Below are 1153433 nucleotides of genomic sequence, written 5' to 3'. Positions count from 1 at the left end.
CTGTGATTAAAAATCTTCCATCAAACAAAAGCCCAGGACTAAATGGCTTCACAAGCGAATTCTATCAAACATTCAGAGAAGAGCTAACACCTATCCTTCTCAAACTCTTCCAAAACATAGCAGAGGGAGGAACACTCCCAAACTCATTCTACGAGGCCAACTTCACCCTGATACCAAAACCAGAAAAAGATGTCACAAAGAAAGAAAGCTAGAGGCCAACATCACTGATGAACATAGATGCAAAAATGCTCAACAAAATACTAGCAAACAGAATCCAACAGCACATTAAAAGGATCATACACCATGATCAAGTGGGGTTTATCCCAGGAATGCAAGGATTCTTTAATATACACAGATCAATCAACGTGATACACCACAGTAACAAACTGAAGGAGAAAAGCATATGATCATCTCAATAGATGCAGAGAAAGCTTTTGACAAAATTCAACACCCATTTATGATAAAAACCCTCCACAAAGTAGGCATAGAGGGAACTTTCCTCAACATAGTAAAGGTCATATATGACAAACCCACAGCCAACATCATCCTCAATGGTGAAAAACTGGAACCATTTTTTTTCCATAAGATCAGGAACAAGACAAGATTGCCCACTCTCACCACTATTATTCAACATAGTTTTGGAAGTTTTAGTCACAGCAATCAGAGAAAAAAAAGAAATTAAAGGAATCCAAATTGGAAAAGAAGAAGTAAAGCTGTCACTGTTTGCAGATGACATGATACGATACATAGAGAATCCTAAGGATGCTACCAGAAAACTACTAGAGCTAATCAATGAATTTGGTAAAGTTGCAGGATACAAAATTAACACACAGAAATCTCTTGCATTCCTATACACTAATGAGGAAAAATCTGAAAGTGAAATTAAGAAAACACTACCATTTACCACTGCAACAAAAAGAATAAAATATCTAGGAATAAACCTACCTAAGGAGACAAAAGACCTGTATGCAGAAAATTATAAGACACTGATGAAAGAAATTAAAGATGATACAAATAGATGGAGAGATATACCATGTTCTTGGATTGGAAGAATCAACATTGTGAAAATGACTCTACTAACCAATGCAATCTATAGATTCAATGCAATCCCTATCAAACTACCACTGGCATTTTTCACAGAACTAGAACAAAAAATTTCACCATTTGTATGGAAACACAAAACATTTGGCTATTCCGAATAGCCAAAGCAAACTTGAGAAAGAAAAATGGAGCTGGAGGAATCAGGCTCCCTGAATTCAGACTATATTACAAAACTACAGTAATCAAGAAAGTATGGTACTGGCACAGAATCAGAAATAGAGATCAATGGAACAGGATAGAAAACCCAAAGATAAACCAACGCACATATGGTCACCTTCTCTTTGATAAAGTACACAAGAATATACAATGGAGAAAAGAGAGACTCTTCAATAAGTGGTGCTAGGAAAACTGGATATCTACATGTAAAAGAATGAAATTTGAACACTCCCTAACAGCATACATAAAAATAAACTCAAAATGGATTAAAGACCTAAATGTAAGGCCAGACACCATCAAACTCTTAGAGGAAAACATAAGCAGAACACTCTATGACATAAATCACAGCAAGATCCTTTTTGACCCACCTCCTAAAGAAATGGAAATAATAACAAAAATAAACAAATGGGACCTAATGAATCTTAAAAGCTTTTGCACAGCAACGGAAACCATATACAAGATAAAAAGACAACCCTCAGAATAGGAGAAAATATTTTCAAATGAAGCAACTGACAAAGAATTCACCTCCAAAAGTTACAAGCAGCTCATGCAGCTCAATATAAAAAAAAAAAAAAAAAAAAACCCAATCCAAAAATGGGCAGAAGACCTAAATAGACATTTCTCCAAAGAAGATATACAGATTGCCAACACACACATGAAAGAATGCTCAACATCATTAATCATTAGAGAATTGCAAATCAAAACTACAATGAGGTATCATCTTACAACAGTCAGAATGTCCATCATCAAAAAATCTACAAACAGTTAATGCTGGAGAGGGTGTGGAGAAAAGGGAACACTCTTGCACTGTTGGTGGGAATATAGATTGATACAGCCACTATGGAGAACAGTAGGGAGGTTCCTTACAACCCAGCAATCCCACTACTGGGTATATACCCTGAGAAAACCATAATTCAAAAATAGTCATGTACCACAATGTTCATTGCAGCTCTATTTACAATAGCCAGGACATGGAAGCAACCTAAGTGTCCATCAACAGATCAATGGATAAAGAAGATGTGACACATATTTACAATGGAATATTACTCAGCCATAAAAAGAAACGAAATTGACTTATTTGTAGTGAGGTGGATGGAGCTAGAGACTGTCACTCAGAGTGAAGTAAGTCAGAAAGAGAAAAACAAATACCATATGCTAACACATATATATGGAATCTAAAAACAAACAAACAAACAAAGGTCATGTTGAACCTAGGGGCAAAACGGGAATAAAGATGCAGACCTACTAGAGAATGGACTTGAGGATATGGGGAAGGGGAAGCATAAGCTGGGACAAAGTGAGAGAGTGGCATGGACATATATACACTACCAAACGTAAAATAGATAGCTAGTGGGAAGCAGCTGCATATTACAGAGAGATCAGCTTGGTGCTTTGTGACCACGTAGAGGGGTTGGATGGAGAGGGTGGGAGGGAGAGAGATGCAAGAGGGAAGAGATATGGGGACATATGTGTATGTATAACTTATTCTCTTTGTTATAAAGCAGAAACTAACACACCATTTTAAAACAATTATACTCCAATAAAGATGTTTAAAGAAAATAAAAATAGTAAAACTTGTAAACTACTTTCCTCTGTGCCCACAATATTAGATAATCTTCTGTTTTCATAGTGCTCAGATCCATTAACTCAACCTATCAAAACAGGTTGTATTTGCATATGCAGAAGTAGGCTACAACATCATTAATGTAGGATAACATGCTATTTTAAAATTATTTAGCCATCTATTTTTTGTCCATGTTAATAAAATTCCTTATCCTTCTTCCCTGGGTGCCAGAATAATTCCAAGATAACTGACTAAGGCTTAAATTAATCGCCACTAGATGGTAGCCTTGTCAGGGATCATTGATCTATATAGCGATTCCTTGGGTGGTTGTGATAAGAAAATGAGAAAATGCATGTATTATAATTACCACAAATCCAGCACAGAATGAGTGCAGGGTAAATACCAGTCATTATTTTTATTTTTTTAATTTTTTTTAATTTTTTTAATTTTAAATGAACACTTAATGAATATTTACTGCATATTAGCTGTGGTATTAGATAATCTTAAAACTGGTTTAATAATCAACTATTTAAAATTTTTCAATTTTGTATTTTTACTGAACTTTGATTATTTGTGTGGTCAATTATATAGCCACACATTTAATGTTATATATTTTAGAAAAATTATTTTAATAATTATTTGGTATTAGTTATAAGCAGAGACTCTGTTAATGCAATAAGTACTCCTTAAGACGTTTAAATGTATTTTTAGTTTTTTTTTACTTTAACATCTTTCTACCATTTTCTGATTGTCAAAGCTCCACATAAAGCTTTTCTCCACAGTTACTCAGTACATATATTTCACACTCTCATGGTATCAGTGATCATATTCTCCTATACTGTAATGTTTCATGCAAAGTGAACCAAAAATAAAACAAAGCACAACAAACAAAAACTCATGGAATATGAACTTCTTTCCACACTCTGCAGAGGGTACAAAAATGGATGATCCTTTCCTTATATATCAAAATAAGTTTTAAGTATGTCCCTTCCATTTTAATACCCCGACCTTACTAATTCTAAATGTATAAATGTAGATGTACATCTGTAAAGACATTAAAATTTTATGGCATCCACTAGATATGAAAGATAAGAAATAACAATGGAATGCAAAGTATTCTAATTCTAATATTTTAACATTAATACTTTATTTTTAAAAATTAAAATTATTTATCTATATTGTAAAAATATAAAACACTAAATGTTATACACAATAAAATAAGAAAATTCTTCCTTGCTCATCCCATTGTATACCATAGAGGAAACCTCTCTTTTATTGTTTCCTTTCTTAGTGTATGATCACACACACAAAAACACGTCTTTGAAATCTGTTGATGTGAATAAATCACATTCTTTTTAATAGCTTCATAATACATATGTGCCATAATTTATTTTTTCTATTTTCTTAAAATAGACATGTATAATTTTTAACTATAGCACATAAATATATGTATGTGTATATAGTGGGTATATTTATGTATACTTGTATATATTTGTGCACATGTTCAAGTATTGATGAAATAGTAACTTTCCAGAAGTGGATTTTGCTCAGGTGTTTTAGAAGGTTGTTCTTTTTTATTTGTTGGTAAGAGATATTTATATATTGTTAATATGAATAATTTTTGTAATTGCACATTACAAATTTTTATGCCAGTTTGCCACTAGGCTTTTTAATTCTGTCGTAAGTTCTTTCTTAAGATGAATAATTTTACATTATAAAATCTCATATGTATACATACATGTAGTATCTTTTTTAGGAAAACTTTCCACATTCCAACATTACAAAATAAAACTATTTATTTCCTTCTAGCATATTTATGGTCTATTATATGTACTTCAATTAATCAGAAGCTTGCTGTTATGTAAAGTTTTGAATAGAAGTTTAGCTTTTGTTTTTTTCCAAATACATGATCAAATGTCCAAACTCCTTTATTATTAAATAGTCCATCTTTCTCCTGCTAAACTTAAAAGCCAAATTTACCTAATAGTAAACTCATTTATACTCCTATGCATGTCTTTTTGACCCACCTTCTCTTCTATTTATTTATGCCTCTAATATTGAACCAATCAATACTAACTCTTATTAATAATGTTGTTTAAAAATTTTTTTACAATAGCTAATTAACAGACTAGATTTTTTGATAAAACAGAATCAGTTCATCAATTTTCTTAGAATTATTAATCACTATGATAGTATAATAATTAAAATATTACATATCAGAATCTAATATTTAAATATAAAGCCAATGATCATAGGAAAATTTATAGACTTAAACACTTAATCATATATATGTACATATTCACATATGTATAGAACAAATTAAATCTTCAAATTAAAAAATGGGAAAATTATAAAGAAAATAAAATAAATAATAAAGATAAAATCAGAAATTAATGAAGAAAAGAGTATTGACTAAAATATTAGTCAATATTTTAAAAATATACATAAATTAGACAAATGTTCAGCTCAGTTAATATAAAAGATAAAGCATAAATATACAAAATGTACAAAATGTATATTTGCTGCAATTTTTTAGTAGAAAAGAAATCTCATATATGCCTGGCTTGCTAAGTTTTTTTAAATCAAGAAGACTTGTTGGATTTTGTAGAATAATTTTTCTGTTTATGAAGTACATTATACTGATAGATTTATGATGGTGAATTACTTTTTTAAAAAAATAAATTTATTTATTTATATATTTTTGGCTGCATTGGCTCTTCATTGCTGTGCGTGGGCCCTCTCCAGCTGCAGCGAGTGGGGGCCACTCCTTGCTGCAGTGCACGGGCCTCTCACTGCAGTGGCCTGTCCCGTTGCATAGCACAGGCTCTAGGTGCACAGGCTTCAGCAGTGGTGGCATGCAGGCTCAGCAGTTGTGGCCCACGGGCTCCAGAGCACAGGCTCAGCAGTTGTAGCGCACAGGCCTAGCCACTCTGCGGCATGTGGGATCCTCCCGGACCAGGGCTCAAACCCATGTCCATCACGTTGGCAGGCAGACTCTCAACCACTGTGCCACCAGGGAAGTCCCGTGAATTACTTTTATACTCAAAGGATAAGTACTACTTTATCCTGATATATTATTTTTGGCACTCTACTTGATTTTGTCTGAAAATATTTTATCTGGAGTTTTTAGATTTAAATTTATAAGTTAAAAGAATTACAAATTTTCTGCATACTTTTCCAATTATTGCATAAAAGTACTATTCTTTAAAAACCAGTTGGACATCTTTCCCACTTTATCTTTGAAATATTTTGTGTAAGTTATGAATGAACTGCCCTTGAAGATATGATTAACATGCCAATAAAAAGTCTTTCCGGTGTCCTTTATGAAATTTTTGACTACAAGTTCAACTTCTTTAATGGTTACATTTCATTTAAGTGTGCTGTATTTGTGAGTCAAATTGGTCATTTAAAATTTCCTGCAAAACTATCAATTACATTTAGGTTTTCTAATTTATTGGCATACAGTTTATTCTAGTTAGTTTTATATATATCTCCATTTTATCAGTTTTGTTTTCTTTTTCATTCTTAATATATTTATCTGTGCTTTCCCCTTTTTAATTCCCTGTGACTATTATTGCTAGACATTTGTAATTCTTCAAAGAACAAGCATAAAAATCAATTTCTTTTGTTTTTTTGCACCTGTGTTTTAATATCTGCTTTTATCAACATTATTTGCTTTTTTGAATTTTCTTTTACTCTGCTCTACAGTACTTAAAACATTTTTGGAGTTGTTTGCTGTTTTCAAAATTCTTTTGTGATAAATATATTTTTTGCAATATATTTACCTATAGTTTTCATGAGTTTGACAAAGTTGTTTTCCTAAATATTACTTTAATTAATTTTAATGTGGTTATACTAGATAAATTTTTATTTATATTTTCCTGACATTGCTTCTTTTCAGACTTCATGGCCTATTTTTATTTTTAGGAGTGTTTGTTAAAAATAAATATTAATAATTTTGTTAGTATACAGTACAATCAATAAAGTTAGTAAGGTGGAAGATGACTAGTCAAAATTGAGTGATGAACAGGCAAGGGGTAGTATTGTCTTAGTGGAGTAACCTGAGATATTTTTTAGATACTTCATAAAGTTATTGCATGAAAACCATATTTAGAGTTTGATCTTAAAAAATAAAAGACTTCTACAACAAAAAAAGAATGTAAAGTCTTAGATGCTCCTGAGACTCCTTACACACTCACGGTTTTCTATGATTCTTTAAATTTTAGAAATCACAGAGTTGAAAGGTATTATGGAATCATAAAAAATTACTGGGCCACTGTCTGACCACTCTCCTAATTTTTATCAAAAGTGTTATATCAGAAGGAAGACCACTGTGAAACATATCCAGTGGGAAGACAAAGCCAAGAAGAAAAGTATCACTATTTCCAAGAACAATATAGCTAGAACATGCAATACTCAAACACAAGAAAAAAATTGATTTAACTAAATATTTCATTCATTGCCCAAATGTTTATATATAGTCACTGTAAACACAGGACTAATGTGTTGCTTGATAGCATTCACCAAAGAATTTACACAATTGCCTAAAGATTAGAGACCAGATATTCTACATTCAGAAAGAAAAAAGAGATGAGTTTTATCTGCAGTAGAAAACATCTATTACATTGTATAAAATATCCTCATTTAGATCATTTTAAGATGTTTAAATGAGTTACAGGGAGAATACATAATAGAAAATTTGAGGAAAATAAAAATTATAGTTTAATATGAAACATAACTGCTTGCATATATCTCTTCAGGATAGAATTCAAAATGCCATGTTTATAGAAACATTCTTTCTTTTTAGTCTTACAAAAGAATTTTAAATACTCAATATAATCCTTTTTCTCAGTATGAATAAAATACAAATATTGTATGAATGGAAGCACATAAAATTATTTCTCTTTGTGCTATTAAAAATCAAGACTCTCCCTGTACAATAGTTTTTAGGTGACAAAAGTGGCTTTTCTACCTTTGTATTTCTATGATGTATGCATCCATTTCACAGGACTCTTTTTTTATAGAAGTGTTTATCGTGAGGACCACAGAAGACTAGCACAGTTATTTACAGGGATTTTGAGTATCTATAGTTAAGCCAGTATTAGATGAAATGAACCCATACTTGAATAAACCACTTGTTCTTCAGTTAAAGAAAGGAGAATTTAAGAGTGAAATCTGTAATATTATAATTCAAAGATGCTCATAAGTTATTCTAATTTATGTTTTTGCCATGGTGCTGGACATTATTGTAACCTTATTGTTGAATGTGTTTGCATTACATGCAGGGTCATTCTTGTTAGACAAGTGGATAGGCATTCTTGCATTGTCATTGTATCAATGTTAGTCATAAGTTTAGTCAGCAATCTGCCATCCACTCTGTCCCAAGCACAATGTTAGGTGTGTGATCATTTCTACATTCTCTTTATCTATCTCAAAAATGCATGTGCTTTCCAGTTTTATCATGTTCTATACCTTGTCTTGTTTTGTTGTCAGGTGCTTTGCAAGAAAATTGAAGAGTTGGATAGTGTTTGGGCTTCAGATCTGGGAGAGAATCAAAATTATATGTGGAACCTAGAAAAATGGTACAGATGAACTGGTTTGCAGGGCAGAAATAGAGACACAGGTGTAGAGAACAAACGTATGGACACCAAGGGGGAAAATGGCGGAGGATGGTGGTGGTGGGATGAATTGGGAGATTGGGATTGACATGTATACACCAATATGTATAACATGGATAACTAATAAGAACCTGCTGTATAAAAAAATAAATAAAATTCAAAAAAAAATTAAATGAGGTTGGGGCTTTAAGAACATTCTGTTTGCTTGATCGAAATCAAGTACTTTCTTTGGCTTTCAATTAATTCCAACTGAAGTAACCTCAAATGTCTCACAGTTACTTTCCTTTAATCATTCTTTTTTCTTTTTAAATTTATTTATTTTATTTATTTATTTTTGGCTGCGTTGGGTCTTCGTTGCTGCGTGTGGGCTTTCTCTAATTGCGGTGAGCGGAGGCTACTCTTCCTTGCGGTGCACAGGCCTCTCACTGCTGTGGCCTCTCCCGTTGCGGAGCACAGGCTCCGGACGCACAGGCTCAGCGGCCATGGCTCACGGGCTTAGTTGCTCCGCGGCATGTGGGATCTTCCTGGACCAGGGCTCGAACCCTTGTCTCCTGCATTGGCAGGCAGATTCTTAACCACTGCACCACCAGGGAAGCCCTGTAGTCATTCTTATGTGCTCTTTATTTTGTGTATCAGTAATATTATTATAATTGGAGGTAAGCTACTGTGATGATTTCCCTAAACATACATTAGATAATACAAAGAATATTAGGAAGTTGACTATTTCTTTGAAGTACAAAATAATTTCATTGAATTATTCACGATAAAGGAGCTAGTCAGCAGGCTTCCCTGGTGGTGCAGTGGTTGAGAGTCCGCCTGCCGATGCGGGGGACACGGGTTCATGCCCAGGTCCGGGAAGATCCCACATGCTGCAGAGCAGCTAGGCCGGTGAGCCATGGCCGCTGAGCCTGCGCGTCCGGAGCCTGTGCTCCGCAACGGGAGAGGCCACAAGAGGGAGAGTCCTGCGTACCAAAAAAAAAAAATAACAAATACAAACAAAAAAAACACAACGAGCTAGTCAGGAAATATACATTATTCATGGCCAAGCATTGCTCTTAAATAGTAAAGAATAGTAAAGGAGGGAATTATAATATACTTAATACTTCTGCAAATATTTTTTACATTAAAACATAAGATAGAAATGAAAATCATTTGTATGGGTATCCTCATTCAACTCCCAAATTAGTGATCAGCTCTTAGCTCTTCAAATAATTTAGGAATGAATTGCATAATCGTTACAAAGTCTTTATTTCTTTATATTTTTTACTTGAATTCTACCCTATGAAAGAGTGGTCAGCAGCTTGGATTTTAAAGAAGCTGAAACCATTATGGAAAGAGCAAACATAGATGGATACTTACTGGGTAAAGAGGGACATTTAGACATGCTGATGTTGGAGAAAGTAAACTGAGCAATTTACTGCTTTCAGCAGTTTTCCTTTTATATATGCCTTCACCAGCTTGAAATTTTATATAAAAACAGGATTGTTCTAGACAAGGTTAATTGTGTCTGCATTAACAAAATAGGAACATTTTTAAATGAGAAGAGATCAACATAATATACTATAATAAGGATTGTAAAATAGAAAGAAAAGCAAGATTTGAAATCAGGTTGACTTACAAAGCAATAACAATGCATATTATGAAGCTAGAATGATAGCAATTATTTTCAGAGAGAGAATAACCTCTGTTTCTGGAGGTGAAAATTATTATGTATTTACATATTAGTTTAGTTTGACCTCTAAGAATCTGTTTTTACATAGCTGACTTTGTAAATTCACTCAGGTTCATGTATTCTTCATTTACCATATGTTCACAATTATGCTTAAACTTAAGTTAATCGGTGCTCCAGGGTCAATACAGGGTCAGATGAAAATCGTGCTAATGAAGATGATTACTTCAGCAGAGCCCAGTTTATAAACTGTTTATTCTTTTCTGAATCAGGAGGTATTATGGCAGAGTTCCAGTCAGCAAAACGGGGGCTCTGTAATAATAAAACATCCTCTTGTATCTTACTATACATTCCAAAGTTTGCCTCTAAAGGGGCCAAATTATTTTCTCAGAAGGCAATTTCTACATGCAAGGAGGCAATATGAGTTCAAACTTCAGTCTTTGAATTTGATCACATTCACCTTGCTTAGAAGAAATCTATTTAAAGGCTATGTTTCCATATGTAGTGGCATAGTAAAATATGTTGACTATTATTTGTAAACCAATCATAATTCATATGATCACATAATCATAGTTAGGAAAGAAAATGAAAGCAGAAGAGCTAAAATAATTTTGTTCAAAAGTCTCAAAGTTTTATTTATTCAAACTCAGATCCTAATATAAGCCCAAACATGATTATTCATCATGGTAAATTTCACCATGACCACTTCACCTCTATGATTTTTGCTGTACAACATCCAACAGCCATTGAACATAGATGTATGAGAATGTCAGAGTATTTTTGCATTGATTACTTTATCTAACCACTCCATTTTGTAGAGGATGTTTGAATACCAGAAGGACTGATTTTCCTAGTATCACACAAGTAGCTGTGAAAATGTGATTAGAACCTACATCTTTTGATTTCCAGGTTAAGATTTATTCCTCTACATCACACTGCATCTTGCTACTATTTTCTTAGTCTGTTTGTAGATGATTTAACATGTGGATTTTTCTGGAGTAATGCAAATAAGCAATTCTTAAAAAAAAAAAAAGAAAAGTAATTCCTGGTTTGGGGGCTACTTAAGTCTGTAACACATAGCTGATAGCATAAAAGGCTTGTATGGATAACATTGCTCATGATAAAACACTTGGTTGAAAGATCATTTGATTGTGTGTTGTGATTTCAGTTTAGAACTAAAAATGTTGTTTGAAAATAATTCATGATCCACAAAAAGTAAACATTGTGTATAATACATCCAGGTTTTATATTTAGTTATATCACTCATGTATAAACACTCACATTCCTAGAAACTTCAAAAGCAAAATTGCAAATAAATGTATAGAATTCCTCTCTGTGCCTGAAAATTTAAAAATATATATTGACCATATATCCAAAAGCTGGCCTGGTAACATTATTCAATTTTCTTTTCAATTAGAAGCACAGCAGCACCAATAACATAGCAAAGAAAGTACATCCCCACCAAGCCAGCAGATATAACTTTTCCACTAGTTCTGTGATATTTTAGAAATACTTCCCCACATCCGGCTGAATTTTTTTTCCTGTATTTTAATACAGTTGCTAATTGTAGCTAAAAAAAGGGCACAAAAGGGCAGATACTACTAATCTATTACCCCATCAAATATGAATTGCCATACTAGTCACATCAGACTAGAAAGAAATGTGAAAATAGAAAGCTGAATATAAATTATCTGGATGAATTTCTAATTTATGAATATATTTCTTTATGACTATACAAAAGGAGAAATTGCAGACAAAAAGCACAATGAAATCTGAAATTTTCCTGGGCTCAGGGATTTTAAAAAAAAGCTAATATTGATTAAATTGATAGTTTTTCTTATTTGGAAAAGATCAATCTATCTGCTACAGTCTGAATATTTATGTCCCCCCTCAAATTCCTATGTTAATCTGATGATCAATGTGATGGACTTTGGGAAGTGATTAGGTCATGAGCACAGAGCCCTCATAAATGAGATTAGTGCCCTTATAAAAGAGGCTCCAGAGTGATCCCTAGCCTCTTCCGACTTATTAGGACATAATGAGAAGTCTGCAACTTGGAAGAGGGCCCTCACCTGACCATGCTGGCACCCTAATTTTGGACTTCCAGCCTCTAGAACTGAGAGAAATATATGTTTGTGGTTTATAAGCCTATTAAGACAGTCTCTTTAAAGTTAAGATCTCCTACATGAAAATTTTCCCAATTCTGTTTAGTTAAATGCAGTATTCTTCAGGCCCTAGATGTGGAAAACTATTACTTTTACTACCTATAAAGTCCATTGAGTTCACAGCTCATGGTTTCCCAGGGCTTGTACTACTTCCTTACACAGTACATTTTCAACATCCTCACTCTCACTCCAAAGTGATCAATCATTGCTTAAAACTTGCGAAGGTAAAAAGGGTGGTTATTACTTTACTATATTCCACTTGGATATCTGTGATTCTTGTCGGCTCTATCCATATTCACAGATAGTTTGAAATTCAAAGAGATCTGAACAGTGATGCCTAGAGTCAAGTCTTTTTGATAATAATTCTTTATAAATTATGTTATTATATATTATATAATATTATAACATGTATTATAAAATTATATATAAAATTATATCTATTGAAAATTAAAAAGTGCAACACTATAAATCAAATGAGATAGAGTAATTGCAGGTGTTAGCAAGGAAAAACACGGTCAAGTACAAATCTATAATTGAAGATGAGCACAATGACTTGAAGCAAATCTATAAAGCATCACATAATAATATACTGAATCTCCAGGCTAGATATTTATTCTTCCTCTTTTTAATGTCATCTCTCTCTATCCATTTTTCTTTTTATTCTTTCCCATTCACTAGAACAAGTTCCCTTCGTTTACTGCTTATAAGTTCCTTATTCTGTTTCTTCAGAATTTCACATTGCATCTTCAGAATTTCACAGTGTGCCTGGTACCTGGTCATAAATCTTTGCTCATGAATAAAAATATCCAGATGAAACTGGATCTAGTGGGCATAAATGAGTAAAGTATAATGAGACACTTCAATGAATGGCCTGGTTATAAGACTATCTCTAATGAATATTTTTGAGAATAACTTTTCTGGATACCAGCAATAATAAGTTACAGGGAAAAAGTACCCTGTCGATAATCCCCCTATAAAATATAAAATAGTAGGACATTATGCAGAGCCTGAGTGAGATAAGATTTTATTAATATACAAGCATTGAATCAATGAAGAGACAAATCATGCTGTGAATGGAAGCCCTGAGAGTATAAAGATCTTGGTTCTTCTACTTATTTACTTAACTTGATTTCAATAATAATCTCAAAATGTCACTTTTTCTTATTCAAAAGCTAAGGTGCTTCTAAAATTGTTCTTAAATTAAAAAGAGGCAAAAATAGCTACAAATAGTTTGAAACAGAGGAGTAAAAAATAAAATTTCCCTACCATATATTAAAACATATTTAACCAATACTGTAGTTAAAAGACAATTGAACTATAGTATAAGAATAAACAGGGGGGCTTCCCGGGTGGCGCAGTGGTTGAGAGTCCGCCTGCCGATGCAGGGGACACAGGTTCGTGCCCCGGTCCGGGAAGATCCCACATGCCGCGGAGCAGCTGGGCCCGTGAGCCATGGCCGCTGAGGCTGCGCGTCTGGAGCCTGTGCTCCGCAATGGCAGAGGCCACAACAGGGAGAGGCCCGTGTACCGCAAAAAAAAAAAAAAGAAAGAAAAAGAAAGAATAAACAGGAAGATTTAACACAAATAGAAAAAGATAAGTAGAAACAACATTATTATCAGCATTTTGGTGTTAGAGTAAATCATATTTCTAAGAACTTGGAAATTAGCTTACTCTCAAAGAGGTGAATTGTGAAATTAGCACATAATTGTGCATATAAAATCACCATAAAGAAGCCATACAATTGTGTATATTATAAAGCATCAGTTGACTAATGACAAAAAAAAAATCAAGCAGTTTTTTTTCTTTTTGGGGGGCTGTGCCACCGGCTTGTGGGATCTTAGTTCCCTGACCAGGTATTGAACCCAGGCCCCAGCAGTGAAAGTGCTACCACTGGGCCACCAGGAATTCCCACCCCAGCCATTTTCGATTATTATTCTGAGCTGTCTGCCCGTCTGCCTTATTGAAATAAAAGCACTGATCCTGGAGACATGAGGGTGTGGTCATTGTGGCAGTTACAGTTCTCGCTGTAAATGAATTCATTGACATCTGGCTTTGTGTATCAGTCTTGTGTAAGTTTGGTTTAGACGTATCACTCCTAGGAGAAAAATCTATTTTTGGTGTGTTGACAAATCAGCACTTAGACTACGTCAGGCAGAAAGTCAGACCCTGGAGTACAGTAAATGCATCATGGAATTACCTTTCTAATAAAAGCTGTAGGAAGCAGCCTGATGGCTTCCTCTTGATGATCTCTGACTTGACTGCTGGGCACACATGATTTTCTTTAGGGCTTTCTCATTTGATATTTAATCAAGTTAGGAAATATAATTGGTGAAATTTTGTTTTATTCAATAAAATTACTGAGAAATTAGCAAGAAAGACTCATTTCTCTCGCATTCACAAAACTCAGTTCCAATTGTACAAAAGTACTGTGAAAAAAAAATGAACAGATTAAAAAGCTAGACAAAAATGTAGGTGAATATTTGCCTTATCTCTGGATGGGAATAACATTCTGTGTATCAAAGTGATAAAATATAGCATAAAAAGAAAGATTAATAGATTTGACCTAAAACATTAAAAATTTTGTGTGAATATAAAAAATTAAAACTGCAAGTTGAAATAAAATTATTAACTATGGTAATAAATAAAGCAATCAGATAATACCTATAGTCTATGAGGATACACTAAAGAAGACGTCAAAGCCTACAAATAATGGAAATGGCATATCTGGAGATAATTCACAAAAGAGGAAATACATATGATTGATAAATTTATGAAAATGTAGTCATTCTGACAGTAAAAGAAATGCAGATTAACACAGAAATGAACAAATTTTTAAACTATCAAATTAGCAATAAATATTAATATTTAAAGTTTGAATGAGACAGGTAAACTCTCATATTACTTGTTGAAAAGTAAAATAATTTAAGCTTTTTGGAAAGTAATTTGTTGATATTTATACAAGTCTACTGATTTATACTGTAAAAGGGAAAGAAAAGTAAATTCCTTGTCCTACAGGAAAGAAAACGTTTCTATCTCAGGCTACCTAGGGTACTCCTTCAAGTAGATTCAAATTTTAAAGAGCAATTCTAAATAGGCAAGTTGGTACTGCTTATATTTCAGTAGTTTTGGGGCCTCTGAAGTTATTTCCAATCTACTTCCAGACAGGTTTGAAGACAAATTTTATCTCTTTTTCTTTCTCCCCCCTTCACTCCCCTCGCCCCATAGTGGTGATGGTGAGGAAACAGAGAGATAAGAAACTAGTTCTCTAAGGTGGAACACACACACACACACACACACACACACACACACACTGTAGTTTGGATTCTTTGGTTCTGCTGGTCCACTTTTCCTTCCTTCTCTTCTGATCAGTTCATTACAGCAGGTGGCACCTTCTCATAGATAAATGTCAGACATGATTTTAAGAAGAGAAATGATTTTTAAATATTTGGAATATTAACATACAGTATTATAATTCTTCCTTGGAGACTTTTTGGAAGTGCTAGAGTTGTGGTGCTTTACGACAGTTGCTTTGTGGCCGTACGGGAGGAGAAGATGGCGGACACCTTAGTAGCTGCTTGGGGAGCGCGGCCAGCAGCAGCCTAGGGGCCTGAGGCCATTAACCCCAACTGGGAAAACTGGAAAGTCTCAACAGGGACCACTATCATGGCCGTGCAGTTTGATGGGGGCGTGGTTCTAGGAGCCGACTCCAGAACAACCACTGGGTCGTACATCGCCAGTCGAGTGACTGACAAGCTTGACCCCTATTCATGACTGTATTTTTTGCTGCCTCTCAGGCTCAGCAGCTGATAGCTAGGCAGTAGCTGACGCAGTCATTTATCAGCATGGTTTCCACCATGCTGATATCAGCATTGAGCTGAATGAGCCTCCGCTGGTACACACGTCAGCCAGCCTTTTTAAGGAGATGAGTTACCGATACCGAGAAGACCTGACGGCAGGAATCATCATTGCGGGCTGGGACTCCCGAGAAGCGGGGCAGCTCTCGCTTTGGCCATGGAGCGGGACGGCTCCAGCGGAGGGGTGATCCGCCTGGCAGCCATCGCAGAATCAGGGGTAGAGTGGCAGGTACTTTTGGGAGACCAGATTCCCAAATTCACCATTGCCACTTTACCACCTCCCTGAATCCTAGGATTCTAAGATACAAGAGACACCCCATACTGATGGCAAAATTCAATAAACAGTTTGTCAGTGGGAAAAAAAAAATGCCTGTGGGGGATGTGAAAGAAGCAAGCAGATTTGACTTCAGTAATTGATGAGGTAATCAGTAGCTTTTGTGCCCCATGAAACATGTTCATGGTTAAAACAAGCTCTCATATCTAGTGTTGTACTCGAGCCTCTCTGTGTACTGTGGTACAGGAAGAACATACATCTGCAGAAGAAACATTCCTGCCAGAATGTGCATTCTTCATTCCTCAAGGATTTCAATGTCTCCCAAAAGATGAAATATTATATTTAAAGGATTAAGATATAATTATTGTATTCTTTTGTAAAATAAAAGATTCCTTTTGAATCTAGGTTCTACCACCTAATGGACTGTGAGCTTATGGAAATTAATTTCTCTTGCACATGTTCCTCATCTGTAAAATGATGATAATATTCCATTTGGTTGTAATGACAATTAAGTGAGATATGTCCTATGATATCTAATTTAGATGGTAAATAATATATGTTTTATTATTACTGTTATTGTTATTATCATCATTATTACCTGTTTATGAAAGAACAGTGGGAGATTAGAATATAGAACCCGATGCCTCCCATAAAGTAGCTAATAATCATTGGGGGACCTGATGTAGCAAGGAGCACAGATAGGCTGAGGTAACATATAACTAAGCAGAGACTAAGAAATGAACTAACCAGCCTCAAGTTTCCAAATCATACCTTTTTTGTTTGTTTTTTTGCGGTACGCAGGCCTCTCACTGTTGTGGCCTCTCCCGTTGCAGAGCACAGGCTCTGGACGCGCAGGCTCAGCGGCCATGGCTCACAGGCCCAGCCGCTCTGCGGCATGTGGGATCTTCCCGGACCGGGGCACGAACCCATGTACCCTGCGTCGGCAGGCGGACTCTTAACCACTGCGCCACCCGGGAAGTCCCCAAATCATAACATTTTAAATAAAATCATTTCCAACTGTAATATTTCTCTAGAAGGTAGCACTATTTTGTGTTCAAAGGACTGTTTGAGTTTGGATTAGACTTTAAGGGTGGATTTTCCTAAAATAGGCAATACATAATATCTTTTAATATGCTTACTGTTTCTAAGTAAAGTCCATAACCATGAACAATTATAAAACTGCATTAGCCCATTTGGATATATAGATTTTTTTCTGATTATAAAAGCAATATATATTTTTCTTTTTACTGAACTACAGTTGCTTTACAATATTATATTAGTTTCAGGTGTACAGCATAGTGATTCAGCATTTTTGCAGGTTATACTCCATTATAGGTTATTACAAGATAATGGCTATTATTTCCTGTGCTATACAGTGTATCATTGTTGTTTATCTATTTTAAACATAGTTTGCATCTGTTAACCTCATACCCCTAATTTGTCCCTTTCCCCTTCACTCTTCCCTTTGGTAACTACAAGTTTGTTCTCTATGTCTATGAGTCTGTTTCTGTTTTGCATATACATTCATTTGTATTATTGATTTTTTTAGATTCCACATATGTGATATTATACAGTATTTGTCTTTCTCTGACTTATTTCACTAAGCATAATATTCTCTAGGTCCATCCATGTTGTTTCAAATGGCAGAATTTCAGTCTTTTTATTGGCTAAGTAATATTCCATTGTACATACATACACCACAGGTTCTAATCCAATTGTCTGTTGATGGGCACTTGGGTTGCTTTTGTGTCTCGGCTATTGTAAATAAAGCTGCTATGAACATTGGTGTTTTATAGTTTTTTCCAATTAGTGTTTTAGTTTTTTCCAGATATATGCCAGGAGTGGAATTGCCAGATCATAAGCAATATGTATTTCTTGTAAACATTTTTGGAAACACCAAAAAATTTCTGTTAAAAAGAATAATAAAGGGAATAAAATGTAATCCAAATTCCATCTTCCAGATGTAATCATTGTTAATATTTGATACGCTTTCTTCAAATATTTTTCATTAGGCACATATTACAAAAATTTTAATATATAATTACTTTGATAAAAATAAATATTAGTGTCTACCTTATAATTTTAAAATCTATTGAAATGCAGAGATATATACTGGGTAGGGAGCAATATAAAGATGATGTAAAATATTATACTTATGTATACACCTTGGTAGTCATTAAGATGTAAACATATAATACATCGTTCTAAGGGACAGAAGTGAGTAGTAGAAAATAAATTTATATTGAGTTTGGGCAGCTGTATCAGGGGTTAATCAGCAAAAGAGAATCCACACCAGATAATTTCAAAGATGGGGAGCTATTTACAAGGTAAAGAAAGACCTGAAACGGTAAATAGAGGACAGGGATCCAACCCAGAAATTAGTCATGGATTAAGCCACTACTTCCCTGGACTGCAAGGAAAATGGGGTAAGCAGAGCCTAGAAATGAAGATCGCTGGGGAACTAACTGTAGCAAGGCATGGACAGCAATGAAAAATACTTTTAAGTTTATTTAATATTTAATTAGTAGTTACATCTTTGAGCTCTTACTGTGTGTTTCAGTTTATTCCAAGAGTTCAATATGTTTTGACTTGTTCCATCCTCGAAATAGCACAAAGATAAAGTTAAATTTATTGTCTCCATTTTAAAGCTACGAAAATTGAGTTACCAAGAGTTTTTGCTCAAATTTACACAGATCTTAAGTGGCAGAGCTGGGATTCAAATCCAAGCTATCTTGTTTAATGTACTGATTATCTACTTCATTACAATGAAGTTATGGACATTTATCTAACTGCAGTTAATTTAGCATTTGTTTTTGAGCGAAACATTTAGTAAAATTTAAACTGTCATCTAGTTGACTGTAGGAGAAACTAGTGAATCATCGTTTTAAAACCTGCATAGATTCACAAAAATAACCTAATATCCTTTAGTTGCTTTATTCTGGACAATTTCTATAAGGCCAAGGGTACCAGTGCAGAGCCCTCTTCCATGTGGGTGAATGGAAGTGTGTTCAGAGTGAATTTCTGGAATTCTTCTTCACTGAATGCTCCTCATGGTTCATGGAGGAACTGTGACCTGAAGAGGAGTAACTGTGATTGCCAACCATGGATAAATCTTTCCCCTCTGTGGATGGACACAAAGCTGGACCTTGTTTGCCAGCAGATGGTGAGCTAGTAAGTTGGGTAACAAGGGGAAAGATACTGCTCTCCCCCATGAACCTCCAGTATCTTTTCTCTAAACTGATGTCATTATATTGGTTCTTAAAATCCTGTACCGTAAGAAAAATTTAAGTACCTAAGTTTCTATGAATAGCCTCTGACTGAATCTCTGACATTCCTAGTCAGAGACTTAAAAGACAATCCCTTTGCACTTGAAGATTATTAAATTCAATAAAATGCTCGCTATGAATTCTGAAAATGTTGTCAGTGTACTATTCACTTATTTTCAAATTTTTCTCCTGACTCAAATAGAAAATACCACCCTTCTGACTTTCGTCTTTTGCTGTGAGAGTGAAAAATAATAATAATGGGAATGAAGAAAGAGAGATGAAGCATGTTGGGGTGGGGGGAGAGAGAGAGAGAGAAATTTGTAGCTTACCGAACAAAGGTAAAAGCTAACTATGAGAGAGCAAAGTTGAGATGGATTTCATTTTCCATCCAGGTTAGGAATTTCATTTACTCAAAATGTTTTTTGAAGCAATCAGGTATTTAGTCAGCCCAAATAAAGAAAACTTGTCTTCTTCAAAGAATGAACTAGGTTCTGATTAATGAATAGTAAAGAGCAAGATATTTTATTTTTATACTAAATTTCATGACATTGAACACTCTTGATAGAAAAATCAATCATGAGAAATATCTCCTGTCTTCAGAAAAAGAATGATTAAAAGTTCTTCTGAAGAGAAAAACATTAGATTTTTAATAATTGAAAACAATTTTTTAAGACAATTTATCTTCCTTTACAATTGTTTGCTGAATAAAGGCTTAGAATAAAAATAGCATTGCATATTAGAATTATCTTTCCCGAAAAGAATCTTTTCAGGAAAGGATCAAGGGAAGGGTACAAAAGGGCAGTATATGAAGGATGTGAAAATGGTATATTGACAAATAGCACAGTTGTTTGATAGAGAAAAAATGTAGTTACTGATACTGGTTTGTTTTTTACTTCTAATTTTTTTGTTGGAAAATATGGAGAGGTAGACATGTCTGAAGTGATTGCAATACAACTTGAAGATAATTTGATAATCTTAAGGAGAAAGAGCTAAGGCAGTAAAAGTAATAGGCCTGATCAAATGTATAAGAAAAATTACTGTCCCAGAAAAGGATAGATGGTGGAAGATTAAAAAGATAGGCAGGAAAGCAATTCCAGTGGTTTCAAGATCAATTGTTTTAAAATACATTCATATTTTCAGAAAAGGGAAATGACTTCATAAATATTTCCATAACTGTATCTTCTGATGCTTCTGCTAAATATTAATCAAATTTCACCACATTCCTGCCTAATAGCAATAGAGTGATGCCCAACTACTAAACTGTAAATTTTACAATTTCAGAGGATAGGATATTTAATTAAATTACATAATGTCAACATTTAGGAATGATCATTACAAATATTTTGTAAACAGGACCAAATTTTAATTAAAATATCAAATTATGTTTATTATGTTACTTGAATTTGTTGATTTGAAAATATTTTACCTTCTAAAATAATTTTATATCCATAATTAATCATAGAATTAAATGTAATCGTTTCTAAGTTCTAAATGAGATACAGGTTAGATGTGGCAATATGCGAACTTTAGCATTTTAAGAATTTAGTACATCTTCATGAAGTTTTAATTGTACTGGGCATCTATTCTGGAAGCATTTTCTGTGAAAATAACATTTTATTTCTCAAAAAAACGCTGTTTTAAATATATAGAAAAGACAAGATTACTCAAGTAAAATGATTTTCTTTAAATTCTTGTTGATAGTGGAAATATAAATAATAGTCTTACCCATAAAATGAGCCTAACGATCGTATTTCCTACATCTGTAGAGACTACAAATAAAGTATCTTATATAAAGTACCTGGCATAGTACTTGTTACAGCATAATTTTATGATTGGTTGATGAATATATTGATTAATATTGGTGTGTGTATCTATATCTATCTATCCACACACAGAATTTATTTATATAATGTAAATATACATACATGTATACATGTACACATATACGTTACTTAAATTTAAACCTGTGAAATGGCACTGAATATTTGTGTTGCGTCTATGTTTTCTCTGTAGATTTTCTATGTAGAAAAATCTGTAGGTTCTAAATATCAGAGGCTGCACCCAAATATCAGAGGCTGCACCCATTCAACTCTTACTTTCTCTGACCCTAGTGCTTGGCATAGAGTACATGTTCTATCAGTATTTTTGGATTAATTTTTGTTAATGGATGCCATGTTTGAAGAGGCATCCTTCTTTTAGCTATCTCAGTATCCTCCTTATACACTTAATGCTAGGGTATCTCACTGTCTTTGCCTCCGTCTTTCCTTTGACCCCATCAATATATGTACCATCCATTAAAATCCCACCCATCATCTTTTTTCAGATGTGGCTTCTCTTTCTGAGGTTGTGTTAACCCTCTTCGTGCCTGTGTCTTCTTTATCTATAAACATGGCACCTATAAGCTGCCATACTCTTTGTCATTGCTTATTGCATTAGTCCCCCTTTGGATAATTATTTAACCCCTGGCATAATTATCTCTAATTTCTAAATAGAATTTGAAGTTCTTTAAGAGAAAATACTGGGACCTGTATTTCTTTGCCCATTTATTTTAATTCTTCCAATAGGCGCTCAATAAATATTTAGTGTCTTGGGAAGTTTCCTAAAAGACAATTATTCATCAATCATATCTATTGAGTTTGGTGAAGTTGTCACTCATATATTACTTGTGAGAGGTCAGTTTCAAGAATATCCATATTTTACTTAAGTAAACATGGTTGATAGGTAGGCCTCTCTGAAAACTGCCTCTCTTCATCCAAATATCTCTGAAGAGTCTCTCCATGTGTTTCTGTGGAAAAGAATACATAATCCTAGCATTTAACTGTATCCCCCCTACTCTAAAATTTCTTTGAAAGTAAGAACAGGAAATTTTTTCTTGTTCAGCCAACTCCTCATAGCACTCACTGAATATCAGTTTAATGGACTTTATATAATTTTGATACTTAGTTTTTTAAATTTTCCTTTATTACATTAAGAACAAGAAATATTTTAAGATCATAAGGCATTATTCATGGTGATTATCAAAATAAATAATTATTTTTGACAAACAGAATATTTTGTAGCCTCATTATTCCTTATTTCATGTAGTAGAAATCATCTAAATGTATATAATTATTTTTATTTTTAGGGATATATTCTACTTAAACCCAACTTGCCACGCTTTACTATGATTAATATATGAAAGATGATGAACATTTTCTCTTAAATAGTAGAAAGGATATTATGCCAATGTAAAATTTGTACCCACTAAGAGGACAAACGGATACCTCACATGTTGCATCACTTTCTGCCAGCAAAAAGATCAATTTCAACATGTTTATCTAAAGACAGTATCTATGTGACTATTTGAGCATTTTATTGCATATATCTTTAATAAAAGTGAGCAACACTAATGATAAGTAGTACATCTCATAATCTGAATGCAATTTAAGCAAAAATAGAAATCTGTGCTTTTCAAAATCTTTAGCCCCAGTGCTTCAAATTAAATATATGTGTTCATTCGTGAAGGAAAAGAAATGAATTATAGAACATGTGAAATACTAGAAAACTATTAGCAATAACTGGGTATAAAATTAGGTTTAATTGGGAGTTTATAATATTTTTAAGCTGTCTAGAAACTCTCTTTATAGCTTCCAAATCTGTTGTTCAATGTTAACTCATCTTTCAAGAAAAATGTGAGAATACATTATTGTTGAAACTGACTATAAAAATTCAGAAAATTCATTATTTCTTTGTCTAGCCTAGAGTTGGGCCTCAGTAAATGTTAGGGGAATAAACAACAGAATAAATGTTTACTATGTAAATAAATTAACGAGAAAATAAAATTAACAAGTGAAAGCAAGTGAAAGGGAGCAGAGTCATTGAAAAGCTATGAGATATAGAGTCAGTATATAACCTCCCCTATGAAGCTGTCCTCAATTCTCCTAGAAAACATGAAGAGTTTACTCTTATTCATATATAGGAACTTACATGCACCCCATTTTAGCATATGTTAGCTTGAATTATAATTGTTTGCATGCCTTTTTTCCTTCGTAAGACTTGGCATATTTTGTGAGAAGAGCCAACACTGTATTCCTGCATGTATCCTTATTACCTAAAATGGTAGCACATATTTAATAGATGTTAAAAAATTTTATTGAAATAGAGATTGAGAGAGTAAAAGACATAGGAAGGAAAGATTTGAGAAACTCATAAATGGTAATATTTTCACGTTTGCTGTGAAGTATGAGACAAACGTTAGAGAATAAAAACAGCTCATATTACATCATAAAAGTATGTCCTATAAGTGTTGCTACTATTTCCTCCACCCTTGTCTCTGTAAATACTGGCTTTGTAAGTAGTTCAATGGGGGAATGCAAGAAGAGCTGGTGTGGTTTGTGGGAAGAGAAAAATGTTAGGCAATTAATTTGTAGCTTTGACTGGATGAACGATGTACTCTAATCTTGGTACCTGATTATTGCAAAATAATCATTATGCTATGGTGTGCTAAAATATTTTTTTTGAAACTAATTGTTGTGAACTTTTTATCTACACCCAATGAGCTTCCTATGAATTATAAAAAGGCTAAGCAGGGGGAAATTGTTTAGTTAGCAAATTAATCTATACTGCATAGAATGTAAGCTGCTAAAAAGCACATCCTTTCTGCTAAAGATTTTAGGTCACCACATTCCATATTTTGATCTCCATGACATTCAGATAACTGGCTGAAATGTTAAAAATTCAGTCAATGCTGAAGTTGTTTATACCCGTCCTATGCCAAACATCTAGTTTGACATTTTGGACTGAATTGTCTGAATTCATCGTTTGTCTTGACATCAGGTAGATACACTGATACTGACACACACACACACATACACACACCTACACACATTTAAACAGTGGCAGTTTTTATGTTTTATGATAGTTTTTACTCATTGTAGGAAAATATAAAACTCCTTGTCACTGTGAATATGACTAGTTCATGGCATGAGGTGGTCTCCTTAGGATGCAGGCAGAAAATAATTTTTTAACTTTCTGTTAATTTCAATTTCTGGACATGGAATGAAATACTAGGTAGATTCCCTGCTTTTTCATTATTTTTAGAAATTACCAACTCCACTAGTCGCTGTTAGTTGCAGAAACAGCTTCTTTTAGATAATCAAATCCCCATCCAGTGCATTAATGAAAATTCCAAATTCACATCTTTTGTGAAATGCCTGCTTGCCTCAGAAATCGTGAGCCTCTCCTGACAAGGGGCATGGCTGCCTCTGTCTGGCTGTGACTTCTCTTCCTCCAACTTGTATTGTTTCTGATTCCTTCAGTCAGGGCAGAATAACAGGTGAACAGGCCAAGCTCTTAATTAGCTGGATCAGTTGCAATCTGGGATCTGGTTTTCTGTGTAACAGCTGGACAATTCCTGGCTCTATGTTTCATGGGTGCTCCTGGGATTTCTCAGAGATTATCGTCAGGCGACTAATGTGATCTCTGATGTGGACCTGCCCGTGGCTGCTCAGCCCTTTCCTCAGCCTTTCTGGCAATGCTCCTTTCATCGTGTTCCCTTAGTACCTAGTAGTCTTGTTGGTGATGTCCCTTATAAGGTACTGAAGACAGACACACTTTGACAGGGTCCACATTTGGACCCTGGAGACCATTAGCGTTTGCCTAGTCTTCAGTGGAAGTGCAGCACTCCCTGAGGATAACACTACGTTTTTGTTCCTTACCAGACACGAGAAGCTTCAGCCACATTATCTTGCCTCTTGACTTGCAAAGTGTGTGTCAAATGGCACACACTTTATTTCTCACATTCTAGGATCGCTCATCTGAGTGGTCCTGTTGAAGTTCCTCTCACTGGACACAATGTGAAGCCATCTCCATGTGCAGAGCACAATAACAAGTCTCTCAAAATATTATATATTATAATATAATAATATATATAATATAATATATTATAATATTATTATATATAATAATATATATAATATAATATATTATATTATTATATATTATAATATATTATATATTATAGCCTATATATTATATATATGCTATATTATATATATTATATATATGCAAATATATAATATAATATATATTATATAATATATATATTTGTTGCAGGGGCCGTCCTGTGCATGGCAGGATGTTTAGCAGCATCCCTGGCCCCTCTACTCACTAGATTCAAGTAGCATATATATATATATATATATATATATATATATATATAGAGAGAGAGAGAGAGAGAGAGAGCGAGCGAGCGAGAGAGCGAGAGCGAGCGCATATATATAATATTTTATATATTATATAATATATAATATAATATATATTATATAATTTATATAATATATTATATATAATATAATATATAATATATACTATATATACTATATAATAATATTATTATTTATTAATATAATTATATATATAATATATATAAAATAATATAATAATATATATAATAATATAATATATATGTTTCTCCCAGCCTCCTAAACACCAGCCTCTTTCATAAGCCACAGCTGGGTGATAGGCTGGATTTAGCAGAACTGGATTTAGACCACACCCTTTGTGAATTCTGCAAAGGAAGTACAGCAACTCTTAAGGATGCAAGGTATGTAAAAACAATTGAATTTCTCTTTTTAGAATCTGGAGTCTCTTTCAAAATGCTGAACAAAGGGGAAAACTCACTTTTAATATCCAATTACATAAAGAATAACAAAAAATCACTGCAAATGTTACCTGTTTTTCACTTTCTCCCCATTAATAAACAATAAAAGAGTTCATACTATAGATAGAGTTATATATCATTAATTGTTACTTAAGAGATCATTATTATCTCCCCATGTTACTAAATATTTATCCAAAATGGAATTGTTTAAAAGTTGAATAGTATTATTACTGGATTGGGTGTCTGGAGAAACAGATAACTACTTTTCTGTTTTATAGATTTCTGGGCTGCATGGAGCCATGTCTTAACAAGTTAAAGAGGACACTGAGCCCTTCAGTGACTGAACGGATCTCTGGATTGGCTCAATTGGAGAGGAAATGAGTGTTTTTTAAGTGTAGATGGATGTGAGGTAATAGAAAAAAAATGTATATGTATTGGTCTCTGTCCCTAATTCCTGGCACAGAGATCCTAAGAACCTTGTAATTTCCTAAGTGATATGAACACTAGGAACATCTCTTGTTCTAATATTTGTCCTTGATCCTGTTCCTGACATAGGGATCCTAAAACACTTTTTAAATTCCTAAGTGATAAGAGCACTAGGAACATCTTTGTTTCTAATGAGACAACTCTGGGTGGGCTCATGGATGGGGGCTGGTCACCAGAAAGACCAAGCAATGATTAGAAGCTTGGAATTTTCAACCACCACCTGTCCTCCAGAGAAGGGAGAAGGGCTGGAAATAGAGTTAATAATTGATCATGCCTACATGAGGAAGCCTCTGTAAAACCCCAATAATATGGGGTTCAGAGAGCTTCCAGGTTGGCGAACACATCCACACTGGGAAAGTTATGCACCCCACCTCCATGGGGACAGAAGCTCCTATGCTCAGGACCCTCCCAGACCTATGTACCTCTTCATCTGACTGTTCATCTGTATTCTTTATCATATCCTTTAATAAACTGGTAAACAAGTGTTTCCTTGAGTTCTGTAAGCAGCTCTAGCAAATTAATCAAACCCAAGGAGAAAGTCATTAGTATCTCCCAGCTATATTAGCCAGTTGGTCAGAAGCCCAGGTGATAATTGGATCTGATGCTATTTCCAGGTAGTGTCAGACTTGAGTTGAACTGTAAGACACCCAAGTGGTGTCAGAGGCATGCTTGTTGGTGTGCAGAAAAACCTGGTCACACATTTGGTGACCAGAAGTGAAGTGTTTTGTGTGACTTGTGAAGGAGACTCAGGAAGAAACGCAGAGTAGGGAAGTACTGGGTTTTCTCTATGCAAGTGGAAAATTGGGTAGGTTTTTCCTTCATACTGGGAGAATGAAATGGAAGTGTGGAGTGTTTCCCTTTTCTTCTGACAAAACCAAAGTAACATTTTCTAGCCCCCTTCTCAGGTAGGTATAGCCATGGGCTATACCTACCTGAGAAGGGGGCTAGAAGGGCAGGGTGACAGAATGTGAGCAGCCTGTCTTATAAAAACCTCCTGAACGATGCTATTCTCTTGCTTCCTCCATTCAGAGCCACATTGGAAGCCTTGTGTTGAAGACAGTAGAGCAGCTCTTAGCTCAGGAGTCCATTGCAGATTCCTCTTCCTGTCCCCTATCCTGGCCTTGCCTGACAACTAATTATACTGCTTGTGTGTGAGAAATAAACTTCCATTGTGCTGAGATTAGGGGCATTTCCATCCTATTCCTATATGTTGATATTCATGTTATCACTTCAGTCTTAGATGTTAATATTTTATAGTTGAAAATAATCCAACCCTGAATCAACATATCTCCAAACAAAGAAAACAATACTTTCCCATCAACACTGTTTTGCATTGCTTCTTAGTAACTGTTGTTTCCTTCAATTCTTATGAACAAATAGAAGTATGTTAGGATATTTTCGCATTTGGGTTACCAATCACTGCAGTTAAGAGCATATTGTAAAAATGTGATGCTATAGGCTTCCCTGGTGGCGCAGTGGTTGAGAGTCCGCCTGCCGATGCAGGGGACACGGGTTCGTGCCCCGGTGCGGGAGGATCCCACATGCCGCGGAGCGGCTGGGCCCGTGAGCTCTGGCCGCTCAGCCTGTGCTCCGCAACGGGACAGGCTGCAACAGTGAGAGGCCCGCGTACCATTAAAAAAAAGAAAGATGCTAAAATAACTGGCCAGGTTAAAAATTTTTAATCTGGGTTTTTTTTAATCAAAGTAGCAAAAATAGTGTAAGAGATTTATATATGTTAAAAACCAAAGATTGTGTAAAATGTAATTTTGGAATAATGATTTTTTAAATTTGGATGAGACACTTAACAATATGTATGTTAGCAAGATTTGAAGATCTCAGACCAATCTCTGATGATTATTTTTGAAAGTAAGTTGGTTTTTAAAACCATAAAATTCACAAAAGAAAGAGAATTTATTTTTTATGTCCAAACTATTAGAAGTTTTATTTGAATCCAAATTTAGTCCAGTAGATTGCTATTCAATTAATTTAACAAATACTTCTCCTGTGAGTGATGGATGAGCTCTTGGATTAACAAAGAGATCCTACACTACCTAGTGACTGACTGCACCAATTAAATTATCTCCCTTGGTAGGGGGTTAATTTTTGACATGCAGAGATTAAACAAGAAGTGAATTTATTTTTACCAGTAATTCAAAGCTAAGTCAAACACTAACAATTGAGTTTTTAAAAAATTATTTTTGTCTTACTGATTAAAAAAAACATATCAGGACAAATTTTCCACATAAACCACAAGAATGATCTACTGGAAGGAGCATGCAAAACACCTTTTACTATGTAATACAAGAAAAAAAAAGTCAGATAAGGGAATTCTCCTTAGAAACTTTGTGATATCTGCCACTCCCACATCGCTTTTTGAAGGATTTCTTAAATATAAAATGCTTTTGTACTTTACACTGTGGCTTTGCCAATGCTCAATGGTCTGGGCAGCCAAGTGCACACTGACAGGTGAACAAAGAGATTCTAAATTACCTAGTGACTGACTGAACTGATTAAATGGGGGCAGGGGTTAAATTTTGACCTAGTAATGCAGACTGAAAGAAACATACACAGAAGGGGCAGAAAATCGAAGGTCTGAAACCTCAGAAACCTAGGTAAGCAAAAACCGCAAAGTGGAACAATAGAAGAGAGAGTAGTGGGGCACTGAAAGAAGGAGCAGACATAAATGCAGAAACAGAAGTAATTGAATCACTGTCTTGGGAACTATAGAGCTCTCGGCATTGAACACCTGCTGGTGAAGTGAGGTATGTAATGCAAGCTAAATAGAATTATTCAACTTCATTATACATGAAGCTATGCAGCCACTGAGACTTTCTATAGTTCTTTCTTACTTCTCTGAGTGACTTTAAACCAATCTTCCATTAACTGAAATAATGAGAACATATCTCTTACTGGAAACAGCTGACAATCCTCATGCAGATGGCAAAAATGTTTTTTTGAGTGGTCATTTTTGATTTCTAAAGGAAGATTTTAATTACATTCTTCTTTAATTCTTGATTATAATAAGTCAGAATATTTTCACTGTTTACTATTATTATTATTACTACTCCATCTTGTGAAAAAATGTATTTTTCTTGCAGATGAGATAAGAGATACAGAGGGGTAGAGTACTTTGCCCAAATCCTCATGACAATTAAGTAGAGAAGAGGGGTGCATGCACGAATATAAGTGCACAGGATTATTTACAAAAATGAGAATATATGCCACAAGTTGTTCTAAATTACTATTTTTATCAATAATGGTATATGAGTATCCTTCAAGTGCATACACAGATTTTATCCTCTATTTGTTAACTGCTGAACAGTATTCCATATCATTGAAGCATTAGGATTTATTTAACCATTTTACTGAAGGCATGTCTATTATTTCCAGTTTTTTACTCTTGAAAATGTACTAGGATGTTGAGTGGGACTTTTCTTCCTCTCACAGCACACCAAAATCACAACTAACTGCTGAATAATCATTGATACAAAAGACTGGAACCTACCATAAAACATATTCCAAGTCCAAAGACACAAAGAAGAAACCACAACAAGATGGTGGCGGGCGGGGAGGGGCACTTGCAGTATAATTAAATCCCATACCACCCAGGTGGGTGACCCACAAACTGGAGAACAATTATATTGCAGATGCTCTCCCACACCAGTGGGAGTTCTGAGCCCCATGTCAGTCTCCCCAGCCTAGGTATCTGGCATCAGGAGGGGGAGCCCCCAGAGTATTTGGCTTTGAAGGCCAGTGGGGCTTGATTGCAGCAGCTCCACAGAACTGGGGGAAACAGAGACTCCACTCTTGGAGGATGCACACAAGGTCTTACATGCACTAGAACCCTGAGCAAAAGCAGTGACTTCAGAGGAGCTTGGGCCAGACCTACCTGCTGGTCTTGGAGGGTCTCCTCAGGAGACAGGGGGCAGCTGTAGCTCACCCTGGGGATGTGGACACTGGTGGCGGTGGCAGACATATCAGAGTGTCATCTATACTCTGAACTCTCATTGAAGGCATACATCTTGCCTGCACCAAGATCTGGCCCCACCCAACAGCCTGTAGGCTCCAAACAACCAACAGGGTGGGGACACAGCCCCACCCATCAGCAGACAGGCTGCCTAAAGACTTCTTGAGCCCAAAGCCACCTCTAGACAGTTCCCTTAACACGGTCCTGCCCACCAGAGGGCCGAGATCCAGCTCCACCCACCAGTGGGTAGGCACTGGCCCCTCCCACCAGGAAGCCCGCACAAGCCTGCAGACCAGCCTCACCCACCAGGGGGCAGACGCCAGAAGCAAGAAAACTACGATCCTGCAGCCTGGGAAACTGAGTCTGTAAACTCAGGTCAGAACCTACCCTGGGAAGAGCTGGCTGCTGGCCCTTGAGTGACAAGAGGGTTGTGCACTGTTGGGACACATAGGACATCCCCTACAGAGGGCCACTTATCCAAGGTTGAGAAATGTAACTAACCTACCACAGATATAAAAATACAAATAAAAATTTAAACAAAATGAGATGGCAAAGGAATATGTTCCAGATGAAGGAGCAAGATAAAACCCCCAAAGAACATCTAAGCGAAGTGGAGATAGGCAATCAACTCAAGAAAGAGTTCAGAGTAATGATTGGAAAGATGATCCAAGAACTTGGGAAAAGAACGGATGCAGAGAGTGAGAAGTTACAAGAAGTTTTTAACAGAGTTAGAAAATATAGCAAACCAAACAGAGGTGACGAATACAATAACTGAAATGAAAAATACACTAGAAGGAATCAATAGCAGAATAAATGAGGCAGAAGAATGAATCAGTGAGCTAGAAAACAGAGTAGTGGAAATCACTGCCATGGAACAGAATAAAGAAAGAAGAATGAAATGAGGACAGTTTAAGAGATCTCTGGGACAACATCAAACACACCAACATTCACTTTATAGGGGTTCCAGAAAGAGAAGAGAGAGAGAGAAAAAAGGCCTGAGGAAATATTTGAAGAGATAATAGTTGAAAACTTCCCTAACATTGGAAAGACAGGAAACTGTCACCCAAGTCCAGGAAGCGCAGAGGGTCCCATACAGGATTAATACAAGGAGGAACATGCTGAGATGCATAGTAATCAAAGTGACAAAAATTAAAGAGAAAATATTAAAAGCAACAAGGGAAAAGCAACAAATAACATACAAGGGAATACCCATAAAGCTATCAGCAGATTTTTCAGCAGAAACTCTGCAGGCCAGAAGGGAGTGGCACATGGTATATTTAAAGTCATGAAAGGAAGAAAACCTACAACCAAGATTACTCTACCCAGCAAGGCTCTCATTCACATTTGATGAAGAAATCAAAAGCTTTACAGGCAAGCAAAAGCTAAAAGATACTACTCAGCCATAAAAAAGAATGAAATAATGCCATCTGCAGAAACATGGATGCAACTGGCGATTATCATACTAAGTGAAGTCAGACAGAAAAAGACAAACACCATATGATATCACTTATATGTAGACTCTAAACTGTGACACAAATGAACCTATCTATGAAACAGAAACCGACTCAAGGATATAGAGTACAGACTTATGGTTGCCAAGGGGGAGGAAGGGGAGGGGAGGGATTGACTGGGAGTTTGGGGTTAGCAGAGGTAACCTTTTATATAAAGAATGGATAAACAACAAGGTCCTACTGTATATAGCACAGAGAACTATATTCAATATGCTACAATAAACCATAATGGAAAAGAATATTTTAGAAAGGAATGTATATATATATATATATATATGTATAACTGAATCGCTTTGCTGTACAGCAGAAATAAACATAACATTGTAAATCAACTATACTTCAATAAAAAATGATAAAGAACAATTAAAAAGTTTTTAAAAAGTTTTTAATTAAAAAAAAAAGCTAAAAGAATTCAGCACCACCAAACCAGCTTTATAACAAATGCTAAAGGAACTTCTCTAGGCAGAAAAGAAAAGGCCACAACTAGAAACAAAAAAATTACAAAATGGGAAAGCTCACTGGTAAAGGCAAACAGTAAAGGTAGGAAATCATCCACACACAAATATGATATCAAAACCAGTAATCGTGAAAGAGAGTACAAATGCAGGATATTTAAAATAAATTTGAAATTAAGAGATCAGCAACTTAAAACAATCATGTATATGTACAGACTGCTATACCAAAACCTCATGGTAACTGCAAACCAAAAATCTGTAATAGATATACACACAAAAAGAAAAAGGAATCCAAACACAATACTAATGACAGTCATCAAATCACAAGAGAAGAGAACACAAAAGGGAAAAAAAAAAGTCCTCCGATATACCTAGCTAAGCACTTGCACTTTAAGCGTGCATGCTTCCTTCTACTCAGATGCTGAACAAGGTATTAGGCTAGCTACCCAACCCTCCAACCAATCTGGTCAGAATTCAAAGAACCTGGAGCATCCCTGAGGCCCATAGGCTCACGTAAGAATATGATTCCCTCTATAATAAACATAATAGTAGCTACCATTTAATTAAGCATCTAGTATTTGAGTCCTTTATTAGACCCTGGACATGCATTTTCATTTGCCAAGGAAAACCATCTAAGGATAAAGTTTCTCAAGGTCACAAATACAGCTTGGATTCTAGAATCCATGTTCATTCTATGGCACTGCTTATGAATAATGTGGCAAGTTTAATGTGGCAATTTCCTCCTTTTGGGGATGTAGCCCTATCCTGAATGTAGGCAGTCTTGACTGAGGCTTTGACACTCTGTATATGTCTTATTATCCCCCTCCCTGCAATGGTTGGACCTAACTTGTGGATTCAGTCACTGGCTGGAGTCCTGCTCCTTCAGGGATGGGTTTATGGCAACAAGGCCATTCACTGGTCACTGTCCAGACCAGTACTGCTGGCCCCACCCACCACAGAAGCTCTGGGGTAGAGTTAGTTCACCCAGCCAGTTCTACTTTCAGCATCTTCTCCATAATAAATGTTGACGAAAGATGTTTGGGTATCACCTACTGTGGACCAGCATTATATTAAGCACTTAAAATCTATTGTTGAACTTGAGTATACTCATCCACCCTGGACCCTCAGGCTGCCTGTCATCCAAGGCCACATCAGATCATGGCCAAAAGCATGAAGAAATATTCCTTTGGTATGTTGACATAGTTAAAAAGACCTTGTGCAAAAGATATACCAAGAAATGACAAATGTGAGATGTACATACACACAGAGACTCTGGGTTCCTGCAGAATTGTGGGTTGTTGGTCATAGTTCAAGTCCTCAGCGGGAACTCACCCAACACGTTTGTAAAATTACATCAGTGGCGATAAGGAAGTTGGAGAAAATAGTGATGGGTTAGGTTGAGAGTCACAATCTCAGGTGGGAACAATTCATTCTATAGGCGCTATACCATACATCAGTTCCTTACAATGTGCATGAAAATCACCTGGGGCTCTTGTTATGCAGTGGATTCTAACTCAGTACATCTGAGGTGGGGCTTGAGGCTCTGCATTTCTAACCACAACCCCTAACGTGCTGAAATCCACTGATCCTCAGACTACACTTTGCATAGCAAGCCCATAGACCTCCTTGACACAGGTTTAAAAAGGAAAAAATATAACTGACTTACTTGGACATAAGTCATGCATGTAGGTGGCATTAGAACCTTCCAGCCAAGGTGCATGATCTTGCCAGAAAAGTAATCATTCATAAAGGAAAAAGACCAAGCCAGCACTAAGTTTCCGAGCGTGAGGGAGAGGCAGCCTTGGTTTGAGGGGTCTGGAAACACATATAGAAACCAAGAGAGGGAAAGAATGGGCAGCAGTCATAGAAATAGCAATAACTTGTTCAATTGAATAAATAATCCATGTTTGAAAAGCCGAGAAGATATCCTGGCTTATTTGAAGTCAGACCTGGGAACAGCAGACCCAGGACACTAGACTCACCGGCACAGAAAAGGCAAATTTCAAAGTCTAAACAACAAGAAATGGAAAGAAATCAGCGCAGGCAAATCAACACCACCAAGGTAAGCATAGGGTCACAAATGTCCAGAAGGCAACCAGGTAGATTCCCAGATGTGGGAAGTGAACTTACGTGCTCATCTCCAGCTTCAAGAAGGAACTGAAGAAGGGAACTCAAAGTGTCCTGATCCCAGAAGAAATAGCATGTCCAACAAGGAATCCAGGAAGGGATGAAGTACGGGAGCTGGAAAACTCAGCAAAGGCTCAGCTCTGCTAGCCACGTCATATCCGCCGTAAAGTTACGTCCTACTGAACCAATGAAAGGCCCGCATTCCTTCCTACCTGCGTGGGGCAGAATCAACACGTGTGAGTTGCTGTAAGTGTGAGTTGTAGAGCTAGTGGCTCTAGCTGTAAAAACTGGCAAACAGTATGAGGCACAAGGCATGCTGGTAAAACTGAGTCTCAAAGTGAGGTCCCAGATCAGCAGTATCAGCATCACCTGGGAACCTGTTAGGAAATGTAAATCTTCAGCCCTGCTCCAAACCTACTGATAAGAAACTCTGGGGGTGGCGCCCTACAGCCTGTGCTCCAACAAGCCCTCCAGGTGATTCTGATGCAGGCTCACTGCTGTAGAGTCTAGTGAAAGCATGGTGGAGAGATAAGGCCAGGTGTGGCAAAGGACAGTCATTATAAGTAGGCTTGATAATGGCGCTTTTAAAGAGCTAGTGAAGACTAAAGCCTGTTTACAGGGAGAAGAAAACCCAGTAGAGATAATGTAAGATAATAATAAAATATGCTCAGTGATCAACAACAACAGCAACAAAACAAAGTGGCTGAATGTAAATTGCAGTAACAAATACAAGTGAAAGCTTAATAACAGGCTTTAACAGTCTGCCTCATAAGCTTTTTCTTTCCCACCCACATAAATCTGTCTACTGGTAAAGACACCATTAGGAATTTTTAATAACCCCTATGTCTCTTTCAATGTATTTATCCAGCATGGTAAGGGAGAGTGCCTTAGGCAGGTAGCTCTTTGGCCAGGGTGGTCATGTAATATGAACATATTTAACAGAGAATCCAGAAAATTTGTTAAAAATCCTGAACCTAAAACATGTCTTCAGAAAGTCACACAGCACAATAAAAATGGAGATAGCAATGTGTTTAAAGAAAAGAGGACTATAACTTTCCCTTCTGTACATACTCCCAAGCTAAATGAGAAAAAGTCTAAGAGAAGATTATCTATCTTCTGATGAAGAGGTATCAGATATCTAAAGATACCTGATGAAGAGGAACTCAGCATCTAGCTTCCAGCTGTAAGTGTTCAGACTCTCAGTTAGCAGCAACCCCCCAACCCCTTATTAACCATGGCATGAGAGCAGTTTGCCCTGATTAACTTAGACCTGTCAACAGTGCCTGGATTTAGAGGATGTCAGTGACCATCCAAGAAAGAAAGTAACGGACAAAGAATGGTGATTAAATCCCTAATAAAATAAAAATATTTTGTCCATTTTTCATCTTTCTCAATACTCTGCCCTGCTCCATTACCAAAAGAGAAGAATATAAGGGCACTTAAAGAACAGGTCATGCCCCCTCCACCATCTGAGTTCCTCAAGCCATACTTAAGGGGTCTGACAGAGGGGAGGAGATGCCCTTAAAATCGGATTTGAGACACTGGCATTCTGTGTGATGGTATAACCCTTCGTTTAGACCAAGCCTCCCACTGATAACAACTATAAACTCTGGACAAAATACAAAAACAACTACCTGAGTATTCAAATGAGGTTGTTTAGTGGAGTCAAAACTTGGAGAAGTTACAAGAATGGAGCAAGTTTCCTCTTTTTCTTGTAGTCATCCCCTGCAAGCAGAACATGGAACAGCACATAAGAGTCAGGTAAAACTCTGCTGGAAACACCACTTACTCTCTGGCTACAGCAGAAGGAAAAGGATGCTGGACAATCATGGCCAGCTGCCAGAAAGTGAGGGGGGTTCTCACAGGAGAGAATGAGATGATTCTGTATATGAACACCATCTCAGTTTTATCCATGACCTGTGCATGTGTGGACTAGCCTCAAAGAACTGCAGCAAAGGCTTAATATAGTGATGATTTGAGCCACCACCCAAAGAGGTTGAGACCGAGCTAGCAGTCTGACTCTAAACAGAGAAAGTACTAGCTAAAATAAAAGCATCAACATAGAGGAATATAAAAGATCCCAGAGTGAACACAATGTAACAGTCACAATGCCATAATCCAAAATTATCAACATTTTTTTTGTGTGTGTGTGATATGCGGGCCTCTCACTGTTGTGGCCTCTCCCGTTGTGGAGCACAGCCTCCGGACGCGCAGCCTCAGCGGCCATGGCTCACGGGCCCAGCCGCTCCGCGGCATGTGGGATCTTCCCGGACCGGGGCACGAACCCGTGTCCCCTGCATCGGCAGGCGGATTCTCAACCACTGCGCCACCAGGGAAGCCCCAAAATTATCAACATTTTTAAAAAGTAAATTGTGACCGATTCTAGACAGGAAAGAAATGAAAACATACCTCATGACAGAAATTTGAAAACAAGCATTCATAGCCACTTTTTTTTTTGTAATAGCAAAAAACTGGAAATAGCCCAAACAATTATCAACAAATGAATGTACACCATAGAATGAAATACTTAAAAATACTAACTATGCCAAGAGTTGGTAAGGATGTAGAGCAACTAGAAAGCTCATACTACTGATAGGAATGTAAAATGGTACAGCCCTCTAGGAAAACAGTTTAAAAGTTTCATAAAAATTTAAACATATGCTTATACAAACCAGCCATTCTACTCCCATTTCTACCAGGAGAAATGAAAATATGTATCTCTACAGATATTTGTGGGCAATTGTTCACAGCCACATCATTTGTAAAAGCTCAAAAAGAAAACAGCCCAAACATGAAACCACGAATAAATGAATTAAAATGTTCTCCATAGACTGAAATATTACTCAGCAATTAAAAGAAACAAATTACCAACACATGGGACAATGTGGATGAATCACAAAATAGTTACCTTAAATGAAATAAGCCAGGTGGAAAAAAACACATATTATATGATTTAATTTACATAAAATTCTAGAAAATGCACATTGATGCATGTGACAGAAAATAGATCAGTAGTTGGCTGGAGACAGGAGTGGTGGGAAGACTGGATTTAAAAGGAGAACAAGGAAGGCTTCCCTGTGGCGCAGTGGTTGAGAGTCTGCCTGCCGATGCAGGGGACACGGGTTCGTACCCCGGGCCGGGAGGATCCCACATGCCGCGGAGCGGCTGGGCCCGTGAGCCATGGCCGCTGAGCCTGCGCGTCCGGAGCCTGTGCTCCGCGACAGTGAGAGGCCCGCGTAACGAAAAAAAATAGGAGAACAAGGAAAGATTTGGGCATGAAGGAAATGTTAAGTATATTGATTGTGGTAATTTCACAAGTGTATTGCATATTCCACAATTTATCAAAGTGTGACTTTTAAGCATATAGTTTATTGTACATAAAATATAGCTCAACAAAGTAACACAAAAATTCAAATTTGAGACCAACTTTAAATTGACATTGAGTTGGAGGCTCTGAACGTGTCTTGGTTGTAATGAAAGGAACTGCTACTCAGTTGGGAAAGAAAATTCTGTACAGTGTGGTTGGAAGTGGTAGATAGAGAAAAATAATACTGTATGATGTTTATAGCCCACAAAGTTCAGACTGCTACATGCCATAAATGACTATATAGTGCAGTGAAGATCATTACTTATCTTATATATTGATAAATACTGCCAAACAGTCTGCCCAAACAGTTGAAATAATTTAATAATGCAGTGGAAAGTGTATGAGAATGCTCATTTCCCCCTCCATGTCATCACTTGACACTAAATAGTTGTAATCTTTCTAAGGTAGTGAGGTGATCAATAAAAATCTTAAATAAGTTGAAAGGGGGGGCCTAAAGGGATGGAGGAATCCAAAATTTGAAAGATAATGGAAGCAAAAAAAATTTTTTGAAGAAAAACCTTTCCAAAGAGGCAATGTAAAAAATGTCAGATGCTGCAAAAAGGTTGAAGTGTCTATTTTATTAAACAATGAAGTAAATTGTTAATAGTTGAAGTGAGAGCAATATCATCTTGTCATGATGAGAGTAGAAAGCCAATCTTTATGGTTGAGGGTTAAATGAAGGAAGAGTGCAGATAGTATGACTAGTTCGTGGGTTTTTAAAAATATTTATTATTTTTAAATTTTATTTTATTTACTTTTGGCTGCATTGGGTTTTCGTTGCTGCTGGCGAGCTTTCTCTAGTTGCAGCGAGTGGGGGCTACTCTTTGTTGTGGTGTGCAGACTTCTCATTGCAGTGGTTTCTCTTGTTGTGGAGCATGGGCTCTAGGTGTACAGGCTTCAGTAGTTGTGGCACATGGGCTCAGTAGTTGAGCCTCGCAGGCTCTAGAGCACAGGCTCAGCAGTTGTGGCACATGGAGTTAGTTGCTCCGTGGCATGTGGGATCTTCCCGGACCAGGGCTCGAACCCATGTTCCTTGCATTGGCAGGTGGATTCTTAACCACTGCGCCACCAGGGAAGCCCCTAGTTTGTGTTTTTTTATTTTTTAAGAATTTTGCTGTGAAGAGAGGACATAGTATAAATGTTACTTTTTGTTTATTTAAGTGTTTTGAAGTTATTCTACTTAGCTAATGAGAGATACTTGAACATTATTGAGAATACCAATAGCAAGATCATTATTATTAGAGGAAATAAGGGAAATTCAATACAGTGAGATTCCAAGTGAATGAGATTTGATATTATTGTTTGTCTAATGTCATGATGATATCCACCTGCCATTGTAATATGGGAGAAGAAGAAAAGCATGGATGTAGATGTACAAAGTATTTGTAAATCTGGAATTCTGAAGCTCCTAACTAATGCATCTTTTCTCTGAGAATTGTGAGGCCACAGCAGGTGCTGAGAGTGTGTAGAGCTATTGTGGGCTTTGAGTTAAGGAAAATGAAGAATGTTTGAAAAAGCCATTGCTGAGAATGGGAGGAAAAAACTATCTGATTTGGGAAGTATGGAAATTCAGCTGGATGCTGCTAGAGGCTTCAATAATCAGATCGGATGTCCCCAGCCCACATATCTATATAAAGAAATAACCAGAGGGTTTCTTTACTTAGCATGTTTAAGGGCAGCATAGGATTTATTTAGTATGTTTGAATCAGCATTAAGAAATACAAAATATTTAAATGTAATATAATGGCAAATTTACTACATTTATTACTCTGTTCATTCATCCCAAAATATTTTCTAATTTTCTATTCTTATTAATTTCTAAAATATTTCTCCTTTGATCCATTGATTATTTCAAAGTGGGCTGTTTAAATTCCATATATTTGTGAATTTCCCAAATTTCCAGCTGATTTGTCTCTCCCTCTCTTTTTTTTTTTAACATTGGTCTGGTGCATAAATTGTTTTACAATCTGACCCCAGATGGCAGTTCTTTGCTGTATCATTCCCTGGTAATGGTTCTGTCTTGTAAACTAGCTGGTTACAAGTGAGCTTTTTGAGCTCAAGTAGCTACCAGCCTCCTCTTAATAGCTTATCACCTAAATCTCCATTGTGTTTGAGAGTGCCCTTAGGTTTGACTTTCCCCATGCTCTTCTCTAAATAAAGTCAAATCCTCTGGGGTGAGATTCAGTGCATTCTGTTCCTATGGCATCATTCCCCTTGAGCAAAATTTCTAATTCACTGCCCCAAAGTTAGGGGCAGGACAGTGGCCTGTCTCATGAAGTGACATCCCTACATCATGAGCAGGGTGCTGAGTGGGAGCAGTATCCCCTGCCTGGTCTTCCCAGCTTTCCTCTCCTGTGTGGAACCTTCACATTATGAGAAGTTGGGGTGAGGGATATTGGGACCTCAGTTTTCTGGGCCTGCGGTGCCTGCGGTAGAGTCTCTGCCCTATGAATGAGCACCAGGTAGGAGAATGGAACCTGAGACATCTTGGCCAAACCCACCTGCAAAATTGAGCCTCTGAGAAACAGAGCATAGGAAGATGAGAAATTCTGGCAACCAGCTTTTCCTGGTGAGATACTAGTGTTTGACAGGGACCTGAGGAAAGAAGGAGACTTGTCTTGTCACTTCTCCTAAAGTGGAGACTCTATCATGCTGATCTGGGGAGAGGGAGAAGGTCATGGCTCAAGTCTGATGGACTGGCTGTTTTTACAGAGATTTAGTAGATTTTTCTGATTAAATGTTTTTCATTTGCTCTATTCCTCTGTGACAATTTTCAGAGATTTTTGAATGATTGTTTCTGTTGTTTTTATTTTTAAGTAATTTTCACCAGTTAATGGTTTCTTCACTGGGAAGCAGGTTTGCAAATCTATACTGCTGTCATTCTGAAGTAAACCTTTCTAGAGATATTTATTTTGAGGGTTAAAACTAGAAAGTACTTTATTTTGTATGATTGGCTCGCCTAAGATAATTAGAATGACATCATCTTTCCTTTACATTTCTGCCATGTATGCTTGGAAATATAGTAAATTTAATGTCTAAATATAAAAATATTTCTTGTTCTTATAGTATATTTAATGTGGTTAAATTATCCTTTTATGAGTTAGATTTATTTTCTATTGCTAGTTTGACACTTACTGAAAATTGTGGGTTTTTTTAAGGCATGCATCAATTCTAGCTATCTGTAGAAGGCTAGTTGGCATGAAAGAAAATATTTTCTGGTATTAATTCCAAAAATATATATGTTCCTTTCTATGATTTAGATTTTCTTTCATGTCTCATTTTAACAGCACTGTTGTGCTAAAGCCTTTCAGAGGCATATCAAAATTATTTTTTATGTATCACATCATTCTAATTCTGAGGAAGGGAAGCTACATTTTTTGGCAGTCAGTTTCCAGAAGAATATAACTCAGTGATTTCTAGGATAAATGTTCATTACTTTATTTCTTTTTCTGTAAAATGGAGATAATTGTTCAGTTTTGTTTTGGGGATTAAGTTAACACATGCAAAATACATAAAAGGAGTGCCTGGCATATAGTATGCACTCAATAAATGTCACTTTTTCTGTGATTATTGTTGTTATTGTTACTCTTTGGAACTAAGATAACTTGGCAGTGAAACACAGGTTTTCCAATAAAACATTTTTGTCAGTAGGAATTTTGATTTTAAAACATGAGGAGAGCTTCATTTTCTTTTCACTCTAAACATTAGTAAGTTTCCTGAGAGAACAGAGATGTAAAATTAGCATCAGCTCATATTCATTCCTTCACGAAGAACAGTTTTTGATACCCTTACCCTTTGATTTAAAAGCTCACTTAAATTCAAAGGAACATAGTTATTTCTTTGATTCCATTTCACATCATGAGGCCATCTTTTGAGAACTGCCATTGCTTAGCTTTGGAGCTGAATAGAGTTTCTTTTTGAATACCACTTCGTCCATGTTTCTAATCTGTTTTCTATACTGGTCTCTTTGAGATTAAACAATCTTAAATCAAAAGGCTTATTTATTTGAGCTTATAGAATAGGCTGAAATTATTTAAGAATTACAGGCTTCCTTTGTACTTAGCATCTGGAACAAATTTTCAGAAAAAGAACTCATGAGTACAAAGGGACAATACAAACATCAAATACGTTAGTAAATTTTTCTTATACTTAACTTTGATACTGAATTCCCAACAGTTTACCTTATACAGAATATAATATTGGTATTTTTTTGTTTCTAAAGAAATGATATGATATCAATATAATTCATTTAAACTGTGAGTATAATCATATTGAAATTATTATTTGCATATCTGACATTAATTGAAATCTTTATTTTTCTTTACGTAGTTTAATGAGATGTTGGAAAAGAAATCTTCCACTAAAGTCAAATATAAAAACAATAATCCACTTAAATTCTGATTCATTTTTATCGTGTCACAGTACACTGTAAAGATTCTCCCTGGTCCTAATATTTAAAGTTCTTTACTCTTTTCTACTTTTCCTGCCCATTCTCTCGTCCTATTCTGAGTTAAGTACAGAAATGTTTGAGTAAAAAATCACTCCTTCAACCCTGTTCTCAGTTTTTATTTTTCATATCTTTTTGTTTCATTTTCTATGGAATCAAATCAGTTTTCCAGTATCCATTTAAGAAGGTGACATTTAATTTTTTTTTTTTCTTGACCATCTAACTCTTTACCAAATCACTTCTGTTCCTTGTAGAATAGTGAAGATGCCTGTTCTCAGTGGACTGCAATCTGATCGCTTAAGTATATGTTCTTAAGATACTAGTTTATTTTCAGGGGTAAGTTATTGCATATTTCATTGTGCATTTATTATTTTTTGCCAAAAAGAGAATATATATATTGACCTAAAAGAAATTTTGTCTAAAAGAAAAGCTGCCTGTGTCCTAGATTTTAGTATTTCAGAGGAATTACCTTTAAGTTAATTTTTGTAATCCTTTCAAAATAGTAGGCCTTTTCACTAGTTTATGAACTGATTTTTACTGTTCTGGGAGGTACAGAGCTTACAACAAATGTAAATTGGTTATTTCATTAATGTTTTGGGCAGAGAGAGAGATTGTCTATGAAGGATACAGTATGTGTAACTCCATTCTGGAATAATAACTCCATTCTGGAATAATAACTCCATTCTGGAATAACTCCATCTTCTATCTATTTCCTCACACACCAGCACTGGTCTGCAGACCCCATTTTGAGTTGTACTGCTATTGAGGATTCTAATATTCCCTTTAAACCCATGCAATGAAGAAAAAGTTTATATTGGCAATATCTATAGAAAAAATAAATTACTCACTTTCACCAGAGAATGAAGGATGCTTACTTATGGGAAGTTAGGGACATCCAAGTTTCATATGCATGCATTAAATATTGGTCTATTACTTCTATTCTTTTCTCAGGCATGTTTTGGCATTCTTAAAGTGATAAAGTAGGTTTATTCTATTAGCTATAAATGTTTTGATTATAAACTGTGCTTTTCTTTCAAAGTAAACATGACTTTACGTTTTAGAAATTATATCAGTCAGGGTACTGCTAGGAAATTAGAAATATGCTACCTATTTCAAACAAAGGGGATATGAAACAGGAAATTGGTTACAAAGTGTCTGAAAGACACTGGTATAGGGAAAGGGAGATGTGCCAGCAAAACAGAAAGGATTATATATGTCACCCTGAATTCAGAAAGCTTTTAATGTCACTGGACTAGAATCCATGACCCAGCAGGGCTGAAACTGGTAGAGATACCATAGATAGCAGAGCTGGAAACAAGAAGCAAAGTTCAACTACTGATGGGACTCATGGAATTCTCAGTCACAGTGTCTCATCTGTCCTGTAGCAACATCAGCAACTACCACCGTCTACTGCTACTGTCTGAGCTACAAGCTTCTCCATTCTTCCACCTTTCAAATTACCTGCCAGGGCCTTACATTGACAGAACATCAGAAAGTAAGCTGAAGGGAGTCTGGGAAATGCAGCTTGCAGACTCCCAGCTGTAACAGTTCAGAGTCAAGAATAAAAGGATGAGTGTAGAACTAGTACAATACATATAACCAGCTCAGTCCACCCCTTAGTCTACTTTTATCCATGCATATGCTTCTACACAATTCGAAATCATATAATATATAACCCACACCTATATTTAACCTTTACATATAATACAAGAATATAAATGTCACTCTCCACCTCACAGGTTACAAACTATTCTTGGTAAAAACAAATATTCTACCTTTCCAAAAGGGAGATAAACTAAGATCCATCATTAATTTTATCCACCTCTTGGTAATATTATCCCCTCTTACAGTTCTGTCGCCATTTCACTGGGGTATTCATTAACATAAATAATAATTATACTGGGTAGCGAAACTTCACCACCACCCCAGCTCTTTATAGGAAAGGAAAGGAGAGGAGAAGAGGGGAGGGGAGAGGAAAAATAGTTATATAGCAATGAAGAAATCAGATACGCAGATCTATTAAAATCCTTGTATCTATAACTGGTCATTGGACTGCCTCAGTAGTTATACACAATTGTCTTCTTCCACCACTGGTCCTGCATTTATTGATTACTCAGTCTACCATTCTGGACGTGGAAGTAAAAGGGTTACCCCAAGGAATCTCCTGAGTTCTCCACATACCTTTGCAATTCAATTTTTCCTCTATAGTGTTTATGAGTCACCCCAGTCAGTATAGTATTCCCAGACTTTGTTAGTTTCAGTGTCAAAAGAATCTCAAATCACCAGATGGCATTTCAACTTACATTTCAGGGGAACCGTTGATTCATCTGCTGGTGAAAATATTCCTCTCCTAGAACTGAAACATTAAAGCAATAGAGCTCAGTACTGGGAAATGGAAATTCTGTAGGATGAAAAGCAAAAATTCTGCAAATGGATTATTATTATTGTAATAGTGAGAGGATTGACTATAAGTTTCCCTGCTGATTCTTGAACATGATATTCTGGCTATTGGAGAAATGACGATAAGTTTCCCTGTTGATTCTTGAATATGATATTCTGGCTATTGGAGAAATTGTTTGACAATTCAAAGCAAATATTGCATCTTCTAAAACTGCATCCCAACTTCACAGGGCCTTACCTCCTAACTGGCACTTTAACTAAAGCTTCATTAGGTCATTCCATGATTTTATCATGCCAGCTGCTTCTGAGTGATGGGATGCATAGTAAGACCAGTGAATTCAATGAGTGTGAATTCCTTGAATGGAAGCAATGTTGTGTGGAATGGTGATGATAAATAGGGCATTCCTTAACTCCACGGAGAGTGACCCTAATAGAAGGTTGGTAAGGAGAAAGTGACAAATCCATATGCAAAATACATTTCTATGAATTCATTCAGAATAAAAGTGACAGTGTAACCAAGCAGCTATCGAGTGACTGACTGGTCTGCTCAGGATATAGTGCCATATCAGAGTCTCAGCAGTGGCCTTTGATGTTGGCAAGTTAGCACTCAGTGGTTGTAGAAGCAAGATGAATATTGATTAGGGGAAGTAAAGGGCTCTCCCTACACTAATGCATTGAAAAATTCCTTGTTGAGAAGTAGCAGCATCCTTGAGAAGCTCTGCTATCCTCTTAGGCAGCAAAAGAAAATGGGAGATGATGTTGCCACTGAAATTATGGATGCAGGAGTGACAGAAGCCAAGGTGGGGCGTGGAGGTGGATCTTTACAGGAATAAGCACCATCTTCTAAGTCAGCTGCCTCAGATGAAGTGATTCCAGGATGTGGTTCATCATTATCATAATGGTCCCAATGAAGCATGCCAACCTATATTCATCATCTCTTGCAATGTGATGTTGCTAATGCTCCCAGCAGGACTGACGATTTTATTTTTCATCCCCTTAAAATTGGACTGGCATCATGTCTCTTTTGACAAATATAATGCAGCATATTTGGTCTTGTGTTAGTTCCCCATCCTAAGCCTTAAGAAGCCTTTCAGCTCTGTTCCAACTTTCCTGGGATACTGAGACCACCATGCTAACCCCATCTAGGATGAGAAACACATGGAGAAGAACCTCAATTCCCTAAATGGCAGCCAGTGTCAACCTCCAGACACGTGAACGAGACCATCTGGATGCTCTAGTTTCAAGTGAGTCATCAAATGCTTGCAGCTGCATGAGTGATTCCTGTCAAGACTAATACAGATTGTCATCCCACTAAATCATGACAAATAATAAATCATAGTAATTTTTAATTACTGATTTGAAGGATTGTTTGTTATGTAGCAAAAGATAACTGAAGTGCAAGGAAAATCTATTCTCCTCAAAAAAGGCAAAAGAGTCTGCTTTCACTGGCAACAGAGTCATAGGAGGGATTTAGTATTCCAAGGTACTCAGTCACCAGAATCCACCCAAATATTTATATTTCTAGCAGCGTTCCACTGCTTTCCAGGTAATGCACTAATTTTTACCAAAGACACCTAGCAAGAATGTGTGTTACACAAATGTTTTAATGCTGAAACCTTCAAAATTAACTTTGGCATTTCATTTTCCAGCTATATTTTAGCCCCATGTCTACATAAGATATGAGATTAGAAGCTATTTGGTGTTTCGACCGTGCCTTGAGCTTAACATTAAAGCCCTGGGGTTGATATTTCTTTCTGTAAGATTACAATGCAAGTAAAAAATGTCCAGCCCACCCCATAGTGTTAAAGCCATTATTGTCCATTTGATTTTCATGTTCAGCAGACACTTGGTCTCCCAAAGCCTTGCATCTGGTGATAACCAGATATCAGAAACCTACTGACACCTCTAGATTAGGATACAGGAACCTAAACCATCTGTAACACAGCTGGAGCCACTGCCACTGGACGTGCTAGAACTGCTGAAGGACGACAGCCTTGAGGTCACACTGTACCCCTATTGCTATTGTGAGTCCATACTACAACAGACCAAAAGCAGAATGTCTTCCTTCTTCCAACCCTCTCTTCACCCAGAAGTCCTTCCCATTGCTATTAGATAATAAGAAGCCACTTGACAAGTCTGGAAATCTTCCAGGCTCAGAAGTGTAGGATCAGAATGTAGAAGTGGTCTGAGATAACAAATTACCAGAAGGGAAATATTTTCACTGAAGAGATTGTTTTGAGGTTCATTAAAATGATTCTTCCTTAACTATCAATGTCATCCTGGGCAAAGCTAACCTCTCTGGAATTAGGTTTTATCATCTGTTAATAAAGGAGTTGCACTAGAATGACTTTCAGTTTCCCTTTATCCTCTAAAAATGGCTGCTAATAAATATTGATATATCGGCTTAACTTTCTCAATCTAGTGAGTACTATCGATAGGAGGAGATTGTAAGCCACAAACACAACCCACAGTTGTGATTTAAAGTTTTCTAGTAGCCACATGAAAAATAGTAAAAACATACAGGTGAATATTATTTTAATAATATATTTTATTTTATTCAGTATGTCTAAAATACTATCTTTTTAACATGTAATCAATATAAATATGATTAATGGTACCTCTAACAGACCTTTGCCTACCAAGACTTCACAATCCACAATTTTGGACTAGCCACATTTCAAATGCCCAATAGCTGCTGTAGGTAGTGGCTACCATATTGAAGAGTGCAGATCTAGATAATGGGTTTTTTCTCTAGACTAATGGAGTAATATACTTTCTTACTTTTTTTTTCCATTTTCTATCTTCTTATATTATCCTTTATTGCTAATGCCTATAAAGTACTTTATATTTGTAAAAAAAATTTAACTATAAAAAATACTAGCAATTAAATAGGCTATAAATAATACAAGTACTAAATGTTAAAATTATTATACTGAGAAACATAATAATTAAAAATACCAAGTTAGGGCTTCCCTGGTGGCGCAGTGGTTGGGAGTCTGCCTGCCTATACAGGAGACACAGGTTCGTGCCCCGGTCCGGGAAGATCCCACATGCCGCGGAGCGGCTGGGCCCGTGAGCCATGACCACTGAGCCTGCGCGTCCAGAGCCTGCGCTCCGCAATGGGAGAGGCCACAACAGTGAGAGGCCCGCGTACCGCAAAAAAAAAAAAAAAAAGTGCCAGTTGTAACAATGTTGTTATGATGATAGATTGAAATATTGAATACAAATCATGTAATCATTATTTACAGAGAATTTCAATTTTTTTGAAAGAATTGAACTTTGAATTAGTAACAGAGAGTAATATATACATGGAAAAACTAAAAACTCATTTTTGCATTCTTGGTAGAGAGATGGACTGGTTAAAATATTATGATATAGAGCTAAATATATGACCCAACATAAAGATTATTGCCACAAACCATCATTTATATATATTTTAATGTATCTGTGTTATATATAAATGGATATATATATAAATGAATGCTTATAGCAACAATTTATGTATATACATACATATATATACATATATATTTACATATATACACATATGCATACATTTATATATACATTACACATACATACACACACACACCTGTAAATGTATGGCTATCTTATTGGATAGTGCACGTATATACACTCTGGTGTGGAATCCTGACTTTGTCCACTTTACATGCTCTGTGCCCTTGGCTAAATTATTTATGTACTTACCAGTTAAAAAAAAAAGACAATAATACCTACTCCACACAGTTATCATGAAAACTAAATGAATTATGATATTTAAGGAGCTTAGAACAGTGCCTGGCATATGTTAATCACTATATAAGAATTTGTTATTACTAGTGAATAGTTTTTAGCAGGGAAGTGATACATACCGTTTTTTAAAAAGATAACCCCTTAAATATTTTGTGGAGAAAATTTGGAAGACTGTTGTAATATTTGAGTAGATGTGTCATGGCATGAAATACAATAGAAACCCCAGGGATGAAAATAAATGTCTGAATTTGAGATCTGTTTATGAGGTGGAGCTGACAGGACTTGGTGATTGATTTTATATAGGTGGTAAGAGAGTTGAGACAAGAGTGATACCCAGGGTTTTTCACTTGTGCAAAAAGTGAGGAGGAGGAGGAGCAGGACAGATAAAAATATAATTAGCTTCATTTTGAGCAAGTGTTTGAGATTTCTGTGGATTGTTAAGTGAAGATGTCTTGAGAGATACATTTTTAATTCTCTGGCATATCATCGATGATTGAAGTCCTAAGAGTTAATGAAATGACACTGGAAGGGTAAATAAAGAACTTAGAGGAACTAAGAACCCCATAAAATAATAAGATGAACTTATACTGTATAGTTTATAAAACATCTTCATATACTTTATCTCATTGAACTCTTACACTCACCTTGTAAGCAGAGGACACTTTCTCATTGTTCAAATGAGATAAATGGGACTCAGAGCTTAGGCGTCTTGCCAGTGGCAGCTCCAAAATTTCTGCAGAGGAGTGAATTAGGAGAGGAACTCTAGTTTAAAAATGAGAATGGAAGCTGGAGCTAAAGGTTATAATAATGAAAATATCAAAGATTGAGAAGTGGTAGAGATTATACAGGATATAATAAGATACCTTCACCACCATCTTCCTTTGAACAGCTACTGGCTATTTATAAATAAGTTATAAACTGAGGGGTATTTGTTAAAAAAAAAGTATGATTTCATGAAACAACTTATTTCAATAAGCATTGGCATTCATGCTCCAAGCAATGTATTAAAGTTTTCAAGAAGATTAACATAGTGAAGTAATGAATCACTCTGTATAGTTATGGGGAGACAATCTGAAATATATTTTATTATCCAATTATGAACTATGAAGAATGATCACATATTTATACTCATATTTTAGAAATAAAATGAAGTCCAAACAAAACATTAAAAAATTGTTAAGGGTAGGTTCACTCCCATTTTAAGGAAACCTCAAGACTAAAATCCAACTTACCTCTTATGAAGGAAAATTACAAAAGGGTCACTTTGAATTGTAACATATCACTAACCTTGTCATAAATTTCATGAAGCTCAACTGACAGGAACCATTACAGATTGAAATTATTTTAGATGAGGTTTCCAGGGAAACAACCCATGGCAAACATATATATTAAGGTTTTAGTGGGAGGTATAATCTAGAGCAGCAAGATCTAGGGGGAAAAGGGAAATCAAGTAGGGAAGGATGGAAAGCAAACACAAGATGGTGTGTTCCCAAGCTGGCTAGAGCTTCACAAAAAAATGCGCTACTTTTTCCATACAGGTCATATAGAAACCACTGTGCCGTAGAACAGTCCATCAGACAAAGGAAGGAAGAAAAGTGTATCTGTCAGTTCCTTCTCATCTCCATATTTTATCCCAAGAGGCATTCATCTTATCCCTCAACTACATTTGCAATTTGTGTTGCCTGGTACTTTTGGGCATCTACTGCAGAAGACACATTTCATGACCCATGTTGGGACAATTCATCATAACTCAGAAGTAGTAAGAGAGACTGTTAGCTTCTCTGAGTCCCTTATGGTTAGACTTGCTGCAGAAGCCCAGCCATCACTTGAAATGTGGCTGAAAGCCAGCAGTGATAGGAGCTAAGGCAATAGGGGCAGTAACCAGCAAGCCTCAGGAAGCTGCCAAGGCCCAGGGAGCTGATGGATTCAGCAAATCTGGGGTAGGTTAACTGGTTCTGATAAATGAAATTAAACAGAAATTAATTTAAATAATTACAGACGTAGCAATTTAACAACATCTTGCTCACTTGCTATGTGTCACATATGATGTTGGATTCTAGCAAAATCAAAGATTAATAAACCAACACTTGACCTCAAGATAGTCTTTTGAAACTGATAGGCATCCAAACAACCTAGTACCAAGCAATATCAGAAGCCAATTACAAAAATATCCTCTGGTTATAATGGTGTCCAAAACAGTAGAATATCTAGCTGTCAAAGAGAAGAAGATGCCGAATATAACTCAAAACGAATGATTATAAATTTTCCAGACTGAAAATATGACAAAGTATTCCAGGTCAACTGTAGTCTCAATTTAATTCTAGGGCTTCAGGAAATAATTTATTCTCTTGAGGATTTGTTGCCTTTATTTATAAAATAAGAAGTTTAGATTAGGGTATATCTAAAGTCAATCTAGATACTGACCTTCAAGATGGCAGAGTAAGACGTGGAGATCACCTTCCTCCCACAAATACATAAAAAATACATCTACATGTGGAACAACTCCTAGAGAACACCTACTGAATGCTGGTAGAAGACCTCCGACATCCTAAAAGACAAGAAAATCCCCACATACCTGGGTAGGGCAAAAGAAAAAAGGAAAAACAGAGACAAAAGAATAGGGATGGGACCCGCACCACTGGGAGAGATCTGTGAAGGAGGAAAAGTTTCCCCACACTAGGAAGCCCCTTCACTGGCGGAGATGGGGGATGGGCATGGGGGAAGCTTTGGAGCCACAGAGGGAAGCGCAGCAACAGTGGTGCAGAGGGCAAAGCAGAGAGATTCTTGCACAGAGGATCGGTGTCGGCCAGCACTCACCAGCCTGAGAGGCTTGTCTGCTCACCCGCCAGGGCAAGTGGGGACTGGGAACTGGGGCTTGGGCTTAGGAGGTCAGATCCCAGGGAGAGGACTGGGGTTGGCTGCATAAACACAGCCTGAAGGGGCTAGTGTGCCACAGCTAGCTGGGAGGGAGTCCGGGAAAAAGTCTGGACCTGCCTAAGAGGCAAGAGACCATTGTTTTGGGGTGCGCGAAGAGAGGGGATTCATTCCCTGTCTGCCCACAGAAGGCAGAACACTGCCAAAATGAGCTCCAGAGATGGGCGCGAGCCTCGGCTATCAGCTCGAAGCCCACAGACAGGAATGAAATGCTAAAGCTGCTGCTGCAGCCACCAAGAAACCTGTGTGCAAGCACAGGTCACTATACACACTTCCCCTCCAGGGAGCCTGTGCAGCCCGCCACTGCCAGGGTCCTGTGATCCAGGGACAACTTCCCCTGGAGAACACACTGTGCACCTCAGGCTGTTGCAACGTCATGCCAGCTCTGCTGCCAAAGGCTCGCACTGCATTCCAATTATAACTACCATACCCCTCCCTCAGCCCAGCATGAGTGAGCCAGAAGCCCCTAATCACCACTGTTTTAACCCTGTCCTGTATGGACAGGAACAGAAGCGTGAGGGCAACCTACACGCCAAAGTGGGGCCAAAACCAAAGCTGAACACCAGGAGCTGTATGAACAAAGGAGAGAAAAGGAAATTTCTCCAGGAAGCCTCAGGAGCATTGGATTAAATCCCCACAATCAACTTGAGGTACCCTGAATCTGTGGAATACATGAATAGAAAACAAATCAACACAAAATTGAGGCGGTGACTTTGGGAGCAACTGTAGAGTTGGGGGTTGCTGTCTGAGGCTGACTTGTTTCTGATTTTTATGTTTATCACAGTATAGATTTTAGTACTTGTTATCATTGGTGGATCTGTTTATTGGTTTGGTTGCTATCTTTTTAAATTACATTTTTATTTTAATAATTTATTTAAAAAATTGTTTTTTCTTAATTTTTTTTCTTTCTGTTTTTCTTCCTTTTCTTCTAACCATGTGGCTGACAAGGTCTTGGTGCTCCAGCTTCATGTCAGACTGGAGCCTCTGAGGTGGGAGAGCTGAGTTCAAGACACTGGACCACCAGAGACCTCCTGGCCCCACATAATATCAGTTGGTGAGAGCTCTCCCAGAGAAGTCCGTCCCAACACTAAGACCCAGTTCCACCCAACGGTCAGCAAGCTCCAATGCTGCATGCCCCATGCCAAACAACTAGCAAGACAGGAACACAACCCCACCCATTAGCAGAGAGGCTGCCTAAAATCATAATAAGTTCACAGACACCCCAAAACAACCACTGGACTCAGCCCTGCCCACCACAAAGACAAGATCCAGCCCCACACACAAAAACACAGGCACCAGTCCTCTCCATCAGGAAGCGTACACAACCCACTGAACCAACCTTACCCACTGGGGACAGACACCAAGAACAAAGGGAACTACGAACCTTCAGCTTGTGAAAAGGAGACACTAAACACAGCAAGTTAAGAAAAATGGGAAGACAAAGAAATATGCAGCAGATGAAGGAGCAAGTTAAAAACTCACCAGACCAAACAAATGAAGAGGAAATAGGCAGTCTACCTGAAGAAGAATTCAGAGTAATGATAGTAATGATGATCCAAAATCATGGAAATAGAATGGAAAAAATACAAGAAACATTTAACAAGGACCTAGCAGAAATAAAGAGCAAACCAACAATGATGAACAACACAATAAATGAAATTAAACATTCTCTAGAAGGAATCAATAGCAGAATACCTGAGGCAGAAGTACGGATAAGTGACCTGGATGATAAAATAGTGGAAATAACTACTGCAGAGCAGGATAAAGAAAAAAGAATGAAGGGAATTGAGGACAGTCTCAGAGACATCTGAGACAACATTAAATGCACCAACAGATGAATAATAAGGGTCCCAGAAGAAAAATAGAAAAAGAAAGGGTCTGAGAAAATATTTGAAGGGATTATAGTTGAAAAATTCCCTAACATGGGAAAGGAAATTGTCATTCAAGTCCAGGAAGCACAGAGAGTCCCAAACAGGATAAAATCAAGGAGAAACACACCAAGACACATATTAATCAAACTATCAAAAATTAAACACAAAGAAAAAATATTAAAAGCAGCAAGGGAACTACAACAAATAACATGCAAGGGTTATTACAACAAATAATTTGTTACAACAAATAACATGCATCAGGTTACCAGCTGATCTTTCAGCAGAAACTCTGCAAGCCAGAGGGGAGTGGCAGGACATATTTAAAGTGAGAAATGGTAAAAGCCTACAACCAAGATTACTCTACCCAGCAAGGATCTCATTCAGATTTGACAGAGAAAATAAAAGCTTTCCAGAGAAACAAAAATTAAGAGAATTCAGCACCACAAAACCAGCTTTACAACAAATGTTAAAGGAACTTCTCTAGGCAGGAAACACAAGAGAAGGAAAAGACCTACAAAAACACACCCAAAGCAATTAAGAAAATGGTAATAATAACATACATATTGATAATTACCTTAAATGTAAATAGACTAAATGCTCCAACCAAAAGACATAGACTGGCTGAATAGATACAAAAACAAGACCCATATATATGCTATCTACAGGAGACCCACTTCAGACCTAGGGACACATACCGACTGAAAGTGAGGGGATTGAATAAGATACTCCATGCAACTGAAAATCGAAAGAAAGCTGGTGCAGCAATTCTCATATCAGACAAAATAGACTAATAGAAAGACTATTACAAGAGACAAAGAAGGACACTACATAATGATCAAGGGATCAATCTAAGAAGAAGATATAACAATTGTAATTTTTTATGCACCCAACATAGGAGCACCTCAAAACATAAGGCAAATGCTAACAGCCATAAAAGGGGAAACTGACAGTAACACAGTCGTAGTAGGGGACTTTAACACCCCACTTTCACCAATGGATAGATCAAACAAAATGAAAATAAATAAGGAAACACAAGCTTTAAATGACACATTACATAAGCTGGACTTAATTGATATTTATAGGACAGTCCATCCAAAAACAACAGAATACACTTTCTTCTCAAGTACTCATGGAACATTCTCCAGGATAGATCATATCTTGGGTCACAAATCAAGCCTCGGTAAATTTAAGAAAATTGAAATTTTATCAAGTAGCTTTTCTGACCACAATGTTATGAGACTACATATCAATTACAAGAAAAAAACTGTAAAAAAATACAAACACATGGAGGCTAAAAAATACACTGTTAAATAACCAAGAGATCACTGAAGAAATCAAAGAGGAAATCAAAAACTACCTAGAAACAAATGACAGTGTAAATATGATGGCCCAAAACCTATGGGATGCAGCAAAAGCAGTTCTAAGAGGGAAGTTTATAGCAATGCAATCCTACCTCAAGAAGCAAGAAAAATCTCAAATAAACAACCTAACTTTACACCTAAAGCAATTAGACAAAGAAGAAGAACAAAAAAAACCCCAAAGTTAGCAGAAGGAAAGAAATCATAAAGATCAGATCAGAAAAAAATGAAAAAGAAATGAAGGAAACGATAGCAAATATCAGAAAAACTAAAAGCCGATTCTTTTAGAAGATAAACAAAATTGATAAACCATTAGCCAGACCCATCAAGATAAAAAGGGAGAAGACTCAAATTAATAGAATTAGAAATGAAAAAGGAAAAGTAACAACTGTCACTGCAGAAATACAAAGGATCATGAGAGATTACTACAGGCAACTCTATGCCAATAAAAAGGACAACCTGGGGCTTCCCTGGTGGCGCAGTGGTTGAGAATCCGCCTGCCGATGCGGGAGACACGGGTTCGTGCCCTGGTCCGGGAAGATCCCACATGCCGCGGAGCAACTAAGCCCGTGAGCCATGGCCGCTAGGCCTGTGCGTCTGGAGCCTGTGCTCCGCAACGGGAGAGGCCACAACAGTGAGAGGCCCGCATACCGCAAAAAAAAAAAAAAAAAAAAAAAAAAAAGACAACCTGAAAGAAATGGACATATTCTTAGAAAAGGACAACCTTCTGAGACTGAAGCAGGAAGACATAGAAAATACTAACAGACTAATCACAGGCACTGAAATTGAGACTGTGATTAAAAATCTTCCAACAAACAAAAGCCCAGGACCAGATGGCTTCACAGGTGAATTCTATCAACCATTTAGAGAAGAGTTAACACCTATCCTTCTCAAACTCTTCCAAAATATAACACTGGGAGGGATACTCCCAAACTCATTCTATGAGGCCACCATCACCCTGATACCAAAACCAGACAAAGATGTCACAAAGAAAGAGAACTACAGGCCAATATCCCTGATGAACATAGATGCAAAAATCCTCAACAAAATACTAGCAAACAGAATCCAACAGCACATTAAAAGGATCATACACCATGATCAAGTGGGGTTTATCCCAGGAATGCAAGGATTCTTCAGTATATGCAAATCAATCAATGTGATACACCATATTAACAAACTGAAGGAAAAAAACCTTATGATAATCTCAATAGATGCAGAAAAAGCTTTCAAAAATATTCAACACCTTTTATGATAAAAACTCTCCAGCAAGTAGGATTAGAGGGAACTTACTTCAAAATAGTAAAGGCCATATATGACAAACCCACAGCCAACATCGTTCTCAGTGGTGAAGAAATGAAACTATTTCCTCTAAAATCAGGAACAAGACAAGTATGCTCACTCTCACCACTATAATTCAATGCAGTTTTGGAAGTCTTAGCCACAGCAATCAGAGAAGTAAAAGAAATGAAAGAATCCAAATAGGAAAAGAAGAAGTAAAGTTGTCACTGTTTGCAGATGACATGATACTATACATTGAGAATCTTAAAGATGCTACCAGAAAACTACTAGAGCTAATCAATGAATTTGGTAAAGTAGCAGGATACAAAAATATCTGGAATATCTGGAATTTAGATAAAAATTCCTGTTGATATTTTCTGCAGCGTATCTAAATCAAGAACAAGAGAATTATGTACCTCATCACATTAGATATCTAGTTTCTGGAGTTAGATATTGCCAGATACAATGTGTAATCCAGCATATAGTATGTTTTAATAAGTATTAAAGTATGAAATTTTTGGTACAGCCATTATGGAAAATAGTACTCAGATTCCTCAGAAACTTAAAAATAGAACTACCGTATGATTCATCAATTCCACTTCTGGGTATATATCCAAAGGAAAGTATCTCAAAGAGATGTCTGTACTCCCATGTTCATTACAGCATTATTCACAATACCCAAGATATGAAAACAACTTGTGTCCTTCAATGGTTGTTGAAGAAAATGTGATATATATATATGCATATTTTTCAGCAATAATAAAAGAAGGAAATTCTACAATATGCAGTAACATGGATGAACTTGAGGACAATATGGTAAGTGAAATAAGCCAGTCACAGGAAACAAATACTTCATGATTCCACTGATATGAGGTATCTTAAATAGTCAAATTCATAGAATCAAAGAGTGGATCTTTGTGTGGCACAATCTCCAGTTATCCTGGAGATTGTTCTGGAGGTGCCCTAACTTTCAGGCTTCTTTCACACCCCCTCCACCTACTGCCAGAGCCACTTACAGTTGGTTTCATCACTGCCACCTGAACCCAGCAAGTAGTGTGAAAAAGTGCTCAAAGAAGCAGCTGGATTACCTGGCCTCCACTACCCCTTATCCTACAAACCCCTGTCCAGAACTATTTTGTAGTTCACAAAATCTCCCTCCTGTATGAAAAACAAAAATCAAAACAATATTTAATATCTCCAGATATTGGGTTTTGTTTTTCCATTCTATTCTTCCTCCCTGAGCATCAGTAGCCTGCAGGACATTGCTGCTTGCATGCTTGAATGAAAATGGCTCGAACTCTTACAGTGTGGGAGGGACCCATCCAGGTATGTGATCATGTTCTTGTTAGGCTAGTATTTTCTCTTTCCTTATTTCCTCCCCCTCTCCTCTTAAGTTCTAATCCCAGGTCTAATTAGGGTCCTAACAGAGCTCCATCTCTCTCAGATATGGAACCACCAGAATGTACATGGAACATCTTGGAGCCAGAGAGTCCCAAATGAAATCTAGGTCATGACTTCTTATATCCCTCAGGTCATATAGGCATTTTCTTGCTACATAAACATCCTCAATGGCAAAACCCTCCAAGGTTCTAACCAAGATCAGATGCAAATAATCTCACTGTTACCAAAAAGCAATGCTGACAAGCTGGTACAAAGCATCCCTAAACTTATTTTGGGCACGTGGTTACAAAGAAACACTAATTAATCAATACATTTCTTGCCTTGACCAGGAGTCAGTGCCACTTAAATACAACTATTATTTTAAGAAAACAGGCTCAGGCCAATTAACACTTGCTTGAATTAACCTTCATAACACAAGGACTTTACTACATTTGTAGAGATGCCTCTTAAACAATGCTCAGAGGGAAATTTATTACTTTAAAAATATACATTTAAAAAAGGGTAAAAGTCAAAGGTTTAAGTTTTAAAAGTAAGAAATAGTAAAAGAATAGCAAATTTAAACCAAAGAAAGTAGAAAGAAGGAAATAATAAAAGTAAAACAAAAATAAAACCAAATTCAAATGTATAATAAAGAGAATCAACAGAGATAAGAGTTGGTTTTTTTATCAGCTTAATAAAAATGAAAAGCCTCTTTTAGGTTAATCAGAACAAAGAGAGGATATACATTATTAATATCTACAAAATACCTGCAGCTAACATCACTTAATAGTGAAAATTCACAGCTTTCCCACTAACATCAGGTATAGGCAAGGATGTTCCCTCTCATCACTAGTTTTCAATACTGTACTAGAAGTTCTAGCTCATGTGATAAAACAAAATAAAAAAGAAATAAAAAATACACAGATTCGGAAGGAAGAAATGAAACTATCTTCACAAATGACATGATCTTCTATGTAGAAAATCTGAAAGCATTGACATAAAAACTCCTAGAACTAATAAGCAAGTATAGCAAGGTTTCAGAATACAAGGTTAATATTCAAAAGTAAATCACCCTCCCATATACCAACAATGAACAAGTGGAATTTCAAATTAAAAATGTAATACCATTTACATTAGCAGCCCCCCAAATGAAATACTTAGGCATTAATCTAACAAAATATGTATAAGATCTGTATGAGGAAAAATGAAAAACTCTGATGAACAAAATTAACTAAATAGATATTCCATGTCCATGGGTTGGAAGACTCAATATTGTCAAGATGAGAATCTGGCACTGGCAAACTGATTCTAAAATGTATATGGAGAGGCAAAAGATTCAAAATAGCTGAAACAATATTGAAGGAGAACAAAGTTGGAGGACTGACACTATTTGACTTCAAGATTCACTATAGAGGTACAGTAATCAGGACAGTGTGATACTAGCAGAATAGTAGACAAATAGACCAATGGAACAGAACAAAGAGCCCCAAAATAGGCCCACATAAATATAGTCATCTTATGTTTGGCAACAGAGCAAATGCAATGCAATGGAGCAAAGATAGTATTTTTATTCAATGGTATTGAACAACTGGACATCCACATGCAAAAATGAATCTAGACAGAGACCTTACACCATTCACAAAAATTAACTCAAAATCAATCTCAGACCTAAATGTAAAACACAAAACTATAAAACTCCTATATGATAATGTAAGAGAATGCCTAGATTATGGGTATGATGATAACTTTTTAGATACAATACCAAAGACATGATCCATGAAAGAAATCATCAATGAGTTGGACTTCATTAAATTGAAAACCTCTGCTCTTTGAAAGACAATATCAGGAGATGAGAAGACAGATCACAGACTGGGAGAAAATATTTGCAGAAGACACATCTGATAAAAAACTGTTATCCAAAATATACAAAGAACTCTTAAAACTCAAAACACACACACACAAAATCTGATTAATTAGCCAAATACCTCAAGAAACCTCACCAAAGATCTATAGATGGTAAATAAGCATGTGTTAAAATGCTCCAAATCGTGTCATCATGGAAATGCAAATTCAGACAACACTATTAGAATGGTCAATATCTAGAACATTGACAACAAATGCTGGTACATTTGTGTAGAAACAGGAATTCTCATTAATTGTGGGTGAGAATCCATAATGGTACAGCCACTTTGGAAGACAGGTTGGAGGTTTCTAACAAAACTAAACATATTTTTACATACCATCCAGTAATTGCACACTTTGGTATTTACCCAAAGGAGTTGAAAACTTATGCCCACACAAAAACCTTCACATGGATGTTTATAGCAGCTTTATTCATAATTGCCCAAATTGGAAGCAACCAAAATGTCCTTCAGTAGGAGAATGGATAAATAAACTGTGTTACATCTAGACAATGGACTATTATTCAGCACTAAAAAAATGACCTATCAAGCCATGAAAAGACATGGAAGAACATTAAATGCATATCACTAAGTGAAAGGAGCCAATCTGAAAAGGCTACATATGATTCCAACTATACAACATTCAGGAAAAGGCAAAATTATGGAAACAGTAAAAAGATTAGTGGTAGACAGGGGTTGAGGAGTATGAGGGATGAATAGGTAGAGAACAGAGGATGTTAGAGCAGTAAAAATACTCTGTATGGTATAATAAGAATGGATACATGTCATTGTACATATGTAGAAACCCACAGAATGTACAGCACTAAGAGTGTTACATGTGGCAGAAATACATACATACAAATATCAAAAAGAATGTTCAAGAGCTTCCCTGGTGGCACTGTGGTTGAGAGTCTGCCTGCCGATGCAGGGGACACGGGTTCATGCCACGGTCTAGGAAGATCCCACATGCTGCAGAGCAGCTGGGCCCGTGAGCCGTGGCCACTGAGCCTGTACGTGAGGAGCCTGTGATCCGCAATGGGAGAGGCCACAACAGTGAGAGGCCCGCAAAAAAAAAAAAAGAATGTTCAGAATAGCACTATTTGTAATAACCCCAAACTGTAAACAATGAAAATGTTTATCAGCAGGAGAATGGATCCAACATACATTATGGTAGAATCATTCAATGAACTACTCCACAACAATGAGTTAAAGAACTTCTGTTATACACAAAATGGATGAATTTCACAAACAATGTTAGGCAAAAAAACCAAGTTACACTTGATACAATTCCATTTATATAAAGGTAAAGGACTGACAAGCCATTTTAATGCCATTTGCAGCAACACAGATGAAACTAAAGATTATCATATTAAGTGAAGTAAGTCATAAACAGAAAGACAAATACCATATGATATCACTTATATGTGGAGTCTCAAATATGATACAAATGAACCTGTCTACAAAACAGAAACAGACTCACAGACATAGAGAACAGACATGTGGTTGTCAAGGAGGATGAGGGGACGGAGAGGGATGGACTGGGAGTATGGGGTTAGTAGATGCAAACTATTAAATTTAGAATGGATAAACAACAATATCCTACTGTATAGCATGGGGAACTATATCCAATATACTGGGATAAGCCATAATGGAAAAAACATTATAAAAAGAATATCTTTATGTGTATAACTGAGTCACTTTGCCGTATAGCAGAAATTAGGAAAACATTGTATATCAGCTATACTTTAATTTAAAAAAATACTGAGACAAACCTCTTAGATAGCCTCATCCACCACAGGGCAGACAGCAGAAGCAAGAACTACAATCCTGCAGTGTGTGGAACAAAAAGCGCATTCACAGAAAGATAGACAAGATGAAAAGGCAGAGGGCTATGTACAAGATGAAGGAACAAGATAAAACCCCAGAAAAACAACTAAGTGAAGTGGAGATAGGCAATCTTCCAGAAAAAGAATTCAGAATAATGATAGTGAAGATGATCCAGGACGTCGGAAAAAGAATGGAGGCAGAGATCAAGAAGATTCAAGAAATGTTTAACAAAGATATAGAAGAATTAAAGAACAAACAAACAGAGATGAACAACACAATAACTGAAATGAAAAATACACTAGAAGGAATCAATAGCAGAATAACATGCAGAAGAACGGATAAGTGACCTGGAAGACAGAAAGGTGGAATTCACTGCTGCAGAACAGCATAAAGAAAAAAGAATGAAAATAAATGAAGACAGCCTAAGAGAACTCTGGGACAACATTAAATGCAACAACATTGGCATTATAGGGGTCCCAGAAGAAGAGAGAGAGAGAGGACCAGAGAAAATATTTGAAGAGATTACAGTCAAAAACTTCGCTAACATGGGAAAGGACATAGCCACTCAAGTCCAGGAAGTGGAGAGAGTCCCATACAGGATAAATCCAAGGAGAGCCACACTGAGACACACAGTAATCAAATTTGCAAAAATTAAAGACAAAGAAAAATTATTGAAAGCAGCAAGGGAAAAATGACAAATAACATACAAGGGAACTCCCATAAGGTTAACAGCTAATTTCTCACCAGAAACACTACAAGCCAGATGGGAGTGGCATGATATACATAAAGTGATGAAAGGGAAGAACCTACAACCAAGATTACTCTACCCGGCAAGGATCTCATTCAGAGTCAATGGAGAAATCGAAAGCTGTACAGACAAGCAAAAGCTAAGAGAATTCAGCACCACCAAGGCAGCTCTACAACAAATGCTAAAGGAACTTCTCTAAGTGGGAAACACAAGAGAAGAAAAGGACCTACAAAAACAAACCCAAAACAATTAGAAAAATGGTAATAAGAACATACATATTGATAATTACCTTAAACGTGAATGGATTAAATGCTCCAACCAAAAGACACAGGCTTGCTGAATTGATACAAAAACAAGACCCATCTATATGCTGTCTACAAGAGACCCACTTCAGACCTAGGGACACATACAGACTGAAAGAGAGGGGATGGAAAAAGATATTCCATGCAAAAATAAATCAAAAGAAAGCTGGAGTAGCAATACTCATATCAGATATAATAGACTTTAAAATAAAGAATGTTACAAGAGACAAGGAAGGACACTACATAATGATCAAGAGATCAATCCAAGAAGAAGATATAACAATTACAAATATATATATACCCAACATAGGAGCACCTCAAAACATAAGGCAAATGCTAACAGCCATAAAAGGGGAAATCAACAGTAACACAATCATAGTAGGGGACTTTAACACCCCACTTTCACCAATGGACAGATCATCCAAAATGAAAATAAATAAGGAAACAGAAGCTTTAATTGACACAATAGACCAGATAGATTTCACTGATGTTTATAGGACATTCCATCCAAAAACTGCAGATTACACTTTCTTCTCAAGTGAGCATGGAACATTCTCCAGGATAGATCACATCTTGGGTCACAAATCAAGCCTCAGTAAATTTAAGAAAATTGAAATCATATCAAGCATCTTTTCTGACCACAACGCTATGAGATTAGAAATGAATTACAGGGGAAAAAACATAAAAAAACACAAACACATGGAAGATAAACACTAAGTTACTAAATAACCAAGAGATCACTGATGAAATCAAAGAGGAAATTCAAAAATACCTAGAGACAAATGACAATGCAAACACGACAATCCCAAACCTATGGGATGCAGCAAAAGCAGTTCTAAGAGGGAAGTTTATAGCTATACAAGCCTACCTCAAGAAACAAGAAAAATCTCAAATAACAATCTAACCTTACACCTAAAGGAACTAGAGAAAGAAGAACAAACAAAACCCAAAGTTAGCAGAAGGAAAGAAATCATAAAGATCAGAGCAGAAATCAATGAAATAGAAACAAAGAAAACAATAGCAAAGATCAATAAAACGAAAAGCTGTTTCTTTGAGAAGATAAACAAAATTGATCAACCATTAGCAAGACTCATCAAGAAAAAGAGAGAGAGGACTCAAATCAATAAAATTAGAAATGAAAAAGGAGAAGTTACAACAGACACTGCAGAAATACAAAGGATCCCAAGAGACTACTACCAGCAACTCTGCGAATAAAGTGGACAACCTGGAAGAAATGGACAAATTCTTAGAAAGGTATAACCTTCCAAGGCTGAACCAGGAAGAAATAGAAAATATGAACAGACCAATCACAAGTAATGAAATTGAAACTGTGATTAAAAATCTTCCAACAAACTAAAGTCCAGGACCAGATGGCTTCACAGGTGAATTCTGTCAAACATTTAGAGAAGAGCTAACACCAATCCTTCTCAGACTCTTCCAAAATATAGCAGAGGGAGGAGCACTCCCAAATTCATTCTATGAGGCCATCATCACCCTGATACCAAAACCAGACAAAGATGTCACAAAGAAAGAAAACTATAGGCCAATAACCCTGATGAGCATAGATGCAGAAATCCTCCACTAAATACTAGCAAACAGAATCCAACAACACATTAAAAGGATCATATACCATGATTAAGTGGGATTTATCCCAGGGATGCATGGATTCTTCAATATATGCAAATCAATTAATGTGATACACCATATTAACAAACTGAAGAATAAAAACCAAAGGATCATCTCAATAGACGCAGAAAAAGCTTTTGACAAAATTCAACACCCATTTATGATAAACACTGTCCAGAAAGTGGGCATAGAGGAACCTACCTCAACATAATAAAGGCCACATATGACAAACCCACAGCAAACATCATTCACAATGGTGAAAAAGTGAAAGCATTTCCTCTAAGATCACGAAAAAGACAAGGATGTCCAGTCTCACCGCTGTTTTTCAACATAGTTTTGGAAGTCCTAGCCACAGCAATCAGAGAAGAAAATGAAATAAAGGGAATACAAATTGGAAAAGAAGAAGTAAAACTGTCACTGTTTGCAGAGGACATGATACTATATATAGAGGATCCTAAAGATGCCACCAGAAAGCTACTAGAGCAAATCAATGAAGTTGGTAAAGTTGCAGGATAAAAAACGAATGCACAGAAATCTCTTGCATTCCTATACACTAATGATGAAAAATCTGAAAGAGAAATTAAGGAAACACTCCCATTTACCATTGCAAAAAAAAGAATAAAATACCTAGAAATAAACTTTCCTAGGGAGACAAAAGACCTGTATGCAGAAAACTATAAGACACTATTGAAAGAAATTAAAGAGGATACCAACAGATGGAGAGATATACCATGTTCTTAGATTGGAATAATCAATATTGTGAAAATGACTATTCTACCCAAAGCAATCTATAGACTCAATGCAATGCCTATCAAATTACCAATGGCATTTTTTACGGAACTAGAACAAAAAATCTTAAAATTTGTAAGAAGACACAAAAGACCCTGAATAGCCAAAGCAGTCTTGAGGGAAAAAAACGGAGCTGGAGGAATCAGACTCTCTGATTTCAGACTATACTACAAAGCTACAGTAATCAAGACAGTATGGTACTGGCACCAAAACAGAAACATAGATCAATGGAAAAAGATAGAAAGCCCAGAGGTAAACCCACACACCTATGGTCAACTAATCTATGACAAAGGAGGCAAGGATATACAATGGAGAAAAGACAGTCTCTTCAATAAGTGGTGCTGGGAAAACTGAACAGCTACATTTAAAAGAATGAAATTAGAACACTCCCTAAAACCTACAGAAAAATAAACTCAAAATGGATTCGAGACCTAAATGTAAGACTAGACAGTATAAAACTCTTAGAGGAAAACATAGGAAGAACACTCTTTGACATAAATCACAGCAAGATCTTTTATGATCCACCTCCTAGAGTAATGGAAATAAAAACAAAAATAAACAAATGGGACCTAATGAAACTTAAAAGTTTTTGCACAGCAAAGGAAACCAGAAACAAGTGAAAAGACAATCCTCAGAATGGGAGAAAATATTTGCAAATGAATCAACGGACAAAGGATTAATCTCCAAAATATATAAACAGCTCATGCAGCTCAAAATTAAAAATACAACCCATTCCAAAAATGTGCAGAAGATCTAAATAGACATTTCTCCAAAGAAGACATACAGATGGCCAAGAAACACATGAAAAGCTGCTCAACATCACTAATCATTAGAGAAATGCAAATCAAAACTACAATGAGGTATCACCTCACACCAGTTAGACTGGGCATCATCAGAAAGTCTAGAAACAACAAATGCTGGAGAGGGTGTGGATAAAAGGGAACCCTCTTGCCCTGTTGGTGGGAATGTAAACTGATACAGTCACTATGGAGAACAGTATGGAGTTTCCTTAAAAAATTAAAAATAGAATTACCATATGATCCAGCAATCCCACTACTGGGCATATACCCAGAGTAAACCACAATTCAAAAAGACACATGCACCCCAATGTTCATTGCAGCACTATTTACAATATTCAGGTCATGGAAGCAACCTAAATGCCCATTGACAGATGAATGGATAAAGATGATGTGATACATATATACAATGGAACGTTACTCAGCCATAAAAAGGAATGAAACTGGGTCATTTGTTGAGATGTGGATGGATCTAGAGACTGTCATACAGAGTGAAGTAAATCAGAAAGAGAAAAACAAATATTGTATATTAATGCATATATGTGGAACCTAGAAAAATGGTACAGATGAACTAGTTTGCAGGGCAGAAATAGAGACACAGATATAGAGAGCAAACGTATGGACACCAAGGAGGGAAAGCCACAGGGGGGTGGTGGTGGTTGTGTGATGAATTGGGTGATTGGGATTGACATGTATGCACTGATGTGTATAAAATTGATGACTAATAAGAACCTGCTGTATAAAAATTTTAAAAAGAGAAAACCTATTTATTAGGTTTATAGACATGGGTGCGATTAAAAAAAACACTACTGTTACCTTGAAGTAAATAAAATAAAATAAAATAAACCGACAAGACTAATCTAGTAATTATGTTTGAGGAGAGTTAGATAAAACCAGGGATAAATATAAGCAGCATTTCTCTGGTACAGATAGTGTTCATTCTTAGGTACTGGGTGCACAAATATATTTGCTTTTTTAAAAATCAGTTTTGGGGCTTCCCTGGTGGCGCAGTGGTTGAGAATCTGCCTGCTAATGCAGGCGACAAGGGTTCGAGCCCTGGTCTGGGAAGATCCCACATGCTGTGGAGCAACTAAGCCCGTGAGCCACAATTACTGAGCCTGCGCATCTGGAGCTTGTGCTCCGTAACAAGAGAGGCCGCGATAGTGAGAGGCCCGCGCACCGCGATGAAGAGTGGCCCCCGCATGCCACAACTAGAGAAAGCCCTCGCAAAGAAACGAAGACCCAACACAGCAAAAATAAATAAATAAATAATTTTTTTAAAAAAATCAGTTTTACAAAATCGTTGACCTGTACATTTTTCTTTGTGTATCATATTCCAAGTATTCACTTTAAAAATTATTATATTTGTGTGGTAGTTAGGAATATAGTTTCTGGAATCAAATGTCTCGTTCCACATCTTACTTATAAGTTGTGTGATCTTTGGCAAATCATTTATTCTTCTCCTTTTTAGTTCCCCATATTAAGTATCACTCACTATTCAGACTTATTGAGAGAAAAAAACGTAGTTTCGTACATGTAAAATACTAAGAACTGGAAAGTACATGAATAAATTTAGATATTGTTATTATAAAATATGCTTATTGTGCAATATGTGCATAATTATATTTTTGATGAATATATGTGTATATAATCTCCTTGGCAATTTCTCCTTTTTTGTTCATCCTAATAACTTGCAGTTTTATCTTTTAGTACTTTATTTCTCTCTTGTAGTTATGTACATAAAGATATAGTACTAAAATGTAGTTTTTGACAGTGTTATGAGGAAGACATTGAAATAGCCCCCTTTATTTCCTTTTTCAGACATAATACTAAATTCTATGTAACAGCCTAAAGGATAATATTGTGTCATTTTTAATTCATATAACTGGAGGATTAAGCCATATCATCACTGTAAAATCCATCTTTACTACTTGTAAACAACTCCCTGGATTGTTATCCTAAGTCAAACCCAAATGCTCTTAGCACATTATATATTATTTATGAGTATTGTGGAGATTGGGTCATTGGCATTAGATTAGAAGAAAATAAAATACCAATGTCAAGCCTCAGAACAATGAATTCGTCCTGGTAGTTGAGGAGCACGGCAGAGCAAAAACAGGGGAGTGTGATGATGCATTTTCTCCAGAATCTTGGAGACTACATAATGGGCAGGTATTCAAGTTAATTTGACATAGAGTGGCCATATAATGTTTTTGACTAAACCAAGATTTTCCAGAGGATAAAGTGAGGTGTTATTAATAATTTTGCTGGAACACCCCAGAGTTAGCTAGGATTCCAGTAGGCAAACTGGAAGTAGAGTCATCTTAGTTACAAGGTTTCCTTTGAAGGGAAATTTAGTCATTAAGTGGTGTGTGTGGTGGGAAGGGGTGAGCTGGAGAGTGGATTAGTGGTTGTCTAAACCAAATTGCAAGGTCTAAGCTCTAAAGGGAGTTGAAATCTGAAGGCGCCCCCAGATAAGGCAACACAGATGTTTCCTACAATTGCTGACTCTCTCAGTTTATACACAGTTGAGCTGAAAGTGCCATCTCACTCCATGTAGCCTTTTAATGAGTCCATGAATCTTTCTGCTTTTAAAAAGATAAAATGGAAAGTATAATTGAAGCAACAGGTTCCCATACTCAGGGTTAAGTAAATATTGCTATGACATGGAAATATTAAGGTCATAAATTTTGGTATTGACATACAGTGCTCCTACCCAATTATCTATGACTATAACTCCCAAAGCATCCACTCCTCTCCAAAGAAGCTTTCCCTCACCCCAGGCCCAATGTAGACACTTCTCTGTATCCCAGGGCACCCTTTGCACACTTCTCTCACAACACTTTTCACAAGCTCTCTCAGTTGTTGATTAACTTGTAAGTCTCTCTGATTCTTCTTTAAGGCTTTTGATAGTACAGAGCATATCATTTTTACCTCTGTATTCAAACACACTGTCTACTGCCCAATGGTCAATAGCCATTGAAGCTTTTTAAAATACATGACTAATGTTTGAATAAAACTTTGTATTTTACAAAACACTTTCACACCCATTTATTCTATTCAAGAATTCCTTAAACAGAGTACATGCCTAGTGAACATATTCAAGTTGACATTTTTTGTTATCTAGTCATAATAATGCAAAAGCTCTGCTAAGTTTATATTTCAATAAATCTTTACTATGTATTAAAGGGAAATTATAAAAGTTGATTTGTTTACTGGCTATAATTCTATTTTCATTAGTCAGAGTAAGAAGTCATTCAGGCTTCCACATGTCTGGTAGAATGGCCCTCTCAGCAACAATGATTAATAGATTTGTTCAGCATATTCAAGGAACATTGCAAAGTAACAGTGAAAGAACACCAAAATCTAGGATACTGCATAGTTGATCATAATATACATGTTTCAGCTTATTCCATAAACATCAAAATTCATTGCTGACCACTGATAAACACATTTATCCTTGTCTGAAAACTTTACAAGAGCTTCTTTAACTCTAGTCTTATTTAATGTACTCATGCCAACATCATCCCAGTGGGAACTGTTGTCTTCATGCTTCCAGCTTTTCCTTTGGAATATTAGTTTCCCTTTGTGCACTCATTTGAAGATGGCCTTTCAAAATTTTAGATTTCTCCCTATACATATTATTCCAATGAACCATTTATGAGGATGATTAGACATATATATTTTAACTCATTTACCCCAGGAATCCTAATTTAGTTATGAAATTTCATTTTCTACTTAATTTCTAGTTTTTTATTTTTACATTACATAGGAAAATCTTAAAAGCTATAACAGAGAAGTGATTTATCCATACATAGTTTTAGGATTGTTTTAATACATGTTGTTTGATACTCAACTTTTCATTTATAATGTTAATTATATATGCCTCTGTTATAGCCCAGATAAAAACTGATATTTATGACTGATAATAACTGAATACATCTATTTGATTCTGCTTATACTATGACTAAAAGTAATTGGTGGGTCAGATACATTAAATTAAATAATTTGTGTGTCAATATAAGAAAATATAGTCAAAGCCAAGTTCCTAAAAATAAAACTTGGAAATTAATACACATTGTCATTTAATTATGGCCTTACTAAATATTGAAGATCACCTTTGAAAAATTGTTCATTGACTTTTACAATATAATCATGAAAATTTAAATGTTATTTTATATGAACACAGGTTTGCATTCTTTCCTTAATTGTCACAATTTTGTAACATTATACAATATATCTTCACTTTTTCACCTTACTTTTCCAATTAAAAAAACTTCTGCAGTTGTTCATATATTATCTGGAATACATTTTTTATCCACTCCTTGACTTTATGCCAGAACTTTGGTTGATCAATTGAAGCTGAGGCTTTTAAAGAATCCCACAGAGATCAGTGAGTGTTGGTGGCCAGTACATATTGTAGCTTCCCTTTCTGTACTCAAAACTAATGGTTTCTGAATCTTCTAGACATAGTCATCAAGCAATCTCATTTTGTGCTTCCTGTTATGGCTCCAGAGTTGTAGGTTTCAGACTAACATGGAGACCTCCTTTGACTCTCCTTCCATTGAATGGACCATCATGAGAACTTCAACATGTTCAATAATATAGCCACTGGATAAAGTAGAAAGTGTTTCCTTGCAGACAAGCTTAGAGTCTAACTATGTATCTAGGCCATTGATACATTTTAATATAAAATATCTAGCATACTCAAAGTAAATGTTATATATATAAAATATATTGAAATTATTTCTTCATTTTGCTTACTATTAGGCTAATTTTACATATAAGAATGAATATATTTTGTTATTTTGTTTTCTAATCGGGCATTTACACAAGTATAATTAAACATGTGGATTTTTCTCTTCAAGCTAATTTAAAACCTAGCAAGATATTTAGAGAAACAAATCAGTGTAGCAAACATTGACAGAAAATAGACAAGACTAATCAGGCAGCTGTGCTAGACATTTTTAAAGCTCATTGAGTTAATCAGTTCCATTTTACAATATCAGGTTGCAAAAGACACACTGTTCCATTGAACTTGCCCTAACTGAAATGATACCCAGGGAGCACTTTAACAGGAATCAGCAAGAGAAACAACTTTTACCACTGAGCTGCTGAATTTTCACTCTAAGGCCTCTAAGGCAAGGCTTACTTTCACAGAATTAAGATTTTTTTTTAAGTGTGCAGAACTGTGTGAAGAGAATTAGCCTAAGCTCATATGATTACTGATGATAGCCTTAGATCTAAATGGAATTATTCTAGTTTTAACTTCAACTCTAAAAGGGAATTATGTTAATAATTTTTCCTGATATTTCAAGGTATTAGTCATTCAACTTTCTATTTCAGACTTGGGTCATCCAAGTCTGCTGATTTTTGTCATATTTTCTTAATTTTCAGTTTTAAGATCTATGTCTTCCATCTTAATTTTTGCTCACAATTAGTAAGTATTTTTCAATGATGATTATTTTTGATGGGACTTTGTTAGACATTTTTACTTTCATTTAAATATTTCTTTAATATAAAAAAACCTGAGGAAGAAAGTCTTAAGTGGAAATCTACTGTCCTATGAAGGAATCTACTTAGGATGATTGTTTCTTACTAAACTTATAGAATTAAGCAGAAAATAAGACCAATGATCTATGTCTTTTCACATACATGTGTGGGGCATAAAGAGAAGTGGAAAACAATTAAGTCGATGGTTAGGTTGATAAGTAAGTAGGTAGTTAGGTGGATATTCTATTAGTTACAGTATCACTTTCTGTAGCAGACTTTTTTCTTTTTCTTTTTTTATTGAGATATAATTGACATACAGCATTATATTAGTTTCAGGTGCACAACATAATGATTTGATATTTGTATATACTGTGAAACGATCACCACAATAAGTCTAGTTAACATCCATTACCACACATAGTTGCAGAATGTTTTTTCTGGTGAGAAGAACTTTAAGATTTACTCTGTTAGCAACTTTCAAATATGCACAACAGTACAGGTATACCTGGGTAATATTGCAGGTTTGATTCCAGACCACCTCAATAAAGCTGATATTGCAATAAAGTGAGTCACACAAGTTTTTTCATTTCCCAGTGCATATAAAAGTTATGTTTGCATATACTGTAGCCTATAAAGTGTACAATAGCATTATTTCTGAAAAAATACACACTTTATGCACAAGATACTTTATTGCTAATAAATGCTAACCATCACCTAAGCCTTCAGTGAGTCGTAATCTTTGCTGATGGAGACTTTTGCCTCGATGTTCATGGCTATTACTGATTGTTCCTGAAGTTGGGGTGACAGTGGAAATTTATTAAAATAAGACAGTAACAAAGTTTGCCACATTGATTGACTCTTCCTTTCACAAATAATTTCGTTGTAGCATGCCATGTTGTTTGATAGCATTTTACCCACAAAAGAACATCTTTCAAAAATTGTAATCAATCTTCTCAAACCCTGTCACTGTTTTATCAACTAAGTTTGTATAATATTCTAAATCTTTTATTGTCATTTCAACAATCTTCACAGCATTTCACCAGGAGTAGATTACATCTCAAGAAACCACTTTCTTTTCTTTTCTATCAGAAGCAATTTCTCATCCATTTAAGTTTTATCATGAGATTGTAGCAATTCAGTCACATCTTCAGGCTCCATTTCTAATTCTATTTCTCTTGCTATTTCCAGCATATCTGCAGTTACTAAGTCCACTGAAACCTTGAACTCCTCAAAGTTACCATGAGGGTTGGAATTAACTCTCTCCAAATTTCCATTAATGTTGATATTTTCACTTGTTCCCATGAATCATGAATGTTCTCAATGGCATCTAATAGAGTGACTCCTCTCCAGAAGGTTTTCAATTTACTTTGCTGAGATTCATCAGAGTAATCACTATCTCTGGCAACTATAGCCTTACAAAATGTATTTCATAAATAATATGACTTGAAAGTCAGAATGACTCTTTAATCCATGGGCTGCAGCATGGATGTGTTAGCAGGCATCAAAACAACATTAATCTAATACATCACCATCAGAGCTCTTGGGTGACCAAGTACATTGCCAATGAGCAGTAATCTTTTGAAAAGAATTTTTTTTTTTTTTTCTGAGCAGTAGGTCTCAAGAGTGGGCTTAAAATATTCAGTAAATCTTGTTGTAAACAAATATTCTGTTATCCAGGATTTGTTGTTCCATTTATATAACACAAAGTAGATGTAGCATAATTCATAAGGTTCCTAGAATTTTGGGAATGGTTAATGAGCATGGACCTCAATTTCAAGTCACCAGCTGCATTAGACAATCAGCCTGTTCTTTAAAGCTTTGAAGCCAGGCATTGACTTCTCTTTAACTACATCAGCACTTGCTGCTTCACCTTGCACTTTTACGTTATGGAAGTGGCTTATTTCCTTAAACCTCATGAGCCAACCTCTGCTAGCTTCAAATTTTTCTTCTGAATCATCACCTCTCTCAGCCTTCCTGGAATTGAAGAGAGTTAAGGCCTTGCTCTGGATTAGGTTTTGACTTAAGGTAATGTTGTGGGTGATTTGATCTTCTATCCAGACCACTAAAAGTTTCTCCATATCAGCAATAAGGCAGTTTCACTTTCTGATCATTCTGTGTTCACTGGAGTAGCACTTTTGTCTACTGCAAGAACTTTTCCTTTGCATTCACAATTTGGCTAACTGGTGCAAGAGGCTAGCTTTTGGCCTGCCTTAGCTTTCAATATGCCTTCCTCACTAAGTGTAATCATTTCTAGCTTTTGATTTAAAGTGAGAGACATGTGACTCTTTTTTTCACATGAACATTTAGAGGCTATTGTAGGCTTATTAATTGGGCTAATTTCAATATTGTTGTGTTGTGTCTCAAGGAATAGGATGGCCCAAGGAGTTGGAGAAAGATGAGAGAATCACCGGTTGGTAGAGCAGTCAGAACACACAAAACATTTATTGATTAAGTTCCCCACTTCATACAAGCATGGTTTGTGGTGTCCCAAAACAATTACAAAAGTAACATCAAAGTTCACAGATCACAGCTCACCATAAAAAATATAATAATAATGAAAAAGTTTGAAATATTACAAAAATTACCAAAATGTGACACAAAGTGAGCAAATGCTGTTGGAAAAAATGGTACCCATAGACTTGTTTGACACAGAGTTGCCACAAATCTTCAATTTGTAAAAAACATGGTATCTGCAAAGTGCAATAAAGTGCAACACAATAGAATAAGGTATGCCTCTATTATTAACTATAGTTACCATGATGTACATCATATCCCCATGACTTATTTATTTTGACTGGAGGTTTGTACCTTTTGACATCCTTCACCCCTTATCCCATCCTCCACCCCCCATCTCTGGCAACTCCCAATCTGTTCTCTGTATCTATGAACTTGTTTTTTTCTTTTTCATGATTACACATAAAAGTGATATAATATGATACTTGTCTTCCTCTTTCTGACTTACTTCACTTAGCATATTGCCATCAAGTTCCATCCATTTTGTTGCAAATGGCAAAATTTTGCTCTTTTTATGACTGAATAACATTTTCTTATATATATGACATAGCCTCTTTATCCATTCATCCATCAGTAGACACACTTAAATTGTTTCCATGTCTTGGATATTGTAAATAATGCTGCAATGAACATAGGGATGCAGATATCTTTTCAAGTTAGTGTTTTTGTTTTCTTTGAATAAATATCCAGCCATGGAATTGCTGGATCTCATGTCTATTTTAAAATTTTTGAGAAACCTCAATGATGTTTTTCATAGTGGCTGCACCAATTTACATTGCCACAAACAGTGCACAAGTGTTCCCTTTTTTCCACATCCTTGCTAATACTTGTTATTTATTGTCTTTTTGATGATAGCCATTCTAACAACTGTGAGGTGATATCTCACTGTGATTCTGATTTACATCTTCCTGATGATTAATGATGTTGAACATCTTTTCATGTACTTGCTGTCTATTTGTATATCTTCTTTGGGAAACTATCTATTTAGATCTTCTGCCTATTTTTTAATTGGATTGTTTGTTTTGTTGCTATTGAGTTGTATGATTTCTTTATATATTTTGGATATTAACCCCTTGTCAGATATATAATTTGCAAATATTTTCTCCCCATTTCGTGGGTTGCCTTTTCATTTTGTTGATGGTTTCCTTTGCTGTTCAGAGTTTTCAAGTTTGATGTAGTTCCACTTGTTTATTTTTTGCTTTTTTTTGCCTTCGCTTTTGATGTCAAATCCAACAAATCATCACTAAGACTGATGTCAAGTAGCTTGCTGCTTATATTTTCTTCTAGAAGTGTTATGGTTTCAGGTCTTACATTTAAGTCTTTAATCCATTCTGAGTTAATTGTTGTGTATGGTGTAAAATAGTGGTCCAGTTTCATTCTTCTGCATATGGCTGTCCAATTTTCCCAACACCATTTATTAAAAAGACTGTCCTTCTATTGTATGTTCTTGGCTTCTTTGTGGTAAATTAATTGCCATATATGTGTGGGTTTATTTATGGACTCTCAATTCTGTTCTATTGATCTATGTGTCTGCTGGTAACACCAATACCACACTGTTGTATTGCTATAACTTTGTAGTATGGCTTGAAATCAGGGCATATCATCCCTTTAGCTTTGTTCTTCTCTCAAGATTGTGTTTGCTGTTTGGGTTCTTTTGTGGTTCCATACAAATTTTAGAATTGTTTGCTCTAGTTCTGTGAAAAATGTCAGTGGAATTTGATAGGGATTGTAGCAGACTTTTTATATATTTAAATACATGTATTTAAACTGTGCATTATAAGACTGCTCAATCAACCCTTACTGGTTGAGAATAACAGAATGTAAACAATATAAAAGATTGAAAAAAGGCTGCTTCTAAGTTTTTTCAGAAAACTATTTATTATTGAATGACTAAATGACATTTTTCACTGCAGTTTAGAGTCTAAAACTGCCTGGTGCATAGGTTATGTCTAAATTAATGTTTAAATAAGCATTTAGGCAAACTTCTTTCTATAAAGATGTATTAAGTTTTTGCTACTTCCAAGTATCTTTTATTCCTCTGAAACCTGTAGTCTTAATGAGTTATCCAAGGTAGATATAAACAAGATACCTAACAATAAATTTTTATATTTATAATGAGGTAGTCAATTATTGCAAATTTTCTGCCATGTTGCTTAATTTTATCACTATGGTGACAAGTCAAGTCATGAGCTGTCTGAGAAAAGATGATAAATACTTTACTATATGCTTAATATTTTTGAAATTATGAACATATAATTAAAATTATGAAGGGTTTATATTTGTAATAAGACTTCTAATATTTAATCAAATCTATTTCCCTTCATTCTCCAAAAATTCTTTTTGCCTATTAGTTTTATTATATTTTCTTCTAAGAAGTTTCCTCCTGAGAAGCTAGTTGTACTTTCTGAGAAGTTGGAAGAACAGTGAAAGCAGTTATTTTCTTTCCATTACTGCATCATCAAATAAACAATAGACACAATTTTAATATCAAATGTCAAGGTAAAGCTGAGGAGGGCAAAAGAATATGGAGGAGGCATATTCACCTGTAAAAGCCTTAGCCTTAGCCTTGAGTGTACATGTCTTTAAATCATATTCTGTACGTGAGGACAAGTTACATGGCCACACACAACTGCAAAAGAGACTGGGAATAGGTGACCATCTGCTCTTCTGGTCACCACTTCCCTTTAGAGCCTCCCTTTCACAGAAGAAGCACTCAACCCCCACCTCAAGACAAACAATCCAAAGTCAAACTCCAAGATCTCAGGGTGACACAATGTCTGAACTACCGGGTACATGTGTGATTCCTCATGTGCTAGTGACTAAAAGCCATGTTATCTGCTGCCCCTGAACACACACATCCACACACACCCATGCCTTGACCTGGAAATGATATGTAGAATTTTCTTTACATTTCATTAAAGGATATTGCATGTCTCATTGGACACTGAAAAATTTAGGGAGTTATTTCGTTGGTTGCTTTTTATAACACCCAGGTGTTATAAAGTACTTATTTTCACTATTATACAAAATATTATATTATATACGCTGTTATACAAAACATCAAAATAATTTGGCAGTGGTTTTCCTGTTATTTTAGACTTTCATAACTGACAATATACACACATCACTTTCTGCAACAGTCCCTCTGTCTTATACTTGGGTTTACACGCATGTGTATTCCTATGCATACTTTTAAAAATAACTATTTCAGTTCATTTAATTGGACAAAGTAAAATAATTACTTTATGTTTCTATATCTAGTGGTTAAAAGCTATTATATTTTTAAAACTCTAAAAGCAAGGGTGAGGCTGTGTCTTTAACCAGAGGTCAGTAGAAGTGGCAAAAGCTTGATTTTGCAGCGCATTAATTTTTAAAAAGTTTCCAGTGACTTGAAAGTTTTACTTTACCTTAATGTTTTAAATAATTACAAAGTGATTAAAATCATAATAAATAATTATTATAATCTAATTTTTATAGCTCACCGAATTTCCTTGTGATATTGTTTGGATGTTTTTCCCCTTTTAGGAGGAAACTTTGTATTATTATTTATTATGAATACAAAGTAACTATTAAAATAACCCCACAAATCTTATCATGGAAATATATTTAAGAAGGATTACTACTTTACTATATCCTTCTGTTCAAAAAGAACCCATTTTAACTTCCAAGGAGCAAAAAACAGTTTAAAAAGAGAGGCTCTGTGCATCTTTTCTATACCCTCGCCCCCGCCACTTATAAAGACTCCAGATTAAGACACAGCAGTTCAGTGCATTCCCTGTCCAAGCAAGGAATTGCTCAGGTTCTCACTGGGACGCCTCATTCTGTTGTAGTGTGATAGTAAAGTGGATCCTAGACTTCCCACCACAATTTCAACATCTACTTCTACTAAACCTTTGTACATCATTTGTTTTGGAGTCAAAGTTTCTAATGAAATTGAGAGTTTTTGGTACTCAGCTCTTATTGCCAGTTGCATGAACATGAAGCAAGCAGAACCTAAAAATTCCTAATTCATTTTTCCCTGCCATTAACCACTTCCGCCCCTTTTATTTCAAGTTAGTTATTTCCATGTCCAATCATTGTGTTAAACTCAGCTCCATTAGACAAAGTTGTGATGTACATAGACAATGGAGTATTATTCAGCCATGAGAAAGAGGGAAATCCTGCAGTTTGCCACAACTTGAATGAAACTCGGGGGCATTTTGCTAAGTGGAGTAAGTCAGACAGAGAAAGATAAATATTGTATGATCCCACTCATATGTGGGATCTAAAAAGAACAAACTCAGAGAAACGGAGTGATTGCCAAGTGTTGAAAGGTGGGGGAGATGAAGAGAGACTGGACGAAGGGTACACACTTCCAAGTATAAGATTAACAAATTTGGGGATCTAAGGAACAATGTGGTCAAAACAAAGCTGGTGATATTGGATTTCCTCAGGTTACACTAAAAGTAAAGGGCTGGCGAAAAGTAGGGGACAAACACTCATTCTTTTCAGTGCTAGTTCATTACAGTTTTGCCTTCATTACAATTTTGTCTGTTTTCTCTATGTGTACAAATTTGCTTACAGATTTTTTGATATGTAGTTCCTAGAGCTTTTACCAAAGAAAATTTGCACCAGACAAGTTAAAATGACAAGACTTTATTCAATGCTGTTGTAGCAGGAGAGAGAGATTGACCTCAGCTCTGCTGAAACAAAAGGTGTTAAAATTTATTTTTAGGCACTGGGGCGAGCTGGTGGACATTGGGGGAAGGTTGGTCAAGGCAGTGAGGCCATCTGTTTTGTTAATTGGTGCTTGCGACAGTTATGCTCTTATTCTCCCATAGAAACTGGAAGATAGGAGCATTATCTTAATGGTTAAATTTCAAAACAGTGACTCCCAGGCCCATGAAAAAAACATTCCTGGGTTATAAAACTGGCAAGAGGCTATGAGAAGATTTATTTCTCAAAGGAGCAGAGAAAAAATTTACAATTAAAAATTTTCTAAAGTAAATGCTCTAAGAAAAGAGAGACCAGGAGCCTGTAGTCAGGAAGAAGCCTGTCTAATGTTTAGTTAATCTGAGGGCAACATTAAGGCTGTCTATTGGGTACTAAAATATAAAAGTGGTATAATCAGTCTGGAATGGAGGCAATCACCAGCATGTTTTTACATGTAGGCTTGTAATTGTGAAGTCCCCAAATCCATTGGCTGTTTAGGTGACTCATATAAGTCTATCAAGTTAAACAGCTTGTATAAATCTCTCATGTAAAATGACTACGGTGATTGGCTTTTAGGACACAAAGGTAAGAAATATCCTTTGCCTCCACATTTGATCCCTTTAGCTATTTTTTGATACTTCTACTTTTGAGTAAGCTTAATAGTCATGTATTTTATATAGTCATCCAAAACTTTGGAAAAATATTGAAATGGGTAAGGCTAAAGTGATAATGTATAAGTTATCAATTTAGGCCCCAGCTGAGCAACAACTTTTTTTTTTTTTTTTTGCGGTACGCGAGCCTCTCACTGCTGTGTCCTCTCCCGTTGCGGAGCACAGGCTCCGGACGCGCAGGCTCAGCGGCCATGGCTCACGGGCCCAGACGCTCAGCGACATATGGGATCTTCCCGGACCGGGGCACGAACCCGTGTCCCCTGCACCGGCAGGCGGACTCTCAACCACTGCGCCACCAGGGAAGTCCATGAGTAATAACTATTTACATAATTATATTAGTATTCAGGCCATAAGTCTCCACTTGTTCATAAGTATTTCATAAATATTTTCCCAAAATCCAGATGTATAATGTTCACACTGTCTCCCAAATCCTAACAAAGAAGGGAATCAGAATATGACTACTTTCAGAGTGGTTTTCTCCTGTTGTTGATGATTAATCCAATATTTTCTTAATTATCTTTATGCATGAAGCTTAACCTTTAAAAGTTTCATGTATGTTTTCAGCATATTTTGTGAGCTCCATATGATTTTCTTCATGGTAATGTTTCCTTTATGTTACTCTTTATTTTTATAATTTCAAGATTATCCATTTTTCTCTCATGTTTCCAATGAGTTTGTATAAACATTTTTTGGTCAGAATGTAATAATTCTTTTCAAAAAACAATTTTATAAGATAAGGCACTTTTGTTGTTTTATTATCCCAAGATTAAATCCTCCCAAATCCTGGATGCGTACATATGTCTCATATTTCTCTTGTATCATAGAGGTGGTCCTAACCCTCAGTAACTTGTAAAATAATGGATTCCTTATATGATTAATTTGCAACATTAATGTCTCTCATGAACACTTTGAAAGAATTATTTAGCTCTTCAACAATTCTAATGCCCTTGACTTTGTAGGGTACACTTGCCAGTCCTCAGTGGGCCTATTTCTTTTCTTTTAGAAGAAAGTTATAATATTCTGTTGAGATAATGAACTTAAGTTTTGACTTTTAATAAAAAAGAACTAAATTTTACCATAGGATTAATTTAATGATCACTAAGTCTCAAGAATTTTTGAAGAAGTTTTTACTTATTAAAAAAAATATAACTATTGAGACTGTGTTTGGAGATATTGTTAATGACTGTTTAGATTGATTTTTAGTTTTAATCTATGAAATGAAATGAAATAAAATTTAAATATTATGCTCCTTTTTCTACAGTTCATGAATCTAAAGCAAGTATGGAATAAATGATTGATCATGCTCTGACCCTTCTTACAAAATTTAGAAACTTATCAGAAAGAAAAATTCAGTGTGAATTTTGATTATTTGTTAATAATAAGAATAGTTAAAAGGTTCTGTCATTTAACATATGAGTAATGATCGTGATTATGATAAATAACTGATTCATTTTTCATAGTTATTAAAATTCCATTGTAGTATAGTAATTAATTACATAGTATAATTAGAGAACTTTCAGATCTAAAGGTACATTGAAAATCAAAGATTTAGTCCTTTGTAATTGGGAAAGTCACACAGATTCTTGAGTTATAATAAGGTTATAAGTGTATGGAAAATAATGAGTCCATGTATTTAACATCTGTGCTATGGAATAGTCATTATTAAATTAAAGTTCTAAGATGTGTGGTAAATTATATTGTTGAAGCACAAATTTGGATTTAATTGCTTTGAGCCTAGTGTATTGAATCCTTCTTGTCCTTCTCATTGTGAATATGACTAGGTTACTCGTCAGTATTTGCATCTCAATATGGTTCTGATGCTCTCTGTTGAATATATGATACTTTTGTGACCATGAAAGAAGAAATCATCTGTATCAGTTTCCTAGGACTGTCCTAACAAATTGCCACAAACTGGGTAGCTTAAAACAGAAATTTATTCTCTCAACTCCAGAATATAAAAGTTTGAAACTGAGGTTTTCTCAGGGCAGGTTCTGCCTGAAGGCTGTAGGTAAGAATCTTTTCTTGTATGTTCCTAGCTTCTGGTGATTGCCAACAATCCTTGGCATCCTTTAGCTTCAGTTTTGCCAAATAAATGTGGCAAAGTGAGAATAAGACAAGAGAGTTACGAATATATGTAAGGGAACTATTATAATAATTGGCCATGGAATTTAAGATGGCTTAGCAAGGTAGTGAAAAGGTGATAAAATCAATGGGTTGTAGTTATTGATGACTGTAACATCAGAGCGTGAAAATTTTAATATAACTATAGACACTTGAGAATGCTTCAATAAGGAGCTCAGCAGGATAAACCACATAACAAATATATGTAGTGGGTACACGGAACACCATAGAGGGTCAAGAAATTCCATGAACAGTTAACATTTTAATTTTTCTAAATTTCAAGAAAAAAATCACAAAATATACTTATTACAGTTTACCAGTTCATGCTTCAGTGTTTGTAATTGAATAATGCATTCTGTGGCCATTAACAGTTAAATCTAATATAATGTATATTATATTGGATAATATATATAACAGTTAATCTAAAATTTATACATGTCAACTGAGACTTAGTCATAGCAATATTTTATTACAGTATTTAAAATACTCATGTGAATAATTCAGAAAGCTTTTTCATGATAATCTGGTTTATATTTATGTCAATATTATTTTCTGAATCCACAGAGAGCAAAGGCCTTTAAACTTTATAACCAAAGTTACCTCCATGAATTTGTAATTTGCCAAATTTGCTATAGTAACAATCTGTCAGTAAAAAGATTCCCTTCTCTCATATTAAATAAACACAGAAGGAAAAATTCCTCTTTGGAACTAAATTTCTGGCATGCCTAAGAATGGAATAGTAACATATTGGAAGGCTCCTGTTATTTAGAATACTTATTTGGGTTTGTAGATCTGAAATGAAAACGATGGCTCAAAACAGTAGAGATAAGCTGGTATAAAATTCTTCATAAATCGTGGTGTAGTTCTGTAAGCAATAGGGAAACATGTCTCATGGAAGTGTTGGCATTCTTGCTTAAACAAATGATAAGCCTATGTACTAGAGATTTAATGGGCTTTGACTTTGTCTTGGATATTGACCTTTTTGTTATGAAAGGAAAATAAGTCTTTTTCTGAAGATAGTTAAAATTGAAATACCTAAATACGTCATTGTTTTCTGTGGAATAGGATTAATATATAGACTTGCAAGAGTGTAATGGAACTATACCAAGAAACTAATCTGATGTCTATAATTTTCAATAACAATAACAGATGAACAACAGTAAAAACAACACTTGAAATATGGTGGCAGATTGGTGAGTGATGTCAGAGGGAGGTATGGAACTGATTTGTGTTGGTGTCTGGGTGCTGGCCAAATAGAGAATTGAACAGCCTATTGGGAAGCCAGGTTGGGAGTGTCCTTCAAAACCATGAAGGAGACTACAGACGAACCCACCCAAGGGTTTTGCTCTCAGGAATAGATTCTATTGAGTGTAAAGCAGGAAGCTGTCATAACTGTAGTGTTATTACCTGACTGTGTCTTTCAAACATAGATTAAAGATTAAAGTTAAGATTAAAGTTCCCCAATACTTTTTTATTTTATTCAAGTCAAATAAAAAGTACTTGAGTATTCAGATAAGTGTCTAAAATAAAATAATTTGTTGGAAGTTATTTTTGTTAATTGTGTGATGGTAGAGTAATATACTTTCATTTTTCTTTTAACACCTTTATTGGAGTATAATTGCTTTACAATGTTGTGTTAATTTCTGCTATATAACAAAATGAATCAGCTGTATATATACTTATATACCATATCCTCTCCCTCTTGAGTCCTCTTGCATCTCCCTCCCACTCTCCGTATCCCAGGCCTCTAGGTGGTCACAAAGCACAGAGCTGTTCTCCCTGTGCTATGCGGCTGCTTCCCACTAGCTATCTATTTTACATTTGGTAGTGTATATATGTCAGTACCATTCTCTCACTTCATCCCATCTTCCTCTTCTGCTCCCCGAGTCCTCAAGTCCATTCTCTATGTCTGCATCTTTATTCTTGTCCTGCCCCTCTGTTCTTCAGAACGTTATTATTTTTTTTTAGATTCTATATATATATGTGTTAGGATACAGTATTTGTTTTTCTCTTTCTGACTTACTTCACTCTGTATGACAGACTCTAGGTCCATCCACCTCACTACAAATAACTCAGTTTCGTTTCTTTTTATGGCTGAGTAATATACCATTGCATATATGTGCTACATCTTATTTATCCATTCATCTGTTGATGGACACTTAGGTTGCTTTTCAATGTCCTGGCTATTGTAAATAGAGCTGCAATGAACATTGTGGTACATGACTCTTTTTGAATTATGGTTTTCTCAGGGTATATGCCAGGTAGTGGGATTGCTGGGTCGTATGGTAGTTCTATTTGTAGTTTTTTAAGGAACCTCCAACTGTTCTCCATAGTGGCTGTATCAATTTACATTCCCACCAACAGTGCAAGAGGATTCCCTTTTTTCCACACCCTCTCCAAAATTTATTGTTTGTAGATTTTTTGATGATGGCCATTCTGACTGGTGTGAGGTGATACCTCATTGTAGTTTTGATTTGCATTTCTCTAATGATTAGTGATGTTGAACATTCTTTCATGTGTTTGTTGGAAATTTGTATATCTTCTTTGGAGAAACGTGTATCTAGAACTTCTGCCCATTTTTGGATTGGGTTGTTTGTTTTTTTGATATTGAGCTGCATAAGCCACTTGTAAATTTTGGAGATTAAGCCTTTGTCCATTGTTTCTTTTGCAAATATTTTCTCCCATTCTGAGGGTTGTCATTTCATCTTGTTTATGGTTTCTTTGCTGTGCAAAAGCTTTGAAGTTTCATTAGGTCCCATTTGTTTATTTTTGTTTTTACTTCCATTTCCTAAGGAGGTGGGTCAAAAAGCATCTTGATGTGATTTACGTAGTAGAGTGTTCTGCCTATGTTTTCCTCTAAGAGTTTTATAGTATCCAGTTTTACATTTAGGTCTTTAATCCATTTTGAGTTTTTGTGTATGTTGTTAGGTAGTATTCTAATTTCATTCTTTTACATGTAGATACCCAGTTTTCCCAGTGGCACTTATTGAAGAGGCTGTCTTGTCTCCATTGTATATTCTTGCCTCCATCAAAGATAAGGTGACCATATGTGCGTGGGTTTATCTCTAGGCTTTCTATCCTGCTCCATTGATCTATATTTCTGTTTTTGTGCCAGTACCATACTGTCTTGATTACTGTAACTTTGTAGTGTACTCTGAAGTCAGGGACCTGATTCCTCCAGCTCCGTTTTTCTTTCTCAAGATTGCTTTGGCTATTCGGGGTCTTTTGTGTTTCCATACAAATCATGAAATTTTTTGTTCTAGTTCTGTGAAAAATGCCATTGGTAGTTTGATAGAGATTGCATTGAATCTGTAGATTGCTTTGGGTAGTATAGTCATGTTCACAATGTTGATTCTTCCAGTCCAAGAACATGGTATATCTCTCCGTCTGTTTGAATCATCTTTAATTTCTTTCATCAGTGTCTTATAATTTTCTGCATACAGGTCTTTTGTCTCCTTAGGTTGGTTTATTCCTAGGTATTTTATTCCTTTTGTACCAGTGGTAAATGGGAGTGTTTCCTTAATTTCTCTTTCAGATTTTTCATCATTAGTATAGAGGAATGCAAGAGATTTCTGTGCATGAATATTGTATCCTGCTACTTTACCACATTCATAGATTAGCTCTAGTAGTTTTCTGGTAGCATCTTTAGGATTCTCTATGTATAGTATCATGTCATCTGCAAACAGTGACAGCTATACTTCTTTTCTGATTAGGATTCCTTTTATTTCTTTTTCTTTACTGATTGCTGTGGCTAAAACTTCCAAAACTATGTTGAATAATAGTTGTGAGAGGTGGCAACCTTGTCTTGTTCCTGATCTTAGTGGAAATGGTTTCAGGTTTTTTTTTTGTTTTTGTTTTTGCGGTATGCGGGCCTCTCACTGTTGTGGCCTCTCCCATTGTGGAGCACAGGCTCCGGACGCGCAGGCCTAGTGGCCATGGCTCACGGGCTTAGTTGCTCCGCGGCATGCAGGATCTTCCCGGACCAGGGCACGAACCCATGTCTCCTGCATCGGCAGGCGGATTCTCAACCACTGAGCCACCAGGGAAGCCCCGGTTTCAGTTTTTCACCATTGACAACAATGTTGGCTGTGGGTTTGTCATATATGGCCTTTATTATTTTGAGTTAAGTTCCCTCTATACCTACTTTCTGGAGGGTTTTTATCATCAATGGGTGTTGAATTTTATTGAAAGCTTTTTCTGCATCTATTGAGATTATCATATAGTTTTATTTTCAATTTGTTAATATGATGTATCACATTGATTGATTTGCATATATTGAAGAATCCTTGCATTCCTGGGAGAAACCCCAGTTGATCATGGTGTATGATCCTTTTAATGTACTGTTGGATTCTGTTTGCTAGTGTTTTCTTGAGGATTTTTGCCTGTATGTTCATCAGTTCATCAGTGATATTGATCCGTAGTTTTCTCTTTTTGTGACACCTTTGTCTGGTTTTGGTATCAGGGTGATGGTGGCCTCTTAGAATGAGTTTGGGAGTGTTCCTCCCTCTGCTATATTTTGGAAGAGTTTGGGAAGAACAGGTGTTAGCTCTTCTCTAAATGTTTGATAGAATTCTCCTGTGAAGCCACCTGGTCCTGGACTTCTGTTTGCTGGAAGATTTTTAATCACAGTTTCAATATCAGTGCTTGTGATTGGTCTGGTTATATTTTCTATTGCTTCCTGGCTCAGTCTTGGAAGGTTGTGCTTTTTTATGAAATTGTCCATTTCCTCTTGGTTGTCCTTTTTTTTTTTTTTTTTTTTTTTTTATTTTGTGGTACACAGGCCTCTCACTGTTGTGGCCTCTCCCATTGCAGAGCACAGGCTCTGGACGCGCAGGCTCAGCAGCCATGGCTCACGGGCCCAGCCGCTCCGCGGCATGTGGGATCTTCCCAGACCGGGGCACGAACCCATGTCCCCTGCATTGGCAGGCGGATTCTCAACCACTGCACCACCAGGGAAGCCCTGGTTGTCCATTTTATTGGCATATAGTTGCTTATAGTAATCTCTCATGGACCTTATTTTCTGCAGTGTCAGTTGTTACTTCTCTTTTTCATTTCTAAATCTGTTGATTTGAGTCTTCTCCCTTTTTTTCTTGAAGAGTCTGGCCAATGGTTTATCAATTTTGTTTATCTTCTCAAAGAAGCAGCTTTTAGTTTTATTGATATTTGCTATTGTTTCCTTCATTTATTTTTCATTTTTTTCTGATCTGATCTTTATGATTTCTTTCCTTCTGCTAACTTTGGGGTTTTTTTGTTCTTCTTCTTTCTCTAATTGCTTTAAGTGTAAGGTTAGGTTGTTTATTTGAGATGTTTCTTGTATCTTGAGGTAGGATTGTATTACTATAAACTTCACTCTTAGAATTGCTTTTGCTGCATCCCATAGGATTTGGGTCATCATGTTTTCATTGTCATTTGTTTTTAGGTAGTTTTTGATTTCCTTTTTGATTTCTTCAGTGATCTCTTGGTTATTTAACAGTGTATTGTTTAGCCTCCGTGTGTTTGTAGTTTTTACAGTTTTTTTCCTGTAATTGATATCTAGTCTCATAGCATTGTGGTCAGAAAAGGTACTTGATACAATTTCAATTTTCTTATATTTACCTAGGCTTGATCTGTGACCAAAGATATGATCTATCCTGGAGAATGTTCCATGAGCACTTGAGAAGAAAGTGTATTCTGTTGTTTCTGGATGGACTGTCCTATAAATATCAGTTAAGCCCATCTTATTTAATGTATTATTTAAAGCTTGTGTTTCCTTATTTATTTTCATTTTGGATAATCTGTCCATCGGTGAAAGTGGGGTATTAAAGTCCCCTACTATGATTGTGTTACTGTCAGTTTCTCCTTTTATGGCTGTTAACATTTGCCTTATGTATTGAAGTGCTCCTATATTTGATGCATAAATATTTACAATTGCTATCTTCTTTTTGGATTGATCCCTTGATCATTATGTAGTGTCCTTCTTTGTCTCTTGTAATAGTCTTTCTATTAGTCTATTTTGTCTGATATGAGAATTACTGCACCAGCTTTCTTTCAATTTTCAGTTGCATGGAGTATCTTATTCAATCCCCTCACTTTCAGTCGGTATGTGTCCCTAGGTCTGAAGTGGGTCTCCTGTAGATAGCATATATATGGGTCTTGTTTTTGTATCCATTCAGCCAATCTATGTCTTTTGGTTGGAGCATTTAGTCCATTTACATTTAAGGTAATTATCAATATGTATGTTATTATTACCATTTTATTAATTGCTTTGGGTGTGTTTTTGTAGGTCTTTTCCTTCTCTTGTGTTTCCTGCCTAGAGAAGTTCCTTTAACATTTGTTGTAAAGCTGGTTTTGTGGTGCTGAATTCTCTTAATTTTTGTTTCTCTGGAAAGCTTTTATTTTCTCTGTCAAATCTGAATGAGATCCTTGCTGGGTAGAGTAATCTTGGTTGTAGGCTTTTACCATTCCTCACTTTAAATATGTCCCACCATTCCCTTCTGGCTTGCAGAGTTTCTGCTGAAAGACCAGCTGTTAACCTTATGGGGATCCCCTTGTATGTTATTTGTTGCTTTTCCCTTGCTGCTTTTAATATTTTTTCTTTGTATTTAATTTTTGATAGTTTGATTAATATGTGTCTTGGTGTGTTTCTCCCTGGATTTATCCTGTTTGGGACTCTCTGTGCTTCCTGGACTTGATTGACTATTTCCTTTCCCATGTTAGGGAAGTTTTCAACTATAATCTCTTCAAATATTTTCTCAGACCCTTTCTTTTTCTCTTCTTCTTCTGGGACTCCTATAATTCGAATGTTAATGCTTTCACTGTTGTCCCAGAGGTCTCTGAGACTGTCCTCAATTCTTTTCATTCTTTATTCTTTATTTTGCTCTGCAGTAATTAATTTCACTATTTTATCTTCCAGATCCATTAACCATTCTTCTGCCTCAGTTATTCTGCTATTGATTCCATCTAGAGAATTTTTAATTTCATTTATTGTGTTGTTCTTCATTGTTTGTTTGTTTACTCTTTAGTTCTTCTAGGTCCTTGTTACACATTTATTGTATTTTCTTCATTCTATTTCCAGGATTTTGTATCATCATTACTATCATTACTCTGAATTCTTTTTCAGGTAGACTGCCTATTTCCTCTTCATTTGTTTGGTCTGGTGGGTTTTTATGCTGCTTCTTCTTCTGCTGTGTATTTTTCTGTCTTCTTATTTTGCTTTACTTACTGTGTTTGGCGTCTCCTTTTTGCAGGCTGCAGGTTCCTACTTCTCTTTGTTTTTGGTGTCTGCACCCAGTGAGTGAGTTTGGTTCAGTGGGTTGTGTAATCTTCCTGGTGGAGGGGACTCGTGCCTTTGTTCTGGTTGATGAGGCTGGATCTTGTCTTTCTGGTGGGTAGGACCACATCTGGTGGTGTGTTTTAGGGTGTCTGTGAACTTAATATGATTTTAGGCAGCCTCTCTGCTGATGGGTGGGGTTGTGTTCCTGTCTTGCTAGTTCTTTGGCATGGGGTGTCCAGCACTGGAGCTTGCTGGTCATTGAGTGGAGATTGCTGGTCACTGAGTGGAGCTGGGTCTTAGTGTTGAGACAGAGATATCTGGGAGAGCTTTCGCCATTTGATATAACATGGGACCAGGAGGTCTCTGGTGGACCAATGTCCTGAACTTGGCTCTCCCAACTCAGAGGCTCCGGCCTGACACCTGCCCGGAGCACCAAGACCCTGTCAGCCACACGGCTCAGAAGAAAAGGGAGAAAAAAGAGAGAAAGAAAAAATAAAATTAAAAAGTTATTAAAATAAAAAATAAAAAATAATAAAAAATAATAAATAATTTAAAAAGTAATTTAAAAAAAGGAAGAGAGCAACAAAACCAATACAGAAATCCACCAATGATAGCAAGTGCTAAAAATTATACTAAGATAAACATAAAAATCAGAAGTTAGTCAGTCACATACAGCAAACTCCATGTCTACAGTTGCTCACAAAGTCCACTGCCTCAATTTTGTTATGATTCATTGTCTATTCAGGTATTCCACAGGTGCAGGGTACATCAAGTTGATTGTGGGGCTTTCTGCACTGTTCCTGAGGCTCCATGGAGAGATTTCCCTTTATCTTCTTTGCTCACATGGCTCCTTGGGTTCAGTTTTGGATTTGACACCACCTCTGCATGTAGGTTTCCCTCTGGTGTCTGTTCTTTACCCAGACAGGAGAGGGTGCAGCAGCAGCCTAAGCAGTTCATGCCCATCTCTGGTGTCTGCTCTGATAGCTGTGGCTTGCGCCTGTCTCTGGAGCTCATTTAGGAAGTGTTCTGAATCCTCTCTCCTCGCACACCCTGAAACAATGGTCCCTTGCCTCTTAGACAGGTCCAGACTTTTTCCTGGACTCCCTCCCAGCTAGCTGTGGTGCACTAGCCCCCTTCAGGCTGTGTTCACTCTGCCAACCCCAGTCCTCTCCCTGGGATCTGACCTCTGAAACCAGATCCACAGCTCCCAGCCCCTACCTGCCCCAGTGGGTGAGCAGACAAGCCTCTCAGGCTTGTGAGTGCTGGTCAGCACCAATCCTCTGTGTGGGAATCTCTCTGCTTTGCCCTCTGCACCCCTATTGCTGTGCTGTCCTCTGTGGCTACAAAGCTTTCCCCCTGCCACCCCCAGTCTCTGACAGTGAAAGGACCTATTATGTGGAAACTTTTCCTCCTTCACAGCTCCGTCCCAGAGGTGCAGGTCCTTTCCCTATTCTTTTGTCTCTGTTTTTCCTTTTTTCTTTTGCCCTACCCAGGTACATGGAGAGTTTTTGCCTTTTTGGAAGTCTGAGGTCTTCTACCAGTGTTCAGTAGGTGTTATGTAAGAGTTGTTCTGCATGTTCATGTATTTTTGATGTATTTGTGGCGAGGAAGGTGATCTCCATATCTTACTCCTCTGCCATCTTGAAGGTCCTCTAGAGTAATATACTTTTAAAATGTCATAAGTAGGCTTAAAAAAGTCATCTCTACAAGAATAAAATTAATTTTTTTCTCATAAAACAAACATTTATTGTCAATCAAATATGTGTAAGGCAAGATCTGTAAGGCCCAATGATAAAATTCTCAAATCTGGCATGTTCATCAAAAATATGCTTTTGTACACACCTATTACCTAAGGAGACTTTCTTAGTCATAGAGAAATAAAAGGAATGTGTTAAACATAGCATAGTGTTTATGGGAATAGGTGTCTATTCCTATGACTTTAGGTGGTGACGGTTCCCAAATTTATATCCACAGGACAGACATTGTCTCCGAGACAGAGACAATCTACTTGACATTCCCACTCGAATGTCTAAATAGGATCACAGATTCAATGTTTCCAGAATAAACTGTGGTTTCATTTACCGGAACATGTTATTCTTCCCTGCCTTTATGTTTCAGTGAATGGTCCTAGGTGATTGTTTTCTCTCTTCCATCACTTTCTATAACCAACAGATAACCATGACCTCCTTTCACATTCATCTCTAATTCATTCAAATATTTCCTACCCTCCTGCTTCCATACGATCAAAAACATCCATCATCTTTTCTTGGACTATTGCACATATTTTCCACTTTTTCATCCACCCCTCAACCTTTGAAACCCCATAGGGCAGCCAGACTGACCTTAGTTAAATGTAAATGTAACCCTGTCACTCCTTGCTTAATCCTTCAGTGATCTCCAATTACACATTGAATAAAATCCAAACATTTTGCTGGGGCTGCAAGTTTCTGGATTGCCTGGTGTCTGCCCATTTCTCTAACTTTAGCTCCTTTTACTCCCCTCTAAAGCACTGATATCCATTCTATTTATTACTAGTGAATTTTCCTTGAATATGTCACCACTTTTACAACCTCTGAGCCTTTGCACTTGATTCCTCTAAATTCCTGACTCAGCATAGATGCCCTATAATGGCCTTTCTCAGTTATTTGTTATGGAATTTACATCAATATATAATTATCTCCTCTATTTTTTCTTTATCTGTTTATTGTATGTCTCCCTTTTATTTTATTTTATTTTATTTATTTATTTTTTTGGTGTACACAGGCCTCTCACTGCTGTGGCCTCTCCTGTTGTGGAGCACAGGCTCTGGATGCGCAGGCTCAGCGGCCATGGCTCTCAGGCTCAGCCACTCCATGGCATGTGGGATATTCCCGGACCGGGGTACAAACCCGTGTCCCCTGCATCGGCAGGCAGACTCTCAACCACTGTGCCACCAGGGAAGCCCAATGTCTCCCTTTTAGATTGCAGGATCCAAGAAGGCAGGAACTTGGCTGTCTTGTTTACTACTACTACCACCAGCAGATGGAAAATAATGTTTTTCATTAGAATAGTACAACATTCCAAACATTCCCATTACTCCTGATTCTCTCTCATTCCCTATTGACTTAACAGAAAATACATATTTATACCAGATACATACTGCTTACAATATTTTTACTGATTGCATTATGTAGAACTTTTAAATTTAACATAACATTTTATATAGTTGTTTCAGTATCAGCTTAGTTCAGTTCCATTTAACCAATGTGTTGCACACCTATCATGTATCAGACTTTGTGTTAGGTCTAGTAACACAGAGATTAATACAATATGGTGCACTGAAATGTTAGTAGTGCTTATACTTTTAGAGGAATCATGAACCATTTTTCTTTTGTTCAACTTTTCTGCATTTATTCTTCAAAATTTATGAGGTTTTTTCATTCTAGTTATTTCTTTTTATGATTAAAATATTCATGTGTTTAATGATTAAAAATGGTACATGCTTATCACAAAAATTAAAACAATCAGATGTGTATGTAAAAGAACATCAAATCTTCTTCCATGTGTTCTCTGCATCAACCAGAAATAACATTATTTTTATTTTATACCTTCAAATTCAATCATACTATGCCTACTGCTATATAATCAGTATTAAAATCAACAGTATGTCATGGATATCTTTCCATGCCTGTACATGTGGTTATAGTTATAATCTGACCTTAGTAAAAGCTGTGTAGTAGTCTGTCAGTAATTATTTACTTCACTTACTATTTAATCTATCCACTATTGATAGAATTTGCAAAAATAAAAAAAAGCAAGTTTGAACACTCATCAAATTATGTTGGATGAATTCATATCTTTGATTATCTTTTTAAAAATATTTTCTTTATGTTTCTCTCTTTATGCAATATGAATCACTTTAAAAATAGAATTTTAACCAGTGTACATTTGTTGTAATTACATATTTGATTGGTATTATTTCATACATCATTTCCAAAGTTTTGTATTTGTTTTGCTTTCTTCCTTCATATTTTCTCTTCTTCTAATTTTTTTCCTGAATTGACAGTTTTTTCCTATAACTTTTTCCTCTCTCTTTCAGTTTTTCTGTATTGCTCTGGCTTTGAACTATTGTACCAGAGTTTTTCACAATAGCCTATACTGGATTATTTAAGTTAGTAACATCTTGAGCCACACAAGAATACATAAACTATTAAAATTATCTTCTGCATTCTGTATTGTCTCTCTTTCTCTGGGGACCACAACCTCTATACTAGCTAAGTTTAATTTTTCTCTTTTGAATCTCCATTTTTCTTCATGAGCCTGCTTATTTTTCATTATCTGCTTCTATTTGCAAATGATAATCTTTATCAGTAGTTTTCAAAATACACTGTACTTCATAATCATGTCCTCAGATTTTTTTTCTAAAAATACATGTGCCTGGACACAACTGGTATATCTTAAATAAGAATCAGAAAACCCAGAGAGGCCTGTGATCCAGTATATTTTGAGAAAGCTTCTCAGGGCATTATCATGCATACCTCTGACTAAGGAAAACTAGGTCACATTGACTTACTGATAGCTTCTTTGGACTCTCCCAGCAATTGTATAAATCACTATTTCATCGATTTTCCTTTGTGGGTCTCAAGACTATCTCATCTATCCTCAGGGAGGCTTGTTTAGTATTAAAGCTCAATTCATTCAATGTCTTTTCCTTAAGTATAACTGGAAATCAAATGCTGCAGCCAGGCTCTCTGGTGGCCAGGTTCTGAGGAATTTCCTAATGTCATTCAGTTTTCTCTCTACTGATTACACCCACATCTGCTTGCACCTTGTAGCCTCTGCTTTGGTTTCTTAGTGATTGCGTTCAGCAAGAGATATAGTTATCAGGGGAAATAGGGCTCTACTAAAAGTGGTCACGTTAGTGGCTTCACTCGTGGATGTTTTAACAATATGAAATTAGTTAGAGATTCTACCTCTTCTCATTTTCATACTAACAGTATCAGAATCCTGTAATATCTAATTCCTTGCTTTGTCTTTTGAGTGAATCAGCAAAATCTGAGGATGAGTAGCCCATGAGGTACATTTGCTGAGCTCACCCAATATTCTTCAGTTTGTGCCCTCCCAATTTTCACACAGCTCCCCACCCAAAACCCTACTCTCAACAACTTCTGCCCTTAGCTTGGGACATACTAGGGAGAAATTATTTACATATTTCTCTGGGAGTCAATCCTTTTCTGACATGACATCTTTGGTATTTCAGCGTTAGTGGTCTTTTCCTTCAACTTGACTCCTGCTTCATATGTTACAGAAATTGTACAGAACTTTCTGAAAGCCCTGGTCCTGATTTCAGAAGAACAGAATTTTTAAAGAATTAAAAAAATTTTTTTTGTCATTTCAAGAGGCTAGGGGAGTGAAGAGGGTACAAATTGCCATTTTGAATACCAAAAAAGGAACACGTATTATTTCTATGTCTCAGTTCTAGAATTTGTATTTGGTTCTGTTGTATAATTTCTATATCTCTGCTATTTCATATGTTGTCATTCTTTGTGAGCATATCTTTCCTTGTTATAAGAACTGCTTTAAAATCCTTATCTGTTAATCCCAACATTTTGCTCTATTGATTGTTTCTCTTCAGAATAGATCATGTTTTCTAGTTCCTTTGGAATTCAAGTAATATTGGATATTATCTTGAACCTTAGTGAGTATTGTGTGTATGTGTTTTCTCTTGTAAGCAGGCAGCTAACTTGGCTGAATTCAGCCTATAAAACTCAATCTCCCCTGGGGTAGGCAAAAGCTCAAATTCCAGGGTATTTCTTTTAATCTTAGCTAGGTGCTTGGTATGGTAGGCAGAATAATGGCCTCCCAAAATACCCATGTTTAAATCCTTGGAACCTGTGGATATGATAACTTACATTAAAAAAGAGATGTTCAAGAGGTGAAGTAATTAAGGATCTTGGGATGGGAATCGTTTCCGGGGTATCCAAGTGTGCCCAGTCTAATCACATGCAGCCTTAAAGCAGAGAATCTTTCCCAGCTGAGATCAGAGTCAGAGAGAGATGTGACTATCAAAAAATGGTCAGAGAGATGTGGTATTGCTGACTGTGAAGATGGAGAAAGAGGGCCAAAAGCCAAGGAATGTATACAGCCTCTAGGAGGTAGAACAGGCAAGAAAGTAGAGTCTCCTCCAGAACCTTGCCAACACCTTGATTTTAGCCTAGTGAGACAGACACTCTTCAAACCTGTAACATCTGTGACTGTAAGACAATGTTTGTGTTGTTTTAAACCGCTCATTGTGTGGTGATTTGTATAAGAAGGACTTGGAAGCTGATAAATATGGTTAGCCAGATATTGAGGTAGAGTTTATACACAGAATTTGGTGTTCCTTCTCTCTGGCTATCGCCTTCTGTTTTCTCCCTTACACTCAGTAGTTATGTTTTTTTCAAATCCTGTCCTCTTGTTCTTTAAGCCAATAAGACCACAGGTTTTTTCATTGGAGTTTTAGATAATCCATATGATATAGACTGGGAACTAACCTCAGAATAAAAGTTATAAAAATAGGGTACTCAATTTCTTTCATACCCTTTATCCAAGAGTGAATTCTTCTCAGTATCTACTTTTTCTGGGTTTTACTTTCTAATGTCTTCAAGTAGTTGCTTTTTAAAATTTATCCAGTGTTTATAGCTGTTATCTAAGGAAGGATTGATCTGTTAGAAGCTTACTAGGCCATACTAGAAGTGAGACTACCTTGTATTACCCATATAATTGAAAAAAATTAATTGCATATAAAAAAATAACAAATGTATAGTCACTTCTTTTGAAGGGCTTTCATTGTTCACATGGGTATCATTTCATGTTATGCAGAATATAAATAGTTTGCTTAGCCATGTCCTATTATTGGCCATCTGAGCACTTTTAAAAAATTTACAGTGATAAATATCACTTCTAAGAATGTTTCAATAAAACAAGGGACAAAGTAGGAAAGTGGGGGATAAATTCCTTGGAGTACACTTCCCAAGTAACACATTACTGGTGAAATACATGAGTGACTGTATAGTTCACATTACAACAAATAACAAATTTGCTCTTCTAAAATACTGAGGCAATTTACTATCAACATATAAGTGTATCCATTCTCTCACAACACTGAATTATATATAATTTACTTTTATTATTTTAATTGGTGAGTAATGGTATCTGTACTTGATCTGTATTGCTTTGAGCTGTCCAGTGTACTCATTGTTCTGGTAATAGTCAGATGTTTTGCAGAATCAATCACCTACTCTAAGTACACGTGGTTTTCCCTAAACATTAAACATTGACCTAAAGACTAAAAGTGACAGCAATTGATTCATCCTGATGGATGCAAACTCTGGTAAGATTGTGTTTAATTTGGACATCCAGATCCCCAGAGCAGCATTATACTCTATCTTTCCTGAGCCTGTGTCAGTAGCTTTTTCTTTGAATATACAAATATTTCTTTGAATATACAGGTAACAATCCTTTATTTACTTAAATTTGTCAGTAGCTTTCTATTGTTTGAAAGAAAATTACCTAATTTTATTTATTTATTTACTTATGATTGCTAATGAGGATAGGAGTTTTTACTTTGAACTTAATGATTTTATTTACTCAATTCAACTAGTTATTTTGTGAACCTAGTGTGACACAACATTCTGTTAATTGTTTGAGGATGAAAATACCAATATGATATAATTTCTGAGTCAGGGGGCTTCCCTGGTGGCGCAGTGGTTGAGAGTCCGCCTGCCGATGCAGGGGACACGGGTTCCTGCCCCGGTCTGGGAAGATCCCACATGCCGCGGAGCGGCTGGGCCCGTGAGCCATGGCCGCTGAGCCTGCGTGTCCGGAGCCTGTGCTCCACAACAGGAGAGGCCACAGCAGGGAGAGGCCCACGTACCACAAAAAAATAAAATAAAAATAAATAAATAAATAAAATAAATTCTGAGTCAGGAAGCTTACAAAATATTTGTATAATCAGGTATGCAAATATCTCACAATAACCAGTACATTCCAACTGAACATTTCTTTTTCTGATTTTTAAATATAATTTCATGATTACACTAACATATTTGGATACATTTTTTACATTTGGATAATGGCAATTCTGTTATGTTTGTAACATATTTTCATATACTTGCTTTCCTTTTAACATTTATTTCCATTATGTTTTATTGTATGTCTTTTGTACTAGAATATTATAATGTATAACCATCCTTCTTTTGATTTAATAAAAATATATGTATCTTCATTTACCTGCTATAAAATTTTTTGATTAAACATAAAAACATTTATTTATTCAATATATGACATAGGGTATGAGATCTATTCCACCTTGTCTTCATTATTATGTTTAATTGTATTAATTAATCTTATTTTCACCTCACAACCCTTATATTCAAAAGTTTTTAATGACTCCTCATTAATTTCTAGTTTTGACTTAAGCTTCTCTGCCAAAGGACTCTCAAAACATATCTCCATACACATATTTATTTCTTTGAAAATGCCATTGAAATTTTTATAGTGATCACATTGAATCTATAGCTGGTTTGGGGTAGTATGGACATTTTAACAATATCAGTTTTTCTCATCCATGAACATAAGGTATCTTTACATTTGCTTGTGTCTTCTTCAATTTCTTTAATCAGAGTTTGGTAGTTTTTGTTGTACAGATTTTTCATTTCTTTGGTTAAATTTATGACTAATTTATTATTTTTGATGCTATTGTATATGGGATCATTTTCTTTTTCAGATATTTCATTATTAGTGTATAGAAACACAACTGATTTCTGTATGTTGATTTTATATCCTGCAACTTCATTGAATTCATTGATTAGTTCCAATAGTTTCCTGGTTGAGTCTTTCAGATTTTCTATACATAACATCATATCATCTGCAAATAATGAAGATTTTATTTCTTCTTTTCTGACTTGGATGCATTTTATTTCTTTGTCTTGTCTAATTGCTTTAGTTATGTCTTCCAGTATTATGTTAATTAAGAGTTGTGAGAGCGAGCACTCTTGTCTTGTTCCTGATGTTAGAGAAAATGCTTTCAGCTTCTTTTCACCGTTGAGTATAATGTTAGCCATGGGCTTATGATATATAGCATTCATTATGTTGAGGAATGTTCCCTCTATATTCAGTTTGTTGAGAATTTTTATTATGAACTGACTTGTATTTTATTAAATGTTCTTTCTGCATCGATTGAGATGATTATTTTTTATGATTTATTTATTCTATTAATTCTATTCATTCATTCTATTAATGTGGTGTATCACACATTGATTTGTGTATACTGAACCATCCTTGCATCCCACAGATAAATCCCACTTGGTCACAGTGTATGAACCTTTTAATATGTTCTTGAACTTATTTCTGCTCTAATCTTTGTTATTTCCTTTCTTCTGCTAACTTTGGGCTTAGTTTGTACTTCTTTTTCTAGTTCTTTGTGGTATAAGCTTAGGTTATTTATTTAAGATCTTTCTGTTTTCTTAATATATGCATGATAAGGGTACTCTTGTACACCATTGGTAGGAATGTAAGTTGGTTTACCCACTATGAAAACAATGTGGATGTTCCTTAAAAAATTAAAAAACAATTGCCATACGATCCAGCAATCCCACTTCTGGGTATATATCCAAAGAAAATGAAACAGGATATTGAAAATTTATGTGTTTTCTCATCTTTCCTGCAGCATTATTCACAATATCTAAGATACAGAAACAACCTAAGTGTCTGTCTAGGGATGAATAGATAAAAATGATGTGGCACATTTATACAATGGAATGTATTCTGCCATGAGAAAAAAGGAAGTCCTGCCATTTGCAACAACATAGGTGGGCCTTGAGGTCATTAGGGTTAGTGAGTTAAACTAGAGAGAGAAAGACAAATGTATGATATCACTTACTTATATGTGAAATCTAAAAAAGCTGAACTCGTAAAAACAAAGAGTAGAATGGTGGTTACCAGACCAGGGGAGTGGGGGAATTGGGGCAATGTTAAAGGGCACAAACTTGCAACTGGAAGATGAAAAAGTTCTAGATATTTAATTCACAGCATAATGATTATAATCACTAATACTGTCTTACTTCAGAGTTGCCAAGAGATTAGACTTTAGATGTTTTCACCACAAAAAAGAAATGATAATTAAGTGATGCAATAGAGGTGTTAGCTAAAGCTATAGTGATAATCATACTGCAATATATAAATGTATCAAATCAACATGTTGTACACCTTAAACTTACACGGTGTTACATGTTAATTATATCTCATTAAAAATAAAACAACAACAACAACATTTCCCATCATTACAACATTTTCTCCTAGTGGTACTATTGCACATATTCTGAACTACGTTAAAATTTATGGATCATTACTCTTTTCTTTTCTAAGGAATTTGAACAAAAGTAGTCTTGAAAGTTCCAGAACTGCTGAAATTTTTTAACCAACATAAAGATATTCCTCAACTATTTCTGTGGGTTGCCTTGCAGACTTTGCTGTAGTAGATGATCAACAAGTGTCAAAGACATTTTTGAAAGACTGAGGAACTGCTCCTTCTTACATTACTTTAAAAAATAGCCCCACCATCCCTGGAGTCTGCTCTTACTGAGAAAAATGTCATAGAAATGAGCTAATACATGGAATACACAATAGCAATGGAAATATTCCCTCCCTGAGCAGGAGACTGAGGCACTTTTCAAATAAATAAACCCCAACTTATATCAGCATTTCGTTAGATTCACATCTAGAAGAGCCCAGATTCTCTTTAAAAATGAGAAGTATTTATATATAAAGGGGTATCCTAAACAGGAATAGAGAGGTTTACTTCATCTATGTTATACTTAAAACAAGTATAATCTTCAGTCTGTAAATTCTGCAGAAATAACCTAATTTGATCCCCCCAGAATGGTAGGCTAGGAGTCAAGACACAGCTTCCCTTTCTCAGGTACATTTCAGTATTGCAAGAAATTGAGGAAGAGAATTTTAAAGCATTCATCAGAAACTCCCAGGTACAAAGTCTGGGATGTATACAGACTGTAGCGAAGGCATAAGCCACTTCATTTAAACCCTGTTTCGATGCCATGTGTTAGTTGTGGTGTAGGAGCTGGGAGATCAGGTTATTGAATATACCTCCATGTTTTTCTTTCTCTGATCTAGGTTCTGAACAGTGACACGTGAAGTCTGGACATGGGCCAACTTTATTCTCACCAGAAAAGTTGGTAACAAGGGAGATATATAGGAACCTGAGTGAACAATCTCATGGAACAGAGCGGGACCCTGATACAGGGATTCAAATACATCCGAAAAATTCACAGATAGAGTGATTTACAACCAGCAAACGACCACTCAAGTGAGAGAACAGATTAATCTCATTTTAGAGATAGCAACTCTCAAAAAGATTTACCACACATACATCTGAGTAAGTTACTGGAAGATATCCAGCATATAATAAGAGTAAATCAAGAGACAGAAAAGGATAGAACTTAGGAAATAGTGAATCTTTGCCAGAAATCTAGTGAATAAAAAGTTCCAGAGCCCAGTATGATATAGAATAATTAAGATGTTCTTGGTCACCATTATCATTATCATTAGCACATAATGGCAAACATTTATTGTCTACTTACTATATTAAAGACACTGTTTTATATATGTTAACTCATTAAATACACACACGTTCCTGTAAAGTGAGTCCTGTTAAGGGTAAGGAGCTTTTGCCCTAAGAAAACAACTAGTAAATTGGGGAGCCAGGCTACCAGCCCAGGCAGTCTGATGTCAGAAACCTTACTCTTACCAGCTGTGCTCCAGGGCCCCTACGTCAATATCATCCAGTAGCTGGCATATTATTTAAATTCATCATAAGTTCACCTTGGGTAAATAAGTACCCCCAAGTAAAAGAAATAATAAATAAAATTAACTTATTGAATTAGATTAAAACTGTATATAATGTAACTCTGATTTGGCTAGTCAGGGAAAATAATAAATGGTCATTATCTAACTACACAAACAAATTATCCATGGTGGGCAGGGGGCAGGGGTGGGGATTATTTTTCTCACTGCAGGATTAAGCCTCCTATGCCATACTTGTTTCTCCAGTATTTAAAGCTTCAACATTATGCAGTTTTCAGGTCCAGTCTGTGGGACTGCATTATAAACTTGTTGAGTTTTTTTTTTTTACTACCCAACCACTAAATTAACTTATTTGTGTGCGTTCAAGAAGAGACCTACCTTATGATCTATATAATGATAAATTTATATAATGTCTATAATAAAATATTACCTATAAATGAAACAATTACTTTTTCATAGATTCAGTATAAAGCTATAGCTAATATGACATGTGAGTTTTATATTGTGGTGCTTTAGTTTTAAAGTTATTATCATGAATGAAACAGTTGATTTTTAATAATTTATTTATAATCTAAATTATTTAGCAAATAAAGTGGCTTATGCAAATTCTCAAAATATATATTAGTACTAAATAAGAATGAGTAGCTAAGGAAATTGGGATAAGGGTAAAAATGAAAGTAGAAAAACGTTTTAAGTGTAATGCATCACAGAAGTCTTTGTGTAAGTAATAACTCTCTTAATTCGTTGATCACAGAAACACAGCTCAAGCTAAGCTGATCATAAATGAGAGTTATTATGAACACTAGAGTAGGTCAGAGATTAAAGAAAACCAGCATTATGAGGCATCAGGATAAGGGAAGCTCTGAAATCCTCAGCTAACAGATCATGGGACAAAAATACTTTAAGGACTACTTTGTCACTCATAGTTGTTAATTTTTTTATTGATATTTTTTTTCTACTGCAATAGTTTTTCTCATATGTTAGCAGAATGGCTTTAGCTGGCCAACGGTCTACATCCTCAAAAATCCACAACCAGAAAGCAAAGGAGGTTTCCCTACGAGCTAAATTAAAACAAAATTAAAGAAAGACTCAGATTCAAGTTGGGTCATATACCCAATCAGAAAGCCATAACTGTGACTGTGCGGGTAAAATGATCATGTTGGCTACTTTGGGTCAGATGCTTTGGCAATTTCTTTCAGCCATTTCCTCTGCCTATGTCCAATTCCCTCGGTCACTTCTGATTTCATCTGTTTTAGCTTGACAGTTCCATGCAAGTTTAGACTTATTTTGGAACTATCCCTCCTTGAGTAAAATCCAGATTTTATTTTCTGCTTTCATTTTCAGGACCTTCCATGAAGTCACAGGAGCCATACACATATGCAGCCTCATAAAATAAGAGAGTTAATGTCCCAGGGAACAGTCCTCCATCAACAGAGAATGCAAACTGATGAGTAAATGCTCTAGCTATCACTCGTTAATTCTTAGAAGCCCTAGTTTCCCACAGTGGTAACCAGATTAATAATACCCCTTTATGTGGATCTTCCCCTGATTCTTGCCACACCCATACTCTGGCTTCATGATTATCTCCCAAATAAACTAGCCTTACCTAATTCTTACTTCAGGCTCTGCTTTCGAGGGAACCCAAACAAAAATGCCTATCACTTGATCAACTATTTTATCCAGGAAATTAGTTGTCTATTAGTTCTTCTCCTAGTCATGACCACAACTGGAAAAACAAAAACAAAAACTGCTTATTCCCCTTTATTCACCAACTCTAAACTTTAATGTGGTTTTCACATCTTCTTTCTTTATATTGACAGCCTGAATGATTTCATGTAGTCTCATGTCTTTAAAAATCATTTGGACTCTGGTGATTGCAAAGCTACATTTCCAATAGGGAATTTTTGCTTGTACTTTAGACTTTTTACTCAAATGCCTATTTGAGATCACTTGGCAGTCTAGTAAGCATCTCAAAGTTAGGAAGTCCAAAGCAAAACTGTCAGTACCCTTCCCAAACCTGCCCTTTCCACAGTCTCCCCCACCTCGATTTATGGCAACTCCATTTTTCCAGTTGTTCAGACTCCAAAACTGAGGTGATCCTTGAGAAATTTTCCTTTTTTGAGACATCTTTCTGTCTTTTACAATACATCCCATTAATCAATCAACAGTTTCAAAATATACTCAAAATTCAACCATATCTTACTACCTTTATTTCTACAGCCTGAATAGTTCTAATAGTATCCTAAATGGTCTCCATTCTTTACTCTTGCTCTCCTAAAATCTCTTTTCCACATGGCACTGAGAATGATCCTTCGAAACGTGAATCAAATGTAACACTCTACTGTTCACCTTCCAACAGATTACTAAACTACTTCGAGGAAAAGCCAGTCCTCATAATGGTCTATAAAAACATACATAATCTGATTATTTTTCTTCTATTCCTGTCCCTACTTCACTTCATTCTATCAACACTGACCTCCTTGTTTTCCTTGAATAAGCCAAGCATATTCCCCCAGATATTTACATAGTTCAAGCTTTCACTTCTTATACATGTCCACACGTTGCATGATCAGAGAAGCCTTTTTTGAATACCATATGTAACAACCTTCCATATTCTTTTAACCTCTTTAGTAAATGTCACTGCACTTATTACTACTTGACATGTATATTTATTTGTTTGTTTACTGTCTTTCTTCTCTCTCTAATATGCAAGCTTTATGAAGGGAAGGGATATTCTGCTCTGTTTATTTCTGTAGCTGGAAGACCTCCAAGGGGGCTTGACAGGTAGAAGGGTCACAGCTTATATTTGTTGAATGAACTTAAAGAAGATGGATGAAAGAAGATGACAGTTACAGTTCAGTCCATATCATTGAATTAGTGAGCTATTAGGGAAGAGAGGAGATTCTTCTAAGTGGAATCTGGAACATGAGTGTGTTGGGTAATCAGTGGAAAACAATGTGAGCAGAACAATGCCCTGCCCCCCAGTGGTGTATATTATAAACTTTTTTGTTTCTAGAATAGAGTTATAAATGTGACTAAGTTTTTCAGGGACACAGATGCACACAATATACAGTATTGATGTGAAAAAAAAAAAAAAGAGCCATATGAAAAAAGCACAATTAATTTTGGCTTGAAAATGGAGAAAATGTATAAAAAGAATATTATGTAGTATAATGAAGAACAGCCTCAAAAATATAATTACAGTAAACACAGCAATATTTATTTATTTATGATTGTATGTACATCAAGAATGCAATGTTTCCAAGTGATTTAATTTTTGAAAGTTTTTTGATGAATTTTTTAAAAAAATGTGTCCCTTATAATTCATCTGAATTAAAAATTGATCATTGATAGAAAGACTTCAGGGAGAAAACCCAGTGGCTAATGACAATTGAATGTACTGAAGAAACTATTATAACTTTCAAAAATTGTAATTTAAAAATAAATCTTCTTTTATAATATCTTCACATTCCCTACATCAAAATGCTACAATCAACCCACTGGATCATTATGAAAACTGGATTAAAATCCATCCATCTTTTTTGTTACAATTCAGCAGTATTTCTCAAATCAAGCAAAATTTAATAAATTTTGGCAGGACTTAATAAAAGAACAGAAGATTTATACATCTAATAAAAAGTTCATTCAATTCCAGTGATTTTATTTAATTTGTCTCCATATGTCTTCTTATCACCTATTAGGTATCACTTTGTTTCTCAAAATACAAAGAATAAAAATCACTCCTAAAATAATTTTTATAGAAAAAATATACAGATTTCTCAAGTATTCCATATGTCTGTCTTTTTAAATTGTGGTGGGTTCAAGTAGTTTGCACAATCAGAAAGCATCAGGCAAAGGTCTTTTTGGCTGCTGAACTTCAGATCAATTTTGTGCTTTTAATAGTCTTTTCTTCAAAACTCACAAAGGGTTTTCTCTAAAGGGTTTCAGAGAATAAAGAAATGGTTAAAATTAAACATTTTAAAATGTGTTTGAAATTCATTTCTGTAGCTAAACTATGGAATTCAAGCCTTAGTTCTTTTTGTTTTTAGTAGCAAAGAGGCTACTTTACTGATGAATATTTCATAGCATGTCAGATTATGTTGTAATCCTTCTTTTCTTAGGCAGAAATAAGTGTAGTTCTCGTTTAAAAGCTCTTTTGAGTATTTATAGCTCATCAATTAAGAAATCCAATTAAAAAAGAATCTGTAAGTTCAACCATTTGCAGGTATAATTGGAATGTGCCTACTCTGAATCTAAGCATCTGAGGATTTGAATAATGGGGATGGCTTTGTTTAATGAAGATAATATTAGATGACAGTGGTAATGTGAATTTCTCCCAACAAAGTATGCTCTTCCTTTATGTGCTCTTTCTTCTGTTGGCCATAAAAAACTAAGAAAATCTTTGACTCAGGATATGACTGATCATAGTTTTGCATTAAAAAATTGTTAACTATAGAGGGGATGATAAATTATATGTGGAAGGAGATTAATGATAAGTTGATACAAGAGTTCAAAAGATAATAGGAACAATATTATTTTTAAAAAGGAAATAACTGACTTTTAAAAAATGCAGAATTGATTGAAAATTGAATGTATGCATAAAGAGTAAGAGAAAGAGAAATTGACTCCACATGTCCAAGTTTGAACGGCTGAAAGATGTAGCCCTCACTCTTAGACATTGATTGTTTCAATTTAATACTTTAGTTACCTGTATATAAATATGGTTGTGTGGTTCCTAGTAATGTAATTTCAAATTCCTGTGGGAGAATACCCTGCATAGTATTTTAATATAATTTGTGTATACTTTACATAAACCTTATGTAAGATAGTAAGTACAGGAATTTTCTTGAAAGGAGATGAATATATTTTAAACTTTAATAGAGGTTTACTTAGAAAATCACAGATATGTTGGAACTCCCTTCAAATTACGAAATGATATGAGATTTTCTCTTAAAGATCAGAAGAAAATCTGAAAAATCTTTGAGCATTTCTCAACCCAACTGTACATGCCAAGTAATGTGGCAAATTGAAATACTTAAAGACCTCATGTATTTTTGCTTGGAATGTATGTGATTGAGAAGAAACATCTGCAATAGGTTTTGGGTTGAATTTTCTCATATTTTAATTTCATGTCTTTTATGCAGTCCTCTGCATAAAGCAAAATACTTTCTTGTGGTTAAGCAGGATAGTACTGTTTGGAAAATATCTATCTCATCAAGATCTAGCCATGAAAGGGAGAACAAGAGGGGGCAACACCTTGAATAGAATAACTCCCAACAGATAGATATTGATTACTAGAGAGCCAAAGAACAATAGGCCAAGCAACAAAAACAGCTCTGTTAACAGCTGTGTTATATGCATGGCTGGAATACAAAATCCAGAACTGGAGCTGTTTCAAACCAGTGCCTGAGTGTAGGCAGAAGATACTTTTACTAGAGTGCTATCATTGGCCTTGTTAGAACACAGAAGCTGAAAACCAGTCTTGGCATTGGCATATGAGAAGGACTAAGACAAAATCTCCCTTGTGTGTGGAACTATCAAGATAAGTAGGCTTCCTACTTATGAGTGAGTCTGCTTTATGTTGGCCTGTGCTTTGAAGTCCTGGAGGTCATCTGGGTGTACAAAAATGACTCCAGGTGGTGGAGGCACAAGGGCATGGGGGTGAAACTCAACCAAACCCTCTCCTTTTTCAATCAGAGAAACTCCAGTTAATGCCTTTTCTGTATTTGGTTTCTCTAAAGATTTTGTTTGAAGAAAGTCTGCAGAGGCTAGTTTTTCTTGCTGTTTTGTTTTGTTTTGTTTGAGAGCACTGGTTTAGACAGCATAATGCTGGGAAAACTAATCAAAATGTTAAAATGTAAAGAGGTAATATTTTCTAACCTCTACATTTTACATAACTGAGATTGTGAATTCTTTGGAGAGACAAATTAAGGAGACTGAAGGAGTGAGTCATTCCCGATATCCTTCCACTGTATTGTGCTCTTTAAATGTTTACAATTTTGTACAAAAGAAGACAAAATTTTTAACTTGCAGAGTTTTTTCTCCTGAAAGTAGAAAATTATATTCAGAATTACAAAAGTATACTTGAAGCATTCGATATTTGTTTCTTTGCTTAAAAGTAAGCAGCAGAATCTTGTCAATTTTTACCCCATGAACACTTTCCAGCTCCTCTTTGTCAACGACAGTTTTTACAGGGAGACACACACAAGCACACACAGACAGAAACACGCACACAGGCACAGACATTTGTGTGCAGGGAAGGAGAAGGAAGAAGGGAAGGGAGGACAGAGAGACAGAGACAGATGGGGTTTAAAGCCAGTCTTGTGAAAAAAAAATTACATTTTTCATTTGCCTGTTTTGTTTTCTTTCTTCTCAAAGGTGTACTTCTGCAGACATGTGGCAGAGTACCAGGGAAAGATAAAGCCAGAAAATTATTGGGCTGGCCAAAAAGTTCATTCGGTTAATGAATAAGTTGTTCAATAAAGTTCTTGGTGAAAATGAAGAATGTGTCTTTTATTTTTACTTAAAACCAAATGATCTTTTTGGCCATCCCAATATTTGGTGTCATTGTCTAATAATTTAAGACAGATTTGTAAACATGAAGCATAAAACTTTTAGACAAAATATAATATCACAATATATTCCCCATTATCCATTTCATTCACTAAGAAAAGCTACTCTCATAGTTTGATCTTAAATGTAGGGGAAAGAGTGGAAATGTAGAAGGAGTCTTTGGGATGACATGCATTTGTTCTAAGTCCATGTGCAAGAGGGGTTTCACAAGGAGGACACAAACAACCCTAGAGGGAAACACCAAGTAGATGAGGTTTCTGTTGTAATCACTGTAATCCCACTACTCCAGTGCCTCAATAGCTACCCTCCAGACCCATCTTTCTGCTAAAGTTTCCTGGGTTTGGTAAAAACTATTGTTATTAAGATACAAATAGAGGGGCTTCCCTGGTGGCGCAGTGGTTGAGAATCCGCCTGCCGATGTAGGAGACACGGGTTCGTGCCCTGGTCCGGGAAGATCCCACATGCCGCAGAGCAACTAAGCCCGTGAGCCATGGCCACTAGGCCTGCGCGTCCGGAGCCTGTGCTCCGCAACGGGAGAGGCCACAACAGTGAGAGGCCCGCATACCGCAAAAAAAAAAAAAAAAAAAAAAAAAAAAAGATACAAATAGAGGAGATCATGGGCCTTTTCTAAAAAAAAGTAGTTGTTGAATGCATATTTAAATATCGGGGGCTTCCCTGGTGGTGCAGTGGTTGAGAATCTGTCTGCCAATGCAGGGGACATGGGTTCGAGCCCTGGTCCAGGAAGATTCCACATGCTGCAGAGCAGCTAAGCCCACGTGCCGCAACTACTGAGCCCGCACTCCAGAGCCCGTGAGTCACAACTACTAAGCCCTTGTGCCACAACTACTGAAGTCCGTACGCCTAGATCCCGTGCTCCGCAGCAAGAGAAGCCACCGCCATGAGAAGCCCGCGCACCGCAACGAAGATTACCTCCCTCTCGCGGCAACTAGAGAAAGCCCACGCTCAGCAATGAAGACCCAATGCAGCCATAAATAAATAAATAGATACAACACTAAAGAAATAAATTTTTTTAAAAATCTGCAAACATCGGTGAGAAAAGGAACAGAAAAGAACATCTATTCTACACCTATTTTGTGTCAGATACTTCTCAACTCAATCATCTCAGCTAATCTTCACAGTAGTCCTATGAACCAGTGTTATGGTCTGCACTTTACAGATTCAGACACTCAATGTCAGAGAAGTCTCTTGCCTAGTGCCACACAGTGCAGAAGAAGCAGAACCCAGACTTGAGCCCAGAACTTGCTGAATAGAAGGTTCATGTTTTACATGGACTCCCAGTGCCAATCAAAAATAAAAGTCAACTAAGAATAATTCTAATAATAGGTGATTCAGACCCTGCTGGTGGTTGGTTTTCACATTTTGTGTTGGGGTGTCCCTCTAACCATGCTGTACACATTTTCATCTCCCCACATCACATGCCATATCACTCTGAGGCAGATATGTGTTCACAGTACTAGAAATGGGGTATACTCCCTAGATAGAACCATCAAGCAACATCATGTAAAGTCTCAGGAAAGTTAAAAATTAAGATGACATATTGTTCATGTTGTTGCTTTATTTGTAATTAAGCTTGTACATGATTGGTGGGTGAAAAATAGAAAAAAAAAGATTTTAGGCTTCTACCAGGACACAATCATCTAGAGCTTAGTGGTTCTCTCCTCTGGTGCAAAACTGAGCTGACATACTTGCTTTAAATATAATAATTTCCTTAAGTTAAAAAAAAAGTCTTATGCAGTTCCAAATTGCTTTCCTGGGTGTTTTCATCTTGAGAACAGCAGGTGAATATGAACAAGTTCAAACCTATTTTTATTTTCCAGTAAATCCCAAATGCCTTAGCTTTGCAAGCTAAAAGCATCCAAAAAAACATGCTGATCTTGGCAGGAAGGAGAGTCCTGAGAGAGACCAGGATGAGTGAAGGAACACAGCTCTGGGTTTTTGTGAGAAAATTTAAAAGCAGTCAACGTAAATATGAAAACTTTAAGGCTTATCTCTTCCTAATTCCAAAATTTGAAAGAATATGTACTAAATGAATTAACTTGAATTTCTTGTTAACTTAGATTAAAATGTGTTTCAGACTAAAAGATGTTGAAGTGATACAACAAATATCGGGTACACACAGTACCATGAAGAAATAAATAAAATATGGTCATCCAAATCAATATATACATTTTTAAATGAAAGTAGCCAAGACTAACTGTGAAACTGTGGAAATAATACAAAGCCATTTCCTACTATGATGTTCACAGTCTAATTTCTAGAGTCACACCACTTTGCTGAGAATGTGTTTGAATTTTGTGACTCTGAGAAAAACTTATCTTCCAAAAAAATGAAGATTTTATTTATTTTATGCTCCTTCTGTATTATGTTTCTAAAAGTAACTGTCATCATGATTGAACACCTTTTCCTCAGTTTGACGTTCATTTGTTCAATTATTTGGGTGGAAGAAAATTTCTTGTGATTACAATATAAATAATAGATATTTTAATGAAACAAACTTCCCATTGGGTGACTGATGAATCATTGATATTGCTGATTTTCCCCTCATATTTAGCTTGGAGTATTGAAATTCCTTACTGTACCAGGAATAACTCCTCTATTAAAAATAACACATTACTCTTATATGGCAGGGGAAGTATACATTTTACATATTTTTGAATGAAGAGCAGGAAACCATTCAAAGGAAACTCCTTTACCTTTTGACAAAGATGACAATGATGATAATAAAAATGAATTTTCTCTTTGGAAGAGCCATATGGGCTCTTAGAAAGGGATATGTCTTTAATAAAATCTACAAAGTTAAAGTAAGTAAAATTATAAATGTCCATAGGGTAATGTTAAAGCAAATTCTACAACAAAGGGCAGACACTGCATAAGGATATTTCAAGTGAGACAGTGGAATCTCTTCTTCAACTTCTATTTTGGACATATTTCGAGGTTGTAAAGAAAGATGGGGAGCCATTCAGCTCATAGCTAATGTTTCAGAAGTTGAAGCCCCAGTTCCATTGATAGATGACTCGAGGACTTACCTTACAGACAGATGACCTGGGAATGAGCCGTGGCCTTAGCAGAGAAGCCAGGGAGATATAAGAGCTCATGATGATGCTCCAAACGAAATTTCAATTTTATTATTGTCATAGGTTTGTCAAAAATAAATGAATCTCCTTTTGTATAGTTCCTTGGTACACACTCAAAAACATGCTAAATATATATTGTCCCTGCCTTCTATGAGTAATATATTAATGTTTATAAAGGAATTATTCACAGCACAGCAAAGGGAAATTATTTCAATGCACCAAGCTACATATAAAGTAAAAATAACCAACAGCAATCACTCATTCAATAGCCCAATGAGGAATTTACTCTAAAATTATTATTTAGGCTATCCCTTCAAGAGAATTACTTGGAGATGTTGCAGAAGACATTTACTGCACCCAAATAATTGCACAAGCAATGGGTCTGTAGGTACATATAAAGATCAAAAAAGGTATGTAATACTTGATTTCTGGATTTATGCTTTTTAGGTCTCTGGTACATTCAGGTTGATATTTGCAAATGGTTGTAGTTATTCAGTTATAGAACTCAAGATTCTGTTCAACGATCAGTTAACAAACATAACTGAATGTCAGAAGTGTGCCTGGAATGCTGAAAGACACCGTGATACACCGGTGAGTTGAACAGACTTGGAACCCTGTAGAGCTTATATGCTAATGGTAAAGACAGGATAGTGACCATATAATTTGAGAAAAGGACTACAATTTTTTAAAATCATTATAAATTGTAAAAATTCTGGCAGAATTATGAGACCCACTTCATTTGGGAAATATGAAAAGGCATCTCTGAGGCTCTGACATTTATGATGGGACCAGAGAGAGAGAAATGTGGACTAGTAGTGTTTATATGTGTGCTAAGTGAGGCCTCAAGCACAGATGGGATTGCCCAGTAATAATGTTCAGAGTGAGGAAAAAGAAAGAGCTAATAACAGAGTCCTTGACTAATACCAATATTGCATGTAGGAAAGAAAGTGAGTGTAGAACTAAGATGTCATAATGTAGGAGGAACAGTCAGAGATAAATAAATCCCCCACATACAAACGAGTTATGTTCCAAGAGCGCATTCGGAAGTCCAATTTGTTCCTAAGTCCAACAAAGTTAGCCTAGGTACCTGACTAACACAATCAGCTATATACAGGTAGTACTGTACTGTAATAGGTTTATAATACATTTCACACAAATAATACATGAAAAAAAAATAAACACAAAAAATAAAGAAAACATTTTAAATCAGTACCTTGAAAAGTACAACAGCTGGTATACAGGGGCTGATAGCAATACCAACTACATCATTGCTGCTTTTACACTTGCTTCTGGACAACCTGGGCTTGAAATAAAGATACTGTACTACTGTACTCTATACATTATTGTACAGTAAAGTACACAAAAGCACAACCACTTATAGACGATGCACGCACGTGAAAATGTATGCCAGACATGTGAACTAACTTACGTGATTGGACATGCGAATGCACATTCACATCTTTGAAAGTTCGCAACTTGAAGGTTCATATGTAGGGGACTTACTGTAATAGTAAGAGAAAAAGAAAAATAAGACAAAATTTTATTATATTCGTTATCATATAACAAACCCTTTCAAGTAATTTACATGCTTTAATTTATTTAATCCTCAGAGATGTAGTTTGTTTACACATGAGGAAATTAAGGCATAGAAAGTTTAAGTAGTTTTCCCAAAGATCATAAAGTTAGTAAATGGAAGACCAGGAATTTGATCCAGGCAGTATGAATCCAGAGCCTATGTTCTTAACCTCTATGCCAGTAAAGAAAGAAATGCATGGATTAGTAGTTTGTTGAATACATACTATGCTAAACACTTCACATATAATATCTCAATTAATATTCAAAAGAATCCTATTTTGGAGGTGAAGTTAATATTCCCACTTTAGAGACAAAGAAACTAAAGCTTAGGAAAATTAGATAAGTAAGTATAGAAGTCATATTCAGGTCTAATTTCTTACCACTCCTCCTCCCTGTGTCTTCAAACTCTACTCCAACTTGTCTTTGGCATATGAATAAGCTCAAGTATTTCTCATATTTAAACACACCTCCCACGCACTATCTCACAATGTTTGTTTTCTTTAGCTTAGTTCTTACTGTTCATCTTTCCTAAGCTTTGGTTTCCTTGCCTCTGTGAACTGCTGTACGAATACAAATCATGATTTTCTGAAGGAACATTAAGTCTCTTAGTACCCTCATATATCAATCACTCCTGAAAAGTACAAAAACCATTACAGATATGTAATAGTTATCATATTATCAAATATGCAAATGTAATCCAACATAAGTGATGCAATGGGTATGGTGGGTGAGTATGTAACATTTCTGAGCATACTACCATGAGGTATTACCTAGTACATTATTTTCAATTGGGTGATAATAACATTTTAGAGAATTTTCCTCCTGCCTTGTAATTTTGAAATTAAACATAATAAGTAGGGAAATGTGAGATAAGAAACTGATTTATTATGGAATTTGATTTTTTTAACATCTTTATTGGAGTATAATTGCTTTACAATGGTGTGTTAGTTTCTGCTTTATAACAAAATGAATCAGCTATACATATACATATATCCCCATATCTCCTCTCTCTTGCATCTCCCTCCCACCCTCCTTATCCCAGCCCTCTAGGTGGTCACTAAGCACCAAGCTGATCTCCCTGTGCTATGCGGCTGCTTCCCACTAGCTATCTATTTTACATTTGGTAGTGTATATATGTCCATACCACTCTCTCACTTTGTCCCAGCTTATCCTTCCCCCTCCCTGTGCCCTTCAAGTCCATTCTCCACATCTGAGTCTTTATTCCTGTCCTGCCCCTAGGTTCTTCAGAACCATTTTCCCCCCTAGATTCCATATATATGTGTTACCATACAGTATTTGTTTTTCTCTTTCTGACTTACTTCATTCTTTATGACAGACTCTAGGTCCATCCACCTCACTACAAATAACTCAATTTTGTTTCTTTTTATGGTTGAGTAATATTCCATTGTATATATGTTCCACATCTCCTTTATCCAATTCATTGATTTTGTTTTAATGGATGAACCTTTTAGTCATTGAAAAAAATCCCCTGAAAAATTGATCAAAGCCCTAAATTCAGTGTTATCATCTAAATAATTTGCTTTGATATTAAATTATTATTAGACTTTTTAGATAACCTAAAAATAAAGTTCTATCTCTACACAGATAACAAAAGAGATAATATGGTATATTTGTGAAGCAAATATGCATATGATGCTAGCAGTAGTTAATTTGTCAGATGAGCAGTTTAATAATATCATTGATTTCAGGTCAATTAAAGTGGCATTCTTTATGAGGACATTTGGATAAATACTTAAGCATAGAAATTATAGTACTGAGCATAAGGTATATATTTCTCCTAGAGGTTTTATTTATTTATAGTTATGGGAGAGGAGAGGCTACAAATACATGCTCCAAGAAATCCTGAGATCCCAGGTTTGTTAAGCAACTGTTCATTTTTGGTTCATTCCAGTTATTAATCTGCAACTCAACTATAACACAAATTCATTACAAGGATAAGGTGAATGTTGTGGAATATTTCACTTTTGTTTTTCAGATGAGCAAGGTGAAACAGTACAGAGAGTCACATTGGACAATGTTGCTGAATGGTGAGCTAGACAAGATGACCTTTCCAATAAAAGCACGTTAAAATTCTATGAGAGCCAATTGTTTGTCATCGAAATGGAATAGGCTTTGTCTTTGATATTTGCCAGCTGTACACTTTCAGCTAGAAGACTTTTTGAACCCCTGTTTCCTCATCAGTGAAATGGGGTAGCAATAACAGTCAGGAATTTTGTAAGATGTATAAATTTTGGTAAAAACTTAAAATGAGTTTTGAATATTAAATGTTCAAGGGTAGCTACTATTGTGTTTTCACCTAGTAGTTTAATAATTTTAACATTACAATTTTTCATTTATACATACATATTTAATATAATCTCATACTATGACACAGCAACTTTAGAATCCATTTTTAACCACTGTTTAAGATTTTGAATTGACTTTTAAAAAATAACCTCTTATTTGAAAGTGTAAGACTTCCAAGAAATTGTAAAAATAATACAGAGTTCTCATATACCCTCCAATCAGCTTCCCCAATGTAGTATCTTACATAACCATAGTAACATTTTTACAACCAGGATATTGATGTTGGTACAATATTATCAACTCAGGCACAGACATTTAAATTGACTTTGAGCATGTATCAGTTTCTGTATTACTCTGCACTAATATGATAATGCCAAATGCATCATCAACTGTTTGTCAGGTTATCAGCCATATTGAAATATTTAAAGCAATTATAACCAAGATGCAACATGTATTATGCCTAGGATTTGGAGGAATCATCTAACTAGATCAAATTATTTTTCAACCATGAGCCATAAATTGTATGCATTTTAACATTATTTTGGTATTTCCATTCCAACATATAATGCTTGGTATCAAATATCAACACTGTATTTACCAAATACATTTATTTAAATTTATGTAAATTTATGTAAAGTTGAGTAGGTATCTTAATTTCCCTTTGCCTTAGTTTCCTTATCTATAAGAAACAGATCACAATAGAATGCTGTCATATTGTGTTGGTGAAATGAGTTAATGTGTGAGTTCTGGTAATTTACCTATTGTTTTTCTGCTCCAAGCTTACTATTCTACCTTCTGTTCTGTGATGCTGATACAAGAACTCTGCAAAGTACATTTCTTGAACTTTCACACCAAAAGAAGACCAAACATACACACATGATTCCTTAAGTTCTACCAATAGAAAGTTCACAAAGGAGATTGGAAAGTGGAAAGATGGCACTACTTTTTTTCTTTTTTTGATATTTTATTTTATTATTTTTATTAATTTTTATTGGAGTATAGTTGCTTTACAGTGCTGTGTTATTTCTGCTGTACAGCAAAGTGAATCAACTATACATATAAATATATCTCCTATTGTTTGTATTTCTTTCCCATTTAGGTCACCAGAGAGCACTAAGTAGAGTGGCCTGTGCTATACAGTAGGTTCTTACTAGTTAACTATTTTATGCATAGTAGTGCATATATGTCAATCCCGATGGCACTACTTCTAAGGAAGACACTACCTTCCTGTCTTCAAGTCCCGATCAGTATCATTTCATCAGGCAGCTTATAGCAGTCTTATCTTTCATTGTACCCCTTTGCTAATCAGAGTGCAACATTGCTCATGCCTTTTCTCCCAGAGTCTGACACAGCCTCACAACAAGCATCTGATGGGTCAAATCTGCTTCTCCAATCTGAACATCAGCTGCACAGTTTTTCCTAGAGGGCCAAGTACCATCCCTACAGGACACACTGAGTTCCAGGTTCTGGTCATGTGGCTTCTGTGCTCTTGTGGTGGTAGATGTTTCATGCAGTACTCTACGTGAATTCAGAATCCCTTTTGCTCTTTCAGCAAAAGCTTCCTAACACTTCTATAACCAATTCTATACATGAAATCTCCTATTTTTGAGATACCTAGTGGGCTTTGCTTTCCTAACTGGACGTTAAATACTATAGTATGTGGTACAAAGAGTATTCCAGGGCTAATATTGATTTGCTTATGCTTTTGACCTTGAAACAAAGGTCAGTTTTGGCTGAGTTCTTTGCCAATGGAAAATAGGATTCTGGTAATCTCTTATATGCAGTGTCATTGCAGAAATTAAATTATCACCACAAGTAGTTTGGGATATATATTGGAATCAAGTCTGGAAAAGGAAGTAGTACGTGAACTCAACTATTATGGTAGGAATTCTGATGGTAACAACTGGGAGTTTTGATGGCTGTCTCTAACTATACTAGAGAGTTTTAAAAAAGAAAATGAGAAACTGAAGGGTTTAAACTCTTTTAATGTCATGTCAGGGAACCAAAATTCTATGACAGCCTTAAATTAATCTCTAATTTTTTGTAGCCACAGTAGTTAAAAGTCAGACCTATATTTTAATGTACATTTTGCAAAAATTAAATGTTAAGTCTCTTTTATGCATATTGGGGCATTGATTAGGAGTAATGGAATCCTGAGACCCAGAATAGTAATATATACCTGTACTAGAATAAAACTGATAATCTTGAATTGCTAAGCCTTCCTGACTCTCCCTTTCCCATGGAAGCATTCCAGTCCTTTCTCACCTGAATGTAGATTCCAATCTTCCCTTGCTTGAAGGTCCTTATAATAAGTGAATCTAACGTAGGTGTCCTGCAAGGGTAAGACATTTTCCCCAAGACATATCCCCATTATCTTTCACTGCCTTTAGATGCATAACTAACTTTGGATCCCAGAATGTTCCAGGAAAGACAAGTGCAAAGTCTAATTTGGAAGGAAATACACTTCAGAAGAATTGTAGAACTTCATAATTTTTTATATGCAGAATCCTGAAGAATACATGTGGGAATGTTAGGTAAAGCAGGAATGAACATACATTTGATTCATCCAATTTATAGATTTTAAGGACACATGAACAGAAATTTTGGGTTAAATGTATTAGTTTGAGCAGTTTGCTTGAATGTTTGACTGAAGCCCAGAGTCAAAGGGGTCTAATATTAATATAAAAAGGTTAACATGCCAAAACTTCCCTGGCATAATATAAAGGAAATAATCCAAAAGCTTAAAAAACTGGGAATGTAGAAATGGAGTTTATCATATGCATTCTGCATATTCCCTCTGTACTATATTCTCTGAGGGAAAACAGAAACTTTCCCTTCAGTAAAGGAAATGAGAGGGCATCAGCATCCTTAAAAAGCTTTGAGGTGGTTGTTCTCTGTAGGCTGAGGATAATGGTGAGAGTTGCTACCATTGACATAATCTAACTTCAACCAGGATGATGGGACGCCAACTGATGCAATATACAAAACATCTAGTAGAACACCTGTCATAAAGCAAATGATATATAAATGTTAACTAACATTAATATTATATTCTTTGTCCCCTGATTGAAGAGTATCACCTTATATTATGCTTGCATGAATGCTATTGTGGTCCAGTAGTATTACCAATAATAAGGATATTCTAGTGGATATATAACATACTTTATATAAGTTAAATTATGCATCTATATATTCTTAGGATTCCCAGTTGAAAACTGAGAAATATTTTTGCCAATCTTAGGTAAAAGAACTGAGTATTCAACTAGATGTTTTCCTTTCTATGTTTTGTCAAAGTAATGGATATTTAATGAACAATTAGCAAACACAAAATGCACAAAAATAAAATATCAAAACCAACCAACCAAACACACAAAAACAAAATAGAACAATACTTCAGTCTATCCTTGACATTTGTCTTATTCTCATAATCCAGTGTTAAGATGCTATTAACTCTACCTGAAGAATATATTCAAAACTATTGGGGTGGCCAAAAAGTTCGTTTGGGTTTTCATGTTACTGCAAAATGAACGAACTTTTTGGCCAACCCAATACATCCAGAATCCAACCACTTCTCATCACCTCCACTCTACTTTGGCTCAAGAGTCTCTCTCTCTCTCCCCCTCTCTTTCATAAATGATTGCAATAAGCGTCTAACTGGTATCCTTGCTTCTTCCCTTGTCTCTGAATGTTTTTTTCCAATAACAATGACCCTTTAAAAACATGTTACATCATTACCTGCTCCTGCTCAAAATCTTCCAGTGGCTCCCTTTTTCTCTTGCTTGGGATAAAAGCAGAAGTCCTTAAAACAGTCTACTAGGACCTATGTCATTAGCTATGTGGCCTCTGCGAGTTCTTACTGTATTCCTCAACTTTGTCACTTCACTATGACTCAATGGCCACCTTGCAATTCCTCATCAACACCTAAGGGCTTTTGAATTGACTGTTTTCTCTGTCTGATAGGCTCCTTTATTATAATAAAGATCCCGCTTTATTCCCCCCCACCGCCACAGTACATACTTAGGTTTCTCAGAGCAAGATTTCCACTGAGCAAGGTTAAATAGGTAAGAAAGACTTTTATTCAAGGTATTGCAATAGGGGAGAGAGACCAAAACGCAGTTGGAATTCAATTCTGCTGAAGCATAAGGATGGAGAGTTTTTAAGGACTGGGCTGGAAAGGATGTGTTTGCTAATTGACTTTACTCCAAGGAAAGGTAAATTTTCTTGTATCTTCATAACAGGAGGTAGTTTTACAACTTAAGCTCCTACACTCTCTGACACAGGGAGATAGGGGAATTATCTACCCTTCAAAGTGTTGGCTCCCAGGTCCTTGAGAAAGACAATCCCTGTTTGTAAAACTGGCAAGGGGCTTTTAAAAGATTTACATCTCAAGAAGGAAGAGAAAGAATTTACAAGTTTTCTAAGTAAATGTTCTAAGAAAAAGGAGGAGAGGGACCTCATTAGGTCATCTGGATTCTGTAAGGGCCTGAATGACAAAATCAGGGATCTAGAGACAGAAAGAAGCCTGTCTAAAGCTTAGTTAAGCTAAGGGAAACATTAGGGCTGTCTTGATCAAGTTGATATTATCTATTTTTTCACCTAGAATGTACATTCTGTAAAGGCAAGAGTTTGTTTTGTACACCTCTGTTAAAAAAAAAATCCCGGAGAAATGATTTCTGCTGGATGGAACTAAGGTAATGATATAATCTGTTCATTTTAATATGGTACAACACTTAAAGCAAAGAAAGAATTTGGCCATAAAAAGATGTTAAGTTGAAAGACTAATGGGAACTTCCCTGGCGGTCCAGTGTTTAAGACTCCACACTTCCACTGCAGGAGGCATGGGTTTGATACCCCCCCACACACATAAAAAAGAAAGACTAATGGATAAAGTTAGGTTAATTTATACTGGTTGAAGACTAGACATGTGTAAAGACTAGTAAACACTAGTAGGCATATTTTTCTTAAAATTCTTTTCAATCTGTTTGTTCATCTGTTTCTTTGACTTTCATTTATTTCCCATCATACTGGGATCTCAAAATGAGTTTAAAAGATGTGTAATTATTTTTTTGTTTATTCCTTACACTTTTTCTCTTTACAGTGACTGATCATCTGAGCTCAGTGATATAGTGATAGAAATGCTTTTACGTATGCTAGATGATTTTATTAGTGCAACTGATATAAACAAATCTAAATATTGTAGTCTTACCCTAGCGCTGGGCCCTCTTTATGAGCTGTGAAGAATAATGCAGTGATAAGAGAAAGGGAGCAGTTATTGTGAAGTTGATATATAAACTCTTACTTAAACTTGTCTTTATAAAAGGCCAGCTGTAAATATTAGAGAAATTACATATTCCCTCAAAAGATTATTTTATTAGCAAGCGAAAAAATATATCTAAATCAAACAAGCTACATTCAATTCAAAGGAAACTCAATTATTATCAGGAAATAAGGTATCATGTGGCCCAACTATTTTAGATTTTCTTTTGCAATCTTGGTATTTAGATTTGCTTAGATTTTCTTTTTCCATGTTGGTATTATCATAATATGTAAATATTAACAAATAAAATGAAAATACTCAATAATTTATTAAAGTATGTATGTTCCAATTGTTTTATTGATGAGTTACAAGGGTTTATTGCAAATATTTATATTTTGACAAGCTCCAACTGTCCTATGATAATTTGAGCATGGAATACGTGGAAAGCATTCATATTAACAATACTGTACATTTAATATGCTATTTTAGAGATTAAGTACTGGTAGGAAAACATCACATGTGCTATACTTTAGAAACAAATGTTACTATTAAACCTGAACAATCTTCTTGGTGAAAGTTCTTGGTATTTTATAAGAAAGAAAAATGAGGCTCCCAAAAGTCAAATAGTTTGCTCAAGGTCACATACTAGCTAAATGGGAAAAGGGACTCGAATAAAGGTTTTCCAATATGGTGCTGAGGTAGTTGTTGCAGAGAGCTCTTAGTAAATGCTGGAGTACATACTCATATGACTCAAGAAAGCTTATGCCAGTACTGACTTTTCATTTTGTGTCCCTTATCACTTTTAAAACCTCTCTTCTGGTTTGTGTAACACCTAACAGTCTAGTCCCAATCACCTCCTCTTTTCATGTCTGCATAATTATAATAAACTCTTCACTAACATTTACACACATAAGTACTGTACTTTATCCACTTAGGTCCTGACGACTTAGGTCCTGGCCATATATCTTTCATTTGGAATGCTCTTCCTTTCATCTCCAACACCAAAATTTAACCCATCCTTTAAGATCTAACTCACATTTAACTTCATGCTTTAAGATTTCCCTCTTTATCTCAGCAGGAAACAAAAACAAACTATTCTTTGCACTTTATTTGAAATATAGAATTTGTCAGATTATGTCATGTATTCACTATCTTCATATATGTCTTAGTTTGCCATAGTTAGCTATAAATTCCTGAAGCATAGGAAACATTCTTCATTTATGCTTGCATTTTTGATCAATACAGTTCCTAGTGGGCACTCGTGGAATGTTTGTTGAGTTGACTTATTTAGTGACACATGAAATGTCCTAACTAGCACAGTACCTGTAATAGTTTCTTCTCACCCATGTTAACTTCACTTAAAGGTGACTTACCTCTCTCACTATACCGTAGAGAATCTTTCTTGGGTCTACTAACTGTTTTCTCCCTGAACTCATTCATTCTATCTAATGAAATCTGCTTCACATTCTTTACTTCAGGTACCCACCCCAAAACCTCTTTGAACTTGTTTGTATTTTCCTTTTATTCCCAAAGTTTCCATGGGAGATTCATCTGTCATTCAAAAAGGTCCTTCTTTGCCATCCCTTTCTCATCCCTTCACACACACACACACACACACACACACACACACACACTACTATAGGACTTGGAAGTTAAGACTAGTCCACTTTATACTTCTGTTATTGTGGTATTGTAAAGCAAAACCTCTCAGTTTTTCTCCTTCCTACATAGGGAAAAAGCTGATTCTTCCCTACTGTACATTTCTTTATCCTGTGTGTCTTCTTTATCATCACAGAGAAGAACACTTCACTTCTGACACTTCTAGTCACCAAATGTGTGGAAATTCCCCCCCTACCAACAAGTAATTCTTGGACACCAGTTGGGTGTGCTACAATTTAACTCAATTCCGATACCCAGAGATAGCATCAGATCCCACAGGTTGAAGGCTCAATCCCATAACACTACGACTGTCCTTACACCACACTCAGACACACAGACACAGACACAGACACACACACACACACACACTTCCTTCAAATGCCAGTCGCAAGCCCAAGTTATCACCTGTGCTTTTGACCAGTTGGCTGTAAATCAGAGATTCCTTCGACTTTATTCTCAGATTTGATTAACTTGTTAGAGCAGCTCACAGAACTCAAGGGAACACTTATGTTTACAAGTTTTTTAAAGGATATGATTTAGGATACAGATGAACAGCCAGATGAAGAGATACGAGCAAAGCCTGGGAGGGTGCTGAGGACAACAATTTATGTCCCCATGGAGTTGGGGGGGGGTGTCACTGTCCTAGCATGTGGATGTGTTCAATAATCTGAAAGCCCTCTAAACCCCATTCTATTGGGATTTTGTGCAGGCTTCCTCAAGTGGGCATAATCAGTTATTAATTCCATTTCCAGCCCCACTCCCTTCTTTGGAGGATGGGTGATGGACTGAAAATTCCAAGCTTTAAATCATGGCTTGGTCTTCCTGGCAATCAGCCCCCATCCAGGAGCCATTAAGGAGCTGACCCAAAGTCACCTCAATAGAACAAAACATGCTCCTAGGGCTCTTATCATTTAGGAATTTACAAAGGTTTAAGAACCCTGTGTCAGGGACTGGATCAAAGACCAAATATTAGAAAAAGAGATGCTCCCTAGCGCTCTTATCAATTAGGAATGTATAAATGTTCTAGGAGCTCTGTGCCAGGAAAGCCTATTATCTCACAGATACCGACTATCCTATTTTCCTGGCTGGATATTAAACATATAAAAGTTAGTGTCTTAGTAGCTAGTAATAAGATTCAGGAGAAATGTGTACTGATTATTAATTTAACTTAGAAGGAAAGCAAGAAATAAAAATAAATTCCGGGCTTCCCTGGTGGCGCAGTGGTTGAGAGTCCTCCTGCCGAAGCAGGGTACACTGGTTTGTGCCCCGGTCCGGGAAGATCCCACATGCCGCGGAGCGGCTGGGCCCGTGAGCCATGACCGCTGAGCCTGCACGTCCGGAGCCTGTGCTCTGCAATGGGAGAGGCCACAACAGTGAGAGGCCAGTGTACCCCACCCCCCAAAAAAAAATTCCAAGAAAAACAAGCAAGTTTGAGTAGGAGAGTAGTAAACAAAAGAAAGTGTTGTTCCATATTCAATCACCAAGCATTACTCTTTTTTCCGTATTGGAATCTTTATCTATTTTGCTCATGTTTTGCCTCTGTGATCTTTAATATTTCCTTGCTTGGTTACAAGTAGACTTTACTTTTTCTCTTTCTTTTCAGGACGTGAATATTTCTCAAAAACAAAGAAAAGAAAAAAACACACTTAGGCTTGTTCAAGTGAAGGTTTGAAGGATATCAACTCTGCTTAAACTGATGCTTTGCATCCTTCATAGTCTGGTTCTTTCCTAGAAAAAAGAAAAAGAGGGGACTTCCCTAGTGGCGCAGTGGTTAAGACTCTGTGCTCCCAATGCAGGGGGCCTGGTTCGATCTCTGGCCAGGGAACTAGATCCCACATGCATGTCACAACTAAGGAGACCACGTGCTGCAACTAAGGAGCCCGCCTGCCGCAACTAAGTCCCAGCGCAACTAAATAAAATAAATAAATAAATGTTAAAAGAAAAGAAAAAGAGGTAGAAGAAACTGTAGGGAAGTTATAAATCAAGTGTACAGCAAAGAAATCAGCTAATTGAAGAACAAATCCCAAGATTATGTACAAAGTGAGTTTCTGAACATTAGATAAAACAATCTTCAAAAGTAATTTTGATAATCTCCACACCAAGAGAAAGGACATTTTGCATTACTTGTTATTTTTATCATTCTTACTTCTACTCCTAGAGTTGACCAGATTCGTAGATGGATATCTTTATTAATGTGTAAGAGGAAATGGCCATATGGTTCCATTGAGTCATGTAAATGACTAGATGACATTTTCAGTAGTAATTATATCTTGACTGAACATTTGTGTCCTAAAGTCAAAAGTACCATGTGAACAAAAGAGGCGTAAAAACTGCAGGATAAAATTAGGGTAGTAATTTGTGGAGTCTGAGGTCGGCAGGTAAATGAAAAATCAGAGAAACCAGAAGACATAACTAGTAGGAGACAAGTACAAAGGTCAAGGAGTTGAAGCAAATCATAACTGACCAAGAAACATTCAGAAAAGAGAAGAAATAGAGGTAGAGGTAGAGAGAAATACATAGAAAGATCAGTGCTTAATTGAAGCCATGTTCAAAACAGGGTAATTAAGGTGGAATGGAGTGAAAAATCAAAGAAAAGACTAAAGCAAAGCCAGGAAGGAATTAATCAAAGCAAAATGTAATTTTATCCTTGAAGTGTGGGGAATAGGAAAAGACAAAAAAAGATGGAAGCATAAAAGTGGAGTGGAAAAATGATATCCAGTGGAAGAGGAAAAAAAATACAAATGACAGATTATTTCCACTTGTAGTAAAATGGTAGAGAAAACAAATAAATATGGATTAGTTATGTATCTCATGAAATGAAGTGAGGGATATCATTTCTATTAACCACTTTTTGACATTCAGGAAAATCTGAGAAGGCAAGGTTAAAAGCAACAGGTGGTATTAGAATATTAAAGAAACAGAAAGAAAATAAACATAACTCCTGGTTAACTTTTATTACATGGGAACAAGAGAAATAAAATGAAAACAATTCCACTCAATAAGAGAAAGAGAAAAGTATAATGGAAGAACAAGAAGATGACCAAACTTTGAAACCTCAAGACTAGAAACAGATATTTGGGAAATTGTTGATTTTCAAGGAATATTTGTATAATTTTGTTTTTTTATGAGATATTTAATACATATTACCACAGAGAAGCAAGGCAAAAGCAACAATATCAAGGTAGGAAAGGGAATTGTTACCAAAAGAATGGGTAAAGAGGGAAAAGTCCAATGGAATAGTAAATATTTAATACAGAAAACCACCTAAGGAGGATAATAAAGGACTTAAACAAACAGGTGAAAGAAATAGGCTTAAAAAATGCAACAGGACACAAATGTATTATGTACTGATTGTGCAGTGCAAAGAAAAAGTATATATAAGGTACACATAATTTGGTTACATCTGGTTTACAATGCTGCATCTCAATAACTCCATGAATGGTAGAAATCTGAAAATGCTATTCCTTTGGGATATTTTAATGAGGCATAGTAAAGTAAAGAGACTGAGGTTTGCAATCACATCTGATCTGACCCTGCCACACAGATTTGAGCTGAGGGTGGATGGCACAGCACACATAAATGGAAAGAAAAGAAGAGGATGTGGCAAAGAAAATAATAATTAGGCACATGTAAGCTCAGAGAAAGACAGAAGATAACACTTCAGTAGTCGGCAATTCTGTTACCCAGCCACTAAGTATTGGCTAAAATCTTCCATTGAAATTTGAACCTGCGTCACTTTCTTCACTGCAAGCAAAGCCATTCATCAGTTCTTTCATGCTGGTTCAATTAAATCCTATAGTGCTCGGAGGCAATGTAGCATCAGCTCTGGTGAAGAATTTCAATTTCGTAAACAGGCCTGTAAATATGCTACTGTGGATAAATTGGCCATCAGGGTGATAGAGAGTAGCAAACGAAAATGTGTGATTACAGCTAGTTTTAGTGTGCTAGAAAGCTGCTGAGCCATTACTGTGAGCAAGACAAAGTTTTTTCCTCCTCTGCTTATCTAGCTGTTTTGCTCTTTCCATATTAACTATCTCTAGGCAAATACTCTGTCTGATTGATATTTCTCACTTAGTTACTTTCACAATAACCCTGATCTAGATTTTTTGAGAACTAAAATCTCACTTACCCCTCAAACCCACTTTTCACTGTCTACCATTTTTCATCAGACTTCATCCTTCCAGGCCCTCTGGTTGCAGGAATATAGGCTGGTTTTCGGTTTTTTGGTTTTAACCCTCAGATTAACTCCAAAATGAAGGCTTCTCACCTATTTTCACTTTTGACTTTCTCTACTTTCATTCCCTTGTTTTTATGTAATACTTGCACAATCAACCTTATACTGTGGAGGGAAAATATGATTTAAAGTTTTTAGGTAAAATACATTATAGACAAGTCACAGTTGCCTTCAAAGCAAGTGACATCTTAAAAATAGTGAGGGGATCTTAAGGAAAAAAAGGTTTATTTTGTTCTATCAAAAGCTCTTTACTATGCTAGTGATCTCAAACACTTGCAGAGATAACAGCTTCGGTATTGGCAGAGGGGGAAAAAATTGTGCATGGTATTTCGCTACTTATTTATATTTATCAAACATAATGGAATTTGTTCTGTCAAAAGAGACAGATGCAGGATTTTCCATGTTCAATAAAATAACTAAGATAATAAAGCCTTTGGGTTTAAGAGTTTGCAAATAGAAAAACTCCATTAGAGGTAACTATGTAATTGCTTTGACATCACTAACCACAAATACTGAACTTTAGATTTCCTCTTTCACAGACTTTTTCCCAATATAAAGTGTATTTTGTGTTGAATAGTGTAGGTAAAATCTGTAAACCAGATCTCTATAAATGTCTATAGCCACTCACCAGGCAGCAATCTCTCTTGTTGCTACTTTATTTAATATTAGAAGTCACAATCCTGCTCATCTAAAAACTTTGTATACCTATATTGCATTATCCTTTCAGTTGTATTCCAAGAAATGAGTAAAGAAGTATCAACTCTGCTGATACATTTTGCTTAAAAGTAAATATATTTGGATAGAGTTCTGTTAATATTGTCCTTTAATCTAAAATCAGCCTTTTTAATTGTAAGTTTCACTTTTTAAAAAGAAGCATGATAGTAGTGTGTTTGGGTCACACTGTTGATTTCTCAGAGAGGCATTTGAAACACTTAGTTTAAAAATACATGAATGTCTTTCTTTTTAAATAAAAGAGGTAAGCAGGGAAATGTTTTAAAGCAGAAATAGCTCTTAAAATAGATGAAGAAGTAATTTCTGGGGGTACTAAATTGTAATGCAGGCTGAGATATGTTCCTTTTTGTTTCTGACAGTTCATCACTGTCTATGATTTTAATATACTTCCTAGACCTGCAAGTCTTTTACACAGAATGGAAGTAAATGTGTTTTCATTCTTTATACAGAATGGAAGTAACTACATATATTGATATATTCTAATCAGGTCTATTTAAAAATATACCTGATTCAGATGAGAGGTTTTTGTAAGTCCAGCATTAGTGATTTTAAAAACAGATCTTATTAAATTTTTAACAGGACCTTCTATGAGTATTCCAAAATTTATATATTTTACGTTCTTATAAACACTCATATAATTCTTAGAGATAACTGGCCAAATGACCTCATAATATTGACACACACTGCAGTGCAATGGTGAAGTGATATGCTTAGATTTTGCAGATTTGGATTGAATTCACAGCTCTGCCACTCATTGACTATAAAAATGATGATTTAATAATTGATAAAGGATTGTTTAACGAAGAATAGATACACTTTATAAACTTTGGTTATTTACTAATCCCCTAACCCTCAGTTACCTCATTTGTAAATTTAGGGATATTGGTAATATGTAACATTGGATTTTTAAAGTAACATAGTACCTGAAAAATTCTTAGTAGAGTAAGTGTGCAACAAATGTTAAGTAGCACTATTACTACTACTAACAATAATAAACCATATCTACAATCCATTTGTTTAGCTTTCAGTGTCTTTCATAAAGAAGGTTTTTTCCCTCTTTTTGTGATATTAGTGCCATCTCTATGAAGTCATATACATTTTTCAAATAAATGCTCTGATAGTCTATATCAGAAGCTGGGAAACTACACACCATGAGCCAAATCTGGCTTGCAGCCTGAGTGTGTAAATCAAGTTTTATTTGACACAGCGATGCCCATTTTTTTTCATATTGTCTCTGGCTGCTTTCCTATGGCACGATAGTGTTGAGTAGTTGTAGCAAAGACCATTTGGCCCACAAAACTTAGACTATTTACTATCAGGCCCTTTATAGAAAAGTTTGCCAACCTCTGGTTTATGTCATACTAAATATTTGGATTTTTTTAAGCACAGTAATTTTATGGTAAGTTCAGAGTTTTCCTAAAGGTTAATTATTGGAAGATTCTTCTTATCTCCAAGGACGTCAATGAGCCCAAATATAATAGGCCCCAAACAGAAATCTTGATAATTCCTCCTGTTCCAGTATTTTACATCTCAGCTAATAGCACCAAGTTTCCTCAAGAAAATTTTGTTTTATATCTTTTTCTCTCACCCTCATGCTATCTAATCCACCATCATGTTTTATAGAAACTAGCTCCAAAATATCTCCCCGCACTCTTCATTCCTCTTTATGCCCCTTCCCCTATTCTACTCCAAGCCATCTCTGTATTCATTTCCTACTGCTACTATAATAAGCTAGTGCACATTTAGTGGCTTAAAACAACCAAACTTTTAATCCTAGTTCTGGAAGTCTGAAATCCAAACTGGGTCTCACCAGGCTAAAATCAGGCTAAAATCATTCCTCTCCGGAATCTCTGGAGATAAACCATTTATTGATCTTTCCATTTTCTAGAGGTCCCCTTATTTCTTCAAAGTTAGCAATGGCCAGTTAAATCTTTCTCATGGAAGAGCCATCTCTCTGGTTCTGACTTTCCTACCTCCTTCTTTCTCATCTACGGACCATATTAGTATCCTGGATAATACAGAAGAGTCCTAACCTTAAATTCAAATATTAGCAATATTATTCTATCTGCAACCTTATTCTATCTTCCCCTTCCCATTTAACATAAAATATGTGTTATATATTTAAAAACTTCCTAACAGGTAGATCTTATGTGTTATCTTATTACAAAAAGATAATAACAATAAATAAAAGAGTGGGTGGAAACATTTGGAAATGATGAATAGTTTTATGGCCTACATTGTGAAGATAGTTTCATGGGAGTATACTTATCTCTACATTCATCAAGTTGTATATATTAGTTATACACAGTTTTTTGTATGTCAAAAATTTTTAATAAAATTTAAAAGGTTATACATAGACTTATCATATGACCCAGCAAGTCTACTCCTAGGTATATATCTAAGAGAAATAAAAATATATATCCACACATAAACTTTTATACAAATATTCATTGCAGCATATTTATAACAGCCAGAAATTGAAACTCATAAATGAATAAACAAAATGTGAAATATCCTTACTAAAGAATATTCAGAAATTTAAAAAATAAATGAAGTACTGATACATGCTATAACATGCATTAACCTTGAAAACATAATGCTAAGTGAAAGAAACCAGACACTAAAGGGCACATATTGTATGATTTCATTCATATAAAGTATCTAAAATAGACATTATATATAGAGAGAGCGAGAAAGAGAAAGTAGAGTAATGGTTGCCTAGAACTGGGGATTGGGGAGAAATGTGAGTAATTGCTAGTGAGTGTGAGGTTTCTTTTTGAGGGTGATGAAAATGCATAGTTGTTTGTGGTAATAGTGGCACAACTCTGAGTATACTAAAAACCACTGAACTGTACTTTGAATGTGTGAATGGTATGGTGTGTGAATTATATCTCAAGTTGTCATTAAAAGAAAGATTAAATTACAAATTAAATTATATTTTTCCTTGGGGAAAATATTTTCTGTTTGGAGACATATAAAAAAATAATATGTTGAATGGTATATAGTGAATTCTCAGTAAATATCAGCTATTTACTGAGTAGTACTAGCTCCCTAATTTTGTTTTCAAAGATATAGAAGGCCCCAAGAGCAAGGGTAAGGGGCAAACAGGGGATTGTGAAATAACAGCTGACAATTATTTAGTTTTTATTATTTTATGATCACTGTATGAAGCACTTTGCAAAGATTATCTCATTTTAACTTTGTCTCCAATTTATACAAGAAACTCACACTTCAGGAACTTTCACAGCTACTAAATGGTAGTTATGGGGGCAGCAAAACACATTATCCAGCTGCCCGCAGAAACTCATGAGCTCTGTGTATATGAGCTCAATTGCCACAAAGGAAAAAAGAAGGGATTTTGAGTTGTTTAGACAACAAACAAAGAAATAAACAAAATGAGCTAAAATATGAGGAAATGAACTCAGGCGTAAGAGTCGTAGATGTATGATGAGTAGGAGGTAGAACCCTCTCCTACACACTACGCAGCCTTTTTCTTGGGTCTTACAGTAAATTTGAAAACAAATTAGTAAAAATGGTATTCTTAGTTAATGATGATTTATAATGAAATTCAAAAGTGGCCTGTAATTGCTTAAACGAAAGCCTTTCCCTGAAATTAAATTAAAATGCCTTTATTATAAAAAGGGCTTTCAAATAATGATAAACAGGAGAAGTCCTGAAACAAGCCCTGCAATGCAACAGGAGAGTATGTCACCATTAAAAAAAATGCCACATCGGGCTTCCCTGGTGGCGCAGTGGGTGAGAGTCTGCCTGCCGATGCAGCGGATACGGGTTTGTGCCCTGGTCCGGGAAGATCCCACATGCCGCGGAGCGGCTGGGCCCGTGAGTCATGGCCGCTGAGCCTGCGCGTCCGGAGCCTGTGCTCCGCAACGGGAGAGGCCACAGCAGTGGGAGGCCCGCGTATCGCAAAAAAAAAAAAAAAAGTTTGTACCTTGTGCTTCCCTGGTGGCGCAGTGGTTGAGAGTCAGCCTGCCGCGGATTCGTGCCCCGGTCCGGGAGGATCCCACATGCCGCGGAGCGGCTGGGCCCGTGAGCCATGGCCGCTGGGCCTGCGCGTTCGGAGCCTGTGCTCCGCAACGCGAGAGGCGAGAGGCCCGAGGCCCGCGTACCGCAAAAAAAAAAAAAAAAAAAAGAGCCACATCAAAATGCCCAGAGTTCCAAATTCACACAGCAATCACACAAAAATGGATCTCATGTCTGGTTCTTGAATCCATCATTTGTCCTCATTAACAATTAACTAATATATCTATCATGCATTCAAATTGATATCTGTATAAGAATCATAATTTTACCTTTTTTGAAAAGGTGAAATTTATCTCAACATTAATATCACAGTTAACCATACAAAACCATCACTGTATGTGTAAATCTACTTTTTTCTTGCTCAAAACATTTCCTCCCTCCTCTCATCTTTTAAGCTGTGTGTGAGTGCGTATATGTGTGTGTGTGTGTGTGTGTGTGTGTGTGTGTGTGTGTGTGTTTAGTGGAAGACAAAATGAATTAACAAGATGATTGTATTCAGACTATTGCAATAGGGAGAACATTCTTTAATGAGAGACAACTCAAAAAAAAAAGGCAGAGGACCTGGGACTTTATAGAGATAAGTAGACAGTGGAGTCTGAGATTTTGTTTACACAAAGTAGTAGGCAAGACTATGCAGTATAATGATTATACGTACAAACATTGACAGCAAACTTAAAAGAAAATCAAAGGAATTATTATTATAAAAATCAGAATAGGGTCCCGGCAGAGGGAGGAAATGAGATCTGTGAATGATAAACAGGCTGTTTCTAAGACACTGGCAATGTTTATTTCTTAATCTGAGTGATGTTTTCTCTTTATAATTAATCTTTAAATTCTGTATATTATTTAATAACCCTCTATGAATGTCACAATTAACAAAAAATTTTATTTTGAAACTATAGGTTGTCATTTGTTCAAGCACCATATATTGAAGAGTCCATCATTTACTCAGTGATCTGTAATGCCACTTTTGTACTATATCAAATATTTATGTAACTGAAAGTAAATGTTAAATTCAATTTGAAAATCTGATAGTAGATTAATATCTGGTATACATGTAGAACTTCCCCAAATCAATAGACATATGACAATTAGCTCTTTAGAAAAATGACAAAAGACATAAACAATCATTTCACAGAAGAGGAAAAATAAGTGCCCCCAAATAATATGTACCTTAATGTAATTTAAATCTGATAAACTCCAACCTTCATTTTTTTTAAGACAGTTTTTTTAGAGAAGTTTTAGGCTCACAGCAAAATTGAACAGAGTGTATAGCGATTTCCTGTATACCTCCTGCCTCGATACTTATAGCGTTGTCCATCATCGACATCCCCCCACCAGAGGAGTACATCTCTTACAACTGATGAACCTGCACTGACACATCATAATAACCCAAAGTCCATAGTTTGCATTACTGTTCACTCTTGGTATTATACATTCTGTGGGTTTGGACAAATGTATAATGACATGTATCCATCATTATAAAATCATACAGAGTATTTTCACTGGCCTAAAAATTCTCTGTGCTCCACCTATTCATCCTTCCTCCTCCCCCACTGACCCCAACCCCAGAAAAACCATGATCATTTTTACTATTTCCATAGTTTTGCCTTTCCAGAATATCATATAGTTGGAATCAGACACCTGTGTAGACATTTCATATTGGCTTGGCTTTTTTCGCTTAGTATTATGCATTTATATTTCCTCCATGTCTTTTCATGGCCCAATAGCTCATTTCTTCTTAGGACTAAATAATATTGCAATGTCTGGATGTACTAGAGTTTATTTATCCATTCACCTACTGAAGGACATCTTGGTTGCTTCCAAGTTTTGGCAACTATATGCAAAGTTATAAACATCCACATGCAGGTTTTTGTGTGGACATAAGTTTTTAACTCTTTTTGGTAAATACCAAGGAGCACGATTGCTTGATCTTATGATAAGAGTATTTTCGTTTTGTAGGAAACCACCAAACTCTCTTCCAAAGTATCTGTATCATTTTGCATTCCCACCAGCAATGAATGAGAGTTCCTGTTGCTCTGCTTCCTCACCAGCATTTGGTGTTGGTGTCCTAGATTTTGGCCATTTTAATGGGTGTGTAGTGGTATCTCATTGTTGCTTTAATTTGCATTTCCCTGATGACAAATGATGTGGAATATATTTTCATATACTTATTTGGCATCTGTATATCTTCTGTAACATTTGTTCTTGATAAAAACTCTACCTTGGAATAAAAGGAACTTCCTTAATCTGATATGATGTATCTGTTGAATCATACAGCAAATGAAAAGCCAAAGGTAAATGTTAAAATCAATCCATAAAATTAAGAGTAGAACAAAGATGCTTGCTCTATTGGTTTAGAAGACTTTGTGGGGCTCTTCAAATTCCCTTGACCCTCTTCTTCCCTCTTGGTTAGCACCCCTCCATTTGCAAACTTAAACAAAATACTTCACAGCATAGGACATGGGATCTGACTTCCAGACCAGCCACCAGATAACATAAATCAGAAGTTCTGTCATGAATAGACCTTGCCAATGAAAAGTGAGGAACAGGAGAGGGCTAGATAAATTCTCCCTCTCTCCTGGAGAAGATTCTGGCATGTAGTTCTCCTTCTCTGGAAAAGTCCCACATGCCAAGCTAACACACCAATCTGCTAGGTCTCTTTGTGTCTCATTGTAACACACTGTATTTATTGTATTTTGTTGTTTTGCATCTTTCCTTGCTTAGCTTCCTTTTACTTGCCATTGCTACCACCGTGGGCTTGCTTGTACCTCACAAAAGTAATACTAAAACCAAGCAGGACCTTGTGGGGCTCCTGGGCACGGGAGCCTTTCTGTTCAGCCTCCATGACTTTCCCTGAGTTCCAAGGGGCAGGTTCAAACATTTGCTAATCGGGAATGCAGAGACAAGGTAGGAGCAGCCAAGAAAGAATAGCACAGCCTTGTGGCAGGGTCCTGGTTCCACCTCAAGGGATACCATAACAATATCTTTTGAGCTCATTATAGAACTAAAACCCCCAATAAATGGAAGATAAAGCAATCCTCCTTCCAGAGAGGTCACAGTTTGATAGCCTCAAGAACTGGAGAACGTTATCCAGAGACTACCTGAGGCCAGATTAAAGGAGTGTGGGCCCTGCACACACCCTAATCTCATCAGCAACCCCACCCTTGAACCATTTATAAAACTCCTCACCAAACCCTCCTGGGTTGGGACACATAGTTTATGAGGGACACCACTGTGTCCACTATGCCTTGCAGAACAATAAAGCTATTCTTTTCTACTTCAGCTAAAACTCATTTTCCGAGATTCGATTCAGCACTGGTGCACACAAGCCAAGTTTTCAGCATCAGTATCGTCTCACGCTCTACTTTATGAAGGACCTGAGCTAAAATTCCTCTTCTCTCCACTTCTACTTAACATAATATTGGAGGCCTTAGTAAGTACACTAAGAATAGAAAAGTATATCAAGTCTTTAAACTTTGTTTAAAAAATTATCATAATTTGCAGAAGTTATGACTGCCTATGTACAAAATACAAAATATAAAATAATCAAAAGGATAAAGCATTCAAACAGAAGAGTTAAACAATGTTATCAGTTAAAAGATTAATATATAAAATTCAGTTGTTTCTCCATACCAGTAATGAAAGATTAGAAAACGTTAACTATACAGCTTATAATAGCAATGAAAACATTTTTTCTTGGGATAAATCTGATACATTTTCTTAATAGAAAAATTATAAAATTTTATTGATGACTTTAAGAAAATCAAAATAAATATATATAGCATATTTATGAAAAAGGAAGTACAACATCATGCATACCTGTTCATCTTGGTCTATGGATTCAATGCAATTCAGATCAAACTCCCACATGTTCCCTTCAAAATTGACTAGCGGATACTCAATTTAACATGGAAGTACAAGGGTATTGAAGAAACATTAAAATATGAAGTTTTACCTGAAAAACTGGGCTCGTCTTGGTGGTTGTTGAGCCATAAGACACAACCAAACCGAAGATCAGGAGAAGGAAGGATTTACTACCTACAGCAAGTAAGGAGAACAATGGAGATTTTTCCCAAACCAGAGTCTCCCTGGAAAGAAAAATTGGGAGAGTTTTAAGCTAAGGGTACATGCATATTCATTGGGGCTTAGGTGGTTGACATAGTCCAAGCTTTACTTGATTGAAGCCATGAAGTCATGAGGGTCAGGAAAGGTCAACATCATCATCCCAGATTCCAGTTGATCTGGTGGCTGAACACCTGAGGGGGGATTTAAATTCTGCAAAACCACTAAAGACAGTGCTTCAGTCTAGTCTTCACCACTGAAATAGAACTGGGAGTCTTTACAACTGATTTGTTATCTTTGCTATTGTTACTTCTCTTGCCTGATAACAGTTGATTGTTTCTGCATGTTTTTATTCCCTTAAGATCATTAATTACTGAGACCTGTTCAAGGGCAAGCATTGTGGTCAGGCTTAGATCATAAAATGGGTTAGGCCAAAATGGCTTCTCTTCTGTCAAGAAAGCCAAGCCTGGTCCCCTTTCTTCTGGGACTCCTTACCTTATCTGCTTACAAAGGGAATAGCCCTACAATGCCAAGATTTATTAGAAAGTCATGGTAAGAAAGACAGTCTGATGGACCAGAAGAAAGAAACCAGAATTAGATCCAAAAATTTGTGGAAAATTATGCATTATTCAGTAAATGGTATAAGACAATTGGTAATTCATAATTTGAAAAACAAAATTAGATTCTTCTCATATCACATGCAAAAGTTGATTCCAGATTGCATACTTTAAAAATGAAAGAAAACATGAAAACATTAGAAGAAAAAATAGAATGTTTATAAGCAAGAAATAGAAAAATACTTACTGAAGAATATATGAAAAGTAAGGATAATAGAGGAAATGATTGATAAATCCAAATGCACTACACTTTATTTTAATTCATCAAAAATACCATAAAGAGATTGGAAAGTTAAGTTACAGATAATAATGAAATAAAAGCAACACATAAAATAGATAAGGGTCTTGTATTCAGAAAAAGTCTAAATCCAAAGGTGAAATACAAACAGCCTTGCAGAGCACTGACAAAGGAGATATACGCCATTTCACAGAAGAAAAATGGATGGCCAAAAAGCATTTGAAAAGACATAAAAGTTCCTCAGAGAGATGCAAATTAAACTTACAATTAAATATTATTTCAAAGTTAAGAGATGGTCTAAAAGTTTAAAAAGTCAAGAAATGATGATGAACATTTCAGCATAGGAACTCTCATACTTTGCTAGTGCAAGTATGCATTGAAGTCTTTTTGGAAAAGTATTTAGCATTATCTGGTAAAGTTGAACCAACCTATTCCCTACAATTCTATTCCTGGATATTTTCTCTAGAAGTATTCTTGCACTCGTACACCAGGAAATCTGTGCAATATGTGGTATTGAAACCGAGCAGGACCCTGTGGGGCTCCTGGGCACAAAAGCCTTTCTGTGTCCCCTTCCCTAAGTTCCAAAGGGCAGGTTCAAACAGTTGCTAATCAGGGAAGGAAGGGGATGCAGAAACAAGGGAGGAGCAGCCAAGAAACAACAGTGCAACCTTGGGGCAGGTTCCTCGTTCCCTCTCAAGGTATACACATAGCAATATCTTTGAGCTCTTCTGCAGAACTAAAACCCCCAACAAATGTAAGATGTTAACTACTTGATGAAGCACTTTTCATTACAGAGAAGGTCACAGTTTGCCCATCATTACCTGATGCCAGATGAAGGGTGTGTGGGCCCCGTAAGCACCCTGATCCTTATCAGCAGCCCCGCCCCTTGACTATAAAACTTCTCACAAAACCCCCTGGATTGGGACACACAGTTCTGAGGGCATTAGCCTGCTGTGGCCTCCTTTGCCTGGCAAAGCAATAAAGCTCTTCTTTTCTACTTCACCCAAAACTCTGTCTCCAAGATTTAATTTGGTGTCAGGGTACAGAGGCTGGTTTTGGCTTTGGTATCATGTAAAGTACGTGGACTAGGGCAAGAACCTCTTTTTACCCAAGTTTAAAGGCAGGAATACACCCCCAAATCATGAACCCCATCTTGATCATTTATACCAGTTCTGAGTTGATCAATCTCTATATTTAAAACCAATCTAATACCCTTTTTTTCAGACCTGAGGGTCTTTTCTTAGTCTTGATAATACTTCTTTCAGGAGCTGAAATCCTGTGGCTTACTCCAATTATCAGAACTTATGTCCTAATACCTGTTGACAAACCTTTCACTGAGATTACTAAACCTCATTGGTTTTGGAATTCCCATAGCCTTTCTCCACTAGCCTATAAAGATGCCTAGAACTTTCTTGAAATTGTGTCAATTCCACTGACTGCTTACCAAGTCTTACCTGTCTCCATGTACTCTATTCTCTAAAAGTATTCTAGTCTCAGATGGAACTGGAACCCCATTCCAGTGATTATATTTCCAGGTTTCACTCTGTCTTGGTCTGCCATACCCCACTGTAGGTGTTCAAAATATGTAGGTTTACCTTACCTAATAAATGGAACATATTTGATCTAATAGCACATCCATCTTAACAGACTACTATTTACCTTTCACATAGATACTTCATATTTGCATGAACAATGAATTAGTTTTTGTTGGTAATAATGAGCCTCATTATATTATTCATAATATATTTTGTTATAAGACTCCTCGGGGACATTATTGTAATCAGTTAGGAGTAAGCTTAACCAGGTCTTCTATAAATAAATTTTAATTCTTTCTTATTATATGGTAACATTTATTGTATTGCAATTCTTATTCTCTTCTCAAGTGTCAAAACATAATGCTTGATTTGTTAAACATTACAAATTTTTAGGCAAATGATTCATAAGTAAAAGTTTTTGTTCCAGAAGAAGTGATTCTTTCTTTTTTCCTCTTTTAGTTGATTGGCATGTGATTAAATTGGTTAGAATATGCAACTACTGAATTTTCTAGAGTACTGACTTACTGACAATCTCAAATATACGTGTGTGTATGCATATATATCCTCACACAGAGAGACAGAGAGAGAGAGCTTTCCAAATCAGAATCTAGCATGAAAACTTATTGTAATTATGTATGAGTTGGTTGCATTGGTGAGGTTAAGTCCAAAATGAAAGACAATGCCTAGGCTAGCATTCTTTATGATCTTATGATTGGAATCTATGCTTTTTTTTGGATTTAATTTGTGCATTCCATCATTACATTTTAATATACCTCTTAAAATGCATGATGATAAATAAAAAGGCTTTCTCTAACTTAATCATAACTTTTCATTGTTCATTAAATCTATAATAATATACACCAATATGTTCCTGTAACTTATAAGTTGGAAATAGTAAATTTTTAAATCTTTTACACTGCTTTAAAATAATTACTTTTTAGTATTCCATACAAATAATTATTTACATAATTAAAATTATATCTAAATGCCTTGAAAGATATATTAACCAGAAGTAAAAGGTTAAAATATGGCCAAATTGCACAAGCTGCAATAGTTATTTCACAGAAATTTTATGTGTCTTCAGTAGAAAAGCAGAATTAACCTACCAGGGAATACTGAGTATGATGGCTATTGAACATTTTCACACTTGTATTCAAATACTTGATCACTGTTGAGCTTACACAGAAAAAAATAGGTACAATGTATACTTTAAATATGAATTTTAAAAATAACATCAAAAGATTTTGAGATTCTGCAATTAGAAGTAGATATATTTTAGATTTCACTTCATGGCCAGAGTAATTATATTAATAAGCATAGCTAATACACAGTGAACTCCTTTAAACTTCTAATCATTTAATAATAAATAATAATAAGCAACATTCATTTAGGGTATACTATGTACCAGAAACTGTGTTAAATGCATATTCTCATAACTGTCACAATAATCTTCATTTTAATTTTAGACAACTAACTAAGCCTCTGAAAATTTCAATAAATTGCTCAAGGTGAAAGGGAAAGTAGAGGGCAGAGCCAAAATCCAAACAAAAGGCTATCTATTCCAAAACATTTTACTTTTTCAATAGCTTCACCAAAGTAATTTTCAAAATTTTCCCGATTTTAATGATCATTTCTATATCAGCTAGAGTTTGCTTAGGGTATACTAAGAGTAATATGGAATAAGAAATGTCTTTTGGGAATTAAACTTTGCAGAATAATGAGAACAGCTGGGAAAATAATTCTGAAGAGGATAGTGGGTGATTAGATAAAAGTCACCAACCAGGGACTGTAAAGAAGTCTACTGGACGCTATTGACTCTCTCCTTGCAATGGGCCTGAAATCCTTACAAATCAGAAAGACAGGCAATTGAGGAAAAAAATATCTAAATGCAAAGTGAAGAGAAATATGGGTAACCTTGATCCCACAGGCAAATGAAGTCCATGAGTACAAACTGAACCCCACAAGGACAATCTGGAATCCAAGTGTGTCAGTGCATCAAACTCCAACAGGGTGACTAAACACAAGTCTGTGCCCTTCAGCACATCTGCACACATGCTTGGCCTGAGTCTCAAAGAAAATAAAGGGAGAAATCTAGCAGGGGCTATAGGAACTGAAGTTAGGTTGTTGCCATCCTGAGGTGAGCCAGTATATCAACCACAACATTCATGAACTACAGTGGTGCCTGAGGCTCTGCAACAACTTTATGAGTACAATTGTTGCTTCCCTTTTGCCTTCCAAATCTCACGCAAATTTCTGTTGTGATCAAGCATGCTAAGGAGAAACTTCTGGGAAACATATTTCCAGCTTATGTAAGATAACAGTAAAAAGCCATCGCATTACACACAGTATTTTAGATCTAAATTTTGGAAGTAGGCAATGCAATTAAAAACTCTATAGGGCTTCCCTGGTGGCGCAGTGGTTGAGAATCTGCCTGCTAATGCAGGGGACACGGGTTCAAACCCTGGTCCGGGAGGATCCCACATGCCGCGGAGCAACTAGGCCCGTGAGCCACAACTACTGAGACTGTGCGTATGGAGCCTGTGCTCCGCAGCAAGAGAGGCCGTGATAGTGAGAGGCCCATGCACCACGAGGAAGAGTGACCCCCGCTTGCCACAACTAGAGAAAAGCCCTCGCACAGAAACGAAGACCCAACACAGCAAAAATAAATAAAATTAATTAAAGAGGTCTCAGTAATAATGATCTTAAGAAAAGTAAGGGAATGCAGGAACAAAGGAAAAGCGGTCAAGAAATAAATAAATTTTTAAAAAAACCTCTATAATATTTATGAAATCTGAACATATAATGTAGGGTAAAGTTACCATGGTATTTTTCAAGGTACATACACCAGATTTTAAAATATCACAAGATTTCCACTTAGTAAGGAAGACTATGTACTTTAAGTGACCTTCCCACTAACATATAACTAGATTCTGCCTATAATCTTACCTTTAATTACATTTCTAGGTTCCCTAGAAAATAAATCTCAAAAGACTTAAAAATAGAAGTAAACAAACAATAGCAAGTTGAAATTGAAGCAGAAAGCTGTGAATGGTTAGCACATTCAAAGTGGGGGGTATATTTTCTAGAGATATACAACAATATATAATCCTTAGAGAACCTAAGTGTGTAGCAAAGTCAGAAAGCTCAGCCTGAGAACTCCACATTCTTGATCCCTCATGACAAAAGAAATTGGTTCCAGGATGGTAGCATCCCAGGGAACAGGCAAAATCTACTACAAATCCTTTCTGGTGGAAAAAGTACCCATAATAGGCCTTCATATGCCAGAGAATAACTTAAGCAAAATATATTCAACAATAAAAAGTAAGGTTAAAAGAAAAAAGAAAACAAACCACTATGAAGTAGGAATGAAAGCAAAAGCAACAAATAATAAATTTGAATCCTCTATGGTCTCAGATACTGAAATTATTAATTATAAAATATAAAGCAATAATGTATAAAAAAAGCATGAAGAAATAAATATTAAATAAACATGGAAAAAAGAAAAAGAGTAGTGAAAAAGTTGTTCTTAAGAAAAAAGTAAGTACAGCTTCTGAAATAAAAAATGCAATTCCAAAAATTAAAATCTTCATGGATGGATTAAACAACAAAGTCAGCTAAAGAAACAATGAACAGGAAAATAGGATATGCAGAAGTTATTCAAATTACGTGCAAGGAAACAAAGAGATGGAAACATGAAAGAAATGTCAAGAGACATGGGGGATACAATGAGTTCTAACATATGTTTAATTTGAATTCCAGAAAAAGAATAGTGAAATTAGAACAGTAATATCTTCAGAAATAATAGATGAGAGATTTTCAGATCTGGAAAAAGAGCAGAATCTCCACAATCATAGGTGTAAAAAAAGAATAGGTTACAGCAACCAGTATTATATAACAAAGTTTAAAAAAAAAGGTAAATGATAGACAGATAGATACATAGATACATAGATACATAGATAGACAGACAGAGATAGGATAGCTAGGGCCCTGGGACAGTGATAACCCACTACTAGGGACCACTAGGGATTCACCAACATCTGAATCCAATACCATTTAGGCCTGAAAACTCCAGGGACTCTGAGCTAGTGGTGGGAGGAGAGCCCTGGTGTTGGACAGAAGGACACTGCCTCCTCTTCCATGATTCTTTCCTGCACGTTGCATTCCTCGAAGCGTCAGTGGAGGATGGCCCATGGATGTCTTTCATGGTAGATGTGTGGCATCTAAATGCTGCAGGGGGCTTCTCTGGTGGCACAGTGGTTGAGAATCCACCTGCCAACGCAGAGGATACAGGTTCGAGCCTTGGTCTGGGAAGATCCCACATGCCACGGAGAAACTAAGCCCGTGCACCACAACTACTGTGCCTGTGCTCTAGAGCTCTTGAGCCATAACTACTGAGTCCACGAGCCACAACTACTGAAGCCCGCGTGCCTAGAGCCCATGCTCCGCAACAAAAGAAGCCACCACAATGAGAAGCCCATGCACTGCAATGAAGAGTAGCCTCCACTCACCACAACTAGAGAAAAGCCAACCTGCAGCAATGAAGACCCAACACAGCCAAAAATAAATAAATTAATTAATTAATTAATTTTTAAAAATGTTGCAGGGGCTAACAGCAGGCCCTCAATTTTATCTTTGTTCCAGGAAGTTGAGAACACTTCCCATGCTGGAGTTAGTGAGAGTAGCCCAGGGGCAGCCTGGGCAGACTGTGATACAGTTCTGACCCTCCTGTGGTATGAATTCAAGCTCAGAAACCTGCCTCAGCAGAAAGCTTTTATTTGGGATTTTTATATCATGTTGGGGACCTCTTATGCTCTGGTTATTGTAAATGGAAAAATTTCAGTCATATTTCCTTAGATACTTTTTTTCCTTCCAATTATTTGCTTCTGCAATTCCTTTCTGCCTAATTACTTTGCAACATGACTAGAGGCTCAGTGACCCTGTTGTCTGGGTCATGTTGCCACGTGGTTTCTTCAGTGCTCTAAAATAGGGTAACCAAATGTTTTTTTCTTTAAAAAAATATATATATATTCTTATACAATATACATATGCATATATATATCACCACAAAAATATAAAAAGTCAGAATATTTTCTAATCACTAAAGAAGTTAAATTAATAGTTATCTTCCCCCAACACACATACACAAACACACACACTCACACACAAACAAAAAGCACCAGGATCAAATGCTTAAAAGGGAGTTCAAACAAATCTTCCAGGGAAAATTATTCCAGTATTATAAGTCTCTTCTAAAATAGAAAAGAGGGAACGATACATTCTAACTCAGTATATGAGGCAAGAGTATCTTTGAAACCAACATATGATAATAGTAAAATATCAAATGCATTTAAGCAGAATATTTAAAAATTACACAGCCAAATAAGATTTATTCCAGGAATGCAAAGGTTGTTTATCATATCAAAAATATATTAAAGTAATCCACATCATTTAGATATTACTATAGAAAAGCTTAATGTCATCCCAACAGATGCACAAAAACATTTAATATATTCAACTCTCAGATTTGAAAGAAAGAAGAAAACAAATAAAAGAGAGTAACTTTTGCCAAAACAGAAAATTGGTGAAACTTTTGTTATTCCATAAAGAGTATCTGTCACAAAGACACAGGGAATAACATCCTTAAAGGTGAGAAGTCAGAGGCAATTTTTTAAAATTCAGGATTAATGTAAGAATATTTTTCATTCCTACTATTTCTATTCAAATCATATTGGAGATTTTAGTAATGGTAAGAAAAAGAAATGTATTAAAATATAAATATTTGAAAGCCATTGGTAAAATGATTAATATTAGCAGATGATATTACGTCTATGTGAAATATGCAAGAGAATCAACAGAAAGATTATTAGAGTTAGTAAAAGAACACACTTAAAATGTAATAAGATGACTTTTTCAATACCAACAATAAACATAAGACATCTATAAGAGCAAATCTAACAAAAGATGTGTAAAACAATAATGGAGAAAATTATAAAAACATATTGAAAAATATTAAAGGTGACCAAATAAATGTAGAGGTACACTATGGAGAGAGGAAGACTCATTTTCATAGAGATGTCAATTCTCAGATTACTCAAGAGAGTTAATATAAATTCAATAAATATCATATAAAGAATTTTAGGGCAGTTAAGTGTGGTAATTTGTCAAGCTGTTTATTAAATTTATCTGGAAGGGGAAAGTTCCAAGAATAGCCTTGACATAATGAAGATAATGCGCTGCAAGAACTTGCTTTAAAAGAGAAAATATTTATTATAAGGTTATCATAATTAGCTAAACATGTAGCAGAAAAATAATGATGTCTTGGTAAACTATACGAAACAACAAATTTCCACAAGTTAAAGATTAAATTTGAGTAGTAAAATTTAATCTTTGTAAATAAATCAGGGTACTGTGTTTCAATCTCAGGATAGAGATAATTTCTTAACACAAAAAAAATACTAGCAACTAAAGAAAAGATTGATAAATTCTACTGCATTACAATTAATATATGTAATGCAAGCTATACTAGTTTCCTGTTACTACATAACAGATCATCACAGATTTTGTGTCTTAAAATCACACATATTTATATTACCAATTTCTGTGAGTCAGGAGTCTGGGCAGAGCTTATCTGAGTCCTCTGCAAGGTTGTAATCAAAGTGTTGGCTAGGGCTGAGTTTTCACCCAGAGGCTGGACTGGGGAAGGGTCAGCTTAGAGATTCATTCAGTTCGTTGGCACAATTTATTTATTCGTAGCTCTAGGGCTCATGGCAGCTTGCTTCTTCAAAACCAGCAAGGAGAACAAGACTCTAGAGCAAGTTTGGTAGGAAAATGGAGTTTTATGTGTCATATCATAGTCCTGGGAGTGACATTTCATCACTTTTGTTATACTTTATTAGTTAGAAACAAGTCACAGGTCCTACCCACACTCAAGGGGAGGAGATTATATATGGGCATGAAATATCTGCAGGTAGGAATCAAGAGAGTCATCTTAAAGTCTGTCTGCCACAAGTTTGTACATTCTGAAATGGAATAATGAAATAAATATCCTGGAACTCATACTCAAAAATATAAACCCTCCAGACCATCTCTATTCCTCCCCTGCCATGCTATGCCCCACCCAACCTAGCACTGGCCTAAATCTTTGTGCTTTAGCATCCCTTTAAAAAACTAGATTTATCATTTTACTTTATACATAATATTTCCTCTAGCTTTCCTTGTTTTTATCCTTAAAAAAAGGCATTACACTATTTAGAGTCTTATTTTCTTTTTTTCAGTCAACATTTTATTTCTGAGATTTATCTATGTTATTGGCTGTATCTGTAGTTCATTTATTTTCACTCTTTATAGTATCTCCCATTGTGAATATACCCCAATAGATGTATTCATGAATCTATTTTAGGAATTAGGATTGAGGAATTAGTTTTTGTTTTTCTTCACTCTTTTGCTATTATGAACAGTGATATAAAAGCTCTTGCATATGTCTCCTGATTCATGATCAGGTTTCTCTAGGATAGATATCTAAAAGTGGTATTTCTTGGTCTTAGGGCAAAAGCCTCTTCAAGTTTATTATGTAATTTCAAATTATCTTCTGAAGTTAGAGGGTCTATAGACCTCAAATTCATTAATTCAGTCAATACGTACTGGTGGTATTTGCCACAAATGTCATTAGCTGTGGTTAAGAATCAAATTTCCAAAACCTCAACTTTGCTTTTTAGATAAACTAGGTTTGGACCTTATATACTGTTATATTTTGATGATTTTCAATTATTTTATAATATTTTGAAAAATGCGTAAAACTGCGAAAATGGTATTTTTATCAACAATCCTTTTTTTTTTTTTTTTTTTTTTTTTTGTGGTACGCGGGCCTTTCACTGTTGTGACCTCTCCCGTTGCCGAGCACAGGCTCCGGACGCGCAGGCCCAGCGGCCATGGCTCACGGGCCCAGCCACTCCGCGGCACGTGGGATCTTCCCGGACCGGGACACGAACCCGCATCCCCTGCACCGGCAGGCAGACTCCCAACCACTGCGCCACCAGGGAAGCCCAACAATCCAGTTTTAGATCTGAAACATGGCTTGCAGTGGCAGAGCAAGCAGTCCATAAATTGAAGCAGTCCATTGTATATAAATCAAATCCCTACTGACTAGACAGAAGATAAAATTAAGAGACATTGTTTATAGGTAATTTTACTAGAGCCACGTGAATATAGGCTTCAGTGATGGGAATTTAAAGCATGCTCATACTTAAGGTGCTCATATATGGTAGAGAAGTAGAGAGACCACAGTTAAATGGTAGAGAAGTTGTTTGGAAGTGGTATGGAAGTTTCTTTATGTTGAAAGACGCTTTATTTTAGTTTGGTGAAATTTCAATGTCAGAATTCTAAGTTTTAGTAATTCAGGCATTTACTGGCATTGTTTGTGGAATGCTTTTAATCAAAATGGTTATATAACTGGCTTTACAGGAGAAACACTGAAGTGAATTTGAAATTTTTATTTTCCTAGAAAAACTACCAACTGTGCTCCAGTGAAGCCGTATTGCTTTTACATTAGCACGTTTCCTTAATAACATCTAAGCCTCATCTGTAACTTTTCAATCACTTTCAATTCCTATTCAGAACTCTCATCTGTTACTTCAGTGTAACCTAGACTAGTAGTTTCAGCTTCTTAGAGCAGAAAAGAGGAAATTGCCGGTTCTTATTCCCCTAACTCACCCTCCATCATTCCTTGATATAGATTACTGACAACTGAATGTGAGCATAGACAATATTCACTGTGTTAAATGAAGACTCCAAGTCACAGGAAACAAGTTCCTTTTCAGTATTGCTAGTGATTTTATAGTGCTGACTGCCTCCTGGTTCTCCATGGATTGGTGTCCAAATGCTCACTCTTACGAGGTTTTTTGTAGGTTCTTTAGATGAGACTGGAGTTCCTCTCCTTATTCAATATCCTCAAGGGAAATCTGGCTAAAGCATAGTTCATTCCCTGCCTTTAGCTGCCACCACAGAGGAAGTCCCCCAGACAGCCTCTTGCTGCTATGGTTCCCTCCCAGTAAGCATGCTCTTGGGAAAGTGGGCATAGAATACGCAATGTTACATAAAGAACCAGGATGGCCCCACATCATGGGATATTTAAGTCTTATCCTTACTATGCCAGAGACTGATGTTGAGGACTGTCCCATGATACTCTCTCTCTGTCTCTCTCTCTCTCTCAGTTCTGCCATCTCTTTCCTGTCCCAACCACCAGCATCATCTTTTTGTTGTTGTTAGTGGTGGTGGTGGTCGTATTCAAAGACTCACAATATTCAGACAAAAGAAAATCACCACTGGGAATTCCCTGGTGGTCCAGTGGTTAGGACTCCATGCTTTCACTGCCAAAGACACAGCTTCAATCCCTGGTTGGGGAACTAAGATCCTGCAAGCCGCATGGTGTGGCCAAAAAAAAAAAAAAATCACCATTTCCTAACAATTCAATGTCCTTTCCCCCTCTCCACTCACCCAGAAAGGGGGAGGAATCATTGTTCCTTTAAGAACTCTGCATTTGTCCAGAAGATGCCATCTTCCCCCACAACCTCTAATATTTCTTTTCATCAATGACCATTCAATTTGGGACAACAGGGAGTTTAATAAATAGGACCCTTGAAGAGTTTAATAATATGATTCTGAAACAATAGTACCTACTGCAAATATAGTCTTATTCTTTAAATATTTGGAGCACAAAAATATAAATAACACTTAGATGCCTATATACAATTAAATTGCAGAATTAACTGATTAGGTAATTATTTACAACATAATAAAAGTTGTTGAGATTCTGTATGGACACATACACAAAATTTGTATTTCTAGAACTTATATAAAAATTTCTTCATTTTGATAGTCATAGTAATTTTAGCTACAATTATTTGAGATCCACACCAATAAAAGATAACTAAAGTTGCTACAAACATGTGGAAGCATCTTTTTACATGAATTGTTTTAAAGTTAAAATTTCCAGAAGTAGATAATTTTTTAGTATGATATTAAGAGAACTTCTGGGTGAATAAACTGAAGTAAAACGGGATCAAAGAATCTCCTTCCCCAGTATCTAATGAAGTGAATGATACAGTAAAAGAAATACACCTAAAAGCCACCAAGGAAAGGGTCATGTCATGTGCATGTCATAAATTTAGGAGAGAAGAATACATAAAATGAAAATAGTATCTCCTACAGCTTCTTTTTTTTAATTAAAAATTTCTGACTAAGTAATGTTAGTATAATTAGTGTAATTCCATATTTTGAGGGGTGGGGAGAAATAATGGATTATATAATGATGATTTATGAAATGTACCTCTCCAAACTCTTAGAAACATTCTTGAAGAAACATGAAATTTTTAATTGTCTCACTAATGCCCTAATATGGAGAGAAATGTACTGAGCGTATAAGTAGTTACATAAGGGAAAACTGTAGGAAAATCCATGGACAGGTGTAGCTCCAAACAACACCAAAGATCTTCAGCATTTGGGTCTGCCATTTTCTAGGGTTCTGCACTGAATAGAAGCAAGAGAGGGAAAAGAAATATATCACAGATAGAAGAGTAAACTGCACACCTGAAAGAGAGGCGTGGGCTATGATGTAGGATATTTAATGGGATTTCAGAAGAGGAATCATCAATCAAAGGCTATACTTAATCCTTCAAGTTCTCTCCGATCCCTATCCTCTCATCCTGAGGCTATGGAAAAGTAAATAGCAACACCTAGTCCTCAAACAATGCCACCCAAAGAGAAGACTAAATGAACAAAAAACCCGAAAAACTTTGTGAAAGGGTGACTAGAGAAGTTTCACCAACAATCTTTCAGATTAAATAGAAGGTCTGGGTAGAACAGTATAAATCACACATACATAGTATGAGAATAATGGCATGACAGCTCTATAATCATTCTTTTGAGAAAAAGGAGGAGAAAGGAAGAAAAGAAGCAAATATTGAATGAAAAGGTAGGTAAGGTAGATAAAATATCCAGTTTGGAAGAAAAATTAGGAAATAAAACAAATCTCCAGAGTGAGTCATATGTAGAGGATAATTAGTAAAGCATAATTACATTTTTCAAAAGGAGCTCCAAAAATAGATGACAAAATAGAAAAATGTGAAAATAGACATTTATAAAACTAAACATAAAAAAACAAAAACTCGAATCAGAATATTGAATCCAATTAAAACTAGAACTTGAATTATACAACTGGAGGGAATTATGGTTGCAAAACAGAATATTAAGGTTATAACTCATGAGAAAATTAATACTACAAGCAACAATAATTAGAAGCAAGGAGGCAGGAGCAAATGTAGTAATAGTAACATCAAATTAACTGTTGTAAGTTAACATTAATTTTGTGTACTTACTATGTGCAAAGCACAATCCTATTCATTTTCTCAATGAATTATCTCATTTAATACAAAAAAGAACTTTGTAATCATAGTGTCTTAATGCCATCTTATAGTTGAAAATTAAGGAATGGCTATACTAAGTAATTTACCTGTGTGAGTGAAGAAACAGATTCAAATCCAGCCATCCTGATATCAGATCTTCCCTTATTATCCACTGTTGAGCATGATAATGTTCTCACTTTGAATTATTATTGATGGTGTAATTTAATATACTTTTGACTTTATTCATTGCTTTTTACATTACTTACCTTGACAAAAAAGAATATGTAGATATTCTTAGGAAAACAATGAAGTCATTACGCTAAAAAAAAAAGCTATGTCATTAATATAAAGGTAGGAGATGATTGGGGCTAAATGATCTCTCAGCTCAATTCTTAGGTCAATAGTGACACTCTAAGAACCAGAAAGCCTTACTTGAATTATGTCAGGGCAGGCAGTACAAAGCTGCTAATGTGGGAATAAAATGCCTGCCAGTGTTACGGACAACCAATTCACGTCAGAGCTGGTGTATATTTTTATAAAAATTAAGGCTAAATATGCTTAGAATAATTCAATATTTGGGGGGGGAGAAACGGATTATGCAATGATGATTGGTGGAATGTGCTTTTCAAAACTAAGCTAATATTGTACATGGTCCATTTTCTAACTGATTCAGTCAGTATTTTCCATAAAACCTGAAGAACTCCATCAACTAAATCAAAGAGATTTATCTGGCAATATTTGCTTGAATTTAGTTAACTGTACTTGTATTTTTATTTTGAATGAGCAGATAGTTTCATTGCAGTAGTGCATGAAATTCTGAATACATGTTCCCCAATTAAATTTTCCATTTTGAATAGAAATTTAGAAATAATGAAGAGCTCTGTAATATATAATTTAATTATAGTTCAATTCAACTGTCTTATCAATTTTTTAACAACTAGAATGACCAGAAAAAAGGAAAATGCTGAGAAAAACAAAATCATGGCTTCAAGAACATGTTAGAGGGACTTTTGTTAAGAAAAACAAGTGAGAGTGTTCTTCTATTAACATTAAAGGAAATAAAATTTATATATAATAGCTTATAATAGAAAACTGTAGGGAAAACTCAAATAAACCTTGATGACAGCTTCCTACTAGTTGTTTAATGTAATAATTTTTAATCTTTCATTTCCTTTTCACCCACCTATCTATATGCATAAACAATCATAGTTACCAATCTCTTAGGGCAAGGACATTCATGGGCTTATGCTTGGCTTCCTCCCTGTATTTAGTGAGTAAGTTCAGAGTTCCAAGTTTTAAGGTTAAGATGTTTGAAAAGTTTGAGACCAAAGATAAGGATGAATAATGAAGACGGAAAATATTTTCAAAGCTGCATCACAGTTGTATTAACACATGACCAAGGAACTGTTTTATTGTGTTTTGTTTGGCATTTTAATTTTTTTGAAGTTGAGGGTGGTTGTGGTTTTTTTTGAAAAACGGTGCGGTAAAAAGTAAACAGGATTGGACAGGAGTCAGAAGATCTGGCTCAAGTACACCCTCATTTGCAAATTGCAAATTGCACAGGACTTAATTTCCTAGAAAACGTCAACAGTTTTAGAGCATCAAGTAAAACATGTCAAAGAAAGTGCTACTGAAATTGAAAAGCCCTTTCTATACATTCATATATTATTTAGTACCTGTTATCCTTCTTGTTTAGATATAATAAATATTATTCCTTAAAACAGCAATTTAGCCTAAAATACACAAGTAGGAGACATAGTAAGAGCCTGAAAGAAACATCAAGTTGCAACTTCCCTGGTGGCGCAGTGGTTGAGAATCCGCCTGCCGATGCAGGGGACTACGGGCTCGTGCCGCGGTCCGCGAAGATCCCACATGCCGCCCAGCGCCTGGGCCCGTGAGCCATGGCCGCTGGGCCTGCGCGTCCGGAGACTGCGCTCTGCAACGCGAGAAGTCACAACAGTGAGAGGCCCGTATGCCGGAGGAAAAAAAAAAAAAAAAACAAACTATTAAGTCAGATGCAAAACTTTAAGATTGACATTGACATTTTTTTAAGTAAATGAAAATAATTTTAAAAGCATATGTTTCAATACTGTTTATTTAGTATAACTATTAAGTCAGATGCAAAACTTTAAGATTGACATTGACATTTTTTTAATAATTTTAAAAGCATATGTTTCAATACTGTTTATTTAGTATTCCTTTTGTTCCTTATTTAATATGTTGACTCTGAAAATGAGTAGATAAAGCAAACTGACGTCACTGTTTGCAGGACTGAGATTTAGAAGACTAAATAACAAACAACTAAAGAACTAAATAACCAGAATTTTAGAATGTAGAATAGACCCAGAAACTTTAGCTTATGTAATTTCTAAAATAAAACAAAGCAGAAAAACACCTGTATGATCAACATAATTCTAATGTAGGGCAAACACCTGCAACTGCAAACTCTCTCTAGGATTCTTTTAGAGGACAGACAGCAGATTCAGTGTCATTTTCTCTTTTCTGTTGGTTCTACTGGGACTCAGATCAAGAAATATGAACTTGGTTGTCAACCTATGACCTTTCTGTGATGAAGAAAAGATTGGATTGTCGTATCTTGAGTGCAAGATAATGTAAGGCTTGTCCAGGGAAAACTTTGGCAGTGACCCCCAATTGTCCTAAGGCTGATAATTGGAGGTGACAGGTAATCTAAAAACAATGTGCAGAAATGTATAAGGAAAACATAAGCAACACGTTTAAGAATAGACTTTTTAGTTTCAAGGAGATTGTAATTGAAATATGACTAATGCCTACCATTATTTTCATCCCAATTGTTTATTTTCTATAAAAAATAAGAATTTTTTCTGTAAATCTCAGATTTTTCTCTAGCTATTTTTTATTCAAGGTAATGATAGCTGTATAACTTATGACTTCTCTACAAACAAAACTTTTGACATATTTCCCTAGACTCTCTAAGTTAAAAGTGTGGGTTAGAATTGCAACAACTTTCTCTATAAATGGCATACAAATTGTTTCACTCTCACTTGAAATTATCATTTGTCATTAAAACTCTTTCTGGTAATTTTAACACAAAAATATTTCTCTGTTAGTCTATATTCTAAAAATTGCATATTTTTAAAGTATAAAAAAATTAAGAAATAATTTTTTTTTTGCCATAAATACAATTTATTGGTGAGCAGAAGTCAGACCAGCATGGTCAAAATTGCCAGTGCTGTCAAAAGACCTCACGAGCGCAGAGCTCGCCACTTATCCAGAGGGCCATGGCTGGGGATGTATTTGACTGCACAGCCATCCGGGATGAGGCACTTCTTAGCCACTTTGTCTTCAAATTCATCAGCATTAAACTTGGTAAAGCCCCATTTCTTGGAGATATGAATCTTCTGGCGCCCAGGGAACTTGAACTTGGCCCTGCGTAAGGCTTCAATCACATGTTCCTTGTTCTGAAGCTTGGTGCGGATGGACATGATGACTTGACCAATGTGGACTCTGGCCACTGTACCCTGGGGTTTTCCAAAGGCACCTCGCATACCTGTCTGGAGTCTGTCAGCCCCAGCACAGGACAACATCTTGTTGATGCGGATAACATGTAGTGGATGGAGTCGCACTCGGATGTGAAAGCCATCTTTGCCACAACTTTTCACCATGTACTTGTTGGCACAAATTCGGGCGGCCTCCAGGGCTTCAGAAGAGAGCTGCTCATACTCATCAGACACCATGTGTCCACAGAGTGGGAACTCATCCACTTTTGCCTTCTTCCGACCCAGGTCAAAGATACGGATCTTGGCATCAGGGACACCTCGGCAAAAGCGAGACTTTGGATACGGCTTATTCTTGCAGTACCGGTAACAACGAGCGGGGCGGCGGCCCATGGCGACACCAGGTATCTCTGTGGCAAGTAGAAGAGAAAAGAAGCCGTTGCTTCCACTCCTGCGCATGCGCCTCATATACATTGCCCATCTCCCTGCGCGAGAACCATAGAGGACTTGAGAACTCTCTTTCACAACGTCTCCACCATAGATGCAGTGACACTCTACGCATGCATTTGGGGGATTTGGAACATGCGCAGGATAGAAAGGCGGTTGGGTATATTGGCCTGCGGGCATCCAAGTAGAGAAATGGACCTTGCTGCAGCAGTGCAGGATGTCGTTTCCTTCCGGCTTTCCCTCTCGGGCAAAGAACTTCTGGCCTAAGGTTTGTCTTAACTATAAAAGATGTATTTTCCTAGAATTTGAATGAGTAATGTCTCTCCAGCTAGTCGTACTTTGTGTCTGGTTTGTCTAAATAATCCATTTGCGGAGCTCATACCTCCTGTCAGCATTTGTGGATCAGTTGCTATTTCTCAAAGGGTATGTGGTCACCTTCCATGGGTAAAGTGGTTTCTTGGCATGAGCTCGCTGGTAAGGCTCAGGAAGAATTGAGAGTAGAGGGGATATGGGGATAGAAGATATCTGTTGTACATATTGCTTGATAATTGCTTTAGAAACATGAAACTTTGGTTGTTTTATTTATTCAGCCATATGGAATGATTTTATTGTCAAAATGGCATCCACATAATTGGAATACCAACTGAATTTTTTAACTTTAGGCTATTTGCATTTTCAAATGTTACAGCTTCTGGGAACTGTATAAAAGAGTAACTATTGGGAATTCCCTGGCAGTCTAGTGGTTAGGACTTGGCGCTTTCACTGCGGGGCCTGCCCTCTATCCCTGGTCTGGGAACTAAGATCCCACTAGTTGCGAGGTGGGAAAAAAGAAAAAAAGTAATTATTTATACTTTATTAATCTTTTACCCATTACTGAGAATGAGCTTAATAGTTTTTTTCTTCTGATATTAGATTTTGTGAAAATATTATGATCAGGATCAGAGTGTGAGGAAGGAGGGAAATGAAAGAGAGAAAGAGAATTTACAAATAGTATATAATCCCTACTTGGATTTTTCTAGCTTTTTTGATTCCTTGGTGCTGTGTCACAAATCCATGACATAATGGAACAAAATCCTTCCAATGTGAATATGTTCTGTTGCTAATGCTTTCTCTTTAACAGGGAAACATAAATTGTGACAAAATAACTCCAGCTCTTAAAATGAATGAGGTTTTATAAAATACCCATATTAGAGTAGAATATTAAAACTCCTTGTGTAGTGAACTTTACCACATTATATAGAAGCTTGCTTAATTCCCCTTCCTTCCTTCATTTCTGCCTTTCTGTTTTCCTCAAATAGTTCCTGTTTACTATATAATCTGTATATGGAGATAAAACAGCAAGTAACATTATGCTGCCCTCGCTGAGTTTACAAGTCTAGAGGAGAAGTTATATGTTATTCAAATAACATGTCATCATATTACAAAGTACAAAATGTGGCAAAAAGGAAAAGCAAGGTGAGGTCTGAGAACCTGGGATGAAACCCTGATCTAGACTGAGGATTGGACAGGGAAAACTTTATCAGGAAAGAGCTTTCACATAGTGACAGTGGCACATGGGGCCTGGCATATGTAAAGGCCCTGAAGCAGGCAAGAAGATGGACCATTTAGGGAAGGAACCAGAGTAAGGCCAGTGTGCCTATGAGTGGCACAGGGGGTAAGTGGCATAAAGTGAGTCCAGTGGGACTGGGGGGGGCCTTTCGTATCACAATGGGCCATTTTATCAAGTTAGTGGTCCTGCTCTTTTATTTGAACACACTAAAGAGATGTACATAGGTTTTATCACTCGATATATACAATATGGTCAGTAGACTGGAAGGGGCCAAAAAATGGATGCAAGGAGGTCAGAAAGGAAGGCTTTGCAACACTGAAGAAAAGAAATTAGTGTAACTTGAACATGCTTTTAATATGTTTTACTTTAAAACATGTTTGTATCTTTTTCTACTACTACATGCCCAGAATATATCATAGTTCTGGGAGAGATGAGTGTGTGAGGTAAAAGGAAGATACCCAACTGCAGTTCACGTGCTATCACACACTCACCACCACCTCTCCAGGCCATGCTTTGTGTTTCCAAAACCCTAGAAATCTCTGACCAGCAGATGTTTTGTTGCTATCTGGACCTGCTTGCATAATCCTCTTTCCTTAATCCAAAAGATGACCTATCACAGTTTGCCTGTGACTGTACCAGTTTTAGCATTGAAGTCCTGCAACCCCCAGAACCCCTCAGTCCCAGGCAAAATGAGGGGGTTGATCACCCTACCACACTTAAGCATTGGGCCCCTCACAGTTGTAGGCTGGAGTCAGAGGGTGAGAAGAGAACGGGAGAGCCAGGCTGGGATTCTCTGTTTATACTCCTTTCCCTAGTCCTACCAATATTAGAGGGGAGCCTGTGGAAAATGTGTGAGCCACACCATTCTATTTAAATGTTAAAAGAAAAGCATTCCGGGCTTCCCTGCTGGCACAGTGGTTGAGAGTCCGCCTGCCGATGCAGGGGACGCGGGTTCGTGTCCCGGTCCTGGAAGATCCCACATTCTGCGGAGCGGCTGGGCCCGTGAGCCATGGCTGCTGAGCCTGTGCATCCGGAGCCTGTGCTCTGCAACGGGAGAGGCCACAACAGTGAGAGGCCCGTGTACCGCAAAACAAAAAACAAGCAAAAAAAAAGAAAAGCATTCCCCTTAATCAATTCCAAAATTTTGAGTGTTCCCGTCTCCCAACTCCTGCCACCCATAATGTGCTTCATGCTAAGCGAACGTTGCAACAAAGTTTAAAACTTGTCTGCTTTGAAGTAGCGTGAAATATAGTCAAGAAGATCATACATGGGAAAAAATTTAGATCTTATTTACAAAATGTATTACTTTGATAATTGCAATAAAAGTTTAGCAAAGGTAGACACTAGTGTCATATAAAATAGAGTTGGCTTAAGGAATGAGTAGGACATATGAAAGTGAAGGTAAGGAATAAAGTAACAAAGGGGCATGGCAACTACATAAGACTGGTAAGATCTAGGAGAACAAGAACTATGTCTCTTCAGGTCATTGGTTTTGTTCCCTGTTTTTGACCAATTGTGTGACCCATAGCACAATATTTGTGTTTGTTTGTTTTTGTTTTTTGGGGGTTTTTTGCGGTACGCGGGCCTCTCACTGCCGTGGCCTCTCACAGGCTCCAGACACGCAGGCTCAGCGGCCATGGCTCATGGGCCCAGACGCTCCACGGCATATGGGATCTTCCCGGACCGGGGCACGAACCCGCGTCCCCTGCATCGGCAGGCGGACTCCCAACCACTGCGCCACCAGGGAAGCCCCATAGCACAATATTTGAATGAGTACACAACACTACTGAGGGGCAATAGTGTGTTGGTAAATGTTTAGCAACCTGCTCCTTGGGGAGTGGGGTGGGGGGACCCCCCATTTGTAGTGTTTGTTGACTTCTCTGGTGTAGATACTCCATCATCAATTTCAGCCACTAGTGTGATATTAATGAACATGCAGATGGGGAGAGATGCCCACAATCAGCTCTTGTGAGCCAGTGTTAGCTGGCTCTAGCACTTTACCATTTTGCTGTGTATACCCAAGAAAAATTTAAAACAAACAAATTTGACTAAAGCTAATAATCATAACCTGGAATAATACATTTTGGCATGGGTAGGGAGAGATCATTTTTTTGGAACCCTTAAAAAGCAGTCAGGTAAACATGTTTAGAGTTGATTCAGCTTTGACTGTGAAGCACTTTACTCTGTAGTTTCACACTCCTGTTCCACAACCCCTGTGTAAGAAGTCTGCACTATTCTGTATTGATTGATTATGCATTCATCAAGGCAGCCTTTAAGTACTTAGAATTAACATGGTATAAGAAATACAGTCAAATTCCCAGTATCCTCTGCCTTCATGCAAAGCCTGGAAAAGAACAGTTCTGTGTATCAATTCAATGCAGCACTTTCTTTCCTTCTTGGAAACGACATTTCAAACATTTCACGAAGAGCTAAACCTGATTTTGTTCTCAAAGAAAAATATGCACTGGAGTCTAATATATTGACTGACGTGCACCCTGGATGCTCTCTCTTGCTGCTGGGACCACCTGCATTGTTGATCATAGAATCATTAAGTAGCATTCCATCACTTGATGTTTGACAATATACTGAGATTTGGAGATCATGTTCCCACTTGGGCTCTCAATGAAGTGTGAAGCCTCCACTGATGATTAACAGTCATTTTCATTTGTGTTTTTTAGTAACTTCACTCTGGGAGCTGTAATCTAAATATTTTTGAGAGTCTAGATGAGCAACTTGACTATATTTTACTAGAGGTGAGTAGTGAATGTAAAAGAGTGATGGTTATGGCTGGCCTTTTCTTTAAAGTTAGCCAATTTTGTCTATTGTCATGGCTAAGGGGTGGACCCGCTGCCTGTCTCTCAAGCAGCTGATTCACAATGGTCCTCTTAACTATTTGACAAATGCACATTTTCTGAATAGAAATATAGTCAGATGATCTTAACTGTTTAGTCCCAGGAGCCTAATGCATTTTATATTTTGACTCATATTTTATACATTTTGATTTTTCTCCTTTTCAGAATCTGTTTTTTATTTTGGATCTAGGAACTGAGTATATATACTTAACCTTTGTGCTTTGGTGGTATAGGATGAGTTCTCCAATGAGTGATTCTTTTTTTTTTACATTGCTCCAGAAAACTGGAAAAAAAAATAGGTGAGGATTAAATCAGGAAGAAGTAGTGCATAAATATGCTCATTAGAATTTGATTGATTTTAGTTTGTTAATTTTTACTTTACTTGTTCATGTTTCATACTTGTACAAAATTTATAAGCCATTAATCAGTTTTATGTGATAAGTAATGTGTAGTTTTATAATTGTAAATAAGTAATGCTATAACAGATATAATTTATAATTATAATAAATAATAAAGATGTTATAGTAAAGCATAATAATAAAAATGCTATACTAAAGATGACTTGAATCAACACAAAGAATCTATGTATATATTTAAAAGTCCTTCTCTTTTAATGCTACCAAAGCAAAACTTGGATCTGCTTGCCTGCGCACAGTAAAGCCAATCTACTGACACCAGGTTGTGGTGAAGGGAAGTTCAGTGTTTCTTGTAAGGCACCATACAAGGAGTCTGGGACTGCTAATGCTCAAAAATCCGAAACTCCCTGATGGGTTTTAGCAAAGCATTTTTAGGGTAAGGTAAAGGAGGGGAGTCCCAGGGTACTGTGATCAGCTCTTACACAATTCTCTGATTGATTGTTGGTGAGGTAACAGGGTGGTGTCACAGGGGTTAACATTAATCCTTAGATTTCAGTAGGCCTATGCTCATGGTCATCAAGTAGTTAATGTCTTTCACTTGGTGGGGGTTTTAGCATCTGTAAAAAAACTCAGGAAATGTGCATCAGACACTACTATCTATGTACTTCAGAGAGGAGCTAAAGCAGAGGATATGGGGGAGGGTTCTGTCCTGGGAAGGCCCCACAGGGTCCTGCTCTGTTACATTAAAAGGCCTTAGTTCAGTCTGAAAATTTCAGAAACATTGATCTGGGGTCAAGGTGTTGTGTATGAAGCTTGTCCTCCCACATATTGAGTGCATGTCCTTTAGATCCAAGTCCCTGTTCATTTATTTAAAAGGCAAAATGTTGAGAGCAATGTTATTTTTCCCCTGCTGCCCAAGTTACTTGCCAATAGTATGAAGTTTCGTGTGGTTTACTAGGTTTACAGACATGCATGAAGCAAATATTTAGTTAAATACTGAGATTTCATAATCATTTATATCATAACATGAGCCCAATAATATTTCAGGTTAAATGAATCTTGTATGTGTGACGGATGACCTCTTCATCCACTGAACAGAACTTTTTCTTTATGAAAGTGAACAAGCATCCTTAGTAATTAGATGTAAGCATTCTTTAATTATGAAATAAGTATTCCAGTTGATAAAGTACTGACTTTGGAAGGCTTTTTAAAAAGCTTTGCCTCACCTGTCAAATATTTTAATCCATTCACATTTTGAGTTTTCCCTATGGCAGCAAACATTGAGGACTAGATAAGAGATAAGTTACCATGCTGTTTGATAAACATGGTAAACCAATATATTATTGACCTGCTTAATCCCTGAGTAAAGAATTTGGCCTTGCCCAAAGCTTTGGAGAGGTAATCTCTAGTGTCTTTTCTTTGCCTAAGGACTTTGGTCATATTCACTAGCCTAACAATATGATTTAGAGTGAGGGCTGACCATACCAGAAAGACCAATAATGTGATGTAGGTATCAGTTGACCTAGAGACTCAACCATATTTGCAATCAGTCAATCAATCATGGCTGCATAATGGAGTCTCAATAAAAACTCTGGGGCTTGGGCAAGTTTTCCCAGTTGGCAAAACTCCATACTTACTGTCACAAATCAGTGCTAGAAGAGTAATGCATCCTGATTCAATGAGGAGAGGAAAATGGAAACTCCACGTTGGGTACTTCTATGGGACTCTACCCTTGGATGCATTTTAGTCTGTCTTCCCTTGGATGATTTTAGTCTGTCTCCTTCCCAGCAACAAACCATAACCATGAGCATAATTGCCTTCAGTGAGTTCTGTGAATTCTTATAGTGAACTATCAAATCAGAAGATGATTTGGGGAATTCCCCAAACTTGCAGTTTGTGTCAGAAGTGAGGACAGTCTTGGGGACTGTGAATTCTAACTTTGTAGTTGGCTCAGGAGCTCTGTTATTTCTGTTCCTCACCCCCACACATCTGATAAACCATGTATAAATAGTGGGGAACTGAAACATAGAGGAGACTGGAAATCTAGTTTATAGTGTCTAGTAGAGTTAAAATATAATAAGCTTAAAAAGTCATAGTTTTTCCTGCTTAAAAATATAATACATATTTATTGAAGAATTAGTATATATGCATGACAAAAATATAAAGATGTAGGCAAGATTTGGGCATGTTTTCTTGCAATAAGTTTATATGTGCCATTTTTATATCCTGATTTTTCTTTTCTTAAGCCTTTTCTGTAAGAATTAATGTTCTTCACACTCTTTTTTTTTTTTTTTTTGTGGTACATGGGCCTCTCACTGTTGTGGCCTCTCCCGTTGCGGAGCACAGGCTCCGGGGCATGAACCCGTGTCCCCTGCATCGGCAGGCGGACTCTCAACCACTGCGCCACCAGGGAAGCCCTTCACATTCTTTTAATAATGGAAAAACACATTTTATCATATGCTTAGTTATAGATCCATATATAGATAGATTTACTTCCTGGTTGTCCATTTCATTGTTCTATTCATATATTCAAGAGCTACCATAGAACTATATAAAAGGCAGCTTCAGCTTATTTACTGATGTAACTTGAGGTCAACATCCAGGAGCTAATTAGGCATAGATAAAAGCTTGCTACTTCTGACAAAATAATCTTTAGAATGAGGCTTCTCATCAGTCACTGCTCACAAACAACAAAGCATAGATTAGCCACAAATAATGCTAGTGACCAGCATAAAAAAAAATATGATGCGGGCAGCAACATAAATGAAAGTAAGAAAAATAAGTCCATGACTGCCTGCCAGTTTTTTGTAAAAGTCTTGATTTCAAAGAAATAAGAACTGTTAATACTTTACTGGACAGTAAGAGGGTTTGTAAAATTCTAACTAAATCTGGAAGATAGTTGTTTCTTATGTCTTTCAGATTGAATAAAATATTATTTTAAAATTGTTCTAAAGACAGTTTAAAGGCATTCAGGAGCAGAGCATATCGTAAAGCTTTATTTTCTCACCATCTTATTTGAAAGCCACCTTATATCCTTTATGGAATGAGGTAGATTATATTTGCATGCATTTTTATTTTTAAACATCTTTCTTGGAGTATAATTGCTTTACAATGGTACGTTAGTTTCTGCTTTATAACAAAGTGAATCAGCTATACATATACATATATCCCCATATCTCCTTCCTCGTGCTTCTCCCTCTCACGCTCTAGGTGGTCACAAAGCACCAAGCTTGTCTCCCTGTGCTATGCTGCTGCTTCCCACTAGCTATCTGTTTTACATTTGTTAGTATATATAAGTCCATGCCACTCTCTCACTTCGTCCCAGCTTACCCTACCCCCTCCCTGTGTCCTCAAGTCCATTCTCCACATCTGCGTCTTTATTCCTGTCCTGCCCCTAGGTTCTTCAGTACCACCTTTTTAGATTCCATATATATATATATATGTTAGCATAAGGTATTTATTTTTCTCTTTCTGACTTACTACTTCACTCTGTATGACAGTCCCTAGGTCCATCCACCTCACTACAAATAACTCAGTTTCATTTCCTTTTATGCTGAGTAATATTCCATTGTTTACATGTACCACATCTTCTTTATCCATTCATCTGTCGATGGACACTTAGGTTGCTTTCATGTCCTGGCTATTGTAAATGGAGCTGCAATGAACAATGTGGTACATGACTCTTTTTGAATTATGGTTTTGTCAGGGTATATGTCCGGTAGTGGGATTGCTTAGGTTGTACGGTAGTTCTATTTTTAGTTTTTTAAGGAACCTACCAAACTGTTCTCCATAGTGGCTGTATCAATTTCCATTCTCACCAACAGTGCAAGTGGGTACCCTTTTTTCCGCACCCTCTCCAGCATTTATTATTTGTAGATTTTTTGTTGTTGTTGTTTGTTTGTTTGTTTGTTTTTTCGTGGTACGCGGGCCTCTCACTGCCGCGGCCTCTCCGGCCGCGGAGCAGAGGCTCCGGACGCGCAGGCTCAGCGGCCATGGCTCACGGGCCCAGCCGCTCCGCGGCATGTGGGATCCTCCCGGACCAGAGCACGAACCCGCGTCCCCTGCATCGGCAGGCGGACTCCCAACCACTGCACCACCAGGGAAGCCCTATTTGTAGATTTTTTGATGATGGCCATTCTGAGAGTGTGAGGTGATACCTCATTGTAGTTTTGATTTGCATTTCTCTAATGATTAGTGATGTTGAACATTCTTTCATGTGTTTGTTGGCAATCTGTATATCTTCTTTGGAGAAATGTCTATTTAGGTCTTCTGCCCATTTTTGGATTGGGTTGTTTGCTTTTTGACATTGAGCTGCATGAGCAGCTTGTGAATTTTGGAGATTAATCCTTTGTCAGTTGCTTCATTTGCAAATATTTTCCCCCATTCTGAGGGTTGCCTTTTCATCTTGTTTATGGTTTCCTTTGCTGTGCAAAAGCCTTTACGTTTCATTAGGTCCCATTTGTTTATTTTTGTTTTTATTTCCATTTCTCTAAGAGGTGGATCAAAAAGGATCTTGCTGTTTTCCTCTAAGAGTTTTATAGTGTCTGGCCTTACATTTAGGTCTTTAATCCATTTTGAGTTTATTTTTGTGTATGGAGTTAGGGAGTGTTCTAATTTCATTCTTTTACATGTAGCTGTCCAGTTTTACGAGCACCACTTATTGAAGACGCTGCCTTTTTTCTATTGTATATTCTTGCCTCCTTTATCAAAAATAAGGTAACCATATGTGCGTGGGTTTATCTCTGGGTTTTCTATCCTGTTCCATTGATTTATATTTCTCTTTTTGTGCCAATACCATACTGTCTTGATTACTGTAGCATTGTAGTGTAATCTGAAGTCTGGCACCCTGATTCCTTCAGGTCTGTTTTTCATCTCAATATTGCTTTGGCTATTTGGGGTCTTTTGTGTTTCCATACAAATTGTGAATTTTTTTGTTTTAGTTCTGTGAACATGCCATTGGTAGTTAGATAGGGATTGTATTGAATCTGTAGATTGCTTTGGGTAATATATTCATTTTCACAATGTTGATTCTTCCAATCCAAGAACATGGTATATCTCTCCATCTGTTGGTATCAACTTTAATTTCTTTCATCAGTGTCTTATAATTTTCTGCTTACAGGTCTTTTGTCTCCTTAGGTAGGTTTATTCCTAGGTATTTTATTCTTTTTGTTGCAGTGGTAAATGGAAGTGTTTCCTTAATTTCTCTTTCAAGTTTTTCATAATTAGTGTATAGGAATGCAAGAGATTTCTCTGCATGAATTGTTGTATCCTGCTACCTTACCAAATTCATTGATTAACTCTATTAGTTTTCTGTTAGCATCTTTAGGATTCTCTGTGTATAGTATCATGTCATCTGCAAACAGTGACAGCTTTCATCTTCTTTTCTGATTTGGATTCCTTTTATTTATTTTTCTTCTCTGATTGCTGTGGGTAAAACTTTCAAAACTGTGTTGAATAATAGTGGTGACAGGGGAGGCATGTTTGTCTGGTTTTGGTATCAGGGTGATGGTGGCCTCGTAGAAAATTGTTTGGGAGTGTTCCTCCCTGTGCTATATTTTGGAAGAGTTTGAGAAGGCTGGGTATTAGCTCTTCTCTAAATGTTTGATAGAATTCACCTGTGAAGCCATCTGGTCCTGGACTTTTGTTTGTTGGAAGATTTTTAACCACAGTTTCAATTTCAGTGCTTGTGATAGGTCTGTTTATATGTTCTCTTTCTCCTAGTTCAGTTTCAGAAGGTTGTATTTTTCTAAGAGTTTGTCCATTTCTTCCAGGTTGTCCATTTTATTGGCATAGAGTTGCTTGTAGTAATCGCTCATGATCCTTTGTATTTCTGCAGTGTCAGTTGTTACTTCTCCATTTTCATTTCAATTTTATTGACTTGAGTCTTCTCCCTTTTTTTCTTGATGAGTCTGGCTAATGGTTTGTCAATTTTGTTTATCTTCTCAAAGAACCAGCTTTTAGTTTTATTTATCTTTGCTATCATTTATTTCATTTCTTTTTCATTGATTTCTGATCTGATCTTTATGATTTCTTTCCTTCTGCTAACTTTGGGTTTTGTTTGTTTTCTTTCTCTAATTGCTTTAGGTGTATGGTTAGGTTTTTTAGTTGAGATGTTTCTTGTTTCTTGAGGTAGGATTGTATTGCTATAAACTTCCCTCTTAGAACTGCTTTTTCTGCATCCCATAGGTTTTGGGTTGTCGTGTTTTCATTGTCATTTGTTTCTAGGTAGTTTTTCATTTCCTTTTTGATTTCTTCAGTGATTTCTTGGTTATTAAGTAGTGTATTGTTTAGCCTCCATGTGTTTGTATTTCTTACAGATTTTTTTCCTGTAATTCATATGTAGTCTCATAGCTTTGTGGTTGGAAAAGATACTTGATATGATTTCAGTTATCTTTAATTTACCAAGACTTGATTTGTGACCCAAGATATGACCTATCCTGGAGAATGTTCCATGAGCACTTGAGAAGAAAGTGTATTCTGTTGATTTTGGATGGAATCAAAATCCTATAAATATCAATTAAGTCCATCTTGTTTAATGGATCATTTAAAGCTCTTGTTTCCATATTTATTTTCATTTTGGATGATCTGTCCATTGGTGAAAGTGGGGTGTTAAAGTCCCCTGCTATGATTGCGTTACCGTCGATTTCCCCTTTTATGGCTGTTAGCATTTGCGTTATGTATTGAGGTGCTCCTATGTTGGGTGCATAAATATTTACAATTGTTATATCTTCTTGGATTGATCCCCTGATCATTATGTAGTGTCCATCTTTGTCTTTTGTAATAATAGTGTTTATTTTAAAGTTTATTTTGTCTGATATGAGAATTGCTATTCCAGCTTTCTTTAGAATTCCATTTGCATGGAATATCTTTTTCCATCCCCTCACTTTCAGTCTGTATGTGTTTCTAGGTCTGAAATGGGTCTCTTGTAGACAGCATATATACGGGTCTTGTTTTTGTATACATTCAGCCAGTCTGTGTCTTTTGGTGGGAGCATTTAGTCCATTTACATTTAAGGTAATTATCGATAATATTCCTATTACCGTTTTCTTAATTGTTTTGGGTTTGTTATTGTAGGTCTTTTCCTTCTCTTGTGTTTGGTACCTAGAGAAGTTCCTTTATCATTTGTTGTAAAGCTGGTTTGGTGATGCTGAATTCTCTTAGCTTTTGCTTGTCTGTAAAGGTTTTAATTTTTCTGTCAAATGTAAATGAGATCCTTGCTGGGTAGAGTAATCTTGGTTGTAGGTTTTTTCCTTTCATCACTTTAAATATGTCTTGTACTCCCTTTTGGCTTGCAGAGTTTCTGCTGAAAGATCGGCTGTTAAACTTGCGGGGATTCCCTTGTATGTTATTTCTTGTTTCTCCCTTGCTGCTTTTGATATTTTTTCTTTTTATTTAATTTTTGATAGTTTGAGTAATATGTGCCTTGGTGTGTTTATCCTTGGGTTTATCCTGTATGGGACTCTCTGTGCTTCCTGGACTTGTTTGACTAGTTCCTTTCCCATGTTAGGGAAGTTTTCAACTATAATCTCTTCAAATATTTTCTCAGTCCCTTTCTTTTTCTCTTCTTCTTCTGGGACCCCTATAATTTGAATTTGGTGCGTTTAATGTTGTCTCAGAGGTCTCTAAGACTGTCCTCAATTCTTTTCTTTCTTTTTTCTTTATTTTGCTGTGCAGTAGTTATTTCCACTGTTTTATCTTCCAGGTCACTTATCTGTTCTTCTGCCTCAGTTATTCTGCTATTGATTCTTTCTAGAGAATCTTTAATTTCATGTATTATGTTGTTCATCATTGTTTGTTTGCTCTTTATTTCTTCTAGGTCCTTGTTAAATGTTTCTTGTATTTTATTCATTCTATTTCCAAGATTTTAGATCATTTTTACTATCATTATTCTGAATTCTTTTTCAGGTAGACTGCCTATTTCTTCTTCATTTGTTAGGTTTGGTGGGTTTTCCTTGCTCCTTCATCTGCTGTGTGTTTTTCTGTCTTCTCATTTTGCTTAACTTACTGTGTTTGGGGCTGCAGGTTCATAGTTCCCATTTTTTGGTGTCTGTCCCCAGTGGCTAAGATTGGTTCAGTTGGTTATGTAGGCTTCCTGGTGGAGGGGACTAGTGCCTGTGTTCTGGTGGATGAAGCTGGATCTTGTGTTTGTGGTGTGCAGGACTATCTCCAGTGGTGTGTTTTGGGGTGTCTGTGACCTTATTATGATTTTAGGCAGCCTCTCTGCTAATGGGTGGCATTGTGTGCCCATCTTGCTAGTTGTTTGGCATAGGGTGTCCAGTACTGCAGCTTGCTGGTTGTTGAGTGGAGCTGGGTCTTAGCGTTGAGATGGAGATCTCTGGGAAAGCTTTCACTGTTTGATATTACATGGGGCTGGGAGGTCTCTGATGGACCAGTGTCCTGAAATCGACTCTCCTACCTCAGAGGTACATGTCTGATACCACACCAGAGCACCAAGACCCTGTCTGCCACACGGCTCAGTTGAAAAGGGAGAAAAGAGAAAGAAAGAGAGAATGAGAGAAAGAGAGAGAGAGAGTGGGGGGGGGGAGGGAGGGAGGGAGGGAGGAAAGAAGGAGAAAAAGAAAATAAAAATAAAGCTATTAAAGTAGGGCTTCCCTGGTGGCACAGTGGTTGAGAGTCCGCCTGCCAATGCAGGAGACACGGGTTCATGCACCAGTCCAGGAAGATCCCACATGCCACGGAGCGGCCAGGCCCGTGAGCCATGGACTCTGAGCCTGCGCGTCTGGAGCCTGTGCTCCGCAAAGGGAGAGGGCACAACAGTGAGAGACCCCTTGTACTGCAAAGAAAAAAAAAAAAAGTTATTAAAGGAAAAAAAAAATTTAATTATTAAAAATAAAAAAATGTTAAATTAATTTAAAAAAGAAAGAAGAAAGAAAGAAGAGAGCAACAAAACCAAAAAACAAATCCACCAATGATAACAAGCACTAAAAAGTATACTGAAAAGAAAAAGGACAGACAGAACCCTACAGAAAATGGTAAAAGCTAAGGTATATAGACAAAATCACACAAAGAAGCATACACATACACACTCACAGAAAAAGAAAAAGGAAATATATATATATATATTTAAAGAAAAGAAAAAAGGAGGAAGAGAGCAACCAAATCAAGAAACAAATCTACCAATGATTATAAACTCTAAATACTAAGCTAAGATAAACATAAGCCAGGAACAAATTAGATGCAGAAAACAAACCCCAAGTCTACAGTTGCTCCCAAAGTCCACTGCCTCAATTTTGGGATGATTCATTGGCTATTCAGGTATTCCACAGATGCTGCAGGGTACATCAAGTTGATTGCGGAGATTTAATCCACTGCTCCTGAGGCTGCTGGGAGAGATTTCCCTTTCTCTTCTTTGTTCGCACAGCTCCTGGGGTTCAGCTTTGGATTGGCCCTGCCTTTGCATGTAGGTCACCTAAGGACGTCTGTTCTTCACTCAGACAGGTCGGGGTTAAAGGAGCAGCTGATATGGGGACTCTGGCTCACTCAAGCTGGGGGGAGGGAGCGGTGTGGAATTCGGGGTAAGCGTGTGGCAGCAGAGGCCAGCAGGACGTTGCACCAGCCTGAGGCACGCCATGCATTCTGCCGGGGAAGTTGTCCCTGGATCACGGGACCCTGGCAGTGGTGGGCTGCACAGGCTCCTGGGAAGGGCGGTGTGGCTAGTGACCTGTGCTTGCACACAGGTTTCTTGGTGGCTGCAGCAGCATCCTTAGCGTTTCATGGCCGTCTCTGGTGTCCGCGCTGATAGCTGTGGCTCATGCCCATCTTTGGAGCTGGTTTAGGTGGTGCTCTGAATCCCCTCTCCTCACGCACCCTGAAACAATGGTCTCTTGCCTCATAGTCATTTCCAGACTTTTTCCCGGACTCCCTCCCAGCTAGCTGTGGTGCACTAGCCCTCTTCAGGCTGTGTTCACACCGCCAACCCCAGTCCTCTCCCTGGGATCTGACCTCTGAAACCCGAGCCTCAGCTCCCAGCCCCCACCCATCCCGGCGGGTGAGCAGATAAGCCTCTTGGGCTGGTGAGTGCTGGTTGGCACTGGTCTTCTGTGCGGGAATCTCTCCGCTTTGCCCTCTGCACCCTGTTGCTGCACCCTCCTCTGTGGCTCCGAAGCTTCCCCCTCACTGTCTCTGCCAGTGAAGGGGCCTTCTAGGGTATGGAAACTTTTCCTCCTTCACAGCTTCCTTCCCGAGGTGTAGGTCCCATTCCTATTCTTTTGTCTCTGTTTTTTCTTTTTTCTTTTGTCCTTCCCAGGTATATGTGGAGTTTCTTGCCTTTTGGGATGTCTGAGGTCTTCTGCCAACATTTAGTATGTGTTCTGTAGGAGTATTCCACATGTAAATGTATTTCTGATGTATTTGTGAGGAGGAAGGTGATCTCTGCGTCTTATTCATCCACCACCTTGAAAGTCTCCACATGCATTTTAATAATAAAAAACTTATGTTTTAACAAATTCACTTGAATAGGTCATTTTAACATAACTATATTACCAAGTTGTTTCTGGAAAGTTAGTAAGTTTTGAGGATCATTTTGTTGAAATTCACCATAATAGCATAACATAATTTATGTATATAAGAGTAAAGCTAGACTCAGGGAAGACATTTATTTCTTTACTGTATAAAAATATTTTCCTATACATCACTTCCCCAAAATAATTATTTTGGAAGGCATAGAAAAACAAGTTAACCTGATTTTCAAAATGAAGAAATGATACTCAGAAACCTTAAGTACTCACCAAAAAATAAAATTTGAGGGCTTCCCTGATGGCGCAGTGGTTGAGAGTCCGCCTGCCGATGCGGGGGACACGGGTTCGTGCCCCGGTCCGGGAGGATCCCACATGCCGCGGAGCGGCTGGGCCCGTGAGCCATGGCCACTGAGCCTGCGCGCCCGGAGCCTGTGCTCCGCAACGGGAGAGGCCACGGCAGTGAGAGACCTGCGTACCGCAAAAAAAAAAAAAAAAAATTTGGTAAGTGGGTAGATCTAGAAGAAAACTCAACTCATTTGTGAGCACATTTTGTGAAATTTTTTCTTCTTTAAAATTTGCCATTGGAGGTCAGCAAAACTGTAGCAGACTATCACTTAGCATCTGAAAGTTAAGCTGGTTCTAGGATGAATTATAAATCAATTGTGGGGCACATCCAGGGTCTGTGGGGTCTGAAACTGATACAATTCTGAGGGTCCTCTTTAATAAAAAGAATGTAAATTACTAATATAAAATTAAAGACAAAGCAGAGATTTAGAATGAGAAAATTAAATTGCAAATTATATATAACTATTGAACAAAACTTAAAGCACAACATTTTAAAAATAGTATATTTTCATTAATTGCCTGATCCACCTTTAAAATCTTTCTTCCTTATATTTTCTGGCTACATGCTCTTTGGTCTTCTCTCCATTTGACCATTGTTTTCTAATATTTTTATGAATAATAAAAACTCAATTCATTCTCCTTCAGTACGATTGTTGACATTTGTATTGATAACATATAAAAGTTTCTTTCAGCCTCATAACTAATATCACTAATGCTATGTACAGCTTTAGAATTGTCAAATTGAGAGAAACCTTTTTCTTTCACATATGAACTGTAATATTTCAAAGAACTTCAGTTTTCTTTGGGCCATGACCACTCTCAAATTTTAATGGACAAACCTGTGAACCAATTTACAGTTGATATATTCCTTGCAATATAGTGTTGGGAAGGCTGGAAACCACTAATCCCATCTCTCCTCCTAAGAGCTGATTGTGTGCATCTCCTTCCAACTTTGGGCTCAGTGATATCATATTGGTAGGTTTAATTAGCTGTGGTGGGAGTATTTACACTGTTGGCAAAAACTACAAACCAGCCCTTTTGTTTACTTTTTTTTCCAGAGAGCTAGTTATTAAACAAGTACCAGCACACCATTGTTAATACCTTCTCCCAAGTTATATGTTTCCTTCACTGGGATTAGCACTTCATGTCAGGTCAGTTGGAAATTTAAATCTTTTTCTCATAAGTTCAGACAATTTATTATTCGCCATTGATTGCATTAGGAAACAACCAAGGGCCTATTTGTAACTTCAATTACAATTTTTTTTTAATTAATTAAAACTATTGATCGGATCTGAAATTTGTTTTGTCAACAATTTAATTCTTGATTACAGAAATCTTTCTATTGATATTATTTATCTTTATTACATCTGTTTTATAGTCCATCAACTTTTACCAATTTTTGTCAGTTATTTAATAAGTAAACTTGAAAGTAATGCAAAATGAGGAGTCTATGGTTTTCACTTGTACCAAGTGAGATGTCCCAAAATGTCTTTCCAAGTTGCAGAAAAAATGGTGTATTTTCAGCTGTGTCAGTTGTTTAAAAAAAATGCCTCTTTGACTGTATGTCTTCATATCACAATGCTAGATGAGTCAGCATACAGAGTAATCAGAATACTCTTAGAAGCAATTTCAACACCAGAACCACTAACAATAACTTATCTATATGTTGATGTGACTGCCAACCACATAAATATACCTATTAAGCCCATACTAAATGCATCCGCTAATAACTTCCTTTTAGCCAGACCCCCAGATTGCAAAAGCCATTCCAATGCTGTTTGGTCTCAGGGAAAGTGTGAAGAAAGGAAAGCAGGAGTGCAGAAGAGACTGCAATTATTTTTTCTTTGGTTGTTTCCATGTATTCCTGTTAATGAGAATAGAAATATTAACCAATATTCATTTTAACAGCAGGCAAAAGCTATGAATGGACATTTCACCAAAGAAGATATATGGGTAGCAAATAAACACATCAAAAATACTCAAAATTATGAGTCATTAGAGAAATTCAACGTAAAAACCACAATGGGTTTCTACTCCTACACGCCTATTAGAATGGCAAACATTAAAAACACTTATAGCAGTTGCTGGTGAATACATGGAAGAACTCGTAACTCTTATTCACGTGGAACTTTTATTCAGTGCTGGGTGAAACATATGGTAGAGCCACTTTAGAACACAATTTGGCAGTTTGGAAAAATTTTAAATATTCACCTGCCCTGTGACGAGGCATTGCACTCCTACATATTAACACAAGAGAAATAAAATCATAGGCTGAATAGAATTCTAAATCTGCTTCATGCCCATTGAATTCAGGTGTCTAAAGGCATTTTCATTTTGTACCATCTCTGTCTCCTTGAGTCCAATGTGGTGGTGTTTCTAGTGATATAATTCCTTTAAATATTTCTTAGGGTTCTGTGAAACCTAGACATAGATAACAAATTCTATCAAACATTCAGAGAAGACTTATTGTGGACTTCCCTGGTGGTCCAGTGGTTAAGACTCTGCACTTCTATTGCAGGGGGCACAGGTTTGATCCCTGATCGGGGAACTAAGATACCACATGCCATGTGGCCAAAAAAAAAAAAAAAATAGTGCATTTCCCCAAAGAAGACTTAATGCCAGTTTCTTACACACTATTCCAAAAAGTAGAAGGGGTAGAAATACTCATTAGCTCATTTTGAGGCCAGTACTAACCTTGATACCAAAATCAGACATAGAAATAACAAGAAATGAAACCTACAGATCAATATTCATTATAAATGTAGATGTAAAATCCTCAACAAAACCTTAACAAACTAAATCCAGGAAATATAACAATTATTATATGCTATAAACAAATATATTATTATATGCTATAATCAAATGAGATTTGTCCCAAGAATGCAAAATTGGTTTAATTCAGTATAACATATATTAATAAAATAAAAGATAAAAAACACTTGATGATCCCAATAGACATAGAAAAAACATTTGATGAAATCCAATGCCCTTTCATAACAAAAACATTAAACAAATTAGGAGTCAAAGGGGGACTTCCTCAGCCTGAAAAAGGGTGTGTATGAAAGTCTGTAGGTAATATCATACCTAACAGAGAAAGAATAAATCATTCCCCCAAAGATCAGGAAAAAGACAAGGATGTTTTTCTCTCACACTTCTACTCAACATTGTGGTGGAGATTCTATCCAGAGCAATAGGCAAACATAAAATAAAACAAAGTCACACACTGGAAAAGAAGAAGGAAAACTATATTTGCAGATGTTATCTTCTTTATAGAAAATCATCAGGAATTCAAAAGAAGAGAAAATAGTAGAACTAATACATGTATTTAGTAAGGTTGCAAGATACAAGATCAATATATAAAAATCAATTGTGTTTCTTTACACTAGCAATGAAAACCCCCAAATTAAGAAAAATATTACATTAGCATTAAACATTCCATAGCATTAAAAAGAAAAATATAGCTAGGAATAAATTTAACAAAAAAAGTTGAAGGCTTGTACGCTGAAAATTATAAAACATTGTTGAAAAAATTAAAGATCTAAATAAACAGAAAGACACCCATGTACATGGATTAGAAGACTTAATATTGTTAAGATGGTAGTACTCCCCAAGTTGATCTAAAAAACCAGTGCTATTGCTATCAAAATCCTGGCTGATTTTTTTGCAGAAATTGTTAAGCTGATCCTAAAATTCATATAGAAATGCAAGGGATTCAAACTAGCCATCAGTCTAGAAAAAGGTAAAAGTTGTAGGACTCATATTTCCCAATTTCTTAACTTACTGTAAAGCTATAGTAATCAAAATAATGTGGTATAAACATATAGATAAATAGAATATAATTGAGAATCCCCCCAAAAGCCCTTATATTTATGGGCTACTAAATTATGACAAAAGTGTCAAGAAAATTTAATGAGGGAATAAACAGTCTTTTCAACAAGTGGTTCTAGGACAACATGAAGAATAAAGTTGGACCCCTTCAAGCCACATAAAAAAATAAACTCAAAATGAAAATGGACTATAGACCTAAATGTGAGACCTAAAAATATAAGACACTTAGCAAAGGAGTAAAACATCAGGGTTTTTTAATGTGGTAACAAAAGCATAAGTGATAAGGAAAAACTGGATACATTGGACTTCATCCATTTTAAAAAGTTTATGCTTCAGGATATCTTCATGAAAGTGAAAAGACAACCTATAGAATGGGAGAAAATATTTTTTAACTTATATCTATTCACACTGATTAGCATATGCTGGCTGATTTTATGTAATATTTAACTATAGTGTGCCCTCCAAAAAAATTTTTAATGACTTAAGCCAAATTGTAGCATAATTGGAACGTGTCAAAATGTACATTGGAACAATTCTAACAGTTGCTTTTATGCAGGTTGAAATAATTTATGAGATGTACAGAGTGTCCTCATTAATAACATATGGCAATATGAGCTAGGCTGGATACTTTGCCTCTCCTTTCTGCTTTGATATATTTAATACAAATAAAATACATATATTTTAAAAAAGAAAAAACAGTATTTTGAAAAACTCAGTATGATTCATATTGTGTTCAGGCTCAATTCTTCCTAGAAATAAACGCTGATAGTAAAATGTGGATAGAATTAAATCTAAGAATAATGTTTTAAACAAGTATAAAATATTAAGGAAATACACTATTAATGACCTATTTAGGTTAGTGTGCAGTAATACTCTTAAGCAACTCTTACTAATTTGCTAATGAAGCTCTTACTAACTTTGAAAAAAATCCAACCAAGCATTTCAGGACCTGTTTTGGGGTTTTTTTTGGTTTTGTTTTTATTTTGGTCTTTTTTTTTAGTTTTTTTTTTTTTTGATGTGGACCATTTTAAAATTCTTTATTGAATTTGTTATAATATTGCTTCTGTTTTATGTTTTGGTTTTTCTGCCATGAGGCATGTGGGATCTTAGCTCCCCAACCAGGTATCGAACCCTCACCCTCTACATTGGAAGGTGAAGTCTTAACCACTGGACCGCCAGGGAAGTGCCAGGACCTGTTTTGTTTTGTTTTCCACAAAACATCATTATTAGAAGATACAATTCTTGATATTCTAGATGTTGCAGCATTTAGATTTTGTACAAATTCTGTCACTGATGTAATCAACCAACATATTTAATTATTATAAAACAGTTAATTGGTTTCTTCAGATGAACAGCATAAATATTTAGAGTTAAAATCTATATGGGTGTAAATATTGTAGGGTAACTTTTCATTCTCATCATTGATCCTATGTTGCAGTCCCAACTTATCTTTACTGTGTGATGGTTAGTTTCACCCTTTTAAAAAATAGAAAGAATTTCACTGTCTGGCACATCAAGATTCACACATTCTCTCCTAATTATAACAGTGGCAGTACCTCACTCAATCGGTGGCACAGTGAATCAAATTCTTTCTCTTGAGTACAGCTGCATGTATCTGGCAGCCCCAAACTTGTAAAATCTCAGTGCTTGGTGGCATTTCTTCCTCTATTTCTTAAACAAAGTCGCCAATTTTAATTAAGATTTAAACTAAGGTAAAACCTAGATTGTGAATTGCATGCTTTTTACCTAATTTAGTTAGCCAACAGAATAGTTCTGAAAAGTTCTGAAAGAGCAGAAGACCAGTGTTACAAAATTAATACTGTAGATGTGTTCTCACAACTGAAGTATTTTCATAACATCTGTTTGCAAATACATTTTTAAAATTTCAGTTGACTTTGTCTGGATCAAATTAAAATCAGTAAAAGTTTTTTATATAGAATTAAAATGATCCAGTCGGTTAATCAGTAAAGATCTGTTGAGTGCCAAGTGTTCAGTTCTTCTCTACTCTGTACCAGATGTGTGGGAGAACATGATAAGAATAGATGTGGGAAATCTAATTTGGAAGATAAGAAGTGTGCACATGACAGATAACTAAAAACTCAAATCAGACCACGATGATTACAATATAGTTGGTACCATGTAGTATGCACAATTAGAGCTATAAAAACTTGGATGGAAGTAATAGTTTCTTAAGATTAGATGATGAAAAGTCTCTTAGAGAAGAGTTTCCTGTCACAAATCCAAATGAGTCCTCCTTTCTTTATTCAAAGATGACATTTCTGAGTAGTATCTGACAGGTAACTTATTTTTAAATCTTCTGTATTTCCAGAGTCTCCCTTCCTTTTTTCTTTCCCTACTATTGGCAGTACCCTACAATCTTCTGGAATGAATGAGACCCTCTTTTATGCTAGAAGTGCTTTAGACAAAAGTCTTGATATAATCACCGTGTCCCCTGCATCGGCAGGCGGACTCTCAACACTGCGCCACCAGGGAAGCTCATGGCTGTTGTTTTTAATCATGGACACGCTGAGAGGTCAAGCTGGGTCTCAGCAGCTACATTCTGTAACCCAGATCTGAGTTTTGTGAGTGCTCCCTCCTCCCTTTGTCCTCCGTCTGCCCCCCCACCCCGCCCACCGCCAGCTCTTGTGCTTTACATTACAGTGAAGTTCTCATAGACCCTGTCTTCCACGTGATATTATATTGAGAGTAAAGTCTTTATTTTCTGTTGGATTTTTCATTCAGGTCAGGTGAGATATGGTGTGATAATTCATTTTAGGTGTCAACTTGACTGCGGCACAGAGTGCCAAGATATTTGGTCAAACATCATTCTGGGTGTGTCTGTGAGGATGTTTTTGGATGAGATTAACATTTGAATCAATAGACTGAGTAAAAGCAGGATTGCCCTCCCTAATGTGGGTGACACGTACCCAATCCGTTGATGGCCTGAATAGAAACAAAAAAAAAGGCCGAACCTCCTAAGGATAGAAAAAAAGGAGCTCCTCCCCACTGGTTGTGTGAGCTAGAACGCCAGTCTTTCCCTGCCTTCAGAATAGACCTGAAACATTGGCTCTTCTGGTGTCTCAAGACTGCCAGCTTTCAGACTGGAACTTACATCATCAGCTCTTCTGGTTCTCGGGCCTTTGGGCCCAGACTGGAACTACACCATTAGCTGTCCTGTGTCTCCAGCCTGCCAGCTTCAGATCTTGGGACTTCTCAGCCTGTGTGTGATGTGTGTGATGTAGAGGGACAAGGTTATGATAGCTCAATGAAGGCAGAACAAAATGAGAATATTATCCTAGCCAGATTGTGTTAACTAATATTGTTTCTTGTCCATAATATCTATTTAGAACACAATTATCTAAGCTGTTTTACAAAGGGAATATAAACAGCAATATATTTAATAGAGGAAAGATCTCCCCCACACAGGTTGACACTTGTGTCAAATTTATGTGTTTTATTTCAACCCAGTTTAGATAATCATACACAGAATTTTAAGAAAAACATTTTTCTCCAGTGGACATGCTGGAGAAGGAGGAGGAATGTGGTATCTCTGGCTAACAGCAGTGGGGTGATATGTCTTCCCTATTAAAGGAAGGTAGAATGAGAGGTGGAGTGGCATATTTGAGAAAGTTTCCTTTTTAGTTAGAGCCAAGAGCAGGGTCAGGAAAGGACTCTGCAGGTTATTTAGACCTCACTACTAGGCAGAGTGAGACTTTTTCCTAGTGGTGTTAGTTATCTATTTCTGATAAAATCAAGTACTTCCACCCTGGAGTGGGCAATATTTATTCTGTCATTCAGCTGTTGTAGAGTGAGAATGGCTTCAAAGAGTCCTTATTCAGGAGAAAGAAGTCAATTAAAAAATTTAACTTACATGCAGAAGCTTCAGATACTGAACTTAGAGAACTAAAATGAAAAAAAAAAATTGAAAAGATAGGAGAGGCACTATTTGAGCTAAGTTATACAATGGAACCCTGACTTTTTAATTTAGGGCTTATTTTGCACAGAGACAGTGTTAGCTGACTGAAATGGATATATATATATATATATATATATATATATATAGTGGTATATTACCTTGTTGGACTGTAGAACTTTTAAACTATATGTTAATTAACTCAGTTGATGCTTTAAGATAACTGCCTGACTATAGTACCTAACCCAGCTACAAAAGCCAGAGAAGAGCCACAAGTAGGAACTAATGTATCTCTAAGGGCACTTAACCAGGTCTACTTAATTTTAGTGAAAGGGTTAGGGTTAGGGTTAATTAATTTTAGTGATATTAAAGGTCATACCAGTTTAATAGAATTTATGACTTTTTAAATGAATAGTAATCAAGTGTTTTGACAGAAAACTTCCTCATTGTCACAGGATATTTTGGATTCTGCAACCCAGATTAATAAAATAGTTCCTAGGGTGTATAGCATAGTTACTAAACATATTTCCAGCTAAATATAGTGTTACAGTGCTGCTTCTTAATTCAGAGGCTTTCTACCTAGACATGTCAAGAAAACAGATTCTCTTTAAAATAGCTGAATGCTCTTAAAGCTTAGGAGTGTGTTAGAGTTTAAACTTTTTTAAGTGGATAACTATTGTTTGGATGCTATTCACAGATATTTCAGTGACCAATGGCTTATTATTACACTTGGAAATTAGAAATGTTTCTGTATCATACCCATGAATAAAATCTGAAAGCACAATTTTTTCAATGACTAGGAAAACACAAACATTCTGCATTGAGTTTTAAATTTATAAAAATTTTAAAAGTGTTCTTGTTTTAAAAGCATATGACTGAAAACAACAAATGTATTTTGGGGATCATCTACCTGAGGATGACATGACATCTGTGCTTCAGCAGCATGGGAAAGCCTGGGCACTTTGAATTAAAACTTTTGAAGGCACTTCAGGGTTCAGCAAGAGAGACCAGCTGGCAAAACCAAACACTAATGTTTTCCTTGGAAAAGTCCATTAAGAGAAAGAATGGCAGTACCTTTTCAAATTATAGAGGAAAACACTGTGCCAGAACTGCGGACTTAAGTTCTTTGAATTTTATGGAACTCATCAATGAAGACACCAGAGTTTCTTCAGGGTTTGTACAGAAGGCACACCTCACATCCTCATAGATAATGTGGTAAAAGAATAAATGGTTGATTGGCTCTTCAGCATAATGAATAGTACAGATTTATAAGGGAAAAGCAAGCAAACTTTAGAAAAGTTGATAAAACATAGCAATGGAAAGATGTGTGTAAGCAGGCATATTAATTGTTCTGTTGATGGGAGTTTAAAATGGCACAGTTTTTACGATGGATAATCAGGAAATATTAGTCAATATTTATCATGTGCAAACTCTTACTCCACTATTCTATTCTACCTTTAAGGTTTTATTCTAAAGAAATAATAAACAAGTTGGTGTATTGTTAACTAAAATAGAAAATTTAAATGTCCTACAGTAAGAAATAGTAAATAAATAGTATAATAATATACTGTGATAAAGCTGTTATAGTGAGAAGGGTTAAAGTGATGTTTAAAATGGTAAGATTGCACTGACACTAAAGCAATTGAATTAGACTATAAAAGAAACAAGAAAGGTAAGAAAAATTTGGATAATTGTATAGGCATAGAATCCCTGGACACTGTCCAACTGATTTCTCCAAGCACCTGAGGGATTTCTCTGGCCTCAGGAATATGCACAGCAAGCCTGAAGTGCCAGGAAGTTCACACCCTTGTGGGCAGCCCACAGCCAATAATGCCTGGGATTTTGTGAATAAATACTCTCAGTTTCTCACTCACTGGGGGGGGCCAACTCCAAATCACATTCACTGCAATTTTCCTGAGGTTCCCAACAGGATTGAGCCTCTGTCTCCCACAGGGATAACTTATCCATTAATTCCCCCCAGTGGGCTTTCTTCCTGTCTGCATATCCCTTCTCCTCTATGGATACTCCTGGGTTTACCTCCCAAATAAAACAATTTCCTCTCCAATTTTATTCAGAGTCTGCTTATAGGAGACCCCAACCTAAAGCAATACTTTTGTGTGTGTTGTATGGCTTGTGTGTATGTGTGTGTGTGTGTGTATGTGTATAAAGCAATAGAAATGGACACCAAAATGTTAACAGTGCTTCTCTGCACAGTATGGTTAGAAGTGATATTTATACTTGTCTGTGTTATATGATTTATTTTTGAGGACGTGTTATTTGTGGAAGGAAGATTTGTGGACCCAAAAGGCAGTGCACTGGGCCTCCTGGGTACACTGAGTCCTAGGCTGAGGAAAGATACACTTCAGATGGGGAAGAGAGGATGTTTGCAGTTCATATACTGCTTTCTTCCAGAAGGATTGCCCTTTCTATTCTGGAACTTGGCAGGATATAGGCTGAAGGTGAATTCCTCAGTGGACCGGCAGTGAGCAACTGGAGCAGGCAAAAAATAAAGGAAATGATGGGGATCTGTTATAAAAGGAAGAGAAACCCACGCCTCCTGGCTTTCCTATAGCATGTCAGTTTAGCCCACAATGAGAAGGATTTACTCATTTCTTTTCTTGCTAGAAGACCCTTTCTGTCATCTTGACTGCTGTTTTTCATAATTGCTTTTAAAAAGAACTAACCCATTTAAAATAACTGAGTTCTATTAAAATAATGTAAAAGAATATGTGTATCAATGTCTTCATACCATGGTGAAGGCATATGCATTAGAGCAGCATAAGTTCACATAAGGAATGTCAACACTGAATATATATATATTTTGTGTGTGTGTGGTACGCGGGCCTCTCACTGTTGTGGCCTCTCCCGTTGCGGAGCACAGGCTCTGGACGCGCAGGCTCAGCGGCCATGGCTCACGGGCCCAGCCGCTCGGCGGCATGTGGGATCTTCCCGGACCGGGGCACGAACCCGCGTCCCCTGCATCGGCAGGCGGATTCTCAACCACTGCGCCACCAGGGAAGCCCAACACTGAATATATATTTTGAAAAGAACACAAATGTTAAAGAATAGAACTACAGAATACTTAGTCCCCATTAATTTTTTTATTTTGAAAGACAGTGATTTATTAACATATTATTTGCTTGTAAAATTCTCTACTTACTCCCTAATAATTAGCAGTAGTTTTTGTTATAAAAATTAGACATCTTGCTCAAAATTTGATTTCACTCATTAGATTAATGAACTAAAAGATAAATTAAAAAACATACATTTCAACTGTTATTCATTAATGTCATGGATTGTTGATTTTACCTTATTAAGCATTAATATGCTGTTCACTTCATTTAATTCTAAGTTGAACAAAAATTTAGCAGGACTTTTTATTTACTAAAATTGTATATAGTTCTACTATTTTATTCTACTCTAAAACTAGGAAATAGCAGGAAAACACAGGTTAGTTGTAAGCCACACTTTCAAATGCATTAAATCTATACTATAAACATACTAGATCAACTAGACAGTTTTTGAACATATTTGTAGAAAAATATAACTATACATTTTGGTATTTTGATTATGGAACAGAAAAAAAAAGATTAACTGCCAAATAAAATGTATCACCTTCGCCACTGTTGATACTTGCACTATATTCTATTTGGTCAAGTGAAATTTAAAGTTGTATCTATAGCACTACTGAATAGTTGTATGGGGCAAAATTGTGTTTAAGAAACATAAGTCATAAAATAATGCTTAGGAATTGTCTGTCATGTGTAGATTCATATTATTCGCTGAAAGTCCAAATCGTTATCACAAAGATTTAGTCTAAACTTTAGCATTAAGCACAAACTGATTTTGGAGCACTTCCACTTTGTGTATCAAGAAAGTGAAAATAGGGCTTCCCTGGTGGCGCAGTGGTTGAGAATCCGCCTGTCGATAGAGGGGACACGGGTTCGTGCCCTGGTCCGGGAAGATCCCGCACGCCACGGAGCGGCTGGGCCCGTGAGCCATGGCCGCTAAGCCTGCGCGTCCGGAGCCTGTGCTCCGCAATGGGAGAGGCCACAACAGTGAGAGGCCCGCGTACCACGAAAAAAAAAAAAAAAGAAAAAAAGAAACTGAAAATATAAAATAGAATCAATGAATCTCCTTGTCCACAATAGAGATTAAGCAGGGTTTATTATTAAGAATACATTATTATAGTGTAAACATGGGATTTTATGTACTGGTTTATATGTGAAATTTGATCTGGTGTTTCACTAATGGAACTAAAAGGCAAAAAGTCTGAAGCAAATATTATTTTTAAATATATGCTACAAGACATTTCCTATATAGGGCATTTTTATGCAAAGTTTTTTCAAGCTAATATTTGATAAAATGTTAAATATTTTATTTTAGCAGAACTCAAAGACAAATGTTGAGAGCAAAATTTAAAATATGCAATTGAATTGACCTACTCAATGTCATTTTTGTCAATAGGTATAAGTTGAAATATTCTTAAAATAAGCATATAGAGCATAAAGGTAAAGCTTAGCTTGGGGAAATATTAACTGCCAATCAAGTATTTTTATTAAAGTATTCATTGGAGAACAATTTGTAGAATAATGTGGTAAGATCTACTTTCTGATGTTGTGAATGGAACTATGCGTTCAATTAAAAGTTAAAATTTCCTATCTGATACAAAAAAAATCTTCCTTAGTACAAAAATATTCACAGGACTAAGAAAATAAACTGATTTTTTGTGTGTTTTATGGATATCAGTAATATTATAACAGTCTAGAGCCCTTTCCCTTTTGACATTTCATTATACTTATATGACTGGATTTTAATGTTAAAAGAGATAAATGATGAAAAATTCAATGAAAGTAGTATATTATTTTAAAACACCTTTTTGCCTCATAAATGAACCTCTAATTACTTGCATTTCCATGTTTGACTAAAATGTAACAAATAAAATAACCATCTATTTTATTGTTTGTTATTAATTGTGGTGGTTGTTTTATTCACTTATTATTTGTTGGGTATTTTGCAAAGCATTTAACATACATTAATTCATGCAATCATCAACCATGTTAAATAGATTAATTTATTGTTCCAATTTAATAGATAAGATTATTGAAGCTAAGTGCTCATCTAAGTTCACATAGCTTTTAAGTGGCAAAGTTGGGATTTCAGTAGGTTTAATTCAGAACCTAGGCTTGGATTACTTAGTATAACTGTGAAATTCTCCTCTTGCTTCTTTGTAAAGATCATACTACTTTTTCTATTCTTATGTTCAAAACTCTTCACAAGAATTTAATATTTTATAAAAAATTTTGTATTTCTACACTTTTTTCTATATCCTTTGAAAGGCTGTCATACAAAAACACCACCCCAAAACTGTCAGTAATATACATCTTGTACTCATGCTCTCTTCCTCAATTTCTTAGATTAGGAGAGAGTAATTTTAGAATAAGGTTCTATTTTGTATGGGCAGTGATCAGGCCCATCATTGTAGAGTGGTTAAAAACATCTGTTCTGCAATTAGATTGGTGTCACATCCTTGTTCATTTACTGACCATCTGCCATTGGGAGAGTTAATTATCTGCTCTTTGCCTCTGATTCCTCATTTTTAAATTTTTTCATAAATTTATTTATTTATTTTTAGCCACACTGTGTCTTCATTGCTGCGCACGAGCATTCTCTAGGTGCAGAGAGCGGGGCCTGCTCTTCATTGCAGTGCGAGGGCTTCTCATTGTGGTGGCATCTCATTGCACAGCATGGGCTGTTGGCACACGGGCTCAGTAGTTGTGGCTCACGGGCTCTAGAGCGCAGGCTCAGTAGTTGTGGCGCACAGGCTTAGTTGCTCTGTGGCATGTGGGATCTTCCCAGACCAGGGCTCGAACCCATGTCCCCTGCATTGACAGGTGGATTCTTAACCACTGTTCCACCAGGGAAGTCCCTCCTTATTTGTAAAATAAGTAAACCAACAATACTTCTGCAGCTGTGGTGATGATTAATGTATGTATACTGTTTCAAATGGTAACTAGTAATTTTAGGTATTATAATGAAGGTAGTGATAGGTAATAAAATATGTAAGGTGCTCATGTCCTTCCTCTATACCATGGGTCCCTATTCCTATTTATTTTTTACTTTATTTCCTCTTCCTTATAAATCTTGGTGACCTTTTTTTAGAAAGATATTTCACTTTTTATTGCATTAAATATACGAGCTTCCTTGATACAAGAAAAAAAATAATAACTTGGTTACTTGCAGCAAGTTTATATTGTTTCTTTTCTTTTGGCCCAGTGCACAAAGTATAAATTCAGTTACTTTCTAATCAATCACTACAAGTATGTGGGTTTGGCATTGCATACTGGTTGGTTGATAGCTCTAATGACGTTCCCAGTGGTAGGATGGCTTTTTTAGCGCAAGTTTCAATCTTCACTAATATTCCTGTGCAGCATTCTCTTTTATCATTTTGTCATTTTCCTGATGGATTTTCGTACACTGAGGTATTTGTAAAATCTATCAACTGTCAATTTTAGTATTACATTTTCATTACAAAAGGTAAGCTTTCTAAATGTTTCATTTCTAGCTTACAAATGATCACTTCTTTCCCTTTCATGTGAATCATTTCCTTCTCATTATAAAACACCTTATAAAATCCAAATTCATCCTAAATTTTTCATCTGCAAAGATACACAATAAGATATATCCCGGGTATTTTCAAGTAACTCTATATTCCTCTGTTATTCCAGTGAATTAATAATAATAAAATCATTTTTTGAGACTTAAAGGAAATGCCTTTAATGTTCCTAGAAGCAAACTAAGAGGATACATCTCTAGGAAAATTCTAATTAATCTATTTCTTCCTGTATAGTCTTATTGTAAACATCTAACATTTCAGAATTAACTCTTTGAGCAATTAATTTAAATAATTAAAGAATAATAGTAATTTAAAAATTCAGATCCATTTTCAGTAAGATATATTTTGGTAGTTTATGATTAAGTATACTCACAAGTAAACTTACTGTGTGTCCCATTAAATTTAATATTTCAAAGGAACTTGATTTTTTTCTCTATCAAGTCTAGTGACATGTTCCTAGAAAAATAAAATTGACTATTGAAAATCAAAGAGCAAGGCAAACATGTTCTGGGCCCTGCTCAAAATTACTTTCTGGGCTTCCCCAGTGGCGCAGTGGTTGAGAATCCGCCTGCCGATGCAGGAGACACGGGTTCATGCCCTGGTCCGGGAAGATCCCACATGCCGCGGAGCGACTGAGCCCGTGAGCCATGGCCGCTGGGCCTGTGCGTCCGGAGCCTGTGCTCCGCAATGGGAGGGGCCACAACAGTGGGAGGCCCGCATACCACAAAAAAAAAAAAAAAAAAAAAAAAAAAATTACTTTCTGAAACTTATTACACAGAACTAATAAGCTAGAGCAGGTAATAAGTAACAGGCAGGAAATTATAGCCCATATATGTAGAAAACCACAAAGAATATTGAAATAACATTTTCATTAAATGTAGATTTATCTAATAATCTAATTTGGCTTTAACACTTTGGGGCTTCCAAAGCCTTTGAAAACCTGATGATAGCTATGGACTCCCCCCAGAAAAATGTACATCCTAAAGTCTATCCAAGTAGGAACCAAAGGTTTATATGATCATCTCAATAGATGAAGAGAAAGCTTTTGACAAAATTCAACACCCATTTATGGTAAAAACCCTGCAGAAAGTAGGCATAGAGGGAACTTTCCTCAACATAATAAAGGCCATATATGACAAACCCACAGCCGTCATCATTCTCAATGGTGAAAAACTGAAACCATTTCCACTAAGATCAGGAACAAGATAAGGTTGCCCACTCTCACCACTCTTACTCAACATACTTTTGGAAGTTCTAGACACAGCAATCAGAGAAGAAAAAGAAATAAAAGGAATCCAAATCGGAAAAGAAGAAGTAAAGCTGTCACTGTTTGCAGATGACATGATACTATACATAGAGAATCCTAAGGATGCTACCAGAAAACTACTAGAGCTAATCAATGAAGTTGGTAAAGTAGCAGGATACAAAAATTAATGCACAGAAATCTCTGGCATTCTTATACACTAATGATGAAAAATCTGAGAGTGAAATTAAGAAAACACTCCCATTTACCATTGCAACAAAAAGAATAAAATATCTAGGAATAAACCTACCTAAGGAGACAAAAGTCCTGTATGCAGAAAATTATAAGACACTGATGAAAGAAATTAAAGATGATTCAGATAGATGGAGAGATATACCATGTTCTTGGATTGGAAGAATCAACATTGTGAAAAGGACTCTACTACCCAAAGCAATCTACAGATTCAATGCAATCCCTATCAAACTACCACTGGCAATTTTTACAGAACTAGAACAAAAAATTTCACAATTTGTATGGAAACACAAAAGACCCCAAATAGCCAAAGCAATCTTGAGAACGAAAAATGGACCTGGAGGAATCAGGCTCCCAGACTTCAGACTATACTACAAAGCTACAGTAATCAAGACAGTATCGTACTGGCACCAAAACAGAAATATAGATCAATGGAACAGGATAGAAAACCCAGAGATAAACCCACATACATATGGTCACCTTATCTTTGATAAAGGAGGCAAGATTATAAGGTGGAGAAAAGACAGCCTCTTCAATAAGTGGTGCTGGGAAAACTGGACAGGTACATGTAAAAGTATGAAATTAGAACACTCCCTAACACCATACACAAAAATAAACTCAGAATGGGTTAAAGACCTTAATGTAAGGCCAGACACTATCAAACTCTTAGAGGAAAACATAGGCAGAACACTCTATGACATAAATCACAGCAAGATCCTTTTTGACCCACCTCCTAGAAAAATGGAAATAAAAACAAAAATAAACAAATGGGACCTAATGAAACTTAAAAGCTTTGCACAGCAAAGGATACCATAAACAAGACCAAATGACAACCCTCAGAATGGGAGAAAATATTTGCAAATGAAGCAACTGACAAAGGATTAATCTCCAAAATTTATAAGCAACTCATGCAGCTCAATAACAAAAAAACACAACCCAATCCAAAAATGGGCTGAAGACCTAAACAGACATTTCTCCAAAGAAGATATACAGACTGCCAACAAACACATGAAAGAATGCTCAACATCATTAATCATTAGAGAAATGCAAATCAAAACTGCAATGAGATATCATCTCACACCGGTCAGAATGGCCATCATCAAAAACTCTAGAAACAATAAATGCTGGAGAGGGTGTGGAGGATAGGGAACACTCTTGCACTGTTGGTGGGAATGTAAATGGATACAGCCACTATGGAGAACAGTATGGAAGTTCCTTAAAAAACTACAAATAGAACTACCATATGAGCCAGCAATCCCACTACTGGGCATATACCCTGAGAAAACCATAATTCAAAAAGAGTCATGTACCACAATGTTCATTGCAGCTGTATTTACAATAGCCAGGACATGGAAGCAACCTAAGTGTCCATCAACAGATGAATGGATAAAGAAGATGTGGCACATATATACAATGGAATATTACTCAGCCAAAAAAATAAATGAAACTGAGTTATTTGTAGTGAGGTGGATGGACCTGGAGTCTGTCATACAGAGTGAAGTAAGTCAGAAGGAGAAAAATACCGTATGCTAACACATATATATGGAATCTAAGAAAAAAATATGTCATGAAGAGACTAGGGGTACGACGGGAATAAAACAGAGACCTACTAGACCATGGGCTTGAGGATATGGGGGGGGGGAGGGTAAGCTGTGACGAAGTGAGAGAGTGACATGGACATATATACAGTACCAAACCTAGGGTGGATAGCTAGTGGGAAGCAGCCGCATGGCACAGGGAGATCAGCTAGGTGGTTTGTGACCACGTAGAGGGGTGGGATAGTGAGGGTGGCAGGGAGGGAGACGCAAGAGGGAAGAGATATGGGAACATATGTATATGTATAACTGATTCACTTTGTTGTAAAGGAGAAACTAACACACCATTGTAAAGCAATTATACTCCAATAAAGACGTTAAAAAAAAAAAAGAACCAAAGGTTAAGAACAATCTTAGTTCTGTCAACACAACAAGTAGTGGTAAAGTTTACCCCCACTGTCTTCTATGGTACATTCCTACTTTTCTTTAGACAAACTGAGATTTTCTTAGATCTGTTACTTTTCTATTTTTTCATGTCCATATTCCAATAACCAACTACAATCTCCTCTCAGTACAATTTTCTCATCCCATCAACTTATTCTAGAGGACCTAAGTCCCTTGATCCCTCCACTTTTTCACATTTAGTCCCCTTTTTGAGCAAGCCCCCTTCTCCAGAGCCCAATACTATTAACCACTTAGTATTCTCTCTCCACTAACTCTCAGCAAGTCTCTTCTTCTTGATTTCATCATATTTACTTGAAAACAGCTCACTTTAAATCTATCTCAGGATCTATCTGGATTGCTTCTTTTCCAGGCTGGATAGTGTTGCTAGCAAAAATGTATCTGCAAAATAGGTAGTTTATTGTCACTACAAATTAATGATAGCACCAATTATCCTCTGAAATTCTTTTACTCACTTTTGATCAATTCACTCTCCCACTCTTGTCAGCAGTTCTTTCAAACACATGCCACTTTCCTTAAGCCTTCTAACCAACTCTTACCCTTATTCACCCATTGGCAAGTAACTCTTCTATTTCAAAGAAGAAAGGTTCTATCATACTGTAACTACCTAATGATCTAAATTCCAAATTGCCACCAGAATGATCTTTCAAAGAAGGAGAAAAGTACAACTATTTCCATATTGTAAAAGATGGTGGCAGCAAGAAAATGGGGACCACTGTGGTACAATTGCAAGAAATTGAATTCTTCTAATGATTAGAATAAATGATTTAGTAAAAGATATCCAGGTTGAGATATCCAGTAGTAAGTTGGATATTTAGATTCCATAGCCTTTGGTTGTTATCCAGGTTGAAGCTCAACAGAGAAATTTTGTTCAATACATAAATCAGATTACCATAGATTAGAGCTATAGATCAGAGTTTGATGAGATTGTCAAGAGAGTGGAATATGAAAGATACTGGAGGACATTCTACTTCTAATAGATAAAAGGAAGGATGTGGTACATAAGGCACTGATGGTCAGTATCCTGGTCTAATCCATAGGAAGTGACATTATCAAAGGAAAAAGATTTTGATTGTGTACATTCAACTTCCCTTCTGTCCAGTGAGTCAGACTGCAAGATACTCTTAACTCTTGTTCGATCTTTTGTTAGGGTACAGAGTTTGTTTTGACCTAAGTTAAAATTTTAACTGACAGTGTAGTGGATATTTGTCATGGTTTTAGTTATCAGGCATCTGAACATCTTCCTTGTTTTGATTAGGTGAATATATAATTTATTATCCAAATTAGGACAGTTTTAAGAGAAAAAAAAAAAAATGAGCTATTGATAATTACACCAGGCCAGGACATAGCTAGGCAAATTGTATTATGCAGTAACTCTAATTTTGAGTGAATTACTATGAAAATAAATAATTTAATGTAAAACAGGTTAGACTGGGACCATTTCTCTTTAAGGTTTTTACATCCTGGAGAAGAACTTAAGATCTCATCTCAGAAATAAAGCTTTAATGAAATCTGCCAACCGTGTCCTTTTTCATGAACTTCCAGGATTCATTTTAGGGTTTTGGCAACTTCTAACAACTCCTGGAAACACAGAGGGTGCATTCTGCCCCTTCATGTTAGGGTTTGAACTCCCACCAGCAAGAAACCCATCTCCTTACTGCAAAACAACAGCAAAACAATAACACTCACCAAAGAGCTTGTTTAGTTTTTTCAAAGGCGTGGCTACTCTCCTAGAATAATAGTTAATCCATTTATTCCCTCCTTTGCATTCAGTCTCTTCCTCTGTCTCTTCAAGTCAGCAACCATGGATAATTTTTTTCCCTACAACAGAAACAAAATAAAACATATATGCAACCCTCAGTTGTCATTGTCTCATTTCTTATAATGAATGCTTTCATCCATTGTGGCAGCCACTCTGGTTGCCCATCCAATAGGCACACCATCTGTCATTATTCTTCCTCACTGGGAAGACATTAATTTCATTTGGGTAATCTTCTGACATGCAGTCAAGGTCTCAGAAGATATGGTTATAGCCCTTACATTGAGACCCTGGGGTGAATGATGAATGGTCTAAGCCAATCATAAAAGTCTTATTACTCCAGCTGTTGATTGGTTTAAGTACTGATATGTGTCACAATAATAAGCAATGAGATGAGATAGAAATCTTACTTCTTAGAAAGTTTTTCCTTGATAGACAAAAGACATAGATGGGAAAAGTAAATTAAAAGCCCAGTACAACATCAGATGATGTTGTTTCACATGTGATACCTGGAATTGTGGAAATCATCATGCATTAATAAAGTGAGACATCACTGACATCACTGGCTGAGTATGGCAAGAAAGAAAGATGAGAAAGTGCTGGGACACCGTTGAGCCCTGAATTAACTTACCCTGGAATGACCTTTCCTCTGGACTTCATTATGTAAAACCAAAGGGCTATTATTTAACTTGCTTTTACTTGGGTCTTCAGTTACGACTGAAAGAAACCTATGTGACACATTCAAATTTCCTATACAGGTAGTTTTGAAAATATATTTGTCTACTTATAATAAATATTACAATGTTGTAAACTTATAGTAAACGTTAGAATAAAACAAACCACATCCATTCATCTGATTACTATATGAAACAGGAGTCATCTGTATGTACAGCAAATTATTCAGTTTCTCATTTCCCTTACCAGAAAATCAGATTCTTCTTTCTTTGAAAATAATTATAGATCTAGATTTGGTTAATAATTCAAACTATCAAAAATATTGATCATATTTTTCTAAGTGTTTACTTTTTCAAGGAAGTTGTGACTACATTGTCAGCTACTTTCCCTGATAATTACTTTCATTTTCTTTTATACAAAAGTTGCCTTTATTTTGGGGCTACATACACAGAACCAGAGGGCCTCGATCATTATCATTTTCTGTTTATTTATGTCTGGAAGAATCACCTTTTTAAAAAAAATTTATTTTATTTAAGTAAGCATCTATCCCCTAGATAAGGATGTTATCTTAGAAACTTTCTGAGCAGTGACAGGACATCCTTCTATCTAAACACTGTTCTTATTATACATCTCAGTGCATGCTCTCATTACACATCACAGTTTTCATAAGCAAATGCCAGTGTTACATCCAGCTCAGCTGTCTGGTGAGTCACTTAACCACACAGGAGAGTTATATTCCATTCTCTTGTGAGAACTATCACCAACCCACAGTAACTTAACACTTCACTGAGAGAGTAAATGCTTACGTAGGACGGACAAAACATTACCAAAAACTTTACACTTTGAAATAGTTGAATATTTTACACTTTGTTTGAACTGGGCATAAACTTCTTGCTGATGTAGTTATTGCTAAGGTTTTGGTGAGGATGTTATTCACTGAAATATAAAGCATTCTCTTTATAGAAAACCATGGTGATAGTGTCACTTGGGTCTTGGTATCAGGAATTTTTATGCTTATTTTAAACAAATGATTCACTTTAACCTATAAGAAATTATGTGGTTCCTTCTTTGTGTAGTTTTCTAGAAACCTCAGAGGTAAGAATATAGCCCAACCTAGCAAAAGTCATGTACCATGCAATGTATGTGCAATTAATCTCACTGTTTCCTATTTTTATTGTTTTTTCTTGTTTTAACCACACTTACTTTTTTTTTTTTTTTTTTTTTTTTTTTTGTGGTACGCGGGCCTCTCACTGTTGTGGCCTCTCCCGTTGCGGAGCACAGGCTCCGGACGCGCAGGCTCAGCGGCCATGGCTCACGGGCCCAGCCGCTCCGCGGCATGTGGGATCTTCCCAGACCGGGGCACGAACCTGTGTCCCCTGCATCGGCAGGCGGATTCTCAACCACTGCGCCACCAGGGAAGCCCACACACTTACTTTTCTTTTCCTGAAATTTCCTCACTAATTTATCATGTCTCACATCTCCACCCTACTCTCATATTCAATGTCATCAAATTGTGAAGGTTTTTACATTTAGATCTCTCTTAAACTATTTCATTTCCAGTAAATCATCTTAGGACAGGCTCCTAGCATCTCTTTTTAAAGCTATGAGAGTTATCCATGTTCCCTCTGGGTCCTGTCTAATCCATTCTGCTCACTGCAGGCAAATAATCTTTTCAAAATAAAAATTTAATTGTGTGCTTCTGAACCATAACTTCTGTCAAAGCAAAATGAAACACACAAAAATCTTCAAATTTTTCTAATTACCCTGTAAAAAACCACCAAAACCTTCAGGATTACAAAGCCGAAGGGAAACTAATTCCAGCCAAGATCATTACTAGCCAAGATCCTGAAAGAGAAACTTCCAACCTCTTAGAAGATGAGAAGGTGGTTTCTACCCTTCCTTCAATCTCCTTCCCTGCTTTTCACCAAGGACATATTTATCTGGTTGGGGAGATGGGAAAAGAGACTGAGAATACATATTTCACATCTTCTGCACTCTTTCTTCGTCCCACAAATAAATGTAAGTCTCCCCTCAAGGGGAATCTGTCGACTGAGAAAAATGAACAACCTAAAAGTTGAGAATTATGTTTTATTCGGCAGACAAAACTGAGGACGTAAGCCTGGGACACAGTATCTCAGATAACTCTGAGAGACTGCTCTGAAGAGGTAAGGGAGGAGACAGGATATGTAGGCGTTTTTGCAACAAAGAACAGGGAGTCAGACCATCAAAAGATTACTGTCAATTAAAGAAAACCAGATATCTCAAGTTAAGGAATTTAGCACTTTTCTATGTATGGGAAGTTGCAAAAATCAGGGCTTATTGAAATCATTCCTTTAATATACACTTCAGCTATCTGGGGACAGTAATATCCTGTGCTTTCTCATCCTGAGTCTCCTCAGGGTGCACCATGGTGGGGGCAGGTGGCTTCAGTGGTTGACTGCTAGATGGTGGGCATTCTGCTTCCATACTGAGTTCCCTCGGGGTGGCTGTAATGTGATGGCTTGATGGCTACAACATCCTTAGTTTACTGAAATGGCAGGCAACATTTTTCTTTCACTGATAAATCCAAAGGTGGAGACTTGATAAGCAAGAGTAGTATATTAGTTTCTTAAGGCTGCTGTAACAAAGTACCACAATATGTGTAGCTTAAAATTACAGAAATGTATTGCCTCAAAGTTCTGGAGGCTAGAAGTCTGGAATCAAGGTGTTGGCAAAGCGATGTTCCTGTAGAGGAGAATTTTTCCTTGCTTCTTTCTAACTTCTTTTAATGGTCATTGATCCTTGGAGTTCTGTGGTTTGCAGCTACATCAATCCAATCTTTGTCTCTATAGTCACATGATATTATCTCTGTGTCTCTGTTTCTTCATATGGCATTTTCTTCTCTGTGTCTCTGTTTTTTTTTTTAATAAGGATTCCAGTCATATTGGATTAGGGCCCACCCTACTCCTGTATGACCTCATTTTAACAAACTACATCTGCAATAATCCTATTTCCAAATAGATTCATATCCTGAGGTACCAGGGTTAGGACTTCAGATCTTTTCAGATAGCACAATTTAATTTGTAACAAGTAGAAAGCTGGGTCAAATACAGGGAATACAAGCTGTATTCCTAATTGCTCATTTAGCAACAAAGTGAAGCTTTAATATACTTGTGTGCATGTTTCTAAATTGTTTTAGCATTTTTGAATAAAGGAGTATGATGAGCATATCGGCAGGAACCTCAAAAGGATCCCAAAAGGTGTGTTTGGTGTTAGCCACTGCAGAAGGGTCCCATAAAATGGTATATCTTTCTCTCTAATCTGCCTGCAGTATTCTTTAATTCCTTAAATGCATTTTGTTTCTCCCTTGCAATCCTTCCCTCAACTCCCTACTCATCTTCTCCAGCAGCACAGGGCCTATATCAGTGATCAGGATACTGTTCCTATCTCTCTTCACCTACTTAAATCCTACTCTTTTACAAATCTTCAGCTTAAGTATTTCTTCTGAAATAAAGTCAGTAATCTGAGTCTGGTTAGATTCATTTCTTACATACTCTCACACACGAGTTACCTTGCCTTAAGAACCATTATATCTATGTGATATTAGACATTAATTAGAATGATTAACTTTTTTAAAAAACATCTTTATGGGAGTATAATTGCTTTACAATAGTGTGTTAGTTTCCGCTTTATAACAAAGTGAATCAGCTATTCATATACATATATCCCTATATCTCCTCCTTCTTGCATCTCCCTCCCACCCTCCCTATCTCACCCCTCTAGGTGGTCACAAAGCACTGAGCTGATCTCCCCGTGAACACTGCAGGCTAGAGAGAGAACAAAAGTTAGTTAATCTACCAAATGTAAAATATATTAACTAACTTTTGTTCTCTCTCTAGCCTGCTGTGTTCGTAAGGAATCTATTTGATTCTGCTCACCATATTAGCACCAATGAACTAGCAAAATACCTAGAATAAGATAGGCCTTAAATAAATATTTGTTGAGTATGTAAATTACTTCTTTTGAAATATTTTAAGTGAATTTTTAAAATCCACTTTAAATGCATTTTGGAATAAGATGGAGAAGAAACAAAAAAAGAAAGAATGAAAGGGTGAGAAAATGAGCCCCAAAAAAGAGAAGAAGATGATGAAAAGGTGGGAAAGAAGGAAGGGAGGGAGGGAAAGAGGGAGAAAGAAAAGAAAGAAGGAAAAAAAACGGAAAGAGCATTTCCGAGTTGATAGTGAGCCATGGCTCAATTGCTATTTCAAAATAATTTTTTAAAGTTGCTTATGTATGTTGTGTTTTTACACTTTAAATGTTTGTTCATGTGTTTGCTTTTATCATCTGCATGCAGCTGTGAATTCCAGAATTAACACATAACACTTGGTATTTCTAAAGGTGTCAAATTTATCCTTGGAAAGTGCTTTCTGAGATTTTTCAGGATGTGGGTATGTGAGTTTTTAAGTGTTCCTAAGACTCAGTGTATAATTCTGTACATGTAAGAAGAGGACAATTGTTATGGCTGGTATAATTTTAGATGTGCTTATTGGATGTGAGCATAATATATCAAATTAGAAAGTTACAGAGTTAGATACATGATTAAGTATCCAAGAAGATAAATGTGAGAGTTTTATTGAACAATTTGATTTAAATACGATTCACATTAAAAGTGCATGCGTGACAAATAACCACCCAATGCTTTTTGATTATTCAGTATATTTGCAAGTATTGTTGTATCCTCCTTGACCACTCTTCTTTTTCTCAAGCTAAAACACACCTTGTCATTGTTTGTGATGGAGATGAAGGAAGAGTGAGATGATGCATACTCTGTATTTTGCATGTAATTCTATAGAAATATTTTCATTTTATTCTAAATGAAGTTTTATATGTTTATATGATTGTTACTCCTACTTTGGATTTTAAAATATTAGTCAATCATTTTATTCTCCTATACAAATTCTTCAGTGTCTTCCCATTGCATAATCAAATTGAGATTCCCTTCCTAGGGCAGCAAAGAAAGATCTGTATTATCTTGTCTTTTCCTACCTCTTCTGCTCCAACTGGAATCATTTACCCATTTAGTATGGCTTTTGTTCTGTTCCTCAAACTACCTAGCTCGCTTCTGCCACAGGCCCTTGCTATTTCCTTGGATAGGTTCCTCTCCCTGGAAAGTTCTTTCACAGGCTCTTCATAGAGCTTCTCTCTCTCCTCAGCTCTTCATCATACTTAACCTTCACAGAGCAGTGTCCCCTGACTAGTTTTGTTACCAAATGCAAGTTCGTGTGCCTGACCCACGGTGAGGCCAAACAAACCGAAACATCAGAGTTTAGAGCAGAGAAAGGTTTATTGCAGGGCCAAGCAGAGGAGAACAGGTGTTGGACAAGAAAGGGAATAACGTTTTCGCTAGAGAGGTTAATCATAAACTCTGCAGAGGAACTGGCTTTAGGAGGACTTAGGTTCAGTCTGTTTAATACTCTTGGCTCCTAGGTCCCCAATAACATAGGCTCCTATTCATTGCTTTCCCAAGACTTAAAACAATCTGAAATTATCTTGTTTATAGATTTTATTTGTTGATTTTTCACCTTACTGAAGTAGAATATGATCTCTATAAGGGCAAAGCTTTATCTGCTTTGCTCACCATTATAATTCCATGTAGTGATTAAAAATACGCCCACAAAATTGTCACATTGCTTCCAAAAGAGGAGCTAATTCCCTTACTTTTGAGTGTGAACTGGATTTAATAACTTGGTTCTAACATTTTTTTTAAGTGGAAATGATTGTGTGTGACTTATTAGGTCTGATCATAAAAGGAACTGAAGCTTCCTGCTTTCTCTCTCTCTCTCTGTCTCTGTCTCTGTCTCAGCCTGTCTCTCTCATTCTCTCTTTCTGTCTCTCTCATAGCCCACTTTGAGGTAATGAGTTGCCATGTCATGAGAATACTCAGTCTGCCTGTGGAGAGAGGCACAGGTGGTGAGGACCTGAGGCCTCTTGGCAAAGCCACATAGGTCAGCCATCTTGGAAATCATTTGTCCAGTACAAACATGAGGGAGCCTGAGCCAGGATCACTCAACTAGGCCAGTCCCACTTCCCAACCCCACAGAAACTGTGGAAGATTGAGGGTTTGTTGTTTTAAGGCAACAAGATTTTGTTTAATATTTATGTAATATATAACTAATATAATCTATAAAATATTTTGTTAACTTGATAAGCTTCATTAACATATTTGAACTGATTATCAAGCATTAATGGAACAAAATATCCAACCATGAAGAATATTACTACAGCTAATTGATGTTTCCAACTTGAGTGAAAGGTGAGTTTCTGCTCAGCAATTCTCACTTTGCCATTCATTATTCAACTGCCTCAGCTTCTACCCCTTTTACAATAAGGCAATGAATATGCCTTCTAATTAACAAAAAAAGAGCCGTGTGTGTGACACTTTGGATACTATTTTCTTTCCTATTTAAAATGAATGGTTACTGAATTTTTCAAACTTGCTTTAGAAAAAGATCTTTCTCTTACAAGTTTACCCTGTGTCTACCCAGGTGACCCTATTTCCCCTCCATTCTCTAGGATCTAATATCATTCATTCATTCATCCATTTACACCTAGAAACTGAGTTTCTGCTATACTCAGGCTCTAACTTAGGTGCTTGAGTAATAGAGACACGTATTACAGTGTGGGGATATACCCAAACACCAGTTACAGCATAGTGTGAAAAGAGCTGTAATAAGGCTATCAAACAAGTTTTATGATGCAGCTGAAGTCGTGGAGGGTGAGATAGCAGCCCGAGAATGATTTCATAGAGGCAGGCTTTAAAATAGTAGGAGAAAAATAACAGGCAGGTTAGCTGAAGAAAGGCACATCTTGTGCAAAACTACAGAGGCCTGGAGCCTGCCATAGAGGATATACACTTTGTCATTATAAGATCCTATTTCTGGGCTTCCCTGGTGGCGCAGTGGTTGAGAATCCACCTGCCGATGCAGGGGACGCGGGTTCGTGCCCCGGTCCGGGAAGATCCCACATGCCGCGGAGCGGCTGGGCCCGTGAGCCATGGCCGCTGCGCCTGCGCGTCCGGAGCCTGTGCTCCGCAAAGGGAGAGGCCACAACAGTGAGAGGCCCGCGTACCAAAAAAAAAAAAAAAAAAAAAAAAAAAAAAAAAAAAAAAAGATCCTATTTCTTCAGTCTAGCAGGCTAGACTCCACCTGGCAAATTCCTTTACATCTATCACATCTTACCTCTTGAACAAAGGAATCTATGATTCCTCCAGGCAGATCTTGTGCACTTTATTGTTTGCTGTTCAGAAAACTTACTTCTTTCTCTTGTGACTTATCTGCTAACATGTATGCCTTTTTGACTGGGAGGTAATTCTGAGCAGAGGGCATTTTTTTCCCAACTATAATAGTGCCTATTTCATCCCCTGGCACAGAGCAGGAGATCAATAATTACTTACTGAATGAATGAACATCTACTCACAGAGAAGTGTGGGATTGAAGTTCCCAGATTAAGCCTCCAAGAATGAGTCTCTGATACATGAACGTAATTGAAAGAAAGTGTCAGGAAGATTTCACGTATTTGGATAATTATATCCAAAGTTCATTTTGCATACACAGAACTATTAAGGATTTTTAAATAGAGAAATGATATTCAAAATTCAACCGTGTCCAGATACAGAAAATACATGTTTTCTAGATAAAGAAAATAGATGTTATAACCATAAAGTTGATACTGTTGGCATGAAGTTAGCAAGGAAGTATATTTATTTATTCTATCTTTAAAAATATAGGTGCCTTTGAATTAGTCTTAATGCCTGTCTTGAATAAAATAAAAATTATAAAACCATTCATCACTATTAACAACTGAATTCTATTTCGTCCTTTTTTAACTGTGTTATCATGCTATTCAAAAATTTTAGAGGCTTTTGTGTTCTTCGAAAACATTAGTTAGTGCTTTTGAATGAAGATGTATTATTTTAACCACGAAGTTAATGTTTTATGTTTTATCTGAACAGCAAATTACCTGGGAGATCAAGATAGTTTAACCCATTTGATTGTTCTCAGTTACTCAAGGTTTCTCAGTAATGTGGAGAAGTTATAATATTTTGATGGAATTCCTTCTACTTTCAGATCAATTCTGATCTCCTAGGCGTCTATCCAGGGAGGGAAGTGAAATAAGCAAGGACAAAGAGCCACAGGTTGAACAATATATGATCAAAGTTGAAAAAATAAACTGTCAGGACAGACAACATCTTTTTTTTATATCACATTAATTATTTAAATAAAACAGAAAGGAGACCCAGTTCACTCATTTATTTCTAACCTAGATGTTTTGTAGAGACCTCAGTCACAGACTGTACATTTGGATAGCACCAGCCATACATATTCCAATTATGTAATAGGTGCACTTTAGGCCACTTTGCAATCATTTTGTAACTAAAAACATAGTCACTGGAATTTAGACACCCATATAAAATCTAAATAATTATCTTTCATATCTAAAATATGATTCCCTATCTGTCTTAATTTTTGTCTAACTTATCTATAAAAATTCTCCATGAACCTCACAATTTTTATCTTGAAGCAAAGTCTTGCATTTCAGCCTTTTACTGCTGAGTATTTTTTTTTCTAAATGTTAATTTACTCACCAAACTAAAAGCAAGTTCCATATCATAATACATTTTCAGTATATTTACTTTAAAGGTACTAGAGAAAAATAAAGATTGGGAATTTTAGTAACTTCTCTGGTACTTCAGCAGCAGAGAAACTATTTAACAAAATTTGAATTACGTAGGTTTTTGAAAATAATTTGCACCTTGAAAATATAAAGACATTTATGCACATCAGAGAATAATATGTGACTAAAGACAGAAAATTACTTTTGCAAAAAAATTCAACAAGATGGAAGCATGGATTTTTATTAAGAAAATAGTTTTTTTACTAAGAAATAGTATATTATATTCTGTATAATAAAGCATAATCATCCTCCAAATTTTAAATCTAAAATGGCAAATTAAATAAAAAATTGTAATTGAATAGTTAGCCAAAAAAACTCCAATTCAGACAAATTGAGTTTTTAAAGTGTAAATTAAAAGTAGAAAAATGTGTAAGGTTAGTCTATTTATAATATGATGGTCAGATACTCACCTACTCTGAAATTATAACAAGAGAAAATAAGTGCATGTTAAAGTTAAGGGACTTTTGTTAAATATAAAAAGGATTTTGGGGGGGGTTTGTTTGTCTTACAGCATGTCTTACTAAGGATGGGAGTAGATTATCAAATTTTAACAATCGCATTTCTAAAGTTAAGTTACTACAGATAATTACATGGATAAGATATGGTTTATTTAAATATAGATCTGTTCTAAAATTAAGGGAGTATAATTCTGCAATGACTCAGGTGATGTTATAAGTGAATATTAATGCTGATATTCATGAAAGAATTTCCACACTATATAAAAACAGTTTAGTTATAGTCTGTATCATTTTCTCAAATATAAAGTGCATGACTAATCAAAAAAGTTAATGCAAAAAAGTAGTCTGATACAGTTAATTTCAGAACTAGAAAGATGAGAGACCTAGATGTTGCGAGTAGTTTATCAATGATTAGAGAAATTATCCTTCAGTATGATTTAGGATGCTTTCAACTGCAAACAACAGAGATTTATTAAAATTGGCTTAGATGCAGGGATTTATTATTTTTCATAACAAGGAATCTGGAAAAAGCTCAGTTAAAGCATTCAGTAGAACAGTGATTTTTGTCAAACCAGGTGATGCCTTTCATTTCATCCTACCTGCCACAGTGAATGGACTTTTCCTCTTCAATTGGCCCCTTCACAGACGGCTTCCATAATTCCAAACATGACCTTATCACAATGTCCAGAGTTAGAAAGGAATTGTCTTATACTGAATCCCTTTTAAGTGCAAGGAAAACCTACAAGAAGCTCTCTAACAGACCTACCTTAATAGCTTGTTGGCCAGAATTATGTGACATAACATAACTGAACCAGTGATTTAACAATGGGAGTGAGACAGCCATGATTAGTGATTAATCAAGGCTCGTTCTCTAAGGCTGAAGAAGAGTTCCTTCCCTGAGCTCATGGCAGAGCAAGGAAGAATGGGAATGGGTAAACTAACTGATACATTTTAAAGGAATCCTTGAAAGTGCAAGAATCATGGAACAACCATAAGAACAAAAATAATACAATGTTTTTTTTTTCCTCCATACATTTCGTTTGAGATTCATAGTAGTCCTCTGGGACTATTAGAAAAAGAAAATACTATGGGCTGTCCACACAGAATAAGTGCTTACATTATAGCACTCAATTGTGAACCTCTCTACATAAGCCCAAGTTTTAAAATTTTTTTGTTTCCTTTTCTGTTATCCTGATGATGATCATTATTACAATTGTTGAATAATAATTAGTATTGAGACTGCAAAGAACAAAGAGCTTTATTTGAGGTCCTAGGAATTGCAATTCAGGAAACACAGATTTGGGTAAAACTGAAAGAGTGTTCCAGGGAAGAGAAACAATCAGGGACTTACTAAGGCAAAAGCAACAAGGTTGTTAAAGTTGTTTTGCAAGAATAACAATTGACTGTGTTGCAAAACGGAAATATTTGCTCTTGAGGGACAGGCTGTCAGGATTTATTTAGTGAGGAAGGCTCAGATTGCATCTGGACTGAGATATGCATAAGTCCGACTTCCTTAATGACCTCCAGGCTCCATTTTAGAGAGCTCTCTCTTAGCAATACCGACTCCATTGTGATTTTCCTTTCACTCAATCCTAAATGTAGACAAATAGCAATCAGATGTAATTCTATGAGTGTTGAAAAAGCACACACAAAAAGCCTACTTGATTTTGATTTTTTTCTTGATATTTCTAAAGATATATCCTTTATCTCTTTCAGTAGTCCATTGTTTTAAATAAAGTGTAAGTATAATTTTAAAAAACCTTATTTTAATGGTTTCAATGGAAATCCATTTTATGCTTTAGCTGATTAAACCAGAAAATTAGCTGCATTTTTTGTTTACTGTATTATACCAACATTATGTTCTCTCAAATTTAAACTCCCATAGAACATGTTTTATCCCCATCATCAATTTTAGAAGATACTAGTTTACTGAATTAAAGTGAGCTATAAAAACCAGTAATGCACCATTTTCTAGTAGTAGCTATTCCAAAATCCCAATGGAGGTATGTTTGGCCAATTAAACCCCATTTGAGTGAGAGCAAATAGCACATTGTCCAACATCCTTCTAGTTCACACTTAGAAAATCCTCTTAAATGTCTGGGAAAATAGCAGTGATGTGTTTTCAAATATTCTGTATTGACTCAGCGAACAGACTGTGGTAATGTTATCAGTTGCCACCTTGGTTATACCCAATTCAAAAGCCAGTTTTTGGATCTGTCATGAAGCCTATATTTCATTTGAACATCAGACTGGAATATACATGCAATAACTTGGGCGGGGGTGCTGTGTTTTGGGTTTAGAATGCTGCAGAGTGGAAGAGCATATTTGGGTTGATACAGAACGCATAGCTCACTATGGAACAAACACAGGTGGCTATACATGATTCAGAAACACAGGAGGTTATTCTCAAGGGAACAGCCAGCCTGGTGGACTGGATAAAAGCCATACAAAATATGTTTATCCTGAGAAGGGGAACTTCCCAAATCCCACTATAAATGCCAACTAAAACACTCCAGATGAAGCAGCAGATATGCTTCCTATGCAAGCCAAATGGGGTTGGCTTTATAATGATCGACGACTGGATGTTCACCTGTGAAAATGCCCGTTACCCAAGTGTCAGAAGGAAGAAATTTTCCTTTACCCTTCTAGGTTCTTCTGACTGGTCTAAGGATGAAATTGATGTAAGACAAATCAATAAGAGAAAGTCAAACAAAAGTTTAATAACATGCATACATGGTAGAGACTCAGGAAAACTGAGTAATTCACCAAAATGACTAAAATCTTCACCTTAAATATCATCTTCAGCTAAAGACAAAAGAGGATGTTGAGGGTAGTGTTTGGGACTTGAAAGGAAAGGAAGGCAATTCACACAGTGATGGAAAAGGAAATGTTTGGTAATGGGTTATGAATACGATCATGAAATTGGGAATGTTTAAGCAGATATGATGTAAAAAAGTTGCATCTCTTCTACCTGATTGTATTTTGGGAATGGACACTGTGTCTGAGTGAGGAACATGTCCCTTACCTAGTACTGTAAAACAGAAGGCATGTAAATCTTCCCTTCAAGCAATATTAATCAGACCTTCTAAATGGGAACCAGTAAGATTGCTTGAGTCTGAACAATGTACAATAGAAGCTGGACTCCTGGTAGAGACAAATTCTCTGTGCAATAGCCCTGTGTGGAGCAGAGACAGGCTTATGTTAAGAGCCTGTGAGCACCTCCCAGTGACAACTACTGGTACTTCGAACCAGAGAACTTCCATTTGAGGGGTATTTACTATATTGCTACTGGATATTAATTGAAGCTCCCCCAGTGACTGAAGGGCATAAAGTGATCTTGATGTCATAATTTCACTCTACTGGGGATGGCAGTGCTGGAAGAGTTTCATAATAAAACGGAAATGATTTATATAGGATCCTTATGCCCGGAGAATGCAAGGAGAGTACTCACAAGCAGGGAGACTCTTTTCCACTAGGACTGACTTTGGAGCTGCCTGAGAAGCTGCTGGAACTGATTGCCATGTGAACAGTGCCCCATGAACAGCTCACAAATGAAATCAGTGGTTTATGGATGGCTATTCCAAAATGAATGGACAAGATCCTCTTTGAAAACTTGCCACTCTGATCAAAGAAGGTAAAAACAGATCAGCAGGGTGTGCTGAACTTCATGCAGTTTTCCTAGCAGTAATGAAAGAGTTGAACAGGGGTAAAAGCCCCTATGTTTGGGTTTTTACTGACTCATGGGAAGTGGCCAGTAGCCTGGCCATCTATCTGATCAGGCAGAAGGGCAATGGAAACCTGACCTAATAAAGATATTATCATATGGGGCGTGACCCTGTGGAAATCACTACATAATCTGAGGGGTGCATTGAAGAAGGACATGTAGATACCATCAGCAGAAATCCCTTCCAGATTTGAAACGTGACTGGAATTGACAGGAAGATGTCCCCAGGTGCTCCTTTGAGTAAACTGGAAAATTATGCATAAACTAATATTTTAATGTAAGTCTTGCTTAGGAGTTTGGATTTAAATTGTACAATGCAACTTTAAACAAAGAATAAACAGTTTTATTTAGGAGAAAGGTATAATCAGATTTGTGTTTTAGAAAATCACTCATTCTCAGATGGATCATGGATGGACCAAAAACGGGAAGAACTACAGGAAAATGGATGCTGAGAGAGCAGAAAAGAGACACTATATAACAGTCTGCAGAGTACTGGGCAACCAAGGTTAGACGAAATATATAGCTGTTATTAAAAAGCAAAATCTAGCCCTAAATTTTTATTTCAGTGTGTATCTCATGGCTCTCCAGTCAATACTTCATGTTATTTTAACCAATTGGCCTTTCCTATTTGCTTTGCTTACTCTGTTCATTAACCTGAACTGAGCTTCTCTCTCATTTCCATTAGACCAAATTGTACTCATTCTTCAAGGCCTAGGTCAAAACACCACTCCTCCATGGAGCTTTTAGGATTTCCTGAAAGTAGAATCACTGCTCCTTTCTCATCTATCAACTGATTAATTTATCTGTATCAAAAATGAACTTCAAGGAGAGAACAGAAAAAAAAGGTGTTAAGTACCTCAGGAAAAGTAGGTGAAGTGCCATGGAATTAAAGGAAGGCATAAATTTCTCCTGCCAGATAAGTTCTGGGTCACTGTGGGGACAAGGAGAAAGACAGTAGGAAGCGATAAAGATCATAGGTCTACAGTCTTAGGTAGGATCTGAACATACAGCATTGGGAGAAGGCAATTTCTGGCGGCAGAGAGGGCACAAGCAAAGATGCGTGTTTAGAGAATAAAATTAGCTCAGTTGGCTGGAATATAAGTAAAGTAGACAAAACAAACACTGAAAGGATATGAAAGACCAGGATTACAGGGAGCCCTGAATACAGGCCAGGGTAAGGAGATTGGTGTTCAGTTATTGAGCAGGCAAATCTTAGAACTGTTATGTGCCTCAGACATCCTCTTCCCTATTCATATCTAATACCACCTCAGATAACCAGCCTCCCAGATTCCCAAGTCACTGGTTCCCTTGTGTGTCACAGAACCTTAAATTTTGACACACAACCAGGCCTGCTCTTTCCTTTTAGCACCAAGCCTTCCAGAAAGACTACAGTTTTAAACATTGCTGCCAAGCTGCAAACCACCCAGTGGTGGCACAGCCTAAGTCCAGTGCCTCTGAAGCTATTTGTAAAGTTTGGGGACATATCAATGTTACATTCAAATGATGGTGTATTGATCAAAAGATTTTAATTTCCCTATCATGGCATTTCCCCCATCACATACAAATTCTGATAATACCAGATAGTTCCTGCATGTAAAAATGACAAAGTTTGTCAGCTATTTTTATTCTTTCAGTTTGGTTTTAGGTTTCTCTTGTGAAAGTTATACCTGAATAAACAGAGGAAAAACGGTACTCCTTACACAAAAGTGTAAATTTTAACCTTATTTGCACCTGCCTTGCCAGCCTCAAGATGATTTTCCTTACTGGATGGGTACTTGTATCAATATTATTCTTAATAATAATAATAATATCAAGGACTTATTAAGCACATATGCTGTGCAAAGCTCTCTACATTATCTCACTTAGTCTCCCCAGCAGCAGTTTTCTCATTTTGTACATGAGGATATTTATAGATAAATTAATTCCTTAAAGTCACACAGTAGTAAATGAAGGAACTGGTTTTTGAACCTAGGCCCATCTGATACCAAAGCCTGAGCTCCAAACACCAAACTTGCATCGTAGGTTACTGCCTCTCACTAGACCATGTGACCTCCATTTCTTAAAATAGAAGATTCTTTTTGATTTCTCATATGATTTTGGAGGAGATGTAGAGCAGACATTTAGCTTCTCCAATAAAAAATGAATAAAATAAAAAGCATGCCATTGTTGTCAACGTGATGATATGTTGCCTTATCCTTTTCACCTTTTATGTTTGTTTGTTTTCCTGGAAATTATTAAAATATTAGGAATAAAAGTGCATGCAGAAAATGGCATCTTTCTTCTGGCTGTAAAGGATGCCATAGCTTAGGTTTTATCATTAGCATTTTTGAATAAGCAATTCCACCATATCCAAAGGGAGTTTTTACCTCTTCTAAGGGTACATACCATGTGACTGAATCAAACTCTACAGGGAAAAGGAAATAATTTCTATATTTTAAGTTTTCCTCCTTCTTACTTTAAGCAGTTGTTGCCTTTGGTTGATTTTATAGGACTCATAGCAGTTGCATATTAATCTTTCAAGAAATGGTAAAGTCGTAAACTCCAAATATTGGAAAATGCATGCCAGTTTGACACTTTCAAAATAATGATTGAAATTATCTCCGTCATTTTACCTTGAGCAATAAAGAAAATATAAAAATTTGTTTTATTCCTTCATTGCCCATGTCATTTTAACATTTATCAGATGAAGATTATTCTGCTTTTGTTTAGTTTTCAGAAAACAATTTTCTTGTTTTTGTAAAACAATTTAGTTTCTTTAAAGAAGGTAAAATATTTACTTATATGTAAAGATTATGACACAAATATTGACTTTTCTATTGTAGGTCATTTTTATCATAATACAATTAAAATTCATTATCTCAGAGATATCATTTACTGGTACTAACACTTGGGAGAGCATTATTAGAAAAATTAACTGCCTTCTGGAAAGTTATGTTCTTGTGAAGAAAGTGCACAGTGGGCATTTATATAACAGATGCTTTTATTTGTACAATTTTGTTAAATATATGCATTGAATTTTAGACTTCCATGTAATTTCTGGACTTTTAAATCCATTAAATTCATTTTTTCATATGAAAAAAGATGGACTCTTACTAGGTTGTGTTAAGGTCACTCAATTGGCTAATAGCTGAGTAGGAACCAAAAATCCTTATTACTCTTGCATTTTTCCTGTAATGCTCTGTGCTGTCTAAAAAAATTACGGATAAAACTAAAAAAAATGTTTTCTAGTGAGTAAATTTTCAAGTAAACAAAAACTTAAATTTGATATTGAGATTCCCAAGGAGGCCAGGTCTAGAACTCTCACCAGCCACTTGTCTTCATTAGTACTTCACTTCTGATTCTAAGGAGCTAAATCATATTGTGCAAGTTTCTCTAGCTAAGTTGTTCCTCATTTTTCTCATCTGTGAATATGTAAGAGGTTGGATAAAGTGAACTCCATGGTGTCATCTAGTTCTAAAGTAAATCAGTTCTGTGATTAATCAGCCATTCTCTTTATAGTTTGAATTGTCCACTAAATTAAGCTTTATATGCCTCACATATCTCTTCCTCTACAATTTTACCATGGCTACCTTAGAGTTAGCCTTTTAAAACTTTTGTATAAATTATCGTCCTGACATTATTCTCCCTATTCCAATCCATGTCTTCTGTCTTCATTGTATACCAGCTCTCTGATACTGTGAATCAATAAAGTACTTTAAAAGGGGTGAGGATTAAAGTTTTCATAAGATTAACGTTTATATTTTCCTAAATAAGGTTATTAAAAAATTACTATCTATTATCATGGTCTTGTCAATAAATAATAAGATCAGCAACAAAAAGTAGGAAACAACTCATAAACGAAAAAAAGTCTAGTCTTTCACAAGACTTTTTTTTGGTGATTTTTTTTCACATTCCTCTAGAACTGGAAAGCGCCTAGACAACTGCAAATGCGGTGTTATTATTAGTAACAAATAGTGAAAATTAAATCCTACTGCAACAAAGTTTAAGGTTTTAAAAATTTTCTCCTCCTGCTTGCTGTTATGTTCCTTGGAAAGTAGGCCATTATTAAGGCTTAAAAACATTTCCACCTAGAAATTTTTGGTAGAGTGTTACTTTTTGAAATAGATTTTGACCTATAATACTTTAAAAGGTTGTTAAGAAAAAAATGTGTTAATAAAGCTCTTGAAAATAGTCCCTTCAAGAAAATTATATAACCTATTACACATGGCATAAAATTACCTGATTTCATCTGGAAAGTGATAAGTGACACTTGAATTAATGTGAAAGCCAATTGTAGAGCAGGAGTTGATTCTGGTATCTTTCCTAGTACATAAGAGAGGGTGTGTGTCTATGAATGGCATCTACTGTGTACAAATTACAGCAATGTTCCAGTACTCTGTGCTTTTCTGATAAGTGAAAACTTTACATGAAATCCTAATAATAATTTTTCAACTGATGTGTTCCCTTTCAGTATCGTATTTTTAATTAATCATGAGTTGAGAAGTAAACCTGAATATAGTCATCAATCCTAGCAAATACATCAGTGGGTTGTTTATGCATTTATCAGGAGCAATAATTATTTAGGAGCAATTATTCCTAAATTTGGATTTATAAAAATGAAGTAACTTAGTAACATTAATGCATGAACATAAGCCAACTGTCAAAACAGCATATATAATTACACTGATACAAGACTACATATGGAAATTAGAGTTCACTGTCTAAAAGACCCTTCTTAACAGTGCTAGAAATGCTGATATTAAGAAACTAATCCCTTAGATAAGTTCACTTATCTAGTACATTATTGTAAATAGTAGAACTTGTATGGATTATTAGCTAATTTATACCCATTTCCTCAAATGATAAATTAGTAGCAATACTCTATAGCTATCTGAATTAAGTATGTTCTGCTACCCACAATACTCATTTTCAATAATGGAAAATCACCTCCATTAAAATGTATTAATTAACTGAAATTAAATTTAAAACATTCAGAACTTAGAAGTCAATATTTTTTAAATGACAGTAGGGAGAATTTTACATTGTTTTTATTTTTGTTGTTGTTAAGAGAATTTTTTCACATGACTTAAAAATTTTAGCCTTTTTCTCAGAGGAAATTAATGTTTATATGTATTTTCTAATCAGACTTAAATTTGTGATTATGAAAGATGAAACTCAGGATTCCTATGCCAGAGCCTAGTGTCACCCTATTGATAAGAAAAAAGATTTTGTAAGAACATTATTTTCACACTTAATTATCTTCTGAGATGTGTATCCTGATAAAATCTAATTTTATATTTTATTATAGTATATACCTTAAACATTAAAACTGATTTAATTTGGTTTATTATAACAAAATATTAAATTTTATAAGAGCCAATTACCAATTAAAACTGAAATGAGAAAGATAGTTATATGAAGCATTTCTAGCAAATGAACCAATACAAATACTCCTTAAACTTAGGCATAACCATTTAACAAAGTTTCCTGGCCATCATCTCTGTCATGTCTATGTCTATTTTTATTGGTTGGCTATAGGTCACATTATCTGTTTCTTTTAAAGAGTGTTGAACTTTGTTTTGCAGGTAGTTACTTGTGGATAAGCTTGTTTGGATGGGTCAAAATTGCTTTTACTTTAGGTCTAATTCATGCCTTCTCCTAAAGCATGATATACTTGGGTTTTTACTGATTGCCCCAAGTATTCAGTGTAACTCTCTTTGGTGAATATCTGAACTGTTCCTAGGCTGTAAGCTCAGACAGTTGTTTAATTTATAGCTTCCTGACAATTGTTATTTTCTTGGCCTCGTGGAATTTTCCCCCATTTATGTGCGGATTAGTATTTAATGGAAGACTCAAAAGGGGTCTCTTGCAAATTTCTGAAACTTTTTCTCAGTATAGTTCCCTGTCTCATACTCTGCCTTGCAAATTCTGGCTTCCTTTGCCTCCCTAAACTCTGATCTATATCTTCATCTCATCAAGACTTCCAGGCTCTTTGGATCCTCCCTCCCTACCAGAATAAGATATTTCATCTCCCTCCCTATCAGAATAAGATATTTCATCTTGGTGGTATTTGTAGGGTTTCTCTTATGTGTTCCCTTCTCTCATGGATCATAGTTGTACACTGACTGTTGTCCAATATGCAAAAACTGGTTTTTCATTTTTCTTTACTTCTATAGTTGTTTGCAGTGAGAGAAAAAGTATAGCCCCCCTTGCTCCTTAATAAATGAAAGCAGGAAACAATTTTTGTAATTGCATATAAGAAATGTAATTTTTGTCAGGCATATTGGAGATTTGACATCTTTGTTTTGAAAATATGAAATCTTACTCACTTTTTCCTTCATACCTAATACCATCTGACATCAATACCAGTAAAGGTGTCCTTAATCTTTACTTCAAACACAGGATTATCCTTTCAGATACATGAACTAGTATATGAAATCAGTTGTTTGAATCCCACACTGTGGAACTTATGCGTTGGGGCTTAAGAAATTTTAAGATTTGATTTTACCAAAGTACATGTTGTTCGAAGAAGAAAATCTCTAAGACACTGTCGACTGTTTGAATTTCAATAGAAATGATATTAAAGAGCTTTCAGCATGAATTGGAACTGGATAGCCACATTGTGACATTGCAGAATAAATTGATTTACTGGGTGGCAGGCACACTTTCTATCTGATGTTGGAAAATGTTAGTGACACTGATGCCAAGGTATTCTTCCTTGCCAAAATTAGCCAACATACCAAATGTTTCATAAAGAAGTGCCTGGATCAATTTAACACAAATTAAGCCAATAGTACAACAGTGGATACTTTTCTTCTCCTTTACTTTTATAGATTGGTATTCATTCAGTTACTATAGTAACAGTAATAAATTATTTCAGAGTGAAATTTAAAACAAGGTAAGAATATGCTAATTTTTTTCTATTCCATTTGCTGGTTAGGATTTATAATTGAAGTTTTATCACTTAACAGTTTTTCTTTACTCTCATAATGGCTGTCTTTTCACTCTACCAACTTAGAAAAGTTGTTTAGACTGAGAGTCCTATGCTCACAACTTATCACAGTGCCCCTTCTTATCAGACTTTAAATAGCTTAAGTAGTTAAGAAATGCATGTTATATACACACTGTGGTGTGTATGTAACTATTAGAATAGCTAATAGTTCATCAATCCAGTTTCTATTTTCTTTTGAACACACATCTGGACAAATAGCCCAGCTTACTTTGCAGTTAGTTGTATCTATGTGGTCTTTGAACATTGGAATGTGGGAGCAGGTAGTGTATTTCCAGGCTGACTCATGATTACCTCCCTTTTCTCTCCTCCCACACTTATTTTGCTGGCTCTAGAGAACTCCAGAAATATAAAAGGGGACAGCTTTATAGTAGGAAAGAAGTCAAAGTCTCCGAGTGGAGCACTGCTCACACCCCCTCCTACTGATTAGACCTCATATAATCAAGAAATAAACTTCTGTTGTGTTAAGTCACTGAGATTTTCTAGTTATCTTGTACTGCCTTGACTAAAACAGATTTATAAATTCAAGCCATAAAGAAACTGCTGTAGATTGTAAAGAGGGAGACCCACATTAGGCAGTGCCAAACATTTAGTTGGCTAAACCTAGCATACTGACCCTGTAACTCTAGGGGACAGTGGTTGGAAATACTCAAGGAGTATCATTTGTGGCTTTTACTTTCTACTTTTAGCAATACATTTCATGAAAGGGATAAGCTTAGGTAAAAATTGCCTGTTTTCAGAGAACAAAGATATTAGTAAGAGTTGAGAGAACCTGGGCCTTGCAGGCTTGGAGAAGCCAGCTACCACTGGGAACCGAAGTAGTAAAAATACAAGATGAAAAAAGGTTTCAGCCACAATGTCACACTAAGACTTTTCAACAGAACAAAGAGATTCTGCAACAAAGCAAAGATCAGCTTACAGGTATTACATTTCCCTCAAGAACTACTCCAGATGACCTCAAGTTAACTCATTAAGTTGAAAGAGAAGATGTCTAAGTGAGGAATCAAAGAAAGAAAGCAAAGACAATTATGCCAAGGAAAAAGTGGGTGAAAAATACCACAGACTAGGTAGCTTGTAAATGATAAAAATGTATTTCTCATAGTTCAGAAGCCTGGAATTCCAAGGTCAGGGTGCCAGCATTTTGTTACGTGAAGGGCCTTCTTCTGAGTTGCAGAATTCTTGTATTGTAACATGATGGAAGGGGCTAGGGAGCTCTGTGAGGTCTATTTTCCCCCAAAATGAACTATTATATTTTATCTTTTTTCTTTTCCATTGTGGTTTATTACAGGATATTGAATATAATTCCCTGTGCTATGCAATAGTACCTTGTTGTTTATCCATCCTATACATAATAGTTTGCATCTGCTAATCCCAAACTCCCAATCCATCCCTCCCCTGCGTTTCCTTCCCCTTGGCAACCACAAGTCTGTTCTCTATGTCTGTGAGTCTGTTTCTGTTTCATAGTTAAGTTCATTTGTCTTATTTTAGATTCCACATATAAGTGATATCATATGGTATTTGTCTTTCTCTTTCTGACTGTGTTTAGGTTGATAATCTTTAGGTCTATCCATGTAGCTGCAAATGGCATTACTTCATTCTTTTTATGGCTGAGTAATATCCATTATGTGTGTGTATGTATATACATACACGGCATCTTCTTTATCGCGGGGTCTCTTTTATAATAGCACTAATCCTATTCATGAGGACTCCACGCTTATGACCTAAGCACCTCCCAAAGGTTTTACCTCCTAGTATCATCACATTGGGCATTAGGATTTCAACATATTAAGTTTAGGGAGACAATCATTCAGACCATAGTATTCTGCCCTTAGACCCTCAAAATTCATGTACATCTCACATGCAGAATACATTCATTCCATCCCAACAACCCCCAAAGTCTTAATTCATTCCACCACCAACTTAAAAGTCTTAGTCCAAAGTCTCATCTAATCACCTAAATCAAATATGGGTAGATGATTCATCCTGAGGCAAATTGTTCCCCAGCTGTGAATCTGTGAAATCCAACATGTTATGTGCTTCCAAGATACAATGCATAGGATAAACACTGCCATTCCAAAGGGGAGAAATACGAAAGAAGAAAAGGGTAACAGGTCCCAAGCAAGTCTAAAACCTTAAAACCAACTGGGGTGGGGTATCCCACCTTCCAGACACACTGGGAATAAATAATTGGGCAGGTATTTGTTAGAGCAGCACTCCCACTTCTCAGTACCAATTAGCTGTCTTAACCCATTCAGGCTGCTACAACAGAAGACCACAGAATGGGTAGCTTATAAACAACAGAAATGTATTTCTCATGGTTCTGGAGGCTGGAAGTCTGAGATCAGGGTGAGGGCCCTATTCCAGCTTGCAGACTTCTTCTTGTATCTCCACATGGCAGAAGGTGCTAGGGAGTTCTCTGGGGTTTCTTTCACAAGAGCACTAATCTCATCATTAGGACTCTACCCTCATGATTTAAGCACTTTCCAAAGGCTCTACCTCCTAATACCATCACATTGGGCATTAAGATTTCAACATATGAATTTGGAGTAAAACAAACATTCAGACCATAGCACACAAGCCCCAGATAAGACATCTGGGATTGTTTGAAATTCACTATAACTCTCAATCCCCCAAAATCATTTAAATAGGAAACCAGCTGTGAATCCTGGGGTACTCTCAGGAAGCTTTGTTCCCCAATACTGACTTCTCATATGTCCATGGAAGATAATGGGCCAGGAAGAGCCTCCCGGAGATAGATTTGGAGTATCATCAAGGAACATGCACTAGTCCCAGGGAAGGGGACCTGTCAAATGCCTGCCCAGCAGAATATCAGAATTGATGGGGAACAGTGACTATTTTCCTTTTCCCCTTCATCTCCTTTCCAAGTGCAAGTTTTTATTTCACCTTTCCTATTCCTGTTCCACCATTCCATATCGGGCACTGGGGAGAGAGACAACATATCTTTTAGTTAATAAATCATTAGGCCTTAAAGAAGTACATCCAGATCTCACAGCCAGATAGAGAGAATAGCATATTTTCCAGGGATGGATCCTGGACTTTTGCTTGATACAGTGACTGGATGGGGCTTGGGGTTGTTTTACTCCAGGAAGAAGTGAATTTCCTGTCTGCTTGTGTGGGAGGAGAAATGAATAGATAATTGGTGATCCCAAGGGCAGACTGTGATAGGCAACAGCTGGTCATTCAAGTTGTTCACCAAACCTGGCTCCTCTTCCTTCTGGTACAGAGGCATACTCCTTTTCCTATCTTCTCTGGGAATTTGGTCTCACCATAAACTAAATTATAAACATGGAAGATAGATAGAACTGACATATATCACTGCTCCAACCACTAGGCAAATAGAGAAGACTGTGAGGGTGTGTGAAGGGGCTGACTCGCTAGGGGGAAGGAACCTGGGTCCTACATGACTGTGAAGGACAGCTTTCTTCTACCGCCACCCAGACCCAGACTCCCCCCAGAATCTCCCCCAATACCTCCCCCCACACACGCCGATTAGACTTTACAAGAGAACAAATTGAATTTTCATTGTGTTACAACTCTGAGATTTCAGGGTTAACAGATTGCAGCACTTAGTGTTACTTTAATTAATACACATTAGCACATACACATCCTTATAATCACATGCAAAGCAATATAGGAAATAGGAGCAAATAGGGTGATTTAAGTGCTTTTGCCTGATATTTGATGCCTCTGATTGCAGAATAAAACTTAACGAAGTAGAGAAGTGAATTTATATATCTAATATTAACATCTACATTGACTGAGTGTTCTACATGCTAGTCACTGATTTATTCAACACTATTAAAATGAAGATTACTATTTGCACTGTGCCAGGCACTGTGGTGGAGATATGAACAACAGAGACAAAGGCTGCTTTTATGAGGTCTATGTTTTATCTAGACATCATACAAGATGAAGTAGTTGTTATTACTCTGTATACTACAAATGATTAAATGATAGCCACAAGGCTAAATAATTTACCCAGACTCACACAATTACAAAATGGTTAAACCCACATCTCTTTGACTCTGAAGCTCTTGGTAATTTTAGATATCTGAACATTTCAAATTAAATTAAATACTGCTCTTTACTTGTCTGAAATTTGCCTCACTTATTATTTGGATGTGATCACATGGTCCATTGTATAGTTCTAGTCTTTACTCCACTGTAATATTTGGTACAAATATTTCTCATGTGAACTTGATCCATTTCAGTCACAAAGTATAATTCAGGCCACAGAAATCTTTTAAGAATTGAGAATATGTTTTGACTTACTGATCACCAATACAATTTTATATATTATGGATTATCCAGATAATTTCTTCATTTTCCCTTTCCGCTTAATGTATGGTGAAAGTCTAGAACTGATTGCTAAGTTAAAGCACAACGAGCCACTATCAAACTCTTAGAGGAAAACATAGGCAGAACACTCTATGACATAAATCACAGCAAGATCCTTTTTGACCCATCTCCTAGAGAAATGGAAATAAAAACAAAAATAAACAAATGGGATCTAATGAAACTTAAAAGCTTTTGCACAGCAAAGGATACCATAAACAAGACCAAAAGACAACCCTCAGAATGGGAGAAAATATTTGCAAATGAAGCAACCAACAAAGGATTAATATCCAAAAGTTATAAGCAACTCAGGCAGCTCAATAACAAAAAAACAAACAACCCAATCCAAAAATGGGCAGAAAAACTAAATAGACATTTCTCCAAAGAAGATATATAGATAGCCAACAAACACATGAAAGAATGCTCAACATCATTAATCATTAGAGAAATGCAAATCAAAACTACAATGAGATATCATCTCACACCGGTCAGATTGGCCATCATCAAAAACTCTAGAAACAATAAATGCTGGAGAGGGTGTGGAGGATAGGGAACACTCTTGCACTGTTGGTGGGAATGTAAAATGATACAGCCACTATGGAGAACAGTATGGAGGTTCCTTAAAAAACTACAAATAGAACTACCATATGACCCAGCAATCCCACTACTGGGCATATACCCTGAGAAAACCATAATACAAAAAGAGTCATGTACCAAAATGTTTATTGCAGCTCTATTTACGACAGCCAGGACATGGAAGCAACCTAAGTGTCCATCAACAGATGAATGGATAAGGAAGATGTGGCACATATATACAATGGAATATTACTCAGCCATAAAAAGAAATGAAACTGAGTTATTTGTAATGAGGTGGATAGACCTGGAGTCTGTCATACAGAGTGAAGTAAGTCAGAAAGATAAAAACAAATACCGTATGCTAACACATATATATGGAATCTAAAAAAAAAAAAATGTCATGAAGAGATTAGTTGTAGGATGGGAATAAAACACAGACCTACTAGAGCATGGAATTGAGGGTATGGGGAGGGGGAAGGGTAAGCTGTGATGATGTGAGAGAGTGGCAGGGACATGTACACACTACCAAATGTAAATTAGATAGCTAGTGGGAAGCTGCAGCATAGCACAGGGAGTTCACCTCTGTGCTTTGTGACCACCTAGAGGGGTGGGATAGGGAGGGTGGGAGGGAGGGTGACACAAGAGGGAAGAGTTATGGGAACATATGTATATGTATAACTGATTCACTTTGTTGTAAAGGAGAAACTAACACACTATTGTAAAACAGTTATACTCAAATAAAGATGTTAAAAAAAATAAATAAAGCACAACGAGGCATAAACATAGGCATTGATAATCACTGATAAATTCTTGCCTTTCACTGTTTACATATTACATACTTTGAAATTGATTCCTTGTATTACTATAAACATCTTTTGTGAATATTGTCTCATAGAGTAAGGAACTGGTTAAATAACATATGGCAAAAAATGCAAACTATAAATTAGAAAATAAAATCTTAATCGATTTTCCATTGTAATTCAAGTATGAATACGAGCAAATTAAAGGAATTTTATAGACTTTGGCTCCATAACAGACTGTTGGCAAATGAAGTTTCCTCTTGCCTTTCAGCTCCTTTCGGAAAGCTGTTAGATTTTGTACCCTTATGTCAGATTTGACAAATGGTGCACTGAATGAAGCCCTCAGACTACAAAAGAGAAATTATTACTCCAGGAGCAACTTGATGAGTTTTCAGAACATCACACACCACTTTCTGTCTGTCTCTCCAGAGAAAGTAATTAGTGAGAAGCTTGCTGGAATTATAATAATCTGTTATTGTAATTATTTTAAAGATAAAATCTTGGTGATTTTACTTTCAGTTTGATTACAGTTATTTTTCAATTAACAGATTGAAATGATGAACCCTAGAGTTTCAGTACTACTCTTTATATTTCTTACCACAAGTTGAAAATATTCCTGGTAAAATGGTCCTCTAAAAACAGAAAAGAAAATGCCACCTGAGGGGACATTTAAATAATCTTGGTTATTTTAAAATCTTTGTTTCCAGTTTAATGTTACATAAACAAAATTACGTACACAAATAACATGTGTGTATTCTAAAGGTCATCTTAATTTGTATTTTATTAACCCACAGAAGGAATATCTGCTTTCTAAAAATATTATTTTGGAACAATATTCAACTTGGTAGATTTAAGTAAATTATTTACCATTCATTCTGTTTTAGTTTCCTATTGCTATTGTAACAAATTACCACAAATTTAGTGCTTAAAACAACACAGATTTATAATTTTATAGTTCTGGAGGTCAGAAGTCTGATATAGGTCACAGGGCTGTGTTTCTTCAGGGGAGAAACCATTTCCTTAGCTTTTCTAGTTTCTAGAGGCTGCCTGCACCTTTTGGCTTGTGGCCCTGAGCAACTCTGGCCTCTGCTTCGATTTTCATACTGCCTTCTCTCTTTTGGCATTATACTGGGCCTGCCCAGATAATCCAGAATAATCTGTTCATTTCAAGATGCTTAACTTACTTGCATCTAAAAAGTCCCTTTTGCAAAGTAAGGTAACATTTCATAAGTTCCAAGGGTCAGGATGTGAACATCTTTGGGGAATGTTATGCAACCTACCACACCTTTGTTTTCTGACATCTATTAAGCATCAGTTTTTCTAAATGCACTGATGTTTTAGGTGATACAAAGTTGAAAAGGACCTGGATTTTATACTAAGAAGTTTATGGAATAGACAGGAGAGATAATTCAGACCTTATTAAGCATTATTACAAGTACAGGAGAAATGTTATGGAAGTTCAAAAGAATTGGCTTGCACTTGTCATCTCACAACCAGAGTGTTTACACCTTAGTCCTAGGAATCACATTCAGTTATAAAGAGTAGCATATTCAGCTAAAAGAAATTAGAATTGTTATATAAATAAAAGAAAAAAATCAAATAAGGCAAAAATGAAAGGAAATAAGAATATTTAATTCATAAAGGGAGCTATGGTAACTATATTTAAACGTTTGAGGAAATGTCATTTGGAAGTTGCAGTAAATTGTTCTCTTTAATTTCAAAGACAATTAGAAGCAATACATGTAAATTATAGGAAGTCATACTGTCTTAGTCCATTTAGGCTGCTATAACAAAATACCACAGACTGGGTAGTTTATAAACAACAGAAATCTATTTCTCACAATGCTGGAGGGTCCAAGTACCAGCATGGTTGGGTGAGGGCCCTCTTCCAGATCACAGACTTCTTGTATCCTCTCATGGAGGAAGGGAGCTCTGTGGGGTTTCTTTGATAAGAACAGTAATGCCATTCAAAAAGCCTCCACCTTTGTGACCTAAACACCTCTCCAAAACTTCACATCCTAATACCATCAAATTGGGCATTAGGATTTCAACATATGACTTTTTTGGGGACACAAACATTCAGATCTCAGCACATACTTTAACTCAAAATAAGAAATTACTTTCTAAAACCATCCCAAAGACAAATGGACTTCTTCAAGAAGAAGGAAATTATTTTGAAAAGAAACAGGATAACTATTGGGACATATTATCATAAGGAAGCTTTGAACGTCAGAAATTTGTTTGAACTAGATGACCCTGGGTTGTTATTTTGTAAGAGCTTCAGCTGTGTGATTAAAAAAAATCTTAGAGGAAGTTGTGTGATTCATGTGGAAGGACAAGTAGGATATAGAAATCTTTAACTTAGGAGAGGATACATCAAATTGAATGAAAAGCATGAGGCAAAACAGAGCCAGGAAAGTGAGTCTGCTCTGTAAATTCTCCTGTCAGAGCACCCTTGAGGTGAAGGTGTGTGCACTGTAGTGTTCAGGCATGTCTGAGGATGTCTGAAGAATTACTGGGCTAAGTCAGCTAAGCGTCTATTGTTTATTCACCTGAGAGACCAAGAAATCTCCTAGAGAGGGAATACAAATATGGATTCTCTAAGGTAACTAAGACAATTAGAAAAACAGACATAAATTATTCCTTCAGCTACTCCTCTTAGGTTTGTTTCACAATAATCTAAGGGGCTCTACTGTTCCTATAGAGTTTTGAGGAGGAGAAATTTCCTTTCCCCTTGTTCTACATTTCTGTGTGAGGAACATCAATTAATGACATATTTGGCCTTTCTTTACCTCTCTCCTCATCCTGCCTAGGCGTTCATAGGATATAGGTGAAGCGGGTGGGGTAGGGGAATGGAGGAGAATGAATTCTATTAGTGAGGTAGATGAACAATTAAACAAAGAAAGGAAGCCCAGTCTCTTCTTTCCATCCCCTTCTCTTTGTAATCTATCTCCTTTAAAAGTCAGGTATTCAGTTCTGTCCTTCACACCAAATGTTTCACAAAGACAGTCCCTACAAGAGGAGGCCCATGGTCTACTGGCACTGCTGTTGTCAGGCTGAGTAGTTCTTAATTCTGGGGTTCAGTACTAAGAAGCTTCTTGTTTCCATGCGTCTAAAAGCCAGTTTCTTCAGTATCAGCTTTATCAGTAATAAAAATATATTTTGAGCTCCCATACGGCTTCTCAATTGCTTCCACATTTAAGATAGGAAGAAGAGCTATTTATTAGGCCCTTTCAAATACCAGTAGTGATGAGGTTAGAGAAATATTGATTTGTAACTGTTAAATTTAATGCTTTGAGCAACTTGTAAGGTGTTAATAACACTGCTTAGATTAGCTTTCTCATTTTGTTCTTATCTGAATCAAAAGGATACACTTCTTGCTGCCTCCCTCGATGTTTTGGAATTATTGAGACTTTTAAAGTATTTTTAGAGCTTACACATAAACAATATACAAAGAATATTTTACAAAATGTTAATCCAGTAAACAAACCCAATGTCTTCAACGGTAGATAAATAGCAGTGGAAAGGAACAAACCATAGTTACATTCAAATAACCTGGATGACTCTCAAAAATGTTAATGAAGCAAGGCACTGAAAATAAACCTAGTATGTTTCAACTTATAGAAAATATATATACAAAAAGACAAAAGTAAACTATATTTTCTAGAGATGTATACAAAGATATTAAAACTACAAAGACAAGCAAGGAAATTATAACATTCAGAATAACAATTCCAGGGGCAAATGAGGACATTGCAACTGAGGAGGGGCACATGGTGGGTATCTAGGGTTCTGGCAGTGTTCTATTTCTTGACTTAAGTGGTGGTTACATGAAGGTATGTCTTCTTTCGATGCTCTCCTCACAATTCAGACCCATATATTCTTATTCTCTCCTTCACTTAACTTTTATCCTCCTTAAATTCTACCAGCTTACTATTCAGCTATACCTATTGGAAATTATAATTTTCTTCTTTCTTTTTTGAGAGGATAAGTTCATATCCACAGCCTCTTCCCTTTTTGCCAACAAACCCCATGTCTTCTTTAGTGATAGAGTACACATTGAGGAGCAGAAACAAAAATGTCTAAATGATTTGAGTTTTATTTTTTTTCCCCACTTTTCCCTCCCCCTTTTCCATCCTTTTCTTGCTATCTATCATCCTATGTGCCTTTCTTTCAACTCTGGTTCATATATTCCAGGAATTTCCTCCCAGAGTCCTGAGTACCATTTAAAACTAAATCTATATTTTTTTATAATGGAAATAGCTTTTCTTAGGGTTTATGCAGTTTAACTACAAGAAAAAGATAAAATGAATTTATAAGCACATAAGACTAAAATCATATTCTCTGTCACGTAAGAAGTAAACAAACCAAAAATCTCAGTACCTAGAAGACAGCTAGGAAAAGCAAAGATGAAAATAAAATCCTACAACATTTTTTTTTCTTTTTACAGTTTTAAGAACATGTTAACATGGCATATGCATCTGATTATACTATTTTGTATTCACATCAATATTAAATGAGTACTTATGGCAAATAGACAAGTTATACTAGTTTTTATGACTCATCTTCTGGATTTGGATGCCAAGTGAGAAAGAAGCTGTAGGAGGTTTTTCTCAATGAGTCTTGATTAGGTGAGTAGGTGAGAAGTCCTAGAGAAGGTTGTAGATGTGAGTGAGTGGGTGTGCATGTGTTTGGAAGAGACTGAAAATGAAGGAAGACACAGCCTTCCTTCATTTGCTGACAGTGACCAAATCTCTATATCCAGTCTAGATTTCTCTTCTTAGGTTCATATCTATGTACTCAATTACTTACGTACTGATTTTCTTCATGTGACTATCTAAGACACTCAAAACCAAAAAATTCAAAATTAAACTTAGACCTGAAACCTTTTTCTCTTTTATGTTTCTCATCATTTCTCATATGAATGTACAACAATGTTCTCTCCGGTATAAGTCTCTAATTTTAGTCATTCAGTTCAGTCCCTATCTTGCCACCAGAATGATCCTCCCTCCACCTGCTTTCTTTCTTCATAGTGAACGTGGAATTTATTACACAGCAGGACTAGATTCCTGCATATCAGCAAGAATGCTATCTTCAAAGGGTCAGATGCAGTGTGGGGTCCTCTCCACATTACCTGTTTATGAGGTTTTGAGAGGCTCCACAGCATCCAGTCTGGGTTCCACGCTAAGGAAGAGACCTTCTCCACTGTCACTGATGGCAAGACCAGAGGGTCTCACCAACATCAAGATCCAATGCATTTCAGCCAGGAGCAGGTCTGACAGATCACATTTGTTTGGTTTTAGAAAATAACTTTGCAATTCGTTTTGTTAACTGTAACCTGCAAGACTTAAGAGTCACCAAACAAACTAGTTCTGGGAATATAAACCGGTAGGTCAATGTCACCATCAAGGAAATACCACACAGAATAGACTTGGGGAGGGAGTTCACCCTTGGAGGTACTGGAAAGAACAGGAACCTGAGCAATGAGCTGGTATGTCACTCCTTCACACAACAACCACCCGAGTGTTCTGGCTGACAGTAAGGAGCATGTCTCCAAATATGGGTCCAAGAAAAACACCATCATATACCACCCAGGTGGTTACATCAGGTTTCACTCCCGATTAGATTTTTTATCCCAGATCCTGAAGAAATTGGGCAAATTCCCAACGTGGAGAGGGTCCACACATGTTTGTAGACCCTCCATCACAGTGAAATCACTGACACTGAGGTATCTGGATGTGGAGTCATAAGCATTTTTCTGTAAGAGCTTGGGAAGATGACTAGCTGAAATGTGCAGAGGAACAATTTCAATATCACTATCTCATAGCAATTAGAGAGAACAGTCATCAGACAAAACCATCTCCACTGTCAACTCGGAATGTGAAATCTAGACACCCTGGTAATGCCTGGAAGTCTAATTAAATATTGGATTTTCCCTGGAAAGATTCAGCTGGCTCTGTGAAGAGAGAAACGTTGGCTGCTTTTCCCAGGGATTGGGGAATATGAACCACATATCTAATTATTTAATTTTTCTAAATATTTGAGAAGTGACTTACTGCCTTACAAATAAATTTTATCTTTCTTAAAATGTCCAATAAATCCCTAAACATTCTCACTTATGCTTATCACTCCAGGATCATCTACCTCATTCTTCCTACCTCCACCACGCTGTAGCTATACTAACATGTAATTTGTCCAACTCTCCATGATCTCTAGCCTCCAGAATTTTAAAAGTTCCCTCCACCTCTACCTCCTTCATCTGGTCAGTTACTACTCGCCCTTAAAATTTCACATGTCATGTCCTCTGAAGAGCTTTTCCTGACTCCTAAATTTAGATTAAATCAATCACTGCATTTGGTATTGTGACGTTATGGACAATGTTGAAATTTACATGAACTCTATAATCACAGAATGCAGAGATGGTTGAGAAATCCCCCAGCTCTTTACATTCAGAGAAATGTCTATCTGCAAAGAATACACCCTGCCATATTCTGAGATAGGTTCTACCGCCACCCTTCTTCAATTATTTCCTTGTTTACTTGCCTCTGTTAGAAACCTCACACCGTCTTCCTTTTCTTTGTTTCTCAGTCATGAACACTCCCTACTGCAACAGCCTCAATAAAGTCATCTTACTTATCTGGTGCATCTTCAATATTAAATACTTTCTCTATAATATATAGGACTTGATTTTTTACTAGACCAGTATATGAAAAAATAAACCGTATCTGTCTTTTTCTCTGTAGTCTCTCTGGGACCTAGTGCAGTACACATCATCGTCATACTCTTGCTTAGTATTCTATGAGCTTTACCTTTATTAACTTATTAAATCTTCACAGCCATACCCTGATCTAGATACCAACATAATTCCCACTTTATAGATGGGGAAAATGAGACATGATGGAGGCAGACTAACTCCCACAAGGTCATACAAGTGATAAGTGAAGAGCACCTCTTCAACACTAAGGTAACTCCTCTTTCTGAGCTCTTAACTCCTCTTTCTGAGTTACAATATAGGGTCTTGAATCTTCTCAATTCTCCACGTTAAAAATAAATTTGAAAGGTAGCATCTAGTTAGCAAAACTAAAATAAAATTATCTTATATATAAAATAAGATAAAGCAGATAATTAATTATGGGCTATTTTAATTCTACCAAAATCGGTGTCCTTAAGAATTAGAATTCTTGGTGTGGAATAAAGGAGGTACAAATACGATGAAGAAGCTAGGTAAAAACCTGTAGCCTTGGATTTGAGTTGGAAATATTAGTATGAATTCACAGGTATTTTATCTTTCTACATATATGTTATTCACGCATATATTTTTACACATAACTTAAAGGTCTAGAAACATGACTGGCCCAATATTCCAAGCACCCAGATTGCAGTCTTAAAATATAACTTCCTATAAAATAAACAAAGGTTTCTTGGGATAATGCTAATATCTGGCCTGGAGCAGGAATTGTATAATAGGGGGTAGGAATTTTACAAGATCTGACAAACAAAATCTCAAGGAAGTTACGGAAGATCACTATGGTTATGTTAATAAGACTCCCGAAGCCAACTTGAAGAGGCTCCTAATGTTCAAAGATGGGACAATTTGCAATTCAGTTGGTATATGAAGTACAATGGATTGATATCTATCAAATATAATTTTCAATTAATAATGATATTTAAAACCCTCAAATAGGTTAACTTCTGTGGATGACAGAAAACCAATTTACTATCTTGAAAACTGTGTAAATAAAATGAAGGAGTCAACCACATTTTAAATCTTTCCTTATAAAATTATTCCAGATAATAAGTGAAAATAATATGAAAGGATTAGAATATCAAAGTCTTACAAGCCCCAGTGAATTAATGGATCTGGGCAATGAACATTAAAGACTGATAACATTACAAAAAGAGAGAAGTCAGACATTATGTGTACAATGATAGAAAAGCATAACAGTTTATATTGTTGCAAAAGGGCATGAATATGAGTCTAATGAAGCCTCCGAATCCTCTTGTCAATTTACTGAAAATACAGAGGACCAACAAACATGCAGAGCTACACCATGAGTATGACATCAGCAAAGCCCAGATTTTGAGAAACTCTATAGGTTAATGTCCTGGGCTCTTTAATAGGTAAAATTAAATGAAAGGAAAAGTTCATGAGGGCCTACAAAAAGAGATTTAAAGGACATATCAAGTTAAATGGAAAACCATGGGAAAGACTAAACTATAGTGTCTAGAGATACATATTTTGGTGATAGACTATTAAAAAATTCAGAGAAGGGATTGCTGTCGAAGTTCAGAGGGAAAAAAGGAGCTGTGATTGGGACAGGTATCAAGGAGGGAGTTCTGGAGCAACTGGCAACATTCTATTTTATGTTCTCAGTGATGTTTACAAGGATGTTTACCTTATGCTACTTCACAAAGCCATGTGATTTCTAAGAATGTTTTCTCAATTTGGCTTTATTTTAAAATACACTTTTTAAAAGTATCAACAATAAGAGCTCCTAATGATCAAATCAGGAACAAAATAATGGTAGTGTTGAATTATAACCCCAAAGATAAAATAAATATCTGTGAGCCCATGCTGACAAAAATCAATGATTGGGCAAATTAATAAATGAAGGAGACAGGATTATCCATTTTACAGAATTCCAAATAATGTATGTAGAAACTATTCCTAATAGAAAGGGGAGCTTAATTCCCCTTTCTTTGATTTTGAGCTGGACTCAATTCTAACCAAAACTTAAGGAAAGGGAAAAATGGTAACTTTATGTGGAGAAATCTGGCAGACACCACCTTAACCAAGTGACCAAGATTGACATCATCAGTAATTATGTTTTGTGTTATTTACCCTTTATATAATGCTTTGATAAGGTCACTTCATCTTTGTGGTATTCATCCCTCAGATCCATAATTTTGGTCTGGTCATTAAAAAAACATTAGACAAACCCACATGGAGGGATATTCTACAAATCCCCTGACCAATAGTATTCAAAATGACAAGTTCATAAAAGACAAAAGAAAAAAAATGGTAGTGGAAACAGTAAAAATTGGAGTTGCCTAAGGAAACCTATGGCTAAATGCAATGTGGTCTCCTATGTTGGATCCTGGAATAAAGGACATTAGTAGGAAAACAGATGAAATCTAAATAAAGACAGAAGTTAATAGTAACAATACTTATTCCTTAGATTTGATAAATATACAATGGTCAGGTAAGATGTTAATGTAAGTGAAGCTGGGAGAAGGATATACAGGACTCTACTATCTTTGTAACTTCTGTAAATTTAAAATTGTTCAAAATAAAATGTTAAATAATGTTTTGATAACCAAAAAATGAATGAAAAGAGCTTTTGGTTCAAAATTAAAATTCATTTAAAAATATTTCTTTCCTTCACTTATGACATCTATTAATTTATTCAATCATTCAACAAATTTTTAAGATTTTATTATGTACATGTCAAACCTATTTCAATTCTTCCTTTTTAATTCCCCATATGAATTTTTTCACTCAGTTCTTTAAAATCTCCATTTTGTTATTTCTCTCTGTTACTGCTTCTTAATACTTCTTGTATCTATTTCAGCTCAGAAACTTTTCACCACACATTTAAACTCCTTCAGTAATGTTCTTACTTGTTTAGTCATTTTTAACGACCTCTCCCCACACACTGATATTATCAAGTCTCAACACTGTTGCTATAATAAATGTTTTGATGAAGTCACTCTCATCCAAATACACGCACATACACACACACGCACATGCACACACATATATATACACAACAAACACAACTGTTTTTAACTCAAGCTTTATAGGCTAAATAAAGTATGGGCCCCTCACAGGGGCTTTAAAGACCACAAAATTTGGATCTGAAATACCTTTTAATCTTATGCACTTTTATTTAGATTTCCTGGCCTGCACCCAGGGCAGTCCATTCTTCCTATCTTCTGCATATAGCTTGTGTTTTTTCAGCAACATTTCACCAACTGCTTAATATTTTTACCTTAAAAATATAAAGTTGTCCACTCTTTTGATACAAAGTTGCATGACTTTAAAAATGTGAACAGTGGAGAAAAGTTTGTAATGTTTGTAAAAGTCTAGAGAAGGAAATAAAATCAAAGCAAGTTAAATATACATATGAATGTATTATATTACTGTTTGAAGTTCTTGAGGTCCCCCAAATATTCATTATTTTGGTAATTTATTTAATGCTAAAATGCTTTGGGGTCAACAGAGTGGTTTGCAAATAAGTAGTGAGATATATAGTACTTTATAACTTAAAATTATGGAATAACTACCCAATTTGTATATTTCCCACAATTATGGTGACTTACAGTATTTAATAACACAGCACAATATTACACATTTATTTACAACAAGATTTCTGTGTGGATATGCAAATTGATATTCTTAAAAGTCACATTTAAGAGCACTTAATATTTTTTAAATATCATTTTATAATAGCAAATATATTGATATTAAATTCAGTATAAATCATTATGAAATCAGCTAAAAATATCTATAAAATGATATCAAATTGCTCCTAAAAGTTAAACAAATTTTAGTCCCAATAATCTATAACAGTGTTCTAAATAACATATGGGGGATTTTAGTATCCCAGAGATGCAGGTTTAATATTTTATTAATGAGTTTGCAGAACACAATTTTATGTTCCTAATGTGTATATACTAAAATATAGCTATTTGTTAAACCAGTAGTTTTTTTATAAGTGAAAGAATGCTGAACATACTTAAAAGTATGTTTTGTTTTGTTTTATGAAGTTTAGATAAACATTGTATATATCTTGTACAAGGCATGGCCACAAATGTAAAACTAAATTTTTGCATTGAAAAAAAAAATTTTTTTAAAGATACTCAAAAGAAAAGCTGTATTCACCAAAATGATCTTGTTAAAACAGGTCAGCTTGACACTAGAATGAGTATAACCAAAGTATCATCTAGCAGTAGCAGAGGCTGAGGATGAGATTAAAATTGGAAATATCAAATTTGGCTTCTTGTTTATGGTGAATAATTTTACAAATTATGTGGAGAATAATTCATCCAAACTCTAGAGGAATTTAGGCAACATCAATTTGATGCCTCAAACAACATCTGCCAATATTTTCACTTTTTCTATTACCACATGACCAGTTACTGAACATGACAGATTCCTAAAACTGGATGCCTAAGATGAGGCATAGACAATTTTCTACTTCCTGGAATAGTTGTTAATAATATTATTTGTAGTTCACACACATGCACACTGTGTGAAACAGCTTACTAAGCATAATACTTTAGGAAGTAAATGAGAAAAAGGATACCTTGTAGTTCTTTATTTTCTAAAACCATGTATCACACATTCAATTTAAAACCTAGTAGAATATTTCTGACTTCATTTGATATAATCAGACCCTGTATCTGAAAGTCATAAATACTATTAATGCATTGTTAGTATCTGAGATATTACATAATATAAATATTTAATTTATGTATATTCTTGAGTAATACAAGAGAATAACAAATAAGAACTAATATATTTCTTTGGTTTTTTTTTGTTTTTTTTTTGTTTTTTTTTTTGCGGTATGCGGGCCTCTCACTGTTGTGGCCTCTCCCGTTGCGCAGCACAGGCTCCGGACGCGCAGGCCTAGCGGCCATGGCTCACGGGCTTAGTTGCTCCGCGGCATGTGGGATCTTCCCGGACCAGGGCACGAACCCGTGTCCCCTGCATCGGCAGGCGGATTCTCAACCACTGCGCCACCAGGGAAGCCCCCAGAACTAATATATTTCTAAGTGTAAGATCTCAAAATTATATGAGTGGTTTAAGTTAGTTCATATTAATAAGAGAAATAGAAAGAAAGCATTTATAAAAATAAATTTATTTAGATATGAGATGACTGGTTATACAGTTAATTTTTCAGTGGCTTCTATGACACAAAAAATTAACTGATTTATATTCTTTTGAAATAAACGGTAAGGCACGCTGAAAAGGCTATAATCTTACTAAAAGAGACCGTTTGAATATTAAATTCAAACTCTGTGCCAATGTTCCTTGAAGATGAACATCAAACACTTAGAAACATAAATTACATATTATTTATGGTTATAAACAGCATCACTAGCGCCATTTCCATTTCCATCTCTTAAATCATGCTACTTCTTAATTGATGATTCTGCTCTCATGAGTTAGCATACTCATCTATTTTATGATTTATTCTTTCATGGAGATGTAATGAGAAAAAAATTCTGAAAGATATATATAGAAGAGGGATAGATAGATAGATGATAGATATTTGATATTTTCTTCATCCATATATCCTGTGGACACTTAGCTTGTATCTATACCTTGGCTAATGTGAATAAAGCTGCAGTGAACATGGGGGTACAGCTATGTCTTAGAGATACTGATTTCATTTCCTTCAAATACATACCCAGTAGTACGATTGTGGCTTCGAACGGTAGTTCTATTTTTAATTTTTTGAAGAAACACCATACTGTTTTCTATACTGTTGGCAGGAGTATAAAATGCCAATTTATCTTGAGTTAAATTGTTCATACTTATTGATTCTGGGCTCTCTGTTTCATTGGTTTGCTTCTGCATCAAATCCAGTATTGTTTTTCCTAATGTAGTTCTTCGAATGTGTCCTCATGCAGCATTCTATTCATTCTGTCATATTACCTACCCCCACGGCATTGTAACTTTGTATTTTCCTACTCCCTTATAGTCATTTTAGATTTTAAGCTCTATGGGGCTAGAGTTTCAGAGTGTCTGCACTTACATTTAGGTCTTTAACCTATTCTGAGTTTATTTTTGTGTGTGGTGTTCTAATTTCATACTTTTACATGTACCTGTCCAGTTTTCCCAACACCACTTATTGAAGAGGCTGTCATTTCTCCACTGTATATCCTTCCCTCCTTTATCAAAGATAAGGTGACCATATGTATGTGGGTTTATCTCTTGGCTTTCTATCCTGTTCCACTGATCTATATTTCTGTTTTTGTGCCAATACCATATTGCCTTGATTACTGTAGTCCTGTAGTATAGTCTGAAGTCAGGGAGCCTGATTCCTCCAGCTCCATTTTTCGTTCTCAAGATTGCTTTGGCTATTCGGGGTCTTTTGTGTTTCCATACAAATTGTGAAATTTTTTGTTCTAGTTCTGTAAAAAATGCCAGTGGTAATTTGATAGGGATTGCATTGAATCTGTAGATAGCTTTGGGTAGTAGAGTCCTTTTCACAATGTTGATTCTTCCCATCCAAGAACATGGTATATTTCTCCACCTATTTGTATCATATTTAATTTCTTTCATCAGTGTCTTATAATTTTCTGCATACCGGACTTTTGTCTCCTTAGGTAGGTTTATTCCTAGATATTTTATTCTTTTTGTTGCAGTGGTAAATGGGAGTGTTTTCTTAATTTCACCCTCAGATTTTTCATCATTAGTGTATAAGAATGCCAGAGATTTCTGTGCATTAATTTTGTATCCTGCTACTTTACCAAATTCATTGATTAGCTCTAGTATTTTTCTGGTAGCATCATTAGGATTCTCTATGTATAGTATCATGTCATCTGCAAACAGTGACAGCTTTACTTCTTCTTTTCCTATTTGGATTCCTTTTATTTCTTTTTCTTCTCTGATTGTTGTGGCTAGAACTTCCAAAAGTATGTTGGATAAGAGCGGTGAGAGTGGGCAACCTTGTCTTGTTCCTGATCTTAGTGGAAATGGTTTCAGTTTTTCACCATTGAGAACAATGCTGGCTGTGGGTTTGTCATATATGGCCTATATTATGTTGAGGAAAGTTCCCTCTATGCCTACCTTCTGCAGGGTTTTTATCATAAATGAGTGTTGAATTTTGTCAAAAGATTTCTCTGCATCTATTGAGATGATCATATGGTTTTTCTCCTTCAGTTTGTTGATATGGTGTATCACGTTGATTGATTTGCATATATTGAAGAATCCTTGCATTCCTGGAATAAACCCCACTTGATCATGGTGTATGATCCTTTTAATGTGCTGTTGGATTCTGTTTGCTAGTATTTTGTTGAGGATTTTTGCATTTATGTTCATCAGTGATATTGGCCTGTAGTTTTCTTTCTTTGTGACATCTTTGGCTGGTTTTGGTATTAGGGTTATGGTGGCCTCATAGAATGAGTTTGGGAATGTTCCTCCCTCTGCTATCTTTTGGAAGAGTTTGAGAAGGATAGGCATTAACTCTTGTCTAAATGTTTGATAGAATTCGCCTGTGAAGCCATCTGGTCTTGGGCTTTTGTTTGTTGGAAGATTTTTAATCACAGTTTCAATTTCAGTGTTTGTGATTGGTCTGTTCATATTTTCTATTTCCTCCTGGTTCAGTCTCGGCAGGTTGTGCATTTCTAAGAATTTGTCCATTTCCTCCAGGTTGTCCATTTTATTGGCATACAGTTGCTTGTAGTAATCTCTAATAATCTTTTGTATTTCTGCAGTGTCAGTTGTTACGTCTCCTTTTTCATTTCTAATTCTATTGATTTGAGTCTCCCTTTTATTCTTGATGAGTCTGGCTAATGGTTTATCAATTTTATTTATCTTCTCAAAGAACCAGCTTTTAGTTTTATTGATCGTTGCTATTGTTTCCTTCATTTCTTTTTCATTTATTTCTGATCTGATCTTTATTATTTCTTTCCTTCTGCTAAATTTGGGGGGTTTTTGTTCTTCTTTCTCTAATTGCTTTAGGTGCAAAGTTAGGTTGTTTATTTGAGATGTTTCCTGTTTCTTAAGGTATGATTGTATTGCTATAAACTTCCCTGTTAGAACTGCTTTTGCTGTATCCCATAGGTTTTGGGTCGTCGTGTCTCCATTGTCATTTGTCTCTAAGTATTTTTTGATTTCTTCAGTGATCACTTCGTTATTAAGTAGTGTATTGTTTAGCCTCCTTGTGTTTGTATTTTTTACAGATCTTTTCCTGTAATTGATATCTAGTCTCATAGCGTTGTGGTCAGAAAAGATACTTGATACGATTTCAATTTTCTTAAATTTGCCAAGGCTAGATTTGTGACACAATATATGATCTATTCTGGAGAATGTTCCATGAGCATTTGAGAAAAATGTGTATTCTGTTGTTTTTGGATGGAATGTCCTATAAATATCAATTAAGCCCATCTTGTGTAATGTATCATTTAAAGCTTGTGTTTCCTTATTTATTTTCATTTCGGATGACCTGTCCATTGGTGAAAATGGGGATGTTAAAGTCCCCTACTATGATTGTGTTACTGTCGATTTCCCCTTTTATGGCTGTTAGTATTTGCCTTATGTATTGAGGTGCTCCTATGTTGGGTGCATAAATATTTACAACTGTTATATCTTCTTCATGGATCGATCCCTTGATCATTATGTAGTGTCCTTCTTTGTATCTTGTAATAGTTTTTATTTTAAAGTCTATTTTGTCTGATATGAGAATTGCTACTCCAGCTTTCTCCTGATTTCCATTTGCATGGAATATCTTTCCATCCCCTCACTTTCAGTCTGTATGTGTCCCTAGGTCTGAAGTGGGTCTCTTGTAGACAGCATATATATGGGTCTTGTTTTTGTATCCATTCAGCCAGTGTGTGTCTTTTGGTGGGAGCATTTAATCTATTTACATTTAAGGTAATTATCAATATGTATGTTCCTATTACCATTTACTTAATTGTTTCGGGTTGTTCTTGTAGGTCTTTTCCTTCTCTTGTGGGGATTCCCTTGTGTGTTATTTGTTGTTTTTCCCTTGCTGCTTTTAATATGTTTTCTTTGTGTTTAATTTTTGACAGTTTGATTTTTATGTGTCTTGGCATGTTTATCCTTGGGTTTATCCTGTATGGGACTCTCTGTGCTTCCTGAACTTGATTGACTATTTCCTTTCCTATCTTAGGGAAGTTTTCAACTATAATCTCTTCAAATATTTTCTCAGTCCCTTTCTTTTTCTCTTCTTCTTCTGGGACCCCTATAATTTGAATGTTGGTGCGTTTAATGTTGTCCCAGAGGTCTCTGAGACTGTCCTCAGTTCTTTTCATTCTTTCTTCTTTCTTCTGCTCTGCAGTGGTTATTTCCACTATTTTATCTTCCAGGTCACTTATCCATCCTTCTGCCTCAGTTATTCTGCTCTTGATCCCATCTAGAGTATTTTTCATTTCATTTATTGCGTTCTCATCGTTGCTTGCTTCCACTTTATTTCTTCTAGGTCCTTGTTAACTGTTTCTTGCAATTTGCCTATTCTACTTCCAAGATTCTGAATCATCTTTACTATCATTATTCTGAATTCTTTTTCAGGTAGACTGCCTATTTGCCCTTCATTTGTTAGGTCTGGTGTGTTTTTATCTTGCTCCTTCATCTGCTGTGTGTTTTTCTGTCTTCTCATTTTGCTTACCTTACTGTGTTTGGGGTCTCCTTTTTGCAGGCTGCAGGTTCGTAGTTCCCGTTGTTTTTGGTGGCTGTCCCCAGTGGCTAAGGTTAGTTCAGTAGGTTGAGTAGGTTTCCTGGTTGGGGGGATTAGTGCCTCTGTTCTGGTGGATGAGGCTGTATCTCATCTTTCTGGTGGGCAGTTCCACATCTGGTGGTGTGTTTGGGGTTGTTGGTAGCCTTATTATGATTTTAGGCAGCCTCTCTGCTAATGGATGGGGCTGTATACCTGTCTTGCTCTTTGTTGGGGATAGGGTGTCCAGCACTGTTCGTTGCTGGTCCTTGAGTGAAGCTAGGTCTTGGTGTTGAGATGGAGATCTCTGGGAGATTTTCGCCATTTGATATTGCGTGGAGCTGGGAGGTCTCTTGTGGACCAGTGTCCTGAGGTTTGTTCTCTCACCTCAGAGACACAGCCCTGATGCCTGGCTGGAGCACCAAGAGCCTTTAATACACACGGCTCAAAATAAAAGGGAGAAAAAATAGAAAGGAAAGAAAAGGAAGGAAGGAAGGAAGGGAGGAAGGAAGAAATGAAGGAAGGAAGAAAGAAAGGAAGGACGGAGGAGAGGAAGAAAGGGAGGAAGGAAGAGAGGAAGGAAGGGAGGAAAGAAGGGAGGAAGGAAGGAAGAAAGGAGAGAAGGATGGAAGAAAGGAAGAAAGAAAGAAAGGGAAAAGACAAAATAAAGTAGGATAAAGTATAGTTATTAAAATAAAAAATAATTATTAAGAAGAAAAATTTGTATAAAAAAAAAAAACGAAAGCGGGTCGGTCTAACCCTAGGAGAAATGGTGAAAGCAAAGCTATACAGACAAAATCTCACACAGCAGCACACACATACACACTCACAAAAAGAAAAAAGGTAAAATAATAGTATATCTTGCTCCCAAAGTCCACCTCCTCAACTTGGGATATTTCGCTGTCTTTTCAGGTTTTCCACAGATGCAGTGCACTTCAAGTTGATTGTGGAGCTTTAATCTGCTGCTTCTGAGGCTGCTGGGAGAGAACTCCCCCTCTCCTCTTTGTTCGCACAGCTCCTGGGGTTCAGCTTTGGACTTGGCCACGCCTCTGTGTGTAAGTCGTCCAAGGGCGTCTGCCCTTCGCTCAGACAGGACGGGGTTAAAGGAGCAGCTGATTCGGGGGCTCTGGCACAGGCCGGGGGGAGGGAGGGGCACAGATGCGGGGCGAGCCTGCAGCGTCAGAGGCCGGCGTGACGCTGCACCGGCCCGAGGCGCGCCGCGCGTTCTCCCAGGGAAGCTGTCCCTGGATCTCAGGACCCCGGCAGTGGCGGGCTGCACGGGCTCCTGGGAGGGGCGGTGTGGAGAGTGACCTGTGCTCGCATACAGGCCTCTTGGTGGCGGCAGCAGCAAACCTAGCGTCCCACACCCGTCTCTGCTATCCACGCCGACAGCCGCGGCTCGCACCCGTTTCTGGAGCTCGTGCCCTTAATCCCCTCTCCTCGCGCCCCAGGAATCAAAGAAGCAAGAAAAAGTCTCCTGTCTTTTCGGCAGCTCCGCGCTCGTTTCTGGAGCTCCTTTAAGCGGCGCACTTAAACCCCTCTCCTCGCGCACCAGGAAGCAAAGAGGGAAGAAAAGGTGTCTTACCTCTTCGGCAGCTCCAGACTTCAACCGGACTCCCTCCCGGCTAGCCATGGTGCACTAACCCCTTCAGGCTGTTTTCACTCTGCCAACTCCAGACCTTTTCCTGGGATCCAGCTGAAGCCCGAGGCTCAGCTCCCAGCCCCCGCCCACCCCGGCGGATGAGCAGACAAGCCTCTCGGGCTGGTGAGTGCCGGTCGGCACGGATCCTCCGCGGAATCTCTGCGCTTTGCCCTCCGCACCCTGTTACTGCGCTCTCCTCCGCGGCTCCGAAGCTTCCCCCCTCCGCCACCCGCAGTCTCCGCCCGCGAAGGGGCTTCTAGTGTGTGGAAACCTTTCCTCCTTCACGGCTCCCTCCCACTGGTGCAGGTCCCGTCTCTATTCTTTGTCTCTGTATATTCTTTTTTCTTTTGCCCTACCCAGGTACATGGGGAGTTTCTTGCCTTTTGGGAGGTCTGAGGTCTTCTGCCAGCGTTCGGTGGGTGTTCTATAGGAGAAGTTCCACGTGTGGATGTATTTCTGATGTATCTGTGAGGGGGAAGGTGATCTCTGCGTCTTACTCTTCCGCCATCTTCCAAATGTCTCTCACTCTGATTTCTTTTTATTGTGTCACTGATAGGCTAATATTTCTGGAACAATATTAAATACCATTAGTGAGCATTATTTTCTGTTGTCTTAATTTTTACAGAAATGACTCTAAAGTTTCAACATGAAGTTTAAAGTTGACCGTTTGCTTCAGATAACTTTTTTTGTTATGCTAAAACAGTTTTTTATTGTATTCTTAGTTTACAGAGAGATTTTCCCAAATACTGACAGTTTGAACCGAAGGACTCACTGCTTATTACAGGTATTTGAGGCTACTATGGAAGTTGACATAGTCCTTTCAGTGAAAATGTCTATCCTCCTACAGTGAGGAAAGACAAAGTGGAAGGATAGTAGAAGGTCAGTGTTGTGTCTCTTTCTTCAAGGGAAGCAATCAGTGCACTGCCAGAACACTGATGCTCTGGTACATAAAGTTTACAAAGTGGAGTTTATTTTTTTATCCATTAGAGGAAAAAATATATTTGTTAAATCAATCAATCAGTCACTTAATGAACACTTAGTGCCTAGGATGCTTCAAAGACTAGGCAAATGTTAGCTATATACAAATTAGTTATAAAGCTAGAGTCACCTCAGAAGCCTGTAATAACCTGCTAGCTTTCTTATTTGTAAAGAAATAATAATTAAATAACCCTTATTTTCTTAAAGGGACTCATTAAATGTGTCCCTTTAATGACTGTTGTTTGGGCTATAAAGTGTTTTTAAAATAAGTACATTTCCTGTGGGATGTCCATATTATTACTTATTTATAAAAATTAGAAGACACATAGGATATATGTTCTCACATAGCAACATGTGGCTTTAGTTGCCACAGTCCCCACCACTCCCTATTGCCCTATTCCCATTCTGTTTACCATTCATATCTTTAAAGGCATGTTATGTTGTGAGTTTTATAAGTCCTTATAAAAGTGGATTGTTTACTCAGAATTTCTGAGCTAGGGAGGATACTACTAGTTATTTGGAGATGATTTTGCCTAGGTAGATAAATATCAATCTTCCTGTACAATGGTTTTAAAACTATAATTACTTTTAAATTTACATTCTGAATTCCAGTCTTGTTCCTAATAAATGGTCAGCAAAAACAATTTTTAATATCCCTGGTAAATGACTGCTCAGAGCCAGGTAGAAAATAATTTCTTTCATTTCTACAGAGTTTTGTAGTTAAAAACCATTTTCCTGTACATCTTTCTCTAACTGAACAGAGGACAATGTGTCTGGCTCATTTTTAATATTTTGTAATGCTTGGCATGATGCCTTACATGGAGTAGATATTCAATAAATATTTGTTACACAATATATTAAAAAATGACCCATTCCATGGTTTGTAGTAGCAGAAAAAATATTTTGGGGTTAGTCAGCTTCAATTATTTCCAAAAGCACTTATCAACATGTGTCACTTTCTCATCATTACCAGAAGAACAAAGTAACTTTTACAAATGGTTGAAAAAAGATTGAATGTACATATATAATTCACTGAAAAATACATATATTTTTCAATTATTGAACTGGGATTTTTCATTGTAAAAATACATTAAGGAAAAAAATACAATGCTAGAAATTGCTTGTAAAAGAGTTATGCAGGCACCTGATACTTAGGACCAATTGGCCAGTTAAATGTTTTCAAATGTCAGCTTTCAATCTCTTGAAAAGCCAATTATATCCAAAATAAAGATACCAACTCCAGGCTGATAGAACTACATCATTTTATTGAGGGATTAAAAGCTGATTTGAGCAAATACTTCAAGAAAAAGCAAGGGAAGGAATATTTGAATAGAAGTCCCAGAATGAATCATTTTAGTCCTATCTTTAACTTTCCTACTTAAGAATGGATTGCTATATAAATATCTTTGCTTCTTTAAGTTCTTTATTTTACTATGAATATCACAACTGCTTGAAAGCAAGTTCCATGAAAAAACAGACTATGCAAGTGTTGTTCCTCCCTTCTGGCACAGACTAATTTCTGCAAATTCAGTCAGTTATGCTAAGGTTTTCTTCCAGTTGTTCTTAATCTTGGCTGTAAAGTAGAATCACCTGGGGAGATTAATGTAAAAATTACATATCTGGGTCCCATCCATGGAGATTCAGATTTGATTGATCTGAGGTGCACCTTGGGCATTTTCTTTTCCTAACTATTCCTCTTTACTTTAGCCCACAGCAGTTTGAGAACCACTTGTCTAACCGATGATTCATAATATCCCATTAACACCTCAGAATATCTTATCCTCTCTCACTTGCAGGTGAAAAAAAAAAAAAAAGATGTTTTCCTTGCTTCAGATTCCATGGAATAAAATATATAAAAACACAGTTTTACAGAAAGAATGGTCCAGGTAAAAGTTGTTTTAAACCTAATGCAATGTCTGATTCTGTCTATATTTTCTTGACAATTTTTTTCAACCTCTTCTTGAGAGACAGAGGAAGAGATCTTTGCATCCCGCCATTTCCAAATACCCATGGTTATATATCCTGAAAATATCTATAGTCTCCGTTCTCATATATTATTTGAAGCTATAATATTTTTCCCACTCAAAACAACCACATCAACAAAAGGCAAATGTTCTTTTCTTTCTTGCTCGAAGCATTACACTGCTGAACTTTCAACAGCTTGTGTCACAATTGCCACCATATCTAACATTGAATATGCTTTTTACAAGCTTCTATTGAATTGAAAAAGCACTTTAATCACTTTGAGACTATTTCTCACTGAGAAACAGGAGTCCCTGAATGATTACAGAGAATAAAAATTCTTCAATATATCAAAGACATTTCATCCTCGTAACTAGTATCCCTCATGAGAGCACTGATAGCATGATAGCACCCCCATGATCAGTTTTCAGAATTTGAATAAGATTGAACACAATGTGAACTATACCTCTGTGTCAAGATGGCAGAGCCCTCTTTCAATTTTGAAACTCACTTTTACCAGGCAGAATGGATTCTGATAATACTGTTCAAACCAAAGTGAGACATCGTTCTCTAAGTGAGACCCACAACCAGAAACATAAGCATCATCAGAGAACTTGTTAGAAACCCAAATTCTCAGGCCCCAACACACACTTACTGAACCAGAATCTCTGGGAGTGGGCCTAGAAATCTGTGTTTTAATAAGCACCCCCCAGCTGATTCTGATACATGTTAAAATTTTATAAGCTCTATTCTAAAGGGAAGATGGCCCCCTTATACCTAGAATAAACTAACTTCAACCCATGTCAGAGTAAGGGAAGAGACAAGTAGATATTCTTTTGTACTCTGATACCTTCAGGGAGTTGTGAAGTCTAAAAAGGAAACATTTACCCAACATAAAAAATAAATAAGACAGTGATTAAAGGGTCAAATCGCAGGTTGCTACAATTCAAGGGATGTTTAATGGTGTTACATAGAAAATAGCATGGCATTCATGTTTCTGTACCATGGGAGGATTCTGTAGAGGTTGGACCCAATGTAGAATTTAATCTTTCTCTCAAAAGATTGAGATATGCAGCTCCGTATGAACACACAAGAAGCTGGCCAGGGGCACAAACATGTCTCAGAGTGACAGAGAACAGAACCCCCAAATGCTAGCCTACTATACAACATTTCCAGGAAATGAGTCACTGAGAGAAGCCATTTTCAGAGTGCCTGGGAAGAGAAAGCTACCTCCTGCATGAATTCTATGAAACTAAAAGCATAAACAAGTGAAGCTCAAGAGATGCAGTCAACAAAGGCCATTCCTCTGCCAAAAGAAAAAAAATAATCTCTAATGGCTCCTTTTTTATGTCTGGTTATAGAAAAATCTTATTCTGAAATTTGAGTTTGATAAAAGGACTATTTCCTGCAAACAGGATGGAATGAGATAACATGATTAGTCATGCCTGTCCACTGAAAGGAAGGAACAGAAGACATTGTGCAATGGTGAGTGTAAATCACCATATGTGGCAAATTACACACGTGCAGTTATTCAAAGGCTTATATGAAAAAGGCTGGTATGGATAGCAGCTGCTTCTACTAGCTGGAGAGATTCAGGGCGGTTTGAGAATACAAAGTTTCCAACCTCATTCATGCCTCCAGAGCATGTTCCCAATCAAATATGTATCATAAGGCCCTGCTCTTTACTTCTAGTTCCCCTACCTTAGCTTAAAATCCTGGGAGAGTTGAGCATTTAATTAGTGCTGCAACTCTGAAACTCTAACAGTCAAGGCATGGGTGCAGTCTTCAGTCATATATGCCCTATTGCAATAGGAGATGGGTACTTCTTTAAAGCTACTTTTCAGTTTTCTGATTTTCCATTTGTGTTCTGTGTTGGGTATTTATAACTTTTAATATCTTTCTCCCTCTGTATGTTCTTAGGGCCATCAGAGAAAGATATAATATGTACAGTCATGTTTGTCACCATAGTGACTAACTGCCATAGCTACTTTATCTCTCAATACTTTTGCCTCTATCTATATGCCATCTCATACACCACCAGTGATAATCTGAGTAATAATGATCTCACAGACGATTACCCATCTGAAAGGAGGCTATCAATGTGCTTCTTAACCCTCCAAAATCTTCTTCCGTATCAGTCAGGGCCCTGGCTGAAATCCTGTGGACTTGATGCAGTATTAATAAATTTCAAGAACTCACTCTCCTCCTACCATTCAGTCTTCTGATGTGCCTCCCAATTGCCAAACCCAAGTGGAAATCAGGTAGTAGAGATCCAGTTGATGCAGTTCATCAATGCCTCTGAGACACAAAGTGGAGGATGAATCTGGAGAAGAAAGTGGAAGACATCTAGTATACCTACTATCTAAGCACTAAACACAGTATTTGACTTTCAATTTTCTTGCTTGATAAGAAAATCTACTAATATTTCTTATTCAATGTTTAATATAGATGCTGACATCGGCTTTTTCTTATTCATCCAAGTGCAGAAAACAATATAGCAAGCCTGAGACTGCTATCCTTAGAAAGCCCTGCTTGTCAGTTTGGCCCTTGGCTGTAGCCCGGAAACGTGGCTGGGAAACATTCTCACAGTGATATAAAATTTTGCTTAATGATAAGAGTGGTTCATCATGCCTAACCTGTATAATGAGGTTTGTGCTGAGCATCTGCTTTCCTTTGAAAGTGTGGAATTTCAGTGCTTATAGTCAATCATGTGACCAACCCGAATAAAATTCCTGGACTGCTAGGCTCAAAAGAGCTTCCCTTAAAAAAAAAAAAAAAAAAAGAGCTTCCCTTATAGACCATTTCACATGTGCTGTTACAATTGACTACTGGAGGAATTAAGCTCATCCTGTGTGACGCCACTGGAAAAAGACTCATAAGCTTTTGCGTGGTTTCCTCTGGACTTCACCCCATGCACCTTTTCCCTTTGCTGATTTACCTTTGAATGCTTTCACTGTAATAAATCATAGCCATGAGTAGTTCCACTCCATGCCAAGTTCTATGAGTCCTCTGAGTGAATCACTGAACTTGGAGGTGGTCTTGCAGATCCCCAACATAATACCATACACTAGTGTTACAAAATCATAGAATTTTTACTCATTCATTCAAACATTTTTGACTGACCTCTGTAAGATAGCCATTTGGTGTGTTTAGAAAATAATCTTAAAAATTAAACAATTTTCAAAACCTATAGTTTAGCTATTATAATGAAGTTAAAAGTTATTTTAAAGTAGACATAAAACTTCCTTGTTTTATTTTGCCATTATCCTACATTGCTGTCCCAAATAATCAAACAATGTAAGACAGAAAATTCCAGTGTTTGAATAAGACACCACTGTCTACAAAGAGCATTACTTATCAGAAAGACACAGAGCATGAGATTTAGGGCATAGCATTTATCTTTTATGGAAATTTCTCCAAGTACTGAAACAAATATTAGGAAACAAGTGTATATGCTTTAGGATCAAAGTAATGATGGTGATCTTTTTGATGCTAAATCTAAACCTACTCAGGCTTATGATTAACAAACTTGAGAGATAACTTTATGTGTCAATATACATAAGATCTTTGACCAAATGTATATTTATGTTTTAAAAGTTGAACTCAACTTTTTTTTTCTTATTCATGATTTCCAAACGTTCTACTTAACCTTTTCTTCCTGCACCTTATTTTAAAATCTTTACACATTAAACACTTTTAAATAACAACTTTAGGTTTTGAGGTTTATGCTTTGTTTTAATCTCAGTAACAGCTGTCTAACATAATAGAAATTTGAGAAATCCCAATGCTTTTTAATCAACATTTTCTTGCATATTTTAGAAGTCTATAATTGAGAGTTGTCTACCTCTTGTAACAACAATATGGGCAAAAGGTGTTTTTAAAGTAGGAGAATAAAAATACAAAAATGAATTAAATTAACTGAGATCTCTTAAAACTAAAGGTAGCCTAACAATTATTTTTCTATACTATAAATCCGACCACTAAATAGTTTTATTTATAGAGCAGAGATAGATGTTTAAATACATTAAAAGCTATCTATTTTAACATGGTGTCACATTTGGGGATTGGATATATTTCTTTTGAACTGACCAAGAATGTCAGTGATATATTGTGTTAGATCAATTGTTGACCTTCAAGAAGATGTGAACTTTATGAAGAAAAAAAGCCCATGTAGCCAGAGTAAAATGTAGTGAGTAATGGCCATTTTCTTTATATAGTGATTCTAGGGATGGAAAGAAAAAAATTGGTTTAAAAATATTTGAATCACAATTTAAACAAACAAACACCCAAACTCAGTAATGGAACCTATATGAGAGAAATGTATATATAATTTTAGAGGTGGAAAATTTTTTCCTTTACCCTTCTGGGTTCTTCTGGGTGATCTAATAATTAAATTGGCATGAGACAGATTAACAGGAGAAAAACACATTTAATTAAGTACATATGGGGGTCCCATAGAATATGAAACCCCTAGGCAGTCAGGCAATTGAGGCTTATATGCCATTCAGAGCTAAGAAGGGGATAGGGATCTAGTACTGCAAAGGAGAGGAAGACCATTTACAGGAAGACAGAAAGAAAAAATGTTTGGTAAATAAATGATTGCCATGCCATGCAGAGACAATGGAAGACCGATAGAAATTTGAAACAGGCCCTGCTGAGCTCCCCCACGCCTCCACTTCTGCTCCTCCCCAGTTTACCACATCTAGCCCACACTCTTTGCAGTTCTCTGGTGATAACTCTCTTCCTGGACCAGGTCCTCCATCTAAATCTTTTAGGCAGTTAAGGGGGAGGGGTAAAGGCTCTTCCTGAGTCTTTTAGGCCTGGATCATATTCAGCTCAGAGTAGTCTGCATGCCAATGTGACACATTCTGAGGAGACTTATTATGAATCCCATCAATATATACATATTTCCATCAACAAGATTACAGAGAGAATCTTTCATCATTTATTCTTTTTATCTTTAAAAATAGTACATGTTTGGTAAACAAAAACAATATTTGTGGAAGAAATTACTTTTTCACTGTGGAGTAAGAACAGTGATATTTTAAAATGAAAATATTCGGGGGAAAAAAAGAGATGTTAAGGTTATGGCAGTCTGTTCGTATACAGTCTACCGTTTTTCAATGCTATCTTTTCTCCTGAAATTTCATTTAAAGCAAAATGGCAGAAACTTGCTTTTTTAATAATTCTATTTATTTAGTGTCAGTTAAGAAAAAACATATCTCATATGAGAATAGTAGAGAGTTTTCATGCAGAGGATATCAATAGATATTTCACTTTCCGCATGGCGAACATAACCCAATGGATTAGGTCTAGCTGTGACCACAGGACTTTTCTAGCTGGAAGCAGATGGTTAGTTGTAACTAGAACATACATAAAAGAGCTGCCCTCTCTAAAACCTCAAAAATAATCTCATTTTATTTTCAGACTAGTTTTTATAAGTAATGTGTATCTAAAATATAAAGTAACACATATATTATAAAACTAAAAGAAAAATTGCTTCCTGTTTATCTGGGAGAGAAGAGGTCATGTGTTACACTGTAGCTGTCTTTTGGTGAGAATATCACAACTTAATTTGATGATTTGGCTTATGTATTAAAATATCAAGACAAATCAACAACAACAACATAATTATTCCAACTCAAACATCTGAGGAAGTCTATTGGTAAAATTTATGCTTGAGGCATATTCTTTTGAAATCAGAATGAATATATTTATAAGAAAACAAATGCAAAACTAACTACCTTGGTAGAGAAATGGCTATCTGGTTGGTTGTTGGGTGAAAACTGGAATGTATGTAACTAAAGTAGGCCAAAAATTTTTATTATAGTTTACCTAGTGAATCATTTTACTCTTAAAATAGATTCAATCAAATTTTAGATTTAGCACAGCTTTTCTTGGATTACTTCTTTTGTAATGTAGAATTCAATGAGTCACTTGCTTAGGTGGAGAGCAAATCAGTACTACAGTTATACTTATTTTTTTCCATAGAAATTCCCAATAGAAATTATTCTAAGATCCAATACATTTCTCAGTGAAGAAATATATTCTGTTACTGAAATAGAAGTATGTACTCGATATTGCTTAGTCATTTTATCCCATAGTACTTAATTATATTGCAACCCAGTTTTAACAGTGTAAATCATTTTCTTTCCTCTTTATATAGCATAATGTTAAGTAATCATGCATTGCAATTTTTAGGTAGCTTTCTAATTGGGATTAAAAATATCAAGGTAAAGTTTGCCCTCTAAAACTGAAAACTGTAAAAATCAACACATAAAGAAGTATACTCAAGATCTGCAGCATTATTATATTCTAAGAGACAAACTTGAAATTGATTCTTAATGAGAGTGTTTTGTCACTTCTATTGAATCTGGGGCTTTCTGAAAACATTGTAACCAACAGAACCGTTGACGACATAAATTAGGTAACTGTTATTTTCACAAAGCAAAGGACTACTAATCTTCATAAGAAAAATCTAGTTAGTTAGATGTGTCATTATTTCTCCAGCAAGATTCGAGGTAGAAAACACCTTATCCAACTTACAAAGATTTTTATCCTTTTGATAAATTTAACCGGAGAGTTTATCAGGCTTCTAATATGATAACCTATCATTAAAACCTTGGTTATAATTCTTCATGATACTCATGCTTGGCCAACAACTTTGGGTCATAATTTTATCTCCTTTATAAAGACCCGTAAGAGTGAAGGAGTAATCTGACAACATTAGTTAAAGTTTTTGTACATTGGACAGTTATACTCACCAGGGTAAACTAACATATTTTTAGAATGAAAATTAGTCTTTCAGGATTTAATTTACCATGTCTGTTGTCACAAAGCCCAGTTACTTCAAGATGAATTAATAAAATCAATATGAATGTTTAAAGACTAGATATTAGATGTGTAAGGATCACATGAAAGTACTAAAACCTTGTTATATCATGTCTAAAATACCAAAATGACTTTCTATTTTATAACTTTTGATCATTCATTCTTTCAGCAACTATAGAGCTATGTTCCACGCAGTAGTCGAGACACCAAAAACACAAAAGCAGACTAGCAGATATGAACACAACCACAGTTAGTAAAGTGTTTTATAATATGTATTTGTTTTAATTGGGACATAGTTGACATATAACATTATGTAAGTTTACATTTTGTAAGTTTAAGGTGTATAATGTGTTGATTTGATACACTTATATATTACAAAATGATTACCACCATAGCATTAGTTAACAGTTCTATCACATCACATAATTATTGTTTCTTTTTTGTGGTGAGAACAATTAAGATCTAGTCTCTTAGCAACTTTGTAGTTTATAATACAGTATTTTTTACTATAATCATTATGCTGTACATTAGATCTCCAGGACTTATTTATCTACTAGTTGCAATTTTGTACCTTGAATTTGTCCCCAATTTTCCCACCCACCAACCCCTGGTAACCACCATTCTAGTCTCTGTTTCCAGAAGTTTGTTTTTTTAGACTCTACATATAAGTGATATCATACATGTCTTTTTTGTCTCACTTATCTCACTTAGCATAATGCCGTCAAGGTCATTTCATGTTGTTGCAAATGGCAGGATTTCTTTCTTTCTCATGGCTGAATAATATTCATATTTATATATCTACCACATCTTTATCCATTCATCTGTTGACAGATACTTAGGTTGTTTCCATATCTTAGCTACTTTGGATAAACATGGGAGTGCAGATATCTCTTGGATATACTTTTTTCATTTCCTTTGTACATATACCCAAGTGTGGGATTGCTGGATTATATGGTATTTCTACTTTTAATTTTTTGAGGAACCTCCATGCTGTTTTCCACAGTGGTTGTACCAATTTATATTTCACCATCAATGAACAGAAGTTCCGTTTTCTACACATCCTTGCCAACACTGGTTATCTCTTGTCTTCTTGATGACAGCCATTTTAACAGGTATGAGGTGATATTATGGTTTTGACTTGCATTCTCTTGATAGTTAATGACATTGAGCATCTCTTCCAGTACCTGTTGGCTATTTCTATGTCTTCTTGGCAAAAATGTCTATTTAGTTCCTCTGCCCATTTTTTAATTGGATTATTTGTTATTTTAGTATTGAGTTATATGAATTCTTTTCTATTTTGGATATTAACCCTTTATCAGATATATGGTTTGCAAATATTTTCTCCCATTCCATAGGTTGTCTTTTCATATTGTTGATGGTTTCTTTTGCTGTGCAGAAAAGCAAAGCTTTCATTTTATGTAGTCCCACTTGTTGATTTTCGCTTTTGTTGCTTGTGCTCTATGTCACATCCAAAAAAATTATTGCCAAGACAAATCTTAAGGAGCTTTTTCCTACTTTCACTTCTAAGTGTTTTATGATATCAGGTCTTATGTTTAAGTTTTTAATTCATTTCTAGTTAATTTTTGTGAGTAGTGTAAGATAGGGATCCAATTTCATTTTGCTACCTGTGGTTATCCAGTTTCCCTAACACCATTTGTTGAAGAGGCTATCTTTTTCCCATTGAGAGTCCTTGACTCCGTTGTCAAAAAAGAATCATAAATAATATTAACAAAAAACAGTGAAATTAAAAGAAAAAAAGTGATTCATTCTTCCTGAGAGTGAGAAGGAGTTTAGTAGATAGGAATCAGAGAACGCTTTTTAGAAAATGTTAAATTTTATCTGAGTCTTTAAAGATGAAGAAGGAATTATTGTATAAAATGACACATTGCATAATGTTTTAATTAAAATTTTGGCTAAAGCAAAAATAGGTGGCCAGAAAAGGCCATTAGGTGACTGTAGCTCCATCCAGGGTATGATAAGTCAAAATTAAATGAAAGTTATAGAAGTGAATTCCAGAAAAGCAGGCTGTGAGTCTTACCCAAACTTCCATGTCTCAAAGAAGAAGAGTGGGTGTTTGTTTTTTTTTTCTTTTTACGTCTCTGAAATCAAGAATTATCTTAAAATCAATAGTACATCATACTTTTTTTTGCAGCCTGTCTTCATTAGCAGAATGTAAATGACTAGAGAATCTTACAGCTTCTCAGATTCAATGATATATGGTAATACAGGACTTGTGAAGAGAACAGTTAGGCAGATCTGCCTGGTTGCAACCTCCCTACCCCATTCCATCCACTCCCAGCTACTCAGAGGAGCGTGTCAGTTTTCTTTTCACCTCTTTTGAGAGGGACTTTATTTATTTATTTATTTATTTGGCCACGTGGCATGCAGGATCTTGGTTCCTTGCTTCCTGACCAGGGATTGGCCCCATACCCCCTGCAGTGGAAGTACTATGTCTTAACCACTGGACTGCCAGGGAAGTCCTGAGAGAGGGACTTTAAAGAGACCATTGAATAGCCTGCTATGCTTCCTTTGAGCTTAGCAGACTCATAGAATGAAGGTCTGATTCCAACTTAAAGGGAGATAGGCAGACTTTATAGCTGCTTTGAGAACAAACCAAGTGTAGTCTGCATCTCCAGAGTGTTTCCTAGGAACACAAATTGTGCCATATGCTAGCACTGGGTCATTTCAAGTCTCATCAAAGGGGCTGCCAGGGGTGGGCTGGGGGCATGGTGTACTCAGGGAATGACTAGTAATCTAGTATGCCAGAGTAGAGGCCAAATGAAAGGTGGGAGGAGAAGTTAAATAGACTGGTTGAACCTAAACTGCAAAAATTCTTAAATTTCACATTTAAGAATTGGGTATGGACTCTTCAGGCATTAGGGAACCAGCCTAGTGAGCAAGGAATAACATGATCTGATCTGTGTAAACAGAGTTAGGAGAAATGTGAATTTGAAGGCAGGGAACAAAGCAATAATTATTTAAAAACCATTTCAATATTCAAAGCAAGAAATGATGAGGATCTAGAATACAACTATGGTATGAGAAGGATCTTAGCAACCTATTGAAGGTAGAATCAGATAGAAGTTGGACTTAAGTTCGTATATGTTTAGGGATTCTCAGCATACATGGTATAGTTAAATAAACATAAGTTCATAGGATAAGGAAGAACATGTAGTGTGAGGAAAGGATGTAGGATAGGCTTTGAGAGTTGACGATAGAAAGAATAGAATAGAATAGAATAGAGAATATTTATTGTGTTAGAGAAGAAAAGGAATCAAAAGCAACACAAGAAAGAGAAAAATTGGAGGAAATAGTAAGAAAACAGGAAAGAGAAGGGTTATATTAGTCCTTCTCTTTAGATCCATAATTTGTCTTATTGCCCCACCAGTTATTTGTAATTAAGATGACAATAATACTTATAATCACTATATCTTTTTGATAACTAGAATTGTACTCAATGAAAATACACACATACATATATATGTACTGCAAATATGTTATTCATCAATTCTATATAGACAGTCAATTGTATTGACTTTGTATTTAGCATGATATTTCTAGCAGCCTAGGATATGTTAGACCCAGTCTATATGTAGACTCAGTCTATTTATTTGGCAGTTTCATTCCTAAGGATCTGCACTGGAGGGCTTTTGCTGATTGTTTTCAATCCCTAAAAGTCAGAAGCAGATATCTTTTGTAAAACGAGACAGTACATTCCCCCTGGTTTCAGCAGTCATCTGTGATTGTCTCTCACTTTTCTCCCATTCCCCTTACTTTGGAAGTACACTCTATCCACCATCCACAGGAGTGAAAAACAACTTGTTATTCCATTCCTCTGGAGACAGCACAGGGTATTGTCAAAGAATAATCAGAATCTTATCTTGAGATACACCACACATGTAGACTTGCAAACGCATGCGTGTGATGGATGCCAAAATGGTCACAAATTGATAAAAGCAAATGGTAACATAACCTAGAAGATTCTAATATTTTTTAAAAAGTGATCTTACATAATTCAACCATGCTATATATTATTGTGTATCCACCATCCACCACCAAAAGGAGGAAAAGAGTGAGTAAAAGCAGAAATGATACCTACCCTCACAGGCCATACAACCTGTTCTATAAATGAACCAAAGATGGTCACTGCGTTTTGACCCTTAGTTTGCTTATTTCTTCAAAGCAGGCTGAGGCCCATTAGCTCAAAAGTCCACTGACTCCAAATGCATATTTTTACACATTAAAGGAAAACTGTTTCTCTGCACCCAGAACACATCTGGCACCAAATGTGTGGGGTTTTTTTTCAAACTAACAACCAATTCTCCAAGTTTCCTGACACAAATGGGTATCCTACAATTTAATTCTGACAGTAATTACCCAGAGTTAACACCAACCCCACAGGTTAAGGGCTCAGTCGGACAAGCTTGCTCCCACTTTAGATTCAAGTTACAAGTCTCAGGTTGTCATCTGTATTTCTGACCAACCAGTTATGAATTGAGAGTTTCCATATTCCATTCCTCAGGCTCAATAATTTGTTATAACAGCTCACAGAACTCAGGGAAACACATCCTTTTTGTTTACTGATTTATTGTAGAGGATATTATAAAGAATACAAATTAACAGCCAAATGAAGAGGTACATAAGGCAAGGTCCAGAAGGGTCTCAATTTCTGTAGCTTCTGTGCCCATGGAGTTAGGGTATGTGCCCTCCTCGTATTTCTGCTGAACATGTGTGTTAGTTTTATAAATGCTTTAAAATTTAAAAGTGCCATATTTGCATGGTATGAGAAGTTGTAGTTTAAAAATTGTCCATGGGGATTGTACACATTTTCTCTTATCACTACAAGTTAACGCCCTATCTGGCATCTATTAAATGCTTCTTATTTAGCATAGATCAAATTGAATACAGAATAGAAATTATATTTTCATTCCTTTAGGAAATAAAACCACTTTCAGTTTAAAATGTCACTCTTTTCTAGGATATCAGCCCAAATCATCAAAAAACACTGTTAGTATTGTATATATATCCTCTGGGATTTTATTATCATCTATCTAACCAATGTAGAAAAGACTAATGGATTTTCTGGAATTTATATACAGAGTCAACTACTTTAAGAGCTACAGTATAATTTTAACTATTTTTATGCTACAGTGTCTCTTTTGAATATGTGTCACGTCTCTTGGGGAAAAAAGGCTTCAAATGTAAGTATTCACATAAAATAAGATTATTGATTCATTCAGCAGCCAATCTACTACCTCATAATTGCATTACATGAAAACCATTGTGTTAAATATTTTAACATGTTCATGCTGATCTAAAACTATCAAAATGCACCTTGAAAAAATGACCAATCTGGAATCAATGGCATGAATTGAAAACTTTGTTATATTTGTAATACTTTTGGAAAGGCCTGATCATTTCAATTGCTACATGAGGATGAAGAGGTTCAATAATTATCTAAATAATTCTACACAATAAAAGTTTGCTCAGGAAAATACAGAAAATTTAGGTGGATTTAAATGTATATGATTTTCCCCTTTAAATTGAGGTTAGTTCCCCCTATTTTGTGTGCAGAGAAACAAAATAATGTCAGATACATATCAGTTATTAACCTGTTAGAAACTCCTGCTTTCAGCATTCCTGCTTTTTGCAAGCCTGTATGGGCCTTGGCAATGAATGAGCTACTTTATCATTCTGATTCCCTACAGTTTTAAAAACTGGTAGTAATTATGTTTAAATATAACCACTATCTCAAATATTTTCCTTCATACAACAGAGACAATTCCAGACAGCATCATGTTATTTCAAGTCCCAATGAAAATGTTCCTTCAACTTTGCTATACACCTGGGTTCCAAATCAGTTCTGAAACCAATAGATTAGACTCGTGTACAGATATGAAAATATAGGGGACAGTGGTGACAACTTACTTACCATTGTGTTATTTCTAGATATTCTTTGGATGACATATTTTTACTAAATAAGTTGATGGGTGCTAATTGATAAAACCATTAAGAATTGGAGATCTGTCAATGTTATCCAATAATGCATTCATAAATACACAAATAATAAATGAAACAAACATAATTTCTTTTTTAAAATAGATTTTTATTGGAGTATAATTGCTTCACAATACTGTGTTAGTTTCTCTTGTACAACAAAGTAAATCAGCCATATGCATATATATATCCCCATGTTCCCTCCCTCTTGAGCCTCCCTCCCACCCTCCCTATCCCACCTCTCTAGGTCATCACAAAGCACTGAGCTGATCTCCCTGTGCTACACTGCTGCTTCCCACTAGCTATTTTATATTCAGTAGTGTATATATGTGGATGCTACTCTCACTTCACCCCAGCTTCCCCCTCCCCACTCCATGTCCTCAAGTCCATTTTCTATGTCTATGTCTTTATTCCTGTGCTGCCACTAGGTTCATCAGTACCTTTTTTTTTTTTTTTTTAGATTCCATATATATGTGCTAGCATATGGTATTTGTTTTTCTCTTTCTGACTTATTTCACTGTGTATGACAGATTCTAGGTCCATCCACCTCACTACAAATAACTCAATTTTGTTTCTTTTTATGGCTGAGTAATATTCCATTGTATATATGTGCCACATCCTCTTTATCCATTCATCTGTCAATGGACATTTAGGTTGGTTCCATGTCCTAGCTACTGTAAATAGTGCTGCAATGAACACTGGGGTACATATGTCCTTTTGAATTATGGTTTTCTCAGGGTATATGCTGAGTAGTGGGATTGCTGGGTCATATGGTAGTTCTAATTTTAGTTTTTAAGGAACCTCCATACTGTTCTCCATAGTGGCTGTATCAGTTTACATTCCCACCAACAGTGCAGGAAGGTTCCATTTTCACCACACCCTTTCCAGCATTTATTGTTTCTAGATTTTTTGATAATGGCCATTCTGACCTGTGTGAGGTGATACCTCAATGTAGTTTCGATTTTCATTTCTCTAATAATTAGTGATGTTGAGCATCTTTTCATGTGCCTCTTTGCCATCTGTATGTCTTCTTTGGTGAAATGTCTTTTTTCTAATTGAATTGTTTATTTTTTTGATATTGAGCTCCATGAGCTGTTTGTATATTTTGGAGTGGCAGGCTATACTTAAAGTGATGAAATAGAAAAACCTACAACCAAGATTACTCTACCCAGCAAGGATCTCATTCAGATTTGATGGAGATATCAAAAGCTTTTCAGACAAGCCAAAGCTAAGAGAACTCAGCACCACCAAACTAGCTTTACAACAAATGCTAAAGAAACTTCTCTAGGTGGGAAACACAAGAGAAGAAAAAGACCCACAAAGACAAACCCAAAACAGTTAAGAAAATGGTAATAAGAACATACATATCAATGATCACCTTGAATGTAAATAGATTAAATGCCCCAACCAAAAGACACAGACTGGCCGAATGGATACAAAAACAAAACCCAGATATATGCTGTCCATAAGAGACCCACTTCAGACCTAGGGACACATACAGACTGGAAGTGAAGGTACGGAAGAAGATATTCCATGCAAATGGAAATCAAAAGAAAGCTGGAGTAGTGATACTCATATCAGATAAAACAGACTTTAAAATAAAGACTGTTACAAGAGATAAGGAAGGACACTACATAATGATCAAGAGATCAATCCAAGAAGAAAACATAACAATTTAAAATATTTATGCACGCAGCATAGGAGGACCTCAGTAGATAAGGCAAATGCTAACAACCATAAAAGGGGAGATCTACAGTAACAATAATAGTAGGGGACTTTAACACCCCACTTACACTAGTGGACAAATCATCCAAACAGAAAATGAATAAGGAAACACAAGCTTTAAATGACACAGTAGACCAGATAGATTTAATTGATATTTATAAAACAAAATTTCTTAAAACATTTTTCCTAACATACAAAATTAATGAAAGAAATATGCTAATATTTTATATATGTGTTACTTATCCAAACTGAATCTACACGTTCACTTTAAAACACATGGGGGGGCTTCCCTGGTGGTGCAGTGGTTGAGAGTCCGCCTGCTGATGCAGGGGACACGGGTTTGTGCCCCGGTCCGGGAAGATCCCACATGCTGTGGAGCGGCTGGCCCCGTGAACCATGGCCACTGAACCTGCGTGTCCAGAGCCTGTGCTCCGCAGCGGGAGAGGCCACAACAGTGAGAGGCCCGTGTACCGAAAAAAAAAAAAAAAAACACTTGAGGGAAAAGAAAGGTCAAGTTATCTGAAGAGTCAGTATCAAGCAACATTAAAGCCTATTTATTGGTTTGACCAGTTTTTATACTCAGAGCCAGACTTCCAAATTCTTTGAGTTCAAACCAATGAGAAGGTCCGTGAATAACACTGCAATAGCTTTTCAGAACAAAACACAGCTAAGTAAATATAGCACCTCATCTTTTTCTCAACTCCCTTAAAAAAAATACTTATTCAAACTCCAAAAATATTTCAGGTTCTTTGTATCAAATTCAAACCAGGCTGAAATGCATAAAAAGAAAAATGAAAATAATGCCACTTAATTCTGCTTTCAAGTGAACCAGTATTACATTATTTGCTAGCAAATTTTTAGGACCTAATCTAAATATTCTGAATTAAGTCCATTGAGATATCTTACTGCAAACTCACAGCCCCAATTTGAGATATTTGGGAGTAGAAATGTTAATGGATATTAATCAATGAGATCTGAGTTCTCATAGTAACTAAGATTAAAAAGTTGTAAAAAATTGTACTTTAATTGTCTTAAGATATTTATGGCCTTGAACCAGGTGATCTTTAAATTCTCCTTCAAATCTAAACTATTGATTCCATAGTAATTCCACAGTAATCCTTATTTCTATAGGGATTACACTGAATCTGTAAATCACTTTGGATAATATGGATATTTTAAAATAATTTTTCCAATCTCTGAACACAGAATATCTTAGATTTTTGTGTGTCTTCTTCAATTTCTTCCATCAATATCATACAGTTTTCAGTGTACAGATTTTCCGCCTCCTTGGTAAAATTTATTCCTAAGTATTTTATTCTTTTTAATGATATTGTAAATGGGATTGGTTTTTTAAATTTATCTTTCTGATAGTTCATTGTTAGTATATAGAAATGCAACTACATTTTTTACATTGATTTTATATCTTACAACTTTTCTGAATTTGTTGATTAGTTCTAACATTTTTTGGTGGAGTATTGAGGGTTTTCAATACATAAGATTAGGTCACCTGAAAACAGAGAAAATTTTACTGCCTCCTTTCTGCTATGTATGCGTTTTCTTTCTTTTTCCTGCCTAATTTCTAGTACTATGTTGAATAAAAGTAGTGAGAATGGGCATCTTTGTCTTGCTCCGGATCTTAGAGGAAAAGATTCAGCTTTTTGCTTTTAAGTATGATGTTAGCTGTGGGCTTGTCATATATTATCTTTGTTATGTTGAGATACATTCTCTCTATACCTAATTTTCCTAATGAAAAGGTGTTGAATTTTGTCAAATGCTTTTTCTGTATTTGCTGAAATAATCATATGATTTTTATATTGATACTTTATTCTGTTAATGTTGTATATCACATTTATTGATTTGCATATGTTGAACCATTCTTGCATCTCAACAATAAATCCCACTTGATCATGGTTGTTAGATCCTTTTAATGTATTGAATTCAGTTTGCAAATATTTTGTTGAAATTTACACCTATTTTCATCAAGTACATTGGTCTATAATTTTCTTTTCTTACATCTGATCATTACTTCATGAATAACACTTTGATTACAATTAGGAAGATAGAAAAGCATTGAGACATTATTCCTTCCCTCTAAGAATTTATAATATGTAGGTAAACCAAAATATGCTATTAGAAAAATATCATTAAAAATTATGTATTCTGATACAATATCACTTTCATAAATAGCACAGAGTATTAGCTCAATTAATTCAGAAAAAGCACTTGAAAAAAATCTCACACCCATTCATGATAAAAACTCTTAGCAAACGAAGAATACAAAGGAATTTCCTCAAACTGAAAAAGAACATCCACAATAAAACCCAGAGCTAACATGATACTTGTTTAAGACTGAATGCTGTATTCTCATCACTTCTATTCAACAATGTACTAGAGTTTCTAGCTGGTGCAATAAGGCAAAACAAATATACAAAATTACCATGTCCACATAGAAAAGAAGGAAAATTGTCTTTATTTTCAGATGAAATGATTTGGTATGTTGATAATCCCAAGGAATCCCTCAAATCAATAAGCAAATTTAGCAAAATTTTTTGACACAAGATCAGTATACAAATATCAATTGAATTTTTATGTATTAGCAACAAAAAATCTATCAATGAAATTAAGAAAGCAATTTCATTTATGATAGTATCATAAAGAATAAACTACATAGAAATCAAAGCAACAAAAAAAATTTTTAAATTTATGATTCAAACTTCAATATTGTCAAAACAGAGGGGAGACCTTCAAGATGGCGGAGGAGTAAGATGTGGAGATCACCTTCCTCCCCACAAATACATCAGAAATACACCTACATATGGAACAACTCCTACAGAACATCCACTGAATGCTGGCAGAAGACCTCAGACTTCCCAAAAGGCAAGAAATTCCCTACATATCTGGGTAGGGCAAAAGAAAAAAGAAAAAACAGAGACAAAAGAATAGGGACAGGACCTCTGGGAGGGAGCTGTGAAGGAGGAAAAGTTTCCACACACTAGGAAGCCCCTTCACTGGTGGAGATGGGGGGTTGGCAGGGGGAAGCTTCGGAGCCACAGAAGAGAGAGGAGCAAGAGGGGTGCAGAGGGCAAAGTGGAGCAATTCCTGCACAGAGGATCAGTGCCGACCAGCATTCACCAGACTGAGAGGCTTGTCTGCTCACCTGCTGGGGCAGGTGGGGGCTGGAAATTAAGGCTCAGGCTTCAGAGTTCAGATCCCAGGGAGAGGATTGGGATTGGCTGTGTGAACATAGCCTGAAGGAGGCTAGTGTGCCACAGCTAGCTGGGAAGGAATCTGGGAAAAAGTCTGGAACTGCCTAAGAGTCAAGAGAGCATTGCTTCAGGGTGTGTGAGGAGAGGGGATCCCTTCCCTGTCTGCACACAGAAGGCAGACTACCGCCTAAATGAGCTCCAGAGAGGGGCACGAGCCATGGCTATCAGCATGGACACCAGAGATGGGCATGAAACGCTAAGGCTGCTGCTGCTGCAGCCACCAAGAAGCCTGTGTGCAAGCACAGGTCACTATCCACACCTCCCCCCCCAGGAGCCTGTGAAGCCTGCCACTACAGGGGTCCTGTGATCCAGGGACAATTTCCCAGGGGAGAACACATGGTGCAACTCAGGCTGTTGCAACGTCATGCTGGCCTCTGCCGCTGCAGGCTCATCCTGCATTCCGTACCCCTCCCTCCCCCCAGCCTGAGGGAGCCAGAGCCCCCGTATCAGCTGCTACTTTAACCCTGTCCTGTCTGATCGAAGAACAGTCACCTTCAGGTGACCTACACGCAGAAGCAGGGCCAAATCCAAAGCTGAACCCCAGGAGCTGTACGAACAAAGAAGAGAAAGGGAAATTTCTCCCAGCAGCCTCAGGAGCAGTGGATTAAATCTCCACAAACAACTTGATGTACCCTGCATCTGTGGAATACCTGAATAGACAACGAATCATCCCAACACTGAGGTGGTGGACTTTGGGAGCAACTGTAGACTTGGGGTTTGCTTTCTGCATCTAATTTGTTTCTGGTTTTATGTTTATCTTAGTTTATTATTTAGAGTTTATTATAATTGGTAGATTTGTTTACTGATTTGGTTGCTCTCTTTTATTTTTTTCTTTTATATATATATGTTTTCCTTTTTCTCTTTTTGTGAGTGTGCATGTGTATGCTTCTCTGTGTGACTTTGTCCATATAGCTTTGCTTTTACCATTTGTCCTAGGGTTCTGTCTGTCCACTTTTTTAAAAAACTATAGTTTTTAGCACGTGTTATCATTGGTGGATACGTTTTATGGTTTGGTTGATCTTTCTTTCCTTTTTTTATTATTAATTTTTTATTTTTAATAATTAAAAAAATATTTTAATTAATTTATTTATTTATTTCTCTTTCTTTCTTTCTTTCTTTCTTTCTTTCTTTCTTTCTTTCTTTCTTTCTTTCTTCCTTCCTTCCTTCCTTCCTTCCTTCCTTCCTTTCTTCCTTTCTTTCTTTCTTCTCCCTTTTCTTCTGAGCCATGTGGCTGACATGGTCTTGGTGCTCCGGCTGGGTGTGAGGCCTGTGCCTCTGAGGTGGGAGAGCCAAGTTCAGGACATTGGTCTACAGAGACCTCCCTGGCTCCTCATAATGTCAAACAGAAAAAGATCTCTCAGAGAGCTAGATCTCAAGGCTAAGACAGCTCCATTCAACAACCACCAAGATACAGTGCTGGACACCCAAGGTCAAACAACTAGCAAGACAGGAAGGCAACCCCACTCATTAGCAGAGAGGCTGCCTAAAATCATAATAAGGTCACAGACACCCCAAAACACACTGGACACGGTCCTGCCCACCAGAAAGACAAGATCCAACCTCATCCACCAGAAAAAAGGCACAAGTCCCCTCCACCAGGAAGCTGACACAACCCACTGCACCAATCTTAACCACTGGGTGCAGACACCAAAAACAATGGGAACTATGAACCTGAAACCTGCAAAAAGGGGACCGCCAAACACAGTGTGTTAAGCAAAATGAGAAGACAGAGAAACACACAGCAGATGAAGGAGCAGGGTAAAAACCCACCAGACAAAACAAGTGAAGAGGAAATAGGCAGTCTACCTGAAAAATAATTCAGTGTAATGATAGTAAAGGTGTTCCAAAATCTTGGAAATAGAATGGAGACAATACAAGAAACGTTTAACAAGGATCTAGAAGAACTAAAGAGCAACAAACAATGATGAACATCAAAATAAATGAAATTAAAAATTCTCTAGAAGGAATCAATAGCAGAATAACTGAGGCAGAAGAACGGATAAGTGACCTGGAAGATAAAATAGTGGAAATAACTACCACAGAGCAGAATAAAGAAAAATGAATGAAAAGAATTGAGAACAGTCTCAGAGACCTCTGGGACCACTTTAAATGCACCAACATTCGAATTATAGGGGTCCCAGAAGAAGACAAAAAAAAGAAAGGGACTGACAAAATATTTGAAGAGATTATAGTTGAAAATTCCTTAACATGGGAAAGGAAATAGTCAATCAAGTACAGGAAGCACAGAGAGTCCCATACAGGATAAATCCAGGGAGAAACACACCAAGACATATTAATCAAAGTATCAAAAATTAAATACAAAGAAAAAATATTAAAAGCAGCAAGGGAAAAACAACAAATGACATACAAGGGAACCTCCATAAGGTTAACAGCTTAGAAGGGAAGCCAGAAAGGAGTGGCAGGACATATTTAAAGTGATGAAAGGGAAAAACCTACAACCAAGATTACTCTACCCAGCAAGGATCTCATTATGATTCAATGGAGAAATTAAAACGTTTACAGACAAGCAAAAGCTGAGAGAATTCAGCACCACCAAGCCAGCTTTACAACAAACGCTAACGGAACTTCTCTAGGCAGGAAACACAAGAGAAGGAAAAGACCTACAATAACAAACCCAAAATAATTAAGAAAATGGTAATAGGAAAATACATATTGATAATTACCTTAAATATAAATGGATTATAAATGTTCCAACTAAAATACATAGACAGGCTGAATGGATACAGAAAGGAGACCTGTATATATGCTGTCTACAAGAGACCCATTTCAGACCTAGCTACACATACAGACTGAAAGTGAGAGGAGATGGAAAAAGATATTCCATGCAAATGGAAATCAAAAGAAAGCTGGAGTAGCAATCCTCATATCATACAAAATAGACTTTAAAATAAAGACTATTACAAGAGACAATGAAGGACACTACATAATGATCAAGGGATCTATCCAAGAAGAAGATATAACAATTGTAAATACGCACCCAACATAGGAGCACCTCAATACATAAGGCAAATCCTAACAGCCATAAAAAGGGAAATCGAGAGTAACACAATCATAGTAGGGGATGTTAACACCCCACTTTCACTAATGCACAGATCATCCAAAATGAAAATAAATTAGGAAACACGAGCTTCAAATGATACATTAAACAAGATGGAGTTAATTGATATTTATAAGACACTCCCTCCAAAAACAACAGAATACAATTTCTTCTCAAGTTCTCATGGAACATTATCCAGGATAGATCATACCTTCGGTCACAAATCAAGCCTTGCTAAATTTAAGAAAATTGATATGATATCAAGTATCTTTTCCAACCACAATGCTATGAGACTAGATATCAATTACAAGAAAAGAATCTGTAAAAAATACAAATACATGGATACTAAACAATACACTACTTAATAACTAAGAGATCACTAAAGAAAAAAAAGAGGAAGTAAAAAAATACCTACAAACAAATGACAATGAAAACAGGACAACCCAAAACCTATGGGATGCAGAAAAAGCAGTTCTAAGAGGGAAGTTTATAGCAATACAATCCTACCTTAAGAAACAAGAAACATATCAAACAACCTAACCTGTCACCTAAAGCAATTAGAGAATGAAGTATAAAAAAACCCTAGAGTTAGGAGAAGGAAAGAAATCAAGAAGATCAGATCAGAAATAAATGAAAGATAAATTAAGGAAACAATAGCAAAGATCAATAAAACTAAAGGCTGGTTCTTTGAGAAGATAAACAAAATTGATAAACCATTAGCCAGACTCATCAAGAAAAGAAGGGAGGCGACTCAAATCAATAGAATTAAAAATGAGAAAGGAGAAGTAACAACGGACATTGCAGAAACACAAAGGACCATGAGAGATTACTACAAGCAACTATATGCCAATAAAATGGACAACCTGGAAGAAATGGACAAAGTCTTAGAAAAGCACAACCTTCCAACACTGAACCAGGAAGAAATCGAAAATATTAACAGACCAATCACAAGCACTGAAATTGAAACTGTGATTAAAAATCTTCCAACAAACAAAAGCCCAGGACCAGATGGCTTCACAGGCGAATTCTATCAAACATTTAGACAAGAGTTAATGCCTATCCTTCTCAAACTCTTCCAAAATATAGCAGAAGGAGGAACACTCCCAAACTCATTCTACAAGGCCATCATCACCCTGATACCAAAACCAGACAAAGATGTCACAAAGAAAGAAAACTACAGGCCAATATCACTGATGAACATATATGCAAAAATCCTCAACAAAATACTAGCAAACAGAATCCAACAGCACATTAAAAGGATCATACACCATGATCAAGTGGGGTTTATCCCAGGAATGCAAGGATTCCTCAATATACACAAATCAATCAATGTGATACACCATATTAACAAATTTCAGGATAAAAACCATATGATCATCTCAATAAATGCAGAAAAAGCTTTTGACAAAATTTAACACCAATTTATGATAAAAACACTCCAGAAAGCGGCATAGAGTGAACTTACCTCAATATAATAAAGGCCATATATGACAAATCCACAGCCAACACCATACTCAGTGGTGAAAAACTGAAATAATTTCCATTAAGATCTAGAACAACAAAAGGTTGTCCTCTCTCAACCCCACTATTCAGCATAGTTTTGGAAGTTTCAGCCACAGCAATCAGAGAAGAAAAATAAATAAAAGGAATCCAAATCAGAAAAGAAGAAGTAAAGCTGTCACTGTTTGCAGATGACATGATACTATACATAGAGAATCCTAAAGACTGTTCCAGAAAACTGCTAGAGCTAATCAATGAATTTGGTAAAGTAGCAGGATACAAAATTAATGCACAGAAATCTCTTTCATTCCTGTACATAATGATGACAATTCTGAAAGAGATATTAAGGAAACACTTCCATTTACCATTGCATCAAAAAGAATAAAATATCTAGGAAGGAATCTACTTAAGGAGACAAAAGATCTGTATGCAGAAATCTACAAGACACTTATGAAAGAAATTAAAGATGATACAAACAGATGGAGAGATATACCATGTTCTTGGATTGGAAGAACCATCATTGTGAAAATGACTATACTACACCACTACACAAAGCAATCTACAGATTCAGTGCAATCCCTATCAAACTACCAATGGCTTTTTTCTCCGAACTACAACAAAAAAATTTCACAATTTGTATGGAAACACACAGATCCCGAATAGCTAAAGCAATCTTGAGAAAGAAAAATGGAGCTGGAGGAATCAGGCTCCTTGACTTCAGACTGTACTACAAAGCTAAAGTAATCAAGACAGTCTGGTACTGGCACAAAAACAGAAATAGAAATCAATGGAACAGGATAGAAAGCCCAGAGATAAACCCACACACATATGGTCACCTTATTTTTGATAAAAGAGGCAAAAATATACAATGGATAAAAGACAGCCTCTTCAATAAGTGGTGCTGGGAAAACTGGACAGCTACATGTAAAAGAATGAAATTAGAACACTCCCTAACACCATACACAAAAATAAACTCAAAATGGGTTAAAGACCTAAATGTAAGGCCAGACACTATCAAACTCTTAGAGGAAAACATAGGCAGAACACTCTATGACATAAATCACAGCAAGATCCTTTTTGATCCACCTCCTAGAGAAATGGAAATGAAAACAAAAATAAACAAATGGTACCTAATGAAACTTAAAAGCTTTTGCGCAACAAAGGAAATTATAAACAAGACGAAAAGACAACCCTCAGAATGGGAGAAAATATTTGCAAATGAAGCAACTGACAAAGGATTAATCTCTAAAATTTACAAGCAGTTCATGAAGCTCAATATCAAAAAAACAAACAACCCAATTCAAAAATGGGCAGAAGACCTAAATAGACATTTCTCCAAAGAACAGATTGCCAAAAAACACATGAAAAGATGCTCAATATCACTAATCATTAGAGGAATGCAAGTCAGAACTACAATGAGGTATCATCTCACACCAGTCAGAATGGCCATCATCAAAAAATCTACAAACAATAAATGCTAGAGAGGGTGTGGAGAAAAGGAAACCCTCTCTCACTGCTGGTGGGAATGTAAATTGATACAGCCACTATAGAGAACAATATGGAGTTTCCTTAAAAAACCAAAAATAGTACTACCATATGACCCAGCAATCCCACTACTGGGCATACACCCTGAGAAAACCATAATTCAAAAAGAGTTATGTACCACAGTGCTCATTGCAGCTCTATTTACAATAGTCAGGACATGGAAGCAACCTAAGTGTTCATCTTCAGATGAATGGATAAAGAAGATGTGGCACATATATACAATGGAATATTACTCAGCTGTAAAAAGAAACATAACTGAGTTATTTGTAGTGAGGTGGATTGACCTATTGTCTGTCATTCAGAGTGAAGTAAGTCAGAAACAGAAAATCAAATACTGTATGCTAAAACATATATATGGAAGCTAAAAATAAAAAGGTTCTGAAAAACCTAGGGGCAGTACAGGAATAAAGATGCAGATGTAGAAAATGGACTTGAGGACATGGAGAGGGGGAAGGGTATGCTGGAAGGAGGTGAGAGTATGCATGGACATATATACACTATCAATGTAAAATAGATAGCTAGTGTGGAGAAGCCACATAACATCAGGAGATAAGTTCGGTGCTTTGTGACCACCTAGAGGGGTGAGATAGGGAGGGTGGGAGGGAGACGCAAGAGGGAGGTGATATGGCGATATATGGATAGCTGATTCACTTTGTTAGAAGTCAGAAACTAACACACCAGTGTAAAGTAATTATACTCCAATAAAGATGTTTAAAAAACAGAATTAAAAAATTATATATATTGTCAAAATAGCAATTCTCCCCCAATTTATCTCTACGTTCTTGAAATTCCTATAAAAATTCCAGCAGAAATTAAAAATGGATAATTAGCCCTAAATGCAATAGCTAAAATATAAGATTTCCTGAAGAAAACAGGAGGAAGTCTCCATGACTTTGGGTTAGGAAAAGTGTTCTTAGATATGACAAAAATAGCACAACCCATAAGAGAGAAAAAATTACAAATTGGATTTCACCAGTTTTTAAATTGCACTTGAAAATTTAAATTGCATTAGGAAAATACTTGGGAGAATTTTTTTGCAAATTATGTGAGGACAAACAACCATTAAAATGTAGGCAAATATCAGAAAAGATATTTCACCAAAGAAGACGTGTGAGTGTCTAATAAGCCTATTAAAGATACTTAACACTACGGAAATACAAATTAAAATCTCAATAAGATACCACTATACATCCAGTAGAATGGTTATAACCAAAACAGCAGGAATACCAAGCAATGGCAAGAACATGTAGAAACTGGAACTCTCATTCGTTGCTGAGGGATGTAAAATGTTACAGCCACTTTAAAATAATTGTCAGATTCTTATAAAGTTAAGCATAAATAGAGCATACAATTCAGCAGTTCCACTCCTGGGAATGTACCTGAGAGAAATGAAAACACATTTCCATACAAAGAGATGTATGTGGATTTCATAGACACATTATTCACAATAGCCAAATATTCACAACTGGCAAATGGATAAAGAAAATGTGGTATGTCCATAAAATGGAACACTATTCAGCGATAAAAAGATGAAGTACTGATACATAATACAACATGAATTAACCTCAAAAACATGCTAAATGAAAGACGCCAAATGCAAAAATAAGTACTTGTTTTCTTCCTTTTATATCATATATCCAGAGAAGGCAAACATAGACAGAAAGCAAATCAGTGGTTGCCTAGGGTTGAGAGTGGGAGTAGAATTACTGCAAATAGACATGAAGGAGTTTTGAGGGCAGTGGAAATGTTCTTAAACTGGAATGTGGTACAGTTGCATAACTCTATAAATTTACTAAAATTTATTGAATCATACATTCACAGCAAGTGAATTTTACAGTACATAAATTGTCTTAAAGTTGTTTATAAATTAAAAGTAAAATAATATAGGGTGGCAAGAAGTGATTGGAGGTATAGATGAAACAGATTTGTGATTGGTTGATAATTGTTAAAGCTGTAAATGTATGGGATTTCATTTCTCTCTTTTTATGGTTATCTAAAATTTCATAGTGTGTTCTCGATTTAGTTCTACTTTAATTCATTTTCCTGAATCATAGTTCTTTCGATCTGGATTCTGACAAACATTCTTCTATTTTTTACTTCTATAACGTATCTCCATTCATTTCCTTTGTTTTCCACTTCTGGGAACCTTGTCATTGAATAGCTGGCCTCCTAGATGGGGCTGTAATTGCCTTTTTGTTCTTTTCAATGTTTAATTTTTTTTGGGGGGGGTAAGAAATTTTATTGACTTTCTCTAACCTTTCCATGGTCTGTTTCTGACTTTTATGCATTTAATTCTCAAAGGCTGATTCCTAGTCTCTGAATGTTTTCTTTTCTCATGGCAGGCATTATTTTATCTCCCTAAAAATACTGATGATAGTATTGAGATTTTTGTCTGCTTCTTTCATTGTTGTTTGTCTCTTCTCGTTTTCTTTAAGCTGTCTTCTGTATTGGTGCTTTCTTTTAATATCTGTATGTTACTTGACTTTCATATTTAGAGTGAGATTCTGAGAAAGATCGAAATAGATGAGTGTGTGTGTGAGAGTTTGTGTGTGTGTGTGTGTGTGTGTGTGTGTGTGTGTGTGTGAGAGAGAGAGAGAGAGAGAGAGAGAGAGAGAGAGAGAGAGAGGACGTCAGCATTCAGTATATATTGCCTTTCTTTTGCTACGATTATTTGCAGCAAAGTACCTCAACATCTCGTGCTGCTGAGTCTCAGCCTCAATTTCTCCTGTAGACGTGGGAGATTGGTGGTTTCCCTCTGCCCGGAGTTGCAGACAAACTGGAAGTTTAACTGTTTCTTATAATGTCTTAAACCATCATCCATTTTTAGGTCCATGCTCACACCCACTTACTTTCATTCCTTATGCAACAATTTCTGAGTCAAAGTCTCTATAGGATGAGGCAGCTGGCTATTCATTGGCTTCCTCTCTGTAAGAGAAGCTGGCTATTCACTGGCCCTTCACTGTTCTTTTGCTCTGCTGTGTCAATCATTATGTCTTCCCACTGCTTTCCATTTTCCAAAAAAATATGTTGAAATCTCTTGTTCTTGTCTACTATTCTGTTCTCTTTGTGGTTGTAGATTAATAACTTTAAAAGAAATTATCCTTTTGCTGTTCCTGTAATGATTTTTAGAAGGAACAGAGATACGCCCGTGGATTTAAATCTATTAAGATAACTGTAACAGAAGACTGCTAGTGAGACCAATGACTAAAATTCAAGGAACGTACTCCACAGCTTGTAAGAAGAATTATAATTATCATAAAGGCACTAAGCTTTCAGTGTTAAATTTTAAAAATACTGCAGCACTTTATTAATTTTGAAAATAAGATACTAATATCTGGAAATGCAATAAAATGTCCAATGTGATGAACAAGCATCCTGTACACCAACAGCAATCTCTGTGATGGTTTTACATGTTCTGTGTGCATCCTTATTTTTAAAAATTAGTGAACCAACATTTGAAAATAATAATATTACAAATAAATATATTGTTTCTGCTCTCTTGAAATATCAAAAGATCTGGCACATTCCTGTTAATGGTTAGCTGAGTCTGAGAATTACTTGCCCCTCTTATTTGCTCTTCCATCACAACGCATGTGTTGATACCAGCAAGCTGAAATAGAGCAACCCCCGAGCCTAGGCCAGTGAGCATATAAGGAACAATGTCTTGGCTCACAGGAACATGGTGGAAAATAATGTCCTCACCCTCATGCTTGGGTAATGAGAGGGGAAGGGCAAGAAACTTTTAACTGAATATTTAATGAAAATTGACTAAATTATAAACTTCAAATTGTTGAGCTTACTTAAAGTCCAAAATTCAGTTTTCTTTCAATTGGCAGAAATAGGGCCTCATGAGCAAAGGGAGCTCAGTTATAGACAAATTAAGAAAGTTACACCTGATCTCCTCAGATTTGTATTGTAAACTTTATACTCACTGTAATTATATACAATTATAATCATATTATACTCATATTTGCTTCATTTATAAAGATTTTTCAAAGTAGCATTGTTTGCTTGCTTTCCTTTTATTTATTTCAGTCTTTATTTTTCAAATTAGTTTGCCTGTATGGGATCAACTTCATATTCTGAAATCCTGTTTGAAAAAAAGCCAGCTTGGACAATAAGATTTCAGTAAAAATGCTTTTCCCCCATATAACAGTGAATATATTTTAGGACAAAGAGTACTGTGTTAGTGGTTTTGTATCCTAGATCTACTAGGTTACAGACAGATTAGGCAAGTTAAGTGTTTTGATGCCTCTCTGTCCCCATACATCGATTTTATAGTGACTATTCCAACTTGTATAAATGTATAGTGATGCACACAGGTTATAATTATGTAAAGTCACTTTAAAATGATAAAGTAACATATAAGATATTGTGATATGAATAATTATTATTTTGAAATAATCCCCCAAAGTTTTCAACAAGACTAACTCCTTAAATTCATTCTTTCAAGATTTTGTCATTGAAGATAGAGAGGTTATTTGAAATAAGAATGCAAGATATACCTAGTGTTTATTTTCTTACTATTGAATTAGTCCATAGATATATAGATATAGACATGGATATTGCTATTTGTTGTTATATAAATTGGCTTACTCAATATTCCATTCTAGAATGGAGACCCTGTTAGCTGGAAAACTAAAAAATTACATTTCCTCCATGCCCTTTTACAGTTGTGGTCCTAGCCTGAAAATTAGGTGCATCTGTGAGAGATTTTGATATAGAACTGAGTCAGATGGGGGAAAAAAGTAGATTATAGAGCAAATTTCCAAGTGAGGTGGTGATGTTCTGGAACCAGAGGCTATAGCAATGATTTCCTTTCCAGCAGTTAGCTTCCCATTCATCAGCTTTTGTAAATTCCTCAACTGTGGCAGAGGCAAAGTGGTTCTTACTGCTGGTAGTGATTCTTGGGGGCTTAGTCTAGAGACTTCTCCAGGTCTTTAAACGATTGTTTAAGCACCTATTTTTCCATACTACGTACTTTTTTTTTTTTTTGCGGTACGCGGGCCTCTCACTGTTATGGCCTCTCCCGTTGCAGAGCACAGGCTCCGGACGCGCAGGCTCAGCGGCCATGGCTCACGGGCCCAGCCGCTCCGCAGCATGAGGGATCTTCCCGGACCGGGGCACGAACCCGTGTCCCCTGCATCGGCAGGTGGACTCTCAACCACTGCACCACCCAGGAAGCCCCATACTACATACTTTTTGATAAAACTAGCTAGACTGGATTTGTTGATTTTGTTGATTTGTTAACTTGTTAAAAATTCAAAGGTCCTGTTGTATTTTGATATCTTTTTCCCATTGTTTAACTTTTCAGGATAGGCCCATGTTATCCCAAATTTCTCTCATAGGAAAATGACTTGAGGCTTTATATCAATGCCCAATAGAGTGACATTTTTCACTTAACAAAAGGAAAGAAATGAAACATTGGATAGGTTATTTCAGGCACTCCAAGGAAATTTGACTGTATTTGATGGCTATTCTCTTTTAAATACTATATATGTGTTTTAATTTTTTAAAGACTATATGTGTTTTAAAATATGTGTTTTCCATAGAGCTTTACAACTATTTTTAGATACCGTGAATAAGAATATTAAAGATCATCCTTAAAGATCTAGGATTAATACTGAGTAGTATTCTCTGAATGTAACTGAGAATTCATGGTCATGATTTCAGGAAGATAAAAAATCTAAATAAAAATTATTTACTTTAAAAAATATAATAATTTTGTTGGCAAACAAGAAACAAGTTATGTAAAAACCATCTCCACTATAAATAAATAAAATCAAAGAGAAAAAGACTAAAGAATGCTCCCCAAAATGTTTAAGTGACATATGAAAATAAGAAATTATTTTAAAAATCAGTTTCATGGGCTTCCCTGGTGGCACAGTGGTTGAGAATCCGCCTGCCGATGCAGGAGACACGGGTTCGTGCCCTGGTCCGGGAAGATCCCACATGCCGCGGAGCAACTAAGCCCGTGAGCCATGGCCGCTAGGCCTGCGTGTCCGGAGCCTGTGCTCCACAACGGGAGAGGCCACAACAGTGAGAGGCCCAGATACCGCAAAAAAAAAAAAAAAAAAAAAAAAATCAGTTTCATGTGAAAAGTTTGGGTAACTGAATCTAATAAACAAACAACAAAAGTTCTATACTCTGATTATTATATAATAATAAATATTATTTTATAAATATTACTGATTTAATATTTATAAATGTTTTATAAATATTACTGATGTTCTATTTTATAAATTGTTCTATTTTATAAATATTACTGATTTGCTTAGTAGATGGCCCCCATGACCACCACCTCCTGGCATTTACACCCTAGGATAATCCTCTCCTCTTAAGTGTATGTAGAACTCAGTCTGACAATTTGTGAGTTACTAAAGACTGCAAATAAACACATGAATAAGGAAACAGATTCTTCTCTAGTCAAGCATCAGATGATACTGTGGCCCAGGCTGACATCTTTGACTTCAATCTTGCAGACAAACCAACTAAACAGCGCCCAGAAACTGTGAACTAACAAATATGTGTTTTAAACCATGACATTTATGGTTATATTGTTACACATCAACAGATAAATAATCCAGTAATTTTGATATAATTATAATCATACTGTACCCATAGAACTGAATCCTTTTTTGTATTCTGTTAATAATTAGAGAATGAAACATGGCATACAAACCACATAAGTAATGAATAAAAATAGTTTTCATCCTATAACACTTAACAGTGTATTGTTGTAAACAACTGCTTCTAACCAATCCAAAATTACTTTCAAAAATAATTTGTTAGAAAGTTTATCACACAATAATAGTGGTTTCTAAGATGCAGTTTCCTACAGATAATCTCCCAAAGAGAAATTCCATTTGACCAATAATGTTCAATAAGTATATATTAAATATGCATTTACTCCTGAATGACTTTCGTTGTTTGTTTGTTAACGGGATGTATGACACAGGGTCACAATTCTTGTGTGAGTTCATCAAATTTTAACCAGCATGGTGTTATTTGTTCATATGAAGCCATTAATTAATTCACATTAAAATTATTAAAAATATTAAACATATAACAAAGAAAAATAATAACAATAAATTCCATGAACAAATCACCTAGCTTCAGCAATTAACTCATGCCAGTCTGATTTATTGCATATCCTGATCTATTTCCTCAGACTTCATACAATTGTACCTGTAAATATTTTAATATGTATTTCTAAATTCTAAAAAAATGACATAATTTTAATATCTTTCTCACAGCTACCAAGGTTAATAATTTCATCAAATATCCTGCTAGTGTTCAAATTTCCAAATATTTCACAAATGTCATCTTATTTACAGTGTGTTCATTTGAATCTTGATCAATATAAAGCACACAGAATCTTTCTTTAATCTATAATTTCCCCCATCTCTTTTTTTCTTGCAAATTATTTGATAATGAAACCCAATTTTTATCCAGTGTCTTTTTCACAGTGTATATTCTGTTGACTGCATCCCCTGTGGCATTATTCAATAGATTTCCCTGTCTCTATATTTTTTATAAATTGGTGTTTTGGCAAGATTACTTCACAGGCAGTGTTTGTGTTCTTCTATCAAGTAGCACATGATGTCATGTTGAATCAAATTTGTGTTTTTACTTGAATATAGAAGTGAAAAATGTAATTAATATTCAGTTATTTGAAAACTTTCTAACTTTTGGGAATGGAGGATGAGTTATTTTCCACATCTTTAATTGTCTAAGAAACCTTGCAAAGGCTACCTTTTCAAAGGAATTGTCATTCCTTTAAGCACAGTAGCATGAGAAAAACAAACAGCATGTTGCATTTATGTAAACTAATTTCAATTTGTAGTTTCAAGCAAAATTACAGTCAATAACTCTGTTTGCAAGTGTACTGAAATTATGTAGTATTTTATTTCAGAATACTCAGTGTATTATAAATGAGCCCACAGAATTTTACAGAGATGCACACGTGAGAATAATGTTTCATTCCAACTAGATTTTTAATGCCAATTTTCATTAGCAGAACTCCAAAGGAGTAAAAATTCATGCAAAAATTTGAATGCCTCTTCAAGTTTTATTTATAATTACCTTTAATAACTAAAACCACAAACACAGAAGAAAAAAATGCACTATTGTTAGTTTCTAAACTGCTGGACAAATAGTGGAATGTTTTTAATAGTATATATTTCCTTTAAAGTTACCACTTGAGCTTGCTAAGTAGTTTAATGTATGTAATGGAGCATGATGCATTTGCTAGTAGTACTCACTATTGCTCAGCCTGAAAAGGGGAATTCATAACAGATTTCTTCTTAAAATGTCACCGTGAACACATTTTAAACGAAAACAGATTTCCACTGAGATTTCCATTACAGAGTTTCACAGAAAACAAAAGTTTTCACTGAAACAGGAAAAGATACTTGTTCTATAAATTTTGTATCTTAAAATAGATGGAAAAGTTTTGGAGTTTTTATTATAATTAAACCATTTTTATAGAATATTATCCATAGTTATATATTTGTTTTGTTCATCTGTAAATCTTAGAGAATTTAAAAGGTATTGCACTGAAGAGTTTGAAAGAAAAAAACAAACTTGTTAAGTGTTGTCACATTAGACAACGTTTATTAGACAGAGACACATCTGTCTCCCACCTAAACACCAAGAGATAACAAAGACCCAGACAGGTAGATTAACAAACCGAACTGCTACTTAGTAAACATATCCTATAATGTACTTCCTTCAAGTTTTGCTAGAAAATTATTCTTAGTACTTCCCTCACCTTTGCAACTTAAAATTGCAACCCTACCACTGTTCCATCTCCCATCAGAATTCCTTATTCTTCTTATTCTTTTTTTTTTTTTTTCTGGAGAGCTTATCACCGTATAAAGCTACTATATAATTTATTTAACATCTTTAATCTCCATCTTCTCCCACTAAAGTGTCAGCTCCTGTGGACAGGGAATTTTTACTTTTTAGTTGATTTATGCCCAGCACTGAAAGCAATGTAACTGGTTCTTAGTAGCTTTCAATAAATATAAATGAGCGAATGGGTCTAATAAACAAAAGTTTGAACAATTTATGGTGACTCAATTTTTTACTTTCTCTTTCTCAATTCTCATACTGGTATGGTGTAGATGAAAGGTTTGGTGTATCTGATGCCAATGGAGGACAGAATTAGCTGTTATTAAAATGATTTGTCTGTTAATAACCAGTATAAACATAATACCAGAATGGAGCCATTCCTACAAATTCTATAGACATTAAAAAGATAATACAATTATTTTAAATCAGAAATTTAATTTTAATTTAATTTAAATTTAATTTAATTTAAATTTCATCAATGAAAAAAATCTTTTAAAAGTTTGATGGGAATGTGTGAGCAAAGTGTTAAAATCATTGTTTCATGCTTGTAACTTACTGAGTAATGACAATCATGTATATATACTTGAATTTAAAAATGGGCCCAGCATACAAACACTTTCCTTACAAAAGTAGACATTAACATTCCAGTAAAAGTATGAAATTTAAGAAATGTTCATTAAGTAAAATTAAATTTCAATCATTTGATTGACAAAGATTAAAGGAACTTACAATATTCAGTATACATAAGAGGTTTTGGAAAATGGTAGTCATAGTCTACTAACTAATGTATAATTGACATCTTTTTTAGGGGGAAACCAAAAAATATGTGTAAAACTTTTCAATATGAATATCCTTCCATCCAACAAATCTACTTACAAAAATGTATCTTAAGGAAGCAATAGAATGTGAGTGCACAGATAAGTGTTCAAATATGTAGAGTCAGTGTGGTTCCAAACAGAGGGAATTATTTATTTAGGGGTAATTTTAAAAATAAATTATATTAAAGTGAAATACTTTAAAATTATCAAAAGTGATGCAGGATTATATCTATTTTATATAATTAGAGGAAAGGAGAGTACACATATCCACAGTATTCTTAGTAGGATAAGCACTAAGTCACTACTTTGCACAATCCCAGAAGCACCATTCATATACAATACAATGTGAATGTTGTCCTGGTGCACATCTACAGTATTGGGTTGAGGGCCAGGGCTCTGGCTCTGGCTCTATCCCCTGTGTCCGTGTCTGAGTTGGGTAAACTTAGGCAAGTTATTTTTAACTCATGGGGCTGATGTGGAGTTCAAATGAGCTAATTCAAGCAAAAGCACATCAAGCAAATGCCTGACACCCATATGCATGAGTTAATTATTCTTATTTTCATTGTAAGCCCCATATCAATTGTGTTTTGTCTCTACTGTATACCTGAATATAACTGGTTCTTAATAATATTTTGGATGATTTCTAATTAAAAAATTTAATCCAAGTTATCAGTGTTCATATACATTTAGAGAAAAATTCTGAGAGACATATGTCAAAATGTTAATAGTGGTTATCACTGTTACATATAATTTTATTTTTTCTCTATACCTGTATTTTATAAGGTTTTAAATTTGAGCATATACTATGTTAAATGTACAGTAAAACAATGAGATACCACTACACACCCTCCAGCACATACTTGCCCTTTAGCTTAGCAATTTTATTCACAGGTATTTACCCCAAAGAAATGGAAACAAACAGTTCTAAAACACTTATAAAACAATGTCCATAGCAGCCTTATTCACAACAGGCAAAAACTGGAAACAGGCCAGTTCCCCATCAATAAGAGAATGAATAAACAAGTTATGGTACTTCATCCATATAAGAAGTACTGCTACTCGGCAATGGAAAGTAATGAATTAATAGTACATGCAACAACCTCTGTATCTATCTATGTACCTATGTGTTTATGTGTCTATGTATCTATCTGTCTACCTATCTATCATCTATCTATTTATCTGTCTATCTGCTAAGCCAGACAAGTACACATACATATATGGCATGATATCCTTTATATCAAGATTTATAGCAAAAGAAAAATTAATGGTGAAAAAAATAAAAACAACAGTTGTTTCATGGGACAGTAGGGTAAGGTTTTACTGGGAAGGGTCGGAGGGAATTTTCTGGTGCTATGATAAAGTTCTGTATCTTGATGGGCTTCTGGATTACATAGGTGTGTATATTTTTTAATGTATACATGCAGCAAATGTACACTTATGATTTGTGCTTTTCATGTGCATTTTTATGTAAATGTTACCTCAAAAGAAAAAAAAACTAAGTGAATACTGAATACAAGTTGATATGCATGCTGAAGTATTTAGCAGAAAGTACACTGATGAATTAAGGAGTATATGGATACATGGTAGATTTTTGAAAAAGCAAATATAGCAAAATGTTAATAATAGAATCTAGGTAGGAATATGGATAGTCTCTCTTAAATAATATCAATCTTGTATATTTGAAAATATCACCATAATATAATGTTGTCTATAAATGTGCAATAAATCCATAAAAAGAGAAATGTGGATCTCTCATTCTAGACCCAAATTGAATGTGTCTAAGTGGTGACAGGATTAGAGACATAAATAGCCCCTTGCAATAGGAAGTGTCTTACAGTGGTATTGAGGTGGTAGCAGAAAAGGGACCATTGCAGAGGTGGTATGATGTCTAGAGCTACGGTTTTAATTTTTTATTCTTTGAAATAAAATAACTTTAGTCAGTATAGCATATGAGGAACAGTTAAAGCAGTTAACTCTTACAAATTTAGTTTTATAAAAAATTATAAATGTATTTTTCTTGTGCTTCAAATGAAATTCTATTTGTCTAAATTATTTGGTGATTGTTCACCTCAGGCATATAAATGTTTTTATTATTTATTCACAAATAAGTACTTAGAATTTTAGGGTTAATTCATTTCTAAATAAATACAAGCTTCTTCTATCTTAATATAGAGTGACTGAATTTGTGGTCTTCAAGGGCATTGAAGTACTGGCTAGTCAGCTTTGGAGAAGACCGAAATGTTATTTCAAGGGCAATTGATATTTAATAGCAAATATGAATTTGGCCTTCATTAACATGACTTATTTTAGGTTATTAATTAGTGAATGGTTCTTTGGATAATAATGTAAATTGACATTGTCATCTTTACAACTGCAATGAGTAAATTAAATAATGTTTAGTTTCTATATTGATTAGAATAAAGGAATGTCAGTTTTTTCTTAAGTGAGGTTTTATTAGTATAAGCCTATCTTTTTAAAAATGAATTTCGTCACAGGTAATAGAGGTATGTGATCACAGACCTGCAATACACTTTTGAAGATGATTAGGCAAACAATATCTTATAATCATTTTTAACAGATTTGTTTTGCATTTGGAATTCATTTGACACTTTTTGTTTTCATTACTCACAAAAAGAAATTAAGTAATGGCCAGTCCTGGTGTCTGAGTGATTCCCTGGGCCCAGCACAGGGACCAACTTTCCAGAGCCCTGAAGACAAGGGGTTACACCCCAAAATATGGACTGATTTTCCACTCTACCTTCATTGGCCGAGCAGCTGCCAAGATCAAAGGCCGCATCTCCCGATACCTGGCAAACAAATGCAGTATTGCCTCACGAATTGATTGCTTCTCTGAGGTACCTACCAGTGTATTTGGGGAGAAGCTTCGAGAACAAGTTGAGGAGCGGCTGTCCTTCTATGAGACTGGAGAGATTCCACGAAAGAATCTGGATGTCGTGAGGGAGGCAATGGTTCAGGCAGAGGAAGCGGCTGCTGAGATTACTAGGAAGCTGGAGAAACAGAAGAAGCGCTTGAAGAAGGAAAAGAAAAGGCTGGCTGCGATTGCCCTGGCGTCTTCAGAAAACAGCAGTAGTACCCCAGAGGAATGTGAGGAGACAAGTGAAAGACCCAAAAAGAAGAAAAAGCAAAAGCCCCAGGAGGCTCCTCAGGAGAATGGAATGGAAGACCCATCTGTCCCCTCCAAACCCCCAAAAAGAAATCTTTTTCCAAGGAGGAGCTGGTTAGTAGTGATCTTGAAGAGACAGCTGGCAGTGGAAGTCTTACCAAGAGGAAGAAATCTTTCCCCAAAGAGGAACCAGATAGTGACCCTGAAGAGTCAGGAAACAAGAGAGTCCCCAAGAAAAAAGAGGAAATTCTCTTCCAAGGAGGAGCCTCTCAGCAGTGGACCTGAAGAGGCTGCTGCCAGCAAGAGCGGCAGCTCCAAGGCAAAGAAAAAGCTCCGAAAGCTATCCCAGGAAAATTAGAATGGACATTTGCCTAGTAGGGTATAACTTACAGAGATATTTCCCAACCCGTCCCCTATAGCCCAATAAAAATAAAAACAAATTCACGAGTCAAAAAAAAAAAAAAAAAAGGAATTAAGTAATTCTCAGCACCATGTGGTGTTTGGCAGAGGAAAGGAATAATGTAGTAACTCACTCTTCGCTCAGAATTCCCCAAATGTAGAGAAGGGCAAAACTCGAACACAGCGAGGACATTGTGTTACACAGTTAAAGGAGGTTTAGTTGTTATCTAATCCCAACCTCTTTCTCCCTTGCTTTCTTTGCCTATAAAGGTTGGATAACGGAACACTGGCCTCTTTGCAGTAAGTCCTGACCATGGGACTATTCTGAATAAAAAGTAAAAGCGCTTTTACTTTTAGAAAGGTGCTTCTAGAGAAGCTACCCTTTTCTCATATAAAGGGATGTTTCAATGACCTATTGTTGTCTCAGAAATCAGACTCAAACATTTTGGATTAAAAGAGGGATCTGCAAACTAGAACCCTAGGACCTGTTGTAAATAAAGTTTATTGGAACACAGCATATTGTTAACATTAAACTTTTAAATCAAACTGTTACCTCACTTTTAAATGTATTCAATGCAATCTTAATACAATAGCAATTTTATGTATCATCTATGTTTCAAAATCATGAAAAGTTACTTTTAATAACTGGAATTTTACATGATTTCCTTTTTGTACTTGAACTTGTATTTCAATTTCATTTCCCCATAGTACTTTACTTAAATATATTTTTATGCCTGAATGTTTTTGTTTATTTTATTACATATCTCTGCCATAAATTTTGAAAAAAATTTCTTTCTTATGATGGTATGGCTCTAGGAGCCACAGATTTATTTCTGGATTATTTTAGCATTGCAGTTACATAAATAATGATCCAAACAACATAAGCATATTAAATTGTTTGAATACTAATTATTAAGCATAAAAAAGTACAATATTACTTGAAATGCATGCTTTAATAAAATGAATGAGACTTTTTTCTCAAATAATTCATTATGTTGACATAATATTACTTGTTGCTAGTACCATTATTAGAAATTTCTCAAGACTTGTAACTGAGCAAAACAGATTACCAGGTGTAATTTCAATGGAAATCCACAGATCATCTGATTCTATAGTGGTGGGCAGATTTACAGAGCTTTCTATTAACTAGGCTATTTTATAACTAACTTGTAGTGTCAAAAGTAAAAATTATAGAAGACATTGCAATCCAAACAATTCCCATTCATAGCAATGAAAAAGACTTTTATCTGGTAAAGAATGTAAATCTTTTTTTTTTTTTTTTTTTTTTTTTTGATTTTTGCGGTACGAGGGCCTCTCACTGCTGTGGCCTCTCCCCTTGCGGAGCACAGGCTCCGGACGCGCAGGCCCAGCGGCCATGGCTCACGGGCCCAGCCGCTCCGCGGCATGTGGGATCTTCCCAGACCGGGGCATGAACCCGTGTCCCCTGCATCGGCAGGCGGGCTCTCAACCACTGCGCCACCAGGGAAGCCCAAGAATGTAAATCTTAAATCAAATTCTCACATGAACTGTGTTACCGAGGTCCTCATTAATTAGTGAGTTAGAAAAATCCTTGACAGGTCTTCATTTTGTATTTGAGAGTCATGATTTTATGTTTTAAAAATTGTAATTGAGCAAATGAGAAAACATCATCAATTGTATTTTTTTTTATAGATGTAAGAACTGAGAAAAATACATTAACATTAGAAAAAGATTTAACAGTTTCCCTGTTTTTAACTCTTTTAGAGTTATATGTCAAATATCACATATAATCTATTATATCAACCTATTATGCTCATTAAATTAATAAATTTCATTTATTATTAAATTATTAATAGTGGTTCATTTGCCAACAATATTGGTTAATCAATATTGCTAAAAGCAAAGATTAAGCAACTACGACACTTGAAAAAAGATCTGTCACCCAATCATTTTGCCACCTCAGAGGTTTCTACACCTGGAGGGAATTTGCCACAGTAAGAATAAGAATAATGTGGGCTATTTCTTCTTTTGCCTTGTCCTTACTTTGTAGACATCTAAATCCAGAAGATGGTACTTATCTAATCTATTTGTAAACTAATTCCCTTTCTCTCATTAAGAAAATCTTCTTACAAATTTAGTTATCAGCATGTATCATTTTTTTTTTTTTTTTTGCAATCTTATGTTCAAGGTATAAAGCCCCTACAAGGACAATTCAAAGATATACCATTTAACCTTTTTCTTTTGTCTATTTTGTATATTGACTTTTGCTATAGGAAATATACAGTTTCCTTTTATGCTTTAGAATTATTTTGAGACAAATAGCATATTTTTAAACATTCATGATTAAACAAAATTCTGCAAATGTTATTGAAACTTGTCCCTAGAATGGCCACAGATAATGTATACATAAAGCATAGTTTTTGTTGTTAGCACTGATTCTGATTTCTAATTTACTCACCAAAAGAAGTATGAGGACAATTAGACCAAGTACTCAACATGCAGCGTTTTAAATAGAAGCTCTTTTATAGGAACAAAGCTATCCATAACAGGACGTGGTCTTAGTGGTGTTTTGCAGTCAATCTTATAAAAAAAAATTGATTTTTAACTCGGACTATTTTGTAAGGAATGGTTTTTATAATACATAGCATTTTTACTTAATAATTCCATCTTTTATTCAGGATGAATTTTTAAAAGTGACTTTAACAGATGTAGTGTTTGGGGGGACTGAAAGTTGCTAACACACAGGAGTAGTGAAGTTTCTTTCGTTACTCCTGCTTCTATACGGAAGTGACTTGTGGGGTGACCAAGAATGTCTTAGAATTGCTATAAATGTATATGGAGACCTTTGCAATAAAACTGCTTATTACTTGAAAAAAAACCATCCATAAATGCATATATGATTGGAGCATGAAACTGACCCATTTGAAACTGTCCTCATTTCTGATGTCCTGGGCAGAAGAAAGATTGATAATATCTTCCATGTAGTTAGTGCTTAATAGATATTTGCTAACTTGAATTGAATTTTATCTAGATGGTATCTCAGTATTATTTTTTCATAATAACTTTACTCAAGATAATTAGCCCTTTCTAATTCTAGTCTCAGTTCCTTAGTGTCTATAGACACATCAGTTATTCCCTGACTGAGCATTTTGTTTTGTTTGTTTAGATATTTCTTTAAAGCACTCCTATTGTTCACTACTTATACCTCCTCACTTGGTCTTACATGCTTTCAATGTGTCATATTCTAGCTGATTTTCATCACTTTGCTAATGCCATTCTGAAAATCAGCTGTTTCATATATCAAATTTTATGCAGCTTCAGTTCTTGTATTTATTTGCTTCACTGATTATTCTAATTGCTTTACAGCAAAATTTAACATTAAAAAAAATCATGATTGATATTTTCCTATATTTGCAAGTGAATAAACAAAAGTTCTTTTTTTAAAAAAATATTCATGCATTTCCTGTGGGAGTTTTGCTCAAGGGCTGAGATTTTTCTGCATTTTTTTTTTTAGTTTTTAAAAATATTGTACGTATTTTCATCAGGGTCCATAAATTTATTTTTCTCACCTTGCTAATGTTAGCTTGCAATTACCTTGCTAATCACTGGAAATTAAATGTAGTAAAACAGCGAGTACCAGTGCTGAGTAATCTACATACATTATTTTATTACTATGTCAAAAGAACTCTATAAAATTGGTATCATGATACCCACCTTTCAGTTGAAACTGAGGATTATATATTTTAAGTAAATTTCCCAGGCTGGTGTTTTAGCCAATGGAAGACCTTAATTTTAAATCCTGATTCTTTAACTCCATATTTTGTGATCTTCAACCATTCATTCATGCAATTTACATTATCATTCAATTAGTAACTGATGGTGTCCATTTTGTTCCTATACTAACGATGCCTTTCATCAGCTCACCTAAAGGCAGAGTTATGTCATCTAGAGAGCAGACCCGCAGGACAAGTGACATGGCTCTTCGAGTGCTTTCTTTCAGTGCACATTTGTAGAATTATATCTTAACAGGTGTCTTTATTTGAGAAAAAGGCCACAGTTTGTTTGTTCATCTATTTGTTATTTATGTTTTGTGACACTTTCATGGGTATTTTAATGAGAAATAGAAGCAATCACAAGCAGGGGGACTCAGCTAACAACTTGTGGAAGCCCTGGCTTGTGTTCACTGATGCAAATATAATATTTGGACATCAAAGAAACCTTTAAAGCCAGCATTTTCTCATCCAGATATTAAGAAATATTTGCTTTTCCTACCTGTTTCTTGGACTATTTCGTTTCAGATAAATACATTCTATTACTCTAGATACATGTATACATGTCAAAACATAAGATAAATATACAATATTATTCTGATTTTTCAATGAGAAAGAATCCTATACAAACACTTCACAAAGTAAAGAATTTAATAGAAACAATTGCATCAACATGAATAAAGTAATTCAATTAAAAAGTAACATGTCACCTTTATAATCATCTTGAAATTTTTTTAAAGAAACTGGATTTAATTTAAACTTGAAAATTTATTCACAGATATTACCATCTCTCTGAATAATAAGTGCTATGAGATTCAAAACCCTTAGCCTGTTAATGAACTATTATTCCTGTTCTCAAAAGCTCATTCTGTGTTTCAAATAATAAGAAAAAAATAACTTCTTGTTCTCAGATCATTTTTAGCAAACTGTTTCTCATTCCCTTCTACTATGTGTATCAGACATTTTATTTTTCTACTTTTATCTGTCCTCAGAGATTCTTCACACACAAAAAAAAATCTCTACTTTGCTCCCAACAGGGAACCCTGGGCTTTCTAACTCCTATCCTTCCAGCCATCAGCCAGGCTGCTTTCCCCACTATCTCTTTTTCTTCTTGCCTGATACCCACATTCTTAGCTATTTTCCATTTCTTTATACATGCAACTACCTATTTTCAACCCCTCGGGGTTTTTCCTTCATCCCCAAAAGTCTGATAAGAATACTCAGGTTCTGAGCTTCACCCTCTGCTATTCCAGACCAGCTTCATCCTTTGTTGTTGTACCCCTGCTAATGTTTCTTTTCATAAAGTGCCACCTCCTGTCTTTTGCCTATCGCATTTTTGTAGATTCAATTAAGCTCTATCTTTTGCACGAAATCGTGCCTGAAAATACAAATGCTGACTATCCTCTGGATTTCCAAGCTCCTTATAATTAATGCAAAAGGATAAGTCCTTACTTAATTACTTATCTTTCTATATTGTTTATGCTGCAATTTCAAAATTTCAGTTGTTCTAACTATAATCTTTGCTCCCACAGCCGTTTTCTATAATGACAGGAGAGTTACATTATGAGAACTCATATTAGAAAGAGTTAAGAGGAAGTATTTGACCACCCTACTGTTCTCCATCTTGGTTTGGCTCACTTTTCTGGTTTGATTTTGCTACAAAGTACATACAGATAAATCACCCTATGCAACTTGATAGGTCACCAATCAGCCAACATAGCATTCACCTGCAGCCAGCAATTCTGTCAACCATAAACTTGACTAAAAAGAGCAATCACTTTTTCTTGTGAAATATTTTGAGCGTTCCCTTAATAAAACTCACCTTGCTTTTATTTAGAGTTACAGCCTTTACGAAGGATGTCTCCCCTTATGTATATGAGTTGATAAAGTATAATTTCAAAAAGATAAAAGAATGACTCTAAAAATTAATGCATTTCAAATATTTTGTTTCCTTAATTATGGAGGGAACCATATGAATTCAAATGAAAATTTGACATATATATGTCACATATACACTTATATATATGTATTCTCTACTGGACATGATTATGTCTGCATTATTATATACAATAAGCTTTTGCATTGCCATCACTTTCCTACAACCTAAGTTGTTTTACCCCCCAGAAATGAAATACACTAGTCAAAAATAATGAAAGAATACAATGCTGTATGTCAATTATACTTCAATTCTAAAAAGTGAAAGATTCACATTCTTATTGTCAGATAATCACCAGAAAGGTCTGCAATACAACACCTAACACTCCATTGTCAGAAGACCAGGCTATCGCCTTTGCCCGTTTTTTGACAAAGTTGAGTCTTCAGCCTTTTAATAGTTTCTGAGCTACTCTTTGATAGTTATTAAGCACATATCAAGTTCTAGTAGCAACAGGTACTGAAGTTGCAAAGATTTTTTAAAAAGAGAGAGAGAAGGAGGTAAAGTTCTGGTTCATAAGCAGCTCACAGTCAGATATAGTAGAATGAGACACAAGACAATATGACAAGTAAAAGATAAAGGTGTGAGTAAGTAAAAAAAGCTGTTCAACTTTTCATTGGGGGTGTTATTTTAAAACATTGTTTTAAAAATAGATTCACTGAAGTTAAAAAAAAGAATGAGTCTATTTAAAGAAAAACATCAAGCATCATGTAACAAAAGTAGAGAAGGCAGTGCTCAGACAACTGAAATTTCAGAAAAACTGCAAGGAGCAAAAACAAATATGAAATCCATGTTTCAATACACAGCAAGTGACTCTTGGATTCCCTCAGACTTATATTTGCCTTCCTCAAGTCTTCCTGCTTCTAGACTATTAATTCTATGCCCATTTGAGGTCTCTGGCTTCTGCACCTGTTTCGTATCTTTTACTATCATTCACTAGAGCATGTTTGTGGGTATCTTAAAGCCTTGGCACCATTTCTTCCTCTGTTTCTTATGTGTTTCCTTCATCATCCCTTTTCCTTCTTTATTGTTTTTACAAAATTATTATTCTCTAATCTGTGTTTGCTGATCCGTGGGGAAAAAGTTATGCTTATTCTAGGAATTTGCCCTAATATACGTAAAGTTCTCACATAGGTTTTTTTGTTTGTTTTTTAGCTTCAAGAAGAGCAATCAAACAATTTAAAATATTTTATCTTTTCAGGGCCTAGCATTTTCTCTAGCTTGCTTTCTTCACTTCTTCAAGTCAGAAACAAAAAAAACAAAAACAAAAGAAAAGGAGAATAGCTTCAGGTTTTATGTCTTTTGCTCTGTGTTAAATATATACAAGCCTCTAATATTACCTTTTTCTTCTGTAATATTAATTTGCATTATCACAATCAATTGTAGTCATTTTTTCCAGTCTCTTACTCTGTTTTTATTTTCAATATATTTGTTATTAAAACAGGATATTTAATTTAGAAGAGGATTATAGGAAAGAATGAAGTTTCTTTGCAAGTGCAAAGGCTTAACCTGAGCTATCTTTGATGAAAAAACGTTAAGGAGATAATTTATTGGTATGCATAAGAGCATTAAGGGAAATACATTGGAGAGCACGACTTCCGATTAAAATGCATTCAGGGATCTCTCTCCAACTCTTGTTTCTAAATTCTCTGTATTTTGGCTTTATTCTAACTGTATTTCTCAAAATAACTAGCATTTACTTTTCTAACTCTAGGATCATGTACTCACAACTTTGTGATCAGTGATAAAAGATCTCTTTTCTCCCAGACACCACTGGACAAAAACCATGGAAATAAGCTTCTTTCGCTGGCTTTAGTTACAAGTTTGTATTCTGGACTACTTTGTTTATTCAAATGATCTTATGAGTTTATTCCTTTATTCTATTAATGTGATGAATAGAATTAATTGATCTCCGAATGTTAAACCAACATACATTCCTGGAATAAACCACATTAGGTTAGTTTTCCAGTTATCTATTGCATAGCCAACTGGCCTAAATTTAGGGTTGTTGTAATAGCAAAAATGATTTATTTATATTTGGTAGTGCAGGTGGATGTTTTTTGCTTACAGCCTCTCATAAGGTTGCAGTCGAGCTGGAGTCCCCTCAGTTTTCCTCATCAACATGTAAGTTGGTTGATGCTAGCTGTAGGGTGTGACTTTACCAGAGGCTGCAAACTGGAATACCTACTGGAATCTTCTGCATGTGGTCTGGGCTTCCCCACTCTTATGACTGGATTCCAAGTACACTAGTCCTGAGAGAGAACTGGACAGGAGCTGCTTTGCTCTTTATAATCTGGGAATCTAGAAAAATGGTACAGATGAACCTATTTGCAATGCAGAAATAGAGGCACAGAGGTAGAGAACAGAAGTATGGACACCAAGGGGGAAAAGGGGGGGGTGAATTGGGAGATTGGGATTGACATATATCCACTACTAAGTATAAAACAGATAACTAATGACAACCTGCTGTATAGCACAGGGAACCCTACTCAGTGCTCTGTGGTGACCTAAATGGGAAGGAAATCCAAAAAAGAGGGGATATATGTATACATATAGCTAATTCACTGATGAACAGCAGAAACTAACACAACATTGTAAAGCAACTATACCCCAAGTAAAAAAAGAAAAAATCTGGCATGAAGCATCAACTGTACTGCTTCCTATACATTAAAAGCAAGTAACTAAGTCAGCCCGTATTCAAGGGAGAAGTAAGTAGCCTTGCTGTGAGACAGTGAAAATATTTGTGGATATGTTTAAAAACCATCACAGTCATGATTATCCTTTTTATTGAATCTATAACTAGATGCAATTTGCTAATATTTTGTTTAGGATTTTTGTATCTGTGGTTGTGAAAGATATTGCTTAGTAATTTTATTTCTTGTAATTTCTTTGTGTGGGGTTGGGCAGTGTTCCCTCTTCTTTTATTCTGTGCAAGAGTATGTGTGAGTTTGGTATTATTTCTTGACAATGTTTGGTAAGATTTAGCAATGAAGACTTCTGTGCTTGGGGTTTAGTTTCTGAGAAAGTTTTTAATCATAAAATCCTTTTTTTTTTTTTTTTTTTTTTTTTTTTGCGGTATGCGGGCCTCTCACTGTTGTGGCCTCTCCCGTTGCGGAGCACAGGCTCCGGACGCGCAGGCTCGGCGGCCATGGCTCACGGGCCTAGCCGCTCCGCGGCATGTGGGATCTTCCCGGACCAGGGCACGAACCCGTGTCTCCCGCATTGGCAGGCAGATTCTCAACCACTGCGCCACCAGGGAAGCCCATAAAATCCTTTTTTTAAAACAAAATGCTGTTCAGAGTTTTCTACCTTTTGCCTGCTTTGTTATTATTTTCTTTCTAGATATGTTTACATCTCATATAACTTGTCAAATTTATTGACATAGACTTTCATTGACTTGTTAGTTTTCTAATGTTCATAAAATGTGCAGACATGTCCTTTCATTTCTGATTTAGTGTTTTCTCTCTTTTTTCCATGATCTGAATTTTTCAATTTTATTTAACTCTTCAAAAATTCAACTTAGTTTCAGTTCTCTAGTTCCTTTTTTCTATTCCTTTGATTTATTCACACATGTATATTATTCTATTCCTTCTACTTATTTTGGGTTTTTTTTTTCTTTTCTAGAGTCTTAGGATTTGGTTTGTTATAACTATTTTTGAAAATGTTATTTTAGTAACCACAATACGTATCATTAATGTCTCATAACCCCCCTTGAATTAATATACCACTTTAAATATAATGTAAGAACTTTACAGTAATATACTTCCTTTTACCCTCTTATACTTTGTGCTATTATTGTAACATTTTTTCTATGTGTTATAAACTAAATAAGATATTATTAAGATTTTGCTTTAAACCATCATTTGTAAAAATTATCAAACAAGAAAAATCCTATTTTCTCTACCTTCAAAATAGAATCTTGAGAGATGGATGTATGGATACTTGTGTGCTTAAGCACATATGATAAAATGTTACTGATAGAATATGGATAGTAAGTATACAGGTGGTTAATGTATAATTGTTTCAATTTTGTTCCACATTTGAAAAAATTTTTAAACAACGTTTTTAAGAAAAGTCTTTTAAAAAATATTAATCTGTTTATTTTTGTCAGCGTTGGGTCTTTGTTGCTGCGCGTGGACTTCCTCTACTTGTGGCGAGTGGGGGCTACTCTTTGTTGTGGTGAGCGGGTTTCTCACTGAGGTGGCTTCTCTTGTTGCAGAGCACAGGCTCTAGGCATGTGGGCTTCAGTAGTTGTGGCACTCGGGCTTAGCTGCTCCGTGGCATGTGGGATCCTCCCGGACCAGGGCTCGAACCCATGTTCCCTGCATTGGCAGGTGGATTCTTAACCACTGCGCCACCAGGGAAGCCCAAGAAAAGTCTTTTTAAGTAAACAAATATTGAAAGAATTTACCACAAGTAAATCTACACTATAAGAAAAGTTACAGAAATTTTCTTGGGTGATGGATTTTGCATGGCCCTAGGATTATGAGAGTTTTCTGACTCTCTTCCAGTGGCTTATATTTTGCTTCATGGGAGAGAAGGGTCTGGGAAACTGCGTGGAGTCCCTCTTCTGACTCTTGCTCTGCTCCTGGTCTTTCTTAAAAACACCTGGTGATGACCAGTGGAAGAGATCTTGACAGTCTATATGAAATCACAGAGTTTCAGGGGACTCATAGTTATCTAAACTGTCTTGCTATCTTCTATTTACTCTGTAAGAATATTTTAAAATTTTAGCTGGTTTTTTTCTTACCTGCTTTTATGATATCCACTTTTTCTTCTAGTGCTTTGTCCAAAGTAAAACAGTTCCTGTGTTTCATCTCTTCCCAGGGAAACTTGTCACTCTTTGGAATTCAAAATACTTATTGCTGTGTGACCTATATCTCTAATGAACTTAAAATAGATAACACAATTTTGTATATTGTTCAGCTGTTTTCTCATTGTTAGTGAAGTAATGACATTTTCTTGGGGTTTTCAACATCCTAAACAGAAATGGAATAATCAGCTTCACTACTGATAGATATTTTTGCTGGATACAGAATTTTATGTTGACAGATCTTTTTGTTTTCTCTTTCAGCATCTGACAGATATCTTTTCATATTTATCGGATTTTATCATTGCTGATGATAAAAAAATTTTGAATTTTTGTCCATTTTTATTTATGATGTCTCTTCTTTGGCTGATTTAAAGATTTTTTCCTTTATTTTGATTTTCAACATTTGACTATTAAGTATCTAGGTGTAATTTTGGGGAGGTTTATCATATTTGAAGTTTTCTGAGATCCTTGGATTTATGAGTTAAAAGTTTTGTATAAATTTATATCAGTATATTATTTCTTCAAATATTTTTTCCACCTCAATTTTTATCTTCTTCAATGTTCTTCCCTTCCATTAAAGATCTCTTAGACTCTTTAATATAATCTCTTGTTTCCCTAAGCCTTGGTCCTATACATATTGTCGACTGAAAAAATATTGCACAACCCAAAAGTTGAGAATTATATTTTATTCAGCAGACATTCCGAGGACTTCAAGCTTGGGAGACAACCTCTCAGATAGCTCTAAGGGATTGCTCTGAAGAAGTAAGGGAGGAACCAGGATATGTAGGAGTTTTTGCAGCAAACATCAGGAAGAATATCAAAAGACTATTGTTAATTAAAGAAAACCAGACATCTCAAGTTAACCAACTTAGCTCTTCTATGTAAGGGAAGATACAAAAATCTGGGCTCATTGAAAACATTCATTTGATATGTACCTCAGCTATCTGGGGCCAGTATCCTGTGTTTTCCCATCCTGAGTCTCCTCAGGGTGCACTGTTGGGGGATGGTTGCAGTGGTTGATTGCTTGATGGCAGGCCTCCTGCTTCCATCCTGAGTTATCTCATGGCTCACCATTGGGGGTGGGGGGAGGAGCTGTAATGTGATGGTTTGGTGGCTGCAACATCCTTTATTTACTGATATGACAGGCAACAGTTTTCGTTCTCATTGTATATGAGCAAACAACGAATCATGAAAAAAATAAATTAAACATGAAACCTAAGTAAGTTTAGGCTAATTTAACATGACTAAGTAAATTTCTACACACAGACTCTCTCTGTTTTAATTATGATATTTTTTACTTATCTTTTCTTCTGCAGTGCCTAATCTGTTTTTAAGCACATTCAATACATTTTTCATTTCATATATAGTAGTTTTCATTGAATGATTTTCATTTTCTTCTTTTTTATATTCTTTCATTTTCCATCTTTTTACTTATTATATCCATTGTTTCCTTTATATCACTGACCTCATTTACAGTTGTGGTTTTAAATTCCTTGTCAACTAATTTCAAACTATACAATAACTCTGAATCTATTCTTTTGTTTCTGTTTTCTCTCTCTCTTTTTTTTTTTTTTTTGAGGAGGGGTTGGGAGGTTCTCTTGGTTATGGGTCACATTTTCCTGTATCTTCACATTTTCTGTGATTTTTAAATTATATGCTAGATATTGTCAATCCTATGTTGCTTAGGGTCTGGAATTAGTTTCTTTCCTTTAAAGGATGCTAACCTTCTTTCTGGAAGGCTGTTAATAAAATGATAATAAGCATGACTGTCTCAAGACTCTGTTTCAGGCTTTCGAGGGACATTCTAGCCATTTACCAGTGTTATAGTAGCCTTATTTCCAAAGTATAGTTTTAATTTGTAGTTACTCCAAGCTGAATCTTCTTTCAAAAACCCTTTTGTTTTTCTTTATTTAGCTCTAATTTACTGCTAAGACAAAAAATATTCCTTCATGGTTTGTTAAGACATGGTGTCATAGAGTCAGAAAGTTTGGTCTGTGCTGAGTTCCATTTGTCCTATTGTGCATGAATGACAATTCGGATAGAAGGATAGTGAAGAACACTAATGTAGTGCTCACTTTCATCAGCACTTTCTCATGAGCAATACAGAGAGGACCACTTTACAAACCATTATTATTCTTGGAATAGCTCCCAGTATGGAAGAGAATAATTCCATCATTTCATCTTCTGAGATATCATTGTTTTTTTGGTCATTTTCCTCAATTTTGTATTAAAATTAAATTTTTTACTTTCATAGCATCAAAATTGATGACTTCAATGTATTCAAACATGTGAAGTCAGCTAAATAAACCAGTGCTGACAGTTTTAATTCATTTCCACAGCAATCAATATGCTCCAAAAGGAAATAATTTATAAAAACAACTCAGAAAGCAATTCATAGGGATTAGTTAGTACTATATGACTGAAAGATATTTTGAGCTTGTCCTACACAAAGATAAAATCAAATTTGCTACTTGGAATTGATAAAAGAGAAACTAGAGGCTTGATCTTATAAATATAGGGCCAGATGCATGTTTTTCTTTCTTTTTTTTTAAGTGGGGCTGGGCTTTATATTTGATGTGTCTATAAAATATGAAAAAAATTATATTTTTCTTTTAGAATGTATGTTAGTAAATTACTGCTTGATTGAATGTTTTCACTAAAAATTAAAGCTTTGTTTGGTATACTTTACTAAAAATTCCAAATAAAATTATATACATATATCTATATGAGAAGTAAAGACATATATATCTTATTATGTGACAACAAATTATGTTAATAGGCAAACATATGTTAACCATTTTTTAAAAAGTAATTTATTTATTTTATTTAATTTTGGCTGCCTTGAGTCTTCATTGGTGCGCACGAGCCTTCTCTAGTTGTGGAGAGTGGGGGCTACTCTTCGTTTCAGTGTGCATGCTTATTGTGGTGGCTTCTCTTGTTGCAGACCATGGGCTCTAGGCTCACGGGCTTCAGCAGTTGTGGCACGCAGGCTCAGTAGTCGTGGCACACAGGTTTTGTTGCTCTGCGGCATGTGGGATCTTCCCGGACCAGGGCTTGAACCCATGTCTCCTGCATTGGCAGGCGGATTCATAACCACTGCCCCACCAGGGAAGCCCATGTTAATTATTTTTATTAGCAATAGGATTTATTTGGCTATTAAGACTGACCCATATATAATTGCTAAAACATTTACAAAATAAAATTTTGAAATTCAAGATATATTCTATGAAATAGTCTTCTGAGGATATCTACTTCTGGCCAACGATGACAGAATTTACCCTTTTTCTTCAAACGATTGAAACATTGGCAGAATATCGGAAATAATGTTTCTCAAGACATTGGACGACAGGCAACCAAGGACAGTGATTCTTGGGAGATGGGAGTCAAATACGGTGAACACTAGGGTAACCCCAGCTTACTACCTGTAGAAATATTTCAGGCCAAAGAGCAACTGGTGAGGCCACGGGAAACATCAACAGACTAAATGAGTTGTTGAGGTAGAGCTCTGTGTTCAGGAAGGTAAAGAAAGTAAAGTGCTTAAGGCAAAATAATAGAAAGAAAAGAACTGTTCATGGGATGAGCTCTGGTCATTTGCAGACAGTATCCCTCCACAATTCAGCTAAGTAATAATTAGCATTTACATGTGAGGGAACTTGAGGCAAGGGAAGGAACCCTTGAAAGAATTAGAGGAACAATCCCCAGTGTTCCCACAGGGTGAGTCATCATCAGCCCAGGGTGTTGAGTAAAGTGCCCAGAAGTATTTTGTCTCAGGAGTTGTGCAAATTGTCCCCGTAATTCCATTGCTCTGGTCCCATACAATACAGGTTAAAACTTAATCTGCAACTTTCAAAATGTTTCCAAGTGTCTTAACTAAATCCAGGCAAAGAACAGAGGAAAATTCACAATACCTGGAGTTCAATAAGACATTACTAGGCCTGAAAAGAAGCAAGAAAATACTACACATAATTAAGAAAAACATTGATCAAATGTACTGATTCTGAAATGGCAAATGAATAAAATTATGATCAACTGAATAGAAAAGGACATTAGCTTAATGTCTGTCACTGTATCCCATATATTCAAGAATATAGAGGACGATCGAATATATTAAGTAGAAACATAGAGGAATCAAAAAGACAATTTAATTTCTAGAAATGAAACTACAATGTCTGAGGTGAAATTACACTTGATAGGATCAATAGAAGATTAAATATTACAGAAAAAAAGTAATAAATTTAAAGATATAGCAATAGAAACTATCCAAAATAAAACATATAGAAAAAAATGATAGGAAAACAAATGAACAGATTATCATTTAGCCAAGAGACAATTTCAAGCACCAAATATGTATGTAATTGAAGTAACTGAAATTCCCAAAGGAGGAGTGGTTTTAAAATATGCCCACAAATTCTTTGCTATTCCTCCTATAAGAGATGTAGCCTAATCTCCATCCACTTGAACGTGGGATGGACTTAATGACTTGCTTCTAATGGATAGAATAAAATGGCAACAATGGAATGTCTCTGGAGATCAGGTCATAAAGGTCCTGTAGCTTCCTGTTCAGTCATTCTCTCAGGGAAGTTAACTGCTGCAAGAAGCCCATGTGGAGAGAAACTAAGGCCTTCTGCTAACAAGAATCAAGAAACTGAAGCCTCCTGTCATCAGCCAGAGGAGTGAGTCATCCTTGAAGCAAATTCTTTAACCCAGCCAAGCTTTCAGGTGACAGCAGCCCTAGCCAGCTTCTTCCACACCTACAGCCAACTCTCCAACTCCTAGTCACCATACTGGGTGTCCTACAATTCAATTCAATTCTGGCACCAACTACAAGAAGTTATTGTCCAGACTCTACAAGTTTAAGGATTCAGTCCCACAAGACTGTCCATAGAATTGAGTTCCAAGGCATATACTCTTTTGTCTAACTTGGCTACAAGTTCCCACTCACAGTCCCCAACCCTTTTAGATTTGATAATTGGCTAGAATGGCTCCAGAACTCAGGGAAACACTTTACTTACTATCACTGGTTTATTATAAAGGGTACAAATGAAGAGGTACATAGAGTGATATCTGGAAGAGTCCCAAACACAGGAGCTTCTGTCCCCATGGAGTTGGGGTGCACTACCCTTCCGGTGCATGGAAGCGTTCACTACCTCTGTAGTGCTCTGAACCCCTTTGGTTAGGGACTTTTTTATGGGGATTGCATTATGTAGGCATGATTGATTAAATCAATGAACACTGGTGATTGCCTCAGTCTCTAGCCTTTGTCCCCTCCCTGGTGGTTGGGGATGAGACTGAACTTCCAAGCTTTTAATCAAGGCTTGATCTTTCTGATAAACAGGGTCCATCCTGAAACTGTCTAGGAGTTCCCCAGCCAATAGTCATCTTATTAGCACACCAAAACCACTGTTGTCTTTCAAGAGATTCCAGAGGTTTTGTGCCAGGGACAAAAGCCAAACATGTATTTTTTATTGTACCCCAGGCATGGATTAAAAAATGTGGTTAAAGTTGTTTATTATATATGATAATTACTAGGAAAGAAGTTTTTATTATAGTGTCATAAATCAGAAAAAGTTTGAATAATGTGCTTGTCTTTACAGATTGAAGTCCTATCAATTTTTGGAGGCAACAAAAAATGAAAAAAATCCAGTGTTTCCTAAAACAGAGCTGACTCAATTCCTCAAATGTGTGTTGACTATTTTATTCATACATATGGAACAGGTGAACTTCCAAAATTATTCTAAAGTGGTATTTTAAAATACATATGACTTTAGTTTGCTTAGTTTAACTTTTTTTTGCTAGTTTGAGTCTTTTGGAAGAGTTTCATTTTTTCCATTTTCCAGATAACTAATAATTAATTAGATATTTACTATTAATAATAAAATTACTATTAGTAGTGAAATAATTTACATTTGCATATTGTTGTAAAGCGATAAGTGGTATGGACTGTTGCATACTTAGTTGTGATATTTTAAAGTTGAAAATGCTAGATTGTTAAAATATTCTTACGTGTCCTGTTTTCTCATTGGAAATCTGAAATGTTGAAATGCATCAGATAAGTTAAGATTAGATAGTTCTAGCTTGGGAGATGTTAAAGGGACATCAGTTTTCATGAAAGTTGTCTCATTCTTCAGCCACTGGGGAAAAGATAACAAACAACAAAACAAAACAAAACTTACGTTCTAACTAGGCATCTATGAAATTCCATTCTTCTTGTCTGCTATTTTAGAGGATTGAGAAGAAAACAGACAAAAGAAAATGACTTTACAAATGCCTGGTAATGATAATACTTCTTTCCAAGCAAGGTGTTGAAATGTTAATAGCTGTTAAAAGAAAGGCATATACGGGCTTCCCTGGTGGCGCAGTGGTTGAGAATCCGCCTGCCGATGCAGGAGACACGGGTTCGTGCCCTGGTCCGGGAAGATCCCACATGCCGCGGAGCAACTAAGCCCGTGAGCCATGGCCGCTAGGCCTGCGTGTCCGGAGCCTGTGCCCCGCAACGGGAGAGGCCACAACAGTGAGAGGCCCGCATACCGCAAAAAAAAAAAAAAAAAAAAAAAAAAAAAAAAAAAAAGAAAGGCATATACAATTGACCCTTGAACATGGGTCTGAGCTCTGTGGGTCCACTTATAAGCAGATTTTTTTCAATAAATATACTAGAAAAAGTTTTGGAGATTTGTGACAATTTGAAAAAACTCACAGTGTAGCCTAGGAATATCAAAAAATTAAGAAAAGCCTAAGAATGTCATGAATGCATAAAATATATGTAGATCCTAGTCTATTTTATCATTTTCTACCATAAAATATACACAAATCTATTATAAAAAGTTAAAATTTATCAAAACTTATGCACACACTTATAGACCGTACATGGCACCATTCACAGTTGTGAGAAATGGAAGCAAATATAGAGATGCTGAATTAAATCATAACTGCATAAAATTAACTGTAATACATACTGTACTACTGTAATAATTTGTAGCCACCTCCTGTTGCTATTGAGGTGAGCTCAAGTGATGCCTGTATCTGCTTAAAACATCATGTGATGATAATCATCTCTGTCTGAGCAGTTGGTCTAAATTGCATATTGCAGTAAAAATGATCTCTCATGGTTCTTGTGTATTTTTCATTGTGTTTAGTGCACACAAACACACATGCATAACACCAGAGGACCCATACAAAGTGCCACTAGTGATGCTGGAAGTGCTTGCAAGAAGCCAAGTCATGACATTACAAGAAGTTGAATTGCTTGATATGTACTGTAGACTGAGGTCTGCATAACATGATTTGAGAAAAAGCAAAGTTGTCATATAACAACTTAAAGCAAAAGGAAGGTGAAGGACCTAAAGCTAGAGAATTTAATGCCAGCAAATGATGGTTTGATAATTTTAGAAAGAGGTTTGGCTTAAAAAATGTCAAGATAACAGGAGAAGCAGCTTCTGCTGACTAAGAGGCAGCAGGTGAGTTCCCAGATGCCATTAAGAAAATCATTGAGGAGAAAGGATATCTGCCTGAACAGGTTTTTAAAGCAGATGAAAGTGCCCTATTCTGGAAGAAAATGCCACAAGGGAAGAGAAGCAAGCACCAGGATTTAAGGCAGGATGGAATAGCTAACTCTACTCTTTTGTGCAAATTCAGTTAGGTTTGTGATCAGGACTGCCCTTATGTAATATAAAGCTATTAACTCTTGAGACTTGAAAGGAAAAGATAGACCCCAGCTGCCAGTCTTTTAGACAACAAAAATGCTTTGTCTGGATTAGTTCCATCAATGCTTTGTCCCTGAAGTCTGGAAGTACCTTGCCAGTAAGGGACTGCCTTTTAAAGTTCTTTTGATATTGACAATGCCCCTGGCCACCCAGAACCCCATAAATTTAATGCCAAAAGCTTTGAAGGGTCTACTTGCACCCAAACACAATGTCTCTAATTAAGCCTCTAGATCAGGGGGTCATGAAAGGCCTTTAAGGCCCATTACATGGAGTACTTTATTGAAAGGGTTGTCAACGCTATCGAAGAGAACCCCATTAGAAAGAATATTATGAAAGTCTGGCACCATTGAAGAAACCATTGTTATAGAAAACTTCATGAAGCCATCAAGCCCAAAACAATAAATTCCTGCTGGAGAAAACTGTGTTCAGATGTTGTGCATGACTTGATAGGATTTACAACAAATCTAATCCATGAAATCATGAAAGAAATTGTGAATATTGGCAAAAAAAAAAAAAAAAGGTGGGGGGATGAAGGGTTTGAAGATATAGATCTTGGAGAAATTCAAGAGCTAATAGACATCACATCAGAGGAATGAACAGAAGATGATTTGATGGAGATGAACACTTCCAAACCAGGGCCAGACGATGACGAAGAAGACATAGATGAAGCAGTGCCAAAAACCAAACTGACATTCAACAGTCTAGCAGAATAGTTCCCATTATTCAGGAATGCTTTTGACTTCTTTTGCAACGTGGACACTTCTATGATATGGGCACTGAAACTAAAGCAAAAGGTAGGAGGGTTTGTACTACATAGAAATGGTTTTACAAAAATGAAAAAGCAAAACATCAGACAGAAATTACAGTGTATTTCTATAAAGTTACACCAAGTGTGCCTGCCTTCTTGGCTTCCACCTCTTCTGCCTCTGCCCCCCTTAAAACATCATGGCTATCCCCTCCTCTTCCTCCTCCTCCTCAGCCTACTCAACGTGAAGATGATGAGGGTGAAGACTTTTATGATCCACTTCCACTTAATGCATAGTAAATAATCATCATGATGTACAGTTAATCAACTTATCTGTTGTGTGTGTCTTCATGTGAAAAATCTAATAACTATGGTAAGAACTGTATGGTATGAGACGTTTTTGTGTCATCATTATCATTACTACCTAAGCATTCATTGGGTAGAACATCGTATGCAAGACTTGTATAAGTGGATAGCCTACCATTACATAAGCATAAGGTGAGTGATACTTAACATAAAATTAATGTGTTGGTTTTCTTACTGTTTTATAACACTGTTAGAAAACATTGAAGAATTACAATACCATACAGTAGGCCTCTCTCAAAATTGGAGAACTGTGTATCAGTCTATCACAGGTAAGTGGTTTTTTTAAAAGTATAACGATGTTTCCAATACTATATTATCAATATGACTATAATACTGTATACTATAAACATTTTATAACAGTTTCTTCATTAGTGTATAGGGTAGGCTACCATAAAGAAATCATATTACTGCTTCTTTGTTATCAATGCATGAATCACTATATTGTAAATAAATATGAATTTCTTTTTCACATTATATTTTCATTTTTGATGTCTAGTGTTAGTAATATGTATAACACCTGTGGTGTTTTGTATCATATAAGACAATATTGATGCAAGTACTGACAGACAATTTATCTTATAAACAGACAATGTAAACTTATGGTATTGATACACTGCAGTACTGTAAATGCATTTTCTCTTCCTTGTGATTTTCTTTTTTTTGCGTTACGCGGGCTTCTCACTGTTGTGGCCTCTCCCGTTGCGCAGGCTCAGCGGCCATGGCTCACGGGTCCAGCCGCTCCGCGGCATGTGGGATCCTCCCGGACCGGGGCACGAACCCGTGTCTCCTGCATCGGCAGGCGGATTCTCAACCACTGCGCCACCAGGGAAGCCCCCTTGTGATTTTCTTAATAACATTTTCTTTTCTCCAGATTACCTTAGTGTAAGAATATAGTACATAATAAATATAACATACAAAATATGTGTTATTTATGTTATTGGTAAGGTGGTCAACAGTAGTTACATTTATTACAATTTGTAGTTAAATTTTGGGGGAGTCAAAAGTTATACATGGATTTTTGACTGCACAGGGGATTGGCACCCCTAACCCTTATGTTGTTCAAGGGTCAACTGGGGAACAGTTTACATTTCCAATTTCCTATTGTTTAGTACATTCTGTAGTCCTTTCTAAAGAACTTGGTTTGATAACATTATCAAATATAATTTGAGATGGTTCAGAGTAGAAGATAAATTCTACTAGGATATAGTACAGTTGTTAAACATAATTAAAGGGTGTTCCTATCATGTTCAGTGGTCTGGAGGAAATGTCACAGTCACAGCTGTGCAGATAAAGATAGACACACAGAACAGTCAAGCCACTGTCATGCACATCTTTGAAGGCCTGCTGCCCAGATGCTTACCAAAGCCTTGGATCCAGAAAGAATTCTAGTCCCCAGCCACGTAAAATTCCTCTTACATGGATGTGACATTCAGTGTCTCTCATACCCATGTGTGTCCTTAATAATAGTCTTCACTACCAGAAATATCCTGTGTGGGTCTTTATTTCCTGTGATCAACTTTATTTAGCAAAAACATAAGGAAATTTCCTAGACTATGAAATGAAGTATTTATAAAATCTACTTCAAAAGAATTTTGGATCACACTTAATATATGATGAACTTATAAAACTATAACTGAGGAATATTCATGCAAGAGACTTTATTAAATATATTCATTGATATTCATCAATTATAACCACATTTCAAAATAGATTTGCATAAAGATAGCTAGTTGCAAGAATCTGTATCAATAATTCTTAGGATAAACTTATTTTAGGTTAGAAAGGCAAACTCAGGGAAGATTGTATGTAGTGTTCTCTTTGAAGCCTGAGTTGAAATACGAAATTAAAATAAACCAAGTTAATCCAAATGCTTTAAAATATTCAACACATACACTATATTTATACTCTTGCATTCTGTGTATCCTTACATAAGTTAACATTTGGTTTATAAGGTCAAATGTATTTTTTGCTTGTTAATTGAATGGCCTTGAATGTTTAGCTCTCTATTCATGAGTGGCTTCTTTTTCTTTTTCTGTTTCTTTTGAGGAGCTTCTCATTCCACTGTTTATCAATATAGTTCTACCTTGGAATCTTTATTTTTCTAAAAAGCCTGACTTCGTTGATTATAATTTGTCACATCAAACTTAATGAATTTAATATTCTAAAAATATGCCTTTTAAAATCTCTGACTTTTCAAGAAAATGCAATTCCCAAATTGCTTATGTTGTGGTGTCTTTTTGTCTTTTTTGTTTCTCAACGATCATTTTTAACTCCCCTAATTCTGCTCTTCTTAAATATATGGATGATCCAAATGGAAATAAAGTGACTGAGCGCTTATCTTTGTGGGGTGCATTAGACCTTTCTGGCCACTTGAGTCTATTTAGTAAATTGCTACTCCAGTGCATTAAGTGGAACTCCAATAGCTTACAATCATTAATGCACTTAATAATTTGGCATTGGTAATTGCCAGTGATGGTGGTACGTTTGCTTTCAGATTCTCATAGTAATAATTATGACAAAAGAATTTGTGCCCAAAGTATTACATGGTGAGCTGTTAGAATTATATAGACCCTCTTATATTTATGATAAACCCCTTTGTCATCCAATACTAAATAAAAGATATTTCACAAGATGTGGCCAAAGATTTTGTTTCTTCTCAAAATGCAAAGTTTATTCCTCCCTGCAATAAGAAAAACCACATACATATACTCTAGTATTTCAGTGCTTTACTTTCATTCTCTTCTCATATTTAACCAAATTACCATTTTAAAAACATCCTGTAGTCTCCTCCAGCAATGGCACAGTAAATAATTTAACAATTTTGGTTGGCAAGGGGCTAATGAGTTATTATTCAATCCACAATGTCAAAGTAGGTATCAAATTTTTTAATAGAAAAACAATAGTTAGTTCCTCACCTACACTGAAAGCATAATCACATAATTCTAATTTTCTATGTTGTACTAAATGAGTGCTCTATTATCATAGGCAACCACTGGTGCCAAGTAATTAGTTTCAGTCAATAGACTGGCTTTATGGCTCATTTAAGGCCACCCATTATCTCTCAATACAGTGTGACTCACCTTTGTCAATGTAACAATCCGAGAAAAAGCATCTTTAAGATATGCACTACCAAACGTAAAATAGATAGCTAGTGGGAAGCAGCCGCATAGCACAGGGAGACCAGCTCGGTGGTTTGTGACCACCTAGGGGGTGGGATAGGGAGGATGGGAGGGAGACGCAAGAGGGAAGAGATATGGGAACATATGTATATGTATAACTGATTCAATTTGTTATAAAGCAGAAACTAACACACCATTGTAAAGCAATTATACTCCAATAAAGAAGTTAAAAATAATAAAATAAAAATGGGCAAAGGACTTGAAAAAAAAAGATATGCATTTTCCCAAGCATAGGCAAATATTACAGGAGATCTAATTCACCCTCCAAGTTCGAATTCTAAAAGCTCAGCAAAACTCAGCATGTGTTTTTAAGTATCCCTATTTCCTGGTATTCACTTCTTAATTAGTCAGAGAGAGGTAAACTGGGCTCTATAATCCTATGGGGAATTGATGTGAAGACTGAGTTTAATTGGTGGCTTAGAATTGCTTGGAAATTGCTGTTATCCTTAGAGATAGGGTGTCTATCTGTCATATTGGTGTCATTAAAGGTAGTCTTTTGGATCATGGGTCAGTTTTTTAAGCCTGATCATGAAGTTACTTCATTTATGCTATGCTTTTAAAGTTTTTGCCATGCTCTGTAACGAGTTGCATCTCAGGTATAAACATAAAATTGTTTTATTTATAATTGTTACCCATTTTGTTCTGTAGCCACCATTTTTGCTGGGCATCAAGATTACTTTTCGACCTCTTATCTGATTTTACAGGTTGCCATTCACCTTAGGTTATTAAAACTGTTCTGTTCAGTTATTGAAATTCTGTTCTACATGTTTTAACACAGAGGTTCATGGTTGACTTAATGTTCTTCCCACCCCCACTGCAGGCTCAGTGAGGCCCCAGTAGCTTGCATTATGGAGGTGGGTGAACTTGGTCTGCTTCTTTCAACCTTCTCTTTTTTCTGTCTTTACTCCCAGGAGATAGGATAAGGAAAAGAAAGAGGGAAAGGAGACTTTTTGACTCTGAATGTATACGACAATTTATCTAATTCCTTGAATCATAATGTGGGCAGCCACACGTTGAAGGTAGTGAAGCAATGGTCCTTTCCATCATGGTCATGTCTCATCTATTTTGTGGTTTAGAGAATCAATCAGAAGACAGGCAAAAAGCTCACTGAGAAGATCCTGACTTAGGATTTGGGGGCTTGTCATCAAGTTAACATTATTGCCACTTAGAGTTTTATTTGTGCTTTACTTCAATGAAATTTAATTCAACAACCAATGAATCGTTAAACATTATGTGCCTGACTCTGTTTAAGTTTTAGGGGCAAATTTGAAAAAGGAGTCCACAATCAAGAGGAGAGAAAGATGTCTAAAGAGATTCTTACAAAACAATTTAGGTGGATATTCATTATATTTGGGGATCACAAAGTTTCAACTTTGGGGAAGTTGAAACTAACTCAACTGAAGAGATATATCAAGGAAGAGGGAAACATAAATCGAGTCTTAAAGAGTGACTAAATTTTGAGTTACAAAATTAGATTTTGACCCCTGCAAGAATATCAGCCTTCCCCAGTGCCCACTCATCTCAGAGAATGTGTAGAGTTCTAGGCCTTCGTTTTCCCACTGTAGTAAGCTAAGCCACAGCATATCCAGGATTTGCCAAGATTCAAATCAATAAAAAGCAATATTGAATCAGAACAAGACAAAACAATATAAACTACACTAGTAAATGATGAGAAACAGGCCCAAGTGAAATGAAATAAAAACGGGATTTTAGTGGGCAATAGTTAGTGAAGGACAGCTCCATGAAACACTGATATTTGAGACAAACATTGAAGTAAAATTATGCATGGACCATTTTCTTCAGAAAGAAAAGAAGGTATCTTGGAAAGAGAAATGACGAGCAAAATCACATAGGAGAGCAAAGGGTATAAAAATCAGTAATACAAAACAGGTGAGAACAAGTTGGTAGAATCTGCTGACTGATTAGATTCTAGGAATACAATGAGGCAAAGAAAAGAGTTGAAATTTATCCAAAATTTTGAATGTTTTACTTGGAGATATAGATTGGAGAAAAGTTTAAATATAAAGGCAAGATATATACATTTAGAAGTCAAATAGTCAAAGTTATGACCCTTCTTTCTCACATCCTTGTAACTCTGAGAGAGAGGCAAGATTTAAAAAAAAAAGAAACTGATCAAACTAAATAAATAATATGGTCTAATTTATATTTGAAGATGTCAATAAAATCTTCAAATGATGGCTTTTAAATCACAGTTCACAATCCAAATGTTAATGGAATGCTATTTCTTCTGTGTAATAAAAATCAGCCTCATGAGAGCAATGGACTAAGAGAGCTGAAACTTTACATATTTAAGAGGATGCAGGTAGAAGCCTTTGTTACCTATCAAATAAATTTGTAAGAATCTGGAATAGCCTTACCTGACTGCTCCAGCTAGGCATCTTTCAGATATCAACAGAGAACAGTTATACATTAAGAAATATAAAAGTCTTCAGAAGTTCACCTACGTTCCTAGGATGGACCCTTTTCCAGAATTATTATATGTCATTTACTTCTGTGAACCAGAACTCAGTAAAGTCAAAATCAATAAAAATGATCAGGAAGATGAACTAAGGAGTCTGAGCTGATTGTCAGGTTGTAAGTCTGTGGAAGAGAATGACGGAAAAGTGGAAATAGAGTTATGTGTTGTTCTATTTCTTTACTGCAGTCACACCCTTTGAAGGTAGGAAAGCCTGAGTCCTTGCTAATGGCTTCTTTTTGTACATGCCCTACCACAAACTAGCACCAAAAATGATATCAAAGAGAAGTAGCAAAAAAAAGTATATATTATACTAATGTCAAGCCAGTTCTAGGGCTCAAGGTTCATTTCTAATTTATACAAATGAAAAAAAAAATAAGACTAATTCAATATATATAGTGCTCTTTTTAATTTGTTAATTTTTTCTATCAAAATATTACATCCTTGAATCCATTCTCTTAAAGATAATTGCACAATAATATAATAAAGGCAGAGATATCTAAAACTGATGAAGTTTCAAACAATCATTTCAAAATTTAAAAATCAAAAGTGAAAAAAATTCCAAGTAAAATTACATTTTGAAATAGAGTTTTAATTTAGACAGAGATTCCTGATATACCCACACCTATGATTTTTTTTTTTTTTCTACATCTGAAGAAACTCAACTTTTCAGCCATCCAAGCTGTAATAGGTCACCTAGAATTTTGGAAAGATAGAAGATTTGAAGGTAAGAGACTTGATTTTGTGCTTTTGCTCCACTGATTTCTAGTTACATTATATTAGCTTCTTTAAGCTTTAGATCTTTATCTATGACACTACTACCATCATAGTAGTTAACAAATACTAGGTGATAAGTATGTGAATACATTGTTCTGAGAAATGTACATGTTTTAATTCATTTAATTCTCATATTAGACTGTGAGACATACTATAATTATCCCCATTTTACAGATGGGGAGATTGAGGCATATAGAAGAGTAAATAAATAAATAAGATCAACAGCTAGTAAATAGTGGAGCTAAGACTCATACCCAGGCTATTTGACCTTACTTAACATAACAAATTTATTTTAAATAGTGCATAGTAGTAATACTTAATTCATAGTGTTATCCTGCATATCAAATAAGGTAAAGTATGCAAAATATTCATTGCTTGCAAGATGTTCCTTTAATACATGTTCTTATTTATCAAAAATATTTGTTAAATTACCCTCTGCACAAGAGATTGTCCTGAATGAAGTCTAATTTTAAACATGATTACTATATTTAAAGGTTTACACATATTTGCATACAGATTGTAAAAAGTATCACATACTTAAATGTATATTTCATTTCTACCCATATGCCAAATTGTGATATGTGTCCTGCTGATTATAGGACAGTTTAAAGTCATTAGACACCCAGCTGTAACTTGGTATACAATATGTAGTTAAGGCAAATAATTGAGATATATTTGCAGGTAACCAATGCAGGTTTGTCACGATCCAGACATTCTAAATGTAGGCTAACAATATAAATATTAAATTCAATGTTTAAACTATTTTCATAAGTAAGCAGTAATTTGATTTTTATCTTTCAGATTTTCTTCTTTCTGAATGTATTTGACACATTGGAAGTTTTAGATGGCTTAAATGTAACTCTCAATTTTCTATGGCCAAAAAGTGAGAGCTTACCTAAAAATGGCCATTTTCATCTATCCTCTAAAAAAAAAAAATTGTGACATGGCAGAAGGAAGATATGTACAATAATCATGGGTGCACATATGATTTTCAATATCAAGATTTTATATTTGAAATATGAATTTTAATATCAAGATTTTATATTTTCTATTTAATAAAAATACTAGCTTTAATCATTTGAGAGCTTTTTATCGTTTCTAATAAGTTCTAGATAATGTGTAGTTCTTGGTTTTCATTTTTTTCTGCCTCTTCCCCCCATTATGGGTAAAAGAAAAGATGAATTTTCAAGTAATTTTTATTGTTTGGTAATTTGATAATGAATGCTTTTTTCTCTTTAGTGCTTTATCATGAATTGTTATCAATTTACTTCCTAAATTATTCTCCAACTTATTAAGGGCAAATGATATCACAACACCATACGATTCCAACACTTCTTTTTCCCATGCTGTTTTTGTTTTTTCCATAGCACTGTCACTGTTTAACACATAATGCAATTTAATTATTTTATTGTTATGTTCCTTGCTGTTTGTGTTGGCAGTGGTGATGCTTGTATTTCTACTTCCACTAGAATATAAGCTCTATAAGAGTAGTTATTTTTGTTTGTTTACATTGTTGTGTTATTAGTACATGGACCAGTGTCAAGCTCATAGAGATCACTCTTTCGTGTTGTTAAGTGAATGGATGGAGAGATGGGTAGATGGACAGATGCATGCATGCATCCAGCAACTTAAAGATGCCCCTCACATTAGTTGTAAATAGAAACATTTTATTACAAGTTAGTAATTAATTAAATAAAAGTTAAACAACTTTGACTATAATGTCACTATGAGAGCTGTCACTCACAAAGTTATTGAATCTGACAGCAGTTTTCACAGTTTGGGGACAGAATAGAGCTGAAGTAAAATATAGGTTGTCCTCTAAATCCCATGATTTTATTTCTAGGTTACTCTTCCTTTATAGTTACAGCTCAGTTCTGGAAGGTTTGATTGCAATAGCTAATCAGATAGGTATCACTTTACTTAGGATAAGGAAAGCCAGGCTTGTAATAGCTTCTTCAGAAACAGGCATATTTAACCGAAGACTCTTTCAATATAGCTTCTTTCTCAATTGACTGCACAGCATCATAGATTTCATTAAGCTCCTGGTAAGTATATTACTTTTTTTTTTTTTTTTTTTTTTTTAGCGGTACGCGGGCCTCTCACTGTTGTGGCCTCTCCCGTTGCGGAGCACAGGCTCTGGAGGCGCAGGCTCAGCGGCCATGGCTCACGGGCCCAGCCGCTCCGCAGCATGTGGGATCGTCCCAGATCGGGGCAAGAACCCGTGTCCCCTGCATCAGCAGGCGGACTCTCAACCACTGCGCCACCAGGGAAGTCCCAGTACATTACTTTTTTAAAAAATAAATTTAAGTTGCAGTTCAGAGCGAACCTCACAAAAAGATAGTTTGCTTACGTTACATCTTCAGAATTTTTAATACATTTGTTTTATAAGTTTTACTAATAAATATGCAAAATATCAGGGCTAAGAGAAGAGAGGACTCTTTGAGCAAGTGACCCTCACAGAGCCTCTCAGTATCCTTTCTTTAGATTTGTGATCTGAAGATTCCTCCCTTCCACTTGTGATCACCCCATTTTGGCTACTACAACAGTTTCACATGATAAAGCATGCTGGGTTAATGAGCTAAGTAAGTCCTCTGAGACTTTCTAAGAATGGTCTGTGGAAATAGAGTGCTACCGTATTTTCAATATGATCCTTATAAATTTTGTCATGAAAAACAAGAGTGCAATCAACATGCAGAAGCACTAGGGTGAGGTATATTTAAAGTATATTTACTGAAGACTGAATAGAGTTTCTGCAAGGCATACACATAAATCTTTTACTCAAGGTTTATTACTGTCTGTTTTCCACCCAGAAGATTGAGACTAGATTACCTTAAAAATAAAAAAGCAAAAGCCCATTTAAACGGATGATATTAACTTGAGAATAGGCAGTGTTTTCCATCTTATTCACAATGCATTCCTGGTTCTTAGCACCTTGCCTGGCTCATAATACCATGTTACATAGATCTGTTAAAATAATGCATACTTGAAGGAATGAATCCAGAAGTGAAAAGGAAGCAGAAGAACAGTTATAAATTCAATGACATTGAGTTATAAAGCCTACACTCTAATATAGGCAATCCAACTGCCTTCCCCTCAACACTATAGACTGAACCAAATCACAATTATAAAGAAAATGAATCCAAAGGTTAAAAAAAAATTCTTAGACATTTGACAAACCAAATTGTACTATTCAAACTATTTTAAAAGACTGAAATATTCCCCTTGTCAGCTAACCGTTTTTAGAATAGAACTTTCCCTTCTAACGGAAGAGATTACATTTCATATAAAGCACTGATCTTATCCTATCAAGTTTCAAAATCAATACTTTTCTAATCTAAAAGATAGAAAATAAATTCGTTTAAAGAAATAGTAGCAATATTAGGAAATCTTTTATAAAGAAGCATGACATTCTTCTTAGTCATTATAAATATAAACATTATAAACAATCTCCCCTACCTCATAAAACTTACCTCTATCAATTTCAACACATAATTAACATTCTAGAAATACCTTTTGATATTTATAGCCGGATGGAAGTAGTCATAGTACTTTTCAACAAACTCTTTTTTGGAGAAATTAGAAAAATAAATTTTCTTTCCAGCTAAATCATGCCATTGCTTTGGCAACATCAGTTCACTTGTATGCATTTAAACCTCTTAGTCACACCAGGTTCTCAGTGTGAGTGTGTCAGAAAAAAAATCTTTTGTATATTTTTTAGTATCAGAACATTTCATGTTACCGCCATGGCAATTTCAATTCTTCTTTTGAGCTTGCATTCAATGCTAAGGATGAATGAAGATGACTTGAAGTTTAAACACCGTATCTTCCTTGTATAATTTCCAGTGTGACTCTAGGTCCAAATTGCAAAGTGTCATAAAGAATCTGAATCTGGTTTATTCATGTGCAGGCAGCTGTGTACAAACAGCACTAGAATAATTGAACTGGTTGCAGTTATTTGAGCCTTATTTTATGCTGATATGCTACAGATAATTTCAAACTAAAATGAACATGATTATATTTTGATGAGAATGTAAATCTTTCTCCATTTGCCTCCTTTGAGGTACTATATGATATAGAGATTAATGATTTATTATCAAGAGATGAGTACAGCCTCTGAGAGAGTCACTAAAACCCTTCTTCTAAAATCACAAAAAGGTTGGGAAAGATAATTATGTGACTAGAATTTTCAGTCAGATGTTATATATGTATACATGTTGATATACACATATATACACAACCAATTGTGTGCATGTATACATAACTGTGAATAACTGATACATTCTAATTATTGGCATTCTCTTTATATTAAAGTTTTTCCAATATTCCTATCATCTTTCAGAATATCGAGCAGAATATATTCTACATATATTATAACCTTAAATAAAACAGAACTTAAACCATTACATTCCATTTATATATTAATTCACTTTACATCTGCAAACAAATAATACTGAGATTAGGAGACAGTACGATATGGTGACAAATGTCAAAAGACCATGATTTTAGTTCTGGCTTTGTTATCAGTCATGCTACCTTAAGTAGATTAGTTATAAAATCCCTGTGCTATGGTTTCCTTGTCTATAGACTGAGCATGCTATTATTTGTTCTATCTCACAGAAAGTTTGGGAACATCACATTAATGTTTTGTTAGAAAAATTGAAGACAATTAAATCCTATAAACATAAATAATATTATTAAATTCTGTAATACAACAAATGATACAGCAGGAACAATAATTCTTTTTATATACATTCTGATGTACAAATTTCAAATCGGCAAGTGGACTCTCAACCACTGCGCCACCAGGGAAGCCCAGATCCACTTTTGAACAAGGAAAATAAACCCCCAAATCTTTTCCTACACTGAGCCATTTTCTTCCTTTCCTCTCCCTAGGATTTTTTGTTATGTTTTTTGAGACTACAAAATTAACATATGTTTAATGTCCAAAAAATTAAGAATCCAGGAATGAAATAGAAAATCAAACTTTGCTAAACAAAACCTACCAGACACGGGGCTTCCCTGGCGGCGCAGTGGCTGAGAGTCCGCCTGCCGATACAGGAGACCACGGGTTCGTGCCCCGATCCGGGAGGATCCCACGTGCCGCGGAGCAGCTGGGCCCGTGAGCCATGGCCGCTGAGCCTGCGTGTCCGGAGCCTGTGCTCCGCAACGGGAGAGGCCACAATAGTGGGAGGCCCGTGTACCACACACACACACAAAAGTTTGTACCTTGGGCTTCCCTGGTGGCGCAGTGGTTGAGAGTCCGCTTGCCGATGCAGGCGACACGGATTCGTGTCCTGGTCCGGGAACATCCCACGTGCCGCGGAGGGGCTGGGCCCGTGAGTCATGGCCGCTGAGCCTGCGCGTCGGGAGCCTGTGCTCCGCAACGAGAGAGGCCACAGCAGTGGGAGGCCCGCGTACCACACACACACAAAAGTTTGTACCTTGGGCTTCCCTGGTGGCGCAGTGGTTGAGAGTCCGCTTGCCGATGCAGGCGACATGAATTCGTGTCCTGGTCCAGGAAAATCCCACATGCCGCGGAGTGGCTGGGCCCGTGAGCCGTGGCCGCTGAGCCTGCGCGTCCGGAGCCTGCGCTCCGCAACGCAACGGGAGAGGCCACAGCAGTGAGAGGCCGCGTACCGCAAAAACAAAAACAAACCTACCAGACAGGAAGAATGTTACGAGTTTGAGGCATATGTATTTTTATAAATATATCAGACTACATGTAATGTATGTTTATAACCCAACAATATGTAGTAAACATATTTATGTGTTATATGAAGTTCAAGCCCATTTTTAAAAAGAGATTCCTGCTTCTCTCTCCTATAGATAAAATTGTCTTAGTTTCGTTGTCTCAGAAGCAGTCTTCAAGACAAGGTTTCAGTGCAATATATTTTCTGGAAGATGATTCAAGGAAATTCTAATAGGGATATGAGGAAGTGATAAAGGGAAGGAAAGGCAACCAATAAAAAATTTCTCTTACTCCAAGGACCACCATGAATAATGAACTTGGTCCCATGGGGAACTCTGGGAGTCTGTAGAACAGGCATTTTGGAGTTATTCTCCCTCAGGGCTAGAAAGCTAGGGCATTATGCATTGTGTGAGGACTGCTGGTGCTGAGTGATGGAAGGGCTGGTTGTGGTGATGTTAATTCCTGACACCTTTGAACTATAGTGCACGTGTAGGCACTGAAGAAATCTCTCACAAAATTGGCAGTCTTCAGGCTGTACTGCTGTGTGAAAGCTGGAGTCCATATGGGAGTACACAACCATGCTTTATTTAATCATTCCCTTACTGACGGACATTTATATTGTTTCTAGTTTTCTCACTATTATAAATGGCCACAATACCTAATACATGACTATTTGCATGGCTGTCTGATTTTCATTACACAGTTTCTATAAGTGAAATTAAGGAAGAATTTGAAAGAATAAAAGCAGTAATCTTTGGGTATGTTTTGAAATGAAGAGATGCAACTTTCTTCTCTTTATATGGTTGTATTATCATATCATATAACTTTAAATGTAACATTCAAAATTCTGATTTAATATCTAAAATATCTAAATTTGTTAACCTCATTTATTGCTCTGTTTAAACATCTTCCATCATTGCTATGAGAAAATATTATATTTTTAAACTAAAATAAAGGTACCTAACATTAAAACAGGACTTAAAATTTGTCCAGTTTTCCATCTTAGGCTAAAGACACTATTGTTTTTAAAAGAACAACAGAGAGAAAATATTTAGTATCTAGGGCTAGGCAAAGAGTTCTTAGATGACACCACAAGCATAATCCAAAAAAGGAAAAAATAAATTAGACCTCATCAAAAATAAAAACTTTTGCTCTGCAAAATACCATGTGAAGAGGATGACAAGACAAGGTATAAATTGGGAGGAACTACTTAAAAACCACATATCCTGCAAATGACTTACATGTGGAATATAAAAAGAGCTCTCAAAACTCAATTTAAAAAAATCTAATTAGATAAAAGGCAAAGGACATAGCTAAACATTTCACAGAAGAGGATATTCAGATGGCAAATGAAAAGGTGTTCAACTTCATTAGCTGTTAAGAAAATGCAAAACCTCAATGTGATATCATGACACCCCAATCAGAATATCAAAGTAAAAAAAGTGGTGACAACACCAAATTTGGTGAGAATGCATAGAAATCGGATTACTCATACATTGCCAGTGGGAATGGAAAATGGTGCACCCACTCTGGAAAACAATTTGGTATTTTCTTATAACTAAACATACAATTACCATACCAGCCAGCAATTGCACTCTTGAACATTTTTCTTGGGAATGGAAACTTATGTTCACAAGACAATGTGTACATGAATGTTCATAGCAGCTTTATTTGTAATAACCGAACACTGGAAACAACCCAGATGTCCTTCAATGGGTGAATGGTTACACAAACTGCTACATTCATACTATGCAATACTACTCTGCAATATAAAGGCACAAACTAATGATACATGCCACAACATGGATAATTTTCCAGGGAATTATGCTGAATGCAAAAAGCCAATCCTTCAAATTTATATAGTGTTTGATAGCATTTATTTAACATTCTTGAAAGGACAAAATTGTAGAAATGAAGAACAGATTAGTTGTTGCCAGGATTATGGGATGGGTTGGAGGAGGGGAGGCAGAAGGGAAGTGGATGTGGTTATAAAAAGGCAACACTACAGGGGTTCCTGTGGTGACTGAACTGTGCACCTTGTATGTGGTGGTGAATACGTGAACCTACAGATGTGATAAAAATACACAGAACTAGGTACTTCCCTGGTGGCGCAGTGGTTAAGAATCTGCCTGCCAATGCAAGGGACACATGTTCAAGTCCTGATCCAGGAAAATCCTACATGCCTGGAGCAACTAAGCCCGTGTGCCCCAACTACTGAGCCTGAGCTCTAAGAGCCCATGAGCCACAACTACTGAGCCCATGTGCCACAACTACTGCAGCCCACGTGCCTAGAGCCTGTGCTCTGCAACAAAGAGAAACCACTGCAATGAGAAGCCCCCGCACTGCAAGGAAGAGTAGCCCCCGCTCGCCGCAACTAGAGAAAGCCCGTGTGCAACAACGAAGACCCAATGCAGCCAAAAAATAAATAAATTAATTAATTTTTAAAAATACACAGAACTAAATAAACACACACACACATACACATACATGATGTTATCACTCGGGAAACAGGATATCTCTATATGATCTCTTACAACTACAATGAATCTATAATTATCTCAAAATAAAAGTTTATTTTAAAAATTGAGCAGCATTTCTGTCTAGAACATCAACACATATGCAAATATCAATGGTAACTTTTGAAGAATGTCAAACTTGTGCTTATTTACTAACAATTGTCTACTTTTTCTAACAATTTTTTATATCTTAAAATATGCATGATTATTCAAAAAACCATTTACATTATAAAGTAATGTCATAGGGCCTATGTCATTTGGAAGGCTAATATACTTCATTCCAGATAAATAAGAACATTCAAATACTATAGAAAATTTTTCCTTGTCTATCTTCAAGATGTCCATCTTCAAGAAAACAAGGAAAAGGAAATAAGGATTAGCCATGAAAAGAAGTTTTAAAGCATTTATTTTGAAAGATGTTACTTTATTAAGCCAATATCTAACAAAACAAAACAAAACACTTTTTCTCTTTACCAAATACTTGAGATGCATTGCCTCATTAACTCATCATGGCATTGAGGCAAGTACTGTTATTACTATCCCATTTTTGCAGATGAGCAAGATATTATGTGGTGCTTTTTATAGACCAGCAATGTTCTACATGTTTTACATATATTAGCTCATTAATTAGATAACCCCACTTTATAGATAAGGGAACTGAGGGAGATTACATAATGAAGAACCGGGCAGTCTGACTCCAGACTGCTCTATGGTGTCTCCAAGAGCACTAAGGCTCAAGGCTTTTAAAACATCTGCTCAAGGTCACACAGCGACGAGTGGTAAAAATCAGAATTTGAACTTATATTCTTTCCACTACACCAATCTTTATCAAATTGTGGCTCTTTTTATCACAAATGTCAGAATTATTTAAGTGGCTTGTTAAAAAACCCCTGTCTTCTCCCTCTAGCTCTACTGATTCAAAACATCTGGTGCCAAGACTCTGGAATCTATATTTTCAACAACCATTCTAGAAGCTTTTGATTCACATTAAAGACAGAGTCCAACTGCATTATAACACACAAAGCAGGTTTCTGTAATTTTCAAATGAAATATCTAGTACATTAAAAATGTCATATTTCATTAATCTTAAGATTCAATTTTTTCACAATTGGACATCTCTGAAATAGGACTGCCTGTTATAACTTATGGTGTCTTACAATCACAGTAAAAATGTGGTTCTTTTTCTTCTTAGTGGTAGACAAAATAGTGTTGTTTTAGATTTCATATAGTATGGAGGCTCCCTGGATAATAAAAAACAAAAGACATTGCTTATTAAACACTGTTCTTGTCAGTCCTGGGTCACTGTGAACAGGTGCCCACCTACATGCTGTGAGAGGCAAGGTGATGGAAAGAGGACAGGACGACATCCATCACACCTCAATTCACACGCATGATGGGGAAGTCACCAATCATTTTGGGTTAGAAGAGATGAAACAATGTGTGAAAACACTTGGAAAATGATAAATCATTATATTAATGACATGTATGTATGAATGTGTGCATATGCATGGGCTCGAAGTAAGATTATTAGAGAGAGTGAAAATAATTTGAAAATGCTCAATTCCAAACTTGGCATATTTGGAAGGTAACATATGTCATGATTCTCAACTTTCTCTTCTTCCTTCTCTAAGAATAGCATGCATATCAGTAAAAACTGTTCATTAATTCTTACTGTATTCTAGGAAATTAAGTGTCTTATGTAGTTTATGTCATTTGCGCCTCCCTGCAATCCTATGAAATACTCTATTATTACCGGTGATAGTATCCCTATTTTACAGGGGAGGAAACTGAGTTATTAGGGACATTGAATAAGTTAACTAAAATTGCATAATGAAAAAGTGGTGGAGGGAGAGTATGAACAGAGGCAGTCTGAAACAGGAACTCGCCTGCTGAAGGACATCTCAAAGGAAAATTTACAGAGAAGTAACCTACGTACTGTGAGTCCACATAACCAGGAAGGAGAAAGTGGACAGAGAAGCCACATTGTAACCATAGTCACTGCAAAGGAAAGAAGAGAAAGCAGGAGGAGCATGTGGTGAATATCTGTATATATATTTATTGTAGTTTCTTTTCAAACTTACTTGATCTAAACATTTTATTTTCATTTTTTAGATTATATCCCTCTACAGAGTGCATCGTTATGTAATTTTCCTTTTCTCTCCTTTCTACTAGTGTGAACAATCTAGTTTGATCAGTTTCATTTTTAAATGCATCATCCACATCTGTTCACATTGTCCCCTCTCTGTGACTTCATTGTTTATGTTTCTGTCCTAGAAGCTCTCTCACTCTGTTCTTTGAGCCTTTGCCTGTGTCTGACAGCCTGACATTCGTCTCATTCTATTTCTATTTTATATACTGGATATGTAATCTGAACCTGTCCTCAGGAAAACTGTGAAATGAATGTAGTCTTTGAAATCCTGTACCTCTCCTCTCTGCATGCATCTCCTTCCTGTTCCTTAGCCCCTTCCAATAGGTCCAGGGTTTTATCAGTCAATTTTGCTAGATATTTGAAGACTGTGAGCTGATAAAATGTTACCCCCCAATATTAGGGACTAATATGTTTTCCTAATAGGAATATTTATAGTTTGAAAGAAGACTAAATGGAGAAAGCAACACCAGGCATGAAGGAATGGACTGCTGAGTGAGGAATCTCACACCTGGTGTGGGATGTTGATTCAGAATGGATACCCTTCCAGTGCCCTCAGATACTCCTGCACTGCAAAGGCCTTCTGAGTACACATAAAATCTCACTTTTGTATATATTGTCAAAAACTAAATGAAAAATAAAAGATGCATGTTTATTTCATTAAAAAATTATAAGTGTACTACTTATTTCTTATTTTTGTAAATTAATTATTAATTATTGTCTATTTGCCACATACTAGCACTGTACCATCCTTTGCTTGGGGCTCATTAGCCTGCTGAATTGTGTCAGTTTTTTGGAAATTGAGACATATAAATCAAAGCCGAAACAAAATAAAATAATAAAATTATAGTCGTCTCTGTTCAACACCATTACCAATTTTGAAAATTAATTTCTTTCTCATTATTTTGTCCCATGTGTACAAATCTAGTTTTTGCACCTAAAATATTACCCGGAACTAAATAAATATCTTCTTATTTTTGTAATTGTGTTTTATAATTCAAATTATTATACAACCCTTTAAAATATTTGCATATTAAAATATACTTCGTATCATGTTTAGTGGATGACTGGATCCCAAAACATATATACTACGACAAACTCTACAAAGGAGCTAAGACTTTGAATTTAGCTCACGTGATCTCCCTAATGTAAAATTAAGCATAATATTCTATAATTAATAAATTTTGGATAAAAGAAGAGATTCTATGTCATATTATTCTCATGCATAAGGATGGCATCTAACACAAAACATGCAGAATTTGTCTCCTTTTCCTTAGTTTAACCATATAATGATTTTGTTTGCAGAAACATTAACAATGTTTGCCCTTTTATTAAGAAATACAATCTTTTTCTGTTAAACTAAGAAGTGCCAGAAAATTGTGTTGGAAATGCTTAAACTGACGTTTCATTTTCCTCGACTCCTCATTTTCTCAGCACATAGGAGATGTCTTCTGTCCGTGAAATGTCATTGATTTTATAACTGAAAGGTGATATTACTGCTTATTTCCTACATTCATTGAATAAGTTCCATTCTAAATGTAGGTCTAAATCATGGATTAATTCAGTAATCATTAATTCAATAATCTCTATAGAACCTAGGTAAGTTGGAAGCTCTTAAATTTGTGAAAAGACATAGTCCTTGCCATGGAGGAGGTTACAACTTCAGCTGGGAAGGAGATATGCAGACTACTAAAGAATAATTTAATGGAATATAAGTACTATAGGAATCAAATATGGACAAAGTCCTTAATTTGACTATTAAACAAATCAGCTTATGAAGAATAAACAGTACTTTAATATGCACTTAGGGAGCAGTTAGGGAGTTGATTTCTAAAGATAGTTAATAGGTCTGTTAATGTTAATTGTATCTGTATTTCCAAAATTTCATGGATATACTTAGGGATATAATAACAAAGATGAAGAAAAAACTAAGCTACATAGGCAGTAGGGAAACAATAATAAGCAAGTTTTAGGATTCCATTTATACTTTGGTTCACTCAAATCGTTGTCAAGCAGTATTATTTATTTCCCTCGGAAGGCCCACATTTAGCCTACAGTGCCCCTGTGAAATATGTGATTAAAACTTTCATCTGGAAAACAGCAGTACTGTTCATCTGCAGTCAGTTATTCACATACCATACAGAAGCCCACAGTTACTAAATTGAACCATGATTCTTAAATCACAGTTCATTCAGGAAGATTTTAGTGCCTACTTGTTTAACACAATCTTATAAATGATCCCTCACAAAGGATGTAAAAATCAACACATATCTTTAACGGGCTAATTGTGCTCCACTGCAGTGTGAAGTCTATAAAAGCTTTTTAATAGTGAGAGAAATGATGGCATTTTCATCTTAATTTGCAAAAATAATTGCTATTCTAAATAATTTTTTGTTTCTAACTTCAGTGCTTATTGACAGCAGAAATTTCCCCAAAACACTAACAGAGTATTTAACATAATTTCATTTATTGAAAGAAAATCCAAGGGAAAATAACATACAGCTATCTGCAGAAGGAAAATATAAAAAGGAAAAGTAAGTTAAATCTAAGCTTTGAGATCTAAAATGTAACTAATGTTCGATATGAATTTAACACAATGTATATTTGATTAAACGTATACATTTAAATATACTGATGTCTCAAGAAATAAAAATGATATCCTGGAAATCCAGGACAACAATTAAAAGCCATACGAAAACAAACTGAAACTAATATGCTAATCCCTATTTCATAAAATTTCCCGTCGTTTTACTGAAAAATAAGAATACATTTTAGCTCAACTTATGGAAAATTAGTACAATTGAAATCAAATTCAATCAGTTGTAAATATTCCTTTAAGAAAACTATTTCAGTTTCTACCCAGAGTTTAACCCCTGCCCTATTCAAATTTTGAATTCCAATTCCTTAATTCCAATATACTCAATGTAGGTTCACGGTAATGAAATCACCAATCATAATTTATTAAGCTTTATATTAATAATGTCAATAAAGTAGTCCATATACAAATATATGGAATATTTATCTCTCCCTAACTTTCACTTCTGTTTCCAAACAGACATAAACATATGATAGATGGATTCTGAACTGGCATATTTCACATTAAAATTTCAAGTTTTTAAGTCTTACTTTTTCTGTGTAATAACATATATATTTACTTATAAATATTATGGATACTCAGCAGATAACTTTTTATACCGATTTGAAAAGAAGTTCTGATCATTCTGTGGTCACTTTTCTAAGTAGAAGTAGAAAATACCAGAGACACGGCTTTTTAAAAATAAGCACTAAGAAAACTAAATAAGCTAGTTAACCACAAAGGGAACATTGTCCGAAAGGAAATAGCTTGGGATTGAACCCTATGATTTTATTGTTTTCACAGAAAATGCAATAACTCCTCATTGATGTCAACTACCCAGTTGCAAGAAGAGTATACCTTCTGCTTTGTTGAGATGCAGATGAAGCAATTAGTAAGAAGTCGTCATCACCCAAGAGGAAAATGAATTTGTAATAAAATTTTTCCAGTTTAAATGTCTGTTGAGAGGCTCTTATCTTTGAAAGGCACATTTAAAAAAAAGTTGATAAAGAACATGCATTCAATAGAATCCTTTGAAGGCATTCTGTCAAACTCAGGTTATGTAGTCTATCAGTATCTTTCAAATCACTAATCAAAACAAACAAAAATGGATCATGAAAAATACCACAGCCAGATTCATACAGTCTTAAGTATAGAACTAAATTAACTGTTCTTCAGATTACACATTTTGACAGATAAGTTTAATATAAAGTCTTTAAAATAAAAATGCATGTTTGGTGAAAAGTTAGTAAAGCTGTCATATTTTAAAATATAAAAGTAAAGAATGGCATTATTTTTTACCATTTGTAATATGATATAACTGTCCAGCTGGTTTGTAATTCTCATTATTGTAATTATCACAATTCATTGCTATGCCAAAGTTGATGCTGTGATGTAGGTGAAATGAAGTACCATTAGTTTAGCCTATTACATGACATTGTGATGCACCATGCATTTTTCAAATCTCTTAAAGAAAATTTAATGGCAGGCCAAACTTCTAACCTACTAAGTGCTATGAATCACATAAAACCAAAAAAAATTTTAATCCAGGGATACATGGCATATTGTAATTCATAATAGAACTAAAAAATAGGTAGCAGGAAAAAAAGAAAAAGAAAGAAAGCAGGGCTAGGTATGTATATAATGCATGTAAGAGAAGACTCAGATTTTTTAAAAGCACAAAATAAAAGTTATGTTAGTTTTAAATAATGTGTTTTCAATGAGTATTTAATATAATCCTACAAATACGAAGGGGCTATTATTACGACTGAAAAGTAATAACATTGGGCATGATTTGACACTTCTGGTAACATTGGTGAATTTCAGTACCTAAGATGCCATGTTTTTAGGATGCACTATTATTTTATATATCACTACACAGAAATGCTGCTAATTATAATTAAAATAGCCTGATTGCAGAGATGTTAAAATGTGGAGAAACAATCATCTCTGAACTGATGAAAAAAAGTAATGCTTCTAATTAATTGGGATCAACTACTGGCAGTAGATTACATGATATAATCTTTCTCCCAGGACATTAAAAGCTCCATTACCTAATGCCTTCCTACGAAAGAACAACAACAACAACAAAATATTGCCATCAATTACACTTAAAATGTGTTATCAAAAAGGAAAAGGGGGAATACATTGGAGATTTCAACTCATACACAAAAACGTATTAGGAAAAGGAAGGCAGTTGGTAAACATGTAAGCGCTTTAAAGTTGTCATTATTATAACATATTAAAGAAGGGAATATTTAATTTACATTTCACATATGCTGACCTTTAAAAAATTTTTGCATTTTTATCCATTGCCTTTCAATTACAGCAACTAAACATTTGCTCTGGAATGAAAAACATTGATTCTAAGTTTGTTCGTTTATATAAGTGATCCAGAACCCATTTAAGTTATATATTTTAACTTATTACCATATCAATAAAGTTGATTGCTTTGCAGTTCTTCTGATTACCCTTTGTTCTTGGCACTCATCTGCAATTTCTCAAACTTTTAATCAAAATTACTTTTTGAAGTACCAGCTGGTTCTCATGAACTTCTGAAGCCTTGTGTATTCTTACTGTGTGAAAGGTTATGGAAAGACTTTAGTATTTTATGAATGTTTAGTAGTGGAACTGAATCTTTTGGCTTACAGCAGTTTCTTTGTGCAGGGTTACTTAGGAGAAAAGACTTGATTTCATTTTCCTGGGAAGGACACATGTATATCCAAATATTCTGAATGTAGTTTTTTTTTTTTTTTTTTTGCAAAAGCCTCACTCAAAGATCAGGGAAAGGCAGCAATGAGTTAAGCCTCTCTTTTGATCTAGAACATTTTCATTGGTATTATCAGAAATGAGTATGCAGAAAATCAATTTCAAAATATGATCCACTAATATGGGATAGTGGAGAGAAGTGGTTAGTTGCCACATAAAATGGAAGTCAAGGTGAAGGGAGATTTAGTAAATATTAAGCTAAGTGCCTTGAATATTTTTACTTTAATTTCTTTGGTTTGATAAAATAGATGGGTGACTATAATTTTGAAATTCTTTCAATATGCCTGATTTGTTCAAATGTGTTATAAAATTCATTTATTTATTCTCCTTAATTTAAAGAACATGGCTTAGCTCAATTCTACCATTATCTGGATATTCAGACTGGTTCCCTCGTTAACTATGAAAATACACATTAAATTCCAAGCTCATATTTGTTTCATATTTTACTTTCAAAAGTTTGACTTTTTTTTACAACTATTACAAATAAGGGAGAGTGCATCAGAGATTTCCTATCAAAATTTCTTCCTGCAGACATTAAAGTATATGAAGCACTGAAGATTTATTCCATGGAGACATAACCAATAAATTGTATAATTATAGTCTCATTTTGGTGATAAGTGAACATTGTTCAACAAACACACATACTGCTTTTCATACCTTACCTGGAAAGAGGCTTTATTGAACATAGCTGTAAAATTATCTTTTAAGTTGGATTACTGAATTTGCACAAACATTTCTACAGAATTTTTTTTTTTTAAATCAAGCTTTGTCATTTTTCCACTACATTTTGTTGTGCTTTTTATATCAATATTTGCAAATGTTATAATTTAATACTTATATCCCAATTGCTTGCATAATCAGTTTTTCTTTTAATCCTGGGGTGTTGAAAGAACATATAATAATAATAATATTCTTCTTTAGACAAAAGTCTTTTTAAATGAAGTTAAAAGCTGAGATAATTTAAGGAAAAAGATCTTCAAATTTTCATAACCAACAGGTTTAAGTGAAATTTACAATGCATTGGAAAACTGGCTGGTTAAAGGTATGATTTGTCCTCAGGTAGCTCAAAATCATTTTTACAGGTTTTTGTTTTTTTGTAAAAGTGTTTTTTAATCTTGGTAAAATAATAAAATAATATTTCACAATTTTCACAAAGTCAACTAAAGGGCAGAGGCATATTACCCTCAGTGTCTAGAATAAAGCCAGATTTTTTCAGGCCCAGTTCCACTGTAGAGTTTGTATGTACTGCAATCACAAACATTTTCTTGTTCCCTCTAAAGCTAGGGCCAATTTCATTTCAAATGGAGGTTAGAGTAAAAAATCACTCCTGTTTTACCACCTTCTGCGCTAAGTATTATCTTAACAACCTTTTGCTCTGGTTGACCCATTTAATAACCTGGAAGAAAAAAGTGTTGCTCCCATGTCTGGCCTCAATGGAAGTTATTTTCTAATGGGCAATAAGCCGAAAGGCCATGGCTGTCTAGGAGGTCAAACAACAAATATCTTGTCTGCATGGGCTTACGCAGCAGCTTCGGTCCTTTCTTCTTCAGAAGCGGCTTTGTTGTCTTGCCTATAATTTGCACATTTAGGCTCTGTAGTTTGTTTATAAAACAGTTTTACACAAACCACTCTTAGCAGTGCAAACTTCTGAGTTGAAAATTATTCAGGCTTGTTTCATTGAAGGCACTTGGTTTCCATGGCAATTTATAAAAGATGATGGTTTGGTTTCTTCGTTGGAACAGATGACTTAGCTTGGGTGTTCAAGTGGCCGCAAGCAAACTCCGATAAGCCTGTGTAATATGTAAGCCCAGGTTTACCATCCTGGATAGTAGTGCATGCAAAAAGAGACAGCATACAGTTATCTAGCTTAGCCATGGGAGGAAAACAAATAATAATAATAAAGGTGGGATGGGGATAAGGTGGGGAGGAAGAAGAAGGTTGTAAATAATTCTGATTTCGGGTTATTTTCAAGGAATGGTAACAATCAAAGGTAAAAGGGCCTACATTTATTTAATTCTTTATGCAAAACCTTCTCAAAAGGAAAATAAATGCCAGCTCTTCACGTACCCTGTTTACAGTGAGGTTTTTGTTGGCAGGCCATTAGGTTTCCATGGTAACAAGCAAACTATTCATTTGAAACAAAACCAGCCATGACTTTGTGCTTTGACAAGGATTTCTATAGCTTTTTTTTTTTTTTTTTTTTTTTCGAGTTCAACCAGATGACCAGATGACGCTGTAATCTTTTTAGCCACAAAAGCACCTGAAGGTCTCTTCTCTACTCAGGTCAAGATTTTCTTTTATTTGTAGTGTGGAATAAGTTATATTTCCATGATGTCTTTTTATCCCCAGTGCTTAAAAAATTTGTTTTTATTATTTTATTTTGAGTCAGTAGTCAGTGGAGGAATCTTTGGTAGTTTGTTTTTTCAATGTCCATTTACAAAGACTCTTTCTTCATGCCAGTGCCTGGTGAATCTTTTATAGCCTCTGCCAGGGTAAGGTCACCTTCGAGGACTTAAGATAGAGATGAGGACGATAACTGGAAAAAGCCATATATGTACTAAAATTCCAACAGCACCATCAACGGAATCTAAAGACAAGGGAAGTAAATGCCAAGAAATCATTAAAAAGGAGAGTAAGTATTCCATGTAGCTACCAATACAACTTCGGTGAACAAATAAAACAATTTTAGTATATGGAAGATAGTTTTGGAAAACACTTGTTTTTTGGTTTGTTTTATTTATCAGCTTCACTTCCAAGACAAGTGAAAAGGAAAATAACTTGAATATATGGTGAGACATTTGATAAAATTTAAAAATTTTCAGATTTTAAATTGATCTGCTATGCTACGAAAACCTGTTCAGAAGATATTTATGTGAGTTCGTGGCTGAGCTTAACCTCAGAGTTCTGCTAGCCACACGAAGGCATACACACATAGAAAATTCTCAAAAATCTAAAAGGTCAGCTTCTTTTTTTTTTTTTTTAAGCTTTCAGAAATGTTTAAGCTTAAAGACCACTGAAAGAAAAACCACTCTTTATGAAAACCAGGTAGGGATTGTTATGAGTAGAGTACACATCAGGATCATTCTACTATCTATAAATTGGGTAAATAATTTTCTCCTTAGTGTAATTTTTAAAAGTGCTATGAAGTCCATTCTAACTTAAAAATCTCTTTCACCAATCTGCCTTGAGATTCCTACTGTAGCTGGTATTTCAAGTAAAATTCATGTACAGATGATACCTCTTAGAATGTATAGCTTGCCTAGGAGGACTAACATAGGCAAACCCAATAATTCATTAACCTGCCTTAAGTTACAGAATGGCTCTCACCTAGGAGCGAGGTGGGTTTTGCAAATCAGAGACAAACAATCTCAGCTTTTGATAGTGTGGCCATAGTACTACATTTACTACCAGAGAGGGGTTGGAAGCCTGAGCAGTTTAGGAAGAGGCCTTTGGCCTCCAAGCTGGTTTGTACTTAGAATTTAACATTAATTTAATATTCCACAAACACTGTTCATCAAAATGAACTTAATAAGTTATAGTTAAAGAGATACAAATGTAGCAGAGTATTTTCTCATACCAAAGAAAATATTTTTGTTCAATTAGAATTGTTTCCTCTGATTTACAGAGGCTAAATAAAAATACCTCCAATAAGTATAGATATATCTTACTTGAAATAGTCACACTTTTTCCTGGATTTAGTAGTTTAAGAGAAGAAAACTGATCATGAAAATGTTCTCTTGTATAACAATAAAGTGCCTATGGGTTTTCATAGTCATTTCACTGTGGCTACATTTCTGCTTTCTCCTTTTTGGGGAGCAAATTATGCTCTCTTGCTTTCCTCATTTGGAAAGTTTAATTCTATTTAGACTAATTTTCAGTGATTTAATTATCAAAATGTAAGATTTCTGTATCAGATGGTAACTATCTTCAGTTAATATAGTGTATGTTACTATCACTGATTCATGTTGTGAAATTCAAAAAAAAATCCCTTTTTCCTCTGAGAAGAATGCTTGCTTTTCTGTGCATTTGACAAACCTACTTCATTTGGATATAGCTGCTGGTTTTCTAAAGGAAAATTAGCCAGACACAGGGAGAAACTTTTACTAAAATTGTTACTTGAAATGCTAAGTGTAATGACAAGAAGGTGTAAACTATGAGCAAAATGGCTCATTGTTATGTACAATCTTAGTTTTTGTCTCCTAACAATGTTTAAAAATGGAGTCAATTCAGTTCGTATGAGCAATCACTGGGTAGTTGTACAAATTTGACTTTCAACATCCAGACTGATATAATTTCTCACTAACTATACTCAATTAACAAACACTCTGATTTGCTCTAGACTTATACAAAGTAGATTTTCATGCTCTTTTTGTAAGTGCTAAATAATTGAGTTATTTGTATATATTTAGTTTGATTGATACCTCTTTAAATGACCACAAAATTAAAGATTCTAGGTGGGCCTATGAAAATCCTCCAACTAGAGGAATTTTTCATAAGTATAATTTTAGATTTCTCACCTTCACATGAATAATACAATGAGGATTTTAAGAAAGCTCAACACATAATTCTGATGCTTTTCGCATTATTTATAATTTTTTATTTATAGCTCTTTTACTAAAAATGGATTTTTGTGAAAAACATACAATTTGAAGATATCATTATATGATAATATTCAAACCAGAATAAAAAGTGAAACCAAATTACTAAACAAGCTTGTGATACAGGTATAAGGAGATTAATTATACCAGAAAAGAATTAGGCTTCTCCATTACTTAATATATATAATAAGGCTCTTCACAATATTGAATCTGTTAAAATGGTTGGCAAAAGTTAGACCTACAAAATACATTCATAAACTCGGAGGAATAAAATCAGCCATGGCTACATAAATGTGTGTTGAGTATACAGATTAGCCAAATATTTTAATAAAAGTGAAAAATAATCCTCTGAAATTAATAATATAAATTAAGAATATTTTAAAATCTTAATTAAAAACCAAAGTGTGCTTGCCTTACATAGACCTAAATCAAAATTACTTTTATTTTAGGTCAAATAACTGATTTCAAATGCCTACAACTGGATTTAATACTTTGATTTTAAAATATAATTAGAATTTTAGGGTCTCATGCATAGGAAATTTTTTTTTTTTTTTTTTTTGCGGGTACGCGGGCCTCTCACTGCTGTGGCCTCTCCCGTTGCGGAGCACAGGCTCCGGATGCGCATGCTCGGCGGCCATGGCTCACGGGCCCAGCCGCTCCGCGGCATGTGGGGTCCTCCCGGACCGGGACACGAACCCGCATCCCCTGCATCGGCAGGCGGACTCTCAACCACTGCGCCACCAGGGAAGCCCGGAAATTTTTAAATAAACTAAAAACAAATTAGTTTTAATAATTAGACCACATTAGTGTCATTACATTAACATCACACCAACTGATCCAAGAAGAGACACTTACTCTTAGTCGTTAAGTCTTGTTTTGCACATTCTCCTTCTGCAATTGATACATCATCAATGGCAATGTCACCTTCTATGCCAGGACCTCGAATACCTTCAAAAATGAGCTACAAATATGAATAAAACAAACCTAAATGTAGGGCTTTGATTTGCAGATGAATTTTTATTGAGAAATCGAGGAGACAAACCTAAAATTGACAACAATCCTGGCATCATTTATTATTGATGGTCTTCAGAATTCTTACTTGCAAAAAACATAAACTTTCTCAACAAAACCAATAGGATCTTCCTTGTATAGCATAGTTTTCCATATTACAAGCTCTGTGTCAATTTTAAAACAAAACTAAACTTAATTGAATAACAGAATAAAAGCAGCTACTATTACAAATCGTATCACTTTTTGTTTTCAGAGGTAAAGTTTTTCTCTGAAATAGATTCCCTCCAATGTTTTCTAAACATATCCCACAACACTGGTTTTCTAGAAATATTTTATGGATGAATGAGTTCTGGGTTCACTGCAACAGTATTGTTTAATGAAGCACAGAGCAAGGGTTTACCATCTCTGTAAAACTGTTTGATCTCTTGCAAATATAGTGAGTAAATTCGTCATATTCCCCACATGCTTTGTTTTTAAACCCTTGAAGATATTTATGGGTTTACTTATGTTGAGTGTTTTGTGGCAGACCTTTGAATTTCCAGTATCTAGAACAGTGGTTGGCACTGAGGTAAGACATTAGTGTTGAAAGAATAGATGAATGAAATCCGTCTCCATTTATTACTAAATTCTAGATACAAGGTCAATATAAGGACAGTTAGCAAATTTTTATTTCATTTTTATAGAAACGAGTCTTCTAAAATTTTGTCTTATCTCACAATTACTCCTTGCGTCCAGTAAAACCTTTTAATTCTTTTGGTACTAAAAAATAACCTATGCATGTAGTGATTATATTCCCAGAAAAATTTATACATACCAAAATGAAATACCTACTTTGTTCTTTCCAAAGAAAAATTAGCCTAACAACTGTTTTCAACATCAAACTAATGTGTGCATTTTAATACAATTTCTAGCCTTATTTCATTGCAACAAATTGGAGTAAAAGTCTGTTTTTATCAATGCCAAAGTTTTTGTTTTTCAAAGTATCTTAATATGACTCCTTAAAGGCAAATTTGTGATGAATTTAAGAGAACTTACACTACTTTTGTGAAGGCTACCACTGTTCTCTGATATGCTATCATAATTTTATCAATCGAAATCTCTAAGGAGAGTAGAGGCATTAGTTACCACCTTTTGTATTGAGTCTTTTCTCCCACTAAAATATGGTCTATAAGAATAAGAATAATTTGCGTGATAGGAAAAAAATTGATAAGAGAAAATGATTTGGGAAGTTTTCATTATTATATTATTATTATATTTAATTTGTGTAGAGAGGGTTTCCTGCTTACCTATGTTGAGATAAGTATGTTAATAAAGATTGTCCAAAACCATTTCTTTGAAAGGCATCCAATTTGTCTTGTCACTGGAGCCAAAATAAAATGGCAGACCAGAGTTAAAATATTTAGAACTAAATTGGCAGTATATGAATTCTCCATCCTCAGATAGAATCAGGAATGAAGCATTAATTTGGCTGCCTGGAAATGATAACTTGCATTTGGCTTAGGGTGGTGTTTTGGAAGGTATCTGGGTAGTGGCTACCCAGCCCTCAGAGGACTATTTAAATTACAAGAGAGAAGATTAAAAAAAAAAAATGAATGGTATAAAAATTCAAGAGCACTGAATTTGGAAAAGGAGAAGTCATTTTAATGGCTGCAGAATAGTCCATGTTATGGATGCAACAAAATTTATTTAACCAGCGTGTATTGTTATTGTTAGACATTAAAATTATTTTCAGTTATTCTGAACAAGGCTGAGATGAACAAGGCTGAATTTCATATGATTATTATACACAATTATTATATGGTTCTTTAGGGTCATTATAAATTGGCCCTATCAGCAGTCTATCTGTGAGAAGGCATTGCCTTTTTCCTAACCATGGGTTTTTAAGTATTTGGGTTTTTTTTTCCTTTTTTTGATATGTGCTGCTTACCTGGTAGAGAATCAATGTTAAGAGTAAATCAATAGTATTCCCACCCCCTTCTTAGTTTCAGTCATGTGATGCTGGGTCTTCTCTCCTGAAGATAGCAACATGAATGGAATGTTATCTTGGAGAAAGTCAGAACTCAAAGATTCATGCTATAAGAGTCTGATTGCACAAAATCAAATATTTTCCACTTGCCCCCAAGACTAATACTTTACTGAATGAAAGTGGAGGGCTGTCATCACAAAGTTTTCTTTTATGCAGTTCTTTTCAAGGATTGAATGGAAGAAAATGTAGATTTCTGCCTCCCAGTCAAGTTTAATTCTGGAGGGAAGCAGGAATAAGAATGTATTAGTCAGAAAAATTTGGTCTGGTGAAGAGAGTTTTAATTTTAAGGCACCAAGAGTTTTAATTTTAAGAGGTGGAGTAGAAAGAGAAAGGGAGTAAACACTGCTTGTAGAACAGAATACAGGGTTTGTAATGTGGCCAGGGCAAAGATAAGAGGATTGCATTCCAGTATGATTTGTGTGGGAAGTGAGATGTTGGTGAAAAGGCTAATACGGGTAGGTTAGAATGTTCTGCACCTGCTCACACTTGAAATCTAAACAGATGAAGCTGAAGTCATAATCCTTGCATTGGGAAGGATGCTGAAGGAACACGCTTGAGAGACATGGATTTTACCATCTTAGGTATGTAGAGGCGAGTAGACAATAAAATTATCCACAGTTTTTCTTTTTTTTTTTTTTTTTTTTTGCGGTACGCGGGCCTCTCACTGCTGTGGCCTCTCCCGTTGTGGAGCACAGGCTCCGGACACGCAGGCTCAGCGGCCATGGCTCACGGGCCCAGCCTCTCTGCGGCATGTGGGATCTTCCCGGAATGGGGCACGAACCCGTGTCCCCTGGATCGGCAGGTGGACTCCCAACCACTGCGCCACCAGGGAAGCCCCACAGTTTTTCTTATTTAAAGTACACAGTTATTTTCACTTAATAAGTTGCTGTTACCTGGAGATAAGTGTCAATATAAAATAATGGCATTATTTTAAAAATCAAAATAAAAATGTCTAAATCATCAAAATCATTCCTGAACTTATCAAAGCTTCTTTCTGTGGAATGATCTTGCCATTGCTCAAAGCATTTCAAAACTTTTGTTACTGACTTTAAAGTATTAAACACTCCTACTTTTCCTTTTAATATTTTTTTCTTTCCTTCTTTCTGCCTAGCTGTGCAGCTAGATCAAAAACCCAAAGTTGAACCTAGGCTTGTGCTAAAAACAAAAGTCTTGAAGCAGAGAGGTTGTGAAGGATGCTGTCACCCTTCTTTTGTGGTCAGATTGAGAGGGAGTGTTGGGGAGACTTTGGTGGTAAACGTCAGAGAGTAGATTGACTGATGGAATTTAATATGTGTGCTGCCTGCCTACTGGCAACATGTTGACCGCAAATGTGTAGTTGGCTGAACAGCGAAATACAAATCAACAAAAGTTGAATTGTCGTATGTACAGAGGGCTGCCTCTATCTAGAACATTCTTTTATATGAATACTTCATCCCTCGGTGATCCTGATGAAGTGTTACAGTAATAAAAGCTGACTGATTTGTAAATCTATTATTTACATTTATCTGCACAACTATAGATAATAGTTTGTCACTGAATAAAGCAATTTGACTACTTTCCAAGAGTAGCAGTGTTTTAGTTATTGTGTAGAAATAAATCAGAGAATTAGTAGTAGTAATTACTGGGATGATAAAAATAACTTTTGACAATCAAACTCTTGGTACAGTTATATAATTGGTACTTTTAATATATATTTGAAATCTTGTGATGATAGGGAATCCAATCCAATAGGCTAGAGAAATACCGTAGTCTTCCTCAGGGTCCTATTTGAACATGAAGAAAGAAAAAGGTACTGTGTAGTTGTTGGCTTGTTTCCTTTTAATTTCCATAGCAGCTTTGTTATTGGGAAGATATAGATTGTTTTTTAACTCATTTAACTCTCACAAAGAAATATTTATTGCATTGTTCTGTTTATGCTCTGAACTCCAACTAGAATTATTATAACACGATTTTATAGATTCTAATAGACTTATAAACGGCTTCGAGTTGAAGACCTAGAGGGATATTTTCTCATATTGCTTTTGATTATGAGATATATAACAGAAATAAAATGCATAGGTATTAAATTTAAATAATGTACCTTGGCCAAACTTTCAAGTGCTTTTAAAAATAAATCCTTGGTGACAAACATCTTTTTTCTCAAATACAAAGATGAGAAACTATAACAGTCCATTATAATGTGATGTATCTCAACTTGGAAGATGTGATCTGTATGCAATGAAAAAAGTCTGAATTACATTCACTCAGAGAAGAAACACTCTCTAGTTTAATAGATTAAATATGTCATATTTTAATGAAGTACCATCATGATTCTGACTACTATTACATTACAAGGATAAGACTATGTTCTTTTCCTCTTCAATACTTCTGAAATGCATTTGGCTTAATTGCCTTGAAGACGGAATTAATGGCATCTAGATTCTCGGGGAGAAAATGTTGACGCTTAGGTTTCCTAAAAAGAGGGTTCGAATTATGCAAAACCTGTTCTTCACACATAATCACGCTGATCTTACTTAAAATGGTTTCCCTTAACTGAAATAAGTTTAAAATTGTAACGTTTTCACAGTGTGTGCCTGTAATTCAGCAAACTTAGTATGCAAGAAATACTGCATGATCAGAAAATTAATTTCTGGTGGGTAAATGCAAGTGGGAGTTTAAAAAATGTATGTGAATTTCTGTATCAGAATTACACTACACAAAATTATTTCAATTCATCGATTGACAGTTTCTTACATGTATTTATAATGCTTTAAAGCATGTAGATATAGATGTCAATATATAGGGAGATACAGATGATGCTGTAAAAGCTTATGTTCAAATATAATTTCTCAGAAAGGGAGGAAGAGCTACATGTAGCACTAATGAGTAAAAGTAAGTGGGGAGTCAAAGACTACAACACACTTCTCATGATGACTTCAACATTAATGGTGCCTCTGCAATGTTTTCTTTCTGATGAGAGACATTGCTTCTGATCATTACTGCTAAGGCAAAGCCAAAGCCTTGAAATGCAGTTTGAAAACTGACAATGTACATCACTTGGAAAAACTTTAGGATGTGAATAAATTTGAAAATAGCTATTAACATTAATAATTTTACCTTTATTTTATTACTGGTTCAGCAAATAATTAAACTATCCTTTTTTTTTTTTTTTTTTTCCCCTCTTACCTGCAAAGAGTAGAACTATCCTTAAACAGTACAGAAGAGATTTGAAGAGAGGTAACATAATAAACCAGGAGAGTATCCTAAGCTTTTTCTCTGGAGAAACTATATAAATATTAACACTGAGTTTAACTTCACAAGACTCTGCCAGTCCAACTTGCTGGATAAATGTCAGTTGGTTGTTAAAGCTTCTAATCTGAAATAATAACATGAGATTTTGACTGTTGGCAAAAACAGAAAGAACTAGATCTCATTGTGAATTGCAATTAGAAAATGTTTTCAATAGTTACTTCAGGAACCATCATCATGTCTATAATTGCTCCGGAATTTGGCTTAGAATGTCAGATATGTATCTACATGAGCATGTAATGTCTATTAAGAGGATGATATTTTTCTGGATTATTATTGTTCATAGAAACATATCAAGGCAGCATGATGTAATGAGAGCATTATAATCTCTTTTCCAATCCCTATTTAATGTTAAGGATTTGTGTGATTTAAGATAAATTGTCTCAAAACGTACTTTCAAATCTTTAAATGAGGATATAAGAAGATCTTCAGAATTCTTTTCGCCTATACCTAAGAAAATGTAAAGACGGTATTATAATGTCTCTATACTTTTCCCTCACAAAACGTTTGGAAATGTACTGTGAAAGAAGTAAAGCATTTAAAAGGATAGTTAAATATTTTCCTTGGTATAGGATATAAAATAAAAGTGACATTCTAAGACTAACACTATATCAATTTTACTGTTTTGGAAATTTTTCCCCTAATCCTTCTGAATCCAGCTAAATATATTTTCCTCACAAGCACCAATCATGCTAAATTAATTCTAGAAAAAGAGCCAAAAAGAAATTTTAGTAGGAGAAAACTTCTATTTGCCTGAAAAAGTACTACACAATAATTTGATTTGAAGCTAAGCAAACTAATTGCACACACTTAGACAAAGAACTTTGCAAGTGGTTATTTTTTTTTTAAGGGTTTATGGATCAAACTAATTTGAAGGCATACAACTCCAAACAAAACATAAAATGTGTCAATGTAACAGTCTCAAAATCACTTATATTTCATTTAAAATTCTGAGAGGTAAGAGATAACCTTTCCACTCGAATTAAAGACATCCTAGGATGCCACGAATCTACATTTTAATAATGTTAAAACTTCTCACAACTTAATCTGTACAGTAATATATTCCATACTTTTCTTTGCCATGCTTTTCTGGTAGGCATCACATACCAAAGCAAGATTTTTGAAAAGCTTCATAGTTTATAAATGACTTTTGAGGAAAAGAATACTTTGTCTGAAAAAAGTTGAAAACAGTAAGAAACTTGAAAACAAAATTAAATTTAAAAAATGGGGTAGGATGGTGCAGTTGCATTTCCTTGAACAATAAAGATTTATGAAATGAAAGTCCTTAGCCAATGGACCTAGAAATATCTCAGAGAAATAAGAACCTAGAGATCCAATATAAAAATATGGTTTTATTTATCTTCATTTCCCACTGGTAATTTAAATAGTTTAGAAATTCATTGATTCAAAAAATCTTCATTTTTTGATTGGCTTCCAGCCAGGATAGAGTAACAGAAACCAGATTTATCTTCCCAACTGAAACAACCAAATAACCGGACAAAGTATATGAAAGAATGGTATTCAGGACACTAGACATCAGGTAATGAAGAACAGTGAACCCTGAGTGATAGAAATCAAACAAGGTTTGCCCTATGACTGCCCTATACAGAATTTATAGACTATGGTGAAAGCAGAACAAAGGCAGAGCCTGGTAGAAAATCTGGGTTGAGGAGATAGAGCTGAGAGTCCAAGGAATCCAAGGCAGCTAGAGTATGCAGGGTAGAATACCAGCCAAGAAAGAATTGCAGAGAAAGAGACATCTGCAGAGGGTACCCCTCAAGTATTCAGCAAAGTACTGATCAGGCCTTGAATGTGAGGAAACTGCCTAAGACCTGGGAAAGACACAAGGGGACGCATTTAATGTAATAGTGCCCAGGTAACACAGAACTTGGGAAACATCATAATTCATGAGGCATTGGGTAGAGTACTCAGAAGACTTTTGCCTCAGTATTTAGAAATAATCAGCCTGGTATCAAACACTGTTCTAGTCTCATGTAACAAATCTTAAAAGCAGGAACAAAAATTATCAAACTGTTTCCAAGTAACTAAACTACATCACAAATAAGCTCAATAATAAAGAAACACAAAAATACCCAGCAACTATGAAGGTAAAATTTACAATGTCTAACACCCAGTCAGACTACCAGACATGTAAAGGAGCAGGAAAATAATGACTTGTAAAGATGAGAAAACATCAATTAATCAAAACCAACCAAGAACTGGCACAGATGATATCTCTAGCAGACAATGACATTAGACAGTAATTACAATTGGATTTAATAGGTTCAAAACATTAACTTAAGACATGAAATGTATTTTTTAAAAAGACTCCAATTGAACTTACAGAGATGGAAAGTATAATGGCTGATATGAAAAATACACTGACTAGGGCTGAAAGCACATTCGACATTGCAAAAGAAATGATTAGTGAATGTGAAGACAGTAGGTTATTCTATAAATTGTGAATAGTGAAATAATTTTAGATAAGATGGTGGTTTTCCCAATTTTCTTACCACCTTATGCAAATTTCTTAAGAGTGGGCACTCTCTGTAATGACCAGTCTACTGGACTTGACCTCCCTTCCAATTTGAGAATCACAGTCTTTAAATTCTGCGAGCACCAAATTTTCCTGGATCTCCTTCCTTATAACTAAAAAATACTACTTATGATCAAGCTCCTCTTCCACAGTTCATGTTAATGATTGGTTAGTGTTCTGTGTGGTTCCACTGTCTTTAATCACTGTTCACATATGTACACTTTTCCTTGGAAATATCAACCACTCCCAGAGTTTTAGGCAGCACATACAGCCTAATGACCTACAAAAATGTTTGTCCCCAAAGCTTCAGAAAAACATATGCAATAACCTTCTGCACATCTTTAAGAGGATATTCCACAGGCATTTTATATTAACATGTCCCAAATTGAAGTAACCATAATCATCCCTGAAGCTTGTCTCTTTTCCTCTTTTTGTTATTTAAGGTAATGGATAAAGTAACAGACATTACTCAAGATACCCCAGTTAGAAGCTTCTTGGTCATTCATGGCTACTTCCCAAATTCCCAACATAAAAATGTTCTGCTAATTTTTATACCTAAGTATATCTTGAAACCATCCTCTTTTCTTTATACCACTTCCCTAGTTTGTCCTTTCAATATCCTTTATGTGGATTTTACGACAGTGTTCTAACTGGTTTGTTGGCCCAATTTTATCTCCTTGAATCATCTTCCATACAACAACCTAAGTGATGCACCGTGTCATCCCGAGTAAAATCTTTCCATAACTCCCCAGTGCCTATGCTCTTGAGTTTCCTTAACCTCATCTCACATCAGTCTTTGATTTATTTTTGTGTACCAAATTCCAGATAAATGTCTGTTTCTCTGACAAATCCTGTGATGTATGACCTCCATGTCTTGGTTTACTCTGAACTCTGATGCAATATTAATATTAGACCTTTTTCTACTTTGCAATCCCTCTCTTCAGGTTTCACCCCATGTAACAGGCTTCTCTTGACTCTCCTCCATACTCTTCTTGTTGATTAGGTGTGCTCATAGAAACTTGTGCATATTTCTATTACTGCAATTATTACAGTATGTGATGTATGTGTTTAGATGTGTATTTCCACCAATCTGAGGTAAACAATCACTGTGAAATCTTTATGTCTAGCAATGTGCCTGGCACACAGGAGTAGCTCAATAAGTATTTATTGTACTGTTGTCTGTGATAATAAATGATTGTCTTTAAGGTACTCAATAAATATTTACTAAATTGATGTCTATGGCAATAAAGGATTATCCTGAAGGAAACATTAATATAACTAGTCCCTTAAATGCTTACTTTATATGTATTTGATTTAATAATTTTGTGTTGGTAAGGCAGTGAAAAAGGAAGCAAAAATATGTCTAGAAGAACATCATTGTTTTAGAAAGAAAGGTTCTTTGATGCCTATAGAGGTATGTACATTTTAATATTAAGGTTACTTTTATCAGTAATGCTTTGGAGTTCTGTCTTCTCAGTTTAATTTGGTTTAATGATATATTGCTTTAGATTCCATTTTTTTTTTTTTTTTTTTTTTTTTTTTTTGTGGTATGCGGGCCTCTCACTGTTGTGGCCTCTCCCATTGCGGAGCACAGGCTGCGGACGCGCAGGCTCAGCAGCCATGGCTCACAGGCCCAGCCGCTCCGCGGCATGTGGGATCTTCCCGGACCAGGGCACGAACCCGTGTCTCCTGCATCGGCAGGCGGATTCTCAACCACTGCGCCACCAGGGAAGCCCTAGATTCCATTTTTTAATTCTCTCTTCTTATTCTTTTTTATTCTCTATTCAACTTATTTTATTCTTTTTTTATTCAACTATTTTATTCTTCATAGAAACAAAATAATTACTAGGATCTATGAATTGAGTTGCCTTTATGTGTTTGTAGATAATCAGCTAGGACTTACTCCATTATTCTTTACCAGAGTGGAAAACTGAATGCATTTTTATCATCCTGGCTAGTTTTAGAAGTGTAATTTCTAAATCAGTCATTAGAATTTTATAGATTAAGTTACAAGAAGAGAGCATTCCACCAATTGAAAATTGGCATAATTGAAGCTCTCTGAATTTCTATACCCTTACTAAATGCCATGAAATGCAAATAAGAAATCCCCAGTAGAAAAACATACTCAGCCTGAGTATATAAAATACATATATAAAGTTACTAAAATCATTAAAACTTCATTATTTTCTCCACTAAAATAGTTTACGACAATTTTTTTCTAGCCATGATGACAATTGCTATAATCATTAAAATTGTTATTATATATTTGCAGCTAATTCTCTTAATCCTATCTAAGCCTTTCTTCTTTTCTATATAAAAACAAATAAAAGTAACTTGTTTAAAGTTCTCTAACTTTGATAAAGTAATAAATTACTAAAATGACATTACCTCAAAGAGACACATTTTGCTAAAGTATGTAAAATTCAAACAGATTAATTGAGAATTGATTATCCAGCTTCCTTTATTATACAAATCTATGTTGTTTGTCTTCAAGGAAAAAAAATACACACATATGATTTTATAGAAACGAATTACATTTTCTCCAGACAAATCACTTGAATTTGGATAGACAATTATTCAAACATATTACTTGATAGATGTTAATTAATAAAAGAAAAGGATATTTTCTCTTTATAAACCAACTTTTAGAACTAAAGAGAAAATCATGTGATTTTTGTGATGCTCATGTCAGAATTTTTGCATACTCATTCTAATTTTGGTCAAGATCTGCCTTTAACATTATGCTCAAGTGCAAAAATATATCCACAGACATGACTGTTCTTTTCTTACCTGAAATGAAGTAATTGGATATATATTAACATGTGCCTCATTCCATCGTTGTCCTTTATTCCCACTTGAAGACCACAGTGGATTCTCTATCGTTGTCTGCCCTTTCAAACGTAGATAAACATTTAAAACACCTAAAAATAACAATGAAATTTTATTTTGTATATTTGCTTTGGCTTCTTGTTTGTTTCTCCTTGACTGAACACTTGTAAATTATTAAAAATGAAATTTCACAGAACACTCCAGTGTCTCCTCTTCTCTTCCCCTCTCATTTCCAATCTTGTTCTTAGGACACTTGGCATATGTGGCAGGTCTCCAGAAATGATCACATCTTAATCCCTAGAACCTGTGAATGTTATCTTATATGGCAAAAGAGACTTAACAGATGTGATTAAATTAAGAATTTTGAGATGGGAAGATTATTCCAAATAACCTGAGTGGGTCCTAAATATTATCGCATATATCTTTCTTTCTAAGTGGAGGGAGAAGGAGATTTGATACAAGAGAGAAGGTCATGTGAACGACAGATAAGATGCAACACTGCTGGTTTTGAAAATGAAGTAAGGAACCACAAGCTGAATACAGTTAGTCTCTAGAAGCTAGAAAAGACAAGTAGACAGATTCTCCCCTAGAGCCTTCATAAGGGAGCAGCTCTGCTGACATCTTTTTGTTTTGTTTTTAATTAATTTTTAGTGGAGTATAGTTATAATGTTGTGTTAGTTTCTACTGTACAGCAAAATGAATCAGCTATACATATACATATATTCCCTTTGTTTTTGGATTTCCTTCCCATTTAGGTCACCACAGTACACTAACTAGAGTTCCCTGTGCTATACAGTATGTTCTCATTAGTTGTTTATTTTATACATAGTATCAATCGTGTATATATGTCAATGCCAATCTACCAATTCCTCCCACCCACCCCTATTTGCCCCTTGGTATCCATTCATCTGTTCTCTATCTCTGTTTTGCAAATAAGATCTATACCATATTTCTAGATTCCACATATATGAGTTAATATATATTTGTTTTTCTCTTTCTGACTTACTTCACTCTGTATGACACTCTCTAGGTCCATCCACGTCTCTACAAATGACACAATTTTGTTTCTTCTTATGGCTCAGTAATAGACCATTGTATATATGTACCACATCTTCATTATCCATTCCTCTGTTAAGCTTTATTTTTCTTTCTCAAGACTGCTTTGGCTATTTGGGGTCTTTTGTGTTTCCATACAAATTGTAAAATATTTTGTTCTAGTTCTGTGAATAATGCCACTGGTAATTTGATAGGGATTGCATTGAATCTATAGATTGCTTTGGGTAGTAGAGTCATTTTCACAATATTGATTCTTCCAATCCAAGAATATGGTATATTTCTCCATCTGTTTGTGTCGTCTTTGATTTCTTTCATCAGTATCTTATAGTTTTCTGTGTACAGGTCTTTTGCCTCCTCTAGGTAGGTTTATTCCTAGATATTTTATTCTTTTTGCTGCAATGGTAAATGGGACAGTTTCCTTAATTTCTCTTTCTGATCTTTCATTGTTAGTATAGGAATGAAAGATATTTTTGTGCATTAATTTCATATCCTGCAACCTTACCAAATTCACTGATTAGTTTTAGCAGTTTTCTGGTAGCATCTTTGGGATTCTCTATGTATAGTATCATGTCATCTGCAAACAGTGACAGTTTTACTTCTTCTTTTCCAATTTGGATTCCTTTTATTTCTTTTTCTTCTCGGATTGCCATGCCTAAGACTTCCAAAACTATATTGAATAACAGTGGCGAGAGGTGACACCCTTGTCTTCTTCCTGATCTTAGAGGAAATGTTTTCAGTTTTTCACCATTGAGAATGTTTGCTGTGCACTTGTCATAGACGGCTTTTTTACATTGAGGTAGGTTCCCTCTTTGCCCACTTTTTGGAGAGTTTTTATCATAAATGGATGCTGAAATTTGTCAAAAGCTCTTTCTGCATATATTGAGATGATCATATGGTTTTTATGCTTCAATTTGTTAATATGGCTTATCACATTGATTGATTTGCATATATTGAAGAATCCTTGCAACCCTGGGATAAATTCCACTTGATCATGGGGTATGATCCTGTAAATGTGTTGTTGGATCTGGTTTGATAGTGTTTTGTTGAGAATTTTTGTGTGTATGTTCATCAGTGATATTGGCCTGTAATTTTCTTTTTCTGTAATATCTTTGTCTGGTTTTGGCATCAGGGTGATGGTGGTCTTGTAGAACGAGTTTGTGAGTGTTCCTCCCTCTGTAATTTTTTGGAAGAGTTTGAGAAGGATAGGTGTCAGCTATTCTCTAAATGTTTGATAGAATTCACCTGTGAAGCCATCTGGTCCTGGACTTTTGTTTGCTGGAAGATTTTTAATCACAGTTTCAATTTCATTACTTGTGGCTGTTTTTTAAAAAAATTCTATTTCTTCCTGGTTCAGTCTTGGTAGTTTGTACTTTTCTAAGAATTTGTCCATTTCTTCCAGGTTGTCCATTTTATTGGCATATAATTGCTTGTAGCAGTCACTTATGATCCTTTGTATTTCTGTGGTGTCAGTTGTAACTTCTCCTTTTTCATTTCTAATTTTATTGATTTCAGTCCTCTCCCTTTTTTTCTTAATAAGTCTGGCTAAAGGTTTTTCCATTTTGTTTATCTGCTCAGAGAACCAGCTATTAGTTTTATTGATCTTTGCTATTGTTTTGTTTCTATTTCATTTATTTCTGCTCTGCTTTTTATGATTTCTTTCCTTCTACCAACTTTGTGTTTTGTTTGTTCTTCTTTCTCCAGTTGCATTAGGTGTAATGTTAGGTTGTTTGAGATTTTTCTTGTTTCTTGAGGTAGAATTTTATTGTTATAAACTTCCCTCTTAGAACTGCTTTTGCTGCATCCCATAGGTTTTGGGTCATCATGTTTTCATTGTCATTTGTTTCTAGGTATTTTTTGATTTCCTCTTTGATTTCACCAGTGATTTTTTGGTTATTTAGTTATGTACTGTTTAGCCTCCATGCATTTGTACTTTTTACAGTTTTTTTTTTCCTGTAATTGATTTCTAATCTCATAGCATTGTGGTCGGCAAGGATGCCTGATATGATTTGTTTTCTGAAATTAGCAAGGCTTGATTTGTGACCCAAAATGTGATCTATCCTGAAGAATGTTCTGTGAGCACTTGAGAAGAAAGTGTATTCTGCTGCTTTTGGGTAGAATGTCCTATACTATCAATCAAGTTTATTTAGTCTATTGTGTCATTTAAAGCTTGTGTTTCCTTATTTATTTTCTGTCTGGTTGATCTGTCCATTTGTGTAAGTGGTGTGTTAAAGTCCCATACTATTATTGTGTTACTGTCAATTTCCCCTTTTATGGCCGTTAGCATTTGCCTTAAGTATTGAGGTGTTCCTATGTTGGGTGCATAAGTATTTATAACTGTTATATCTTCTTCTTGGACTGATCCCTTGATCATTATGTAGTGTCCTTACTTGTCTCTTGTAATAGTCTTTATTTTAAAGTCTGTCTTATCTGATATGAGTATTGCTACTCTAGCTTTCTTTTGATTTCCATCTGCATGGAATATCATTGTCCACCCCTCACTTTCAACTGTATGTGTCTTTAGGTCTGAAATGGGTCTCTTGTAGACAGCATATATATGGGTCTTGTTTTTGTACCCATTCAGCCAGTCTGTGTCTTTTGGTTGGAGCATTTAATCCACTTACCTTTAAGGTAATTATAGATATGTATGTTTCTATTACCATTTTCTTAATTGTTTGGGGGTTCTTTTTGTAGGATTTTTCATTTTCTTGTGTTTCCTGCCTAGAGAAGTTCCTTTAGCATTTGTTGTAAAGCTGGTTTGGCGGTGCTGAATTCTCTTAACATTTGCTTGTCTGTAAAGGTTTTAATTTCTCTGTCAAATCTCAATGAGATCCTTGCTGGGTAGAGTAATCTTGGTTGTAGGTTTTTCCCTTTCATCACTTTAAATATGTCCTGCCATTCCCTCTGGCTTGTAAAGTTTCTGCTGAAAGATCAGTTGTTAACCTTCTGGGGATTCCCTTGTATCTTATTTGTTGCTTTTCACTTGCTTTTAATATTTTTTCTTCATATTTAATTTTTTAAAGTTTGATTAATATGTGTCTTGGTGTGTTTCTCCTTGGATTTTTCCTGTATGGGACTCTCTGCACTTCCTGGACTTGATTGACTATTTTCTTTCCAATGTTAGGGAAATTTTCAACTATAATCTCTTCAAATATTTCTCAGGCCCTTTCCCTTTCTCTTCTTCTTCTGGGATGCATATAATTTGAATGTTGGTGTGTTTAATGTTGTCCCAGAGGTCTCTGAGACTGTCCTCATTTCTTTTCATTCGTTATTCTTTATTCTGCTCCTTGGCAGTTATTTCCACCATTCTGTCTACCAGCTCACTTATCTGTTCTTCTGCCTCAGTTATTCTATTCCATCTAGTTTATTTTTCATTTCAGTTATTGTTGTTCATTACTGATTGTTTGTTCTTTAGTTCTTCTAGGTCCTTGTTAAACACTTCTTGTATCTTCTCGATCTGTGCCTCCATTCTATTTCCAAGATCTTGGATCATCTTTACTATCATTACTCTGAATTCTTTTTCAGGTAGATTGCCTATTTCCTCTTCATTTATTTGGTCTTGTGGGATTTTACCTCACTCCTTCATGTGCAACATATTTCTGTGTCATCTCATTTTGTCTAACCTACTGCACTTATGGTCTCCTTTTTGCAGGCTGCAGGGTCAAATTTCCTCTTGTTTCTGTCATCTGCCCCTTGGTGAGTGAGGTTGGTCCAGGGACTCATGTAGGTTTCCTGGTGGGAGGGACTGTGCTCTCGTGGGTGGAGCTGAGTCTTTCCCCTCTGAAGGGCAGGGATGCATCAGGTGGTATGTTTTGGGGTGTCTGTGAGCTTAGTAAGACTTTAGGCAGCCTGCTGATGATGAGTGGGTCTTTGTTCCTGTCTTGCTGGTTGTTTGGCATGAGGTGTCCAGCACTGGAGCCTGCAGGCAGTTGTGTGGGGTCAGGTCCTGGTGTTTATATGCATACCTCCAGGAGCACACACACTGATTAATATTCCCTGGAACCAGGAAGTCTCTGGAGGTCCAGCATCTTCAAGTCAGTGCTCCCACTCCGGAGGCCTAGGCCTGACTTCTGGCCAGAGAAACAAGAGCCTTCAAGCTGCACAGTGCGGCCAGAGAAAAAAAGGAAGAAAACCCAAACTAAAACCAAACAAACAGACAAACAAAGCCCAAGACAAATACCAGAAACAACAGCAAACAAACAGCAGCAACACACACACAGAAAAAAGAAAAAAAGAAAAATTAAAAAAAAAATTCAAGACAACAAACAAAAGAATTCAAAAATGAGAACAGTCAATAATGACTAGACTAACAAAAGAAAATATGAAAAATAAAACAAAAACAGAAAGCAAACAAAAAATTGAAGAAAAATATATGCATAAAAACAATTTTTAAAAAAATACAGAAAAAAACAAAGAACAAGAACAAGAGAAAACCCATGAAACAATCAAAAGGTAAAATAAAAATAGAAAAATAAAAAGATATATATTAAAAAATAAAAATAAATAAAAGTAAAAAATTTAAATAAAAAATAATAAAAACAACACCAAGAACCGAACAAAATGAAACAAACACAAAAAGAATAATAGTAATAAGAATATTTTCCTGGGGCCTCCTCTGTCAGTGTTCTTGCTCCCACAGTGAGCCAGAGCCAATCTCCACCTCCCCAGGAGGCCTTCTAATACCTCTAGGTAGGTCTGTGGACCAGCTGTGGGCACTGTGGTGCCAGCTCAGACTCTGACCTGGCCTGACTCCCATGTGTACTTGCCCCCAAAGTCCACTGCTGCGAAGGCTAGACTGGTTTCAATTGTGGGAACACTCGTTGTCTATTCAGGTATTCCACAGATGCAGGATTTACCAAGCCGATCTTGGGGATTTAATGTGAGGCTTGTGCAGCTGCACAGAAAAATCTCCATTCCTCCTCCTTAGCTGCACCACCCCTAGGACTCACCTTTGGTTTTGACACTTCTGCATGTGTGCCACCCTCAGGCATCTGTTCCTTGCCCAGGCGAGAGGGAGTGAAAGCAGCAGCTGCTTGGGGCACACTCACTCACTCCAGCTGGGGAGGCATATGGCGGCCACAATTGGGGTGTATGCTAGTTGCCAGTCACGGTGGGGTCTGGCAGGCAGTTGCAACAGACTATGGCATGCTTGCTCTGGTGGGAGTCCCTCCCAGTGCCCATGGAGGCGGGAGCTGGCAGGTGGGAGTGCCTGTCCCCCGCCCCCCTAGTGCCTCTCAATGATGGTGCCTTGTTTTCCAGGCAGATCACGCTTACTCTAGGGGCATTCCCAGCCATGCATCCCCTCACTCCCAACCCCTCTGCTCTATCCATGCAGCCAACAGCCCTCCTCTCCCCAGATCTGTCCTCCCAACTCCATACTTTAGCACTCAGCCACAGCCAGTATCAGTTGACTGTTGACCCAGGCAAGGGCACCCAGGGCTGATTCCCAAGGAGGCTTTGGGATGGGCAGCACTCAGGCCCTGAGCTCCCTGCAGTCGGCCATGTCAGACTCAGAGAAGAGCTTCGACTTCCTGCCTGCTAACATCTTGATTTTAGCCCCATTATACTCATTTTGAAGTTCTGTCCTCTAGAAATTTAAGATAATAAATGTGGTTGTTTTTAGCCACAAAGTGTGTGGTAATTTTTGTTAGGGTGGAAACAGAAAACTAATATAGCATGCAATCATTTACTGACTGTCTTGCTCAAAGCTCGACTCGAATTGTTTTATCATCAGTTAGCATCTCGTTTTCAGTCTACTTTTCATCCAAATCTCATTTTTTTCTACAATAATTATTTGAAGATAAAATGAATAGCTTTGTCTCATGATTTGATATATCTCAACAGTTTCATGTCCTGCACATAGTGCTAATAGTAAAGATGATAATAATAATACAATATGTTGAACACTTACTCCAGATAAATGAATCCTCTCAACAATCTTTTGAAGTATTTAATATTATTATATCCATGTTATAGACAAGAAAACTTAGAGTGATTCAGTAATTTGCCTTATGCCATACAGTTAGAAAATAGCGGAGGCAGAATTTGAACCCAGTGAGTTTTAAAATCTTGTATCTTAATGCTAGGCAATCATTATTTAAATAAATATGTTTTAAAAAGTCAAATTTATTGAGGTATAATTTACATGCAATAAAATTCTCTCATTTTAAATGTACAAGTCAATAACATTTGATCAATATATATTATAGTGTAAGCATGAACACAGTCAAGATATAGATCATTTTCATCTCACCAGAAAGCTCCCTCACTTTGCTTTGTAGTTAATGTTCACAACCCCTGTTCCTATGCCAGACAATTACTGATCTGACTTCCTTCATTGACTGATGATTATTGCCTTTTCAAGAATATCATATTAATGCAATTATGCAGTAAGTACTTTTTTGTGTGTCTGGCTATTCAGCATCTTTTCTGTTTTTTTTATATATATATATATATATATATATATATATATATATATATATATATAACTTTAAAGTCTTTATCTGCTAAATTCAATGTTTAACTTTCTTTGGTTTAGTTTCTATGGACTAATTTTTACTTTTCATTGATTACATATCACATTTCCTATTTCTCTCTCCACTAGTGATTTTTATTGAATAATGGGCATTGGAGGTATTATATGATAGAGACTTTAGATTTGTAATCTTTCTCAGAAAGCAGCTTTGTTTTAACAGACTATTCAGTTACTGACTGATTATATTGAATTTGTATAGGCTTAGTTTTACACTAACAGTGCAGATCTGCGAAAAACCCAAATTGTTGCCCTAGACTCTGACTTTGTGGGAACTAACCTCCAAATCTGTCTTTACTGCTACCTTTGTTGCAGCTTAGATTTAGGCTCTTTAAGGAAAGGTCTAGAGAAGATATTTCTTCAGGGCATAATTCTAACTACTAAGGAAGAGCCTGCCTGGTTTTCTTTGTGTTGCCAGGAGCTTTTATGAGCTCTCTTCACTCTAAAATGGTTTAAACTTTAATATTTCCCACTGTTCTTCTCCCAGGATTCCTTGACTTCCCCATTTGTGTTCTGTTGTCAACTCCATAAAAACTGCTATACTGCCCTAATGTAAGCCTTGGGGTTTTCTAGTCTTGCACAAGTACAGCCTCGCCTTCAGGCAAAGACTCATGGAAAACCCTCTACAGTCTTTTAAAGTCAACCCTGAATGCATCCCTTCTTTCTGTTACCCTGACTGCAGATTCTGTTTCACCTGCCCAGTACTCTGATCTCTGCCTCCTGAACTCAGTGGGACCTCCACATTCCACTTGAATTTCAGGGCTTTGTGCCATTGTCAGGAGATTGTCCTCAGTCAGAGAATTGGACTCCTATGGAGATCACCTTATTAGGTTCTCTTTTTCTCATACTTTCATAGATTTCAGTCTTGCCCTGCCTCTTTTCTATTTTCTGAAAACAGTTACCTAATATAAAAGATATTTTAATAGTTGTTTATGGCAGCAGGACTTCTCTGGAACCAGTTACTATTGCATGGCTTCAAGATACCCTCAGTTTGGTAACTTTTACAGATAATCATGTTAATGGTTAAGATACACATACATATGTATCAGATATCTTGCATATTTTATGTTTTTTTATGTGAATATTGCACATAAATACTGAAAAGCAGAAAAGACAATATCAAAATAATCATTAAATTGATAAATCAGAGGTAGCCTCCTTAGTATTTTGCTGTATGTTGCTTCAGTTTTTTTTTAATGTATATCTACATATGTACAATTGTATGGTGTAAAGTAGTTTACCCTTCAGCTTTTTAGAGCAATTTTGTCTAATTCTTTATACATAAGGCCATGTGTATTCATATTATACACAAATGTATAAATATGAATACCCAATTTTTAAACAACAAAAAAATCTGCATTCTTCACATGATAGCTGTCACTTTCTAGCTGGATGACCTTGTCTTGATCTCTTAATCTCTCTGCCTCAATTTCCTCATCAGGTAAGTGATGATGATAACAGTAACTAGCATAAGTTTTTTTTGGAAAATTAAAATGAGTTAAAGTATTTAAACCGTAAATTATGTCTCAAACATTATCTTCACTATATTTTATTATCTATCAAGATATTCAAATAATATTTCTCTATTTCTCTCTCAGTGCAATAGATTACATTAGTACATTTCATGATGTTGAACTATGACTATACTACAGGAATAATTTTACTTGGTATAGGACTACTATTTTCTTATTATGGTTGATTCAATTGGCTAGTCTTATATTTAGAAATCATGCATATATATTGTATTTAGAAATAATGCATGTATATATAACTTTATCCAGCTTTCTTGTTTTATCTTTCCACTTTGCAAGATCACTTTTTGCTTCAGAATCTATTATCATCTATCTTTTTTCCCCTTCAGTGTAAGAAATAAAATCAGTACCTCCTTGGTACTCATTTATTTTCCATAGTGTAGATTCTGTTCTTCTGTTTCTAATGTCATCTTTATCCAGCTGTATTATTTATGATGTTACATTCTTCTATGATCTCATCAAGCTCCCCTTTATTTTAGTCTTTTATCCAGTTCCTTCTTTTCTTGGTCCACCGTTGTAACTTTCTTATGTTTTTTTGTTTCATAAAGTTCATATTCCAATTTTATTGAAAATATAAAGCATATACTGTACAAATTTGCATTCCCCTGAACTGTCAGTAATTCTTCTTCAACAATATGTGCTTCTTTTACTGTGTGCATGTTAGCCTCTTTTTATACTGTGGTATCTTTATTCGAGCCTGATTTTCTCTCTCTCTTTTTTATTTTCTTCCTCTTTATTCATCTTAAATAGTACTTAGTAATCTTTTTTTAAAAAAATTATTTATTTTGGCCTGCGTTGGGTCTTGATTGCTGTGCATGGGCTTTCTCTAGTTGCAGCGAGTGGGGGCTACTCTTCATTTTGGTGCATGGGCTTCTCACTGTGGTGGCTTCTCTTGTTGCGGAGCATAGGCTCTAGGCGCTCGGGCTTCCGTAGATGTGGCACGTGGGCTCAGTAGTTGTGGCTCGCAGGCTCTAGAGCGCAGGCTCAGTAGTTGTGGTGCATGGGCTTAGTTGCTCCGTGGCATGTGGGATCTTCCCGGACCAGGGCTCGAACCTGTGTCCTCTGCATTGGGAGGTGGATTCTTAACCACTGCACCACCAGGGAAGCCCAGTACTTAGTAATCTTGTGGCATTTCCCCCAAAACTACTAATGGGGCTTCTTTTATATGCACAGGATGGGTGAGGATTTTGTTAGCTCCTCCTCTAAGATCTAAAGCTGGAGGCCAGGTGAATGTGAGGTTTCACTACTAGATAAAGATATAACAATCTGAGAATAGTGGAAAAGCATTTGTACCTTGAGCCTTTTAAGAGTTGAACTTTTTGGGGTTTTCCCTCTGTGCTCAGTGAGCCATTGTGGCAGGGAGTAGCTTTCTGAATCCATCTTTCTATTTTCTATTTTGGACACTCAATGGGGCTCAGTTTTTCTTGCTTGCTGGTGTTGGTCTCTTGTACTTCAGAAAGGCAATTTTGTGCCAGAAGGAAAAATCACCACAGCACATATTTCTGTGTGATGTCATTGCATTATATTTAAAAACATTAATCCACAATAGGGAGGGGTCCCAAGGAAATCAAGCCCAAATAAAAATAAATTGCATTAAACATTAAATAAAGTGATAATACTTCTTTGAACCTGTTGTCATTGGATGAACAAAGCATTATGTAGCATATACCTTTCAGAAATTCTTTGAAGAAATAGCCTGTGTGGGAATTAAATAGGAAAGGACTGCTTGCCTATTTCATGGCCTACCTCTACTATAGCCTCTAGCTGTATCAGCGGTAACTGATTGAGTTGAGCTGTAATAATGTCTACTGATTTCTATTTAAACTGTATTGCTTTTTCAGAAAGGAAAGTATCAGTTATCTTTTTATTTTTATTTTATTTTATTTTTTATATTTCTTAAATGTATCACCTTAGCTTCTTAACCTAGTAGAAGTCCTTCAATAGCCTGCATGTAAAAAAATGAAGCCTGCTCCCTCTAAGCTACTAATGCATTTCAAGTTGTTCCACACATTGAAAAATTATCAATGGATACTTCAGTAAATGTGAGGTGCTAATGTAAATAGATGGCAGTGAATGAATTACCATTTTATATGGAAGTCTTATTTCTCTTGGGTAGCATGGCCTGTTATTTTGATTAAAGTGACAGGAATCAATTCTGTCATCAAATCAATACATGGAAATTTCTTTTAAATGTTAATAAAATGATTATATACTTTTTAGACTTATTCATTTTAATTAGGCTAACAAAGCAGTGTTTACTATATGTCTTTCAGAATTTACTTAAAGTAATAAATACGTACTTTTGAAATAAAACATATTAATATTTATGACTTACCATTACTGTATCAATAATGATAGATTATTATATCTATATTGAATATATTTTATCTCAGAGAATATGCTTTGCTGTGATGTTTACTTTTTCTTAAATAACATTTTCTTTTTACATATATAATATAATTTCAAACTTGAATTATTACTATTTATATTTATTGAATGTGTACTATGTGAAAAATATTTTTCTTAGGTCTAAAGAGGCCAGGTCTAAATTATCCCAGATTTTGAATTAGTTTTTGAATAGATTATATAGCTAGATTTTACTTAAAAAGGCAAGTGTTACTTGTTTTATAACAAAAAGACACTAGAAATATAACTGAAATAAGTTCTTTCAAATATATTATAATTTAAATGTCTTATTCTTATGTACATAATATTAATTATATTCCATTTTCCAAATCAATGAATACAAATTATTGATTCATGGATCTATTTTAGAGCTGATGACAAAAATGCTATTAACAGATAAATGATTTTGGAACATTTTTTTATAGCATGTTTACAGCTTTTAAGTTATAAAAGAGAATTCAGTACCAAAACTTACTTAAACTTAGGTCCAGGTCGTCTTGGTCAACAAAATTAGAACTTGCAAAACAGAATAAAGCTATTCAAGAGAAGTTAGATTCAGCAAAGCTGATTCAGCCCATTATTACAGTATTACAGTAAGAAAATTCCAAAGTGAATATGATGGATTGTGTTAATACCCTTTAAAAGTAACTTTAAATCCTCAGAGGCAGTGAGTTTATGCTTTGGTAAGCACCGGATATCAATAGGTATGAATTTAATCATCCCCAAGGATTTTCAAATGTTATGTAGTGCCATGACACAAGTGTGAAGTTGGTAAGCAAAACTTAACTATCTTTTTCTTCTGGGTTTCCTAATTCTTATCTTTTGGTCACCAGTCTTTAAGAGTTAGGTGCCAGAGTTAGAGATAACTTTGTTCATCTCATGCTTAGGGATTACAGTCAGAAAGGCTAAATGAACTAAATGCTGTATTATCTCATAAGCAGTGACCTAAGTTTTGGGGTTATTCATGGCATTATTCAATAACACAATTCTTATTTTAATATTATTTCATATAAATTGCAGTATAAAATATAATTTGCTTAAATATTATTTATAATTACTGTTACCAAGTTCTCTTCTTTCATTAAGTCCTTAGCATAAACTTACTTTTAATTATTTTACTATAAATATGTGTTTTATATGTTTTAGATAAATAATTTAAATATATGTCCTAAAATGTGCATACTTTTTTTTTAATAGATACTTGAAATTACCAAGTTCATATAATCTGTAATTTGCTTTACTCCAAAGCCTGGGGAATCACTTGACTATAAATCACATTTTTATTCTAATCATTAATACAGACTCATTAATTTGAGTTTCAAGATGAGCCAAAATTACCTAGCTCCAGGGAAGAGCTATGTCTATTTTTTATTTATTTATTTATTTATTGCGTTACGCAGGCCTCTCACCGCTGCGGCCTCTCCCACTGCGGAGCACAGGCTCCAGACGCGCAGGCTCAGCGGCCATGGCTCACGGGCCCAGCCGCTCCGCGGCCTGTGGGATCTTCCCGGACCGGGGCACGAACCCGTGACCCCTGCATCGGCAGGCGGATTCTCAACCACTGCGCCACCAGGGAAGCCCCAAGCTATGTCTATTGATAGGTAATTGGTAACATCATTTGTATTATACACACAGACAAAATGGGAAATTATAAAATCATTATTTCTGCTTGAATAGAAACAGCTGCAGCATTCATTGTTATTATTTTTAAAAATATATAATTGCAATGATATCTTAAATAAAAAGTGTCAGTTCACTTTCTCCAGTCATTACCATGCCTTCTTGTATCCAGTTGAATCTCTACATTAGTGTCCAATAAATTTACTAAAACATAGCTTTCATCAGGCTTTCTATTTCTCTGATATATGCAGAGACCGTATATAGATCTTGTCATTATTTGGTTCTAAAGCGGAGCAGGACCCTGTGGGGCCCTCCCAGGTACAAATCCTTTCCAAGCCCTCCATTTCTTGCTTATAGAAACAAGGCTTCAGTTTCCTAGACCTTTCAGGACTACCAAAGGGAAAATTCAAACAGTTGCTAACCAGAAAAGTGAAGGAATGCAGAAACAAAGGAGGAACAGTCAAGAAACAATAGTGCAATGGTGGGGCAGGGTCCTGGTTCATCCTGAATAAGTACACATAACAACATCTTCAAATTCTTCTGCACGAACTAAGGCCCCCACCTAGGTGGAGGATGGTAACATATGGCTGAGCACAAGATTCCTGGAGCACTGCCCTGCTACCTCAGCATCAACCAATCAGAAGAAAGTCTCATACCCTGCATCCCTCACCCCAAATTTTGCTTTTAAAAACGCTTCCCCAAAAACCATCAGGGAATTTGGGCTTTGTAGCTTGACCTGTATTTTCTCTTTGCGTGGCTTTTGCAATAAACCTTTCCCTGATACAAACTCTGATACTTGGGTTTGTTTGGCCTCACTGTGTATAGGGCACACTAACTTGCATTCAGCAACACTTCCCTCTTTTAGAGGATGGTTTACGTTCTTTTCTTCCTTAGAAACTTTATTTTAACTCTGCTGTTCTAGGGGTTCTCTCCTTGTTCACCCATGGCATGGGCCTGTCATGCATTTTTGGTGTATATTACTTTTTGGCTTTTATTCAGTAATTTATCACCCTAAATAAATGATAAACTATTTGATGGATAAGAACCTTTTATCCTAATTCTCTTTTATCCTTTATAGTTCCCTAAACACCACTAGGCACATAGCATGTGCAATTCATCCTATTGAACAGAAATGAGTGAATCTAAGACCTAAGGGTAAAAGTACTCATCATTATAAACCTACACTTCCAATGAAGTTAGTTTAAAAAGGTTGGTACACTGGATGAGAAACAAAAGCATTTAACTTATTTGCTTACCATTAATTTGCTTGATGAAATAATGCTGTTTATTAATTACACTGAAAATGAGATATATATTTGAAACACAAGACTTTCTCAGTCACATTATTAATTTTGTTTAAACATCCTAGCTTCTACTATATATTGTCTGAGGCAATGTAGGGGATCAGAATTTGCCACCCTAAAATATGTCTCTTGGCATATTAATTGTTTTAAGCTTGTTATTTTCTGAGAAACAGCAGAAGTGGGAAAGACTCTGAAAACCAAGTAGGAGTTGCCCCTTTGTAAGAAACATGTACATTTATAAGGGAAATCTCCATTTGTAAGTGTGTCTCCCTCTTATACCTGGACACATGTATACATGAGGACAACAAGGTCTCTCGAAACTCTTATCAATAGAGAAGGCAATGACTTAAATCTGCATCACAATCACCCGGTTACTGTGCTTTTCCTGGTAACCTCCCATAGCTGACTCTCCCCACCCACAACATCCTCTTTTATCTTTAGCTGAGGAGGGTATTCAAGGTGAGGACTTTGGCCATTTTGATGAATTACTCAGTTTTTCTGGGTCTCTCCCATGTATACACGTTACTAAACTTTGTTTGCTTTTCTCCTGTTAATTTATCTCATGTCAATTTAATTCTTAGATCAGCCAGAACCCAGAAAAGTAGAGGAAAACTTCTTCCTCCTCAATAGGACCATCATCAATGAATAATTAAATAGGAGGAAAATAAATTTAGGGATAGTTGGTGGTTCATAACCAGAGACTTAAAAGGTAAATGTACTACATATTCCATAAGGTCTTATTAGAGAGTCTGTGACAAGGATCTGTAATAATATCTGATTATATGTGGTAATAAATCATGGTTAAAGTCTATCTACCACCTCCTTTAAAAATACATCTTAATTTAACAAAGCAGTTTACTGAATGAATGTCTTCTTTCTATCACATTGTTTTCACACTGATGACATTGGTATTATCAGTATTAACTACAAACAAGACTTCACTGAAAGCATTATATAATTCTTAACAGAAAGAGTGGCTTAATATCAGTTATTAACAAACAGTCCACTGTTGGTAGCTATTCTCTAACATTTAAATGTAGAATACTAAATAACATTATCTATTCTCTCAGCCACCAGGGAATTGTCATTTTCAAGGACCTTAATTCTGAGAAATTATCAAGATATAAGTATCTCAAGATTACATATTTATTTTGCTGAGATTCTTCTACAGTCAATGTAATTAAGACTCTATAATGGCACCTTAATATTTTTTTTCAGGCTCAAATCGACTCTCACGCAGTATTTAACGTCAAGGGGAAAAAATATGTGAGCAGATTTTCTGTTTTACAAATATATCTGAGATATAAGCAAAAACGTTGATTAAAAAAATACTAATCAGAAGAAATATGATCTTTGGCTAAAATAAGAATAAAAATCAGACTCCTAAAATCATGGAAAAGATTGTCACCTTTGCTTTCTCTACACCTGGTATAAAAACATTTAAGTCCCCTTTTAAAAATCTTTGAATGTCAGCACTGAGAAAGCTTTAATCCAGTTCTTGCTAAAGGATAACCTGAGATATCTTATTAAGAGAAACTTAATTGAGGTTAATTTCAGATTCATTAAATTTTATTTCTACATTTTGTTAGATCATCATAAGGTAATATATCTGGATCATAATATTTCAGCTGAAAACCCAAATTTTATTGTTTAATGTATTATGGCCTTTTCGTATATACAATTTTTATTTGTACATGTTTTACGTTTTTTCTAAAAATACTACACGGAGATATTGCTAAGAGTATAGCAATATCTATATAGTATAGCAATATCTATATTGCTTATAGAGTACTGAGTACTTTTATAAAATACTAAGTACTTTCATAAAGATAAATTTCCCTTTAATTAATTAAGAAATATGTGACACTTTTGTTTTCCTCTACACTTTAGCTGACAGATAAATTCAAATTCAAATTAAGTCAGTGATTAACTTCTATTTTTTTTCCAACCTATCCTATAAGGTCTTGGTGAAACTACCTTCTGGTTTCAATCTAAACTCATACTTTCATTTCCCTCATGTTGTCATTCTTCTAGCACACTCAGAAGCTAAAGTATCTATTTTTGGATGGTTTTTAAAAAATCTATTGCGCATTTGTTTTTTCCAGAGGATGAAATATAAATAAATCATGCTATTGCTCTCAAGGAGCTTACAGTCTAACAGGGGTCAGGGTGACAAACATTATGACAAAGATGGGCACCAGGTGTTAGCAGAACAGAAGGAGCAGAGAGGATGGGGAGGAATTTTAGCAGAATGTCTTTGAGTTGGATTTTGAAGGAAGAATATGAGTAACCTAGATGATTAAAGGGGAGAAAAAGTACTACTTCTACCATATGTTTTAAAAAATATTCATTTACTTAATAAATATTTGTGGATGGTCAAATAAACATTTACATTTGCAGGGTACCATGTGATGAGAAGAATCATTGTTTCAACTCTTCCAAACCATACACTTCAAGCAGGACAAAAAACAGAGTTTGTAAAGAAGCCCCAGATACAACACAGATTGATTTGGAGAACTTCAGGTATAACTGGAATAAACCACGGAGCTGCCTCAAGGAGATGCCAGAAAAGCATGTATCCTTGAGGCCCCTACATTACTAGTTTTAGAGAATAATTTTTATCCCCAGAAACTAGGGGCCAAAGAGACAGCAAGGAAGGCAGTTAGCAGACTAATTCAGTACAATACACAAGAAGGGATGGAGAGTCGAACTGAGCATTATATCCTAAAATACATTTCAAAATGCTGAGGATTGATGTCCTGATCTCCAACCTCTCCAACTCTCTCTATATCCTTATCAGTATCGATTTCCTTTTACCACTTTCCTAAAATGTTTTACTCTTTGAAAATGAAACTTTGCATTTATTTTAAAGAGAAAATAGAAACTGTTAGGAAGACAAATTTCACATCTGTTTGCTGTTCTTGCATCTAAGAATGAATCAGAAGCCACATTCTTAATTGTTTTCATCCCATCTCAGTATTAGTATCCTCTTCAAGGCTAATCCTCCACCAGACCTCTAAATTCTCATGTCTTCAAGAAACTTGCTTCCCTCTGATTTGTGTATCTCTAAACTTACCCTTTCTTTTAACTCTTTTTTCTTTTATTTAAGTCCTTCTACAATCCCGTCTCTCTACTTTAACACTTCTTCCTCACCCTCAAGATTCATGAGAATAGATGTCATTAATGAACTCCTTTTCCTTGCTTCCCATTTGTTCCACAGTGCAATTAGCTTTCTAGAGGCACAACTGTATTTGAACCATTGTTATCAAGTTCAATGAATGTATTCATAAGTGTCTTTTGTATTTTTATATTTAATTTCCTGGTATGTTATGATGCTTTTATTTCACATTCTCATTTCTAGAAATAAATGAAGTACATATTTTACTGATTTTTAATAAGCTCTTATCATATCCAGTGACCTCATATGAGGTTCAATTTCTTTGTAAGAAAATTAATTTAGCAGATTAATCAATCAAAATGCCTACTAGTGGTCATAGGATTGCTGAAATAGTCTTATATTATTGTCAATAGCCAGATCATGTACATTGTATTATATCATATACATATAAATCAACAGTTAAAGGGTGACACATTAGAGCTCTCATTTATTTTTTCTTAAATCAATTTTGATGAAAACTTAACAAGAAATTGTACCACTGTGGCAGATAACCTCTAAGATGCTACCCAATGATTTCAACCTCCTAGGATTAACACTCTCTGTTATTTCCTCCTCCTGAATGTGAGTTGGAATGATCAGTCAGTTATAATACATAGAATAAGTTATGGGATATCACTCCAGTGATCAAGTTATTAAAAAGTCTTGGGCATGTATTTGCTCTCTCTTCATAGATCGCTTGCTCTGGAGGAGGCCTGCTGCCATGAGACAGTCCTATAGAGACATCACATGGCAAAAAACTGAGAAAAGCCTCTGGCCAACAGCCAGCAAGAAATCGATATCCTTAGTCCAACACCTGTGAGGGAGTGAGACCTGCCAAAAACCTAGTGAGTGGGCTTAGAAGGGTATTATCCCCAAATGAGGTCTTCAAATTAGATAGCAGTCCTACCTGACAGCTTATCTGCAACCTTATGAGAGACCTAGAGCTACAGACACTCAGATAAGCCATACCCATACTCCTGACACACAGAAAATATGAGATCATAAGTGATTTTATTTTAAAGTACAAAATGTGGGAGAAATTTATCATGCAGCAATAGATAAGTAATATAACATATCTGACTTTATTTCAAAGAGGAACCTCTTTTCTAAATAATGAATAACTGATCACCCTTTTTTGTATTATTAAAAAAATTGTGACTCTTCTCAGTGATATATTGTCCATTAGTCCCAGTTAAAAGAGCAATGACTATTTATGGTTGATCAAGAAGTAATAACTGCAAGTAGGCTATTAGAAATCCAGGACAAATCATTTTTCAATCTGGATTTCCAAAAGAAGGAATAAAACTAAGACTGTAATTTGTAAAAACCAGTGACTATAAATGCACCCCAGTTTCACAGATGAATGAGTGTCTTAGAATAATATTTGCAAAGAGGAAGGGTTTTAGATACAGGCAGCATCTCTCTAACGAGGTAGTTCACCTAGCCATCACTGATTAGTCATGTCTGGAACAGATATTTTTGCCTAGATTTTAGTAAGCAGCATGATTGTGTCCTGCTGAGAGGGGACCCAAGTGACAGACCTAATACCTGCAACCTTCAACCATCTGAGGAAGCAGAGAAATGGCACAGGTATCAAAGTGGTAAATGTTTGAGAACATGGAAGAAATGGAGAACTCTCTTCTCTTTGAAATAAGCAGAACAAAACTAGCAGAACAAGCAGGCATTCACTGACAATAAAGAGCATAAGAATAACAACTGTAAGTTAAAAGTATATTGAAATTATCTTGGGATTCAGCATAAATATGCAGAAAGTTGGAGAGGGAGCTCTAAGGTAGCCAGCCTCAAAAATAAGGTAAATACATAGTTTACTCATTAAAGTAATTCAATATATTGATCTTGGAATTATTTATTTAAAAACCATTTAAAATATGCCTGTTCCAAGGTAAATTGGGAGGAAAAAAAGTCCATAAAATATATTCGAAATAGAGAGTAAGTAAAATCATACCTCATCAACTAAAGGGAAGAATTAGAGTTGAGCTAATTCTCTTTGTAATCTCACAATAAGTAAAATGGTTTGGCAATTGTGTGGAGATTTATTTCCCTCATAGTTTAGGCCGTAGTGAACCCATGACTATTCTCATAGCTTTCGAATTGCTTTTCCAGTCTATATCCTGTTTCTCAATAATTTTACCCACACTTATAAGATTTATTTTTCCAAATCATAGATTTCACTATGCTTGTTGTCTGCACAAAATCCATAATAACTCTGCCCTGACTACTAGTTAAGCTTTCACAACATTGCAAAGATCTCCCTGCAGCATGGCGAAGGAGGCAAACTATGTGTCCAGCTTCCCAGGTTAGTATTTTGGCTTTACTACTTATCAGTTATGATATGATGGGCATGGTAATTAAAATTCTCTATATTTTAGTTTCTTTATCTATAAAAAATGGGATAACAATTTTAATGAGTGCAAATGTTTATTGTGAACATTAAGAGAAATAACCCATCACGTGTTAGGAATAGTGTCCTAGTCCATTATGAGTACTTCATAAATATTAGCTATTACTTTATTATTGCTAATATTGCTGCTCTTTGAAATTCAAAGTAACCTAAGATTATGAGTGTCTACCATCTGATAGAAGATTTTATATATGTTATCTCATTTAACTTGAACTACAAATTCTGAAATAGGAATTATTATTCCTATTTTACAGATGAGGAGACCAAGATCTAGACATTTTAAGTGACTTCTGTAAATTCTTACAGTGACTGACTGCTACAACCGAATTCCCACCCAGGTTTCTTAACTTCATGTTGAGGGCATTTTTTACTGCATAAGAGTTTTCCTTTCTGGGCTTGTCACCTACTGCTCCACTGTGAAGAATACTGGGTAATAATGTTGGCTATGAATTTGAACACCAGCATAACCAGTTACTTGTAATTCATACAAACTCACTGAGGTTCAGTTTTCTCGACTGTGAAAGATGGATAATGATGCTCATTTTAATAAATTTATTAAAAGGATTACTTCACTTAAATAAGTATAGTAGCTGGTATATATCCTGTGCACAATTTTGTTACTTTATATGAAAATATTTACATTTTTATTTTGTTAAATTTATCTTAAGACAATATCCTCACATCTTGCATTTTACTTCCTCATTACCAGTGCTTTAATCTTCCCTATGCTTATCTCTGTCTATTGAAAATGTACACTTCTTACACAGAGAAACATTTCCCTTTGTCCCAAAGCATTGCCTTATACTCCAAATAGACAGAGATCCACAATCCCTTGCCGACCTCTGTGGAACTAGATATGGTTCACCATTCAGAATTTTGTCTTACTTTAGAAAGTTAAAAGAGTGTATGTCTTGTATATTATGTGACATCCCCAGGAAAGAACTGAAACAGAATCCCATAATTAAACATAGTATATTTTTGCTGTAAATAGTACATATGCTCACACTCATTTGGATAAATAAAGACTATACATATGTTCATATCAGTTCAGGCCAGATATTCCAACACATGTAGATCAGGTTAGCATGTGTTGGCAGATAATTACGTTTAATGCAATTTTGTGTTCAGTTGTTTTGATTTTAGAATTGCACATAAAGAATTGTAGATCGGAATGAATTCCTTCCACCGCCCGCCCTTACCAGGTTTGTTAGGTTCGTTCTCGAGGTTATGTGGTATTCTGTCTAGCATGATTGCGTATTTACTCATCTTAGCCTTTGTTATTCTTAAGGTCTCTAAGGGCAGGAAGTATGTCTTCATATTTGTATGTTTTTCAGGATGAAGGATGTTTTAAAATCCTATTAGGTGTGTTAGGCATACTTTATAAACAAGAAACTATCACCAATATTCCAAATGTGTAGATAGTGCTAAAAGCACTTGTCTTCCAAGTATGGAAATGCTTCTTTTCACGGTCATTAATATACACTGAGTCATTATTCAAGCAAATTTCTTTGGAAAGAAACAGAGTAAATTATACTGGTATTAATTCCCAAGAAGATCTCATAAAGAACTTAACCTATTGATGGTCTGCCTGAATTAGGATTCTAGAGGAGGTAGGTAATGTACCCAAATTTCAAATTTTAATATAAATTTGGGAAATTAGGACATGATGGGGGAACATTCTTAGCATCTTATTTTGCAACTTGCTGGTAAGCCATTTAAAAGTCAATGATGATACTCTTTGACTAAAATTGATTTCATGCTATGTGTTTGTGAACGTTTTTCTTCTGAGTTATGATTTACTTTAGAATAAACATAGTAATTCTTTCCATCTCACCTATATGTTGTCCATACATGTGATAAAAGAAGCTGAAACAATATGCAGTGTTCGTGGGTCCGTAAGGGTTTTTGGGAGCTATGCTGAAAACAGGGCTGAGAAGTCGAGCCTTTTCTCCTTCCAATCTGGGTCTAGATGTCTCAATGTACATATAAAAACCTTTTAAAAGACAAAATAAAATGTTTAAGCAAATTATTATTAGGCAACATGAAATTTAAAATCACGGAGAAGTTTTAGAGTTTTCATACAAAGTAAAGATTGATAGAAGAGTCTGCATCATTTATAAAATCTATATATACAAACATAATATAAAGAATAAATAATCTATATAAAGATAAAATTGTTTAAAATGTATAAAAACTTGAGACAAAATTGGAATTTTAGACTTGAATTATCAAAAAAAAATTCCTAAACTCTCTATATATGTCAGTGAGTTCTGAGTGAAAATTAATGATTACAGACTTTGGAAATATCTGAATTATTTGTATGGTATATAAAAATTTCATGTTTTATTCCAAAATCTTCAAATCTATTGCTAAACATTATCTTGTATTTTGTATTAACAGCATTTCTAAAAAGTCCAAGGCTGGAGTATGATTGTTATGAACACAACATTTCATATCCTCATACCTTCTTTGGAGCCACTACGATCAGCGTTAGGTCCAGTGTTTGGAGTATATTTTGTATTTCTTGTTGCAGTACTTTGCTTTGTCCAGTCAAAATTGTCTGTATCATCTTGGGTAAACAAACAAATGTTACCATCTTCAAATCCACAGTGAAATTCTCCTGTTGACAAATTTTAATTAAAATAAATAAGATAAATTAAATGAATATAAATATTGCAATATTCTTATAAGAAAAATTTAAAACATTATACAGAAATAATAATGCAAGATTGCAATAATGGCACCAGAGCCAAAATAATGCACAAGATGATGACTAAACTTAAAACTATTTCAATTTTAATGAAAATGAAAAATAATCTTGATATGTAAATCAGTCTCTTATTTAATAATTTAAACCCAAACCATTTTCCTCTGAAATATCCAGATAATTGAAATTAAAGAATACAATGCATGCTTGAATTATGGCTGAAGAATTTCCCCAACTTTCATTGTTCAAGTATAGGTACAATCCAAACAAAACTGTCAATTAGAAAAAGATCTTTATTAATTTAACCAACAGCACTTTAAAGCTGTATACCTTGAGGTTACAGTTTTTCACTCCATGTCTCGAGATGCTTTCACATATACCCATTTGCACAAATGGAAGTTTACTTAGGGGAAGATAGTGGCAAATTATTTTTAAAAGTAGTTATCTTTCATGCTTTATTTGAATGTGGATTTGCCAGGTGCTTGAAATTCATTAGAAATAAAGTAATGAAGAGAACTTTATGAAGACCCTGTGGAAGAACTGGGATTTCTTGAATGCCAGCCACATGCTGAGTTAAGGCCCAACAACAAGTTCACTGAGAGCTTTCCTTAAGTGTCCCTGAAATGAGGGTGGTAGTAATGATTCTAGGTATCAAAAGATTTTCTTACTGGGATGGACCCTGCTTGAAACAGGGGGGTAAATAATGGAGTTTATAATCTCCACTAGATACAAAATTAAAATTATCCTTAACTGAAAAAAAAAAAAACATAGTTTATATTATTTCATTCAAACTTATAAGAACTCTATGAAAATACAGAAATGCTAACTCATGAGGCTCATGTAGGAGAAAGCTTTGGCTAATTCCAGCTAGTAAATAATGAAGTCAAAACTGAGTACAGATTCCCTGCAATTCATTAAGATATAAACACCTAAATAATAAAAACTCCAATATTTTTCCCCCTGCAATGGGTTAGATTTATCAGATATTCCTGGGAGTGGAGCCCTTGAAGTTGGGATCATGCCCTTGAATTAATCTGTAAGTTTCTATAGACTAACAATGAACTATCAGAAAGGGGAATTAAGAAAATGATCTCATTTTCAGTAGCATCAAAAGAATGAAATACTTAGGAATAAACTTAGCCAAAGAGATGAAAACCTTGTACGTTGAAAACTTTGAAACATTGATGAAAGAAATTAAAGAAGACGCAAATAAATGGAAAGACTTCTCATGTTCTTGGATTGGAAGAATTAATATTGTTAAAATCTCTATACTACCCAAAGTGATCTATATATTCAATGCAATCCCTATGACAATGCCAGTGGCACGTTTTTTTAATAGAAATGGAAAATATTCCTAAAATTCTTATCGAACCACAAAAGACCCCAAATTGCCAACACAATTAGGAGGAAGAAGAACAATGCTGGAAACATCACACTTACTGATTTTAAAATATATTGCAAAGCTACAGTAATCAAAAGAGTATAGTAGTTTCATACTATTGGTAGTAATGTAAATTGGTACAGATATTATGGAAAACAGTATGAAGGTTCATTAAAAAACCTAAATACAGAACTACCATATTATCCAGCAATACCTCTTAAGAATATATAACCAAAGGAAATGAAATGAGTACCTCAAAGAGATATGTGCACACACATGTTCACTGCAGTATTATTTGCAATATATGAGAAATAGAAACAACCTAAGTGTCCATTAATGGACTGTATTTACTTTTAATCTTCTCATGACAACCGTTTTTAAACATTTCTGCTGGAAGTGCAGTCAGAGAGCTTACCTTCAAAAGAATTATAATCAATATAGTAACTAATTAGCAATAGTACCCTGGGTAGAAGCCAGGGAGAACCTGATTTATGCCATGAATTCATCTTGAAACTGTCATGTATTTGTTCTTTTAGTAAATGATCATTGAACACCTGCTAAATATGAGATGCTGTGATAGACACAAAGATAGTAAGATGTAGAGAGAAATTAGAAACATATTTAGTTCTTAAGTATCTTACAGTCTACTGGAGGATATGAGAAAATCAAAAATAGCTTCCACATAGATGAAGATAAATTGTTATGGAAAATCAAAACGAGGGAATAACTAATGGAGGAAGAAGTATTTGTGCTAAACATTATAAGAAAAATGAACCTCAAAGAGTTGGTAATAATATCCACATTAAAGGGTCATTGTGATGACTAAATGAACTTTTATGCACTGAAGCAAGATGAGAACAATAAAGATCTATAAAAATATTCAGCATTAGTATTTGGATATGCAAAAGTGGAGTAAAAGAGGATTTTGGTAAGAAATACAGCAAGAACAGAGGTTACAGAATTTGGTCTTTGTTATATAATCAGTTAAAGGCCATTGCAGAAAAGAGAATACAGTAAAATGAGAAAAAAGATTTGGACATTTTCTTCACTAAGTATAGGAAATTGAGAATGTTGAATGGATATGCGTTAAGAGTATAAAGGTGGTTCTTTTGTTAGACAAGAACAATATATTGCTAGACACAAAATAGAAGACAAAAATCAATTCTTAATTTTAAAATGAAATATTATCAAGAGGATGGTGCTCAGATTATCTTCTTCATATAAGATTGGGATATAGAATAATGATCCATGAAAAATCTTGCTTAAACCATTCAAATACTAACTTTCTAAGTAAATATAATATTTCATGAGTGGAATGTAGAAGTCAAATTTTGAAAATTAAAGAAACAAATAATAGCAATACAAATAATATGCAATGCCACAAAAGAAACAACAGTTTATTATTTGTAGTTTACACAAGTAACATTTGTTATTTGTGTAAACTACAGTTACACAAATAACAAATGTTAAGCATGTTGGGGAAATGGTTCCATATTTAGGAAAAGTCAATTATCAACATTAAATTATTTGTGTTTACACCCATATCCTTTGAAATTTAAAATTAACAATTATGTCAGTTTTACTGTTTCTAAGCCATTCCATTTTAAACCAAATATGAACAGTTGCTAAATAATCTTTGTATGTTTATGCATTTTCTATCTTTCTTAATTGTCATATACAGTGCCATCTTTAAAGTGAAAATATACTTACTCAAATGAGGATTAACAGGAGCTACAAGAAAAGCAAAAAATAATGTTAGCATGGCTTGAATGTCTTTTATAAATCAAAGTCTAATCAGTGTCTCATAGTGCCTAACCAAAACTTAATGATCTTGCCCGCTGTGGCCATGAAGAATTATATCTGCAATCCATTTTGTTCTAGAGTATTGAATAGAATCTACTTTGTAGCTCAGCAGTAACAGCCTCAAAGTACCCAAAAGATCAATGCTAAATAGCTGTGGGATTTGTTCATTTTCCAAGGAATGGAGTTGCTGATATTTTACATCTTAACCAGTGCTAAACAAAACCGAGAAATCAAAACTGAGGCTGACAACCTATAATCTAGATGTTTTAACAATGAATGCAATTACCCAACAGAGATTAGTTACACTTTAGTTTTTTTTGCTGTTATCTATTTCTGGTGAAACTAAAGCAATCCTCATATCATGTCATTATGTGTGTCCCAAACAAACAGCTACTTTGATGCTGCTTTAATTACATTCACACACACACACACACACACACACACACACACACACACACAGTCTTCAAATGCTAAGTAATGCATTTGTATTTTCGTGTACCAGAATAAATAACTATTTATCTCAAAAAACTAATTGTGTTTGCAATACAAGTGCCAATTGACTTCTACCTGAAGAGGAATGAATACTTTAAATATTACTGAAACAGCAACAAAAATATGTCTAACCTAAGTGACAAAATGGTAGCTATATATATCGATTAGGCATTTATCACTCTGAGAGAAAATTCCATTCTGGATAAAAGAAAGCACTATTGCAGTCTCCCAAGATTACAATGGACAGTTAATCTAACCTCCAGAAGGTTGTCTACTTTGTTGTTAATTCCTAGCATTTGCCATTAACCACTTTTGTTAAACTTGGACATACTAGTAAAGTGTGATAGTCAAAAATACACACACATGCATGAAATAAGTTCATATATAATTGTTAAATTTAGTACACTGAGATCAATTGTAACAAAGTGATTAGTTTCTCAATAAATTACTTTTTACTATTTCTACATTGAGAAGACAGACTATTCCCATTATTTTAGTTGTACTAATTGTTCATTCCCCATTGTAAATTATGAAATGAATAACACAGAGAAGGGACTATACATTTATTAGTTCCACTGAAGGGGAGAAAAAATAATTCCCTTTCTTGCAAAGTATCAGTATATTTTAATTTGAAAATTAATTGTTAAAAATTAAAATTATTTCATAATTAGAATAATATGAAGTTACAATTTTTATATATTGTCCTTGAAAGAAGCATCTTTAAATTATAATTTAGTTCTAAGAAATGTCACAGCTACATGTAACCTGTGACCAGAATGGATTTTGAGACTTCTCCTACAATGTTTTAGTCATCAAATTCACGATAAATATCACAATTAACCTTGTGAAAATTTGCCATTCTAAATTTGAAATATTGCAGTGAGTCTATTTTTCTTTTTTCAAACTAGCATGTCAAATTTCTTATAGATGCCTATATACATTATATGCTTATATACACTAAAGTATACTTTACCCAAGTCCATAGTATACAGAAGTAATTTTTAATTAAATGTTTAAGATTTTAATAAGCATGCCTAATATATAAAGATAATTAAAGAACATTGGAACTAAACATAATATCTATTTTCCAGATTTATTTTTCATTTCATTTGTTACCTCTGAGTTTTCAATAAGAACTACTGAGTTTATGAAGATTTTTTTCTATATCTCTGTAAGACAAGTTGTAATAATTTCTAAACTTAGCAAATAAGTAAAGATTTCTGTCATGGAGGAGTGAGCCCTAGTTTTACTCAGAGTTAGTCATTTTGTAGTTGTTTAACTCTACAGGACACAAACTTTCTGGGTCTTAATATCTTCATCTTTTAAAGGAATGAATAGTAATACATGGTTTCCAATGCCCCTCCATATTACATAGTTTACAGTTTTACAACTTAGGGGCAGGGAGCATAAATACTAGTTAGAAGGAGATCATTCATATTTTATAAAAACGTATGACACTAAAAATTTAGAAAAGTATACTGGAATGTTATCCAGTTGTTTGCTCGACGGAATCATTAAGGTGATTACAGAATAACAATTGCTCTTCTGCAATAATAGTTACATCACTAACAAGAAAATGTACATTTTTAAAAGAATCATATTCAAGAAAATATACACAGTGATTCTAATGCTTTTACATTCCTTGATCCTGTATGAATATTCCACTATATATTTCAATTTTTTAATGAAAATTGAATATATAATGCCCAATGTGTACTCTGACTGATGAGAGTGAAGAGAAGTGACTTCACAATTCTAAAGAGTTTTTAATAATTTCACTTTATTTTTTTACTTCAAACAGTATTCACTGTTACCCTCTTAAGTAGGAAAAATTACTTAATGCTAAACAGAATGGAGAACTTCAGCTGCAAAAAACCTCATTCTATTATCTTTTTTTAACTCAAACCTTAACAATCAATAATAAAAAGAATAATATTCCACTGAAGTAATGAAACACATATGAAATATTTTGCCAGTGACTTATTCAACCTTGAGAAATACATTGATTTTAGAGCTAGTCTTTGAATATTATAAATTTCAACTGAAAATATGTACATAAATTTCAACTGATAAAATATTAATCTGTCAGGTATATGTTAAAAATATCATATCTAATCACCATTATTTCTATTTGAACTATTAGAAAGTTTTTCACCAACTTTTTTCACAGGTTTATACTATTTTCTACTTTTAAGTAGGACATTTAAATAGTAAAGACATATTAAATGCATATTGTTTATAAATGCAAACTATCATTAACATATACACATTAACATCAGTGATCTAAAAGAAAACAGTGACCAAAAAAATATCAACTACGATGTCATTCAATAGGTGAGTGGATAAACTGTGGTACATCTACACAATGGGATATTATTCATCAATAGAAAGAAATGAGCTACCTAGCCACAAAAAGATATGGAAAAGCTTTAAATGTGTATTGCTAAGTACAATAAACCAGTTTGGAAAGGTTATATGTTGTATGATTCCAAATACCCAGCGTTCTGGAAAAGGCAAAACTATAGATATAAGATCTGTGGTTGTCAGGGTTGGAGGAGGGATGGAAGGATAAATAGGTGGAGCACAGAGGAATTTTAGAGCAGTGAAAATATTCTGTATGATACTGTAATGGTGGATAAATAACACTACACAGTTGTCAAAATCCATATAACTGTGCAACAAAAATAATGACCCCCCCAATGTAAACTACTGACTTTAATAATGTATCAATAATTATTAATCAGTTGTAAGAAATGTGCCACATTAATGTAGGATGTTAATAATAGGGGAAACTGTGACAGGGGGAGAAGGCATATATGGGAACACCCTGCACTTCCTACTCAATTGTCTGTAAACTTAAAACTGCTCTGAAAAATGAAAAAAAAAAATTAAAATTCAATCACATTTCCTAAATTCTTAATGACATTAATTTAAAAATCATCAAGAATTTGAAAAAAATGTATACATACTGCTTCACAACTATGGGATAGAAAATAAAAAGACATTGTGACATTATCACCTATGTTCAATGTTAATTAAGCATTTTTCAATATCTCTATTTATAACCAAATATTACAATTTATGATGATTAAGTATTGTGGGATTTTTTTTTTCACTTGGCTAATGACCCAGAAAGTCAATATGCTAAGTTTTTATTTTGTGTCTAAATTTGGTAGATAGTTACAACCTTCTAGAGAGTTTAGTATGCAAATAAATACTTTTAAATGAAAAGCTACTTACCACTATATTTGATGACACGAATTGTTGAATCTCCTTCTCCAAATTTGGTGAGAGGAGTCAGTCGGACTTCATAAGCCTCTGGTTTAATTAGCTCAGTCAAGTTATATGTAATTAATTCTCCCTTTTGAATATTCCCATTTATTTTAATCTCCTGTTCCCACCATCGCTGCTGTCCAGCCTGAAATTAAAAGAATTATATAATAATGTTCCTGGTATTTTTAACTGTGTGTTGGTCATGTGGCTAAAAATACTACTGCTGGGGATTCCTTGGGGCCTAGGACAAAGTTATATTCCGTTAGAGATGTACCTTTGTTTCTGATATGCTCCTAGGGGCATCAATAGTATGGTTCACTTTTACTTTGAATATAAAGCCCTTTGGTGTCACAGATTAAAGTGGAGATGATCCCTTGCTTTGGGCAGGCCTTGGGCTTTCAATCCTGTCTGCCTCACCACTGCCAAAATATATATACATACACACACACACTATATATGTTAATGTGTATATATATATACATATTCATATATTTATGTATTTGTTTGTTTTCTGAGGGTGGGTTAATCCTAATTATATAGCCTGGCCTGCTATATTTCTGGAAATGAAAATCTCAAGTATGTGCTATTAGCACAGCATTAGACAAATGACAAATAAAATAATGAAATGGAACAGAAAGCCCATATATAGATTTGTGGGGTTGTTCACATAGAAGACATGAAAATATAAACCACTCAACTGGTTATGTATATAAAAAAATACATAAATGTAATCCATATAGCATATCTTATAATGAAAAGAAAAGGCAGTCTCAGGAGGATCAAATACTTAAATTTAAAAGGCAAAAGTTAAATCATTTAAAAATAAAAACAGAAGAATGTCATTATGACCTCAGGTAAGGTGTTACTTTCTTAGAATAGAAAAGCACAATTAGTAAAGGAAAAGATTGATAAATTAGCCAATCTTAAATTTGAAATTAATATTAAAATTAAAATTTTAGCATAAAAATTTCTTCTCATCAGTGTTCCTCATTAAACAGGTAAAATAAAGGCAGAGGCTTGAAAAAAGATATTTAGAACAAATACAGTTAATCAGAATATATTAAAACCTCCTATAACTAAATAAGAAAAAGAATTCAATAGCAAAATTAGCCTAATAGGAACAGGTATTTCATAAATGAGAAAGCCCAAATAAGTAATTAGAGAAAAGTCTCAGCCTCACGGTGAATCAAGGAAGTGAAAATTAAAGCCACAATATTATTTCCCAGAAAAAAGCTTATAAAGATAACAACATTAAGGTTTGTTGCAAATATAAAACAATAAGAATCTTTATCCCTGTCAAGAACCTGGAGCAGCAGAGAGAGGGTGGATGGGTGAGATTTTAGTCTACTTACAAGCTAACAAGTTAGCCTGCAACAGTATCATGGGCACAAGGAGAAGAATCCAGACTACTGAGTCAGAGGAAAGGATTCCTGACACAGCAGACAGTACAAGCTTTACTTTCAAACTGGTTCCCTTTGCCTCCCATTTCCCACAGGGTGATGCAGAAGTGCCCAATTGGATTTTGCACATGCCTTCTGTTTGTATCACATCTGTAGGACTCTGAGCTTAAGGGACCCTAGTGTTTTATAACTGACAGTACCCAAGCCTGTCTAACCATTGCCCAAGAAGGAGACATTATATTGATTATACTAGATATTAAATGGGCTTTACCTCTGCTCCAGGGTGAGGTCTCTATATTCTAAGGATGTTTGCTATGCAAATAACCTTGAAAAGATAGGCTGGAATAAAAAGACAGTGCCTCTGCACATATGTTATGCAAAAAAGCAAGAGACCTACAGAAAACTGTCTTCTAAAAATATAGTTTTTATAAGTATGTAAACTGGTGTAAGTATGGAGAGCATTTGGCAATAAAAACAATATTACAATGAGAACGGATAAACTCGTGTACACAGGAAACAGGAATATTCATGGCATAGAAAACACAGAGAATGATCTAAACATCAGTAAGAGATAGAATTATCAAATTGTATACTCTTCATAAAATATAATTTAAAATATACCATGAAAAATGAACCTAAGACATAATACATCACCATGGACGGATTTCACAAAATATTGAGCGAAAATTATTTTTAAAGTAGACATACTATGAAATTTAAGTTCAAAATATGCATTTTGATAAGGGATGCATAGATATGTATTAAAGTATAAAGAAATGCAGAAAATAGTAAATGCTATGTTTAACATACTGGTCACGTGGATTAGAAGAGCGTCAAGAGGAGAAAATGCAATTGTGAGGAGATAACAAAGGACTTAACTCTGGTGATTTTTAATTTTTAGATTGGCAGCAGGTATATAAAAATACTTATATTATTTTTGGCTATACCTGAAATATTTCTCTTTGTTTTTCAAAGAAAGAATTGAAGAATAAGAGACAGGCAACCGTGAGTGTTCTTAAAACTCTTTCTCCCTTGAATGTTAAGATTGCACTCTTGTATTGATTGCTTCCTCCATCCACATCTGTGGCAACTCATCTGCTTGCTGGGCTGCTTTTCCTTTTCCTGAGTTCTAAATGTTGATAGTCTCTGGAGTTTTATATTTGGTGTTTTTAACACACTGTGTTAGTGGTTCTCACTTTTAGGCAAGCATGAAAGTCACAGGACAATCTTGTTAAAAACCAAAATTCCAAGTCTTAACCACTAGTATTTCTGCTTCAATGAAGTCTACAGATATAATTTTTCAGTGAGCTTAGAAATACATTTTTTTTTAAAAGCACCTCCTCCTTTACAGGGTAATTTGGAAGCAGGTGACCCAGGGTCTGTATTTGTGGAGGCACAGCTCAGCCTTGCTAGTTCCACAGCATTAATACTAGTGGTTTCTTTTACACCTCTACACTGATTACTCCTGCTACATCTATTAGTCCTTACTACGTGCCAGTCAGGCACCAAGTTAACTGTATTATACCTACTATATTTAATCTACCACAACCCTTAGTAGGTAGGAACTAATACTAGCCCTATTATACAAACTGAGGAAACTGAGGAAGAAGCAAGTCACTGTAACTCTCCTAAGGTTGCCTAGAGAGTAGCAGCTGCAAAATTTGGTTACACTCAAAATGACTCTATCTGGCATCATTTCTTCCTTTGCTTCCCCAGAATTAATTGCTCCCTTAATTGTTTTAACCAGTGTCTTTATATATTTAGTTAGAATACACTTAAAAGTACTTTTTTGGCACATAGATTATAAATTAGGAACAATTTCTTATTAATTTTTTTACCTGTAGTGTCTGGTCATTAACTAGGTAAAGATGTGACAAGATTAAATTCCAGCACACAGTGTATATTTAACTGACTCAATGAGTACAGCAGAAAATCTAACTTAGTGATAACTGCATACAGTCACTGAATTTACAAACACTAGTAAAAATGGACCTAAAACCTAAATTGACAGAAAGTACTTTACTCATGCATAGCTGATACTAGACACTACAAAGTTTCTATCAGTTTTGGAGACTAAAAATTCTATAAAATAATATAATACAAATGTCAATTCTTTCAATGTCTTTAGATTTTTTAATTATTATATATGAACTAAAGGCAAAGTACTGTTATTTCAGAAGACAAAAGTAGTTTAAACCCACAGGAATATATACATAATAATTTGACACTATACTATTATCTAAAGACATACAAGTTTAATCAAGGTATACTTTTCTGGATGTTAAATATAAGTTTAATACCACTCAGTATTTATAGTACATCCCAAGGAGAGACTGGTATTCTGTCGTTATAATGAGATGCTTTACTTAAGTAATTTTAGTTGGCATGTACATTGATGTTGTTACTTATTACAAACTCTGGAGTAGATAACTTCATATGTGTATTAAAAAAGCAATAACTTTGATTCTAAATATTTAATGTAAAGCTATAATGAAAGTATATACTTCAGTAGTTGAGGAATAAGCAATTAAACACTTCATATTATATCAGTGAGCTGTGCAAAATGTAAAAATGGAAAACTAAATGCACTGTTTGCACATACACAAAAGAAAATACAATATTAGTCCACTGTTTGGAGGTAATACCACAAAACCCTCAGAGAAAGTGGACCTAAAACATAACTACAGATGACAGTTCCAGAACATACCTGGTAAGCATGTTGATATGAAAACAATGTGTAAAGTCTTTCTTATCATTTCTATTTGTAAAAAAAAATCATGTAACTTTTTCTGTCCCTAGGAGATATGTTCCTTTCATATAATTTAGAAGACTATTTTCACTATTTGAAGAAGAAATGAGCCATAATTTTTCTGAATGGTAAGATCTGTAACTTGAAACACACAATATCTGGAAATCCTGACTTCCAGAGAGTGAGGCTCAGAACAGTTTTAAATTCAATAGCAATTGGAGAAAGTATGGATTTTATAAGCACCAATGTGCTTCTCTTAAAAATCGGATATTCTTTATTCTTCTAAAACTGAATTCTACTTACCTCATTTCTGCTGATGAAATACGAATTCTTGTCAATCTAAGTTAAACTTAATACATTTAAGATTTGAACTTGATAAACTTAACCCAATCACTTTGTGTACTGGGTACCACCTAGGGAAGTACTTAGGTGGGGCAGGGCAGAGAAGCCCATTCCCCAGCTTAAGTGCTCCTGGCTTGGTGGTAGAGGGGATAACTGTTGCTTGGTTTATCCTGTTTCCTACTGATATTCTCTTGGATTTAGTCAACTTCATCAGGTCTTTCTTGTCCTGTACTAGCATCTTTTGCATTGTTTTTGGAACTGCCTTGGTCGATGGTCAATATTTCTATTCAATCTGCATCTTTCTCAGGCAAATCACAGGTTCTTTTGGTCTAAAAGCTCCATCTCTGCCCTTTTTTAGAGGTTTGAAGAAGCCTGTTTCTCCCATAACACAGTGAAGCAAGACTTGCCAGGCCCCAGTCCCTTAAAATCAGACTCAGTCTATGATATTGTGATACTCAAGGCCCCCCTCAGGAAGGACCCAGAGCTTCAAGGCAAGTTCTGTCGTCTTCCTGATCTACCGGTGGGGAAGTGGGCCATTTCTTTCCTACCCAAGTGGATTGTAGGTACCTTTCTCAAGGAATTTCTAGGACTTACTCTACTGTTCTTCTTTCACTTTACTAATATTTTTACTAAAATATTCTTGATACCTGGGGACTCTGTGTATTTGCATTGGAATATCTTTCTATATTTTTATTCTGAAACTCAACACCTTTTCTCCCTTAATGACCTCCTGCCCACTTCTATGAACTCTTGTTTGATTTAAAGTCTAGGCTTTCAAGGTTATTGTTTGTCCTTCGGTTTTATAAAATCTGTTCAAAGCTCATTTGCTATCTTTTTAATTCTGCACGAGTGTGTGTTTGTGGGTTTGTATTCATGTTCTTGGACCGTAAACCTCAGCTTCCTTTGTTGTGATTTTAAATAATGAGAGAGTAGCTGATAAAAGAGAATTACAAGGATGAAAAAATGCATTTGTTAATATTTCAAATTCCCAACTCTCCTTTGTAATCAAAATTTTAACTTACATAGTATATGAATGTCAATCTGCATTTAGCTTTGAATGTCTTGATTGTCATTCCCTATAGTTTTTCTAATTTATATTCCTTATCATAATAGTTACCTGATTAAAAAACAAAACAAAAGAATACAACCCTTAGGTAAAGACAGCATGGAGTGGGTCCACAGCTTCAGTGAATCTCTCAGTCTTTCATGCAGTTTTGAAGTTTTCCATCCTTGCCTACCTTGGTGGGCCACTGCTGTCTGAAGGGATGAAAAGTGGATATGCAGGCAGAGTCTCTGGTAAACATCACTGGTATATAATTGAAAGACCTTGCAAATACATTTCAAGAATTTAAAAAGTGAGAACTAAACATTAGGTACATAGAACAGTCTTCAGTGACAACCAAATGAAATATGCTTGCTCAGTGATCATAGAAATGGAAGAAATACAAGAAGTAGAAAAAAATTAGAGCCTACAACTTCCTAAATATATTGTGTGCCATGGCTTAAAGTTAAAAATGCAGTTCCAGAAAAATGAAGACAAATATTAGAACAGAACTTTGGATGAAAGGAGTTCCTTTAGTACCCTAAAAAAAATTAATGTTTCTGCAGTAGCTAAACATTTAGTAAAGACTAGCATTTTATATAGTCTTAAGTGTTTAGTTCATATTTTTTAATGTGACTTAACTTTACTTCCCAATGGGACTGTTTATAATATATTGGAAGAGTTACATGAGGATATTTTAAATAGTTTTATAGTTAATGTTTATTGAGTGAGTACTATTGGGTTGGCCAAAAAGTGCCTTCAGTTTTTAGTAAAAATAAAAGACACATTTTTCGTTTTCACCTAGAACTTTATTGAACTATGTATTCACCGTTTTGTTCCACTACCTTACTCCATTTCTCAGGCAACTTCATAATTCCATCCTCCTAAAACTTTTTATCTTTTTGAGCAAAGAACTGTTCCCAGATGCCTTTTACAGTCTTCCAGGGAATTGAAATTTTTTCCATTAAGATAATTTTGTAAAGACTGAAATAAATGGAAATCCGAAGATGCAATGCCTGGTGAATACAGTGGATGAATCAGAACTTCCCAACCAAGCTCTAACAGTTTTCGCCTGGTCATCAAAGAAATGTGCGGTTTTGCGTTATCCTGATGGAAGATTATGTGTTTTCTGTTGACTAATTCTGGATACTTTTCATTAAGTGCTGCTTTCAGTTGGCCTAATTGGGCCACTGGTTGGAATTAATCATTTGGTTTTCCAGAAGGAGTTCATAATAGAGGACTCCCTTCCAATCCCACCATATACACAGTATCACCTTCTTTGAATGAACACTGGCCTTTGGTGTGGTTGTGGTGGTTCATTTCACTTGCCCCACTACCTCTTCCATTCAACATGGTTGTACAGTATCCACTTTTCATCACCCATCACAATTTGTTTTAAAAATGGAAAGTGTTTTTACATGTAAGTAGAGAATTACAGGTGGAAATATGGTCAAGAAGGTTTTTTTCACTTGACTTATGTGGGACCCAAACATCAAAGCAATTAACGTAACCAAGCTGGTGTGAAATGGAGCAGGACCCTATGGTCCTTCCCCACCATGTCCTCTGCCTGCCTTTTTTTTTTTAACATCTTTATTGGAGTATAATTGCTTTACAATGATGTGTTAGTTTCTGCTTTATAACAAAGTGAATCAGTTATACATATACATATATCCCCATATCTCTTCCCTCTTGCACTTCCCTCCCTCCTGCCCTCCCTATCCCACCTCTCTAGGTGGCCACAAAGCACCGAGCTGCTTCCCACTAGCTATCTCTTTTACGTTTGGTAGTGTATATATGTCCATGCCACTCTCTCACTTTGTCCCAGCTTACCCTTCCCCCTCTCCCTGTCCTCAAGTCCATTCTCTAGTAGGTCTGTGTCTTTATTTCCATCTTGCCCCTAGGTTCTTCATGACCATTTAAAATATATATATATATATATATATATTCTATATATATGTGTTAGCATACAGTATTTGTTTTTCTCTTTCTGACTTACTTCACTCTGTATGACAGAATCTAGGTCCATCCACCTCACTACAAATAACTCAATGTTGTTTCTTTTTATGGCTGAGTAATATTCCATTGTATATATGTGCCACATCTTCTTTATCCATTCATCTGTCAATGGCCACTTCAGTTGCTTCCATGTCCTGGCTATTGTAAATAGAGCTGCAATGAACATTGTGGTACATGACTCTTTTTGAATTATGGTTTTCTCAGGGTATATGCCCAGTAGTGGGATTGCTGGGTCGTATGGTAGTTCTATTTTTAGTTTTTTAAGGAACCTCCATACTGTTCTCCATAGTGGCTGTATCAATTTCCATTCCCATCAACAGTGCAAGAGGGTTCCCTTTTCTCCATACCCTCTCCAGCATGTATTGTTTGGAGATTTTTTGATGATGGCCATTCTGACCCATGTGAGATGATATCTCATTGTAGTTTTGATTTGCATTTCTCTAATGATTAACGATGTTGAGCATTCTTTCATGTGTTTGTTGGCAATCAGTATATCTTCTTTGGAGAAATGTCTATTTAGGTCTTCTGCCCATTTTTGGATTATATTGTTTGTTTTTTTGATATTGAGCTGCATGAGCTGCTTGTAAATTTTGGAGATTAATCCTTTGTCAGTTACTTCATTTGCAAATATTTTCTCCCATTCGGAGGGTTGTATTTTCATCTCTGCCTGCCTTTTGTCTGTGGAAAAACTTTAGCTAAAGAATAAGTTTAATCAGAGAAGTGAGAATACGCAGACAGAAAGGAAAACAGTCAAAGGAGACCAAATAATAATAGTTTAGTCATTAAGCATAGTCAAGGACCTTTAGTTCCTCCTCAAGGACTGTAGATAATATTCTGAGCCCTATCCTGTGAGCTGTCCTACAGATACTGAAACCCCCACCAGGTGGAAGAAGTTAACTATATGATGACCAGACTGTAGCCATGACATAAGCTGCCACAATTCCAAGAATTGCCCTCAAGGAAATGGGAATCAACTGACCCTGGAACTGAAGACTAACTGTACTTAAAACAATCAAGATGATGCTGGTCAGACCACAGATGACTAATTTCAAGATGACTGTCAGAGCTGACTGTGCTGTTTCTGCATGTAGCACCAACCTCTGTCTATAAAAGCTCTTGCCCACTGACTGTCAGTGGGGGGAGTCAGCCTTTGGACAGGCATCCACCCTCCCCACTGGTTGCCAGCATCCAAAATAAAACAAACTTTCCTTTCTACCCTCCTGGCCTCTTTATTGGTTTTTGAACGGCGAACAGCTGGATCCCACTTTTGGTCACAGGTGCAAATGATTTTCAACGCTTGATTTGGATATTTTGAGTATGTAGGCTATCTCTTGTATGTAGGTATAACGTTGATTGGTCTCAATTAATGTCTTGATTTGATCGTTATCAACTTCAAGTGGTCTACCCAACCGTGGAGTATTGTCCAGAGAGAAATCTCCAGCATGAAACTTCACAAACCATTTTTGACACGTTTGACCAGTCACAGCACCTTCTCCATACACTGCACAAATCTTTTTTTGCACTTCAGTTGCGTTTTTACCTTCTTGAAATAATAAAGCATAATATGCTGAAAATGTTGCTTTTATCTTCCATCTTCAATATTAAAGTGGCTGCACAAAAATTCACCAATTTTTGTAAGTCTTTTTAAAAATGCACTCTGGTATGACAGCTGTCACAATACAGTCTAACAAAATTGTTTCGAATGAAGTTAAAGACAACTAAGAGCTACTAGAGCCACCTTTTAGAAAAAAACTGAAGGACCTTTTTGGCCAATTCAATATATACTAGGATGTTCTAAGTATTTTAGTTATTATTTAATTTAAGCACAAACAATTCAATGTGGTAGCTAAATTAACTTTAGCTTGTATTATTATATTTCCACATATTCTATTATAATGTGTACAATTATTGTTTCCAAAGATAAAAACATCTGATAAAAGTAAAATAATAAAAGTAAAGAGAAAAAGAGTAAATATGGTACCTCAGAAGACATACAGAATAAATAGAGCGTTCAAATGAATCTTGCTAATCTTCTTTTCCTGCCCTTTGCATGAACATTTTTTATCGTTTGTAAAATACATGGCATTTGAAAGGTAGCTGCTAGCACTTAGCTTACGAAATGCTCCAGGAAACTTTTTTTTCTTTTAACTCTGTAGAACACGTTTATCTTGTTATATAAGTATGAGATAATTTTTTTTTCCTATTTTATGAAGTTACTTAATAATAACTTTAATGAAGAATTGTAGGCATAATTGTAAACTATATTGAAAAATATAGTTTAAACTCACAATTTGGTAGAATTTAAAAGATCTAGTATTTAACAGAGCATAAGGACATCTTTTGATTTGATACTAAAGTGATCTTTTTCTCAGTTTATAAAGGATAGTTTATTTTTGTCTAAAGGTTAGAATATAAAATTCTAATAACTACAATTCATCACCCAAAGCACTCCCTGATTATGGACATTTTTGATAATGATTTATTTTATACTATGATTATAATAAAACATTTTAAGATTTAAAAATAAAACAAAATTTGAACATATGAAAAAGTTCCTATCTAAACTTAAACATGTGTTAATGTGTAGTAGAAATGAATATGGGTGGTTCTAGCTCAGAAAAACTGTCATTTTGGTCATGGTCAGGCTAACATATCTCTACCTGTGGGGAAATGGTCCCATTATGAGAAACATGAATTCTAAAGATACAAATGACAACCCTGTTAACAATGAAGTATAAGTTTCTTTTAAGGAATATAATATAACACTCATTTTTAAATATAAAAATGTAGATACAGTACATTCATATTTCAATGCTATATTTAAATTTCTAGGAACAAATTTGACAACTACAGTGTTCTTTACATAGGAATTAAGAAATTAATCAAAAAGACTGAGCTTACTGAAAGATTCCCTTTAAGTATATATTCTCTTTGAGCATAAATAGTAGTAAATCAGGATCCCTTCAATACATTGTGACCACAGGGAACAGGCTGCATAAATGATGACTCCTGTATAGTATGCCTTTTAATTCAACCACCAGACACAAGAAAGCCTGATCCTTTAAAAGTATGTTTGGCTCATCTTCCACAGTTTATAGAACTGCAGTTTGGGATGACAGCTGGTAATACTCAACTAAATTATTTAAGTATTTTTGTCTACTAAGAGAAGTAAAAAATAATAGCTACCAACTTTTTGAGGACTCATTATTGCCAAGCTTTGTACTAAATATTTTATATACTATTTTTCATTACATTTTTATAAAACTCCAATGAGGTTAGAATTATTATATTTATTTCCCCAGTCAAGGAAACTGAGACTTAAATAACTGATAAACTTTGCTAGGTCATATGGTTGATAAGAAGCAAGAGATGATATAGGAACCCAATATTGTCCAATTTCAAGGCTACCCTCTTAATCACTATTCTTTATTTCCTATTATTTATATTAAATGTGTTGCCTTCACAAGTTTTTCAAACCTATGTGCACTTTATTCACATCCCCTTAGAAAAGTGATAAAGAATTTTTACACTAGGGAAGGGCTAATTATGCTGAACTGAATTACATAGCAATGGGTGATAGACTAAGCTAATGGATCTATCTTTTGGATGAGGGTTAGTCATACAAAAAGCTTTTGACTCTGTGAGTCCTGACAGTTTAAGAGAATTCAGATTCTGCTTTTGAAGTTTACTCTGGGACTCCAGTGAATGTATGCTCTGGTTATGTTAAGTTCTGTGCTCTTAACTGTTACATAAATCATTAAATGACATGGTATTTTATATTGCCTCAGGAAAGAACTCGCCTGTGTAACTGGTGTATCCCCTCAACCATGTATTTATTACTCTCATCTGTTAAAACAACAACATTGAAACCACTCAAGAGACCATGTAAAACAGTAAAAATAATCATTCTTTAGCAGGTAGTGATAAATCACTATAGAAGAAAAACTGGTTTCCTATCAAGTTTGGAAATAACAGTCTAATTATTTTCTTGCCATGCTTGGATCAGCAGGGGAAAGGACACCTCAGCCTAAAGATTAATTCATTACAGATTTCAACCTTAATAAATTGGAATTAAGCAGTTCAGGCTGCATCATTTTTCATAAGTTAATTTTTTCAGGATGTTAAATAGATCAATTTTTAGGGGTTTGATTTTGGCATTTCATCTTAGTATTTCTCTGATATAAAGGGGATCATAATCACATCTTTCCTTTTATGAACAACCCAGTGTACTGCTTTACATCTCTAAGATATTTTACTACAGCTATGTTCTGGATTTATTACTAATAGCTTTGTATTTTGATACTACAAATGCCACCTGACCCCTCCATGTCTCATCAATAACTTCCTCTAATCTTTTAATTGAACTTTTTACTACTAGTGAATTTTGATTCCTACCCAACTTATATATTGCCACCGAAGTAATTTAATCTTATTTTCCTGCTTCAATTGCCTGAGTGAAATGCTTTTGTAGTATTATTTATAATAATAGCTAACATTACTGAACACTCACTAGGTACTTTGATGAATTATTCAATTAAACTTAGTTGAAATCTACAATATCACTGTGAATATTTTCTATGTTTCATTAGAATATGTTGATACCACATAGTTAAATAGTTATCCATTTGGTCAATCAATTTGATACTCACAGGGAGAAGCCTCAGGTTAATATATTTTCATAAACTTTATATAATAGAAACTAATCGTATAACAATTTAAATGTATTGATATACTGATACTAACAATTATTGACAATGATAAAAAGTCTTGATCATCCAACTGCTTTCAAATTATAGGCTTAGAAGAAAAAACAATGCTTACCCAAATATGTAAATAGAGATTAGAATCTCTTACTGCATTTGGGGAAGAAAATCAACAAGATTCTCTTTTCATAATAAACACTGCACAGCAACATTGACTGATACATTTATTCATTTATTAAAAAATCACCTAACTAGATTGGCATTAAAAAACAATAAAAAAGGAGAAACCATGCAGAGTAAGCTCTTTTTATATCTGCTAAACTGAAAATGGAAGGGTGAGAGAACAAGATAATGGGAATGTTATATAAAACATATTCAAACACGTTTCAAAGATAATTTCAAACTCTGTGTACATTGTTTTAGAGTCTTAGGAAACTTAGATTTAAAAGTTTCCTGAGATATAAAGTCTTTATTTTTTAGTGAGTTTACGGCCAATAAGATACAATAACTTTTCTTAGTAAATAAACAGAGCACTGTCACTAAATTTACTGCTTTCTAACTCATTCCCAGTCCCCTTGCTCTTTAGCAAGAAAACCCAATTTTTAGCTGTGCTACATTTCTGAGTCTCCCTTTAAACAAGATGTGGTCATGTGATTTAATTCTGGCCAATGAGAGGTGAGTAGAGTTGCTGCATGGTGATTCTGGGAAGGCTGGGGCAGACAGTCTAATCAGCCAGTAAGGGTTTTTATTCGTTTTTTTGTTTTTTAAGGATTTTATTTTTTTAATGCTTTGCCTTTACTTTTGATTCTGGCCTGTGATTAATTTGTGGTGGCTCAAGTTCTAGCAGCTATCTTAGATCCTCAGGTCACCTGGGCATGAAAGACATGTCTGCCAACAGGGAAAAAGAAAGCTATAACCTTAGGTCTCTTATGATACTACGGAGCACATGTCAACACTGGATTGCTGATGTCTGAAGTGATTCTATGTGAAAGAGAAATAAACATCTATCTCATTTAAGCCCTTATTATTTTGCTCTTTTCAGTTATATGAAACTACACACAATCTTAATTATTATAGATACTAATAATTTATTTTCCTATATATCTTAAAAAAAAAACAGACTCTTGAGTTTACTCAATGTAAAATTGTAAAACAAATTTTTCCAGACATTTTTAACAGATCAGATTATGGTTGCATTAATGTTGTCTTCTATCAAAGACTCACTTTGCAAAATTGAAATGTAAGATATCAAGGAAAAAATAATAGTATGCCTGTTTCATTTAGCTGTTGTATAACAATGCTGTTTTACAAATAACCAGAAAATCTTAATGGCATAAAACAAAAAGCATCTGTTTCTTGCTTGTGCATCTGCAGGTTGGTTCAGTTTTGGCTTATTTAAGCTACACTTGATGCTACTTGTCTAGTCATGGATCAAATTCAAGTCAATTCTATGTCTCTTATTCTTCTTGGACCACTAAGCTACCGTTTGTCTCATTGGTGAGGTCAGATGGTCCTTGAGGGTGAGCAGAAATCATGCAAGGCCTCTTAATGCCTAGGCTTACAACTAGCGTCTAACATTTCTGTACATACTCCATAATGACAAAAGTAAATCACATGCCCAAGCTCAATTCTGTGGGTACAGGATACATTCTTTCCATGAAGATCAGAATTGGGGAGAAATAAATTTTAGATGAACAACAATCTAATATTCTATAATGTGGTATTAGAACTTTGAGTGTATCACACATTTCCAACAGCAAAGTTTTCTTATTAAACGGAAAATTTTCAATATATAAGTTCTTGGAGCTTTAAGCTCCAAGATGTATCATACTGTCATATAATTGCATTTTCATACTCCTTTTCATATATGACAATTAAAAGCAATATTTTTAGAAGCTAACATTTACCTTATCTAAAAAATGTCATCGACTATAGATGCTTAGCTAGTTATAGCTCTTTTCTATAACATGAAACTAATTCCAGTTTTAGGGAAGAGGTAATTATTGAAATCATTCTACAAATTTTCATTAGTAAATACTGAAACAGTTATATATCAACAGTCTTTTGAGCCCCTTCCCCCCAAATGGCACAAAATAAATTGATAATTGAAGCAATCAATGTCATTATAGAATAACATATTTAAATGTTTTTCAGAAAACTCATAATGTGATATCTATATATATCCATATGTGAAACCCATATTTAGGTTACTACTCTATTAACATATTTACATGTATTATTAAGCATATAATCTAACATCACTCTAATGAAGTATGCCTATGCTTAAATATTATTTTAACTTGATATTATCCTCATACCTATATCCGGTATTCCTGTCATTTTCCAGAAAAATGTCTTAATCATCCAAGTATTCTTAGAATATTGCTTTTGAAAATGATCAGAGAAGCAAGCAATGTTATGCAAAGGAATATACTATGGTCATTTGCATTTTCAATAACAAAAGTCAATTATACCTTATTTTAATGGAAAATGTTGCACAATATCATTGGTTGATTAATTCATTCAAAACCATATACTGACAGCCTATTACTTAAACAAATTAAACAGAATCTTTGTTCTTCATAGAGCCTAAAAATCTAACCCAGTAACTGCCTCTGAGATACTGTGAGAATTAAAAGACTTAATACATGTAAAATACTCAAAACAATGTGTAACACAAAACAAGCATTACATAAGTGTTAGCTAATACAACAATAATTACATCTGCTAGTCCTAAGACTAGTATTATTATTTCTGATAGGCAACTGGTATGTAAGTAAAAAGAGTGCAGTTAGAGAGAGATTAACTTAATTATCATGCAAAAATATATAATCATAAGCTGGGAATTATAACATGATTAACATGGGGATCTGACCTAGTTTGGGGGATTGTAATCATTTTTACCCATTTTCTTTAATTAGAAAATTTAGGACTTCCTTGGTAGTTTAGTGGTTAAGAATCCGCCTGCCAATGCAGGGGACATGGGTTCGAGCCCTGGTCCGGGAAGATCCCACATGCCACAGAGAGACTAAGCCTGTGTGCCACAACTACTGAGCCTGAGTGCCACAACTACTGAAGCCCAAGTGCCTAGAGCCCATGCTCTGCAACAAAGAGAAGTCACCACAATGAGAAGCCTGTGCACTGCAACGAAGAGTAGCCCCCGCTCGCCCCAACTAGAAAAAGCCTGTGCTCAGCAACGAAGGCCCAACGAAGTCAAAAAATAAATAAATTACGTTTTTTAAAAAGGAAAATTTATTGAAATAAATTACAGCTAGATTCTAATTTTAAAGTAAATAAATGAATCCATAAAATTATTAGAAGTAAACGTTTGCGATTTTGTTTAGATCTTTGAGTGTGCTAAGCTTTTCCAAGAAGAATTAGAATTCAGAAACCATAAGATGGAAAAATTCAATTGTATAAAAATTTTTAAAAATATGCACAACAAAAATAACATAAATGAAAGGATAAGTGTATGAAAGACTATTTCCAAACTTTATGACAGAATTCTTAATATATACCGAAGAGCTTGTATAATCAAAAATACAAATATTAGCAATTAAAAATAAAATGGATAACCATGGAAAACAATTTGAAGGAGGCAAGAGTATTCAGCATGAGGCTCTGGTAATTTCTCTGTCAAGAAATTGGATTTGGTGATTGTTGTAGAGATGGATAAATGTGAAAAGATTTGAGGATATTCAAGAAAAAAAAATGGCAGAAGTTGGTGATGAACTGGAGAGGAGGAATGAACAGAAGTGTCAAGAATTATTTCCAGTTTATCTCTGGCTAGAACAATAGGACGATGATAGGACTATTCAGTATAACGGGGACACTGGAGGAGGACTGGGCTTGAAATAGAATAAGTTAGCAGTTAGACATGTTTACACTTGAGAGGCAATGAGGCATCCAAGTACAGACTTATCAAGTGGGTAAGTCTAGGGAGGTAGCGCTAAAACTTTGAGGACATAATTCATGGACGTGGTCTTTGGTACTTGACAAATAATGTAAGTTAAAGGCAATCACATATTGTTCAGTGGCTCCTTTAAAGAAAAAGAAAATGAAAGTTTGAAAAGAAAGGTTAAAAGCAAATACTTCAGGAAGGAAATAATATATTAAGGTCAGTCAAGTAATTAAGACAAAGGGTGTCAATCACTTTAATTAGACAGATAACATCAACAAAAATATTGGAAAACAATATAAATTTTAGCACAGATTAAGCAAAGGTAGTATTTAATAGTCAGTGCAGTTCTCAATAAAAAGGAAATTAACATGATTTTTGCTCCTCTCCAGACCTAACCCTGGAGACACCATGAAAGCAACAGGGAGATTAATGAACCTGCGGAGGGGGGTAAATTGCAACCCTAATGGGAAAAGGCCATGTCACAAAGAGGAGACAGGTTGGCACATAATTTTTTTTCTCACCCGCCCCACATCATTGTTACGAGTTGATCTTTGCTCAGGCTTTTCCTGCTGAGAAGCCAAAATTTAATCATACCAGATAAAGGGCTGGGAAGTGGATATACTAGTTGTAGGCAGATTAATAACTTGAGTATTTTCTTTCCTCCTCACTCTTCTTTCCTGGAGAAAAGTGGGAGAAAAGAAATTTTTCCTGGAGGATATGACTACAAGATACAACATGTCCAGCCCAGGAGAAAAATAAGTTTCCCTGAGAGGCAAATGAGTGCCTGTACAACTAGAGAATTCTCATTAAACTCTACAGAATGTATGAATATCAATTTCTTGCTCTTGATAATATACTCTGTGTGGGATTTTGGCTTGGAAATGGGCTGGAGGAGGGGTTCATGGAACTTCCCTGTACAATTCTTTGTAACCTCTCATGAACCTATAATTATTTCAAAATAAAAGTTTTGGGCTTCCCTGGTGGCGCAGTGGTTGAGAGTCCGCCTGCCGATGCAGGAGACGCGGGTTCGTGCCCTGGTCCGGGAGGATCCCACATGCCGCGGAGCAACTAAGCCCGTGAGCCATGGCCGCTAGGCCTGTGCGTCCGGAGCCTGTGCCCCGCAGCGGGAGAGGCTACAACAGTGAGAGGCCCGCATACCGCAAAAAAAAAAAAAAAAAAAAAAGTTTTAAAAAAATTTTAAATGACTTCATAATGAAATGTCTTTTAAAGCACTAAAAGATATATATAATGGTGAGGAAAAAACATACACACAAACTCACTTTAACTTGTTATAGTAAAATTTAAGAATATATAAAAAAGAAAATATTGGAAGCTGGAAAATCAGATTGACAATATGCTTCCCAATAGCATCAGTGCATAAAAAAGACAATGGAACAAAATTTTCAAACTGTAAAGGAAAAGAAAATCAAACCTAGTACTAGTGTCCAGCTAAATTATCGCACGTATACTCATTCATTTATTCAGCAAATATTTACTGCACTGCAGGTATGTGCCAAACGCAATGAATAACACAATGAATTAAACAGACCCAAATATCTTATTCCATGCCTCTATGCCATTGTAGATGTTGTTTCACCAACCTGTGATTGTCTCTAGTTTTCCCAACCAGTTTGGAAAGCCATGCTTACACCTTTCCTTTCCCTACTGTCTTAGGCTCATTGCTAGAGCTTAAAAATGGTGAGCTGAGCAGGTGGCCAAGGCTGGAGCTTTCTCTGGACCATCTTGGCATGGCAATCTTAACTAAAGAACTATGGCTAACCCTGGGAGTAAACCTAAAAAGAGATAACTGTGGCTTGTGTTGGGAACTTAATCATTCACCACTACGGACAATGTTGTTTGGGCTTGTAGAGGAGTTTTCAGCAGTAACTTCATAAGGCAAATATACAGATGCTACTATGGTCTAAATCCAGAGTCACTGATGAACCTTCTTCTTTCCACTTCCTCTCTTTATGGGACACATAAGCACGACTTATTATTTGCTCTCACTTTTCCCTTCCTTGTTTTATAAGAAAGGGTTTTATGTAGACCATATACAAGTGTAGAAATAGTATAATGTCTTCAGTTAAATAAATGTTTCTATTTTTTAAATTAGTTCATTTTTTCAACAGTGTAACCAAGATCTAGATTTTGAAAAAGTTTTAACATTTGAATTGTTCTTACTATTTTTTGTACTTCTCATTATCCACATAAATGATAATTAGTAGATTGTTTTAATATACCATCATTAATATACCAAAAAAGATTTAATGAGTGCCTTCTATATGTCAGGCACTTAACCAGACTAAGAGATATACAGTATTCCATTATCTACATACTAGGAATCCATAGTAAAAAAAAATTAACAACAACAATGATGACAATAATCATAATAAAAGAAAAATACCCAGCTTTCTCAAAACTATCATTTCAGTTGTGGGAAACAACACTAAACAATAATAAAAATTAAATACATAATATGTCAGAGAGTAATAAGTGTGATGAGACAAATCAAGAAGGTTGGATAATGAACAAAGGATCTCACAAAAATTATGGTGAAAAGAAAAACTCCACATTATTTAAAATACAATTCCTTAGGCCCTAATCTGGATTTTGCAATACTAGAGTATACTTATGATCCCATATGAACCTTCCCAGACTTGTGGGTATATGAATTGCTTTTTTATGGTTTTTCTTCTATTTCAAGTGGGACTTTATATTGTATTTGTCCTTTTATATATTTATTTAAAAATGATAGCTATAATGTGGCTTGCGTATTACTAAAATTTTATTATAAAAACACAAGGACACTACCTAACAAGATTCATTAAACAGATTTAGAAGAGAAAAGGCATATAATTGAGTTGAAATGTCTTAAAAGCAAAAGGGTCCAGGATGATTAAGGATGGAATATGTAAGTCTGGTTACTTGGTTTTTATTTATATTTTCATAACTATTAGCTGTTTATATTTGGGCTCATCAAGAAATTTGAGGGCTGCAGTTTCCTCAGTAGTAATATAAGGTGGTCTTTAAAATGTACAGTAGCACTGAAATTGATGAATATTTGAACATTATGTAATATCTAATTCTGTAGATGAGATGCACTACTAACACTATATCATAATCCACTATTTTTCCTTTCTAATAATAAATGAGCTGGCTGAATATTTGCTATAAGTGCTTGAAGATTATTAGACTGTGTGACCAAAGAAACCAACCATCTGAACTATGGAAGCATTTTAATTTTAAAACAATTTTGAAGCTATGAAAAAGGTTAAAATGCAGAAACATACAGAGAATATATAAACAATTAACCATGGTATATTTATTAATAAAATGAACTCAATATTTTATCATATTTTGCTTAGATGTCTTTTAAAAAGAGAAAATTTTACAGATTAATGGAACCCCACAATCTACCTCTTTCCTGATACATTTCCTTTTCCCTCATCGCAGGGAGGGACTAAACATAGGATGTGCTTTTTAATCTTTTCCTAAATATGATTTCATACTTTTTCAACATATATTTGAATACATAGAAGTTATGTGCTTGAAAAAGAAAAAACTATCTTCTTCTAAAATACCAACTTTTTTGCTATGTTAAAAATAATTTTTATACAACTGAGTTTTTTTTTTTTTCCTCTAAGCAATTGCACCGAAGTGGGCCTGGTATTGTGTTGATGTAGAATGTGTATAATACAAGAGTTACAACAAGAGTTTCTTCCCACTATTTGTCTACCTTTATTGCTTCATATATGGGCATAATATCCTCATGCTAGCAACTAATAATGACTAAGAATCTGCTTTATGTTGAAGGTAGCATTTTACAGTGGAGAAAACATGCATTTTCTGAAGATTTACACTACTATGTATAACAATACTGCATTTGCTGAGTTCTCTAAGGCACTGAGAATCCACAGATCTAGTTAAATACACAAATTAATCAGTGCTTCTCTTTTCAGTATAACCTAATTTCCCATTTTTAATAGATTTCACCAGAAAATAAAGTTATGGTTTTTTTTAAATGTCAAGAAATATATTCATTTAATGTTAGTGTTAGGAGAGAGTTAGCCTAGTGTAGCATTTATAGATAAAATTGATGGTTCGTTATGTGCTTTGACTTTTTACTGTCTCACAACAATAAATTTTATTTTGATGCTTCAAACATTTTATTTTCTAATCTTGACCAAAATGTCCAATTCTATAGTTGACTTGGGGGAACTTTATTATGTTTCCAGTCCAAGAAAGTATTTTCCTTCTTCACTTCCATTATAGAGCCACTGTGTCAGATAGCCAATATAATTTACTTATTTTCCAAGGAGATCTAGTTGAACTTATTGTTAGTCTAATATATGTGCCTGTCACGTTATTTGTACTATATGGCATAATGAAATGCTCTTCCCACTCTACCACTAAAAGTTCCTACTGTATCTTGGGTTGTGGTTTTGCTAATTAAGCATTACTTAATTATTTATTATGATAGTTTGGTTTACCAGGAACAGTTTTTTGAAGTTGAAATGATATTAAATACCTTTGTATATAGCAATTTTTTGACTACTGTTGTTTTGCATTCATCTAATTAGAACTGTCAAATCTAGAACACATTATAAAATAATTTTATATTAACTAAAAATAAGATTTTAGATGATTTTGAGTCAATTAGAATCACTTTGTAAACAAAGGTGGTTTCAAAATATACATTTGTAAAAAAAGAAAAATTTATAAAAAGTTTTATAGAAAGAAAAATTTATAAGAGGTTTTAAATTTTCTTCGAAATATTTTGTTACATATCACAGCATTGCTATTATTAACACTGGCATTAATAATAAAATTGATAATTTTAAACATTATAATCCATAATAATATATAGACATCCAGAGCATGTCAGTGAGGCAGACTAAGTATTTTCTGAGTCTAATACAATTCTCAGATGAGCTACCCAAAATAGAATTATTACTGAGTGTTCAAACATATTAAGAATAGTTGAGGAAATTCATACCTGAGCTATTTATTTTTATCAAATCTTTTTTAATGTCTCTAATATGCAAGTTAATATGTTTCAGTGTTCACATTAGCAAGTTTTCTCTTAAAGAATTAGGGGTCCACAAATAATGAATAGCATATATCACTCTTAAAAAAATCCATAAACTCATAAGATGAAACTTGACTAAAAACTGCACTCAAGTGAGTTCTCCTTCAATACATCCAACTTCAGGGTCTCAACATCTGTGCTTTTTAGACAATTCACACTTGCGTTCTTGGAAGTCTATATCCTAGTCTCTTAAATGGTACTACCACAGTAGACTATGTAGGATCACTGGAAGTAAATGTGAATTTCTGCAGCTGCGAGAAGCCACGGAGAAGTCATAGCTCTTAATGGAACATGCGGGGACAACACTATGCAAAACAGATAATCAGAAAAAAATTTCAATCACCCAGAAGACTCTTCTCTATGCCTAGATGATTATCTTTCATGTCATTTCATTCTCACAAGACCATTATCTATTAGGTTATTCTGCGGTAAGTTGCTAACTAGATGAAAAGTCCTGGATTTCATCTTATCTGGAGTACTCACTTCACACAAGAAGACAAATAAAGATAGAAAAGATTTCAGACGTTCAAAGCAATTCCCAGTGGTGCAGTCTCAAGACTGGGAAAGCTGTCTTTGAGTATGTGGGACTTCTCGAAATCTCTGTCAAAATACTAAGTAGTAACCTTTGCATGAACACATATAAACCCATGTCTCATTTTCTCACTTGGCAAAAGTACTCATTATCTTTCAAATTCCATTTTACACTTTTATTTATATTCTTTTGATATTATGTGCAAACCATCTCATATGTAATTACTGATACCAGTTTGCATAATTATGCATAGGCACACTAAACCACACAAACTGGAAATAGAAGCAAATGTAAGGAAATCAAAGCAGAGGAGTGCACAATACTTCTGAAACATTAAAATTTATAAGTTATTATCTGGTTATACAAAATGGTACTAAAATATAGTAAACTACAACTACTTTATTGCCAGTTGCTTTTTTTCTAATTTATTTTATCCAAGTATAGTTGATTTACAGTGTTGTGTTAATTCTGCTGTATAGCAAAGTGATTCAGTTATACATATACATACACATATTTTTCATATTCTTTTCCACTATGGTTTATCACAGAATATTCTTTTAATTTTTATTTTTTTTAATTTTTAAAACTTTATATCAGAGTATAGTTGATTAACAATGTTGTGTTAATTTCAGGTGTATAGAAATGTGATTCAGTTATACATATATATGTATCTATTCTTTCTCAAATTCTTTGCCCCTTAGGTTGTTAAAGAATATTGAGCAGAGTTCCCTGTGCTATACAGTAGGTTCTTGTTGGTTATCTATTTTAAATTTAGCTGTGTGTACATGTCAGTCAGTTGCTTTTAATAGCAATATGTCTGATCAGCTAGTGACAGACAAAAATGAAGCACTCATAAGCATGAAGTTTGATTTATTGCTAGAACTCATTGCCCTTTATAACTGTCTGACAATGGGTTAATTTATCCTCTATAATGGAGCTCCACAAAGTGAAGGAATTTTTTTTTGGGGGGGTCACTGTAACATTTCCACAGTCTAGACTAGTATTTATTGAATTGATGTATAAGCATTATTGAGTCAGTTACTCAGCAGAAAGATATATCTTACTTTCTGGATCAGCAAGAAAGGCATTTTGCCCATCCTGACAAAATGTTGTGCCACTACTTACATTTACTGACAGAGAGCAAATAAAAAATCAAGGCCAACACCAAAATTAATTACCAACTGTCTCTCATTGAGCAATCTCAATTAAAACAGTTTCATTCTTTGCTTGTCTTAATTTCTAGCAAATCAGCTGTGGACTCTGCATTTTCATCTCCCATATAATCTGTCCTATCAGTCTCCTCATCCTAACACTATGAAAACATCTGCTAATCACATTTCTAATTAGCAAAATGCCTAATTCTCTTCTGCTGGCCTTTTTACTATTACAATAATCAGAATCACACTAAAATTTTTTATTTGGACTTCCAATATTTCTTTCTTTTTTTTAACATCTTAATTGGAATATAATTGCTTTACAATGGTGTGTTACTTTCTGCTTTATAACAAACTGAATCAGATATACATATACATTTATCCCCATATCTCCTCCCTCTTGCATCTCCCTCCCACCCTCCCATCTCTAGGTGCTCACAAAGCACAGAGCTGATCTCCCTGCGCTATGTGGCTGCTTCCCGCTAGCTATTTTACATTTGGTAGTGTATATAAGTCCATGGCACTCTCTCACTTCATCCCAGCTTATCCTTACCACTCCCCGTGTCCTCAGGTCCATTCTCTGCGTCGGTATCTTTATTCCTGTCCTGCCCCTAGGTTCTTCAGAACAATTTTTTTTTTTTAGAGCCATATAAATGTGTTAGCATACAGTATTTGTTTTTCTCTTTCTGACTTATTTCACTCTGTATCAGAGACTCTAGGTCCATCCACCTTACTACAAATAACTCAATTTCATTTCTTTTTATGGCTGAGTAATATTCCATTGTATATATGTGTCACATCTTCTTTATCCATTCATCTGTTGATGGACACTTAGGTTGCTTCCATGCCCTGGCGATTCTGAATAGAGCTGCAATGAACATTGTGGTACATGACTCTTTTTGCATAATGGTTTTCTCAGGGTATATGCCCAGTAGTGGGACTGCTGGGTTGTTTGGTAGCTCTGTTTTTAGTTTTTTAAGGGACCTCCATACTGTTCTCCATAGTGGCTGTATCAATTTACATTCCCACCAACAGTGCAAGAGGGTTCCCTTTTCTCCACACCCTCTCCAGCATTTATTGTTTGGAGATTTTTTGATGATGGCCATTCTGACTGGTATGAGGTGATACCTCATGGCAGTTTTGATTTGCCTTGCTCTAATGGTTAGTGATGCTGAACATTCTTTCATGTGTTTGTTGGCTATCTGTATATCTTCTTTGGAAAAATGTCTATTTAGGTCTTCTGCTCATTTTTGGATTAGGTTGTTTGTTTTTTTGATATTGCGTTGCATGAGCTGCTTGTAAATTTTGGAGATTAATCTTTTTTCAGTTGCTTCATTTGCACATATTTTCTCCCATTCTGAGGATTGTCTTTTCGTCTTGTTTATGGTTTCCTTTGATGTGCAAAAGCTTTTAAGTTTCATTAGGTGCCATTTGTTTATTTTTGTTTTTATTTCAATTTCTTTAGGAGGTGGGTCAAAAAAGATCTTGCTGTGATTTACGTAAAAGTGTGTTCTTCCTATTTTTTCCTCAAAGAGTTTTATAGTGTCTGGCCTTACATTTAAATCTTCAATCCATTTTGAGTTTATTTTTGTGTATGGTGTTAGGGAGTGTTCTAATTTCATTCTTTTACACGTAGCTGTCCAGTTTCCCTAGCACCACTTATTGAAGAGGCTGTCTTTCTCCATTGTATATTCTTGCCTCCTTTATCAAAGATTAGGTGATCATATGTGCATGGGTTTATCTCTGGGCTTTCTATCCTGTTCCATTGATTTACATTTCTGTTTTTGTGTCAGAGCCATACTGTCTGGATTTCTGTAGCTTTGTAATATAGTCTGAAGTCAGGGAGCCTGATTCCTCCAACTCCATTTTTCTTTCTCAAGATTGCTCTGGCTATTCGAGGTCTTTTGTGTTTCCATACAAATTGTGAAATTTTTTGTTCTAGTTCTGTGAAAAATGCCATTGGTACTTTGATAGGGATTGCATTGAATCTGTAGATTGCTTTGGGTAGTATAGTCATTTTCAGTGTTGATCCTACCAATCCAAGAACATGGTATATCGCTCCATCTGTCTGTATCATCTTTAATTTCTTTCATCAGTGTCATAGTTTTCTGCATACAGGTCTTTTGTCTCCTTAAGTAGGTTTATTCCTAGGTATTTTATTCTTTTTGTTGCAATGGTAAATGGGAGTGTTTCCTAAATTTCTCTTTCAGATTTTTCATCATTAGTGTATAGGAATGTGAGAGATTTCTGTGCATTAAGTTTGTATCCTGAAACTTTACCAAATTCATTGATTAGCTCTACTAGTTTTCTGGTAGAGTCTTTAGGATTCTCTATGTATAGTATCATGTCATCTGCAAACAGTGACAGCTTTACTTCTTCTTTTCTGATTTGGATTCCTTTTATTTCTTTTTCTTCTCTGATTGCTGTGGCTAAAATGTTCAAAATATGTTGAATAATAGTGGTGAGAATGGGCAACCTTGTCTTCTTCCTGATCTTAGTGGAAATGGTTTCAGTTTTTCACCGTTGAGAATGATGTTGGCTTTGGGTTTGCCATATATGGCCTTTATTTTGTTGAGGTAAGTTCCCTCTATGCCTACTTTCTGGAGGATTTTATTCATAAAAGGGGGTTGAATTTTGTCAAAAGCTTTTTCTGCATCTATTGAGATAATCATATGGTTTTTATCCTTCAATTTGTTAATAAGTTGTATCACATTGATTGATTTACATATATTGAAGAATCCTTGCATCCCTGGGATAAATCCCACTTGATCATGGTGTATGATCCTTTTAATGTGCTGTTGGGTTCTGTTGGCTAGCATTTTGTTGAGGATTTTCGCATCTATGTTCATCAGGGATATTAACCTGTAGTTTTCTTTCTTTGTGACATCTTTTCTGGTTTTGGTATCAGGGTGATGATGGCCTCGTAGAATGAATTTGGGAGTGCTCCTCCCTCTGCTATATTTTGGAAGAGTCTGAGAAGGGTTGGTGTTAGTTCTTCTCTAAATGTTTGATAGAATTCTCCTGTGAAGCCATCTGGTCCTGGCCTTTTGTTTTTTGGAAGATTTTTAATCACAGTTTCAATTTCAGTGCTTGTGATTGGTCTGTTTATATTTTCTATCTCTTCCTGATTCAGTCTTGGAAGGTTGTGCTTTTCTAAGAATTTGTCCATTTCTTCCAGGTTGTCCATTTTATTGGCATATAGTTGCTTGTAGTAATCTCTCATGATCCTTTGTGTTTCTGCAACGTTAGTTGTTACTTCCCTTTTTCATTTCTAATTGCATTGATTTCAGTCTTCTTTTCTTGATGAATCTGGCTAATGGTTTATCAATTTTGTTTATCTTCTCAGAGATAAATCTCAATCTTCTCAAATAAATCTTCATTTTATTGATCTTTGCTGCTTTTTCTTTCATTTCTTTTTCATTTATTTCTCATCTGTTCTTTATGATTTCTTTCCTTCTGCTAACTTTGGGTTTGTTTTTTTCTCTAATTGCTTTACGTGTAAGGTTTGGTTGTTCATTTGAGATATTTCTTGTTCCTTGAGGTAGGATTGTACTGCTATAAACTTCTGTCTTAGAACTGATTTGCTGCATCCCATAGGTTTTGGGTCATCATGTTTTCATTGTCATTTGTTTCTAGGTATATTTTGATTTCTTCAGTGATATCTTGGTCATTAAGTAGTGTATTGTTTAGCCTCCATGTGTTTGTATTTGTTATAGAATTTTTCCTGTAATTGATATCTAGTCTCATAGCATTGTGGTTGGAAAAGATACTTGATATGATTTCAATTTTCTTAAATTTACCAAAGCTTGATTTGTGACCCAAGATATGATCTATCTTGGAGAATGTTCCATGAGCACTTGAGAAGGAAGTGTATTCTGTTGTTTTTGGATGGAATGTCCTATAAATATCAATTAAGTCCATCTTGTTTAATGTAGCATTTAAAGCTTGTGTTTCTTTATTTATGTTCATTTTGGATGATCTGTCCATTGGTGAAAGTGGGGTGTTAAAGTCCCCTACTATGACTGTGTTACTGTCAATTTTTCCTTTTATGGCTGTTAGCATTTGCCTTATGTATTGAGTCCACTACTTCTTGTAATAGAACTACTCTATTTTTCCAATAGACATTTGAAGATATAATGCCTGCAAAACTAAATATAAAAAACATACAGTTTACATATTCATTTATTTTCCTCTGATATACATATGTTTTGCTTTTATCTCTAAGCTCAATAATTTTCTGGCTCATATTTCTTTTTTAAATAAAATAATTTATTTTTGGCTGAGTTGGGTTTTTGTTGCGCGTGAACTTTCTCTAGTTGCAGCAAGCAGGGGCTACTCTTCATTTTTGTGTGCGGGCTTCTAACTGAGGTGGCTTCTCTTGTTGCGCAGCATGGGCTCTAGGTGTGCAGGCTTCAGTAGGTGTGGCACACAGGCTCAGCAATTGTGGCTCACTGGCTCTAGAGCACAGGCTCAGTAGTTGTGGCTCATGGGCTTAGTTGCTCCGTGAAATGTGGGATCTTCTCAGACCAGGGACTGAACCTGTGCCCCCTGCATTGGCAGGTGGATTCTTAACCACTGCACCACCAGGGAAGCCCCTGGCTCATATTTCTTGACTTCATTCACGTTTCTACTCAACATCAACTCCTAAGAAATGTGTCCCGGACCACACTATTTCATATAGTATCAATTTCATTCTTTACTCCATGATCTTGTCACATTTTATCCCCAAAACATTTTTTTACTATCCAAAATCATTATAGCTGTTTATTTGTGGACAGGATTTCTTCCTAAATCAAAAGCAAAGTTTCATAAGGTAAGGAGTTTTTCCTGAGTATATTGTTAGGGATGTTTCTGTCTTCTCATTAGCTCAGAGTGGGAGGCAGATCTCTGTCCTCAGCTGTGGTCCCAATTGAAAGGCAACAGGAAGAGTTTCAGACAACATCATTGATATAATGTCCTACAAACAACCCCCACACATATCATCATACCACTGTTAGTAATAAAGCCAGATACTAATAAAGCCACACATATCATCTAATAATTTATTGGTGATAAAACCAAAATGATCCTTAACCTTTCTATTCCTGGTGCTTATTATAAAATATAAGGTAAAACTTCAGAGTACATAAACCTCATCCAGAATTTCAGAAACTAAAGGTTACCAAAATATATTCCATTTGCCATGGATAGAGCTGTCTTAAAGAAGGGAATAGCTAAGATTCTGGTTCTTGATTTCTTGGTATCATGTGTGCTGTCTTGGGCAGCTCTTTCCTTCTCAATTTTATCTTTTGTCACCTGTCTCAGCATCTTGATACTCTAACCCTGGATCTTTTCTTTCTTTTTTTTTTTTTTTTGGTGGCGGAGCTATTTAGGCTCATTTTATACCAGTTAAATAACTGTGATTTTTGGAATACCAAATACAAACTAATTATTTAAGTAAGTAAGGGAATAGTTATGATTAAAGCATTAGGAGTCTCAACCCTTTTGAAAGTAGGACTTCTTGTCCCCACAGTAATGCCTCTTATAACCTCATTATGTTCCTCTTAGTTGTCAATTTGTTCCTATGCAGGTGATCTGTCTTGCAAATTGTCAATGGGTTTTTACACACTGACCAGTCAAAATATGTTCTCAAAATATATAGATTTAAACTGTATTCCAACGGAGATTTATTCTCTTATTCCTGAACATAATTAAGGATTATGAATGTAGTCACTGAATTTTTGGGTCATTTAGTTTAAGAATAACTAAAATGGCAACTGAATGCAGGAGAAGTTTATTATTTTTTTATTTTAGCTAATGTACTTGATTTTTCAAAATCATTTCATTTAGTTTAAGAATAACTAAAATGGCAACTGAATGCAGGAGAAGTTTATTATTTTTTTTTATTTTAGCTAATGTACTTGATTTTTCAAAATTTTATTCCTTCTTTCCCCCAGACTGAACTATAAGTCCACTTCTTACGAACATGGTTTGATAACTTCTCAAAATGATGAACATGTGGAAAAAGTAGATAAGCCTCTGTTACTTCTCAAGTTTTCATGAGATTCTCTGAGTACAGAATGAATTTTAAAGACACCAGTTTTCCTTTATCTCTACTTTATGTGTTGCATAGCCTTAATCATTTCAGATAATATTCTATTCATTTATTTTATTATTATTATTTTATCTTACTTTATTTTTATTTTTTGGTCTGCTCTCTACCAGGATACAAGGTCCATGAGATCATGGCCTTTTTCTGTCTCGTTTACTTCATATTCCATGTACATATAACAGTATGTAACGTTTAATTACAAAATAAGAATTAACGTTAAGGCTTTGATGAATTACTTAAAGGAGAATGTGTCAGATTTTAGTGTTCTTTTACATAGATCATATGTATGCAAGGGCATTTATTTCATTCTTTATTTATTGACTCCGGCACTCAAAACACACAAGCCCCTTTGAGTTCTTTACACTTTCATTATTTGAAATAAATGGTACAACTTCATAAATAAATCTTTACTTTTTTTTTAGTATTTTTATAAGTAAACTTAAGAAGTAGATCTTTCTGAGGTTATACTTCAGCATAAAATCAAATGGTATTATTAATATATTCAATCAAATACTGCTGGCCAGAAAGGCAGATCTGGGTAGTAATTTGAGCTCTTCATAAATATTTGGTTCTTTTATTCCTTGCAGTACTTAAGGATAACACTTGTTTGCCCTGTTTAACCTCAGATCATGTCATAGTGCTTATTTTGTACAAGGAAATATGAACAGAAGTGACATGTGCTCCTTCCAGGAGGAGGATTTTCAAAGCTGGTGCATGTTTCAACATGGTCCCTTCCAAAAAACAATTGATATTGTAACAATTGTTTTGTATCAATATACAGTAGTACTTAACCTAGTACACCAATATTTGTGGGACACTAGGACACCTAAGGAAAGGATGATACAAAAAATATAGAGGAGACAGTATAAAGGAAAAAAAAAATATATGTTAAGTGAAACTATTCTTACCAAAGATTCTTCTAGAGTTTGTTACAGTTAGGACCTTTTATTGCAGTACCTTATAAAAACATATATGTTCAAATTAGATTCTTTAAGAAAAGAAGCTGCTAATTAAATATAAGAAGACTTCCTATGAATTTTTTATTGTGTCATTTTGTTAAGACATGGATCTTTGAGAATAAATTTCAGCTTAGTGTCTTTAGAACGTTAAAAAATGTTGCATAGATATATTGATACATTAAAGTTACTTTACATTATAACATGAAGCTTCCTTCACATTTTATGTTTTAAAATTTCATCATTTTACATTTCTTTGAAAACATTCCATTAAATATGTGCCTAATACTCATCTCAGTAACAGTTCATTTTTCTCTCAATATGAACAATAACATTCAAAAATATTTTATTAACATATAAAAATGAGAAAACCAATATTAACATGTTTTGACATAAGATATTGTAAAGACAACAATCACTTAAGCAGTGAACATTTTCTTCATCTCTGCCTTCTTGCTCCCTTTTTTCCCCAACCTACACTTAATCATCAAATCCTTCTGATTTTGCCACATAAATTTCTCTCCAATGACCAGTGTAGCAGCACTGATTCAGGTCATTATATTTCACTTGAAATAAAACAACAGCTTTTACTCTATGCTGTCCCTTATTTTGTACCACGATAGTGATTATTTGACTCCTCTGTTTTGGCTCTTTATGTGTCTTCCCACTTCTCTCAAGGTAAAGTCCAATTTCTTTGGACTAGTTCACATGGCCCTTCATGATCTCAGTCCCTCATATCTCCATTTTGATCGCTTCCTTCTCTCCTGAACTATGATTCAGGAAAGGTCCAGATATACTGCATTATTTTCAGTTCTCCAAATGTTATCAAGCTGGCTTTGTATACAGGCACTTGTTAATTTCATCCAAGTCCCTTGATCTGGGTAACTTCTCTTCACCCCTCTGGTATCAGTTTGCTAGTACTTCTTCCATCAGCATTCCTCACCTCCCAAAGTCATCTTAGGTTCCCCTCCAATGTTTTCCCATAATACCTTATATCCACACTTACTATAATACTTATCAAACTATATTGTAGTTTGATATTTGCTTGGTTGCCTATCTCCTTGTTTGTTTTAAACTCTCTGAAGACAAGAACTAACCTCTCACCAGCCCATTCTCACTCCTTTGGCAACTCAAATGCTTGACAGAGTCTTTCATCTTTAATCTGAACTTAGTACATATTTTGTTGATTACATTAAATAATTCTCCTCTCTTTTTAATGACTTATTTATAAATTGACATGAAATATAGAATAGAGATTTAAGTATTGTTTTAAAATAAAGCCTAATCCCATTTTGTCTAGTCTCATTTATTTAAGGCAAAGCAAATCCCTATTCTTGTATTTTTAATTTATAAACATTTTTATATTTATATAAAAAATTTTAATTTATAAACTTATTTTGTCTGGAGAGGGTGCAGCAAGAGGTGAGTAGACATTACAGCCCTTCATGATAGAGCCCTGTGCTGCCTATCTAATCTCATCTCCAAAAAAACCCCACCTCTCTTTATATTCTAATAATTCATTGAATTACATCTAGTTTTATAGCAGTAAAGTATAAAAGTTAAGAAGAGAGCTTTTAGAATTAAACAAAAAAGGTTAATAATCTAGTTCCCCAGTGACCTCTCTCTCTCTGTAGAGCATGGTTATACAGCTTAAATTCTGTAAGATTATTTCTGCATCTAAACAACAGAGATAATACCAATTTTACAGAATTTTTGGTATTTAATATTATACTTGAATATTTTCCTAATTTACATTTTTTTCTGAAACCAATTATTTTATTTTATTAAAAAATTTAAAAGATATTAATACCATGTCATAATTGAACAACTTATAAAATTTATAAAATTAAATTTTAAAGTTATAAGTTTATAAAAATTTAAAATTTTAATTTTAATTTATAAAATTAAAAGTTGAGGAAAAGATATCCAGAAACAGAAAAGCCTTGTATAAAATATATACATGCATTGTTGGTGGAAAAGCAGATATATTCTCAAATATAGAAGAGATTAAAAGAATAAAAATATAATATTCAAATATGTTGATATAAGTTTATAAATATAGAAGTGTATAATTTAATTAAAATATGAATGGCAACTGAAGTTAATACAAAAAGAGATAGAAAATTTTGACAGAAAATTACTATAACAGAAATTAGGAAAAAAGGTAGAGTCTACCAGAAGAAGGAGGAGGAGGAGGAGGGGGAGAAGGAGGAAACGGAAGAAAAATATAAAGACAAAGGCACATGGCTCAGATGGTATTCAGCTGAATTATACTTGCCAGACTCTAAGCCAGATGACTTGAGTTCAAATCCAGCTTAGTCTTTCATTTAATTCTATGATCTTGGATGAGTTACTTAACCCCATGGTTTCTTTAGCCTTAGGATAGAAATAACAATAGTATCTACCTCATTGTGTTGTTTTAAGAGTTAAACATGATGATATATGTAAAGCACCTAGAATAGTGTCAGACTGTATGGTATATATATATATATATATATATATATATATATATATATATATATATATACACACACACACACACACACATCAAGGACAGCTTGGTAATAGCTACAGGTAATGTCTATGATATTCAAACTATTACCTTCAAATTTCTACTCAACTTCTTGCTTCCATCTTTTCAGAAATGGTTTCCTTAATTTGAAGTATGCTAAAGCAACTTAAGCACTTTGTGATATTTTGCATTTCTTGTTTGAACTTTTTGAAACAGAATAGAAACTTGGAAAAGCCAGTAATCTATAATCAAGCTATCATACAGCAGTCGTTATTGTATGTAACTTTATTAACATTTTTTTGAAATCTGTCAGGTTCAACATTTATTATTCAAAGGTAAATATTGTTCCAGCTATTTTAGTTAAAATATTTTAACTGCTGAAAAGTAGTCAGGTTTTTGGTATAGAAATAGTGTAAAAATAAGTATGACTCCATATTTTAAAACAACTTAAGAAACTTAAAGAAATACAACTGAAAATGATAAAGCTAAACAAATAGTAATTTATATTTAGAAATGAAAAGAAGTAATAGGAAATAGTTATCAATTCAAGACAACTCTGACATTCATTCTTGAAATCTGAGGGAATATTCACTGAGGAGTTGTGTTTTAAGGTAGTCATGCTCCTTCGTAAAGCATTGAATTAGCCATCAGAATTACCAAATGCAAGTTTCAGTTTACACATACCACAATTAAGTAACTTTTAATATCTCATTAATAGGTCCCTTATTAAAAAAACGCTCTTCAAATATATACAAATGTATGCCTAAGGAACTGTGTATATCTTGCCCAGAAGAACTAAAGAAAATATTTGCAGTTGGGTTAGTTCTCAGTCCATGGTATAAATCTTGAAACTCAACAGTGGACTGAGAACAATATTTTAATAATCACTGGTTTTGGAAATGCATCAATCCAGGCATAACTAGAGGATGCATCTCCAGATGGAACTTAATGGTTACCTATTATAACATGTAAATTTCAAATCCATTCATTCCACAAATGGTATTGAGCACCATATGCCAAGCTCTGTTCTTAAATCAGTATTTATAATACTGTTTTTCATATTGAGATCATATAGGAATGTTAGTATAAGGAAAAGCCAAAAGATGAAAATGGAATCTGATCTTAGTCTCTTTATTATAGCCTGAAAATATAAAACAGTGGTTCTCAAAGTGTGGCCACAAACAAACATCACACAGGAAGTTGTTAAAAATACAAATTCTTGGGCCACACCCCAGGCCCACTATACCAGACTCTGGGGGTCGGTCACAGCAACTGTTTTAACAAGCCCTATAGATGATTCTGATGCTCACTCAAATTTGAGAACCACTTATAAAAGACAAAGATTAAGAATCCTCCTGCCAATGCAGGGGACACAGGTTCGAGCCCTGGTCTGGGAAGATCTCACATTCCATGGAGCAACTAAGCCCGTGCGCTACAACTACTGAGCCTGTGCTCTAGAGCCCGCGAGCCACAGCTATTGAAGCCCGCGCACCTAAGGCCTGTGCTCCACAACAAGAGAAGCCACTGCAATGAGAAGCCCGTGCACCACAATGAAGAGTAGACCCCACTCGCCTCAACTAGAGAAAGTCCGCACACAGCAACAAAGACCCAACGCAGCCGAAAAACAAACAAACAAAAAAAAGTGACTGTTTTCCATTGAACTCTACACTCCCAGTCATTTAAGACACTGAATATATATATTGGTCCGTTGGATAGTTTCTTTGACTGGATAAAGTCTTGGAATCCATAATAACCATGTGTTTATAGGTTTATAAGTTATAAAAGGTACAATTTAGACATTTAAAAATTGTTCTTTCATCCAAGGAAATATATCAGTCAGTCTTCTCTTCTTTATAAAATATTGATTCAAGTGGACAGCCAGGATAAGCTTAGATAAATTTAATTAAATTTTAATCAGTTGACCTTGGAATAATATTAAACCTATACACAGTCTTTTTTTTCTTCCTATTTCCCTCTTAAAAAAGCAACACTGATTTGTCAGTATCTGGTATTTTTAAAATTTAGGGATTTTTAATCTTTAAAAATTTTGTTTTCAAGTACAAATACCTCCACCATAACACCCGCCTCACACACACACACTCACATATTCTTCCCTTAGTTTCCATGACACTGGCAGATTTTTCTACCTCTCAGTTCTTTCTTTTTCACTGGACCTTCTATCACTATTGTCTTCATACAGTACATTTATGTCTACATTTCTGCTAGCTTCGGTTCTCATGTCTAATCCTTCTGACCCTATAAAATTACACATTCAAGGGGAAATGTTCACTCAAATTCTAGTAACATGTTTCTAACTATGGTAACTTTTGTTTGATGTTCCTCTATCAACTCAAATTTAACAAGACCAATTTGAAAACATGAGTATATTTGCAAACTTTGATTCAATATCTTATTTCTGGCAATAATTTAATACTTTTTCACTCCAAATGTCTCTTTGAGGTTGCTCATTTTCCACTACATTCAGGGTCAAGAAAAAGGAAAATTCTAATTAATTTTCCTTAGCAGTATTACTACACTAAATGAAATCTGTACAAAAGGCCACAGACTCAGAAAAACTCCTCAGAAAGTACTTGAAATTTTCCAAGACAAAATACCCTTATTTCACAAAGCCTTCTATATCAAAGGTCTGTAGGTCATCCAGGTCTTTAAATTTACTGTGCTTATTCCTCCTAGTAGATACATTGTGATGTTAGTATTTATAGGAATAAAGGGAATATGTGCAGTGCCCTTTACTTGGAATATCAAGACAATATCATTTTTTACCAACTGGCTTATGGCTTATTTCTTTTGTGGAGCCAAAAAGACCATTTACAAAATGGCTTCTCTACAATTCTCTATATCCCTTACTCTCTTCTTCATCTATATATTTGATAATTTCTTGAGCATTCACTAAAGAAATTGAAGTAAACAGCAGAGAACATAAGGTCACTATACTCTTAAAAACTGTTTCTCAAAATTAAATCAATATTCAAGTTCTGTCCATTTCAAAATTTTTTTAATTCATTTTTTTCTTTCTCTCCCCCTTCATTATTCTAATTTAAATCTTACTCAAACTTACTTCAAACATGCCTAACTGTGGCGTTGCCTCTATTATAATATCATTCAATGTACTATGTATGATATGATCAGATTAATCTATCTATAGAAGATGTCATTTTACTCATGATTTAAGACTATAAAATAAATTCAGATGATCTGTCAATTAGCCACAGATTTCCCTGGACTTGGCATTAAATGCTCTTTGTCAAATGGTTCTGCCAAACACCTCTCTCAATAAAATCTGTCCAATGGGCTTAAGTCAATTATGTACATTATTCTAATATACATAATTCTAATATTATTGTTATATTCTAATATTATTATATTATCCAATAATATAATTATTATTCATAATAATAGAATATTCTATTCTATTCACTTCTATTTTATTCTACCATTTTCCTTCAGCATCTGTAGACTGTGCCATAGAAACTAATACTTCATACAAGATACTAAAGCATAAAAAGCCATCTCTTCAAATTTTTCTGCCTCTTCTATCAATGCATTAAATTAGGTATTAGCTGTATTAATAACCATAGTTACAATGCATATGGTCATCTAAGTATACAATAAATTTATAAAATTTTAATTACTATGATCTATTAAAACATTAACCCTTTAATAAACAATAATAAGCAATGAATTATTTAATAAAAGCAAAAATATGTTGTAAATGGAAGGAGAAATAAACTCTAGCTCAATCATTATAGTAGCACGTTATGAAGACCAAAATAAAATTTATAATAAATTCATCCAGTAACCAATTTTACCAAAAAGTATATTTGTGATTAGTGATTTCTTAATTTTTCATTATTAACAATACCTATTTATGAAGATAAACCTATAGAAAGTAACAAGTCTCTACTTTGCTTATCATGTCACTTAACCACTATGTCACAGTACTAACTGCTCCCATTCATGTTACTACGGAATTTTGGACATGTTCCTATTATAGCACTTTTGTTAACAGGACATTAAGGACAATACTTTTTAAAAATCCTGGTATTCACTAGATGATTAATTTACTAAAAGTTTTGCTGACTGACTGGGTAAGCATGTGGGTATGATAATTCTAAGCATTTTAATATATCAAGATTTAAGAAGACAGGAACACGGTGAATTAAAATATTTTATTCAATAAAATATCCCACTTTCCAAAGATGACAGTCAAAAAATCACATTCATTGTGCATGTCTTAGGCGGAGTATAAAAAGGACACTACAAAAGTCTAAAATCCTTTATCATCAGAACCTATAGTGTGTATGTTAAATGGAGTCAAATGATGTTTGTGTTGTTTGGTATATTCAGATAATTTAGAAATAGTTGTGCTTGTTTCTTAATTCCTTAGATACTAAGAAAAGCAGACATTCAAATAACCTTTTTCTCTTGTCTGTTAAGCAACAAATGAAGCAAAAAATTGGGAGGCTAGTAGCTGTCTAAGGAGATTATACAATTGCTTAGCTGAGCCTAAAAAGTACAACTTAAGGACATTAAGATTTTGAGAAAACTTTATTTCCACACTAATTTTTTAACTTCACATGAAATATCTGTTCTCTTTTTAAGTTTTTTAAAGCAGTGATTCCAGAATTCCAGTGCTTTTTTATAGATCAACTGCAGCAACTTTTAAGAAAAGTGTATAAGCCAATACTCAAATTCTGAGACAATTTTCCTCATTATATTTAAATAAAGACCCTACAGTTTAACCAAAAGGGTCAGCTAATTTTACCAGAAAGGTGGGGGAATGCTGGGTTCAGTTTACCAACCCCATCCAGCCAGGAATTTAATAATATACTAGTGATTTTATAATCTTACTTAATTTAAGAATAAGTAATAAAGTTTCTAACAGTTTGTGGATTAAAAACAAAGTCGGATGCTTTACAACTGAATTTGCCATGAGTCTTAAAGGATCAAATTTGCTTCTCAGACTTCATTGAATCAGAAGCATGTTGTACACTTTAGGTCATGTTTGATATTAAAAGGGGAAGTACTTTTCATTAGATAATCTAGATAATTTATGGATAGAAGAAATTAGATATATAGGCTCAAAATAAAAATATAGGGTAAAAAATGATTTTAAAATAATAAAATATGTAACATAAATTAATAATCCCTTGAAGAAAACTTAGTCTCATAGTCAAAGACATAAATACTAATTATTAGAAAAGAAAATCCATTTTAAAATTTATGTTGCTTAGGTTACATTCCTAACATAGTTTATTTAAACATCATCCAAGTTATGTTGGTTACATTCAAAAGCTCATAGATTCAAGATTCTAAGCTTGGGACATGAAAAAGGCCATATGCATGTCATATAAAATCTTCATTACAATGATCATCAGATCAGAATTCAAGAGTGATTATTTTAAATGCTGGTGTCTGATTGTGTGTTAAAACAATGTTGATAACCAAATGTACATACCTGAGGAAGAAGGAATCTAAATTTTCTAAGATAATATAGAAAAATAACCTTATTTTACTTAATGACTTTGTGTCCCATTATTAAATGGGATATTCTTAAAGAATTATATCAATTTCATTGTATCTAGAATGCTTCTGCCCTATCATCCTCAATTTTGGTGTACAAGGGGATCTTCAAAAGAAATGATGTGTATTTAGGCCATTTTGCATGTTAAGATTTTTCATGTAAGGGTTAAGTGTAGCGAATATGGGAGTGGGGAAAAGAGTAGTGTTTATACATGATCTTTCTGTTCCTACACCATGTCTATGAACATTTCCGTTCCATTCATATTGGCAGAACAGCAGAAGGTCATTACTCTTTATTGAGACACCCACAAAAGATATATCAAATTTTCTCTTCCATGGCAAGATGTACTATCTTAGCAAAATTATCAATAAATAGAGTATTACAAAAAAAGCACTCCAGGAAAAAATAATACTTGTTTCTAAATATAAAAGAAAATTCTAGTAAAATAAATAATGCTAAGGCAAGTAAAGCGTTAGCTTCAGTAATTGTGTAAGAGAAAGGATTGTTTTCTGGACCATGGTTTATAACACTAGAAATATGTTTTCCTCTAATGCATAGCATGAATCTCACAAACTTGGGAAGAATAGTGTTAGCAGCAGACTTAGATCTGATCAGGAAGGCTTTAAAGTAAGACTCAAAGTGGAAGAGAAAAATGTGAATCAGTAAAATGGATATTATGGAGGACAGCAGGTTTGAAATAAAAATAAGACATAGTGAAAAAAATGTCTAGAAATTTTTTGTGAAAATCATGGTTTGGAATAATACTTAGGCCCAGGTTATACAGTGTACTAAATAAAACTGAAATAAAAATAGTAGATATGTTAAGCTCTTAAGATGCACTTAAAAAAACTGTTATACAACCTAGGCAGATGAGTGCAAGAATTGCCACAGATGTTTGTGCAGAGAGTGCCCTGCACAAGGGAACCTGGCTTGTGGGATAAGTGGGGGATGTATTCCACTCCACACTTCGACTGCCTGACAGTTATCATTATCTTCAACTTCCCAGGTAGGAGCCTAGGTTTGGTATGTTCAGAAACCTGTTCAAGGTTATATAGCTAAAAATGATAAGGCTAGATTGGCTAGAATCGAAGCCAGATGTGTCAGGAATTCATAATTTTCACAAAACACAGTAAAGGGAAATTTATACACACATATCAATGCATATATAATATATTCTAAAGTAGCAGAGTAGGGGGAAATTACCTAACTAATTTGTTCACAAGGATGAACACAAACAGGGAAATGTGTGTCACTGCATATCAGGGAGTTATGTACTAGTTTTGTGATCAGGAAACATAAAGACAGGAATTTAGCAGAGATGCTCATATCAGGAAAGGAAAATCTAAGAAGAGAAACTGTCATTGGAAAATAGCATAGCAATCCTAGCAAAAAAAATTATAGAAGGTAGTGTATTAATAACTAGTACAATACATGGATGAGAAGGAAGGGCATTAGTTAGGTGGATTTCTTTTAGCAGGAAGTCTAATTCTGCTAAAATTGCTCCAGTTGAGGGGGAGGACAGAGATGGTAATCATTCTGTTAAATTTGACTCATGCAGAAGGTGACTTGCATACATAATGGAGACTTTGGGAACGAAGGTTTAGAGGACTGTTAGCGTAAAAGAAAGGAATGATGAGTAGGGTTGGGCAAATTAATTTGGCAGATTAAAACAGGCAGCCCTTCAGCATACAGGAAGCAAAGGGCAGTTATCCAGACACTCCAAAAAAATATAGCTGAGGAAGAAAGTGAGAAACTAAAGATGAAATTCTGACTCTATTGTTGCAAAAAAACCTATAACCAGAAAACAGGAAAAGACACCTAAATAAAATGATTCAATTTTACAAATAGCAATTTGGTATTAGGTTCTTAGGTTTTTGAAAACATAGGTCATAAAAGATGAATGTGAATGATCAAATCATGTAGTAAGGACTTGGAAATGAATGTGAGGTGTCTAAAGTCAAGAATGTGTTAAGATGCTCCAAATATAAAAGATCTAAAAATATTAACTGTGTTGAGAAAAGAAAAAGAAAGGGATAAGTCCATAAACTGAGGGCAACTGCCGATCTTTCTTTTTTCTATCTTCTCTACCGATAAAAATTATCATTAAATTAGAATGAGTAAAACAAACAATTTTGATATGGATTTGGGATTTACTCAGATTTACTTAGGGACCAAAGTAAATGAGAGTAATAGAGAAAGTTTCCAAATGATCCACTCCTGTCTACCATGTCTGTGACCTGTGAATACTTAGACAAGAAGGATAAGAATATTCAACTTATAATGTATCTTAATTTTAAAGATGTGTCTTACATAGTCTTTTATTATAACTTTGTTAACAAGATTAAAAAAAAAAACATTGATCTTATGATAGTAACACTGAGTGAATTGCTGATGGTCCACCAATCTTTCTCCAAGCAAATTCTGTCCTTTCTACTACCCATACTCAAAATGCTATTGTGTGATTTAGCTAAGGAAGTGGAAAACACATTTTACAAATCTATGGATAATACAAAGATGTGAAAGAGAGCTAATAGCTAATGTGGTAATCAAATAAATCTTCAAAAACGTTTTGTTATGCTGAAATAGTCACTCCAGATAACCTACTATGTAACAGGAAATAATGTAAAGACCTACATTTAAATTTCAAAAATATCATTTATACCAACGAAGGATAACTGAGTTTAACGGTGGTTCATTTGAAAAAGCTATGATATTTTTACACAATCTATAATCTTCAGCTACCTTAGGAAAACGTATTTCATTGTTTCTTCTCACTTTACCAAAACATTTCTATTCTACAGACACATTAAATTAGCTTTTAAAAATCCTATATATAGTTTGAATCTCTTAGAATAAACATATGTAGAATTTCTAGCTTAGGAAACAAGACAAAGAATTATGCAGTATAGGTAAGTGTGAGAACATCTTAAATAAGTTTCTTTCACAGAAATTATACCATGTAATTTCTATAGCACATGTAATGATGAAGGATTTCAGAGAGGTCACTTTAATATGTCTCCTGTCATAGTGAAAAATGCATAAATTAATTTCAAAGATTTGTAAATAATTTGGAACAGTTCTGGGTAAGGTAATATTATCTTTGATATAGAAAAATATATTCTAGAATTCATGCAAATTGATTAAAACTTTATAGCCACACATCATAGGAACAAGGTCTTCACAGAGGATCATACACACACAAAAGAAGACAATTAAATTCCTCACCTGCCTAATACCCAACCGGTATGCAACGATCCGATCTACTGCATCAGGATTCATTTGAGTCCACTGTAGACTGTAGGAGTAAACACGGTGTCTGTTCTGCCACACAGGATTATAGGTATCGTAATAGAATTCTGGAGCATAGGCTTTTCCTAAAAACAGAAAGAGTCCTTAAATTTAAAAGACATGTTACAGTTAAACATACTTACTTATTCTCTATGCCCTTTTATTACTTTCTACTTCATGTTCCATAAATAATTCTTGTATTTAAAAAGTCATGTGATTAAAATCGAATCAATTTCTGGAGAATTTGAGAAGAGATGCAAGATTTCCTGGTTGGTTATATAAGCAGTGTAAGAGGAAGAGAAGAATCAAGGATGACTTCAAGTTTTTTGGTCTAAGCAACCAGAAGAATGAAGTTTCCATCAACTGATATGTAAAGCTATGGGAGGAACAAATTTGGGGGGAGAAGATCAGGAAATTATTTTTGAACAATTTGAATGATCTAATTGGAGCCCTTAAGTGGGATACACTTGACTAGAATTCAGGAGAGGCCAGGGTTGGAGATATAATCTTGCTAACCATAGGCATATAGATAAGAGTTTAAATTTAAGCCATGAGACTGATGAGATCACCATGGGAGTGTGTGTGGACAGAGAGAAAGGCTAAGGTCTGACCACTGGGGCAATCCAAGGTTAAGAGATATGGGAGGAGATAACAAACTCCACAAAGGCCTGAGACAGAACAACCAGTGAACAGGAGGAAAATTTAAAATGTGGTGTCCTAGAAATCAAAAGAAGTATATCAGTGAGATAGGGGTATGGGATTAAGAGACACAAACTACTATGTATAAAATAAGCAACAAGGATATACTGTACAGCACAGGGAAATATACCATCATTTTATAATAACTTTAAATGGAATATAATCTATAAAATATTGAATCATTATGTTGTACACCTGAGACTAATATAGTATTGTAAATCAACTATACTTCCAGAAAAAGTAAATAAATAATAAAAAAGAAGTATATCAGCAAGTAAATGATCAACTCTGTCAAAAAAAAATCAGTGAAGATGACAATTTGTGTTTATATTATCCATGTCTTTGGTCACTAAACTGAAATAAACCAAACAAAAACTTAACAACACAAGAACTTTGGTCAATAACAAAAAAGGTTTTTATTTAGATTTTAAGGATATGTGAGGTACACATAATATATGTAACATACATAAACCATCTCAGTTTTTGTCTTTTAATTGCCAAATTAAAAAATGCACAGACCATGGGAATTATATGTCCAACTTTTAAAAAAAATAATTAATTAATTAATCTATTTTTGGTTGCATTGGGTCTTCATTGTTGCGTGCGGGCTTTCTCTAGTTGCGGTGAGCAGGGGCTACTATTCATGGTGGTGTGAGGGCTTCTCATTGTGGTGGCCTCTCTTGTTGCCGATCATAGGCTCTAGGTGTGCAGGCTTCAGTAGTTGTGGTGCGTGGGCTCAGTAGCTGTGGCCCTCGGACTCTAGAACACAAGCTCAGTAGTTGTGGCGCAAGGGCTTAGTTGCTCCCAGGCATGTGGGATCTTCCTGGACCAGGGAATTGATCCCGTGTCCCCTGCACTGGCAGGCAGATTCTTAACCACTGCACCACCAGGGAAGTATCCCAACTTTTTGATATTCTGAAATATAGATTTTTTTCACACCATCTATTTTTTACCAATACATTTATTTATTAAATCAATATTTAGTTAGAGCCTATTGAATGCCAAGTAGTGTTCTAGGCAATGAACGAGGAGGTATGGCCTCTGTCTTCATGGAAATTGCTTACATTTTCTCCAACTTTTCAAATAGCTTTGCAATTTTTACTGGATTATGATTTAATAAGTTGTACATCATTCAACAGATTTTTTTTTTTGAAATTAGATTAAATATTAAATGTCCTCCTGGGGTTTTTCCTCCTGGGTTCCTGTATGCAGGAATATATCTTACCTGTTTTTTTCTTTTTCTTCATCATTAGTCACCTATCATCTAGGGATTGCAGAAGAGTTGATTCATAAGAATTTATAACAGATAGTTAAAGTATGAATGTTGAACACTAAGAAGGAAAGTGATGGTCTCTATTACCCTGGTGAGGTTCACCAGGAAAAAATGTCAGATGAACTGAATTTAATTTTTGACAAATTTACCAGTAAAATTAAATATATTGAATTAAATATCTGAATTGTAGTAAATTTGGGAAAGTCTCCTCTATCAACACTGTGTGCATTAAAAAATGTTCTATGAATATTCATTCAGTTTTATTAAAAATGGATTATCAACTCTATAAAAACAATCTTGCAAAGAAGGTCTCTGGAAAAGAGCCATCACATTCATTTTATTTCTTCTATATCTTGTATGATTATTTTTACTTATTACTAACTAAATGATAGCACAAATTCATGTTCACAACACTTAGCAAAATCTAGATGAGAGGAACACAATATACTGAATGAAGGAATCAATACCCAAAACATCACTGACAACCTGTATTTGAGACCAAATTTCCCAAACTGTTATTGAGGAGGTACATTTAGTAGTAGCCTAGATAAAGAGCCAGGGGTTTTGATTAAAAATAAGCATCCAAAACCTATAAATGAAGTAATGAGCTTTTTAAGTGAGAAATGTCAACTTAGAGTGTTTTCATTAGACATTAGTGTCTAGATTGAATTGAGGAGATAAAGAGTCTCAATGGTTGGTTTTTCATTTTGCTTATTGTTTTTTTCTTTCTTTTTTTTTTTTTTTTTTTTGAGGGGCACAGGGAGAAGAGGGGCTTGCTTCTGTTTTTTAGCCAAGAGGGAAATACAAGGGGTATTAGATTTAGTTCTAAGTATCACTTTTTTCATAAAATGAATGATACATTCAAATAGAATTGAGAAGAGAATAAAGTCTATTTAGCATGGAAAAGGAAAAAAAAACATCTCTCAGAAACTGGCAAATGAAGTTTTCTGAGGTTGAAACTCCATCACAGGCTAAATTTTAACAGATCTATGAAATAAGATGAATGCCAGTGAGTGGCTATTAAAGGATACATATTTTGACTTAGAAATGTTCTAGCAATCCTCTCTGAATACGGATGATTTTCCCTTCACTAGAGGTATTTAGTCAATACCTAACTGCCATTTAGCAGGGTCAAGATGGGTGAGTGACTGTCCACAAAATGGCCATTAAGGTAAGGCACAGTCTCAAATCTCTAGGGTGCTATGAAACATTTGCCTACTGTTTCTTGTATTATTTCCATTGTTTTAAGCACACTTATTTATAAATTCCATTTAATGTTCCTATTAGCTGTATTCCAATCCTGCTTTTTGTGGACTGCAAGAAGGGTAAACTAGCTGCATGTCATAAATGAAAATTGTCATAATACTAGAACTGATTGTTTATCTAAATATATACTTTTCAGGTTATTGAAGCAGTTTGACACTGAAGTTAAAAAAAAATTCTCATGACCTTGTGAATAACATGAATTTGTTTATCAAAACCTATTTTCAAGGTTGTGAAAAATTAAGCTACAATTTAACCCTCATTTGAATATTCTAAATAGATCCAATTTTACTATAAAATTCTATCTTCATGTTTATTTTTAATTACAGATTGTTACAAAGGTTTTTCAATGTATTTTTGGAAATACTTAATTTTATTTGCATTGACTTGTCTGCAATACATATGAGTGACATCATATGTAATATTTTTTCATGAAATATTAGATTGTAAAAAGAAATAGAGATGACCAGTTCCAGTGTCTCATATAACAGATAAATTTTGGGACAGAATAGATATGGTGATGATATATGGATGTTGATATAAAGTTTTATTTTAGTTGAATAATTGTACCACCTTAGAATTAAAGATGAAAAAAGCTTCTTTAGCTGGTACATAAATAATATTGATTAGTAACAAATAATTACTGATAAGAAATGATTTTGTGTAGTTATAGTTAAATATAAATATGCTTGCTACATCTTAGAGCATACTTTGTACTAAACCTCTTTTGGATAAACTTGATAAAGGAAAAATGCTTTCTGACTTTGTTTGAGAAATCTATCTTAAAAGTTAAAAAAACCAAAACCCACAAATTTGTTCTCTGATTTCAAAGCCAATCATATTTAATATTTATACACTTGTTTTGTAAGAAGCACATAGTATACATAGTAATACTAAGGAAATGTCCTTATAATAATCTTAGGCTGTAACAACAAAACATGACATCTGCTGGTTCAACAGGGAAAGAATTCACAATTTTTCTTCTTTTTTATCCTTCAGGCATTTTTTTTCGTCCTTCTAGCAAGCATGCAAAATTTTTTTTTCATTTTATTTTATAGTCTATTTTTATTTTTATGCAACATTGTTCAAGTTTAAATCATTTTAAACTAACTGACCTAGAACTATATTCATTATCTAAATTAGCAGATAATTTTTAGATATGTATGATTATCTACAGATTTTGGATTTTAAAATATTCTTAAAATATATATAGAGAAAAATTTAATTGTTCAAACTCTTAAAAATTTATATAAAAGTACATTTATTCTATTTTGCAAATAGCTTCTCAAAAGTGAGTAAATTGAGTTTTCAAAATATTATTTTATGCATAAACCTCAAAGTAAAAGATATATTAAGAACATATGACATGTCACTTTCTTAGTCTAAAAATGTTAGATTAAAGTATAACAAAAATCTTTCTTACATGCATTCCTAAGCTTGCAAGCGGAAAGGGAATTGTTTCTTAGGGGTCAAAAAACAAAGAACTGAAAATCAGACACTGAATAGGAGCTTAGGGAGAAAAGGAGTGTTGCTGGTGTTTGTATCCTTGGGAGCTGGAATTTTAAGCCCATAGGAGATGAGGTTAATGGGCCAATTAAGATGAGATGTTAGAAACGAGGTACCACATAACAGCAAGATCAGTAAAAACAGCAATCTCAGTACTGTATAAATGAGTCAGTAAACTTTTCTCCATATTGTGTTTCGCTTGCCTACATTCTAGTGACTCAGCTTGACAGTGACTGAAAGTTCCTAAAACTCTAGTTTTATCCTCATACATTTTGACTCCTTAAACTGAAATGCTTTCTTGGTGTAATTTCTACCTGCTTATCAATTCTTACCTTTTGGTACCCAAATCATAACTATCTTTCCTTTCTTTAATTATTCTTTCTTCAATGATAAATATTTATACTACCATACTTAACATTTAATTAGGAAAACACATTGTAATACTACATCAATATATAAGTACTCCTGAAAATATTTTCTTTATGATCATTTTTATTTCTCTGATTAGAGGCCCTTTCCCAGATTTAGACATAATGTAATTGGGGCCAATAGAGTGGACTGAACAATGTAAAGCAACTACTGCCTTTTTGTTTTAGAACAATATTGATGTTTCAATTTTCACACACATACATTTTTAAAAAAAAATCAGAATTGTGGTATAATAGATAATATCTCTAAATAAAGCCAGTTTTAATTTAATTATAGCCATTAAATAAATTTAATGCTACTGACCAAGAACAACCTTCCCTAGGCATGCCTATGTTTTTAATATTAATCCATCAATATGATATTTAGGATGATTTTTTCAAAAAGAAAATAAAATGGGATAATTACTGTAAAATTGATATAGCATTTATATGTTTTTATTTCTGATTGTAGTTTAAAATATTATTTTGAGAGCTTTGATAAGGATATGTTAACATAAATATTGATATGCCAGGGAAGAAAAAGTTCAGAAACTCTGTAACTTGTTCCCTTTCTCCTCAAGGATGCCTAAGGTAATTGTGACTCTACCAGACCACCTTCTAAACCAGGCTTCAGCAAACTTTTTGTGTAAAGGGTCAGATAGTAAGTATTCTAAGGCTTTAAATTGTGATCATAAGATATCTGTCACAACTATTCAACTATGATATTATAGATACTACTAGTTCATGTAGTTCAAGATGATATAATTTGAGACGGTAATGTAATACAAATTCAAAATCCTTCTACTTATCCAATGAGTTGACATGTTAATAATATTCCAAATTTTATGATTTTCAGAATTGGCCAGGTCTCTCCAATTGTACATACTCACAGCTGAAAATCTATATCTTTCATAAGTATTCAAACAACCCAAGGAATTTTAAAAAGTGCCCAAAATGAAAAGACTTAGAAGTTCAATATTCTCATGTGTAGTAGCTACATGTTGACAAAGACTTTAATAAATTTTAAGATAATTTAGTTTATCTCTCATAGACATTTGATTAAAAGAACCAATTATAGTTTGCAGATGTATACAAGGAATACTTAAAAAAAAATTCTCTAGAGCAAATTGAAATAGATTTACTATATCATTAGTGTATTCACCCCCCAAAATGGTCAACTACTATCATAGCCTTTTGGTATTCAATGTGTTATTCTCTGATATATCAACATTATTAAACCAAAAAAAATTGTAAATAAAAATAATATTTAGAATAGAGATTTAATGAGGTATTTAAAACATCACATATTTTAAAACCTTTAAAAGAAAACGTTGACTAAAAGCACTCATTTCTCATGCTTAAATTATTCTATATAAGACCCTGTTTAATGACAAATAAAAAATAGGATTCAGAATTATTCATAAAATCCTTATTATTACATCTTGCATCGTTTTGATACAGTGGTGGCTGTTAAAATGCTGTACTAACTCCATGCACTGCCCAAATTATAATATTTGCCCCCTTTCTATGGTTATGTTAAATTCTTTTATTTATTTATTTATTTTTTTTGTGCTAGGCGGGCCTCTCACTGTCGTGGCCTCTCCCGTTGCAGAGCACAGGCTCCGGATGCACAGGGTCAGCGGCCATGGCTCACGGGCCCAGCCGCTCCGCGGCATGTGGGATCCTCCCGGACCGGGGCACGAACCCGCGTCCCCTGCACCGGCAGGCGGATTCTCAACCACTGCGCCACCAGGGAAGCCCCATGTTAAATTATTTTATTTAATAGATTATAAACACTTTGATGGCAGATACCTCATTTTTTATATACTGTCCCCTCAGTTGAGGATATGAAGAAAACAAATTGAACTAAAAAAAAAATCTCTACTAAAATTTTTCATGTAAATGGTCATTTGCACTGTATTTTTTGGAGTGGAGTGAAGAGTAATTCAGGTACTTACTGCTTACAGAGTTGTCATCACAAGTACATTAACTAAAATTTTGTTGATTGGGAAAAGATTTTTAAACTTGTTGATATTATTAATGAAAATATCTCCCCAGAACAGAACACTCAAATATGTATAACCAATTTCAGTAGGATCTTGAAAGATTATTTCATCATTTTCCAGTTGTAATGTAGAAAGGAGTATTTTAGCCCAATTCCTTTCAATTTATTTTTAGGGTCTTTCTTAGGATAAATAACATGATGTTGTCAGTTTTGTTGCAGTGAAAGCCTTTACACAAATTGCCTTTAAAGTTTTATTTAAATAAACAAAATTTGCTGGAATAATCAATAGATCAATAAAGTATATTATTAGAATAACAAAAACTGATGTAGAGAAAAATGGAATAATGTGTTTGTATATTTACTTAGAAGTTGACAAATCTCAGTTATTCTTGCTTGATCCACATAGGTGCAAAGTTGATTAGTTATTAACATAACCTTATAAAATGCATTCAGAGAAAATGCCATATAGCAAGATTCTCATGAAACATCTTCATAAAATTCATACTATTTAATAAAATATGTTAGCACGAAGTGTAAGAGTTAAGTAATTAAAATTACATAGATACCAATGCTTTTTTCCTAATTAACAAAAAAACATTAAAAGAAGATACTTAAGACTTGTGTGCAAAACTAACTTAGTCTTTTCACAGTTTGCTTCAATAAGTTCACTTGAATATAATATCCTATCATATAATTCAATTTTCCTTTACAGATACTTCCTAAATGATTATATATTTAGAGTAAATATGTTTATAGAAATATCCACTCAGAAAATTATTTAACTATAATGAGTTCAAATTGTCTAAATTAAAATATCATTTTTACTTCATTTCTTGAAATGTGGAATGAACACAAGATCCAATTTTATACACTCTCCTAAAATCATCTTCATATATTAATAATTTAGCCTTTTTCTTAATCTCTAGGAAGGCAGAGGCCATTAAAATAAGACCAAAGAATATGGTCTCCAGGCGTATTTGCTAGGAAGTAGAAACTGAAAATGATGATCAGGCGCAAAGACTGTATAACTTACCAAGAATCCTGCCCTTTGTTATTAGGAAACAAATCACTCAGACTGCAATAGGTAGGCAATCAGGTAGGATTTTCAGAAGTAATATGGCTTGGTAATTCTTGCAAGAAAAGCGTTCATTTTAACAAATCACTAAATGCTCAAGCCACATATATCCATCTCAGTTGGAAGCTAATGTGATATGTTTCCCACTGTAAAAATTCTCCCCAATTTAAGATACTTCTCAGTAGGGTGCATGATTTTATTTGAGTAGGGATCTACCATATAAAGTCAAGATTATTTATTTAATAGAATAAAGAATTAATGAATATAGTATAGTCAGCAAATAATGATAGATTCATTTGTTCCTGGTAAGGAGGCTCTCAAAAATAATAATTATTTTATGAAGTAGTTAGGTTAAAAAGATATCTCTGGAGATCCCAATGGATGAAAATTTAAAATTTATTCTACTTAAATTATTTGACATAGTCTATATAAAATACCTATGATAGCACTTCGGAAATAATAAGTATTTAATAAACATTAATCTCACATTGTACCCTCTCCCATAAAGAAAAAAAAAAAAAAGAAAAATTGTAAAATAAAATTCTGTAGGAAGAGTTCCATAGTTTGGTTCCATTGTTACCGTTTAAAAGCACAGGAAATTGAAGCAATTTAAAAACTAAACTAGACAAATTTAAATGAGTTCCTATTCATTTTTTTAAAACTTCAATGAAGCACTATTTCAACACAATTGAGTCACCTCTGACCCCTTTTTGGCATCAGCCTAGAAAACAAAATATTTATGCAAAGTAGTTACTGGCTTACGCCCCAAATATATATGGTTGTCTTGGGTAATATAAAATAAATGCATGCACTTACCAGATAACATTTTAACTTAAATGAATAACCCTTTTACTCTAAAACCCTGAATGTACTTTGCCAAAAATGATGTTAAATATGAATAATATGAGGGTTTTTTTTCCACAATAGGTTTAGAATAGGATCCGGTCCAAAAAATTTAAAAGATGATTTGGATTTGATGAAACAATTAGCTTTCACATTAGGCATGTAAATAGGAAACTGCTAAGGGTTTAGAGAAAGTTTAGAAATAAAAATTATATATCCATTGATATTTTACTTGGAAATATCTAAGTAAGTGTTATGTGTATTAAAAACCACATGTTCTAAACAAAAATAATCTGGAGAGCTCCTCTGGGAATAAAGATGGTTGACCTGAGAGAAAGAAGAAAAGGCAACTCTTAAATTCTGTACTTCAATTATCCCCTTGTACAAAATGGAGTTGGCCCAAGGGCCTTTGCTCACTACTATTCTGTCAAGTATTTGAGACACCTACCAGAATTATATGTCTAGGATTTCTGTTAAAAGTTATTCTAATTTACCACTACAACCATGGACTCATGAAGTAAGAAAAATCTTGAGATGAAAACTGTATCTCAAATTTATATAGGAATTTACAGTTAAAAAGTACTTCCACAAATATTAACTTCTTTTAGTCTTCACAGAAGTCGGAAGGGCAAATATGCAGAGGGATATTACTTGGCTTGAACTGCAAATCTGGAAAGTTAATATGAATATAATAATTAATGAAATAATGCAGACTACTGTCCTTGTCTGGTCTGCAGATCATCCCTCAAAAAGATCCAAATGAGTATTTTGTGAGAAGGAAGAGAGGTTACACCATTCACCTAAATATGCAAAGGAAGTTGGCTTTCAGACTGAGAGGGTGTGATCATCCCTACCTTCCTCAAAGTATTTTATTTCAGGAATGTTAGGATGAAATGAAATTATTAGAAATCTCTCTTTTCAGAAATATTGCATCAAATACTCCCAAGGCAGAAGAATACAAAACTATTTTGCTTCATTTTATATTTTAGAAAAACATTTCATTAATACATGGTACATGTCAACTGTCAGGGGGTGAGGCAAGCACACACCAAACTTTCTTGTCATTGGTGAGGGAAGCCAAGGTCGGAGTAGCTATCTGGAGTACCACATTTGGCTATGTCACAATCATGGCTCTAGGCTGATTTTGTGATGCTCTTTTGCTATCCTTTCAAGAGTTATGCCATTTCTTTCATATATCACAACTATGCTTGTTAATGAGCCAACTCTGTAATACGTATATATGTGCTGGCATGGGAAGCACAGACAATTGAGGTTGCAGAAGAAATTCTATAGATCATTAAATTTCACAAAACAGAAGCAGATTCAGAAATAGAAAATGATTAAACATACATGGTGTCCAGTTCCTGGACTAAGCACAAATCTATTTTGTAGCAAGTGAACTGTTTTATAAAAATAGTGAGTATATCCCTGTTCTCTGACCATTTCCCCTTGCCTGTCCTATACATCCCATGCCTAAGAAATGCTACTAGAAAATCAAATCACTGAAGTAACTAGCAACCATTTATTCATAAACTCAATTGCTAATTCTTATATGGCCCAGAAAGGAAACAGAAATGCTATATGCCTTCCCCTCAAATATACATGGATACTTATGAGTCAAGATATGGAATAACCAAAATCTCTGCTTATTTACTAGGGCCCACATTTTTATAAGACTTCAAAACTTTTCCTTTCCTTTTTCTAGGAATCCTCAAAAGACATCTCACATATAATTCAAAAGTCACTTTAGGCTTTCCTGCCCTTTCTTTCTTATTCCAGCTTCCATAAAAGGGACAGTCAGAGAAATTCTCCCTTGAAGTTGTGTACAGTGTGAGGAAATTTTATGTAAATCTGAATTATGTAACAGAAACAGTATGTGAAAAACATACCAGCGTTCAAATTTGAAATAGAATATGCCCAAACAAGGGGAAAACCCCAAAGACAATGCAACTTTAGAGATTCAATTTATTTTTGTTCAGTTTGGATTTTTCTTTTCATATAGCATGTATATGTCTGTAGATATACAACTTCTCATAAAATTCTCATGAAATGCTTTCCTCTGGGGTCTTCCTCTTTGTAAGCCTGCTTGCAATATTTTACCTGTACACAGAAAATACTCTAATTGTGACATTAGGAGAAAGCTTAATCTACCTTTCTAGAAGGACCACTGGCTGGGAAGTGTGCACGGAGGGGGAACGGCTGGATGAACTGACCCAACAGTGCTCAGGCCAAGAGGACTGACTGTTCAAATGCTGTACTTAGGAAGCACATTAACTTCCTGGCAAGCACCATTGCCACACATGTGGGTGGTCCACTGCTGAATATGAATGTGCGGAATATCATTGAGGCAGGGAGTAAGAGGTGTTCAAGTGAGTTGGAGAGGAGCCCAGAAGGTATGCTGTTTATCTTCTAGGAACATTTATTTTCTCCAAAACATATAACTTGAATTAATAAAGTGGATTTAGATGTGAATAAAGGAAACCAGTCATTGAAACTGAATAACTGTGACTCTCTAAGAATAACCAAAAGATCTGTGAATATGACTCCTAGAGCAAGAAAAAGATTAAGGCACAGATAACTATTCTTATTGTATTGCTGAGAAGCACTGGTCTGGATCTGACTGCAAAGCAAGTATCTGCCTGCAGTTAGATCCTGAGGCTATTAGCAACTGTCATTTTGATCAGTGCTTTAGAAATAGACAAAGTTCATTAGAACGATGAAAGAAAGTGATTTCTTAAGTAACGCTTACATAAGTAATATAAAATTATAAGACTTTGATTATATCCTCTGGTCTGAAATTCAAAAAGAATTTATAAAAAGAAAACCTCTCAACTTACTGCTATGCCACAAAATATCCCTTGAGAAAAGACAAAGTATCAGGTTGTGGGCAATTATCTGTGGAAACTCTCACCTGACCATCTTAAGTCTGGTTTCTGGCATGTCTTTGGAACAAGTTTTGCACTGTTCTCATCCATTAATCATCCCTTCAGGGTGATGGACAAAGGCCAAGTGCTTAAATAGACACTTGGAGGTTTGGGATATGGCTTTGATTCCACTGAACTAAAAAGTCCTTTGATTCTTTCACAGATTGATTTTATTACCACCCAATATCTACAGAAAAAATCCAACTGTACTAAGTGCTAAACAGACTATTAAGAATAGAAATACTAAACATATAATATTCACATACATATGTGTGGATTTCTACATTTGGGTTTCTTTGCTTTATTCTTTTCTGGTGTCAGAGAATATTATAAAAATTCTTTTCTCTCAGGAGAAACTGCGATTTCAAACCATTTTTTATCCTCTAAAAACTGGATCTAATGCCTGCCCAAAATAATATAAGGAAGCTCTGAGCAATAGTTTTGGAATACTGAGTCCTACCCTGTTATGCTGATATCTCTATCTTCCCTTTATTCTACCCAGCAGTGATGGTCTTGCTTACAAAATGGTAATTCTCCAAAACCTGATTCATATCCTTCTGATTTCACTTGTATACATGACCTTTGTTACCAATATATTGGGTCATTCAATATTCTTAATGTAACAGTCACATTCTCTTAAAGTAAGAGATACAGTTGGGCAAAGATGGTAGTGGTTATCCTGGGGAGGGGAACTACTATGAAGATAACCAGTTTACTGTCTCCTCCTAAAGGAAAGTAATTAGAGGTTAGGGGAGGAAAAAGGAACAAACGATTCTTGAGGAAAAACCACATGTTTAAAAAATTAACACAATATGGGTTAGAAAAAGTATATACATGACAATAGTAAATTGAATAATGTCATTCATATTATGAAACACCACCTATTCCCAACCCTATCTTATTTGGCAAATATCATCCACTTTTCAGTAATACTTGAGGTATAATTTACATACAATAAAATGCACAGATTTTAAGTGCAGATTTCACTGAGTCTAGGAAAATATATATTACTATGTAATAGCCAATCAAGATATAGGAGATTTCCATCACTGCAGAAAGTTACCTCCTACTCCTTTGTAATCAACTCCACTCTCAGCCCCAGCCAAAGAATATAATTTCTATTACTAAAGATTAGTTTTGCGTGTTCAGGAAATTCATATAAATGGAATCATAAAGTATGCACTTTCTGTTGGCTAGTTGTGTTTATTCAATATAATTGTCTTTGAAATCCACCCATTCATGTATTGTATCAGTAGTTGTCTCCACTTTTATGACTGAGTAAAATTCCACTGCATGAGTAGATTAGATCACAAGTTGTTTATCCAGCCACATGTTGATGAATATTTGGGTTGTTTCTAGTCAGACACTATTATAAATAGAGCTGCTATTAAAGTTTGTGTATAAATCTCTGTATAGACATACATTTTCATTTCTGTTGAGTAATCATCTAGGAGTGGAATTGCTGGATCACTTGGTAAGTAAATATTTAAGTTTCTGAGATAGTTACAAGCCATTTTCAAAACAGAAATCCCATTCTACACTCCCAGCAAGAATGTGTGATAATTTCAGGGACTATATATCCTCACCTACATTTGCTATTGTCAGTCTTTTTAACTTTTGTCATTATAATGTGTGTGTAGTTCTAACTCATTGTGTTTTAAATTTCATTTCTCTGATAACAAATGATGGCTACCAGTTTTAATACAAATACTGGTCAATTGTATGCTATTTTGTGCAATGTATATTCAAGTCTCTTGCCAATTTTAATTGGACCATTAGTCTTATTATTGAATTTTAAGAATTATATACTCTGGATACAAACACTTTGTCACAAATATGTATTTCAAATTTTTTTCCAGCCTGTGGCCTGCTTTTTCCTTTTTCCCTATTTTTTGTTTCTTTAGACCAATAATTTTTTTTAAAAAAAATTATTGGAATGTAGTTGATTTACGTTGTATTAGTTTCAGGTGTATAGCAAAGTGAATCAGTTATATACATACATATATCCACTCTGCTTAAGATTCTTTTCCCACATAGGTCATTAAAGAGTATTGAGTAGAGTTCCCTGTGCTATACAGTAGTATATCTACAGTGGAATATTACTCAGCCATACAAAAGGACAAAATAATGCTATTTACAGCAATATGGATGGACCTAGAGATTGTCATACTGAGTGAAGTAAGTCAGACAGAGAAAGACAAATGTCATATGATATTGCTTATATGTGGAAGCTTTTTCCTTTTTAAATGAGGTCTTTTGAAGAGCAGGAAGACTGCAGTTTTAATTATGCTTGTATTATTATTATTCATATTATTTTTAAATGACTGGTGATTTTGGGGGTTTACTTCCTATTCCAAATTTGCCTAGATTTTCTCCTGAGTTTTCTTCTAGAATTTTACTATTTTAGTTTTTTATATTTATACTACAATCAATTTTAAATTAATTTTGTGCATAATGTGAGGTATTGTTTAAGGTTTATTTTTTTAATATGAATATCCAGTTGTTCTAGCACAATTTATTCAGAAGACTATCATTTCCTAATGGATTATGCTGGTGACTTTGAAAAACTCATTTGACCATATGGTATCATCTCTGTGACCTTAGAGGTCTATTTCTGAATCCTTTATCCTGTTTCAATGAACCATGTGTTTATATTTATACAAAACCCACACTATCTTGATTACTGTAACTTTACAGTAAGACTTGGAACAGGATAGTGTGAGTCCTCCAACTTTGTTTTCTTTCCCCTTCCACATAGGTCTAGCTATTGTTAAGCCTTAGCTTTCCAAATAAAATCTAGAGTCAGCTCTTCAATTTCTATAGAAACAAAACCAAAAACAACCATGCTGGGTATTTTGTTGGGATTGCAGTGAATCTGTAGATCAATTCGGAGACAATAAGTATGAAAACAATATTGATTCTTCCAAAGTATGAACTTGATATTTCTCCACTTATTTCGGTTCCTTTCCCCCAGCAGTTTTAAAATATTTTTCAGTGTACGTTTTGTGCATATTTTATTAAATTTATTTACACTTTGATATCACTGGAAATGGTATTTTTTACCCTTCAGTTTCAAATTTTTATAGCTATTATACAGAAATATGATTGATTTTACATACTAATTTCATACCCTATGCTCTTGCTAAATTATCTTAATTCAAGTAGATTTTCTCATAGATACTTTAGCACTGTCTTCAAAAACAATGACATAATCTGTGACTAGAAGTAATTTTGCTTCTTCCTTTCTAATTTTTATGCATGTTACTTACTTTCCTTGTGTTATTGGAGTGGTAAGGACTTGCAGTACAATATTTGTGACTAATGAGAGTGGGTATTTTTGTTTTGCTCTCAATTTTAGAAGGAATATGTCTGATCAGCATATTATCTATCTTGGTGAGTATTCCATGTGCACATGTAACAATGTGTAGTTTAAAACTTTGGGTATGATAATCTACAAATATCAGTTAATTTAGTTTGCTTGCAGTATGGTTCAGATCTTCTAAAACATTAGTGATTTTCTGGGTACATATTCTATAAATTATTCATAGATGGATGTTAAATCCTTTAGTGTAATTATGAGTATATTATTCCTCCCGGCACTTCTTTATTTATGAATTTTGAAGCTCTATTATTAGGACCACACATATTTATATCTGTATAATCTTCCCTATAAATTGCTCTTTTACTATTATTATTATTTTTGTGGGTAAATGTGGTACGCGGGTCTCTCACTGTTGTGGCTTCTCCCGTTGCGAAGCACAGGCTCCAGACGCACAGGCTCCGTGGCCATGGCTCACGGGCCCAGCTGCTCCGTGGCATGTGGGCTCTTCCTGGACCGGTGCATGAACCGGTGTCCCCTGCATCCGCAGGCGGATTCTCAACCACAGCGCCACCAGGGAAGTCCTCTTTTACTATTATTAAATGGCCCTCTTTAACTCTTAAAATTTTCTGTCTTGAAGTCTATTTTGTCCAGCAATAATATAGCCACGTCAGCTTTCTTATGTGCTCTTCGCATGTTATGTATTCCTCCATCCTGTCCTTTCAGCTTGTGTCTTTGTATTTAACATGTGTTTCTTGAAGATAGCAGTGTCTATCTTGTAGATAGCTTGCTTCTTGTTGTTTTTTTTAAAAATCCAGTCCAATGATTTCTGACAACTGAAGTGCTAAGTTCATTTACATTTCATGTCATTATTAATAAAATTGGGTTAAAGTCTATCATCTTGCTCATTGTTTTCATTGTCCCTTCAGTGTTTTTGTTGTTGTTCACCTGTTATCTTTTCCTCTGATATTTTGAGTAAATTCGAATGTATTTTAGTTTCTTCAATGCACCACTTTTTAAAAATATTTATTTATTTAAATATCTTTATTGGAGTATAATTGCTTTACAGTGGTGTGTTAGTTTCTGCTTTATAACAAAGTGAATCAGTTATACCAATACAGATATCCCCATATCTCTTCCCTCTTGTGTCTTCCTCTCTCCCACCCTCCATATCCCACCCCTCTAGGTGGTCACAAAGCACTGAGCTGATCTCCCTGTGCTATGCAGCTGCTTCCCACTAGCTATCTATTTTCCATTTGGTAGTATATATAAGTCCATGCCACTCTCTCACTTTGTCCCAGCTTACCCTTCCCCCTCCCTGTGTCCTCAAGTCCATTCTCTAGTGGGTCTGTGTCATTATCCCCGTCCTGCCCCTAGGTTCTTCATAACCAGTTGTTTTTTTTTTTTAGATTCCATATACATGTGTTAGGATACGGTATTTGTTTTTCTCTTTCTGACTTACTTCACTCTGTATGACAGACTCTAGGTCCAACCACCTCACTACAAATAACTCAATTTTGTTTCTTTTTATGGCTGAGTAATATTCCATTGTATATATGTGCCACATCTTCTTTATCCATTCATCTGTCGATGGACACTTAGGTTGCTTCCATGTCCTGGCAATTGTAAATAGTGCTGCCATCATCCAAAAATTCACAAACAATAAATGCTGGAGAGGGTGTGGATAAGAGGGAACCCTCTTGCACTGTTGGTGGGAATGTAAATTGATACAGCCACTATAGAGAACAGCATGGAGGTTCCTTAAAAAAATAAAAATAGAACTACCATACAACCCAGCAATCCCACTACTGAGCATATACCCCAACAAAACCATAATTCAAAAAGAGACATGTACCACAATGTTCATTGCAGCAAGGCACCACTTTTTAAAAAACTTTTTAGAAGTTTCTGTATGGCAAAAACTATGCAACTTTAACTTACTGATTCTATTTAGAGTCAATATTGTATCACTTAATATATCACACTTCACATTTCATGCTTCTCTGAGGTCCCTATTTGCGTCTCAGTTCCTACTTCCCAAATGTCATAAATTTAGAACAATACAACTCAAATTAATCCCATCACTGTGCTATTGCTGTAACATTTTGCTTCGTGATATGTTAAAAACCCTAACTTATAATGTTATTATTTTTGCTTCAAACCAAGGATTGACAGACTTTTCCTCAAAGGGCTAGACGTAAATATTGGGTTGGCCCAGAAGTTCGTTTGGGTTTTTCAGTAACATCTTACGGAAAAATCTGAATGAACTTCTGGGGAAACCCAATATTTTAGGTTTATGAGCCATATGGTTGCTGTTACAACTACTCATCTCTCCTGTTGTAGCATGAATGGAGGCATAGACAATACATAAGCAAGTGAAGAAAGCTATGTTGCAATTAACCTTTATCTATAAAAACTGTTGGCTGGTCCCCAAGCTGTAATTTGCTGACCATTGTTTGTACAGCTGTTTATTAGGGAAATTACAAAAAATTTTATCTTTACCCACCTATTTACTGGATCTGATCATCTTCATTTCATTTTTTCCCCATGTTTATTGAGGTATAATTGGTATACAAAAAAAGTACATATAATTAATATAATACAATTTGGTAAATTTAGACATACGTATACCTCCTGTTACTATCACCACAATCTAGGTAATAAATATATCCATCACCTCCAAAAGTTTCCTTGTGTTCATGTGTGGGTGTGTAGGTATGTATGTTAAGAGCCCAGAAATAAACTCACTCACATATGGTCAACTGATCTTCTTCAAAGGTACTGAGAATGCACAATGGAGAAAGGATAGTCTCTTTAAAAAATGATGTTGAAAAAACTAGATATCCACATTAAAGAGAATGAAATTGGACCCGTGTCTTTCACCATACACAAAATTTAACTCATAATGGGTTAAAGATTTGAATATAAGATCTGAAAACATAAAACTCACAGAAGAAAACATAGGAGAAAAGATTCTTTATTTCTTTTTGTAGATCCTGGTTTCCACTGATAACTTTTCCCTTTAATATGAAGAATATCTTTTGGTATATTGTGTGGTACAGTTTTACTGACTACTAATTCTCCAGCTTTCATTTTCCAGAAAAATATATTTGTTTGACCCTATTTTAAAGCACATTTTCACTGGAAATAAAATTATTAACTGACAGCATTTTAAAGATGTTTAAAGATTTAAAGATGTGTCATTGTCTTCTAGCTCACATTGCTTCTAATGAGAAGGTAACTGTCATGCATATCATCACAATATCATTTTTATTCTGGCTGATTTGAAAACTTCCTGTCTTTGGTTTTCTGCAATTGGATTATGATGTGCCTAGGTGTGATTTTTTTTTTTTTTTTTTTTTTTTTTTTTGTGGTACGCGGGCCTCTCACTGTTGTGGCCTCTCCCATTGCGGAGCGCAGGCTCCGGACGCACAGGCTCAGCAGCCATGGCTCACGGGCCCAGCCGCTCCGTGGCATGTGGGATCTTTCCGGACCGGGGCACGAACCCGTGTCCCTTGCATCAGCAGGCGGATTCTCAACCACTGCGCCACCAGGGAAGCCCCCTAGGTGTGATTTTATTTGTATTTTTTCTTGGTTTGTGTTCCATGATATGATTGGATCTGTGAGTTCGAAAAACTTTTTTTTTCTTTGGTCCCATTCTCATTCTTTTCTAGAACGTCTGGAACTTCAATTGCAATTATTTAGGCCATTTTTCATTATCTTCCCGGTCCTTAGGTCTCTTTTCTTTAGTCTTCAGTCTTTTTTCTATCCAGCAGATTGTCTCAGCTCTTTCAATTTCACTGACGCTTCTACCTTTTCCAATATTTTGTTCATTCCATCTAGGTAATTTTTTCATTCCAGTTATTATACTGTTTTAGTTATAGTATTTGCATTTGGTTTTTTTTAAAGGATTTTTTCCCTCTGCTGAAATTTCTTATGCATTTACTCATAAATACTGCATTTATCTTTAAATGTTTGAACATATTTTCCTTTAATACTTTGAAATTATTATAATAGCTAGGCTTTGCTATATCCAAAATCTGGGCTGTCTCAGGGTTAGTTTTTAAAAGACCACTGTTATTCTCTCTTTTTTTTTTTAGTTTATTTTAAAAATTTATATTATTTATTTTTGGCTGCATTGGGTCTTTTTTGTTGCGCATGGGCTTTCTCTAGTTGCAGCGAGCAGGGGCTACTCTTTTTTTTTTTTTTACAGTATGCAGGCCTCTCACCGTTGTGGCCTCTCCCGCTGCGGAACACAGGCTCTGAATGCGCAGGCTCAGCGGCCATGGCTCACAGGCCCAGCTGCTCCGCGGCATGTGGGATCTTCCCGGACCGGGGCACGAACCCGTGTCCCCTGCATCGGCAGGCGGACTCTCAACCGCTGCACCACCTCTTCATTGCGGTGCATGGGCTTCTCATTTCAGTGACTTCTCTTGTTGCGGAACATGGGCTCTAGGCATATGGGTTTTGGTAGTTGTGGCACACAAGCTCAGTAATTGTGGCTTGCGGGCTCTAGAGCACAGGCTCAGTAGTTGTGGCGCATGGGCTTAGCTGCTCTGCAGCATGTGGGATCTTCCCAGACCAGGGCTTGAACCCATGTCCCCTGCATTGGCAGGAGGATTCTTAACCACTGCACTACGAGGGAAGTCCCATGACCACTGTTATTCTTGACTAAGGCTAATACTTTCCTATTTTCCTTGCATGTCAGGTAATTTTTATTATTTATTGAGCATTGTTAGTAATTATCACTACATTATTACATTGTAATGTATAATACATATTATATATTATAGATAACTGGACTATGCTCTCTTCCTCTAAAGAGTGTCGCTGTTTATTCTAGTAGGTAATTCAGCTACCTACTAATCACCTCAAACTTCTGTATTCTGCCTTTTTACATTTTATTAGGGTGAGATGTATGGAGAACATAGAGACTTGCTCTTACAAATTGGTGGAACTCTACTTCCAAATTCTCCCTCCCCATGAATCTTATCAGGGCTTGGTGTTAGCCTTTGTTTGGGAGTATCTAGAAGAAGCCTTTATTTTCAAGCAAGGCCCTGACTCCTAAGGCTTAATCATTCTGATATCTCAGCAGGATGTTCAGAATTTTAAGAAGGTATATCCTAAATTTGCTAAGCTGAAAATTCTAGCTTTCTCCATCAGTGCTTGAACTCTACTGTCACTTTTCTGCTCTGAACCTGATACAGAAGAGTGTGCTAAGCCTCAACAGTTTCACCTTATCTATGCATCCCAATCCTCAGGTAAGGACTAGGATGGAATCAACACAAACTCCTATAAGCCTCCCTCTAATCATCCCTTTCTGCTCCATCTCTAAAATATTGTATAAATTAGATTCAATATTAAAGAAAATATTTTGGTAAAATTTTTGCTAAGTGATAGTATTAACTTCCTTAATTAATATTTACATTTTTATTTCTACTTTTTTAGATTCAGCATGGACTCATGTACATTTTATCTAGCTTAATTATCCAAAAATTCCTTTAGAACCACTAATAAAAGAGTTACTGAGGTGTGTCCCAAAGAGCTTGAATTTACAGTCAGAAGATACACATTTTACTTTTGGGTTTCCTTAGCCTCTAGTAGCTTACCAGTCATAAAAGGGTGATATTGCTTCTTCTACACACATAGCAGAATTGTTTGAATGAAAAGAATACAAGTGGAGTCACTTTGTACACCATAGAATACATCAAGAGTTGTTAAGACATATAATGCATTTTCTGCTCTATAGTTTTAACATAACTGTAATTCATAAGGCTGGCTGAAACACTGGGATCCATTAGTCTATCTGTTATCATAAGTAAAATTCTAATAAATTTAACAGAATTTTGGCTCTGAAAAATATTTGACATGGAAGTTTTTTGCCTTTTAGAGTTATCACAGGGAATTTTATTAGATATTTTTCCATTAGTTCATTTGCTCTCACTTCTGATAGTTCTAATGATTTTTCTACAGTGTTATGCTGTTCATGTTTAGACATTCATAACAAACAAGTATCCAGCTGAATAGCACAAACATATGCATTGCCAGAGAATAAAATACATTTTCTATCTGAGTTACTACATAACTCAATCTGACTTTAGAAAACAAGAATAAAACATTTTGATTTGGAGTAACATTTGACTTGGTTGTTATTTCATCCTTTTCATTCTTTAGAACTAAGTAATGCTAGAGTAATCCAACAGCCTGTCTTAGGCATATCACAGTTCTCAGTCACCCTCCATTTCTTTACATTCACTGAGTGATAGCATGTACTCCCTTTCATAAAAATGTCTCACTCTTGATTTATTTGTTCTCTAGGATCTGTCTAATTTTGGTTATGTGTCTGATCTACTGGTGCTGAATATGGAGAAAAGAGTAGTTCTAAAATGTCAATCTGAATATTTTAATATATCAGAAGAAAAGGATGCACAATCCCAGTACAAATATTTCCAAATTAGAGGTGAAAGCAACAGTCACAGGCAAATTTTTGTTTGTAAAACCCTATTTGCTATGTTTATTGAAAGGGATTAAACTATGAGGAATTTCTTTAACTATTGCCATAGATAAAAAAGTTTCATATGTAGCTTGTATTTAAAAGTACTCCTAGCAGCAGGTAATGTTGATACGTGTGGCAGACTGAACCTAAGGTGACTCCAGTGATTTCTACCTCTGTTATTAATGTCTTTGTGTATAATTCTCTCCCATGGAGGGTGGGAAAAAACTGTGATGAGATGTTCCTTCAGAAATTAGGTTATGTTATATAAGATTCCATCTTAACAGACTAGAGCTAGAGATTCTTCCTCATGGCTTGATGAATTAAGCAGCCACGTTGGAAAAGCACATGTGACAAGGAATTACAGGTGATCTCTAGGACCTGCAGAAATATTCTAAGACATGAGAGTGGCCTTCAGCCCCAAACCAGCAAAATGCTAGGGCCCTCTATCATGCAACCATAAGGACATTAAATCTTTCACTAACCTTACATGATCCAGGATAAGCCCCTCTCAAAATCCTTAACTTAATCATGTATTGCCACATAAAGTGATATTCACAGGGTTTGGGGATTAGGACATGGATTTACCTTCTTGGGGGAAATTATTCAGCCCACTACATATTTTCAACTTGAACTACTCTTTCACCCTCATTCTTTTCCCATTAAAAAATAATTTTCAGTAAGATTCCTTCCATTTAATCATTCACTCTTGGCCATCCTTCTATCTATTCCATCATCCCAGATTTACTGGTTTTCTTTTCTGTATCAAGCTGTGTGCTAGGATCTAACCTAGAATGTTATTCACTCGTATCTGTAATGCAATGAATGTGCTAGATGTTCTGAAGTCTTTAAAAACATTTTTTCCAAATGTTAATTTGGAGCATTTGAACCTGTGATAAAGTGAAATCCATGCTCCATTCGAGTGATCTGCTAAACAGTACAAAACTATTTATTAATATAGAAATACTTATGTCTATGTATTTATACATATATACTTGGAATTACACATTTACAAGTGGACTTATTATAATAAATTAATATGTCACATTTATTTATAGAACTTGTAAAAATTCTCCCACAGAAAAATATGATAAATGGATTTTGGGTTCCTGCCATAGTTCAAAAAGGCTTAAAACACACAAAAAAACTAGGCTTAACTTCACTATAACAATACTAGTAAATAAAATAAATGAAAGTACACGGTATTTTGTAGTATTATAGCTAATATTCTCTAATATGGACAGTGCACAACAAGCTAGGTTGGTCACTCTTCCCAAAATACCTTTGCTTACTATCTTCTTTTCCTTTCCAGGAAAATATTCTCACACCCCCTCTGACTTCTTGGTAAACACAACCCCACTCTCCTACCCCCAAACACCCACACACATTGCATACTCATGATATAAATGAAGAAAACACGTCCAAACTTTTGAGCTTTCCCGGGAGCTAGAATACATATAGACATGAGGGCTTCCATTGCCTTTTAGTTCAATTCTGTACATTTTGATGTGCAGTCAGACCAAGTCCACTTTCAGGACATTTAGGACAAGCAAGTGGAAGAGTTTAAATTCTTAAGTTTGGTACAATAGTTATAACTTTGAAAATTTAAATGTTTCTTAGTTAATTTGGGCCTCAAGGAAAAAGAATTGTCTTCAAAGATCTGTTTTGTGGGTAAAGAACATATGCATAATAAATATATGAATCCTTGCATATATTATATTCTCTAGTTCTCTTCTGCATAGCTTCAAAGAGTTCTGAATTATGGGAAATTGATAAGGATTACTACTAATTCTGGTATGTTTTAGTAGAAAACTAAATAGCCTTTCAAAGTTTCTTCCAGATGTCTGATTCTATGGAATCATTGATTTCCTTATATATTTTCCTGAATTATACTGTATTTGGAATTCAATCATTTCTTTTTCTCTTCTTCAAAACTTTATTAGATTTTATGTGGAGATCTTGAAACAATGAGGTTGACCTGGAGATTGAAAAATGCACACTGGAAACAAATTAATTCACGGGGCTGTTTCCTCTCCCTCTATGGGGCAATCCACAACAGGTTTATTCCTTCCTGAAACTACTGAAATCTACTTACTGCACCCCAAGGATCTGGAATGGGAGAATGGAGCTAGTGTTTATTCTGGTCGCAGCTTGTCTTCTAGCTCAAAAAATAGGATTTGGATCATATAATAAGAACAAATGAAAATATTGCAGAGGCAGCATGGTCTAAACCAGTCAAAGAAAACAGTGTCACCAGAGAAAATCAGAATGTGTATAAAGCCAAAAAGATTGAAGAAATGGGTTTAGTTAATTTTATGGAGTATTTTTATTTTGGAGGGTTAATGAAAGAAAGTAAAGTGCTCCATTTGTACCAATATGTGAAAAACAATTGCCTTTGAAGGATTCTTATTGCTTGGGATAATAACATATAAATAAGGAATGAAAGCATATCATGCCATTTAAATTACCCCATAGAGTAATAGAATACATTCCCTTACCCTTGTAAGTATTCCTAGGAAGAAAAATTAGATCACCATGTTAAGTAATTGTCCTAGGGATTTTTTATTTTGTTTTAATAGTTCACTTTAAGTATCAAAGTAGAAAAACCTTAAGTTCAACTGAATGTTAATAAAAGAGATTGCAAAACCAAGAGGTGGTAAGATCCAGCAGAGAGGATGTCTTCATATTCTTTGGTTAGTCAATTGTATTTGATCCACCTAATATCCCATTTCAGGAAGCAAAAATGTCTCAAGGCAATCCATATTAGAGAGTTCTCTTATGAGTAAGAATTTACTAATAAGAATTTATATTACCAATGAACAAGATTTAATTAATTCTGAAGCATTTTAATCATGATTTTTATGATTGCTTTCCAGATAACATACAATGTCCAGTTTCTTCTTTTAGTAGCATAAACACTATAACTGTTTCAAACAATTTTATCTGGAACAAAATAATAATGAAAAGGAGTACATCCTTTGTGTGTGTGTGTGTGTGGTACGTGGGCCTCTCACTGTTGTGGCCTCTCCCGTTGCGGAGCACAGGCTCCGGACGCTCAGGCTCAGTGGCCATGGCTCACGGGCCCAGCCGCTCCGTGGCATGTGGGATCTTCCCGGACCGGGGCACGAACCCGTGTCCCCTGCATCGGCAGGCGGATTCTCAACCACTGCGCCACCAGGGAAGCCCAGAGTACAGCCTTTTAATGTATGCCTAAACCCTAGCTCAAAAATTACACAGATTTAGATTACCAAAATAATTTAAATAAACATGTATGATTTAATACAGATTTAATATTCCTTAAATACATTAAAAGATAATGATATCAAAAATGATAATTCTCTCTAATTCATTATATACCAGATACAACTATATTGATTTCCCTTTGAATATCTGTGGTCCTGTGGTAAGCCAGGGACAAAATGAAGATTCACCATACATTGAGAAGTAATAAATAAATAAACAAGAAAAAGAAAGAAAGCACTCTCTACTATTAAAACCACAGCAGGTATTGGATTGCAAAGGATTTTAAACTTGCAAAAGAAAATATGTATTAATATTTGCAATTTGATCTAAATAAAGCTAGTTAAGATTTGTCACTTTATTACTGAAACACTCAACATAAGCAACCTCATCACCAACTCTATTTGAGTTCACATAAACTTCTAATTTTATAGGCACATAAACTATCTTAACTACTAAAACAGACGTGCCTTGAAAATAAATGAGTAGAAGCTCTAAATATGAACAGTCAAGCTGTTCATGGTATGCTCCATGGATCTGCAAAATGCTTTCATTCTTATATTGACATAAGCCTAAGTTCCCATGATCTAAAAAAAAAAGCAAAAAAAAAAGCAAAATATTCAGCATCTTACCTGTAACAAGAAAGCTGCATCTCCCTGCTCCAGCTTCATTTATGATGCTACAATTATAAACTCCATAGTTTTCGTTGGAAAGACTCTTCACGGGGTACTCTGTGTATTCTTGAGAGTCAAATTGACCTGTCCGTAATAATTTGTTTCCCAAGCGCCACTCATAGGTCAGCACCCGTATTGGATAGGCTCTCAGGACCCTGCAGCTCATAGTGACACTGCGGTCTTGTCCTTGCCGGATTTCCAGGAATGCTGGTTCCACAGCAGGAGGATCTGTAGAAAAGAGATATTAAAACAGATAAAATATGTGGTGTGCAATAAGCCAGTGGCTACTCTTACTGTGAGAAGCTATTTTCAAGAATGCATCTAGCAACGGGGAAGGAATATTAAGAGGTGGGTGGAGAACATATTTAGGCCTGGGAATTTCAGCTTGGGTAGGGAAATGTGATTCCTGAGTGTGGGCAATGAAAAAGACTCTGCTTTAAAAAAGCATTTGCAGGTGAAGCTAAGCAGAGTTTATTTTTTCTTTCTAGTTGCTTCCCAGAATAAAATGTCATAAGTATGTTTGGTTTATACTGTTAGCAAGCAAATGATGTTCTGGGTATAAAAGCAGAGTATACACACTAGCATGAAATTCTGAAGCAGATGAAGTCATTGGTTCAAGTCAGTGAATTCTAATTATCCCATATGAGGCTCAGTCCTTGGGCTTCTGGATACCAATTATTTAATAAAATGGATCACAAGTATATAAATTTATTTTCTAAATTATTTGGTCAGAAAGAATTTGACTGCAAGTCATAATATTCATGCATAAACCTCAAGCAAACTTTGCAAATTATACCACAGGTGGATATGGATTTCAACCCACTGCAATGGCTCATTTATTTGGCTTAATTGTGAGTTTTTTTTCCCATACAATCAAAACTTGCTACGTTAGGTACCGAATCTTTTTGTTTTTGTTGGGAAGATTTCCAAAAGGTGTTACACATCTCTCTCATTAGGTTATGCAAAATACAGGCCTTTTCTTAATGATGACTCCCAACTGTCATAATAAATAACAATTATTTCCTGGACTCTAATGACATGGTTCATTTGATCAAGGAAATTGTGTGGGACTACTCAGGATTTTTTGCACTCAGGATTGCTCTGGGCAACAATATCACATCCTTGACTAGATGTGTATGGCACCCTCTTGAGTTGTGCAGTATAAAAGCTGTACAACTCTACCTGGAAGCCCTTCCTTCAGGATGCTAAAAGGTTTTAGGACTACCACACCAAATGTGCTATCTGATATTCTTTACAAGTCATTCCATCTACTTTTTATAATATTGCTCTCCTTTCTCACAGCCAACATATCGACTGACCCTTCTTGCTTCTTTCAACAAATATGTTTAAGCTACCATAAGAATTTTAATTTTATTCATAAATTCAATTTTTGAGCCCTCCTTATATAAGTGCTAAGAATAGAAAAAGAAATGAACAAGAAAAAAATCCTATCTGCATGTAGTTTATGGTCTAACACAATAGGCAGACATTTAAATAGCTAATTTAAAAAACTGATGTACAAAAAACAATTCTAGGGTAGAAAGTGAAGAAGTGAATAACACTATGAGGATTGACCAGGCAAGGAATGTGATACTTGAATTGTATCTCCCAGGATATATAGGAAATGGTCAGGTGGGTGAATAGTAAGAGAGGAAATTCCAGGGAGAGCGGTAAGTAGGTGCAAAGGTAAGGAGGAGACAGGGAGAACAGGATGTTTAGCGAAGTATAAGTTAATAGCATAACTGATGCATAAAAGGTGCACGAAGGCTTGGGAAGAAATAAAGATGAAAAGAAAAGCAGAGGCTCTATCAAGGATCCTTGAATGTCATGCTATGGAGTTTGAATTTTATCCTGTTGGTACTGAGGGTCTTTAAAATTTTTTAAAATAAAGGCTTTATATGATTAAACCAATCTTTTAGAAGGCATAGTGTGGCAGATAGGAGGAGCATGAACCTCAAAGAGAGGAAACTCAAAGAGAAGGCCTGAACTAAGGCAATGTCATGGGACCATAAATGATGCCTTAGACAAGAGGGGGATGAGTGATGAAGACAGGGAAGAAAGAAGGGGTAGTTTGGAGTTTGGTGGGCATGTTGAATTTGTGCACCCAAGTGCTTCTTTATTTCCAATCATATGGTTATGTTTTATTTTTTCTTTGTTCTGATTTTGTGCTTAACTGAATTATATTCAGAGAAAACTGTTCATATATATTCAATCATATGAAATTTGTTAAAACTTGTTTTATATCCCAGAATATGATTGATTTTTATCCTGTTTGTGCTTGCAAAGAAGGAGTAGTCTGTAGTTTGGGGATGTGATGTGGATCTATTGGGTTAAGTCTGATAACTGTGTTGTCCATATCATTTATATAGTTGTTAGGGTTTTTTTTTTTCGCCCCATTTATGCTACTTGGATTAACTTAGAAGAAAGTGTTGAACTCTTCTAAAAGGGTAGTAGCTTTTAAAAATTTTCTTCTTGTAGTTCTGTCTTCTTTTCGATTTACATATCTTGAGGCAATGCTATTCATTACATACACATTTAAATTGGCTTTATGTTATTGATGATTTGAAACTTTTATCTTTGTGAAATATCTCCTTTATCTCTATTAATGTTTTATTATTTAAAACTCTGTTTTGTCTCATATTAATATAGTTACCTTGGCTTTCATTTAGTTAATATTTACATGTTATGTCTTTTCCATCCTTTTATACTTTCAGTAACCTTATATTTTACTAGCACCTCTTTTAAACAGCACGTTGTTATATTCTATTTTTTCAAAAAAGTCAATCTTTTTCTTTTACCCAGAGTACTCAGCACTTTATTCATTTCAGTTTAATATACTGACATATCTGGGTACAAGTGTTTCCTGTTTTTTATTCTTTCTGTTTGTTTTGTGTTCTTTCTTTCTTTGTTTTCTTTGTATTAATGGATTATATCATTATTCTAATCCTTTTCCTGCTACTAGCTGGGAACTTAACTGTTCTGTTTCTATTATTTTATTGATTGTCTTAAAGCATGCAACATGCATACTTATGTTATCCAAAAATATCAGTTAATACCTTTACCATCCTCTTAGACAAAATAAGAATCTTAGAACATTTTGTTCCTTTTATTCCTGTTCTGAAATATGTTACTGAGTCATGAACTTTAATTCCCTCGTCTTTCAAAAATTTATTGGACATTATCATACTTTATACTTGCACTATTTTTTAAATTACCCAGATATATGTTAGCTTATTTGCCCTTAATTCCTTCTTTCATCACAGACCTTCCAAATCTGTGATGTTTCCTTTCGCCTAAAGTATATCATATTGAATTATCTTTAGTAGACTTTCTGATGTTGATTTGCAAAAAATATATATTTTACCTCATTCTTTTTCTTTTTTAAACATCTTTAGTGGAGTATAATTGCTTTACAATGGTGTGTTAGTTTCTGCTTTATAACAAAGTGAATCAGTTATACATATACATATGTCTCCATATCTCTTCCCTCTTGTGTCTCCCTCCCTCCCACCCTCCCTATCCTACCCCTCTAGGGGCTCACAGAGCACCAAGCTGATCTCCCTGTGCTATGCTGCTGCTTCCTACTAGCTATGTTTTACATTTGGTAGTGTATATATGTCCATGCCACTCTCTCACTTTGTCCCAGCTGACCCTTCCCCCTCCCCATATCCTCAATTCCATTCTCTAGTAGGTCTGTGTGTTATTCCCGTCTTACCCCTAGGTTCTTCATGACCATTTTAATTTTTTTTTAGATTCCATATATATGGTTAGCATACGGTATTTCTTTTTCCCTTTCTGACTGACTTCACCCAGTATGACAGACTCTAGGTCCATCCACCTCACTACAAATAATTCAATTTTGTTTCTTTTTATGGCTGAGTAATATTCCATTGTATATATGTGTCACATCTTCTTTATCCATTCATTTGCTGATGGACACTTCGGTTGCTTCCATGCCCTGGCTATTGTAAATAGAACTGCAATGAACATTGTAGTACATGACTCTTTTTGAATTATGGTTTTGTCAGGGTATATGCCCAGTAGTGGGATTGCTAGGTTGTATGGTAGTTCTATTTTTAGTTTTTTAAGGAACCTCCATACTGTTCTCCATAGTGGCTGTATCAATTTACATTCTCACCAATAGTGCAAGAGGGTTCCCTTTTCTCCACACCCTCTCCAGCATTTAGTGTTTGTAGACTTTTTGATGATGGCCATTCTGACCAGTATGAGGTGATACCTCATTGTAGCTTTGATTTGCATTTCTCTAATGATTAGAGATGTTGAACATTCTTTCATGTGTTTGTTGGCTATCTGTATATCTTCTTTGGAGAAATGTCTATTTAGGTCTTCTGCCCATTTTTGGATTGGGTTGTTTGTTTTTTTGATATTGAGCTGCATGAACTGCTTGTAAATTTTAGAGATTAATCCTTTGTCAGTTGCTTCATTTGCAAATATTTTCTCCCATTCTGAGGGTTGTCTTTTCGTCTTGTTTATAATTTCCTTTGTTGCGCAAAAGCTTTTAAGTTTCATTAGGTACCATTTGGTTTTATTTCCATTTCTCTAGGAGGTGGGTCAAAAAGGATCTTGCTGTGATTTATGTCATAGAGTGTTCTGCCTATGTTTTCCTCTAAGAGTTTGATAGTGTCTGGCCTTACATTTAGGTCTTTAACCCATTTTGAGTTTATTTTTGTGTATGGTGTTAGGGAGTGTTCTAATTTCATTCTTTTATATGTAGCTTTGCAGTTTCCCCAGCACCACTTATTGAAGAGGTTGTATTTTCTCCACTGTATATTCTTGACTCCTTTATCAAAGACAAGGTGACCGTATGTGCATGGGTTTATCTCTGGGCTTTTAACCTCATTCTTAAAAGATATTTTCCTTGTACATAGGATTGTAGGTTTGCAGTTATTTTCTTTCAGCACAAGAGGATATAATTCCATTGTCTTCAGATGGCCATTATTGCTGTAGAAAAGTAAGCTCAAAGTCTCATACTTTGGAGTGAACATCTTTTTTTCCTCCAGCTAATTTCAAAATCTTTTTGCTTTGATGTTCTACAGCTTCAACATAATGTTTCTAGGTAAAGATTTCTTTTTACTTATAGTTTGGAATTTGCTGGGCTTCTTAAATCTCTTGATTTAACTTTGGTGTCCGTCATCTAGGCAATTTTTGGAAAATTCTCATCATTAGCTCTTCAAATAAACCTGTATTGTTCTCTTCCTATTTTCAATTGAGAATCGTTTTTATTCTGTTTTCCATGTATTTTAACCTCTCTTCCAACTTTTCCATTTCTTGAGGTTTTTGCATGAATAAATTCTCTAAGGTAATTCAGTTCATTAATTCTTTCTTTAGCTCTGCTTAATCTGCATTGTGTTATTTATAATAATGTAGTTTTCATTTCTAAATGCTCCGTGTAGTTCTTTGGTATACCTTTTATACCACTGTTTTAATACTTTCCCATTACCTGCAAAGGTAGTAACGCTTGTCTTTAAACAAAGTAATTGTTTTATACCATTTGATATTTCCAATTTTAGTATTGAGAGAGCTTTTCTGTTGGTTTTCTCTCAGGGTACCTTGTTCCTGTGTATTCTTGGTTAATTTTAACTCTGTGCTACTCATTTTCCTTTAAAAAATATTTATGAGGATACTTCATGCCTCAGATGATGGCTTCTTCCTCTAGAGATTTGTGTCTATAGCAACTCTTGGCATCAATGTCTAGGATCACATTAATCCAAGTTCATTGCTTAAGGTTTTATTTTAATCATGTGGGTGATATGAATTTGAGTTAAAAATCCATGTAAGAGCTGGTTTGTGATTATAACTTCAAGAATGGTTCCTATGTCACCTCCACCTTTCTCATGTCAAAGGCAAAGCTCTTTGCACTCCCTTGAGAGTAGGAATGTGTAGACCGGGTCTACTTCTGCTCTACTCTTACCCTGTGGGTATAGTCCTTCGAGTTCCAACTTCTATTGGTAGACACTTTCCCAGGGAACACGCTGGGTTTGGAGTTCTGCATCCCTTGCCCAGAGATGCCATCAAAAACTGAAGCTCAAATTTGCCCATGTCAGCAAATGCCCCCAAGAGCAAAAGTAGGCTCACTGTACAATTTTTGTATAAATTTGCCTGGAATTTTCAAATAAATACTTCAATGCTTTCATAATATTTTAAGAATATTTTCCAGCATTTTCAGTTGTTTGCATTGAAAGGGTTTTGTGGAATATTTTATCTATTTTATGCCCAGAAATGCATGTCTCTGATCTCCAAGCAGAAATATGGATCTAAAACTCAGAATGGAAGCCTGACTGCAGGCTACAGTTCTGTTGGGATATCTCAGAGAAAGTATAAACAAAGCCATATAAAATGTCAAATTTGAATTTACTCTTGAATATAATCACTTACGGGGTTGGAGGAAAATAAAAGCTCCTAAAGGAAAATAAACATAAATTAGCAGAGAGATATGTGGATCCAGAAAGTTGTGTTACAAAAATTAAAGGAGTTGTATGCTTCAAAGAACAGGAAGTCACACAATGTGCCAAATGTTAGCAAGGCAGAAGTTAATATTTAAAATATCTACTGTTTTTGACAAGTTTAATATTATTAATGATTATAGTGAAAGCATTTTCTGTGAAGTATTTGCAACCTGGGTTACAGATTTTTGGCATATGAAAGGATGGTTAAATAGTAGAGATCGGTAATGACAGCTATTTGTTCAACAATATTGTCTGTGATTAGAAAAGATGGTTATTTCTATTGATTCTACCTTCAAAATATATTGGGAGTTTACACATTTCTCTCAGTCTCCACTATCACCACTATTACCTCTCACATGGACTACTACAAATGTCCTGTGATAGCCTTCTAGCAGGCCAACATGCTTCCTCTTTTGACTTCTCTCAACCTTCTGAGACTGGCCAGACGTTCTTTTACCAGAGAATCAGCTCTGTTATTCTCCTGTTTAGAACACTTTATTGACTCACCCCTGCTTGTTAACCAGGCCTACAAGGTCCTGAAAGTTCTGGCTCTAGTCATATACCCAACTATTCTCATCTTGAACATTATGTTTCAGAAACATAGGTTTTCTCCCTGCTTCTGCATGATAAACCCTTTCCGGACAATGGACCTCTGATTTTGTTTTGTCTTTCCTTTACTTTATCCACGGCTCTGTGATTCTTATCTTTTAGATTTTACCTTCAGAAAGCCTACCCTTGACTATCAGTAAGTGAAGTATCTCTCCTACTGTTAATAATATAATGTTAGTTACCATTGTATTTGTCTCCTGTGTAAGCTCCACTATAAAGAAACTTACAACTTCCTAGCCTTGCATCACCCTCTGTATCCATCAAGTCCCTAGTATTATAGTTAGTGACAAATCATTATTGATTGAATAAATGAATGCTGAAATGAATGAATGAATGATGTAAAAGAGTAAAGATGTCCATAATATCGTCAATATTCTCCGCATCAAGACCTGGATTCTATGTTCACTTTGTTAAATATGGATGGGCTCTGTGATTACTTTGACCAACATCATATAGCAGAAGTGATGCTATGCTGATTTCTGGGCCCAGGCCACAGAAGACAGGGAATTTCACTTCCTATCTTTTGAAATACTCACTCTGAAAGTCCTGACCCATGTAATAAGTCCAACTACTTTGCTAAAGAGATGAGGTGAAGGGTCCCTGAGATTTCAAAAAGGAGAGGGCAGAGTTAAGCCCAGCCTTCCAGCCATCCCCAGGTTTCAGGGGATTTGAAGCTATCTTGGCCCTTCCAGACCAGACCAGCCACACACAAAGTACCATCAAGTGATCCAGATAACACCACAATCCATATGAAGCAAAAGAATAGCCTCCTCAAGTTATCGACTCACTAGAAATTAGATAACTAGATTTAGTAAGATGTGATATTTTTTGAGCTCCTAGGTAATACAGCAGTTTTTAAGACAGTAACAGATAACTTATACAGATGCCTTTTAGCCTTGAAAATCCAGCAGTTTGATATTCTGTGTGAAGACTCAGCAGAGTCAGGCATAAAGACAAGGGGACAGGACAGTTGAGGAGACACAGTGTAAGCAACAGACCATGGGATCCAAACTGGCTCTGGAAAGGAATTAGCTCAGAAGGGAACTAATGGGGGAAGATAATCAATGGGTTGGATTACTAGGACAACTAGAAAACTTGAAAAGCAAATACACTGAAAACAACAGAGTCAGGAAGCAAAAACCTTGCAGTCAATAAATAGAATTTTGTTGCAATTTAATACTTCAGTGATAGAGAAATTTAGAGTGATTACAAGATCAGAGATATGGCCATTGAAACAGAATGCTGAAGTGGAGTAGAGAGTAATGATACTAGAGTCAGATGAAAATAAATTAAGAGAATATACAATTACTTTCAAATTATATTTGCATTTGTCTAGCAAAACAAAGTATTTGCAACTGCTTATCTTCCTTCTTATTAATTTCTTTTCAAATGGCAAAGAATATAAATGTAATTAATTATACCTAACAGAGATATATCTTAAAATACATATTTACTTTTTCTATGAATGATTTTCTATGAGAATTCTTTGAATGTATCTCACCTATTAGGTTATTTCAAGTAATGGATTTTTTAGACTCTCATTATATATGAATGTGTCATTCATCCAAACCTAGAAGATTTAGCCCTGTAAAGACATCTGACAGTGCTGGGTTAAAACTTTTCAAGCACAGTGTGTTTTCATACATTCAACAGAATCTGAATTGGAAAGCATTCCTAAATGAAGGTAATCGTTACTGCAATTTAAAATACTGCCCAAACTATTTGGATTCCAAGGTGGTTCCTTAACGTCAAAAAAGCTAGAGAATGTAAAACTGAGAATATTCATTATAGTTCAATCAGGTCTGCCTATGGAAAACTTCTGTGATAATAAGGTTTACTTTAAGCTCACTGGCTATTAATGAGCTCAGCATCTCATTCTTTGGAATATCCAGTGAGGATAACCTGTGCAGTTATGATTAAACGGTGTAGTATGAAGTCTTTGAATATGATGAAAGAAAGCTTCAGGTGTCAAAAAGTTAAAGTTCACTATTCTGACAGAACCAGTTTTTCATGGTGTAAGAGTTATTCAGTACGTTCTATTATGAAATAATCTTAAGAAACTAAAACAAATAAAATATCGTGAGAAAAAAAGTCCACTTAGATATGAAATGCTTAAAAGTGGGACTGCTTAGGAGAAATAAATAGGTGCCTGAGCTTTGTTCAATTAAATAAAATGATTCTAAAAATACATCATTACATCATTATACTGAATGGATTCACTTATGTTAAAAATCTCTGGTTGAAAAGTTTGTCAAAATATCTCCCTACAAATATACTGAAGGATGATGGTAATAAAAATAATAACTATATTTGTTGATACTCAATATTTACTAAGTGCTAGGTATTGTGTTAAAATCTTCACACAGTTTATCTTTTTATAATAATAAGTCATTTTATAGAAAACACTGAGGCACAAAGCAGTTAAGGAAAGCCAAACAGCTAAAAAGTAGCAGAATAAGGATTTAAATAAGGTAATCTGATTCAGAATGTACGCTCTTAACAACAACTTATGCTTCTTTCTTTCCAATTACAAATATAACCAATGTTTTATGATTTCGCTCTCTTCCTCAGAAGACTTTGAAAATTTTGCCCTATTAATCAATTGAAGTAGATGTTGGCCTATTCACACCAGCATTTAGAATTCACAAACGTTCATAAGTCAAAATGGGAAACATGTACTGTGGAAAGCATAAAAGTATTGCAACAAAATTGCTATGTTAAAGAAAAATGTTGTTAATGATGGATTTCAAACCAGATTCAAATTGCAGTTTATATAGCAATGTACTTCATATAAATGAATTTCTGTATTATCCATGTATTAATATACAAGATGAGTGCCTGTAGATTAGCTATCTGAGGCAAACATGTAATCTTTTAAAGTTATTAAGGATTTTGATAGGAATTAAGTAAGAAGTGCACAAAATTAATTAAGATTTTAGCATTTTCTGTTCTTGTACCGACTGGTTCCAAATGTTACAAATGGGGAATGGTTCTAATGTTTAAATTCACATACAAATGTCTAACTTATCTGGAAAGAGTAATGAATGAAAATACCAGACTATAGAGAAATGTGATTAATGTTTGTTTCTCAATAAGGGGATCAGAAACAAGTTCATGAGTTCTTTTAACATTGTATATGAATAAAATTTGCCTCTATTTCTTAAAAACAATAGCCAGATTCTAATGAGAACCAGGACTATGAGCAAATCAATACCTTTGATTTAAAAAAAATTGAATAAGTAAAAACCTTCCAAAGCTATCTTAAAGAATATTAATAAAACCCTTTTTTAAGTCTTTAAGGGAGTGTGAGACTATAGATGAAAAATTAGTTACAGTTTAAAAGAGGAGAATGCTCACCTGTTTGGAGAACTTCAGGGTAAGAATGATCTTAATTGTTGAACCCTTAGAGGGGACTGATAAACATGCACACAATAGGGTCATTTCTTCTCAAGTCAAATGCCTGGCTAATATAACACTTGTCTGCTCTTTGCTGTTTTTTTGTTTAAGGAGATCTAGGAAAATTGTGCCCTTAAAAATGAAAAAGTCTAGTACTGAGATGAGAAAATTGAGGAGTTGGAGTGTTAAGTCAGCAAATTAAATCCTTCCTTTGTCCAATAAAAATAGTGAAATTATTACCTTTAGTGTATGACAACCTCTATTCCTCTGTTTCTGTGTGTGTGTGTGTGTGTGTGTGTATGTGTCTTTCTCTCAAATCTTTTCATGGTCTTATAATTATATCTTTCTCAGTGGTAAGGAAGCTGAACTTCAAAGAGATGAGTGAGAGTAACCTGTTTGTAGCCATCGAGGGACACTAAACATATTTGAACCTAGGCAAATTTATCTTCAAGATGTTAGCCATTTAGATTTGACCATGTGATATCTTGAAGCATTTTGTTACCATACAGATATAGGTTCAAAATGTCTCTATTTTATTAGCATTAATCAAGCACATAAATACTTAGAAAATTCTTACATAATGTTGGGTACACAATGATATATTAAGAGATTAAACACAAATGTATAAAAAGGCTCCTATTAACATATAATTTACAGTATCAGTGTAAAGATAACATCTTAACAGATGTAAGTATGCACAATTTAATACAAACAATATATGAATTCTTAGAAGGCAATAATTAATTAATTGCTGTAGTATGATAGGAAATACATATATATATAAATTATGTTATATATATATGATCTGTGTTTTTCATTCCTGGAACAGATCTAAAACTCTTGGAATTTCCTGAGTGACAGAAGCACCTTTTATTATTTATAACAAGCCCTTTTCAACCATACCTGAATTTATGCTAATAAGGTGAATCTTTGCTGGCCCCTAGATAGCTTCAGGATATGGGCTGGTCTCCAGAAAGACCAAGCCATTGTTGGAAGACTGGAACTTTTAGTCCCACCCCCTGACTTTCAGGGAGGAGAGAGAGGCTGGAGGTGGAAAACTGAGTTCAAACACCAATACCAGTGATTTAATCAATTTTGCCTATGTAATGAAACCTCCATAAAAACACCTCAGTGATGGGGTTTGGGGAACTTCCAGGTTGGTGAACACACTGAAGTGCTGGGAGGGTGGTGCATTTGAGGAAGGTATGAAATCTTGACACAGCATCCCTCCTCCACCCCATACCTTGCCTTATGCATCTCTTTTATTTTGCTGTTTCTGAGTTGTATCCTTTATAATAAACTGGTAAACTCAAGGAAAGTGTTTTCCTAAGTTCTATGAGTCATTTTAGCAAATTACCAAACTTGGTAGGGGAGGAACTACCAAGTCATGGGAACCCCCAAATTTATAGTTGGTTTGTTATAAGTATGGATGGCAACTGGGAATTGTTACTGGTGTCTGAAGTGGAGGCAGTCTTGTGGCACTGAGCCCTTTAACTTGTAGGATCTGCACTAACGCCAGGCAGTTAGTGTCAGAAGTGAACTGAATTTTGGACATCCAGATGATGTCAGAGAATCAGAGAAATGGCGTTGGAAGACACACCACTTACTTGGTGTCAGAAAAAACAATATAATTGCTAATCAAGTCTTAAAATAAGCCTAATTTATTCAATAGGGAAAGATACAAAAAAGGATGGACTTGGAAAAAGATACTGAGAAGTTTGTAGGGTCTGGCTAATGTATCTAGAAGAGACAGGGATTGAAATAGCTAACATTTTTAGGATTAATATACTCTGTATGACTGTGCTAGCACATTTCACATACTTATTACCTCACTCAATTCTTACAACAACCTTGTAAAGTGTGTATCTCCATCTTACACATAAAGAAACTAAATCTGAGAAGTTATATTCTCAAGCATCCCACACAGCTCAGGTGACAGACTTCAGACCTAAAACAACATGACTTCAAAGTCCATGTTCTTTCCAGCACAACAGATTGAGGAAGTAGTGCCAAAAGCAAATTGCTAATTAGTCCCTAACATAATGCTCGTCTAACTTGGAAACTGGCAATATTGGGAAATGTAGTTTAAAAATAAAGTAGTCTATAGCATTTGTAAATAGTTAGCAGGAAAGCAACCCCAAAGAGCTGGTGATACACTTTACAAAATTAGTATTCACCTCTCTCCACACACATTCTGAGATTGTTAATAATTGTTACTTTATATCTCTAATACTATTCTCAACAGGACAAAATTTTGGAGTTACAGTGTAGAATTATTCTATGTGACTGAAAATATTGGTACATTTGTATTGTTCAAGTTAGGCACATGATGGATAATGTATAGAACCATTGCAATTTCTTCCTCATAACAAAAATGATAGTATTCTCAGTACTCTTAATCTGTTTATAGAAGCTTTGCTTTGTATGATTACTACATACTATTTATTACTTAGTTATACTGTTGCTAGGTCTAAAAGAAAGTGAAGAATAAAACAACTCTAAATAATTCAAGGAGTTTATAATAAAACAATTGATTTAATTATTTGAATTTTTCTAGGCTATTAATATGAATAAAATCATTTTAATTAGCACCTCTCCATTATAGGCAGTATCCATAGAGAGAATCTAAATGGAACTTAAAATGTTTTGTTTCTAACTCACTCAACTAGATTCTTGATATATGTATAAATAGATCTAGAAACATCATTACTCACTATGGTGATAAAGGTATCTTAAAACCAGTACAGAAATATATTTCCATTTTGAGTTTATTTTTGTGTATGGTATAAGGTCCTGGTTTCATTGTTTTGCATGGGGCTGTCCAGTTTTCCCAACACCATTATTGAAAAGACTATCCTTTCTCCATTGCATATTCTTGGTGCCCTTATCAAAGATTAGTTGACAATATTAGCTTGGGTTTATTTCTGGACTCTCTATTCTGTTCCACTGGACTACTGAAACTGAGTCCCCTGCCTTTTGTCTGTAGAAAAACTTTAGCCTCCTAAGCCTTCCCCAAGTTCCAAAGAGCAAATTCAATCAGAGAAGTCATATATTAAAACAGAAAAAAATGGTTTTTAAAAGAAAATACAGAAACAAAGGAAAGCAGTCAAGCAAGACCAAATAATAACAGTCTATCCATAAAACAAAGTCAAAGACCTTTAGTTCCTCTTCAAGGGCTATAGATAATGTCCTGAGCTGTATCTTTGAGCTGTTTTGAAGACACTAAAAACCTCCACCAGGTAAAAGAAGTTAACTGCATGATGACTACCAGCAAGTAGACTGCAGACTGGTTGGAGCCAGATAACTGATAACTGAGATTCCTAAAATACCACCCTGTTACCTCACCATCAACCAATTAGAGAATTGTGCATGAGCTTATCAGGCACCCAGCAACCTTCTCCCTCACACATGACTTTAAAAACCTTCCCTAAAAGCTTTTGGGGAGTTCGGGTCTTTTGAGCCTTGGCTACCCACTCTCTTTGCTTGGTGCTCTGCAGTAAACACTGTACTTTCCTTCACCACAACCCAGTGTCAGTAGGTTGGCTTTGACACATGTCCAGTGAGTAGTCCAGTTTGGTTTGGTAATACTATGTGTCTGTTTTTATGTCAATACCATATCCTTTTGATTACTATAGCTTTGTAATATAGTTTGAAACAGGAAGCATAAGTACCCCAGCTTTGTTCTTCTTTCTCAAGATTGCTTTGGCTATTTGGAGGCTTTTTGATTCCATAAAATTTTAGGATTGTTTTACCTATTTCTGTAAAAAATGCCACTGAAATTTTGATCAGGATTTCATTAAATCTGTAGATTGTTTTGGGCAATACAGATATTTTAACAATATTTGTTCTTCAGATCCATGAGCAAGAAATATCTTTCTGTTTATTTGTGTCTTCTTTGATTTCTTTCATCAATGTCTCATAGTTTTCAGTATATAGATCTTTCAACTCCTTGGATAAACTTATTCCCAAGTATTTTATTCTTTTTAATGCTATTATAAATTGGATTGTTTTCTTAATTTCTTTTTTTTTCCTGATAGTTCATCATTAGTGTATAGAAACACAACTATTTTTATATATTGATTTTGTGTCCCACAACTTTACTTGATAGAAGAAAAATCAACTCAAAATGGATTAAAGACTTAACTGTAAGATTTGAAACCATAAAACTCTTAGATGAAAACTTAGGGGGTAAGCTCCTTGACACTGGTTTTGGCAATGCTATTTTTGGATTTGACACAAAAGCAAAGACACCCAAAGCAAAAATAAACAGGTGGAATTACATCAAACTAAAAAGCATCTGCACAGCAAAAAAACAATTTAAAAAAACACTGGGCTTCGTTGGTGGCACAGTGGTTGAGAGTCCGCCTGCTGATGCAGGGGATATGGGTTCGTGCCCCAGTGCGGGAGGATCCCACATGCCGCGGAGCAGCTAGGTCCGTGAGCCATGGCCGCTAAGCCTGCGCACCCACAGCCTATGCTCCGCAACGGGAGAGGCCACAACAGTGAGGGGACCGCCAACCGCAAAAACGAACAAACAAACAAAAAAACTACCAAAAAACCAAACAAACAGAAAATACCACCAACAAACTGAAAAGGCAATCCGTGGAATGGGAGAAAATATTTGCAAACCACATATCTGATAAGAGGTTAATATTCAAAACATATGAGCTATATTATTCAGCCATGAGAAAAAAAGGAAATCTTGCCATTTTCAACAACGTGGGTGGATCTTGAGGGCATTATGCTAAGGGAAATAAGTCAGAAAGAGAAAGACAAATATTGCATGGAATCACTTATAGATGGAGTATACCTATATCTATACCTGTATCTATAATTTAAAAGGTCAAACTCATAAAAACAGAGCAGAAAAGTGGTTACCAGAGCCTGGGGTATAGAGGAAATAAGGAGAAGTTGGTAAAAGGGTACAAACTTTCAGCTATAAGATGAATAAGGTCTGAGGAACTAATATATAACATCGTGGCTATAGTAGATGATGCTGTACTGTATAATTGAAATTTCCTAAGAAAGAACAACTTAAATGTTTTCACACACACACACACAGACACAGACACACACACACACACAAAGAAGGCAAATATCTGAAGTGATGGATGTGTTTATTCTCGATGGGGAGAATCTTTTCATAATGTATACATATATGAAATCATCATGTTATACCTTAAATATCATAATTTTATTTGTCAGTGATACCCAAATAAAGTTGAAAAAATATATTTCCTGTCCTTTGTTCCTGTTCCCTCCTCATTGTCTTATTTACATTTTTCTTGTTGTTTAAATGGTTATAGTGGTCAACTTTGTGCAAGGTGGTACAATTAAGTTGTTACATGTTATATGCTTGGGAAAAAAAGGTTGCCAATAGTTATACATTTTTTTAAAATGTATAAGCAATATGTCTTATTAACAAAAAAAGAGACATTCCAAAAAAAAATAAGTCTCTTGTAGTTATTTAGTTTACATACATGCACATGGGTATGTGTAAGAGATATTTTAGTGGAGTAATATGATAAAACTGCAAAATATTAAACTTGTTACACTAGTGATCAAGAGTTATGATTATAATCACTGATTTGACTTGAACGCCTTCTGTTTTGAGCATTCATCACAGCAAATCTCTGAAGCTTTCTCCTAAAGATTCGTAAATGACAAAAATTTATATCTGTTCATGAGTTTGCAGAGTTTCAGACTTGATCTTTTGTTTAAAAATCCAATGAGGGTGAAACAGAATAAATGAATACAATTCATACATAATTAAATCACCCATAGGGTCAGTAGCATCATAATTTCACATTCAGTCATCTGTCTAAAGAATTCGCTAAATCTTTACTAAGCAATGACTTACAGAAACAAACTAAACGACAAAAAAAATTGATGAGGAGTTGCATCTTAAGCAGCTCATCTTGTCAAAACCTTATGTTTCTCTTCTAAATTTCCTCAATCTATGAAAACTTCTTTTTCTCTCTTCCATCAATATTGTACACATTAGCTTCTGCTACTCTATTCTCTACATTCTTCTTATTGTGACCAAATGTCCCCAACATATAACATTTTCATTATGCATGACTTTCCTGGAAAGCAGCATTCTTCACCCTTTCCATTGCTTTGCTCAGGAGAATCAGTGCAACTGCTTCACTGTCCCCAATACTACCTCAAGTTTTAGTTAATAAAATTATCTTGCTTTTGTGTTCTTTCTTGAACACACAAGAAAAAAATGTTGAGTCAGAAGAGAACACTATATTGGATTGTTTTCCTGATTTTTTAATTAAACATACAGCTCTTTTAGTCAAAAAGGCAAATACAAAAAAGAAAATACTACTGTAATATCACTCTTTAAAAGTGGGCACAAGCCTAACTAGACTACAGTAGTGTATCCGAAGAAAGAGTATTTGTGCTTTTTTCTAACATTAGACAATGAAACATAGGACTGAGTATTTAAAATAGCTATTTCTACTTCAAATTATTTACATATGTGCCTACATTTGTAATGGTAGATGATTATTTTGAAACAGTCTTACTTTTTTATTAAAAAATTGTAACTGTGTGTGGTGATGGATGTTAACTAGACTTATTATGGTGATCATCTCACAATATATACAAATATCTAATCATTATGCTGCACACCTGAAACTAATAAAATGTTATATGTCATTTATATGTCAATTAAAAAATATATAAAATAATGCCAAGGAATACTTGGCAACATAGATTTGGTAATAATTTCAATGTAAAAGGAACTTTTAATATAAGTAATATAATACCTATTCTTTCTGGGTAACTTTTTATGCTTTAGTTATTTGTTAATTTTGGGGAAGTGTACATTTAACATGGACATTATAGAAATCTTCAACTAACTAGATCCTCCCTTTGTTTTATGAGAAAAAAGGGCAACACGGAAAGAAAGAAAATGTATTCACAATATTATTATTCAGAAAATATTTTAAGGTCAACTATCTAGTGTTGCACAGTTTAATGTATAGTCTAAGGTCCAGGTTTGGTTAAAAAACTGTTACATGCCTGTGACAAGATAAGGAGGTTGTACCAAAATGTAAACTAATTACATCACAGAACACTATTAAAGTCAGCTGATGATCTCAGTGGGAAATTTAGGAGGTTGGTAAGAGCAGTTATGCAATATATTTTTATTGATGAAATCAGCTAAAAAAGTCCAGTTCCTTTAAAGCCTCTTAGAGCTTACTTGTGTGTCCATATAACTCAACAAGCTGGTATCAAAGCTAAAATAAAGGCTTAGATGAAAGCTGGAAAACTGACTTGTTAGCAACAAAGTCAAACAATATCTGAGATGGAGTCCTTAGTGAAGAAGCAGAAGAACCAGAAGAAACTAAATCTTCAAAACCTCAACCTTTTCTATCCTTTGTATTCATCAGTGCAAGGAATATTTCAGAATCATAAGCAGTAAGGATCATTTCAATAAAACTGGCCTTTTACTTAACTCTAAATCAACCAAGAAGTTCAATTAAACAGAATAACCTTCTCAAAAAATGAAATTTCAATAGCCTCAATTTGTGCTCATGTTTGATTTTACAACACACAGTAAATGAAAAACAACATACTAGATTTTACAGTAAATTTTGAATTTGGTCTATAGACTATGATGTCGTGTAACTGTCCTTGAGTTTCGGAAATTGATACATGCTATAAAATTCCAGTTTAAAAATTAGTTCAATTTAAAATAAAACTGAAAATAAATAGAATTGATTCATTAACCTATCACCTTAGAATAGGTTTAGGACTTAACAAACTGTGGTAAGCATCTAGTTCACCCTTTTATATAATGAAAGATGAATCTATAACACAGAAGAATCTGCATTTAGAAGATGAAATAGCTTACCAATGATCATAGAACCAATTCTTAAAAATTTGGGACAAGAAATTTTACATTTTATATTAAGTTTTAAGCTTACGAAGTGATAACTTAATTGTTCCATGAAAAAGGTTTCTCAAGAAAATTTAGTTTCTGATTGAATTAAAGAGGAATTGAGAGGTCTATAAAAAAGTGCTTTTGACATAGAAAATTCAATTTTGAATAAGTTATAAAAGGATTGTTGAATATTGTGGTTCCAATATGCAAATAAGACATAGGAATAAGAAACATGAATTTATAGGTGTGACTCAGGGATTCCTCTAGCAAATGCAATTCCTATTGGAGATGTTTAGAAAAAAGATGAGACATTGGAAACAGGAATGTGAAGTAAGCAAAAGGCAAAGTAAGAGAATGAGTTTTATTAAAATGTATTTTGGCAAAGATAAAGGTAACAGGACAATTAAGGTATTCAGTAGAATAGACATTCTGCATTTTTAAGGAAGGAAGGGTATGTGGCACAGTAAAGAGAGACTAATATTTTCCTTGAGTATGGAAAGAAGAGAATAGGGTCGATTAATAATACCAATGTACCACCACTGTGGAAATTGAACAAAGATTACATCAAAGTTTTTTTTCACCCACGAATACAGAACAGTCACTTAATTGGCTTCTCTGGAACCAATGGTTGCATTTGGTGTGTCTTTATAATTTGAATCAGAGAGTAAGAAAAGCAGCTTAACATTTGGTTAGAGGGCCAGGCAGAAGTTTGCTTTATGTATATAATCTGCAATACATGTAAACAAATTTACAAATAATCCTTTGAAAATCTAAGCAAGGTTGGTCCCCAAAAGTCTCTACAATGGCAGATGCTGGCAAATAACTTCACAGTTAGGAAGTAAATATACTTTTCTTACTCACCTGATCTTTAAGATTATATGTGTCATTACTGAAGCTAATGTGTAGCTGGTTCGAGATTGATTGTAATTTTAATAAATTTAGGTCTTAGAATATGCACAAACTATTGCTTTATATCCTTCAAACTTCATCATTCCCTTGGAATTTAGGACAGAAGATGAGAGAAATTCAATCTAAATTATGCTACTAAGGACAAGGGGACCAAATTCTCAATTCTGTGTTATATAAGTTATATTAGAATATTAGGATTAACATGACCACATGCCATGTTTATCATCAAGCTCAAAAAGAGTAAAAATTAACTCCAGAACTTTTATATTAGAAAAAATGTCAATTTTCAAATTCCATCCTCAGAAATCCTATTTATGGCTTACTTTTAGTACTCAGCTTAGAGTCCAAGATCCTCACTTTTTTCTTGAAGGATAATATAAAGTATCTTTGCAAACGTTAAATGAAAGTGGTTGAAATGAGAATGAGTTATATTAAATTTTTAATACTTTCTTCCTTTCACATGGATAGACAAATATTAATAATAAAAAACAGAGAGACTGCTCATTTTCTATGTTCAAAGTAAAGAATCATAATTAGAAAATCCATTTATTTTATCTCAGCCCATATTTCTACATCCAAATATGAAATGGTTATTTGATAATAGCCCCAATTATGTAAAACATGAAACCATGTAGATCTGCTAAAAATATATTTTAAATGTTGCATTTTATATATAGAAGCCTGTTATATATAGCCACGTTTGCTCTAAGTCAAAGGAATATATTTAAGAAAATAGATTCTTACTTTGACAAATGAAATATTAATTCATTCATCTTTTACAAATCATATATCTAGATACTATGGATCACTGACACAATAGTAAACTTAGTAGGTGTAGAAATTTTCAGAAGTAAAGAGGGGAACTCAGCATTATCCTTGAAAATCTTTCTATGAAATTGTGAAGCCTAATCTTATGTCAGTCACAGTGGATGATGTGTTGCTTTAGTCTTGGCAGCAAGGAGCTATAAAAAATGAACTCCATCACCAAAACTATTACGAAGTAGAAGTTGTATGGTTTTTCAGTTTTTGCTCCTGGCTTATGATTTCCTTCAAAGTATTTTTTTTTGTATTTAGTGGATGCTTTAGTTATCTTATTTTCTTTAAAGGTTAAAGACTCTTCACGTACTATTTATTTATACATAAGATATTTTCAACAAAAACAACAAATAAAACAAAGCAAGAAAACAAAACCAAAATGATTATAATACCAGTGGCTGCAAAATTGTATCATCAAATATAGTGATCACATTGTTTTATTTTACTTGTTTGACTTATAACAAAGATAAACAGTCTGATGAAGAGACTGTTAGGAACCACTCATATGGATAAAATATTTCAATTAATATATTATGCTAATTTAGGTATCAAAACTAGCTTCTCCATTTATCATAATTTAACAAAAACATTTAGCATACATGCTAGTAGTCAAGAAGTACATTAGGGCTTCCCTGGTGGCGCAGTGGTTGAGAATCCACCTGCCGATGCAGGAGACACGGGTTCGTGCCCTGGTCCGGGAAGATCCCACATGCCGCGGAGCAGCTGGGCCCGTGAGCCATGGCTGCTGAACCTGCGCGTCCGGAGCCTGTGCTCCGCAACGGGAGAGACCACAACAGTGAGAGGCCCGCATACCGCAAAAAAAAAAAAAAAAAAAAAAAGAAGTACATTAAATATGCTTGCGTAGAAATGAGGGATACAGGTAGTGATTTAGATAGCCATGTGTTATGCTATTTACATTAATTATAGGGCCCTATAGTGGTGCTTTCAGGAAATACTTCAAAACAGCCAACAACTATGAAAAAAAAACCCACCTATCGTTTCACTATGTTTCACTTAGTGGTAATGAGAGAAGAAGCAAAGCACTTTTTAATCTGCTGTAAATTCTTGTATATCATGTAACTATAAATCTGAAATTGCAGCTTCTGGGAGTCATCGTTGGTAACAGAGGAAGAAATGCTTTCATTACCTCTCTGCCAAATCATAGTTGCTACATTTGAAAACACTGGGCAAATATTACAGAAGCCCTATTAAAAAGTGCTATATCTTTCCTGAAGAGTGATTCAGAGATGCAAGATGATATTTGTATCTCCAGTCACACATTTTATGATGTATTTTGGAAACTGTACATTTATATTAAATACTGAGTTTGCAAAATAGGCCCTTTCCTAGACTTTCTCTATATAGATGCATTGACTGAAACATAAACACAGTTGGGTTAGTATTCGACTTCATAAAAATGTCTATGTATAAAATTTTGAAAAGTTCTGACCATCCCTGATTTTAAAGTATCTTTATTATTTTTCCTTGGAAAATAGTACACACTTAAGTCACTAAATAAATACACTGAGATTAGGAATCACGTGAAACACCACGCAAGACATTTTTTCTACCTTTAAGAAACTCTGAGTCTGAACTAGTAGATAAGAAATAAAAAATATAAGTTACATATACTTCATAATACTACCAAATGCAAATCAGTTTGTCAAGCACTGTGAGAAATCAATTATATTTCAATAAAAGTTGAAAAAAAACAGAGAAGAGAGTTTTAACTAATTCTCTTCTTCATCCAACAAAATGCGACCTCATAATACCTACTGGGTGCTCAATGAAATTAGTTTGAATATTAATTTTAAAATAATAAATAATAAATAAATTGCAGTGAGCATCTACCTGAGGTCCATGTGTATAGTAGTAGTTCAATAAAAGTTTAATTTTTCCTGTTAATTCACTTGTATTATTCAAATTTAGCTGTTTTAATAAAGAATAAATTTTTATTTGAAAACTGAAAAAAAGAATTAAAAATGTAAGATAATACAATGGCAGGCAATAATTTATTTATTATTTTCTACTAATTTATTTGATTTGTTTGAGAAAGCCAGTACAGTTTCTTGAAAACAAGTGTTTCTCCTAGAGAAAACGTTGACAAAAATTGAACTGACCCTAGAGGAGTATGCATTTATATGTAATTACACATGTAAGTATTTAGATGTCACGGGATGCTAAATTGATAAGTCAGTACCTTGCTTTATCCTGTTAAAGTTCCTGCTAATGTTTCACTTCTTTGTAATGCTGGTGATTTATAGTATGGTTAGAACAGATAATGTTTTAGAGAAAGGTCAGTTTTCTTGAAGGCACACTCATCCCCTCCCTGATGTTCTGCTACTCAAAATAGCATGTGCTGGCAACAACACACTATGCACTTATAAAGAAAATCAGACCACAATGGGAAAATCCACTCTCAATGTCAAGCAGTGAAATATGGCATCTCTCCTACAACTAAGCAAACCTTTACTTGAATGTTTTACCCTGGAGCTAACAAAGAGATGGCCAACAGTGGATCTGGGGTGGTATCATACATTGATCATGAAATAATAGAGTCAAGGAACACCTTCATAAATCCTACATTATTTCAATAATCAGGCATTCAAGTGAAAAGGGAGACATTTGACAGAAGAATCACAGATCTCATCAACTTATCCTACAGCATCAACACTTGTGTCATCCACCTTAACAAATCACCATTAGCTATCAGCAACTGAGACATTTTTCCAGGAAAAAAAAAAAAAAAGAATTAAGCTTTCTCGGGTTTTACTGATTGCTCCATAAATGTGATTCTCCAAAAGGTAACATTCTGAGTACTACCTTTACCTACATAAAAGCATCACTGTATTTGGTTAGTTTGACAGCCTGAGGAACCCTTCCTGGAATATCAGGTTCCAAGTGAGTATTAGAACACTGCAGTGCTCACAAACCACTGTTTTTCCCTTATGGTGCTAGCACTTGGCACAGACACAAGATAACAGATGGCACAGAGATATCAATTGTTTTCCATTCAAGAACAGTGTCATATACAGAACTCAATTATGCACTAATGGATACAGAAGCCCTTTGTACAAGAAGTTTTATCAGCTATCTCTACATCTGTGCCTTTATTGTTTGTACCAACCAAACCTCTTCAGGGATTCTTTCTGAGGTAAGCTACTCCCTTTAATTATAAAACCCTGGGTGCTTTGCTCAACACTAATGACCACATAAAATGGAAGAACAATATTGAAGGCTGACAACCTGAGCATCTGCCAACACTGATCCCAGAATATCCCAACCACCTTCCCTGAAAATACTGATGTGAGATTTTCTTTCTGATTCTCATCTACAGGCTGATTAAATTCAGGTTTAACTTTGTGGGATACTATTGAGGAAACAGGCTATTGAGGAAATATCCAAAAGAGAAACTTCCTCAGAAAATTAAAGGTTTAACAGAAATCATCTACCCAAAAGGCACAACTAGCTGTTTAGCATGCTTAGTTTTCTTACCAACATAGAACTAACTTGTTCTACACTTCTTAGCATAGCCTGTCAAGAGTGTCTGATTTTCTATCAGAAATTACTTAGAAACCTTGGTTAAGAATGCATATTGATTTTCAGGACCATTCTGGGAGAAGAACTTTATGACTCTTAAATGCAACTTCTCACATTTACCCAAAGTGGCCTTGGTTTGATTTCAGGCTATTACAGTGATGCTTACACCTCTGTCCCAGTCTGTCTGTCATCTACCTATCTACCTACCTACCTATGTATCTACCTATGTATCTACCTACCTATCTACCTACCTAATCTGTCATCTATCTTTTAGTAATTCATGATAGTAAAACACTAAGATAACTGACATAGAATCTGCATTTCCCTCAATTTATTTTAAGAAATTTATTCACAGAAACATTATTTGAACTATCATTCTCAAAATGACAGTTCTCTCAAGTAAATGATTAAAGTACTAATATGATCAAGGTGAATTCTGGATAAAAGGCTGGCCGAGCAAACAGGGCTGAATTTCTCATTGCTAATATGTTAGTCCATGTGATGAGTCACTCTCCTCATTAATACTGAGACAATGTCACAAAATGGTTTTGTGATCTGCCCTGCCAAGAGAACTTGATATTAAAATGTCCAAGAAAAAAATGTCATTATCCACCACTTATTCATGATATACACAAGACCTATTCTTTCTCAGGAACCATGGAGCAGTTTAAGAGATTCTCTCTTCTATGCAGATGGGCATAAGCCCTATGTTCTTAGTGTTCCAGCACACAGAAGAAGCAACATGATACTCACCATATTGATAAATTGAGAAGGAACTTACCTTGATGAGTTGAAAACCAAAAATCACTTTAAGGAGCAACACTAGTGTACATAAAAATTTTTGTTTAATTTATCTCCTAAATATGCATAAGATTCACAAAAATATTAGAATACTGCTTGATAATCAAGGCAAATGAATGCTAGTGACATTTACTAAGTTCCTAACTACATGTTAGGCATTTTAACCTGGATTAAATGAAGTCAAAATATAGTATATACCATTAGGGCCTCAAAAAAGGACTGTTTTACTGATAAATTATTATGTCTTATAAGGTAAGGGAAATATGTATGGAAAAGGATGTTGATATTGAATACTCTGGGGGGAGTGTGTATGTGTAATAATTTACTTTACAAGTATGCTACAGTTATTTAGGGTGGAGATTATAGTATGTATGGTGATAGGAAATATAAATAATAGTGCTGAAATTAATATCATTAACATAATATTATTTTATATATTATTAAAAAGTCATAGACAGTAGAATCCATCATTGAAAATGAACAAAGTAGAGACCAGAGTAGAGAGAAACTGGAAAGTTTTAATTCTGATGTTATGTAGGAGCTGAGGGGAAGTCATGGAGATGGAGATGGATAAGAGAAGAAGCCTAAGATGAAGGTCTCCACTTTAAAAGTAGAAATCTGACTGAACTTGTTCAATAAACCATTTCATAACATTCCAATCAGCTCTCTGGAAAAGTTTATCCAAGAATACATTTCATAGTCCTTCAGAGAAAAGTAAAATATCATCAACACAACATTATAGCCAATAAGAAGATAATTATCAAGAGTTAAAAATACAAAAGTGAAGAGGTTATGATAACCACAAATAAAGACAAATTATATTTGTCCAAAACTAATTTTGAAAGGAAAAATAGAATATTCAAAGTTCTAAAATGGGAATTATAACATAAATTGGCATCAAAGGGATATAAGCATTCAAAGGATGCAAGTTGAGTATCCCAATGACTCCAATCAATAAGCTCATTTATTTGAACACTCCCATTCTCCTGTCTTTGGCATCACTTACTCTAAACACTGGTTTTCTCTTTCCTCTCCCTTCCTCTGAACATAATCATGAAAACAGAAGGACAGGGAAGAATACACAGAAGGACCATCTAAAGAGGTCGCTCTCAGTAAGAACTGAGGTCCTAAATGATATTTACTATCTCTCCAAGAAAGAGTACATTTCAGATTTTTAGGACATATTCTCACTACTATCATAGTGAAGAGAGCTATTTAAGATGGTACTAGTTAGCAATGCCATATAGGAGTAAGGGAGAAGGGTTGTCTTTTGTTCTCCTTCCGTAGGGTTGATTTTTGTGTCCTCAGATTCACAATGGCAGAACTGTGCTGAGTATTCCATAAATTATAAAGAATAGGAATAAAAAAGTAGGGTCAAATAAAAAAATACACAAATAATTGAGGATTTATATATACCTTATGGAGTGGCTAGGAAGGAGGAGTTGATGGAAAAAATCAAGTAAATTAGCATAATTCTGAGTCTACAACTCAGACAGCTTCTGCCACAAAGTCCAATTTGGACATAAAGAACTTAATAGAAACTGAGACACCAGGGAAGCAAAGGTTAGATTCTGACATGTTGGCTGACAGAAAGGCTGTCGATGCTGTGTGTGGTGACAGCAGTGTCTCAGCTCTCAAAAGACCCAGTGTAGCAGTTTGATGCCAGGATAAGAATATTATGGACTGGAAGAAGCTAAAGAGTGGCAGAAGCACTCATAGAAAAGTAAATGCTAATCAAGCGAATGAACAGGTACAGCCTTCATATATGCTAGCAAGGGTGCCATATGTAAGCTGGAAAGAGGGAGGCAGGGAGCAGAGCTTTAAGAAAGAAATCTCAGGAAGATCTGAGTTACCTGTCTCTTCTCAGTAGAATAGAAATTCATGTTCTATGATTTTGCCAGTGGGAATGAGACGCATTGCAAAACAGATCCCTTTAGAAGAGTGATTTTCAACTGTTTCTCTACCATGACACCTGGATAATGTGTTCTCAGGCACAATATGATCTGATGTATTCTCAGATTAGGGGCAAGAATTGCTAAAACACTAAGTGATATATGCAATTCCTGGAATGCTAGCATTACTTCCACCCTTCATTTTAAAGAAAGCATATCCAAGGCATAACCTGAGATTTGCTCTAATTTAAATTATATTTAAAAAGCAAGTCACAAATTTTAGTTCCTTATACTAATAGGGAATTACTCATCACATGCACCTATAATTCTCTGCCCAGTTCACTTTTCTTTGTATCTGTGCAGTAAGTTTGCCAAATTCCAATGTCATTACAAACTTCTGTGTTCTGCGTCTTCTGTGTTCCGTTTGCCCTAATTTCACTAGCAGCTCTTAGTGGTCTTTTACATCTTTATGGGTTAGAAATATTTACAGGAAAGTGATAGGGAAATGGAACTTCCCTAAAATATTGGGACAGTGAAATAAAAGCACACATGTAAAGACAATAAAATAGACATGTCTGGAGAAAATTCTTACTGGAAAATGAACTAAAGGTAAATAAAAACACAAGGTGGCAAGCTTATACTTTTTAATCTTGGCAGTTGACAGCACATGAGTAATCTTTTTCAAAATCGCCTGAATTACATAATATTAGTACTATGAGGGGAGAGACTAAATATAATATCAGCTTAACCAGTCTATTGGCAAGAGCTACACAAAACACATCCAGTTAACTCCTGAGTGACTGTACCAATGGGAGAGCAAAAGATAGAGATAATATAAATAATGGATTGCTTTTTCTTTCAAGATAGGTTCCACTTAGATTGCATTTTATCAGACATAGAACTACATACAAGCACCTATACATGCTTTATATGATTAGCTACATAGGACCACACCAGTTGGCAGAGGAGAAAGGTGGCAGGAATCACAAAGAGTGACTCATCACACGGATTATGAATATTTCATAAAATCACAGAATTCTCAGCATTGGAAGAAACATTAAAAGTCAGAAGTTCAACAGCCCATTAGTGCCCGAATTCCTGCTACTACTTTCTACCATTCAGTTTATTCATCTTATGAAACCAAAATTACAGCATCAAATTTAATATATATGACAAAATATTTGCCTTGTCGTGTCTTATACAGGGTAGACTATTATAAAAGATCAGTCTTTTATATAACATAGGGTAGTTAAGAGCTCTCAGGTTTGAACCCAGACTTTATCACTTGCTAGACATAGGACCTTGAAATATGTGAACTAAATTTCTCTTAGGCTTCAGTTTTTACATCTGTAAAATGAGAATGATAATAGTGCTTAACTCACAGGTTTGTTCTGAAGATTAAATGAGATAATATATATGAAGCATTTAATGTAGTTCCTTGCTACCAGTTTGATAGCTACCGTAAAGGCTCTGTAACATACTAGTCCTATGAGACTAGTTTATTAGAACATAAGCTCCATGAGAGTAGGGACTTGTTCAGGTTTGTTTACTATGGTGATTCACATAGTCATCAAACATCTCCTGAATAAATTAAAAGATACAAAGTTTTAAAGTAAAATTAGTTTGGAAAATGCTGCAGGTCCTATTCTTCTCTTGGGAATCCACGATATCCTTTAACAAATAAAAGGTGTTGAGAAGTACTATAAACAGGTACAGGTAACAAAGCCTGTTGACATTTGTTAAGCAGTTTCCAAAAATGTTAACTAATCCTTTTATTTTTGAGTTTCTGCTAACGTTTAGATTTGTATTGGAAAATGGTGTCTTTGAAATGTTGTATTTAAAAAAAAATAAGATCAAAGCTTTAAAATAAATTCTAGTAAGGATACTAGGTATGGACATGTAATAAAATATAAATTTTATTTGTAAAATATATCAAATTTTACATCGTTATAGATAGTAATGTGCTTAATAATTTAAGTGCTAGAAAAGGTATAAAAATCAAGCTTCTAGTTATTGACTTCTCTTCATATATGGAATCAATTATGCCCATGCATAAGACAGAGCCAGGAAATACAGGAGCAAGCGGTTGTTGATCACTTCCATAAAGGATTATGGGATAATGGCTGTAAGTGTCAGAGTACACACTGAATTAGGCTTTATGCTCAGTGATTTTTTTCTGGCTACCATCTGGCCCTTCAATATGGAATAAGTAGTGTTAATATATTTAACTTGTCTTATTGGGGTCATATAGCCAGATACTTTTTATTATAATGAATGTACTTCCTGTTCTGTCCTTTAATATTTCTATTTAAAGTTCTGTGGAAATGTCATACACTTAAAAGAAACTTCAGGATACAGAATAATAAGGAAGACATCCTCTTCTTTAGAAAGGTCATCTCCTGAGGATTATTTAAATCCTTCATGAAATGTAAAGAAAATCTTATAGGTTTCAGAAAGAAAACAAACAGTATCCTCATCTCAGTACTTAGAACACAATTATTTTCTTACATACTGAGTTGTCCAGACTATTGATCACACAGAACACTTGTCAAACAGCAATACTAGCCATCACTCAGTAAGTTACCTTAATAGTTCCTAATGCTTCCTTTCTTTTAAAATTTATGTCCTAAGATTTGAAGCAGGAAAGTTTAGTCATCGATGGCTTTAATATTTAAATTATTTGGCAATTTTATATCCACTAAATGAAAATACAATACTTTTCATGAAAAAACTAATGATGCCTGTGAGGACATTTCCAAACATGTAACTTCTATCAACAGTTAATCAGTTTTTCTCCTCTCAGGCTTGAATGTTTCTAAGAGAACATTTATCCACTGAAACTAAAAGGCAGTTATTTCCCCCTATGACTGCAAGAAGAAAGAAATAGTTAATGCAACTCCGTTTCATAATAAATTCCTAAAATTAAAAGTAAACTTTCTAATATCTTTGTTCCTTCAAAATCCTGGAACTTCGCTAGATCACGATCCAGCATACCATAGAGTTTAGTATAAGACTCTCTTGGATCCCATTCAAAGGTTGAAATACAAAAAGAGCCTTGTTTTATGTTGGCTTTTTGTCATGGACTCAGAAAAACGCATAATTGTGTGATCTAAATAGGAGGAAAATAATTGCTTCCAACTCATATTCCATGATTTGGTGGGAAAAGCTAGTTTTAACTATAATCTTTTTGTCAAAGAGTAGAACTAACAGTTGCTATCAGCAGTTGAGGTGTACACCGTGACAACAAAATGACTTCCAGTAACAATAATTAAGAAATTCTTGCACAGTCCAAATCCTTGGTGTGGGCATAAGCAAAGAAAGGAAAGGAGAATAGCTTAATGGTTACTCTAACTTGAAATTTCATATTTGGAAGTAATTGGAGTTAAAATATCTACTGTGAAGCTAAATCCACACTTTTATTCAAAAGAAATAGATCAATGACAAATTCTACAAAAATTAAGCAATTAGCTTAGAATTTTAAATAATATTTAAAAAATCTTACAGTTGTTTTCTTCCTATGAGGGGATAACTGCTTACAATTCCATGTTTGTTATAATTAAGTGCTACAGAACAATTTACTAAAAATTTATATACTACAGTAGCTTATGACAAAAATTAATGCTCAAATTTATTACACACTACAAATGTTACAGTGTAGTTATTTTCATTTGTACAAGTTTTCACTCTAGAAGAGAATATTCTATCATATCATTCTTATCATTTACTGATATATTTTTCATAGTAGCTAGACAGACACCTGAGTCTTCCAGCAATCATATACTTATTTGTACTTTGCTAAAAGCTTCTATGTAATAAGCATACCTATGTAAATTGTGTCACTTCTGATATGTCAGAGGAATTAAATTTTGAGCTCAGCTCTAAGAAATGAATTATGAGACAAAAATAGTTTCCAGAATTGTCCCGATGATTCCTGAGCCATGCATGAAGTTGATTAATGACACAGCAATATGCCTTGACTAACCTAATCACTTAAATATTTAATACTGACAAGAGAAAATGAGTGATATGAAAACATTTTCAACCAAATGTCCCAAAATTGTATACCTCTTTCCCCAATAACTGAATTACTATACCTTGAACTTTACTTGTCTCTTTAGTTATTTAGTGTGGAAATACATATATAATATAAATATATGTATCTATCTACACACACACACACACACACACACACACACACACACACACAATTTCTCATACACTAAGAAAGAGTCACCCCTGATGAAAAATATGTTAACAGGTTATTAGGAAAAAATTTTAAAAATTATTTTCCTGGCAATATGATGATGTGAAGCATTTTTAAATAAACTAGCACTGTTTATTAAGTATATTTTTCAAATTGCATCCCAGTTAACCATAAATTGATATAAATTATTCAAAAAACACCTAAAAACTATTTATTCCCTCTATCAACATTTTATTTCCAGAAGGTTCCTTCACTACCTAGTTAGGTTCTCATCCTAAAATACTTCATACTGAATCAGCAATTCCAAATCCTGTGTATTTAAATCACTGTTAATAAATAGTATTTATAATGAATTTCACACAATTATCACTTATTTTCCTATGTTGTTCTTTTATACCAGGGTCCACATTGCCTATCTCTATTTAACTCATTCAAGCTTTTTATCTTTCTGCTTTAAGAAGCTGTGTAGTAAAAGTAAAGAATTTAGCCTTTCCCAAAGAGTGGTCTGGCTTTCACTCTCAGTTTCTGGGACGTATCTATATCATAACTGACAGAGATGTCTTTGTTCAAAGAGGCAGCTGGCCACACCAGACAGTCTTGGGTTTGTCACACCAGAAAGGCCATGTAATTTAGGGTGGGAGCTTTGGATCATGCAGTATTAGGTGACCTGGAGACTGAGTTCAACCATGTGGGCAATCAGTCAATCAATCGTGCTTGGTACATAAAATCTCTAAACACTGAAGCTTGGATAAATTTCCCTGGTTGGCAATACTCTGTGCATATTGTCACGTCAGTGCTGGGAGGGTAACACATACTGGCTTCTTGGGGAAGACAGAGGAAGCTTCACATTTGGAACCCTCTGTGTGTCTTCCTCTGGCTTCCTATTTAATCTGTCTCCTTTGCTTGTAATAAACTGTTAGTTTGAATACATAGCTTTCAATGAATTCTATGAGTCCTTCTAGCAAACTATGGAATCTATGGGTGGTTTAGGAGACCCCTTGAACTAATCCTTGCAGTCAGTGTCAGAAGTAAGGGCAGTCTGCAGAGAACTGTGTCCTCAAACTTTGCAGTTTGGTTAACTCCCAGGCAGAAGTGTTTAGATGACACCTTAACTAAAAGGCAAACACACACATACACACACACACACACACACACACACACACACACACACAGCCCACGGGAAAACACCACACAGAAACTCAGTCTCAACATAAAAATGAACATCATAACAAACTATAGATCAATAAATATATTTCAGTAACGTACTGTCAGTGCCATGTGTTTCCTCTCAAGCCTCTTACAGTATAAATAGATTTTAATAGTTAATTCAAGTGTTCATGCAAAACAATCTTAAATATAAGAGCAAAACCCTTAAATATAAAGCCTCTATAATGGAAAGTATTAAGTCATCAATTTCATGTCCTGATGCAAAGGAAATAACACATAGCAAAGTAGAAAATGAAATTAAATGTAACTCCTTATAATCTTTTCATGTTTTTAAAACATAAAGGATAGTTTCTTTAATCAGTTCTCTGAAGACATCATTTTCAGACCTTGCCTCATTACAATATAATTCTTGTAGATGCATTCACATTTGTCATTAAAATGAAGTATCTGTCATTCTTAATTCCAAATTTAGCTCATATAGTGCAGAACAAAACAATATTTCTGAAACCTGATCAGAGTAGACTGATATTTCTCTAACCAGAAAGAGAAGGTATACCATTAAATGGTTACGAATATCATTTTATGAAAAGTATGAGCATTAAAACAGATGAATTAAAATTGGAATTTTAAAGTAAAGTAACAAAAAAAATTCTATTTACTCTGTTTCCATTGATATTCTCTTGTATTATCATCTACTGCAGTGACTTTGATCAAATCAATGTCCATTAGAACTACTGGTGAGTTTTTGGTTCCCAGATCCTAACCCAAGATATTCCGAATTGGCAGATTGGGTAGGATCCCAGGTTTCTATATTTTAACAAGCTCTATAAATGATTCTCTTGAATATCAAAATTTAAGGACTACTGATCAACTAAATAAAGTTTCTTGAAGACTGGACCTAGTACATTGCTTTGCACTAAATAAATGTTTATGGAATTTAATTGCATTCTAGGAGTTAAAATTTTCAGCATTGTACCATTTAATTAACTATGATTGTTTACATAATTTTTGTGATTTTTGTCAGGTAATATATGTGTTTAAATTATTTCTATGACAATGGCTTTGTTTGACAGTATCTTTTGCTGAATTCATTATCAGAAAAAACTCTTGCTAGTTGTTCTGAATGTTTTAAAGTTTCTTTTGACAATATTTAAATTAGAGGTTTTTTCAGCAGAAACATCTTTAATATAATTGTATGAGTGTGAAAATTTATTTCTTCACATATTTTAAAATAATGCAAGGATAAGTATAAGGAAACTGTCATAAAATGGTTTTAATGTAACAATAAGAGTTTATATTGATTTCATTAATATAAAACTATCCCTTATATTATTCATGTGATAGGATAATAAGAATTTGAAATAAGAATTTGAGATTAGAACAAGTTAAAGAGCAATTTTCTTGAATTCTAACATGTTTCTTATAAAAGTAAAGTGTTTAACATGGTTGGAAAAAACTGGAAATGCCATTTCATTTTTTTCACATTAAAAGAGTGGTCTACAGCCAATATCTATTCACTTTTAAACCAGTGGTCAGTGTCTTCACCATATGCACCATTAGTTATAGCAGTAGAAAAATAGAATATGTGAATAGTTTTGTGAAGTATTTAAGTGGTATCCTGAGAGTGATGAGACAGTAGTATTATTTTTATAGATTTTAGGAAAAGCTTTTTATTCTCTAAGTTTTGCCATTACTTTCAAAAATCATCAAATTTCTGCTTATAGAAAATTATTTCATTATTGTTTTAAATCTCTGTGGGCTCAACATTATTCATATTCAAAATGCAAAGGGAATTTAAAATATTTGTTTTGTTCACAAGTATTACTTGTGGAATTCCATAGTAATGGGAAGGAATTAGGGTGGAAAAGTTCTAGGTGTGACAAGTATCAATATCATAAAAAAGTCAATCTTGCTGTGAATACTCCAAATTCAAAGGTCTATAAATGCAAATATTTTGTGTATCTCTTCTTTATCAGGAGAATTATGGTTTTGTTATTTGAAGATTATTTATAATCTATATTAAATATCATCAGAAAAAATAAGAATGAAGAGTGAGAAATTTAGACAAAGAGAAATGGATGGCAAAGAAGGAAAAGAGAGTTGTTTTAAAAGAGCTTTTGGGAAAAAAGGGAAATGAAGTGAAGCATCATGAGGCTTAGAAAACAACTTCTCTGTTTTGATGAGGAGTGAGGAAACCAAGCCACTTGTAAGAAGGGTGAAACTCATGAAGCTATCTTGGGAGACCTGGGGTTATATAAACATATGTATTAGAGAAAAGTTTAGAAATATATTGCTCAACAAGTTTAATAAAGCTGAGCAGGCTAAATAAAGGTTATTTAAACTTTGTTCAATCTTAAAACTGCAAGACCAAGCTCTTCTGCATTTCTGAATCCAATAAGATCATAAGGTGGAAACTATTAACAGCAAGTCATAAAATGAGAAAACCTCATGGAAGATCAGATACTCATTCAAAATTCCTTTAAAAATAGGTATTCTCTGCAAAATAAAAATAATTAAAATAATTTTGCAAAGTTCCCAGAAGAGTTTGAAATTTATTTTATCAATTGTGAATAATAAATGGGCATTAATTACACACTACCCATGACTACTAATTAAATATGTCTGTAATATCATTTATATGATTTTAGCTAGTGGATTGATTTTTTTATTACTTCAAGGCTTTTAAAATAGAGAAAGGGTTTAATGCCTTCATTCATAACCTTGATCTCCCTTGTCCTATTTTTCCCATGCAATTTTAAGTTTGTTCAACTATAAATTGTTCTACCATGGAAGATTACAGAAATCTAACCCTCCCGGTAGGAAACAGTCTACTGTTTATTAAATTATCTGCTAGTAAAATAATAAAGTTGAACAGAAATGCAGAATGGATTGTAGTAGATGAAAAATACTATCTCAGGCATAAGCTAATTATCATTACTCTTTTCATTCCCCAACTCAAACTCTTGAATTTTTTGTCAAATTAAAAAAATGGCAACCTGAAATATGATTTAAGAATAAATTGCAGAATCAGAGGGACAAAATCCTATTATTATCTCAGCAAAAAAATATATATATATATAGCTGCAATGCAGTCCAACTATTTTGCACTATAGTGCTCATAAAGGTAATAGCCAATATCTTCAATATAAAATTCTTTCCGATATTTGAAATCATAAGCATCAGTGGAACACTACTTATTGGTAGTTATAACAAGTGGCTTGATTTTAAAAAAATCATTAAGGTCAAGTGTTTAAAAGTTTTTTCAAAATTACCGATTTGCCATTAATAGCACAAATAGGCGTAAAATTACTTGATTCTAAAGCTGGTGCAACATCTCAAAAAGTATGTTTTTTCAGTATAACTGAAGTCCAAAAAATGTGATTTTTTGCTATTACACCTTGTAATCTATTGATAGACGTATTTACAATGAGGTAAACTTGTACTCATAAGAATGACTGAATAACAATAAATCCAACATTAAATATTTAAAATATTGACTATGGAGGAAGGGATAATAAGGATGTGAAGGAAATAAGGGAAACATATATTTCCTCTTCTGCCAGCTTGGAAACCACAAAAATGGCAATATCTCTCAATCTATCTCTCTTTCTTCATCTCCTCCTACTTCTGAAATTTTGAATCACCATGACATATATTTAAATTCATGAAGACATAGCCTAGCAGGGCACAAATACCTAACAAATTAGGACATGCTAGATCATCTACAATATCTACCTGCACACATTTCTAGGTAGTTGGTTTTCATAAGAATGATATATGCTCATCAGATATAATGAATAGGATTTAATTATGGTGACATTTAAAGTGAAACACCTGAGTGGAAACTCTAGCATTGCCCTTTGTTAGCAGCACAAATTTTACAAGTCATTTATTCTTTACAACTTTTAGTTTCACTGCTTAAAAATAACTACAATTATATGTATGAGAATAGAAAATATATTACAGTTGAAAACCTATACTAATATTAATGGCTTTTATTTATTTGATACTTACTGTATGTCAGGCATATTTAATTCTCACAAAACCAAGTAGGACATTCTGATATCTATTTAATACACAAGGAAGCTGAAGTGTAGAAAGCTTGACTTCAAAGTACATAAGTGCTATTACGGATAATAATACCTTCTTTGCCTAGGTTCCAGGCAGCTGTGAATATGTATAAAAAAATGTATGCAGCTTCCTTGCAAATTAAATTGCTAACTGTGAGGTGTTGGCTATTATAGCATAGCTCTCAAAAATATATGAGCTTTCAAAGTAAAAAGGAGTTGTTCTAATCCCTAAATTCATGAAGAAATGGAATAGAATGCTCATAGAGTTTTAGAATCAGGAATAAAACAAAAGTCTTCAAGATCAACTAGGACTCTGTATTCCATACGTTCAAAAATAAGATGCAAGGTCACTACAAGAATTGTTTGACATCATGCAGTTGGTAACAGCAGATCAGGGAAGTGAACTGAATTTCTTAGATTCCTAATTTCATGGTTTTTTAACATCCCCAAGGATGCTGCACTTTCGATATCTGACTTTTCATGGATAATCTTCCTTCAGGTATACACAGAGGGAAGAAAATAACAACATTTAAATCCTAAACAATCCTTTTATTATTAAACTAAACACAGTTTGATTCTAAACTAAGCACACTACACTTTATTTCAATGTGACATCTAAAGAAAATAAGTTAGTTTCTCAAAGTAGTTTAAGTGAAAACAAAGTATCATCTATCAGCCCAGCTGTTCATGGTGTGGACAGAACATTAAATACTCAGATTTCAAACACTAGCATAGGGGAGGAGACAGTGGATATATACTCTAAATGTCAATCACTCTATATCAGAATAAATTGCCTATTCTGAGCTGTCAAATCCAGAACAAGATGGAAAAAATTTCAAGCCAGTTATGCTACAATAGGAGTACAAAATCTCAATCGAACACTTAAAAATGAAAGTAATGTGATATGTAAACATGGACAAAAATCTCAGCTGAGTAAGAAAGCATAATCTCAGGAAGAGAAAAAAAATTATATGTGCTCTATGAAATAAGACTGCTTATTAACAAATTGAACTCTGAAAAACCAGTGTTTATAGATGAGAAGCTAAACAACAAAACAGGATGAAAAGAGAAACTGTACCTACAGACACAAAATGAGACCCAAAACAACCAATAAAAAATAAATAAAATCAGAAACAAGAGGGAACAAAATATATGTGGCTGAAAGTTGAGTTACTAACATAGTGGAAACATAAATAACTAAGGTACATGTATATAGAAAAAGAAAGAGACTACAAATTAGAAAGGAAGTAATAAATAGGGAGGTCAAACACTGTCTAATATAAAAATAAAGCATTCCTGAAGTAATAATCTGAACAAATGAAATTGAAGATTACCCAAACTAAAAGATTTTTTTTCTTAATGTAAAGATCCCACCATATTCCAAGAAAAAAAAAAAAAGTTATGTAGAATGCTCAATTACCGGTACATGTCCCAGTTAGGTTATTGAACTTCAAGGATAAAGATGTAGTTCTTCAGCAAACCAGGAAGACTGAATACAGCTCCTGGGGGACATGTTGGCGGCAACAGTGCTGGTAAATATATTCCAGACATTTTCACAGTATTCCAGACATTTTCACAGTAACAATCAATGGAGTAATATCTATGTATGAAGAAATATATCCAGTCCAAATGTCATTAAACTATAAAAGCAAGAGTAAAAGATTCCCAAATATATACGTTTAAAATCAAGATATATAATACTTGTTATCTCTATATTGTGGGGTACTGGCAATTGATGAGAAAATTCAGTCAACTTAGGGATCAAAATGAAGACACTGGGAATAGAGAAGCTAAGGAAAAAGGATTGGTGGTGGGCACAGAGTTGATGTGATACAAATATATAAAAATAATGATTATAAATCAGAATGTAAAATATATAGACTTTCATAATGTAAAAATAATAATGCTTATAAAAATAAGGAGGTTAATGAAAGGAGATTGAAGAAAGATTAAGAAGGCTTAAATTCCTGAATATGTCTGAAGTTTTTATATACTGTTAAAAAATACAGGTTTCCAGCCTTTTAATTTTTCACTAATTTCTTTATTTTAAACAGAGAAATCGTTTATGAGAAAAAGATCTACTGTGGTCAAGAAAACTAACCAATTCATTAACTTTTATTTTTACATTAAAATTTTAATTTAATCAAGTTTTAATTTAATATATTTGATGTAGCATATTTAATAAGACCTTTTTTGAAATGAATATATGCATTATTTGAGTTAACCTATCTTACCAATTTTATTGAGGTTTAACTGATAAAAAGTAAGCTGCACATATTTAAAGTATATAATTTGATATATATATTAATATATATCTTGACAAACCTGTGAAACCATCACCAGAACCAAAATAGAGAACATGTCCATCACCCTATGTTTCTCCACACTGCTTCATGATTCCTTCCTCCCAACCCTCCTCATCCCCAGGTGATCTGCTCTCTGTCAATATACATTAGTTTGTATTTTCTAGAACTCAGTATAAATGAAATCAAGCATCATGCATTCTTTTCTCTGTCTGGCTTCTCTCACTAAGGATAATTATTTTGACGTTCAAACATGTTATTGTTAGCCTATAGTTCATTCCTTTTACGGAATACCATAGTGTTTTTCTATTCACCTATTTGTGGACATTTGGCTTGTTTCTAGTTCTGGGTTACAATAACCAAAGATGCTGCGAATGTGTATATTAGTCTTTGAATAGACTAAAGGCTTCATTTCTCATTGGTAAACATCTAGGAGTGGAATGATGGGATCATAATGATATGTGAATTTTTAATGCTTAAAAAATCCACCAAACTGTTAGCCACAGATGTTGTATCCTTTTACATCCCCAACAGCATAGTATGTGAGTTCCATCTCCTATTCACATTTGCCAGCACTTGGTGTGATCAGTCATTTTAATAGTAGCCACTGATAACAAGTGTGTAGTGGTATATCATTGTGGTTTTAATCTGTACTTCCCTGGTGAGTAATAATGTTGAGTAAACTTCCACGTGATTATTTGCCATCTATATATCTTCTCTGGTGAAGTGTCTACTCAAATCTTGCTCATATTTTATTAGGTTGTTTTCTCATTGTTGAGTTGAGAATTCTTCAGACACCCTGGATTTGCAAATATTTTCTTCCAGTCTGTGGCTTGTCTTTTCATTCTCTTAACAGTGTATTTTAAATAAGATAAGTTTTTTTTAATATAATGTCCAATTTATCTTTTATTAATGGATTGTTTTGGTTGCTGAATCTAATAAATCATAAAACTAGTAGAAGAAAATCTTTGTAACCATTAATTAGGCACAAATTTCTTAAATATAACACCCAAAACACAACTCATAAAAAAAGAAAGAATAAATAGACATTATCAAAATTTTAAAAAACATCTGCTAAAAGACATAAAAGAATGACAAGTCAAAGACTGAGACAAAACATTTGCAAGTCATATATTTGATAAAAGATGTGTATACAGAATATGTTAAGAATTTTCAAAACCCAATAATAAGAATATGACTTAATAAGAACTTCATAAGATTTGAATAAACACTTCACTAAAAAAGATATATGGATGGCAAGCAATCATATGAAATGATACTAAACAGTATTACTCATAGGGAAAATGAAAATGCAAATTCATGAAAATTTTGTGTTATTTTTTGTTTGTGGAGCAAAGGATGCATTGAAGTTCATTTCTTAGGTTATGGAAATCCATTTATTATGGTACATTTTATTGAAAAAATTATTCTTTCTCCACTAAATTGCCTTCACACATTTGCCAATAATGAGTTGTCCCATATACATGTGGATTTATCTATATTCTATTCCACTAATCTATTAGTCTATTTTTACATGAATACCTATCGTTACAATAAGCCTTGAGATCAGGTAGTGTTAAGTCATCCAACATTGTTCTTCCTTTTCAAAGTTGTTCTGGCTACTATAGTTCTTTTGTATTTCCATATAAACTTTAGAATCAGCTTGTTGATGTTTACCAAAAATAAATCTAGAATTTCAGATGAGCTTAGTTGAATCTATAGATCCAATTGGTGACAACTGAAATCTTAGCAATGTTTAGTCTCATAATTCATGAACATATTTCTCTTTCCATTTATTTAGATCTTTAATTTTTCTCAGCAATATTTTATTCTTTTGTTGTGTAGTTCCTTCTCTTCTTTTCTGAAATTTTCCTCTATATCATACAGTAGCATCACATTTTAAAATGCTATTGTAAATGGGATTCTTTTCTAATTTCATCTTCTGTGTATTTGTTGATCATACAGAGAATTACAATTAATTTTGTATATTGACATTTTATCCTGCAACCTTGCTAAACTCAGTTATTCTAGTATATTTAGTAGACCCCATTAGATTCTTTACATAGACAATCACTTCATCTGTGAATAAAGCCATTAGATTTCTTTCTTTCCAACATAGATGCCATTTAATTCTTTGCCTTGCCTTGTTGTATTAGCTAGAATCTCCAGTATGATGATGAACAGACCAGGTAAGAAAAGACATCCTTGTCTCTTTCTTAAGAAAGAAACCACACAGTTTTTTCCAATTAAGTATGACATTTTTCCCATTAAGTAGGACATTAACTCTGTTTTATTTTACCAGGATGAGGAAGTTCCTTTCTATAGTTGCATTTTTTTTTTTCAGGAAAAGTTGTTGGATTTCAACAAATACTTTTTCTGCATTTATTGAAAGAAGCATATGATTTTTCTTTAATTTGTTAAGATGGTAAATATTATATTGATTGATTTTTGAGTGTGAAACTATCTTTGCCTTCTCAGGATAAGCCACACATCATCATAATGTAACATGATTTTTATATATTGCTGGATTCAATTACTAAAATTTTCTTTAGAATTTGTGTTCATGTTCACAAGGGATATCAGCCTGTAGTTTTTATTTTCTTGTATCATTATAGTCTGTTTTTTGTGGGGTTTTTTGTTTTTACTTTTTTTTCTTTTTTCCCTCAGTTTTTTATTTTTTTATTGGAGTATAATTGCTTTACAATGTTGTGTAAGTTTCTGCTCTACAATGAAGTGACACAGCTATATGTATACCTATATCCCCTTCCTCTTGGACCTCCCTCCCACTGTCCCCCCATCCCACCCATCTAGGTTGTCACAGAGCACTGAGCTGAGTGCCCTGTGCTATATAGCAGGTTTCTACTAGCTATCTATTTTACACATGGTAGTGTATTTATGTTAAATCTAATCTCCCAATTCGTCCCACCCTCCTATTCCCCCACTGTGTCCACATGTCCGTTCTCTATGTCTATATCTCTATTCCTGCCCTGCAAATAAGTTGATTTGTACCATTTTTCTAGATTTCACATATGTGCATTAATATATGATATGTTTTTCTCTTGCTGGCTTAATTCACTCTGTATAACAGACTCTAGGTCCATCCACATCTCTACAAATGACCATTACATAATATGTAATGGACAGTTAGCTTGCTTCCATGTCCTAGCTATTGTAAATAGAGCTGCAATGAACACTGGGGTACATGTGTCCTTTTGAATTATGGTTTTCTCAGGGTATATGCCCAGTAGTGGGATTGCTGGGTCATATGGTAGTCCTATTTTTAGCTTTTTAAGGAACCTCCATACCGTCCTCCATAGTGGCTGTATCAATTTACATTCCCACCAACAGTGCAAGAGGGTTCCCTTTTTTCCACACCCTCTCCAGCAAACAAAATCCAACAACATATTAAAAGGATCATACAACATGATCAAATGGGATTTTCCCAGGAATGCAAGGATTCTTCAATATATGCAAATCAATCAATGTGATACACCATATTAACAAATTAAGGAATAAAAACCATATGATCATCTCAATAGATGCAGATAAAGCTTTTGACAAAATTCAACACTCATTTATGTTAAAAAAAACTCTCCAGAAAATGGGCATAGAGGGAACCTACCTCAACATAATAAAGGCCATATATGGCCTTTCTCAATGGTGAAAAATATCATCACAGCAAACATCATTCTCAATGGTGAAAAACTGAAAGCATTTCCACTAAGATCAGGAATAAGACAAGGATGTCCACTCTCGCCACTCTTATTCAACATAGTTTTGGAAGTCCTAACCATGGCAATGAAGGAAGAAAAAGAAATAAAAGGAATCCAAATTGAAAAAGAAGATGAAAAATTGTCACTGTTTGCAGATGACATGATACTATACATAGAAAATCCTAAAGATGCTACCAGAAAACTACTAGAGCTCATCAATGAATTCAGTAAGGGTGCAGGATACAAACTAATACACAAAAATCTCTTGCATTCCTATATACTAACAGCAGTCAATCAGGAAGGGAAATTAAGGAAACAATCTCATTTACCACCACAATAAAAATAATAAAATACCTAGGAATAAACCTACCTAAGGAGACAAAAGATTTGTACTCAGAAAACTATAAAAAACTGATGAAAGAAATTAAAGATGATATAAACAGATGGAGAAATATACCATGATCTTGGACTGGAAAATCAATATTGTGAAAATGACTACACTACCCAAAGCAATCTACAGATTCAATGCAATCCCTATCAAACTACCACCGACGTTTTTCACAGAATTAGAACAAAAATTTTCACAATTTTTATGGAAACACAAAAGACCCTGAATAGCCAAAGCAATCTTGAGAAAGAAAAACAGACCTGGAAGAATCAGGCTCCCTGACTTCAAACTATACTACAGTATACTTTACTACAGTAACTACAGTAATCAAGCTACAGTAATCAAGACAGTATGGTACTGGCACAAAAACAGAAATATAGATCAATGGGACAGGATAGAAAGCTCAGAGATAAACCCATGCACATATGGTCACCTAATTTATGACAAAGGAGGCAAGAACATACAATGGAGAAAAGACAGCCTCTTCAGTAAGTGGTGCTGGGGAAACCTAACAGATACATGTAAAAGAATGAAATTAGAACACTACCTAACACCATACACAAAAATAAACTCAAAATGGATTCCAGACCTAAATGTAAGACCAGACACTATAAAACTCTTAGAGGAAAACAGGAAAAACGTTCTGACATGAACATAGCAAGATCTTTTTTGACCCACCTCCTATAGTAATGAAAAGAAAAAGAAAAAGGAAAAGAAAAATGGGACCTAATGAAACTTAAAAACTTTTGTACAGCAAAGGAAACCATAAACAAGATGAAAAGGAACCCTCAGAATGGGAGAAAATATTTGCAAATGAAGCAATGGACAAAGGATTAATCTCAAAACTATAAAAACAGCTCATAGAGCTCAATATAAACAAACAAACAAACAAAAAACAACCCAGTTAATAAATGGGCGGAAGACCTAAATAGACATTTCACCAAAGAAGACATACAGATAGCTAAGAGGCACATGAAAAGGTGCTCAACGTCACTACTTATTAGAGAAATGCAAATCAAAACTACAATGAGGTATCACCTCACACCAGTCAGAATGGCCATCATCAAAAAATCTACAAACAATAAATATAGTCTGTTTTGTGTATCAGAGTAATACTGGTATTGTACAATGACTTGGAAATAATTCCCTTACTTTTAAGTTTTCTGAAAGAACTTGTATATAACATGATCTAATTTTTTATTGAGGCTTAGTTGATTTACAATATTATATTAGTTTCAGGTGTACAAGTTAGTGAATCAAAATTTTTATAGATTGTACTCCATTTAAAGTTCTATAAAATATTGGCTATATTCCCTGTGCTGTACAATATATCCTTGTACCTTATTTAATTTATACATAGTAGTTTGTACCTGTTAATCGTCTATCCCTATCATGCCCCTCCCCACTTCCCTCTCCCACTGATAACCACTAGTTTGTTTTCTATATCTGTGTCTGTTTTTGTTTTGTTATATTCATTTGTTTGATTTCTTAGATTCCACATATAACTGAAAACATACAGCATTTGTCTTTCTCTGTCTGACTTATTTAACCAAGCATAATACCCTCCAGGTCTTTCCATGTTGCAAATGGCAAAATTTTATCCTTTTTATGGCTGAATAGTATTCCATTGTGTGTGTGTATGTGTGTATATATACAATATATGTCTCTGTGTGTGTGTATACACACACACACACACACACACACACACACATATATACACCACATCTTCTTTATCCATTCATCAGTGGATACAGGTTGCTTTCATATCTTGACAATTGTAAATAATGCTGCTATGAACACTAGGGTGCATTTATCTTTTATAATTAGTGTTTTTGTTTTCTTTGGATATATATCCACAAGTGGAATTGCTGGATTATACGGTATCATAGTTCTATTTTTAGTTTTTTGAGAAACCTTCATACTGTTTTCCACAGTGGTTGCACCAATGTAGATTCCCACAAACAGTACACAAAGGTTCCGTGTTCTACACATCCTCACCAGTATTTGTTTTTTGTGGTCTTTTTGATGATAGCCATTCTGATGTGAGGTGATAGTTCATTGTGGTTTTGATCTGCATATCTCTGATGATTAGCAATGTTGAGCATCTTTTCATGTGCCTGTTGGCCATCTGTATGTCTTTTTTGGAAAAATGTCTATTCAGGTCTTCTGCCCATTTTTTAATTGGGTTGTTTAAGTTATATGAGGTGTTTATATATTTTGGATACTATCCTTTATGTGTCTTACAGAAATCTGTTGCATTTCTATACACTAACAACAAATTAACAGAAAGAGAAATTAAGAAAATAATATTTACCATCACATCAAAAATAGTAAAACATCTAGGAATAAATCTAACTAAGGAAATAAAAGACCTGTACTTGGAAAACTATTAGACAGTGATGAAAGAAATTGAAAATGACACAAACAGATGGAAAGATACATCATGTTTATGGATTGGGAGAATTAATATTGTTAAAATAATCACAGTACCCAAGGCATACCACAGATTCAATGCAATCCTTATCAAAATATCAATGGCATTTTTCACAGAACTAGAACAAATATCTCTAAAATTAGTATGGAAACAGAAAACACCCTGAAATGTCAAAGCAATCTTGAGAAAAAAGAACAAAGCTGGAGGTATCATGCTCCTTGACATAAGAAAACACTACAAAGCTAAGTAATCAGAACAGTATGGTACTGGCACAAAACCAGACACATAGATCAATGGAACAGAATAGAGAGCCCAGAAGCAAACCCCACCTTATGGTCAATTACTCTATGACAAAGGAGGCAAGAATACTCAATGGGGAAAAGACAGTCTCTTCATTAAGGGGTTCTGGGAAAACTGGAGAGCGACAGGTAAAAGAATGAAATTCTCTAAAACCATATATAAAAATAAACTCAATGTGGATTAAAAACCTAAATATAGGACCCAAAACCATAAAACTCCTAGAAGAGAACATAGGCAGAACACTGTTTGACAAATCTAGCAACATTTTTTTGGAACTGTCTCCTAAGGCAAAGGAAACAAAAGCAAAAATAAACAAGTGGGACTTAATTAAACTTAAAAGTTTTTGCACAGCAAAGGAAACCACTGAGAAAACAAAAAAACAACCTACTGAAAGGGAGAAAATATCTGCAAATATGATCTAATTTTGATTTAAATATTTATGAATATATATTTATCTCTTTTCATCTCTCAATATATATATATACCTTAATATCTAAAGATATTGATACTAATTGATGGGTGCTAGGAATTCAGGTGATTTGCTTCTATTTTTCATATGTTTATGCATTGATTGTGTGTTTTATAAATTCTATGAGGGACTTAAAAAGTCTATAAAATTATATTCTGTAATTAAATAAATGGATATTGTCAGCACTTTACATTGATTACTAGGGAACCATGTTTTTCAACACGTTTTCTGTGAATCACTGAATTATTCTGAGTCCTTTAAAGTGGTAATCAGTAAGTATGATTGTTTCTGGGGATTAACAGTAAATTCAAAATTTTCATTTATGTTTACCAAGTTGAAATGTAGATTAGTAACTGTTTTCAAAAAATATTATTTTATTAATAACCATTATATTCCTAAGGGTTGAGCATGCAATGCAAGGACTATTCTGGTCAGTAAACCTCAGGTTTGTTTCAGCTATCAGGATACAATTCATTCCAAGTTATTTTCAAGATTTTTAATACATTTACAATAACTAAACGTGAAATAATCTCCAATCCCCATTTCACAAAAAATAGAATGATGGTGTAAGAATGGTTTATTATAATATTGATATATAAAAGATAATGATATATGTGCTTAAAATACAGAATATCATTAAATACACAGAGTGACCATCACTTCAGTTTCAATATAAAATGTGAATTTGTGAGTACTCAATCAACTGTTTATCATATGAGAGAATTTAAATAATATTTTATAAAAAATGACTTTTTCCTTTAGAAAAGGAAAATGAAATGTTTTTATTATTCCATTGTCAGGGCAGCTGATAATGTCTAATATTTTGCTCCTTCCCAGAAATTACTTGCTTGGGGTATCACCTAATGATGACCTGGGAATGGAAATTTTTATTTTCTGTTAGTTTTTTTTTTTTTTTTTTTTTTTTTTTGTGGTACGCGGGCCTCTCACTGCTGTGGCCTCTCCCATTGCGGAGCACAGGCTCCGGACGCGCAGGCTCAGCAGCCACGGCTCACGGGCCCAGCCGCTCTGCGGCATGTGGGATCTTCCCGGACTGGGGCACGATCCCGTGTCCCCTGCATCGGCAGGTGGACTCTCAACCACTGCGCCACCAGGGAAGCCCTTTCTGTTAGTTTTTTAAGTTAGAAGACAGCCATCTAAAATTTGCCATTTTTTTTCTTCCTTTAAAAAGGGAGATGCAAACTCATCTTTAAACAGAGTTCCTATGTCTGAAAATAATCACCTGGGTGGCTCCTTTCAGCTACGTAGATTTAAAGGAGGAAAGTATGCATTATTCTGGGAGAATAGCCTAACAGACTGTTATTTGGCCTGGAGCAGGCTGGAGACTTAGGTAAGATTTCTGGGGGGTAATTTAGGCAATGTTCTTTCTCAATGCAACCATTTTTCTTCAAATTTATATAGATACAAGAAATTTTCAGGAAGGAACATTTTCTATACAAAGTTCAGCATTTTGGATAACTGATAGTTTATTAAAGAAAACAGGTTTAAAGACCAGTGAGGAGTTCCTATAGGATTTGTATCATATGAAAGTAGAAATTCTGGTCTTGTGAGTGAAACTCAACTCCTGAGTCAAGACATTTATAAAGAGGATGGAGTAATGCACAGAGGTGTCTGATGATGCAGAGCAACATATACTCATCAAGCAGAATTATACACATCTAACACAGATGCTTTAGGAAAAAAATCCAGTCAAAATTATTGCTGCCCGATAATTTTTCAGATCAATTCTAATTAATTAATCGAAGGTTGAGATTTTATGTTGTATTTCCTCTATGTTATGATGTATTTGCTAAAGGATTTGATGAGTCTGGTGAGTGAAGGTGAGAGAAGTTAGTTTGGTAGTTGGAAAGAGCTTACCATATACTTACACATAAACATAAAGGCTATTTTAGTCAACATTAAGATTACATGGTATCCTGTTAGTTGTGAGGGCACTGTGGACCACTTACTAGAGATATTTACAGTGAACAACACAGCTACTCTGAGAATTAAGGAACTTTACATAGACTGTTCAGAATGTTACCATCTTGACGGCAGAAAGTCCGTTTCTCCTCTATGATTAGAAAATGAAAGGAGACAAAAAAAAAATCTGACAAAATAAAGTCTGAAAAAAAAGACAAAAAAAAGTCTGAAAAAATCAGACTTACAGTGACTAGGACTTCAGAATTATTTTGCTCTGATCAATGTGATATAACGAGTGAGCATTATTTGTACATTAAATTGTGATTCCATCTTTCCTGGTAAGACAGTGCATTTAATTTCCCCTGTTGGACATACTTACTAAATCCTATTAAGTGTAGGTAAGAATTTTGAACTCAGTCTCTCAGGGAAAGAGGACAGCAGTAGTAAGAGAGTCAACTCTGCAGCCAGCCACAAGAGGGAGCATACCATGACTCCATCCCCTCACACCTCTCTTGCCATAGCTGTGCCTTTCTTTGTCTTCAATTTTCACTCTAGCAATACTGACTTCCTCTTGTCACCCATAAACAACATGCTATTTCTAGCCCTCTGAGCCTTTGCTCATGCTGGTTTCTGTGCTCTGTACACTCTTCCCAACCAACTAAGTCCTGATCATCCTTCAAATCCTAGCTTAGACATCACCTTAAGAAAGATTTCTGATTCCCCCTTCTACTATACAACACTGAATCTCCATTTATTGATGTTCTCCATTGACTATCAAGTCCCTGAAGAATCATTCCCTTTATGACTAGCACAGAAAAGATCCATGGCTATTCTGACTAGTCAGCCACACTGGAAATTCTTAAGGATAGGAATTAGACCTTAATAACGCTTGTACTCTCAGTACTTAGTCCAATTGCTGACATGCAGATACTCAACATATGCTCTTTGAACTTATCTGAAAAAATAGTTTAGAGCTAATCAGAGAAGCTTTTGAGATCTTCTTAAAAAGAAATGTAAATTAGATATTTAAAAAAATTGAAATTTCCAGGACATTAAAGCTGAATGTATAAACTCTGAAGTTGAATACTGAGGCACCTACTTGTTTAAAATAAGGGTAGAATTCACCTTTCTGACATATCTCAATAAATAAATCAATTTTTTTAAAACCTGCATATTATGGAACTGATTACCTCAATTCATAACTGTATCTTCAAAACCCTGTTTTGCCTCCTACAGTACTTGTAATATTAGCTGGGGATGAGTAGTCAATGGTTCTAGTCATTTAATATAAAGACTGCATCGAAATGTCTTCACTTAATTCACTCAGTGCTTAGAATGTCCAACTTCCTTTTGTTAACCAACTAAATATTGTGTTAATTAAGCATGGTGTTTTGAAATGAACATTACATGTATCTGTGGTCTGCCTTAAGAATGTACATACCACTTCTAGGGGAGTGAAATTTACCACCATAAAATGTCTCTTTTTGACATGGGGATTAATACAGAATGATTATTTTTTTTAGAAAAAGAAGGTTCAGGAAGTTTTTCTTATTACCTCTCCCTCAACTGTTTAAAAGAATTTAGATAAAAGGCCTGTTCTGGAAATAGAGCTATCAGATGGAAGAGATGTATAGGACAAGCTTTCTCAAGTTTGGAATCTCTTTGACTTCCCTTTCATCTCATCACTCTTCTGCCTCCCGCTGGGGAAGGTTCCCTGTTTTAAAGGCTGATATGATTAGACTAGTTTACCTAGATAATCCAGGATAATTGCCCTATTAAAAAATTTTAAACTCTGATTACATCTGCAAAGTCCCTTTTGCTGTGCAATGTTAACAATATCGTCCCAGGTTCCAGGAAATAGAGCATGCGCATCTTTGGAGAACCATTATTCGAGGTCTACCACAATTACCCTGCATCCACAATTTAGCTTTTTCCTGTTCTTTTAATTATACTACTACATATTGAGTGCTTTTTGTGCACCAGGTAATAAACCATATCTCTGTCTGTAACTTTCTAATTTCATACAACTCTGCAATCAAGTTATTATTATTATTAATCCATTTTAAAGGTATGGCAAAAGGGCAGGGAGCTGCCATGCCCCTTCCAGGTGAGCCATTCTCCCAGCACCTCCACAGATTCACCAACATGAAAGCGCTCTGAACCCCATCCTTTTGGGTTTTTGTGGAAGCTTCATTATCTGGGTATGATTGATTAAATCATTGACCATTGGTGAATAAACCTCCATCTCCAGCTTCTTTCCCCTCCCCAAAGGTCTAGGGTGGGACTGAAAGTTCTAATACTGTGTAACAATTATAACAACCTACACTGTGAGCTCTGAAGAAGAGCAAGGAGTATAAACATGTATATAACTCTTATTTTTGTTAAGGAACACAAGAAAAAATAAAACCAAACATAGATAATAACAATTACTAGTTTTAGTGATGACAGTTTAATCCGGTGAGTAATTACAATGAATTATTTATACAATCCAAAGTATATTATTAATAATACCTAAAATATTATTTTCTCAAATAATCATCATTCTATAACTTCCTTAAATCTGTTAGATTTTCAAGGTTTACATAGCTCACTAGGCTAGATAATTTCTCTGTTATTCAATATTTATTCTTTACATTTCACTTTGTACAGTGAACACAGATTTATCAGTTCACATGAAATTAGAAAATAAACATACTGGAGATGTCAGTATATGTATTTCAATGACTACCCTGAATATATTTTAAAATTTCCATTGGGAAAAGGAAAAGAGCCTGAAAGTCTCATTACTACTCCATTAATTTGGAATCTGCAATGATGCACCTTGGAGGTGGGAAAACTGTCTTACCAAACAAATTCATAGTGAATATAGCTAACATGAGTACTTTTTAAATGAAGCCTTATCATTATTTTTTTGTAAATATGAATGTATGAATCTAAATTTCTGATATATTTGTTAATACATCTAGGATAAGTTCAAAATTAATAGGAAACTATTTAAATTTTACATAACTCACAGACAAATGCTTCTAAAACACTTGCTTAAAATATTTTAATATCTCTCATTCTTGGTAGTTTTTATTATTTTCTTCCATATTCTATCCTTTTTTCTATTTTCTTTTTTTACAAAATGTTTCCATGTTGCAAAGTACCAGCATTTTATGTGTTACCACCTTTCTTACTTAGGAAAATGAGATATTATGTACCTATTTATGTCTCTATTTCTCCTGGTTTCCATTTGTGTTTATCTAGTCTGATTCACTTTTATCAAGGTACTTTATCCTTGAAATTGACTTTTCAAGCTTATCAAGGAAAACAATTTCCTGACTTCATGTTCCCTTGCTGCCCATAGAGACAGGTTTTATTTTAGACTGAGTTAGGAAAACCTAGTTCCATTAAAAGCCACCATCCAAAGGGTCAAAAAGAATTAATCTAGGCTCATATAAAGAAAACAAATAAAATTCAAATCCAGTTTTTATTTTTTTGAAAAGGTTTTAAGTGATAAATAGAAAATACTCCATTAATCAATATTTTAAATCAAGTAGGAAAATATATAATAAGAAGTAAAATGCATTCTAATTCTATATTATGTCCAGCTGTGAAAGAGATACAAACACAAAAAGAGAGAACTGAAAAGACCAGAGAAAGAAACGTGCCAGAGTCTCAGGATTTAACCAAACCCTAAATTGAGAGCTCTAGCACTTATATACATACATGCAATCTTCAACATTTAGGGGGGAAAACAGTGTAAAAGGATTTCAATCTAAAATAGAATCACAGGACATGAAATGGTGAATCTTAACCAAAGAAGGGACAAGAAAACCCTAATATGATTTCTTAAGAAAATACTTTTAAAATTCCACATAAAGCTGAAAAATATAATTATTAATTTTTTTCATTTATTAGAGAGACAAGGCCTACTTTCATTTTCTGATATGTGGGAAATACATGTTCTCAAATTTTAAGGTTCTCAAATTTTAAGGGAAAGATTCTACATAAATGGATTAACACTACCATCTTGTGTTCCTTTAAATTTCAATATTGTTCATAATGATTTTTAAGACAAAATGCAGCAAGTAGGACGTATATGCTGTCAAGCTATTAGAGAGGACCCCCAAGCAAAATGTGGACATTTGCTTTGGTATTATCCTTTTTTGTCACTTTGTTGAATTTTCATTTCAATTCTTGTGGTATTTATTACTCTCTGTTCTTTTCCCAGTGTACACTACCTGCTCTATCTTTGATATGTGCTCTGCAGATACAGACTCACACTCACACACACACACACACACACACACACACACACACATGCAAACACACCAGTACACACAGAAACATATAGTCACACACCACACAGAGAAGGAAAGTAAAAAATGTACTATTTTAAAGCCCCAAATGACTATACGTCGTGGAAATATCTTTTTTTTTTTTTTTTCCTGGGGTAATTGGACCTCTTTTCTTTTTTAAAGAAATATCTTCACTAGTCTAAACAAAACAGTCTAAATAGGAGGGCACCACCATGAAAACAACTAAATTTCGATACATTATAAGTAAGATATATATGAATTGTGCCTTTTATTAGTGGCTCACGGGTAGGAAGTAAAGATGTCACCTAGGAGGGAATTAAGGAAACACCAACCAGAGAGTGACTGCTTACAGAGGGAAATGCTCATGATGATTATCTGGGAACTCTGATAATTCATTCTACTCTGTCCCCCAGTCCTGGAAAGCTTCATTAATCTGTTCTGCCTCTCAACATTAGATTAATACTGTTTGAGGGAAATTAGGAAGAGGGATTATGTCCAATAAATTAAATTATGTGAGGGGAAAATTATGATTGCTAAGGGAGGGATGATGGTGAAGGGAATGCTAAGAACACAGGAGGAATTCAGAGTGAGAGATTCACAGAATTAAGAACCCCCAAAATTCTTAGAAATATTAGGGAGGCAGGCTAGGAAACATCCCATAATTAATTGTAGGGCTCAAATCATTTTTATAAAGTTTATGTTGAGAGAATAAAAATGAAGTGAGAGAATTGAAATAAAACTTTTATACATTCATATTTATATCTATCAATATTGGTGAATTCAAATGTAAAAATATATACTGAACATATATGGCTGTCAGGACAAAGCATAATTTGCTAAAACCACACCCCTCTTCTGTGCTCATATGGTACCTGTTATATAACTTACGTTAAAAGTTTTTGTCTGGTTCTACATTATGTTATTATATTACTTGGCATACAGACTACTTTTTTTTATTTGAAAACTTCCCTTAGTCTAGCACAAAAATTGATAGGTTATCAGTAAATATTTATTGACTGAATTGGATTAAAGCTTCCCCATTTGAATACTGATTAAAGTGAAAACAAGGAAAAGAGAAACAGTTTCATTGCCTTGGAAAAGAATGAAGCATTTAGTAATAAACATATATAAGCCAGGAGTCAAAACAATGCCAGTGTTTGTTTGAGTTTATAAGGTAGGAAGAATAGTCATTGTTTTGAATGAAACACAGGAAAAAGGAAGTATACAAAACAGTCATGGTGAGGCATAAATGATACACTACAAGTAAATGTTCTTCTGTAATTTGGCTTTATTTTTTTATGTCATTTTATTGTTATTGTTATCTTTTAATTTTTGTTTTAACAATGTATAAAGGGATTTGGAACAATGAATATTTTATATGGAGAAATAAAGTCAAATTATTTATTTGGCAAAAGAGATGAAACACTTCCAAAAACTAGCATCTTATCTACATTGAATTTATGTAGCATTACTATTGCTAAAAGGGAGAGAACATACACTTCTATTCCTATTAGTTTTAGTATATTCAGGTGAATAAAGAATCTTTATTTGAATTTTATAGACAGATTAACCCCAACTTTTCAGGCCCACATTCAACATTAAAGCTGAAAATTCAAGGCACTGATATTTTGATATCAAGTATCAACAAACAGTATGCATATTCAGATAATCACATCTATTTTTTTTTTCATTTAGGAGAATCTATCTAACAATCATATGAATCAACACATCAGTGTTAAGTAATTCTGTAGATGAACTAACTAAAGTATGAAATATTAAATTATTGGAGCCTATAGTTGGGGGTTATAAGATCACATATGATTCTTAAGAAACACTGGTTTATTTACTCATCAATGTGAAAACCCAAGAATTATGGCCAAGCTACAAATTGTGACCATGTGTATTCCATAACATGGGATGGCTTGGTGCTCATCTTCAGGAGTATGAAGAAAGGAAAAGATCAAGAATTTTTCATGTAGAATTCTAGAGAAAACCAGTCTGATTATTTAAAACAGAGAGTGGCAAGGTATGTTCCATCTTCAAACAAGGAGCAATAGGCTCAAATTATGAACACCTAAAAGTAAATATGTATGATGTGTGTGTGTGTGTGTATACATATGGGGAGGGGAGAGAAGATGACAAGGGGTGGGGGGAGGAAAAGACAGACAAACAGGCAGACTTTCTGAAGGTAAGACTCTTCCAAAGCTACCTAAGAAAATAATCATGTTTTCCCAAGACTATTGGAGGAAACTTGACACATTTTTTGTAGTGTTGTCACATGATTTACTACATGCTATTTTGGGTGTAGCCCAAGGTCAAAATGACTATTTCAATTAAAATATTTTTCAAATCCAGACAAATACAATGTGTATGCTGAAGAAATTTGTATTTTCTTTTTCTTTTTTTTAACCCAATGAAGTCATACATTTAAAATACTGGAAGCAGAACTTCTTTTTAACAGATTGTTCTATTAAAAAAGACTTGGGAACTTCTCAAAAATAAATACACTTGCTAAAGCCAACAGGTAATCTAATTTTAAAATTAGGCACTTGACATAAAATCACTTTTGAGAGAGAAGTACTAATTTTCAAGCTACCATACATTTTCATTGCTTTGTAAAATTTATCTTCTTTACAGATAAGCTGCAAAGGATACCTACATAGAAACAGACATACACACAAAAATAAAATGATTTAATTTGATTTACCAAGTATTCTGGTGTTATGTTTTTCAAGAAGGAACCAGACAGTAGATCCAAAGTCTGTAAACATAAGTAATTGTAAAATAACACATATTTCTATGCACGATGTTTGGACTAGTATATGCATCCAGTACTGTATCTAGTGACCATTGTTATTATAAAATGAAGTTAATCATAATTTATTAAAAAAGGGGAAAGGTTCAGATAAAATTCACAAGGCAAGATTTTTAATAAACTTTTAAAATTTTAACTTATCAGGCAGTGAAATCTTGTAATTATATGTACCAAGAATGCCTTTCAGTAAGATTTCAAACACACTGTACTCTCTAGATGCAAGAGATGCAAAACAGCCAAGCACATATAATTATAGGTGCCTCTAGTCTCCAAGTTATCTTTTCTTAAAAATTTTTTACTCTCATCTTTCACTTAGAATAGACATCTGAATTATTTTAACCCTGGGTATTTATGTGATGAAATGTTTTAATCCATGTATCTTTTAAATTCAAGTATGTAGTTTCTAGGAGATTCCTGAAATGGTTACTGGAATATGTGTTTTCTGTGATATATGCATTAACTGTAATGGTTTGTTGGTAACAATTTGAAACTTCAAGAATACTAAGAGATCATCTTACTAAGTTCTTCATTTGCATAAGAAACTGGTAGTAGAGACTGAGACAAGTCACACAATTTAAAATGTCACTGCTAGAATTAGAGCTCAGTGCCAGATTTAGAATCTATCCTACGATTTATAGTCTATTTCTCCCCTATTCCAGAGTATACCCATATTCATAGTTATAGTAAAAACTATGTGTAGTGTTATATTTCCATTAACAAAACTGTAACTGAAAAACATGGCCAAAGTCAGGAGTACATATTTCAAATATTCATTAACGAATGCATTTACTGATCTAGGCTCTTTTGGAAGAAGTAATTATGATTCATAAAGGGAAGAGCTTATACTCTAATGAGAAAGAGACAGAAAAAAAGGGAGAGAGAACAGAGACATGCATGTATAGATATAATAAATAGATACAGATAAAATCTATATCTATATTTATACCTATATCAATTAGTAGTTGGAAGGTTGACATTACTAAGAACAGAAAAAGGGTCAGATTTACAGGATAAAAAGATTACACATAGCTGGAGGTTTTGGAGGATACCATTAGAGAAAAGGCATTTGACTGTTGCTTTGAAGGTGGTAAAGAGTGAGCTCATAGAGGTGACTCTAAGGATATTTATGACAGAGGAAATGAAATTACAAAAAGCACCAAGTTCAAAAGTGCACAGGATAATGAACTGTTCACCTTGACTGGAATATGGTATATGATCTCAGAGAAGGGTGAAGGATCTTGTTTTCCAGTTTAGGAGTCTGAACATTGAATCACAGGTAATGAGTAATCATATAGAGTCTTTGAACAGAGAGAGAACAATCAATGCTTGCATTCATGCCTTTGCGTGAATTTGGCTTGGTTATCCAAGCCAAGCAAATCATGTCCCATTGGAGTTAATCCTTGATGAGAGGCAAAAGAGGGCAAGTTTGTTTGTTTGTTTGTGTGTTTCAGGTGTAGCTGGAAATAATGAGAACCACTAAATAAAGCAAACAGAATGGAGCTAATGGTTGAGAAGAAGGCAACATTTAAGCTCCTGAAACCCACTATATTTTCTTGTCCATAAAAGACAAGAATTTTCTATCACTTTCATCTGACAGTGTTCCTGCTCATAAAGAAACATTCATCCAACATCAATGTTCTGAGAGGAAAGGGAAGATCAGAGGTGGGGAAAAATAGTAGGAGTTTCTTGCAGGAGATAAAAGGGCCTCCCTTTGAAAATGACAGTTCGACTAGAGAGGCAGGAATGAATTCAGAGATGTTTTGAGAAATAACAGCTAATATTTAGGAAGTACTATCTATGTGTCAAACACTGGGCTAAACACGTCTCAGGCATCATCTAATTTAATCCTTGGATAAATCTATGATACAATGAAAATAAATCTCCATTATGACAGATATAAAAAACAAATACTGAGAGAAATTATGGTTAAAGTAGCCAAGCTGGAATTTAAATCACATGTCTAATTTCAGAATCCAATATTCTAATTTTTAGATGCATATGGGGAAAAAGGGAAGATAGAATAGTGACTCTAATATTGGTAACAGAGAGGAGAGAGATCCTTTAAGGTGGGACAGGGAATTCAAGAGGAGAAAAATAATTAAGGGGAATAATTATAAAGTTTAATTTCAGTCACATTAGATTTTAGAATTCATCAGGAAACTAAGTGGGAATTTCACAGAAGCTGGCTGAATGTCTCAGATATAAATGTGGGGAATCTGCACAACAGTGATGGCTTAAGTCATTATATTGCCAAGTGAGAGAGTGCAGAGTAAGAGAACAATAGGACCAAAGCCTGATTTGGAGAAAGGAAGGATAAACAGCAATAAACACATGACTGGAAGGTAAAAACAAAACTAGCACACGTACGGCATCATAAAAGACAAAGAAGAAGAATGCATTAACAGTAATGAGTGTTCACTCAATAAACATGCCCTCTTCATGGAGCCAACATTGAGTTAGATAGATATGCATCACATGTATTTATCTCTCTCTACATATTTGCATAACGTGCATCTATATCTATTTATACGTGTGATTGATTGATACATTTGTATCTTAGGGTTTGAAGTCAGCCCTTAAAGCAAAAACTTCATATACTCAGATTGCTTATATTTTTAACTGAATAAAAAAGTGCTATATTTATCATCTTATATTGTACACAAAGCAGTTAGTTTATATTTAAGAACATGTATTTCAAACACTACGATCACCAGGGAAAATACTGACACTGAGAAGCAGAAAGAAACTAAGAACAACTGAAGAAATGTCAGATTACTTCTGCCATTACATCCATACATTTCAATGCAAATAATTTAAATGCTAAGAAATTGTGTCTCATTTTTCTTAAATATTTTTCAACTTCCTGCTTAATTTTGAACATTTTCTTCCCCTTATCAATTTTGTATGTTTAAATCCCTCTTAAATTTAAGAAAGATACTCAAGCTACATAATTTTCTTTTCAAGAAAAACAATAATTTTAATTCATTGAGAAACAATATTAAAGAACAAAGTCCATGTATTCACTAATTTTCAAGAACATTATTTGACTTTTTTCTCTTTGGAAATGGTTTGTAATTCGAAGAAAGTAATTTCCACATTTAAAATAAGTCTAATAAGTGTGAAATCAATGGATAATTTCTTTCAAATTCACAGTGCGTGGTCAGCGTAAGTTTCAAAGTCTCCTTTTGAAGAACTTTTGCTTTTGCCTACTAGGATCTTTAGGGCTTCAAGGAAATACACGTTTGCCAGAAAAAAGAAATTCAAAAGATGATCAAAATGATCCATGAATAAAATACAGCTACTTCCTCCCAAACCCAGATACAGAGCCGAAAGACCAACAAAGAGAGAACATAAGCACAGGAGTACACAGAAAATGAGTCAAAAAGCAAGTTAAGAGAAAAAAGGTAAGGTATATTAGAAACATACTTGCATAATATACATAACTGTAATTATTACAACCAAATGAAGAAAAATACTAGAGCAAAAGAATTACTAAGAAAGTTTAACATGGCAGATGAAGAGAGTAGATGAATTTGAAAAACTGAAAAAAAAAAAATTCCCTCCTGCATGAGAATCTGACCTTTTAAAGTTCCAGCTGTGCTCTCCGTGAAAAGGGAAGAATGTCAGCTATGATTTTAGGCAACATTTCTGTATTAAATTGATTCTGGATTGAGAGGAGTGTTAATATTGAATAGGAAGACATTAACTTCAAGCTTAGTATATAGTTAGTGACTCTTGTAGCTTCAGGGACTCTGGAAGTTATACCTATAGGTTTGTTACAAGAGACATAGAGACGTTGGTTCCTGTGGGGCAGAGGATTCTGCCAGAGTTCCAATCTCCAAATTACATAGATCTTGTCTCCTTATATATGAGCCATCGTCTAGGCAGAGGTTCCCAACTTGGGATAATTTTGCCCATCAGAAACTCTTAGCAACATCTGGAGATATTTTTATTGTCATGACACGAGGGAGGGGCATGCTACTGGCATCTCAAGATTAGAGGCCAGGGACACCTCCAAAGATCCTAACATTAACAAGATAGCCCCCACACACAACAGAAAATTCCATTTTGGGCAGAATAATTCCCTGTTGGGAGTTCTATGTGTTTGAGATATTTAGCAGCACCTCTGGCCTCTACGCAGCAGATGCCAGTGGTATCCCTCCTTCCCCAATTATGACAATCAAAAATGTTTTCAGAATTTTCAAGTGTCCCCAGAAGTAGGGATGGGAGGACATGCTGGCAAGCTGTGGTTCCTGTCTTGTATCTGCAAAGTGAATTTGATTCCATATGTGTCTACAGTAACCCCACGAGTTTGAATGTAGTTGAACCAAGAAAACCCTCTGGTAGGTTATATAATAGAGGAGTTCACTACTAGGTTAAAAGTTATTAACATAATATAATATAGTATAATATAACCCCAAATAATATAATATATGCAAAAATCTTTGGCTGGTATTAAATATTAAAATATGATATTGGATCAAACAATTGATAATAAATAAAGATAAAATTGCTAACAACATGTAAGCTAAAATTCTATATGAACAATATTTGCAAATGGATTAAACTTTGGTAACTGTGTCTCTCTTGCTGTAGAGATAGGAAATCACATCTTCCTTTCACAATACTGGCCTTTGATTTCTCACTTCCTGATGATTTTATCATGCACTGACTGAAGTGCCTTTTTTCCATTCAATTTGTTACATTGTTACCTAACTTCTGAAATGCTTGTGCTTTTTTTCCTAACTGGAGAGTCATGTCTTTTGCATACCTTATGTTTTCCTCTGCACTAAACATTTCATAGTGTGTTATATTTATAAAATAAATTGATCAAGTCACAAGCACATTCATGGGATATATTATTGTAAACCTCTATGTGTGATTTACTTTAATGGTTTATTATCATTACCTTTTTATTTTCAGAGGAGAAAAGCACAGTGTTTAGACAATTTATAGACAATAAATTCTACATTTGGGAAGAATACATTTATTTTTGGATGAGAGATAAATCCTTTTTTAACTAAGAAAGATTAAAAAGGCACAGGTTTTTGTAGTTACACATATATATTTACAAACATGTTTATGTTCACCTCTCTTAGGGAATATATTTCCATAAAGTGAGGAAGGGGGAAGGAAAGAAGACCCAGGGAAAGAGGCAACATAAACCTTCTTCATTCAAAATACATTTAATCTAATCACATATCTGAAGGCTTTCAAGGGAGAAAATGATCTTTTCAGTATCATGGAAATACTACAATCATCTTAAATTCATTTCTGCACAACAAGGGTGGGCAGAAGTACTTAGCTGACAACATCAATAAACAAAAACTTGTCTGAGTTAAGTTGTCAATACTTTTAATCATTCTGTTTAAGCTGGCTGGTCCCTATCTCACTTCTTTGCATAGATGTTGAAAATAAAACTATTAATGAAAGGGTTTTTTTCTAAATATTCAACTACAGTTGTATCCACATTAAGATAGAAGTAGAAATGGAACCAGGGGAAAAATTATGCATGTATTTTCTTTACAAGATGCATATACTTGACAAACCGATCCTCTTTCCAGGTAATCTGTGATCCATGGCTCAGTTAAGACATCTTGTCTGTGCTCTACATTGAGAAGCTCTTTAGAATGGGGGAGTTTCTATTGTCTTTGACAATTTTCTTAGATTAAATACCCTGCTGTATTCTCTGAAAGAGTGAGAAACAGGGAGAAAGGGAATAGCCCAGGAAGGCAGGAGCAGTTCAGCTAAAGTATATTCATCATAAAGACTCTGCAAAATATCATATTCACTTGGGAAGTTCAAATTTCAAATATTCAAGAGGAACATAAAAATAAAATGTTTAAACAAATCTGTTTTCAATGCAGCTCCATTATAATTTCTCATTAAATCCGCTGGGAAATGAGGTGAAGTATATTTATATGACATATTGACTTGAAATAAAAATTTTGGAGTTTATTTTATACAGTTTAAATTATACACCATCGTATACGGCTACTGTTTCTTCTTTTTAAAGAAAAGAACTTAACTACCTAGGGGTGGGGAAGGTAGGATGGGAAAAAATAGCACAAATATTAATGTTTTCAAAATATTAACACTGCCTCAATGTTCAGTTGATTAATGTTTCTAATAACTGCTGCAAACATCCAAAGAACAAATATGACCACTTAATTCAAATAAAGGAACAGTGTGTAATAAATGCTGAGCTCTATTTAATAATCATTAATGTTAAAATATGAAAAATGAATGCTTAAAATATTAAGTATTTTCTTAGTAAACGTAAAAGCTTTCCCCAACCTACATTCAGTTGAGAAGATAAAATTTAAAATTTCTTATTATCAGAGGTTTAGCTTTAAACTTTTCCCAAGTACAGAGACCCTGGAAATGGATCAGTTAATCAAGAATCTACCAATTTTACAACTGCTGTGGTCCTAGAAATGTAGGAGTTGCTTAGGCCCACAAAGTGCTTAAGTTATAGTAGGAATGGATCAACAGTCGTTAGAAAAAAAAAAAAAGAAAATAGTAAGCAGTAAAATGGGGTATAGGAGCAATAATTTACAAGAAAATGGATTCTTTACATTAAAATATACCAGAAATGATATATTAAAATGATAATCATAATTTCAATTTTGTGCTGCATGGTGAGCAATGTTCTAGTTGCTTTGCAAAATTATTTCTAATAAATGTTAATTGAAAATGGAAAACGTTTATCTTTTCTTGGAAACAGAAAACTAAAGCTCAGAGAAATTAAGATATTGGACAAGGGCCATATATATAGTATTAAATTAACACTCAAACTAATTCTATAAGCAATAGTAAAGAGAGTTTTGATGAAGGCAACAGTGAAATAATAACCAATGATTTTGAAAGAAGTTTATCATCTAATATGTATGCTCAAAATGAAGTTTTGCTTTGAAGTTCTAACTTGTGCAGACTAAATGCCAGTGTCCACAGGGCTATCAAGGAGGTCCCTCTTCTCAGTCACCAAGGGGCTTCCTAAAGAGGGAAGACTGAGGCAAGACTTAAATGGTGAAAAAGAATGGAAGAGTTGGTGGGAACAGGAGAAGGGAGGAATAGGAATCTATTACAGAGGCAACACCAAATTACCATGTCTATGAGGCTAAGAAGAGATGGGATGAATTAATACAAAAAAAAAAAAAAAAAGGAACACTTCTGAATAAGTAGAGCATTCTAGGCTATACCAGAAGGCATTTTATTGTTCTTTTAAGTTAAAATTCTTATCCATTCACTTATAAATTCCTTTGGATAGCCTTTAACATCCTCCTGTGTGAATATGGCAAACTGCTTCCTTGTTTCCTCTTTAATCAATATTTACCTCTTATATTATTAGCTTATAATAGTCTCTTATATTAGCTTTAGATCAATCTCTAGTCACAATATTTGCAGAGTAATTTTGCTTTTGAAAAAATTCAAAAAGTAGTTATACTTGCTCAACACATTCATTCTGTATATCTCAACACTACAGAAAATTACTCAGTAATTCATTTAACAATAGTGAGCATATCTATTACATTACATTCCAATCTATCTTTAATTTTCTTTTTCTTTATAAGGTCCATGGTGTTCTGCTTTGGTTGAATATTCATTTTGATTGAAAGTAATAATCATACACACTTCACTAAATTACTTGAGAAAAAGAGTAAGCGATAAAGCTCTGATATATGGCTCCCTCCTCTTCACAAAATTCAGTCTTGCTCTGGAAATAGGTGAGGAACATGGGGTCTTTCAATAGCTCTGATTATTTTCTTTCATAATTTTTATTCATTTGGTAAATAGAAATTATAAGTAAAGGGTGCATGAAATTTCATTTGATGGCAGCTGAAAGATGGTTACTTAATACATTTTAACATTATTATCAGTCTTTGTTTTTTTAGTGTGTATTTTATATTTTATAACAGAAATATCTTATCTTTACTTGTAGGTACAATAAATGTATCTATACATAATAAAGCTTTTAATATAAAACTAACATCCAATACAGTATTTATCTTCTTCACCTGATTTTCAAGGAAATGTACTTCAAAATACACTCAACTTCTCTAAAAGATTTTACTAGTGCTTTGAGATAAAATCATTTAAAGTATAGCTTTTATTAAAAATAAAATGTTACAGTTTATGAAATTAAAATCACAGTATGTAATATGTATTCATCTATAATACAAATATAAGAAAGAGCAATAATTTCTTTTAGGAAGACAATAGGCATATCTTAGTTTCTTCATTTAATATGTGAATATATTCTTCCAATGGCATTTTTATTTCATCGATATTCAAATGATCAGTATTCTACTGATGAATTTAAAAATAACTTTTACTACTGCTATTTTGTTTAGGAAATTGTTCTAGTTTTGTTCAATAAGCTCTATACATACTATAAATTTTAAATGATATTAATCAATTAACCTATCCAACATTTTTATTTTCAGTGATTCTATCCTAATACTGCTTCACATAAAAATAAGCAAGAAAGCTAAAAGGACTGTTATACATTTTCAAAAACATATAAATGAAATTAAATTAAATAGTGGCTGAATATTTAAAGGTCTGTTAAAAACTCTACAATATACGTTCATCTAGCATTTTTGAAAAATTTAGATGAATTTTAAACCACTATTTTTCAAAATCTTATATTTGCAACTTCCTATTCTGCTCTATATCATTTGTAGTAATTGGCAATCATAGCAATTAAAAATATTATAAAATAAACCTTCAGCTTTCAAGGAATGAGCAATGTGCACAAAAATTTAACAATTTAAACCGTTTCATTATGGTGATTAAGCTACTCTTAATAAGATATAAAATGCTGTAAGATACCTCTAGGCTTCTGTCACTTGTTAAATCTTTATCCACACATTTTAAGAAGAAAATTAATTGGAGATAGTAAATAATTGAAAAAGTTTTAATAAAAGAACTGCTCTATTATTTTAACACATGGGCTAAGAATAAATCTCATTTGAAGATTCAGAACATTAAATTAAATGTACTGTTCAACTTTTTTATGTAATATGAAAGCATTTATACTATTTATATTTAGGTCCTTAAACCTACACTCATCAAAGGCCTACTACAATTTCTTCTTTGGTCCTTCAATCCTTTTAATTAGTTATTGTTTAACTGGACACAACTAAAACTTAATGAGAAAAAAAAATGTCTTAGAGACACATTTGTTTTTGTTTCTTATTTATTATAACCATCTCTGTTTCATTCTTTTATATTTCAAAATTGATTAATTATATATAAATATATATGGTTATGTATACATATTGTGAGTGCATATATATACATATTTTGTCCTAGAATAGACTGTCCTACAATTTGCCAGTGTAATAACCATTTTAAGAAAGGAGATCTTAATAAACTAAAGTGTAGAGTTCAAGTGCTGAAAAGTGTCTTATAAGGGTTAGAATAATTGACATCTTCTCCCTTCACACACTTGGATGTTTTCAACTATCAAACTATTAGGCAAGAAACCTTCAAGATGGCAGAAGAGTAAGACGTGGAGATCACCTTCCTCACAACAAATACCTCAGAAATACATCTACATGTGGGACAACTCCTACAGAACACCTACTGAACGCTGGCAGAAGACCTCAGACTTTCCAAAAGGCAAGAAACTCCCCACAAACCTGGGTAGGGCAAAGGAAAAAACAAAGACAAAAGAATAGGGATGAGACCTGCACCACTGGGAGGGAGCTGTGAAGGAGGAAAAGATTCCACACACTAGAAGCCCCTTCACTGGCGGAGACAGAGGGTGGTGGGAGGAAAGCTTCAGAGCCACAGAGGACAGTGCAGCAACAGGGGTGCAGAGGGCAAAGCAGAGAAATTCCTGCATAGCGGATTGGTGCTGACCAGCACTCATCAGCCAAAGAGGCTTGTCTGCTCATCTGCCAGGACGGGTAGGGGCTGGGAGCTGAGGCTCAGGCTTCGGAGGTCAGATCCCATGGAGAGGACTGGGGGTGGCTGCATGAACACAGCCTGAAGGGGGATAGTGCGCCACAGCTAGCTGGGAGGGAGTCCAGGAAAAGGTCTGGAACTGCCTAAGAGGCAAGAGAACATTGTTTCAGGGTGTGCTAGGACAGGGGATTAAGAGCGCCACCTAAACCAGCTCCAGAGAGAGGCACAAGCCGCAGCTATCAGCGTGGACCCCAGAGACAGGCATGAAATGCTAAGGCTGCTGCTGCAGCCACCAAGAAGCCCGTGTACAAGCATAGGTCACTACCCACACCTCCCCTCCTGGGAGCCAGTACAGCCTGCCGCTACCAGGGTCCTGTGATCCAGGAACAACATCCCCAGGAGAACACACCGGGCCTTAGGCTGTTGCAACATCATACTGGCCTCTGCCACCACAGGCTCACCCCGCATTCCGCAAAGCTCCCTACCCCCAGCCTGAGTGGGCTAGAGCCCTCTAATCAGCTGCTCCTTTAACCATGTCCTGTCTGGGTGGGGAACAGATTCCCTCAGGCGACCTACACACAGAGGTGGGGCAAATCCAAAGCTGAACCCCAGGAGCTGTGCAAACAAAGAAGATAAGGGAAATCTCTTCCAGCAGCCACAGGAGCAGTGGATTAAATCTCCACAATCAACTTGATGTACCCTGTATCTGTGGAATACCTGAACAGAAAATGAATCATCCCAAAATTGAGGCATTGGACTCTGGGAGCAATGATATATGTATTTTTTTTCCTTTTTCTCTTTTTGTGAGTGTGTATGTGTATACTTCTGTGTGTGATTTTGTCTGTATAGCTTTGCTTTTACCATTTATCCTAGGGTTCTGTCTGTCCATTATTTTTATTTCATTATTATTTTTTTAAGTATAGTTTTTAGCGCTTGTTATCATTGGTGGATGTTTTTTGGTTTGGTTGCTCTCTTCTTTCTTTCTCTTTCTCACTTTTATTCCGAGCCATGTGGCTGACAGGGTCTTTGTGCTTTGGCTCGGTGTCAGGTCTGTGCCTCTGAGGTGGGAGATCCGAGTTCAGGATATTGGTCCACCAGAGACCTCCTGGCTCCATGTAATATCAAACAGCAAAAGCTCTCAAAGAGACCTTCATCTCAATGCTAAGACCCAGCTCCACTCAACGACCATCAACCTACAGTGCTGGACACTCTATGTCAAACAACTAGCAAGACAGAAACACAACCCCACCCATTAGCAGAGAGGCTGCCTAAAATCATAATAACATCACAGAAACCCCAAAACACAACACCGCATGCAGTCCTTCTCACCAGAAAGAAAAGATCTAGCTTCATCCTCCAGAAGACAGGCAACCTCCACCAGGAAGACTACACAACCCACTGAACCAAACTTAGCGACTGGGGGCAGACACCAAAAACAACGGGAGTTACGAACCTGCAGCCTGCGAAAAGGAGACCCCAAACACAGTAACTTAAGCAAAATGAGAGGACAGAGAAACACACAGCAGAAAAAGGAGCAAGGTAAAAACCCACCAGACCAAACAAATGAAGAGGAAATAGGCAATCTACCTGAAAAAGAATTCAGACCAATGATAGTAAAATGATCCAAAATCTTGGAAATAGAATGGAGAATATACAAGAAACATTTACCAAGGAACTAGAAGAACTAAATAGCAAACAAACAATGATGAACAGCACAATAAATGAAATTAAAACTTTTCTAGAAGGAATCATTAGTAGAATAACTGAAGCAAAAGAACGGGTAAGTGATCTGGAAGATAAAATAGTGGAAATAACTACTGCAGAGCAGAATAAAAAGAATGAAAAGAATTGAGGACAGTCTCAGAGGCATCTGGGGCAATATTAAATGCACCAATATTCAAATTATAGGGGCCCCAGAAGAAGAAGAGGAAAAGAAAGGGACTGAGAAAATATTTGAAGAGATTATAGTTGAAAACTTCCCTAATATGGGAGAGGAAATAGTTAATCAAGTCCAGGAAGCACAGAGAGTCCCATACAGGATAAATCCAAGGAGAAACACACCAAGACACATATTAATCAAAATATCAAAAATTAAACACAAAGAAAAAATAGTAAAAGCAGCAAGGGAAAAACAACAAATAACATACACGGGAATCCCCATAAAGTTAACAGCTGATCATCCAGCACAAACTCTGCAAGCCAGAAAGGAGTGGCAGGACATATTTAAAGTGATGAAAGGGAAAAACCTACAACCAAGATTACTCTACCCAGCAAGGATCTCATTCACATTTGACAGAGAAATTAAAACCTTTACAGACAAGCAAAAGCTAAGAGAAATCTGCATCAAAAAACCAGCTTTACAACAAATGCTAAAGAAACTTCTCTAGGCAGGAAATACAAGAGAAGGAAAAGACCTACAACAGCAAACCCAAAACAATTAAGAAAATGGTAATAGGAACATACATATTGATAATTATCTTAAATGTAAATGGATTAAATGCTCCAACCAAAAAACACAGATTGGCTGAATGGATCCAAACACAAGACCCATATATATGCTGTCTACAAGAGACCCACTTCAGACCTAAGGACACATACAGCAGAAAGTGAGGGATGGAAAATGATATTCCATGCAAATGGATATCAAAAGAGAGCTGGAGTAGCAATTCTCATATCAGACAAAATAGACTTAAAAATAAAGACTATTACAAAGAGACAAAGAAGGAAACTACCTAATGATCAAGGGATCAATCCAAGAAGAAGATATAAGAACTGTAAATATTTATGCACCCACATAGGAGCACCTCAATACATAAGGCAAATGCTACAGCCATAAAAGGGGAAATCGACAGTAACACAGTCATAGTAGGGGATGTTAACACCCCACTTTCACCATGGACAGATCATCCAAAATGAAAATAAATAAGGAAACACAAGCTTTAAATGATACATTAAACAAGATGGACTTAATTGATATTTATAGGACATTCCATCCAAAAACAACAGAATACACTTTCTTCTCAAGTGCTCATGGACCATTCTCCAAGATAGATCATATATTGTGTCACAAATCAAGCCTTGGTAAATTTAAGAAAATTGAAATCGTATTAGGTATCTTTTCTGACCACAATGCGATGACACTAGATATTAATTACAGGAAAAAAACTGTAAAAAGACAAACACATGGAGGCTAAACAATACATTACTTAGGGCTTCCCTGGTGGCGCAGTGGTTGAGAATCCACCTGCCGATGCAGGGGACACGGGTTCGTGCCCCGGCCCGGGAAGATCCCACATGCTGCAGAGTGGCTGGGCCCATGAGCCATGGCCACTGAGCCTACGCGTCCGGAGCCTGGGCTCCGCAATGGGAGAGGCCACAACAGTGAGAGGCCCGTGTACCACAAAAAGCAAACAAACAAACAAACAAACAAAAACCAATACATTACTTAATAACCAAGAGATCACTGAAGAAATCAAAAAATACCTAGAAACAAATGGCAATGAAAAAATGACAACCCAAAACCTATGCGACACAGCAAAAGCGGTTCTAGGAGGGAAGTTTATAGCAATACAATCCTACCTCAAGAAACATCTCAAATAAACAACCTAACCTTACACCTAAAGCAATTAGAGAAAGAAGAACAAAAAAACCCCAAAGTTAGCAGAAGGAAAGAAATCATGATGATCAGGTCAGAAATAAATGAAAAAGAAATAAAGGAAACAATAGCAAAGGTCAATAAAACCAAAAGCTGATTCTTTGATAAGATAAGGAAAATTGATAAACCATTAGCCAGACTAATCAAGAAAAAAAGGGAGAAGACTCAAATCAACAGAATTAGAAATGAAAAAAAAAAAAAGAAGTAACAACCGACACTGCAGAAATACAAAAGATCATGAGAGATTACTACAAGCAACTATATGCCAATAAAATAGACAACCTGGAAGAAATGGACAAATTCTTAGAAAACCACAACCTTTTGAGACTGAACCAGGAAGAAATAGAAAATATAAACAGACCAATCACAAGCACTGAAATTGAAACTGTGATTAAAAATCTTCCAACAGGGCTTCCCTGGTGGCGCAGTGGTTGGGAATCCGCCTGCCGATGCAGGGGACACGGGTTCGAGCCCTGGTCTGGGAGGATCCCATATGCCGCGGAGCGGCTGGGCCCGTGAGCCATGGCCACTGAGCCTGCGCGTCCGGAGCCTGTGCTCCGCAACGGGAGAGGCCACAACAGTGAGAGGCCCGCGTAGCACAAAGAAAAAAAAAAAAAAAAAAAAAAAAAAAAGAATATAAAAATCTTCCAACAAACAACAGCCCAGGACCAGATGGCTTCACAGGTGAATTCTATCAAACATTTAGAGAAGAGCTAACACCTATCCTTCTCAAACTCTTCCAAAATATAGCAGAGGGTGGAACACTCCCAAACTCATTCTATGAGGCCACCATCACCCTGATACCAAAACCAGACAAAGATACTACAAAAACAGAAAATTACAGACCAATATCACTCATGAATACAGATGCAAAAATCCTCAACAAAATACTAGTAAACAGAATCCAAAAACATATTAAAAGGATCATACATCATGATCAAGTGGGATTTATCCCAGGGATGCAAGGAGTCTTCAATATACGCAAATCAATGTGATACACCATATTAACAAATTGAAGAATAAAAACCATAGGATCATCTCAATAGATGCAGAAAAATCTTTTGACAAAATTCAACACCCATTTATGATAAAAACTCTCCAGAAAGTGGGCATAGAGGGAAACTTCATCAACATAATAAAGGCCATATATGACAAACCCACAGCAAACATCATTCTCAATGGTGAAAAATGGAAAGCATTTCCTCTAAGATCAGGAACAAGACAAGGATGTCCACCTAACCGCTGTTATTCAACATATGTTTGGAAATCCTAGCCTTGGCAATCAGAGAAGAAAAAGAAAGAAAAGGAATACAAATTGCAAAAGAAGAAGTAAAACTGTCACTGTTTGCAGATGACATACTACTATACATAGAGAATCCTAAAGATGCCACCAGAAAACTACTCGAGCTAATCAATGAATTTGGTAAAGTTGCAGGACACAAAATCAATGCACAGAAATCTCTTGCATTCCTATACACTAATGATGATAATCTGAAAGAGAAATTAAGTAAACACTCCCATTTACCATTGCAACAAAAAGAATAAAATACCTAGGAATAAACCTTCCTAGGGAGACAAAAGAACTGTATGCAGAAAATTATAGGACACTGATGAAACAAATTAAAGATGATACAAACAGATGGAGAGATATGCTATATTCTTGGATTGGAAGAATCAACATTGTGAAAATGACTATACTACCCAAAGCAATCTACACATTCAATGCAATCCCTATCAAACTACCAATGTCATTTTTCATAGAACTAGAACAAAAATTTCACAATTTTTATGGAAACACAAAAGGCCCCAAATAGCCACAGCAATCTTGAGAAAGAAAAACAGAGCTGGAGGTATCAGGCTCCCTGACTTCAGACTATACTACAAAGCTCCAGTATCCTTGGGATGCAGATCTTTTTCTCTACATTAAATGAACTCAGCTTTGCCTGTCTATTGATGGCTTTCAGTCAGTTACATCCTTGTGACATTAGAGACAACTGTGTCAGTATTTATCTTCATGTGCTATTATAGGATTGAATTTTAAGTTCTTGTGCTGAACTTATTATCTATGAAATTTATTAGGAAGCAAAAAAAAAAAAAAAAGGAAATTTAGCTTGTCAGTAGAATCCTGAAAGTTAGTATATTCTATGGAGATAAGATAGCCTGGTTCTTGAAGCTTCAATTTAAAATTTCCTAGATCCAGCGGATTTCATAGCTTCCCCAGAGAGTGTGAGCCGGGTGAAAACGAATTGCCCTGTGGCTTTAGGAACACTGAAGCTTGGTGCATCACTCCGGAAGAAGCACACAATCCTGTGATTAACAGTACTAATGAGGTGCTCCAAACTGTATCAATTTCCTCTGTGGTTACCTGAGTATGTCTCTTATTTTCTGGAGAATTAAGGAGAGGTTTCATTAAAAAAAAAATTTTCTTTTTCTTTCTGAAACCTGTTTTCATGTAAACCTCCTACCCATGAGCTTATTATCATGAGTATGATGGCCAGTGAGGAAAACATGTAATATTAAACTGTGGAATGGAACTTGCCACCTAAAAGCTGCATTCTTTAGAGATAAAACTAGTAATCAATTGGAAATCAGCCAAGATATTTGACAAATATAAGTTTGCATATTTATAGGATAAACAGCAGACTGAAATCTGGGTTTCTAAAGAACAGGGACAGGGAATGGTTAAGCAGCATCCAGAACATTGCTCCTCTCACCACTCATACTCCTCATACATAAGTGCATGTGTTGTTACCTGCCCCAAACATAATCTTTCCATATCTCAATTATCCTTCCAAATTTAAAGTCAGATAATCTAATCTGCCAGCATCCTTAAGTCTTATATAAAAATAGACATTTTCTACTAATTGCTATTTTCCAAGTTACAGAAGAACCACAGAAAGAAAACAACATCATTGTTTATTGAAGTGTATAGCTTCATCTACTTCATTCTTTTTCTTGAAGACTTTGCCACCATGTAGTTAACAAATAATACATCAACTAAAATGTACAGCAACACTCCTGGAGTTTGAACAGATTGTATTTAGTTTGCTTCTTCTCTTTAATAATATCCACACTACCTGCTATCCAAAATACCAGGGCATCAACCTCTAATAACCCAACACCAGTGACGTTGTTAAACTTCTTAATATCATGAATTTAGGTATGTTTAATACTAAAAGCAAATACAAAGCACAGTATGTCTGCATTTTTTTGTTAGAACTCTAACAGAGATTTCATTGAAAATAGTTAAAAATCTATCATATTCAGCTCTCACAGTTAAACAATTATCTGTGGAGAAAGTCAAGCAAAACTTTAGCTCCTAATATCTGCCTGAATTATCTATATATTACTAGATAATAATGTAATCTACTTTTACAACTTTAGATTGCACACAGCATTGCAATGATTAGGTCTCCACAATTTAAGCAAAGGGATGCCTTGAAATAGGTGGAAATTTGGGCAAAGGACACGCAATTGCTGAAGCAGAAACATAAACTATGAAAACAAAAGAGTATTACAATCTGAATTAGCAATTACTTCCAATCTCCATTTTGCTTCATTGCACATGGCCAGTATTTAACCATTAGGCTTGTTGATTCTTTGGCATTAACCAATGACATAACACCATCATAATCATCACACACACACTAACACAATTCTTTTCCATTAGTGTGTATTAGTTCAAGTAATAGGCAGACTTAGGGAAATTATAGTTTAAATTGGGTAGCAATAATGTAGAAATATTGTTTACTAATCCAATTCCAAAAATCACCTCATTTTCTTCCCTTATCCCCCCAGTCTCGAAACACATTGAAAAAAAATGTACTTACACTGCACGATGAGCTGCACCAAGGCTTCTCTTGGTTTCACGTTAAATCCATTGTACTGGCTGGTCTGACATCGGTACATTCCTGACATTTCCCTAGATACATTCACAATCCTCAGTGTTCCATCATAACTCTCCATTTGCATTGACCCATCAGGCATTGCAACTTCTTTATCCGCTCTAGACCAAAGGATGATGGGTTTAGGTTTTCCAGTTACTTGACACTGCAGTTCTATTGTGTCTCCTTCTCTGGTGACCAAAGGTGATTTTTCCTGTGGAACAGTCAGATTGGGTGGAACTTGAAATGGGAAAAAGAAAATTTTTCAAGGTTAGTATGTACTGGTAAAGCATACTCAAACACAGAAAAGCATAAGGAAACAACTGCTGGTTGAAGATGTGTGACAATTCAGATGACAAAAATTAGAGACCTTGGGGATAAGTGGCACTTACCCTCACTTAAAATAATTCTAAATTGTTTTCATAGAACTTTCTCAAATGAGTATTCAGACATTAGCAAAATAAATAAAGCATTACATTGGAACACACGAATGTTCAACATAAGAACAATCTACTCAATGACTTGTCATTATCAGCCATTAACTGGGTCTTTAATATCTGCATTTCACAGAAGAGTGATCTTACTTGCTGAGGTAAGATTTAGCTTTTCAGTCTTCTGCTTCCTATGCTGTTATCTCTTATCCAAGGATGCTATAAGAAAGGGATAAGAGACATTATAGACTTAGCAGGCACAGTAAATGCAATAGGAAAGAGAAAAAGAACCTCTGATATAAAACCAGAAGTTCTAAATTTGGTTTAGAAACTGTTGCCAAACTGCTAAGGTTTAGGATTCATTCTCTCCCTCGAGGAAGTGAAATGGAACAACTGACTACAATGTCACACTCTGACAATCCAGTGTACTCTTCTTTCTGACTTTTAATATTATTTGACATTTTAATTTCAAATGATTTCACTTTAAGATTTTGAGATCACTGTAAATAGTTTGTCATTATTCTGCCATGATTTCTGTAAAATTAATTTTAAATGAGTTTTCAAAAATATATTTCAATAATCTAAGAATTTAATTTTCTTAAGTAAAGCTAATTTTTGATTTTACTGAAGATATTTATGAGGAAATTAGATTGATTTTACAGGAACTTACCTTACTGTGCTGGAATATATTTATGTTAGGGTTTGGTGAAAAATGAACTAATAAGAGGCAAGTACTACTCAATGAGTTTTCCTACAAACAATATCACCTGTTCCACTGGAAGACTTTTACTTCTCATACAAATGTGTATGAATTCAAAAGTATTTATGCAATAGGGCATCTATCAAAAAAGCATGGGCTAAATTAGAATGGCAGGATAAGAATAACCAGAAATATATGAATAATTCTATCCTTGTGATAAATGTTATATGCTTCCCCTCTTTGGAGTTAATACTGAATATGGACAAAAAGGCAAAGGTTTTATACTCTCTTCTAGCATTACTGTGCTCCACTGCCCAGGAACAAAAACAAATATAATTAATTTTTAAAGTACTTTTCAACTAATGGTGAAATGTTGTTCCTCTTTATTACACATAGAGAAAAATAAATTTAAGTACAAAGTGATACGAGAATTAGTTATCTTGTTATTTAAATATCTTCATGTCTTTTTCATTTAATTCCTTCATTAACTTCTAATTTAAAAAAACAAAGTAAATAATGCTAGCATCTTAGAAATCAGAAAATACGAAACATTAACCACTACCTTCTTGAAGTAGATATATATATATATTCTAGGAATTGGCATTAACAAAAAACATGTTTAAAAATGGCTGCATTTTAAAAACCTACATGATTAGATAATTTACTCTTGTAAAAATAAACAACTAAATAATTTAGTTAGATAATTTGTTCTTTTTGAAGTGAACCACCAGGGAATGATGCAATTCTAAATAAGCATCATCTAGTAACAATAGAATTGAAAGAAGCTGCAGTGTTTATTCACCCTCCATGAGAAAGGACACAGAATAACAGCAATAACCTCAGCATTTAACATTAATTATGCTCCTATTGTGTGCCAGGCATAGTTAGGGATTTTACATTTTCATTAATTCTCATGACAACCCAGGATCAAATATTTAATATTAAAATTTAACAAATGAGAACACTGAGAATGAGAGGTTAAATACTTTGAACAGAACTCAGATTGAGGCCAGTTTATAGCATGTGGCCAATGTAGAGATATGAACCCTGAAGCAGGCTCCAGTAAAGTATGGTGTCTGGAATGAATAACTTGAGTTAGTAATGGACTCCTCTTGCTCATAATTAGTCTGTTCTTATGGACAAACTGGAGCAATTTTACCTGCCCATCTCTTGGTTACTGTCTCAGGGACAATAAAAAAGAGTCAAGGTAGAAATGCGAGGGAGTAAATAACACATATGTTGCAAATTACCTTATCTATCTGTCTTATATCTTATATGTCTATTTTAAATATCTGTATCTACCTGTATGAGAATAATTCCTGTATATAAGTCAAAACTTCTTATAAGATATACCACTCCAAATAAATATCCAAATTATGATACATTTATGTGAAATAAATGAAAAGAAATTATACATTAAAAGATTATTTAATGGAATGTTATTATTTGAAATCAGAAGATTTCATCTCTTCCAAAAACAAACCACATGACCTTGGCCAAGCTTAAGCACTCTGAGTATGAATTTCTTCATTTTTGAAACTAAGAATTTATACTCGGGCTTCCCTGGTGGCGCAGTGGTTGAGAATCCGCCCGCTGATGCATGGGACACGGGTTCTTGCCCCGATCTGGGAAGATCCCACATGCTGCGGAGCGGCTGGGCCCGTGAGCCATGGCCGCTGGGCCTGCGAGTCCGGAGCCTGTGCTCCGCAACGGGAGAGGCCACAACAGTGAGGTCCGCATACCACAAAAAAAAAAAAAAAAAAAAAAAAAAAAAAAAAAAAAAGAATTTATACTTTACCAGCTCCAAGGTTATTAGTGTTCTGACTATAGGAACAAACAGTAAAAAGTTAAAGATAGAAGTGGGGCTAATAATAAGTATCTATTTCCTAACTTAATAAGATGAATATTCAAAGATTTTATTACGTTAGGCCAGTCTAACAAAAATAGATCCTTGATTAGCTATATTAAGTTTATCATGCTAGATAGTTCAAAAACTCCCTTGTTAGTGTATGTTATTCATTTGTTAGATAAACTTTTCTCCCTATGTAATCAAAATTATATAAATGTAAACCTCAGTTTCAATCTAGGTAAGTTACAAGTTGATTTTTAAATAAATTTGCTCATTTTAAAATAAACACCAAAGCCTAATTAAAATAAAGTTTATTTTCCATCTCTTCCATGAGGCTTTTTAAATCTTGATTTCAGAGTTAACCCTTTCTTTGCAACTTTCTTGGACAAGATCTTAAAACTTGTCATAGTTTTTAGAGACTTCTCTCTCTCTCTCTCTCCACATTAAATTTTCCATTCTCTAGAATGCTCTAAATTATTATCATAATTTTTCTGTCAGAAGATTTTGTTTGTTCTCATGAATATCTCTCTGTTTTGCATGTTTATAATGTGAACTGTAACTTTACCCCAAGGTTCTTCCAGTCAATGATTATTGCAGCCTACTACTATTTTCCAAAAGTCTTGCAAATCCCCAAACCTGAGCACTATTTATTTCTTGACTTAGTTGTTAGTTAATTATCAGGACACTTGATCTGCTAATTAAAAACAATAGACTTTTCTTTGTTTCACCATCTTCTAACTCACCACTTCCAATCAGCAGCTTTGGTTTCTCTATCAAAAATATCTCTCATATCAGCCTATTTCTTTTCATGGCTATAGGCAGCTTTCTTAGTATAAGTCATCCTTATTTCTTCTTGTGACAGTGTCCTAAGTGGTCTTTCTGCTGCCAGTTTAATTCTTCTAGGCCTCCTGCTTTGGTGTCATAAACTTTATCATCATAAATAAAATTATGTTCCTGTAACTATGAAAAACTTCAATCCTCAATGAGTGTGCTCATCAAAATACTGCTTTAATTAAAAAAAATAATAATTGAAAACAGCCTGACCGATTAACTAAAAAATATCATGGTACAGTCACATAATAGATTATGATGCAGCCTTTTTAAATGATGATGTAATAGACCCACATTTATTGACAAATATATTTATATTGTTAAGCAAGAAAAACATGCTAGTGAGTAGCATGAATAGCTACAACCACTATTAAAAAGTGAGTAAAACATGTTACTGAGCAGTATGTACAGTATCACATTTTTATATAAAAAAAGACATATGCTGACTGATAACAGAGTTTCTTAAAGGGAGAATATACATGATTCATCTTTATACTTGAAGCATCCCACACTCTATTTTACACATAATAGGAACTCAGTAAAAATGTTTATACCAAACAGTGAAGCAGTTGAGCACTGATTTATGGAAGAGAACAAGATTTACATGTGGAAAAATGCAGATGAAAAGAAAGCCCAGAAGGAACTATACCAAAACACTAACAGTGGTTTTCTCTGAGTGTGGGATTATTGGTAAATTTGTTGTTTTGTATATTGTTCATTTTTCATTCTTCTACAATATGTGCTATGCATATTAGCATATCATAGTCTTCAAGAAGCCCAGAGAAAATTAAAATGTTAATGCAAACTATTATCCAAAGCTCATTTGATGAAAACTCCACTTTTTAATAACAAAAAGTGTATCACTCCGGACATGGTATTCTAGAAACATAGTCTTAGAAATGCTCCTCTAGAATCACTCACTCCTACAACACTCATCACTTACAGTTTCACTGACTAGTGAACCTCAGGGCCCTTGCAGTTCTTTCCTGTATTTGGCAAGTCAGGCCCTTGTCTTCTAGCACCCCCTACCTGCCCTGTGTGTTGAGATTCAGTTCAAAGTTACCACTTATGTGATGATACTTTGCCTACCCCTAGGCTGAATTTGTTGCTCACTCTTCTTGACTACATATTACGTTGTATACCCATTTAACCTGTACTCGAAGCTTCATCCTGTATCTTCTTCCATGTCTATATCCCTGACCAGATAGCTCCTTGAAGGCACAGAGTGTCTAACTCTACCTCTAAAGCCTGATGCCCTGCTTTCCTGGATGGCACAGACCAGGAAGTCATGAAATAATTGAGGAAGGAAGAGGGGTAGAGAGGGCAAGAGGGTAAGAAGGGAAAAAGATGAAAATCTGTGAATATAAAAAAAATAAATGTAATAGATAAAAATCATAAACATTTAAAAAAGTAATAAATAACAATGAAACGTAATAATTCTATATAATTAGTAATCCATACAACTAGCAGAATCTCCTCTAAAATATATTGTTAGTATAGATTTCAGATGCAGTAGATCTTCAAATCTGTGAAGGTGTGTGAGAGATAAGAGAATAAAAAAAGGATTCGTATAGTTTTCGAAACTTTTCTTTCTCCTTTCATTTAAGATTTGGATAGATAAGTTGTAAATTTAAAAAACAAACGAACAGAAAACAAACAAAAGAGCCCATCTGAGGACATGACATTTAATTTTGTCATGATGTTTTTATGCTCTTTCTCTAATCAACTAAATTATTTTTTCTTAAAATATTGTCTCACAATGAAAACATTAAATTAAGTAGAAAAATTTGAAATGTCTGCACCTTGTGAGATCTATTCATAATGCATTTGCTAGAAAAAAAGCCTCTCCTAATAAAAACACAAAGATACATTCTTTGACATACAGTCTATAAACTGTCCTTGCTTTGATTTTTCTTACCTGAAATGCTACTGTAGGATATGCATTATAATCAGAGAAACTTAAAAAACATGGTATGGCACCAAAACTTCTCATTCTAAACATAAAAAAAAATAGACAAGTAATATGAACAAACTGGTTCTCTGTCAACTTTTCCCTGTATCACAGACTGTAAAATAAAGTAAGTATAGAAAATAAAAATGCTTCCATTTCTTCATTGGGAAGGAAGGTGAGGAAATTTAATCTTCAGTTTTTACTCAGAAAATGGCTGGCTTATTTTTCCTACTCAAAAGAATACAGGGGAAGGTTAGTTCATCTCAACTACATGAGAAAATATCATGCTGTTTGAAACAAAGACATAAGAATATTTTTATTATGAACTTATTGGTTTAACTATGTAAATACGCATAGTGCACTTTAATAACAGATGTTTAAACAAAAGATATACTTCTACTAATACAATATATTTTTTTATAAAAAACTAAGTAATAAGTAGAATTGTCTCTAGAAAGACAACCAGACTCATATTTTCAAGAATCTTAAAATAAATATGGCACTAATTTAATCATAGTTGAATTTAAGGGGAGAAGTAGTTTACAGCACATATGTATGTTCCAGAGTAGAATGTATAATCTACAGTTAAAGCATAAGTAAATAAGACCAAAAATATTGTGTTTATGAAAGTGAACCCCAGAAATCAGAATTCAAGAATTCTCATGCTGACTAGGTATATATACACACATGTAAAAAGTTAAGACTCAAGTAAATAGTGAATTTGTAGACTCAACTAATCCAAATGAACCAAACGTATTGTATTATTTAACCTACAAAAACAACAGGTGAGGTAAAAAAAAATATTATAGACTTGACATGAGTTTCATCCTTGGTGATATACCGATTGAAACTCCAAGGTAAGCTATATCCTTATTGCAGACCACATAGTTTTAAAGGAAAGATACCTCTATCACACTTGAGTGCTTTCTCAGTGTCCAAGTCAGCAGTTCTCAATTTTTTTTTTCCAACACATTGCAGATTAGCTTTGTAAGCATGGATATAGTCAGATTTTGAGGTTTTGAAAAATCACAAAATAATTTTACATGGAAGTAAAGAACTGAATAGTTTGCAATTGCAACCACGATCAATGGCACATCAGTAATACCTTCTCATAATGGACTATGGGATAAGTAAGATAAGCCTTTGATTAAGTGAAATTGTCAGCATCTTGTAACTCCACTCAATTTTCTTCCATTCAATTAAGTATCATCAATGTAAGTGAGAATAATATCAATACTGTAATCTGTATTTTAAAACCTCCATACACTAATAGTGGAACTATTCTAATTCTCATGCACCTCATAGCTGATTTGATGAGCACACACTAAGATTTGGAATAACTGCCTAAATACACGGAATTTTTAAGAATAAGTGGTCATTGAGAAATATTCATATGATGATATAAGGTAAATTTGAGAATTCCCTTCAACTTAAAAATAATTCTAATCCAAATCTCCAAAATACTTTTTAAACTAATAAGCTTGACCCATTTTCTTAATCATTATATGTCAATTAAAATGTATAGTAAGATGTGCTTGAAAAACATTCGAGGTGACAAAAGAAATCCAACATGCTAAAGACTCCTCATTTACTAATGGATTTGCTCATATTTGCTTTCTTTTAGAGACCATGACAGGTAACAATATTTGATGAAAGACAGAGACACTCTAGAGCTCATTTCTCATGAAAGGAATAAAGGTTGCCAATGAATACTTCCTGTTTTATAAAAACACAGAGACAATATGGTGATTTACACGATATGCAGCACATAGAGTATTTTTGCAATTGTTGTCGTTTTAAAATATGCAGAACTTCTCTGAGCCAAAGGTTAATATAATAATATATTTCATTGCTGCACTTCCTTCTGAATTATCTTCCCCTGTATAAATGAATCACTAAAATCTAATTGACAAATGCTTCTTCCTCCTCCTAAAAATATCTTACCACTTGTGAATTAATCTCTCTTAAAAATCCTATTATTCTACTATTCAAATAGCTTTAGTCGCACCCCATTTTCTAGAATGTCTAAATCCCATTGCTTATTTTCCATTTTACCTGCCAACCCTTATTAAGCCATAGTGCTTCTGTGAAAAGCTCGCTATTCAATTTTGATAGGTCTCTTGGTCTGCTTAAAACTTGGCTCATTTCCTATTCCTTGCCTTCCTTCCTTACTCCTTGCCTTCCTCCCTTCACTCCAGTAATGACTTTCCTGTCATAATACCCATCCAATAATTTCCCATTCTTCTAAAACCCAACTGAAACTTCCTGTTCTCTTAAGTCTTCTGATTTCTGTATCTTTTATTCATCCTCTATGTCTCTGAATTATAGTGTATCTGATTTATTCTATCTATGTCATGACAAAATGTCTACTCTTTTACATATGTAGCCAAAACATTCTGAGGTCAGTACTAGGCTTTATCTATTTCCTCAGAAAATAGCTCCCACACCATGTGTTATTTTTAAAGTATTTTAGAGGTGCTTAATAAATTCATGATTGATTGATGGAGCACCAATCAAGGTTCCTAAGCAACCAAAGTAAGAAAACTATTGATGAATAATCACCTCTTGATTATCAAAGGCTTAATTATAAAGTATATAAATTTCAAGATCATTTTCACACATCAACTCTATTTTTAGTTTAAAAAAACACAAAAACAATAGGTTTTCATAAAGTTAGCACGTACACTAGATTTTAATTTGGGCATAATAATGAAACAGGGAGGTAAGGCTTTCCTCTATCATCAATTTTTTAAAAAGGCTAGTTAGTTCTACAACAGAATGTCCATTTGGACACATATTCTAAGACTTGTATTACTTACAGTCTTGTGGGTAAATCATATATGAAATAGGCACTTATTTTTCAACATGCCATCATACCATATGGTAAGCTTACGGTTTTTGTCCATAATATGAATAAGCATAAATACATCTCTTATCATACTCTGTAAATAAAAGCTGCCTTTTCTGCACTGACATACACACTTTTTTTTTTACTGACTCACCTATAATAAATGAAGAGATGCTAATAAAACAGGATTGACGATGTTTTACAAATCTAGCTATAGAGAAAGAAGAAAGCACGTATTAAAAACAAACATGAGGTTAAAATAGCACTGTGTTTGCATTTTGAAATTCTTAGGGGAAATGTGCACGCTCACACATAAACACACACCGATACATACACACATGCACAATGCTTATTTTTAAAAGAGTTATAGAAAATCTTATTACAGTGGTATTGTTAGTTATTTGAAACATATGGGGAGAGGCAGAATCCTGAAGTGTAGCAACTCTGGAGAATTTAGTATTAGAAGATGGAGGACATGCAGTGTCATTCAATCAGGAAAACAGGTTTGGCAGGCAACAGTTATGGCTGTTCCAATTTCCCTCTCCCAGCAGGTGTTGCTATGGCACAAGAATAGCCTCCGAGGGATTCAGTGGAACACAACGTGTAAGATGAAAGAGCAAAAGAGGAAATCATTCTTTGAGCGGCATTCATATTTTCTCTGCTACACAAGCTACAAGGCCAGTTGCAAATAAATACAGGTTCTATTCTTGCTGCCTCATAAACAGATAAGTGAAGGGGACCTTAAGCTGGGGTTGCTTATGGAGCATTTGCTTAAGTTTAGTTTTCAACTATCTTGAATTGCTATGATCTTCACACAATTTGGTTTGCTAACTTGAGCTTATAGTAAAATATTTTCTAGAATCATTAATATAAATCTATATCAACAATACAATTTTTTACTGACATTTTTGGGAAAAGATGTGAAAGCATATCCTTTTTTCTGAGTTTAACCTCCCTTTCCTGACTTAGTGTATGTGTTTCTCATGTACTGAAATACAGAAATGAATGACGGTCACTGACTAATTATGTAAAGTCTCACATGTGAAAAACTTGTTTTCTTTGAGACAACTAAATAAAAAAGACCAAGATAATTCTGCTTGCTAGTGACTCGGATTATGTTAACATTTTAGCAAGCTAGGAATCTGAACTAGACTGAGAAGAACTTGCTTTTTTCTGTAATAAGAAAGGAGAGATTATAATAGTCAAAACCTCAAATAAAGTGCTAACACCTTTAATTACTAAGATATGACCAGGTCATTTGATGAAAAGATAATCAATCTATAATCATTTCTGGGAAATAGGGGACCAATTCCTCAACTTAACTCTCTACTGTTAATCAAGTTCCATTTCATGTTTGGTATATATTTTTTCAATAATGCAGAGTAAAGGTGGAAAACTATAGTTAATTGGGTATAAACAATTGATTAAGAATTTAAACTTGAAAAGTTGAATACCAAATTCTATACATGTATTATACAAACTAAACGTATCAAACAGGAAAGAGTCCTATAGCTTAAAAGTTAGCTCAGAGATTCCCAAGTTCCTGGAATTCTGATATTCCATTACACATTTGTGTTCTTGCCTACTCACTCTTGAAAATGGTGCCATGATTTATCTAAATATATTTAAATGTGTGTATAAATGCACTATCCCTTAAATTAACATTATGGGAGTAACAAAAGCAGAACTACATGTATGAAAACTTATGCCCTAGGCTGGAGCTATTACCGATTCATTTTAATACACATTTTTGAGCCCCTCAAATAGGTAAATATGCTTAAGACTGGGGGCAAGAGAGATAAATTAGACCTTTAACTACTTTTAAAACGTTCAGTATGCATTATGGAAGCTGATAAATAGGGAGAGTTCTCAGTAACTGATAACTGCTCATAATCATTTTTAAATCAGAAGGCCTTTTTTAATTGACATGTATAGTCTGGAAGAGTTGTAAGTGTACAAGATTAGAAATCTGACTTGGACACAGGGCCTAACCACTTACTAGCTGTGCAATCTTGGATTGTCTTAATCTGTTTTCTCATCAGCAAATAAGGCTGAGGAAAAGGAGAATTTAATGAGAATTTAAAGATAAAATGGCATAATGCACATTAGAGCATCCTCTGAAGTGTAAAGTATTTCAAGTTGTGTAATATACTTGTAAAGAGCTAGGCTCAGGTCTGGTAGCCTAGATTCAGATCTTAGCTCTACCACCTATGAACTGCATGACCTCAGGAAAGTTATCTAACCAGTATCTCTCAGTTTAAATAAAGTGAATATAATATTACCTACTTCAATTTTCTTTTTTTAGAATTAAGCAGTATAATACACATAAAATCTTGAACACAAGGTCTCTCATATAGTAAACACTCAATATCTGTTAGTTATTATATTTTCTCCTCAATGCCTTTAATTATGGTGATATCAATGACTATATTTTATTGTTCTGCATATATTTCTATATTGAGGGCAAATATTTTGTTTTATTCATACCTGTGATGTCTCAAGTACTGAACATGGGTACACATAGGGTCAACAAAATATTTTACAAATTATATATATATATATATATATATATATATATATATATATATATATATATAATTACCATTGTCAGCTGTCTTGGAAACATGCATTCATTTCAGATGAGGACACTATTTGAAGAAGATAATATTTTGGAAAGGACAGGAGTGAACCTTTTTAATCTGAGTAGTCAGAGACAACCCCCAAAGCCATTCAAGGAAAGAAGGTGCAGATTTCTGCCATTAGATTTAATAATTTGAACTGTGTGTTTGGACTGTATTATAAAATGGCACATAATACAGATATCCTAGCGCCCATTCTATTCCTATGAAGTAATGAGGTTTGGACATTCCTCAATACATCTATCTCTCTCTTATGAAGATGACAAAATGTCATTGCTGTACATTTTCACAAAGGTCAGGGTGTTGCCATGAAAACTGGGAACCAACAAGTAAAAAGGAACTGTCTGATCATGTTAATTATGTGATTGCTTTCCTGTGGGTGAAGGAATTCTAAATTAAAAGGAGGATAAGCTATACATTATATATCAAAAGTGCAATGAAAGCATAGCAAAAGAAAGATGCTTTAAAGAAATCCACAGTTTATTTTATTTTCTAGAGCAGGGGTCCCCAATCCCTGAGTCGTGGACCGGTACTGGTCCGCGGCCTGTTGGGGAACCGGGCCGCACAGCAGGACGTGAGCAGCGAGCGGGTGAGCGAGCGAAGCTTCATCTGCCGCTCCCCATCGCTCGCATTGCCACTGGACCCATCCGGCCCCCTCTTCCGCACACCATGCCCAGTCTGTGGAGTAACTGTCTTCCAGGAAACCTGTCCCTGGTGCCAAAAAGGTTGGGGACCTCTATTCTAGAGCAACTGTTGCTCTAGACAACAAAAGAGTGATAAACTCTTCAGTGTCTAATGGCTAGAAAAATCAATTTACTTCTATAATACAAAGGCCATTTGCCTCCTTGTAGAATCCATCTGACATTGTTTGGCCTCTTATACATAATCACTCTGAACAATGCCTGTGGTTTACAAATTCCCTAATTACATCACTGATTATGTACTACTGAATATGCCTTATCCTGTGGAAAGAGACACTATCACCATTTTAATAAACATTTTGACATAAAATGAAGCTGGCTCTTTCATACTTTGTCAAGAGCAAAGTGAAACAACCAGTGAACACAATGTTCCATCAGCAGATCAGGACCACATGTTGTTTAGAGCGAATGAGGTTTAATGAACAGATCCATTAGCAGAGAACTGGTCAGTTAAAACACAGGAGAAGGGTTTCCTTATAACACATGGACACTTTATTAACAAATATTCTACAAATGCATGATTGTGTTTTATGATCCATTCTGCCAGTCTGTAGAAGTATAGAATGCTACAGTAAAACTATGGGCCTAATTTTAAAACCACATAAAAACTCATATAATGTCATTGATTGGAATGATATATAACTCATTCTAAGCTAATAAGTGTGAATAGAGTTTAGTACCATTTTATTAATATAGTTTAACATTCCATTTTATTCCTAAGCAAGGTTATTTCCATTTAAATGTCAACTAATTACATTTTGTTTACAAGTATTATCTAGATAGTCTTGGTGAAAGTGGACTACTTATGTTTCACTTATAGTGAACTGTAATTCATACTAAATGCATTTTAGAGTGCAGACATTTGAGCTCCTTGTCATTTTATTATTTCTACTTCACGTATTTAAATTACCAATATATTTCATACTGTGCATAGACCTTTTTTTTTAAAGTGCAATGATATGCTTTTAATTTCACATCTTTTTAAATCTCATCATTATTATGGTAGAACATCCCTAAAATTTGGGAAATTCTGATGTATTTACCTGATTTATTTATGTACTCAGAGGAATCTGGTGTCCTCAGTTCTTCCCTTCCCCTGCAAACTATTTTCTTGTCTCCTTATCTAAAGCTTTCAGTTCTGAGCCTAGGCTGTCTCTTAGGCTGACTTTCACCCAACAGGACCACCCAGGCTCCAATTCTTTAGTCAGAGAGGTTAAGAAGGCAGACGTGCCATGATTTGGGTTTTCTGAAATGGATTCACTTAACAAAAATATTTACATTTCTCACAGTTTATCCCTGGAGTCTGAAAACTCATTACTTGTGCTTGTTCCATTGAGAAGCTGTGTGTTTTGTGTAAAGAACCTGGGTTTTGCAGTCAGAATTGACCTATGTTCAACATTTTGAAATGCTTCAGCATATGCTAATACTTTGCTTCTTAAATTGGGTGTGGATATATATGTGTGTAAACTATTTAAGCTTCATGCTTACAATTCATGCATTTTTCTATGTTTTTGTTATGTTGCTATAAAAGTTAAAAAAAATGCTTCACCATAGAAAATGTGATCTACACTTGTGTGCTGCAAGTTTTAATGTATAGACTAGGGTTACTTTAATATGTAATTCATGCCACTCAGGAGTACACATCCCTAGATGTGGTTAGGCAGCATTTTAAAGACACAAACCCTGGGTGCACTCTTCTCAGGAAGCTAGAACAAAAGAAGTATCATCATGTTGAGTTGCCCTAGAGAATTTTTAACCTAGTATAACACTGAAAGTGGTCTCCTTTGGTGAAATGAATGTTGCTCAATCTATGCACGTAGGTTAGAATGGGGTAAGGCCATGCCCCATTTTAGTGAGAGGAATATGAGATGAGCAAATGGGACCTGACATCCTAACACTCTTTGAAGCGGTGTTCTCAGAGTAGGGGAGAGTGTTGTGCCCCACTATCAACCCAACACACGGTCACATGAACCAACTAGATTATTACCTGAATTCCTTTTAGAATATTTTAATACCTGCCTACAGTGATCTTTTGAGGCAAGGCCCTTGTCAAAGGCCATAACCGAATATCAGAATCACCTGCGATAGTAAAGGGACATACCCATTTAACGTAAGATGCTGCAAGCTTACACTGAATTTGGAATCTGAGATTGTAAACTTGAATCAGGTTATGGCTATAGGAAGTGAACAAGTACCTAAGCTTTGGGATCCCATTTCCCTCTCTATAAATGGAAGGCACTAGGTAATCTATAAATGTCCTCAGTATTTAAAAACGATGCCAATAACTGAGACATTCAGAAACCTTCTTAAAATGTTTTACAAAATAGGTATATGGGGACCTGCCCCAATAATCTTTTATTTTTATTTAAAAATAGATATTCAGAATTCATAAATATCCTCAAATTGTGCCACCAAAATCCTAATTGTAATGATTTTCTAAATTTATCTAATCTCTTTGCTGAGCTCACTGATATCCCACAATGAAGGATGAAAAATTCAGACTGTAAAAACTAATGAGGCCCTTTTTATATATTAAAATGAATTCATTTGTAAGCAGATTTTCAGGGGAAAGTCCTTTGCACTAATGGTAGTTCTAACTTCTATTTTGGAGCTATTGTAAGAAATAGCTTTAAGACATTTCAAACTGTAAAATGAAACCTAGTCACTACAAACAAATTATATCACTATAATAATTGTTCTATCTAATGCCAGAAATCTGGGATTCTAGATCTTTTGCTATCACATAGACCAAAACGGCGATCAAACTGTTAGTCTATGGATCTAGTCTCTATGGCTAATTCTATTTATTTCTCTATTCTTCAATTGATAATGGTAGCTTGGTAGTGTCATCTAAAAATGACATAAAAATTCCAAGTGTTATCATAATCATATCAGTAGTGAATCTAATACCACTCCCCACATCTCTATCTTCTCCTCTAGTCAAGAGACGAAGAAGAGTGAGTCCTGGTATTGTAGCTTTAAATAATATACCCCGATTTACATCCATTTGCAACTATATGTCTGATGGAGACATTTATTCTTCATCAGTTAATGAATATAATTTTCATACTTCTTTAACTTGTGTAGGTTATTGCTAGTTATTATAATATTAAGTGAAAATTATGGAACTGCGTTCAGTCCTCTGGATTAGAAGAATCTCTATTCAGTCATTTAAAATTCAAATAGTTTCCATGTCCCCATTGCTTGCATTTATAAGTGGATGAAGGGTATAGGAAACATAAATTGGACATTCTTTCCTATTTCTCATTGACCTGCTCTTATCTCAATGTAATCTGGGAATTTCAAAAAGTGTTTAATTCTGCCAAGTGAAGGAAATCCTCAACACATGACACAGTAATTAGACAACAGCTAATTAACCACTGTTAAACTATGGCTTGTAAGGTAGAATCTTGGTTCCGATATTTGGGGAAGAAAGTGCTGGATATTTTAAGATGATCATTGGAGGAAAATCGTAAATCCGATGTTATTTTCATAATTAGATAGATTCAGTTTTATGAGAAAATGCAATATAAAAACATGATTAATGTTTATTCAACTACTACAGAAAATAGAGAATTAATTTAATGCAGCCAATCTTTGCATTTATGCTCTCCCCAAAAATAAGCAGTAGAAATACTGATATAATTTATGCTTCTCAAAACAACTTATAACTTCCTGACAAGGCCAACTAAAAATGTTTCAAATATCCTTCTCACTTTTGTAAATGATCTAATTGAAAAGAGAATTCGAGTAATTGTTACTGTCTGTAAATCTTTCTCTCTTTCTCTCTCTTTTATTTTCTCTCTCCTTCCCACCCACCTTACCTCCTTCAATTCCCAATCCTTTCACTTGAAGAAATATAAGAGCTCACTTCCACTATCATATTCCATGAATCAATATTAAAGTACCTGAAACTTTAATATTGATGTTTATAATCTATAATTTAATATTGATGAAATATAATCTTCACATGCTGATGAAAAGGTATTGAAGGCTCTAAAGATGCTGTAAATACAGGAAGTTTTCCACGGGATATTCCCCTCTTTCATTTGGTTTCCACTGACCACTCTCTTTTTCCATTTTCTTCATGTTTTCTGCTTTTTCCACCATGTCCTCGGACATTTTATTTGTTTGTTTTTGCTTCATACTCTCTTCTGGGATAAGCTCATCCACTTCTAATTAAGGCAACTGCTTGTGAAGTCCATGTTCTACTTCTGACCTTTCTCTCGATTATTAAACCCTACTTTTTTTTTTGGACCATACAAAAATCTTTTATTATGTATGGGTTTTTAAAATTATTTCTGCAATCTCTCCATACACAGGCAAAAAAATAAAAGTATTGTTTAGCATATTGGAACTTGCAAACTTGATCACTGAATAGAGAAGGGAAAATTATCCCTACAACACACTTAACCAGGAGGCCAATTCATCTGCTGACCTCCAAGAACATGGAGATGAACACGATAGACAGACTGTCCCCCATCTGAACCTTCATTCACCACCATTTGATAACGCTTCTTCAGGCCCAGATCAGCAGCACATTTCTTGCCAACAATTATTAAATGTCCAAGAAGACTTTCACCATTATCTTCTGCTACAGAAATCTGGGATATTTGTTTCCTGGGTATCAACAGAAAATGAGTTGGTGCTTGAGGGGAAATGTCATGGAAAGTGAGACACTGGTCATCCTCATAAATGATTTTGGCTGGAACTTCCTCGTGAATGATCTTCCCCCAAATCGTGTCACCACCAGGCCAGGCAACCTGAGCCTTAGCCCAAACCCTACTTTCTAATTGGTCACTAGAGAATGTTGAGAAACTTGAGAATGTTTTACCAGCCTTTCAAGTATACCTAATCCCAAACCAATTTATCCTCTCTAACCTTTCCTTAAGTCCCTCATTCAGACCTAACATTCCTCAGAATGTGGCATTATCATATTCTGAAGTATAACATTTTCGAATCATAGAAGCGTAACATACTTTGGGAGGACTGGAAGAACTCATCTAAGCAAATGGCTTTCAACTATATGTTTTTAATACTGTGTGCACATGTAGGTGTTTGTGAACTTAAGTCAGAATCCCCTGTCCAAATTTAATCGTACATAAAAGTTCTATATATAAAAGAGAGATATATTTTGTTGTATGTGAAATGGTAAGGGAAATAAAAAAGGGTAAAATTCTCATCTGGTTACTTCTCTTCCCTGCGCAGTTCAGTAGACCGTGAGAATAGTTTTTAAAAATCTCTAGGGCTTCCCTGGTGGCGCAGTGGTTGAGAATCCGCCTGCTGATGCAGGGGATACGGGTTCGTGTCCCGGTCCGGGAAGATCCCACGTACCGCGGAGCGGCTGGGCCCGTGAGCCATGGCCGCTGAGCCTGCGCGTCCAGAGCCTGTGCTCTGCAACGGGAGAGGCCACAACCGTGAGAGGCCTGCATACCACACACACACAAAAATAAATAAATAAAAATTAAAAAAAATTAAAATCTCTAGTTGCCATTGGAACACCATTTAGAAATCAGTTACCCAGCTGATCTCTTTATTCTACAGATGGAAAGTTTTGGGGTCCAGCCAGACATAAGGTTGCAATGCTATTAAGTGGTAAATTGGGGCCTGGACCCAAGTCCAGGGCTCTGCACACACTAAGCTGCCTGATGTCAATCAGGCACTCTCCCAATTGACTTGAGAGCATTGGTCACTGACTTAACTGCCCCTTAACGAGGTTGTGAGTGTCCCTCAGCACCTCATCTGATTCCTATCAACCTCTTCTGCTGAATAAATAGTCTCCCCCACCCCAACCTGACCACCACACACACACTCTAATGGGCAGACAGACTCTTCTTTTCTTATATTCCTTTTTTTCTACTCTATTTCCTCAAACTCTTTCTTAAAAGTATCCTAAAGCCGTGGTGGAGAGGAAAGGAACTAAGATGTAAAGAGGTTACCTGACTTCTCAGATGTAGTTTATGAGCGAGTCTCATGCTTCGTCTACCAGCTAAGCCTTCTGTATCTTTCCCTCTCTCACCTGACACATCCATAAAGTAATACATATCTCCACTGCCTTAATTTACTTCCTAATACAAATTTTCTGCCTCCTCTCTCACATTATCACTGACTCACTGAATACCTCCTCACAATGCAAAGGTAGTCTACAATGCTGGGAAAACAGAGGAAAAGTTTTCTTTGCCCAACTGATGGATTGTGAAGCTTCTGAAATGTCTTCTAAAACTCTCTTCTATTTCTCCACCATCTTTCCTCTGTCTCTTTTTGGAACATTGCAAATTCATCCAATGAATAGGTCCTCCTGACACCAATCTGTATGTTGCTACCTTGACAAAATTCTGTGGTCGTTCTTGACTGTGTGAAGGAGATCTAATTAATTCATTTCCTCCTAAGATCTAGTGCCAAATAATCCCCATTCTTAATCCAGCTCAGATGCTGCCTGCTCTATGGAACTCTTACTGAATAGATTCAATCATTTCATCCTGTATGCTTCTATATCACTCTGATAGTTTATAAAGCAAATACTTGACTTTATCTGTTCATGAAAATTTTCAAGTGTATGGGATATAAAGTCCATGAACTAGATCCTATACATTTTTATTTCTTCCTATAGTCCCTTTCCTATAGTGGTTGTTTAATACATTTTGGGGTGGTTGAATGTGCACTACATTTCATGAGTTAACCGCAGAATTGTGGATGACAGCTCTACCTAATTTCTCTTTACCATATTGGAACACTTGGCATTATTCCTACTTGAATTGTCAGTTAACCTTGCCTCTCAAATTTAAATTTTCAACCGCAATCTTCCTCCGCTAAGAACAGATTATTTAAGGCTGAGGGCTTGTGAAATAAAGGTCAGATACACCAAATGGAAGGAAAAAAATACCAGTGACATAAGCTGTAAATACTGTGTTCATCTCTTGTGGTAGGTTTCCTATTTTTATTAAAACCTCAGACGTTTTAGGAAGTCTCTGTAAACTGCTCTCACTTGATTTAACATACTTTTATTTTGTGTAATTTTAGCAATTTCTCTCCTGGGTCATGTAGCATATTCTATTGGGGCATTTAGTAAGCCTTCTGGAGGTATCTTTACTCTGAAAATATTCAAGCATGGATTTTTGAATGTTTGAATGATTGATATCAATAGGGCACTAGACTTTAGCTCCAAACAGTCTTCATCAATGCTACCTGAGGCTAAATGACAAAAACAATAATAATACAAACAATAATACCTGATGTGGACAACTGACATTTTCTCAAACTTAATTTAGTGTGAGTATAACCATTTTTAGAAAACTTTGCTACTTTTCTTTCATGATATATATTTTTTGGCTTTCCATCTGTTCTTTATTTTTTAATTTTTTAATTTTATTTACTTTTTTATACAGCAGGTTCTTATTAGTCATCAATTTTATACACATAAGTGTATACATGTCAATCCCAATCGCCCAATTCATCACACCAACACCCCCACCCACCCTGCAGCTTCCGCCCTTAGTGTCCATACATTTGTTCTCTTCATCTGTGTCTCAATTTCTGCCCTGTAAACCTGTTTATCTCTACCATTTTTCTAGGTTCCACATATATGCGTTAATACACGATATTTGTTTTTCTCTTTCTGACTTACTTCACTCTGTATGACAGGCTATAGATCCATCCCCATCTCAACAAATGACCCAATTTCGTTCCTTTTTATGGCTGAGTAATATTCCATTGTATATATGTACCACAACTTCTTTATCCATTCGTCTGTCAATGGGCATTTAGGTTGCTTCCATGACTTGGCTGTTGTAAAGAGTGCTGCAATGAACATTGGGGTGCATGTGTCTTTTTGAATTGTGGTTTTCTCTGGGTATATGGCAAGTAGTGGGATTGGTGGATCATATGGTAATTCTACTTTTATTTTTAAGGAACCTCCATACTGTTCTCCATAGTGGCTGTATCAGTTTACATTCCCACCAACAGTGCAAGAGAGTTCCCTTTTCTCCACACCCTCTCCAGCATTTGTTGTTTGTAGATTTTCTGATGAAGCCCATTCTAACTGGTATGAAGTGATACCTCATTGTAGTTTTGATTTACATTGCTCTAATAATTAGTGATGTTGAGCAGCTTTTCATGTGCTTCTTGGCCATCTGTATGTCTTCTTTGGAGAAATGTCTATTTAGTTCTTCTACCTATTTTTGGATTGGCTTGTTTGTTTTTTTGATATTGAGCTACATGAGCTGCTTGTAAATTTTGCAGATTAAATCTTTGTCAGTTGCTTAATTTGCAAATATTTTCTTCCATCCTGAGGGTTGTCTTTCAGTCTTATTTATGGTTTCCTTTGCTGTGCGAAAGCTTTCAAGTTTCATTAGATCACATTTGTTTATTTTTGTTTTTATTTCCATTTCTCTAGGAGGTGGATCAAAAAAGATCTTGCTGTGATTTATGTCAAAGAGTGTTCTTCCTATGTTTTCCTCTAAGAGTTTTATAGTGTCTGGTCTTACTTTTAGGTCTCTAATCCATTTTGAGTTTATTTTTGTGTATGGTGTTAGGGAGTATTCTAAGTTCATTCTTTTACATGTAGCTGTCCAGTTTTCCCAGCACCACTTGTTGAAGAGACTGTCTTTTCCCCATTGTATATCCTTGCCTCCTTTGTCATAGATTAGTTGACCATAGGTGTGTGGGTTTACCACTGGGCTTTCTATCTTGTTCCATGATCTAGGTTTCTGTTTTTGTGCCAGTACCATATGTCTTGATTACTGTAGCTTTGTAGTATAGTCTTAAGTCAGGGAGTCTGATTCCTCCAGCTCTGTTTTTTTTCCCTCAAAATTGCTTTGGCTATTTGAGGTCTTTTGTGTCTCCATACAAATTTTAAGATTTTTTGTTCTAGTTCTGTAAAAAATGCCATTGGTAATTTGATAGGGATTGCATTGAATGTGTAGATTGCTTTGGGTAGTATAGTCATTTTCACAATATTGATTTCCAATCCAAGAACATGGTATATCTCCCCATCTATTTGTATCATCTTTAATTTCTTTCATCAGGGTCTTATAGTTTTCTGCATACAGGTCTTTTGTTTCACTAAGAAGGTTTATTCCTAGGTATTTTATTCTTTTTGTTGCAATGGTAAATGGGAATGTTTACTTAATTTCTCTTTCAGATTTATCATCATTAGTGTATAGGAATGCGAGAGATTTCTGTGCATTAATTTTGTATCCTGCTACTTTACCAAATTCATTGATTAGCTCTAGTAGTTTTCTGGTGGCATATTTAGGATTCTCTATGTATAGTATCATGTGATCTGCAAATAGTGACAGTTTTACTTCTTCTTTTCCAATTTGTATTCCTTTTATTTCTTTTTCTTCTCTGATTGCCAAGGCTAGGACTTCCAAAACTATGTTGAATAACAGCGGTTAGCGTGAATATCCTTGTCTTGTTCCTGATCCTAGAGGAAATGCTTTTCATTTTTCACCATTGAAAATGATGTTTGCTGTGGGTTTGTCATATATGGCCTTTATTATGTTGATGAAGTTTCCCTCTATGCCCACTTTCTGGAGAGTTTTTATCATAAATGTGTGTTGAATTTTGTCAAAAGCTTTTACTGCATCTATTGAGATGATCCTATGGTTTTTATTCTTCAATTTGTTAATATGGTGTATCACATTGATTGATTTGCATATATTGAAGACTCCGTGCATCCCTGAGCTAAATCCCACTTGATCATAGTGTATGATCCTTTTAATTTGTTGTTGGATTCTGTTTGCTAGTATTTTGTTGAGGATTTTTGCATCTGTATTCATCAGTGATACTGGTCTGTAATTTTCTTTTTTTGTAGTATCTTTGTCTGGTTTTGGTATCAGGGTGATGGTGGCCTCATAGAATGAGTTTGGGAGTGTTCCTTCCTCTGCAATGTTTTGGAAGAGATTGAGAAGGATGGGTGTTAGCTCTTCTCTAAATGTTTGATAGAATTCACCTGTGAAGCCATCTGGTCCTGGGCTGTTGTTTGTTGGAAGATTTTTAATCACAGTTTCAATTTCATTACTTGTGATTGGTCTGTTCATATTGTCTATTTCTTCCTGGTTCAGTCTTGGAAGGTTATACCTTTCTAAGAATTTGTCCATTTCTTCCAGGTTGTCCATTTTGTTGGCATAGAGTTGCTGGTAGTAGTCTCTTAGGATGCTTTGAATTTCTGCAGTGTCTGTTGTAACTTTTTTTTCATATCTAATTTCATTGATTTGAGTCCTCTCCCTCTTTTTCCTGATGAGTCTTGCTAATGGTTTATCAATTTTGCTTATCTTCTCAAAGAAGCAGCTTTTAGTTTTATTGATCTTTGCTACTGTTTTCTTTGTTTCTATTTCATTTATTTCTGCTCTGATATTTATGATTTCTTTCCTTCTACTAACTTTGGGTTTTGTTTGTTCTTCTTTCTCTAGTTCCTTTAGGTGTAAGGTTAGATTGTTTATTTAAGATTTTTCTTGTTTCTTGAGATAGGCTTGAATAGCTATAAACTTCCCTCTTAGAACTGCTTTTGCTGCATCCCAAAGGTTTTGGATTATCATGTTTGCATTGTCATTTGGCTAGGTATTTTTGGATTTCCTCTTTGATTTCTTCAGTGATCTCTTGGTTATTTAGTAACGTAGTGTTTAGCCTCCATGTGTTTGTGTTTTTTACGTTTTTTCCCTTGTAATTCATTTCTAATCTCATAGAGTTGTGTTCAGAAAAGATGCTTGATATGATTTCTATTTTCTTAAATTTACTGAGGCTTGATTTGTGAGCCAAGATGTGATCTATCCTGGAGAATATTCTGTGAGCACTTGAGAAGAAAGTGTAATCTGCTGTGTTTGGATGGAATATCCAATAAATATCAATGAAATCTATCTGGTCTATTGTGTCATTTAAAGCTTCCATTTCCTTATTTATTTTCATTTTGGATGATCTGTCCATTGGTTTAAGTGAGGTGTTAAAGTCCCCCACTATTGTTTTACTGTCATTTTCCTCTTTTAAAGCTGTTAGCGGTTGCCAAATGTATTGAGGTGCTCCTATGTTGGGTGCATATATATTTATAATTGTTATATCTTCTTCTTGGATCGATATCTTGATCATTATGTAGTGTCCTTCCTTGTCTCTTGTAACATCATTTTAAAGTCTATTTTATCTGATATGAGTATAACTACTCCAGCTTTCTTTTCATTTCCATTTGCATGCAGTATCTTTTTCCATCCCCTCACTTTCAGTGTATGTGTCCCTAGGTCTGAAGTGGATCTCTTGTAGACAGCATATATAAGGGTCTTGTTTTTGTACCCATTCAGCCAGTCTGTTTCTTTTGGTTGGAGCATTAATCCATTCACATTTAAGGTAATTATCAATATGTATGTGCCTATGACCATTTTCTTATTTGTTTTGGGTTTGTTTTTGTAGGTCCTTTTCTTCTCTTGTGTTTCCCACTTAGAGAAGTTCCTTTAGCATTTGTTGTAGAGCTGGTTTGGTGGTGCTGAATTCTCTTAGCTTTTGCCTGTCTGTAAAGCTTTTGATTTCTCCATCGAATCTGAATGAGATCCTTGATGAGTAGAGTAATCTTGGTTGTAGGTTCTTCCGTTTCATCACTTTAAGTATATCATGCCACTCCCTTCTGGCTTGTAGAGTTTCTGCTGAGAAATCAGCTGTTAACCTTATGGGAGTTCCCTTGGATGTTATTTGTCATTTTTCCATTGCTGCTTTCAATAATTTTTCTTTGTCTTTAATTTTTGCCAATTTGATTACTATGTGGCTTGGTGTGTTTCTTCTTGGGTTTATCCTGAATGGGACTTGCTGTGCTTCCTGGACTTGGGTGGCTGTTTCCTTTCCCATGTTAGGGAAAGGAAGTTAGGGAAGTTTTCGACTATAATCTCTGCAAATATTTTCTCTGGTCCTTTCTCTTTCTCTTCTTGTTCTGGCACTCCCCTAATGCTAATGCTGTTGCGTTTAATGTTGTCCCAGAGGTATCTTAGGCTGTCTTCATTTCTTTTCATTCCTTTTTCTTTATTCTGTTCCACAGCAGTGAATTCCACCATTCTGTCTTCCAGGTCACTTATCCATTCTTCTGCCTCAGTTATTCTGCTATTGATTCCTTCTAGTGTAGTTTTCATTTCAGCTATTGTATTGTTCATCTCTGTTTGTTTGTTCTTTAATTCTTCTAGGTCTTGTTAAACATTTCTTGCATCTTCTCGATCTTTGCCTCCATTCTTTTTCTGAGGTCCTGGATCATCTTCACTTTCATTCTTCTGAATTCTTTTTCTGGAAGGTTGCCTATCTGCACTTCATTTAGTTGTTTTTCTAGGGTTTTATCTTGTTCCTTCATCTGGTCCATAGCCCTCTGCCCTTTCATCTTGTATATCTTTCTGTGAATGTGTTTTTTGTTCCACAGGCTGCAGGATTGTAGTTCTTCTTGCTTCTGCTGTCTGCCCTCCTTCTTTCATTATTTTAAATATATAATCTGAACAAAAACTGTAAAAAAAAAGGTTCTGAAGAACCTAGGGGCAGGACACTAATAACGACGCTGATGCAGAGAATGGACTTGAGGACATGAGGAGTGGGAAGGGTAAGCTGGGATGAAGTGTGAGAGTGTCACGGACATATATACATTACCAAATGTAAAACAGATAGCTAGTGGGAAGCAGCCACATAGCACAGAGAGATCAGCTCAGTGCTTTGTGACCACCTAGAGGGGTGGGATAGGGAAGGTGGGAGGGAGACATAAGAGGGAGGAGATATGGAGATATATGTATACGTATAGCTGATTCACTTTGCTATAAAGCAGAAACTAACACACCATTGTAAAGCAATTATACTCCAATAAAGATGTTAAAAAAAAAACTGTATTACTCATTCAAACAGTTTCCAGACAAGTCCCCTAACCACTCCCAAGACTTCCAGCTTGTGGTGTTTACATGTCTCCTATGTAGAAAACCTGCATCAGCCTTAGAACAATGTAAGACTAACATAAATGAGAAGAAACAATTCCAAATTATTGAATAAATTTTTATAAAACACATTTAATATAAGGAGTAAAACCTATTTTCTAATAGGCAATGTTAAGCATAAAATTTTCTTGTTGGTAAATTCTATATACCTAAATAGAATTTTATAACTACACCTGCTATGTAGGCTGACATTAATACCATCCTTTACTGAAAAAGCACAAATGAATGGAATTAGGTATCTCTACAAGTATGCTGTAAGCCCAGTATTTCCTGAGGAATGTTCTGTGTACATGGTCAGTAAAAACAGTATTATGCAGTTCATTTTTTCTCTGGTAAGTTCATTAAACACAATAGCAATTTAAGGGTCTAAGAGCCACAGTAAAGATATCAGCTAGCCAGGTTTAGTTCCAGTTCCAATGCTATAGGCGAAGAGGCATTTTCAATACCTATGAAAAGAAAGTGGGAAAGACTGTAGAAGAGATAATTCAATGTTTTTTAGGGTGATAGTTTCCCTACTGACACACTGATTAAAACACTATTTTTTCTGGCCCTTATCAGGGACAGTTATAATACCCCTTCCAATAAACACAAGAGTCAACTGAGAGAGAGGAATTTTCAACACCGAAAGAGTAATTTCAATCTGTATGAAATTAGTCCTGCCTAAGGCCAGTGTGAAAAGCAGCCATCCATTCAGAAATGAGGAAACTGTCTCCATATCCAGGAAGACTCTAAAGTTAGGAGTAAATCTCATTGCTTTAAAATTGTGTTTTTTTTCATTGTTTCCTCAGCCATTCAAAATTTAAATATATGTATATAGAAACAGATAAAAAAATAGATGAAAGAGTTCACAAACAGAATAGAGACAGTAGCAGAAAATCTTATATGCTAGGAATGAAATGAGCAATTGCAAAGTAATCTCAGGAATCCTTGCAGCATAATTCTAGAACTTGGGCACCTTGGCGGAGAACAATATGTTTAACAAGGAGCCCAGTAAAATATAGTTGACCCTTAAACCACATGGGTCTGAACTGTGTGGATTTTCAGTAAACACGTACTATAGCACTACATGATCCTGGGTTGGTTGAATATGAGGATGTGGAACCTCAAACATGGAGGGCCTGACTATAATATACTCAGATTTTTCACAGCTCAGGTGTCGGTGCCCCTAACCCCCACATTGTTCAAGGGTCAACTGTATACACATAAATGAGGAATAAGGAATAACTGAGATTTTTGCCTCAATCATTAGAAAATATATTGATGTTTGTACAGACAAATAAGTTATATGTGGATTTAACTTAATTTCCTAGTAAGTTCACAGAGTTCAGCTTTATTATGATTTTATTTCTTAATTAATAGGGTTTCAGAAGTCTAGGTTATAGGTTAGCACACTATGGCCTATGGGCAAAATATGGTCTACCAGTTGTTTTTGTAAATAAAGTTTCACTGGAACAAAGCGGTATTCATTTTATTGTCTGTGGCAGCTTTCCTACTATATTAGCAGAGCAGAACAGTTGCAACAGAAACCACATAGCCTGAAAAACTAAAATATTTACTATCAGACTCTTTACAGAAAAAACTTGCTGACTCTGTTCTCCATCATTAATTTGGATGTCATGGTTAAACCTCACAATTTTGGAGTCAAGAAAGAAAATGAATTTTTCTTTGTCCAGTAACTCAGGAACCAATTACATAACTTTTGACTACATGGAAGCTTCCTCTGATCAAATCATTGTCAGGTCTTACATGTGTTAGTCTTACTTATGACTTCCTCTTACATAAAACAACCTGTCACCCACTATAGTCATTCTATAAAACTTGAGTTCTGATCAGCAAAATTTCACGAGTTTTTACTCCTCCTTAACTTGAAAAGGGCAAAGAAGCAAATCAAATTAAGAAGACAATCATTTGTCTTTTGCTTTCATGCTCATCAACTATTCTTATTAGTTGTGTACCATAGTCCTCTATTATCAAGAACTTTTATTTCACAGGTGTGAATACTTGTACAGACAATTAACTATCATAATTATAGTAACTAGCCAGGTAGTCACCAGCAAAGATAAAATTTCCAACTAATTTTCTCAATTTGTTACCTTCTCTGTGTACCTATGCTTATGTTGCCGCCTCCGGTTTAATCCTCTAAATCTTGCTCCATTTTCTTCTATATAAAATGTCCCTGTACTCAAACAGGGGAGAAAAAAAAAATAATCAAATTTGTATTGAGTCTTCTGCTATATGTGCCTACCAGATGTCTCACCACGGAATTCCACAGATCACCAGGCTCACTGTTTATATTTTCTAGACATGATGCAGATGCTTCAGAGTTTACTATAAACCTATGAGTTTTCAGGTCATGCAAAGGAATACATACAAGCTGAAGAGCACCAAAGGACTTTATGCATAACAATACTGGAGGAAGCAATGGGATATTTTTCAGTAACCCTCTGAAAATTAAAAATCTACTGTAACAATTATACTTATGTAAACGAATAAGAAACAAGAAACAATATTTTAAGGGTTGATTTTAACTGTTGCCAAAATTTTAGGCTAAGATTTACATGCATTTTCCAGCAAGTATGCGAAGGATTTTCATTTTACATGATTAACTGCAACAATTAATATTTCAGTATATTTAATTTTTTAACTGAGAACTTTACAATTACTACAATGCAAGTTACCTGCAGTCTAGCCACATAAAATATTTCATTAAGGATAATAATAAAATTGAAATAAACCAATAAAACTTGCTTATATTAATATCAGTTAATATTAATTCTACAGTAAAAAGCAAGAATCACATAATATTTCTGGGGACTTTCTTCATCCTGTATCTTTTGCCAAATGTTTTCTCCCTTCACTGTTACTGTCATAATGCTCCTACCAGCAAGATTTAACTTAAATATTGTTTTTCTGTGGAATTTTCCGTGCCCACATTGACAAAAACATTCACGATTCCTACAGAAGTCTGATAAAACTTTAAGTACAGCATCCATTCCACTATATATCGTGCCTTATTTTTAAATCATCTGACAACTAAGTAATTTGACAACTTAGATTGTAAGCTCCCTAAGGGCAAGGCCCACTGTCTGTCATCATGAGACATATAGCAAGATACAGAGCAGTAACACAGTAAAAGAACGTGCAAGGGACATGATTTTAACTTGACAGAATAACAAATACAATAAAACAGTTTGCATGTTTGAAGAACCATGAGGAAAAGAAATATTTCTAATGTTGAATTAATGTGAAAAGAAGATATCACATATATCATAGTTTTTATTATTCAGTCAGATGCATGAGGAAAACTCCAAAATGCATGGAGCCTCTCTCTTGAAATTTTTTTTTTTTTTTTTTTTTTCTTTTGCGGTACGCGGGCCTCTCACTGTTGTGGCCTCTCCCGTTGCGGAGCACAGGCTCTGGACGTGCAGACTCAGCAACCATGGCTCTTGGGCCCAGCCGCTCCACGGCATGTGGGATCTTCCCAGACCCGGGCACGAACCCACGTCCCCTGCATCGGCAGGCGGACTCTCAACCACTGCGCCACCAGGGAAGCCCCAAAGTTTTTTTGTTAAATCAAATCACTGCCTTTTAAAAATATGAATAATTCTGTAAACTAGGATTTATCTTCCTGAGATATTTTATATTTCAATTTTAAAGTCCTCAAAAACATATCTAGAGATGCAGTTCTGTCATTTAAAGAAAGAGTTTTCAAACTATTAGGCAGAAGTGCCTTATGGTACCTCATTCTCATCTTAATAAGTTTCATATATGTCTCTTAAAACACAGTCACAACTAAGATTCAATGAAGATTTTGTATGAAAAACAAAAGGTTCATATTTTTTTAAGTTTAAAATGTCATCCTAAAATTGCTTACATTTAACATAATCATAATGCTTAACACATAAGAAAACCACTGACCACTTGGTCAATTCTAAATTCCCTAAAATAGTAATAACTAGCAAAACCCAAAATCTAAAAGGGCACCACATATTTACTTAAGTCTTAACAGTAGTTTCCTTCTTTTTGACTTTGCTGAATTCATGGGAATTTCCTCTGAATCCGATATGGTTCATAGAATTAATATAGTTTTAAGATTTTCCTCCATGCTATAGCTTGTTCAAACTCTATCCCCAGTAATATCTTTATATTTCAGATTAAAGCACTGCTTTAAGTGTAGTATTCTACTCTGTGGGGATAAAAATAATTTTTATTGATACCAACTGAATCGCACAATCTCTGATCTACAGATCTTTATACTGCCCTCTGGTATTCAACTCTACTGTAAGCAAAATGAAACATCAAATCCAGTTTCCACATGAAAATAGAATATGTAATCACATTCATCACTTATCCTTTGGGTTAAACACCATCTTCTGCAGACCTCTCTATCAAAATACAATCCTGTGCACAGGCCAGTCCCACAAGCACGTCACCTGTGCAGCCATGCTTAGAAGGGTCCCACACTTGGTTTAATGCTCTGATATTGCCATCATGAAATCCTTATCAAGTTCTGAACAAGGGAGACACATTTTTTAAAAGTTTCACTGGATGCCACAAATTATGGAGCCAGTCCTGCCCCTGAGAGTGATAACATATTAAATAATAGTATAAATTGGTCTATGGATGATTTTCTTAAAGTCTGCAGGGAATTACAAGATCAAGAAGAGAGACACCAAATGTCTACCTTGCAGAGGTAATAATATGAGGAGGAAAGAAACCTAAAAGGAAAGCTACATGCACAAATTAGCTCATTTTTTTGATTTAATTATAATTTATTGAGTATCCTCTAAGTGTCATGTAGTGTTCCAGATGCTGATATTACAACAACGAGTAATACAGAGAAAGTCCCAGCCTTCATGGAGCTTCCACTCTAGAGAGGAGACAGACCACAACCAGGTCTGTCTGTGGTGGGTAGGGAACAGAAAAGGGGAGTGTTTTGGATTTAATATATCTCCTTCATCTCGAGCACTGTCACCTTTGGTAACCAGACAAATAATGGTTTAGAAACCTTAATTATTACTATTATTAAACTTTTATTAATAAGAGGCATTTCTTGAGGATTTTCTGCTTTTCTGATCATATTTTGGAATTTTCCTTTTAAGATATTTGGAAATTTCATGAATCAATGCTGGTCATTTACAATACAGTAGTAACTAACTGTACAAATAGGTAACTAACTAGTGTATATAAAAATGAATGTTAGGACTCATTTTGTGAATAATGATATAATGCTCCTTTCTCCTCTCCATTCTCTGCTCCCTCTTTTGTCTAAGTTTAATGGTATATGAACTGCAGTCCCATAAGACAAGTCTGTTTAGATAGGAGCACTGATTCTTATTACATATAAGTTTTTGTCATTGGTTTCAAAAAAGAAACAAGCAAACAAAACCAGGCAAACAACCAAACAAACAAAGCAATGGTCATAATTCAGTGTAGACCATCTGGAAAATTATCTCTCATAAATAAGGAAAAATGATCATGGATTTTACAAAATTGTTCTTACTCTTATGGAAAATATCATATATGGGTGTCCCTAGCATGTTGATGCAGGCATTCAATGGACATCTGTTAATTGAATAAATACATAAATGAATGATGACTAACTGAGCATATCAACAGCTTTCCTTAGATATCCTCAAATGAGTCCATCTAGGGATAGCGCTAATTTTGAACACAAGTTAGATAAAAAATAGTTATTGTGGTTTTGTTTGTTTGTTACCTAGAAAAGGACATATTTCCAAACACAAGTGCCTTTCATCACCCTAGAATGGAATATCCTTTAGAAATAATGCAGAATGGTGAAAAGTAAGCACATTTGGTCAGCCTGAGGTATGGACTATATCCCTTAAGGAGTAAAATCAATCCAGTGTGCATTGCAATTTGGAATCATGAAAAGACACAAAATCTCAGGTCAATCTGTTAACATACAAGAGTCAAAACACTGCCTGACTGGAAAGGAGAAGCCAGTAATTTAAATTCCCTCAAAGCTCTGTAATGATCTAGATGGGTGGGATGGGGGTGGGAGGGAAGTCCAAGAGGGAGGGGATATATGTATACATAGAGCTGATTCACTTCATTGTACAGCACAAACTAACACAACATTGTAAAGCAAATATACTCCAATTAAAAAAAAAAAAAAAAAGTATGTCTGCTATCTACATTTGTGCTCTATGTTTTCAACACACATTATTCGCCCTAGGATTATATAAAAATCCTAAATTAAAATTCAATCTAGTAACAAGCGGGCAAAACAAATAAAGCAACGTTGGAGTTCTCCAGATGCATACTGATTGCAGTTCACAGAATCACAGGGCTTTAAAACATCCTAAGAATTAAGCTAATATGTCCTCCCATACCAAAATTACCCTGTAATTTTCCTTATCCATAGACATTCATTTAATTGAGAGAAAACTGAAAACGTATTTTTGGTTTTAACCTTAATAGAAGAAATTTCACTCTAATCTATTTTTATATTTAGCCATTCTCATTGTGAAGAGATTCTATCATAAGGTTCTTGAAAGAGTCACATCTGATTACAATTTTAACATGTTTATCATTGGTTTCTGTTGGTGGAAAATACATTTCTTATATTCCTTGTTTTTGAATACTCAAATTATCTCTTGGTATTTTCTTCTATGTACTAAATAGCTTTTGCTTGCTTCACGTTTCTGAAAATTGTCCTAATTCTTTAGCCATTTGGTGTTTAACATTATTAATTAACATAATTTTAGGCTTTACAGAGAGTTCCTAGTTAATAATGTAAAAACTGGTACCATTTAACCCAGAAGCCTATACCTATCATAGACAACACTATTAACTTTATTTGCACTATTTCTGTAAAACCTCATGTAAATCTAAATCAAATCTAAGTCTAAATCAAAACCTACTGTAAATCTAAATATAATCAAAATCAAAGTCTCAACATGATATTTATTGGGCATTCGGAATTTTAGGATTTTGGTTTCAGGAAGCTTTTTGAAAATTAGAATGTTCTTAGCTTGGCTGAAGACTATTTTGTTTTATGTAAAAAAAGAAAATTATTCTCAATGTGAACATCTTTTGAATCATAAATATGCTTCTTACCTGTGCTGCTGGATATATTAACATCAATACTGATATCAGATATTCCTCCTCCCTTCAGAGATGCTACACATGTGTATGTCCCAAAATCCGTGAATTTTAAATCAATGATGTCCAAGTTTGTCGTTCCCGGGGAGACATCCGGATCAGTCTGCGTAATAACCATCCGTTCAGAACTTCTTAATGGACGACCATTTTTAAACCAACTAAATGTTAACTCCTCAGAAGGAACAGCTTCTACTTGGCAAGATATTTTCACCTCACGCCCAATCTGGATGTTGTCATCTTTGTGATAAGGATCTGGTGTGATCCAAAATCGTCCTTTTTTTAATGCTAAAACATAAAAATTTTGTAAGTTATTAGTGTTATTTTCATAATGTTAGGGATGCATTCACTCTAGGTAGTCATCTCTGGGCTGAAATAAAGTAAAACAAAATAAAGTAAAATGTACATATGTTTCTTCAGTTTTCAAGTAGTGTGCATATTAATAAACCTCATTTAGATAATTTAGAAATAATCTAAAGACCTAAGTCACTTAGACACTCTAAAACTGATTTTTATAAATTGGATAATATTTTCCAGTAATATAAAAAATGCTTTAAATCTATATATGATACCTAAACATTGTTGCCATTGAATTTTGAACAAATGATGAAACATGTTTATATAAAGTCATTAGGTATTAGAGTTATACGGATCATTAAGCCCAATTCCTTACCCATGTGATACTTTACTTATGGCACAATTTCTCAAATAACTCAAATACTGTACAAATTTCATATTAAAGACAATTCTTCTAAGGTTTTACCTACATGCTGACCAAAACTAGTTTGGTAAAAATTCAGTCAGTTCATATTCATGAAGTATTTTCAATAGTAGTGAAATAACCTGAATGGAAAGAAATATTTTTTTCAAAAAATTTGCTATGATGGCTCTATTCCACCATTCATAGATATCTCCAGTAGAAACTGTTTGCTGGCTATTTCATGCAGATGGCTAAAAGAACCTCTTGGCAGATGGCTTGGAAAACATGCTGCGTTTGTATCTTAACAGCAGTGCTTTCTGAGTCTATGGTCAGTGCTGTTCTCACAACCTGTGTCAGTAATGATAACTACCAGAAACTGCCGAGGGAGCATCTATTGGCATCTTAAGGGCTCCAGTTCTGAACTCTGAATGATACTGTGTACTCAATTTGGAATAGAGTTTGTTCATTTTTATGGCAGTTATACTCATATACACATCTTTCTCTTTTCCAACATCCTACTCATGCCCCTCTCCTTTAACATCACCATCCCTATATGATGAAATGTAGCATATGCAGTGAAACATAATTATCAGAATAAAATATTGTTCATTCACTTTTACAATTAAACCTAAATATATGATGACAATGGCAAAAGTGACATGAATTTAGAAGACCTGCAGATATTGGAGGCCTTCTAACTGCATTCTGGGTAAACTTTCCTGAATTTAACTTGATTTTCCTCAGTCCAATAAAGGCCAGGAAATACCATGGAAATCTGTAGAACTATTGAAGAATGTACTAGAGCTTAATACATTTTTAAATCTTAAAAAATTATTTTAATTTTCTTTTCAGCCTCAAATATTTTCATCTGCTTTCTTGTTTGCATCTTAATAAGGAGAGAGAAATGAGTATCAAAAGCAAAGTGTGTATTATTCTTTTTATTCAAGAAATATTTATAGGGCTCCTGTTCAGGACTAGGCACTAGGCAAGGACCTTATAACATGAGATGGACAAAACAGACATAAACTTGACCCTCATGTATGGCAAATTGAGTACTCATAACTTATAGTCCAGTTTATCTACCCAATGCATATGATACCTACGTCTAAAAAAAAATATGAAATGTTTCATAAGTTTGAAGAAGTCTGAATCTCAGAGGAGAATCCTCCAAAATATGGTTTAGAAAATGCACAAAGCTTCAGTCTTAATGAAAATACCAAGAGACAAATATTTAAATCACATTCTTATATTGTTGTTTGTTACATCTTCCAAATGCAACTTATGAAACTTATTTATTCCCAACCATAACTTTATCAGTACATTACTTTAGGATGAAATCAGGAGAAATTATGGCATTCTATTATTTACAGTCATATATTTATATTTTAATAGAGTGCTGAAATATATGACTTTATATCTAGAAAAGGAAATGTGCTGAAAATGTCCATATCTGGCTACTATATTTAGTATAATACACTGTGCACATATAATTCAAATGCAATTAAATTTCTGTAGTAGACCAAATTATAAGATCATAGAATGTCCTTTACTTTTTTAAAAGACCTAAAAAAATAGTATGTCAAGGAGTATTTACTTTTGTTAGCATTCATAACATTTAAATGAAAGTTTCCTTTCATTTGGTAAGAATTTTCCATATCCTGTTTCTATAGAGAAATAATAAAGCTAAAAAAAAGTTAAGCAGACAATTCATACTTTTCAAAGATAAAAATTTAATATATATATGTGCAATAGTTTCATATGGGGGTACATTTAGGATACATTCCACTCCTAAGTTATATGTTGGTTGTCATATACAAATATGACAAAAAACTCTGATGTTTCAGTAAAATTTACTGACTGGGCAGCTATTGTTTTCTAGCTTTGTTCTCTGTACAGTGACATATTAAAGTGATACTGATGTTGAGAGAACTGCAAATTCATCAGACAAATTATATTTAAACTACTAAACAATTCAAAAACCACTGATAAAAAAACAAGAGATCAATATTTATGTTACATATCATGGACTGTTTTATTTATGAGAAATAACTTTTAAAATTCAAAGTAAAAATATTATAAATCTAATAATCAATTCAGAAATAAAATTAAATATGATATGTAACTATATTTTTGATAGAAAGCAATATAAGCAAGTGGGCTTTTAAGAACGAACTAATTGCCAAAAATATTTGTTGATCTCAATATGAGACAATTCTATGATTTGGCCAAAGTCAATCATATTAGTCTTTCAAATGACATATTCTGAAAAGGAAGACAGGGACAAGTCGGTCTGGCAAGTGAACTAAAGGTAGGGAGTATCAGAATAAGTAGCATGGATAAATTGACTGGAGAGCCATCTCTTTGAGTTTATGTTACTCCATAACAAAATATCTGGTTTTGCATACTGAACAGAAATGTTTTAAGGGGGAAAAAAAAAAGTGTTTATGTCTGTGTGTCTGTGTGTGTGTGTAGCCATCTGACAGTTAAATTTACTTAATTTTCTAATTTATTTTGGCTGCTCAGAAAACTAAGAGCATAGCTCTGCTAACTAGGCACAGGTGCATTAAGAACTTGAAACCCAATTCTAGTTTTTCATTTCTATGTGGTCTGATATGGGAAATCTAATTTTTATGGGTCAAGTGCATCATTTATAAAAATAGGAGGTGATAGTATTACGCTCCCTCTGAGACCCATTGTGAGAAATAGCTTATTAACAATAGTGTAGAGGTTTGAAAATATGAAGTGTTTAATATAGTTAATCAATGGGGAAGCATGTTTCTTCATTTATAATTAAACACTCTTTTCAGTAAACAATTTATAGTAGTTCATGCAATGTTAAAGTCATTTCCTGCTACCAGTTAAGATTTCAAATACTTAAAATCAATCTGCGATTAGTACCAGAGTATAACAGGGGTCCAATAGTCATAACAAGACTCTATAGAACTAAAGAAACTCTATGGAAAAAGAGAGGAGAAATCCCTTTCCCCAAATGCAATTTCTTAGCCTGAATATAGAAAATCCCGTAACACCAGCCTGAGATAACATTAGATTTAGCTTAATGTATCATAAATTGTGATGGATGAACCTCAAAAGGTACTTGTTTAGTCTGGCAATGCATGTAAAGAACTGGCATCAAGCTGAGCCTCTGTTCTGGATAATCAGCTTAGAAACACTGCAATATAACCCATAGCCTCCTTTCATAATATTGTGAGAACTGAATGCAATTGGCTCACATTCACTTTTGAGAGGTTACTTGCCAGGACATTCTAATTGCACTCACTAAAGTCCCTCTACTTTGAGATTTCCAAAGGTGTTCTGTGAATAGAATGAAACTAGTGTATAAATGTAAGGCCAATGCAAAGATCTGGGTAGGGCTTGCTGCGGACCTTTCCCTAGAGAGAAAAGTGGATTTTTGCCTAGGAATGACTAAAGTTCTAAGGCATGCTTCAATTATTTAAAATTAGATTACTTCTTGAGTTTATCCTTGAGCTAAAGACCACTGGCTTTGGAGAAGTCTAGGCTCATGGCTTCCAGGAATACTATATGCAGATAAAGACAAAGAGGAGGCTGTGAGATTGTATCTTTCCTATAAGTATAGATTTAAAATGATAAAATGCACTGACTGTTTGTCAGATGTTCCATGAATTATACAAGACATAATAGTCCGTATTAAAATAAAATTTGTAGATGGAACAAAAATAACATTGAATTAAATGACATTTTTAAAATGTTTTAAATTTTAATGACAAAGCATCTCTTTGGAGAGAAGAAATATCAGGTGTCAGTTTCTGAAACGCTGCTAAGAATTTGTTTCAGAAGGATGATGAGACACAGACTGACCACTGACCACCATTCCAAGTAGATAAATTAGTTAAAAATCTCCAAATATATCACTTCTTACAATCTCAGTAGGATTCTGGTCAACATGAAACACTGGCAATGTGGCACATATATACAATGGAATATTACTCAGCCATAAAAAGAAATGAAACTGAGTTATTTGTAATGAGGTGGATAGACCTGGAGTCTGTCATACAGAGTGAAGTAAGTCAGAAGGAGAAAAACAAATACTGTATGCCAACACATATATATGGAATCTAAGAAAAAAAAATGTCATGAAGACATTCGTGGTAGGATGGGAATAAAACACTAGAGCATGGACTTGAGGATATGGGGAGGGGGAAGGGTTGGCTGTGACGAAGTGAGAGAGTGGCAGGGACATATACACACTACCAAATGTAAATTAGATGGCTAGTGGGAAGCTGCCGCATAGCACAGGGAGATCACCTCTGTGCTTTGTGACCACCTAGAGGGGTGGGATAGGGAGGGTGGGAGGGAGGGTGACGCAAGAGGGAAGAGATATGGAAACATATGTATATGTATAACTGATTCACTTTGTTGTAAAGGAGAAACTAACACACTATTGTAAAACAGTTATACTCTAAAGATGTTAAAAAAAAAAAGAAACACTGGCAAAATGTTGCTAAAAGAATGAATCTAGAAATAATTAATAGTGTAATCAGACAAATAAAAATTGATTTTCTCGTCATGTATTCTCTGTTAAAGACAATAAAAATATCTGAGTGAAAAAAGTATTTGGTAGTCGTACTGGATGCCAACTGAATAAAGAGCTGGAAATATATTACATCAGCAAAGCAACTTGAGATAGTAAATGATAGTATATAGATATAATCTGTCCTATTATATTTAGATGCCTATCTTTCTCCTCAAGTGGACTGTGATCACCTGGGGAGTGGGCCCATGCCTTACTCTCTTTTTTGTCCCTAATCCTGAACCCGGTTCCTTGTTATAGTTGGTAGTCAATGGTTTTCTTTAAAATCAATTAAACTTGACAAAGCATTAACTTTACAGATTCTAATTGTTCCCATTTAGTCTGATATGTCTATGTTAACTCTGTTTCTGTTTGGTAGTCTTATGTTCTGAGATGCATGGGGGAAAACAGGATAGAGAAAAAAGAAAAAAAATGATGTCTTCAAGGATTTAAGGGTTTTGTTTTGGGAGCAAAATATATTTGATGAACTAACAGTATTAACATAGGGATATATGTGAGGAAGGGATTTCTGTACAGAAAAACTCAGGAGACGTCATTCCATCATACCTACTGACTAGCTAGCTTTGTGTCCCAGTTATATAATGTGCCAGGGACATCAGCTATCAAACAAGATATCAGTTACTCATCCCTGCTTTGTATAGGAGACTGAATTTCATGCAAAAGGGCTTGTTTGCATGCTTTAGAGCTCAGTTGATAATTATTTCTAAGGAAATATGGAAGAAGGAAGAAAACTGACATCTAAACATAGTTATATTGTCTAAAATAGCATTTGCCAACACCTGTTTCAGAAAAATGTTAATAGGAATCATGTTAAAAGAAAGCAGAACGAACAGTTTGAGGATTGACTATATAAGTAAAAGTTCGCTTTTCTGCAGAGCTTTGAACATGCTAATATGCATATTGCAACATTCCTAGAGGGGCTGATAATACTTAACAAAAAACCCTTTATTTGTGGAACATGTTTCAGGACTAGTATCTCATAGAATAAAGTAAGAGAATCTATTAGTTGATGAAAATCATTGAAATGACTTTAAAATTAGACTCCATTCTTGATGTTTTAGTCATCTCCATTATGAACATCACAAAATGATAAACAAGATACAACTCTCTTCTGAAAATAAAATTTATAATTAAAAAAACTAAAGGACAGGGGAAATGTCTAATGGCACAATGAATTTATAAAACATACTTCAGAGCCATCTAATAAAGCTATCTGCACTAACAGCAGTGTGGCTCCTTCCTTTCCCAAACAACCAGGATTTCTTAAAACTGAATTAACAGTTTGTCCCTATCTTGGAAATGCACATTTTGAAATATGCAAATAGCATGAAAAAGGAATTAAATGTATTAGCATCTATATAATTTGCAATTATTGATATAAGCTAGAAAGACAATCTAGCTCAGTTGCTTGAGGAAATAATAATAATATTTATTTATTTATATTTTATGTTGTTAGAAAAAAGTATTTAAAGTGTTATTATGAGAAGTATTAAAACTTCTGGAAGATGGATAGGAGGAGGAAGTTCTTTTTTTCTTATATACTGTTCAGCATTCTTATACTCATTTCCCTTTGTCTAACAACACCAACTGCCAACCTATAGTCTGAATGAAAGTTCATTAATAATGAAAGAACCAAAAATTCATTACACCCATTTCCTAAAAGTAGTTTAAAATAGCACCCCTGATAATTTGAATGCAGAATTAAATGCTGAAAGGAAGTTGGGGTTCTGTTTAATTGTGAAGTATCAAGGCTCTATTTATTTTGTGAATTTACTCAAAGCTAATTACTGCAGTTAATCATTCAAAATGTTCAAGCAAAGTATGGTTGAATTTTTGTCTTTTAATGTCCTTGCTCAATAGAATAACCACAGGTAAGTATTTTGAGTAGAAATGAAAGGAAGAAAAAATCTTTTAGGGGGGCATAAATTTTGCTTTTTGATGTAAGCCCTTCCTTGAGAGGTGAAAAAGAAGTAGACTAAATTCATATTATTACTACCATCATTATTATTTTGCCATTCTTATTTCAGCCCTATCTTAAGCAAGGAGTAAGCATATATTAGCTATAAATTATCGAAGTGTCCATATAATGTCATAAATAGAAACAAACATTTTCATAGTATGGCTACTATGTAAATGGTATTTGACATAGTATGTCTTAGCACTAGTTACTTGAATAGGAGAATATTGATCAGCACAATTTACGTATCCTATGTCATTAAAAATCAGTAGGTATTTTGAGCTCACCTTTTCTATCAAATTAAATATATTCCTTCACTATGAGAAGAACGAGTCCAGGATGAGTTATATTTTTTATTAGTTTTTAAAGACTTAGGACTAGAAACAGCTATAACATGAACTGCAGCTTAGAAAAGCCTGTGCTAAACATAGTTCTTCTGAAGTCTTTTTGAAAATAGTACATCCTTAATATTTATGGAATTGATCGTGTAGTAGTGAAAACTGGATGAAAATAATGAGACTAACAAACTAAAAATCGTTCTTTACGGTTTTTGCTTTCCTTATTTTGTTTCAAAAGCTGTTGACTTTCTCCTTTCCAAAATGATCCTGCCTATGTGCCAACCTATCTCCCAGTATCCTGATGCCATGCATTCTTTTGGTTATTCACTTTCTTTTGAAGTTTCAATATTTTCTCTTTCATATGCTATTTAATTTCAGAGTAGAAAGTTGTTTAGGTCACATCTAAACTTAGAAGACATTCCTTAACCCTAATAATGCTGCAAATTATTTGCAGCATTTTTCTTAAAAAAAATAGTGAAACACCAATTGCCTCCTTGTGTCATTATGCACTCATTCAATTTGACAGTTCACACCTTGGTTTTCACTGGTGCTATTCTGACACTGAAGTCTCAAAGGTTAGCAATAACCTCTTACTCAGTTAACACAAAGATATTTTCCAGTTCTTCTCCATGTTTATATCACTTGCATTTTGCACTTCATATCACTTTCCATTACTGATTCTTTCTTCCTTCTTGAAAATTCTTTCTACAGACTTCTATGACTAGGAAAATGTAATATTTAAGGAAATAAATTAGTTTGACTTTGCACATTTGCATCACAATTGTCATGACACACTTCCTAGTTCCCTACTTCATTTGAATTTCATCATTCAAACAGTAGTTGTAAAGTCAGTCTTTGTTGAGAAAGAAAGGATTTTTATAAATTATTTTGTCATAATTGCAGATCACAGAGTTTTTACTTAATCTTCTACCTTCCAATTTGCTTGAGCATGTTTGGGGACGTGATCACTGTTTGTTTTGTTTCTTGACACACAAAAGATTACAACATATTCAATTTAAATTAAAATAATGATTTAATCATTTGATATATTATTTCATTTTTAATATTAAAGAGCAAGGAAAATAACCTAGGTATGTTGAACAACAAAATGAAAAATATCCGTACTCACTAGGAATTTATAAAAATGATCTTAACTATCTTATCATACTTTGAAAGGAGCTCAAGTATCAATACCAATGACATAAACGAACTAAACATTCCCGTCAGTGTGACGAAACATTAGACAGGTTTCTTCCTGACTCTAGGCCCCTGGTCTCCCTTTTCTTAGAGCATTTAACTTTAGAAAACTTTCAATTGTAGATTCCTTCTCTGCCCCTTTGAGATGTAAATCTTCTACAAGCCAGAAATGGTTTTCTTAAGGACCCAGGAGCCATCCATCTAAAATGTACTGGCATACTTCAGAGATACTGCGGGTTCAGTTTCACATCACCGCAATAAAGCAAATATTCAAATAAACTGACACAAATTTTTTAGTTTCTCAGCGCATATAAAAGTTATGTTTACACTATACTGTAGTCTATTAAGTGTGCAATTTAGCATTATGTCTAAAAAAAGCAACATACATACCTTAATTAAAGAATACTTTATTGCTAAAAAATGCTAATCATCGTCCGAGGCTTCAGCAAGTCCTAACATTCAGCAAGAATGGTAACATCATGGATAACCATAACAAATATAACAATAATGAAAAATTTTGAAATATTATGAGAATTACAAAAATGTGATACAGAGACACAAAGTGAGCAAATGCTGTTGAAAAAATGGCCCCAATAGACTTGTTTAATGCGGCATTGCCCCAAACCTTCAATTTCTAAAAAAACCCACAATATCTGCGAAGCAAAAAAGAGTGAAGTGCAATAAAATGAGATATGCCTGTAATCATCAGAAGAGATAGTCCTTCCAATCCCAGTTTCTATAGGAGGGTAGGAACCTAAGTTTGAAAAGACCACTTAGCAAGCACAGATGGCTTAATCACATTCACCAACCTCCCCTAATGTCTTCTAGTACTTTTCCATTAGCTCATCCTAGTATTTAAAAATCCTCCGTCTTTTGTCTCAGCAGAGTTACGTTTAATCTCTCTCCTCTAGTGCAAGAGTCGTGACTTCTTTTGCAACAGTCTTGAATACAGTCTTCTTTGATGTTTTATAAAGTGTCTGATGTAATTTTTCTTTTACATCATTATGGCCTTTTACATTATAGTCTTGTGCATTATTGAAATAGATGAAAACTGATTAACTCTAGGAAATTCACTGCTACAAAGTTTCAAATACTAAAGAAAATAACGCTTACAGTCACAACACACACACGTTGTAGTATGTTGTTCAAAGATGAAATGTTGCATGAGTACAAGTGTATTTGAGAGTTAAGGAGGTTAATTTAATCCCTTTATAAAGCTATGTTTCCTCCAATGTGGTAAGCCCTATTTAATCTTTAATGCCCTGTGGGTCTAGAATTTCTGATAATAGGCCATAGGACAAGACTCTGGGTTTGTGGGTTAACCAAAAGATGACAGGACTGCTAAAATGAAATGTGAAGAGACTGACTCTAAAACTAAATACCTTTAATACGTATATTATAAAGAGAAATGTGTAATATTTCCCTTTTAAAAAGTACACACAACCTTGCTCTAGAAGTTTGTTTGTTTGTTTGTTTGTTTTTTCGCGGTACGTGGGCCTCTCACCACTGTGGCCTCCCCCGCTGCGGAGCACAGGCTCCGGACGTGCAGGCCCAGCGGCCATGGCTCACGGGACCAGCCGCTCCGCGGCATGTGGGATCTTCCCGGACCGGGGCACGAACCTGTGTCCCCTGCATCGGCAGGCGGACTCCCAACCACTGCGCCACCGGGGAAGCCCTCTAGAAGTCTTTAAAGCAGATATTAGAAATATATGTTATAGTTTTCCTTTTCTCTTTTTAATGAGAAAATTCTGGCAAATAAGCAGATGAGATAAGGTCAAAATGATGGTGGTATAGAAATGTTTTCATACCCTGTAAAATTAGTAGCTGGGCCATAAATTGGCTCTGATCTTTACAGGAATAAAAAAGAGGGAAACACTAATTTCATGTTTCATAGTTTCTGTGAGTTCAAAATATACCAACTCCTAACAAACAAACAACAGACAAAAAAAAATATTCTTGGTCCAGAGAACTGAGTAGAATATATCTCCTGAACCTGAATAAATGAGACACACAACAAGCAGCATTTTAACCACATCCTTATGATGATCATAACAATGTAGTTTACAGAACTAGTCAATCTGTCCCTCAATTACAGGATTGTTAATTCCATCAATTTATACTGGAACAAATGAGTATGGTCCAGGTGCACAGGTATTCAGGCTAAATTCAAAGATGAATCGAAAGATAGTGTTTCAGTGAGTATTCAGCAGTAGTGAGTACAGGTTTATAGTCTATGAGAATGATCCAGGGAGGTTATCATTGGTGGTCATGGTGGGAGGGTGGTATTGCAGATGTTATATATTGAGGGTTATATGGAAATATCTGCTTTAAGTGTTAACTGACATAGATGTAAGATTCACATACTCTTAGAAAGGAGAAAAGCCAAACTAGGACGCAAGTTCTGTAAAGAGATGGATAGTGGGATACCTATGGACAGGAACAAGACAAAGGTCCACATGGTACTGAAATCCAATGAAAATACAACTTTAAGACATAAAACATGCTGAGTACTTTAAGAAACAAATGGTTTCACAATATATCTCCCAGATCAAATCAACTGTTTGCATTACTTAGAGAATTGTTGGATATAAGCCAGTTCAGTGTTAGGACACATTTACCAGAAACAATGACTTCTGTGTTGGAAGAATTGTTCTTAACTCATTCTTCAAGGAAATGATTAGATAATAAGGCTAAGTAATATATTAAAGGTATGCCTACTATTTGAAACGAAAACTATGACATCTATAGTTTAGAGCATTAGTATTTGAAGTGTGGATCCTAGACCAATAGCAACAGCTGATCTGCTGGGTGCCCCCCCACAGCAAAACTATACTTCTTGGGGTAGGACCCAGCCATCCACATCTAAAAGGTTCACTGGGTGATTCCGATGTACTATGAAGTTTGAGAACCACTGTCTTAGAAAACAATTATCCTTGGGAGTTCCCCAACAGTCCAGTGGTTAGGACTCGGCACTTTCACTGCCAGGGCCCTAGGGTCAATTGCTGGTCAGGGAACTAAGATCCTGCAAGACACGTGGTGCGCCCAAAGAAAACAATTGTCCGTCCATCCTCCAGAAATGCAGAGCCAGAAGAGAAGGAGACAGGCCATCAGCTCATCCAGAGGATTACTGAGTTATTAAAGAGCATGCTAAAAGTGGCCACAGCATATCTTTTTTCTTTATAAGGCCCTCAAGAAATTGTTTACCCTGATTATAACACGTGAAATATTATTAAGGAACAGCTCCTGCAAGTATCAATAACAACAGGGTCTAAATTGACCTCACACAGCTTAACATGCAACTACGTCCTTTCCACGCAGCCAAAGCCTGAGGAAAGGTTAACAACGATGTTAACAGTGGCCAATATAAAGCACCTTCCTCTTCTTTACCTAAGAAATTGTAACTCTTGAAGTATTAAGAATGTAACCAAATATCATGTAGGAATATCTAAAAAATGATTATGCTCACAATTTGTGACTGAGAGATTGATAGCCCGCCAACTTTCTTCTGAGAGTCAATGGCTTCTCAGTGAGTCAATGTAGGTAACAGTGAAGAGGTCAGACTGTCTAGGTTTCAAAATGATTTCATCTTTTATTAGCTGTGTGACCTTGTGTAATTTACTCAGTCTCCCAAATCTGTAAAATGGAGATGATAATAAAATTAATCCATGAAGCTCTGAGTATGCTGATACCGCCACTGAGTAAGCAAATGGTAGATGTCAGCTGCTTTCTATTCTGTGTCACCTGAGCACTCACAATACATCTATTGCTCTGCTTGCTGCCAAAAAAGTGCAAAGATGAAGAGGCTAGTGGTGGAGAAAAGCATAGAAATAAATAATTTTATATACAGAGCAATAAAGACAAAGATTCATTATACTAGGTATTATGGAAGGGAACCCTTAAAAAAAAGTTAGTTACCATGAAGAAGGCAGGGAAAGCCTGAGAATTAGGGATGAAAGGGAATACAGGCTATTGAAGATGCTGAGAGGTCATTTCAGAAAGATTTTTACTGTACCAATAATTGGGTCTAGTTCGCTTTCTCTAACTCTAGCAAATCCCCTCATGATGCCACAAATTGTGTTTCTCTGTGATTTCAACCATTCACATCCATTCTCCTCCGGTCTCTGAGGATACAAGTTTGTTCCTCCTTTCAGGGCTAATGTCTTAAACTGTGCTCCTGATCTCAGCCCCAGCTCTGTATGGAATATCGCACACCTTCAATTTTCTCTCTTTTTCTCTTAAATTCTCCCTCACCTGAGGCCCTTCCCTTGTATCTATAAACATGATCGGAATCTCCTCCTTAATTACAACAAAACAAAGCGACAACAACTAAATAATGCAGAGAACCTGTCTTCAACTTCTTTATCTCATGGGAGTTACTTCTTATTCACTGTCTTTTGTTTTCTCACTGTCAAAGCATTAAGATATAAACCACTCACCTTTAGCCTCTTCCAATTAGATTTGATTCCCACAGGTAGCACAACTTTTAACGGTTGACCATTTGTTTCTAGCTGTCAGATGGACTCTATTTCCACTTCCTTTGTCCTGAATCTGTGCTCCTCTTTTCTCTTCTCTGTCTACACTATCACTTCACAACTTGCTTTTCCATCCACAGTTTGTCTCAGCACAGAAAGGTATTACCTTAGTAAAACCCTCTGCACCCACCTCACTGAGTTATACTTGCTTATTTCCAAACACCTGCTAGCTTTCTATGTGATGCAGCACTTCACAGTCCATGGGCCTCAATTAAAACTTCTTTTATCACCACTTTAAGGAATATCTGTGTGACTCTCCTTTTTTTCACTATTTGCTTTCTGTAACTATAGTCTATTTAGAGAAATACATATTTGAGATCATACTATATGGACCAGGCACCTTTATTTGGAGGTCCACATGAAATTTGGGAACAAATCAATGAAAATTTTATGAAGCTGTTATTCTAAAGATTCTCTCAAAATTTATTCTCCTGAATCCACTCCTTTGACCTAGGTGATGGAGCAATACATTAGCCTCATATGTTTTGTTTCATTATATGATAACAAAATAAAGGATTAATTTGAATTTAGCTGATCTGGAAAATATTTCCTTACCTGAACATCCTTCACAATTCTTTCTTTTTTCTTTCCTTCTTTAAAGATAAACATTTTCTTAGAGCAAATTTAAAACTCATCCAGTTGGAAACTCAGAGAAAACATTTTGGATTTACAAAAAGGTTTTACTGTTGAAAATACATCATCTTAGGGCCACAACTTTAAAAGATTAAGCTTTTTAGAAGCATTTACTCTAAAATATATTACATACATATGTATATATTACATATATGTAATATATTTTAGAGTAAATGCCCTGCTTTTTTTACGAAAGGAGTTGAAACATAGTTTTGCATTTTCTTAAAAATTTGAGGGCTATCATCACCAATTTACTTTACTTAACTCATAGTTAGACACTAAGTACTACTAATTATGACAGAATTACTTTTTTTCTTTACTAAAGGCTACAGACAGGTATGTATTTTTAGTCTGTGTCAGTTTCTGTTTGGTCTCTGTTATTTTCTTTATTGATGACTATCAACTCTTATTTCCACTATCAGCATAGAGTTAGTGCAACAACTTTGATTCCTCTCCTAATTTGTTACTTCATCTCTTTTACCAAAGATATACATGAGGTTTATCGCATGCAGTTGTGCTCTTTCTTTCCATAGTTATATTTTCTGTTATTTTGGGGTTTTCTTTTGTTGTATCTCAATTCTTAGTTGTGTTCTTTTGAGTTGGTACGGTTGCTGTATACGTGTAATTATCACTTTGCACTCTCTACATAATGGGACTTAACATAATTTAGAGGTTGCTGCTTACTTATTTATACCTTGCCATATTCTAAGACGGATCTAAGGGTCTTACAACATTTATTGTTAATATACTGCATCTTGCAGTAAAAGCAACAAGAAACAAGGAAGCAATGATTAAATCAAGTTCGGAAAATAAGACAGAGACAGAGTGAAGTTGATATGAAAAATAAATACAATAAACCTCTATGTAGTTATTCAATTGTGGCAAAACAGAGATTATATACTAAACATTATAGCAGCCAAAATAATGAAGAAAACATAGCCAATTATAAAACTGACAGTATCTTTAGAATAAAAACAAAACAGCTGTACAAGAGAAGTACAACCATTCCTATGCTCCTCAGAAAAAGAGTATAGGATAGAGTAATGAACAATATCTTTGAACAGTTTCTTACGACAAATAGGGAACAACTTTGGAAGGCTATTTCTTTTCAAAAAATTGCTCAGTATAGGCTTAAAACATCAAACCAAGGGGAATTCAGCAAGGAGGATTCTAATATGTGTGGGTTGAGGCAATACTCTATGATATGTCAATTTAGGGACTGATTTTAGAGCACTGAGCCAGTGGGTTCTTAACTAAAATTAAGCATCAGAATCACAATGTCTGAGTCACATACCCCAGTGATTCCAAGTAAGCTACATTAGGGTAGAGTTTGGAGATCTGCATTTGTAGGCTACACCACGGATTCTGATTCATGCATCGAGATGAAAACTACTGACCTAAAGGAAGAGTTGAAAAACAGCCTGCCTGAACTCCTCCATATATTTGATATTCTTAATCAAGATTCTGAAAGATACTGAGCAGCAATAAATTTGTGGTCATAATCCCTGACAAGTAACCACAGGGCAACCAATCTATACTGACAGTCAACTACAGAGCCAGATGCTTTAACAATCAGCTAAGCCAAGACAGCCTCCCATAAAAACTGTGGAGCTTAAAACTCACTGCTAAGTAGAAGCTTACCCTAAACTAGCTCAGAGTCTTGATGACATAAACTCCTTAGAATAACAACATATAAAATAAAACATCTGTATCAAATGTTTAAAATATAAATCCAATTTAGATGTTAGTACAGCCCAAACTATGTAACTGTTTATTCCTTCTCAAATTTGAGGAGAAATTATTAAGAGAAAACCATAGATGACTTCTCTCACATATTTTTCATGACGGAAATAATCTTTTAAAAGTAAATTTTTGAAAAAAATTATGTTGACTACTCGGCATGTCAAATATGTGACATTTGCTTTCCTACTTCTTCATAGGTCTATAGCCATTATCATACATTAATCCTTCCTATCATACATTAGTCCTTCCTATCCAGGCTGCATAACATATCAAAATCATTCAGGACATTGTACTATGGGCAGTCACTAATATTTGATCAGCATTTTGCATGTGTGAAGAGACCTTTCTGAACTTCAACACAGTTACTTAAACTTGACTTGACATAAATCTTCCTTAATGAAGGACTCTCTATAACGTGTACATTGTTTGGGTGATTTTTTAGCCATTGAAGGAGGGTACTAATTAGGATAATACATGACGGAAAAATTGTGTTGTTAATGTGTCACTAATAGATTGAGAGATGCACACACTAATCTCACCTTGATTATAATGTTTCTGTTTGCTAAATAGAGAAAAATTTAAGCAATAATGAAATTTCATTACCACAACCTTTTAGAAAGCAGAGAAGCTCAGCATGGAATTATGTTTTTATTAAGTATACCTTCATTCTGAACACTACTTGAGGTAGAAACTGGCACAAAATAATATTGGAATGCAGGCAAATCAAATATGAAAAATATAATTTATGGTAGCAGTATTTTAAATTTGATAATAAAGCTTAGTGATAAGGACAGCCAAATTATCTGTCCCTTAGTTTTACTATAGAAAATATTTACTGAATTCAAATGTCAGTATTAATGCTGATAATAAGTAGTTTTAGGCAGTGTTGACAAAAAAATCCTACCAATGTACTATGTTATTTGGGTCAGTTGTGGTTTTTCTCCTAATTTCTATTTGCAATCCACCTGTCTGAATAAAATAGAAAGAAGGAGCTATAGGTAGGTGAAGGTTAACATTCTGTATAATTAAATTAAACAGATACTTACTGCATATCAGTTACATAATTCAGGCATTGGAGGGACCTGTTCTCTGTCATCACATATACAGAAGAAAATATGATTCTACAACAAAGCTGAATGTGCTAGAAACTAAGAGTAGTAAAAATAATTTATATTGCACTTATGTTTAATTCAATAATTTCTGGTTGAAGAGATATCTGTTCTATTTATATAGTCACCAGTTTATTTGGGACACAGGATCAGATTAATTTCCTTCCACAAAGGCTTTGAATGAGTTTTACTTCAATGAGAAAACAATTTTTGACTATCAGTTTAAAAATAATTTTTCTATAAATCTTGAAAGATATATGGCTTACTTTTATATTATTTATTTTCTCCCAGCTTTACTGAATATATATCTTTACTTCTCAAATCCCAGTTACTCCCATAATCTGCTGATATCTGGCTTCTGATCCACCTTTCTAGTGTCACAGTACTCCAGTGGCATCATTTTCAAGTTTCAGTCCTTGTCTACCTTAACTCTTTTGGGCATTTTGCAGTTAGATGCTGTTGACCCTACCTTCATTTGTGAAATCTGCTTTCCTTTTTTTGCCTCTGGAACAGCATAAGTCTCTGCTTCTCATTTTACCTTGCAAACAACTCTTTCTCAATTTAAAAAAATTGTTGTAACCCTTAAATGTATACATTTCCAAAGGTTCATGTCTAGGTCATGTGTACTATGTTGCCTTTAATCTATAGATATTGAAAAAGAAGAATAAAACAACTTACTGAAAAGACATAAGTATCAAAACTATAAAAATGAAATATTTCTAAGTCAAGTAATATTTTAAATATTATTTAACAAAAACAATATTACTTTTGTTAACAAAAGAATATATTACTCATACATTAATGCAATCTCTAAGCTTACATATCACTTGTGCATTTGGGCTTTTTCTATATGGTCAGGAAAATCAGGCAGGAAATTTGGATGCAAAGTGTTTTTGAAGAAAAGATACTAGAGTTTATTTGGCAAGGGAATATCATAGTGAGCTTATTTTTGGAAATGATGTGTTCCTTAAATGGTTGAATTACACAAATTGCTATATCATATTGACTAGTAACTATGAACAGTTCCTAAATATCACTGGAAAAATACATATCCATTAACATATTATTTTCATTGCACAGTGCCTACAATTAAGACATTTCCAATTAGGGAAGAAAGAACTGTGAATTTATTGCTCAATTTAAATTTTTCATTATTTTCTGATTAAGCCATTTGCCAATTGTTTCTGTGCTGATGATCATTATATTGTGAAATTATGCTACTGTTAGCACCTTTAACATGTAAATACATCAAACTGCAAATCCTATCATATTCTATTACATTTTTTGCTCCTCAAAAATGAAGAGGTAACAAAAGCTTGAATTAACCATAGGAACTTAAAAAGCATCACATTTACGGTGGAAAAATGAACTACTTGGTTATTTTCTATTTTACTTGCTCATGATGTTTGAGTTTTCTGTGTTCTATCATCATTGCTCTTCAAATACAAATTTAGTCTCTACTGCTACAAATACGTTACTGTTAAAAGTATACTGAATCAGATTTCTATTTCTGTCTTTACTAGGAACAATTGCAGCCGACCATCACTCCCATGGAGAAAAATTAGAAAAGCCAATAAAAATTCTTAAAAGTCCTTTTTGAAAGCATCAAACATCAGTTCAGGCAACCTGAACTTGAGGGATCAAAATCCCAGAGAAGGGAAAAACAAAAAGGTGAGCTAACATACTGCAGCCACTTTTCTTTCTAGTCATTTGCCTATAGCAGGAGGCTGAAGATCCAAGCAAAAAGCTCCAGTGAATAGCCCAGGATACTCAGCTGGAAGCTGTGAAGAGCCATGTCCTAGGAGTGGGGCAAATAGGAGACATAGCATTACCAACCCAGCCTTGAATCTGCTCGATCTCTGACTGAACTGAGACAATAAAACTACACTCTCTCTGCCTAGAAAAAAACTGAAAAGTAAAGAAAGAAATATTCTGAAGAAACATAACATAATCCTGAGCCAATTTTTAATACAGAATAATATGCATTCAATAAGAAAATAAGGCTTGTCAAGAGACAGGACAAGGTAAAACAGAAGAATAACAACAAATCACAGGTGATCAAGACACTGGAGCTCTCAGATAAAAACACTAGAATAGTTATGATTGAAACATTCAACAAAATAAGATAAAACACTGGAGAAAGTGAAATGAAAAGATGGCAAGTTTCACCAAATAACTGGAATCCATAAATCAACATAAATTTTACAATGGAAAAATACAATAAATGAAATTGAGAACTCAGTAAAAGTGTTTTACTATAGATTAGAAGCAATAAAATACAGCACTGGTGAACTAGAAGATGGGGCAATAAGAAATACTGAAGCACAGATGGAGGAGAAAAAGGAGGAAAAGATAGGAAAGAGCATAAAAGACAAATGAAACAGTGAGAAGTCTAACATAAATATAAATGGAATCAATGAAGAAGAGGAAAAAGAAGTGGAACAAAGAAAACAGACTAAAATTCATAAATTTAAAAAGCTCAGAACTCATATAGGGTAAACACAAAGAAAATCCCATCAAAGCACATATTAGGAAAACTATTAAAATATCTAAAAAAAAAAAAAAAAAGACTGTTAGAAAGCAGCCATGGGGTGGGTCTGGGGAACTACATAAAGAGACATACTCAAAAACATTACAGATAAATAAAAATGGAAACTTAAAAAATTTAGTTGTATTCAGTGGGACAAAGAGGGAAAAGTACATCTACTCCATATTCCAGGACATAGAAGTTCCTCACGTTCAAATAATCCACAGGAAGACAGATGAAAGAAAACAGAAAAATAAGAAAACAGAGAACAAACAGAAAACAAAAGATAAGTGGCATACTTAATCTCTAACATTTCAATCACTGCATTCAGTGTAAATGGTATAAAAATACATCAACTAAAACATAGATTGGCAGAGTGAATTACAAAAGCAACCACGACTCAACTATACATTGTCTATAAGAAACTCACTTCAAATATAATGATATAGGTAGATTAAAAGTAAAAAAAAAAAAAAACCTTATCGTGTAAACTTCAATCAAAGGTAAGAAAGAGGAGCTATATTAATATCAGATAAAATAGATTTCACAGCAAAGAAACTGAAAACTGCCAGATTCAGAGGGACATTATATATTGACAATGGGTCAAGACACCAAAAAGACATTGCAGTTCTAAATGTGTATACACTAAAAACAAACATAAAACAAGCAGCAAGATATGTGAAGCAAAAACTGACAGAACTGAAAGCACAAATGGACAAATTCACAATTATATTTAGAGACTTTGACACCCCTCCCTTAAAACTGATAGAACTACTAGACAGCAAATCGGTAAAGATACTGAAGAACTCCGTCAACCAAAAGGATCTAACTGACATTTGTAGAACATTATACCAAATAGCAGAATGCACATTCTTCTCAAGTACCCATGGAACATACCACAGTAGACATATCCTGCTTATAAAACAAACTTCAATACATTTGAGAGAAATGAAGTCATCCAGAGTGAGTTCTCCAACCATAATAGAATCAAACCCGAAACCAATAACAGAAGGATAACAGAAAAAATTCCAAACTCTTTTTGGAAACTGAAAAACATACTTCTAAATAATCCATGGGTCAAGGAGGAAGTCCCCAAGGAAACAAAAAAATCACACTGAACAGAATGAAAATAAAAATAGAACATATCAAAATTTGTGGGACACAGCTAAAGAAGTGCTGAGAGGAAAATTGATACCATTGAATTCATACAACAGAAATGATGAAAAGTCTCAAGTAAATTATCTAAGCCCCCACTACAAGAATTCAAAAAAAGAAGAGCAAAATAAATCCAACACAATGTCATAAAATAAAAATAAGAGTAATTCAATATATGAACTCTGATCATAATGGAATTAAGCTGGAATCAATAACAAAAATATAATTTAAAAATCTCATTTATTTTGTACTTGAGCAATATAATTCTAAGTAACCCTTGGGTCAAAGGGAAAAAAACACAGTGGAAATTAGAGAGTATTTCAAACCGAATGATAAAAATATTACATATCAAAACTTGTGAGAAAGTTAATATTATGTTTAGGAGATTTATAAAAGCCTATATAGAAAAAATTTTTTAAGTTTAAAATCAATAATCCAATCAATGCTTTAAGATGTTGGAAAAATAATTGGCATTTAAAAAAAATAACTGGCTTTTTAAATCTACAGATATAGCAGAAAGGAAATAAGGGTAAAAAAAATTATAATACAAAACATATGTACAACAGAGGAAAATTTTTAAAAACCACAAAGGTTCAGAGTTAATTCTTTACAATAACTAATAACATTGAATAACTTCCAGAAAAACTAACCAATAAAACCAAGTAGGGCTTCCCTGGTGGCACAGTGGTTGAGAATCTGCCTGCCAATGCAGGGGACACGGGTTCGAGCCCTGGTCTGGGAAGATCCCACATGCCACAGAGCAACTAGGCCTGTGAGCCACAACTACTGAGCCTGTGCGTCTGGAGCCTGTGCTCTGCAACAAGAGAGGTCGCGATAGTGAGAGGCCCGCACACTGCGATGAAGAGTGGCCCCCACTTGCCATAACTAGGGAAAGCCCTTGCACAGAAACGAAGACCCAACACAACCAAAGAATTAAAAAATTAATTAAAATATATATATGTTAAAAAAAAAACCAAGTAAAGAAGACATAAATTACCAATATCATGGTTTCATTTCAGATTACAAAAGTGGTATGTTGGAACTACTTCATATCTGCTGAAGATAACAAACTATGTGCATATTTTCCAACTATACAACTTGAAATTGGCTATGGTCTGGTGATATACACTGTGGAATTGGCAAACACTATAAATCAAGTGTTGTTTTTTTTTTTTCCCAGAAAACTGGCTTACCAGCACATCACTGGACCAAAAAAATATTAAAAAGATAACTACGGTAATTATAACAATTTTATACCAATAAACTTAACAAGTTAAACAATATATTCAGGTTCCTAGAGAAACAAAACAAAAATTGAAGAAGACATAGAAATTTTAATAGTTCTATATTTATTTTAAAAATTCACTCTAGGGCTTCCCTGGTGGCGCAGTGGTTGAGAATCCGCCTGCCGATGCAGGAGACACGGGTTCGTGCCCTGGTCCGGGAGGATCCCACATGCCGCGGAGCAACTAAGCCCGTGAGCCATGGCCGCTAGGCCTGCGTGTCCGGAGCCTGTGCTCCGCAGCGGGAGAGGCCACAACAGTGAGAGGCCCGCATACCGCAAAAAAAAAAAAAATAAAAAAAATAAAAATAAAAATAAAAATTCACTCTATAACTGAAAATCTTTGTACAAAGCAATCTATAATCCCAGATGGTGGCTTCTCCTGAAAATTCTTTTCTAAACAATCAAATAAAAAGTAACACTGCATTTACATAAACTTAAGATAGCAAAAAACAAGAAATGTTTACGGATTTGGTTTTTTTATTACCTTTTTTTGGTAGTGAAGCATAATTTACATACAGCAAAACACTAATATCTTTAAAAAAAACAATTAATTAATTTAGTTTTGGCTGCATTGAGTCTTCGTTGCTGCGCACGGGCTTTTCTCTAGTTGTGGCAAGTGGGGGCTACTCTTTGTTGCGGTGCATGGGCTTCTCATTGCAGTGGCTTCTCTTGTTGCGGAGGACGGGCGCTAGGCACGTGAGCTTCAGTAGTTGTGGCACGCGGCCTCTAGAGTGCAGGCTCAGTAGTTGTGGCACACAGGCTTAGCTGCTCTGTGGCAAAAATACTAATATCTTAAATGTACCATTTGATCAGTTTGAAGAGATCTAGACCATTGTGAAACCCACATCTCTATGATGCAGGAAATTTTTATCATTGCATAAAGTTCTTCCAAGTCCCATCTTAGTGAATGAGCCCTTCCCAAGAAGCAACCACTGATATAATTTCCATTAATAAAGAATATTTTTGTCTAGTCTGGACTTCATATACATGAGATCATACAGTATGTACTTTCGAACATCTGATTTATTTCACTAAGCATATAGTTATGATTCATTCTATTGTTTCAAGTACCATTACTGTACTTGTTCGATTTTACTGCTGAATACTATTCAACCATATATCACAGATTATTTTCTATCTATTTTAAAGGTGATGGGACTGCTTCCATGTTTTGGCTAATATGAAAAAGATGTTATACAGTATTATACAAGGATTTTTATGTATATAATTTAAATTTCTCTTTGAAAAATACCTAGGAAAAGAATTCCTTGGTCATAAAGTAAATTATGTTTAACTTGTTAAAAACTGCTAGACAGTATTCAAGAAGGATTGACTCCTTTATGCTCCCACTGGCAGTTTATGAGTGCCGGGTGCCCCACATCCCCTACACTTTTGGTGAAGTAAATAATTTCCATGAATCCATTCTAGTGGGGGTCTCGTGGCACTTAATTGTGGTTTTAATTTGCATTTCTCTGGTGAACAATGATGTTGAGCATTTTTCTGTGTGCTTATTAGCCATTTGTTTATTCGTGTCTGTACAAATCTTTTCCCTATTTTAAAAAATTGGTTTGTTTATTGTTTTATTACTGAGTTACAAGAGTTCCTGATATAATCAGGATATAAGCTATTTATCATATATATATGTGATGAGTGTATTTTCTTCTCATCTCTGGCCTATTTTCTTAACAGTTTCTTTTGATGGACAAAAGTTTTTAATTTTTATAAAATTCAATTTATCCATATTTTATGGCAAGTTTTGTTTTTCATAGATTCATTAAGAATATGTCATCAGAGAATAATTAGAGTTTTACTTCTTCCTTTATAATCCACAGGGTTTTCTTTTTCCTGTTTTATTTCACTGGTGGAAGCTGCAGGAGGTATAATGCTGAATAGATGTGGTGAGAAAGGAAATCATTCTCTTATTGCCAGTCTTAGGAAAGAAAGCATTCAGTATTTTACTATTAAGTATTATCTTAGCTGTAGGTCTTTTGTAGTTGTGTTTTATCAGATTGACTATTCCCTTCTATTTCTAAAAGTGATGTTAAATTTTAACTATTTTTTTCTCTGTATTAATTGAAATATTAATATTTTTCTTTTAATCTGGTAATGCAGTGATTACATTAATTGCTATTTGAGTGTTAAACCAACACATTTTTTGGATACAGTCCACTTGATGATTTTGTATTATCCTATTTAAATATTAGTGGAATTGATTTGATAACATTTGTTAGGATTTTTGTGTCTAAGATTATGAAGGATATTGGTATTAAATTTTCATTTCTTGTAATATATTATCATCTTCTTTTACTACTAAGGTTATGGTGACTTTGTAATATGAATTGGAGTTTCTGCTTCTCTTTGATTTTATGAATTTTGCTTGTGTGTGTAGGATTGTTATTGTTTATTTCTATAGGTTTGACAGAGTTCACTAGTGAAGTCATCTGAACATGTTGCCTCCTTTGGAAATTTTGAAATGATGAATTCAAGTTCTTTAATGAATATTAAGGTATTCATCTTTAAATTTTTTTCTTATGTTAGTTTTGATGAACTGTTTTTCAATAAATATGTCCATTTTACTCATTAAATATATTTGCATGAAGTTGTTCATAAAACCCCTTCACTGTCCTTTTAAGTTTATAAATTCTGTAGTAATGATACTTCTTTCACTCCTGATGTTAGTATTTTGTATTTTATCTATTGCTTTTTTAAATCAGTTCTTTTAGGAATTTATCAACTTTGCTAATGCTATCAAAGAATGCATTTTTGGCTTAAGTATCTCTGTTGTTTTTGTATATTTCATTGACATATGCTCTTTTATTATTTTCTTTCTCTGGCTTAAGGTCTAATTTCTGTATGTTCCACATGTCCTTGTTCCCCTATTCTTCTTTTCTTGCATTTTTTAGCATAATTCCATTATGTTATGGCATTTAGCACTCATTAACAGTTCTTAGCTAGTTATGAAAGAAGAGTATCATTAAAATGCCAGCAGTAAGCATTGTATTTAATGGTATAATACTTAAAACTCTCCCTTTAGGATTGGAAAAAGGAGAAGGATACATGATATTCTACATCTATTAAACATGTAATTTGGACATCTTTGGCAATAAAACAAATCAAGAAGCAGATATAAAATATGTAAAAAAAAGAAGTATATCTTTCATTATTTGAAGCCAACATGATTGTGTACATAGAAAATTCAAAAGACTCTAAGACAAATTATTATAATCAATAAGTGAATTTAGCAAGGTTAATGTACAAAATCATTTGCATTGCCATACATCAGCACAAAATAAATAGGAAATAAAACTTTAAAAATGATACTATTTATAATGCCAAGAAAAAGAACAACAAAATTCTCAACTACTCAGAATGAATCTAACAAAAGATGTTTAAGATCACTTCTTTTGAAAACACAAACTGTAGTGAAAGAAATTAAAGAAGACAAATAAATGGAGGGATAAATAATGTCAATAATTGGATGATTTGCAGATTCAATTCAGTCCAAATAAAAATTTCAGGGTTTTTTTTGGGGGGGAGGGGTGAAGTAGAAATTGATAAACTTCTCATAAAATATATATAGAAACACATGGGGCCAAGACTAACCAAGGCAATCTTGAAAAAGAAAAGAGCCTGAATCCTTGCATTACCAGATTTAATACAATTTTATAGTAATTAAGACATAGTAGTATTAGCATAGGGATAAACAAAGACAAATAGAAAAGAAATAGGTCGAGAAACAGATCCACATGTATTTGATCCTTTGATTTATGACAAAGGTGACAAGGAAGTATAATGAGAAATAATGGTCAATTCTATAGGTGTTAATGATTTAACCAGACATTCAAATTAAAAAAAAAAAATACCTTTAGTCCTACTTCAAGCCACATACAAAAGTCAATGCCAAATGAATTCCCATCAGATATTTAGGTAACACAATGAAACTTTAGCAGAAAACATAAGAGTATATTTTTTATTATCTAGGGTTAGGAAAATTTTTCTTAAATAGAAAAAGAAATATTCAATTTCTTAAACAGAATAAAAAAAGATTTCTTAAGTTCCTTAAAAAATTTTTGATAGTTCAGACTGGATCAAAATGGAGGACTTTTATTCATTATAGTATGGCATTAAGATTGTGAGAAGGCAAGCCACAAAGTAGAAGAAAATATTTTTAATAAATATATTCAATAAGTGACATATCAAATATACAAGGAACTCTATGCATAAAGAAGAAAAGATACAACCCAAAAAGGGGGAAATAGGCCAAAGATTTGAAGAGGTGACTGAAAAAACGAATCTAGGATGTTTAAAGTCAGAATAGCGGTCACATTTTAGTAAGGCTGTGAAAGAGGGGCAGAGAGAAGCTTCCTGAGAGCTCTTAATTCTCTGCTTCTCAATCTGGGTGCTGCTGACATAGATGTGTCCACTCTGTAAAAGTTCATTAAGGTATATACTTATAAGGTCTACAATTTCTGTTATACTTTAATAAGTTAAAATAAAGTCATATCTTACACTGTATTTTTTAAGATAGTGCTTTAATATACCCAGATTATATAATCAGCAAGCAGGAGGATACTGTACGACAATAATGTATTAAAACTAATAATAAATGCACAGGGTCACCAAGTCTAGACTTCCACTACTGTGAGAGGAAAAAATTACTGAACCAGAAACTTTGTATCCTAGTGAACATCCTTTACTTCTCTAAGCTCTCACACCAAATAAACTTCTAAATTAATAGGCCAACTGCAATCAGTTACATGCCTCCCTTTTTAGGCTTTCCTATTTCTCTCAGAATAAGTTAATAGTCAGTATGAAATGAAATGAAATGTGACATGCTAGAAACAGTCCTTCAAAGTAAGTTTCTATAAAGAAAGTCAGCATTTAACCCATAATGCAAGAAGAAGCTATAATATGACATTTTATAAGCTCGTTAGATCACACACACACACACACACACACACAGAGGATAATTAGGAGAAAGTTTAGGAAGATTGATAACAGCAACATAAATATCCATTCTTTCATTCTCCATCATCTTGGTTTCATGTCTTGGACAACCTGACAGGGTATCTTCTAGAGCTACTGGAAACATGGAGATTGAACAGGAATCAAGAGGGCCATACATGACAAAACCGTGTTCATTTGACTGTGTTCATTGACTCCATAGGCTCAGTGGATGACTTGTGGGGGGGAGCACATCTTAGAAGCCTACAAAAGAGCTCTTACTATTGGAGTAAATATGACATTTCAAAATTAGGAAGCGTGTTGAAAAACTTTAATAAAGTGAGCTTTGTTAGCAAAAGGAGTATGGAGGTTCACAGGAATGAGTCTAAGATATTGACTAGGTGAACAATTGAGATTCACAGAGAGAGATCATTACAACCCAGGAGACAAGAGCTCATAAATATAGACCACAGAAAAGAGGCATTGCTCTAAGTTTCTAATAAGTACTTCCCAAGAAGGGCCAGATGATAGACTTTTTCCCAAAATACAGAGAAAGATGCATGTCCGGTTAAGAACTACTGACATCTGAAACTCTAAGAAATATGTCAGGAATGATATAATCTAACATCAATATTGTATCAAAATGTACAGTGTTTTTTGGAATTGTGTGTGTGTGTGCATGTGTGTGCATGCATGAATGTGTAGTTTTATCCATCTTTCAATTTGGCTATAAGGGAAACCTTTACCTAGGCCAGAGTTTCTCAACAGCAGCACTATTTACATTTTGGACCTGGTTATTTTTTGTGTGCAGGCTGTCCAGTGTATCGTAGGGTGTTTAGCAGCATCCTTGGCCTCTATCCTTTAGATGCCAGTGGCACACCAGCACCTCCAGTCATGACAATCAAAAATGTCTCAATACACTGCCAAATGTCCTCTAAAAGGAAACACTGCCCCCAATTGAGGACCACTGACTTAAGCAGATAAATAAAATGCCACCTCTCTCTTCTACCTCTTTTGTTTGCAATGGGTTCCCATCATCTACTCAATGATGGCTGACACTTGAATGTGAATTTTATTATCCCTGTGCATGTTAACTAAATAAGGTTATGTGGGGCATAAATCATAGAAAGAACCATGGAAAGACCAATCCTAATGTTTGCATGACTAAAAAAAACCTCTAATTAGAAAAAAGTAACTGATTTTTTTTTAGTAAGTTTAAAAATTATTTTCCTAATTTTTGGATTTTGGAAATTAGTTAGTTTTGGAATGAATTTATGGGCTTTCCATGGATAAATTTTCTCTTACCAGTCATTCATACTTGACTGATTTTAACAGGTACATCTTCATTAGGATGGATTTGAATGACTGGGTTGATGATTTCCATGCACACACAATTTTCAGATAAATATATTTGCTGAGACAATAAGGTTAAAAAAAAGAGAAGAGAAAAGATTCTTTGAATGCTAAAATTAAGAAATTGTCTTATGGAGTCTAGATGAGGAATAATTTAAGAATTAGGTTGATGGTCTCTAGAAATTTCCTGAAGCATTTAGAAAAAGCACTGGTGTTGGAAGAATACTGGACAGAATTCAAAGGGAAACAGAAAACACAGCATACAGAAAATTTGGCAGGCTAATTCAATTAAAAATTTTATATAAATTCTTATGCAACTCATGACTGCAAAATGTTAATATTCTGAAAATATTTACTATAAAATATGGAAGTTGAACACAGGTTTTTCTTTTAAAGACTATCAATAGTTTCTAATAATTCAATAAATAAGAAAATAGAGAAAGTTCAAAAAGCTAGTTAATGCCACCATTCTGGACAGCACAGGAAAGAGACACTTCATTTCTAAATATATAAGGATTCTCATTTTTCAAAGACCATCTCAAATGCCACCTTCTTTGGAATTTTCCTCTATCTCCCTAATCAGAATTAATTGTTTCTTCATCTGAGCTTCCAACAGCACATTGTCTATGCTTCTATTGTGAAGCTATGATCTTTCTTACGATCTATGGAGGGAGTTGCCCCGATGATTTTCTCCCTGTAAGTTTAAGAACTCCATGGACTCAGGGATTGTACTCATTCCTTTTCTGTCCCTTACAGCAACTGACACAGATCTAGTGTGGAAGAGAAATTTTCTAAATACCTATTGAAAGTACCATTTACATTTATCTTCCTGGTTTAATATCCTAAGATAAGTAAACAATAATTTTTTAAAAAAGAATTTTATTTGAAAGGTCAGTGTTTTTTAGTAATCATATCTACACTGCCATGTATTTGTACTCATGTATTTGTATGAGTAAATTTGTAAGCAAAAATAAAGAGTGATTAAGTCCAGAAAGGGGCATAGGTCAAGGTACGTTTTGATAGTATAGAACCATAGATGGTTAGAGCAAAAGTATCTTAGAAATTATGCATTCCAATTTCTTAATGTAGAGTAAAGTAAGCAGAGGCCTCTTTACATACTTGTGAGCTGGTAGCTAATTTAAAGGAAGCCAGAACCATATCATAGATCTCTTTCCCTATACCTTACTGCCTACAGACTCTTTAACCCACACAAACTAAGTGTGGTGAGCCAGTAGGCTTGGGAAATAGGTATCTGCCATAACAGGATAAAAAATCTGAATCAGGAGTTTTCAAATTAGTATCATTGTTTTGGCCCTGTTTTACAGCTGTAAAACCAAACAACTCCTCCGCCCCTTGCCAAAAAACCTATAAAATGCCTTCAAAGAAACTGATGAAAGAAATTTTAAAATAATGTTACTGAATAAGATTCTTCTTTTCTGGATGTTAACAGGTATTGACTTTTAAAGCACTACTACCAAATGGTACATCTCCTTTTGACTATAGTAAATATGACAGAAATTTCAACTACCAAGCAGGACAACCTAAGTTTTAATAAAATAAAATGTATGACTAAGCTGTATGTATATAGTTATATAAAAGTAATTATAAGATTATACAATATCTAGATAAACTTTTTTACTTGAAATTGTATCTTAAAATTCCTCATATGTTATTTCACTGAACAAAGATGTTAGATTTATCTCATTTGTAAGAGAAAATGAATTATCTATATTCAGATGAGAACTATCGAATTGGTAATTGTTATATTTTGTACAGCCCTGATTAATTTTTAAAAAGATAATAATGAAACAATTTCAGAGCTTAAAAACATAATATACTAAAATTCTCTCTGGTGTTTTGGGGAGATGTAATTACTACAGAATATTAAATTGGGAAAATAGAAATAGAGCACAATCTACATGTGTAATTGGGACACCTGCACACAGCAGACAGTTCTGCTCTTAGAGAATGTTAAAGGATTAGTTTTCTACAATTTCAGCTATTATCATTATAGTTTTTACTAATGAAAGGTCATGGAAGAAAACTATTGATGACTGGAAATTTAATTTGATTAATCTAAATGCTTGGGAGGAACTGCACCAACCCTGTAGTTGGAAATTCACAAATAATTTACATTTAGAAATTCATTGTAAGCTAAATCTGATCAATTCTTCCTGGAAAATTGACAATTAACTCTGACTGACTTTCTGACCAACAGCTTGAAGGTATATACCTTTCAGCAAAAACAATGAACACACTTTATAGGTCTTGTTTTGTTCCTTGTTTATACTAGTTGTCTTATTTGTACAGTTATTTTGTATCTTTGTCGTTTGTAATTCAATTGATCTCTTTTTTTAAAAAGTTTTTTTGATGTGGACCATTGTTAAAGTCTTTATTGAATTTGTTACAATATTACTTCTATTTTATGTTTTGGTTTAGCTCCCCAACCAGGGATTGAACCTGCACCCCCTGCACTGGAAGCCAAAGTCCCAACCACTGGACCACCAGGGAAGTCCCTGATCTCTTATGATTAACAGAAATTCTTTAAAATTTTTGTACAATAATCCGTAAGACTGACAGTAAAAGTAACAGAGTCAAGCTCAGTCCTTCAAATGTAATATTATTTAGAAAATCTTAAACTACAAACAGTATGTTGGTTAGAACTTGAAATTAAAGTATGCCCACCATTACTGGAGAAAAAAGTACTGATTAGTAAAAACACAGAATTTTCTCCAATCAAAAATGATTGTGGGGCTTCCCTGGTGGCTCAGTGGTTGAGGGTCCGCCTGCCGATGCAGGGGACGCGGGTTTGTGCCCCGGTCCGGGAAGATCCCACATGCCGTGGAACGGCTGGGCCCGTGGGCCATGGCCACTGAGCCTGCGCGTCCGGATCCTGGGCTCCGCAATGGGAGAGGCCACAACAGTGAGAGGCCCGCCTACCTCAAAAAAAAAAAAAAAAAAAAAAAGATTGTATACTTGGGAGGGAAATGGTATAATTGGGAAGGACTGTATAGTGCTGGGGATTTTTTTTTAATAAACATAAAAATGTATTCAATTCACAACCCAGAAAGAATCCTTAGTAAGTTTTTGACAAGGCAAGGGTAGAGGAAATAGAAAAGGACATTAGTCAGTTCAATTTGGAGAGGAGGAGGAGGAATTATACATTTTTTAAAACTTGGCTAAATTTTGAAAGGCACTATGGTACCTTGATTAAGACAGTGGCCCTGGAACCATACTGTGTGGGTTTTGAATCCCAGCTTTGCTGCTTAAATAAAGCTTAGATTTGGGGGAAGTTACTTAACTTGCTCCCTCTTCAGTTTTACTATTCTTTAAAATAGGAACAATAATATTTTTTACCTCATAAATTTCTGGGAATGATTAAAAAGTTCATGTATATGGTGTACCAGGTAGCCCAGTACATGGTAAGTGCTCAAATCAGTAATAACTATTACTATTACCTAAACAGAATTGGCACACTCAAAGGTTTGAAATTTTTTTTTCGTAGAATTTTTGAATTACAAGATTTTTTTTTTGGTAATGAGCCTAAAGATCATTTTGAAATGTTAGCAGTGTTAATATTTGATATATTTCTATTAAATGAGTTCTGAACAAATATGTTTAATATGAAAATTCAGGTTTTTGGGGCTTCCCTGGTGGCGCAGTGGTTGCGAGTCCACCTGCCGATGCAGGGGACACGGGTTCGTGCCCCGGTCTGGGAAGATCCCACGTGCCGCGGAGCGGCTGGGCCCGTGAGCCATGGCCGCTGAGCCTGCACATCCGGAGCCTGTGCTCCGCAACGGGAGAGGCCACAACAGTGAGAGGCCCGCGTATCGCAAAAAAAAAAAAAAAAAAAAAAAAAAAAAAATTCAGGTTTTTAAAGATCTCAGTCATTTCACGTGGATATACTAGAGTTAGGCAAATCAACACTTTTCACAACAGAGGGTTATGATGTTCCTGGAGGTTACAGTATATATTTTTGTACAGTTAGGAAAGTGTAAATTCATGGCTCAGTGAATACATATTGACTTCTTCCATAAAGGTTAAATCTATTTCAATACTGACAAGTGTTTTTTCTCCATATTAGGAATCTGAGATCATAGCCAACAAAGATAAGCTGGAGAAATTCTAGAATTCAAAGAGGAAAATATGTTTAGGACATCACTTTTGAAGAGGCTATGGGTTCAAGATAGGGGCTGATGAAATTGAGGAAAGGGGAAAAAATAGGGGCATAAATGAGCCTTGAGGCAGCATGGGGGTATGATGTGAAGAATATGGCTTGTGGAGTACACTGAGTATTGTGGTAGCTTTAAAACACATCTGCAGATTATCTGACACTCATCCCTTCAAAAGGTGAAGATACTTGATCTCCTCTTGGAACCAGGCCAACCTCTGGCACTGCCTCTATGAATAGACAATAGCAGTAATGACACTGCATGACTTCAAAGGCTAGAACTCACGCAGCTCTTAGGACCCTGGTTCTGGGAGCCTGTAACAAGTCTGGCTACCTTGAGGCTTCCATGCAGAGAAACCATATAAAGAGGCTATTGAGAATGAATGAGAGAATGATAGACAGAGACAGAGAGAGACTGACCTAAGGAGCTCAGCTGTTTGAACATTTTAGTCCAGGAACCAGAAATTTGATTGGAAAAGCTTTGAAGATGATTCTAGCCCTGCCATCTTCTGAGTGCAATTATATGAGACCCTGGATTTTTTAGCTGAGTCTCTCAACCCCCATTTGTGAGTAAAATAAATAAATGCTATCATGTTAAGCTACTGTTTTGGGGTGGCTTGTTACACAGCAATGAATGATTAGAACAATGTGGCCTTTCACATGAGCTAGTCACATCACACAAATGTTTAATATGATTTAACATGTATATAGAATTTCCTTATTTTGCTTGATATCATTTATTATACACAGGGTATCAAAGGGTGATAGATGTCCAAAAGAAATATCTAATGTAAGCCAGTAAACTTTTATAAAAAGTGATTCATTCACTCAACATATATTTATTGAGAATCTACTATATGCTGCGTAATTTTTTACGCATTTTGTTGTGGGAAACACAACAAACAGATAAATTCTTTGTCACTATATACAGTGTCATGAAAGAGACAGGCAATAAATTTTTTAAATGTATAAAATAACTCCAGGTAGTTATGTGATAAGAAGAAACAATAGATCATTCAAGGGATTTGGGGTTGATTATCTAAGATAGGGTAGTCAGGGAAGATATTTCCCAGAAGACAGTCTTTGAAAATTAACACCCCAGACTGAAATAACAGCAAATGTTTAAGCCCAGAGTTGTGAAAAAGAACAAGAAGAAAGAATAATGTGTCTAAAGCAGAGTGAGTAAAGAGGAAAGTGACATGAGATGACAATGAGGAATGTGAATTCCATTTTAGGTGAGATGGGAAGCCATGGGAGGAATCTGATCAGGGGAATGAGATGATTTCAATCACTCTGGCTCTTGTATGAATATAACAGAGATGGCTAGCTGTTGACCAAAATCCATGCCCTCTTATTCCTGGCACACAGTGGTGTGATTATGTGCCTAAGGTGTAGCCAACAGAATGTGATTGGAACTAACACGCTTCTGGCCCATAAAAAGTCTCTCATGTGTGACCATTCAAGCTCTTTCCCACTTCCAGCTGACAGGGATGGAGGTAATACTCAGAACAACCTTAGCAGCCACAGTTTGAAGATGGCAGAAACATCATCACCCTAGGTGCCTAATGACTGCATGGAATAGATTTTCTTACTCCTTCACCCGCCCCCGCCCCCCACCCCCAACACCAATCATATACAACACCACTGCCAGCATAATCAACTAGGAAACACCCTAAACTTTTTCATGAAAAAAAGCTGAAGTAATTTTGTTTTGAGTAATTACATGTATGGGTCTATTTGTTAACTCAGTCAAGTCTACCTTATCTAATACAGTGGCTAAACAGCCCCTTCTAAAAGAGGGGCTGGACTAGAAAGAAGATTAATGAAAAGACTATTTTAATCAACTAGAGGAAAAATACTGATAGCTTACACAAGGGTGAACAGTGAACTTGGCAAGATATGGTCAGATTCAGAGTATAGTTTGAAGATAGAACCAAAAGGACATACTGATGATCACATTTAAGAATATCAGCTAGAAATTTTGAAAATTCTTATAATCCTTCAATACTCTTGTGAAACCAGATAATAGAATAGACTTTTCCTGATTCACTTTTGACTGAGAACAAAATCCACAGAATTCCACAGTGAGTGTAAGACAAATCTTCTTATGCAGAATTTTCAAAGAAACTCCATTCTTTGATTCTTGGACTTTATAGAAATTAAGCACATAAAAAGTGGCAGAGACCAAATTTGTTTGGAAGGATATCTTTGGATAAAACTGTGAGATGAAGCTTCTTCCAGGCCCAAGGCAGCAAGAGAGCCTGTCTATTTCATCTCAGTCCTAGTGAGGGGCTTTTCATGGGACCAGCCAAAGCTCTAAAATATTTTCCCTGAAATGATGCCTGACATATCTGAGGAAACCAAAACCTGTGTGACAACAGTATAGAGGTGGCTACATTGGAATCTCTCTGCTCTCACAGAATTTATTGGTAAGAGCTTCTGCTTACAGCTGTGAGTCACACACGGAAGGAGAGGAAGTATGGGCTTCTTGTCTTGGGCTTTGCTGAGTTGGCTACCTGGAAGAGAGAGAAGCTCTCAGCAGAAAGGCAGTAGAGGTAGGGCATGATATGCTCAGGGAATGTGGCTCATCAGTGGTCTTGGGAGAATCCGTGACTAGAGAGTTCTCCTTGTTGCACACAGATGTGCATCTCTTCTAGGTAGAGGAATCTCTTAAGAGTCCATTAATGTGCCAAGGAAGAAAAAAAAAATGTTTTATATAGAGAAGACCTTCCTACCCTGCCCCAAGCCAGGAAGGTCAGAATTTGGCTATAAGCTCAGAATCTGGCTATCAGGTCAGGGACGGGGTGGTGGAGAGGAGGGTAGAGAATAGACAAACAAACAGGAAGAAGCCAACCACACCAGCCCCTGTCGCCTTTCCCACTGCAAGTGTGCAGCCCAAAGTGGACCCAAGCTGGGCAGGGGAGAAAATTTTACATTAAATCAGGTTTGGAGTTTCATTACTATTTTGGAACGTGTATCCAAAACACTGAACTAAATGCATTATTGTGACCTGAATGCACTGTAGGATGCTCTATTTCTAATAATGAACAAAAGAGTTATGGGGTCTGCTGACTTTTCTTCTGAAGCAGGGGAAGATTAAGCCACTGAATAAAATTTTATACGACCACAGGACACTAAGATACAGTAAGTCTTGGTCATGTTATGAACCATGTTTGCTCAAGACAGCGGCTCATTCAATTCATGACGGAAGAGAAATGTGGGCATTTCTAAATACAGTGACTCACAACAACAGAGAACTTTAGGTGGGAAAGTTTGGAAAGCACTGACCTCAGGCCACCCCACATGCACCTAGGAAATCAACATAGTTTTCTTATCAAATGCATTAAGCAACTGCTGTTTCTCTCCTAACTTGAGAGAAATGTGGCTCAATCACAGCAACTTCTTAAAGGATCATAAGAAAAGGCACTGCTGCTATATTTATGAATACCTAACAAAACTTTAAAACATATGAGATTCTTCAGTTTTGGAGCTTGTTATCTACATGGAGGATTATCTACATTATTTAGTGTTCTCTTTTTTTTTTTTAAAGGCAAATGACACTTCAGAAATGTTTCTAGAGTTTTATTCCTGTCTGCATCCTACAATCTTATTTTGTTCATGGATATTCTCAAATGGCAGTGGGAATTCTATGCACAGGATATTGTCGTGCTTGTTCAGAAAACCTGGTCTGTGGATCTTGATTTAATTATAGAAAGGAATGGGGGGAAAATGAACCTAGAGTTCTGTTTTTGCTGTGTCCATGACACAGTTAATATAAGACACTGCAGAGGTCTACAAATTCAGAAGACTTGAAAATAATTTCTTTGATATAATAAGAAGAAAACCATTTTTCTTTAACTGAATTTCTTGGCCTTTGTGGCAGAAATCAAATGCCTCATATTATTGTAGTAGTTTTTCTCCCCACAGTTTAACCTAGGACCTGTTAACCAAGGCTACTTCTATATTCAGTAAGATTACATACAAACTCAATTTTATGAATTATGTAAATGCCACTGCTGAGAAGTTCTACTGGTAATATGACTATGCAAATGTACACTTCAGATAAATTTAAGGCATAAAAAAGAAATTACAAATTTGAGAAGTACATTTTTAAGGCTGTATTTATTTTAGGTCATTCATGTCAAAACTGAAAACTGCCTTTTGTAAGAACACAGATGAAAAATTCTAGATGAGATGAGGAGGAGCAAATCATTCTGGGAGCATCTACTGCTGTGAATTGAGTTAGTTCTTTATGGAGGGTACCTGAGCAACACCAACATTTTATGCTAGACATTTTGCCAGTTGTACTGGGATTCAATATAGTTTCAGATGATCCTATGATCAGACTAGATTTAGAAAACCACAGTCATCAAAGACTGGGATGAAAACTGATTTAGAAGTTGGGTTGGTTCTGATTGTGAAGTTTTAGGAATAATTTAATCAACTGATTTTTATTTTATTTTCCTTTTTATGTATGCTAATAGGTGATATACAGTTTAAAAGAAAACCTAAGTATAACAAATCTGAAAGACTTCTTTCAATAACATTTGATCTCATAGGAAGACACTGTGGTAGCTCAATTGGCATGATGTTTTATTTTATAATGATACATAAAATAATGGTATATCTTGCAATTACTAAATATTGTATGGCTTACAATTTTGTAGCAGATAGTGCAGTATCCACAGTGTCTTTTTTTTTTAATTTTTATAAACAACAGCAATTTATTTATCACAATTCTAGAGACTGAGAAGTCCAAGATCAAGGTGCCATCAGGTTCAGTGTCTGGTGAAGACCCACTTCCTGGTTCATGGACTTTTTTTTTGCTATAATCTCAAATGGTGAAAGGAGAAAGGGAGATTTCTTGGGCTTCTTTTTTTTTTTTTTTTTTTTTAAATCTGTGTGGCTTGTGGGATTTTAGTTCCTTGACCAGGGATTGAACCTAGGTTGGGCCTCTTTTATAAGGATACTAATTCCATTCATGAGGGCTCTACCCTCACAACCTAATCACCTCCCAAAGGTCCAACCTCCTAATACTATCATCTTGGGGATTAGGATATAAACATATGAACTTTGTGGCCGGGGACACAAACATTCAATCCATAGCAAGGTGCTATTGGAATGTAGTGGGTAGAGGTCAGGGATGCGTCTAAACATATTACAATGCACAGAGCAGTTCCCACAAGAAAGAATTACCATCCTAAAATGTCAGTAGTGCCAAGGTTGAGAAACCCTGGTTCAGATTTATCTGATTGTTTACTTATGATTAGGTTCAGGTTTGACATTTTTTTGGTGAGAAACCTACATAGGTGATATTGTGGCTTTTTAGTAAATCTCATCAGGAGGCTCTTCCTGTCAAATTGTCCCTTTTGGTGGTCCCTAAGTCTGATCATTTGGTTAGAGTGGAGACTGCTGAATCTCTCAACTGAAAAGCTACCTTTCCTGCTTTGTAGTTAGTAAAAACTACAAAGGGGTAGCTTGTAGTTTGGGGTGATACTTGGATATCTTGTGAATATTCTAATATTCTAATATTCTAATAATATTCTAATATCCAAATATTTTACCCAATAATTCAGCATCCATTAATAATCCTTGATGGAACCAACTATTACACCGGGGATTGCAGAATGGTTGTTTTCTTTTATTCTACCATTCCTTCTATGATTTTTAGCTGGGATCCTTCTGGAAAGAAGAGCTTTTCATTTCTATTTTTCTTTTTCATTTTACTATTACTATGGACTAATGAAATTGTAATTTAACATATTATAAACCATTATCATCGTTAACTCATTTCAATGCTCAAATTGCCACTAATTTGGCCAACAGGAGTCACTTTAAGCTGTCTCCTATGTCCTTTTGATATTTCCCTTAGTCTTTGAGCTTTCTTTAGTCTTCTTTTTTTTTAAAAAAGATGCTTTATTATTTTTATTTTTACTTTTCATAGTTATTGACCACATTCCCCACACTGTGCTACATCTCATACCCATGACTCATTTACTTTGCAACTGGGAGTTTGTACTTCTTAGTCTCTCTCACTTATTTCTTCCCTCCCCCACCCTTTTTTTAGCCTTCTGAGTCTTCTTTGCTTTTTGGCACAAAATACGTCCCAGGTTCACCTTCTACTTTCCCAGCCCCTGCCCTGGAATCATCTATTTCTCCAAATGTTCCTTGTTTTTTTTTTTTTTTTCCCCAAGGGGGCATAGTGTTTAGAACCAAGAACTGGGTGTCAGATATTTTCATTGTTACTAGAGTATCATTGCTTCTAAGCTCTTTCAGTTGACAGAGCAAAAATCATGAACTCTTGAAAAACATATACATTTGAAAAAATCCTAATACCACCAATTCAAGTTGAACAAATACCACTAGATCTCTGTCCTTCTATATTTGTATCTTCCTTCTCCCACAGTGAGAACCCTGGTTCTCAATAAAAGCAATATATATTTGTGCATTTGTTCTACCCTATAATATATATCCAAAGTGGTTTGTGGATTACTCTCCGATAATGTTTTTATTAGTCTGTGGTTTATCCCCTCCTTTTGTGAAAAAATGAATACAGATAGAAGCACTTCCAGAATGGCATAATAAAGGTCTCTGAAAATCTGGTCCTCCATAAAAGCAACAAAAACACAGGCAAAAATGTCAAAAATCAACTTTTTAAGAATTCCGGAAATTAACCAAAGCTTTCATAAAATTTGAGAAAGATTTATTCAAGAAAAACAGCTAAAACTAGGTAAGAACAGAAAGCTTTCTAGCATTTTAACTTAGTCTATTCTTCTCCCCTTCTCCTTAGCTTTGCAGTAGACATGAAACTATTAGCTGTGAAATCCACAGTGTCTTGATTTACAATGTAACAATATTTTGACTAGAGTATATTTTTGGCCAACTAGCATATTTCTGATAGTTTGGGTGGTAAAGGATAACTATGGTCACTAAAACCACCACAGTCTACATTCACAAAATCACAAGCGTTTATCTCAATATACTCAACTATGTTTTGCTTCCATTATAATCCTTCATTAATGATAAATTTTCATTTGTCTTCTGGAAGAGTCCTCTTGGGCATATGGATGTCTATTTTAACTTTAGAGGCCTTGGTGACCATCCTCCACCCCCAGCCCAGGACCACACCAGGTAAAGTGAGAAATGAAGATGCATATGCTTTCCTTGCACAGTGACTTCACCTTCTCCGAAATGGAAGGTTAGCATCTCTTCCACAGGCAGCACCAGCACACTAGCTAGAACATCACTGCTGTTGACTTAGCGAACCACCTTTTATATAAATTCCTCAAATAAACTTTACCTTTGACTAACTCAGACTTTTCCATGACCTTAGCTAATCTCAGTCTGTTAAAACTCTACCCAGCCTACAAGACCTGATGCAAATGTCATTAGATATTCCATAATAACCTCAGCCAGAAACTACTATAATTTTTATGTTTATAGCTTTTACTCATGCTTGCCAAATACTGAATCATATGGCTACAAATTGATATATATATATTTTCACTATCTGAGAGTAGAATCCTTGAGTACAAGATAATGTTTTATAGATCTCTATGTAATCCCACAATTTAAAGCTCTGCATGTAATAGGGATTCAATAAATGTTTATTGGTGCATTTGTTAAATCCTTAAACTAATACACGATCTGTATAACAATGCATAATGCTCTATGCCACATTTGGATTTTAATCATTTTTTTTTATTAAGAACATATTATAAAACTATTCCATAATATCACAAAAATATATTATGAAAACTATTCAATGCAAATATAGAAATTTATGCTGTAACATTTTCTATGCAAACTTACCTCTCACAATGATGTTGGTAGACTTTTTTGCAGGGTTTCCCACATTATTATTGGCAATGCAGCTGTAAGTACCAGCATCTTCTGAGGTGATGGCAGGTATGGTTAAAGTTCCTCCATTCAAAACAGTCTTTTCAGGCAGAGTCCCAAAGGACCTGACCCAGGTGAGAGAGGGTACAGGCTCTCCTCCTGTCGTAACACATACTAATGTTATGGCCTCTCCAGGATTTACAACTATAGGGTCATCCACCAAGAGTTTAATTGACGGAGATGCTAAAAGACATAAACAAAAGAACATGCACCTATTTAGATCTACTACAACTAGAGTAACTATGCTTTTATTTCCTCAAACAATTAAAATGAAATATTGTTCTCTTTTGCCAAAATCTTACCTTATTAGTCAAGTATAAATCATGTAGAATGGTTACTCATTTTAATTACATGTTATAAACCCATGGAATTGTTTTAAGATCTTACACATGGAGAAGGGAATTAAAATTTATGTATTCTTGGATTATTGTTCCAAAATTAGAATGATAAGAGGGATTAAAGTTTTAAAACAAAAATCCCTTTCTCTTTTAATGCTGACAATCTCTTTCATCCTTCCAGGTATAAATATTGCAGCTGTTTAGTCCTTGTATTTTCATGGTGAAGATTGTCATTTATTTAATTTTTGGATCATTCTGAGGTGAAATGATACATATTTTGCAACCTGAACACAACCAAGTAAGATAAAAGATCACTGGAGGATTTTACTAAGCAGTGGGCCTGGTTTTTCATCTTGAAAGGAATAACAAAATCATGTAATTTAAAGCAGCCCCCCTTGGGCTTCCCTGGTGGTGCAGTGGTTGAGAGTCTGCCTGCCGATGCAGGGGACGTGGGTTCGTGCCCTGGTCCGGGAAGATCCCACATGCCGCGGAGAGGCTGGGCCCGTGAGCCATGGCCGCTGAGCCTGCGGGTCCAGAGCCTGTGCTCCACAATGGGAGAGGCCACAACAGTGAGAGGCCCGCGTACCGCAAAAAAATAAATTAATTAATTAAAAAAAATAAATTAAAAAAAGCAGCCCCCATATTTCCTCTCTAAACTCTCTGTTCAGAAAGTTTAAGCAATGAGTTTTCATAACCACTGCTTTAAAACTCAGAAACAAATAAACCACTGTTCAAACATAGTCACCAAACTATGACGACCACCACTCCAATGTTTGGGTTATAATAATCTCCCCAGTGAAAATAAGTTGCTTGCAACTTTTCAGGTAAAAAAAAAATTGTAGATAAATATCCATTCAATAAAAAATGCCCTATTACAGACTTTTCATCAAAAACTCAAAGTAGAAACTGCACAAAAGCTCTGTTCACATACAGAACTTTTTTTTCTGCTTATACCACAGTGCCAGCCTATATAATGCATTCCTAAATAAAAACAGGGGGAATGCATTAGGCCAATGTTTGAGTTCACACATTCAGAAATATTTGATGCCAAAGTTAAAACTGAAATCTATTCATATTGGGAACACAAAGTGTTCAATTGTACTGTGTAATGTTTTTAGATATTAATTGCAGCTTAGAGTTGGAGAGTGCTTTTCTCAAAATAGAAGGTAAACTCCTTATGTGATTCAATATTGTCTGCCTTGTTTGAATATAATGGAATACTACTCAACCATAAAAAAGATGAAAACTTGCCTTTTGGGACATGGATGGACCTTGAGAGTATTACGCTAAGTGAGATAAGTCAGAAAGACAAATACCATATGATCTCACTCATACTTGGAATATAAAAAACAAACAAAAACCCCAAATATATGTACAAACCAAACGAAACAAAAACACACACGTAGATACAGAGAACAGAGTAGTGGTTACTAGAGGGAAAGGAGCAGGGGGAGGGTGAAATGAGTAAAGGGGATCAACTGTATGGTGACTGATGAAAACTAAATTTTTGATGGTGACCATGCTGTAGGGTACAAAGAAGTAGAAATATAATGTTGTACACATGAAACTTATATAATATTATTAGTCAGTGTTGCCTCAATAAAAAATAAATTTGAAAAGATGCCAGAGGAGAGCAAGAAGACAACTCCATATTATAATTATGGTTCTGTGGAATAGGTATGGAATGCCTGGAGGACCTTTTTAAACATCATTGTTGCATGCTGGCCCTTCTAACATCATCTTAAGGAACACAGATGTTTCCAAAGTATCTTAATTGCCCTTGTGAGATGTTGACTTGAATTTATAAATATCTATGATAAACCTATTGGGAATTCACAAAATAAAAATAAGAGGCAAAAGGCATTGCAATTTGGTAGAAAAGAAAGCATCTCAAGGAGTTATTTAATATTGTTAAACTGATAAAAAAGAAACTACTAATTAAATATTTTTAAAATAGATATTATACTTAATTATTGACATAGCATTATGAAAAAGTAAAAGAAATCCCTATAGCTTAGTTTGAGTAAATAATATAATCTTACAAAGCTATTTAGTTATAATACAATTGTACACAGTCCAATAGTTACATTATATTAGTAAAACTCATTTGTTTTACATCATGTTTTAGTAAAATTAAAAGTCCCAAGGCCTAAGGACCATTAATAGTATATGTTTAGATTATAGAAACACACAATGGTGACACTAAGAAATATTTGCCCCTGAAATTGAGTTGGATAAGGATGAGTTGTTTTTCTACTAGATAGACAATATTTAAAGAAAAAGGTTCAAGAGAATTTCAAAGCTCATAAAATAATATATAAATAACAACAGACCACTGTTTTACCTACAGTGCATTGCAGAAGTGTATTCACAATCTTATTAAAAATTCTCTTTTCCAAATCTAAATTGAAAACAGCACACTGTCCAACTTAGTTTTATTAAAGATTGTATTATTTCTGATGTTATCATTTTAATTTTATAATTTAAAAATAAATATAATTTTAATTTTTAAATTTTATAATAAAATTTTAATTAATAATTAAATAATTTAAAAAATTTTATAATTTTAACATCAGGCATTATAATCCCTGATGTTAAAAATGTCCCACAAAGACCCCAAAATGAGCTAATGACTTCAAGAATACTCATACAGGGCTTCCCTGGTGGCGCAGTGGTTGAGAATCCGCCTGCCGATGCAGGGGATACGGGTTCGTGCCCTGGTACGGGAGGATCCCACGTGCCGTGGAGCGGCTGGGCCCGTGAGCCATGGCCGCTGAGCCTGCGCGTCCGGAGCCTGTGCTCCGCAACGGGAGAGGCCACAACAGTGAGAGGCCCGCGTACCACAAAAAAAAAAAAAAAAAAAAAAGAATGCTCATACATATTTTAGTAACAAAATTTTAAAGCTTTAAATTCTAAAGAGATCAAGGTGAAATTGTTGTCATTTTGTTCTAGCATCTTACGTTTGATTCTATAAATATCAGCTTTGTTAAACTAGGAGGCTATGCTTAAGAACCATAGGGTCATTGGATTCATCAAGCTTAAGTGTAAATCATGCCATAGAGAAAAAAATTAAAGTAGGGAAAACATTGAAAAATATTTTTGTGTATTATTAAAAATATTTTAAGAAGAGATTTCATCCTGGGCTACTTAAGTCCCTTGCTATAAGCTTCCATAGCTCCCTTATTTTCCCTTTCATATCACATCTTATAACATTAGGCTTCCACTGTGGCTCTTCAGACAGAAGCATCATGACTGCATTCTCTGAAATATGGCCTGATAGTTGAATGGTAAGAGCACAAATTCTGGAGAACAATACCTGGGTTCTTGACTCTGCTATTATTTAATAATTGTGTGCACTTGGGCTAGTTCTTCTACTCCTGAGTGCCTCAGTTTTCCACTGTTGAAATGGAGGAAAATAATTACCTGTCTTACAGAGGTGAGATGATTTAACACGTGTTAAGTGCTCACAATAGTACCTAGTACAAAACATGCAATGAAAAAGCATTTTATTTTGTCATTGTTTTCATTACTACCCCCATAGTCTCATCCTGTGCTTGTACAGTTACTGTGCTTAATAAATATTGGTAGGCAAATCAATAAGTGGGCAAATGAATAAATGAATGACTAGTGTAAACAATGTAGTCACTAAACGATGTAATTTTTATATTTGACTCTGATGCATTTGACAGAGATATTTTAAAACCATTTTGACTTTTGGAGGTCCTACGCCATATCACAAAAAACATATTTAAATATACCCATACATTTTGAGGACACATACAACATTTATTAATTTTGTTTTACTGATATATTTTAATTTGTAAGTTGAAACTATTGTTATTTAAGATTAATTTTTGTAGTGCCTTTAAAGCTTATAGGCAGGGAGATCTTCAAGATGGCACAAGAGTAAGACGTGGAGATCACCTTCCTCTCCACAAATACACCAGAAATACATCTACATGTGGAACACCACCTACTGAAGGCTGGCAGAAGACCTCAGACCTTCCAAAAGGCAAGAAGCTCCCCACATACCTGGGTAGGGCAAAAGAAAAAAGAAAAAACAGGGACAAAAGAAGAGGGACGGGACCTGCACCAGTGGGAGGGAGCTGTGAAGGAGGAAAATTTTCCACACACTAGGAAGCCCCTTCATGGGCAGAGACTGTGGGTGGCTAGATGGGGAAGCTTCGGAGCCATGAAGGAGAGCACAGCAACAGGGGTGCAAAGGGCAAGGCAGAGAGATGCTTCCACAGAGGAGCAGTGCTGACCAGCACTCACCAGCCTGAGAGGCTTGTCTGCTCACCCACTGGGACGGGTGGGGACTGGGAACTGAGGCTCGGGTTTCAGAGGTCAGATTCCAGGGAGAGGACTGGGGCTGGCTGCATGAACACAGCCTGAAGGGGGCTAGTGTGCCACAGCTAGCTGGGAGGGAGTCCGGGAAAAGGTCTGGACCTGCCTAAGAGGCAAGGGACCATTGTTTCGGGGTGCATGAGGAGAGGGGATTCAGAGCACAGCCTAAATGAGGTTCAGAGATGGGTGCGAGCCGCGGCTATCAGTGCAGACCCCAGAGACAGGCATGAAATGCTAAGGCTGCTACTGCAGCCACCAAGAAGCCTGTGTGCAAGCACAGGTCAATATCAACACCTCCCCTCCTGGGAGACTGTGCAGCCCGCCACTGCCAGAGTCCCAGGATCCAGGGACAACATCCCCGGGAGAACACACGGCACACCTCAGGTTGTTGCCACATCATGCTGGCCTCTGCTGCTGCCGCAGGCTTGCCCCACATTCCATACCCCTCCCTCCCCCTGGCCTGAGGGATCCAGAGCCCCCTAATCAGCTGCTCCTTTAACCCCTTCCTGTCTGGGTGGGGAACAGATGCCCTCAGGTGACCTACACGCAGAGGCGGGTCCAAATCCAAAGCTTAATCCCAGGAGCTGTGCCAACAAAGAAGAGAAAGAGAAATCTCTCCCAGCAGTCTCAGGAGCAGTGGATTAAATCTCCAAATCAACTTCATGTACCCTGCATCTGTGGAACACGTGAATAGACAACAAATCATCCCAAACTGAGGCGGTGACATTGGGAGCAACAATATATATATAGTTTTTCCTTTTCTCTTTTTGTGAGTGTGTATGTGTATGCTTCTGTGTGTGGTTTTGTCTGTATAGCTTTGCTTTTACCATTTGTCCTAGGGTTCTGACTGACCTTTTTTTTTTAAGTATAGTTTTTAGTGCTTGTTATCACTGGTGGATTTGTTTTTTGGTTTGGTTGCTCTTTCTTTCTTTTTTTAAAATTACTTTTTAATTTTTTAAATTTTTAATATTTATTTTTTATTTTTATTTTAATAACTTTATTGTTTCTTTGTTTCTTCTTTTCTCCCTTTTATTCTGAGCCATGTGGATGACAGGGTCTTGGTGCTCTGGCTGGGTGTCAGTCCTGTGCCTCTGAGGTGGGACAGCCAAGTTCAGGACACTGGTCCACCAGAGACCTCTCAGTTCCACATAATATCAAATGGGGAAAATCTCCCAGAGATCTCCATCTCAACGCCAAGATGCAGCTCCACTCAACGAACAGCAAGCTACAGCGCTGGACACCTGATGCCAAACAACTAGCAAGACAGGAACAGAACCTGACCACTAGCAGAAAGGCTGCCTAAAATCATAATAAGGTCACAGACACCCCAAAACAAACCATTGGACACAGACCTGCCCACCAGAAAGAAAAGATCCAGCCTCATCCACCAGAACACAGGTGCTAGTCCCCTCCATCAGGAAAGCTACACAACGAACTGAACCAACCTTAGCCACTGGGGGCAGACACCAAAAACAATGTGAATTATAAAACCACAGTCTGTGAAAAGGAGATCTCAAACACAGTAAGTTAAGAAGACAGAGAAACACACAGCACATGAAGGAGCAAGGTAGAAACCCACCACATCAAACAACTGAAAGGGAAATACGCAGTCTACCTGAAAAAGAATTCAGAGTAATGATAGTAAAATTGATCCAAATCTGGGAAATAGAATGGAGAAAATACAAGAAACGTTTAACAAAGATCTAGAAGAAGTAAAGGGCAAACAAGCAATAATGAACAACACAATAAGTAAAATTAAAAATTCTCTAGAAGGAATCAATAGCAGAATAACTGAGGCAGAAGAATGGATAAGTGACCTGGAAAATAAAATAGTGGAAATAACTTCTGCAGAGAGAATAAAGAAAAAAGAATGAAAAGAACTGAGGACAGTCTCAGAGACCTCTGGGACAACATGAAATGCACCAACATTCGAATTATAGGGGTCCCAGAAGAAGAAGAGGAAAAAGAAAGGGACTGAGAAAATATTTTAAGAGATTAGAGTTGAAAACTTCCCTAATATGGGAAAGGAAATAGTTAATCAAGTCCAGGAAGCACAGAGAGTCACATACAGGATAAATCCAAGGAGAAACACTCCAAGACACATATTAATGAAACTATCAAATATTAAACACAAAGAAAAAATATTAAAAGCAGCAAGGGAATAAACAACAAATAACATACTAGGGATTCCCCATAAGGTTAACGGCTGATATTTCAGCAGAAACTCTGCAAGCCAGAAAGGAGTGGCAGGACATATTTAAAGTGATGAAGGAGAAGAACCTACAACCAAGATTACTCTACCCAGCAACGATCTCACTCAGATATGAAGGAGAAATTAAAACCTTTACAGACAAGCAAAAGCTAAGAGAGTTCAGCACCACAAAACCAGCTTTATAACAAATGCTAAAGGGACTTCTCTGGGACTTCTCTAGGCAGGAAACACAAGAGAAGGAAAAGACCTACAATAACAAACCCAAAACAATTAATAAAATGGTAATAGGAACATACATATCAATAACTACCTTAAATGTAAATGGATTAAATGCTCCAACCCAAAACCACAGATTGGCTGAATGGATCCAAACACAAGACTCATATATATGCTGTCTACAAGAGACGCATTTCAGACCTAGGGACACAGAGAGACTGAAAGTGAGGGGATGGAAAAAGATATTCCATGCAAATGGAAATCAAAAGAAAGGTGGAGTAGTAATTCTCATATCAGACAAAATAGACTTTAAAACAAAGACTGTTACAAGAGACAAAGAAGGACACTACATAATGATCAAGGGATCAATTCAAGGAGAAGATATAACAATTGTTAAGTATTTATGCACCCAACATAGAGCATCTCAATACATAAGGCAAATGCTAACAGCCATAAAAGGGGAAATCGACAGGAACACAATCATAGTAGGGGATGTTAACACTCCACTTTCACCATGGACAGATCATCCAACTGAAAATAAATAAGGAAACACAAGCTTTAAATGATACATTAAACAAGATGGACTTAATTGATATTTATAGGGCATTCCATTCAAAAACAACAGAATACACTTTCTTCTCAAGTGCCCATGGAACATTCTCCAGGATAGATCATATCTTGGGCCACAAATCAAGCCTTGGTAAATTTAAGAAAATTGAAATCATATCAAGTATCTTTTCCGACCACAGTGCTCTGAGACTAGATATCAATTACAGGAAAAAATCTATAAAAAATACAAACACACAGGGACTAAACAATACACTAATTAATAACGAGGAGATCACTGAAGAAATCAAAGAGGAAATCAAAAAATACATAGAAACAAATGACAATGAAAACATGATAACCCAAAACCTATGGGATGCAGCAAAAGCAATTCCAAGAGGGAAGTTTATAGCAATACAATCTTACCTGAATAAACAAGAAACATATCAAATAAAAAACCTAACCTTACACCTAAAGCAATTAGAGGAAGAAGAACAAAAATACCCCAAAGTTGGCAGAAGGACCGAAATCATAAAGATCAGATCAGAAATGAATGAGAAAGAAATGGAGGAAACAATAGCAAAGATCAATAAAACTAAAAGCTGGCTCTTTGAGAAGATAAACAAAATTGATAATCCATTAGCCAGACTCATCAAGAAAAAAAGGAGGAAGACTCAAATCAAAGAATTAGAAATCAAAAAGGAATTGACAACTGACACTGCACAAATATAAAGGATCATGAGAGATTACTAGAGCAACTATAACCTGGAAGAAATGGACTAATTCTTAGAAAAGCACAACCTTCTGATACTGAACCAGGAAGAAACAGAAAATATAAACAGATCAATCACAAGCACTGAAATTGAGACTGAGATTAAAAATCTTCCAACAAACAAAAGCCCAGGACCAGACGGCTTCACAGGCGAACTCTAGCAAACATTTAGAGAAGAGCTAACACCTATCCTTCTGAAACTCTTCCAAAATAAAGCAGAGGGAGGAACACCTCCAAACTCATTCTACGAGACCACAATCACCCTGATACCAAAAGCAGACAAAGATGTCACAAAGAACGAAAACTACAGGCCAATATCACTGATGAACACAGAGGCAAAATCCTCAACAAAATACTAGCAAACAGAATCCAACAGCACATTAAAAGGATTATACACCATGATAAAGTGGGGTTTATCCCAGGAATGCAAGGATTCTTCAGTATATGCAAATTAATCCATGTGATACACCATATTAACAAATTTAAGGAGAAAAACCATATAATCATCTCAATAGATGCAGAAAAAGCTTTCGACAAAATTCAACATCAATTTACGATAAAAACCCTCCAGAAAGTAGGCATAGAGGGAATTTACCTCAACATAATAAAGGCCATATATGACAAACCCACAGCCAACATCGTCCTCAATGTGAAAAACTGAAACCATTTCCACTAAGATCAGGAACAAGACCAGGTTGCCCACTCTCACCACTATTATTCAACATTGTTTGTAAGTTTTAGCCACAGCAATCAGAGAAGAAAGAGAAATAAAAGGAATCCAAATCGGAAAAGAAGAAGTAAAGCTGTCACTCTTTGCAGATGACATGATACTATACATAGAGAATCCCAAAGATGTTACCAGAAAACTACTAGAGCTAATCAATGAATTTGGTAAAATAGCAGGATACAAAATTAATGCACAGAAATATCTTGCATTCCTATACACTAATGATGAAAAATCTGAAAGAGAAATTAAGGAAACACTCCCATTTACCATTACAACACAAAGAATAAAATACCTAGGAATAAACCTACCTAAGGAGACAAAAGAACTGTATGCAGAAAACTATAAGACACTGATGAAAGAAATTAAAGATGATACAAACAGATGGAGAGATATACCATGTTCTTGGATTGGAAGAATCAGCATGGTGAAAATGACTATGCTACTCAAAGCAATCCACAGATTCAATGTAATCCCTATCAAACTACCACAGACATTTTTCACAGAACTAAAACAAAAAATTTCACAATTTGTATGGAAACACGAAAGACCCCGTATAGCCAAAGCAGTCTTGAGAAAGAAACACAGAGCTGGAGGAATCAGGCTCCTGGACTTCAGAGTATACTACAAAGCTACAGTAATCAAGACAGATGGTACTGGCACAAAAACAGAAATATAGATCAGTGGAACAGGATAGAATGCCCAGAGATAAATCCACGCACATATGGCCACCTTATTTTTGATAAAGGAGGCAAGAATATACAATGGAGAAAAGACAGCCTCTTCAATAAGTGGTGCTGGGAAAACTGCACAGCTACATATAAAAGAATGAAATTAGAACACTCCCTAACACTATACACAAAAATAAACTCAAAATGGATGAAACACCTAAATGTAATGCCAGATACTCTAAAACTCTTAGAGGAAAACATAGGCAGAACACTCTATGACATAAATCACAGCAAGATCCTTTTTGACCCACCTCCTAGAGAAATGGAAATAAAAACAAAAATAAATAAATGGGACCTAACTAAACTCAAAAGCTTCTGCACAACAAAGGAAACCATAAACAAGATGAAAAGACAACCCTCAGAATGGGAGAAAATATGTGCAAATGAAGCAACTGGAAAAGGATTAATCTCCAAAATTTACAAGCAGCTCATGTAGCTCAATATTAAAAAAACAAACAACCCAATCCAAAAATGGGCAGAAGACCTAAATAGATATTTCTCCAAAGAAGACATACATATTGCCAACAAACACATGAAGGAATGCTGAACATCATTTATCATTAGAATGCAAATAAAAACTACAATCACCTCACACCAGTCAGAATGGTCATCATCAAAAAATCTCCAAACAATAAATGCTGGAGAGGGTGTGGGAAAAGGCAACCCTCTTGCACTGTTGGTGGGAACGTAAAGTGATTAAAAAACTAAAAATAGAACTACCATATGACCCAGCAACCCCACCCTTGGGCATATAACCTGAGAAAACCATAATTCCAAGAGAGTCATGTACCACAATGTTCATTGCAGCTCTATTTACAATAGCCAGGATATGGAAGCAACCTAAGTGGCCATCAATAGATGAATGGATAAAGAAGATGTGGCACATATATACAATGGGATATTTTCAGCCATAAAAAGAAAGGAAATGGAGTTGTTTGTTGTGAGGTGGTTGGACCTAGAGTTTGTCACAGAGAGTGAAGTAAATCAGAAAGAGAAAAGCAAAAACCGTATACTAACAAATATATACGGTATCTAAAAAAAAAAAAGGTCATGAGGAACCTAGGGGCAGGATGGGAATATAGACGCAGACCTACTAGAGAATGGACTTGAGGACACGGGGAGGGGGAAGGGTAAGCTGGGACAAAGTGAGAGAGTGGCATGGACATCTATACACTACTAAATGTAAAATCGATAGCTAGTGGCAAGCAGCCGCACAGCACAGGGAGATCAGCTTGGTGCTTTGTTACCACCTAGAGAGTGGGACAGGTAGGGTGGGAGGGAGGGAGGGAGACGCAAGAGGGAAGAGATATGAGGATATACGTATATGTATAGCTGACTCACTTTGTTATAAAGCAGAAACTAACACACCATTGTAAAGCAATTATATTCCAATAAAGGTGTTAAAAAAATAGATAAGTCAGACAAAAAAAAAAGCTCATAGGCAAAAGTGAAGTGCAAGTGAATGCTAGTTTTTTTATAGTGCTCTTGAAATCTCTGCACTTATATAGGTAATTAGGATATTAAGAAAGATTAATCTCATTGCAGTAAAACATGTATGTGTTTGAGTGTTCATTAAATATCTATTGCATGTTTTGGTTGAATTATCCCATCACTATGTAAGAATAAACATGTAAAGCCATCGAGATCATCAGCTTCCTTATAACCATGAGACAAGAGCATTGTTCTAAAACATACTGCAGGATCTAGATATCCAGTCATTCTTCACAGTAACATATCAGAGACAGATTACTATTTGAAGCTCATTTTAAGTAATAAAGAAAGAAACAGAGAAGTTGAAAAGAGACAAGAGAAACACTGAGTGGACAGTATGTTAATTTTTATTTGGGATGTTCATCAAACCAAAGTAAAAAGTAGAAAAAGGTGAAATACATAAAGTAAAAAAGGAAATCTATCAAGTTAAGTGAAGCATCTATAGTATATTTTAAAAATCATAGATTATTGTAAACATGTTTTATAGTTATTGCCAAAACATGGCTCAAATTACATAAAAATTATTCCGACTAAGTCTGCTTTTAACATGACACATGCACAGACATACACCACCAGCTATAAACATTCTCATTTGTATACAGTGCTCATAAAAAAGTGCCCATCAGACTATCCGAATGAAAATCTTGCCAGCACTCAATGATGGAAAGCATGGGTCACCACAGCAGTTGTCTTAGAGACTTGGCTCCTTTAAGATCGGTATGTCAACATTCTAGTATGCTTGATGTTCTCCGTTGTGGAAATATGAGAGATCGAGAGATAGACAGATAGATAGATAGATAGATCTATAAAGTATTCATCCTGGGAAGGATGTGATGAAGTAGAATGACAAGAAAAGAAAGAGAAAGAAAGGGAAAAGAAGGGAAGGGAAACCAAAGAGAGGAGAGACCAAACAGTCTGTGGTTTTTATTTTCCAAAATCCTAAACCTTCAATAACTACAATACGGAAAGTATATTTTAGGAAATATCTCTGAGGAAGAGAATTCTTCTCATGTTCCCTTCAGTTCCTCCCCTCCTGGCCAACAAAAAGAAAAGTTTTCTTGGGCTAAGCAACAGTTACTTCAGTTGGTCTGAGACAGAGAGGACTGGCTTCTTGACTCTCACACCAAATCCTGAACATCTGCATATTCAAGAGCAGAGGGGATGCATGGGTCCCTTCCTGCTTTGAGGTCACTAAGTATGACTGGCTACACAGACAGGCCATAGTGAGTCTCATGGGAAAGGCTCCACACCTCAGGGGAACAGCCCCAGCCCCACATAATGGAATGGAGGAAGCAGAGAGAGGGGCCAGAACTGAATGTGGCAAGACAACAGGAATGAGGGAGATCTTAGACAATATGTGCCTGTCAAAAAGATCCAGATCTCATGCCCCACACCTTGGTATAATATAGCACCCACTAGAATTTAAATAAAATCTGGTGGAAATGGAACTCCACGTTGACTGAGATACAATTTCTGAAATTATGGCAGAATAGGTGGTTGAAATAAAAATGAAGTTGAATTATAGAATAATAAAGATATATTTCTTTCAAACCTGAGTTTGTAGACTGGGATTCATGACCATTAATTTTAGAGTCAGTTCCTCGTGAGGTCTTCTGGATGTGTAATACAAAGATTTAGTTTGGGTTTAATTAAGAATACATTCTGTAGGAAGAAAATACTATTGTATTGGTGGGTTTGCTTTGGCTACTACCTAACATAACAGCTAGCTGAAGATAAACATGGTTTAAAAATATTGAAAACAATGCAGTGCTAATCATCTTTATATTTTTAGTAATTTGGCTCTCCATGGATCTGGGCCTTTTAATTTTTAAAAAGGAACTTAGTTTTTCACCCCCGACGCTTCAATTAAATTGATATGAAATAGGTAACTATGGTAAAAGCTGCCAGTTGCCTTGAGTTAGAGATAATCTGAGACATATGATTTTTTGACTCAGTATTCTTTGAATACTGAGTCACAGAGAAAAATCACAAGGAAGGAAGAACATGAAAAAACAAACAAAAAAAATCCCTAAAACCAATAAAACAACAATAAAAAAGAACCCACCGGAATGAACTTCAATAAAAAATCCTCAGCTAGGATGGTATTTGACTTATTTTGAATCCTCCCAAAAGCAGGTCCTAATATAAGAAAATAGTTCATTTGGGTGGAGATGGCAGGAAGAATACTGAAGGAGAAGAGAAGAGACAAAGAAAGGGAGAAAACCCAGTAATGGAGCACTAATGAGCAGTTGTCACTGTGAGAAACCTGACTCCCTGCTGCTGGGGACCCTTTGGAAAACTAGATAGAACACATCTCAGAACTCTCCCTCTGAAAAGTGAGGAGGCTGGCTGGGGTATTTACCTACCAACTCCTGTCCTTCATTAGTTAAGGATTATTCTATGGGTCTTAACTTACCAGCCTTCTGCACTGGCTGAACACATTGTTGAGTCCAGAGAATGTTTTCAAACAGAAGGATATTGAATCGAATCTGTCAAAAGAAACTACAATAACCTCCAGAACAGGCTAAGAGGAGAAAGCAGGGCACTCACAGTGTCTGCTAGGATACCCTTTCCATGTAAATTCAATGATCAGTAGTTGGCCACATGGAGATAACGTGAAAAGGCTAAAGAAAGAATAAGGAAGAAATCAGTGGTGAGTAGGGGCACCTTTACCCATCAGGATATAAGCACAAAATAAAATGAGTAAGAGCACAGCATGAATAAAAGGAAGAGGAAGTAAAAATATATACAATTAACTTTCTGCTTCTTTTCCATGGCCGTATGTGTTTTAAACTAAAATATACACATGACAGACAAACCAAGTCCAGCTTCTATATGGAGAGACATGCTATGTTTACAGATTCAAAGAATAGAAAAAAGTTTCTCTTGAAAAAAGAAGTCATTTCACTAAGATACAAAAATCACTGTATTTTTGTGCATTTCATTGGAATTCATTTTCAACAGAAGTTTCATTGAAATACAGGTAGCAATGGACATTTCACATGATAAAAATGAGAGAATATATTAGAAGTTGATTTGAAAATTCAAAATAATCCACACATGTAGTTAAAGTTATTATTCAAATATTATCATTATTGACAAATTGACTGATTCTCATGAAGCCCAGGAATGATATAATATTAGGAAATTCTATTTTTTTTTTTTTTTTTTTTTTTGCGGTATGCGGGCCTCTCACTGTTGTGGCCTCTCCCGTTGCGGAGCACAGGCTCCGGACGCACAGGCTCAGCGGCCATGGCTCACGGGCTTAGTTGCTCCGCGGCATGTGGGATCTTCCCGGACCAGGGCACGAACCCGTGTCTCCTGCATCGGCAGGCGGATTCTCAACCACTGCGCCACCAGGGAAGCCCAGGAAATTCTATTTAAAACAATGTTCCAGGATATGGCAATATTTGAAATAGTATTCATAAATAGTCTCTAATGCAAGAGAGAGGCTTTGCTATAGATACTGAAGCTAACAAGCATTTTTCATTTTTTTAATGTTCAAAGGACAGATAGTTCTGCAAATGATTGAGAAGGCAGAGTAAATATGTTCCTTCATGGAAAACTGCATAAAAGTTTCCTAGAAGAGACCTGCTGCATAATGCCATGAGTTCCAAAAAGGGCTTTCCCAGATGGGTTTTGTTTGATTGGCACAATATTATTTATTGTTTGTTGTTGTTATCATTATTAGGAATAAATGTCTTTAGGTATTGTTTGGGCTCCCCAGTATAACACATTTCAACATATTCATTTAATAAGTATTTATTGAGCACCTACTAGGTATCAAGGCCTGTGATAGGCACTTGGGATATAATGGTGAACAAAACAGCCCAAGAATTCCTGCACTCAGAATCTTAAATAGGATGAGAAAAAGCCTTCTCCCCATGACTCTCATTGTCTTGGGCGACTTCACATATTTACATCACCTCCCTGTTCTCTGAAGTCATGTGCATTTATGATCCCTGACCAGGATATTTATGCCATCACAGCATAATGAGTAAAGTAATCTGGGGATTTCCCTGGTGGTCCAGTAGATAAGACTCCACGCTCCCAATGCAGGGGGCCCGGGTTTGATCCCTGGTCAGGGAACTAGATCCCACATGTCGCAACTAAAGATTCCACATGCCTCCACTGAAAAAAAAAAAAAAAAAAAGATCCCGCATGCTGCAACTAAGACCCAGTGCAGCCAAATAAATAAATAAATTTTTTTTTTTTTAATTGCCAAAAGATATTCTTCAATGAAATCAGACTTTACAAATTATAATGAGTGTTATTTACATTTGAATCTAGTCATTAAAGAAGATAAACAGAAAAACTAGAACTGGAACTTGTGTTCCAAAGTGAGCAAAAGATAAAGTCAAAAGCTTATTTCAGTCAATAAGTTATGCCAATATTTGGGTTACTAGTACTTAATGGCCTAAAAAGTCTTCATAAATATTGTTAAAACATGATGAAGAAGAACTTTATCACCACTTACATCTCCCTCCCTTGGCCAACAATCCCTTAATGTTCCTTCCAACAGGTGAAATCTTGGCAAAGCAAGGTCTCATTCAAGTTTACCAGAAACTGAGCATTATCTGCAGCTGCAGCAGAATCCCAGCGGGTCATCACTCTCGGAGAGAAAATCCAAGCTAAGTACTTCCAACCAAGAAACTTGCTGTCCGTGGGATTTTCCTGTTCTTCATGGAAGATACCAGGTTTTTAGGTATAGTGCCAGTTTGCAAAGATGTCCTCCTCACAAAATCAACAAGGCAAGAACTGCTATTCCTGCTGTCTGGGATTCTCTTCCAGTGCTTATTCACCTGGTAAACCACTTTACCACGGTCAAATGTCAGTATCAGTTTTTTACCAAATTCTTAGTTTTTGTACAAGGCATTGAATTCCTTCCTCTTTTGTATGAGCATAGTGGCTTATTATAGCTTTCCCCACACACCCCTCCCCACATACCTTAGCCACCATTAGAACATTTACCTTCGCCTTTCACTGTGCGACATTTAAGAATTGAATTATCTGTGAAAAGGGTGATGTTTTTCATATTTGTACCAACAGCACTCAGAAAAGGATTTGGCAAAGAATTATATGCTTAATAAAGTCTTATTGAATAAAAGAATGTTGAATTTAAAGACTAGAGAACAGAAACTCCACATAAGACCTATCTGTCATAAACTTAACCAAAAATTAAAAAAAACTCAGGATTTCAGGAACCATTCATTGAAAAATACTAGCTATGAAGACCTTTCTGTTCTGTCATTGTTCAACCCATCTAAACTTAATCATGCTTTATATCACTAACAAGGTGATAGCAAAGAATTTCTCTTTCAAAACTTAGTGCACCACTCACATAAAATAATTACAGCATATTATTTATACTTCTTTGTACTTAATTCTTTGCTCAGTTATAGCACATACATTACTATCAATAAGCCATTTGATTAAACCAAATTATGTCCCTAAAACCAAAACTAAAGGCATATGGCCTTTGTCATAAGAGGACCAGTATGTGGGTAATTCAATATAGAATTAAAAAATCAGTTAAGATTTAAGGCTCTTCTGTAAGAGTGATATAGCAGTAGGAGAACAGATAAAGACATCACCTCTAAGACCATCTGGTGTTGATCTCCCAGCTATACTTCTTGAGGCCTCACTAGAGTAGCAAAGAAAACAAAACAAGAATTCTGCTCTGGCCATCAGAGCTGCTGAAATGGAGGCAGCTGGTATTTCTACAACCAGTATTTGTAACATAGAGGGATGGTGCAAAAAAGTACTCTTATTAGTTACTCTCTTACTCTTGTCTTATTGGTCTGATAAAAACTAGGTGTTTTTCTTTTTTTCATTTTATTACCCATCCTGGTGACACTGTATTATAATGTTATATTTTGAAACTTTTTATGATTCTATAATTTCATTTTATAGTAATATTGCTAAGGTGGTTCATAGCTAATCTTAAAGAGTAATGTTGAACAGATTTAACTCTGCTGGGCCTCTGTTTGCCTCTCCAAGGGAATTCCATTAGTTTCCAAAGGACTGCCCAGGCCAAATGTCTACCTTGATTAGGAAAACACCTTGTCATATAGTCTCCTAATCTTGTGACATATCTATACTCAGGTTACTCAAATATCTAAATTGGTTCCAAGATATAGCAAAGATTAGACATCAGATCAGGAGCTTAATTAGCCAGGTCATTAATAGCAACAAAATAAACTGACAGCAAACAAAGGAATAACCTATGTTTTATTTAAAGAAAAACTGTTAATTCAACATATATTTATTAAGTGCCAACTGTGTGTCAGACTCTGTTCTAGGCTTTGGAGATAATAGAACAAAACAGACAAAAATCCTGCCCTCGAGGTGTTTGTAATTAGATGGAGACAACAGTAGCCCTTAATATGTTCCAGGCACACTTCAAAAAGCTTTTCAGATATTTCTCATGTAATTTTATGAGATAGCTACTATTATTACCAATCTGAGAAACAGTTTAGATAACTTTTACTTATTACCAATCTGAGACACAGTTTAGATAACTTTCCCAAGGTCACGTACATAGTGAGTGGCGGAGCTGAGATTCTAATCTAGGCAGTCTGACTTGAGATGGATTTAAAGCATTGTAGATAAACTCCAGAGTTAAAGTTGATAATTTCAGGCTCTAATTAAATTCCTGATGATATTTATGTCAGAGAAAGAATTAATGCTGCTGCTCTAATAGAAAAAAGGGATAACATTAATATCATCTATTATAATAAAAGCCTAGGGAAGGCAAAAATAAACATGGTTTGCTAGTCAGGCTTCCAGAAATCTCTACCACTTAGAATAGAAGGCAAAAAGGACTTGTGAACCCCCTAAGGCATAATTCAAAAGCCTAAATTCTGAAGTGACTGTGGAAGAGGCTCTTAGGCCATTGCTCACAGTGTTTTCACTCCTAACTCATACAAAACTATAATGGGCTCAGTTATTTAAGTTCTCATACTTCACAAGGTAAGGAGGAGAAATTTAAACAAGGAAAGGCTTCCTGAGACAGAACAATGGAGAACAACAGTGGCAGTTGACAATATGCCACTAAGAAAAGAGTAAGAAAAACAAGTGTATTATTACATGGAACAGTAAGCATGGTCATAAACTATTAACCAAGTCTTCATTTATTGACATTTCAACTGCCAACCCCAAAATATCAGATTAGGCAGATACAATTTTAAAAAGCAAGAAAAGACATAATATATCCATATATTTAGGTATTAATCATGGATGGGGGGGGGAAGGGAGAGAAACTTTTGCTGGTGCTTCTAAAGTTTGCTATAAAACACTACTTTGCAAAGGACAAAAGCAGTCATATTTTGCTAAATACAATACTGGACCAAAGGTCAAATTAAAGAAATCAAAGCATGCAAATCATACATACATTCATACTTAACACATTTAAGCATTATAATGATTATTTACATTGGATTCTAGAAGTAGTTTCATAAAATTAAGAATATCATACCTTGATCGCTGAATTGGGTCACAACCCAGACAAGTGCAGTGTCATGAGTACCTCAGCCCTTGCCAAGTACCTGTTACCAACCTCCTAGCTGGGATTTCTGCTGTAGCCTCCAACTGACATGTGCATCTGAAAACGTTGGAATGAGGAGTCTAATTCTAGGAGTTGAGGGGTGCCTCAACAAATTAAGGCTTGCCCTGGGAAACCTGAGAAATGTGTAGACTTTGTTTTATAAAGGGCTCAATATGTTTTCAGGAGGTAGTCTCCTTTCAAGTACAGATATATTAACTATTATTTATTTTTAGGCTTAAATTGATATTCCTTCCCCATGGCTAGTTAAATGAGAAAGAAAGAAAAAGAGAGGCAGAATCAGAGCATAATTTGTTAAAAATAAATATGCCAAAGCACAGGGATTTGATTCCAAGTTTTGTGTGTGGTTAGCAGCCAATATATTGGACTAAATTACAAAACAATAAAATTGTGGTTTGCACCGGAGAAAACTACAGTTTTAAACTATAGACCTTGTAGTAGGTTTCAGTATCAGGTTGACATACTGTAAATACTAACTGCTGTTTAAGAATGTTATTACAGATCTAATTCTAACACAAGTCAATTCAAGCCTAACTATTAAACTAGCTACATTCTTATCTTGGGATTTCAGACATTTAGGGTACATTTAAACGTATTGTTGCCACATTCTAGGAAAATGCTGCTATATGATAAGGGAGGTGTTTCTTTTTTGAGTAAGATAATACTGTAGTGTAACATATGTGAAGGAACTAAAAAGCTGCACAAAATGGAATGTTGCTTAAGGAAAGATTAAAAGTCAATAAAACCTTTTAAATACTATTTTAACATGACAGATAAAACACTGACTGAATCACCTCCAAATTCAATTCCTCTCTACACATGAGAAATTGCATGTACAAAAAATGTCCTGCCAATATTTTATTTCACAAAGCTACTGAAAATATAACTTTCCTACTCTAGTTCTGATGTTTTCCATATACATTTTGTTAAACCCATATTTCCCATTCTACATGATTAATATGAACTGATGAAATATCTTTGCAGAGGAAACAAATACCATTTGTTTGAAATGTCAAATTATTTTTTGTTTTTCTTCAAGTTTTTAATATTGATATGTATTGAATTGTCTATTTAACTCTCCAGGGACTTAAGAATTAAATCCATATTACATATTCTTTGACTGTAGACCTGTATATATATATATATATATATATATATATATATATATATATATATATATATATATATATATATAGTAATACTTTTCTAAACCTGTATTCATATTTAACATTTTACTTAAACACACAAAACAATGTTTAGTATGCAAACCACTGCATATTCACTGAATTTTCAGGGTCTTTGAAATGCAGTATCATATTTTTGTATAGTCCATAGTGTCCTAACTCTATATGGACATCACATCTGATTGCTATTTGCTTATGGTTCCAAAATGAGAAAGACATAAACATTACAATTTTTTCAGATCGAGCTAATTTTAAAGCTGAAAGATAAAATGTAATGAGGCAGGACTTTAGGTATTAAGTATTCATGATCAAAACCAAGTGAATTAGAAAGATATGGTAAGAATAGAAGGAGATTTGCTTCTTTTCCCCTATTTTGTTCCTCCCAGGCAATTGTCTTAGTGGATTCAATCCCAGGAAATTTATAAGAACCCATATTATATGGCTTGTTTTTCCAATAGCTTTGTTTATTTATTTCCTGTTGTGTCTTTTTCTCTCTTCACTATGAAAATATATATTTTAATTTGCACTCAATACATGATAATCATTTTGAAGAAATTTCTTATCTATTGTTACCTGTTAAGTCAAACTATATGAAATTGCCAGTATTTTACCATTTTAGAACTATACACTCTTTTCAGTAAAACAAAGCAAACTGGTGTTGCCAGATGCTGCTAAAGAGGCAAAACACCACATGGTAATGTTTTATACTTGACTTGACTAAAAATACTTGACTGACTAAAAATTCTGCCTCTTGCTTGGTTGTGCACAGGGTTGCAGTGCCAAATCAAAGTGAAACTTAAAGCATAGCTTCATATAATTGTCACATCTATTTATGCCAAAAATTTTATACCTGATTTCTTGATAATTTCCATTTTTGTCAAAGCAGGGAAATAGGTACCATTAGTAGAACAAAAGGACAAGGTTGTCATCAATAAATTTCTATTACACAGTATGTCTATCAGAAATCAATACTGTTGACTTTACAGCACATTCACTGGATGGTATGTGATTGAAGGATACAGTCAATAAAATGCTCAAGTAGTACAATATAGCAACTAAAGCAGAATGACTAAAAGGAGCTGACAGAAAGAAATGCTGTTCAAAACATAAACTAAAACATATTACTAAACAATTGGGCAAACCTATTTTCTATAGCAATAGAACAGTAGCAAGTAAATCAAGAAGAGTATGTTGTTATCAGACAAAAAATGTCTCAGAATAGATGTTGCAGAAAATGAAAATTGAGGGAAAAGCCAAAATCTTTGTGATGCTTTGGAAATAACTGCCACAACAGCAAACCAAAAGTACATGCTGCATCTTGACTTATAGTCAAAAGGTTGATGTTAATGCATTTCTGATACTCTGCCTGTCCATTATGCTCCAGTCTACCTCTCACCTCTCTCCTTTCAGTCCCTGTAAGAATACATGAGATACCCTACTCTCACTATATAGACTACTTCAAGGACTTTCTTAATTTTTAAATTTAATTTGAAGCCATCATGAACCAATGTGGATCTTTTAAATTATGTCTAGTTGTGACTCAAATGACTCTATGAATCTATATTAACAGTGACCACAAGGCTAATCTTAGCCACAACACAGGATGTTAAATCCTATGAGTAGTGTGGCTAAGGTCAGAGGACTACTTGAAAACACAAATATTTTAGCATGAAGTTTTAACAATAATACATGCATTTCATCATATTAGAATGTCAGAGATAAAAGCAGATATTTATGGCTCACCCCTCCCCCCAAAAAAACCTGTTTGCATTTTTCCTGTTCTTTAAACTAGAAAATGTGTTCTATAAGTGTTCTTTGATGAGATAATAATCAATTCCTATTTTCCTAAAAATTTTTTTAAATGTACATTTACCTGGTACTGATTAGTATACTTGATTTTAAGAAAGGGTAAGAACATAAATTGTATCTATTTCTTCATTATGGAAGTAAGTATATTACAAAAAGGCTTTATAAAAATCTTGCAGACCTGGGCTTCCCTGGTGGCGCAGTGGTTGAGAATCCGCCTGCCGATGCAAGGGACACGGGTTCGTTCCCAGGTCTGGGAAGATCCCACATGCCGCGGAGCGGCTGGGCCCGTGAGCCATGGCCGCTGAGCCTGCGCGTCCGGAGCCTGTGCTCCGCAACAGGAGAGGCCACAACAGTGAGAGGCCCGCGTACCACAAAAAAAAAAAAAAAAAAATCTTGCAGACCTAATGTAAACATCTACTCATTACTAATGTACATACTAGTAATATTATAATTTACATTTAATGAGTACACAATATTTGACATTCATTTATTGCTGTAACCAATGAAACAAATTGGAATTTAGCTGTGATTTAATATTTCTGCTGAAAAGTACAGAGTAGTATATTGTACTACTGATACTTTCAATAAATAAAAAAGGACAATCAAAGGGCTAAATGAGATTTTGGAAATCCTCATTAGTTTCTTCACAAAGGTATTTTTTTTTTAATCTAACAATCACAATACCATAAAACTAAGAGCCCTACATTTGCCAGGCAATTTAAATACAATCTCATTTAATCTTCACAGTATGTGTAATGAGGTAAGGTTCTATGGGGAAATTTGCACTCTTAAAAGTCTTACAGCTGGGGGCAGGACAGTGGCCAGCGATACATCTTCTCTTGAATGAGATGAAAACCTTCCTGACAGTGACTTTTTGTAAAAGAAGTATTGAGAGTCCAAGATGTGCAAAGATTTCTTCAAATAGGTGCATCAGGTCCAGAGGTTATTCGTTTGCTAAATCTTGAATAGATAGTAATGTAAGCCTTACGTATAAAAGGACAACAGCACAATGTGGTATTAATCTTCTCAAATTCTGCAAGCCTGAAACTTGCTAGCATGAATCCTGGGACTCAAGAGTAGCTGTGTACATAGAGGCTGCATCTACCTTTTTGCAGCCATCTCTTTTAATCTAAATTTTTGTTGTTGTTAATGTTAACTTGGTAAATAAAAATGAAATCTGAGAGTAAATATTCTCTTTCTATCAATCGGTGGCCCACCTACACCCATTATCAACATGAACTAGCAAAAAAGGCAGGTTCAAAGAGTTGAAGGACTTGGTCACACCACTGGGGAGAGTCAGGATCTACATCCTGGTTTTTCTTACAAATGCTTCTTTATGTAGAGCTGCTTAAGGCTGCACATGTACCAGCATTAACAACTAACATTAAGACTATTCTATATGAGGGTAGGCTGCATGGTGGATTAGATCATTAAGTGACCAATTATACTGGTTTGCCTGAGATTATAGGATGTGAGACTTTCACTGAGTCCAGGACACACTGGGATGGTTGGGAACCCTGATGACCATCCTTTGATATAATGTATTCTAGGAGTTTGGGTAAATATATTATGGGATTAGCTACATGCACTTATGGATATTATTGTATCTTCATCATGAGTCCCAGTAATGTATAAAATCAAATTTTTCAGTGAATGATCATAAAGATATTCTAAACCACAAGTTCTAAGTGCAAGCTCAAAAAAACATACAAGAAGTCTAAAATGCATTTCTAGTAAATGAATTGTCTACAATAACACAATTCTCAGCAGTTTCACTAGAACAATAGAACCTTATCAAGTACTAAGCCAAGGTCTACAAATCTGCAATCAGAAGCAGTTTAAAATTAAAAATTGTGTTCCAAGGTGTATAAAAATTCTATTGCTTTATTTTAACATATTCTCACTCAACTCACTGAAAGCAATATCACATGATTTGAACTTCTTTATTCTTATGAATAACTTTTAAATTGTTTAACTATAATTATAGTCTAATAGCATTTGAAGAATAACTACATAAAGCTGGGAAAATCTGATCAATAAATTATTCTAGATGTTTGTTAAAACACAGACTATTTGACATGCTCCAAAGTATTTGGTTAAGTTGTGAGATAGCATTTCAATAATTTACAGCCTTTTTAATAAATATGATAGCATTGCCTTTCATTTGTTTAACAGTTTTTTAAATCTTTGCATAGCTATCTACTGTATCTGGGTTATGATGTCTTCTGGGCAAGTTAATAGTTTATGAGGGATATTTTATATAAGAGCCCATAGTCTAAGAATAAACTTGGATATCGTGAACCTGAAAAATTCATTGCTAGGACAATGAAATGCACAGGCGTAGAGAGATCCCAGAAACATGCATACTTCCTATTACTATGGTAATAGAATTTTGAAAAATCTGGGCTAACTTTTTTCTCTGAAAATAGTATCAGGAAGACCAAAGCTGAAGCCCCATAATGACCATTGCTTCTGTCCCCAGATTCACTGTGTATTCATCACTTATATTTTCACATTTATGAAGCTACATTAGTGAGGATAGGGCATATATACGTTCAATTACTGTAGGAAATGACAGAGCACTCAGATGAAGAATCTATTACATATCAACAAAATTGCAAATTTCTTTAATTTTCCTTATGTACCCTTATTAATTTCACAGAATAATATTTTATATTTATGTTAAACATTTCTGCCAATCATAGTTTCGACAGACATATGCCAGAATATGTATTCATTTCTATATATTTTTCTGGAAAATATTAATATTTAATTTACTCACTGATGAAAATAATTAAAAAATGATGGAGAACTCATTTTACGATTAGTAATCAATGGTTGAAGCTATATACCATATCCTAGCAAAAGTCTAAGGTTCTTGTCATCATCTCTCCATGATTACTGATGATACCAATTTTATTGCTTCTTTCCATTATCAAGGTTAACAACCCAATGATGACTACTATTTATTGTATTTGTTATGTATTGGAATCTCTTTTAAAAGTTTTCCATTTAATAGCATTTACAGCCAATAAAACCAAATAATATGGATCTCTGTGTTATCCCTATTTGGGGAGGGGAAAAGTAAGTTTAGAGAAGCTAAATTACATCTCCAATTTGAGAAAAACAAAATTTGAACCTTAGGTTTTTGAATGTCAAAATTCTTGCAAGAGAGTTATAGGAAACATCTCATTCTCTAATGATATGGCCTACCAACAATATTCTAATACTATTTTTTGCATTCTGTTGGTATCTGTAGTTATAAATACTATTGTTTAGAAAATCTGCATTACCTGTGATAAAAAAAATCTACTAAGGCATTCATATTCCCAATATTTTAGTACATGAAAAGATAAAACATTTTTTCTGCTTCTTTTCCCTTTTCTTCCTCCTGTTTCTTTCTTGTGTTTCACATACTAACTTTTCCATCATAAAAAATAAAAGCAGAAAAAAAAATGTGCAGACTCACTGACACATCATTTGTATCCATAATTTGATAATTTGTCCAGTCTTTTAAATTTTATTATGATACTATTACAAAAGTGATCTTTGTCCCTCACTAAACTTTCATTTTACCTTCTTCCTTTACAATTTATTCCTTCCTATTTCCCCAAAGCTAAGAATATAGGCCCACACATACTCTCAGTAGAGTTCCCTCTTTAGGTTGAGATTCTACTGAAGAGTAGACTCTTTTCTTTAAATGGCTGATTCATTTTCTTCCTTTGATGTAACATATATTATGAACTTATATCTGAAATTTTAAAAGAAAAGGAATCCTAAATGCAGAGGCCATTTTTAGTCATTTTAAAGTGTTATGAACTGAATTGTGGCCCCCCTCAAATTTGTATGTTGAAGCCCTAACCTTCAATGTGACTGTATTTGAAGACAGGGCCTTTAGGGAGGTTAAGTAAATTTAAATGAGGTGATAAGGGTGGAACTTTAATTTGCTAGAGCTGGTGTCCTTGTTAGAGTCAGAAGAAACATCAGAGCTCATTACTTTCTCCCTCCAAGAACCACAGAGGAAAGGCCATAATCAGAAGGTGACAACTACAGGCCAGGAAAGGGAGACCTCACCAAAAATCAAACCTGATTGCATCTTAATCATGAACTTCTATCTTCCAGACTGTGAGAAAATACATTTCTGTTGTTTAAGCCACTCAGTCTGTGGTATTCTGTTATGGCAGCCAAGCAGACTAATACAGGAAGTCATTGTATTTACAATAAGTATCTCTCACAAACATAGTCTTTCGTTAAAGCTGTGCTTGTTGGTGAAAAAAATACACCTAGAGTCTAATAAATGGTGCTACTGTTTGTCTAGATGCTGTGGAGCTTGCCTAAAGGAAAGAAGTTCAAATATCCACATGGCTAAGAAAGATGCATGAAGTTAGTACTCAGGTATGATGACAGCAAACTTTCTACTGCCATTTCCTTTTGCCCTTAAACTGGCTATCTATGACAATGGACATACTATTTTACAAGAGGAGGTGTTTATATCTATACTATTCTTATTACAGACAACTATTTCTATGAAATTCCTATAACTGAAACATTATTTTTCATAACACTTAGATAATTTAAATACCTCTAAACACAGAAGAGAACTACCATGAATAAATCACAGCATACAAAAATTTTTATATTGAGTCTCACAGCAATTGCTGAACATTTACATTAACAACTTCCCTATAGGTTATATAAAATAATAAGAACAGATAATAGTTGTCTAACAAAGGGAACAGAGATGTTTCCTAACCTCTTTTTCTGTGGTAAAATTTATTGAGTCAGATTGGAGGGGAAAAAAGAGAGAAAGAAAGGAGAGCGGGAGGAAAAGAAGAAGGGAGTATAGGTTTCCATATTTCTATAGTCAGTAATACTTTTCAATGACTTGGTTCCTAGATGTAATGCACATTTATGGAAAGCATCTTAACTGGATAATTTTATACATGCTAAATTTGAGCAGACTGAGTCAAAGGACCTATATAATTAAGTAAAATTAGCCCGACTTGCCTCATTTCTTTATAGAATTCATCATAACCTCTCAAGCAGGTACAAAGTTTGTATTTCATCCTAATATAAATAACATACTTAATTCTTAATTGCCTTTGAAATCATGAGTCATCAACATATAACTGCTTGAAATATATTAAAATAAATTAATTTTTTAAAATCATAATTTGTAGGTGTCCTCATGTTAGAAATACACATAATCTGAGAAATTTCAAATAGTTTATAATTACCATAATTATGATAATTTAAAATATAACTGTATTTTAAAATTTTCTAAATTTACAAATTTTTATAGGTTTATTTTAGTAAACTATGAAGAACACAACTATATTAAGAATTTACCAATTAAGAGCTAATATTAATTTTCTTCCAAATGGGAGTAGAAAAACAATCAAAACAACTTTTAGACCCTGCTACAAAATTATGCCAATTGGTCAGGGGGAATGCATGACAAGAAATAAATAAACATAATATTTTATGTTTTATAAAATTCTGTGAATTGTTCTTGATAAGGTCTAAGATCATTAGATTAGTATGATAAATAATGACATTTATGTAACAAGATTTTTCATAGCATGGCAAGTAATCAACAGGGGCCAACAAATGATTGGACACTCCATGACAGATATACAGTTATAAGCTCTACTATGATGTCAATTAAGAGTAAGAAAGTTAAGAAAACATATTATTGGTAAATCTATAGATGACACTGACTTTTAAAATGACACCTAGACATTGCTTTTTTAAGCAGTTCTAGGAAATTGATTTTTATTAACAAAAATTCCTATTCACAAAATGTAATGGGGTCATGGAAAACATGACTGATGACAAAGACATCTGTTTTCCAAAGCAGTTACTTACACTTGTTTAAAATGTATATATTGGCAGGTCATTCCCCAGAAAGTCTAATTCAGTAGGTATGGAAAGGGCCCAGGAATCTGTACTCCATGATACATTTGTTCTGCTGCAAAAACTTTTAGAAATCCTTATCTACAGCAGACATTGTTTCTGTCTTCATATGCTGTGAGATTTGGGCATCGTGCAAATCAGGTCAATAGACTGAAATTTAAAAGTTTATTTGACTATAGAGATGTTAAAGTGAAATTCTGTCTATACCAAAAATACATTTTTTAGTCAATTATTTGATCTCCATTACAAAAATTATTTCCAAAGTTACACTTTCCTACGTATATTAACAGAGGATATTAATCAAACATATTACAGTATTTATAATATTGTAGAATATTCTCCCCCTCAATAATTTACACATTTTCCTTGACATTGTGCAAACCATGAGTTAAAAATATGGGAACTTTATTTCTCTCATTTAGAGATTCACAAGAGGGAAATCTTAAAGAGCACCTGACTCTCATGTTGGTTATGGTAATGGTGACTTAGGATCTTCTTCTGATGTTAGAAAAGCAATGAACTTATTTGTTAGTTTATAGACCTGTTTGCATGGAGATGATGAAAGCTTAATTTATTCCTGGTGTACTTTGAGAGCTACCTCAATGATTTCACCTATTTGAAATGCACAAACTCTCCCAATTTTGAGCACAGCCAGATGGGAGAAGTGCTGAAGCAAACCTGGTTTGAATATGTAAAGCACCAGGCACATGACATACCTGATTATAGTTATTGAAGAGTCAAACAAGGTACTAGCTTATATTTTTAAACCCAATTATCTACCATAACTCTGAAGCTCATTTTGTAATGACTGTCAATCTAAAATTTTGTGAGATAGTTTATAAAAGAGAAAAATAGTTTATTTTGTTTGCTCAGTCTAGATATATAATATTTTTACTTAAAAAATAATGGACCAGAAAGCTGAAAGTGATCTTGTGCTCTTCATAGGACAAGAAGTCAAATCTCTGTTTTCTGAGCTGATAATTGTTAAAAATCATCTTAGAAATAGTCACCCAGCTGCTTTACAAGATGTCAGGAATTGGAAAGTCTGTCACCTCTTGTGATAATCTTCTCCTTTCCACTTTAAGAAGTCCTTATTTACTCCTAATAAAACACTATGGCTGAGATTTAAGATCATTTTCTCAGCTCCACAAAAATTTTGAGTAGCTAGTCTGTCTCCTATTTTAAAATAACCCTTCAAACATTGGGATCAATCTTTTCCCCTCCCCTTCGTTACTAGCTGTGGGGAATTAGAAAATAATAAAATCACACATTTGTTCAACATAAAAATATTAAAAATAATTTCATTATACCTTGGTCTTTAAAGACTTTTTGTTTGTTTTAATTCAGTTCATCCTCAAAACAACCCAATGAGAATACTTTTTTATTTTTTTAAATTTTAATTTTATATTGGAGTATAGTTGATTAACAATGTTGTGTTAGTTTCAGGTGTACAGCAGAGTGATTCAGTTATGCATATACATATATCTATTCTTTTTCAAGTTCTTTTCCCATTTAGGTTACTACAGAGTATTGAGCAGAGTTCCCTGTGCTATATACAGTAGGTCCCAATGAAGATACTTTAATTACTACAGGCCAGTTTGTTACGTGTCAGATGATAGGAAAACACATGGCAAAAAAAAAAAAAAAAATCCACCTGTTTACATCCCAGTAGTTATAAAGATAAACTAAAATAATAAACATGAAGTACTTTTAAAATTAATAAAGTACTTCTCAAGTGAAAGGTTGTAACATAAGTAATAATATACCACTATTATGTTATTTTTCATTCCACTGGATGGAAGAAATATTCACACACATTGAGGTATGGGGAAGTCAGTCTGGCTTATACATGATTTGGCTTGGACTAGAACGGCCTACCTTATGGCCTGTCAACATGCATTGTACATCTGCTTTAACCATTAAAGAAAAGAATGAATTTAAAAATCAAAATGGAGTAACTGTGGTTCAGGCATCCAGGATGGAGCCAGGTGGCCACTGTGGATGTGGTTTCAGACACATTCCTGCATCATTGGGAACTTAAATTTTATGAACTGTATCAGACTCAAGCACATCATCAATTGTTCTCAAAATGACATCTGCAAGCAGCAGCCAGTTGCAACCTTATGGTCTCAAGGTCTTCCCTCAAAACTGTGCAACCATTTCAGACCCCAACCAATACTTGCTTAACAAGCACCCTTACTTCTTGCCAGCTCCAATTCTAATTCTTGACAAACAACTTATGTAATTTTGCCTTTATAAGCATCCCCCATTTTGCAGCCTGGTGGAACACAGTTCAGCTGCTTCCTGAATCTCTGTCTCCCCGGCGATAGTCCTCATTTTGGCTCAAATAAAACTTTTTTATATTCCTATTATAGATTGTTCATGGAATATCTCCATTGACAAACTGCAATGCCTTTACCCATCCCATAGGACCTACTTCCATTTAATTTTTAATTTTTCTCTCTGAATCATGTGTTTTCTAAAAATACATTAAAGAAACTAAGAAAAACAAAATCAGTTATAATAATTCACAAAATAGTTCATGCCAAGACGAATAATGTAGTCACACCAAGTTCTTATATTAATATCTGATTTTTATTTCTCAATATCCTATTTGTTCTTTTAAGTGAAATGAAATTATTAACTTTTATAAGTCTTAGGGCCAGAAATATTTTATAATTCTATTTTTTCCTGCAACACAGTTTTCATCAAGTCCTTCTCATCCTTCTTGATAAAGTTTTTTTGTCTGCCACATTCTTCTTTTAATTTCCTCTAATGACTTTTATCCAGTGCTTAATAGAGTATTTCTCTAGTTTAGGGCAATTTACATCTTAGCCAATAGCCCTATGCCTATCATTGCTGACCCATAAAAGGAACATAGTAAGTTTTTGATGAATAAATGAATGAATAAATGAATGAATAAATTTTAAAATGACCTTTCAAAATCTGAACAACTCAGTGGAACACATGTTGATGAATCAACATATGAGCACACAAGTTTTCATTTTTGCAGAAAGTCCTAGGTTTAATCTTTCCACCAAATGAGCTGGATGGGGTTGCTAACTACTAGCTCATTGTCAGAGGAATGAATCAAGTATGTTCCACATGCTTTATATATATCAATTCATTAATTCTTTCCTATAAGTTTATGAGTTTATGAGGAAACTAAGGCAAAGAAGAGTGAAGTGACTTGCTCAACAAGATCCAAGAGCTAGTAAGTGACAGAACTAGGACCCAAACCAAGGAACACCAAAGCCCACACTTTTCAAGGTTTTTGTTAATGGGAAAAGTACCTTTAAAACTCTATATTTTAATATAATGATTTAAGAGTAAAAATTCATATTAATTGCCAATGAAAATTTCTCAAAACCTGTTCAAATTCTAATTTTTAAGTGTTTCTTTATATACAACCTTACAAAAGATAGTTCATTCACATGCTCTCTTTGCTCTTTCATTTAGACATTTCTTCTTAATGTGTTTGCAATTATTCTGAGGTCTATATCACTAAACACAGGCTAACGTAAGTTGCAGTCTTGCTAATGTTTTGACATTTTCTACAAAAATACTTTCCTAAAAACACCTACCTGAAATTACCAATTAGCTTTCCTGACATGAAACAGAGTAAGAAAAGTTCTTTTACTCAGTTTTGGAATCACAAAACACTTTTAGCTATTTAGAGCACAAATTTTCATATGAAAAATCTAATACTTCTCAGCAATTTCTTTGAACATAATATAGGTTGGCTTGTGACATTAATGAACACATTATTTTAAGGAACTGTAATTTTGCTTGCTGTATAAACAAACATATTACATGGGAGCATATTGCAATTAAATTTTACAGTGTCCACTTAAAAGTTTTTTAGATACTACAGAATTTTCTGGAAAGAAAAGATGCCTTGTTCCTTACATATACTATAGAAATCATTTGGTATATAAAAAAGTTAAAGACTTTTTAAACATTTGTTGTGGATAACAGACATAAAACATTCATAGGTAGTTACGTACCTGTTTTATTGGAAAGTCTAAATGACACCATCTTATCAGGAATATTACATACATTCCTCACTGAAGCAATGCAGCTATAATTAGCATAGTCCTGAGGTCGAAGATTCTTTAGTTTTAATATCTTTGTTTCACCCTGAAAATGTAGAAAAAGTCATTAGAAAAAGTCAATGGTAACCAAAATTAATAAATGGATGAATCATGGTATTGTATTTAAAATTATATTATTAAAATATGGCAGATCGTCATTTTTTAAGGAAAATGACCTAAATTAAAACAAACAAATAAAAAAACTATTGCATTTAAAAATCAAACTGTAATGTGCTTGGAGATAAAAACTGACTACAATGAAAATTCATAGCTTTTTTGTTTGTTTGTTTGCAAACTAGCTTCCTAAGGGGGGAAATCTATTTCTGGTGGTAGTTATACAAATTATTATGCAAAGATCAGAACAGTGTACTTAATAATGGAGTTTATTCAACAAACACCAACCTATGCAGACTTCAACATGAAATGTTATGAAAGAAAAGGATTCTGAAGAGCCAATAAATGAAATGCTGTTGGTAAAACAAAATTAATGAGGTCAATCTAATGATAGATAATTAAATGTATATACATAAATATTTTGTGTATATGGAGCAATGACAGATGATAAATCTTTTTTTTTTTTTTTGCAGTACGCGGGCCTCTCACTGTTGTGGCCTCTCCTGTTGCAGAGCACAGGCTCCGGTGCCATGGCTCACGGGCCTAGCCACTCCACGGCATGTGGGATCTTCCCAGACCGGGGAACGAACCCATGTCCCCTGCATCAGCAGGCAGACTCTCAACCACTGTGCCACTAGGGAAGCCCCAGATGATAAATCTTAAACTGCATTTAAAAAGTATTCATGAGTGTTTCTATATTATTATTATTATTGTTACTTTATGTTCAGGAATTCAAGGTTTAAGTCTCCTGGGTAAATCTGCAAAATTGCAGATATAGTCAAATCAGGCAAGCGATCAAAAATGTCTTACACACTCTTGATGAGCCAAAAAAGACCATGCAAAAACACTGAAATTGTTCAAAAGATAAAAAGAACAAACAACAATAAGAAGAGGAAAAAACCTGCCCAATTCAAATAAGGTCTCCTGGGATTTCTTTACCATCTAAAGTTATTAATGCATCTCTCAAAATACTTCCTTTCACAAGTAACTTAATTATGGAGATGGTAAAAAGTCTCCCAATGACATCATATTTGGTAGAGCCATTTTTAAAATGTTAATTTTTTCCAGATAACATCTGTACAAAACCATGTGTTTCTTTTATTTTCCTTAAGTAACATCATTCAAGTCCTAAAAATTGCAATACTTTGATACGCTATTCAGAAGGATCAGAATATTTAGTGATTTAATACATAAAGACACTGCCTGTTCAGTTGCAGATAAAAAAGCCTGCCCACACATGCAGGCACACAGAGTTTTCCAAATGTCAAATGAATCTCTCCTTCAGTGTTCATGGGTATTTGTCCATAATTCCTTTCATTCACTCAAAATTTAGTCTTAAAACAGTCACACTTTTAGCATTTTCCTCAGTGGGATAAATAATAATCTTCTATCCTTCAATTTTTCTTTATGAAAGACATTGCCTTTTTTCTGTATAAACAGACGCAAATACATCCCACAGGAATATACACAGAGTCAGAGTGTATGGTTCTAGAATTTATATTGGGTTGGCCAAAAAGTTCGTTCGGATTTTTCCATAAGATGTTATGGAAAAACTCGAACAAACTTTTTGGCCAACCCAAAATTTTAAAACATGCTCTCAAAGTATTACAAAGTTCTCATTTATATTAACTATATACAATGCATATAAAAGAGTGCTTAGTTACAAAGCATAGTTAGAATGTTATATGAGAACCTGTTGACTCAGATAATTTTTTGAATGAGATAATACATCTTACTCCTCCTATCTCTGTGACTGCTGTTGCTTAGATTTCTTCACTTTTCTTTCTCCTCTCAACACTTAATGAACTATTGGTATTCTCTGGAATACTATTCTACAGTTAATCACACTTTATAAAATTCCCTTAAATGATTTTATCCTTGCTGATGAATTTATACTACAAGCCTGATGAATTTATTCCTGGCCCCCCTCAAGTCTTTATCCCTATTCCAAAATTCTCCCTCAAGTTTTAGACGTATATGCCAATTTTTTACCTCAATATGTCCATTTTGATGTCTCATAGGTACCTAAAACTCAACATATGCAAAAATGGACTTCAAGTCTATTCCTCTAAATCTACGCTTTCTTCTTTAGTAACAGGAATCTTAGGCTTTCAATTATTACATCTTATTCATATATTCAGTATCTCTATCTCAGATTTTGTTGACCTTTCAACATGTTCAGTTCTGAACATTCTTTTATTTTTAAACATAATGCTCTAAACCCAACATTCAGCTGAGAAATTTCTGATTGTGCCTGGTATAGTTTAAGAATCCAAGCAAGCATGATCATCTAATCTAGAATCAGGACTTTTTTTTGACATGGAAATCTGATCATGCCATTTCTCTGCTTAAATCACAGGAACAATATGGCATTGCCCTTAACATAAACATAACAGTTGTTAACACGACTGTCAACCCTATGTGACATGTATTCTCCTTGCCTCCCCAGTCTTCTCTCATTTTTGTAATGCTTTACACACATTCAGCTTCCTTTGGCCACAGACCCTTTGCACATGCCTGGTTCCTCATCTCTCTATGCCTAATCAATTTCATCTCATTCTTAAACCCCAACACTCCTCACTTCCACAGGTAAGTCTTTCCTTACTTTCTGGAAAAGGAGAAATCCATTTTTATGAGATCTGCTTATATCTTTTTATAACACAGTCTCATTTTTCCACTTATTTTGGTAATGGATTTATTTTCTGCCATACTCCTCCCCTTGTCAGTAAGTACCTAGAGGGCAGAGATTATGTCTGTCTTGCTCTCAGCCCTATGTTCTAAGCACCTAGTACAGGACTTAGCATAAAGAGACACTTTTTAAATGAATACTTTAGCAATTGAAAGTACTATGACTACTTATCGTTTACCACTCAGGGTTTTGCTTTATGCATATTTATTTATCCAGAATTTATTATCTGCTTGCCACCTGATATGAACTCAACAGATGTTAATATACATAGTCAACATTCTAAAAGGAATCATGCAGTGATAACAATTCTCAAATGTATGCAGAGGATGAACAGTGTCATTTAGATGCATATTTAATGATAAAGTCTCTTTATTCACATAGAATTAATCATATTCTGCCAGTATTTCTTGTTTCTGTTTCCACTAACAAATTATTTTTTAATCCATATTTTCTGGATACTATTTCAACACTTTGCTGAAACTGTATCTTCTAATGTCATTAATAATGCTCTTTTGTTAAAATTCAATAAATCTTTATTTCTCTTTTAGGCTTCTGTACTTCTCTGCTTACTTCTAACACTTTAAATTACCTTTGCTATTTTGACAGTTCCTTGTGTGTAGGTAAAAAAATTATAAATATAATAATTCAGACACCTTTTGGTTGTATTTTATTTCATTTTCTATCTACTATACAAATTTTTGTCTGCAATATTCTACTATATTATATTCCTAGAGCAATATGATGCATTATCATGGTTTCAATTAGCATTTATATATAGATACCTGACAAATTTCTAAGCAAAAAAAAAAAAAATCCCACTTAATAAACATCACCAGGGGGCTTCCCTGGTGGCGCAGTGGTTGAGAATCCGCCTGCCGATGCAGGGGACACGGGTTCGTGTCCTGGTCCGGGAAGATCCCGCATGCCGCGGAGCAACTAAGCCCGTGAGCCATGGCCGCTAGGCCTGCGCGTCCGGAGCCCGTGCTCCGCAATGGGAGAGGCCACAACAGTGAGAGGCCCGCATACCGCAAAAAAAAAAAAAAAAAAAAAAAATCACCAGGAGGGTGGGAGGGAGGGAGACGCAAGAGGGAACATATGTATATGTACAACTGATTCACTTTGTTGTAAAGCAGAAACTAACACACCATTGTAAAGCAATTATACTACAATAAAGATGTTAAAAAAATTACCAATAGTATTGTAATTAATGAAATCCTGCTTTTCAAAACTTTTCCTGTCCTTTCAGTTGCAATGTTTGCTAGCCGTTACACTCTTGCACTTGAGTTTCTCTGCACCCCATCTGGATCTCTTAAGATAATCTATCCTGGTTTTCTAATTCTTTTTGACCATTATTTTTGTTATTTACATTTATCGACTCCTTCTTGCATTACAGAGCCCCTACCCCCAAAAAAGCCACTACATACTTTGCCAACAAACAAGTTAGACTTGTCTCTTCTGTTTCTAGATTGAATTTTTTCTCTCCTGGATTCCCCTTGACCTCTCTATGCATGTCCTCTTCCACCACCTCTATCTATACCTCTGACCTCTAACCTAAGTTCTTCGATAACTGACTGACGAAGATTTTCATCAGTAAGACATAAAATGTCATATCAAACTCAATGAGTTCACCATTCCATTCCACTTACACTCACTGCATCACCTCATACAAATTTTCTCTTCTGATGTTGTGCTATTTTTTAATGATCACCTTATCATTCTCCTCTAATCCAGACTCAAGACTCATGTCATCATTCACTCTTCACTGTTTCTCATTCCCCCACATTCAATGGCATCAAGTGCCTTAGATTATTCTTTAGATTATCTATTCTTTCACGAATGACCTTTGCTTTTCAATCTATAGGCATGATATTTTCTGTAGTCCCTCAGCAACCACTGATTTAATGAATACGGCTTGAGAGCTTATTTCGGCTAAGGTAATGTACTGCCTAGTATCGAGAACTGTTGCTCTCCTTTATTCTAATCTCTCTGCATGCTGCCACAGTACTTGCCTTCATCATGTCATTTTCATGCTAGAAAACCCTAAATAGCTCTCCTACTCTGAAAGGTTATTTCAAAAACCTTTAGTGTGTCATTTGAAACTCTATGCAGTCTAAGCAAATTTACTTTTTTCTCATTCCTCACACAAATTAGTTTATTATATATTAATTTATTATTTTTAGTTAATATTTATCCCCATAAAATTAGTTAAATCACTATTTTATGGTGTCTTTTTATGATTTCAACTCTGCTGTTTTTTTAAGAAAATTATCCCTTGGTATGAATCTTTTTCTGTTCCCGTCTAAACCGAAGTGCAGTTCAAAAAAATCTGTATCTACTCTGTAAACTCTCTTCTGACCTTCTCAGTTAGAAGTAAATTCTCTTCCTTTGGAGGTTCTATTTCATTTTTATACCAAAATATCTATTTATAACTCACTACTGAGTATTTGGCTATGAAATTATCATTCAATGTGTTGACTTATGTTCTTTAACTGAATCATGAGGCCTCTAGGGGCAGAGTTATCTTATATCTCTAATAACAACTAACTAATAGGGAGCCTTTTATATCCATTGCTTAATAAATATTTGTTGGTTGACAGGATATACTTAAAATTTGTCTTCCCACTCAGTATTCTACAAGAAGTAATGTAGTTATAATATATAATCATAATGACTTTTAAAAATAAATGGTACAAAAATATAAAATCTATAAAAATTAGACTTCATTTTTCCCACTATGCATTCTGTCCTTTGTGTATGATGCTATATTTCTTATATCATTCTTATTACTTTGTAATTTCTCTGCCATTTCTATAGTACTTGCCACATTAATAATCAATTGGAAACTGACTCTCTGTAATTTTTCTACAATTAAATATTTTTACTTGCACTACTAGAATAAATACACCATCAACTCTCTTACTTCTCCCTATTCTTTGTAAAAAAAAATAAAAATTGTATCACAGAAAGTCAATCCTTTCAAATTCTTTCAAATGTTATGCCACACTTCCTATCTATCAAATTTTACGAGATAGTCAGTTTCTTGACTTAAATTAACTACAACCATAAAGGAGGTGCTCCAAAGTTCTGTTTCTTGATCTTCATGCTATGAAGCGAAATCTGATCTCTGTGAAAAAAATGCATCATGCTATATACACTTATGTTTCAGGTACTTTTCTATATATATGTAATATTTCAATGAAAAAATGTTTAGACAAAATTAACTATAGCCTTACTCTAAGTACTTTCCAAATGCTGGGAACACAGTGAAAAATACATTAAACTTTACATGTTGGAAAAAATAAATATCTAAACAAAGACAGAGAATGTTTTTACAAGTATTAAATGCTGTCCAGTAAATCAAACAAGGTATGTGATAGAGAGATGGAGATGTGGTGAGCTATTCTGGATAGGACATTCTGAGAGGTATCTCTAAGGCTTTTGAGCTGAAACTTGAATGACTAGAAGGATGTTTGAAAGATGAGTTATCACATATAGTACGATAAAGATAGTAGGAACCAAAACTGAGGAGACCTAACACAGTAGTAAGGTTGCCCTGTTGGAGGGTTAGATAGAAAATCAATGTGGCTGGAATGTAGAGAAATGAAGACGATTGACATTAAATTTCAGAGCCTGGAAGAGGCCAGACTAGATGGGCTGTGAGAGTAGGTTTTAATTTATTCTAATACTACTTATTTTGTGTTGAATGCCACTTGTCTACCTGATTATTATTTTCTTTCAAAACCTGCCCTCTCTTGTTGGAAAATATTTTAAACATGATTTCCACCCACCATAGCTGTCTACCCATTAAACAACATATGCCCCTACAGTTATTCTGAATATTTTCATACAGCCATTATTCCAAGGAAGAGTTTTAAAACTGAAAGCTCTTACCCTTGAGACAGTTTCTAAAAGTATTTTTTCCTACATTCTTTCTATTTTCTGAGTTAATATGTTTTGTCTATACCAGTTGTATTTGTTTATATGTTTATATATGTTTTTTGTCATTTATATTATATATTTATATTAATACTGACTTTTCCATATATAAGGCCACTTTAAATTCCATTCCTGCCATTTGTGCAGTGCTTTGCATGCTATCAACTCAGGCAAGATTGCTGACAAGAAAAGAACAGAGCCAACTCACTGTCCTGCACATAATGTTTTCAGTAAACCTTTTCGAGCCACATTGACTCTAATAGTAGAAATAACAATTAAAAAAAATCTTTATATTAGGGTAAGCTGAAAGACAGGTTTAAGAAGCTGAGCTAGGGGCCATCCACAGAAGAACTGAACAGTCAATTATTAGCAAGAGCATGTAAATGGGAAGTAAGCCCCAAGGGACTGATAAAATAATCAAGTGTACATTTGAACCAACAGCAATGAAGCTATGGCCATTAAAATACAGAGGTCATTTTTGTATTAGATGCATTCTGGAAATATTTTATATACCTAAGTTCTTGTGATTAGGAATGCTGCTAGTGTTTATGTTATCCAAAAGTAAAGACTACAAATTGGGTAGTAATTGAGATTTTAAGGCTTGAACAGCCTTACTTTTGAGATGATTCCCACTCTTTAAAGACCAAAAAATATAGTCCAATAAATATAATGGTTTGTGCACAGCATATCCTAGTTAATTCTTATGCAGATCAGAGCAGCAAAGTAGACACATGAGAAGGACAGACAAAATGGAGGAATAACTTTTACTGTGAATTCTAGTCCACAATTGCCCAAAGTTCAGCTCTCATTTGACTGGAGAATCGTTTTGGATAAACTAAGATGATTTACATCTTGCAGTCAGGAAACAAGTTACCAAGGTGTCTGAACTTACGAGATAGTCACCTAGGTTAATATGTAAGATTACTCTATGTAGTATGTCAAAGAGGGAGAGGGGCTAATACAGACAAAATTTGTAAAAGGAATGTAGAAAATAACAGGCAGAGTTAAGGAAGAATTTGAACCCTACTCAATTAATTCACCACATTCAGGAAATGAGGAAAGCATTCAGGCTGACTCTCTTCCTCTCAATAAACAATTCCCAAAACTCAGAATATTTTTAAAAAATATATCATAATGTATAACAAAATAAAGAATATAATACATGTGTGTGCATATATATATGCTATCAAATGGCATGCATGTATACATATGAATATATTTATAATGATTTAGACTTTACTACTTATAACTGTTTTGTTGCATAATATTAATTTATTTTGTTGAACATATAAATTTAATATTCTGTGATATTGGAAGTCTTTTTTCATGTGAATTTCCATGATTTGTAAAAAGGAATTTTCAGTTGATTATTGTCTAATTGTATAATTAGTCTAATTAGCCTAATTATAACTAATTACATAATTGATGTAAATATTTCAGTCTTGTAATTAGATGGTGTAATTACAATACACAAGATGATGTCATGAACATCTTTACAAAAGTTCTTGAGAAATAGCAAGAGTACATATAGTTTGTAAAATTTAAGTACACATTTCTTTAACATTCACAAAATTATTTGAAACTCCTGTATTTAAAATTTTAAAACTACTTTTTAAATAAAATAAATAAAGGGAAGGCATTCTATGCATTAGTCAGTGGCCCTTACCAATGGTGACATTGTCTAGTGAAATAATGCCCATAGCCTGAAGCAGTATTTCTATTTTACTTAGAAAAGGAATTGAAACTTTCTTTTAATATTAACTTTCAGATATTGGTAAAAAGAAAAAAAAAAACATTCCAATTTACACTCATTTTTTGTAGCTCTAATGACTAATTTATAATAAACTTCTAAATAAATAATAGCATATGCTAGCTGACATCTTCCGTATTAAATGAGTGGAAATATGAAAAGGATAATTATTCCTCTTAGACATATATGCTTTTTAATTCATATCAGCCTCAGGAACACATACCAATTTCATTCTGGAAACATGATCTATAAAAAGGCATAATCAAAATTTTGTATTTCTACAGGATGGTGAAATAAATATTCACTTCAAATTGATATAGGTATTAACTTAGTATGAATGTGCATGTGGATAGATATATCTCATTATCTTTGAAATTCTGTTTTATTTAAAACAAGACATTGTTATTAAATAGCAAAACATAATATCTTTAAAAGAAATTTAATTTTCTAATATTAAAAATAAGCAGACTTATGATCTGTCATTTGAATCCTTCCATGATATAGTCCCAGTATACCTTCCCAGATTTACAGTCTGGGAAGACTGTAAATGTAGGGAACAGTGGTTCCCTACATATACCTACATATACCAATGATCATTCCAGCCATCCAGAGACATGGCCAGTCTCTGAAGATTTTGTCTTCCTTCTGTATATTACACATGCCATCCTGAATGTTCTCTCCATAGCACTATTGTGTGCCTCTATTTTGACAATAATTTTCACTTTGTATCATAGTCACTGTTTATTTTGACTTCTACCCATGTTTATCAAAGTTAGAGGAGGAGCCTTGCCTAGTAGCCTCTATATCCCTGATAGAGACTTGCCCGTATCTTGCACAAAACAGATCTCAGTCATTTTAACTGGATCTTATTTACACTATGAAGCCACAGAGGTGATAGATCTATGAAAATAAATTAAAATATTATTGAAGTACTCCAATACAAACAAAGCTAAAATGGAAAGCTTTTTCTTCATAAAGTACACACGGCAGTTGATGGGAAACAATAGTCCAAGAAATCAATAACACCTAAGAATACATATACATACACACTAACCTGATAAGCAAAAGGAAAAGTAAACACCATTTCTATCTCATTATAAATGGCAAAGCCAATATGAAGGCAAAACAAACAAACAAAAAAACCAAAGTTTATCTTGGGAAGCATTTCAAGGATACAAAACAAAGTTAATTTTAAATCTAAAGCAAATATGGTATGTAGACCAAATAATTAATGCCTTTATTTCAATAGCATAATTCTGAAGAGTTACTTACAAATGTTTGGGTTACCTTTTAATGTGGAGAAAAACAACTAGATATGATAACTTTGTAAATTGGAATCTACGTAAAAATTATGCTTTATCATTGTAAAAATAAAGACCACACACTAAATACATTGTGTTGCTTTCTACTGCTGGACAACCACATCCAGTGTCCTTCCAAATTTCCAATGCAGCTAGAAGCTACCAATGAGGATGTAGATTGTTATCAAGTAGATTCATGGGTAAAAATGTTCTTTACATCATATTTGTCTGTAATGTAAAAATGTGCCCTAGAGGCTGGAATCAGTCCTGGAATTCTCAATCTATTAATTCTAATTTTTTCATTCAACAGAACTTTTAGAGAAATCCTGCTTATTCTGTAACTCCCTATATTTGAAATTATACAAAAGTAATAATGTTATCATATGTACCACCCCCTCCTGAAGAAACTGTGGACTCAAGCAGAGTTTCAAAATGGCAGCCCAGAGGGTCAAATATAGAACTCTGGCAGCAACAGGTGGTATATTGTTTTCTAAAAAGTGGGCATGCACAGCAAGCCTTACCAGTTCTTATTTTCATACTACATCACCCCCTCCAACAGGTCACATATTTATGTTACCAGATAGTTTAAGTAGGCATCTGTATTTGTGTTTCCTGCACAAAAGTAAACCTCCTATGGCCCACTGGAAAAGAAACTGTTGGATTTTCAGGTGGATATATACACCTAGCTGCCTTGCCCCAAGAGGTAATTTGTTTATAAGAAACTCTCGAGAATTTCTTAAGTAAATGACTAGCTTCCTGTGCATTTATGATAAATATACATATATATATGAAAACACTCAAAGCAGTATCTTAAAGGTTGATAAACCTAAATAAAACTGGTATTGGAAAATCTTACATATGCTCTCAAATTGTTCATAGAGCAATACTATGCATGACAAAGAGGTAAAGTCAAAATGAAGGAGATCAGGTTTTTCTTTGCTTGATTATAATACATTGCCAATATCAATCATCCTCAGTTCTATAACTTTTAATATTAGTCTTCTCAAATTGAGCTATAGATTCAACAAAACTTTACTCAAAACCTTATCAGACTCTCTGTAGAAGTCAACAAGATGATCCTAAAATTTATATGGAAATACAAAGAAATGAAAACATCTAAAACAATTTTGAAAAAGATGAACATGGTTAAGGGACTTATTCTTTCTGATTTCAAGACTCGCTATAAAGCTACAGTAATTAACACAGTGTGGTACTGGCATAAAGACAGACATATAAACCAATGAGACAGAAAAAATAATTCAGAAATAGACCCTAATACATAGGGCCAATTGATTTTCAATTTAAGTGCCAAAACCTACCAAGATAATTTAACACTTTTGGTTAAATAGATGATAAGATGGAATAAATTATCATCCAATGGAATAATTTATCATCCAATGATAATAATTTATCATCTGATAAATCCAGAAGGCAAGAAAACAGAGAAGTAAAATGAAACAAGTGGGTCATATGGTAAAAAATTGATATTAGTCATTGGATTAAATATACTGAAAATTAAGATAGTCCCACTGGATTAAAACAACAACAAAAATCTATATTCTGGTTAAAAGTGACATGTTGTAAATATAAAGTTGGAAAGTAAAAGAGATGAATATTTATCACTCTCCCCCACACCTAAAGAAACCCACTAACCAAAGGAAAGCTTGTATAGTTGAATTAATGACCAACAAAACAGATTTAAGGCAAGAAAGAGTGCCAGTGCTATAGAAGGATATTTCTGAATGATAACTTACCATGAAGATAATACACTCAGATAATCCACTAGGAAGATATAAAAATACTAATTCTGTATGTGCTAATAATATACCTTCAAAATATATAAAGCAAAAATTCATAAAAATAAAGAAGAAAGAGACAAATCCACAGCCATAGTCATAGACATTAATAACTTCTCTCAATAGCTGTTAGGACAGCAGACACAAAAATCAGGAAATACATAGAATATCTGAAAAACAAAATTAACAAATGTGACCTATCTGAAACTCAACAGTTTTGGAATGCACATTTTGTGGGTGCACATGGATCATTCATGGAGGTACATCACAGGCAAGTACACCATGCAAGTCTCAATTTCTAGACTGAAATTGTTGAGAGTATGCTTTCTGACCCAGTGAAATTAGACTAGAAATCAATTAAAAATTATAACAAGAAAATCATCAACAGTTTGGAAATTAAATACTTTTAAATTGATTTAATTATAATATCATTCTCATTTCACTAAGCTTTCTTTAGTGGGTAAAGAGGAGTGGAGTTACAGAGAGTGATTCAGGAGTTACTAATAATTTTAACTATTCTTTAGTTACAAATCCAGACATCTTCATGGGAATATTGGCTCAATATATTTATTGAGAATCTTCCATGTGTCAGGCACCATTTGAGCTGTTGAAAAGACAAAGTCACTATAATCATTGAGTTTATGTCCAAATACACAAATAAGATAATTTGATAATTTTGTGCAGTAGGGAAAAACAAAACAAAACAAATAAAAACAAACAAACAACAACAACAAAAATACTGGGTATTAGAAAAGAGTAACTGTGGAAGGGAAAAGACGTTACCTCAGATAGATCTGTCAGGGAAACCCTTTCTCAGGTGATGAGTGCTTGGTGTTAAGTAGATCCCTGCCATATTATCTAGTAAATAACATTCTACTTGGAGGAATTGAGAACATTCACGCCCTAGACATGTCTAGGGCAGGTGTGACCAAAACACTGAATAAGGTACAGAAGGTAAAAGAGAACAAGACAGAGCAAGGTCAAACATGGTCTTGTAGGTCATGATACATATTTGGATTTACTGTAAACATTGGGAAGCCACTGGAGAGATTAAAGCAGGAAAAATATTTATATTTTAAAATGATCACTCAGATAATTGGAGGTTTCTGTAATAAAACATGACAGCCAGTTAGGAACCTATTGCTATATTCCATGGAGAGATAATAGAAGTCATGTGATATAGTTGGACTTGTGTATATCAGGCCCATGTTCAGTATGTCAACACATGTAGTATAAAGAAAAACCACTGACAACATTTTGTCTGTGAGAAATCCAACATCCTCTGTGGTTATAAGAACTAAACTTTCCATGTGCTGCTGTTTGAGACTTTTATCAATCCAGCCTACAAAATATGTTTAATGTTAACAAATTAAGAACATATATAACATAAAAGTTTTAAAGTATTGTTTCTACATAATTTTTAGGACAGATATAAATATATAACCATTAGGGAGTGTGGGATTGACATGTACACAATGCTATATTTAAACCGGACAACCAACAAGGACCTCTGTAAGGGAACTCTGCTCCATCTTATGTAACAACCTAAACGGGAAAAGATTTTTAAAAAGAATAGATACATGTATATGTATAACTGAATCACTTTCTTGCACACCTGAAACTATTACAACATTGTTTATCAACTATACTCCAGTATAAAATTAAAAGTTAAAAATAAATAGATAAATATAGAAAACAAAAACAAAAAAAACCCCCAATACATAGCCATTTCAGAAGGAGAGATAAACAACATAATCAAGTAACCAAAGGCAGGAAAGACATTTTTAAATAGGAGCTATAACTACATGTTATTGGCAATTATCAGCTACAGCAGTTGAATCCAGAGCACAGAATTTCAAGAAAAGTTTGTTTCTTAAATACTTTTTAGGAGGATTAATTCAGAGGGTCCAAGCAGCAGAGTTTTGAGTATAGCAAAAGAAAAAGTGTGTGTTATGCAGCATAGTATAAGCTAGTATTCATAACAAAGAAAGTATCAGTATTGAAATGTTCAAATTAAAAAGTTGTTTTTCTCACAAAAGAATGGGGGAAGAGAAAATAAAAGTTACCTTTAAAAGGTAGAATCAATAGCTACTAGTTTAGAGTTCTTGTAAGACAGATTTTTTGAGTTGCTAACACAGAAACAGCAACAAATTCAAAATGAATGAAAAATTTGATTGTGCTTATTTAACAACTTTAAAACAAATTCTTAATTATTTTGAAACTATAGAAGTTTTTCCCCAATTTGGACAAGGGCCATGTGTTAATTACTAAGTGATAAGACCCTTCTGCAGGTAAGAAACTGCATACAGTGATTATGTACCTAGTGAATATGTGTCTAGAATTGCCTTAGTATGGTAAACATCATGTGAAACAGAAAGTTTTGTTTTCTAAATTTTAACAATGTCTATATTTTAAAAGAAATTGACAATAAAAGAATCAAATTAATGATAGGTGATCATTTATTTGGATTTCTAAACATTAGAGACATCCAAGCAACTAAATACTGTTGATAAATATTTTAAGTTATTTTGCTAAATAAAAAAAAAGGATTTTAGTAAAAATTTAAGAATGAATTGCCATATTTATTTAACATTGTATTTAATGACAAAATATGGGATGCTGGGAAATTTACAAACTCAGGATAATCTTATATTATTAGAGAGTTGAGATGTGAAACTTTTAATAATCTTTAACATTCTGAAGTAGAATATTTACAACATTTTAAATTTGGTTATATACTTCCCTAGTTATGGATATATGATGTTCCAAACTTTAACAATGTAGTCAAATTCCTGTTTATCTTATCACCCATATAATTTTTTTTAAAAAAATTCATGGTCACAATTATTTTGAAAATTTTTCCAAGTACAGTTTTTTATTTAAAACTTTTTCTTTGTTAGTTAGGCTTGTGTTCCTTTCTGGTCATCAAAAAATCTTTATAATAACAGCATTTAAATAATCCTACAACTTCAATGTCCTCCTCAAGAATTATTAATTCATTAACTATACTTCAATAAAATTTAAAAAAATACATTACAGAAGAGTGTTCCATATTACATTCACTCTATATAAAATTAATTCAAATTTTCTTTTTATTAAATAAGTTTTTAATGACTCAGATATTTTAGCTTTTACATAATTACGGTTCTATAAATTAAATCAAAACTGAAAATGAACAAAGAAAATTAGACAGACTTTTTCCCTAAATCCAAAACCAAATAAATTTCAAGTAGATTTCTTCATTCTTTAAAAATGTATTTACCATTACAAATGGGGAAATCAAAATCTCTTCTTTAAGAAATATTTCCCATAAAAAAACAAAGCAGGCAGCAAGTGTATAATTACGTACTTTAGAGTGAAACCTAGGCAAACCTATAGACAAAGAAATATGTTAGGATACATTAAATTGTTTTCAAGAGTTAACATTATCCATTTAACTACCACATGAAAAATAAATAAATTGTTCTTCATTATTTGAGTCCTCTAATCTTTCAAGCACATGTTATTTTTTCAAAGGTCAGACTGGGAGAAATTATCTTTTCAAATTGATATAGTATCGCATGCTGCCTGAATTAGAAAGGTATCAGCAGAGTGGGCTGGAAATACTATACCTCAATTCCTACCTGGGTAAAGAAGGGTTCATAAATCTCAACTCCTTTATCAGATCCTTGTAGTAACACCTCCTGGCCACGTCTCCAGCTGTACCGAACAGGTGGATTGGAATTGGCAACACACCGGAGGAACACTGTTCTCTCATAGTAAAATTGTTCTTTAGCTTCACCTATACTTTGATGAACAGTTACTACTGGATCATCCAAATCTATAAAACATAAAAAGTGTTATGAGTTACATGGCTTTTAAAGTACTATACATATAAAACGTAACCAAAGATTAATTTTCCTAATTGTATTATTTTTAACTAGACTCTTTTTCATTGAGTTTATTGAACTCATTTGCAGAGAAATTTCCAGTGATAGAAGGTAAAGCCAAATAATAGTTACTTCTTAAGATCTCTATTTGCTGAATGACTACATTATTTCCAACACATCGTCAACAGCCACATAAAGCATAGCTCCATGAGAGAGATCAGAAAACTTAAGAGGTTAGCCAAAACGAAGAAACACAGTCAAAGAAAAAAATATCAAGTAGCTCAACTAGCTCTTAACTTTAACATACTTCTTTTTCCAATTATTTATAACATGTATTTTTAAAATAACCTATGTTTATAAATTATTATAATCTTTGTAGTAAGAAAATATGATCTTATACTGGGTTAAATTTTTCCTTTATCTCATACTTTATATCCCAGATCATATTTGCTAGTTAAAAATGTGCTAACAGAAGGTACTATTAAAAGGCATTAATATTTCTATTATTGAATATTGGAAATAAATTTTTGCCATTTTACATACATTCTAAAGAAGGGATATTTACTACAAGGTTTAAGAAACATTTTCTGGAAAGAAACAATTCATGAATATCTTGGGCTTTGTGGTTCATACAGTCTTTGTCTCAACTACTCAACTCTACCATTGTAGTGTGAAAGCATTCAAAGACAATAGGTAAATGACTGAAAGATGAGGGTTGCTCAGTTCCAATTAAACTTTATTTACAAATGCAGGTGCCCCAGTCAGATTTGGCTCATGGGCCATAGTCTGCCATAGATTGCCAACCCCTATATACCATATCCCAGGTTCATCTCTTAAGAGAAAAAGAAATTAAGGAGTGTATTTGCTTTAAAACAACTGTACTGTGTATTTGAAACTTTCTAAGAGAGTAAATCTTAAAAGTTCTTATTACAAGAAAAACAAATTTGTAACTTTGTATGGTGACCGATGGCAACTAGAGTTCTTATGGCAAACATTTTGCAATTTATACAAATATTGAATCATTATGTTGTATACCTAAAACTAATATAATGTTATAAGTCAATTATACCTCAATAAAAAATAAATATTTTATAAAGATGTGTTAAAATAATAAAAAGGCAACTAAATTAGTGAAGTAATAGCTTTCCTAATGATTCAAAGTAAAGAAAAGAATCCCAAATTTCCCCAGTTTTAAAAAAGCTTTTTTCCAATGTGAATTGCTTGACAGTCCTACTTAGATGTCTAGCTTTGCAACATTCTGAGTTTTCTTTTTTTTTTTTTTCCAACATTAGAATCTTTTCACAGTTATCTCAATGGCCTCTAATTTTAGTAGTGACAATTTACAGAACAACTGCTGCTTTTTCGGTAAAGTTGTAGGAACTTTCAGATTAAATTCATTCTATTAGCTGTGCAGGGATATATGTCTGGTTTTAATAAGTTGGAGTACTTAGGGATACCAGCATTATTACCATGAAATGTTTAAAGGTCTTTAAAATCCATCAAATAGTCTCTTATTTGATGATTAGGCTTTTACATATAAATCAAATCCTACAGGAGATTGACTAGCTGAACTCCATCTTAGTGGCTTGAAAAAAAGGTACTGTGAGTCAGTTGTAAACAACTTATTTTCTCTTGTTCAAAACATAATTTCTTTTAGTCACAGTTTCCTTTTTAGAAATATGAGCTGTGTTATACTGTAAAAAAAAAATTCTCAAGCCAGAAACTTTCAGAAGAAAAAAGATTTGGATGGGAAACATTGTTACAATGGTGACACTCTTTGGGTTCCAAATAGTTATTAATATGGTATTTTTCAAAACCATTTATTGATGTATCCCTAGCTCTTCTCATGTTAGGTGGTGGTGTTGATAGGCGCAGTCAGGAATAGACCAAACCCAAACAATCCTTTAAACAAGCTCTTCCCTGACTTAGATGAGTTTTGGGTTACTGGCCTTCTGAGGATCTAATCCTGTGACAATGGCTTACTGAACATTGTATTAGCAGAATTATCTGTTAGACTCACATTTATGAAATTTCCATTTCATAAAACTCCCAAATGATTTATTTCACACTTAAAAACAAATATGCCATTAGTGGTTACCTTTCTGTACAGTATAAAATATTTGTCTGTTATTTTTATTATTATTTTAAAAGATTAAAAACACATTTAAAAGTGAAACAAACAAAAACCAAACAAGCCAAAAACAAGATTTCTTTTAGACAAGTCAAATAATGGCAGGTCTAAAAAATATATTTTAAGTGAGATTATATGTTTGTGTGTGTGTGTACACATACATATATACATACATGATATGCAGTTTAAGTGATATATAGAAATATATCATTTAAAAGATATGTTTAATATATACTCTCTATATTACTGAAGATTTGTATTTGCCTTAGGTCAGGTTTCTCGGAAAAGAGGCTCTAAGACAGATGTGTGCAAGAAGTGTATTGGAAAGTACCTTCAAGACTCGTGGGGGAGTGAAGGAAATAGATTTGTTAAGGAGGACAGCTGAACTACAGCACAGTTGCAACTGAGGTCTCTAACTCTAGAGAAGTTTTGGAGTCCTGAGGTCCCCTCAGAGCTGTACTGCCTTAAGACAAGGAAGCTAAGCCTTTAGACTACAACCCTCTCTCCCATCAATGAGTCCTGGAAAGCGTGCTCCTCCCCACCAGGGGCCTTGACCTTGGGAGGGGAAGCTCTCTTTGGCTTATGGCAATTTCTAGAGAAGGAATTAGCTGATAGCCATCAGCGGCTAAAAGTTTCAGTGGCTGGAGGAATAAATGCTTCAGCCCTGAGGAAGGGATCTGGGGGTGTATTACATCATCCACTCAGATCTACCTGTGAGGTATGAAAATTCACTCCATCTCGGAAAAGCTACTCCAGGATTTTGGGTAGTCACCTTTCCTAGGAAATCTTTCAAAAGAAACTGTGGTGGGATGATAATTATCATCTCCTTCTACTATTACCATTCTAGATTACTCTCATCCTGGACTAGTACATCTTTGGTATAAGTAGCTTACCTAGTAAAGGCTACCAGATCTTTGTCACTGAGGATTTTGAGCCCCTGGTAACCGTGCTCTTCTCAAGCTATTACCGATGCATTTGTCTGTTTACCACCAAAAGTGGACAATAGAATAGCAAGAAATGACTCAGTGGATCAACTGGGTATGGAATATATTCTTGCTGCCTCACTGTGTAACAACAATCCTACCTTCAAGCTGACTATATTGGCCAGTTACTCCTGCCAGGATGGTGACTCCTCTTTTCTGCTGTTTTCTGACACAGGAAGACTAAGGTAACAGAGTAGCAGCCATGTTTTGAAGATTAATGGGACTCTTGCTGTGTCACTTAATAAAAGCTTTTCCCTTTCTGAGAATTAGAACTTCTAAACTGGCAGAGAGACCAGAGTTGTGGGGAAGGAAACATAGATTCCCCAAGTGGATCACTGAATGTGATGGTAGTAAGTAGGGTCTCTACTTGATTCTTGAACCTATGTATTCTCCAAAACAAAAAGAAAAAAGAAAAAAAGGAAGAAATAAAAAGGAAAGAAAAGAACAAAAGCATCATATAATAATGGTCATTGATTTAGGATGTATCCTGCATCACAGAAGATGGCACTCTCTCCTTACTGGATATTATCTCTCCAAGACTCAGCTGCCTCCTCCAAAGGCCATTCTATCACTCTAGTAAGTTAATTTTTTTAGGTGGTATAGAATATGATATGACTAGAGATGACCATGGCAATGCTCCCACTGCTATATCTTCACTGCTATAAAATGTGCTTCTGGTCTCATGAGTCATTAGGTAGGATCATGTATTAAGAATAAAACATTCTAAAAGCCTTTGGATAGGGCTGATACTAGCTGAGGTCAGCAGAAAAGTCCATATTCAGAATACACGTCAAATTTAATCAAAATGATGCACTGTCACTTTCAGGGTAAAAAAAGTTCTAATATGATTAACTTGCTACCAAGGGACTGGTTGGTATTCTTGAAGGATAATGCTTTATAAAGAGGCAACTGTTGGTGTCTGTTGCTGCCAGGTTAGATATTCAGTAGTAGACAGACTAACCTTCATGAATGATAACCCATATTTCAAACTTATGCATATCCTCTACCCCTCCCATTATAGCTATTCTTTCCATGAGCCTGTTATCCCAGCTATGGGTGGCCAATGACAGAAGTTGGTTGATATTAACTGTCTGCATTACTCTGTCTATTTCATGTTTTGTGCTGCTTCTGTGGTAGATACTTATTGGTACTCATTAACATGCAATACAAATATTATCACACTTCATGCCACACCCATAGGTCCATCCAAATACTTGAACAGACCTCCCCTTTCCACACAAAGTTGTTGACCAGGTACACCACCCAAGTCAAAGTTCTGTTCATTGGGAAGATTTTCCCCTTATTCCTGTCTATCAAGGACATCACAGAGTGGGGTTTTAGTGAAGCAGTAGTCAAATTTTGGGCTTGCATACATGTACTAGGCTGACTCATTATTAAAGAAGCTTAGCCTTTTTTCTCCACTATTAGCTCAAAAGAGACCCTCTATGTGGCCAGGTATGAACTCAGATAGAGACACTGGTAAAACACTGATAGATGCCGTAGGGATCTGGGCACTTGCTTGTACATTTTACTTAGGTGCTTTGGCCCTGGTCATGCCTCATCTTAGATGTACCACTTCCATCTTATGATGGAAGTGATACTGATAGGTCTGTCCTATTTTATGACAGATACTGATAGGTCTGCCCTATTTTATGACAGAGTGTTGGTAGATATGACAAAACCCAATGCATGATTGGCACTTCAGGCCACGTGGTCTGAAAATGACCAGGTTCAACAATTTAACAAGGAGTCCTGACTTTTTATTATATGACCATATTCAGCCTCTTGATCATCCGATTTCTTTTTTAAAAAATTAATTAATTTTTATTGTAGTTGCTTTACAATGTTGTTAGTTTCTACTGTAAAGCAAAGTGAATCAGCTGTACATCCCTTCATTTTTTTGGATTTCCTTCCCATTTAGGTCACCACAAAGCATTGAGTAGAGTTCCCTAAGCTATACAGTAGGTTCGCTATACAGTAGGTTCTCATTAGTGATCTATTTTATAAATAGTATCAATAGTGTATATATGTCAATCCCAATCTCCCAATTCATCCCACCACACTCCCTTTCCCCCCTTGGTGTCCATACGTTTCTTTAATTGTGTATATGGGGCAATACGCTTGTTGACTGTCCTCTTATTTTGCCTCAAGGGATGCTGTGTTCTATTAACCATCTCCATAGCTCTCTGTGAGTCGAGAGCACTGGGTTCATTTGAACTAGCTGCTCATTAAGACAGCTGTGTCCATCTTGCTTGTGACAACTAAGTACTGCCATCTAGCCTCTATTACTTTGAGATCCTACCATCCCATTGATATCAGGAAGACCAATTCTGTAACAGCATCTCCTGCTATGAACATTTGCCTACAGAGAACAGTCACCTCTGAGAATCAACGAGGTCTGTATCTCAGTCGTCAGCACATTCCTATTGCTTTAATAAATGTGGTGTCTTGTAAGCCTTTACATAGAATATACGGAGTTGATGACTTTTATGGCTCTAACTGGTAAATTCATTCTAGCATGCTTACATATCTGAGCCTTTTGATCCCTTTTTCTACTATCTGCACAGCAGTTGTGGCATGTATACTTCTTTTTATGGGGACCACTGCTTTCCTCAAGCTTCTAAGAACCATCCTAACAGCAGCAACTATGTCCTGCTATCCTGGCCAGGGTCTGGATCGTACATCATGGGAGAATGCTCCCATATCAATAAACTCTTATTCTTTATCTCCATTTGATCTTATTCTCCATCTCCAATCTTATTCAATCTTATTGTCAATCCCACTTGGTCCAGCAGCCTCAGGATCCTACTCCCTACATACTCTCCTGACTCCTACTAGTAAATATTGGCTAGGGTCTGCAGCTCATTTGAAGCATAGCATAGGTTATTTCCTCCCTTAGAGACAAAGCATTTCTACGGTCAAATCATGTCATCTATTGACCCTATATACTAATCTGGTGGCAAGAAATAGAGGTGAGGGTATATCCTAAGAGGGATATGTACTACCACAAAAGGAAGAAGATTATGCATCATATTTAAGCAAGATAGAAGTGATAGCCCCTAACTGGAAGAAATGGTCCACTTCTGTAGGCCCAGGAGGTTTAGGAATATCTAGGTTTTCAAGGTTTTTAAGATGATAAACCCAGATATACCCCACACCTCCCCAAGTCAGGGTTCTACTTATTCCAAGCTGGGGTTCAGATCTTGGCTTGGCTGATACGCTGGGACTGAGGATTCAAGAGCCTCTGGAACTCTGCTATACTTTTAAATAAATTCTAAGCCTTATTATCAGCTTTTATAACCTCTGGCTAAAGAAGATAAGACTTTCTTTGTATACTGCTACAGAGGCTTTCTTATCCTCACACATCACCTTAAACTCATGATTAATCACACTCAGTCTTTTATTCTTTCTCTACATTGTATAAATAGCACTCAGCAGAAACTGATTCCATTGTTCTTATAATTATTACTTTCCATTGAATTCCTCAAAAGCCTGAGATATTGAATTCACAGTGTTACCTTCCATTGGTACCTATCCTTGTTCACCATCTGTGAAGGTTTTAACAATTTTACCACTACAGCATTCAAGGGCTACCCACAGTCCACCTACCACCAGCAATGGGGTCCTCATTGCCAGCCAGTTAGTGCACTGATGCGTGATCTAACATTCTATTTTAGACTCTACTTCCTCAGACCATCTAGAATGTTTCCTTGAAAATATGATTCTCTGATGAAGAGATGCATTCAGGAAATTTACTGGTGAGTGTTCACAGGATCAATTCTTGTGATGGTGTGCAGACAAAAAAAAAAAAAAAGAGGCAGGATTAGTTAGTGAGGGGAATTAAACTGTAATGCATTACTACAAAGTCTCCATATGATCCAGAAGGAGCTCTAGAGTGGAGATCGTCTTTCAGAGTTGTCCTACGAAAGACAATGATCAGTCACTGGACTAGGCCTGGTGTGGAGGAGGCTTGAACTTGGGTTAGGTGGCTCCTTCCAGCTGAAGGTAATTTCATGAGAGGGATTCACTTGAGAGTCAATATCTTCCAACACTCCCAGGATATAGACAGAATACTTGCTATGTTGTTCCATCTGAGGGCTTTGAAGTTCATTTCTAATTTTCTTCAGTCTTTATTTACAGTTCAGGGACCATAAGATAACTTCCTATATTTATTCAATCATCAATTTTCACATTAAGTGGCTTAGATACTATTACAAAACAACACTGGGATATTTTATGTTATTGCCGACATTTTATCTGCATTTATTTCTTCTTTTAAAATAAATTTATTTCAGTTTTATAGGCTAAGTATGTAAAATTCAAACACCTACAGATGATATTCATTGGCAAATGCAAAATGTTATTTGAAACAGAGACTGATTTTTATAATTTAATGGAAGCCAAAACTCCTATTTATATGATAATGTAAATCATTGAATATATTATTTGATACCTGAATATCTGCTTTATATATTTTTAAATAATGAAACTAAAATGATTTTCTATAAAATATACCCCTATGTGGATAAGATCTATACCTTAGTCTTGTTGTATTCCTAGAACCTGACATAAGGGGCAAAAGTAGTCAATAATGATCTAATAAATTAATATAAAGGAAGATTAATCTGTAACTAATATGTTCAATGTCAATTTTCAACAAGGCTAACTATACATACTACAATAATAAGGCTAAGGAAAATTCATTTTTCCCCATAAATACAATAGCTACCTAACCCTTTCTAACTGAAATAATTTTCTGTAAACTTTTTCTTTGGCTGATTAAATATGCCATAAACTGACAAATTAAAGTCATTTATATATATAAAATGATGTAAGCTACCATTCTTAACCCTAGAAACTTACATGAACTGAACTGGGTAACTGATTAGATATAGGGCTGAGGAAAAGGTGGTAGTTTAGGAAGGACCTGGCTTGGCAGTCGGGTAGACAATGCACTAACTGAAATAGGAAATGTAGAGTGATTCCTATACCTGGCCATGGGAGTGGGTGAAGGAAAATGTGAAACGGAAAGGAGTTATTTTTGTTTGGACCGTGCTCAATGTCAAGCACCTGTTGCTCTCTTAATCACAATATTTATAAGCTGGAGCCAGAATGAGAAGTCTAAGCTACAGATGTGGATCAGGAGACATCAGTATTCTCTGAGAGAATGAAACCACTCAAGAGGTGTGCAGAATGAAAAGAGGAAAGGACCAAGGAGAGAGCTCAACATCAACATGGTCAACATCAAGTGGAGGCAAAAAAGAAGGGAAATACCTGAAAAAGACTGAGGGAAAAGTGATGAGAGAAGTGGAGACAAAACAAATTAGTGGGAAACAAAATGAATTTTATTTTATTTTTTTTAAACATCTTTATTGGAGTATAACTGTTTTACAACAGTGTGTTAGTTTTTCCTTTACAACAAACTGAATCAGTTATACATATACATATGTTCCCATATCTCTTCCCTCTTGCATCACCCTCCCTCCCACCCTCCCTATCCCACCCCTCTAGGTGGTCACAAAGCACAGAGGTGAACTCCCTGTCCTATGCAGCAGCTTCCCACTAGCTATCTAATTTACATTTGATAGTGTATATATGTCCCTGCCACTCTCTCACTTCGTCACAGCTTACCCTTCCCCCTCCCCATATCCTCAAGTCCATGCTCCAGTAAGTCTGTGTTTTATTCCCGTCCTACCACTAATCTCTTCATGACATTTTTTTTTCCTTAGAGTCCATATATATGTGTTAGCATACGGTATTTGTTTTTCTCCTTCTGACTTACTTAACTCTGTATGACAGACTCCAGGTCCATCCACCTCATTATAAATAACTCAGTTTCATTTCTTTTTATGGCTGAGTAATATTCCATTGTATATATGTGCCACATCTTTATCCATTCATCTGTTGATGGACACTTAGGTTGCTTCCATGTCCTGGCTATCGTAAATAGAGCTGCAATGAATATTTTGGTACATGACTCTTTTTGAATTATGGTTTTCTCAGGGTATATGCCCAGTAGTGGGATTACTGGGTTGTATGGTAGTTCTATTTTTAGTTTTTTAAGGAAGCTCCATTCTGTTCTCCATAGTGGCGGTATCAATATACATTCCTACCAATAGTGCAAGAGGGTTCACTTTTCTCCACATCCTCTCCAGCATTTACTGTTTGGAGATTTTTTGATGATGGCCATTCTGACTGGTGTGAGGTGATACCTCATTGTAGTTTTGATTTGCATCTCTCTAATGATTAGAGATGTTGAACATTCTTTCATGCGTTTGTTGGCTATCTGTATATCTTCTTTGGAGAAATGTCTATTTAGGTCTTCTGCCCATTTTTGGATTGGGTCGTTTGGTTTTTTTGATATTGAGCTGCATGAGCTGCTTGTAAATTTTGGAGATTAATACTTTGTCAGTTGCTTCATTTGCACATATTTTCTCCCATTTTGATGGTTGTCTTTTCATCTTGTTTGTGGTTTCCTTTGCTGTGCAAAAGCTTTTAAGTTTAATTAGGGCCCATTTGTTTATTTTTGTTTTTATTTCCATTTCTCTAGGAGGTGGGCCCAAAGGATCTTACTGTGATTTATGACATAGAGTGTTCTGCCTATGTTTTCCTCGAAGAGTTTTGTAGTGTCTGGTCTTACATTTAGGTCTTTAATCCATTTTGAGTTTATTTTTGTGTATGGTGTTAGGGAGTGTTCTAATTTCATTCTTTTACATGTAGCTGTGCGGTTTTCCCAGCACCACTTATTGAAGAGGCTTTCTTTTTTCCATTGTATATTCTTGCCTCTTTTATCAAAAATAAGGTGACTATATGTGTGTAGCTTTATCTCTGGGCTTTATATCCTGTTCCATTGATCTATATTTCTGTTTTTGTGCCATTACCATACTGTCTTCATTACTGTGGCTTTGTAGTATAGTCTGAAGTCAGGGAGCGTAATTCCTCCAGCTCTGCTTTTCTTTCTCAAGATTGCTTTGGCTATTCGGAGTCTTTTGAGTTTCCATTACAAATTGTGAAATTTTTTGTTCCAGTTCTGTGAAAAATGCCATTAGTAGTTTGATAGGGATTGCACTGAATCTGTAGATTGCTTTGCGTAGTAGAGTCATTTTCACAATGTTGATTCTTCCAATCCAAGAACATGGTATATCTCTCCATCTGTTGGTATCAACTTTAATTTCTTTCATCAGTGTCTTATAATTTTCTGTATACAGGTCTTTTGTCTCCTTAGGTAAGTTTATTCCTAGGTATTTTATTCTTTTTATTGCAATGGTAAATGGAAGTGTTTCATTAATTTCTCTTTCAGATTTTTCATCATTAGTGTATAGGAATGCAAGAGATTTCTGTGCATTAATTTTGTATCCTGCTACATTAACAAATTCATTGATTAGCTCTAGTAGTATTCTGGTAGCATCTTTAGGATTCTCTATATATACTATCATGTCATCTGCAAACAGTGACAGCTTTACTTCTTTTCCAATTTGGATTCCTTTTACTTCTTTTTTCTTCTCTGATTGCTGTGGCTAAAACTTCCAAAACAATGTTGAATAACACTGGGGATAGTGAGCAACCTTGTCTTGTTCCTTATTGTAGTGGAAATGGTTTCAGTGTTTCAACATTGAGGATGACGTTGGCTGTGGGTTTGTCATCTATGGCCTTTATTATGTTGAGATAAGTTCTCTCTATGCCTACTTTCTGGAGGGATTTTATCATAAAGCGGTGTTGGATTTTGTTGAAAGCTTTTTCTGCATCTATTGAGATGATCATATGGTTTTTAACTTTCAGTTTTTTAATATGGTGTATCACATAGATTGATTTTCCTATATTGAAGAATCCTTGCATTCCTGGGATAAACCCCACTTGATCATGGTGTATGATCCTTTTAATGTGCTGTTGGATTCTGTTTGCTAGTATTTTGTTGAGGAGTTTTGCATCTAAGTTCATCAGTGATACTGGTAGTTTTCTTTCTTTGTGACATCTTTGTCTGGTTTTGGTATCAGGGTGATGGTGGCCTCGTAGAATGAGTTTGGGAGTGTTCCACCCTCTGCTATATTTTGGAAGAAGTTAAGAAGGACATTTGTTAGCTTTTCTCTAAATGTTTGATAGAATTTGCCTGTGAAGCCATCTTGTCTTGGGCTTTTGTTTGTTGGAAGATTTTTAATCACAGTCTCAATTTCGGTGCTTGTGACTGGTCTGTTTATATTTGCTATTTCTTCCTTGTTCAGTCTCGGACGGTTGTGGTTTTCTAAGAATGTGTCAATTTCTTCCAGTTTGTCCATTTGATTGGCATAGAGTTACTTGTAGTAATCTCTCATGATCCTTTGTATTTCTGCAGTGTCAGTTGTTACTTCTCCTTTTTCATTTCCAATTCTACTGATTTGATTCTTCTGCCTTTTTTTCTTGATGAGTCTGGCTAATGGTTTATCAATTTTATTTATCTTCTGAAGGAACCAGTTTTTAGTTTTATTGATCTTTGCTACTGTTTCCTTCATTTCTTTTTCATTTATTTCTGATCTGATCTTCATGATTTCTTTTCTTCTGCTAACTCTAGGGTTTTTAAATTCTTCGTTCTCTAATTGCTTTAGGTGTCAGTTAGGTTGTTTGAGATGTTTCTTGTTTCTTGAGGTAGGATTATATAGCTATAAGCTTCCCTCTCAGAACTGCTGTTGCTGCATCCCATAGGTTTTGGGTCATCCTGTTTCCATTGTCATGTGTTTCCAGGTATTATTTGATTTCTCTGTGATTTCTTCAGTGATCTCTTGGTTATTAAGTAGTGCATTGTTTAGTCTCCATGTATTTATATTTTTTACAGATTTTTTTCTTGTAATTGATATCTAGTCTCACAGTGTTGTGGTCAGAAAAGATACTTGATGATTTCAATTTTCTTAAATTTACCAGGGCTTGATTTGTGACACAATATATGATCTATCTTGGAGAATGGTCCATGAGAACTTGAGAAGAAAGTGTATTCTGTTGTTTTTGGATGGAATGTCCTATAAATATCAATTAAGTGCATCATGTTTAATGTATCATTTAAAGCTTGTGTTTCCTTATTTATTTTCAGTTGGATGATCTGTCCATGGTGAAAGTGGAGTGTTAACATCCCCTACTATGATTGTGTTACTATCAATTTCCCCTTTTATGGCTGTTAGTATTTGCCTTATGTATTGAGGTGCTCCTATGTTGGGTGCATAAATATTTACAATTGTTGTATCTTCTTCTTGCATTGATCCACTGATCATTATGTAGTGTCCTTCTTTGTCTCTTGTAATAGTCTTTATTTTAAAGTCTATTTTGTCTGATATAAGAATTGCTATTCCAGCTTTCTTTTGATTTCTATTTGCATGTAATATCTTTTTCCATCCCCTCACTTTTAGTCTGCATGTGTCCCTAGGTCTGAAGTGGGTCTCTTGTATGCAGCATATATATGGGTCTTGTTTTTCTACCCATATAGCAAGTCTATGTCTTTGGTTGGAGCATTTAATCCATTTACATTTAAGGTAGTTATTGATACATATGTTCTTATTACCATTTTTTAAATTGTGTTGGGTTTGTTATTGTAGGTCTTTTCCTTCTCTTGTGTTTCCTGCCGAGAGAAGTTCCTTTAGCATTTGTTGTAAAGCTGGTTTGGTGGTGCTGAATTCTCTTAGCTTTTGCTTGTCTGTAAAGGTTTTATCTTCTCCGTCGAATCTGAATGAGATCCTTGCTGGGCAAAGCAATCTTGGTTGTAGGTTTTTCCTTTTCTTCACTTTAAATATGTCTTGCCACTCTGTTCTGCTTTGCAAAGTTTCAGCTGTTAACCTTATGGGAATTCCCTCATATGTTATTTGTTGTTTTTCCCTTGTTGCTTTTAATATTTTTCTTTGTATTTAATCTTTGATAGTTTGATTAATATGTTTCTTGGCATGTTTCTACTTGGATTTATCCTGTATGGGACTCTCTGCACTTCTTGGATTTGACTATTTCCTTTCCCATATTAGGGAAGTTTTCAACTATAATCTCTTCAAATGTTTTCTCAGTCCCTTTCTTTTTCTCTTCTTTTTCTAGGAGCCCTATAATTCGAATGTTGGTGCGTTTAATGTTTTCCCAAGATCTCTGAGACTGTCCTCAATTCTTTTCATTCTTTTTTCTTTATTCTGCTCTGTGGTAGTTATTTCCACTATTTTATCTTCCAGGTCACTTATCTGTACTTCTGCCTCTGTTATTTTGCTATTGATTCCTTCTAGAGAATGTATAATTTCATTTATTTTGTTGTTTATCAGTTTGTTTGCTCTTTAGTTCTTCTAGGTGCTTGTTAAACATTTCTTGTATTTTCTCCATTCGATTTCCAAGATTTTGGATCCTCTTTACTATTATTACTGTGAATTCATTTTTCAGGAAGACTGCCTATTTCCTCTTCATTTGTTTGGTCTGGTTGGTTTTTACCTTACTCCTTCATGTGCTGTGTGTTCCTCTGTTTTCTCATTTTGCTTAACTTACTGTGTTTGGGTCTCCTTTTTGCAGGCTGCAGGTTCATAGTTCTCATTGTTTCTGGTGTCTCCCTCAGTGGCTAAGGTTGGTTCAGTGGGTTTTGTAGGCTTCCTGGTGGAGGGGAGTAGTGCCTGTATTCTGATGGATGAGGCTGGATCTTCTCTTTCTGGTTGGCAGGACCACCTCCGGTGGTGTGTTTTGGGGTGTCTGTGACCTTATTATGATTTTAAGTAAGCTGTCTGCTAATTGGTGGGTTCGTGTTCCTGTCTTGCCAGTTATTTGGCGTAGGGTGTCTAGCACTGTAGCTTGTTGGTCGTTGAGTGGAGCTGGGTCTTAGCATTGAGATGGAGATCTCTGGGAGAGCTTTTGCCACTTGATATTACATGGAGCTGTGAGGTCTCTGTTGGACCAATGTCCTGAACTCAGCTCTCCCACCTCAGAGGCACAGGCCTGATACCTGGCTGGATTACCAGGACCCTTTTGGGAAGTCTGAGGTCTTCTGCCAGTGTTCAGTAGGTGTTCTGTAGGAGTTGTTCCACATGTAGATGTATTTCTGATGTATCTGTGGGGAGGAAGGCGATCTCCACATCTCACTCCTCTGCCATCTTGAAACTCCTCCTGAACTAGCTATTTTAATAAATAATCATTTTAATGGTATAATTATGATATTAATTTTTACAACTCAACGTTATTTAAGATTCCCAGGGGTTTTCTTCCAAACTTCCAGTCATTTAGGCTAGAAAACTTGGAATTATTTTAATCCTTCCCTATCTTTTTATCTAGACAAGATAGTTCACCTTAAAAAAAATTCAAAATTAGTTCTTATACATTAGATATCTGTTTGAGTAAAGTTTCACTAAGTCATGGAAGCATTTGTTTAGTCTACTCCTCACTTAAACTGGGATACTCTAGTGACATGAAGAGCTAACTCATCTCCCAGCATGCACTGGCACAATTAATCTATGTGCTTATGGTTAATCAGTTATTAACTTCAGCTGAAGTCATGGGTGTAGTTACAAGTTAACAAATCAATTAATCTCAAAAATAACCACAGCAGAAGCATGTTTTCCACTGGGGTTTATTCCACCATTTGGTCAAATTTTTCTTTCTTTAAACTTTGAATTAAACCAAATGAATCTAAAAACCCAGATGGCAAAGACACACTAAGTACTGTACTGGAGGTAGTCTTTCCCTCTGGGAAGTTCCAAAAATCTTAAAAATCCTATGCAAAAGAAATCCAAATGTGTTTTCTTAAGGAAAATGACTACTCAATATACTTGGAGGCACTAAATTAGTAAAGTATACTACTTTTTCATTTTATGGGTAAAAATTTATGTTACTATTATAACTATTGGATGGATGTACATAACAATAGATAATGCTGAGTAACTAACTTGAATAAAATTAAGTTGCCTTGAAGTTATACAAGAGAAACTAATTAAATCATTGTTAGATATATCAATAACCAAAAATAAGGTACTTTATTGTAAGCAAAGCTTCTGTGTCAATGATTTGTAGTACTTTCTGTAGATACTAACACAAAAGCACTCTATTTTTAAATAAATCAATGAGAAATTTTGTGCAAGTTTGGAAACAAGACATGTTTCATATATTTTCCTGCATAGTGATTTTTAAACAATGACTAATTTTATTTGATAACCCATAAAAGAAAACAAGACACAATGAGTACTTACAGCCAAATTCTTAACATGGGACATTTATAAGAGTGAAGCTATCTGTAAGATTTAGACTCATTCTTATTTGAAATTTTGTTCCTACTCATGTACTTACACTGGGTAGAATACACTGTATCTTTGATAATTAAAAAAATGTAACCCTGTGTTTTCTTTTTTTTTTTGTGGTACACGGGCCTCTCACCATTGTGGCCTCTCCCATTGCGGAGCACAGGCTTGGGACACACAGGCCCAGCCACTCCATGGCACGTGGGATCTTCCCGGACCGGGGCACGAACCCGCGTGCCCTGCATCGGCAGGCAGACTTTCAACCACTGCGCCACCAGGGAAGCCCGACCCCGTGTTTTAAATGGGGCTAAATTAAACTTAAAAGCTTTTGAACAGCAAAGGAAGTTATTGACAAGACAAAAAGATAACCTACTGAATCGGAGAAAATATGTGCAAATGCTATGTCCAATATGGGGTTAATATCCAAAATATATTAACAGCTCACAAAACAATATCAAAAACCAAACAACCCCATTAAAAAATTGGCAGAAGACCTGAACAGACATTTTTCCAAAGAAGGCATATAGATGGCCAATAGGCACATGAAAAGTTGCTCAATTTCGCTAATTATCAGGGGAAATGAAAATCAAAACCACAATGAGATATCACCTCACACCTGTCAGAATGGCTATCATCTAAAAGACCACAAACAAACGTTGATGAGAATGTGGAGAAAAGGGTGTGCTTATACACTGTAGGTGAGAATGTAAATTGGTACAGCAAATGTGGAAAACAGTATGGAGGGTCCTCAAAAAACTAAAAATAGAGCTATCATGTTATCCAGCAATTCCACTCCTGGTTTATATCCAAAGGAAAGGAAAGCATTAATTTGAAAAGATACATATGCCTCACTGTATAGCAGCATTATTTACAACAGCCAAGATATGGAAGCAACTTAAGTGTCCATCAACAGATGAATGTAATGAAGTACACTTATCTTTTTTGTATAGCTTTGGTTGGTAACGTATGGTAAAGTATGCCTCATTTTCTCCTCGATTGCACATGAAGTCTTTACTCCATCAAGAAATGAATTTTGAATATCATGCAATTTAGAGGTCTAGTTTTCTTTCTGATGTAGGTACAGTATCAGCAGCACCATTTAATATTTTATTATCTCACAATGAATTGAACATCAGCTTTATTATATATTAAATTCCCATGTGTAATAGGATCTATGACTTTGTCTGTTCCTGTGCAAAATCATATTAGCATGATACAGTAGTTTTTATCTTCTGAATTCTATTAAGACAACTTTATTCTGTCCCAGCACCTCACTGCTATTCTATTTCACCTTTCTAGGTTATTCCTAGGCTTCTGTCTTTTAATTAATATCTATATTATTTTATTTCACTCAAACTTAAAAATTATATCAACACAAAACTCTGGGAAAGATTTGGGATTTCATTAAATTCATTTATTAATTTGGAATATTTTATGTCTTATGTTATCTGTACTCATTCAAAACATGGTATATCTTCTCAGTAATTCAGAACATGTATTACATTCTTAGATATGAAGTAACACTTTCTTCATTTAGGTTCTATGTCATTTTTGAAAAATTTTCTAAATATTTCATAATTTTTGAAATAATGAGTGAAATATTTTTATTGTCATTATTCATTACTAAAATAGGACTATTAATTTCTGTACACTTAACTCATATGCAATTACTTTCATAGTCTTTCAAACATCCAAGAACTTTTTGTTAGTCTTTTGTGTTTTTATACATAAATATGTATTTTATATTGATGTTTTATATACATATTTAAAATATATTTATATATAAAATTGTTCTTATAATTTATCAGCAAAATTTAATTTTTTAAAAAATTTACATCAATAATTTTATTTTGCTTTCTTAGAACATTTGCTAGAAACCTAAGACAATGTAAAAACTAATAGTGCAAACAGCATTCATATCTGGATCCTAATCTTACCTGAAATGATTTTAGTTTTCTCTTTTTGTCATTTAGGATTTCTAAATTGAATATTCTTGATTTAAGTACTTTTTTTCTACTTCTAATTTATTTAGAGATTTGTTTTAAAATTAAGATGGCTGGGGCTTCCCTGGTGGCGCAGTGGTTGAGAGTCCGCCTGCTGATGCAGGGGACACGGGTTCATGCCCCAGTCTGGGAAGATCCCACATGCCGCGGAGCGGCTGGGCCCGTGAGCCATGGCCGCTGAGCCTGCGCGTCCCGAGCCTGTGCTCCGCAACGGGAGAGGCCACAAAAGTGAGAGACCCGTGTAACACACACACATAAACCTCCGCCCCCCACGAAAAAAATTAAGATGGCTGCAAAATTGTATTAAATGCTTTTTAAACACCTATTGGTGATGGGTATATACATTTTCATATAGTGAGAAATCTATTGTATTCCTTGAGTAGGGTTTTTTGGTAATATTTATTGCACGTTTATTCTATTGGTTAATTAATTTGCTAAATTTTACTTAAATTTTTTGTATTCATTGCCATAAAAATTCATGTATAATTCTCCCTTGTGTTCATCATTCTTACATCTATAGTGAATATCTAATTTAATTTCATGAACATAAGAAAATATCTCTACTTAATAAATATGGCTTTGTGTTTTAAGTATGCTTTTCAACAAGGTGTATTATCTATGCTAACAAAATCATTATTCCTAATATAAGCCTAATGTCTACAGAAAATGAAATTACAATGTATAGCATTATGTAACTCTTCTTTTTCTCCATTATTTAGTTACTTCAAGAATTGAGTTTGAAAATACACATTTCAATAATGAATTAAAATTTTAATTATAATTTAATGAACTGTGTCATAAAAGCTTCATAAAAGTACCTTCTATATGACCATACACATTGCATAAATTAACAACAAAATAAAGAGGGCAGATAGCATTCTTATTCCCAGAGATATATATTTATAAGCAATAGCAATGAAGAAATGTCTCAATTTACCCATTGTAGATAAAGCGGGCAGTGTATCCAAGTCAAAACTGTGTATTTTTGGTAAAAAAATTATTTTCAAGTAATAATGAACATTGATGAGATATTATGAACTATTCCCTTAAACATGATTTTTGTTCCTTAACAGCTATCTAGCAAAATAATAGGAAAACATGGAAAAGTACGGGGAAGGATATTAAAAAAAAAAAAAAAAAACCCATAATCTAGATGAAAATTTAATTTGGGTATATGTCTCCCAGTCCCAAAACAGATTGAATATCATTTAAAATATTATATTTCTTGCTTATATCATGTGTATTATGACATCATATATTTTCATAAACATTCACTGTATCCCTCCTACTCTCATTTTCCAGGCAGTAGTCTACATACTGAGTTTTCAATAGGAAAGAAAGAGAGAGAGAGAGAGGGAGGGAAGGAGGGAAAGAAAGAAAGAAAGAAAGAAAGAAAGAAAGAAAGAAAGAAAGAAAGAAAGAAAGAAAGAAAGAAAGAAAGAAAGAAAGAAAGAAAGAAAGAAAGAAAGAAAGAAAGAGAAAGAAAGAAAGGAAGGAAGGAAAGAAGGAAAGAAAGGAAGGAAGGAAGGAATAGGGAGAGAGAGAGGGAGGGAGGGAGAGAGGAAGGGAGGAAAGAAGGAAGGAAGGAAGGAAGGGAGAGAGTGAGAGAGAGAAAGGAGGAAGGGAGAGAGAAAGGAAAGGAAAGGAAGTCCAAAGCACTAAATAATTACTTAAATAAATAATTTGTAAAAATCACTGAATTATAAATTATAAGGGCTAGGAGCTATGAGAACATGTAAAAGGGGAACACATAAGTCTGTAGCATCAGGGGAAGATTTGGTAAGGGCTGGTTGAGGAGAATTTCAGGCAAAGGGTGGATTATTCAGAGCCCATGGAATGGGCAGCTTTGTGAATTCCAGGAACTGAAACAAAAGTGGCATGGCTGAAGCAAAGGCAGAGAAATGGAAGGAAACCTGGGGTGAAGCTTGAGAGGTAGGCAGGGCTCAGTGGAACCAGGTCATATAGCATATTAGGCAGTGGGAAGCTTTAGAAGAGTTTTAAGAAAGGTGTTACATAAGCAAATTTGACTTATAAAAGTTGGGAGATGTATGATGTATTTTATACTACTATGTATAAAATAGGTAACTAATGAGAACCTATCGTATAGTACAGGGAACTCTACTCAATGCTCTGTGGTGACCTAAATGGGAAGGAAATCCAAAAGAGCGGGGATATATGTATACGTATGGCTGATTCACTTTGCTGTACAGCAGAAACTAACACAACATTGTAAAGCAACTATACTCCAATTAAAAAAAAAAAAAAGTTGCTCGAGCTGCAGGGCCAAGAAGATACTGAAAAGCAAGCGACAACAATGAATATGAGACCAGTTCATATGACTGTTACAAGTGTCCAAAGGACTAGAGTGGTGCTAATAGAAATGGAGTTGTTTTCAAACGGCTATATAATAACCCACAGTATTATTGTAAACACAATGAAACTGTAAAATAAGTCACAAATTTTGCAGAAGCAATTACATTGAGTTCATCACGCACAAAGAACATTTTGAAGTTGACTTCATAATATAAATCATCAAATCAAGAGACAGTTGTTTAAACTATATGGTCTAATACAGTTTGACTTTATTCTTTGCGGTGATCAATATGAAAAGAAAGGCTCTACAAATGACAAACATGTAAATCCTTACAGTCAAGAGGGCTGAGATGAGGCTAACTAGAAGAGTACACAACTTGAAGGAGTCAAAGAATGTCTTGGAAATGAGACTTCTTATATTACGTTTCTCATATTTGGGATCTGTTAAGGATTTGGGGGAAAAATAGGTAAATGTCTGGCTCTCAACAAGTACGAGGACTAACATTTGAACTCCATCCCTATATTTTGAGTATTACCCACCTTCCACTAAAAAAGATGAAGATAATAAATACTTTCTTTCCCAGCCTCCTTTTGTAGCCAGAGTGTGGGCACATGACACAAGTTTATCCAACTGGATGCATCCACCATAAACTTTGAATAAGGAGCTATTGACAGAATGGAAGAATCCATTCCAGTGGCATGTGGTGAAGGTAGCAGCAATAATATTGAGTTTTCTGGGAAGCAGGGAGAACTGTGTAGTGATAGCAGCCAGCGTTTGATCCATGCCACAGCAGGGCACTTTGGGAAATTCAGTGTACTGTGCCTGCATAAGTGCTAGCCCTGACCTCACTGGTTTGTGGAGGGATTGGGTGTGTGCTCCCTCATGTTGTTTAGCCTCATTTATCCCTGATTGTTTTCTAAACTTCATTCTGAAGCCTGAAATCCAGTCTACAAAATTTAAGTTCATTCATTCAGTTAGTTTAAATCTGCCAGAGTTGAAGTCTCCTGCTTGTATGCAATGGTTTATTGAATTAGCAGTAAGTACTAATAAATATTAGTATTAGTGGCAGAAGGAATAAATTAACTTTATTCCTTCTGCCACTTGTCACTGGATAGGCTATTTCTTTTCCTGCTATTGGATAAAATTTGGGGCATATTTCACAGCTTTCCCAGTTCCCTGTAGTCAGTCACAGGCACAGTCCCCTTTTTGTAATTAAAATGTCCAGTTCAGTAATTTTTTTAAAAAAACTTGTAAATCTTCTAATTTAGACTTTCTCCATTGCCTCCAGCTGTATACTAATGTAAGCTTGATATCCTGAAAGTCTGAGGGGAACAAATGGAGAGTGAGGGGGCTTTACTTAGTGTCTTTTTCTCCCTTTGCCTATTTTTGTTCTTTGACTCTTCGTTCCTACTCTCACTAGCCATAGGGGTTAGCCCCTTCAGGACTGTAGAGATGATGATTGAGGAAGGAGATGTAGGAACTATGGAGCCCTGTCTTTTGTAGATGAAAAAGTCTGCAGATCTTAAGGTGGAACTCTTGAAATCCCTCTCACTTGGCTGGAGGAAGCATTACTATCTTAATCCACCTGAGTGTTCAATGAAGCACTCTCAACAAAGTATTCCTTGTCTTCTAGCCCCTGGCCCCAATCTAAATTGCTTATAAAACTGAAGTGGCGTGTCTCCAATGCCCAGCATAGATGGTCTAGCAGCTCACTTTGCAAGAGGTATTTAGCAACTTCTAAATTGATTTCAGCCTTCCAGTCTCTGCCAAAACTGATATATGAAGAGACTCAAAGCAAAGTATTCTGCTATGCTTGCAACTATGAGCCCTGACACATAGAGCTTTTTTGCCTTCTGATAAGCCCTTTTCCTAAACCTAATCCCTTATTTATTGATAGGTAAGATAAAGACACACTTTTGTCCTACTTCCTACTTTATTTCATACCTAAGAGTAGCACTGGTGGCTAATTATTAAGACAGTTCAATTTTTGTAGGTCAATATACACTTTCTGAAGTTTTGATTTCTTCAGTTTTATAAGTAGCCCTGTTTACTACTTTAATCTTTAATTCATCCTTAGAAACTTTTAAAAAAGATATAATAGCTAATACATATATACTATTTCATCAGTCCCCAAATATGTATTTCTATATAATTATTTTTTCTATCTTCTCAAAAGAAATGCAAGATGTATCTTCCTGCTTTTAACATTGATTATCTCATCCATAATACATGCTTCAGCATCTTTCTGGTATTTGGCAAGGTATTTTTCATAGCACATTTTGTAAGAATGGGTCTTTAGAATAGAATAAAGATACCTCAAAATGAGACACAACCTTAGGTCTAGACTACAAAGCCTGAAGGAACAAAACTGGAAACCGATGATTATTAAAATAAAAAATTAAAATTAAAAAAAGCAAAAATGTGAATCAGCTCAACGAAAACCTCACCTGAGATAAAGAGAGTGTTTTACATACTACTCCAGTGCTGGCCTAATGGTACAAAGAAAATAACGGACTTTGCACCTCCTACTGATTACCAAATGCTCCTCATTCTAATTTAAAAACTAATCAACAGGGACTCCACACAGGCAGACAAGACAATTTGTGTCAGCTAGAATATATCAGGCAGTCTAGCCCAGTATGCAGAGTACAGGATTCTGCTTTCAGCTGCCATCTCCTAATGGTCTGGATTTAGCTCTCTGAAAATTGGAGGAAATTAGCAGTACTGCCAATGTAGACTCTGACTAGTCACCACTGGCACGCTCCACTTGTGAGAGTCCACCCACCCTTATTACTGAAGTTGATACCTATTTAAAAAGTAACTACAAGAAACTAATTCTAATTAAAATTGAATAGGAATCAATTTAACTTTCTGGTTACAAGGAGAAATGGGTAATCTCCAAGATCTCTGCTCTAGTCTTTATTAATATTGCAATCTAAGGCAATTTACTTAACCTCTCTCTGCTCCCATGTCTTCTCTTTATATAGGCTCTGCCAAGGGAAGCACCTCTGAGCCAGCTGATCGTGAAAAGCAAAAGGGACTTTCTGATTGAGTAGAGGGAAGAGAGCACTGGAGATTAACCAAGAGATTAACCAAGGCAAGAGTAGCAGAACTGATTTACAATGCCTCATGCCATTCCCTTCTTTTATCTGTCAAAATATGAGAAAAGGAAGTCAGGAACTAGTGTTCTGCTGTTGAGAATGATAAAAGAATCTCAGATTTGTGACCACAAGGAATCAAATAATTGATCTTGGTCAGATTTATTGTTTCCACAGAACTAGAGTCTGTCAATCAAAATGATTGATAAATTAGTATATTGGGCTGGGATCTCTCCATACTAAATATTAATTGAAACTATATAAAAAAGTATTTTTAAAATAACATATTATATAGTTCAGAATATAATGCTACTGAACAGCATGAACTGAGTTCTATAAAAGGAGATAAGTTTAATAAATGTGTGTGAATTTTATAGTCTGATATTAAGCTATCAACCAAGTTCAATTTTAAGGAACTGCCTCAAACTCAAATTAATTCACCTTAAGTTATATTTAAACATTAAATCTAAGAAGCTGGAATTTCACAACAAAGTAATAAAATGCTAATAAAGCTAATGGAAGAAATTCTGCCTTCAAGACACTAATTCAATGAAAGTTACATGTACCTCAGCACAGTTCCCCTTTGACTGAGAACTGATTCACCTAAAGTATATAATTTGTTGAACCTTAGCAACATTTAGACCTGACTGATGTTTATGGATATAAGTTCTATGAGACTTAAACACTAGTCTTTTATTGTCTCATTAGTTATAAAACGAATTGGTCTAATTTTGGCTCATTCAAAGTCACATTAAAGGAAGATTAATTAATTCATGTTATGTGTTTATTTAGTCAGTCTCCTGGGCATTAAAATTCCCCTTCCAGGGAATTCCCTGGTGGTCCAGTGGTTAGGAGTCAGTTTGCTCACTGCCAAGGGCCTGGGTTAAAAAAAAAGAAAAAAATTCCCCTTCCAAATGGGCAGAGTAGGGTGATAAGAAACAACTCAAAAGCTACTTTGCTTTATTTGCATATTTCAAAACAGCCATGCTGAGCATACTGAAATTCAGCTAATGAGTTCAACAATATGACCAAGAATAACATATGACAACTAGTTTCTCTTCAGAATATTTTCTTCCATTCTTTGCTCTTAAAATGCCCACAGATACTTATAGAGCTACAATCAAAATGTATCTACAGTTTTTAAAATTTATTCTGCTGCCTTCAACTACCTATAAATACAAATAAAAAGATTTGTATATATTCGTAACCAACAATTTTTGCTAAGAATTTCCAAATAATAAGCTATTACTTAAATATATGAACAAAAAGTTTGTTACTAAGATATAAACCTATGGATCTAATTTTTAAAAAGTAAACATAATTTTTAAAAATACTGACATATTTTATATTTACTGATAAAACATGTCTTTCTACTTGACAGTTAAGATAAAATGGCATTAATTATAATAGACAAGGTTTTCTATAGTTTATTAAAACCAAAATTTCCATAGATTTGCCCTTCAACTTTAAGTAGATTCTCTCTTTTATACAACTTATGATTTTTCAGAAAATATTAATCATTATAATGCAAATACATTAAATAAGTCATCCAGAAATTGAAAAATTAAATGTACTGCTACAGAACCTCCCTCCCCCCTTTTCCACATTCACACTGTTCCTGTCAGGCCAAAGGAGTACAGTGTATTATTAAATAAATATCAAATGGTAGATAAATAGAATAATAGTTCAATTATCCTGACTTAATTTATCTATATCAGCAACCACCAGAACCAATCCTAGCACTTACACATAAACACAAAAGGCTTCTGAAGGAACAAAAAGATGTCCACGCCCTTTACTGATAGGGCCCAGCACTTTTCTTTGGACTCCAATCCAAGCTTTTAGATACAATAATAAATTGCTTCCGGGTTTAATTACTAAATTCTCAGTTAACCAAAAGTAAAATAGAAGAAAAATGACAGCAACAGCAATAAGAAATGGTATTTGAAAAGACTGACAGTTTTCTTTAATAATACTATGGCCCAAAGCTTAATGAATGTTATGAATCCTTTTAATTTCATATACTAGGGAAAAAATGAAAATAATAAAATATATCAAATAACATCATATTATTTTCATTGAAATAACTGAGGAAATCCTTATGTTTAACTGGAAGAAAAATTAAGCATTACTCTTATGTTCTTGGCCTGGGGCAAAGGTCAGATTACATGCAAAATGGTACTACTTTTCTAGAATTCTCCTCTATTGTTTCTTATTGACAAATGATACTAAGCAAAGTAGGTGATTTCTTACTGTTCAAAGGGAGATAATTTCATCAGTGACAATATCCATTTTAGACAGATGCTGTAATCATTTCAGAATCTATGTCAAATTTTATGTCAATTTATGATATATATGCATATATTTTTAAAACATTCTTTACTAATTTTCCATTTGTGAATTAAGGACAAAGGTTAATAGAAATGCTTAGCAGATTAACTATAACTACACATACTAAAATTTCATCATAACCAATTCTGCTCTATGGCTAACAGTGTAAAAAAAAGATTCCGCTTTGAATGCATCCCAGAGATACATGACTTATAAAACACACACTGAGGGGAGTAGGTGTTGAAGACTCTGTAATCCAAAAATATAGTCCAGATTAGCTCCAATTTCCTTAAAAGAAACTTTTAAAAAGGCATTAAATACTATTAAAATTCATTACAAAACCACTATGGCATATCAAAGTAACTGCCATATTGTCATTTTCTGCTTTAACAAAGAAAATGCACATGTGGCAAGTCTTTGAATTCCAGGCCTTCTTTAGAGCTATTATTTCCTTTCATAAGTAAAGAGCATTCAAAAGCCTCTCTGCTTAGTCAAAAGCCACCAGGCTGACTTTGACTTTTTTTCACTGTACATAGTGGATATTTAAACCTGGTACTATGCCAGTAAACCTTTGACTATTCTTTTATTTGTTTCTAACTTTGGTATCTTAGAGATACTTAAAATATCTTCTTCCTAGTCTATTCTTCAAGAAATTTTACAAAATGCATTGGTCAATTAATTCATTTACTCTATAAAAGTGTTTCATGTCTACCATTTGTGTACCAGGCATTGAACTAGTACAGAAGTATAAAAATAACTAAGAAAATTTATACCTGGGAAGATCTCTTAACTCAGTGAGGCAGAAAATACAGAAAAATAAACATACTCATGTGGAAGGTGCTATGGGAATGACTGGAGACAGCTATATTATAGATATGTGATTACACAACCTAGACAAATTTATATAGGGATCCAGGCAGAAATAGCAAAACATTCTGCCAAAAGTGGGAATATAGAGGACACTTGAGCTGAGGTTAAAAAAGTGAATAGAGGCTAAACTTTTCCTGGAAAAGAATGAGCAAGCACTTGGAGGTATAAGAGAGCATGGTATACTCCAGAAACTGCAAGGAGTTCAAAGTTGTTAGAGCAGTACATATGAGTATTCTTTTAAGCAATGAAGGTCTTCAGAAACTTTTGGTAGATGATGAAAACAAGTCTATATATTAGAATGTTAACTTGCTTGATAAGTAATTTTAATTGAGAATCTACTGTGGCTTTTTGCTAGGTCATGGAGAAATCATTGTGACCATAGAACAGTGACTGTCCTCGTGAAGATGAATATTAAACCAATAATTATAAGTAAGCAACGATTACAAGTATACAATGTTATGTGGAGGAACCAAATGAATAAGACTCATAAAATTTAAATGTCTAATATTAAAAATCAATATTTTCATTTTATGGCTTATTGTCACTTAAAACTTTTACTGTTTTTCCTCTATTTACATATGTATTACATAGTTCTTTACTGTAGCTTAATAACATTTAAGGGCAAATAACCTCATTTTTTAATAACATTTTGTTTGTTTTTTTAATCTGTTTATTATTCCAAACAAACTATTGGACCATCTCTATACTATTTAGACTCCTAAACCATGTTTATAATACAGATCCACATCAATTCAAGTCCATTTACATATCATTAAAGGCTTGGAATTTTCTTTATAAAATCAGACATTTTAAATTATATATTCTAATAGATTATTACTTATATATAGAATTTTTAATATAAAAAGCAAATAAAGCACAGCACTGTAGGTTCTATGGGAACACAAAGGGAGGGGAAGCATTTTAAATTTACAGTTATGAAAAATATTTAATTGTTAAACATCAATATTTTAAACTCATAAATTCTTCCTATCAAAAAATTCTAGTAGCTACACACAAATTCAAGGTAATGAATTATTCTATTTTTATTCTATCTTAACCAGAAGAGCATCTTTTTTAATAATTTAATTTGGATATATCCTAAATTTGGCAGTATCTTCTTATTGAGTACCTTGGGAATAACAGACATACCTTAATCAGTTAAATTAATGTTTTACTACATTCTAATGAATTAGTCTTCTGTTTTTATCCATAATGTGATTGTATTACTCTATTCTTCATTATTTTATTTATTTTGCTTTCTATTTAATCATAAATGTATTAAGATAATCTTGACTGGTGAGCTTAATAAGATAACTGTAGCTTACTGCTTCTCATTTTAGAGTCATAAGTAGCAGTCCATTTTAGTTGAGACAATTTAAATTTTCTGTTTTCAATGATTTAATTTTCTTTCCTATTTAATAAGTGAATATCACTTGCCTTTTCTTCCTTTTTCTCTTCCTTTTCTCTCTTATTTTCTATTTTTATACTTTGCTTTGCAAATCACATTACATCCATCATCATATATCACTAAATAGTGTGGGTGAAATAAAATCAGAAGGACTAATTCCAGACCCACTTTTTCTATTAATTAAGAGTGTGACATTGTAAAAGGCATTTAGCCTGTCTGAATTTTAATTTCATCATATTTATACTAAGAAGTTGAAAGTAACTGATTTTTCAGTTCGCTAATATAAACCTCTGTCTACATTTATTTTTTGGTGAACCAATCAGCCACTTTTTCATTCAACATTAATTCAAAACTTAATAATTCAACATCTTATTCTATGCCAGGAATTGTACCTAGTACATTTTGGGGCCAGGGTGGGGGGCACTCCCCATAATATTTTGACTCTTGTTTAACTATGACATGAGAATAGTATTGCAGATTATTTTATCTATTCAAATAGAGCTCTCTTAAAGAATATTTTCTTATGATTAATTTTTTCTGATTGAGGCAGTTTTCATCATATAGCTTATCAGAATTTTTACCTCATTTTGATACTGTAACTATTATGGACTAAATTTAGTTTGCCAGAAAATATGTATGTTGAAGCCCTAATCCTCCAATGTGACTATATTTGGAGACAGGACCTTTAAGGAGTTAACTAAGGTTAAATGAAGTCATAAGAGTGGGGCCCTAATCCAAATGGACTGGTGTCCTTATAAAAAGAGGAAGAGACATCATGAGTGCATGTGTAGAGGAAAGTCTGTGTTGAGGACAAAGTGAGAAGGCAACCATCTGCAAGCCAAGAAGAGAAGCCTCACCAGAAAGCAACACCTTGGTTTAGAATTCCAGCCTCCAGAACTGTGAGATAACAAATTTCTGTTGTTGGAGAGCTGGGAGGAGGTGGCAGACAGCAGGGCACTCTGGACAACTGTAGTGAATGAAGTTTCTACTCTCATAAAGCTTACTTTCTAGTGCAGAAAGATGGACAATAAATAATATTTTATACACACACACAATGAAGAAAAGTAAAACAAATTAATGAGCATAGAAAGTGACTGGCAGATTAGTTAGAAATGGCGGAGTAAAAGGATGTGCACTCACTCCCTCCTGCTAGAGCACCAGAATCACAACGAACTGCTGAACAGTCATCGACAGGAAGACACTGGAACTCACCAAAAACTTTGTCCAAAGACAAAGGAGAAGCTGCAATGAGATGGTAGGAGGGGTGCAATCACAATAAAATCAAATCCCATAATGGCTGGGGGAGTGACTCACAAACTGGAGAACACTTATACCACAGAAGTCCACCCACTGGAGTGAAGGTTCTGGGCCCCACGTCAGGCTTTCCAACTTGGGGGTATGGCAAAGGGAGGAGGAATTCCTAGAAAATCAGACTTTGAAGGACAGCGGGATTTGATTGCAGGACTTCGACAGGAATGGGGGAAATAGAGACTCCACTCTTGGAGGGCACACACAAAGTAGTGTGCGCATCGGGACCCAGGGGAAGGAGCAGTGACCCCATAGGAGACTGAACCAGACCTACCTGCTACTGTTGGAAGGTCTCAAGGTCTCCTGCAGAGGTGGGGGTTGGTTATGGCTCACCATGGGGACAAGGACACTGGCAGCAGAAGTTTTGGGAAGTACTCCTTGGTGTGAGCCCTCGCAGAGTATGCCATTAGCCCCACCAAAGACCCAGGTAGGATCCAGTGCTGGGTTGCCTCAGGCCAAACCAACCAATAGGGAGGTAACCCAGTCCCACCCATCAGCAAACAAGCAGATTAAAGTTTAACTGAGCTCTGCCCACCAGAGCAACACCCAGCTCTAGCCACCACCAGTCCCTCCCATAAGGAAGCTTGCACAAGCCTCTTAAATAGCCTCATCCACCAGAGGGTAGACAGCAGAAGCAAGAAGAATTACAATTCTGCAGCCTGTGGAAGGAAAACCACATTCACAGAAAGATAGATAAGATGAAAGGGCAGAGGACTTTGTCCCAGAAGAAGGAAAAAGATAAAACCCCAGAAAATCAACTAAATGAAGTGGAGATAGGCAACCTTCCAGAAAAAGAATTCAGAATAATGATTGTGAAGATGATCCAGGACCTCGGAAAAAGAATGGAGGCAAAGATCGAGAAGATGCAAAAAATGTTTAACAAACACCTAGAAGAATTAAAGAACAAACAAACAGAGATGAACAATACAATAACTGAAACAAAAAATACACTAGAAGGAATCAACAGCAGAATAACTGAGGCAGAAGAACAGGTATGTGACCAAGAAGAGAGAATGGTGGAATTCGTTGCTGCAGAACAGAATAAAGAAAAAAGAATGAAAAGAAATGAAGACCTCTGGGACAACATTAAATGCAACAACATTCGCATTACAGGGCCCCAGAAGGAGAAGGGAGAGAGAAAGGACCCAAGAAAATATTTGAAGAGAATATAGTCGAAAATTTCCCTAACATGGGAAAGGAAATATCCACCTAAGTCCAGGAAGTGCAGAGAGTCCCAGGGAGGATAAACCCAAGGATAAACACAGAGACATACAGTAATAAAATAGACAAAAATGAAAGACAAAGAAAAATTATGGAAAGCAACAAGGGAAAAACAACAAATAACATACAAGGGAGCTCCCAAAAGGTTAACAGCTAATTTCTCAGCAGAAACTCTACAAGCCAGAAGGGAGTGGCATGATATATTTAAAGTGATGAAAGGGAAAAAGTACAACCAAGATTACTCTACCCAGCAAGGATCGCATTCAGATTTGAGGGAGAAACCAAAAGCTTTACAGATAAGCAAAAGCTAAGAGAATTCAGCACCACCAAACCAGTTCTACAACAAATGTTAAAGGAACTTCTCTAAGTGGGAAACACAAGAGAAGAAAAGGACCTACAAAAACAAACCCATAACAATTAAGCAAATGGTAATAGGAACATACATATTGATAATTACCTTAAACATGATTGGATTAAATGCTCCAACAAAAAGACACAGGCTTGCTGAATGGATACAAAAACAAGACCCAAATATATGCTGTCTACAAGAGATCCACTTCAGACCTAGGGACACACACAGACTGAAAATGAGGGGATGGAAATATATATTCCATGCAAATGGAAATCAAAAGAAAGCTGGAGTAGCAATTCTCATATCAGATAAAATAGACCTTAAAATAAAGAATGCTACAACAGACAAGACAGGACACTACATAATGATCAAAGGATCAATCCAAGAAGAAGATATAATGATTATAAATATAGGAGCATCTAAATACATAAGGCAACTGCTAACACCTATTAAAGAGGAAATTGACAGTAATACAATAAGAATGGGGGACTTTAACGCCTCACTTACACCAATGGACAGATCATCCAGACAGAAAATTAATAAGGAAACACAAGCTTTAAATGACACAATAGACGAGATAGATTTAATTGATATTTACAGGACATTCCAACCTAAAACAGCAGATTACACTTTCTTCTCAAGTGCACACGGAAAACTCTCCAGGATAGATCACATCTTGGATCACAAATCAAGCCTTGGTAAAGTTAAGATAATTGAAACTATATCAAGCATCTTTTCTGACCAGAACACTATGAGACTAGAAATCAATTACAGGGAAAAAACGTAAAACACACAAACACTTGGAGGCTAATCAATACATTACTAAATAACCAACATATCACTGAAGAAATCAAAGACAAAATCAAAAAATACCTAGAGAGAAATTACAACAAAAACACAATGATCCAAAACCTATGGGATGCAGCATAAGCAGTTCTAAGAGGGAAGTTTATAGCAATACAAGCCTACCTCAAGAAACAAGAAAAATCTCAAATAAACTATCTACCCTTACACCTAAAGGAACTAGAGAAAGAAGAAGAAGAAAACCCAAAGTTAGTAGACGGAAAGAAATCATAAACATCAGAGCAGATATAAATGAAATAGAAACAAAGAAAACAATAGCAAAAATCAATAAAATTAAAAGCTGGTTCTTTGAGAAGATAAACAAAATTGATAAACCATTGGCCAGATTCATCAAGAAAAAATGGGAGAAGACTCAAATCAATAGAATTAGAAATGAAAAAGAAGTAACAACTGACACTGCAGAAATACAAAGGATTATGAGAGATTACTACCAGCAACTATATGCCAAAAATGGACAACCTGGAAGAAATGGACAAATTTTAGAAAGGTATAACCTTCCAAGACTGAACCAGGAAGAAATAGAAAATATGAACAGACCAATCACAAGTAATGAAATTGAAACTGTGATTAAAAATCTTCCAACAAACAAAAGTCCAGGACCAGATGGCTTCACAGGTGAATTCTATCAAACATTTACAGAAGAGCAAACACCCATCCTTCTCAAGCTCTTCCAAAAAATTGGAGAGGAAGGAACACTCCCAAATTTTGTGGCCTCAAATTCTATGAGGCCACCATCACCTTGATACCAAAACCAAAGATACTACAAAAAAGAAAATTACAGGCCAACATCACTGATGAATAGAGATGCAAAAAATCTTCAACAAAATACTAGCAAACAGAATCCAACAACACATTAAAAGAACCATACACCATGATCTAGTGGGATTTATCTAGGTATGCAAGGATTCTTCAATACATGCAAATCAATCAATGTGATAAACCATACTAACAAATTGAAGGATAAAAACCATATGATCATCTCAACAGATGGAGAAAAAGCTTTTGACAAAATTCAACACCAGTTTATGATAAAATCTCTCCAGAAAGTGGGCATAGAGGGAACCTACTTCAACATAACAAAGGTCATATATGACAAACTCACAGCAAACATCATTCTCAATGGTGATAACTGAAACTATTTCCTCTAAGATCAGGAACAAGACAAGGATGTCCACTCTAGCCACTCTTATTCAACATAGTTTTGGAAATCCTAGCCATGGCAATCAGATAAGAAAAAGAAATAAAAGGAATCCAAATTGGAAATGAAGAAGTAAAACTGTCACTGTTTGCAGATGACATGATACTATACATAGAGAATCCTAAAGATGCCACCAGAAAACTACTAGAACTAAGCAATGAATCTGGTAAAGCTGCCAGATACATAATTAATGCACAGCAATCTCTTATATTCCTATACACTAACAATGAAAGATCAGAAAGAGAAATTAAGGAAACAATCCCATTCATCACTGCAACAAAAAACATAAAATGCCTAGTAATAAAGCTACCTAAGGAGGTCAAAGACCTGTACTCAGGATACTATAAGAGACTGAGGAAAGTAATCAAAGATGACACAGATGGAGAGATATACAATGTTCTTGGATTGGAAGAATCAATATTGTGAAAATGACTATACTAACCAAAGCAATCTACAGATTCAGTGCAATCCCTATCAAATTACCAGTGGCATTTTTCACAGAACTAGAACAAAAAATCTTAAAATGTGTATGGAGACACAAATGACCCCTAATAGCCAAAGCAATGTTGAGAAAGAAAAACGGAGCTGGAGGAATCATGCTTCCTGACTTCAGAATATGTTACAAAGCCAGAGATCAAGAAAGTATGGTACTGGCACAAAAAACAGAAATATAGATCAATGGAGCAGAATAGAAAGCCCAGAGATAAACCCACGCACTTATGGTCACCTTATTTTTAATAAAGGAGGCAAGAATATACAATGGAGAAAAGACAGCCTCTTCAACAAGTGGTGCTGGGAAAACTGCACAGCTACATGTAAAAGAATGAAATTAGAACACTCCCTAACACCATACACAAAAATAAACTCAATATGGATTAAAGACCTAAATGTAAGTCCAGACACTGTAAAACTCTTAGAGGAAAACACAGGGAGAATACTCTATGACATAAATCACAGCAAGATTCTTTTTGACCTACCTCCTCGAGAAATGGAAATAAAAACAAAAGTAAACAAATGGGAAATAATGAAACTTAAAAGCTTTTGCACAGCAAAGGAAACCATAAACAAGACCAAAAGACAACCCTCAGAATGGGAGAAGATATTTGCGAATGAAGGAACTGACAAAGGATTAATCTCCAAAATATACAAGCAGCTCATGCAGCTCAATATCAAAAAACAAACAACCTAATCCAAATATGGGCAGAAGATCTAAATAGACATTTCTCCAATGAAAACATACAGATGGCCAAGAAGCACATGTAAATGTGCTCAACATCAGTAATTATTAGAGAAATGCAAATCAAAACTACAATGAGATATCACCTCACACCAGTTAGAATGGGCATCTTCAGAAAATCTACAAACAACGATGGAGAGGGTGTGGAGAAAAAGGAACCCTCTTGCACTGTTAGTGGAAATGGAAATTGATACAGCCACTATGGAGAAGAGCATGGAGTTTCCTTAAAAAAGTAAAAATAGAATTACCATATGACCCAGCAATCCCACTGCTGGGCATATACCCAGAGAAAACCATAATTCAAAAAGACACATGCACCCCAATGTTCACTGCAGCTCTATTTACAATAGCCAGGTCATGGAAGCAACCTAAATGCCCACTGACAGACGAATGGATAAAGAAGATGTGGTACATATATACAATGGAATATTACTCAGCCATAAAAAGGAACAAAATTGGGTCATTTGTAGAGACGTGGATGGATCTAGAGACTGTCATACAGAGTGAAGTAAGTCAGAAAGAGAAAAACAAATATCGTATATTAACGCATATATGTGGAACTTAGAACAATGGTACAGATGAACTGGTTTGCAGTGCAGAAATAGACAGAGATGTAGAGAACAAACGTATGGACACCAAGGGGGTAAAGCGGTGGGGTGGGTGGTGTTGGTGGGATGAATAGGGAGATTGGGATTGACATATATATACTAATATGTATAAAATAGATAACTAATAAGAATCTGCTGTTTAAAAAAATAAATAAAATAAAATTCAAAAATTCAAAAAAAATTCTGTTGTTTAAGCCACCCAGTCTGTGGTATTGTGCTATGGCCACCCAAGTATGACTTAATTTTAATCTAAATGTTGATAATCTCTAATTCTTTATCTTCAGCTGACATATCTCCTGAACTAAAATCCAGTTTAGCAAAACATTTGCTAGACATATACTTTTTATTGTTTTCTAAACATTTTTTGTCTATACATGTGTAAACTTGGACTCATCATCTTCCCTTTACATCCTTTTGTGTTTATCCTTCCAGGGAATAGAGTCATCATATACCTAATTTACCCTGGTCAAGATATCTTCATCAACCTTGATTCAACTGCTGAATTTAATAAATCTCTAAGCCAGTAAGGTCTATCCCCAAAGTACATCTTAAATTCTGTCATGTCAATCTCTATTGCGTCTACCACAATTTAGGCACACACCATCTCTAGCTTACATTATGAGTATTTCTCCCTACAGTTTCACTCCTCCTGCTCCTACATCCATTCTTCAAAGTATAGCGAAAGAGAGCTTTCTATATTCCAAACTAGACACCTACTTCAATAACTACCAAATGCCACAAAATAATGTTCATGTTTTGGTGAGGATTATAAAGTGGGTTATAATTTGCCCTAGATGACCTCTTTCTGCTACCCTAACTCTTGCTACTCAATTTTCAGATGTGCTCAAGTTATGCTGAAATAACTACAGAGTCTTACATGGGCAACAATGATTACAGCAAAGATAATAATAATAATAATAATAATAATAAAGCATATTTATTGATCACTTACTTTGAGCTAATAACTACACAAAACACATATACACATAAACATATCAAACCTCTGAAACCTGATTTTTGACATAAATAATATCATCATTGGAATTCACCAGAATTTAAGAAATTAAATGACCTCTACAAAATACCTCAGCATCAGAATTCAAATCCAAGTCTTCCAGAAACCAAAACGTATGAGGCTATGCTGACTCCCATGCATTCTTTTGTCTCTGTGCCTTATATGGTTCCCTCTACCTGGAAATCTCCATCCTCCTCTTTTATTAAAAATAAATTCTTTTTTTTACATCTTTTTTTGAGTCTAATTGCTTTACAGTGTTGTTACTTACTGCTGTACAACAATGCAAATCAGCTATATGTATACATATATCCCCATATCCCCTCCCTCTTAAGCCTCCCTCCCACCCTCCCTATCCCACCCCTCTAGGTGGTCACAGAGCATTGAGCTGATCTCCCTGTACTATGCAGCAGCTTTCCACTAGCCATCCATTTTACATTTGGCAGTGTATATATGTCAGTGCTACTCTCGCACTTTGTCCCAGCTTCTCTTTCCCCACCAGTGTCCTGAAGTCTGTTTTCTATGTCTGCGTCTTTATTCCTGCCCTGCCACTAGGTTAATCAGTATCATTTTCTTAGATTCCATATATATGCATTAGCATATGGTATTTGTTTTTATCCTTCTGACTTACTTCACTCTGTATGACAGACCCTAGGTCCATCCACCTCATTACAAATAACTGAATTTTGTTCTTTTTTATGGTGAGTAATACTCCATTGTATATATGTGTCACATCTTTATCCATTCATCTGTTGATGGACATTTAGGTTGCTTCCATGTCCTGGCTATTGTCAACAGTGCTTCAATGAACACTGTGGTACATGTATCTTTTTGAATTATGGTTTCCTCAGGGTATCCATCCCCTTTTTGCATCTCTAATTGTTATTTGATATTTAAGGTGTCAGGTATCAATTCTATGAACACACCTACTATGATAATGTAAATAATGGCTTAAATCTCCCTATTTGATTTAGGGCAAAGACACTATATTTCTCATTCATTATATATCATATATAAGTTAATTTTAAATGATATGCATATACATACATGTGTGTGTATCTATCTATGTATATACTTATTTTGAACATGAAACAGAAACATTTATTCATAGGTATTAAAATTGCTTACTGTTGAAGTTTCACCCACTTTTAACATTGTTTATTTTGTTGATTTAAATTCTCTACTTCAATATTCCTTAATTAAAATGTATTAGTGGTCAATATTTCCTTGAAAGCTAGTCAAGCAGTCTTTATTCATGCATAATTGCTTTGCAGATAATAGTAGGGAAAAAAACAATCAAACAGCTGCAAATTAGACCTCTATTGAGATATTTTAGAACATTTTTTGTCCATGTAGTTAATTAGAAATCAACCCATATAATGACAAATTTTACAAATTGATACTGGTATAAATTTGAATTATTTTATTAAATAGCCATGTGGTCCAGATGTAGCTCTCTATTCAGTCTCTCTCCATTTCTCTATCATTTCCTCTTTCCCTCCTTCCAAAGTTGCTGCAATATTTTCTAACAGATAAAACTAGCAAAATTTGCATTTTCTAAGAAAGTTTAGCTAATTAATATCAATTTGAGCATTGTAGAATAAATGTCATTCTATCCTCCCCCTCCTTTGAAAATACCATTAATTAGATAATACTCGAGGTAAAAGACATGTTTCATGAAAACTAGAATACGATATTCGTTGTTTAATTCTCAGTACTAACAACATTATACATGTAGTTTTAAAAACTACATCCTGTACAATTTAAATTGTGAGCTGTAGCACAAAGAAGACTGAGCTGCAGAGTTAAAGATACCTAAAACACATGCATTATGAAAGGAACAGAGATACCAATTAATGTTTAATTTAGAAGGTTGAAAATGCATATCAAAAGTTAGGTTTATCTATTGAAATATAAAAATAGAATGTGCAATTTTAAAATACATTAAAAGAATAAGTGAAACTTGAACAGTCAAATAAAATGTATAAAGGAAATAAAGCAAAAGACCCTATAAAATGAAATTAATGAATAACATGCTAGAAATATGCTAAATATGTTAATAATACTAATGTAAGTTGATAATAAAAGACAAGAATTTGCTTTAAAAAAAAATCGAATGATATGCTCTTTACAGAAGACATACCTAAACACAATGTGAACATAATATTATAAAATATTTAATAAAAAAGGGTGGATGAGAAAAGACAAATACTAACCAGAATATTATGGCAGCATTATTAATATGAATAAAATAAGGCAAAATCATTGATAGTGGTAAAGTGTGTTATTATTTTATAATTCTGAATAATTTCTCAGAGAAACAATAAAGATTTAAATGCTAGATAGTGTTCTTAAACATTTTACATGTATTATGCTAATCCACAAAACACTCTCTCTCAGGTGTGAAGAAAGGGAGCCCTCCTACACTGTTGGTGGGAATGTAAATTGGTACAGCCACTATGGAGAACAGTATGGTAGATCCTTAAAAAACTAAAAATAGAGTTACCATATGATCCAGCAATCCCACTCTTGGGCATATAACCAGAAAAGATGAAAACTCTAATTTGAAAAGATACATGCATCCAAATGTGCATAGCAGTATTATTTATAATAGCCAAGATATGGAAGCCATCTAAGTGTCCCTTAACAGATGAACAGATAAAGAAGATATGATATATATATATATATATATATATATATATATAATGGAATATTACTCAGCCATAAAAATGAATGAAATAATGCCATTTGCAGCAACATGGATGGACCTAGAGATTACCATACTAAGTGAAGTCAGACAGAGAAAGACAAATATCATATGATATCACTTATATGTGGAATCTAAAAAAATGATACAAATGAATTTATTTACAAAACAGAAATAGACTCATAGAAAACAAACTTATGCTTACCAAAGGGGAAGAGGTGGGGGATAAACTGGGAAGTTGGGATTAACAGATACATACTACTATATATAAAACAGATAAACAAGGAAACTACTGTAGCACAAGGAACTACTGTATAGCACAAGGAACTATATTCAATATCTTGTAATAATCTATAACGGAAAAGAATCTGAAAAAGTATATATATATGTATATGTGTGTGTGTGTGTGTGTATATATATATATATATATATATATATATATATATGACTGAATCACTTTGCTGTATACCTGAAACACTGGAAATCAACTCTAGTTCAATTTTTAAAATCTCTCTCTCTCTCTCTCTCTCTCTCTCTCTCTCTCTCTCTCTCTATATATATATATATATATATATATATATATATATATATATATATATATACATTAAAGACCCACAGCTAACATCATATGCAATGGTCAAAAACTGAAGCTTTTCCTCTAAGATCAGGAACAAGGCAAGGATGCATTCTCTCAAAACTTTTATTCAGCATAGTACTGGAAGTCCCAGGCAGAGCAATTAGGCAAGGAAAAGAAATAAAAGACATACAAGGGCTTCCCTGGTGGCGCAGTGCTTGGGAATCTGCCTGCCAATGCAGGGGACATGGGTTCAAGCCCTGGTCTGGGAAGATCCCACATGCCGCGGAGCAACTGGACCCGGGAGCCACAATTACTGAGCCTGCGCGTCTGGAGCCTGTGCTCCGCAACAAGAGAGACCGCAATAGTGAGAGGCCCGCGCACAGTGATGAAGAGTGACCCCCGCTTGCCACAACTAGAGAAAGCCCTCGCACAGAAACGAAGACCCAACACAGCCAGAAAAAAAAAAAAAAAAAAAGACATACAATTCAGAAAGAAAGAGTAAAATTGTCCCTCTTTACAGATTACATGATCATAATATATAGAAAACCCTAAAGACTTACCGAAAAAACTTTTAGAACCAATAACAGAATTCAATGAAGCTACAGGAAACAAAATCAACATACAAAAACCAGTTGTATTTCTAAACACTAAAAACAAGCTATCTGCAAAGGAAATTAGGAAAACAATCTCATTCACAGTAGTACCAAGAAGAATAAAATACTTAGAAATAAACTAAGTAGATGAAAGACTGTACACTGAAAATTACAAAATATTACTGGAAGAAATTTTAAAAGACACAAAAAATGGAAAAATATCCAATGTTCACAGATTGGAATAATTAATATTGCTAAAGAGCTATACAACCCCAAATGATATACACATTCAAAACAACTCCTATCAAAATCCCAATGGCATTTTTTTTTTACAGAAACAGAAAAATAATTCTAAAATTAATATGGAATCACAAAAGACTATGAATAGCCAAAACAATCTTTAGAAAGAAAAACAAAGCTGGCAGCATCACATTCCTGATTTCAAAAATGTATTTCAAAACTATAGTAATTAAAACAGTATTTTACTGCCATAAAGACAGACAAATAGATGGATGAAACAAAATAGAGGGACCAGAAATCAATCCATGAATACACGGTCAATTGATCAACAAGGGTACCAAGAATACACAACGAGGAAGGGATAGTCTCTTAAACAAATGGTGCTGAGAAAACTGTATAGCCACATGCAAATAAGTGAAATTGGATCCTTAACTTACACCATACAGAAAAATCAACTAAATATGGATCAAAGCCTTCAATATAAAACCTGAAACTATAAAGATCCTGGAAGAAAACATGAGGAAAATACTTCTGGATACTGGTCTTGGCAATTATTTCATTGATATGACTCAAAAGCACAGGCAACAAAAGGAAAAATAAACGAGTGTGACTATATCAAACAAAATCTGCACTAAAGAAAACAAAGAACAAAGTGAAAAAGCAACCTATGAAATGGGAGAAAATATTTGCAAACTACGTAATAGTTAAGGAGTGAATTTCCAAAATATGTACGGAACTCATACAACTCAATAGCAAAGAAACTAAACTCTATTAAGAAATGAATTAACAAGTTGAATAGACTTTTGTCCAAAGACATAAAAATGGCCAACAGTTGTAAGCAACTCATACAACTCAATAGCAAAGAAACTAAACTCTATTAAGAAATGGACTAACAAGTTGAATACACTTTTGTCCAAAGAATACATAAAAATGGCCAACAGGTATATGACAAGATGCTCAATATAACTAATCATCAGGGAAATACAAATCACAATGAGGTATCGCCTCACACATGTTAGGATGGTTATTATCAAAACAACAAAGGAAAACAGTATTCCTGAGGATACAGAGAAATGGAAACCCTTGTAAATTATCGGTGGAAATACCAAATAGTGCAACCACTATGGGAAGCAGTATGGAGACTCCTCAAAATATTAAATATAGAACTACCATATGATCCAGCAATCCAACTTCTGGATATTTATCTAAAAGAATTGAAATCAGTGTATCAAAGAGATATTAGCCCTCCAAAGTCACTGCAGCCTTATTCACAGCAGCCAACATATGGATACAATTTTTTACAATACTGAGTAAAGTTGAAGATGCACTCTCAGACCAAGTAATTCCACTTCTTGATATATACATTGAAAAAACATTACAGATGTGCACACAGAGACATTTATACATATATTCAATTAGTTCCTAGCAGAAACTTAGAGAAAAGTTTTAGTATCACTATCCACTCAGAATACTGTACTATAGTTTAATGAGTGAGCTAAATCTTCATGTATTAACTTAGATAACTCCAAAATAATTCATGTGGAATAAAAAAATTAAGTTGCAAAAGAATGCATATCATTTCACAATATTTCTGTAACTACTGAAACACAAAAAATACTACATATGATTTACACATACAAAAACATGTAACAGGGCTTCCCTGGTGGCGCAGTGGTTGAGAGTCCGCCTGCCAATGCAGGGGACGCAGGTTTGTGTCCCAGTCCGGGAGGATCCCACATGCCGTGGAGCGGCTGGGCCCGTGAGCCATGGCCGCTGAGCCTGCAAGTCTGGAGCCTGTGCTCCGCAACGGGAGAGGCCACAAGAGTGGCCCGTGTACCGCCAAAACAAAAAAACAAAAAAATCCCCCAAAAACATGGAACAAATGCAAACAGTCGAAACTTGAATAAGATTGACAAATTTTTGTTTCATATTCTATGCAGTGCTGTGAGTCCAATGAAATACATTTTGATGAAATGGTTTAGTAATTATAATTAATTATAAAGTTAATTCTAATATTACTAGATATTATAGATATATAGATATCCAATATGGGTAGAGCAGAGTATTATAGAAATACAATTATTTTCATTAAAAGTAATATATTAACCATTTTCAAATAACTGGAAAATCACAAAATCTGTATATCCAACTATAATAAAAGCTAATATTTATATAATGCTTATAGAATAGTTTCTGTTCTACAAGCTTTATAAATACTAACTCACTTAATACTAACAGAAATCTAATAGGGTTATGAGGATTACAAGTAAGGGAACAGTCCTGGAGCATTTAGGAAACTTCTCATGATTGCATAACTTTTAAGTGACTGAGATGATTTTCAAATCCAGACATGGATTTGAATAGTATGGTCTAGCTCATGCTATTAACCAAATACTCTACTGAATCTCGATGTGCCTTAAACACAAGTTGACTTTTGATTGTTATTGAGACCAACAGTCACTCAATCCTTCTCAAGTTACTTAGAATTTGTAAATCAACAGATGGAGCTCAATCTTCTCTAAAGAAATATATTTAATGGATCACTTTGATTTTTCTGGGATGATCATGTATTGTTGATTACATTATTACCACCTTCTTTTGTTAATTTGTTCTCTTGTTTTGCTCTGAGTTTATAATCATTTGTTTTATCTCATTCTGGATGTGGCTCTGTTTCTATGATGAGGCAAGGCCAATATTCCCACTTATTTCTGCTGCCAGTAATGAAGAGTTAGAAAGATCCTATTTACGCATGTTATTAGTTTCAATGTAAATAGTTAGCCACAGCTGCTGCAATTTTCCCAACTGTTAGAGAGAAAAATGAGGTGAGGAGATGAGGGCACAAATACATCATCTATCAACTGTCTAAGCATTCAGAATAATATATGAAAAAAGACTAAGAAAGAATGATTTGTTTCCAGGGCAACCAAATTCTAACCAAATGGACCCATATAGATCCTATCAATACCTAACATATACAATGAGCATAAGCATATGACAGGTTTGAAATTAGTCATTTAAAGTTTACACTTGCCTGGGATTTTCAGAAATATTCTGTTTGATTACCTCACATAACCAGTTGGTGACCTGAAGAACAACAGAGTATTAGATAACATAATGCCTTTAGTTATTTAATAAAAAAGTTCTTTATACACATTTTAAACAAGTAACTAAGAATTACATTAAATCACTTAAAAATTAGTTGAGTGAAAATATGTATTATTTAAGATATTCTATATTTGATTAAAGGCTTGTGAGATGAATTCATGTTAATATGTGACTCCAGTTTATTCATTTTCACTGTATGTAATATTTAGTTTTATAAACATACCACAGTTTTCACCCCCATTCTACTGTTAATGAATACGTAGTCTCCCTTTTTTTTCCTTGTTCTGCTGTTATGATTAATACTCTTTCCAGCAACCTTTAACATATATCCTTGGGAGCATATGAATAGATAAAATAAGGGGAGCATTTATATGAGGATTTTAAACAATTGAAACAATAATATATTGTTAAATAATGCATTTATATTATAAAATTATAAAAATGTATATTGAAAAGAACACTGAAGGCAGGCTAGCAATTATCCTTAAGAAAGCAGGGGTACAGAGGGGATTTTAGCTACATTGGCCTTGCTGTTACTAAAGTAGGATGTAGATACGTAGTTGTTTGTTCTATAATCTCTACATTTTTTATGTTCCCAAATACTCTATCAAATTACAAAAAGTTAATCCCTTTAGGTGAAAATATAAAGGTAAAATAGATTTCCCATTTGAGTTTTGTAAAAATGACTAAGTAAACTGTCATTTTTTTCACTAAAGCCATTGGTTACTAGTTACCATTTGTGGTAAGTAGCTCCTAAAATGAACCCCAAAGACCCCTCTTTCTGGTATGTATGACCTAAGTAAGCTTCTCCCTTTGAGTGTGGGTCACTTCTAATAAACAGAATATAGCAAAGGTAACAGGATTTTCTCAAAGATTAATGTACAAGGGCAGCGGTTTTCTTCTTAGGTGTCCACTCCTGCTCTTTTTCTTGCTTGGTCTATGGGAAACTGGTTATCATGTTGTGAGCTGCTATGTGGCAGGGGGATTTTATCTCTGGGGAAAAGCTGGCGGGGACATGAAGCCTGCCAACAATCATATGATTTAAGCTTGAAAGTGAATCTTCCCCCAATCAAACCTTGAGATGGCTACAGTCCTCCTGTCTGACAACCTGATTACAGCCTTGTGACAGATTCTGAGCCCAAAGACCTACCTAAGCCATAATGAAATTTCTGACACACATAAGCTGTGAGATAATAAATGTTTGTTACTTTAAGCCACTAAGTTTGGAGTAATTTATTATGCAATAATAAATAAACACTCTATTCTTGGGAAAGGAAAATAAACTGGACCATGGGAATGTAAAAATATTTCTAGCAGTAAAGTTAAAAAGAATAAAAATGAAGTATTCTTGATATATTCTAAAAGATAATTAGAGGAGATTAATTTCTAGCATGCCAGAGCAAGGAGAGCAACAAATCCTCTCCCAAAGAAGGCAACAAACATTCCATCACTCCGGAAATTGACTTAGGACTTACAACCTACTGAGAAACACTTACTCACAAAATTACTGAACTTCAGGTAAGAATAGCACAAATCTGTGGTACCTATGGCTTGTGGCTACTCCTCTACCCCAACCAGGCTCTGTCTTCATTGTAGTCTAAGCAAGCCTTAGAAATGAGAAGTTCTGCTGCTGCTGCCGCAAAGATAGCTCACTTGATTGAGATATTTTCACTTATAGGCAAGTGAATAGGAGAGCCGACAGCTCTGATATACTGAGTTTGTAACCCTATCCTCCCGTGGCATGCATATCCTCTGTTTGTCTCTGTCTCTGTCTCTCACACACATTCACAAATACACACTAAAGCTTAGCAATAATTGATTGTCAATTGCTGCTACTGTCACTCCCCAAGGTGCAAGAGCAGTTTGAAGCCATCTTGTCGCTCCTTTGTGAAAAATGTTCTTGCCAGAGTGACTTGACAAGAAAGCATGGGAATTATTGCCTCAGAGCCATGGAATATAGTTGACTCAACTAACTCTTAAAAACTCACCAAAATCACTAGATACAGGTAAAAAACATTATTCCTGGCAACCACAGCTGCTGATATTGACTCAGCTGTCATTTCTATTCTTCCTAGTATAACATGGAGATAGTCTGAACTCATCCACTTTTCCTCCTCCCAATCACCTCTTAAACAAAAATGTCATCATTGATTTGCAAATGACACTGTGTGTCCCTGTGCCATTAGGCAAACAAGCATCATTTAATTTTAAGCCCAAATTTGTTTCCTAAATCATAAGAATAGCTACTGAATTTCAATTTATATTTAAACCCTGATTCTGAGAGGTACAGCTCAGATACACTGTTTTCAAAGAGGACGGATTTAAACCGTCAATCACCATGTCAGGTAGGTGATGGATTTAATAGGTTTGAAATCATATTTGGTGCTCTTTCTCATTGATATGGTGATAATTAACACCTAAAAAGCACCTCAGGGTAGCAATAAAAATAATGAGGTTGTGCTCTAACACCCTAGTAAAATGTCACTCTTTCGATTACTTCTCCAGAGTTTCACTTGTGTAGCAAGTCCAATTCTTTCTCTCATTTATCTGTAGTTTTCACTATACGGTAGTGGCAACATCTTACAGAAGTGCTCAGGCTTCTGGCTTTACTAAACAAACAGGCCATGATAAATTCACATCAGTTTGACCTGCCATAACATCCAAAATGAAGCTAGAGTTGATCCCAAGCAAACTGAAATGCACAGCACCTTCTTTCTGTTTCTGTGTAGAGCCTGGAAATGGCTATTTTGCTGATCTAGGAGTTGAAACCTAATGACCCTTTGCAATGCTGCTGTGGTAAAATAGCATGAATGTGTAACAAGTCTCACTGACTGCAATATACACAGCTTCCCAGGACAGAAAGCAAGGTCATAATCAATTATGTGGGTGGAAAGGCCTGCCCGTCCTTTGGTCTGAAATATTAGGCAGTCAAGACATGTTGTACTATATTAACACATCTGCTTTCAAGGCAGATGTCCTTTGCAATTTTTCTCATAATCTCTGGTGGAAATATATAAACATCAGCAAATTCAATAAACTGCTTAACAGATCAACTTGAATGTAAGGTCAAAGTTCTCAGACATGACACAATCCTTAAAATATTATCTTTGGCTATGAAAGAAAAATAAATGCATCTCTACAAGACTGCCATATCTGTATGACATTATGTAACATTTAGTCTCATAATGTTCAGAAGATCATGATGGCATATAAACCATGGAGTATTTTTCTTTCCTTTTCCCCCTTAGACAAATGAATTTTATCAATAGAAATCTTTCCAGTGGTGGAAAAATATGGCTCAGTACAGAACTATCTAAATCAATTTTCTCTTCACATCCACAGTAGAATACAGCTTATGACTTGCTGGAGTAATATAGCAGAAAATCCAATATAGGAGACTCCTATGTACACTGGAGTTTTCAATCTTACTACACTACCTTGTTTGAAACAATATAGTTAGGGGTGAGTTAGTGTAGTTTTTTCCCCCCGTTTTTCAGGAGGCACTCATTCACGTAACTCTTTCAACATGCATCAGGTTGAGATCTGCCCTACAATCTGTGATATTAGATTTAGGGAAGGTAGACAGTTGTTCAGCCAAAATGTTAAAAAATGATTTTCAAAAGTTTAAAAAATATTCTTAGTATGAATTTAGCTAGTGTCACATATATATTTATATTTACACATGCATTTTATATTTCATATATATTATATATACATTATATATGTGTATGTATTTATATATATATATATGTACACACACACATATCTATCTGTTTGTGTATGTGTTTTTATTTCCCTAGGACTAGAAATCTATTTATATTAAGCCTTCAGAAATTAGAAAATAATATGAAAACCCTAGAAACCTGCCATAATGTTCTTCCTTTTATGAAACTATTTAAAAGCATCCTTTACAGACCTCCCTATAAATAAACTAATACCACTTATTTCATTTCAAGACTGAAATAAAACCATTGATTTGTGATCCCTAAAAACAATTGAGAAAATGCTAGAAACTTTACCATCAATTCTTAATTATGGTATCCATTATTAGAAAAGGCTATCTTATGGCCATTTAATCTTTTCAAAAGTTTCGATTCTCACATCTATAGCTAACATCTTCATTTGATTAAGGTGTCAATTAACTGCTTCAATTTCATCCAAAACTCTTTACTAGAAAATGACTCTATGTCCGTGAAAACACCAGGTTACCAAACTAAGAATAATACTGCTTTCCAAATTTTCCCACTAACGATTTGTTGGTAATTGTCTAGTTGTTTTTACCTCTGCTGCTCAACCTTTGTAATTAATGAACATACCATGGTTAAATGGTAAATCTAATACACTCAGTCAGAAAATACTTAATAATGTCACACACCCATTTTAGCTTTCCTTCTCAAAGCCAAAACACAGTAAAATGGACCCACCTGTGGAGAACACAGTGACTGAGTGGGTAGGAGGCAGAGAAACCTAGATGTTAATCAAAGGTGCAGAGTGCCACAGTTTATGTAAATGAAAAAGTCATCTCAGATAATGAGTAACTGCCTGTATCTTACTGCGCATATTGGAGAAAGCAACCACCTTAGCTGTGCAATAAATGAGGTCTCTTCATTTAAAATGTGAACTGTGCAAGAAGGCAGACATTGAGAACTTTTTGCAATTAGTAGTTAATAATAATGGGAGGCAATGACTATTCCAGTGCAGAGTGTGAGACAAACTAAGAGAAATTTGTGCCTGTCTTTCTTTGAGTGCATCTTGGTGGCTCCTGCCCTGAAAATGGCATTGTAGTATCTTGTCACTTGTTATTTTTTTAAAAATCACTTTTTTATTCAGGTACAATTGACATATAACATTATAATAGTTTCAGGTATAAAACATAATTATTCATTACTTGTATACACTGTGAAATGATCACCACAGTAAGTCTATTTACAATCTGTCACCATACAAAGTTACAATTTCTTTCCTGTGATTAGAACTTTTAAGATTTAATTTCTTAGCAACTTTTAAAAATGTAATACAATATTTTAAAATTAATTTTTATTGGAGTATAGTTGCTTTACAATGTTGTGTTAGTTTCTACTGTACAGCAAAATGAATCAGCTAAACATATACATATATCCCCTTTTTGGATTTCCTTCCCTTTTAGGTCACCACAGTGCATTAAGTAAAGTTCCCTGTGCTATACAGTATGTTCTCATTAATCATCTATTTTATACATAGTATCAATAGTGTATATATATGTCAATCTCGATCTCCCAATTCCTCCCACCCCTTCCCTTTCCCCCTTGGTATCCATACATTTGTTCTCTACATCTGTGTCTCTATTTCTGCTTGGCAAATAAGATCATCTATACCATTTTTCTAGATTCCACATGTATGTGTTAATATGCGATATTTTTCTCTTTCTGACTTACTTCACTCTCTATGACACTCTCTAGGTCCATCCACATCTCTACAAATGACCCAATATTGTTCCTTTTTATGGCTAAGCAATATTCCATTGTATATATGTACCACATCTTCTTTACACATTCCTCTGTTGATGGACATTTAGGTTGCCTCCATGTCCTGGCTATTGTAAACAGTGTTGCTATGAACACTGGGGTAAATGTGTCTTTTTGAATTATGGTTTTCTCTGGGTATATGCCCAGGAGTGGGATTGCTGGTCATATGGTAGTTCTATTATTAGTTTTTTAAGGAGCATCCATGGTGCTGACTGAAAAAAATGCACAACCTAAAAGTTGAGAGTTAAGCTTTATTTTGCAGACAAAACTGAGGATTTCAGCCTGGGACACAGCATCTCAGATAACTCTGAGGGACTGCTCTAAAGAGACAAGCAGGGAGCCAGGATATATATAGGAGTTTGCCTTTCTCTAATAAATAGTGAGGTTGAGCATCTTTTCATGTGCCTATTGGCCATCTGTCTGTAGGTCTTCTTTGGTGAAATGTCTATTTAGGTCTTCCGCCCATTTTTGGCTTGGGTTGTTTGTTTTATTGATACTGAGCTGCATGAGCTGCTTGTATATATTGGAGATTAACCCCTTGTCAGTTGCTTTGTTTACAGATATTTTCTCCCATTCTGAGGGTGCCTTATCCTCTTGTTTATTGTTTCCTTTTCTGTGCAAAAGCTTTTAAGTTTCATTAGGTCTCATTTGTTTCTTTTTGTTTTAATTTTCATTACTCTAGGAGTTGGGTCAAAAAAGATCTTGCTGTGATTTATGTCAGAAGTATTCTGCCTATGTTTTCCTCCAAGAGATTTATAGTGTCTGGCCTTACACTTCGGTCTTTAATCCATTTTGAGTTTATTTTATGTATGGTGTTAGGGAGTGTTCTAATTTCATTCTTTTACATGTAGCTGTCCAGTTTCCCCAGCACCACTTATTGAAGAGGCTCTCTTTTCTCCATTGTATATCCTTGCCTCCTTTGTCATAGATTAGTTGACCATTGATGCGTGGGTTTATCTCTGGGATTTCTATCCCGTTCCACTGATCTATATTTCTGTTTTTGTGCCAGTACCATACTGTCTTGATTACTGTAGATTTGTATTATAGTCTGAAGTCAAGGAGTCTGATTCCTCCAGCTCCATTTTTTTTTCTCAAGATTGCTTTGGCTATTCGGCATCTTTTGTGTTTCCATACAAATTGTAATTTTTTTGTTCTAATTCTGTGAAAAACGCCATTGGTAATTTGAAAGGGATTGCACCAAATCTGTAGATTGCTTTGGGTAGTACAGTCATTTTCAGAATATTGATTCTTCCAATCCAAGAACACAGTATATCTCTCCATCTGTTTGTGCCATCTTTGATTTCTTTCATCAGTGTCTTATAGTTTTCTGAGTACAGGTCTTTAACCTCCTTAGGTAGGTTTATTCCTAGGTATTCTTTTTGTTGCAATGGTAAATGGGATTGTTTCCTTAATTTCTCTTTCTGATCTTTCATTGTTAATGTATAGGAATGCAAGAGATTACTGTGTATTAATTTTTGTATCCTGCAACTTTACTAAATTCATTGATTAACTCTAGTAGTTTTCTGGTGGCATCTTTAGGATTTTCTATGTATAGAATCATGTCATCTGCAAACAGTGACAGTTTAACTTCTTCTTTTCCAATCTGGATTCCTTTTATTTCTTTTTCTTCTCTGATTGCCATGGCTAGGACTTCCAAAACTATGCTAAATAATAGTGGCAAGAGTGTACACCCTTGTCTTCTTCCTGATCTTAGAGGAAATGCTTTCAGTTTTTCACCTCCCACTATTATTGTGTTCCTGTTGATTTCCCCTTTTATGGCTGTTAGTATTTGCCTTATGTATTGAGGTGCTCTTATTTTGGGTACATCTATATTTACAACTGTTATATCTTCTTCTTGGATTAATCTCTTGGTCATTCAGTAGTGTCTTTCCTTGTCTCTTTATTTTAAAGTCTATTTTGTCTGATATGACTATTGCTACTCAGGCTTTATTTTGATTCCCATTTGCATGGAATATATTTTTCCATCTCCACACTTGCAGTCTGTATGTGTCCCTAGATCTGAAGTGGGTCTCTTGTGGACAGCATACATACAGGTCTTGTTTTTGTATCCATTCAGCTAGTCTGTGTCCTTTGGCTGGAGCATTTAATCCATTTACATTTAAGATGATTATCGATATGTATGTTCCTATTATCACTTTCTTAATTGTTTTGGGTTTGTTCTTGTAAGATTTTTTCTTCTCTTGTGTTTCAGGCCTAGAGAAGTTCCTTTAGCATTTGTTGTAAAGCTGGTTTGGTGTTGCTGAATTCTCTTAGCTTTTGCTTGTCTGTAAAGGTTTTAATTTCTCCTTCATATCTGAGTGAGATCGTTGCTGGGTAGAGTAATCTTGGTTGTAGGTTCTCATTTTGTCTAACCCACTGTGTTTATGGTCTCCTTTTCACAGGCTACAGGATCATAGTCCTTCTTGCTTCTGTTGCCTGCCTCCTGGTGAGTAAAGTTGGTCCAGGGTCTTGTGTAGGTTTCCTGGTGTGAGGGACTGGTGCATGTGCACTGGTGGGTGGAGCTGAGTCTTTTCCCTCTGAATGGCAGGGATGTGTCAGGTGGTGTGTTTTGGGGTGTCTGTCAGCTTAGTATGACTTTGGGCAGCCTATCGGCTGATGGGTGGGACTGTGTTCCTCTCTTTCTGGTTGTTTGGCGTGAGGTGTCCAGCACTGGAGCCTGCAGGCAGTTTTGTGGGGCCAGGTCCTGGTGTTGATATGCTATGCATACCTCCATGGGGTACGAATTAATATTCCCTGGGACTGGGAAGTCTCTGGAGGCCCAGCATCATGGACTTGGTGCTCCCACCCTGGAAGCCCTGGCCCGACCTCTGGCCATGGAACCATGAGCCCACAAGCCACACAGCGTGGCCAGAGAAAAAAGAAGGAAAAGAAAGGAAAAGAAATAAAGAAAGAAAACAAACAAAACCTAAGACAAATAGCAAAAACAACAACAAATAGCAGTAACAACAACACAACACACGTACACAGAAAAGAGAAGAGAGAAAAAAACCAAGAGAACAAAGAATTCAAAAATGAGAACAGTCAATAAGGACTAAACTAACAAAAACCAAAAATGAAAAATAAAAATAGAAAGCAAATGAACAACCAAAAAAAGTGAAGAAAATATAAAATATACACATAAAAACAATCAAAAAAAGAAAAAACAAAAACAAGAAAAACCCACAAAACAAAAAGTAAACATAGAAATATAAAAATATATATATTTTTAAAATTTTTTAAAATTAAAAATAGAAGATAAAAAATAGTAAAAGCAACATCACCAACAACTGAACAAAATGAAAGACACAAAAAAATAATGATGGTAATAAGAATATTTTCCTGGGGCCTCCTCTGTCGTTGTCCTTGCTCCTGTAATGAGTAGAGCCAATCCCTGCCTCCCCAGGAAGCCTTCCAATACCTCTAAATAGATCTCTGGACCTGCTGTGGGCACTGTAGGACCAGCTCAGACTCTGACCTGTCCCGACTCCCCTGTGTACTTGCCCCCAAAGTCCACTGCTGTGAAGGGTAGACCAGTCTCAATTGTGGGAATACTCATTGTCTATTCAGGTATTACACAGATGCAGGATTTACCAAGCCGATCTTCGGGATTTAATGCAAGGCTTGTGTAGCTGCACGGAAAGATTTCCATTCCTCTTCCCTATTTGCACCACCCCTGGGGCTCAGCATTGGCTTTGACCTCATCTCTTTGTGTGCATCACACTCAGGTGTCTGTTCCTTGCCCAGGCAAGAGGGAGAGAAAGCAGTGGCTGCTTAGGGCACACTTACTCAGGCTGGGGAGGGGTACAGGTGGCCACAAATGGGGGTGTGTGCAAGTTGCCTGCAGTGGTGGGGACCTGCAGGTGGTTGCAACAGACTGGCACGCTTGCTCTGGTGGGAGTCTCTCCAACTGCCAGCAGAGGGAGGAACTGGAGCATGGGGAGGGTGGCCCTGCCCCCCACATGCCTCTCAACAATGGCACCTCGCTTTCCAGGGAGACCACAGTTCCTCTAGGGGCATGCCTGGCCACGCATCCCCTCAATCCTGCCCCCTCTGCTGTATCCAGCCAACAGCGCTCCTCTCCCTGGATATGTTCTCCAATCCCCGTGCTTTAGCACTCAGCCCCAGCCAGCATCAGCAGACTCTCATCCCAGGCAGGGCCACCCAGGGTTGATTCCCAAGTAGGCTTTGGGATGGGCAGCACTCAGACCTCTGGAGCCCACGAGGGCTGAGGAGACCATGGCCCGAGGGGCAGGTGAGTCCACTCCAATGGGAGCCTCTCCCAGTGCCCGTGGAGGTTGAAGAAGCCGGTGGGTGGGAAAGGGGTTGTAATGGAGGCTCCGCCCCTTGCACACCACTCAACAATGATGCCTTGTTTCTATGGTGTCCCAGGCTTTTTCCACAGACTTCCCCGGTTGTGGAGCTCCTTACTCCTGTCCCTTCAGGATGTATTTTCACAGCCAACAGCTGTCCCCTCCCTGGGGGGCGGGGGTCCGTGCTCCAAACCCCATTTTCCAGCACACAGCCCCCCTTTGCAACAGGTGACTCAGGACCTAGGCTGGAATGTGCAGAGCTGCGGTGTAGACCATGCGTGCAGTTCTTACTTTGTCTTGCCTTCCATAGACCATCCGCTGCATTCTCCTTTGATCCCAAGAAGGTCTTTTTCTGTCCCAGCCTGATTTCCCCACTGTGAGGGAGTTTTTCTGAGTGCAGGGACTTCCCTCACCTTCCGCATCCCACTGGGGTTGCTGGCCCCTTTTTTGATTCCTGTGTTCTTTTTAAAATTCTTTCTTTCATCCTACCCAGTTGTGAGGGAATTTTTCTTGTCCTTTTAGGTGTTCAAAATCTTTTGCTAATGTTCAGCAGGTGCTCTATGAGAACTGTTCCATTTGTAGATGTATTCTTGATGTCCTCAAGAGGAGCGACAAATTCCATGTCGTCCTAGTCTGCCATCTTGACTCCTCTCCCACAATACAATATTATTGACTGTAGTCACCATGTTGTACATTACATCCCCACAACTTATTTATTTTACAAATGGAACTTTGTACCTCTTTACCCCCTTCAGCCTAAAATTACTTTAAACATACTATAAAAATAGAAGACAATAGTAAAAAGATAAACTTCTAAACAGCAGACTTCTATTAATTTAGTCTTAGAGTATATTTATCAAATGGTCATTTTAATTAGACTTAGATGCAATATTTTGCTCATTAACCACTAACATAAAGAGCAGAATATATTTTTTTAACTCATACCATATTTGTACTTGCATTATACTATACTGTATCCTGGACAACAAAATTATATTTTGTTAATAGAGTTGAGATTTAATTGAAAGAATCTCCACACATAACAACGTTTGTAAATATTTGACTTGAAATGCTAATTTAATAAAATAACAACAGTTTCAGAAGATCCAGGCTCAAGTTTATTCAGAAGAATGTAGATCATTAATATTCCGTTTTTTTGCTGATAACCAATAATTTTACAAAAAATGTTAAAAGTAGCTTTACTTTCTATGTATTATTGCATCATCAGTTTAATCATCAAAAATTTAATCATCAGTTGGTTCTTGATATGAAATTTCCGTTAATTTGTCCATTTTGATGTATAGTATTCAGACACACAAGTTCTTGTTCCTTTTAAAAATACTTATCTTGAGATCATTCCTTTGTCTAAGAGGGATTATTAAAGAGTTCTTGCTCAACTAGGTTAACTGGCCCCTTGGCCCTCTCTAGGAAGCACAGTTTCAAAATAACACTTGGGTCTGATGAAGTAAAGCAATCAGCTCATAAGAAACCAGAAAACCACAACAAAACTATAGTATTGAACTGAAGATTCAGATAAAGGGATAGCACACAGGTAAAGATGGTTTAAGTTATGCTAGTATTGCAATTAGGTAATTAGATGAATCAATCAATCTCTCTCCCTCTCCCCTGCCCCTTTCAAAACAGCTTTGCAAAGGTTATTACCACTGTTCCTTCTCTAGCTACAGAAAACCTGACTTTAAAGACAATTTATTACCTTCCCATAGCCATTTACTATTAAAATAGAGACAGGACCAAATGCATTGCTCATGTTTCCTATTATATCATATCACTTTCTTATTTTATGTATTCTGGAATGATTGTGATATGAATGTGTTTGATATAATGTGTTTGATATATACAAACTCTCACATTTTCTCTCCTGTTCATTAAAGTACAATCCCTGTATTTTAGCACAAACCTTAGTATAATGGTTAAATAATGGTAGTACATATTATACTTAAAACCAGTGGGGTGAAAATTTTCATTCTTTCAACTTCAAAATTGTATTCTTTCCATGTACATATTACTTATGTTTTGAGATTTGATGACTGTATTTAATTCTTCAAATTTCTATCAATGTTGGCAATAGTTTTTACATTTATTGAACCACCACAAAAAGCATCCTCTTTTCAACAAAATTGTGGTTTAACAGTCCAAGGATAATAATACTGCAATTTAACTAGGGAACAGAGGAAATAATCTTATGTCCGCTAGGAGCACTTTTAAATCCTTACATTAATTTAAAATTTCAGTCTCTGAAAACACCTATTATCAAAATGTGAAGACATTAAGGACCAGAATTTGTACTATATCTCACTGTGGAGTGTGTTTAATGAACTGGTTTTATTGGGCCACGTGAAAATGATTAATACAGACATATCTACAAAGTTTTCCAAAGTTATTGGATAGAGTCTTAAAATATTATTGTAACAATGATTCAAAGTTTGCTTCAGTCTGTAACTGACAGTTGGAAGTTAGGAAGACAGCTAAGGAACTTATAAGTAAATTGTATATTCTCTTCAATTTGTGGATATATAAAATGCCAGAGACCTATAGCAAATAGCTATAGACAGTCATCCAGAAACAATACCTAGTAAAGGAAAATAATGAATTAAAAACTGCATTTAAAATAAAGTTAAAATCTACACAAAGAGAAAAATCAGGGAGGGTCGGGGAGGGAGGGATTGAGAGTTTGGGAGTAGCAGATGTAAACTGTTATATATAGAATGGTTAAACAACAAGATTCTACTGTGTAGCACAGGGAACTATATATATGCAGCTTCTCTTTTCCTATTCATATTGCATCATCTGCTAACCTATCCATTCCATCAACTTCTTAAGGAACTCTTTTATACCTAGTTTACAACCTCTTCCTCCACCATGTTTCCTGCCATCAAACTCAGTGATTTCAATATCCACATCAGTGCTGCATGAGTCCTCACTAACTCTAAATTCCTTATCTACCCTCTACCAAAAAGATGGTAACTTTCATTCCACCTTAGCCACCCTCTAACAAGATTATTACCTGACTTTGAGATATACAAAAAGGCAGTCTATCCCTGCAATTGTAAACCCAGATTGTTCCTTTTCCTACATGGGGCCCCTATTCTTTCCCTCTGTCTTGCCTGGTGTACCTACAGGCCAAACTAACTGAGCCTTTCATGATGTTTCACAAGCCACCCTCCTCGAAATAAATGGCATTTCCATGCCTCACCAATGCTCCAAATATGCAGAATTTTCTTCAGACCTCTAACCCAGCCTCTGCCCACATTCTCATCAAATGACTTACCTTCTATTTTAGTAGACCAAAACTTCGTCACCTTCCCAGGCACTACCAGCATACTTTATCTGTATCTTTTTCTATTTCCTTCTTGCCTGCCTTGTTATTACAAAGCAAGAAAGTTAGATTTTCTTGAAGTTACCTATCTGAGTTTTTTATTCTATTCCCTCCAGAATCTCACTCCCATCAAATACCCCTGCTGTCTTATATCATTTATCTTTCTTTACACTCAATTTCATTATCTGTAAAATGAAAAGTATGTATATTTAATGAATGAACATGTGATGAACTTGACAGAGTGTATATTCATACTAAATGCTATGAAATGTTATCTTTGTTATTATTGAGTAGTAATAGTAGTAATAGTGATATACTGATTTTATATGCTTAAGTCTCTTGTACCTATGCATAAACAAATAAAATCAATATGATAAACCCCACTGCCTCTTATTTTCATTCCTACAATTTTTCTTCTAGATACCCTTTAATGAGTTCTTACCATGTCAGTCACCATACTAAACTGTTATAGTTATAAGAATTAAGTGGCAAAATCCTTAAAATGGGCTCAGCACTTTGCCAAGCAAATAGCAAGCACTTGATTAATGTTAGTAAATGCAGTTGTAATAATTAGGTAATAACAGCTACATGGACTAGATATCGTTATTGCCCTTTAATAAGGGGTTAAGCAATTTGTCCAAGGTCATAAAGCTAGTAATTGTGGAGATGGTCTCTTATGATTAGATTAACTCGCTGAACAATTCCTACCCTTAGAAGTGGTCCACTAATTTACTGAAGTGCCTCTTTAGAAGCATCAATTCATATTAAGTTTAAAATGGTGACAGTGATGACCATCCTTCTTGAAACTACTCTGTAGTCTTCTATACTGCTAGCATGCCACTTGTTAATAGCAACTAAGAGATGACCTTCCTGAGCTTTGACTTTGTGTCAGCCATGGAACTAGAAACTTTAAATGTCCTAAATAATTTTCTCCTTACAACAACCATATATATCTGGTATAATAATAATGAGCAGAATTAGTTGCATGATGTTCAGAGAGTGAAAATGTATGGATTATATGGTTACACAAATTACAGAATTGACAATGGGAGATCCAGGATTGGAACCCAGCAGCTCTGTTCAATGTCTGTACTCATAAGAATGACACTCTACTGACGGTGGTGCCCAGATTAGTGGCACATAATTGATTCTCAGTGCACTGTTGAACAAATGCTTGCTACAAAATTATTATAACAATAATCAACTAAATACAATGTTAAGAGAAATCTTTGAAATACTGGAAAATAACTCTTTTATTTCCAGTTCTGGTGCTTAAAACACTTGAAAAGAGTTATCAATATTCATGTTTGACTTGAAGGTAAAGGTTTGCCTTTATGGTCTTAACATATACGTATACATATTAATAAAAAGTATAAGCAAGTAGAGTCAATCATAGATATTGCCTAGGCACTGTGCAGTTACAAAGATCTAGATACTCTTTATGTAACTCTAATGAGGTGGAGGAATTTTATAATCTACTATCTCACACTAATTCCCCCAAGGAGATCACTCTTTTGAAAATACAATTATAAGTGTTCAAGATGAAAGTGAAACTGGAAGGACTGGAGGAACAGCCTATTAGGCTTCAGAGGAAGGCTATATTGTTTTTCATGAGGGAGGAGTTGGTGGCAGATGGGGGTAAGATTATTGTACTGTTCCTGAAAGAAAGAGAAAGGCACCAGGAGAAAGGCACCATGAAGACATAGAGCATCTGAACACACCAAGAGAACACAAGAAGATCAATAATTCCACCAGGTCCAGGTAAAGTTGCTTGCATTGGTGGGATACAAATCTGCCACCATCATAGCTTACAAGTTTTAATTAAGTTTACTGTGTTCATGGAGGCTTGGTGGTTGTGGAGTTTTGTGTGAAATTAAATGGACCATGCTTCCTGATTGGGCAAAACAGGACTGCTTGGCGACAGAGACAGAGAAGCGGAAGCCCAGGAGGCAGAAAGCTCTACAAACTGGGGCAATTTTCAAAAACCTTGAGGGAGAGCTTTGGATTTTGACAGAGTGTGAAAAGGGAATAACTTTGAGGCAGGTACTTACTTTTGAAACCGGAGATTGACTAAGGATCTGTAATTTTTTTAAAGGTTCACAAGAGATAAAGATATATAACCAGAGATAAGAAGCACAATGTGGCTTCAGGGCTGTGAGAAAGAAAGAAGCATCTCCAACAACACTTCCTGAGGACACATTCTGGTTGCAAGGAAGCAGATGAATACACGTGGGGCATTTTGGCAAGATTAGAGGAATGGTGAGTTCTGAGAGGTGTCAACAGGAAAAATTAGAGTTGGCACAGTATAATATTTGGAAAAGAAAAGTATGAAGATATACTAAAAGAACCCTGCAATTAGAAATGAACTCATACATAGTGAACATTTTGAAAAGGCTATATACAATCTTTATTGAAAGGCTTACTAATTAATAACTTTTTATGCATATTGAATGGATTCATTCTACCTCATTTTTTTCTATCAAGTGTAGTGAAAATGACCAATTATAGTGATTCATTCCTGTTTTAGCACAACACTGCATGTTTACCTTGCAAGAAGAGACTATATAAAAGACAGAACTGAATGGTTATGAACTTACTATGGTGAGTGAGAAAATTCAGTAGCAACAATCCATTAAAATGACCATTATAAAATTATAAAATTATGCGGAGGATATGTGTTCTGTGTCTACATGTGCTTCAAATAAAATAAAAGAAATTCAGTGGGAAAGGAAATCATGAAATACAAAAGAAAAACTAAATCTTCTAATGTACTAATTGATAAACCATATAATAATCTGTTACCTCATTTCAGGTAGATTTTCCATTCTCTTCCAAACTACAGCACAGAGACTATATTTTCAGTTCTTTAAAAAAAATACACTCTCTCATTCTTTTTTAAGTTCCTATTAGTTTTAACACCTTCTCCACACTTAGTATTGTTTTATAAAGAGTAGAAACTAAAAATGTGTGCTCACTAAATAAATTAGCTTATTGACAATAGTTTAAAACAGCTCAGGCTCACAGTGTTTTGCTGAGTTGGTGAAAAATAACATTCTAAACAGGAAAACTTACCAGAGTTTCTTTATTACCGATATTATTTCATTCTAAGACAATTTCACCATGATACCAATCACATAGTTAAAAGATTTACTTTCTAATTCCTGCCACCAACATGATGTGAAGACTCGAACAAGCTATTTAAATCGAGTGACTCAAGTCACAGGTGTAGGAAATGAGGCTTTTCTTGCTTTCTCTCTTCATCCTTCATACTTCTACCAGCAATTTTTGTTTCACATTACAAACTATACACATATCCTTGCTCAGCAATTCATATATGGCTCCTCACTCCCCACAAGATGATAAATGAACTATTTAAGTTTACATTCCAGGCCACTGCCTAAATATTCAGAAAATATTTGGCCTGTAACCTTTACCCAAATCATTCTCTCCCACCAATGTAATACAGTCAAGCTGTCCTAAGAATGCCATACATAATTTCATATCCACCCTTGGTCAGTCCCATTCTCCCAATCATAAATATTCTCCCTTCTCCATCTCAACTGATCTAAGTCTTATATTTCTTTATAACTTTCTTTCAAGCCTTCCCTTTAATCATGCCAATATTTAGTGACTATTTCTTTCCCTGACTTCTGTAATACATCTTTGTGTTTATGAGCTTACATCTATTCATACTTTCAAGAGGCTGTAACTTATTAGTGGGCAGATAGTATGCTTTATACATTTTAATATCCCCAAGGCTAATAGGTACCCAAAAAATGTTTACTGAAATATCAGTATAATTATTCAGAACTGTTCTTAGGGGATAAAAGTAAATTTTTGTTTATTGGAGCTTTAATCTCTTCCATGCCCCAGCACACATTCAAAATATTCATTCTAGATGTTTTGTTTAGTTTGAAGCATCTCTTCTATAAAAAATTCAGAATGAAGAAATTTAAAATTTTGGTGGCGATTAAAGATATTTTAGTCCAATCTGTTCATTTAGAAAGAAAAAAAATCATGAAACCCAGGAAAGTTGTCTCTTTACTGAATTCATAATTTAGCAAGCCTCACGGCCAGCATAAGAAAACATGGAACCATGATTTCTCAATCTTAGTTCAGCATTTCAGCTACTACAGCAAGTATCTTAGCTATCTCTTCTGGATCATATTCTCTCTGAAGATATGAACTGTTCTGACTTTGTAAAACACCAACACAGAGTCATATAGAATCTGCCACACAGACATCATTTAAGAATTGTTTGTTGAATGAATACTGAATGGGTCACTATATATAATACCATATGAAGTAGGATTTCACTCTCACAAAGGACACTATTCGAAGGCATTTTTTTCCAGATGTCATCCTCTCATTGAAAACATTGTTTCATACTCACAGAGAAAATAAAGGAAAGAAACTGAGTTTTCCAACTACAGCATACTGTTTTCTCTCAGTGAATTGTCATTAAAATCACAAGCCATTTGCTATCTATTCCCAATGGACATACGGACACATGCCATCATTTCTTTGCCTGGATCTTGACTCAGGAAATTTATCAGAACACAATTTTTAAGCAGTAGAAAACCGTAAAGAGTTTAAATATTATTACTATTATTTGGCAATGTTATTTATGACAGGAAATGGGAAATCACAGAATTTAAGTTATATAGGCTATTTCTAAGAATTTGGAGGTCATAAAAGAGGGGCCACACGTCTAAAGAAAGATAAACATTCAAATACACATTCTGAAAGAGATTAGGTCAAGTAGTTTGATTTTATTTCTAGGTGCACCTCCGAAATTAATCTATCCCTCCACAAACACCTGTTTCTTATACCCTACTGCAAGTTCAGCATTGAGCTGGTTATTTGGACAGGAGTATACTAAATAATGACATTAGGTGATCCTTGCTCTCTAGGAGTTTACAAGGCCTTTAGAAAAACAAAATGTATAGGCATGAATCATTATATAATACCTGTCAATATACAAAATAACTATTGAGACAGACTGACCTTGTGCATTATGTACAATTAAACAAGTTCTTCCACACAATTCTAAAGAACACGAAGCTCTCAAAAAGGAAAGATTTTCCATAACCCATCTGAAAACAAAATCTGACATGGCCTGAGCTCTTTTGATGACAAACATTGCCTTCAAATGATTTGAGGCTATTTATAAAGTTCATTTCTCCCCCTTCATGTTTGATATAACTCAGGGTATAGAGAGGGCTAGAGAATAATAATATTTTTCATCATGGAGTCCCTGGTGATATCACAAAAAATACTGTATGTTCACCATAACCTTTCTAAAAATCTTAAAAACTGAATCTTAAAATGGCCTGGAGGATTCACAAAGCATATTGTACATGTAACATAAAGAGGCAGGTAATTACATTAAATATTTGAGGAATAAAGTTTAAAAAACAAAGTTATAATTCCCAGGAGAAGAAATGAAGAAAGAATTCAAGAAGTCAGCAAGGGGGGCTTCCCTGGTGGCGCAGTGGTTGAGAGTCCGCCTGTCCATGCAGGGGACATGGGTTCGTGCTCCAATCCAGAAGGGTCCCGCATGCCGCGGAGCAGCTGGGCCCGTGAGCCATGGCCGCTGAGCCTGCGCGTCTGGAGCCTGTGTTCCGCAATGGGAAGAGGCCACAGCAGTGAGAGGCCCGCGTACCGCAAAAAAAAAAAAAAAGTCAGCAAGGAAGCTTGAAGGGTAGGCCAGGTTGGGTAATTGGTCAAAACAGAGGAGATGAGGATGCAGAAGACACAACAGGAACGCAGTGTGTAGACAGAAGTAAGCGCAGGCCCTTCAGCGGCAGGAGAGGGCCAAAGTCAGCCAAATACAGAGAGCAAGAGAAAGAAGTGAGGCAAGGTGAGGAGGACATCGGTTTGGGAGGATGAAGGATTACATGTCAAAAGTAGGGAAAAAAAAACCAAGCACAAGGAATTTGGAGTTTTATTAGTAAAAAAGTACAGAATGAATGTAGAATTTTGAGTGACAAGTATTATGATGAGCCCTGAATTAAGAGAGATGGATCTGGCAATGATATGCAGATAAATTCAAGAGGAGCACTACTGTTGCAGGAGAGGTCTGCAGGAAGCAGGTGTGGGGTTCCGCTGAGGGACTGGAATAAAACATTTGGAGGTGGGATTACAAAATGGCATCTGTTACCCTTTCTCTAATTTAGCTCATTCTAAACATTGGAAAAGATTTCTAAAAGCCTTTCTTTATGTGTTCACTCCACATTTTGAATATAACTCTTAGGGATGGACACCTGAAAATGGCTGAAATTGACTTCATTCACAGCCATCTGGATGTCTTCAATACATATATGCCTCATGGTTACCTCATAAAAAAACATGAATTTTTATATTCTAAGCCTAGTGTCAAACCCAAGTGACCATGAATTAAAAACAGAAACAAACAAAACTGCTGCACTCTAGCAGAGTTTAAATGCTTTCATTTCATTTTCAATTTAAGAGCTTGAAAGTAGGCATGCTTTTCAGATACTTTAATATATGGTGTTCAGCCATACCAGTATGGGACAGGTGCTAAAAATTGTTAATTTCTCCCTCTATCAAGAGAAGAGAGCTAAGTTTTTCAAAATATGAAGTATCAAAACAAGGTCACATGTCATATCCTTGGCCAGGCTGACAAGAACCATTTTCTTTGTCAAAGGGAAAAAAAAAATTTTTAAATCTTGCCTTAATTTAAATTTGGAGGTAGAAGTCATTTTAATTTTAAAGAGCTTCTTATCTTGTATAAATCTAATTGCTTTTTTACCCTCTATGAGTATCTTTCCACCTTGTCTTATAAAGCTAGCCAAGAATTAATATTCCAAATTATTTCATCTGACTCATGGTATAGACAGAGCTGCAGAGCAAAGCTTACTAGGTTTTCTTGGGACTGTTATAAATTTGAGACTGTAATACATTCTGAATAAATTCAGAGAAAGTATTAGTCACATAATAGCCTCAACTGTAATATTTACTACTCAAACTTTTACTTTATCCTCTCAGTGAGACTCAGAATTTGCTAGATTTTAAAACATGTGAAATAAATCTAATTAAACATCCTCATACATATTTTTCAGATTCAAATCATTTTACTTGCTACTTTATTTGTACAAATTATATTGCTTCCAACTTTTTAAAATGAAATATGTATGCAATATAGATTTGACAGTAGTAGACTTTATCCTCAGGGAGAAAACTAGACTCAGAGGGTCCATGAACTGGAAATCAGAACAGTGAATACCAATCATGAGTCTCTGGTTGACTCAGCAGGAACATCTGCCTGTCATTTAACTTTAGGCTAAGGAATCTCACATAGCGAATGGTCTGTTTCCTAAAGGTCCTTTTACTTGGTTTAATCAATGAATTTACCATTTTAAAATGACAGATAAAAGTTTTAAATAATTTTTTAGATACGAGAAAGAACCTTTACTGAATTTAGACACAAACATTTTGTTTCAACTTGTTGGTAAAGATAAACATAAAAAATCAACATAGCTGCCCATTAAAATAGTCACCAACTTTTGTGAAAAACATTGCTACTTTTCAGTAAATAAGTTTGTTCAAGAATTGATAGTTTTTACCTAACAACCTAGCAATTAAGTGCACATTGATGTAATAATTATACCTATTTTCTTGAATTCTTTAATATACCTAGTGGAAAGACTTTCTAATAGATGTCATATTTCATATCACCTTTCCCTTAGTACTCTTAATACACATATACATTTTACTCACCAGCCTATTTTTCAAACATATTCCTTTCTATGTCTATTTTTCAAATCTCCAACTAATTATAAACTTGTTTAGGCCAAAGGCCTTGTGTTTTTGTTTTATTTCTTACCATATCTTCTAGTTAGAATGTTTTACATATAGTGGGTCCTCAAATAACATTGCAAACTGACTGACTATAATTGGAAGTAGCCTTTGGGGACCTCCAGTCCAGAAGGCTCTAAATGAGCCTTCAGAATCAGGTTGAATGAGCACAAGGACCTAAAGGCAGTAGGAACAGGTGCAGAGCAACTGAGAGAAAGCTGTTGGTAGCTACTCTGGTTGTGTGCCTGTGGAATCAGGAAAGGATTCCAGTCAGTTCTCTGTGAATAGCTCTTAGGAGGGTGTGTTTGATCAGTAATGAATGAGAAACAATCAGCTTGAGAAAGATAGGGCTAAACTGGTTTCAAAGAAACTCTTCCATTATGTTCTCTGAATAAGAAGCAGTGAACAGGTATGAAATAGGCAATGTTTATGGGGAATTAAGAAGAGCTAAGTCTTCTATAGACCCACGGATATGCTTCAGAATCTGTTCCACTAAATTTGACAACTGTAAATGAAACTCACCAATAGAAGAGAATAAAAGAGTATTCAAGATTTCCTCTTCTCTAGAGATGAAATAAAAAAATATATATATACCTTGAAATTGATGCTGGACAAAATCCTGAACTTATTATTAAAAAAGATACCGGGTAATTACATGAAAATTATATTGCAAATTAGATGAGTCAAAATACGTGCTAATCAATATTTTAACACTCACTATGTACAAAATAACTTTTGATAAAGGTTATGAAAATACAAATGAGTCAGATGTGTAGCTTGCTCCTGAAGCTAAAATCAAACTGTTAACATTCTAGAATAATTTATCATCATACTTCCCTTTATCAACATGTGTCTTTTTGAGTTCCCCCAGAAGCAATCTCTATGACAAAGACTCAAATGCAAAATGGGCATTTGAAAAGTGTTCTCCAAAACACCCATAAGGTATTGGGAAAGTGTGTGTGGGGGGAAAAAAAAAAAAAAAAAAAAAAAAAAAATATATATATATATATATATATATATATATATATATAAAGGATGCATTATTTAAATGGTGACAATTGTGAAGAATTTGAATTTAATTTTCCCGAGGAACTCTGGGAAACAGTGAAACAGTCTCTCTGAGTCATCCCATCCAAGGACCATGGTAGCTGAGGTGTTTGTACACCAACTCCCACTAATAATTTTTTCAAAGATATGGGGGTGAGCATTAATTTATCAAAACTTCTGCCTGCTGAGAATATGGGCAGAGTAGACTCTGGAAACCAAAAAAATCTCTAGGAAAAGAATTTTCAGGTACATGCATTTGGAAGTCACTCCAGTATACCCAGAAATAAAGAATGAGAAGAAGGTATCAGAGGTCACCAATACATTTTCTACTGCAATAGTTGATCAGGGAAATTCTGTATTTTTGGTACATCATGACTGAGAGCAATCTTTTTTTTTTTTTTTTTTTTTTTTACATTCTCCACTTTTACACATGCAGGAACTCTTTTTAAATATTATCTCTGTGATTAATCATGGGGTTAGAATAAAAATGGTAATCAGATTTCAGTTTTGCTATAGGAACCATCCATCACAGATGATTATTCTTTTCTTGTTAAAAAAAATCTATACTGGGGCTTCCCTGGTGGCGCAGTGGTTGAGTCTGCCTGCTGATAAAGGGGACGCGGGTTTGTGCCCCGGTCCGGGAAAGATCCCACATGCCGTGGAGCGGCTAGGCCTGTGAGCCATGGCTGCTGAGCCTGCACGTCCAGAGCCTGTGCTCTGAAACGGGAGAGGCCACAACAATGAGAGACGTGCATACCGCAAAAAAAAAAAAAAAAAATCTATACTACTATTTAGCTTTAGAAACTAAATCTTGTTTGTCTAAAACATACTGCAGGTCAAAATGTAAAACTGGATTAACCCAATTTATTAAACAAAAAAGCTTCCTTTCATGAAAATTGCAATGCAATTTCTCCTACTCTTATAGGTCTCCTGGGTAGCTTTCCTCTAAATGGTGACTCTGGGGAATTCACTGAAGGTCCAGTAGTTAGGAATCCATGCTTCCACTGCAGGGGGCATGGGTTCGATCCCTGGTCAGGGAACTAAGATCTCACATGCTCTGTGGCATGGTCAAAAAATAAAAATAAAAATAAATAAATGGTGATTTTTGCTATTCACAATCTTTCCATGTGTGGCTCCAAAAACCAATGGGTGCTCAGACACTTTACAGGAGCCTCTGTATGGAGAGATAGATAAATCAAGACACTCTGTACACAGCTGTGTGAGATGTTTCAGACACTCAACCTGAGTATGGCACATGTCACTTCCTCTCACATTCCACTGGCCAAACTTGTCTCATGATCCCACTAGACAAACAGACTGGGAAATAGAGTTCATCTGTGTATTAAGGAAATTAACAGTGGTTTGGTAAACATCTGTAAAGCATCTATCACAGGTCATAATTGATAGCCTAAAATTTGGAGGTATACTTTAGTACAGCATATTAAAGTGGGTTGATCTTGGTCTTGCCCCTAGGATATATTTTAGCAATGAATTTGATGACATTTAGAAACAAACAATATTTTAAACAAAATAGAAAAATATAAAATGAATAGGAAATATAATTCTACAACAAAAATATTTTAAAATCTTAAAATACTTATGCACAGATAAAAATAAGACAAAATAAAACAGGAATAAATATAAGATTCTGCCTTCAGGTTACAATATAATCAACTGCACAAAAAATGTTAACAGAATGTTAATTTTCAAATGTCTACGTGAAAAACATTCTTACCACAAGCCAATTCAAATCAACACAGTAAATATATTATTGCTTTAATTTTTAAAGAATCCAAAATAAATATTTTTATTAGCAAGAATACAAATTACTTGATTATAAGGATAATACTTCCAATTTAGACTGTGTGGATCACCTGATAGCTATACTAAATTTTGGGGGGGAAATACTGACAAACTTAAGCACGGTAGGAGAGTCCACTAGAATGTACAATGTTTGGAAACTGTTTCATACAAACAACAATAAATTAAATAGGAGTAATGAATCAGTAAAAAAAGGTGCAGGGAGTCAGATTGCCTTTGTTCATATATACAAAATGGTCATGTGAAAGAAAGAGTAGACATATGTTTGCATACTTAATGTCCTAGGAAAGGCAACATAATTTTTAAAAATCTACAAATGTTGCACAAAAAATTGAACAAAAACTTAAAGAATAGTAAAGGACTTGTAAGCTGAAAATATATTACAGAAGCTAAGTACACTTTATGTAAGAATCTGAGGAGAAGAAATTAGATGGGTTTAAAAGGAATGTAATATACATCTTTATCTGCCTATTCATGTCTAAGATTACAGGAATTTAAGCATTCTTAGCATGACGCTGTCATGGTCTTTGACCCGGTAGGAGTCTCTATATATTCACTGTAGTTTTCACTAAAGGGTGTTTTTGTGTGTTACTAAGTTCTTTTATTAGTAATGCTAACACTATTCGGGAATCAGATTGGTCATGTGTCCCGTGAGTAAATAACTGATAAGCAAGCATTCTTCATCTGCAGATACACAAAACTGCAAAATTCTGTCTTGAAATTTATTAACAGGATAATTACAATGACTGCAACCCATTTTTAATAAGCATTGTAATTACCATATCAAGCATCACTAAGACCTTCCAACCCAAGGGAGGAGGGGTGGTGGTGAGAAAATATGTTTCATGAGATTGACTTAGGCAGTAGTCTTGCTACCAGAATTTCCATTAGTCGTTGTAGACATTTTTCCTAAACTTTGTTGTCCAGAAGTCATGTTGATGGGTCTAATAAAAATAAACTCAAACACTTCATTGCCAATATTTTTTAACCGTGACATTTATAATTCTAACACAGGTAAATTGTATCTGAAGAATAAACTGATAACATGTCATCCTAATCTCCCATTAATTTCTCAGGTGAAGATGTAATAAAAAATCTAACAGACAAGGAAAAAAATTTCACTGCTTGTTCTTAATATAATGAAATGCAACAATCTACCTAAGTGAAATTAAAGTGGGGAGTATGTTTCAGAAATAAGAAGGCTTACAAAATGTTTAATGGATATTGGAAAAGATTTGTCTCATGTGTGAAAAGTGTCTGCACAGATGAAAACTTATTAAGCTAACATCTCTGAATCTAATTTCTTTTTGAATTAAGAATAAGTTTTAATCAAACCCTAACCTTTAAAGTTGTATGACCTCTATTACCCTGTGAGCAATACAGTCATGGCTGAGAATAAGTGAAAGAATTATGGAAACACAGTCTCAAAAAATTGTTTAAATGCCCTGAAGAATCTCAAGGTAACAAATATATTTTAGTATGAGGACTTCAAAATTCTGTGAACCTACTTTTTTTTTTTTTTTTTTACATATTGTAGAATATACACTCTTCCTCCAAAGACAGATATTGGAGTTCCTTATGTGTGGCCATTGTTTCATAGGTCAAATGAAGCAGTATTAGTATTAATATTAGGAGAATGCTGATTCTCATCAGTAGTTCTGAAGTCCTAAAATTATAATTTCTTCATTTTATATTTCACATAAATAGCAGATAATCATTCATATGGTCTGAAAACATTAGCAGTAAAATCTCAACACAATATGACAGCCCACTTTTCAAATTAAGCTTTCATTCTTCCTCTAAACCCACCATTTGAGTCACTATTCCCCAAACACAGTTCACTTACTCTCTCTTCTGTGTCTTCAAATTACTCACTCATTATGGAATACATTTATTTGGCTTTCCCTTCTGTTTATTTAAACCTACTGTGTAAGAACTCTGAAGAGTCGGGTATTTCCCTATTTACTAGCTAACAAGTTAGCTTGACACAGCTTCATGGAAGCTCACAGAAGAAATGAGACTCCTGGGTCAGAAGCAAAGGAGTTTATCACCCAAGTCTCAGATGAGCCTCATGTCGTCATAGGTTATCCTCCTTCAATTTCCATAGGAGCAATGTGGGAGCAGTCCAGGTGAATGTTGTACACAGTTTGTGACACAGCTAAGGAATCGGAGTTTAAGAAACTTCTGATCTTAAAAGGTCCTACTAGTAAACCTACCTAATATTTGTCCCTGAGGGAGACATTACCTTTATTATCCTGGTCAGGAAGCAAATCTTCCTTCTGCTCTGGAGGCAGATACTGACTCTAATATCTAAGGCTGTTTGCTACACAAACATCCTGGAAAAAGAGAGTTCAGGACAAAAAACTGCCCAAAGTTTTCAGATGCATGTCAAATCTCATCCTTCAAACTACAATGTCAATCCTACTTTTTTAATGATAAGAGGCCACAGTACCATCTCACTCTTCCATTTTCTGTGCCATTTGACACATCATTCATGTTATGTGGCATCATTTATCTTATTTACTTTCTTGCTTAACATTTATGTCCCATTTAAATAAATTATATATTTCATGTTGTCTCTTTTAGTTCAAACTCAATGAAGGTACAAAATTATGTAATAAGTTCCTTTTTAGCCTCATAAAATTTAATGCAACTATATTTTGAATAGCCTCTCAAATATTTGTGGCATGAAGAAGGGTAATAATTTACTTTGTAAATGTTTTGTCCAAATCACCAGTAAACAAATGGTAGTGAAATAGTTTTATTCTATCTGTTGGGGGGAAAATTAGTTAGAATGTGGCAACAATGTTCCCTATGCTATTGTCTGTCCTTTTCTTTTAAGATACCTTTTCAGTCAACTTTATTTGGTGATTTGGAGTCAAATATCAAAGAACATCAATTCTTATGGAGAATTAAAGAAAAGTGTAAATATAATTAGAATTGACAACAATCTTCTGATAAAATTTGGAATGGGATTAGTTTTCACTTCTAGGAGCTTAATAACAAGGACCTCCAAGGCAAAATCTTCAAATCTATATTTTATGAATTAAAAATTATTGGGGCGTCCCTGGTGGCACAGTGGTTGAGAGTCTGCCTGACAAAGCAGGGGACACAGGTTCGTGCCCCGGTCCAGGAAGATCCCACATGCAGTGGAGCGGCTGGGCCGGTGAGCCATGGCCGCTGAGCCTGCACGTCTGGAGGCTGTGCCCCGCAACAGGAGAGGCCACAACAGTGAGAGGCCCGCGTACCGCACAAAAAAAAAAAAAAAAAAAAAAAAAAAAAAAAAAAAAAAAATCAAATTATACATGCACATAGTTTAGAAAGCCAATGATTATACAAAACACAACCTCAAGTACTTCTAATACCCAGAGGCAACCTTTCTAATGCATCTCTTAACCACTCTTGGTTTTGCCTTCATATTTCTAAATGTTTAACTGCTATTTATAGATTTTTTTCCCATTTTCACGTTGTCTTACTGATTTCTTCCTGTTGAAGAGAAGACTTTAGTTCTCTTATACTAACTTTCCTCCTTCCCCATATTCCTTATATTTATATGCTTATGGTTAAGTCAACTGCTATTGTTATCATTAACTATCCAAGTGTATCTTCAGATTTGAACCTTGTAATATATTTCAATTACATTTCATTTCATACAACTTTTTCTTTGTGTTGTTATTAACACTCACATTTTGTTTCCTCAATCATGTATACATCCATCATTACCATATTATTAAGCTTTCCATGAGAAGTATAAAATCCTTTTCTAAGCCATCAGATAACCCATTAGTTGCATCTCTCTCCTGAAGACATCCTTCATGAAGTCTCTTCTCCCAGACTCAGTCTGTCTTGGTTGCTCTTGACTTCCAAAGCACAGCTATCATCATGGTATTTTGCTACATTATCATCTTGGGATTCCCTTCTATATTCTCCTATATACAATCTCCTAGTTTTTAAATCAGTTTTGGTGGAACATACATAAAAGTAGTGTCCTGAGAAAGGGAATGTGGCAGAAGTAATTTGAAAATCTTATAGGTCTAAAAATGTCTTCTTTCTTCTTGAATACGTGAAAAAAATATGTCTGGTTGTGTAGAAAAGTTCTAGTTTGAAAATAGTTTTTCATTCAGAATTTCAAAAGATTTACTCAATTGTTTTCTAGCTTTCCGATTTCTATTATGCCATTTTGATTCCTAATTCTTTATATGTGATCATTTTGGAAAAAATGAAAATCTCACTGGAAACATTTAAGATCTTCATTTTTATCCTAGTGTTTGAATTGCATGTGGATGTGTTTTGGTGTGGATCTTGCTTACTCTATGTGCTAGACACCTAGTGGGTGCTTTTTAGTTAGAAACCTATGTCTAAATATGATAGAAATTTTTATTAATTTTTTAGAAAATAATTTCCTCATCTTTTCTCCTCTTGGAATTCTATTCAAATGTTAGATTAGCTAGAACATTTCTCTAATCTTATCTTCTCCTTCTTCTTCCAACCCTTTGGTTGTTAAATTTTGTTTTATTATCTGTAAGATTTTGTCAACTTTATCTCTATCCCTTTTATTGATTTTTTTTTTTTTTTTTTTTTTTTTTTTTTTGCGGTACGTGGGCCTCTCACCATTGTGGCCTCTCCCATTGCGGAGCACAGGCTCCGGACGCGCAGGCTCAGTGGCCATGCTCACGGGCCCAGCCGCTCCATGGCATGTGGGATCTTCCCAGACCGGGGCACGAACCTGTGTCCTCTGCGTCGGCAGGTGGGCTCTCAACCACTGCGCCACCAGGGAAGCCCCCTTTTATTGATTTTTATGTTAACATTTTTAATATTCTAAGAGTTCATTGATGTTCTCTGAAAATTCTTTGTTTCTCTTTTCCTATTCTTGTTATGTGAATGTAACATTTCCCCTTTTTTCTGAGAATACTAATTAAAAATATCAATAATTGTGTTTTATTTTGTAGTTGGGCTCCCTGAAGTATCCTTATTTCCTGAATTCTTTTTCCCATTTATTTTTCTTAGTTTCTCTCTTTTATTTTTTAGAAGATTGTTTAAATGTTTAATTATCTGGTATACTCACATCTAAGACTCAGTTATAAAAGAGCTTATTGGCAGCTCTATTGATCAACAGTAGGCTTCACTGTGAGTGTATTAGTGAGGTTGTTTCGACAAGGACCATTTTGTCAGGATCTGTAGCCTTTTCTCCAGAGATCATCAATTTTCCTAGATAGGAATTCTCCAATATTCCACCAGAAAGGAATTCTAAGAACCAAGTGTCAAAAGGGATTGTGATGAGTATGTAAACTTTCACTTAATAACCCTGATTTAAGACTATGTTGCCTTTTGTTTTCAATGATTCCATGTTTCTTAGTTCAAAGTTTCTCTGGCTCAACATCTCACAAAAATAAATTTCTAGCCTTCTTCAAGGATTTGACTAGGAAATTGGTGGCAGAAGGGAGGTAGTTGGGCACTGAATTGTATGAAATGTGAAAGGAGATCTGAGTATTTAACTCTTCTTATATAGACCTTCAACCACTTCTTCTGTTTTTAGACTGAATTACAGTCTAAGAGCTAAATGGTGTCTCCAATTCCTGAGTTACTTAAGAATTCTGTAACATTTCAATATGCCTAGTTCTGTCCTACATACTGACAGCTTTGATTCAAGTTTTCTTTAGTATGCTGAGCAGTGGCCATTCCCTGATCTGATTCTTTTCCTTCAAAATTATTTTTCTGTCATCTCCTGTCCCATTCCCTCTATCACTGTTGATATGTGTTTTGTTGTTTTATTCCTTTATTATTATTTTAGCATAGTTTTAGGGAGAAGATGTGAAGAATGAATATGTTTGAAAACAGCAGGTTTAAGTAGAACTAATCCTACATGTTTTTCTTAAACATATAGCTGTTAGTTTTCAGACCCTCAGAAGCTATTTCCCAGCAAAAGAAGAATTGTAATTGATGAGCTTCTGATCAGAAATATTTGTATAAATGACTAGGTCAGATTTTACAAAAAAATAAGTTATGTGGTTATGAAACCTGCTTGTTTATAAATATACTTTTAAAGGAATTATACTTCATTTTGGAATGCTTTTAGAATTCTTAAGAAACAAAATGATAGGTCATGATAAACTGAGAAACATAGCTATATCTTCTCAAAATAGTAACACAGAGAAAACCGAAAGAAATACATTTGGTAGTTGCTTTATAAAACCTACATGGTCAGGGCTTCCCTGGTGGTGCAGTGGTTGGGAATCCGCCTGCCCATGCAGGGGATACAGGTTCGTGCCCCGCTCCGGGAAGATCCCACATAACGCGGAGCGGCTGGGCCCGTGAGCCATGGCCGCTGGGCCTGCGCGTCCGGAGCCTGTGCTCCGCAACGGGGGAGGCCACAACAGTGAGAGGCCCGCATACCACACACACACAAAAAAAACCTACATGGTCCAATTTTTCTACTATAATAAATTTGAGAAAATTATGTGGGAAGAAATTGTTAATTTAAATGAACAAATTTTCCCAAATTGACCAAAATATTAATATAGTGTCACAAATATTTCAAAATATCTATCTAATAAAATCACATCATTTTATATCAATCAGCATTGCAGCAGGTTCCTCTTCTGAAAATAAATTTCCTTACCAAAATAATGAGGAGTTAGCACTAAATTTTATTTTAGGTAGGTATTAGCTCTAAAGTCTAGAAACTTATGATCAGAACATGGTGTTTAATGAGAGATACACATTTTTACTATTATGAAATCTCTCCAGGATGGCTATAAACTTAATATTTTATGGAAGATTTTTAAAAGACAGCCTATAACAAGAGATTCAAGGATAAATTCTAATATCATTTATTAGAATTTTTGTTAAATCTAAGCCATAGTCTGCCTCAGCTTGTTGTTGCAAATATAATCCTTACCTGCAGATTATTTTGTATTTTGTATTCTATGCCTATACTCTGTTCCAAGTTCTACCAATGTTGACGAATTAGTTTAGAAAAAGAAATAGAAATCTACAGTGTAGCTGATGATTCTAAAACCATGACTTCAAGCATTAAAAAAAAAAATTAATTAAGCCTATTGTTTTAGCATTTCCAAAAGGAGTTACGGCAACAGCACCTGAAATAAAGTTGCTCACTTGTTTATGGTTTATAAAAATGAATTTCTATTCAATCGACCAATCCAACATCAAATCAAAATCCAAGTACCAGATGAATCTTAAGACTATAATCCAATTTTAGATGTCAAGGTTGCCAAGTTTAAACTCAGCACTGATATGCTAGTCATGTTCCTACTGACAATGATAGGACAGGTTTTAAAGTATAAATATTCATGTAGAGAAAACATACTTGAGCCTAAAAACTGTGTTGCTTAAAAACTGTGTTTTTCAATCAAGGTTATATTTGGACAACATGGATTCCCACAAAGGCCTAACTGTCTCAATTGTAAAGTATTCTTATCAGTCAAAACATGTTTGAAAATTTACTATGTGAAGGAATTTATTTATTTAAACTTTCAAAATAGGCATAACTACTTAAAACACATGTCTAGATCCCCATAAGAAAGTTCTACTCTGGGACTTCCCTAGTGGTCCAGTGGTTAAGACTCCATGCTTCAACTTCAGCGGGCTTGGGTTCTATCCCTGGTCAGGGAACTAAGATGCCACATGCTGTGCAGCTGTGGCCAAAAAAAAAAAAAATCTCCTCTGGAGCTGAAGGTAAGGTATTCGCAGGAAAATTTATATTATTGAGATGTCACATTTGTTTATAGAGTCCATAATTGAATACATGTTATTCTCTCAAATAATATAATTTTAAACAGCTTTCTAATAAATCCTTGCCACCAGAAACTTACTGAAAGTAGTACTTCACTATGGTATGCATCACCATGACATTTAACTTAAACAACATAGAACAAGATGTTTGTCAAGTTGAGGTTGTGTGGGAAAAATCCCAAAGGAGGCATTAAAAAAGGGAATAGAGCTAGTGCCTTCAAGCATGGCTGCTTGGAAGGTAACACAAACCTTAAAAGACTAACAGGGCTTGGGAAAACTGGAGGGAGTCATGCTGTCAGTTCCACCCAAGTGTACAATGTGAACTAAGATCCTGAAGCACAAGTGAGTCTGGACAGCAAGGGATATGAACAAACAGAAAGTGGGTATAATGCAGAAGAGTACTGAAAAGCCTTTAAGAAGAAAAGCCTCTTTTTAAAAGTCTTTAAAAATGTCATTTCCCTCTTGTATTAGATTTTTAACACAGCAATACAATTTTATTGTTTTTATCAAACTTACTGGAGTGGCAATGCAAGTCACAATCTCTTATTCAAAGCCTTAGGGGAATGTTTTTCAGAATATTTCAGATTTTATGAAGATTAATAAAGTACGTATACCATGTATAATATAACACAGCCAGCAGGCTCTGTGGCAACACTGTGTAATCAAATACATTATTTCCAGAGCAAAACATATGATTAGTCAGACAAAGTAGGATAAAGACCAGAAAGTCTTTTCTGTTTTTGTATTCAAGTCATTTCAGGTTAGATGTTGCCACCAATAAAATTAAACAAAATACACCCATTCAATCTGCAGAATGTTTTAGATTTTAGAATTGTGTCTAAGGTATTGAAATTGTGTATTTTAAAACTTCATGACCAAAACTATAACAAAAAACGCAGATGTGCACTTTAAAAAGTTATATTATAGAAATGTTTAATTCATTTAAATTAAATTTAGTGTTATTTAAAATTGTATGTGAAAAACACTAAATCTAGTATTTTTTTAAAGTATATGTTACTATAAATATTTGATCAGGCAAGGGGGGTCCAGAGGCTATACTGTTGGGAAGCATAGGGGTAAGGTTAACCTGAAGGCCCGTAAGGACAGGGAGAGAGCAGCACATGGGCTAGAGATGCCCTAGTTATGCCAGGGGATGCCTAAGGGACTGGGAAATGCTAGAAAGATTGGACATGGGCTTCTTCTCTCTCATCCTTTTCAGGAATGGTGCAAGCATGTGAATGTGGAAGGTGAATCACTGAATGTGGAAGGTGAATCACAAATGCAGCCTTGTCACCCACTTCTCAGTCACCTGAATAATTACATGAGATACAGCACAGGATCTGATAAATCACATATAATTCCCATCACTTTCCCAACTATGCAACACTTACCCTGACTGAAAGAAAAGAAAAAAGGAAAGAATGAAAGATGGGTAGAAAAACAGGAACTCCTCACTTGTTACTTATGTCTGAATCACTAAAAATATCCTTTTATTCTAACACTAGAGAGTTAACCAAGTTCTGGGCAAGTTCTGGGCTTCCCTGGTGGTGCAGTGGTTGACAGTCCACCTGCTGATGCAGGGGACACGGGTTTGTGAGTCCACCTGTTGATACAGGGGACACGGGTTTGTGCCCCAGTCTGGGAAGATCCCACATGCCACAGAGTGGCTGGGCCCGTGAGCCATGGCCGCTGAGCCTGTGCATCCGGAGCCTGTGCTCTGCAACAGGAGAGGCCACAACAGTGAGAGGCCCGTGTACCACAAAAAAAAAAAAAAAAAAAAGCAAGTTCTTGTAAAAAGACAATGGAATGATAGAAACCTATACAAAAGACCAAACTGAATGTAGGTCCTTAATTTGTCTTGGTGGGGAAGAAAGTAAGGAGACCAAGAGGACTTTAAATATATCTGCTAACAGCAAAAAGTAGAAAACTGAGACCAAGAACAAAAACAAATCAACAAACAATTTCCAGGTGGCACAGCATTGCCCTAGGTACTGATTACTTTCAGCAGAATTGGATCAAAAACAGACTCTACACTGAGATTTTGGTCTTTCACAAGTCAATTCAAATAGCTTTGCTCATGATGTGCATTTTAAAAAATAAGAATAACAGAAATTACACATAGGTAAAGTTAACAAAACCAATTACAGTATGTACAGCATGATTTTTTTGTACAAATATAAATATGCATTTACATACTTATATATAAAGATAAGAAGTATATACATTCAACACTAACTGTCATTGGTGGGATTTTCAGTGATTTTTTTGTCTTATTAATCTGGTTCTTAAATGTTCTGTAATGAATATGTATTATTTAATTATGAAAATTTCTAATGGAGATTCTTTCTTCCAGAAATATGTTAAATGAGCTATCACAACCGTATACACTTGTCATTCTCAACTAAATAGAACTCTGTTTTTTGGAACAAACTCTACCTAGTTTTTCTCAATAGATGTAACAATTAAAAAAAATAGACCTTAAGTTGTAGGACAGAAGAAATCTGTAGTAGACTTAATTATAGATTTCTGGGAAGTTTACTTACAGTACACATCCACTCTGATTGACTTTATAGCTGGGGACCCCAGGCCATTCTCTGCTTTACAGTAATACCGGCCTCCTTGGTGTCGCTGAATATTTGTAATCCTCAAAGTCTCGTTGAAGACACTTGAGTCTTGGAATCTGTCAGAGGCACTTCCTGCTGTTTTGGTCCACCTGATCTGAGCAAGCATCAACAAAGATTGTTACTTTAGGTTGGTTTTCTCACTGAAAAATTAAATAGCAATTACTCATTTGAAGAGTTGGCTTTCAGAATTACTACAGTGCCATTTCTAGCAAGTTATTGGAAATTAAGAAGAAAAGTTTATACACGTAATTCAACTATAAAAGTTTAAAATGCAATGTTATCATTGTATAGTGTGTATAATTCTAATTCAATTGCATAGAGTTCATCGATAGTTTAATCAGTGTGAAGGGCAATATAAATATAATACAAAGGAAGTTAAATATAAGTAGTGCACTGAAAATATGGATTAGTTTCTTTTTGTTGAGCCTCTAAAATTCTCACTCATATTTTCAAAACCCTGTAAGGCCATTTTCATTTACTTAGTACAGGTACTACAGGTAGGTTCTCACTTTCTTTCTGGACATGCTTCAGTATTTTATTCAACATTTTCTATTTGATTTGGATAATTTAAGCATATTACCATAATAGCTTATTGAAATTATGTGGAATTTTATAGACCTGGTTGTTAAAAATGGTTTCTATTTTTTTTTATGTTTTTGCTTTAATAAGCCCACAAATGACTTGTCTGTTTTGATAATTAGAATTCACTTTACATCAATAATTATTTTCAAAATATGTGTAAACTTTTCCAAAGAGAACATTTCTATTAAACTGCCAAGCACTTTGAATATCTAAAACATTCCATTATAAACAATACCATTCTTTTAAACACAGCTGTGCACAACAGTTTTAGATTTTACTAGAAATAAAGACTGGCATTCAACTCAAATTTTGTGTATTTTAGCTTATAAAACCTAAACAAAAGTCACATGATAGTACTGTAAAGTGATATAAAACAGGATGTAAAAAAGATTCAGTTTATTTCTCTCCTTGTCCCAGCTGTATCATATATATATATAATTATTATGTTTAGGTTGAAAAACTGCTGATAGAAATCATCTGGTCAAACACAAATGAAGAAACATAGAAAAATGCAACTAAGGAGTGGGTCATCAAAATTGAAATCCTTTAATACTGCCATTATTTATGCTATTTTCATACAATGTTAATTAAAATTTATGATCTAATGACATTATCTTTAAAAAGTTATCCAAATCATTACAATATCAGTATAAATATATTCGTGCTTGCTCTTAATTGTGAATGAAATGAAAATGTTACCTAGAGATTACTAAAAATTGAGTAATTCATAAAAATAATTATCAAATGTTTATACAACACTTTGTGCAGAAAGTATACACAAAAATAAATGGAATGGGCTTCCCTGGTGGCGCAGTGGTTGAGAATCTGCCTGCTAATGCAGGGGACACGGGTTCAAGCCCTGGTTTGGGAAGATCCCACATGCCGCAGAGCAGCTAGGCCCATGAGCCACAACTACTGAGCCTGCACGTCTAGAGCCTGTGCTCCGCAACAAGAGAGGCCATGATACTGAGAGGCCCACACACCATGATGAAGAGTGGCCCCCACGTGCCACAACTAGAGAAAGCCCTTGCACAGAAATGAAGACCCAACACAGCCAAAAATAAATAAATAAATAAATGGAATGATTCCTGATTTCAAGCAGTTTATAAGCTGATTATTAATACGCTCATAAAAAGATGAAGGGTAACATGGGCACTGGTTTGATAGTACTATTTCCACGGGGAAATCTAGGATTCTATTTTAATTTAAATTTCAAAATTTATAGGTAACCAAATAAAATTGAAATAAGCAAATTACATAATGTTGTTCTTGTATAGAGATATGTTCTCTCTAAATTAATAGATATTTCTAAGATATAACCTTAGATATAATAAATAACAATTACCAATTAAAATACCAAGTTTTGGGCTTCCCTGGTGGCACAGTCGTTGAGAGTCTGCCTGCCGATGCAGGGGACACAGGTTCGTGTCCCAGTCCGGGAAGATCCCACATGCTGCGGAGCAGCTGGGCCCGTGAGCCATGGCCACTGAGCCTGCGCGTCCGGAGCCTGTGCTCCGCAACGGGAGAGGCCACAATAGTGAGAGGCCCACATACCACAAGAAAAACAAAACAAAAAGAAAATACCAAGTTTTCTTTGAGTATCACAATATAGTACCAAATTGATTTTTAAAATTAAATATTTCAGAACATAAAAAGTTCAGGATAAAAAGAGTTATGGACATGGCCTAGCAGTTTCAGATATTAAAAATATAATACATTATACATTAATTTAGTAATAGAATACTGTTACAGTATTGGGAATTGTCCAGGAATTGGAGGTGGGGGGAAAGAACAAGAGTGTGTGTGTGTGAAAGAGAAAAGAAAGCGTGAGAGAAGAAATTATTATATAGACTAGCAGTTATCAAACTTTTTCATCTCAGAACACCTTTACACTATTAAAAATTATTAAGGACCCCAAATAGCTTTTGTTTATTGGAATTATATCTTTTCATAATCATTGTAGTACAAATTAAAACTGAGACAATGTTAAATTATGTATTAACTCATTTAAAATCATATTAATAAACTGAAGATATTAACATAAGGAACATTTTAAATCACAAAATTATATTTTTCAAAACAAATATAATTGAGTAAAATGAATGGAATTGCTTTATAGCTTTGCAAATCTCTTTAGTATCTGCTTTAGTGAAAAAGAGCTGTCTCAATAATTATATCACCTCCTGCATTCAATCTGTGGCAACATATTGCTTTGTTTGAAATATGTGAAGAAAATCTCACCTCACACTGATATCTGGTAATAAAGGCAGGAATGTTTCAATAGTCTTTTCAGATGATTGTGGATAGCCTTCGTTAATACTAAACTAAAACTCCACAAGTTTTAGTTTCCTAACATTTGATGGCAAAGTAGAATAAAAAACCATATAAATGCCCTTTTGGCACTCTGTGAGACTAAAATCCATTGGTCTATCTTGCAGTTTTAATGGATTATTTACTCATACATGACTTTGTAGCATCACACATTAGTCATCTGGAAAATATGAATTCACTGAGTTATGCAGATCTTCCAGATGTTGACATATTTCATTATATAATACAAGTCACATATATTAATATCATCAAACTTTACAGAAGAGTCTTTAAGTGGTGTTGGGAAGCAGTGATACTTATGTTGGCAGATTTTCCAAACTTCTAATTTTTCTCTGGAAAAGGTAAAATTTATCATTAGTAATAAATATAACTAAAGTATTTTATTTGGGATGGCAAATTCACTTCAATCATTTTTGAGAAAATATTTGCCAAATACCCAAGTCTGAATAACCATTATTTGTATAACAATTATCCTTTTAAGTAAAAACATTATTCTATGAAAAAAAGTGGCGGAGACCTTCAATACAGTGAACAAGTAAGACGTGGCAATCACCTTCCTCCCCCAAATACATCAGAAATACATCTACATGTGGAACAATTGCTACAGAACACCTACTGAATGCTGCAGAAGACCTCAGACTTCCCAAAAGGCAAGAAACTCCCCAAGTACCTGGGTAGGGAAAAAGAAAAAACAGAGACAAAAGACTAGGGATGGGATCTGCACCACTGAGAGGGAGCTGTGAAGACGGAAAAGTTTCCACACACTAGGAAGCCCCTTCACTGGCTGAGACGGGGTGGTGGAGGGGGGAAGCTTTGGAGCCATGGAGGAGAGCGCAGCAACAGGGTTGCGGAGGGCAAAGCAGAGAGACTCCCGCACAGAGGATCGCTGCCGACCAGCACTCACCAGCCCGAGATGCTGTCTGCTCACCTGCTGGTATGGGCTGGGGCTGGGAGCTGAGGCTTGGGCTTCGGAGATCAGATCCCAGGGAGAGGACTGGGATTGGCTGTGTGAACACAGCCTGAAGGGGGCTAGTGCGCCACAGCTAGTTGGGAGGGAGTCCGCAAAAAACTCTGGAACTGCCTGAGAAGCAAGAGACCATTGTTTCTGCGTGTGCGAGGAGAGGGGATTTCTGCTCCGTGTACCCACAGAAGGCAGAGCACTGCCTAAGCATGCTCCAGAGACAGGTGTGAGCCACAGCCATCAGCCTGGACCACAGAGACCGGCATGAAACTCTAACAGTGCCACTGCTGCCACCAAGAATCCTGTGTGCAAGCACAGGTCACTACCCACACCCCCTCAGGAGCCTGTTCAGCATGCCACTGCCATGGTCCTGAGATCCAGAGACAACTTCCTTGGGAGAAAATACAGCGTGCCTCAGGCTGCTACAAAGTCATGTTGGCCTCCGCCACCACAGGCTCACCCTGCATTCCAATTATGACTACCACACCCCTCACTATCCCTGGCCTGAGTGAGCAAGAGAGCCCTAACTGGTCGCTGTTTTAACCCCCTCCTGTCTAGGCAGGGAAGAGACGCCTGAGGGCAGCTTACATGCAGAGGCAGGGCCAAAACCAAAGCTGAACCCCAGGAGCTGTGCGAACAAAGAAGAGAAAGGGAAATTTCTCCATGCAAACTCAGAAGCAGTGGATTAAATCCCCACAATCTGTGGAATACCTGAATAGACAATGAATATTCCCAAAATTGAGATGGTGGACTTTGGGAGCAACTGTAGACTTGGGGTTCACTTTCCACACCTGATTTGTTTTTGCTTTTCACTTTTAGCTTAGTTTAGTTTTTACTGCTTGTTATGATTGGTGGATTTCCTTATTGGTTTGGTTGCTCTCTTTTTTTTTTTTCTTTTTTAAAATTTTATTTTCTATTTTTTTCCTTTTTTCTCTTTTTGTGAGTGTGTATGTGTATGTTTCTTTGTATGATTTTGTCTGTTTAGGTTTACTTTTACTATCTGTCCTAGGGTTCTGACTGTTGGTTTTTGTTGTTTGTTTTCTTTTTATGAGTGTGTGTATGTTTCTTTGTGTCATTTTCCCTGTTTATTTTTACTTTCACAATTTGTCCTACAGCTCTGACTGTTCATTATTTTGTTTTTTTTCCCCTTGTTTTTCTTCCTTTTCTTCCAAGCCATGAGGCTGGCAGGGTCTTGGTGCTCTGACCAGGTGTCAGGCCTGAGCCTCTGAGGTGGGAGAGCCAAGTCCAGGTCACTGGATCACAAGAGATTTTCTGGCCCCACGTAATATCAATCAGCAAGAGCTCTCCCAGAGATCTCCGTATCCACACTAAGAATCAATTCCACCCAATGGCCAGCAAACTCCAGTGGTGGACACCCCATGCCAAACAACTAGCAAGACAGGAACACAACCCCAACCATTAGCAGAGAGGCTGCCTAATCTCATACTAAGTTCACAGACAAGCCAAAACACACCACCGGACATGGCCCTGCCCACCAGAAGGACAAGATCCAGCCACACCAATGAAAACATAGGTACCAGTCTGCTCCATCAAGAAGGCTACAAAAGCCACTGAACCAACCTCACCCACTGAGGGCAGAGACCAAAAACAATGGGAACTACAAAACTGCAGGCGGCAAAAAGGAGACCCCAAGCACAGTAAGTTAAACAAAATGAGAAGACAGAGAAATATACAGAAGATGAAAGAGAAAGGTAAAAAACCACCAGACAAAACAAATGAAAAGGAAATAGGCAGTCTACCTGAAAAAGAATTCACAGTAATGATATTAAGGTGATCCAAAATCTTAAAACAAAATGGAGAAAATACAAGAAATGTTTAACAAAGACCTAGAAGAACTGAAGAGCAAACAAACAATGAAGAACAACTCAATAAATGAAATTAAAAATTCTCTACAAAGAATCAATAGCAGGATGACTATGGTAGAAGAATGGATAACCAATTTGGAAGATAAAAGAGTGGAAATAACTAACAGAGTGGAATAAAGAAAAAAACAATGAAAAGAATTGAGGACAGTCTTAGACCTCTGGGACAACATTAAATACACCAAGTTAGAATTATAGGGGTCCCAGAAGAACAACAGAAAAAGAAAGGGTTGGAGAAAATACCTGAAGAGATTATAGCTGAAAACTTCCCCAACATAGGAAACGAAATAGTCAATCAAGCCCAAGAGGTACAGAGAGTCCCACAGAGGATAAATCCAAAGAGAAACACATCAATACACATAATAATCAAACTAGCAAAAATTAAATACAAACAAAAAATGTTAAAAGCAGCAAGGGTGGGCTTCCCTGGTGGCGCAGTGGTTGAGAGTCCGCCTGCCGATGCAGGGGACACAGGTTCGTGCCCCGGTCCGGGAGGATCCCGCATGCCGCGGAGCGGCTGGGCCCGTGAGCCATGGCCGCTGAGCCTGCGTGTCCGGAGCCTGTGCTCTGCAGGGGGAGAGGCCACAACAGTGAGAGGCCCACGTACCGAAAAAAAAAAAAAAAAAAAAAAAAAAAAGCAGCAAGGGAAAAACAAATAACATAGAAGGGAATCCCCATAAGGTTAAGAGCCGATCTTTCAGGAGAAACGCTGCAAGCCAGAAGAGAGTGACAGGACATATTTAAAGTGATGAAAGGGAAAAACCTACAATCAAGATTACTCTGGCCAGCGAGGATCTATTCAGATTTGACAGAGAAATCAAAAGACTTATAGACAAGCAAAAGCTAAGAGAATTCAGCACCACCAAACCAGATTTACAATAAATGTTAAAGGAACTTCTCTAGGCAGGAAACACAGGAGAAGAAAAAGACCTAAAAAACAAACCCAAACAATTAAGAAAATGGTAATAGGAACATATTTATCGATAATTACCTTAAATGTAAATGGATTAAATGCTCCAATCAAAAGACACAGACTGGCTGAATGGATACAAAAACAACACCATATATATGCTTTCTACAAGAGACCCACTTCAGACTTAGGGACACATACAGACTGAAAGTAAGGGGATGGAAAAACATATTCCATGCAAATGGAAATCAAAAGAAAGCAGGAGTAACAATACTCATATCAGACAAAATAGACTTTAAAATAAAGACTGTTACAAGAGACAAAGAAGAACAGTACATACTGATCAAGGGATCAATCAAGAAGAAAATATAACAATTATACATATTTCTGCACCCAACATAGGAGCACCTCAATACCCAAGGCAAATTCTAACAACCATAAAAGGGAAAATAGAGTAACACAATACTAGTAGGGGACTTTAACACCCCAATTCCACCACTGGACACACCATCCAAAATGAAAATAAGTAAGGGAACACAAACTTCTAATGACACATTACTCCAGATGGATTTAATTGATATTTATAGGATATTCCATCCAAAAACAACAGAATACACTTTCTTCTCAAGTGCTCATGGAGTATTCTCCAGGATATATCATACCTTGGGTCACTAATCAAGCCTCAGTAAATGTAAGAAAATTGAAGTCACATCAAATATCTTTTCTGACTACAATGCTATGAGACTTGATATCAATTACAGGAAAAAAAAACTGTATAGAATACAAACACATGGAGGCTAAACAATACATTACTAAAGAAGCAAGAAATCAATGAAGAAATAAAAAGGAAATTAAAAAATACCTAGAAACAAATGACAATGAAAACACAATAATCCAAACTATGGATGCAGCAAAAGTAGTTCTAAAAGGGAAATTCACACCAATGCAAGGCTACCTCAAGAAACAAGAAAAACCTCAAATAAACAACCTAATCTTACACATAAAGCAATTAGACAAAGAAGAACAAAAAAACCCATAGTGAGCAGAAGGAAAGAAATCATAAAGATCAGGTCAGAAATAAATGAAAAAAAAATATGAAGAAAACAAAGCAAAGATTAATAAAAATAAAAGCTGGTTCTTTGATAAGATTAAAAAAAAGTGATAAGCCATTTGCCAGACTCACCAAGAAAAAAAGGGAGAAGACTCAAATCAACAGAATTAGAAATGAAAAAGGAGAAGTAACAATGGACACTGAAGAAATACAAAGGATCATGAGAGATTACAATAAGCAACTATATGCCAGTAAAATGGACAACCTGGAAGAAAATGGACAAATTCTTAGAACAGTACAACCTTGCAAGACTGAGCCAGAAAGCAACAGAAAATATGAACAGAACAATCATAAGCACTGAACTTGAAACTGTGATTAAAAATCTTCCAACACACAAAAGCCCAGGACCAGATGGCTTCACAGGTGAACTCTGTCAGACTTTGAGAGAAGTGCTAACACCTACCCTTCTAAAACGCTTCTAAAACATAGCAGCGGGTGGAAAACTCGCAAACTCATTCTATGAGGCCACTACCACCCTGATACTAAAACCAGACAAAGATGTCACAAAGAAAGATAACTACAGGACATATAAATGATCAACACAAATACAAAAATCTTCAACAAAATACTAGCAAACAGAATCCAACAGCACATTAAAAGGATCATACACCATGATCAAGTGGGGTTTTTCCCACGAATGCAAGGTTTCTTCAATATATGCAAATCTATCAATGTGATACACCATATCGACAAACTGCAGGATAAAAGCCATATGATAATCTCAACAGATGCAGAAAAATCTTTCTATAAAGTTAAATACCCATTTATGATAAAAACTCTCCATAAAGTAAGCATAGAGGGAACCTACCCCAAAATAATAAAGGCCATATAAGACAAACCCAGAGCCAACATCATTCTCAATGGTGAAAAACTGAAACCATTTCCTCTAAGAACAGGAACATCACATGGTTGCCCATTCTCAACACTATTATTCAACATAGTTTTGGACGTCTCAGCCATGGCAATCAGAGAAGAAAAAAAATAAAAGGAATCCAAACTGGAAAAGAAGAAGTTAAACTGTCACTGTTTGCAGATGACATGATACTATATATAAAGAATCCTAAAGATGCTATCAGAAAACTACTAGAGCTAATAAATGAATTTGGTAAAGTAGCAGGATACAAAATTAATGCACAGAAATCTCTTTCATTCCTAAACACTAACAATGAAAAATCTGAAAGAGAAATTAAGGAAACATTTTCATTTACCATTGAAACAAAATGAATAAATTACATAGGAATAAACCTACCAAAGGAGACAAAAGACCTGTAGGAAAAAAACTATAAGACACTGATGAAAGAAATTGAAGATGATACAGAGAGATACACCATGTTCTCGGACTGGAAAAATCAACACTGTGAAAATGACTATACTACGCAAAGTAATCTACAGATTCAGTGCAATCCGTATCAAACTACCAGTGGCATTTTTCACAAAACTAGAACAAAAAAATTCACAATTTGTATGAAAACACAAAAGACCTCGAATAGCCAGAGCGATCTTGAGAAAGAAAAACGGAACTGGAGGAATCAGACTCCCTGACTTCAGAGAACACTACAAAACTACAGTAATCAAGGCAGTATGGTACTGGCACTAAAACAGAAATATAGGTCAATGGTACAGGATACAAAGGCCAAAGATAAACCCATGCACATACAGTCAACTTATCTTTGATAAAGGAGGCAAGAATATACAATGGAGAGAAGACAGCCTCTTCAATAAGTGGTACTGGGAAAACTGGAAAGCTATGTGTAAAAGAATGAAAGTAGAACAGTTTCTAACACCATACAAAAAATAAACTCAAAATGGATTAAAGACCTAAATGTAAGACTGGACACTACAAAACTCTTAAAGGAACACATAGGCAGAACACTCTCTGACATAAATCACAGCAAGATCCTTTTTGAACCCCTACTAGAGAAATGGAAATAAAAACAAAAATTAAAAAATGGGACCAAATGGAACTTAGAAGCTTTTGCAAAGCAAAGGAAACCATAAACAAGATGAAAAAAAAACCCTCAGAATGGGAGAAAGTATTTGCAAATGAGCAAGTGACAAAGGATTAATCTCCAAAATTTACAAGCAGCTCATCAGCTCCATATCAAAAAAACACCCAAACCAAAAATAGACAGAAGACCTAAATAGACATTTTTCCAAAGAAGATATACAGATTGCCAACAAAAACATGAAAGGATGCTCAACATCACTAACCATAGAGAAATGCAAATCAAAACTACAATGAGGTATCACCTCACACTAGTCAAAACGGCCATTATTAAAAAATCTCCAAATAATAAATGCTGGAGAGGGTGTGGAGAAAAGGGAACCTTCTTGCACTGCTGGTGGGAATGTAAATTGATACAGCCACTATGGAGAAGAGTATGGAGGTTCCTCAAAACTAAAAATAGAACCACCATATGACCCAGCAATCCCACTACTGGGCATATACCCTAAGAAAACCATAATTCAAAAAGTCATGTACCACAATGTTCACTGCAGCTGTATTTACAATAGCCAGGACATGGAATCAGCCTATGTGTCCACTGACAGATGAATGGATAAAGAAGATGTGGCATATATATACAATGGAATATTACTCAGCCATAAAAAGAAACGAAATTGAGTTATTGGCAGTGAGGTGGATGGAACTAGAGTCTGTCATAAAGAGTGAAGTCAGAAAGAAAAATATCATATGCTAACACATATATATATGGAATCTTTTAAAAAAATGGTTCTGATGAACCTAGGGGCAGGACAGGAATAAAGACCCCGACGTAGAGAATGGACGTGAGGACACAGGGAGGGGGGAAGGGTAAGCTGGCACGAAGTGCGAGAGTGGCATGGACTTATATATACCACCAAATGTAAAACAGATTGCTAGTGGGAACAGCCGCATAGTACAGGGAGACCAGCTTGGTGTTTTTTGACCACCTAGAGGAGTGGGATAGGGAGGACTGGAGGGAGACACAAGAGGGAGGAGATATGGGGATATATGTATATGTATAGTTGATTCACTTTATTACAGAGCAGAAACTAACACACCATTGTAAAGCAATTATACTCTAAAAAAGGTGTTAAAAAACAAAAATTAGGGGGCTTCCCTGGTGGCACAGTGGTTGAGAATCAACCTGCTGATACAGAGAACACAGGTTCTTCCCCCAGTCCGGGAAGATCCCACATGCCACGGAGTGACTAGGCCCATGAGCCATGGCCGCTGAGCCTGTGCGTCCGGAGCCTGTGCTCCTCAATGGGAGAGGCCACAACAGTGAGAGGCCCACGTAACACCAAAAAAAAAAAAAAAAATTGGAACAAGACCTAAATAGATAGTTCTCCATAGAAGACATAGAGATGGCCAAGAGGCATGTGAAAAGATGCTCAACATCACTAATTATTATAGATATGCAAATGAAAATCGCAATTTGGTATCACTTCACACCAGTCAGAATGGCCATCATCAAAAAATCTACAAACAATAAATGCTAGAGAGGGTGTGAAGAAAAGTGAACCCTCTTGCACTGTTGTGGGAATGTAAATTGATACAACCACTATGGAGAACAGTATGGCGGTTCCTTAAGAATCTAAAAATAGAACTACCATATGATCCAGCAATCCCACTAATGGGCATATTCCTTGAGAAAACCATAATTCAAAAAGAGACATGTACCACAATATTCATTGCAGCACTATTTACAATAGCCAGGACATGGAAGCCACCTACATCTCCATCGACAGATGAATGGATAAAGAAGATGTGGTACATATATACAATGGAATATTACTGAGCCATAAAAAGAAATGAAATTGAGTTATTTGTAGTGAGGTGGATGGACTTAGAGTCTGTCACACAGAGTGAAGTATGTCAGAAACAGAAAAACAAATACCATATGCTAACACATATATATGGAATCTAAAAAAAAAAAAACTGGTTCTGATGAACCTAGGGGCAGGACAGGAATAAAGACACAGACCTAGAGAATGGACTTGAGGACATGGGAGGGCAAAGGGTAAGCTGGGATGAAGTGAGAGAGTAGCACTGACATATATACACTACCAAATGTAAAACAGATAGCTAGTGGGAAGCAGCTTCATACCACAGGGAGATAAGTTCTGTGCTTTGTGACCACATAGAGGGGTGGGATAGGGAGGGTGGGAGGGAGGCTCAAGACAGAGGAGATTTGGGGATATATGTATACATATAACTGATTCACTTTGTTATACAGCAGCAACTAACACAACATTGTAAAGCAATTATAGTCCAATAAAGATGTTATAAAAAAAAGTGGCTAATACACCACAAAACTCAACCATACAAGTCCTTTACCTTGAGACAACCACTGTTCTTTCATAAGCATCAGAAATGTTTTATAGGAATTTTCCATTTTGTCACTTAGAATATTAAAAAGAGTAATCAATTTTCAAGATGTTAAAAATTAGTATTGATTTTTACTGATCTATCAAAAATATTTAGTTACATCGATTTCTTTTTTTTTTTTTTTTGCTGTGAGTACATGGAAGTGAATTAGTGAAGAATACAAAGATTGCTGATACAATTTGATGCCTCAGCTTTGTTTTGCGCTAAGGTACCTCCTATTTTATTTTCCACTGCTTTACACCATCTCTGCAAATGCGGCACAGTGAGAAACAACATTTTTCTTCATAAATTCCCTGAAAAGACCACAGGGTCCCCACAGAGATCTACGCACCACACAAGGGAACACTATTAAGAGTACAAATATACATATATATATATACATCTGTGTCTCAATTTCTGCCCTGAAAACCGGTTCATATGTACCATTTTTCTAGGTTCCACATATATGCATTATAATGCGATATTTGTTTTTCTCTTTCTGACTTCACTCTGCATGACAGTCTCTAGATTCATCCACATCTCTATAAATGACCCAATTTCATTCCTTTTTATGGCTGAGTAATATTCCACTGTATATATGTAAAACATCTTCTTTATCCATTCATCTGTCAATGGGCATTTAGATTTCTTCCATGACCTGGCTATTGTAAATAGTGCTGCAATGAACTTTGGGGTGCATGTGTGTTTTTGAATTACAGTTTTCTCTGGGCATATGCCCAGTGGTGGGATGGCTGGGTCATATGGTAATTATATTTTTAGTTTTTTAAGGAACTTCCATACTGTTCTCCATAGTGGCTGTATCAATTTCCATTCCCACCAACAGTGCAAGAGGGTGCCCTTTTTGACACACCCTCTCCAGCATTTATTGCTTGTAGGTTGTGAGGATTCCCATTCTAACTGGTGTGAGGTGATACCTCATTGTAGTTTTGATTTGCATTTCCCTAATAATTAGTGATGTTGAGCAGCTTTTCATGTGCTTCTTGGCCATCTGTATGTCTTCTTTGGAGAAATGTCTATTTAGTTCTTCTGCCCATTTTTTTTTTTTTTATTGTGTGGTTTTTTTTTTTTTAATATTAAGCTGCATGAGCTGTTCATATATTTTGGAGATTAATCCTTTGTCCATTGATTCATTTGCAAATATTTTCTCCCATTCTGAGGGTTGTCTTTTCATCTTCTTTATGGTTTCCTTTGCTATGCAAAAGGTTTTAAGTTCCATTGGGCCCCATTTGTTTATTTTTGTTTTTATTTCCATTACTCTAGGAGGTGGATCAAAAAAGATCTTGCTGTGATTTATGTCAAAGAGTGTTCTCCTTATATTTTCCTCTAAGAGTTTTATAGTGTCCAGTCTTACACTTAGGTCTCTAATGCATTTTGAGTTTATTTTTGTGTATGGTGTTAGGGAGTGTTCTAATTTCATTCTTTTACATGTAGCTGTCCAGTTTTCCCAGCACCACTTATTGAAGAGGCTGTCTTCTCCATTGTATATCCTTGCCTCCTTTGTCATAGATTATTTGACCATAGGTGCATGGGTTTATATATGGGCTTTCTATCTTGTTCCATTGATCTATATATCTGTTTGTACCAGTACCATATTGTCTTGATTACTGTAGCTTTGCAGTAAAGTCTGAAGTCAGGGAGTCTGCTTCCTCCAGCTCTGTTTTTCTCCCTCAGTACTGCTTTGGCTATTTGGGGTCTTTTGTGTCTCCATACAGATTTTAAGATTTTTTGTTATAGTTCTGTAAAATATGCCATTGGTAATTAGACAGGGATTGCATTGACTCTGTAGATTGCTTTGGGTAGTTATAGTCATTTTCACAATATTGTTCTTCCAATCCAAGAACATGGTATATCTCTCCATCTGTTGGTATCATCTTTAATTTCTTTCAACAGTGTCTTACAGTTTTCTGCATACAGGTCTTTTGTCTCCCTAGGTAGGTTTATTCCTAAGTATTTTATTCTTTTTGTTGCAATGGTAAATGGGAGTGCTTCCTTAATTTCACTTTCAGATTTTCCATCATTAATGTATAGGAATGCAAGTGATTTCTGTGCATTAGTTTTGTATCCCACAAATTTACCAAATTCATTGATTAGCTCTAGTAGTTTTCTGGTGGCAGCTTAAGGATTCTCTATAGTTATCACGTCATCTGCAATCAGTGACAGTTTTACTTCTTCTTTTCCAATTTGGATTCTTTTTATTTATTTTTCTTCTCTGACTGATGTGGCTAGGACTTCCAAAACTTCGTTGAATTAAGAGTGGTGTGAGTGGACACCCTTGTTTTGTTCCTGGTCTTAAAGGAATTAATTTCAGTTTTTCACCTTTGATAATGATGTTTGCTGTGGGCTTGTTGTATATGGACTTTATTATCTTGAGGTAGGTTCCCTCTATGCCCACTTTCTGGAGAGTTTTTATCATAAATGGGTATTGAATTTTGTCAAAAGCTTTTTTTGCATCTATTGAGATGATCATATGGTTTTAAATCTTCAATTTATTAATATGGTATATCACATTGATTGATTTGTGTATATTGAAGAATCCTTGCATTCCTGGGATAAATCCCACTTGATCATGGTGTATGATCCTTTTAATGTGTTGTTGGATTCTGTTTGCTAGTATTTTTTTTTTTTTTTTTTTTTTTTTTTTTTTTTTTTTTTTTTTTTTTGCGGTACGCGGGCCTCTCACTGTCGCGGCCTCTCCCTTTGCGGAGCACAGGCTCCGGACGCGCAGGCCCAGCGGCCATGGCTCACGGGCCCAGCCGCTCCGCGACACGCGGGATCCTCCCGGACCGGGGCACGAACCCGCGCCCCCTGCATCGGCAGGCGGGCCCCCAACCACTTCGCCACCAGGGAAGCCCTGTTTGCTAGTATTTTGTTGAGGATTTTTGCATCTATATTTATTAGTGATATTGGTCTGTAATTTTCTTTTTTTGTAGTATCTTTGTCTGGTTTTGGTATCAGGATGATGGTGGCCTCATAGAATGAGATGGGGAGTGTTTCTTCCTCTGCAATTTTTTGGAAGAGTTTGAGAAGGATGGGTGTTAGCTCTTCTCTACATGTTTGATAGAATTCACCTGTGAAGCCATCTGGTCCTGGACTTTTGTTTACTGGAAGATTTTTAACCACAGTTTCAATTTCATTACTTGTGATTGGTTTCTTCATATTTTCTATTTCTTCCTGGTTCAGTCTTGGAAGGTTATACCTTTCTAAGAGTTTGTCCATTTCTTCTAGGATGTCCATTTTATTGGCAGAGTTGCTGGAAATAGTCTCTTAGGTTGCTCTGTATTTCTGCAGTGACTGTTGTAACTTCTCTTTCATTTCTAATTTTATTGATTTGAGTCCTCTTCTTCTTTTTCTTGATGAGTCTGGTAAATGGTTCATCAATTTTGTTTATCTTATCAAAGAACCAGCTTTTGGTTTTATTGACCTTTGCTATTGTTTCCTTTATTTCTTTTTCATTTATTTCTGATCTGATCATCATGATTTCTTTCCTTCTGCTCACTTTGGGCTTTGTTTGTTCTTCTTTCTCTAGTTCCTTTAGGTGTAAGGGTAGATAGTTTATATGAGATTTTTCTTGTTTCTTGAGGTAGGCTTGTATAGGTATAAACTTCCCTCTTAGAACTGCTTTTGCTGCATCACATAGGTTTTGGATCGCCGTGTTTTCGTTATCATTTGTCCCTCTGTATTTTTTTATTTCCTCTTTGATTTCCTCTTTGATTTCTTCAGTGATCTCTTGGTTATTTAGTAACGTATTGTTTAGCCTCCTTGTCTTTGTGTTTTTTAAGTTTTTTCCCCTGTAATTCATTTCTAATCTCATAGCATTGTGGTCTGTAAAGATGTTTGATATGATTTCAATTTTCTTACATTTACTGAGGCTTGATTTGTGACCCAAGATATGATCTATCTGCAAGAATGTTCCATGTGCACTTGAGAAGAAAGTGTAATCTGCTGGTTTTCGACGGAATGTCCTGTAAATATCAATTAAATCTATCTCCTCTGTTTTGTCATTTAAAGCTTGTGTTTCCTTATTAATTTTTTGTCTGGATGATCTGTCCATTGGTGTAAGTGAGGTGTTAAAGTCCCCCACTATTACTGTGTTACTGTCGATTTCCTCTTTTAGAGCTGTTAGCAGTTGCCTTATGTATTGAGGTGGTCTATGTTGTGTGCATATGTATTTATAATTGTTATATCTTCTTGGATTGATCCCTTGGTCATTATGTAGTGTCCTTCTTTGTCTCTTGTAACATTCTTTATTTTAAAGTCTATTCTATCTGAGAATTGCTACTCCAGCATTCTTTTGATTTCCATTTGCATGGAATCTCTTTTTCCATCCCCTCACTTTCAGTCTGAATGTGTCCTTAGGTCTGAAGTGGGTCTCTTGTAGACAGCATATATATGGGTCTTGTTTTTGTACCCATTCAGCAAGACCCTGTCTTTTGGTTGGAGCATTTAATCCATTCACGTTTAAGGTAATTATCAATATGTATGTTCCTATTACCATTTTCTTAATTGTTTGGGGTTTTTTTAGGTCTTTTTCTTCTGTTGGGTTTCCCACTTAGAGAAGTTCCTTTAGCATTTGTTGAAGGGCTGGTTTGGTTGTGCTGAATTCTCTTAGCTTTGCTTGTCTGTAAAGCTTTTGATTTCTCCATCGACTCTGAATGAGATCTTTGCTGCGTAATCTTGGTTGTAGTTTCCTCCCTTTCATCACTTTAAGTATATCATGTCACTCCCTTCTGGCTTGTAGAGTTTCTGCTGAGAAATCAGCTATTAACCTTATGGAAATTCCCTTGTATGTTATTTGTTGTTTTTCCCTTGCTGCTTTCAATAATTTTTCTTTGTCTTTAGTATTTGCCAATTTGATTACTATGTTTCTCGGTGTGTTTCTCCTTGGGTTTATCCTGCCTGGGACTCTCTGTGCTTCCTGGACTTGGGTGGCTCTTTCCTTTCCCACGTTAGGGAAATATTCGACTATAATCTCTTCAAATATTTTCTCGGGTCCTTTCTCTGTCTCTTCTTCTGGGACCCCTATAATGCGAATGTTGTTGCGTTTAATGTTGTCCCAGAGGTATCTTAGGCTGTCTTCATTTCTTTTCATTCCTTTTTCTTTATTTTGTTCTACAGCAGTGAATTCCACCATTCTTTCAGGTCACTTATCCGTTCTTCTGCCTCAGTTATTCTGCTATTGATTCCTTCTAGTGTATTTTTCATTTCAGTTATTGTATTGTTCATCTCTGTTTGTTTGTTCTTTAATTCTTCTAGATCTTTGTTAAACATTTCTTCCATCTTGTCGATCTTTGCCTCCATTTTTTTCCCCAAGGTCCTGGATCATCTTCAGTATCATTATTCTGAATTCTTTTTCTGGAAGGTTTTGTATCTCCACTTCATTTAGTTGTTTTTCTGGGGTTTCATCTTGTTCCTTCATCTGGTATATAGCCCTGTGCCTTTTCATCTTGTCTATCTTTCTGTGAATGTGGTTTTTGTTCCACAGGCTGCAGGATTGTAATTCTTCTTGCTTCTGCTGTCTGCCCTCTGGTGGATGAGGCTATGAAAAGCTGACTTTCTAACCCACCTTTCATATCAAAGTAAATTCCAGATACAATAGAGATTTAAATGTAGAAAATTGAAATCATAACAGTTCTATAATAAAACATGGAGTAATCTGCTACAATATTCAAGTGAGCAAGGCTTTTAATACAAACACTAATAAATATTATAAGAAAATCTTGATTAATATGTCACTCATTTTTTAAAAATAATATAAGACAATTTACTATTAACAATGTCAGAATTCAGGGTTAGTTTCCATAATGAATATATTTATAATATAGTACACTAAATGATGAATAAACTAATGTATAAGAACAGAAAATTGCGGGGAAAAAAACAGAACTACAAATTGGAATTATATAAATAAAAAGATGTTCAACTTCTTTCCTTTTAAACTATAAATAAAGCATGAGAAATCAAATTTCATGTATTGAATAGCCACCAACACTGATAATATCTTATACTGCTGAGGTTTCGTAGGTGGGATTGGAAAGGTAGACTGGCAGAGCCTTCCATTTTGGAGGGGAACCTGGTAAACGATGTCAAAAAATGGAAACACATTCAGACTTCAACTTAGCAATTATCTAGTTAATATAACTAACATTTGCACAAGAATGCAGAAGAATGCATGTATAATAGTACAACACTGGAAACAATACAATGTCAAATGATAGGGAAATGGTGATAAATTGATTGACTCTAAAGTTGAATTGAATGCAGTCATTGAAAGAATTAAAATACAGAATGTATTATTCAGTCAAAAAAAGAAGAAACCAAAGAGTATATTCTCATCTGTGTAAAAAGAGTATATGTTTGTGTACATGTGTGTATTCTTATATGTTTATACATGGAATACACAGAATACACACAAAATTTAACAATGATTAACTCTATGAGTAGGACTGGCAAAGGAATAGTGAAAACATTTTACTATGAGCAAATATTGTATTTATTATAAATAAACTTAAAAGAAAAAATACAATTAAGTAGTGAAATAGAAGAAATAGAAGAACTAGAAAAGAATAGAAAGAAGCAAAAATAATCACTTATGGAAAGGGTTTTTGCCCTCTATTTAAAAAAAATAAATACTAAAAAAAAAAGATATGCTGAAATATCAAGACTACTTTGGCCATTGAGGTATAAAAATAAATTTTAAAAATAAATAAATAAATAATAGATACTGAAAGGAAATGTTCCTGAGCTTGGGAAAGACGTAAGTTTACTCACTGAGGGAGCTTATCAAATTATATGTCTGAGGAGAAAAGAAACCCCAGACATACTCTGATAGAAATTGTGACCTCAAAGTCTACAAAGAAAACTGTATTAGGCTCCCAGGCAGAAGGCTCCCAGGCAGAAGTTTTCCTAGAAAACTGTATTAGGCAACGTGTCAGAACCTGCTCATTCCCTGATGTTGACTCTCTCCTTCTTCCACAGTAACTGAATCCCACATTATTCATCAGGCACAAGCCTGCCCAAAACAAAGACATTTCCCTGCTATCCATTCAGCTATGTTCTTGCAAGTGTGTTTCAGGTAGAAATGTCTTTATAGGGAAGGAGCACTCCATATTTCAGTCATTTCAGCACATTTCTTCTGGCTCTTGTCTTGGATCATGAGCTGATATGGAATGAAAGTCAAGCACAGATAAGCAATAAAACAGAAGAATCTAAATCTCTGACATAGAGTTGTACCTCCCTAACCTGAACTGTTTATAGCTTCTGGGATTCTTTATGGGAGAAAAATAAAATTCTATCTTATGTCATACTTTGGGGGGGGTATTCTATGACTAACAGCCAAACTTAACTCTAATTGATAAGCCTGGGCTGGTATGGAAGGACAGCTTGTCTTCAGGATTCTCATCTCCAACACTGAAAGTTTGAAAACAGTAGAACAGCATCTGCATTTACTGAAAAAGGTGGGAGGAGGGCCTATATCCCAATATCCAATAGCCAAGATCTGATTCATCTTAGTGTGATAAAGTATATAAAGTGATATGCAAAAAAACTTCAGTAACCTCAGGGTTCAAATAACATAACCCTACCTGACAAAAATACTTGAGATAGGGGACTTCCCTGGTGGTGCGGTGGATAAGACTCCACACTCCCAATGCAGGGGGCCTGGGTTCAATCCCTGGTCAGGGAAGTAGATCCCACGTGTATGCTGCAACTAAGAGTTCACATGCCACAACTAAGGAGCCAAAACTAAGGAGCTGGCAAGCCGCAACTAAGGAGCCCTGGAGCCTCAACTAAGGAGCCCGCCTGCCGCAACTAAGGAGCCCACGTGCTACAATTAAGGAGTCTGCCTGCTGCAACTAAGACCCCATGCAACCAAATAAATAAATATTTTTTAAAATACTTGAGATAATACTCCAACTACCTAACAAATAAACTAGATCTAAGGCCTTGGATTTGGAGAAGATATAGAAAACCAGGTGGTGGTGAGCCGTGAATATTAATATACTTGCATTTAAGGGTAAGTATGGTTTACCTGGGGAAAACAGAATTTAATCACTAAATAAAGTTATTAAAACTGAAAGGACATAGAATAAGGCGATTTGTAATATCATTGCAAAACCTAGGAGTTTGGAGGAGGTGTAGGACACAAAGAGGAGGTAAAACTCTTAATGGCTCAGTAAAGGAAAGGGAAGGAGAGAAGTAAGTTATCTAAAATCTTCAACTTTGGCGCCTTGGAAGGGTGAAGAGTATGTCTCTATGGGAGAAACAGTAGGTATTTTATTTACAAATAACAATAGTATAAAAGTCTTCTTAGTAGAAAAATTCCAGTAATGGGAGGGAAAATGAGATAAAGGGTAAAGAGTGGAAAGAATAGAAATTTGATAAAATTAGCAAAAATAGAGTAAAGGGAAAAGAGAAATATATAATTTTAAATAAATAAAATTATATGGAGTAAGATGGAAACAGTTGTATCAGTCATAGACTAAATGGGAATAGACTGAATTTGCCCATTTCAAGAGTACGGTAGACTGGATTTAAAAGTAACAAGTTTATATGCTGTTTACCAAATATATATACATATATATAGTTATATAATAATATAACTTATATGGTTATAAACATATAGAATTTATGTTATAGAATTTATATATTATACAGTATATGGGTACAGTAACCACATTTAAAAGTAACAAGTTTATATGCTGTTTATCAAATATATATAACTTATTACATATTATATATATACACACATATATACAGTATAGCATGTATATTAAAACAAGGTGTCAATAAGACACCTTGTAAGCTAAAATTGGAAAAGAGGCATGGACAGAGTGATAACAGGAATATGTAAATGATCAGAAGTGAAAATACAATACAATTAAATTATTGAGAAGAAATTTACCATTTCCAACTCCAAGAGGGAAAGACAGTCATTACTTTATGTAATGTTAAAAGTTACAACTGATAGCAAAAGTATATCGTCATGAATTGGTATGCAGTAAAGTACAGAGAAGCTAAAATTATAAAACAAAAAAAATTAGGAACAGAATTTGAGAAACATGTAGCAGTTGCAGTGGGAAATTCTAACACATCTCTGAAACTAGGCAGTTCTAGATAATACAGTTTTTTTCTATTAAGTTAAAAAGTAAGACAAGGAGGAATCAAAAATTATAACTAATGTCTATGACTAACAAAAATACAGAAAATCTTCCATCCATAGAATACTGGATTTTTTTCTTATGTCCATTTAAACATTTACAAAAATGATCATGTAGTTAGAAGCAAAAAACAACAACCACCACCCTTAAACCCTCAAATAACTAAAAAAGCAGAGATAGTACAGGCTATCTCTGGACTTTAATTCAATATAGTTATAAATAAATAATCAAAAGATGAAAAATACATGGTTCAAAGAGAAAATTAAAAGGACAATTGCTAACTATCTAAAAGTCAATGAATAGAAAACCATTTCATATATAATCTATGCATACAGTGAAAGGAATACAAAGAGGAAAATATAAACCCTAAGCATCAGTACCTTCTATATTAAGGAATGAATACCTTCTATATTAAGGAATTAATGAATAAATAAATAAAGTCCTTATTTAATTCATTTTAATTTAATGTAGGTTGCTGGTCTCTACCCTAAACTACTGTTTGTTAATCAATACAAGTGGAACCAATCCATCTTCATTTTCAATTTCTTCTGGAGACTACCCTGGGCTAGCCTGGCATATGTATGAAGAATGTCATAGGGAAACAATAAAATAGACAAGAAGTACCTTAGGAAGACTTTATGGATAATTTAACTCTGGAACCTAGCAATTAGTTCAGTAGATAATTTACATGTATCTGTTGAATGAAAATATAGGACCTGAGTTGAAACTTGAGGTGTTGGCAGATATAATGGTGAGGATTAGACTCAGCTGTAAGATAGACATATTAACAGTGATTTATACCATATGAAAGTTAGATTCTCTCATGTCAAAAAAAAAAAAAATCTGGAGTAAGGCAGACCAGTGTGAATTTAATGGCACTGCTTGGGGACTCAGGCTCTTTGGAGGTGCCTCCCCTACCATGTGCTGCTTGAACTCAAGGTCCAAAATAGCAGCTACAAATCTAGTTTTCACATCCCATTCCTAGCAGAAGGAAAGAAGAAAAGACAAAAAATGCCCACTAGTTATCTTTTACAGAAGGCTCTAGGATGCTGCCTTGGGACATTGGTTCTCCTCATATAGTTACAGTCCCACCCCTAGCTACAAGAAAGGCTGGGAAATCTACTCTTTACCATAAACAGGTCCTCCCTCCCAAGAAAAAGAGAAGAGGGAGTATTTGGGACAACTGCTAGTCCCACAGTGGTAATAAAATATATCCAATATTCAGATATGCTGCATTATTAAATATGACTGTGTTTAAATCCTGTTACAATATTAAACAATTTCCATAAAAAATAACATGAACAAAAAAAAGAAAGATACTAGACTTTAGGAGATACTTTTTTTTTTTTATTGTAACTATATAATCTAAAAAAAACAACTTGGAGATACTCCTAGGTTGCAGATCATAACACTTAGCTTAGAGTGACCCAACTCCCAACAGAAAATTTTCTGCTTTGCTTTTTGCAAATAATGATATTTCGGAAACATCGTTGCTTTTATGTAGTCAAATAAAATCAGTGTTGACTGAGATAACTTAAGAAAATGTTAAAAACCTCAAGTGCAGACCACAAATGGACCTAGCTGAATCTAAAAGAGTATATTGCACAGATGTTACAAACTCAATAAGTATTTAGCCCTTGACAATGCTCAGACTTCTAGGTTCTACCCTTTAATTAATGTCTAGTTAATGAGGATTTGTGAATTAAAGATACTTTCTACCTGTTGCCAAGGAGTTAGGCTTTATATACTCAGGTCAATCTGTGGAGACAAATCTGAGCTTTGTCCCAGCCTTGTTCATATTCTAAAAGAAGATACCTTATCTGTAAAAGAAAGCCAGAGAAAAAGAAAGATAAACATCATCTGATCTGCTATAATTATTGGGGTGATTTGCCACCAGAGCCTTTGGGAGCTAAACAAAGCCAGTCACAGCTCTTGTCACTTTTGGAGTGACAGCCTGAAAAAGCATAAAGGCATGATAATGAGTAAACAGTGCTCTTTACAGTTTTGAAAATAAAGGTTTTCCTCTTATCCTGCACTAATATCAGGGAAAATTACAGAGAAAATATGTTTTTTTTGAGTTACTTAATACAAAAAAATAGAATTCTGAGTGGCACAGAACTTCAGATCACACAAGTTCCAATTTTTAATAAACTGTATCAGTCTACCATAAATTATAGTAAAATGTCACATTTGCTTCTAAATATAGTTTTATTAAAAATACTGTCTGGCAAAGCAACAAATTTTGAAAACTTCTATACTCTATGCATGAAACATATTTTTCTAGTATGCCCCCAATATTGGAGACCACTACTACTACTATTACCAATATGACTACTACTAATATAATTTACAGCTTTAAAAGATTTCTACAAGTTAGAGTTACCAACTATTAATATATCCACAGTGTGATAAGGAAGAATTTCTTAGAGTATGCAGTGTAAATAAGAAGCTCAGGGAAGCAATAAAGAAAAGAGAGTCTGAACATCAACCAGGGGTCTTCTCACCAGCCAGAAAACAGGATGGTGAAGGAGAGGGAATCATCATGGTAAATGCATTGGAAACAAAGGGAAAATCGTGAGGTGAGGACCTGGGTATTTCTGAACATGACATATGCCTTAAAGGAGAGAAGACTTTAGGTTTTCTCATCTTTGTTTTGGCTGTGGCTTTTCTTTTGAACTTAAACTCTGAAGACTTTATTCATCTCTTGTGAGAATAAGCAGTGAAAGAATCTAAATAAATTTTGTGCTTATCTTTAAGAACATCAGGCTTCCTACATGTATATGGAGAACTATAATAGGGCCTGCTAGCATTATTTCAAACCAAAGGTGACAGCAGAGGGTATATCTTGGTGCAAATGCTTATAAATACAAAATGTTGGTGGTTACTATAGATTGGCTTGTTGAAGGGTTTTCTTTTGTAGCATAACCAAGATATTTATTAATCAAGGACTCCAAACAACCAGGAACAGGATTTTACTTCTTTAGAAGTTCACAAAAAGCTTTTTATTTTATTGGCTGATTTTAATCCCATGATAGGCTTGAAGGTAGAAAATTTTTTTCTCCCCATTTTACAGCTCTAGTTCTTCCATGACCATGTGACTCTGCCTTTGTACACTGGGCTCCTTCTGACCTGAAAGTTCTCCTTTTTTCCTTCACTTATTATCTAGTTAACTCCCTCTGATACTCCAGAAGTATATGAGAAAGCCTTCCCTCTCTCATAAAGCTCTATCTCACCCTGTCCTCTTTGTTGCCACAGCACCTTGCAATTCCCTCTGCGAGAGTACTCATCACATGCTATATAAATTAGCTATTTATTCCACCTGATTGTCTCAGAGTCCCTTTGTGCTTCTCATGTGTACCTCCCTAGGATGCCCTCTTTTGGAAAAAGGTCTTGGGGCTGTGGAGCCACTTTGCTCTGAGAGGCAGAGTCTGGGAAATGCTTGAGTTTCCTCTCTCTACCCAGCAGCTTTTTAGTGGATATGAAAGCCCAGCTTCCTTGCCACCCTTAGCACAGATTCTGAAGCATAATTTATACTCCAGAGCTCCTTTGCAGAATAAGGTGGAGGCTAATCTCCTAAAATCACTCTTGCCTGGCTTCTTCCGTTTCCTGTTCTGCTTTCTTACTCCATTAGCAGTTTCTCCTAAGAGCATTTCCCTGACAAATGACTTAGACTTGAAATCTCAAGTTCTACTTCTAAAGAACCAGACATAAAACATAACTTTTTTGCCTTTTAATAAACTATAAGCCATTACAGCAAGGACTGTTCTTAATCTTGGTGTCTCCAGTCCAAAGCACTGAGCCTAGGAAATAGTAGCAATTAACAAAATCACTGTTGCTTGAATGGATTCCTAGCAGTATAATTCTGCTGACAATGAAACATAAACTACAGAAAAATCCACTCTACAAGGCACCCACAGTATAATGAGTTTCAGTTAACTGAGGTGTTGATCTTTTTTTTTTTTTTTTTTTGCGGTACACGGGCATCTCACTGCTGTGGCCTCTCCCATTGTGGAGCACAGGCTCTGGACGCGCAGGCTCAGCAGCCACGGCTCACGGGCCCAGCCGCTCCGCGGCATGTGGGATCTTCCTGGACCGGGGCACGAACCTGTGTCCCCTGCATCGGCAGGCGGACTCCCAACCACTGCGCCACCAGGGAAGCCCAAGGTGTTGATCTTTTAATAAATTATTTCCTCAAATGAAAGCTGAGTCTACTCATCTGCTTTCATTCTGGAATATACACAGAGGGATTTTTATTTAAATTCTATATTTTTTATAAATTTATATTACTATATATAAATATTTTCCCATTCATTTTTATAAGCATAGGATTATACTTTGAATATGAATGGCTGATGTTAGAGGAAAGTATCAAATGATACTTCTCTACTGTCACATTTTAAATTGTTATTGAATTAGCAATTAGAAGTATTACACATGACAAGAATAAAATTTGATAAATGGAAAAAAGTAAATTTATAAAGATAAATTCATTCAAGAGACCTAGTAATATTGGAGAAAAATAATACAAAAATAAAAACAGAAGGATACGTGATGTGAGTTATGAATTAGTTTATCAGAAAACCAACCAAGTTTTAGAATATAGGCTGCTAAATGAATCAACATTGCAATACAGCTGGTATAAAAATATCAAACACTGTGCTAAATATATTCAAATATGATTGATATGTAAAGATTTGACTTCATTTTTTATCATAACTGAAATGTTTAAGGATTATAACATTCCATATAGGCTACAGAAAAATAGGAAAAAATGTAAAAGATGTTCTCCAAGTTTTCCACAAGGTGACCAGAAAGAGATTTGTTTAGCTGCTTCCTCACTGTCCAGTCCTTCTTGGTCTTTGGTGGTTCCTACTCATCTCCCTGACCCCTGAATGACTGAGTGCCTTTAAGTTTGGCCCTTTCCATCTACACTCATTTCCTTGGTCATCCCCTCAAGTCCTTTAAATACCATTTACATGATGATAACTTCTAATTTAGTATTTGTAGTTAAGGCCTCTTCCCTAGTGCCAGTCTTCTGGTACCACCATCTACCCTCCATCTCCAATGTAACACATCTGAAATTGATTAAGATATGAACTCTTGATCTCCCCTCCAAACCAGCTCTCACCATCTTTCCCATTTCAGTTAATGAATGACAACTTCATCTTTTCACTCGTTCAGACCCAAAACTTTGCAGTCACTTTGATGAAAAGAGAAGGCCAATAAAACACAAAATCATATTGTTAACGTTAGTGCCCAAAAATACCACATCTGTGCTAGACCTTAAAATGTGTTTTATAACTTGAGAAGTAGTAACACAGTCATCTACTGAATTTTCATGTTTTTTTTGGGGGGGGTCCCCTAGACCACATCTAGGTTTGATGACTCACAGAAAACTTACAGGATTTATGATATAGTCATACTCATGACTACGACATATTACAGTGAAAGGATACAAAGCAAGATTAACAAAAGGGAAAGATGTTTGAAGGAAAACAGGAACAAGCTTCCAAGAATCCCCTCCCCATGTTGTCACAAAGGAGGCACTTAATTCCCCCAGCATTAAATTATGCCAACACTTATATGAAATGTTCTATCAGGGATGCTTACTAGAGATTCCACTTTTACTGGGGTCTGGTCACATAGGCACCATCTGCCTTGGATATACCAAAATTCATTCTGCAAAAGTAAAGCAAGTGTTCCATGTCAATCATATGGTTTGCAGAAACAACTTAGGCAAAATGAACAACTCTAATCAGAGGGTGACCCTTACTGAAATCCAAATTTCCAGATGCCAACCAAGGACCAACCTTTCAAGCAGGCCTTTCTAAGCATGGTATTCTCAGACCTGCTAGGTTTACTCTTTCTGCACATATGTATACCTTATAGCAGAAGTGTTGTGTGGGCCCTCTGAAGAGGCTCCTTAAAAGAGAAGGGCATGGACCCATTTATCTTTTTCCCTTTTCTTCCTTGCTGCCTGAAATTCAACTGTGATAGCTGGTGCTCTAGGACCCATCTTATATTGTGGGTCGACTCTAAGGCAGAAGTCATGTGCTAAGGATGGATACCTCGTGACACTGTGAAGGGATCATACCACTTCAATATTTTTGACATCTAGATTTATTTTCTAGACAGAATCGATACTTATCTTGTTCAAGGTACTATTATTTCTGCATTCGGTAATTAGCAGCCAAACGCAACTTGTGAAAAAATTAAATAAAAATAAGAAATACATTTTTAACATTGGCAGACCCTATAAATAAAAGATCTGCTCTGTTTTTCCAAATGCAAAATGATCAAATTAATACCCTTGAAGAAGCAACTAGAAGTACTCAAATAAATAAATTGTATGCATTGGAAATGCTATATTTAAAGCATCTAAAAGAGCTGAGTGCCAGCTCATGAGGGAAAGAATAAACCATTGGTTAAAAAAAAAATAAATCATTAAACTGAGCCTTTATAACTTAATCATTGGTATGTCAATTTTATGAAGGGGAAGGTTCTGTAATGGCATACAATGTATTCCAAACACATTTTTTTTAACAACTTGAGAATAAATACAGGAGGGTAGTCAAATTTTACTATAGTGCTTCTTCTAGAACTTTAATAAAAGTTTTCCCTGATTTAAATTTAGCACTTTTATACTTAACAATCAATATTTATTTAACCACAAATTTTAACAATTAAGGATTTTTAAGTGTTGCTACTGAACAGCTAGCTTTCCATCTTCTTCCCTATGGGTTTCTTTTTTTTTTTTTTTAATAAATTTATTTATTTTATTATTTATTTTTGCCTCCATTGGGTCTTTGTTGCTCTGCGCGGGCTTTCTCTAGTTGCGGCAAGCGGAGGCTACTCTTCTTTGCAGTGCATGGGCTTCTCATTGCAGTGGCTTCTCTTGTTGTGAAGCATGGGCTCTAGGCAAGGGGGCTTCAGTAGTTGTGGCACAAGGGCTCAGTAGTTGTGGCACACGGGCTTAGTTGCTCTGAGGCATGTGGGATCTTCCCACACCAGGGCTCGAACCCGTGTCTCCTGCATTGGCAGGCAGATTTCTAACCACTGCGCCACCAGGGAAGTCCCCTATGGATTTCTTATGGGACTTTTTTTCACCATCATTCTTAATCTTGTTGAAAGCAAAGCAGTAATTTCTTTAATAATTTTTATAATACAATATAATCTAAATTAACAGCATTTCAGACACTGCAGAGTATTAGAAATGTAATAAAAATTAACTTGCTCTGCTTCACTCACTCCAAGATAGCATTCTACTAAAGCCGTATTTAAATTTATTCATAAGATAACCAAATGAACTTTTGCCATTCGAGATACTGAAAAAAACACCAGCATACTTACAGAAAAATGAGAATGTCTTTTGGTATGTAGGCTTGATAAAGATGTTTGTAATTATGGTATTCTAATCTTCTCCTAATAAATAAATTTAGCCAGATTGTCCCAAATAAATAATAAAGTACAATCCTATTCCATGTTTTCTAATAATTCATCTGAAATACCAAAAGAAAGTTATATTAAATTGGCCTAGGAAAAGATCTGAGAGTAAATTATCTGTCCCTCTGTACTTTTCTGGGCACCTGAAACTAGAAAGAGAAATTAACATCTCCAATTCCTCTGGGTACATTTTCAAACTATGGAAAAATCCTTATCACACACTTTTCCCCTAAATATTTGAGCAACTTTTAGAAAAACAAGAACAAGAACAATAAGACATTTTATGGGTACCTTGCAACACTCAGAGGTGCAAATGATCTTTAACTCACAGCTGTTGACTTGGAAGTTAAACTCGACGCAACACCCAGGTGACTGAAAGCTATCACAAGAAGACAAAACTAAACTGAGGCATCAAAAATAATATAAATGAAACAGGACCATTTTAAATGTTCATGCAAATGGCCCAATTTCAGGAGTTACAAATCAGAGTATTAATGGTATGTTCATCTCAAACATATTTGAAACATTTCATCCCACTAGATTAGTGTTGTGGTAAAATATTCCAAGAATTTATATTTAACTTGTTTCAATCTTGGATAACGCTTAGAAAGGGAAGATATGGGAACTAATATTGTGTTAGATTCTATACTATGCACTTTTGCATAATAGTCTTCATACAAATCCTACAAGTAAATGTTATTATTCTTAATTTGCAGATGACTAAATTGAGATTCAGAAGTTTACCTAACTTTTCCAAGACCATACAATCCCATACAATGACCATACAATCAGCAACTAGTGGTTCCAGGATCTTAACAAGAATCTGTATGACTCTGAATTTCTACTTAAAAAAATCAATAATTTATTAAAGGTTTACTCTGGTAAATGCTTTATTATGATGTCATTTAATCCTCACAATCTTATCAGTTAGGTACTATAGCCTCATTTTACAGATGAGAAACTGATGCTGAAGACAGCAAAATGAATTGTCCAAGGTCCTACAATGAGTATATGGGGAAGCTAGGATGGTTCCACTCTATCTGAAATCAGTCTGGTTTTAGTCTTGCTCTGGTGTACCTAACAGGAAACTCATTCTAGTGGCTTTAATGCAAGTAGATCAAAGAACCTTTCTCTAGGAACAGATGAAAATGGATGGCACCTTAACCCTTAGTAAAGAGAGAACACATCATTCACCTTTACTGACCCACTCTAACATTTCTTGCACATATTTATATTTCTACCAGACTTTTTTTCCAATTGAAATGGAAATGAAGAATAAAGCACAAAATTATCCTGTGGTTCTCGGGACTGAATATTCCTGGGACAGAAAAGAAATAAGAAAAGGAACTTGAATCTTTATGTTGGGCAAAAAAAAAAAAGAGAGAAAAATGAGAAATTTTAAAGTTAAAAGAGAAAGGTCTATAGAAAAGCCTGTCCTAAGACAGAGTGGTTTCCACAAACAACAGGAAATTGATAGAATATAATCTTCAACATGTTGGTAACTTCAAGAATTAAGGCTTTAATAGCAAGTTAGAGATTTTGACTTTTGTCCAAAGACAGTGAACACCAAATTGTTTATGGGGATAGGTGAATGGGAAATCATCCAATATAATTCTCCCCTAGGATCACAAGGTACAGTTCATTGGTTGCTTATCATCTCTTCCAACTTTTGACTAGGATGCCTTCTTATAATTCAGAAGCCAGAAAACTAAAAACTACATTTACCAGACTCCTTTACACTAAGGTTGCAGACAGAATTTCAGATTTATCAATGACAATTCAGAAATAAATTAAGTGGGAAGAGAGGTATTTTGTGAGGAATCAGTCATAACTAAGGTACATTTTTTTTTTTAAATCTACTGGCTAGGAGAGTTACTTTGTGATTCTAATAGAGGAAACAGTTCAATGGTGAGCAAATGTTGGGGTCTTATTATGAAGTCATTCCTGTAGAACCAGCCTTAGGGCCTCTTGCAGCCCTTAAAATTAGTTTTTGTAAGGAAATCATTACCTCGATTAATCCATTTATGCTTAAACTAGCTAGAATAGATTCTCTTATCTTCAACTGAACCTTGACTGATACACTCTTTTTCTCCTCACTCTCACATGCCCTCAATCAGGTTCACCTTCAAAGCCAGGCCTAGCAGAGTCATGTCAGCACTACTGTGTCACCTCAGGGGCCTCCATCCTCCAAAAGCATGCTCATCTCCTTGGAATTACCTATGTTAGTATTTTCTGGAGACTACAATATTTATTCCACAAATATAGATGAGTACCATGAACTCCAACTGCCCAGTGGGATTACTATATTGACAGAAACTCTTGGCTGCCTAAGTATTATCAACATGCAAGTTTAAATGATGTTTTTCAATCTTATAATTTTAATGAGAGGAAAAGGAATGATGGAGAATAGGTCAGCACTGGTAACTAAAGAGAGAAGTGGCACCTTCAACAGAGTGTAAACAATTAGGAGTCATATTCTGCTAAACAGAAACATTATTAGGAGCTGCATGAAATATGCACAAGCTACTTTTCATGATTCATAAAGACTTCAGTGTATCTTCAACTGAAGGTAGCACTGTTATAAAAGAGCTACATCATCCGTATTTAGAATATCAATGTATTTACATTTCAATAAATTATTTTACGAAGTTTTAAAATAAATGCTTGCTGTTTGATAGTAAATTATGTTACAAGTTCATTTATCCATGTAAAGTTAACACCAATATCTACACAAAAAGTCATGAATATTTAGTTTCATCCTGACCTATATGAAGATTTATTTCACAATATTTAGAATCAACTGCATATGAAAAACTAAACTATATTTTGGGTAAAAAAAATAAATGAAATACTTATTACAAAATGGATATATCACAATGTATGTCAAAGATACAATGATTACAGTAAGTTTGTTTGCAACCCCCACCAACTTAGTTTTCAAGCCAGAAAGTGTGAGGAAATATATTCAATTTGTATCAGTGTATTGTCATTAATTTTAAAGAAAATAGTCAGACTTCGCAGTTTTAGTCCTCAATTTGTTAAGTTTATCTCACAGTTTCAATACTCTTCATGTGATATGTGATATGAGTTCATCTGAGGTGTAGGATATGAGGTGGGGCATTAAAGAAAGGATGGCAGACAGAGAAAACAAAGAAGGGCCTGCTGGCCACATAGTACAAACAGTGAGAGGCTGCTCTAGAAAATCTTATACAAACCACAGGAAAAGTACATGTTTAAAAAGCACATTAAAAGAGCCATATAATGTTCCTTATCTAAAAGTCAGACTACTGACTTATCAGAATACATGACTTTCAGTTGAGACTCACATTAAGAAAGTTCTGAGAACATTTCACTCTCACCCCTAGAGTTGAAGGGAATTTAAACCTTTTTAAAATCATGAAGTAGGGCCCCTATCAATGGATTTCACCAACAGCCTCATACTTTGAAGTCAGGTCCTTTAGGAAAATAAGTGACACAGATGTAACTAGTTCAGCTTATTGCCTCCTGAACTAATAAACAGTAACCCCTAAAATGTTTTTATCTACCTGGCTGGTTCATAATAAAACCAGTATACATAGCACTATAAAATATCTTAAATAAATATCTTATTTTCTTTTTACTAACTTTATTGCATACATTTAGATACCCAAACCAAAATCATATAGCAAGTGACAGAAATACAATAACCCACTTCTCATAATTCTGGATAATGCCCCAATAATATATATGTGCATAAATACTTATATATGATATAAGTATATATTCAATTTATAAATGTTTATATTTTATATATTTTATATAAATTTACATTTATGTTATATATAGGCACTATAGGCAATTGTATGAAATTACAATCATAAGTCATCTAGTATAACAGTGAAAAGATACAAAATAACATGAGGTGTAGACACCATTTCTCAACTATTAATTAAGGTTTGGACACATTAGTTTTATCATCAGTGGTTTTCATATACATATTCCTTAAGTAAAGAAAATTATAAGTATCTAAGATCTCATTATTCCAAATGTACATCTACCAATGCTACTTCTATGCCTAATACCAAGAAGCCCCAAGATTTCAAATATATTCAAATAGTAAATACTTTTTGGCAATGGCACATGTTGAGCATACAAAACCAAAAGTAGATAAATGTATGTTGAACTTATCAGATGACAGGAGACAACATACATCCTAAGATGCTATCATAACACTTCATGGAAAAGATATTTGCCTCCTCTAATGAATTTGTACATTCACTACTTCAGGTAAGATGCAATCTTGTTATGTCTCACTGAAAAATTAATACAGTTCACATAAAACTTCCAATAAACAGAAAATGCTAGAGTCCACTGAAAGATATTTTCAATAAATACGTATTTTTATTTTTCACTGACATTTTTTTGATGAAAGTACTTATTTCATTTTTGTCACTTCAGTCAATTACTGTATATTTACATAGTTAACATAATTGTCTATAATTAAGAAATTAGTGTTCACATGTATAATCATTTGAACATGTAATTACTATATCTAATTATACAATTACAGGATATACTGAAATGATCAAAATCTTCATTATCTTATTGGTTTTAAAAGAGTGCATGATATTTATTAAGCACCTGAAAGAGAAAAGTTTCAAGCATCAGTTAACGATACTGTCTTTCAAATTGCTTACTTTCCAAAGTTAACTATTTTTAGATATTAGAGGGAAATAAAGAGAACGCAGTGGCATAAATCTTACGTATCCATACCAGGCCACAGAATTTTGTTTGCATTATTACATACTATGATGTGCCAAAATGCCTAATAGTGAAATCTCACCATTCCTTGATTCAATGTATTCATTTATGATGCATTTATTACTTGGAAGTTTTGACCAGGGATAAATTTTCTTTTAATTCCTGGAATGATCATAGGAAAAGAGGTTTTATGTTTTCTGAAAGATGAGTTTTTGTTTTGTTTTGTTTCAGAACTAATAATAGAAAGAATAATATGAACAACTGATAGTAACTCAGAGTGTAGGCAGAAGGGGATTTTATAAACCTTTCTATTTTCCACAATCTTTGCTAAATGAATAGAATAATAATACCATCTAACTTAATCCAGATCCTTTAAAAAGAGCAGAGCCCAAAGCAAGAATTAGAGTGCTGAGAGTTCCTTTGGGAAATGCAAGCCTAGGGATATGAAGAGGGAAAAAAAGTGAGGTGTGACTGAGGCAAACAAAGATGTAGGGCAATGCAAAGGATATGTTGCTCCTGATGTGCCTGTTTCTGCATGCAGGATTATTCAGAAGATTTTCAAATGGGAAACATATTTTCATTGCAGTTCTATGAGGGATGAAAGAGAATTTATCAGTCTTATCTCCCCCTGTCTCCTGCTTTCTATTTGTCTAGTTTCAAACCAAGAAGAACTGACTCTCCCACCTGGTCCCAGTGGCTACTCAAGAAGCTAGATCTGAACACCCAGAAATGGTCCTGGGAATCAAGGACTTTACCAATGTCAAAGCCTGGGTTCAAGAGTCAAGAAAAAAGAGAGTGAAGAATCAATGTCAGAGAAAATGGGGTTACAGGAGAAGACTCCACTGTGGGAAGACAACAATTTTATTACAAGATAGGTGTTCCAAAGAACAAAGCTGAAGGATACAATTAACTTTAGTAGGAAATGTTTAGGAGCAGATAGTGGTTGAGGAAAGTCATAAATGGATAATATTGATGGAAGGAGATTGAGAGTCACATACTATTTCTGGGATGAAGGAATGTTCAGTAGGCAAGATGTTCTTTCCCACAGGTCTATAAAAACACAATGAATACTAACTTGGATAATGATGTTTTCCCCAATGCTTCCCTAGATGCTGGGTAAGGATTGGTGATGTAATGATTATTGGCACCTTACAGGACATGATCAATGATGGTTAAAAAATGAATAACCTCTTCAATGCCTTCAGGGAGGAGATAAAGTTTATGGTGACTTTTTCTACATTAGCAAAGTGTTAAAATACCCAATAATCAACTTGTTTGAAATATTTAAAACAAGTTCACAGGCAATATCAACTTTAAGAAAAAAAAAAAAATCAAGAAACTTTTTCCTGAGGCAGGCCATAAAATATAAAGGAGAGTCCCCATGAAAATTCACTCTTTAACTTTGCTTGCAAAATAAGCCAGGTTGTTAGAAAAACTTACAAGGTACCAATTTAATATTTCTCTTTGACCCAGTTCTTAGAAATCTGAAATCGAGTTACCTCTTAATATAACTTACTAGTGCAAACAACCTGAATGTGCAGTACGTACAATATTCAGGTTCCTATAAAAATAGCTATTGCCTCCCTAGAGTAGGGCAAGTTTTCCTTTTCCTACAACCTAAATCTAATTTAGACAGACTTATTATTAATTCAGAATGCCAGAGAATCTGGTGCATAAAAAGGAGAGCTTTGCAAAAAAAAAAGAAAAAAGAAAGAAAAAAAGTCACTTATTTCTTGAGCCTGATACAAGAAAGTAAGGTCATGCTATCTAAAACACCTTAGTTCCCTGATAAAAATTAAAATCCAATTAAGCAAAATGAAGAAGTCTAATTTATGACATAATCAAATGACTTGCAACACTTACTACCTACATTTTATACGCAGGTCTCCCAGACGTTGCCTTAAACTCCAAACTCACATGAAACGATGTAGTGGAAATGACTCTGAATAAAGAGTAGGGTTTGTACACATGACTTTATAGGTAAAAATGATGTTTCTCCTTGATCATTAAAATTTGGGATGAAGTGGAAACAAGAATCCAGATAATTTTTCTGGAATGAGTCACAGATTATCACTCTGTAGCACAAATATATTAGAAACAAAAGGTCCATTATGCAAATATTTCTGTTGATAAAGGATGCAGGTGTCCTTGAATTTTACTGTTAAAAAATTAGTAAATCAAAACTCCTTATCAGTGTATATGGCACCCACCATTCACCCAGTTCCTCAGATCCAAAATTCTTGAATCATCCTTGACTACTTTCCTTCTCTCACCGTCATATAAAAATCCATCAACAAAAGCTTCACCCAAATTATATTTGATCTACTCTTTTTCACCACCTCCAAACATTAACCCCCTTGCCAATGTCACCATCATCTCTCCCTGAACAAAGCACCATCTTCCTCTCTCAAACCTTCTAATTTATTCCCCAAGTTGTAGCCAAAGCCATCCTGTTAAAACACAAGTCACATTGTATCATCTTCTGCTTAAACCTTCCTTTGGCTTCTCCTTTTAAGTAGGATAGAATCCAACTCCTTTTCATCAGGCCCTCTATCCTTCTTCATCTCTATGAATCATCCCTCAGTCAGTGGCCTCCAGCCATAATGACCTCCCTCCTCAAACACACCAAGATTCTTCCTGCTTCAGGTCCTGTGACTTTGTTGTCCTCCTTTCTCTTAACTTCACTTGAGGCTCTGCTTAAATGTCATTTCACCATTGTAGCTTTCCCTGAGCATTCTATATAAAATAGTGGTTTCTGTTATTCTCAATCACCTTTTCTAATTTAGTTTTCTTCAGGACACTTAATATCAAAAAACAGAATATATGCTTATTTGTTTATGACCTGTTTACTCCTAAAAAATATAAGTTCCATGAGGGCTGGGATTTGGGAGGCCTGTATCCCACCACCAAAAGAGTGCCTCACACTTTGTAGGTACTTATTGCTCACCTCCTAACATATGGCATCCAGCTGCCTTTTTTACAACTCCTTGGGTAGTCATTAGGAAGTATAAAGGACCTCATTAACACCCCATGAAATTCTGAGGGAAAACTGAACTCTATTTAAGAGACTCAATTTCTTAAATGCTCACAAAAAACACGCTACCCATTCAGCAATAATAAAATATCAACATTATTAATTAAAATGTTTGTGCTTTAAGTTAACTATAGACCTCTCCAAATAAATGTGAAAACACCGTGTTCCCAGAAGGGCATTTTATTCACAGAATTTTTATGAAAAGACTTTAAAGCTCAGCAGTTTTAGGAAGAAAAAAAGTGAAAACTCAGTAACAAAAAAGGAAATATATTTCAGAAACTTCTCTACACCTAACGATGTAAAAACAAAATAAAACTTAACAAAAACAAAAACCCTGATTTTTTTTTTAGTAAAATATGGCTAATCCAGAGGACCCCAAATAATACAGAGGAATATAGAGGAATATTTTTCAATTAATGGAAAGTAAAATTGAGCTAAGAGGTAGAAAACCCAAAATAGGAAAGAATTTTTAAATTGATGTAAGTAATCTGTGCTCAGCTCTTCAATTATCTGTTTATTCTTCACTGAAGATTCCCATAATCAGCATTTATACAGCAGGGTTGGACTATTCCTGGAATACTATCAAAGAATTATCTTCCACAAATTTGAGTGCTATTGACTATTACCATCACTTGAAGTTTTATTGAAGGTCTAATATGAGATTTACACTGACTTGGGGAAACAAAGCATATTCTGTGTGATCCTAAACACCACAATCTATAAGGAAAACCAAATTTATTAAGAAAACTGCTGTATGTATTCAATTAAGTTATAGACAAATTCTGCCATATAGCATTATTTTCATGGACTAGTATCACTGAGTTGAGGAAAAGTATCATTATTTTAATCATAAATACTTCAGTACAGGCTTCTACCTTAACATGTCTAATGTAAATTACTATACATTATATAAAATGATGTATAAACTTTCTTACAGATAAGCAAATCAGCCTCCTCAAAAAGATGTTTTTACATAGAAAGAGGCAAACAATATGCTTTGATCAATTTAATATTAAAAAAAGGCTTCTTCCATATAAAAAAGATACTAGACATTCAATTTTAATTGAGGAGGATTTTTGTTAATTTTTAACATTTCAAGGGAACATGTACCAAAAGGAGCTGTAAGTCAAATGGTTATTTTATTATTACCTTTGCAATAAAATAATAATGTATCTTCCTTAGAAACAATGTCTTCAATGCTTGACAAACGAGATCACTATAAATTCAATTATCTGTTTAAAAAGTCACTATTTTAATTAACATTTTATTAGGGGTTTTTTTTGTCCTCTGCTTACACATTTGCTATGGCATTCTCACTTTCTGAAACAATAAACTTTATATCAAAATTTTATATCACCTTTTCTATGGTATATGTATATGTTTTACTTAAGTATAGCGGCAATCTTTCTCTCTAAACATTTCATTTCACTCTTTGAAACATCTTGGGTACATTCAGTTATTCTAACCTCCTCATTCAAGTATGTGATAAAACAAGGTGATCTTATCAAAAATAATGATAGACACTCTTCTTGGTAAGAAACATTTTTCAAGAGGAATAATATTGTGCCGGCAATGTTCTGTTTCTTGAATTAGGCTGTAGGAGTGTTTTCAGCTTCATATATATAAAAATATATATATATAATAACCATCATAATAATAAAGGGTAACTAGATAATTAGAAGGATTTAAGAAGTATAGTGCATCATCAGTGTCAAGGAAGGGACCATCAAACGTGCCTGTCTCTGTGGATATCCCACACGTGAGAAGGTACAAATTGAAAATGAAAAGGAGCATAGTGTGGTAGTGGAAAGAAAAAAAAAGTATTTGTAAAGAAATTATGGAAATAATGGACAGAAATGAATCAATGATTATTGCTATGGAGGTAGCAGATGTTTTGGAATATACACCACTGAGAGGTTTTAGATTAAAAAAAACATTACCCAGAAAGGAAGGTGTGGAGGGGGAACAGCAAGCTACATTGCTGTTGCTCTCCCAATCTAACAGTTAGTGAGCACTTAGCCTATCCTCTTGAAAGCACGTCTAGGGAGGGTGGTCTCAGTTAATTATTCATACTTATTGCAATTACTTTAATCAGATGTTTTCATAACGTTCAGCTGACTCATCTGAATTTAGGAAATGTTATACATATAGAGAGTATGAAAGGGCTATGTATGTATGATTTTGGAAAATGGGTTATGTGGAAGAAGCCTGGCATAGATAGATATATTTGCTGAAATTATTGGGTTTTCAAATTCTACTCACCTAACTCTTACAATTAGATGCCCAAACCAGGAGATAGGGATTCAGATTCACTTGATGCTTCAAGGTTGAGCATTTAAAAAGCTACTTTAATGCTTCCCTAAAACAGGTGTAACTCAAATTGTAGGAATCTTACCATGACTTGAAGGAGGAATAGTGTATTAAGTAATTATAAAAGTCAAGTGTTTGCTTTAAAGCTGGACTTACAACAGGCAAAATGTTGAAACCACTAGTAGTCTCACTTAGGTTCCTATCTCTTTTTGATACACATGCACACATCCTCATATTGCCTCAGTCTGTCTTCACAGGGACACTCCCACCCAGCTCCAGAAACATCTTATCTTCTCCATTAAAATGTCAATTCCTTCTGGAGTCAAAAGGAAAAAAAAAAAGTTTCTTTTTTCAAAGTATTAATACTGATAAATGATGTAGAAGGTCTTAGTTGTTTGTCTTAGCAAGGGGGTTTCCTTTAATTAAACATCATCCTTGAACCAAAGGATAAGGTCTCCTGTGAATTACTTGTGGCCTAAAATATTTTTTATGAATTCCTATGGGGAAAGAGTATAACGGATTCCCATAACTCCTGCATTCTCCAACCTTTTCATCTGATTAATTGTCCTGCTTTCCAGAATATTTCATTGTGTCATAAAACTCTAGTATATTACATTATAAAATTTTTCCATTGGGGTAAAAATAATGCTTAATATCCAAATGAACAAAGTGACGTTTACCTACGAAGAATTTTCTTAGGCAAGGGAACAGTAAAACGTTGCTTCTCTAGCATGCTGGATTGAGAGCCCTTTATACCCCAAAATTGCTTTGTGATCTTGGTGTAAAAACTAATGAACAGAAATTAAAAGAGGCAGGAGGCCAGAAAAGAGAGCTCTCACTCCCTAGGAAGTTAGTCCAGCTCAACAGGAAGATGAAGGACTTCCCCTTCTTGCCTGGTGAGAGCTCAGCCAATGAGAGGCTGTTACAACTCAGCCAACGTAAAGCCACTATACTTCGAACTCTCAATTCCTCCAATGGACTCTTTATTTACTATAGCCCTCCCAACTTCCTTTTCCCCACAGTAAAAGAGTTTTCCTCTCCGTTTTGCACGTGGCTCACCATGATTGCAGACCCTGGATTGCAATCCTTTGCTGATCCCAAATAAACCCATTTTTGCTGGAGAAATAACTGGCAGTTTATTTGTTTAACTTCAACTCTGGTAAAGTTACTCTTTTTTTCTAGAACTTCACATTCCTCTCCAGTATATTAGGAACAATTATACTCAACTCATAGGTCCATTGTGAAGAAAAAATGAGATAGGTTACGATAAATGAGGAGAGAGAATGTTTTTATTCACTTTAGTATATTTACTACTTCCCTAGCAGTAAACCCAGTAAAACCTATTCCAATGTTTTATTCCAATAACCTATAACAATTGCTATATGTCATTTAGAATAATTTTTAACTTAAACTACATCCCCTCTACCATATACACTTGCAATTTTCTATTTTTCAATAATTACATAATTATTTAATAGCTTGATGAAATATTGCCTTGCATAGAGGATATTAAATCCTTGTGGAGCCAAACACTCCAACCATTTCAAGTGGTAACTGGAAGCCATGTCCCAGTGGCATCAGAACATGCATATGTTTTGCCTCTGTCTCTAGTTACACTGCTCTTTTTACTCAGTTTCAATTTAGTGGTCTATAGAAAATTAGATGACCAAGCAGTTCTTTCTACTTTTATAATTTTATAATTCTACTCATTCCTGTCCTGCTGACTTTCCCTTGATGGCATTTACCACACTTTAATAGTTGCTTCTATCTGTCTTTCCCCTAACATCCTGCCTTTGAGGGCAAAAATTTAGCTCTCTCTTTAATTATTTTATCCTCATCACCTAGCAGAATGCCTGACACATAGACGGTTTTTAAAAACTACCCGTGGAATTGCAGTGAATTAGTTTAATGAATGAGCAAATGCCTAACATATTGAAGTAGAAAAGATAATACAAGTTTAATTTTAATGTGATATATCTTCTATTTGCCCTAAAGCAATGTACTTTCAGTAGAAGTCATGCACCCTCCAGAATTAAATAAGACTCTCTGTATGAAATTTTATACTCTTGCAATTTTTTTACTTGTATATCAATCTTTTCTGCTACACTTTCTTAGCTCTTTGAAGGCCTCTCCCTGGCATCCAGTGTCTACATATTTTTTGGTCACATATATTTGATACTCAATAAATGTTCATTAAAGGAATCATATTTATACCTTTAAAAATATAATTGTCTTAATTCCTTAAAATCATCTTCCTTCTATCCTTTCAATGTGATTCTTGCACCTATATCAACACTGCTTTTCAAAGCTTCTGTAAATTAGAGTCAAGCCTTCATGGAAAACGTGTTGTCTAGTTTGTAGCACACAGACCAGGCAGCATTTTTCAGTGGCACGACATCTTGATTAAAGGGATAGAAGATGCTATCTAGTGAAAAGGCAATTGAAATGTGGGTTTTGTGTCTGTATATTTTTATATACACTACCCCAAACAGTCTCTGGTTCCCTTAGTCTCTTGTAAGAAATATTGTATAATGATAAAAACAGAATAAGCATGGTTTCCTCATCACTGAGGTAAGGATAGGGAACGGAGAAAAAAATGACTGCAAGATATGGATAGGTATTTTGCAGCAAACTTTTACATGGAGATTTGCAGTTGGCAGTCTCAAATTTAAAGATATGTTGACAGGTAAACTACTCCCACACTGGTGCCAGGTCTTCTCCTACTCATTATAAAACGATATTTGAATTTCTCACCCTCACTTCCTAAAGAAATTAGTTCTGGGACAAACAGTGGTAAAGGAGATAATACAGAATTCTTATAACTTTTCTTGTGGCATTTCTTCAAATTTCTGAATAAAACAGCAGAAAACAAAGGCTCTTTTTTCACAAGTAAAAGGGATTTTTGAAGGATTTTCTTCCTATGATTTTGTTCTTTAAATCTAGTTATGAGGAATGTGCAAGTATTATAAAGGTGTAGAAAATCATCTAATTTCCCCCTATAATTTTATTTAACAAAATTCTATAATAATTTAGCATCTAATGATTTTAAGAAATTCATCTTTAAAATACAAATGCTACCCAAAACGCTGTGAACTCATTTCCTGCTCACCAGAGGGGATAACTTTCAATTCTTCTAGCATATTTTATGATATTTACTTCCAAATATCTAAAAAACATATTTATATTGTTTCTTCTATCCTTCTGATTAGAGCACTCTGTATTGGCTTTCCATTGTAGAAAATGGGGATTTAGTTCTCCTCCATTGCCCACCTCACCTACCCCCACCACAAAGACACACAGATGCACAGACACACAATACACTTCTTATCCCCCTATATTCCCAAATATAGTTATACTGTTTTATTTATTTATTTTAAATATCTTTATTGGAGTTTAATTGCTTTACAATGGTGTGTTAGTTTCTGCTTTACAACAAAGTGCATCAGTTACACATATACATATGTTCCCATATCTCTTCCCTCTTGCATCTCCTTCCCTCCCACCCTCCCTATACCACCCCTCTAGGTGGTCACAAACCACCTAGCTGATCTCCCTGTGCCATGCGGCTGCTTCTCACTAACTATCCACCCTACGTTTGGTAGTGTATATATGTCCATGCCACTCTCTCACTTTGTCCCAGCTTACCCTTCCCCCACCCATGTCCTCAAGTCCATTCTCTATGTCTGTGTCTTTATTCCTATCCTGCCCCTAGATTCTTCAGAACCACTTTTTTTTTTCTTTAGATTCCATATATATGTGTTACATACGGTATTTGTTTTTCTCTTTCTGACTTGCTTCGCTCTGTATGATAGACTCTACCATTAGTTTTAGTTTAATCATTACTCAATGTGTATAGTACCATGACTGTATGAATGTTATTCACTGCTGAACCATACAGGATACTATGTAATTTTTCCTTTTCTTACACCACTTTTGGTTTTCCTTGAAGTAAATAATTGTTTGTCTGATCCCTTTTTAATAGTTATTATTAATTCACTCTCAACTCTCAATGAAGTGCTTATCTATCTCAGTATATACAACTACATTAACTATTTCATTCACTTCCTCTTTTAAAGAAGTCCCTGCCGGGCTTCCCTGGTGGCGCAGTGGTTGAGAATCCGCCTGCCAATGCAGGGGACATGGGTTCGAGCCCTGGTCTGGGAAGATCCCACATGCCACGGAGCAACGGGGCCCGTGAGCCACAATTACTGAGCCTGCGCGTCTGGAGCCCGTGCTCTGCAACAACAGAGGCTGTGATAGTGAGAGGCCCCGCGCACAGCGATGAAGAGTGGCCCCCGCTTGCCACAACTAGAGAAAAAGCCCTTGCACAGAAACGAAGACCCAACACAGCCATAAATAAATAAATAAATAAAATTTATTAAAAAAAAAAAAAAGAGAAGTCCCTGCCAAGATCTTCTACCTTTCCAGTTTGGATAGGTTGCCATCTCAATTTCTCCAGCAGCTCTAATCTGAGAATATCCCTTCACCATTGTCATCTTTAACTTGCTTCTCTCCTGTGGTCTCTATGTTCTGAGGAAGTTTCTTGTCTTAGTTCTTTGATAATTACTTTTTCTCCATTTTCATTCTTCACTTTTTTTCTGGGAGTTATATTATTCAAATGATGGACCTCCTGGAATAATTATCTCTCTCTTTTTTTTTTGTCTCATAATTTCAACTTCATTGTGTTTTACTTTCTGATATTTCTTAATTTCCAAACCTCCTACTGAGACTGCCCTCACAACTCTCTGATCTTTAATTTCCAATAGCTCATTTACGTTTGATAACTATTTTAAATAACAAGCTATTCTTGTTTCATGGTTGTAATAATATGTTTTATCACTCTATGATTACTAATAAACAATTTTGAAGATACCCTCACTCCCTGGTTAGCATCTTTCTTTCCACACGGTTTTCTTTTTTTTTTACCTCTATCTTTTGTCTCATATGTCTTCCATAAATACGTAGTGGTCCATAGCTCTCTGCTCATATTAAGAGCAGAATATTAAAAAGTTGATTGGAAATTCCATGCCCATGGGTGGGTTTTGTTAACTGTGGTCTTCTTAATATGATGATCTTCTGGGCCATTTGCTTGGGGACTTGTGGTATCAGTCAGTATTTTCAGGATTCTCTCACCACCCACGTCAGATTACCTGTACAAGTAGCTTCCATTTGCATACCTGCAGGATGTACACCATGTTTCCAGAGTCCTGGGTGTGAGGTGTCAGGAAGCTAGGGCCTGGGCATCTCAACTTTATCACTCAATGCTCACTTGCTCACTCTGTTATAATTTAGTGCCCCTCTCATTTCCCCAAGCAGAGATCCTCTCATTTGCCCTTTCCAGTATATAAAACCTTCATCTTTTGTCAGAGTGTGAGAGGAAGGGCCATTCAACCATGCAGAGTCGAGGAGAGAGGATCAGGGTCTAATTGCTTTTCAAACAGATTTTCAGCCAATTCTCCCAATTTTTCAGTCTTGCCATCTCCTCCACTTCTACAGGTACCTGATACTACAAGTTTAGAAGGCTTTGATGTTGGAAAGGAAGGATTCTGTGATGTAAATTACATTTTTTCTCTGTTTTAACAATGCTGGCTTAGGATTCAGCTTTATTTTCCCTTTTCTGCTGAGCAGCTGCTGTTTTTATTCCAATGATTTTTTGCTAAAGTCTCCTTCTCCATTCTAATTGTCATTTTTACAACTTTATAAAAAAAACAGTCTTAAAGCATGTGTTCAATCCATTATTTTTAACTAGGCTTTAAAAGATTATGTTACTCCACATTTACTTTTGCCACTGCTCTGTGTGCAATATTTCAGGTGATTACACAGGTTTACACTTTGTCCACTATAAAGAACTCAAGGTTTTATTAATAGCAAGAGCTATTTTCTCTTTGTGTGGGGTGAGGGAGAAGTCACTCTAAACAACAACAAAAGAACCATATACTAAATATGACACACTGTATAGAATTGCAAACTGCATATTGTAAGAAGGAATCTGAAAAACTGCAGTTCCCCCAAAAAGTACAATCTATCCATAATATGGAGGGAGAAGGGTGGAATAAATGATTTCAAAGTTCCTTCCTAACTCTAGACAACTATGAAAGCAGAGAAAATTTTATATATATCCTGACATGGAAAAATGTCCAAAATATATTTTAAGTGAAAAAGTAAGTTGTAAAACTTTAGGTACAGAGTGTTCATATTTTTTGTAAATATATAAAATTTAAAATGTATTTTTATTTCCAATATAAAAGAAAATACTTCTATAAAACATTAAAATAGTTCATTACCTAGTTAAAAGTTTATCAAATATTTTAACATCCTGCCCTTATTTGCAACCATTTGCTTAAAGAGAATAATAATAGGAATCATTTATATTGCCTAACTCCAGGAGTGTTTTTTAAAGAGTTTTATAAACATTAACTCATTTAATACTCATAAAAACACTACGAAGTAGTTGCCATTATTACTCCTATTTTGCAGATGATAAAACTGCGGTAAGGAGAGATCAAGCACCTTGCTTAAGGTCATACAGAGCTAGTGATCAGTGGAGTGGGGCTTAAACCTGGGGCACTTTGGTTCACAGGCCAGGTCTATCCAGGCCCACCTACTACACTGCGCTGCTCCATGCTCTTACCTCCACAGCCCATTCAAAACCCTAACTTGATGATCATGCTCACTGACAATACGATTTTACATTTACCGTGTGCCCATTTACTTTACAAATATACATTGAGCACCAACTATGTGCAAAGCACTGCTTGATAATCTCTGCTTCCAGTTATTGATGAGTCCAGTTTTTCAGTCTGCTCCTCTTAACAGCTAGCCCCAAATTTATCAGTCCTCCTCAAGGTCCTGATCCAGTCATTTCACTCTTATTTCTAACACCATCATCATTAGCAGAAAAAATAGAGGAATTCAAAGGCCACTCAGAAATATAGAGACAACCTATCTCAACACACTCCAGGAGGCCACCATTTCCCATACTTCCTTCATGCAACTCAAGATGCTCACATGTTAGAACAGATACTGTATATACACCTACATATCAGGAACTGCTGACAGGTATGGAAAGTTGAGCTAGATAACTCCTAAATAATTGTAGAATGAGTCACTTACCCAATATCTGTGGCCCTAGAAAGAACAACACTTTCTCCAGGAATGAGGTCTAATAATATGGTTAGCAAAATGCACAAACAGGACATCTCCCTTTTCTTTTATTTTTTAAATTTCAAGGTGTAGTAGGGTTTCTAAGAGAAACAAAAAGAAAGGCAACAGGAAAGAATCAGAAACTCATGAATTCTGGGGGTAGATGATAAAGAAAAAAAACAAAACAAAACACTTGAATATACCAAAAAAAAAAAAGCCAAAGCACCCCTGAAAGTGTAATACTTGGCAGAGGGCAGGGCCTCAGTCCTGGGTTTGGGAGACAGGACTTCTATCCGATGTCAGAGAGCAATACTAGCAGAGGTTACTGCTACTTCGTGGGATCCTTAGTTAACGAATACACAGTATGGATTTTTTGTTGATGCATTTCCTATTAACTAAAAGTACTTTGTATTTCTCATGTTGAGACTGTTCTTCAGGCTATATCTTAACTGGTTTGTTGGTGCCAGGACCATCTTGGTCACAAAGAAAATGAAAGCCTTGCAGGACAAGAGGCTCTGAGTCCCTATACCTTAGACCTGAAGGAGAAGGGTAGCTTTTAATCAAAGTAGCCAGATTTAGAGTTCCTCAGGAAGGGAAGGGGGACAGAATTAAACATGTGTATATTCCATAGTGCCTAGTACAGTGTCATATCGATAGAGTCAATATAATTTGTTAAATACATGAAAGTATAAATAAGTACATGAAATAATAAATATGTACTATGCAAAGAGTAGGTGAGAAGATACTGATGAATCCTTCTTAAAAAACATGAGCATCATAGGATGGATAATAGCAATAATGAAATGCAATATAAAGAGCATACCCCTTTCCATATCTTACATAATTTTCACAGAAGTAATAGAGGAAATTTCATGTTAAAAAAAGTTTAGGAAGATAATTAGAGAAGATAATTTTCTCCATGAATTTTCAGAAAAGCATAGCTAGACAGTAGCCACAAGAAAGTGATTCATATTTACAATAGCCAGGACATGGAAGCAACCTAAGTGTGCATCAACAGATGAATGGATAAAGAAGATGTGGCACATATATACAATAGAATATCACTCAGCCATAAGAAGAAATGAAACTGAGTCGTTTGTAACGAGGTGGATGGACCTGGAGTCTGTCATACAGAGTGAAGTAAGTCAGAAGGAGAAAAACAAATACCGTATGCTAACACATATATATGGAATCTAAGAAAAAAAAAATGTCATGAAGAGATTAGTGGTAGGATGGGAATAAAACACAGACCTACTAGAGCATGGACTTGAGGATATGGGGAGGGGGAAGGGTAAGCTGTGACAAAGTGAGAGAGTGGCATGGACATTTATACACTACCAAATGTAAAATAGATAGCTAGTGGGAAGCAGCCGCATAGCACAGGGAGATCAGCTCTGGGGTTTGTGACCACCTAGAGGGGTGGGATAGGGAGGGTGGGAGGGAGGGTGATGCAAGAGGGAAGAGATATGGGAACATATGTATATGTATAACTGATTCACTTTGTTGTAAAGCAGAAACTAACACACCATTGTAAAACAGTTATACTCCAATAAAGATGTTAAAAAAAGAATGATTCAGACGATAGTATTCAGAGCCAAAAGGAAAATTATATTCAAAAATATATATGACAAATTCCTAATGTCTTGTTAAAGTTATACAGTTTTATAGAAATAAAATGAGCCTTAAAATTGGCAGATGGTTGGTATCAGGCAAACTATAGTGTCTTGGTTTTGTTATTTTTGTTGTGCTTTCCTTTTTGGAAAAATATATAATTCCTGAGCATCAGAATAATTATAAAACTTATTAGTGGCTCTGAAGCAAAATAGTTTGTATAAGAGCAACACAGTATTAGGCTTGTCAAAGTAAATAATTTCAATTAACACTGGCAAAACATTTCAACACTGCTATGAGAACTTAGGAAAAAATTAGTGTAGTTGATATTAATACCATTGTCTAAAACCCAGAAGTTAAATTTATGTTTCAGTTCATCTTTTCTACCAAAATCCTTATGGTCAATCTACCTTCTTCAGAATTTTTTGTTAAGATAAGACAGGGATTAATCATAGGCTACCTTTTTTTTTTTTTTTTTTTTAAGAGAAACAGATTTAGATACTCCTATAAAAAGTAGGACAGAAATGAGCTCAAGAGCTGAAAAAGCTTTTAAAAGTCTGTTCTTTGTATTTTCATTTATGTAACAAATCTTGTTCCTGAAAAACTGATAACGAGAGAACATAATAGGAAACCTTGCACCTGTAACCTGGTACTTCTATGGCAAGGAAATGGACCTTCACACTGTGGTAGAAGCTTTAAGAGAACACCCACGGTGTATTACAGTCATATCCAAAGGAACTAAGGAATGCTTTAAAAAGTCTCAGGAAGCAGTGTTAGAGACACAGGGCTATGAAGGAAAATTCTGGGGTAGAAGGGAAGTGTCTCTGTTACAGTTGTATCTGTTGTATCACAATGCTTTACGTTAGATTAGACACTGAGTCAATGTATTCCTACCCTTAGACTGTGGCAAAGAATACAACACTAACATGGATCTTTTCATGGGAATGCTTAATTGCTGAAGCCAGAACAATTCTCTGGACTTTTAGGGAACAGAATATTCAAAGTCTGCAACAGATGATGTGGGGCAGGCCATGCTGGATTCTGGGAGCAGGATTGTCATTGGCGAATTATAGATAGCACTGTATTTTTAAGTTTTGTTACTTATTTGTCTTCTATCTATCATTTATTAAATTAATACACCCTTCACACCATATATGTATATTGCACAAAATAGAATTTAAAATATTGTGGTAATTTTAAAACACAGCCATAAATTCCTTGGTCCTCCTCCCATTGAAAGTTGGGATCTATGTCCTTATCATTTGAGTGTGGGCAGACTTGTGATTGCTTTGAATAATAGCAAAAGGGCAAAAGTGATGACATGTGACTTCAAGGCGAGGTCATAAAAGGCCATCAGCTCCTACCTTATCTTCTGAAACACCATTCTTGGAGCCCAAGCCACCCTGTAGGATGTACAACTCCCCTGTGGCCATCACACTAGTGAGTCCATATGTAGGGACTGTGGTTTTCCTTCCCAGATGTGCTCAGTCTTTCAGCCATTTCTGACAAGGCAACACACATATCAGTGAAGCCTTACTGAATCATCTCGAACAGCCTAACTGCTAACTAAATGTCAACAAGTAACTTTGGCCAAAAATCACACACATATACACGCCAAAAAAAAAAAAAAAAAACCAGAAGAATCATTCACCTGAGCCCTAACAAAATTCCTGACTCACAAAAAAATAAGCTATAATAAAAAGATTATTATGTTAAGCTACTAATTTTGAGGTTGTTTGTTGTATGATAAATAATAGGAACACACAAAAGATACATTAAATGTAGCCACATAAAATATTATAGGATAGGATTTCCTTGGTGGTGCAGTGGTTAAGAATTCGCCTGCCAATGCAGGGGACACGGGTTCGAGCCCTGGTCCGGGAAGATCCCACATGCTGTGGAGCAAGTAAGCCCGTGCACCACAACTACTGAGCCTGTGCTCTAGAGCCCACAAGCCACAACTGCTGAGCCTGTGAGCCACAGCTACTGAAGCTTGCATGCCTAGAGGCCCTGCTCTGCAACGAGAAGCCACTGCAATGAGAAGCCAATGCACCACAATGAAGAGTAGCCCCCGTTCACCACAACTAGAGGAAGCCTGAGCACAGCAACGAAGACCCAATGCAGCCAAAAGTAAATAAACAAATAAATTTATTAAAAAATATATTATAGGATAAAATAACATAACTTAGAAGTAAGACAGGAAAAACAAATGGTCCAGAATATGTCCTACTGAATGTTTTCAGGTCCTCTGTTATGCCGAGCTTGCTCTCTGTACTCTATGCTGTCCCATGAGCTCTTTACTCTGCCTGAAACCACTATGCCACCAAGATCCTTTTGGTAAAATCATTCTTATAATTCTTATCCTTTATGTCTCAGTTTGAACACTATCTCTCAAGAGTGGCTTTCCTGAACCTAGGTTTCCTTACTCTCTTTTGTACAGAAAACTTTTCAATATTATTAATGGCTGTCAAGATCTCAGAAGGGGCTGTGATTATTACCCTACTTGCAAACTAACAAGCTTTAGTAGCCTGCCACAGGTAAAAAAACGCTGGCAGAAGACAAGAGCCTCCTGGGTTAGAAATGAAAGACTTTATTATTCTTGGGTGAAAGACAAAATAATTTCTTTTACAATATTGCTATTACAGCATTAGCAGTCACCAGAGTGCCAGCATTGGCCCAGTTCCCTGAGTTTCTATTCAAACAGGGCCCAGGTGAACCCTGCACATGTGTCACGGGAAGAGAAACTTGAGCTTAGGGAACACAGATTTTTTATTCTGGATAGTAAGCATGCCTTCCTGTTATTCCAGATGGAGACACTATTTCCATCTTTCAGAAGAGTTAATGTATTTCTATAGTTAGGTATAAATATATATATTTATACACCTGGAAAGTTTCCCCTCAGTCTCTTGCCTCATATACCCACTGAGATTACCACACTTTGCCCTTTCTCATCATTTTGACCTCAGGTAGATATTGCTATCCCTGAAAGCCTTCTTGGACCAGCCCTTCTAGAGCAGTACTACTGTCCCCTACTCAGTCTCTCTATATCTCACTGGCCCTGCTTTTTTACTCCACCACACTGGCCACCATTAGAAGTTATGCCATTTTTGTATTTGTTCATTATTCATTGTCTCCTCCACTAAGATGTAAGCTTCTGTCTTGTGAACTTTTGCATTCCCAAAGGTTAGAACACTCCCATCACATATGTAGGTACTCAATAATACTTACTACATGAGTGAAAGGACTATAGGACTTTGCCAACTCTGACTCACTAGCCCTGAAGCACATATGCCATATCTTGGGCATTGTTCTACTGAAGATGAATAAACTATCACATGAGTCTTACATTGTTATTTCCATCAGTAAAATTTAGTATGGTTACTACAAGTAAACATCACTTGTTCATTGTTGTACACCAAGACAGAAAGCACACCAAGATGTCTAGGTTCCTCATGAACCTCTAAGACTTCCACAATTGCATAGAAATCAGTTTGAAGATGTTTGCAAGTAAAACAATATCACTCAAGACAAAAGGACATTTACTTATTAAGAAAAAAAAAAAAACCTTCAGGCTAAAAACCACAATCAGCATAAAGAAAAAACTACATGGGTTTAATTTTAGCTCTCTTCATTTGTTAGTGGAGGTGCTTGACCAAGCACCTTAACCTCTCTTTGAGTTAGTTCCACCTAAAAAATAGGGAAAATAACAGTACCTGACTCCTAGAGCTGAGTGGTTTCCTTTGTTGCTGTTGTTGTTGCTATTATTATTATTATTTTATTCCATGTTGGTTGAGAGTGAGGGGGCTACTGGAAATAAGAGAAACACCTATAGCCCCCACCCAGAGCCACGCCTTAGCCCTGTCACTTCCGTTCCCTTCTTTAGCTATTCTTCCTTCTTCCTCCACCACCGTGACTCACATGAATGACCTCATTCTTAATCTAAATATGTAAGATGGGAAGATGGTGTCATTTTTTTTTTTTTTTTTTTTTGCGGTACGCGGGCCTCTCACTGTTGTGGCCTCTCCCGTTGCGGAGCACAGGCTCCGGACGCGCAGGCCTAGCGGCCATGGCTCACGGGCTTAGTTGCTCCGCGGCATGTGGGATCTTCCCGGACCAGGGCACGAACCCGTGTCCCCTGCATCGGCAGGCGGATTCTCAACCACTGCGCCACCAGGGAAGCCCGATGGTGTCATTTTTTACACACCAAGAGGCTCTTTTACACGTAAAGAGGAGAGGGAACATACTTTGATGAAAAGGAGAGACACAGTTTAGAAAATCTAAATTTTTAAATATAAGAATCTCATGAAGCATAGAAACGTTGTGAAAAACAAGCTATTCTTATAATAAACAACAAATAAATTGTCAAGCTTATTCAGGCACGCCACTTTCAGAACAGAATAAAGCTGTGATACATTTAACTCTGGAAGGTATCAATGTTTCCACATAAAACACAGTGATAATACACATACACAGATCTCATCTCACAAAATAACAAGAAAAATATTTAATCACAATTTTGTATATTTCTATTAATATGGGTTAGCTACTCATCATTCATAATCCAGTGGGCTAGTGATAGCACTAAAGATTTAAAATTATTTATGGAAGAAATATGTAGAATTAAGAAAATTTATTCTGTTAACATAGTGTGTTTTTCCTGCAAATTGAGACATAACACTATTCCATTTCGGTGATAAAACATGAGTGTTAACAGGAGCACTGTTTGGGAGTCACAACCTGAATTCAAAGCTCAACACATATGGAAATGCAAAACATATCTGCATGTTAAAATATAGACAGAGATAGCAAAAAGGTGAGGAGGACAAGGTGAGAGTGAGGTCTCAAAAAAAGGAAGAAAATAACATTTATGTGTGACACGTTACATATTTTAAGTTTACAAGAAAGCCAAAAAAAAAAATACCACACACTTTTCTAACAGTAATATCTTATGAAAAACGGAAATGCCTGAAATAGGAAAAATCTTACGTATGGTCAACATCTCAGTCAATACTTCTTTGGCAGCTTTCTTTACTTTTTGAAATTGAGAAAATAACTTGCTATTCAAGCTCAGCCAACTGTGAGTAATGTTCGTGAAAATTAAAGTCTCTCCTATTTACAATTAATGGATGGAAAACTCACTTTGGCAATGGTAGGGCTCTGCTGTCCAATGAATATGATGTCTGAGTATCTCAAGGTGGTTTGATTGTGATGCATCTTGTTCCCCATTTAGCTCTTTCTTTTTTTTTAGGCTGGGTTGAAATTGCTGGGTGATATAGGAAATGCTCAATGCTTTTATTCTTAATTCACTCACACAGTCAGCAACATGTGTTAGACATGTGTCACGGGTCATTCATTACCAAGCTATGGAGATGCAAAGGAGACTAGGACCTGGATTCTGCCTTCATGGAGCATACATTCTCTCAGGAAAGACAAACAGGTGCAGAGGCAATTAATATTATTATTATACAATGGTGCAATTCCTAATAGAGATTGGGAGGAATTAGCAAAGGGGTAAGGTGAAAGAAAAGTGAAAGTAATGTCTCAATAAAAGAAAACTACCAATTGTTTTTTTCTATGGCTTTTTAAAACCATCTTGACCATTTTTAATTGTACAGTTCAGTAGTGTTAAGCATATTTACATTGTTGTACAAGAGATTTCCAGAACTTTTCCCCTTGCAAAATTGAAACTCCATACCCATTAAGCAGCTTCTAAAAATCTTTCAGCCACTTTCCCTCCGTTCCAATCAGGAGTTTATCAGCAGCTGACACTTAACAAAAGCACGATAATTAGTCAGCTTGTCTCTGTTTTCTCTCTCCTTCTGTCTCACCACCTGACTCCCCTGCTACCTTTCTCTGGCTCCCCTTACCATCTAATTTCAGCACATTTCTCTACTGGAACATCTATTTGCTCCCTTCTTTCCAACCAAACCACGCACTCAAGTGCTCATCTTATATATCTTAAAAAAGATATGCCAAACAAAAGGTCATTTCTCTGGAAAAAAATATTCTAGCACTTCATTAATGGACAAAATTATTTTACTTATTTGTGATTTTAAATAGAATATTTTCTTTTTCTCACTAATAATTAGTGTGATCTTATCTCAGGGATCTTGTGCTTGCTGTTTCCTCTTCTGGAAATGTTTGCTTCACTCCTGTACTTCCCGTCAGATATTTGCTCAAATATCAGCTTCTCATCAAGGCTTTCTCAAACAATTTACTGAAACTTGAAATTGTCCCTGACTACCTCTTCCAGATCTCCTCATATACTACTCATATTTTAGTTATATATTTGTCCACTGTCTGTGTCCCCTTATTAGAATATCCATGAGGACAGGGATTTGCGTCATTTCATTCACTGCTAGTTTGCCTGGTGCCTAGAACTGTGTCTGGCACATATGTTGCTCACTAAAATTTTTGAAATGGTTGAACCCTAAAGATATTCCCAATTATTTAAACTAACTGCATAATTAATCATACGTATAGTGCTTCAAGAGCTCTACCAAGATAGAGCCACTTAGCCTGAGAAGAGGGGAAGGACATGGGAACCTGGGAACCAGAACAAGAACCTTACGTCTTAGAACAATGCTTCCCAAAAAGTGTTAGGTAGAATTGTGGCTTTCACACATTTTTTTGGCCCACATTCCTCCTAAAAGACCTTTGAAAAACCAGGTACCCCTCACATATTTTTAGGTTAATGTTTAAAATTATTCTCATATTTTTAATTAGGTGCAAAGATGCACTGTAACTACTGAGATTTGAAAATAAAATGATTACATCAGTATTTTAAATGGATCCGTAGGTTATACAACAATTTCATACTCCATATCATCTATTGAAAAAATATGAAAACATGGTCTTTTTTAATAGTCAGAAATTTTATAGCATTTCTTTTTCTCCCTGAATCACTTTTCATTCCACTTTTTCTCCACAGAATTTTACCTTGAGGATATACATTTATGTACTTGAAAGTCACTTACTGATCAATTTTTTATATTATCTGTGGGGGAAATACGTATATTTTTTGAGGCTGAGATTGAAGTTCTTTGAGTCATCACTAAAATTCTATTAGTACATAATTGACCTAAATAATATAAATATGTTACTTTTTTGAAAAATATTCATTGTAAATGCATCTCTTAATCAGATAGGTGGGTCTATTTTTTCCCCAATTAATTCATATATATTGGATGATCACCATTTTTTGCTAGAATGAGGCTGTGCATCATTCTTATTTCTCCTTTTCATTTTCCTAAAACTGAGAAACTTGTTCATATAAATAAGATGAGAATTTTGATTCTTTGAAGTTCTTCCAAGCTTTGGGAAGAATATCATTAGTTCTTTGCTACATCATCGAAAATTACTTCCAGTAACTTGTCCGCTGATAACTCCATTAGGTCCATCTTCAGTTTTCTTGAAACCACCCTAGCTGCAGAAGAATCTCTTACCCAAACATAGTTACTCACTTTTTCAACGCCAAGACTTATTTCTATTTGTTTGGTGTCCTGAAGGTTTTTTTCACCCTCCAGAGGTAATGTACCAATAATAAGATCAAGCTTGTGAACTACATATATTTTTTTATTTGTAGAAAGGGATAAGAGAGATTATCATGGGTGGGGAAAAGGAATTTAAATCCCACCAACATTTTATTAAGCACATCAATTTTAGGAAAGTGAACACATGGAGATTGAAAATATTAAGGTAATTCCCTTAACACTCTCCCTCTACCCACTGACCCTTGTTTGAAAGTGGTTGCTTAAATTTTTTAAAAAATAAGTCCCCATAAATGAGGGTCTTAACACATTTACAAGGTAAACCTGTTTCAGAAATGCTGCTTTTGTTTTTCCCCTTTGAAGAGATTCACAATATTCATTGTTCTCTGGGGAGGAAACCTGTTTTGCTTATTTAACTCATACTTTCTAAATCACATTTGAACACAGAACCTTTTTCCCTTGTAACATTCATTATTTGGCAACCCACAAAACTAATATTCCATTGGTACATGTTTAACACTAAAACCAGATGCTGCCACTGAGAAGCATGGAGAGATTATCTATCTATTTATCTATCTATCTATCTTTCTTTCTTTCTTTTAATAGAAAACTGGCTTTAGAAAATAAGGGCTTGATGTCACAGGAAAGTGAATGCTGATAACAAAGGAATCTGAGAGAGTAGAGAGGGATCCAGGAGCTGAGCAGGATACTGCATATTCAAAGCAGAAAAGGGACTAGTTCAAGAAATACGGGGGAAGGGAGAGGACGCAGTGTCACCACCAAATTATTATATAAGAGATTGACAAGACTGTTCAACATCTAGGATACTTCATACATATTCAACAGATAAGCTGTTGCTGCTAATAGACTGTTCTTTCTTCTGGAAGTTGGGGGTGGGAGCCTAGAAAGAAAATAACTTTCCATCTCCAGAGATCAAGGGAGAAAATTCATTCAGCTTTAAATTGGTGCTATGTGGAAAAATGGAGATTTAAGGGAGAAAAAGGATAGCATTGTCCAAAATATAATGCTATGTGGAAAACTGAACTACCTGGAGAGAAAGATTAAAAACTCCAGATGAGAGTTCTTTAAATTAGTGCAACATGAATTAATATCTGACATAGGAAGAATTTATATATACATATATGAGAGAGAGAGAGATTGATTCTGCTTTCTCTTGGAGACTGTCTAGAACAATAATTAAAATTTTTGCGTGTTCAATGCAGTGCACATATTTTGGAAAACAGTGACAAAAGAGAAATGAAAGGGGGCAGTAAGGCTTTAAGCAAGAGGTGAAATCTTTGCTGAGCCTCTAGAGAGGAGGAACAGAAGTCACCCAAGACAGACAGCAGAAAGAATATATCTAGGAGTCTTCTCTTACAGAGCTTCCTTGAATGCGCCTTCTCTCATTTCAGTCCTCAGAATGTAATTTTAAAAACAGTTTAGGGCCTTCCTTGGTGGCGCAGTGGCTGAGAGTCCGCCTGTTGATACAGGGGACACGGGTTCGTGTCCCGGTCCGGGAAAATCCCACATGCCGCGGAGCGGCTGGGCCCATGAGCCATGGCCGCTGAGCCTGCGCGTCTGGAGCCTGTGCTCCGCAATGGGAGAGGCCACAGCAGCGAGAGGCCCGCATACCGAAAAAAAAAAAAAAAAAAAAAAAACCAAAAACAACAACAAACAGTTTAGAAGCATTAGAGGAATCATTGCAAAGATAAATAAAAGAGAAAAGCAGCATAGAAATTATCCACAGTGAATAAGCAAAATTTTTAAAAGTAAAATTTTGTCCATATAACCCCTGTAATATTTAGATGGGCATCCTTCTTGGGTTCTCTGAACATACATTTAATGGAATTGGACTGAGTCTGAACAAATCATAACCTTGGGCTAAAAACAGATGCGAGCCTCTCACTGTCGTGGCCTCTCCCGTTGTGGAGCACAGGCTCCGGACGCGCAGGCTCAGCGGCCATGGTTCACGGGCCCAGCCGTCCGCGGCATGTGGGATCCTCCCGGACTGGGGCACGAACCCGCATCCCCTGCATCAACAGGTGGACTCTCAACCACTGCGCCACCAGGGAAACCCTCAAGGTCCCTTTTGTACACAGTCCACTGTCAGCCCTAGAGTTCCTAACGAATGCAAATACCAGCAATGATTTAAATGTGAAATCCAAGAGAGAAACTTATATTTAGCTTTAATATCAGTTACTATGACAACCAATGGGCTATTTAAAGTTATTAGCATTCTAGCCCACTGAGTTAATAATACAGATAAAAATGGTATAAAAGTTGAGAAAAAGAAAATTACTTCAATGTCATATCACATAGCAATGACAGTGAAAGCCATGTAGGCTTAAGAGAGGGTTCACTAAAATAGCCAAAGTAATATTTTTATTAACAAGATGCCAAGTACAGCAGCAAAAATACCTTGAGGAAGAATCTCACTGCAAAAACAAGGTTTTTCCTCCTTACACTTGATGATATTTTCTGAATTACTCTTGGTCTGTTGCATATGTTTAAGCATCTGGGTGCTTGCCATGCTCAGATGAAAGAAACCTCTCTACTTGAATGAGGTGCCCTTGTCTTACAAGCCTACCTGTGTGATATAGACACGAGAGTAAACTGAACAGGCAACCTAGGAGGAACATGCTATACTGCACACTCTTGCAGAGAACTTTTTGCGACAAGCAGAGTGAAGAATTCTCTGGTCTTTTAATTAGTTATTTAGAAAAGAACCCTCATTAACTCATGACAGTAAATTTTGCTGGAGTGACTGAGATTATTAAAGGTGATGCCAGGAAATGACTTCAAAAATGTGACCATACATGGCAGTGGGTATAAACAGTTACCCACAGACATTTCAACTACAAAAGCACACAACAAGCAGTATGGTATATATAGTCAAAGACATGTGAAAGTCTCTCCCAAATCAGAAAGAACAGGATGAGATTTACAGATGGATTCACTTGCATGGCCCTATCAATAAATATTGTTCATTAATGTATGCAGATTCATTCATCTATTAATTATACTAAGAAATTACCTTGGGGAAGTGGCATGATGTAATGGTTAAGAGAATAGACTCTGGCGCCAGACAACCTGGTGTAAACCTCAGGTCCTTTATTCTGGACAAATATGTGATTAATCTGGGCTTCACCTGTATTTTTCTCACAAGGCTATTTTAAACATCAAATGAGCTAATGCATTTAAAGCTCTTAGAACAGTAACCAACACACACTCTGCATTATATACTGTTTAATATTCTCATTATATATTATGAACAATATAAAATATACATAAAATAGAAAATAATGAATATATGCACAAATAAAAATGATAATATTTTCCTCCCTTGCCCCATGAATTTGCTTGCATAACCCCACCTAGCCCATCAATCTGAAAGAAATTTTGAATAAAGTGGAATCAAAAGACAAAGATAGGGGACTTCCCTGGCGGTCCAGTGGTTAAGACTGCACGCTTCTAATGCAGGGGATGTGGATTCCATCTCTGGTTGGGGAACTAAGATCCCACATGCTGTGCAGCATGGCCAAAAATAAAAAAATAAAGTGTGGCTCCTGAAGGCCCAGCACACACACACAAAGAAAGACAAATATGTGGAAGTTTTGAATAAAGCAGAGTCAAAAGACAAAGATGGCAGTCCCTATTCAAACACTGACCAGGAAAAATAAGACACAAAAGTTTTAATATTTGCCCTGACAGGACTTGGAATCTTGGACTTCACCTCATGGAGACAAACAGAACAGATTTTTGAAACCTCATGTTATTTTATGTTGAACCATAAACCTAACTCTCTTGATTAAAATTTGGCTTTCCTTACAGCTTTCTAACAAGAAAAGAATATTCTAGTCAAAGAATGAAACCCTTACCAGTTGAATTTCTCTAAATGAATGCATAAATAAATAAATAATCATTCTGCTTGTAAACTTAAAATCATTGTGGGTTTTGTCATCGTGAGTCAGCCTCCCAAGTTCACTGAAAAGTTTGAGCTGTAGGGCCTACCACGCTGTGGGGCAGACCTTGGATAAAGGCATAGTCGCCAGGATAATCCCTCCCTGTATGGCCTTCGCCTGCCTGCCAGCCTAGCTGCATCTTCCTAGTGACATCTCAGCTACTCAGATACTAAGGCTTTAAATTTCTCTAAGTTGAATCATAAAGAACTGGCACTGCATAATATTAAATCTTAAAATTTAATCTATAGAACCTAGATTTACTTAGGTATGTGGATTGAAATTACAAGGTGTTTTTGTTTATGTTTTCCCTATAGTCTTATGATCTCATCAAGGTAACTGCTAGAAAAAAAGTACACAGGCACAGTTAAATAGTGGTATAAAGCAATATTTTTCAAGCCTCTCCCCCAAAATAATTGATCTCTATTTTCTTGCTAAGAAGTCATCATTTGTATTAGAAAGATATCTGATCTACTACTGGTTTTTAGTATTTCAGTGAGGTCCTCATTAAAAAACTTTTATAGGATAGAATAACTGATGATGTTCTTTATTTTGGGATTATGTGGTTATCTTTATAGACAAAGGAGCTAGAAAGCGCCAACATATTCACAGTACCCATTAAACTCTCTTAGGTCAACTCTCAGACTTCATGTCATTGTAAGTGATCACATTTGCACAGCAAAAACATTCACATTTGCTTTACAGTTGTCTGAAGGTGATTTGCCTTGGCAAATATTCTCACAAGCCAATGTTCTGAGTCATTCCTTACAACAATGAATTCATTCACTTTATTCTAATTTTTATTTCTTCTCATGTCCACAATGTCTGTTTGGTTTGTTTTTCTCTCTTTCTTAAAGAAAATAACAATTCAACCCTGAGTTCAAACACCCTGACAAGCACTAACTTGTGACAAAGCCAGCCTGTCTGTGGAGTAGTATGAGTTCTCAAAGCCATATTCCATTTTGTAACAGATTTATCTAGTGATGATGCTCAAACCACTCTCTATGTCACAAAATTTACTATATTACTACTATTCCTTGAACCCATGAAGAAAATCAAGAAGCAAGCTCGCTAAGTCAAGATGTCCCTGGGGAATAATTTAATAACTTGAGTTGTTTTCAAGGAGCAGAGAGGCCCTGTTTCTGAATCTCTCTCTTAAATTCGTACCTCTGGGCTTCACTTCTATTGTGCTCACTAAAAACTCATGTCTTGCTGGAAATTTCTTCACCAGTTTTTCTGCTCTCAAATCTTTGGCAAATTAATGTCTTTACAGATATCACCATTAAAAGGTAGTGAACAAAAACCAATGAAATAGCCATTGCTAAAATTCATACTTCTTTTCTCCAAGTAGGCAAAAAAAAAAAAAAAAAAAGGGGAGTAAACTATAGCTTTCAACATTTTTAAAGCATGTTTTTGAACACAATAAAATTTGCCTTCTGTGGCAATGTTAAAAGAGGGTACCTTTAAAAATAATACATCCAATACATTCTCAGCCTTACCAACAATACAGGGCTTAACTAAACTGTTTTCTATATTCCAAGTTTTACTGGCTATGGAAGCTCCAAAGAATTTTTTTAAATTTCTTAGTGATTAGTGCTTTTCCTTGTTTTGCCCCTAGTCAATATCTTTCAGGCTAGGTTTAAAAATACTTTAGACTTTCCCTTTAAATTTTTATAATTGCTTTTCTTTCTAAAATTGCTGCAAGAGTTTGATCCCTAATTCACACCTTTGTTCAGTGGGGTGCTAGTAAATGTTTAATAACCAACTCACTGAACAAAAACAAACAAAATTAAACACAAAGTATTGATTTGTAACATTTGCCAATTACTGTGGTATAAATACTTCCAGTGGGGCTGATTTCAAATTACCAGTATAGTGACATTGACTGTAGAGTTAAGAGATGCACAATACAGCATTATATAACATTTCAAATATTTAGATACAACAGACATAAACAACTTCAAGATCATCAAGATGTAGTAAAATAATTAGAAAGTGATGAGTTTTGATGATTTACTACCTTTAGTTTTAATGTAATTTATTTAATGGTAAGATCATATCATTTAATTTTTAATAATCTCCATGTTTAATGATTATTTTTCACACATCTTTAAGAGCTGGTTCCAGTACACCACTGCCTACGTTATAACAGTTGATCAAGATTTAAATTTATATGTATCTTCATGATAGCAAATCCATATTCTATTTAAATACATTCCAAATTTTTTTTTTTAATCGGTTGCTAACTTCTCTACTCATGGTACTTGGAGTATACTACTATCTTCTTTGCTTTTAAGCTCATGGAGGAAAGACTAAATGTAGTAGCATAAATCTGACATTGCTGTGGAAGGCAGTGTTTCATCTTGTTTTATAAATTACATTCTTTTTAAACTTGCTGATTTATGATGTGACAATTTTTTTAACTGGCTGGGCAAATCTCTGAAAACTAGAGAGGTCACAAATCTCTGAAAACTAGAGGTCCAGTGACATTTGTACAATATTTTCTCACCTCAGCGGCCTTCACATTAATACTGACCAAACTAATGAGACCAAATTCTTAATAACACAGAAATTCAGTGTTTTCTAATCGAGCATCTTCCAGGATTTTAAAAAGAAAAATCACAAATTGCAATGCCTTCTGCACAAGTTATAAAGAAATCATAATCTCCACCCTCCAAAAATCTTTACTAATATTTTTACAACTAATGCTATTAATGGCAAACACTATTGCTAGGCACTGGTCTAAGTTGTTACATTTATTACCTCATTCAATCCTTAAAATCACATGCAGGAGGTACCTCTGCTATCCCCATTTTATGGGTGAGCAAACAGATAAGGTTTAACTAGACTAAGTAATTAGCCCAAATAATACTAGGGATAAAGCTGGAACATAAACCCAATTCTGGCTAACTCCCAAGACCTTTTTTTTTTTTTTTTTTGTGGTATGCGGGACTCTCACCGCTGCAGCCTCTCCCGCCGTGGAGTACAGGCCCCGGACGCGCAGGCTCAGCGGCCATGGCTCACGGGCCCAGCCGCTGCACGGCACGTGGGATCCTCTTGGACCGGGGCACGAACCTGAGTCCCCAGCATCGGCAGGCGGACTCCCAACCACTGCGCCACCAGGGAAGCCCCGCAACACCTTTCTTTACTCTACTACGTTTACTAAACCTATGATAACTAGTTCACTTGTACACTATGCACCCAGTGTTCAAACTAGAAACTCTAGACTTTTTTAATGTTGTGTAATCCTTCACCCATTACACTTACTCAATGACTAAATACTATCGCTTATACTTCTAAAATAGGTCCAAACTTCATTTATCTCCACTGCCACTACCCCATTACAGGTCACCATCATCTCTGGCCTGGATATCTATATGAATCTTCTACTTACTCTCCTTTCCTTCCATTTTGCAACTACACTCTGCATCCCCATGCTCCATCATTTTTTAGTGTGTAGCTAGAATAGTCTCTAAAACTAAAGTCTGATTGTATGAATTTCTTTTTTAAAAAAAATCTTTATTGGAGTACAATTGCTCCACAATGGTGTGTCAGTTTCCACTCTACAACAAAGTGAATCAGCCATACACATCTCCTGCCTCCCGCGCCTCCCTCCCTCCCACCCTCCCCATCCCACCCCTCTAGGTGGTCACAAAGCACCGAGCCAATCCCCCTGTGCCACGCGATGGCTCCCACCAGCTATCCACTCCACACCTAGTAGTGTATACATGTCCATGCCACCCCCACCCCGTCACAGCCCACCCTTCCCCCTCGCCACATCCTCAAGTCCATTTTTTAGTAAGTCTGTGTCTTTATTCCCATCTTACACCTAGGCTCTTCATGACCTTTTTTTTTTCCTTAGATTCTATATATATATATATATATATATATATATATATATATATATATATGTGTAAGCATACAGTATTTGTTTTTCTCTTTCTGACTTACTTCACTCGGTATGACAGACACTAGGTCCATCGACCTCACTACAAATAACTGTTTCGTTTCTTTTTATGGTGGAGTAATATTCCATTGTATATATGTGCCACATATTCTTTATCCATTCATCTGCTGATGGACACTTAGGTTGCTTCCATGTCCTGGCTATCATAAATAGAGCTGCAATGAACATTTTGGTACATGACTCTTTTTGAATTATGGTTTTCTCAGGGTATAGGCCCAGTAGTAGGATTGCTGGGTCGTATGATAGTTCTATTTGTAGTTTCTTAAGGAACCTCCATACTGTTCTCCATAGTGGCTGTATCAATTTACATTCCCACCAGCAGTGCAAGAGGGTTCCCTTTTCTCCACACCCTCTCCAGCACTTATTGTTTCTAGAGTTTTTGATAATGGTCATTCTGACCGGTGTGAGATGCTATCTCATTGTAGTTTTGATTTGCATTTCTCTAAAGATTAATGATGTTGAGCATTCTTTCATGTGTTTGTTGGCAATCTGTATATCTTCTTTGGAGAAATGTCTATTTAGTTCTGCCCATTTTTGGATTGGGTTGTTTGTTTTTTTGATATTGAGCTGCATGAGCTGCTTGCAAATTTTGGAGATTAATCCTTTGTCAGTTGCTTCATTTGCAACTATTTTCTCCCATTCTGAGGGTTGTCTTTGGGTCTTGTTTATGGTTTCCTTTGCTGTGCAAAAGCTTTTAAGTTTCATTAGGTCCCATTTGTTTATTTACTTTTTTAAAATTTCCATTTCTCTAGGAGGTGGGTCAAAAAGGATCTTGCTGTGATTTATGTCATAGAGTGTTCTGCCTATGTTTTCCTCTAAGAGTTTGATAGTGTCTGGCCTTACATTTAGGTCTTTAATCCATTTTGAGCTTATTTTTGTGTATGGTGTTAGGGAGGGTTCTAATCTCATACTTTTACATGTCCCTGTCCAGTTTTCCCAGCACCCCTTATTGAAGAGGCTGTCTTTTCTCCACTGTATGTTCTTGCCTCCTTTATCAAAGATAAGGTGACCATATGTGTGTGAGTTTATCTCTGGGCTTTCTATCCTGTTCCATTGATCTATATTTCTGTTTTTGTGCCAGTACCATACTCTCTTGATTACTGTAGCTTTGTAGTATAGTCTGAAGTCAGGGAGACTAATTCCTCCAGCTCCATTTTTCGTTCTCAAGATTGCTTTGGCTATTCGGGTTCTTCTGTGTTTCCATACAAATTGTGAAATTTTTTGTTCTAGTTCTGTGAAAAATGCAAGTGGTAGTTTGATAGGGATTGCATTGAATCTGTAGATTCAATGCTTTGGGTAGTAGAGTCATATTCACAATGTTGATTCTTCCAGTCCAAGAACATGGTATATCTCTCCATCTATTTGTATCATCTTTAATTTCTTTCATCAGTGTCTTATAATTTTCTACATACAGGTCTTTTGTCTCCTTAGGTAGGCTTATTCCTAGATATTTTATTCTTTTTGTTGCAATGGTAAATGGGAGTGTTTTCTTAATTTCACTTTCAGATTTTTCATCATTAGTGTATAGGAATGTCAGAGATTTCTGTGCATTAATTTTGTATCCTGCTACTTTATCAAATTCATTGATTAGCTCTAGTAGTTTTCTGGTAGCATGCTTAGGATTCTCTATGTATAGTATGTCATCTGGAAAAAGTGACAGCTTTACTTCTTCTTTTCCTATTTGGATTCCTTTTATTTCTTTTTCTTTGCTGATTGCTGTGGCTAAAACTTCCAAAACTATGTTGAATAACAGTGGTGAGAGTGGGCAACCTTGTCTTGTTCCTGATCTTAGTGGAAATGGTTTCAGTTTTTCACCATTGAGGATGATGTTGGCTGTGGGTTTGTCATCTATGGCCTTTATTATGTTGAGGAAAGTTCCCTCTATGCCTACTTTTTGCAGTGTTTTTATCATAAATGGGTGTTGAATTTTGTCGAAAGCTTTCTCTGCATCGATTGAGATGATCATATGGTTTTACTCTTTCAATTTGTTAATATGGTGTATCACGTTGATTGATTTGCATATACTGAAGAATCCTTGCATTCCTGGAATAAACCCCACTTGATCATGGTGTATGATCCTTCTAATGTGCTGTTGGATTCTGTTTCCTAGTATTTTACTGAGGATTTTTGCATCTATGTTCATCAGTGATATTGGCCTGTAGTTTTCTTACTTTGTGACATCTTTGTCTGGTTTTGGTATCAGGGTGATGGTGGCCTCGTAGAATGAGTTTGGGAGTGTTCCTCCCTCTGCTATCATTTGGAAGAGTTTGAGAAGGATAGATGTTAGCTCTTCTCTAAATGTTTGATAGAATTCGCCTGTGAAGCCATTTGGTCCTGGGCTTTTGTGTGTTGGAAGATTTTGAATCACAGTTTCAATTTCAGTGCTTGTGATTGGTCGGTTCATATTTTCTATTTCTTCCTGGTTCAGTCTTGGCAGGTTGTGCATTTCTAAGAATTTGTCCATTTCTTCCAGGTTTTCCATTTTATTGGCATAGAGTTGCTTGTAGTAGCCTCTCATGATCCTTTGTATTTCTGCAGTGTCAGTTGTTACTTCTCCTTTTTCATTTCTAATTCTATTGATTTGAGTCTTCTTCCTTTTTTTCTTGATAAGTCTGGCTAATGGTTTCTCAATTTTGTTTATCTTCTCAAAGAACCAGGTTTTCGTTTTATTGATCTTTGCTATCATTTCCTTCATTTCTTTTTCATTTATTTCTGATCTGATCTTTATGATTTCTTTCCTTCTGCTAACTTTGGGGTTTTTCTGTTCTTCTTTCTCTAATTGCTTTAGGTGCAATGTTAGGTTGTTTATTCGAGATGTTTCCTGTTTCTTAAGGTAGGACTGTATTGCTATAAACTTCCCTGTTAGAACTGCTTTTGCTGCATCCCATAGGTTTTGGGTCGTCGTGTCTCCACTGTCATTTGTTTCTAGGTATTTTTTGATTTCCTCTTTGGTTTCTTCAGTGAGCACTTCGTTATTAAGTAGTGTATTGTTTAGCCTCCGTGTGTTTGTATTTCTTACAGATCTTTTCCTGTAATTGATATCTAGTCTCATAGTGTTGTGGTCAGAAAAGATACTTGATACGATTTCAATTTTCTTAAATTTACCAAGGCTTGATTTGTGACCCGATATATGATCTATCATGGAGAATGTTCCATGAGCACTTGAGAAAAATGTGTATTATGTTGGTTTTGGATGGAATGTCCTATAAATATCAATTAAGACCATCTTGTTTAATGTATCATTTAAAGCTTGTGTTTCCTTATTTATTTTCATTTTGTATGAGCTGTCCATTGGTGAAAGTGGGGTGTTAAAGTCCCCTACTACGAATGTGTTACTGTCAATTTCCCCTTTGATGGCTGTTAGTATTTGCCTTATGTATTGAGGTGCTCCTATGTTGGGTGCATAAATATTTACAATTGTTATAACTTCTTCTTGGATCGACCCCTTGATCATTGTGTAGTGTCCTTCTTTGCCTTTTGTAATAGTCTTTATTTTAAAGTCTACTTTGTCTGATATGAGAATTGCTACTCCAGCTTTCTTTTGATTTCCATTTGCATGGAATATCTTTTTCAATCCCCTCACTTTCAGTCTGTATGTGTCTCTAGGTCTGAAGTGGGTCCTTTGTAGACAATATATATATGGGTCTTGTTTTTGTATTCATTCAGCAAGTCTGTGACTTTTGGTGGGAGCTTTTAATCCATTCACATTTACGGTAATTATCGATATGTATGTTCCTATTCACATTTTCTTAATTGTTTTCCATTTGTTATTACAGGTCTTTTCCTTCTCTTGTGTTTCTTGCCTAGAGAAGTTCCTTTAGCATTTGTTGTAAAGCTGCTTTGGTGGTGCTGAACTCTCTCAGCTTTTGCTTGTCTGTAAAGGTTTTAATTTCTCCATCAAATCTGAATGAGATCCTTGCTGGGTAGAGTAATCTTGGTTGTAGGATTTTCTCCTTCACCACTTTAAATATTTCAGTGAGGGCTGAAGTTAAGCCCAAAGTCCTTAAAAGGACTTTCCAAAGCTCTTTGCAATTTGCTCCCTGTAATTTCAGGCTCTGGCATTGCAGTTTCCCCTTTTATAGTGACTGACTTCTGATTCTCTAAAAGTGCCCAGCTCTCACCAACTGGCTTTTAAATAAGTGCTTTCTTCTGTCTGAAGTGCTAATCTTTTGTTCCTACCCTTCTCCAATGCTCCTGGTTTGCTCTGGTTATGTAAGTCTCAACTTAAAAGTCACTTTCTCTGGAAACCTTTTTAGACTCTCAAAGTCTAGGTGAGATATCCTGCTTTCCTGCTATCCACAACTTCTCCATTTAAAGCACTTACCACACTGTACTGTAATTGTCCTGTTAATTCTGTGAGCTCAGGAACTATGTCTGTCTTATTTATCTCTGTATGCCCAACCCTGAAAATGGTGGCTTAAATAATAAAGGTGATCAATAATCATGTTGAATAAATTGATGTTTGTTTGAGGATTAAAAGGGGATAATGATATAAAGTACTTGGTCACACTGTCCTTTGCAAGAACCTAAATATGCAAGTATAAACGTAAATGGAGGAAAAATGACTCCTCCACTTTCAGTGCCAAAGGTGATCCTTTTTGATGAATATGTATATTTTAATCATAATAATAGCAACATGAATATATTTTAAGTGAGAAAATATACCTTAAAATTAAGATCACAAAGGGAAATTAATTCTTTGAAAAGGAAATTAAATGATTTACATTCATTTGGTTGAATATTTTCATTTCAGTCCATCATTTCTAATATTACATAAAAATAATTTGATTCACCCATCTGATTTTATCCATATGAAAATTTAACTGTGATTTCTGTCACTGATTCTTTTTTGTGTTCATTGTGCCTATTGATTCCAAATATCTCAGGTTAAATTTGGCAATCAGAAATTTTGTCAGGATAATTTTATTTTCCATTATTTTCTATAGATAATGTTTTAAAGTTATGCATATCTGACCAATATTAGTGTTTTATAGATTATATGCAAAACATGCACACACAATTTTGAAAATCACATAGAAAACAATCTTCCCTCAGTTATGCTTTCTTTTACAAATTTTATGCTTTGTACAGTTTTTCTTCCCTTGTAGTTGATTTCTAATCTTGTACCGTTGTGGTTGGGAAAGATGCTTGATATGATTTCAATTTTCTTAAATTTACCGAGGCTCACTTTGTGGCCCAGAATGTGATCAATCCTGGAGAATGTTCCATGTACACTTGAGAAGAATGTGTATTCTGCTGCTTTTGGATGGAATGCTTTATAAATATCAATTTAGTCCATCTGATCTAATGTGTCCTTTAAGGCCTGTGTTCTCATATTGATTTTCTGCCTGGATGATTAGTCCATTGATGAAAGTGGGGTGTTAAAGTCCCCCACTATTATTGTGTTACTGTCGGTTTCCCCTTTTATGGCTGTTAGTATCTGCCTTATATATTGAGGTGCTCCTATGTTGGGTGCATATATGTTTACAATTGTTATATCTTCTTCTTGGATTGATCTCTTGATCATTATATAGTGTCCTTCTTTGTCTGGAATACCTTTTTCTATCCCCCTCACTTTCATTCTGTATGTATCCCCAGATCTGAAGTGGATATCTTGTAGACAGCATATATATGCGTCTTGGTTTTGTATCCATTCAGCCCATCTATGTCTTTTGGTTGGAGCACTTAATCCATTTATGTTTAAGTTAATTATTGATATGTATGGTCTTATTGCCAGTTTTTAAATTGTTTTGGATTTATTTTTGTAGATCATTTTTATTCCCTTCCTCTTCTGTGCTCTTCTCTTGTGATTTGATTACTAACTTTAATGTTGTGCTTGGATTCCTTTTTTTTCGTGTATGCATCTATTGTAGATTTTCAGTTTGAGGTTACCATGAGGTTTTGATACAGCAGTCTATATATACACAAGATTGTTTTAAATTGCTGGTCTTTTAATTTCAGAAGCATTTCCAATATCCTGTTTTTGTGCTCTCTTCTCACAATTACTGGTTTTGATATCATATTTGTGTGCAGACGATTTCCTACCTTTAATGTATGTTTGCCTTTACTGGTGAGCTTTTCAATTCATAACTTTCTTGTTTCTAGTTGTGGCCTTTTCTTTTCCTCCTAGAAAAATTCCTTTAGCATTTGTTGCAAAGCTGGTCTGGTGGTGGTGAATTCTCTTAGCTTTTGCCTGTCTGTAAAGCTTTTGATTTCTCTGTTGAATCTGAATGAGAGCCTTGCTGGGTAGAGTATTCTTTTCCCTTTTATGACATTAAATACATCGTGCCACTCACTTCTGGCCTGCAGAGTTTCTGCTGAGAAATCAGCTGATAACCTTATGGGAGTTCCTTGTATGTTATTTGTTGCTTTCAATATCTTTTGTCTTTAATTTTTGTCAGTTTGATTACTGTGTGTTTCAGCATGTTCCCCCTTGGGTTTATCCTGCCTCGGACTCTCTGCACTTCCTGGACTTGGGTGACTGTTTCTGTTCCCATGTTAGAGAAGTTTTCAGCTATTATCTCTTCAAATATTTGCTCAGGTCCTTTCTCTCTTCTCCTTCTGGGACCCCTATAATGCAAATGTTGGTGTGTTTAATGTTGTCCAGAGGTCTCTAAGACTGTCTTCATTTCTTTTCATTCTTTTTCCTTTATTCTTTTCCACAGCAATGATTTCCACCATTCTGTTTTCCAGCTCACTTATCTGTTCTTCTGCCTCAGTTATTCTGCTATTGATTCCTTCCAGTGTATTTTTCATTTCAATTATTGTATTGTTCATCTGTTTGTTCTTTAGTTTTTCTAGGTCTTTGTTAAACATTTCTTGTATCTTCTCAACCTGTGCCTCCATTCTTTTTCCAAGATCTTGGATCATCTTTACTATCATTACTCTGAATTCTTTGTCAGGTAGATTGCCTATTTTCACTTCACTTGGTTGTTCTTCTGGGGTTTTATCTTGTTCCTTCATCTGGGATATATTACTCTGCCCTCATTTTGACTAACTTTCTGTGATTGCAGTTTCTGTTCTGCAGGCTGCAGGGTTTTAGTTCTTCTTGCTTCTGCTGTCTGCCCTCTGGTGGATGAGGCTGTCTAAGAGGCTTATGCAGGCTTCCTGGTGGGAAGAAGGAAGCTGCCCACTGGTAGGTGGAGCTGGGTCTTATCTCTCTGGTGGGCAGGGCCTTGTCAGGGGTTGTGTTTATTGGGCAGCTGTGTACAGAGGAAGACTTTAAGCAGCCTGTCTACTGATGGGTGGGGCTGTGTTCCCACCCTGTTGGTTGTTTGGCCTGAGGCATCCCAGCACTGGAGCCTGCAGGCTGTTGTGTGGCACCTGGTTTTTGTGAGAAAATGGCGGCCTGCAAGAGGGCTCATGCCAATGAGTACTCCCCAGAACTACACGGCCAGTGTCCTTGTCCCCACAGTGAGCCACAGTCACCCCCTGCCTCCAATACTAGTAGATAAGTCTGGCTTAGTCCCTTACGAGGTCACCACATTTTTCCCCAGGTCCTGCTGCATGTGAGACCCTCTGTGTGCCCTCCAAGAGTGTTGTTTCTGTTTCCCCCCATCCTGTAGAGTTCCTGTGATCAAACCCTCCTGGCCTTCAAAGCCAGATTCTCTGGGGGCTCCTCCTCCTGTTGCCAGACACCCAGGCTGGAAAGCCTGTCGTGGGGCTCAGAACTTTCACTCCTGTAGGAGAACTTCTGTGGTATACTTATTTTACAGTTTGTGGGTCACCCATCCAGCATGCATGGGATTTGATTTTATTGTGATTGTGCCCCTCCTACCATCCTGTTATGGCTTCTTTTGTCTTTGGATGTAAGGTATCTTTTTTCACAGGTTCCAGCATTTTTTTGTTGATGGTTTTCAGCAGTTAGTTGTGATTTTGCTGTTTCTGTAAGATGAGGTGAGCTCATGTCCTTCTACTCCACCATCCTGTCTCCTCTTGCTTCTTTTACAAATTTTAAAAGGTTCACTTCTATCCACTGTTGGCTTTATTTTGTGTTATTATGCTTACCAGTATTATTTATTATGAGTAGTATAGGTGACTAAAAATTTGGTTTATTTAAAAAAATTTTTTTAAAGGTTATTTTATGACATATAGGTTTTTTAAAACTTTGCTTATTTATTTATTTTTGGCTGTGTTTGGTCTTCATTGCTGCACACGGGATTTCTCTAGTTGTGGTGAGTGGGGGATACTCTTTGTTGTAGTGCACAGGCTTCTCATTGTGATGGCTTCTCTTGTTGGGGAGCATGGACTCTAGGCACTCGGGCTTCAGTAGTTGTGGCACGTGGGCTCAGTAGTTGTGGCACGTGGGCTCAGTAGTTGTGGCTTGTGGGCTCTAGAGCGCAGGCTCAGTAGTTGTGGCACATGGGCTTAGTTGCTCCGTGGCATGTGGGATCTTCCGAGACCAGGGCTCAAACCCGTGTCCCCTGCATTGGCAGGAGGATTCTTAACCACTGCGCCACGAGGGAAATCTGATGACTAATAGTTTGGTTTATTTTTAAAGCACTTAAAAAAAAATTAAAGCCCTGTAATGGGCCAAAGGTATACTCTTCAGGTGCTCAGCACTATGCTTAAAATGTGCTTTATTTAAGAAATATTTATTGGTTGTATTGAACAATGTCTTTTCAATTTTCCTTAAACATTATTTTGTTTTTGTGCTTAAGTACTTCCTATAGTATGACCAAGGCTTCACCTATTCATGTGCCCTCAAAAACATTTTATTTTCTCTTTATATATAGGAATGGAATTTTCATCACAGAAGGAATTTTAGAAAATTTAGTAAAACAGAACAATACTACAAGAATATCTGGAATATCTGGAATTTCTCAGATATTAAAGCAAGGCAGGATTGCAGGAGTAGAATTCAGAGACATTTCATCCTTAAACATGGGAATGAATGAGAAGGCAAGATGGCAAATGCTTCCAAATCTTCCATCTCTTAAAACATGAACTATTTTTTGTCAAAAGTCTAGACACAATCCTGATCTCTGTGGTGTCAAAACATTAAGCAGTTATTTATTCCTTAGAAACAGGGATGCAATTTGGGTTACATAGTTATCTCCACCCTGTGATGATCTGAGAATACCACCATAACTCTCCTTCAAACCATACCCAAAACATTCTCAGCACTCATGAAGCATGAATTTTAGGAGTAAATGAGCTATGGAAGGGTTGGCAGGAATCAGTGTTTAGGAATAAAAACTGCATAGGCAAAGGCAATAATAGCAAAATCTTATTTAAATTAGTAAGTTCTAATTTTAAAAAATGTTAACACTGTTGTGATTACAGGTTTCCCCTGCTTTCCCTGCTTTTTTTTTTTTGCATAAAAGCCATTTCGCTTTTATGAAAGACCTACATTGGTAAGGTAACTGCTTTTTTTGTAAAAGTGAAAATCCTCTTTGGATTTCTTTCAATTAACATAAAACAGGTATGAATATAAGTCTTTCATAAAAACAAAATGGCATAAGGTGAACTTTCAGAGAGCAAGGGGTACCTGTATATGGTTTTCACAGAGGACTCTGAAACAAGGCTCACCCCTGTGAGCAAAAACCTCTTCCTTAATACCTGAGGAAGAGAGAAGTCCTTATAGATCAAGGAAACATCCAATGGGAGGAAAACTTCATGCAATTAAGTAGATGAAATTGGCTGAATGATATATTTAAGGAAAATATGCTCTAATCCTTAAGATCACTGCCTGGTACTGTATAATTGTATTTCATGGGTCCTTGCACAAACATTTTCTTCAGCTAGGCTATGTCATATATTTGTTTTTGTAAGAGAGAAGCTATAGGCCATTTTTAATGATCTGTTATCATCATTAACTGTATTCATTCATACCACTCTTTCAAGCATGAACAGAGAAAGTTAGTTAACTTTCCAGAGACCAGTTTCCCTATAGAAAAAATTGAAAAGAGTGGACCAGATAGTTATTACACAATGAGTATATAATTTAATTTCTAAATTAGAGGACTCTGTACCTTAATTGAGACAGTTTTGGGGATCATAAATTAAGAAGTAGTAATAGCTTTTTCTAAGCAGCAAGTAGCTTTTGTTATGAAAATTCCTGAAACATTATAAATAATCAGTTTTTGAAAGAAGTCAGATAGTTGCACGATACAGAATATAAATGTTTTATTGATATATGCTTCATTAAAATATCAGTTACATATGTGAGGGACTTTAGAATTAAGAATGAAATGCTCTGGGTTCTTGCTCAGAGCACACTGCTTTTCCAGATTTTAACATAAAATTCTCAAATTTGTGGCTCTTTGCGAGTACCCAGATGAGAAAAATTCAGTACAAGTAAGCAAGTGATATGGTCTTATCTGTATAGGCACTTTTGAGGAGCGGTTTTCACCTATAAGCCTAGATTCTTTCAACACACAACAAAAGACTGATGAAATGAAGTCTGGAAAAACACCAATATGTTTTCCCCTTGCAACCTATTACATCAGCCAGCATTTCCCTGTACTTGTGATTATTACATTATGACTTGATTACTAACTATTACTGCCACAGTTGGAAAAGGGAAAGCGCAGCATGGAGCCATTTCCATTAAAGGAATATGAAATTCCGTAACAAGCTCTGAGGCTGCTGTGGGTTGAACTCAGAAGTGCATAAGTATCTACTTAAGATGCTGCTTGAAGGAGCACCCTAACTTACAACACTATTTCATTTAGTTTGAACTGTACAATGGATTTTTCCATTAAACAATATTAGACACTTAAACACTATATCGAGGTCATTTGTGCTCTAAAAAAGGCAATGTAATTTTCTTCTACTCTTTTCAAAGTACCAGAATTTTCTATCCCATGTGTATGCAATCTGGATTTTGCCTAATAGAACAGAATAAGTGGTTACATAAACTAGAGAACTCCAGTCACGTTGAAGTGGTATAACTAAGAAGAGAAGCATTCATATTCATGCTGGTAATATGGGCATATGTCATTTAGGAAATCAGAGAGAAAAGGGTTTCAGCTGCTGTAATTTAACAGGCCTAGAAAATGCAAAATAGTCAAATATATTTAGAGAATATAAATTAATGTTAATGGGGAAAAGGAATCATAGTGTTTTACATCTATTCTTGGTTTATGTGTCACTCAAAAGACAAGGTGGCCTGGAATGAGAAGTGGAATATGATGAAGTCTCTCACAGTGTTTTTAGGACAAAATCTAGTGGTGGAAAAACACTAAACTATTTAAATAGTTCATAGAGGGATGATCATCACTTCAAGAAAACTACAAATTATTATATATTTATTTTTGCTTGGGACATTGCACATATGTGTGTATGTGAATGTGTGTGTGTGTGTGTGTGTGTGTGAATATATATCAAAAGCAATAGAAATAGCTGGAAGGATATATTACTTAATTTGATTTTAAAAACCATAAAGATTTGTTTATTCATGTGATTTCTTCTAGCATAATCTTATGGAGAAAATCTGTATTTGGCAGGATTAAAGCTGTCTCTAGAAGCTTCCTTGAGGTACAGAGAAATTTACTCTTTCTCTTCTGTCTCATTTGGCTGTTTTCTTTCCTGTGTGGGATTCCTCACTTTGGGCATGAAGGAACATCCTGTCAGAGACAGTAGCCAGTGCAAGTTTTGGGATCCTCATTATGAGGGAGAGGAACCTAAAATGGTTCCAAACCTCAGTATCTGCACCACTTACTCTCTCCTTCCTCCAAAGCCTTGACCACTCCCCTTTCAATCATCACTCCACTAATAATTAGCAATAACTTTACCTCTGAATGCCTGCCATCCTTTTATTTTTAATCTTTAAGCACACTTAAAATCACTAATATAATTCTTCCCTCCTCCTACCAATTTTAAAAAGAAAGTACATACAAAAGTGCAGGAAATTATGTGAGCAAGTTTGCTGGCTTGCTATCCAAAGGCTTGTGTAGTTTTTTTTGTTTTTTTTTTAAAGATGGAAATACAGATGAAATTTAAAAGTCTAAACTGTGATTCTAGGCCCTTTTGCAAAGGATCACTCTATAGAAGAGGATGAGAAATGAGTATAAGTGGAACCCAGGAAAATACAGAGACTGTGATTGAAAAATATCCTGGAAGCCTGGAAAGAGGTATCAAAGAGTAGCAGGAATGATAACATCAGAGTTCCCATCCCAAGTCCTGTGGCTGGCTGTGCACCTCTTGATTTTGAATAAATCACTTAAGCTGAGGAGACTATTACTCTCTTTATATACAGCAACACCAATAATGTTAGAAAATAATTCTTAAAAAGTTATTAAAATTATAAATAACTTTTAATCATTAATAAAATTATGCTTATAAGTGATTTCCCCAAAGCAAATATTAGCTCCTAATTTCCCCTGGATTTCTAAAATAATTTTCCTTCTCCATTAAGGGTGATCAACTCATACAAAACCTGTTTAATCTAACAATATATGGAAAATCATTGTTTGTTAATTTAAGTGTTGATATTTCTCTATTTTGTGCACCCCAGTTTTTGTTTTTATAAGCTAGATAGTCATAAGTAACAATGCTTTGTTTTCTCCTTTTAAACTATTATTTTGTTAAAGCACATCCAAACTAAAGCCTTGAGAAGTCAAACAAGAATGCTTAGCACTTTTCTTCAGTAAGTATAAATAAGAAATACAGTAAATGTTAAAAAGAAATGTAAGGAAGGGAGAAAAAAGGGAAAGGAAACAGCTAATTAAAAGGTCAATCATTAATATTCATTGAACGCTAATTACAAGCCAGACATTCTGCTACGTGCTTTACATGGACTGTATCATTTAGATACCAAAAAACCCTGTGAGGAAGGCAGCACAATTATCCTTATTGCTTAGATGAGGAAACTAAAATGAAAGTTAAAGGTCTATTTGAAGATTCCACTGTGGGTGAACAGCAGAGCTGAGACAGATAGCCAGGTATGTGATCCAGAAGAAAAAAGAGAGAGACTGAGATCGAGATGAAGATAAGGAGTGGATGGATACTGTTCACTCTTCACCCACTCCCAAAGTCACATTCAGGTTATAAGCAATCCCCATACCAACTGTTACTCTTTTCTCTGTTCTCCAATTAGTGCTTTTAATAAAAAAAAAAAAGAAATAAAATAATTTTACTATAAAAATAACCCTGAATTTTCTTTTTTTTTCAAGTGAACTATTTGCAAAAATTGGCACTTTAAATATTTCTAGTAACAAATTACATGCAATCCATTTCATAGCTGTTTTCATCACCCCAGTGTATTATCACTGAGTTAACCTATTAATGCCTTTTTATAAAAAAGTCTATATAGAGCTTCCCTGGTGGCGCAGTGGTTGAGAATCCGCCTGCCGATGCAGGAGACACGGGTTCGTGCCCCGGTCTGGGAAGATCCCACATGCCGCGGAGCGGCTGGGCCCGTGAGCCATGGCCGCTGAGCCTGCGCGTCCGGAGCCTGTGCTCCGCAACGGGAGAGGCCACAACAGTGAGAGGCCCGCATATCGCAAAAAAAAAAAAAAAAAAAAAGTCTATATAAAACAATATGCATAAGAGGTAGCTTCCAGTGTTTGCTAATCAGTTAGCAAAATGCCATTAACTTAGCTTACTTCAAGGTAATTGGTTGCTAAAAAATGTAATTCCCCAGGTGCAAGAAGATGCATAGACCTACTTTTCCACCTAACTAAGGCAGTGGTTTTTGCTCTAAGGAGCCTTAAGCAATCTTTGGAGGTGGCCCAGAAGACTACTGTGGATAGAGGCTGGGTCTCTTGACCCTCGTTTTAAATTCCTAATGAGCAGATGAACTTTGTTCTTATATGATTTATATACTGGATTTTGAGTGAGATTTTGGTTGGGAAAAAGAGTTCATTTCACAAAATCTTGAAAATCACTGAGGTAAGGGACTTTCTATTTTCTTCAAGAATAACTTTTAATGTAAAACCAATTTATAATAGTTACATAAAGTTGTCTTCAAAAATCATATCAAACTATATTCATGTTATTAATGAAATCAAGATGACAATGAAATCTTTTAGTAAAACCATAAAATAATATTTGAGTAACAAGGTTTTTGGTGGTTCAATCCATCTTTCACTCAAGTATACTGAGGCAAGAAGTCAGAGCAAATTAACAATGTTTGTGGTGTTTTTAAAAAGATAAAATAATCATAAGGTTTTTTAAATTGATAAAGTCTATATTATGAGAAAAAAATAAAATGAGTCTGATCTGTCTTTCATAAAGTCATGACATTCATGGCCCAGTACATTGTCACTTTTTGCATGCATATTTTGATTACCTGCTCTTGAAACTTGTCTTTATCATCTGCAGTTTCAAAGCAAAACCTGTCCTCCATTAAAAAAAGAGTACAGGGAGATCAGCTCAGTGCTTTGTGACCACATAGAGGGGTGGGATAGGGAGGGTGGGAGGGAGAAGCAAGAGGGAGGAGATATGGGGATATATGTATATGTATAGCTGATTCACTTTGTTATAAAACAGAAGGTAACACACCACTGTAAAGCAATTATACTCCAATAAAGGTGTTAAAAAAAGAGTATTGCACATGGCATTTTCTAACATTTAGGGAAGGATTACTTACTTACTGTCCATAAGCATTTCAAAATTGGTTTCAATACTATAAAATTTCTAAACAGGCTCAAAAGGCTGTATGAATATAAGGGATAATATAGTTAAGTTCAGTTGGTTTCTTCCTATACATCTATGCTAGACTCTGGCAAAATAATAATAGTAATAGTGATGACGATGACGAGGAGGAAGGGGGGCGGGGGAGAAAGAGGAAGGTGGGAGGAGGAGAGAAGAGGAGGGGGAGGAGAGGGAGGAGGAGAAGGAGAAGGAGAATTATTTTTATTTATCTCTGATCTTGAGGAACTTTTAGTTTAGTGGTAAAGACATCCACATGAGGAATTTTAATGCAATATGCCTGATAATATAAATATATACACCAGCAACACAAAGAAAGGGAAATGAGCTCCAACTGAAGTTTCAGGAAAATCTTTCTAGAAGCCACATTTAAACTCAGGGCTTTAAAAAAAAAAGTTTTATTGAGATATTATTGAGGCATAATTCACATACCATACTATCCTATCCATTCATTTAAAGTTTACAATTCAACAATTAATATATTTGCATGGTTGTACAACCATCACCAAAATCAAATTTTAGATCATTTTGGGCCCCTCTAAAAGAAACTCAGTAGCTATTAGCTGTCACTAATCATCTCCCTCCACCACCTCTACTCTCACCCCCACAAGTCCTAAGCACCCACTAATCTACATCACATCTCTGGATTTGCCTATTCTGGACTTTCCATGTAAATAGAAGTATATATTATGTGACCTTTTGTGACTGACTTTTTTACTTAGCATAGTGTTTTCAAAGCTCATCCTGTTGTAGCATGTGCTATTATTTCATTTATTTTTATTGCTGAATAACTTTCCATTGCATGAATGTGCTATACTCTATTAATTCATTCATCAATTAATGGATATTTGGGTTGTTTCCACTTTGAGTCTATTATAAGTAATGCTTTAAGAACATTTGTGTGTACAAGTTTTCTGTGAACTTGTTTCTTTTTTTATAAATTTATTTTTATTTATTTTTGGCTGCATTGGGTCTTTGTTGCTGCACAGGCTTTCTCTAGTTGCAGCGAGTGGGGGCTACTCTTCACTGCAGTGTGCAGGTTTCTCACTGCGGTGGCTTCTCTTGGTGCGGAGCATGGGCTCTAGGTGCACAGGCTTCAGCAGTTGTGGCACACAGGCTTCAGTGGCCTGTGGGATCCTCCCAGACCAGGGATCGAACCTGTGTCCACTGCATTGGCAAGCGGATTCTTAACCACTGCACCACCAGGGAAGTCTCTGTGAACTGGTTTTTATTTCTCAAGTATATACCTAAGAGTGAAATTCCTGGCTCATATGGTAACTCTACATTTAATTTTTTGAAAAATTGCCAAACTGTTTTCCAAGGTGGCTACGCCATTTTACATTCCCACCAGCAATGTAAGAGGGTTCCAATTTCTCCACAATCTCACCAACACTCGTTATTATCCTTCTTTTTGTTTATAGCCGATTTAGTGGTTATGATGTGTTATATTGCTGAGGTTTTGATTTGCATTTCCTTAAAGACTAAAGATTTGAGCATCTATTTCATGTGCTTATTGGCCATTTGTATATCTTCTTTGGAGAAATGTCTATTCAGATCCTTTGCCCATCTTTTAATTGGTTTTTTCATCTTTTTATAATTGAGTCATAAGAGTAACTTAAATACTCTGTATACAAGTTCCTTATCAGATATATTATTTGCAAATAGTTTCTCCCTTTCTGTGGGTTGTCACTTCACTTTCTTGGTCTTATGTGCAGCACATATGTTTCTAATTTTGATGTAGTCTAATTTATCTGTTTTACTGTTGTTGTTGCTATTGCTTGTGCTTTTGGTGTCATATCTAAGAAAACATCTGAGCTTAGGCCTTGAATGAGAGTAAGAAAGAACCAAATCAAGAATGAGAAAAACAAATACCATATGCTAATAAATATATATGGAATCTAAAAAAAAAAAAAGTGGTTCTGACAAACCTAGGGGCAGGACAGGAATAAAGATGCAGACGTAGACTGCTTGGACTTGAGGACACGAGGAGGGGGAAGGGTAAGCTGGGACGAAGTGAGAGAGTGGCATGGACATATATACACTACCAAATGTAAAATAGATAGCTAATGGGAAGCAGCCACATAGCACAGGGAGATCAGTTCGGTGCTCTGTGACCACCCAGAGGGGTGGGATAGGGAGGGAGGGAGGGAGACACAAGAGGGAGGACATATGGGGATATATGTATATGTATAGCTGATTCACTTTGTTATAAAGCAGAAACTAACACACCATTGTAAAGCAATTATACTCCAATAAAGATGTTAAAAATAAATAAATAAGAGTCTCATGTGACTAGTGGCACAGGAAAAAAATAAAAGAACAGCGGAAGCTCATTCTAGGCAAAGGTAATAGAACAAGCAATGGCATGGAAGCATGATGCAGTGTGAAATCCTCCTCTGTTTGTTTAGAACAGAGGAGATTCCCACAGAGCCATACCTAGTAACTTTGGCACACCATCATGCCAGTTTTACAATGTACAATGCAGTTCTCAAAAGGGTATTAGTAACACTATTCTAGGTTAAGCTCAGTTAAAGGAGTGTATGTTCTAAAAGAAGGTCCACGTAATGCAAACATTTAAAAAATATCTATATTCTTTTAACTGATTAAATGATTTGTATCCTCTAATTTGAAGGCCCTGAGGCAAAGTTCAGTTTACATATCCTAGTTATTATTCTGGATTCTAAACTATATCTAGGAGACTGTCAAGTATACCTTAAGATTTTTTTCAAATATTATAATTCTATGAAAAGGTGGTAGAAAAGAAAAAAAAAATTGTTCTTCCTCTAAGCCCAATAGTGATTTATTTTTACTGCTCTTACAGATTTGATTAACTCCTCTGTGTCTTAACCTATGATTAGAGTCTAAGCTCCTTGATATTCCTGACCATGTCTAGCTTTTATTTATCTAACAAATATATATTTATCAGGTCTAGGTCACTGTGTGTAGGGTAGAAGGTCCAACTGAAAGCTATGAGGGCTAGGAAAACGCTGAGTTATAACACACTGCAGACCTTCCCTTCAGGATCAGGCTGAAGCCACCCTCTAAGGGCCTTTGCCTGATAAACCATGTCTTGTGGCTTCCTTCTATTCTGCCCTGCTTCCCCCACTCCTTTACCAGTCTCCCCTATGAACACTTCCTTAACAAATCACTTATACACCAATCCTCATCTCAGGAACTGCTTCCAGGAAACTTGATCTAAGATACTATGATAGAAGATAAACAATGAAAAGGTATGCAGTGAGGATAAATAATTAACAAGATGGATTTATATTTTTCAAGGAAGCCAGACTTAAATAACTAATTGCACATTTAGACCATTATCCCTTGCTTTGACTAGCACTGCACTAGTAAATGCTTCATAAATATGTGTTGGGTGAACAATTATGAATAATTAATTTAACCAACAAATATAGAACACATATACCCATTAACTAATGCCTATGCATTTGATTGGGCCATATTGACCAGAGACAGATTTCAGAGAATAAATCTATTTAATTGCAGATAATTGGCTTAATATTAATTAGTGGAAACTGAATATTTCAACTAGGGAAAAGTATATAAGTCACTTGTACCTAATCTGCCAGAACTATGAAATGTGTCTGTGTTATTATTAGTAATTAAAAAGGACTAGAGAATAATTATTTCTAAATCCAATACCCTTTTTTTAAAAGAATATTTTCAGTCATTTATCTACCTAGTAACCAAAATAAAAATGCAAGTTAATTCTCATGTATAATTTATTAAATATATAATCCATTTTATGATGGATATAAGAGGAAGTTATTATACTCAAGGTTAAAATTTTTATGAATGTTTTTACTAAGATTTAAAATAACATTTTTAAAACAGGACATAATGATATCTTTACTCCCGTGTTTATTACAGTTTTATTCACAATAGCCAAGACCTGGAAAAACCTAAGTGTCTTGTCAATGGATGAATAGATATAGAAGATGTGGCATATATGTGAAATGGAATATTATTCATCCATGAGAAAGAAAGAAATCCTGCTATTTGCTATATCATGGATGAACCTTGAGGGCAATACAATAAGTGAGATAAGCCAGATAGAAAAAGACAAAAACTATGATATCACTAATATGTGGAATCTAAAGAGCCTGAACTCATAGAAACAGAGAATGGCAGTTACCAGAAACTGAGGGTGGCAGAACTGGGGAGATGTTAAAGTGTACAAATATGGAACTAGATGATGAATAAGTTCTGGAGATGTAATGCAAAGCTTAGTAATTATAGTCAACAATACTGTATTATATACTTCAAAGTTGCTAAGAGACTAAATCTTGAATATTCTCACCACAAAAAAGAAATGAGAATTATGTGAAATAATAAAGGTGCTAGCTAACACTATAAATGTAATCATATTGCAATATATAAACTGGTCAAATCAACATGCTATAGATCTTAAACTGACACAATGTTATATATCAATAATATCACAATTAAACAATGTTTCTAGGTGTTTAGATATTTGGCTTATCTGCTTTAAAATGTTTTCCAGGCTAAAACTCTCACTGTCCAACTCTGAGTTACAGGACTCGGCAGAGTTAATTATTTGTCATCTATGTGCTAGAGCCAATCCAATGTTAATATTTTTTGTTTTGGCCTCACCAGGCAGCATGTGGGATCTTAGTTCCCCATCCAGGGATCAAACCCGTGCCGCTTGCATTGGAAGAAGCGTGGAGTCTTAACCACTGGACCACCAGGGAAATCCCAATCCAATGTTACTTTTGATGTTTATCATAATATTCTGGAAAATTTTAAACCTACACAAAAGTAAACAGAATTGCTTAATTAGCCCATATATACCCTTCACAAGCTTCAACAAACAATAATTTATCATTCATAGTTCCCCTATCCTTCCTCTCATCTTTTTAAAACAATCACTTATTTTAGTTTTCTTGAAGTATCTTAAGCAAATTACAGACATTGTATGACATCTTCTGTAAATACTTCATATTATCTCTATCGAATAGCCCATTTAAAATACTTAACCATAATACTATTCATTACATCTTGTACTACGAACAAGAATTCCTTAATATAATATAAACCAGGCTGTGTTCAATAGTCCTCGATTGTCCTTAAAATCCTTTAAAATTTTATTTTTTTCACTCAGAATCTGGAAAAATCTTATCCATTAGAATGATATGACACTTAGGTATTTAAATCTATAACAATTTTTCCTCACCCATATTATGTACTAGGTGATCTGTCTTATACATTTTCCTACAATCCATATTTAGGTGATTGCATCCTGGTGCTATTTAACATTGCTAACTCCGTATTTTCTAGAAATTGTTAGTTAATTCTATAGGCTTCATTATATTTAGGTTCACTTTTAAATTTATTTGGGAACAGAGTAAGAATAATTCATGGGTAGCACTGTGTACTTCCTAGTGCTTATCATCAAGAGGCATAGAATACCTACCTGGTTGTCCCATTGTCAGTTAGGTTAATACTGATCAGAGGGTCCAGGTGTTCTTACAGTGATCCATCCACTTTAAATTTCCTCAACATACTTCACCTAATAATTTTAGCAGTCATTGATATTCCTTGCCTAGATCCATTAATTTGGGGAGGAGGTTGAAAAATGGTGATTGTTTAAATTCTGTATTTTTCCAGCATGTATTAGCTGAAGTTCATCTCTAAAGAAGACATTTTCTTCAACAAGTGTTTGCTTACTTTGAAATACAGCTGTATAGAAAAGCAAGGAATTTTCAAACAAATGAGTGTAAGAAAATTCTAAATGTGACCATTAAATTTTTGTTGGTTTATTTTTTAATGTTGTGGTTTTGGTTTTGGTTTTGGCTTTCTGGTATCAATATATACTCAGATTTTGATGTCTTTGACATTAATACAGTCATTTTGAAATTCAAATTGTTTCTTCTTTGACCAGTGGAAACCCGTTCCAGTTGGCTTTTGTGTTCTTTGGAAATGACACTAAGTCATCTTTGATCCTTTCTTTGTTTTACGGCTGGAATAAAATTCTAGGCTGACCTTGTGTATTTCCTGCCCCTGGACAGGAATCAGCCATTCTTCCAAGGAGACCTAGTCCCATTTACTGAGAAATTTTACTTAGAGATCAAAATCCAGGTGCTATGAGTGCTCTTTGCTACTGTCTCCAGAAATTTTCATTAGACTGAGCTAGGAAATGCATATATTTTTGAAAATGAAAATTATAAGTTCATATGGATTTTTCCAACTAAAATTAAAATTACAAAGTTTTCATTTAAATTGAGTGCATACTTACAACTTTTCTATTATTATATTCTTTAACCTATTGTATTAGTTTCCTATTGCTGCTACGATAAAATTACACAAGCTTAGAGGTTAAAAACCACATAAATTTATTATCTTAACAGCTTTGGCGGAAAAAAAGTTTAAAAATAGGTCCCAAACATCTTTTGGGGTTTCAAGGAGAGAAACTGTTTTTTTTTTTTGTTTGTTTGTTTATTGGTTTTTGTTTGTTTGTTTTGGTTTGTTTTTGCTTTTTCCAGCTTCCTGCAACTGCCTACATCCTTTGGATCATTGCTACTTTCTTCCATCTTCAAAGCCAGCAGCATATCATCTTCTCTCTTTTACATGGACCCCCCCAGAGTAATCTCCCAGCTCAAGATCCTTAACTTAACCACATCTGCAAAGTTCATGTGCCATATCATTCACAGGATCCAGGGATTAGGATGAGGTCATCTTTAGGGGCCATTATTTGGCCTCAAAGCAACAACAACAGAAATAACAACAATAATGTCATAACTACAAGAAAACAACTATTGAAAGCAATTTAGTCTTTCTTTGCAGTTCTCCCTCCTTGCCCCCATTTAGGATATATCCCACTAACATATAACCAAAAGACTATGGTTTAAAATCACTTGAGATCATTCTCCCTTGTGTGCTGATTCTATCACCTTGATATTGACTTTAGTTAATTTGCTTTATCTTCAATTTTGGGGAATTTAAAAATAATTTATAATTTTTAGAACTATATAAAAATACAGTTTCAACATCAAAAATAAGATATCTAGTTTAATCTGTTCCTTCATCCTTGTTCCTTTCACTCCCTAATGGTAACTGTTTTCATTAGTTTTTTTCTGCCATTATTTATTTCTAAAAATATCAAAATATTTGTATAAATAGAGATGATAGGTAGACAGATGATAGATCTCAACCACAGAGATCATTCCTCTGTAGTGTATGAAGATCTTCTTCATCTCTTTTACAGACACCTAGAGATCCACTGAATAGATGTACCATGTCTTTTTCAACAGTGTGAAATGTGAGGTAAATAATTAAATGTATTTTCTTTTAGAAAGACAACATTTTGTGCCAAAATGACCTATTAAAATGATACATGTTTTTTCTAATGATTTGAAAGACTGTCTTTATTTTACATTGTTTGTTTGCATATATGGTTCTTTTCTAGGGCTTTATAAATTGTTTGTTGGTCTGTCTATTCATGCAACAATACCACGCTATTTTAATTATTTTTTATAATATGTTTTAAAATATGGTAGAGTAAATCCTCCTAAGTTAATCTACTCTTTTTAAAATGTTTAGATATTTTTGATTTCTTATTTGTTTCCATAAATTTTAGAACAAGCCTGCCTAATTTTAAAATATACTGTTGATTTTTTAAAACATTTTTATTGGAGTATAGTTGTTTTATCAAAATAATGTTGTGTTAGTTTCAGGTGTACAGCAAAGTGAATCAGTTATACATATATCCACTCTTTTTTTTCTTAAGATTCTTTTCCCATATAGGCCATTATAGAGTATGGAGTAGAGGGCCCTGTGCTATACAGCAGGTCCTTATTAGTTACCTATTTTATATACAGTAGAGTGTGTATGTCAGTCCCAGTCTCCCACCCCTTACCCCCTGGTAACCATAAGTTACATAACCATCTGTAACTTTATTTCTGTTTTTTAAAAAAGTTCATTTGTACCCTGTTTTTAGATTCCACCTATAAGCAATATCATATATTTGTCTTTCAATGTCTGACTAACTTCACTCAATATGACAATCTCTAGGTCCATCCATGTTGCTGCAAATGGCATTACTTTGTTCTTTTTCTTCTTTTTTTAAATATCCCATTGTATATATGTACCACTTCTTTTTTATCCATCAGTCTGTTGATGGACACTTAGGTTGCTACGATGCCCTGGCTATTGTAAATAGTGCTGCCATGAACATTGGGGTGCATGTATGTTTCTGAATTATGGTCTTCTCCAGGTATATACCCAGGAGTGGGATTGCTGGGTCATATGGTAGTTCTATTTTTAGTTTTTTAAGGAACCTCCATACTGTTGATGTTTTTATTGAGATCATAATACAAGAGAATAGGTTCTTGAGAGTGCATGCGAAATAAAGGGGCCATGAGAAACAGAGAAATGAGCTCTGTGATTCAAAGAAAAGCAGACATGATGTCAAAGACAGCAGTTGTTTTAGGTAGCAGTATGTGCTCTGTGTAGTACTAGTAATACTGGCATTAGTGATTTAGCACCTACCTTAGTGCCTAACATTTGTCAGGCATTGTGCTCAAATTCCTTACATACTTTATGAAATTTAATCCTCATAAAAACCTTTTAAGGGATAAAGTCAAAAGTGGAACCTAAATCTCTTTCCCTAAAGCTTGTAGTAAACCACTATGGTCCACTATGTCTAAGGAAGTAAGTCTAAAACAATCTACTAGTATTACCCTATATTAACTATACTCTGAAAGAGAACTGCCTCCAAAGAATCAGTAGGTGTAATCAGTAGGGGGACCTCAGTGACAATAAAAGAATTGTCCCTGCCTGCTAGAGAATGGAAAGTCTGTGGAAATGAAAAACATGCATGCAGTACCTCTTATAAGGTAAGTAAATATCTAGGACCAACATACGCCTGGGGTTACATATGAGCATCTTGGGGATTTTCTGGAATGCATCACTATATAAATCCATGAAATGAATGAACGTCAAACTCTAAAATGCATCAGAATCATCCAGAAGCCTTATTAAGACATATGTTGCTGTACCCCACCCCTAGAGTTTCTGATTCAGCAAGCCTGGATTGGGACCCAATAATTTGTGTTTCTAACAAGTTCCCTGATGATGTTGATCCTGTTGTTTCAGGGACCACAATTTTTTTTTAACATATTTATTTGAGTATAACTGTTTTACAATAGTGTGTTAGTTTCTCCTTTACAACAAAGTGAATCAGTTATACATATGTTCCCATATCTCTTCCCTCTTGCGTCACCCTCCTTCCCACTCTCCCATCCCACTCCTCTAGGTGGTCACAAAGCACAGAGGTGATCTCCCTGTGCTATTCGGCAGCTTCCCACTAGCTATCTAATTTACATTTGGTAGTGTGTATATGTCCCTGCCACTCTCTCGCATCATCACAGCTTACCCTTCCCCCTCCCCATATCCTCAAGTCCATGCTCTAGTAGGTCTGTGTTTTATTCCCATCCTACCACTAATCTCTTCATGACATTTTTTTTCTTAGATTCCATATATATGTGTTAGCATACAGTATTTGTTTTTCTCCTTCTGACTTACTTCACTCTGTATGACAGACTTCAGGTCTATCCACCTCATTACAAATAACTCAGTTTCATTTCTTTTTATGGTGGAGTAATATTCCATTGTATATATGTGCCACATCTTCTTTATCCATTCATCTGTTGATGGATACTTAGGTTGCTTCCATGTCCTGGCTATCGTAAATAGAGCTGCAATAAACATTTTGGTACATGACTCTTTTTGAATTATGGTTTTCTCAAATGGGCTATGCCTATAATTGGTAACAATAATAAAAGCTGATCAAAGTAGTGATCAAGTAAAATCATTTTCAGGTTACAAAATGTTGGTAGAGTAGGCGTATCAGGTCAGCAGTCTGGCAGCCACCATCTAGTCTCTATGGTTTAACAATCTGAGTAGCCTTGACTTAGTCACTTAACCTCTCCAGGCTCAGTATGCACATGTATGAATTGCAGAAGAAAGGATAATATATATTCAAAGTTTCATCAGAGTATTAGGATTGTAATAAAAAATAATAAGGATCAACTATCCTAAAGAAATTAGAAATATAGGAACTACAACTGTCCTCAGAGAGGGCAGTTATAATTAATTAAGCACAACAATTCAGAACAGAGAGAGTGCAAAGTCAGCACCATATTAACACATCTCTGAGACTTGACTACAATGTGATTGAATGTATTAATGGTAATATATCTAAAGAAAGAATGAGCCAATCAAAACAGAAATTGGTCTGCCTTGGGAACAGAAAAATAAGCTTTTAGGAGGACAAATTGGCAAGTAGTAACTATTTGGGAACTGTCCAAGAGAGAGAAAAATCTTTACTATTGGACTCAAGCCTTAAGGTCTCCTATCCCATAATAGATTAGACAGCCTTCAGCTATCCCAATTAAAATTCCTTGCTAACCAACATGACTTTTGCTTGGCTTCTCAATTGGTTTGCCTGTTGAGAGAGTGATCCTGCTATACATGAGCAATATTCAATTTGCCATTGCACATTAAAATTTTGGCATTTTGATCAAAATTTTGCTTTATCTGTAGCTTACCTACACTGATTTACAGGTGGAACAATCTGCTGTAATCTGCAATTGCATTTCTCATCATAAATGCCTAACCTGATTTTTGCATTGTTTGTATGTGTATCTGTCTTTATGAGTTTGGAAAATGCAAACTCATCCCTAATCTGCTTTCATTATACTAACAAAATCAGGTTTATGAACCTGCAAAATGAGTATTAGAACCTGAAGTGGCCTTATTTACCAAGGTAAAAGTCTCTCTGTGGATGACTGCCTAGAAAGCCAGCCAGCATTCTCCAGGTGGTACGTCTCTCCACTGCTGTGAGGGATGGTTTGGTCAGTTTGCTCACAAATCCATTTTTAAACCTTCCTCTACTCTGCTCTGTATCATTGAGCAGAGGCTAAACACTTGTACGTTATATCTATTTCCCAGACTCTCAATGGTTTCAGACAATGGATTGGTACTGGCATAAGACTGAATGACAGAAGAAAAGGAAAAGCCATGTATTTCTCCCTCTTCTCAGCCACTTCCATTCCCAGCAATTCACTTCCTTCATTAAATTTTCTCAGTTCTGAACTCAGAGGATTTTTTTTTTTTTAATTTAAGTACTGTTCTTAGTTTCAGGTGTACAGCATGGTGATTCATTGTTTTTTTTTTCAGATTATATTCCATTATAAGTTATAACAAGATATTGAGTATAATTCCCTGTGCTATATAGTAAATCTTTGTTGTTTTTCTAAACTTAGAGTTTCAAATAATCAGAATGGTTTCTGTTTTCCTTGTCCAACCCTAACTGATGACCATGTGACATAAAAGCTCACTAGTAACTGCCACCATCTGCTCAAGAAGTATTAAGTATGTGCCCATGGATACACACACACACACACTCACCACACACAGACTCATAATAAAATTATATAAACCAATAAAATTTTTGGTTTGTATTTTTTTGGTAAATTATACTAAGCAGCCATGTTAAATAGTCACAAGCCAAGTGTGTGACTTACTGTGATTATCAAAGATCAGAGGGAATCAAAATCTCAAGTAGACAAGTGGTTGTGAGGGCAGTTTTAGAGTTATATTATGCATACGTCTAATAAGAAAGTAAATGTAGTTTTCAATTTAATCTATCAACATATCAAACCACTGGCAATATTCAGACTGATAAACATAATGTTAGAGATGTCATCACAATATTGGAGTATTTACCAGTTTTGTTAACTAAAATATTGGCCAAGGGAGTGCACTGGTCTGCAAGCAGGGGCTCCAAACATATGTGAGAAAAAGTACCTATGGATCATCCATCCTATATCATGCATCCAAATTCCCTGTGCTTATGAAGGAATGGGCTTTCTGTTTTGTACCATATGAACAACTTTAAGGCTATACTCCCTCAAATGCTTCCAGCAAAGTTAGCTGGGGACAGTTGACAATATGAAGTCAAACATGTCTTAGCATACACTTTTTCAAACTCTGTTCTACTTTCTGTTGATGTCAATTTTTTTCCCTTTTCTGATGAAAACCAGGTTTCCATCATTTCTAAATTATTTAGATAGACATAGTGTTACGACTTTGTAGTTTGGTTTTAAGCAACAAATTCCAAGCCATGAATTACCAGGTTTTTGTCTGATACCTAAGAATATGTTTCCGTCACTGAGATCCCAAGGTTGCCCTGTTATATCTGTAATTAAAAATATGTACCATTCTCAAAAGTGGCATGGAGGGTTTAAAGTTAGACTCTTCTCCAACCGCAGGGCTTTAATAGCTTCATATTATTGAGCCCCATTTCCCAAGTGTCTTTAAATCCTTGCTGGGTAATAAAATAAGAAGACATATTAAGTCCTCTTGGAGACCACCAAGGGAGCAGTTAATGCATCCCTGCAGGCACTGAGGTATGCGGCTTCCAACAGTGTCTACACAAGTGAATCTAAGGTTTCCTTAAATGCTTAATTCTAAGAGGTAAATGACACAGGCACAGGCAAACACAATTTAGTACTTTTAAAAAGGAACCGAATTAATTAAAATATTCAACAATTAACCCCAAGTGATAATGCCTGCCACATTTACTCCTTTAATAAATGAGATCCTCTATGTGAAAGCTTTTATGTTTATGGTCCCATATAGTTTATCCTCCAAAGCAGGATACTTTTGGGGACTGAGAGACAATGACATCAACAAGTGTACCAGAACAATAGCTATAAACCAGGACTGTCCCAGGCAAATCATGACATATGTTCACTCTGTGATAGAAAATGGGAATGCAAGACCCAGTCCTTTGCTTTCTAGTTTACAGCTCAGTGAGAGAGACAGGAAATAGAAAAACAATATGATTATTCTATTTTATTATTTCTATCATTGTTATCATCATTATCAAGATTTTTGTCCTCCCTGTATGATTTTATTTAATCCTTAAAGAACCTACATTTACTACTACTATTGTCATTTTGTACATGAAGAAACCAAGTGAAAGGGAGGTTAAATATATTACCCACATTCACAGGGCTGAAAAAGTAGAGAAGGTGAAATGTGAAACTATGTAGTTTGTCTGCAGAGTCTAAATTCTTACTCACTCCCCAAAGCAGGACTCTATGATGTATTATGGTTAGAAATGGCCTGATATTCTGGGATCACATAGAAAGGGCACTTAAGCAAGCCTCTTTGACCAAGCAAGACTTTATGAAAGAGGTGATAAATAAGCCACTGACTCAGTTGGCCAAGGCAAAGGAGTGCAGACAAGTGGAAGAGACAACAAATATATTAAATCAGTAGGCAAAGCACTGTAAACTCCTTCAAGATTAATGATGCACAGCAGTCATTACATGCCTAATGTGCTCTTTAAAAGCAGCCCCAGAATATGCCCAGCAAAGGTATAAACTATCTAATTTAAAAGAACAAATAATATATGTTATGAGTTGAACTGTGTGCCCCCAAAGGTATGTTAAAGTCCTAATTAGCAGTACCTCAGAATGTGACCTTATTTGTAAATGGGGCCTTTGCAGCTGTAATTAGCTAAGATGAGGTCATAGTGGAGTATGCAGGCCTATAACCCATTGTGACTGGTGTCCTTACAGGAAGAAGAAAATGCCATTCAAAAGACACACACACACACACACACACACACACAGGTGACGACAGAGGCACAGATTGGAATGATGTGGCTGAAAACCAGGGACTGATGGCTACCACCAGAAGCTGGGAAAAGGCAAGGAAGGATTCTACACAGAATCTCAGAGGGAGTATTATGGCCCTGCTAACACCATGATTTCAGAATTCTAGACTTCCAAACTGTGAGAGAATAATTTCTGTTGTTTAAGCCACCTATTCTATAGTACCTTATTACAGCAGCCCTAGGAAACTAATACAATGTACAACTATGCAATTCAGGCACTTGTACAATTTTGGAATTAGGGCACTCTTTAGGCTAATATGAGACATTAGCTGATGCAGAATTTATATATCTCATGAAATGTGTTTACATGTATTTTATATAATAACACATGTAATGCTTTGTGTTATTTTAGAAAACTCTTTCCAAAATGATTGGTTACGGTCCAACTTCTTGATGGCACCATGAAGAGTTATTCAAAATGGTAAATTATTCTGATTATAAATGCAATGCAAAAGATTGCTTAAATTCAGTACCATACTGAACGTAGCTGGATGCCTAAATGTTAATCTTAAAAAATACAGAATTCTTATGACACCCAACAATGAAGACACTAATTAACTAAAGATTTTGTTCTGCTCAAGCTTATCCAACATTATTTAATGATACCTTCCAAAATCAAGTAAATAAACAAGAACGGACCGGGTTGTATAGGATAATGTTTCTTCATGTTCCACACGAAGCAGAAAAAGGAAGAAATCAATGTTTGCGGGTAGAAACAGATAAAACTGTCAGGAAAATAAACGTTATTTTTAGGTTTTTGTTAAGACTTTGACACTAAAAGAAAATCAAAATACTAGCAATTCCTAAAAAAAATTCCTAAAAAATTATTAATAACTGTTTCTCATTTTCCAGCCCTGAAAATACTCATATTTTACAAGCACTTTTTTGTGTAGCATAAGTTAACTTTTTCAGATTATTGAAAGGTTTTATTCCTTATTGATTTTGTTTGAAGCATCTCTGAGCATTTCAGGAAAAGCCTGTGATGAGCCTAATTTGAAATAAATGTGTCATGTTTACAACCAGCACTGGTATAGATTATTAATTACCACTTACAGGATATTCTTTAGCATAGAAGTAGACAGGTATTATTTTCTGTAATTTTAATTAAAATCATTAAACTTAAGTTTCAAACCTCAATATTTTAAAGTCAACCTCTGGAGTGTTTCATTAAATTGGAGTTTGAAAACTCAAGTAAATCCAACTCCCTTAATTGTCATCTTTAATGTAATAGCTAGAAGTGAAGAGGATAAACTTGATTCAATAGGATTACAAGTAGACCACTACTATATTTGTTTTCATGCTACCTTTTTAAAATAGCAGGGATTCATATAACTATAAATGAACATTTACAGCATGTTGAATGTGCCCAAATGCCTCACACTTTATTATGAATTTATCTTTATGTGTACATATATGTAAGTATATGTAATATAGACTTAAAAATAGATCAATTAATTTGATTATCATTCCATCATGAAAAATTCACTTCAGACTATGTTGAGACTAGTCCATTTAGATTTTGTTGACAGCTCAATAACTACTACAAAAAAGATTAAAAATGTAGGAAAAGGGCTTCCCTGGTGGCGCAGTGGTTGAGAGTCCGCCTGCCGATGCAGGGGATGCGGGTTCGTGCCTCGGGCCGGGAAGATCCCACATGCCGCGGAGCAGCTGGGCCCGTGAGCCGTGGCCGCCGAGCCTGCGCGTCCGGAGCCTGTGCTCCGCAACAGGAGAGGCCACAACAGTGAGAGGCCCGCATATCAAAAAAAAAAAAAAAAAAAAAACTAGGAAAAAAAACTATATTGTAGGATATCTACCACTTAAAAATCTCCTCATATGTCAAATAATACATATCTGAAAATATGTCAATGGGAGTATTCTTCTAATAATAAAAATACAAAACCAAATTATCAATGTCTATGTAGTTATTCAGAACTTCTACATTAAAAGAATTGCAACTATTTACCATAAAATGATCCATTTTAACTATGTACAATACAACGAATAGATTCTCAATTATATATTGATAGGCAATACTGATTTCCTTCTATCTTCTGGAAATGCCCTGATCATTTTCAAAAGTTTATTTCATGTCAACTGCCATAATAAAATAATGGTTACAATCTCATCACTCTTATATATAATATTTTTCATTGAAATATGTAGATTTCAAAAGTAGACATCTAATTTCTAATTTTCAGGTGATCTATATATTCAGTTATTTTGACTCTGTTTTGATATCCATTTTCTGATCACTCTGAAGATCCAATTTTGATCATGAGAGGCAAAGCTGTCAAAACCAAACAAATCCTCAGTCTGTATTTATATTGTAAATCTCCATCACATGACATTCCTTGCAAATGAACTTGCAAACTTTTAATGCTTAGATTTAATTCAAGTAGAATAAATGAGGACAATATACTCCACATGCATGCTAATTATATTATATAAAAGTCTTAAGAAGTAAAAGCAACATTTAATTAAACATCCTACCTTGGCTAGTTTCTTGTGGTTTACCTTTACAAGTCTTCAGGAAAAGTAGAAGTACAATAATTCTGAATTAGAATTAAGCAACATAAGGTCAGCAGCAAGGAAGCAGAAACTAGGATTGATTAGATGTATAAACATACTCCTCATGAGGTTTGAGTCCAGGAGATAGGTACTGTCATATGCTGGAGTTGCCTCAGGAAAGAAAATCTGAGACAAGAGATTACAAGTAGATAGTTTATTTTCAGAATTAATCCCAGGGAAGCCAAGTAGGGGGCTGTGGAAAGTGACATAGAGAAGGAGAAAAACCGATAAAACAAAGTGTTATTATGCTAGTCACTGCTGAGAGTGACTGGGGCTCCATTCTACTGGGACCCTCTAAGGAGCCATGTAGAATATGTTACAGAATTGCCTGACCAAGGGGGCATGTATCGACTGGATCCTACTCCCTATTGACCAAAGAGCTGTTTCTCAAACAGCAATTAGTACTCTGCTGTAGAAAGTTTAGTTTTGTTCTAGAATCTAAAGTTTTGTGCTGTGACTCTATTCTTAGGACCTAATAAAAGATCCACACGGCATCCGTGTCCAACACCAAATCTGCTAGATCATATTGCTTGAGTAGCAAGGCAGTTTGCACTAAAACCTGGACTTGCTGCAGAGACCTCTCTTCCTCTGAGTCCTACTTGAAAATCATAGCCTTTAAAGTTGCCTGATAAAGTGACTTGAAGTAGTATTTCCAAATGTAGTATATGCAGCTCCTAAAGTTCAAAAAAGTTTACCATATGCTGGACCTCCTTCTTAGTGGTGGACTTGTGAGGAGCAACAACTTTTTTATAACCTTAGATGGAATGTCCTAGCATGCCCCAGACCATCAGACTCCAAAAATCTTCTCCAATTTGACGGACCTACTAATATTTTGGTACTGTATTTCTCATCCTCTGGCATGTGTCTATCATATATGGCATCCAGAGTACTTGCTACTTCCTGTTCAAAAGGTCAAAATGACATGATGGACTAGTATGTTATGTAGATTATGAAGATAATCAAATTCCCTGTGCACTATAATGTTAGAGAGTGACACAGTTCATCCTGACCCAGGGCAGAGCAGAGCTTCTTCTTGAGAACTGAAAAGCATTCATTTATCAGATGACTAGCTATATACCAGCTAGTATCAGAGGTGTGTCAATTTGTCCCAGTGCAGACACTACATCTGGCCCAGATTACAGCTAGCTCAAAATACATTAGTTAAAGCCAGGCATATGACCAAAACCAACTTCAATGGGAGAGTAGGAAATACTCTACCTACTCTACTGGGTTACCTGCAATTGTGTAGTGATGACAGTAATAGCTGAGAATTATTAACTTTATAGAATAAATTATTATTTTGTATCAATAATGGAATCACAAATATGGTGATGACTGACTAAGTATTTACTTTTTGCTAGGTACTCTGCTAAATGATCAACATGTATTATCTCATTAAGCACACTGACTAACGCTGTTTTTGCAAGTATCTGGAACTGTATGATAAATGTTTCTTCTAAGCATCAGGACTGTCCATGGAATTAAACAAATGATGAACTCTGAAATAACTGCAAATGGATTCAGATCTCCTGAGGAACAAAAATGACCCTTTATATTCATGAGGATTTTTATTAAATTAAAACAAATCTTTAGTTAATGCTGATGTACTGGGAATAAAATGTATCAGTAGTTTTGGAATAAAGTGTTGAACCAAAAGAGGCTTTCCATAGTCTATATTAAAAGTAATGGTAACAAAACTATTTGAAGGTGTGACATCAATGATCAGAAAGTCTATAAGAGCTTTCTTCTAAACAGTTATGGTGAGTACATTTCCCCTTGTAACCATGACCTTAATAAAGATGTATGTCACCAGGAGATGAGACTGTGTGGGGGGGGGTGGGGAGACCTGTGAAGTTACTCATTGATATAAAATTTGTGATTAATAAATTTTTGCATACTTCTCCTAAACCCTTTCGCATATTCTATCCAAAGATACATTGAAAAAATATTAGTTGTTTCAGTTGGAGAGTCTCTCACATGATGCAGAAAACAGGTCCAGTATGTCAAATATCCTATTGTTTAAATCATTTACAAGAGGACTATATTCATAATTCATTTGTTATTGGTGTGGTAATATTAAGGGAGAAAGAACAGAGGGAGGAGGGAAGAAGGGAGAGAAGGAATGAAAGAAGGAAGGAAGGAAAAAAGAAAAGAAGGAAAGAAAAAAGAAAAGAAGGAAAATTAGGAAAGTAGGTAGCAAAATTCTGAAATTATGGATATCCAGAAGTAATATTAGCTTGGTAGATTTACTGACAAACCCTTGTCTCCTTTCTTTCTTACCTTCTCACATATTTTTATAATAAGCCCTCCTTAAATGAGGTAGTCTGAACACAGTTCTTGTCCTTGCAAGCTAAAAAAAAGCTAATTAACAGAGATGCAAAAGCTCCGCAGTACGTTAAAACACAAAAATATTGAAATTTATTGAAATGCATTTAATTTAGACTATAGAAATGCTAAGAACCTTTTTTTAAAATTTATTTATTTCAAATATGTTCGACGTTGGAGTCTAAGTATAAATTACTTAAAAACAATATAAAGCCAATATATATTTTATTATGTACCAATATAATGTTTACTATGTACCATGTATATATATTTATATATGTGTATATACATATGTACATATACATTTATACATATATTTAATTTTTGAAAGGAGTCTATGATATAGATAAGATGGTTAGCATCATCGCTATTATATAGATAAGAAAACTGAGTCACAGAGAACAGAGAGGTTAAGGAACTTTCCCAAGGTCACACTTGTAGTCATGATGGATCCTGGATTATATCCAGGCAGTCCAGTACCATGCTCTTAACCACTGCTATGTACTGACCTTCTTCACTTATTTTATTTTAAAGAAAATTTTAAAGAATCTAGAAAAAAATCCTGCCTTAGAATACTTGTAGAAATGGAAATTTTTATGACTCTCGTTGCCACAGGAATAAGCAACAGATTAAGAAATCTTCTGAAGAGTGAATGAAGAACTTCTCTCTTTCACTGCATTATCATATATAGATTAGACATAGGAACAAGAAAGTCATTCCAGCTTCATGGTAGCAGCCAAGAAAAATTGTCCTCAGGACTAGATGCCAACAGCATGCCCTTTAATATTTGGACAGGATGCAAAGGCCCAGCTGTTCTGTCAGCCTTCCTTATACAGTTTGTTGACAAAGAAGAGGCCCAGTTAATTTTCCAAATATGCAATATAAACTGAAACTGATTCACCTGCAAATACCTGAATTACTTCTAGGAATGAAGAAATAATAATACTGAAATAATAAATTTTTCATAGGCTCATAACACATTGAAATCTTTCCAAAAATGGAATTTCTCAGGAAAATAAATAAGGCAATAACCTACTCCTGTTTTTCAGAACTACTTTCAGATTGGCCAGAGCTCAAAGATTGCATCCAGATTGCTGAATCACAAAAGGGAAGATGTATGGAGAAAATAAGAAATGTCTAATATTAAGGGAATGTAAGGATGAAGATAGAGGGAGAGGAGCAGCTGGGATGACTTAAAAACAAAGATAAGTTGCATTTTTAAGTAAAATTTGAAGTTCAGAAGCTGCAGAACTTGGTACATTCATTGTGGGAATAATAGGAGCATCAATGAGTCTCCTCTTGTGGCTTCTTTTAGGTTTACTCGGACCTTCCCACTTTGATCCCAACTTTTTTACTGTGGAATTTTTATTCTATGTATATAAATTAAGAAAATCAAATTAAAACAACACTAAACTTTCTTTGGGATATTATTCTTGAGTTAGTGTTATCATTTTTTAATTTTAGTAAAATTATTTTCATTGGACTATACTGTTTTCTGCATAAATCTGAGAATAAAAATGCTTTACATATCAGCTTCATCTACACCACATTTTAACAATTATTGCTTCTGTGCTTATACATTTAGTTTTGCAATCATTTTTTCTACTAAGTCTAATTAAATTGGGTCAAATTTTCTGTAACTCTATTTTATTGAGACAATTTTATTCTTTAATAAATTTTCAGTTCTTAGCAAGTGTCATAATTTGCAATTTCAGCCACTATGGATTTTAATATTTTTAAATAATTTTTTTCTAGATTATTTTTACTGTTTTCCATTTTATCAGCAGCATAAGTTTTATAAAACGTATTTCACCATTTCAGTTTACTTATGGTCTTATCAATCTATTGCTTCATTCTGTGAAGTTCATATGCTATTTTTATTTGTTCTTCAGGGTCAAAATTGTAGAGTCAAAACATCCTTGAGGACTAAAGAGTTAAGGATGACAGGACCAAAAGACAAGATAGAAATGATGGGAGACTTTATAAGCTCCACATTGTTCTTTACTTTCCCGTATATAGTCGTGTTAGCAGGATTTTTTTTTCTGTAATACAAATACTTAAAATATGTAACTTTGTCTACCAAATGAGACTTCTTTTCCAACACAGTGTTTGTGTTTAATACCAATCCATATTTTGAACCAGTCAGGTTAAATATATGACAATAAGAATTGGCAATTTATGAATAAAAACATCCTGAATATTCTGTTAAATTAAATTTAACAGAATTAAATTTTTACATCATAGATACACAGCCTAACTATACTATCTTATATCTAACCCCTTTTTTCACTCCTACAAGCTTTTTCTTTGCTCATTGTTTGTAATTTTAGTGCCCTTTGAAAGTCTCAATTTCTGTTCCTGCTACTAAATTAGCTATGAAAGCTGTATCTGCTGACTCGAGAACATGAATTCATACAGCACCTACAAACATTTGTTTTTCGAGGTTTTCTATGAATATAATGACTAGGAGTAAGGAAAGTACATGTGACCTCGTTCATCACATTCTTAGAACAAATGCTTCCTCCACTGCAATTATGTCATCGTGAAATCATGTTCCACATTCTAAAATAAACTCATTGCCATATGAATTTTTATCTGACAGATATTTTTGTAGTTGTCTTTTTTAACAGCCTCCTTAGAAGTCTTTTAAATTTCTCACAATACCAAAACAAAAATTTCTTTTTTTTGTCTTATCCACATGAATACTTCAAGCGTGAATGTTCAGCAGTCACTACTCTTATCGTGCATCACACACATACTTGAATTTCACACACACACACATACACACACAAACACATTTTTAGCTAAATCATCTAAAATGTACATTTTTTGACTTCCAAGAAAAGTCAAAGAGAGTTTTCCACGATATCACGGTTCGGGACTCACCTGTGGACGTGGATGTCCTGTGACCAGACAGGTCAATTCCAGGGTTTCTCCTTCCCGTATAGTGTAGACCCTTTCTGAATAGCGCTCCTCCTCAATGTTACAGGCCAAGCCTGAATGCACAATACGAACCGTGGGGGGAGCTGTCGAGTCAGGAAGAAGAGAGACAAGACACATAAAAAGATAAGCAAACTGTCTTCCCCTGATCATCATGGTTGTTACAGCAATTCTTATTAGACTTTACCACTGTCAGATCCATCAGTCTTAACACTTTGAACATCCCCAAGGGATTAAAGATTTTGCCAGACAGAAAACTTCAAGTTTACCTTACAGTCACCAACACAGTATGAAAATGGCAAAGGGGAATAGGGTAATGGGGAAAAATTGGTGATTCAGGAAATCACCATCATTACAAGACCAATGATAAAACTTGATTGTTAAAATGTGATAGTTCCCTTCCTTTCTGAAATCTAAAATTTAATATAGTAAGGGATGTTGTCCAAAAACTAGGTAGTGAAAAAGAAAGACCATCAGAAAGGAAAAAGGAATGCGAATTAAAGACATTGCCATTTTTCTATTAATTTTATAAGTCCTGTGGTGTAACTAGGGAGCTAAAGAATAGGAAAATTTGGTTATCAGGAATTGAACACCAACTTAAGTTTTCAATATTTATAGACTCCTGTATTAATATGAGCAAAAGATAATCACTGAATTAAGCCACTGATGAAGGCCATAAATCACTGATCTCTAAGTGTAAAATTCTGATTCAAGATAGACTTCTCATGAAACTGTGCAAATTCCATAATATAATTTTCTCCGACTTCAGTGCCACATGGGCCTATAAAACTTGACTAGCATCCATTGACTTACACATCATTGGAAACCCACTGTATGCAAAAATTCTTTTGGTAATGAGAAATACTTAGATAATAAGATATGCTTCCTGTCATCAAGGAGATTACTGTGACTAGCTTCAAACTGGAGATCATCCCCATTTGTGAATTCAGCATTTTTGTTTGTAATACATTTGAAGTGGAGGCAAAAAGTTTGTTTTAATTAAAGGCAAGAGGAAAATCTATATCTACATGTAAGAACAATGATCTCAAGAATTTCCTGATAGCAATCTCAGCCTGAACAGCAGTATTGTCAGCAGAGGCTATAGTTGCTTAAAAATTAATATGGGCATATTTGGAATTTTTTATTTCACATTTAAAAGACTATGAATCCTATAAAATTTGCAGACAAATTCGGTGATTTTATGGAGGAAATAAAATGATTATAAGTCCAACTTACAGGAAACTTTCTTTTGGGAAAATCTGTGTTGTGAAAGTAAAAAAACAATAGTTTCCAATATCTAATACTGTTTTACATAACAAAAATCTATAGAACACTCAGAGAGTTTAAGAACTGAAAAGGGCATATTTTGTTATTGTTCTTAATTTCAAATTGAAAGATAGAAAAGCCTACTTGTGGATAATAAAACAACCAGTTATTTCCATTTTTTTTTTTTCTGGATATCCAAGCAGTACTGTTCTTCAACCCTCAAATTCAGGATCCCACTCTCCAATACCCAGTATCAAACCACATGTAAAACACTGCCAGCAGCTGGATAAGAATGAATAATATATTTAGAAAAGTAGTTCTTACATTCAGTATGCATAATAAACTCCCCAGGAACTTGTTTAAAACATAGATGTCAGGTATAAACAGAGACTGTTATGTCTGCAGAAAACCCCTGGAATCTGCCTTTTTTACAGAACATCCCAGGTGATGACAATGACAGTGCTACTCAGACCAGATCATTAGAAATGATTTTCTAATGGCTTTTATAAATATTTGTTTATTAAAGGAAAATACACCATGGGATAAAATGTCTTTTTCTTTAATTTTTTTCAAGCAACTAAACATCATGTTATGCATCTTCTCACTGGTTTAAAAAATTAAATAAACCAAACAATTTTTTAAGTTTGTTTAAAAACTTAAACAAACCAAATAATTTTTTGGTCTATAAAACCAATTTATCAAAAATTTTCTACCATGTCTTCGGACTCTGTCTAGACACTGTAATAATTTGCCTAGTTTTAAGACATTAGAAATCATCTGTAGTGTTTATCTGGGTATTCTGATATATTTCACACAAGGTTTCCTACAAATCATTTCCTATAGTGATCAAATTTAAACTTCAATTTAGACAAGTAATACTAGAAAGCTACTTATTTTAAAATATCTGTCATACAACTGTATACATATTATGGAGGTGAACAAATTGAATGCAATCAATAAACAATTGCAAAATATAAATAGAAAATTGTTAAGTAAAAAAATAGAGATTCATTACCTTGAAATATATTTCTTTGCCAAATTTAGCCTAACAAGTGACAGCCCACATGTTTATTAATACATCTAATTACACAGTAACATGAAATCTTTTCCAGATTTACACTTACTTTTGTTTTAATTTCAAATCAACGAATAGTATTGTTATTTTTAAGACACACTTATTATGCAAGTAAGTAACTTCATTTAAAACATTTAAATTATACAGTAAGCACACTGTGTTCATCTACAAGGGTAAATTTTCTGCTATTTTCTTCTGTATTTTAACACATTTTGGAAAAAGTAATTGCCTACATATTGTAGTCATTATGAACCTATCACCTATCTTATAGGAGGGTGGAATATTCTACCAAATTATAAATGTTAAAGATGTATTTTTCCTAGTATGCATTAAAATATATGATCAGTACTTTAGAATCTCAATGATAAAGGGAAAATTTTGGAAGCTTCCTTTAACTCTTTTGGTCTGCAGAAAGCTCAACTGAAAAGGTCTTAGAATTCATCCAGGTCAATTCTCTTATTTCCAAATTAGGGAAGGAAAGCCCAAGGACATCAGATGACCTGGATACAGGCTTGCAGCTAGTTGTGGCCTAAATGAGACCAGGACCACTGGTCCTAGGCTCTTTTTACTACTTCATGCTATTAAAACTATGCCTGGCATAGTCAAAGTAGGGTTAAATAACTCCTAAACTAGACCCAGACTACACTAGGGGAATAAAAAAGATTGAGAAACCGTTCATGAAGTTAAAGCACCATAACTAGATAAGCAATATAAACAGTATAATTGTTCCAAACTTAACCAGTGTGACATTGTCCCAATTCACCATCCGGTCTCCAGTCCCCATCAAATCCATGAAATCTTACAATTTCCCAAATAATATATTGTAACTTCTTTTTTATCATGTTGTATTCCTGCCTAAGAATCTATAATGTCTCTCTATGACATTTCACAGAGTCCAAATCACCCCACATGGCATTTAGGTGCCCTGTAAATGGGCCTCATACTGATTATCCAACCCCAAATCCCACTTCTCTGTAACATCAGCCCAACATCAGTGGGAAGATAAAGAGCACTGAGAATTCAAGTGTCTTTGATCATGATGTTTCTTATCTAGAATTCCCACATTGATCTTTGGACCAATGTTGCTGAAAACTTCGTGGATTACTTAGCAATGATTCTCTTCTCTTTTTTCCAGGAAATCTCTATTTCCCAGTGATTCTCCTTTTTCTTAACACTTTAACTTGATAGGAAACACTTCATTACAAGGATGAACGTCATTTTCAACATTTATTCCACATCACATAATTCATAGCACAGAGTAGGTATTTAATAATTAATTTATAATTTTAATCATATATCACTATAAGGACTCTAACCTGTTTTAGCAAAAATATTAACCATTATGGCACTGAATTTGCCTACTTTAAATATATATGCAATTTGCAGTACTATATCTGAAACAAGACATGTTTTATCCTCTGCCTTGTTAGAGAAAACCTCAATTCGTCATCCTGAAATTGGACTAAGGGTTATGATCCCCTTTGCCCTGTAGAGTCAGCAATGACTTAAAATGTTAAAATATTGCAAGAGATTCATATTCATCCAAATTTGCTTGCAGTAAACCAAATCCCATTACATAAAATCTTTCTAACACTAATCATATCAACTCCCTTAATTTGAATAAACTGGCTGTGGGTTCAAGAGGTCAGCCTAAAAGGGCAAAAGAGAGACATTCTTTTATCTTGTTAGAGTATATCCAAAGTCAAACCAAATTCTCACTGTATTCTGTTGGAGAAAGAACACAAATTCTTTCTTATTCTCCAAAGGCAACAGCAAGAGCATTTTTAAGCCTTTTATATCATATACAGATTTTCAAACTTATATTTATTGAGCAACTGCTATAGATCAGGCACGAGGCTATGAGTTGAGGATATGAAGATTAACGCTATGAGCTGTGCCCTCTATGGATTTACAGCCTATTGGGTCTGTCCAATTTTTATATATATATATATATATATATATATATATATATGTATATATATATGTAAATAATACAAAAATAATAAAATAATTACAGTTGAGAACAATAGATATTCTAACAGAAGGAAGTGAAAAGACCATCACAGGACAAAGCAGAAGCTGACTAAATCTGCCTGGCGGATTCCAACAGGTTTCATGAAGGCAGTGACATTTAACGTAGGTTTGGAAAGATGCATGTGGTGAAAGGAATTCCAGAGAAGGGAAATAGTGTGTTCAAAGGCATGTCTGTAAGAGACTGCCTGCAGTGTTTAGGAAATAACTATATGAACATGTGGTCCACATAGTTTATAATATACTCCAAACCTTGACACCAGTGTCACTCTCTCAATTTGCCATGATGTCTCCAGACATGAGACTATATAGCCCTGCACATGGAAATGATGGGAGAAACCTACTTGAGAGTTCTTGTTAGACAGGACTTGAGGATTGACTGATGTGGGAGTGAGGGAGCAGGAATTAAGATGACAGTGAAGTTTATATTTTGGTTAAATAGGTGAAAGATAAATTTTTAAATAGAAAATACTCTATTGATCACTATGGACTCCACATTATTCACAGTTGGGAGAGACTTAAGATGAGGGGCTCTGAGCCCAAATCACGGAGGGCTTTGTTAGAGTGAGGACTTAGATGTGAAGTGCTTTTGAGAGAGAAGCTTTTTCCATGTTTTCTGAAGGACATGCTATTATTAGCCAGTAATAAGTTTGGTATTAGGAGTTTTCTCTCTTGTAAGAACCCCAAGCAAGAGCATTGTACTTTGGTAAATCCTTCAAATTTCTGGTCCAACTATTCTTTGGGAATTCAAGTTGCCAGTAAAATCTCACCACTATGCTACACTAGGTCAAGGTAATTTACGTTCTTGGTGCAGTTCACAGATCCCCTGGGACAGCTAATGTGGAGACAGGGAGCTCACAGAACCTCTGTTAGAAGCTCCAGTGAAGACATCAGTGAGTCACCCTGCACCATCATCTCTCACACACTCTAGATTCTGTTCAGAGACAGAGACTCAGAGACAGATAGATAGAATGTCTCACACCTCTCTACTCTCATGTGGCCAGAGATAACAGAACTAACACTATTGCTTACACCATTCTCTTAGCAGGATCAGTTTTGCTTGTAAAGCAAACAAAACAATAATCAAATTTCCTTCTATTTTTCTATTGGTTTAAGTGATTACTTGACTTGATAAAATATTTATCAGTTTTCTGTGACATCCTACATTTATCTAATTAACATTGTCAATAATTGGTCTCTTCTGTTTATTTCACAATTCCAATGTAGCACATGTGAACAGTACTTCTAAAGCATGGTGTCTTCCATTCTTATTTTCTCTCTTTCCTACCTGAGTTACTAGTTTAAAATACTACATAAGTCGTATCCTCCCTCCCTTTTTCACAATAATCTCCCATTGGGATTTTTAAATTAAGTATTGTGTTTACAGATATAGTCTATAATTATCTCTCTTCTTGTTGACAACTCTTTTGCCTAATGTCTTTTGCCTTGGGCTCATTATATTACATATTTTAATATCAAAAACTCAGATAGGGAAGGGGAGGATATGAAGATTTGGGAGAGTAGGTAAAATTTTAGATTTAGATGCTGATGTTGAGCTGTCCAACAACTGAAAAGTTGTTGCTGCATATAAAATTTAGAGCTTTTAAATGCTAGTCGATGGTTGACAGCAATAGAATAGACGAAATCTCTAAAACAGAGCATGCAGAGTGAGAAATTAAGAGGATAATGATAGAACTGCAAGGAATGTGAATTCTTGATAGAGAATTGTTGTCCATAAGTTTATGAATACAGAGAAGCCAAGAAAAGAGACTCAGAGGTAGAAGGAAAACAAAGAAAATGTAGTGCTTTAAAAGTTACACAAAGAGATGCTCAAGAATGGTGAACTGTCCAAAACTGTCACTTACAACAGAGTTGTCAATTAGGAGGAGGATAGATAAAAGGTCATTGCCAATGATAGTTAGGTGGGCATTGGTGAATTTCAAGTGAGATTTGGCTGTAGAACAACAGGGGCAAAAGATGAAGGAGGTGAGTTTTGAGAAAAAGAGAAGTCTTAGCAGGTCAAACCAAGCTTCAGGAAAAAAGTAAAACTGCTTCTGAGGTTTACCCACACGTAAAAAGAAATGATAAGTATAAAACAATAAGTATAAAACAGACTATTTTAACAATATTATACCACCATCTCAGGATTGCAAAGACTAATTATTTGCATGATAAGAAACAAACCATGTTTGTATTTCCAACATAAACTGTAACTTTTACCAATACTATACTATTTTTCTACTATCCTTCAACATTCTTTTAAAATTAATTTTCCCTAAAACCTTTCTTTCTTTTTTCTTATCTTTTTGTTCTTTTACTCTTTTACAAGTTTAACTCTGCTAACTTCTGTACCAAATATGCAGAAATCTCTCAAAATGGTCTAATCTCTTCTGTAAAAAAAAAAAAAAAAAAAAAATCAAGGTTAATCCTCACAGAACATAAATATGCTTAATCTCGCCCGTATTAAAGAATGGAGACAAAGCAACATTTATCCTCCCATCAACAGGCCTCCTCTTGCCTTTCCTTCACAGCGTAGTGAGTAGAAATAATGGTACCCACTCTATGTCATACTTCCACACCTGCTTTGCAATCCTCAGGCCACAGCAGTCTGGCATCTGCCCTACCATTTGTATTTATAAAAGAATAAGGCAGGAATATAGAAGATCACTTCGCTTAACTGCTAATTTTTTGTCATTATTTTGATCTCTTACATCTCCTTCAGTCTTAGTTTACCAGACTTCATTTCTATGCAACTATGAGGATCTTTTGAAATTATACACTTATTCTACACTTCAAAACAATAAAAAAAATTATTACATACCACTATTATTCTTACAACCATGAATATAATCACATATCGAAACATGCAGATAGCAGAATGTTCAATTTATATGTTCATTCCAACAATTTCCTCAAAAAATAGTTAAAATCCTCTGTCATTGTCATTTAATAATCCCAAATAGGACAATATCTTGATACGCAATTTACAGATTATTTTTAATCCGCTTTTATCTCATTTGAGTGTTTGATTCCATTGGTTATTTTGAATTAACTATAATTTCAGCATCAATGTGAATTTATTTCCCTACCTCTTTCCCCTCATCCCTCATACTTGGTTAATACTGTACTCCTGTCCACTGGAGGGAAATACATTTTTATCTTTAATTTGATGAGTTATAAAATGAAAGTACTAAGATCATACTGATATTCTGGATTTAATCAAAAGAAGATAATATCTACCTCAGTATGACTTTGGTGAAAGGCTCTAAATATGAAAGGTTTTGAATATTTTGTATTATTTCCTCAGCACATGTTGAGCAGCACTGTTATAAATTAATTGAGCTGCCCTGAGAGACTCTGCAAAGCACAAAGTAAGGTAAGAAAATTAAACCCTGAAGCCCCTGGTTTTAGAAAGCAGCTATTAATTTTTCCTAAATAACAGAGGTTGATATGATTTTTTTTAGGTTAGTGTTAGCCAAGCATTTAAAGCAAAGAGCTTAAATTGCTTAAATTTTTAATTTAAACGGAAGTTATCTGTTATATGCAATAGATACTATTTAAGATGGAAGAACGTTTGTCACTAAAGAAAATGACATTAAATAACAACGTAATTATGTTCATGAAATTTTAAAGTTAAACAAAAAAGCCATAATGCAATTTAAATTTTAAAATTAAAAACAATGATAAAAGCAATAATGTTTTTGTGTAAAAGAATTACCTTGTAATGTCATCTTTTAACATTCTCGAGTCAAGGTACTAACTTTACAAAAATCTGAATACATAACAGCAAAAAATTAACCTGAATTATCTTCCACAAAATGACATATGTGTCCTATGCTTCTTAAATGAAACAATATACAATTTTTAAACATTACTAAATTAAGGTTTTTACATTAACAACTTCAGATTTCATCAGAAATACATTTTTGTTGTTTTCATTTAAAAACATCACCTATTAATTCCTAAGGCTAAAACTTCAAAGACCCTAGTATGTTTTATAGATTTAAAAAAATATAAATTTCACTGAATCTAAGGTTCTTAACATTCTTTTCAAATGCAGCATTTGACAACCTCTGACACGCATGCTGGAAAGGAACCATGGGCCCCAAAGTCTGACATATACATCTGCATCTCTGCATGGATGTTCCTACCCCAAGCCCTTCACTATGTTCTTCCCAGTATTTTCCAGGAGAAACATATGAAAGCAATATTTGAAAGGCTATCAAATATTTCATTAATCTCATATTTTGCTCACAAAGGACGTGACTGAACTAAGCTGTGTGCTATCACTTAAAGGTAAATATTGTGGTAAACTGTGCTTTCCCCAAGTAGGTAGAAACGTGAGATTCTATACACAAGTTTCTTTTTCCTTATTGGATCCAATGACACATCCTGAATTGTCTCCATCTAAAAGTTGAATCATGTTTCTATCTAATCAGTAAATTTTAAGAGGAAAAACAAAACAAACAAAAAAACTACTCCAGAAATTTTGGCAGCTAGGCTATAGACTGTCAATACAAAAAAAAAAAAAAAAAAAAAAAAAACTGACATAAACACAAGGGAGTCGCCTCTTTTATGGTACCATTCTTTATGTGCCTTGAGTCATGATGGAAGCAGAGTAAAGGATGCAGAGAAACTATTATAATGCTACAAGAGGGGGCAGCCTTTAAAACCTTTGATTAGGTTTTCCCCCTTTAAAACCTTTGATTAGGTTTTCCCCCTCTAAATCAAACTTGTGAAATGGCTTCCTCTTACTAATGTCTAAAGCTATATATCATGTGGTCAGTGAACCCTCCAAAGTTCTTGGAACCAAATCTTCCTGATTCTCATGAATTATCACGGCATCTTATGAGATCAGGACTCCTGAACCCACAGGTACTAATTACATCAAGTTTAAATCCTCTGGACTGAAATGTATACCTAAATGTACTCACCCTTCTCTAGAATTAAGAGTTTCTCAGCTTTCTTGGAAAGAACTACAAAGCCCCAGCAAATACTAACTAAAATGAAATTAGTGTCATCATTGTGCTCCAACCTTAATCACAAATTGGGTATTTAGAGACAGCTATTATTTCTTCCAGTCTAGCTAATCAACAAAACAAATGAGATTTACTACAGAATATGCCAAAAATGAAAACTTCAATTTGCTTCTCCAAGAAGCAAATGGCAGGCAGAGGATTTTGAGGATCTGGCCTGCCAATTTCTCCATTGTTTCTCTCCGTTGAGAAATCACTGCTGCTGCTTGTGACTACCACAAGAAGGACAAGATCCTCAGCATGTCACAAAAATGCCTTTCAAACCCCAGAATAGAGGAATCAGTGTGATAATGACACAAACCCAGAGTCCCCTTCAGAACTGGGCAGAAGAGCAATTATCACAAAGCAAGAATGATTCGGACTCCACCAGGCAACACTCATAGACTAAAAACTTAGCAAACACTGGGAACCTGTGCAAAGCTTGTTATTTGTGACAACCTCTAGTTCTATCTAAAACCATAAAAAGTATATTTTTAATTTCCATTTGAAAAAATAAGACATCCGCAGTGAAGGTTAGTGAATATTCAAAGTTTAGTTTCATCTACAGTTGTCTTATTCTAGAAAAAAATTGTGTTATATATATTAGTTCTCATTTTGCCATGCTGCATCCTCATTTTAAAAAGGACAGACATTCCTTTGTCTTTAGAATTTAGGGGGAAAGAACAAAATACAAAAAAAGAATTATCAATCATTTATAGTCCCAGAGACAAAGAATATTTTCATTAAATTACTTACTACCATAAGAGTTCAAAGTAAAAACATTTTTCTAAACCATGAAATGTGAAACAGAAGCACTTATTGGTAAATATCATCACTCAACCTCTAATTTTTTATTTAGGCTTGACAATTTCAAAGAAATATACTCAGGAGCTGAGGAACTGCTCAGATCTGTTCAAACAATTTAGTTTCCATCTGTCTGAGGATGAAGTTTTGAAACTGTCCCTGTAAGTATTTCAGCGGTTCACCTCTGTGGCAATGTGACACAGCATTCCCCAGGAAGGCTCTTAGACCTGCCATCTCCCAGGTCCCCTACCATCAGGTCCCAGGGGCTGGACCTCCCACTCTCCTGCTCAATCACCTGTACTCCTTCAGTTTGCCAGCGAGCAAGACTCTGTTCTCAACATTAAATAATTTTCACATTCTCCTAAATGAACTCATAAATACCCTTTCTAAGAAATGTCATAATTGTTATTAATGTTAGGATTTGTTAATAAAACAAACAATATGAGAAATCTGCAGTGTCACAAAATCTTAAAAGCTTCAGAGTAGTAGCAAAACAAATGGGTGATCCACAACACTTAACAAGTACACAAGATTTTTTAATTGAATTTTTTGCCCTTAACCTTTTTCTATTACAAACTTCTAATTAATGGTATTTCCTTGACTTTTTTGAGCAAACAAGGAATACATTAAAATATATAAATCACTGCATGTGGCCATAGCCCATTACGTTAAATACAAAATTGATATGCTTAAATTCTCACAGCACCGTTCACCTAACTTCAAATGTTATGCTTGAAATTCTTCTAGTCTTCTCTGCAGAACTGATAAGATATCTATTCGATGTTAGTCCAAATAAGCTATTCAGATTTTAAGGTGTCGGGATTGTAACACAGCTGAGTCAGTGCCTTTCAAAATACACTTCCAAAGACAAGTGGCCTATAAACATGTTCAATGTTGTTCAATCTACCTAATTTTTAAAGAAATTTAAACCGAGAGGAGCATCAACATGGCGGAAGAGTAAGACACGGAGATCACCTTCCTCCTCACAGATACATCAGAAATACATCTACATGTGAAACTGCTCCTATAGAACACCTCCTGAACGCTGGCAGAAGACCTCAGACAGCCCAAAAGGCAAGAAACTCCCCACGTACCTGGGTAGGGCAAAAGAAAAAAGAAAAAACAGAGACAAAGAATAGGGACGGGACCTGCACCAGTGGGAGGGAGCTGTGAAGCAGGAAAGGTTTCCAAACACTAGGAAGCCTCTTCACTGGCGGGGATGGGGTGTGGCAGAGGGGGAAGCTTCGGAGCCGCGGAGGAGAGCACAGCAACAGAGGTGCGGAGGGCAAAGCGGAGAGATTCCCACACAGAGGATCGGTGCCGACCAGCACTCACCAGCCCAAGAGGCTTGTCTGTTCACCCGCCGGGGTGGGCGGGGGCTGAGAACTGAGGCTCGGGCTTCGGAGATCAGACCCCAAGGAGAGGACAGGGTTGGAGGCGTGAACACAGCCTGAAGGGGGCTAGTGTGGCACAGCTAGCTGGGAGGGATCCGGGAAAAGGTCTGGAACTGCCAAAGAGGCAAGAGACTTTTTCTTCCCTCTTTGTTTCCTAGTGCGCGAGGAGAGGGGATTAAGAGAGCAGCTTAAAGGAGCTCCAGAGATGGGCACGAGCCACAGCTATCAGCACGGACCCCAGAGATGGGCATGAGACGCGAAAGCTGCTGCTGCAGCCTCCAAGAAGCCTGTGTGCAAGCACAGGTCACTATCCACACCCCACCTCCTGGGAGCCTGTGCAGCTCGCCACTGCCAGGGTCCCGTGATCCAGGGACAACCTCCCCAGGAGAACGCACGGCGCGCCTCAGGCTGGTGCAATGTCCTGCTGGCCTCTGCCACCACAGGCTTGCCCCGTACACCATGCCCCTCCCTCCCCATGGCCTGAGTGAGCCAAAGCCCCCGAATCAGCTGCTCCTTTAAGCCTGTCTTGTCTGAGCGGAAAAACAGATGCCCTCAGGCGACCTACATGCAGAGGCGGGTCCAAATCCAAAGCTGACCCCCGGGAGCCATCCAAACAAAGAAGAGAAAGGGAAATATCTCCCAGCAACCTCAGGAGCAGTGGATTAAAGTTCCACAATCAACTTGATGTAGCCTGCATCTGTGGAATACCTGAATAGACAACAAATCATCGCAAATTGAGGAGGTGGACTTTGGGAGCAAAGATATATTATTTTTTCCCCTTTTTCTCTTTTTGTGAGTGTGTATGTGTATGCTTCTGTGTGTGATTTTCTCTATATAGCTTTGCTTTCACCTTTGTCCTAGGGTTCTGTCCATCCGTTTTTTTGTTTGTTTGTTTTGTTTTTACTATTTAAATTTTTTTCCTTATAATTATTTTTTATTTTAATAACTTTATTTTATTTTACTTTATTCTATTTTATCCTCTTTCTTTCTTTCTATTTTTTCTCCCTTATATTCTGAGCCATGTGGAGGACAGGCTATTGATGCTACAGCCAGTCATCAGGGCTGTGCCTCTGAGGTGGAAGAGCCAACGTCAGGACACTGGTCCACAAGAGACCTCCCAGCTCCATGTAATATCAAACGGTGAAAATCTCCAAGAGATCTCCAGCTCAATACCAAGACCCAGCTTCGCTCAGCATCCAGCAAGCGACAGTGCTGGACACCCTATGCCAAACAACTAGCCAGACAGGAACACAGCCCCACCCATTAGCAGAGAGGCTGCCTAAAATCATAATAAGGCCACGGACAACCCAAAACACACCACCAGACATGGACCTGACCATCAGAAAGACAAGATCCAGCCTCATCCACCAGAACACAGGCACTAATCCCCTCCACCAGGAAGACTACACAACCCACTGAACCAACCTTAGCCACTGGGGACAGACACCAAAAACAACGGGAACTACAAACCTGCAGCCCTCAAAAAGGAGACCCAAAACACAGTAAGCTAAGCAAAATGAGAAGACAGAAAAACACACAGCAGATGAAGGAGCAAGGTAAAAACCCACCAGACCTAATAAATGAAGAGGAAATAGGCAGTCTACCTGAAAAAGAATTCAGAATGATAGTAAAGATGATCCAAAATCTTGGAAATAGAATAGAGAAAATACAAGAAACGTTTAACAAGGACCTAGAAGAACTAAAAAGCAAACAAACAATGATGAACAACACAATAAATGAAATTAAAAATTCTCTAGAAGGGATCAATAGCAAAATAACTGAGGCAGAAGAACGGATAAGTGACCTGGAAGATAAAACAGTGGAAATAACTACTGCAGAGCAGAAGAAAGAAAAGAAAATGAAAAGAATTGAGGACAGTCTCAGAGACCTCTGGGACAATATTAAATGCACCAAATTCGAATTATAGAGGTCGCAGAAGAAGAGGAGAAAAAGAAAGGGACTGAGAAAATATTTGAAGAGATAATAGTTGAAAATTTCCCTAATACGGGAAAGGAAATAGTTAATCAAGTCCAGGAAGCACAGAGAGTCCCATTCAGGATAAATCCAAGGAGAAACACGCCAAGACACATATTACTCAAACTATCAAAAATTAAATACAAAGAAAACATATTAAAAGCAGCAAGGGAAAAACAACAAATAACACACAAGGGAATCCCCAAAAGGTTAACAGCTGATCTTTCAGAAGAAACTCTGCAAGCCAGAAGGGAGTGGCAGGACATATTTAAAGTGATGAAGAGGAAAAACCTACAACCAAGATTACTCTACCCAGCAAGAATCTCACTCAGATTTGATGGAGAAATTAAAGCCTTTACAGACAAGCAAAAGCTGAGAGAGTTCAGCACCACCAAACCAGCTATACAACAAATGCTAAAGGACTTCTCTAGGCAGGAAACACAAGAGAAGAAAAAGACCTACAATAACAAATGCAAAACAATTAAGAAAATGGGAATAGGAACATACGTATCGATAATTACCTTAAATGTAAATGGATTAAATGCTCCCACCAAAAGACACAGACTTGCTGAATAGATACAAAAACAAGACCTATATATATGCTGTCTACAAGAGACCCACTTCAGACCTAGGGACACGTACAGACTGAAACTGAGGGGATGGAAAAAGATATTCCATGCAAATGGAAATCAAAAGAAAGCTGGAGTAGCAATTCTCATATCAGACAAAATAGACTTTAAAATAAAGACTATTACAAGAGACAAAGAAGAACACTACCTAATGATCAAGGGGTCGATCCAAGAAGAAGTTTTAACAATTGTAAATATTTATACACCCAACATAGGAGCACCTCAATACATAAGGCAAATACTAACAGCCATAAAACGGGAAATTAACAGTAACACAATCATAGTAGGGGACTTTAATACCCCACTTTCACCAATGGACAGATCATAAAAAATGAAAATAAATAAGGAAACACAAGCTTTAAATGATACATTAAACAATTAGACTTAATTGATATTTATAGGACATTGATATTTATAGGACATTCCATCCAAAAACAACAGAATACACATTCTTCTCAAGTGGTCAGGGAACATTATCCAGGATAGATCATATTTAGGGTCACAAATCAAGCCTTGGTAAATTGAAGAAAATTGAAAACATATCAAGTATCTTTTCGGACCACAACGCTATGAGAATAGGTATCAATTACAGGAAAAGATCTGGAAAAAATACAAACACATGGAGGTTAAACAATACACTACTTAATAACCAAGTGATGACTGAAGAAATCAAAGAGGAAATCAAAAAATACCTAGAAACAAATGACAATGGAGACACAGCAACCCAAAACCTACGGGATGCAGCAAAAGCAGTTCTAAGAGAGAAGTTTATAGCAATACAATCCTACTTTAAGAAACAGGAAACATCTCAAATAAACAACTTAACATTGCACCTAAAGCAATTAGAGAGAGAAGAACAAAACAAACCCCAAAGTTAACAGAAGGAAACAAATCATAAAGATCAGATCAGAAATAAATGAAAAAGAAATGAAGGAAACGATAGCAAACATCAATAAAATTAAAAGCTAGTTCTTTGAGAAGATAAACAAAATTGATAAACCATTAGCCAGACTCATCAAGAAAAAAAGGGAGGAGACTCATCAATAGAATTAGAAATGAAAAAGGAGAAGTAACAACTGACACTGCAGAAATACAAAGGATTATGAGAGATTACTACAAACAATTCTATGCCAATAAAATGGACAACCTGGAAGAAATGGACAAATTCTTAGAAACGTGCAATCTGCCGAGTCTGAACCAGGAAGAAATAGAAAATATGAAACGACCAATCACAAGCACTGAAATTGAAACTGTGATTAAAAATCTTCCAACACACAAAAGCCCAGGAGCAGATGGCTTCACAGGCAAGTTCTATCAAACATTTAGAGAAGAACTAACACCTATCCTTTTCTACGAGGCCACCATCACCCTGATACCAAAACCAGACAAAGATGTCACAAAGAAAGAAAACTACAGGCCAATATCACTGATGAACATAGATGCAAAAATCCTCAGTAAAATACTAGGAAACAGAATCCAACAGCACATTAAAAGGATCATACACCATGATCAAGTGGGGTTTATTCCAGGAATACAAGGATTCTTCAATATATGAAAATCAATCAGTGTGGTACACCATATTAACAAATTGAAGGAGAAAAACCATATGATAATCTCAATCGAGGCAGAGAAAGCTTTCGACAGAATTCAACAAGCATTTGTGATGAAAACCCTGCAGAAAGTAGGCATAGAGGGAACTTTCCTCAGCATAATAAAGGCCATATATGACAAACCGACAGCCACATCGTCCTCAATGTGAAAAATTGAGACCATTACCACTAAGATCAGGAACAAGACAAGGTTGCCCACTCTCACCACTCTTATTCAACATAGTTTTGGAAGTTTTAGCCACAGCAATCAGCAAAGAAAAAGAAATAAAAGGAATCCAAATTGGAAAAGAAGAAGTAAAGCTGCCACTGTTTGCAGATGACATGATACTATACATAGAGAATCCTAAAGATGCTTCCAGAAAACTACTAGAGCTAATCAATGAATTTGGTAAAGTAGCAGGATACAAAATTAATGCACAGAAATCTCTGGCATTCCTATACACTGATGATGAGAAATCTGAAACTGAAATTAAGAAAACACTCCCATTTACCATTGCAACAAAAAGAAAAAAATATCTAGGAATAAACCTACCTAAGGACCTGTATGCAGAAAATTATAAGACACTAATGAAAGAAATTAAAGATGGGGCTTCCCTGGTGGCGCAGTGGTTGAGTGTCTGCCTGCCGATGCAGGGGATATGGGTTCGTGCCCCAGTCTGGGCGTATCCCACATGCTGCAGAGCGGCTGGGCCTGTGAGTCATGGCCGCTGGGCCTGCACGCCCAGAGCCCTTGCTCCGCAACGGGAAAGACCACAACAGTGAGAGGCAGGCGTACCGCAAAAAAATAAATAAATTTAAAAAAAAAAGAAATTAAAGATTATACAAACAAATGGAGAGATATACCATATTCTTGGATTGGAAGAAACAACATTGTGAAAATGACTCTATTACACAAAGCAATCTACAGATTTAATGCAATACCTATCAAACTACCATTGGCATTTTTCACAGAACTAGAACAAAAAATTTCACAATTTGTATGGAAACACAAAAGACCTCGAATAGCCAAAGCAATCTTGAGAACGAAAAGTGGAGCTGGAGTAATCAGTCTCCCTGACTTCAGACTATACTACAAAGCTACAGTAATCCAGACAGTATGGTATTGGCACCAAAACAGAAATATAGATCAATGGAACAGGACAGAAAGCCCAGAGATAAACTCACACACATATGGTCACCTTATCTTTGATAAAGGAGGCAAGAATATACAGTGGAGAAAAGACAGCCTCTTCAATAAGTGGTGCTGGGAAAACTGGACAGCTACATGTGAAAGTATGAGATTAGAACCCTCCCTAACACCATACCCCAAAATAAGCTCAAAATTGATTGAAGTCCTAAATGTAAGGCCAGACACTATCAAACTCTTAGAGGAAAACATAAGCAGAACACTCTATGACATAAATCACAGCAAGATCCTTTTTGACCCACCTCCTAGAGAAATGGAAATAAAAACAAAAATAAATGGGACCTAATGAAACTTAAAAGCTTTTGCACAGCAAAGGAAACCATAAACAAGACCCAAAGACAACCCTCAGAATGGGAGAAAATAGTTGCAAATGAAGCAACTGACAAAGGATTAATCTCCAAAATTTGCAAGCAGCTCATGCAGCTCAATATCAAAAAAACAAACAACCCAATCCAAAAATGGGCAGAATAACTAAATAGACATTTCTCCAAAGAAGATATACAGATTGCCAACAAACACATGAAAGAATGCTCAACATCATTAATCATTAGGAAAATGCAAATCAAAACTACAATGAGATATCTCACAGCGGTCAGAATGGCCATCATTAAAAATCTACAAACAATAAATGCTGGAGAGGGTATGGAGAAAAGGGAACACTCTTGCACTGCTGGTGGGAATGTAAATTGATACAGCCACTATGGAGAACAGTATGGAGGTTCCTTAAAAAACTACAAATAGAACTACCATACAACCCAGCAATCCCACTACTGGGCATATACCCTGAGAAAACCATAATTCAAAAAGAGTCATGTACCAAAATGTTCGTTGCAGCTCTATTTACAATAGCCAGGACATGTAAGCAACGTAATTGTCCATCAACAGATGAATGGATAAAGAAGATGTGGCACATATATACAATGTAATATTACTCCACCATAAAAAGAAACGAAATTGAGTTATTTGTAGTGAGGTGAATGGACCTAGAGTCTGTCAAACAGAGTGAAGTAAGTCAGAAAGAGAAAAACAAATACCATATGCTAACACATATATATGGAATCTAAGAAAAAAAAACAAAAAAAAAGGCCATGTAGAACCTAGGGACAAGACTGAATAAAGACACAGACTTAATAGAGAAGGGACTTGAGTATACAGGGAGGGGGAAGGGTAAGCTGTGACAAAGTGAGAGAGTTGCATGGACATATATACACTACCAAACGTAAAACAGCTAGTGGGAAGCAGCCGCATAACACAGGGAGATCAGCTCGGTGCTTTGTGACCACCCAGAGGGGTGGGATAGGGAGTGTAGGAGGGAAGGAAGGAGACGCAAGAGGGAAGAGATATGGGAATATATGTATATGTATAACTGATTCACTTTGTTATAAAGCAGAAACTAACACACCATTGTAAAGCAATTATACTCCAATAAAGATGTTAAAAAATGTAAACCATTAAAGTATTTGTTTTTGCAAAAGATATTGATAAAAATAAAAAATAAATAAATGAAACCTAATGTTGGAGTAAGCTTGAGGCATTATATACTTCCATATTTGTTAGATGGGAATCAGTACACTTTTTGGAGGAAGCAGTTTGCCAATTTAGATTCCAAATGTAAAATATATATAACATTTGGGCTACTCTAAAAAAAACTGACTAATGAGACAAATTGCCAAAACGTACAGAAGCAAATATTTCCACTACAATATTTATAAGGGAAAACCTGGAAACAATAGCATATATGGAAAACTAATAAGCTATTAAAGATAGGTATGTAGCTATAAATTTATTTATATACAAAAATGTTGATGTCATTGATTTTTAAAAATAAAGTTTGAGAAGAATGTGGATCACATAAAGTGCTGTGGTTATAAGCAAGGTCTCTGAATTGAGGTTCCCAGGTTCAAATTCCCACTGTGACATTTACTGTATGACACTGAGCAAATGATCTTTCTGTGCCTCTGTTTTAGTATCTGTAAAACTGATTAAAAATCAAACCTCTCTCAAAGGATCTAGTGACAATGTGATAAATAATGCTTATTAGTAGAATGTTCATCTCATCAAAAGCTGGCAGCAAGTGTAAGCCATTAATATTTTCAAATTCAAATGTAAAGTTTTTACATGTACAAATCAGACATACATATAAGGAGATCTCTATAAAGATGTTCTCTGAAATCTTTTCTAAAAGATAATTTAGAGGTAATCACACAAGAGGGAAAACATATGATCAAGTATAACCATTAAAGTAATCTTAACTTTTTTTAATGATTGATAAAAGTATAGAACCAACGTAAATATCAAACAATAAAGTACCGGATTAATAACAGATTACCCTACAACCAGTATAAAATGATGCAATCTATGCTTATTGACATGGAAAGAAATCCATAATTACTGCTAAGAATAACATGTATGTTATGACCCTGTTCACGTACTATGTGCAACTGTGTGTCTAGAGACATGTCTAGAAGGATGCTGACCAGAATGCTAACAATCGTGGTTCTTGGGGCAGTAAGTTTTCTGATATCTTTGTTTTTTCTTAATGTTATCTCTATTTCCAAATCTTTACAGTAAGCACTTTTTCCCCCCAGAACTACTAAAATGATCTTGTAGTTCATCTCTAAGATTTGGAGCCAAACTCTACCTCTCTGACAGTAATATTTTCTCTACTTCCACTTGACAGTTGCACAATTCTCTTAATCTCACTGGATAAAGGAAACACTTGTCTATCTGGACCCATCAGGTTTTTCCCCATAAACTTCAGGGCATTTTTAAAAAATTGATTTAGAATACTCTGATTTTTCTTAAATTATGTTTCTGGACTTCAGCAATTCTATCCTCTTCTTTGCTCTGCCAATTTTGTCTGCAGTATAACCACCACCTCTGTTTGCAACTTTGAAGGTTGACTTTTTCACGTATTGTGTAATTCTAAGCAACTGTCTTAGCAAAGTCTCAGTAAGCATCCTTGGTATTGAAATCCAGTATCATCACTGAAGTATGACAAGTACTTCTTTTCATCTTCCAAAATGCTAATCTAACGTAGACTTCTGCTCTTCCCGCTCCCAAGTTCCTTAGTGAAACTCTTAATAACTTCTTACATTCTCCCAATTTCATTTTAACTTTTTTCAATTTATTTGTAAGGGAAATAAGACAATACATGAATATCCAATGAATGCTCAAGCTCATTATGGTTCAGGTCACCAGCTTTGTCCAATTTGTCAGGTCCCCTGCAACAAGTCATCACTCATGTATCATCTTACCAACCCCCACTTTTACTGGCCCACATTCCTAGGGATCTATCTCCCAAACACCAACATTACAATTTTACAATATCAACATAATTTAAAGCAATAACTAAAACAGTCAAAATTTCAAGCAAAGGAAAATGAATTTTTTTCTTTTAATAGTAATTTTCTCCCACACCTGCTTAATGCTTTTGGTAAATAATGATCAAATGTGTACATATACATGTCTGTATATATACGTGTGTGTATATATATATACACACGTATATGCATATACACGTGTGTGTATATACATATATTTTTTCATCTAATTAAAAAGTCTCTAACAACAAGAGTTGAATCTTTCTAATGTTGCTAATTTAAAGTACTGGGTTTGAAGTTGGATTTCCTGGGTTGGAAACACTAGAATATAATCTACAATAATCTCAATTTCCTCATGTATAAAGTAGGGATGAAATGACTTTCTACTTCACACTGTTGTAGCGATCATATTAGATAATCATATCTAGGATTTACCATAGTGCCTGGATCATAGCACTGAGCATGCAGTTTTTGTTGGCAGTCTGAAATCTCCATGTAAGGAAGAAACGATGGAGAAATAATATTACTGCTGATTAGTAAAATCATTACAAACTTTCATCCCAATAACTTACATGAAACAAAAAAACTAGAAATGAAAAACATTTGTAAAAAATGACACTATAAACTTTATGTAAATTGCCCACATAATAAAATGATCAAATTTGTCAGCAAATCTAAACTTATCTTTTTAAGGTCAGTTGATTAAGTAAATGAATAAAAATCATTGCTGGGGGCTTCCCTGGTGGCGCAGTGGTTAAGATTCCGCCTGCCAGTGCATGGGACACGGGTTTGAGCCCTGAGCTGGCAAGATCTCACATACCGTGAAGCAACGAAGCCCATGTGCCACAACTACTGAGCCTGCGCTCTAGAGCCCACGAGCCACAACTACTGAAGCCCGTGAGCCTAGAGCCCATGCTCTGCAACAAGAGAAGCCACTGCAATGAGAAGCCCGCACACTGCAACAAAGAGTAGCCCCCGCTCGCCGCAACTAGAGAAAGCCCGCACGCAGCAACAAAGACCCAACACTGCCAAAATTAAATAAATAAATTTTAAAAATCACTGCTGAAAATATCAACTGAAGCTGGTGCTTTTCAAAAATAAACATGGAAAAATAACTTCTTAACAAGGTAAATACTCTTATTTACTTAATTAATATCACAAATCACTTTTAAATAAATAAAAATAAGGAAACACCTAATGAATAACAAGTATATTTATCAACAGAGAAGCATTTCAGATAGGCTTTTGTCTAATTAATCACTATATTCAGCATTCTTAGAAATAATATTTTAATACTCAGGGCACAAATGATGTAGTATTTGCTTCCCTTCCATAAACTAAAAAGGAGCCCAACATTTGTAGAAATTTAAAAGATATATCCAAATGAACAATTATTAAGTGACATTTTCAATACTGAAGTATCAATACCTAAAGTGAATAATGGAGGAATGACATAAGCCAAAAATGTTATTATGCAGATGAAGCCTCCGTTTTAATTAAGGGCTCAGAACGAGAGACCTGAGGGTCTAATTCCAGAGCTATTTTGACATATATCAAATGTTCCTTAATCTCCAATGAAAGGCCTTTCTGACAAGTTCTCACGTCAGTATGTTCCTATTAGCTACCAGTACCTTTAAGCGGTGTTTTGTCACTGACCTACATTAGTATATCAAATTATGACAGGCAATTAATGGCTTCACACTATAATAATTCAGATTACAGTCTCTAGCCAAAAACTTAGAAGAGCACCAAAATAACAATGAAACATGAATATCTGTTTCTACTTTGTTAAAAAAATTTTTTTTAAAGAATATAATGGTAAATAGCTATACAGGTTCTCAAAATCTTTTTTACTTAGGATTTTGTACAGAGGTTACATAATTCAATTCTGGAAATAAACTTTCTCTTTAAATAACTAGAACAAGAAATAACCAATTCTGAGAAATATAAGGACAAAGACTTTGACATGATATATTTATGCATATATTCATGAAAACCTCAAATCAAAAACATCTGACTTATTGACATGACATTTGTCTCTAATTTTTTTCTTCATATAATGTATCAGGTTAAAATATGTGACTTTTTATCATTCCTGAGGTAGAGACAACTAACAGTGTGCTGTGGAGATAAGGGCTTTTATACTTTTTGGAAGAGTTTGCCTAAAGCTCTCAATAGTGCTTCTCAAGAAAAGCTTCCCATCATGCTTACCAAAACTGAAGAAATCCTCTCCTAGAATGATCACATTTTCCCATTGGTCATTTATATTGGGAGGTGGGGCCTTTGGCCCATATCAGTTTGGTTATCTTTAAAAAAAGAGTCAAACATGGCAAGACTATTTCCTGTGCTACTCAGACCTCTTCTCATTCATTTTTATTCTATAGGATACATACATTAAGTTGTGGCTTGGCCCATCTACCATCTCTTTCATTGCTCACAAATTCATATTGCCAACACAGACCTTGGACAAGCTCTCCAGGCCCATATATCCAGCTATCTATTTGACAGTTTGTCTTGAATATCTTTATATTCCAATACACCCGAAATTGAACTCATGACTCAACATTCTCCTCTCAAAAAAAAAAAAAAAGTCTTATTTGAGCATTTCCTATGTCATTGAAATGGCAATACTATCAAAAAAGTTGCTTATACTAGATACCTAGAACTCACCTCTGCCCTAATTATCAAGTGTTGTTGATTTTCACCCTCTTAATCGGCACCCTCCCTCTACTTTCACCACACACACACACCCAAGCCACTACCATCTCTCCCTGACTACTGCAAAAGCAGCCTAACTGATGGCCCCTTTCCAATTGCATCTCCAGACGGCACACTAGTGATATTTCAAAATGACCATATCGACCTCTTACTTAAGAACCTTCAGTGGCTCCCTAATGCTTTTAAAATAAAATTGCTATTAACAGGACTCTGAAAACGCTGAAAGCTTTCCCACGTGGACATGAAGGAAGAGATGAGGGATGAGATAGCCAGCCAAACCACAAAACACCGAAGCTTGCCAGCAAACCAGCAGAAGCTAGGGGAGAAGCACAGAACTGACTCTTCCTCAGAGCCCTCTGAAGTGAACCTGCGCCACACAGTGTCAACAGAAGCTGATAACTAACAGAAATTCTTGGGTTCCTCTTATAGACCAACAAATAAGGGAACAGCCTGTTAAAACCCCTCCACTTGTAAACTGCCTTCACTGATTAAGTTCGCTGTAGCTTTTTAGTTTGTTTGTTTTCTCTTTAATTGTATACCTTCCCAGCTTCACGCATCCAGTTGATTCTCAGGACTGGAGTCAGCTCTTATCCGGCGTGAGCCAGCGGCGGCGGGCTGCAACCACCGCCCCCCAAACTGGGCCTGCGCAAGCGTCCTCACATCGGCCTGGTGACGTCAGAGGTCGGAAAACTCCACCCTCCAATCTTGCTCAGCGCCTCCTTGTTGAATAAGCAGAATCTCCTAATGAGATGCGCCTGAGCAGAGCACCGATTACCTAACGAGATGCGCCTGAGCAGAGCACCGATTACCGTTACCCATTACCTCACCGTTTTCCCTGCTTCCAATCACCTTTCCCCACCCCCTACAACCACCTGCTTATTCCATAAATATCCCAACCCCCTCACCTTTGGGAAGGCAGTTCTGAAACTTGTTCTCCAGTCCCCTTGCTTGGCTGGCTTATAAACCGTAAATCTGTGCAACTCAGAGTTTGGCTTGCTGTGCATCGGGAAAACGGACCTGGTTCAGTAACAAAAGGAAACAATCCTGCCAATACCTTGATCTCAAATTTCTAGCCATTTATGTTGTTTAAACCAACCAGTTTGTGGCACTTTGTTACAGCGGCCCTAGGAAACGAACACACTATTGAACGATTAGTGAGAAGGATGGAATGTTTACAGTTTGGCATTTTCCTGTGATAATATAATGATAGTCACCAAAACAGATATGAGTGGGAATGATAGCATTACATCTACCTATCTTTCCTTCCTTCCTGCCCCCTTATTTTCCTCTCTCTCTCTTCTACTCTCCCTTCCTTCCTTTGTTATTTTTTCTCTCTTCCCTCCCTCCCTCCCTTCCTTCCTTCCTTTGGATAACATGATGAATAAGTCATGGCCCCTACCTCCAAGAATACCATTGAAAAGGGAGTTTTCTGAGCAAAGAAGTCTATTATTTTGTACTTAAATTCAGTAAGAGAAAAAGGGAGATGTTATAACACTTAAAATTTTTATCAAAAACATAAATCCCCCTCTATTTTTCCTGTAAGGGAATAGCCTGGACTAAAGAGATTTAAGACTGTCTTGAGAATCTGTATTTGCACTGAAGTTAGGAGAAAGCTATCTATCTCTACCATTTGCCATGGACCACTGTAACCCATATAAAGCTGAACCAAAATTTATGAGGTAGTGGTCGAAGGGGACACAAGCAAGGACTTCATTGACTGAGGAATATCAAGGACACCCTATGGAATACTATGGTAAGTGTGGGACCTTCTCAGAAAACATAAAAACATATATGTGACTAGAATGATACATTTGAAAGTGAAAGAAGGCAGAGTAGATTGTGGCTCCTGAGTGATTAGTTGGCTACCCTTTCTTAGCTTGAGAGTGAACACACACACACACACACACACACACACACACACACACACACACAGACCAAAGTGACATTCCAGTTAGTTCTGGGTAACCTTATACATTTGCTTTTGAGGTTCCCTCTTGTGGGGCAGGCCTAAGCAAGGTAACTGCAGTAAGGGTAGAGTCTGTTGGTATTTTTACTTATCTTTCAATGAATTGCTTTTTGACACAGCCAGTATTCAATAGAGCATTATTAACATCACATATAATAATTCCTGAAATTTTACTTATCAAATGGAATGTCTTGACCAAAGGGTATGTCCCACTGCTAGCTGCTATATATTGGTAGCCCTAAAGTTTGGTAATTGAATCACAGCCTCCAGATGCTGGGCTTGTAAGTGTTCAGTGCCAGTTGTCTCCACCTAGGAATGAGGTTACCTTTTCCTATTCTGTGGTTTCTTCTCTGCTACAAACAGATCTAGTAAGAACTATTAAGCTCATTAACAGTCAACCATTACTCTGTGGCACTCAACTTACTGTGGTTTTATCTTAACCAGAGAAAAAAGAAAAATTACAACACTGTTCATAAGTGACAGTTTCAGCTGTACAAGTCAAAGATGCTTACAAAATGAGATACAATGATATTTATAAGGATGTAATCATATTGCATTACCAAAACAAACTTTCACCATCTTTTTGTCTGAAAAATTGACACACCCTTACTTTCATCTCTCCCATTAATTATTGATCACATATATTAAGAAAGAAATAGCAATTATTTAATAATGCATTCTGCAATAATTTATTTTAATTAGGCCCCTATCAGTTCTGGAAGTGATAGCTTTACAAATGCATGCAGCATTCTACTTAGGCAGAAATATCTAAGCTACTTGTTATTAAAATGCTAAAAATGGCTTTTATCCCAAAATATTGAACTTCAAAGGTAATAGTAAACTGAGTGAAGGGAGAGAGACAGAGAGAGAGAGACAGATTCCAAGTATTCTATATAAGAAAAGCATTTTCCATTTACAGTGTTCTATTTGGATTGATTCCCTGTCACTGGAGACACTGGCAGACCAGACATGAGCCATATGCCACAGAGCACAGGTTTCTAAAACTTACGCAGCTGGAATTGCCATAAACAGCAGAGTAACCAGTTGTAAGGGGAGGGAAGCTAAGGTTTCCCACATGTAACATAATGCTTCCTCTTCCTCAGGTATTTTGCTGACGGGTTTTGAAGTGTCAAAATTAAGTTACCCTCTGACAGCAGTTTTGGGAAGTTGGTTTGAAATGTAATTTGTTTAGCCCTTTATTATGTATTATTATTATTATTATTATTTTAATATTAGCGCCCTGTATCAAGAAAATAAGAGACTAAAAAATGAAACTTACTGCTAAAATTTGATGAAATCAAGCAAACTGACAAGGAGATACAGCTTCTGAAGAAGCAGAATTCAATCTGATTTTATCCTTCAGGAACAGTGCTGGAATAGAGGCAGGACTTCGAATGAGACAACACCCAGAAAACATGATCTGCATATAAAGAAAGTAACTTCTATGGCATATTCACATCTCAGATTGTATTTATCATCTGTGGGTACTCAGTTTCTCCATTTGGGTTGAGATAGCACAATAATTCTAGGTTCTATGAATCATAGAGTCGAGTGTTATTATTTTTTAAAGTCTGTTTATTTACCTAAAGCATGAATATTTTTTCAGCACCATGAGCCATGATGCAAATACAGGGAACATTTATTAGCACTGGATTGACTCCGGGAATGTATAATAACCTGCCATGTCTTCCACACCACCACCCACTCTTCACAAGTATATACATCTTCCTCCCTCTGCAAGCTGATTAGTATTAACAGAAAACTTGCAGTTGCCACATATAATAAAGGAGAAAGGGGTCCTAAGTCTGTGACATAGAAGCAGAGGGACAAATCTGGAGGTGGTAAAAGATTTTTCCCCTCCTTTAGAGACTAACTTCCTCTACTGTCTCCTGGGGTGAACTTCACGAGGTGTTAGATAACTCTAGCCCCAGGGGAAAAAAGTCATGCATATACACTGTATATAGTGCCAGATGACAATTTTGACTGACTACATGTAAGGGTTCAAAATAAAGGGCTTGATCACTGTTATTCACTAAGTGACTTGTGGCTAGACTTGATTAATAGATGTGATAAAATAAATGGTTCATTTTCTCACATAGGAGACAAAGAAAAAAGACAGAGAAATCAAAGCTGTCTATAACTATAAAAGACTTACTAAACATTCTCAACTGGAATGACATCCTCAAATAGAATTAATCTGCAATACAACTTCGAAATGGAGGCTGGCAAAAGCAAAAGAGGGAAGAACCTAAACTAAAAAGGAATGTGATAAGAATGAAAGCATGAAGTAGCCTGGAAAAAAAGAGATATAGGAAAAACCTAATCTCAAATAATTCCATACAATTCAATTTAGGAAATGTTTAATTGAGTAGATACTCTATACAGATGTTGTATTAAGATTGGTGAGTGATACAAAAGTATATAAAACATTCTCTTTCTCCCAGAAGCCCAAAGTACAATCAGGAGAGTCGGATACTTTAGTGTTGCCCATGGACCAGCTATAACAGAATCACTGGGGATGTATGTTAAAAATGCACATTCCATTAATCACTTAGAAAATATGAAAGTTACCTTCCATCTAGAGAAGGTCAGAATATTTTCTTTCTTCAGTGCAAATTAGTCCAGAATCTGGAATTCTCTGTGGACCTTTCTAACCCAGAACTATTGAGTCAAATCATTATTGTATCAAAATTATCATGAGAATTTTTTTTCATTTTTTTTCTTTTTAGTTTGCTTGAAAAATATGATGGAAATACACAGGAAACAAATTCATTCATATTTTCTCTTCAGCCATGAACCTTTTTTTTTTTTTTTTTTTTTTTGCGGTACGCTGGCCTCTCACTGTTGTGGCCTCTCCCGCTGCGGAGCACAGGCTCCGGACGCGCAGGCGCAGCGGCCATGGCTCACGGGCCCAGCCGCTCCACGCCACGTGGGGTCTTCCCGGACCGGGGCATGAACCTGTGTCCCCTGCATCGGCAGGCGGACTCTCAACCACTGCGCCACCAGGGAAGCCCAGCCATGAACCTTTGTCTTCATATTTCAGATTCTAATATAGGATGTTTAAATTGTCATCTTTTGTAAATTGTTTGAAAATTTAAAGATGTGAGGTTTTTTTCCTTGATTTCTGTCAATGGTTATCTTAACTTGGTAAAAGAGGAAAGGATGATAAGTGCTGTAAATGTTGTTGCTCAGGATTTTATGAGAGAGAGGGAGAAAGTGAGCAATTAGGCAGCCTTGGGAGTAATTAAATTTAAAACACGTAGGCTACATATATGACAGACCAAACTTGGGGAAAATGGATGAAGGAAAAACAGGCACATGTATCTGGACATAAAGCAGAAGAACAGTGCTGTAACAAAAGTCAGTAACAGGACATGATTACTGTGTTGCAGAACAATTTTGGAAGTAAATGTTGGCAAAAGCAGGAGAGGAAATAAGAAAGAACTGAAAGAACTAGAATGTGATAAACGAAACCAGGAAATAGCATAGAAGGTATGTGTATGAGAGGTGACATATTCTGATTTTTTGGTTGGCCATTCAAGATCTGACCTGATTTCTCAACTTATGCTTAACTAAGAAACTGAAATTGAGAATTCAGCAATGTTCGTCATGAATCTAGTGTAGTTGGGATGATTGCATCCATCCACTCATCCCAGGGGCAGATATCTCAGTCATGAGAAAGTCATGGCTTCATACCAAGAGGAGGGGTTGGGTGACGGGCAGTGTCAATCCTTTTCTTTTGACAATTTATCATCATAAAATAAGCATCTGCATTGAAACATGCAGACCTCATGAATCAGAAACATTTGGATCAGGTGACCCAAGAAGCTGTATTAATAACATTCACTATAAAATCTGAGAACCTATTTTCTAATACAAGAACACTTTGAAAAATACTGTAATAAATCTTCTCTTAGCATAACATGGGAAAGTGAGGGAGGGAGAGAACTTGACTAAAATGGGAGAAGGGAATATGAAGAGTATCTCTTTGAGAAACTGGGATTGATTGAGCTTTGCAGGATGATTGGTACTTTATTGGGTACCTATAGGAAAGGAGGATATATATCAGTCATAGGGAATAGTTATAACAAAGGCTCAGAGGCAAAATAAATCAAAACACTCAGGAGTCTTTAAATATCTGATAATGGAGTACAATGAGAAAATAAAGCAATATAACAGATGAGCTAAACTAATAAGGGCATTGAATTCTAGATTAAAGAGTTAAGACCATATACTTGAAAAAATAAAGAGCCACAGATTTCTGAGGATACGTAAGACTAAATCAGATAAAGTTATAGAGAGGCCAATTTAGGTGAAAAGAACTGAAAGAAACATCCACGAGGCCAATATGGAGGACTTTACTGGATATAAAGAGATCAATGTAAGACATAGTCATAGTGGAAGATACCCAGAATACACCTGGAATTCAAAGGAATTGGGGTTTTATTTTGCCATATTTTGAGCATAGTAATGACAGCATCTGACATTAAGATGGCAGCAATGCAAAAAATATTTAATAGAAATTAATAGGAATTAATAGAAAAATTTGAAGATCTGGACTTTCTGCTAAATTATCTACTTCAGTACTAAAAATCACACACTCCACCAAATCATATGTCTGCAAGTCATCCCATACACGTTCTCTCTACCATACATGTTCCTTCCACATCTATAAAGATACTACTAATAATATTTAAAGTGTATGTTATATAATGCTTACTAGGTGCCAGGAGCTATACTATGTACTCTACATGTATTAATTTAATCCTTACAACAACTCTGAGATAGGTACTATTGTCCTCATTTTGCAGATGAAGAAACTGACTCAAAAGTGAAATAATTTGCCTAGGGTCACAGAGCCAGTAAGAAGCTAACCATTGTGCTCTAATACCCCCTAGATAACTTCTAAATTATTCCTCTCCAGTACATTTTCCTCTCACTTATCTGGTCAAAGTTACTCTCATCTGTTACCTCAGCTACATGACAGTCTCTCAATGAATGTTTCTACCTTTAGTATTATCCCTTCTCAAGTCACTTTCTATGGTGCTGTCACACCCGATGTCTAAAATGCAAGCCACAGCGTTACTCTGCCTTTAGGCAAATAAGATAGTATATACATACACACAGTTGTAGAAACTCTTAATTCCAGAGAGAGAAAAATTCGGGCAAATTGGTTACGGTCGTCTTGGCTTTATAAATAGAGATATTAAGTGCTATTGATCCCTGAAGTACAATCTATTATTCCTTCCTCTCTACAAAGAAATCATTAATTTTATTTCATTGAAGACATTTGTATCAGTCAAGGTCTTGTCAGGAATCAGAGGCCACACTCAGAAAGCATGCCAGGAGAGATATTAATGAGGAGACTGTTTACCAAGGAGTGGGTGGAGTTAAGGAAAACAGCAAGGAAAGACACCAGGACCAGTGAGAGAGGGAAGCCACGCCCCCACCTGGGCCTGAAGGGACCAGAAGCCTGAATCTGGCCAGATTTATGGACAGGAAGGGCCACCCACGGAGCCACTGCTTAATCAGCGAACAGAGCCACTGACAAAACTGTGGCCCCCCCTAAGACAGGAAGCTAGTGAAATAACCCCCCCAATCTCTTCTATGAACCAGTCAGTCTCCTGTGGTCCCACTGTCCTAATCAAATCAGAACCTGGATGGCTAGGGAGCCCAGCTGAGGCAGCCCACTCAGTCACCCTGTCAAGGAACACAGCAAGGTACACAAGGGTAGAGAGTGAATAAGGAAGCATTAATAGGGGAATATCCAGCACATTTGTCTGTCTTTATATATAACAGTGTTGTTCTTGACATGGAATTCTATAAATTAAGGCTTATCTGAATGTATGAAAGAAGCATATCATCTGACATTCAGCAACAGGGAGGCTTTCTGGGCTTCCATTTTCTACTGCCTTATTGCTGGAATTGTCTTGCCTCTCATCTACTGCAAAATCAAGGATTTTGGCAGGTAGAGACATGTATAAACCCTTACTGCCAACAAATAAATCCTAATGCAGAGCAAGACCAGATTAGTGTACTCATCTTCCAGAAATATGTTTCTTTACTCCTCATGGCTCTTAGAATTGCTTACCATCATAGTTTAAGTGTAAAATGTAAATTACTACACAAAACTTAAATATAGCATACACACATATATGCACATACATATATGTGTGTGTGAATATTTTAATATTTTTTAATATACCTGGCTCTGTGTTATGTATTTCACATAACATTACTCACTTAACATTTACGAACCTTGCATAGTGTGTATCATTCTCATTTGGCATAGAAGAGTCCTGAAGCTGGAAAAGGGTAAATCAACAACAAAAGTTCACATTATTAAGGAAAAGGTGGAAGCTAGGGTTCAAACCACAGGAATCTAGTGCTGTGTTACACTCTTAATCACAAAGTTTTACTGCCTACAAATGCTGATTCACATAGAGTAATGTACTAACATACATTTGTTTCTGGAAAACAAATAAAAATACTGCTTACCCCATAATAACATTAACAAATTCAGTCTAGAAGCTCTTTCATGATAAAGGAATTGAGGTGATTACTTAAGCATCACTTTAAATATATATAAATTTTTGGTCTGAGCACTCCACAGTAGCAGAGAGGGACAAATGAAAGCACTGTCTAAAAGACAATGTGGATTTAGACACAAATTCCTGAAGAAATATAAAGGGAAAGATTTTCTCCACACAGTGTTCATCACCCACTGTGAAATCTTCTATTTCCACCAACCCAGGGAAACTTTAATGATAAGCTGAGGGCAGTACAAAACAGAAATGTGCAGAGAAGAACACTACATATTAGAGGATCTATTGTTCATCTTTCAGAGCATACAACCCAAATTTATGCTAATATGCTGAATTTTAAAGATTTTAAGTAATACAAACCTAATTTTACAATGTGTACATTTTAAGCACTATTGGAAGAGCCCTCCTTGTTCATACTATACATCCCCACTGCCTATACTCCTGGGACAAATTGGCAGGCGTGAATTCATAGGTCTGTCTGAAAGAACTGTGTCCCTGATGTGTATGTATCCAGGTGTTTTTGATTTTTATTTATTTCTGTTTTTATTCTTCCAGGTATGGGATGTGATAGGTAACAATCATCAAAGAAGCAGCCTTGCACAAAATATTTTACTGAACTTAGTTCATGTTATAAATATGAGACAAAAAGTAATAAAAACAAATAACTCCAGTGTTTTTGAAATATAAATAGTGGATTCTTTTTAGAACCTGCTGCCCATCTGGCCAACTAGGATTGTGGAGAATTCAAGTGTTTTGGAGGGTGCTGCATCCCGAAAGAAATGAGATGAGAATTATGGCAACATTTGTTAACTCTCACATTTTGGATAACCTGAACAGAGCAGGTGTGACAAAATTCTTAATTGAGATTTGGTTTTGATCTTAACTGCTTACTTGATAAACACCATATATGTGTTATCCTATTAAACCATCCATATTTTAAAATGGCATGTATGTTATAAACTAGGGGAACATTTTTCACATGCTTAAGGGGACATATCTGATATCATCTGGAACAGACCACAAGTTAGAAACAGTAGGGAGAGAGGTGGGTTCTGCTGAGAACCAGAAAGAATTGGCCCAGTGAAGTATGAAATATGGGGGAAGAAGGGCCAGCTCTTACTCCATTCCAGTTGATAGTTGCCAGGTGTGAATGTGGTCTCATTGTTCATAAATCTCCTTTGTTTTAAAGACAAAAGGAAAATGTATACATATTTGTGTGTGTGTGTGTGTGTGTGTGTGTATGTGTGTGTGTGTGAAACCTCCCCATTTTAGTGTTGGGAACTGATGCAAAAATCTTTGAGACACTGTGCTGGCAGGCATTCTGTACTCCAAGCCACACACTTGTGCAGATGGGCAACAGCCCACAGGCCAACTACTGTGCCCTCAGTTATACATAAAGGACATCATTCTTATGTATGCAACTGTTTTCTCTATCAGTTGTTCTGACAGGATTTTCTTTGCTTTGCTGATTTTTTAAAGTAACTTTCTAGGTTTCAAATTATCATCCAGCAGCAAGCTCCCAAAATGTTTTGTTTTCAATCTGAATTGACAAAGTATTTAACTGGATCAACTCATTTTTCACATATATTTATAGCATAAACAAGGCAAGATTTTGTTGTTGTCATTGGATTCAAGTAGTCTTGGTTATCGTTATTTCTTGTACTTTTTATTCTGTTTAAGAACTACCTAAAGCCAAAGCAGTACTTGTATGCTGCAGGGATTTATTTTCTTAAATATGTCAAGAAGGAAAAAAAAAGAGGGAAAGGGAGGGAGGGAGGAAGGAAAGAAGGAAGGAAGGAGGGAGGAAGGAGGGAGGGAGGAGAAAAGAAAAGAAAGAAAAGAAAAAGAACATGGGAGAGGGTGTCAGTCGGGGTGGCTCAAGTGAACCTTCCAATTCCTGAAACAGAAGAATACCTGCTTCTGTCTGAGTTTTCCAAGGTTGATAGTTTTCAAAAGTTCTCACTTCCCACTAATGAACATAGTACTTTTCTATACGATTCAAGTGTGTTTTATTTTCTTATAGAAACAAAAGTAGAGGTGTTTATGATCACTTAATAAGTTCTTTTTCCTGTATCTTCTGACCTCGAAGAAATTCTGAAAACTATAAGTAACAAATACTGGGTCAGAAAGCCTCAAAACCTCATAGTAAAAAAATGCCAAGTGTTGACTATTATACATTAATTGTTCTTAGTGAATATGTAAAATCCAATACCAAGGGATAGTCAGAAACAAATATAAAATCAAGAATCTCAGAACTCTAGGTAATCTAGCAATCATTTTATAATAATAACATTGAAGCAAAGGAAAATTAAATTATTTACCCAAAGTCACTTCTTTGGAAGTCAGAGTGAGACTTTAAAATTTAGTTCAAAACACTAAATAAGAAGTGGAAAAAAAATCCTCTGTATTTATAAAGAGAGAAAGAAAAAAAATCAAAGATATGAGATACTGAGATGCAAAAAATTTCATGAACAAATGCTTCAATAATATTCAAACTGACATTGTTCTATTTTATTTTCTTTAAATAGCTGCTGGGAAACCACTTGGGCTAGAAATATTAAGGCACAGCAATTTAAAAGGAAGAATATTAAAATAAATGTATCCATAGCTACATGTATATTTCATGAATAGCGATTTTAAATGGATTCCATTTCTGTCATTTTAATGAGTGAGTTACAGTTCACCTAATAAAAATTTTAATTTATATTAAGTATTTTATAAGTCGATTTGATTTATTTTTACATACCTAGATCTAAAATTGATATACACGGAATTCTTCTTCTATACATTTGTGGTACATTAGTCTATAATGCAATTTCTACTTGAGACATTAGCTGCCATAGTTTGTGCTTTGAATAACTGGGATATACAAAGAAATTCAGAGAAAGGAGGACATATTTTCAAACAGTATTTACATGACATACGTCATAATTCAATACAACATCAAAAGGAATAATATATAAACATTTGGTAAACTTTAAGTTGGAAAAGCAGAATTCTGATTGTAAAATTAAGTTATGCCTGTGAGAAGAGAGGCTTAAATGTACAGTATGTATTTCTTCATCTATTGCAATGTATAACCAGAATAACCTGTATTCCCAACTCAATTTCAATCATGACCTAAGGTAACAAACCACAGTAAATATTGTTATATCATAATGATTCACACTTCTTTGTAGGCACCAGCAAAAAAAAAAAAAAATCAAATATTTTATACTTATGCCCCAAAATCTATGTAAGTGATTTCTCAAAGAACCACAGAGAATATTTCCTCTCTGACATTTCAAATATGTATGAGTGAAATGAGGAAGCATTTAAACAGTTTTACTGGATATATTTGCCAATCTAAATCCATATACCTTCAAAAAGTAAAGAAAGATAGAAGGGCAGTTTCTATGAGAGAATTACATATTTCTGGACTACGTAATCTCTCTGTATTTTTACGAAGTTTAGAGCTGTAGGATTTACCCATTATTAATGGACTTCAGACTGGGCTGATTTTAGTTTAGCTTTGTTTTGTTTCAGTTTATTTATTTTTAATAGCTTTATTGAGGTATAACAGCTCGATGAGTTTGGACATATGCAAACATCCATGTTACCATCACCACAATCTGGAGAATAAATACATCCAACATCTCCCAGAGATTCCTTGGTTCACTTGTTTCTTTTGCATATGTAGTAAAATCACTTAACATTTGATCTCCCCTTGTAAAAAATTATGCAGTGTGCAATACAGCATTGTTAACTATAGTCACTACGTTGTAAGGTAGAACTCTGGGCATGTAGTATGAACTGACACTTTTATGCACACTGAATAACAACTCTCCATTTCCCACACACTGCCATATGATCCAGCATTCTCACTTCTGGATATATATCCAAAAGAATTGAGATCAAGATCTCAAAGAAATGTTTGTACTCTCGGTTTCATTGCAGCATTATTCTTAATAGCCGAGACATGGAAACAACCCATGAATGGGTAAAGAAAATGTGGTATATATTGATACATAACAGTAGAATATTATTCAGCCTTAAAAAAGAAGATAATCCTGCCATTTGCAGCAACATGGATAAATGTGAAGGACATTATGCTAAGTAAAATAACCAATCATAGAAGGAAAAAACATTGTCTGATTCTACTTAGAGGAGTTATCTAAAATAGTCAAATTCACAGAAGCCAAGAATACAATAGTAGTTGCCAGGGGCTGGGGCTGGGGAAATGGGCCAACTTTGTTTTTTATCAGTAATTAAAAATTCAATTCCTCATAAGGCAAAATAGGTTTACTAATCAGAAAGTTTTTTACGATGAAAGTTTTGTGAATTGCAGTACTAATCCATGAAGAATTTCATTAAATATCAATGAAAAAATGTTATGTTAATCTTAAAGATGAACATATATAGCTGCATAAGCATATATAAATTCAAGAAAAGCAACACTGCTTTTAAGATCAGAGAACATATTTTCATGAAAAAATACTCTTCTTGTAAGATGACATAATTCCTCAATCAAATGCTCAGATTAAAAATAAAACATGATTTTCTGTATTTAGCCCTGAGCAGTTTGGTGTGAAGCATGAAAGCAAAAGCAACAGAAAAATTACTCTACATGTCATTATGCCAAGTAATAGAAATGTGCTAAAATAAAATTTATACTGTAGAAACTAGTATTCTAATCTATCCATATTTAGTTTAGTTTACAAACATAGACATCTGAAAAAAGCTCTATTTCACATAAGTGCTCCTCTTGACACAAATGCCTTACAAACTCTCTCACTTTCTCCTACCATACCTCATACAAACATACTTCCTCTCACTCAAATCACTTGACCAGTGACACCTTTGCCATTATGACTGGTAAACTTTCTATTTCTATTGGTGAACTTTTTTTTAAAAATTTTTATTGGAGTATAGTTGCTTTACAGTGTTGTGTTAGTTTCTGCTGTACAGCAAAGTGAATCAGCTATATATATATACATATATCCCCTCTGTTTTGGATTTCCTTCCCTTTTAGGTCACCACAGAGCACTGAGTAGAGTACCCTGTGCTATACAGTAGGATCTCATTAGTTATCTATTTTATACATAGTAGTGTATACATGTCAATCCCAATCTCCCAATTTGAACTTTCATTTCTAAATCTCAAACATGTCAAAAGAAGTCCTTCTATATAATAATTGACCACAGATATTTGTTTCTAAAAGAAAAATAAACCAATTTTCATTTAGTACCATAGGGATATTTCAGCATAAAGAAATCAAACAATTTGAGGAGACACAAATAATAGAATTACAGGAAATAAAATCCAGGTTTTCTCATGTCTGGCCATAATAAAAATCTTTAAAATGACTTGGACCATGTCTATGGACATAAACTAACAATATTAAGTTTGACTACAAGACCATTTTGTTCATCCCATAGCTGGCATCAAGTCCCAACTCCTCCGCTAACTCTCTGTGTGATCCTGCACAAAGTTGGCCATCTTCATTAAGCCTCAGTTTTCTCATCTGTAAAACCAAAGCATAGACAATTCTGAAATATCCTGTAAGCTCTCAAATTCAGATAATTAGTGATTAGTTTGCATTCAGAAATTGGCCAAGTGACCACACTGGCTTTACTCCAGTCAGTGTCAGCAACAGCATGTCAGCACTCCCATTAGCAAAACTCAGATATGCTGTTGAGTCCAAACAATATTAAAACAATGATAAGAAAAAGAATTTAAAGAGCCAATTTGAGTTAATACAAAAAACTATAAGCCTGTCAGGAAAAATAACAACACATGCCTTCCTATGCAGCTGAGAGGGAAGTTTGGTTATCACCAAGTCCTAAGAAAAAGGTTTAAAGTCCTTTAAAAATATTCAAGACTTAGTGCAAAGCCAGCTCAATATTAGTGTAAAATATCTTTCAAAAAACATTGCTAGTTTTAGATTTAAAAATCAAAATTAAATGAATAACCAATATAAGTAAATAAGGTTTCACAAAGTATCACAACAGTAAACAATTCATTTTTGTCTAACTATTTTGAATTCAGTTACATGCTATTATGTAGTCACAGTATATAACTTTATCCCAAATTACAGCAAATATCAAAAGTCTTCACTTTCATTATCACTTCTTCAAAACTATAATCCAGTGATCTAAGAATTTTTGCTTCAACAATATGAATTTTTGTTTTGGTAACATAACACTTATGGAATTAATTTTTGAAAATTACTGAATTTAATTTAGTTCTTCTATCAATGCTAGGACCGAAAACAAAAATAAGTGCTCCTCTCTCATTCCTCCCAGTCTCCACCCTCAACCTTGATGCTCACACATGCACAAATGGAACAAGTCATTTATTTAACAAAACAAGAATATGATTTCACAAAGTCATTCTAAATCTATTTTAATAAATAACCTGGTTAATATTAAATCCTATTTTGACCTGACAAATGAGTAAGAAACAAGAGTATCCTGAGCCAACATTTAAAAATATACTTTAGGGAATTCGCTGGCAGTCCAGTTTTTAGGACTCGGTGCTTTCACTGCCGAGGGCCTGGGTTCAATCCCTGGTTTGGGAACTAAGATCCCACAAGCCGTGCCATGTGACCAAAAAAAAAAAAATATATATATATATATATATAATATAATATATGTATATACACTTTATATTATTAGTTATAGTAATTTGTATTTGAAGTGACTTCTCAGTTCCAGGTGACAAGTAATATTTCTGGATCCCTATGTGTTTTAAGTTATGGTTAAGATATTCCCTCTAGCAAAATGTTGATGCTCAGACATTGGGGGAATCACAGCTCTCAACTGAGATGATAATAACAAACGAAAAATAAGTCTAGAGTGGAGCTGTGACTCATCACACTCATCACACTCAAAAGGTGATAGCTAGAAAGGTTTGAAATCCTCCAATGACACATTAAAAAAGAAGCAAAAAACTTCCTGGTTTTTTGAGGGAGACCTCTATAGCACAGACTCACTGGAGAAAAGTTCTTTTGAAATTGTCTAGATTTGAGATAGAGTAGACCTGTTTTCCAATCTTAGGTTACATGTATTTAACTCATTTTCATGATGAAACACACATTATACATACATGCATTTTAAAAATCCTTTTTTTAAAAAAATTTATTTATATATTTATCTTTATTTTTTAAACATCTTTATTGGAGTATAATTACTTTACAATGGTGTGTTAGTTTCTGATTTAAAACAAAGTGAATCAGCTATACATATACATATATCCCCATATCTCCTCCCTCTTACGTCTCCCTCCCACCCTCCCTATCCCACCCCTCTAGGTGGTCACAAAGCACCCAGATGATCTCCCTGTGCTATGTGGCTGCTTCCCACTAGCTATTTTACATTTGGTAGTGTATATATTGGTCCATGCCACTCTCTCACTTCATCCCAGCTTACCCTTACCCCTCCCCGTGTCCTCAAGTCCATCCTCTACATCTGTGTCATTATTCCTGTCCTGCCCCTAGGTTCTTTATAAACATTTTTTTGATTCCATATACATGTGTTAGAATACGGTATTTGTTTTTCTCTTTCTGACTTGCTTCACTCTGTATGACAGACTCTAGGTCCATCCACCTCACTACAAATAACTCAATTTCGTTTCTTGTATGGCTGAGTAATATTCCATTGTATATATGTGCCACATTTTCTTTATCCATTCATCTGTCAATGGACACTTAGGTTGCTTCCATGTCCTGGCTATTGTAAATAGAGCTGCAATGAACACTGTGGTACATGACTCTTTCAGTAGGAAATCTGTATGTTTAAATGGAGCAAATCTATTTTGTATATTGTCATTTTTAAAATGCAAGGTTCTAGAGTAAGGGAGCATAATTTTAAGTTCAGATTTTATTTACCACTTGTATAATCACAGGAAAGTTACTGTACCTCCCTAAGTGTTAGTTTCCTCACCTGTAGTCGAGGCATAGTGATACCTCATAGGGCTGTTAAGAAGATTAATGAGATAACTATTTCAAACAACATAAAAGAAATAGTGGCTATATTTAAAAATTTTTAAATACATTCAATATCTTTCATCATTTCAAGGTTAAAGACAAATGAGCATTAAGTTATCTGAATTATTTATATTTTGCTGATAATTCTGCAAGCAAAATGCACATCTTACTGGTGTCACCACATTTTAAGTGTCAGAAGGACTCAGGCTATAACATGATTGATAATTCAAGTAGAATCAAATGCAAGAGCCTGTGAGTGCTCAGAAAGTTAGTCTGATGTGGTGGAAGGATCCCTCGGGTGGAGGTCAAGACCAGATGTGTCTTTACATTGAATGGTCAATATCTGTTGAGTAAGCACTTACAATCTTTGAGACTTGGTTTTCCCACGTAAAATGTTAAGGAGCTGGACTGCATAATTGCTAAGATAGATCTTATCTAGCTTTAAAATGAGTGTATTTTAAAAACATTTAGTAGTAAATTATTATTTGGGGGGAGCTTACTATAAAGTAAACAGCATGCTCTTTATGCATTGCCTCATTTCATTTCATTTATTCAAAGCTATTATGAATATCTACTACATGTTAGCCCCTTACTCTTTACAATGTGGGGTCCAGCAATGACAAAGCAGAAAAAAAAAATCCTGCTTTCATATCTTCTACATTGTAGTAGCACAGACAGAAATAACAAATAAATAATTATGCTATGTTATTTGGTGGTCAATATTATGGACAAAAAATATATAAGGTAATAAGGTGAAAAAAGGATTTCTGAGTTTGAGGAGCTGCAGTTTTCAATAGAGTGGTCGTGGAAAACTGCCCCGAAGAGAAGACCTGTGAGCCAAGTCTTGATGTAGATAAGAGAGACAGCCATTGGGATAAGTAGGGGAAGAGCCTTCCAGGCTATGGAAACAGCAAAGCAAAGACCCGAGGTGAAGACTGTTCATAGCATGAGGCAGACTGAGGGGAGAGGAATGGCAAATGAGGTCAACCATTACAGGAGATCGGATTGTGGAGGACCTTTTTGATAACTGTATTTATGCTGAACAAGTTGGGATGCCATCAGAGTCGTTAGATGATTTTAAACTGTGGAGGAGGGCTTCCCTGGTGGCGCAGTGGTTGAGAATCCGCCTGCCGATGCAGGGGATACGGGTTCGTGCCCCGGTCCGGGAAGATCCCACGTGCCGCGGAGCGGCTGGGCCCGTGAGCCATGGCCGCTGGGCCTGCGCGTCCGGAGCCTGTGCCCCGCAACGGGAGAGGCCACAACAGTGAGAGGCCCGCGTACCGCAAAAAAAAAAAAAAAAACTGTGGAGGAATATAATCTGACATATAATACATAGACACACACACACACACACACACACACGATCACTCTGGCTGCTGTATTGAAACTAGACTAAAGGGAGACAAAATTTGAGGCAGGAAGACTGGTTAGGATGCTGTCCATTTAACTCAAGCAAGGGACGACAGTGGATGTATAGACAGTTGAATATAGAGTGTAAGAGAGGACCAGGACAGTAACAACATTTGCAGGGCTCAGCGAAAAATGAAAAGGTGCGGTTCTTGTTGAAAACTTTTAAGAACTTTAATACAGAGAGAGCAAAACACTAAACCAAGCACAGAGCCTTTCTGAGCATGGAGCCCTATGTGACTGCATACAGCGTTACATTCTCATTAAGCTGGTCCTGGAGAGAATTCAAGGATAGCTCCAAGGTTTTTATCTGAGCAATGAAGTGATGAGGCTTTCACTAATACTAATACATAAGAAAAAAAAATGTGCGGGAGAGGAAGGTTGGGGGCCAGGGAAAAGGTCAGTAATTGTACATATTAACATTCATGAGATGTCTCTTGCACCTCACACAGAGATGCCAAGTAAGTAGCTGGATCTATGGTTTGGGGGTTCAGAGAGAAGTTTGGGCTGAAGATATATATATTTAGGTGTAATTAATGTATCAACTCACATTAGGCCTAGAGTAAACACAGACATTAGAGGGAAAGAGGTCAAGGACTGAGTCCTGAGAAAATGAGGAGGAACTACTTACTAAAGAAGGCTGAGAAAGAGTGGCAATGAAGAAATACAGACTCATGGGCTCTGGAGGCCAAGCGGACCGAGCCAAAGGGAGAAGGGAAAGATCGACTCTATGATATTAAGTGGTTCTCATGGATTGATAAAGTTATGACTAAGAACTTACTTTTACATTTAACAACACAGAAGTCATCATTGACCTCAGTAGCACAATTTGGTGGAGAGAATAATGGAGTCTGACTATAGTAGTTTTGAGAAAGAATGAAAGGAGAGAAATTAGCATCAGCACGTACACAGCCACCATGAATTTAGCTGAGAAGGGAAGAAGAAAGTGGAGAATGGCAGTAAGGAGAACATGGCAAAAAAGGATATATTTGAGAGGAAGAAATAATTGCATCCTCAGACTAATCCTTTCAAGTTGGCATTATTTTTTCTATTTTATAAAGTTTAAGTAACTTGCCCTAGACCACAAGACTAGTAAGTTACAATAGTATGTAACCACAAATTATTTTATTTAAATAAGTGTGCCGCTTTGAATCACTGCCTTAGATCAATTACTTAGGGTCTTAGCATCTTAGGGTTTAAGAAGACAGACTTTATATAAACACACTGGCTTAAAAATGGTAGGGGCTTAAGATCTCAGCTTAAATGTCACCTCCTCAAAGAAGAGTAGGCCCCCTCAAGATCACCACATCATATAGTACATTTCTTTCATAGTACTCGACAAAATGTGTAGTTATTTCATTAATTTCTTTATTTTTTGCTTATTTACTCATTTCTTTTTTGTTTCCCAATTGTAAATGAATTCAGAAATTTTTTCAGAATTGCTCTAAATTTTTTCCACAGTACCAAGCACATTGCTTACACTAGTGTATGCTCAATAAATATTCGTTAAATAAATAACTACCTTTACTTCATCCACCCCTTTCATAATCATGCCAATACAGAGAAGAGATATATATCTATCTTCTTGGATATTCTTCTCTTTTACAGAAGCAAAAGTACATATGTTCATTCTCTTCTAAAATATGATTCCATTTACCATTCAAACTCTAAACTGGTTATGAATGTGACATTACATTAAATTATGGTGATAATGTTTTCATATAAATTATAATATTCATTCAGCTTCTCATAAAAAATAACCAGTGAAATAAAGTATAAAAATAAAGGTAAAATATGTGAAATGTCAATAGAGAATATGTTAAATTAGGAAATCTATTTGTTCAAACTAGTTCATTTTTCTAGACCTTCAATAATGATAATACTTTAATATATTTCACACATATAGCCACAAAAAGTATTATTCACAGATATTACTCTTGAAACATCTGCTTGAAGAATCATATTAGCTCCAAACAGTTCATTTGCTATTCAGCATTCTCTTGCCTGCATTCTCTACCTACAATATTTTCAATTTAAAGAGTCTTCAGTTACAACATGGAGCTAAGATTTAATCCTGACTTTAAATCTGGTAGTTTGGGTGTCACTAACAGATTTAAAAAAAAAAAAAAAAAAAGTAGGCTAACTTCAGGAGAAAAGAGAAAAGTAAGCACTACTTTGTCTTTTTGGACACTTTTCTTTGGAATCAATGCTGACACAAATCTGCTTATACATTAAAGCTCCCATCTATCTAATTTGTCAAAAAACAAAACAAACAAACAAACAAAAACCCAAGCTCTCATGCCAATATAATTAAAAGAGAAAATAGAAAGAAAGAAAGAAAGAAAGAAAGAAAGAAAGAAAGAAAGAAAGAAAGGAAGGAAGGAAGAAAGGAAGAAGAAAGAAAGGAAGGAAGGAAGGAAGAAGGTAAAGAATGAGAAAGGGCAGAGGTACTTTTAAATTTCTCAAGGTATGAATAAAATAAAAATTTTATTTTTATTTTATTTTTGCAAATTATTATATTTTATTTTGCAAAAATAAAATTGAGAGAAATTGGAAATACCTTTGATGAAGTAGGAGAAAAATATCATAAAAAGAAGGGAGGGGGAAATAAGTTGTTCAGATGATGGCCAGTGTCTAGGTGCCATTAATAACTTTTCCCCTTAGGTTCATTATTTATATTAAATACTCTAGTTTTAGGATTAGACAGTATTCAATTGCACATGATCAAATTTTGTACATTACTGTATGATTATATTATAGGGAATGTCAAGAAAAAAACTACATGTCACCACATTCCTCACTTTTTTGGAATAAGCTAGTCTATAAATAATTATTTTTACAATGCTTCAGTCTCCATATACGATTTTTTTTTATTATTACACGTACACTAGAACACTACACTGTAGTTTCTATTACAGTCTGATTTTTCCTTTGAGAGTTGGGTAAATAATTGCATGGTGCGACAGAACAATTTTGTTCTGAAAATATCTTAAAATAATCTGTATGTTTACTCTTTAAAATAATCTAGGAGAGACAAGCGTGGTTTTCAATAGCTGTTTTATCCTAATTGTGTATTTGTTCTTTTTAATTAGCATTTCATCGAACTATATCATGAGGATTAGAGTGAGTGAGATTTCATTGCATTTTATATGGTCTGCTTTAAATAGACAGTTTGGATAGGTTTATGGAAATAATTTTACTGTCTAGATAGGATATATTAAATATGTAGCTTCTGAAGAACTCTATTAGGAGCTAGATGGCATCAGATAAGGGAACACATTGCTAAAATGACAAAAGGTGCGTCTGAACAGACTATATATCTCACTAGTAACATACATGTAAGTGGCTATAATATCACCCTACGTGTGTGTGTGTGTGTGTGTGTGTGTGTGTGTTCCTGATATTCAATCTTAAGCATAAAAGAATGATCACATCCTCACTGATTTATGCAAATTTACAGTGAAATTAAATAAGCATAAAATTTGGTAAGTGCTTCATAACTTATAAAGCTTTCAGGCACAGCAAGAGAGATAGATTTGACATAGTTATTAGATTTTGGTTTTAAAAGACAATGGTAAAAGTCTTGATTATATCCTAAATGGCTTATGCAAATCAATTGGCTCTGATACTAGCACTAGCTATTGTTCAAAAGTCCACTGACTCATTGCTCAAAGCAGAGAACCAAAATGTGTCCTCTTAGCATTACCAGATTAGTTTTGTTCTACAGTAATGTGGTGTACCAAAGCCCCAGTTCTTTGTTTTCTGAAAGCCATAAATATTAGTCTCTGTCTTAAGAAGGCATATTAATAACTTATATTTGTAATTATAACCTAAGGCAGTGTCAGCATAATACCTAAACAAACAACCACTTCTAGGAAAACGTTGTTCAAACCAGTTGATGAACAGAAGTGGCCATTTTAGTCAATCTGTCAAGTCTAGAATCCTGTGGAGGTGTAGCTGTAGGTTCATACATCCCTCAAAATTCTATGAGTTTCTTTGCTTAGAAATAAAAGGTATTTATTGACTCAAATAAGGATATTTCACAGAAGCATTATAATTCAGAAGACATCAGGTTTTTGATCTGTAAGATACTATGATTTATTACCTCAACTCTGAAACATTTACAAATATATAAAGCCCAACAGTCAATATTTCCATTCCTGAAACTTGGTGTGAAGCAACATTAAGGGCATGTATTGTTGTTCATATGATGTACGGTCCTTTCTCACTGGCTCACAAACTTCTAATTTAGTTAACAGAGTGCCATTAGCCACTACCTTTACTAGGAGTTGTACATTTTGAGAATTTCTATAAGCCTATTAAGTATTCAGGGAGGAAAAAAAAAATCATGTCTACTTTATTCTGGGTTAAATTAATCACTAGTAATAAACTTGTAACTTTTACAAGGACAGTCCTTTAAAATGGGCTATACAGTAAGGTCTTGTCATCATTCAGTCTTCAAAGTGCACCAGTACGTGGTCATCTTTAGGGAGTGCAACAGAATGAGGAAACAGGCATAAGTAGTTAAAAAATGAAACAATATTTTATGTTTAGTTTTATTTAATTTTAGTAATTTTTTACTAGATATTAAATAAAATTATTGAAAGAGATTTCATGTTTCTCATGAAGAGGGAACGTAAGTTATAAAAGTTTGAAAATAGTATGCTTTATAGTACATATTAAAATTTTTATAACTGAGAAAGAAAAATTTCTAAGACTAATTTACATTTATGTAAGCATATGTGTGTGTGTATGTGTGTGTGTATATATATATATATAAAGTTTGTGTACACATAGGTGTTTCCCCTACTAATGCCAGTATTATTCTGAATTGTCAACAAATACCATAACTTATATAGTCTCAAAAAATAACAGAATTTATCAAATAGGTGTCTTCTAAAAATAAATAAACAGGTAACACATTGCTTTGGATTTTAGAATTTTATTAGGAGAAAATAAAGATGTAATAGCAGTGAGGCTAGCTGGCCACTTGGCGAGGCCTTGATTTTGACCGGACATTCTTAGTTTACAGTCTTCAGTTTCACAGGCAATCACTTAATTTTGCACAACCAGAGATCACAGCAGGTTATACTCAATTGGAAGGATTCTGGCTCACCAAACTCTAAAGACATCAGTGCCTAAGTCAATTTATAAATAGATTTCCTACTTGGTAATTTATAATGAGAAATATAAGTACTAAACAAACTATATACTTGATCAGTATGGTCTTTCCCATCAAGAAAATGACTATGAGGAATAAAAAAATACCCAGAATACTGATTTTAATCATGATTTCAGGACCCAAGGTAATTAGACTGATGACATCAATAGCTAGTACCATTTATGCCTCCTTGTAGAATCCATCTCAATCACAGGGATATACCTTCAAGATGTGTTTCTAATAGTGATGGCACTCTCACTTTTTAGCACTAGAACCAAACCAACAATTCATTTCCAATTGCCTTAAAAAAAAAAAACTTTCTTGATCTCCTAGAGTTTGTGAATGTAGCCTTTACAAGAAAGAGTACCAAAAGGATCAGCAAATCATTTGCTGCCATTCCTTGGTGCTATAGCATGGCAGATACCAATTATGGCCCTCTTTTCTGATAAATCTGGACTGAGTCTTACACTCTTTCTAAGAGCAGCAAGAAGCCCACTGCAGTCACCATCAGTTGATTATAATTGTCATTTTAAATGAAATTCATTTGCCATCCCAGAGTTAGAATTAACTTTCAGACATGTTATATATTCAAACATTCAAGATTCAATGCCATGGAATTCTCCCTGCTTGTGATAATGTTGTTTCTGTGATTTCAGACCCATCAGTTACAGAATATTGGTTCAGGTGGGTTGCTTATACAGATGTTTGGTTAATCTCATCTTCTATATTTAATACTCTATAACCTCATTTTCAATGAAGTTCTTATCTTCAAATTTTGGAGGCAACTTACTGTTGCTTTCCACATACTAACCACACTTAGTTCCATCTGCTATCAGATAATCTTGCACTTTCCCCCACACCGATCTTATTCTAAATTTTCCTTTTAAGACACACTGCAGTTTAATGATATGCAAAGGAACAGCAGAATTCCACATAATAGGATGGATTGGGGAACTATTTTTTAGGAAATATAAGTGACATTAATAGTACTTTCCATCATAAAAATCCAAAAATTCTGGGCTTATTGATACAATGGTATATGACCAAATAAACCTTTGTGATAGATGTCATAGAGTGAAATGACTAAAGCTGATTTTTTTTTCAATACTGATAATCATGAAATGGAAAAGAAATCATATTAAAAGTATAAGAATATCTGCCCCTTGGTACGTAATTTCTTACTTTGGGGTAAATTTTAAGTTGTTTTGTTGTTGTTGTTATCGTTGTTGTTGTTTTAATCAAAAGAAAACTAATACAATCAGTTCTTCAAGAAAGTCTGAAAATAGGGAAGTTACCCCAATGCAAATAAGGTTAGGTTTGATAATACACTAACATTATCATTATCTAAGGATATGCCTGACAATTAGCCTCCTCTTAAGAATCTTAAAAGTTCCTCTTGGCAAACATTGATGTTTCTTTGGGAAAAAGTGTTACTTGCTTCCCTTTCCCTAGAAGTAACTGGCTGTTCTTGAGTAGTTACCTGTGCTATTCTTTGGGCAGCTATTTGCAGATGAACAGCTGAGGTGGAGAGAATGGCGGCAAGGCCCTGTGGGAGAGACTGTGACTAGGATCTGGACTGGTTTATTTAGAGATTCATAAACTGGTCTGTGAGTTCCCACATAGAGATTTTATTTATTTATATTTTTTAATAGTTAAAATGTATGCCCAGCTCAAATGAAATGTATATATATATTTATATAAATATATAAAGTCTATCTTATTCAATTCCTATATGAAATGAATAATAAGTATTCCCATTCTGCAGATGAGGAAACAGATGCTCATAGCTAGTGAACAGTGAAGCTCAGTTTCAAATCTTGGTATCTCTTACTTCACAGCCCAAGTTCATATTCCCTACTGCCTCATGTTGAATAATCCAGAAGTAGAGAAATGTATTCCTTTCTGATTATTGTTTTCTTAAACCCATGGATGAAGTTGGTGGTGGGCTTTCTCTAAGCAGAGAATGCAGTGATCTCTTATACTAGGAAGAACTCCATCCTGAGACAGAATAAAGAAAAAAGACCTTCAGTCTTGTGAAGGTGTCACCAGGGGAAAGGAAGAAATGTTTTTCTCAGGAAGGCCCACAGTTTGAAGACTGAACACTTGACTGAGGGGGTTCTCCTTGGAGGAGGTAACCTGTCCCAGACCTAGGCATGAAATAGCCTATGAGCGGGGTAAACAGCAGCCTATGAGAAACTTCATGAAAAGGGGTCTGGATTTGGGTGGCCTGAGAGGAGTCACAATAGTAGTAATAGGTTCTTCTCCATATTGAACTTCTCTTCTGTTACCCATGGAAAGCTACCTTAAGGACATAAAGGTTAGGTTCTACTGTGAAGAAAACCAGAAGGGCTCATTTCATCCTTGGGATAGATGAATGAAAACCACGTCTCTTCCTCTGAAGTCAGAGTAGTGGGAGCAAGAGAAAGGCAGTTTTGGCAGAGCCCTGCCTCGAGGAAGCCAGCACCAGAGCGGGAAAAGCAGACAGCATGACTAGGAGGCCGGGCACAGTCCCTAAGGGACTCACACCTGAACAGGAAGGTGACACCCTGGGGAACAGATGCTCAAGACACTGTTGATGGATCCATGAAACAGCCGAGGTTACTGTGAGAAGGACTAATTCCTGATGATCTTCTGATAAGGTCTCAAGCCATTAAAAAAAGGAACATGGTCTAATTTTTGAGACATATTACTGAATCCTGGGCATTACATCAGGAAGGCAATGTCACCTAAATTATAAGCAGTAATGAGATATGGTGAAATCTGTGATGAATTGAGCATTCCCATAGCTTAAAGGACGGCACAACCCAGAGTGAAAAGCCTAACTTTGAACCCAAGTTAAATACAACCATTCTTTCCATCAAATCACTAAATTTCACTTATCTGTTTCATCTAGATACTGCCATTCCCTTTCTTTCCTTCTTTCTGTCATTTTTCACCTAAATATTTTCACAATGGCTTTCTTTTAGCTTTATCTTGAATTGATAAGGCATAATTAACTGCCAAAGAGTGAAAATGTTTTCTCTAACAAAGAAGGCAGATCCCAAGGAACAAAAATGCCATTTTCACTCATTATCTAAATATAATGCCATACACGCACAACAGGAAAGTTGTTTCTCTTCCTAAAAAATGTTTTGCATTTAGGTTATGATCATTTCATATTGCTTTGCTAATTGATTTGTTACACGTTTCCCTAGTGCTTTTTTTTTCTCCTGTGTATTCAAGCATTGCACAATTATATGGCCTGTGTGCATTTTAAAATGCATTAAAAAAGAAAACAGTTAAGGTAATATGCAATAATTCAGAATAAAATAGTCCTATGTATCTAAAAACGCAAAAAAGTTATTCAGTATTCACTTCAGTAATGGAATTCACCATTTTACAGCTTATTCATTTACCCTGACTCTCAAAGAAATAAGAAAAGAGCGTACACCTCTGCACATCTAGAATTAACTCAACTGTCTTTGTCGCCCCTCCCGAGTGCAAATAGCTGATCACTGTTTACCACACAATCATGCTCAACTACAGTTGTTTCCCTCATTTTCTTTACAATTTCCTTCTGCCTTCTTTATCCCTGGCATTTAGCAAAAACATGTCTTCAGAGGGATAAGAGATTTCTTTATTTCATAAAGAGGAAAGCATTTTTAGTTTTGGCATGTGTATAAGCCAAATATTGTTCACTATGCCATGTTGTCAGGACAAATGTTTTGCCTCTCATCCTATTGTTAAAGACTGGTCAGGGTGGGGCTTATTGACATTGTTTTGTGTGAAGAACCTTCCCTCAACAATACAAGAACAGTTTTGATGCAATATTTTGCCAGGCAAAACCACAGCCATTTATGAAACTAGTTTATTCTTTCCTTAAACACTAGTTTGCTGTCCTAGAAAGATGACTGAAGAAAGTGAGCTGCTCTCTCTCTCTTCCAATTTTGTGTCTTCAAAGCCCTAGTCAGTATCAGGGAATTTTTTACAAGGTATATGATGGTTAATAACAATAAACTATATATACTCTGGTATTTGGGCAGATTCTAAAAAAGGAAACCTGTTGTGATTCTTTACCATTTTTTTACAAACTGGCCCCGTGGCTCCTTGAGAGCAGATAATTTCTATGAAACTTCTTAACATTTTCTTCATCATATGAAACATAGAGAACGATTTAATTAATATTTATTAACCTATATAAAAATGTCTTAACTCAGTTTGTCTCTTTTTTAATGTAACTTCAAATCTGGTGGGACACTTTTATTAATAGAGCACTATTTAATGTTTGAGGGGGTCTGTTTAAGCTAGATGACAGCTAAGACACTGCACCAATGACCATAAGTTAAATACAAAAAATACTTTACGAAGAGCCAGCAAAATAGTATAATTTGAAATTTTTACTACCTTACCATACATTTACAACTTAATATACCACTTTGGAAAGGTGTGTGTGTGTGTGTGTGTGTGTGTGTGTGTGTGTGTGTGGTAATCATTATGTCTTAACAATTTATAAAAAAAAAGGCGAGACAGAAATGAAAGTAGAAAAGTCTTGGCATATTTGATCTTAAAATTCAACCTACTATTCTGTGAATGAAAATGAAAATTAAATGCCTACATTTCTTTTTCCTATATTTCTTTCCCTTGGGAATTTACAACATCTTCTAGGAGAGTTCGAAACCAATGAAAAAAGAAGCAAGTTCCATTTAATATTTATTTTTAGCTAGGACTTGGCAAAACCAGATGCCAGGAGTAGTTCTACCGTTCTGAATACTAAATATTCAACAGATGGCTCTTAGATTTCATCCAATCTGGAAATGCCCCAACAGGAAACAAAGATGGTCTTCAGATTGTCCCTTTTCTAATAAAATATACTTCCCACACAAGCTATGAATAGGAAGGTAAGAATTACAAGCTTATTCTATAAAACAATGAGTTTAAGGACTGCACCAATATTCATTATGTAAACAAATATCTCCCCAGAGAGTAGTTTATATATCCATTTTTAAGTGAAGTACTGAGAGAATAAAAGATGGAAAAAAATCTCAAAGGAGGTTTGGAATTCCTACTTTTAGTAATTTCTGGGTGACAACTCTTAACTACATAGTGCCTTTACAATTTGAAAATTTATGTGCCCCCCCCTCCCAAATTCTCAAATGAAGTTTGGTTAAACAATAAAACCATTGAGATCTGGCAATTTCCACAGCATGAGGATTCTTCCACTGTAAGACTACAGATGAATTACAATGAGTCTCAAAGAATAGTCATAAATTAGCTAACCCAAATACTAGATGTTTTATATTCTGTACAAGTGAAGCGTGTGCTGTCTGTTTTCTTCTCATTATAAGGACAAATATATTTGCATATGGTATCTTAGTGAGTTCAGTCAAAGTAACTTTGTTCAAATAGCCAAGCTAACATCAATTAAAAGACAACTAGTAAGTAACATAGCGAACATTCAGTAAATGGTAACTATTATTCTTGTTTTATTGTTAGTACTAATCAGTTAGCCATACTAGCTTGTGCATTATATAAAACTGTCTAATAGAACAACGTATGCTAATTTTTTACTTTTAGCCCTTCCAGATTTCAGCCAGTGAGATACAGCAAAAGCAACGTTGAACCAGAAGTCAGGGGCTCTAATTCTATTTTTTTAAAAAAACATCCCTTTATTTTTTATTTTAGGCAAGGCATTGTATTTTTTTTTTTTTTTTTTTTTTTTTGTATCTCAATACTCATGTATGAAACAACAGTCCCTCTATTCTGAGAATTGTCTTTAGGATTGCATGTTACAGTGTATATAAAACACTTTACAAATTGCATATTAATCCTCCAACTAAAGTAAATGTTCCTTTTAATTGTAGTTTTATTATGGAATATCACTTATTTTTAGTAATTCATTCAAGAAATATTTATTAATCATTTATTGTGCCTGGCACCGTTCTAAGTGCTGGGGATTTAATGATGAACAGTATTGACATACCACTCTCACGAAGCTTATAATCCTTAAAGAATATAATTCATAAAAGACAGAAAAACAGGCAATGAATAAAGCTGAAAGAGTTTATATGGTGAAGTATACAAAGCAGGAGCAGTTCAGCATATCTTGGAATTCAAGAAAGGCTGAGAAGTTGGTGGCTAATCTGAGAACAGAAAGATGAGCCAGTGGAGGGAGAACTGGGTTGAGGAAATGCACCACAAGCAGAGAGAGCAATCCATGAAAAGGCACAGAGTCAGAGCAAGGGTGTATACTTGAAGAACTGAAAGGCTGGTTCTAAAGTATGTAGAGAAAGCAATGAGAAGTGATCAGACATAAGTAGGAAACCATTTAAACAGAGCTCAGTAGCCACATTAAGCAGTTTGGACTTTAAGAGCAATGGAGTTTAAGCCTATAAGTGACACAGTCAGATGTTCATTTTTAAAAAGTCATTCTGAGGGCAATTGTGGGTAATGAGTTAAGCAGTAAGAGTAGAGATCAGAACACTTTTTTTTTTTTTTTGTAGTACGCGGGCCTCTCACTGTTGTGGCCTCTCCCGTTGCGGAGCACAGGCTCCGGACGCGCAGGCTCAGCGGCCATGGCTCACGGGCCCAGCCGCTCTGCGGCATGTGGGATCTTCCCGGACCGGGGCACGAACCCGTGTCCCCTGAATAGGCAGGCGGACTCTCAACCACTGCGCCACAAGGAAAGCCCCAGAACACTTTTTAGGAGACTGTGGCAATAATTCCAGTAAGTAATAAGGGTAGGATATATTAGAGAAAAAGGGAGAAAAAGTGGTAATGAGAATGGATAAAAGTGATAAATGGAATAGATGTTTAGATGGTAGAATTAAAGTTTACATTTTATTGACTTGGGACAGGCACAGGCATTAGGAAATGGGGAAATTGGTTGAGTCAAATGGACAAATGATTCCAAGGTGTCTGGCTTAGACTACTAGGTGGCTGGTGTTGTCAGTCACTGAAGTAGAGAACACAAGAGGAAATATGGGTTTTTGGAAGATTGTGTGTTCAGATTTAAACATTTTGAAGTTAAGATGCTTACAGTACCTCAACATGAAGCACAGGACAGAGATCTGGACAGGAATAAAGATTTGGGAATCATCAGCATACAGTGGAAATGAGTCATGGGAGTCTGATAGTTCACTGAAAGAATATGAAGCAGAGGAGAGAGTGTTAAGGACATCCTTATAACATTGATATGCAAAGAATGGACAGAGTAAAGAGCCCACAAAAATGATTGAGAACGAATGGTCTGACATACAGGTATATAATTGGGAAAATGCAATATTATATACAATCTAAAATATAAGGAAATGTTCAACAGCACCAAATCCTAGGAAGAGGTCAAGGAAGGAAAGAAACTTTTCCTATTTCCTCTAAGTGTTGGTTTCTTCTTATGTAAAGTAGAGACAAGAAGTTATAAGGATTAATTGAGAGAACATTTATAAAATGCCCACCATAATGCCTGACACATAGTGGTTCAAAAAATAAATGTTACATGTTCTTACATGTATTATAACTTACCTTACTTATCCCACAGGATTATTGTGAGGAATATATGAGACAGTATATGTAAAGGCTCTTTGTAAATTATAAATTACTAAACAGATATTAATGAACATTTTTAGTAAAGTAACTATATTACTCCCTACATTTTAATATCACTGTTTCATCATTAAACTTTAATACATTGTGGTGAATAGTTCCAAGCCCCTTTCAGAAAATGCTTTATTTTACAATGCTTAATGCTTTAGCAAAAAGTCATATACACCACGTGTGATGGGCTGAATTGTTTTCCCGCCAAATTCGTATGTTGAAGTTCTAGCCCCAAGTACTTTAAAATGTAATCGTAATTGGAGATAAGGTCTTTAAATAGGTAATTAAGTTAAAATGAAGCTATTGTGGTGGGTCTTAGTCCAATCTGACCAGCACCCTTATAAGAAGAGGAAATTAGGACACAGAAAGAGATACAAGGGACTTGTGCACACAAAGAGACAACCATGTGAAGAGGCAGCAAGAGGGTGGCCACCTACAAGCCAAGAAGAGAGGCCTCAGAAGAAACCAACCCTGCCAACATCTTGATGGTGGACTTACAGTCTTCAGAACTCTAAGAAAATAAGTTTCTGTTATGTCCTCTGGTCTGTGGTATTTTGTTACGGCAGCCCTAGCAAACTAACCCACCATGCCTAAACGCAGAGGAAGTTGCAGGGTCATTTAAAACTCTTATTGTTGCCTCTGATTTTAGGTAAGAAAAGGTACATTGTAATTCTGTTGTCGCTCATAAATCTGATTCATCATATTCAGATAAGCATAACTATTATCCAAAGCCTTCTAATACGCTTCAGAATATGGTTTCCTCACTTTTAACAATGAAAGATTGGACCAATTGAGTCTCTTAGACTGTTTGTACAGGCCTCCATTCTTGAATTCTTCGATTTTGAACTAGAGAATTAGGAGTTTGGCTGAATCACTCATCTGCATATCTAGTCAATCTATGAGAAGATTTTCACCAGAATACAGGAAATTAGGGGGGGAAAAAAAGCATATTGGAATGTGTTTTTCAAGCTCTCTTCTTTTCTGAGATACTACACTTCCTTTTATTTTTAAATTTTGTTGTTGTTGATAAAATGTGTTCTTTTTTTGAAAGGAGATAGTTGTAGAGTTTTGTTTTTTGAGGTAGAATTTCCAACCTCAGATCAGACAGAATACATATATCTGCGTATGTTTCATTCTACCATTAAATTCAACAGTCCTTAAACTTGAACCAGAGCCTGGCTTGGCCTTCTGTCCCAAATGGCCTTAGATTTATGCATTCTCATTCAAACATATTTGCATCACTAACTGAATCTCATAAAGGGAGTATTGACACCTCCATGGATTTTGAAGTACCCTTAGTTTAGTTTCCCTTTTCTTCAAGCAGGACTCCTTTCCACATATGTATCATAGTAAAGTTATAAATCTTTAAAAATAATGAAAATCAAATAATTTTGATGATTTTGAGTGTTGTATATATATAGTAACACATTAATTCATTCCACTTTTAATTAATCTAGTGATTAGTGTTTTTGTACAAGGTATGGATCAACTATATTTAAGTACACTATAAAAGTGAAAATTTAATTATTGATATTCTTGGTTGAATTTACTTTTTACTTTTGTTTCTTGTTCTACCTTACATAGATTTCCCCCTCCATTTTATTTTATTTTCTAAATGATTTATCTGAATGTACAATATAAGGTTATAAAATTATTAGGTAAAACTAAATGTCATCAGCTTCTAGGTCTTCCCAAAATTTTTGAAGGAATATGTCATCATGTTTAATAAAACTCTTTTCGTATTTTGCTATCTCCTATCAGTCTGTTATTTTGCTAGTTATTATGATACTGAAAACTGAAACTTTCTCAATTTTATTTTATTTTTTTCCCCGGTATGCAGGCCTCTCACTGTTGTGGCCTCTCCCGTTGCGGAGCACAGGCTCCGGACGCGCAGGCTCAGCGGCCATGGCTCACGGGCCCAGCCGCTCCGCGGCACGTGGGATCCTCCCGGACCCGGGCACGAGCCCGCGTCCCCTGCATCGGCAGGCGGACTCTCAACCACTGCGCCAACAGGGAAGCCCTCTCAATGGTTTTAACACCAGGTATTATTTTATTTTACTTATCCTGAATTACTTCACAATAAATATATCAAAGATTATAGTACTGATGGACTGAACACTGTCAGTAAAATCTCATTCTATAGGAGCACTTAGGACTAAAATTGCTTGATAATTTTTATTTTAAATTTATATATGCATTCCTGATGCAAAAGCAATTAGTAAACTTTTAAAATTAGTTAATAGCTTGTTCACAGTAGCACAATTTTATATGCTCATAAAACAGCATCTTTTTCTTTCCCTTAGGAAAAGCTCTGTGGAAGATAAAGATATTAGAATCTATATTTATCACCCTGGTAATATTACAAGCTATGCAGAATGTCTTCCTCTACTTGTATATACCTTATTTTCATATCTTTTACATACACTTTCAGATTTTCAAGTTTATTAAAAATGCTTGAATATCTGGGCTGTATCAAATTTGTATGTTTATACCAAATATTGACGACAGATCCAAGTTTCAAAGAGCTCCTACTCATTGAATTATAACCTAAAGTCACAAGGCACGGTAAATGAATTGGTAAACATTGGAATTATTTCATAAACAAGGGCTAGAAGAAGAGACAAAGAAGGAGAAGGAGGAGGAAGAGGAGAAGGAAGGAAGGAAGAAAGGAAGGAAGGAAGGGAGGAAGGGAGGAAAGAGGGAAAGAGATCTGAAGCCAAAACATATGTGCTATAGGAGTATTTCTGGAGAACAACTAATCCAATTTAGTATATGAGCATACATTTTAATACTCAATGCATGTCTAACATGTATATTTTATTTGCTTTGCACCTCTTAAATTTAGACCATATACCTAAAAGTGTTAATATATTTCAAAGCAGTAGCTGCCTGAATAAAAATGAATTTTTTAGAAATTTTGAGTTAAGGGAAAAAAAAATGATAGATCACCTATACCAAATCACATGACTATAGATGAAACTCTGATAGAATCTGGGCATTCCCAAATGTTTGATGTTGTCGTCTTTATTTCAGATAACCATTGTGGTGATTTTCTTTGAGTTTTATTAATTCTAATTCAACAATACATATATATGCTATCTCTAAATAACAGGTAAACATGTAATTCTTTAACATTGAAGCCACTAATCTGCTAATCATGAATCATATTAGATGACAGAGTATAGTTCTTCTGTTGAGTGACAACCAAATGAGGTCCTTCCTTAAAGCAAATGTGACTGATGCTAAGCTGTGTTGCACAGATTTTCACTGGGGAACTGACCCTCCAGAGAAACGTCCTCCTGGTATTCTAAGTTGGATCTTAGAGTTCATTTCTTATATAAACAGTGTGAGGAGACTTGCCTAGTAAAGTCAAAATAGAATTATTAGTAGTTTATAGGTAAAACAGAATTTCATGGTCTTACCTATAATTGAATCACCAAGTATAATACTGCTTTCATAATATAATGTTTATGAATTCTAAGAAACAACTAAGAAAACTTGAATAAAACCCATCTGTAAGCAGAATAAATTTCCTTTTGGGAAATTGTAGTTTGATTTCTACACTATATAATGGGATCTCAACTAAACAGGTGCTCAAGCTATTATCATAGAAATCAAATAAAATTCAATTCCATCACTTCCATCCATTTCTCAATAGTATAATCTGAAAGAGTTATGATAGAGTTCATTTTTTTCCTCTGGGTTAGAAGGAAGACATGCCTTTCTGAGTACAGCTGGAAAATGTGCCTTTTGGTGTCCCACCCCTATCTTTTCTGTCTGTCCAGGTTTACCCACGGAAGCTGCAGCCAGCAGTATGCACAGCTGTTGAGGCGGAGATAACTTTGCCCGTAATAAATGAGCGACGCTCTTTACCCCATGGAACATAAAGAACTGATTGTGTTGGAATGGGCAGAATCACAACAGCTTTGCTGCTGACAGCACAGCCCCCTGACATTCCTAAAGCTGCTTGGTGCCATGACCAGTAAGTACCAGGAGCAGAAACTTGGGAAAGGCCAAGAAAGCCCAGGGGCACTGCACAGCATTTTTGTTCAAAAAATGATTTCCTCACTTTTATTCTTTTTTCTCCCACATTAAGCAGTATAAGGCAGTTGTATCAGACAGTGAATGGTAACTCACTCTGTTTCAAAGTACAGATACAGCCAGAATACCTACAGAGGAGACCCAGAGTGAAGGACATTAAATATGGACTTAACCTTCTCTTTCTTGCATAACATATTGCTTCACTGGACCATTGTAAAGATTTTTCCTTCTCCCTCTGTCTACAAATATTTATAGCTACAGTATGCCACCATGTCCTAATTTGATGCCAAGCCAAAGCATATCCATTCTTTTAATCTTTCTTCATAAATCAATACTTCCAACACTTTCATCATTTTTGTGGCTTTTCTCGGAAGCTCTTTAATTTATCTAAATCTTTCTTAGAATTGGGGTGCCAAGAACTCAATCACAAAGGCAATCTCAATAACCATGCATGAAAGGGAAAAGAAAAGAAGAGGACAAAATCCCCAGTTCCAAACCACTCTTATAAGTCATACTTTCAGTGACTGCAATTCTCACAACAGGACCTATTTGCCCTACACCACTAGAAGCATTCAAGGGTTCTTTCACGTAGCTCAAACTTCCCCCATTGAGGGCTTTAGGGCTTTGGGTATTGAAGAGAAGTCAGGAAAACTATTAGAAGAATACTGGATTGGAGAGTCCCAAGCACCAATCCCTCTTACAAAAGAGTATATTTTCTGCAGGAAAGGTAGACAGAACTTTAAAATGTGAATGCCCAAGGATATCTGGTTCTGATTTCATTAGTCTGCAAAACATTCAGGAACAAAGGAGTCTGTTCTAGAGTTTCTCTGAAGAGAGAGTGATCCTTCTAACCCTTCTGGGATCAGCTGGGATGTACCCATTCCCCATGGTCTCTTTTAGTGAAGGCTAAAATAACAGCAAAATAGGGGTTCCTTCCTAATTTTTCTCTTCATCCTGGTTACTTTTACCAGGAAGTTATGTTATAGTAAGTGTTGTATTTATCAGCCAATAAAATGGTCAATATAACATGTTCATCTATTACAAAGACTATATATTTTTTAAGTACATATTACTTAAATTTTGCCTTCTAGTTCATTTATCATTAATCAGCATAGGTTGAGTTCTTCAATTTTATCATCATCATCATTATTATTATTTATTTGCCTTTGCTCAAGTGACTATGTTATTTCATCAGAAGCTTTTAAAAATGTTATATATACTTCAATTCATAACAGTACTTACATCTAAACACATTTGAATACCTTAAACATTATATGTGATACTGTGTTTTTACCAACATTTAAACATAATGCATTCATTTCAGCTTGACTTTGGTTCACTAGTTTTGCTTCTAACAGAAGAAAAAAAGAGAAAGAAAAGCTGATTTGCCTGTAAAAGTAAGAACTAATGAACAGAAACTTTAATCTATACAGTTAGAACTGTTATAAATAGTTGTGTTCCAAAGCCTAATCATCTGTCATCAAAAGACTGACAGTTGTGAATAAGAAATGAGTTGGAGTTTATTAGCTAATTATTGTTAACATGCACAGAGGAATACAAATAAAACTGAGCTATCTTAATTCTTTACTTTATAGTAAGCAGTTAAAACACAGTGGTATTAATTCACCCATTAACTCTTATGGTAATTTCACAGTGTTTTGTGTCTTTGCAATAACACCCATCTATCTTTGTTTCAGAGTAAGATAAAGCCCTAGGAGTTTTCAAAATTGTTTAAATCTTTCCTAGAGATAGATATCTCTAAGAATATCTGTCTTAAAGTCAGTAATATTGTATTCAGTATTACCCAATTTGCAACCCATTTAATCTAAATAATAAATCACCTGCCTTTGACTCCCATTTAATTTAGGTACACAGATGTCAATTACTGAAGCAATTATTTTTATCTTACTTTTCTGAATAGCAGCAGTTACTACCCAACATACAGTCCTAAAATATCTTAAATCTTATCAACATTCAGAAGGGGCATAACAGTGTTCTAAGTTTCTCACTTTGAAAAAACAGACTTGTTTTCTGAATTAAGTTTAAGACACAAAACAAAATTAAAAATCTTCATGAAATCCACCATTTTCTAGTAATAATAGAAGACAGATACTAGATATATTTTAATGTAATATGGTTTCTGATCTGATAATTCTGAGTGCTGATAAGGTTGATTGTATTTGATGCTTCTCTCTGGCTGTACCATAAAAAGGTAAGAAATCAATTAAGAGGTCAGGTAACCAGGGCTTCCCTGGTGGTGCAGTGGTTGGGAGTCCGCCTGCCGATTCAGGGGACACTGGTTCGTGCCCCGGACCGGAAGGATCCCGCATGCCGCGGAGCGGCTGGGCCCGTGAGCCATGGCCGCTGAGCCTGCGCGTCCGGGAGCCTGTTGCTCCACAACGGGAGAGGCCACAGCAGTGAGAGGCCCGCGTAACACAATTAAAAAAAAAAAGAGGTCAGGTAACCAAGATGCTCATAAAGGAATAAAGTAAACTCTTCTTTTCACTACCTAGGAAATACTTTTAAATTAAAGTTATAATTACTTTCTATTTTCATATAGAATTAATTTGATTCTAGTACTACCAAAAATACTCTTTCCCAGGTAACCAAATGTCAGTTGTCTAGTTGTGGGTCAATATGTTCCCAAAGTAAAACTACAGAATGATAGACCATTAGCTACCAGACTACTATGGGGAAACTATTTTAAAAATTGTTACTCTTTTTCTTTCACAGTTTGCTAAAACAAATCTAATGAAACAAGAGCAACAGTTACAAGCATGTGCATCCTGATCTTCTAATCCCTTTTTGAAATTCAGTTTTCTCTGCTTTAGTTAATTCTCTTACTTGGCCAATTTTCCTTTTGGCTTTTCTCCAAACTTGACTTTGGTGACTCTAAATAAGTTTGTCAATTACTGAGGCAATGTTCTTATTATCTGGGAAAGTAAATATGTATCTTTGCAAAGGCAAACTGTTCTTGAAACATAAAATTTATTATTTTTCCCCTAAAAGTACCAAAGTAAATTACCCTATGTTAGCCACATTCCTTAAAAAAAAGGAAGATATGCCACAGTAATCTGGAACTGAAATGAATAAATGATGCTATAGACAGAGTAAACACTAACTTTAACAAGATCCATTCACAAATTAAATATTTCTTCAATCGAGGTTAGACAGTGATACAAAGGAAAATAGAATTGAATAATCATGAAGTTTAATACAATTGGATCTTTGTTTTGTAAGTGCATGGCTGAAAGACAAAGAAAGAGATTTAAAATTTTCTTCATTAGATCTGTGTTCTCAATGGTATACTTGTGGAAAGAAAAAAAATACCGCTGGTCAATGACAATTTCATGTCACTTTCTATTTAGGATCTAAAATATATAACTCCAGCTATTTTATCTCATTTTCATAAATAGTAACTATAATAACACCATCTATTCTAAAGAATACCATTATATTTTTTATTTATTCAAGGTTTACACTGTCCTTAATGTAAAAAATTAAGTTCTGACTTAAGCAAATTAAAGTTTTATTATAAAGTGCATAGACAGGTCATATAATAATACACTTTTAAAAAAGTCATTATCCTGCCTGCTAACTTTAATAAATTAAGGCTAAATTTATATCTCAAAAAGTTGGCAAATGATTCCCACCATACATGCACTCAAAATATATTATTTGAATTTTATATAATGTTTATTCCCTTTTTTCTAGGTTATAAACATAGTATGTACCCAATGTAAGACAATTCTGAACAAATGAACAAAAATTATAAAAATGAAAGTAAAAACCCATAATAACATTATTCAGAGATAATAACTACTATACAATTCAGTGTTTTATGTTAAGATATGTGACAGATAAACATGCTGGGCATGTAGTTTTTCATTATAGTTTTTTTCTCATGTACCTTTATACATAAAATATTTCCAATGATAGTAAAAGTTCTCTGATAACTTCATTTTAAACAACTGCATACTTATTAATAATATCAATTATTTAATTTTTCTCCCAATTTTGTACATATTTGTAATCTTACAATCAAAAACTAGTGCTGTGTTGAAAATCTTTGTATATAAGTTTTTATCCACCTCTCTGAAAATTTCCTTAAATAGATTCTGGAGAGGGAAGTACACGGTCAAAGGTAAGAATGTTTTTAAGATTGAAACCATTTCTGAATTGCTTCCTACAACTGGCAGTAACTTGTCTCATTCCCTCTTTTTTGTTGTTTTTTAATAAATTTATTTATTTATTTATTCAGTATTGGCTGCGTTGGGTCTTCGTTGCTTTAGTGTGGGCTTTCTCTAGTTGCGGCGAGCAGGGGCTACTCTTCGTTGCGGTGCACAGGCTTATCGTGGTGGCTTCTCTTGTTGCAGAGCAAAGGCTCTAGGCACGCGGGCTTCAGTAGTTGTGGCATGCAGACTCAGTAGTTGTGGCTCACGGGCTCTAGAGCACAGGCTCTAGAGCACAGGCTCAGTAGCTGTGACACACGGACTTAGTCGCTCCATGGCATGTGGGATCTTCCCGGACCAGGGCTCGAACTTGGGTCCTCTGCCAGCAGGTGGGTTCTTAAACACTTTGCCACCAGGGAAGTCCTCATTCCCTCTTTATAACAATGTTTGAGAACTCAGGATTTTCACCTCCCTCCCCACAAAAAAGGTGTCACAGGATGGATAAAAAATGGTGCTCACTAGAGTTTTATTTTGACTTTCACCTGATTAAAAACAAGATATGGTATTGTTTTCATAAATATAGTAGTCATTTGTATTTTTTTTAAATATTTTAATCATTTTGCCTAGCTTTTAGATGACTCATTTAGAAAGGCTGAATATTTTTCATCATGATTTGTACACTAATTTTATATTAAAAATATTATCTCATTTATATATTTGTAGGAAATATTTCAACCAACTAGCCACTTAGTTTTTAATTGGTTTACAATAATTTTGGGTATACAGGCTTCTAGACATTTAGGTAATCATATAAGTAAAATTTTTCCTGTATGTTGTTTCTAGTTTTAATGCTTAAAAGATTATTTCTCATTCTATTTTGTGGTCATTAAAAAAAAATAACTCTAATCATTCTGACATTTTATTTTGAAGTAAGGAGTAATGTATGAGGTTTATTCCTTTTCTGTTGTTTTTTTCCTAAATGGTAATCTTTTTCTCAACATCATTCAAGGAATAATGAATTCAATCATTCAATAATGCACTCAACAGTTATTTACGAAGATACCATGAGCTTAGTATTGTTGTGGGTGATGGGATCCAGGGGTGAAACAGAGCCTTTGCTCTCATGGAATTTACATTCCCAGGGAAGAGAAAATAACAAATAATTATATAATATAATGGCATGTGTTGACAAATGTTTGAAGATAAAATCAAAAGCAGAGTTAGAACATAGAGAAGGCTGAATATTTGTGCATGGAGGGGAGATATTTAAGACAGGTGACAAAGCGCTTCTCCTAGGAAAAGGGAATTGATCAGTGATCTGATTTTGAATGAATATTTTGTAGGTCTGTTTATTGTTTGTGTATGTATAAATGTGAGTAAAGTTTTGTGTTTGGACATCTAGAAAGAAATTGATGCACAAGTTACAATATTCTATGTTAAATATTCTCCTCAAGGGACTTCCCTGGTAGCACAGTGGTTGGGAATCCACCTGCCAATGCAGGGGCATGGGTTCGAGCCCTGGTCCAGGAGGATCCTACATCCTGCAGACCCACTAAGCCTGTGTGCCACACTGCTGAGGCTGCGCTCTAGAGCCCATGAGCCACAACTACTGAGCCCAGGTGCCACAACTACTGAAGCCTGCGCACCTGGAGCCCATGCTCTGCAACAAGGGGGGCCACCACAATGAGAGGCCTGCTCACTGCAATGGAGAGTGGGACCCCCCTCGCCACAACTACAGAAAGCCCGCACGCAGCAACGAAGGCCCAATGCAGCCAAAAATAAATCTATTTAAAAAAATATATTCTCCTCAAATTAATTGAAAGATCATGCTATTCACCTAAATAGTTTTGTTTATATCATAGGTTATTCAAACAGATTAGCCATTGAAATACTCACTGTGTTGCTAAATTCATAAAAGTCCATTAGTAATTTTGTAAATTATTAATGTCAGATATCCTACCCCAACATCTTCCAAGCATATAGCAGCTACTCATTTCTGCTTTTTCCCTTTTGCTCAGGTAATACCTTCTTTTTTTTTTTTTTTTTTTTTTTTTTTTTTTTGCGGTATGCGGGCCTCTCACCGTTGTGGCCTCTCCCGTTGCGGAGCACAGGCTCTGGACGCGCAGGCCCGGCGGCCACGGCTCACGGGCCTAGCCGCTCCGCGGCACGTGGGATCTTCCCGGACCAGGGCACGAACCCGTGTCTCCTGCATCGGCAGGCGGATTCTCAACCACTGCGCCACCAGGGAAGCCCAATACCTTCTTTTAAACACATATCAGACACTTGCTTTAAGTTTCTAATGACTTTCAAACCTCAAGTGGTACATTCTTTTCTGTATTTCTATTTTACTAAGTTGATTTTACACTACCTAATAAACATTTATAAAAATTTGTGTCCTGTTTCTCTAGTTAATACCTTCTTGAGTGTACATTTTATATCTCCAACTTTATAAAAAAATCAAGAGTTGCATAAATATCTCACATCTAGTAGACAGCACAAAAGGAATTGTAAAATACCTCGAATTGAAAAAGTCTGTAAAAGAAACCAGAATAAAATAGAGGATGAAAAAGGAGTCACATAAAATGATTTTACAATTTGAAATAAACTTGAAAAGTAGGAGATACTTTTATTCTTCTCTCAAACTAAATTATAAGCCAAAATTCAGTGGTACGATATGGGATTTTTTTTTCATAGGCAGTCTAGTTTAAGAGATTTTATTATTAGAGTAACAATTATGACCTTTTAAACACTATGTATGAGCCATTTTCAAATACTGATCTTTCTAATTCAATGAAAGAAAGAGCTACTAAATTTTAGTATAAAATTGTAAAACCTACAGTCACTACATAAAGTCTCAAATATACACCCAAGTTACCTATTGGAAGCATCAATCTCTCTTAGTCCTGTAAATTAATGTACTGACTCTCTCCAGCCATAAATTGTATTCAAGATAGGATTTAATATATTTTCTCATAAAATATTAACATTATAGTAATTAATCATTTTTAGCCCCAGGAACATTTTTATATTCTGAATAGAACCAAGAGAAGCACAGAATCAGATAAATAGCTTGAGGATAATAACACAAAAAAGTTGTTTCCTAGATGATAATATTCCTGCAATTCCCTCATCCCAAAAATACTAATCAAGAGGTTTCATATAAATTAAAAATTTTCCATAGCCTAATTGTTTTCCAACTGTAAGAGTAATGGATTCTCATTTTCATTGAAAGGGTACCAGAAAATAATATACACCAAGATAATTTCTAGTTCTACAATTTGATATTTTATATTATGGCATCATATAAATCAGTATTTCTTCTTTATGGATAAAAATATCTATTAGTATTATTTTACATTGTATATCTGATAGCATTATAAGTAGCCTGTGTTTTCTGAATTAAACATTTATAATATATACTGCCACTTTTCATTATTCATTTTGAAACAATATAAAGACAAAATATATATAATTTCATTTTATAAAATATTCTGAGATTTTATAAAGCATTCAATATTTAGAAAGGAACTGTGAAGAAAATGTTGGATATTATATATTAACTGCAGTTAATTACTGAATACCTTAAAAACATTACATTCTTTTGCTTGAACATAATACCAGTTGAAATAAATTTAATAAAAAAGTATGAAAATACTCCTATTACTAGTGTGTAGAAGAAACTTTCCTAAGCAAAATAAAATGACTGAAAGAAAAAAATAGACATATATGAATATATTTTTAAAATTTATATGGTAAAAGACAACAAAAACAAATTAAAAAAACAAATGATAAAACATTTGCAACACAAATGATAAGCAGATATTAATATCTCCAACATATAGAGAGCTCCAATAAGTTGTAAGAAGAAAGCAAACAAACTTGATGGAAAAAGGCAAAGGAAAATAATTAGCAGTTCACAGAAGAGGAAATTTAAATTGCTAATCAACATATGAAAAGATGTCCCCTCTCATTTGCAGTCAGAGAAATTAAAATTATATCAACAACGAAATAGACACATAAAATTGGCAAATTTATAAAGATTGACTATATCCAGTATTGGAGGAGAGTCTGTGAAACAGTTACTCTCATGAACTGTTACTTTGGAGTACGAATTGCTATGTATGTTTTTAAAAATAACAATATATATTAAAATTAAGGATGACTATTGACTTAGCAACTCTGTTTTATGGAAGCAAGCCTACAGAAGTTAACATATTATTTATAAAAAGCATATGTACAAGAATGATTACTGTAGCTTTCTTTATAGCTGTGACAAATCTAAATTTGAATACTCAATGAGAGAGAAATGTTTATATAAATTCTGTTATACCAGTTTTGTGGAACATTGTGTCATCATTTAGAAGAATAAGTAAGAGCTACATCTTTTGGCCTAGAAGAATACTCATGGTATATTTTTAAATGAGGAAAACAATTTGCATTGCAGAAAAATGCAAACACCAGTATTATTCCATTTTAAAAAGCCATACAACAAACCCTCATATGTGTGCATATATAATTTTGTATTTGTTTAAGTTTGTATATAGATTTTATGTTTGTTAGCATATGAGAACAGTAATGGGATATGGAATGACATACATTAGGCTATTACCTTTGGTTATTTGGAGGGTTTGATGAAAAGAAGAAAGGATGGGGGAGATTATTACTTGCTTTTTCTTTTTATATAAGTGCTAATTCATTTAATTAATTTGGAAAAATATTGTGACATTTAAAATGATTAATACTGGTTAGAGATAAAGTGTAAGTCAAGTCCTAGGACATCAGTTCAAAAATATCTGTGATCCTAGGTAATATATTCAACAGAATATGTAAACAAACATTTATGGCATCATTATTTATAACAACCAAAATGTAGAAACAATCAAATATCCATCAACTTGATGACTGGATAAATAAAATGGAACATATCCATACAATGGAATATTAATTAATAGTAAAAAGAAATTAAGTATTGATACATGCTACACCATGGCTGAACCTTAAAAACATGATGCTAAGTAAAAGAAGCGAGTCACAAAAAAAAATGTAGTGTATCATACCTATATATGAATTGTCTAGAAGAGGCATCTATAGAGACAGGAAGTAGATTAGTGGTTGGCTAGGGCTGAGGGGACTGACAACAGGAGGCCGATGAATGTCTGCTAGCAGGTAGAGGGTTTCTTTTGATGGGGACAAAAATATTCTAAAATTAGATTGTGCTGATGGTTGCACAACCCTGTGAATATACTGAAAAACATTCAACTGCACACTTTAAGTGGATAAGTTGTATGGTATCTGAATGATAGCTCAAAAAGCCTAAAAAAAAAAAAAACCTAGGATGACTTTTTCTGGAGCATGGAAAATGTCTCCTAAAAAACTAATTTTTAAGTGTTTTGCTCATTACATTAAATACCTTAAAATCTAGCATCAAACAAGAATAAGGTATTCCATATCAGTGAAACTTGCTGTTGGTTGAAAATTCCACTTAAAATGTCAACACTGTCTTTTCAACTTTAGATATTTTGGTTAGAAAAAAATTCTAAACTTTGTTATAAACCTACTTGACTTTTTCAGCAGTGTCCAATAAAAATATGGCATACCTTTCTTGCAAATTATATATCAAAAATATGAATGACATAGTTAATATTATGATATAGTTTAAATATCATTTGGGGGCTTCCCTGGTGGCGCAGTGGTTGAGAATCTGCCTGCTAATGCAGGGGACACGGGTTCGAGCCCTGGTCTGGGAGGATCCCACATGCCGCGGAGCAACTAGTCCCGTGAGCCACAACTACTGAGCCTGTGCGTCTGGAGCCTGTGCTCCGAAACAAGAGAGGCCGCGACCGTGAGAGGCCCGCGCACCGAGATGAAAAGTGGCCGCCACTCGCCGCAACTAGAGAAAGCCCTCGCACAGAAATGAAGACCCAACACAGCCAAAAATAAATAAATAAATAAATTTATTTTTTAAAAAATCATATTAACATAAATAAGGATTAAAACAGAAGTTCCCGAAAGATTTCTCCCTAATTTTCTTTGACAGTAAATCTCATTAAATATACAACTAAATAAGAGTATAAGAATAAATCTCATTTAAGAGAAAGCATGAATTCCCATGAATAATGTACCTGACCTTAAATGCTTACATATTGTGAGATCAGTTTTGACTCTTCAGATGTCTTTTTCCTCAATTTTTAGTTCTCCTCTCTGTTCTGTATAAATAAGTTTGTCAGACATAAGGAAAATGTGATATAATACTCTAATTTTCAGTCGGGGCAGGGTTCCTGAGAGTCTTTGATAAATGTTTAAGATTTTCAGACCTATTCTTACTCCATGGGGAATTACTATTACTGCATGAATATCTATTTTCAGATTACGGTTTTCCAAACATGGTGTTTTGGCAATGAATTCAGCCACTTACATTTTCAAATTAAACATCAAAATGGTTTCTAAATCTGTGACAGATCAATTTAAGGGTGTTATATAAGAGCAAGGAAAAGTTGCAGGTGCTGGAAAAAACACAGACTGGATTTGCTTCTATGGTTTCCTGCACATTTCCTCCTCAACCTGGTGAAAGTTATTATTTAGAATTAGAAATATGTGATCCCAGGGAGATCAGCTCCGTGCTTTGTGACCACCTAGAGGGGTGGGATAGGTAGGGTGGGAGGGAGACGCAAGAGGGAGGGGATATGGGGGTATATGTATACATACAGCTGATTCACTTTGTTATACAGCAGAAACTAACAGCATTGTAAAGCAATTATATTCCAATAAAGATGTTTTAAAAAAAAAGAAATATGTGATCCTTTCTGTTCCAATCTGGTATTTGTAATGGTATGTCTTCCAAAATGTATACACATACCTATATATTAGATGTCAAGTGGATTAAATATAAACCCTATTACCCACCCAAGTGTTCCCCCTCCCAGCCATAGTCATCTTCAAGTCAGTTTTCTTTTAACCTGACCTCATCCTCATAACTAATTTATCAACATTACAAAGTTTTTTTGTTTGTTTGTTTTCCAGTGTTTTAATGGTAAGAGCTTGAATTTTGAAGTCAAACAGAGCTTATCTTGAATTTTGGCTTAACTGTTTTCTAAGATTTTACTTGATCACTTTCTTAACCTTTCCAAATCTATTTCTTCACTGACAAAGTGGAGAAGATAGTATCTATTTTGTAGTTCTGCAAGGGGGTTAAACTAGTCATCATTAATTAAAAAAAAAAAAAAAAAGTCTAATATAGTGCCTTCTTTTTAAAAAATGAGTCAATAATAGTTAATTCTTTTTAAAATTTCTTTAGCCCTGCAATTTCCATCTTAATCACACCCCTTATCACTTCAATTGATCTGTTTACCACATACTACAGCCTGTTTTACCTTTCTAAAATATACTTCAGGTCTTCACTCCTCAAAAGTCTTCAATGCCAGATTATGGTTTCATTTGCCAAATAAACTCAAAATGCTTTAACTTGACCTTTAAGAGCCTTCTTAATCTGGCTTCATCTTCCTTCTATTTCAGTAAAACTGATGTATATTTGAAATAACATGTTTTCCCTAAATCTGCCTTTTTCCTAATGTCAGTCTTTTTTTAAAGAAAAAACAAGATTAACTATTAATTTACTTTTCTCTGCTTCCCTGATTATACACATTTTATAATTTTCCTTTCCATTAAACGATATAATGACATTTTACGTGTCCCAATCCTCACAATTATCCAGATCTAAATTTCTACCTACTTTGTAAAACTTTTCCTAATTATTCTAACTAGAAGTCATGTCTCTCCTCTTCTTTAACCTCTAAAATGACAGTTTTTAGAGTTTAGGAAGTAATTAATTTTGTATATTTATTAAATGTTCTGATGTTATTTCCTAGGGTTTCTCTTCATTTTTGTGTGTCTTATGTGTGCTTTTCAGGAAAAAGCACAACACACACACAAAAAAAGTACCTGGTGCTCAGTGGGTAGTCTACGACCATTTGGAAAACTTGGCTTGCTCCTATTTAGTCAGTTTCCTTTCAGGTCAATCAGCCAACTGAGTTCTAGCCATCTTTACAAAACCACATGTTTCTGAATCATCAGGAAAATAAAAGTCCATTGTATTCACTTTATAAAACGGAAAAGATTTCTGTCAAATATTTTCAAAACAATGAAAAGATATGTTGCAGAATTTCGCTTAAACAGAAAATGCTATTTATTCCAATGCTTCAATCTCAAAGCATGTTCATCAATTTTATTTCATGCTAATTGAATTTGAATTCGTTTGGGGGTTTTGATCATTTATTTTTGAAAACCTATGTGCATAGTGTTGAGTTACTGCAAAAAAGAAAAAAATGCAACTGATGCTGGAGCTCACCTCCTATAAATGGGACAAATGTTTTACACATACTCGTTCCATACTTGTTTTCCTGGTAAATATGATTATCATCTGTACTGACATGTCAACTGTACATAAAGGCCCATATATCTAACAAAAAGGAAAAATAAAAATTACAGCTGTGTAACCCAACTATTGTTGGTCAAACTCAGACCTAGGTTTGTTCTCTTTTTCAATTAAAAAATATAAACACAGATTTCTCACAAACACAAATTTGTTTTCTACAACAATTTCCATTTACTGCTAATTTCCAAAATACTATCTTCTCTGACTTATTTATTTATTTATTTTCTCCTCAATATGGAATATTAAAATTTGGGAAATAATTGCTGATTTCCTTTGACCCCTTTGTTTTTGTGCAATTGCTCTTGCATGAGATATCCATGTTGGCGTGCCATACATATCACAGCTTTCCAGCAAAACCATGTTATGAGTTCCAGAGCAAGAGTTTATTGAGCAGTCACTTTGCATGGGGACTGACTTAGGCACTGTAGAAGGGTGCAGAAAATATAAAACTGCATAGTCTTGAGGCACATTCCAATTCAGTTAGAGAGAGCAAAGAAACAAACATGAACTTTCCTAAAGATTAATTTTAATCAGTTGAAAAAAATCAGCATGTTACAAGTATAGAGTACCAATAAGAATTGATCAAAAAAAAATCTCTCCTTGACCAAACTTTAGTCAGGTTCCTCTGAATTATCCTTTCAACTAGACGCTGACTTTTGAGCTTTCATGTTCTTCTCTGCATTGTTCAATATTAGCAAGAACCCTCCTAAGTCAGTCTGATCACAATCCCCCACCTTGGTATCTGCTCATTCTAGATATCTGATTAAGTCCCTCATCCCCCAGAGTCCCCCAGGTGATGTCTATCCCTCTGGCCTCCTTTCAGCAAGAATCCTGTTAGGTCACTTAGTCAGAATTCCCCCTTACCAGTGATATGATATTTCCTCTTAGCAATTTTTCATCCACTGACCCCCACTTTGCAACTTGGCTATCAATTCTGACCTTTCCTCATTGTGTCTTGAGTTGAGTCCAATCTCTGTCCTCACAAAACCCCATGTAGTAGGCCCCTGGATAAAGTCTGCCTTACTGTCTTCAATAAGTGTCATGAATAATTTTTCTTTAAGAGTATTGGTGGAATATAAAGAGATGGATATAAATAAAGAGATGGATAGTTTAAAGAAAAGGTTAATTTATTTGGATTTAATGAGGCAAATGTTAGAGTCATGTGAGCCTTGGAAGTAATAAAATGAGTTAACTTGACAAAAAAAAAGCTATGGTTTTCTGTGGAGGGGAGAGAGGGATGGCTATTTATTATCTATAAAAAGGCACAGAGGAGAAATATGGAAACTGAAATTCAGGGCATCACACACTGGTTCAGTTGAAGCAGAGGTTTCAGAAGTTGAAGAAATAGATACTACATTAATTGATGGTGCATACTGAATGCTTGTCTAATAAGGTCCATGTATTAACTCATCACTGTATGCAATCTGTGATTACTAAAGGAAACAGTTAAAGTTCTAAGCAGAAAGGGATTGAAGCATATCACATTGTTCTTCTGAACACAGATTCATAAGAATTTCTCATGCATAAGCCACTCTAATTAGGAATATTTCATCAGCTGATTGTGATCATGCCTGAGACAAAATGTTGCTATCTATGGACTGTCCAGTCCTTAGAGGCAGCCTGGCATAAAGCCTCTATGTATGGTGTTCCATAGACAGATACATGCAGCATAATGGTGTTCTATATTGCTTAGTGATTAGTTAATCCTATCAAATATTCTCTCAGACATTTGAATATTAGATACATGTCCAGTGATTTACAAAGTACTCTAAAATAGAAGCTTATAATCATATAGATATAACAGAAAAGTCCAGGAGGCAGTGAAGAAAGTAGAGATTTCATACTTGGCAGCACTGATAGAGGTAGAGGGACTGAGTCAAGAAAATGGAACACTGTGAGAGTTGCTGCTGAGCCGTGAGAGGGACTCCAGAATCCAAACAACTCCAAAGTTCAACTCTGAAGTTCTCCAAAGTTAGGCTGTACCAAGGCTGAGAAAGTTCCCTAAACTTGCTTAATTAATTTAATGTAAGCTCATCATGATCTTAAACTTTATAATAATCTTAAAACCTGGAAAAAATCAAATGTACAAACTCTGTTTTTCTTCAAAATAAACTTTCTAGGATCATTTCTCATAGAATTATTACACTGTATTATTCTTCCTTTCCTTCTCTGTTCTGTGGTACATGCCTTTCCTTGGTACATGACTACACATGGAACTACTACTAGGTTTACCATTATTTGCATCACCTCCTCGCTAATCTAGACTATTTCATATTTTTGTGTTCTGCAGTATGGCTGAAAGGGTAACTTTACCACATACTGCCATCAAAATCGCTGCTCCTGATTGCTGGGGTGGATGCCACAGTGCTTTCACGCAGCGCTCAGTGGCTCCATCCCACCTGATATACCCACTTACAGACTCTCCAGTAGAGAAGAAAATATTGCAAAACAAATTGAAAGTCACTGAACAAATGGGGGTGGTAAGCCCAGTGGAGTGACCCAGATGAACAGAACACTGCAGAGGTAATCAGGAAACTATGCAACCTGGGATCACAAGGATAGCTGAGCCCATACCGTACAATGAGTACTTCTGATGCTTTCAGCTATTTCAAATGTGTCTTGCTAGGGTTTCCTAAAAGAGAGCAAACACTGCTCTTGATGGGAACAGACATGATTTAAAGCCCCAGCTGTGCCATTAGCTGCTTGCCTAATCTTGGGCAAAGCAACTGAACATTCTGTAGAGCCCTAGTGGGAGAGAATACTGACCCACCTCATGTATGTAATGCGCATGTGTGAAACAGAAGTATAAAATTATACTTTTTATTTCTAAGAGTTTTTATACATGTTTTTAAGAAATTGCATGTTAAAGCCTAAAGATTTTAACTATATAGATATAAATATCTCCGATGCCCCTGGTAGTTTCTGGATCCAAACAAAATTTATTAAGAATGGTCACATTTATCAAGGTTAAGAATTGACAGTCATTCCCTTAAGACACAGTAAAATACTTTTAGTAAAAATTAAAAAGGAATTCCTAAATAAGTGATGTGTAACTTATTACTGAGAGATGTTAGCTCACGTGCATTTTGTGTGTCAAAGTACTTATTAGATTAAAAATTCAGATACAATTAGAAATATTTTTAAGAATGGTTTATATATAGGCCATTGTTTCAAAGATGGAGTCATAATATGGTCATTTAAGAGATGGGCACTGATCATTCAAAAGCTAATTTTGCCTTCTAGTGGTTTCTATAGTTTAAAAGCAAGGCAAGTGACCATCAGACTCCTTCTTCTACCCTCCCTCCTCACTCACCCATTAGCAATGCCCTCACTGTCTCTCTCTATGTGCCCTGAGCAGAGAAGTCACATATTTGCTCCCTGTTGAAGAAGGGGTGGATAGCTTTTATGTGACCACATGAACAAATTATCCCTTAAGGTGTCCAAAAGAGTCAGTGATGATAGCAACTGAGGCAGCTGCTTACTCATCCCCAAGGCTGGAAGCATTAAATGCATGAAAGAGGAAAAAATAATAAATGCAGATTATCATTCAGAACAGTATAATGAAATAAAGATATCCATATCATATCCATCAGAGTCATTTCTTTTTTAATTTTAAAAGTACAGAATTCATTTTTAATCTTCTCAATGATTCTGATTTCACAGGAACTGATTATGGTGGATTCTAGCAAAGGAAAAAATGCAACCATTGATTGATAATATGTAGTTAACAAAGAGATAATCATCACCATTAGTTTCACAGTAAAATGGCCACCATTCCTCAAAGATGTGAACGTGGCAATCATTTCAGAAAAAAACAGCAACAAAAGTGACAATTACAAGGTGAAAGAGTCCTTAGGAAATGACAATATAAAATGCTAGCCTTGCTGAAAAGTACTGATTAGCTACAGAAGCAGAGTGAAAACACAAAGAGAAAAGAGACAAATGGAAGGACAAGTACCAAACTATCAATACCTGTTGAGGTTAGCCTTTGATAATTTGTCAAACCAAATTAAAAAAGAAGCCACTTCCACAACTATGCATCTGTTTCATTCAGAAATTACACATGAGCTGTGGAATGACTCCTTGTAAAGGAGTGGTTGTGAGCATGGATTCACAAGGAAGATTGCCTGGCTTTAAATCCTGTTCCACCATTTACTAGCTGTATGATCTTGGAAGCTTACTTTCCTCATCTGCAAAATGCGGGCATTAACACCTACTTCACTGGATTTTTAATAAGAAGTAAATTAAAGACAATACATATGGCTTGTGTACTGTGTGCAACAACAAAACAAATATGACCAGACTATACTCATTCCCAAGAGTGAGTGCTGTTCTTCAAAGTCATCTTCAAAGGGCATGACTGTGGCACCTGTAATGACAGTAGTTTCTGATACTATTCTTAGAATATATTTTTAGGAGTTGGTTACTCTACAAACTCAGGAAATATAAGGGCTTCTCTAACAGTTACTTCAAAATTTTGTAAGCAAAACTGATTCTGCAAGTCGGCTTCCTTTTTTCAATTCATGAACAGATACTTTGAGACAAGGACAAGCAGAGTAAAGTGGGTTGCTTCGGTCTTGCCGTTGTTTTACCCACCCCATGCTACACGTGGAGGGAAAATCGGAGGTTGGAGATGGAAGCTACAGATGTTTGACTCTATTGTGCGTTTGGATCTTTATGGTCAATGCATCAGAATAGCTTTGTTTCTATCTCTCATCACTGTCTACTAGGTACCTCTTATTATCACCAACCTCTCTCTCTGTTACTTTATCCTACTCTTGATGTAAATAATTTCAGCCAGAGAAAATTTTAGAAGTTGCTCTAAATTGTGCACTTTAGTAAATCAATCAAAGTGTTGAATTGTTTCAAACACTTTTGCAACAGAGAATACTTCTTTGTTCAAATGTCATCATGTGGGCATAATTTTGTTTAACATATTTGCACTTTAAATATCTTTGTGTCAGGATAAACACATCTTGTACTCTTATCTGGTATACTCTAGGCCCTCTGTAGAATGGATGTGAAAACATTAAAAGTCATAGATTTCACTACCTTTCTAGACTGAGGGTATGTTTATATGTAAGCAGATCGCTTGTCTTTTTCCAAACCAGTCTTTATTTAGGGCTGGCTCAGACACAATACAGGCTCCAATATCAGGGAAAATGATAATATGTGGATGGAAATGCCTTTCAGTCAGTGAATCACAGTTTTGCACATTCACCAAATTCACTCTGCTTATTTCCCCTATTCTCAATGTCTGGTTATTAAGAGACCACAAACTTGAGAATAAGTGACAGCAAACCCTCTTTCCATATTTTCCTATCTCTCATCCTGAGAACTCATCACTAGATGCTTTGAGGAATCTATTGTTGTTGTTTTTACTTGTTTTGGGGTTTTGTTGCCTTTCTTATGTTAGGTATTCCCAGAATGCTAGCTGAAATTATATTGGACATGTAGGTATAAGTAATTAAGAAGTAGCGGTGCAAATGATTCCTTAGAATTTTTTTCTCCGAATCTAGTCTGAAATTAAATACCGTCCACCATTTTCCATGCTAAGGGTAGCAAATTAAATTGAATCCTCAAATAATTTCTTACTGGCACTAAATCAAGTGTTTCAACTGTGTTCCAAATCCTCCTAAAAATGTGTAAAATGCATAGGTTTGTAATTTGACTTCTCTCTTTGAAGTTTTATCAGTAATGAAAAAATGGAGGTTATACAGACTAGCAGATAAGTAAGCATTATGAAGTGGGTGCGGAACCCAACAGACTAACAGTTTATTGGAGAACTCCAGGATACATGAGAATGAAGACTTATGGAAAGTGAAGGTAAGTAGACAACTTTCAAACATGTGTCTCCTGTAACAACAAAAAAAGTCCCATTACTCCCTATTGCTTTCCTTTCACAGACAAGCATCTGAAACCACTGATCTATACTTGCTGCCTTCATTTTTCACATCCGTTCAATATTTTAACCCCTTGAAACCTGGTTTCTGACCAAATCAATCTCCTGATTCTACTCTCTCAAAGGTCACTAACAGCCTTTTTATTGCCACGTGTAATGGCCCTTTTCTCCAATCTCATTTTTCTTCATCTTTCTGTTGCATTTAACACATATTCCCCCCTTCCTTGAAATGCTTCTCCCCCCTCGCTTTTTTTGTGGCCTTACAAATCTTGATTCTCTATTGACGTTTTGACAAATCTTTTTTAGTTGTAAGATTTGTGTCCTCTTTTCCCTATAACTGTTCACGTTCCTCAAGGCCAGTCCTAGATCCTTTATCCTCTGGCTCTGCATGCCCTCATTCTTATTGCATATTTTCTTTCTCTGCATGATGTCAACCCTCTTCTCTATGCTCCTGACTCTTAAATCTACTGAATGGTCAGGCTTTATCAAATGACAGGAAGTATCCTGCTCCTCATCCTTTTACCCCTTCTCTAGCCCAGAAAACCATGAGCCAATGATTCATTCTTGCCAAAGATCATCTCCTGCTCTTGACAGAGACCACTTAAGAGGCTGTTTAATCCTGACCTGGATTTTCTCCTTTATGGACAAAACTCTTTATATGGGTTACTGATCCTAGTAGCCTGAAATCCATTATTTTCACACACTGACTGACCTGATTCATTGAGTCCAATTATATCTTCAAGGCTTTTTTTGTCTGCTTGGAACCCTGACTTAGACCCTGTTTTGTTTTGACACTCAGAAGAGCCCTAATCCCAGATGCCTGGTCTCTGGACTCGGCTCCACATAATCCAGTATCTCCTGCTATTGGACAGGACATGGGGGCAGTGTTAAGAGGCCCTCCACAGAGAGGAGATAAAGGAAGGATTTGTACCACCTTGTTCCTTAACGATCTTTGTTACTTGTCTCTCCCATGTGAGACATTGTCAGTTTCAACAGCCTTTCAATAAGATAGTCTTCTGTAAATGAAATTCACCCTTCTTAGAAGGACCCGCCCCACTTAACACACTATTTTCATTCTCATCTACCAATACTCCCTCCTGTTTGTTTGCATTCCCACCACTTCCATCTCCACCTGAACAATCTGTCTCCTGCCTACCTTACTTCTTTTCTAAGAGATGCTTCATGGCAGCCATCCAACCTGGTTGCCCTATGACCTTGCTTGACCAAGTCAAACTCTTTTTCTTAGGCTACTGAAATCAGGAGTCTGAGATGCCAGTCAGCATTTGCTAGGCACTTAAACTGAGGATACAAAAGCTTAGGATTTTGGAGTGTGAGTTGTAATCTTCCCTCATGTGCAGGAAAGTAAACAAAGCTGATTCCACGAAAAAAGAGAGTGATTCAGGTGTTCATAGCAAAGCCCAAGTGAGAGGAATGGTTGAGCCCAGATTAAAAGGCAAAGACAAAACAAGACCATTGTGGTTCTCAGCTCTTAAGGCCTAAGAGTAACTCCTGATCATACTATGACCAAGTCTGCTCCTCTCAGTACAGGCTGCTTTCTGTCTAAGCTGGCTGAGTGGATGTCAATTAGTTACAACCATGGGTCTCAACCAAGACACTGACTATCATTCAAAGTAAAGGTCACGTTTCACCTTCTGTGTGAAGTCTTCTAAGATTATTCCTTATTGATTTCTAAGTCTCAGAAATCCCATTGAAAAAGAGGCTTTGAGTCACAAAAGCCTGTACTAGTGATGGATTGTCTTTGTCTGTTAGTCACATTTCACTGACAAGATTGTAAGTGCTTTAGTTTTTATTTCCCAATACATACAACATTCTACTAGCAAATAGTTGTGTTTCATAATAGCTTTTACTAGCACTGTATACATATTGATCTATGAAGTGGAAACATAAATGTTATATAAATTTTGCATAGAGAAAACATATGTGTAAACATATAAGCATGTTGACTCCTAAAATAGAGTAGGCATTATGCAAATAAATTTTTTAAAGTTCCAAAACTAACATATAATGACTAGAAAAGTATCAGTAATAGCATTGTTTATGTCTTGTAGGCTGAACTCTCTAATTTTTGTTATTTAAAATGGTATATGGAAATACTTATGTCAACCAATAGAGATTCTTTTTTTTTTTTTGGTCATGCTGTAATGCAGTCTTCAAAAAACTGCTGTCTTGAAATGTATAGAAATATTGAATCACTAGGTTGTGCACCAGGAACTAACACAGTGTTGTAGGTCAACTGTACTTCAAAAGCAAACCAGTGAAGTCATAGAAAAAGAGATCAGATTTGTGGTTACCATAAGCTGGGGTTGGGGGAAAGGAGAACTGGATGAAGGCAGCCAAAGGGTACCAATTTCCATTTATAAGATAAACAGTACTAGGGGTGTAATGAACAACATGACAAATATAAGTAACACTGATGTATGTTATATATAAAAGTTGAGAGAGTAAATCCTGAAAGTTCTCATCACAAGGAAAAAAATTGTTTTTCCTTTTTCTTTTGTATCTATATGAGATGATGGATTTTCACTAAACTTATTGTGGTAATAATTTCATGATGTATGTGTTGACTAAAAAAATGTACAACGTAAAAGTTGAGAGTTATGTTTTATTTGGTGGATAAAACTGAGGTCCTAAGTCCGGGACACTGCATCTCACATAACTTTGAAATACTGCTCTGAGGAGGCAAGAAGGGGGGAGCCAGAATGTATAGGAGTTTTTGCAACAAAAACCAGAGAGTTGAAACAGCAAAAGATTACTGATCATTAGAGAAAACCAAATATCTCAAGTTATGGAATTTAGCACTTTTCTATGTATGGGAAGGTGCAAGAGTCTGAGCTCACTGATACCATTCCTTTGATATGCACCTCAGCTCTCTGGGGTCAGTATCCTGTGCTTTTCATCCTGAGTTCCCTTAGGCTGCACCATCTGGTTGACTATAATGTGATGGCTTGATGGCTGCAACATCCTTCATTTACTGATACAGCAGGCAATATTTTTCATTCACATATGTAAGTCAAATCAGTATGCTGCACACCTTAAATTTACATAGTGCTGTATGTCAATTTTAGCTCAATAAAACTGGAAGGGGGAAATAAAGAAATGTAAAACTATTTAAAAGTAAAAAATAAAGGTTAAAACAATTGTTATCTAGGAATGTGCTCAGACAATGGGATAAATGAAAAATAAAATGCTGTGTGAACAATTACAAAGGACTTGACAATTTTCCTTTAGAGGGGGGAAAAAAAAAGCGTTAAGAGAGCAAAGCAGTCTTACTCACCCCCTGCAGCTGTAGAAATGAACAGGCCAAGCTCTGCCCTACTTTGCAGTCCTTGGGCCTCAGGGTAAAAAAGGGGGGGGGGGATTTCTCAGAGAGCTGTGAATAAAACTGTTGCTGCAGTCAAGTACTTCAAAATGCCTAAGGATAGAGAATTCCAACATAATTCTCTCAAATGCAAGCAACTTTTAAGAATTAAGCCAACTGACTTTAAAAGGATACTAAGAAAGCAGCCATTTAACCATTAAGTAATCAATTTCCTGACTCTTACAGAAAAACCAATGTAGGCTGGCTCCTTCAGTATGCTCCTCCAAAAATGAGGACACTCTTGAGACTGGAAGACTGGGCTCTTTGAGCTGGAAATAGTATTGGGTTAGCCAAAAAGTTCATTGGGGTTTTTCCGTAAGATGTTATAGAAAAACCTGAACGAACTTTTTGGCCAACCCAATATTTTCTCTAGACCCTCTCCATTGCCCCTCCCCTTTTTGAAAAATCCTTGAATTTCAGTGTTTCAGGTAGTTGATCAACTAACTACTCTCAGCCTAAAACTTACTAAAGGCACATACAAGTTAAAAATGAGAGGCTTAATTCTCCCTGTTGAAAATAAGGGAGAGACTTCTCCTGGCTCTTTTTTCTTACAGCAGTTTCTTGAGAAAACTTGCATTTTAAGTTCTTTCCCTCTCTTTGAAATGTATGTAACTCTTTTTTTTTTTAATTGAAGTATAGCTGATTTACAATGTTGTATAACTGAATCATTTTGCTGAATATAACTCTGTGAAAGCTAGATAAGCTTTTGCCATCTTCACAATACAGCCATGTCTCTCAAGGACCAGAGAATCAACCCTTTGAAATGTGATTATCAGGGAAATGGGACCCTATCTCCTAGTCTCTGTGGGCGGGTATGTGGGTAAGAGTCTTAACTTTGGTGGGTGCCTGGCACCAAAGCTACCTTCTGTCAGAAAAATAAATGTATTTTTCCTTTGGATAAAGCCAACTAGCTAACACAGAAGGTCACCCCAATTACCAAGTGAATTTAGGATGAACTATGTGCAGCAAATGGTGTTGTCAAGTCCTCTTACCTGAGGACTAATTATTGTTTATCTTGAGAACATGTATGTGATGGCTATATGAAAGGATGAGATGTCTGTCTTTGCAATCTCTTAGCAGGTTACCTGTAACGCACATCATTTTCTGGTATAACCCTTATTCAATACTAAAACTGTTTTCTTACCCTTCTACCTTTGTGATGTTATAGTAATTAATCAAAGAGGCCATTAGATTGAGGTGTCTTTAATGCATTGGTAGCAACCAAAACCAAAGCCAGAGTCAAAGCACTGGAGTCCTGGAAAATGAAACTTAAGAACTACCAATCCCAAACAGCCAAGGAGGCTTTTCCAAGTAAAGCAAGCTTAAGCAAGAGCAAATCAAATAACATTCTTGCTTTGCTTCCTTATCTTCTCTATAAAAACCTATCCCCAAGCTCCTGTTAGTGGAGTGTTCAGAAGACTTTCAATCTGGTACTGCCTGACTCGTATGGATGTATGCGCAAATAAGCTCTAGAAAATTTAATGTGCCTCAGTTCATCTTTTAACAGTTCAGACGTTGTCTGGGTTAGGTGAAGATTTTGTTTTTAATTATACTGCCCCAACACCAGCTCTTGACTTCTGGGACACCAATTTCTCCTGTATTTTCTCCTGCTTCTCTAAGCAGATACCGTAGGGTGTCCCAGAGAAAGAGAACTAGACATGGCTTTCTTATCAGAAGAGAAACCATTTTGGGGCCTAAGTCATTTTGTGATCTAAGCCTGGCCAGGATGTTTGACCTTGAACAGGACTCAGCAATTAATGATCTTAAGGGAACAAAACAGTGCAGAAACATTGCCTGTTATCAGACAAGGGAAGTAACAATACAAAGATAGTATATCAGTTGTAAAGACTCCTAGTTCTGTTTCAGTGGTAGAGATTAGCCAGAAGCCTCAACCATCAGATCAACTGGAACTTAAGGGAGGATAATGTTGATATTTTCTGACCCCTGTGACTTCAATTGACTAAAGCTTGGACTCTGTGACTGCCCAAGACCCTTCATGAATATGCATGTACCCTTAGCTTAAAACTTCCCCAGTTTTGCTGTTCAGAGAGACACTGCTTTGGGAAAGATTCCTAGTGTTCCCCTTATTTGCGGCAAGTAATAATAAATCCTTCCTTCTCCTGATATTTGGCTTGGTTGTGTCTTTTGGCTTGACACCCAACAAGAGGTGAACCCAGTTTTCGGGTAAGACTCTCTGTCTGCCTTCTTGGTACCCTTGGTTGAATTCTCTTTCCTGACATTGACTGACCAAATTTTTCAAAGTCTGGTCCCCTTCTACCTTTCCAAACTGAGTCCTTGCCAGTCCTAGCTCTACCAACCCCCACCCAGCCAGCCCTTGCACACTGTACAACCTAACAATATTACTAGAGACACACCATGTTTGTTTTGATTCTGTGCCTTTAAGGTGCTGTTTTTTCTGGCTGGAGTCACCTCCTCCTCTGGTTTGATCTCCTCTGTTAAGCTTTTCCTGACCAGACTCTGGAAACAGTTATTTCCTTCGCAGCAAAATCTGCTCTGATTTCATGTTACCCAATCTTCTGATTGTAACTGCATAAAGTGTAGATTTGATGAAGGGAGAAAATGCACTAGTCTGGTCCAGAATTCCTGTTCATGTGACAGTGATTTCTCATTAGTAAATTGGCTGGCATTGTTTTGCTATAGTTTGTATGAATCAGTTTCTGGGATTAGGTGAGTGTGATACTGTTTTAAGAAAAGGGATGATCCATTCAGAGAATTTCTGAATTTCTGAGGCTGTGAAGGTCAGACCCAAGGTAACGGTGGCCTTTGGGACTCTGTGGATGCCATCTAGTTGGGCTTCCCTGGTTATATGCTAACCTCACCTAACTTTGAACATCTGTTTAAATTGCACTTGTTCTAGTCACAAGTTTGCATATAAATATAATCTACTAATCAATACAAGTCATTTCTGTGATCTTGGTTTTGTCAATTATAAAATGTCAGGTTGACCTTGATTATTTCTAGAAGTCCCACAGTGAAGTACATGAATCTGAAAATGTTTTCCTAATCTGCAGTGTCAATATCAGAAAATGTTAGGAACCCTCAAGTATCTATAATTAGTGTCAGACATTGAATTTTCTCCGTGGTGAGCTGTTGTGGACTATAAACCCCATCAACAAAGCATCTCAAAAATCTCATATAAGCAGCTGAGAAGTGTTAACTAAAAGTTATTTTTCCATTAAATTCTTTTCCAAGCAAAGTTTCTGCATCTATTGTCATCATTAAAAAATTAAAGTTTATTTCCTTATTTTTGATTAATACTTCTCCTCTTTTTGTTACTTATTTTCATGTGCATCACCTAAAAGGCTAGAAGGTTTCACAAGATTGCTTGGGGGATGTTTGTGTGCAAATTGCCAATAAGAAAGTGACCTGAAACTAAGTTCCCTTTGATCTTATCAGATTTGCAGAATGCCAGTCTTTTAACCCTGAGATCTCCTGAGGAGAGCACCAAATAGAAGGTATGTGAAAATGGGTGAATGAATGATGGATAAGGAAATAAGTAAATAAATAAACAAATACATACATACATACATACATAATTAGTTGAGGGTAAGGTTGAGGAGAGGAAAAGACTATTAATTATTAAAGTCAAAAGCAAAGAAAAAGTGAAGCTTAGAAATCATTAAATGTTATCATTTGATTAGGCAAATGTTCCAACATTAAAGTGATGGGAAATTTTTGTCATAGTACATTATAATACAAGACCTAATTTTTGCTGATAGTTCCTGCTGACCCACATCAGCATCATAACACAGATTCATGAAAAAGGCCTTTGAGTACAGCCCAAATTTCAGCAAAAATTTTGTTCATTACACAAATATCTTTGAGTGGAAGATATAATGATGAACAAAATAAATATAGACCCAGACTTCAAGAAGCAAGTGGATTTATCGGCAAAAAGTCCAGAGTGGCCTTACTGAGCTTCACAAACCAAGCAACGCCTCTTGGCAGGCAGGAAAGGCCAGAGCAAATGCCTGTGAGCATCTCCTGGGAACAGACGAAGAGCAGCTGAGCATGGTGACTTGGCTCAGCCTATATTTCCACTTCAACTTGCTGTGCAGAGGTAACTTTACTTCTCGACAAACAAAAAAATATGCATATTTAAGAAAAAATATCTGATGAATAAGATTTCTGAATTTGAACAAAAAGCACACAAGTCTGTTACTGCCTGAATGAAATAAAGATCACATTTAGGGAAATGAAAAGGCTCAAGGAGGAGGGTGGTAATAATATGAGTTTAGGGGTCTCATTACTCTTATTTCTTCATCAGCCAAGGAAATTCTGTTGGGGAATATCAGATCAGCCCAGTGTTTTCTCAGAAGCCTTTATGGCTAACAGAGAAGTTAGTCTTCTAAAGTCTTAAAAACTAAAGTTTGCTAGATGAACCTTAAATTGCTTCAAGCTAAATAGACCAGATAATAAAAAAGAATTGCAACAAGATGTACAAATAGCTAGCTGTGTCAAAATCGTTGTTCTCAAAGATTGACAGGCTTGAGAAAAAAAGCAACTTTAGAGTTGCTTCAATTGCAAAATCTAAAGCATTCACTCCTTTTATATCCTTGAGAATCTGTGTAATGTGTTACAGCAATGTAACGTCAAATTAATACTGTTGAAAACTCCAGACCAGGTCCCTATTTATTTTGTTTTCAGAATTTACTTCGTTTTTTTTAAAGTTTTAAAAAATTGTGCTTCTTTGATTTTTTAAATGAAATATAATTACATATTTAATGCATGAGTGTATTTGCTATTTAAAATTTAAAACTCAACAGCTAAAAGCTATTTCTTTTAAACTGTGAATGAATGAGGAGGAAGAAAAAGGTGGATTTACAATCAGCAGAAGCAAATTTCCCATGAAGCTTAATCTTAAGGCCCCTTATTTGTATAAAAAGTTATCTCTAGCTTTTTTTTTTTTTTTTGGTACGCGGGCCCCTCACTGTTGTGGCCTCTCCCGTTGCGGAGCACAGGCTCCGGACGCACAGACTCAGCGGCCATGGCTCATAGGCCCAGCCGCTCCGCGGTATGTGGGATCTTTCCGGACCGGGGCACGAACCCGTGTCCCCTGCATCGGCAGGCAGACTCCCAACCACTGTGCCACCAGGGAAGCCCATAGTTGTTGATTTGTTATTTTATATGCTATTTCCATGGGAACTTTTCCCCCTCCACCTCAAAATTGTACAAGCTTTGGGAGCCAATATAATCTGAGTGTGATACCCATAATTAACATTCTACCTCTGTAAGATCCTCAGCTACTTGTCCATCTTTCAGTAGTGAGAATATCCTTTGATTTATGCTTGAACAGGAAGTGAGAAAATGTGTTTGCAAACTGACTATGTAGTCATACCCATTTACCAAGGTCTGAAGCTTTTCTTGGGAAATGAGATATTCAGTGCTAAAACCAGGTCAGCTGGTCACTAGAACTTTGGGTTGGACAGTGGTTTAGGAAACAGGAGGAAAATGAAGCCTGCTTAATCATGTTCCCCGAAGACAAAATTGCTGTTAACCTACCTTTTTCTGGCCCTCTCTTTCCCCTTTAGAATGAAAATGTAAACTCATAACTTTCACCATAAAGATAACTAACATCACAAGAAAACTTAAACTTTATATGTAGCAAACACACTATATATTTGGAAGCATGTGACATTACTTTTTCTGATTGCTTTTGTACCTATTCATTCATTTGAACTTTTAAATAATCTATCTAGGTAGAAATAATATATTTTACTTGTTTTTAAAATTAAGGAAACTAGGCTACTAAGGTTTTGAGTTGTCAACTGAAGGAAAATAGTTTGTTAGAGACTGAACCAGAATCAAAGCTTCTTGAATTAGGAAAACAGATCAGCAATGGGTCATCTGAAACACCCTGGAAAAAGTCCCAGACACCAAATATTTACCAACCAAAACCCATCTTAAAGTTAATCTAAACTGTGCTAGCAATTTAACCAAATCAGAAAGCATATCATATAGAAGCAGTTATTTGACTATAATTTAAAAAAACTGTCTTAATCCCAAACCAGAGAAGCTACTACATTGCCATTTGAGTGTATATATCTGGCATAGAATGTAAAGAGTACACAATATTTCCCTTCATATATTCCAACACGCATATTTTTCTATTTGTAGTTAGTGGTTCTCTTTAAAATTATAACAGTTTAATTTGAGAATTTCACAACCACATAACTATTAAAATGTGTGGGTTTTCTTCACATGATGAAAATGTAAAATGGGCAATTAGAACAAAAATATATTAAGATCATGAATTATGCTCAAAACCACAACTGATAAAAAGTTTTTAAATGAAACATTACTAATTATAAATGCAAAGTTATGTATTAATGACTTAAAAAATACACTTAACTTTGAGCTACAGGCAACTGAGACCCTGTGGTTTCAAGAGAAACTACTGCTCCTCCCTTAACTTCCTAGAAAGAATTTAAATTGGGGATTTTTCCCAGCAAAAGAGATGTCACCAGAGATAAATTTTATCTGAGTGGCCCCATCTAAATGGCAAGGCAAATGACTAAATGTCAAACATCTGCTCTTCTTATGGACCTGTCCTGGAATGACCCTCCTCTCCTTGGAAATGCCAAACCCCTATCCCATTTCTTAGCTCAGGATGGCATCGATACCTCATTCTATCTTTCTGTCTTTGGACTTCTCATGTATGTAGGGTCTCTGACCTCTCACGTATGTGGGATTCTGGTACATACAAAATTAAATTTGATTTTCTCCTGTTAATCTGTCTCATGTCAATTTAATTCTTAGATCAGCCAGAAAAACCTAGATGTGCAGAGGGAAATTTTCTTCCTCCCCAACATATCAGAATGTTTAAACGTATATTAAGTTAGAAAATAAATAAGAGACTTCTTCTTTTTTTTTTTTTTTTTTTTTTTTGCTGTATGCGGGCCTCTCACTGTTGTGGCCTCTCCCGTTGCGGAGCACAGGCTCCGGACGCGCAGGCTCAGCGGCCATGGCTCACGGGCCCAGCCGCTCCGCGGCATGTGGGATCTTCCCGGACCAGGGCACGAACCCGTGACCCCTGCATCGGCAGGCGGATTCTCAACCACTGCGCCACCAGGGAAGCCCGAGACTTCTTCTTTTAACTAGGAAGTAACTAGCAATATCTGCCACTAGTTGCCATATTTACTTTTGTGTGTAGTAAGCAGGGAGAAGAAAACTAAACAAAATGTCTGAGTACTTTCTGACTAGTAAGGTAATTTACATATTTCATAAGTGTTGGGCTGGGTGAAATTGAGGTGAAGTAGTAAGCTGTGTGTTAATATTCATAAGGGAATACACAAATCAATTTCTAATAACCCACATGGCCTATAACTTTAAGTGAATAAACAAATTTTCCTAACAAGCATATTTTCCAAGTTAAGGAACTTTTAAGGTTTCTTTTTTTCTGTTAGTATTTTATTTAATGCATATGGCTTTTACTATTGTAGTCACATTTGTACTCATAGAATCTTATAGGTACTCTGAGACCAAACTAAGACCTAAAGAAGTATAATGGGAGAATCACCTGGATAATTTTCAAGACTCAAAATAAAATAGAATGTAGGTAAATCTACAGGATTTCTTTTCTCTATAGAACTATAGATAGATATCTCTATAAATAGATACATACTGTCTCCATATAAGTATGCATTATATATGTACATATATATAAATACATACAGACATAGACAGATACTTTCATATAAATTCATGGAAACACACACATGTATAACTGAGTACTAAATGCAACAAGATAGCTCTGGGGGCTGGTTGAAGAGACCCAGATTAAGAGAGCTGCAATATAGAAAATGTAGAGTTCCTATTGTCAATTATGCATATCTGTCTCAATTATGTAGATGCTTCAACAATTAGCAATATCTAGTAACTAACACTAATATAGCACTTACTATACACCAGGCGTTGTTCTAAGCACTTTTATATATTCTAATTTTATCCTTACAGCACCCCTTTGAGAACAGGACTATTATTATCCTCATACAGAAGAGCACTGGAGGCACTATAAATTTTAATGACATGACTGAGGTCATTTGTAAGTGTCTGATCCAGGAATCAAAGCCATTAGTGTTTTGGCTCCAGAGTCCATGACCTCCACCATAATGTCCTTTAATTAACCATCTAGGCCCAAATTTTCCATGATAAAAACCTATGGCTTACTATTTACAATAGCCAGGACATGGAACCAACCTAAATGTCCATCAACAGATGAATGGATAAAGAAGATGTGGCACGTATATACAATGGAATATTACTCAGCCATAAAAGGAAACGAAATTGAGTTATTTGTAGTGAAGTGGATGGACCTAGAGTCTGTCATAAAGAGTTAAGTAAGTCAGAAAGAGAAAAACAAATACCATATGCTAACACATATATATGGAATCTAAAAAAAAAAAAAATGGTACCAATGAACCTAGTTGCAGGGCAGGAATAAAGAGGTAGACATAGAGTATGGACTTGAGGACTTGAGGTGGAGGGGGAAGCTGGGGCAAAGTGATAGTAGCATTGACATTTATACACTACTGAATGTAAATAGTTGGCTGGTGAGAAGCAGCAGCATAGCACAGGTAGATTGGCTCCATGCTTTGTGATAACCTAGAGTGGTGGGATAGGGAGGGTGGGAGGGAGGCTCAGGAGGGAGGGGATATGGGGACATGTGTATGTATATGGCTGATTCACTTTGTTGTGCAACAGAAACTAACACAGTATTGTGAAGCAATTATACTCCGATAAAGATCTATTTTTTAAAAACCTATGGCTTAAATATAGTCTATACAGTTTACTTATAACTCAGAAATTCTTGAAATTTAGAAATCAAGATTATTTTTAGAGGTACAATTTCACATGCATTAGTTCTCTCAACAGTCTTGTAAGAGGCAGCATCGAGCTAGGCAGACCTGACTCCTAGTCCAACTCTACTAACTCTTGCCTGTGAAAGTTTAGGAAAATGGCTTAACCTTCTTCAGCTTCATTTTACTATATTATGCTATACAGGAAAAATGTATTCTTTAAAGGGTTGCTACCAAGGTAATAGCAACTGTATACACATTTTAAGGCACATTAACAAGTACTTTATCAATGATAACTATTATTAAACTATCATTATTATTTCCATTAAAGTTGAGAAAATTGATGTTTGATGTTCAAAGACTATAAAACGGAGCTGGAGGAATCAGACTCCCTGACTTCAGACTATACCACAAAGCTACAGTAATCAAGACAATATGGTACTGGCACAAAACAGAAATATAGATCAATGGAACAGGATAGAAAGCCCAGAGATAAACCCACACACATATGGTCAACTAATCTATGACAAAGGAGGCAAAGATATACAATGGAGAAAAGACAGTCTCTTCTATAAGTGGTGCTGGGAAAACTGGACAGTTACATGTAAACGAATGAAATTAGAACACTCCCTAACACCATACACAAAAATAAACTCAAAATGGATTAAAGACCTAAATGTAAGGCCAGACACTATCAAACTCATAGAGGAAAACATAGGAAGAACACTCTTTGAGATAAATCACAGCAAGATCTTTTTTTTTTTTTTTTTTTTTTTTTTTTAAATTTTTGTGGTACGTGGGCCTCTCACTGTTGTGGCCTCTCCCATTGCAGAGCACAGGCTCCGGACGCGCAGGCTCAGCGGCCATGGCTCACGGGCCCAGCCGCTCCGCGGCACGTGGGATCTTCCCGGACCGGGGCACGAACCCGTGTCTCCTGCATCAGCAGGCAGACTCTCAACCACTGCGCCACCAGGGAAGCCCCAGCAAGATCTTTTTTGACCCATCTCCAAGAGTAATGGAAATAAAAAAATAAATAAACAAAGGGGACCTAATGATACTTAAAAGCCTTTGCAAAGCAAAGGAAACTATAAACAAGATGAAAAGACAACCCTCAGAATGGGAGAAAATATTTGCAAATGAATCAACAAAGGATTAATCTCCAAAATCTATAAAGAGCTCATGCAGCTCAATATTAAAAAACAAACAACCCAATCAAAAAATGGGCAGAAGACCTAAATAGACATTTCTTCAAAGAAGATATACGGATGACCAAGAAGTACATGAAAAGCTGCTCAGCATCACTAATTATTAGAGAAATACAAATCAAAACTACAATGAGCTATCACCTCACACCCGTTAGAATGGGCATCATCAGAAGATCTACAAACAGCAAATGCTGGAGAGGGTGTGGAGAAAAGGGAACCCTCTTGCACTGTTGGTGGGAATGTAAATTGATACAGCCACTATGGAGAACAGTATGGAGGTTCCTTAAAAAACTAAAAATAGAATTTACCATATGACCCAGCAATCCCACTACTGGGCATATACCCTGAGAAAACCATAATTCAAAAAGAGTCATGTACCACTATGTTCATTGCAGCTCTATTTACAATAGCCAGGACATGGAAGCAACCTAAGTGTCCATCAACAGATGAATGGATAAAGAAGATGTGGCACATATATACAATGGAATATTACTCAGCCATAAAAAGAAACAAAACTGAGTTATTTGTAGTGAGATGGATGGACCTAGAATCTGTCATACAGAGTGAAGTAAGTCAGAAAGAGAAAAACAAATACCGTATGCTAACACATATATATGGAATCTAAAAATAAAAAATGGTCATGAAGAACCTAGGGGCAGGACAGGAATAAAGACACAGGCATAGAGAATGGACTTGAGGACACGGGGAGGGGGAAGGGTAAGCTGGGACGAGGTGAGAGAGTAGCATTGACATATATACACGATCAAATGTAAAATAGATAGCTAGTGAGAAACAGCCATATAGTACAGGGAGATCAGCTCCGTGCTTTGTGACCATCTAGAGGGGTGGGAGGGAAATGTAAGAGTGAGAGGATATGGGGATATATTTATATGTATAGCTGATTCACTTTGTTATACAGCAGAAACTAATACAACATTGTAAAGCAATTATACTCCAATAAAGATATTTTTTTTTTAAAAAAAAGGACATGACAAAGGAAGGAGGAGGAGGGACAGGTAGAGGAGCGGATCTAACACAGAGTTTATTGTACACAGTCGCATGGGATAAGAATAAAAAGGACCAACAGAAGATTGCAAAGTGGGGAAAGCAGGTAAGGAAACTGGGGGTTGGGAATATCTATTTGCATAGTAGGAAGAGGGAGAATAAGGAATAATAACTAGTCCAATATTTGCTTCTTTGTTCTCAAAATAAGTAGCCACTTCGCCATTATCTTAGAAGTAGAGATTTATTTCCACCTGTTTTCTTTTCTTTTTTTCTTTTTTCCCCCTCTGTGCTATACAGCATGTGGGATCTTAGTTCCCCAAAAAGGGATCAAACCCCTGCCCCCAGCAGTGGAAGCACAGAGTCCTAACCACTGGACAGCCAGGGAATTCCCTATTTCCATCTGTTGTGAGACCTCAGAAAACTGTTCATATGATTGGACAAGATTCTTTCACTCTTTGAATATCATGGTTGATTAGGGTGTCCAGTTGTAGGGAAAATGCGTTTCTCTCCCACAGGGCACACCTAACACATTAACACGTGCCAGAGCAGATTGATGAAGCATGTAACATATAGAGAAATGCCCAGCAAAGACAGGATGTTCAATAACTGTTTCTTTACTTCCACGAAGAGTTTATAAAAAGTTCAGGAAACAAAAAACCTCTGATTTAAAAGGAAAATAATGCTACATAACAATATATGGTAACTGTCAAATCTGGGATATAAAAATAGCAAGCTTGGGCAACGCTGGTGGCACAGTGGTTCAGAATCCACCTGCCAATGCAGGGGACACGGGTTCGAGCCCTAGTCCGGGAAGATCCCACGGAGCATCCTTAGTTGCAGAACAACTAAGCCCGTGCGCCACAACTACTGAGCCTGTGCTCTAGAGCCCGCGAGCCACAACTACTGAAGCCCATGACCTAGAGCCCATGCTCTGCAACAAGAGAAGCCACCGCAATGAGAAGCCCACGCACCGCAGTGAAGGGTAGCCCCCGCTCACTGCAACTAGAGAAAGCCCGCATGTAGCCACGAAGACCCAATGCAGCCAAAGATAAATAAATAAAATATTTTTTTTTAAAAATAGTAAGCTTTAGGATTTCAGAGGAAAGGAAAATCACCATGGGTCAGCTGATGTGGTCAAAGAAGGCATCTGTGAAGAGGTGGGTCTGGTCATCAGCCAAGTCTCTTACTGTGGTACTGAGAATATATAATTAAGCAGCGACACCTAAAATGCTGACCCATGGAACAAGAATAGCATGTATCTCCAATTTACTTCCTTTTTTTTTCCTGACATGTTTTGCCAGTTCAGATGCATAATGTTCTGGTAAAAATAATCTTGTTGACAGAACAATCATATACAGAAAAAAAATTCAAAGTCTAGAACAGTTGAAATGCATGCTTATCATGAAAAAATCTTTTGAAACACTCATATTCCTATACTATATTTTGTTTCTGTTTCTTTCACAATTTAATGTTAAAATCTTTATTTTCCAACATAGCTTGCGGTCCCAAGATACCAGAGGTATATCATTTAATGTGAATTCTCCTGCAAACTCACCCAACTTTATACTCAACTACTCAATGTTCTCTTCTTGTCATGACTATCATTTTAAAAAATTATTTTCTGGAACTTATCTTTCTCCACTTGTCCTTTATGCAGAATAGTCTTTTGGATTTCCTATCTCCCTATATTTGTACATTTATATCTGGCTCTGACTGAAAATCTACCAGTGACATTTAGCCAATGATAATATGAAGCACTTTGTAGAAATTATATTGGTAACACCTACAATGAACAAAACATTGGAAGGAAAACAACACATCAGTTTTAAAACCATGGATGGCAAGGCAAATATTTTTCCTTCCATGTTTCCAGTACTGTTCTAGGTGTTTTCCTTGCCTAATAGTAGAACCTCAATAAAAACATGTTAAATAAATGAAGTACTGAATACAATAAGAAAAGAACTGCTCATTTTTTGTTTCAACTATTTAGTTCATCATTAATTCTTATATCCATTTATTCCAGTAGGCACTACTGGATAAAAAGACAGAATGGAACTCTAGCCTTTGAAACAGTAAAAGGGGGAATGGAAGATGACACGAATATGTATAATTAAAACAGACATTGAAAGCTTAGGGTGCTATAAGATAAGATTCAGAGCATAAGATGTATGGGAGTTAAAAGGAGGGAGAGAGCAAAGTAAGTTTTCTTCTGCTTGCCAGAGAAAAGCACTAATGCAGCCTAATAATTATGTACAACTGGTCTGACTAGCCTTAGCATTAGGTTAGTCACCAACATGCTTGAATTTTTACCAATAAATTCCTATACAATTTGGCTATGTTTACATGTCAACATTGAATGATTAAATGTAATCAAGCTGTGAGTTTGGGTCCTGATCATGTTTGGTACCAGGCAACCCGGCAGCACATGACAGGCCAGGCCATAACCCGCAGCTGTTATGTGGCCAGCTATGCACTCAATCAGATCAATTCGCTCAGAAGTCGTGTCTGTCTTCCCTAGCCACGTCTCCAGCACAATCACCTGAGAGCCCTTTTTCTGGAAACCCGTGACAGCCAACGTCAGGTCTGGCTGGGCCACTGATTGCATATCTTTCGCTGATTTAATTAAGTGATAAATTATGATGTCTGCTGAGAGGTAAAGTTCCTTTATTGTGAAGCCAACTTAATGCAGTAGATCTCCAAGGAGTGACAGGTGAGAGACAGTAAGTAAGCAAAATTCGAATACCTCATAACAAGTGAAGACCTGACTTTAGGACATGGCCTAAAGGTATGAAAAATCAGTGGCCATCAAATTCCATTTTGTGGTCCAAAGTTATCACAAACAGGTAGAGTTTATCGTGTCTATTTCATATGGGCTAGGAGAACTACTTAAGACTTTTTCATAGTTTGTTTCTCATTCAGCAAATAACATTTTACTTCTGTGCCCATGTTCATACACTGGCCATAGGTAGTCAACACATCTTTAAAAGGCATTAAAGACAGAGTTCCAGACTTCAAGTAGCTTCCATTATATTTGGAAGGATAGAAGAAAGTTAAATCCAAACTAAGGCTATTGTTGTCACTATGTTTCCACAAATCTGATTTAGGTTTTCACAAACCCAAAAATAAATGACTGATTTGTGCTAGAACAAAAACCCTACAGACAAAAAAAAAAAAAAAAAAAAAAAAATGCTACCGTAACAGACCCTTTTTGTTTGCTACAAACAGAGGAGTAAACCTGTCCTCAGGTGCCACATCTCACCAAGGAGTATATTATCCCTCCAATACAATTCTATAAGTGATACAGAAGTTCTCTTTCTAGCCTACAAAGCATGTTTATTCTGTAATGTTGCTGGAATAATACGGGAACAGGAAATGGCAGAGGAGAATGTGAAAAAAGGAAGAACAAACAGAAGGATAAGAAAGAATATGAATTGCTTTACTTCAGCAATAGTATTTTGCATTTGTATAACATTACATAGTTTACAAAATATTATGTGCACACATTTCATGTTTCTTAAAAACAGTGTGTCATAGGGAAATTACAAATTCGTAGATTGGAATACAAATAACGTTTCAAAAGTGTCCATTAAGAATGATAGCTAATTTTAAAATTCTCTTCTGTCTCATTAACAAAGAATTTCTATTCCTGTGGGTGAACATTCTTCACCTTTTCACCTCGTTAGCTATTGGGCACATTACTTATCCCTTCCCTATATCACTTTTCCCTCTTGACCTGCTTTTTCTCCCTCAACATAAAATCCTTCTTGAACTTTTTCTCAGGTTAAAAACAACAGCTGTTCTCTCAACACTGTCTCTCCCCAGCTACTATGCTACGCTCCCTTCTTAGCTTTTTGAGATTCATCTCCAGTCACCATCCTCCATCTCCAACACATTCATCTTCGTTCCATCCTTCTCAGTTCTACAAAAGCACTCTTTTTAAGTCCAAAGACACCCTAACTGCAAATTCAACTGGGCATTTTCATTTCATATCCAAGTTGGTATCTCTGCTTCATTTAACACCGGCTTCCTCCTCCCTAAAGCTCTTTTTCATTTGCTGTTACAGAACCTGGAAACCACTCTCTTCACTTTTCCCCTCTGGGCATTCCTTATCAGTCTCTTTTGCAAACTCTCTTTTCCCTGCTGTCTAGACGAATGTTAGCTGATCACATTCATGGTCAATATTGCAGTCTTCCAGGAGTTTTCCCTCTCCCTTTCTCCACTGCAATGAACTGAACACCAGTGACTACCCGTTCAACCAACGAATCTCTTGAATTTCCAATCTGCCCTCTCCATGTCCACTGCCAATGCCTTAACTCAGCTCCTTGCTCTCTATCACATGGACCACTATACATTTGCTAACAGTACTTTCTGCTTTTTCTCAACCATCTCTACCACTATGAACACCACCCCCGACAGCAACCACTCATTCATTCTCTATGCAGATCCAAATAAAATGATTACTTTCCAACTTTATTTGGCAATCGAGATGCAACTTTTCAAAATAGCAAGCACATTTTTAAGCTATTATGGGATTGTTGGCTTATTTAACTTTCCTATAAATTGTTATGAAAATGATTATGACATATATCTTTTAAGGATTTTAAGCCAACTTTATTTTACTCCAAAATGAGTCTTAGATTATCTGTTTGTATAATAAAGCCTTTACCCAAGACAGCAATAATGAAAAAAACTGCAGCTCAGTTTCTGTACACATTATTCCTACTTTTGGAATCTGAAGCAATGAATGATGTTTATAGCGATCATTAATTAATCAGTGCTTTCTAAGCAATATCTCACAAAACATTTTTTCTTATATATTTCTTCTCTGATACACACATGTATTCTTATATTTATATAAAAATGATTAATAACAAGTGTACCTCGATGCAGCTTTATCAAAATACAAAGAAATTAATTAAACTGCCTTTTAAATCAAGGAAATGTAATGTGTCCTTCATCTTACAGTTCTTAACTGAATTCCTAAATAAAATTTAAGTCATAGCCTCTTGTGTTTTCCACTTGGCTCTCTCCTGATGAATATGAACTCTCATGCATTACTGCTAGAGTGTAATATTCCATCTTATCTATAAATTCCACAAAGTCTTAAGCCATAAAAAAGCTGGTTACATGCTGTTTTTTTTAAATGTCTGAGAATTAATCATTTATTTCCCTTTCCTGACATATCCTTTATGCTTTGCATGTTTTTCAAAGATAAGGGGAGTAGTAATGTTAAGCAGTATTACTATCCTCACCAGTGGAGAAAATGAAACTATCAATCCCTAAACAAAGCTACACACTTGACTTTGAAGGTGCAACAGTTTGTCCAATCTCAGTCTTTTCCAAACACCTTTTCTTGAATTATGAACGGCAAAATCACTTTGACAGTTACAGATTCTATTTTTAGAGTCTGTGCCTTTTGTCACATAATTTTGCATAAACTTCCAAGCACTTGGAGCATGAAGACAATAAGAGGGAGATTTAAAGTGCTCGAATTGCTGGAGTATAAATGACATATGAGGCAATCATATAATTCAATCAACAGATTTAACTCCACGAAGAATCTTTCCAAAAAGTTATCTATGTTCATGCATGACTCAGCATTATTAATAGCACCTGTATAGTCAATGTTTGAATAAAAGAGAAAGAATTAAGAACTTGAAACTTCAAAATGTACAACTAACATTTTCCTATAAAGTATACATTTACAAGCCTAGGTAATGGTCCATAGAAACTGAAATTCATTGAGTTGATCCTCATCATGAGAATTAATGTATATTAAAAAGTGATATTCTCACATTGCAAGCTAGTGATTCATCATGGAGAAATATGAAAATAATTTTCAATAAACTTAATACATTTTACACTGGTAAGTCAGACATTTGTTCTTGGGAAATAATCAGAAACTCATATATAAATTAAGTAGTTCATTGTTGCATCTTTTAAAAGAGCAAAGAAATGAAAACAATACAAAATTTTGAAATTACAAGGGCAAATATGGTGCAAATAATTGACAATATGGTAACTGTGTAATTAATTGCGGTACCGATTAAGGATGGCTTATTAGGTGACCACTAAAAGAGCAGTAAGTAGGGAAACAAAAAAATAAAAGTCTAAGGAGCAGAATTTACCTGGGAAAATTTGGAACAAAGAGAAAACATGACATTTTCTAGTCTTCATGTCCACTTACATTTATATTTTCTCTTCTTCCTTGCATCAAAGATTATAGATAAGATGTAGCTATGAAATATTTCTCATAATAAATGGGGTGTTTCTTCTTCATTTCTGTCTATTCTTTGCACTTAGTGAACATTAACAAAACAGGTTGTGTTTATTCTGTGATTGTTTATTCATATGTGTTGCCTTTTTCTTCAACTGGAATTCTTGTGAGTTCTTCATAGAGTACCATGAAATCTTTAAATGTAATCCCCCAAAAGCAGTTTTGAAACTATGGTTTACAGCTGGTCCTTTGGCTTTTAGTAGATTTTCATATATTGTATATTCTTAGAAAAAGTTATGGGAATGCATTTATGTAATCAGATTCTAACTTAAAATATGTAAACAAAGTAGGGTTAGATTCTCTGTATGCTAATTAAAATTTCCTTTTCACCATTAATCTGATTCACCACTAATCAGTTGCATAATTATTTAGTATCATGGTGAAAATGAGAGCATGCATTCAATAATATTTACTGAGCAGGTATGAGCAGAAAGGCTCCTCCCAGGCATTTTGAATGCGTCAGTAAACAAAATAGATTTGGGATTCTTATCTGCATGAGTTTTTGCTTAATTCTAGTAAGGAGAGACAGACAACAAACAACATGTGTGAGGCAGAACAAGGGCTCCTCAGAGATGTCCGTACCCTAATCCCTAGAACCTTCGACTGAGTTATTCTACATGGCAAAAAGGACTTTGCAGATAAAATTAGGGTTGAGGGCCTTATAATAGGGAGTTTATCTTGATTTATCTGGAGAACCCATCTAATTTAATAAGCCTGTAAAAAAGAACTGTTTCTGGTTGTAAGTGGAAGAGAGATGACGCAGAAAGGGAAGTCAGAGATATTCCACATCTTGGAAGTATTTTATGAGCAATTGCTGGCTCTGAGACTTAGGGTACCACATGTAAGAACTGGAAAAAGGATTCTAGGATCTAAGGGTGGCCCCAGTTGATGGCCAGCACGGTCAATGAGACCTCAGTTCCATCAGCACATGGAACTGAATTGTGTCAAGACCCTGAATGAGCTTGGAAGTCTATTCTTCCCAAAGCCTCCTGAGAAAAGCCCAGGTGATGAACACTTTGATTTCAGCCTTATGAAATCCAGAGCAGAGAAACCAGCAAGCCAATATGGACTTTTGACATACAAAATGGTGAGATAATAAATTTGTCTTGTATGAAGCAAGCCGCTACGTCTGTGGTAATTTGTCCTGACAACAATTGAAAACTAATACAAAATGCATAATAAATAAGTAAATTAGATAATCTATTAGAAGGTATTAAATGGTCTAGGAAAAATGAAAATTAATGCAAGGTCAGAGAAATCAGGAATGCTTGTATGAGGAGACTGGACAGATGAAGCATTAAATAGGTGGCCAGGTTGGTCCTCATCAAGAAGGTGAGATTTGAACAAAGGAGGTAAGAATGTTGGCCAAGTTGACTTAATGAAAGAAGTCTCTTCTGACAGAGGTACCTGCTGGTGGAAAGACTCTAGTGCAGACCCGGTGTCTCTGAGAAACAGCAAGGAGCCTTTTGTAGATGGAGTGGAGTGAGTTGGGGCTGGACAGGGTAGGTGGAGATGAGGTCAGAACATTTGCCATCTCAGCCCTTGGAAACTTGACCTTGTACTCTGAGCAAAACTGAAAGATTTTGAGTGGATGAGTGATACGATCTAATTTAAAAGTTTCTAGACCAATCTGGCTGCTGTATTGGGAACAGGCTGTTAGGGGAGCAGGAACAGGAGGCAAGAAATCTGTTCAGAGGTCCACAATTTGTTCGTTTATCCATACAAACCACTGTAATGGTTTAAATTAAGGTAGTAAAAATAAAGATGATGAGAAGGGATCCTTTTCTGGAAATATTTTTTTTTAATTTACATATAACAGTTAAGGGGTTCTTTTTCTAGGAAGCTTCTGTGACACACCTAGATAGCTTTACTTAATTATCATAACACTTCATGCTATTTTCATAGCACTTATCATACTACACTGATCTGAAATGAGCTGTTTACTCTTTCTCTCCTGCTAGACTTCAAGCTGGACCCTTAGAAAGGCAACTGCATATTTTCAGGTGAGCCTAATAACAAGCTACATGCTGCCAGCCCTATTTCTAACCTGTACTGCAGGTACAATCCAGGCTTCTAAGAAGAGTTATCTTTTATGACATACCAGAAGTACTCCAGGCCACTTCTCTCAGAAGCTATATATCATTTCAAACAACTTAGATGACACCTAGATGTGAAAATCAGATTCATATTATTTTGATTTGTTTCTCAGTAAAAAGAAAAACCTCAGGAATAGTACAATCACCAGTAGAAAGACAGTCCAAATGGAATATTGTTTCCTGGATTTTAATTCACTGTTTTTCCATCCTTGGATTGGAGCATTCTAAAGAAAAAGGCTAGAACAATCCAATAAAAGTCGACAGTGGCAGAATATTTACATATCACTGAGGAGTAAGCTGCAAAAAACTTCCAAAGCCATGAAGTACGTGTAACAACTGATTTCTGGTCAATAATAAGCAGCATAGTCATTACAGACTATCAGTTTGATTCTGTTTAATAAATTACCATTTTTTTTCCTGCCCTGCCCATATTCTAACAAGAACAAAAGTCCACTAATATTTTCTGTCTTCAAACAGGAAACTTGTCAGGATGTGAGCAAGGACCATTTTGCACTCTAACCATGGTTAGAATATGTACCTATAAATTAATCTCCAGCACTAACAGCTTTAACAATTTAGTACCCAAAGAAGCATAATTAATCCAGAGTAAGCCTTGGTTTGCTATAGCTTACTTAAGAGGAAGATGAAAGATTTTAAAAATGAAAGAAAAATGGTGAGAAAGTTATCACCACTTTCCAGTCTTTGCAAATTTTATAAGCAGAAGTGTTAAAGGTCATTCAAAGAAACCAAGAGATTATTTGTCCTTCTCTTTCAATTCTATTGTACTAATTTGATACTGGAATTTACCGGTTTTCCTTTTGTTTTTATATATTTGAGGTTCACTTCCTCACTCTTTTTAACATTTATCTTTGTAACAACCTTATAAGAAGTGATTTCAGACAACAAATGATGTACCAACTATAATCATTTGCACAAGAGATATTTGATCACAATTTATGTGGGAGGAAAGGCAAATCTCTTCTGGGAGTGGGAGTAATCAGAAAAGGGACATTTGTGAGTTGCAAAGAGAAAGATAAGATAATATTAATTAATCTCCATATAATTATGATAGAAATACATAGAAGTTTCTTTCTTACCCCCATGGGGGAGGACTTCACAATTAGATAGAAAAATTTAAAAATACCCATAAGCCTTGAAAGCACACTACAGAATACAATGCTGTTGGGAAAAAGGAAACTATGGCATGCATAAGAGTGGTTTGTGTGGTTGGATTGGAACATTCTAGAATGTTTTGGAATTAAGGCCATTTTCTTCTAAGTCCAGGTAGGGAGATTGTAGTCAAATCTCATATGCCTTAAAATGATTAAGTACAAGTTTATCCAAATTTTTGATCTCCATCTCTTAAATTTCATTACATCTCTGGAACCTTAACAGTCGGTATTGGGGAAAAAAAAAAAAAAAACTTAAACTGAAAAACTCATATAAGGCCAGAAGATAGGAAACTAAAGCATGCAGAAATGAAAAATGTTAATTGGTAGTAGACTCATGAAGGATTAGGTAAGAAAAATGTCAGCAGTAATCTATGTGGAAAGCAGGAAGACAACAGCCATCTGCTCTATTGGTTTGTCAAATTCATGCATTCTGCCTAGAGGTTGCCTATGCAGTGCTATGTACCAGGCACTATTACATGTATTAACTCCTCCTCACAATGACCCTAAGAAGTAGGTACTCTTATTAGGGATATTACCATTTTACAGATTATAGAAACTCAAAGCTAAGTTAAGAAGCTTACCTAAAGTCCCAATGCAGTCCAGTTCCCATTTTGTTTGGTAATATTTTCTGGAAGGAAGAAGGAAAATGCAACCATCAAAGTGCTCACAACCATCAAAGTGCTCACAACTGTTTTCAGTTTGTTTGATATAAAGTGTCTGTGATTCTCCATGGGAAAGAAGGATGAATAATGTGAGGCAGTGAAAAGCATGAGACAGGAAGTTCTACAGACAATTACTTAGAAGAAAAACAAAATAGAAATGAAAATATTTCAAGTGTCAAAAATACTTTTAAAATGTTGTAGATGGCTGATAATGTCTAAATGCAGTAAAATAAATTATTTTGACAGTAGATTTGCTGAGAAAGAGACAGGCTGGAATGAAAATGGTCCTCTAGGCTGTCACCAATTCCAGACTCCTGAATTCCCCTGGGAAAGAGGCCCTGAGGTTTACAGATACTACTGATGTACACACACAAACCAAACCACACGTTGCTCATACAATTTCAAGGTGAGCTTTGGGGAAAAGGCATTTTGAGATAAACAGTTTTGCATTCATCTGTTGGAGTACGTAATCGAGAGGACTTGACCACTGGTTGACCTGTGAACTGGACCAGGGAAATCGGAGGCTCTTCACCGCCTCCCCTGCCCTTGGAATGCACACTCTGACTATTGTTCCCACAGTGGGAGCTGTTGCAAGGACACAGCCTTGAGAGAGTAATGTGTTGCTGAGACCATCTAGGCTGTGTACAGCGACTAAATCCATTAAAGCCTCTATATAGACTTTTAAGATTCTGGAGGACAGGTGTGGAGATCTACCGGTCTTGTGGCTGCCAAAGACAAGCTTGTAAGTAAGTTTCCTTGCTCATTAAACCTGCAACCTACCAATCTGGCATGCTCTGACTCTTCCTTCAGTCTATCCTAAACCCTCTGAATATGGGAGCCAGTTTGGAAACCAACCTCATCCTTTATCAAAAGACATGTGGTCTCGGAAAGCTGAATATATTACAAATAATGGACTCTCTCAGAGATTCATTAATGTGCTTTTTAAAACTATCAACATCCCATCAAAATTTCATTTGATTTTCTTCAAAACCGTTTGTTAGTCCAGAAAATTGTATAGTGTCAAAACCTTTTTATTGGGCTTCCCTGGTGGCACAGTGGTTGAGAGTCCGCCTGCCAATGCAGGGGACGCGCGTTCGTGCCCCGGTCTGGGAGGATCCCACGTGCCGCGGAGCGGCTGGGCCCGTGAGCCGTGGCCGCTGAGCCTGCGCGTCCGGAGCCTGTGCTCCGCAACGGGGGAGGCCACAACAGTGAGAGGCCCGCGTACCGCAAAAAAACAAAACAAACAAACAAAAAAACCTTTTTATTTCATGTGAATAATAGTATTCTACGAGGCTGATTGAGCATTTGAACTATATTTCAGTGTTTCAGGCCGATATTAAACTTGGCCTATCAATATTAAACATCTATCCAATGGCAAAAGTTTTCACTAGACTGGAAAATATTTGACTGGAAGTGAACATTAGACATCAAGAAAAGCACATTCTTAAATTCCTGGCACCCAGGCACCTGTGCCTGCCTAATTTTCGAGGTTGTGAGCATGTCCTTTAAGAAAATTAAGCTCATAAAATGTTTATTAAGCCCCTACTTTGTTTTATGTATTGCATTAAATGACTGAGTGTCTAAGGATGGAAAAGACTTCATTTTTGCTTCTAAGGGGAAGGGTAGTGGTAACAATGGAAGTTACATGAAAAAGGGAAATGAAAAAATAACTAAAGGCATTGTCTATATCCTCAATGATTCTATGAGAGAAGGATTACAAAATGTCTACAAAATAATTGGAGATAGTAAACCACTTACAAGGAAAACACAAGGTAATAGATTAGCCAGTCTGCTTGATGATCTATTCATCACAAGCAATAATAAACCAAAATGCCCTGTTCTATATGCAAAGAAACAAAAGTTGCAAAAGGACATTAAGCAAGCAAGAGAATAGAGTGGAGAGTTAGTGAAACAGTTGTGACAATGGCAAGTTTAGATATGTGTTGCGAACAGAGAGAAGGGAAGCTTTAGTTCTGTCATCAATGTCATCCACAATACACAGTGCTATGTCACAGACTTTTTTAAGTTCCAAGGAAGGAGAGAAAAGGAATAGATGCATGCTTTCTAGGACTTGAAAGTCTATTCAGAAGATGACTTTTATAAAATGATAAGTAGCATTTCTTAAGGCCAAAAGAAAATGATAAATGTTCCTATAGGAATTAAGAGAAGTGTGAAATTTCAGTGGAATAAGGTAGTGTGGAAAGACTTTGCATGCCATGGAGTTACAGACCTTGGGTACTATTAAACTCCTTATCCTTAATCAAATTTCTTCACTTCCATAAGCTCCATGGACATGGTAGTCAAGACCACTGACTAGAAACAAACAGCATCTGTTACAAGTTTTGTGTCCTTGGCCATATAGCATCGTTTCTAAGACTGAGTATCCTCAACATAGTATGAGAATGATAAAATGCACATTGCACCAGTTTTCATAGATTAGTTTTTAGATTAGATTTTAGAATTAAATTATATAATTCATTAAAAATCCTTAGTATATACCAATGTGTTTAATAAACATTAGCTACTAATGGCAAGAATTAATACTCTTTGCTAAATTAAAAATCAGTGCTTAGAAATAAATTTCTTTATATATATATATACACACAGACATAATAAAATGGAAATAAATAGATCCAGATTAAACACTTGCTGATTCATTAATTCAAGTAAAAAATAAACAAAAGCATTGCTAGGGCTCTACAAAAATGCTAACGCACACTGTACCTGTGGATATAAAACCTGCGTAGCTTGGGGTTTTCAAAATTACTTTCTTTGATTCGTATTTCATTGTATACATCACTACTGTGTTGAACATTTGACCATTATTAAGATTTATGAAGTTCTGTCCTGATTTAAATTCATACCATGTAACCAAGAGTCCAACAAAAAATTACATGCAACAAAACAGATATTGAAAAAGAGATGAAAGCAAGTCAAAAGAGCAATAATTAAGATTAATGCAATCGTCATTTTTACTAACATTGTAAAGATTCAAATTTAATTCTATGACAAATAAAAAAACATAAAAGAAGAATCCATTTTTGTTCAGAGAATCTTTAGTTAAAATGTAAATGTTTGTATATATTTACCTATAAATTTGGGTATTTTTATTAGGGTCACTTGTTTAGTTCACTCATTCCCTTTAAAACTAATGAACTAATGTCACTATACTGACATGACGAAACCTATTTTGAAAAGTTTTTATTTAATAAACCCAAGTGGATCCAAGAGCAGAGCAATCTCCACACCAATAACTCTTTAAGTGTATGGATGATTTTGGTTGTTAACAAATAAAGAAGAAGCCTGGATTAATCAATAGAGTTGTTTTCTGAGTAACAAACTCAAAGATCTATCATTGCCTCATAATCATGGAGAGCAAACACCCTCATACATATGATAATTTAACCAACTTTAGGCATTCTACCTTGTTGAAAATGTGTTCTATATACATATTATATAGAATTTAGGTATCAACATTTATACACATATTCATTTTCAACATAGAGTAAATTAAAGTATTTTATTCTTCAAGATTTATTTTCCAATTTTATTCTAATATGGAAAGGCTCTTCTTTCATTGCAAATGTGCCAATCTTGCTAACCCCATAAGAATTACTGTATAAATCTTAACAGAATACAATCAAGGCACTGTACAAAATGGACTTTCCTTCACAAATTGTAAAGTCCCAAAAGTACCGTGCACAAATAAAGTAAGCAGTCACCACCATGGTTGAATTTGAAGGAAATAAGAGGATTTCCAGGTTGAAAGGTTCATTTAGTCAAAATATCTTCATAGCCAGTTTATCAGACTACCTAAAATTTCACCAGTAGAGATTTACTCCCTCGTAATTACATAACCCAGCTTCTGACTCATTAAAAGTAAAACAAACATGGCTTTAGTAAGAAAAACATATGCAGACATCATTTATTAACATCTTACTTCAATTTGCTTTCTTACCTCACTTTCCAAGCATTATATCTAACTGGTATGAAGGAATAGAACCTAGGTCTGAGAGAACAGGAAGAATATTAGATCTGAAATGCTGTCAAGGAAATCAGCTCATTGGGGAGGGTTTATTTGTCAAAAAAACATTATGCTACTATAATCTAAGTACTCTATGAATTCTGGGGACAGAAACTGGAATAATATTCAGTTCCTGCCCTATAGAGAGATTGTAGATTAAAGAAGGATTAAAGAGATGTTAAAGGAAAATTAAATTAAAGAGGAATTCAGACACATAGGTAAATAGTTCCAGTTTATTTTTAAGAAGTGCCACTTTGAGCAAGTCATTCACTTATATTTAGGTACATCGGTTATTCATCTGCCAGTGTTGGAACTGCTTTTTATGCTGATACTTAGATGTTAAGAAAAACTATTGGGATTGACAAAGGGATATCAGCAAGGGAAAGAGGATTCCTGGCTTAAGTGGTATTAAATGCAAAGGTACAGGGAAATAAATACACTGCCCCCATGTTATCAATATTGCTCACATGAGAGAATAATTTAGCAAAAGGGGGCTTTCTCTTGGTCCTATGAAGGATTTAGATATTGAAAGACCAAATAAGAAGTCAAAGGCCATGCCTCAAAGAAAGTAAGATAGTCAAGATACTTAAACATGTTTCTAGTAATCATAAGAAAAAAATGTATAAAATATTTTTCAAAGTAATCTTCTTTTAAATAACATATCTGAGCACAGAAGAATGAATTTGATTAACTGGACTTAGGACTCTTGTATTCTTATTCCTATCAGTCAAGACCCTTCCTGACATATTCCTTACACAGGTTCACTGCTCATTGATATATGCTTAGTATAATTTTAGCATCAAGTAAAGTTAGTTAATTTTTTAAAAATCATGTAAATAAAATATACCATATCTCTCAATATATACAAGAAAGATCAAGACTATTATTCAGTAAAATGTACTGAATATTCAAATTTAAATTGATAGTTATAGAATTGGTTTGAAAATTGAATAAGGGATAAGAAATATTTGTCTGTAAGGATCATTTTTGAGGGACAAGGAGGACCTTTCTCTGGGGTTAGGCATACTTACTAAAAAGCTGAGATTTTTTAAGGCTATACATGGAACATTCATATACGAAGAAGGATAATCCAAAGTTATACAAAGGTAATAAGACATAAGTGAATAAACACTAGAAATAAAAAATTATTAAAAGGATGATGGGCTCTGAATATAAGAAAGATTACTGGGCAAATTATATGGGTGGGGTTTGAATGGAAGAAAGAACAAAACAGATACTGGATATACGATCAAATAATCCAAACTCTGCCCATATATATGCATATACTTGTATGTAACATATATAGTAACAATGTATAACCAATTTTTAAAAATTACTTTCAGAATAATTATTTTAAATTGAAAGTCACATGAGCAATTCAAGTTTGATAACTGACAAGGCATCAATTCACATGAATCTTTTCAGAAATAAATCTGGTAAAGTAACATGGCCATGTAACCAGATAAAGATGGATGATAAAGAGTTCAAATGTAAAGGAAAGAAACAGACTGGGTCTAAGAAAGTTCTTAGTATTCTACGTTATTTTAAGCATGACAGTACCTATTGTGATTCCAATAAATTCTACATTTGGGAAAAATTACACAGTGAATTAATATGAAGGGTGATTTAGATATTTAAATTAACTTTAAGGATAGTAAAAGTGAGAAAAAAGCAGGGGAGGAGAGGAGATAGGAAAGAAGGGAATCGGAAAGGAGTCATCCAAATATATGTAGGCATTTTCTTCTCGGTGCTGCAAAACTCAGGTACTAAAATTTAAAGCAGATGAGAAGGTAAACATTTGGCCAGATGGGCTCAGTTGTATGCAAGTCTCTGACCATTTTAAGAATCCTATTTTCATTGTAATTCTTTCTTCATGAAGCCATAAATACTACAGATTTTGAGAAACGAAAAGGCCCTTATTTTTAATATCAGGCACTAATTTTATAAGGACTTCTATTTTCCTTAGATATAAAAGTAAAGTCTGTATATACGTAAACATATACATATATATTTTATAGCCATGATAGCACAAGCTCTATTTCTTCCATCTGAAAGAAGAAAGATGTATGGTGCATCTTCTCTGGAGACCATTTTGATTACTGTTGTTTTACATCCACTTATGTGCAAGGAAAACATAGCCACTAAAAAAATAAAACTGAGAGGTGTCGTGAAGCAAATAGACTGCAGAGTGGAGAACAAGATAGGAAGAGAGCCCCTATGTTTTTCCTAGAGAGAATGCACATTATAGCAAAATGTTACATTTTACATGGATATTCAATAACCCCTAATACAATCTGTTAAAAAAAGAAAGGACAGATCCAAAATGGAGTCACCTGTGCTAAGCCCTACATAAGCAAATTAAGACTTAATACCCAACCTAATTTCAATTACAACCTCCCCCAGGAATAGTCTTAACCAGTCAGTCTCAAATTTTCTGGTCAGCACAAATGAGGTAATCTGCTACATAGACTGCCTAAACCTAAAAAAATCTGCTCTTTTCCCCTTTTGCCTATAAAAGCCTTCCATGTTGTACAGCTCCTTGCAGCTCCTCTCTACTTGCTAGATAGGATGCTGCCCTATTCATGACTTGCTCAATAAAGCCAATCATATCTTCAAATTTACTTGGCTGAAATTTTGTTACTTAACAAATCTGAGCATCTATCTTTGAAACTGTATACAAGCTCCTGTGTCCCTGTCTTTTGAAATAAAAGGCTTTTGCTTTAGTCTTCTAGGCCTCCCCCAAGTCTCAGAAGGCTGGCTCAAGAGTTAATGATGAGGAAATGTGAAGATGGAGAAACAAAGAATAGCTGTTGGGTCGGGAAACTGGTAACAATTTATACTATAAATCAGTCACATAGTAGAGTCACTGAACTCCCAGTTCCCTGAAGGGTATAGATAAAGATTTGACACATATTTCTAAATCGTTTTTACAGGAAGCAGATCCCCATCAGATTCAAACTGCTGACCACAAGCACATAAAACCCAGACCAGTTGAAACCAGAAGGTTAATGATGCTTGAAAAAGTTCACCTTGATGCCAATCAATCTGAGAACTGAGCACAAGCTGATCAGGCACCCTGCAGCCCCCTCCCTCAAACTGCCTTTAAAATTCTTTCCCTGAAAGCCATCGGGGAGTTCACTTCTTTTGAGCATGAGCTGCCCATTCTCCTTGCTTGGTGCCCTGCAGTAAACCCTGTACTTTTCTTCACCACAACCTGGTGTCAGGAGATTGGCTTTACTATATGCAGGTGAGTGGACCCAAGTCCAGGTTCAGTAACACCTTCTGTGTCAGTTTGATGCATTGTAATAGATCTGGAGAACTTCATTCTGGGTCTGCCCCTCTGTAATATTTACATTTTAAAATTCTGTTATTTAAAAAGTATGAAAAAGAAATTAAAAGCTGTGACTTCTGAGTTTAAAGAGTCAGAAACAAAACAAAACAGAACTTCAAATTGTGGAGAAAAAGTCTTCCTTTGCTGGTTAATGGATAGTCAAACAAAACAATTTTGAACACTATGGTTCATGTTTTCAGAAAAAGATGGACAGTAGCACATATTTCATTAACTTCTATCCCTTAATATGTGGTCAAGCTAAACAATAAGAAAACAAAAGCACAACTGGGCAGCAAACTCCTTAGGTTTCTTGTTTTTCAGGACAGAGGGAGTATAGTCATATTTTACTGACATTTACAGAAAATATTTGCTTTATATAATGGTACATTAGTAGAGTTGTAAGTACCCCTGATATATTATTGAACTACTAGTGTATATCAAATATATATTAATTTATATTTGTGAGGAAAATGCCAAATTTTAAGAGAAGTATCTCTCTCATGATGTCTAAAATTGTTTACTTACTATTAACAGGAAAGTCTTAATAGAATGAGATAAGTCTTCCATTGTAAAACCAGATTATATTTCCTAAATGTCTTTAAGTTTTTCAAATATTTAAGTGTGCCTTTTGTTTTGGTGTTAAATTGCCAATTGTGTCAACTTTTAAATTCATTTTTCCAAGTTAAAAGAAATCATGTACTTGATAATTTTGGAGGTGTGGTGACTGTAATAAAAAATATTTGTATTTGACAACTTTAACAATGTTCTCTGAAGTTGCAGTGTCACTAAATAGAATATTAATCTCTTCCTAAAACCTAAAATTTGCCCTCTATGTGCACAGACATTCACCCTCTCTCTTCTGTTTACTAACTTGCCAGACTTGCATTTTCTGATTTTTATCTCTAAACTCATAAATTGTCTCCTCTCTCCTTCAGTAAAGCATTCTCAGCACTCTACGATAGCAATAAATTAAGTATCTGAGTTCATTTGTGAGCAAAATCTCTATAGACTAAAAGGGAAATCTGAACACTAATGCTGACCTTCCAGTTACCTTTCTTCCTGGTGATGCCTGGGTTTTCTTTTGGTTTTGATTAGCAAGGCCAATCTGGCAGACTTTTCTTGTTTCCTAGCCACCCCCACTTCCCACCTCCAGATTCCAGGTTAACAAAAGTAAAATGAAGTGAACCAACATGTCTCCCAAAGAATGAGAACTGCCAGGATACTTCTGAAGTTCATATTAAGAATTTTGAAAAACAAGGGTCAAGTAGAAAAGACGCTTAAATTAAAGACATAATTTATTCAATACATTGAGTGGAGTTTTGTTTCCCTCATTCAAATATTAGGTCTGAAATTTTCTAACTTTTTACATTACAACTTCTATAATGTGTCTTTTGGTTTTGTTTTGTTTTTGGTTTTGTTTTTTTTGCTGTCCCTCTCTCTCTACTCCATTTGTTTTCCTAGGTATCCAGTCAGTTGGCTACAACACAAAGTTAAAAAAGAAACCATGTTTGGCTAAAGTTTTGTATGAAAAATAAAATTTTTTTTTCAAACATCAACAACAGGAAAGCCAAAATGCATGTCTTTTCTATATATCAGGCTGTTTACAAGGACTACGTTAGAATTGACACGAGGAAAGGAACTAGAAGGCTGAAATAGCATCAACCCATTCAACATGTATATGGTGATATATCTATTCCCCATATACCTTTGTGCTATAAACCATATGTTAAATTTCTAACTGAAAAATCAATTGATAAGCTATGAACTCAAAAAGGACAGAGTTTCATGGAGCTACAAATAATACCAGTTCTATAAATTGCAGTGTTCATAATCTGTTTTTGAAACAAATTAAAGGGCAATGCTGATAGTTCCAATAGCATAAAACATCTACAAATGACAAATTGTTGGACAGTATTTAAGCAACCGTTTCAAGACAGTCTGTACCTGAATGCTATTGTGACAGCTGAACTCTAGTTAAAATTGAAAATATCAGAGAAAAATGGAGTCTATGGCAGGAATAACAAAGGTCATCTACTTGATAATTGATAGGTTGTTCTTCAATAATTACTTCCTAAACTAGAGGACCTTAACAGTAATCTCCTAACTAAAGGACTAGATTTTTGCCAGTGAAGTGGCTTTTTATGCCATGATTCCTCTTCAGATACCAAAGGTATTCTGTTTCTTTTAAGAAATACGTTTGGGCTTCCCTGGTGGCGCAGTGGTTGAGAATCTGCCTGCCGATGCAGGGGACACGGGTTCGTGCTCTGGTCCGGGAAGATCCCACATGCTGCGGAGCGGCTGGGCCTGTGAGCCATGGCCGCTGAGCCTGTGCGTCCGGAGCCTGTGCTCCGCAATGGGAGAGGCCACAACAGTGAGAGGCTTGCGTACCACAAAAAAAAAAAAAAAAAAAAAAAAAAAAAAAAAAAGAAATATGTTTGCCTTACTTTGTCTTTATTTAGTAATGGTACAAAATTAATTTGAAACTAATAATTATGGATATGTATGCTAATTTCAGGTATGCCCACCATGATTATCAAACACATGCAAAACTTCAGCAATGCCTGATAATTGTTTCATTGACTGTATCTCAGGCTATGCTCTGTGAAGCTTCAACACATTCCTGAATTAGCACATGAATTTGTTTCCTGCACAACTAGATGAGATACTTAAATACCAGAGAATGTTCTGTCTGCCTTGAATAACAAAAAGATGATTTCATTTTTCTCAGTGTGCTTACAACTGAAGTCTACAGCTTTATTCCATTTTCGTGGAATAACAATGTAAATGGCAGCATCAGCCCCACAGCACTTCAGTTCCCTGACATCCTCAATCTAGAATTTCTAATTTCCTTTAGTGAGGAGCTTTCCAAATGTCTCTTCAGTCCTGAGTTAGGTTCTATAAAGCTTTAGGGAATATCTCCATTAAGATATCAGGCTACTTACTTCAAAACTGGCAATAGACATGTTGATTATTTTACAGGGTATAAACATTTTTCAAAGTGATTCTAAATTATTTTAGTTTTCTTGTCTTCTCTATTTTCCTATGAGTTTAGTTTGGGGAACCAAAGAATAATCTCTTCCAAAAATGTAATCAGGTGGAATGTCACTCACTTTCTTAATCAGTGTTTAGTGTTTCCAGAAGACAGTCCTGACCAAGAAACCAAGTAGCATGAAGAGGGGCCTCCGTTTCCCAGAAGGGCAACTCGGCTGGCTCTAAGGTTCTTATGGCTAATAGTATCAAAATGGTTTTAAACAAAACCTTTGTATTGTGCTTCTGACCACTTTATAATTACCCGAATTAAAATTTCTCCTCAAACACTTTTGATCTACAAGTTCTTATGCTCTGTTTACACCCTACCTTTTTTCTTTTGAAAAGACAATTATATCTATAATTACTGATTTACAGAAGGATGTACACTCCTTCCTTACGTGACCATGAGGGCAGCTCCCTGAGAGCAGGAAGAACAGGCCATTCCTCTTTATCTCTGTATCCCAGTGTCTGGCACAGCTTCTGGTACATGGTAGGTACTCAATAAATATCGAGGAAATGGATGAATGAAATTATATTAATACCTGGGTCCTGACCTGCAAACAACCTCTATGAGAATCATTTATCTTCAAAATTTTTATCTGCATTAACCTAGTTCATCAAAAAATAAAATAAGGGTAATAGTTTTAAACTAGAACTTCTAAAATGTCTTCCTTCAAAAACTGTTATCGAGAATGTGATTTATTTAAACTATGTTGCATGTATTAGTGATATCAAGACTGAGAGGGCAATTTTTTTTTTTAATATTTATTTACTTACTTTTGGCGGTGTTGGGTCTTCGTTTCTGTCCGAGGGCTTTCTCTAGTTGCAGCAAGCGGGGGCCACTCTTCATCGCAGTGCATGGGCCTCTCACTATTGCGGCCTCTCTTGTTGCAGAGCACAAGCTCCAGACGCACAGGCTCAGTAGTTGTGGCTCACGGGCTCTAGAGCTCAGACTCAGTAGTTGTGGCTCACGGGCCCAGTTGCTCTGCGGCATGTGGGATCCTCCCAGACCAGGGCTCGAACCTGTGTCCCCTGCATTGGCAGGCAGATTCTCAACCACTGCACCACCAGGGAAGCCCCTGAGAGAGCAACCTTCAAAGTATTAACATTTAGCATTTTCTTACTCTTCAAGTTCCTTATTTGATACAGCATTTCTTTTTTCAAAAGGACACAGAGAGTAGCAGGAGTTTGTAAGGCCTTTTGTTCATATAAGTGAGAATAGAAATGTATTTAGACTGAGATTCTATCATTCTTTTGGCATACATTTTCAGCTAAAAACACCATGGAGAAATCCCTTCTACCTACAATAGCTTTAGAAGAGGAGCTGGAACGTACATATAAAATAATGTGAATATACAGATTCTTATTCCAGGGATTTATTAATCTAATTTGGCAGATACATGTGAGACAATATAATATGAGACATTTCAACTGCAGGACAAAATTTGAGCAGAACTGTGACCTCACATAAAAGCATGAGATTCCCTCAATCATCACAGATGGAAGTTAATTCAAGAATATCTAACTCTGAAGGTGAAATAGACTTTTATATTGTGTCATAGAATTTTTAATAATTCTTTTAACCACGAAACCGTGAAGTAAAAATGTCTATATGAAACCCAGTTATCCTGCAAAATCTTTTTTAAAAAGTCAGAGATAGGCATGTGCACAAACACCCATAGACTGGCCAAATTATTCAGTGTATGTAGACTTAATGGACATTCTCTTTCAAGAGCTGATTGTTTTCACTGAATAAAAAAGTTGATACAAATAATGTACCACCTACATTCATATCTCCCTTACTTCTTTCCTCGACATAGTAATTAATGCCTCAGGGGGTTAACAAGGGTATTTGAAATAGAGGTCAGTCAAACATGTTGTAGAAAGCTGCATTAGGCAAATTTAAGGAGGTTTCTTTACTGCAGGACTTTTCAGAGGCTTTAATTTACTGATGTGTATCATAAACTGCCATTTTAAAAAAAATCGAATGTAGACAAATCCAATTTTTCAGTAACTAATTCTCTCCCTATTTTTAACTTCCCTAGTTTCATTGTTCACCATAAAACTTCAAAAATGTAGGCAGTAAAGTATAACTTCTTTCTGTAATAAAATGATATTATTACTACAGAAATCCTCAACTGTGCAGAGAAAAAATTGCACCCCAAGCAACATTTGAAATATGATCAAATTTCTTCAGGAGATAATTAGTAGTAAAGCCATGACACGAACCTACCTCCAGTGTTATGCATTTCCCATTATAACACTATCACAAACATAATATTTAATGAGTTTTTTCTATGTGCTAGTCACCAAGATTAACATTTTATATATATCACCACATAAAATTCTCATAATACTCATGTGATACAGATACCATAACTCCACGTTTACTCAGGACCTTTGACTGAGAAAATAAATGTAAATGTCCTTAAGCAATTTTTATCATTAAACTTATACAGCTGTACCTGATACTTCTCCCCCACTCTTTAAACCAGATGATGAAAATTTACATTTTGTACTTTCTGCTCAATTTTGCTGTGAACCTAAAATTTACTCTAAAAAAATAAAGTCTGTTAACAACAACTTACATTGTGAATCAGTACCCAAGGCTGAGTGAGTTGCCACTGCTTACAGTGGAATTTGTAATCTCTGATTAACTGTTTAAGGATTATCTATTCCCACCAGACATTTTTAGCATGTGTGTTTATGTATACGTATGTGTATACATATATATATATATATATACACATATATATATTTACAGTTACATATCAAAAAAATAAAATAAAAACAATAATAGCAGAAAATGCTTGATGAGTTCCTACTCTGAATAATTTTAAGTCCTCCACATGTGTGTACTCATTCAACCTTCAAAACAACTTTATGAGATAAATAACCCTTTACAGCTGATGAAAGTGAAACAGAATTAACTTGTCCAAGGTCAAACAGCTACAATAGTGGTGTCAGGACTTGAATTTAGATAATCTCACACTTGATCATTTTGTTTGCTGCCAACATTTGAATAAATGGGATGGCATCATTTGAAAAAGTAAGACATTAAACTTCAGTGAAGAAGTGCTTATTGAATATAGCATCTTATATGTTTAAACAGAAGCGACTTTTGAATTCCTCTAGTATGGGTAGGTTGGAGAAGGATTTTTAATTGTGATTCCATCTAATAATGATACTCCTGTTTCTTTTTTCCCCATGGAGAATAAATTTTCCTTATTTAGATATTTAAAATTTCTAACCCCAATAAAAATGTTTCTTCACACTCTAATTACTTAAATACGCACTTTCTTCGATCTAACATAAGGAACACAGGTCATGGCAAAGAGATCATATGCAAGATGAAGACAAATCTGGTCATAGAAATCTATCTGGCTAAGGACAGGAATGTAAGTTGAATCATCTTTCTTCACCATCTCAGTAAGTAGCACTGTTATCTACTCATTCGCTCAGGTAAAAGAAAAAAAAAAAAAATTGTCTTCAATTCCTTTCTTAGTTTATGATTGCTGATCAGTTTAATCACCATGTTTTAATGACTTTTCTTCCAAATATATTCTGAATATATTCTCTATCTCTGAATTATCTCCTAAACTACTACAACAATCTCCTAACTACTTCAGTGTACAATGGTTTTTTCAAATATATCAAATATGCAAAATATATTTATTTTACAAATAGATCATGTCATTACCTTGCTTAAAACTATTCTCAATACTTCTAGAATAAAGTACGAACTCTTTAGCAGAGTCAACAAAACATTAGAGGATCTGTACCCTCCCTACCTCTCTGACTTCAACTTTACTCTCCTACTTATTCCCTACATTCTAGATACACTGTCCTTCTCACTTTCCCACCTCAAAGACTTTGCACTTGCTTTTCCCTCTAGAATGCTCTTTACTGTCATTATTATCCAATCCTCATTTTCAATCAATCTTCAGACCTCAAACTATCTAATGCTGTGATATTACCATTTTCATTTCTCCCTTATCTGGTCATTGTAGGACATTATTTTATTTTCTTCCTAGAATGCACTGCTATGTGAAATTACTTGTTAATGCTCCATCTTTCCAACCAGATATAAATATTATTTCTCTTGTTCACTGATCTATCTTCAATACCAAGAATGGTACCTAGGACATTGATGATCTCAAAACTTCTTACAATGAATGAATAAATACATCATATTATGGATAATAAATGAAGCTGGCATTAATCACATTGCAAGGAAGAGCAAGTCTGCATAAACTAATTTATAAAGACTGTACCTAAAGTGAATTTTGAGCATTTGATAATTCACAGTACAGAGATGCAGATGATGATGCACACTTTATAATGGGTGTAAGACTATCCCAGAACAGAATGAGATAAGAATGCCATAGAAAAGACTCGCTGAACATGAATAAAATAAAGAAGAAACCCAGAGAATGCAAGACATATATTTGCAAAGAATGATTATAATTTCCTTAGGGAGGAAGAATTGGGACTGAATATCAAAACACTCTATATTGTTTTTATGTTATGTATATATGTGTATGTATAGGGATATATATAAATATATATGTATATGCATATATCTATCTTTTTATGGCTACTTGATTTCCTCAATTTTATTGTAAAAAAACATATGGGGCTCTCCTGGTGGCACAGTGGTTGAGAGTCCACCTGCCGATGCACGGGATACGGGTTCGTGCCCCGGTCCGGGAAGATCCCACATGCCGTGGAGCGGCTGGGCCCGTGAGCCATGGCCGTTGAGCCTGCGCGTCTGCAGCCTGTGCTCCGAAACGGGAGAGGCCACAGCAGTGAGAGGCCCGCATACCTCAAAAAAAAAAAAAAAAAAAAAATATGGATGGTCCTATTCTCAGTCTGTGGTTTGAATTATGCTGAACAAAGCCTTTATTATTTTGTATAAATCATCATTCTATGTAGCATTTTATAAAAATGTTATCAAGAATTTAGTGTATATATGTATTATACATGTGTGTGTTTATACACACACACACACACACACATATAGTGAGCATGAGAGAGAGAGAACAATAATAGGGAAAAACTCCATATTAGTATATATAGAACAGCTCCACATATATAAAGCTCTCTATATCGAACAGGGAAAGGCTCGGCTTAGTGAAGGCTGTCCCAGCAGGGTCTATTATTTGGGTTTGACTGATGATATTTAAGCATCAGAATATAAAACATGTATGTATGAGAGTTTTGGAAGCAGATTCTTGAAAACGATATTCTTTTTAAGGTGACATTTTTCATTTTGCAATAGCAGTACCCTCTCACCATTAAGAATCAAATATAAACTTGATTCCGAAAATTAGTCTTTTATATAGGCTCACAAGGACTTCCTCATTTTGTAGTAAGACTGAATAACTTATTATGAAAACTTCTGTATTTCTCTAATGTGAGAAATTAACTTCATTGAAAACTTGAAACAATTCATAACATTTTCAGTGAAACACAATCAAACTTTAGGATTGCACATTCATCTTTTTAACTGTGAGAAGGACTGAATGATACTGATATGGTATTCTCCAGATTAATTATCCTTCCTCATAAGTAATACAGACAACAAAGCGAGAGAACAAATGCTCTTTTTTTTCCCCTCGGTTTCCAATTATGTACTGAGTTTGAAGGTGCACACAAAATACAATGATATATTTTCAGTGCAATTCATCTCCAGAAAAGTTATTCTGTGAACTTAACATCAAATTAAAATAGTGATTCCAAAAAAGGAAAGAAAAATCTGGCAAGATCAATAAATGTGCTTTAGTGAAATCAAGGAATATTTTATCTTTCTTAGGAGATTGGCTCCAGTTTATTTCTTTCTTAGGTGCAGCTAATCCATGGATCTAGACTAACAGCATGATAAATTTTAATCTTGGCATGTTCCAGCAATAGATCTCTTAATAATGAGAAGCACATCTCTCACAGAGCCTGCCCTGAATCAAATGTTTAGCAGAACCATGTGAAGCTTCCCCTAACTCACTGCTCACTGGCACTTTCTGAGAGAGAAAGAATTGCTAGACAATTGAAACAAATTCACCACTTGAGGAAGTAGATGACATCACATTAAGTCCCAGGAAAGAGGAAAATGGTTCTGCTTTTCTAACTCCATCTCTTGGCTCCAAGCACCTAGCTTAGTGACAAATACTCAATTGCAATTGTCTTGCTTCCCCTAAGAATGTTGCAAAAAAAGGAGAGGACTTCAGAGAGTGAGGAGACGTCTTATGTTTGTAACTTATGTTTAGATGAATAATAACCAAATGACATAGAGAACATGATCCAAAGACTTCTTTTTCCTTATTACCTTGATCAAATTGGTGAGTGCTAAAAGAGTATTTAACATTGAAAACATAGTATCTACAAACCCTAACATCTAAAAAATCGTAATAATCCTTCCTGTCCCTTTACCTACCACCCCTCAGTTCTCTCTTGCTGCTCCATAACCAAAAATTCTATTTTCCTTAAATCTTTCTCTGTATTCCCATCAATTTCAGTTTTTTTTGGAGGGAGGGGAGGTGTAATAGGTTTTTGGTTTTTGTTTTTGTTTTTTTGCCTTCAGAGAACACATTTGAAACATTTTTTTAAATCCCAAAAAAAGGCAATGATTTTTTTGACCATTTTATTATATTGACAATGGTGGCATGACAGCTTATGGGAAGTTTATATCTATTAAAAGTTTATATCTATTAAAACTAAGCTGAGTTACTTTCAATACTGCCAATCAAAAAGTAATCAAATTCAGCAACATTTTTATTTAAATTATCACACAATTTTAAGAGCACTTGACATTCACCAGCCACAGCCTTTTATCACTTCAGTGTATTTACTTCCAGACATTTTTTCTATGGTTACAAAAATAACTCACAAAACTCACAATAGGTAGAGAATTCCAAAGCCTGCTATTCATCTCCAAGCAGTATATTATGAATGTCCTTCCTCCTCTGTAAATATGAATCTTTATCATACTTTAAATGTCACATGCATCAAATACTATAATTTAGTCAATCCCCTATTGTTGGACATCTAGATTGTTCACATCATTTTGTTTTAGTAGACAGATAGATAGGTAGATACACATACTTACATAGTGGCTCAGAATAGTATAACAAGCTTGCACTAAAATGAAGTTTTTCCCCTGAAACTCTCTGGAAAAGTGGGCTTTTAAATTACACTTTAGTGAAAGATATTTTAACACCCTTCAACATTCTTGTACAGAAAATAATTTTACTTCCTTATCCTGGACATGTGTAGCCTCTATGGGCTGCCTGTGTGTGTGTTTAGTTTTTCCTTTAATCCTAGACATTTTTTTTTTAACATCTTTATTGGAGTATAATTGCTTTACAATGTTGTGTTAGTTTCTGCTTTATAACAAAGTGAATCACTTACACATATACATATATCCCCATATATGTTCCCTCTTGTGTCTCCTGGCCTCCCACCCTCCCTATCCCACCCCTCCAGGTGGTCACAAAGCACCGAACTGATTTCCCTATGCTATGTGGCTGCTTCCTACTAGCTTCTGTTTTACATTTGGTAGTGTATATATGTCCATGCCACTCTCTCACTTTGTCCCAGCTTACCCTTCCCTCTCCCCATATCCTCAAGTCTATTCTCTAGTAGGTCTGTGTCTTTATTCCCGTCTTGCTCCTAGGTTCTTCATGACCATATTTTTTGTTTGTTTTTTAGATTCCATATATATGTGTTAGCATACGGTATTTGTTTTTCTCTTTCTGACTTACTTCACTCTGTGTGACAGATTCTAGGTCCATCTACCTCACTACAAATAACTCAATTTCATTTCTTTTTATGGCTGAGTAATATTCCATTGTATATATGTGCCACATCTTCTTTATCCATTCATCTATTGATGGACACTTAGGTTGCTTCTATGCCCTGGCCATTGTAAACAGAAATGCAATGAACATTGTGGTACATGACTCTTTTTGAATTATGGTTTTCTCAGGATATATGCCCAGTAGTGGGATTGCTGGGTCATATGGTAAATTCTATTTTTAGTTTTTTAAGGAACCTCCATACTGTTCTCCATAGTGGCTGTATCAATTTACATTCCCACCAACAGTGCAAGAGGGTTCCCTTTTCTCCACACCCTCTCCAGCATTTGCTGTTTGTAGATTTTCTGATGATGCCCATTCTAACGGGTGTGAGGTGATAGCTCATTGTAGTTTTGATTTGCATTTCTCTAATAATTACTGATGCTGAGCAGCTTTTCACGTGCCTCTTGGTCATCTGTGTATCTTCTTTGGAGAAATGTCTATTTAGGTCTTCTGCCCATTTTTTGATTGGGTTGTTTGTTTTTTTTAATATTGAGCTGCATGAGCTGTTTATAGATTTTGGAGATTAATCCTTTGTTGATTTGTTTGCAAATATTTTCTCCCATTTTGAGGGTTGTCTTTTCCCTTGCTGCTTTCAATATTTTTTCTTTATATTTAACTTTTGATGGTTTGATTAATATGTGTCTTGGCATGTTTCTCCTTGGATTTATCCTGTATGCGCCTCTCTGCGCTTCCTGGACTTTATTAACTATTTCCTTTCCCATATTAGGGAAGTTTTCAACTATAATCTCTTCAAATATTTTCTCAGTCCCTCCTTTTTCTCTTCTTCTTCTGGGACTCCTATAATTCGAATGTTGGTGCATTTAATGTTGTCCCAGACGTTTCTGAGACTGTCCTCAATTCTTTTCATTCTTTTTTCTTTATTCTGCTCTGCAGTAGGTATTTCCACTATTTTATCTTCCAGGTCACTTATCCATTCTTCTGCCTCAGTTATTCTTCTATTGATCCCTTGTAGAGAATTTTTAATTTCATTTATTGTGTTGTTCATCACGTTTGCTCTATAGTTTTTCTAGGTCATTGTTAAACGTTTCTTATATTTTCTTCATTCTATTTCCACAATTTTGGATCATCTTTACTATCATTATTCTGAATTCTTTTTCAGGTAGACTGCCTATTTCCTCTTCATCTGTTAGGTCTGGTGGCTTTTTACCTTGCTCCTTCATGTGCTGTGTGCTTCTCTGTCTTCTCATTTTGCTGACCTTACTGTGTTTGGGGTCTCCTTTTCGCAGCCTGCAGTTTCGTATTTCCCATTGTTTTTGGTGTCTACCCCAGTGGTTAAGGTTGGTTCAGTGGGTTGTATAGGCTTCCTGGTGGAGGGGACGAGTGCCTGTGTTCTGGTGGATGAGGCTGGATCTTGTCTTTTTGGTGGGCAGGTCCACGTCTGCTGGTGTGTTTTGGGGTGTCTGCGGCCTTGTTATGATTTTAGGCAGCCTCTCTGCCAATGGGTGGGGTTCTTTTCCTGACCTGCTAGCTGTTTGGCATAGGGTGTCCAGTACTGTAGCTTGCTGGTCATTGAGTGGAGCTGGGTCTTGGCGTTGAGCTGGAGATCTCTTGGAGATTTTCGCCATTTGATATTACATGGAGCTGGGAGGTCTCTTCTGGACCAATGTCCTGAACTTGGCTCTCCCACCTCAGCGGCACAGCCCTGACACCCGGCTGGAGCACCAAAAGCCTGTATTCCACACGGCTCAGAATAAAAGGGAGGAAAAAAAAAGACAGAACTAAAGAAGAATGTAAAATAAAATAAATTTATTAAAATAAAAAATTAAAAAATAATTATTAAATTTTTTTAAGTAATTAAAAAAAGAAAGAAGAGAGCAACCAAACCAAAAAAGAAATCCACCAATGATTACAAGCACTAAAAACTATATTTAAAAAAAAACAAAAGACAAAAAACGGACAGACAGAACCCTAGGACAAATGGTAAAAGCATAGCTATACAGACAAGATCACACACAGACGCGTATACATACACACTCACAAAAAGAGAAAAAGGGGAAAAAAAATATATATCGTTGCTCCCAAGTCCACCTCCTCAATTTGGGATGATTCGTTGTCTATTCAGGTATTCCACAGATGCAGGGTACATCAAGTTGATTGTGGAGATTTAATCCGCTGCTCCTAAGGCTGCTGGGAGAGATTTCCCTGTCTCTTCTCTGTTCGCACAGCTCCCGGGGGTTCAGCTTTGGATTTGGCCCCGCCTCTGTGTGTAGATCGCCTGGAGGCCACTGTTCTTAGCTCAGGACGGGGTTAAAGGAGCAGGTGATTCGGGGGCTCTGGCTCACTCAGGCCAGGGGGAGGGAGGGGTACAGATGCAGGGCGAGCCTGCGGCAGCAGAGGCCAACATGAAGTTACAACAGCCTGAGGCACGCCGTGCGTTCCCTGGATCATGTGACCCTGGCCGTGGCGGGCTGCACAGGCTCCCGGGGTGGGGGAGGTGTGGATAGTGACCTGTGCTCTTACACAGGCTTCTTGGTGGAGGCATCAGCAGCCTTAGCGTCTCATGCCCGTCTCTGGGGTCCACGCTGAGAGCCGTCGCTCGCACCCTTCTGTGGAGCTCCTTTAAGCTGCGCTCTTAATCCCCTCTCCTTGTGCACCAGGAAACAAAGAGGGAAGAAACAGTCTCTTGTCTCTTCGGCAGCTCCAGACTTCTCCCCGACTCCCTCCCGGCTAGCCGTGGCACAGTATTCCCCTTCAGGCTGTGTTCACGCCGCCAACCGCAGTCCTCTCCCAGCTTCCGACCGAAGCCCGAGCCTCAGCTCCCAGCCCCGTCCGCCCCGGCGGGTGAGCAGACAAGTGTCTCGGGCTGGTGAGTGCTGGTCAGCAGCGATCCTCTGTGCGGGAATCTCTCCACTTTGCCCTCCACACCCCTGTTGCTGTGCTCTCCTCCGTGGCTCCGAAGCTTCCCCCCTCTGCCACCTGCAGTCTCCGCCTGTGAAGTGGCTTCCTAGTGTGTGGAAACATTTCCTCCTTCACAGCTCTCTCCCAGTGGTGCAGGTCCTGTCCCTATTCTTTTATCTCTGTTTTTTATTTTGCCCTACCCAAGTACGTGGGGAGTTTCTTGCCTTTTGGGAGGTCTGAGGTCTTCTCCCAGTGTTCAGTAGGTGTTCTGTAGTTGTTCCACATGTAGATGTATTTCTGATGTATCTGTGAGGAGGAAGGTGATCTCCACATCTTACTCTTCTGCCATCTTGAAGCTCCTCCAGTCCTAGACATTTTAATGACATGATATTGACTATTCTTAATGGTTTCTATTAGAACGTGTTCTCAGGATTTGATGGTGATGGATACTATTATTTTGTACTTTTAGGTGACTTTTTCCTACATTTATTTCCTACTGATATTAAGTGCAGGTTTATTTATCTGGTTTCATTTTATTGTCTAGATGGATATGTACACTATTACTAGAAACCAGTTTTGCCAGGTCGTACTAAAAATTGATATCCCCAAGTCTGAAGTTTGTAATGCAAATGTCAATATTGGTACAGCTTCTCCCAGTAAGGCATTAACATTGAACCATATTTTTCAAGGACAAGGATTTTGCAAATTTACAGAAATACACAAGGGATTAAGAGATTTATCAGATAAGCTAAATTTAAATTGCTTGATAACTTTAAATGAGAATTTCTGTTTGAAGATCTACCTTGGGAGCTGCTGCAATTCCCATCACACTTGGGCTACTTCTTTGCCAGATCCTCCTAACTATCTTTATTCTCATACCCTACCTCTCTCTCCACACTCCAGGTTGCCTTCTCCTGCAACTTTCCAACACAAGATATCTTTTCATCATGTTTCCTTTAAAATTACAAAAATTAAAACTATGAGATTATTAGTTGTTTGCTTTGGATTATTGATAACTAGATGATGGGAACACAGGTGGAGGATGTGAGCTATCATATTGGTCTGTAAAATCATAAAGTTAATGAAATTAACTTATGAAAACAGAAACATGAAGAGACCAGTTACCCAAGTCACAAGGATATGTACTGCTCCTCTAAGAACCTCTAGCTGTAAGACCCTCTAGCTCCACACTGCATTGACTATACAATTTTATAAAGTCCATGTAACATTTAGAGTTTCACCATTTGCTTGAGTAATAATCGGAATCACCTCCATCATAATCATACATGCTTAGGAGTGATGTACTTCTAAATGTACATATTAGATAGTTTAAGTGATAATAAAGTCCTGACACACATGGGAAGATGTGGAGTATTAGAAAGAGCAATGAACTCAAGAGACTTTTGTTCAAATGCCCCCCTATGTCCTTTACTTACTCGGTCATCTTTGGAGTAGTGAATAATCTCTCTGAACTTCAGTTATATTCTCTCAAAAATTAAATAAGAATTTAAATAATTGATTAAAGGAGATAAATTGTGTGTTAGTTCTTGTATGTACACACACATATACACACATATCTTTTGGTGTAACAATCTCTGTCATTGAAAAAATTCAGTAGGGAATAACGTATTGATTTCTACCACATGATTCGTTAAAAACTAAGTAAGTAAGAAAATAAAGCATCTTAATGCATAGGAAAACATTCTTAACTTTCAGTTTCCATCTCATCACCATACTGAAGTCGAACAACAGAGAGAGAGAGAGAGAGAGAGAGAGAGAGACAAACATACACGTGCGGAGATTGAGAAAAAGAGAGAGAAAGCAAGCACTGAGTTCAAGTCTGAGCTCTGATAGTTAATCAGTAGCTCTGTGATCTTGGGTAAATCACTTAAAATTTTTGATCTTCATTTTCCTCACCTGTCAAATAAGTTGTTCTGGACTAAATGAAATCAACAATGCATGTAAAGGACCTAGAAGAGTATATTTTACATGTATACAAGTACTCAGCAAACATTAGTTTCCCAGTCATTACTGATAGGTAATGGGTACACACAAATTAATGTGGAAAAGGGAGAAAAATGACTCACAGAAACAAATTACTTAGGGATTTAAAGACTCTTGATTTTTTCCTGTATTTTTCTAATCAACAATAAGTAGAAAAATGATTAATTTCTAATTTAGTTCATGGTTCTATGGATTGGGGTAAAATTTATTTAATACATAAAGACAGACAAATTATGTGTTATATATGTAGGAATAATTTGAAAGATAAAAGTAGAGAAAACAAGGATTTAGTATCTAAACACTGGAAAAGAAACTGCTTAGTCATAAAAATATCCTCTCCACACCTGAAAGAGAGAACAACTAGCTATTTATGGGTGGTAAGGAGAAGACAAGATAATCCCAAATTATAGGTAAAATAAATCTGTATGTATAATCTGTCTATCTATCGATGGCAGACACACAGATAAGTATCTGAAGAGTAACATCTGAGTGTGGGTTACATAAATTCTGATTTGGTCACTCTGGGCCCCAATACTTCAAGACCCAGTAAGGGAGAGAATACAATGCTTTTATTAAAATTCATCCTGCAATATAAAATTTTATTTTATGTGGACAATGCAGTGAGTTACTATACTTAGCTCTAGTGGGAGTATCACTCATGAGGAAGAGTGGCTGCACCTTCCTAAAAATATGAGTCCCTTAATTTTTAGCTAAGCCAAGATTTCCTTTGTGTTTTACCAGACATTCCTTGAATGCATTTCTGAGATGCAAGTATTTCTGTCTGCTGTGCATTTTTTCCAAATTTCCCATCATTTTTTGAATGTGGAATTATGCACACTTCATCTCATTAGACCCACATGTTAGTAAGAGTTTGGGCTCTGAAGTGTGGACCAGGGCAGCATGTCTTAGCACAACCTGGGAATCAGCTGTCTTGAATGTCAGTTGTTTTCACTCACAACACCCTTTACTCACAGCTTAATAACTTGGCTTGCATTTTCTATGACCTGTGAAGTATAGCTACGGTTGCCTTCAAAATAACTAACTTGTTTTGTAAAACTTTATAAGGTCACCATTAATTGTCATTTGCATTCATGGTAACGCTGGGAAATATTTAAAGGCTTATTAAAAAATAGTTGTCCTGAACACAGGAGATAGGAACAAGTCCTAGGGGCTTGAGAGTGGGCTTGGAGTAGAGGAGCTCATCCTGGTCCTCAGACCAAGGCTTTCTTGTACTGAGGAGCACATGGCTTTATGACCCTGTCGCCAATGCAGTGACGGAGGACCACGTTGTCTCATGACCAAGTTACCGAAAAAGCCTCCCTGGACTTCCTGATTTTGGACTCGCCCCTCTCAAATTCATGCCTTATGAATTTGGCAGAACATGACCTATCAAACAGTATTTACATAATTCAGTTTCTTCTAGATAATCTACAGTGTTCCCGCCTGACCTCTCTGAATCCTTCAGCCTTATTCTAGGGCTCTTTTCCTTCTTCTCTCTCTTCCTAAAGCTGATCACTTCTTGTCACAGAGCCTATCCTTGCCAGATAAGGCCTTCTCAAGCTCCACTCTGCATTCTGTGCACCCAGGATTTCAGTAGTTATGGCCAGAGATCATAGTTTTTTCTTCAAACTGGGCCAGCTCACAGAAAACTCATCCATGAATACATCTCTAAAATCCCAAGCCTTTTCTTTTCGCTACTTGAGAGGTTGCTCTTCTCACAGAGATAAATGGAAACTGATATGCGATTCAGGTTTCAAAAAACTGCTGAAGTTTCTAGTCCTGGATGAATATTTCAGGGATTCTAGTGGAATGGGGATTAGAAATAGGTTTAACATTAAAGGATATATGTTTCATGCTTGTGCATAAACTGAATTTCATAAATGTTACATTTATAGTAGTCCAGACAAGCAAAGCAAATGGTATTTCCTTCTAAATATAGTATATATAATGTTATTTATATTACTTATTACTATATACATACTATATAGTATATAAAATACTATATATCATTTATACATAAAATATATATCGCATTATGTAAATGTATATATAATATCTATAAAGAGGGGACCCCAAGTAGAGTGGAAAAAAGAAAGAAAGAAAAATGGACACATTCACCTACTACAGTGTTCCATACTTTCCAGGTCAACCCAACATATTTCCCTATAATGCCTCAGGTCTCCAGGGAACCATAGAAAGTATCCTCTAGCCAGTTGGTTTCTTGGGGAAAGCACTAGCTCAGATCTGAGTTCTTGACACAAGCTCACTGCATCTGCACCTGCAGGAAGGAGAATGGGATCTACTCTGGGTTTTGTGTGCTCCTCTGTGTTCATCATAGTTGAACACAGACCCCCACCAGGCACTTCTTCTGCATAATGTTGATTATAGAATGTAATATTGCTTGGTTTGTGTCTTTACCACTCCCATGGAAAGCTGCTTAAGATTGGGCACATTACTTAGTCATTTTTCTATCTTCAGTGCCTAGAAGTGTGCCTTTTTTCAGTTCTTCTAAACTTACGTCTATGAGAAATAACCTCAGATGAATTACTCTTCATTCCAAAGCAGTTATATAGAAACACAACCATACTGAATAATGGTAACTATATGGGCTATTGGCCCTGGAATCTTAAAGCAAGATATTTAACCCCTTTGGGCTTCAGATATCTCAATTGGGTTGAGAGGATTAAATGTGATAAGGCACCTAACCTTAGCCTATTCCAGAGCATATGGCAAATCTCAATAAACATTAGCTGTTGTTTGTATTCTATTTCACATCTTTGACAGGCTTCCAGTTGTTCAAACCATATATAGTGTATGTTGCCACTGCAGAAAAATGGCAAGTTGCTAGAAGACAATGATTATACCTGTATTTCTTCAGCAATTACAGTATTTCCTTATGACTTGTACTCAAATCTACCCACAGTTTGCACATAGAATGGGTTCTCCAAATTTCAAATGGCATACTGGGTAAAGTGGAGGCAACAAGTGACAGGAAGTTACTGTGTGAAACAAATCAGTCTTCAAATGTGATGAGGAAACGGGGGCCATTCTTGTACTTTACGAATATGATCAGAATTTCTTTTGCAGCTGATCTTTTAAATTAAACAAACAAGCACAGCTGGAAAAACACATGCAAATTTTCGTATTTCAGTCCAGCAATATGCAAGTATATCCACAGTAGGAGTAATTTGCTGAAGAAGCCTCATTAATGAGTTCTAGCACTGGTTTATTCTGAGAAATCATGCTATACTCTAATAAAGGCAACGTCTTCCTGAGTGCTACATAAGGTCGTGTCTATGTGCAGTGTCTTTCCCCATAAAATACCAGTCCTTTTAGTCGAGAACCTTCTCCCATTATAAACAGCTGGTCAAATACACGTGGGGGCTCTGTATTTCTCAGCACCTCATTCTGAAGTATCTCTAGACTGAATTATTACATTCTGTTCGACATTAGGATGTGATTCAGCAACACCAGTGGGCAGACTGGATATAACTAATCCATTTACTAATTGTACTCTGTTGTTAGCTATTTGTGCATTGATTTAACTTCTTACTACATTTGCAAACTTAAAGTCTAAAAGTAGAATAATCTAAAGGAAAAACATTTCAGCTCATCTCCAAGACATGAGGAAGCTAACATTTTGCAATGATGCAATTGGAGGATAGCCAAGTGCATACTAAGAGCAAATGTCTCTCTCCAGAAAGAATGGTTGGTACAGATGTCCATCAAGCTTTAGAGTCACCTTGCAACTCTGAAAGAAATATCACTGAATATACCTGATAGGGGGATACTGTTCCAACCTCATAGCCCAACACATTACATTTCTACAAAGGATTTCAAATATTCCTACTCAGGCTCTAAATACCTTCCACTCCTCATATATGTAAGCCAGTAAGGCACTTCACTTCTCTAGCTCCATGATGCCATTTTCAAGAGACAAGAGCCAAAAATATGCTACAGCTCTAGCTCTGCAGCTGCAACTCCCAAGCTGGAAGGAAGAAATGTCAGCAATGCAAAAAGCAAAAGAAGAACCAGACCAATTGGTACTGCTAGTGACTGATTCATTAGCATGGGCCAGGGGTTATTTTCCAGTGTAGAAAAAAGCTGGCACAAATGCTTGGCAATGTGCTCCAAGCTCTATCAGGGAAAGGAATTGATCATTTGGATAAGTAAAAAAAAAAAAGTCTCTCGCTGCCTCACTGTGTCTCTTATGTGTGGTGCTACTGTACTGCTTCAGGAACAAGCATAGTGTGTCTATTTTTAGGGGCAAATGTGCCTACTCTATCCCCGCCAAATAAATCTTTCTACATGACTAATTTGCAAGTTGAATTATCTTGGTAAACAGGCTGACTCACTAGCAAATAATCTGTAGAATTTAACTATGCATTAGGCTTCTGTAGTGAATTAGGGCTTTCTGTCTTGCTCAGGATACTGAAATGAACTGCAGTAGTGCTCTGGTTAATAAGAAAGGAAGAAAAGTTATTCCAAAGGCAAGACATGTCTCTCTTTAGAAGAGTTTGGTATAATGGAGATAAATATAGCAGGCTATATTGAGAGACACGGCAGTGACTTAAGTCAAATAAGGAAAGGAACCACCGTTCAGAGAGATATGTACATAGTTGCTGTGCGTGTACATAAGATATATTTTATGTACTGTGTGTATCCTCTACATATTTATACAATAATTTATACTTACATAATCATTTATTACAAGATGTGCACAGCAATCAGCACCCAGCACCCAGCAGTTGTTCAAGAAACGTTTGTGAAATGGATGAATTAAAATGCTGGGTTAACATTCCCGCATTGTCAAATGGTCCTGCCACTCTGTTGCTCCGCCCCCTCTATGCCAGTGATGATTCAGCTTTAGAAAGACACATCTATGCCTCGTAGGTACAGAAAATTTTTTTCTTGTTTTTCGTTTTGTTTTCACGTGGTTTAAAAAGATCACCAAATCATTTGTAATTATAGGGATAAGGACTGACATTTAGAAGAAGTACATATCTTGTCCAAGTATTATTTTTTAGGCATGGTAGGGATTAAAATTCTATATACTTAAGTACCTAAGAGTGGGCCAGGATGGCAGCACACCAAGAAAATGTACATGGGATGAGGGGAAAGGGGGTTGGAAGTATTTTATCGGTGACAGTATTCAGAATCGCTGGTGATAATAAAAAGCAGACTGACGTTTAGCCAGTTTTATTTTACTTTTGTTTGTAAACCCTCAACAGACGTTGCACTGTCTTATTGCCTGCACTTGGCGTGCACTGCCCCTATCAGCTCTCCCTCTTGGGCCAGGATTCTCAGCAGAAATCAATGCGGAGAGCAGGTTGGGATCGCAGCTACGCCACTGCTCCCCCGACACCCATGCTGATGTACCGATCCCTTCACCAGCGTGTGCACTGGCTCTGAAGTGCCCTCACTCCCAGCAGCAAGCACATGTGGCTCCCTAGAGGAGGACTGCCCCCGAGCCTCTGGACTCGGCTTTGCCTGCATCCGGGAAGAGATGCATCCTTGGGGGGCAAATCTTAATGAGGACATATAGATATCGTGCCCAGAGAGGACAGCTTGAAGTGTGATCTTCATCATCACCAGAGCCCCCTGCGAGACTGAGTTCAATGTACTTTCCACGACACGTTGTTTTATCTCCATCCTTACTTGTCCTGTCCTGTGCCATTTCCTCACTCCTGGGAGTAACTTCTAATAAACCATTGTCTCATGAAACCTTGTCTTGGGGTCCGCTCTGGGGAGAGAGAGGGCGATCTTAGGCCCCAGTGACTGGTTAACCTAGAACTGGCAGAATTGTGAATCACTGGACAATTTTATATACCCTCTCTTTAGAGAAGAGTGAAAAAAAAAAGTCTATTCTAGTTTGTATCTTGGTAGCTCCAATTTCATAAAAGAGAAGCTAATATAAACCCCATGGTCTTACTCAGCATGATTCTACCCTTTCTGTAGGCTTCAAGGTTCCCTGGGAAGAGAAGTGTCAAAAAATAAAAAATAAAATGAGCTTCGTCTCAATCTGAGGGTGCCCTTTGCCTTCCTCATTATGCATACATGAGGGAGAGATGTGGTTGTTTTCTTTGGAATCCAAGGCATTATTACATAGAAATTTTTTCGCTTCTCCTATCTCACTCCCTTATCCCTTCCCAAAGTAGAATTAAATGCAAGGTCACAGCTAAGGACTGAATACATGGCAAGCTCTGATTCCATCTGGGGACTGCATATTCACAATTTAAAACATTCTCTACCTTTGGTATCACAGTGTGATCGGAAAGACAGATCTGTGCACAGAGACTGTAAAGCAGGGAAGAAAACACTTGCCTCAAAGAGAACTATAAATAAAGGTTTATGGGAGCTGAAAGGTAAAGCGAATGAACTTTGAACTGGGTGGCCAGGCAAAGCAGCATGGCCAAGATGTCTCTTGAGGAGATCCTTAATATGAGAGATTTGGTCAAGTGGAGTCCAGGAGAAGACCTTCCAAGGTGACAATAACATGAGAGGTTATGATGTGCAGAGACTAGGGCAGCAGGTTGGGAAGGCAAATATGGAGAGCAGAGAAAGAATGAGCACATGATGCAGGTAGCATTGTTTAAAATGTTTAAGCAAGATTGGAATAGGACTGGGGGTGTAGCAGGGATGCACTGAAGACCCAATGGCTATTTCATTACGATTGAAATTCCACTGACCTTAGGTCATTAAAAATTCAAATTTGCAAAGAGGTGTAATTTTAGGCTAGCTGTCATTTTTATATTGAAGTGAATGATTTCTAAAATAATTTGATTCACAGCTGGCTTTGATAGAGGAGAGGTAAGATGAAGTGACTACTTCCTTAGGGGAGGACGAGGAGAACCTAAAGCACACTTTGCCCATTTAACACATTGCAAGTTTCACCCAGGCTTTTGCAATAGCCACAAACTAACTGGATAACAAAACAAAACATATGACTAAAACACTGTTTCTCGCAATGAAGGAAAGAGGAATAGTAAACATCAGTAATTTACATTAACAATTTTTTTGGCCTGAAAACTCTTGGATATAACAGATTAATTAATCAGATATAAATTATGGCAATTTTAATTTTGAAATTTGATGAGAAATTATAACTAGAAACAATACCAAAGTAGTTGGGGAGCGAATCCAGACTCAAGGAAAATAAAGTTGCATAAACCCCATAAAATCACTCGATAATGTAAATTTCTTAAAAAGCCAAATAAGTGATTGAAGCAAGGCATTTTTTGGCCATACTGAAGGACTTGTTGGGAAAATTAAGGAGTAATCTAGTTTCAACTACCAAGATGAGTTAATAAATACATATTTTGTTAACAAACATATATTGAACACCTATAATATAAGTACTAGGAATGCCCAGAAACATTCCCTTTTCTCACGCAACTTACAGTTTTGTGAAAATCAGGTTAATGATAGGTACAACAAATGACAACTAGCAGAGTAGCAAAATAAATAATTGGTAGATAAACTATATAGATGTATATAGGTTATAACGCCAATAGATAGAATAGTGTTAAAAGAAACACAAACCAGTACCTAAAGTTTGAATGAAATTTTCAATCAGACACAACATCATGAGTACAAAGCTGAGAATGACTAGAAAACAGCTGCCACAATATATCCTGGATGCACACATTCTGTGCAACAAAACAGTTTCCTATTTGATTTCAGAAAACAGATAAACCAGTCAAATATATTGATTCAAGGTTTTACTTAGGAGGAAAAACTCAGAATAGTGCAGAAAAGATAAACAGGACTGTGGTGTAGAAATTGTTCCACACTCACTGTTCATCGTGTGATTTATCATAGGTTGGCATCAATTTGTAATAATCATATTGATAATAAAGGTAATGGATAACATAATTTGAGTTCTTATTATGTGGCAATCAGTCTGTTAAGAGATTCATAAGCATTTTTTCACTTATGCCTATATTCATTGAAATTATGCTTATTCTGGTTCTATTTCATGCCAGGCACTGTCCCAGATACTACAGACATACTGTGAATAAACAGCAAAAGTTCCTGTCCTTCTGGGGCTTACTTTCTAGTGGTGGAGACACAGCAATAAATACAAACAGAGGAAGAATGTAATCTAATTCCAGCATTAAAGTGAAATCAACAGGATAAGAGGATAATGAGTCCATTGTTAGCTAAGCTGGCCTCTCTGATGACTTGGAGAGAGACCTAAATGAGTCAGGCAGGTGGCTGTCTGGAGGCTCAGCTTCCCTGGAAGGGGGAATGGGTAGGGGACAGCCAGGAGTGAGGGGCACACCTGACCTGGCGGCCAGTGCACAGGGGTGGTGTGAGCAAAAACAGTGGCCAGTTTTTTAAGGAACCTCCATACTGTTCTCCATAGTGGCCATATCCATTTACATTCCCACCAACAGTGCAAGAGGGTTCCCTTTTCTCCACACCCTCTCCAGCATTTACTGTTTATAGATTTTTTGATGATGGCCATTCTGACTGGTGTGAGGTGATACCTCATTGCAGTTTTGATTTGCATTTCTCTAATGATTAATGTTGCTGAGCATTCTTTCATATGTTCTTTAGAAATCTGTATATCTTCTTTGGAGAAGTGTCTATTTAGGTCTTCTGCCCATTTTTGGATGGGGTTGAGTCATGTACTACAGTGTTCACTGAAGCTCTATTTACAATAGCCAGGACATGGAAGCAACCTAAGTGTCCATTGACAGATGAATGGATAAAGAAGATGTGGCACATATATACAATGGAATATTACTCAGCCACAAAAAGAAACAAAATTGACTTATTTGTAGTGAGGTAGATGGACCTAGAGTCTGTCATACAGAGTGAAATAAGTCAGACAGAAAGAGAAAAACAAATACCGTATGCTAACACATATATATGGAATCTAAAAAAAAAAAAAAAAAAAGGTCATGAAGAACCTAGGGGCAGGACAGGAATAAAGACACAGATGTAGAGAATGGACTTGAGGACATCAGGAGGGGGAAGGGTAAGCTGGGACGAAGTGAGAAAGTGGCATGGACATATATACACTACCAAATGTAAAATAGATAGCTAGTGAGAAGCAGCCGCATGGCACAGGGAGATCAGCTTGGTGCTTTGTGACCACCTAGAGGGTGGGATAGGGAGGGAGGGATGGAGGGAGACGCAAGAGGGAGGAGATATCGGGATATATGTATATGTATAGCTGATTCACTTTGTTATAAAACAGAAACTAACACACCATTTTAAAGCAATTATACTCCAATAAAGGTGTTAAAAAAAAAAAGGAGTGGCCAGGAGATCAGTGGTGAAGGCAAGAGCTGCACATTAACATATTTATCCTTACAATGATTCTACACAGGAGGTGTTATCATATCCTTCATTTTACACTTGGGCAAACAAAAGTTGAAAGACACTAAAGAAGTGGGGCCTAGTGGCTGCCACGCAGAGCATATGTCCTAACCCTCCTCTCACCACTTCCCAGCAAGAGACCATGTTTGCGCATAAAACACTAGGAGATGTCTAGCCTCAAAATGGATTAAGAAATGATCATCATGTTAACAAGCTCATAAAATGAAAATAATTACATTTCTTTATATCTGGTTGTCTCTTTATATATGTAAGCTACATAAATATTCATTGTTCTGAATTTCACTATTTCGTGGTTTGGTAATTCTATAGAAACCATCAACTGTACAATGAGGTTTCAATGAAGAATAAATCCAAGGTCAAAACTGAGATGCCAGTAAGGTACCCGCAACAAGGGAAAACACTTTTCACATACTGGGGCTGCCCCTAAAGAGGGGATCTTTAAGGCAGGAACAAGACCCTGAGGGTTGGAATGAAGGCATCCACATGGTGAGAGAGAGAAACCAAAAAAAAAAAAAACCCAAAACTTTAATTTCTCAGTTTTCATTCTTACCCATTCTTTCTCAACCACTGAGATCACAAGACATAATAAGACAAGAAAAAAAATTCCAGAGGGGATGGCCATAAGAAAGAGAGAAATTTAAAAAGTGAAGAAGATATTGGGGAGTCAGGAAAAGGGGAGGGGAGAGAGCAAAATCACTGCACAGCAGCTTCATTGGCTGTCATGTGGTTCCTTTGTAAATGGTCTGGGGAAATGATAAGTGCAAAAAGAAAAGAAAAGCAATGAGTCAGAAATGGAATTCAATTTCTTGATACCACAGTAGTAGAGGCTATGATGGCTGACAAAGAGAAAAGAAAGGAACAAAATAGAGCAAAATATAATTTATTTCTATAAATCTCTGAAGAACACAGAAAGCAATCTGGGTCAATACTTTGTTCATGTGAAGTGCATAGCTTTGCATTTTTAGGCTACAAAGTCATTGTGATTTTTTTCAAGAAACTCTCACAAGCCTACCCCCTCAACCTCTTAGAGCTTGTCTCTATGTGCCAATAGAAGGGAAAAGGATTATTTATGGCTTAAAAAATCTTCTTTAGTAGTAATAAATAAAAATAATTGTCCACAATTTTATACTCACTGCCTTAAAAAAAGAAAATTTGTACCAAAGAGTTAGCCCAGTGTGGAATTTTTAAGAAAAATGGCTTGCCAACAGAGGAATTTTACACGAAGATATATATGAGCACTTCGTTTGCTGTAACAAAGCAAAAACACCTTAGTAACAATATGTGAGCAGATTATACAAGAAATCTGAGTGGAAGTTTATGCAGTCAGTGGCTATTAGAAAAAACATAATGTGTTTGTGATCCAGAATTTACACTGGTTCCCCAAGGCTTAAACCATGAAAAGAAAGCAGCTTAAATGGACATATTACTGGTTTCCTCTCCTTTTGGGGGATGGCTCATTGTGAAAGAAGAAGAAACAGAAACATTTTGGTTGGTGTTTCTTCTAAATGATAATTATTTGTAAAAAGAAAAGTAGGGAGTATAGTTGGGTGATGGGGAGAAAAAGAGAAAGATAACATTTTCACTTCATAAAGACTTGAAGGACTGAGGTGAAGTTTATATAATGTTCAAAAAGATAGTTTCTCCCCACTTGTCAATGAGATCATCCATTCTCCTCTTTTGCATCTCCTTAACTTTGTCCCAGTATTAAGTTAAATTAAAAAGCCTGAGCCACGGTATGCAGGTGTACAAAAGAAAAAGTAGAGAAATCAGTGGTGGGAGGTCAGATTGAAGGGCAGCCACTTTCCAAAGTCAAATTTGAATACATCATGCTAATATCCATCATGTTCACTTTATGCCCCTCTACTGTATACCTAAGTGGGGCAGACTGGAATTCTGTTCTCATACTGTGAATGAATTTCATGCATCTTTGTAGTGACTTTCATCTTTATATTGAATGGGCTGAACTCCATAGCATGTAATCAGAAAACAATTTATTTTTTCTCCACACTGTTCTCTTAAACTTGATCTATGGACTCATTCTTCCCTAACTCATGGATGAAATATTCTCCTATTACTTCCAAATAATAAAATATTTTATGTTGCGCTCACATACTAAATATTACCATTTTAGCAATAAGAAAGTCCAGTCCAGGGAACTCCTAACTTCATAGAATTTAACGCTTTCCTCCATTCCCTACCTCAGCTAACCTTGGTATGGCTCAGCTTGGGAAGTGTTTTGGTGAAGACAAGAGGAAAGGTCAGAATCTTTTCTCATTCCTATTCCCATTGTCTGTCTCTATCCCCTGACCCTAATTTTGGAATCCATTTAAGGGAATTAGATCAGGGAAGGAAGATCAAGGGAAGGGAGAGGAAAGGCCTTCCTTGATTTCCTCAGATGCCATCTGGCTGTAGGTCTCCCTCATATGGTAGTTTCTCAGTCTAAATCCTTTTTCTTTTTGGATGCTTCTGTGGGTTACATGGGAATTCCTCGAAGTGCCTGGAGCTATGGCAATGCTCTTCTCCAGCTGGCCATTTCTGAGGTCAGTCCTCAGAACTCTACCAGGGCATATGGCAGCCCACTGCACAGAGACTGTGCTTCTAGCAGCACTCCTAGAAAAAGGCCCTTTAAATTCACTCTGGGCTGGCTCCCCTCCTTTGTAATTCATTATGGTTCATGGGAAATGAGGCGTTTTGTTCCCACCATTAGTAGAAGAGATTCTGTTCCCAACATATAACTTCTTTGGTAGACAGTCAAGCCAGCAGCTCCAGCCAAAGACTACTGCCTCTAAATTGCTCAGATAGAAACAAATATAGAGCTCTGACCTCTTCTCAACTCCAGGTGACCTGTGACAAAATCTGTGAATGACATCTTAAAAATTCTCTCATTTGACTTGAGGTGAGAAGGAAGCATTTCCCCAGTTCTTTCCAGAGGAATCTTAAGTCTATTTGATTCTTCAACTTCTTAACATACCTTGGAAGTAGATGAACAGCTAAGACTCACTAAACTGGTATTTTGCCACTGCATTTGCGAGTCCTAAGACAGTGGTCCACCACCCTTCTTTATAATGTGAAGGGTACTGAGCACTTACTTTGTTCTTTGCATTTGGAACCCCAGCGCTGTATGTGTCCGAAAGAGTTTATTTCCATTTAAACACTCTATTACACTCACAAAAGTATATTTCATATTTTAAATTCAGTTTGTATATGGTCTTAAGCAGGAATAAATGAGGGCTTTGTTATAGAAACACAGTCAGACTCACCCCTATTATAAATTAATTTATGACAGGCTTTTAACTTATTTTTGTACCTCACAGTCTTTTCATATAGTAGGGATCAATGAGAACTGGCCATGATGGGAGTGTTTTTTTAAAGGAGCATAATAACTTTTGTTTAGAAATAGAAGTGAATTTAGAAGTCATCTTTCTAAATAGAAGTGAATTTTTGTTTAGAAATAGAAGTGAATTTTTGTTTAGAAATAGAAGTGAATTTAGAAGCTTACTTCTTCAATAATATAGGTTTAGCTGAGAAAGTTAAACACAGTTGAAAGGTCATTAACATTATTTTGTAATAATCACAAAAGATAACAAGGCAGATGGAAAAAAATTTAAGTTTCAGGATTTCTAAATATGCACAACTCTGAAAAGCAAAAATAAAACTACCTAGGTGGACACTGACAAACTCCTTAAGAATGTTTCTCTAAGCATGAGTTTTCTTATGCACAAAAAAAATAAAAATTGATGGCTTAAAAATAATTTTTCAAAAGTATTTACTTAGTCTAAATAGGACTTCTGAAATTCAAATCGTTTCGTATTTTTTTACACTTTATTGACAACTTATATGTTCTTAATTCATATCTTCTTGTGAAGATTTTCTGAGCATAAACAGCTCTTTGTACTTTTGAAGTTCACTCCCACCTTACTAACATATAAGCTTCCTAATATTTGGCAGCAAATATTAGATCCCCAATGTGTTTAAACACAGCTGTATGGATCTGTCACTTTTCTGTTTTTACGTTCTCTGAGCAAAGTCCTTTGAAACACACGTTAACTTCCACTAAGCCAAGGCAGTTGGAGAAAAGGTGCATCTTACAGATCACTTAAAGGAACATCATCTCTTTCCAGCATGAAGTAAGTTGCGGAGGGGAGCTGCTGGGTCAGAAATTGGGAAATATTTTCCAGCAGTGCTATATTTACGTTGACATTAAAGCAATTGAAGAGAACCTCCAGAACAAATGTAAAGGTAAAATTTTTTAAAAATCAATGTCAAATAATGCTATCTGGTTTTTTATCACCTGTCATTTGAGATTATTCTTATTTCATCTACCAGAATTCATTAACACATTTTTGTCTTAGAATTAAGACACTGTAATCTTAACCTAAACTAAAGGAGCAGTTACTTATAGCCTTTATGACAACGGAAGAAATGTTGCATGAGCGAATATGAATAAGGACTGCTTATTTTCAAACTGAAGGGAAGCACAATAGTTGCAAAAACATTGTAAATAATTTAATGTTTTTAAGGTAGTTGCTATTGGAATTCATGATAAAGGTTAATGGAATAGAGGACTGAAAGTCTTGCTTTTCAAATGAACTTACGAATTCAAATTCAAAGTTCTTAGTTAGCTGGGGCACTGCTGAATTAACATTTGGATATGGCAGGTACTCTCAAGTTCTTTTGCTCTCCAACTCATCAGAGGGATGTGAGAGAGACACACATCTGTTAGTAACTATAGCTTACCACAATGGGATGCTAAAATGGCAGCCACTCTAGAAAAAGTACCTCGGGAGACTCTTCACCACATCTCTCCACTGTGACACCCCTCCAAATCCCCCTTCCATAATCACTGGAATAAGGCTTACTATCTGTAAATTCTAAAGACTTACTAAAACAGCATACTTTGTAACCTTAAGCTTAAATTCACCAACCCAGGGAGGAAGATCTCTGATTTGGACAAGTCCATCAGGAATCTTTTAAAATATCCAAAGGGAGTCATTGTGATAAAGAGAGAAACTTCAGTGGTTTTGTGAGAGAAATAAAGTGATCATATGAATCTGAACTGGGGCAAATATTGCTTTTTGGTCTTTTTATTTTCTGCTCACCTGTTCATTTCCATCATATGTACCTGGCATTAAAATGGAGTCTGAGAACATGTCCACATGGATTTCCCTACTTAGAAGGCTAGAGAGATAGCAAGGTATGGTTCAGGGAAAAGGCAAAATGGAACTTCCTGTTAAACCTCCTTCTAATCTTAACCTAAACTAAAGGAACCTTTGAAGCTAACATATATGTCAACCAGTGTACCAGGATGGAGAAATGGATGCAGATAATGGACCAAAAATCTAGAGTAATAAAGACAATTTTAGTCACAGATTTCTCTGTGCATCTATCTTCTGTTAACTACATAGAATTGACTGTGGCTACATTAGATGGCTAGCTGTTCCATGTAATGAGATTTTGGTCCTGGCCAATAGATTTTATTTATCCTCCCCTACGTAACTGAAAACTCAGTAACATATATCACAATAAAATATTTGCCATTTTCACACCAACACGCAACTAGACAAATAGAAATATACAGAGATAGCAGAAGACCTTGGAAAGACTCATCAATGTTTGGAGAATGATGAGACAAGTCAGGGGGTATATTATGTATAAGTTTGACAATACATCGAGATACAATTTCTTTGTGATTGAAGAATATTTGAAGAATGCCGATGCAGAAAAATATTAGATTTGCTCAATAACGTACACATTTGGGAACGAAGGGCTTCAATAAGACATGTTTTTTAGTTGCTAAAAAAAAAACCAAAAAACTTTCTGATAGGATTCTTTTTTTTTTTTTTTTTTTTTTTTTTGCGGTATGCGGGCCTCTCACTGTTGTGGCCTCTCCCGTTGCAGAGCACAGGCTCGGCGGGCATGGCTCACGGGCCCAGCCGCTCTGCGGCATGTGGGATCTTCCCAGACCGGGGCACGAACCCGTGTCCCCTGCATTGGCAGGCGGACTCTCAACCACTATGCCACCAGGGAAGCCCCAGGATTCTTTACAAATAGAACAAGCAGTCTTGAGTGGTAATAAGTATGCTATCATGTGTGGTATTCGTGCATAGAAAGGTTAAATGTTTCTCAGTGTTTCTACACACACACACATAAATACACACACACACACACACACACACACACACCCACACACCATAGATGGAAGATACCTGTATAGATTAGACAGCTTGTAAATTATGTAGAATTTCCACCATACTATCTGTGCTCTTCTTCCAAAAAAGATAATTTTTGCTACAAAGCACCAGCCCAGCCAAGGGTGTTTTTCCCAGGCCCACTGCATCTAGATGGGGCCACATAACTAATTCTCTCTAATGGAATGTTTGCAGAAGTGACATATGTCAGTTCTAAGATGCAATGGCAAAGAAATCGGTATATCTTCACCATGCTCTTATTTCTTGTCTTCTGGCTAAAAGGCAAAAATGTGATAAAAAACATCATGTTGTAGGGGATGGTAGGGACATAAGATTAAAGGCATCTAAGTCCATGAATCACAGTGTGGAAGGCCACCAACTTTACAAGCACATTATAGTAACTGTTACATTAGTGAGAAATATAGTACTATTATGTTATGTCACTAACATTCTAGGGTTAATTTGTTCTAACAGTTAGTCTACTTCGAGTAATAAAAATTATGATAATGTTCCTTTCTCTAATAAAGTTTAAAGCATTTCACACATTCTTGCTCTATAATAATATAATAATATTAAAATTTATTGGGCACTCTATTACTAGGTACATTGATGGAAATGGAAGAAATGTCAAAAGAGTAATTTTCAGTACAGGCTACCTATGCTCTTCAAGTATGACCATCTGTTGACTGGGCCTGAGTTTAGCTTTTAATTATTCCAACTTTCTCATATGTCTTAAATCCCCTTGACTTTGTCCTCTTATTTTAAAATATAAAAATCATCTTTACAAGGGGATGCTATTGAGTTTCAACTTATTCTGAGGTCTTTTGTCTCTGACAAATTCAAGACCTGAGTTACAGAATTCTGCAAAAGAATAAATTTGTATAAGGTACAACATTTGGGGGTAGTTTTGTTACTGAGCAAAAGATAACTCCCTCACATGGTAAACACTAAATAAACCTTGAGTTTTCTAGATGTCTTTTACTAATTTCTCACTATGCTTACTATTCTCTTTCCTCCTAATTGGACCTCACTCTAATTCTAACCCTCATCTATGGGCCAATCTGAAAAGCACAAGGTTTGAAATCCCCAAAGAGTAAAGATCTTCAGAATATTGGCTAACTAAATTTCAGAACAGTAGTTTTGATAAAAGTTGCTTTAGTCATAGACCGACAGTATATTTTCAATACTCTGGTAACCACTAAATAACTGACTAATACCTAGCCAATTTATGAAAGGAGCTAAAGAGCTGGAAAGACTTGGAAATGTCTGACAAGATCTGCCTTTGGGTGAGCGTTGACACCCATCAGGTGTAGTGAATTCCATGAATTGGTGTTATTAGGCTATCTCTGCTTCTGCAAGTCTTTTAATCTCACAGAAAATTCAAGCCACATAGATGAACACTTAAAAAGGTGAAGTAACAGATGTTCAATGCCATGCTGAAATGACTGCATACAGTACTTGAAAATCTTTGATTTGTCATAGGGTGGCCTACATACTCCCTCTGCTACTAGAATTGTGAAATAGGCCTCGATAGGGAGGTTTAGCTTAATAAATATAGCTGCTTTGTTCTTCAGATGGCTGATCCACGTGATTGATCAAAGCCTCTATTTCATCCAGGGAGGTGGGAGAGTGTGGTAGGCAGCAGACTCTGTAATTTCTGATGTCTGACAGAGCAAATGAAATTCATGTGAGACTTCCTTTCCCCTCCAAACTGCATCGACATTTATTTATGATGAAGGAGAAGGTGGGTGAAAAAAAGCAAATATTGTTTACCATAAATCATGAAGTTTTTACATTCTGCTTTTTTAGAAAGAGGAATGACTGGTCTGTGGTATATTTACAACCTCAAAATTTCTTTAATACTTTAAATATATAAAATGTAGAATCAAAACTATCTAAAAGCTAACTCTATAATAACTTAATGTCCTTAAGGGATCAATGAAAATTATTATTCATTCTTCCATTGTAGTTGTTTTTAACTCTGTGTATAGATTTCACACCCAGTAAGAACAAGCTTTTACATATGTACTGGATTCTCTGAGCTATGTAATCATTTCTCAATTTCAGTAGTGGTGTCTACATAAAAAGATTCCAACTGAGAGGCTCGCTACTAGGCATCTATTATGATGTTAGAAATTAAAGGACCTGAAAGTGTGCTGAATGACTGCCTGAAGTAATGAATGATAAAAAATATCTTTCAGGATCTTCTCAGATTTGGAATTCAGTCTTCTGAGTAAGATAATTTCAAACTCCTCCAAGCAAAGATGACTTCAAAAGATAAAATGTGAAGAATCAGGAGACATCAACACCTGGCAATGGAGAATGTTGGGAAGATAGTACTGACAAATGAACACTAATAAGGACAATGGAAAAGAGGACATAATAATGTGCCTGAAAAAGCATACATACATATTTTCTTTCAGCTTTGTTTAGTAGTCTAAAAAGATGAGGAAAATACTATCATGTAACAACTTTTAAAAATATGAACATTAGGTTATACAGAGCATGGACATTATGTTAAAATGAGAATGATGAAGCAAGTTATAACACTCCTGTGTATAAAATAATGAACCAAAAAATGAATATAAGGTGTTTATGAGTATATACTCTCTATCACTTGAGAATGTATAGAAGTAGAAGTACCCAAAAGAGGGATACGTTATACAGATTTATCTAAAAGGATGTGAGGAAATATTGAATAATATGGGTTACTAAAGAACGTTGATGCACAAAGTTAAAATCCTGAATATAAGCCACAGAAACATAGCAGTTAAATATTAGAATATGAGTGAGAATGGTCTGTGGAAAATAAAATGTAAAATTGCTTAAATGAATGTGTATCAAATGTTGTAACTAAAAGGAAGATGAGGGGAGAAAGAGAAGCCTTTTATAAGGCTTTAGAGGGGAGGACATTTTAGAGTATTAAGAGATCATGGAAAAATATTTAAAGGCAGGTTATAACATTTATACTAAAATAGATAATCGAGTCAGTGTTAGCAAGAAAGTTGTGTAGATTTTTAAAGAGTTAGAGAGATGTAAAACCATAGGGTGAGGGATGAATCAGAAAACAAATGGAAAGTTAGAATGCCTCTATGTGAAAGATAAACACAAATGATTAAAGGCAGTAACCTCTTTTAAAAAAGAAATATGATGTCTGAAAATTTCAAGGGCATTCTTTCCTTAATGTTTTACAGAAGCGCAATAGAAATATGGTGACTCTCATTTTGTGAATGTGTTCTGGTTAAAAATAGCACTAGGCCTTACTGAGCAGGTATACTTACAAAAAGCACTTAAAACATACTAAAAAATGTCATGCTATCTGTAGACTCTGGATAAAAATATGTTCTAGATTAGTCAGTATAATGAGATATTTAGAAACAAAGCTGACATACTGCAACAATTGGTTGAATCTAACAGTTGGAGTGTTGAATGAAGGAATATTCTAATAAAGCAAATGTGAATTAACAGTGAGGTATATAGTTAAAAGGACTGGATTCCTTAGTGGAGTTAGGTAAATCATACTAACAGTAACTGTCTTAATATGATATTATCAGTCTGGAGTATAAAGATTTAGTATTTCTTGTTCGTATGTGGTTTCCCAGAGGAGGAAATATTAATCATATATTAGCAATCAGCGTGTATTTTAGAAGGCATGCTTTCTGCAAATATTTGATGAATGCAGTAAGGACTACACTAATGCAAACTCATTCCCTTCCATATTAAAATACAATTGAGAATTAATACATGAAGACAAGTAATTCCAGTTCAAGCTGCTATGGGATAAATGGTTTTGGAATGGTATAAACAATAATTTAGAAAAAAATTGGAGAGGGAGGAGATAATATATGCTTTCCAAAGAAGACTGAGATAGCTTCTTACAATACTCCTTGGTATTACTTATTTGATTTTCTGCACTGTTAACTCTATAGTTCATTGCCTCATATTTGCAGTTAGTTATGCTGTTTTATTTTTGTTTTACTGTTAGTTTAAAAATTTAGCTTATTTCCTTATTTCATATTAGCTCGAATCAGTCTATATTTTTAAAATATACTTCTGATCTTTTATTATGGTTTCCTAGTCTCAGGTTGTATGGTCATTTTTTGCTTTATTTTGTTTTTTATTTAATTTTTACTGCTTTTTTTAAAGGAGAATAGTAGATATTTTCTAAAATCATTCACTGTTTTTATAGTAAATTATTTTCACAAGTGCATTCTTCTTCCAAGTGGTTAAGAAGATGTTACCAATTTTTATGCAGCTAATTTTTAAAATTTTCTATCTTTCCCATAAGACCCTTCCCCCCTCCAATTTTGTTACTTTGCTCTGATATCCTGAGTTAATGACATATTCAGAAAAGTCTTCTGACAGAAGAAGGGTATGCCTGAATTAATCTTTGCATTCCCACTGTCCTCTGGAACTGAAAGAATATTCCACTTTTTGGCAGAGCTGATATGCAGAGCTTCCAGTTCAATTTTCAGCAATGGCCAGAAATGTATCTAGTATGGTTTTGTAGAATGAGGTTTATTTTCTTCTACCCTCCAACTGTTCTTTAACCAGGAGAAGTGTTTATGTCCTAATAAATCTGAGGCCGTCTATATTCTTTGACCAGAAAAATCTCTAAATCATCATGGCTTAGCCTATTTCCACTGTTATGCAGAACATTACGTGCTGGAAAATTACTTCAACAAGGCTATGCAATGCCATCAATCCCTCTTCTATATTCTCTTCTTGATATCTTTGAATTGTTGACTTAGTGATGAGGGGTAAAAGGGAAATGACTCTGACTTTCCCAAGAAGAAAACCTACAGAAAGCTGGCAGAGGGTGGGAGTTAGGAATGCGAGACAATGGCCTGGTTTCCTCCACAGTACAGGTCATGTATCTCCAAGAATAAATGTGATTGGGTTGTGCCATTTTACAGGGTAAAGAATTCCTCCTAGATGTGGCATTGTTTCATGGTTAGTTTCATTTTTTTCTTCAGAATTTTGTTATACATCTATCTATCTATCTAGCCTGTCTACCTTCCTCTCCTTTATTCCCATATTTTTTTCTTTTCTGCTTTCTGTGTTGTGTGTGTTTCAATAGTAGAAAGTTGTTAGAAAGGGTATATCAAACCCTTAAAGTGAAATGATGTACTGAAAAAAAATTCCAAGAAATCTAAATGTATATTATTTCATAATTCTGTAAGTCTGAAATGCTATTGCTCTTTTCAAAAATTTTATGAGAATTAATTAATACCAAAAGGAACTAATATAACTCTTATGGTAACTATTTCTGCGAAGGTCTGTTAAAGATGCTAAGAAGCAGAAATATTTTCAGACTGGTAGGAAGAGGTAGGAAAAGAAGAAAAGTATGTTCATAATTTCCAAGCCAGGTAATTTATTATTGTATGATCTAGAGTAGATATTTAAATATAGAAGTAGCTGTGTATATTAATTTGAATCTCTTATTTTAAACTTCAAAATTACAAAATAAAATATTTTCACTTGGTCTGATTCTGATCTTTTATGGAAAAAAAGGTAATACCATTTTCTTCATTCTCACCCATAGTCAGTATTAAAATTGACTCCTAAGAGATATTTAATACTCTTTTTTAGATATGCGTAACACACAACATGTTTTGAGGGCATCTCACTTCTGTTTTGGGTGTTATAACCTTTGATTCCGTAAGTGGTCCTAAATCATAATGCAATAAATATCGTTTCTTCTCTGCCTGAAAATATGAATACAACAGAAAGAAAAGGAACAATTTGGAGCTAGGAAATGATTTTGAAATAGTTTGAAAATAAAATAGGAACAATGGAACTGTGTTAAAACTAAAAGGAGATATGTAAAAAACCAAGCACTGGGCTTCCCTGGTGGCGCAGTGGTTGAGAATCCGCCTGCCGATGCAGGGGACACAGGTTCGTTCCCCGATCCGGGAGGATCCCACATGCCGTGGAGCGGCTGGGCCCATGAGCCATGGCCACTGAGCCTGCGCGTCGGGAGCCTGTGCTCCGCAACAGGCGGCCACAACAGTGAGAGGCCCGCGTACCACAAAAAAAAACCCAACCAAACAAAAAAACCAAGCACTGTATTGCAATTTGGTGTATTTTTGTCTATTTCTAGGAGACTAATACATTAGAGTTGTTCACTGAGATAAAAGACAAAGAGAAGAGAGAGGAAAGAATTACTCTAAAAGAGGAGAGAGTTATACATTCATGCCACATTCATAAGGAAAGACAAAAAAGAAAGTTGTGTTTTGGTAGTGGAAGACAGTAAATAAAATTTTATCCAGCAGTCATATGTGGGTAATCTAGGACTTATAGTGCAGTTCATCCAGGAGTGTGCCCTCTTTGGAAGAGGATGTATTACATAATGGCATTCCACAGTGCTCTGAAAACAGAGCCCAGGAGGCCTGCGGTTCTATGTAGGGACAGTCAAATAGACTAGGACAAAGGATAAAATCAGTGTTCCTGATCCATATCTGCTCACCTCGGAACATGTCCCAAGCTAACTATAGAGGTCCACAAGTCCCATTAACATTAATCATCAATATTTAAGTAAGAAAGATGTACTATGTTCACTTCACACAGCTTCACATTTTACAAAGGAAATGCCTCTGAGTTGATTTAAAAAACAAACAAAAAAGGAAAACCCTGCAATCTCGCTTTCCAAATCTGAGGGATTATACTTTGGTCATGCAAGTGTAAAGCTGCTTATCAGTTATGACTCTGTGTTTTAAGAACTCTCCCTGCTCAGATGGCTACAGTGCCCCACCTACCAACTAAGAGGATAGTAGGAGGAGGCTAACTATGGAGTCTAAGCATAATAACCCCAGAGTTTCTTAATTATTCCATGAAAGAGTCAAAATTAAGTAGTTTCCTAGTTGCCAGCAGCTCAAGTTAAAAAATATACACGCTGTGAGATGAAAGTACAAAACCAGCAGGGTCCAAGGCAGTTGCACCAGTAAGAACATTTGGTCAAACTTCTGACTCAAAGTAGAAATAAGAAAGAGAATTGTAAAGATCTTAGAACAGAGGGAATTCAGGCCTGGAAATAACAACAAAGAGCGTGTCTTAGTTTTATAAACAGAATAGCACTGTCCAAAAAAGTAGAAGCAATTTAAATTTTCTGTGGTACATTTCTTTCTCAGGAAAGTGGCTTCCAACTGTGAGCATTCGCTCCTTCACAGACTCTGTGCTCAGCAGCTCAAATATATTCCATCACACAAATACCTGTAATGATTGCAGACTACAGACTGAACCACAATAAGGCATCAAAAAGAGAAGAAAAAAAAGACCAAAGGTAGATACTTAATGAAAAAGATTTGAGCAACACATGATCTTGGTTTTCATATTTTCCTATGAAGTGAATGATACTAGTGAAGTTCAAAGCTGTTCGCTTTTCCCAGAAACCCAATTTCAAATTATTTCAGAGGAACACTTTGAAAGGACCGAAACAATAAGAATAAAAGAAGCTCATAGTTTAGGAATGTGCTTTCAGTAACAGTCCCTAAACTGAAATCTGTGGATTTAAATAAGGACAGTAAATTGTTCTAATTAGAAATATCTTGTAAGCAATGAAGACAGTTCACCAGCTAACAGCCCTCTTAGGTCGTTGCCATTAAAAGAAAGTTAATAAACTCTAATCATTTTGCCACCTTTAAATCCAGCTCACAAGAGATGTTCCCAATAAAACTAGTGACTGTGGTAGGTGATGTCCACAGGGTTTTGTAACTAGGAATAAAGGGAGCAGACAAGAAGGATAACTACTTCATTCAGATGTTTTCCAAACTTTCTGGATGTTAAGAATTGCCTGAGGTAATTTTAAAAATATACAATAAAATTCTGTCCGAATAGAAGTTATGGTTAAAAATACAAATTCCTGTTAAAATTACAACTTCAGTCTAAGAGCCACTGACTCATAATCCCCCAAGAAGGAACAAGAAGCTGTATGCTCAGGGCCCCAAGGGATTATTATCAACATGGTAATTTTGGATATAAGTCATAGCAATAATGGAGCACTTTTTAAATAGAAATAAAGGACTAAAGTAAGTTAATTATGCCTAGACGATTTCAACATTAAACAATTATTTTGGCTTCTTCCCTTCCCACCTCTCATATTAAAATGATTGAACATATTACCAACATATCAACATCAGATGCTCAGAGAACATACAGCAAGGTTTTAAAACTGGACTTTACTAGCAAAATTGAAGTATCTATGTATAGTTGTGGTTTACTAACAAAAACTTTGAAGAAGTTAATGAGTTTAGAAAAGAAATCGTGTGTGTGTGTGTGTGTGTGTGTGTGTGTGTGTGTGTATCAAAGAAATAAGTTAAACTCTAAGTCATGGAAAAAAACAGGAATATTCAGCTCAGAACAGAATATTCAGGAATCCTACAATTCCTGAAAAGGTAAATATAGAACTGAAAAAAAATAAACATTATATCATAGATAATAATTTTCAGCAAATTTGAATCTGAATTTCTATTAAAATTACTTTCATACTTCCTTATCCCATTTCACTGAAAAAAAAATTCCTTTGAGATTTATGTACAAACTCCTGAAAAAAATCACATGAATGCTTGCCTCCCAAGCATGTGACATAATGGTAGATACTGTATGGACTATAAGTATTAGCTCCTGTTTGTACGATGTTTATAATTTAGGTGGAAAAAGATGGGGCACAGCTAACCCCAAACTAAAATTACAGTAACAGTCCATAACATATAGGAGTCCGAATACCTGTATGTGATACAATTTATAAATATTATATATTTATAAACTGAGCCTAACTAATCAGCTAAGTCTTCACATAGTGATTGAGGTGAACTTCGAAATATAGGGAAATTCATTTTAGCAAGAAGACAAAAAGGGGATACTTTGGAAGTAAGAGCTCTTAATCTCTAAACAAACTTCTGGAGACATATAAACAGTATTGTTAAGTAACAGCTATACTTTTACGATCACCCGTTTTATGCAACACATTGTGCAAAGTACTTTTCATCTCATTTAATCCTCATATGATTGTTTTGACTCTTTCCTGTAATAGAATGGAAATTCTAGGGTTTTTCTGATCATTCTTTATTTAATGGCATCCCTTTAGTCTATCATGATTATAACTTAAAGTATAATGCTGTACTTGATAGTTCAATTTAATGGCCAAACATTTGTTGAGAGGACTGCTTACGACAGATCACCAATGTGTGTACGTAACCTAAGAATTTTATAACATTAGTCACAAGTTCTCCCTAGAACAATTAGTGCAAGATAAACTGGGTAGTTTAGTTTTAAAGGTCATTTCTAATTTACTATGAACGTACACACACACACAGCCTTTGTTGCTTTGCCTGTGCCAGCAGACAGGAACCACAGCTGACCAGACCACAGATGGACCAGAGGTGGATATGAGATCCAAGAGAAAACAACTCATAGGCTAGGAAAAACATCAATCCAATTCTCTTTCTTGCAAGTATTTGAACTAAGTGCTACAGTAAGTCTTGTTAGATAACTCAGACTGAGATTTACATAGTCATTTGGGACTAGCAGAGATAGAAGGATGGAGAGAGATGGGACACAGATAAGCAGATGAAAGAGAGAGAGAGAGAGAGAGAGAGAGAAAGCTGGTTTTATCCTTGAGAGGTAGAGAGAGAAGTCTGCTTTTTTTGCTTTTCCAATTTCAGCTTCAGTCTCTGCAACAAGGCTGTGCCTCATTTACAGGACTTGGATGTCAATGAGATAACGCTGTCACCTTTCAACTAACGTTAGAACAGGTATGTTCCTGTCATATGGATAACAAGGGTATCTTTCAAGAGAAATTATATTTCAAAGTGAAGTCTTCAAACACTTCCTTTGAAATATCTGTGTGTATACATACACATACACATGATACATTTGATATATTAATGATATATTTCTAATACCATATATTAACACCATATTATAACATAAAATTATATATATACAGTATACATTCTTTCATTCGATAGATATCTTTAATTGCACTTCCTGAAGCTTGTGCTTTCCTGTGCAGAACATAAGTAATAGAGGGAACTGCAGAAAAGGGAAAGGGGCAATTGAATCACTTCTAGAAGGAACAAGGCCAAGTGTTTGGAACAAACCACCAACTCAGAGACTGTGAACTGCAGCAATTATGACTAAAGAGGGATAGAGAAGGTGCCACTAAGGAGGTAACTCTATTCTTCAAAATGGCACCAAGGTCGTAAATTACTACTTTCTCAACAAAAAGCCACAAAGATTTATGATAAATGCCTGCCAAAACAGTTAAAAGGAGAAGCCAAAGCAAGGCTGGCAGTTAGAGAGGGGAAAGAATAACGGAGATTACAGAAAGGTTTCCTTTATCCTCCTCAAAGACTAAGCATTATTATGTATCCATGACTGACTATATGGGTAGCTGAGTGATCAAAATAATGGCATACAAAGTACATGTGCTGGAGGAATGCAAAAGGAACACAATCAAATTTCATGCAGTAGGAAATCTGGGAGTGGAGAGATATGAATCTTGCAGCATGACATGCAATGAAGGTTCTGGATAAGGGCTCTGGGGAAAGAGACTGTCACCTTTCTTCCTCCTCCTTCCATTAATATGCCCTACAATGGCATGAATGAGGGCATCATATAAACGTTTTGATAGCTTGGAATAATGTTTAATATTCTGAAGCAGCTGAAGAGGCAGCATAATGTAGTGTGTAAATGGACAGCCCCTCAGAGCCACGCTGCTTAGGGATGCCTTCTCACCCTCCCACTTACCAGCACTTTGACCTTCAGGAAGGCATTTAGATCCTTGTGCCTCAGTTTTCTTATCTGTAAAATGAGGGATAAATGAGGTCCTGCTGATGACTAAATGAGTGTTTGTGTATGTGTATGTATTTAGAACACAGCCTAACTCATATTAAACACCATATATATAATTTAATATTATTTAATATTTTTACCTTGTTAACTGGTTATAACAACTCATATAAAATAAACTTTAACTCCATACTTAAAACATGGTTAAAGTAAAAACTCTATTAATATAGTGTCTGTCATATAATAAAATGTTTATATTAAGATGGAGCGGAAAGTGAGAAGCATTGGAAATCAGGCTAAGGAAACTGGACCTGATCCTGTAATAACAGAGAGCCATGGAGGGAGTAGAAGCTTACAGAGGTGGAGGAGTGAAAGCAACGTTGGTTTTGCATTGCTATCAGGTTGGCACAGGAGAAAAGAGCTGAGGGGTGAGGGCAATCAGAACAGTGTTGCAAAAGCCCAATAATCCAAGCATTTCTGCGTGGGTGACAGTGACAAAAGCAGTCTTGGGACAGCTTCAAACCAACTTCATGAGACGTTTAAATTTTCTGAGGTCTTGCCTATCCATAATCTTCAAAAGATGTCTCAAAGAAAGAAAAGAGATGAGTAGATTTATTCTTTATGGGAATTACAAACTGAATATATCAATAATTATGGCAGCCCCAAAGCTGATGGACGCTCGTATTGGTTTTGCTACCCTTCATCTTATTTCTAAGTTGAAAAGCTGGACGTCAATTATTGGCCCCCACACAATAGAAAACTCTTAATCACAGCTGAGTCTAGTAAGTAGTTTTTCTTTCTAAAGTGTCTTCAAGGAAAGAGTTGTGTGGATAGTAACTCTGTGATGAGGGTTGGCAGCTGAAGCAAAAATTAATCCAATTCTAAATGATACTTAATAAATCAGCTGAAACAAAAGTAGACTGGAGTCCTTATCCATGCCCAGTGGAGCTTCACCTGACCTCATATATTGAATTTTTCATGGTGTTTTTCCTTTAACTAAAGAGTTAAAGTAGCATTGAAATTTAGCTTAAACCAACAGGGAAATTTTTTTAAGTATATTTTAGTTAAATTTGGCACCTCTTTTGGATATAAATGCCAGGTGCATTGCTTTTCAAATGACTTTAGCTCACTGCAAAGTGTCTGAGCATATAGGGAATCTTGACAATTTACTATGCAAATAATAATCACTTAAAATTGCCTTTGAAATGTCAAATCTGCTCCACACTGAGGACTGGAAATTTGAAAAAAAGATTTTCTTTCATGTTTTACATCCAGAGGAAGGCTCTGGAAACAAATACGATTCTATTTTATTTGACTGCTATATATATAACATACTCCAGAGAAATATAAAAGTCACATAACAATGACCTATATGATGTCATGATATACTCAAAAATTCTATCTCAACAGACTTATTTAACATTAATTTGGATTAGAATTGGGAAGGAGGGCTTCCCCGGTGGCGCAGTGGTTGGGAGTCCACCTGCCGATGCAGGGGACGCGGGTTCGTGCCCCGGTCTGGGAGGATCCCACGTGCCGCGGAGCGGCTGGGCCCGTGAGCCACGGCCGCTGAGCCTGCGCGTCTGGAGCCTGTGCTCCGCAACGGGAGAGGCCACAACAGTGAGAGGCCCGCGTACCGCAAAAAAAAAAAAAAAAAAAAAAAAAAGAAGAATTGGGAAGGAATTAACATGTTCTTTTTATATTAGAAGGGCAACCTAAAGTTAATGTCTATAAAGGTAGATAGAGTTTTCCCTCCTACTCTCCTTGTCTCCCTTCTGTATGAAAGAAATTAAAACAGCCAGTGACACTACAGCCAGGCTCACTAAGGTTCAGCTCTATCAGTGTCAGCTAGCAGATTTTATGAAGCTTCCCATGGGATTAGTTTCTCTAGTTTAATGGGATTTCCACTGAAGGGTTACCCACCAGGTCTATCAAGATTAAGAGCGAAAAATTCTCCCAGGAGTAGCTATTTCCAGTGCCAAATTGGCAGCAATTAATGAAAGCATGGAATCAAGATTGATTTAATACTCAGCTGAGAAGACAGCATTTTCCCCTAAAATTTATAATTAAAAGTTTTAGGAAGTAAATTTCTATGTCATGATTTACCATCAATGGTGGATTTGTTTTACAAGTCTCATCTCAAGGTTGTGGGGGGGGGGTGGTAAGGGAAAATTATTGTTCTTCTCCACTTGGGGTGGTACTGGGGAGGAGGTTCTAAATCACTCTTACCACTGTTTTAGTATCCCAAAATATTATGGATTCATAGTGCAAAAAATGGGTAAGTTTTTGTTTTTCTTTTTTATCTTGCCAGGTAAAAGCTAGATGGCTCTCAGAATAGAAACTAGAGGGGAAGGGGAGAGATTCTTGAGCATTCTTCTATTTCCTGTGACTAATGGCATTAATGGAAGGTTTTTTGTTTTGTTTTGGTTTTGTTCTTTTAGTAACAGACTCTGAATGTTGTCACATTATCATTTTAACACAGTCTGTGCTCAGTCACTTAGTAGTGAGAAGGTTATAAAATTATCTTGACATTTAAAAATATATCCCCTTATTTCTACTCTAGATTAAACTAGTTAAACATATTTTAAAGTCAACTAAAGCAAAATGAAGAGGAAAATTATTGTATGAACAAGTCTAAGAAATATAATTCAGCAAAATGCTTATTTATTTAAAAAACAATCATGGCAGCCTTTTTCCCATTTTTAGAACTAAACTTCTCTAGCAAAATGCTTTTTCCTTTTCATTTAGAAACATTTAATCTTGGTTAAATTGATTTATTCAACTCAAATAAAATAACTAACATTAGATAATTTGCTCAGTTAACGTTCACATAATTCCAAATTTTAAAATTGCCTCAATCTTCTCAGTGGCATATTTACTCTTTGGGAATTAACTTAGTAATAAACTATATGAATGCAGAAAACATTAAAGGCTTGACAAGTACAATAATTCTTGGATTCCATGAGAGTTCCAATTTTGTATTAGAATAATAATTTACTAAATTAGAAGAAGATAGCTGAAAAATCATTTACATCTCTTTCCAAGTAACTTTCAGTCTGCTACAAGACCAGGCTTCCACAAATAAAATGTTTATGGTGTTATTATATTTCCAGTGAATAGTGAATGAAATGCTTTTTATTCAAGGTAATGTAGCAAGTTATATTGGGGAACGGGAAATAAAAAATGCTATTGTTTTGCCTTTAAGTTTGTAAAAGTAACATATCAAAACTAATGATAATCCAGAAAAGGAAAAATATATAATCCCATTATTCCAACACAATGATTCTATTACAGTTTATTCAGCTTTGAGCTATGCCTATATGTATCCTTTAGCTGTAAAATATGTAGCCATAGTAATAGCATAATTTTAGTTTTTAGTTTTTTTCACTTAACATTTATCTCATATGCTTTTCCATATTTTAATGCCATTAGTAATGGTTGCACATTATTCCATCAAACAGCTACCCTATAACTGTTTAACTAAAATATCTAAGATTTTTAAAAAGTGGAATGATGACTTAAAGCAACTGAAATTCCTTGATAATTTGTAACTCTGTGTCACAATATCATTCACATTTTTGTGTCTGTCAGTTGCTCAGATTTTCATCCTTTTTTCTTGATGCTTATACCATGGCCCGCTTAATTTTAGGGATACTGAAGTCATAAAGCTTAAATGAATTCTTATGTCTGCCAGAAAATATAAGGTAGAGCTAAATTTTAGAACATAGAACACTTAATTCTTATGGTATATGTGTCATTTCTGCCATACACTTATCAAGTGCTTACTTTGTGAGACTTACTATACTAGTCACCGGATGACAAAATACTTTGTAAGACAAAACCCTTCTCAATACACATAAGTAATTTATTCCCCAAAAGTAAGGCACTGGACTGTTTGATAGTTATGCAGCCATGATGAGGCAGGCTAGGTTCAGTTAATGCCAGTGGTTGTTAAGGACGGGACAGTTAGAGCGGCTTTAGTACATTAGCAGGTCATGGCCCAGAAATGGTGGCAGGCAAGGTTTGAGGAACCTGATCAATCATCCGGGAGGAGTATAGAGAGAAGAGCTGTCGGGAGGCTCTCCTTATCTCATCAGCTGGGCAACTTTAAAAGCCTGTGTCTCCATTTCCTCATCTGGAAATAATTTTAATAATACCTACTTCTTTGAATGGTTATGAGATTCAGTGAAGTTGCACCTGTTATATCCATCAGCCATGGATATAACAACTCTCTCTTGTTTTATATTTTGTTTTAATGTCAGATTTAGGCCTTACAAATGCCCAAAGAAAACGTCAATGTACTCCAAAACAATTTTTGAGAGAGCAAGGACTTTAATATTTTAAAATAAACCTCTCTGAAACCAAAGGTAGAAATCAAAAAGAAAAGCACCAACAGACTTGACTACATTGATATTAACCTCTTTTAAATGTGAAAAAGCATCATGAAGAAAGTTAAAAGGCAAAGGACAAACTGCAGGGGGATTTGTAGTATAGGGTCAAAGGGTTAATATCATTATATGTAAAAAAACTTACAAAGCAAATTTCTAAAAATGAATACTCCATGATGGGACTGGATATGTGTTTCAGGAAGCTCATTTTGAGAAGAGTGTGAATAAGGGGAGAAGGAAGGCAAGGCTGGAGGCATGAAAAGTACTGTGATAGTCCACAGGAGAAAGGAATGAGGACCTGAACTAAAAGCAGTGGCCTCAGGGTAGAAAAGAGAGAAAGGCAGAGCTTCAGGAGACATCGGGGAGATCAAATTTACAGTGACTAATTAAACATATAAGGAAACTTTCCAAATGGTGCAGGAATGAGGGCAAAGGATGAACCTAGAACAGGTATGTTATCAGAAATTTTTAATTTTATTCCCTGCTTATGGAGGCTTTGTATACTTGCTCTCTACCTGAAATGTCTTTTCTTCCATTAACAAGAAAAAGCTCATCATTAAAACTCAGTCCAACATCAAAAAATTAAATTAAATTAAAATTCCAATAGAAAAATGGACAAGCTTCAAGGACAAAATTAATTTTTTTTAAACTTTGGCTAAAAAGCATAGACAAAATGTTTAATCTGAGTAATGAATATCCATGAATATAAAAACTTGCAAATTGTCAAAAGTATAAAAATATGCACATGTATATAAAATCTAGTGTCGGACATGGGGAAAGAGGTAATCATACTTGCTAGGAGGATAAAATGTTAAAAAATTACCTGGAGCACAATTTGTCAAAATATAACAAAGCTCTTGAAAACAACTATAAAACTTAATCTTGAATATCCTAAACAATAAAATAAAGATATTCATGAAGGTTTAAATATAAAGGTAATATACTTAGAACATTCTGTATTAGAAAAATTTTAAGATATTATTAATGCTTACTGATAAGGGATTACTTAATAAAACAGCATATATATTAACTGAATCTAATCTTATAAACAGTTATTGATTTATAAAGATATAAACATATTCTTAGGTGAAGAAAAGAAATTAGAAAACATACATGGTAGGACCTGACTTTTTTAATGGGTAAATTCTATATTGTGCCTAGAAGAGATCTGAAGGACATAGAATTTATCATTTAACATGAGACTATATATTTTTAAATTACCTTCTTTTCCCTAATTAATGTTTTATAAATTTTCAATAACAAATGTGGACAGCTGCATATGGTTTTGTAATGGGGAAAATCTGATAGAAGGTGTAATAACATGACCTTTGGACACAGTCAAATCAGTTATGGAGAGCCAGTTCTGCCAACAATCAGTCTCTTTAACACTCTGTTTTTTAAGTCTAATAATGGCATCCACATTACCAAGTCACACATATTAAATTAAATAATACATGTAAAGTGCTTGATACAATGACTGCCATGAGGTGAGTACTCAAATATTTGTTCAGTCTTTTGACATTTGATTTGAATGCACTTTAAGCTTCTGGATGTTAGGAAACATGTTTTTAATTTTAATACCCCTGGAACCTATAATATTACCAAGTACAAAATGAAATTTTGTGAAAATTGTACAATGGAAGGAAGAATGAAGGCATAATATGAAAAGCGTGCTCCTACTATGATTAATATCTCAACCACAGTCCATACCTGATTCTTTTGATTTTTCAGGTCCTTAACCAAGTTTTCATTTATGACCCTAACTCTGACTTTTTGTTCCACAGGGCTTTTGTCTTTACCTGATTTAAATAATTATTGGCTCTCAACTTTGATTTCTACCTTGGACTTTATTTTTGTACACCGAATTTTATATGATAGTTGACTAATGTTCTTCCACTATAGCAATTTCTGTTTTTCTGTACAAATCCTTTGTCTGAGATATGAGAATGATATTCATTCATTTATGTAAAGAGAGAGCAATCCTCATAGCTTCTATGTGTAAGAGGATCTTGCCTGGCTCTATCAAAAACCATCCATGGTTATTCATTTCAAATATGGAGTATGTACATGTCAGTCCCAAACGCCCTAACTATCCCGCCCCCTCACCCATCCCCCCTGGTAATCATAAGTTTGTTCTCTGTATAGCACAGGGAACTCTGATCAATATTCTGTAACAACATAATTGGGAAAAGAATTGGAAAAAGAATAGATACATGTATATGTATAACTGAAGCACTTTGTTGTACACCTGAAGCTAATACAACATTGTTAATCAACTGTACTCCACTATAAAATAAAAAGTTAAAAGAAAAAGAAATCATCCATGATATTCCACAGATACTCACACATACATGTAGTACCAAGAACCCTGACAGATCATCCAGACAATCTCTTTCTTTTAAAGAGGACAAAACTTTGTCCCTGAAGATCAAGGCATATCTGTCCATGGTTAAATAGCTAAATAGTAAGAGGACTGAGTTCAGGCCTCCATATTCCCAGGCTACTGCCCTTCCCACGACATCCTGTGGCTTTTAAGTTACTTAAAAATAAATTCAATGCTGCTGAAACAGATTGCTTTTGTTTTTAAAAAGGACAACATTTCTGGTATTTTAGTTCACGATGCCTAAGGCAAAACTCAACCCTACATATTTTTTCTGAAGAAAATATAACTCAGTTCAACTTAAATAGTTGCAGTTGACTGGGTAGAAATTTTGTTTTCCATATGCTAAATCTACCAAACTTCAGGGCTGAACTTTCTATCTTTCAAAACACAGACATATTGCATGTATTCTAGATGGACACATTGGTGGCCAAAACAAAGATAGTTATGCAGTATCAAATAATGTTTTCAGTGGTACTTTTGCTGAAATGCAATTATATTTACAAATATCATTTTACATATGTTTTCATATCCAAGGACAGTACCTCTCTAGCAACAATGAATTCAAATGACCCTTCTCTGATAGAGAATACACTGAGAAAAATCTCTTGTGAGTTAGGAATTCAGTGGAGGATATTTTACCAGTGGATGACAGAGCATGCTAAATGGATGAGGAAAAGACGCGGCTTTGAATTGTTGGAGATATTTTGACATCTTAAAGCCTTTGAAATGGCAGCTAATTTCCAGAGAACGTCACCTTTGGCTCTTTAGGCAAGTCAGATTTGGCTGTAGTTCCCTGTACTCGTAGGCTCCATCAAAAGGAAATAGCCATCATGCTCACTTTAAAACAATTATTTTTTAGAGTAACAGTCATAGCCTCTTTATTGTAACGATCTGATAAACATGATAATTTTTTCTCAATTAAACTGAATTTGCAAGGTGCACTGCATATAGGCATAATAATTATCCTAATTATGAGTCAAATAGATGAATATTAGATGTTGATATAAACTCAGAAATACTTCAAAATCGATTAACAGCTTCCCTATTGAGATATAGAGTAGAATGACGATTCAAACGATAACATGCAATGCTAAACATAATTCTTTATTTTTCAAATGAGGTTTGCATCGATTCAAAATCTAGGTCCTACAGTAAGGTAAGGTACACACTGGCAACACTTTTCATGCTGTTGTCTACAGACTCAAAGCTGCAAACCATGCGATCTATTGAAGGATCTCCTGCCTCCTCTTGGCATCTAATTTTCATTACAGGCTTATACCCTATAAGCAATTATTGTCCTGTACATAGGACATAAAAATTTTAAATGATGTAAACATTACCTTTGGTGAAATGTGCTTCTAAATAACCGCCAGTAAACATTCACTCAATCTCACAAGGAAAAATATTCACACAGTACAAGAAGCAAGTGATTCCAGATAGTAATTATTCATAACATGTCCTATATTCCTTCTCCCAGTGATGTACCACGCCCCCAGCTAACCACACAAAAATCTGAGTCATCTTTTCACCACTAGTTTATAGCTTCCAGTTTCTAGTCTCTCTCAAATCGAAACACATCTGCTCCATCTCTACTTGCCAATTGTTCAGGTTCACATCTTATCTTCCAAAGGTTATGCAATAAAATCCTTTCTGTTCTCTCTCCCTCCAGCTTCATCCCTTTCAAATCGTTTATGCTAAACTAGGCATAAAGATTTTTAAAACATGGTTCCTTTACATAAAAAAGCATAAAATTTTAATCATTTAGAAATTATCTCATACCTAATGCCCTTCCCTCCTTAATATTTACTTAAAAGCTTCTAATAGACAGCTCTTTAAAAATCAGCCATACTTTAGCACATATAAAATTAATGCATAAATACACATACAAAATAAAACACTTCCAAAGAGAAGGACCTAACATATTAGGGTCTATGAACTGCATGAATTGAACTAAAATTGTTTCTAGTGGTATTTAAGCTTAAATATTGGGTGACTATTTTAATATGTCAAATGAATTTTTCCCATCACACATCTTTTAAATCTGAGAAGCAATATTTCTAAGAAAATGATGCCTTTAATTTATCTATGATAAAATGATATTTGATAATAGCACTAACATTTAGTTCCTAATTTATTTTACTACTTGGTAAAAATGATTATAAGAATTAACATTTCAAGCAACAAGTAATAATAATCCAAGATTTTTTATCAAAAGAATATAGTTTGGATGGTTAGTATGACATTTATATTATGAAAAAGAAAAAATACTATTTTCTCACCTTTTTTTCAAAATGATAAAGATGCAGTTAAGGTTTTAACTATCATTCACAGAACAGGAAGGAATAGATAAACTTAGTCCACCGGCACTAAACCTGAACAAACACTGTGCCTTCTGAAACCTAGTATTGAAGACAAACTAGGAAAGGGAAGATTGTGGGGTTTTTTTTTGCCCAAATAGGAATCTTTAAGAAGAATGGGATGCTGTAAATTCTCCTGTAGTAATTAGGACAACGTGGTATTGTAAAAATTCTCACACTATAGGTTGATTATATGATTCATTTTTACACTGATAGGGAGAAGCACCCTAGAGAATTGTTCCAACAGTTATAATTATCTTGCTATTATCATGGTAATCTCATATTGTTTGAGAAAAGAAATGGATAAAGAAGGGAGGAAAAAACCCTGAGATATTAGAAGTCTTTATATAAGAACATTCTAACACTTGAAAACTACTAATATCCCTAAAAGGTACATAAGTAGTGGCACTGCCATTGCAAACATAAGGAGGTCCAATTCCTTGCTTAAGCTAATGTGATACTAGGAAAAGATATTAGCCTTATTCTCCTACTCTTTTACTCCCTTTGCCACATAGAAAGTGGTAAGTGTAGGAGATCTGTCTTGGCAAAGAGCCAGTACTATTTCCAGTGTGCAGAAAAGAGTTCCCACTTAGAAACTTTAAAATCAACATGTACCTGAATAGACTATCAGATTTTTTTGACAAAATTTACATGATGCACCAGTTTACAGGATATGGTTGCCCATGATGCAAAATAAGGTTTATAGATGCAAGGTATCTTGTCCACCATATTAATAGCCAATAGGAAGGAGTTCTAACAGACACTAATATCCTGAACTTTCAGGGTAATGTTTCCTCTGTGCCTTGAGTGTAAAATACCTGTTTCAAAAATACCCAGTCTTTACACACAGAGAAAAATAATCAAATTATTCCAATGTTATATAATCACTTAAGTCCTTTTTATTATCAGATAAAGCACATAAAAGAGAAGTGATGTTTTCCTTAGTTTCTCCATCTTAGGTAGAAGGCCTTCAAAGACAGAGAAACATTTATGGCTTTGAAAGTATATTTGACTTAGTAATTTCTCAATAAAAATATCACATCAGGGTTCTTTCTCCAATGCTGAAAATTAAAACATCACAGAGAAAAAAATTCAGAGCTTTCACTTGAATTAGCATGGATTATTTCTGAAAAACAAAGAGAATATATCTACTGTATACTGTGTATGAGGAACTATATAAACTATTAGAAATGAACGGTTAAGAACATATAATGATATTGTTACCCCACATTTTCACGTTAAAGATATACAAGGACTATAATATAGGAGTAGGCCTTATTTGACATATTTTTAGTAACATATTGCAGTGAATTAACAGACTCTGTAGGTTGAACTTAGATTTTCCAGTTAGAATTTATCATGGGGTTACAATAGTGAGTGTAGTGTAGCTCCATAGGTAGCTCTTAGAGGCATTATAATTTCTAGGTGAAGAGCAAAAAAGGGAAGCTGTAGCTCTGGAAGCTTTGAATCCAGGTATGGAAGAAAACTATACTGTCTCAGGAATAACACTCATTTAAGAAGAGGGGAACAGAGGGAAGTTTCCCTAAGATAAAAAAGGCTCTGAAGAATTACAAAGTTTCTGCTATAGGACTTACAAAACAGCATTTTGAATGATACAGGACACAAAAAAATTCCTTACCAATACTTTTCATTTTCATATTGGGAGTGGTATGGTATATTGGAAGGAAAACTGGACTGGAAATTAGTCCCAGGTCTTAATAAAAGTATAACATGGAATATATTGGCTATCTCTTTCACTGGACCTCAGCTTCCTCATTTGGCACAGAGAGCACTGGACTACAGTTCACTCCAACTCTGAAAAATGTAAACATCTCTAATTTTTAAATGTAAAATAATGCTAATTTGTTTTACAAAACTTAATTTGAATCTAAGTTTCTAGATTGTGAAACAAGAAAAAGATATATCATGATATCCTTCTCTTCATTCTCCTTTTATTCATTCATTCTTTCACTCAATACTATTGACTACCTGCTAATGATCATTCTAACTTCTATATTGATAGACTATAGGAAGCAAAGTGGTATTGGGAGATCTATTAGGAGGCTATAGTAATACTCTGGGCTTGTACCACGATGTTATTAGCAGAGGTCGTGAGAAAGCAGTCAGATTTTAGATATATTCTGAAGGTAGAGCCAAGAAGGTTTGCTGAAGAATGGGATGTGGGATAATGAAAAAAAGAGAGTATTACTGCATTTTCTCTTTCTGCAATCCCAACTCTTCCTATTTTAAAGACATTTCTTTTTCCTTTCCAAATTTACAATACAATGACTATTATTTTACAATATTGAACTGGTACTTCATGGAATACTTTCAAGTTTTCAAAAATAAAAAATATTCACATTTTATAAAGTGTTTCACTTATATTTCTTTCAGATCATGGCAATTATAACTATGGGAACACCATTTTGAGTGCTTTTATTGACCCCCATCTTTCCCTTTCCACAATTCTAAAACACCTCTCAAGTGTTTTTTTAAAAGGTACTAACATATTACTGCTATTCCATATCACATTTACTTTCAATGACCACATATTCTATATGTTCCATGTTGTTCTCCCTCCTCCCTTATACCTATTGGCCTGCCTTTGTCAATCTTTCAATCAGAAACACTGATGAGCAAGAGTCTTCCTCAAACAGACACACACAATCACCATAATTATGATCACTGCAGCTGCTTTTTCCATTTCTTGTCACTCTTCCCGCCCCGTCATTCTCATGTCCAAAGCTGACCTCTAATGTTGACAGGTTCCAATTTTAAGAATCATTCTCATTATCTGAGAGCTCACATTTCAAACATTTACCCCGGAGAACTGCTCTAAATCTTGTCTCACACAGCATAGAGGTCCACCATGTATGTACAGAGAAGTACAGATGGTTACAGACAAAGCTGAGAGCTCATGAGTGCATCACAGCCATCAAAATAACAGTGGCTTTCCATCTGTTAACATATTCACATTTACCTCATTTTCTCACAAGTACTTCTCTTTACTTTCCACTCACACTGGCAAATCTCAGCAGACAGTGAGTGGCTGGCATCTATTTTCATGCTTTAGTAGTTCTTGAGTCTCCGTTTTCTAAACAGTGTGATATTATAAAGACAAGTGCCAAAAGCGTATTCTAGCCCCCTAGAAGCATTTGAGTATTCTCACTCCTCAGCAATTTTTAGTTTCACTGCTCAGTATTGGTGACAAAGGTACCTTTCCTGTCCACTGGTGTCATAACCCTTGAGATATAAATTTTCTCTAACCAGCAGTTTTCAAAACAAATTTTGTCTAATTACTTTAATAAAAGAAATTCAAGGAGAATTGAGGGGGAGAAAACTCCAAATGAAGACTATATGGCTACATAGATTTATTGCTTTACAATAGTTTTTGAGTTATCTATTGCTTTTAACAAAAATTCAGCTTTGCTAAAAAAAAAAAAGCTGAAATATCAAGCCATATCATAATTATTATACAGAAATTATGGACCAGGAATTATAAATAAATATATATTTATATGTTTCCAAAGCATTTATTTTCAAAAACACAATGAATGTTGGTTTTAAGTTTTCATATTTCATACAATTTATACAGTTTCATACAATTATAGGGAAATATTTCATATGGTTGTGAAGTAAAGTACATTTAAGTCTATCAAATAGAGCAGCTTCCGCCTCTCCCAGCTGTACCGCTTAGCAGGTGGGATCTTAGTTCCCCGATCAGGGATTGAACCCATGCACCCTGCAGTGGAAGTGCAGAGTCTTAACCACTGGACTACCAGGGAAGTCCCAAACAGAGCAGCTTTTAATGGTACCTGGTTAATTAGAAAGAAACGTAATTCATATATTAGTGCTTTATGATAGATTTGTCCAAAACTTGCAGAGACGTTTGTTCATTTTAAGGAGGGTTTGATAACAAAGTTTTCTTCAAAGTGCCAATAGATGCAACACTATCCGTTAATTTTGTTCTCCTGCTTGGTGTTAACATTTTGGAGATTTCCACAGTCCAAAATAGCTCTTCAAATTGACATGTGGATGTCAAAGTAGCACTGAATTTTTTTTTCCTTTATTACTCTTATGTGTAAATGTGTTTGAGAAGGTTTATGCATTCATCATCAATTCACAACATTAGAAACACAAAAGTCTTTACACTTACAATATGCTATGAAAAATAACTACTCAGTTTGAATGATTGCTAATTTCTTCTCATTCATCTCTTCCTAAGCCAAACCTCGAGAAAGCAAACAGTATCACAGACCCTATTCAAAACAAAGAATGTAAGTGCCTTATGCAACACTGCCTTATTCAATCTCCCTGACAGATGTTCATGTACAGCAACAGATCCCAAAACAAAATACAGTAGATCACATTCAGTCCGATACAAGGCTAGACCATCTAGGTCTGACTTTAAGGAGATTTAGCATTTTTCCATAACAAGGAATATGGGCAGTATATTACCAAAACTTACACCTTCAGTAGGTTACTAAATATTTCTGAACCTTAGTTTCTTCATCCATGAAACAAAAATTATAAAACATAATCGACAGAGTTGTATGGGTTGAATGAAATAAGGTTAAGTGAAAGGGTGTAGTATGGAGAAGGCTCACAGTAAATGAGAACTTTTATTATCACTTCATGGCTGTTCATATTCACATGTTCCTAGCCCTTTGGCTCCATTATTATGTCTTCTAAACGCCCGCTTCACTGAATAGAATGGAAAAGAATATCAGATAATTATTTGAGCCTAATATTGCTTACTGTCACTTTTAAAATTTACTTGGGGGCTTCCCTGGTGGCACAGTGGTTGAGAGTCCGCCTGCCAATGCAGGGGACACGGGTTCGTGTCCCGGTCCGGGAGGATCCCACATGCCACGGAGCAGGCCCGTGAGCCATGGCCGCTGAGCCTGTGAGTCCGGAGCCTGTGCTCCGCAACGGGAAAGGCCACAACAGTGAGAGGCTCGCATACCGCAAAAAAATAAAAAATATATTTGGTAGCTTATTTCTAAATTTGGAAGCTGTACCACAAATAGAAAATGTAACCCTTTACTTGCTCTTTCATAAATCTGGATTGATTGATAATTAACCTTTCTTCCTAGCATTTCCAAGATTTCCTCTTTCACTCAGTTTTGGCAATACCTCAAAAATGTCCATTATAAAAGTCTAATTCGCACTATATTTTGAAAACTGAATTAGATTTTAAATGATCACTTATTTTCATATATCATGCAAGGATTTTCTTATCCATGGAGCATTGTTACAACAAGAAAGTAAAATTATTGGTGAGTTAGGAATGTCTGTTTGAATCAGGCTGTCTTCTATCACCTTGTAGGAATAATTTAATTCTATAGAGCCCTGGGGGCTCTCTGGGCTGTCTCCTAATCCAGGCCACTCATTCTCTACCCTGGTTACATCTTTGTGCATTCTAAGTATAAGTGGATATTTTAGAGAATTCAGTCACCTTATGAGCTGTCTCGTCAGTCAGGAGTATGGGCTGACATGTGAGATTTCAAAACAAGACAGAGTGTACTTAGGCCAGAGAAGGAATAAAACCCTTTAAACTTCAAAACTTCAGTAAGTAAATCTCTCTACAAAGCCAACTTTTGCAAAGCAAGAGAAATAAGCTGACTAGTTCCCCCTCCCAATGAAGCAACTGGCCTGTGCATTTTGTTCATAGATCAAATTCAAGGAAATCATTATGCTCTTAATATTTTGCCTCCTATAGTTCTACTATTTTACATGTGTGCTTTGTGACTGATTTAAAGACATTCTAACAATGCATCATGAAAAAACATGCCACTCTTTTTATAAGGTTAAAACAATTAACATAAAAGAGTTTTAAGGCATATATATTAGTGAATTAAAACTATATGAAAAAGAATAAGAGACAAATGAACACAGAAAAGGAATGAAATGAGGGAGAAGCACATAACTAAAAGTAGGTCACGGTCAAGGTCCCAGTTTTCATTTTCAGTATGGTTAGTGAGTGATTATTAGAGATTTATAAGCAAATAAGAAAGTTAGTAAACAATAAATAAATGCATGGAACAGTACTGAAAGTATGTAATTAATAAAGGATGATTATGAATCCACTTCTGCACAACACAAGTTGACTAGGAAAACTAAATTTTAAAATTTCCATGAAAAACACACATCATAATCAGCTGAAATGGACAAATGACTATAGTATCTCCTTTTAGCTAATAAGAGGTGTCCCTCATATAAAGCATAAGACAAAGTTATGATCTGATAAGTGACCAAACAATCTAATTAGGAAATGTGGTTCTTGGTAATTATTCTGATGTAGGTTTAGCTAAAATTATATCTAGAGATGTGGACTATTGAAGTTCCTTGTTATGCTATAATGATTTTGAGGACTGATGGGATTTAAAACTACAAATGGTTAAAGAGAAACTAGCATTTCCGTGACAGCTATAAAAATTTAGGACTATAACCTTAACAAGAACTAGCATTTAGAAAACTAAATCACATTTTTAAATGTTTTTCTTTTCAAATTTATAAATGGAGTTCATTAAATAATGTTTTAATATTGAATTCATGATAATTTTTTCTTGGTGTATCTTTAAGGATTCATCTATTTACTAAATTGAACAAGCCTTGTAGTTTATGCTTCATCCTTGAACATCTTACCCAAAGAACTGACAGCTAACTAACTGTTGACAAGAATAGACAAGACATTTCCTAAATGCTACTTTTTTGGTTAACATTTTAACTCTCTGCTCCCATCTATTTGGTGAAGGTAACAGTGGTCTACGAAATGCCTAAACCGTCAGAACAAGAGAGGCACACAACACTGATAATCCAAACAGCATTTTACATATATAAAATTGGCATAATTGTTAAATTTTCAAGTTTTTTAATGCCATTTATACAATAAAAATTCTGTGAGCTTTCAGAACAGCTACCATCTCCTCCTTATAAAGGGAAAAATGAGGCAACAAATGGAATACTGCCAAAGTCATATAAATGCTCAATGAAAGAGCTGGGTAGCACTTGGTACTCTCCACATCTTATCAAATTTCAATATGTGTCCAGCTCTCTTTTTCTCCATGGGATAGGTTTTTCTTTCTTACATAGCTCAAGCTAATCCTCAGCATTCCTTTACAACTCAGTGGGTTACTTTCTGAAAACTATGCAACTTTCAAGATCAGAAATTACTCAGCAGTTTTCACACTCTTACACTCTTTTGTGGCAGGCTGTTTTCTAAAGGGATTCTAACAAAGAATGACTATGTGCACCTACTTTTAATTTGGAAAATGAAAATGTGACAGTGATGGCTGCTTTAATGAGAGATGATATTGTCAACACCAGAATAAAACCTATTCCCCAAACAAACGCCTACAACAATGAGACTAGTGAGCCTTTTTGCTCATAAACTGTGTAGAAATTGCCACTCTTGGGGTTAGCTCATATGAAATGTTTTTGAATTTTAGTTTTCTTTTGGTTGTTGTTATTTAAATAAAATCACTTTACTACTTGCAGAAAAGTTGAACCCTACTGACTACCCTAACGATAGTGAGCGTATATAGAGGAATCATCTTCAGTAATTTGAAGACATTTCATTTAAAGCAAATACTATTAGAAGCTAAAGAAATGAAAAAGTTGTGAAAAATAATTTTATTCTGAATACATTTCAAGAAAATAAGCTGTTTTCTGATAACTGGTGATGGACAGCATCATATAATACATCTCTGAGGATCAAATGAAGACTCATTTTGAAACCAAATCAGATAGTGTAGTTTGTCTCCTCTACACAGACCACATTAACTTAATAATTGCTGAATCTCACTTTCACAATGTTATACATATTTGTGGGAATAAAAAAGAGATGCTAAAAAAGCTATATTAGAAGCAACACTGAAAGTATTAAATTGTAGAATTTTAAGCAAAGGGAAATATGGCATAAGAATTACAAAGGAGAAAACCTTGAAAATCTAAAAACATGAATGAAGTGATAAGGAAGAATATTAGATTAGATGTAATAAGCAAAATGGTCACTTTGTTATGGTGGACTCAGGAGAATCCCCTCCAAGTGTCCTATGATCAGGTCCTACTCTGACAGAATGGTTCCCCTTCTTATAGGAATTAGATGGTTAGGACCAGTGCAGGTATCACTTCTAGAGACAAGCTGTATATATGCACTATGTGAGAAGAATGTTTCACAGGATCTGTGACAAGAATCCTGTTAAAAGTCCTTTTGTTTCAGAAACTATTCGTTACCTGTGTTTTATTTGTCTGTTGAAGAACTAGGAGAATTTGGCCTTGGTATTCTGACAATAGGTAGATTTATAGACACACGGGTAGCTAAACAAATGTAATCACTTTCTAAAGATAAGTTGATCTTTAGAAAATAATTATAGCAGGATGTTGAGTGGAATTCTTTCTGTTATCTGAGAATTATGGCCAAGGTCCATTGCTGAAAATGAAATTCATTAACTAGCCTGCATTCTAAAGAGATGTGCAAGAACTCAAAGAGTCAGGACCAAATGCCACACAGAGTTTACTGAGTAAGGCACAGCCGGCCCTACTACCACCAAGCACCAACCCATCAACTGCTCCCCAGAGTTTCTTTGAAGGTCTTGTGAGGAATGCAGAATTCACAGTGAGAAAGATGCCTTTTCCCCTCTAGGAAGAAGGGGAGAGAGGAACTCTCCCCTACATGAAGCTAAGTGCAAAAGGGCACCAATGTATCAATCATGAAGAATAATGATGCTTACAGGACGGAGAGACTAGCACTTCATCTCCCAGAATCTCTGCGTAAGCAAGAGACTTGCTGATTAGCCTAAATAAGCAGACCTAATGATGACAAATAGGGAGACCAAAATGGGGGTCTAAGAAGCTGTAGTTGTTTTTGTTTTTGTTTTTGTTTTAAGTTGATCTGGTAACCTGGATGTATAGCCATGGTTAACAGTGATTCCTGGGAGAACCCCAGGAATACTACCAGGATGATAAATATCTGTTGGACAATTATTATTTTATGTGTATACCTTAGTTGCTATGTAACAAGTCTGATTTAAAGAGAGTGATATTAAAGCTATTATTAATTTTCAAAGTATACAGTAGTCTCTCTTAAAAAAATTCTCTAACAAAAGTTACCACATCTGACCAGAGAATCATGGTAGCATTTTCAAACATTCCTGGTAATATCCATTTTTCAATAAACAAATAAATTGTTTTTCTATTTATGGCAATGACATCGTTTAGAAGCTGAGTTTGACCAGCAAGTATGTATGTTTGTCTACAGAGTCTCCAGCAATCTGTGATCATTCAGGAACATTTGTTCTCTTTGAACCAGGAACCACAAATATAAATTCCTTTCCTTCCAATACTTCCTCATGCCAAGAACCCCCAAGTGAGTCCAAGTAATTGCACACTTATTTCTTTCATTTAATCTTTAATTTCCCAGTATTCATATATTCATAATGTTGATTTTATTGTAATGAACCCAAGATGCCAATCAAATTTGCTATGGTTTCTGGTCTCAAAGCCAGAACAGAGATGACCAGAAGGAGATCATATCTTCATTCATTCATCTATTTAAAAGATTGTATAAAATCTCTATCTATGCAATACTGTTATTTGTAAGAAATATATATTTGGTCTTTGTCCACGGTTCCTGGCTCACAATTTCTAAAACCCTTGGAATTTCCTGAGCAATAAGAACAATGAGAACTTTTTTTCTTAGAATATATGGTCTCTGGTCCTTAGTTCTTGAAATAGCTTCAGAGTCATAAAGATGAAGTGGGTGTCCTATTATTCATAACCAGACATTTTCCATCATAACCAGGTTTATATTAATGAGGTAACTTTAGGAAAGCATCTAAGGATGGGTGTTGGTTGCCAGGGGAATAAAACATGAACAGAAGGGTGAGATTGAGAGTGCCTGATTTCCAGGTAGGAGAGAGGGGCTGGAGATTGAATCAATCACCAATGGGCAACGATTTAATCAATTATGCCTATGTAATAAAGCCTCCATAAAACCCCAAAGGGACATGGTTTGGAGAGCTTCCACGTTGGTGAACACATGGAGATCCAGAGAGAATGGCACAGAGGGAGCCATTCCAATGCTCCCAGAGGGAGCATGGAAACTCTGCACCCCACCCCCGCTACGTCCTTTTCCATTATGCATGTCTTCCATCTTGCTGTTCCTGAGTTACAACCTTTTATGATAAACCAGTAATCCAATAAGAAAATGTTCCTTTGAGTTCTGTGAGCCACTCTATCAAATTAATTGAACTCAAGGAGGTCATGGGAATCTCTGATTTATAGCCAGTAGGTCAGAAGTACAGGTAACAACCTGGACTTTCAAATGGCATCTGACGTGGGTGGCAGTCTTGTAGGACTGACACATTAACTTCTGGGTTCAAGCTTGGTTCTTCAGACAATATAAACATTAATCAGACAGAGATACACTCTCAATGAGCTTATAATATGAGTAGTCATGATAGATATGTCCAAAATTATGATTCAGGACAGAAATGGTAAAAGAGATTCAGAGAAAAATTTTGGTACTTCAATGGAAGGAAAGATCATTTATGGCTGGCTGGGTTCAGTCATTCAATAAAGGTTAGCTTCTAAGTGATCTGTCACCCCTATAGTTAAGTTAAAATACGGTCAATTTCAGACCATGTTGTCTGAGCTTATTTTTAATAAGAATTGAGTATAACTTTTTCTATAAGTAAATTTATTGAAAACATATAGGAAACTTTAAAAAAAAGTTCTGAACCACATCCAAGACCCTACTGAATTATATTAGCAATAATAAAATTATTATCTTCATGATACTAGACTTAAGCAATGCAAACAGTCTTTCAGTTCATGATTCAAGGTGAGTCAGCTATATCTTACAAGAATCAAACCCAAAACTTGAATACTTACTTTACAAGAATCTAGAGAAACTGTATTTCACTTTCTCATGTTCTCCAAAACTGCAGACATTTACCTTTTAATTGGTTTTTATATTCTTCATGCAAATTTTGAAACTACTGTACCACTTTTAATATTTTATCACCAGAATCAAGGTAATATAGTGATAGTTCTCATAAATGTGACTTAGTTACATTTGTTAATGCTACATTTTAACCTATCTATGAAATATTTAATATAAATACCTCCATGTTTTTAGGTAATGGGAAACCAAATATAGAATACTTATGACATTCAATTATTTCTCCATCTCAGAAAAATTTTAATATATAAAATATTTTTACATTAAAATGTGTCTGGAACTCTGATATATTAAAATCATCTAAAATAGAGTTTGGTTTTTTTTTTTTTTTTTTTTTTTTTGCGGTACGCGGGCCTCTCACTGTTGTGGCCATTCCCATTGCGGAGCGCAGGCTCCGGACGCACAGGCTCAGTGGCCATGGCTCACGGGCCCAGCCGCTCCGTGGCATGTGGGATCCTCCCGGACCGGGGCACGAAGCTGTGTGCCCTGCATCGGCAGGCGGACTCTCAACCACTGCGCCACCAGGGAAGCCCCTAAAATAGATTTTAAATATCAGCTTATTTAATTATATATCTCAAAAATTAACTCTCAAATATTTTTAACATGCCACCTTGGAATATTTTCCTATCCCATAGATTATTAATAATAACACTTAAATTATTGGTTCTTTTTGTTATTACCAATGCATATGATATATCCAATGGAACTCATGATTTAAAAATTTTAAATATAATCTGCAAGGCTCTGGAATGAAGGCACCAAGTATTCATTCAAGAGAAAGGTATAGATACAGATCACTGTGTACCATACGTAATTGAGTTTTATATAAATCTGTGAAATGGGTGTTACATAAACTTAGTTTCCCTGAAACTCATTCCATAATGACCATAGTTTGGTGACTATCTTACTGTTTTGAAACTGTAGCTGATGGCCAAAGCTACATTCCCTCAGAGGATCCAGAACAAAACCTTTAGAAAAACATTTGGCAATATTGCTATGTTAAACTAGATACCATGTTGTTTTGACTTTATCTATAAATCCTCCACAGATAATTGCCTGGCAAATCAAATCAACCAAGTCTGGAGTCAGACAATCCTATTTTCAAATTATGTATCCCCTATTTACCATCTTCATGGTTTTGAGAAATTTTATCTACTTCTCATAGCCTCATTTTTTAAATCTCCAAAATGGAAAAGAACTACTATTCCTACTATCATGGAATGGCATTTGTGATGATTAAATGATTAACATAGATTTTTAATAGTCTTACAGTACATGTAAGGAGGATGGTGACCATTCAATAGAAAGACACAGAAAATATCATTGTTTCAGATCCCCATTTCTGGTTGCTTTACAAAGAGGGTAGATAAATTTTCATACTCAGTGGCAGTGTATGTAAATGTCCATTTTGTTGCTCTTGCATAATCATTGGGTCACTTCATTTTTTAAGCATTTGTTAATTTAGTGATTGAAAACTTACTTCACTGTAATTTTAACTTTATTCTCTTTGAAAATCAGTGATTACATATTTTTTCAAAGTTTATTTGATATTTGCATTTTTTGTAAATCGTCTCTTCACATACTTGGTACATTTACTAATTAGGATTCTTTTTGTATTTATTTACTAAATGTGTTCATAATTTGTTTGCCATTTTTTTTATAACTCGACCAAAACTTTTTTAACCAAATGAATAAATGAATGAATGCCTGAGAGGAATTTTTAGTATCACAAATAGAATAAATATATCCTTAGAACTTATTTATTTTTTACATAATTTTAACTTTAATTTTGGGAAAATGGAGATAGAAAATTTATGTAAGTAATTTTAAAAGGAAGACTGATTTGCATTTTAGTTAGAAATTAAATACACTGGCATATCATCTTTAATTAATTGTAATAATCTCTGTAACATGGAAGGTTTGAAATTTGCATCATTTTTTTCACAGGTCACTTTTGTCTCATAAATTTAGCAACTCTAAAAATTGTTCATTAAAAACAAGATTTGATTAATCTTGAGATTCTCAATATCAAGTCTTTCAATACAGAGATTCAGTTAAACAAGTCACTCACTATCATTCATTGACTTGGCGAGGGATTTTGGATAATTCATTGCATTTACCTGTGCTTCAATTAATAACGGGTGTAAAAATGACTTTATATTCTATGACTAGGGTATGCTCCAATTAAAACAACAGGATATTAAAATTCTAATTGAAAAATAAAGATATTAGTGTAAAATTACTAGTGTTGTTAGAATATTTTTCCTTTTATAATTACTTATCAGAACATTCTCTTCAAATTGTGATTATCTAAGAAGTATATGTTACCATTAATTTCTGATGTATGCAAATTTGGGAGCGCTATAAAAAGTTACAAGGTCAGAGTGTACTGAAACAAGATAAATCACAACTGCTGACAAATATGTCTGGAGTTGGTGTATATTAATAGAAAAATACAATGTAATTCACAGTAATTCATTTTGTATATTACTGTTCTAGTAAATATTACTTTAATTAAGAATCAGTTATAATGTTCTCTTTTGGGTGCTCTTTCCAAAATTTAAGTAATTATTCAACAAGCTTCACTTGGGAGACACAAAACAGCAGAAGGATCACAGAGGAAAACAGGACGACTGACCAGGAAACCTGATGAAGTAGTTGACCCTTGAACAATGCAGGTTTGAACTGCTCAGGTCAATTTATACGCAGGTACTTTTCAATAGCAAATACTACAGTGCTACAGGGTCCATGGTTGGTTGAATGCAAGGATGCAAAGGAACCACAGATACGGAGGGCTGACTATAAATTATATTCAGATTAATTCCCTGCGTTGTTTAAGGGTCAAGTATAACTGTAAATCTCTGCTTTTCTATCAATATCCAGATACCAGCATCTCCTACATGTACCTCGCTTTGCTACATGTAAGTCTCTTCATTTCCATGCAGTATTCTGAAGCAGTTACCTCCTCTTATCAACGCTAATTTTACGTTAACTGAGATAATATTCCTACAATAAAATGTTAAGCAAAGGACAATTTTTTTTTACCATGAAGCTGTTACTGGAACAATATAGACATAGAAAACCTTGATTTCCTAAGTTACACTGGTGCTGTTATGAAGGAATCCTCATCCTTATACTCAAGTGTTAGTAAACATGTGTGCTCACAATGCCTTTCCCACCATGGTAGGTACAAGAGAAATGGGACTTCAGAAAAGGAACATAACAAAACTTCTCTTCAGGAATTCACTCACAAAAGATCTATTTAAGATACACCCTTAAGTCAGGATAAAACAAGGGCATTATTTAAATTATTATTAAATGCACTGGAATTAGTATTTCCACAGTAGCAAAGCATATGAAATAAAGACACCCAATGCTTGGCAATATAAAAATATCAAGAAACAAACATGTCAAGACTTGAATTGAAAGATGGGAAAATGTAGTCATAACAGAAAGGATTTCAGCGTAGTTTTTGGCATACAAACATCCTGTGTATCAGTACTTATTTTGGTCTGAAAACTTAAAAAAAAAGAAGAAAGTTTTCTTAATCATTGATAGGGCACCACCATTCTTAGTTTATGAAACCACAGTTTATGAATCATGTAGCTGGGAAGTAGTCGTCCATGATTTTAATACTCAACAATGTGGCACTTTTCCTCTTCTGTAGGACTTCTTTTCATTGTATCATGTGCTAATTGTTCATATTTCTCCAGTACAGCTAATAACTAGTCCATTTTTAAAATCAAAGGTGTGTGTTCATTATTTAGGCATATTTCTTCCTTATCATTCCAGCTGGAGCTGATCCATAATATAATGGAACAAAGTTGTATAAAATGTACCTGGCTCTCTTCCCACTGATTGGTCTTTGCTAGATTGAGATATCTTAGGTCCATTGCAAATGCAAGAGTACTGGAGGTATCAAGGGGAGCTTTGCCTTTTATATGCAGGTCTTGCATATCTATTTCTTACGGTTGGAAAAATCATTGAAAAATTATTTTCATTACATTGGCAAATATAGTCTTCCCTTCTCCTACTTACACAGAATTATAACTATTCAATCAGATTAATGCCCTTCTTACCTATAGCCACAATATACATAAACTCTATTCTTCTAGAACAAGAGAGTGTTTTACAAATTGTAAGCAGGTAATTAATCTATTTTAATGTGAACTGCTAGAATCTTAACAGTGCAGTTCTTCTACAGCTCACTACCACCATCAGCCTATACATCTATAGCTTCCAGCAGCAGAGATGACTGTAGACTGGCTATTCCAAAGATAATGAGAGGAATAAAAGGTACAACAGGAGCAGAACCTACACTTATCTTTAGATGAGTTTTTCTACTTACTAAATCAGGACAGCCAGGCTCTGCCTTCTGAGAAAAGACAGTTCATAGGCACTGCAAATTCCATGCTTGAGGATTTACAAATAGATTTTCTTTTTCAATCAGATCTAATTTAGTCCAGTAAAACTGTGCATTCTCTAGTTTTGTGTCCTAGCATTTATCTTTGCCCAGATAACCCCTGGGAAATATGTGCCTATATTTAACTTGAAGATGAAAGAAAATATGAAATTTAGTGGTAGACATTGTTGGAAAATGTATCAACACTAAAAGTGTTTAAGGTTTGTTTTTTTTTTTCTTATCTGCAAGTCTACTTCCACTGAAAAATCATTTGCAGATGTTCAGAAAATACACACGAAAACATGTGCAATCCCCACACATGAGTCTGAGGTTCATACCATTTTGAATTTAGGGCAAAACTATGTTGCACAAATTCCTCATATCTTCTTAGTGACTGAACTCCTTGGTTTTTCTAAAAGTTTTTGCAAAAGTTAAATTAATCCTGTGACTGAAGGACCATTTAAAGGCCTAAATCAGTAACAGAAATTTCTTCCCAACTGAGTTATTTTGTATACATAATATATATGTAATATATATAAGTATATGTATCTATATATAGTATTACAATTGTAACTAGGAGTCTTTGCTACTCTATTATTGAGATAAGAAAATTAAGACTAAAAGAGAAGATCAGAACTGGTAGCTGAGAATATATACTGACTTAGATATTTGATCCAGAAAAATATGAAATAAAACTTCACTAAAAATCAAAATTCAACACCTGCTACTAAGTTCGTGTTATCCAAATACTAGTGCCCATTAAAGGAATCAGACCTTCTTGGAGAAATAGCTGATTTCCAGATGAGGGGAAGATATATAAAAGATGAGCCAGGGACATGTGCTGAGAAGGATGGAAGTTGCCAGAGTCAAGCCAGAGGGATTCTACCAGTCAAAGATAGACTAATTTCATCATCACAAGGAATCATAACTACAATTGATCAAAACACATGAAATATTTAAAAATCCATATATTCAAATGACACTAATAAAAGTTACTAGAACCAACGAAGTGTAACTCAAGTTTATTAGAACCAGCTTATTATAATGAAAGTTGGTAAATAAAGGGAAATATCAAGCATTTATCATGTTTTCCTGCATAATAGAGTTATTCCAGCTAAAAATATGAAAGGTGTACTTAGAATTATAAAATTGCTATTTTGTAATCCTAATAAATAACAGATCTAGGTAATGACCATCAGTGAATTTTACTAGATTAAATATTGATGGGGAATTTATAATGCAGAAATAAAGATAACAACCCCTGAAACCACTGATGAATTTTAGCATCACTAAAAGTGGGCTTCATGATATAATATCTAACAATCTGAACTTGTACATGATAGATCCTCTGGATATAACTACCAGTTTACATGTAATAGGTGATAGCAGAATAAGTTACAGACACCATGAGAAATAAGTCAATCAAATCCAAAATGGGTAACATTCTACCGGACAAATGAATCACTTTCTTGGTAAATCAATGACGCTTACAAAAAAAGAGAACAGATAGGGTCCATTATAATATTAAAAATACATCACAAATAAATGCAATGTTTGGACATTGTTTGGCTCTTGATTTGAACAGATCAACTCTACAAAGATATTTTAGAGTTAATGATGGGAAACCTGAATAGGAACTGGGTATTAGATACTATCAAGGATTTTGCTAGTATAAATTACCATTTATTATGGTTGAATTGTATCCCCCCAAAATGACATGTTAGGGCCCTAATTCCCAATACAGCAGAATGGGAACTTATTTGGAGAAAGTCTTTACAGAGGTAATCAAGTTAAAATTAGGTCACTAGTGTGGGCCCTAATCCAATACGACTGACTGTCATAAAGGGGAAAATTTGGACACTGAGACTGACACACATAGAATGTGATGTAAAGAGACACAGGGAGAGGATGACCATCTCCAACCCAGAAGAGATTTCAGACTTCTAGTTCCCAGAACAGTGAAACAATACATTTCTGTTTTTTTAAGTCACCCAGTCTGTGGTTCTGTTACAGCAGCCCTAGCAAATTAATACACCATATACATTTTTTTATTAGTTGGAAATACATTGTGAAGTATTTGCACATGAAATGGAATGATGTGTGAGATTTCCACTAAAATTATCTAGCAAAACTGTATGTTGAGAGAAGACATGAAATAAGATTAGTAAATTATTCATAATTATTAAAGATGAGTTATGGGTACATAGGGTTAATCATATTATATTGCTTTATTTTGTGTGATTAAAAAGGTCCATAAGAAAGATTTTCTTAGAATAAAATAAAAGTATAAAATCAATGTTTGAGATTAAACATGAACATACAGGTGGAATTAAGGTTGGCTTCCAGAACTACATTTGGACTTGTGTATAGAACCAAAGTGCAAAACCAAGAAATCTAGCCAGAGAAATGCCATTCATTAGTTTGATGATGATGATTTATACCCCAATTCATGCCTTTTATAGTATTGATAAGCTCACTCTAACAACTCACTTTTTAAAAAGGTTTTTACAAATACTGTGCAAAAATTTTAATATTTTATAAATCCAGTATAAAATATTAAATATCAAAGACACTCTTCTAAATATACGCTATTTTATTAAGAACATTCCTGGGTGCTTCAGGGGGAAAACAAAAAACAAAAAACATAAGCCCCTTTTAAAGTATAAAGATTTAAATTCATCCTGCAAAGTGACACTTAGCCGCCTGACATTCCTCCACGTTTTAGTATGGGCTACAGTCAGAAGAGGTTGACTCTTTACTCCTTTTTTTTGCGGGGGGGTCGGGTACGCGGGCCTCTTACTGTTGTGGCCTCACCCGTTGCTGAGCACAGGCTCCGGACGCGCAGGCTCAGCGGCCATGGCTCACAGGCCCAGCCGCTCCGCGGCATGTGGGATCTTCCCGGACCGGGGCACGAACCCGCGTCCCCTGCATCGGCAGACAGATTCTCAACCACTGCGTCACCAGGGAAGCCCTCTCCTTTTTAAATATATGAAATATAAAGCTGTTTTAAAATTTACTGATAATCAATATAGTAGACAGGTGGGTTCTATGTCTAAAATTAGTTTCAGGAAAAACTAATGGGTCAAAGAGAAAAATATGCTTTAGATACTTTTTTTTAAAGCCACATTTGTGCAGCTTAGTAAAAAGCAGCCCTAGTTAAGAAATATGATTAGCAAAATTAATTGTCACCACTCTCCCACTACACTATGCTCTACTATCTCAAACCTATCCTAGATTCTTATACCTTTATTTTGTTCCTCTCTGGCTGCTAATACCAATACACACTTTCCAGAAAATGGCTGAGTGGTGCTGACATTTAATGCCCTATTTACCTTTTTTTTTTTCACTGCCTACCTGTGACTCTCTTTTGGAATGTGGTTAGCCTGCATCCAGTTTTTGAATATTTAGTTCTAGGTTTTGTTTCCAAATAAGGGTTTTCATCCTTTAGAGAGCCTAGCACTAAAAAAAAAAATGTTAAAATGTGTAACCCTAATATCTTCATAATAACTTAGTGTACAAGGCAACTTTATGATGCTCTTTCATACAACTGAGTGACATAATATCTAATGATTATTCTATAATAAAATTAATATCAAATATATCTGAAGTTAAAAGTTAAGGAAGGCTAAGGACCAAATTACTCTTAAAAAAAAATGTAAACAAACTCTTGTAAGACTGGTGTTTTAACTGGCTAATGATTCATTTTTTCACATTTTCATTTTGAAAATTATTTTTTTAATAGTTCCTAAAGTACTCTTTGGACATGGAAATTATTTTTGAGTACTGAATTACAGGCTAGGAAACTGCTACTGCTCACTGGTTCTGATAATATTCACAACAAAAATGGGGATATACATATAAATATCTCCAGTGCCCCTCTCCTCTCTCCTCCATCATATTGTATCATATCATATCATATTATATTTCATATCATGTTATAATATGATGAGGTGGAGAGTAAGGATAGCATCTGTTTTCTTCATGGTTTATCTACAGACCTAGAATAATGCCTGTTGCATCATTAAGCACTCAATAAGTGTGTGTTGAATGAATAAACTCATATATAAGTGAATTATCTAGGTTATTATAATCCATATTAGTTTAAAAAAGTGCTAGGAATTTTTGCCATTATTTGTAAAGTGCAGACTAATCCTGCCCTTATTTTCAGTTAAACTCCAAATTTCAAATTGCATTGCAGTCTCTTGTGATATTAATACAAAATTAATAAAGGAATATAATTTAAATTCAAATCCAGAGTTATTTTTCCATTGAATAATTCTTAATCCCTGCCAAGACCTTCATTTATTCCATATATTTTCACTGTCTTTTTTACTTATTTTTCATTCTTTTGAACCCAAGTTTAGAAAAACAATAACCACATTACTCATCCACTCATTGAATGAATATTGAGTAGAAATGATACACAAAGCATTCTCTTCTCAGTGGAGTGAGAGAAAATTATTAATAGGACAAAGATACTATTATCTTTGAACAAGTAGCTTGCAGGAGAGATAGGAACGTGCATGAATAACTAATAAAATGCAGGTTTCAGTGATAAGAGAGTACAGACAGATGTACCACAATGTTCATTGCAGCACTATTTACAATAGCCAGGACATGGAAACAACCTAAATGTCCAATGACAGATGAATGGATAAAGAAGACGTGGCACATATATACAATGGAATATTACGCAACCACAAAGAGAAATGAAATTGAGTTATTTGTAGTGAGGTAGATGGACCTAGAGTCTGTCATACAGAGTGAAGTAAATCAGAAAGAGAAAAACAAATACCGTATGCTAACACATATACATGGAAACTAAAAAAAAGAAATGGTACTGATGAACCTAGTGGCTGGGCAGGAATAAAGACATAGACATAGAGAATGGACTTGAGGACACATAGCAGGGGGTAGGGGAAAGCTGGGGTGAAGTGAGAGTAGCATCGACATATACACACTACCAAATATAAAATAGTTAGCTAATGGGAAGCAGCAGCATAGCACAGGGAGATCAGATTGGTGCTTTGTGACCACCTAGAGGGGTGGGATAGGGAGGGTGGGAGGGAGGCTCAAGAGGGAGGGCATATGGGGATATATGTATGCATATGGCTGATTCACTTTGTTGTACAACAGATACTAACACAGTATTGTGAAGCAATTATACTCCAATAAAGATCTATTAAAAAAAAAAGAGCCAGTAAAGAGGCAAGTTTGGTGGAAAAAAAAAAAAGAGCGAGAGAGTACAGACAAAAAACTATTGGAGTTCAGTAGACTACCTTTGGCTGGAGTGATTAACATATTCTCTACGGGGGAAAGTAGTATTTCAACAAAAGGTGTTTGGGAAAATGGAGTCTGGATGTCAGAAAAGACATCCAAATAGACTGACCAGGAAGAGCAAAGGCACAGAACGGGGGCTGATGCATAAGATATAGAATGAAGACATATGAAAAATAGAATTGATGAAGGACACAGCTAATAGTCCTCTCAAAAATCTATTTTTCCCTTGGCCACCCATCTAGAAACTATATTTCTCAACCTTGCTTGCAGCCAGATGTAGCCATGTGACCAACTTCTTGTCTTGGCATACGAATGCAAATCCCTTTTTTCTGCTTTAGATGAAATTGCTTGCCCTGAATTTTCTTTGTTTTTCTCACTTTCCCATTGTCATGGGCTAAATGTTTCTGGCATTTGAATAGGGTTCAAGAACACTTGTGAAGAAAATGCTCTAAAATATGGGGCCATGAGAAGAATGGTTGGTCCCTAGATGATTTCCTGGAGCAGAGCCAGTCTAGATGTTTAACTAGATTCACACTTTATGTTATGTCTTTGAATGCCAGGATGAGTTTAAACTTTTTTCTGTTTTTATAGTCTTTATTAGGTGAAGGAAGAAGAGAAAAGAAGATAGCTAACTTTTTTTTTTTCACACTTACCATGGTGCTTTTCCAAGTTATTTCATTATAATTTGATGAGAAGAAATTATTGGAAGTTGTGCATTGAATGGATTGAAGTAAGAATAGATGACAAGATCAAATCAGTTAATCTCATATATGAGAATGTAAAAGAGGGAACAGAAAGGTGAACTGTAGAAAATACAGAATTGCAGTTGTAATAGAAGATTATCTAGCTGTGATATTAGCCTAGAAGACAATGGAGATTGGGCTTCTTTCAAATTAGGTAACACAGAATAAGGAAAATGATTTAAAAGAGGGAATTATGAATACAGTTTATGAAAAAATATATATTCAATGATGAGTTAAAAATTTAGAAGAAGAACTAACAAGAAAGCAGGACTGAAACTTCAGTTTAGAAACCATTTGCTCAAAGATAAATTGAGAAAATAAGCTCAGTATAACACCAAATGTAAGGAGTGTACAAAACAGGCCACATCTGAAAAGGGAAGAGGACAGGATTTCACAAGTCCATATTTGATCCTAAATAAGACAGAGCTGATAAACCTTTCATTTTAAGTTCCTTTCAAGTAGATATAACATGTTAGCTATAGATTATCAGACAGAAGAAGAAAGGCTTTGAACAGTGATTTCAACTTTTCCCTAGTGATAAAGGTAATGCATTATTCTCTTAGTGTTTTTCTTTATACCTAAAGGATTCTTTCCAGATAATACTCGCATGGGTCTTATCTTCATTTTCAGAACTGTCTAAATAATTCATACAAAAATTTTCTTGCTGCCGAGATTATGTCAGTAACTGAATAAAATTAAATTTTGGTTTAAGATCTCTAAGTTTATTACCTAGGTTGCTCTTTACTCCACTCCAATAGAGAATCTGAGAACTGAAGCAGTGACTGAAACAGTGATTGCAAGTCAAGTGCAGCCCAACTCATCCCCATGCTTGAATCTCTCTACACCTCTCTTGACAAGTCCTACATCTATCTAAATATCACCACATACTTCCTGACATCAGTGAAAGAGAATCCAAGTTTTGAATGGCTCTATTTGTTTAGAAGTCTTTCTGATATAGTAGTATAATCATTTCAACCCTCTATAGAAGACTCCCAATATAAAGATAATTCCTTTTCAACATGACTACAATTCAAATATTCAAAAACTGTTATGTCTCCTGTAAGTCTTCTTTCCAAACTAACCACTTCCAGTTCCTTAAGTCATCTCTGATATAGCTGTTTGCACTATCTTTACCATACTTATCATTTACCATTCTGGGAATTCATATGCCCACATTCTGCAGATATCTAGAAGGGATCACAAAATTAAACAGAATTTGATCAGTGCAGAATAGTCAGGAACTACACTCTTATCTATAATGATCAAACCATTATGCTAAAACTAGTTCAACCTTTTGCTATCTTCAAAACTTATTATGGGCCCTTCCTGTACAACAATAAGTAACAGCAACCCAACAAAGTTAGTCATTTAAAATTATCATGTCTTTAAAAAATATCCTATTAGTCTGTATGTGTGCAGCTAAATTTTTATCTAAGTAAAAGATTTTAAATTAATTCTTATTCAATTTCACCTTGAACGATTCATTCTATTCTTCTAACCTGCTGAGAAAATAAGTACATCCCAATCTTATACCGAGGTTATTCATCACCGCTTTGTGTTTGGGTTTTACCATTATGCTATGCATCTCCCTTTCAAAGTAATAAACAAAAATTTTTAAAAGGACAAAACTGAAAACTGAACCCAGTAGAATGCCACTAGAGGCCTCATTCTAGGGTGATATATTGATACATTCATTAATAAGATTTCATGTATAGTCATACAGCCCATTTATGAGATTAACTTAATGTATTTTATCATCTAGGCATTATTTCTCCAAATTAGTCAAAATTATTTAAAGTGATTTTTTTATGTAATCTGTCTAAATATAAATAATATATATCATATGTACTATTATTGAAAAAAAGACTTCAGCTTTTCTAGTCTAGTTAGAACAGAAACAAAGAAACAGACAAAACAATAACAACAACATAAGAAACTGAGGTCCTGTTGCATTTCTTATTCCTAGTGCCTATATGTTACTCCAGGTGATGAATTTCTTTGTAAGTACTAATAATCATCCAATTAATAAGTCATGGTAATCAATGCTGGTATCTAACATAAGTATTTTTATTGTTGGACTATATTTTTTTTTCTTTTTAAATACAAATACATTGTATGTATTTCCAGTGGTTTACTAATGCCCCTAAAAATACCTGAGCAATGTAGAGTTAACTAGTACCAACCAAGTATTTTCTAATTTGTCAACTGCCTCAATTCTCTTCCCAACAGTAATTTTTCACAATTTTTTATTATGCATGAGAAATAGAATTTTCTAAAAAAGGATGATATTGATCTTCCCCACATTTCCATTCATTGTTGGTATAAAAACTAAGTCTCTAATCAAGAGTGAGGCAAGGAAGTTTATTTTGTTGTTGTTTCATTGTTTGTTTTGGGTGGTTATTTATATATGGATTTGAGATCTGGTGGATGGTTTAGAGATTGTGACTTGCACAATATAGGTGGGAATAAGATAAACACACACACATACAAGTAATAGTCTGGGCAAAATGTGACACAGCTTCCTACAAGCCTACAGGGGAGGAGTTGAGATGGTTGCAGATATGACATAATCAGCACAGCCTCAAATAACCATGTTTCCTTAAGTTATTCCTCCTCTCCCTTTTCTTTGTGAGATAAAAGACTGATGTCATCAAGGGATGTAAGGGCAAATGGGAAGCCTTCCAATGACTTCCCCTTGGTACTGCACAATATAGGTGGGAATAAGATAAACGCACACACATAAAAGTAATAGTCTGGGCAAAATGTGACACATTTTTATTCTCAGGAAAATATGTGGCATGTTTAGGTCCATTAGAGTTGAAAACTTCAAAAAAGGGCAAACCCCCCAAAAAAAACCAAAAAAACACTCTTACATGTTAATTATTTGCACATTAAAGAAATTTTAAAAATATTTAGCCATTTAATAGATGATTTCTATATTGTAAATGGTTATATTTTTCTGTAAACATAATTGATGTTCACTTTATGGTAGAGTCTTTCAAAATTCAATTCCTTTTCTACCAGTAACGAGATTTCCTTTGGGCACAGTATAAATTGTCTTCATTCAGTCACTAATTCATGTTAATGAGATTTGTGTACTGAGGGCCTTCTTTCTGCTTGGTATTACTCCAAAATCTGAAGACACGCTAGTAAATGAAACATAACCCTTACCTTCATGGAGTTAATGTATGTAGGTGGTTTGGTAGATGCAAATCAAACCAATAAAAATTAGAGAAGTGTAGATAATGATATCTGTATAAAAGAATTAAGACTGGGTAATGGAATAGACATCCGCTTTAGCTAAGCTAGTTAGAGAAGTCTGTGCCAAGAAGATAACAACATGTGAGCTGAGATTCAAACTATGGGAACAAAGAACTCATGTTCCAGACTGAGTAAATGGCAAGTGCAAAGTCCCTCAGGCAGGAGTATATTGGAGGATGCTGGGACAGAAAGAAGGCATATTTGATGGAACGTAAAATGTGATGAAGTCAGAGAGGCACGAGCCAGCTCCTGTAAAGACTTATGGGACAACCACAAGGAGTTTAGATTTTACTGCAGTACCAAGGTTTCTATGAGAAAAGTTGAGTTATTGAAGGCTAGACCAAAAAAAGGAGAAAGTAAAAAAGTAGTTGCCATTTGTACAGGAGGGCTGAGAAAAATAGAAATGTCTATATGACACAGAATTTGGTCAACATTGAATAACTGGGTAGACTGTCATACAAAAAAGACAGAGTGTTAGAAGAGACTGCTGGGATAGGGTGGGGTGGAGCTGGGTGTGAATATACACAGTCAAACCCTTGGAATATTTATTTTGGAACTAAAAAGAACGAGTTAAAGATATCAGTTTAGGAATTATAAATACAGTGGTGATCCACAAGAGTGGATCAGCTCATTCAAGGAGAGTAGTGTGAAAGCACAGGAGAGGGAAGTTCAGGGAGCCCCTTTATGTCAAGAGTGGGTGAGGCAATAAATCATGGGAGAGAGGTACACAGAGAAAGAGACAGAGAGGAAGAGCTCCCCTTGTTTAACTTGTTGCTCTAAATAAGACCCCCCCAAAAGTCCTTTTTGTTAGCAATTTTATAAACCTCATCTTATTTTTGGTCTTCAGCCTTCCTGATATTAGCTTGAGATTTCTGTGCAATTTCATTTATTTTCATTTTCTAATTCAATGTCTCTTTTAAAAATATGACATAATCAGCACAGCCTCAAATAACCATGTTTCCCTAAGTTATTCCTCCTCCCCCTTTTCTTTGTGAGATAAAAGACTGATGTCACCAAGGGATGTAAGGACAAATGGGAAGCCTTGTAATGACTTCCCCTTGGTACTGCAGTAAAATCTAAACTCCTCGTGGTTCTCCCATAAGTCTTTACAGGAGCTGGCTCGTGCCTCTCTGACTTCATCACATTTTACGTTCCATCAAATATGCCTTCTTTCTGTCCCAGCATCCTCCAATATACTCCTGCCTGAGGGACTTTGCACTTGCCATTTACTCAGTCTGGAACATGAGTTCTTTGTTCCCATAGTTTGAATCTCAGCTCACATGTTGTTATCTTCTTGGCACAGACTTCTCTAACTAGCTTAGCTAAAGCGGATGTCTCTATTCCATTACCCAGTCTTAATTCTTTTATACAGATATCATTATCTATACTTCTCTAATTTTTATTGGTTTGATTTGCATCTACCAAACCACCTACATACATTAACTCCATGAAGGTAAGGGTTATGTTTCATTTACTAGCGTGTCTTCAGATTTTGGAGTAATACCAAGCAGAAAGAAGGCCCTCAGTACACAAATCTCATTAACATGAATTAGTGACTGAATGAAGACAATTTATACTGTGCCCAAAGGAAATCTCGTTACTGGTAGAAAAGGAATTGAATTTTGAAAGACTCTACCATAAAGTGAACATCAATTATGTTTACAGAAAAATATAACCATTTACAATATAGAAATCATCTATTAAATGGCTAAATATTTTTAAAATTTCTTTAATGTGCAAATAATTAACATGTAAGAGTGCTTTTCTCTTTTTTGGGGGGGGTTGCCCGTTTTTGAAGTTTTCAACTCTAATGGACCTAAACACGCCACATATTTTCCTGAGAATAAAAATGTTTCCGCCTACTTATTTCTTCAAATTGTTGGGTATTGCACACATGGAAAAGAAAGAGGAAAGGTAGGAAATTACACAGACCACAATACACAAACACACTTTTAAACCAGAAATAAAATGCAACTGATGGAGCAGCCAGTTCAAGCTGGAAGTCTATCTTCATTGTACTGAGTATGCAGGAGGAGCATGAAGAGAGTGAAAAAGTAATGATGACCAAGTCTGCAGAAATAGACATAATCAGGTCTCTCCTCAAAGAAATAGATTATTTTTATGATGAACACCTGCAGGCCTACATACCCCAAATGTTCTAGCCATGTTGAACACATAAGCACAACAATCCACAAATAATAAAACTGGCTCAGTTGAGTGAACTCCTTGCCAAGGGTCATAGAGCTGGTATGCGATGCTGTTTCATGGGACATCATGAGAGCTACTGAAAACTGCCCAGGGAACACAGGTATATCAATTGTTTTAACACTATTTTCTTTCTAAATTCAGTAACACACTTGGACACATAAAAATATTAAAGTATAAAAAAATGTTCTGTTTAATCTGATTTTGACCTCCAACCATGAGTCAAAATTGAATGTGTCAGATGAAAAAAAAAAAAAAGGCTGACTTGTAAATTTACCCACTGTAAAACTGTTCTTCTGATTTTTCTGCATTAGAAAAGTCATTAAAATGTTTGGCATATATAGTAATGCACTGGATATAAACATTTAATATGATCTCAATCTAACTATAGCTCAAAATTGCTCATAAAGATTCAAAGAGATCCTAAAATTATAGGACTATAAAACCATAAATCAGATTCTCCACTTTACTTACTGAAATGGTATCAACCTTTCAAGTCCCAAAGATTTGCATGACTTATGAAGAGATGCCTTGTTCTATTGACATCATAAATCTATCATAGTCCATGCCAAGGTCCGTACTTAACAGTACTTCAACTGTGAAATGCTCATTTAAATCAACAGTTCAATGATTTTCTTAAGAGATGACAACAAAATGTTGAAATTATTGATGTCAGTTTCTAATACAGCAGATTCCCTATAGAACCCCTCAAAATCCATGGCTTTCTCTCACTGTGAGGGTATCAGCCATCTTTGAGTTGGATGAATGGGAAGAAAATATGTCCCATGTTATCATAGTTATATAACATATTCTCTTTTCTAAATTGCACAATTCAGAGCTGAACTTTGAAACTCTGCTATGCTTCTACACAATGCCATAAAAATTTGACTAAATGGCATTCAAGAAAAATTTTAATAATATTATATATTCCCAAAGTTAATTATTATATAATTTATTTCATATACATTTTAGTAAGAATTGTTCTATCTTGTTCTATTGTATCCAGTCAATATTTATAATATATGAATTTCCTTCAAAGAAATCTAAAACAATGCAAGAATTTTACAAAAACAATATTTCTTAGAAAGTTGTGTTACTTAAGTAAAGATCACGATGAGAGAATGTGCTGGCTAATTGAAACTAGGAAATTTAACAAATTATATAAGAAAAGTGTTCACTTAAATTCTTCAGATACGTATTGAGAACTTTCTACATGCCCATACAGCAATGAACAAAACAGTATTGTTATAGTTTATGTGCTAATGGAACTCACAATGAAAGATATTTTCTAAAACAATTACTATAATAAACTCATGGGATAATTTAATATTTTTGTTCTAGGGTTCCTTATAAAAAAAAGTTAGACTATTAAATCCATTCCTAGGGGGCTTCCCTGGTGGCACAGTGGTTGAGAATCCGTCTGCCGATGCAGGGGACACGGGTTCGTGCCCCGGTCCGGGAAGATCCCACATGCTGCGGAGCGCCTGGGCCCGTGAGCCTTGGCCACTAAGCCTGTGCGTCCGGAGCCTGTGTTCTCAACGGGAGATGCCACAACAGTGAGAGGCCCGTGTACCACCAAAAAAAAAAAAAAAAAAAAAAACATTCCTACTTAGTATATTTAGTGATCTTTCTTCTACCCACATAGAGAAATAGAGCGATAATTTGGGGGTCTAAAAAATGAATGGGTAAATAAGCATTTCATTCAGTAATCGAAAGCAGAATCAATTGCAGTGTAAACACTGCCTAGCACGTGAGTTCTAATGCATAATGTGCCTAAGGCTAGTAACCATACATAAGTGATTGCTGCAGAATGTTTGAAATTCAAAGAACTGAAAAGCACATTAGGTTAGCATCCCTATGTTCTGAGTTACAAACTCACTGACCTCCATTTCTAATGCTGTAAAAATTAATATGAAATGATTTGTCCAAATTAAGATAGTCACTAACTCATAAACCAACTAACATTCATTTATTTTGTACCTTCCTTCTTTGTTAAGCACCTTTGAATGATACTGGGTTATATTGAGATAATGTGTAATACCTGAAATACAGTAAATACTCAACAAATCTTGTTGATTTCTAAGAATAGTCTATTAGGCTAAAACACCATGAAGAATGTAGTGACACTGAAGAAGAAGGTACAACTCAGAAGCTAACAGCAAAGCAACCACCAGCCCACTTAACAGGGAGCTCTGATTTTTAGCTAGGGCACCTTAACAGACTTTTTACTAAATTCCACCTTGTTTGTTTTGTTTTTCAGGAAGGTGGAGTGGTACTTGTAATTACTTGCCCCAGGTTAAGAGAAAACTGCACCTAACACATGTTTTCTTCCCTTCAGACAATGTTCCTCTTTCTTCAAAGTCTAAAAAGAGAGATTGGTAAGCTTCCAAGTTCCTGAGAAACGTGATATGTACAAGCCATCCTTCATTTGTGAGCTCCTCATGGGCTTAGGAGGCAAGTAAAATTAGATCAAGAAGTCCTCCTAGTCTAAAATTAACTTCTGAAATTCTTTCTTTCTTCTGAGTCTTCCAGGATGATTGGAGAAGGAGGAATCTATAGGTGCCTCTAATCTTTGTTTTACAGATGAGAACACTGGCAACTCTTGAGATTTTTCTAGAAGGCCACAAACCTATTAACATCAGTCCTGGGTCCTGAAGAATACCTTGTAATTTTATCATCAGTATACTTCTGTCAGAGCCCATGCCTTGCAGTACATTTTATACAGGTGGTACTTAATTTATACTTGTATAAGGTAAATTCTGTCTTATAATTGAAGGACCACCTATGAATAACAGTCCCGACTAAGAGATCCTTTCATCCCTCCTCTTATGTCATCTTTCCTCTTCATTTCTTTTTCTGCTACTTTCAGATACCCCTTAGCAGCCCAAACTCTTGATTACAAGGGGGTCACAACAATGTTAAAAGTTCTTCCCAGGTTATTTCTTTTTTCTCACCTCTCTAGTTATTATGATACCAGCAAGAGACCAGCGGTCCATTTCATCTCCTGTGATGAATTTCTCTAGATAATCTAAGCATAGTTGTCTCTGAAAGAAAGATTAACTATATACTTTATCTCTTCATATATGCCAAGTTCTACCTTTATATCTGTGCCCATTTTGTATTTTCCTGTAAAGTTGACTGAATAAGCAGAAGGTTAGCTGAAGAACAGGGAGCAGAAAAAGTGGTTCTGCCAATCAGAATTAGAAAGTGATTGTGAACAGCTTGAGCAGGAAAGGAATTTATTTCAGGATTTAGGGTGGCTCATAACTTGTATAGAAAAAGAGAATTAGGCCTGGATGAGGGGCTAGGCCATTGATTATACAAAAAGGTGATGCCACAGGCATGGATATTTAGGATGCCGGCCCTGGCATCATCGCAGTAATTTTCAGCAGTGCTGTCGAAATCTCAGATTTGTTACCACCACGGTGAATAACCTGTGAACACCCTGCACACACAAAGATGTAAAGTTCACATCTGATGGGCCAAGTCTGGGTCACGTGATGACACATCTGCAGGCCAAGAATAGGGTGATGAAATATCTTCTGTTTATATGTGCGTAGGGATCAGTGGGGCATTGCTTCCTGACTCTTTTGGAATCCCCCCAACACTGATAACAGAATGACTATTCAGTGGGACAAGTACTTGAGACAGAGACCAGAGAGGAATCTCTCATTTGAAGGGGTTAATTTCAAGCCTTAGATAATTATGCTTCACCTGCATGAAGAAATAAACAAGCCATGGTGGGCAAGTCTGGAAACATGAGTGAATCATCAAGTTCCGCAATATTTTTTAGGAGAAAAGTATACAAAGTCTGAAAGGCAGTGATTAACAGCACAGACTGCACAAGTATACATACTGTTTCAGCCACTTATTAACTGTGTGACCCCGGACAAATCTGCCCAGTTTTCTGTACCTCAGTCTTCTCATCTTGAAAATAGTACAGAATCAATATCTACATGCTCATTCTGAATTCTGAACCACCAATTAAATTTTAGAACCACAACCAGTTACTAAGCTGATTTGCCTGAATTCCACTGTTAGGAACCTAAATCAACGAGAATTTTCTGAAATGTACATAGACACCCTTCATTCCTAGAGATAATGGAAAATAAGCACAGCTCAATCATTAACCCCATTTCAAAAGACTCAGTACCTTTTCTATGCATTGACTGCATTTATGCAAAGCTTTTTTATAGGTGATGCTTATGGCCACAGTGGACCCCCATCTGCATTTTCAATTCTTCATACCTATTACTAATCCTCTCTGCATTACACTTTACCAAGTAAAACCATTAGTGCATAGGACATTAAAAACAAATCAATGCTTCTTTTTATAAAAGAAGTGGTCTTTTATGCATAGACCTGGAGCAGAATTTGTTGATTGCCTCCTCAATATCTAATCTCCACTAATCTCTCTTCAACAGCACCCAGACTTTCCTCCAGCTAATCCACATCACTTCATTCCCTGCCTCTTGAGCCTCAGGTTCAGAAAGCCACATTGCTTAAACCAGATAGCAAATTCCATACTCTGGGCTGCAGACTTTGGATCAGGGATGATCAAGCCAATGAACCATAAGGAGGTATTTACTGGGACTGCCAGGAGAGCAGTTCCCCCTCTTTTTTAGGGGAGCTACCAGAACAGATGCCTTCTCTTTCTCCAGACTTCATGGTGTGAAGTTATGAGGCTTGACCCCTCCGTGGCCATCATGTGGAAAGCCGACCTGAATATTATGCCTACACACAGCGTGTGCACAGCTAGAGAATTACAGAGAAAAAAGCCAAAATCTGGATGACATCATGAACATTTAGTTCAAACTGTGCCTCAAGTCAGTAAAATCTCTTATTTTGTAGATATATGTCAAATTATTTTTTATTTTTTATGCCAATTTGGGTTAGGTTTTCTACCATGTGCAAATGAAAGATTCCTAATTCAGAAGCAAACTAGAAAATGATCAGAAAATATATTCTTACACGTAAGAACAAAAATAATGGATATTATATTTACCAAAAAATTGCCTACTGCAATACATTCAGCAGAGAAACAATCAGAAGTTGTTTCAGAAGGAATCACACAGATTGAGACTCAGAGTAGTTGTGATAGTAACAAATCGTTTACAAACATCAACAAATGTTTTCACATACGACTATTTATCCTTCTTTTGGACTGAAAATGTCAGTCAGATAAAAGGCATCTTAGGTTGAATTTTTTTTCACAAGTACATGAGAAAAAAAATCATGCCTGCCAAAAATGCTTCCACCTGACTTTTACAGTTTAACTCTGCAGGTGGGAGTCGTTCAATGACTAAAATGGAGAGAAGTCAAGTTTAAAACACACTAGAGCTCTGAAGGGAAATTATGATGTCAAAATACATCCTCCAGCAAAAGTTAATACAGAGATAGTAGTGTGCCATTGTACACTCCTCTCAAGGGTACAAAAAGAAGAATACAGGATATTTAGAGCAAAATATACACAAAGTAGTTTATAACTTTCAAAAATATTAACTTTTCTTAACTCTTTCATTTTAAACAAGCAATATGAAAATCAGAGAGAATTAAAAACTCACATTATGTTAAATTTATATTATATGCAAAACACTACATTAGATGATTCAGTATAAAATTAGCCCATTCCAGAAAGATAGAGGTAATGAACTCTAATTTAGATTCTGCTGTGGAATCAGCTCAATGAACTTGAGTAGTACATAGACACCTTCTGACTGTCAGTTATTTCACACATTTGTACATAAGGGTATTGAAGACATTATATCATTTAGACATGGAGAATAACATACTTGAAAGCATGAAAATTACAAAAATGCCTAATAACCTAATTATATGAGTTCATTGATCCCTATTTGCTAAACTATTAGCCCTCAACCAGAAAACTGGAAATTTTTGGTTTAAGGAAAAGATGTCCTCAACGTTTGGCATGTCTTAGTTTCCTCACTTTTTTCTTTTCCTTTCTTTTCAGTTATTATTACTTTAAAAATCCAACAGTATAAAAAATTAAGGTGATGAATGCCCACAATGAGGAGATAGAATGTGTGTGTGTGGGGGGGGGGTGTTTGGTGGGTGTCAGGGGGTGTTTCACAGTTGAACTAAGGAGATACTTTGGAAGTGGCTGGACCAGTAAAGAGTAAGGAGATACTGTATGCTGATATAAGTGAGTATGCATATGCAGCATATTATCAAGGTGGGTTAAGAAATAATTCTTCCACAGCAACTGACTAAATGATGCTTCGGAATTCTAGAGGCAGAAAATTCTACCCATGAAAACATACTAAATTTTGGGGGGTAGGGGGTGAGCAGGTGGTGGTGAGGTCAATAGACTTCACAGATATTGAGGTAGAAGAGATTTAATAAATTTCCTTTGAATAAAAAGAAAACAATCATACAATTTTTAACATAATTACATATAATAATACATAATTTCTGGAGGAAATATATGCTAAAATTATATACATGTATAGATATGTTTATATATATATATATATATATATATATATATATAAATTGGCACAAACTATTATATGACACTGTTTAGCACAAAACAAAACACTATTTAGGCTTTCTATTACTGATGGATACATCACACACTATAACGGATAATTTGCAGCAGCGTACGTGCCAAGAAAATGTACTGTTATTTTACACCTGCTTCATGCTTTAATTTTCTATTTGATATTCTGTTACATTAGGTATCCCTATAGAGAAGCTTTTTTTAAAAAAAAGGAAAGCTGAGGACTAACATGTGAAAATCACTTACAGGAATTTGACAAATGCCTATCCAAGAGCCCTAAGCCATCTATGGCAACAGTCTGCTTTATATAAGGTCCGGTGACACTGGGGGCTGTCACACATATATTCAGGAGACAGAGAGAACCAGGTAAGTGTTAGGTCATCATCATTTTTACAGCTTTCACTTTCTAACTGTTGCCTATTTTGGCAGCCACATGTCCTCTTTTTATTTAAAAAAAATGCTATTAAACCTAAATGTTTTCATGCTATTTTGCTTCCTATTTTAGCAAGTACTAGTGAGTATCTTTATGAAATATTCATCTTTATGTAGAATGCTCAAAAACATAGAAAATAAATAAGTAGTATTGTAGTTTTAAGATCTCTATCGATTAAAAATATTTTGTTCAATTTTATCTTTAGTTCTTAACCTATTTTATATTTTACTTACAGCTATGTTCTTATTTAAGGAGTTGATTTAGTTTTTTGATTCAGTCTTCGCAGATTTTCTTCAGATGGAAGATCGAAATACTTTTGGCCACCTGTTTTTGGGGTTTCATTTTTTTCTTTTCTCATGAAATTTTTTTAAAAAATCGCAACTTTATGTACAATGTGTGACTTTAAAAATACTCCTCATTTGGGCAATTAAATTGCAACTCCATTTTAAGGGAAAGAATTTGAACTTACACATAATGCTTAATCGAAATGGTTGATTGTTTTCTTTGAAAAATGGGCAATAAAAGAAAGCACAAAAATGGCAAAAAAGTTCTCCCAAGATTTTATTTTATTTTATTTTGTCAGAAGAGAAATGGAAGTATTCTATCCCCCATTACTCTTCCTGATTACTTTCCAAGTCCTTTTGTCTCAATGTTCTTCTAAGTCATCCTGTCAGCTGGAAACAAATCATGAGTTTATACTGTACACAGCCATTCTTACCTTTGAGTATCCAAGCAACTACAGTTTATGAGATAGTGATTTCCAACGCAGTAAGAACTTTTCCCCCTCTTTTCTGGAATTAAAAGAGAAACAAGAGTCTAACAAACTTTCCCCCTCTCTCCCATATTTATCTCAGGTAAATTAGTGCACTGAGTTGGAAGGCCATTACTTTTCTTGATACTCTTCTCCCCTCTGTCCATGAAGCCACATACTAACTCAGCTGAACTCACTGCTTGAGAACAAGGAGAACCATACTGGAACTAACTCAAATTTTTAAAAATTCGCTTCTGATTTGGCAAAGGCTAGCTCCATGTCTATGCATTTGGTTTGTTAGATAGGCTAATTCCAGATTTCAGGTACTCTGAAGTGTAGACCTCTAAGCCATGTTCTCTGTGAAGCACCACACCATTAAATCACCCTACTTCACTTATTCTTGGTAGTAACTAAGAGCTTTCTAAGGATTTGCATTCACCGCGGACTATTCTCTTTTTAATGGTGTTTTCCTTTCCTTTTTGTAAGCCACCATATGTTTTGAACTCAATGAATTTGCTCTTTCAGAAACTAGCTAAACACAATGCACTCAAGGGTATCTGAAAATAGGAATAACAACAACAACAAAAACACTGTCTAAAATCTTAAAACACTGAAAATGATTGTCCAAATCACAGTGGCTGCTATTAGCACACTAGAAGCAACTCACGGGATTAATTTCCCAGAAGAGGCTGATATCAGTGCTAAGTAAAGCTACATATTATGAACCCATGTGAACTTTCTAATGCAAAAACCTATGAGATGGACATTAAAGCGTAAGTAGTTTGCAAGCCGTGAGAAATTATATTAGCCATTTTTTTTGTCTATGGCAGATCACAAGTAAGTGTAGTCAGAAAATAGATACAGAACACAGAACAGGAGAAAACTGACATTTTATTAACAACTCCATTAGAATACATGAGCTCACAGCCAAGCAAAAATCAAGAATCAGTAAATGTTTTAAATTAAGCACCTGACATGTTGGAAATGAATGTACACTTCAGAACACTGCAAGAATTAGTGACCACTCCTTGAAATATGATTCCCAACTATTGGATTCATTACATGAAAGTCTCAAATAAATTTCTCTCAAGTTAAAAGATGAATCCAAATTACAACTAATTATTGACCATTCCTAAAGTATAGGAATTGTGTCATCCAAAATTAAGGGAAAATAATTTGTAAAATAATTTTAATACAGAATGAATTTCAACTCACATCAGAGTTTTATTTCTTTTCTAATGCTTATTGAAGAGCAGTGACACTTTGTCATTGATTTAAACTCAAGGGTGGCAAAACCTGTCACGTCATGGACATACCAATTAACAAAGATAACTTCCACTTTGTAGACACACACACACACACAGAAACTAAAATTGATCTTCCACCTCCCTCAAATCCAGTCTCAATCTTCTCATGAAAACACTTGCTCCCTCCTTCCAGGGTATCTTAATCATTGGTTCAATGACTGTCATTCTTAATATTCAATTATTGAATAAGGCAATAGAAACTGAATTTGGAGAATTTTTTTTTGGATGCTCTTACATGTTTTCTTTTCAGCCTTACTCAGTGTACTCTGTAAAGTTCCCTGACTCATAATTCATCCATTTAAGGGCAGTTATAACAAGAGCATCCACCAGGTCTAGTGCTAAGTTCTTTACGTCTTGATCTTTCCACTACCCTTTCTCTTACAAAAAGAAAAAAAGAAAACCCACAAAAAAAAAGAGAGAAAACTACAGCAGCTGTAATTAGTCTCACTTTATAGATGAAAAAACTAAAGCTCAGAGAGTTTAATAATTTAACTAAAGGACCAAGGACAGTAAAGAAGGGAGCTCAAGTTTGAAATGGGATTTTACAACCTCCAAAATGCTAGAACCCCTCTTCAGAATGCCTTCATGTTTTAAAAGATTGGGACTTTATCTCCCTATGCATGTTTACACTTCCTTTTTGGATAAATAAACCTCTCCTTCTACTTCTTAATATCTTAGCCCTTCAATGAATCTTCAATGGGAACATATTTTCCCTTTCTATTCCCCTCTTATTTTACATACTCCATTGAACTAAAATAAACACATGAACTAATATAAACCCATGGTCAGAAGCCTTTGCATTTCAGTTTCTTTCTATAGGCAAGCCAATTATTTTCTCTTGAAGTATAAATGTCTGTCTTTAATGTGTTACATAGGTTAATAAAAACAATGTAATGTTGTATTCCAATATTTGAATATCCAAAATACATTAATTTTTTTGTATATATATATATATATATATATATATATACACTTAATTAAATATAATTAGAAATGCTATATTCAGTTGGGTATGTTCACTAAAGAAATTGTCTTCTATTTCTGCTTTAAATAACTTTATATATGCAGTTTTGAGCAGTGTCATTGCTATTGGATCAGGGAGAATATTTAAAATTATAATATTTGAACAGTCCAGAAGAAATGAATGAGGTAATAAATAACTAATGAGATAGCATTTTTAAATTTCAAATTTTATCAACTGGAAGGAATGGGATCTACAATAATACCACAGGTTATTTCCTCCAATTGGAATGAAATTGATTAAATAATTCTAGTGCTAAATTAATTTAAAAGTAACTATTATGTTCAGAAATTTAACCCCAGCTTATATTTCTAAAACCCATTACTCTTATATAGTACTTCCATAATGAGGTTATATTCATTAAGAGGCCAGAATTTCAATTTCCCAAAGAGACTGACACTTTCAGTCAATCTTCACAATTTCAGAGGCAATTCAATCGATTTTGATTTAATATTGATTAGCATCTTTGGAAATAATGTGTAGTGAATTGCTGAGTTAATCAAGGTAAATGGAGCCCTGCATTAAACATTCAAAATGTTATTCAATCACAAAATAACCCACATTTTCAAGCTCCAAATCAACAAATTAAAGCTGTCCTTTGAAAAACTTAATTTCATTGGCTCATCAGTATTGTTGTATGCATTCATAAAGTTATCAAACACTAACGACATGCTCCTGATATAAGAAAGAGCCTGTCCGCCCTATTAAGCAAAGGCCAAAGAGGACCAAAAAAATAATGAAAATACAATCAAGTCCATTTATCTTGCTCATTCAGTTTTGAATGACAAAGCACTCCCTTGTATACAATTTTATTAACGGAAAACGTACACTAATCAGAACCAACAAAATAATTTGGGATGTACAGTAGGGGGTAACACCAACAGTAGGGGTTGAAGATAATTTAATGGATACTGACCCTAAGTTACTGGTTATTATTTTAATTTTAATTTTTTTAATTTTAAAGCAATTTAGAGAAAGAAGGCTCTTAGATCAGTACACTTTAAACATAATCTCCTATTTGGAGTGGACAAAAGAAATGACAGGCTGAAATGTGGAACACAAGGAGGTTACATCTCTAATTGGGCCATAAAATCTTCAGATTCTCTGGACCTAAATTCACATGAAACTTGAAGGGATGACTACAGGGAAGGACCATTCAGGGAGATGGAAAGGCAAGTGCACCTGCGCTCGGCTCTGACCTCCACACACCCTGCGCCACAGAGACTCCAGGCTTCTGTGCCTGCCTGTACGTGGGCTTACACCTCGGCTATGCATAGGTTCATTAAGCCTTCAGCACAGGATCCCAACGAAGGGACATCTCCATTTTTATTTTGCTATCCATCATATTAGAAGCTGCTTTTGCCTTAGTTTGTGACTGAAACAAAATATCCCTATTTCTTTCTTCAGCAGCTTACAAGTTGAAAGGTGTATCAAATGGGAACACAATGTCACAGTTGAAACATTTATTTTCCCCAAAAAACAATCTTCTGGCAGTGGAACTGACAATATTTTTCTGTGATGCTTGAGGGCAAATCAAGGACAGATAAAAAAAGACCTGAGATTAGTGGTAATTCCTTCTTTTTTTCCCTCCAGTTAAAAAGGTGCTTTTAAAATGTAAAACCTCTTTTCTACTATGAATATAGTTTTAGAAATAGAATTTGGTATGAAAAGTATGTTTTTGAAGATATGTGTCATTATCATTATAGACTACAGTGTAAGCCAACCCCTCAGCCTGGGTTATTAAAATGATGGGATCAAAGATTCTCAATCCCTTTAGGTTTAAGTATGAGAAAATGTTTGAGGTAGAAAATAATTGCACGGATTTTGATCTAATGGCACAGAAAATGCATTTAAAAATTAATATTAATAACATCTTTCTCCTACCACCACAAAAAGACTTATTTGATCACTTCATGATAGAGAATTGGAATCATTACATTAACAACCAATACAGAAACTAGGGTTTGTTGAAGAAATACAAGGTTGTTTAAACTAACAATATTGAGGTACTAAGCATGCCTCCTAGAGCCTTGAAGCAACAGTATGCTAAGATCACTTGGTTGTCCTGAAAAGGGTTAAATTTATAGCAGTTGTGTTCAGTTTGACAAACAGTGTGTAATCCCCTCTGTAAAAGGGAATAAAATACCCATCTAGTGGAGATGAATTATTCTTTTACACTATTCAGCTCCATTTTAATAATATATGTCCTATCTTCCCTTGTATTAAGTTATAGTGACCTGAATAAGATATAAACTCTCCAGAATAGTCTTTTCTCAAGTACACGATCCATATGATGCCAGAAACTGTGTCTTACATCTCCTGGTAGCTCCTCTGTCTGTGATGGGGCCTTACATGAAGTGGGTACTCATTAACATTTGCTGAGTTAAGGATTAAATGGACAGCTTCTTAAATCAGTGGTGGTCATGAAGATACAACAATCATTCACTGGAATGCACACTATAGAATTATTTAATCTTGAAGTTGCAAGGAGTCTTATAGGAGAGCTCATTAAACTCACATTCAGTTTAAAAATACCTTCTGCCTCTCGGAAACTTGGTCATCGAAATCTCAGTTTTTAAAAATTCCCAATGTTCCGGAGTTCACTGTGTCATTTTCATTCAGGCATATTTATTAAACTTTCCTATGCTGAGTCACAAATTGCTTCCTTTCAACTTGTATCCTAGCTCTGCCCCCTGGATAACACAGAACAAGTTGCCTTTTTATCCTGACAACATTTCAAAAATTTTAAGACTATTATAATTGTCTCACTCACTCTTTTCTGGTTCAACATTCCCACTTCTTTCACCTTTTTATTATTTCCTGGTCTCTAGGTCCAGTCTCTAGGTGTTTCATGATCTCTGGACACTTACCACTGGATATGCTCTAGTTCATCAGTCACCTTCTATACATGTGGAACTCAAAAATGAACAAAATTAAAATGTAGTTTCACTGCTTTTAAGGTTTTCTCTTCCTCTTTTGTTTGCAGTAGTTTGCGAGGCACCTAGGTGTGGTTTGTCATTGTATTTTCCTCCTTGGAGTCTGAATATTTTGGGATCTGTGGCTTAATTGCCAGTTTTTGAAAATGTCACTGATTCTGTCCCATTCTTTTGTACCTTGCTTTCTAGAACTCTAAATTATATATATATATATATATTAGGCATATGTCACTTTTTTTATACTCTTCCTCATTTTCCAGGCTTCTCCCTCTCTGGGCTTTAATCTAGATATTTTTAAGTCATTTTATCTCCCAGTTCACTAATCCTCTCTTCCAACATGTCAAATCTGTGATTAACCTATCCACTGGATCCTTAATTTTCAGTCACTGCATTTTTTCAGATTCCAGTTCTCTGGGAAAATTCTCCATTTTTTCTTCTATTTTCTTGAAAATATTAATCATAGTTATTTAGAGGTTCCTGTCTGATAACTCCAATATCTAAATCATCCCCTGGGTCTCTGTCTATAAAATTTTGTTTTTATTTTTAGTTTTCTGGACTTGTTTTTGTGCATGCTAGGTAATTTTAAATGACTACTAGACATAATATATAAAATATTATTGCAAAGCCTCTGGTTGATGTTATTCCAAACCAAATTCTGGAAGGCAGGTAGAATACTGGCATATTCAGTTAAGCTTGGGTTTTAGATTTTGTTAGGGCTGGTCTTTTTTCCAGTTTGCCCTTCTTCCTAGGTTATAGTACCTCTGGGATCAAGACTGAAAGCCTGTGAAATTGACAAGGGCCATTCCACTTTCCTAGGCCCTGAACTCTAACTTCTCTCTCACTAGGACCACCAGGCTGTTGATATCTTTGCTAAGCTCTTTGGTCTCCTGAGAACAGGTTTCTACTTGATTTCTAGGAGTTTCACCCTGCACATGTATAGTTTAAGAATTGGAAAATGCTTTCAGAGGAAATCACATATATTATTTCTGGTTCAGTTCTTGGAGGTTTCTTCCTCATGTCTTGATCTACTCGGTAGCCCTGGTTACTAAATTTTCTCTCTCCAGCCCAGCAAGTCTGTTGCAAGCTCCTGGCTGACATGTCCCTCAGTCTCTCTTCCCTCTGCTGAAAATTGACAGGTTCTGTGACAGAAAACTAGAACGATTTGTTGAGACCACCACGGTGGTCCCTTTTCTCCCGGGTGTTGGCCCAAGTCCTGTCTGCTTTGGATTTTCACCCATGTCATCAAGATTTGAATATGTGATTTTAATTGTGCAGGGTACAGTGAGGTTATCATAGTTCAAAAATGTTTGTTGAATATTTACTAAATCCTAAGCACTGTGCTAAACAATCTACAAAGATAATTAAGATATGATCCCCATCCTTAACTTCACTTAACACAGGGAGTAAAGTTAAGTGTGTAAGGTGATAGTGGGCGTGTTGAAGAAAGCATTTATTCTTGAGCAAATTCGCTGTTCATTTGTTTGTTTCTAATAAGAAATAATTTTATTTTTACTTCTGATTAAAACAGTAATTCTCATTCAGTGTAAAAAAAAAATCAGAAAAGGAATAAAACTATGAAGAATAAACTAGAAACTACCTCTTGATTCCCACCAGCAGACAGTCACTGTTTTATTGTCTATCCATCATGACTTTTATAGATAGATGCATAGAAAGAAAAGAAGGAGGGATGGAAGGAAGAGAGAAAGGAAAGGTAGGAGGTAGGTGAAAACTAAAATATTGCCAGCCATACTAGTAAACAAAGGACGTTGCAGCCATCAAGCCATCACATTACAGCCCCCAGATGGTGAGCCCTGAGGGAACTCAGGATGGAGACAAATGGGCTGCCCACTGCCAAGTCCATCTACCAGGGAGCCACTGCGGCCACCCCCAACGGAGCACCCTTAGGAAACTCAGGATGAGAAAAGACAGGATACTGGCCCCAAATAGCTGAGGTGCATATCAAAGGTATGATTTCAGTGAGCCCAGACTCTTGCATCTTCCCATACATAGGAAAGCGCTAAATTCCTTAACTTGAGATATCTGGTTTTCTTTTACTAACAGTAATCTTTTGATATTCTGACTACGTGGTCTTTTACTGCAAAAACTCCTATATATCCTGGCTCCCCTTTCCCGTACTTTGCCTCTTTGGAGCAGTTTCTCAGTGTTATCTGAGATGATGTGTTCCAGGCTTGAAGTCCTCAGAAAAGTTTGCTGAATAAAACATAACTCTCAACTTTTAGGGTGTGCATTTTTTTCAGTTGACATAGGAAAGAAAGAAAAAGGCAGCCATCAGCATACAGGATGTGTAAAAAATACTAACAGTGGAAAGGATTATCCCAGTGGACTGAAAACTGAGGTAAGAACCTTGGAGAAAGCTAAAGCATAAAAGCTGGAGAGAAGTGAGATTGGGGTAGTTAGAAAAGAGGAAACTGTGAAGACTCTCCATGAGCAAGAGAACAGTTTCAAAAAAGAGGACGTGAGTAGAAGGCTCAAATGTAGCAAAGATTCTTACAAACACCCTCTTCACTGGACCCTCATGATACCAGCATGGGTGGCTTAAATGGAAATATTTTGAGTAAAGCAGTCGTGGCAAAGCCAGGTTTCACAGAGGTAAGAGGAAGTGAGAAAGGAGAAATGGAAGACATCAGTGATCAATTATTCTCCTGATCTTTGCTGAGGACAGAAAGAAAAGCGATAAAGCAGTGGGTAAGTTATTTAGTTTTAACTCAAGAGATAAAGAAGATGTGGCACATATATACAATGGAATATTACTCAGCCATAAAAAGAAACGAAATTGACTTATTTGTAGTGAGGTGGATGGACCTAGAGTCTGTCATACAGAGTGAAGTAAGTCAGAAAGAGAAAAACAAATACTGTACGCTAACACATATATGGAATCTAAGGAAAAAAAAAAAAAAGGTCATGAAGAACCTAGGGGTAAGACGGGAATAAAGACACAGACCTACTAGAGAATGGACTTGAGGATATGGGGAGTGGAAAGGGTAAGCTGGGACCAAGTGAGAGAGTGGCATGGACTTATATATACTACCAAATGTAAAATAGATAGCTAGTGGGAAGCAGCCGCATAGCACAGGGAGATCAGCTCCATGCTTTGTGACCACCTAGAGGGATGGGATAGGGAGGGTGGGAGGGAGGTAGATGCAAGAGGGAAGAGATATGGGAACACATGTATATGTATAACTGCTTCACTTTGTTATAAAGCAGAAACTAACACACCATTGTAAAGCAATTATACTCCAATAAAGATGTTAAAAAAAAAAAAAGAGACTTAGGTATGTTTAGCAACTAAAGGCAAGAAACAATCAGAAGGCAGAAACTGAAAATGCATCCTTGGATGTTATGATATAGCATATGATTATCCAGGACATTTTTTTGTACCCATGTTTCAGAGCAGGTGCACATTAAACTCAAGGCCAAATAAAACCAACACATCTTTTTTTACAAGAACTGCTGCCAAGCCAGGCCTTTTCTTATCTGTTTGTGCCCAAGTGGGCTAGTGTTCCTTCTCCTGTGCCCAGACACAGCACTGCTAAATTCCATCTCTGCCCTCCAAAGCTTTCACTCAATATTGAATCAGTGCTCACTGTGGGCACAGCAGGAAGCTTAGCAAGCCGAATATTGCAGTGAACAAAACAGACACTGTTCCTGCCCACTAGAGCTTATACTCTAGCTGTTTACAGAACAATATATGCTCCCATCAAACAACCATATTGTTACAGGTCTCAAATATGGAAGTTCTTCAGTCAGTGGCCGTGGAAACTTGTGGCAACTTTCCATCTTCCAACTGAAGACAGAAATCATGGTCTCTTCTATAATTGTCTGAGAGTAGATTTCCAGCAGATTTTCAGGTAATAAGACTAGAAAATAAACATTCACTGAAATTATAGATACATTATGCCAACAAAATTCGGTATACCAAATGTTTAAAAGTTACATTTAACCAGGTTATTTTTTTAATGATCTGTGTAATAGAAATGACGTTTAAGACTGATTTTCTTTCAGATGTATTAGCTTTTAGACTGAATTGACTAAATCAAATAATGTTTTATAATTTTACTTAGCCTAAAATAAATGGTCTTTTTGCATCAAACTGGGAAGCTCATGAATAAGGATTATCAATAGATTTTATTTTGTAAGACAATCCGTCTACTATACAGAGAAAATTCTCTATCTATCTGAACATCCACTCTTGGGTACAGAGTATCTGTATTCCACGAAACAGTTTCATAAAGCTTTCTGGACAAGGGGCAGACATCATTACCTCCTAGAGTATCAGTGAGAAAGATTTTAAGGACTTTTTCATAACAAACTACATCTGCAATACGGCTCTTTACTATATTAGCGAGCCCCTTTTCATATAACCATCCTGAAAAAACTACAAACCAGAGATGCACATTAGCTCCATTGTTTCTTGGAATATCTACCATGAACATTTATTATTTGCATTTTTATAGAGAATATTTCACTAAGTAATAAAAAAGAAAAAAGCTGTATTTTTATAAAGGAAAAATGGAGAATTCTTCTCCCATTTTTCATCATTTCCACATCCTTAGTGACCTTTTACAGAGAGCTCTGTTCCAGCGTTCTGAACTCCTGACCTGAATTTCTGAATTCTTTTCTTTCACGAAAAACACTGAGAATGGTCAACTAGAACTCTACTTGGAGAGATAATCTTTTTCGGTAGGTAAGAAATAAGTCTACGTATTTGACTAAATGTTGTTTTGCGTGTCACAGCTGGAGACTTTTCTATTTTGGAAATCCTGTCATTCAAAGCAATTGTACAGATGCACAGAGGAGTTGCAGGCTATGTATGGCTATGACATTTACACAACTGCAAGCATTTTCCATACAGGAATCATATTTTCTTTAGTTTGAATTTTTGCTACTTGGAAACATGAGGGAGCAGCACTCAGAATGATAGGTAAAATAAAACAAAGAATAATTTTCTTCTAGCATTCACCTTAAAGGTTTCCTTATCTGAATTATAAGTTAATTAAACCCATGTAATCTACATTCCATTAGGTTTCCAGGCTAAAATTAATTTTCCAAAGGAGGTTAAAATTTGCCTAGAAAATTAACACTGAGTTGCAGGGTAGAAGATGTAACATTGGGAGTTTGGTACCTCTATTTCAGCAGAACTTCAAATATGATCACTCTCAAAATGAGGATACAAGGTGTATGATCACAAAATGTGCACATGTCACATTGTCCTGCAAAAGCCAGTACTAACGAAGTCCCATATTAAAAGTGAAAGGAGGGCTTCCCTGGTGGCGCAGTGGTTGAGAATCCGCCTGCCGATGCAGGAGACACGGGTTCGTGCCCTGGTCCGGGAAGATCCCACATGCCGCGGAGCAACTAAGCCCGTGAGCCATGGCCGCTAGGCCTGCGCGTCCGGAGCCTGTGCTCCGCAACGGGAGAGGCCACAACAGTGAGAGGCCCGCATACCGCAAAAAAAAAAAAAAAAAAAAAAAAAAAAAAAGTGAAAGGAAAGTGTTTGAACTATTTTAGACAGCCATCAGATAAATACAATATTATTAGGTGTGCAACAACCTATCTGAGCCTCAGTCCCTTGCTTATAAAATGTGGATAACACCAACTTTTAACTTATAATCCTTATATAAGGATTAAATGAATTCACAGAAAGTCTTTACAACAGTGCTGTGGATTTCAGTGTCCTTCCCTCTTCTACCTTCTACAGGAGGAGTTACATCTTAGCCTTCATACCGTGGCCACTGAAACAGCATCATGGCCTTCCCTCATGATAGCAGCATGGCTGCATCAGCTCCAGTTCTCCAATCCTCACAACACACTCTCCAGGGCAGAAGACAACCCCTTTTCTGACAGCTTCCACACAAATCCTGGGTTTACTTCTCTCTTGGTCTGATTTAGGTCAGATGTACACTCCTAAACCAATCACTGAGATCAGAGACGGCTCTACTGAGTCAGAGGAAGCTTCAAGTCTTCCCATAACACAAGGCTTACAATGGGGGCAGATGAATCCTTCAAAGAAAAATCAGGGTACCTAGTGGAGAGAAGGGGAAATAGATGCTGGGAAGGAAAGTAAAAACGTCTGAAACTAGGACCATCAGGTGACAAACTCTAAGCACAGATCGTCTTCCCTCCTGTCCTTTCTCCTCAGTCCCACAATATCCAGCACTGCAGAAAATCCAAAAGTTGATTATTAACACATGTGTTGGGATTTATTCATTGATCAATAATAATTCCAACCTGACATACATGTTTGGATCAAATGGTTTAATGCATCTATCTAAGGCCCAGTTAAATGCTTGGAGGAATAAAGTAATCAAAGGGTATGTGTCCGTCCAACCATTTTTTTCCACCTCTGCAAACATAGGGAGGATGCTCAAAACACAACTGCATATCTAGAATATAATTTTAAAAAGCATATACTACCATACCTATGTTCTAATTTGCATATCTGAGAATTATGACCTCATTATGCTGCCTATGCGCTGATATCCTCTACCTATCACCTGAATGTATTATTAATGAATATATATGTCCTTAGTAGACTGTACACTTAAGTAGAAGAATAAATCACTTGTTATTGATTGTTTTATTAGCTCCAGAATCAGCAAAAGACATGACACATAGTAGGTCCCAAATATCTACTTGTTAAATAGCACTAATTATTATTCTATTCTTTGATTAATAAAGACAGAAAGCAAATAAGTACAATTTGACATTCCTTTAGTCATGGTAAATACAACTGAAGTGGTCAAATTCATCACTGGGAGAAATTCCTTATATTTCATAGGAGGTCCTAGTTTATTAAGCAGCCTAAACCTTTTCACCGTAGTATTCAAATGGGTCTGGATATGACTAGGGAGCTTAATGTTAGAGAAAACTGGGAAAAAAAAATCTTATGGATGAGATGTGAGGCTCAGTAGACATTCAAGGGCAGTGAGCTAGTATTAAAGAGGTAAGTAAGAGTGCTTTAAGGTGAGGAAGACATCTGTCACTCTGATTGATCTGTGGTCCAGTCTTCAGGTCCTCATACATAAATCCCAGGGTGGAGGTGCAGTGAGTGGGAGGCTGGTGGCTTCAATAAAAAAGCAAGTAACAAGGAAAAGTACTGGCTTTGAATCTGACAGCTTTGGCACCAGCAAATATAGTAGCTTCATGGGCACACATTGTTTTGATAAGAACACTGAACCAGGTCTGAGGACTTTGGGAGAATATATTAGACACCAATAGCAGGAAATGTCGAAAATGTTAGACAGCAGGTGATAGATGAGAGGACCACAGTGAAGCATATAATGTAGAGCCTCCCCAGGAACTCCCAAACTATCTGGAGAGAAACTAAAGGGCCTGAATGTCTCACAGATCTGTTTGGACAGAACTCAAAGAACACAATACTACTGTGCTTCTTGCAGCCTTTTGTGAAAGCCGCTCAGGTAGAGCCTACGGAAACATAAACTGTGTCTCAAAATTAGAAACTGAATTGTGGAAAGTTATGTGCCAGATAACCACATTCATAGACAACATGTTTTCATTTTTGTTTCTTCACAATCTATTTGTCATCATTAGGATTGCCAGGTGGTGAACATTGATTCACTCCATATTTTAGTTCCTATCTAGCAAAATGAAAAAATTAAAAAGCAGTAATATAAATTCCATTTATGTCACTTACACAATTTCTTTCAGGTAACAGGATGCACTGACACTGGACCTTCTTATTCCTGAAGACTTGACAACTAGTGTATTGTTGAGTGTATGTGTGTGTAGTTTTAAAATTTTTCTGTATAATATGAAGTGGATTTTTTGAAATCTTTCTGCCTGGGAGAGAATGCCCCTCCTTTGGTGGATATTTCTTAGAGACAGCAAAGGGCCCAGCCAAGAGCAGACCTTTGATATGCAAACACATCTCCTCTATGGGGTCTGTTCTCTCCAGGAGGCAGTATTCCTTTGTCTTAATCACCCCAGGGCCAGTACCAACAACCAGAGAACAGCTGTATAGCCCAAAGCCCACCAAAATTATTCAAACTAGCTAATCCTAAACTGTGTACCCTGCCCTGACTTGCCTTTCCTAGGGAAACCCCAAACAAGGCCATTGGCCTAAGCACTCCCCTGCTCCCGTGTTCTGACTCCTGACCACCCTGGCGTTCTTCCACATGGCCTTGTACTATGTGTTCTTCCTCCCATATCTAAGACCTGTGAGTATAACACACTTAGCTTTTTCCTGAGCCTCTCCTCAGTCTCCTCTTGTGGCCACACCTGACTGACCAACTCAATAAAAGAGTACACAAAAACTAATAATAAAGATAAAACTTCTATATCTAAAATGGACAGTTATTTGCTTTTAGTGGTTCTAATAATCGAAACAGAAAATCCTATTTATGGCAGATTCTCTGTTCTGGAAGAAGCCATTTTGTTTTCCTCTCCTGGGCATGCAGATGTTAAGTCAGGAACTTATTAGTTTCTAAAGGTTAACTCCTGACTTTGGAAAGTTAAGTCAAGTGCAAACAGTTTAACTGGAATGGAAGTAATGTCCTGTCTTACATTGGCAGGCAGGGGAAAGGGCTGCTCTGAAAGATTTTGTAAGGGAGTTGGCAGTCATTGTGAGGAGTTTGCAGTTATCACCCAGACAATAGGAAAGGGTTTAGTCAGCTCTGGGTTACAAAGGAGGTAGAAGCAGTGGCTCTGAGTTGAGGAGTGGATTTCAGTAAAATAGTGACAGACAAAATAATAGAGGGAGATTATGGGTCTTAGGAACGGTGATGTCCTATATGAATAACTCACAGACAAAAAAAGAGGACAAGTAAACATGAGATAGATGTCGACGGAAATTTTTCATATTCTTTTACTTCCAAAACAATAGTTCTAAAGTCAATGCATATACACATTAAAAGCTACGGTGTCTTATTCCCTCCTACCACTAATCTCTTCATGACATTTTTTTTTTAGATTCCATATATATGTGTTAGCATACGGTATTTGTTTTTGTCCTTCTGACTTACTTCACTCTGTATGACAGATTCCAGGTCTATCCACCTCATTACAAATAACTCAGTTTCATTTCTTTTTATGGCTGAGTAATAGGGTAAGCTGTGATGATGTGAGAGAGTGGCAGGGACATATACACACTACCAAATGTAAATTAGATAGCTAGTGGGAAGCTACAGCATAGCACAGGGAGTTCACCTCTGTACTTAGTGACCACCTAGAGGGGTGGGATAGGGAGGGTGGGAGGGAGGGTGACAAAAGAGGGAAGAGTTATGGGAACATATGTATATGTATAACTGATTCACTTTGTTGTAAAGGAGAAACTAACCCACTATTGTAAAACAGTTATACTCAAATAAAGATGTTAAAAAAAAAAAAAAAAAAAAAAAAGCTACGGTGTCAGGCAAAATTTTAGCCATAAAAATAATGCATAACAAACCACTCCCAAGCTCTGTTAACATCCCATTGATCCAAGCATATAACGTGGCTAAACCCAAATCAGGAAATGGATTTCTAACTCTAGTTGGAAGAACTGCAAAGACACAAGACAAAGGGCAAGGGCTTGGACACAGGGCACAGGGAAGAATTAGGGGCCATACTTTAAGCTACCATAAAAACAGTTAAGCAAATAAAAATTACCAAATAAAATACATACAAATGCATTATTAAAACAAATTTAAATGTCTCCATAGACTGAATGTTTGTGTTCCCCCAAATTCGTATGTTGAAACCTACTCCCCAATATCATGGTATCTGAAGGTGATTAGGTCATGAGGGTCATGAATGGGATTAGTGCCCTTATGAAAGAGACCTTAGAGAGCTTCCTTGCCCCTTCCACCATGTGAGGGAACAGCAAAAGACAGCTGTCTATGAACCAGGAAGCAGGTCCTCACCAGACACCAAATCTGCTGGGGCCTTGATCTTGGACTTCCTAGCCTATAGAACTATGAGAAATAAATTTCTGTTGTTTCTAATTCACCCAATCTATGGTATTTTGTCATAGCAGCCTGAATGAACTAAGACATATGTTTCCCCTCCAGCTGTTGGTCCAATATTTATAGAGCACATCTATAGCCTTGGGCATTGTGTGTACAGATGTGATGTCAACATTAGCACATACAAAAAAGTAATAATTGTCTTATGTCTATTGTGAAGTGTGAAAGTTCTTGTGAGCTTTACATTGCTAAAGCAGATGGGAGTTTCCAAGTGTTTTATTACTCAGACTGAGAGTTCACAAGTACTCCATTAACTAGTTGATCACACTAGTCAATAATCATACCAGTTGAAACAGTGGTGGTGAAGAATAAACACCAGAATATATCCACAGCATTGTGAGACATAATTGAGAGTTTGTAATAATGTGAAACTTTTCCAGCAAGACAATCTAGAATTACTAATAACTTCTTTGTAAGAAGTAAAAGGCTTTTATTTACACCACCAACAATATTGACAGCTCAGCATGAATATTCCATATAGCTTGGCCATCAAGGCATTTCAGTGATCTAATTCCCCTAAATATATGATCTTGCCCCAAAGTTAGTCATATAACAAAAGAAACAGACACCTTCTGTGTCTATTCGAACGTTAAGTATGCCACTAACTCTAAGCATGTAGCTAAAGCTTATAACCACTCCACGGAAGAACGGCAGACTAAATTGGTTAATCCACAAAGAAAAAAGACTTTGAAAAGAGGTCAAGTGACTGTAGAAGAATTTAAGAAAGAATTTAAGAACTGTAGAATCTAGAAACGAAAGTTCCTTCAAATGTGCAGCTGTAACAAATTGCAACAGCTGTTGATATGGAAGAGGGATGCAACAGTGCAATTCAAGAATTCCTCTGAAGAGGAAGCCTGGAGCCTACTATTATCCACTGATACCTTCTCACTGTAAAAACTTAAAAATAAGCAAAAGCTTGTTACAGTACTAAAATGTGTCACATTACTGTTTAAATTCATCAGAGACAGATGGCTAATTTGACTGAACCAACGTTTACAGTGGAACAGATCCATTGATCCTGTGCCAAAGAAGTGTGGTTTAAACTTTCCCCTATTTCAGCTACCATATTAATTCCAGGGCTCAATGAGTCTCAAAAGAACAGGATTAAGATTTCAACGTACTCTTGAAGGATAAAACAACTCGATGAGTTCATACTAATAAATATTTCGGAACCAAACTTCCCAAGAAAACATAATGAAAAATAAACATGTACAGCACAGGTGGGCAGTTTCATATCCTAATGTATTATTTATATGATGGACAAAAATATTGTTAAATGAAAAGCAGTTACCAGCACTGATGTTTAAGACCATACAGATTCAGATAAATAGATCCTCTGTGTTTTTCTATTTGCAATTTAAATTACAATGTTGGATGGGTTTAAGTCCTTATTATTTAAAAGAGGCAGTACTTAAACAAAGGTATGCTGTTTTGAATCTGTGCTAACACATTTTAACCATATGTAAATGTATGCCCTGGATATACATGGCTTATTGATGAAATAAAATTATTGGGTGCTTTTCCTGCCCTAATGTTTTATTAAAGTTTGACTGTTTGTGATTAGCATGGTATTTCCAATTTGTGAATTAATTATTTTCCTCTAATTAGCAGAATCTGGCCAGCAAATTATTCCATGAGTGTTGAGTAGCATCTAAGAAGTTGACTTCATTATTCGACTACCAGGTGATTCAGTAAATTATTGTTCAAGAAAAGTAAGTGGTAGGTCAAAGTGTCTAAGTCTTGAAATGAGACTAAGTGGTCTCAGAAATTAACTTATGGAGATTTAGTGTTATACATAAAGATAACAATGCAATATCTATAGACTGGGGTCCTTAACTGAAAGGTTGCTCACACTGAAAACATCTCTACCTCTCCATGACTGATATACTTGACCTTTCTATTACTTCTCTATCACCCCCATCACAAGTCTTATCACATCATGATGTGACTCTGTGTGTGTGTGTGTGTGTGTGTGTGTGTGTGTGTGTTTCTTCCCCACCCCTCCCCACCCATGTTCTCTCCCTCCCTCCCTCCTTGTCTCCCCCTGACCCCTCCCTCCACATAGGACTCTAAGTTACTTGAAAGGTAGAAATTCCCTGTCTACACTATGTGGTTATCCTAGGAATTACCCAGAAGTTATCTGGTGCCAGCACTTAACTGTTGCTCAACAAATATATATAGTGAATAAAATCACTGTAAGTTTCAGAGCAAGTGACACAGTTGTTTTGCATGTAAAAATTGCTCAATAAATATGCATGTCCCTGAATTAAACCGTATCTTTCTATTCCTTATTAAGTTCACTTTGCTAGTCAAGAGTGCTTTGCACCTCTATCAGTTGCCTCTCTTACCCCACCTGTCATGCTAGTTTCACTCTTGAGTTCTCTGATAACTGCAAGTCAAGTAATGCTTTGGCTGACTTGTTCAACTTGATGCGTCCCTGAGAATACTGAAAAAATAAACATGTGTCTGTAAGTTTCAGAATTAATATTTTGCTCTACCACCTGTATCATTCAGGGTCCAATCAGGTCAGAAACCATACCATGATTTGAACAGGCAAAAGTTAATACCAAGAATTATGATATACAGTAAATACAAATGAAATGATATTTAAATTATTAAATAACAAAGAGTTATTAAGTATAAGTTCAATATAAAGGTGTAATGAGAGCTCAGGAAAAAACTCTAGAGCTGAGGGAGAGTACCTGAGGAAGGTACAGCTTGGACAGGTGAAGAGACCTCTCCAAGTCTGGAATTAGGTCTAATTGGAGAAGTTCGCTGAGTTGTCCAGGCCAGAGCTGGTCTACAGTTGCTAGGCAAGCAGGAAATATCTTTTGGAGTGCAGGCTGGTCAAGGCTGGAAGGTGGGCACACTGAAGGAGTCAGGGTATTAGAGCCTGCTCACCAGCAGAGCAGCAAGAGAACTACTACACACGGTATCCCACTGGGAGAGCTACAGCAAGATGGTGCATCAGATTGCATGCTCTGGTGTAGGATTGAAGCAGGGTACCGCTGTATGTTCCTACACCAGCATTCTTGCACTAAAAGCAAGAAGCAAAACAGATTCACACCAGAACCAGTAAGGGAAACACTCTTCCTTCTGCTATGCTGCTTTAGCACCCTCTACTGACAAAGCTTAATTTTGTGTTTACTGCAAAGGAAAAATGCTTAAAGGATCTAACTCTACTATAGCTGAGCAGGTAATGAAGGGTGGATTTGAAGCTGAGAGGCAATGAATGAATAACTGGAACATTACTCAACAATCAAAAGAGGATCAGGGTTAGCATCTAACCATTCTGATTCTCTTATCTGTTTGTCCAACCTGCATCCTTTCTTCCAAGCAATCTATTGCAATGGAGTATCTAGGTAAAGAGCACAGGTTACCATTACTTTTATTTCAGAGAATTGGGGAATATTTGTAGCTTAGAGCAAGTTTGGCATAAACGCAACTCCTTTAGGGCCTAATATTTATGGACATACAGTTCATATTCAGAGTGAAAGTTGGACTGCTAACAATTTATAAGGCATTTCAGATCCAAACCCTTGTTACCGCTCTTATTGGTTCACTCTATGCAACCCCCCACCCACGCGCATGCACATGTGTGCGCACACACACACACACACACACGCCTCTTTAAAGTTCCTTTAACACACTAGCAAATCCATTCAGGCATCTGTCCTTGATTTTTTTTCTCTGCCTGGAACACTCTCCCCTCAGTGTCACAGGGATAGTTTTCTTTAAGTTCTTACACAAATCTCACCTTCTCAATAAGACTTTCCCTAACTACCCTGTCTAAAATAGTAACCCAGTGATACTTCCTGTCACCTTTCCAGCTTTATTTTCTCCTTAGCACTTATCACCAACACACTATATATTTTAGCTGATTATACTAGTTATTGCCTGCCATCTACATTAGAATAGAATCTCCATGGAGGAACTTTTCTGGTTTCTTCACTGCACTATATTTTAGGTCCGAGATCAGCACCCAATGCATGCCTGGTAATTAATAAATACATGTGGAATGACTTCTATTCTATAATGTAAAATCAGATCATTACTCACTTTTTCAAAATTTAAAAATTCAAATGCCTACATATGCCAAGCAAGGAATGTTAAGTGTCTGAAGCAGGGTGCGGTGAGTCCCTGGATGAAGGGAAGAATGCATGTCCTGTCTGAAGGGAGTTAGCTGCTCATCATCTCTATGGAAAATTGTGGCCACACAGAATAAGACTAAGCCTTGCCAATTTAAGACTTTTCAAAAGTGGCAGGAAATAAAGACTTTTGGGTATAATCTCCTAGTTTGTAAATGTAGGTAATGATTCAATTTAAGAACAAAAAGAAACCAAAAATCAAACCAAATCACTTTTGCTAAACAAACAAAATATGTCTGGAGGCAGAAGGCAGCCATGGCAGCCAGGAATCACATGATTTACCCTCACTGCTATACTATGGAAATTCCATGTTTAATTTCTAAAGTCATGTTTCTGGTACTTACGCTCAGCCCTAATGTTTCAGTCATCTCTCTTATCAAATAAACTTTGCCCCCATAAAGACAACTCCTCCCTCTGTCCTCTTTATGTCCTTTATTCTTTCAGTCTTTTCTGCCTACACATAGTAAATTTTCAGAAGGACCATCTGTTTTGGAATTTTTTTAAAAAAAGAATTGAATTTATAGCTCTAGCTCTTGATACTTATGAGAACTTGGATCAATTTCTACAACTCCAACCCCTAATTTTCTCATAGTATTTGAGTTTCCTTTGAAAACACACCACTTTTTCTGAAGTTTTTCTATCACCTTCCAATACTCTGGGCTGTCCCCCAGGCCTCTGGCTGCGCTTCCCCTGAGCAGCCTGAATCCATCTCTGCTTAATAGGGAGACTCACACAAGGCTTGTCTTCTAAAAGAAGCCAAGTTCCGGCACTATAACCTCCTTTCAGCAAAGAATATTTTTATTTACTGAGCTATTCTCTCAATGTGTTATTATCTACTTTCCTCAGTCAACCGAGAGAGAAAGAGACAGACAGACAGACAGACAGACAGGACAGACAGACAGAGAGAGAGAGAGAGAGAGAGAGAGAGAGAGAGAGAGAGAGAGAGAGGAGGGGAAGAGGAAGAGGAAGACTAAGAAAGGAATAATTATTTTGTTACCAGGTGTCTCTTGGAGGCAAAAGAATGGAATCCATAGTCTTAAAGCACTACTTGTGTGTTCCATGGTTCTGTGATTACATGGTCATAGTAAATAATTGAGAGGACAGTGTATTTTATAGACAAAATATTTATTTCCAACAAAGTACTTATTTCTCCCTGATAGTTCATGAAAAGGATAATCTCTTTTTATGGTGCCCTTAACAGACATTTAAAAACTCATGTTTATTTCTGAAAAGATGTGTGGGCAGCAAACTCTCCATCAGCTTTGTAAAAACCTCCAGGAAGCACATTTGATTGGTCTTCTAGTACACAAGGGAAGTCAGAGATTGACTACAACTAGCCTAGCTGATGTTCTTTCAACTTTCCTTTAACCTTGGCAATATTTCATGTTCTTACTGGTAAATTTAGAGTCAACACTTACTTTAGCCTTTAGACTACAGTATAAAGAGGGATAGCATTTAAAAATCATTCCTAGGTCAAGGACATAATACCATCATTTAGGTAAAACAGTAAATTTGTATTGGTAAAAAAATTTAAGAAAAACTATCCACAAGTCAACTGTAATAAAAACAAATCAATTAAATTAGATTAAAACATTTTGACACTAAATTTCTAAAATGTTGTAAAAATTCTAATTTATTTCTCTTATATTTTGTATTATCAACTAATTTCTAAATATCGATGACTGATTAATGCAAAGATGTGGTAGACTTTGTGTTAAATTAGAAAAGAGATCTATGAATGTGTTTCATTTCTCAGGTTATAAAAAGTAATGCATACACACTTTTAACAAGAATAGAGAGTAGAAAAACATAAGACGTAGAAAATAATATAATTAATAATTTCAATTATGAAAGTGTAACAAATCACCTCAGGCACAAAGCTCACTGTGTCATGGATAATTATTATTAACCCTTAATGCCTGAAGACAGTCAAGCAGAGAGTAAGCACTAACCCTGAAACAAGGGGGAAGTTGGTTAAAGTGTTAATACTCTAATTTAAAGAAGTTAACGACATAGGCGTGGTCCAAAACAGTGAATGGAATATAACTTCTGAGCAGGTGACATTATCAGTTTTCCAGCTTTTCCCCATGGTTAATAAGTTAATGATCCTTATTCTTGCCACTTCAAATGAATTTTACTCATATGATTCAAAAATATTGAGTTTTCTCGTGCACACTCCTAGAGTTACTGTCATAAATCATCTAATCTAGCCATCAGACTCCAAAAAAATCCATAACTCATCAAGGGAAATGTGTTTGAAAGATGCTGTGTAAGATATCAAGCACTAAAATATAATTCAGCAAAGTGAATACAGCACAGCACTAGTCCAGTGAGATGTTCTAAGTTAAAAAAGGGGGAGCATAGCCTATGAATCCCCGCTGCATGTATCTCAAAGTACATTAACATATAAAGGCTCTGAGGACACTTGTGGTAAACAAACCTGATTAATTTCCTTTAACCCAGTATCTTTCCGTTATATTTAACAGTGAAATATTTGGCCAACCTTTTTCACTACTCCTCAGGAATATCTTGAAGGTTTGCGATTAGTTCATATAAAGTTCTAATAGCAAACATATTCAAAAGAGCTAAAGATAATGTCCAGGTATTTGAAATATAAAGATTAGAAAGTATGTCATAGACTAAATGCTGGGATTAATATCACCAGTGAGAAAATAACAGTTATCAAAAATTTAATTGTGTTCAGGATTAAACAGTTATAAGACTAAGTGTTTAAACACTTTTGATTTTTACAAAACCATTAGCAGGTTAGAGTGGCCTTTAACTTGCTTTCCAGTTATAAAATGTACAATTTGTATATTTCAAACTTGTAGTCACGGACTAACAACTGTAATAAAATACGTGCTTCCTAACCTGCACATGCTTTTTTTTTTTTTTTTTTTTTGGCGGTGCTTGGGCCTCTCACTGTTGTGGCCTCTCCCGTTGCGGAGCACAGGCTCGGGGCGCGCACGCTCAGCGGCCATGGCTCACGGGCCCAGACGCTCTGCGGCATGTGGGATCTTCCCGGACTGGGACACGAACCTGTGTCCCCTGCATCGGCAGGCGTACTCTCAACCACTGCGCCACCAGGGAAGCCCTGCACATGCTTTTTAATTGCCCAAAAGAACAATGTGAAACAATTACATTGATTCTAATTAGCAAAGCTAATCAGACCAGTTCTCACAGCCAATCTGACCGGAGAATACAAAGATTATCTAAGGGGATCAAATCTGTAGAGAGAAATAAAGATACCATGAGAGTCACAACACAGGACCAGTATGAAAGAACTGGTCTTATAACTACTTTGTGTTACCAGAGATATGCAGGTTAAGGCTGGATTTATTTTTAAAAGTAAACCAACCTTTTCTAAATTTGATCTAATTCACCAAGATAACAGTACTAAGAAAAGTGGGTATAAAACAATGATCTATATGATCTGTACCAACTAAAATTGATTTTTTTTTCAGAAAAGAATCATTTTTACTATTCATCTATGCAACACCAAGTTCAGTATTGAAATGAAAACTCCTAGCCTCATACTGGTATTGTAAAAATCTGTCAAATTCTGTGACAAATGAGTTTTATATCAATGAATTAATTCTGTCACTGTTGGCTGTGTTTAATAATATTTGTGCAAATAAAAGGTCAAAATAGAAAGTCTGATGCCACTAAAAGCTGATGGCTAAGCCCAAAATGTATTTAAGTGTCCATATTTAATGGCTGGAAAGCAGTTTAAACTGCGTACCATAAAACCCATCAACACACACTTTTATTTAAAAAATAAATCTCCATTTTCTGGTCAGATAGACTCAATATTTGGTTTGAAAACATCTCATGTTTTTATAGATTAGAAAAGATTAGAACAGGGGCAGGTATCATGTGCTAGATACACTTTATTTTTCAAAAAGGAGTATGTTCATGATTTGATATACATTGTAAACAAGAATGAAAGCCATAGATTAAAGGTCTATCCATACACACCAAAAGTCAAGGAAAACTATGCAGGGTGCTACTTATGATGTATTATTTACACAGGTGAATTTCTGCCAACAAAGCTTTCTACCTTTAAATACATTTCAAATCTGCAGTGTCAATCAATGACATTTAACAACTCTGTCACGGTCACAGTCAAAGGGAAAAAGACAACCCGCTTGGATCCTTACACTGATTATTTAATAATGATAATATGAAAACCCAGCAGCAGTCTCAAATACATCAGTGTGCTACAAACAGAAATAAAGAAGATAGTAGGAAGGATTCGAAAGCCATGTCCATCAAGTGCATTGTGTATTTCAGAATCATGTGTTTACTGAGATGTTGGAGAATAAGGTAGCCCAGTTTATGAACCAGCTGTGTTCACCAAAGTATGTGATCTGTACTAGGTACTTTGAAGGAATATTCAGATATTTAAAACTCAATTCTTGCCTTTAAATAACTGGTATGATGGTGAAATGGAGAGCATGCTGGGTTTAAGAGAATGACAAAACTATTACACCAAATGGTATATTTGTACCGTGAAATAAATGCAGACAGAATTTTATGATTATTCACACGAGGGGAGGTTACAGATAGTGGGGGGAAGTATTTTACATAGGAGGTTCCTTTTAATATGAACTCGGAAAACATGGTTCAGGCAAAATGATAGAGCTTAACAGGGACGACAATCTGGCAAAGACAAGAAATGCAAACTAACAAGGTGCAGTCCGAGAGCAGCATGTAACTGGTAATGATGGGAAGAGTCCTGGCAGAAAGCACTCAAGGAGGTCAGCTGGTCACAATCAGGAAGCATAGAACATGCAATTATTCATCAATTAATAATGTGGACCGATTTTATGTAATATTTGCTTCTGAATATATGTTTCCAAGAGTAATAGGAATATATCTGCACTCATTTATTTGAGGTTGTGTCTTTGTGTGTGTAGGTTTATATATAAACCTACACACATCTCTGTTGACTCACAGAATCTACTTAAGTCATAATATTATTGGAGCAGGCAGCAATATCCATTGACTATGAAGAGAACTGTCAAACTTCTATGGGAAGACAAATTCAAAGCCCTTAGTAGGGATGTCAAGCATTTATTCCACACATATGAAGAACTTTTCCCCTGTCTCCATTAGAAATGGAAACTCATAAAAGCCACAAAGGGAAGTCCCTTTGGTTTTGACAAGGGGTCTGGATATCCCAGAAGAGTAGCGGGGGCTGTGTGTCTGGGGCTTCAGATTAATTTAAAACCTCAAAAGTGTTTCTTGGTTCCTCTAGTTCCTGGGTTAGACTCTTTCTTTTCTTCAGTGAACCAAAAAAGCCAAGGCCTTTAACGTTGTTCACTTTGAGACCTAGTGCCTAGAACAGTATCTGGTTCATGTTAGGCTCACAGTAAACTGAATGAATTAATGTTAAATTCTCACTTTTATTTCAAAAAGGAGTACCCTCTATAACTCACAAAGGAACTGCACCACTTGTTTTCACAAATTCTCTACAAGGTATATTTTCCTGAAGCATATGCTTAGGCCCTTGAGTTTTTAATGAAGGTGTCTCACACAAATTACTTAAAGGGATTCTAGAAGAAAACAGCTCCGTTTTAGTCCTAACCTATTTTTTCTTTATAAGATAGTGAAAGCTAAATAATAGATAAATTTTGTAGTGGGCTTTTGTACATTAGAGAATGAATTAAGACTCAGCTACATCTTAGAGAAAAACTGGGTTCGGTATATTTTAGGCATTTCAGGACAGAAGACGGGCAGGACTGCAATAAAAGGCAGTAGTTAACATGGACAGAACTGCAGTCAGCAATTGCCGCATTAATTACAGGTTGTGAAACCTCTGAACACTGGCCCTTTGCCTTTTCATCCTTGTACCTACACTTTGTATCACTTTGTTGATGCCCAAAGGAAGCAAAGACTGAATGAGGAGACTCTAGTAATTTGCTCTCCTCTACTACCTCATCTTTCCTCTTTTCTTTTCCCAGGTGCTTTCGTGAGTTTTCCCCCAGGATTTGGCGTGGAGAGAATACAAAGAGGGGAGAGTAGGAGTTGGGAATCAGCAATGCCAAGGAAGTGGGATGGTAGGAGATGAACTGACTGTAGCTGATACAGAAATGGTATTTTCCCAACTACTTAACATTCCCAGGTTTATCCACGTAAAAGCACGAAAGCTGCATGTTCAAAAGCATATTGCTGGGGCTTCCCTGGTGGCGCAGTGGTTGAGAGTCCGCCTGCCAATGCAGGAGACACGGGTTCGTGCCCCGGTCCGGGAAGATCCCACATGCCACGGAGCGACCAAGCCCGTGAGCCATGGCCGCTGGGCCTGCGCATCCGGAGCCTGTGCTCCGCAACGGGAGAGGCCACAACAGTGAGAGGCCCGCATACTGCAAAGGAAAAAAAAAAAAAAAAGCATATTGCTTTATGAAATTCTTTCAGAGTTCAAAACAGGTTAAATACAGAGGTTCTAGAGTAAGAAGTCTTCAATTTAAAATCTGGCCCTGTGCTTCCTCCTGGTATGCCCGTGAGCAAGTTAGTTAAATTCCGTAAGTATCAGTTGAGTATTTGTAAATGGATATAAATTATATCCCTTACTTTACCGATGGTTATTATTAAATATGATAAATCCACAATATTTAGCACTGAAGAGAGAAGGCAATAACCACCGAGTATCACATGCTGTTGCTATTACTGCCCAGTAATACAAATATACAATCACACTGTGGTTTAAAATGAGAAAATACATTAACTTAGTGCTTTTTTAAATGAAGATTTACGTCTGAGAATTAAGTTAGCTTACATGTTATAATATCTTGCATATGGCATATTTTAAATAAAAACATGTTTATGTATTCATTTAAGAATGATGATAAGAAAACGAGTCAAATAATCAGACGGACCAGTAATCTTTGTTCAAGTTTGGTTATAAACCACATCCTTAGTTCCAAGTTCAGAAATTTTTATTTGTCATAGAGCAAATGTGAGCAGAGCAAAAGCACTGGGATTAAAAACAAATAAGCAAACAAAACAAAACCTCAATTCACTTTATTTGTGGTACATATGTGGATGGTATCAATAGCTCTAAAGATCTAAAAGAATGGTTATTCTTTGTAGAAAATTGTTTCATCACCATTCTGAATACATACAATAAAAACTGTTAATAGTAGTATGTATTTTCTAAAGCTAAATTTCATATTCATAATCTTGGTAGTAATACAAAAATAATTTATACCTTACCATTAACCATAATTGCTAAATAAATTTATTAAAATTAAGTACACACACATCCATAGTCCTTTAAATGGGATAATAACATATTGCCAACAATATAACCTCACTTCCATGAATAATGTCTTCAGTCTCAAAGAAGCAGGGTGATTTTTAAACAAGTTTTTTTTTAAATTATTTATTTATTTATTTATTTATTTATTTTTGGCTGAATTGGGTCTTTGTTGCTACAGGCAGGCTTTCACTAGTTGCGGCAAGCAGGGGCCACTCTTTGCTGCAGTGCACGGGCTTCTCATTGAGGTGGCTTCTCTTGTTGTGGAGCATGGGCCCCAGGCACGAGGGCTTCAGTAGTTGAAGCACGCGGGCTCAGTTGTTGTGGCTCACGGGCTCTAGAGTGCAAGCTCAGTAGCTGTGGTGCATGGGCTTAGTTTCTCTGGAGCATGAGGGATCATCCCGGGTGAGGGATCGAACCCGTGTCCCCTGTATTGGTAGGTGGATTCCTAACCACTGTGCCACCAGGGAAGTCCCTAAACAAGTTTTAAACAAGATGATTTTATACTTTAAAATTGTATCAAATGTAATTCTTTGCAGAAGCTAAATGTAAAGATACTGCTACAATCAGTGGTGTCCTTTAAAAATCTACTATTTCGGGCTTCCCTGGTGGCGCAGTGGTTGAGAATCCGCCTGCCGATGCAGGAGACACGGGTTCGTGCCCTGGTCCGGGAAGATCCCACATGCCGCGGAGCAACTAGGCCCGTGAGCCATGGCCGCTGGGCCTGCGCGTCCGGAGCCTGTGCTCCGCAACGGGAGAGGCCACACAGTGAGAGGCCCGCATACCGCAAAAAAAAAAAAAAATCTACTATTTCTACAGCCATGGTAATAATGAGATTAATTTTCATGTGCAGAATGAGAGATCAGTCTTGCTACATTTGAGTCCAACTTTCACATAATATTTCTTTTAAAAATGTCTGAACTTGCTCATCTATCTGAGTAATGTAAGCATTAACTATGTGTCTGTTATGCCAGACAGGGAAAAAATGGAAGCATGTGAATGACCTCCAACAATTTTAAAGCCATAAAATCTAGATATACTTTTCCTAAAAGAATACATTCTTAACCTATTTTTAATGCATTTACTTCGGGGATGTTGGTAAAGTTGAGAGGAAAGAGGAATGAGAGATGTTTTGTCTAAATGAAAGAAAAGAAAAAATTTCAGTGTACTATAATGGTTATGAATGAAGCCCTGCTTGTCTGGATTCAAATCTCAGTTCAGCCACTTACTAGCTACAAACCTCTGCATGCTCCTTTACCTCTCTGGTCCTTCCTATCTCATTTGATAATAGAGTGGCTGTAATGACTTCCTGAGTTCACAAGGAAAGAAAAATGCTTAGAATATTTTCTAGCATGCATACATTAACTCTCATCACCCATTTTTGGGTGATGTTTTTATTTTAACTTATGATGATGTTTTTATTTTAAACTTATCTCTTTGGATTTGGGGAACCATTTTTGATAATTATTCATTACCACTGGACACAGGCAAAAAAAAACTACACCACACCTAGAAATCTTTACATGCAAACAAAAGATACTAGTTGAGATGTACTATTAAATTTTATTTATTTATTTATTTTTGGCTGTGTTGGGTCTTCGTTTCTGTGTGAGGGCTTTCTCTAGTTGCAGCAAGTGGGGGCCACTCTTCATCGCGGTGCGCAGGCCTCTCACTATCGCGGCCTCTCTTGTTGCGGAGCACAGGCTCCAGACGCACAGGCTCAGTAATTGTAGCTCACAGGCCTAGTTGCTCCATGGCATGTGGGATCCTGCCAGACCAGTGCTCGAACCCATGTCCCCTGCATTGGCAGGCAGACTCTCAACCACTGTGCCACCAGGGAAGCCCAAGATGTACTATTTATAAGTTTGCCATGACAATCTAAAAATAATTAATAAACCCATAATGCTGAATATTTGTCAGTTTTTAAAGTAGATGCTAATCATTCCTGTAAACATAAAATTTGATTTACATATTGATATATTTTTCCATATCTTCTCCAGCCTAAGGAGGTAGGCATGGCAATATCTGAAGGCTTTCATTTATGACTTCTATATTGCCTTTTTAAGACAGATTTTTCTTAAAGAGATTTCTTTTTCTTTTTTTTAAAGAGATTTCTTTTTTTCTTTCTTTTCTTTTTTTTTTTTTTTCTTTTGGTAAAAAAAGATTTTGATTTTGATTTTGAAACAACATTAGCTTTCCAGTTTTAACATATAAATAGATAGAAAGACAGGTAGACATACAGTCAGGGCTTCTATTCAGCAGGATCTAACTATAGCATTGTATTTCCACATTGCATGAATATATTTTTAAACGAATGATCGTGATTCCTTAGGTATTCTTTGTAGCCTTATGATAGGTAAATGTAGGCTTTTATTAGTACTTTTGATACACTGAAAAGAAGGCTAAGAACCTCTCAATAATATTTTCTTGAATTTCTAGGAGCTTAAGATTTCTAGCAACTAGGGAACAAAACCTATAAAAGTCAAATTCTCTAATAAGATAATAAATATTCAAAACATTTTATGCTAGAACAGACAAAAAAATAACAGCCTCGGATATGAGTTTTAGAGGCAACAATCAAATTGTTGAAGCAGATGAATCAAGTTCACATATTTTAAATATTGTGACAATTTTTTAACCATTCAACAAAGGTTGAAAAACTACTATGGGGCTGAACAAATGAGAAAACCATGAACACTTCAGCCAGGCACAGGCCAACTCTCATGACTGAGAGGGTCAAGGCTGAAAATATGCAGTTTTGATATTTTCTAATCACAGAATCAGCACAGACCTAACTCAGATCTGGCTTGGGTTAGAATGTCATGCAAACTTCGGAGGAGGAAAAGCACTTATGTACATAAATTGGATAATTATATAGTTTTAATTTGATAATACCAGCAATCAATCAATTCAAAGCAATGTATCTGTATTTAAAGAAAGTTGTATTTTTTCACATGAAATAAAATGATCAAACTCTGTTCCCTCACTTATATTTTTTATTTCTCTCTCAGTTTCTTCCCTTCATTCCATTTCTCACAGGACTTATCTATGATTCTTTTACTCCTTTAAAGTTTACTGCCCTCTCTCTCCTTCTGTTTACCTGAATTTTAAAATGTTATGGATTTTGTCAAATACTTTTATGTATTGATTGAAATGATCATGTAATTTTTTGCTTTTTTACTAACATTGATTGATTTTCAGATGTTGAATCAACCTTAAACTCTTGGGATAAATCCCACTTGTCATGCTGTATAATCTTTCATAAATGCTTCTTGATTTGGTTTGCCAACATTTTGTTGATTTTTTTCATCTATACTCATAAGAGATATTGGCCTTTAATTTTATTGTGATGTCTATCCAGTTTTGGTTTCAGGTAACACTGACCTCAGAAAATAAGTTGGAAAGTATTTCCTACTCTTTTTGGGGGAGGGGATAGGGAAAGAATTTGTGGAGGAATATTATTAATTCTCATTTAAGAGTTTGGTAGATCACCAATGAAGCTATGTGTACCTAGGCTTTCCTTTGTTGGAATTTTTAAAATTCTTCCCAAAAGTAAAAATCTATTTACTTGTTATATATATATTCAGGTTTTTCTATTTCTTCCAAAGTCAGTTTCAGTAGTTTTTATCTTTATAGGAATTTTTTCAATTTCATCTAGGTTATCTACTTCATTGGCATCCAGTTTTATCATTTTGGTAGGCAGAATAACAGCCCTCCAAAGATGCCCACGAACCTGTGAACCTGTGAATATTTTACCTTGAATGGCAAAGGGAAATTGAGGTAGCAGAAGAAATAAAAGTTGCTAACCAGCTGACCTTAAAATAGGAAGAGTATTCTGGATTATCCAGGAGGGCCCAGTGTAATCACTAGGGTCCTTAAACATGGAATAGGAAGGCAAAAGAAGAGGTCACAGATTGATGTGAAATGAGAATACCTCCATCACAGGAAGAGGAGAAGGAAGAGGGCCACAAAGAAATGTGGGCACCCTATAGAAGCTAGAAAGAGCAAGGAAACTGGTACTCCTCTAAAGCCTCCAGAAAGGAATGCAGCCCGGCTGATACCTTGCTTTTAACCCAGTGAGAGTCATTTCAGACTTTGGAACTAAAGAACTATAAAATAATAAGTCTGTGTTGTTTGGGGCACTAAATTTGTGATAAAGACAGTAGCCAAAGATACATGATGCAATAGTATTTCCTGATAAACCTTTTAATTTCTACAAAGTCAACAGTGATGTCCCTTTTTTCATTCCTTGCTTTAGTAATTTGAATCTCCTCTTGTTTTCCTTGGTTATTCTAGCTATAGGTTTGGCAATTTTGGATCTTTTAAAAGAAGCAAATTTTAGTTTTGTTGATGTTCTCTAGTGTTTTCCCATTCCCTGTTCCATTTGTTTCCATTCTAACCTTTATTTTTTCCTTCTTCTGATTGCTCTCCATTTAGTCTGCCCTTCTTTTTTCTGGTTTCTTAAGGTAAAAGGTTATTGATTTAAGGATATTTTCTTTTTTAATATAGTTATTTACAGCTATAAGTACTGATTTAGCAGCATCAAGTACCTTTTGGTATGTGGTGTCTTCACTCATCTCAGTATTTTCTAATTTCCTTTGTGGTTTATTTTCTGATTTTTAATTTTGATTGAGATCTGTAATCAATTTACATTCAATGTAATTAACAATAAGATTGAGCTTACATCTATCATTATGCTTTTTGTTTTTATACACCTTATGTCATTTTTTTCTCAATTCTTCCATTATTCTCTACTTTTGTGTTAACTAGATATTATCTAGTGTACAATTTTAATTCCTTTGATGTTCTTTATATTTTTTGAATGATTTTCTCAGTAGTTGCCTTGGGGTTTGTAATTAACATCTTAATTTAAAACCATCTAGTTAGGACTAATACCAACTCAATTTCAAAGTATGAAAAACTTTTGCTCCAATATAGCTCTGTTTGCCCCTCCCCTGCTTTGTGCTAAAACTGTCATACAAGTTACAACTTCATATATTATAAACCCATCAACAAAGTTTTAAAACTATTGCTTTACACATTTGTCTTTAAGTCAAATAGGAGAATAGTGACAAACAAAAACATGTTCTTCCTGTCTTTTTTATGCATGTATGAAGTTATTGTTTTTCTGTGCTCTTTATTTCTACATGTGGATTTGGGTTAGGACTTTGTACTTTATTTTGCAGAGCATGTCTACTGTTGACAAATTCTCTCAATTTGTTTTTCTGAGGATTTCTTAATTTCTCCTTAATTTTTTTTTTTTTTTTTTTTTTTTTTTTTTTTTTTTTTTGCGGTACGCGTGCCTCTCACTGTTGTGGCCTCTCCCGTTGTGGAGCACAGGCTCCGGACGCGCAAGCTCAGCAGCCATGGCTCACGGGCCTCGCCGCTCCGCGGCATGTGGGATCCTCCCAGACCGGGACACGAACCCGTGTCCCCTGCATCGGCAGGCGGACTCTCAACCACTGCGCCACCAGGGAAGCCCAATTTCTCCTTAATTTTAAAGGACTGTTTGGCTGGATATAGAATTCTTGGTTGACAATTTTTTTTTCTTTCAGTACTTTGAATATGTCATTCCACTCTCTTCTGGCCTCCATGGTTCCTAATCAAGGCAGCTGAAAGACTTACTGGGAATCCCTTGCATGTATTATGAGGTGCTTTCTCTTGGTACATTTAAGTTTCCCTCTTTGTCTTTGGCTTTTGACAGTATAACTATAATGTGTGTAGGTATGGAATTCTTTGAGCTTATCCTACTTGGAATTGGTATGTAAATTAACATTTTTCATCAAATTTGGGAAGTTTTAGCCATCACTTCTTCAAACATTCTTCCTGGCCCATTCTCCTCTCCTTATAGGATTCCTATTATGTACATCTTAGAACACTTGATGGTGTCTCACAGGTTTCTGAGGCTCTGCTCATTTTTCTTTCTTCTTTCTATTCTTCAGACTGGATCATCTCAATTTATCTATCTTTGAATTTACACTTCTTCTGCCAGTTCAAATCTGCTGTTGAGCCTCACTAGTAAATTTTTTAAAAAATAAATTTATTTATTTCTTGGCTGCATTGTCTTCATTGCTGCAAGTGGGTTTTCTCTAGTTGTGGTGCAGGGGCTACTCTTTGTTGCGGTGCACGGGCTTCTCATTGCAGTGGCTTCTCTTGTTGTGGAGCACAGGCCCTAGAGAATGTGAGCTCAGTAGTTGTGGCTCATGGGCTCTAGGTGTAGGCTCAGTAGTTGTGCTGCACTGGCTTATTTGCTCTGCAGCATGTGGGATCTTCCTGACCAGGGATCGAACCCTTGTCCCCTGCATTGGCAGGTGGATTCTTAACCACTGTGCCACCGGGGGAGCCCTCCACTAGTGAATTTTTCATTTTAGTTTTTATATAATAGTTTTAGCTTGGTGAATATATTATTAATATATTATTAATAGCTGGTTTAAAGGGGGTTTTTTGGGAGGTGGGGAGGGGGGGAGTTCATCATCTGAGCTTCCTCAGGGATGGTTTCGTTTGACTTTTTAAAACTTGTATATGGGCCATACTTTTTGCTGTTGATATTACAATTTAATAAATCAAATCCCCATCCTGACAGTTTTTTGTTGCTGCTGTTTACTGAATCTTCTAGACTAATTCTAGAAAGTCTGTATTCTTTGTCATGTGTAGTCATTTAAGTTTCTGCTTAGTTTAGTGAGCAGCCAATGATTGGACAGGGATTTGCTTAAATGCATTGAACCAGTAAGTTTCTAAACCTTTGAAAAAGAGCTCTGTGTGTGTGTGTATGTTTGGAGACATGCCTATAAAACCCCAGAATTTTTTTTTATACATCTTTATTGGAGTATAATTGCTTCACAATGTTGTGTTAGTTTCTGTTGTACAACAAAGTGAATTAGCCGTATGCACTCTATCTGAGCCTTCACTTCCTGTTTGTGCAAAGCTTTCAGCCAGAGGTAAGAAAATAAAACCTTCTGAATTACTTCCTGGGCATGCACACAGCTGTGCTTATGGCTGTGGGCTTCTGGATCTCCAGGAATGGCAGAGAGTTTCACATCCCCCCCATGGACTTCTTATTCCTCAGGTTTTCTTTTTAAGATTTTGGTCAGCCTCTTGTTTTTCCCAACTGGTATCACCATCTCAATTGTTAACAACTGCAGCTGAATTTTTTCAACCAAGTTCTTGGTCCTCACTAAATGACCTCTTGACTCAGGTCAAATTAAGATAGGCCCTACTAATAGGCTTTTCCAGAGATCTGCCAGACAGGTGAAATAGTGACAATTCAATGGGGATGAAACCTTTTTTAAGGCTTTTTTTTTTTTTTTGAGCAGTTTTAGGTTCACAGTAAAATGGAGATGAAGGTACAGAGATTTCTCCTCTACTCCTTGTCCCTGCATATGCATACCCTCCCATATTATCAACATCCCCCACAAAAGTAGTACATTTGTTAACATTAGTGCTCCAACATTGATACATATAATCACAAAAAATCTGAAGTTTACCTTAGGATTCATTCTTGGTGTTGTACATCCTATGGGTTTGGACAAATGTATGATGAGAATTACCCATAATTATAGTATAATAAAGAATATTTTCACTGTCCTAAAAATCTTCTGTGTTCCATCAATTCATCCCTCTCCTTATCCCCAAAGCCTAGAAAACACTGATATTTTTAATGTCTCCATAGTTTTGCCTTTTCCAGAATGTCATCTGGTTGGAATCATAAATTATGTATCCTTTTCAGATTGGCTTTCCATGGCTTGATAACTGATTTCTTTTTATCACTGAATAATATTCCACTGTCTTGGAAAATGTACTACTGTTTATTTATCCATATACCTACTGAAGGACATCTTAGTGCTTCCATATCTTGGCAATTATGAATGAAGCTGCTATAAACATCCATGTACAGTTTTTTCTGTGTACATATTTTTTCAACTCCTTTGAGTAAATACCAAGGAGGATGATTGCTGGATCACATGGTAAGAGTATGTTTACTTTTGTAGGAAACCACCAAACTATCTTCCAAAATGGCTGTCCCATTTTTCATTCCCACCAGTAATATATGAGAGTTCCCATTCCACCACATCCCAACAACATTTGGTGTTGTCAGTCTTCTAGATTTTGGTCATTCTATTAAGTATGTAGATTGTTTAAGGGATGAAGGTTTTCAAGGAGCTCTAAAACTGTCTTACCCTTCCAGTGGTTGATAGGCTATGGGTTCTTATAGCTACCATGTTTGGCTGATGATTTTCATAGGTACTGTGAAGGTAGGGAAAGGGAGATAAATATAGAGAAGGTAAAAAACAAAGTGCACTAAGCTCTCTGTTCTTATGATATTCAAAGGTCTTTCTTGAATAAATACTCCTTGGATTGATGCAACTCTGACTGATTTCTGGAGTTCTGAAAAAGTTCAGGTTGACAGGTCTTACCAGTATCCCCTCTGCTCCGCCCCACCCAACCATCCTCTCTCTTTCGCAAATGGAACAGCTAACTTTTTGGAAGTCCTTATTTGTTCTTCCAGAAGTGCTTCTCTCATTATGACATCTTAATATCTACAGTCAATGGTTTTCTTTAGTCCTCATTACTCTTGACTGCCAGACTCTTCCTTTGGGTCTCATTTCTTTATACTTAAAGCATCAGTGATTCCACCTCTTCCCTGCCTTTGGCTACTGTTACGGACTGAATTGTCTCCTTCCATCCAATTTATATGTTGAATCCCTAACTCCCAATGTGACTGGAGAGAGGGCCTGTACGGGTATAATCAAGGTTAAATGAGTATGTAAGAGTGGGCCTCTGATCCAATAGGATTAGTGTTCTTATAAGAAGATACACCAGAGAGCTCTCTCTCTCCACCCATACATACTGAGAAAAGGCCATGTGAGCACGTGGCGAGAAGGCAGCCATCTACAAGCTAGGAAGAGACTTCTCACCAGAAACTGACCGTATTGGCACCCTGATCTCAGACTTCCATCCTCCAGAACTGTGAGAAAATAAACCACCATGTCTGTGGTATGTTTTTATGGCAGCCCAACCTGATGAATTTATATTCATAGTCTATCCCCCAAATCTATTTCTCAACTCTTAAACCCACTTGTAAACTATCAGCATGTATTTTTAACTTATTGCTTGGTATCACTTTCTTGATGACCTTCTGGCCTCATAATCTCGACATATTCCAACTGGAACTCATAACTGTAAATCAGCAACTCTCCCTGCCTTTCTAAATTGTATTGATTCCCACTCCCAGCTACCCATACCCATACCCTAGCAGAGTTGATTGTATAAACTGTTTTCTAAAGCTATTTAGTGATCATTTCTAAACAAGGGATTAAAGGCTAGATAGCATTTTCTTTTCTTTACTTGTGACTTCTTAGTGAATATAAAAAGTCCCATGTTAATGGATGTGGCTATAAGATACAGTACAGTGTTTTTGGCAAGCCAGCTCTATATGTTAATACTTCCATCACCTTCTTCAGAATCAATAACATCAAGCATATACAGGCTATGCTCTATAAATAGAAAATTGCTATAACAGCCACTGATATTGCAAGGCATTAAACCTGTATCCATAGTACCTGCAAACAACCCACCAGTAAAACTGAAAATTTGGTGAAGAAAAAGCAAAATTACAGTAATCCTTAGATGTTACATAAGTCAAAACATGATTCATTGACTGATTTTTTTTTCACTTTTTAATTCACTATTTAATTCACAAATAAATATGACCAAATTTCTGCCTCACCATAGTCTTCATGAGACTGTGTCTTCGTAAACAGTCATTGTCCTCGCATTTAGCAGCAAGGCAGAATTCCTGGAATTATGTGAGCTTTGCCAGAAGGGACAATGGTTTTTCTCTGTTACAAGTTATATCCAATTCTGCCTAGGGTGATCTCATTTTTGATAACCAGATAACATATCAAGAAAACACTCCCTCATTGAATTTAAAATCCAGAGACTGGCCCAAGGTGCACACTGAGAGAATGGTAGAGTCTCTCTCAGAATCCTTACCCTTTCCAAGCCGACTCTTGGCCATCCAGCTACATGGGTCCCTATGCAGCACAAGGAGGAAAACCAACCCAGTCTTTTCAAAGCAAAGAGTCTCACCCATTTTTGCTTTTGGAGTGCTTTCATCATCGAAAGTATTTGTTGAAATGAGAAACATGTATGTTTAATATTAATTTATTAAATATATTTTAAATTTTAAGTAAAGATGCAAATCAAAAGAAGTTTATGAAGAAATTACGCACAATATGACATCTTCCAAACTAAACTAAAACTATAATGATTAGTTACGTAATATAATTCAGAGGAGACCATTTGTTTTTTGGTTCAAAAATATTTCAAAATATACATACCTTTAAATTCTGCCTGCAGACAGCTTAGGTGGTGGTTTTCCTTTTGCCTTTTATCACAGACCAGCCTTTAACCTATTAGAATGATGTCTGATTACCAGCTCGGAAATCACTGAGCCTGCTCTTTGCCTGGGGATAAACATTTTTGCTTTTTATGCTTTTCTGTTTATCAAAACATCTCTACTGCATGCAGCTGCAGTTCAGGATAAATATTGTGATGTTCTTAAGTCTTCACAACCCACCTAAGTATGTACATATTGCTACTCTGAGTCTCCGTGCAATACTTTAATGGCATTTTATTTAAATAAAGGGTGTCTTTGGCATCTTACTGTAAGATCCCAACACTTCCCCCAAATCTGATCTCGCATTAATCTCCAATGAATGGTTTCTGCATTATTAGATGTTTTCTATATTTTACAATCTAGTGTCTCCCAAGAATTAAGACACAAAATAGAAAGACTCAAAGCCAAGTCTCCCAAGACCTTAGTATTACAACATGTTCATAACTATTTCTTGACAGACTGGAAAGCAAAACAAACAAGATCAAAAGAAGTTGTAAGCATACTTCTAAAAATGTCTACTAATGTCTTTTTTTTTTATGAAATACTCATGAGGTAAAAAATCAATTCCCATATACGTATAGCTGATCCACTTTGTTATACAGCAGAAACTAACACAGCAATGTAAAGCAATTATACTCCAATAAAGACGTTAAAAAAAATAAAATTTAAAAATTAAAAAAAAATCAATTCCCATTTTGTCCTTTCCCAATATACTCTATCTTTATTGAAGAAATTATTGTATGTGTAAGAGGAAAGGGAGAAGCAGCAGTAGAAACAATATCAACAATAGTAACTACTATAGGACTCAAGTTATTTTTCTGTTTTCTGATAGGAAGGTATACTTCATTTTTGAAAGAGTTATTGTCATTTGGAGTTTATTTTTAAATTAGTGTAAAAATAATATTTCTAGACTTCAACTCTCCTAGTTCTCTTTCCTCCTCCCTCACCATTCCAGCTTAGTCCTTTTGTCTCATTTCAGTGACCCTATATATTACAGTGCTTCTGTGATTCTACTGGATAAGCACTCACTCCACCAGAGATCTTATCTAAATCCAGATTCTTAAATACCATCCCAACTGACTACTCCCAAAAGTATTTCTCCAGCTGGGACCTCTCCCCTGAAATTCATACTTGCCTATCCAACTGTCTACTCATTCATTCAACCTGGATATTAAATAGGCACTTCCAAATCAATGTCTAAAACTGGGTTCATGATATATCTCGACCAAAACAACTTCCTCACAGTCTCACTAGCCTCAGTAAATTGCAACTACATCCCTCCTATTGTTCAGACCAAATAGAACAAATTTATTGGAGTAAACCCTGATTCCTTTCTTTGTCTTATACCACAGTGTCCATTCCTTCAGCAACTCCTATATGTTATGTCAAAATATATGAAGAATCTGATCAAATCTCATAATTTCTATCCCTTCTACACTGGTCCGTGCCACCATCACTCCCCACCACAAAACCATGCTATTGCAATAGCCTTATAACTGGTCTTTATCTTTATATCCTTTTAAAAAAATAAGAGAAAGAAAAATAAATCAGATCATATCCACCAATGGCATATTTTTTTTACTCAGAGTAACAGTCAAATTCTTTACAATGGCTTACAAAACATGATACAATCTCTTACCACTTCAACCTTGCCATTTTCACTCTGCATTTAGCTCCTTTCTGTACCTCAAACACACTAAGCAAGCTCTTGCCTCAGGATCTTTGCATTTACTTTCCTTCCATTCGTGAACTTCCCCTCCCTCAGATATCTGCTGGCAGGCTGGCTGGCTGGCTGGCTCCCTCAAACAATTCAGATCTTTGCTCAAATACTACCCTCAGTGAGACCTTGCCTTACACCTTATTTTAAAATGCAGCCCTAACCTCTCCCCCAGCACTCTACATGCCACTTCGTTGCTTTATTTTGTCTGTACATTTAACATTTGATATACTACACTTTTTTTGTTTTCATTATCATTACCTAACTCTCCCCACTAGAATGTAAGCTCCATCATGGCAAAGGATTTTGTCTATTTTTTTTCACCGCTTCCTAGTAACAAGAAACGTAGTGACACAGAGTAAATGCCTAATAAATATTTTTTAAACTATGGTGATGAGGCATGGGATGTCTGGAAGTCAACTAGCGTATTACCGTCAGCCACTTGGAACCCTGCTAGGTATTCAATAATTTGTATCATTATGTGATATAAATAAATAACATGTAAAATGTTTGATACCTTTATTATTTGTTAAATTTTTAAATAGCTCCTTTTTTGAAATAATTATGTGATCACTAGAAAAGTTCTGGAAAATACCGAAAGGTAAAAAGAAACTGTCACCTCTGTCTCAATACTATCAATATTTTGGAATATTTCTGATTTTATTCCTATGCATACACATATACATACAAGTAGCTATATACATATACATGTATATATGCATACACACATATAGCAATACTATAAGATGTAATTTATAATAAAGAAAAATATACTTAATTTTAAATACTTTATCAAGTCATTAACCATTTGTCAAAAACATTTAAATAGTGTCATTATAGTCCATTGAATGCACATGAATTAATTTATTTAGGCAATCCCATATTATTGAAATTTAAGTTATCTGAAGGACCAGTTCAAGTCCAATATCTCCCACACAATTTTGCTGTCTCATTCCACATTGATCTGCATTCACCCTAAATCATTCATCAAAGACTTCACAGAATTGTAACTTACTTGTTTATAATATATAAGGATATATGTTTTCTTATACTTTATTGCATCTCTAGAACTTTCTGTTGTTTTCTATATATTAGGTGTTCAATAAATCTTTGTTTACTAATCATGAAGAAAATATGCAAATACCCTATACTTTCCTAATAGCAAAGTCACAGATAAAATGAAGTCAAGCATTCTATTTATTTTCAGGTGTGGGGCATGGCAATTCTATGCACTTTAGTCCAAACTTGCTGTTTTAACCCTTCCCCTATTTTTTTTCTTCTGTTATCATTTAAGAAATCCATTTTCTTTCAATGAGTGTTCAGTTGCTGAAATCACTCTCCATTATGAAGGGTATTTGATTCCCTGGATGCCTGTGTCCTGGGTTTCAGAGTGGGAGTTCCATTACAGATGTTATTGATTTGGGCTGATTTTCTTCCTCTGAGCTACACTCTACATTTGCCATCTGACTGCCTGATAATGAGTCTATTGCACACCTAGTAGTTTATTTTATTTCACAGGAAAACAGAGATATGGATGGAAATTTTGTTGCTAGGAAAAAATAACTTTGAAGACTATTTTTTGAACTGTATGTTTGTTTTTGAGTATGTTTGTATATAAGAACAGAAACAGAAGCTCAGAAGAATGCAAAAACAAAACCATGAAAAATCATCTTGTCTTCATAAATCACCCCAGCAGCATTAGAACTAAACTATCCCAGACAGATGAAGATGTGCACATACAGGTACACTGGATGGCTGAAAAATTAATAATGATTCTTTTGGAAAGTTTCCAAGGAGCAGGCCAAATTTACTATCAGCACTTTTTAATAAATCTCTGTTCCCTGACTGTATTCACCATAATTTTTAAAATAATAAGTGCTTTAACATGAGCTGATCCAATCTTCTGATTTTTAAAGATGAAGATATTAGTTTCCCTTTTCACCTAAGAGTCAGTGGTTGAAATTGGACTCTTTCTATCCAAACCCACTACCTCAGGATACTTTGGTTATATTCAAATGCAGAATCTTAGAAGTTCATATTTGGAAGTGGTCTTAGCAATCACTTCCTTTAGTTCCTTTCTTTCACTGATGTGGAAACTGAGGGCAAAAGTTATTTGTCACAAGCTGCTATGGCACTATCTACTTCACCTCTCTTTTCTTTTTTTTCATATTTCTCTTCTCTAATTTTCCCTGGTAGAATTGCAGAATAAGGCCAAATCTATACAAATAAATAAGTTCGAATCAGCCAAAAACAACATTCTGAATGCTGAGTTACATCCTATAACTATTACAGGAAGCAGATTATTAGAACAGGGCTGTTGCCTTTGTCAAGAGTACAGGGTGGTTACATGAGATAGGCTTAATACTATGTATGTTCTCACCGACTGACTGAGAAAAAAAAAAAAGGGATCGCCAATGCTTTCTCTGGCTTCAATCGGCAAACTGAATGTAAATCTCTAATATTTTAAACCAAGGTCTTACAGCTAGCTGGCACTAGCACTAGAATTAGAACCCAGAAACCTTGACTTTCCATTGTTTTCATTCCTCAGCACTGCAACATTATTAGTCATTGGGATCCCATGCTCATGAAAACTGGGGTGTGGGATTGTGAAGAGTTTGTGAGTTGTGTGTAAGAGACACTAACAAAATCAGGCACAAAATGGAACTAAGAATATATACTCCTAAATCTTGGAAAGACACAGCATCTTTATTCTGACCAATATATGTGCTAGGGACACTTGACATTTTATCCTCCAGAGGAAGATTCATAAGCAGGAGTATAAGTAAGAATCTATCATAGTGATGTTTAAGAGGTTTTTTTTAAATTACTGTTTCTACATTTCAAGAGACACTTTTTCTAGAAAAGAAAACAGAGCAATACTGAGCCAGTGAAAATGAGAATCACTGAGAATGGAACTAAAATTCACAAAAATTTGAGGATGGACAAATTTTAGTATTTAACTGATTATAAACATCCTAATAAGATTAGGGACATTTCAGACATTGGTTTGTCACCTTATCTCTGGGGAAAACTTACACTAAGTGTATAATTCATTTTAAAAAAAAAAAAGGTCAATTGATTTGGTTTTAACATCCCTCGTTTGAAGCATTAGGCCTATAAAACTTCCTGATAGTCCAGGCTCACAAATCAATTGTGAGAAAAAAAACCTATGCACAGGCCTTAAGGACTAGAGAACAACAACAAAAAAGAACCAGGGAAGGAGAGATGACATTTCTAGTACCTGTGCAGGTTGAGGTGGGACAGGGATGGAGGGAGGACAGATACAATGCTAGGAAGCTTGGAGTCATTGTTCAAAATATCAAAATTCTTCACAAATCTTACATTGTGTCCAACTAAATCCATCTATTAATTTATTCATTTATTCAACAAACTTTTACTACATACCTATCCTGTGCCATGTTCTATGTTAGGCACTATGGCTATAATGTTGAACAAACGATCTGTTTGTTAGGAAGCAGTATAATTACCCTGGCTCAGTTATATAACTGGAGAGAGAGAGAGAAAGAGTGTGAGTGTGAGTGTGTGTGTGTGTGTGCACGCGCGCGCGTGCGTGCACTTGTGAGTGATTGATTTGTGAGTAATTTTTAACACATTTTGATTTGGCTTCCCTTTGTTAGCTTGTATATGCAAAACTCACCTCTCCACGTTGTCATATAAAAAAGTTGCAAACAAAGCTGTAAGTCAAATAAATTGATTTTTGGATTTCCCACATTTTTCATTAAAATTCTTTCACTTATATAATTCAGATATGTCTGAATGATCACATTTCTAAAAAAGATGAGCTGTCATGAAGTTTTTAAAAATATAATCCTGTGGGATAGTTGACAGTGAAGATGAAGGCAAGTGGAGAGCAGTGTCAGAAAGAAGGCTGATAATATATAAGACCATGATTCCAGCACCCTTAGAAAACAAGATTTATCACTAGATGAAGACTTTGACTATTCCCATCTATGACTATGGATAAAAGTATAATGCTTTCTAACAAAATAATATTATTTTTCAAAGAACTTCCAATCCTGGTTTAAAAAAAATCTGTGGTAGGGATGGGGAGGGGTAAGAAAAAAAAAATCCACTTTGATATCCTCAAATTTTAGGTGTAGACTGGTATAATGCCAGTTTTGATTTTAACCCAGCATCTGGAGGAAGTTATATTTTCAGTAGAAAAGTAATGTTTACTGAAAATGACTGACTCACCATGCAGTTTTCTGGGAGAGTACATTATTTATACCTAAACAAAATGAAGAACAACTGTCAAGATTCCAAAAATAATGAGTAAACATCTCTGGATCTCAGGAATAAATGATGTGAATTGACAAAAGAAAGCAGTCCCTTAAGTAGTGAATTTTATAAATAGCCTCTGTCTTCAGGGAGAACATATATAGGCACATTTTCTTTGTCCGTTTTAATGAGTTTTCTGACTCTATTATAATAAGTGTTGCCTGCCAGTCAATGATAAAACGCTTGCACTTTTAAAAGTGTATATTCTTTCCCTTAGGGCAGGTAGGGAGTATACATTATATAAAGACTGTTGTAATAAAACCTAGGGGTGAATTTGTGCTGATAAATGATCGCTTTTAATAATAGAACTTCTCAAAGAATCCTGATTAAAGATTTTCCTGCATGGAGATACTTTATCCTTCTTAAGGGAGTAAAATAGACAGCTATAATCTGTAAATTTTACTTCATTTTCTTAAAAATTATATATACCAGGGACTTCCCTGGCAGTCCAGTGGTTAAACCTTTGCCTTCCAGTGCAGGGGGTGCAGTTTCGATCCCTGGTCAGGGAGCTAAGATCCCACATGCCTCACAGCCAAAAAAAACCCAAAAACACAAAACAGAAGCAATATTGTAACAAATTCAATAGACTTTAAAAATGGTCCACATCAAAAAAAATTATATATACCTATGTAGATATATATATTTACATATGTGTGTGTGTATAGGTATATTATATACATGGTCTTGCAAAAGAGTTTTGCATGAAGTCGTTCAAGTTTTTATGCAGATGTCTCAAAGAATTAAGCACTTGAAAAATATTAATGAATAAAATAATAGATAAAAGGTTAAAAAAGTATTATTTTAAAATATTTAAAAACATAATTCAAACATCCATCATATACAAGTATTTGCAATGTACTCTTATTATAGAACCTGTCCCAAACAATATCTATAATAGAATGAGATGTTGAGATTTACCTATGACTAGCTAAAATGAGGTCCTTATCAAGTAAGGGACAAACACATCATACATTATTATAGAGATGCCAAATGGTGAGATATAAACTCTAGCAACCACTCAACATTTGTTTGCCCAAGCAGCAGGACTCTTCATCTAGAAGCTAAATCTCATCCACTCTCTGAGCCCATTCCACCCACTACAGGGAGTGTCCTCTATGGACAAAACACCGATGAGTAAGGTGAAATTAAGTCTTGTTCTACAAGATCCTGTGCTCACAGGCAGTAGCATTAATGAGAGGGTTGAGTGTCTCATACATTTTGAGGTCATTTGCCTACGGCTTGTTTTTGTTTTTGCGGTACGCGGGCCTCTCACTGTTCTCCAGTTGCGGAGCACAGGCTCCGGACGCGCAGGCTCAGCGGCCATGGCTCACGGGTCCAGCCGCTCCGCGGCATGTGGGATCTTCCCGGACCGGGGCACGAACCCGTGTCCCCTGCATCGGCAGGCGGACTCTCTACCACTGCGCCACCAGGGAAGCCCTGCCTACGGCTTCTGAGTCCACTTCCCTAATGCAAGAGCAGCTCACTTAACTTGACATTATGTCTGGTTGGCTTTTTTATTTTGGTTTGGCTTTTGTGTATGCATATGCAGATACATAGATATAGATTATGAATATATATAATATAATATATATTATGTTATATATTATATTATATATATACAGAGAGAGAGAGTAAACAAACAAAATCTTGTCCTTTGTGTTGGTAAGGTATATTTTGTTTGTTTTACTCCTAGGCCTGGCTGGAATGCTGCTTTTAATTGTCAGATTCTCTAAAACCTCCTGTCCCTCTGCTTGTTGGCACGCTCCCAGCCACTGGATACTATTTGTGGACTTTCCTGGCTACTCCCATACCAGTGCCCCCAAACAAGGAGCCAGCCTTACAGTTCTCCTCAGCTCACTCCCATGTTTCCACAGGATCCTAGTGTCCTTGTTTTCTTCACTGGTCAGTACTGCTGGGGCCCTGACGGTTTGGATTATGTTCCAGCCTGCCTGAGTTATGACACGGAAAGGTCATTAAAGTTAAAAGTTTTAAAATCACATGTGGATTTTATGGACATCATGCTGTCTATATAGACTAAAGTCATCAACCAACTGCTGTTCCAGGGAATTCTGTTCCTGTATTACAAGTCAGAGTGTTATGGCTGCTCAGCTTCCCTTACAGCCGTCCACTTAAAGCATTCACCATCAGTCATTTTTTAAAACGTTAAAATAAAATATAAAACCGAATGAATCATTCCCATTTAACAAAATGCAATTATTTGTGAATTCCTTTTTGTGACAACCACATCTAAATATAAATATGACAGTAGGGGGTATGGATTAATAACCAATTTTTAGCAAAATAAGTCACCACCCAAAAAAAAGAACATTTTCTCTGCATGGTAAAGAAACACTTCAAAATATGTCTTTAGAAAAGGTTAGCTAGATGATTCAGACCACTCAAAGTCTATTTATATGGTCATTTATTCCAATTCCCATATCACAGAAATTGTCCCCCAAACAATTCAACTTCTTTTCTCTGAGGAGAATAAAAATGAAGCAGGTTTAGATAATTGCTGTTAAGAAGTCTTTGTAGACTGGTAAAATTATCTATCAATGGGTATAGTATGTAATAGCGGAAGCCTGGCATATTTGAAATTATTGCAGGAGTTAAAAATTTTTAAATGCAGAATTTTTATGTGTCAATTTCAGATGGCATTTCCTTTGCTGGTCATAAAATATATACTTTTTTTAACTTAGTGCTTATGAACTAAGCCACTATTTGGAGATTATTATTTCCTTTTGGTATATAAATTTCTTCTATCGCATTTAACTAAGCATGAAACTACGGCCATTCTAGTTATAAACTTGGCTGATTACTGAAATAAATAGTAAAACCCAATTTTGCGTTCCTTTTGTTGTTAATGCCTTTATTTGCTTTACAAAATAACTCTTTCTCATAATCAGACATTCCATAGAAAAACTAGGATTGATATCAGAGTAACACTGACACTGGATTTTTTTTTAAATGCACACATACAGAGTTTAGGACAAAAATCTAATTGTTTTCTTCCTTTCAATCCCCAGTTTTGTTCAGATATCTACCCCATCACTGCCTCTAGAGGATGGATCTTGATTACTCTGAGCTATCCAGTGTATGGCATTAACGTGGCAACTGCTATTAGTCTGGCCCGCTCAGATAAACGAGACGATTTATCCATAGTTGGGGGATAAGGTCTCTGTCTCTCACTAAATATGAACCAAAAACCACACAATCCTAGGTCACGATTTCAGCCATCTTGCAATCACCATGAAAAAGAGCCTGAGGAAAAGACTAATACACCAAAGATGGCAGAGCAAAGAAGTAGAAAGGCTCCTGTGATATGGTTCAATCAACAATTCTTGAGCACTGACAAATTCTGGAGATAAGAAATACCCTATTGCTTAGGCTATCTTTGTCAGAATTTCCATTACTTACAGTTCATAGCATCCTAACTGATTAAATATAGTTTAAGAAAAATCCAGTTGAAAATTCAAACTTAAGTACATTTCAGATATTGATCCCTCTCTTGAGGTCCAGTATCCACTGATGTGCAAGTAATAACGTCTAATGTCTTAATTTCAAATAGATCAGTTCTAAGAAAAGATTCATCTTAAGCATGGGAAACTAAAAGTGCTTTTAAAGATTTTTGGTTATACTCACAAAGCAAGAACTTTAATGAAGTGTTGAATAAACTGTTTGGGCAAAACAAACCACAGTACTGATGACGATGGAAAAATGTTTAAAATGAAATTAAGTTTAACTCTGTACATGATCAAACTTAATGAAAAAAGGAACAGTTTTATCCACATATATTATTAGAAAGTATCCAGTTGTAAGTTGCTTTAAAAAATTAATCCTAAAAAACTTGTCTTCTTTCTCAAGTATGCCCCAGAATTAATGGAAAAATTAAAATAAAATGACGAAGCTTTTTTTATGTGAAGGAAATGATAGATACCAACACATACTTACAACATAGCAACACAGATTTGGGAGTTAGACACATGTTCACATTAGGAAAGTTCCTTAACCTCTCAAACTTAGCATACTTGAGTGTAAAACAGAGATAATAAATTAATGGAGCTCTTAGAAGACTAAATGACATCTCACACTGTAAGGGACAAAAATGTCTTTTTCTGTATTTCCATTTCAAATTTTCAACTGAAGTCATATCTTCTCTTAAAAATGTACAGCACACATCAACACACACACACAGATACTTGCACAGTACATTCTTATGCACACACATATGTACTTTTCTCATGTGTACAATTTAAAAAAGCAAATGGAGCGATAATACAGGATTTGGTTTTTGGCCTCCACTATTTATTCTCGTTAATCCCTCTGAATAGCACATCTCTTGTCCTACTTTAGGAAGAAGTTTCAAAAAGAATCCTAGGCGACCCCATCCCATCCCTTGCTCCTCCAAATTCCTGCACTGCCTCTGATACTTAAGATTCAGTGCTTTGCTAGTTTTCTTCTCTGCAAAATACAAGGTATGTGTATGGATAATGACCATTAACAATAATTCTGACCTCTATATGTCATTTGTATTATTTTACAAAATCACTCATATATTTCTAACACCCTCATATAAACTTTAAGCTATATAAATAATGAGCCACATTTTGTGCATTGAAATCCTCATAATTCCTAGCCACATAATACCTTACTTGATTTAGAAATATTTGTGATCATTGTTATTAACTATATCAATCTCTTAAATATGGTTCAAGTTTTGGCTGGACAATCTTTTAAAATTCCGACCTGGTTAAAACATTAGACTTAGTCACTAAAGAGGTTCACCTGATGAACTGGTAGCATTTCTCAGTTAATACTCAGCTTTTTGGTGATTTGCCTTAGAAAGGACCAAATCACAAGCCAATCCTTCAGATGGAAATTCCACAGAAACCTAGAAGAGGCAGCATAGAATCTCTTTAAGTCTCTTGGTTGGCAGATCTTACTACCTCCACGCTCAAGATAGCCAGCCCAACTCCTGGGAAAATGACAAGCTGGGGTTGGGGATACAAACTACAGAAGCAGAAAAGTTGTGTTTTTTTTTCTCTCAGTGTAAGTTAACCAGCCAATATATAAATAGAACTAAAAATTCTGGCCTTGGTAGCATCATTCAGCAATATAAACCAACCAGACCAGCAAACTCATTTAAATTTCATATAAGAAATAAATTTCCTCAACTTTGATTAGCATTTTGATACAAATGCTCTTTACCTCCTGATTATTTTCTTCAGTCCAAACCAATAAAGGCAGAAATTATCCTAAGAATCAATTTAATTAATTTGCCATGGTTTTGTGTTTCCTTTAACAGATCCCTTAAAACGATCACCAACCCTTTGCAACTGATTATTTCTCTAATTTAGCACTTAATTCTGTAACTGAATATATCCATTAAGGAATTTGCTTCTCTGCCTACTTTATATCTCTGGAAACATTAATAGACATCAATTCCATCAAATTATGAATGAAAGTATGAAATAATATGAGATTTGATTAAGATAACAACACTGAAGAAATAAGTATTATTCTTTTGGGGAGTGTTTTCCAAGCAGTTAAGCATGAACTGTTGGATAGAGAATCCAGCATAATAGACATAAGCTATTTCTAGCCCTGGAAAAGTAGCATGTTATTAATCACATTATAATCCTGGATAATGCAGGCAGATATATTATTATACTTCTCATTGCTAGAGCCCCGAGGGCTTGCCACCTTACCGGATAGCACATTTTTTAACAAACCCAACATTCGGCTTACATGTGTCTTCATTTAACCATTAGAATCTAGTAGAAAACGCATCTTTCTCATGCTCAGTTTCTTTATCTGTGAAATGGGGGAAAAGTAATAATTACCTAATGTTCTCGGGTATTCTGTGGTTTAACTAATTAGAGGTTATAAAGCCTGATAAAGCACTAAGTGGTATTAAATATCTATATAGCATGCATTTACTGGCCAACTTGTGTGCCAGCTGCTTAAACACAGCTGCTCTTAATAAGCAGTAGAAAATCATCTAAAATCAGCTAAAAGCAATCAGAAGGGCTGACTGGAGGAAATGACATGGAAGGAGTGTTTTACAAGTCATGAATTTGTTAACATTGTTTTTAAAATTAAAAATTGATTTCATTGTAGAATGTTGCTGTCTTTAAAAATCCCAGAAAGGTGAAACTGTAGAGGGCAAAGCTTTGAAACTGATAGGAAGAAAATACTCTGGATTCCATGGACTGTACAAAAAGGGCTTTTGAACCCAAAATGACATTGTTTGCCTTTATTTTCACTGTTCTCCTTTCTCTTTGTTCTGCTAATGATAAAACTCATATGATGTACACATGTACAAGCATAGACACTAGCTTATCAATGGCAAGTTCTTATGGAGGAGAATATGGGTTCTGTGCACTGTACATCTTTAGCAAGCTAGAGTCAGACCAAGGAGAGAGTGGATTAAACACAAGCAGATATTAGGGGACTTATGGACTGTTGTTCTCGCTGAAGATTGGCATCTGTGGCCTTACCCATATCATAAGCCTAAATTATGATGCTTCTCTTCCCTAACCCTTTATATTCTCACTCCCAGGTTCCTTTCTAAGATCCCCATGTTCAAATCCTATGCATAAGCCAGCACTGTCAGTGCCTCTCTGCTCCCCTGGGTTCTCGTCCTTGGCTCAGCAACAGTCTTTGCTTTGTCTCTGACCTTTCGGCCTACTTCATCCACCCCAAAGGCCAACTCTATATTTCTGACTCCATTTTAATGACCAGATTACAATTTACAATTATTCTTTTTATTAAAAAATTTACTCTGATTTTCTTAAGCATGAATTATAACCCAATTCTAGTTACTCTAGCCATGACAGCTCAACTGTAGCATCTAAATTCTCCCCTTAAAATAAGGAAAGTTCTTTGTCTTCATTTCTAGTACTGCTACTATTACTACTACTCCTAACATAAATAATTGCTAACGTTTATTGAGTGCTTACTATGGATCAAATACTTTTAAAGAGTTTACATATACAAAATACTTAATCTGGACATCAATTCCCTAAGGTAGTTGCTATTGATAGCTCCTTTTACAGATGACGAAACTGAGATGCTCAAGAGTAAACAACCTGCCTACAGTCATGCAGCCAGTAAGTGGAGCTGAAACTGAATGCAGCAAGTCTGGCCCCAGAGTCTGTGCATTTCACCACTCCATTCCAGCTGCTATGTAGTACTGGGCTACCCACACCCTCTTTCCTAGAATGGCAGCTGGGACTGGGGCATAGTGTAGCTGGAAGTAGGTGTATACCATGCCACTGTAGGACTGAGGTGAGTGAGTGTATGTGTGTCTGTACGCATAAGACTAGCAGTATTCTATTGTTAGAACACCCATAGCTATTTATTTCAGTAAGAGTGGCTTCTGAGTTTACCATTCCAAGTTATTTTTGAAGTAAGCAGATTAAGATCATTTCTAATCATTGTATCCACTGTACCAAATGCAGTCAATATACTAACTTTGCACCATGATAAGCAATACCCTTTTGACATTATTTTTAATCATCATAATGGATTGCTTTCAAATAAAATAACAAAAAACAACAGCCTGGTCCTAATATCTAAATATTCAAAGGAATGAGAGCTCAACATTAATTTTATCAAAAGCAAAAGCATTATTTTGGGCAAGTAACTAAAGCCATTTGGTCTGTATTAAACACTATGTAGACTCACAGAGAAAGTATACCATGCCACTTGGAACGACTGATCAACTGGCTGAACATGGTGACCATCAGTATAGGGCTTAAAATAGTTCCAGGCAAAAATGAGTTCTATCATGCCAACATCACAGATCATCATCAGAAAATAAAACCTTGGAGGGAATTCTCTGGCGGTCCAGTGGTTAGGAGTTGGCACTTTCACTTCTGGGGCCCAGGTGCAGTCCTGGTTGGGGAACTAAGATCCCCGCAAACCATGCAGTGTGGCCAAAGATAAAAAAAGAAAGAAAACTTTGGGTGTTCTGCCCTCCAGTACCAGTCAAGGACAAGAAGTGATGTTTAGAGAAAATACGTATATCTCATCCTTTCCTCAGTATTTTAAATTTTATTAGAGATCAAAATCAGCTACTATACAAGGATATGCATTTGAATTACATTAGTTTTAACATTCACAGAATCAACTTTACTGAAAGACATTTTAATATTGTGCCCATTACAGTTTTTTTGAGGGTAATAAAATATATTTGAAATTTAATGTAGAATACTATATAAACTATAATTTAGGGCTCTTTCTATTATATAAATTCATACCCAGCACATAACAACCAACATGATATATTTTGGGATTCAATGCTAAAAAAAAATCTGTGTTTCCTCTGAAGAACCGGTATATATATTCTGGTTCAGTATTATAAGCTACATAATTACACCATGTTTTTTCCTGAACCTCAACTCCAGCTTTCTGAAAGCTGAGAGCCAAATTTGAGTGTCAATCACAGAGAGATTATCTGTACCCTTAAAATATAGAACATTTATATTTGAAACAGATTTTCTAATACAATTCCTATTTTACTATTTCATTACCGATTTCTATTTTTTAACCAGTCTCAAAGCTTTCATGAAACAAGTGTACTGTAAACATAAGTAAATAAATGTAAAAATCAGCTTACCCTAAAAATAATTTATCTCTCTAGAGTACAGATCAATATTTTAAAAACTGCTGTTACAATGCATCCTTAATGTGTATAATTGGTATGATGTTAAGAACAACTAAAAATAAAAGAATTCCTTCTTCTTTGTAACTTTGGCTCTTCATCTCCCTATTTATGTCTTACCACAAAATCAAGTTATGCTTGGTGGTACAAATATTATTTCAATCAGTATAAAAATCAAACAGCCATATTTCCCATGTGTCAATCACCAGAGTAAACCTGGCAATATTGGAAAACAATAAGGAGGAGCAAATGTGAGAACAGAGCCTTGCATAAATATACTAGTTGGATATTGTGGGGTAAACTAAAATGTTAGTATTGACAACAACAAGAGTATTAATAACTTACTATGAGCCAAATACTCATTTAACTTTAAATAACCTCTTAAAGCCAACTCCAAAAAATGCAAGATATGTTTGCTAGCTCTGGTCTCTCCATCAGTATGTTTGCACTTTTACTTCAGCTTTGTAGTCTTAAAAAAAAGGGTTATTCACGTCACAGAGATTCTGTCCCACAGGAGCTCCATCCATGGCAAGTCTACGGAGGTTGGGAAACATTATTAAATTCAGTGGGAAAAGGGAAATAAGATTTAATAAGGTCAGGAAGAAATTCCAGCACACTAACTTAACTTGAGGATGATATTCCCCAGTCTTCAGTTGTTTCAAATCATAATTGTTTTTCCTTTCCTTATAAATTAAATTCCACAAATGCACTCCCAAACCCCACTGCAAGGTCAGTGTTTTTGTAAACTTGTGATTAGCTTCTCTGGAGTACACCATAAAAATGCCAACACAAACCCATGACCTGCTATCCCTTTTCCAAATAAAAATAGAAGGAAAAAAAGCCCAGAAACATTTGTTGTAGTAACCTAGTTATAGCTCTATTTTCATTCCCACTTATTTGAACTTTATTGCAGAGTAACATATGCCCATAGAGCTGCTACATCCAGCCAAGCAGCTTCAAGTAATAACAAGATGGTTCACTGTAAAGACATCATACTAGAAAGTGTATGTGCGTGTTTAAAAAGACCAAAAAGACTATCTTATAGGATACAAAACTGAGACTCAAAACCTGATCAGAGCTCATTTCTCTTTACCAAGTAGACCGTTGTACAATCTCGGACTAGTCAAATAATTACTTACACATTTTCTCATTTTCTCTGTTTAGTCATTAGTAAAAGATGGCAGACAATTTAACGTAATTTTCTGTTCCCAATCTCAGAGATTAACCTATGCAGTAAGCAATATTTTTCTGTTTCTCTACTTTTTCACACTATGGAGTAGTGTACAGTATGCCCACTATGTGTGGAGCATGTAGAAAAGTATTGGAATTTTGGCTCAGAAACTTATCAGCACCGCAATCTTGAACATATAACATTTTTGAGCCTAAGTTTCATGAACTATTAAAAAATGGATAATAATATGTATTTTACAAATTTTAGTGAAAATTATCATAAGAACAGATGTAGAATCTTCATCTACATGCCTGGCACGTTATATTTCCTTAAGAAGACTCAGTTTTCTTCAATCACTTCCCCTAATCTCAAGATGCACTATTCTCATCGCACCAGGTTTATTCTCACAGATGCATTTAAGTTCAATCTATGAAATATTTTTTGTGTTTTTACCACAGGTCCTATGTGAACTGGTAAACAATCTCAGCCTTCAGAAAGCTTACAATGTAATTACAAAGAAGAAAAATAGGCCCGAACATATAATCAAGCATCAAATGAAATTTGGGGGATTCTCAAATGTAGAACAAATGTCTTTGTCTTTGAAATTCTACTTTCTCACCTAACCAGAGTATTACTGAAGAAAAATTGGAAAGTTACTCATGCTATTGTGCTTATTTCTGGGAAGGAATAAGTAAAATGAGACAAGAGATGGGAAGTATAGAATAGAAATAACCCATTTTAGCAAAATGACTTCATAATGTCCCCAAAGCATGGTGAATTTCCACCTTACTCTGGAAATTATCAAAATCTGAGTTCAGATCCCCAACCAAGCAATGATAGTAATATATGACCAAGGTAGGGCAGAATTAAGCTTAGCTAATTTTGATAATTTACTTTCTTTTTTATAATTGAAGGACAGCATAGTTAATGATTTTCCTTTTAATCCATCTATAACCATTATTTATCAATTAATATGCTGTTGTTTTCACTCAGCATCATAAATAGTTTTCTAAATTTCCATGGTGTTCACAATTGTCCTTGTTAAGGGACACACTATAACTTATTAGAGTATTTTATATGTTATGCATTTAGCTTGTTTCCATTTTGGGGCTACAATGAACTTCTTCTTCCTTGGATTGAAATATTTTCTTAGGACAAATTTCTGGGAGTACAGTATTAGGTCAAAGTATATGAATAGTTTACCCTCAACACACCAGGAAAAATAATCATCACCATTTTCCATCCTCATCCAATTTTTAAAATACAAATATATTTTTATATATATTTTAAGTTGTGTAAATAATTTACAGATGTGTAAAGCAATAGTGAAAAACTTTATTATAATTTGTCATAAGATTTTGACCATATCATTCTCTTTTTGTAAAGAGAATTTTGGTATATAAATATTATAAAAGATAAACTTTTATCAAAATGGGATGGATCAGGTTTTTGTAGTAAAGTATTACATGATTAAGTCCTTCCAGTTGAATGACTAATGAAGTGAAGTGCTATATTTATTTTTGTCCATAAAAATGTATTATTCATACACTTATTCTTGATTTTGGGAAAATTCATCTAGAATATCATAATCTGAAGACTCATGGTCTGAGATTTCATTTACATAATAAATTTCATCAACATCATGAAAGTCTAGAATGTTACTGTCTCTTCATTCATCTTCTGATTCATTTAATAATTGTGAAACATCTTCCTTTATTTTTTCTTTTTTAAGTCTTTTTTAGAATAGTTAGGAATAAAAGATGAAAAATGAACTAATTCATATGATAATGAAATAGCAAAATGTTTTACGATATGGGAAAAATAATATCACTAAAATCCCATAATATGACTTAGATTTATAAAGGGGCCCAATGGACCCTTATGATAATTACAAGATAGGGTGAGTTTTATTCTAATTAAATTAACAAGTAAATGTTCTCTTTGTCCTTTGGAAGACCTCTAAGAAACAAAAGTCATGATATATCAATCCTTACAAAGAGTCAGAATTGCTCTCAGAAAACACGAAAATCTGAAATTGGATCCAATGGGCCCTGATGGTATATAGTGGGTAGATAGTTTTTTCTGCATGTCCATTTTCTAGTTAAAACAGTTTTTAGAAAAAGAGACAGAAAGCACTAAAAACTATGGGGGACCTATTACTATATACAAGGCATTATACTATTATTTAACTGACAAAGTAGGTCCAAGAGGGAGGAATTATAATTATAATTCCCATATTACAGATGAGGAAGCAGATCCAGAGAGACTGCTTTTCTCTGTTAAGCTCACATCACAATTAAATGGCAGAGTAAGTATTTGAACCCAGCTATATTTATATTTATTTTATTTATGTTTATTTTACTCTCCAAAGCTCAAGCTTTTACATGTGAATTAGTTTTCATAAAATGTAATCATATAAATACACTTCCACTCAACACACTGTTATAAATCATATGAGGAGACAATATGAGATTGTATAAGAGGAATGTAGAGAAGAACTATTCACCTACAATAATCTCTGAAAGAGTAGAATATATGTGGTTTCTACATATTTGAGAACACAAAGAAACAAATGCTAGCATATCCCTTGAAAGTCATTTTTTTTTCCTTTGAAACTATATGGATTGATATTTTCCTGAGGTTTTAAATCAGAACAAGGCACTGGTTTTCTTACCTCACAGTTTGCAATTATAATAAATAATGCTACTGCTATATAACATGCTGCCTACTGCCTCTTAGTCAACTTGGTGACAGTGCCAATCTCCACAGGTCACACATCAAAGGGGCACATCAACAGCGGTTGCTTGACTTCGCAGATATCCCCATCTCATATTGTTTTAGAATAGAAAAGTGATTGCTAATAAATGTAAAGCCACGAGGACTCAATCACTGGGTAAAGAAAGATTTTAATCATCTGAAATCAAGAAGCACATACAAGTTATTATAGTGCCTTATTACATTTCTTCAGCAATTTTCTTTTAAAAGTCTTTATCCCTTAATTCAGCTTTCCAGCTAATGAAAGCTCTAAACCTTTATCTTCTCAGACATATAGGAAATAAAATTCTCTCTACAGCCTATTCTATGTTACTCTCTTCATTGGGGCCTACTTCCTGACTGGAGGAGAGCAACATTTTTAGGAAAGCAGTTCTCAACAGGATGAGGTGGGTGGGGGGTGGCAGTGTACGATGTGGAGGTGGTATTTCCACACCACCTCTGCCTGCTAATTTCCCTCCATCCTCAAGTTTCTAATAACTCAGCCCCTGGTTGAAGACTACTGTTTTGATTATTTGAGGATATGAGAACTGGGGATTGTGAACAATCAGATTTTTATGGTAATATGTTCAAATAGTCTCTTAAAAAGAAATCAGAGGGCTTCCCTGGTGGCGCAGTGGTTGAGAGCCCGCCTGCCGATGCAGGGGATGCATGTTCGTGCCCCGGTCCGGGAGGATCCCACATGCTGCGGAGCGGCTGGGCCCGTGAGCCATGGCCGCTGAGTCTGCGCGTCCGGAGCCTGTGCTCCGCAGTGGGAGAGGCCGCAGTGGTGAGAGGCCCGCGTAACGAAAAAAAAAAAAAAAAAAAAAAAAAAATCAGAAGATCTATGGGATACACTTAGCTGATAAACGTGGGAAGAACAAAGAAGGTTCCACCATATGAAATACATACAGGACATAGTCCCACTCACGATTCTCACTCTGTGGGGGAAGATCACTTTCTCACCTCACTGAGTTTGGGCTCGTTCACATGACTTGTGTTGATCATTGGAATCTGAGCAGAAGTGACAGTTTGCCTATTCAAAACATAGGTTACAGTTAGTATAAAATTTGTCTGCTCTTTTGCTTCTCCATGGGAAAAGTATTCCCAGCAGTTGCTGGCCCCAAAATGAAAACAGGTGGAGTGACTTGAACCTGAGACGGAAAATAAATGTTTGCTATTAAAAAAGTCTCTGAACAGGGGCTTCCCTGGTGGCGCAGTGGTTGAGGGTCCGCCTGCCGATGCAGAGGACACGGGTTCGTGCCCTGGTCCGGGAGGATCCCACATGCTGCGGAGCAGCTGGGCCCCGTGAGCCATGGCCGCTGAGCCTGCGCGTCCGGAGCCTGTGCTCTGCAACGGGAGAGGCCACAGCAGTGAGAGGCCCGCATACCGAAAAAAAAAAAAAAAAAGTCTCTGAACATTTTTACTTAGGGCTAATTATTGTATAAACCTCACTAATGTACACTGTTTTTTAATAATTCCTTTCCATATTCATTCCCTTTATTCTGCCTAGAGCTGCATACATTACTCTAGGCAAAACAATGGCAGTTAAGCATGCAAGCTCTGAAATACCATAGACCTTCAGTAAGCTACAAACACAGCTAGTCAATTGTGAAACTGGCATAACAACAGTATCTAGTTCATAATGTTACTGTGAAGATTAAATAAGAGACTTAAAGTAAATAGTACTATGCTGGGGATACAGCAATCATCCACTAAACGTTAGCTTTGGTTTTACTATTTTTTTTATTACTTATGTCTTAATTATTGACACAGTATCATGCCACAAGCTGCCATCGAAGGTCTAGGTAGGAAATAGGAAGTGAAAGTAGAAGGAAGGAAGGGATGGGGGCATCCTTCCAATGGCCAGTCTTCGATGTTAGTGTAGTGAAAATGGACTTCAACACTCCAAGATTTTTCATAAAAAAACAACGAAATGGGAATCATAATAAATTCATGTTTTAAAAATGTGATGCTGAGAATAAGTGACTTTTACATGTGGCTGAATAGGAATTCTTTCACACTATAATTATTTTAAATCATTTTGATGGAAATATTTCTAAATTACATGCTAAACCTAAAGCTCCTTTCCAAGTTTTAAGCATTTTCCATGACTCTATATTGTTTTCTTTTTTTTTTTCTTTTTTTTGAGGTACGCGGGCCTCTCACTGTTGTGGCATCTCCCATTGCAGAGCACAGGCTCCGGAAGCGCAGGCTCAGCGGCCATGGCTCACGGGCCCAGCCGCTCCGCGGCATGTGGGATCTTCCCAGACCGGGGCATGAACTCGTGTCCCCTGCATCGGCAGGTAGACTCTCAACCACTGCGCCACCAGGGAAGCCCCCCTTTTTAAAAAATAAATTCATTTATTTATTTTTGGCTGTGTTGGGTCTTCGGTGCTGCACACAGGCTTTCTCTAGTTGCGGAGGGAGGGCTACTCTTCATTATGGTGCGCGGGCTTCTCATTGAGGTTCTTCTCTTGTTGCGGAGCTCGGCTCTAGGCATGCAGGCTTCAGTAGTTGTGGCACATGGGCTCAGTAGTTGTGGCTCACAGGCTCTAGAATGCAGGCTCAGTAGTTGTGGCACACGGGCCTAGTTGTTCCACTGCATGTGGGACCTTCCCAGACCAGGGCTCAAATCTGTGTCCCCTGCATTGGCAGGCAGACTCTTAACCACTGAGCTGCCAGGCAAGTCCCTCTATTTTTGTTTTCTTATTTATTTTTTGTAATTATCACACTGTATTTTTAATATAAATTTGAGGTACCGGTACTGATTATAGGATAAACACTACAACTTACATTCCTAAATACAATATACATAGCATCTTCTCGTTTACTTAGTTTAAATAAGAGTGCAGCAAGGATAGTTGCTTGGCTTTTGCTAGACAACCATTATTCTGCCCCAAACAGATGAGCAAATCAAAGGATGAACCAGTTTTCTTTGAAGTTATTTCATGCTCTTAATAAAATCATATTTTGTTTATCAGTAACCTTTGATATTATAGCATTATTCAAAACATTTTCTCTTAATTCAGAATTAGTCACCACTTCAACTGCTTTGTCATGTTCAATTCAGTCTCTCACTTTCACAAACTTCTAACTATGGCAAGTGAGCAAATATGCATCTGATTGCATGCCAGAGCACTCTATTTGATGGGAAAATAACACCATCTTGTGAAAACTTCAGATATTCATCCTCAAGACTATCCATCCAAGTTGTGGTTTTTATTCATTACTCATTAATGCACTAAACCTTTATCAAGAACCCACAATGCATTGTTTCAGGCACCAGAGAGAAAGATGTAAGCAAGATAGCCTCACAGAGGTTAAGGGGAAACATAATGTGCAAGTAAATAAATGAATAAATGTAGTGTGATGCAGAGACTTGAGACAGAATGATGTGAGACCGGGCAGCCAGATTAAGTTGGATGGCTGGGGAAAACATCTCTCTAAGGACGTCGGATTTATGGTGAGCTCCAAATGACAAGAAGCAGCTATCCAGTGAAACTAGAGAGACTTTTACAATTCCTGGCTTAAATGTGAATTAGAGCCTTTGATTCATCTTGACAATTCTCTTTAAAACTATGTAATTGATTCTTAATTTATTTTCAGAGACTTTAGGGTACCAGACTTTGGGGTCTTGAATAACCAAGATCTTATTGAAATATACATATATACATACATGTGTAAATATATACTTATATATGTATATCAAATACATGTATTGAGCTCTCTCTACCTTGAAAAATTGATGAAAATTTTAGGTCTCAGCAACAAAATCATCTGCCTCTAACTCTCAAGGGGATGGAGAAATGATGGAGATTTTAAATATACTTATTTATTAACCACTACCTCTTCTTTACTTAAATCCCTGTATTTGGATCTTGGATTAAAATAATATAAAACTGCATCTATCTTCAAGCCAAAATATGATCCCCAGGTAATATGTGATTACTTTCTAAGATAAATTCTGAAGCTGTCTTTAAAAGTTGAAATGATTACCTTATATATAAACAGCCCTTTCTCTGAAGAGCTTAGTTGTCCACTCAGACTTCTTTTTTAATTACTTTAAACCCACATAATCCTCAACACATCTTATTGATGTAGAGGGAAGATAACCTTATCCCTACTATGCTAATGAGTATACTGAGGCATTGGGCAATTAAATTACTTATTCTTGATTACCCTGTAGTCTGTATTTTCATGGTTTCAAAGTGTCTGGATAAAAAGTAATCATCTTAGCTAGTTATCTTCCTGATGACAAGAGGCTGGCTATTTGAGAAACATATAGGTGTTTATTTTAAAAATAAATTCATCCATTTTATAAAATAAAACTTTCTGCTTTTTTTAAATCCACCGATTCCATATTTGTTCATCTCTCATTCACTGAAGAAGCATTTATTGTGCCCCTTCTATTTTTCAGAGACAGCGCTAGGCATTGAGCACACAAATGTAAAGGAATCAAATTTGGCCTCTTCTGGCAATGATATTTTAATGTCATTTTATAAAATATAAAACCTGATCACACCTGTGAATAATCATCTAATTATTAGAGCTTAACTTTTAATCTGGGCACATGAGGGTTGTTTGATCAATACTTGTTAACTGCGTTGCTTGGCCTGAAGCAACCCAGCACTGGAGGCTACAGGCTCTCTGGTGGGGCTGATGGAGGACTCTGTGAGGGCTCAAGCCAAGGAGTGTTTCCCAGAACTTCTGCGGCCAGTGCCCTTGTCCACATGGTGAGCCACAGCTGTCCCCCACCTCTGCAGGAGACCCTCCAACACTAGCAGCCATGTGGATGACAAGCTCTTGGCCTGGTGTCAGGCCCGTGCCTCTGAGGTGGGAGAGCCGAGTTCAGGACATTGCTCCATAAGAGACCTCCCAGCTCTATATAATATCAAATGGCAAAAATCTCTGAGAGATTTCCATCTCAACACCAAGACCCAGCTCCACTCAATGACCAGCAAGCTACAGTGCTACACGTCCTATGCCAAGCAACTAGCAAGACAGGAACACAACCCTACCCACTAGCAGAAAGGATGCCTAAAATAATAAGGTCACAGATACCCCAACACACACCAACGGACGTGGACCTGCCCACCAGAAAGACAAGATCCAGCCTCATCCACCATAACACAGGCACTGTTCCCCTCTACCAAGAAACCTACACAACCCACTGACCAACCTTAGCCACTGGGGACAGACACCGAAAAAAACAGGAACTATGAACCCGCAGTGTGCGAAAAGGAGACCCCAAACACAGTAAGGTCTGCAAAGTGAGAAGGCAGAGAAACACACAGCAGATGAAGGAGCAAGGCAAAAACACACCAGACCAAACAAATGAAGAGGAAATAGGCAGTCTACCTGGAAAAGAATTCAGAGTAACGATAGTAAAGATGATCTAAAATCTTGGAAATAGAATGGACAAAATATAGGAAACGTTTAACAAGAAACTAGAAGAACTAAACAGGAAACAAACAACGATGAATAACACAATAAATGAATTTTAAAATTCTTTAGAAGGAATCAACAGCAGAATAACTGAGTCAGAAGAACGGATAAGTAACGTGGAAGATAAAATAGTGGAAATAAAGAAGGCAGAGCAGAATAAAGAAAAAAGAATGAAAAGAATTGAGGACAGTCTCAGAGACTTCTGGGACAACATTAAATGCACCAACATTCGAATTATAGGGGTCCCAGAAGAAGAGAGAAAGAAAGGGAGTGAGAAAATATTTCAAGAGATTTTAGTAGAAAACTTCCTTAATATGGGAAAGGAAATAGTTAATCAAGTCCAGGAAGCACAGAGAGTCCCATACAGGATAAATCCAAGGAGAAAAATGCCAAGACACATATTAATCAAACTGTCAAAAACTAAATACAAAGAAAAAATATTAAAAGCAGCAAGGGAAAAGCAACAAATAACATACAAGGGAATCCCCATAATGTTAACAGCTGAACTTTCAGCAGAAACTCTGCAAGCCAGAAGGGAGTGGCAGGACATACTTAAAGTGATGAAAGGGAAAAACCTACAACCAATATTACTCTACACAGCAAGGATCTCATTCAGATTCGACAGAGAAATTAAAACCTTTACAGACAAGCAAAAGCTAAGAGAATTCAGCACCACAAAACCAGATTTAAAACAAATGCTAAAGCAACTTCTCTAGGCAGGAAACACACGAGAAGGAAAAGACCTACAATAACAAACACAAAACAATTAAGAAAATGGCAATAGGAATATACATATTGATAATTACCTTAAATGTAAGTGGTTTAAATGCTCCAACCAAAGACATAGACTGGCTGAATGGATACAAAAATAAGACGTGTATATAAGCTGTCTACAAGAGACCCACTTCAGACCTAGGGACACATAGACTGAAAGTGAGGGGATGGAAAAAGATATTCCATGCAAATGGAAATCAAAAGAAAGCTGGAGTAGCAATTCTCATATCAGACAAAATGGACTTTAAAATAAAGACTATTACAAGAGACAAAGAAGGACACTACATAATGATCAAGGGATCAATCCAAGAAGAAGATATAACAACTGTAAATATTTATGGACCCAACATAGGAGCACCTCAATACATAAGGCAATTCCTAACAGCCATAAAAGGGGAAATTGACAGTAACACAATCATAGTAGGGCACTTTAACACCCCACTTTCACCAATGGACAGATCATCCAAAGTGAAAATAATTAAGGAAGCACAAGCTTTAAATGATACATTAAACAAGATGGAATTAATTGATATTTATAGGATATTCCATCCAAAAACAAAAGAATACACTTTCTTCTCAAGTGCTCATGGAACATTCTCCAGAACAGATCATATCTTGGGTCACAAATCAAGCCTTGGTAAATTTAAGAAAATTGAAATCATATCAAGTATCTTTTCTGACCACAATGCTATGAGACCAGATATCAATTACAGGAAAAAATCTGTAAAAAATACAAACACATGGAGCCTAAACAATACACTGCTTAATAACCAAGAGATCACTGAAGAAATCAAAGAGGAAATCAAAATATACCTAGAAACAAATGACACTGAAAACAGAATGGCCCCAAACCTATGGGATGCAGCAAAAGCAGTTCTAAGAGAGAAGTTTATAGCAATACAATCCTACCTTAAGAAACAAGAAACATCTCAAATAAACGACCTAACCTTACACCTAAAGCAATTAGAGAAAGAACAACAACAACAACAACAACAAAAAAACCCAAAGTCAGCAGAAGGAAAGAAATCATAAAGATCAGATTAGAAATAAATGAAAAAGAAATGAAGGAAATAATAGCAAAAATCAACAAAACTAAAAGCTGGTTCTTTGAGAGGATAAACAAAATTGATAAACCATTGGCTAGATTCATCAAGAAAAAAAGGGAGAAGACTCAAATGAATAGAATTAGAAATGAAAAAGAAGTAACAACTGACACTGCAGAAATACAAAGGATTATGAGAGATTACTACCAGCAACTATATGCCAATAAAATGGACAACCTGGAAGAAATGGACAAATTCTTAGAAAAGCACAAACTTCTGAGACTGAACCAGGAAGAAATAGAAAATATGAACAGACCAATCACAAGCACTGAAATTGAAACTGTGATTAAAAATCTTCCAACAAACAAAAGCCCAGGACCAGATGGCTTCAGAGGCGAATTCTATCAAACATTTAGAGAAGAGCTAACACCTATCCTTCTCAAACTCTTCCAAAAGATAGCAGAGGGAGGAACACTCCCAAACTCATTCAAAGAGGCCACCATCGCCCTGATACCAAAACCAGACAAAGACATCACAAAGAAAGAAAACTACAGGCCAATATCACTGATGAACATAGATGCAAAAATCCTCAACAAAATACTAGCAAACAGAATCCAACAGCACATTAAAAGGATCATACACCATGATCAAGTGGGGTTTATCCCAGGAATGCAAGGATCCTACAATATATGCAAATCAATCAACGTGATACACCATATTAACAAATTGAAGAATAAAAGCCATATGATCATCTCAATAGATGCAGAAAAAGCTTTCGACAAAATTCAACACCCATTTATGATAAAAACCCTGCAGAAAGTAGGCATAGAGGGAACTTACCTCAACATAATAAAGGCCATATATGACACAACCACAGCCAACATTGTTCTCAATGGTGAAAAACTGAAAACATTTCCACTAAGATAAGGAACAAGACAAGGTTGTCCATTGTCACCACTATTATTCAACATTGTCTTGGAAGTTATAGCCACAGCAATCAGAGAAGAAAAAGAAATAAAAGGAATCCAAATCAGAAAAGAAGAAGTAAAGCTGTCACTGTTTGCAGATGATATGATACTCTACATAGAGAATCCTAAAGACGCTACCAGAAAACTGTTAGAGCTAATCAATGAATTTGGTAAAGTAGCAGGATACAAAATTAATGCACAGAAATCTCTTGCATTCCTATACACTAATGATGAAAAATCTGAAAGAGAAATGAAGGAAACACTCCCATTTACCATTGCAACAAAAAGATAAAATATGTAGGAATAAACCTACCTAAGGAGACAGAAGAACTGTATGGAGAAAACTATAAGACACTGATGAAAGAAATTAAAGATGATACAAACAGATGGATAGATATACCATGTTCTTGGATTGGAAGAATCAACATTGTGAAAATGACTCTACTACCCAAGCAATCTACAGATTTAATGCAATCCCTATCAAACTACCAAAGGCATTTTTCACAGAACTCAAACAAAAACATTTCACAACTTTTATGGAAAAACAAAAGACCCTGAATAGCCAAAGCAATCTTGAGAAAGAAACATGGAGCTTGTGTAATCAGGCCCCCGGACTTCAGACTATACTACAAAGCTACAGTAATCCAGACAGTATGGTACTAGCACAAAAACAGAAATATAGATCAATGGAACAGGATAGAAACCCCAGAGATAAACCCATGCATATATGGTCACCTTATTTTTGATAAAGGAGGCAAGAATATACAATGGAGTAAAGACAGCCTCTTCAATAAGTAATGCTGGGAAAACTGGACAGCCACATGTAAAAAAATGAAATTAGAACACTCCCAGCACCATACACAAAAATATACTCAAAACTGATTAAAGACCTAAATGTAAGACCAGACACTATAAAATCCTTAGAGGAAAATATAGGCAGAACACTCTATGACATAAATCACAGCAAGATCCTTTTTTGACTCACCTCTTAGAGAAATGGAAATAAAAACAAAAATAAACAAATGGGACCTAATGAAACTTAAAAGCTTCTGCACAGCAAAGGAAACCATAAACAAGACAAAAAGACAACCCTCAGAATGGGAGAAAATATTTGCAAATGAAGCAACTGACAGAGGATTAATCTCCAAAATATACAAGCAGCTCATGCAGCTCAATATCAAAAAAACAAACAACCCAATCCAAAAATGGGCAGAAGACCTAAATAGACATTTCTCCAAAGAAGATATACAGATTGCCAACAAACACATGGAAGAATGCTCAACATCATTAATTATTAGAGAAATGCAAATCAAAACTACAATGAGGTATCACCTCACACCAGTCAGAATGGCCATCATCAAAAAATCTACAAACAATAAATGCTGGAGAGGGTGTGGAGAAAAGGGAACCCTCTTTCACAGTTGGTGGGAATGTAAAGCGATACAGCCACTATGGAGAACAGTGTGGAGGTTCCTTAAAAAACTAAAAATACAACTACCATGCGACCCAGCAATGCCACTACTGAACATATACCCTGAGAAAACCATAATTCAAAAAGTCATGTAACACAATGTTAATTGCAGCACTCTTTACAATAGCCAGGACATGGAAGCAACACAAGTGTCCATCAACTGATGAATGGATCAAGATGTGGCACATATATACAATGGAATATTACTTAGCCATAAAAAGAAACGAAATTGAGTAGTGAGGTGGATGGACCTAGAGTGTGTCATACAGAGTGAAGCAAATCAGAAAGAGGAAAACAAATACCGTATGCTAATACATATATATGGAATCTAAAAAAATAAAACGGTCATGAAGAAACTAGGGGCAGGACGGGAATAAAGATGCAGACCTACTAGAGCATGGACTTGAGGATATGGCGAGGGGGAAGGGTAAGCTGGGACCAAGTGACAGAGTGGCATGGACATATATACACTACCAAATATAAAATGGATAGTTAGTGGGAAGCAACCGCATAGCACAGGGAGATCAGCTCGGTGCTTTGTGACCACCTAGAGGAGTGGGATAGGGAGGGTGGGAGGCAGGGAGATGCCAGAGGGAAGATATATGGGGATATATGTATATGTTTAGCTGATTCACTTTGTTATAAAGCAGAAACTAACACACCATTGTAAATCAATTATACTCCAATAAAGATGTTTAAAAAAAATACTTGCTAACTGATATTTTGCTATGTAGATATAATCTTAATATCAAACCATAAATAAGATATAGCTTTACTTACAAGTGTTAATGTGGAGGAAAGCGGTTCTATCGTTACAGTACAGACCACTAAAAATAACATTTAGGAAACAAAAGTATGCATTTAAATGTCTTAACATGTCTCTTATTATCCATCCCCTCCTCTCCATCCCCTCTGCTACAACCTTGGTTTAGAAACTTAGTGACTCCTGTCTGGATGATCATGAAGTCTCCTAAAGGCCTTCCTGATCTCCCATATTGCCTAAGTTAAAGTCACATTTTATTTTTAAGTCTATCTTCTTATGGAAGTCTATCTTTCATCTTTAAGTCTATCTTTGTGAATCCAATTTTTTTTTTTTTTTTTTTTTTTTTTTTTTTTTTTGTGGTACGCAAGCCTCTCACTGTTGTGGCCTCTCCCGTTGCGGAGCACAGGCAGCAGACGCGCAGGCTCAGCGGCCATGGCTCACGGGCCCAGCCGCTCCGCGGCATGTGGGATCTGCCTGGACCAGGGCACGAACCCACGTCCCCTGCATCGGCAGGCGGACTCTCAACCACTGCGCCACCAGGGAAGCCCCTGTGAATCCAGTTTTTAAATGGTTCCTTCTTTTCTACTGCATAGAGTTCAGACTAGAATCCCATAGAAGTTCTTCCATGAAATTAATCATTGCCTGCGTCCCATCAATATCTCACAACTCAGCCAAGCTGACTCCTCACAATTCCCGCAACATGCATTCTGTTTCATGGTTTCAAGCCTTTGCCTGGTGCTCCCTCTCGTTGGAATCCCTTCCTCTTCACCCCAAATAGCACTCATGTATCCATTCTACAAAGCTTTTTCTGAATCTTATTTCCCTACTCTAGTAAAAACATATTTATTCCTTCATGCCCACTTATAACAGTTCATTAAGACTGAAATCATATGCCCAGATTCCAATATACTTTCAAAAATGTATAGGTGCACAAGGGTATCTCTTCTTGGTTAACATAATCTATTGAAATTTAGAATCTTTTTTTCCAAATGGGTAATTTGGCATTCAATGAAAATTGAGGAATAAATGACTCTTTGAAAGACAGCATACAGGTACTGTAGGAAACAGAACTATGTATGGCATGTGGTAGTTGCCTTTTCTCCAACTCTCCAGATGTAGGTCAGCCAACATTCCCTCTAAAGCATTAGCACCACTCAGCTTCCAGAACAATGTTAAGTTATGAAAGAAGTTATACTTCCCATTTAAGATCCTGCTTCCACCACCACTAACAACTATCTGAACCTGAGCTTATTACCTATCTCTAAACCTCAGACTTTTTATCAAAAAAATGGAGATGATAACAATACACATCTCATAAAGCTACTGTAAGGATTAAATGAGAATATATACACAGTGCATAGAACAGAGTCTGACACACAGTAAGTGCTCAGGAAAGATAGCTATCTGATAGGACTTTTTACAGCTGATAGAGCCAAGATAAGTCAACTGACACCAAAAAAGTGTGACTGATTGTTTCCCGTAACTAGGAAGTACAGAGTGCCTAATAGGTTGCCATAAATCATTAATTCCCTTTCACTTTCAGAATCAATTTCTCTCTCCCAACTTCTCTTTCCTCCTTTCCCCTTTATTACATCCCTATGTACATTGTTTCCATTCTTTTCCACTGTATATGGCCAAATCTGTCCCACAGCTCCAGGCCTGCATCATTCTACTTTGGCAAACCACTTAGCAAAACAAGAGACAAGAAACATTCTCTCTCTTAGCCTCAGTTTATACACTCTCTGGGAGGTTTCATTGGTCAGTGTTATAGACTGTGTCCCACCAAAACTCATATATTGAAATGTAATCCCCAATATGATGGTGTTTGGAGATGGAGCTTTTGGGATGTGATAAGTCATGAGAGTGGGATCCTCATGAATGAGATTAGCACCCTTAATAAAAGAGACCCCAGAAAGCTCCTTTGCCCTTTCTGCCATGTTAGGACACAGCAAAAAGATGGCCATTTATGAATCAGGAAGCAAGCTCTCATCAGACACCAAATCTGCAGGTTCTCATCAACTTGGACTTTCCAGCCTCTCAACGATGTGAAATAAACTTTAGTTTCTTATATAAGCCACCCCGGTTTATGGTATTATATTATAGCAGCCTGAAGGGACTATGACAGTCAGCCTGGAATCATTTGCTGTAGGTGGGAAGAGAGGCTACTTGGACTGGTAGAGCCTAGGTCACATGTTCACTCCCGAGTTCTGGAGGGTGAGGTCTATTACTGGACAGATGAACAACATAGCTATAATATTATCCACCTTAATATTTCCATCTTCTACTTGATCTTAGCTAAATTTAAATTTGTTTTGATTTTTCCTTTTAACTGACTGCTACCTAAAGAAGTGGTGACCAGCATTAACCACTGGCATCAGACTGTACTTAGTACTACATACTTTTGCCACAACCCCGACCAAGGACACAATGTCTTCACATTCTACCCCGACCACCTAGATTACTCCATGAGATTTAGTTTCTTATTCTTATTGCTCCCTAATATCTTAACTCATAGTCCCTGTTTCAGTGGTGTCTAAAATGTTTTTTCCAGGTACCCAGCCAAATATAAGGATTTGAGTATAACAATTTTTTGTAAGATTATCCTCAGAAGCATCAGTATGAAATAGGAAAGCAAGGCAAGGAATGGAAGCAAACCAGTATGGCACGCATTAAAAAACAAGTTATTTCTGCAGGCATCAGGGACTTAACTCCACTGGGCACCTCTGGAAGATCATCTGAGACACTTCTCAGAATAGTGCCTCCCAAGGAATGAGGAATTTGGAATATTTATCCTCCAATGTCCATTTGTTAGTGGCTGAGGGCAGCTCCAGGGTATATCCTTCCTCAAGTACTTCCTGACATCCCCTATGAGGGCTGAAAGAAAGCTCTTCAAGGCAAAAGTCACAGAGGTTTGCTGGAGTACATCAATGTAGGAATGGTGAATGCTGAAAGGACTTGGGCTGGGCATCACACAGTCTTCTATAAGTGGCCTTCCATGTACTTTCTAGGATTAAGGCCTGCTATGCCCTTTCTTTTTTTAATTAAACTATAGCTGATTTACAAGTGTTAGTTTCATATATACAGCAAAGTGATTCAGATATATATACATATGTATATTTTTTTCAGATCCTTTTCCATTATAATCCAGTAAGTCTTTCTTAATGAATGTCCTATCCCTGATGCCTACTCACATTCTAATTTCCTGGACAGTCATTGTCAACACTACACTGTCTTTCTTTTGGAGTTAGGTACCTGAATCCTGACTATAAATAGCTATAATTCTTGGATTCCTTACTTTTGGCCATAGAGCTGAATCTAGGCTATACATTCCTATAGTAGTAATGGCATCTAGCTAACTCTGCTGGCTTGACTGTGTGTCATTCTATTCTCTTCAACTGCCTATCCTATCTGATACTGCACCTCATAAAAATATAGCCCTTTTTTTCAGGGAGTTCACAGACTACAAGAGAATATAAGAGGAGGAAGCAAATTACTTTATGTTCCCATTTAGATATCTTCTATAAAGAAGCCTTCCATAACACTCCAAGTCATGCCAGGGTGGCCCTCCCAGGTTCTGGCAGCACCTTGCACTTTTCCTTTCAAAGCACTTACTGCCTTTTCTAATTTTATTTTTCATATTTTTAATAACAGTTGTATTGAGATATAATTCACATACCATAAACCTCACCTTTTATTGTTTACAATTCAGTAGTTTTCAGTATATTCACAGAGTTCTGTGTCCATCACCATTAACTGTATAACATTTTCATCATTTCCAAAAAAAACCCCATATGCAGTAACAGTCACTTTCTATTTCCCCAGAACACTCCCCTCACCTGGCACCACTAATCTACTTTCTCTTTCTATGGATTTGTCTATTTTGGACTGTCTTATAAACGGAATCATAAAATATGTGTCCTTTTGTGTCTGCCTTCTTTCATTTAGAAGGTTTGAAAGGTTCATCTATGTTGAGCATGTATCATTACTTCATTTCTTTTTATTACTGAATAATATTCCATTGTACACATATGCCACATCTTATTTATCCTTTCACAAGTTGGTAGGCATTTGGGTTGTTTCTATTTGTAGAGTATTATAGATAATGCTATTGTGAACATTCATATACAAGTTTTTGTGTAAAAGTATGTTCCAAATTCTCTTGGGGATATATCAAAAATGGAATTGGTGGATCATAAGATAATTCTGTGCTTAACATTTTCAGGAACCAACAACTATTTTCCAAAATAGCTGACTCATTTTACATTTCCACCAACAATGTACGAGGGTCCCAATATCTTATATCCTTGTCAACACTTGTTGTTTTCCATCTTTTTTATTATAGCCATCAGAGTGGTTGTGAAGTGTTATCTTCTTGTGGTTTTCCTTTGCATTTCCTTAATGACTAACAATGTTGCGAATCTTATCATGTACTTGTTGGCCATCTTTATATATTCTCTGGAGAAATGTTTATTCAAATCCTTTGCTCATTTTATAATTGGGTTACTTGTCTTTCTTTGTTGTTGAATGTAAGAGTTCTTCATATTTTCTGGATACAACTCACCAGATATGTGATTTGCAAATATTTTCTCCCATTTGGAAGTTGTCTTTTCACTTATTTGATGTTGTCCTTTAAAGCACAAAAGATTTAATTTTAATAAAGTCCAATTTATCTTTGTATTAGGTTTCTACTGCTGCTGTAACAACCACAAACTTAATGGCCTAAACCAACACAAAGTTATTATATTGCACTTCTGGGCAATATAATAGTCCAAAATGGGTATCACTGGGTGAAAATAAAGATGTTGGCAGAGCTGCACTACTTCTGGAGGTTGTAGGGGAGAATCTGTTTCCTTGACTATTCCAACTTCTTAAAACTGCATACTCGTGGTCTTGCATCACTCCAAACTCTGCTTCTGTATTCACATTTCCTCCTCTGACTTTCCTGTGTCCTTTTTCCCCTTAAAAAACCCTTGTGATTATATTGGACCCACCTAGATAACCCAGGATAATCTCTCCAGGTTGAGATCCTTAACTTAATCACATCCACAAAATCCCTTTTGCCAGGTAAGGTAACCACAAGTTTGGGGGATTTGAATGTAGACATCTTTCTGGAGATGTTATTCTACCTACCACAATTTTTTTTTTTTTTGCCACTTGTACTTTTGCTGTCATTTTAAAGAAATTATTGCCTAACCCAAGATCACAAAGATTTAGGCCTACATTCTTTTAAAGAGTTTTATAGTTATAGCTCTTACATTTAAGCCTATATTTGGCATTAATTTTTGTATATGGTATGAAAAAAAGGTTCAACATCATTCTTTCACATATGGATATCCAGTTGTACAAATACCATAAGTTCAAAAGACTATTCTTTTCCCACAGAATTGTCTTAGCATCTTTGTCAAAAATCAATTTACCAAAATACAAGTGTTTATTACCAGACTCTATTACACGAATTTATGCCAATAGGTCATAGCACATTGCCTTGATTACTGTAGCTTTGTAGTGAGTTTTGATAGCAGTTGGTTTGACTCCTCCAACTTTGTTCAAAGATTGTTTTGGCTATTCTGAGTCTTTTAAATTTCCATATGAGTTTTTGAATCAGCTTGTCAATTTCTGCAAAAAGGTGGTATGGATTTTTATATGGATTTTATTGAATCTGTAGATCAATTTGGGGAATATTATCATGATAACAATAGTAAATCTTCTAATCCATGGACATAAGACATTTTCCCATCTACTTAGGTCTTTAATTTATTTCAATAATGCTTTATAGTTTTCAGTATACAAGTCTTGCACTTCTTTTGTTATATTTATTCCAAAGTACTTTATTCTTCTTGATGGTATTGTGTTACTGGTTTCTTATTTTCATTTTCAAATTGTTCATTGACAATGTATAGAAATGCAATTACTTTTCACATGTTGATCGTGTATTTTACAACCTTGCTGAATTCATTTATTAGTTCTAACAGTTTTTATATATGGATTCCTTAGGGGTTTCTATAAACAAAATTATGTCATTTGCAAATAGAAATTGTTTTATTTATTCATGTCCAATCTGGATGCCTTTTAATTATTTTTCTTGCATAATTGCTCTGGCTAGACCCTAATGTTGAACAGAGTGGTAAGAGAAGATATCATTTTTTATTTTAATACTGTCTTAAATTATCTGTCTTCCTCATTACAATATAAGCTCAGCAGTGGCTTAGTTCATGGTACAGTAAATAGTTGATGTTCAGTATACATATTTTAAATGAAAAGCAGAATATGAAAATTGTCAAAAGAAAGATGCAAATAACTAGTTTCAGGAGATGTATTTATCATTTTTTAGTAGGTATCAAAGAATACAAACTGGATCTTAAAGGATGACTTGGATTTTGACAAGGTAAGATACCTTCTAGGCAGGAGGAAAGTGTAAGCAAAGGCATTTAGGGAGAAAGACATAGGGCATGATTATGAACACTAGGTATAACTGAATATTTTACAGAGAAAATGAAGGTATGTCCTCATTATTGTGAATTTAGTTATTAAAATGCCAAGAAGGTAATACAGATCAGTTAAACCAAGAAATTTTCATATGCAGTATGTACCTTAGGATAATTATAGTAATAATGCATCAAATGGTATTTTGTAATATGTTCACTGACCACCCATAAGACAAGGAAATTTTTCCATTAGCTTAACCAAGTAATATTTTTGAAATCTGATGATTAATCAACAGATAATGATGAAATGTTAGGAAAAAGTGTCAATTTAACCCAATTACAGGCTAATTTTGGAAGAGGAGAGGCCATTTCATCTTTATATTAGAACTCTGATATGTCATAAGAAATGACTCTCCCCTGTGGAATCTTATTAAATTTGGTACCAGTTTTACAAAAGAAAATTTTTATCTCTGCTGCCTCATGGCAAAGGAAAATTGCTAATCTCTGATGTGAAGATTCCCAGGTTTGACTGCTGAGATTGGACATCTGCCATTCATGCTCTTACACTTAGTTGTTAAGGTTTGGCATCAATTCAAACAATATGAAAACTCAGTGTCATGTAAAGAGAGCAGTTTAGTTAAGACCCTGCTTGATTATTTGTGTTTTGCTACTCCAAATAGTTTCTTGTGGAGAGATTTTATCAGTGACATGCATGTTTTAAATGATATTTAAAATGTAATTAAACTAAAAACACTAGTGAAATTATAGAAGTGTCAGAAGTTTTTTAGAATGAAACATTTTTCAGAATAAAAATGTATGAAATAAAATTGTATTTTTCAAAAAAAAAACTATAAAATAAAAAAATTTGAAAAATAAATGTTTCAAAAATCAATCAGTTCACCTCTTTCCGTCAGTAAGGAATTCAGATTCAGTGTGGCTTGAGAAATACAGTCCTTGTACAAAGTACAATTAACTCCTAAATTAAGGCTTGCTCCCTTTCAGGGAATTCATGGTTTTGTCTAGGATAAACATTAGAATAAGTGGTCATATTTTTAAAGAGCTAGTTTGTTGGGACTTTGGTAAGAACATGGATATGGATATCCTTCTTTATTTTACTTTATTCTCTCCCATACCTCTATAATAATTTATTGGCTTTGATGACTGATTTACTCTAATTTTTATCTTAAAGTGTTAGAAAGTAAAATGTCTTGAGAGCTTGTAAATAAATTCAACATTCCAATAAGAGGATAGGTTCTTCTGCAGATTCCTCTGAAGGACCCATAAAGTTGTTTCAATCAAAAAACGTAAATTAATGTAAACATTAAGGTTCAGGTTGAGTAAAAGTAACTTTCTGTCATTGTTTCGAAATAGACTTTTAGGTTCAGTGTCCCTCAGGGCTTAAGGGGGAAGTGCAGCCTCCTAGGTGGTCTTTGTATTCTCAGGAGTCAGATGCAGTTGTGCTCTTACTTAAACAAGGACTTGGTCTTGGTTCTTAAACTTAACTGCAAGTGTAGGAGAGACAGAGCCACTACCTGCTAGGCTCTGTGCTCGCCATTTCAACCAATATTTACTGAATTCTACTGTGTACCTAGCACTGTGCTAGATGCTGAGAATAGAGTAGGGCAAGGAAGGCTCTCTGTTCTCAAGTTGCTTCTAGTGCAATGGATAAGAGAGATTATATGGTGTACATCACATTTACCTGTCTCGACAATTTCCTCCATATCCTCCAACCTTTTGGCCTTTGTTGGTGCTCTCCCCCTTCATCTGAGAATGCCTCCTCACTCCTCACAATTAAAATATTACCCAAATTCAAGGTCTAGCTAAATACCTAGTCTCTTTCACAAATCCCACTCCAACACATATACATGCTCTTCTAGAGAAGGCCCATAACTTCAGCTTCTCTCACACCCTGAAAGTGCCTAACAATAAATTATGCATAGTGTAGAGCCCTGATGATTTTGCACATAACCAACAAGAAGAAATAACTGGGACATTCAAAAGAAGATCCTTTAGACATTTTCAACCATGTTTCTTTGCCAATCCCTAGCACTGAAGGAACACATAAAAACTAATGTACTCGAAGAAATTTTTAAAAAAGCAGCAACCCACACAAACTCATCCTACTATGTTTTCAGTTAAATCCAAGTGAAGAATTCACTCAAGGGCATGACAGCCTAAAAGAGTGAGAGGCATTAATTATATTCTCTGAAGGAGCCATCCTCAGCCATGCATCTCAAATGTTCATCACCTGAAGTGAGTCAACAAGGCAGGGCCCACACTAGGCAGAAGCATGTAGGCATATAGTGATCTCTGTCCCTTAACTCAGTTTTTCCTCTGTGATTTGGTAGTTTCCAAAGCCCTAACAAGGAAATTGACATGAGGTATAATGTCTTTTCTATAAGAACAAGTCTGACTTTACAAGACTCCCCTGCTGAACAAAATAATTCAAATATTTAAAAGTATATCCTATATGATTCCATTTATAGGAAATTCTAAAAAAACAACAAAAATCCAACCTAACCAGTTGTTGCCCAAGGCTAAGGTGGGGGAACTGGCTGCAAAGGAAAACCAGATAATTTGGGAAGGTCAGTAATGAAAGTATTCTATATGTTGATTATAGGAGTATTTACAAAAGTGCACATATTTTGTCAATACTCATTGACCTGTACACTTCAGGTGGGTGAATTTTATTGTATGTTAATTATAACTCAATAAAATTTGTTTAAAAGTTAAAAAAAAAACCCAAAAGGTCTCCAGTGTTGTACTAATAATTCTGGAGTCAAGAAGTAGAGCTTGATGAGAATTTTTTAAAATTATGCAATTGATTCATTCTAAAAACTGAAACCTAAAAACGTGGACTTAGCTCTTCATCACCTTCCAAAAGCACTTCTGACTCCTTCTTCAAAGTCATTTTTTTGTGGCTTATTTTCTTATTTATGTTTTTCTTTGATGTTTCATATGTTCAGGTCCATGGTAAAATTATTAAGCAGTTTGCTTCTGACCACCCAGCCAGCTCCACTTTCAGCATCACTTTCCCTACTCTGTCTCCTCCCAGGAAACACATTCTGTCCTCTGGTTTCTCTTCACCTCATATCCCTAGCAAAAATTATTACCAATATCATCAACAGCTAATGCTTCCTGAACACAGTATTTCCCAGACATTCTGCTACTTGGATTCATTTATTTAACCTTCAAAATATCCCTCTGAAGTCAGTATTTTGCTATAACCATTTTCACAGATAAAGAAACTAGTCCTGTAGAGATGAGGCAATTTTCCCAACCTCTAAAAATCAGTAGGTTACAGAGTCTTGATTCAACTCTCAATCAAGAGGCTGCATCCATAACCAATATGCTTTGGTGCCTAAGGCCATTCTATAAGAGCCCCACTCTGCATTAATTGGTAGCTACATCAAATAAAGCATTCCTGCTAATGTGTTAGTGAGTCACTGTCTTACCACACTGAGGCCACACATCCAAAATCCCATCAAGGTCTTCTCCCTGTAGAAGACTGAAATAGTCTGTGAGAGATGGGTGTGTTGGAGTAATCAAGAGACCTTTCATTAAGAATCTGAGGGGTTTCCGTAGTGGCGCAGTGGTTGAGAGTCCGCCTGCTGATGCAGGGGACACGGGTTCGTGCCCCGGTCCGGGAAGATCCCGCATGCCACGGAGCGGCTGGGCCCGTGAGCCATGGCCGCTGAGCCTGCGCGTCCGGAGCCGGTGCTCTGCAACGGGAAAGGCCACAGCAGTGAGAGGCCCAGAAAAAAAAAAAAAAAAAAAAAGAATCTGAGGTCATGAAAATTTTCCCTTCAAGGTTAAATTTAATAGGTAGTCATTTAAGAAAAAGCTAAAGGAATCATCAAAATAAACAAATTCTCTATGACTATTTCTCACAGATTGACTAAAATTGTCTGTTTCCACAATCAAGAAATGACATCTCTGTAGCAGTCTGTCCAGTTTTTAAAGAAACTATTCTAATTTTTTGCAGTAAAATTCAGTAGGGAAAGTATCCTAGATGAACCTTTCTCTTTTCCCTAGCAAATTCACCAACACTCTTTTCCAACAATGAACTAAAAATAATAATGTCAGTAAAATATTCCAACTATAATATGACTACCCCATGGGAGATCTTGGAATTTATTATTATCCTTCACCTTGTATTTTTACATCTCAGAAATTGAAAATTTTGAAAAATAACTTTATGTTTCCCTTTCAAAGAGATATTTCATAAATGTAAAAGTGACAAGTTAATAGTCACTTGAATCAAAATAACCTTTGCTCAACACCCTTCTCCCTAATCATAGTTACTATAACAACTTTAAAGCACTTTCATGTTATCTTTGCTTGGGTTCAACAGCTGCTACAATGGCTTCCTCTTTAAAAATATAGTAGATTACAGTCAAAAATAAAGTTACATATATAGAAGATTTATTTAAAAGAAAAAAAAACACAGAGTCTGGACTTGCCACCTCCAGATATAATTCTTCAAGCCCTGGGAAAAGACAGATATTGATTTATTAGGATATCAAAGGTATAAAGCTTACCAAGTAATGTATCTATAAGATATAGATGCAAAGTATGCTTTAGCATATATTTTGTAAAAGAAAGCTTTGATAAGCACATGAAAAGGCATTCAACATCATTAGTCATTAGGGAAATGTAAATCAAAACTATAATGAGATATCACTTCACATCTACTAGGAAGCTTACAATAAAATAAATAAATAGTGCTGACAAGGATGTTGAGAAATTGCAACTCTCATAAATTTTTGGTAGCAATGTAAAATGGTGCAGCCCCTGTGGAAAACAGTTTATGGTTTCTCACGAGGTTAAACACAGAAATACTATATGATCCAGAAATTCCACTCCTAGGTATACATCCAAAATAACTGAAAGTAGGAACTCAAACAGATACTTGTACACCAAATTTCACAGCAGAGTTATTCACGATAGCCAAAAGGTGGTAACAACCTGTGTCAATCAACAGATGAATGGATAAACCAAATGTGATACATACATACAGCAGAATATTTTTCAGCCACAAAAAGGAATGAAATTTTGATACATGCTATAGTATAGTATAGATGGATCTCGAAAACATGCTTAGTAAAATAAGCCAGACACAGAAGTGCAAATATTGTATGATTCCGTTTATAAGAAGCACCTAGAATAGACAAATTCATAAAGATAGAAAGCAGAAACAGAAAGAGGAGTTATTATTTAATGGGTACAGAATTTATGTTGGGCATGATAAATTCTGAGTATACATAGTGGTGATGGTCACAAAACATTATGAATGAATGTAATGTCATTCAATTTGTACACTTACAAATGGTTAAAATGATAAATAGTATGCTATGTATATTTTACCACAGTAACAATAATTTAAAAGAAAGTTGCAACTATCTCTAGACTCTTCCCCCCCAAATGTAGTTCAGCACATTTCTCCACAGAAACAACTAACTAGGAGAATTAACTGCTGCTAGATACAGTATAAGAAGGGGTTATATTTAATATCTAGACAGAATATAGTTTAGTAGAAGGAATCATGAAACTGGGATGCAACACCAATAGTGTGCCGTCCTCTATTTGTTTCCCATCGTTTATTTCACCTCCTAAACTAGATAATAAGATCACTTGGGGAAGACATCATGTCTGTCCTCCTCTAGTATGCTTCACAATATCATTATGCACAAGAAGGATATTCCATAATTGAGTCAATGGTTTTTAACTTAAAAGGAATCTGTCAAGTCAATTCCATCTGAAACATAAAGAGACAGAAAATCTGCTAGCAGGAAAGACTGAAGTCAGTTGGAAACTAAGAAGTGCTGGTGTTTTCCATTTCATTCAAATGGCAGCAAATCAAATTACAATAATTACTGATGTCTACTTAGGCACACAAAGAAAAGGCAATACACGGAGCTCAAATCGCTGACACACAGCTGAGTATTTTGCTGCATTCAATATTTCTTTCAAGAAGTAGCAGAAGGTGGCATGTGCTTAGCGTAGGAGTCATGAGTTTTCCATTTAACTCCATCAATCAGTTTAACCCCATACAAAAGAATAGGTTTTGAAGAAGTAACTGATCTTGTTTGTCTCAATTTCCCCATCTGGAAAACATAATGTCTTCTTCATATACTTTACAAGCTTGTGTTCTAAAATTACATTAATTTACAATTGAAACAAAATTTTAAAAATAAGTTGGCTTCCACCCTCTTTCTTCACAGATAAATCAGGTGAGGAGAGGGTTAATCATATTCTCAAAATCACATGGTTGGTTAAGGATAGAGTCAGTGCTGGGCATCAGGTCTGCTGAAGAGTTATTCTGTGTCATTATCACCTCACCCCACTGTGTTTTGAAATGAATCATAAATCTGTTTGAAATGTAAAACATATACATAAATGAAAGTAAAGATTTAAAACAGATTTAGGTGGATAACCTATTTATGTTCTGGATATCCTCAGTAATAGCTCTGCCAAAGAAGGAAAATAAGAAATGATTTAGTTTCTAGTTTATACTAAACAGAGTAAAGAACTATAATTCAAATTTACAAGGACATGAGATATATTTGATTTGCAGCTGTATAGGCTACATGGCTATGGTAAGTTTTCTCTTCTATATTACTCTACATGGTTGTCCCAGGAGGACAGTTTAATACTTTACCTAAATCTTATTGAATTAATGACTACATGGCTGATTTTGGATGTACTAGAATTGTGTACATACCTTCTAAAGGGCTCTCAGTAGTCTTGATTCCTTAAAGTGTCAGGCTTTAGGGACAAAAGAAATGCATCAAAACCCACAGGTGGGTGGGGATGCTTATGGATGCTTATGGTCCATAGTCACAGCCTCAGTCACCCTTGTCCTAGTAAACTACATCAAAGATGTGTGTCTGCATGTCAGATCATGAAGAAAAGTTGGAAAGAGCTCACTTAAATTGGCGTAAATTCATCACTGTTGCTATAAGGCAGCTTTAAGTGTCTTTTTGACAGCTGAATAAAAGCCATTTTCAAACATTGAAAAGTCAGGTTAGCTGGTAAGTTTTTCCTGACTAAAGGGACAACTTTAACAAGAAATTTTAATTTGGTGACACCAGAATTATATGCTGTTATTACTAGCACCTTGTTACAACATGCAGAGAGATGTGTCCCAAAATGTCTACCATCTATAATATTGTGTGGCTATAAAGAGTAATAATACAAGTCTGGTGTCCAAGATTTCCAAAGATACTACAAGCTGACAGAATATTTGATATCAACACAAACAGAAATACCAGGCATTGGGGCTTCCCTGGTGTCTCAGTGGTTGAGAATCTGCCTGCCGATGCAGGGGACATGGGTTTGAGCCCTGGTCTGGGAAGATCCCACATGCGGTGGAGCAACTAGGCCCGTGAGCCACAACTACTGAGCCTGTGCATCTGGAGCCTGTGCTCTGCAACAAGAAAGTCTGCGATAGTGAGAGGCCTGCGCACCGCGATGAAGAGTGGCCCCCGCTTGCCACAACTGGAGAAAGCCCTCACACAGAAACAAAGACCCAACACAGCCAAAAATAAATAAATAAATAAATAAATAAATAAAAATTAAAAATGAATATCTGCCTATAAAAAAGTTGTTAAAAAAAGAAATACTAGGCATTTAATTGAACAAATATTTTTGAGCACCAACTAGGTTGTAGGTTGAGGAACTCCTTTTACTCTGCAGAATAAATGCTAGTTGATACCATCAGCTAGATCTGAGGAGTCAGACACAGGGCATGAAGAAAAACTGAAGGTCTGTAAGAGCTGCAGAGAGTAACTAGGAGAAACTGTTTGGAACAGCCTTGGTTACAGAGCAAGATCCAGGACCCATCTGAGGTGAAAGGTCACGTGTCTATTGTGATAGAAATCAACACTTGTGACTTTCTCCAACAGTCCTCTGCATCCTGGATATAGAATCAAAAAAAAAAGTGTATTGATCCAAAGCAGTTATTTTTTGGAGAAGATTATAAAAGGTTAGGGAGTAAGAGTTTTAAGGTATGGCCCTTAAATTACAAAGGATGTTCACATATAAACCTATATTCTATTACTAGTCTACTAGTATAGGATAAAACCGCTCTATTCATTTTCCTTTCCACTATTTAATACTGAAACTAAATGGTTTTATAAAAAAATCTTCCTTTTAAATAGTCAGAATTACATGCATAGTTGAGATGAAATTCAAATTTTGCTCTTAGAAATATGGGTAAAAGAGTTTTTGTTCCAGTTTCAGTGGCATCTGAGACAAGCCCAAGGGTCATGATCCAGCTACATCAGTGAATAGCACTGGATGTGTTAGCCCAGTGTATATGTAGCTCTGGGAATGAAAGCATGCTTGTGTGTATCTGGGCCGGTACTAATAGATATTCTTTAATAAAACTTGAACTCGCTTTAACTGCAAAGAAGTCTCATGAATCCATACAAATACAAAACTTATATTCTCTCTTTTAGCTTTGGAGTTCTGGTTTAGGCTTATTTTCCTGGAGTCACTATCCACCGTTTTAGATATGACCACTGTAGGAAATTCACTTATTTAGAAAGAACAGAAATGCCACAATTGATGCTGCATATTTACTCTAAAAAAGCTCCTGTCAGGACTGTGGAAACCTATTACTGTTTTAAATCTAAATAGAAATTAGTTTTTAAATAAGTAGCACGTGTTTTGCTTCTATCTTGTAGCAGCAACTCAATGTGTTTATGAAATGACCACGTTAAACAACTAACCAACTAACCAACAGGCACAATCACAAAGGTATACTGTGAGTACCAGTTTTTCTAAATCCAAAGAGACAGCCGAGACCAAGAGGCCCAGCACAGAGTGAGCACGGAAAAGCACTAATTAGTGCCTGATTTTCGATCAGACAGTGCCAAGAGGGATGAGCAGCATTAACTTTGATCAGATGAATAACTCATTAAACCAGTAGAATAATTCCACTTTATTTTTCCAGGGTGTTTACAGAGCTCTGAAGCTCTGTAAAATACAAACAATTACAACCTCTAAAAACAGCAGGAAAAAGAGACCACCTATATTTCCTCTCTTACTAGGTTGAAATTTGCATATGTTTAGTTTCCCACTAGGTCTCTATGGACAACTATTTCCAGTAAAGAAGATTTTTTTTTTTTGGTGCTACGCGGGCCTCTCTCTGTTGTGGCCTCTCCCGTTGCGGAGCACAGGCTCCGGACGCGCAGGCGCAGCAGCCATGGCTCACGGGCCCAGCCGCTCCACGGCATGTGGGATCTTCCCGGACCGGGGCACGAACCCGTGTCCCCTGCATCGGCAGGCGGATTCTCAACCACTGCGCCACCAGGGAAGCCCAGTAAAGAAGATTTTAAACAGGAATTTCTTTGGGGAGGGAGGGGAAGTGACAAAGCACCTGGATTTTTTGCTTGAGGCTTCCAAAGGCAGGAAAATTTAACTAGCAGTTTGTCCGCAGTATGCATACTTCATGCAAGATAGAGCTTGGGGAAAAAAGTAGCTCAACACCCATGCTTCCCTTATATAGGGCTCAGGGGCTGTGAAACATGTTGTACGAGATAGAAGTGGCCCCAGAACTCAGAAGGTTAGGTTCAATGCTGCATATTTTTGAACTTTGTTCTGATATATATCACTGGAGTCCAAGTAAGGTATTTCGTCTGAAAGCTTAAGGTTATCAGTTAAAAAAGAAACAACATGGGCCATAAGTCATACATTAAATAGAGCCTACACAGGACTTTCATTCATTGATTGCCCACACAAAGCCACAGGAACCTACTTATCCTTACAAGTTCATCTGGTCAATTTAGGAGTTTAGATTAATGAGTCTATATGAAATCTACCCCAACAAGAATTAGGATCATGGCTCTCTAAGCAACAACACAGTCTGCCTGCCAAGACATGCAATATTTTTACTTTTTCCATCTGCAATGATTTAAATAAAGGGATTCTAATTTTTTTTTTGTCTTACCACTAATTGATTTTGCTTTTACAGTCCTTTCCCAGCCATTAATGAAACTAACCGATTTCACTGGAATGCTTTATTAAACTAATACATCACTCTGTACTAGTTCCACATAGTGATGTATTAGTCCAAAACATGAGTACATCCTCAAATTATGTACAGTAGACATGAAATCACCACTGCTCAAAGAAGCACTTCTTCAAAAAGCAGTGTTATTTGATGTCACACTGAAAATGCTCCTGTGTCAGGTTGCTCCTCTGAAGGAACAAGAGATCTATATTCTGCCAGATGCTGACTAGCAAATGCTTTGATTTTGTCCGAAGCCTAAGCTAAAATTAGATGTGGATTTATTTCCTGTTCCCCCACTCATCTCTCACAGTCTCCCTCTGGCCCCTTCCTTTCTCTTTTCCCTTCTCTGCTCCATGCCCATTGTCTCCAAACCTTTGGAAAACTGCTGAACATACATGTAATTGATTGATAGTCCTTGAGCCAAACTGGAGTAAAATGTGAAAGGAATACTTGTACTTTGATACTTCAGATGTCGCTTGTCTCACCTCCTTTGTACCTCATTTGTCCCTTTTTTCTCCCTACCCACCACCACTCTCACCTCTACTCCTCCTTCCTCCTGAATCTGGATCTCACTCTAGCTCTCTCAGATTAAAAATAGCCACACTTTCTTTGCAGCTCCTTCCATCAGAAAGGGGGCCTATTTCTCCACCCTTTGAATGTGGGTGGGCCTTGTGAATTTCATGGAAATGATATCCTACAATTTCCAAGAAGGCCTCATTCTCACCCTCCTACAACCTTGAGATCATCATACTCTGGAAAAGCCTGGTCTGGCTTCCTCGAGGCTGAAAGGCCACATGAAGAGAGAGGTGCAGCTGTCCCAGGTGACCCACCTGCTGAAGCATCTGCATAACAGTGTACAGGCAAGACCAGCAGAAGAAAAAGCCACAAAATCACTAGGAATAATAAATTGTGTTTAAGCTACCAAATTGGGGAGTGGTTTGTTATGGAGGAATACACAACAAATACATTATGCTTTCAATTCCTTTTTTTTCCTATTTTCTTCTGTACAATTTAAGATATCTTGTGCTACCAATGCTATTGACATTTGCCTAGTAACAAGCATTTCCTTGGGTTCATATATTTGTATTTGGTAAATAATTTTTTAATAAGTAACAGCAGTTAGCTATAAACCCATCAATTCATTTAACCTCAAGGACAGAGAATGAAGGCAATCATTACTTTCCTACTTACAGATAAGAAGCAAAATAGTTAAGTGTCAATACATACGTGTTTGTGTCTGTGTGCATGTGCACACACACACATTTTTTTATTATAGCTATAAGGACGTCCTAACTACAAGAGGAGCGTATGGCCCCACAGGGATGGATGAGTCAGCTGGGGGATGGAGAGGAAATTAGAAACTGCTGTATATCATATTTTTCTATAAGACATTATAGATGGAACAACATCATTTACAAGAACGGAGAAAATCACATCAAATCAGCCCAGCAAATATGCAAGGGAACAAAATTATGGTAATATTCAATGTTCCCACAGTCCTATACATACACTTTACAATGGTTACAATGAGAGAAATGAAACTCAGAATTCCCCAAAATAACTTTAACATGAATTCTGAGGTAGGTTTGTGAAATTCCTTCTCACAAGTTGAAGTATTCCACATAAAAAGAAAAACAGATTTTAGAGTAGGTTCCAACAATTGCTATTGCTATTTGATCATACGGTACAAGTGTATTTCATAATGTAATACCCTAAGTAATCTAGCTCCTTCCCTATCTCTCCTCATTTCCTTCAATCCTCCGCTTTATTGTGGTCTTGGTTTTTCTCAAATATGCTCAGCCCGTGCACACGGCTGTCTCCTGACCGACATCCAAGTCTCTTCCTTAGTGTTGCTGTCTCAGTGAGGCTGTCTCCAATCACTATACCTTATGGAGCTCCCTCCAGGTAATGTTTTACATATAATCGGCTTATAAAATTTTACATATCACACATCACTAACTGAAATTATTTTACGTTTCTGTTATTTTATTTTCTTCAACTAAAGTATACAGTCTATGAGTTCAGTTACCTTCCTTTTCTTGCTCACGACTATGTCCTTAGCACCTAGACTATGTGAACATAATGTGTGAGTGGGCAAATGAACTACATAGATAGGAAGTACAGAGCTGACTGCCTCGCCAGGCAAAAAGTCATCCCATGTAACTTCTTCCTGCCACATCACACAATTTGGAATCGCTTCCCTTTTCTATCAAAACCAGGACTCAGAAAAGAAAGGTAAATTTTGATATGGCCATGAAACTCTTTTTAAATGGTATCTACTGAAAAGAACCTAATTTAATCCAAGAGCTAAATATATATTCTATATGTTCAAAATGTACTTTGATAATCACCATGTCAGCGCATGAGACACCTGCCACTCTCCATTAGTAGAGGTAATTGAGACCTAACTGTGTAGAGCTAGCCCAAAATCACAGCCTCCGGCTCTGACCTTACATCTGAGGCTAAATACTAAAGGTACAAGTTTGCCTTGTGTCAGCAGATCCACCCACACCACTTTGAAAAGGCACCACCCTTCCCTACAGCACACAGTATGCTTATAAAGATGTATGATATGATTTGTTTCCCACTGGGAAGAAACGGTTTGTAGGACAAAAAGGGCTGCTGTGAGTGAGTCAGAAAGCATGCATCTTGTGCAAAGCTGAAATGCCTCGCTCCATGAACCACAGAGAATTGGTTTGGGTTTTTTTTGTTTGTTTTTTTTTGTTTTTTTTAATAATTCACCAGTTTTCCTTACTACTTAAACTTTAGAGTTTTATCAATAGTTTAATGAATATTAAGGAAGAATGTCATGTATTAGAAAAGGTTATAACACTAGGAAGCTTGAATTTAAAAAAAAAAGGCATAGACTAGTATAACCAAGTTGTCCTAAATTTTAATTGGCCCAGGATTTGTAGAATAATTGAATTTCAAAATTTTTTGTTATTGTTTGCTAAAGATTATTTGGGTAATAGCAAGAGTCAAATTATTATTATTATTATTATTTGCATTACGCGGGCCTCTCACTGTTGTGGCCTCTCCCGTTGCGGAGCACAGGCTCTGGACGCGCAGGCTCAGCGGCCATGGCTCACGGGCCCAGCCGCTCCGCGGCATGAGGGATCTTCCCGGACCAGGGCCCGAACCCGTATGCCCTGCATCGGCAGGCGGACTCTCAACCACTGCGCCACCAGGGAAGCCCTCAAATTATTTTTAAAGTTAAGATTTCCTGTAAGAAATACATGCCCAAGAAAATAAACACGTATTTCTTTACTATAATGCATATTTCAGTAGAAAACAAATTGCCTGACATTTGTCTCCAGATATATGTTGCCTCTGAATTTGTGTAGATTTACTCTCCTATAATAGAGATTAGAGTAGGAAAAGGGAGAAAATAAAGCACATGAAGATAGGTATTTTATCTTCATCTTTATCTTTAAAAGATAGGTATTTCAGTGTCGCTTATGGAACAAGGGGACGTCACAACTAATGATATACAAACTTTGTTCACCATTTACTTTTTACTGTCAGTTTTACTGCAGCTAAGTGGAAAAAGCATAAAGTTATTTTACTTGCTGTATATCAATGGAACTACTTAGCTCAGGCAAAATAAAAATTTTAACATACTCTTCTGTGCCCTTAATTTTAAGTCTTAACATTTGTAGCCAGGAAATGGTTCAGATCATTGTATGGTGGGGCAGCGAGGGTCAGTGGTGGCAGTGTTGGTCAGTAACAAGTAATCAAGGAGCCAAATGGAGATGGCATAAAGGGCGAGGATCCTTGCAAGTGTAAACACACACAGACACAGAAGGAAGGGCCCGACATTCAGACTAAGTGGTCTTGACTGCACCATGTAGGCCGGAAGGGATATGGGATTTGTATTTTAGAAAACTGGTTAATAAGCAAACTTAATTCAGTACATTCAAATAAGTAGTCAATAGCTATTCAATTACTTAAAACAGGTTAATGTTCTTGTATATATAGGAAACAGCCTAATCCAGCCCCATGGGAAAATTGTGTTTATAATGTGATAAGATCAAGTACTAAAGAGAGACTCTGCACTGCAACACTGCCATGTGGTTGTCATTGTTGTTGTTGTTTTCTTGATGTACTTACTGTGCTGATTGCTTTTCCCCAATGGGGGAAAAATATAAAAATCTAAAAAGCTTGCCAAAAATCACCATGAGTTTCTTTTGCAATCCTATGACCACACAACTGGTAATGGTTTGAGATAGTCAATGTAAGCCCAATAAAATAAATATGTTAACGTCCATTTAGTAATATCTGTACCCCATGGCGGGGAAGGCATCGCTAAACCGAGCACAGCCGTATCACCACTCATGGACACTGGCTCAGGAATAGGTGATAGGTGCTACCAGTTCCTAGTGAGTTGGGGTATATTATAGCTCATTCCTGAAGACCTCCCCACCTTCTTCTGACTAGAGCTGTGAGAAATTAATCAGCTTAATTATATAGTATGATCCTCGGGCAGCAGTAAGACAAGTGATAACATCAACTTTTGTTTAGATCCCACCAAACCACACATTCTTACAAAAAATATTCACTGAGAGCATATAATGTTCCAGAGGAAAGTCTAGGCACTGTAGACAGTGAACAGAACATACAAAAAATATGGGCTCTCACGGAGCTGAGATGAGTGGGGCGGGGGTGGTGCAGAGAGAAACAAATAAATAGGCTAATGTATAATATATCCTATGTGGATAAATAAAACAAGGTAAGAGGTATAGGGAATGTTACATTGCTGGGAGTGGAGGAGCTTGCACTTTTATAGAGGGGTCAGGAAAGACCTTGGCATGCAGACTTGAAGAGATGAATAAGTAAGCAATGGGGCTACTCAGAAAGAATTCCAAAGGAAAGAGCAAATACAAAGGCTGTGAAGTGGGTGAAAGAATGGCCATATATGAAGAACGATGGTCAAGAAGTCCTGTGGCTAGAGCTGTGGGGGACCAGGGTTGTGAGAGGTAAGTTCAGAGAGGCAACAGAGCCCTGATCAGTTAGCATCTGGTAGGCCACTGTAAGGAGGTCGGGCTTTCCTCCTGAGTGAGGTGGGAAGTCATGGAAAGTTCTCAGCAGGAGAAAGATATCAAACATACTTTCTAAAAGAATAACTCTGGTAGCTGTATTGAGTAGGCCGAGGCGCACAAGGGCAGAGGCGGGAGACTCGTTGGGAGCTAGTCTGTGACCCGGTTGATAGGTGATGACGTTATGACTCCGACGAGGGAGGGCAGTAGCAGTGAAAGCGGCTGGATTCTGAATATACATCAGTGTAGAGCTATGCTGACAGTTTGGAGATTGGTTTGGGAAGAGAGAGAAAAGTCCAGGTTTCTACTTTGAGCAACTGGAAGCCATTTACCAAGAAGGAAAGGAATCCTAGAAGAGGAGGTCCAATCAGGAAAAATCAGGCATTCAGTTCTGATGTTAATTTTGAGATGTCCCAAACCTCAGGTGCTTGGAAAGCCAATTGCCAGACAAACCAAGCACAGCAGAACCGAGAGAAATAGCAAGATATTGGCGGTATAGTGCACAATGATCAAGCATATTATTATCCAGCAACCCAACACAGCACATAAAAAAGGCTAGCTCTCAGCAATTCTGGGGAGCAAGCAGGGACTCACCTGTGTGAGCAGTACTTGCCCAGTAAGGAGAGGTGCACTAGAGCCCATTACTTCCCAGGAGTGGAAGGATGTGTTTAGCAAGACACAGATAGCACAGAACTATAATAAAAACAATTATTGGGGGACCCTGGGTATAGCATTTAGAGGGGAAAACTCTGGCCATCTTATTTGGAAATATTTCCCAAGTTTCCAAATAAATACTTTATCCAAGAAATATGTTTCCCCTAATCTGTATCCCAATACTATTTTTCTACTGTACTCACCACATTCTATTTTATATTTAAAATATATGTTTATGTACCCATTTCCTGTGTTTTATCAAATGCCAGTCTCTGGAATGGAGTTTGACATCTAGTAGGTGCAGGACAAAGACTTACTGTGTAGAATTCATGTAAGTAATTTAGGAGGTTACACACCCTTATGGAAAGATCACCAATGTAAAAGAACTATTTGTTATGTTACTATACTTTAAAATCAAAACATTTATAAATATAAGCTTTAAAACAATAACAACAAAATAGGCTCTATAACTTTCTTAAGCTGCTCAAAGTTCTAGATGTCTAAGGTTATAACTACTGGCATGTGAATTTTAACTTTCATTAACACTGAAAGTGAATTGGCTTTAAGTCTTATATAGCACTTATCGTCTGATATTTTTCACTGTTGGCTATGCAAAGATACTTGGATGTGCTCCTATTTGAAAACCCTTAAAACTGCTCCAAGTAATTTGCCACTGTTTGTGCTCTTTAAGTACTAGCTGTATTGGTTTTTTTTTTTTTTTTTTTTTTGCCCAAATAAAGAGCTGAAATAACATTTCTAGTTCAGGAAACACGTTCTACACGTAAAGTGAACATACTCTATTTCCACAGGTAAAAAAGTACAAAGTAAAATTCATATCCAGTTTAAAATACGCGGCTGGTTCACGACTTGTTAAGTAAGTATGTTCCTGAAATCTAAGTCTTATCATACTAAAAGCGGACCAAGTTTGTCTGTAGGATGTCCCCTTCCTGGGCCTCACTGACACCCCACTCTCAGCGTCCTTTGGAGACCTACTGACACCATGTTTTCTTTTCCCTATTACTTAGTTTTGAAAACTGAAGTTGGGGAAGAATTTCAGACGACAGTTCACATTGAGTTTTAGGCATCTTCCATATGCCAGTAACTGTGATAATTGTTACAATTTTCTCATTTCTTTTTCACACCAACTCTGAAGTAACTACTATTACCTTATTTTCCTGAAGAGAAAATTGAGGAACTTAGAGTATAAATAACTTGCCTATGGCCACTCAGCCAACTACCAGCAAGGTTCAGTCCCGGCTTTGTCTGACCCTAATAGCCCTGTTTTTCATTAGATGGCAAACTGCCCAGAGCATCTCCCAAGAAAATAATTTTTGCATGTTAACCCGTTAGTGAAGTCTTAAACCAAAGAAATATGCAAGCTGCATGGTGCAGTTTCAGACATTCACCAGGAGATGGGAACATATATTTTGAGGGAGAGGTTCTGAATTCACACTCTGCAGACAACGTTACCAATTTATTATATCTGCATGTATAACACACACACACACACACACACACACACACACACACACACACACACACCAAAAAACAAATTGTGAACTTGCTACAATATTATTTATCATGAAAGAGAGATTCACTTTATACCATGAGGGTCAATGTAAACCAAACAGCTTAGGATATAGACTTATATGCTTTCTGCACATACATTTATATACAGCTCTCCTGATTTCCTTTGTGAATAATACACATCTGTCATGTCAACATTCACCACACAAGATGACCATATCATTTCCTTTACTATGAAAAAATCTCAATCTCACATAATACTTAACTTCCCACATCACACTAAAAATGAAACTTCATGTACTTATTAGAATATTTTACTTGTACTTTCATATGAAATATTTTTAATTTCTTTCATCAGATATGAACACATTTAAAACATACATATTAGAATTATATATATATATATATATTTGGAGCTATATTTGGAGTTGTGTTAAATATAGCTTCTATAACCCTATTTGAGGAATTGAGAACAGAATTTGTGCCATTCTGAAAGAAATTCATATACATTATTTTAAAGTATATAAACTTGCTTATATAGTATGAAGTATGTAATGAGGTATCACCTCACACCAGTCAGAATGGCCATAATTAAAAAGTCTACAAATAAAATGCTGGAGAGGGTGTGGAGAAAAAGGAACCCTCCAACACTGTTGGCAGGAATGTAAATTGGTACAGCTACTATGGAGAACAGTATGGATGTTCCTTAAAAAACTAAAAATAAAGTTATCATATGATCCTGCAATCCCACTCCTGTGCATATATCTGCAGAAAACTCTAATTCAAAAAGATACATCCACCCCAATGTTCATAGCACCACTATTTACAATAGCTAAGACATGGAAACAACCTAAATGTCCATCAACAGTTGAATGGATAAAGAAGATGTGGTGTATATATATACAATGGAATATTACTCAGCCATAAAAAGAATGAAATAATGCCATTTGCAGCAACATGGATGGACCTAGAGATTACCATATTAAGTGAAGTCAGAGAAAGACAAATATCAAATGATATCACTTACATGTGCGATCTAAAAAAATGACACAAATGAACTTATTTACAAAATAGAAATAGACTCACAGACATAAAAAACAAACTTATGGTTACCAAAGGGAATAGAGGGGCGGGGGCAGAGATAAATTAGGAGTTTGGGGTTAACATATATACACTACTATATGTTAAATAGGTAAAATATAAGGACCTACTGTATAACACAAGGAACTACACTCGAAATCTGGTAATAACCTATAATGGAAAAGAATCTGGAAAAGAATATATATATATGTGTATGTATAAGCAAATCACTTTGCTGTACACTTGAAACTAACACAACATTGTAAATTAACTATATTTCAATTTAAAATGTATGTAAACTTGTTTATATACTATAAAGTATGCAAGGTTTATAAAGTATATAAACAAAGTTGATAAACTTTGACCTATAAAAATCTCTTTTCCCCATAAGAAACCTTGGTTAAATTTGTCCAGAAACAGGTTATTTACTTTTTAAACCAATGTTTTCCCTCAGATACACTCCACTCAATTTTATAGAGCAGAAAGCCTACTTAAGGCAACTACTGGCCTTGTTGTATGTATTCATGTTATTTACGTTCATATCCATTATGCTTACCAATGGAGTAATTACAGATTAATTCTAATATAACATTCTTTAATGAATCCATATTAATTAGAAAGTTCACCATTAAGTGATTCTCAGAAATGGCTACAGGTAAAAAACTGTTAAGTTTCCTAGTTTAGAACCCTCCAGTAGAGCAAGGTCTAAAATGGTACCTGATCAGATTAAATCTCTAGTGGTTCATCATTTTAACTGTGTAAAATAAGAAGGGGTAAATAAGAAGGGTAGTAATTTTTTAATGTATCACAAACATCAACTAGTTCATTGAGAACATTCAAAAGATAAGACCCATGTCTCTAAGGCTGAATAGTGACATAGTTCTTCTGTGTCCCTCCTTCTATAAAATGGTGCCAATAACAGTACTTGCTTCAAGTGGAGTTTAGATTTTTTTTTTTTTTTTTTTTTTTTTGCGGTACTCGGGCTTCTCACTGTTGTAGCCTCTCCCGTTGCGGAGCACAGGCTCCGGACGCGCAGGCTCAGCGGCCATGGCTCACGGGCCCAGCCGCTCCGCGGCATGTGGGATCTTCCCGAACCGGGGCATGAACCCGTGTCCCCTGCATCGGCAGGTGGACTCTCAACCACTGCGCCACCAGGGAAGCCCCTAGTTTAGATTTTTTTTTAAAGATTCTACCTATTAAGGATTTAACTCTACATCTGGTATGCAGTAGGTATTCCATACGTTTTTGCTGTCATTATTATCATTATCATTATTATTTGGCAGCTACAAAGTGTATTCTCCAGTTGGTGGGCTGATTAAAAACGTATTTATTAAACACTCATTAGGAAAAATGATTATTTAAGCTAAAAAAATCTTATAGCAAGGTTAATTCTGTCTTCCTGGTTTGTTGTTTTTGGTTTTGTTTTATTTTTTCGATTCTCTTTCATACATCTATGGCCATCAGAAAGATACAGGCATGTATTTTATTTCTCTTGACCTCCTCAAGAATAGATGCTGAATTAATATAAAATGATACTATTCAGAATATAAAAATAACATTTGATTTAGTGGTGCTTTTAATTCCCAACAAAATAACTATTTCAAACGTTCTATAATAATGTATGTTTATTAAAAATTAATGGAGCATTTGAAATTGATGAACATTTTAAGGATAATTCCAGTTATCCAGATCCATGGCTATACTGAGCATTAAGGGACTGCCCAAGATAACCCTAAAGTGTATGACTCTAGCCTGAGCCAACAGACAGGACATTCATAGCATAGCAGCCTGGAGTAGTCAGAGGATGAAATGTGGGTTGTGTGTGTGAAACTACGCTAAGCAAAATCATAACTGGGTCTTCCAGTATCCAGGCCAGTTCTCAGTGGGGGATATTTACAGGGGTTGAGGTAGGGTGAGGTCAGTTGGAGAGAGGAAAGAAGGAGAAATGCACTTTGAAAACGCTATTCTGGTGATTCTAGTGGACAATCTCAAACCCTCAGCCACCTTCCTCCCAGTGCAGGTGAGAACTATTAGATTTTCAAAGGAGTCTAATCAATATCACCCTCCTCCCCAACCTGAGTTCTGAACTAGGAAATAAAACCAAATCTCACCTTGACAATTGACAAAAGTGAAACTGTAAAATGTGGCTGATATCTGTGAGCAAACGGGCATCATGATACTGACCCCAGAACTGAGTGCACTAACCAGCTCCACAGTGACGGCACTCAACGATCTGAGCCTCGGCCTCTTGTTCAGGGTTCCTGGCACTACCCCAAGTGGGACTGAAAACGTTGAAGAACAGACCTTGTTTCTCCTTCCAATCTCACCGAGCAGAAAAGTCACTGCACCTCCCCTGCGAGGAGTGACAGAGAGTGAGGAGGAGTGATCAAGACCACTAAAACCTCAGCGTAAGGTCAATAAGCACTATAAGGTTATATCTTATAACTAAAATATATTTGACTCCAGTTTTGAAGCAGACAGTAAAACATGATGGAGCATTACTGTCAAATTTGACAGAAGAATCAAAGTGAGTATCTGTACGCTGTCTGATCAGCTGCTAAAATTCCCAGATTACTTTGTTTCTGGCAGTAAACCCTGAATTAGCCAGTTAGTTTATTTTAATAGTGTCTGTTTATGCCATTTATGCTACTCTTGTATAATTTATGAGATAACAGGTGATTTATTGTTGTTCTAGATATTGGACTAACATGAAAAAAAACCTAGGTTTTATAATGCTGTTAAACTCTTGCTTCCTCTTTCTACACCTGCCAGTGCAGTTTTGAGGCAAGCACTACTTTAGCTCAGAAGCCTTTTGCTTGAGGCATGTTTGAGTTTCCAAACACCATCTCTATGTTTCTCCTGCTAATTACTGGGTCTGCTTTAAGTATAAGGTAACAGGCCAAGCAGTGACTTGTTACTTTGGAGGTTGTCACATAAACAGGACAACTGAAACCCCACTGATTTCTAAAATTTTCACCTAAGTCACCATAATATAAAACACAGCAATTTTTAAGATAATGGACTGCCAATGTAAGTTTATTTCCACATTTGTATGAGCATATATATGGAATGTTCACAAGACATATTTGTCCAGACACATTAACAATGTGACCTGATCTGTCATCTAAAGCTACACTATCCACTAGGTAGCCACTAATTACATGCAACTATTTAAATTAAAATTAAACAAAATTAAAACATCACTTCATCAGTTGCACTAGCCTCATTTCAAGTGCCCAAAAGCCAAATGTTGTTAGCAACTACCCCACTGGACAGCACAAATAAAGAACATATCCATCATCAGAGTCAGTTCTCTTGGAGAGCACTGATTTTAGAGCATCACTGTTAAAATAACCTCATTGTTAAATGACAGACTTCGAGTTAAATTCATATGCCTCCAAATGATCTATTCTTCTTATATAGTGAAGAGTAGGTAAAATCTGGTAAGCTAGGTGAATAATAAAGCATTTCTAAGGTTATTTAAGTTTTATCAGTTCTTTTTAAATAAGGTAATGGTGAACTTGCATGCTACTATTAATAATCACTACAATCTTAAAAAATTATTTATGCACTAAATCAACCAGCTCACTGTAGTTCTTAGACTTCATAAAACATCAAGACTACATATATATATTATATTTTGTTTATAAGTATATACTGAATTTATAAATATATATTTATATAAATATTTAGTGTCTTTGTTGACACTCTCCAAGACAGTTTCTTTTTGGCTGATTTGTAAACATGTAAATGTTACTGGATTGCTTGGTGCAAAGTAACTTGTAGTTATTGTTTGTTTCCTAGGTTAGATGTATATTATTTATATATTTGCATACAACGTACTACATGCACACCAAATACTATACAGAGACAAAAGGTGAGATAGAGACAGCTTGAAGAAGAGCAATGCAATTGGAGGGTGCGGGTAATTTCATATTCATTGTACACCAATGAGTGGATTAGTACAAGATTTTTATCAAAACAATGCCAGCATTTGGAAAGAGCCCAAAGAACATTAAATGTAAAAAGTTTATAATATAGGCTGAATCTTACATTTGAATTTAACAAAGAATTCAGAAGTTTTTAATTTCTTACTAAACCTGATCAGTCTTCAATAGGGGTGAAAATGGCTAAACCCAGAGCAATTATGACAAAACATACTAATTATTATTGCTACAGCCCAAAGGAAGACAAGGACAAACACATAGGTAAACACACATAACTGTACTAGGTGGAGATGTTTCTTCCAATCAGTAAAAATGCTCCATTTATATATATTATCACAGTAATTCTTAAATATCATTCTGATGCCTGGAAAGCAGTGGGGACCATTTTTGTTTCCTTTTGCTGATGCAAACTTCAAAATGCAAGATAAGTAAATTCCACAAATGTCAGTAGTATTCCCAGCTCAGTACCTCTATTTGTGCTGTTCTGTTCCTTTTTGCCAAATGTCCATCTGCATCCTGCTCTCTATCAAAAGCCTACCCATCCACCCATGGATGCATGGATATCTATCAGGATGTTTCCACAAATCATTCCCTCCCTGAAAGTGACACATCCTTTCTTAAGACTCTCTAAAACTCTCCATGTGTACCTTTCCTGCTGCAATACATACTATGTTAAAGGTTCTAAGTCTGTTGAAAGTAAGACCTCTAGCTAGGACAATATTCTATTTTAACTACTTTGGATTTCTTCTTTTCATTTGCTTTGCTACAATTACTATTCCAGTACTTTTATACCGCCATAGAATTAAAAAGAGGCCTTAAACTCAGATCACAAACAAAGTTAGCTTAAGTTTAAAAACAAAACAAAACAAAAGTCACACAAAAAAAGGCAAAATAATACAGCTTTGAATTCAGGTAGGCTTGAGTTGAAATTGCAGTACCACAACTTAGTAGGCTATAGAGCTTTCCCAACTTACTACTGATGGCACTCATAAAAAGGACCACATCTGTAAGGTACACTAAAAGGAACAAAAAAATCCTTTCGTGGTGGTCAGATGGGACCCATTCACAGGCTAGGCCCCTCTTTGCAGGTCCAAAGGCTCAAAGAATCAGGATCTTGGCACACAACCCTGGAATGGAAATCTCTGGGTTATACTGCTTTTGATACATTAATATAATAGCATTTCTGAGCCTCAGTTTCTTAATTTTAAATATATGTAGCAATACTTTCGCTGATGGGAAACAATGTAAGTAAAACATCTAGAATTATGTTAGACACTACGAAGACACTCATAAATAATACTTAATAACTTTAGTGCCTAATAATGATATTCAAAATATAAGTCATATGAATGAAAACAGTACCCTTCATGGAATAGTGTCAGGTGCATTGTCAATACCACGAAGTAAGCTGCTAATAGAGGACTAGCTGATTGATTTTTTTTTAATGAGTAAGCAGAGCTTTTAAGTACATTAAAGCTGATATCAATAATTTCATAGGTAAATCAAAGGCTTCTCTAAAACCACATATCAAATAAAGGGCGGAAGTAGCCATGAATCAGGACTGTGTATTCAGTCAGAACAAGTAGGAGAGGTGGATAAAGAATGCAGTGAAACACCACTCTAGCTTTCTGTTGGCAGAGATGGAATCTCAGAACGAAAGAGCCCAGAAGGCTCTCAAGAGACCACGTGGCACAACTCACAGATGAACAGGTACTTCCCTGCACTCACAGGTTGAGCATAAGTAGCTCCAGTGCCCTTTTCAAGCCTGGTACTGACATTTAAAAAGGCTGTTGATTTTATGTTTTGTTTCCTTTGACAAATACAGTCATCTGATTGGACACTTTCCCCCACACAGTCAATATCTGAACAGGTTTTCAACACTGATCTTAAATGCGATTGCAATTTAACTTATTATTTTGTTAGCCACAGCTGCTCCACTCTCAACAGTGGGGCATGTCTGACCCACACATTGATCCGCTGCTGTCCTCATCACAGCACACAGCCATCTACTTGATTCTGCTGGCCCAGACCTGCCTTCCTACCTTAGCTACATAAGAGACCCCGAAAAAAGGTTCACAGGAAGCTCCAGACTAGATACACATACAATCCTTGGCGTAATGCTGATATTTGAGATCTAGTTAAATACTGAAGAATGAGATGAATTTAGATCTAATAGGGCATATATCAAGAAAATCAAGGCACCAAATAAATGCCAACTTTTAGAAATAAATGAATCAAGAAGCTAATATCAATATAATGGTTTATCAAGCCATTAATCACTGTTTCTGATACAAGAGATAAATACTAATAACTGAATTTTTGAATTAAAACAATAAGTTGCACTTAAGATACTGTAGCCTATTCGAGGACATGTGGAATAAAATGATACATGGTGGACTACACAGTGATGTTGTTAACATATATAAAGGTACCATATGAAAACTGTTTACATTGGGAAATCTTTGACAAATGCAAATTAAATTATCCTGTGAGTTAAAGTCTCTAAATTTTCAAGATAGCACATGTAGTTCTTAGTTTCCCAGTATATCATACCAAATCAATACAGTGTATACTTCTTCCCTAAAAGAAAGAGAAAGCATTACTGATTCTACACGAGTAATATTTTTTTTTAATTTCTCCAATCTGACTTCTAAATTCTTAAATCATAAAGATCCAAATACGTGTAAGTACATTTCGTTTAATTGTAGGTATATGTTATACGCTTAAAATGCTTTTCCTCCTTCTTCAATTAATGAGAGGGCAGAAGACCCTAATTACTTGCTGCCTAATTGTGCCATAAACTTTGTCCCAAAAATTTTGCAAATTTTTATTTCTAAATGATAAGATTAGCATACACACTTGACTCTTCTAAGTGTCCAAAACAATCTTACAAGAAAATAAGAATCTGGTTGCCATGTTATGGCTTGCAGGCAGGATAAGGCTTTGAGGAGAGAATGGAACAATTAAAGGCAATGTCTTTCAGTCTTTTGGAACAGCAAATGTGAACTTCCCCTGGCAGTACATGATTGGATATTTGTGTTCACTCTGAGTAAGGCTGGCTGAGGCACCATCACTCTAATCAAGACAATGTGAAGCATATACAGGCAGAATTGCCCACTATTTGTCACCTGAAGCCTAATTACAACTGTAATCACTGAGCATCCCCAATGCTGAAAATTAGTTTCAGTCATTTACCTCTAAAATACTTCAATGTAACAAATAGTTGAAGATTACGTAAATAGAGCAAATCCTTTGCAATTCCAGTCACCCTCCTACTACTTGACCAATGCAATGATCTTTATATCTGAATACATACATTTTGCATCACTGACCACTCTCATTAACTCCCAATCCCCTTTCCCATTACTCATACCCCTGCATTATTAGAACTTTATCTTCATTTTTTTTCAAAGTATTAGAACTTTATTTTCCTTTTCTTTCAAAGTCCTTACTCCTTTCACAAATCCCCAAACTCTTCACTGAATGCGTTAAAGATCTACTTCCTAGGGATTTTTATTCTCTCCCTTCCATCTTACATTTCACAATACTCAGCCAACCAAAGAACTCCTGCCTACTCATTATTAGTCACAAATTCCCAAAAATAAACATATACTGCTGTAAGCCCCTGAAATCCTGGGATTATCTGTCACCCCAGCATAATTTAGAGAAAATGAATACAATACTACATACGTTTATAGTGATAACTAAATGAGAGAATGTGAATGGCGCTGGTGACACAGGAGATATTCAATACGTGTGGGCTACTGTCAAGTCAGCATCATTCCACAAGTATCTGCTTCATTTTCTCACATTTTTCAAAGAACAGAACTATGTGTTTTCTAAATAGTAAGTCTTGATATGCCTAGAAGAGTAACAGGTACCTAATAATTATTAAATAAAGTCAAAGGAAAAAGTAACAAACAGGTAACCTGAAGAAAGCCATAGTAGGGCGAAGAATAAGATTTGGAGGGAGGAGGGGAGAAAGAATGATGTCATCACTCTTTTTATTCAATAAATATTTATTGACGAATTAACTGTGAGTCAGACACAGTGATACACATTAAGGAGGCAACTGTGAATGAGGCAATTTTGCCTTCACTGAGATGGGGAAATAATGAAAAGTAAGTAGCAATTATATGTCCTCCCATTTGGAAAAGCACAGTGACTTTGAAACACATAGAAGGGGTCAAGGAAGTTTTCTTCAGGTGAAAACAGAAAAATCTATCTGTTGTCACTGAAAGGGGTGAAGGGAGTAAAGCTGATCTTTAGGAAGTTAGATAAGGACCGATGTTGCCATTACAGACAACGAGTGAAGAAGCTGACCAGAGATTGGGATGGTTTTCTAGGCACTATTGCTGGCTTATTGGAAAGCATAGCAGTAGAGTGGCATTGATCATCAGAGTGGGGTGATTTTTTACAGTGGCACTCAGACTGGTTATGCTCACAGGGAAGTAGGCAGGTGGTTTGTGCCAGAGTAGCTTCTGACGCCAGATGGTTGCACTGAAGCCAACAAGGAACTGGAATTGTGAATATTGGCAAGGATGTGGCTGCTGCTATGGAATATGACGTCTAAGTCAGGAAAATAAAGGATGGTGGGTGCTTCCACTGATAGATGTGGCAAAAGCAGAGGTTTTCAAGGGACTGGAGGTCTCAATGAAGCTAAAGCATGGATTTTTTTAAAAATTTAGGCTCCATACAATATCTGATGGAGTTGCTGTCTACAAGTATCATCAGGATATAGTAAACACTTCTCTCTGTAAACCACCGAACACAGGCATAACTTACGTGATCTAAGACTCTATTATTACTTTATTTTCAAGCACTTCCTTAAGTTCAAACGTTTTCCCATTCATTGAAAACACCACATTTGATTGACATTACAACGTATGGTAATGGGAAACCAGTATTAATATCTTCGTTTTATAACTGGAAAAAATTGAGGTTTGGGCAAATTTTCAAACTTGCCTAAGGTTCCAAGATGAGTTTGTGATGGATTATAATAAAACCCAGCTTATTACTCCTTTGATATGTGTCTCTTAAGAAATTTATGGAGAAAACTCAGAAGCAGAAGTAGACTACCCATATGGCAAACTCCCAGTATATACTGAAATCACCCATCATCTCAAACAAGTTCTTTTGTGTGATTCCCAAACCACAGGCCAATGGCTGGCTCCTTCTGGTCATTCCAGGGAGAATTATCTTTAGGAAGTTATTAATCAGCCTTATCATCCTCCTTTTTGAGGCACTGCTTTTGCTTTAATGTCTACCTTTATGATACAAATATTGTTTTTATCTGATCATTGTAAACTTTAAAGAATGTGTCTTCAAACAAGTAAGGTTGAAGGTCCTTATTCCTTTATTTTGGGAGATCTTTTTATTCACCCTTGAGGAAAAAAAAAATTATACATCTTATTCAATTTTAAGGATCTAAATAGAACCAAAGGGTTGGTTCCAGGACCTGAAAAATAAATGAATATTCTTATATCCAATCAGCTGAAAACAGCTCCAGGCTATGAAATAGATGGTAAACAATTTTCCTATGTGCTTCTAATTTTAAATTAAAATCGAGGTCACATTGAATTGGTGGAAGTCAAAACCAGTTCAGTTCCTTTGATTTCAAACTAGGAAATATACACTTCTGCTTATCTTCTTTATACAAAATAAATGCTTTTCAGATGAAACAAAGACTGTATCACATAAAAATAAGGGGATAGTATGTTTGGCACCATATAAAACTATTTTCAAACGCAGGATAAGTTGATTCTGTACAGATTGGTTTTACCTTTGCCTGTATAGACATTTCTATTAGAATCACAATTAAATGGAGCACTCATTTATTTCTGGTTTGACCATGACCTTGACATGTGAAATTAAACAAATCACACAAACTCTCATTTTTTTAGGTTTTCTTGTCTATGGAGTGAGTGAATTTATTTGCCTTTACCAATTCCTAGGTCCTAAAAATTAGATGATTTGCTCAAGATTTTGTTGCAAGTGACAGCTAAAAACTTCAAGCCGTATCTCCTGAAATCTATGGCTCCTTTTTCAACAACAGGTTATAGTACAGTGGTTTTCTGCATAGGTTTTTATTCATCTTGGAATGGTTTATTTTAGAGCACTACAGTAGTCTCTGTTAAAATCTGGTCAAACTTCTTATTACTGCAGCAAGAGTAGAGACAAAAACATAGATGATCCTAAATAATGTATAAGCAAAAAAATAAAATTCATTTAACTTCAGAATGCAAGATTCTTTGTTGCACTAAATGACTTGTATAACAGTGTTTTATGTAGTCTCATATTAAAACTTAGATTGTACCTCCTAATCACATACCAGTACTAATATTTATAATATTCCCCTAAGAGCAATGTTACACAAAATTTATATTGTGTTTTCAGGTCTTAAATAGAAGAACTGTGGTTTGCAACTATCAACACTGCTCAATGACTTTTGGCTATTAAATAAAATTGGTCATGAAAAGAGACATAAATACACTCATGCTTAATATTTCTAGGTTCTGTTCCTTCCTCTTCAGTTTCAGTATCTTAAAATAAGCCACCTTCACTGATTATCTGGATTACTGAAATGTCTCTCTAACCTTTTCCCTATCTCTAACCCCATCACTCTCCAATCTTTACTCCACATGACCATCAGAGTTATCTTTCTAATATGCTCATTAGACTGTCATTTTTCTGCTTTATAGCTTTCACTAGTTCTTCACAGTTTTCAGAATAAAAGGAAAATTCCTACCTTAACCTCTAAGTTCATAAGACTTAGCTTCTGCCTTTTCTTTAACCCCAGGCTCCTCTGCTATCTTTACCAAGCTAATTACAGGGACTCAGGACTAGAGACAGAGTTTCAAATCTCTGTAAATTCCAATATCCTGTTCCTTACCTAGGATCCTTTCCTGCCCTTCGCTGGTACAGCTGACCTCACTGAGACTTAAAGCTTCACTCAAGCGTTACTTTACCCTTGAATCTGATTAGATGCTCTCCTGTGTGTCCTCACCACATCCCCTGAACTGTCACATCCTATCAGTCAGTAATCCATGTTTAAATCTATTTTCTCCATAGCAGCTAGGGTGTTACTTAAAAAAAAAAAAATGTAAACCTAATCTTATTATTAAAAAACAGTCCAGACTTGCCCCCTGAATTCTGGACAACAGCCTCCAACGGTGCTACCTGACTTGCCCAGCCCAAGCCTAAATCCTTATCTACCTGGCAACATTTTTCTTCCTGCCCATTATGCCCCCTGCTATAGTTTGGGGGCAGGGGGAGAAAACCTGAACTCCTTCCCAGTTTTAGCATCTACTCTTCCCTTGTCTCAAGTGCCTCTCCCCCCACTTGCGCCCTTGCTCATCTCCAGCTCTCATCTTATACAACACTTCCTCAGAGAGTCATCCCCCCACCCATTTTCAGGAAAACTCACTTCTCATCCCCTCTCATAGCACATTTTACTTTTCTTTCACAGCATTTATCAAAACATATAATTATGTACTTATTTACATGACCATTTGTTTAAGGTCTGTCTCTACATCCTCTGTAGGTTCCATGAGGTCTGAGACTATTTGGGGTTTGTTCATCACTCCAGACTCGGTGCCCGGGCCAGTGACTGGTGCAGAGTAGGGCTCAGGAATATTTGTTGAATGAGTTCAAAGCCTCTTTTACTAAGCATCCTTGTTCTTGAGGAATGATTTTATTTGACTTTGTAACACCAAATAATTGTATAGTGCAGAACTGACCATAGTGGGTTCTCACTAAATATTAGATCAATGAATGGGCAGTTTTCAAAGATGAATCAAAAATTATGCTGAACAGCATTAACCTTTCTTTGATTATCCAGACATGCTGAAGGATCCCCTTTGAGAAGTGAAGACATTCCCCCAAGATGGTAGGAGTGCTGCAGGAAGATTATCGTCCCTAGTAATCTAGTCACTAGTCACTAGTGAGTGACCCTAGTCAGCTCACTTTAGGGACTGCCTCAGTTGAAGAAAACCACTATGTTTCAGGTCTCACCTACTTGCAGAGGCATTCTCCATCCAGGTGTCCAAAGGTCCAGCCCCTTCACTCCAACTTGGGACAATGCTGAAGGGCCATCCCCCTTCCAGAGCTCTCCTTGGGGTCCACAGAGGCTGGCCAGGTACTGGATCATTTTCAACTTCTCCCTTTACCCACGCCTGCTTTTTTCCCTTCACTTCTATAGACGTTGATCCCAAGAGCCATCCCTAATGAACATTCTGACTGCCATATTCCATCTCAGGGTCTGCTTCACAGCAAACCCTTTCTGTGACAAGAAGAAAAATTAGCATTTTATGTGGATAAAAATGATAGATAAAGAACTTATGACACATTTGGTGTTGTGGAGATGTATATACTATTATTAAAGGTTTTTTTTAAGCTATTAGAAGAATACCATATGGTTCTTTCAATAGCATTATATATAATAGCAATTCTAGTTAATTTGAGCTGAATGGCTATTTACAGATATATTGGTATTATTGTCCAGCTTTCTTTTTTTTTTTAATATTAAGCATTATGGTCTGTATTTGCTTGAAGAGAACAAGTACATTGCTGAAGATATTTCTGTGTCAAGGGAGGAAATGATGGAGGGTAAATATGCCATATTTACCACAATGATCTGTATATCTTTCCAGAAAATGGGAGCTCATCCTTATAAGCATTGGTTCAGACAGTAAATGCTGTAGGATAAAGATATAACTAGTTTCAGAATAAGAAGGGAGGCCTTATACAAAAGGAAAAATATATGTTTGTTATTAGAATAAAGGAATTATCCTGCTGACTTTGGCAGCTGTTTTTCAGCATACTAGCTAAAATTTAACACTTATTACTTTCTCTCTTGTACCTTACTATGCATATTGTGTAGCTAAGTGTTTTCAATTAAACACCTACCCTTTTCTTTTCTTTTTTTTTAAAATGAATTTATTTATTATTTTTGGCTGTGTTGGGTCTTCGTTGCAGCACGTGAGCTTTCTCTAGTTGCAGCGAGCGGGGGCTACTCTTTGTTGCAGTGCGCGGGCTTCACATTGCGATGGCCTCTCTCATTGCAGAGCACAGGCTCTAGGTGCGCGGGCTTCACTAGCTGTGGCACACGGGCTTCAGTAGTTGTGGTGCACGGGCTCAGGAGTACAAGCTCAGTTGCTCCGTGGCATGTGGGATCTTCCTGGACCAGGGCTCGAACCCGTGTCCTCTGCATTGGCAGACAGATTCTTAACCACTGTGCCACCAGGGGAAGCCAAACACCTACCCTTTTCTAAAGGCATATACATTCTCCTACCTCTGTAGCTCATTAGAAAATGTCTACTAGGAAAGAACAGGTTTCTTTTGAGGCATCTGAGCTTCTCAAACTTTATTATGAACACAAATCACCCAAAGAATCTTATTAAAATGCACATTCAAATTTAGGGGTCTGCGATGAGACCTGAGAGTCTGCATTTCTAACAAGCACCCAGGTGATGCTGATGCTTACGATCTATGGACCATACTCTGAGGAACAAGGGTATAAAAAAAACAAAAGAACATGTAACTAGGGCTTATAGACTGTGATCTAGATTTAAGCCAATATCTCTGATATATTGTTCGGGGGGGGGGGAGGATATATGCCATTTTTGAAGGAAAAAAAAATTACACACACACAAGTATATATGAAGAAAAGTCACTTAGCCATTTCATTGTACTTTATAAAATGAGTACACCAAAAGCCTAGTCGACCTTAATGAGTAGTTGTGGGGAGCAAGTGAAAATCATTTCTGTAATGTAAACCTCAAAGTGTTATGTTTTGTAATTATGAATCACATGGTACAATAAATAGTTTCAGTAGGTTATTTTCATACTGCAAAAACCACATTTTCAGGATGGAAATTTCTATACATATCTATGCTGTGTGTGTGCATCATACACACACAAATGAAAGTTTTTATGTCAAATTTTATGTGATACAATGCTTGATAATACAAGCTGATTCACATACTATTCTTGTTTCATGTCTCTTTAATAAAAATCTTACTTTTTCTGTGCTTATGGAATTATCTAAACAACACAGAGACTTTCTTTCTGTAAGGAGATTTATACTTTCAGGTGTCTGAATATTAAAAACAAAGCCAAACATTAAAACTGAAAATGAATTATTGTGATAATGCTGAAGGAAAAAGGGACATCCAGAACATCTATTCCCTTCATTCCAATGAAGTCAGTACAAGTACCCTAATGTCCTGAGTCTGCAGAACAGCCAGATATTAGAAATGAAACACATTTCTAAGATTCTTTATATTGGGGTACAAGGAAGAACAGAGCCGATATTTACTGAGAATTTACCATGTTCCAGGGACTTTGCTAGTTGCTTTATCTGTTTGCTTATCTATTTCTAAAGGCAAACTAGATCAGGTAGGTCCTATTATCCCCATTCTACAAATGAAACAAATGTTCCTGGTCACAGAGCGAGCCAGACAGCTCCTATCTTCCTTTGTAAAGATATGTAAATCCTTTCAATAGCTGTCAACCACATTTACACAATGGGATCATCTGAAGAGCTTTTAAAAAGACTAATTCTTGGATCCTACCCCTTAGGCATTCTAATTTAAACAGCCAGGTGTTTGGTCTTCATATACCGTGTGTAAAAGTTCCTTAGATGATTCTAATGTGCACCAAAGCTGAGAGCCACCGTTCTGGAGCATCTGAATACCTCTGTCCTCATCTACTCCCCCTCAGTCTAAACAGATGACCTCATTTCTTTTTTCACAAGGAAAGTAGAAGCTGTCAAATAGGCAGTTCCTCAACTCGTCACCACCTGTGACAAGTTGTACCTGCCACCACAGTAGCCATCTGTGGCTACCGCACACATGAAACGTGGCTGGTCCGAACTGGCCACATGTGGCCAGTGGCCAGTGTAGCCACTGTGGCACTGTGGCAGTAGCCACAGGTGGCCAGTGGCTACCACACTGGACAGTGTGACCCCACAGGGTCAGATGGCAGCTGCCTCATCTACACCCTACAGTCCAGTGGTGGTATCTGTTCAGGGAATAACAAAGGCTGGCAATGGATTGAAAATGGACCATTATCTTGGCACTGGCAAGAAGAGATACTTGTTTGCTTTATGTCTTCTCTGCTTTTCCACCTCCTGCTTCCTCCTGGACTCATTTATAAGTGGTCATGGTACCTTTTGGCTCATTTTGCAGTTACACTGTAGGTGACTGACATTACATCAGGCAATCAAGATTTCCTCCATTCACTCATACCCCAAACTGGTGCTCCTGTTGACTTTATTCTCCTCACTTGTCAATTCTCCTGTCCTTTCCTGTTTGTTTTTATTGTTCTGTTTTGGTTTTGTTTGTTTTTCCCTCCCCAGGTACTCACCACCATAACCGAGATATTTAGCTCTAACAAATATTCTCTTTTCCCCCAATTTTCATTTTTTCCCCAATTTACACCAGAGATTATTCATTCTAATCCCCCACGACCACCACGCACACCCTTAATGCCAATTCTTTCCCCCTAAGTACTGGATAGCACCTTCTTCTCCCACCCCTACTCCAACTCCTTTCCTGGAACCTTCTTGAATATACAGTCATCTCTTTATTCCGTAATTTCAGCTTGTCCCTCCTTGTCAACTCATTCCTAACTTAAAATGCTCGTGGTTCTCCTATCTTTTAAAACAAAGCCCCCAAACCCTCGTTGTCACCACAAATCATTTTAGCCTGTTCTGTCTATACCCATCACAGCCAAAATTCTTCACCAAGTTAACCGTAAGGGACAGTGACATTTTCTCCCCTTCCTGTCCCGTCTTATTTCTACCTCAACATTCAATAAGATCCACTCTACCCAAATCACAAATGTCACTTTTCATCCAATACCTTACAACTCTTGCCAGCATTTGACCCTTAATTTTTTTCCTTTTTCAATTGATTTCTTTCCTTCTCTGCAACACTGCACTTTTCTGGGCTTTCCTCCTATGATAGGGAAGGTCCTTCTCAGTCACTCTGCAGGCTTCTTGTCTCATATATTTATGTTTCTCCTTGTATTCAATACTTCTTGCACCCTGTATAGTATATAGACATGAATCCCACTTGAACACCATTAGGGAAGTAAATCACCAATCTTGATGCCCTGTTTTAATCTCTCTTGAACTGTGGATTTATATACCCTATTATAAATTAGACATCTCCAAGCTATGGAAACTTAGTATGTCTAAAAATGAACTCAGAATCTTCCACACAAACTTTCTTATCATGCTTTCTTTCCCATGGCAATGAAGGGTGCCATGATTCAGCCCCATCCCAGACACATAAATGCATTCCTGAAGCCTCTCTTCCCCTACAAAAACATTAAACCAATCATTAAGTCCTCTTAATTCTCAAAGATATCATCTTGACTTCATCCTCTATTGCACTCCCCTAGTCTGGCGACCATTCTCTACTACCTAGATGACTACTCCTAAGTGTCCCCTCTGTTTCTAATTTTGTTCCCTTTACTGTATCATCTGCACATGGCCATCATGGGCATCATTGTAAAAGGCAAATTGGATCATGTCATTTTTCTTGAGGAAACTCTTCAATGGCCCCATATTTCCCTCAGAATAAAATTTAAACTTACGGATTTAGCTTAAAAGGTCCTTCATAAACTGATCACTTCTTTCCTTGTTAGCTTCATCTCATGTGATTTTTCTCCTTCACCTTCGAAGAACCGCCTATAATGAACTTCTTAAAGTCCCTCCAATTTGTCATGTGCCTTTTCTGGCTTCCACAGCTTGGCACAGGCTCTTTGCTCTGCTTAGAACTGTTTTCCCCTTCTTCCCTGCCCCAGACTTCCTCCCCTTCTGGATAACACTTCACTCATCTTTCAGGTGTTGGTTCGATAGTAGGTACTCATACCTCAGGCTCAGGCTGTGTTTGAATTGGTACTCTAGCATTTCTTAATGGGTGAACCTAAGACAGTTGTTTAACCTCCCTAATTCACAGTCAACTCCTCTTTAAAATAATGATAATAGAAATATTCATGTCATAGAATACATAAAATATAAATGAAATAATGCTTGTAAAGTGGTTGGCACACTACCTGGCACATATTAATTGTTAATAAATATTATTATTCACATGCTCCTGGGAAGGCTCCACTGACCCCAGAAATGTTGTTGGTCAGCATCCTAAGTGCTCTCACCATGCACTCGATTGCTCCTGTCATTGTCCCCATGATATAGAATGACCAAGTGTTTTATCTTTTTCTTTAGCTCCCACTATACAGAAGCTCTTTAAGGGTCAGGACCACATCCATTTTACTTAATATTGAACTCCTGACATCTGGCACAGAGACAAGCCTATAAAAGCAACAGTTAAATATTAGTTCCGTAAATGAGCAGGGGCTTCAGAATTAAAAAGAAACCATTCCAATTGCATAGGCTGTGCACTTCTCAAAGCATCACGCTGCTTCCTGAAGCAATGAAGCAGTGTGTGTATGTGTATATGTGTGTGTGTGCATGTGTGTATTAATTAAACCATTCAGGAATAATCTTTAAATTTTGTTTAATTTGAGATGCTAGTTTACGTTGTACATATTTTAGTAAGTGTAAAGTATAAATAATTACATAGATAAATTTTGATAAAATGTTAACTGGGCATATAAAAGAAACATCAAAATTTTAATTTGAAGAATTATGATATATTCTGAAAAACAGGTGTCATATCAATAATTTCAACAGTGAACTATACAGCGTATTTTGCTTCTTTTACAAATGCCATGTGAACGACGCAGAATTCTACTGATGCTGCTATAAAGACACTATAAATTTCAGTTTGTAATCCACCTTGGCAGATCTTTGTCCCTGGATTTATTTCTTACCCAAATCACTTTCAAAAGTATATCCTGTAGGTTAGAAATAAGAACCCAGAGATTTTGTAACCTGAGGGTTGGTAACCTGAGGGTTGGTAACCTGAGGGTTGGTGCCAACTTTATTAACAGGTTAAAAGTTTAGATGAGAAACTCTATATCTTGAAATACTGTGGAGGCGAAAATTTTGAAAAACAGATTGTGTGTCCTTTTCTAGGATGAAACACATAGTGATGTATACCTAACCGGTAAATGGATCCTTTAAGGAAGAAAATAAGGTACATGTCTTCTGGAATGTAATTTCTAAAATGTTTGTATAGCTTGACCCAGTACTCCTCCCTCTGGGAATTCACTTTAAGAAATATTCTGAAAGAAGAAAATAACCAAATGCATTAAAATGTTTATTGTAGTATTTCTCAAAATAGAGAGGAAAAACTAGAAACTATATTCAAAACGAGAAAAGAATTTAGTGTATTATGACAGATCATATGCAGCCCTTAAAATTAAAACTATGACCATATCATAAGCATTTTTATGTTGCTACATAATATCAAATAAAAGCATATTTTATATATACTGACTTCAATTACATGGAAGTGATACAGGCATACCTTACTTTATCACTCTTCACAGGTATTGTGTTTTTTGCAAACTGAAGGTCTGCAGCAACCCTGTGTTGTCAGATGATGGTCAGTAATTTTTAGCAACAAAGTATTTTTTAATTAAGTCATGTACATTGTTTTTTTTAAGACATAATGCTACTGCACGCTTAATATAGACTACAGTATAGTGTAGGCATAACTTTTATGTGCACTGGGAAACCAAAAAATTTGTGTGGCTCGCTTTATTGCCATATTTGCTTTATTGCAGTGGTCTGGGAGTGAATCCACTACATCTCCAAGGTTTGCCTGCATATTCATGTTGAGGAATAGATGTGAACATGGCTAAGCAATAATTTATAAGAGTTGTATAATTATGAAGTCACCTTTTAATAAATTCTGTGAAATATGTATATTTGTTATAATATCTGTCCATTTTTAAAGTTCCTCAAAAGTAAAAAATCAGTCCTACAAGTTTATTAGTATTATCATTCTGGAAAAAAAATTTGCTTGTGAGTCTGGTCTTCAATAGACTAGAAGGGCTTTTATAAACCATGCTTTGGACTATACTTTGTAAAATAAAATGATTACTTCTGTGTCTCAAGTCCATACCACAGAACTTGAATTAGAAAGACAGACTTCAATACCAGTTAATTTGACTCTGTGAGTTACTCAGCCACAGTTTACATAGCATGAAAACCATTTTTATTTTTTGATTTGTTAACAAATGAAGAATATTCAGGATGCTAGTTAAAAGGCACAATGTTCTTAGATTCTCTCATGTAAATCATTATTATGTATCAGTCCTTTAACTGAATCATTTTAAAAGAGACCATTAATGTGAAAGAACTGAATTTAAGAACAGGCTCTGACACCATATCATAGCGCCTCACATAGCAAGCTGTGTGACTTCAGGCAAGTTGTTTAACATCTCTGTGCTTCAAACTTCTTATCTAATTATTATGGGTAATAATTAAGTATGCCTACTTAGTAGAGTGGTTGTGAGCATTAAATATATTTACAGATGGAAAGTACTTAAAATAGGAAGAGACACATAGAAAACAGCATATAAATGTTAGTATAATCATCACTCAACTTTAATCAGAGCTAGGTTTTACACATTTTTTTTTCTTATTTACAGCTCTCTGCAAAGTACATTGAAAGAAATAAATTTCATTTTGTTTTCCTAGAGAAAGTCCTGAAATTCTTTATCTTAAAGTTGACCTTAGGTAGGTCACTTATTTCTCTGAGCATTAGGCTCCCACTAACAAAATGGGATGAATACCTACATTATACCTTTTAGACAGGATTACGTGAGACGTATAACAGGAATCAGGGTGATACCATTGATGTGTTCTCTCCTAAATTTTATATGGACTGGCACAGTATCTGACACAGAACAGATGGGTTACAAATAATAATAATTTTTTAAAGTAGGTATACTTGTGCAAAAAATAGTTTCTCAAGGGGACATGAACTTAAAAAATAACCTCAACAGGTCAAATGTCATGAGATGTCATTATTCCTTTCTTATCAAATGTATGATGATGCCAGAGTGCAAACACCTTCCTACAAGAATATAAAAATTATCAATGTGTGGATAGACAGGACTATGGTCACTATCTTAATTAAATCTATCTTCACAGAAAACAATTAATCCCCAAAATTCAATGGTCCTTGAAATCAGAAGTGTTAATTTTGCTAATCTTGCAACTCAAATTTTCAGGAACAATAAGGCCCTTAAGTGCTGATTTTCTGTCAAGAAAAGCAACCATGCCTTGTTGTCACCTTCCAGAGAGCATAGATTTCATCCAAAGCAGTGTATGAGGTATCCAAGAAAATGGTTGTAAGGTATTAATTTAGAAATGGTAAAAACAGACACACTTTATGCAAGACATAATCTAAGGGAATGAAGGACAGACACTGACCCCACTGACAAAAAATATAGACCCTAGCAAATATTCATTCAAAAAGTACCTACTTTAAAATTCTCAAAGAGCAACTAAGAGGAAGTAGGATAAATGGGAACATTTTTCAAAAAGCTGCTGAAGGAACAAGGCTTGCCACTAAGGGACAATAATTTCTTACAACAGGGATATCTTATTACTATGTCTGATCTTTTCATGGTAACACAGTACTTTCAAGCACTTTGTTCCCCCTGACTCAAAAATCCCTTAAACAAAGATATCCTCCTAAAAGCATAACTTGAATTTAAGCAAAAAGATAACATGGAATATTAATCTCACTGTTAAAAGCAACAACTTCTAAGAATAACTGGAAAGAAAACATGAAACCACAACACAGTCTAATCCGCCTTCACTGAATACAAATGAAGGAGACAGCTTTTCTTGGTTTTTAGGTTTGAATCAATCATTAGAGGAAAATCTACTAAAATTATTGCAGGGCTAGAGATAGCTACATCAATTGAAGGTAGCTAGTATCCAGAAACCAGCATTAGTAAGTGAATGTATACATGTGTAAACCCAACAACTTCCAGGAATTAAAAAGTGTTTAACTATTTATTGATACAATGTGCTAAGCCTCATGCGATGTATTGTACATGCATTTTTCTCATTTTAATGTACAAGTTTATGAAATCCGGTATTAATATCCTCATTTTACACATGAAGAAACAAGATCTCATAAAACATCCATATGGATGTGTGTACAGAGTTGAATGCCTTGCCCAAGATCACTCAGCTGGCTAGGGATACAGACAAGATTCAAATCCAAGTAGAATAAATCCAGAACTTCTAACTCTATCCACTATGACAATATGTCTGTGTTTAAGATGCCCGTAGTTAAAAATCTGGTATCAAAATTTTTAATTTTATGGATAAACCATTTAGCATTGGGCAGTAAATTATTTAAAGTAACTAACTGGCATAAATGTCAATAAAAGAAAATGAATTTGAGGGAAAGATCAAAATATTTTGAGAGAAAATTAACTCTTTTTAATGGTTTAGTCCCCTCTAGAATAACACAGCCAAATGGCCACTTAAAATAACTAATGCAAGTTATAATTTTAAATAATTTTCTAAGAATAATAACCCTACAAAGACTTTAAGGAAAAAATTTTGAAGGTTAAAAAATTCCCAAGAAAGGTCACATCACTCCGACCTCTAAGAAATAAAAATTCTGTAGATTATAAATATGTATAGTGCTGCACAAAAATGTCCTCATGTAGCATATTATATGAAATATATACCAGCATGAAGTCACCATTGAAAATGCTATCCAAATTTTCACTGAAAGATAGTTTTAAATAGGGCAAAGTGTCAGATTTCAGATGGGATATATATAATCCTAAACTCTAGCTGGTCTCCTATCATTGTTCTTCCTGAATGAACTATCATGCTAATTGCATAGTTCTGTTCCCACACTGCCCTTGGCAAGGCAAACAGCAACAAGCTTAGATTAAATGTCTTTGCGGTTACCCAAGGAGATGAAATGACACAACTCTGATTCTTTTGCTTACTGTCTCCTTTGTCATCGTCACTCTCAGTCAAATCCTGCCAGACTTTGAGCATGTGATTATGGTCTTCAAAGCTACAACAGAGTCAAAGAAGCTGGCCTAATGATGCCTAACACAAAGAATTTAGATGAAGCAACTGACATCCAGAGGCAGAAATACTCAATAGTGAAGAAATTAGTGCCAATAAATCTAAGCACCTCCACAAAATATGCCCGAGTGTATGGATGTGTGTGCAGGCACATAATTTCTAGATAGGAACGTAAAATCCATTTTGCAATTCAAATCATTCAAAATCAATTTAATTTGAACGATAGGAGTGAGGGGCTGAGAAGATTCGCCGGAAAATGATAAATTAGAAATCCGGTTCTGCTATGAAAGAAATTAGCAAAAGAAAGTACCTAGAGTGATTCTTAGCACCTTAAATTAAACAAAACTTTCCCTCTGTGCTTCCTTGAAGATGAAATTGAGACTAAAGGAAACATTCATCAAATGCCTACCTACAATCCCCAATACTAGGTTAAGGAGTAGGAACTGCAGAACTCCCAAGTTTTACCCTCAGATTTAGTCAGTCTAATTCTGCACAGTTACTTAAGCTGAAATTCCCAAGGAGGTTCTGATCTCCATTCTTTCCTACCCACAGCCAGTTCAGTAGCCAATCCTGTTAACCCCTGCTTTCAAAACAGAGAGTCAAATCATGAATCTTCACACCATCTCCTATTCTGGTCCAAACCACATCATCTTTCTCCTCAGCTATGGAAAATACCTTCTAATGGGCCTCTCTCAGCCGACTTCAAACCTCTCTAGTCTATCATACACCCAGCAACCAGAGTGATCCCTTTAAAAACTATAATAGATAATCTCACATCTCTATTCGGGTCCCATGGTTTCCACTGCATTCAGTCAGAATATATTCTAATGTATTTAATAGTCTTTATTACGTTTAATGCATTTAATGATGTTCAGGGCTTACATGATTGGTCGTTGGCTATCCCTCTGGTCTTACCTTTTATTATTGATACTTTCTCCAGTTCTGTGCAGTTCCTTGGTAGTCCATGAACACATGAGGCACACTCCTATATCAGGGTCTTGGCACTCGGAGTTCCCTCAGCCTGGAATGCTCTGTCCTAGCTTCCTCATGTAATTTAGGCTTCTGATGAAATGTCACCACCTGAAGTCTTCCCTGGTTACTGTACTTGAAATAGGAACCTCCTGCCACTGTTCCCTACCTTCTCACCTTAATTTATAATCTTTGTAGCACTGTTACCAGCTGATATAATCTATATTTATGTAAATGTATGTGTATAGATAGACACGTATAGATGTAAATTTGTTGTCTATTTTGCTCCACTAGACTATAGGCACCATGAGAACTATTCATGTCTTTTGAGGATGTCACCCAATTAAAAATTTGATAAACAAACATATTATTGGGCTTCCCTGGTGGCGCAGTGGTTGAGAGTCCGCCTGCTGATGCAGGGGATACAGGTTTGTGCCCCGGTCTGGGAGGATCCCACATGCCACGGAATGGCTGGGCCCGTGAGCCATGGCTGCTGGGCCTGCGCGTCCAGAGCCTGTGCTCCGCAACAGGAGAGGCCACAACAGTGAGAGGCCCACGTACCGCAAAAAAAAAAAAAAAAAAAAGAAAAACAAAAACAAAAACATATTATTAAGCACTACTGCTGCCATCTCCATGCATCATCCCCTCAATGTATTTTATTATCTGATCTACTCTGGCCAAGATATGGATAAATCCCTTCTCTCACATCCACCTCCTTTTCCTTTGAATACAACTAAGATAGTAATACATTTGTTTAAAGATTTTATCTAAATAATTAACTCTCTCCTTTTACAATCATTCATGGGCTCCAGTCTACTTTGTATTTTCATCCCGAACCACTGCAGAATTGAATTCTACTCAACTACATTGTGACACTTCTCATTAGGGTCATATTTAAAATCTCTTTAATTCTGAATAAAAACGTCACTTTTTAAATCTTCCATTTAAAACTTTTATTGTAGTTTGCATTGTGTACTGTTTTATTTTTCCATGCCTTTTCTGGTTCAATTCCTACCATCCTACCATTGCTGCTTCTTGGTCTCATTCAAGGACCTCTCCACCACCATCAATCTATTAAGATACTAGTGTTCCCTAAGACTCCATGGTGTGTCTTTTCTCAGTAGAAACACTTCCTGGATGACCTCAGATATCTACACAGCTTTGACTCCCAAACACCCTTATTGGCTCTTCCATTCTGAGTTCCTTGAGAAAAAGGGCCATATCCTACTCATTATTGAATCACTATCTTTAAGCATAGTATGTGGCACAGAATGGATGGTAAGTAAATATATGCTAAATGAATGATGACCCCAAGTCAATGCACAACTCTAAGCCCGACCTCTCCCCAGATTTCCAGAGCCAAAGCTCTACCTACTAATAGGGTATGTTCACTTGACTCTGAGGTTCTTTGAATATGTAAGACACAACATGTTCAAAAATAAGTCAAATATTTCCCCATTTCTACTTCCCTCTTCCTTAAGTTTAACTTTAAATTGTTCCCTTTTTCTATATTCTACATCTTGAGAAATGAAATTCACACAAGCCAAGGATTTGAGAATCACTTCTCCATGCATATCCAGCTTTTAGCTTCTACTGGCTCCTTCTTTTAATTGCCTCTTCAGTAAATCCTCCCGCATTTAACACTGACACAAATATGTCAATGCATGTCATTCCTTAACAGGTTTACTGCAATGACTAAGTGTCCTCCTTGCCTCCAGTTATATCCTAGTAGCCTTCCACATGGCTGCCTTTTTGTCTCTATGGTTGCTGTTGTTTTTTAAGGTAAAACTAACTATTTCATATTACTTGCTGAAAATCTGTGGAGGGATTCCTATATCCTTCTAGAGTACTTAAAAATCCATATTTATTTTTAGCATATCATATAAAGCCCCAAACGATATGGGCTCCACCTCTTCTTTAGCCTCTTCCATGTCTCTTTCTTGCTCTCACCCAGCAGCATCCATCTCTTTCCCAGTAGTTTCCCCACTCATAGTCTCCAAGGGCTGACTTATTGCACTTGCAGGTCTTTCCACCTGAAATACACTCTCCCTCACTCAATGCTACTGATAGCTTTATGAAGACTCGCTCACACATCATTTCTTCTAAGAAGTCTTCCTGTCTTGAGCTATCATCAAGTTCTCTGTGCATTTCTCTTACTGTGCATATCACATAAGATCACAGCCTGCCCAACAGAGGCAGGAGCACTACCTCTCTGGTTTACAACTACAGGTAGAGAGCTTAGTATGATCCACACCTAGAAAGTACATGTCAAACACTTCTTGAAGAAACAAGTGTGCAATTTTTTCTTTACTCTTCTGTCTCTCCTACTCAAGTAACTCCTCAAAGGCAAGAAGAAATATTCATCTCATTATTCCCAGTGAATTAAACATAGCAGATATGTATTCAACTTTTTTGTTTTATTTATTCAACTAAGAAACTGCAAAAATATATGCATGCACCTACACATATGTATCCATCCAAGGCAAATTAAATATATCAAATATTGATATACTTGGAGTCAAGCCAAGAAATTCATATTATAATCAGGGATACAGATCACTACCTTGATGCCTATATTACCATGCCTGGTCTAAAGAATAAAACATGGCCCTTTGCCAGGTATATGCAAGTCTGATTCCAAAGCACAATCAATTGTTTTCTCACTTATGTTATCAACTCTGCTCACTCTAGGGAGCTGTAATCCCTGATTCAATGAATGCTTCTAGAAATGGCTCACCATTCTACTTACTCGATTCTAAATGCAAATGTGACTATAAAAGGTAGACTAATGAAAACACTATAACGAGGGGCCAAGTATCAGAGAAAAAGGGAAGTGAGAGAGAAACTCCAGCAGAGGAAAGTGATACCAAAAAGAAGTAGTATCCGACTAGAGAGTTGAATGACGACTAAGAGTTCAAAAGTCCAGACCACGATCAATAAGAAATCAACAGAAAGATTGATAAGCAGTGGCAATCCTCTAACAAGCTATTTATCATTGGAAGGATTTAATCCTCTTACAAAACAATTTTGGCAGAATACTGTGATAACCCTCCAAGCTAAAATGCAATAATCAGAAAGTTTTACTGTAATAATTCATTCCTAGGTAACAATTTAAGCTAAGGTTCTCAGGTGCTTTACGCAAAATGCCACTTTAGATGTATATACCAGTCCATTAGTCTATACAACTTATTTGAGAGAGAGAAGGAGACGCAACAACAGGAGAGAAGAGAGGAGAGAACAGAACAGAGTTAATACGATCTGTAGACGAGAACTCAAGGGTTAAGGAGTGGGGGTAGGGTGCCATAGTATTTAGCTACCTCATTCCAATTGTGACAGGAAAGTAGGAAAAAGTGTGCATTGGGCTAAAATTAGGAGAGGGGAGGCTCCTCTCCCAAGAGAAACTTGTTCTCACAGATTTGGACTACTTTATGAACAGAGAATGGACGCTGGAGACAGAGTGCCCAGATTCGAATTCTGGGTCTGCCACTTATTATCTCAGTGACCTTGGGCAGTTTGTTAATTTCTCCCTACTCAGTCCCCTCACCAGTAAACTGGGGATTCTTGTGGTACTTATCTCATTGGATTGTTACAAGAATTAAATAAATCGATATTCTCAAAGCACTTAGAACAAACAGAGTCTGGTACATAATAAGCACTATATAACTGTGTGTGGTAAATAAACATGCACGCATTTTAACATAACAAAATGAGCTCAAAAACATGACTTTCCAACAGATGAAAACAGACAAGGACCTATATCCAGCAGCCATTCCAAAGGAGGACTTGGACAGAGCTTTAGCTCTCACTCATTCTCGATCAGATATATATGAATCAAAAATTAACATTTTCTCAACTTCATACACATTGCTAGGCAAACACAGCTTCACCTCCTTCTTCTCAAACAGTGTCCCTAAACCCATTAGTATAGAAACCCTAGAGCCCTTAAGGCCACAACTCCTAAATATCTACATTAAAACATAAACATGGTGAATTCTATACTCCAACCTCTGTTAACCTCTGTTAAAAAAGTTAACTTTGAAAATCTAACTTCCGGAAGATTTCTATGTGGGGTGAATTATGTGCATATTCTTCAGGATTACTGCTTAACAATATTTTTAAAATACAATAATGATTTGTTTTGTTGTGAGTTCAGTCTGTTGAGACAGATTGACTGGGTTCAAACCTCAGCTGATATTTATACTATTTATGGAACTCAGATTTAACCTGTTTTTGAGTCATTTCCTCATATATAAAATGAGGATAACAACAATGCATGTATGTGCATATATACATACACACATACACACACACGTATATATGCAAAGCACCTGGACTATTACCTGGCAAATAGTAAACACTATGTAACCTTTTGCTTTATCATTATTATTGTTATTCTGGATAAAGCACAATGACTATACTCTTTCCCTATGCTGATGAGAAATCAAATTCTACTCTTAAAGAAATAGCCAAATAAATAATGTATTCTGTGAATGTTCATTTATCTTAAATTATGTTCATGAAGGAAAGGAAAAAAAGGAAAATATTTTAAAGTACTATATAATGCAATTTTAATAAAATGTCTATCAAAAGTTGAAAAGATATTTGATAAGCAGAATGTTTTAGCATCTCTGGTACTTCTTGTCAATCATTATAAAAATGATGTAGAAATCACTAACATTCACCATTTTGGGAGATGCATATGCAAATCACTGATTTCTCTAAGCCCACCAGGTTTGTTGTAGGGAGGCTAATGATGTTAAATATGAAATAGCAATTTCTTCCCAGTAATTCCTCAAAACTCATCTCTTAGAAGTAGTTTAACATGCAAGGAAATAGCATCCTAGTTATTGAAATAAAACCTTGTATCTTTTTATCACCAATCATTCAAAATATGGGAAAGCAAGCAGGTACCAACTGTCAACATACCTGGTGGAACCTCTTAATCTCTCCTTAAAAGCTTTGTTGTGTTCATAAAAATATCAAGAAGTCATAATTTGACTGGCAGTTTCTTTATAAAATAATAAGAATCTTTTTTCACTAGAATAACAAAAATGTTCTTACTTTTCCATTTTCTCTGCAAAGATAAACTTGGGGATAACCAGTGCTAAAATAAAAATAGAATGGTTTAGATTATTCTCTACTCTTCATTTAAATAGAAAAAATGTTTTGTGAGGGAAACTGATTAAATAAGTCTTTCTTTTTAAATGCAGTAACTGCTAAAAGCTCATTACCAAGCACTCTCCTTGTTGCGTATAATTTACATAGTGAAAAGGAGGAAATGAGCCATTAAAGGTTCATTCAATGGATCAGAGTGTAAAGCAGGTGAGTTTTCTCATGGCTAATTTTTTACTTTATTAGAACATATATACACATGCAGCAAGAATTATAAAGGTATATTTTTTATATGAAAACAATAATTTAATCTATATTGTAGAATCTGACTGTGGTGGGCAGAATAACAGGCCCCCAAAGATGTCCACATCCTAATCCTTGATACCTGTGATTAAGTTACCTTACATAGCAAATGGCACTTTGCATATGTGATTACTTTAAAGATCTTGAGATGTGAAGATTATCCTGGATTACCTTCTGATGGAAGGGTCCAATGGAATCACAAGGGTTCTCATAAAATTTAGGTAGGAGTGCCAGACTAGGAGAAAGATTTGAAAATACCACTAAGCTTGCTTTGAAAATGGAGGAAGGGCCATGGGCCAAAGAACGTAGGCAGCCTCCTGAAGCTGGAAAAAGCAAGGGAAGAGATACTTCTCTAGAACCTCCAGAATGAATGCTGCCCTGCAGAAGCATTGATTTTAGCCCTGTTAAGACCCATTTCACATTTCTGGCATCCAGAACTGTAGGATAACAAATTTGAGCTGCTTTAAGCCACTAAGTTTATAGTAATTTTTTATAGCAGTAATATGAAATAAATGCACTGCTTTTACAAAAATAATGTAGCCTCTACTATATCACTCTTGAAGGGAACTATCTTTTGCCTCTTTTCTATCTGCAAGAGTTTCTGAATGATCATCTTTATTTTTCTCCTGCAAGTGAAAATTCTAAACAGAAAAAAATTGCTTTCAAGGACTTAATTCAAGTTAGACATGTCTGTTTTATTATTACACAATTTTTAAGTTCTCATAAACCTAGTACCAGAATAAAAGGTCTATAACTGATCAAAATAAGATCTAATCAAAATGCAACCATTAATTGTTTCAAGACAGATTAATATACAACATAAAAGAAGAAAACTTTCCTCAGTTTTATCACCTTCAACACAAAAACTTCTATTTCTGAAATATGCCCAATGCAAATATCAAGATATAAATACACATAATATAACAATAGTTGTTTTTCTTCCCACATGCTAAAGATATGTCTAGGATAGATTACCAAACTAGTTTTCTTAAAACGTGTTCACTTCTTTCTAGATTTTCAGTTTAAGTTTTTACTCTGAGCCTGGAAGGAGTAGCAAAGTGATTGACAATGATGCTTCAGAGTTATTCTGCTTGGGTTTGAATCCTTGGTCTGCCACCTACTAATTGGGTGAACTTAACATGTTATTTATCCCTTCAAGCTTGGTATTCTAGTCTGTAAATGAGAATAACAATAATGCATTCTTTGTCATGGTGTGCAAATGACAATACATATAAGTACCTGCCCTACCATGGGTGCAATTTCAATTATTATGTTATTATTAGGTGTTGTTTTATGCCATTCAAACCTTAGCACAAAATCTGCCACATGCTCTACAAACATTAGGTGATAGTTTGGTTTTAGGGGTGAATTTGCATCACAGAGAAGTTTTACCATAAAATAAAATTGCTCATGAATCTGAAATTTGAAGCTTACATTTACTAGGTCCTTAAATATACATTCTCTAGCATGTATACAGCTGACAAACAATGATTGAATTCTCTGCTTCCATCGTACCAAGTTTAACACAACTATTTAGGCATACTCCACTACACTGATATACAAGAATATCTATGAGATGGTTTACTAATAAAACATATTGCCCTCTCACAGGAAGTTTGGCTGTCTATAGCAAATACTGCTTGGATTAATCGCTAGCTCTAGTATCACATATGGTGTTCTAGTATCTCAAATGAATTTATGTACCTTTTATCCATTTGCCAAAATGCATGCCAGTCATAAGTTGGAAAGATTTAAACTACTCTAAAATTTTAATGTTCAAGTATTTTGAATCTGTACATACACTCTGAAGCCTCACCTTATGAAATATGCTTCAAAGTTTTCTTATTAATTTCAGTGTATTATATTGGAGCAGTAACATATACAGCCTGTTTCAATTGAATTATTTATTGCACTGTATGCATCTTTGTAATGTCATCTTTGGGAAGACTTTTCCCTATAACACTATATAATAACATCAGCTACAAGCGAATATGGTAAAAGAAAAATCACAGTTCCTTTAAAATGTAATTCAACTTCCACCATTTGGCTTAGAGACTGATAATCATAAGATTTCTTATCCTGAATGAGTAAAAAACCTAATTGGAAAAACAAATCTTAACCTTTTAGAAAGACTGCATAAAATATGATCTCCTTTTGTGGACAAAAGTAGTCATATTACTTACTTTGACACTTAGCTTATACTATTCCATGCAGTAGGATAATATTTGGGTGGAACGACAAAATGACATAGATATTTGATATCCAGATGTCCCAAACATATATGCTATGTAACTGTTTTAAAAGCTCTGGAACATAAAAAATGAAATATAATAAAACATGAAGTCAGCTATATGTGTTATAGTGCTTTTGTTAGCATTTTATTTTCTCTTCAACTATAAAGTTATCATAATTAAAACACATTTTTAAAAGCTCACAAAACAACAATAAACTACGCCTACCACTTAAATTGTGTTCTCAAATATGCATTCAAATACACACAACTTCAAACTATGTTTCATGCAAAACCTCCAATTCTCTGCCCATGTCATGATGTGCTATTTTATATTGTTAAGAGACATGAATACAGATTGTGGCATTAGACACTTCTGGCTTCTAATCTGGGCTTTGGCGCTTATTAGCTACATAACTTTTCACAAATTATACAATCTGTCTGAGACTCAGCTTCTTCCACTGAATTCAGATACTATTGAAGGTGTATTTTGAGAATTTATGAAATAAAGTTTCTAACACAAGGTTCATTCTCAGTAAATGATGGTATCATGCGTATGATTATGAATTTCCTTGTCTTGTCAATGGGAGTATATGTTATCTGAGGACAAAGACCATTCTCAAAATTGTTTGAATGTTTTCTTGAATGTCTAGAAAGTACCATGCTATGTACATAATGTCTAATAATGATTTGCTCAATGAACAATTGTAACCAAAGATAAATAGAGAGCAATTAAGTACTAAACCAGAAGGCATTGAAATACAAGTGCAAGAAAACCTCAGCTTCACAGAATGTGATGTGAGTGCACTGGTGTAGTCAGGGAAGGATCAATGGCAGACAAGGCACCAGAAATGGGAAGTGAAAGCATTTCTAGATAGAATAAGACTAAATAAATAAAATCACACAATGTTCTACTTCTATGACAAACTTAAAGAGCTCGTATATATATGAGCTATATGAATAGCTTCAGTAAATATATGAATATATCCATTCATGCTCCAGCCCCAATAAAATAACTGTGGTGTCCGGCAAACTGCAAAGTGCTCCATGTATAAATGGTGAATAAGTTAGAGCAGTCCTTGTTCTTCTGGGTCATCCAATTTAGTGGGGAAGATACATGTCAAACAAATTATTTCACAGGTAAATACAGAATAATAAATCATGATAAGCACTCAAAGATAAAATGTATGAAGCTATGAGTGGTTTAACAGTGGACTTCAAGTTAAGTCAACGGAGTTATCATGGTGGGCTGCTCTATTTTTAATCTGAGAATTGAAAAATCTTAGGCAGAAAGGACTGGTAAAGGGTAAGGGGAATGTGACAGTTAATTTTATGTGTAAACTTGACTGGGTCACAGGGTGCCCAGACATTTGGTCAAACAGTATTCTATGTGGTTTTATATAGATGTTTTTGGATGAATTTATAACATTTAAATCGATAAACTGAGTAAACCTGATGGCCCTCCCTAATGTTGGTGGCCCTTGTCTGATCAGTTGAAGGCCTAAATAAAACAAAAGGCTGACCTTCCCCAAATAAGAAGGAACTCCTCTTGCTTTGCTGCCTTTGAACTGGGACACAGGGTTTTTTCCCTGCTTTCAAACTCAAAATGAAACACTGGCTGTTCCTGGGTTGAGGGTCTCAAGCCTGATAGCCTTTTGACTAGAACTATAAACCATCTGTTCTCCTATGTCTCCAGCTTGCTCACTACAGATCTTGGAACTTGTCGGCCTCCATAATCACATGAGCCAATTTCTTATAATAAATCTTTGACATTATATATCTATATCGATAGATGATAGATAGATAGATAATCTCCTGTTGGTTCTGTTTCTCCAGAGAACCCTGACTAATACTAGGGAGAAAATTTCAGAGCAAGGAATAAGCATGTTCAATGACTCTAAAGCAGGAAAGAGCTTAGCAGGTGTATGGGATGAAATAAAAACAACTGTGTCTCCACCACCATGTTTAAAGAAAGCAGAAATTCAAAATGAAACTACAGAGGTGGGCAGGGACCACATCTTAGATTTGTAAGCATGGCATGAGAGTTTCAAATTTATCTTCAGAGGAATGGGAACGATTCCTGAATGACTTTTAAAGTAGAGGAGTGACATAAGCCGACTTAACGTTTTCAAAAATCATGCAGGCTTGACATATGGATGTCTGTACAGAGGTGTATGAAGTAGGTTATTCAGAAAGGTTGGGGGAAGAACAGTTAAGAACCAACTGCATATATAGAGACAAACTATAAAAATGACATGGACCAGGGTGGTGGCAGCAGTACATTTGAGACCTGTTTGGGGCCTGGTTAAAGTGGCATAAAGGAGATGGTGGTGTTAAGTACAACTTCCAGGCGGATGATATGAATAATTGTGTAGACCAGAGTGACCTTTAACGAAAAGGGGAAAGCTGAGGAGAAAGATTTAGGCAAAGATCAAGAGTCCAGCTTTTGACATATTAATTTTGATGCTTTTGAGGAATCAAAGTGGAAATGTGAAAGAGGCAGTTGCCTGTGCTGCTCTGGAGCTCAGAACAAAGATCTGGTATGGAGTATAAGTCTGCAAGTCATCAGAGGGAGATGGTTTGTAAAACGTCTTAAGGCAAGAAGGTACAGAGTGAGGAGAAAAAGAGCGACAAGAACAGAATTCTGAGAATCTCTAATATCTCGTAACTAAGAGGAGGAGGAATTAGCAAAGGCTACAGATAAGCATTATTTATGAAACAGATTTCTTTGTTAGAAAATATTATTATTTTCCTTTACTATGAAGTACTATTGGAACACCTCAAATTGTTTGGAATAAGGAAGGTTATTTACAGCAAACTTAAATATGGCCAATATTCCTCTCATCTATTATTTCTGAGAATAAAAGTTCTATATAGACATAATAAATTATTCAGAGAAACCTGAACTTTCATTATATATACATAACAACCAATAGAAGTATCAAATGATACACAAATGTTCTTAAATTCTGCATAAACAAGACTAACTCCAATGATGGAAAACTCACAAGGTAATTTTCCTTTATCTGAAAAGATCAATTTATTCAACATCTATAATAGGTATACGTTTATTTTAAAATAGAGTTAGGCTGTAATTTACAAATGTAAAACTTACGAAGATGCCATTAAAATTGCTTCAGGTTTGTATAATTACTTCTTGAGGGAAAATAAGTCCTGTAAAATATCGGCAAAACAGGAAAATGGAGGTTGGGTAAGAAAACAGTATCTTGTAATTCTTTAATAATTTCTAAAATTGCAAAGATCTTTTAATATCATATCCATACATACACACACATATTTCTTCAATAACTGATAATTGATAGTGGAACAAAATATATATCACTTTTAATTTTTTCAAAAACGTAAAAATGAGTAAGGACTAGAACTCACACTCTGAAATCAGGAGCTCAAAATCCCTAAAGAGTTGGCACATATGGCCAAAATACCAGAGGCTAATTGGAATTCTGAGCCAGATCCAGCTTTCTGACACACCATCTAATCTCCATTTTCATTTCCCTAACTTCCAACAACCAATTCATGGCACACTGGTGGGTATGGCGGATCCTTATTATCCAGTGAGAATCTACGATGGACAAGAAAAAAATTTCAGCATAATAAAAACTGAAATTGCTACAGTTAAGGTCCTTTAAAATAAAAGATTCATTTTCTATAGAACACAAGAAACAGAAGAAACACAAGAGAGTGGTAACAAATTTCCCCAGAGAAAAGAATTCATTCATCAAAGGAATGTTATGGAAGCAACAGTTCTTTGCTGGGATTGGCTGAGATCTGTGATGAAGATTGCTTGAGTTTTTCATAATTTTACCTCTATCTTACCTAGGTGAACTGAAATGATGATATACTAGAGGAAGGTGTATGCAATACCCCAGGTATTAAGAGGCTGGGGTAAGTAGCAACTACAAGGAGTGCAGAATTAGATGGTTATTGCTGGGGACTACCCATGCACTTGAGAAAACCCAATGGAAGGCTGGCATCAATTTATTACTGTGGTTGGCAGAATACTGCCCCCTCGTCAAAGATTTCCACATAGGTTGCAAGGCAAAAAGGAATTAAGGCTGCAAATGAAATTAAGGTTGCTATCAACTACCTTAAAATAAAAAGAACATCCTGGATTTTCAGGGTGCGTCCAATGTAATCAGAGGTAGATGCGACTATGGAAAAAGGGCACAGAGAGACGCAACGTTGCCAGCTTTGCAGATAGAAAAATGGGCTATGGGCCAAGATATATGGGCAGCCTGTAGAAGCCAGGAAGGAACAGGAAATGGATTCTCCCTTAGAGTTTCTAGAAATTAACAAAGCCCTGGTGACTCCTTGACTTTACCCCACTGAGACCCATGTCAGGCTTCTGACCTACAGATCTGTAAGAGAACTTTTATTGCTTTAAACCACCAAGTTTACGGTAATTTGTTAAAACAGCAATAGAAAACTAATACAATTATCAATTTAAGATCAAGTGTGAAAGCCAGAGAGTTTTCTTATCAGTAAATGGAAACAATCTCATCTCCTTACAAATAGAAGGTAAAAAAAATTCATGAGGGTGAGGTCCAGAATTTAATTATAATGTTAGGGGCTCTAGATACAGATGAATTCAACTAAAAAGTCAGCTACTTCAAAATAATGGGCCAAGTTGGGAAGCTGTGGACCCTGGAGATTTAGGAAATGAACATCGGGTTTGACACATGCAACAATCTTGATATCAGGTTCCCTGGACTATGTATGCCTCGAGAAGTGGCACATTCCTCCCTATTAGAGACTAGTGCTTCTTACTTCCTCCTTGACTGAAGACAAGTCAAATGACATTTCTCCGCAAGAGGACATGAGCCTCACTGAGGATTTGCCACCTTGTCCTCTCCTGCCTAGGTCCACAACTAGGAATAAGTCACAGCTGGCTGGGGAAGTGCTGAACCTGCAGAGGGAGGAAAGGGACAATGGCCCACAAGAGCCACAGGACCTCGCCAACACTGCCAGCAGAGCTGTAGAGTAACTTCGGGGCTGAGTATGAAGATGCTTGAGTCTACAGGGAATGGGACATAAAGTTGGATCACTGAGAGTTCATTGATGCAGAGACCTCTGTCCAGTAAGACAAAACTTTTCTCCCTTAGAAACTAACCCTAAAGCCCACACTCGTAGTCAATCCAATAGCCAGGGTTAAATTAAAACATAACCCAGCCATGGAGGTATTAGAATTGCCAAGGAAGAAAGAACACTATGCCCTGCAGGAAGTAGATTTAGCCAATAAGTACTAGCAGGAGCTGGAAGAATATGAAGGGAAACAGATTTTGAAGGTGCTGGATTAAGATGGGAAAGACTAGAAAGTTGGATAAGGGAGAGTTTTTTGACATGGGAGTACCTTCCTGTGATAAAGGATTTATTAACACCCTAGTGAGGACCCCAGGAAATGGTGCAATAACACTAGTAAAACAGGCTTGCAAACCTGGCTTGCAAGTGACATCCCTTACTAGGTGAAATCGAAATACCGGAAACAGAAACATGGCATGTAATGGAAAAGTAGATCAAAAGACAGAGTGTGTTTAATTCCTAGTAACAGGGATAGATATGTGCTATTGTAGTCAGTTTATTTATTGATCCCTGAATTAGTTGGCAAGAGCTGCCATATGAAAAGAGCTGGCATAACCACAAATCGGGTGGCTTAAACAACAAAAAGTTATTTTCTCACAGTTCTGGAGGCTGGAGGTCCAAGTTCAAGGTGCTGACAGGACTGTTTTCTCCAGAGGCCTCTCTCCTTGGCTTGCAGGTGGCAACCTTCTTGCTGTGTTCATACCTCTGTGTGAGTGTTTTCTTGGTATCTCTTCCTTTTCTTACAAGGACAGCAGTCCTCTTGGAGTCCCACTCTTATGACCTCATTTGTCTCTAATTACCTTTTTAAAGCCCCAATCTCCAAATAGAGTAACATTGAAGGTTAGGGCTTTAACATATGAATTTGGGGGACATAATTTAGTCCACAAAAATCCTCTTGGAAACCAAATGTATAATTGGTCAGACGTAGAAATACAATGCATGACAATGGAGTAGTTTTTAATGTTACCAAGACTACTAGTTATTTGGGGGAAGGGGAAAGGGGTTTCATTATCTCTGGGCTGTCCAAAAACGGGGCTAACCAGACCAAACACTATACTCTTATCACAGAGTGACTAAACAAAGAATATTTCTAAAAGGTTAAGATGGGAAAGCTTGAGTACATATACCATTTAAAGACAGAGGAATCAGCAACTGACTACGTCTGCACCTGTGAGAGGGGTCTTGACATTGCTGAGGTCAGGACTGACCGTAGGAGATGTCATTACAGACTTGGATTCCCTGACAGCAGTGGGAATGACAGGATCTCTAAATAATAGAGGCCAGTTTGAAGCACTTAAGCGTCAGTAGCAATGTTGGCACAATTAATCATAAAAAGCAGCAGAGTGGCAGCCAGGGTGAGGGCAGTCACTAAAATGTCTATTATCCCAACCCTAAACCAAGATAGTAAATCACAAACAATATTGTTTATCGGTAGGAATGGAAGATACTAGTGACACTCCTAAAACCCTAAAGGAGACATTATGTCCTAATTTTATTCACTAATCTGCTCAATACAACAACCAAATGGGTGATGGAAGATGAGAGTGGACTACCAGATATTCAACCAAGTAGAAGCATCAATCACAGGTGTGTGGCTAGTTGTGGTATCTTTGCTAGAGCAGATCGATACAACTTTAAGTAACAGTAATTGATAATTGGTCTAGCAAATGCATTCTTGTCTACCTCTATCAAGAAGAAGAACCAGAAGCAGTCCTCACTCACATGGGGCAAACAGCGGTATACATCTACCATCCTGACCCAAGAATATAAGTTTTTCATCCTTTGCCATAATATAGTCCATAAGGATATGAACTTATTGGACATTATGTGAAACATTACATTGGTCTATTATATCAATAACATCCTAGTAAGTGGGCCAGATAAGCAAAAATTGGCAAGTACTTTAGAAGCTTTGGAAAAACACATGTGCTCAGAGAATGCAAAATTAACATCTTACCAATGAAAGTTTTTGGGCTCTAAGACCTGAGTAATACGAGGACAACTCTTCATAAGGAAAGGACAAAATATTGCATCTCACATCGTTCATCAATAAGAAGGAGGCAAAATCTCTAACAATCCTCTTTAAATTCAGGAGGGAACACATCCTATGCTAGGAATACTGCTCTGGTCCATTTACCATGTGTGACAGAAGGATGCTGGGTTGGAATGGGGCATAGGGACGTCAAAGGCTTTGCAGAAGGTACAGGTTTCACTGAAGAAATCCTGAAGCTTGGGCCATATGATCCCACAAACTCCATGATATTAGAAGTATCTCTGGTGGGAGAAAATACCATATAGAATTTATGGCAAACTGCAGTAAGAAAATTACAGCATAAACACCTAAGGATTTTAAGAAAGCCCATGTCATTTGCAAGAGAGAATTAAAAATCATTTGAAAATAGCTTATAAGGTACTACTGAGCCTTGTTGAGGCAGAGTGCCTCACCACAGGCTATCAAGAGACCACGTAGCCAAAAATGTCCATTATAAGCTGGATTCGGTCAGCCAAGTCATGCAAGATCAAGCAGGCCCAGAACTAAGCCATTATTAGATAAAAATGGTATATTTGAGGCTTGAGCACAAGTAGACAGAGAATGCACAAATGAGCTACATGCAGAGGAGGTGGTCCGGACCCCTACATCTATCCTGAATAATAAGCACTGGCTCCCTATCCTCAACTCCTACCTGTGACTGCATGGAAAGTCCCATGCAGTAGTCCAATAATGGTCTACAGATTGGTCTGGCTTGATACGTGGTACAAACTAAAAAGGAACTGCACCCCATTAGGGGGTGCCTTCAAAGTCAGTGGTGAGGGGAAATCTACCTTCAGAACATGGACAGAACTTCAGGGATCATACACTCTGTGTGGAAAGAGAAGTAGATGAGGTAAGAATATATACTTACTTACTTGTTTATTTATTGGCAGTGAATAGCTTGGCTGGTTGGTTGGCTGGATGCCTGGAGTGGGCACAAAGTAGACAGATCTTTGTCTACCATGTTATTGCCCTCAAGAGAGCATCCACCATGAAAGAGTCATGTTGCAGACTGCACTTTCTAAAGAACACTGCAAAAATTTCTCTAATCACACAAATCCTTCCTCCAATGTGAACCTGGCACTATTCCCATCAACTAGTGGGATCTATAGTCCCTTCCTTTCAACCTGGGTGAACATTTGTCTCTGCCTCAAACAAGAGTATATAGAGTTGATGCACATGGCTTCCCAAGCAAGATCCCAGCAGATTACTTCTATCCTCTTGGGATGCATGCTCTTAGAATCCAGCCACCATGCTGTGATGAAGCCCAAACGATGCGACAGCCCACATGGAGACACCCCATGTAGGCATTCTACCTGCCAACCAGATGAGGTCTCAGCTGTCAGCCAGAATAAAGATGCCTCCAGATGACTCTAGTTCCTAGAAGTCAAGTCACCCTCTGCCTTCAAGTCTTCCCACGTAAGGGTCCAGAAACTATGGGCCAAAAATAAGCCATTCTGACTGTCCCTTGTATGAATTCCTGGCCCACAGTCTCCATGAACATAATAAAGTGGCTGTTCTCTACCACTAAGTTTGGATAGCTTTTTACAGAGCAACAGTAATTAGAGTAAAGCAATAAACAGCCAAATAGACATAAAGACTTGACCAGTTACCATCAGTCACCTCAGTGTTGTTCAATAGGTGCAAGAAGAAAGCAGCCACAGTGAAAAGTATGGACACTATGCATATATTGAGTAGCATAGGCTCCCATTCATAGAGGCTTATCAGCTACCGCTGATGCTAAATGTCCAACCTACCAGTAAGAGAGACCCTGACATATACCATTCCTCAAGGAAACTAGCCAGCTATTCAGTGGTAATTGACTACATTGGACTCCGTTCAGAGATGAAGGAGCAGAGAGTCATCTCGACTGGAATTGACACATATCTTGGATATGGGTTTATATTTACTGCCTACAAGCCCTCAGCAAGCACCTCAATCCAAGGGCTTTCAGAATATGTAATCTACCCAAATAGGATCCCTCATATCACTGCACTGAACACAGGGATCCACTGAAGAGAAAAGAAAGTACAGCAATGTCTATGTATGTGACCATACAATCCACTGGTTATATCTCATGATGTGCCACTCAAAAGCTGCTTATCTGATAGAATGATAGAAGAAAGAGCATCTAATAGAGCAACTTGGGGAGAATACCCTGAGTGGATCAGGTACCCACCCCCAGGATGTAGTATAACCCTAAATTAATGATCATCATGTGGAACTGTGTCCCTGGCAAGTAGAACACACAGGTCTAAGAGTCCCTTTACCTTCACTCCTAGTAACCCACATGGCATATCTGTGCTTCCAATCCCCCAAATTAGAGACCCTGTGTGGCTAAGATTCCTGGTTTCCAGAGGGGTAACACATCCCCCAGGGAAAAGAGCAAGAGTCTCAAACTCCTATGACAGTTGCCACCTAGCCACTGTGGGTTCCTTGTGCAAAAGACAAGCAGGCAAGAAAAAGTCACCCTTCGGGCAGGGATAATTAACCCTGACTGTTAAGAGAAGGCAAGACCGCTATGAACTCAATGTGAGGAGGGAAGAAGACATCAGGCACCGGGTGACCCACGTAAGTATCTGTTGGTGCTCCCTCCTGATTCTGAAAGCAAACTGACAAATGCAGCAGCTGTGGAAGCAGCCTGAAAAGGGCATAGAGACCAGGAGCCCAAGCCCTTCAGGGTCGCTCACACCAACCAGCCCATTAGCGTTGCTAGTTGCGGGTAAGGGAGCTCTAGAAAAGGTGGTTTAAAAAGGGATGATGAGGGCTTCCCTGGTGGCGCAGTGGTTGAGAATCCGCCTGCCGATGCAGGAGACACGGGTTCGTGCCCTGGTCCGGGAAGATCCCACATGCCGCGGAGCGACTGGGCCCGTGAGCCATGGCCACTGGGCCTGCGCGTCCGGAGCCTGTGCTCCACAACGGGAGAGGCCACAACAGTGAGAGGCCCGCATACCGCAAAAAAAAAAAAAAAAAAAAAAAAAAAAAAAAAAAAGGGATGATGAGTATCAGAGATCAGTAGCAGCAGTAGGGGCTGAAGTTTATCCCACAGACTTTCTTCTTGTATGTGTCCCTAAGACAAGAGGCCTGCTCTCAGAGGACCAGTTCCCAGAAGGGATGAACTTTCATAAGCAAGCAAATATGAACACCACAGGGGTGACGTCTAGAAGATGTGATGCACTGTCCAGAACCCCTTCTGCATGAAGGCATTCATTCCCCCAACGCCCAAGAGTGTTACCTTCTGACTGCTCACAGGTGAGTTCCTCCCAGGACCTGCCTTCAACCCAAGGGAACCTGAGATATGTTGCCCCCTCCCCAGGGGCCGCCCACACCCAGCGATTGGTGGAAAAGGGGATGAAAAGGATTTTTTCTCTATCTGGGACATCTCTGAAGGTCTACCCCAACTTCACAGTACCCCATTTGCTCAGTTTAGGACTCTGCTCTGCTGTAACTAAATCGCAGCTCAACTTCTCCCCCTGCTGAATTCCGGCTCCCTCCCTCTCTTCCAGGGGGTAGTTCCAAGAGCACTCCCTCTGAAACCACCTGCAGGTGAATCTGCCTCTCAACCTCTGACAAGCAGACACCTCATCCTGCTTTGATCCATCCTACTAATTCCCATGACCTGGGCCCAACTATTTTCCTGTAATAGCAATAAATTGATTACAGCTGATTCTGCCTATTTCGGGGCCAATACCATGACCAGACTAACTCACCTGTTCCTCCACATGCAACTTCAAATCCAATCCCCCAGAGCAGCACACAATAGTATACTGGAAGTTTGCTTTACTGGTTTTCATTTATTTGCTTTATCAAACACTTCCCATTTGTAGAAATGCTGAGTTTTTCATTAATAATGAGAAAACCTCTGCAATGTCATAATTATTGTTGGGAGGATGACAGCTATGTGCAATGAATGAGAAGCAGTCAATAGTTAAGCCACCAGAAAAGATTCTTAGAGCAATTTTAAAATAATCTTTAAAAATATCTAGACTTTACCTTTTGTCACAACTAAAGATATTTAAATATCATTTTCAAGTTCATAAGAATCTCTATTCCAGCTTTTTTTAGACATTTAATTGAATTAATATTTATAATATCCAATTAAATGATAAACCATAACATACAGATGCATCTTAGGTATATACTTTTATACCTAATCATTGAGACACTATCCACCTTCATCCAAAATAGATCATTGCATCCAAGGTATCATAAAATACAAAAATTAGAAGAAAGACATAAAAACAGGGTGCACTATTTTTTGTAAGTACTCCCAGATATATCATTAAATATGTGAGGTAGGAAAAACATACAATCTATGATTAAATACTTTTGCACTTTGATTTGACTCATCTCTTACTCCATTCCCTTACAAAGGCTTGCAATTTAATTTGAGATTCTTAGATTGCAAAATACATGATAGCCCACTCCATTTAACAACATTATCACAATTTTCAGTGTGCAGAAAGTCATAGACCACTAGTTTCAACTATCTGGCTTGAGTATGAAGAAGCACTCTTTAGAGAAAAATTCACAAAATCAATGTTTCTCCATATTCTTAAAGAGGTCTGACTTTAAAACACAACAATCACAGCACCCAGTTACACTAAGAATTAATGAATTCCTCATTGTGAATTGTGAATGTATAGTGAATTTCAGGGCACTGCTCTTGCAGCCTGACTGAATTAAGAGTTAAAGTTCTAAAGCCTCAACTGCCTCTGAAAATTTGGGGGTTGGTTGTCAGTTAAAGAAAACATCAGCTGTTTAGAAATGCATGGCATTACAGCTGAATATAATACCTTTCCTGTTCTCGCTTGAAATGGTTTCCTATCGAAGCAGTTTCTGTATCAATCACACAATAGCCAGAATGGTACAGGGTTATACTATATCACACAATAACTACATTCAAAAAGCATAGGAAAAAATTACTTTTATAGCAGCAAATGCTGTAGCTAAAAGCCTAAAACAAATCACTAAACTGCACTAATTTGTAAGCTTTGAGGTTTGAGGAACTCCCTGGCAGCTAAGAGAAGGGCAGAGCTTGCAATCAACTGTCCTCTTGAGCACAACAAGATTTTCAAGAATAGAAACCCGCTGATACGCTGATATTGTCTCCTCAATTAACTCTGCAAAAAATGCCCAAGCAATACCCAGAGGGAACTAAAGGCAAAAATCAGGCCGAATATCACAATTAACTATCATTCTTACCAAGGCCAGTGATTGTTAATCAGCCTGGGGGAAAATAAAGTAGTACAGTTGACAGTTTATTTTTTTTACGAGCACATGCTTCCTATTTTACATGGAGGAATATAACTACTTCTGCAGAATATCTAGTAGAGCCATGTCTTCATTTTTACAGGTCACTAATTATGAATATGCTTAAAATATCCTACCAGTCCAAAAATAAATTATACCAGAGAGAGTCCTCAGTATGGGCATTTTGCTTCTAAAAAGAAAAAAAAACAACCAAAATTATAAATCATATCTTCTTTTTCCAAGTAAGAATATTATGATACAAAGTGCTGACATTAGCTACCTATTTATATTTCTCAGGCAAAAAGCTAGAATTTATCACCCAATCTGCATTTCAAATATAGACTGAGACATCACATACACAGCACAAGATGATCCAGGTAACTTGCATGGCTTCATCATAGTGGGTATAAACACAATATGAATATAACTTAATAATACATATAAGAATATATACAAATATTTATTTTCATATACCCTTCATATGTGATTTCAAATTCAGCCACCGGTAACTATATGGTAGTTATTTAAACTGTATGAGTTTCAGATTTCTCATCTATTTCATTCAAAGATTAGAGTATGACATAATGTATAAAAAACTCCTAGTAGAAGGTGTGACATATAGGAGGCACTTGAAAAACGGCAATTATTCTATGAAAAAATTACGATATCCTATGTTTGTTTTTCAATGACAGATGGAAAAAGAGAGCAGATAACCCAAGTTAACTGAATTTGGTTTACAGATATATTTTAGAATCCATACTTGAAGACAGATATGGCTTATGCTCTAAATTCCCACTTAAAAAAGAGGAAAGACCAGTATAAAGACCTGGCTAATAGAGCAGGAGGGATGGTCTTTTGAGTATGCAAGTGACACTGGGCTTCAAGTGTATACATCACTATAGTTCAGGTAAAATAAACTTCACGTGTATTGCTCTTATGCAGCTAAGAAACATTTCTGCCAATTGCAAAGATAAAGAAGGAAAAAAGTAATGTGAGTTTCTGAAGGTAATGTTGGAAATTGGTGAACAATACAAACATGAATTATCACAAAAGATATCTAAAAACAAAATGAATGTTAGATGAGAGATTGCATGCCCTGCTGTCAACACTGAATCAGAGTCAGCTTTGCAAGGGAAGCAAGAAAGCCATCCAATTCCTCATCTAAAGTTCAGCCGCTACTCCATGAGACCCACTCCATGAATACACAGATACACCCACATATCCACACACTCATAGACAGTTAATATATATGAATATATATTTTAGAGTATATACATATATACTATATATACAAATATATATATGTGTAGTTTACGTGTAGAAAGATATCTTCTTTACACTTTCTCTGAAACTGGAGAGGTGATTAAACTTAAAAGGTTTCAAAGTATTTCTTTGCATAAGTAAGCTTAGAGAATTAAGGCATTAACGAGTGAGTTTTCAATGCTGACAGAAAATTGAAAACTTAAATGCTTTTTGAAATATCAATTAAAATCATATAATGATAATAGAGTTCAACAGTAAATTATGAAATCACAGGAAGCAGGAAGAAGGCCACTTTTAACCCCAGCTGCTGCAACTAGAGGAATGTTTGTTAGTGAGATACAGAAAATCATCAGAGGATAAGTAACCTCTAAGTAAAAAGGCTGTGGCCCACTGAGAATTATTCTTGTCTTAGGTAAAGAGGGGGAAGTTTCTAAACTCCAATCTTAGCAATATTACAGGGTCAGAATGGAAGACAGCTGTGCCTCCTTAGGCAATTACACTTAGATGAAGCTACACATGACAAAGTAAGAACAAAATTAGCCCAAGATTGAGGTTTGATTAATTGTGAACTAAGACTGAAAACTTTAATATTAATACAGTAGCTCTGTACAAAGAAAGGGTACAGGTAATATAGTCCAGTGTGAAACAGGAACCAAATGAAAAATGTAAGTAAATAAAAGAATAAGGGGAGAATCACAATAATGTGTAGAATAAGCCATGAAAAGGAATGAACAAGTTCAGAACCAGGATAAAAACAATAACTCTACAACTTCTTGATAATAACTTCACTAATTCTGAAATACTACCAGGATAAGACTGATAACTCAAAAACTACACATCAGTTAAATCTGTGCATGTCACAGAGTCTACTGTGTGTATATGCTTAAGGTGACATGCTTAGCAAAGCCAATATTGTTCATCCCTCGTAGTGGGGAAAATTATTCTCAACTAATAATTTTGTTGCCTGTTTAAAGTCTCAAGTAAAGATGACCTTTCGCTTTGGTTACAGAAGTACCTGACCAATATTCCCAACCAATAACTAGCAAATATTCTGACACTCAGAAAACTAGCCTAATGAATTTCTTCCATGTAGTTAGTTATATGAATGGGTACTATTGAGATGAATTACCTTTCACCCTCAAAAAATAGAAAATAAGTGTTTACCAAGGATAATTAAAATCCATTATATATAAAAATGCTTTCTTATGTATGTAGCTGTTACAGTGTAATGGTGAATAAGGTCCCAGCCTTTTCAGTTAATTCTATAGATTTTTTTAAAAAATAATTAGGTGACTAGGTGGGAAAGAGTCATTTTGGTCACTTTGGGACCAAATACACAATAAACTTGTGATAGTCCTACTTAATGATTTATTCTCATTTTCTCTGGTTTTATTTTTAAATTATCAATGACTTGTAGTCTTAAAAATATATCCCTATTTGTATCATTTTTAGATTAGTCTCGAAATGGCAGGACATTGAGACTATTCTCGCTCTTGATACAAAAGCAAGATTTATACATATATTTGAACACACACATATATAAATATACTCATGGTCATAAGGTTTAGGTGACACTGTCTCTGGAACTCTTAAATGAGGGGGGATACCAGCTCCCCACTCCCACCATTAAGGAGCAAAAGGAAAAACTCCAGGGTTATATGGATTGAGAGAAGGAGACTAGCCTGAGGATCAATACCAACCACATGTGCATACAAGATGCAATATCAAATGGCATTTTCATGCACATATTAATATGACATATACTGTTTAAAAATATACCACTTGACTTATTTTCTGATAGATAGATGGGAATTATTTTTTTCCAGAAAACAATTACTTGCTCCCTGTTACTTCCAAGCCCCATACTCTGTTCTGAGAACCAAATGGCACTCCTACTAGGAAGTCCAATTGTTGGACCGCCTGAGTATACTTTTTTAAGAAGATAAAGGACACTTGCTATGCAGTCTCCCTCTACTCCAGATATAAAAATGCAACCAGACTTGTTTATTCTTGCTGTTATTTACATTTTCTCTGTATAACAGCCCACTTTCCTAAGAGTTCATTAGATATGGAAACTGAGGGATAAAGAGATGAAGATTTTTTTTTTTTTTTTTTTTTGCTTCTGGTCATGGAATAGAGTAGCAGGTGAACAAGAAGAAAGCCCAAGTTCCCCAACAGTTTTCAACCACATTATGCTGTCTTGCACAAGAATAAAAAATAAATAAATAATGAAAGCACATACCTCTTTTCATAAAGGCAACACATTCATCTCAGTGGCTGTACATTTGTAAAGAACAACATGATTCTAGACCCACAGTCCACTGCTTCTAAGTAGCAGGCACTCTTAAAAAGGCTTTGAAAAGTCTTTGACCTTAACTCCAAAAGGAGCTGCTATGTAAGTTCAAAGCTTCCCAAGTTTGCATAGAACTGGGGAGGGCTCAGTATCCTACAGGAACTTTAGCGACAACTGTCTTAACTCCTGATGAGCAGGTCAGATGGCTCCAAATTGCACACACACAAACCTAGGAACTTGGTAGACATAAATATCTGAGCAAGTTCCAGAGTGTCACACAGTCAAATTTATTTCACAGACTTACAGTCTTTGGGGGAGAGCGAGTTACCAACAGTTAAGGATGGATACATCTTTCTAGTTGGGACAAACTTTGGAGAAATTGCTTAGGCTTAATACTAGACACATACTGCAGGGTTATTTTCCTTTCTGCCCTATTATTCCTGCAGCTGGGATCTGTGCTTTAGCACTGGCCTATCCTCCCTCTTTATCTATATTACAACAACCTACTTTCAAGACTCAAATCATGACGTACCAGCTTTTTCAAGTTTCCTCCAACCATGGCAGCTATCAATGCTCTCTCATCTTGCACAAATATTTGTATATTTCTCATAGTCTTATTTTGTTTGTTTTTCCATTTGGCTTTATCTTCTTAACAAGTAAACTCTTTGAGTTCACAGCTCTTACTACTTAGTTACATGTTTAATCCATAGAAGTTATACCTTAATTTGCTGACTGAAGTTACCAAAAATTACCCACAATCTGACCAGAATCTGTGTACAATTTCTACTGAAAATTTCTGAAAAGTTGCATATCTTCCTCAGAGTTTTATATCCTTCTCAGGAGACTCGTGGGAGCCTCCCCCTCTTCAGTAGTAAGTGGACCCAAGGCCTGGAACAAATTCATAGCTCCACTCAGAAATAACAGAGACAATGCCCCAATGTTTAATCTGTGCCTATCTCTCCTTAAGTACAATCAATTGGCAGGTAGGATAATCTGGTCCACTGGGACCATAGGCTCTGTTTAAGAATTCCTCATCTTTCTATCTTTCCCTTTCAGGAGAACAGAAAAATCTCCCTGAAGTTGTCATTCAGTGAAATGGCAGGCATTTTTTTTTTTTTCTTCCTCTGTTTGACACACATGAACAAAGTTTTACTTACTTCAGAAAAAAAAATAGTTTGCTGTTTTGCTATTAGTTAAAGGACAGATCTATTTTTCGAATGGCCTTTTCAGGCCAGCATTTGATTTCCTACTCACCTCATTGAGATTTCAATGCCCTTTGTGCTGTCCTTTAAGACTGTGGGAGGTCTAGCTATGAACCAACCCTTCCTCTTTCAGACATAATATGTTTCCCTTTCCACAGAATCACTCCATTATTTTTATCCCTCCCATTCTTATTCCAACAAAACAGGACAAGAAATATGCTGCTTGCGGATATGGTAACATGCCACGTATTTGACCCCACCTGCCAACCACACAATAGTCCTTGGTATAGTTTTGACGGGAAGAGCAAGAAACTGATGTCTCCTATTTTTATGTAAAGTTATAGAGGTAGCATACGAAAAGACAGAAAGAAAAGTTACATCATAATTTCTAATACCTTTGCTCCTACCATAATATGTCTTTAATTGGTAAATTTATAGTAAATGTGTAATAGCCAAAAAAAATGTTCCTATCATTTGAAATCCTTTTCTATGATTGTGAACTCCTGGGGAAAGTATGATTTAGATTATGAAATGGAAATCATCTTTCTTACTGAATTCAATCAATTACATCAACAGGAAAGGAAATAAGTGTTTTAAAATACAAGATAGAAATAGTATCTTGGAAATAGTATCTTGGCATTAGTATCTTGGAAAAGTAGTAAGAAACCAATATAAGAGAGCTTAATTGGGATCAGTTCAAGGTCATATAAGTTAAGAAAAAAATGGAATTGTACTAGTATAAAATGGGAAATAACTAAGTGCATGATCCAATAATGGAGATGAGGGATTTTAGCAAGGTGACAAAAAAATATCCATCCAGTGAATAAGCCTGGACTGTGGAAAAAAGAGTTGTGAAAGAAATCTCACGAATAGGATAGGACCACCATCAGACTAGCATAATATAAAGCCATTGTGTCATAAATTAGTGAGATGCTTTAATGCCATCATAAAGTCTCTTCTGACTTTATGGTTTTACAGGGCCTAAAGTTTATTAATTGGATTTGAAAATAAAAATAGGATACAGTAGCTTATAAATGAAATCATTTCTTCATTCTGCTCTAAGTAATATTTTTACATTGACAGTCACTGAAGCAAAAAAATGAAATTTCATTTTGAGGGACTATTCAGTTAATGGCAATTACAGTGAAGCTAAAAACGTTCACCCTATTCATATCTGAAATGCATTCAATATAATACTTTGCTTGTCCTTCCAAAATAGCCAAAAGGGAAAGTAAGATCTTCCCCCAATTCAACTGGGAGCTGATAGGACATTCCTTTAGTTCACTGCAGCTGCCAAGAGCTCAGTTCCAGGACTAGGCGGGTGTTAACTGACTCTTTGCCTTTGACTTTGTGGGTTTTGAGTCTTGAGCCCAACTCTTCCAAGACTCTTCCCAAAGCATGAGGACCAGGCCAGAGAACATGAGTGATGAATTATCTCAATAGGTAGAAAGCAACCCAAGATCACGGTTCCTAACACTGTGTTAAGACATAAACTGAACCCACAGGCTCATGCTATTAGTTGCATCCCATGAGCCCTACTCCAATCACATTAAAACAGTACATTTTAAAAGAATACAGAGCACATTTTTTCCAGAAAACCTGTTTCTCAAAGTAGGTTTAAGGTGGTTAGCCTTACAAAACAAAAACTAAAATATGGGCTTCCCTGGTGGCGCAGTGGTTGAGAATCCTCCTGCCAATGCAGGAGACACGGGTTTGTGCCCTGGTCCGGGAAGATCCCACATGCCGCGGAGCGGCTGGGCCCGTGAGCCATGGCCGCTGAGCCTGCGCGTCCGCAGCCTGTGCTCCGCAATGGGAGAGGCCACAACAGTGAGAGGCCCGCATACCGCAAAAAAAAAAAAAAAAAAAAAAAAAAAAAAAAAAACTAAAATAATTTTACAATATCAATAAGAAGAGCTGGTATCAGAGACAATAAAATTAAGCCAAAATAATGAAGATCATGAAAAATGCCTTCCTTGAATTTCTTTTATGACATCTATTCACCCTCACTGATTTGTTCTCCAGAAAATGATTCCTTCCTTAGGCTTAATGTTCAACCTGCTCAATCTAAAGTACTTAATAGCCAGCCCACTTAGGGGCTTCCCAGGGACAAACAGGACATGAGCAAGTAACACTGTATAAAATAATCTCCTTATTTGTCATGTGAATTCTCAGTAACATGAAGAGTAAGGACAACCTTGAATGTACAAAAATAATCTCAAGATACAAAAGACAGCCCACTTTTCCTATGATGGTGACCAAAGTGGTGATGATCCAAGGTGCGCGCATGTGTGTGCGTCTTCTCGCGTGCACATAGGGACAGTGGGGTGAGGAGTGGGAAGAGAGAAGGCTAAAGCTAATTGCATATGACAGAGCTTCAGATTTACCTTTTTTTAGCAACACTCATTAAAGTCATCTCCCACAGGCCAACACCCTAAATATGTGTTCAGTCTAAAGCAGAATCTGATCACAGGGTTTCTCCAAACTCAAACAGGACAAAAATCACAATTCAATGCACCTTGGGATAATTTTGCTGTGAGGATGGAAACATCCTGGGGCTGGATGTAATGGTCAACTGACCTTCCGGAGCACTCTTATCCCTTTGGGTCAATCTGTACATTTAGATTCAACCCACTGACAGTCTGAAAGATCTTCCAGATCCTTCTTGTCTACCTTATCCCCTGGTTCTCAATTCCACCAAGTCTTTTCTGTCATCTACTGCCTGGGGTGTCATTCTTAAAATTTATGAGACTAATTGATATTACTTGAATTGAGAGAATATAGCTTGCTAATTTGTCATACACGTGTTAATAAACTTATTCTATTTATTGCTTCTAGCACATCCTGTAAGCTATTTATGGGCAGTACATTAATTATTTTAGGACACCAACTCATTGGTAGATTTGGCTCCCATTAAAAACTATTTAGACATAGACTTTTATTTTGTTTTTCAATTGCAGTGGGGATTTGTCCTGCGCTAATGCAGTTATAATCTTTTATTAGCCTCCTTGGAAATTAAGGGTATAATAGGTCAGAAGTAAAAATACAGTGTGTGTCAATGCAGCAGTTTTTTCCTTTTTAAGCAAGACAACTGTGAAGTTTACAGGAGATATGATTCTCAAAATTATGTAATTATCAACAGGTTCTCTAAAAAACACAGTTAAATATCCAAAGAATAACTTAACAAAGAAAACTTTCAAAACTAGAAAAATACTTTGGATCACTCAGCTCTAAGTATTGCAGTCATATACACCTAGCTGGCATTTACATTCTGACCCTTGATGCTATGTTTAATCAGTTATCCTAAATGTAATGCAATGGGTTTAGTGCAACAAAATTAACAATGCCAAAAATGGATACCAGTTCACTGTTCTTTAATGACTTTTTAGTTTTCAGTGATGTTTAATATAGTAAAAAGAAAATTAAAATAAAACTTTAAACTTCCAAGATTATTTTGAGGAAAAAGCTTGAATATCAAAAAAAAATTTTAATTCAAGAAGGGAGAATATAAAAACTTAAGAAAATTGATTTTTAAAACTACACAGGGAATTCCCTGGTGGTCCTGTGGTTAGGACTCCACGCTTTCACTGCCATGGTCCCAGGTTCAATCCCTGGGAACTAAGATCCCAGAAGCCTCAGGGCATGGCCAAAAAAAAATGTATTAAAAAAAATTTAAAAATAAAAACTACACAAATATAGATATCTACAGGGAAAAATGCCATTTTTAAAAAGTGTTTTTTAATGACATCAGAATCATTGGTGGAGGGCAGATAGGCAGATATAAATCAAAAGATAATCTCCCTTACCCAAATGCCATATATACACAAATCTCATCTACTGTGCAGTAAGTCTGCTAAGCAGTATTCCCAGATAAATGACAGTTACGTCCCTAGGTCTATAGCAGAAACTTTTATACTTAAGTAGTACACATGGTACCAAGCTGATCAAACACAATAGGAAGAAGATTACAGTAACTCAAGAAAATATAATCTATATATTAAAACAAATAGTCTCAATTACTTAAAAACATCTGAATTTCATGCTCAGAATTTTCCAGGCTAGCAGTAGAAGAATGAAGGGCTGACTAGCTATTTCAAGAAAGAAAGGTTACAATGATATATTTCTAAATCATGCAATTAGTTTTAGGCTACAGTGAAGTGATTTTGTCTGAGTTACCGATAAAATAATGTTATTTTCTCTTGAACTTAGCTACTAGAAAACAATGTTAAGAAATAATACTTTGTGTGTAGCACAAATGGTGTTACATCTGGCAAACACAGGCAAATAAAGGGTGACAGGGATACAGACTTATGCTAGCAAAGTTCCTATCTAGGTCTTTGAAGTCTCTGTTTATAATTGCACTGCTTATTTTTAGTTAATCAATTTCCAGACTCCTCATGTAAAATGTTCAAAACACACTTTATAATCTTACACTAACTCTTATGTCTACGTCCTTCTTACAGTTAATCAATATTTTATACCTAAATAAAAATAAAATCTTCTCTTCCCCATAAATGATTCCACACACACACACAAAAAATAAAACTACTTCAGGTTAAGAAAGGTCAAGGTTTACAAAGTCAAAGCAAAGAAATGTGAAGTTTTATCAGTGGTTCTCAGACTTTAGCATGCATCCTAATTATCACCTGAGGTGAAAAACACAGAATGTGGATCCCACACTCTGAATTTCTGATTTAGAAATCCTGGGAGGGGTCAGAGAATTTGCATTCCTAACAAGTTCCCAGGTGATGCTGATACTGAAGGTTACAGATTCCCACTTTGAGAATCTAACTTCTGTGATTTGTAAGACATACTTGAAAAGTAATATATAAATATTTTTTTCACCCACCTGATAGCTATGACATTTATAGACTAGAGATGCTGACTAATTTTCAAACAAAGCCAATTCTACTCCTAGCTAAGTGACTAATAACCACATCAATAGTAAAAGAAAAAAAAAAAAGACCACCACCTTCACAAGGATCAGTTCAGCAGCAGAAATGCCTCCCCCCTTATTGTTAAGCAGCATGGCCCAGGACTGTTTTGATGCAATTGTTCTCTACTTGTCTCCACTCCTACATCTTATACTTTCCCACCGCCCAGCATGAGACTTGCCAGGACAAACAATCTGAATGACAGTGACAGAAAAATGGAACCCTTTCTCATCCAGACAGTTCCAGAACATCCCTTACCCCCAACCCCGATTTTTCTCACTTCTTATTATCCACCCCCCCCACACACACACATTTAAAAATCAAAACAAAAACTCTTTTTATATGGGCTAATCTGAACCAATGGGAGAGAAATAAAGACTTGGACAAGCAGAGTTCAGACGCACACTAGGGAACAGCTCGCCTGCCGAGAAGGTTCCATTTTATCTGCAGCATTCCTCCATCCCTAGAACCCCAGCCACTCTCAGCTGCGGGACACCAGAGTCCAGCAGAAGTCAAAACAGCACTAAATGAATTCCTGCTCTGCGCAAGGCCTCACCTCCTGCCATCAGCCAAGCGGTTTAAGCCACGAGGTTCAAGACCTCAGCATCTCTCCTACACACACCAGCAGCAGCGGTACCAGCACCACCACCACCACCCAGAAAGCTCTCTTTCATTTGGGAAAGAGGGAGTGAGGCGAGAGGGGAAATTAAGATGCTTAGAGGCGGAAGAAAGTGAAGGTCTCTTGGCCAGAGCCAAGGAAGGAAGTCGGAAGACAGGCAAGGGGAGTGGCCGATGAGGCGAAGCAGAGCCCAGTGCTCGCCGCTCCCGACCCTCTCCCCACCCTCCCCAGCACCGCTCAGCCCTGGACAAGCCCGCGGAGACAGTAAAGGCGGACTTCCCGCCTCGGTTCCCAAACACCTGCCCACTGCGCACTCCAAGTTCCCAGAGTTTGAGGACTCAAGGTCCCCTTGCATTCGCGCCCACTCCCAAGTCACTTCTAGGGTCTGCGCTTCCACGAACACTCATGTCCTTTGCCCGGGGCAGCCGGTGCCTAGCACTGCAGAGCTGGGGTCCCAACCCCGAGGGAGCCCAAAGGCGGGCTGCCAAATTTCCAGCACACAGTTTCTCTGTATGTCGGCCCTAGCCTGGGAGCTGTAGGTGAGTCTCTGCCTGCTGTCCCCTCAAGGGCTGTTCTCCTAACCTTCCCACCATACCTCGAGAACACAAAAGTTATTTTTCCTTTGTAGCACTGCCTGCTTATCCCAGGAGAAGACTCACATTTGAGCCAGAAGGGGTGTGTGTGTGTGTGTGTGTGTGTGTGTGTGTGTGTGTGTGTGTGTGTGTGTGTGTCTTTCAGTCCTGAAAACTAAGGGTGCCAACTGCTGACAGGCGAAGGAACCTGGATTGGCTCTTGAGGACTTAAAAACATCCGAATTAACACGTTCACCCTTCTCTCCGTCCAAACCCTCCCAGCCCTGCGTTTTCCGGAGAACTGAGATTATGTTCCTGTTGCAATGAGCTAGCGTCCTGCCCCGGAGCCGAGACGCGCAGACTTGGCCGTCCGTTCATTCATGCATTTGCTCATCCATTCACATAAACATGTCCCTTCATTGTGTCTGGCACCGAGAATCTTGCCTGCTATTTTCCCCTCCCCAAGTCAATGCTCATGGCAATGGTTGGTGCAGAACGCAACTCGACTGTCAACCCACTTCCTGAGCCGGAAAATCAAGTCAAGTAGGCATTCAACTCTCCCCACGCCCCCCAAAAAAAGGAAAAGGAAAAGAGAAGGCTGAGAGACGGAGCGGAGAGGAATGCGGAGCTCACTGGGGTCACATTCGAAGATTCCCTTGGGAGGAAACCGCGGCACCGACACCAAGGCATGCAAGGAGCCAAATCATTATTAAATCAAAGACTGCTAGAGCTCGGATCCCCAGAGGGGATAAATCAAGTGCAAAGCCGCTTATTCGCACGAGTGCTGGGCTGCCGGCTCGACCCAACTCCGAGCCCGAGCCGAGGCGCTGGGAGAGCGGCTCGCAGCCCTATTCGCAGCGCGCCCGCCGCCTCCTTATCGCTCCCAATAACGTGATGAAGTGGAAATCAAAAGCCACGCCGGGAGGGGCCCCGGAACGGTGCGAGTCGTGCATTTTCGCTCACCAGCCTATCTTCCCTAAGAATCGCAAGGTCACAATAGCGTCGTGATTCCACTCACCGTACACTCCTTGGCCAGAGATCCCCTCCAGGAGGACTGTCAGCAGCCACACGAGACCGTACACTAAATCCATCTTCACGTGAACATGAACATATCCAGCCCAGGGGGGACGCAGCGGGACCTTCTGGAGGCCGGCGGCCAGCCGGGAGCGCTCCGCTCGCTCCCCAGCCGAGCCGAGGTGCCCGGGAACCGCTCGCGGAAGAGGGAAGCGCAGTCCGTCCGTCTTTCCCCGGCGGCGGCCGTGAGCGGAGCGCAGGAGCCCCGCACACCCCACACTCATGCACACACACACACACACACACACACACACACACACACTCCCACAACACAATACCCTGACACAGACTCACACGCACGCCTCACTCACACTGGGCGCCTGGAAAAATCGCAGACGCCGGGGAGGAGCAGGGGGCGTGATGGGAAGCGGAGCCGGGAGGCGAAGTGTTCTTGAGGGGAGCGGGCTGGAGTCTCTGCAGCGGCTGCGGCGGCGGCAGCGGCGGCGCGCTGGGCCGGCGGCGGGTGCTGGCGAGGGGCCGGGTGTGCCGAGCGGTGCGAGCCTGACGCGGGCAGCCAGGGAGCAGGAAGTGGCCTCTGACTCGGGGCACCGAGCAGGGGCTTTCTCGCTTGGGTTCGCCTTTACAAAGTAACTCGCGAAGGTCCCCTGAGGAGCGTCAAGCGGCGGCAGCGGCCCGCCTGCCCGCAGTCCGGAGCCCCCAGCCCTGCTGTCTTGCCTTCCCCCATTCCATCAGTTGCCATTGCAACGCCAATCCTGTTACACGATACAGGCTCGCATCGCCGAGCGGGGAGAGGAGGAAGAGGAGGAGGAGGAAGAGGAGGAGTGGGGCTAGGGGGACGGGGGTGGGGAGGAAGGGAAGGAAGGAGGGGCAAGAAGGGGGAGAGGGACCGACAGGGTGCAGAGTGTGAGTCTGGAGCTTTCTCGGGCACCAGCCTCAGCCGCCGCCGCCGCCGCGGCCACCTCCACAGTTCTTCAAAATAGCCTTTAGCGCCACGCCAGCGAAGAGGGGGCTCAGGCCAGCCGCACCAATTCTGGGAGCCGAAAGCAGAGTCCAGGCACCGTCACTTGCAAGAGACGGAGAATAACAAGCAGAGAGCGGATCGCACACACGTCTACGCGTGCCCACCGGCACCGCGCTCGTCCTCTTCGCTTCCGCGCTGCCCCCGCCAGGTGGAGGGGTGGGGGCGCCGGGACAGGCGGGAGTTTAGAGGAGGGCGCCGCAGAAGGGGTTCCCCGCCTGGGCTAACGTAGTGCTGGCATCCGGAGATGAACGCAGGAGCGGCCGCCTGAGGAGGACACCGGCTGCGTGGCCGCCGTTCGGGCCCCAGCTGCGGCGGAGGTGCCCGGGCCGGGCGGCGAAGCGCCGAGGGCTAGACGCCGGCCGGAATCCCTGGGTGTGCGCGGGGGTGCGCGCCGCGGAGGCGGAAAGGAGGAGGAGGGCGAAGCCGAGAGTGGGGCTGCGAGGCTGCCGAGCTGCCGGGCTGCCGGAGAGGAAGGCTGTGTGGTCACGTTGTGCGCTACGTGCTGAGAGCGCGAGCTTCTAGCCGCAGCCGGGCGACGTCAAAGCCGGGTGCGCGGCTCAGTCGCCTGCCTCCGCGCCTCCTCCTCACTCTGCCTTCCTGTGTCAGCCGTGGAATTCATCTGTATGGACAGTGCAGAGAGGCTCCGCGAGGCCGACGGCATCCGGCCTCTAGCCTTCAGCCTTCCCCGAGAGCCCCCCGTCCCCCCAACCTCCCGGAGCTGCGCGTCCTCGGACACCGGTTATCGTTTCCGTTGCCGCTGTTGGCGTTTGCACGCGGAAGAGCCAGCTACCACCTTAGACCCCGGGTAATTACAGGACACACCATCCCCTCCCCGCCGCCCAGGGTCTCCCAGGATCCGTTCCGCTTGACTAGAGGGCAGAACCGGCCACAGCACTTGGAAACAGCATCGTTTCTTCCCCATATCTGTCCTTTTAAATGGAAATATGGTCATCACAGCAGTGACAGCTCTAGGGGGGAAACACTAAGAGTTCAGAGCTTAGTATATTAAATATGCAATGTCTCCTACTAAAGTTAACCGCTTTGAAAATCTTTTCTCTTTTGTGACAGGCTCTCGAGGAGCTTAAGAAATTCATAGTTACAAAAGGATTAGAAAATGCAAAGCATCCATAATTTACATTGGAAATAGTGTAGAAATAGTCCACCGAAGATTTATAGGGGAAAAGTGGTAATATAAGTAGTGGTTTCTGATTTGTCTCTGTAGCCACAAAAATTAGTGCTTCCTGCGCGCAATCCACTTTGTCGAGTATGTTCTTCACTCTTCAAACAACATATGGATAGGGAAGTGATTAAAATAGCTAAAAACGTGCATTTATACATGTGTTAAAAAAAGTAATTGCTATGGAAAATCTGGAGCATAGTATTCATTTATCTGCTCCCATAATAGACTGGTATAACACACTGCAGGTCCCTTTCCCTCTGCTAAGGCTAGGAGGGGCAGGAGGGGGTGGTGTTACCTCCGACCACTAGGAAATGAATAGTCCCCATTGTTTCCACCAAAGTCCTTTTCCTCACTTAGGTGAATTATGCATACTATCTTTACAGGGTGTGATCCACTGCTTACGCTCTGGGTTTACAAGATAAGAGGACCAATGTTGAGAAGGTCCCAAAGGATGCCTCAGCGTTGAGGACTGCTTCTTTATGAAATGTCACTTTCACATAGTAGATGGAATTAAGTATCACTGTAGAAGCAAAACTCAATGTGTGGCATTTTTGAAGAAGAATGAGTGAAGTTCACTCACTGGTCAGCTGTGGGGGGAATTGTATTATGTTTCAGGAAATTAGTCCTTTAAAAGTAGATACTTCATGCATACATCAGAACACCAGCTTCAAGGACCAGTAAAGTGCAACTCCTCTCTCAGATGGCAGCTCAGAATGTGTCTTGTCCATGAGGCACTTCCAGATTTTGGCCACTCATGTTCTGAGATAGTACTTCGCCTGTGTATTTGTACTGTCCTTTTTTTTGACTTTTATTTATGGAACCATAGGCTTTTTGAGTGATTTCAGGACTCTACACTGAAATATTTTATTATCCTAAAAAGTCAGTGTATCACTTTAACAAAGTAACCCAGACTAAGTCAGTATCTCTAAGAGGGATTACTGTGCTTAACCTGCCATATTAGGAATTAAGCTTCAGGAGCTCAGGGCCTTTCTTTTCCATGTAATGCACATCTCTGCCTAGGTAAGGACCAAACACCCACGGAGCCCTCAGCATTCCTGAATAAAATATTTGGAGCTTGTAGAGAACTTAGAGAACCCAGTCATTTTACAATTTACTTCAGTTGAGGAAACCACCAGGTATATCTACTCTGGGCCAGGTCTTGTCCTGGATATTGAACACTCAAAGATATACAGGACAGAATCCCTTCCTTTAAGAAAGACACAATCTAGTGGACAGGGTGTGTTGGTCAACATATGCACCACTACTTTTATTGACACTATAAGTGCTATATAAGGAAAGTCCCATGCTGGCAGATTTTACATGGAACCATTAATTAGGTTATATGACAGTAAGAATAAAAATTGCACTGGATCGCACATGTTTTTTCCTTCCAATGAAAATGATAGATTACTTCTACAAACAACTGGCCAATACAATCAACCAAGGTTTTTTGTTTTGTTTGTTTTCTTAAAATTCAACATTTTTTAGGCTGCCCTGACCAAATAGGCATGATGTATCCAGCCATACCTTAGCACTAACTATTGAAGGCCTCCAGGTGGTGAGCCTGAGCTGAGTCTTAAGCACAGGCAGGGAGGTGGTTTATCAGAGAGAAGGGGAGATGCTCCAGAAGGCAGGTCCAAAGGCTGTAATGAAATCAGGACTAGGATAATGTTTGGCCCAATTAGTGCACTTTCTTATGGGGGAAGGGTAAGTAACTTTAAGGATTGCCAGCTTCTTGTATTTTGCATAGTGAATATGGAAATTGTACAGAACTCAAAGGAATCCTGCCAGGGCCCGCTCAAGAGTACTACTCTGTTGCTAACAGAAGCATCAATGGACACTTTATCATTTGTGATGACAAGGCCAAGAAAATTTAAGGGCTCTCCTCTGACAGCCTTAATTTCTTCAATAACCCCTTAGAGTTTTATTGACTGTAGTTTCATTTTAAATTTCTATCTCTGTCTTGCAGTATAAGCAGGACGTTCTAACCTAGGTAGCATGAGAGTGGCAATGTCATGGAGAGAGTCACAGCTTGGTACAAAATCCACCCAAGGTAGTGGGACAGAAGTGAGAAAAACTATAACTCTGGAGATACAGTTGAGTAGGCAAAATCAGACTATCAGTGGCAAATGCATCCTTTCTTTCAGAGCTAGCCTCCTCCCCCAAAGCAAATACCATGTCTTCTATACTATTTACTACGGCTACTCCCTTATGGCCCTTTAAATCACACTGACTCCCATACATACTCTTCCCTTTCTAGTTTATACAACTAAACAAGAATGTAAAAATCATCAGTGGTCTATAGTAATCTCTGGGGAATTGTGCACCCTGACCTGTTGTTCCATACTTCCTTGTGCTTGCTCTTTTCTTCATGGTCACAGGTTCCTGGCTCATATCACAGCTTACTAGGAATATAACCCACCCTGAAGCATACCGGAGTTGGCTACAGGTCTGTATCCCTGGCCTACTCCTTTAATCTTGAGACTGAATATATTTCTGATATTTCAAAATCAGTTATGGCAAGCTCATTGTTCTATGGCCCAGACATGTACTTGAGACCACGAACCATCACCCCCTTGACCTCTGACCAGATTTCTTTAAAGCTAACCTAGATTACAATAAAGTTTGACTAACCTAAATTGGAACCACTTCTGTAGGGCACAGAATCTTCTATCCTGGTAAATTTTCTCTAACCAAATGCCTGTTCACCTGGTTTTATTTCCTCCTACTTAGTAATAGCTTCCAGCATGCAAGCTTGGAAGTCTAAGCAGCATCACATAGAACTGGCTGTTTCAGATGACAGATATGATTTACTGTTGGAGACACAGAGCATAGCATTGGAGGTTCCAGGTACTGGTAATTTCCAGGAGGTAGGGTGGGAACAATTATTTATAAGAAGCAGAACCCAGACACTGGTGTTAAATATGAGACAAGGATTTAATTTTGGGAAACAGTGTTGTCCCTTGACAGGGCTTTGGTGAGAACAAAAAGGGCAATGAGAATGGTGACTGCTAATATTAGAAATAAGGAAGCACATCAAATCCCCTTTGTAAGGACTGAGAGAAGTCAAGGAGAGATGTATAGCTTGAGGAAGCAACAAAGTACCCAAAGAATAATCCCTGGAAGTAGCAAATACAGGTTCCAAATAAAAAAGGAGGTGTCCAGGAGAGGCTGAATATATGAATACTGTTTTGAGAGGATGCCAAGGTAATTTGTTACCAGATGATGGGGCTAAGGTCTCAGATATATTGTGGCTGCCAATGAAGAGTATCTGACAAACAGAAGAAAGTAGAGGCAGAAAGTATGAGCTAAGGGCCTTGATATTCTTGATACTCTATCATCAGCTAAAAATAGCAAATTTCTGAGAGTTTTTACTCATTTGGTAAAGAGCATTCCCTCTCATAGGCCCTTCTTTCAAGACAGACATGCTAGTTTCTAGTTCCAGACTTCTGGGATTTTGTGAACCATTCATGTTTTCTATATAGTTTGTATGTTGAACCCATAATTATTTTTAAAAGTCTACCCTCATATACCCTCATATCACCTCTTGGTGATTTTAGTAGTCCTGCCCTAGATTTATTCTTTTTCTGACATGTCTCCTTTCCACTATTATTAAAACTCTGATACTATTTTGGGAACAAACCTAATGCTGATTTGTTCCAGAACAGATGTTCAGTGCAGGGCTTTGTAATGTGGTAGGTAAATGTCTGAGCTTTAACATCAGATTGCCTTGAGCTTGAATTTCTGACATCATTGTGACCTTGACATTTCCTGTATCCCATAAAATGAAAAGAGCAAGAGGTTACTAAGAGTTTTGTATAAAGTAATACATGAATGTTACATAGCTCAGCACTTGACTTAAGCAATACATTGTTATCATTATTATTACTGTTAATATTTTTCTTAATATTTGTTAGTTGTTGGAGAGCATTAATATATGGGCCCAATAACTGGAATGAGCTCCATCTGAGGTTAGCTGACAGCTTGGAACCTTTAGTTTTATAAGGATGATTAAGAGTTTTTCTCTAAAAGCATTACTTCACTTGCTTTTATTCAAAGTTCATCTGTCCCATTTCTGTCCAGTCACATTGAACTCTGAAGTCCTTCCACAGTTTATCTGTAATGGTTTGGCATTTCAGTACTTAGGTATAGCTGAAAAGTTGAAAATTTGAGGGTAAAATTCTGCTTCAAGATTATTTTTGAAACTGCTGCATCCCTGGATGTATCCTTGGAGAACTCAACAGCTTAAATATTAATGCAGAGAAGTTTCTCCTTATCACTATGCTTGGTTTACTATCTTTCAAAAACAGATTAGTGTGCAGCAATGCTTACACATCTAGGTCACCAGTAGACCAGGTTAAAGATCAACATCAGCATCAACATCAGCGTTGGATTAGAAAATTTGTGGTGGAAATATAAGGAAACCCACTGTTTCTGACAAAGAAGTGATTTGATTAAGCCACAGATAAGATATCAAGGACTCCGGGAGAGTTGAACAAAAATTTCCCCCAAGATTCTATGTTTGGAGCAATTTACAGATATGCATGTAATAGGAAATAAAGGAAAGGAAATCTGAGCCACAATCAGGTGGTAGATTCAAAATGTGTCATCACAACACTAAAATATATAATCTAATATACAATACAATATAATAAACATAATATAATATAGTACAATAGCAACATTTAACATTCTCTGTAGTTAAACTCAAGCTGAAAACAAGCTAATCGTATCAGCTAGCTATTGGAAAAATTCAAGGAAGCAGAGTCTCTTCTCAGTTTAAAACTTTGTCTCCCATGTAATTACTTCGTTTTCTCGGGTTTCTCTCATTTGCTCTTCTCCTTGTCCTTATCTGACTAGCGGTTGTTTCATATTTTGTCCCGATAATAGGGAGAGGTGTCTTCTTTCATTCAGCTTTGCTGTCCACCACTTGATTATTGGGTGTCTGCCAGTTACCCTGCTGCACTCAGTACTCCCATCTTCCCCATTGGCTCTGAATCATAAGGACTCAGCTCCCACCTCATTCCAAGCTCAGGCTTCTCCCAGACCTCTAGCCATGAAAGCACCTTCCCATGCTCCTCTGGAGCCATGGGGAGAGTCTGGATCTCCTACACATGACTCACATTAGGAAACCACATGGCACTATTCTTCATTCTCCCTTTACCTGAATATACCGTGTTGACATTTCTACTCATTTGTAGAAATTCTGATTTTGATTCTATGAGGCATTTTCATCCAAGAGTTAAGGAAAGATTCAAAAAACAAGCTTTCTATACATTGGAATTCTTAAAATATAAGAAGGTCACTATTCCCTGTGCAACCACAAGAGGACAGGGAAGTAAGTCCTCAGGGACATGCATATCCCTATTCTCCAACTCTACCTCTCTTTTTCCTTCCTCTCTCTCAGTGTCTCTCTGGGATCCTCCACTCTCCCCCACTACAAGCTTCACACCAGGGCAGAGGGGTACTCACCTTCCTTCTAAAGGGGAAAATGGACTTAATTTCAACCTTGCATTCTCGCTACTCTCTGGCTTGTAGAAAAACTGCTGTGGTCTGAATCCTCCAAGCTAGAGCTTAATAATTTAGAGCCTGGGTCTAGGAGTTCCCCAAAATCCTTTTTTTCTCTCAAATGTCTGACACTTCTTTTTTCCCTGGCTTTTGCCCTTTCCCTGAAGAGATGCCCAACTTCAATAAATATATTACCCTAGAGCAGAAAGAATTACAGGGGGTCAGAAACAAATTGAATATAGGATAATATTTCAAAACATTAGTTATAGCTGCATGGCCTGGTCCCCTATAAATAAGTTACTAAGGGGGTAGGACCAGGTCTTGCTACTTGGGGTGACCCAGGAAGGCAAAATATCACATGGAAGTTCAAAGTTCAGGTGCAGATCAAAGGAATGCAGGGCTGGGTGGGCCAGAGAGTTTCCAGAGGGAAGTTCCTTCAAGAAGGGAGAAAAAACCTATAGGTAGGAAATTGTTTATTAGGAGGTTGGAGAGACAAATATCCCGGCGTGCCACCAAACTGGCAAAGAAAATAAGAACAGCCAAGAAAAAAATGTGGCTGAGTCCTCTGATGAGGGTTAATAAGAGAGAAATAAAATAGACGACGGAAGAGAAGAGGTACAGGGAGCCATACTGGGTTGGTAGTGTCCCTCTAAAGCATGTCCTCAGAATCTCAGAACATGACTTAATTTGTAAATAGGGTTGTAGCAGATGTTATTAGTTAAGGTGAGATCATAGTGGAGTAGGGGGGGCTCTTAATCCAATAAAACTGATGTCCTTAGAAAAGAGAAGGCACAGAAGTTGACATGCACAGGGGAGAATACCAGGTGACAACAGAGGCAGAGGCTGGAGTGATGCAAGTACAAGTTAAGGAATGCCAAAGGGCTAAGGGAAAGGCAAGGAACAAATTCTCCCCCAGCATCACAGAGAGCATGGCCCTGCTGACACCTTGATTTTACACTTCTAGCCTTCAAAAGTATAAGAGAATAAATTTCTCTTGTTATAAACCATCCAGTTTGTGGCACTTTGTCACAGCAGCCCTAGAAAACTAATAGTGGATCCACACTTGTCTCTTGGGCAACAGTCTACACAAAGGTTATTTGGCTGAAACCTCTGGAGCTTCTATCTTAAATCCTTGCCTGTAGGAAGTTTTCTTCTAAATCACTATGGAATCACACTTTCCTAGCTTGGACAAATCCAATAACCTCAGTAACACATGACTTTCCATATCTGTAAACTATACTACTCACTCAGGAAAATGTTGTGAAAGTTAAATGGAATGATGTTAATTAATGATGTTTATTAAAACATCATGATCATGCCCTTTCTCAAGGAGCCAGAGAGGACCACGGAAACTAGGCTTGAAGGACTCCTATTCCCAAGTTAACTTTGCTGCAGCACTCCCCAGAAAGAGGTGGGGAGCCTGGGATGCCCAAGAGACTAATCAAAGAAACAGTACTAATCAAAGAAACAGTTTCAGAGTTCATAAACAATTTACATACATCCAGGAACATGGACTGCTTCTTAATTCATTTAGACTTTTCAAGTTCGTAATCATATTTTGTAGTTTTGTGTATGCCTTCTACACTTTTGAAAAATTATACGTCATTACTATGAATGAGTAATTTTAAAACTTACATTTTCTAATTGGTTATTGTTGGTATGTAGGAGAGTTATTTAATTTTTGTATACTCATTTGATAACCAGCTGAAATTGTTTTTTAGGTCTATTTTTCTTTTTTCTTTGATTTCTTGAGTTATCAGTTAGGAAGACAATCATATAATCTGCTAATAATGATGATTTTGATTGCTTCTTTCCAGTAGTAATGAGTCTTTACTTCTCCCGATTTGTGACATTCGATCAGCAGGAACTTCTGTTATACAACTGAAAAATGTTAGTGATAACATGTTTCAGATTTTAATTAGAATGCCTCTAGTGTTTCACAGTTCAAAATGCCATTGAGTATCTATTTCAAATGGATATATAATTGCTATTTTAATGAAAGGTTTGTCTGTGTTGTTATTTCTGGTTGTTGATGTTGTTTTTCTCTCACCTACTCACCCAATCTGCATGGCTGATGAATTTAACCAAATGCCTTTTTGGCATAAATTATAATAATTTTGTGATTATTTTAAACCTAGGTTTATTGTAATGATATATTATGGTTCTCTAGAGAGAGAACCAATAAGATATATATAGATGTACACAGGAAGGGATTTATTATAGGAATTGGCTCGTGAGATTATGGAGGGCAAGAAGTCCCATGATCTGCTGTCTACAAGCTGGAAAACAAGAAAGACAGTGGTGTAATACAGTCCAAGTCTGAACACCTGAGAACCAGGGGAGTTGATGGTATAAATCCCAGTCCCAGTCCTAAAGCTCTAGAACCAGTAAAGCTGATATTTGAGAGCAGGAGAAGATAGATGTCCCAGCTCAAGCAAAGAGAGCAAATTTGCCCTTTCTCTGCATTTTTATTCTCTTCAGGCCCTCAATGGATTGAATGATGTCCACCTGCATTGGGGAGGGCAATCTTTTTTTTTTTTTTTTACCAAGTCTATCCATTCAAGTGCTAATCTCATCCAGAAGCATCCTCAGAGACACACCCAGAAATAACGTTTTACCAGCTATCTAGGTAAATACCAGAGATTTAGCTAAGTATCTTAGCCCAGTAAAATAACACGTAAAATTAACCATCACAAATGGCAATGACAACTACAATGAAAATTTATAATGTACTAGGCAACATGCTAAGTATTATATCATTTAATCATCATAATAAAACTAGAAGAAAGCTATCATTATGCATATGCACCTGAGGAAAGCTGAGATGTTAGAGAGGGTTAAATTCACTGGCAGACACAGATTTTTAAATACAAATCTATCTGATCCAAAACTACTTTGATGGGTTTTGATGTATTTAATCAATTTTAATTGCTGTTAATATTACAATGGCTGTTGATATTTGTTGAGAAATTATATAACAAAATATCTAAGCCACTTAAACTTATTAATATATTCAATCTTTGAAATCACCATATGAGGTAGAACCTATCATTATTCAGTTTATAGATGAGGAAACCGAAGCACAGAGGGCTTATGTTGAAATATCTTTGTGTATGTTTCTGTAAGAATGTATTATGGCTTTAATAAAGTTCTGGATTTACTAATAATTTTATTTAGTGTTTTCTTATATTTATACTCTTATTTGAAACTGGTCTGAAATTTCTTTTTTTGTGCTGTAATCATTAGGTTAACTGCGAAGCTTTTAATTTTTATGAGGTCTAGAATATCATAAAAATTATTACAGAAAGGTCCATGATAGTCATCTGGACCTGCACGTTTTGAAGGGCATTCCTGTTCAATTTATGGTATCAGAGTAATTCACGCATTTCTTAATGTTTACGAAATACGGTTTTATGAGTAGTGTAGTCTTAAAATTTAATAAACATCTTCTCTAGATCTGTGATGACATCACTTTTTTCACTCTCAGAATTTAGTACTTTTAATTTCCTTGTGTGTATGTATCAGTGTATAAGTTTTGTGAGTTTTCCAGTTTCATCTTTTTTTGTCTCTTCAATCAACCAGCTTTCAAATTTACTTGTCAGTTATACAATTTCATGTTTCCTAATTAAGTTTTGTATTAGTTTTCATCTCTATTACTATCTTAGTTTCCTTGGGATAATTTTGGCATTCCAGTTATAGCTTCTTAGATTAATTCATTTATTTATTTTTATTCTTACCTAGTTACTGATAAAAGTATTTAGATTTATGCCTCTTGTCCTGAGTGTAGAATTTGCTGTTTCATTGTATTTTTGACATATGTTGTCTTTCTTGTTAGTTTGTATTTAGACTATAATAACTGTAGTTTTTAATTATTGGTTAACCCATCAGCTGCCAAGGAGATTTTTTAAAATATTTGCTGTGATTAGTTATCTTCCATGTCAATTATTGCATAATGAGAAAACGCAGACTATACAATTTCTAGTTTTTTATGTTTGTTGAAATGTTCCCTGTGGTCTTTTAGATGTTTTTTTCTGGGTAAATATTTCATGGATTCTGAAAATACAGTGTAATCTTAAATGTAAGATACAAAGTTGTATATGTAAATATAAATATATAAAAGCAACCTTCTTGATTAGATTATTTACCTTCATTATATCCTAATGATATTTTGATGCCTATTGCACCAATGTAAGTTGTCAGTATTATTACGGAGGAGAGGTCTGACGCCAGCTTGACTTTTCATTCACTATAGATATTTGCTTTTTCTCCCTAGGTGCATTCAATGTTTTTACTTCATGTCTGTGATTCACATATTTTATCAGGATGTATCTAGATAAGGATTTCCCCCAGCAATTACACCTTAAATGTCAGTAATTCCTTTCTCACCTTTGAAATGTTTTCTCTTACTTATGTCTTCTCTGTTTATTCTGGCTATACTCTTTCAGGAACAACTACTCTTTGCTCTATCTTTACTCTTTGCTCTCTCTCGATATATATATAGTCACTTCATATATCCAAAATATATAGTATGTGTATGCATTCATTTTCTCTTATTAGTTCAAATTTGTCATTTTCCTTTACGTTTTTGGAAAGCTTCCCATGCTTCTGGTCCATATCACTGCTTTGATTGCCTACAGCGGTGGATATCCACACCAGAGTCAAACAGAAATTTTAACTTTATCACTAATTTATAATCATCATTGAAGCCCTTTGATAATTCATTCACTGCTTTCTTTACCTCATCCTGTTTCTTCTTATGTCCTCCCTGACACTCAGGACCACAAGACGTGTCAAATAATTAATTGTAATTTCTTCTAGATATTGCAATAAGCTATTGTCAAAGATGCACTCTCTCCATGCCATTCCCTTCCTCTGTTGCTGCAGTAATTTTTTATTAGCCCAATGCTGATTATTTTTCTTCTTAAAGAGAGTTTAGATTTATCAGGATTTAATTTTTGTTAACAGAAAATATGGATTGTCTTAAGTCCTGCTCTCTCTCCACTTAAGTAATGGTGAAATTCTCTTCTGAGAGTCACAGTAGAGGGTAGACTGATGTAGCCTTAACAAGGAACAGGCCATGCAATTCTCTATTACTTCAAGGTATTTTTCCACTACTTGCATAATCTGATTTTCTGGTTCCAAACCAAGATAGTAGGTAAAGATTATAGTTTCCAGCATGCTGCAACAGAATTTGTTATATCTGTCCTCTCTCCAGTGCTCAGTTGTAGTAGTTATACTTTCCAGAATGTGTGTATTGTGGTGCTTTCTCTGCAAATGGCACCTGAAATGCGCCATTTAGTTGGGGGATATAGGAAGCATATTCCTTAATTTTTTTCTTAGCTAATCTCTTGACTTTAGTCAAGGACTAAATACAGAGTAAATTTCTTCCTTTCTTTTTTTTCGTCCCTCAAACTACTTCTCTTTATGTCAATTACTCCCAAATTCTAGCCTAAGGTTATGTGTCTGTTTTACTTACCTTTTAGTTTTTGTCTTTTTCCACATTTTTTTCTATATAGAGAGGGCTGCATTAGTGGTCTATTAGCCACATATCATTTAAATGGGTGTTATCACATTTAATTTTCTAGACCTATTTTACATTCAGATATTCTCTTTACTTCCATTCTGTAGGCAACCCAGAAAAGTGGTATCATTCTTCATATTGTTACTTGGTAATTATGAAGAATTTTCCTTGGTTTTTATTCTTTAAGTTATTTTGAATTCTGTTAAGCCATCCTTATTGTTTACAAGAGACCTGTAAAGTGAATGATGGAATCACAGATAAAATCTTTTATAATACAAATCTCACTCTAGAGCAACAGAAATGAAACTGAGATGGATTCAACACATGTGCATCTTTTATTGACTTTCTGCTTTTGGGGGAACCCCATTCGAAGAAAGGAGGAAAGTCACAGAGGGTATACATGATAGCGAATATTAGGGGGGAGGAATCAATCAATGCAAATAGTGCAAGTGGTAATTTTTAGAAAATGATTCTATTCAATCAAACATTTCATTGAAATATTTATTCCAAGCCACTGTTTTATTCAATAACAATAGTGCTAGTTTTCTATGTAAAAGTTTCACGTCAGGAAGTCAACAATGGTTGCCAAATCAGCTATCTGCCTTGTATCATTTTACTTCATTTAAAAAAATCTTTGTATTTTGAAATTTTTAAAATATTTCAGAATTCTAAATGTAGAATATAAAAACCCACATATCCTGTCATCCAACTTATTTATTTAGTCTCTTTTCTTTTAACATTTTAAAATAATAATTGCTTATATTTAACATGTACCACATGATTATTTGATATACATATACATAGTGAAATGATTACTACAGTCAAACTAACATCTCACCTCCTCACATAGTTACGAATTTTTTGTGTGATGAGAGCACCTCAAATCTACTTTTTAAGCAAACTTCCAGTATTTGATACAGTATTATTGACTATAGTCATCATGCTGAAACGTTAGAGTTCTAGACTTATTCATCCTACCTAACTACAACGTTGTACTCTTTGACAAGCATCTATTTCCCCAGCCTGTGCTCCCAGCCTCTGCTAACCATAGTTCTACTCTCTGCTTCTATGGATTTGACATTTTTAGATTCCACATAAGTCATGCAGTTTGTTTCTTTCTGTGTCTGGCTTATTTCACTTAGTGTAATGTCCTCTGGGGTCCATCCAGGTAGGACCTGCTTCTTTTTTAAGACCGAATAATATTCTATTATATATACCCAGTCATCTCTTGATGGACATTCAGGTTGTTTCCATATCTTGGCTATTGTGAATAATCCTGCAACTGCCATCGAATTTCAATAAATATCCATATTTACTATACTTTTACATATCCTATCTTATTCATTTTTTTGTTTTTTAAGATCTTCATGGAATTATAAACACAAAAAATGTGCATTGTAAATATATATAGCAAAATGAATTTTCTCAAACTGAACATACTCATGTAACCAGCATCCAAATAAAATAAGTAAAATATTTAATACCAGCACCCCCAAATTCCCTCCCTGCCACACATAAACTTTTTTTCAATTACTGCTCACACTAACAAACTTAAATACCATTCTAAATTCTAGCTTGCATGAGTCTTTTAAGCAAATAACCGACATCCTGTCATTTTATCTCTACATCTACCCTGCTTTATATTGCATATTATTAAGTCTAATCTAAAGGCAAAACAGCTCCCTAACTCTACCATACTTTACATACAAACACGCATATAATTTTTCCAAAATTTGTTGGAAAATGTTCTCCTCAAGTAGAAATGAACTAAAACCTGGATTTAGTGAATCAAAGAGATATATATAGTAAGGAAGTAAAAGGCATATTTTCACCATATGGGCTTGGACTTAGTGGGAAGGTAATATCCTATGTTCAAAGATAATGTAAGAAACACACCGACTTTTTGTGAATTGCTACCCTTTCCCCATTTGAACTGGATTATGTTGCTAAGAAACCCTACAATTACATTAATAATATCCCTTTATTGTAGCATTATATTCTAATTTTAACCCAGTTTGCAAGTAATTGTTTTATTTGGATTTAAGTCATAATCTATGTTGCAAGTTTTATTTTAGGATGACTAGAGGCATTTTGGAATAATAATTTTTTTATTAGGACTCATCTGTTGATTAAAAAACTATTTTTGAACTTATAAAGTGCTCCAAGTAATTAATTTTAACAGTGACATAATGCAATGTATTTCTGGAACAGCCTTTCCCTATAATGCAGAGTAATTCCATATTCATTAGATACTTCCTTATTTGACAGACAAATGCCCAAAGGAGACAATTATTGCAGTGTCTGTTTCAGTGTATTATTTTTTCAGCTAAAATGTAGTCCTCTTCTTGTTAGCACAGAAATAAAGAGCTGATAGTGAACTTCGTCAAGCTACTTATTTGAGTTTCAGAATAATGCCTGGGTTTTATGTTCATTTTACATCTTGAATTTATAATTTTTTAAAAAGAAAAATTGAATCGTAAGTAGGAAATTGATAAAACATATCTGGTTAATCATCACTCTGAGAAGTTCTAGGCATATAATAAAATTTTAATGTTTTCCCCCTTTAATGATATGGAACAAATATATATTCTGACAACTCAAATACTAACATAATCAAATTTAGTTAATAAAACATTAAAGTAAACACAAATATTGATTTCTTATCAATTGTTAAAAAATTAAGTACAGGGCTTCCCTGGTGGCGCAGTGGTTGAGAATCCGCCTGCCGATGCAGGGGACATGGGTTCGTGCCCCGGTCTGGGAAGATCGCACATGACGCGGAGCGGCTGGGTGCGTGAGCCATGGCCACTGAGCCTGCGCGTCCGGAGCCTGTGCTCCGCAATGGGAGAGGCCACAACAGTGAGAGGCCCGCGTACCACAAAAAAAAAAAAAAAAAAAAAAAAAGAAAATTAAGTACAAAGTAATATTACATACAAGAATCTTGAAGTTGTGACAAATTATTGAAAATTAATTTATTGTTTCTGTTCTTTTGACCTTAATTTTCAAATTACCTAAAGACTTTACTCTCAGAAACAGTGACTTCCAGCATGCAGAATTGAAAATTTTTTTGTCCACATTGTTTATTCTGCAGATAGTATATACTTGCCATTTGTTTTTCTAATTCATCAAGCATTTAAAATATATTCATGTCCTTACCAAATTCATTCCTCAAAGATGTCCAATCTATCCATCTAAATCAATCTTTGAAGAAAATATTTAGAAGCATAACCCCTGTGTTCATATCAGCACTATTTACAACAGCTTAGACATGGAAACAACCTTAATGTCACTCAACAAATGAATGGATAAAAAACATGTGAGATATATATATATATTTTTGATACAGATGAAGAGAGAATTTTCAACTGGATTAAAAGTCAGAAGAAAATTTCAAAAATGTATGTGAATATTTAAAAGAGTAGAAAAATACAGAACAGAACATATGAAATAAGAGAGTAAGAAAAAAACAAAGGTCTATGCAAATATGATTGAATTCCAAAGAGGAAAAAAGAAGACTATTAAAGATTTAAAGATATAATAGCTGAGAATTTAAATAGCTTATGATGACATAAAGTCTCAGATTAAGAAGCAAATGAAGAAAATATACCTATACATAACAAGGTAAATGTGCTAAAAATAACAAAAAAGACACAGAGAAATGACAAAATCATCTGGGGAAAAAGAGATGAATCACCTGCACAGAAGTCATGACAGGACTGAAGCCAGTTTCCTCAAACAGAAAAACAAAATTGAAGCCATATGACAATGGAATATTATCTTCAGAGTATTAAAAGAAGTTAAACATTCTATACCCAGAAAATAGTCTTCAAAAATGAAATGAAGAGGTAAAACATTAGGAAAAAATGTTTTCTCTTACAATAATAAAAAATGCAAAATAAAATTGTGCTAAAATGCCATTTCTCATCTGTCAGAGCGCCAAACATTGCATTTTGAAAATACTGTCTTAGCAAGACTTGGGGAACAGGCATTCTCATATAGTACAAAAATCACTCAAGCTAAAGAGAGAAATTAGATAATCTGGCAAATTACATATACATTTTTCCCTTTTATCCAGCAGTTCTTCTTTAGTACTATTTCAAATACCTGACAGAACATATAAAAAGCCATATGTACAAGAAAATCTATTGTAGTACTATTTGTAATAGTAGAAGAACAGAATGTAACCCAATATCCATTAATAGGAACTGATTCAATATATTATGGTCTGGTATTTAGCTGAGTAGATTTCCTAGCTTAGTGTTGAAGATGTGGCCTGGTTTATTCTTGCTGCTTATAGTAAAATTTGAGAGGAGAGAAATGAATTGAGGGAAAAATTATTAAAGTAAAAAGAACCAGAACTGATGATTTGGGAAACTGTCAGTCCACCCAGATGGCAAAAATTGCTGAAATTCAGAAATTCACTATCAGGAAAATACTCTAGAGAAAATGCTGAAGGTGTGACCATAAAATCCTTAGAACCTCATAAGATCTCTTTGAGAGATTAAGGATATGACTCAAAAGTCCCCTCAATGAAACTAAGTAGCCTCTAGGAAACTTGAGGGCAAAGTCCTTCAGGTGTATCAGCAGAAGCAAAAATTAAGAAGGGATTATTTAGGTAATATTTCCAAGGGGAATCCTTTCACAATGTATATGTATATCAAATCACGTTGTACACCTTAAATATATTACAATTTTATTTGTCTGTTATAAATAATAAAGCTGAGAAAAAAGTCTCTTGATGAGCCTCTTGTCTAATAGAGTGAATTCCTGTGACATACACAGTGACAGAAAGTTCTTGAAATTTTTATATAGCAGAAATTCTTCCACTCTAATCATGAGAAAAACATCAACAAATTCTAATTGAGGAGCATCCTACCACATACTTGACTAGCACTCCTCAAAACTGTCAAGGTCATCAAAAACAAGAAAAATCTGTGAAACTGTTACAGCCAAGAGAAACCTAAGGAAGCATGACAACAAAATCTAATGTGGTATCCTGAATGGGTTCCTAAAATAGAAAAAAAAGACATTAGGTAAAAACTACAGAAATCTGAATAAAGTATGGACTTAATAATAATGTATTAATCTCATTTTTAGTTGTAACAAATGTACTATACTAATATAGAGTGTACATACTAGGAGAAACTAGGTTTGGGAATATGGGAACTCTCTATAAGTATCTTCTTAATTTTCCTATAAATATAAAACTGTTTTTAAAAATTAAGTCTAGTTATAAAGATATAAACATATATGAAGAAGAACATTTCTTCATTAAGTTGGTATAATTGTGTATATAGCAAAAACTATCTTCATCAGTTTTTAAACTTTTAAAAATTGAGATAAAATTGACAAAACTTAAATTTGCCATACAATTCAGTGGTTTTTAGTAAGTTCACAGTGTTGTACAACCATCATCACTCTCTAATTTCAGAATGTTTTCATCACCCCAAACAGAAATCTCATACATATTAAGCAGTCACTCCCCATTTGCTTCTTCTTCCCAGTTCCTGGAAATCACTAATACTTTTTGTCTCTACTAATTTACCTATTCTGGACATTTCATATAAATTGCCTCATATGATATATGGCCTTTTGTGTCTCACTTTCAGTTAGCATAATGTTTTCAAAGCTTATCCATGTGGTAGCATGCATCAGTACATCATTTTTAATGGCTGAATAATATTCCACTATACAGATATATCACATTTTTAATATAAATTTATCAGCCGATGGACATTTGGATTGTTCCCACTTTGGGGTTATTTTCAGTGATGCTTTATGTACATCCATGTACATGTTTTTGTGCGTAGATTTATGTTTCTTGTTCTCTTAGGTATATACCTTGGTGTAGAATTTCTCTGTCCTTTTGTGACTCTATGTTTAACTCTTTGAAGAGCTGCCAAAACTCTTCCAACTGTTTTCCACAGAAACCGAACCATTTTACACTCCAGTCATCAATGTATGGGGGTTTCAATTTCTCCACATCTTGACCAACACTTGTTTTCCTTTAAAAAAAAAAAAAAAAAGCTATCCTACTAATGGTAAATTGACATCTCATTATGGTTTTGATTTGCTGTATTTGGTTTTAATGATGATTTTTGCACTATCATCATAAGAGTTATTTATCTGTGGACTTTTTTCTTTTACTGTCTATCTGGTTTTGATATCAGGGTAATGCTGGCCTCATAGGATGAGTTAGAAAGAGTTCACGTCTCTTCTTTTTTTTGGAGGGGGGAAGAATTTGATAAAGATTGATGTTAATTCTTTAATCTTTATTATTTTCTTCTTTCTGCTTATTTTGGGTTTGGTTTGCTCTTTCTTAAATTTTAGCTTTTCAAGTTGAAAGTTTAGGTTATTGATTTGAAATCTTCTTTTTCAGTGAAGGTATTTACTGCTGTGAATTTCCCTTTGAGTATTTTCATTGCATCCCATAAGTTTTGGTTTGTTGTGTTTTGTTTTCAAGCATATAAAAATATTTTCTAGTGTCACTTTTGATTCATTCTTTGACTCATTGGTTTTTAGGAGTTGGTTGTTTGACTTCCACATATTTGTGAGTTTAAAAAATTTCCTTCTATCATAAATTTTTTATTGAAGTATATAGTTGACTTACAATATTATATTAGTTTCAGGTGTACAACATAGTAATTAGATATTTTTATAGGTTACCCTCCCTACAGAGTTATTATAAAATATTAACTACATTGCTTGTGCTTTACCTTACATCCTTGTAACTTATTTATTTTATACCTACTAGTTTGTACTTCTTAATCCCATTCACCTATTTTGCCCCCACCTCCCAACCCACTCCTCTCTGGTAACCCTGTTATAAATAGTAATTGTAATCCTCAGGAAAACAACTAAGAAAATAACTAAAAAATAAATAGTAAGAGAAGTGACAAGGGAATTAAAATAATATACCAGAAGATATCAATTTAGTCAAAAGAAAGCTATAAAAGAGGAACTGAAAAAAACAAAAAATATAAGGCTTATAGAAAACAAGTAGCAAAATGGCAGGATTAAGTGTTTCTTTATCAGTAATAATAGTAAATATCTATGAGTTAAATGCTCCAAATTAAATGCAGAGATGGATTAAAAAAACCATCCAACTATATATTGTCTACAAGTGACTCACTTTACATACAAAGACATAAATTGGTTAAAAGTTAAAGGATTGAAAAAGATATTCCATTTGAATATGTCACACAAAAAGAACTTAAAATTTCATAAAATAACATTTGGCAGGGGAGAGAGGTCAAATGACATCCACAGAGAAGTCTGCTTTCTATACTTGATTTTTTTTTTTTTTTTTTTTTTTTTTTTTGTGATATGCGGGCCTCTCACTGTTGTGGCCTCTCCTGTTGCGGGGCACAGGCTCCGGATGCGCAGGCTCAGCGGCCATGGCTCACGGGCCCAGCCGCTCCGCAGCATGTCCCTGCATCGGCAGGCGGATTCTCAACCACTGCGCCACCAGGGAAGCCCTCTATACTTGATTATTAATGCAAGGGAGACTTTTGGTTATTTCTTACAAAGGATATAACTGTTCTTACCCTCTAAAATCTATCATGAGAGATCTACTCACTCATCCCTCACTTAGTTAATCTTGTTACCTGTGTTAGTTATTTATTTATTACTTCTGAGCTCCAAATCCATCTTGCCTTGCCTTGCCTTGCCTGGCTTTGTGATCCTGGACTGTCTGGACATTTCTCCTTTGCTAGGTAACTTGATGTTAGACTTCACCAATAGAGGGCACTGAAAGGCCATTGCAAGATCAGAGCAGGAGGAAGGGACTTCTTTTCCTTTAAGGGTGTTCTGGGTTCAACATGGCAGTTAGTGGATTGGTATGCAAGTGGCCTGGTACTCTTCACCACAGTACCAAGTTTCATAGATTAGAAGTTCATGCTTTCTGAAATATTTCTCCATCCCATAGCAACAGCC

General features: G+C 35.6%; 2 protein-coding genes, 1 non-coding gene and 3 pseudogenes across 10 annotated transcripts; 3 read left to right on the top strand and 3 right to left on the bottom strand.

Moving 5' to 3' along the window:
* The first annotated feature begins 15825 nt into the window (after positions 1–15825).
* On the top strand, positions 15826–16429 carry LOC131752782 (proteasome subunit beta type-6 pseudogene; annotated as a pseudogene).
* Positions 16430–150766: 134337 nt separating this feature from the next.
* RPL10L (ribosomal protein L10 like) lies at positions 150767–156105 on the bottom strand. Of its 2 annotated transcripts, none has more exons than XM_059056443.2 (2): positions 156079–156105; positions 150767–151503 (listed from the first exon to the last, which is right to left on the bottom strand). In XM_059056443.2, the coding sequence occupies exon 2, from the start codon at positions 151490–151492 to the stop codon at positions 150767–150769; it is 726 nt and encodes a 241-aa protein (XP_058912426.2). In that variant the 5' UTR covers positions 151493–151503; positions 156079–156105. The 2 variants fall into 2 exon arrangements, with proteins under 2 accessions (XP_058912426.2, XP_066886779.1); XM_067030678.1 differs by lacking the exon at positions 156079–156105 and having other exon boundaries at positions 150767–151221; positions 151303–151411.
* Positions 156106–169520: 13415 nt separating this feature from the next.
* On the top strand, positions 169521–169593 carry TRNAR-UCU (transfer RNA arginine (anticodon UCU)). Its single transcript has one exon. It is a non-coding gene; the product is annotated as a tRNA-Arg (tRNA).
* Positions 169594–268552: 98959 nt separating this feature from the next.
* Positions 268553–271008, top strand: LOC131752808 (nucleolar protein 56 pseudogene; annotated as a pseudogene).
* A 42567-nt stretch (positions 271009–313575) lies between these two features.
* On the bottom strand, positions 313576–1133060 carry MDGA2 (MAM domain containing glycosylphosphatidylinositol anchor 2). 7 transcript variants are annotated; one of them, XM_059056743.2, is made up of 17 exons: positions 1132252–1133060; positions 792574–792713; positions 693388–693562; positions 616641–616837; positions 601345–601477; positions 569401–569670; positions 529330–529659; positions 497305–497598; positions 425449–425718; positions 399707–399855; positions 358417–358594; positions 354592–354612; positions 351258–351413; positions 350628–350786; positions 328729–328859; positions 317933–318038; positions 313576–315066 (listed from the first exon to the last, which is right to left on the bottom strand). In XM_059056743.2, the coding sequence occupies exons 1-17, from the start codon at positions 1132529–1132531 to the stop codon at positions 314978–314980; spliced, it is 3078 nt and encodes a 1025-aa protein (XP_058912726.1). In that variant the 5' UTR covers positions 1132532–1133060; the 3' UTR covers positions 313576–314977. The 7 variants fall into 7 exon arrangements, with proteins under 7 accessions (XP_058912726.1, XP_066884599.1, XP_066884600.1 ...); XM_067028498.1 differs by lacking the exon at positions 1132252–1133060 and having other exon boundaries at positions 693388–693557; XM_067028497.1 differs by lacking the exons at positions 313576–315066; positions 317933–318038 and adding an exon at positions 322278–322322 and having other exon boundaries at positions 1132252–1132975.
* Positions 513713–516049, bottom strand: LOC131752046 (adenosine 5'-monophosphoramidase HINT1 pseudogene; annotated as a pseudogene).
* Positions 1133061–1153433: the final 20373 nt, after the last annotated feature.

The sequence above is a fragment of the Kogia breviceps genome, chromosome 3, assembly GCF_026419965.1.
Source record: "Kogia breviceps isolate mKogBre1 chromosome 3, mKogBre1 haplotype 1, whole genome shotgun sequence".
Classification (NCBI taxonomy): Eukaryota; Metazoa; Chordata; class Mammalia; order Artiodactyla; family Physeteridae; genus Kogia; species Kogia breviceps.
Note: the sequence above shows the minus strand (reverse complement) of the source record. Positions and strands in the feature narration are given on the sequence as shown.

Excerpts from the sequence above, each read along its gene's own strand:
- RPL10L (XM_059056443.2), bottom strand. The coding sequence starts at position 151,492 with ATGTATATGAGGCGCATGCGCAGGAGTGGAAGCAACGGCTTCTTTTCT.
- MDGA2 (XM_059056743.2), bottom strand. The coding sequence starts at position 1,132,531 with ATGAGTGTGGGGTGTGCGGGGCTCCTGCGCTCCGCTCACGGCCGCCGC. Across the intron at positions 318,039-328,728 it reads ATCCAATTACTTCATTTCAG|CTCATTTTTGAAGGTATTCG; the intron begins GTAAGAAAAGAA and ends TCATATTTGTAG. Across the intron at positions 315,067-317,932 it reads ACAAGACTTAACGACTAAGA|ATTCCGTTGATGGTGCTGTT; the intron begins GTAAGTGTCTCT and ends CCTTGTCTTTAG.